The sequence below is a fragment of the Schistocerca cancellata genome, chromosome 7, assembly GCF_023864275.1.
Source record: "Schistocerca cancellata isolate TAMUIC-IGC-003103 chromosome 7, iqSchCanc2.1, whole genome shotgun sequence".
NCBI classification, from domain to species: domain Eukaryota; kingdom Metazoa; phylum Arthropoda; class Insecta; order Orthoptera; family Acrididae; genus Schistocerca; species Schistocerca cancellata.
Genome location: NC_064632.1, coordinates 85,294,241 through 86,447,673, shown reverse-complemented (window position 1 = coordinate 86,447,673; position 1,153,433 = coordinate 85,294,241). Strand labels below are relative to the sequence as shown.

Sequence of the window (1,153,433 nt, the reverse complement as noted above, 5' to 3'; positions counted from 1 at the left end):
TTGTATTTCAAGGTTGTCGCTGGGTGTTGCGAGCAGAATAACGAATATAAACACTTGCTTGAACCTCCCTCATAGCCGATGACATGAAGTTACCTGCACGGGAACAAGCTGCATCTCTGTGAGAGAATTCGAAGTTTTGGCAGCGACCTTGGGATTCAGTCTCGTGGACCATCATTTACAGCTAATACACTCTCTTTTTTTTCGCTGACGTGGAACCCTTGTAATTGGGTCGACCCCTTAGAGTCGGCATAGATCACTCTGGGAATCACTGTTTTAACCTGATGTAATTGCATCCTTGACTCGAAGACGGTCGCTTAACTGGAACTTCTTACCTGTAAATAAATAAAAATTACAGCAGTTTTTGTTTGTTTCGTGATACCGTTCTTTTTACTACCTAATGTAACAAAACATATATTATACAGAAAATTGAGGACTTTTTGGTGTAGAGTAAATGTTAATGTTAGTTCTTCATTTAAACATTCGACAAACTAGTCATTTTAATACCAACATCTGAAATTTTTAAAGAAGATAAGAGAAAAGAATACAGAACAGATACATTAAGCTTTGTTCATCATAAGATCATACTTGATGTAAACAAACACAAGCGCGATGAGCGGTCAGCAGCCTTAGCACACGTACGCTGATGATCTGACGCTCTGGGAAGTAGGTACTACTCTTGAATTAGACTTGTTGTTTCTGAGTTACGGTGAATGAAACTTTAAGATATTCTAATGTATTAACAGCCATCGACGTTTTCCTTGATCATGCTGTAGCTATGTAGTTTCTATTTAAAAAGTCGTGTACAGTCGCAGTCTCTGTACATTTGTGCTCTGGTTGTCGCGCTGTTAATACGCAATATAAAGATGGCGCTGCTTCCTGCTTCGTACTGAAACACGCACTTGGAACACAGAAAGTAGCGAGAAACTCGTTGCTCTTAATGTTTTTCGCAAGTTTGTAAAAGACTGTTAGTAAAAGTTGTTTCAATTAAGAAAATACAATGATTTTTTTAGACAAAAATGAAAAATCAAATACTTCCTATTTGGTCTATGTCCACTATTCTATACCACAGATGTGGTCTCAACGAACCAAAATGTAAGCGTTGTAGAAACATGCTAAACAACAGTTTTCACATCATTGAGCACACCATACGAATGGTACATTTTTACAGTTACCACCATATCACTGCAATCTGAACCCAATACAAGTGAGCTGGAGCCAAGTTAAGGGATTTGTTCCGAGAAATAACAAGGCATTTAAGTTGCTAGCGTAGTAGAACTAGTGCACGAAGCTTCGTCACACGTTACTGCCGGATATGGGACAGAACACCGTAAAAGAAGAGGAGGACATGCGACGCATGGATGGCTACGCGGCTTGCGTCGTTGATCGCCTCGTCATCAACGTAGCAGGTGGCAGTTCCAGTACTGAAACGTATTTCTCGGATACGGATCTGGAAGGAGTTCAAAGGTTATGAAGGCGACTGACTGCTAGTAATACGTATAGTGGCTTCCATATTTAACTGTACGGTGAAACCCCTGCAATACGATTTGGGTCACACATAGCTGGCTCAGAAAAATTACCATGTGTTTAAGTTACGAATTTTCATCACTCTTGTTTTTAATTAAAGTATTATCTTAGCTAAGAACGAAAGCATGTTATGCTTCCCGTGTGATCCCCTAAGACGCCATCGGTATTGGAGTTTTATCGAATATTATTTCAGACTCTCTACTGTATATTCTTTCTCTGCTCGTCTCTTTTTAAGCGTTAATTGCAGCTGCTCATATCACTGTAGGTTAGTCGAACCAGCTATCTGGCCAATACTGTCCAAGTTAAATGCCCGGTAAAGCTCCTGCCCCGTGTTATCGCTCACTCGATGTTAGCGTAACACATAGCAAAAACGTATCCATGTTATCGTACTTGTCTGTATTCGAGGCAGCTTGGCTTCCGCTCCACATGAAATGAAATCAATGAGTTTTCAGCAAGCGTACTTTAGTTTTATTCTTATGAAGATTACAGTATAGCTGCAAAGCAGTAAAAGTAGTGCTATGGCACATCGCAACAGATAAATCAATACCAGTGAGAGCTATTTTGCCTCCTGAGGTAGAGAGGGCCCAAGGTGCTCCTTACAAGTTTTGCCATATGATGATGTTCTCGCCTGGGATCTCAGAATACAATTGTTCGTTTTCTCTTCTAAGCGTACCGTAAGACGAAGGTTCTGTGTCAAGCTACAGTGCGACTTCCTAGAGCTGTGCCATAGGGCTGAGAACTGTATGGCCTCCTAAATCAGTCAGGGGTGTACTACGTATCAGATGCTGATAACCACGTAGCTGACTGTATTTTGGGTACAGTCGAACCTTTCTAGATTACGCAATTCTTCATCTATTCCAGATAATGTTAGCGATAGGAAATGCTGAAGTGTTAGCGTAAGATCCAAAGAAATGTCCCCATGGAAGAGATGATTAAAATCCTAGTGATCAACTGCCGAAGCATTTGCAGTTCCCAGCTCACGACTACTGGGAACAGAAATCTAAAACCCTAAATTCACAGTAGTGAAATTCCCGCGATAAATCTAAGTGAATATCGGAATATCGAAATGATAGACTTAAAGGAAATGGATGTGTTCCATCACAGAAGGCAAGAAACTCAAATCCACCAAGATAAAAAACTGAAGCTGCATGCAAGAGTGTTAGCCCAAGTGTCAGTATCAAGCGTGGGCAGAAACTTATAATCGCCTCCTTCTGTCGGCTGTCAGACTCACCTCCCAAACATAATCTAAAACTCAGCTCGCTAGTACATACAGGGGATAGGCAAAATAATGTTAACATCTGTACTTACTTGGGAATGGTTTATTAATAAGGGGTTGAACCCACATTTGCCCGTAATATACCTGCGATTCTTCTTAGAATACTGGAATATAATGATTGTATAGCCTCCAGTGGAATGTTATGCCACCATTCGATCAGAACCTCTTCTAACTCCTGTAGGGACGAGGGAGGCGAAAATCTGCTCAGGGGTCTGCGCTCCAATACCGCCCACAAGGGTTCGATTATGCTCGAGCCCGGGAACTGTGCTGGCCAGGGAAGACGCTGCTGTTCAGTTGCATGCTCCTCATACCATGAATGTACTTTCCTGTCTGTGTGAATGGGTGCATTATCGTCCTGAAATATGGCATCATTGTTGGGGAGCAAGATTTGAATCATCAGATGCATCTGATCACCTAAAATGTTCACATAATCGTTGGCTGTAACACGGGCTTTGAGAGTAATGATGGGACCAGCAGAGTACCATGATACATCTGTCTACACCATCACATTTCCACCTCCATGCTTAATCGATGGAGTCAAGCAATCAGGTTTGTAGGCTTCCTTTGGTGTTCTCTAGAAGTAAACCCAGCCCGATATTGGAAATAACTAAAACGTTGACTGTCGGACCATATGACGTGTTTTCACTGATGAGCCGTTCAGGAATTACGTTCCTGACACCACCTTTTACGCTTCTTTGCGGTGGTTGTCGTCACCAATGGTTTCGGTATAGCAGCTCGTCGATAAGTATTCTTTTTTTGGAGTTATCTGGACAGTGTCGATAGATACGGGGTCTCGAAGATGGCTATTGAGCTGACCTCAGCAGTCACTTTAGGCGCCGTAGTTTTGTGTTGTTTCGACACAATTCGTGCTAGCGTACGACGATATCTGTCATTTAGCTTTGATTTGCCCCCACTATTACGTTTACACGATGATTTCTTTCCATGTTTTGTGTAGGCCGTCATCACTGTTGAAACAGTTGCTCCTGAAACATTCAATAAGTGGGCTGTCTTTGTTACTGATGCTCCAGCTAATCGGGCCCCCACAATCTGCCCTCTTTGGAACTCTGCTGGGTCTTTCATTGCACGTCGACCTTGTCCTCTGAATGCAAATACGAGCTGTGGACTCCTCGTAAACAATCTGCACTGATGCCTAGTCGTATTGAAAACACACAGTCCAGTGCGACACGTGTCTTGCCTGCGTTGTTGACCATCAAACACAACCATCCCATTACTACCACTGTTCACATTATTTTGCCTATCCCCTGTATGTTCCCCAATCATACCATCATCAGTGAATGAGACTTCAATCACTCATCAACTTACTGGAATAATTGCATCTGGTAACTGTTGTACATGGTCCGCAGCTCGTGGTAGTGCGGTAGCGTTCTCGCTTCCCGCGCCCGGGTTCCCGGGTTCGATTCCCGGCGGAGTCAGGGATTTTCTCTGCCTCGTGATGACTGGGTGTTGTGTGATGTCCTTAGGTTAGTTAGGTTTAAGTAGTTCTAAGTTCTAGGGGACTGATGACCATAGATGTTAAGTCCCATAGTGCTCAGAGCCGAGCCAACTGTTGTATATCAATATACATCCTACGAAGCGTTAGTAAATGCATTCTTTGAAAACTACCTAAAACATATAATTCAGAACATCCTTTATGATAGAAATATATTAGATCTAATGGCATCAGGAGACCTGACCTCTTTGAGGGAGAGTGACGGAAATAGTGAGAAACCCGAAATGTCAGACGCTTGAAAATAGCAATATAACATAGATGGAATTACTTTTAAGTTACTTTATTCTGTTTTCTGTATAAGCATTGTCAGTAGAATACGGCCGGCCGCTGTGACCGAGCGGTTCCAGGCGCTTCAGTCCGGAACCGCGCTGCTGCTACGGTCGCAGGTTCGAATCCTGCCTCGGGCATGGGTGTGTGTGATGTCGTTAAGTTAGTTAGGTTTAAATAGTTCTAAATCTAGGGGACTGATGACCTCAGATGTTAAGTCCCATAGTGCTTAGACCCATATGAACCATTTGAAGTAGAATACGTTGATATCTAATGTGAGGAATAAAATGAGATACACACTGAAGTGACAAAAGTCATGGGATAGCGATATGCACATATAAAGCTCCATCTGGTCATAGTATCGCGTACACAAGGTATAAAACGGCAGTACATTGGCGGAGCTGTCAGTTTGTACTCGGATGATTCATATGAGAAGGTTTCCGACGTGATTATGGCCGCACGACGGGAATTAAAAGACTCTGGAGGTGGGTGGTCTGGTAGTTTGTGCTAGACGTATGGGACTTTCCATTTCGGAAATCGTTAGGGAATTCAATATTCCGATATTCACATTGTCAAAAGTGTGCCGAGAGTACCAATATCAGGCATTACCTCTCACCATGAACAAAGCAGTGGCCGACGGCCATAACTTAACGAACGAGAGCAGCGGCGTTTGCGTAGAGTTGTTAGTGCTAACAGACAAGCAACACTGCGCAAAATAACCGCAGATATCAATATGGGACGTACGACGAATGTATCCGTAAGGTTAAGTGCGGCGAAATTTGGCGTCAATGGGCCGTGGCAGAAGACGACCGACGCGAGTGCCTTTGCTAACAGCACATCACATGCAGCACTCTCCTAAACTCGTGATCGGTTGGACCTAGACGACTGGAAAACTGTGGCCCGGTCAGATCAGTCCCAATTTCAGCTAGTAAGCGCTGGTGGTAGGGTTCGAGTGTGGTGCAGACCCCACGTAGCCATGGACAGAAATAGTTCAAAAATGGTTCAAATGGCTCTGAGCACTGTGGGACTTAACATCTGAGATCATCAGTCCCCTAGAACGTAGAACTACTTAAACATAATTAGCCTAAGGACATCACACACATCCTTGCCCGAGGCAGAATTCGAACCTGCGACCGTAGCGGTCGCGCGGTTCCAGATTGAAGCGCCTAGTACCGCTCGGCCACAAAGGTCGGCCCACAGAAATTGTCAACAAGGCACTGCGCAAGATGGTAATCGCTCGATAATGGTGTGGGCTACGTTTACACGAGATGGTCCAACTGAACCAATCATTGACTGGCAATGGTTATTCTCAGCTACACGGAGACCATTTGCAGTCTTTCATGGACTTCATGTTCCTGAACAGCGATGGAATTTTTAAGGATGACAATGCACCATGTCATCGGGCCAAAATTATTGGCAATTGGTTTGGTGAACATTCTGGACAATTCGAGTGAATAATTGGGCCACGCAAATAGCCCGACATGAATCACGACATACGTTTATGGGATGTAATCGAGAGGTCGGTTAGTGCATAAAATCCTTTACCGGCAACAATTTCGCAGTTATGGACGGCTACAGAGGCATCATGGTTCAATATTTCTGCAGGCGACTTCCGACGACTTGTGGAGTCCATGGCACATGACGTTGCTGCACTACGCCGGACAAAGGAGGTCCGACACGATATTAGGGAGTATCCCAGGACTTTTTTCACCTCAGTGTATAGCATCACTCGATGTCTGAAAAAGTCGAAGGAGTGTACAAAGGCTACGAAGGACTGTTTGACGCCCCTTCACCGTTACGTATAATTCTCGAATCACAGCTAGTAAAATGACGCGAAAAATGTTCGACAGCAGAGAGAAGTAAGAGTATCACGTCGCTGGAATTGGCCGTGGTGTTCTTGAAGCGTTCAATCCATAATCCGTTTGTGCTGACTGAGACAAACATTTTTTTTTTTCTTTTCGAGTCTTCAGTATTCTGGTTGGTTTGATGCGGCTTGCCACAACTTCTTCTCCTGTGCCATCCTCTTCATTTTGAAGTAACATTCACTGAATAATCTCAATGATTTATTGGATACAGTCCAATATTTGTCTTCCCCTACAGTTTTTTTTCTCTCTGCAGCTGCGTTTAGTACTATTGAAGTTATTTCCTGGAATCTTAACACATGTCCTATAATCCTGTCCCTTCTTCTTCTTCTCAAAGTTTTTCCATAGGTTCATCTCGTCGCTGGTTCGGCGTGTAACGGAACATATTAAAGGCTTTACTTTACCGAAGTATGCGATACCCTCCAAATTCAACCAGTTTAACGAGTATTTATGATTATAGAAAAGTTATTGTGTATGTTAACAATGATTGCGTAACATGTCTCCATAAACAGTCAACCCATTAAATTGTACTGAATAACTGACACACACAAAAGTTAATATCACTTGATCACTGATTCAGCAAATGTCATCATGTAAAAACACTAAGTTCATCTTAAATAATTAATATGAAGTACGGAAAATAGTGGCCAACTTACGTATTTTGGATCTCCTTAAATAAACATCACCCAGTGAAACCTATTTGTTCACTAGGAGCGTTTTCACTCAGTATTCATGTAATCAATCCTATTTTAGACGAAATGTAATTCTTAATAATTCATGTTATTTACTTATTTATGCAAATTAGAGAAGTCAATTGACAAACTTCTAAAAAACGGCCTTTTTGTAACAAAGAATTATTCTGTCAAGTCAACAAATCTGTCTGTCATTTTAATAACATGTTCAATTATATCACTCGATGCAAATTAATAACTTTTCTGCACAAATTATGATAACAGATGTACATGTGACTTATAAACTATATCTCTTTTTAGTAGTTCTTTGACAATGTTATAAATACCAGCAGCAAGAAGGGTCGGGGGCGCAGTCGGAATGTCACTTTGGTAAAGTGTGTTTGTGTGTTATTGTTTGAGGTGGATAAACAATGCAAAGAACATGTAAAGGAAGTACTACTTTGTGTTGTGTCATGGTCTTTAGTGGACAGTGGAATTAAGATGGCCACCAAAGTAATAAATATTTGAAGTTTACATATTTGTTGGTTTCGCTCGTTCTTTATCATCAAAAGCACATAAAAAACACGGGACCTCATGTTTTTAACCCTAGACAACCAGATTTAGAGCCAGAATCAGCATCGAGACACAGCAGCGATCCAGCAAGCAGCAGCGATTACCACAATGCATTTTAATGGTGCCAACCTAAATCAAGTGCTAACAAGCTCCGTAAATGGGAGTGAAATAGTGCGATTATAGCAATTAGGAATATCTACGACTAGGCGACCATTACAAGCGGAGAACATGCTCATTCCTTATCTTATCAGTCCACGCATTTCCAACATTCTTCTGTAATACCACATTTCCAACTCTTCGATTTTATTCTTTTCCGGCTTTTCCACTTTCATACAATGCTGCACTGCAAACGCACATCCTTCGAAATTTATTCGTCAAATTAAAGCCGATGTTTGATATCAGTAGATTCCTTTTGGCCAGGAAACCTCGGAATTTGTAAGTCAGGATGGGTGAGAGGGAATTCACCGGTTTTATCGCAAATACGAATACAGTGACTCAATCACAGCAGCAGATAGCTCAATCTTGTGCCGCGAAACTCAGACAAATACTGCATTTTCTATGCATTCTTATATTTTGTATACATTTTGAAATAATGTATCTGTCGCAGTCCTGTAGTAAAGAACGAGGACATAGACAAATGACCTTAATCTTCTGTCTTATGACCGGTTGCGGCCTCACCGTCCTTCCTCGGCCTTTCCACATCCTTCTTCCAATAGGACTGTATTACATTGTTTGTCGAGGAATAGTCTGAGGTGACATACGCAATAAATGCTCTATCCAATCATTTTTTCGTTGGATTGCTTTTTTAGCTAATTGCTGTACCCCCAGTTCTTTCCTTATTTCTCCTTTCTAATTCTGTCTTCCCCTTGCGCAGCCTTTCATTGATCTAAGGAACTTCATTTCTGATATTTCAAGTTGTCTTAGGTCTTTTGATCTTAATCTCCAATTTTCTGCCCCATATAGTACTGTGGTTAGTGCTATGACTTTAAAAATTTTCATTCGGGTTTCTGTTCTCGTTTTACACTATAATGTTATTATCGTGTCACATAAATATTGACAGGTCTTAATTTCCTTACCTGTATCTTCCTCTCCTTAGAAAGATACATCACAACGTAGATACTGGAAAGGGGACACCTAATTTTATGTTGTTGATGATTATCTTATTCCTTGAGGGGTATTTTCCTAAAAAGACATTATTTTTGTTTTTTATAGATACCTTTAGATTATTATCTACGATTATATTGTTTAATCTATATACCGTAATATGTAGTTTGTCTTCACTGTTCCGTATGATTTCCTGATCGTCGGCAAAAAGCACTGTATTTAGAAATTTGCCGGGTCCAGTTCTTATACCTTCTGGTATTTTCTCTTCATCCGTTCCCTGACCAGGTCTTCGATGTAGATGTTGAAGAGCGTAGGTGACATATTGCACCCTTGACGTACTCCCAACTTTGTCTCTATTTCTGACGTCAGGCCTTTGCCGGAACCTGTTCTTATTTTGGTGCTTTGTATAAACCTTGGCGTAGTCTTATCAGGTGTCTGAGGAAACCCCTTTTCTCCATCACTGATCGGAGCTTTCTTTCTGTGGATGCGGTCAAATGCCTTCTCGAAGTCGATAAATGCTAGGTGTGTCTCCAAATAGATTTCTCGTCTTTTTCATAAAAAATTGTTTCAAAGTGAAAACATCGTCGGTCCATAATCTTCCTTTACGGGGCCCTGCTTGCAGTTCTAATAAAATTGAATAAGAGGTTTTTCATTAATTACTTTGCTGAAGATTTTGTACGAAGCATTCAGAAGAGTGATTTCCCTGTAATTACTTGTGTTACTTATTTTCAATCACTGAAATAACTTTAGCACATATCCATTCTTCTGGTATTTACCTATATGTCAACACATGTTATATAGATGGAGCATTCTGAATTCTAGAAATGTTCCACCATATATTATCAGTTCTGAGTTAATTCCAACTAACCCAAATGCTATTCAGTTTTTTTCTTAATTGCCTGTTTTAATTCTGTCAAAGCTATTAGATCTGTCTGTTCTTCTGCTTTCTCTTCCGCGGGTCCTTCTGCACCCGGATTATACCATAATTTCATGTGGTGGTTTATCCAGTCTTCTGAAGGAATGATATTTATATTTGCACTATATTTTTCTGTTCTTTTTAGTTTTCTGATCAGTTTATATGCTATTTCCTGTCTGGCATGTATATCACGCTCAACTATGCGTATAAATGTATCCCACAGAGACCTGGGTGTCTGTCTTACTATTTTTTGTTCCACTTTTGATTTCATTATATTTTCCTCTAACTTCCTCGCTGTGTTTCTGTAAGAACTCCCTATGTGCTTTATTTTTCTTTTTTATGGCTTCTTGTCTCTTCGTTCCAAATACTAAGTCCCCTTTTTCGATTCGTTTTGGATTCTTAACCTAGTACTTCTTTAACGACCTGTATTATACTATTTTTTATGTTTGTCCATTCTTCAGTTACATCTTCTCTTGAAAGCATTTGTGGAATACCTTAGTTAGCCTACACTTGCATAGGTGACGTATGTTTGCTTATAATAATAATATTCCCTGAAATAGAATTTTTAAGTAATTCTGTTGAGTAAATTATTGTTTGTGACCTAGAGATAGTCCTCGTACGCATCTTCTGACAAGTCACATTCAGTATATTTATATATATATATATATCTTATATATATATATATATATATATATATATATATATATATATATATATATATATATATATATATCTTTTACTACAGGTATCCTAACCCTTCATAATCGTATTCATTATCAATTTCTATTTACTTGGCCAGTAAGATCCATATCGGAAATTACATTAATCTCACTTCTCAGGATGAAAAGAACATAAAATATGAAGTGAGGCGTAATAAATTCTGATTTCAGTACCGGTAAAATCTAACGGTAAGATGTTTATCTCGTATATCTTTCAAAACTTAAATTCTGTAATAGCAGCTATTATTCATGGGAAGGGAACGTATTACGGCAATAAATTTTGTTTAGTGGTCTGACTTAAGTGCTGCTGCGGTGTAATGAAGACTCCCTGCGTAGCATAGCACTACATTTCTCTTTACATCTAATCATACATAATGGTTGCCCGCAGCTCGTGGTCGTGCGGCAGCGTTCTCGCTTCCCACGCCCGGGTTCCCGGGTTCGATTCCCGGCGGGGTCAGGGATTTTCTCTGCCTCGTGATGGCTGGTTGTTGTGTGCTGTCCTTAGGTTAGTTAGGTTTAAGTAGTTCTAAGTTCTAGGGGACTGATGACCATAGCTGTTAAGTCCCATAGTGCTCAGAGCCATTTGAACCATTTGAACATAATGGTCCCTTCATCTAGAGATTGGAAGGGGTGTGCTACTTTATAATCAACAGTTCTAAATCAGTGATACATTTCAGTGTTGTACATAAAGTCAATGGAAAAGTAATAGTCCGCAGCTCGTGGTCTCGCGGTAGCGTTCTCGCTTCCCGAGCACGGGGTTCCGGGTTCGATTCCCGGCGGGGTCAGGGATTTTCTCTGCCTCGTGATGACTGGGTGTTGTGTGTTGTCCTTAGGTTAGTTAGGTTTAAGTAGTTCTAAGTTCTAGGGGACTGATGACCATTGCTGTCAAGTCCCATAGTGCTCGGAGCCATTTGAACCATTTGAAAAGTAATACAGTTCCACATCTTAGCACGTCAATGGCGAGAGGCTTTACGTGCGATGATGAGGTGGGTGGTCTACCATCTACAGGGCTGTCCGTTAAAATTGCAACACCTGGAAGGATAGCGAAAATGGAATTTTACTTATTGTGCTTATACAGGTAAATCTGTAATAGGCAATTGCTATGTTCCGGCTAACCGCCGCGCATATGGAATTCACGTAAATCGAGAGAGATTATATGAAAAATATGAGGTTAGGTTCTAGTTTACTCACATATTAAGTTTAAATTAGCAGCGTTTTTTCGTATTTGTACCAAAAAAAAGTCTCCACCATCATAGTGAATCGCATTTTAATCGCAAAATTTATAGACTTAAAAAAACACTGAAACACACGATAACACACTACAATCATCATTCCATCTGCACTGAAACCCCGGCAAGCTCTTATCAAAACCCCTTATAGCCCTAGGATTTTGAGAGTGTTGGATTATAAGGGGTTTTAATTTGCAATCACCTGTAGCATTTTCTCCAAAAAGAAGGGTGCATCGGCACTTGACGGCCTTACATCCAGGTGCTTCTTTTTGTCCAATATAGATGAATGTGCAGTTAGGCATTTGTTCCAGAACAAGTCTGTTTCATCAAGACTGAAAACCTACTTCGCATTGTAGTCTTTTTCTCTCAGAATTTCATTTTTTTTAATATTCCTTAGCTCCACCTTCATCTGCCAAAGCTGCCTCTCCTATCATCTTAATCTTGTGAAAGTGGAAACGATACTTGAAGTGATCAGACCAACATGAGTTGACCGAGTAAGCTACTGGGTCGTACTTTTCTTTAGTTAAATCGGTATACAAACTCTTGGCTTTAGCTTGAACAGCAGCTACAGAGAGGCATGCCCTGTTGGTTCTAGTGCTCAGTCGAATGGCTTGCTATTTTTTTCCATTCTTTCTATGGCCTCCGAGCGAGATTTAGTTACTCTAGCTACACTTAGTCCAGTTGAATAGTGAGCAAGTTTTCGAAATGATTCCGTGTTGTCACGAACAGTTCAGACAGTGGATTCATTAAGCCCCAAAGTGCGCGGAATGTTAACAATGCGCTTACCTTTCATTCAGCAGCCCAAAGTTCTCTCTTTGTTTCTTCACACACGCTTCTGTCCCTCGACAGGCACACTTTCTTTCCTTTAACCCGACATCGGATTGGGTCCTCCGCATGGCAGCCGTCTATGCTGACCACTCATCTACGCAGCTGGACTGATTTTAGTTTATGCACTCTAGTTTTTTTATATGTACGATAATTTTACAGCCCCGAACACATAATTCCGCCTTTTCAAGCAGTGTTAACGTGCTTAATACTCCTAAGTATACATTAAGGCGACACAGCGAATAACACTCAACTGTAACACGAAATCTGCATACTCTTATTAACCCTCGCATTACCAAGCGGGGTATTCTGACTATCCCAGGTTGATTTTTTTCCTATAATAATGTTATCTGAAGGGCCACATGCCTGTGTACTAAAATGATTGACGTTGAATTCACACTCACGACTGTCTAATTTTTTTGGCTTTATCATGTGAATGATGGAAAAACAATCAAAACGATAACAGAGGCATTTTTATTATTGGCGAAGATCGCATCATCTTCGCCAGAAGATGATGGGTACGAAACTCATTGAAACGTTGCGACAAGACGACGCTACCACTGGGCTGATAACCCAAGAAGAATTTATCATTAAAAATCCATTATTCCCCACAAATGTGCGAAGCAGTTGATATCAGTTGGTGATGACTACGATAACAAAGAATTTTTTTAATAAAATGAGCGTATTATCTGATGTGTGAAGAATCGGGAAGTCACATCTTCAAGGTATCATTTACTTACTCGTTTGTGGCTTACAGTTCCACATTTGGAATTCGAGAAGGAAGAAGTTAGCCCTTACAACCACGTCCGCGTCGGAGTATATAAGAACCGAAACAATTGTTATCCCATACTGGAAATTCTTTGTAAATGTAACGCATACAGTATGATTCTATGACACTTCACATTTATTCTTCCCAAGTCAGATCTGCAACCGTTAGTAAATGACCAGAGCCCGTTCCTTAAGTATACTGCGTAATATGCAAAAGAATGTCGTCAATTATAAGAAACGCTTCCAAGGCTTTCCTCGTAGAGTCCTAAAGTCTTAGTTTTCCAAAGAAAACTGCTAGAAAGTTTCTAAAAAAAAGGAGTTTCTAAACTTTTCGAAGAAGTATTTCAATTTTTCGAAGCAGAGTTCATTATTTTTCGAAGTAAATTTTTATTTTGTCGACAAAGGTTGCTATGATTCGAAGGTGAGTTGGTAGTTCGTTTCGAAGAAGAGTTTTTCATTTTCTCGGAAAGGTATATATTATAGTTAGGAATGCTGTTAAGAAATAAGAATACGTGGAGGGTCTGTCTCAGGCTGATGTTACGCTATGAGGATTTTAGTAGTCATAAGATCATAATAAGATAACATATCACCAGCGAATATGGAACGAAGCGTTTTCGTTGTCATGAGAAGAGAGAAAGCTAATAATGGGCCATTAAGAACAATGATGAAATTGATTTGTTATTCGTATAACGATTTCACCAACAATTTCATACTACCACATCAAAAGCTGCTGCTAATTGAGCAGTATCAACATATGAATGGGGATGACAGGAGATTATAGTTGGGGAGGAAAGAACCGAAAGGAGAGGAAGTCTTGTAAGTTCTGTAAAGTAAAACTGTATGGCCTTGTTCACTGGGAGAGCCCAAGAGGTAGGCTCAGCCGCCTTATTGGAAAAGACTTGCTTCCGCCACACAAGATGACCCCTTTCGTTCTAGATATGTGAGACATGCATGTGTATGTGTACAGTGTGATGTAAAGTTTGTGGTGTATGAAGATGCTGAGAGAGAAATAGAGTGATGGCATTTATCTTATTCCTCTCGAATTGCACCAAAAGGAGCTTTGCGCTTCAGATTTTCATCTGACAAATGGATCAACATCAAAAGTGTCACATGTTCTCACTTCATGAGATAGGCAGAGAGGTTTAGTATTTAAAACAATACATTGGCGCAAAGTCTGGTGATCAGGCGCTTTATGCCACTGTCTCCACTACCCTCACTGGCCAAATGCTAGCAGGGAAATTTCATCCACCACCAAGATTCGAATCGGCTTTCCTACTAGTTAAGTACCACTGTACAGGCATGGATTAACAACCACGGCTACAGAGCCGGGTTGTGATCGGTTTCAACATGTTGCAGCAAACACCATATACCAAAATCACAAGAATAGAATTTAGAAAGTCGAATCATAACACCTTTCAGCTGTCTACATTCTCAAGTCAACAGTCGAGGTATAGCAACCACCTGTATAAGGATGGACTCACAGTGAACAGAATTTATTCCTGAAAAAGCAACTTCATGATTAGGCAAAGTATATGAACTCTTAGAACATGCAAGTGTAAATAAGGTTCAAATGTCTCTGAGCACTATGGAACTTAACTTCTAAGGTTATCAGTCCCCTAGAACTTAGAACTACTTAAACCTGACTAACCTAAGGACATCACACACATCCATGCCCGAAGCAGGATTCGAACCTGCGACCGTAGCGGTCACGCGGTTCCAGACTGTAGCGCCTTTAACCGCTTGGCCACCCCAGCCGGCGCGTAAATATGGAACGAAGTCATAATGTACTAGTGACGAACAATGAGCAGAATTTGAAAGCAATAAATGAAAAGAGAGGGCAGTAGAAAGTGTGATGCTGACAGATTAAGAATGGTACGAAGAGATCATGGAAGCAGTTACTACAGAGTTAGTGAATAGTGTTGAGAATGGCACAGTAGAGGAGAGCGGGTGCAACAACTTTACACAGGTAACGACTCTCGACCATTGCAACTATCTCAGTAGGTAATTGCTGGTAGACATTAATACAATTGATACTGTTCACTGATGAAGCAATTTTCATGTGCAGTTGACTCGAGAGTAGGGGTAACTAAATTTGCTGGCGCAAAAACATCCTCTTTGTAAGTATCTGGTGTGGATTGGTCAACAGTAACTTAAATGGGCCTGCTATCTAAGCAAATAGCGCAACTGTTTATGTATAGAGACTTTAAAAAAAATTGTTGTTACAAGTAGTTTGAGAGTGTTACAAGTAACACAGCACCGAAATCTATAACGCTGACTTACTGATGAATCAGGCACGCTGGTCATATATGTTACCCGCACAAATATCGAGAGGTGACTACCTTTTCGACGAGCCACATTTCACCCATAAATAAAGATTGAATGGTGTTGTGTGCTGTCCTTAGGTTAGTTAGGTTTAAGTAGTTCTAAGTTCTAGGGGACTGATGACCATAGATGTTAAGTCCTATAGTGCTCAGAGCAATTTGAACCAAAGATGGAATGACATATTACGTTAATGACATATAGAATGAGACAAAAGCACTTACACTCGTAAGGTCAGATATGGTACAGGTTACAGGGGCAGAACTAACTGTCTAACTCATTCTCTGTTGGGTTTGTATGTCTGGAAGTGAAAGGGTGGACGCTGTGCCATTTTTGGAGTAAGTCAGAATGAGGCAGCAGTAGCCTGCCACAGGGGTCATACCCTTGGGACGCAGCAATGCTGTCTTTCCCTAGCTGGACATTTAACTCATTGCAGGGGAAAAGTGGCAGAAACCGGCTTTGTGCGAGAGTATGGACATGTGGTGAACGCCAAACCATCCAGGCCAAGGACAACATGGCAGGATGCAGTTACGGTGGTGAAAGGGCAACCAACCTCTCACTTCCTCCACCACCCAAGGCTAAGTCTGTGCTAATCTGTCTACATAGAGGCGTTGTCAGCATAGTGTGTCCACAAGTGGACGAGGAAACCACGCCGGTGCTGACAGGGTGTAAGACGTCGTGGTCTCCTGACCTTCATTGCTCACATATTCCACCCTCACAATCATATTCCGCACATCAAGACGCTTCATTCGAACCCAAATTCGATAAGATAAAGTCAATGTTGTATGAATTCATGTAAACGATATGCAAATAACTAATAAATCGCAAGTGCGTACTGTGGTTGAAATACTCGAGGCTGGCGTACACACATACATTCCAGACATGACGGTCACAGGAGCTTTTAGTTCGAGAGAGGCAACCGCACGCCAGGAGGCCGGTCCCAACCCATCTACGTCGGCCAGTGACCACCCATAGAGCAGACAGCGTTTGCCCAAGTGAAAGGACGACCCCGTGTTTGGCTTAAAAGCAAATTCCGCAACATTGTGTGGGAACGGCCAGCCTACACATTCTTTACACATAGCACACTGTTTCAGAGATTTTCACAGGCAGACAGCAAACGATGATATTTCTGATGCCTTGAGATGAAGGAGTAATGGAAGAGACTCCTCCACGTCTGGAGAAGGGCCGTTACGTTGTCGCTCTTGGAGCGAGAACACGTAACGAGAGTGTGCGCGCTCGTATGTGTACTCGAAGAGCGAGGGACAAGTCGCTCCTCAGTACTTCACTGGGAGAGCACCTCTGTTTGGAGCGAATCGAAGTGCGACTCTATATTGAGTCCTTGCGATTAAGCATTGTTCACTGTGTTGGCCACCACACTTATTGTGCGGTGTGAACGGACAGAGTTATAGTTAAACGCCTGCGGGCGAATTTTGAGTGGCATCGCGATGGACTGGTTATCTGACCGGTGTACCACGCCAATAGTTAGACTAGGGGCGAATAGGAGTCCTTGACTTCATCAAGGCGTAGGGAGAGTTTGATTGGCGAAGGTCAATCCAGATAGAGCGAGAATTATCTTATTTGTCAGCAGCGAGCGGCGCAGACAGCAGTCATCACAGCTTAAGGTATAGTGCGCTACAGGTCTTCCGATCCCCATATTTCCTCCACAACAGTACACTTCACTGCATTTCTCATGCGACAGCCTCGACCGTACCTAGCAACATTCTAACGGATAATTATTCAAGTTGAGTAGGCGCAGCTCTCAGCCATTCTGTCAAGTCAATAACAATCTTAAACTTTGTATAGAAATTTCATTAGTGAATACTATCTTTAAGAGATAACTTCACATTCCGAAAATAACCAGGAAATAACGTGTTCAGTTCATAACTAAAAGTGCCATTGTGATTTCACAGAATTTTAGCAAAATAAATAATAATTTCGTTAGTTTCATGTTTTTCTTACACTAACTAGCACTACTCCAGTATCCAAGTATCTCACTAGTTACGTAAGAAATTTTGTGAATTTTTGTGTCATTTCCTTACAGCGGACGACTCCAGAAGATATTTATTGCTGGAAGTTTTTCAAGTATTTCTCTTTAGAACGTTAGGAGCGTCAGTCTGACTTCTGTAGTAGTGTGGGGGTGGAATTGCATCTTGCAGGAGCCACAGGGTAAAGGGTACATCTTAGATTAATCCGTTGCGCAGCTTGACAGAATAGATAGCACCCACGCCGCTCACAAGGGAATTCAGAGAAACACTATTCTGGGTGTGAAAAGTGTTGGGTATGGACACAGATAACGTCCTTAGAAAGCGAACCCAAAAAAACACGCCGGCCACTGTGGCCGAGCGGTTCTAGGCGCTTCAGTCCGGAACCGCGCTGCTGCTACGGTCGCAGGTTCGAATCCTTCCTCGGGCATGGATGTGTGTGATGTCCTTAGGTTAGTCAGGTTTAAGTAGTTCTAAGTCTATGGGACTGATGATCTCAGATGTTAAGTCCCATAGTGCTTAGAGCCATTAGAACCAAAAAACACCACCGACTATGCTGTTATTGCGTGGCTGGTGGCTGTCTGAGATGTTACTACGAGAGTTGAATGTAGTTTTTCGATTTTGTTTTCCCAAGGGGGCGAATTGGGGCCGGCGGAAAAACGCATCCTGTCAAAGGATGCCAGCATGTGAATTGCCTCTTGAGTTCCGCCTTTTGACCAGAGATGGCTGGTGGAGAAGTTGACTGGGACAGGAGTTTTTAAGGAGTCAATGGAGGGAGTAGGAGAGACTTTATAAAATTATACTAAACCAATGTTGGCATCAGAGGTGAGATTGGTTAGGAGGTTTCAGGCGATCAGAAAGTTGTCACTGGGCATGGCGGAGTGTACTTTTTACTCACTTAGATGTTCGGAGTGGGACTGTCAAGTAAGGTAGAATGAGAAATTGGGAGTGTGATTGTCGAGTACGCTAGTTTAGAGTTTCGAATGGGGACTTCGGCGTTAAAAAGATAACATTTGGGTTCTTGCCGTCAAAACTTCGGCAAGATCCCTCTTCGGATCTGGAAATTCGTCACTGGATACCGCTGAGAGCGCCACATAACCGGAAACGCTGGAGGGGCCCACGAATTACTGTGGCTCGATGCCAATCAACGCAGCTCACGCCAATCAATGCACCAGCATTCTAAGTACGGATAGGCTCAATAATTTGTTTTTCTTTGGTGAAAGCGGTAGCGTCTCTAATGGTCGCTGGCCACATTAGAAGAGATGTCTTCATTCTCTGTCAGTTTCTCGCTGCGCAATCACTGCATACCTACCATATGACTTCGCGCTTGTATATCAAGACAGGGAATCGTTACAATCCAATTGACAGACTTACTTATCTCCAGACCTTACTAACCAACAGTGACAATTATTAATGTGACGTACCATGTATTACCGGAAACGAGATTGTGAATAATGACTGTTCAATGTCAACTAGCTCCGCAGATGACGAAGAGATTGATGAAATGTATGATGAGATAAAAGAAATTATTCAGATAATGAAGGGAGACGAAAATTTAATAGTCATGGGTGACTGGAATTCGATAGTAGGAAAAGGAAGAGAAGGAAACGTAGTAGGTGAATATGGAATGGGGGTAAGGAATAAAAGAGGAAGCCACCTCGTAGAATTTTGCACAGAGCATAACTTAATCATAGTTAACACTTGGTTCAAGAATCATGAAAGAAGGTTTTGTATATGGAAGAAGCCTGGAGATACTGGAAGGTGTCAGATAGATTATATAATGGTAAGACACAGATTTAGGAACCAGGTTTTATATTGTAAGACATTCCAGGGCAGATGTGGACTCTAACCATAATCTGTTGGTTATGAACTGTGGACTAAAACTGAAGAAACTGCAAAAAGGTGGGAATTTAAGGAGATGGGAACTGGATAAACTTACCAAACCAGAGATTGTAAAGAGTTTCAGGGAGAGCATTAGGGAACGATTGAGAAGAACAGGGGAAAGAAATACATTAGATGATGAATGCGTAGCTCTGATAGATGAAATAGTGAAGGCAGCAGAGGACTAAGTAGGTAAAAAGACGAGGGCAAGTAGAAATCCTTGGGTAACAGAAGAGATACTGAATTTAATTGATGAAAGGAGAAAATACAAAAATGCAGTAAATGAAGAAGGCAAAAAGGAATACAAACGTCTCAAAAATGATATCAACAGGAAGTGCAAAATGGCTAAGCAGGGATGGCTAGAGGACAAATGTAAGGATGTAGAGGCTTATCTCACTACGGGTAAGATAGATACTTCCTACAGGAAAATTAAAGAGACCTTTGGAGAAAAGAGAACCACTTGCATGAATATCAAGAGCTCAGATGGAAACCCAGTTCTAAGCAAAGAAGGGAAAGCACAACGGTGGAAGGAGTATATAGAGGGTCTACACAAGGGTGATGTTCTTGAGGACAATATTATGGAAATGGAAGAGAATGTAGACGAAGATGAAATAAGAGATATGATACTGCGTGAAGAGTTTGACAGAGCACTGAAAGACCTAAGTAGACAACATTCCATTAGAACTACTGACAGCCTTGGGAGAACCAGGTCTAACAAAACTCTACCATCTGGTCAGCAAGATGTATGAGACAGGCGAAATAACTTCAGACTTCAAGAAGAATATAATAATTCCAATCCCAAAGAAAGCCGGTGTTGACAGATGTGAAAATTACCGAACTGTCAGTTTACTAAGCCACGGCTGCAAAATACTAACACGAATTCTTTGCAAACGAATGGAAAAACTGGTAGAAGCCGACCTCAGGGAAGATCAGTTTGGATTCCGTAGAAATGTTGGAACACGTGAGGCAATACTGACCTACGACTTATCTTAGAAAATAGATTAAGGAAAGGCAGACCTACGTTTCTAGCATTTGTGGACTTAGAGAAAGCTTTTGACTATGTTGACTGCAATACTCTCTTGCAAAGTCTGAAAGTGGCAGGGGTAAAATACAGGGAGCGAAAGGCTATTTACAATTTGTACAGAAACCAGATGGCCGTTATAAGATTCGAGGGGCATGAAAGAGAAGCAGTGGTTGGGAAGGGAGTGAGACAGGGTTGTAGCCTATCCCCGGTGTTATTCAATCTGTATATTGAGCAAGCAGTAAAGTAAATAAAAGAAAAATTCGGAGTAGAAATTAAAATCCATGCAGAAGAAATAAAAACTTTGAGGTTTGCCGATGACATTGTAATTCTGTCAGAGACAGCAAAGGACCTGGAAGAGCAACTGAACGGAATGGACAGCGTCTTGAAAGGAGGATATAAGAGCAAAATAACTGATGATGGTCGAAGTAGAGAAGATATAAAATGTAAACTGGCAATGGCTAGCAAAGCGTTTCTGAAGAAGAAAAATTTGTTAACATCGAGTATAGATTTAAGTGTCAGGAAGTCGTTTCTGAAAGTATTTCTATGGAGTGTAGCCATGTATGGAAGTGAAATGTGGGCGATAAATAGTTTGGAGAAGAAGAGAATAGAAGCTTTCGAAATGTGGTGCTACAGAATAATGCTGAAGATTAGATGGGTAGATCACATAACTAATGAGGAGGTTTGAATAGAATTGGGGAGAAGAGGAGTTTGTGGCACAACTTGACAAGAAGAAGGGACCGGTTGGTAGGACATGTTCTGAGGCATCAAGGGATCACAAATTTAGTACTCGAGTGCAGCGTGGAGGTTAAAAATCGTAGAGGGAGACCAAGAAATGAATACACTAAGCAGATTCAGAAGGATGTAGGTTGCAGTAGGCACTGGGAGATGAAGAAGCTTACACAGGATAGAGTAGCATGGAGAGCTGCATCAAACCAGTCTCTGGACTGAAGACCACAACAACAACAACAACAACCTTTTCTCACCTTCATGTGCTTTTGAAATACATTTTGAATGAAATATTCTGTGAGTTGCTTTCATAACCAGTAAATATTAGGTCACAGAAAGGAGTAATAGAAGATTCAGTGAGACGCCACTCGCGATGTACTGCTTAACGCCACTTATAAGAGATCATGTTAACAAAATACTGTTGCGTAACTTTCTTAATTAGCACTGGCTCCCGAGGAGAGATCTGTTACTGGAATTAGACTGTTCAGATCAGATAGGTGAAGGCTTCGCAGAAGGGTGGGGGAGGGGGGGGGGAGAGTATCGGATTTACCAACACCGCCAGGATTCGATGCCACGTGGTATTTTTCGATTGACGTCAGTAAATTTTAAAATTATAATGGCTAGTTACATTAATGCGTGTTGTCTGTTTTTTCGGACATGTCCGAAAGCAGATTGCAACTAGACAACACACGGAAGCTGCGCGGGCTGGCCGTGCGCTCTGGAGCGCCTTGCCATGGTTCGCGCGGCTCACCCCGTCGGAGGTTCGAGTCCTTCCTCGGGCATGGGTGTGTGTGTTGTCCTCAGCGTAAGTTAGTTAAAGTCAGATTAAGTAGTGTGTAAGCCTAGGGACCAATGACCTCAGCAGTTTGGTCCCATAGGAACTTACCACCACACGGAATCCACAGCTGTGATCCATTATATGTAAATTGAAGATGAACAGGGGAGAAAGGAAAGGAAATGGAAGGGATGCAGTTGAAATCAGTAAGCCCTTCCTTTTCCCTTCCTTTACCCCCTTTCCACCTTCAATTTAGATATTATGGCTAGGCATGTAAGAATTGGTTACACGAAAACTTTTTACAGCAAATAATAAAAATCAAAAAGTAGATTTTTCAGTCACAGTAAACAGAAAACTTGAAAATAATAACACACATATTTTTCTCTTCTTTTCTCTTCTTTTCCCCTCTCGAGAAGACACTGCCTTAAAGTAGCACTGTTCGTGGGGGCGAGAGGTGTTGGATGTTTCGTGAAGCAGAGAGCTATACCCGCGGTAGCGTAGCTACTGGCAGGGTCTCCTATTCCCGTCAGGGCTCTTGTAGAGAAGCCAGACTAAGAGTGTCTCACAACGTCTCATCTTTTCCTCCATCACCTCCTGAGTTTTCCTTTTTTGAAAGGACAACATAGTGTAGGGGGACTGTTAGCCATAGTGAAGGCAGCGTCCCTAGGAGAGGAAACCCTGAGAAAAAAACTCACTCCTCTACGCTGGAGTTTGGAGGGAGGAACAAAGACTCCGGTTTCTTGAATATATGGAATAGTTAGCGGGAAAAATTCTGAATATAATTAAAAAATGGAAGTACTGAAAAAAGATATTCAGGTAATGACAGAAACGAAAAAGGAAAGATCTGGATGAGAAGTAACTGGAGACTATCTTAGGAGTAGAAACTCCTATAAAAAGAATATGGAAACGAGGAATCATTAATTTGAAGGAAGTGAATGAAAGGCTAATCAGTGTATCAATAAAAATTCATGGAATGGCATTGGAATTAATTGGGGTGTATGGCCCTAACGAAGATACCCCTCATGATAAGAAGAAGTGGTTGACGAATGTCCAGATGGGCGTAAATTGTTGATAATGGGTAACTTAAATGGACGAACTGGAAAGAGATTATATGATGACGTTGCAGGACCATGGGGAGAGGCTGAAAAACGATAACGGAAAGAGGTTGATTAACTTCTGCATAATTCAGAAGTGTAGTGTTATGAACGGCCAATACCAGAAAGACATAAGTAATACATAACAAGTACAAAGAAATACATAAATAAACCCATCAAGGAACCTCAAATTAATTACAGACTGCGAAATAGTGAGGAGGCAGCGGGTAATTAAGGTGCAAGATGTAAGAATAAAAAGAGGAATAGAGTGTGACTCCGGACATTTTAGTGTTACCTCAAAAAATTGCATTTCAGATTAAGAGCAAAATAAAGCAATAGGAGAAAGAGGAAGGTACTAGAAGTAGAGCTATAGAGGATCCAAAACATAGGCTACATCTGCTACGAAAAGAAAGTGTGAAAAGTTTGTTTCATCACAAATTAAATCTAAGATGGGATGCAGTGGAAGAGGACTCGAGTGCTAATGAGGTACACTGTTTCCTGAAACAATCAATTAAGAAAGCAGAGAAGGAAGCTTTAGGAAGGAAAAGGGAGAGAGCAGTAAGAACTGAGTGGATGGCCATGGAGTTATTGGAGATGGATGAGGAAAAGAAGAAACTATATCACATATTGTTCAGCTCTGGGAGTGAAGAGGATTGGAATAGGTACAAGATATAGAAACGAGGACTAAGAAATTAACAAGAAAGTGTAAGAAAGAGGAATGGGAAAAACTACGTGTGAAACAGAGCATTCGCTTGGATACAGTGGACAGTGGAAAAATCCCTTTGAAGAACTTTAGGTACAAAAAAGATGAGGCCACGTGATAGAAGTCCACAACAAAAGCAGTACATTGGGTAACAGAGGAGAAAGAACTACAATAAGTATTGAAAAAGGCAGGAAATTGAAAGGCAAGTGGATCATGAGAAGTTACGATGGAAATTTGAAAATATGGGCCCACTCAGATGGTGAGACATTTATGTAAATTGTTCAGTCAGATTGTGGACAGAGAGGGAATATCGAAAGAGTGGTGTGTATCATGCGTATCTACACTCCTGGAAATTGAAATAAGAACACCGTGAATTCATTGTCCCAGGAAGGGGAAACTTTATTGACACATTCCTGGGGTCAGATACATCACATGATCACACTGACAGAACCACAGGCACATAGACACAGGCAACAGAGCATGCACAATGTCGGCACTAGTACAGTGTATATCCACCTTTCGCAGCAATGCAGGCTGCTATTCTCCCATGGAGACGATCGTAGAGATGCTGGATGTAGTCCTGTGGAACGGCTTGCCATGCCATTTCCACCTGGCGCCTCAGTTGGACCAGCGTTCGTGCTGGACGTGCAGACCGCGTGAGACGACGCTTCATCCAGTCCCAAACATGCTCAATTGGGGACAGATCCGGAGATCTTGCTGGCCAGGGTAGTTGACTTACACCTTCTAGAGCACGATGGGTGGCACGGGATACATGCGGACGTGCATTGTCCTGTTGGAACAGCAAGTTCCCTTGCCGGTCTAGGAATGGTAGAACGATGGGTTCGATGACGGTTTGGATGTACCGTGCACTATTCAGTGTCCCCTCGACGATCACCAGTGGTGTACGGCCAGTGTAGGAGATCGCTCCCCACACCATGATGCCGGGTGTTGGCCCTGTGTGCCTCGGTCGTATGCAGTCCTGATTGTGGCGCTCACCTGCACGGCGCCAAACACGCATACGACCATCATTGGCACCAAGGCAGAAGCGACTCTCATCGCTGAAGACGACACGTCTCCATTCGTCCCTCCATTCACGCCTGTCGCGACACCACTGGAGGCGGGCTGCACGATGTTGGGGCGTGAGCGGAAGACGGCCTAACGGTGTGCGGGACCGTAGCCCAGCTTCATGGAGACGGTTGCGAATGGTCCTCGCCGATACCCCAGGAGCAACAGTGTCCCTAATTTGCTGGGAAGTGGCGGTGCGGTCCCCTACGGCACTGCGTAGGATCCTACGGTCTGGCGTGCATCCGTGCGTCGCTGCGGTCCGGTCCCAGGTCGACGGGCACGTGCACCTTCCGCCGACCACTGGCGACAACATCGATGTACTGTGGAGACCTCACGCCCCACGTGTTGAGCAATTCGGCGGTACGTCCACCCGGCGTCCCGCATGCCCACTATACGCCCTCGCTCAAAGTCCGTCAACTGCACATACGGTTCACGTCCACGCTGTCGCGGCATGCTACCAGTGTTAAAGACTGCGATGGAGCTCCGTATGCCACGGCAAACTGGCTGACACTGACGGCGGCGGTGCACAAATGCTGCGCAGCTAGCGCCATTCGACGGCCAACACCGCGGTTCCTGGTGTGTCCGCTGTGCCGTGCGTGTGATCATTGCTTGTACAGCCCTCTCGCAGTGTCCGGAGCAAGTATGGTGGGTCTGACACACCGGTGTCAATGTGTTCTTTTTTCCATTTCCAGGAGTGTATTATCTATAAAAAAAAGAAAGAAGACGGTATTATAGGGTATACAGTGTTATGGCATTTATCAGCAGACTTCTTAGCGCTATACGAAAAACAGGTGTGAGAATTAGGTGGAGGGAAATATGTGAGAGGTACAGGCAGGTTTTACCGTTGAACGATGTTGTTTTGAACCATATGTTTAGCCTTAGAGAAATAAGTGAGAAGGTGTTTTCTAAGAGTCAGGAAGTACACCTAATATGTGTGGATTTAGAAAAAAGCATATGATTCTGTACCCGTCAATACACTATAGGAAGCAATGGGGAATATAGGTATAGACGCACAACAGGTATCTCTCGTTCAGAGAATATACCACTAATCGTATACAGTAGTTAAAGGAGGGAGAAATTTGAGTGAGACAGTCAAAATATCGAGAGAACTTAGACAGGGCTGTAGCATGTCACCGACTCCGATTAAAACATATATGCAGTATATAATGCAACGGTGGAATCAGTCATTTGGAGGTACTGAAATTCCTTTCCAGCATGGTACTGTCTACTCATCATTACCTGCCGATGATCAAGTACTGACAGCACAAAGTAGAGAGGATGTCAAATTTATAATAAAGAAGATATGAAAGCATTTGAACGAGCGGACTGAGCAAAACAGAGTTTTTTTGTAATGGCAGGAGACGGAAGGGATACAGTAATGTCGCAAGGAACTATTAAAGCTGTAAAGCAGTTTAAATACTTAGGACTGATTATCCATACCTCGGGAAGCTGTGAAGCAGATGTGGAACGAAGGATTCAGCAGGCAAGAGGAGTAATTAAGAGGCTAAATGGAGTTCTGTGGGGCCGGGCAATATCAAAAGAAACAAAGAAGAGGATTTTGCAAACAGTTGTGGAAAGTATACTAACATACGGTGCAGAAGGATGGGTCCTGAGGGAGCGGCAGAGAAGCAGAGTACAAGCAATAAAAATGGATGGAATAAGGAGAAAAATGAGGATCTTAGGGAGATGATGAGCATGGAACAATCAGTCATGCAAAGAGTTGAGAATAGAACCTTTCAATGTTATGGCCATGTACGGTGAATGGAGCAAGAACAACTGCCAAACGCAATCCTGGAGTGGTCGCCGCCAGGTAGGAGGAAGTGTGGACGGCCGAGATCAACACGGAGAGCGGGAATAATTACAATGCTGAGAAACAGAGATCCGAAGGAGGAAGACTACCATGACCGTGAAATCTGGTGGATGGGAATACATGGAAACTGCTAAAGAGTGGAGAAGACAAGAAGTAGATAAAAGTGAGTAATTTTCGTTTCATCTTGTATTACATTGTATGTATATGCCTATGCTGGTTGTGGTGGAGATGCCATTTGTCGATACAAATACAGTGTTGACCAGTATTGTTACATTTTGGAAGGGAATATTAATACACACATCAAACAAAATTCTGCGTTACCCCAGTTCCCAGAACTAATAAAGATAGACCTTGACTGTGGATATTGTATCACAGACACAGTCCCTTTGACTGTTCAAAGAAGTCACTAAACCCACCCAAACATGTAAACAACCATGCATGAGCAGCGCCTATTAGACGGAGGGGGTCCGAAGCCGATCAGTTCCAGTCACTCCACCAGGAAGGAGGTACACAGCTTGTGTTGTCTGTAGTTCAACCATGCCTAGACGGTCAATACCGCGGTTCGGTCGCGTCCGCGTTGTTACTTTGTGCCAGGAAGGGCTATTAACAAGAAAAGTGTCCAGGTGTCTCGGTGTGAACCTAAGCGATGTTGTTCGGACATGGAGGAGGTACAGAGAGACAGGAACTGTCAATGAGATGTCACGCTCAGGCCGCCCAATGGCTACTACTGCAGTGGATGACCGCTACCTACGGACTATGGCTCGGAGGAACCCTGACAGCAACGCCACCATGTTGAATAACGCTTTTCGTGCAGCCACAGGACGTCGTGTTACGACTCAAACTGTGCGCAATGGGCTGCATGATGCGCAACTTCATTCCGACGTCCATCACGAGGTACATCTTTGCAACCACGACACCATGCGGCGCGGTACAGATGGGCCCAACAACATGCCGAATTGACCGCTCAGGATTGACATCCAGTTCTCTTCACCGACGAGTGTCGCATATGCCTTCAACCAGACAATTGTTGGAGACGTGTTTGTAGGCAACCCGATCAACTTCAACGCCTCAGACACACTGTCGAGCGAGTGCAGCAAGGTGGAGGTTCCCTGCTGTTTTGGAGTGGCATTATGTGCGGCCGACGTACGCCGCTGGTCGTCATGGAAGGCGCCGTAACGGTTTAACAATACGTGAATTCTCCGACCGACAGTGCAACCATATCGGCAGCATATTGGCGAGGCATTCGTCTTTATGGACGACAATTCGCGCCCCCATCGTGCACATCTTGTGAATGACTTCCTTCAGGATAACGACATCGCTCGACTAGAGTGGCCAGCATATTCTCCGAACATGAACCCTATCGAACATGCCTGGGATGGATTGAAAAGGGCTGTTTATAGACGATGTGACCCACCAACTACTCTGAGGGATCTACGCCGAATCGCCGTTTAGGAGGGGGACAATCTGGACCAGCAGTGCTTGCTGAACTTGTGAATAGTATGACACGACGAATAGAGGCATACAGACATACATCAGCGCAAGAGGACGTCCTACTGAGTATCAGAGGTACCCGTGTGTACAGCAATCTGGAGCGCCACCTCTGAAGGTCTCGCTTTATGGTGGTACAACATGCAATGTGTGGTTCTCATATACAATGAAAAGGTTGGAAATGGTGTTTATGTTTATCTCTATTCCAATTTTCTGTACAGGTTCCGGAACTCTAGAAACCGAGGTGATACAAAACTTTTTTTGATGTGCGTATATGTGTGCTGCAAATAAGAAAATGGGAAGGGGGTATCATAGTAATCAGTCTGCAGCCTTGAAAGAAGGTAAAAGGATTCTGGCAAATTACACAACTAGTGCGTACAAGAAGTCAGAAGCGTATGTTCAATAGGACAGATATTGGTGTTCCATTAGAGAAGATGGATGTAGCCAGAGAATTGGGAGGAGAAAAGGGGATAGATAATGGGATGGCTCAGGTGGCAGGGAAAATGGCGAACGTAGTAAGTCTAGAGGATACAGAGGCACTAAGGGAAACAGCGAATAGTTTTGTTTAACCAGAGGTTGATGTGTGTAAAGAAGAGAGTAATTTTGGAGAAACGAGTGTTTATAAATTCAAGAAAGAACAGATACGTGGAGGAGAGGACAGACACAAGAACAAAGACTCAATTGAGTGTTATACGGACGTCAACCAAGAAGAGGGTAATGAACCGTCGATGCATGAATTCACGTTTTATTGCAAAAAAGTAGAATATAAGAGTAAAAAAACCATGATAAATTGAGAAACGATCTAAACGACGGGATAAAAAAAAGAGAAGTGGGAGAATATAAGAGAAAAACAGGAGATGAGGGCGAAGAAACCTGACGAGCAGATGAGGCAACTATTACGCAACTTCCCACAATCAATTAAAAAGTTAATACAGTAGAGAATAAGCAGTAGAAAGAATACAAGAATACGGAAAAGGTGGAAGGACACATAAAAACGTTAGAAGACTGAGTAGACCAAGTTAAAGACCATGTAGAACAACAGTTGTTAAGGCCACGGTTGATTTGCGTACAGAAAATAGAAAGATCGTTCAGGAAGAGATGCAGAATGAGCGCGCAGCATCGGTGGGCACAGCACCGGTTCCAATATGCGAGATGCAAGAAGTGTGGTTGCTATTTTCATTTAATGGCAAATAGGGTGGCCTTAACGTGAGACAACAGACAAAAAGGAGAGCAATCATCAGAGCAGTACATGATCTGAAACCACAGGAAAAGGGCGCCACAGCTTCAAGCAATAGAACCGAACGGATCCACAAATGTACGACACGTTCTAGAATTACATTCCAGATAAAGACAAGTAGTGAAAGAAGAGTGTGATCCATAAGCAGCTGGTAGAGAGAGATCAGTTGGAAGAACAGTTTGTAACACCAGAGCTCTAAGGCTCTATTAATTTATTTTGCCTTTTTGTTTTATTTAACATTCTGTAGTTAAACTGTTGTAAATATTGTTTGTATCGATACCATAAGAGTGTTTACTTTTTTCTTTATAAAAACTTTGATCTTTTGGCAAAGACGTATGCAATGTATTGTCTTTATTAGTTAAACACCTCGCCTCTCTTGGAGGAAACAAAAATTATCATACATAACTGAAAATTTGTTTAAATAATTTTATATTGAACTGTCAATATGAGCATATGTTATGTTTTCTTTAAAATGTTTGTTCGCCACTTTGTATTTTCTGATCCTTACTTAGGGTTATTAGTTCTTTATATGTATAAAAGGTGTTGTGGTTTCACTCGGGAACGGAATCGTGCAGCGCGCGCAAATTGTGGTTGCAATGAAGGAAGAGGTGGACAACGAGTTAGTCGGACACGAGCTACTGAACCGCCAACAGCACATGTAACAACAGTGGATTGTGCTGGTGCCGAGAGAGGCTTTTTGTGCCGTTTTCCAATGTGCCAAAGCCTCGGATGGACGGATTAATAAGATAGCTCTGTTTTGGAAATGGTATCTTTCATCGCCACCAAGAAATGACAGCGCTTTACCATTATCAACTGCTGATCCACCTGCCAGGACGTGCTCGCCACCACATTGCGCAATCACTGCAACGGAAATAACGAGTTATAGAAATGTAAAGTGAAGGATCAGTTTATGTGGATGTTTCCAATATTAAGGTAAACCTAAAACCATACTAAATATGCTTACCGAGTGTCCATGTTGTGAAAATGTTAAAGCCCAGTTCTTAACTAAATAATGCCACTTAAATATAGTAAGAAGAAAGTAATTAAATTCAAAGTTAATGTGGCAAAAGTGAGTGCGATAGTAAATGAGGTTTGCTGAAACTAATTTTTCAATTAAAACTGCTTATCAAAAATTTGTGGGCTTTCAAAAACCTAAATAATAAACTAGTGCAAACAGGCATTAAAACAATTTGCCGTCAACTTCAAAACTTAAGCTTATAGAGTTTTGCATCTTAAATGATCATAGTGAAGCCTGTTGAAAATTGCAAGAAGGTGAGTCATTGTGTTATAACTATGTCAATTTGTGTCTCATTGCAGTAAAAGTTAAAAACTATCGCTGTTGAAAGTTATATACTTATGCTTGCTAAATTCTTGATCCTTACATTTGTTGAAAGCGCATATTACCAGTGCAACAGAATCCATAGTTTGTCTGTTGTGCTCACTGATAGAAAATTATTAACAGAAAGATCATTTTCTATGAAAATAGTAATTTCCTTAATGCAGTGTGTTATATCCTAGCCAGTGGTGCCAGCCGAGCTCGCTGCCAAAAGGTTGGCAGCATCAAAGTCCGGACGCCGTCCGCATAAGCAGCGCCAGCGATACAGGAAATCGCCGCAAGTCTGCGCGCGCCACCGCTGGCTTCTGGCTTCTTAAGCGCTGGAGTCGCGAGCGCCAGGACAGTTCTGCATCCGCCGCTCAGTACTATGCTCGCCGCCGATTTGTGTACTTGCGAGTCCGTTGTGTGTTCATCGCAGCAGAGTTGATGTTGTCGTCAGCCGACGCTGTCCTAGCCGCTCCGACTCGATCTAGACAGATTTCTGTAGACACGGAGTTCACTACTGTGTTTCTGTATCTTCGTTAATAAAGATAAGTACCGACTGTTATTTAATCAGAGTGTTTGGGTTTTCATCTTTCTGTTCACTGTTCCAGCGGACCGGTCGGCCCGCTATTAAAAGTGTGGCGGTGACTTCGTAAGCCGTTTCTACAGCGAAGTGTTTGTAGCGGCACCACCGCCATAAAACAGTGGACAGTGAGAAATTGTTTGGGAGTGAACTCCTCTTAATTTTCATGTCAAGTAGAAAAGTATTTGATAAAGAGAGAGACTAAACCCATGCCCAATTCATAATTTTGCAGTGAACTATATTCACATTTCATGTCAGATAGGACAATATTTGAAGAGTGAGACTAAATCCATGTCTAATTTTATAATTCTAAAGTGAACTTCAGTAGTAATGTTATTGAAACGATTCAGTTTGGACTGGGCCCTGAAGGCAAGAGTGTGTCTTATTATATGTTTTACTTACGCAAATAGGTTTGTTCTGCTATCACTGCCAGTACTTTCTTTAACATTATCATATGCTAGCGACTGGGTTCAAACGAGAAGGTATAGGCTGTGTCTTTCCATTGAAGTTATTTATATCTATTTCTTGAACAGGAATGTTAAATATTCCTATGACTAGTTAGGCTGGCGACCGTTTTTCTTTATTATTTGAACAGTTTAAATAGGTAAAACATTATCTACTACTTGATGAACAATTACGTAATCCTAACTTTCGCGTGCGATAGGCAACCTCCTTTAGACACATCACGGTCGAAACAACACAATTCCTTTCAGAGGGTAACATTGGACTGCTTCTTTATACGATAATTGCTTTAACAAAAATAATTTCATTATACGAAATGTCTCCAGCTTTGAGGTTATGGTGTAATAGTGGCAGTTGTGGTGCTATAAGTTGTTTGAATTTGAGGATTTATTTTTTTCACAGGGTCCACTGCCAGCAACGCCCGTGACTCAACATCTAATACCAGCGCAGAACGAAGCGTTATACGTAAATTGAAGGGGATCACTGCTATCAGGTACAGCGGAACCTTACGTGGAATCAACGGCGACGATTGAAAATATGTAGCAGACCGGGGCTCGAATCCGGGATCTCCTGCTTAGCAGGCAGGTGCATTAATCACTGCACCATCCGGGCCACAGCGTCATCGCAACTGCGCGGATTATCTCGGCATGCCTCAAGGCCGACCCACGTTCCCACTGAGCACTACCTACCCACAGTTACTGTCCGATTTACTCCCATTCACTACTCCGGCATTCCCGCAGGAGGTCAGAAATATTTATGCATCCGCGCTGAAGAAGGTGGATCCGTTGATAAACTAGGCGTGTCAATTATATGGATGCATGGTTTCTGTTCTTCCGGACATGTCCGAAAGAACAGACACCACGCATTCATACAACACATTGAAGAACTGGCGTGTCGGAAGCCATATCGCATGCCTAGGTATTGGAATCTGGTTATGGAAGAATTTATTAACCAACAGGTAGCTGAAAGGAGTTGAAACGTCCCCTTTGAACAATGATACAAGACTGTGCTTAAACTGACACACAATATTTTTTTAGCGCAACGCAATCTGACTTTCAAAAATCCCTACAAAAGAATGGCCCTGACTAACATTAAACTATACCTTTCACAAATAACTTACCTCACAAAAATCTTCATTAGTCGAACTACTACAGTACAGCGAGCGCCACTATTGCCAGCTAAATAAAAGATTCAAACTACAGAAGGCACTAACTACTGATAGGGATAGTTAACAAATGAAAGATTTTAATAGAGAACAAACAATGTATTTACCTTAATAGTCATAATATATGATATCCAGTATTACAAACTTTAAACCTCTGCCATCTCTCTCCCCACATCCACCACTGCTGGCGGCTCACCTCCAACTGCGCAACGCTACACGCTGTTCACATCCAGCTGCCGCTGCCCTACAATGGCAGACAACAATGCAAACTAGCCACAGGCTGCACACAGCACAGCCAGTGATTTTCATACAGAGCGCTACGTGGCGGCGGCGTTACCAATATAAGAACCTAAACAGCCTACTTACATAGCCCCCATGCTCCCCACAAAAAATTTTACAAATTGTTTTGGGAACTGGGCAATACATATTTGTTAAAATTTTTCATAATCGTAATTACAATAACAAAGAAATCAAATGCACACACTTCTTGATACAATGTTGGTCAAAAGCTAAAATTTTCTCACAGTCCATAAAGACAGTCCTGATCATTCATCATAATAGTAATTACAGTTTTTTTCACAAAGTCTAATTAGTAAAAAAAATTGCACACAGAAGTAGTGGATTTCCATGCAGTCTTGAAGAAGTAGTGGTGTCCTTCCAACGGAAAGACAGTGCTGACTCTTGACATGCTGACAGGTAATGGGCCACAATGGAGCAAACCCACAGCAGAGTCATTCGAAGTTCTGAAGAATATTGGTAGGTAGGTCATCACAGAGCAGACCCACTGTAGTCCTGGTAGAGAGTATGGTATTGGTGGGCCACCAGAGGTGAAGATTCCAGGTTCGAGTCCTGGCAGGGTCGCCATATGAAATGTCCCCTTTGAACAATTATACAAGACTGTGCTTAAACTGACACACAATATTTTTTTAGCGCAACGCTATCTGACTTTCAAAAATCCCTACAAAAGAATGGCCCTGACTAACATTAAACTATACCTTTCACAAATAACTTACCTCACAAAAATCTTCATTAGTCGAACTACTGCAATACAGCGAGCGCCACTATTGCCAGTGATTTTCATACAGAGCGCTACGTGGCGGCGGCGTTACCAATATAAGAACCTAAACAGCCTACTTACAGAGTGTCTCCAGATACGTCTTTGGCCTGGAATCTCATTGACTGGAGTACAGTTGTCTTCAGTTATGAGTCCGAATTCGAGCTGAACCTCGACGACCAGCGAAGATGTATGTGTCTGGAGGCGCCCCAGACAGCAGTGGGCTACGAACCTGACTGTCGCCCACCAGCCAGCCTGACAGCCAGGAGTGATGGTCTGGGGTGCCACTTCTTTTCTTTTCATAGAACGACAGCTCTGGTTATCATCGGCTGCGCCTTTATAGCACAGGGGTACGTCGTCGATATTCTATCCTCCATTCTATTGCCTTTCATGGCAAGCTATCCTGTACCTATATTACAGCAAAATAATTCCCGCTCACACAGGGCGAGAGTTTCAACTGCTTGTTTTCGAGCTAGCAAATCCTTACCTTGGCCTGCTAGCTCGCCAGGTCTCTCCGCAATTGAGAATGTTTGTAGCGTTGTGGCCACGGACCTCCAGCCAGCATGGGATTTTGACGATCTCACACTCCAATTGGACAGAATTTGGTGCGATATTCCTCAGGAGGACATCCAACAACTCTGTCAATCAAGCCGTGTCTACATCTACATCTACATCTACATCCATACTCCGCAAGCCACCTGACGGTGTGTGGCGGAGGGTACCTTGAGTACCTCTCTCGGTTCTCCCTTCTATTCCAGTCTCGTATTGTTCGTGGAAAGAAAGATTGTCTGCATGCCTCTGTGTGGGCTCTAATCTCTCTGATTTTATCCTCGTGGTCTCTTCGCGAGATATACGTAGGAGGGAGCAATATACTGCTTGACTCCTCGGTGAAGGTATGTTCTCGAAACTTCAACAAAAACCCGTACCGAGCTACTGAGCGTCTCTCCTGCAGAGTCTTCCACTGGAGTTTATCTATCATCTCCGTAACGCTTTCGCGATTACCAAATGATCCTGTAACGAAGGGCGCCGATCTCCGTTGGATCTCCTCTATCTCTTCTATCAATCATGCCTGCTACGGATCCCACATAGGTGAGCAGTATTCAAGCAGTGGGCGAACAAGTGTACTGCAACCTACTTCCTTTGTTTTCGGACTGCATTTCCTTAGGATTCTTCCAATGAATCTCAGTCTGGCATCTGCTTTACTGATGATTAATTGTACACGGTCATTCCATTTTAGATCACTCCTAATGCCTACTCCCAGATAATTTATGGAATTAACTACTTCCAGTTGCTGACCTGCTATATTGTAGCTAAATGATAAAGGATCTTTCTTTCTACGTATTCACAGCACATTATACTTGTCTACATTGAGATTCAATTGCCATTCCCTGCACCATGCGTCAATTCGTTGCAGATCCTCCTGCATTTCAGCACAATTTTCCATTGTTCCAACCTCTCGATATATTACAGAATCATCCACAAAAAGCCTCAGTGAACTTCCGATGTTATCCAAAAGGTCATTTATATATATTGTGAATAGCAACGGTCCTACGACACTCCCCTGCGGCACACTTGAAATCAGTCTTACTTCGGAAGACTTCTCTCCATTGTGAATGACATGCTGCGTTCTGTTACCTAGGAACTCTTCAATCCAATCACACAATTGGTCTGTAGTCCGTATGCTCTTACTTTGTTCATTAAACGTCTGTGGGGAACTGTATCAAACGCCTTGCGGAAGTCAAGAAACACGGCATCTACCTGGGAACCAGTGTCTATGGCCCTCTGCGTCTCGTGGACGAATAGCGCGAGCTGGGTTTCACACGATCGTCTACAGAGTAGATTTCTAGTCTCCAGAAAAGTCATTATACTTGAACATAATACGTGTTCCAAAATTCTACAACGGATCGACGTTAGAGATATATGTCTATAGTCCTGCACATCTCATCGACGTCCCTTCTTGAAAACGGGGATGTCCTGAACCCTTTTCCAAACTTTTGGAACTCTACGCTCTTCTAGAGACCTACGGTACACCGCTGGAAGAAGGGGGGCAAGTTCCTTCGCGTATTCTGTGTAAAATCGAACTGGGATCCCATCAGGTCCAGAGGCCCTTCCTCTTTTGAGCGATTTTAATTGTTTTTCTATCCCTCTATCATCTATTTCGATATCTACCATTTTGTCATCTTGAAACGTCCCCTTAGAACAATTTGTGAATTACTGTGCTGATAAACCTCTTACATTATTTGCTTTTCAAACAGCTGAGCAAAACTGAACGTACTCAAACATTCACTAAAGTGACACACAATATTTTTAGCGCAACGCAATCTGACTTTCAATAATCCCTACGAAAGAATGGCCCTGACTAACATTAACCTATACGTTTCACAAATCACTTACCTCACAAAAATCTTCATTACTCGAACTACTGCAATACAGCGAGCGCCACTACTGCCAGCTAAATAAAAGATTCAAACTACTGAAGGCACTAACTACTGATAGGCATAGTTAGCAAATGAAAGATTTTAATGGAGAACAAACAATGTATTTATCTTAATAATCATAATATATATGCCATCCAGTCTTATAAATTTCAAATCTCCGCCATTTCTCTCCCCACATCCACCACTGCTGGCGGCTCACCTCCAACTGCGCAACGCTACGCGCTGTTCACATCCAGCTGCCGCTGCCCAACACTACAATAGCAGACAACAATGCAAACTAGCCACAGACTGCACACAGCACAGCCAGTGATATTTATACAGAGCGCTACGTAACGTTGCCAATAAAAAAACATAAAAAGCCTACTTACAATCTGTGCGACAATCTAGAGAAGGAACTACAGTGGAGTCTTAGATAAAGGTCAGAGGTGGACCATTGCATTATTGTTTTGACAATTTATAATGCTATTTCTCTTTAATAAGTCATTCAATTTTTTTCTGAAGTTGCAGTCATTTGTTTGCATCCACGTGTACATCACATCTACCAATTTCTGTCCCACTAGGATAATTACTTCGTGGTGCGTCGTTGTTGTTTTTTTGCTTTTTTTGTTTTCGAGCCCATCCATTAGCCTACCAAATTTGTTCCTTTCCTTAGCGTCAAAAAGTTGTTTCAACAAGTGGCAGTTTCGGTGCTACTGATGACATTTTCCCTGGTCAAATGTGATATCCTCAAGACTTTGGAGCAGATAAGGCGAAACCTAACGGAGAAGTTTCTCATTGGCACCGAGTGCCACAGCACAGTGTAACAAGCGTATAAAGACTCCCTTCCGGGCACAAAATTCTGATGCCGCTATCATGGAAGCCGCCGGGAAGACCAACGTGCTGTGTGCTACGGTATTGTTGTTGCATTCTCGAAAGAGAGTACCAATAAGTGAGAAACAACAAAAACTAGTCGGCGAATGAACCCCATTCTATTCATTGAAAGGGGATGAAGAACGTCTAGACCATCCTCGTATAGGACACCATCGTGTGCCATATGTGTGTCTCTCCTTGGAGAATAATTTATCGCAATAGTCACCCTAACGGGTGAAGTCACCACCTCGCATAGCAAAGCAGACTCTGATCAGCTGCGGCAAAATAGAAACGTCTCCAGAACTTTCGTCGTTGTAAACTGTACAGGAGTAGGAAGAGACAATTGTGAAGCTAGCAAGAGTCCGTCACTTACCACAGATCACCAAGAAGGCCTCGAAGAGTCTACCAACGGACTAGACCAGCCGTAGCCGCAATTTCGTGACTATGATACCTTTATATACTTCACACACACCCTCCCCCCCCCCCCCTCCGGCATAACCAGTTGCTGCTACACTGACACTATACAAAACTAGAATTTAACAAGTTTTTTGTTTTCGAGCCCATCCATTAGCCTACCAAATTTGTTCCTTTCCTTAGCGTCAAAAAGTTGTTTCAACAAGTGGCAGTTTCGGTGCTACTGATGACATTTTCCCTGGTCAAATGTGATATCCTCAAGACTTTGGAGCAGATAAGGCGAAACCTAACGGAGAAGTTTCTCATTGGCACCGAGTGCCACAGCACAGTGTAACAAGCGTATAAAGACTCCCTTCCGGGCACAAAATTCTGATGCCGCTATCATGGAAGCCGCCGGGAAGACCAACGTGCTGTGTGCTACGGTATTGTTGTTGCATTCTCGAAAGAGAGTACCAATAAGTGAGAAACAACAAAAACTAGTCGGCGAATGAACCCCATTCTATTCATGGAAAGGGGATGAAGAACGTCTAGACCATCCTCGTATAGGACACCATCGTGTGCCATATGTGTGTCTCTCCTTGGAGAAGGACCTACCTGTTGGTGATAGCTGCGGCTTAAATCTTGGACGGAGCGTCTTTTATAGCTTTAAGTGGGCGTAAATCTTTCACAATGGGTATTTTACAGTTATAAATTTCAGTACGAACATGGCCTTTAGTTTGGCTGACGACAGTAAGGATAAAGTAGGCGCTTAGTAATTTTGTCTGGCTGCAGTTCTACAATGTAAAGGTTTTAGTTTGGTAGTTTTAATATGGTCCATGTTGGCAGCTGCTTTTCTATTCCTATATACTTTCCTCAACATATTCTTCTTCAACAAACGAAAATCCCGCAGTTTAATGTATTTACGCGCATGCCCGCTTGTGCATGTTTGTAAACTGATCGCGGTGTTGGACATCATCTGGTCGTAAGATCGCATTAATTCTGTTGTTAATATCGTCATCGTTAAGAATAAAACGCTGGCACTCCTTAAGACTTGCAGAGCTTGAACATCCCTGGTATTAATTTAGTGCTTAGTTTCTGTCCTTTTTGATACATACGTCAACGTCCCTTTTGTTCTGTTAATCTTTTCTTCATTGCGTGTAACCATAGCTACTGTCATTTCCAATTTGTGACACCCTTCATTCTTTTCTGTTTCCACGCATTTTATGATTCATTGCACTTTTTAGTTCCTAAATAACTGCTTCTAAACGTTTTGCTTATTTTAACTGATGTATAATTACTATAGAGATAATTTTTTTCTCTTCCTGACAGTTGAAAGTTTTGAAGTAGAAATTATACATAGATTAACTTACGTGAGCGACACTCCTCAGTTAAACTGTGAAGTGAATTAAAATATATACAAGGTCAGGCAGGCAAGAATACAGCTGCAGATATCTGCTGATTACAGTTTAAACTTCGAAATAGAGCAGAATATATTTATTGAATTTTATACATTTCAAAGTTGTTACATTAAAATTTTTATTTTTGCAGTAAAATTATTTGTTGGCTTAGAACAATGAATTTAGTGCTTTACTGGATCACTCTATGTTTAGTTTGTGTCTTCATTTTTCGTGTACATAAGCCAAGTCATTATTAGGGATTATTTTAATTGTGAAGTAAGTGAGCTGTAGGCAAGTCTGATAGCTAGAGCCTCGTATGTGAAGATTTTGTCTGAAAAGGTTTTGTAGTGCAGGTTAACACAGACGACTTTCAGTGTCAGGCACTGTGGTTGGTCGACCTCTGCAGTCATCCATTCACAAACCAGTTGGTCAGCTGAGCACCCCTGACCCCCCCCCCCCCCATCTCCCCACACACTATGTGAGCCGCACACTGTAACTGCATGGTGGACCCTGTCTGCCTGCTTAACTGAGTCTGGGCAAGCAGGTAGAGGTCATCCAGCATACCAATGCACCTGCACCATGAACCTTACTACTATAAAATCGTCCACCTATATGTGAATGGCTCAGGGCAGGCACACTACGCTAGGGTGTGGGGGGGAGGGGGGCTTGGTCTACTAGTCGGCCTGTGTAGGGGGGCCTTTAAGCAATGCAGTTGGCTGGAATCCACAGCAGGTGGTTCAAGACTCGCCACTGTCAAGAGGAACAATTGTTACCCATGGGAACAGGAGCAAAGGTCCATGAGGCCCTGCGCTCCTGAAACACGCCAATTTCCAGCAAAAACTGAGCCCACAAATCCGAGTCCAACATTGTGTATGACCTATTTTCAATGGCGGCTGAAGTCCAGTATTAGGAATCACTCTCCTTCTGCCAACCACCTGCTAGAAAATGGCGGAGGAGCAGATAGAGGTTGAGAGCTCCCACTTCTTCTGGAGGGGGGGGGGGGGAGAACTACCCCTAAAAGGTTACAGAATTAGCAGTTATCAGTGGTATGAGGGTGTAGGAAGGGACAGAAACCACAAAATGTGCATCCACAGGACGCGTGGCCTGTAACTGGAATTCATGCGGGCTACATCAGACCAGTCAGACGACTGATGACCCAGAAATATGACCAATTTACAAACAAGTGTTACTTTAGTCCAATTCAAAGAGAATGTCTCCCTCGAAATCTTTTGGGAATGTTTTTTTTGTTTTTAAGGCCCACAGTAAATCATAAGTCTACTGAAACACATTTTGAAAGTGTCATAGTCCAACGTCTGTTTACAAGTATAATTTTCCACTAAAATATCATGTACAGCAGACAAGATAGTTGTCAAATCTCTGACAGTTTACTCCTGAGAGCTCCAACTATTCATATCTTAACAAACTTAAGTAAAACATTATGCTGACCAAGACCACTAACTCGAATTCACTGTCACAACTATCCAGAAACCCATTTCACTGCGTTTTGCTGCTATAAAAAGTTGTGGCAATAACACTTCACTTAAACTGGTATACTGCCTTCTTGGTGACGAGCGCGCAACATTACTGTCACTTACTATAGTTCTACCTGCTCGTTTCGCAGCACGCTGTACTACAAGGCTTCTCATCCTATTGAAGTGTCCCAGCAGTCTGCGGAGGCTCTTGTGCCACCCTCACAGTTGACGTCATCTTCCACCCACACGGCCTGCGCTGCCATCGCAGCTCTGCAGCCACGTGCCTTCGATTACGTTCCGAGCTTCGTCGGAGCTGGTGGCTCTCTGTGGCCCGCCCGTTTAGTGACGTCACCTCCTCGCGCTGCCTCCTCTCTGGATCGGCGTGCTGTCGTTCAACGTTTTCGACTTACCTCAGTTTTCTTGGCTTCGGGCTAAGTAGCACAAGACGTTTATAATGGTCTACACTTGTTTTTCAAACCCATGACCCAGTATTGTGCACAGACACAGAAGTGATTCTGGCGTTCCGCAAGGTAGTGTCATAGGCCCTCTGCTGTTCCTGATTTATATAAATGATCTAGGTGATAATCTGAGCAGCCCCTTAGACTGTTTGCAGATGACGCTGTAATTTACCATCTAGTAAAATCATCAGACGATCAATTCCAATTACAAAATGATTTAGAGAGAATTTCTGTATGGTGCGAAAAGTGGCAATTAGCACTACACAAAGAAAAGTGCAAGGTTATCCACATGGGTACTAAAAAAAATCCGATAAATTTTGGTTATACGATAAATCACAAAAATCTAAGGGCTGTCAATTCCACTAAATACCTAGGAATTACAATCGCTAGCAGCTTAAATTGTAAAGATCACAAAGATAATATTGTGGGGAAGGAGAAACAAAGACTGCGCTTTGTTGGCAGAGCACTTAGAAGATGCGACAAACCCACTAAAGAGTCAGCCTACATTACACTTGTCCGTCCTCTGCTGGAATATTGCTGCGCGCTATGGGATCCTTACCAGGTAGGACTGACGGAGGACATCGAAAAAGTGCAAGGGAGGGCAGCTCGTTTTGTGTTATCGCGCAATAGGGGTGAGAGTGTCACTGATATGATACGCGAGTTGGGGTGGCAGTCACTGAAACAAAGGTGGTTTTCTTTGCTGAGAGATCTATTAAAGGAATTTCAGTCACCAACTTTCTCTGCCGAATGCGTAAATATTTTGTAGACACCCACCTACGTAGGGAGAAATGATCATCATAAAAAATAAGAGAAATCAGAGCTCGAACGGAAAGATTTAGGTGTTCCTTTTTCCCACGCGCCATTGAAGAATGGAATGGTAGAGAAGTAGTATGAAAATCGTTCGATGAACCCTCTGCCAGGCACTTAAGTGTGAACTGCAGAGTAACTATGTAGATGTAGATGTAGATGAAGGCTGTGGCTTCCCGACAGCCAAAACCTGAAGTAAGGATGCCTAATTTGTGTCAACCCCAGCCGGCCGCGGTGGTCTAGCGGTTCTGGCGCTGCAGTCCGGAACCGCGGGACTGCTACGGTCGCAGGTTCGAATCCTGCCTCGGGCATGGGTGTGTGTGATGTCCTTAGGTTAGTTAGGTTTAAGTAGTTTTAAGTTCTAGGGGACTTATGACCTAAGATGTTGAGTCCCATAGTGCTCAGAGCCATTTGAACCATTTTTTTGTCAACCCCAGTGAACAGGTGCGCCTCCTTTTATCCGATCCCACACCTGGCACCAAAGTAGGTGTATATGTGTGTAGTGCTCTACGAGCAGATTAGGTTGGGAGCTGACGCTAGTTCCAATTGTGAAATGTCTCGTCTAATTTGTACACTTGAAGCCTCAGAATACCCCATGGACATATCTTCAGGGTAAGGAAGTCGGTGGGGAAAGGACGAGGAACTCTGAAAGGTAACAGAGACTGGAAACGCTGTAGAAAACAAAATTTCTCTTGAATACTAAGGGGCACTAACACGCTAACTGTATATTGAGCAATTCTGCATGTATCCTGTGCAGCTAAGTGCCACGGGAAATTATGTTCCACTTGTGGTAGTGGCCGCTATCCGGTAGGCCGCAGTTTCAAATAGGCGCCGCCATTTATGCCGTCGCGTTGCCTACAGCCACCAACAAGGAACGAGGTCGCTGCCACGAATGACTACGCCGCCGCCAATGAGATGCAAGCATCCTCTCCCCAGTGCTCCAGACGTGAGTGAACTTCAGTTCGAACTTTCATGCACTGCCCCCACTTTGTGTGTTTGCCAGCTGAATAATATTTACAGACTTTCATACTGCCCAGAGCTCGATATCTTCTCAACAGACCTTCTACTCAAGAGTGACACATTTATAAATCTTTTGTATCTGTATATATTTATACATTCTAGTCTACTCCTAGCAACTGATGCTCCATGGACAGCAACAAAGTTATGTATTATTTTTACTATTTGAAATTAGATGGAGAATAAATTAATAAATGGATTCTCTGTTCATGAATAGCATCTGCACCTCGCTCCTGTATCCACTAAAGAACCACACAGCATGCAAGGAAGTTATAACAGACTGGCGACGAGGATGGGATATGAAACAAGGAGCTTTGGACACCAGAGCAGGACAATTTTGTTTGCTTCCTATTGAATCCTTTTTTGTGTGTGCGTATATTAAGTCGAAATATATAAGCTGAAAGATTTAAGTTGAGATGTTTAAGGAATCATCACAAACGAGGGGAAGCAACATATAAATGCTGAGGAGCGTCTAAACATCTCTTGTTCAGTTTCATAGTCAACAAATAACAGAACTGCTGTCAGCATTTTCTTGTCTCCGGACAAGCGTAACCAGCCCGGCAGCAAGAGGCGCCAAAAGCTAAAGAAGGAATTCAGCTGCTGTCTCCGCCATTCTGACAGTTCGATCAGATGAAGAAAACGTGGAGAGAATGCATAACACAGCTGCACCAACATCTCGACGCCCGTAACATCACAGGTGAATTACGTCGTTCTCTTGTCTTTCTATGTGTAGAAGTGTAAGTCCACCGCCCCCTATTGAAATTGGTGCCCCTCAGTTAGCCCCAAACCCAGTCCTATGATGTCATAATTGCAAGATTAGACACATTTTTTGAGAGTCAAATACACGTTGCTGCTGCACCGTATAAATTTCTCCACGTGAAATGTCGTAGTGATCAGTTCTATAAAGAATAGACTGCGGAATTGCAGGGCATGACTTGTTGTTGTTGTTGTGGTCTTCAGTCCTGAGACTGGTTTGATGCAGCTCTCCATGCTACTCTATCCTGTGCAAGCTGCTTCATCTCCCAGTACGTCGTACTGCACCCTACATCCTTCTGAATCTGCTTAGTGTATTCATCTCTTGGTCTCCCTCTATGATTTTTACCCTCCACGCTGCCCTCCAATACTAAACTGATGATCCCTTGATGCCTCAGAACATGTCCTACCAACCGATCCCTTCTTCTAGTCAAGTTGTGCCACAAACTCCTCTTCTCCCTAATTCTATTCAATATTCCTCATTAGTTATGTGATCTACCCATCTAATCTTCAGCATTCTACTGTAGCACCACATTTCGAAAGCTTCTCTTCTTGTCCAAACTATTTATCGTCCATGTTTCACTTCCACACATGGCTACACTCCATACAAATACTTTCAGAAAAGACTTCCTAACACTTAGATCTATACTTGATGTTAACAAATTCCTCTTCTTCAGAAACGCTTTCCTTCCCATTGCCAGCCCTCTCTACTTCAACCATCATCAGTTATTTTGCTCCCCAAATACAAAAACTCCTTTACTACTTTAAGTGTCTCATTTCCTAATCTAATTCTCTCAGCATCACCCGACTTAATTCGACTACATTCCATTATCCTCGTTTTGCTTTTGTTGATGTTCATCTTATATCCTCCTTTCAAGACACTGTCCATTCCGTTCAACTGCTATTCCAAGTCCTTTGCTGTCTCTGACAGAATTACAATGTCATCGGCGATCCTTAAAGTTTTTATTTCTTCTCCATGGATTTTAATGCGTACTCAGAATTTTTCTTTTCTTTCCTTTACTGCTTGCTCAACATACAGATTGAATAACATCGGGGATAGGCTACAACCCTGTCTCATTCCCTTCCCAACCACTGCTTCCCTTTCATGTCCTTCGACTATGACTATAGACTGCAAAATTCAATTTTTTTCTGTGGCGCAATTTATCAGTATGAAATGCTTAGTGATGCTATTATTCAGAAACTATGATATCAGAGACTGAGGGCAGAAATTCTGAAACATTGCGACCCTAGCCTCAGTGAAGTACTTAAAGTTATCGATGCACGGGTATTTCAAGATATAACCGAGCAAAATTTGTGTCAACTAGTTATCGTTTCACCTGAGACAAACTACCCGTGCCACAGCTACAGCCCTGCCTCCCAGCACACGCAAGTCAGCAACGTGTAAACAAGGCCTAACCCACTACCCACAGGCAGTTGGAGCGCCCGCGCAATGCTAATTACACTGCCCCCGCTCCGCACAAAGCGAATTCATGTGTGTAATGCTATGTCACCCACGATCGGACCAACTGCTTCTTCAGACAAGCGGAATACAATTTTTGTCATCGCACGGGACGTACAAAACCGGTCTGCCTGCAGAAGACTAGAAAGCTCTCCCCTGCCTCACGTGGGAATAAAGCAAAGCAGAAACGGGTGGAAATCAATGTCATTTCATGTTCAGAGTCTCCTCCTCCTGCTCAAAAGTCAGACAAACAAAGCTGCAGAAAATGCAATGCATGCGCTTTAATGCGAGTACCACACACTTCAAACAGACTCTCCCAATCTCGAAATTGACGAAAACACTCAAGTCCGCAGTTGGAAACAGAGAACAATTTTTCACAACACGTAATAGACAAGTGTATTCACACTGTGGATTACGTTGCAAATTTAACCAGTCAGTGCCTTCTAAACTAGATAAAGGAGCATCTATCACGTTGCTTAACCTGGATACATATGGAAAAACGGCCAGCAACCTTTGCAGACACCAAACCTGTATTTCACTGTCTATAACGACGGCAGCGTTTTAGTGCTGAGAGTCCCGCTTACCTGCAAAACACGAGAACATGACTAAGAAAATCGCTTTCACTGCAGTCCGCAGGCGCCTGAGCCCAAATATTTTCGATGTGAATGAGTTTGATTCCTTCATATTAGATGTACAGGACAATGTACATGTTACTGGCACAAAAGTTTCCCATGCCGCATGAGCCGCGGCCAGCTCGCGTTGTTGCCGTTTGTACTTCGGCATTTTGTCACAATCGAGTGGCTTCTTATTTCTCCCTGAGTTACTACTCTAAAGCCGTCGGCACACGTACCGTGCATCCCAGCGTTGAGCGTGCCGAGTTTCTGACGTCATAGCGTGGAATGGCACGCTCGGGCGTCTTTCCGAACGTGCAGAGCAATATCTGGCATGTCAGATATTTTGAGCGTGCGTCTGAGCGTTGACCAATGAGATGGCACAACGCCACCTACGTCACAAGCACGCTGTCTCCCTTCAGTACAGAGTTGTGAGGCGCCATATTGGCATTCATTTCAAGCCTATATGTATATATGGCGTTTCTGAGCACCAGCAAATTGAGAATCGCTGGAAAACCCGTTGTTAACTGTGTGGTCCGTTCCAATAAAATAAGGAGAAACATCATATTTGTGGCAAAAGAATTATTGTAACTTGCGTATTATGAGAGTAGGCTATTAGAAGGTAGCGACACACTGAAGATGCACCCAAAACGTATTGTTCTTGGTACAATTTGTTATAATTAAATTTCAATTAGTAACATATCTACGATTAAGGTTTCCAGCAGAGGGTAACATAATATGATTACTTTTAAGATGTGTGATGTTGGTTTTAAAAGGGTGTCTTGCGACGTCCGCCCCGATCAGATGCAACGAACGAAAACGAACAAAATGAAATTTAAAAAAAAAAAGCGTTATGAGCACCGTCACTGTCCTGGAAAGAGTTATCAGTTAGGGGCGGTGGTTCGCGTCCTGACACTACCAAATTATTTTTCCTAACATTCGCGTTTTTATTAGGTTCTGATGCTTTATTATTAGTTTAATATAAATATATACTATAATATTTGATGTTATGTAAATATAAGTTCACCTTTTTTTGAGGGGTGACTTTGATCGATTGGCTTAATCTACAGGACAGCTTGCGCTACTTGTATAAAAATATCTTGCTCCTTTTTCTTTTACGCTTCGTAATACACATGTTGCAAAGATTCTGCTACTGAGTAGGAACAGTGATCAAGTAAGACTGACCTTGGGGTTTTACTAAAATGTGGGAATGATGAAATAATGTTTATCTTATGCGGAGAAGTATTCCAAATTTGCCGGCCGGAGTGGCCGAGCGGTTCTAGGCGCTACAGTCTGGAACCGAGCGACCGCTACGGTCTCAGGTTCGAATCCTGCCTCGGGCATGGATGTGTGTGATGTCCTTAGGTTAGTTAGGTTTAAGTAGTTCTAAGTTCTAGGGGACTGATGACCTCAGAAGTTAAGTCCCATAGTGCTCAGAGCCATTTGAACCATTTTTATTCCAAATTTTTAATGCACTGTCTGTAATGGAACTTTTATAAGCCTGTGTCCATAATGACTGGACATGGTACTTTCCTTTTCGTGGACGATGGAGGAAATGTGCGTTTTCATAGAGCTAGCGTGGGAATTTTAAGCGCGCCCATTGAGTAAACAGTGTGATTTACGAACCAAAAGCATCCTTCAACTGCCGCTGGAGTGCGTTGCGATCGCTTATACCACGTTGAGACCCACGTACCGTATGGACAAGTCGCATCGTTCCTGAGCGTTCAGCACCACGTTGAACTTGGCACGCTCAACATTAACGTTCGACAGCACGGTCCGTGTGCCGACGGCTTAACGAGTTGCTGACTTGCCTCTGTCAGTGGCAGCAGCAGCACTTATCGATACTAGTACTGCTGTACCATCTTTGGTGTGACCGTTATATTTCCGTGTGGTGGTGTGTGTGGCAGTCGGTCGGTTGGGACAGAGCAGCGAGGAAGTCTCCATGGCGGCGTGTACATGCAGTCAGATTGTGAGGCGCTAGCTGCGAGAGCTACAAAGTTCGTTGCCCACAGAACCTGGGCACTGAAGTTGAGTGATCAGTTAACCTGTTATGAAACCTCAACTGCTGTGACATCTCTTCATTCATTGCCAATTGTTACTTCCCGGGCCGTTCCGTCTACCAGCGACATATGGTGTGTTGGAGTTGACTAAATTTTGTAGCCGTCTTCCTGTATGGTCTTTAACTATTAAATTGGTTGTTACTTATCAGTGAAGAGCACGAACAGTGTTTTCTGCCTTGTGGTCGTTACCTGCCCTGGTCGTTAAAGTAGTTTTCCAGCAGTGTGTTTTTCCTCGCCATGCTGATGCGCGGCACGGCATGTAGTTCGACAGCCTTTTAGTTGTTTGTTCATATTTTCTTCTTAGAGACGCCAATATTGAAGACGTAGTGCTGCTGGTATCTTCGTCCTTGGCTGATACATTCCGTTGTCGTGCCATTGGTCGGGAGAAGGGAATTGATTAGGTTGTTCGCCAGTCCTACAGCGTCCCTGGGTCGGGTTGCCATCCGATTATTTATCCTCACTCTTGGCTGCTTGTCTCACCTCACCTTATGTTAGAGTGAACTCCTCAGGCTGACCCTTGGAACACTTCTGAGCACCACTGTTTTTGGTTTTAGATTCTGATTTTCATTTTAGTCTGAGGTACTGTGTGAGGCCTTCAACCGTCTATTAATTTGTAAGTAGGCTGTTTAGGTTTTTATATTGGTAACGCCACGTAGCGCTCTGTATGAAAATCACTGGCTGTGCTGTGTGCAGTCTGTGGCTGGTTTGCATTGTTGTTGGCTATTGTAGTGTTGGGCTGTTGGTTGTTAACAGCGCGTAGCGTTGCGCAGTTGGAGGTGAGCCGCCAGCAGTGGTGGATGTGGGGAAGTGAGATGGCGCATTTTTGAGAGCAGATGATCTGGACGTGTGTCCATCAGAAACAGTACATTTGTAAGAATGGATGTCATGAACTGCTGTATATATATATTATCATTTTTGAACACTATTGAGGTAAATACATTGTTTGTTCTCTATCAAAATCTTTCATTTTCTAACTATGCCTATCAGTAGTTAGTGCCTTCAGTAGTTTGAATCTTTTATTTAGCTGGCAGTAGTGGCGCTCGCTGTATTGAAGTAGTTCGAGTAACGAAGATTTTTGTGAGGTAAGGGATTTGTGAAAGGTATAGGTTAATGTTAGTCAGGGCCATTCTTTTGTAGGGATTACTGAAAGTCAGATTGCGTTGCGCCAAAAATATTGTGTGTCAGTTTAAGCACAGTCATGTATAATTTTTCTAAGGGGACGTTTCATATGTCGACCCTTAGCCGAGCTTACCTCACTGGAATGTTCTGATTTTTTCTTGTAGTTTGTGTAATTAATGTAGCTATTGTTTATTTCTAGCGCGTAATTATAGAGAGAATTTCCTTTGTAGTTTTAGTTTTTCATTGTTGTACAGTAAAACACTTGTGGCATGCATGTAGATTTGCACCAAGTATTTCGCAGCTGCGCTTGCAATTAACGAGATATTATTTTCAATGCTATGTTAATGTGTTCTCTTATTTTTGCTCTTCAAATTGTGCTTTTCTGTGTTATCGTGTGAAATATTGTGACAATAATGGCGTGTGAAAAACGTAATACTAGGCTCCAAAGTAAACTGAGAAATGATAGTGAAGACGAAAGCAGTGTATTAGCGCCACCGTGTAATGAATTAACTAATGTTCAAACTAGTAATTTGGTAATTGTGCATAGGGAAATGGAGCGGGCGGCAAATAATGGTGTAGACAGTGAAACAAGTAGTGAACGGGGAAGCATTATCGATCGATCGGTCGGCAACAGCTCGCCTCAGGAATCCGAAATGACAGAACACAATATTGCAAATACTGTAGACTCAGGTTTTGGGTCCTCACCGTTTTCTCAAATAAGTCAAGACACATTTTCTGCTTGTCAAAATGTGAATGTTGCCGGTGCAAATGCACTGCCGAAAAGCATAGAGGAACGGATTCCAGACACTAATACATTATTATTGCAATTAATGCAGCAAATGAAACAAAATCAGAGACAAACACAGCAACAGTTAGACACAATGGAACAAAATCTTCAAAAGTTAGACACAATGGAACAAAATCAGAGACAAGCACAGCAAAAGCTTCAAAAGTTAGACACAATGGAACAAAATCTTCGGAAGTTAGACACCACGCTTGAACAAACACGTGAAGATTTAACTACTGAGTTACATAAAATCGAAGGGAAATGTCAAAAAGTCTGTAATGACGTAAAAACGCAAATTTGTGTGCATTTCCAACCTATTTTTTCGCATCATGAAAATGCATTACAGAATCACGAAGCAGCCATAAAGGAACTGCAAACTATTGTTCATGAAAATCACGACACCTTGCAATCTAAAATTGACTCAGTTGCATCTACCGATTCGGTTACGCAACTTGCAAAAACTCAGGAAAACTTAAAGGACACAGTAGATACTCTGAAAGACACATGGAGGAAATTATTTCATTATCAGAGAAAGTAGTTGAACTTTACGATCAGCTAAATAATTTATCTACGAAGGTAGATGATAATCTGAATGACACAAAACCGGTAGTCTTTAATGACACAAAAGAGTGTGAAGAAATTAGGAAGTTCAAACAAAATCAGAATCAAATTAATACGCAACACCAAAGAGAAATCCTGGAAGTACAAGATCAGTTGACACAGGTAATACAAGAATTACATATTTTAGAGGACACTCGCGCTCCAATACGGGAAGAGGGACATAGAAATACGGAACAGTCACTAAATAATAACACAGCGCATTTCGGAAATTATGAAAGAAATTGGCAAGGTGCACCGAATTTTGAAATGGAACCGCCGAAACGACGTAACAATGACCGACATGCGACTCGCCGACACGATGATTTTGACTATAAGCTGTTCATTACTACACGCAAATTCAAAACATTTAAGAATTCTGGCAACGACATTCATCCACAAGTGTGGCTTCATCAATTCTCTCATTGTTTTCCTCCCAACTGGTCATTAGAGCACAGATTAGAATATATGTGTGGCTACTTAGAGAATGAACCAGCTGAAAGAATGCGATCAGTCATTCACGATTGTCACAGTGAAGGAGAATTTTATCATGCCTTCCTCTCAGCATATTGGTCTCAAGCTGCACAAGACCGAGTAAAATATAGCATCATAATGATGAAACATTTCAAAAAATCTGAATTTTCCAGTCTTGTGAAATATTTTGAAGACATGTTGCACAAGAATCAGTACCTGTCAAACCCATACAGCCCCTCAGAACTCATCCGCATTTGCTTAATCAAATTACCTGAACATTTACGACATAATATTTTGGCAGGACGTTGCAAAGACGACATTGAAGCTTTTCAGGGACTCTTACAAGAATTGGAAATGGACACTGACAATCGCGGAACGCGAAAACAGGAGCACAACAATTACAGGTCACATCGGTCACAATTCCGCAATGACAGAAATAATAACTGGACAGGACAAGGCTATTCTCACAACTCAAATCGTGACCAAAACAGACACCACCTGTATGACAACCGTTGGCAGAATAACAGTTACAGAGAAAAATTGCACTTCCGTAGCAATGAATACGACAGAGATAATTATAGAAACAGACAATATGGGAACCAAAACAATTATTATCAAGTGGGACAGAATAACTTCAGACGCAACGGTCCACAGCGCAGTTACGATTCCGGGAGAAATTCTCCACCACGTTCCCGACAAGAAAGAAACAATGAAATCTACCGACATGACGACAGACGATATAATCGTAACGACAGACTTGAATTGCATCAGAACTGGGGAGATTCAAACAGGGCAGGGCCCTCTCGACAAGGTGAATTTGTAGAAGTTAGGTCTCCAAATCACAATAATGACGCACGCCAACAAAGAGATAGCAGACAATGACTCGCACCGCAGGCAGCCACGTGCGCCGGCTGGCTCAGAGAAAAATAACATAGACGCTAACCATGAGAAAAATTTGAGCATTCTTTACCGATGTACCATATACCACATGGTAATTCCGTTGAAGCTGGAGCTCTGCATAGTAGGAAGAGTAAAGGCTTGCACCCCATTTCACATGTAAAACCGTTTATTGAAAGATAATCTGCTTTTTAACTTAGTCTTTGCCATTAAATTTTTCACTTCACGCTACTAGTATGCGTTGTCACACTTAGAAACTGTTAACATGTAACTATGTTTTAAAATAAACTATCCAGTCTATAACCTAGGGAACATATTTAGACAGTAATTACGAATGCATTGTTATAGTGAACAGACGAGACAGTGTTATTGTGTGTGTACATTCTTGCTTGTTAGTGGCACAATTACGTAACGACCATAAGGCTCACATACTTAGAACATGTACGGGTACTGCTAATGAGATTTTAATGCAACATTTTGGTTTACTTGAAAATACATTCTGGATTTAAAGTACTTTCTGAGAGATATCACATGACACAGTGGTTAGTTTATTTGACAGCTACACGATTATATCACGACGCTACTAATGAGTGACACAATTTATATTATTGCTTTTTCGCTGTATCTGTTTTATATCTGCACAGTTTTTCTGTATTATTCTGGAAAGTAAAACATGTTTTAGTAGTAACTTTTGTGGTGTAGCTACAATGAGACAGCCTTTTTTGTAGCACAACAATACTTTACATTATAGTACTTTCTTTATCACGGTAAGGTACGTAATAACTACGATATCTATATGCAAAGCACTTCACTTTCGTTTATGATGAGGTAAGTACATTGACTTCAACAGAACTTTGCTTACAGAGGACGATAACTACGACAGTTCCACAGAATTATCTTACAGCAAGACGCACATTTAGCGCTACAGGACATGCATTTGAGTGATTAATTTTGTACTTAAACCATTCATTTTTTAAGATTTTTGAATTACAAAGAAAGTTTTCCGTGTACATTTCATTCCATTGCTGTAATCTGTAACACCTGAGGTATAATTACATTAATCCTCAGGGGGTACACGCCTACTTTGTGTACCATGTGTTTGGCAAGCACAAGGACCCCTAGCTAATGTGGTATTTGCTTATACAACGTTACACATCGGTACCATATTTCTCTAACACATAAATTACACAGCTATCTGATCATTTAACTGAGAGAGACAAACATGTCTTTTTTACTACATCAGTGACAGATGTTTACACAATTACACAGTTGGATAATATCACACTTATGAAATTGTATTTTGTCTGTACTTTGTGAACTGTTCATATATTTTTTTTTGAACCATTGTGATACTATGAGAGCTTTGAATGTCGCATTTGGTATGGGGTCATGATTTTTAAAGTACGTTTGAGGTAGATGGAACAATTGACATGAGAAGAGAATTTTTTTAGGTTTTGAAATTATTGCAGAAAGCTACGACGTTTTTGAGATTTGGCTGAGGTGTTATGGTGTTATTATTACGACGAAGATGTGTATTATGCTTTTGAGGTATGTTTATGATCAATAAGCTGATGCTATATGAGGAATTTGATTATGCTATGTATTTATTATGATGAAATATTGAAGTGTCACCACAAGATTGACGTGTCGACGAATATGTACATGTGTAATAAGGTAAGGAATAAGGAGTAGTGGTTAGGGACTCTGATTTATGAAAAGGATGTTGGAAACCAAGAATCGTACTTTAAGAGTTATGAAATGTGTGTATATGCGTGAATGTATCACAATGCCGCCAAAAAGTTTTTGGACACTGTTATATTTACAGGATTTTGTTTCTACACATTTGTAACGCAAATTCTCGACCTGTGAAATTTTTTATATGAGACTGTCACTGTAGCGCAAACTGCTGACGTAAATATTTCGGTGGGAAAGTTAAGTGACCGTCACGTAATGCGTGGTGGGCACCCAGCTGCGCGATAGCCGCCTAGGAAAAAGCCATTAGTGTGTGCCTTTCAGAGGCACAGGTGGAGAAAAAAAGAGACCATTAACCTCGCTATTGACATTCCTTTGTAGAAAGCATCGCAAATATGACACACTCATTACTTGAAAACATATGATTACACGTACTTTGTACTACTTACTGAAATGCTTATGAATTGATGGGAAATATTCTTACATCTGCACACCTGGTTATGACAAGTGTCTTTCTATGAGAATTGAGAGAATTTCTACTAACTTATGAAAAGCCACATGACTATTGAATGATATTTTTATGCTTTGTACATAGTTGCTTATTTTATTTGATATCTGTTTTCCAGGTGTGTTGCATCATTGCTTTTATGAAATAAAATTAAATGCATTTGCTAATGTGAACACTCTGCCAACAGATCTATTAAATAATAATTTTATGATCCATATTCTTCGAAACCCCCCATGAACCATGGACCTTGCCGCTGGTGGGGAGGCTTGCGTGCCTCAGCGATACAGATGGCCGTACCGTAGGTGCAACCACAACGGAGGGGTATCTGTTGAGAGGCCAGACAAACATGTGGTTCCTGAAAAGGGGCAGCAGCCTTTTCAGTAGTTGCAGGGGCAACAGTCTGGATGATTGACTGATCTGGCCTTGTAACATTAACCAAAACGGCCTTGCTGTGCAGGTACTGCGAACGGCTGAAAGCAAGGGGAAACTACAGCCGTAATTTTTCCCGAGGACATGCACCTCTACTATGTGATTAAATGATGATGGCGTCCTCTTGGGTAAAATATTCCGGAGGTAAAATAGTCCCCCATTCGGATCTCCGGGCGGGGACTACTCAGGAGGACGTCGTTATCAGGAGAAAGAAAACTGGCGTTCTACGGATCGGAGCGTGGAATGTCAGATCCCTTAATCGGGCAGGTAGGTTAGAAAATTTAAAAAGGGAAATGGATAGGTTAAAGTTAGATATAGTGGGAATTAGTGAAGTTCGGTGGCAGGAGGAACAAGACTTTTGGTCAGGTGATTACAGGGTTATAAATACAAAATCAAATAGGGGTAATGCAGGAGTAGGTTTAATAATGAATAAAAAAATAGGAGTGTGGGTTAGCTATTACAAACAGCATAGTGAACGCATTATTGTGGCCAAGATAGACACAAAGCTCATGCCTACTACAGTAGTACAAGTTTATATGCCAACTACCTCTGCAGAGGATGAAGAAATAGATGAAATGTATGACGAGATAAAAGAAATTATTCAGGTAGTGAAAGGAAACGAAAATTTAATAGTCATGGGTGACTGGAATTCGTCAGTAGGAAAAGGGAGAGAAGGAAACATAGTAGGTGAATATGGATTGGGGGGAAGGAATGAAAGAGGAAGCCGCCTTGTAGAATTTTGCACAGAGCATAACTTAATCATAGCCAACACTTGGTTCAAGAATCATAAAAGAAGGTTGTATACCTGGAAGAATCCTGGAGATACTAGTAGGTATCAGATAGATTATATAATGGTAAGACAGAGATTTAGGAACCAGGTTTTAAATTGTAAGACATTTCCTGGGGCAGATGTGGATTCTGACCACAATCTATTGGTTATGAACTGCAGATTGAAACTGAAGAAACTGCAAAAAGGTGGGAATTTAAGGAGATGGGACCTGGATAAACTGAAAGAACCAGAGGTTGTAGAGAGTTTCAGGGAGAGCATAAGGGAACAATTGACAGGGATGGGGGAAAGAAATACAGTAGAAGAAGAATGGGTAGCTCTGAGGGATGAAGTAGTGAAGGCAGCAGAGGATCAAGTAGGTAAAAAGACGAGGGCTAATAGAAATCCTTGGGTAACAGAAGAAATATTGAATTTAATTGATGAAAGGAGAAAATACAAAAATGCAGTAAATGAAGCAGGCAAAAAGGAATACAGACGTCTCAAAAATGATATCGACAGGAAGTGCAAAATGGCTAAGCAGGGGTGGCTAGAGGACAAATGTAAGGATGTAGAGGCTTGTCTCACTAGGGGTAAGATAGATACTGCCTACAGGAAAATTAAAGAGACCTTTGGAGAGAAGAGAACCACTTGTATGAATATCAAGAGCTCAGATGGCAACCCAGTTCTAAGCAAAGAAGGGAAGGCAGAAAGGTGGAAGGAGTATACAGAGGGTTTATACAAGGGCGATGTACTTGAGGACAATATTATGGAAATGGAAGAGGATGTAGATGAAGACGAAATGGGAGATAAGATACTGCGTGAAGAGTTTGACAGAGCACTGAAAGACCTGAGTCGAAACAAGGCCCCGGGAGTAGACAACATTCCATTTGAACTACTGATGGCCTCGGGAGAGCCAGTCATGATAAAACTCTACCATCTGGTGAGCACTATGTATGAGACAGGCGAAATACCCTCAGACTTCAAGAAGAATATAATAATTCCAATCCCAAAGAAAGCAGGTGTTGACAGATGTGAAAATTACCGAACTATCAGTTTAATAAGTCACAGCTGCAAAATACTAACGCGAATTCTTTACAGACGAATGGAAAAACTGGTAGAAGCCGACCTCGGGGAAGATCAGTTTGGATTCTGTAGAAATGTTGGAACACGTGAGGCAATACTGACCTTACGACTTATCTTAGAAGAAAGATTAAGAAAAGGCAAATCTACGTTTCTAGCATTTGTAGACTTAGAGAAAGCTTTTGACAATGTTAACTGGAATATTCTCTTTCAAATTCTGAAGGTGGCAGGGGTAAAATACAGGGAGCGAAAGGCTATTTACAGTTTGTACAGAAACCAGATGGCAGTTATAAGAGTCGAGGGGCATGAAAGGGAAGCAGTGGTTGGGAAAGGAGTAAGACAGGGTTGTAGCCTCTCCCCGATGTTATTCAATCTGTATATTGAGCAAGCAGTAAAGGAAACAAAAGAAAAATTCGGAGTAGGTATTAAAATTCATGGAGAAGAAGTAAAAACTTTGAGGTTTGCCGATGACATTGTAATTCTGTCAGAGACAGCAAAGGGCTTGGAAGAGCAGTTGAACGGAATGGACAGTGTCTTGAAAGGAGGATATAAGATGCACATCAACAAAAGCAAAACGAGGATAATGGTATGTAGTCAAATTAAGTCAGGTGATTCTGAGGGAATTAGATTAGGAAATGAGACACTTAAAGTAGTAAAGGAGTTTTGCTATTTAGGGAGCAAAATAACCGATGATGGTCGAAGTAGAGAGGATATAAAATGTAGACTGGCAATGGCAAGGAAAGCGTTTCTCAAGAAGAGGAATTTGTTAACATCGAGTATAGATTTAAGTGTCAAGAAGTCGTTTCTGAAAGTATTTGTATGGAGTGTAGCCATGTATGGAAGTGAAACATGGACGATAACTAGTTTGGACAAGAAGAGAATAGAAGCTTTCGAAATGTGGTGCTACAGAAGAATGCTGAAGATAAGGTGGGTAGATCACGTAACTAATGAGGAGGTATTGAATAGGATTGGGGAGAAGAGAAGTTTGTGGCACAACTTGACTAGAAGAAGGGATCGGTTGGTAGGACATGTTTTGAGGCATCAAGGGATCACAAATTTAGCATTGGAGGGCAGTGTGGAGGGTAAAAATCGTAGAGGGAGACCAAGAGATGAATACACTAAGCAGATTCAGAAGGATGTAGGTTGTAATAAGTACTGGGAGATGAAGAAGCTTGCACAGGATAGAGTAGCATGGAGAGCTGCATCAAACCAGTCTCAGGACTGAAGACCACAACAACAACAATTCTTCGAAAAAGGAGCACTTGGAATGGAAAGAACAATAAGAAGGGATTAATAACAGTAACTGCATACATAATTTTCTTTTCAACTACTTGGTAATTTTTTGGTGGAGTAAGTTATCGTGATGCATCACTCTAGTGTTAAGATGTGACGTAGGTATTAAACATGGCCATTTTTACTGTAATATTTTTTCTGCTTGAGCTTTGTCATGTTTAGATATAAGTTATTGCATTTGCTGCTGCTGTTTTCCAGGCATAGTGCTACTGAATTTTAATTTGTGTTACTCTGCTAAGCCAGTTTACTACGGATTTATTTTTCTTGTTTGCTGCACATTGCCTTATATTAATTGTAATATTGCAATTGCTTTGCTAATTTCTATAATGCTGCTTGCTTTGCAAATCTGCATTTTTTGTCATTGCTGTTTGTGTTAATTGTTTTGTGCTGCTGCATTGCCTTGTTCCTTAGTTTAGCGTCTCAGCTCAGTAGATTTAAGTTAGCTTAAGATGGGGTAGGCTATATGAGAGAACGAGTTGTGATGAATTGGAAGAAATACATTGAGAATCTATAAGAAAATGGTTTGGCCAAAAAAGTATTTTGAAAGAGGATATGAACAAAAAAGTAGGGTTTAGGGACAACAGGTTTAGGTAGGATTTTCTTGGAAATAAATGATGAGGTAAGATAATGGAAAATAAATAATGAGGTAAGAAACATGTGAACATATAAATACAGAAAGCATGCTTGGATAGGATTTTTTTGGTGGAAACAAATGTTGAAATAAGACGAAAGATCTATGGAATGAAGTTTTAAGTTGGACTGCAGTACCAGATGTTACACTGAAAACAAACCCTGCCCTTTCCTCTTGTGTTATTCTGCTATGTGTTTGTGTACTCTTGTATATTTGTGTTTTTCCTGTCTTTATGTGTTTAGCTGATATGAGTTATGTTGTGGAATATTTCTAATAATATGTTATTTTCTTTGTAAATATGTTTAGACATTATTTATTCTGTTTTGTTTTAATGCTCATGTGTGAAGTTGATGTTTCAAAAGTTATTCTGATCTTTTATGTATTTGCTTATGTCATAATTCCTGTAACACTGATGTATATGTTTATTTCTATTCTTTTGTAAAGCCCCTATTACTACAAATGTTATCTGTATTGTTATGTTCTTTAATGATGTATTTTGTACCTTTCTTATTGTATTCTTATGTTATAAAATTGTAATTGACACCAGTTCATCAAATTAAGTAACTTGTAAGTTACATTTCACTGCACATGTTTCTGTTGGTCATAGTATATGGACAATATGTGAGAAGTAGGGACTGATAGTGTTTGCACGTGTGTTAATAATTCAGCAAGGGACTGGATAACAGCATTGCTGGTTCTAAGGACATTTCAAATAACAATTTTGTGAGCGCACAAGTGGTGGTTTATGGACTTGCTACATTCTCTGCAAGACTCTTCGATGGTGATTGTGCACCTGCACAGTCGCAACAGATGACTGCTGGCCGTCTCTACAAGGACTACAGTGGGTCTGCATCTTTGATGGCCCACCAATACCATTATTTCTACAATGACTGCACTGGATCGGCACCTCTGGTGGCCCACCAATACCGTAATCTCTACCAGGACGACAGTGGGTCTACTCTGTGATGACCTACCTACCAATATTCTTCAAAACTTCGACTGACTCTGCGGAGGGTTTGCTCTGTTGTGGCCCATTACCTGTCTGCATGTCAAGAGTCAGCACTGTCTTTCCGTTGGTAGAACAACACTACTTCTTCAAGACTGCATGGAAATCCACTACTTCCGTGTGCATTTTCTTTTACTGCTCAGACTTTGAGAAAAACACTGCTATTTTACTGTGATGAACGATCAGGACTGTCTTTATGGACTGTGAGAAAATTTTAGCTTTGACCAACATTGTATCAATAAGCGTGTTCATTTGATTTCTTTGTTATTGTAATTATGAATTTTTTTTTTAAATCTGTATTGGCCACTGCCCAAAACAATTTGTAAAATTTTTTTGTGGGGAGCATGGGGGCTATGTAAGTAGGCTGTTTAGGTCTTTATATTGGTAACGCCATGTAGCGCTCTGTATGAAAATCACTGGCTGTGCTGTGTGCAGTCAGCATTGTTGTTGGCTATTGTAGTGTTGGGCTGTTGGCTGTTAACAGCGCGTAGCGTTGCGCAGTTGGAGGTGAGCCGCCAGCAGTGGTGGATGTGGGGAAGTGAGATGGCGCATTTTTGAGAGCGGATGATCTGGACGTGTGTCCATCAGAAACAGTACATTTGTAAGAATGGATGTCATATTTTATCATTTTTGAACACTATTGAGGTAAATACATTGTTTGTTCTCTATCAAAATCTTTCATTTGCTAACTATGCCTATCAGTAGTTAGTGCCTTCAGTAGTTTGAATCTTTTATTTGGCTGGCAGTAGTGGCGCTCGCTGTATTGAAGTAGTTCGAGTAACGAAGATTTTTGTGAGGTAAGGGATTTGTGAAAGGTATAGGTTAATGTTGGTCAGGGCCATTCTTTTGTAGGGATTACTGAAAGTCAGATTGCGTTGCGCCAAAAATATTGTGTGTCAGTTTAAGCACAGTCATGTATAATTTTTCTAAGGGGACGTTTCAAATTTAGTTTGTTTTAATTTTAAAATAAGGCCTTCAGCTGACTTAGATTAAAATTTGAAGATTGATTTGTTTAAAAACTAAATTTTGAAACATTGTTCTATCTGAAATTCTTCTTATTGAGGCCTTAAGCCCTGAGTTGTCCAATGTCCTGTGTGTGGCCTTCAGCTGAGTATTTATGTGAAACATATTTTAAGTAAGGCCTTCAGCCATGTGTATTCTTTAAAGCAATTTTTATATAACTTGTGTTCAGGCCTTCAGCCGTCCTTGTTTTTGGTGTGGTTTTGGGCCCTCAGCCCAAGAGGTATCTCAAGTTTTCTTAACTAGGCCTTCAGCCATATAGTTTTATTTTGATCCTTTTAAGGCAATGTTTAATTAAGTAGTTCTTAGGAAAATAAAAGCTTGTCTGTTTTGTGCAACTGACAGTAACTGATTATGGTCACCCTCCACAACCATAACTTGATCCGCTCTGTCCTGCAAAACCAGATTTCACTGCAGTTCAGCAGCACTGTGACGAGTGTCAACATTTATTCAATGGTACTCTAGGATGTGCAAAGCTAATGTGCAACCCAAATTTTGGAGCGTGTGCCCTGTGCTGCATGCACGACGTGACGACGTGGCTACAGAAATTCAGAGACTGGAATCCTTCAGTGTCTTAAAACATATTCAGCAAAACACTGAGCATCACCCTTAGTCGTCATTCGTAAGGCAAATGGGAAAATTTGTCTTTGGAAGTATTTCAAACGCATGGTAAATTCAAAGACAGTGACTGATTCCTATCCTCTGAAATATACAGAGGAAATTTTGAATCGCCTTGCGGGAGGACAGTTCTTCTAAAAATCGATCTTGGAGAAACCTATCTTCAATTACCATTGGACAAAGACATAAACAAAATTCTTGTTGTGAATACTCATGGTGGTTTCTTCGAATATGAACGCCTACCCTTCAAAGTGCTTTTGCAAATACATTGTTTCAAAAATTTCTTGAACAAGTAACGGTAAAGGTGCCTTCTTTATTTAACTATCTTGACGCCATAATCGTCTCCGGACAAACACCAGGACGACACCTTAAAAAATTGGACTGTCTTTTTCAAGTTTTAATCGAGACGAGCTTCAAATGTAGCTTGCAGAAATGTTCTTTTTTCAACAAAGTGATTGAATACTCAGGACGTATCATCGACGACATTGGCCGGCCGGAGTGGCCGAGCGGTTCTAGGCGCTTCGGTCTGGAACCGCGCGTCCGCTACGGTCGCAGGTTCGAATCCTGCCTCGGGCATGGATGTGTGTGATGTCCTTAGGTTCGTTAGGTTTAAGTAGTTCTAAGTTCTAGGGGACTGATGACCTCAGTTGTTAAGTCCCATAGTTCTCAGAGCCATTTGAACCATTTTTCCACGACATTGGCGCTCGTCCTTCAACGAAACATTTTCAAGCAATTCAGAACTTACCATTTTCTAAGAATTTACATGAACTTCAAGCTGTTCTCGGAAGATTGACTTATTACATAAAGTTCATTCCAAATGCGGAGCAAAATGCCGCGCCTCTGAACCCCCTCAGATGTAAAAATGTTCAGTTCTACTGGACAACAGATTATGACCAAGCTTTTCAAAGGCTGAAAAATGCATTGCTTTGTCAGTATTGCCTTATGCACTGTGATTCGCTCGAACCACTTGCGCTTGCTGTAGATGCCTCGTCTCATGGCGTCAGGCAGTTTTCTTCCACAAATTTCGCATTTGCTTCCAAAACTATGAACAGCGCTCAGGTTAATAATGGTCAGCTGGAAAATGACACCCTGGCTCTAGCATATGTTGTCACAAAATTTCATCATTACCTCTACGTCAGAAAATCTTTTCTGGTCACGGACAGCAAGCATTTGACTGTACTGCTTCATCCGTCGAACCAAGTTCCCAAACGCACGGAGCAAAAGCTTCATCATTAGTCATTATTATTTTCAAATTACCGCATGAAATTCTGTAACACCTGACGGTAACGCCGATACATTGCCTCGTTTACCTGTCGGCACAGAAGCAGCATTCGAAGCATTGGAAGCTTCTTGTTTACATATTGATTCTCCTGGTTCGCAAGCACTGGATTCTTTTCCTACTGATTTATGGCAGATCGCACAAAACATGGAGCATGACCACTCACTATGTTTGCTAAAAAGCTACATTTGCAAAGGATGGCGGTGCTCTCATAAATGTATTCCGATCCCTTAGTACCCATTTTAACAGTTAATTTCTTCTTAATGATGGGACTCTGCCCCACACGCCTAACGAACAGACAACACTGTTAATCCTCGCCTTGTTGAAACAGCAGGTATTAAGTCTTCTACACAGAGGTCATTGGGGAACAATTCGCACTAAGCATCTGACGCGCCAACATCGTACATGATTTAATTTAGCTAAGCAGACAGAAAGTGTGATGGCACAATGTCGTGCTTACGCAGACAATCAGGCCACTCCACGCCAGGAATTTTTCTCCTGGCTGCATTCTGATACTCCATGGCAACACCTCCGTATGGACTTCGCTGCCTCCTTTTGGTAAAATCGGCGGTTGATTATCGTCGATGGCTACAACAAATACTCTTTTGTTATCCCAGTGCATTCGACAAATGCTTCCAGCACTATCAAGGCTCTTTCTTCTGTATTTTCTCTCGAAGGCTTGCCACAAACAATTGTTTCTGACAATAGACCTCCTTTTTCTCCCAAAGAATTTGCACAGTTTTGTAAACAGTAAAGCATGTCAGGACAGCGCCATTCTCGCCACAGTCTAATGGTGAAGCCGAACGTTTCGTTCGAGCATTTAAGAAGCAAACGTCAAAACTTCGCGCTGCACATTCACATGAAGCTGTCTTACTGATGATGTTTCTGAGTTCACGTCGTACTTAACCTGCCGCTGACATTCCACTGGCAGAACGTTTCCATGGGAGAAGGCATCGGATCTTGCAGCATTTGCTTCAACCTTACCGCTCTGCTCCTCCTTGAGACTTCACCACAAAGTTTCCACCAAACGTCAAAGGTTAATATCGAATGTGCGGCAAGTCACATTTATGGGAATGCGGCGTTGTTTCCCGATCTGCTGGCAAAGCGCAGTATACTATTCGCGGCAACCGAGGCATCATCAGCGCCACCAAAATCAGCTACGGCTCCGTGAATTCAGTGATCCTGCTGTAGATAAAACTGTTTCAAATTTCTTCACTGCACGACGTCTGGTCGCCGTGAAGCTGCCACATCCGTCCGCCGCTACGCAACCTTCCGCACAGCGTACCGAGCAGGTGCCTCAACCCGCGGCCATCTCAGCGGTGCAAGTCTCCGCCTGCCCCCCTGCCACGGCTTTGCCCCAACGCCGAAGGTCGCCTCCTCCATGGATACGGACGCCGTCACCGTCTGATAGTCGCTCGCACCCTCTGCAATACCCTCACTGCTCCTACCAGTGAGGTCACACGCCTCCTGTGCTCGATTTTCGTGGTCAGTTTCCCTGGCGCTCGCAATACGCAATGTCGGGACGCGGATTGGTCTGCTCTGTCCCCAGCCGAGCAAGCAGCCTCACCACTGTCCACGGCACAGGCCTCTCCCCATACTTTCCAAGTTGGACTGGGAGGGTTGCTGTATCTGCCGCTGTCCAGTCGACTGCACTTTCAAACACGCACGCCGCCAGTCACACTGCCGGTTTCCCACAGCCGCCACTTCGGGACGAGGGCGCTGCCACGAACGATTACGCTGCTGGCAATGAGAAGAAAGCACCCCCTCTCCAGAGCTTCAGCGGCGAGTATACTTAAGTTTAACATTCATGCACTGACCCCATTTTGTATGTTTGCCAGTTGAATAACATTTACAGTCTTTCATAGTGGCCACTACTCTTTATCTACGGAATAGTTACACTAATGGCCATTAAAATTTGCTACACCACGAAGATGACATGCTAAAGACGCGAAATTTAACCGACAGGAAGAAGATGCTGTGATATGCAAATGATTAGCTTTTCAGAGAATTCATACGAGGTTGGCACAGGTTGCGACACCTACAACGTGCTGACATGAGGAAAGTTTCCAACCGATTTCTCATATACAAACAGCAGTTGACCGGCGTTGCCTGGTGAAACGTTGTTGTGATGCCTCGTGTAAGGAGGAGAAATGCGTACCATCACGTTTCCGACTTTGATAAAGGTCGGATTGTAGCCTCTCGCGATTGCGGTTTATAGTATCGCGACATTGCTGCTCGCGTTGGTCGAGATCCAATGACTGTTAGCAGAATATGGAATCGGTGGGTTCAGGAGGGTAATACGGAACGCCGTGCTGGATCCCAACGGCCTCATATCACTAGCAGTCGAGATGACAGACATCTTATAGCCGGCCGCGGTGGTCTAGCGGTTCTGGCGCTGCAGTCCGGAACCGCGGGACTGCTACGGTCGCAGGTTCGAATCCTGCATCGGGCATGGGTGTGTGTGATGTCCTTAGGTTGGTTAGGTTTAAGTAGTTCTAAGTTCTAGGGGACTTATGACCTAAAATGTTGAGTCCCATTGTGCTCAGAGCCATTTGAACCATTTGACATCTTAATACGCATGGCTGAACCGATCGTGCAGCCACGTCTCGATCCCTGAGTCAACAGACGGTGACGTTTGCAAGACAATAACCATCTGCACGAACAGTTCGACGGTGTTTGCGCAGCATGGACTATCAGCTCGGAGACCATGGCTGCGGTTACCCTTGACGCTGCATCACAGACAGGAGCGCCTGCGATGATGTACTCAACGACGGACCTGGGTGCACGAATGGCAAAACGTCATTTTTTCTGATGAATGCTGGTTCTGTTTACAGCATCGTGATGGTCGCATCCGTGTTTGGCGACATCGCGGTGAACGCACATTGGAAGCGTGTATTCGTCATCGCCATACTGGCGAATCACCCGGCGTGATGGTATGGGGTGCCATTGGTTACACATCTCGGTCACCTCTTGTTCCACTGACGGCACTTTGAACAGTGGACATTACATTTCAGATGAGTTACGACCCGTGACTCTACCCTTCATCCAATCCCTGCGAAACCCTACATTTCAGCAGGATAATGCACGACCGCATGATACAGGCCCTGTACGGTCCTTTCTGGATACAGAAATTGTTCGACTGCTGCCCTGGCCAGCACATTCTCCAGATCTCTCACCAATTGAAAACGTCTGGTCAATGGTGACCGAGCAATACGCCAGTCACTACTCTTGATGAACTGTGATATCATGTTGAAGCTACATGAGCAGCTGTACCTGTACACGCCATCCAAGCTCTGTTTGACTCAATGCCCAGGCGTCAGAGGTGGTTGTTCTGGGTACTGATTTCTCAGGATCTATGCACCCAAATTGCGTGAAAATGTAATCACATGTCAGTTCTAGTATAATATATTTGTCCAATGAATACCCGTTTATTATCTGCATTTCTTCTTGGTGTAGCAATTTTAATGGCCAGTAGTGTATTATATTCAAGACACTGATTTATAAATCTGCTGTATCTGCTTATCTTTCAACATTCAAAGCTACTGTTAGCAACTGACGTTACAACTACGGCAATAGTGTTATGTTTTGTTTTTATTACTTTATACTAGATATAGAACAAATTAATATCTGAATTCTCTGTTCACGAACAGCTTCTGTTCCTGGCTCCTGTATCTACTAAAAAACCACACAACGTGCAAGGGACTTATAATACCATGCCGGGGACAGCATCAGTGGCGGACTGACAGTGAGTACGGAATCGCCAGCAGCACCGCTTATAAAGGCTCGCGTGAGGCGTCTCCCACGTGATGGCGCGCTGTCCTCCTAACCTCTGTTCCTTTCAGAAACTCCTCTCCAACTGGTCCGTGGTCCACATTCCCCTGACCACAAAAACAAAATCTCTCCTGCTTCCTTGCGTCCCTGCCGACATAAGGTTACCCGTCTACACACACACACACACACACACACACACACACAAATGCAGCAACATTACAACTCTGACTACTCACTCTTAATATCTCATTATGCAAGTCATTTGCAGTAAAATGTGGCCCATTTACTGTCGTAGGGTCGAGCCGTACACGTCCACTTTCATCTCAACAGTAGATTTCACTGCGATATTGTAGTTTACCTGTGGTCCTGCAATCGCCTTATCCAAGCATTTGCATGGAATGCTAACTACCAACGAACACAGTTTGACATATTTGTTTGTAATTGAACTTTCACTACTGGAGACAGTGTAGACGGAAAACTATATACCGTACGGATGCGCAAGTTCAATGGAATGAAGTTCACACACTGTGCGCTGCTTGATTTGTGTTGTTAGTAGTGTTAGCGTCATGACTTGCCATTAGGCGCCGACAAGGGTAGGGCGACGTAGGGTTCGAACACAAGCATCAGTGTGCATTACAACTGCAGACACTCATACATGTACCTACAGGGAGACACAAGTCCCGCCTCCAGGGAAACGTAGAAAAGGACAATCGTTGTTCAATGAGAGGGTTCTAAACATAATTACGTACACATAAGATCATCCTCAGCATAGTAAAAAAAATAATTTATGGACTGATTTTGAATAAGTCCGCAGCAATATGACTCTGTATGGTTCAAATGGCTCTGAGCACTACGTGACTTAACATCGGAGGTCATCAGTCCCCTAGAACTTAGAACTACTTAAACTGAACTAACCTAAGGACATCACACACATCCATACCCGAGGCAGGATTAGAACCTGCGACTGTAGCAGCCGCGTGGTTCCGGACTGAAGCGCCTAGAACCGCTCGGCCACCGCGGCCGGCAATATGACCGTGTAGTGCATAAGAAAAACTGCAGAAATTCAAGGGCGGAAAAGGCACACTTGTTACAAAATCTGGTGTTTTCGCGTTTCTAGGATGCTCGATACAATTGACAGTATGTGCATGATAATGACCTGCTACGTTATGCACATAAAATTACGCCCAACGTAGATTGCAGTGATTTTAAGGGAAACAGTGGATGGTTGTATAACTTCAACCAGCGCTACAGAATTGGAATACGAAAGATAACGAAATTTCAGACAAGTGGACTTGGCAATGCACATAAACCTGCGGAATCGGCCCGAAAATTTGTAGTAGATGAGATAAACGAACTTATCCCATCGCTCGGTCATAAACCTGCGGAATCGGCCCGAAAATTTGTAGTAGATGAGATAAACGAACTTATCCCATCGCTCAGTAAGGAATTTGTTTTCAGTTCCGACCAGTCGGTATTTGAAAAGGAAACGCATATCAAAGGAACCCTGGAAATCAGTGGTACAAGAGAGCATCAAGATCAACTAACATCAACGCCAGACGCATTCGTATTCAACTATGCCGACTGTTAATTTGGATGGTATATTGGCCGGAAAGTTATATATTGTGCTACGAGAAGTTGGAGGTTCTCTGCCCCCTACGATTCTTTCTCATGCACGTGACCTTGCAAGAACAGCAGGGAATATTTACGTCACAGCAAGCAAGAGTGGGAAAATAGACCTAAGAGAACGACGACTATGGTGTGAGCACTGCTTTTGGCCAATAGCATAACTTGATTTTGCTTGATTCCTAGACTGCGTTTAAAAATAATATTTATTTAGAGCAAACTATCTCCCACGAAATGTCCGTGACATTGCAGTTCATACGACCTGAAACCAATGGACAAGTTCAGCCTCCGGATGTTTGTTTCTTCCGTCCCTGTAAAACATATTATCGGACTATCTGCTGCCACACATTAAAGAATAGGCAGTTTTACGATAAGCTCCACAACGCAACTACGTTTCGCATTCGGTTGCATGCCGTCACATTCCACCAATTCTCATCACCCCCTTAAACCAATACGATTCTATGTATATGCATTTCTTAAGAGCAGATACCTAGTTTGTAACTCCCAGGGAGTTCGCCTTTGATCTTGATGGTGCGAACCTTAGCGATGACTGTGGCGCCCAATTTTTCATTCGATGTTCATGGTACGAGTTAATAATTTGTTCTGAACATTTCTTAAATGTCGACAATGTCCATTTTGTGAAGTGTAATACATTCACTCCATAGAAAGTTGGTCTCTTCTCCTCCTGGACCCTGATTTTCGGTCGCCCTCCTACTGCACTTGGTGAGTCATTAGTAGCTAATATTTTTCGTCATGATTTGTTAAGACAACACTTTCAAATGAGCGTTACCAAAGATTGAACTTGCGACCTCGCGCTCGTGATGTTCCTTGTTAGAGAATTTCATACTGTGCATATAAATTTTCGGTGGAGAAAGGTCGTCCAAGAGAGGTAATTTGGTGGCATTGCCGTAATGTGTGTGGCACATATCAAAACTGGAGTATTATTATTATTTCTGACAGTTAAATGTATATATTATATGTAGTAGACGGGTGGTGATGCTCATATGAAATTGTACGTCTAGACGGCTACTCTGAAAATCACACTTAAATGCCTGGTAGAGAGTTTATCGACCCATCTTCACGAGAATTCTCTGTTATTTCACTCTCGAGCAGCGCGTGGAAAAAAGGAACACCTGTGCCTTTCCGTGCGAGCTCTGATTCCCTTTATTTTATTATAATGATCGTTTCTCCCTGTGTAGGTCGGCATCAGCGAAATATTTTCAAATTCGGAGGAGAAAGTTGTTGACTGAAATTTCGTGAGAACATCCCGCAGCAACGAGAACGCCTTTGTTTTAGCGATGTCCACCCCAAATCCTGTATCATGTCCGTGACACTCTCTCCCCGATTTCCTGATAATAGAAAACATGCGGTCTTTCTTTGAACTTTCTCGATGTACTCCGCTAATCCTATCCCACACCGCGTACCATTACTCCAAAAGAGGACGGACAAGCGTAGCACAGCCAGTCTTTTTAGTAGATCTGATGCCTCTTCTAAGTGTTCTGCCATTAAAACAGCCTTTTCTGCCTGCCCCATAATATTTTCTATGTGTTCTTTGCAATTTAAGTTGTTCGTTGTTGTAATTCCTAGGTATTTAGTTGATTTTACGGCCTTTATAACTGATTGATTTATCGTGTAACCGAAGTTTAACGGTTTCCTTTTAGCACTTTTTGCTGTGGATGACCACATACTTTTTATTATTTAGAGTCAACTGCCAATTTTCTAACCATACATATATCTTATCCAAATCGTTTTGCTTTTGGGTTAGATCTTCTGATAACATTACTAGACGATAAAACGACAGCATCCTCTTGTTATTTACGGAATTCAGTCTCGCTACAACAACCCTGTGCTCACTAATTTTTGTACAGTTTTGATGTTCGTTATTAGCTCAGAATTCTTTGTTGCTACGAGGTCAAGTGTGTTTTCACAACTATTTACTATTCGAGTGGGCTCAAGATTGCTCGAAATAATTATCAGATAATGCGTTTAGCACTATTTCGAATGATGTTTTATGCGTACCTGTAGATTTAAATATGTATTTTCGTCAACATATCGAGGCTAAATTGAAGTCACCAACAACTATAATCGTATGAATCTGGTACGTGTTTGAAATTAGGCTAAAGTTTCCTTTGAACCTTTCAGCAATTGTATCATCTGAGTTGGGAGGTCAGTAAAAGGATCCTGTTATTATTTTATTCCGGTTGCCAAGAATGACCTCTACCCATAATAACACACAGGAACTATCTACTTCAATTTCGCGACAAGTTAAACTACTTCCAACAGCAACAAACACGCCACAGCCAGCTGCAATTAGCCTATACTTTCTGATCACCATTAGGTCCCTCGTAAAAATTTAGGCTGAACTTATCTCCGGTTTTAGCCAGTTTTCACTGCCTATACCTATTTGAGCATCAGTTCTGTTCTCTTACTAGTTTTGTTACTGATTTTAGGTGAGTGGGAGTATAATTTGTCGTGTACACGTTCAGATGTGTTGCAGAGAAAGCTGATGTGATTTATCGCGCCAACTTTCCTACGAACTAAAAACGCAGTAAAATAAATCATTGTATGAGAAAGCAGTTGACTGCGATATTTGTGGGTTGCTGTAGAGGTGAAAGCAAACGTCAGGCTCAGATTCGTTGGGGGAATCTTAGAGCGAGGGAAGAACGAGTGCATTATCCCGGATGAGTTCTAAGATGTCAAGTCTTCGAGCTCTTTATATGATGGTTGTAAAAACGTTTCTGTAGTGTGTCGCAAATGCATGTTCCATAACTTCTCAATAATGTCTCGCGAAAAGAACATCTGCACTCCTCCGAACTGTTTCGACGTAAACTTGGCTGCATCTGCCTTCAGTCAGCACAATATTGTACTAATAGAAGAACAGACAGACAAGATCGTGGAAATAAAAATATGTTCTACATCATTCTCAAGTTTACTACTAAAGAATCAGCTTATTTAATCCACTAATGACTGGTTACGTCTAACATGGCAGCTAGCACAGTACATGTAGCCACATGCGTTTTCTTTACTCAGATGAGAGATGGACACATAAATTCACAAATATCTATCTTACGACATTTCACATCAACATATGGGGCATATGAGTTCATCCATTTGTCGAACAGTTGCCTGTTGTTGTACTTGGGATAATCCCTAGCCAAAAGAATTTCTGATATTCAGATTTGCATGACGAGTCTCTGGAACTGACAACGGTTTTCGGGTAAGTTGTTGTTTATTACTTTGGACGATTTCGAAGAGTTTAGTAATATTAAAGTGATTTATAGACGCAATTAGAAAATCTGCACACAATGGTAATTATCAGACTTTACAGTGAGCTGGATGAGACCACATGTCAGAACCGTAATAGAATGTCGCGCGTGTACACTGGCCGGCTGAGTTCCGCTTTCTCACAGTATTACCGGTGGCGTGAGTTCACTGCAGAGGCGTCCCTGCTGGCGCGTGGGGTCCAGTGACCTCTGTGGCTGGGTAGTAATTTTCTCTGCGAGTCTGCAGGGCGAAATTGGCTAGAGATATAGGTGAAATGTGTGTACAGGTCCGTGGGAAATACGCTACATTTACGTGAAAAATACGATATTGCAGTGCCAGTGTTATTCCGAATTACGATACAATGTTCCTTCGGAATTCGAAATAACACTGGCACTGAAAAATCGTAGTTATCCGCGGACACCGAGCAAGCGACTATCAAATAAAATGTCTCCCCTGCACGGGAATACGCATAATGGATGTACGAGTACAGCTTGTGGACACATGGTTTACGACACGTGGAAGTTTGCACCTGGGAGTGGTTCGTGCTCAGATAGCCTAATCGTAAGATGACCGCTAGTAATAAGCGGGAAATTCTGGTTCGATTCCCGGTCCAGCACAAATTTTCATTGCTTTTTGAAAGAGTAAAACGCCATTTGACAGTGTATTAATATATTTATCTTTTGTACTATGCAGATTTCGGCTTTTATGTCATTATCAAGTACAATGCTAAAAGTTCTTAGACCATTATTAAGTCATATTTGTTAAGGCACTCCAAAGCAGGTAAACAAGGCTAATGGTTCAAATGGCTCTGAGCACCATGGGACTTAACATCTATGGTCATCAGTCCCCTAGAACTTAGAACTACTTAAACCTAACTACCTAAGGACATCACACAACACCCAGTCATCACGAGGCAGAGAAAATCCCTGACCCCGCCGGGAATCGAACCCGGGAAACCGGTCGTGGGAAGCGAGAACGCTACCGCACGACCACGTAAACAAGGCTAACACACGTCTTTAAGATGTAAATGGATTCTTTGACAGTTACAGCTTAAAGACATGTATTAGCATTATTTACCTGCTTTGGACTGCCTTCACAAAAATGACTTTATAATGGTCTAACAATTTCTAGCACTGCATTTGATAATGGCATAAAAGCCGAAATGTGGATAGTACAAAAGATAAATATAATAAAACATAGTCAAATGGTAGTTTACTCTTTTAAACGGTATTGCGTGACTTTGGGTCAATTCTATCAAAAAAATTTCATTGACGTCATTCCACTGTATAGCAAATACGAATACTTTTCATGTACTTCATAACGGCTGTAGTCACCGCGGTGCCTGTTCCTTACTGAAGGAATGCAGGCATGCAGGTATGTCCGAAGGGAAATTGCATCGTAATTTGGAATAACACGGCACTGCAGTATCTATTTATCCGCCGACACCGGGCAAGCGATTTTCAACTACACACATCAAAAAAAGTTTTGCATCACCCCGGTTGACAGAATTCATGAAGATAGACCTTGACTGTGGATATTGTATCACAGACACAATCCCTTTGGCTGTTCAGAGATGGCATTACACCCGCCCAAACATGTAAACAACCATGCATGAGCAGCGCCTATTAGACGGAGGGGGTCCGACAGCAGATCAGTTCCAGTCATGCCACCAGGAAGGAGGTACACGGCTCGTCTTGTCTGTAGTTCACCCATGCTTAGACGGTCAATACCGCGATTCTATCGCATACGCATTGTTACTTTGTGCCAGGAACGGCTCTCAACGACGGAAGTGTCCAGGCGTCTCGGAGTGAACCAAAGCGATGTTGTTCGGACATGGAGGAGACACAGAGAGACAGGAACTGTCGATGGCATGCCTCTCTCAGGCCGCCCAAGGGCTACTACTGCAGTGGATGAGCGCTACCTACGAATTATTGCACTGAGGCACCCGGATAGCAACGCCAGCATGTTGAATAACGCTTTTCGTGCAGCCACAGGACGTCGTGTTACGACTGAAACTGTGCGCAATAGGCTTCATGTTGCGCAACTTCACTCCCGACGTCCATGGCCAGGTCCATCTTTGCAACCACGACACCATGCAGCGCGGTACAGATGGGCCCAACAACATGCCGAATGGACCGCTCAGGATTAGCATCACGTTCTCTTCACCGATGAGTGTCCCATATGACTTCAATCAGACAATCGTCAGAGACATGTTTGGAGGCAACCCGGTCAGGCTGAACGCCTTCGACACACTGTCCAGCGAGTGCAGTAAGGTGAAGGTTCCCTGCTGTTTAGGAGTGGTATTATGTGGGGCACACATACGCCGCTGGTGGTCATGGAAGGCGCAGTAACGGCTTTACGATACGTAAATACCATCGTCCGACCGATAGTGCAACCATATCGGCAGCATACTGCCGAGGCATTTGTCTTCATGAATGACAGTTCGCACCCCCATCGTGCACATCTTGTGAATGACTTCCCCCAGGATAACGACATCGCTCGACTAGAGTGGCCAGCATATTTTCCAAACATGAACCCTATCCAACATGCCTGAGATAGATTGGAAAGAGCTGTTTACAGACGACGTAACCCACCAACCACTCTGAGGGATCTACGCCGAATAGTCGTTGAGGAGTGGGACAATCTGTACCAACAGTGCCTTGATGAACTTGTGGATAGTATGCCACGACGAATACAAGCATACAGGCATGCATCAACGTGTTGCGGCCATATGTAGTAAGCGTTGCTTCACGCAGTGGAAAATGGCAAAACAGGGGCACACCGGTGACCGAGGCATTGCGAAGTAAGCACGCACAAATAGCCTTGCTGACACCAGCAGTCTACCAACAGACTGACGCAAGGACACACACAGACCGAGCGCCGAGCAAAGCCTGGAGAGTGCTGAGTAAGGAGAAGTGAGGCCAGCACGCTAAGTTACGCTGCAATACACTGCAGAATTAATAACAAAAAGCTACCACCGAGGATAAAAATGTTCTCCTGCCGGATGTAAATAGTGAAGCGCAGGCAGTAACAGACAGAAGCCATTAGGAAGCAATTCGGATCTGAGGACAGACGTGGTCCGTGTCCGAATGTTCAATCTTCGTAGGTGACGATTCTGGAAGTCTGTTCCAGCTTGCAGGAGTCATCCGTTCGCCGCCAGATGTCAACTTCAGCTCTGGAGGTCGGCCCGGGTTAGGTCGGCACCACGGCTGAGTAACTACAGCGATAACTTCCAGCAGGACCGGCCGCAGTGCGGTCTGGGTCACAGGCGCCGCCGGGACTGATACCCGGACTTCGTGGCAACCCGGAGCCCACGGCGCGTGGTCCGTCCGTGACGGGACCTCGCGGACATCGCGACTGACGGCTTCCCAGCCGCCGGTGCAGCAGGCGTCGGCAGCTGACCTCACAGCGATGCGGCTCCGTGGGCGTCCCGTACTGGGCGCCGAGGGGCGACGAGTTCATCTCAACCACAGGGCATCCTGGCTTCAGCGGAGCACTGGTGGCCTGAGGATCCCGAGTGCGATCAGCGGCGCGCGTTGCGCGCATTGTCGGAGAATCTACACAGCAGCAGCCAGGTGGAGGGATCCGCAGGGCTGGGCAGCGACGACGAGGAAGAAATTGTAAAGACAGTTCAATAAATAATTGTAAAACTCCACGCCGTCTCAGTCTTTGACGCAGCCACTGTGTCTGCTGCTAACAAGTGGTCACAAGTCGTAACAAATTCAAGACTGCTACTGGGTATTAGCGCATGTGTGGTTTTCATCAGCAATAAAAAGGACGGAAATGAAGTTGATCTCTATTCCAGTTATCTGTACAGGTTCCGAAACTCTCGAAACTGAGGTGATGGAAAACTTTTTTTGATGTCTCTCCTCTGTATGGGAATATACATAAACAGATAATGGATGTACGGGTGCAGGTTGTAGACACGTGGTTGTGTTGGAAGTTTGGGTCTGGCCGTGGGTCATACTGATATAGCTTAGTGGAGAGGGGACTACTAACAATAAGTGGGAAATCAGGGTTTGACTTCCAAAAAATTGGTTCAAATGGCTCTGAGCACTATGGGACTCAACTGCTGTGGTCATTAGTCCCCTAGAACTTAGAACTACTTAAACCTAACGAAGGACATGACACACACCCATGCCCGAGGCAGGATTCGAACCTGCGACCGTAGCAGCAGCGCGGCTCCGGACTGGAGCGCCTAGAACCGCACGGCCACTGCGGCCGGCATTTGACTTCCAGTCCTGCACAAATATTCATTGTGCTTATTCCATGGCACAGCTGTTGTTTGTCAAAGTTCGCAACAGCGAACACGTATAATGTACATTTGAAATATATTTGTCCTGTGTGTGCGCAGGAATGACGTGGGTAAAAAGCTCATCCTAAAGGTCTGGAAAGATTTCAGCCAATTTTGATGCACATGTTAGATACGATCTATAAAGAAATATTGTGGGGGTAAGAACCACCAGCCTCCTGTTGGAATGTGGATGATAACTTGAAGAGAGGAGGGGGAGTAGGAGACAGACAGACAGAGTTGACAAGAGCAGATGAGCACAGAATGGAAATAGGAGGAGATAAACAAATAGATGCAGAAGGAAAGATGGACAAAAAGAGGGGGGAGGACAGATCGATAGAGAGAGGGGTAGGGGCAGATGAACAGAGAGAGAGGAGTATGCGGAGATGGACTGAGAGTTGGAAGTGGAGGAAGTGGACAGAGAGAGAGGGTGGAGGAGATGGACGAGAAAGGAAGGAGGAGAAGACAGACTGACAGAAGACTGGAAGAAATACATACCCGGACAACGTCGGGTATTCAGCTAGGCTAAAATAAAATACAATTGTTGTGATGTTTAAAGCTTTCCCGGCGTACTGATTGTTGCATAAATACACGGGAGAACTGCCGGATATCAGTGACGTCCTGCCACGATATTTCGGCGCAGAGTCTTCTGGCCATCTTCAGGTGAGTGCCAGTGTAGTAGTACTGGCGAGTACTCGTTGAACTCTGCTATTTAAAGCCATACTGAGATTACATTGCGCATGCGCTGCTCAGCGTGCGCGTTCATAACAGCTCCGTGCGCTGCGCCTCGCGCCCTCCACGGTGAAAGCTTGGCGTGTCTATATCAGGTCGATTTTGATCTTTATGCAGATAACTACGTTGACTAAGAAGTTTCTCTATAACAGGATTCCAAGCAGAGTTTAGCTGATAACCGCTATCTTGATTGATGAGAGTCTCGTTGCCAGACAATCTTATTTCCACAGATTCATTGGTAATCGAGCTCCAAAAGTTTGATGTATGGGCCAAAATTTTTGTGTCGTTGTAATTCATAGAATGGTCTGTGGAAATAAAATGTTCGGCGATTGCGGACTTGGTGGGTTGGAGAAGGCGAGTATGCCGTTGGTGTTCCACAATGCGTTCCTGCACAGTTCGTGTTGTTTGCCCTATATATGATTTGCCGCATTCACACGGAATTTCGTAAACACCTGATTTACGCAGGCCCAGGTCGTCTTTAACGGATCCCACCAGTGATGAAACTTTGGAAGGAGAACGAAAGGTGACTCTCACTTGATAATTTCTCAATTTTCTGCCTATCTGTGAAGAAATATTCCCAATAAATGGTAGATAAACAGTCGACCTGAAGGCCTCTTCCTCTTCCTTGTTCCGTCGTTTGTAGGTGTTCATCACTCTGTTCACTTGCCTAGGTGAAAATCCATTCTTCAGAAATACTTTTTGCAGGTGTTCCAGATCCGCTTGAAGGCTGTCGGCGTCAGAGACGGTATGGGGACGGTGGATCCAGGTTTTGAGAACGCCCATTGTTTGTGCTCGATATCCGGCAGTTCTCCCGTGTTTTTATGGAACTAAAATACAATTCATTGAAACTGAATACTGAATGTACACTCCTGGAAATGGAAAAAAGAACACATTGACACCGGTGTGTCAGACCCACCATACTTGCTCCGGACACTGCGAGAGGGCTGTACAAGCAATGATCACACACACGGCACAGCGGACACACCAGGAACCGCGGTGTTGGCCGTCGAATGGCGCTAGCTGCGCAGCATTTGTGCACCGCCGCTGTCAGTGTCAGCCAGTTTGCCGTGGCATACGGAGCTCCATCGCAGTCTTTAACACTGGTAGCATGCCGCGACAGCGTGGACGTGAACCGTATGTGCAATTGACGGACTTTGAGCGAGGGCGTATAGTGGGCATGCGGGAGGCCGGGTGGGCGTACCGCCGAATTGCTCAACACGTGGGGCGTGAGGTCTCCACAGTACATCAATGTTGTCGCTAGTGGTGGGCGGAAGGTGCACGTGCCCGTCGACCTGGGACCGGACCGCAGCGACGCACGGATGCACGCCAAGACCGTAGGATCCTACGCAGTGCCGTAGGGGACCGCACCGCCACTTCCCAGCAAATTAGGGACACTGTTGCTCCTGGGGTATCGGCGAGGACCATTCGCAACCGTCTCCATGAAGCTGGGCTACGGTCCCGCACACCGTTAGGCCGTCTTCCGCTCACGCCCCAACATCGTGCAGCCCGCCTCCAGTGGTGTCGCGACAGGCGTGAATGGAGGGACGAATGGAGACGTGTCGTCTTCAGCGATGAGAGTCGCTTCTGCCTTGGTGCCAATGATGGTCGTATGCGTGTTTGGCGCCGTGCAGGTGAGCGCCACAATCAGGACTGCATACGACCGAGGCACACAGGGCCAACACCCGGCATCATGGTGTGGGGAGCGATCTCCTACACTGGCCGTACACCGCTGGTGATCGTCGAGGGGACACTGAATAGTGCACGGTACATCCAAACCGTCATCGAACCCATCGTTCTACCATTCCTAGACCGGCAAGGGAACTTGCTGTTCCAGCAGGACAATGCACGTCCGCATGTATCCCGTGCCACCCAACGTGCTCTAGAAGGTGTAAGTCAACTACCCTGGCCAGCAAGATCTCCGGATATGTCCCCCATTGAGCATGTTTGGGACTGGATGAAGCGTCGTCTCACGCGGTCTGCACGTCCAGCACGAACGCTGGTCCAACTGAGGCGCCAGGTGGAAATGGCATGGCAAGCCGTTCCACAGGACTACATCCAGCATCTCTACGATCGTCTCCATGGGAGAATAGCAGCCTGCATTGCTGCGAAAGGTGGATATACACTGTACTAGTGCCGACATTGTGCATGCTCTGTTGCCTGTGTCTATGTGCCTGTGGTTCTGTCAGTGTGATCATGTGATGTATCTGACCCCAGGAATGTGTCAATAAAGTTTCCCCTTCCTGGGAAAATGAATTCACGGTGTTCTTATTTCAGTTTCCAGGAGTGTATTTATTTTCCAATGTGTGTAGTTGCGAGTAATTTTCATGGTATATGGGAATGCACTTGTAGCAAACTGTTCGAATATAGTTGCATTGATGTCGCTTATGTCAACCCTCAGGCTGCTACATACGGGTGTTGTGCTCAAGCTTCGCCGGCGCCGGCGCCGCCCTTCCGCCTGAGCCCCACACAGCACTTTGAGCTCGGCCGGCGACAGCCAGGGGGGCACGCCAGGATCGCTGCCTGTGCGCTCCTCACATTCCTGGTTTATCACCTCGTGACGCCTGCGTGCCTCCACAGGCGGCCCCACATTCCTGGTCCTCTCTGTGCGTGACGGAAGGCTGGCCTTACCGGCGAGTGACGGCTCTGTCACCCACCAGGCCTGACTGCGGGCCGCTAGGCGAACGGAGGCCTGCGGAAATATTACCTCTCTTCTGTCTGAATCATCACGAAGCAAAGTCAACAACTGTGAAACATACACCTTCGCAATATCTTTCATTTAAAAGATCTTCAGTTACGGTCAGTGCGAGTTACTAGAGCAAATATCACCTTTATATTTGTTGTGCTTTGCCACTGTAACATATACAGCGGCGGTGTGTTTACTGCAATAAAGGATTCAATAATACGAGGGTCACTCCAAAAGAAATGCACACTATTTTTGTAAAAATGGCTGGTTCAAATGGCTCTGAGCACTATGGGACTCAACATCTTAGGTCATAAATCCCCTAGAACTTAGAACTACTTAAACCTAACTAACCTAAGGACATCACACACACCCATGCCCGAGGCAGGATTCGAACCTGCGACCGTAGCAGTCCCGCGGTTCCGGACTGCAGCGCCAGAACCGCGAGACCACCGCGGCCGGCTTTGTAAAAATACAGTTTCATTCTGCATGTGTGAATGTTTTACAGTGTGTAGGTACATCCTTCCCGCTTGTTTTCAAACTTAGTTCAACCTGTTCCCGTGAGTGGCGCCGTCGCAGCATGTCTTCAAGATGGCTGCTATACTTGACGTTCGTCAGAAGCAACGAGCTGTCATAGAATCCCAGTGCTGTGGAAACGAGACAGTGTGAAATGTCCACAAGAGGTCGAAAAAGCTGTATGGAGATGCTGCTGTAGATCGCAGTACAGTTAGTCGGTGAGCAAGCGGATTAAGTGATTAAAGCGGGCACAGCAATATTGAGGATTGTCCTCTCAGCGGCAGGCCTCGTACTGCACACACTCCAGACAATGTACAGAGAGTTAACGAATTGGTGACTTGGCAGACGCATCACAGTGAACGAATTGTCACGCTAAATTGGGATAGGGGAAGAAAGTGTTTGCAGAATACTGAAAGTGTTGGCGTTAAAAAAGGTTTGTGCCAAGTGGTTTCCCAGGATGTTGACAGTGGCTCACAAAGAAACAACAAAAACGGTATGCAGCGAACTTTTGGAACAGTGCGAGAATGGCTCCGTGTGACTCTCATCTCTTTGGGAAACTGAAAGAGTCTCTTCGTGGAACAAGGTTTGAAGGTGATGACTCCCTTGTGCACGCTGCCAAACTGTGGCTCCAACAGGTTGGTCCAGAATTTTACCGTGCGGGTATACAGGTGCTGGTTCCAAGGTGCCGTAAGGCACTTGAGAGGGATGGAAATTATGTGGAGGAATGAAAATATTGTTCCTAAAGGATATATCTACACACTGTAAAACTTTCAAACATGTAGAATAAAAGATGGATTAAAAAAAATAGTGTGCATTTCTTTTGGAGTGACCATCGTATCTAGCGAGGTTAGCACGGTTTTCGAATGTAAATTAATGTGGGTGAAGTTAAGCATCAACCGTTAATCAAAGTCGGTAATCAGGTGCTTTTATAGACCGCCTGTCCGTCCCTGGTAGCTGAGTGGTCAGCGAGACGGCATGTCATACCTAACGGCCTGGGTTCGATTTCTAGCTGGGTCGGAGATTTTCTCGGCTCAGGGACTGGGTGCTGTGTTGTCCTTATCTTCATCATTTTATCCCCATCGACACGCAAGTATCCGAAGTGGCGTCATCTCGAAAGACTTGCATCAGGCGAACGGTCTAGCCGACAGGGGGGCCATAGCCACACGGCATTTCCATTTCCATATGGACCGCACGGGTCAGAAGCGGTAGTGGTAGAGAGAACTTGCAAGACTTCGTTATTTAAGACTGAATAAAAAAAATACTGCTTTTGTTCTACTGGTTTTTGTTTCAACAATATCAAACTGGTTTTCGGCTTGTTTTGCCATCTTCAGGAAATAAACTCAGTAGTGTCTGAAAGGGACACTGGTTCTTAGATAACCAAATATTATAACCAAAGATATAATCCACTTGCAGAGAGTTTTGTGCATCAAACTTGTTTCTTAATGTCGAAATTAGACTTTACGCAAAGGACAATGTTAAACACAATAAATAACTAAACTACACAATACTACAGGTTAAATGCTGAAGTTTGCGAGGTCTTGACTTTGGCTGGAAACTGTTAAACTGAGTACTCTTCATTTATGTTGTGCAACAAACACGTTGCTGGCCGCTGTGGCCGAGCGGTTCCAGGCGCTTCAGTCCGGAACCGCGCTGCTGCTACGGTCGCAGGTTCGAATCCTGCCACGGGCATGGATGTGTGTCATGTCCTTAGGTTAGTTAGGGTTAAGTAATTCTATGTCTAGGGAACTGATGACCTCAGATGTTAAGTCCCATACTGCTTAGAGCCATTGAACCATTTGAGCAAACATGTTGTTAACACTGTAAACTAAACTTTAGGCGGTCAGTATTATACACAATAATTAAAATACACAATCTTCGAGTATTACATGTCATATGGTTATGATGACATACTTTGTGACCTCACCTTCACCACATTTTTTACTGTGTCTGTTCTTCATTTCCTTCTCACGGCGCTTGGATTTGGCGATAGGAGGAAGCTATGTGCGGTGGCGGCAAACAGCCTAATACCAGCGGCAATCCCCGAACAACAAACTTTTCAAAGCTTTGCGGGAGAGAACCGGGCTTGTACGAGACCAAGATCTGATGAAGCGATAGCGCTTGCAGAATGCTCCGCGACAACGCATGTCAGGCGATAGCTCGGTCCATATACGAGGACTGCAATTGCCCCCTTAGTGCACGTGTGCTGTATATGCAGGACGGCACACGGAACACTCTCACCTCAAATAAGTTTTGATTCGTTAACAATGCTTTTAATTTCATTTCATCTAGACCTGGGGCTCATGAAATTTAAAACAACGCGTCTTCCGCGTTCATTAATCACCGGGGTACAAACATGAACTTAGGTTTTTTTAACGCAACTGTGGTACATTTTTCCACCACGATAGCAGGTCTGTATGGGAAAAAAGTGGTATAATTCTTGTGTAGATCTAGTAAGAAATTACGAAGTTAAAATATTTTGAATAACTGGTTTCGCTACTGTTATTGCGGTCGTTTTAATTCCGCGTGGCTGGAAAGTTTTGCGACACTTTATAGGCTAATTTCACCGTTGGACTGAGATGCAAACTCTTAATTAAGCGGTGCACTTTACAGGTTCAAACAATTTTTGTGCCAAAGAGAATGCTATAGCTCTGAAAATCATACAGTCTGATTTACAGTTTGATGAAATATATCTTGACTTGGTGACGCAGGTCGCCATCGAAACTTCATTTATCTTTCAAGTACGTCATAATCATTTCCATGCCTCAGTTTTAATTCGTTTCACATCTGTAAGTTTGAATTTATTAATTTATTCCGTGTCAGGAGCTCATGAGAATACAATAGATGACAGATTAGTAACCGATGGGCATAGTGTGGCAAATCTATTTAACAAATACTTTATATCCGTTACTGATAGAATGGGATTGTCAGGATCAGTAAATAATGCCCTTGAATATCTGAAACTAGCCTTTACAAATAGCTTCAGGTACATGAATTTGTCACTCACATCACCAAAAGAAATAACTTCCATAATAAAATCTTTAAAAACAAAGCATTCTAGTGGTTACGGTGAAATATCAACAAAGTTAATTAAGGCATGTTCTCGTGAGTTTAGTACAATTCTGAGTTACTTGTGTAACCAGTCAATTATAACTGGGACACTTCCTGACTGGCTAAAATATGCAGATGTTAAGCCTCTATTCAAGAAAGGGGATAAAGAGATACCACCAAACTACAGACCGATTTCACTTTTGCCAGCATTCACAAAAATTTTTGAAAAAGTAATGTACAAGCAGCTTCTCAACCATCTGACCACGAATAACATACACTCCTGGAAATGGAAAAAAGAACACATTGACACCGGTGTGTCAGACCCACCATACTTGCTCCGGACACTGCGAGAGGGCTGTACAAGCAATGATCACACGCACGGCACAGCGGACACACCAGGAACCGCGGTGTTGGCCGTCGAATGGCGCTAGCTGCGCAGCATTTGTGCACCGCCGCTGTCAGTGTCAGCCAGTTTGCCGTGGCATACGGAGCTCCATCGCAGTCTTTAACACTGGTAGCATGCCGCGACAGCGTGGACGTGAACCGTATGTGCAGTTGACGGACTTTGAGCGAGGGCGTATAGTGGGCATGCGGGAGACCGGGTGGACGTACCGCCGAATTGCTCAACACGTGGGGCGTGAGGTCTCCACAGTACATCGATGTTGTCGCCAGTGGTCGGCGGAAGGTGCACGTGACCGTCGACCTGGGACCGGACCGCAGCGACGCACGGATGCACGCCAAGACCGTAGGATCCTACGCAGTGCCGTAGGGGACCTCACCGCCACTTCCCAAAAAATTAGGGACACTGTTGCTCCTGGGGTATCGGCGAGGACCATTCGCAACCGTCTCCATGAAGCTGGGCTACGGTCCCGCACACCGTTAGGCCGTCTTCCGCTCACGCCCCAAGATCGTGCAGCCCGCCTCCAGTGGTGTCGCGACAGGCGTGAATGGAGGGACGAATGGAGACGTGTCGTCTTCAGCGATGAGAGTCGCTTCTGCCTTGGTGCCAATGATGGTCGTATGCGTGTTTGGCGCCGTGCAGATGAGCGCCACAATCAGGACTGCATACGACCGAGGCACACAGGGCCAACACCCGGCATCATGGTGTGGAGAGCGATCTCCTACACTGGCCGTACACCACTGGTGATCGTCGAGGGGACACTGAATAGTGCACGGTACATCCAAACCGTCATCGAACCCATCGTTCTACCATTCCTAGACCGGCAAGGGAACTTGCTGTTCCAACAGGACAATGCACGTCCGCATGTATCCCGTGCCACCCTACGTGCTCTAGAAGGTGTAAGTCAACTACCCTGGCCAGCAATATCTCCGGATCTGTCCCCCATTGAGCATGTTTGGGACTGGATGAAGCGTCGTCTCACGAGGTCTGCACGTCCAGCACGAACGCTGGTCCAACTGAGGCGCCAGGTGGAAATGGCATGGCAAGCCGTGCCACAGGACTACATCCAGCATCTCTACGATCGTCTCCATGGGAGAATAGCAGCCTGCATTGCTGCGAAAGGTGGATATACACTGTACTAGTGCCGACATTGTGCATGCTCTGTTGCCTGTGTCTATGTGCCTGTGGTTCTGTCAGTGTGATCATGTGATGTATCTGACCCCAGGAATGTGTCAATAAAGTTTCCCCTTCCTGGGACAATGAATTCACGGTGTTCTTATTTCAATTTCCAGGAGTGTATATTCATACTATTAGTATTGTTATTTCAGATTTTTATTTAAAAAAATGAGATGTTCCACATCTACAAGGATCTCCCCAGCACGGATCTATGGAACGAAAAACTAATCTAATCTAAAATCTAATCTAATATACATATTATTATAATTAGACATATCTGTTGTAAAACAAAGTAAAACATTCAGCTAACAAGCACACAGAGAGATATACCAAATAACAATCCAGTATCTGGCTTTGTTCCCCGATCTTGCTATTACGTCATTAAGGGGCTTTTGGAAGATGAGCTGCAGTTCGGATTTCGCTAATATTAGAAAAAAATCTGTGTTTTAATACGCCTTATAGAAACATTAACTGGCTTTATAGCAATAAGTATTGATTTTTTAGAAATATCAATGAGCTATTCGACAGATGTTCGGGTGAATGAGTATGAATGCGTGGAAGTTTTCTGAGATGCTTGTGAAATTAACAGAAACGTCGTTGCCTTAGGGCAAAATGATAGAAAGCAACCTAATGCACTCAAGGTGCAGCACTCCAGCTGCGCTTGGGGCGCTACCTGACGCTGAACTAGCACTGCCTTCCGACACAGACGGGAGTGGTGTGTAACGCTGAACCACACAGCGCATCTGCAGTGCTTTATCTTGAGTGCAATACGTTGCTCTCTATCATCTAACCCTAATGGAACGAGGGTGCTATTAACTTGATGTCCTTAGGATAATTTAGGTTAAGTAGTGTGTAAGCTTAGGGACTGATGACCTTAGCAGTTGAGTCCCATAAGATTTCACACAGATTTGAACAACATTAACTTGACAACAAACATTTCAAAAAATTTCCATTCATACTCATTCACCTAAAAATTGGTCAGACGTGGTTCCCATAGCTATTTCTATAAAGCCAATAGTTACTGCCATAAAACCAGTCGATGTTTCTATAAGGCTGCTCGTTATCGGACAAACGATTTTGTAAAGTACCGGGTGATCAAAAAGTCAGTAATAAATATGAAAACTTAATAAACCACGGAATAACGTAGATAGAGAGGTAAAAATTGACACACATGCTTGGAATGACTTGGGGTTTTATTAGAACCAAAAAAAAGTTCACAAAATGTCCGACAGATGGCACTGGACAGCAAAACGTTAGTGACTGCGAATGACAAACGTATATAAAAGGAGCTGTAATGAGAGAGAGAATCAGATGCGCCAGCAGTCGCAGCATGTTGACGTTACCTGAAAAGGCGTTTTTAGTGAAGCTGTATTATCAGAATGGGGAATGTGCTAGTTCAGCGTTACGATCCTATCGCCATAGGAAGCGGATTCGAACGGGTAAAGGTCCGTTGACAAATGCAGCTGTGGCGAGAATGATTTCGAAGTTCGAAGCCCCGGTGTGTTTAGACGATAGACCCCGTAGTGACTGACCGAGCACAAGGCGTAATGCTGCTGAGACAGTTCAGGAAGAAATGGAGACCGTAGCGGGTTCGTCTATGCACGGGGAAGTCAACGCTCGTGCAGTCGCAAGCCTGCGTGAATTAAACGCGTGCCTTTCGGTTACCCGTCACTGTGGACTGGCTGTCTTGTCAGTCCACTACACCTGCTCTTTCTATTCACATAGCTCTGTAAAACTTTTTGGCTTACAAGTCGCACGAGTCACTTCTCGTCCCACCATTTCCCACACGTGTTCGGTTGGATTCGAGTCTGGAGATGCCGGTGGCCAGGGCAGCAGCTCCACGTCTTACAGGGCACGTTGAGTTTCACGGGCAGTGTGTGGGCGAGCATTATTCTGTGAGGACAACACATCACCTTCCTGTAGCAAGATCAGCAAGAGAACGGGTCTACCAACATTCTGCAAGTGCTGAGCGCTGGTTGGCGTCCCCTCCAGAAACAACAAAGTTGAACTACACTACTGGCCATTAAAATTGCTACACCACGAAGATGACGTGCTACAGACGCGAAATTTAACCGACAGTAAGAAGATGCTGTGATATGCAAATGATTAGCTTTTCAGAGCGTTCACACAAGGTTGCCGCCGGTGGCGACACCTACAACGTGCTGACATGAGGAAAGTTTCCAACCGATTCCTCATACACAAACAGCAGTTGACCGGCGTTGCCTGGTGAAAGGTTGTTTTGGTGCCTCGTCTAAGGAGGAGAAATGCGTACCATCACGTTTCCGACTTTGATAAAGGTCGGATTGTAGCCTGTCGCGATTGTGGTTTATCGTATCGCGACATTGCTGCTCGCGTTGGTCGAGATCCAATGACTGTTAGCAGAATATGAAATCGGTGGGTTCAGGAGGGTAATACGGAACGCCGTGCTGTATCCCAACGGCCTCGTATCACTAGCAGTCGAGATGACAGGCATCTTATCCGTGTGCCTGTAACGGATCGTGCAGCCACGTCTCGATCCCTGAATCAACAGATGGGGACGTTTGCAAGACAATAACCATCTGCAAGAACAGTTCGACGACGTTTGCGCAGCATGGACTATCAGCTCGGAAACCACGGCTGCGGTTACCCTTGATGCTGCATCACAGACAGGAGCGCCTGCGATAGTGTACTCAACGACGAACCTGGGTGCAAGAATGGCAAAACGTCACTTTTTCGGATGAATCCTGCTTCTGTTTACAGCATCATGAGGTCGCATGCGTGTTTGGCGACATCGCGGTGAACGCACATTGGAAGCGTGTATTCGTCATCGCCCTACTGGCGCATCACCCGGCGTGATGGTATGGGGTGCCATTGTTTACACGTCTCGCTCACCTCTTGTTCGCATTGACGGGACTTTGAACAGCGGACGTTACATTTCAGATGTGTTACGACCCGTGGCTCTACCCTTCATTCGATCCCTGTGAAACCCTACATTTCAGCAGGATAGCGCACGACCGCATGTTGCAGGTCCTGTACGGGCCTTTCTGGATACAGAAAATGTTTGAGTGCTGCCCTGGCCAGCACTTTCTCCAGATCTCTCACCAATTGAAAACGTCTGGTCAATGGTGGCCAAGCAACTGGCTCGTCACAATATGCCAGTCCCTACTCTTTATAAACTGTGGTATCGTGTTGAAACTGCATGGGCAGCTGTACCTGTACACGCCATGCAAGCTCTGTTCCACTCAATGCCCATGCGTATCAAGGCCGCTATTACGGCCAGAGGTGGTTGTTCTGGATACTGATATCTCAGGATCTGTGCACCCAAATTGCGTGAACATGTAATCATATGTCAGTTCTAGTATAATATGTTTGTCCAATGAATACCCGTTTATCATCTGCATTTCTTCTTGGTGTAGCAATTTTAATGGCCAGTAGTGTACATTTGTCGCTTGTCGAGCCCCATACCGTAAGACCTGGGATGAGACCATGTTTTGGACGAACGCACTCTACGAGACGGCACTCACCAGGTCTACGTCGTACGCTCAAACGACCATCACTTGCGTGCAGGCAGACTTTCCATTCATAGCTGATGACCACGCTATGCGCCATTCCACCTTCCAAGTGATCCTCTGAAGGCACCAGTGGCGCTGTGCACGTCGATGCTATGGCGTGAGTGGAAGATGGGACACAGGTGTGCGTATCCGTATGCCAATATCCGGTTTGCAACAGTTTGTGTTAACACATCTGGGCTCACCAGCCCTCTTATCTTTGCTGTGGTAGTTGCACGTTCTGTCTCTACTGTCCTTACAACACGATGATCTTGACGGGCGTCTGTGCTGCGTGGATGTACAGAACCTTGGCTACGGGTGTGAGAATGTTCACGTGACCACTGATACCGGCGTAGTTGCACAACTGGCGCAGCGCTTCCAACTTGAGTGGCAGTTCTACTAAAGGGCCAGCCCGCCAGTCGGAAGCTCACAATTTGACCCCTTTCAAATTCATTCAGTTGGCTGTAAGAAGGGCGAGTCTCTGCGGCACGGGTCGTGCTTGTTTCAAACGACTGCACTTCACTGGGCCTTCTGACTGTGAGAATTCCTTATTGAAGGGTTGACATAGTTAGCGCTCTGGTAGCTACGTCACTATGGTATTTGTAAGCGGACGACGTTGAAACCATTATCAGTACAGCTACTATCTCCCAGGTGGTGTATGCCGTCATCGGATTAATATCGACGTCGTCTTAGTAGGTGTACTACTATTTTTTTCGCCAGTATATACATCAGCAGCACAATAATTTTATTACGAATGTCCAAAACACATCTGTTGCACGAAGTTACATAGCTTATAGACGATGAGATAACGCTGCTGGTAAACGCATTTAACTCGACTCACAAGGGAACCTCCCTATCGCACCCCCCTCAGATTTAGTTATAAGTTGGCATAGTGGATAGGCCTTGAAAAACGGAACACAGATCAATCGAGAAAACAGGAAGAAGTTGTGTGGAACTATGAAAAAAATAAGCAAAATATACAAACTGAGTAGTCCATGCGCAAGATAGGCAACATCAAAGACAACATGCTCTAAGGAGCGCTGTGGTCCCGTGGTTAGCGTGAGCGACTGCGGAACGAGAAGTCCTCGGTTCAAGTCCTCCCTCGAGTGAAAAGTTTACTCTATTTATCTTCGCAAAGTTATGATATGTCCGTTCGTTTATTGACGTCTCTATTCACTGTAATAACTTTAGCGTCTGTGTTTTACGACCGCACCGCAAAACCGTGCGATTAGTAGACAAAAGGACGTGCCTCTCCAATGGGAACTGAAAACATTTGATCGCAAGTTCATAGGTCAACCGATTCCTCCACAGGAAAACACGTCTGATATATTCTATACGACACTGGTGACGGCATGTGCGTCACATGACAGGAATATGTTGTTGACCCACCTAACTTGTACACTTGGCGAATGGGTAAAAAGATTCTTCTACCTTGCCCGATTTAGGTTTTCTTGTGGATGTGATAATCACTCCCAAAAAAGTGATGAAAACATAACGGACGGACAGCTAATAATTGTCTGAAAATAAAAAATTAAAATTTTCTCTCGAGGGAAGACTTGATCAAAGGACTTCTCGCTCCGCAGTCGCTCACGCTAACCACGGGACCACGGCACTCCTTATTTCACATTGTCCTTGATGTTGCCTATCTTGCACATGGACTACTCAGCTTGTATATGTTGCTTATTTTTTTCATAGTTCCACATAACTTCTTCCTGTTTTCTCGATTGGTCTGTGTTCCGTTTTTCAAGGCCTATCCACTATGCCAACTTATAACTAAATCTGAGGGGGGTGCGATGGGGAGGTTCCCTTGTCAGAGAAATATGACGCGCTTGGAGATTGCGCCAACAATTCCTTGCATGTATATATGGACATGTCGACAAGCCTCGATTTGTCTGACACTTTTCTGATTAAGCAGGAAGATAAACACTAAAAGTGAGGCAGTCACTAGCAGAAAGTCATTGACGCTGTTGCTGGCAAATGTTGTAATTTCATGATTATTCATTTCTTTTTTACCTTTTACATTTGGCTATCGTCTGTGATATTTCTTTTGAATCGACTTCTTAATTAATTTTCCTGACTTCTTATTGCGATTGGCTACGTATTGGCGGAATGTTCAGTGCGGTATGTGTACTTACTATTAACCAATGCCGGCCGTGGTAGCCGAGCGGTTCTAGGCGCTTCAGTCCGGAACCACGCGGCTACAACGGTCGCACGTTCGAATCCTCCCTCGGGCATGGATGTGTCTGATGTCATTAGGTTAGTTAGGTTTAAGTAGTTCTAAGTTTAGGGGACTGATGACCTCTGCTGTTTAAGTCCCATAGTGCTTAGAGCCATTTGAACCATATTAACCAATGTTTGCTGAATACTACGTCTATTATAATTTGTTGCACTTGCAATACTATGTATATTTCTTCCGTAAGGGATATTAAATAGAATGATAAGATAAGCTTAATAATATGTAAAACAGGTGGCAGTCTGCGATTCACTCATATAATACTAGCTCAATGTAATCAGTCTACTACGACATTGTTTACGGAACACTACATTGCTTAATTGCTTATGACCCGTAGAAAATAGGCTGACAGAGCATACTGAACGTATACAGTGCAGGTCAAGACGAATGGTCACAGCTTTGGCTCAAGGGAGAGGGCCGACGGAATGCTGAATAGCGTGAACTGGTTGTTGCTTCAAGATACAGAATGGCAGAAGCATCGGTGCCCGTCATCAGTCCCCCACTGCTGTAAGCAGAACAATAGAAGGCTTGAAAACAATGCAATAAGTCCAATAACGTGATCGAATGTGAGGTTGTGTAAGTAAACAAAGTGTTGTAGATGGCACTGAAATTAGAAAGTTTCTTTTTTTAATGTATTCTCTGTTTCTCCACTTCGAGAAGTATCATTTTCTTGTTATTTTTGTTCACTCCCAACAGGATTTTCTCAGTGGTTATGATCTCATTTTCTATCTCATATATCGTTCGGTTTCAACCTGAAGTCATGGAAGTATGAAAAATATTTTTTTTCCTAATTATTCTCTAGCTATATTTCGTAGCTGGTTAGATGCTGGTGTGTTTAATCATATGAGGAAGTAATTTAGAGTTATTAAATCAAAACATAACATCCATATTCATATTAATAACATAAAAAGATGTATATGAATGAGTACTTTCACGGCGATATGTACTGACAAAATGGTCTCCAGCTTACAGCCGTGTCAAGTGCTTTAAAATGCATAAGCTTTCGGCAGATTTACTTTGTATACAGGGTGGTCCCTTGATCGTGACCGGGCCAAATATCCGACGAAATAAGCGTCAAACGAAAAAACTACAAAGAACGAAACTCGTGTAGCTTGAAGGGGGAAACCAGATGGCGCTATGGTTGGCCCGCTAGATGGCGCTGCCATAGGTCAAACGGATAGCAACTGCGTTTTTTAAAATAGGAGCCCCCATTTTTATTACATATTCGTGTGGTACATAAACAAATATAATGTTTTAGTTGGACCACTTTTTCCGCTTTGTGATAGATGGCGCTGTAATATTCACAAACATATGGCTCACAATTTTAGAAGAACAGTTGGTAACAGGTAGGTTTTTTAAACTAAAATACAGAAGGTAGATACGTTTCAACATTTTATTTCGGTTGTTCCAATGTAATACATGTACCTTTGCGAACTAATCATTCCTGAGAACACATACTGTTACAGCGTGATTACCTGTAAATACCACATTAATGCAATAAATACTCAAAATGATGTCCGTCAACCTCAATGCATTTGGCAATACGTGTAACGACATTCCTCTCAACAGCGAGTAGTTCGCCTTCCGTAATGTTCGCACATGCATTGACAATGCGCTGACGCATGTTGTCAGGCGTTGTCGGTGGATCACGATAGCAAATATCCCTCAACTTTCCCCATAGAAAGAAATACGGGGACGTCAGGTCCGGCGAACGTGCGGGCTTCGACGACCAATCCACCTGTCATGAAATATGCTATTCAATACCGTTTCAACCGCAAGCGAGTTATGTGCCGGACATCCATCATGTTGGAAGTACATCGCCATTGTGTCATGCAGTGAAACATCTTGTAGTAACATCGGTAGAACATTACGTAGGAAATCAGCATACATTGCACCATTTAGATTGCCATCGATAAAATGGGGGCCAATTATCCTTCCTCCAATAACGCCGCACCATACATTAACCAGGCAAGGTCGCTGATGTTCCACTTGTCGCAGTCATCGTGGATTTTCCGTTGCCCAATAGTGCATATTATGCTGGTTTACGTTACCGCTGTTGGTGAATGACGCTACGTAGCTAAATAGAACGCGTGCAAAAAATCTGTCACCGTCCCGTAATTTCTCTTGTGCCCAGTGGCAGAACTGTACACGGCGTTCAAAGTCGTCGCCATGCAATTCCTGGTGCATAGAAATATGGTACGGGTGCAATGGATGTTGATGTAGCATTCTCAACACCGACGTTTTTGAGATTCCCGATTCTTGCGCAATTTGTCTGCTACTGATGTGCGGATTAGCCGCGACAGCAGCTAAAACACCTACTTGCGCATCATCATTTGTTGCAGGTCGTGGTTGACGTTTCAAATGTGGCTGAACACTTCCTGTTTCCTTAAATAACGTAACTATCCGGCGAACGGTCCGGATACTTGGATGATGTCGTCCAGGATACCGAGCAGCATACATAGCAGACGCCCGTTGGGCATTTCGATCACAACAGCCATACATCAACACGATATCGACCTTTTCCGCAATTCGTAAACGGTCCATTTTAAAACGGGTAATGTATCACGAAGCAAATACCGTCCGCACTACCGGAATGTTACGTCATACCACGTACTTATACGTTTGTGACAATTACAGCGCCATCTATCACAAAGCGGAAAAATTAGTCCAGCTAAAACATTCATGTTTCATTACGTACTACACAAATATGTAATAAAAAATTGGGGATTCCCATTTAAATAACGCGGTTGATATGCGTTTGACCCATAGCAGCGCCATCTAGAGGGCCAACCATAGCGCCATCTGGTTTCCCCTTCAAGCTAGACGAGTTTCGTTCTTTGTAGTTTTTTCGTTTGACGCTTATTTCGTGAGATATTTGGCCCGGTCACTATCAATGGACCAACCCGTATACTGTTGAAATACGTGTATTGTTTATCAAAGTAATTTACTTTAAAAACACTAAAATAATGTCAGTCGTTTGAGGTAAAATAATTTCTCTACACTTCTTATCAAATTTAATTGTTGGGGCACGCCTCGAATGCAAACTTACTGAAACAGTTACGTCAGAATTGTCAATTTTAGATTCGTGCACGCTCTTGACAAAATTTCTGCGGACGCCCATGGTTAGTGTCAAATTTATTTCTTGGGATATGAAAAGAGTTCGACTAATCAGTTGTATCAAAAATGGCACTTCTGGAATCTTCTCTCCTCTCTGATAAATTTCTGCGGACCCCTACGCGCGTTCCACGCGTGAATGTAACGGGAAGAAGCCCTAACGTTTAGCGGCGTGGTAAGTACCCCCTGGCATGCAGCAGTGGTTTACAGAGTACGGATGTAATGAAGCTTCGCTTCGACGCAAACGAGGCTTCAGAAGAACGGGCCCGCGCTATGTAGGCCGCAGACTGCAGGCACAAGCAGTCGGGCAGGGCCTACAGTGGGTCGACCGCACGGGCCAACGGGCTGGGCGCGCGCTGGCGGCGTTAATTGCGGCGGTGAGCAGAGTTAGTGCGGGTCGTTATCCCCTAATGGGCCATCAGCGGCCGCCGCGGGACGCGCCGGGTTCCCACAACACGCGGACACCAGTGCCAATTCACGGCCCGCGGCGGCAGGGGACGCGCGGGCACCCGCCCCACGTCACCCGCTGCAGCGTCCGCTGTTTACTTTCTGAGACGTTCACCCTTTTGAGTTCTCGACTTTCTTCGAGGTCACAGGGACCAATGTGGAAATTTAATGAGCGTTGCTTTTTCTATTTCCCAGAATTAATCCACACTCATTATTATCGGTATGCATGCGACAACATGCTTATAAATACAGTACTGGCCTTTAAAATTGCTACACCACGAAGATGACGTTCTAAAGACCCGAAATTTAACCGACAGGAAGAAGATGCTGTGATATGCAAATGATTAGCTTTTCAGAGCATTCACACAAGGTTGGCGCCGGTGGCGACACCTACAACGTGCTGACATGAGGAAAGCTTCCAACCGATCTCTCATACACAAATAGCAGTTGACCGACGTTGCCTGGTGAAATGTTGTTGTGATGCCTTGTGCAAGCAGGTGAAATGCGTACCATCACGTTTCCGACTTTGATACAGGTCGAATTGTAGCCTATCGCGATTGTGGTTTATCGTATCGCGACATTGCTGCTCGCGTTGGTCGAGATCCAATGACTGTTAGCAGAATATGGAATCGGTGGGGTCAGGAGGGTAATTCGGAACGCCGTGCTGGATCACAACAGCCTCGTATCACTAGCAGTCGAGATGACAGGCATGGCTGTAACGGATCGTGCAGCCACGTCTCGATCCCTGAGTCACCAGATGGGGACGTTTGCAGGACAACAACCATCTGCACGAACAGTTCGACGACGTTTCCAGCAGCATGAAGTATCAGCTCGGAGACAATGGCTCCGGTTACCCTTGACGCTGCATCACAGACCGGAGCGCCTGCGATGGTGAACGACGAACCTGGGTACACGAATGGCAAAACGCCATTTTTTCGGATGAATCCAGGTTCTGTTTACAGCATTATGATGGTCGCATCCGTGTTTGGCGACATCGCGGTGAACGCACATTGGAAGCGTGTACTCGTCATCGCCATACAAGCGTATCACCCGACGTGATGCTATGGGGTGCCATTGGTTACACGTCTCGGTCACTTCTTGTTCTCATTGACAACACTTTGAACAGTGGACGTTACATTTCAGATGTGTTACGACCCGTGGCTCTATCCTTCATTCGATCCCTACGAAACCCTACATTTCAGCAGGATGATGCACGACCGCATGTTGCAGGTCCTGTACGGGCCTTTCTGGATACAGAAAATGTTCGACTGCTGCCTTGGCCAGTACATTCTCCAGATCTCTCACCAATTGAAAACATCTGGTCAATGGCGACCGAGCAACTGGCTCGTCACAATAGGCCAGTCACTACTCTTGATCAACTGTGGTATCGTGTTGAAGCTACATGGGCAGCTGTACATTGTAGTGTAACGACGCAAGTTTTGTATAAATGATTTTCTTTTGACATATGACCATGTGCAGACTTCGTCACCTACGTCAGTTACAACACACTTCAAAATTATTTAATTTCTTTTTAAATTGTCTCTGAATTGTTCTTGAACGAAACTGTAAAACATCCATCATTTGAGTCGTATGCGCAGAATTTCGTCACTCAGTCCAATTTGTTTGTGCAAACCTTTTCAATTTAGATGTCGTTTTGTTTCTTCTCAGAAATTATATTAATGCAGGTTATCTGATTCAACAAATATTAGAACCATATTGAATAAACTTTCCAGATTCAAACTCGCGAGGAACGTTGTCAAAGTTACTAATCAATTCATTCACATAATTCTTCATAAATAAATTCTCGGAACACGTATTTGAACTTTAGCAGTACCCACTAGTTTATTATCTTCCTACATATAGACGTGAACCTGAGCCTTGACAAGATAGGACTGAACATTTACAACATGATTAAACTTTCTATGACATCATTGTTGTACAAAATTACAAAATCTTATTTTTTCAGTTTTTAGAAGCACGACGCCACAATTCGGTTTCAGGATCTTCTGTTGCTCTCTGGCTGTCGACCCGCGACGTATAGTGGCCAGCAATTTTCTCTCTGGTCCCGGCAGTGAAGATGCTGTCTCCGTTTGTTGCGCCGCCCTCTCCGTACATGAAACATAAAAAATAAATACAAAACTTTAGATAATTCACAACAATTACAAAGATTACAAAAATACATAAACAAACCACTAAATTAAATTTATATTCACCTGCAAACTGGGCTGACACTGGTGGATGGGTGACGCTTCAATTTCGCGTCCCACTACATACCCCACCCACAAGCTAAGTTTGTCAGGTTTTAACCGAAAATAAAACTTCTTCTACATTCAATATTTAACTATTAATATTATACATTTTTCTCACATTTTCCGTAATCTAAAGTCCTTGCTCTTAGACAGATTCAATCCTTTTATGACAATATTGTTGTGACTATTTATCATTTACTTTTAATTGTGCTATTATGGTAATTCACAACCGAATATATGGAGATTACTCCTTTTCATTTAATAGTTGCTAGTAAATAATAATTTAGTACGTTCTTCAACGTCATTACATTAGGACAAAGCGTTCAAATTGTGATAGGTTAGTTTCAATTTTATTCATTTACTAGAGTTATTCTTTCAAAAATATATATTACTAATAAGTTTCTCACAATAACTAATAGTACTATTTACTTTACGTCGTTCTTTTCCCTAATGCTTTATTTATGCCTGAAGTCAAGAAGAAATCAAGCAAAACTTTCTTTAGAATCTCGGCACGGCTTTCTTTACCTTCGAACACTTTGTTGGGTAATGGAAATTTATTTAGGAGAAACAAGCGAGACAGCCCCGTTTGGTGTGTTCTACATTAACACTATTCCAAATCTCTATTAAAGGCACTCTGCTACGTTCTCGTAAGCCATATAGCTCTGGACGCCCATGGTCCCTAAAATTATTAACCAACCCCTTTGGTTCCTACTATCCGAGTAAATATAATATAATCAAAATTCCTTCTGACTTAATAACAAAACTTTCTTCCATACAAATCCCCTTTTAGTTATCTTTTCCCTTTTTGAAGTACCGGTAGATTATTGTAGAACACATGTTTAAACTTCCTGTCATTTCTTTAAAATAACACGTAGCTGTCACGAAAAACTTCACATGAATAAACTATGAACGCTCGTCCATATGTAACTTATACTAAATATTAACTTATTTCGGATGAAGGGTTTAATTTGATCGACACTATATAATCCTTTGCGTACTTAATCTGTAAGGATTCGTAACAATTTTCATGTACTTGATTATTAGAAAACCTCACTTTAAAAGCTCATGCTTCCTTATGGATGGTTAAGGAAGAGTCTTTAAAATCTAATATAGCTTTATATTTACACAGCCAATCTATACCTAAAATTATGGCCACATTCAAGTTGGCTACGACAAGTACAGAGTGAGCAATTAATTGTTTAGAAATTTCAAAAGTTAAATAAACTTCCTCAGTAATATTTTGACTTCTTTTACCAGTAACTCCTATAATTTTCACCCCAGTTACAGGTAAGGTTGGTAAATTCCTATACATTCTTTTAAGTTGAAATAATTCTTTAGATAAAATACTTACTTCGCTATCCGAATCGATTATAATATTTACTTCGGTATCTTTAATATAACCTTTAATAACGGGATTATAAGTTATATTCTTCCTTATCAGATTGTCTTCCTGAGGTAAATCTTGTTGCCAATCACCTTCCTTTTGGCAGCTTAACGACAAATTGCAATTGGGCCTTGTATAATTTTGACTAACAGTTCCCTTTAGTCGACCCGTACTAAAGGACTTTACTAGTTTTCCGAACTTTCTATGATAACGTCACCTGCAACTTGACCTTCATTAATTACTTGAGGATGATTTATCTCATTATCGTTATTGTGTAATTTCCGCATTTTAGAGTTATTACCACGATTTTGTTGGCTCTCTTTATCTTCAGATTGACGTTTTATATAACAAAACCGGTTATGATTGTTTTTGTGAAATCTTCGTGGTTCTGAATTATTATTATTTCGAGAGTTGTCATTTCTACCAAATCTAAATTTCTTGTCTTCCCGTTGTCTATTAAGTATATCTAACTGTTCTAAATATCCTAATAATTCGCAAGGTTGTGACCATTCCCGTTCTATCATTCTTTCCTTTACATAATACGGTAACCTACTAATTAGGACTCGTATTAGATGACTTTCGATAATTGGTTCTTCAATTAATTTAGCATGGTTTAAATGCCATTCGAAATAATTCCTATAACCTCCCCACCGTTTAGAATAAGGAGGAGGGTCTAACAACTCTAAAGTTAAGTGTTGTTGTTTTCCTCCTGACCAATTATTTTGTTTAAACTGCTTAACAAAGTCATCCCAGTCCCTAAATTCAGTTCTATGCAGTACTGCCCATTCCGCAGCTTCTGCTTCTAAATGTCCTATTACAAATTGAATCCGTTTTTCAATACTCCATTTAGGAGATAATGAAGTTTCAAAAGCTTTTATAAAGATTATAGGGTGAAGTTCGCCTCCTGGTTTGAATACAGGAAATCGACTTGCTACATTTGAATTTGTCGTTATATCATCCCAACATTCTGCGAGAGACATAGTTGGATTTTGTTTAGATTGCAGAGACGGAGTTGCGTCGGATTTGCTTGCCGCGATTTCTTTATTTGTGTTTTTGTCGTCCGAGCTAGCAAACACGATGCGACTGTTGTCTCTGATTACGTTATTACTTCTACTACTTGAAATGTTTTCATTATTATCTAATTCCGATAACCGTTTAGTAATTTCCTGTATTCGCATTTCTGTATTGGATACGCGATTAGCTAATATCGATTCTTCACTGTGTTCACGATGTGAACGCTCTGTACCTTCGTCAAAGTTATTATCTTTGGAAGTCTCAAGGTTACTACATATTTCGGTAATTAAAAATTTCATGTTTTCTTTTTCAGTATGATCTTTTTCTACTCGATGGGTTAATATCTCTAATTCTACATTATCTATTGAAGAAATCTCTACAGGTTTGGTAGAAACCTCTTTCATAGATTCTAGTAATTCTCTACGAACAGTTTCTGTTTGCATAGAAAATTCATCTCGTAACTTATCGTTATTTTTCTCTATTTCATTTACAACTAAGACATTGACATTATCCAGTCTCTTGGTTAAGTCAGTAATATCATTTCGCATGCGAGCTTTTTCCTCGCGCGATTCCTGTATATGTTCTTCTAACCTTTTACAATTATCAGCAATCTTATTACTAAGTCCTACTAGTTTTTCCTGCATTTCAACTTTAGAAGCCTCTATTTTATCACTTAATTCTCGACTGGTTTCATTAAGATGTTCCTGTAACCTGTCTGTCGATTTTGTTAGCTCCCCTTTAAGTTCCTCTTTTAATCTAGCCGTAGATTCTTCGTTAGATTGTTTTAATTCCTGTTTTAGTTCCTCTTTTAATCTAGCAATAGATTCTTCGTTAGAGTGTTTTAATTTAGCGATCGCCATAAAAAGGGATCTCATGCTTCTATCGGACACAGATTGCTCTTCGTCTGACATTTCACTTCCCGACATTATTGTAAGATATTAACTAGTTACACACGCAGACTTGTAATCAACAATCCTATTAAAAGCACACTCCCTGTGTACAACACTCCATTTCCAACTTAAAACAGACTCACCGGACACTAATATTGTAGTTTGTAGTTCTCGGTGATCAGTGTGCTGCTATGGGCTGCAGGAGTAACAGCCGTCGATGCAGCCGCTGAGATGCTGCGACCCCGCTTCCGCAACCGGCAGGACGCTGAGTCGAACACCGAAGACGTCACTGACTGCAGCCACGCCCGGCCCACCGTTGACAGGCGAAGCCCTCAGCATCACCTCTAATACCAACCGGAAGAACGCCCCCCAGCTGACGTACTGGGCCTGTTAGTTTAGGGAGAGAAAGGTTGTCGGGGTTTGCAGCGTTCAGCTGCCGTCCGGCACATGCGCCTTCTCGTGGAATAACTGCGTGACCGTACTGCTTGGCTGCGCTCCGTCAGATGCCCACACCCGCGAAGTCGCCGCTGGCTGGTGAAGGCTGCACGAAGACTCGCATTGACTTCCGAAGGACTCTTGATGTTTTGTTTCGTACCTGTGTGTCTTAGTTGCACACAAGTCCTGTTTATAAGGTGGCCACGGTGTAGTGTAACGACGCAAATTTTGTATAAATGATTTTCTTTTGACATATGACCATGTGCAGACTTCGTCACCTACGTCAGTTACAACACACTTCAAAATTATTTAAATTCTTTTTAAATTGTCTCTGAATGGTTCTTGAACGAAACTGTAAAACATCATCATTTGAGTCGTATGCGCAGAATTTCGTCACTCAGTCCAATTTGTTTGTGCAAACCTTTTCAATTTAGATGTCGTTTTGTTTCTTCTCAGAAATTATATTAATGCAAGTTATCTGATTCAACAAATATTAGAACCATATTGAATAAACTTTCCAGATTCAAACTCGCGATGAACGTTGTCAAAGTTAATAATCAATTCATTCACATAATTCTTCATAAATAAATTCTCGGAACACGTATTTGAGCTTTAGCAGTATCCACTAGTTTATTAGCTTCCTACATATAGACGTGAACCTGAGCCTAGACAAGATAGGACTGAACATTTACAACATGATTAAACTTTCTATGACATCATTGTTGTACAAAATTACAAAATCTTATTTTTTTCAGTTTTTAGAAGGTCGACGCAACAATTCGGTTTCAGGATCTTCTGTTGCTCTCTGGCTGTCGACCCGCGACGTATAGTGGCCAGCAATTTTCTCTCTGGCCCCGGCAGTGAAGATGCTGTCTCCGTTCGTTGCGCCGCCCTCTCCATACATGAAACAAAAAAATAAATACAAAACTTTAGATAATTCACAACAATTACAAAGATTACAAAAATACATAAACAAACCAATAAATTAAATTTATATTCACCTGCAAACTGGGCTGACACTGGTGTATGGGTGACGCTTCAATTTCGCGCCCCACTACAACCTGTACACGCCATCCAAACTCTGTTTGACTCAAAGCCCAGGCGTATCAAGGCCGTTGATTTCTCAGGATCTATGCACCCAAATTGCGTGAAAATATAATCACATGTTATTTCTAGTATAATATATTAGTCCAATGAATACCCGTTTATCATCTGCATTTCTTCTTGGTGTAGCAATTTTAATTGCCAGTAGTGTATGTTCCAAAACGCTGCGCGTCGAAATACGATCTTCCCGTGCTCATACCTGGGGATCTGCTGGTGATAAAAACGTAGGGCCAAGTGTTTTGGGTACCTCGTGGGCTAGGGACCATTTGTCTAGCCGACAGAAGGATCGTCTTGGCGTCACTCTCCTACAGGTAAAAGCATCAGTATTGCACACTTCCTCTTGCTTAGGCAAATGGAGCAAATCGGCTGGGTCTTTTTGCATTTGATGTGGTCTACGATGAGCTTGATGGGACTTATGCAGCACTGTTAGTCATGTGCGTTTCATCGGAAAACGCCAAAAAAAGCGTTATTTTACTGTATTGTCGCCGCTGCTGCTGACAAAAATCCAGTAGAATATTGCGAAACGGCTATGCACAGTAAATGTCTGTAATTTTTAACGATGTGTTCCTAAGGTCCCTGTCTCGAACAACGTTGAAAATCTTCTTGATACCTTTATCAGTGTCCGCAGCTCGTGGTCGTGCAGTAGCGTTCTCGCTTCCCACGCCCGAGTTCCCGGGTTCGATTCCCGTCGGGGTCAGGGATTTTCTCTGCCTCGTGATGACTGGGTGTTGTGTGACGTCCTTAGGTTAGTTAGGTTTAAGTAGTTCTAAGTTCTAGGGGACTGATGACCATAGATGTTAAGTCCCATAGTGCTCAGAGCCATTTGAACCATTTGAACCTTTATCAGTTTCCAGAGTACAAAGGTTCGAAGTTACCCTATTTCTACACGTAAAATCAGTAGGAGGCGAGATCTAAATAATAAATAACAGCAGCAAATTTATCACATTTTTATGGTATATTCTCTAGGCATTTATGTAGAAGATCCATATCTATCCGTCATCGAGAAACACGTCAAAAACTTGTTTTTGTTTTTTTGGGTGTCAAAACCCAAAACCCAAAGCAAAACCCGAGACAGCTATGCACAGCAAATGGCTGCAATTTTTACGATGTAGTCCTCTGATCCCGCTCTTGAACAATCCTGAAAATTTTCTTCATATCTTCTCCGTTTCCGAGATACGGTGGTTCAAAGCTACCCTAATTGCACACATAAAACACATCTACATTTATCTACATTTATACTCCGCAAGCCACCCAACGGTGTGTGGCGGAGGGCACTTTACGTGCCCCTGTCATTATCTCCCTTTCCTGTTCCAGTCGCGTATGGTTCGCGGGAAGAACGACTGTCTGAAAGCCTCTGTGCGCGCTCTAATCTCTCTAATTTTACGTTCGTGATCTCCTCGGGAGGTATAAGTAGGGGGAAGCAATATATTCGATACCTCATCCAGAAACGCACCCTCTCGAAACCTGGCGAGCAAGCTACACCGCGATGCAGAGCGCCTCTCTTGCAGAGTCTGCCACTTGAGTTTGTTAAACATCTCCGTAACGCTATCACGGTTACCAAATAACCCTGTGACGAAACGCGCCGCTCTTCTTTGGATCTTCTCTATCTCCTCCGTCATCCCAATCTGGTACGGATCCCACACTGATGAGCAATACTCAAGTATAGGTCGAACGAGTGTTTTGTAAGCCACCTCCTTTGTTGATGGACTACATTTTCTAAGGACTCTCCCAATGAATCTCAACCTGGTACCCGCCTTACCAACAATTAATTTTATATGATCATTCCACTTCAAATCGTTCCGCACGCATACTCCCAGATATTTTACAGAAGTAACTGCTACCAGTGTTTGTTCCGCTATCATATAATCATACAATAAAGGATCCTTCTTTCTATGTATTCGCAATACATTACATTTGTCTATATTAAGGGTCAGTTGCCACTCCCTGCACCAAGTGCCTATCCGCTGCAGATCTTCCTGCATTTCGCTACAATTTTCTAATGCTGCAACTTCTCTGTATACTACAGCATCATCCGCGAAAAGCCGCATGGAACTTCCGACACTATCTACTAGGTCATTTATATATATTGTGAAAAGCAATGGTCCCATAACACTCCCCTGTGGCACGCCAGAGGTTACTTTAACGTCTGTAGACGTCTCTCCGTTGATAACAACATGCTGTGTTCTGTTTGCTAAAAACTCTTCAATCCAGCCACACAGCTGGTCTGATATTCCGTAGGCTCTTACTTTGTTTATCAGGCGACAGTGCGGAACTGTATCGAACGCCTTCCGGAAGTCAAGAAAAATAGCATCTACCTGGGAGCCTGTATCTAATATTTTCTGGGTCTCATGAACAAATAAAGCGAGTTGGGTCTCACACGATCGTTGTTTCCGGAATCCATGTTGATTCCTACATAGTAGATTCTGAGTTTCCAAAAACGACATGATATTCGAGCAAAAAACATGTTCTAAAATTCTACAACAGATCGACGTCAGAGATATAGGTCTATAGTTTTGCGCATCTGCTCGACGACCCTTCTTGAAGACTGGGACTACCTGTGCTCTTTTCCAATCATTTGGAACCTTCTGTTCCTCTAGAGACTTGCGGTACACGGCTGTTAGAAGGGGGGCAAGTTCTTTCGCGTACTCTGTGTAGAATCGAATTGGTATCCCGTCAGGTCCAGTGGACTTTTCTCTGTTGAGTGATTCCAGTTGCTTTTCTATTCCTTGGACACTTATTTCGATGTCAGCCATTTTTTCGTTGGTGCGAGGATTTAGAGAAGGAACTGCAGTGCGGTCTTCCTCTGTGAAACAGCTTTGGAAAAAGGTGTTTAGTATTTCAGCTTTACGCTTGTCATCCTCTGTTTCAATGCCATCATCATCCCGGAGTGTCTGGACATGATGTTTCGAGCCACTTACTGATTTAACGTAAGACCAGAACTTCCTAAGATTTTCTGTCAAGTCGGTACCTAGTATTTTACTTTCGAATTCACTGAACGCTTCACGCATAGCCCTCCTTACGCTAACTTTGACATCGTGTAGCTTCTGTTTGTCTGAGAGGTTTTGGCTGCGTTTAAACTTGGAGTGAAGCTCTCTTTGCTTTCGCAGTAGTTTCCTAACTTTGTTGTTGTACCACGGTGGGTTTCTCCCGTCCTTCACAGTTTTACTCGGCACGTACCTGTCTAAAACGCATTTTACGATTGCCTTGAACTTTTTCCATAAACACTCAACATTGTCAGTGTCGGAACAGAAATTTTCGTTTTGATCTGTTAGGTAGTCTGAAATCTGCCTTCTATTACTCTTGCTAAACAGATAAACCTTCCTCCCTTTTTTTATATTCCTATTAACTTCCATATTCAGGGATGCTGCAACGGCCTTATGATCACTGATTCCCTGTTCTGCACTTACAGAGTCGAAAAGTTCGGGTCTGTTTGTTATCAGTAGGTCCAAGATGTTATCTCCACGAGTCGGTTCTCTGTTTAATTGCTCGAGGTAATTTTCGGATAGTGCACTCAGTATAATGTCACTCGATGCTCTGTCCCTACCACCCGTCCTAAACATCTGAGTGTCCCAGTCTATATCTGGTAAATTGAAATCTCCACCTAAGACCATAACATGCTGAGAAAATTTATGTGAAATGTATTCCAAATTTTCCCTCAGTTGTTCTGCCACTAATGCTGCTGAGTCGGGGGGTCGGTAAAAGGAGCCAATTATTAACCTAGCTCGGTTGTTGAGTGTAACCTCCACCCATAATAATTCACAGGAACTATCCACTTCTACTTCACTACAGGATAAACTACTACTAACAGCGACGAACACTCCACCACCGGTTGCATGCAATCTATCCTTTCTAAACACCGTCTGTGCCTTTGTAAAAATTTCGGCAGAATTTATCTCTGGCTTCAGCCAGCTTTCTGTACCTATAACGATTTCAGCTTCGGTGCTTTCTATCAGCGCTTGAAGTTCCGGTACTTTACCAACGCAGCTTCGACAGTTTACAATTACAATACCGATTGCTGCTTGGTCCCCGCATGTCATGACTTTGCCCCGCACCCGTTGAGGCTGTTGCCCTTTCTGCACTTGCCCGAGGCCATCTAACCTAAAAAACCGCCCAGCCCACGCCACACAACCCCTGCTACCCGTGTAGCCGCTTGTTGCGTGTAGTGGACTCCTGACCTATCCAGCGGAACCCGAAACCCCACCACCCTATGGCGCAAGTCGAGGAATCTGCAGCCCACATGGTCGCAGAACCGTCTCAGCCTCTGATTCAGACCCTCCACTCGGCTCTGTACCAAAGGTCCGCAGTCAGTCCTGTCGACGATGCTGCAGATGGTGAGCTCTGCTTTCATCCCGCTAGCGAGACTGGCAGTCTTCACCAAATCAGATAGCCGCCGGAAGCCAGAGAGGATTTCCTCCGATCCATAGCGACACACATCATTGGTGCCGACATGAGCGACCACCTGCAGATGGGTGCACCCTGTACCCTTCATGGCATCCGGAAGGACCCTTTCCACATCTGGAATGACTCCCCCCGGTATGCACACGGAGTGCACTTTGGTTTTCTTCCCCTCCCTTGCTGCCATATCCCTAAGGGGCCCCATTACGCGCCTGACGTTGTAGCTCCCAACTACCAGTAAGCCCACCCTCTGCGACTGCCCGGATCTTGCAGACTGAGGGGCCACCTCTGGAACAGGACAGGCAGCCATGTCAGGCCGAAGATCAGCATCAGCCCGAGACAGAGCCTGAAACCGGTTCGTCAGACAAACTGGAGAGGCCTTCCGTTCAGCCCTCTGGAATGTCTTTCGCCCCCTGCCACACCTTGAGACGACCTCCCACTCTACCACAGGTGAGGGATCAGCCTCAATGCGGGCAGTATCCCGGGCAACCACAGTCGTAGTCCGATCGGGGGATGCGTGGGACGAGCTGGCCGTCCCCGACAAACCCCCATCCGGACCCCCACAGTGATGCCCATTGGCAACAGCCTCAAGCTGTGTGACCGAAGCCAACACTGCCTGAAGCTGGGAGCGAAGGGATGCCAACTCAGCCTGCATCCGAACACAGCAGTTGCAGTCCCTATCCATGCTAAAAACTGTTGTGCAAAGAACGTCTGAACTAATCTACAGAGAGCGCAAACAAAACGACACAAAATTGAAACGGTTATTAAAATACAAGATTGCCTAGTAAATGCAGTAATGCTGCCGCTTGTGCACTGCTGACACACTGCTCGACGGCGGAAGGAGACTACGCGATTTAACACTATTCGAGTACTAAAACGCGATGCTACAACTCTCAAATACTATAATACGCCCGAAATTTATGAATTAAACAATGCAAGTACCAAAAACACGCTCCAAAATCAGGTATGAGGGGAAAACGTGATTTACAAAGTGACGTAGCACGAAGAAATATGATGTAAAGTGTCTCCGTTATCTTGGAACCCTATGTTGCAGTACTGAAGTGCATGCAAAGTTATTTTGCACGTTAATCGGTCTCAGGTGTAAAACTGGTTTGGTCCGCAGCTCGTGGTCGTGCGGTAGCGTTCTCGCTTCCCACGCCCGAGTTCCCGGGTTCGATTCCCGGCGGGGTCGGGGATTTTCTCTGCCTCGTGATGACTGGGTGTTGTGTGATGTCCTTAGGTTAGTTAGGTTTAAGTAGTTCTAAGTTCTAGGGGACTGATGACCATAGATGTTAAGTCCCATAGTGCTCAGAGCCATTTGAACCATTTTTGTAAAACTGGTTTGTGTTATTTTAATTTCACGTAAACAAACTATCTATATTTTACTGACCAATACCTTTTCATATGAGTAGGAAAAAGACTGGAACCAGAGGGAAAATGTGCCTATCGGAGCACAAATACGAATATGTTTCTGTTTATTTCAAAGACTACTGAAAAGTGGGTACTAGTTTCATTCTACCTTCCTCCGCACCTTTAAAAATTTTCCCAAAAATTTTGGCGTGACAACATATTCGTGCTTTGTTTAACGTCCAGCTCACCCCGGACTCCGGCAAGCTGCCCCAACAGTAACTCATTCACACCCACTAGTCTATCGCTGTAAGTCGCTCAAACCCATCCACTCCCACTCACTCATTCAGCCCAACTTATTCTCAGTACCTCTTTGTGCCTCTATGCCAATGTCTCCTGCGTCAAAACCACAGCCCCCTTCCTTCTCTCCTACTACTACAGTCAGAAAGTCAAGTTGGTATCAGATAAGTGTATAAAGCTTTATTTTGATATCTAAATACGTAAATCTCAGTGCACGGCAACAGAATTGTTTAACATGAAATTTTGAACGAAACTATCTAAAGCTCATGCTACACGATGCGAAATCCAGACTAGCCAGTACATTAAACAATTCGTCTGCGAGAAAGCAATCCATTCTCAATGAAATTTTCATATGCTGTTTGACTGCAAAACAAATGATACAAATTAAAATGTTGGTCCTTAATATTGTTAATCTTTATCCTAGTCTAGTACACAACCACTGTATCAGAACTACACTGCAGAGCCAAAGAAACTGATACACCTCCCTAATATCTTGTAGGGCCCCTGCGAGCACGCAGAAGTGCCGCAACTCGACGTGACATGGACTCGACTCATGTTCGAAGTAGTGCTGGAGGGAATTGGCATCTCGAATCCTGCACGGCAGGAGTTCGAGTTCGAAGAGGTCGAGTTCTTTTATGAACAGCACGTTGCAAGGCATCCCAGATATGCTGAATAATGCTCATGTCTGGGGAGTTTAGTGGCCAGCGAAAGTATTTAAACACAGAAGAGTGTTCCCTGCAGCCGGTGTCGCATTGTCCTGCTGGAATTGCCCAGGTCCGTCGGGATGCATAATGGACATGAATGGATGCAGGTTATCAGACAGGATGCTTACGTACGTGTCTTCTATCAGAGTCGTATCTAGACGTATCAGGGGGACCCATATCACTCCAACTGCACGCGCCCCACACCATTACAGAGCCTCCAACATCTTGAACAGTCCTCTGCTGACATCCAGAGCCCATGAGTTCATGAGATTGTCCCCATGTCCGTACACGACCATCAGCTCAATACAATTTGAAACGGGACTCGTTGGACCAGGCAACATGTTTCCAGTGATCAGCAGTCCAATGTCAGTGTTGACGGGCCCAGTCGAAGCATAAAAGCTTTGCGTCGTGCAGTCATCAGCGGTATACGAGTTGGCCTTCGGCTCCGAAAGCCTATATCGATGATGTTTCGTTGAACGGTTCGCACACTGACACTTGCTGATCACCTAGCATTGGAGTCTGCAGCAGTTTTCGGAAGGGTTGCACATCTGTCACATTTAACGATTCTCTTCAGTCGCCGCTGGCCCCGTTCTTGCAGGATCTTTTTCCGGCCGCAGCGATGTCGGAGATCTGATGTTTTACCGGATTCCTGATATTGATGGTACACTCGTGAAATGGTCGTATGGGAAATCCCCATTTCATCACTACTTTGGACATACTGAGTCCAATCACTTGTGCGCCGACTATAACATCACTTCAAACTCACTTAAATCTTGATAACCTGCCATTGTAGCAGCATGACCGATCTAACAACTGCGCCAGACACTTATCTTATTAGGCGTTGCCGAATGCAGCGCCGTATTCTGCTTGTTTACATATCTCTTTATTTGAACACGCATCCCTACATACTAGTTTCTTTGGCGCTTAGTGCGATCACAGAACAAATGAACATAAAATTTAAAGCATCTGTTTGCTAAAACTGCTTGAAAATTCACAAGATAGCACTTTATTGAAACTTTTTACTGATATTAAAGCTCAGAACTGATACTGATACTATTTTTACAAATACACTCTGTCAATCACTGGACATTTACTCTAATGGCAATTAAATTTATTGCCTACCTGTGTGCACGGAACGCTTGTCTGTTCGGCAACCTGTTGGTATTAAGATAATGATGAGACTATCAAAAATCAAATTTCATCTATCGCACTTGCGATGTGCAATGCAAGACGGTCTCTTACCAATTTTCACAAAGTGCTTCTCAGTAAACAACTTGCAATGTGCAATTCAAGTAAGCATACTCGTACACTGTCGTGAAAGGAAATGAACATGGGGAACTAATCTTAACGACTGATACATGAGAACAAAGACTCCAAATATAACTGTGCTTCATTAAGCCATAACAACATTCTACATTTACGTCATACTCCACAAGCTACCTAATGGTGTGTGGCGGAGGGTACTTTTTGTAGCACTAACTGAGCCCTCCATCCCTTTTCCACTCGCGACTAGCGCGTGGGAAGAATGATTATCGGTAAACCTTTGTATTGGTTCTAATTTCTCGAATTTTCTCCTCGTAGTCACTACACGAGTCGTATGTAGGAGGAAGTAATATGTTGTCCGACTCTTCCCGGAAAGTGCTCTCTCGAAATTTCAATAGTAAATCTCTCTGTGATGCACAACGCCTCTCTTGTAACGTCTGCCAGTGGAGTTTTTTGGGGATCTCTGTAACGCTCTCGAGCCGATTAAAAGATAATAACGTAGCTACATAGTAGTGGATTTCTTTTCATACGTATGCGCAATATGTTACGTTTATTTACGTTCAGGGTCAACTACCAGAGCCTGAACCGTTCATCAATTCTCTGGAGCTCATTCTGCAAATCGTTACGATCTTCTGACGTTGCTAGTTTGTTGTAGACAACCGTATCATCTGCGAACAGTCTTAGAGAACATCCGTCGCTTTCTATTAGATCATTTATATATATTGGAAACAGTAACGGTCCTATCACACTTCCTTGGAATGTACCCGGAAGTACTTTTGCATCTGTCAGCCGGCCGCGGTGGTCTAGCGGTTCTGGCGCTGCAGTCCGGAACCGCGGGACTGCTACGGTCGCAGGTTCGAATCCTGCCTCGGGCATGGGTGTGTGTGATGTCCTTAGGTTAGTTAGGTTTAAGTAGTTGTAAGTTGTAGGGGACTGATGACCATAGATGTTGAGTCCCATAGTGCTCAGAGCCATTTTTTGCATCTGTCAATTTTGTTCCGTTAAGAGCGACGTGCTGAATTCTGTCTGCAAGGAAGTCTTGGATCCAGTCGCAAATCTGCTCCAGTACTCGAGAAGCTCTTATTTTTTCCAGAAAACGGCAGTGCGCGATGGTGTCAAATTCCTTCCACAAGTCAAGGACCACGGCATCAACCTGATCGCCATTGTTACGGTACTGTGCATCTCACCGTGGAACAGAGCGAACTAAGTTTCACAGGACCTCTGTTTGCGGAATGCATGTTGATTTTAATAGAGGAGATTTTCCTTCTCCACGAACGTCATAATTCTTGCGCATAAAACATGTTCCCTAATGATACAACAGATTGACGTTGATCATATAAGTCTAATTGTGTGCACCTGTCCTATGCCCTTCTTAAAAACGGGGATGACCTGCACTTTCATCCAGTCGCTAGGTTCCCTTCGTTGCTCAAGCGATCTACAATAAATTACTGCTAAAACGGGAGAAATTTCTTTCGCACAATCTTTGTAGAATCTTTTAAGTTGGTTTGTGGGATTGAAGGGACCAGACTACTAGGGCCATCGGTCCCTAGAATCTTTTAAGTATCTCATCTGGTCCTGACGCCTTACCACTACTAAGCGATTGTAGATGTTTTTCTACTCCGCGATCGGTTATCTCAATATCTGCCATTTTGACATTCGTACGACGGTTGAAAGGTGGAACCGTGTCACGATGTTCCGCCGTGAAACAGTTCTAGAAGATCGAATTCTGTATTTCTCTCTATCATCTTTCGTTCCGTCCCACTGTGGCCACTGAGTGAATGAGTAGATGATTTTGACCCAATTCTGTTTTTACATATTACCAAAACCTCTTAGCGTTTTCACTCATCAGTTGACAAAGTTTTACTTTCAAAGTCATTCAGCGCTTCTGTCTTTGCTATCCTTAAGCTGAGTTTCCTTCGTTCAGCTTTTCTTTGTCAACAAGGTTTTGTAAGAAGTGTGTCATAACTCCCCATTACATAAAACAATATATCCAACTTCACGCTATTCTTTGCATTGTGTAAGCACTCAGATATCGATAGTAACAATCTGAGGTCGAAACATGGGAGCGCGATAGTAAGCATTGTTGTCAGACGAGGTCTGTCTGCGAGAGTGGCAAGAGTGTTGCCAATTTAGCGACTTTGTCGCTAGAAATGGTGACTTTTGCCTTCGTCTTAGCGACAAAAAAAACTTTTTAGCGACAAAAATTATTTAGCGACTTATCTGGCGACTTTTGTAGTACTGACGACTTTTTAAGTACAAATCAAAACTATTTTGGGCCAGTATTTTCATTAACAAAACTAAGATTTCAGCTATAGAATGCGTCCTACCACTGACTCTGTTCTAGATTTATTAAGCTAAATTAAGTTCTTAGCAGATCATGTAGCATTGTTCAGCATTTAGTAAATCTGAATGTGGGAATTGCCTTCAGAGTAAGAAAACCATGACTATAGAACAATTCATTATTCATTACCCACTAGCCTGTTATCGTCGATAGCGTATCGATCTATAATTCTTCAACTTTTCAACTGACAAAAAACATACGTAATATTAAGTATAATAAAATACATTTCTGTCCAGCAACCTCTAATTTTTCGAAATGTTAACTCGCAGTCAAATTATTACCACATGCACAGTGGTAATGCAAGAACAATTCGGTGGGGGTATCACAGACATTATTACGTTTTAAACAATGAACAATAGGACTGATATCGAGTTACCGAGTGAGTAGATTGTTTCATGACCTCTAGTTCACCTGAGTTTTAATGTATTTTCAGTGAATATAAACTGGTGAAACTTATGTTGTTGTTGGCTTACATAATGGATTTACCGCGGAAGAAGAAGCAGTACGCTCAAAAATATCGGGATGCGTGGGAAGCAGAACCCGAATTCAATGGGTGGCTGAAACCAGTCGTTGGAGACTTATCCAAGGCAAGATGTCAAGTATGTGCAACAGAGTTTTATGCTAAATTGTGTGATATTAGAAAGCATTCAAGAACTATTAAGCATAAACAAAGAATTGATTTTAAAAAAACACAAACCACCTTACCTGTGAAAATTCTTCCGAAAACTGCAGTTAGAATAGTAAGCAGAGCGGAAGGCGGCCTTTCTTTATTTATTGCTGAACATTGTTCTATTGTAGCTGTAGATCATTTAGGAATACTGTGCAAGAAGGTGTTTTCCGGTAATGAGGGCGCTAGAAACATGCATTATATCGTACAAAGTTCACTCACATTATAACAAGTTTTGGCTCCATATTTTACACAATCATTGGTTGAGAATATAGGTAACCAAAAATACAGTGTACCAATAAATGAATCCACAGATGTATCAATATTTAAAATGCTAGGTATCATTATATGGAACTATAAACAACCAAACCATTAGATCAACATTTCTCAAACTCGCTGTAGTACAAACTGCAGATGCAAGAAATCTGGCTGCTGTTCTTGTGAATTCTTTGAAAGATCTCAAAGTTCCAATCGCTAATATGGTAGGAATTGGCACAGATAATGCTTCTGCAATGGATGGAATAAGCAATGGGCTTTTCCAATAACTCAAGAGAGAATATGGTTTGATGCATTTGGTATTGATCCGTTGCATTTGTCACTCTCTTCAGCTTGCAGTTTTGCACGCCTCAGTGAAAACCATACCTACAAACATAGAGTTTCTTGTGCGGGAAATCTACAATTGGTTCTTCATTTCACCCAAAAGACAGGAGGATTATAAAAAGCTTTATGAGACAGTAAATTGTGGAAAACAGCTACTAAAAATTTTGAAGGTCTGTGCAACACGTTGGCTTTCAAGTGAACCAGCAATACGAAGAATTATGGAGCAGTGGGAAGAACTAAAGTAACATTTTTCACTTGCCATGGTTCAAGACAATTGTTACACTGCTGATCTTTTGTACAAGATGTATTGTGACGACTCAAATCATCTTTACATGTTTTACCTTAAACATGCTTTAAAAGACGTACAAATAGCAATAAAAGCTTTTGAAGGAGAAGACAATGACCCCACTAAATTACGAGTACTAGTTACACTTGTATTTCTCATGCAGTCACTCGGACAAAACATAGTTTTTCCAACTGTTGATTTGTTGCCGGCCGGGGTGGTCTAGCGGTTCTAGGCGCTCAGTCCGGAACCGCGCGACTGCTACGGTCGCAGGTTCGAATCCTGCCTCGGGCATGGGTGTGTGTGATGTCCTTAGGTTAGTTAGGTTTAAGTAGTTCTAAGTTCTAGGGGACTGATGACCACAGATGTTAAGTCCCATAGTGCTCAGAACCCTTTGAACCCCCCCTTTTGATTTGTTGATAACACCAGTTCCAAGCGAATGTATGTACGCAAATCCGAACCTTGGCTTTATGTTTGAACAGAAATTGTCTGAAGAAAATAAAGTTTAATTGAAGAAGAGGTGCATTCAGTTTAGTCGGAAACTCATAAAAGAAATTCAACAAAGACTGCCAAGTAACGTTACGATCCTGAAAAAAATGACAATGCTGAATGTTGAAGAAACACTAAAAGTGAATAAAAATAATGCTGTAGCTGATGTAGCCAAAGAATTGGGTTTTAGTGGCGATTTCATAGACGGTATGCTGCAAGAATGGCATAATATCAACTTCATTAGGTGGAATAACACTACTAACACTGTTCGATTTTGGAGTGAGGTTTTGCAGTATAAAAATTCCGCAGGGGAGAATCCTTTTTCTTTGATTTCACAGCTAGCAATGACTGATCTATGCCTCCCGCATTCAAATGCAGAAGTGGAAAGAGTATTCAGTTCTATGAACATTATAAAAACTAAACAACCTAAGACAATTAAAGACAATTAAGCTTTGATCATATTGAGAGACCAGCTGAAGAAACAAAATAAAGATTGTGCATCTTTTGACATTCCGTCAGACGTATTGGAGCTTATTGGAATGAACAAAAGTTACTCCTTTGCGACCAAACCAGTCGAACTGCAACATCATCTTTTGAGCGACGTTCAACCCCTATAGCGTCCCCAGTGCCATATTACGAAAAGACAATATTTATAAAGAAGACTTTCATAATTTGTAAGAGATTTTTTTTTCATGTAGCCGTAACATAAGAATTTCTCTGTCCAAGTTTCAAATGCAAAGAAATAATTTATGACAAGATACACTCTTTTGTTAATTTTTTAGTCGTCTTCATTACTTCTTCTCTTGTTTTTCTTGTGTGTCGACGGACATCTTGCGTGTGCTGACAAATGTAAGCATATTTGTATGAGTTAAGCATATAATATACTGATTTAATATTATTGTGCACTTTTAATTTGTAAGAGGTGATCCCGATTTCATGTCCGCCTTCCTTGAATTAACCTGCATTCAAGTAATTTACAGCTCAACAATTGCAGCGGCCGATGCAGCCAACGACGCCATTACGTGGCGATATTAACTTATGAAAAAAAATTAGCGGAAGCTGAAAACTCGCCCGCTATTAGCATAATATTAATTTTTCTCCACAGCCACCCGACGTTGCAGAAAATACTTAGCTTTAAGATTCTTATTTTCAGTACCATAGCCGAGACCCAGAGCCAGCACTCTTGACTACAATACAATGGTTAACGGAGGTAAGAAAACTCTCGCGCGTGTGTGGGCCGCAATTGTAACTAATAACTAAAGATCTTATGCTTTAAGGGGAACTGGCTAGCCGAGGAAATTAATATGAAAAGTTTAATACATTGTACAACTTATATGCTCATGTTTTAAGATTCAACGAGTCTAACATTCATTAACGTAACGAATAATTTGAAATTAATATTGTTAAAAAGGAGAACTTCAGGAAAGCATTTAACCGTAAAAATCAAGATTAAATGGAATATCACTTTTATTAAGGCCCACCACGTAAGTCGGCAACAATCAAAAAATAATAATAATCACAATAATAATATATATATTAAATTACGACGGCCGAAGTTACGCGAGATTGGCGCCGCAACTTTGGGGCCCGATTAATATGATTCTATTGTACTGAATGTAATTATGTATGTGTCTAATTGTTGTAAAATATTAATGCTTGTGTGAAATCTTTTACATGTACAACAACAAAACCACACCCTGAGGAGATCTGGAGAGGAAAAAGAGTAGAAAAGAAAAAGGATTGCGAGAAAGAAAAATAAGTAAGGTAAGGCCTATTGTGCAAGCATCCTGTGTAGCTCTGTGCGGAATATCGAACCCATGTGCACATGAGATACCTTCGGTGTTTTGTGTATTTATGTGTTTATTTTTGGTGGGGATAATTATTCGTTTTGTTTATTTATATGTTTATTTTTTAGAGGGGATAATTATTCGTGTGTGTACTAGTGTTAAAGATTTGTCAGTGGCTTAAAGTGAATTTAGTATGGGTAAGATAGGACAACCAAAAGCATCCGTACCAGAAGAACAGAATTCTGTTAATATGGAAAGTGAGGATGATTTGCAAAACGTAAACGAATCCCAAGCCACCGCCTCCGGTAACATAATTTCCGGAGCGGGGGGCGAGGATCTGTGGACGGTGAATGACGCTCCACAGCAGAATGGGAATAGAGTAACAACTCCACTGCCTGGGCAGGGGGGCCAATCGAGTGCTAGATTAAGCGGGACACCAGTATGCTCACCGATTGCAGACCCATTTGCAGAATTTCTGCGCAGGTTAGAAGAAAGAGATAGGGAAAGAGATCAGAAACTGGCTCAGATGCTGCATGAGCAGGAGAAAAAATTAACGCAAAAGCTCATTGAGCAAGAGCAGCGCAGTGAAGCAAAACTAGACAGTATCCAAAGCGAACTTGCCGAGATGCGGGACGCGTGCAAAGAAATACCCGATCTTGTGCAAAGCTTAGCCGGCGAAATGCAAAAATTACAGATATCGCAGGCTAGGCTTGAAGATAATGTCCAGACTTTAACCAACCGCGTGGATAATGTGGAGATAGATGCACGGAAAAGTATTGACGCATATTTGGAAGTGCAAGCTCAAAAAGTAGAAAAAGAATTAAATGAATGGCTAGAAGTAAAGGATCGCGAGATATCTGCAAAGATTGAAAGCGACGTAAAAACAGCTGTAGAACAAGCGACTGCGGCCGCGAGTGTAAATATTGACGCTAGCGCTGCCGCACTACATGCCGAATTAGCACAGATCAAGTCCCGTGTGACAGCGGAGTTGCCAAATTGGCAACAGGAGGTCGCGCGAAGACTGTCTGCGTTGGAAAGCAATGTAAACAGTGGCGGACAGATCATGAATCCGACTCCGCGCACTGATTACTATAATAACGCTGACGGTAGGCAGGGTACGAGTGCGCAACCGCAACCTAATGCGAATTATGAGCACGAACAACATGCGATACCGTGCAGCGCACATCACGAAGTGATGAATGTCCCAGAATGTAGCAATCAGACGTGCAAAAAAGAGGACAATGTAATAAAACACAGGACATTCCAACCCTTCAATAGCGAAAAACGAAATGTCCACCCTGTTGTATTTATTAAGAGCTTCAGGAACGTGTTTCCTAGGACATGGACGGAAAGACAAAGAATACAGTTCGTGGTCTCCTTTATTCAAGGTGACGCGGCACTGTGGGCCACCGACGTGTCTGAAAAATGTCTAACGATGCAACAGTTTGAAGGTGCATTCTTGCAAAAATTCTGGTCCGATAGCGTCCAAGAAAGACTACGAAAGGAGTTGTACAGTCCAGAAATGTACAATCCTAAGATGGGAACGTTACGAAAATATTTCGAAAAGTATATAAACAAAACCAGGTACTGGGACGAGCCAATGTCCGATCGTGACATAATCAGATTGATAAAAATGAAGTTGCCCAGTGAAATTAAAAGATATTTCATCAATGTGCCGGAATACGATATAGAACAATTCATGGAAATAGTGGATTCTGTTGACTTATTGATCGAAGATATTAAAACCGAAAACAAGTGGAACCATGCAGGCTGTAATCAACAAAAAGCCGATTGCAATAGCAGCTACAGTAATGGTGGTAACTTAGTACCAAATGGTAACGGGAATAGGGAAGAGCACCGGCAACAGAATCGAGGCACAAACAGTGGCAATGGTTATAACGGCAACAGTTATAATCGTCAAAATCGAAAGAGACATCATGATGGACGCATGAGTAATGGATATAATGGTAACGGCAATCCGCAATGGCGGAACAACCGAAACCAGTGGCGTGGTTGTAATGAACCAACACCACAGTGGCAACAAAACACAGCGCCACAATGGAACGCCAACCCAGGTCCATCACAGAGCATGTCAGGAAGTTACAACCGACCACCGCAAAACCAGAGCCATACACAATATCAAAATACACCATCGGGGAGGCAGGGTGGCCAACCCAACAGTAGCAACAACAACAACCAGAACCACAATGTGAGGTTAGTGGAAGTGACAGACAACTGTCAACCCACTAATGCTCATCCGTTAAACTAAAGACAGCCACAATACGCTCTCTGTTGTTGGCTGCAGGATGGTGTAGTGAGGGCACATTCACGGATGACAGCCATAAACTTTGTATGCTGAGATACAATGAAGGAACAAAAATAGAAAAGGAACTTGTAGACATACCGCAGAAATGTAACCGAACCGACAAAAGTGTTGTGCAGGCTATATTGCAAGCAGATATGTATGGAGCACCAATACACATAATAGTCGATACCGGTGCGTCAACCAATGTCATGAGTGCAAATTTTTACAAGTACTTGAGTCAAAATAATAGAATACCAGTATTGCCAGTGAAGAATTGTCGTGTTACAGGTGCAATAGGTGCACAATCTATTATCATAAAGCACCAGGTGCAAGTCGAGTTTACGGTAGGAAATGAAGCAATGAAAAGCTCGTTCCTAGTAGTTAAGGGATTAGGTGTTGCTTGCATCCTGGGGATGGAATTTTTACGCCAGAGGGACGCAAAAATCGACCTCTTGTGCGGGGAAGTAAGCCTTATGAATGAGGACAGACGTGTAATTTTGCCATTGTTGAGGACACGGGAAGTGCACGGTAAATATTGCCGGAACTTTCAGTCGAGATTCGAAGGAATGCAGGTAATGAATTTATATTCTGACTTAAGTACAAGACAAGCATATTATGAAGAATTTATTACTGAAGATAAAGAGGAAAAAAGGAAACTGATAGCCATGAAAGTTAGGGAGTCAGAACATTTGACTGAAGCACAACAAAACGAATTGACTCAGCTACTTACAGATTATGAGAATGTGTTTTCGGAAAAACCCGGTGTTATCGAGGGCTACACCTATGACATCGAAGTGGTACCTCACGATACTTTCTGTCACGCAAACTACACCATCCCGTGGTCAAAGAAGGAGGCAGTTCCGAAGGAAATAAGAAAAATGCTTGATTGGGGGATAATTGAACCATCTCTATCCCCGTACAGCAGTCCGCTCGTGGCCGTAGCGAAAGCGGACGGCAGTATACGTCTCGTGCTTGATGCGCGCAATATTAACAAAATAATTGTACCTGTCAGAACGCGACCAGAAAACCTGGATGAACAGATACAGAAGTTTTATGGAGTTAAATATCTGACCTCTGTCGATATGCGTTCATCGTATTGGCAAATCCCACTAACTGAATCATCAAGAAAGTACACTGCCTTCGTGTTTGCCGGCAGAAGTTACCAATTTAAAGTTTTACCATTTGGATTAAATGTTAGTGCAGGTGTCTTCATTGCAGCACTCGATAAAGTATTAGGACCGGATTTGTTGGACCGAGTAACGTTGTATGTCGATGACTTATTAATAGCTACTCCCGATTGGGAAAGCCATATGGACACGCTGAGATGCGTACTAAAAAGATTTTCTGAGGTAGGCGTAACAGCAAACCTCGCAAAATCCAAATTTGGCAGGGAGAGAATAAAATTTCTTGGTCATGTAATATCACCTACAGGTATTGTGCCCGATCCGAAGAAAATGGCAGCAATTGAGAACTTCCATCCTCCTAGAACCAAGAAGCAGTTAAAGGCATTTCTGGGTCTAGTGTCATTTTTCAGACGATTCATACCTGACCAGCTTTTAAATGATAATACCCTGTTAAACTTGTTGAGAAAGAATACACCCTGGATATGGAATGAACTGTGCCAGCAGTCATTTGAGCAAATACGACAAGCCCTTCTAAATGCTAATCTACTGTCACATCCTGACATGTCAAAGGAATTTTGCCTTGCTACAGACGCCTCCACTGTCGGACTAGGCGCGTGTTTATTTCAAATCGATGGGGATGGTGGAAACAAGAACGTAAGAATAATCGGTTTCGCAAGCCGAGTGTTGTCAAGTTGTGAACGATCATATACAGTCACCGAACTCGAAACACTAGCAGTAGTATGGGCCATGAAGAAGTTCAGATACTATGTGTACGGAAAAAATGTAAAAATTTTCTGTGATCATCAGGCCTTTTTTTGCTGACATGCAAGTTAATGCACGACAGGTTGACTAGGTGGGTGCTTGCTCTGCAGGAATATCAATTTCAAATAATGTATATAAAAGGTTGTGACAACGTAGTGCCTGATGCCTTGTCACGGTTGCCGCAAGGTCTGCCTGAGTTAACAACAATACTAGAACAGGCAACAGAGTACAAAATTTTAGTTATGAAAGACCCTACTTGTCGAAAAAAGTTCCTGCAGACGTGCAAGCGACTGCCTAGTTTACAGGACGAAGATCCCGCCTTGGGAAAATTCAAACAAGAACTCCTATCTTCGGGTGGAAATCAGATAGGTAGCCATTATTCTGTGCAAAATGGGGTATTATATTACCGGAAGGATGTTAACAAGGACTGGTGGTGTATCTGTGTACCGGAAGTATGTATCAGTGATTTAATCTGGCACGTGCACCTTTCGTGGGGACACGTGGGTATTGAAAAATGTAGAGCACTTCTTGCAAGACAATGTCATTTTAAGAATATGAAAAGAATAATTCAGAATGTTGTAAGGACATGTGTAGTTTGTCAAAGGACGAAGCCTACAAATCTGCCCACTGTAAGTGAATTGCACCCTGTTGTTCCTAACAAACCATTACGACTAGTTTCTGTTGACATTCTAGGGCCACTACCCACTGGCAGAGGTGGTGTGAAATATGTATTTGCTGTATATGATGCCTTTTCCAAATTTCTAAAATTGTATCCTGTAAAAGCTTCAACGGCCACACCCCTCATTCAGAAATTACAAACAGATTATTTTGTTAATGTTGGCAAACCACAGATCATATTATCCGATAATGCCACCTATTTTACTGGTCTCAAATGGAAAACGTTTCTACAAGAGCAAGGTGTTAAACACATTTTTGTAGCTCGATTTCACCCGGAGAGCAGTCTTGTAGAGCGTACCTTTAAAGAGTTGAACAGGTTCATGAGAACTTACATTCCGAATCGCCACACCAAGTGGGCAGAATACGTTTCGACTTTTGAGGAACTCCACAATAGATTGCCACATTCAGCCACCGGTTATACTCCATTAGAAGTCATGTTTGGGAAGAATGAAACCGACAGCTGGCTGTTACCATTACCAACTGTACCACGACAAGTTGTACCTCACGATACTTTCTGTCACGCAAACTACACCATCCTGTGGTCAAATAAGGAGGCGATTACGAAGGAAACAAGGAAAATACTTACAAAGACTTAAAGACGTTCGCTCAGTAGAGCAACTTTTACATATGTGAATAATAGATTAAGTTTATAGTGTATTTTTTCTGTGTGTAAATGTTAAGATTTTAGTGTAACATTTAAAGACAATGAGGCACACAAGATTAGTGCGATTCAATTTTTGTAGATGTTAAGGAATAATAGTATTTTTAAACAATTGCATTTTGAAAAAAAAAATTCAACAGCATGTAACGATGAAAGAATTTTTCATTAGTGTGTCATGAATATTTTTGAACTGTAGTAGTAATGCAACTTATGAAATCTAATATTATAGTGTATAAGTCGTTTCATGTATTTATGTCTATATCGATCTTGAAATATGCTCAATCATAATTTACTGAACAACATGAGTGCAGGGTGTACATCACCCAAGGTACCTCATGTGTTGTGGACAAGGTACAAAGCAAATCAGTAAACGCGACTACCGCCAAGCACTGTTAAAAGATATTGCCATCTGCTAAGGCAGAGATATACACGAATTTATCGTGTAAACAAAAGTCACAAATCAAACACTAATCTAGGAACTTGCACGCTAGGCCTAGATGATAAAATGTGTACAATAATGCGAGAGGCCAAGTTTTGTAAAGTCGAGCCTGGCTCTGGAGGGCAAGTACGCAATGAGTGGGCAGACATGACATGGGGACTTACCTCAGATGAGACGGAAATACAATTGTATAGTCAAAAAATCTGAAGGCAAGTACGACTCTAAGTGGAAAATGAAAAGAGATAATTAGTGCGAGAGACTGGTAAAATCCAGCACGAGCCAAAATCCAGTTCAGACTGAATGAAATACATAGTGTTTGTGAACTAATCGAAACAGTTACTTTAAGCAGTGTGAAAAACTGTGAAGGTGAAACTGTGATACGGACAGTGAAGTGCTAGTATTGAACGTTCAACAGCGGTAAGGACGCCAAACGCCAATATTACGCACGAAAAACTGTGAATTTGCTTATAAATGTGAACTGTTAACGTGAAGTGAACCCACAGTCTATTTTTGGGACAGACTGTAGTTTCAGTGAGCGCAATAATGCGAGATTGGAATGCGATGCGTGGACTGTTGCAAGACAGCGACCGCAGAAACGGCGAATGTTTGTGCTAAGCTCGTATTGGGACACTCACCAGTGCCTGCGAGTGCGGCGAAAACATAAATAATTGTATCAAGACAAAAACTGACGTGTAATGGAAACAGTGGCGCAACAAAACTTCATTCACGGGAGAAGATCCATGTCATGTATTCTGCAAGACAGTGCTAGCTTGACACTCGGAAACTGGCGAAAACTTAACAACAACTGCCGCACTAATAAATTCTTCTTTCCCACTAGCGTAACCATCTGCAGCGGGAAACAAATATTACGTTGGTCGTGTGTATGTTTCATGTACTACGTCGGAGATGCGTAGCAGAGCTAACTCCTGCCAACAAGCGCGGGGGGCGAATATCATCCCACTCTGCCACGCCCGGGCGAGACAGAAGCGCATCGCCAACGGTGCAGCCGATCAGCTGATTCTGACGTTCCGCGACGGCGAGACACACGCTGGCGTCGGGCGGGCGTTGACCTCTCCGCAGCCGCCGCGAACGCCGAGCACCGAACACACCAACCGGCGCCGTTGCGAGCCAAACGTCGCGGCGTAGATCATCAACGACACCGCAGTCAAATGTTATAATGACCTCATTTTTTGCATAGTGCAACAAAAATATTTGTATGCACATCCTGTACCCCAATGACATTCCAGAAACAATTAAGTGAAAGTGACCAAAGCAGTTAGTCTGTCGCTCCGCCGAGGTTTTCCCCAGGTTTCCCTACGGCCGCGCCAAATGGGGAGCGAACAGTTGACACCCCTGGGACTTCAAATATTCCGGACTAACTCGTGGTTGTACACCTTGAACTTCATCTGTATTACACCTTGTGTGCAACACACCTCAGTAATTACTACTGTGTAAATATACGATGTGACGTATGTAAACTGTGAAAGAAAAATCTGCGTGTGGACACTGTGGACATGAAAGAGGAAATATTTATGTCAAAAAACATGAACATTTTTTATGACATAAACATTTCGGGGGGCAATATAGCGTCCCCAGTGCCATATTACGAAAAGACAATATTTATAAAGAAGACTTTCATAATTTGTAAGAGATTTTTTTTTCATGTAGCCGTAACATAAGAATTTCTCTGTCCAAGTTTCAAATGCAAAGAAATAATTTATGACAAGATACACTCTTTTGTTAATTTTTTAGTCGTCTTCATTACTTCTTCTCTTGTTTTTCTTGTGTGTCGACGGACATCTTGCGTGTGCTGACAAATGTAAGCATATTTGTATGAGTTAAGCATATAATATACTGATTTAATATTATTGTGCACTTTTAATTTGTAAGAGGTGATCCCGATTTCATGTCCGCCTTCCTTGAATTAACCTGCATTCAAGTAATTTACAGCTCAACAATTGCAGCGGCCGATGCAGCCAACGACGCCATTACGTGGCGATATTAACTTATGAAAAAAAATTAGCGGAAGCTGAAAACTCGCCCGCTATTAGCATAATATTAATTTTTCTCCACAGCCACCCGACGTTGCAGAAAATACTTAGCTTTAAGATTCTTATTTTCAGTACCATAGCCGAGACCCAGAGCCAGCACTCTGACTACAATACAATGGTTAACGGAGGTAAGAAAACTCTCGCGCGTGTGTGGGCCGCAATTGTAACTAATAACTAAAGATCTTATGCTTTAAGGGGAACTGACTAGCCGAGGAAATTAATATGAAAAGTTTAATACATTGTACAACTTATATGCTCATGTTTTAAGATTCAACGAGTCTAACATTCATTAACGTAACGAATAATTTGAAATTAATATTGTTAAAAAGGAGAACTTCAGGAAAGCATTTAACCGTAAAAATCAAAATTAAATGGAATATCACTTTTATTAAGGCCCACCACGTAAGTCGGCAACAATCAAAAAATAATAATAGTAACAATAATATATATATATTAAATTACGACGGCCGAAGATACGCGAGACCCCCTACATCAGATACAGTTCTGTCAGAGCATGAAACAGAAAAGTTATTTGATCTTCTGCGTGACGACGATGAATAGCTCACATACCGGTATGTATATATTTTGTAACCTAATTTGCGTTCTTGCTTTCTTTTGTTACAAATGTAGTTGTATATTTCTAGTATATTTGACTACTGTGATTGAAAAAACAATTTATGTGTTGCGTCAATTATGATAACATGTTTAATTAAACAGCGTATTTTATATGTATGTTGTTGCAAGCGATGCGTCATTTAATTAAGACAATATAGCAATTACGTATGAGCCAATTTTTATTAATATTTTATTAACCTCCCCCCCCCCCAAACTGGCTTATTGCACCATTCACAGCACGAAGTTTTCAGTACACCCATAGTAAAATCAGTTTTAGTGACTTTCTAGCGACTTTTGATATTGAATCTAGCGACTCGGGTTTTTTAGAGTTGGCAACACTGAGTGGCAGTGTAGTGTCGGTCAAGAGCTCGGAGACAGAAGACGTGTCACGCTGCCATCACGTTGGTGATGGCAGATCCTACCACATTCAAGGCCTGATTTCATTTATATAGCCAAGAGACCCCCCCCCCCCCCCCCATGAACCATGGACGTTGCCGTTGGTGGGGAGGCTTGCGTGCCTCAGCGATACAAACTACAAACGGCCGTACCGTAGGTGCAACCACAATGGAGGGGTATCTGTTGAGAGGCCAGACAAACGTGTGGTTCCTGAAGAGGGGCAGCAGCCTTTCCAGTAGTTGCAGTCTTGATGACTGACTGATCTGGCCTTGTAACACTAACCAAACCGGCCTTACTGTGCTGGTACTGCGAACGACTGAACACAAGGGGAAACTACAGCCGTAATTTTTCCCGAGGACATGCAGCTTTACTGTATGGTTAAATGATGATGGCGTCCACTTGGGTAAAATATTCCGGAGGTAAAATAGTCCCCCATTCGGATCTCTGGGCCAGGACTACTCAAGAGCACGTCGTTATCAGGAGAAAGAAAACTGGCGTTCTATGGATCGGAGCGTGGAATTTCAGATCCCTTAATCGGGCAGATAGGTTTTTGTTATTGTTGTGGTCTTAGGTCCTGAGACTAGTTTGATGCAGCTCTCCATGCTACTCTATCCTGTGCAAGCTTCTTCATCTCCCAGTACCTACTGCAGCCTACATCTTCTGAATCTGCTTAGTGTATTCACCTCTGGGTCTCCCTCTATGATTTTTACCCTCCACGCTGCCCTCCAGTACTAAATTGGTGATCCCTTGATGCCTCAGAACATGTCCTACCAACCGATCCCTTCTTCTAGTTTAGTTGAACCACAAACTCCTCTTCTCCCCAATTATGTTCAATACCTCCTCATTAGTTATGTGATCTACCCATCTAATCTACAGCGTTCTTCTGTAGCACCACATTTCGAAAGCTTCTATTCTCTTCTTGTCCAAACTATTTATCGTCCATGTTTCACTTCCTTACATGGCTACACTCAATACAAACACTTTCAGAAATGACTTCCTGACACTTAAATCTATACTCGATGTTAACAAATTTCTCTTCTTCAGAAACGCTTTCCTTGCCATTGCCAGTCTACATTTTATATCCTCTCTATTTCGACCATCATCAGTTATTTTGCTCCCCAAATAGCAAAACTCATCCACTACTTTAAGTGTCTCATTTCCTAATCTAATTCCCTCAGCATCACCCGACTTAATTCGACTACATTCCATTATCCTCGTTTTGCTTTTGTTGATGTTCATCTTATATCCTCCTTTCAAGACACTATCCATTCCGTTCAACTGCTCTTCCAAGTCCTTTGCTATCTCTGACAGAATTACGATGTCATCGGCGAACCTCAAAGTTTTTATTTCTTCTCCATGGATTTTAATACCTACTCCGAATTTTTCTTTTGTTTCCTTCACTGCTTGCTCAATATACAGATTGAATAACATCGGGGAGAGACTACAACCCTGTCTCATACCTTCCCCACCACTGCTTCCCTTCATGTCCCTCAACTCTTATAACTGTCATCTGGTTTCTGTACAAATTGTAAATAACCTTTCTCTCCCTGTATTTTACCCCTGCCTCCTTCAGAATCTGAAAGAGAGTATTCCAGTCAACATTGTCAAAAGCTTTCTCTACGTCTAAAAATGCTAGAAACGTAGGTTTGCCTTTCCTTAATCTTTCTTCTAAGATAAGTCGTAGGGTCAGTATTGCCTCACGTGTTCCAACATTTCTACGGAATCCAAACTGATCTTCCCCGAAGTCGGCTTCCACCAGTTTTTCCATTCGTCTGTAAAGAATTCGCGTTAGTATCTGTCAACACCTGCTTTCTTTGGGATTGGAATTATTATATTCTTCTTGAAGTCTGAGGGATTTTCGCCTGTCTCATACATCTTGCTCACCAGATGGTAGAGTTTTGTCAGGACTGGCTCTCCCAAGGCCGTCAGTAGTTCCAATGGAATGTTGTCTACTCCGGGGGCCTTGTTTCGACTCAGGTCTTTCAGTGCTCTGTCAAACTCTTCACGCAGTATCGTATCTCCCATTGCATCTTCATCTACATCCTCTTCCATTTCCATAATATTGTCCTCAAGTACATCGCCCTTGTATAGACTCTCTACATACTCCTTCCATGTTTCTGCTTTCCCTTCTTTGGTTAGAACTGGGTTTCCATCTGAGCTCTTGATGTTCATACAAGTGGTTCTCTTATCTCCAAAGGTCTCTTTAATTTTCCTGTAGGCAGTATCTATCTTACCCCTAGTGAGATAAGCCCCTACATCCTTACATTTGTCCTCTAGCCATCCCTGCTTAGCCATTTTGCACTTCCTGTCGATCTCATTTTTAGGACGTTTGTATTCCTTTTCGCCTGCTTCATTTACTGCGTTTTTGTATTTTCTTCTTCCATTAATTAAATTCAATATCTCTTCTATTACCCAAGGATTAATACAAGCCCTTGCCTTTTTACCTACTTGATCCTCTGCTGCCTTCACTATTTCATCCCTCAAAGCTACCCATTCTTCTTCTACTGTATTTCTTTCCCCCATTCCTGTCAATTGTTCCCTTATGCTCCCTCTGAAACTCTGTACAACCTCTGGTTCTTACAGTTTCTCCATGTCCCATCTCCTTAAATTCCCACCTTTTTGCAGTTTCTTCAGTTTTAATCTACAGTTCGTAACCAATAGATTGTAGTCAGAGTCCACATCTGCCCCTGGAAATGGCTTACAATTTAAAACCTGGTTCCTAAATCTCTGTCTTACCATTATATAATCTATCTGATACCTTCTAGTATCTTCAAGATTCTTCCATGTATACAATCTTCTTTTGTGATTCTTGAACCAAGTGTTAGCTATGATTAAGTTATGCTCTGTGCAAAATTCTACCAGGCGGCTCCCTCTTTCATTTCTTAGCCCCAATCCATATTCACCTACTACGTTTCCTTCTCTTCCTTTTCCTACTGTCGAATTCCAGTCACCCATGACTATTAAATTTTCGTCTCCCTTCACTACCTGAATAATTTCTTTTATCTCATCATACATTTCATCAATTTCTTCATCATCTGCAGTGCTATTTGGCATATAAACTTGTACTACTGTAGTAGGCGTGGGCTTCGTGTCTATCTTGGCCACAATAATGCGTTCACTATGCTGTTTGTAGTAGCTTACCCGCACTCCAATTTTTTTTATTCATTATTAAACCTACTCCTGCATTACCCCTATTTGATTTTGTATTTATAACCCTGTATTCACCTGACCAAAAGTCTTGTTCCTCCTGCCACCGAACTTCACTAATTCCCACTATATCTAACTTTAACCTATCCATTTCCCTTTTTAAATTTTCTAACCTACCTGCCCGATTAAGGGATCTGACATTCCACGCTCCGATCTGTAGAATGCTAGTTTTATTTCTCCTGATAACGACGTCCTCCTGAGTAGTCCCCGCCCGGAGATCCGAATGGGGGACTATTTTACCTCCGGAATATTTTATCCAAGAGGACGCCATCATCATTTAACCATACAGTAAAGCAGCATGCCCTCGGGAAAAATTACGGCTGTAGTTTCCCCTTGCTTTCAGCCGTTCGCAGTACCAGCACAGTAAGGCTGTTTTGGTTAGTGCTACAGGTAGGTAAGAAAATATCTTTGAACAGTGTGCTCCGAACGGTGCCGGATTAGCCACGTAGCAGCAGTTATCAAATGCTATGGGCCCCGCGCATTTTGCTGAGGTGGTGGTGGGGGGGGGGGGGGGGGGCGCATGAGCGTGGAAACTCTTGTCAAGTTGAGGTCTATTTTTTCTATTTTTGACAGTCGTTTCAAGTATAGCATTTATTTGTTGCAAGTAGTCTAGTGAAAACGGTGAATTATCTCACCATTTGGTTAAGTTCGCAACATTCTGTGAACACTTTAATAATGTTTCTGGCGTCACGACGCAGAACAGGATAATCGGTGTGTCGAAGCTAACCTCGATAGCCAGTAATAGCTTTTTAGTGACATTTAATTCATGCAACAAACCCCTTGCATGCAACCAGCGCCACACAGCACAACAATTAGAAATGCGAAAGCGCCGGAGTGTTGACGTTTACAACAGCGATTGAAAAAGGGCAGTCAACGCAAGTCCCGAGAGGTACAGACATTTAACAATCGGTGCTTGGAGGCCAATAGTCAATTTCTTTTACAAAGTAGAAGATTATTAAGTGGGTGACATCGATTTTATATAGTGGTTCCAGAGTTGCTGACCGAAAAGAGGGAACCACTGAAGCATAAGGTATGGTCCTTGTTTGTTCATGTATAGCCCGAAGTTTAAACAATAAAAAAGTATGTTGGTTCTCGGCATGAAGGAATCAGCTATTTGTTTTTGATATCATCATAAAATATTGGTTTTTATTTGGATGATTTCGAATACAGTAGACATTTATTTAGCGCTCGGAATTTCTTGGCCCTTAGTACTGGTTATATATTTAAGTTTTTAATATCACAATGGAACGTCACTTGAAGTCATATTTTAAAGAGGAAAGCAGAACACTGGTGAAATAACAACCTTGCAATCGATTTTGCATGAAAATTTGAGCAATAATTTTGCTAATGGGTAGCTTTGACCACCTGTTACGTACATTTTAAACATTACCACGTTGCCGTACCCCACCCCACTGTATCCTCTATGATAAAGCGTGAAGCATGAACGCAGCTAATTGGTTAAACATTTGTTTTAATAACAGGTTAATAATTTTCAATTTACAAATCCGTAGCGTTGAAGAATGGTGTAGCTCTTCAATCTGTACTTCATATTAATATTTTCAGCTTTCAATTCAAAGAAGTCTTACCTTAACGGTACCTCTAACAATTTTTCAAAGTATGGTCATCTGGAGTGGCGTCCATCCAGCTACTCAAGACATTGGCAGCGAAAGTCATTCAATATTGGACACAGCTTTGCTGCAAATAAACCGGTACTCTGACTGATGCGCTAAGTGGTTTCCACTGCATTGTGAATTTACTGTTTTTTTACAATAGCTATCGAAGCGAAAAAAAATATTTTTTTAGAATTTTTTGGGTATGTCTGTACGCGCACAACGCAAAAACCATGCACGGAATTGGATGCGATTTTCAGTTGTATTAACCGAGCTGGGTGGCGTAGTGGTTAGACACTGGACTCGCATTCGGGAGGACGACGGTTCAATCCCGCGTCCGGCCATCCTGATTTAGGTTTTCCGTGATTTCCTTAAATCACTCCAGGTAAATGCCGGGATGGTTCCTCTGAAAGGGCACGGCCGACTTCCTTCCCAATCCTTCCCTAATCCGATGAGACCGATGACCACGCTGTCTGGTCTCCTTCCCCAAACCAACCAACCAATCAGTTGTATTAAAAGCAGGTCTAACTTAAAATGTGATACAGCTTTCATTTGGACACACCGGTTAGAATCAAAGTTGTCGCAGTTTTACCATAAAAGCACGTGCTGTTACACACCATAGAACATTGTCGCTTGCTGCAAACAATCAAATGCGCCGGCAGGACGGCAAGGCTCTGTGAGCCGCCGCCCGCGCCGGCGTCTTTTATTCGCGGACGAAGTCACGAGTATCGCAGTATAAAAATGTACAAAGCAAAGATGTCTCTGGCACCGGTTACAAGCTAATAAAGCACGTGAACAGTCTCAAAACCGTATTTCGCGTGAAGTGGCGAAAAACATACGTGTACAGGAGAGCGATAAAGTGTGCATGGCACTACCTTTTTTAAAAGTCAGTTGAAGGAAACTGTGCACACAACTGTCACCATTTAGTAAATTTTTAGGAAAGAGTGTTTTTTAATGTGTTGTTTTCAATCATTGTGATTTCTACGACAGCAGAAACAACAGTCCTTTTCCGCAATGGACAGCCTTGGATGCAGTCAATGCGAAGACAAATCCGGAGAAAACCAGACTTGTGACAACTCTAAACCAATAGCCGATCTTCTTGCACCTGGTTTTATCGTAATTCCAGAAACGGAGTACTCTTTAGTTCCGTGTTCTTCATTCATTGACGAGGTTTTGTGATCTGGAAACCATTACGGAATGAAAGCTAATCTACTGTAATCTTGTATGATTTTGGAAAAGACCTCTTCACACGACATCCGTCAGTACACCTTGTCTATAAAATGACCTGTCTGCTAAAATATGATCCCCATAAAAAACTTTGCTCATCTCGTGCCCCTAGTATGAAATATTGCAGGACTTTAAATGTCTTACAGCAGAAGAGATGTTGAAAAGTACACCTAATATCGTGAATGCTTACCCAGATGATTTAGGAGAATCGCTAGGCGACGAACTGGTACAGTTCAATAAGCTGCTGAAAAGGGATATCGCTGCTGCCGTTGATTGAAAAAAGAATGAAGCTTTGGAACAACAAATTTACAAATTTTTAGTGGAAAATTCTTTAGCATCGTGTTTTCCAAATGTTGAAATAACCGCACGCATTTACTTATCTTTAATGATCACCAACTGCAGTGGAGAACGTTCTTTTTTAATATAAAAGCGCATTAAAAATGAATTAAGAAATACGATGGAACAGGAACGTCTAAATGACCTGACCCATCGCTGTACTCTGCCGCAGACCGCTGCCTGCCTTGGATTACACAGTGGGAGAGCCTCCCACCTGTACATTTTGTTATGAGAGAGTTCGTCCAACACTCCTTCAACCACTTTCCATAGGTGCTCACGACACTAGTACGCCAACATCCGAGCAGCTTCGCCGTTTCTGAGATTCCCATTTCCAGCCGCAGCGCCACAACAATGCGCCTTTTCTCAAAGCCGCTTATTTCAGCGGATTTCCGCATTTGCGGCCCGTATCTTCGCTGTAATCACTGTCCATTTGTCTCTCCTCCGCTTAAATTGACCTGGTTGGCAGCGGTCATAATGTTTTGGCCCATCACAGTATAACACTTTGCGTGTATCTTGGTGCAGATGCAGGTGCAAGTGCAAGACAAGAATAGTGGGAATATTAAGAAAATTGTTGCATGGATTGCTTTTTCCTAACAGTTGTTTACTACGAGGTGCATTCAAGTTCTAAGGCCTCCGACTTTTTTTCTAATTAACTACTTACCCGAAATCGATGAAACTGGCGTTACTTCTCGACGTAATCGCCCTGCAGACGTACACATTTTTCACTACGCTGACGCCATGATTCCATGGCAGCGGCGAAGGCTTCTTTAGGAGTCTGTTTTGACCACTGGAAAATCGCTGAGGCAATAGCAGCACGGCTGGTGATTGTGCGGCCACGGAGAGTGTCTTTCATTGTCGGAAAAAGCCACAAGTCACTAGAAGCCAGGTCAGGTGGGTAGGGAGCATGAGGAATCACTTCAAAGTTGTTATCACGAAGAAACTGTTGCGTAACGTTAGCTCGATGTGCGGGTGCGTCGTCTTGGTGAAACAGCTCATGCGCAGCCCTTCCCGGACGTTTTTATTGCAGTGCAGGAAGGAATTTGTTCTTCAAAACATTTTCGTAGGATGCACCTGTTACCGTAGTGCCCTTTGGAACATGGACACCATCATTTTTTCAGCACTGGCGGTTACCATTGAGCTGACTGGCGCTTTGTTTCTGGATTGAAAAATGGCATCCACGTCTCATCCATTGTCACAACCGACGAAAAGAAAGTCCCATTCATGCTGTCGTTGCGCATCAACATTGCTTGGCAACATGCCACACGGGCAGCCATGTGGTCGTCCGTCAGCATTCGTGGCACTCACCTGGATGACACTTTTCGCATTTTCAGGTCGACATGCAGGATTGTGTGCGCAGAACCCACAGAAATGCCAACTCTGGAGGCGATCTGTTCAACAGTCATTCGGTGATCCCCCAAAACAATTCCCTCCACTTTCTCGATCATGTCGTCAGACCGGCTTGTGCGAGCCCGAGGTTGTTTCGGTTTGTTGTCACACGATGTTCTGCCTTCATTAAACTGTCGTACCCATGAACGCACTTTCGACACATCCATAACTCCATCACCACATGTCTCCTTCAACTGTTGATGAATTTCAGTTGGTTTCACACCACGCAAATTCAGAAAACGAATGATTGCACACTGTTCAAGTAAGGAAAACGTTGCCATTTTAAGTATTTAAAACAGTTCTCATTCTCGCAGCTGGCGGTAAAATACCATCTGCTGTACGGTGCTGCCATCTCTGGGACGCATTGACAATGAATGCGGCCTCATTTTAAAACAATGCGCATGTTTCTATCTCTTTCCAGTCCGGAGAAAAAAATCTGAGGCCTTAGAACTTGAGTGCACCTCGTAACTTGTGTGTGTATGTGACCCTATATTACAGATGTTGCCATTGCAAGAATGTGGAAACGTTACACACTACTGGCCATTAAAATTGCTACACCAAGAAGAAAGTCAGTTGATAAACGGGTATTCATTGGACAAATATATTATACTAGATCTGACATGTGATTACATTTTCACGCAATTTGGGTGCATAGATCCCGAGAAATCAGTACCCAGAACAACCACCTCTGGGCGTAATAACGGCCTTGATACGCCTGGGCATTGAGTCAAATAGAGCTTGGATGGCTTGTACAGGTACAGCTGCCCATGCAGCTTCAACACGATACCACAGTTCATCAAGAGTAGTGACTGGCGTATAGTGACGAGCCTGTTGCTCGGCCACCATTCACCAGACGTTTTCAATTCTTGAGAGATCCGGAGAATGAGCTGGCCAGGGCAGCAGTCGAACATTTTCCGTATCCAGAAAGGCCCGTACAGGACCTGCAACATTCCGTCGTGCATTATCCTGCTGAAATGTAGGGTTTCACAGGGATCGAATTAAGGATAGAGCCACGAGTCGTAACACATCTGAAATGTAACGTCCACTGTTCAAAGTGCCGTCAATGCGAATAAGAGGTGACCGAGACGTGTAACCAATGCCACCCCACACCATCAGGCCGGGTGATACGCCAGTATGACGATGACGAATAAACGCTTCCAATGTGCGTTCACCGCGATGTCGCCAAACATGGATGCGCCATGATGCTGAAAACAGAACCTGGATTCATCCGAAAAAATGACGTTTTGTCATTCGCGCACCCAGGTTCATCGTTGAGTACACCATCGCAGGCGCTCCGGTCTGTGATGCAGAGTCAAGGGTAAGCGCAGCCATGGTTTCCGAGCTGATAGTCCATGCTGCTGCGAACGTCGTCGAACTGTTCGTGCAGATGGTTGTTGTCTTGCAAACGTCCACATCTGTTGACTCAGGGATCGAGACGTGGCTGCACGATCCGTTACAGCCATGCGGATAAGATGCCTGTCATCTCGGCTGCTAGTGATACGAGGCCGCTGGGATCCAGCACGGTGTTCCGTATTACCCTCCTAAACCCACCGATTCCATATTCTGCTAACAGTCATTGGATCTCGACCAACGCGAGCAGCAAGGTCGCGATACGATAAACCGCAAACGCAATAGGCTACAATCCAACCTTTATCAAAGTCGGAAACGTGATGGTACGCATTTCTCCTCCTTACACGAGGCATCACAACAACGTTTCACCAGGCAACGCCGGTCAACTGCTGTTTGTGTATGAGAAATCGGTTGGAAACTTTCCTCATGTCAGCACGTTGTAGGTGTCTCCACCCTCGTCAACCTTGTGTGAATGCTCTGAAAAGCTAATCATTTGCATATCACAGCATCTTCTACCTGTCGGTTAAATGTCGCATCTGTAGCACGTCATCTTCGTGGTGTAGCAATTTTAATGTCCAGTAGTGTAGTTAAGGTATCGTCACCATTCGCAAAGTTTTTTTTTTCTGTCTTCTGTATGTACGATTTTATTTCACTACAAGTAACTGAAATAGAAAAATGATAGCGTATCTATGAACAAATTCTGTCTGGCTACCTGTTGTCGCACATTCTCGTGACACGAACTCAAAGTACTACAGAACAAAGAGGTAGTAATTTGCGCATTGTTTGTATCAGGATCAGTTATTGTTCCTAGCAAGGAAATATCACCCCAATAAAGTGAGAAAATATCGTGATTGACACCAAAATAGGATTTGCGATCTCAGTTGAATTGATTTATTAAATTTTTAAATTCTATCAAATTATTAAACTGAGAAAACCTACGGCTGGAATCTTTTGTCTGGAATTTTGCAAATAATGGTTCCTTTAGAATACGTACAGACTTGACATAAACGAGGGCGGCAGAAAGGTCACAAAGAGTCTGCTCTTTTAAACTTAGAATGCATATATGACGAAGATTTAACCACATCACATATGTTATTTATGGTTTTGCACATTAGCGTGAAATGCGGCAATCCTTGGGGCTCATAAGTACGTGGAAGCTAATTGGTATTCCAGATTATTTTTTGTTCTGGAAAATGTTCCGATACCAATAAATGAGAATTAAAGCGCATTAATTATTACTTAATACGTACTAATCACTCAACAAGGGTATTCGACTAACCACACCATTTTTAAAGCGCTTTATCGAATTCGAGAAGAAGACCATTGTACGTGTAAATAGGATGAACGGATCTGCGTGCTCGCCAGGCAGCTAAATTGTTTCAGATGCCGAGCTGTAATGGTGCGATGTACAGTTAGCGAATATGTCCCTTAATAAGCATAGTAGATAAGCTTTTAAAACCATGCGCTTTACGAGAGTACTTTAGAGATCTGTGCTTGTGCGGAGCAAAGGTAACGCACAAACCATAGAAAATTCCGGAATCGTATTCCTGCAGACGTAATACTAAAAATAAATGAAACCAGTTGTGGAAGACAGATTACGGTTAAAACAATTAAATTTTTGAAATAACTGGTATCTGAAGTTCTTGAAATTTTACTAAACTGGCTACGAATGTCCAATGAAGGATACCTATCGTACGTGAGAAATCGGGTCGAGGAAAGTCCCTGAAACGATAATGTTAAATATTTTGTTGCTCATTTATCAGATTCAAACAGATGTTAACACAGGAGTTCTTCAGAGTAGTATATTGAAATTAGAAGAGTTCGCTATTTAACATCAATCACTTTTCAACATAGAGGTATAATAATGGGACTGTCATGACGTTACAAACTTGAAGCCGACGTCCGTCACGTTGCCCCAAAAATTACCTTCTGTGGAAGTGTTTCAATTGAAATTGCCAGATTTCGTGACTTTACGGGTGTACTAATCATTCTGATTATAGTCTAGAATGTAAACTAATCACAATTTAATCTACGCTGACACTTTTAGGTTCACGAATTTGGTTGCGCTGTCTTCTGTAACTGATGATGATGATGTTTGGTTTGTGGGGCGCTCAACTGCGTGGTTATCAGCGCCCGTACAATTATCCAATCTTTACTCAGTCCAATTTCGCCACTTTCCTGGATGATGATGAAATGATGAGGACAACACAAACACCCAGTCATCTCGAGGCAGGTGAAAATCCCTGACCCCGCCGGGAATCGAACCCGGGACCCCGTGCTCGGGAAGCGAGAACGCTACCGCGAGACCACGAGCGGCGGACGTCTTCTGTAACTGTGGCTGTTTTATTTCTGTCATTTGACTTTAGATTTCCTACTAGTCCCGTTCGAAAAACTCTCTGCGTGAGCGCTGTGAATAGGAAGGCTTGGAAACCGACTAAACATTTCAAAATTTTTTCTCAGCATTTTCGGGACGAGAACATAGACGGAACATCAGTTTCGTTAGTCATTACTTCAAATGGCTCTGAGCACTATGCGACTTAACTTCTGAGGTCATCAGTCGCCTAGAACTTATAACTAATTAAACCTAACTAACCTAAGGACATCACACACATCCATGCCCGAGGCAGGATTCAAACCTGCGACCGTAGCGGTCACTCGGCTCCAGACTGTAGCACCTAGAACCGCACGGCCACTCCGGCCTGCTTAGTCATTACTGCTGGATTACGAAAGTAGCCCTTTCATATCACGTACTTCACTTCTTGGTTATTCGAAAGGTATAACAACAGGAAGTTTCATTAACGACGCCAATGCGTCGTGTTACCGGACCAAATATGCATTTAAGACCAGAAAAACGACTGAAAATGCCTTCCTGACGCTGTGTTATTCACGAAAACACAGTGTACGCTTGAAATAAATTGAGAACAAGAAGCAATTGTAAAAAGTAGTTTTGGGGAACTGACATGGCGGTTCATGGTTCCCCTTATTAACATTTCCATGAGCGCTACGGAGTTGAAATAAACGAGTGTGGCCGAAAGGGACAAAAGGGTCACAAGGAATCGGGTCTTTTAAACTTGCAATGCAGGATTTAACCACGTAACACAAGTTTTTATGGTTTTGTACATTCCTGCAATGGAAAGTAACATTAGCGTGAAATGTAGCAACTCTAGGGGTACCAAACTATTGTTTACGATTGCTTCCTGTTCTTAATTTCTTTCATGCACACAGCTGTTTTTTCAAACAGAAAATGTAGCAGTGCTTTCGTGAATAATACAGCGTCAGCAAGGTATTTTCAGACGTTTTTCTGGTCTCAAATTCGTATTTGATCCAGTAATGCAATGCATTTCGCCTCGTTAACGTAACTTTCCTTTTGTTGTAATCAAAAGGAGAAGTGTGTGACGTGAAAAAGCTGCTTTATAATCCAGCATTTTTCTTAATATACGTAGACGAGACTGATGTTCGGTCTACGTCGTACCGAAAATGCTGAAAACATATTTTGTTATGTTTGGCCAGTTTTCAGTCCCCTTCTCACAGTGTTCACTCAGAGAGCTTCTATAATTGGACTGATAGGAAATCTAAAGTCAGATGATACAAATAAAACCGTTACAGGAGAAGTAAACAGCCAACCATATTTCGTTTATACAAAGGAAAATATTGCTTTAACGAGTCCAATACATATGAAAAGTGACCCCTTTACGCTTCGACGGATCTATCAGTACACCCGTATATGATATAAACTGACATTTTTGAGCAGATCACTTCCATTAGAAGCAAATGTCTGTGCGCACTAACATGGCGGACGTCTGTGAAGGCACTATAGCTCCCCTTACTACCCATGCACCTTGTAATGGTCGCCTGGTCGTAGATATTGCTAATTGCTATAATCGCGCTATTTCACTCCCATTTACGGAGCTTGTTAGCACTTGATGTTAGGTTGGCGCCATTAAAATGCATTGTGTTGTGGTAATCGCTGCTACTTGCTGGATCGCTGCTGTCTCTCGATGCTGATGCTGGCTCTAAATCTGGTTGTCTAGGGTTAAAAACATGAGGTCCCGTGTTTTTTATGTGCTTTTGATGATAAAGAACGAGCGAAACCAACAAATATGTAAACTTCGAATATTTATTACTCTGGTGGCCATCTTAATTCCACTGTCCACCAAAGACCATGACACAACACAAAGTAGTACTTCCGTTACATGTTCTTTGCATTGTTTATCCAACTCAAACAATAACACACAAACACACTTTACCAAAGTGACATTCCGACTGCTTCCCCGACCGTTCTTGCTGCTTGTATTTATAACATTGTCAAAGAACTACTAAAAAGAGATATAGTTTACAAGTCACATGTACATCTGTTATCATAATTTGTGCAGAAAAGTTATTAATTTGCATCGAGTGACATAATTTAACAGGTTATTGAAATGACAGACAGATTTGTTGACTTGACAGAATAATTCTTTGTTACAAAAAGGCCGTTTTTTAGAAGTTTGTCAATTGACTTCTCTAATTTGCATAAATAAGTAAATAACATGAATTATTAAGAATTACATTGGTTTTTGTCTAAAATAGGATTGATTTCGTGAATACTGAGTGAAAACGCTCCTAGTGAACAAATAGGTTTCACTGGGTGATTTTTATTTAAGGAGATCCAAAATACCTAAGTTGGCCACTATTTTTCGTACTTCATATTAATTATTTACGATGAACTCAGTGTTTTTACATGATGACATTTGCTGTATCAGTGATCAAGTGATATTAACTTTTGTGTGGGTCAGTTACTCAGTATAATTTAATGGGTTGACTGTTTATGGAGACATGTTATGCAATCATTGTTAACATACACAATACCTTTGCTATAATCATAAATACTCGTTAAACTGGTTGAATTTGGAGGGTATCGCATACTTCGGTACAGTAAAGCCTTTAATATGTTCCGTTACAACATCCATGGTGGCGCCATATCCCTTTGTTGTACCTAATGGTTTCCAACAGCGTTAGAATGTAAAAGAGAGTCTTCTTAATGACAACAACATTAAAGGCAGGGTAGGAAGGAAGAAACTAAGATTATTTCAAAAGAACCATCCGCCCACTCACTTGAAGCTTTTTAGGGACATCATTGTAAACCTAAATCTGGTGACCTGGCGGGGATTTGAACCGCTGTAGTCCCGAGTAACTTATAGAAAGAAAGCAAACGAATTGTCAGGACATTTACACATGTTGATCTTGCAATAAATAAACTTGGAACACAAGGAAGCCTAAAGATATTAACTTCAGCGTTAATTAGGAAAATGGTACTCATAAACGCAAACATTTTAGAAATGAGTGTTATCTTGTCACATGAAACTGAATAAGCACATGTGACACCTGCGGTGGAGAATGTCATCGGGATACCACGCCCTTAGATTTCTGTCCTCACAGACTAATAGCTACCGCCTTGTAGTTGAATCATAAGATAACCGACGACTGATTTAATAATTCTTTACCAGGGAGGATACTACTGAGGGTGGCGAATGCCTCTGCCTTCCTTCCATCTCTGAAGTGTTTTATCCTGCCTGTTGTAGGCAGACCCTACAGTTCTACGTCGACTCAGAACCTCGGTGAAATTTCGCATTTTTTCGCACACACAAATCATTATCAGAGAGAACAGGCGGTATTAGTGACAGACAAATCTTAGGATCATTGAGGATTGAGCGCTAAGCCCCGGCCTTTGGATGTGCAGACTGAGACTAATTCTCCTTTCCTTCTCATTTAACTACTGCGTCACCATCCTATTCAGGAAAACTCTGTCCTTAATTAAGGGATCCTTTACTGCGAATTAAACGCAGAAAATAAAAATGCGTTTTTCAAGCTGCAGAAAGAATAATAACTAAAAAACGGTTATCGGTCTTACTGTGAGGATCAGTTTAAAAAGCTGCGCGTCGCGTGGGTATATCCAGCAATCCGTTCTGAATACCAAGAAAAAATTAGTAATTATTGCTCCTCAATTATCTGATACGTGTCAGAAACAATCTACATTTACTGGGAAATAAATTAACAAAAAAAGGAAAAAAATTCTCTGCCACTCAGTAACATTGTAGAACCGATAGCTACAGAAAATTTGAATGCTCGCTAACGCTGACCCCCCTCTTGAACCGAACAAGGGTTGTGATACAGTAAACGACTATATCAATAACAAAGTACTGATTCGCAAAAGTAAATGTGCAATATCATTGACGCCTGATGTTAATTCTTTTAATTATACTATTGCCACACTGAAAATTACTTAAATTTGTTTCAGGATATTGGAAATGCGTTAAGCTATATACACAGTCGGCTTCCATAGCTAGAGACTGTGGTCACGTGTGTGCGAGTTACGTTCGCGCGCGCGCGCGTCGTGTGTGTATGTGTGTGTGTGTGTGTGTGTGTGTGTGTGTGTGTGTTGTCTATTTTCGACAAAGGCCTTGTAGGCCGAAAGCTCACCGAAAGCTCATTTTGTGACAGTCTTTTGTTGTGCCTATCTGCGACTCAACATCACCGCTATACGGTGAGTAGCAACTATCCTTTTCGTAATATTATAACGTTTATTCTTTGTGTTATGAAATTCGTCTGAATTTTATTCTTCTACAAATAGTCACAAATTCATACTTTTACTTATGAGTGAAAGGTCGTCCGCTTCCTTAACTAAATGGTCAGCGCTCCTGATTGCCAACCAGCGGGCCCGGGTTCGATTCCCGTCAGGTTCGGAGACTTTCTCCGCTCGGAAACTGGGTGTAGTAGTATTATTCTCATCATCATTTCATAATTATCTACACGCAAGTCACCCAACTCGCCGGCTGAACTTCCCCAGGCTACCAATGCCGTACAATCATTTCATTCATTTCACCGATGTCTGTAGTACATGTTCATAAATATTGCACGAGAACGGCTGACCTATTGATTAATAATTCTGTGAAAACCAAGAGCAGGCCACTCACAACTTCACACTGCCTGCGTGGCTTCCGACTGATACGAAGTCCGAAACTGAGTGTTTTTTGCGCAATACACTCCCATCAGGATTAACCTGCAAAGAGTTAGGAAATTATATAGAAAATAGCCTAGTTAACTCAGCTGAAACCGGTTCCGTGTTATAACAGAAATTTATTATCTCCAACAAGTTCATTGTAGAGTGAATAGTAATTTTCGCAGGTACGTCGAATTTAGTTGGTTCACTGCTTATTGTGTATAATTTCTGCACTATTGCTTCACTCTGGTCCTGTTCATCAATGACAAAAATATCACCGTTGTATTCCGTCGAAACGGCAGACGATAGCGGTACCGCTAAGCCATAATTACCTTAATGACGCCTACGGAAATAGTCGTTTGTCGCCGGCATGCAGCTAGCTGAACATTCCTACTTTACGTGGCCCGATTTCTTTGAGGAGCTCTTGGTGGCATTATTCTGTTTATTCAAAAAATTTTAAAACAGACAATACATTTTAATATTACTGATGGTAATATCGAACTGTAAGTTCGCAGCTTAATATGAGTATTACGTTACAAAACGTTTCACGTATGAATCACACAGAATTCGAAAACATTTCGTTGGAGACGTATTTCTTTTCTTGAATTTTTGTACTTCATTTCTAGTCATGGTTAAGGCCGGACGGGTTCGACACAACCTGCGAAAGAAATAGATTTATTACATTGCTAGTAAAATGTATCTAATTTTTAACATATTTTGAGAACTTGTCATTGAGAATTATCATTGAATTTGTGTCTTTGAAACGTAACTATTAACGCATCAGATAAAGTAAACGTAAAGAACTACAGATAGATATTCGCGAACGAAAGTATAACAATGAAAATGATGCCTGGCGGGCAGATGCAGTTATCCAGGAACAGGGATCCAAAACACGCAGCATACGAGCGAGATCTGAAATATTGTATTGTCTTATGTTGCATTTCCAAAAGGATTTGTTGCCCAAGGCACAGCTGGAACGGAGTTACGTGATTAAGTATGGAAGCGTCACCGCAGCTACTCTCTACGAGGACGCCCCGCCCATACCTAGGGAAAAAGGGAGTCCCCCAGCCCCCTCTAGCTCTAGGGAAAAGGAAAAAATTAGGATGCTTAGGAATTTTTTCTTTCAAGAAAACAATTTAAAACTCAATATTATACAGTTTTTCAACATGGTCGGACATGAAAATTCTTTATGGCTACTTCCAAGTCGCCATTCGTCTCCCAAAATATTAAAAATACACCATACCTCCATTAGCCACCCCTTCCAACAACCTACGAACTATCGAATGGGCGCCCTTGACTTTCTATTACAGTTGTCCACACTATTTTAGATATTTTATCTCAGCTACATTTATTCTTCTTCCCATGGTCTACGGTTAGCGTTGCCATATCTAGGTGGGACCTCGTCGAGACACTCTGAGATGAGTGTGCAGAAATTTATGACCCAGTTGCAGGGTACTTATTGTGGCAGAAGTAGTTGGTACACCATATTTTAAGGAATATTTCACCTTCTTCAGCAAGTCTTTTTTCTATTTTACGTATTTATAAAACTCCACGCAAGTCAGCGTGTAGTTAAACTGGCACACTAAGACGGATTGCACAGTCTCTGGCAGCAGTTGATTTCTTTCATGAGTCCACAAGGCCGACAGCAACGAAAATACTCTTTCCACAGTGGCTTTGTATGCGGGAATAGAAAACAAGTACTCGTATGGTTTTATCAGTTGGCATTCGCGTTCTGGATTTTCGGTTTCCTTTCGGAAGTAAATCCACCTTTCTCCCACGTAGTGTTTAGACTTCCAAACATTACTAACTTGGACTCACTGTTCGTATTACGTTTAGAAAGAATCGTCTTATCAGGTAGATATTCAAATGGGAACTGCCGACGGCCAGTGTGGCCGAGCGGTTCTAGGCGCTTCAGTCTGGAACCGCGCGACCGCTACGGTCGCAGGTTCGAATCCTGCCTCGGGCATGGATGTGTGTGATGTCCTTAGGTTAGTTAGGTTTAAGTAGTTCTTAGTTCTAGGGGACTGATGACGTCAGATGTTAAGCCCCACAGTGCTCAGAGCCATTTTTTTTGGAGGGGGGGGGGACTGCCAGATTTTTTCGCGTGGCGCTGCGTAAATAGTTATAGCCCCATATTACTGGAAAAATCTAGTATTTTCCGGAATGATGGCGCTGGATCTAGAAGGTGCTCGAATCGTCGATACACGATACGCAACATGCGACGCCAACTGTGAGATGAGCTCGTCAACATAAACTAGCTGACATAAATAAACCTGGGGCTTCATTTACGCGTTGCGTGAACATTTGCGGTTACCTCCATACTTGAGCCAAACGTGTAACAACAGTTCGAAAATCTGGACAAAATTGTGTCTTGTCGGGACAAGAAGGTCCATAACTGTGACAGTCCCGCTATATTGGAATCGATGGCAACCCTATCTACAGTTTAATTACAGCCTCCCTGCTACACAATATCTGTCTTTAGACTTCTCAAAGTGAACATCGTCCCTAAGTTTATTGTCGTTCTTGTTGTGGTCTTCATTCCAGATACTGGTCTGATGCTGCTCTCCATGCTACTCTATCCCGTGCAAGATTCTTCATCTCCCAGTACTTACTGCAACCTACATCCTTCTGAATCTGCTTAGTGTATTCATCTCTTGGTCTTCGCCTATGATTTTTACCCTCCACGCTGCCCTCCAATACTAAATTGGTGATCCCTTGGTGCCTCAGAACATGTCCTACCAACCGATCCCTTCTTCTAGTCAAGTTGTGCCACAAGTTTCCCCTCTCCCCAGTTCTATTCAATACCTCCTTGTTAGTTATGTAGTCCACCATCTAATCTTCAGCATTCTTCTGTAGCACCACATTTCGAAAGCTTCTATTCTCTTCTTGTCCAAACTATTTATTGTCCACGTTCCACTTCCATACATGGCTACACTCCACACAAATACTTTCAGAAACGACTTCCTGATAATTAAATCTATACTCAATGTTAACAAATTTCCTTGTCATTGCCAGTCTACATTTTATATCCTCTCTACATCGACCATCATCAGTTAGTTTGCTCCCCAAATAGCAGAACTCATCCACTACTTTAAGTGTCTCATTTCCTAATCTAATTCCCTTAGAATCACCGGATTTAATTCGTCTATATTCCATTATCCTCGATTTGCTTTTGTTGATGTTCATTTTACATCCTCCTTTCAAGACACTGCCCATTCCGTTCAGCTGCTCTTCCAGGTCCTTTGCAGTCTCTGACAGAATTACAATGTCATCGGCGAACCTCAAAGTTTTTATTTCTTCTCCATGGATTCTAATTCCTACTCCAAATTTTTCTTCTGTTTCCTTTACTACTTGCTCAATATACAGATTGAATAACATTGGGCCGGTCGGAGTGGCCGTGAGGTTCTGGGCGCTACAGTCTGGAACCGGGCGACCGCTACGGTCGCAGGTTCGAATCCTGCCTCGGGCATGGATGTGTGTGATGTCCCTAGGTTAGTTAGGTTTAATTAGTTCTAAGTTCTAGGCGACTGATGACCTTAGAAGTTAAGTCGCATAGTGCTCAGAGCCATTTGAACCATTTTGAATAACATCGGGGATAGGCTACAACCCTGTCTCATTCCCTTCCCAACCACTGCTTGCCTTTCATGCCCCTCGACCCTTATAACTGCCATCTGGTTTCTGTACAAATTGTAAATAACCATTCGCTCCCTGTATTTTACCCCTGCCACTTTCAGAATTTGAAAAAGAGTATTCTACTCAACATTGTCAAAAGCTTTCTGTAAGTCTACAAATGCTAGAAACGTACGTTTTACTTTCCTTAATCTATCTACTGCCGGCCGCGGTGGCCGAGCGGTTCAAGTCGCTTCAGTCTGGAACCGCGCTACCGCTGCGGTCGCAGGTTCGAATCCTGCTTCGGGCTTGGATGTGTCTGATGTCCTTAGGTTAGTCAGGTTTAAGTAGATCTAAGTCTAGGGGACTGATGACCTCAGATGTTAAGTCCCATAGTACTTAGAGCCATATCTTCTGAGATAAGTCGTAGGGTCAGTACTGCCTCGCGAGTTCCAACATTTCTACAGAATCCAACTGATCTTCCCAGAGGCTGGCTTCTACCAGTGTTTCCATTCGATTGTAAAGAATTTGTGTTATTATTTTGCGACCATGACTTATTAAATTGACAGTTCGTTAATTCTTACACCTGTCAGCACCTGCTTTCTTTGGAATTGGAACTATTATATTATTCTTGAAGTCTGAGGGTATTTCACCTGTCTCATACATCTTGCTCACCAGATGGTAGAGGTTTGACAGGACTGGCTCTCCCAAGGCTATAAGTAGTTCTAATGGAATGAATGGAATGTTGTCTACTCGCGCTGCCAGCTATATAAGTATAGCTGGAATGATTGTATCCTATTTTAATGAGGTAACCCAAATAAGGTAGCAGAATAGATGGTCACCTCAACATTGAAGAAATGTGGTCTTGCTCATGAGCGTACAAATACATTATCTCTGTTCTAAATTGTCCGAGATTTGATGATAAGACAAACAGATAGGCTTACGATAAATTTTCACCCGTCCATAATTTCTGTTCAACTCTGCAACCAATTGCCCAGTCAAGATATTCTCTCCGTAAGTACGCAACAATTGATGAGCAGCTTCTACGACTTCGTGTCAAATGTCCTTTCCGTATTTAGATAGCCTCTAAAGCTAATAAATATGGTATCAAAATAATCACAACGTGTGGTGGCAGAATATATTATAATATAGAGGCTGATTATTATCAACTTTTAAAAACCTCCGAAGAGACATACACTATGTGATCAAAAATATCCGGCCACCCCCAAAAATGTACGTTTTTCATATTAGGTGCATTTTGCTGCCACCTACTGCCAGGTACTCCATATCAGCGACCTTAGTAGTCATTACACATCGTGAGAGAGCAGAATTGGACGCTCCGCGGAATTCACGGACTTCGAACGTGGTCAGTGATTGGGTGTCATTTGTGTCATACGTCTGTATGCGGGATTTCCATACTCCTAAACATCCCTAGGCCCACTGTTTCCGATGTGATAGTGAAGTGGAAATGTGAAGGGACACGTACAGCACAAAAGCTTACAGTCCGACATCGTCTATTGACTGACACAGACCACCGACAGATGAAGAGGGTCGTAATGTTTAATAGACAGGCATCTATCCAGACCATCACACAGGAATTCCAAACTGCATCAGGATCCACTGCAAGTACTATGACAGGCGGGAAGTAAGTAAACTTGGATTTCATGATGGAGCGGCTGCTCATAAGCCACACTTCATGCCGGTAAAACGACGCCTCGCTTGGTGTGAACAAGTAGTATACATCAGACATCGAGAAACCATCATTAGGAAGGACAGGTAATAGTGCGACTTATTCCAGAAATGTACATCATACTGTAGAAAAATCAAAAACAGGTTATGCACGATTTCCAGCACTTATTCAAATAGAAAAGGAATTGTTAACATACATGAAAAATAATTACGTAAAAGTGAAAACAGGTTCAAATCACTTTGTGTTAACGCCTTAGAGATGTCGACTGTAATAAAATTATGTTAAATAGGCGTCCAGAAGTTCTGAAAATTGAGGAACAAAAGGGAGCATACTTTTTTTTTAAACCAAAATTAGTAACGTTATTAGAACAAACCGAAACATATGTGTCTATGTGTTGAGATAGTTGGAATAGCGACCATTGTAAGTGTTCTCGTAGCGACTATGACTGAGGAGTTGTATATAAGGGATAACAAGCAACTGACTACGAAGTATAATGCACACCCGTCATCTGAGTGCCGCGAGGCTCCCACCTGCCTGCACTGTAGACAGCCCACTTCTTACGGCAGCGCCCCAATCTCCAGTCTCCCCCCTCCTGCAATACCTGTCACCTCCCTCATCCTACTTACTCCCAGAAATGTAAGGCCCGACCCCCTCCTACCACTCCTGAACTCACCGTTCCTGTCCGCCCTCTGGACGCCCCCACCCCTCCCGGCAATTCCCTTCGCCCACCCCCTACCGCTGAGGACATCATCCGATTCCTCACCATCGTCCTTCAGAATGTTCATCCTTTTCAGCGCCCCCACACCCTCCAACAGATCTCCCTCGCCGCCCGTTCCGTTTTCCAATTCAAAATGTACGCCACCTACTCCAACAACCAGGCCCATTTCACCTTCTCCCATCTCGACACCCTCGTCTAAATCCCTGTCATGGCGCGACAGCACCGTATCCTTTTCAACAATATCCGCTCCCTTCCCGCCAACAAGAACCTCTTCCTGCACACCCTTGCCACCCACCGTGCGGATACCTTCCTCCTCAATGAAACCTTCCTCCAACCCCACCACACCGTCCACACGTCGCCCTACCTCCTTCACTGCTCCGATAATCCCCTCCCGATTGCGCGTGGCGGAGTTGCCATTGGTCACCACCGCCAGATCCCCGCTCCAACTTCTCCTTCCCGACCCCACCAAACACCTGATCCTTAGTCTCTTCTTCCCCGGCCTTACCGTTACCCGCGCCACCATCTATGTACGCCCTAACGCCCCTATTCCCTTCGACTTCCTCTCCCACGTTGACCGTACCTTCTCCTACGTGATCGCCGCCGACCTCAACATCCATAGTCGTTCCGCCGCCTAGTTACGGCAGTGATATCGGTTCCTCTCCTCCCTTCAAGGTGACCTCATCCCCATCCCCCAGCACACCCATCCTGAATCCAACTCCACTCCCGATGTTATCCTCTCCTCCCCCAACCTCCTTGGACACATAACGGTGGATGTCCTGGAGCCTATTGGTAGCGACCATCTCCCTGTCCTCCTCACCGTTTCAGACGGTCGTCGCCCCCGCCCCAACCCTCGTAATGACCCTCCCCCACAGTACGTCCATGACTATTCCCGTGCCAACTGGAATGCCTACCGAGATACCCTCTCCACCCAGGTCGATAACCACCCCTTCACCTACCACCACCCTGAAAATGTGACCCATGCCGCTTCCTTTCTCCAGCAGATCTTGTCTGAGGCGGTGGAGGCCCACGTCCCTACTGTCGCCATCCACCCCCACCATCCTACCTTCCCCCACAAGCCGTCCTCCTCCTCCGTGTATCCCGCCGTCTCTACCGTGCCTTCCTCCACACGCATAACCCGGACACACTACGACGCCACCGGCAACTCCAGCGACACATTCGTAATTTGCTCGCAGCTAAGAAACGCCGGGACTGGCGACAGACATGCACCCGTTTAAATGCTACCCTACCTCTAAACTCGTCCAAGTTCTGGTCAGCCTTCCATCGCCTTACCGGAACTAAACCCTCTCCCTACTATCCTCTTCTCCATGATGATCACCCCTTCCCTGACACACTTAGTAAGGCCAATCACTTTGTCTCCTACCTCTCCGATCTGTTTTCCATCCCCGATGATCCCCAGTTCGATTACTCCCTCTTCCCGGATGTTCGCCATTGAACTGACACCTCTATCCCTCCCCTCGCACCTGGTTTCCAGTACTTGGACAACATTGCACACACGGAACTCAGTGCCCCTATCACTACACAGGATCGCATTGCTAAACTCCGCACAAAACGCGACACCGCTCCTGGTCACTATCGTGTCACCTACTGTCACCTTCGTGAAGCTCCTGTCTCTTTCCTCTCCACTCTGGCCAGGCTCTACAATGTCGTCCTGTCCACCGGTTACTACCCCGACCTGTGGAAAACCTCCTGTATCCTGATGTTCCATAAACCTGGCAAACCGCCGTCCCCCGTCTCCTCTTACCGCCCAATTAGCCTTACCTCGGTCTTCAGCAAGGTCCTGGAATCTATCCTCACCCGACGCATCCACCAGCATCTCCGCCAGCACCGCCTCCTTCACATTACCCAGTGTGGCTTTCGGCCATCCTTCTCTTCCGACGACCTTCTCCTTCACCTCACTCATCTCCTTTCCGACCAGCTTAATTCCCGTCGCTCCACAATCTTCCTCTCCCTGGACCTCGAAAGTGCTTATGACCACGTATGGCATTCCGGTCTCCTCTTCAAGCTCCAAACCTTCGCCCCTCCCATTAACTACGTCCGTCTGATCGGCTCCTTTCTCTCCCACCGTCCTTCCTACGTCACCATCCATCACACAGATTCCTACACCTTTTCCCCCTCCGCCGGTGTGCCCCAAAGCTCCGTCCTCTACCCCCTTCTGTACCTTTTGTATACGGCGGACATGCCGCCGCCGTCACCCCCCGTCCACCTTCTCCAGTTTGCCGATGACACCGCCTTCCTTGCCCTTGCCCCCACCCTGCAGCGCTCCCAACACCTTCTCCAATCTCATCTTGATTGGTTCACCGCTTGGTGCAACCAGTGGTTGCTCAAGGTCAATCCCTCCAAAACCCAGGCGATCATTGTAGGCAAAACCACCCCTTTCTTCCACCTCCTTGATTTCTATCTAACCATCTATGGCCGTCCTATCGCCCTCACTCCCACCCTTAAGTACCTTGGCGTCACCCTCGACCGTCGCCTCTCCTGGACTCCCCATCTCCGGACAATCCAAGCCAAGGCACGCTCCCGACTCCGTCTCCTCAAGCTCCTTTCCGGCCGTACGTGGGGTCTGGACCCCTCCACCATCCTCCACACCTATAAATTCCTCATCCGCCCTATCCTTTGTTACACCCATCCGGCTTGGATCTCCGCCCCCCCTACCTTTTATAAATCCCTCCAAATCCTTGAACGCCATGCTCTCCGCCTCGCCTATCGCATCCGTCTCCCCTCCCCCACACGGATCCTGTACGATCTCACCCCCTTCCCCCACCTCTTCCTTTTCCTTGAAAGGATACGGATCCTGTACACCTCCCGCAAACTCGATCCTCCTCACCCACTTGTCTCACCCCTCCTCTCCCACCCCACCCGCTGCCGCACCTGTATTCCCATGTCCCACCCGGTCTCCATCTCTCCACCCTCCTTACCCTCTCCCAAGGTGGCTTCCTCCAGCTCCCTCTCCCTGATGATGCCCTCCTCCCCTCCATCTACTCCTCCTACCACCTTTGATCCTCCCTCCCTCTTCCTGTTTTTGCTCCTTTGGGCACCCTCCCACCCTTTTCTCCCGCTTCCCTCCCTCCTCCATTTCTCCCCTCTCCTCCCCCAGGCTTCCCCTCCCCTGTCCCTCTCCTCCCCCCCTCATCTCTTCAGCCATTGCATCTTTGTTCTCCCCTCTCCCCCACCTCACCCTTCTTCCCCTCTTGGCAGGTCCCCGGATTCGCACACGCTAAGTGGACATTCGCGCGCCGGAGACCATCGCCATCAGTGTCTCGTGTGTGCCGTCGTGTTTAGTGTTCAGTGTTCAGTGTCACACTCCATCGTTCAGCTGTTCCATCGCCATCTTCAGTGTTAGTGCGTCGTGACAACAGTTTGTAGTGTGGATTATCGTCGAGTGTGAACAGCTCCGTGTTTGTCTTTATGTGTCTACTGTTTTATTACCCACCGTTATGTCACATCTGTGTATTCTTTCTGTTGTTTATTTATCTCCTCTATGGCTGAAGAGCGGCGTACCCTGCTGCTGACAGCCTGTCTGTTTGTACGGGTTTGGAAATAACAATAAAGAAAAAAAAACTGACTACGAATTGCCAGTTGTGATGATTAGCAATAAGTTAACAACTGTTTTCATAGGAAATCGGAGAAGCATTCCCAAAAATGCGTGCTTCTGGTTATCGTTTGCCCGTTAAGTAGCGCGATATCTGGAGATTTATGGTGGCAAAAAATCTCCGTCTCTTCCATAAGGTCGAGAAAGCGTCCTTTTTCACCCTTGTGCAACAACTTCAAATGCAATATAAAATCTGGAGTTGTATGACCAGTAGCTATCAGATGGGCTGCGAAATTCTATTTTTCTGCAATCTCTTTCCTCTCAAGTGCAACGTGTTCACTGAACCTCGTTTCTAATTTTCTTCCCATGTGCCCTATGTAACCTGCATTACACGTGGCACACATAAGCTTGTAAACACCTGATTCATGCAAGAAATTGCGTTCATGAATGTTATTCATTAAAAGCACGCCTAATCTGTTCGTCGTTGAGAAACTTACATTAATATTCCTCTTCTTGAATACTCTGGCAATTTTATTGCTAATGGGACCATAGAAAGGCAAAGTGATAAATTTTTGGTTTCTAGTTTCGCTTGTCTTATTCTGACTTAAATTATCTTTACTATATTTTTTGGATACCATCTCATAAATGTCCATGACGTATTTTATCGGGTAATTATTATTTCTTGCAATGTGTTCGACTATGTTCAACTCTTTCTCATGGTTTTCAGTGGAGAATGGTAATCGGAACATACGATTAAATGCAAAATGGAAAAACGCTTTTTTGTCTTGGGCAGAGTGTTGTGAACCATAATCTAAGATGATATCTGTAAATGTTGACTTTCTGTAAATGTCAAATGTATGTTTTCCATTTTCCCTTCTAATGATTAGATCTAAAAAATTAATGATTCCATTCTGTTCTTTTTCAACTGTGAAAGTAATCTTGTTGTGTAAACCATTAAATGTACTGACGACTTCTTCAATATCAGATTGACTGCCATTAATTAGCAATAGCGTGTCGTCCACATATCTATAGTAGTATACGATCTTTTCAGCTAATGTGGGAAAATTTTTTAGTAATTTCAGGTCAAGATAGTTAATAAAGATGTCTGCCATAATCCCTGACACAGAGTTTCCCATGCTGAGTCCGTCCTTTTGGACATAAATTTTGTCATTAAATGTGAAGTAGTTATACTTTAAGCAGAATGATAACAGTTCTAAACAGTTCTATGTACTCATTGATTTCCACGCTGGACATATTACTGTGGTTTCTGAGATTAGCGTCAATAATTTGTACTGTTTCCTCAATAGGGATATTCGTATATAAATTGACAATGTCTAGCGAAAGAAACGTCATAGTGTCTGCAATAGTTATATCTTTTATTTTCTCTACTAATTGGGCACTATTTCTAACCGAGAACTGTTGCTCAAATTTATAATGCTTATTCAAAATAGTTAGGCATTTTTTCGCAATATTCACCAATGGGCCCCGTCTCCCATCAACTACAGGCCTAATGGGGTTAAACTCCTTATGAACCTTGACTTGTGACCGTAGCCTAGGAATTTTTGGATTCATTAGCTTGAGATACTGTATCTCACGGGGCGCTATTAAATTTGAAAGTGATTTAAGTTTCTCATTTGACTTTCTTTGAATCTCATTCGTTGGGGCTCTCGCAACTGATGTAATACCGTTTTCTTGAAAAAATTTTAAAGTTTTTTCTACATACATTTCTTTTGTAACAATAATAACAGAATTCCCTTTGTCTGCCTTTGTGACAATTGCATTACTTTCTTGTAATTTATTATTCAAGCTTTTTACTATCAAACGATCCCTCCTGTTTTTATTATTTGCTTTTTCTACCTCGTTCTTTAATAGCTTTTCTACTGCTACAGCCATTTTATTCTGTTCTACCTTATTTATTTTACAACTATCCATCGCGAATTTTACCTGCACTAGTGTATTCTTAATTGCCCTACTATCCAATTGTTTATGTGCGTTGTATTTTAAACCCTTACACAAAAGTTCATTCTCTTCTTGATTAAATACAATATCGGTTAAATTTTTAACTCTAGGATAGAAGCTATGTTTTTGTTCGCCGTTTAACACTTGTCTTTTCCCTTGTCCCATTAGCTTAGCTATTTTCGACATGTTGAGCTCTTACTTTGCTAACTGCATTATACACGATCTCATTCACTCTTGAGAGTAACAAATCTAAGGTCAAAGGAGAAACAAGTTCAACCAAATTGGTGTGTGCTTCGAACAGCTAAGAATTAATAACACTTTTTTTAAAAAAGAACAGTTTCCTAATTTCACTTCTCATCAAAACCTCTTCGCATTTTTTCATTGTCACTGCGCACATTTGTCTTCGGCTATTGAAGTAACTTTGTTCATACCGTGGGGTAACATTTTTCTTGATACACTCTTTGTTGAACTGGATATGTTGACTTGTGATCGCCGGCTTGATTTTTAACTTCTTGTATTTAAAATACGCTGCACATGCCCAGCTAGGCAAAATTTTATTGATTGGCGACTCCATGGAGTGTTGTGTGCACCACGACCAAATAGTGGATAGAATTATCTGTCCTTCCTAATGATGGTTTCACGATGTATGATGTATACTACTTGTTCACACCTTGTATTTTAAATTTATTTCAATAACACAATTAGAATTTCTTAAGTCTGCTTTTATTTCATGTGTGTCCCACTGCTGCTATAAGTTATGTAAAATCAAATTATTTTTATTAGTATTCAAAACCGGTTGCTTGGCAATTTTATTATTGTTTTATCAACCTGTGAATTTATGTATGGGTTCTGACCCAGGGCTTATGTAGAACCGTACAACCAGTGTTATAAAAAATGTTAGCTTGTCCAAATTGGACGAATGATATGTACATCATCGCGTCGTTAAATATGATAACAGAATTGTTAGTTACACCTTCAAACCTTTTTTTGTTGTTGTAATGAATATTGTTTCATGGCATTTGAATTGTTACTTAGTGGCATTTTCATATTATTACTATTTTTATATATTTGACTCCTTAGTCTTAATGTAACATTTTACGTAAATCACGAACGTTATACTTCTAACTTCCCACGCCAGATGGTGGGTAATATGTTTTTTAAAAAAACTGTGTTATACCTCATTTCATGTTATTCATATATTATTCTTTTTCCTTTTCTTTTTTTTCTCTTTTACTTGTCCTGCACTCTGACAACTTATTATAGATCTGTTTTATGTTTTGTAAGTTGGTTTTTTAAAAACAATCCGCCAGTGTATTTTAGATGTTTCCTCCCCCTTCGTCTGCTATTTTTTTACGTACATTTTAAATTTGAATTACTTCATGATTCACAAATGCACAAGAGGTATTTTGTGTTAATATCTTGCAAAACCAGTAATATTAAGTTTTCGCGTGACGCAAGTCACATAGAGGGCGTTCCAAACCCTGGCACATCGAGGTCTGCTGTACAGGTGCATGTAAGCCGCCTCAGTTTATGTGATCGCTCTAAGCTTGTGCTAATAGCTTGATACCACTGCCTACTAATTTTAATTGTCTATTACAGGTATGTTCCTACCAACTGTTATGTTCATACGCAAGTGTAGTTGTGATTTTCTGTTTTATACTCTCTGATCGTTATGTGAAAAATTTTTTAACTTCTAGCACTGAGGATGGTCACTAAGTGACTGAAAATCGATTTTGCTGACAATAAAACAACAAAATAGGCCAATGCTGATTTTCCTTCCAATTCTATCGAGTTTACTAACGTCAAAGACTGCATAGCAGCATTGTCATTGATACATACGAACTGATTAGAAATCTATTTGAAATTAATGTTTGAATCATTGTTAAGAGCACAAAACTTTACCTCATAATACTTGTGTAATCCGTTTCATATTATAAACAAATTTGGTTGCTATAGCTTAAGATTCACTGTTGAAATAATAATTTAAAAGAAATTCTTGATCAGTCAAGGAAATTGAAGAATTTTTATGAAATGGAAGATATTTAATAAAACTTGAGTCTGAATTGAGGTACTTGGAAAACTTAGAAGTGCTGAAGTAATTCTGATAGATTTCAGGTAAGTTGTAAATTCAAATACACAACTGTAGTAGGAGAAAGATAGCTATTGTCAAAACTGATCTGAATCCCTTTAACTGTATAAATTATTCAACGCAACCCAATGTTGCAAGATTATTCTGCTCTGCTACAGTGAAACTTATTTTAGAAGACTGAGCTGTGTCTTATTAGCAAAGAATATTATATTCGAATTTTATTTCGTTTGGCAGTAGAATGAAGATTTCGTATTGCCAAATTAAGAAAATTTTATATATATATATCAAACGAAAAAGCTACAAAGAACGAAACTCGCCTAGCTTGAATGGGGAAACCAGATGGCGCTATGGTTGGCCCGCTAGATAGCGCTGCCATAGGTCAAACGGATATCAACTGAGTTTTTAAAATAGGAACCCCCATTTTTACTGCATATTCGTGTAGTACGCAAAGAAATATGAATGTTTTAGTTGGACCACTTTTTTCGCTTTGTGATAGATGCCACTATAATAGTCACAAACGTATGTGGTATCACGTAACATTCCGCCAGTGTGGACGGTATTTGCTTCGTGATACATTACCCGTGTTAAAATGGACCGTTTACCAATTGCGGAAAAGGTCGATATCGTGTTGATGTATGGCTATTGTGATCAAAATGCCCAACGGGCGTGTGCTATGTATGCTGCTCGATATCCTGGACGACATCATCCAAGTGTCCGGACCGTTCGCCGGATAGTTACGTTATTTAAAGAAACAGGAAATGTTCAGCCACATGTGAAACGTCAACCACGACCTGAAACAAATGATGATGCCCAAGTAGGTGTTTTTGCTGCTGTCGCGGCTAATCCGCACATCAGTAGCAAACAAATTGCGCGATAATCGGGAATCTCAAAAACGTCGGCGTTGAGAATGTTACATCAACATCAATTGCACCCGTACCATATTTCTATGCACCAGGAACTGCATCGCAACGACTTTGAAAGTCGTGTACAGTTCTGCCACTGGGCGCAAGAGAAATTACGGGACGATGACATATTTTTTGCACGCGTTCTATTTAGCGACGAAGCGTCATTCACCAACAGCGGTAACGTAAACCGGCATAATATGCACTACTGGACAACGGAAAATCCACGATGCCTGCGACAAGTGAAACATCAGTGACCTTGGCGGGTTAATGTATGGTGCAGCATTATGGGAGGAAGGATAATTGACCCCATTTTATCGATATCAATCTAAATGGTGCAATGTATGCTGATTTCCTACGTAATGTTCTACCGATGTTACTACAAGATGTTTCACTTCATGACAGAATGGCATGTACTTCCAACATGATGGATGTCCGGCACATAGCTCGCATGCGGTTGAAGTGGTGTTGAATAGCATATTTCATGACAGGTGGATTGGTCGTCGAAGCTTGGCCCGCACGTTCGCCGGATCTGACGTCCCCGGATTTCTTTCTGTGGGGAAAGTTGAAGGATATTTGCTGTCGTGATCCACCGACAACATGCGTCAGCACATTGTCAATGCATGTGCGAACTACTCGCTGTTGAGAGGAATGTCGTTACACGTATTGCCAAATGCATTGAGGTTGACGGACATCATTTTGAGTATTTATTGCATTAATGTGGTATTTACAGGTAATCGCGCTTTAACAGCATTCGTTCTCAGAAAGTTATCAGATAGATTATATAATGGTAAGACAGAGATTTAGGAACCAGGTTTTAAATTGTAAGACATTTCCAAGGGCAAATGTGGACTCTGACCACAATCTATTGGTTATGACCTGTAGATTAAAACTGAAGAAACTGCAAAAAGGTGGGAATTTAAGGAGATGGGACCTGGATAAACTGAAAGAACCAGAGGTTGTACAGAGTTTCAGGGAGAGCATAAGAGAACAATTGACAGGAATGGGGGAAAGAAATACAGTAGAAGAAGAATGGGTAGCTTTGAGGGATGAAGTAGTGAAGGCAGCAGAGGATCAAGTAGGTAAAAAGACGAGGGCTAGTAGAAATCCTTGGGTAACAGAAGAAATATTGAATTTAATTGATGAAAGGAGAAAGTATAAAAATGCAGTAAATGAAGCAGGCAAAAAGGAATACAAACGTCTCAAAACTGAGATCGACAGGAAGTGCAAAATGGCTAAGCAGGGATGGCTAGAGGACAAATGTAAGGATGTAGAGGCTTACCTCACTAGGGGTAAAATAGATACTGCCTACAGGAAAATTAAAGAGACCTTTGGAGATAAGAGAACCACTTGTATGAACATCAAGAGCTCAGATGGAAACCCAGTTCTAACCAAACAAGGGAAAGCAGAAAGATGGAAGGAGTATATAGAGGGTCTATACAAGGGCGATGTACTTGAGGACAATATTATGGAAATGGAAGAGGATGAAGATGAAGATGAAATGGGAGATACGATACTGCGTGAAGAGTTTGACAGAGCACTGAAAGACCTGAGTCGAAACAAGGCCCCCGGAGTAGACAACATTCCATTGGAACTACTGACGGCCTTGGGAGAGCCAGTCCTGACAAAACTCTACCATCTGGTGAGCAAGATGTATGAAACAGGCGAAATACCCTCAGACTTCAAGAAGAATATAATAATTCCAATCCCAAAGAAAGCAGGTGTTGACAGATGTGAAAATTACCGAACTATCAGTTTAATAAGTCACAGCTCGGGGAAGATCAGTTTGGATTCCGTAGAAATGTTGGAACACGTGAGGCAATACTGACCCTACGACTTATCTTAGAAGCTAGATTAAGGAAGGGCAAACCTACGATTCTAGCATTTGTAGACTTAGAGAAAGCTTTTGACAATGTTGACTGGAATACTCTCTTTCAAATTCTGAAGTTGGCAGGGGTAAAATACAAGGAGAGAAAGGTTATTTACAATTTGTACAGAAACCAGATGACAGTTATAAGAGTCGAGGGACATGAAGGGAAGCAGTGGTTGGGAAGGGAGTGAGACAGGGTTGTAGTCTCTCCCCGATGTTATTCAATCTGTATATTGAGCAAGCAGTGAAAGAAACAAAAGAAAAATTCGGAGTAGGTATTAAAATCCATGGAGAAGAAATAAAAACTTTGAGGTTCGCCGATGACATTGTAATTCTGTCAGAGACAGCAAAGGACTTGGAAGAGCAGTTGAACGGAATGGATAGTGTCTTGAAAGGAGGATATAACATGAACATCAACAAAAGCAAAACGAGGATAATGGAATGTAGTCGAATTAAGTCAGGTGATGCTGAGGGAAATAGATTAGGAAATGAGACACTTAAAGTAGTAAAGGAGTTTTGCTATTTGGGGAGCAAAATAACTGATGATGGTCGAAGTAGAGAGGATATAAAATGGAGACTGGCAATGGCAAGGAAAGCGTTTCTGAAGAAGATAAATTTGTTAACATTGAGTATAGATTTAAGTCTCAGGAAGTCATTTCTGAAAGTATTTGCATGGAGTGTAGCCATGTATGGAAGTGAAACATGGACGATAAATATTTTGGACAAGAAGAGGATAGAAGCTTTCGAAATGTGGTGCTACAGATGAATGCTGAAGATTAGATGGGTAGATCACATAACTAATGAGAAAGTATTGAATAGGATTGGGGAGAAAAGAAGTTTGTGGCACAACTTGACCAGAAGAAGGGAACGGTTGGTAGGACATGTTCTGGGGCATCAAGGGATCACCAATTTAGTACTGGAGGGCAGCGTGGAGGGTAAAAATCGTAGAGGGAGACCAAGAGATGAATACACTAAGCAGATTCAGAAGGATGTAGGTTGCAGTAGGTACTGGGAGATGAGGAAGCTTGCACAGGATAGAGTAGCATGGAGAGCTGCATCAAACCTGTCTCTGGACTGAAGACCACAACAACAACAAGAAGCCTTTTTAAGTTCCTCTTTAACAAATCAGATCCCCCTCTTGTTTGGTAAAATCCTGGCTACGTCACTCTAGAAAACAAGTCAAAGTGCGAAAGCGTAAGATGAGGCTGCCGGAGGTGCAAAGCATTTGGTGAGGAGGCCAGACCCATTCCAGGCCGCCTGCGAACGCTCAGTTGCCTTGGTGGCCACGATGCCACTGTTAGGAACAGAAGAGGTGGCACAGACTGTCGTAGCAGTGTTGCCGTGCGGCTCGGTTACACAGGAGGCCGGCAGCAAAGTCGCCTCCTCTCTAGGTTCCTCATACGTTAGTTGTGTCATATGCAGTGCATATGCGGAATTAAATGACCTGCAAACTAAGATCTGTGACACTGCCCTCCCCCACCCCCCAAGTTCTTTTCGTTCACATTTTGCACATCGTTTGGATTTTGCTATGCAGCAGAGCTATTCTTGTATAAAATCACTGAGCCTTATTTTTCCCGCTTCAGGTTATTCCTGCTTTCTTCCAGCGGTCTTCCAAATGCACAGCAATTCTCGACACTGTTGTTGGTATACACATTCCTTCAAACTGCGAAACGAGATGGAACTATAGCGCCAGAATAGTGTCTGCCATTCACGAAAACCTTCCGAAGCTAATTGAGATTTTACATGAAATAATCGGCAGTCCAGACTCTAGTTCAAGGACTACAAGTCTGTGTTTCGCAAAAAATCTCCTAGCCTTTAGCTTTTTCTTCACTCTGTTTTTCAAAGCATGTTTTTGAAAACTGAACTGCTTTTCAACATTCTTCAGAAGAAAACCAATGATCCTCAATTGTGCTACAATGCTGTCTCAGAATGCATAGCTTACATGAAAAACTTTAGAAATGAATATAAATTGATCGCCTTTTTAAATCCGATGAAACGCTCGGCTAATTTGCAACCTGAAGCTTCTACGGATAGAGCTGAAATGATGGATGAATCCGTTGGCAATTCTTTGACGTCAAAATACAAACAGGTATACTTCTTCTGGATGATATTGTAACATAGCTGGAGACAAAGATTTTCACAGCGTGATAAACAGCTCGTCGTTAAACTGGGCGATGCTACTCAGTTCGCCAGTTACTCTCACCCTGTAGACGGTTTGAATTCATTATACGGCGTCCTTCAATCGCTCGCGGTTACACGTACAACTGGAGACTGTACTTTCTTCCCGCCATGAAGAAACATTTCAATCTGTCGGCCTCGGGTACGCCGTCAAAAGAATGACTGAGAACCAGACGGGCCACATTCTTCCAGTAGCTTTCAAACCATTTTGTCTAATTGCTTCCATTCCTACAACAAGTGTTTCATTTGGAAGGAGTTTTTCTTATCTTAAACGCGTAAAAACGTATTTGAGAAACAATATGGACCAGGATCGCTTATCAGCTCTTGTTCGTACCTCAGTTGAAAAACCAACACTACGAATACTTGAAAGCAAAGACACATGGTATGACGACTTCAGAGAAAGATACGAAAAGAAGAAGGACCGTCGAGTTAACTTGTTTTACAGATAACAACGCTCAAACGCCCAATCTGCCAGTTTGTTTGTAAATAAAAGTGAGTGCCATTGTTACTGTGACCAGCGACCTTGTCGCAGTGATAACTCGGGTTACCATCAGATTACCGGAGTTAAGCGCTGTCGGGCTTGGCTAGCACTTGGGTCTGCCGAGAGCTGTTGGCTAGTGGGGTGCATTCAGCCCTTGTGAGGCACACTGAGGAGCTACTTGACTGAGAAGTGGAGGCTGGGAAAGCGGTGTGCTGACCTCACGCCCCTCCGTATCTCCATCCATTGACATCTATAGTCTGAGGAGGACACGGCGGTCGGTCAGTACCTTTGGGTCTTCCGAGTACTGTTCGGACAGAGTTTTAATTTTATTAATATTGTCATCGTCATCATTATTATTATTAACGGTAGTAGCAGTGGTAGTAGTAGTAGTAGTAGTAGTAGTAGTCGCAGTACTAGTGGTAGTGGTCGTCGTTAGTTACGCAAAGTACACGTACATTCAAACGGAATGAAAGGGAGTTCTCCAATATGTTTCCTGGACTCTCCAGAATTTAGGCCCATGATCCGCCACTGCTGCCCGGCACATCACTGCGATTTAATACTTACGACAACCAGCTTGAAACTGACACTGACTAGGTCCGTAGTGACCTTGATGTCAGTTTGAATGTAAAACATATATCTGGGGTATTTGAAGTTTTGCGGCAAAATCTTATGCACCTTTACGGTGCAATTACTGAGATTGGGAGGCAATAACTCTGATCCATAAGTTGCTGAGGTAAAGTGTAAATTGTTTGCGTGAATAAAAATCAGATATTAATTTCCAGCCATTAGCTTCTTAGCTAAAAATACGGAGTTTAGAATGCTCTGTCATCCTCTATAATTTTGTTCCTAAAGATATAAGACCACAGTATTGTAGGCTTCAGTCCAAAACAGGGTTCGATTGCCGCTCCTCGCGCTGATGTATCTTGGCAACTCTTTTCATATCTGCGTAACTACATCATCTGAACTGGCTTACTGTATACAAATCTCTCTCTGATTCCGCCCCGCCCCTCTCTCTCATACTATCCTCAATAGTAAGGGACCTATTCCATGATGCTCCAGAATGTGTCCTGTGCAACATATTCCCTGTTTTTGTGAGGCCGCGCCACAAAGTTCTTTTCTCTGCACTTCGACCCTTCGAAACTTCAGCATTCTTCTATACGTTGACTCTAGATACATTTTAATGTTTCTCGATGTAACATTCGCAAAATGACACGTTCAACGGGAAATTTTGTGCTTACAATGATACGCCAAGTTCTCGACGCTAATTGAGTCGACTTCTAAGACTAAATACCCCAGATTCATTATAGTATTACGACTCGCATCTATAGGATGGGTTTCAATTCAGTTTCTAAAAAATTATTGGAAATTTCACATAATTCGATAAATTATGCACCTAGTACTGCTCGCTGCAAAGAACAGCTGTCTTTTTTTAACAATAAATCTAATATTTAGGATTCCATGAAGCATAAGTATTCCGAGATGACAAGACAGTCATAAACAAAGAAAAACAATTTAGTTAGTGTTCCCTCTACGTCGGTTCACCAGTCAACGTAGAGGATCTATCGAGTATTAGATAACTGAATTATTGAAAATAGTGAGAGGAAAACTGACACACGAAAATGAGCTATACTAATCAAAAGAATCTGTACGCTGCTGCGTACACCAGCGAGGAGGAAGATGAAGAAGAGTTACCGGCAATAAAGAGAAGACACAAGTGTCCGCAAAGCACGAAGTTGGCTGAAAAGATGCGAAAACAACCCACAGTTTATATGAGAAAAATTCCACCTATTGCAAGAGAGACGTACGTAGCAGCAGCAAGACAGTGGACGACATATTTAGAAGGGCGGGACATAGTGAGTACCAAAATCCCGAAAGTGAGTTCTCAAATTCTTTTTTCTAAAGAATAATACTTAAATCTTTTTCTCTTAACTTTCCACCAGGCATTTCCTATCAAGTCGTTCAAACCAAAGGTTCAAGTCGGCTACACGTTTCGGCAACAAAGGGAGTACGCTAGTCTGAAAATCAGCGAATTGTTAGAAGAAATGGATATTAGTAACGAGAAATTGATACCACCTCATGTTATGGAGCATTATACTAGCTACAAAAGACGATTTGGATTGTACAGCACTGTGAATTATCTGCCACTGGAAATATTTGACGACGAAGATTTCGACTGCAGGTCTGAATATTTGCACTACTCCATTTCATAGGTTACATCTTTAAAGCCAAATATAATGTAATATCTGTTAGCCCTACTCCCACGGTTCAGCTAACTTTAAATTTCATTTCTCAATTTAATCCCCCCACCCCCTCCCACCGTTGTCTGTTTAGCCAGGCATGCGCAAGTGTTGTAAGGTTGTGTTTCTCACTTTCATTTTTAACGTGTTTCACAGAACATTTGATATGAAATTTAGGCTTGTTTATCGCAGTTTTCTTGATCGATGAGATCCTTAGTTCTAAACCGCTAGGTGTCAGTAATAGTTTGAAGACTTCGGGATGCTAATGTTTATATACGGACGTTACAGAGTAAACCAGCTTGGCTTTAGTAGACCAACATTACAGATCTAACGATAAAGTACTGTGTGTCTAATGCTGGGTAGAGTTTACAGTAGGCAAGTGAATACAGTATTGCGCTCTCTGGCTTGTTAGTTGCAAAATGTCGACTAATCCAATTCCACGGCCGTTGCGATAGGTATTATTTCTAGGCTACAGGGTTAGATTAACAGGCGGCGGAGCCCTAGACCGGATATTTTTCTGGGGTCAAAAGCAAGGTCCATTTCCACTCGTCCGCTTTGACCCAAGACGTCTTGTATGACGTCAGTAGTTTACTTTGCAAAGGATGTAAGCGACCTGTTACTAAATGCTGTCTGTGTTTTTATTAGTATCTCGTATAATATACAATGCATTGTGCTGTTGTATTTTTAATTCTAGACAAATTTGAGCATGTAATTTTTCGACGTTTTTAGAAATAGTGTCTGGTATTGCTATCTTCGTTTGACCGCTATAGGTCAAGCGAATTGTTCGATTCAGAATATGTATTTTCTGTATATCTACGTTCCGTTTCTTCCAGATAAATTCTCGTGCCCTATTTTTCGATGTCGTGGTTCCTCTGGGATCTCTGGGATGATACTATCTTTATTAATTGTTTTTCAAGCTTATCCCCACCCAAACCCCCTTCATTTCTTCGGATGCCTCGTTAATTTCATTTTCTTTGCTGACTGAAATACTTTGGGTGTTATTTACGTTCGTGTATGAACATAATGGTCTGTTGCCATCTTCAACAGTGTAATCGGCCTGTTATTAAACCTAACCTATGGTTGTTGTAACGAAGATAACACGTTCGTCTCTACGCCTAATATCACATCATTGGTCAGAGCAGACAGGTGGAATCGCCGGCCGAAGTGGCCGTGCGGTTAAAGGCGCTGCAGTCTGGAACCGCAAGACCGCTATGGTTGCAGGTTCGAATCCTGCCTCGGGCATGGATGTTTGTGATGTCCTTAGGTTAGTTAGGTTTAACTAGTTCTAAGTTCTAGGGGACTAATGACCTCAGCAGTTGAGTCCCATAGTGCTCAGAGCCATTTGAACCATTTGAACAGGTGGAATCAAATATTACTCTACTCACTTTTTCTGCGCCAAACCTCGCCATCCCCAACATCTTGTTTTCGACTTTCTACATTTCTAGTTTTCGTACATTTCTTTGTTTCACTACAAAGTTAATATTCCATGTTACAAAATTTGTAATAATTAATGGAATTGCTTGAACGACATCTTCCCTTTTCCGTTCAATAGTTATTTTCTTATTTTGTTTACCGATGAGCTTCTTTACATCGCCCGTCGTGTTGCTTGTTGCACAGACTACGTTAAAAAAAAAATGAAACGATAGTGTGGCATTGATGGCCGGGAGACCCCATCCGGGGAAGTTCGGCCACAAGTCATATTGCAGGTGATGCCACATTGGGCTACTTGCGCGTTGGTGATGATGGAGGGAGCATTTCACCCATTCCACGAGCGGAAAAAGTGTCCAACCCGGCCGGGAATCGAACCCGGGCCCGCTGCATCGTAGGAAAACACGTTACTACCCAGCTAAGCAGGCGGACAGTACTTTTTTTAAAAAAATAGTAACTATCACGTGTAATGACGAACTGACAACTAAAGCAATGTCAAACCTGCGCCAACCACAAATACCATTGCTTTTATGATTCCATTGTTGTTTTACAGTTGCGAGCCCGTGCCTATTCCTTCACTACAGCTTGAGATAGCACCCTGATTAAGTTGTGCTGAATGTCCAGGTGAGCAGCATTAATGTAAAATGAACCGCGAGCTAGGTGAGAAAAAATTAAGTTCTTTGCTAGAAAATAACTCAGACTGCGAGCGAGCAGCACGTTCTGACATTAAGGCAGTTTTGTATGGGTTAATTAGTAATCGAATAAGCGTTGGCTGCGATCTGATCAACTGCGCCTTTTAATGCTTTCTGTGGTGTAGCACTTGTACGCTGCCGCGCGGGATTAGCCGAGCGTCTAGGGCGCTGCAGTCATGGACTGAGCGGCTGGTCCCGGCGGAGGTTCGAGTCCTCCCTCGGGCATGGGTGTGTGTGATTGTCCTTAGGATACTTTAGGTTAAGTAGTGTGTAAGCTTAGGGACTGATGACCTTAGCAGCTAAGTCCCATAAGATTTCACACACATTTGAACATTTTTTGAACTTCTACGCTGCAGCACAGTGATATAATGAGAGTCTATTTTACCATTATTTAACTAAACTAAGATTAACTGTGATTTTGCTCGTATATGTTTACCTTGGTAATCTAATTACAGCAATTCTTTGCATGTGTACAAGATACGCAGACCGCCAGCTCGTGTTTCGAAAAACGGCGCGCCCCTTCGAAGGTTAATCTTGTGCCCGAATTGATGTGAAACAGCTAGAGATTGGTCGTCCGTGAACTAACGGGTCCAAAGGAACGGTTCACAAAGATGAACGGAAGGAGAGAGGAACAAATTCTAAGGAACGGTCTTTCATAATTCACTTCGGTCGCCGCTTTCTACTTATAGTTCCCGGGAACGGGAAGCGGTTGGTCTCGTTCCCGCAACGGCACGTCGGCCGGTCTCGTTCCAGCCTCGTTCCCGTCCCCGTCTCTGTCTCGGTCTCGGTGTCCCTCGGTCGGTCTCGTCCTTCGCGTGGCCACTCGTCGCAGTTCCACTGCCGACTGCTCATAGTGTCGAGTTGTTCGTTTCGTTCGCTACACACGCCCACTCTAAATCTGTTTCAAACCTTTCTTGAACTACTTCTTTTTGAATTTCGGGTTCTTTCCGTATTCTATTCAGCGTCCGCGACCAGTAATTAAAATATATTTCATAATTATGTAAATTACATAAAAATTACCTTGTATATAATACATACATCTTTTCAGTTAACAAAAGGACATATCAGCTTACTTCATTATTTCGATAAACAGCAGAAGACATAGTTATAAAAAGACATTTTTTTTGTTATTGCATATGCAAAGGAAGTCAGTTGGCTCGGGACACACGAGTGGCCATTTTCGGTCCTTTTTGATCCAAGGTAAAACAGCATTTTCGTTGTTATGGAAGGCAGACCAACTTACAACCGATTGAAACCCGCACTTCATAATTCGAGTATCTGGTCTCACAGTTTGTAAAGATAATATGATATCTTCTACAATATTATTTCAGTGGTACAGGGTGGCGCACGAAAAATCGGCACCGAGCACTAGACTGCTCATTGTCGCCCACCAATCATCAATTGTTTCGAAGTTATTGTTTGCATTAGCTTATTTGTTATTTCTTCACTGCCTAATAATTACATGTTTATCAATTCTGCTCGTAGCGGTCAACAAATCGTACGTAATTTGCGAGCGGTCTGTAGTCGCAGGCGGTTTTTCGAGCGCCACTTTGTTATTTCACTGCGATCAGCCACTTCATACTACAGCTGGCTAAACGAGAGGTTTTACAGAATTGCGGAACATGAATAAAGACCTTGTACTCCAGCGGGGAGACCAGTACCCCCTCCTGGCGCCTTCCATCCTTCAGTTACTTATGCTGCGAATTTTCAAGTTTCCATAAGAATCATGTACCATGCACAAATGAACGATGAACGAGTAAAAATGAACGGTTCCCAAAAAAAGAGCGATCACCAGTGAACTAGTTCCCAAGGAAGAATGAGTTTGCCCATCTCTAGATACAACACAGCAGTTGGACAAGCGACATTAACAATCGCAGTCCTACAACTGCAGCGCCGATCGAGATCACTCGGCGCCCCCATTCCGTACGGCACCCGTGGCCAAGTCAACAGGAAGAACGTATGTATCTATACTCTGCAAGCCATCCTAAGGTGTGTGTCAGAGCGTATGTTGCGTACCAATCCCACACTCTACCTTTCCTAACCCAGTCGCGACTGCTCCGCGGGGAGAGCAATTGTTGCTGAGCCTGTGTGTGAGCTCGAATCGCTCTGATTCTACTTTCACGGTCTTTCCGTAAAATATACGCACGAGAAAGCAATGTATTGATTGACTCTTCTAGGAACGGACGCGCTCGGAATTTTAGCAGTAAACAGGTTCGTGATGCAGAACGCCTCTCTTGTAGCGCTGCAGACTTTTCTCAAATGACAAAAATTACTCCAGAAAATTAAACTTTTTCCAGATGTACAACCATGTTCCAAGACACTACATGGTCATGTACGTAGGCACAAATATTCTAATGAAATTTAAAAGTGCTGCAATCGAGAAAACCTGCTATATATATTTTGTAGACTGTCTGTTATATTATTACTTTACTACACACCAGTAATTAGTAAGCGAAAGCAAATTACAGAGAAGTACTATCAAAAACCGGTTGACAGTTAAATACATTTTGAAACTGAAGCTATTGTATCTCATATTTAAATTTTCAAGACTGGGAAAACTGTTAAGACATTAACGGAAGTCAGTTATATGCGATTTCAATGAGTTTCGTACCCATCATCTGGCGAAGTGATGGGTACGAAAATCATTGAAATGTTGCGACAAGACGACGCCACCACTCGGCTGATAACCCGAGAAGAATTCATCGGAAGTCAGTTAATTTGCAAATATCTCATGTTTCATGGCAGAAGACCCTCTGTTCTAATGTACAGGATAGTGCACGGCCGATTAAGTATGGCTTTACCGTCCACACGTTATATAGTTAACTTTAAAAATACACTCCTGGAAATTGAAATAAGAACACCGTGAATTCATTGTCCCAGGAAGGGGAAACTTTATTGACACATTCCTGGGGTCAGATATATCACATGATCACACTGACAGAATCACAGGCACATAGACACAGGCAACAGAGCATGCACAATGTCGGCACTAGTACAGTGTATATCCACCTTTCGCACCAATGCAGGCTGCTATTCTCCCATGGAGACGATCGTAGAGATGCTGGATGTAGTCCTGTGGAACGGCTTGCCATGCCATTTCCACCTGGCGCCTCAGTTGGACCAGCGTTCGTGCTGGACGTGCAGACCGCGTGAGACGACGCTTCATCCAGTCCCAAACATGCTCAATGGGGGACAGATCCGGAGATCTTGCTGGCCAGGGTAATTGACTTACACCTTCTAGAGCACGTTGGGTGGCACGGGATACATGCGGACGTGCATTGTCCTGTTGGAACAGCAAGTTCCCTTGCCGGTCTAGGAATGGTAGAACGATGGGTTCGATGACGGTTTGGATGTACCGTGCACTATACAGTGTCCCCTCGACGATCACCAGTGGTGTACGGCCAGTGTAGGAGATCGCTCCCCACACCATGATGCCGGGTGTTGGCCCTGTGTGCCTCGGTCGTATGCAGTCCTGATTGTGGCGCTCACCTGCACGGCGCCAAACACGCATACGACCATCATTGGCACCAAGGCAGAAGCGACTCTCATCGCTGAAGACGACACGTCTCCATTCGTCCCTCCATTCACGCCAGTCGCGACACCACTGGAGGCGGGCTGCACGATGTTGGGGCGTGAGCGGATGACGGCCTAACGGTGTGCGGGACCGTAGACCAGCTTCATGGAGACGGTTGCGAATGGTCCTCGCCGATACCCCAGGAGCAACAGTGTCCCTAATTTGCTGGGAAGTGGCGATGCGGTCCCCTACGGCACTGCGTAGGATCCTACGGTCTTGGCGTGCATCCGTGCGTCGCTGTGGTCCGGTCCCAGGTCGACGGGCACGTGCACCTTCCGCCGACCACTGGCGACAACATCGATGTACTGTGAAGACCTCACGCGCCACGTGTTGAGCAATTCGGCGGTACGTCCACCCGGCCTCCCGCATGCCCACTATACGCCCTCGCTCAAAGTCCGTCAACTGCACATACGGTTCACGTCCACGCTGTCGCGGCATGCTACCAGTGTTAAAGACTGCGATGGAGCTCCGTATGCCACGGCAAACTGGCTGACACTGACGCGCGGCGGTGCACAAATGCTGCGCAGCTAGCGCCATTCGACGGCCAACACCGCGGTTCCTGGTGTGTCCGCTGTGCCGTGCGTGTGATCATTGCTTGTACAGCCCTCTCGCAGTGTCCGGAGCAAGTATGGTGGGTCTGACACACCGGTGTCAATGTGTTCTTTTTTCCATTTCCAGGAGTGTATATATAATTTAAATTGCCATAAAATATTGCAGGTAAAGAACTAAAAATGTGTCCCAAATAACATTAATATATAATACAGCACTTAAATATGTAGAACTCGAAATATTTACAAATGCTGTACAAAACGCAATTTCATGTCTGGCAACAACAAAAATTGTAGAAAATGGAGGCAAATGCTTAAGGCAGTCTCTAGTGCGCATTCATTCACGCGATTCTAAAATCAGAAACTACACTGAGAAGCACTGGTCAGAAAATATTTGTTCCTAGATAAATGGTTCAAATGGCTCTGAGCACTATGGGACTTAACATCTATGGTCATCAGTCCCCTAGAACTTAGAACTACTTAAACCTAACTAACCTAAGGACATCACACACATCCATGCCCGACGCAGGATTCGAACCTGCGACCGTAGCAGTCGCGCGGCTCCGGACTGAGCGCCTAGAACCGCTAGACCACCGCGGCCGGCCGTTCCTAGATACATTATCCTCTACGTACAATTTTCTCCCCTACGAATCCCAGGCGAGTAATATTCAAGTATTGACAAAATGATGATTTTGTAAGTTATATGCTATAAAGAGCGGTGAAAAAGTTTCCGTTGGAGGGCGTCACTGCATCGTATAAGTAACGTAGCACGACTTCGATGCGGATACAAAAGCACCGACATGTAGGCAAGGAATTAGTGTAGCATTCGTGTCTTTCCAACTTCCATGCGGTAAATGCAGGACCTTGAACTATGAGCAAGACAGGACCAACACGCTGTTGTTATTTTCTTGGCTGCATAATGAAAAACATCGGTATACATCCGCCGGAGAATGAAGAATTTGTATAGGGTAGCATTGTCTGTCGAAAACCACGGCTGTGGAATGGTGTGCCACGGGGTACCGCTGCTTCATGAAAACGTACGCCACCATATCCCTGGTGGCGTAACGCAGAAATTACGCCAATTGGAGTGGGAAACATTTGAACACCCACCCTATAGTCCCGATCTCTTCCTATGCGATTATCACGCCTTCGGTCTCTTAAAAAAAGGCCTTTAAGAATCGACGATTCTTGTCGGCCAAGGATGTGCAGAAGGCAGTTACAGACTTCTTCACGTAGTAGGATACGGTATTTAACCAGTATTGTTTTACCAAACGTGTATCTTCAATCCGGTGATTCAGCAGGATGATTGCCTCACGGCGATTTCACCTGATTGGCATACCGATTGTGGATTGTTACGGTCTTCGAACGGGAACTTTTTGATCGTCCGTTATATCCCGTTAGTCGATGATTACACTTCCTGAGAATTCTCCCAGTGAATCTCAGTTTAACATCTTCGTCACCTGCGATTAGTTTTATGTAGTCGCTGTACACAAACTCCCAGACATTTAATGGATGTAACTGCTTCCAATAATTGTTCTGCAATTGTGCAATGATACAATAAAGAATCTTCCTGTCTACGTTTACGCAATATTTATTCACGATGAAGATCAAATTCCAATCCCTGCACCATGAGTCGATCCTCAGCAGGCCTCTTGTATTTCGCTACAATTTTCTAGCTTTGCTGCTCCCCTGCATAAAACGTCAATCGTAAAAAGCGTCTTCCACCAAGTCATTTACATTATATTGTGAAAAGTATTTTGGCATGGATGTGTGTCATGTCCTTAGGTTAGTTAGGTTTAATTAATTCTAAGTTCTATGGGAATGATGGCCTCAGATGTTGCTTGCTAGCAAACAGAAGCGCCGATAGAGGGTTCTACGCGCCTCCTTTCCTTCTGGCACCCTAGGCGTGGAGTACATGGTCTATGCGTAAACAGGAGTTTGTTGGAAAAAAGTTGGATTGAATATGCAGTGAAAGGAGAAAAGCAATGCCGCAAAATCTCGAACTAGAAACCTGATAACGAAATCCGTAGCAGTTAGGTTAACGGAGCTCGCTTCTCTGCTATCGTACCAAATACTGGAAACGACCACAACAGAACCTTAACAAATAGTAGACAGTAGGCAGTAGGGATGTAACTCAGAGTCGAGACAGTAGGTACACGTAGACCACGCAAGTCCCCATCGAACTGCCACGCCATTACGATATTCGAAACCAACATCAAAATCACGTGACGGCTGAAATAAGACCAAGTCCCTATCATTAAGTGCTTTGTAACATACAGTCTGGTGAATAACAAGCCAACTATCAAATATGTATGTTTAAATGAAACTAAGACCAAACTCCGTCCGAACAGGCCCTGTAGGGCCCAACAGTAACGACCGAGCGCCGAGTCATCCTCGGCCGACAGGCGTCACTGGATGCGGATATGGGCGGCATGTGATCAGTACACCACTCTCCCAGCCATTGTCAGTCTCCGTGAACGGAGCCGCTACTTCTCAGTCAAGTTGCTCCTCAACTTCCCTCTCAAGAGCTCATTCCTTCCCACTTGCCAACAGTACTAGGCAGACCCGGACGGTCACCAATCCACTACAGCGCGTACCTTTAGTGATCTGACGATCACAGATTCCTCTCATTTGTAGCTGAAATTAAGCATTTATTTTAACCAAATTTTAATCACTGAGCGTTTTCATTTATTAGCTCAACATGCTGAGTACTACGATTGGCGTAATCTCTGCGAAATCCTCAATAATAATGAGATAACTGTCATTTTAACATTCGATCAGGGAAACTTACCAAATGAAGTCTTCAATACTGTTCAGCACTGTGAGAAATTCGATGACCTCCCTAGTCTTAAATTGGCAGAAGTCGGAAGATTTCAGCCGATAGTCATTTGTTTTTGGTTACAGCCAACATTAGCTACCGTAGTGCTGTGTGAGGTAGCTATTGTTGTCTTCTGTGTTATACTCCACTGCATTTCGCACATTTTTCTTCCCTTGTGATAAGTGTACGTACCTGTTTCAGTTATAATTGTTATTACTTGTGATAGGTGTACGTGATTGTTGAAGTTAGATCGTTAATAAACATGTCAGTTCACCACATAATTTCAGTTTCGATTACTAACAACATTTAAGCGGGTATTAACCTCCGTGCGTGACTTTTAGGCTCGTTTCACACTGGGACACTTGTGACGGTCACCGGTGACGGTCACTGATAGAGATACCTTCGTTTGAATTGGAGCATTCACACCGGGACACTGCACTGAGTCACCGGGTCACGGTGGCCCAGCAGTGACTCACCCTCGCCACATGTGACGGACACCGACACTGTGTTAGCTGCGGTCACCGCCGGACATGCATTAGCTTGTATTGGAGTGTTCACACTGCGACACCGATCACAGACATAGCAGTGCAGAGTTGCCAACAGACAGGCAGCCGTTGCTGAGCCCAGTGGCTCACACAGTGCAGCCATGAGTTTAGAGTTCATCAACACAGGAGATTTTATAAGTGAAGTGGAAAGTCGTCCCGTTATTTGGGATATGAAAAGCGATGACTACAGTAACAAAGTCATGAAAATGAAAGCGTGGCAAGAAATTATTACGAAGTTTGTGCCTGATTTCGATGAAAAGAGCATAATGAAAGAAACAAAATTGGTAAGTTCTATATTCTTTTTTCACTTTAATACCGTATTTTTCGGACCACAAGAATAGCGAAATATATTTTCTACCCCTGTACGAGGCTAGGAGGTTAATAACCTACAAGGAGAATGCTAGTAGTTCATCAAATGAAGTTTTTGACATTCGAAAATACTGAAAAAACTTCTTCTCAGATTGTCTCAGATCGTCATAAAGGGTGTAATACAATCCTTTCTCTAGCCGATCACGTAGCAGTGGATGTATGTGTAATGAACGTTTTGTCTTCATTCTCCTCCTCCTCCTCCTCATTGCAAGTACTAACAACAGTTACTCCTCGCTCGAGTCCATTTCACCAACTAATCAGTTGGCAACAGCTGCAGTGTGGGACACCAGTGACCCAGGAGCGTTCGCCACAGTCACCGGTGACCGTCACAAGTGTCCCAGTGTGAAACGAGCCTTACTGTCGCGGAAGCAGAAGACAGTGACAGTGACAGTACTGCGAGAAGCTGGCGGATTTGTTGAACCCCCACCTCATGGCTCCTCACCCCGCCGCTTTCTTTATGGAGGCCCAGATAGCTTCCTCTGCTTCCTGCAACCCGCCAACTTGAAGTTAACACGCTGCATTTATATCTTTTTTGTATTTCTCTGTGAAAGCGCCGGAATTATCTTTTCTGCAGCAGATTCCACTTTTTAGCTACGCTGTTCATCTTTCGATTCATAGTTTACACATAACTGGAATACAACATACTAGTTTGGTAAGAAAATTCGTTTTCAGACATTTCCTCTAAAATAAACGTAAGTTTTTCATGCCGTTGTCAAAACTGGCGTCCATGTCTAAACTTTAGACTAGGGCCAGTGCCAGTCACTACGGTATTCTGTTCATAGGCTGTCTAATACGTTGTTTCGCGTAGCCAATAGAATGATAGTTCACGTAGGCCTCCCACTGACTTGCTTTGAGCCCGACAATCTGACGGATAGTGTTGATAATTTACTCCGTCAGACCAACACCGAAAAGTCGGTCAGAAGTAAATATCTCAGCGTCTTCTTGCAAAACTAAAGATGGAATTCAAATTAGTTTTAAAGATTGTACTCATTCTAATAACATCTGTCAAAAATCCGTAAACCGACAAAGCCAAATTTTACCCGTCATATGATTTGAAATTCCGTCAATGTTGAGAAAAATCCGTCAAGTTGGCGACGCTGATGGGAGACGTGGTGGCGGCGTAGTGTTTTGGATCGAGTGTCGGCGGCTTCTCAGTGTTCTCAATAAAGAAGTGTGGCAAATACGTTTACAGGAGAGCATCTAAGCGTGCTTGCCGCTGTTTTTTTTTTATATAAAACGAACGAAATCACCTAATCACTTGTCCTATCTAGAGAATTTCAACTAAAACATAGTAAAATATATTTATTTCCAACAAATTTGATTTCTCCAGACAAAAAAGGTCCGATTTTACCCCAGACACCTCCCTCTCCGTCACCCCAAACACAGGCGGACGACCTCAACATTAGAGCTAACCCGGGGGAAGCCAGGACGTATGGCGATGCTTTGTTTCATTTAACCAGTGAGAGGCGCGAAAAGAAGCATAGCACTGAAACTGAAAATATTCTCTTCTTTGCAGTTGATTCGCGGTTTTGTCAGTGATTTTGTTCTGATTACGGCTGGTAATTCCATTAAGCGTATTAACTGGGGAATTTGTTGCTCCACGGTGACTGTACTTTGGTGTATGTATCACGGGTGCATGGTCAAACATTGTAAATGTAGTAATTGTGATGAGGGCATGACACTGTAATGGTGTAGGACTGATGTCGATGGGGCAGCGCGGAAGTTTAGCGAAAGCTGCTGTCTTCGAAGTGCTCGATTCGTAAGGGAAATTGATACGTCTGTGCAGTTTCAGTTATTGTAGATACGGTAGTGCAGATCTGGATTCGTGTTCCGCGAACTGGGCTTGAAAAAACGATTATCATCTGATAATGACTAAGAAGTCGAGATTGGTGATGATGCCATTTGTGTGATCTGAGGCTGAAGACATACATAAAAGAATTTGTTAACAAAACGCTTTTACTTTTACGAATGACTTATTTTTTTTAAATTAAAATTAATTGTTTCATTAAGCGTTTACTCACAATATCAATACCAAGCACCCGCTAATAACATTTTACGGTAATGTAATAAACAGTGGTCAGAGATATATTTTACGTTGCAATAGGGCGGGGCAGTACCGAGGGGGAGGGGAAATAGGCCCACCCGTAGGGCACAGGAATACACGACGTGCAAAAACAGACAAAAAAAAGACGGTTTGCGGATTTAATGGAGAGTGCGAAATATGTATTCCATTTGTGTGTTAATTCATGTAACGCTGTGTTTATGTGTTGGTGTTTTCTTTTGTGTGAATGTGCATTGCTGTATGTTTCTGGTTTTTGGTTTGGCGCGTGCCAGCGTGCTGCGACACTTAGAAATATGCAGTATTGTCCTAAGTGTTCTTTTAATGTGTGTCAGGGCGCTGATGACCTCGACGTTGAGCACCCGTAAGCCCCAACACACACACACACACACACACACACACACACACACACTCGTAAGAAGCAAACGTGTTTGTGCATCGTGAGCAAGGCGTCTGAGGTTAGTTCCTGTTATGTAGTGAGTGATTAGTAAGTGGAAGTGCTTTTTGAGTGTCTGCAGGGGATGACAGTTGTGCTGTTGGCTTTAAGGTCTCACAATTGCCAACACTAAAGGGACTGTAGTAATGCTTCATGCTTTCCTTCGCGATGCAAGTCTGCAAAAGACTCGGCTGTCGAAATGCTGTAGAAACTTCGTGAATGTTGCAAATTCTGGAAGATGGTCTCGTCATCTCAAAGAAACTGACTATATTAAATACATACACTTGCGTTCGGAACTGCTAAATTTTACGCGACAGCGAGTGCTTAAGAGCAGTGCATTTCCATTGTGTATATTGCCTTGTAGCGGCAGCGCTAGTGGTAGCACACAGCGTGCAACAGAAGATAGGAAGGAAAGTTTCAACAAACATTAGAAGTACATAAGAAGAAGAAAGACTTAAGAAAAGCTTTTACCACTGGAGAAGAGTACTGATAAATGAACATTTACAGATGAAGTTTATTTGTAATGATTCAGATAAAGCCAGTTTTCAGAATTCTGTACACAAACTGTGGCCACGTAATAGAAATGTTCGAAGTTAGTTGCCATCAAGCAAACGACTTCTGGACGATAAAGAAAGTAATAAAAATGCACTTCTTGTGTGGAATTAATAGAGTACTGGGCAAAATATTTCCACCCAGTAAAATCAGAAGTTCATTACAGTGGTCAAAACTGGTTCGATGGATGAAAGATGCAAGTCGATTACTTTGTGCTGCGTTTCGCAGAAAAGTTTCGTGTTTTCAACAAAAAACTGATATCATCTACCAGCAGTGCCAGCCTTGCTTTCTTGGATTAACCACAGTTTCACTTGCCACTCAGGTATTACTGGGGGATGTTATAGTTAAATTACCTAATTCATTTGCTTTCTACAAAAAAGACACCTGTATAATTTGAGCGAAGTGTCCACGTATTAGAGTAGTTGTTCTTTTAAACGTGTGATGAGTACAAGATGAAAATGGGCGTAAAACAGGGTGATTCAGTGATGATGTTGCAAACTTTCAGGGGTAATGGGGAAAAGTAACTTGCATCAAAAATCTTTAGTATCCATGGACTACAAATGCTTACCGTAAGAGTTATGAATTTCTCTCATCTATGATTCTGTGAAACAAATCTCTTCTACCGCAAGCTCTTTGCTCTCCGCATTTTGCGTGGTGGCAGTAAGGAGCAAAACAAGGAAAAAAACGGTGTGGTAAACAGGGTCTCTAAAGTGCACACTTTAAGAGCTACGAGCACTTATTCATCCTTGCTATTGTAAAACCCATCTCTTCTACTGGTCAAGTGGTCATAGCTTTTGAGACATGTGTTTAAGAGCCCACGTTCATTAGACTTTTTCATACATTACCCTTCTCCATCATCCAAAGTTTTTATCATCATCACGGAATCACCCTGAATACATCTTGTTTACTTGCTAAAACCTTTCTCAGAGCCAAGTTAGGAAATTGCATGCTCATTTCGAACACCGACTTTGACAGCCCGTAGTTTTCCGAAGAGAACCACGATAGGGCAATTAAGGTCAGTTCTGAGCGTTATGTCGAGGAGTATTTTTCTTTCCGAACTTGAAGAAGTGGATTTGGGGTGTCTGGTTGCAACAAGATGGCATCACGGCTCACTCGGCACTAACGTTAATGTCTCTCTTGGGTAAACACCTTTCCGAGCGTCTTATCTCTTTTGAGGGACAATCTTCAGTGGCCAGCACGCTCACCTGATTTAGCCCCCTGCGACTTTGGGGTTATCTTAAATCTTTGGTGTATACCATTCGTCCACGGACCATAGTTACGCTTGAGAACAATATTCGCTCATAGCTCTTAAGGTGTGCATTTTAGAGCCTATATTTACTAGAAAATTTTATCTTGTTTTGGTCCATACTACCTCCTCCAAAAATACGGAAAGCAAAGAGCGTGCAGTAGAAGAGATTTGTTTCACAGTACCGAATATGAAGAGCTCTTAGCTCGCAAGGTACGCAGTTTACATAAACTTATGGCTTGTCTTTTTTTGGGTTCATACACATTTTATCTGTTATTACTTTTATGTTGTAATTTCATGTACTGACACGTTCCATGCCCTTGAAGATTTGCTCCTCAATTTGGACCTACCTAACTAGACGTGTAAAATAAAATAAAAATTTAGCGCCCATGTTTATTAGACTTTTTTGATACATTTACTCTTCATCATCCCTGAAAATTTATAATATCGTTACGGATTCACCCATACAGCGCTCAATTTAAATGTGTATTCATTGCAAGTTTAAAAGAACTTCAACCAATAGGTACCGAGTGAGGTGGCGCTGCGGTCAGCACACTGAACTCGATTCGGGAGGACGACCGTTCAAAACCTCGTCGGGCGATCCTGATTTAGGTTTTCCATGATTTTCCTAAATCACTTCAGGCAAATGCTAGGATGGTTCCTTTGAAAGGTCACACCAGACTATCTTCCCCATCCTTCCCTAATCCGATAAGACCAATGATCTCGCTGTTTGGTCCACTTACCCAAATCAACCAGCCAACTAACAGGTGGACACTGTCGTTTCTACTGGAGAAACTATAGAAGCGCCTTATTTCTAGAAAGAGACTGAATTAGCTAATATAACTGAAACATCGTTTAAAATTTCCTCAGTCGCAGCTGTGCAGTAGAAGACATGTGTTTCACAATAGCGAAGATAAACAAGTTCAAAATGGTTCAAATGGCTCTGACCACTATGAGACTTAACATCTGAGGTCATCAGTCCCCTAGAACTTAGAACTACTTAAACCTAACTAACCTAAGGACATCACACACATCCATGCCCGAGGCAGGATTCGAACCTGCGACCGTAGCGGTCGCGCGGTTCCAGACTGAAGCGCCTTTAACCGCATGGCCACACTGGCCGGCGATAAACAAGTGCTTATAGCTCTTAAGGTATGCAATTGAGAGCCGACGTTTACCAGATTTATTTTCTTCGGCTGATACTAGACTTTCGTGCTACGGTTGATCGTTCCTGTCACATCCCTGAATACTGACCTGTTCTCATGGTGACCCTTTCTCCTGGCATGCCCCCATTAGTAGGAAAAGCAGATGCCAGACAAATTCATAGAAAGAATCTTTAGGAAATATAATTCGTCGTCGGAAGATGTGGCATACAAAGCACTAGTTAGACCGATTCTTGAGTATTTCTCATCGGTCTAGAATCCTTACCAGATTGCGTTAATAGTGGAAACACACGAGATCCAACGAAGAGCGGAGAGTTTCGTCACGGGATCGTTTGGTCAGCCAAGAACGTTAGGAAGATGCTCAATTCCAGTGTCATGCGTTAGAAGAGAGGTGTTGTGCTTCACGGAGATGTTTACTGTCGAAATTCCGAGAAAGTACGTTCTGGGAAGAGTTGATCAACATATTTCTCCACTAAGTCTTGCAAAATGAGCACGATGTAAAAATTCGATGTATTAAGTCAATACGGAGGTTTACCGACACTCATTCTTCCCACACGACATTAGCGAATGGAAAAGGGAGAGGGGGATCAGATAGAGAGGTACCCGAACTGTCCTACGCCACGCACTGTCACGTAGCTTGCGGTGTTTAAATGTAGATGTAGAAACATTCACCGTCGAACGCTTCGGTGTACTCATTCCAAAGGCACTATTCCATTAATGTAATGCAACTGTGATTATACGACGAACTGACATTCTAATAATTAGTTCAATACTTGTCAAATCACTGTCTTTAGATATTTCCCAAAATTATATCACTTCCTAAAGTCCTAATAAGAATGGCCAGACGGGAAGTGGTGTAGATGCAATATCTCCAGTTTACAGTAGGGCTGTCCACACGATATACGCTTTCGAACGGTCACACTGTTTCATGCCATTTCACAATTCGTCGCAAAACTCGTTCGGGTATCGAGCGCTGCTCGAACATTCGCATGATATTTGATTCGCGCGGCGTGAGTGCAAGCGATATGTGAGAAATTACCAACTTCACACAAGAAGTCATAACTCTGCTTAAAATTTAACATTATCATGAGCATGAAATTCGAGCATCGTACCTCTAAACCAAGCGCAAACGAAAATAACATTTCATTTATGTGTTTGAGGCTACATTATAAACTCTCGATTCTCCCGTGTATAAATCCGCTTCAAACGTTTGGTTGCTTTAGAAATGAATTGCTGTGTTAAATATTGACATTAAGCGTGTAAGCAAGGCCAACCATAGAAAATGTTTGAAATTTGTGTAAAGTTTATTCGAAGTATCTAAGTGCCCTCATTATAAACACTGGATGAATACAGTCTGTGTAATTTGCGCTCCATTTTAAGTAAAAGCTAGTTTTTCACGCATCTTACTGTTTATGACGTCATACGTCCTAAACTGCGTGTCGTACAGTGAAATAATTTTGCAAGTACACTCAGTGGTATACACGGTGAATATCTAAAACTTGCACCGCAAATATTGCGAAAATGGAAAGTGTTATTGATTTTCAGTTCTCACAGAAGGGATTGGTAGTCAGTGGCTCGTATTTCTAGCCAATAAACAGATTGTAATAATACTTAGAGAGTGTATCTTTTGTGCAAACATTCACTTTAAGTGGATCAATACCTATTGACATTACCAGAATAAAAAAAAAATGGTTCACATGGCTCTGAGCACTATGGGACTTTTAAGGTCATCAGTCCCCTAGAACTTAGACCTAATTAAACCTGACTAACCTAAGGACATCACACACGTCCATGCCCGAGGCAGGATTCGAACCTGCGACCGTAGCGGCCGCGCGGTTCCAGACTGTAGCGCCTAGAACCGCTCGGCCACCCCGGCCGGCCACCAGAATAAAAAATAGGAAAATCCAGAATGTCTGTGGTAAAAGTTTCCACGCCATTCAATGTGCTTAATAGCTGGGTACGATGTTGTTATTACGGTATTACTTTTGGACCGTCCAATTACAACTGAATGAAACAATTTTCGTGCCATACGCGTTTCGCCATTATTCTTTGCAAGGCATCTTCAGTGGCAGGTTTCGTGGATGATTTCCAACATGTTGTGTTTTTGTTCCATTTTTGGCGCTGTTCTTTTTCTTATAATTGCCATCTGAGTTTTTGCTTTCCACACTTCACAGCACTAGGAACTGAACAAAATCATGTGTTCACAAAACCTCAAATAGCAATTATATGAAGAAAAACAGCGTAAAAAATGGAACAAAAACACAACATGTAGAACATCATACACGGAATCTGCCATTTAAGACGCCTGGCAAAGAATAAAGGTGAAGCGCATATGGCACGAAAACTGTGTGTGAAAAATAAAAAAGGTTCAAATGGCTCTCAGCACTATGGGACTTAACATCTGAGGTCATCAGTCCCCAAGAACTTAGAACTACTTAAACCTAACTAACCTAAGGAGATCACACACATCCATGCCCGAGGCCAGGATTCGAACCTGCGACCGTAGCAGTCGCGCGGTTCTGGACTGAAGCGCCTAGAACCGCTCGACCACCGCGGCCGGCAATTGTGTATCATTCAGTTGTAATTGTCAACATGTCGTAATATTACATGCAGCTAAGGAGAACAGGACTACAAAGTTGAAGATGGTACGAAGTTGTTACGTTTGCTTATAATGTGCTTATGTGTTCCTTGAGCGCATTGCGACTTGCTACTCAGATAACGTGTGACAGTCCAGGCAATACGTCGAATGACTGGACGATGGGAATTATCAATGCAGAAAAAGCCGATATGCTCCTAGTGTATGGAAACTGAAGGAAGAATGCAATTCGTTCGTATACAGTACATGCGGCAAGATATCCCAATAGATGTCAACTATCTCTACAATTATTTATCAACCTCTTCGAATAGTTACGTCGAAGTGATAGTGTAACAGCTAGAGAACGTAACAGAAGGAAAGAAGTGACGACCGAAGAGAGGGGAATTAATTTTCTTTATGCTGTTGTAAGTGATTCGCATGTAGCTCCAGCACAATCGTACGAGGAAGTGGCATAATTCAGGAAGTGTCCTGTGTATTTTCCATCGACATAGGTTCCGTGCCTATCACATCTATCTCCATCAAGAGCTGCATGGAAATGATTATGAGAATCGGTGCATTTCTGTACATGGGCATTAAGACAGGATAGCCTAGAAGTGTCATGTATCTTGTTCAGTGATGAAATGAAATGATCTTATGGCATCGTTGGCCTGGAGGCCCCGTGCAGGGAAGTTTGGCCGCCGTATTGCAAGTCCTCTTTAGTTGGCACCACTTCGGCGACTTGCGAGTCAATGATGATGAATGACACACAACACCCGGCCATCACGAGGCAGAGAAAATCCCTGACCCCGCCGGGAATCGAACCCGGTACCCCGTGCGCGGGAAGCGAGAACGTGACCGCAAGACCACGAACTACGGACTTGTTCAGGGATGAAGCCACATTTATCATTCATGGCCAGGTAAACCGCCGAAACATACACTGTTGATCTGTCGACAATTCCCTTTGGCTTCGTGACTTCGAACGCCAGCGTCCATGGAGCGTAAACATGTGATGCGGTATAGTGAACCATCAGCTCATAGGCCCGTTCTTGATAACACGGAATACTGAACGCGCTCAACTAGCACAGCCTCCTACAAACCATATTCCACGGATGCTAGAAGACGTTCCTCTGCAGACTAGGAGCAACTTGAGATACCAACATATGATGGCTGTCTAGCTCATAGTGCACGAACTACTACAGTATGTCTTCACGAATTGTTTCCAAATCGCTGGATTGGACGCAAAGGACCTGTACCTTGGCAGACCCATCCCCCGGATTTGACGCCTGTAGACTTTTTTTTCTGTGGGAGAGGCTGAAAGAAACTATCTACAAAGACATATCAACTACACCCGATGATATGCAACTACGTATTAGTGCAGCCTGCTCAGACTTCTCCGCTGAAATGTTAGCACGTGCGCAGCAGTCGTTCCATACCAGACTGGAAATGTGTGTTACCGCTGCCGGTGGTCATTTTGAACACAACCTGTGATTGTCTCCTTACTGGTCAGAGTCCACTTAATTAATGTGTACATTTGTGTTTTTCCACTTAATTAATGTGTACATTTGTGTTTTTCTTTAGTGTGTCTTGTACAAGAGTCGGTGTGAGAGCTTTTCAAAACATATCTCGTAACCGGCTCGCACTACATTCCTGCAACAAATACCACTGACATTCTAATTTAATCTACTTTTAGTTTGTTAGTGCCCAAAGCAATTGTTCCATTTCAAAAAGTGAATGTTTGCACAAGAAATATACTTTCTAAGTATTATTACAATCAGTTGATTGGATAACAATACGGGCCCCTGACTACCATTCCATTCTGTGAAAACCGCACTTCAGTAGCACTTTCCAGTTCCGCAATATCTGCGGTGCAAATTAAGCCATTGTTCCATTTCAAAAAGTGAATGTTTGCACAAGAAATATACTTTCTAAGTATTATTACAATCAGTTGATTGGATAACAATTCGGGCCCCTGAATACCATTCCATTCTGTGAAAACCGCACTTCAGTAGCACTTTCCAGTTCTGCAATATCTGCGGTGCAAATTTTAGGTAGTTTACCGTGTATATGAATACGGTCTGCAAATCGTACTGCGATTATAATTGGTAGAAAAGAAGTAATAAATTATTTCGACATGCCTGCAGATGAAATTTTACTGCATGAACAGCGAAAATGCTGTAAGCGATAAGAATTTTTCCTGTAATCATCATGGAGCGAGAAAAAGTTTCACAGAAGTTTGAAATTGTGTGGCTCGTTCGTTGCAAGTCACCAAGTGCTCTCACACTGGAATACTGGATGAATATAGAGTCTGGGTAATTTGCGTGTCCTGAACTACAATACCTCTCGTACTGTGTTAAACCTTTAACGGAAGATTATAGCTCTTAATTAGTAGATTGTGGCAGCATTTTAAATCGTTAAATTCGGTCAATTACGATACGAAATATTGCAAATCAGTATTCGTTGCCCCTTGAAGCCGTTAGATAGATAACCTGAAACTGAAACCGCGTGGCGGTGCACCGGATTAGTCATTTAGTAATATGGACACAATAATGATTTACCAAGTGGGTTTCTAATGACCGTTTCGTTCCCTGCTCACATATAGAATACCAGATAAAAAAATAGCTATTACTCTTTAATCAACTTGAAGACAAGAAGGGAAAAATTCACATGATAGAAGGAAAACAATTACTTAGACATTAAATGCCTAGTAATCAAAATAATCATATTAAATGACTTTTAACTACTATCGTGAAAACAAAGAGTTGGGAGGGCCGGCGTGGAGATAGTACCAACAGACGTCGCTAGATCGCGGGACAAGCGAAAGCTTAAAAATTAAGTTGAGTATGATTACTTATGATCTGCACCATAGAAGATACTTCAATCCTTACCAACAGTTGCTTTTATTAATAAAAGTCCATAGTACATAGTTTTATACTGTTGTGAATAAATTCCTGTACAACGCCGAAATCAAATGCGATTGTGAGAATATTATGACAGCGCTGATACACGTCGTGGAGATAATAGAATAGAAATTGCTACATCGCGAGACGATCGAAATCTTGAGCACAGCCTGTGACGTAGATTGCGCGATCCGTTTGAGTCGTGCTTAAACGCAGCACTAATTTGCTGTCTTTGGCTTTGTCCACGTTAAACAAAATAATGCAACAGGCCGACTCATAACAATAACCTAACGTACAGATGTGACTAAATACTTAGACAAAGGGAATCAGAAAGTAAGTACGAATTAAGATATACTAACTTTCTTATGCAAGTAAGAGAATTATGACTGAAATATTAATCAGATAATTAATATTTTAAGCATTGTCTAGGCGACCGTTATTTAGTTCCAATCGCTCGATAACTTTTGTCTTCTCACCTACTTACAAAACGACGTATGTAACAAAGTTTCAAGTTAAATACACTAAAATGGTGTAAATAAATGAAATCAACAGCATATAACATACGCACCAAGTGAAAAATTTTATAAATATGCTGACTGATGTTTTGACAAGAAAGTGAAATCATCATAAAATACTGGGATTTCATTTATTCACATGTCACTAGCGTTGTTTATAACACTTATTTATGTTACCCTATAACAGCACACACACACACACACACACACACACACACACACACACACACACACACACACAAAACACTAGTAGCCATCTTGGTTATCATGGAATGTATTAACCGACTCCGGTAAGTACGTTCTGTTGTCGATACTGCCACATTCTCTAAGCTTTGTACTACTTTTGATCTTTTTCTGTTAAAAATAGAGTTCTTATTATTTGAAACGTCTGTTGCTAAGTAACAAAAGATTTTGTAATTGATTGATCAGTTTAATATAGGCTAATTGTGCAAAGCCGCCACTTTTAAGTTTAAAATGGTGGTAGCTACTAAAGCGAGAATTCATGTGCTGGCATGGGAACTTTCAATTCCCCTCGTTTCATGGTGGAAAGAAAGAATGTAGCAGCAGCCTATTGACAACAGCACCTTCCCAATACTACAAAATTTACTGATTTGCATGTTGCAGAATTAGTTGTTACTAAAACCGTGTCACATATAAAATTTCTGTACTTACAGGACTCCGGATGAATGGGTAAATGTCGGCATCGTCGACGATGTTAGGCACCCAGTTCCAGCCGAAGCATTTATCCCGCTCACCGGAGGAACTGACGGCAGCATCCCTACCGGCCCAGACAATGAGATAACCAGCCTCTACGACTGGGTCCGCGTTGCAGTCACGGATTACGACAAGGAGGCGAAGCTGTACACAGTTCTCAGCACATCTGATGGGACTGACAGAATCTTTCATCTACCCAGGATCTACGTCATGTTTAAAGCGGAAGATCCAATAAATTTTGCCGATAGAATCGCAGATGCCGTTCAGAGGAGAGACGAGGCCGAAAACAATATAAAGTGAGTAAGCCGCAAGTGCAAACCAGAGGGCATTTCATGCTACGCAGCAGCAACCATAGTATCCTTTTTTTGCGGCGTCCCCGAATTGTTAAAATCTGTGTCATTCAAAAGCAGCTAGAAACATTAATACAAGATAACATAATGATCACAGACTCTTTTAATGATTTTATTTCTATACTTTCTACTAGTAGCAGTATTCAAAGACTCAATTTATTAGCTATACGAATAATCACTACCATTCTATATAAAGATATACTGGAACAACTGTATTCGTTCTTTTTCAAAAAAAAAAGTGTAAAGATGTACGCATTCTCATAGCATTCGAGAGCTCTTTTTTAATTTATTGGTTTTCGATACGCACCCACACAGCCACCTCAACTGTGAAAAGACGATACTACAGTGTGCTTTGACAATTCAGTATGTTCATTAGCGTCAAACCGTACCCTGATACGAAGTTACAGCGGCTTAGATTTGTCATGTGACGCCATGCTACCGTTTTTTATGTTAGTTATGGCGATACGAAGGTAAGAACAACGCAACACCCAGTGCGAGCAGAGAAAATCTCCGACTCGGTCGGGAATCGAACTCGGGCCTTTTCGGTTAACAATCTATCGCGCTGAACTCGCAGCAAAGAAACCTTTTGCAACAAACAGTTAGGAAATGTTAAAAGAGTACTCTATAATTTGATCTCCCTTCATACGGACGATACGTGGATGTTCTGAAATTGGCATATATCGATAGTCAAAAGCAAAATGTCTAGTATCTCTGTGTATTGTATAATGCATTTCTTAACATAAAAGTAAAGGTAAATGGCTCGGTTCCATCTCCTAATGGCACGCCAATGCAACTGAAAATGTGCAGAGTGTCGTCGAATTCGGCTCTTACACCGTCACCGTTCCTCTTCTGTTTCGAAAAAATTCAGCCACTTAAAACCAGCGAGAGCAATATCCATATGCTCATTTTTCCATAAGCTCTTCAGTGCCTTTACAAAAGTGAATATATACTTTTAAAATGGTCAAAGTTGTTTCAGTTGGGTTGGGTTGTTTGGGGGAAGAGACCAGACTGCGAGGTCATCGGTCTCATCGGATTAGGGAAGGACGGGGAAGGAAGTCGGGTGTGCCCTTTCAAAGGAACCATCCCGGCATTTGCCTGGAGCGATTTAGGGAAATCACGGAAAACCTAAATCATGATGGCCGGACGCGGGATTGAACCCTCATCCTCCCGAATGCGAGTCCAGTGTGCTAACCACTGCGCCACCTCGCTCGGTAGTTGTTTCAGTATTTCACTATGTACAATGGGAGAGAGAGTGTAGAAAAATTACCCAAATACCAAAATACTCACTATTTTGAAAAGTGTGAAGTGTAAGGAACATTATTTTAGTATATAGAAAGGTTTGTGAACAGTGGTGAGTACGTTATATTCTAAACTTATCGGATTAATTGATATTCATGTGTCACAATTAGCCGCTATACGTTTTAATAGTTTTTATTTTTTACTGTTATTCCGAAGGTACCAGTTCTACGTCGACTGTATGATGCTGCCGGGAATACCAGATCTAAACGAAGCAAGCCTCAATAAACTGCTGAAAATGGCATCAGGCTTAAAGTTTTCGCCTCCAAGGGACAGTCTCGACAGGGTAAACTGGTTTTAAATGTTCCTGAACTAAATGTTTCAGTTAGTTTAGTTACATAGACAAAGCGATATTTACACACACTACTATCACCACGGCTGAGTTTCAGTATACCCTCGTAGAATGACTTTGTCTCACGTAAACTGGATCTGAAGACTCTCAGTCTCTCTTACATTAGGTTATTGTTAAAAACATATTTATTTACTTGGCATTGTTATTGGTTGGATTCTTAACTACAGAAAGAATTTGATTTTAAAGCTGGACTATGCGACTGACCTGTGAAATATTGCTATACCAAGAACCGAATTCAACTTTTTGCTCACAGCTGGTTTTTTTTCCTTTTCTTCTTCTACTTCTTCTCCTCTCACATTTGGACTGACATGTCCAATTAGTTGTAGGGGAACTACATTAGAGCTTGGACTCCAAATCATAGTGCAACTTAGCATTTCTCACAATAACATCGATTGCCAGAGACGAAGGAGGCGGTAAGTGACAGAAAATACCTGAATCAACTGCAGATCGAATTCCCAAAACGCTGGATTCGTAACTTGGCATTTACACTCTTCCTTTTTTCGCCAAAAATGAATAGAAAAAAAGGATGAGTTGAAATAGAACATCGTCTTCTCTTCTGGTGGTTTATTACTGCGAAACGCAAGGGAAGACTCAACTCCTCCTGACAAATGTAACTCAAATTCTCTTTGAAAATAAAATGTTTCAGTCTTCTTGTGCTAATTCTACTTGGCAACCAAACTTTTGAATTGGAGATTCTATCCGAGACTAAAATCTGTGGGAACTGTGGAAATTCATTTAAAGTGACGCCAGTTCTTAAAACAAATCTTCCTGGCAATGCTGTTCTTAAACTAAACGCCCTAGGATGCTAAAACTTGGTTATGAAATTAAATTTCTACTTGCACATTAAAAGAAAAGCATTCGCTGATAACGAAGACTGTAAAACAAAAGTTTTCTTGAGACCAAGACGCTGCTTAAAGGCGTAAAAATCTTCGACTGAAATCAGCTTTGATTCCCCGTTCGATTACTGGCCGAAAGAAACTTGACAGAGACCGCGTCGCGAACCCTCTTCATATAACTAAAATTCCTCATTCCGAAAATGTTCATATTGCGCTTACAATAACTTGGATTACATTAACTGGAACATCTTTTCTAAATTAGCGATATATATGCAGGTGCCTTCCATATACTGCCCGAATCTTGCGTTACTAACCACATCTGCAAGCATCACCTAGTCAAGTATGCATTGTTTTACAACTTTTTCTCATGTCTACATCAACTGAACGTCTGTCCGCTATAATTATATCCTTCAGAAGTCATTCCGTGTCCACCACTTGTAGCAATTATGATCCGAAGAGCGTAACTTTAATCTCATGTCTTTTGATTACTTTCTTTAGTCCGAAATACTAATCCCATATTGCGAAACAAAAGATTTCCCACTTTTATTCTCGCTCGTTTTAGAAATTGTCCAGAGCTGCTGACTAAGCACTTACCTGGAGTTGTAGCTACTGTCTTCATAGCAAAGACTACAAAATGTCGCAGTATCCAGATGGTTTTTTCGTGAGGGAGCTCTTCCATTCCGGTAGTAAGGTATCTTCGATTTGTAGGCAATTCCACGATGTTCTTGTAATGAGTGCTAATACATCACAGTTTCAAACCTGAAAGCTATCTTCGCAGGTAAAATGATGCACCGTTGAAGCCATCATCTGACATTCACGGGAAACCGAGGAGTCTGTAAAACACATTTTAAAACTTTTTTTCCTTACTCATGATTAATTCGGTTACAGCAATGACTACGAACGTTTGTATGAAAGAAGGATTATACATGTTTGACCGTACCTGTGCCAATTTCGGGTACAGATTTTCAAGATCCGCGGATGCTCTGCGGAAACTAGCATGGATTTTTCGTACGTCTAAATATTACTGACAGACGTAACTAAATCCAGCTATTCTTAGGAGAAGAAAAACTTCTTAGCCAAGATCGCAATAAAACACTGCATTGTGGATGAAGGGTTTCGGTAAAACTATGTTACCATCATCAGATCTTCGTACAGGTTATTATAAACATCTTGTTTCGGATGCGCACGAAATCTTTATATTAAATCTCCAGGTGCACAACATATGACGTGAATGATGTGTTCGCACGTCAAATGTAAAATTTAAAATTCCTGTGTACACAAATCGCCTACTTAGGGTGGTCATCCACAATGCAGTGTTTTATTGTGATCGTGGCTAAGAATTTTTTCTTCTCCTGTGAAAGTAAATACATATCGCCCCTTCATACTTAATATGAGTAAACTAATAAACCCAGATATTCTGTTATTGATGTCCGTCGGTGGTTCTACAATGCAGTATTAGAAAGTTACTTCATAATACTATTTTCTTCGTCTGTTGGCATTTTGTGCGCTCTGCAGAGATAGAGTGTCAGTTTACTTCGAGACTGCACAAACCTAAATCCCCTTTTTTTTCTGCATTCAGTGTTGTCCCTCAGTCCTGCTCGTAAACAACCTTGACTTCGCATAGCTTGTCTGACACCTGTTGGTCGTTTACTAGAACACTTGCATTACGAATGCAGGAGTGTGTCGCTGTCCTCAAACCCCTAAGAAGTAATCTCGGCATCACAAGTTTCCATTGCGAATGTGTACAACGTAGCGAATAACGCGCGATGGCTGCATGCGTTAAAGGCTTTTATCCCGCTGGGAGACGAGACAATCCATTACTGTTTCGTTGAATGCGGTCGGCCGCACAACCGCATTCACTCCCCCTCTTCCTCGACCGACAGAAACGGACATCCACGCATGTCTCTCTTCAAATTACCAAAGATGAGAAAATCATACGGTTGTAAGGAGGGTGAATGACACTGTGGGGGCGGGCTTTATCGTGCAACAGGATGATTCCATCCGACAGCATTCCCGTGCGTTTTGCCTAGATAGTGCGTCGCAGTTTCTGCAAAGTGTTTTCGCAGCAAGGGAGGTCTACGCTCGAGGAACTCCTGCTGTCGAAAAAGAGGTCACTATTAATAGTCTTTGTGCAGCGCGTGACGTCATCTTAGGATTACATGGTCACCATTGAATGTAGGTAGGTGAAACAGATTTGAGTTGTACCATTGCTAGCAGTTTAGCATTTTTGTGGCAAATTTAGCATGTTTTAAAGTAATGCGGTATGAAAAGATTGTTTATTTTTTGTTCAAAACATAAAAATACATTATCAGGATTGTCTTAGTTTCCTCCGTGGCGCCACACTGTTGTATTAACATTCGACTTGCCGTCTAGTGTCGTAACATCACACTTGTCGGACATTCTTAATAGTTTGTTGTAGTTGATTAGGGGAATCCCAGACAGGACAGAAACTTTATTGTAGATCCAGACGGGAGATTATTTGTTAATTTTTTGTTCGTTCGCAACTAATTAGTACGTAATGGTTATGTCGGATTAATGATCATAATTCACTAGTAATATTTTGACAATTACCACGAAATACAGCAAAGTTCAGAATGCACGTTGATATACGAGTTTGAAGACTAACCTCAACAAATCGAAAACGACTCCACGAAAATATACTGTAAGTATTGCTAGTGCAATATTGTGGCTGAAATCTGCTCTTTAAAAGAACGTCTTCCATCTTGAAGACACGTCGAAGCCTTATAGCCATTGAAACGCCAAAGAAAGATTGAGTTCCCAAAAATAAAATTACTTAACCATGCAAAACGCAGAAACCACGCTAGCCGTATTTATGTGTTTGCATATTTCTATTTTGACAACTGACCATTTATCCCAATTAATGTTAAAAAAGTTAAGCATCCAATGTTTATCCTTATTTTTAATTTATTTTTAACTAATTCAGGTACCATAAAATATTAAATATGTATTGTTCGTTCGTATTTTTAACCGAAAATTATATTTAAGTTTTGTTTCAGATAATTTTTAAGATAGTATTTACCTACATATCACGATATCTCCTACCGACGCAAGCTAATTAATGTTTTCCGTTCCTTTCATCAGGTGGTACATAGGCGTGGGTACGATGATACAGTGTGAACACAAACTACCTTACTAATGTCGTTCGCCCTCTTACCACTGGCGTGGAAGTTCATACTCGGGTTGTTTTACATTGAGTTTACAGTTCTGATTTAAGCCCAGTTCTGTGAAGTATATCAAGTTCAGATTTATATTTAATGACTTTAGAAGTTTCAGAGGGTGTTTCAAAGGTAAAACTATCTGCCCAGTTATCCAAGACAAATAAATTTCACCATAAGTTACGAAATGTATCTCTGAACAGTAATTTTCGTCTACATGCGGTTCTTGATCATTATGCTGAAACTGAAAAAGTGGCAGCATCTGTCTCTACATCTCTGCAAACCACCATGAAGTGAATGAAAGAGAGTACGTCCCACTGTACCGGTTATTAGGGTTTCTTCCTGTTCGATTAACGTACGAAGCACTGGAAGAACGATTGTGTGAATGCCTTTGTGCGTCCAGTGCACTCTTCGCCAAATAATAGTAATGATGATGATAATAATAATATTGTCAGTAGGCCTTAACAGCAATAGATAATGTCTCTCACTCCCTCTCCCTCTCTCTCTCTCTCTCTCTCTCTCTCTCACACACACACACACACACACACACACACACACACACACACAGTATAATATTAACTGATAACTTTAAAGAAACAGTAGGGTTGTTATTAAAATTGAAATATTATATAACAATGAATTTCTTCAATATGATTGTTTGAGTGCTTGTTTTGGTAAATAATTTGTGCCTCATGAGGTCATAGCTGTTAAGTAAGCTTGACAATCTGCAGTAAACAGGTACATTACATACCTTAAATACTTTTTGATAAATTATTGCAATTATAATTATATAGTTATTTACATGAACAAACTGCTGCTTTCATTTGTTCCTTTAGTGGCGTCATTTTGACAGTATTAGCAGCTCCAGCTAGTTTTTCTTTCATTTTATTCATCCAGGGATCCTCTCTCAAAGATGTTGGATTTCACGTAATTTGCAGTGAAAATAAATAGTTCAAAATATAGCCTACATAGACAATGAATGTATAATTGTATGTTTTTATGGCAGTAGGACAGGGGGTGAGCCATGGACTTGCTGAAGCCACTATTGTGGCATTTTCCCCGAAATGATTTAGGAAAACCACAGAAAACCTATATCAAGATGACTGGACAGACAAAACTCCATCCTCCTGAATATGAGGTCAGGGTCTTAAATTTCAATGCTTTGTTAAATAGGCCTGTATTGTACAATGTTCTTTTAATTACATCACATAATTTATAGTATAAAACATACTTTGCACAGCATTACTCCAAACCCTGTAATAAGGACACCCACTGGTGACTCTTGGCCCATGAATGTGCTGATATGGTTCTTGCACTCCCTCCAATCTGTTCGGGAAACTGATTCCAGCCTCATAATTGTGCAGTGATGCCCCTTGCATATCTTAATGGCCTCTCTTCACTCCACCTGCAAAAGTCAGTATCTCCCCCCATGGTGAGTGATAAGACATTACTATCGTGCACTGTAAACCTTGCCAGAAGATTTTCTTGGAACAGCATTGTATTGTGATCAGGTGTTGTAATGTGACAGAGTGTTGCCCCTTTTCATTATTAATCATTATGATGAGTTATCCCACTAATATTTAATTGTGTGGTCTGTGTTAGCTCCCTTTTTAAACAGATGTAGTGCAGTAGGACTAATCTTTTTCATCTCATTTGGCAGTTTGTATTTATGTATAAAAATTTAACCTGCATTTGTTTGTGCTTGCGAAACTCGAAAACTAAGTCAACTGACTTGAAATTGTGACACAATGTTGCATTCAAATATGCAAGTTTTTATCTGCCTATTTCTTCATAAATATAATAATAAATAAATATGTAACATATATGAGGGAAATGTCCCAAAATTCTCAAAAATTCTTTTCCAATTTACTTCAGATTTTTACATGTTACTGTAAGAAACATTTGGATGATATTTTTTAAACAATAATGTAGATGTTTTCTGCTAAAACTGACTGCGAGGAAGAAAATACTCTGGTGTAAAAATCTACTAATTTCTTTCCTTTGTCACAGGTAATTTCAACTACGATAGCAGGACATTTAAATCATTAGACAAACTGTTTCTCCCAATATACAGGGTTATTACAAATGATTGAAGCAATTTCACAGCTCTACAATAACTTTATTATTTGAGATATTTTCACAATGCTTTGCACACACATACAAAAACTCAAAAAGTTTTTTTAGGCATTCACAAATGTTCGATATGTGCCCCTTTAGTGATTCGGCAGACATCAAGCCGATAATCAAGTTCCTCCCACACTCGGCGCAGCATGTCCCCATCAATGAGTTCGAAAGCATCGTTGATGCGAGCTCGCAGTTCTGGCACGTTTCTTGGTAGAGGAGGTTTAAACACTGAATCTTTCACATAACCCCACAGAAAGAAATCGCATGGGGTTAAGTCGGGAGAGCGTGGAGGCCATGACATGAATTGCTGATCATGATCTCCACCACGACCGATCCATCGGTTTTCCAATCTCCTGTTTAAGAAATGCCGAACATCATGATGGAAGTGCGGTGGAGCACCATCCTGTTGAAAGATGAAGTCGGCGCTGTCGGTCTCCAGTTGTGGCATGAGCCAATTTTCCAGCGTGTCCAGATACACGTGTCCTGTAACGTTTTTTTCGCAGAAGAAAAAGGGGCCGTAAACTTTAAACCGTGAGATTGCACAAAACACGTCAACTTTTGGTGAATTACGAATTTTCTGCACGAATTCGTGAGGATTCTCTACGGCCCAGATTCGCACATTGTGTCTGTTCACTTCACCATTAAGAAAAAATGTTGCTTCATCACTGAAAACAAGTTTCGCACTGAACGCATCCTCTTCCATGAGCTGTTGCAACCGCGCCGAAAATTCAAAGCGTTTGACTTTGTCATCGAGTGTCAGGGCTTGTAGCAATTGTAAACGGTAAGGCTTCTGCTTTAGCCTTTTCCGTAAGATTTTCCAAACCGTCGGCTGTGGTACGTTTAGCTCCCTGCTTGCTTTATTCATCGATTTCCGCAGGCTACGCGTGAAACTTGCCCGCACGCGTTCAACCGTTTCTTCGCTCACTGCAGGCCGACCCGTTGATTTCTCCATACAGAGGCATCCAGAAGATTTAAACTGCGCATGCCATCGCCGAATGGAGTTAGCAGTTGGTGGATCTTTGTTGAACTTCGTCCTGAAGTGTCGTTGCACTGTTATGACTGACTGATGTGAGTGCATTTCAAGCATGACATACGCTTTCTCGGCTCCTGTCGCCATTTTGTCTCACTGCGCTCCCGAGCGCTCTTGCGGCCGAAACCTGAAGTGCGGCTTCAGCCGCACAAAACTTTGAGTTTTTCTACGTATCTGTAGTGTGTCGTGACCATATGTCAATGAATGGAGCTACAGTGAATTTATGAAATCGCTTCAATCATTTGTAGTAGCCCTGTGTATTCTTTCTCATAATATGTTTTTAAACATGAATTGTTCATACAACAATTTGCATTGTTGTCGTCTTCCTCACATACTGTTTTTACAGAAAGCAGGAAAGTTGTATTTATGGCGTATCGGCTTCTGTTTGGAATTCTACTACAGAGTCTGACTTAGCAATAACAGTAAACAAGGCTCAAGGTCAGAGGGAGGAGGGGGAGAGGAGATGGATAGAGGGGTGGCAGGAAATAGACATAGAGAGCAGAGAGTAGGAGAGGGGCAGGAGGAGACGGAGAGGGTGGGGGGGGGGGAGGAGGAGAAGGAGATGGACGTAGAGAGTGGGAGGAGGAGGTAGATAGGGATTTTGGGGGGGGGGGGGGGGAAGTGTGATTAGAATGTATTTCCATTTCCCTTACATATTAGAAACTTGTGCTTTCACTTTTTTTTTCTTTTCCATTCAACCAGACTCAGCCACAGAAGTGCATGGCTGGGTACAGCTGGTAGTATTAAATAAAATTTTAATCGATGATAGGAAATCCTGTTTGGGTTTCCTGTTATTGCTCAGTAAATATAAATGCAATTTGGCTCTTCTTCCACGATTGTGTAGAACTAGTAATGAAATACTTTGTAACAGTTTCCCTAATTTGCATGACAGATTGGTAAAAGTACTAGCTTGGTGCAGTAAGAATACATAGTTTTTTAAATAGTTTCTGTACATTTAGCCCAACTACTACTTTTGGTTATAATTCTTATTGCCCAGTAAAAGAGTCCTCTAAGAGCCTATTGTATGTATGAATAGTCTGTCATCACAGGACATTGGCTATTACAAAGTAATGCCATTCTTTTTTGTTGACAGTATCTTTGTATATTTGTTCCATGTTAATTGACAGTCAGTATTCACCCCTAAAAACTTCATGCCAGTTGCACAATTTATAAATTTGTCATTTATACTTACCATGATGGAATTGTTTCCTCTTTATTTTGAAGCACATACTGTTTGTTTTCTTTATGTTCATTCTTAATTCATTACATATAGCCCAAGTGTGAACATCCTTGAAAGTTATTTGTCTTTTCTAGTAGGGGTTCTGGTGTTTTATGAGTGATTATGATGTTGATGTCGACAAAAAACTTTTTCTTCGTATCTTGTACTGTCTGGAAAGTCATTGCAGGGTGTCTCATACTTTTTGGGTCAAATTGAAAGAGGTGATACTGAGTCCACAACCAATTATATTGAGATACTTATTTCCTGCCTCCCTGATTGACTGGTCCATGTTACCTAATGTTGCAGCAAGATGTGCTGCCACAGTTCTTGAAAACTGTAGCCTTGTTGTCCATGAAAGGCTGTGGTTCCAACACAACAGAGCACCAGCCCATTTTAATGTTAATCTGTGCGTGCATCTGTACAACATGTATACTCCTCGTTGTATTGTAAGGGATGGGAAGTCCTGTGCCATTGCCTGTGGGATTGCTGGATCTCAAACCTCTGGACCTTTTCTTTTGGGGTTACATCAAGATGTTGGTGTATGAAACCCCCATAGAAACGAACCCTCGTAGAAACGGATGAAGATCTGGTTGCTAGGATCCAAGGTGTCTGTCTCCTGGTACAACAGACAAAAGGGTACTTTGAGAGAGCACAGCAGAATGTCATGCACCATTGGCATGCATACATTGAGGCTTGTGGTGATTACTTTGAACAGTTACTGTGAGCTACGTTGTAGTTATGCAGTATGCACTATGTATGTTGAAATAAAAAACCAGTAGTCAGAAATACATATTTATTGTGTTATGGACGTACACAGTAGAGATGGGCAAAACTGTTCTTTTCAGAGATTGGATCAGAACTGTTCACTCCCTGAAATGAATTAGCTCTTTTTCATGACTCACCACTCATTTACAATAGAAAATAAATGGAAGGCACATTGCCCTTTAAACTTGGTTTATTCCAGTACTATACCTGTATTTTGATCTTATTTGATCCTATTTTGAAGTAACACAGACAATGAGTAAGAATTTTGTATTGTTTATTGAAATTTCCACGATATGACAAAGTTTTTGATTATTGATTTATTTTGCACTATCGTGGTTTTCTGGGTGATTGGAAAATGTTGTAACTTGAGATTTACATTAACAATATATTTGGCTATAATGCATTAAAATTTCATTAACCTCATACAAATACATTGCAAGCCGTATATTTTTAAAGTGAACGTTTCCTTCCGAAGACGCCTAAAATCGCAAAATCCGTACCAGAATAAGAAAAAAATATATAAATTTGACTGTAAAACGAAAGTGCTGCATATAGCCTTACGCAGAATAAAACAAGGAAAATATTGGTGTATCACATTTTGCGATACGTTTATCGGTTCGCTCGTAATTAAAACGTAAATTCGAGTGTCCGTAATAAAAATCCTGTAGTAAGAGGAGTCATCAGGAACCTAATCTAATCAGTTTAAACAAATAAAAATAAAATAAAAACAATTGATGTATACATAACATAATAATGTAATATACATAGCGGTATTACTACGAAGAACAATATCCAGTAGGGACGAACTCCGATGCAGAGGCGCTGAGTCGAGCAGGTCGAGCCGCGAGCTGTATTACTGTGTGAGCTGAGACTGCAGAGACCAGAGTGACACCTGAGTCGCTTTGCCCACCGTCTCGGTGGGGTGAGCGTTGAGCGGGCGAGTTCCGAGGGTGGGGGGAGCGGTGAACTCACCCGCTCCGAGACAAATCGTCCGTTCCCTTGCGAGCAGGTTGTTGCAAGTAGTTCCTATGTTATCCGCTAGATGGCTCTCTGTCCTGTTGCTCGCATCAACTGCCCAGAGGGCAGGACGTGCGACTGAAACAATCGCCGACAGAGTGCGATGCGAAGTTAAGCTGTGCCAGACACTGCAAGCGGCAGACGACGCACAGAGATGGCACGGCATATGTGAAACACAAAATCCAATGGGGCACTGCACAATGCAGGCAGCCAAGGTAGAAGCAGGGCAGAGGTCGGCGCTGGCTGTGTTGTGTGGTGTGCACTGTGCTCTGACCAGCAGAGGCGCTGCTGATATGCTCCGTCTCTCTCTCTCTCTCTCTCTCTCTCTCTCTCTCTCTCTCTCTCTCTCTCTCTCTCTCTGCCGTGGAAAACGTTTGGAGCTACCGTTCTTTTTTTCTGAATCACTGATTGTTCACTCCTTTGAAAGATTCAACTCTATGAATTAGTTCAAGAGCGGATCCCCCATCTCTAGTACACAGTGGACACCACATTGTCCAAGATCATCTGATAGGTCCTTATTTGCTGCCTCCCCATTTCACTGATCCATGTTACCTGGTGTTTCTGCAAGTTATGGTGCTGCGGTTCTTGGAGACTATACCTTTGTTGTCTGTGAAAGGATACAGTTTCAACTTGACGGTGCACCAGCCCACTGTAATGTTAATCTCTGCGAGCACCTGTACGACATGCACCCTTGTCGTTAAGTGGAAAAGGGATGTCCTGTCCCGTGGCAGCACAATCACTGGCTCTCACACCTCGGGACTTTTTCCTCTGGGGTTTCATTAAGTTGTTGGTATATGAAACTCCTTTAGAAACGGATGAATAACTAATTGCAAAGGTCCAAGCTGCCTGTCTTCTGGCACAATAGACACCAGGTAGTTTTGAGAGAGCACATGTTGTCACAGGGCATTTCACATATAAATGTTACTAACTTTGTTAATGTTTATTGTACAACTCTAAACTAAAACTGTCCCAGCAGGCCTCAGAAGGCCCAGTGGTACCAACTGACCACTATGTCATGGTTAGCCAATAGACGTCACTGGATGCAGATGTGGTGGAGCATGTGGTCACCATACTGCTCTCCCGGCTGTTGTCAGTTTTTGCGACTGGAGCCACTACTTAGCAATCGAGCAGCCCCTAAATTGGCATTTCAAGGGATGAGTGCAGCCCATTTGCCAAAAGTGCTCGGCAGACCTGGATGGCCAACTCTTGTCATTAGATTTTCTGTAACTGGTTCAAATGGCTCTGAGCACTATGGGACTTAACTTCTGAGGTCATCAGTCCCCTAGAACTTAGAACTACTTAAACGTAACTAACCTAAGGACATCACACACATCCATGCCCGAGGCAGGATTCGAACCTGCGACCGCAGCGGTCACGCGGCTCCAGACTGTAGCGCCTAGAACCACTCGGCCACTCCGGCCGGCTTTTGTAACTCTGCTGGAACTGATTTCACTGTTTTCAGTGAATGTATGTAACCTCGCTATGCAGCTCAGCATACATCGCCATGTGCTGGCTCATTTTCCCTCATTTCTGCCATGCGGTAATCGAGGCAGTTTCTGCTTTCAGGCGTGTCAGGTACTTACTCATCTCTGTGTTCAGCTTGCTGTGACCCCTGAATTTCCTGTCTGGCCTGGCCACTGCACAGCAAGATGCCAGCCATATATTGCTCAGTTAAATTTTCCATCCTTTGATCAGTATTTTTATAAGAACAGCTGTCTGTACTTCACACAACTCCAGTTTGTGTAATATTAGCTTGCTTCATATGACACAGAGTAGCACCAGTCTGCAGGTGTTTATGTCAATTTCTTTACATGCGTACTTGTAGTACCAAACCATTTGTTATCATCTGTGTTGTGGATTGTTCAGCATGAGTATTACATGTTCCAGTTACATTAATGTGACCACCACCTATGTTTGATGTTAACGTGCAATGACCACTCACAGATAAGCAGTGGCAGCACTAGCTGTGGAGGGTAAATAAAGCATACCAGGGATGTGGAAAACTGCAGTCATTATCGTACTGCAGGAACAGAGTGATTTATTTTACGTCCAAAAGGGCATGATCATTGGCTATCGGGCAAAAGGTGGAAGGATTTCTGAAGCAGCTAAGTTTCTAAATTGTTTGCTTGTCACTGTGGTTAAAGAATATCATGTGTTGCAAAATGATACTATCCCAAATCGGTGCTGAGGAAATTGTGGTGCACCACAGGCCATAGATGACGGGGGTGAACAATGGCTGTGGACATGAGTACAAGCAAATAGATGTGTGACTTTTTAGCATCTGACCACCCAGATGAACCAAGGGGCTACCAGCAGTGTCTTCTCAACAACTGTTCAGTGAGCGTTGCTGCATATGGGTCTCCGCAACAGGTACCTGATTTATGCACTCATACTGACTGCTGTTCAATGATGAAGACCGTAATTTGCATGTGAATATCACAACTGGATATCAGCTGAGTGGCAGAAGAGGGCATTTTCAGATTTTATGCTCTGTCGGACAGATAACCTTTGTTGTGTATGGTGCAAAAGTCTGAAATTTGAGGTGACAGCCTGGAGAAGGGAGTGTTATGGACTGTGGAGTGTTTTTGTGGCATCGCCTAGGTGATCACATCATTCTGAAAGGCACAGTGGATCAACGGAAGTTTACTTCAATCCTTGGGGACCATATCCACCCGTGCATTGAGTTCATTTTTCCTCAGCATGATCTACCAGCACGACACACTTTTTTTTTCATGAGTAAGGTCTACCAGCAGGACAATGCAATTTGACACACAGCTCGAAATGTATGTGCATGGTCCCAGTCGCACCAGGATGAGTTTACCATACCCCCAGGCCACCAAACTCCCCAGATTTAAATCCAATTGAGAATCGGGTCGTTCATGCTGTGGATCCTCAACCTAGAAACCTAGTGCAGCTGGCCATGACACTGGAGTCAGCATGGCTCCACATCCCTTGTTGTTACCTTCCAGAATGGCATGGACTCTCTTCGTGCATGTCTCAGAGCGGTCTGCACTGTAAAAGCTCGTTACTCAGGCTTTTGACAGGTGGTCACATTAATGTGAGTGGACCATATAATACTCATATCTCACCGGTGGGCTTGCAGTGTATTATTGTCAACTCTGCTGCATTCATGCTTGTACTTCTCACTGTAATTAACATCCCTTCACTGTGTTTCTGTGTGTAGTTCATTGTTTCTATCAAGTAAAGATGCTCTATCTGTTGTATTAGCATTACTGCAGTCCCTCTTCAGGCGACATAGGCACAGCCAGCAATCTTGTGCATCTACCACTAGCCAAACCGTCTGATAAAATACCATAAAATTCTCAAATAAGTGATTGCTATGATAAGCAGACACACGACTCCCAGTGATCAGGCTATGTTAACCCTTGCTGCAATCATCATATATCCATTGTGCATTGCTTTCAATTGAAGTTAATTAAGACAACTAGAAACAAAAACATACATATTTAAATACAAACATCTGCTTACCTCCTCTGTTTTCCACACACTATGATGTTCCACATAACTAAATTAAACATATGCATGTCGCCAAACCATTGTTCATGAAGGTGATAACATATACCTAAATTTTCAGTCCATTATTTAAATGACCCAGTTTATATGAACAATCCTAGTAAATTTGGAAATTTTATTCGGGAAATTTTATTCAGCACATGTACTGATACAGCTCGTTTTATCATAAGATATTGAGTAAGATGTTTGGCTATTGTAATGAATTGGTCAGTATATTGATGTCAACAGATAAGGCCTATTCATTGTTCATTGGAAAATTAAGATCTGTGGGAGATCTTTTCAGCTTTAAGCACAGATGTTGCATTAACATACATGGTTATTCTGCATTTGTGCAATATTTAATGTGTGAAACAACACCTCATTTTCATGACCAAGTGCAGAACGAGAACATTTCGATGCTGGACAGCTGGCAAGAATTCAACAAGGAGAAGAAATTAACACTTTTCATGGGAAGAATTCTCAGTAAATGGTGTGGTTAGGTTATCCTTAGCAACATTAGTTAATAGTCAAGATTGAACAGCAGTGCTGAAAGTAATTATACCATACTGCAAGTGAAGATGACATGATTAGTTGATGAGCAACTGTTAAATCCTCTGATTACAGTTACTATAAACAAGAATTTTAATGATCAGAAAATTTTCATCTACCACACCAGAAGGCACCCACCACACCAGAAGGCTTCAGTCGTGCCATCAGTTCCATGACAGCTTCACAGCAGTCATTGAAATCGCACCTGTGGCTCTTCAGCTGACAGTGTTGGCTTCATCTGTTCTCTAGCCTCCAGTCTGCAGCAATATTGCCTGATTTTTGTAGTCTCTCCTCAGTAGCACAAACTTCTGATCACCCCAAAATAGAAAGTCTAAATGAGTGCAAGAATTTGCTATAGAATGTAAATGACACAATAATTTGAATTGCATTAATACATATTTATTCTTCACTAAGCTCAATTATTAGGAACAGTGACCAGTAGTTTATCGACTATTTTCATAATATTAGCACACTGAAAGAGACCAACATGTACAATTAGAGTGGTGAAGCTAATTGTCCTTTTGTGGCACAAAATAAAGTTCATATTTACATTAAAATATTACGTTTCACACTTGACACAGTCCTGTAGTAATTTATTAGAGAAAAAATACTGTGTGGTAATTTAATTAAGCTTGTCCATAATGAACATCGCCTGTCAAAAAATCACTAATTTCATTGACAGTAATCAGCCATACCACATAATAATCATAGTTTAGTAAAAATGTTTGTTGATTTAGGTTACAGAAAACATTCAAAAGTTAATAAACATTAAAGTTCTTGAGTTTGCAGTTTTTGGTGCGCATATTTTCTCGTGCTGCATGTGCATAGTAGTGATGTGACTCAGTGCTGAAAGCTCACCCAAATTTGTGAGCTTTCGAACTGCAAACTGCTAGTTCTGAGCAAAGTTTGGTAACTTATAGACAGGAGTAAGAATGAACTTATTTTCTAAATTACATTATGCATTGAAAATCAGCTAGGCTGGATTTCACGGTTTTTGATGAACTACAAGACCTAATGTGATTTTGATTTATAAAAAAGTTTGTTGGTCACAAATTCAGAAAGATACATTGACACAATTATTTTTATACAGTGTGGATCCCCTGGTTTACCATTATGATGCAGATTTTAGTAAATTAACATGATTATTATGTAGTGAGTTAATTAAGCAATACTGTAGGTCATTTTGTCCAGAAAAATTAGAGTAACAAAAGTATGTAGCTGAGGACCGAAACCTAACAGTGAAGAACTCTGCAATGGAAAATGGGGCTGCTTGTGAACTTAGTTTAATTATTTCATAAGATAATTAGTTCCATATAAGTGAAAAGATGCTACTGGAAAGTTGGAGTGCTTAGCTGTACAGTGGCAATTGTTACTACATGGAATTATACTGATTAGCTCACAAAATTTTCACATACTGAACTGTAATGCTAGGTTTAATTAACCATAACTGAATCATCATGCTCTATATCCAAACTAATGGTATCAGCAAAATCAGTGTAGTTTGAAGAATAAACAACAATAAATATATATGGAGAAAAGCATAATTGTGCTTCTGGAATATCAGTACTTATGCCACATGTTACTTATAAAACAGTATTAAAAATAAAGAATTAGAGAAAGGAAAAAATAGTTATTAGCAGCAGTCAAAGACACAACAGATGTGGAGAATCCACCATGCTACATTGCAAGTCATACAGTACCTAGCATTGATTGGGCTTTCCATGAGCATTGTAACCTGGTGAGCACCACAAGAAATTTGGTGACCTGTATTGTCCCACTGAAGTAGTTTTGTGCTTGACTACAGTGATGATGATGTTTGTGTTGTGTGAACTGCAGGTGATCTGAAAACCAAAGTTTGTGGGTGTAATATGGTGGTATGGTTGGTACTATTACAGTAATAATCTAATTTTAATTATAAACAACAACATTATGGAAAGATGCTACTCACCATATAGTGGAGATGTTGAGTTGCATACAGGCACAACAAAAAGACTGTTAACAGGTAAGTTTTTGGTCAAAAGACTTCCTTCTGAATTAGACGACATACACATATTCATGCAAACACAACTTGCTCACACATGACCAATTTCTCTGGCTGCTGAGGCAGCTTACTTGTTTAGCAGTCTTTTTGTTGTGCCTGTGATTCAGCATCTCCACTGTATTGTGTGTCCAGAGACCTAGACAATTTGTTTGGACATCCAATCCCTAAGTAACTCATGGAATGGAATGCAATTACTGCTCTACACTGGACGAGCCAAACCAATTGCAGCATACTGCATGATTTGTGTTAACAAAACTATGAAACGAAATTAATCATCAGATGACACTAATTTGTTGCTACCTAATCATGGGAAGATGAGCACACAGACATAAATTTAGTGGCTGAGCTGCTAATCTAGAGGTTGTGATGGTTGCTTTGTGTGCTTATGAATGCATCTACGGTAATGATTATTTGGGAGGCTTAAGGAAACAGTCAGTGAATACTGTAAAAGAATACACGACTAAAGTGCTTAAATAAAAAGGGAAGCAAAGTTAATGAACCTTCAGGATTTAATGTAGACTAACCACACTATTAGATTTCATTGTCAGTTTATTCACAGGTGATAAAAATTTACGTTGAATGGTGGCCTTACACATGATAATGTTACTCTCAGTGCTATAAATGAAATAAAAAGCAACTATCCTATCTGAGCATACACAGGCAATGACTAATGTATGCTGAAGGCAATGTGCAGGGCATCAAATTGTTAATCTGAACAGTCCTAACGTTTAACCAGTTCACTCAAGCCTATTGCAATAGCTGATGCTTTAAATTATAGCTCAGCAAACTGCACACAGTGCTGTCACTTTAACACGTTGCTCATAGGTCACACCAAACCTCACCATCTTACTCCACTAAGAACAGCATCCAAAGAAGATCCCTCTGCCACTTCAGCTTGCTCCCTTCTCAACTCTCTCACATGACTAACACTGTAGTCATGTCAGCTCGTAAAGTTCTGGTGTTCTAGAATATTATTTTAACTTACTTACAAGATTTTTTAACATATTCAATTTCAAAGAGATAAGAACACATCTTTACGATTAATTAGCATCCCTTTATAACATAGACTAATTTTAGATACAGCTGAAACCGTGTTTTCAGATAATTGTTTTACACCACAAATCAAAATTGCTGGAATCTAGTAAAATTCATATACAGTATTTGGTCTTCACATTCCTGGAGTACTGCTCTAATCAGCTAACCTTCTTACAACATTATATTACCAAATCTTGACTTAAAATACATATAAATAAATTGGGATAGTAAGGTAACTTATTGGCAGAACACTAGGAAAATGCAGTTAATATGCAAAGGAGATTGCTTACAGAATACTTGTATGACCCATCCTAAAATATACATTTAGTGTATGGGACACACACACCATATAGTACTAACAGGTAATACTGAACATATACGAAGAAGGGCAGCAAGTCTACCCACATGTTGTGTAACCCGTTGGAGAGGGTCATGCAGATGTTGAAAAACCTGATTGACTGATTCTTAAGGATAGATTTCAGCTGTTCCTCAAAAGTCTAATCAAAATGTTTCAAGAACCAGCATTCAGTGAGGAATCCAGAAATGTAGCAAAATTTCCTATTTACCAATCCCATAGGTGACTTGAAGCACTCTTGCATGCATTATAAGCAAATGGAACAGGAAGAAGCCCTCCTAAATAGTACATTGGGAAATACCTTCTCCAGTGTCATTCACATTGTTTTGCAGAATATAGATGTAGACGAATATATTATGCAGAACATTTGTAACTTCTGAAAATTCTCAAAATATTCCCTTATTCACATGATACATAGTGAAATTGGCATGAGTGAGTGTTTCTTGTTTTGTTTCTGTACAGTAATACTATTGCTTAAACCACGTAAAGCAAAAATATAGATTACACCTGATGCTATAGAATGAAAATTGTTTTTCATGGCACTTAAGATTTGAAAATTCAAAGTATTTCACAACACATTGCAGAAATTTTGTTACAATCAACAAAAAAATCCCATTTAAATTTTACATAAAATTTTAGGATCTAGGTTTTCAAAGTGAATTTATCTGAGACAATGCAAGTCAGCTTAAAAAAATAAATGTATGGATTTTGCAAATAGCTGGTTCCATGATACTTTCTACACTAGCATGCAAAAGGTGAACAATGTAGTGAAATTAACCACAGAAATAGTGAAAATATAGAAGTGCAACAAAGCACTTTTTTGCATAGGGTGGGTAACAATGTGTAATAGTTTGATAACTTTCCAACTCATAATCTTTAGATAAAATTTCCATGGAAACTCTGTATTCTCTAACAGATCAACACTTCATCCACTGAACTAAGAAGTCAACACTTTGTGATGTAGGAGAGCACTGAGAATCTAAAAGAAATTTAAATACAGTTTCAGGAAAAGTATACTGTTACATCACTCACACTGGATGTGTCACCATGAGATATTCCAAAACTGGCTTAGAAACTACTGATATAGTGCAACAGCATTCTGTTAAATAGTTGTTGATGACCATGATAGTAATAATAATAATAATAATAATAATAACTCAGTGTAGCTCAGTGACCTGGTGCAAGTGTTTCAGTTGGATGCCACTTCAACAACTTGGTATCCCTTCCATTCCTGCTGAATCTTTATATCAATGAGAGGTGAATGCTAGATTAATGGTAGACTGAAAATTCCATGGTCTGAGCAGGATTCTATCCCACAACCTTTTCATTCCCAGGCAGTGGCTTACCACTAGACTACTGGGCCCCACTTTGCAAAATAGATAATTGCCAATGTTTTGACTGTTTAATAACATATTGAATTTCAGACTCTGAACATTGGGCATCCTGGAAGAAAGTAGTCATCAAATTGGAACGTATTTTATATATTTTAAGATACAATGAAAATGCGTGGGTGCATCATAACCCGTCTCTTATCATGTTTGTCATTTGTATAATGAATGCATAAGGAAGCAATTTTTTGCTCTCTGTGATTGATCTCTCATCCTCTTGTAGTTCATTTAAGAGCTTGGTTCATAATCATAAAAAAAGTTTAATTTGCTCTGCTTTTTCATGTCATAGCTGGAACTTGAAATAAGGAATGATTACAAGAGAACAATGTGTGAACTCAGCTTTCGTCGCACTATTCAACTATATCCAACTACCTATGCTTATGTGAGACCACCAGAACAGCAACAGTATACGGTGCCAACGAAGGGTAAGTCTATGAAATAAGACATTTTTTCAACAATGTTCTTTTATTTGTAACACTGTTGCTGTGAGTACATAGGGCTTGTTTGAGTCTGCAGTTTTTTATATTAATCTTAATAGGTCTATCAAATTCCATAACTAGGTCCATATTGGCTATGTAGCATATATTTGTGGCTACTAAGTAAAGTAAATAGAGCTTGTTCAAATGACAAATGGCTACGTCTTCCCAGAACACATTTTTTTTACTTTTTTAATATTATTTTGAAAATTAGTATATCATTGCACACCTATTTTTTGGAGCAAACCTTCTTGATCATCTTTTGGTTTGGCTTTTATCGAATTCTCTGTGTAGAAGATCATATATATCAAAAATGAACTCCTGTCAGAGCCAACCAACTGAAATTATCATGTTGTTGTTTTCATTACGGTTGCCTTTAATTGAGTGGGCTGTAAGATTCTGTTGGGAAATGGAATTCTCAAGGCAGTAACAGAATTCTTTGTATGTGTAGGAAGTTCTGCCTTCATTAGAGAAAGGTCTCCTCGACAAATCACAACCCAGGGATAAAACTAAACTTGGAATGAGGGAACATAGCATATGGAGCCTCTCATAGTTCAGTACAGGGTGTTTTCCTGTTCTTAACATGCACCAGTGAGCTGTGTAAGTCTTTCTAATGACAGAATCATAGTAACTGTAGGTCTAAATCAGCCATACCTGATGTAGCCTGGATGATGGCTGAACAGGTGTATAAGTGACTGATAGCAAGAGCTTTATTGCTTCCTGTTTTGATGTAGCCTACCACAAATTCCTCTCCTGTGCTAACCTCTTCATATCAGAGTAGCACCTGCACTCGGTGTCCTCAATTATTAGTTGACTATATTGTTTCCATAAGAAGCTCAGCTTCAGACGGCCTCCCACCATCATCATGCTCTCCAACCCACCCCAATTTTAATGATGTAGGGTGGCCATAATGACTAGCCATGGGAGGCTAAGTAGTTGTAAACATTGCCACCCCCAACCCACTTCTGGCACACGCTACTGTCACCTGCAACCTCCCTTATAAATTGAACATAGTAGCTTAGATCAATCTTTGAATCAACAAGGTGTCCCTGGAGTTGGAGCCAATTCGATCTCCCATACTCCCTTGAGCACCCACTCCCTCCCTATGGTGGAGTTCTGTGCTAAAATATGTGCATGCAATCATGTGCAGCCACTTGCCTGTTTTCTCTGAAAGCCTTCAGACCCCACCATTTGGTACAGTGTTTGATTATTGCTTGTTGGAAGATTTTGTTCTTTTTGGTATTCACTGTGGACTGATCTTCTAAGCTGACAACTTTGCTGTGTTGCAGATTTTGTCCCTTGCCAACCTTCATTAGGTGAACTTGATCATTACTGACCACTAGGAACTGGGATTTGTTCCACTGATTACTGTGTCACTGAACACTGAGTGATGTTGTACCTCAGATTACCAACATCAAGTAGGATCATAAGCTGGGGATGACCATTACTTATACTGAACAGGAGTAGTCACCTCCACATTCAAGTCTGTCAACAACACTTACGTTGGTGGAACCATCAACCAGCTGTCCACCTAAATGTATAGCCACTATAAAATTGTGGCTAAGGGCAGAATTAACCACTCAGTTGTGTAACGTACTGCTGAATACAACTTGCCAACATGCACAGCTTCAGTGACTGTTTCTCAACCCATACCTTCTGATTTAGTAATGTCATTTTTAAGAATTGTGTTAAACACGTGTATTGTTTATGCTTAATTTTTTGTGTATGATAATTATTGTTGATTTTATTTCAATTGAGCTCTTGTTTTAATCAATGTGCTAAGTTTTCACAGTGAACCTCCCACTCTGCATTTGTCTAACATTGCTAACAGAAATCAGTTTATCAAGCACAATATTTTAGGTATTGGTACTGCAGGCATTGTCTTTAACTTAATGTTTTTCACTTTACAGGATGCATCGGCACTGGCATGAATGATTTTATTGGTAAAAAAAGTAACTTACCGCAGCTTACAATCTATGCAATACCTGAAAGCTATCACGCTATGCTGCATATAGTTGAAGAGTGTGACAAGGTTGCTAATATGAACCTTTTCACATCTGCATTTGGAAAATTTGTGCCACTTGAAGAATTTGAATCTACTCAGACTCATACTACTGAAAATGTATGTACAGTAGTCATTATATAAACCTCATATGTGTTGGGTCACTGTGTTCTTACAACTGTAAAAATTGCACTGCAAAGAAAATGAATTTTTTCATGCAGTGATGGTGACATTTTTCCACCAGGGTTTTAAATTCTTTTGGGCTCTCTTATTGGTAACATCATAAACACACACTACTAGTTTCAGCTCACACTGGCATTTTTAATTGTAAAAGTACGTCAACAAGTACGTCATAAAGAGCAGGGTACAAATTTCACTAAGTCTGTCGTACTGCATGCCAGAAAGCTAAGTTCATATTTGTATTTCTGCATCTACATGCATACCAATGGAAGTGAGTGGCAAAGGGTATTTGTCATTGAAACACTTTTAAGAGTTTCTTGTCATTTCATTTGTGTGTGGCTTGCTAATGCCTCTGTGCATGCTGCAGTTAGTCTAGTCTTGGCTTTGCATTCCCTATGGTAGCAATGCGAAGGGAACTGAAGTATGTATATATAGATTCTTCTCTTAATATGGATTCTTGAAAACCTTGTAATTAATCTTTTGTGGGATAACTGATATTTATCATCACACATTTTCCAACTCAGGTTATTCATCATTTCATTGACACTCTCCTGTGAATCAAACTTGTGGCTATTCATATTGCCCTTGTTTGTGTACAACTGATAGCTTCTATGAGTCCTATTTGGAATGGGTTCCACACAAACATGAGTGGTGTTCTAAGATTGGACATGCAATAGTTTTGTAAGCAATTTCCTTTGTGGGCTGACTGTTTTTTCCCTATGCACTATCAGTGAAGCAAAGTCAGTCACTTGCTTTACCTACAAATGAGACCATGTGATCATTCAGTCACCACACTTTTGTTACACCAAGTTATTTATACGAAGGGTAGTCATAAAGTTTGAATTATCACCACAAAAATATCAAGCTGTGTTTGTGAAGGTGTTGATTCTTCTCTACATATTCACCCTCCAATGTGACACTTTTTTTCCAATGGTTAATGACTTGACAGTGACTTTTAATTGTAGATATCTGCATTTTAGTTCTTTAGGAAATGTTCCATGTTGAAAATCACCTCATTTTCATTCTGTAAATGCCTGACACACAATAGTTTCTTCGTCTGAGGAAAGAGTAGAAAGTCACCAAGTCACCGGGTACTATGTCAGGAGAATAAATTTAGATAGGGCCGGGGGAAGGGGGGGGGGGGGGGGCAGAGGAAAAATTTGCCCGAAGAACAGCATGTATGACAAGATGACAAGTGTTCTGCGAAGAATGAAGTAGACATCACAACAATAACATTCCTTGTTTTACCACCACACTACTTAAAAACTCTAAACATCACCTTATCTGTTGATGGTTGTGACTCCTCGTTTTTTTCAATGTTGAATCCACATTTGCTTGTATCACTCATCCATTGTGATTAGGTGGTTAAAGAAGTCATTTGGATTGGCCTGACTTGGCTGCTACTGGTGTCTTGATTCTGCAAGCTTTTTGAATGGGAGTGAGTAGTTTCAGCACGTAGTGGGGAGCAACCCTTGTCCTGTTCAAAATGTCATATGGGCCTCCAATTCTCCTGAAACACCTGATTTTTTAGAGAGATTGTCTGCCACATCATTTTTTGTTGTTGATATTTGTTTGAACAAACTCCAGGAATTTGCACCACATTATCACTTTGTTATATGATAGTGCATTGTTGCTGTAGAGTTCCACCAACATAGCATTGATTGTTGCAGTATTGTTCTAACCTTGATTGGTCTTATAGGAACTTACCTCCACTTACCATCTAACCTTGGGCATAGTTTTTATGTTCGAGGGCTGTATGGTTGGTAAAAATGGGAGCTAACTCAGCTATCAGTTCTGTATGGAATTCAGTAGGAATTCTATTGGATTCGATACAGAATTTATAACTGAGTTAGCTCCCATTTTTACCAACTATGCTCAATAATGTTCATTCTATTGCGCATTGGAGCCTTTTTTGTGATAACAGCTTTTCCTGAATGCCACTGACATTAATCCCTCATCATTGGATTGGTGTGTGAATTAAACTGAGGCAGTATTTCTGTACCTACCTTTGTAATGGAGCTTAACATTTCTGCCCTCAGTTTTATTTCCTGTGTCATCCATGAAAGTCTGGCACTAACTTTGGTTCCACTGACAGTCTTTACATATAACTAGAATTTCTTTAGGTTTTGATCAAGGTGTTTTGGTTAGTTTCTTCTACAGTGGTCACTGAAGCCTTCATGCATTGCCATTTTGACAGTGAAACGTATTTCATTCAGCATATCTCTATCTGTAAGTTCCTCATGGAGTATACCACTACTGCCTGTTTATGTATTGGTAGTTTACTGAACATTTAAATCTTTCTGCTCATTTTGATTGTCCTTTGTACTTCAGTAATAATTGTTGCTACAACAGTAGTGGTCATTGATGTCAGTGCGATCATCCTGAAAGAAGTCAGGTCTGTTTGTTGGCATTATGTCTAGTACACACTGAAGCACCAAAGAAATTGGTACAGACATGCATATTCAAATACAGATATATGTAAGCAGGAAGAATACGCACTGCAGTTGGTAACGCCTCTATAAGACAACAAGTGTCTGGTGCAGTTGTTAGATTGGTTACTGCTGCTACAGTGGCATGTTATCAAGATGTGAGTGAGTTTGAACATAGTATTATAGTCGGCACATGAGCCAAGGTAGTGATGAAGTGGGATTTTGCTGTACGACCATTTCATCTCTAACTGACAAACCAGGGACTCCTAAGATACGACATGGCAAACAAATGGTAATGAGATGGGGAGCTATTAATATCAATGGGGACTACTCTGGGAAGCAGGTAGAGCTGGCAGAGGCTGCAAGTAAGATGGGGCTGGACATTTTAGCTGTTAGTGACATTCGGGTAAGGGGTGAGAAAGAAGAGGAAGTGGGAGAATACAAGGTCTAACTGTCAGGAGTCAAAGCAGGAATAGCACAATGGGGTGTAGGGCTTTACATCAGGAAAAAAATGGAACCCAGTGTAGTTGCAATAAGGTATGTAAATGAACAATTGATGTGGAGATTTGACAGTGTCTAGCAAGAAAATTAGGATTGTGTCAGTATATTCGCATTGTGAAGGGACAGATCAAGATAAGATGGATAGTTTTTATGAGGCACTCAGTGATGTAGTTGTTAGAGTAAAGGAGAAGGACAGTGCTCTGCTCATGGGTGATTTTAATGCCAGGATTGGAAATCGAACAGAAGGGTATGAAAAGGTTATGGGTAAATTTGGAGAGGATATGGAGGCCAACAGGAACGGGAAACAACTCCTGGATTTCTGTGCCAATATGGGCTTAGTAATCACAAACTCCTTTTTTAAACATAAGAACATTCACCGGTATAATTGGGAAGGCAGGGGAACCAGATCTGTCATTGACTATATAATAACAGATCAGGAATTCAGGAAGGCTGTGAGGGACACACGTGTATTCAGGGGATTCTTTGATCCAGGAGGTCAGGTCCATATGTAGGAGGATAAGAGTGGAGCAACTTCAGGATAAGGAAATCAGGCACAAGTACATAACAATGATCTCAGAAAGGTACCAGTTAGTTGAATGTAGTCAATTACAGTGATTGGAAAAGGAATGGACAAGGTACAGGGACACAGTACTAGAAGTGGCTAAAGAATGTCTTGGAACAGTAGTGTGTAAAGGTAGGATGAAGCAAACAGCTTGGTGGAATGACACAGTCAAGGCAGCCTGTAAAAGGAAAAAGAAGGCATATAAAAAATGGCTGCATACTAGAACTCAGGTAGACAGAGAAAGTTATGTTGAAGAAAGAAACAAAGCCAAACAGATAATTGCAGCATCCAAGAAGAAATCTTGGGAAGACTTTGGTAACAGGTTGGAGACTTTGGGTCAAGCTGCTGGAAAACCATTCTGGAGTGTAATTAGCAGTCTTAGAAAGGGAGGTAAGAAGGAAATGACAAGTATTTTGGACAGGACAGGAAAACTGCTGGTGAATCCTGTGGATTCCTTGGGCAGATGGAGGGAATATTTTGAAGAGCTGCTCAATGTAGGTGAAAATACGATCAGTAATGTTTCAGATTTCGAGGTACAATTGGATAGGAATGATGATGGAAATAGGATCACATTTGAGGAAGTGGAGATAATGGTCAACAGATTACAGTGCAATAAAGCAGCTGGAGTGGATGAAATTAAGTCAGAACTCATCAAATACAGTGGAATGTCAGGTCTTAAATGGCTACACAGGTTAATTGAAATGGCCTGGGAGTCGGGACAGGTTCCATCAGACTGGACAAAAGCAGTAATCACACCAATCTTTAAACATGGAAACAGAAAAGATTGTAACAACTACAGAGGTATCTCTTTAATCAGCATTGTGGGTAAAATCTTCTCAGGTATTGTTGAAAGGAGTATTAGTTGAGGACCAATTGGATGAAAATCATTGTGGGTTTAGGCCTCTTAGAGGTCGTCAGGACCAAATCTTTAGCTTACGGCAAATAATGGAGAAGTGTTATGAGTGGAACAGGGAATTGTATCTATGCTTTATTGATCTAGAAAAGGCGTATGACCGGGTTCCTAGGAGGAAGTTATTGTCTGTTCTACGAGATTATGGAATAGGAGGCAAACTTTTGCAAGCAATTAAAGGTCTTTACATGGATAGTCAGGCAGCAGTTAGAGTTGACGGTAATTGATTTCATGGTTCAGAGTAGTTTCAGGGGTAAGACAAGACTGCAACCTGTCTCCACTGTTGTTCATATGATTTATGGATCATATGTTGAAAACAATCGACTGGCTGGGTGAGATTAAGATATGTGAACACAAAATAAGCAGTCTTGCATATGCGGATGACGTAGTTGTGATGGCAGATTCAATTGAAAGTTTGCAAAGTAATATTTCAGAGCTAGATCAGAAATGTAAGGACTATGGTATGAAGATTAGCATCTCCAAAACGAAAGTAATGTCAGTGGGAAAGAGATATAAACGGATTGAATGCCAAATAGGAGGAACAAAGTTAGAACAGGTGGACGGTTTCAAGTACTTAGGATGCATATTCTCACAGGATGGCAACATAGTGAAAGAACTGGAAGCGAGGTGTAACAAAGCTAATGCAGTGAGCGCTCAGCTACGATCTACTCTCTTCTGCAAGAAGGAAGTCAGTACCAAGACTAAGTTATCTGTGCACCGTTCAATCTTTCGACCAACTTTGTTGTATGGGAGCGAAAGCTGGGTGGATTCAGGTTACCTTATCAACAAGGTTGAGGTTATGGATATGAAAGTAGCTAGGATGATTGCAGGTACTAGTAGATGGGAACAATGGCAGGAGGGTGTCCACAATGAGGAAATCAAAGAAAAACTGGGAATGAACTCTATAGATGTAGCAATCAGGGCGAACAGGCTTAGATGGTGGGGTCATGTTACACGCATGGGAGAAGCAAGGTTACCCAAGAGACTCATGGGTTCAGCAGTAGAGGGTAGGAGGAGTCGGGGCAGACCAAGGAGAAGGTACCTGGATTCGGTTAAGAATGATTTTGAAGTAACAGGCTTAACACCAGAAGAGGCACCAATGTTAGCACTGAATAGGGGATCATGGAGGAATTTTATAAGGGGGACTATGCTCCAGACTGAACGCTGAAAGGCATAATCAGTCTTAGATGATGATGATGATGACCATTTCGTGAGTATACTGTGAATCAGGAATCTGGTAAAACATCAAATCTCGGACATTGCTGTGTCCAGAAATATCCTGCAAGAACGGGACCAATGCCAACTGAAGAGACAGAAGTGACAGAAGTGCAACTATTGGGCATCAACAAGTGTCAGTGTACGAACCATTCAACAAAACATCATCAATATGGGCTTTCGGAACCGAAGGCCCACTTGTGTAACCTGACACAAAGCATTATGCATCGCCTGGGCCTCTCAACCTGACGTTTGACTGTTCATGACTGGAAACATGTTGCCTTGTTGGACAAGTCTCATTTAAAATTGTATTGAATGGGATGGTATGTGTGCAGTGTATGGGTATGGAGACAGCCTCATGAATCCATGGACCCTGTATGTCAGAAGGTGACTGTTCAAGCTGGTGGAGGCTCTGTAATGGTGTGAGGCATGTGCAGTTGGAGTGATATAGGACCCCTGAAATATGTAGTTATGCCTCTGACAGGTGACACATATGTAAGCATCCTGTTTGATCACCTGCATCCATTCATGTCCACTGTGCTTTCCAACGGACTTGGGCAATTCCAGCAGGACCATGCGACACCCCACACATCCAAAATTGCTACAGAGTGGCTTTAGGGACACACTTCTGGGTTTAAACACTTCTGCTGACCACAAAACTCCGCAGACATGAACATTGTTGAGCATATCTGGGAAGCCTTGCTACGTGCTTTTCAGAAGAGATCTCCACCCCCTTCACGTTCTTATAGATTTATGGACACCCTGCAGGACTCATGGTATCAGTTCCTTCCAGCACTACTTCAGACATTAGTCGAATACATGCCACGTCGTGTTGCGGCACTTCTGTGTGCTCGTGGGGCCCCCACACGATATTAGGCAGGTGTACCAGTTTCTTTGGCTCTTCAATGTATTTGTGTCATGAATGGGCACATGAACTATTTATTCTAAGTAGCATTAAGAGAAAGTGTTTTATGTCATTTCACATTGTCTTGTCATGCCATCTCTTACAAAACTCTAACCCTCCAAACTCTTGACGATTAATGTCTCATTCATTAATGAGAACATGGTTACGTCCTAGAGGTTTGATTTTCAGCTACATCTGGAAGTGAGTCAGTAGTTGATAGAAGGGCCCAATTATAAGTAATGTTTACCCATGACGCTAAGTGGTGCCCAAACAATCCAGCATGCAGCTTCAGTTTCCACCTTGGTGGACTGAGTTTCTTCTCTATTGCTATCAATTCAACAACTCCATTTCCCATTAGCCTATCCTTTCAATATGCACTTAGATTTAGACAAAAAATTTCATTATTGTTAAATTTGGGATTCATGCAGCATTAATATCGGATATCAAAAGTCATAGAATGATAATTATGAACACCTGTACAGATAACAGCATAACTGTGTACCTACATGAAAACCTGAAACATTACTGACCTGTAACAGGAATCCAATAGCTACCTGAATGCAATTAGGTACTTGTAGTGTAACATTCCTGGTCACTTGAGCAGCAACTGCTGAGCTTATCTGTATGGCATCTTGCTGTATAATTTATTGCTGGCACACTGGCCAACATATCCATAGAATTCAAGTTAACAGAAGTAATTGTAGATGCTGCAGTTTGTACCTTAATGTATGTATATAATTATGTATTTTTCTTTCATGACAGTACTGTCAGTTTCTGTATATTTATGGACAGGAAAAATTTATATAAATTATGAAGAGAAAAATAATCCAAAATCTGTGATTTGTAATTGCTTAATGCAAAATTGACAGTTTTCACAAATTGTCATGAAATTTGGCATTTTCCCCAGTTCTTTGTAAAAATGAAAATCTGTGGGTGGTAGTTTACTAATATTGGTAACTGACAGTTATTCAATGATGGAATTGGATTTTGACTTTTTTTTATCAACTCTTAGAATTTTGTATAGTCTTAAAATAACAGTTGACTTCCCACGTAAAGAAAAAAGATGTGACTTCAAACTAACTGCATTCCAGTAACAGTCATCATTATGATATTTCCCAACCCTTTTGCCCAATATGTTACACAAATAATTGTATTTTAAGAGGTCTTTAATATGGTTCATAATTAAACTAGATATTTTAGTAGTACACAAATATAAATGTGAAAAAAATCAGATATGACACTTTTTTTGCAAACACGTAAGCCAATGTGGCATCTGATAACCTCTCAACCTAATCTAGGCCCCATCCTGTGCAACAGATCATGCTGTGATTACAGATCTCATTCATGAAATGGTAGCAATAGTATTGACCAAATATTGAAGTAAATATTAATCGTATGGATAGACCATATTTGCATGACATGTGTTCTGTGCTGCAATTGGCTGATAGAAGCAAGTGAGTGGGAACAATGTTGATTATGTGTTTGTGAAGCTAAATTTCTGTAGTTGGCAATTTTCATATTTACTCTTGCTTATGACAAAATATATGCAGTTTAATTGATGCACTACATTAAAGATCTATTCAAACAACATTGTTTTTGGTATGATTTGTTGCCCAAAAATACAGGAAAATCTGACATTGCTGTATGAAAATATTACCTGTGTTCCAAGTTAAGACTGAGAATAGTTTTATCATTGTGAGAAAAATGAATTTATGGTGATTAAACCAGTAAGATTTTGAGAAATATAGGGACTAAATATTTGAGGCACAAGTGAAGGAAATGCTGAAATGTCCTCCGTTGCATCTTCAAATCAGGCTTTTAACTATTCTGATCACAAATCCATGTATTAAAAATTTTGCACATGGATGGAGCATCAACCATAGCATTAAATCTTCTTGTAGTGTTAGTAAACAGCCAGTCAGTTGAAAAATGGAAGGTTTATTAAAATCCCTTTACCATAGTTTCAACATTTGTTAAAATGTTTTCTTCAGAAACAGATTTCGAATGGAAACTTTTTTGATCGCTCCTTATGTAAGTGATTTTTTAATAATGTAAATAAATCTGATCTGTGATGTCAATAAATATAATGCAATTCATAAGTATATTTTCATTTTTGATGTAAAGCGGAAAACAATGAAATAAGACAAAAATAGGAACATACAGTACTTAAAAAAAGCCATCTGAAGCAATTACTGAAATTGAAAGAAAATAAAGCCACAACTGACAGAAGATAATGAAAAAATAATGAGTATCAACAAAATTTGCAAAAAATAATACGGAAGCTGCCTATAATATAAAATAGTTTTTCCTGTTCCTCCTCATATTTTACATAACTACTCATTCAGCTATTTCAGTTATTTTCAATTGCAGCTGTTTTCTTGCTCTGTTATACTTCTTATCAAAGTATTGAAGTGGGATGTGATTCATTCCTCATTGTGTCTGCAGCATTGCTCTGGTGGTTACAAATGGCTAACGTCGTGGGTCACTCACTGAACATTCACTAAGTTTGGGTACTAGAGTTCCACACTGGTCACTGTGCATGATTCCTCAGTTTTGAGCATACTTTTGACCATCATCTAGCAGGATAACTTTGTCTCTCAGGTAGGGAAATCCTGCCTTATTTGTCTCTGCCTGGATTTTGAGAAAATTCAAAACCCCAAAAAACTCATTGTTAGTGTGAGCTCTACACTTAATAAGTGAATGGTTACTGAGGGCAGAAGTCATTAGTGGTTGGACTCTGTGGCACTTGATACACATCAGTTGTATTAGGTTTACTCAAGCATTTGGAAAAATTTTTCACCATTCATCCATTGTTTCCCAAAGGCCGATGAGACTACCAATTAAAGGGGCCACATGTGTATATACACTTCAACAACTGATAGAACTGGATCACATTACTTCTGAAACATGGTAAAAGTCATAACGGCCCTTGCTACTACCTATTGTGCCTCATTATCGCCACCTGAGGAACGGCATTATAATTGAACTACATGATTGCTAGAGATACAAACGCCATCATCACAGTCCCTATTACCAGTAATTTGTAGTGTGATTTGTATATCTATGGCTGTAATAGTGATCAAGATGAAAACAAAATTTTCTTAACAGAGATTCCATAAAATGACTGTTGTCTGTGACTAGGACTTGTCAATAGTGTATACTTGTGCTGTATGTTATAATTCAGTGACTGCAAACCCGTCAATACTAAAAGCACAACCTTAGTGTTATAAAGCTTTGTAATGAGGTTGTTACATTTATTGTTGCCATATTTTGTACATTTAACCAAAAGGTGCAATGTCGTTGAAATCATGAAATGTTCCCCAGAGGCAAATCTGTACTTCTTAATGTTTGTAATTTAAGTACAGTTACAAATCAGACTTTTGCCTTTAACAGAAGAGACATAAATGATTCCAGATGTAAAAATAATCTGGATAAGGGTGAGTAGGACTTAACACACCAAGAGTTCTGTACAAACTTAATTATGTATACAGATTGGTTCATTCATCCCAGGAATTGACAGTTTCAACAATTTTTTATTTTTGCGTATTATTGACATTGATAATGGCAAGATATCAAAATATGTGACATAAATGGCCGTATCTTTTGATTGGATTGAAATAGAAACTTTAATATTTTAGACCGCCAATTGACCATGAACTTTAGTATGTGGAAAAATGTCACAGAGATTTCTAAAAAGCTTTTGATTCCATACTTTTGACAATAAACATAGGTGTAGTACTATGATGTGATGTACCAAGTGAAATTTGTGACTGCATTGAGTACATTTTGACAGAGAGGATGCGGTATGTTATGTGGGATGTAGAGTTATTGTCAGATGTAGAGTAACTTTGGTTATGCCTCAGAGAAGTGTGTTGGGCCTCTTACTGTTCATTTTCTTTATTAATGACCATTTAGGACATTATTAATGGTAACCTTAGACTTTTTGCAGATGATGCAGTCATCTATAATGAAGTACTATTTGAAAGAAGACTCGTAAATATTCAGTCAGATCTTGATAAGATTTCAAAGTGGTGCAAAGATTGGCAGTTTGATAATAAATGAAAAGCACCAGTTTGCTTTTGTTCTACAATATTGTAGAATATTGTAGAACAAAAGCAAATTGGTGCTTTTCATTTATTATTATAATGTTGTTCTACCAAGAACCGACGGAAGATTCTGTTAATATGATTGGCAGTTTGCTTTAACTGTTCAGAAATTTGAAATTGTGCACTTCACAAAATGAAAGAATGTAGGATCCTATGACTATAATATCAATGAATCACGGTTGGAATCTGCCAACTCATACAAATACATGGGTGTAACACTTCGTAGGGATGTGAAATGGAATGATTGCTTAGGCTTAGTTGTGGGTAAAGTAGGTAGCCAACTTTGATTTACTGATAGAATACTAGGGAAGCGCAATCAGTCTGCAAAGGAGATTGCTTACAAATCACTTCTACAAACCATTCCATAATATTGATCAAGTGTGTGGGATCCATACCAAATAGACCAACAGGAGGTGATGAATGTATACCGAGAAGGGCAGCATGAGTGTTCACAGGTTTGTTTGATCTATGGGAGAGTGTCACAGAGATGCTGCAGAAACTGAATGGAAGACTCCTGAATTCAGGCTTAAGCTATCCCATGAAAGTCTATTAACAAAGTTTCAAGAACTGGCTATAATTGACAGCTGTAGAAAGTTACTACAATCCCGGGTGTATCATTCACATAGGGATCATGAGGACAAGATTCGGATAAGTACATCATGCACTGAGGCATTCAATCAATCATTCTTCCTGCGCTCCATACATGAATGGAATGGGAAGAAACCCTGATAACTGGTACAGCAGAATGTACCCTCTGCCATGCACTTCACAGTGGTTTGAAGAGTACAGTTGTAGATACAGATGTAGAATAATACCAGTCTTCAGGCATTGTGCATAGGACTAGGTTAGCTTAACCAGTTTGAGTGAAGAATGTAAAGAGACGCAAATAGATGTAGAATGTATTATGTACAATGAGGAATGAATCACATCCCACTTCAGTACTTTGATAAGAAGTATAACAGAGTAAGAAAACAGCTGCAATTGAAAATAACTGAAATAGCTGAATGAGTAGTTATGTAAAATATGAGGAGGAACAGGAAAAACTATTTTATATTGTGGGTAGCTTCGGTATTATTTTTTGCAAATTTTGTTGACACTCATTATTTTTTACATTATCTTCTGTCAGTTGTGGCTTTATTTTCTTTCAATTTCAGTAATTGCTTCAGACGGCTTTTTTTAAGTGCTGTATGTTCCTATTTTTGTCTTATTTCATTGTTTCCCGCTTTACATCAAAAATGAAAATATACTTATGAATTGCATTATATTTATTGACATCACAGATCAGATTTATTTACATTATTAAAAAATCACTTACATAAGGAGCGATCTGCAGTTCAATGGACCAAATCTTCTGAAAGGGGAAGGAATATTATGCCAGCATCTTCCCTAATAGATGCATGTTGCCTTCTAAATTGCAATGGCAAGTCCATGGTACTGCTGAGGTGACATGATATGAGCTTCCAGCCTGGCCCAGTGGAGTGTTGGGTTATTCATTCCATACACCGTTTTGTAATAAAACCGAACAGAGCAAGTATAAATACTAGCCACCCAAACCTAACAGTGACTGTTGTTGACTGCTGCCCACTCTGAGAACTAGTCCACACCAGCTGTTTTCCCGATGTGGGTAATCCAGCCTCATTTACAACTAGCCATTGATGTTAATAGCTGCTGGTCTATGGTCCACACCTAGAGCTCATGCTATGGGGGCTTGAACTGGTTCCATCTGCTGGAGCCTCCTGCAGGCTGACACCAACCGACTCTTGGGTAGCTTTGAGAGGCACACCTGACGTACTTCAGGTCCACTGCCTGCTCTGTGTAGAGGCACCCTGCTGCTCGAGGCTCACATTTGTGGGCCACTCATGCTGCACTCTTCACCATGGTCCCAGGTTCGAAGCACTGCACATCTCTCCTTTAGGCTGCTATCTGGGGCTGTAGGCCACACACACCAGCTCCTGTCACTGCCCTCCACTGCTGGACCATCCATGCTGCATCAGTACCCCCAAACAGAACCACTGGGACATAGTTACAGCACAAGGCCACAGCACTGTTGCGCTTTTCTGACTGGAGGAATTACTGCCACCGCCACACACTGCCGTCCTGTTGTCAACGCTGCAGCCATGATGCCGTCCATAGTGGCTGTATGAATTCTGCTGAAAAAAAAATATGTTGTTGATTCCACTGCTTTTATGATTCCATGACAGCTGAGGAATTGGCTCTTCCTGACATTCTGTGGTGTGAATAATTCATTAATCATCTGAGCACATTTAAAAATATGATTCCAGGTTAAATGAGAGAAACATTCTTATGGCATTAATCTTATCAAGATAAATGAATAAACCAAAATGCAACCTATTTCCATAAACATTATTAGTTCTTAATGCCTATCTGTGAAGAATGTGAGCTTTATGGATGTACACACCCACCTTTTTCAGTGTCAGCCAAGCCCAAATTGTACGAGGCTTCCATAATGTAAACTGCTTACAGATATCTTGGGGACTTACTGAAAATACATCTCTGTCCTTTGAGACTCTTACTTTGCTTGTTTTCAATACCAAATGACATTCAAACTGGTGGTTTCTAGGAGACACTTTGATATCAGCACTCTAGTTCTGTTGTATTACTAATCAACATATTTAAATATTTCTTGCTTGTTGAGAGAACATTAGTTTTTGAGGTTAACACTGGCTTACTACTTACAGGTTATCAAATTTTTGCAAAGTACGTGGCTGGAAACCATTACTACAAATATCGTAATGTGTTTGCGAGATGTTGGGAAAGGTTGGTTTGATATATTCGTTGACAAGTGGCATGTATATGAAGTTTCAAAGCTCTCTAGAATGATGGAACTAGCAAAGCTCCGGATGCAGGTATTTCTTCAATTCTTTTCATTATCTAAATATGTTACAACATAATGGACATTTCATTTGTGACATCTTCCAACTTATGTAAATTGTAGCCGTGTAAAACATTTTTGTGTTTAATTTTGAAGTTGTTTCAGTGTTCATCCGTAGCACATGTTGGTGCAATTTTATGATTTTGATGCTCTAGGGTGTTAACAGCTTGTTTATATTACACATTATTTCGAAAGTAGTGATATATTACTACATAATACAGTCTGCCTCGATAGCTGAGTGGTCAGCATGACGGAATGCCATGGTAAGGGGCTTGGGTTTGATTCCCGGCTGGGTCGGAGATTTTCACTCCGCTCAGGGTCTAGGTGTTGTGTTTTCATCATCATCATCATCTCATCCCCATCGACATGCAAGTTGCCGAAGTGGCGTCAACTCAAAAGACTTGCACCAGGCGACTGGTCTACCCAACAGGAGGCCCTAGCCACACGACATTTCGTTTCGTTTCACTACATAATACAGTAACTTCCAAGTGCCTCCATTTTATGTTTGGAAAAAAAAAATTTTAAGGCTTTCGTTTAACTCATCCAGCACTGAAGGTGATGGGCTTATCTTTCCACCGAAGTTATAAAAAGGGAGTCACAAAATTTTTTTGAGAGGCTAAAAAAAGGTAGGGCAGAGCAGGTAAAATAGAAGAAAAGACAAGTAACACAATGACTTAAAAAAAACCACTCCATCTTCAGGCCACGAGTGGCCTACCGGGACCATCTGACCGCCGTGTCAACCTCTGTGGAGGATGTGGATAGGAGGGGCGTGGGGTCAGCACACCACTCTCTCGGTCATTGAGATGGTATTCTTGACCGAAGCTGCTACTATTCGGTAGAGTAGCTCCTCAATTGGTATCACAAGGCTGAGTGCACCCCGAAAAATGGCAACAGCGCATGGGGACCTGGATGTTCACCCATTCAAGTGCCAACCACGCCTGACAGTGCTTAACTACGGTGATCTCACAGGAACCGGTGTATCCACTGCGGCAATGCCGTTGCCCAACACAACGGCTTAAGTAAAAAATAATTTAAAAATACCTTTGATAATGCATTATTTTACAGGGCTTTCAGTTATTTTCCATTTTTTCATACACTATGTGATCAAAAGTATCTGGACAACCCCAAAAACATTTGTTTTTCATATTAGGTGCATTGTGCTGCCACCTACTGCCAGGTACTTCATATCAGCGACCTCTGTAGTCATTAGACATCGTGAGAGAGCAGAATGGGGTGCTCTGCGGAACTTACGAACTTCAAGCGTGGTCAAGTGATTGGGTGTCATTGTCATATGTCTGTATGCTAGATTTCCACACTCCTAAACATTCCTAGGTCCACTGTTTCCGATGTGATAGTGAAGTGTAAACGTGAAGGGACACATACAGCACAGAAGTGTACAGGCCAACCTTGTCTGTTGACTGACAGAGACCGCTGACATTTGAAGAGGGTCATTATGTGTAATAGACAGTCATCTATCCAGACCATCACACAGGAATTCTAAACTGCATCAGGACCTACTGCAAGTACTATGACAGCTAGGCGGGAGGTGAGAAAATTTGGATTTCATGGTCAAGCGGCTGATCATAAGCCACACATCATGGCGGTAAATTCCAAACGACACCTCGCTTGGTGTAAGGAGTGTAAAAATTGGATGATTGAACAGCGGAAAAACGTTGTGTGGAGTGACGAAATACAGTACACAATGTGGCGATCCGATGGCAGGATGTGGGTTTGGTGAATGCTTGGGGGACATCATCTGCCAGTGTGTGTAGTGCCAACAGCAAAATTCAGAGGCTGTGGTGTTATGGTGTGGTTGTGCTTTTCATGGAGGGGGCTTGCACCCCTTGTTGTTCTGCATGGCACTATCACAGCACAGGCCTACATTGATGTTTTAAGCACAATCCTGCTTCCCACTCTTGAAGAGCAATTCGGGGATGATGATTGCATGTTTCAACACAACTGAGCACTTCTTCATAAAGCACAGCCTGTAGTGGAGTGGTTACACGACAATAACATCCCTGTAATGAACTGCCCTGCACAGAGTCCTGACTTGAATCCTATAGAACATCTTTGGGATGTTTTGGAACGCCGATATTGATACCTCTCTTCAGTGCAGCACTCCGTGAATAATGAGCTGCCATTCCCCAAGAAATCTTCCAGCATGTAATTGAACGTATGCTTCTGAGAGTGGAAGCTGTCATCAATGCTAAGGGTGGGCCAACACCATATTAAATTGCAATGGAGAGTGCCGTGAACTTACAAGTCATTTTCAGCCAGGTGCCCGGATACTTCTGATCACATAGTATATATCTAGATAACCTTATATATAATTTGAAACCAATCCAAGTAACTCAAATATGGCTTTGTTTGTAAACCTCTGAACAATAACAGAAATAAGCTTCTTGTGATTCCACAAATGACAAGACAAGAGAATCACACAGAAAGTGCAACATAAGCAATACATAGAACAACTGAAGTGAGCAGTACAAACTAAAAGAACATAGTGAGAGTGAATTAGTACTGTTCTGCACATATTAGTACTGTTGCTGGAAGATGGCACGACAGAGACAGTGCCATGTGCACACTTCGTGCAGGCAGCCTCTAATGGCCATCTCATGTTGATACAGTTGACAATATTTAAGTTCATACTCACGGCGACACTACACTTGGCGCACTCATACTCACATGGACTAGTCGCAGGATACAGCATACCTTTCCCTCAAGTAAAGAGGCCCCCAGCTGACATAGGAGATGTCAGCCATCCAGCAAGAGACACAACCATCAGATCCTGATATGCAGTAGCTGGTGCTGATTCCAGTGGCAGGACAATGTGGCAGGTGGGCGCCAGAACATAAGGCCAGAGTGCATGGGTTGTGGGCATGCATGAGGGCAGTGGGCCTGTGCAGTGTCTGATGACAGCACCTGCGAGGAGGGTGCCATTTGAATCTCTGCATCATCATCAGCAGGCTGGTCTCAGTGTGGATGAGATGGGGCTAGACAAACCAGCATTATGGTTGAGGTGGTGATGGTGAGGGATCCGTTGGAGGTGGCCTGACCAGAACAACTGTCTATGGCAATGGACTCAAGGCTGGAGATGGACTGGCGCCCATTTCCAGGAAGCTGGAACCCCAGGGTGCCGCATGTGAAGGAGACAAACAGTGAAATGGGGGGGGGGGGGGCTGCACAGCGGAGGACGATGGGCTTCAGGTGAAGGGTGATGGGACGGGCTGTGGCGACGTGGGTCGCACCAGCTAACCATTAGCTTCCAGTGGTGAGTGTTGGCGCAACTTATCAAAGTGGCATCCTACCAGCCTGTCGGTCATATGGACATCACAAAAACAGTGTTTGGTGGACAACAGTGGCTGGTATCCAATTTGTCCGGCAGCCAAACCCTCACGCCCAAACTGATAGTCCTGGTGTCCAGCATCCGGATGAACCCAACTGCAGCAGGCAAGGCATGGGCTGCAGAAGGGGGAGGAGCACGTGTGACTGGTGGCTGTGTAGCATGTCAGCTGGGCTCCAGTCCCCCATAGACATGAAGTGATAGGTGATAGGTTCTCAAAAAATTGAGGAGGACTGGAATGTACAACAAACTTTTTCATTTGGGATTTGAATATATGCACTAGTTATTCCACCTCACCATTTGATAGAGGAGGGAATGGCACAGCCATAACATGATGAATGCTATTACAGGAACAAAACAATTGAAAGGTGTGAGATATGAACTGGGGCCTGTTATCAGAAGCTAAAGAACAAGGCAACCCCTCAATAGAAAAAATCCTCGAAAGCATATTGATTGTGACCTCAAGTGGCACTCACCAGAGAAGGTAAGAAATTTGGGAAAAGTATCCACAAGCAACAGCCAGTAGGAATTTAAGAAGGGTCGCACAAAGTCTATGTGAATGCATTCCCATGGCTGGCACGGAGTGGGCCAGGGGGAACAGAGGTGCCCTAGCAGCTACCTGTAGTCTGGCACACTGCTCACAAACTGCAACAAAACTGGCAATTTTGCCATCAGTCCCTGCTCAAGAAATGTCTCCTAGTTGACAGTTTCCTGTTGAAGAAGGCGTAGAACCTCTCGACATAGTGCGGCAGGAATGACTACTATGGGAGATAGGTCTTCCGTGGACAACAGCAAAACACTGTCAGAAACAGAGAGGCGATCCCTTGAGGAACAGTAGTTGCTCGGGGGGTCCAAAGCCTGACCCGGTGGTTTTTTGGTAAGCCCTGTTGAACAAACCAAACCACTTGGTGGAGAACAGGATTGGTGAAAATGACAGCTGCTGTGCGCAAGCTAGTTATCGGGAAACCCTCGACTGCCACCTGAGTTTCGATATCAAGAAGGAAGCAAAGCAATTTTTCATAATCAGGACAGAAATATGGGACAAGGCATTGGCAGTGGCATGTTTAAACATAGGTCAAAAATGGACTTCGTAATTCTAGCAAGACAAGAACAGCGCCCAGCATTGTAGGCAGTGTGCTGCCTTGTCAGGCAAGAAAATGTGAAGGTTAAACAATAAAACCAAGGGTTTATGGTCAGTAGTAAGGTGAAAGTTGGAGCCATACAAATAAAACATGAAATTTCTGGAAAGCATAGACTATGGCTAGAGCTTCTTTTTCCACCTGAGAGTAACACTGCTGGGCCGGAGTGAGAGACTGAGGCCAATATTACACTATCACATTTCTTTGACAAAGATATGATCAAATATTTATCAAATTTGTTTGACAGAGATATTTGACGTGGTGCTAAAAATGAGTGTTATACTGTCATCATATTTTTCGTCAAAGTTCAAGATGGTTGACAGCAACAACTTGTTATTACGCGCAGCAGTTGCACGTACTACAATTGTACTGTATGCGCGTTTGGAAGAGAAGCAGGGGGGGGGGGGGGGGGGAAGAAACTTACCTCAGTGAAGCCATGGGTGTTATGACGAGATGATAAAAGCATTCAACAAAATTTGTTATGTGAGCTTCTAGTGGAGGACATCAAGTTGTACATAAATTACTTAAGATTGGATGGGAACAGATTTTAGTATTTGATCAGTGAAGAGTCTTCTCATATCACAAAGCACAATACTCGCTTAAGAACTGCTGTATCTGCAGAAGACAGGCTCACAGTAACACTCTGATTTCTTGCTACAGGACAGAGTTACCCTAGCTTACAGTACAGCACTCGAAGACCCACCACAGTGCACATTAACTAAAATAATACCTGGAATGTGTGAAGCAATCTATAAAGCACTAAAGGACCAATATCTGAAAGTAAATAAATCTTCAGTTCACTTTATGTGTATTAAGAACTATTTTTATTGTAGATCAAATATCCGCCCATGAACCATGGACCTTGCCGTTGGTGGGGAGGCTTGCGTGCCTCAACGGTACAGATAGCCGTACCGTAGGTGCAACCACAATGGAGAGGTATCTGTTGAGAGGCCAGACAAATGTGTGGTTCCTGAAGAGGGGCAGCAGCCTTTTCAGTAGTTGCAGGGGCAACAGTCTGGATGATTGACTGATCTGGCCTTGTAACACTTACCAAAATGGCCTTGCTGTTGTGGTGCTGCGAACGGCTGAAAGCAAGGGGAAACTACATCCGTAATTCTTCCCGAGGGCATGCAGCTTTACTGTATGATTAAATGATGATGGCGTCCCCTTGGGTAAAATATTCCGGAGGTAAAATAGTCCCCCATTCGGATCTCCAGGCGGGGACCACTCAACAGGACGTTGTTATCAGGAGAAAGAAAACTGGCGTTCTACGGATCGGAGCATGGAATGTCAGATCCCTTAATCGGGCAGGTAGATTAGAAAATTTAAAAAGGGAAATGAATAGGTTAAAGTTAGATATAGTGGGACTAGTGAAGTTAAGTGGCAGGAGGAACAAGACTTTTGGTCAGGTGAATACAGGGTTATAAATACAAAATCAAATAGGGGTAATGCAGGAGTAGGTTTAATAATGAATAAAAAATAGGAGTGCGGGTAAGCTACTACAAACAGCACAGTGAATGCATTATTGTGGCCAAGATAGACACGAAGCCCACGCCTACTACAGTAGTACAAGTTTATTTGCCAACTATCTCTGCAGATGATGAAGAAATTGATGAAATGTATGATGAGATAAAAGAAATTATTCAGGTAGTGAAGGGAAACGAAAATTTAATAGTCATGGGTGACTGGAATTCAAGAGTAGGAAAAGGAAGAGAAGGAAACATAGTAGGTGAATATGGATTGGGGCTTAGAAATGAAAGAGGAAGCCGCCTGGTAGAATTTTGTGCAGAGCATAACTTAATCATAGCTAACACTTGGTTTAAGAATCATGAAAGAAGGTAGTATACATGGAAGAACCCTGGAGGTAATAAAAGGTATCAGATTATATAATGGTAAGACAGATTTAGGAACCAGGTTTTAAATTGTAAGACATTTTCAGCGGCAGATGTGGACTCTGACCACAATCTATTGGTTATGAACTGTAGATCAAAACTGAAGAAACTGCAAAAAGGTGGGAATTTAAGGAGATGAGACCTGGATAAACTGACTAAACCAGAGGTTGTACAGAGTTTCAGGGAGAGTATAAGGGAACAATTGACAGGAATGGGGGAAAGAAATACAGTAGAAGAAGAATGGGTAGCTTTGAAGATGAAATAGTGAAGGCAGCAGAGGATCAAATAGGTAAAAAGACAAGGTCTAGTAGAAACCCTTGGGTAACAGAAAAAATATTGAATTTAAATTTTGAAAGGAGAAAATTTAAAAATGCAGTAAATGAAGCAGGCAAAAAGGAATACAAATGTCTCAAAAATGATATCGACAGGCAGTGCAAAATGGCTAAGCAGGGATGGCTAGAGGACAAATGTAAGGATGTAGAGACTTATCTTACTAGGGGTAAGATAGATACTGCCTACAGGAAAATTAAAGAGACCTTTGGAGAAGGGAGAACCCCTTGCATGAATATCAAGAGCTTTGATGGAAACCCAGTTCTAAGCAAAGAAGGGAAAGCAGAAAGGTGGAAAGAGTATATAGAGGGTCTATACAAGGGCGATGTACTTGAGGACAATATTATGGAAATGGAAGAGGATGTAGATGAAGATGAAATGGGAGATATGATACTGTGTGAAGAGTTTGACAGAGCACAGAAAGACCTGAGTCGAAACAAGGCTCCCAGAGTAGACAACATTCCATTAGAACTACTGACAGCCTTGGGAGAGCTAGTCCTGACAAAACACTACAATCTGGTGAGCAAGATGTATGAGACAGGCGAAATACCCTCAGACTTCAAGAAGAATATAATAATTCCAATCCTAAAGAAAGCAGGCGTTGACAGATGTGAAAATTACCGAACAATCAGTGAATAAGGAAAGGCAAACCTACGTTTCTAGCATTTGTAGACTTAGAGAAAGCTTTTGACAATGTTGACTGGAATACTCTCTTTCAAATTCTAAAGGTGGCAGGGGTAAAATACAGGGAGCGAAAGGCTATTTACAATTTGTACAGAAACCACATGGCAGTAATAAGAGTCGAGGGACATGAAAGGGAAGCAGTGGTTGTGAAGGGAGTGAGACAGGGTTTTAGCCTATCCTTGATGTTATTCAATCTGTATATTGAGCAAGCAATAAAGAAAACAAAAGAAAGTTCGGAGTAGGTATTAAAATCCATGGAGAAGAAATAAAAACCTTGAGGTTCGCCGATGACATTGTAATTCTGTCAGAGACAGCAAAGGATTTGAAAGAGCAGTTGAACGGAATGGACAGTGTCTTGAAAGGAGGATATAAGATGAACATCAACAAAAGCAAAATGAGGATAATGGAATGTAGTCAGATTAAGTCGGGTGATGCTGAGGGAATTAGATTAGGAATTGAGACACTTAAAGTAGTAAAGGAGTTTTGCTATTTGGGGAGCAAAATAACTGATGATGGTCGAAGTAGAGAGGATATAAAATGTAGACTGGCAATGGCAAGGAAAGCGTTTCTGAAGAAGAGAAATTTGTTAACATCGAGTATAGATTTAAGTGTCAGGAAGTCATTTCTGAAAGTATTTGTATGGAGTGTAGCCATGTAAGGAAGTGAAACATGGACGATAAATAGTTTGGACAAGAAGAGAATAGAAGCTTTCGAAATGTGGTGCTACAGAAGAATGCTGAAGATTAGATGGGTAGATCACATAACTAATGAGGAAGTATTGAATAGGATTGGGGAGAAGAGATGTTTGTGGCACAACTTGACCAGAAGAAGGGATCGGTTGGTAGGACATGTTCTGAGGCATCAAGGGATCACCAATTTAGTATTGGAGGGCAGCGTGGAGGGTAAAAATTGTAGAGGGAGACCAAGAGATGAATACACTAAGCAGATTCAGAAGGATGTAGGCTGCAGTAGGTACTGGGAGATGAAGAAGCTTGCACAGGATAGAGTAGCTTGGAGAGCTGCATCAAACCAGTCTCAGGACTGAAGACCACAACAACAACAAAGTAATAATTGTATTTTGTGTTTCACAACTACAAAATTAATAGAAATGAATGAAGCATCATGAGTACAAAAATAGATTGAGAAGACTAGTGACCTCAGAAAATTTCATATATACACTGTGTCCCACTCAAACCTCCCTAGTGTCAAGGACCCAGGAGGGAAAAACGCAGTAGATACGACATGAAAAGTGCACCATATTGTAGAGCATCACAAAGAATTGATATTCCCACATCAGAAGTGCCAAGTATCATCGCCAGAGTGCAGCATGGTCACATTAAGTGAAAATGGCAACTCCACGGCAGCATGCGCAAGTAGTAGTGTGTTTTGCTGAAACAAAATTGCCAATTATGGTGCAAAGAAATTACCGCTGTGTGTATGAATGTGATCCACTTGATGTGAAAACAATTAAGGAAGGGTACAGGGAGTTTCTGGCAACAGGAAGTGTTCTGAAACGTTCTGGCAGTGCACGTTATGGAGTTTCAGAAGAGACAGTGGAGGACATCAGACATTTCTCAGAATCCCATATAAGTCAATTTGTCAAGCACCTAGGCAACTTGATGTACCTCGATTAACATTGCATTGTGTAGTTCACCAGTGTCTTTGTATGTGTGCTTACAAAGTGCACATTCTGCAACATCTGACGCAGAACAACAAACCACGCCAACAACAATTTGCTGCGGATATGCTGCAGCGTATTGATATGGATGCCAGTTTCTTGGAACTATGTTGATTTTCAGATGAGGCAACCTTTCATCTATCAGGAAGGGTTAATAGGCATAATGTTCGGATTTAGGGTTCGCAAAATCCGCACGGATTGTTGGACTGTTCTTTGCGGAACAAACAATGAATGGGTCAGTGTATTTGTGTACCCTCAGATACAAGACTTGCAACCCAGCATCATTTTTCAACAAGATGGAGCTCCGCCGCATTGGTCAACAGCTGTTCACAAGCTCCTGTATAGGAAATTTCTCAGTCGTTGGATTGGACGCGGAGGATCCATTGCCTGGCCACCACGTTCACCTGACATTATGCCGCTTGATTTCTTCATGTGGGTATTTGTGAAGGACCACATGTATCTGACAAAAGTGGATGATATTCCTATGTAGTGACATTATATCACTAATGTGATTGCATAACAGACGAAATGTTAACAAAGAACTCGCCAAGAAATTGAGTATAGACTAGATATTCTTTGTGCTTCAAGTGGCTGACATGTAGAAGTGTATTGATGATAAATAAATAAATTCTTTGAGATGCTTTACAGTGTGGTGCATTTTTCATTGTCGTATCTCATGAGAGTAGCTTGAGCAGAGGTTGTTTATTTACTTTATGTCCGCAGCTGTGCACCTGGGCCGAATCTCACGGCTAATGACCTCCGCAATTTTTTTTGTAGCTCTCCACTCTTCTTAATCTATTTTTGTACTCAGGGTGCCTCATGTTGCAAAGCGTCTCATCAGGTTCATCGTTAATTTTGTAGTTGACGGCACACACGAATTAAACTTCGCAGCCATGTTAACAAACACACTACTGGTGACAGAATGCTGCAGCAATGCTAGTGCTCCAAGTGGTAACATTTCATATTGCAGTGAACAGAAGACAGCGAGGCCATAGATTTGATCGTATTTATTTGACGACAAGCAAGATTTGACAAAGTTCCCTATTACAGCATCAAATTTCTTTGCCATAAATGTGACATATCAGCTTTGACAAAGAATTATGATAGTGTAATACTGATGAGTGAAAGCAATAGGTCATTCAGAGCCATTGTCATTTCAGTGCAATAGGGCCACACCGAGGCCATACTGTGAGGCATCAGTTGCCAAAACTATGTGCTGGTCCAGAGAGAACGTAGCTAAACAAGGGGCCAAGTGTAGTTTGGATTTCAACATTCAAAAAGTGTGTTCACAATCCAGGCTCCAGCAAAAAGGTATGTTCTTGCATAACAAGGCATGCAGTGGGTGAGCCAATGTGGCTGCCCCCAACAGGAATTTATTGTAGTAGGCTATTTTCCTTAGGAAGGCCTTAAGCTCCTTTGTGGACAAGAGGTGAGGCATAGACATAACAGTGGTGATGTGGTCTGGCAGAGTGTGTCATGCCGTGAGACCTCGAACTCCAAATAAAATATTGGAGATTGAAAAAACAGATTTCGTTAGGTTACACTGTAATCCTGTGGTCTGTAAGATAGAAAATAAAGTGCGCAAGTTTCTCAGGTGAGTGCCCTTAGAAGAGCCCATGACAACACTTTCACCTAGATAATGAATGCAACCTGGGGCACTCATAGTCAACTGCTCTAAAAATCGTTGGAAAATAGCAGGGGCACTAGCCACACCAGAAGGAAGGCACAAAGGGATCAAAAGGAGTATTGAAAACCAGAACTCACTGAGACTCTTCATCCTCAGGAACCTGCAGACACTTCTGACAAATCAGTTGTAGAAAAGTACTGACCACCCAATATTTTTACCGACAATTGCTCCTGGCATGGGAGAGGATACGTATCCATGATCGACTGTGCATTGACAGTAGTACTTGAGTAGCCATAGAGGCGAAGTTCCTTGTCGGCTTCCAAACTACAACCAACGGAGATGACCAATATCTAGCCATACCAGGTTGCACCACCCCTAGAGATTGAAGGCTGTCCAATTCTGCTTTTACTTGATCTTTCAGGGTGACAGGAATAGGACGTGCATGACAAAAATGAGACCAAGCCATGGATTTTAAACAAATATGAGCAGAAAAATTGGTAGCACACCCAATACCTTCTGAAAATAAGTCGAAACTCCTCACACAGTGTTTCCAGATGAGAAACTGATCAGCCAAAAAGCAAATTGTATCAGTCACAGAAAATCCAAATGCTTGAAATGTGTCAATCCCGAACAAATTCTCATCACTGTCATCAGCATCCACCAAAAATGTAGTGGAACGAATCACTAACTTGTAAGAGGCAGATGCCGTAGATTGTCCCAACAGCACAAAGTTCTGTTTGTTATACTGACCGATTCTGTGTGACCGGTGTCAACTGCAGTGTGCCTAAACTCACATAGGTTTGAGAAGTCAGTAATGTCACTGCAGCACCTGGGAGAAGTCACAAGCTTTGGAGTCACACAGTTTAAACCATGTCCATATCCTGAGAAACCTTTGGCAAATGACTCACAAAGGCCACATGGCCTTTTTTCTGGCAAGCTTTACAAGAATTGCGGTGCTTAGGCCACATTTAATGTTCATGCTGGACAAAACAGAAAGAAGAAGATGGAAACAGAGACTACTGATGCTGGCACTGTGGCAGTTGCAGTTGCTTGGGCTGGTCCTGGTCTGTTCAATGCTGGGCCCGCATGTTTATCATCACCACTGCCAATTCCTCATGTACACTATCTGTTGTCCTAGTTGGGTACATCTTGTGCCACTACTGCCACATCGCCTCGCGCTTCAATTTGATCACCCACTGCCCAAGAAACTCCAATGAGCTATTTTCAGAACTCCTGCCAGTGGTGGTTTTTCACAGAATAAAGCCTTATGGTGCACTTCCTTGTCTGGAGCTAAATAAATAACTGTGTCACACACCATGAAGTATGCATAAGAGTCATTATGGGCATCAGTAATGAATTGAACTTATGGTTAGGTCTGTGAAGTTCGACTGTCCTGGTCTTGTATGATTGGCTTGGTTTCTTGCAGCATTGGTAGAATTGAATTGGTTATTATAAAAATGTCAAAGTCCGTAAAACATGACTTTGAGATATTCAAAGAAAACTGTTTTATGCTTCAATGGTAGAAGATATGAAGTACTTGGATTTTTATACTCTGGTGTCCATGGAAACCATTGAATCTACATCTTCAAATTATCAATTTTTATTTTCATTTTCTTCAGATTAATTTTTTTTATCTTGGACACCTGACCCTTTTGAACCAAATTAAAATATTTAATATTACAACTATGGAATAATTTATTAATAAACACAAATTGCAAATAGTTTTTTAACATAATCATCATTACAGACAAGCATTGTTGCAACATTTTCTGTAGGTTTCATACATTTTCATCTTCAGCTGTTTTAGGCCAAGTGAATAAATTAATATAAAATTTTTTATGCTCCTCTGGGATGTACTGTTCCAGTTTTTGTATATCGTTTATCTTAACTTTGTTTATAGGATATTTCTCTCCATGTGCTAAGGTTGTTGGGAGTCTGATATTTGCTAGGGGTTTTAAAAGTCTGAAAGAGTTTTGAGTCAGTCCATCAATGAACGATCGGGTTACTAATACCTCTGGGTTGTTGCTGTCATACTCAAACATATTGTACTGTGAAACACTGAAGTTGACTTTCATTGAACTGTCTTTTCCTATTGTGTTTCTGAACCCTGAGAATTGTGTTTAAAAAGATCTGGCCACCAGTCCTTATAGTTTTTAACAGTGTTGTTATCCTCAAGGTAGTTGACAATGAATGAGTTATTTTTATTGGCAGAATGAAGAATTAGTTCAATATATTCTTTCACAGTGTAAACTCTTTTATCAGTTTGTCATAACTTTCTTCTTATACCCCCAAACACCCTATCACAAGGTAGGAAAGAGTGCCCTCAGATAGGAAAGTATTGAAATTTTTTTTCAAACGTACCAGTCCCTACTAATGCCACTAGGAATTGGACTACTGTATTGTTACGGTTTTGTCCTGGGCAAAAGTAATGTTCTTTGAAGAATGCAAGCAAGAAACTACAAATCTCATTAGCTCCCTTTTTGGCTATTCCTTCATGGAATACAAAGGAATGAGGTTTGCCACTCTTAAGGTCGTAAATACAGAAAGTGAAGACCCAGAGCTGATGTAGGTAAGACACTTCCCGTACTGGAATGCAGGGAAATTGTATGCTCTGCATAAAATCCATACATATGCCTTTGACATCATCATTTTTCTTGCACTTTTCCTGTACAGTTTTTATCTTTTTATAAAACTTTTTGGTCCTTTGAATATGAACTATTTGCTCAGCAACAATCACTCTTTTAGCTCAATTACAAATGTAAGTGTTTATAGTTTAGTTATAAGCTCCTCAAAGTAACCACAAACATCTTTTTGAGGTCTACCAAGCCTGTAATTATAATTCTCGTGGTAAAACTTTAAATAAAATCCATATTTTACATCCAAATCAGCGACGTCTCTCGAAATAGTGAATGCATGATCTTTACATTCAAACCAGCCTTCAAATACTTAATATCTCTGTTTGCATAGTGAGTAACTTTTACCTCAAACGATTCAATGTGTTCCTTTATTTTATCAATAACATCACCTTTTATAGCTCTGATTCCCATGTTACCTACAGGAGATTTTCCTAAAACCTGCAGGTCTCCTAATCTTCGAATCCTCCTCTCACTCTTCAGGCCATGAATACAAATAAATTCAGTTTCACATGCCAGTATTCTCTTTCCCTGAACTTGAACATGATATTTGAACTTCTTCTCCCTACTTTTTGGATTAGAATAAACAAGAGAAACATAGGCTTTATTTTAACTATGCATACACAGAACATGTATTCAACATTTAGTTTTTAAATTCATACTTAAATTTTTCCCCATTGCAGTTGCAGGAATGTTTTGTCCTTTGTAGTTAATGTATTCTTCTCCTCGTAATCTAACCTCCTTTGTATTTATCATAATGCCGTATACCTTTCCTGTTGTTATGACTGTTACCTTCTTCATTTGAGTCCATGATCTCTTTTCTGATTAAATTACCACTACTAATGAAAGGTTAGACAAGAACCACACAAGATTTTTCTTACAATGTGGTGCCAACAATAGATCCTGAAATCTGTACTGGTAAAATCAGATTGTTGTTAATGTAGGGACATAAACCGTAGACTATGTCCGGTGATTCAAAAAATATTACATAAAACTAATGGAACATGTAGTACGAAAACTCATGATATTTTCGTACCAACTAAATACTTTGGCAACGATTTTCTTGGCTTTAAAACTCATGATGTTCTCAACGCAGTTGCATGCGTCTACAGATAGAGAATGCAAAAATACTGAAATATGAATTTATGAAAAATTGGACTCGTGACCTTTTCATAATAACTGATTCAATTCAATTCGTGCCACTCTGTCATGTATTCATTTGTGATGGTGTTTGGACAATAAACTGCACATGTGATCAAATGTAAGAGCTGCCGGTTCTTATAAGGAGCAATCTGACACAGTGATTGACACACCTTGGGTGGAATCCACGAGAGGAATAAGCCTTTGTACAAATTCGAGTCCGTCATACCAAAAGCCAAAAAATGCAGCCTGAGTCTGTTTTTCTTGAGCTTCCCATTCCTTGGCCCAATTGTCATACGGATAAAAAGTTGGTGGATGGACCAGTGGAATAGTACCCAGCTGTTAATGGAAGTCGACAAAGAGTAATTGGCGAAGTAAGCCATTCAGTCAGAGCTGGTAGAAAGGCATCCATAATAACTACACCCGCTGAAACTGCACTTAAAGGCTGCACACATGGAGACCATTCGAAACTCGTCACCAATTACGTAGTAAACAAGTAATACATAAAACTGATCCAAGTAACACAAATATGACTTTATTCATACACCTCTGAATAATAACAGAAATAAGCCTTTCGTAACTTCACAAGTTACAAGACAAAAGAATCGTACAGAAGGTGCAACATAAGTGACACACAGAACAACTGATGTGAGTGGTACAAACTAAAAGAACATAGGGAGAGTGATTTGGTACTGTTTCGCACGTATTTAGGTGCGAGCCACTGGTATATGTGCGGCGAAAACCATGCCATGTGCATGCTTCCTGCACGTGTCCTCTAGTGATCAGCGTCTGTGAATCCAGTTGGTGACTGATTTAAGTACACATGTGCAGTGACACTACATGCACATTCACTCACTCTAGTTGCAGGATGCAGCAATATCATTATAATAAGTCCCATTAGACTTATGGGAGCTGCCTTGAAAAAGAGTTTTTGATGGTTTGATTTCTGTTAACATTTATATTTATTAAGAGAGAAAAGAGAAAAAGTGATAAATAATTTAAAATGTAAAGTTAATAGATCACCAAATAGTCAATGTGCTGAATTGTTGATAGGCACATTAATGAGTAGGGAACATTCCTGGCTTATAGATGAACCCTTTTTCAGAACTATGTAGCACACAATGTGCGTACAGTTGAGATAATTTTATTGTTTCACTACTGTTGGCCATCATTTCAAGTCTCTGGAAGCAGCAGCATCTACCTATGAAGCATTCCTGAAGTACTTTTCCAAGGGGGATATACACTGATAAGTCAAAACATTGTGACCCCTGCCCACAGCAATGTTACTTGCTGCCTTATGACATTGCAGGCATGTTACATGGTAACAAAAGTATGTAAGCAGAGCAGACAAGAACAGGGTATCATCCTAGCGAAGGTATGGGCTGTGAATGGGAAAATCCATTGAGATAAGTGACTTTCAAAAAGGGCAGATATTATTATGCAGATCCTACAAAAGAGTATCTTGAAAATGCTGAAGCTATTAGAATGTTCACGTGCTACTGTCGTGAGCCTCTACAGAAAGAGGTAGAGGACAGTGAAACTACCACTAGCTGCTAAATGGTTGGATGTCCATTGCCATTCACAGAATGTGGGGTTCGGAGGCTTGCCTGTGCTGTAAAGTAGTATAGATGGTGATCCGTGGCATCTCTACCAAAAGAGCACAATGCTGGTGCATGCACAAGTGTTTCGGAGCACACCGTTCATTGCATGTTGTGGAACATAGAGCTCCAAAGCAGGCTAGCCCTACATGTTCACATTTTGACCCAATGACTTTATCAGTTACAATTGCAGTGGACACAGGACTATCAGGATTCAACTATTGATTAATGGAAGTGTGTCAGCTCTTTCAATGAATCACATTTTTGCTACACTAGGTCAATGGTTTCCTCCAAAGATGCCGTCATTGAGCTGAATGGTGGCTCAAAATATGCAGCGCACCATGGACGCAGGGCGGTGTGAGCAGTACTATGCTATGGGAGACATTCTGCTGTGGTTGCCTGGGACCTGTGGAAGAAATCGAAGACACGCTGACAGCTGTGGACCACTTGCATCCCTTCATGTCTAATGTCTTCCCCGATGGAAATGTCATCTTTCACCAGTATAACTGTCTGTTTCTTGGAGCCAGAACTGTACTACTGTGGTTTGAAGATTGTCATAGTGAATTCACATTGACGTCTCAGCAACCAAATTTACCTGATGTAAATCCTGTGGAACCCACCTGGATTGTTACTGGGCACCATCAACATGTACACAAAGCAGCAGCCCATTATTTATATGAATCACGTGACCTGTGCATAGACATCTAAAGCCACATACCTCCACAAAACTACCAACAAACTGTCAGATCTCTGATATGCAGAATCAGTGATGTAATTTGTTCCAGAGACAAACTAGCTTAATAAGCGGGTGGTCGTCATGTTTTGTCTCATCAGAGTATCATGGAGCCTTCACAATGTGGACAGTGGGTGTTAACCATCACTTATACGTACAGGAAAGCAAGTGGGGATATGTGAAGGTACATCACTAAAAAAGAATTTAACTGCGCTATTTTCAATTTCACTATGTTAGTTCTATATCAAGCTAAAAGTCATTTGTCCAAAAAATGATCATCTCATTTTTGACAGATGATCTCTTATAGGAGAAATGAAAGTGAAAGATTCTGAACAGGCAAGTGCATACTTATGAATTATTTTTAACGAATATAAATAGATAACAGACATGTAATTTGGAAGCTACCTTCATGAATTAATAATATTTTTTGTTAATTTTAAATTTTCTACTAGTGTTGTGACAAAATGTTTTGCTCTTATTAAACTGCATCTTTTATATATATTTTTTTTTTCGTTTACAGAGTGCACTCAGACAGTTAATTGAAGCCTCACTACAGATGTTAACAAATCTAATAGAGACCCCATGTCTGTGTACCATGGACTGTGATGAGACATTTACATGGGGTGATGATGTTGTTAACACCCAGTTCAAACCATTAGGCATGCCTATATTTGTTTTATATTTGAATGTGGATGAAAATGGTGTGTTCTACAACACAAATCCACTGAATTTTGAGGTTTGTTTTATAAAGACTAGCATTTTTTTAGAACTATAATACTTTTTTGCATTTTGTTTGCTTAATCAGTTGCTGTAACTTAATGGTTGAGCCTCTTTGTTGATCTGTGATGCTTGCTATGATGACACATACATTTCATACCTAGTTTCAATTCAACAACCAATGTTGTAGATTCTGAATCAGGAAATATTTGAACATTGAACACTGTGAAACTGAATTTCAAGTTTTTTTGATAGGCTAAGCCACTAAATTTAGTTTAGTTTTCCCAAATGAATCAAGTCAGTATAAAGGTAGCACAAATTGGCTAGAGAATACATCATCCTGGCTAAAATCACTTATATTGTGTAAAACTGTTGAAATTTGTAATACAGTAGAGTCCCGTTAATCAAAACTAATTGTGACCAGACCTTGTTTGGATTACCGATTTGTTCGGATTAGCCAGAATTATGCTGATGAGTGTCTGGAATCAAGTATACCAAGCAGATAAGTAGGTACACCATGGTAAGAAATGGGAACAAGTGTGGGAACAATGGCTCACTCTCACTCCCTGCCTGTCCTTGGTTTTGTGCATTGTTGAGACCTTTGTAGTGTCTGAGGTGAGTGCACTGCCATTGGCTCTCAAACTGCTGGTTATGTTAGTTATTGATTGCTGGCACTTGTAACAGTTGTATTGTATTTGTTCAGGTGTAGTGGTGTACGTATTTTTGTCATGAGCAAACGGAAACATACAATGTTAACTCTCAAAGAAAAAATGAATGCTTTGAAGCAGATAGACAATGGTGAGAGTGATTGGAAGAAGAACCAAGTGAAACTTGAACAGTCCAGTGCAATGTCTTCAAGAAAAACACTCAAAATTCAGCAGACTTTGAAACAGTCCCAGTACGATAAAGTGGATGAAGTTCTTTTCCTTTGGTTTATGCAAGAAAGAGGAAGGGGAATTCCTTTGAGTGGAGCACTGGTTCAGGAGAAGGCTGTTTACCTGAACAAGTTAGTGAATAAATTTCCTTTAATTTACGTCTATGGTCACAAAATGTTTGATAACAGATTACTGGTTTCGGTCTTTAATGACCATCGTCAGATCTGTTTCATAAAAACAAAGTCCTAATGTACTGCAGTTTATGAAACAGATCTGATGATGGTCATTAAAGACCGAAACCGGCAATCTGTTATCAAACAGTTTGTGACCATAGAGGTAAATTAAAGGAAACTTATTACATACATGGGTCGCTGTTTTTTCGCGACGATATCACAGCTTGTGAAAGTTAATGAATGAATGGTGGTGATTCTTTTAGTGCGAGTACGGGTTGGTTGGACAAATTCCAAAAACATCATGGAAACTGTCGGCTAACAATTACTGGAGAGAAGCTTTCTTCTGACTGTGATACAGTGAAGGAATACTTGATTGAGTTTGAAAAAAATGATAAGAGAGGGAAAGTATTCTCCCAACAAATCTATAATGCTGACAAGACTGCCCTTAATTTTTGGGCATTGCCAACAAAAAGCCTGACATCAAAAGCAGAAGACCATGCTCCTGGTTTTAAAAAGTGCAAAAGTCATGTGACTTCATTAGCATGCAGCAACGCTGCTGGTAATAACAAGCTGCCTTTAATGCTGACAGGCAAATCTGCTAGGCCCAGAGCTTTTAAAAACTGCAAACATGAAGTCCCTTATTATCGCAACCAGAAAAAAGCATGGATGGATGGTAAGGTGTTCAAAGAATGGTTTCATGGCCAGTTTGTTCTCTGTTTGACGATTTTCTAAGGAAAATCATTTGTCTCTCAGTGCAATCCTTTTGATTGATAACATGCCATCTCACCACAGCATTGAGGAATAATGTAATGGAGGAATTGTGGCGAAGTTTTTGCTGCTGAATGTTACACCACTTCTACAGCCGATGGATTAGGGCATACTGCAAACATTAAAACTGATATACAGAAAACAATTTTTAAGAATGCTGATCCAAGATGATAGTATTCCTTTAGTGGACAAAATAAAAAAGACGATGTTGTTTATTGGACCACTGAGGCATGGCAGAATATTTCAGAAAATGCTCTGAGAAGATCGTAGAGAAAACTGTGGACATCTCTTGAATTTCAGGACAACCTAGTTAAAAATGAAGAGGAAAATCTACTATAAATGATACAGACAATCCCTGGATGTGAAGAAGCTAGTGAAGGAGACGTAAATGAGTGGATGGCAGCAGATGGGGCATGTGTGAAGAACCTTAGTGATGCTGGTTTAGTTTCTGCTGTGACTCAAGACCAGGAAGAAGTGGACTGCTGTGACAAAAGTGACAAAGGAGAGCTGGTGCCACACAGTGACGCAGCAGCAGAAGTCCTTGACCTCGTGCTATGTTATTTGGAGCAACAGCCCACTGCCACACCTGCTGATTTGATGTTTTATGAGACGATGGCACAACTATGTGTCATATAACAGACTGGCTTCATTATGCCAAAAAACAATGACTTTTTGTCATCTAAAAAATAGGGATAAAACGTCTGCTGTATTTTAGTAAGTTTGACAGCTTTTCTTTCATTGTTATGCATTGTTTAAACCTAATGTTTTCTTGCTAATTTTTCTAATGCCTGTTTACTGTACTGTGTAAATTAAAATAGTGTATATGTACAGCAGTTTACTACACAGTTTTCCATACTTAGACCAACATATTTCATGTTCGGATTACTGGGGTTTGTATTAGCAGAACTCTGCTGTACTTACAATGTAGGTATTTGGCAAGTGCAACACTTGTGTCAAATCCTACAGTGTTTCATCCTTCCCTCCTTTTGCAACTGTGAAAACTCATTGCTATTTACAAATTGCACCATTTTGTACATAAAATTAGTGTAAAAAATTTGATTCTGTGAGGTAATTTACCAATTTGTGAACTCCCATTCTTCTCTGTGTGCTTTTCAGCAGAGGGCATTATTAAGATAGATTTTAATAAAAGTTCATTTTATTGTGCTGTAAGGGTTGTATTAGTTCCGATATGTTTGAATAAATGATCTAAATGATCTCATCTTGGCATGCCCCAAACATCACTATTGCTGTTCTGAAGACGTCTCATCCATTTGGAATCATTCATTTTTCATAGGTGATTGTAAAACTGGACTTGTGTTTCTGCATTGTATCCATAATGTACTATGTTTTAGAATATATTTCTTCTCTTGATTTTTTTCAATGTTGATTCTGTTTTCATAAATGGGACCCAGTAAATTGTAAGAGCTTTCTCTCTATCTGCCAATATTTCATTAAGAAACATCTCTCAGAGAGGGTGAAACACTAGTGTGTGTGTGTGTGTGTGTGTGTGTGTGTTATCATTGGTTTTATGAGAGTTGTATGCAAAGTTTAGAAAGCTATTTCCATATTTCTGTATCTTCTTTTCAAGGCTTGTTTATCTAGATCTAGCCTGTTGACTGTGTAATCTTATCCTTCCACACATCTCCAATAAAGTTCTCAATTTTTGCACAAATTTTGAAACACTTGGAGAGGAGTAAGATTACAAAAGAAGAACTTTTGTATTTACTTTGATTATCTCGTTGTTGTTGCTGTTGCTGGCTAAAAATCTTATTGTGTCTAGGAGTACACTCTTCCTGTTGAAAATTTTGATTCAGCATTGCGAGGTCTTGTTGCACTAAATAACTGATGAAGATTTGCCTGTTGCTGTGAACATCCTTTTTATTTTATTCCATTGTTCTAAATCACATCGACTTTACGTTTTTAACTTCTGTCATACCAAAACTTACATAGTTGTTGACAAGTTTAGCAAAACATGTGCGTTTCCGTCAGTGGGATGCCCACCACTACTTACATTCTGCTGTACTCACAATTTCCAAAGAGTTTACAAAGCAAAAGAGTTCACAAATTTTCTGGACAGGAGAATAATCTTTACCAAATTATATCATTATTTCATAAATAAATCCAGAAACAAATTTAATAATTAACGTTAGATTGTGCAGTTAATAAAATGAATTTTAACTATGCCAGAAATTTTGTAATTTTAGTTATTCTTAAAAGAAGTGTATATTTACTGTTAGTACATATAGATTGTAACACATTAATTTCTTTTTTATACATTTTATCCTGAAATGTAATACATCATATACAAAATCATATGAATTCTTTTAGTGAAACAGCTGAGATAATTTTAACCTATGCAAGAATTGATAGTATACATGGTATCGATTATTTCTATTAAAAAAGGTAGTTTTAGAGGAGGGTGAGTCATTAACTGGAATGCATGAATCCAGATATTTAAAGCTATCCTAATGTATCACATTCTGTGTTTAGCTGATTTGTATTGTCCTTGATATTTGACTCTACCTCTGTTTTTCATAAGGTATTTACAGGACAATCTGTTATGCCATTTATGCCACTTATTTCAGTACATTAATTTGTTCTTTGCTGTTTGGAAATCTTCTGTCATTATTTCTGTATCATCCTGGGAAATCTAAACATAGTCCCAATCCTTAAAGGTTCATAAGTTCAAGCTTGTGGACCCATTCTTGTGCTATTTTTTCCAGTTCACAATTGAACAAAAGTGGCAAAAAATAGATTTCCCTATCTAACTCCTGTTGTGGAAGGGTTTAGAGTGTCATCCTTGAAATTTTATTTGGGACTTGGTGTTAACCAAGGTTGCATTTATAGTCTCTAGCAGTTTATCAACAACTCCCCTTTCTTCCAGAATGTTAAGTGGCACACATATTCTCAGCTTGTTGTTTAAGTTGTTTTAAGATGGAGAGTGACAGGGTCTTATAGGTTGCTAGGTGAAATGAGATGCCATGATAATTATTCACACATGCGCACACGTTTGTGTGTGTGTGTGTGTGTGTGTGTGTGTGTGTGTGTGTGTGTGTACTTGTGCGCGCGCGCGTGCTCTTGCTAGCACATGCGTGCATGCTCGCATGTATTAAGTCTGAAAATAGCTGGTTGCTTGCTGTATGTATTCCTCCAATTTTTAAATAGTTTGTGTTCCTACATTTGTACGTGGATACTGTAATTTAATTTTGTGAAATGATGAAATATACTTTCCAGTGAATATTCAAGAGAAGAATTTACATTTTAGAACATAATCAAATGATTGTGAATGGAAAGTCAATTACTGCACGTGTGTTAAGCAAGGGCCACCGCGCCAGCAATTAGATATTAATGTATTTTCCTATTTTTACCTTTTAAGCAAACATGATTCAAAGACTTTGTAGGTAAAGATTGCTTGTACGCTTACGGGTAAAAAAGCTTACATTCTGTTGTGACGGCACTCGCAGGGTACTGTACTGCAAGCCTCATAACTGGTAGTTTCTCCAAGGTGACTATGTAACTACAAATGATGGTATTAAAGTCACTAATTTACTCAAGCCACAATGTATACATTTCAAGTTATATGAGGAAAATCTGGATAAAATGCACAAGTTCATTAAAGATTGCTTAGAAGCAAAATCAAAACCAGGTAAATTACATATTACTGATTCAATGCCCAGCCCAAGCTAGCCAGATTGCAGTCTGTAAATATTCATGAACCAGAGTAGAAATCTGGAGTTCCCTAGCCCACGGCTAGGGAATTTACGAAAAACTGCCCATAGAATTCAGAGGTAGCTGCTCATTATTTCACTTCACCGGTATCACAATTCAACTGGAGCTATAGTCTGAATACTCTGGCTTGGAGCTGTGCTGTATCTCAAATACTGGCCAAGTGGAAGGTTACTTGTCTTGCTATCTTTTCGTACAAATGACTGGTGTAAGGAGGGGGTAAGGCAGCCTTGTGAGCTGCCTCTGGTGCCATCTGTCCGAATGGGGCCGTCAGCAGACCTGACTATAAACATGTTGTTGTTATGCTGTTGATGTCTGCAGAGCAGGCAACCCAGCAGACCGGCTGAACTGCGGGTACATACGAGCCCCAGTAAACAGCAACCTCTCCCTCCCCCCTCCCCCTTCTCACTAGGGAGGGATGAAAGATGATGGAGCCCTCTTTATTTTGTGGAGAACGGCCATGGATGGTGTGCAGATGGGTTGAGATATCTCTGGATCGGCAAAATCAACCTCCTTTGGAACAGTGTTGAAATCGGCAATCACATCTTGCTCATGGAGATGTGGCCCTGGAGTCAGGAAGACCCTGGCTTTGGGTGCTATGGCTAGCCGAGATGGAGACCCAAATGGAGTGTGTCCAAGAATAAAACATGGCATCGTTCTTGTCGCACGAGGTCAAACCTGTTATAGCTGTTGAGATGCTTCCTCGCAGAGCCTGATTGTCTGTTGGGTCATCTGATGTGGAGATACCCAACAACTTGGTAATTTGAGCTGGCATCCATTGTCTTTTGCACGATGAAATGTGGAGACAAGCTCTTTATAGCTTGAACCTGGACAGACACCCCATATTTGATAAATCACTATGGTCTACCAGCCCAACAAGAAAGCAGGGTCCCCTGGTGTTGAAGGTTGAGCTTTGCTGCTGGATGGTGACTGTCTTAGGTGTGCTGCTTGCTGGATGGTGACTGTCTTAGGTGAGCTGCTTAAGAATTCCGTAATGTGAATGTGGAGTATTGTAGTGTGCACCATATTGGTTGAGTTGTGCATTTCCATTCCCATTCGAGACCAAGAATATTACAAGAGTCCTATGATTTGACCACTAACAACTTTGCTGAAATTGTGGTATCTGTATAATATACATTAGTACAGAAATGGCTGCAGATTGGTATGCAGTCATTGCTGTAACTGGTCAGCTGATGGTGGAACGATGTGAGCTGTGGTGAGCCTAACTGTCAATATGTTTGCAAATCCTTGCAGTGATGGGTGCAGCAGATTACGAGGTCTAAATTTAAATGTTTTGTGGAACATGCTAAAATAGCGTTGAGCTGAAAGTTACATAAAACTTGCGCCCTTTACTTTCATCCATTGTGAAGAATTCTACACTTAGGCCTTGTAGCCTTTCTTTTGACAATAATTGCATTTGGCCCTTCACTGTTGGGTTATCAAACAATTAACACAAGAGTGTAAGTTACTAAGAACTTGTTTCCCCGGTATGTCCTAAGAGCAGACAGGTGGTTTTCATGTTGTGTCTTGAGAGCAGAAAGTTGCCTCTGACCTGTTGTGTGAACTGGAGCAGCATGAGCACTCTGGGTGTTGCTTTACTAGTCTAAAATGCGATCAAGGGATCCTGCAATGCCACAGTCAGTGTCTTTGTTTATTCAAAAGCAAAGGTGAGTAGTAAACAAGTGTCTAATGAAGGTGGTGGTATTCTCTCTCCCTTGAGCATGGTGTTGTTTCTAGATAGGAATTCAATCCATGCAGTAAAAGTGTCAGAGAAGAGTCAAAGAAGTGGTGGGACACCCATTGGTTCACTGGAAAATTTCAAAAATATGTTCTGTATGAAGCACTAAATTATCTCTCGTGGTCATTTTTATATCTTCAACTTTAACATATTTTTCGGACAACACAACAACACATATAAGTCACTGAGTAAGTTGACCTGTGTACAAGTCGGCATTCGCTTAAACACTGAGTCTCAGTCTAGCGGCCGCTGCTCGGCTGGCCGCTTAGGTGGCGCAGCTGCTGCCTGGCTGGCAGACAGCGCTGCACGTAGAGGACATGCGTAATTGCGCGGCGGCACTTTGAATAATCGGCGAGTCACAACACTTTTCCCCCCTTTGAAATTGTTGCACTGGTCTTGATGGAGGTGTCCTGGAGATGGCTAACGTCCATAGGCGTTGTTTGACTCGCCGTAAAGTCTCGAGGAGGAGGCTTCCCGTACGGACGGAAGTGTCCCCGATGATAACAGGTCGAGATGACGGGAGACGTAGGGGTTGAATCTGCTGGGGCCCCCTGCACCAATCTGCCCATTGCGGCCAGTCCAGTTGATATGACAGGAGACATGGGCGATGTGTCGGCGTCTGTTGGAGGAGGAGGCGAGTAGATGTACTCTGACAGTGGACGGTCCTCCGGTTCCTGCATGGGCACGTCTCCTGGTGGCGTCCGTTCTGGTGCTGGCATCGCAATGACGGTGAGAGGGCTGCGTTGTGAGTATTGAGAGATGCCAAGATCCCGAGCATCAGGTAGAGCCAAAGGTGGTGTGGCGGCATTCGGAACAGGCGTTGCTGGCACCCGAGGCCGAAGCTGGTGCGAATGACGCACTGCAACACCCGTGTCCGTCTGGATCTCATACAGGCGTTTGCCACGGTGTCGTAAGATGCAGCCCGGGCTCCATTTTGGCCGCCTGCCATATCCCCGTACCCAGACGAGGTCGTCGGCGGTGAACCGGCCAAGTGAAGGCACCCGTGGCCGTGAGGTGGGAGGCCGCAGAAGATGAAGTAGCGTGCGGGGCTGTCGGCCGTGTAAGAGCTCAGCCGGGCTGTGATCGCCCATGGGGGTGAAACGGTAAGACGCCAGGAACTGGAGAATCGCGTCATCAGCAGCAGAAGAAGTCAGAAGTTTCCTCATCTGAGCCTTAAATGTGCGGACCAGTCGTTCAGCCTCACCGTTGGATTGTGGATGGAACGGCGGGGCCGTGACATGCGTAACGCCATGGCGAGCACAAAAATCCGCAAAGTCGGAAGAGGCAAATTGCGGACCATTATCAGTAACAAGAGTGGAGGGGAGGCCTTCCAAAGAAAAAATGCGGGCGAGAGCACTGGTGGTTGCCGCGGTGGTAGGTGACGTGCAACGGACAATGGAAGGAAAGTTAGAATAGGCGTCAATTACGAGAAGCCAATAAGTACCTATAAAGGGTCCCGCAAAGTCAGCATGAATGTGCTCCCAGGGCTTCTCAGGCGAAGGCCACGGTGACAAAGATGACTTCGGGGCAGCGGCCTGTGACGCACAAGGGCCGCAGGCAGCGACCATTTGTGCGATGTCAGAGTCGATGCCAGGCCAGTACACATGACGGCGTGCCAGAGATTTTGTGCGAGACACACCCCAGTGCCCCTGGTGAAGGAGGCGCAAGACCGAAGCACGCAAAGACGCAGGTACCACAACACGCGGCGAAGCATTGTCAGTGGAGAGGAGGATAACACCATCCCTAGCCATGAGGCGGTAGCGCAAAGTGTAGTAGTTCCGCAACGGATCAGAAGTCTTAGCGGACGGGCGATCTGGCCAACCCTTCTGAATAGAGCGTAAAACCCGGGAGAGGGTAGGGTCAGAACCCGTAGCAGCCGCCAGCCTGTCCCCAGTGATGGGGAACCCGTCCACAACCCGCTGCTCGGCAACATCCAGGTGGAAACACAAAAGTTCGTCCCTATCGAATGCCTGATCAGGACCCATGGGAAGGCGAGACAAAGCATCAGCATTCGCATGTTGAGCCGTTGGCCGGAAATGAATCTCATAATTGAAACGGGACAAGTAAAGAGCCCAACGCTGGAGGCGGTGTGCAGCCTTGTCGGGAAGTGATGTTGATGGATGAAACAAGGAAACAAGCGGTTTGTGATCCGTAACAAGATGAAATTTTGAGCCATAGAGAAAAACACCAAACTTATGAAGAGCATAAATGATGGCCAAAGCTTCTTTCTCAATTTGAGAATACTTTTGTTGGGCATCCGTGAGCGTTTTGGAGGCATAAGCGATGGGTTATTCCGAACCGTCAGAAAAACGGTGCGCAAGGACTGCACCGACCCCGTATTGAGAGGCATCTGTGGCAAGAACGAGATGTTGGCCAGGTCGATAAGTAGCTAGGCAGGGGGCCTGTTTCAGCATAGTCTTTAATTTCCGGAAAGCCGCGTCACATGACGCGGACTAGTGAAAAGGCACGTTTTTATGCAATAGGCGATGCAACGGCTGAGCCACCGACGCCGCAGACGGTAAAAACTTGTGATAGTATGCTATTTTCCCTAAGAAGGCCTGCAGTTCCTTAACAGATGTGGGGCGAGGAAGGGCATCGATCGCAGCAACAGTGTGTTGAAGCGGACGAATACCATCCCGAGAGAGTTGAAACCCCAAGTACGTGATAGATGCCTGAAAGAATTGTGATTTCTGAAGATTACACTTAAGACCGGCAGTCTGTAAGACATTAAAAAGTGTGCGGAGATTTTGAAGATGTTCTGCAGTGGTGGAGCCAGTGACAACAATGTCGTTCATGTAATTGATACACCCCGGGACAGGGAGCAATAATTGTTCCAAGAATCGCTGAAAAAGAGCAGGGCCGCTAGCAACCCAGAATGGCAAGCGTTGGTATTGATAGAGGCCGAAAGGCGTGTTAAGGACCAGAAACTGCCGGGAAGCAGCGTCGAGAGGAAGTTGATGATAAGCTTCCGACAGGTCAATTTTAGAAAAATACTGTCCTCCAGCGAGTTTAGTGAACAGTTCTTCAGGACGGGGCATAGGGTAAGTGTCGATGAGGCATTGAGCATTTACAGTGGCTTTGAAATCGCCACAGAGACAAATATCACCATTGGGCTTAGCAACTACAACGACAGGAGAGGACCACTCACTGGAAGTGACAGGAAGCAAGACCCCTGAAGCAGTGAGACGATCCAACTCCCGTTTTACCCGATCACGAAGGGCCACAGGAATGGGCCGAGCCCGAAAAAACTTAGGCCGAGCAGTGGGTTTGAGCGTGATATGAGCTTCAAAGTCGTTTGCACGGCCTAACCCAGGAGAAAAAAGGGACGAAAATGTCGTCGACAAGGAATCCAGTTGAGCATAAGGAATAGCATCAGAGACAATATTGACAGAGTCATCTATGGAGAACCCAAAAACGCGAAAGGCATCGAAACCAAAAAGATTTTCTGCGGTGCTCTGGTCGACCACAAATATGGGAACAGTGCGAACGACGGATTTGTAAGATACCTCAGCATTAAACTGTCCCAAGAGAGAAATCTTCTGTTTATTGTACGTCTGTAATTGCCGAGTGACAGGGGACAGGAGTGGAGAACCCAGCTGAAGATACGTCTGAGAATTAATTATAGTGGCAACAGAACCGGTATCCACTTGCATGCAAACATCTCGACCAAGGATTTGGACAGTGAGGAATAACTTACCTGAAAGGGAAGAAGTGCAATTGACAGACAACACAGAATCAGAATCAGCTTCATGTTCATGAACATCATGTATGCGGTCGGATTTGCAAACGGAAGACACATGACCTTTCTTTTTGCAGTTGTGACACACAGCCCAACGTTGGGGACAATCCTCGCGTGAATGTTTCGTAAAACACCGCGGACATGAAGGAAGTTGCCGGGGATTTTGCTGCAGTTTCTTAGTGGGTTGTTTACGGCTAGGCCGAGGCTGCGCGTGGGAGCGTACTGCGGCCACGTCGGCCGGCGGGGACGCGCCGCACGAGTCGTCAACAGCGCACAGAGGTTGTATTTCCCCGACGTCACCCCACGCCTCTATTTGCGCCCCAGCGGTGCGAGAAATTCCAAAAGACTGCGCAATGGAGAGAACTTCATCTAGAGTCGGATTCGCCAACTGAAGGGCACGTTGCCGAACTTCTTTGTCGGGCACCGACCGGATAATAGCATCCCGTACCATGGAATCGGCATAGGATTCTTTGTGAATGTCAGTAACAAATTGACACTTTCGACTGAGGCCGTGAAGTTCAGCAGCCCAAGCGTGATAGGACTGATTTGGTTGTTTTTGACAACGGTAAAAGGCAACACGAGAGGCTACCACATGTGTTTGCTTTTGAAAATAGACAGACAGAAGGGAGCACATTTCAGCAAAGGACAAAGACGCAGGATCCTTCAAAGGAGCCAATTGCGACAACAACCGATACATTTGAGGTGAAATCCAGGAAAGGAACAGAGACTTAACATGGTTGTTCGTCCATGACATGAAATGCCAAGAAATGCTGTCGAAGACGTTTTTCATAATCAGACCAGTCTTCCGCCGTCTCGTCGTAAGGTGGAAAAGGAGGTACAGCCAACGACGAGAAACGCCCGGCATTGGACGCCGCGACGAAATCGCGAATCGCCGCTGTTAGAAGCGTTTGCTGTTCAAGGAGATTTTGCAAGAGCTGCTCGACAGTAGCCATGGAACCCTGTGAGTCAACGGTGAAAAGGAAAAATCCACTACCTTGTCGCCAATTTTTATATCTTCAACTTTAACACATTTTTCGGACAACACAACAACACATATAAGTCACTGAGTAAGTTGACCTGTGTACAAGTCGGCATTCTCTTAAACACTGAGTCTCAGTCTAGCGGCCGCTGCTCGGCTGGCCGCTTAGGTGGCGCAGCTGCTGCTTGGCTGGCAGACAGCGCCGCATGTAGAGGACATGCGTAATTGTGCGGCGGCACTTTGAATAATCGGCGAGTCACAACAGTCATACATTCTCATCACCATTTTTTGTGATGGTAGTCAAAGAGTGCTGTATTGTGTGCCTAATAAATGGCAATTTCTCCAATAACTAAAAATTACAATATTAATAAAAGGCTCCAAATTTATTCAAGGCAAAATATGTATAGTTCATGCCGTATGAGGAGACGTGTTGTATAAGGACACATGTTCACTTAAGACTACTTTAGAAGCAAAGTCCAAACTGAATAAGTTATGCATTCCTGATTCAAGTCCATTCCAGGCTACCCAGCTTGCTGGGTGTACATTTGCTATCCAAATTAATGACATTCAGCTTATGTTACGTATGAAGTTCACTAGACTTTGTCTGTTTATACTTTTAAAAAGTAATTGAAATATCTTAATTCAATGGAATCCTTTTGGTCTAATGAATTACAGCACACACTAACTGTGGACAAATGTAAGATAAAACCCATAACAAAGATAAAGAATCCAACACCATACATTTACAAAAGAAATGATGGAAATTTGGAGCAAGTCAAATTGCATACATATTCAGGAGTAATAAATACTAAGAAGGGATATGTAAATGGACCAACACATTAAATAAGTAGTAGAGAATGGCAAATGGAAGATTCAAATTTGTTGGAAGCCTTCTGGCAAAGTGCAATGAAAACTATAAAGGAAGTTCCTTACAGAACACTAGTGCAAATCTAATGCTATTGTTGTATATTTTATGTAGTAAGATTGAAGTATGCATTTCCTCCCTGCCTCCTGTCCAGAAGTCTTGTCTCGTGATTTTACAGTTTTCTCAAGAGACTTTTCGTTGTGATACTTTTATATAGTTACTAATTTATCCAATATTGTGAAGCATATTCATTATTCCAATTACTTGATGGATATATACATCTGTGGTAAAGGCAGGTCACCATTTAGATACGGCACAGCTTTGAAATATAGAATGGTCTTGATCGCACAATTTTTTACTAAGCGTTACGTGATGATGAAATTTTGAAATTCGTGTTGTTGTTGTGGTCTTCAGTCCAAACACTGGTTTGATGCAGCTCTTCATGCTACTCTATCCTGTACAAGCCTCATCATCTCCAAGTAACTACTGCAACCTACATCCTCCTGAATCTGCTTAGTGTATTCATCTCTTGGTCTCCCTCTACGATTTTTACCCTCCACGCTTCCCTCCAGTACCGAATTGATTCCTTGATGCTTCAGAAAGTGTCCTACCAACTGATCCCTTCTAGTCAAGTTGTGGCACAAATTCCTCTTCTCCCCCATTCTATTCAGTACCTCCTCATAAGTTACGTAATATACCCATCTAATCTTCAGCATTCTTCTATAGCAACGCATTTCAAAAGCTTCTGTTCTCTTCTTGTCAAAACTGTTTATCGTCTATGTTTCACATCCATACATGGCTACACTTGACACAAATATTTTCAGAAAAGACTTCCTGCACTTAAATCGGTACTCAATATTAACAAATTTCTCTTCTTCAGATACGTTTTCCTTACCTTCGCCAGTCCGCATTTTATATCCTCTTTACTTCAACCATTCTCAGTTATTTTGCTGCCCAAATAGCAAAACTTGTGCACTACTTTAAGTATCTCATTTCCTAGTCTAATTCCCTCAGCCTCACCTAATTTTATTTGACTACATTCCAGTATTCTCATTTTGCTTTGCTGATGCTCACCTTTTATCCTGCTTTCAACACACTGTCCATTCCGTTCAACTGTTCTTCCATGTCCTTTTTTGTCTTCGACAGAATTACAATGTCATTGGCAAACATGAAGGTTTTTATTTCTTTTCCTTGGATTTTAATTTCTGCTCCAAATTTTTCTTTTCCTTGGATTTTAATTTCTGCTCCAAATTTTTCTTTGGTTTCCTTTACTGCTTGTTCAGTGTACAGATTGAATAACATCAGGGGCAGGCTACAACCCTGTTTCTCTCCCTTATCAACCATTGCTTCTCTTTCGTGCCCCTCAACTCATAACAGTATTCTGGTTTCTGTACAAGTTGTAAATAGCCTTTTGCTTGCTGTATTTTACCCCTGCTACCTTCAAAATTTGAAAGACAGTATTCCACTCAACACTGTCAAAACCTTTCTCTAAATCTACAAATGCTATAAACATAGGTTTGCCTTTTCTTAACCTAGCTTCTAAAATAAGTTGTAGGGTTAGTATTGCCTCCTGTGTACCTACATTTTTACTGAATCCAAACTGATCTTCCCTGAGGCATCTTATACCAGATTTTCCATTCATCTGTAAAGAATTTGTGTTAGTATTTCATTAAACTGGTAGTTTGGTAATTCTCTCATCTTTTAGCACCTGATTTCTGTGGAGTTGGAATTGTTATATTCTTCTTGAAGTCTGAGGGTATTTCGCCTGGTCTCGCACATCTTGGCCACACGGGATTAGCCGAGCGGTCTAAGGCGCTGCAGTCATGGACTGTGCGGCTGGTCCCGGCGGAGGTTCGAGTCATCCCTCGGGTATGGTTGTGTGTGTTTGTCCTTAGGATAATTAGGTTAAGTAGTGTGCAAGCTTAGGGACTGATGACCTTAGCAGTTAAGTCCCATAAGATTTCACACACATTTGAACATCATACATCTTGCCCACCAGATGGAAGAGTTTGGTTATGGGTGGCTTTCCCAAGGCTATCAGTATTTCTAACGGAATGTTGTGTACTCCTGGGCTCTTGTTTCTACTTAGATCTTTCAGTGTTCTGTCCAGTTCTTCATGCAGTATCATATTGTCTCGTAGAGGAAGGTGTAAGTAGATGAATGACGAACACTAACATCACTTAACAAAGGTTTATTCAGCACTTACATATACAAGAGTGCAGAGCAGTGCCTCCGGCCAGAACACATACGGTATATATACAGCTACCGAACATTTCAGTACAATGATTCGTGCTGTTTGTGGGTACTTCTAGAATGTACTTGAACCGAATATAGAAATTAAAATGTTTTTGTTCAGGTGAGTTTTGAACTCGCAACCCTCTATATATCAATATAGTATCATAACCACCACACTACGGCGACTGCACTACTGGGTTCATTCAGTGACATTGCTCCCGCCTTAAGAGAACAGTGTCTCAGTGTTATGTCCTCCTAGTCCAGGAACGAGTTATCGGTCCTACATACTCCGACTCCCGATGACTGATGTTCGCCCTGGTGGTGATCTTCTTAGAACTTCCCTTGCTGCTATGTTCTTCGGTACCTTTCCACTTGTTGCCTGTCACTGGAGCTTCAAATGTACCCTGGTTGCAGGATCCTTATAGGGCTTCATTCGAAGGATGTGGACCGTATCTCTGCACTTTCGTCCTCTTGTGTCGGGGTCGAAACCTTCAACTTCACAAGTAACATCAGGCAACTGTCTTACAACCTTATAAGGTCCAAAGTCGCGCCTGAGGAGCTTCTCAGAGAAACCAACCTTCCAAACAGGAGTGACGAGGTCACCAGACTGGTAGGCAACAGGCCAATGGCTTGCGTCATACCTTCAGCGATTGTTTTCTTGAGCCTGCAGCATGTGGAGTCGAGCTAACTGCCAAGCTTCCTCAGCTCTGGTTAACTCCTGGCTGATGTAGTCATCGTCCACGTCATCAGGATGTAACGGAAGCACAGTGTCCATCGTCGCCTCAAGCCCATGCACCAGGAAAAATGGTGTAAATCCTGTGGTGTCTTGTTTGGCAGTGTTATAGGCAAATGTCATGAAAGGTAGCACCTCATCCCAGTTGCTCTGCTTAGCATTGATGAACATTGATAACATGTCGGCCAAGGTCTTATTAAGGCGTTCAGTAAGCCCGTTAGTTTGCGGATAGTAGGCAGTTGTCATGTGGTGAGTAATGTTGCACCGACAGTTTATCTCTGTCACAAGATTCGATTGAAAAACTTTCCCTCGATCCGTAATTATCGACCCTGGGGCACCGTTTTTTAATACGATGTCTTCTACGATAAATTTGGCTACCTCAAATGCTTCGGCTGTTTTCACGGCTTTTGTAATGGCATAGCGCATCAGATTATCAGTGCAAACAATAATCCATCTATTGCCACTAGCAGACATTGGAAATCGTCCGAGGAGGTCAATCCCAACATGCTGGAAAGGCGTTTCAGCTGGTGGAATTGGTATGAGTCGGCCAAGTGGTTTCTGAGGAACTGCCTTTCTCCTCTGGCACTCTAGACAGTGCGATACATAGTGACGGACACTCCTAAATAAACCTGGCCAGAAAAACCTCTTGCGGATCCTATTGTATGTCTTAATAAATCCTAAATGTCCGGCCTCAGGTGTATCATGGAATTTCTGTAGAACATCTAAGCGCATGTGTTTAGGAATCACTCTTTCCAAATGGATCAAACTTTATCTTGCAAAGTAATCCATTAACTGCCTTAAATTGTCCATTCACATCCTCTGACCGATTTAAGGCAAGAATAATTTGAGATATTGTGGCATCCTTCTTCTGCTCAGTAGAGAGACCCTGGAGTGCAGTGAGACAGTCAATATCTTCATTAAAGTATTGATGGTCTTGCACAGCATTTCTTGAGAAAGTCGGCATCTTGGTGTTTTCTTCCACTTTTGTACACTAGGGTAATGTCATACTCTTGAAGACATAATGCCCACCTGGCGAGTCGTTCTGTTGGATACTTAAGACCTGTCAACCAACAAAGTGAATAATGGTCTGTAACAACTGTGAATGGCCTTTCATAGAGATACTGTCGAAATTTGCACATGCCACAGATCACAGCAAAACATTCTCTTTCTGTAGTTGAGTAGTTTCTCTTGGCTTTTTTAAGTGTCCTAGAAGCATAGGCTATAATCTTCTTTTTTCCATCCGAAATCTGCACCAGAACAGCACCGATCCCATACCCACTGGCATCTGTGTGTAGTTCTGTAGGTGCTCTCTCACCATACAGACCAAGTACAGGGTCAGTTGTCAGAGCTTTTTGCAGCACATCAAAAGAATCTTGTTGAGCACCACACCAGATAAATTTAGCATTGGCTTTTAACAACTCTTGGAGTGGCCTGGCTTTGATACAAAAGTCTTTGATAAAATGATGATAATAAGAACATAATCCGAGGACGCTTCCCACATCTCTAATACTTTTAGGAATAGGAAATTCCGTTATAGCTCTCACCTTTTCTGGGTCTGGCTGCACACCTTCTTTTGCCACAAGGTGCCCAAGTATTTTGATGTCTTTTGCTCCAAAGAGAGACTTTCTTGGATTAAGTTTCAGTCTGGCTTGTTGGAGACACTTAAGAACGGCCCTCAGTCTTGTTATGTGTTCATCAAATGTTTCTGAGAACACTATAATGTCATCTAAATAACAAAGACACATCGTCCATTCAGGTGCCTTAGAAGATTATCTATCATTCGTTCAAAAGTTGCTGGTGCGTTACACAAACCAAACGGCATTACCTTGAACTCATACAGGCCCTCAGTGGTGAGGATTGCACTTTTCTCACAATCAGCCTAATCTACTTTGATCTGCCAGTATTCCAAGTACATGTCCATGGTTGAGAAAAACTTAGCCCCATTCAGACAATCTAAGAGGGTAAACGTCCTTTTTGGATATCTTATTAAGCTTCCTGTAATCAACACAAAAGCGCCAACTGCCATCCTTCCTGACAAGAACCAATGGTGACGACCATGGGCTCTGCGAAGGCTGAATGATGCCATTCTTCATCATTTTCTCTACCTTGTTGCGAATTATTCGACGTTCACGGTATGCTCTCTGGCTTATTGCTTGATGGTCTCCAGTCTAATCCGGTGCTTCACTGTCGATTTGTCTAATTTGCTCTTCACCTGTGGATTGAGGCATTCAGAGAACTCGTGAAGAATGGCAAGTAGCTTCTTCTGTTGTTCCTAAGTGAGATCTGGTAATAGTCGAGCTAGAAGATCTTGTCTCGTAGTGGTATCACTAATTTCGCCCACAGACTCGGTATGGAAGGTTTCTATGACGCTCAGCTGCTCTGTAATTAATGGCTCAGCGTTTGCCACACACTTGCATCTTGGAAGGATCTGCAGTTCTCGGTGACAGTTAACTATCCACAATTCACCGAATCTGTTCTTAAACAAGACGACAGAGGCTGGGATGACCAAGTTATCCTTCAGTGGTATGCTTCTCTTACATTCCACTACAAGATCCATGGGTTGATGAATGGCATGACACAAGACAGCTACCTTTCTGGTGCTGACTGCAGGAATGATCACTTCATCCAGCACACACAATCTCCACACAAGTGGATGCACATCTTCCTGTCCACAGTATCTCATCTCGTCTAGCGTAATCTTCTAGCGACCACAATCAATGTCCCATCTGAGAATGATGTCATAACTACACTCTAGTAAGACGATGAATTCTGAGGGCTGTGTATAGTCACTTATACCCACACGAATGACACATCTTCCTGTAGGTTTTACATATTTCCCATTAGCCACCTTCAACAAAGATGTTTTGTTGTCGATGAATACGGTTCTCTGCAGCTGGCGATGGTACTTCTCCGAAATGACTAAATATGATGCTCCAGAGTCCACACGAGCTTGGGCTGGTTGGCCATCCATGAGGATATTGACGTAGTTTCCTATCATTTTTGTAGTGATTGACAGCGGAGGATTTTTCTCTTTGGTGGCCTCACCTCCAAGGAAGGTCATACACTTTAGTTTTCCACATTGCGGCAGCTAGGTGATCGGCTGGAGCTTCTAAATGGTGATGGAGACCTTGATCGGCGTATTGGGGAGCGTCCTCTCCAGCGGCTAGCTTGTGGTGATGGTGACCTACGTCGTCCTGCACCCACATCTTCTTGCTCATCTTTGTTTTCCCGGAGTTATCATCGGCTAAGATCGGTCTGCTGTCTTCTGGCGCGGGCTTCATCAATTATCCGCCGCCTTTGTCGACAACAGCGCACCACATGTCCCGGTTGTCCGCAGTGGAAACATACTGGTTGGTTATCCTGGGTCCTCCAGATATCAGTCTTCCTTGGTGCACAAACAGGTTTCTCATGCGGTATTGTAGGAACATAACTTCACCCGGTTCTCGACTTTTTTACTGTTTTAAAGGGAAATGAAGGACGAGGGATTGGGTTCAATGTCTGTTCCACTTCCTCCCTTACGACCTCCTGAAGCGTCTCAGTTATCTGCTCGCCGTGCAATCCTAGTGCCTTCTGAGCTTCCCCTCTCACTATGTGACAAAGAACACTTGTGAAATCAGTTTCTTCCTCCATCACAGACACTGATACGAACTTTGGAAGCCATTCAATCTTCTTGCATTTAATTCTTTTTTTATGCATTGTCTCGATATACTGGCATCATTTTATGAAGTCGTCTGCTGTCAAAACTTCCTTCAGGAGTAGGGCTTGATACATGTCCTCAGCAACATCCTTCATGAGATGTGCAACCTTATCTTCCTCCTTCATTTGAGGATCCACTATTTTGCACAGCTCCAAGACGTCTTGAATATAGGACGCTGTCGTTTCTCCTGGACGCTGTGCCCTGCACTTCAATTTATCTTCCCTTGCACTTTTGTCATTGTGTTCCGCCTGGAATACTTCCCAGGTTTTGAACTTCTCCTCATTGTTCTCATACCATTGCTTGGCAGTGCCCTCCAAGTAGAAAAATATGTTAGCCAAACAGACGCTGTCATCCCATTTGTTAAATTTGGCTATATGCTCATATTCCTTCAGCCACTTGTTTGGATCTTGGCCATCATCACCAGAGAATCTGGAAGGATGTCTCATGTGGTGGCACACAGTTGCTGTCATCATGACATCCTCTTCTTCTTCTTCTTCTTCTTCTTCCGTCTCTGATGGATTGTGATCTGTTGAATATGGCTCGAACTCAGATTTGTCGCCATGTAAACGGCGGCTCTGTCGTGGCCTGATGGGAGCCACTGTGTCATCGATAATGTGCGCTGTCACAAATTCCAATACCTGGCATCTACACCAGAATAATGTCATGTAGAATGAGGTGTAATTAGATGAATGACGAACACTAACTTCACTTAACAAAGGTTTATTCAGCACTGGCACATATAAGACCGCGGAGCAAACTGCCTCCGGCCAGAACACATACGGTATATATACAGCTATCGAACATTCCAGTACAATGATTCCTGCCATTTGTAGATACTTCTACAATGTTCTTGAACCGAATATAGAAATTAAAATGTTTTCAGTGCAGGTGAGTTTTGAACTCACGACCCTCTATGCAACAATCTCGTATTGTAAACACCACACTATGGCGACTGCACTACTGGGCTCCTTCTGTGAAAATATCTCCCATGTCATCTTCATCTATGTCCTCTTCCATTTCCATAATATTGCCCTCAAGTACATCACCCTTTTGTATAGACCCTCTATATAACACTTCCACCTTTCGGCTTTCCCTTCTTTGCTTAGGACTGGTTTACCTTCTGAGCTCTTGATATTCATACAGGTGGTCCACTTTTCTCCAAAGGTCTCTTTAATTTCCCTGTAGGCAGCGTATATCTTACCCCTAGTGAGATAAGCATCCACATCCTTACATTTGTCCTCTAGCCATGCTTGCTTAGCCATTTTGCACTTCCTGTCGATCTCATTTTTGAGACGTTTGTATTCCTTTTCGTCTGCTTCATTTACTTCATTTTTATATTTTCTCCTTTCATCAATTAAATTCAGTATCTCTTGTGTTACCCAAGGATTTTTACTAGCCTTCATCTTTATACCTACTTGATCCTCTGCTGCCTTCAATATTTCCTCTCTCATAGTTATCCATTCTTCTTGTACTGTATTCCCTTCACCTGTTCTTGTCAATCATTCCCCTATGATCCACCTGAAACTCTGTACAACCTCTAGTTGTTTCAGTCTATCCAGGTTCTGTCTCCTTAAATTCGTTCCTTTCTGCAGTTTCTTCAGTTTTAACCTACAGTTCACAACCAATAAATTGTGGTCAGAGTCCACATCTGCCCCTGGAACTGTCTTTCAATTTAAAACCTGGTTCCTAAATCTCTGTCTTACCAATATATAATCAATCTGAAACCTTCCAGTGTCTGGAGGCCTCTTCCATGTATACAGAATTCTTTCATGATTCTTAAACGAAGTGTTAGTAATTATTAAGTTATGCTCTGTGCAAAATTCAACCAGGCTGCTTCCTCTTTCATTCCTTACCCCAGTCCATATTCACTTCCTACTATTCCTTCTCTTCCTTTTCCTACTATCGACTTCCAGTCCCCCATGACTATTAAATTTTCATCTCCATAACTACTTGAATAATTTTCTTTTATCTCATCATACATTTCTTCAATTTCTTCTTCATCTGTGGAGTTATTGGCATATAAACTTGTACTGCTGTTGTAAGTGTGGGCTTCATGTCTATCTTGGCTACAATAATGCATTCAGTATGCTGTTCGTAGTAGCTTACCCATACTCCTTATTTTTTTATTCATTGTTAAACCTACTCCTGCATTACCCCTATTTGATTTTGTATTCATAACCCTGTATTCACCTGGCCAGAAGTCCTGTCCCCCCCTGCCATCGAACTTTACTAATTCCCACTATATCTAACTTTAACCTATCCATTTCCCTTTTTAAATTTTTTAACCTGCCTGCCTGGTTAAGGGATCCGACATTCCATGCTCCGATCCATAGAACACCAGTTTTGTTTCTCCTGATAACAATTTCCTTCTGAGTAGTCCCTGTCTAGAGGTCATATGGGGGGACTATTTTACCTCCAGAATATTTTACCCAAGAGGACACCATTATCATTTACTGATACAGTAAAGCTGCATGCTGTCGAGAAAAATTAAGGCTGTAGTTTCTTCTTGGTTTCAGCCGTTCACAGTACCAGCACAGCAATGCTGTTTTGGTTGATGTTACAAGGCCAGTTCAGTCAAACATCCAGACTGTTGGCCTGGCAACTACTGAAGATGCCCTACTAATGACAAGAATTGTGCGACCAAGACTTTTCTCTGTTTCAGAGTTGTGCCATATTCATTATTTATTCTCATATCACATGACTGTAGTCTATATTCTCTCCTATGTTTCATTACCTTTCATCCAAAAATTTGTCTTTCCCTTATAAATTCCTGCCCCATCCCCCTATTCCTAACAAATGTATATTGTAATTCTTAACTTATTTCATATTCTGTGTTTGACATATTTAAAGCATCAGCTAATTACATCTCCCTTTCTATTGCGTTACCAACCAATTAAAATTAAATGCAGATTATATTAACTGATTTTTTTATTGCTGCTTGGTTGAATAGCATGGTATTATTATAAATGCAGTGTTTTTGGAGTGAACCACTAATGACATGAGATTATTCTACCTGTTCTCTGTTAGTGTCTGAAGAATTCCATTTTTCCTCTTGTCATTTCTATCCAGTAGTTGAGAAATGGTTACAGAAACCAATCATGTAGTTGTCAGTGTGTTGATTTGGTTCTTGAAGTGTCTTTTTTGCTGATACATTGTGTTAAACTTTATCATGATAACTGTCTCGAGTGCCCAATCTCATTTTAACATTTTAGTGTGACCTGACATATTTTTCACTAAGTGTGGTTACTAATTTCTTTCTGGGTAATAATTTTATAATTTTTGCTGTTCAGTTATAGTAAATTTAGGTATTCACCAGTTGAGAGTAACAATTGGAATGATATATAGTGTTCTCATAACTTACATCTTGTAGCTGCCTGTTTAAGCAGTTGTGAATATTAACCAAAACTTCACAGTACATTTCACTCACAGAAGTAATTCGTTGTGAACAGCTCATTTAAGTTTGAGAGTAATGAAAATATTAACAGACACAGTACTAATGAATCTAATTGTGCTGTCAAGGAGAATGACATATACAGCTATAAAACTCTTTGACAATAAATCTATTGGAATTTAATGTCTGACAGGGTGCAGAAATGATATCATATGAAATGCAAACTACAGTTTTCTCCTTGTAAATCTAGAACAGAAATAAATCATCAGCTAAAACCTCTTAATGTCCAGCAGTCATATAAATATATATTTTTAAGAATTATTTTCAGTTTGGTCAATTATCATGTTCAGTACCATAAGTTATTTTGAATGTAGTGTACAGACTACAAAATAGTGAGTGCTTGGAAGTTTGACTTTTAGCTGGTAACATTTATGCATGCAGTCATGCCTGTAAAGCTCAGTTTCCCTTTGATTTGATTTACTTGTAATACCTTTAACACTAAAATAATAGATTCTATGTCATTGCTATGCAAGCTTTGAACTAATGCAATTAGTTGATCATTACAGGAAGTGATAATGCAGCTCCTGAACTCAGCTGTAAGATTAACCCACACAATAAAGCAGGTACACCCAATGGTGCTACAAAATTTGAAGTTTCCGGAGGATCTGTTGCTATCTTCTGTGGGTCTTATGGATCCTTATGTATGTAAAATGAGAGAAAGAATAAGAAGTTGCATTCAGCATTCAATAATACCTCTAATAGCCTATTCCAAGGAGTATTACAAACACATGGATCTGTGGAAACTAAACGTTGATGAATACATCAGGTTTGACAATAGCTAAGTGGATAAAATATCACAATGCAAGAGTTACTCTTTAACTTTAGTTTTTATTTAAACTTACTGTCAACATAAATAATTCTTATATACTTTTTTGTAATAGGAAGTGGTTAATGAAGTTAATATTTTTTTCAATGAATGATAGTAACAAGTTATGCATCCAGAAATTGCAGTAGATATACGACATATTATTCTTTTTGTGGGGTTATGCTCTCAGAAACAGAATTATATAATGAATAATGTACCATTCCAATTGTATGTCTTCTAAGCCCTTTCATTTGGTAATAAAATGTTGAACTGTTCATTCCTTACTTTCTCCTGTTCATTCCTTACTTTCCCTGTTTTTTGTAATGGGATCTTCTCATTGGTACATGGGTTTCTAATTAAGGTACAGTCAATTTCAAGGAGCTATATTTTATTATATTGTGAGATGTTAACCTGTTAGGTATCTCCCTGCTTTAACTGACAGCAAGATTATTGTGATAAGTGTTTTTCATTTTTACATAATATCTGATCTCTCATCTTATTTTTTGGAGGAGATTTTGAATGTGTTTTCAAGTAACTGGCTTGTACTGTTTAATATAGAGTTCAGACAGCTCCATTGTTATTTATGTTTTAATCCTTATTAATCTGTTGTACATTTGTGTTTTTATTCAGTTGTGCAAGCAGGAATTGTAGAGAATGGGATACATCGAAAAAGATTTATCATTTTATATGTGAAAAAAAAAAAAAAAAAAAATTGGCCCAATGGTCAGAGTGCAGGAAGAAATCTTGTACCATTGTGGAAGCAAATGTTTTTGGTGAAACACCTGTGACACTATCACTTTGTTGTTTTCATATTGAAAGAAAGATGGGTTGGTTGATCTGTAGTTAAGTGGAGAACCACCAATCATTGGATAAAATATTGAATATTTACTAATCATAATACAAACATCATTGCAAATTTTCAAGGGTTGTATTAGTATGTGTACACAGTAAATTTGTCCTACAGTTCAGATTCTTTAAAGGAAATAAATGCGAAGAAATTTTCTCCACAATTACACATTTTATCAGCCGCATTATTTTTGTAACACTTCCTGGCAGATTAAATTTGTGTGCTACACCGAGATGCAAAATTGAAACCTATGCCTTTCACTGGCAGCTGCATACTGACTGAGCTAACAGGACTCACAGTCCATCCTCACAGCTTCGCTTCTGCCCATACCTCGTCTCCTACCTTCCGAAGTTCAGAGAAGCTCTCATGCGAAACTTGCAAGACTGGGGCTCTTGGAGGAAAGGATTTGTGGAGACATGGCTTAGCCACAGCTTGTAGGATGTTTCCTTAATGATATTTTCACTCTACAACACAGTGTACAACGATACAGATAGCCGTACCATAGGTGCAACCACGACGGAGGGGTATCTGTTGAGAGGTCAGACAAACGTGTGGTTCCTGAAAAGGGGCAGCAGCCTTTTCAGTAGTTGCAGGGGCAACTGTCTGGATGATTGACTGATCTGGCCTTGTAACACTAACCAAAATGGCCTTGCTGTTCTGGTACTGCGAACAGCTGAAAGCAAGAGGAAACTACAGCCGTAATTTTTCCCGAGGGCATGCAGCTTTACTGTATGATTAAATGATGATGGCGTCCTCTTGGTAAAATATTCCGGAGGTAAAATAGTCCCCCATTCGGATCTCCAGGTGGGGACTACTCAACAGGACATTGTTATCAGGAGAAAGAAAACTGATGTTCTACAGATCGGAGCATGAAGTGTCAGATCCCTTAATCGGGCAGGTAGGTTAGAAAATTTAAAAAGGGAAATGGATAGGTTAAAGTTAGATGTAGTGGGAATTAGTGAAGTTCGGTGGCAGGAGGAACAAGAATTCTGGTCAGGTGACTACAGGGTTATAAATACAAAATCAAATAGGGGTAATGCAGGTGTAGGTTTAATAATGAATTAAAAAAAAAAATGGGTGTACGGGTAAGCTACTACAAACAGCATAGTGAACGCATTATTGTGGCCAAGATAGACACGAAGCCCACGCCTACTACAGTAGTACAAGTTTATATGCCAACTAGCTCTGCAGATGACGAAGAAATTGAAGAAATGTATGATGAGATAAAAGAAATTATTCAGGTAGTGAAGGGAGACGAAAATTTAATAGTCATGGGTGACTGGAATTCAAGTGTAGGAAAAGGGAGAGAAGGAAACATAGTGGGTAAATATCGATTGGGGGAGAGAAATAAAAGAGGAAGCTGTCTGGTAGAATTTTGCACAGAGCATAAATTAATGATAGCTAACACTTGATTCAAGAATCATAAAAGAAGGTTGTATACATGGAAGAATCCTGGAGATACTAGAAGGTATCAGATAGATTATATAATGGTAAGACAGAGATTCAGGAACCAGGTTTTAAATTGTAAGGCTTTTCCAGCTGCAGATGTGGACTCTGACCACAATCTATTGGTTATGAACTGTAGATTAAAACTGAAGAAACTGCAAAAAGGTGGGAATTTAAGGAGATGAGACCTGGATAAACTGACTAAACCAGAGGTTGTACAGAGTTTCAGGGAGGGTATAAGGGAACAATTGACAGGAATGGGGGAAAGAAATACAGTAGAAGAAGAATGGGTAGCTTTGAAGGATGAAGTAGTGAAGGCAGCAGAGTTTCAAGTAGGTAAAAAGATGAGGGCTAGTAGAAATCCTTGGGTAACAGTATAAATATTGGATTTAATTGATGAAAGGAGAAAATATAAAAATGCAGTAAATGAAGCAGGCAAAAAGGAATACAAACGTCTCAAAAATGAGATCGACGGGAAGTGTAAAATAGCTAAGCAGGGATGGCTAGAGGACAAATGTAAGGATGTAGAGACTTATCTCAGTAGGGGTAAGATAGATACTGCCTACAGGAAAATTAAAGAGACCTTTGGAGCAAAGAGAACCACTTGTATGAATATCAAGAGCTCAGATGGAAACCCAGTTCTAAGCAAAGAAGGGAAAGCAGAAAGGTGGAAGTAGTATATAGAGGGTCTATACAAGGGCGATGTCCTTTAGGACAATATTATAGAAATGGAAGAGGATGTAGATGAAGATGAAATGGGAGATACGATACTGCGTGAAGAGTTTGACAGAGCACTGAAAGACCTGAGTTGAAACAAGGCCCCGGGAGTAGACGACATTCCATTAGAACTACTGACAGCCTTGGGAGAGCCAGTCCTGACAAAACTCTACCATCTTGTGAACAAGATGTATGAGACAGGCGAAATACCCTCAGACTTCAAGAAGAATATAATAATTCCAATCCCAAAGAAAGCAGGTGTTGACAGATGTGAAAATTACCGAACTATCAGTGTAATAAGTCACAGCTGCAAAATACTAACACAAATTCTTTACAGACGAATGGAAAAACTGATAGAAGCTGACCTTGGGGAAGATCATTTTGGATTCCGTAGAAATATTGGAACACGTGAGGCAAAACTGACTCTGACTTAACTTAGAAGAAAGATTAACGAAAGGAAATCTATGTTTCTAGGATTTGTATAAAGCGTTTGACAATGTTGATTGGAATATTCTCTTTCAAATTCTAAAGGTGGCAGGGGTAAAATACAGGGAGCGAAAGGCTATTTACAATTTGTACAGGAAGCAGATGGCAGTTATAAGAGTCGAGGGACATGAAAGGGAAGCAGTGGTTGGGAAGGGAGTGAGACAGGGTTGTAGCCTCTCCCCGATGTTATTCAATCTGTATATTGAGCAAGCAGTAAAGGAAACAAAAGAAAAATTCGGAATAGGTATTAAAATCCATGGAGAAGAAATAAAAATGTTGAGGTTCGCCGATTACATTGTAATTCTGTCAGAAACAGCAAAGGACTTGGAAGAGCAGTTGAATGGAATGGACAGTGTCCTGAAAAGAGGATATAAGATGAACATCAACTAAAGCAAAATGAGTATAATGGAATGTAGTCGAATTAAGTTGGGTGATGCTGAGGGAATTAGATTAGGAAATGAGAGACTTATAGTAGTAAAGGAGTTTTACTGTTTGGGGAGCAAAATAACTGATGATGGTCGAAGTAGAGAGGATATAAAATGTTGACTATCAATGGCAAGGAAAACGTTTCTAAAGAAGAGAAATTTGTTAACATCGATTATAGATTTAAGTGTCAGGAAGTCATTTCTGAAAGTATTTGTATGGAGTGTAGGCATGTATGGAAGTGAAACATGGACGATAAACAGTTTGGACAAGAAGAGAATAGAAGCTTTCGAAATGTGGTGCTACAGAAAAATGCTGAAGATTAGATGGGTAGATCACATAACTAATGAGGAGGTATTGAATAGAATTGGGGAGAAGAGGAGCTTGTGGCATAACTTGACAAGAAGAAGGAACCGGTTAGTAGGACATGTTTTGAAGCATCAAGGGATCACAAATTTAGCATTGGACGGCAGCGTGGAGGATAAAAATCGTAGAGGGAGACAAAGAGATGAATACACTAAGCAGATTGAAAAGGATGTAGGTTGCAGCAAGTACTGTGAGATGAAGAAGCTTGCACAGGATAGAGTAGCATGGAGAGCCGCATCAAACTAGTATCAGGACTGAAGACCATAACAACAACAACATGACATATTTCAGTGTGTTGGGAAATATTTCCTGACTCTTTGATTTGGTTACAAAGATATCTTAATTTTAAGTGTATAAAGTCAGTACAATATTTTAACATTTTATCGCAAATACAGTCGTAGCAAGCAAAATAACTAATTTCCTGTGAGAAATTGTAAAATCTCCATCAGGATTTTATTATTATTTTTTAAATAATGTCCAAAGGTGATGCCTGCAGTGAGAGTTTCTTCCTAAGTAAATCTAATTCATTTTAATTTAGTTGTTTATTAGTGGCGTTTACCTTTACTGCCATTGTGGGGAAATAATTATTATGTTTGATGGCTCATGATTTGGAAGGTTGCCATTTTTGCTACATCTGTTTTCTGGGGACCCAATTTCATTTCAGTCACTGTTTTTTAATAATGTCGCAAATAATTTTTGCCTGATTTCCTGGTGCTGTGTCAAGGTCTTGTGCCACTCAGCCAATTACTGACAACACAGATGGGTAATGCAGGTGCAGATCGTGGCTGTTGTGCCAGCAAAGCTTGCAGACTGCTGTTATTTCATTACATGCTTCTTGCTATTCAGTGTCAGCTAGTAATTTAGAAGCTTGATCCATAAGAGCAGTTACCATATCACTAAGTACTTGCTGCCCTTGTTTGTGCCATGTTTGTGCAGTTTACTTTCTCTTTTTTTCACAAGCAAACTAACATCACTTCCAAACACTAACTCAGTAATTGCAGTTGTGACCAAGGCAATTACTGCTAATTCTTACACCTGATCATTGTCCAATGACACTCTGAGCAATCATCTGCTGTGTGCCTGTATCTTCTACATATGGCACATGTTGCAGTTATATATTTACTGCAAGGTGCACTATGACCTGTTAAATTACATATTTTACAATGTGTTGGAACAAGGTACTCTTTCCCAATATTATGCTTGAATTTAGATTAATCAACTGGCTTAATTGGCTAACTAAAAGTAACTTCCCAGTCTTCTAAGTCTTGTTCTGGACATGGCAAAAATTACAGTTTTCCTGAAAACAAGTACAATGTTTCTTCACGACTCACTCTATGAGGCTGCTGCAGGTGTCGGTGTACTGGGTTGGAACCACTTCTGGTATCATGTCAGTGTGCTGGGTTGGAACCACTTCCGGAATCATTGTGCTCCTTTGGCTTGACCGATATTTCTTGCCCACCATTTCAGATTGGTGCTGGACCTGAGCACTTCTGAAAGCCTATTTGTAGCCTTGAACACTTCTGACAAACAGTTTCTAGGGGTCGCCTGGTCCTGTGCTGTAATCCCCTACCTGGGCTGGAAACCCATACTATTTTGTCAGGATGGAGGTCAAGGAACCTGTGTGGCACCATCGTACACAATGAAGCAAGATTAAATATTACTTCTTTTATTCCTGAGAATGCATCTTGTAACTTAGTTTTACTTGGTGGCTGATGGCTTCATAATCTGGAGTGGAATGTGCTGAATCCAGAGGTGGACTCAGGGCTGCCAAAGGTCATTGCATCATCCCCCAGTGCAGGCCAGTGACTCGGAGTATGGTAGGGTGCCAGAGGGTTCGGAAGGCACTCTCCGTCAGCTGGTCTGATGTGGGTGAGGAAGTGACCAGAGCATGTGTGTCTGGCTCACACTCCATCCTAAGAGTACTTTATCCCTCTGCCCATATTGTCCCATCAGATGGACCATGAGGTTGGATGCCAAGATGTGTTGAATGCTGATCCTGGACCACCATTTTGGTAGGCTGTTTGACCTGAATGATGCTGTAGTTTCAGAGCTGCACTGGAATGGTGTTGGTAGACTCATGGATTACCCTTCAGTGGCAGCTTCAGTACAGGATGTTAGTTCATAGTCATCCATGAATATGGATCAATGGTCATCCCATCAGGCAGCAAGAGTATGACCATTACTGGAACAATCTCACACAAGATGTTAGAATATAATAAGCAGAGAATTAAGTGCAAATGACATGAATGCAATTGACACTACTGGTTGACTGACCCTAGGCTAGTGGGGTGGAGTATTTATGGTGCCGAGGACGCCTTGCGATGTCTTTTGTAATGACTGAGTCAGTTTTGCTCATTAGAGTTGTCAGCAGTCTTCAGTTGTGCTGTATTGGCTTAATCAATTTGTGTAAGTATAATACCTGCTTTATCAAACCCCTATTGGTTGTTTTGTCCTACCTACTACTTTTTACATAATGCTACAAGAGTAACTGAGGTTGATTTGCACTTGTATTAATACTTTTCCCCTGAGCTGCTTCATGCTCACACACAGAAGTGTTGATGTTGCACACTTTGTGACCACCTAAGCCTAAGCATGTTGAAGCATGAAACCTACCTTTCTTCCAATGTCTACAATATTCAAATACTCATAACTTATAGGAATAGATCCAGATGACATCATCGACAACTGCCAAGAAACAGCTACTTGAGTGTGCAGTGTCCAATTTACCTTCGTGATTACCTACCTAAGCAGCCTCATATGGAATATAGTTGCCTCTGCTAGGTAGTGGCATTGTCAGTGGACTGTAAGTTGTTGGCCATTCCAGTTAGACAGAGAAAGTAGGACCTATGATGTAAATGACACCTTAGCAAATGTTCTGTTAAAGGAACAGCATTTCATTCACTTTGCAATAATGTCAGGAGATTAACAGGCCAACTAGCAAATCTGTATGTTTAACTGAAAGAAATAGCTTTATTGTCAAGAAATTCTTAAAAAAAAGCTCAGATCATACTGTTAATAAAAATGATGCATAACTGTGCCAGAGACATTTGTGAGGTAGTTGATGATTGTTGGGGAGAGATTGAGAGAGATTCATTCATACAGAGACTCCTCAAATCTGTTTTTTGATAATACTGCAAAAGTCACAGTTAATTGAAAACACAGTGCATATTATTTATATTTTGCATTGATTCTGTTGTAATAAGCAGTTTTTACATTTGATGAGTGGCCATTGCTTAGCTTGATATCTCTCTCTCTCTCTCTCTCTCTCTCTCTCTCTCTCTCTCTCTCACACACACACACACACACACACACACACACACTCACACTCACACTCACACACAGTCTTTAAATGTGCTAATTTTTGTTCCAGTGAATATGAATCAGAAAAACATGAGGCTGATGAAATCAAAGATCAAATTTCACTACTAGCCAAACTAAAGAAGCATTTGGAACTTACTCTACCAGAACGAATTTGGATTGGACCTTTCATTGTCATCATAGACCCACTGAAAAAATTCCTTGTAAACAAGAGGCAAGACTTATATGCAAAAATGCTGGAAAGTTTTGCAACTCGACAGAGAGAAGCTATTGAAGATGTAAGGAATCATTTTTAAACAAGGACACTACCTACAAATATTGTTACTGTTGTTTGTCTCTGAGAAAAATTCAGATACCTTGTAAGAGTTGTCTGAATTTTTCCCAATTCTAAACTGATAAAAAGTGTTAACAGTTACCATTTTCAACTGTTCTTGTATCGATTAATTTTTAACTTGTAATATTTTGACATATGTGTTGCATGCACAGGCATGTGTATCTATGTGTGAGTGTAGTTTTTATTTTTTATTAGGTGTTGCCATGCACTTTTGTACAGTGGTATACTGTAAAATATAATTTTAGTGCACTTTTAAGCAATTTTTGGGACTCCAAATTATTTGCTGTATGCAGATTCCATGACCTCAGCTGCTTTGAGTATTAATGTGTTACCCGACTGTGACATAGAAAATTTTTTATCAGACTTGGGCTCAGAACGCTTGGCAAAAATTCTCATATGTTACAGTTGGGTATAATCATTGCAGCTGAGGTAACTGAAATTTGCATTCAGTGAATAATTTGCCATAATCTTCCATATAGCTTCTGATCATCAAATCACGTGACTTTTGTAGTCCTAGTACACTAGTCTTGTTTTCTTTTTATGGAAGTTAAGTGAAGTGCTCCATATTTAAAGATGTATATATAACACGCCACATATGTTTATGAAATTTATAGACACTAATCTGTGATATAATACTTTACTAGCTTATTATAAAACACCATAAGATGCCTTCGTATCATCATCATTTATTACACTTAAACAGGTCATTTAGGTCCAGGAGAGAAGACAAAAATATACAGAAATGTAAACATAAATCGTAATAAAATGATCAACACATCCAGTCCACAAATCGTGACTAATTAGGATTGTAACATCACAAAAATTGCTTTCATATGTTCACCCATTTACTTCTGCCTCATGCATCCTCAATTCTGGCTGTTGGATCTGCCTCTTCCAGGGCCACTAAAGCTGTTTGCAGATAACCTTTTGTACAAAAGGCTGACCTGCTAATACTTTGTTAGGGAGAGTACCTCTGCTCAGAGAACATGTCCTGCCCGCGGTAGTCTTCCTCTTGCAGTCACTCTCCCAGTATCAGCTTTCTTAAACTCGTGATACAAATTTTCATTGTGTCTTCTTTTCCATCTTCCAGTTTCTGTATTGTAAACTGCACCATAAATTTTTCTTAAAATCCTCCATTGCCTGCACAGTGCTCATGTCTCACAACCGTAGAATGTAACTGGTCATACTGTCATACTTTCCTGGGATACAATGTGTGACATGTGTAGTTAGTTTAAACTGTCATAAACCCAGTTTGCATTTATTATTCTTTGTTGACTTTCCTTCTCTGTCTCACTTTTACTCGATAAATCTCCTTCACCCTCTTACTTCCAACTGCATGTCTCACCTTTTTGCAGCACAATGTTGAACAGAACTGGCCGCAGAGGATTGCCCTGTCTCAACCAGTTCTTAACTGTGAAGGGTGCGGACAGTCGATTTGCAGAGCATACTTGGTAATTTTATTCATTGTAACAGCCTGATGTACTTCATTGGTATGCTGAACTGCTACATTATTTTCCAGAGGGCTATCTGATTAATGCTGTTGTGTTTCTGCTTCTGCTGGAAGTCAATGAATGTGAGTTGTAGGTCTTTATCAAATTCATGAAACTTCTCCACCATTTGTTTCATTGTGAAGATGTGGTCATGTCTCACAACCATAGAATTTAACTGGTCACACTGTCATACTTTCCTGGGATGTGCCTACAGCCCCTCTGAGCAAAAAAAACTAAATGATTGTATGGCATTTATTGGCCGGGATATCCCATTCGGGGTTCGGCCTCCGTATTCCGAGTGTTTTTAGTTGATGCCACTTCAATGACTTGCATGTCAATGATGATGAATTGATGATGGACACACAACACTCGGTCCCCTGTCGGGAATCAAACCCGGGCCCCCTTGTGTGGCAGACGGTAGTGCTACGGCTGCGATATGGAGGCAGACTTAGTCGACTCAGTATCAGAGTGGTGTAAACTATATCCTGTCTTCAGCAGCAAGATCCTTCATATACGTACCTTTCAGACCCACTGGCTACAATTGTGTACATTAAATTTTACTGTCTCTCAGGTGGAACAGAAATATTTTTCCCCATTGGAACCTCATGTACACATTTGTGAATTTTCAATCATTTTATCATGTATAAGTGCTGCCAACTTTTTAGCTTCACTATAGCAGTGCACAGCAGCATTTGACTGCCAGACTACATGGAATTGGTTTGTTATATTCCACTGTATAAATAAATTATTAATGTTATATTGCATTGTAATTATTGAATGATCAGTTTACTTCTTACAGTAGTGAATATTTCAAAATTAGTTATTTCAGACTATAAAAAGAAACCAAGTATACAAATTTTATTTTGAAAATGGGTACTTGTTTTTGTTAGATCTTGCATCTAAAGTCATTAAAAATTACCTAAGAACATTACAGCATAAAATTCGGGTCTGCAAGTGGAATACACTTTAAAATCAATGTTATGCCCTGTATATGTGTAAATTAGATCTAGAGTAGAAGCATCAGTGTGTCATCCATCAAAACAGACAGCAAAATACCCAATATTGCTTTACGTGCAGAGTAAACCAAATTCGTCATACTAGATACAGAGACAGTCGTGGCATTGTTCTCTAATAACCTTGTGGGTTTATATAATTTCCTTGTTGGAAAACATTTTCTTTTCCGTGTGTAATGCCTTTTTCCATGCAGTATATGAGAGTTATTTCTTAAATGCATTGATTTACTGTAAGTGACTATAATGCATCTTCAAGACTATAATGCATCTTCAGTTTCACACCATGTTTGTGTTGATGAAAATGCTGATGATGGTGAGAGAAAGTAGAAGACAGGAGTTAGTGTCACCACATAGTCTAGCCCTGTCAAATAACACCACCAGGCTTAATATTCCATCTGACAAAATCCGATCCAGATAATGACAGCTGTAGGAGATCTACAGGTGAGAGTATTTAGATCATCAGTACAGATCTGTCACTAAGGCTAGTCCTATTGAGTCGGCACAAGAACACTCTGTGAGAAACACAATTGTATCAAGTAGAATTACTACTTTTTAGAGGCCTGAGGACTTATATGATCTCAATTGGTCTTTTTAAAGAATGTCACATGTGGTATTTGTTCTGCCATAGCTGTTTTTCTCCCCTATAGTTTCATAATGTTGCAGATTGTTGTTGTATTACTCTTTTGAGTACTTTTTTTTAAGCATAGTGCATGTGTTTTGCTTTTCAAAAACTGACAAAAATATTACAGTACTGACGGAAATGCTATTGGCTACAGGCTGTCCTCTGAATTAGGTAGAGCTCTCTGTTCCTAGCACAAGATACTGTAATCCTAAGAGTTATCCATCCTTCATCCTGGCTTTTGTTTAGTTTAATTATTTAAGAGTAAAACAAGACACAATATTCTGCAGGGATATATTTAAGGAAGAGTTTAGTTTTAAACTGCATGATTAGGTTTATAAGATTGCCCCCTCCCTCCAAGTATTCTTCTCATAATTCCTCTGTAAACATTGTGACTCATTGCTTATAGATCTTTGATGAAGTTATTTTCTTATGTGGTATATGTCTAAGTGGTCATTGTACTACATTGTCATCATTTGATCATGAAGATCGGATAAACAGTTGACTATTGGTTTTACATCTAAATCACTGAGCATTGTTGGGCTCACTACTGTGGCGCACCTTTCGAATAGTTGTTCAGCACAATATTCATAAACCTGAAGGGTCTGTGCTTTATCTTTTTCTTCTATAGCCACTCTCCCTTTCCTGTTATTGGTTCTACAGTGGTACAGTATTGGCATATATGCATCAAGGTGAATCTGTTAATTTTAGTGTTTTCCATGTTAAATTCTGATAGGCAGAAGTCTGCTGGAATTGCAGTGATCATTTCCTTTTCCTGTTTGGATATGAGAAGGTCACACTTTTTTAACGGAAGACATTAAATGGTTGTTTTAATATGCATGACCTCTTCAAATCTGTATTAGTTGATCTTGCTATTCGCTTTTTCAACTGCAACTGTATTTATTATGGAGCTCTGTTTTTGAGATGAATTGACTGTTAATAAGTTTAATACGAGGATTGGAACTTAAATAGTGGCAACTATTTATTCACAATCAGTGCAAAAGAGTTAGATGTTTGCACCTGTTACTGTCCTTGAAAGTAGTCACCAGCATTGTGTAGAACCTGTTGCCAGCGATGTGGAAGGCGTAGTATACCGTTAACAGAGCCTGTTTTGTTGATAGTGCGAATGGAGCGGTCTACTGCATGTCGAATCTCTGGAACAATTCTGAATCAAATGCCACGAAGCCAAAACTGAAACGCCAATCCAACAAATGGCGTCATTATGGGTCACTGTAAAAGTCAAAAGTGTGTCAGAGCCCCAGTATGGTGAAAGTTATGGTGATTCTCCTGTACAGCTGTGATGGTGTTATCTTAATGCATTATGTTCCTCCACAGCAGACCATCAGTGAACAGTATTACTGTTCATTTTTGGAGCATCACCTGTGACCAGCTTTGCGAAAGAAGTGGCGATTCTTTCTGTGCAACCCACCCATCATTTTGCATGACAATGCGCGGGCGCATACAGCGCAAGCTGTGGCTGCTCTGTTCAGTTGATGGGACTGGAAAGTACTGTACCATCCACCATACTCCCCAGACTTATGTGATTGTGACTTTGATTTAATCCCGAAGATGAAGGAACTACTTCGTGGCATTCGTTTCAGAACTGTTCCAGAGATTCGACAGGCAGTAGACTACTCAATTCGCACCATCAACAGAACAGGCTGTGCTAACTGTATACTATGCCTTTCACGTTGCTGGCAACGGGTTCTACACAACGCTGGTGACTATATTGAAGGACAGTTACAGGTGCAAATGTCTAACTCTTTTGTATCAATTTTGAATAAATAGTTGCCACTATTTAAGTTCCAATCCTTGTATTTTCCACAAAACATGCAAGTAAAAAGAATTTGCTATTTTGTGATCAAATATACACTTTTAGCTATATGTTAACCACTTTTAGAGGTGGTAGATAAGTAGTTAAAGATTGTTAACAGATGTTTTGGTTTATGGTGTCTTTAGTGCACAGTATAATACTTGTATGTGGTACACAGTAAAACAGTGTAGTCTTGTGGATGCTGAGAAATTCAGGCCTAAGACAATGTATCAAGTTGCAACATGTGTTGGTTAAAGTTTTTAATAAGGCAGTGACACCAACGAATGTAACTTCTGTGTTTAGAAAAAAGTGGAATTAATCCACTTAATGTCACATCCTCGCGGAGTTGGAGTTCTGTAAGTCTGCAGTTTCAGACCTCTCTCTAAATTCGGATGACATGATTAATGCAGTAGAACCATCAGATTCAGATAGATGTGTGATCTGTCAACACACTTTAGAAGATAATATGCAAAATGTTGAAGACAGTTGTAGTTTACATGCCAATAACAGTAGCACCAGAATATTATATATGTAACTGAAGGAGTTTCATGGTTTCCCAAAGACTCGTCTCAGAAATCAGCTGGATATTCAAAAGAGAGAAACTTCATATGGACTTAAGTGTCTGAGAAATTGACCATTGAAGAAAAACCTTTAAGGAAAGAGGAAAAATTAGAAGAAAAAGAGAAAGGACTAGCAGAAAACTGAGCAACATGAAGATAAAAGGACTTCAAACAAAAGTAGTGAACAAAGTAGTAAAGATGAAAGTTATATGATAAATCAGACAGATCTTTTTAATTTGAACTGGGATGTTTTTATTTGTGACCATAGTTTGGTAGCATTTCCAAAAGATATATTTTTTGTAGCTAAAGTGTTGAAGCCAGTAGACACTAATGATGAATTTGAGGTCGTATTCATTCTAAAGAGTAAAACATAGGGCAGGTGTGAATAGGTCTCGCGCTCTAATGGTTCTGTACAAATTTAATTATGTATGTATATAGACAGTTCATCCATCCCATGAATTGAGAATCTCGACAATTTTTGGACATTATTGACATCAATAATGGTAAGATACCTGTTCTGAGAATTCCAGGACTTTCGGGACTTGTAATTTCAAGTTTGAAGTGTCATAGCAAATAACAAGGAATATTTTTTTCATGTGATATAATTACAAATTAACGTTTTTTTGGTTTTTTTTCCATATTTGTATTGTTTGAAACCTTGCTTCTTGCCCAATTTCATGATTCTAGGTCACTGGGAAGTACCCAATAGGTTTCGATGATGAGTTTGTGAGCCTCAAAATATGTGGCTTAGATGGCCTATCTCTTGATTTCATTGACTTACATGCTTACATTTATTACACTGCCAAGGGATCATGGACTTTAGCATGTGACATAAATTTCAGCTTGTTACCTAACCTGTTTCTGAGAAAATGGCTCTTACCAGACAGACAGTCAGTCTAATAACAAATGCCATAACAATTGTTTTTCATAAAATATAATTACATATTAACAATTTTTGGATTTTTTTCTTCAGTTGTACTGCAGTTGCTTTTTGCTAAATTTTATCATCCTAAGTCAACAGGAAATATGCAATAGATTTTCAATCAGTGAGTTTGCAAGTGTTAAAATATGTGACATTAATTGCTGTGTCTTTCGGCTTCATTGATTTGGAAGCTAAATTTTATCATCCTAAGTCAACAGGAAATATGCAATAGATTTTCAATCAGTGAGTTTGCAAGTGTTAAAATATGTGACATTAATTGCTGTGTCTTTCGGCTTCATTGATTTGGAAGCTAAATTTTATCATCCTAAGTCAACAGGAAATATGCAATAGATTTTCAATCAGTGAGTTTGCAAGTGTTAAAATATGTGACATTAATTGCTGTGTCTTTTGGCTTCATTGATTTGGATGCTTCATTGGCTTGGAAGTTCCCATTTTTTACACCATCAAGGGATCATAGACCTTAGTATGTAACATAAATTTCTACTTCATAAATTGATCTGTTTCTGAGAAAAAGGCTTTATAATAGTCCGACAGACAGGTGGATGGACAACTAAATGAACCTATACGGGTTCTGTTTATATCAATTGAGGTACAGAACCTTAAAAAATAAGAAGTTTTGTTTCTCAGAAACAGAAGATACAATGTATGTATAGCACAAGGATGCTAGGATGATTCTGCCTCCAGCATTGACTATGGCTACTAAATGACTATCAAATTATATTCGATTTCTGATCAGTTTAGGTAACCTTGGTGTTTATTGAACAAAACTTAACAGTTGTAGCTGTATTGAACTTATTCATTTATGTTGTATGTTTGATCTAAGCTCTTCAGGTGTTAATAAATGTAAAAAATGATTAAGTTATAACTTCATTAAACAGTGAAACCTGCTTTTACACTTTTCAAGGGACTTCAAAAAACTGGGGTAAGATGTAGGAAGTAACGTTTTAAGCTTTAAAAGTTACGTATAGCATACCCCCTTGCACTTAATGCCTGATATATGTACATAATAGACATCAAAAGACTTGTCAGAGACTTGTTTGTTATCTAATAAAGGTTTATTATCTGATAAAACTGCTGATGTAACTGGAACTGTTAACTGTGCCTTCCTTGCCAGTTAGATGTTCAAGCATTCAGATACAAACCATGTCATGTTGATGTGACAAAGTAGGTGACAGGTAATGCATCCAAGTGTTTTCCTGAGTGATCTTACAAGCTCTGCATGAATGTGCTGCACCGAGTTCTTCATCTGTATTGTGTTTAAAATTAGCTTTTGGTAGTTCAGTGCGGAGTGAGTGGAGGGAAGCACAGTTGCCAGTGTGTGGTCTGGTAATGATAATGCTTGTCCTACTCAGTGCGGAATCTGGCAGGTTGGTTTGGTTGTGTGAATGGCAAGTTGCACAAGCTGGCCGATTTGGAATCTTTCACAAATGATTAAAAAAAAAAAAAAAAGCTATTCAGTAATAAACTCTTGACACTTGCATATCTTATAGCTTAATTAGTCAGCTTCATTATGACCTACTTATCATTCATTACTGGTCATAGTTATTATGATATTTTGATATTAGGTAAACTACAGCAAGAATTCTTAGAGTTTGCACTGAAAAATAGCAGCCTCTTTGAATTTGTCATTGGTGTGTGGTAGGTCCTATGTTGGCTGCATGTGAAATGTAGGTAACATATTGAATTATTCTCTAAACTTGGAAGGATATCACTGTCTCCAACCTCAGGAAAATCGCATGTGTGTAGACTAGTCTGTCATGAACATATGTGGCAGTGAAAAAGCCAGAATGAAATATTCATAACTCCGTCGTATCTCCTAAACAGTTTGAGGTATGGAAACAAGATTTTGGCATATGATAGCACACAGAAAGGAGAGTATTTTGCCATACAATGAATATGTGAATGTTTCATATCTACCACAATATTGAAACAAATTCAGAATTTTTCAATGAGGTAATGTAATTTTTAAGGACCATCAGTAGCTGGTGAAATGAGAATTGCTTTGGGTTTTGTAACAAAATAAATTAAGTTACACTGTTTATTTTTATTCTGAGAGTGGGCATTTTCATCAAATTGATCCTTTCTTGCATTCAGTTGCTAGTTTAATAATACAGTGTTTCAGGATTCTGTTGCAATTTCAGCTGCATTTGGTCAGATGAATATTTGTAAACCGTGGTGTGTTTTGGCAAAAGAAACAGATTTTAACATGGCAACAAGAGAAGTTCCGTATTATTCAAAACTCATCATAGTCCTTCATGAATCCTTAGTTGGGCCGGCCGGAGTGGCCGAGCGGTTCTAGGCGCTTCAGTCTGGAACCACATGACAGCTACGGTCGCAGGTTCGAATCCTGCTTCGGGCATGGATGTGTGTGTCATCCTTAGATTAGTTAGGTTTAAGTAGTTCTGAGTTCTAGGGGACTGATGACCTCAGATGTTAAGTCTCATAGTGCTCAGAGCCATTTTTGAATCCTTGGTTGATAACTCAAGATCTATCTTGTGGTTTAACATTTGCAATGGCTTCTTTTGTCAGCATTTTAGCCTCATTGAGTGTAAACTACTTGCTGTTTTTTGCCACATTGCATTTTACCTAGGCCCTTATATTCTCAGTCAGATTTAAATTAGCACTATATGGAAGAAGCCTTATTAAACTATGTCCTTTAGTGTTGGGTTTGTAGACCGGGTAGTATGGAGTTTTTGGCTTGTATAGCACAAGTTCCAGTAACTTTGCCTTATGCATGGTAGGTTCAAGTTTATCCAGTAAAACATTTATGTGTACCCAGAGCAATATATCTGCTTTCCTCTACTGCACAGTTGTAGCTTTATCCATCATGGCAGAGTGATATGGTGCATTGTCCATTTTTTTATTATTGAATTTGCAGAAATGTTTTGCAGCAGAACATTATTTTCACAGGCAAGTAAATGTGCTCCTGAATGACCATGTGTATTGAAAATGTCATGTTCAGACATGCTTCATTGCTGTTATTAATGCATCACTGACACAAACCACATGTTCACAATACCTGATGACTACAGAACACTTTAACACTAGAAAATATCACTTTACAACGAGCGCTAATGAATTGGATGCACCACATGGTATGTTTATGCACGGCATGTCAGTAGGGATGCTTTACCAACTGAACCGCTGGTGACGAGGTAGGGAAAACAACTCACCATTGGTGCTATGTGGGCAGCGGTGTCAGGTCCCCTCCTGTGAGCCAAATGTCAAAAGTTGCAATAATTTTAAACTCACTATAGGGCTCATCATACCACTTGAAGAGTAACACGATCTTCACGTTAGTATGAGCAACTTTCTCAGTAAAGTGTGTGATGTCACCTTTAGTTGTGTAAGTGAGATTATGGTTCAAATTTGTTCTGTACTTTTCCACGATGGTTCCCCAAAGAACCTAAAACAGGACATTTGGCTTCAAAATACTAGTTATCTGGTAATCCCTTCTGAAAAAGTACTGTACCAGGGTTAAATTTAGTGACAAAGTTCTTGTTAAATGTAAATATTTTCGAGTTGGAGGAGACCACCCACTCAAAAGCAGAATGAGTTCTCAATAGGCACACACAAAAGAACGAAAACTTGCTGATTTTCAGAAATATCTTTTGATGAGTTAGAGTAAAACACACACACACACACACACACACACACACACACACACACATGCGCCTATGCTCCTACATGGTGCTGGCTGTACCAGGTATGACATTCCACTCCCATGACCAGTGCATTCTTGGCCTTGTTAAAGCTTTTCTCCCTAAGACTTGACTTGTACCTTATGCCCTGTAATACTAGACTGATTATGAACTTGTAGGGTTGTCTGGAATGTTTTTGACCACAGTCTGCAAAGCAAGCACTGTGACACAATATGCAGTTTTCCTGCAGACACTCAGATGTTTCCCATAATTCACCATCAGAGTTGAATTCAGGCTTTTGGTCTGTTACCTATTATAATACAAACTACGAGACATTTAAGTCTGAAAGATGTCCTGAAAAGAATCCTCTTGTTTGTTTATTTGGGAAATTAATAAGAGATGAAACAGGTATAGTTCTGAGGCCCCCCCCCTCCCCCCAGAGTTGTCTGTTCACCAGTAACCCTGTTGGAAGATATTTTGCAGAAACAAAGGCACCCAGCAAATCGGGCTGTTGATTTTATATACGAGAGTGCAGTGCTGATGTCACTTGACTGATGTCAAATTGCAGTCCTGCGAGTTTTGCATCATCTACATATGTTACAGACAGATATAATATAAATACCTAATTACATTCCTTATTTTGCAGATATTGGATGAATTTAAACAAATATTTCGTAAGCTACTGGAAAAACCAAATTCGATAGAGCATCTTTTTGAAATAAAAGAATGGATGGAAACTGTACCAGTAACTGTGAAAAACCTGGAAGAAGCTACGAGAAAAATTGTGATAGTAAGTAGATTATTTTATTTACAAGTTTTGACTATTTTCTTGTAAAGTGTCTTGAGATGTACTCGGTGTATTTCAAGTAACAGAAGAAAAGAAAATCCCACCAAAAAAATGAGTTAACACTAAAATGGAAGGATAGTGAGAGATAGTTCTTTAACATCTCATTACAAGTATATTGCTTTATCTTTTCTGTTCCTGATTTTTTTGTGCAGTATGGAGCACTGTTAGTCTTCTGCTAGTACTGAGCTGAATCATTTACAAACTCTCCACTTAATTTGTTTCTTGTTTTCCGTCTGTAAGTATCAATCCTTAGTAACAAAAGAAGTATTAATATACTAGCTGATCATTGCTTATCTGACTGTCCTATCCCCTCTATATCTACATATCCTGTGCAAATTCACGCACTTGTTCATTCACAAATTATGTTCTCAGTGGAACTTCAGTGATCCTCATCCTGTCCCATAAATTAAGTTGCACATTTTTGAACAAATGTTGATTCTTAACTTTGTATTTAAATTGAATAATTGAGTGTGACCTGGTAAAAATAGCACCTGCAACGAACCATACAAATGTTGGCGTGGTTCCTGCTTTCATGCAGTATGATCATCCCCAATTGAACAGCTCCGTCAGGAGGGTCAATATGGAGCTAGATCAGCTGCTTTGTGCAGCTACTTTGTCAGGCATAGGTTTGGTTCCTGTTGATGGTATTGGTAGGTGGGACTTCACGAGACATGGCCTGCATCTCAATAGGAAAGGGAAGGGTAAACTGGCTGGGATGATACCAAAACCTTTAAGGAGGGGGGGGGGGGGGGGGGCTGAAACTCATGGGAGTACTTTTTTAGGGTAACATCAGTGTCCAGTCATCCAAAATTGATTGAAATTAAGCTTAAAGAGAAGTTCAGACAGGCAGGTATTAGAGATGTTAAAATATCACAAGATTCTAATAATAGTACAGTGAAAAATAATGTTAGTATGTCGCAAGATTCACATAAAAGCACAGTGAAAAATTATGTTAGTATATAGCATCAGAATATAAGGGTATTAAAAAACATAGTAGATGAGCTTCTTGTTTGTTTATAAGATTTAGAAACTGAGCATGGAATAGATGTACTATGCCTGTCTGAACAACATATAGTCACAGGTATGAAAATGGTAAATGTAGGTGGATATAAAATTTCAGCACATTGTAAGTAGAGACACTATGGAGAGGAGTTGCCATATATGTTAAAATCTGTCGTAGTGTGAAAAATTTGGAAACTAAAAAATGTTGCATAGAGCAACATATAGAAGCATGTGCGTGTGAGCTCAAACTAAATAATGGCACCAGTATAATGTAGCCGTATATAGGTCCCCATTGAGAAATTTTCAACTATTTTTGAAAAACTTGGATTCTTTGTTGTGCTATCTGTCAGACAGAGGAAAGCTAATTGTTGTTTGTGGGGATTTCTATGTAGATTTTCTGAAAGAGTCCGATAGAGAGCTTGACCTTGAAGTATTACTTGGTTCTTTCAATTTGACATCAGTTATTGATTTTCCTACTCAGGTGGTACAGGAAAGCAGCACACTGATACTGTTTTCACAGACCAACATAAATTTAATCAAATAAAAACTTTTCCTGTTAAGAATGGTCTGTCTGATCATGATGCACAGCTAGTTACTGTATATGACATAACTCCATACGATAATGCAAAACAGCCCTCCAAAATAGTGCATTCAATAAACGATTTCACAATTCAAAATTTTAAGGAAAGCTAGCAACAGTTAGACTGGGGTGAGGTGTTCAGGGAACATGATGCTAATTTAAAATTTAACCCATTTCATGATACCTTTGTGAGTATGTTTGAAAACAGTTTCCCTAAGAAAACAGTGAAATATAATTATAAGAACCTATGTAAAAAGCCATGGCTTATTAAAGGGATAAAAATATCTTGTAAACAGAAAAGGGAAATGTATCATATAGCTTGGAGGAGTAATGATACCAAAACAGTGAAACATTATAAAAACTACTGCAATGTATTAAGAAAAGTTATTAAAAAGCCCAGAAGTATGTGCATTATGTTGAGATTAACACATCTGATAATAAAAATAAAACAATGTGGAATATTGTTTAAAGGGAAACAGGGCAACCGAGAGTACAGGAAGACTGTATTTCTATCAAACTCAATGAAAAGTTTGTTAACAAGAAGTCAGAAGCAGAAAAATTTTTTAATAATCATTTTTAAGTGTTGTAGAGAAAATAGGATCCAGCTGTTCATTAGAAAATGCAAGGCAGTATATGGAAGAGGCAGTACCAATGCAATTTGATAAAACTGAAATTCAACGCACCTCTCCCACTGAACTTAGGAAAATAATAAATTCACTCAAAAGTAAAACCACACATGGAATTGATGGCATTTCCAACAGAGTACTAAAAGCTTGTTCCCAACAAATAAGTAGGATTCTCAGCCAGTTATGTAGTAACTCACTGAAACAGGGCATTTTTCCAGATAGACTGAAATATGATATTGTTACACCATTTGTTAGTCCCGTCTTATGCAACATATACAATGCATCCCTACAAGATGGGATTGTCCCTGACAGACTTAAGTTGGCTGTAGTGATTCCTCTCTTTAAAAAAGGGGATAAAAGCATTGTTACAAACTATCGCCCAATATCCCTATTAACTACCTTCTCGAGAATTCTAGAAAAACTCATGCACAGGAGGATTGTAGACCATCTCATCTTCCACAGTATCTTAAGCAAAAATCAGTTTGGTTTTCGTGCCGGTCTTTGTACTGAACAGGCAATATTCTCTTTCAGCAACCAAGTTTTGGAAGCCATTAACAAAAAAATGTCTCCAGTGTGTATTTTTTGTGATCTTACGAAAGCCTTTGACTGTGTAAACCACCAAATTCTTTGGAAAAAGGCAGAATACTATGGTTTAGGTGGTACTGTTGGCTTGTGGCTACAATCATATCTACAGGATCGGAAGCAGACTGTAATGCTAAATGGCTCTTCTGGAGAACCTGCCTCGTCTGAATGGGGCACGGTAACATGTGGTGTGCCTCAAGGCTCCGTTTTGGGCCCACTGCTTTTCCTCATCTTTATTAATGATCTTCCTCTTTGTTCTGAGACAAACAGCAAATTTACCCTGTTTGCCGATGATACCACAATTCTAATTGACGATTTGATTGATCATGATCTTGAAAAAACTACAAATACTGTTTTTAATGACATCTTAAATTGGTTCTCCTCAAATGGTCTCTCGCTCAATGCAGATAAAACTCATTATATGAGGTTCCATACATCACAAAGTAATCCCAATGAAATTAACATAAAATGTAGAGATCAACCAATACAGAAAGTTGAAGAGACAAAATTCCTGGGTGCTTACATAGACAGTAAATGTAATTGGTCAGTTCACATTCTTCATCTATGTAAAAAACTTAGCTCGGCAACATTTGCATTACGGGTAATTTCTTCAGTGGCTGAAGTTGACACTATTAAGGTTGCCTACTTTGGCTACTTCCACTCATTGATGTCATATGCTATCATATTCTGGGGGAACCAACCACTTGCAAAAAAAGTTTTCACCATCCAAAAAAAAGCAATCAGAATAATGTGTGGGGTCCATCAAAGACACTCTTGCAGGCACTTGTTTCGGAAGATATGTATCCTAACAACGGCCTCACAGTATATTTTTTCCTTGCTCACCTTTGTGTGCAAAAATTATTCCATCTACCAAGACAACAGTAAATTCCATGGTTATAACACGAGAAACAAAAACAATCTACATTTAGAAATGAAACGTCTCACTCTGGTACAAAAAGGAGTTTACTACTCCAGCATTAAGCTGTTCAATGCTCTACCACTACATATCAAATGTGTTCATACAGAACTGCCAAAATTTAAACAAGTTCTCAAAGATTACCTGACAGAGAAATCTTATTATACTGTGGATGAATACCTGAAAGAAAATGTATACCATCACTAAACTTATTGTGTCTAGAAGTAGTTCAAATGATTTTATTGTGTATTTGAGCATTAGCACACTTTTTGTAACAACAGATTGGCTGTACATGTATTTACTCTTGTAGGCCTAATATCTGATTTAACTTTGTGCTCTTATCTTTAACCTTTATTTGAAACTCCTTTTTCTGTCAAATGGTAATTATGTTATCTAGCTGACATTGTATCTGTTACTATATTTATAGTATGTCTTACTTAAACTACGTATAATTTGCCATTGAGTTGCCCTTGTATTTATTGTAAGTTTAAATTGAAACCTGTACAATTTGACACGTTCCATATCCTTGTGATTGACTCACTAACTGGATCTACGGAACAAGAAATAAATAAATAAATAAATAAATGTCCAGTCTCACTTATGACAGCTTTATCCAACATTCTTGAAAAAGTAATGTATTCAAGAGTAGCATCACATATTTGTAAAAATGAAGTACTAACAAAATGTCAATTTGGTTTTCAGAAAGGCTTTTCAACAGAAAATGCTATACCAGCTTTCACTGAAGAAATATTAAATGTATTGAATCACCGAACACCACTCATTGGGATATTTTGTGATCTCTCAAAGGCTTTTGATTGTCTGACTCATGAAATCGTTCTAGATAAGCTTAAGTATTGTGGTATGAGTGGGACAGTGCGCAAATGGTTTAATTTACACTTAACTGGAAGAATGCAGAAGGTTGAAATTAACAATACAGATAGTCTCCAAAAATTGGCAGAGTCCTCTAACTGGAGAGGTATCAAGAATGGTGTCCCACAGGGTTCAGTCTTGGGTCCCTTATTGTTCTTAATATAACGACTTGCCACTCTATATTCATGAAGATGCAGAGCTAGGTCTTTTTGCTGATGATACAAGTATAGTAATCACACCCAACAAGCAAGAATCAGCTGAGGAAATTGTAAATAATGTCTTTCAAAAAATTATTAAGTGCTTCTCTGCAAAAGGACTCTCACTAAATTTTGAGAAAACACAGTTTATACAATTCTGTACAGCAAATGGCATAACACGACTGATAAATGTAGACTATGATTAGAAGTCTGTTGCTAAGGCAGAATACTCAAAATTTCTGGGTGTGTGCATGATGAGAAATTGAAATGGAAGAAACACATTGATGATCTGCTGAAACGGTTAGGTTCAGCTACTTATTCTATCAGGGTTATTGCAAATTTTGGTGATAAACATATCAGTAAATTAGCCTGCCATGCCTGTTTTCATTCACTGCTTTCATATGGCATCATATTTTGGGGTAATTTGTCTTTAAAAGAGAGAGTATTCATTGCACAAAAGCATGTGATCAGAATAATAGCTGGATCACCTTGCAGATATTTATTTAAGGAACTTGACATATTCACAGTACCTTCGCAATGCACATATTCACTTATGAAATTTGTCATTAATAACCCATCCCAATTAAAAAATAACAGCGAAGTGCATAGCTACAACACTAGAAGAAAGGATGAGCTTCACTATTCTGGATTAAATCTCACTTTGGCACAGAAAGCGGTGAATTACGCCGCCACAAAAATCTTTGGTCCTTTGCCAAATAGATAGCCAACCAACATTTAAAAGCAAATTAAAAGAATTTCTGAATGACAGCTCCTTCTACTCAATAGATGAATTCTTAGATCTGAAGTAGTAACTGTAAAAATAAATAAATAAAATAAAATAAAAATAAAAAATAAAAAAAATTAATTATTTTGTGTATAGAAAACTTATGTTAAAGTGACACGTTCCACATCATTACAAAATGTTTTATTCATGATCTATGGAACAAGGATTAATGTATGTATGTATTTCTCATTTTAATGAAGCAACTCTGTAAATGAAAGAACAGAATACAGTGGAAATACACACATGTTCCCATCTCATTTCTACATTCTTTTTTCGTACAAAATTTCTAAAAGTGGATAAGTAAGATTTCTTATTACTTGGTAATAACTACATCTGTGTAATATTACAGTGCTTTAAAAGCGCATAAGTAAAATCTCCAAAAGTTAAATAGTTACCACAGTGATAGTTATGCCATTGACAAGAATTTTTAATAGAAATTAAGCTAAAATATTAAATAAAGAAGTATATAGGGTGTGCATTGAAATTTTGAAAATTAAATATTAGATACGAAAATAATTTTACAGATGCCAAACTCATATAAATAGTATATCAGTAGAAATGTGATACACTGTTTATTGTGTGTGGACATTCAGGAATGTTGATATTAAAGAGAAAACTTGTGTTATTTATAGAAATGCAGTGAATGCTGTGACAAAACATTAACAAATATTCTTTGTTAGTGGCAGGAATTTTAAAGAAATTGTATATTCATTAATCCATCATTGTTGTACATCATAGATTTTAGGCAGGATATTGAACAGGTCAAACATAATGCGCAGTATTAGTGGAAAAGAGAAATATTACAATTTAATTGATTACCCAACATTTAAAGAAAAATGACTGTTTCTACATTTCTATAAATTCTTGACAAAATAGAAACAGTGCTTTATCAGGAGTGGCTTTAAAGTGATTTTAATTATCAATTTAAAAGCATGTTTCTTTTGATATGTTGTATTTTTTTCTGATAGGATGATGTGGTAAATACTTGATGTGTATTTGATTTTCTGTCATACAATAATGTGTGTATCCTTGTTATGTATTAGCCTGCTGGTTTTCTTGCGGCTGTCTGTGGCGAGTAAAATGCTTTCAAGGACAAACAAATACGGAATATTTTGACCAGTAAATTCATTAAAGGGAAATTCATAAAAACTCCATTTTTGTGATTACTAATTATCCTCAACCCCCTCTTTGTTTGAATTTTAAATATGTTTGTGCTCTGAGCAGGGCTACCCCAGAAAATAATTCCATAGCTAAGCAGTGAATGACACTGTGCACATAATATGCTTGTGGCATTATTTGTTGGTTGGTTGTAGATGTTAATATATTTTCATGGAGTAGCACACCCTTGAGTGTTTTTGACAAATTACTCATATGTGTATCCCATTCAAGTTCTGCTGAACCCATCGACACAAGAACGTAGTCAGATTTAAAGCAGATGAAGCGGATGAAATAAATGGAAGGAAGTTCACATTTACTGTTCTTTCAGTGTTTGCAATTAATTTGTTTGTGTTAAACAAATACTAACAAAGAGATAGAGGGGCCGGCCAGTACTTACCTCAGCTCAGTACAGCCGACAGATACACAAAACATAACTCTGCCAAAACAGATATCTTTGGCTTCCCTCTGACAACCATGCCTCCATCCTTGCTAACCTCCCTGTTTACCTTTCCCTGTTGCTTCATAACCTGGGTTGTGAGTAACTGAATCCACTTTCCCTTCTTCCCCTTTTTTCCCCTCTCTCCTCCCTGATGAACGAACAAAGTTCCGAAAGCTAGGAATGTAAATTTCCTGTTCTGTTTTGTGTATCTGTCAGCTGTACTGAGCTGAGGTAAGTACTGGCCAACCCCTCTATCTCTTTGTTAGTATTTGTTTCACATCTTTATATGAGATTTTCCATTAATCATTTGTTTTTGTTAAAGCAGTCTGAGAATCAAGCTTGGTCTTAAACCTTGAGGTACTTCATATTTTCTAACTTTAACATTGAACTGTTGCTGCCATGGAATGTCTGCAGGTTTCCAGATGTAAAAATAAAGCTGCAGGAGAATATTTTATGTTCTGAAGATGGCATTAGCCAAAACCGTTAATAGTGGATTGTAAAAAAAATTGTGTGGTCAAGGCGGAGCTTTACGAAGAAAGTTCTACAATATGATCACAGACTCATTACAGACTTTGTCTTCAATTGATAAATGTTTGTTAATGCCTTCTTCTTTGTTAAAATACCCCTCTTAATTTGTGCATTAAATTTATCTTTACAGCTATTTCCAGCTGATTCAAAATTCTCTGTTCTCAGACAGATATCAACATATATTTTCATTTTATCATTATTCTTAGCAAAAAAGTACAAATAGATGACTTTTGTTCATAGGAGTATGATATATTTGACCATTTCTGGTACTCGTTGTCTCAAGAAGATTTTGAAAGCAAATGGGAAGCTGTTGGATGGCCATTGCGAGTATATGAACAAATAGATGAGACAAATTTGTTCCATGAGGAGGAAATAGAAAGGCTTCACAAAATCCAAATAGAAGACGAATTTGCTTTGTATGCCAGACTTGAGCAGATAACAGTTCAAGTCAGTCAAATGGCCAGAGAGACTGATATAGCTAAGGTAATTTCAAGAGTGTTTAATACTGTGTTAAGCATGTTCTGTAGGTATATTTGAGACACCCTAATTGATTCTAAAGAAATAGAAACTTATATCTAAAAACAAAGATGATGTGACTTACCAAACGAAAGCGCTGGCACGTCGATAGACACACAAACAAACACAAACACACACACAAAATTCTAGCTTTCGCAACCAATGGTTGCCTCGTCAGGAAAGAGAGAAGGAGAGGGAAAGACGAAAGGATTTGGGTTTTAAGGGAGAGGGTAAGGAGTCATTCCAATCCCGGGAGCGGAAAGACTTACCTTAGGGGGAAAAAAGGACGGGTATACACTCACGCACACAAACATACATATCCATCCACACATATACAGACACAAGCAGACATATACAGAGGCAAAGAGTTTGGGCCGACTATGTTGATCCTGTGGTGAACTTGGGTTGGTAGACAACGATGTGCACAAAGGTTAGGTGGTTGTGTTGCCGCCAAAACACGTTGAAGGATGGAGAAATTCGGGAAAATTTCGAAAAAACTGCGTGTAAATGTATTAAAAGGGGTGGTTTTGTGGTGGCAGATTATGAAAATGAGGCTAACAATAGTCTGGCGAAGAAATAATGACGTTAAAACCTGTGGGAAGCGGCTAAAAGTTATCAGTGATGTGCGAAAAACGGAAATGGAAATAAAGCGAAAGTTATCAGAACTAGACGAAATGGTTGTTTAATAGGTGAAAGGAACTATTTGTGGTCTTTATAGCAGCGGTAGTGTTGAAAGCGGAAAAAAATTATTTTGGTTATGGTTTGGAAGTGGGTGACGTATTATTGAGTATATATAGGCGGGATAAAATTGTATAGTACATTACGGTGAAAAGGAGAAGGTGAATACAAAGTGAAACTACTGGCGCAAAAACAAAAAGAGAAAATAAGACGACAGAAAAGATTTCGAAATGCAACAGTGACAATAACAAACATAATTGTTGGGTTCAAATTAATGATATGAATATAATAGAGGGAAATATTCCACATGGGAAAAAATATATCTAAAAACAAAGATGATGTGACTTACCAAACGAAAGTGCTGGCACGTCGATAGACACACAAACAAACACAAACACACACACAAAATTCTAGCTTTCGCAACCAACGGTTGCCTCGTCAGGAAAGAGGGAAGGAGAGGGAAAGACGAAAGGATTTGGGTTTTAAGGGAGAGGTAAGGAGTCATTCCAATCCCGGGAGTGGAAAGACTTACCTTAGGGGGAAAAAAGGACGGGTATACACTCGCACACAAACACATATACAGACACAAGCAGACATATACAGAGGCAAAGAGTTTGGCCCAAACTCTTTGCCTCTGTATATGTCTGCTTGTGTCTGTATATGTGTGGATGGATATGTGTGTGTGTGTGCGCGAGTGTATACCCGTCCTTTTTTCCTCCTAAGGCAAGTCTTTCCGCTCCCGGGATTGGAATGACTCCTTACCCTCTCCCTTAAAACCCAAATCCTTTCGTCTTTCCCTCTCCTTCCCTCTTTCCTGACGAGGCAACCGTTGGTTGCGAAAGCTAGAATTTTGTGTGTGTGTTTGTGTTTGTTTGTGTGTCTATCGACGTGCCAGCACTTTCGTTTGGTAAGTCACATCATCTTTGTTTTTAGATATATTTTTTCCCACGTGGACTGTTTCCCTCTATTATATTGGTATCATTGAAATAGAAACTTAGTAATAATAATAAAACTTAGTAATAATAAGTTTTGAATGGTGATGTGTCTTTTCTTCAATTATATTTGTCTGTAATCAAACTAGTAATCTAGTCAGTTGGTTTTCAAAACAGCCCAAAATTTGTGGAAGTTTTTTTCTTCAATGTTCCTGTATGCCTTTTGGGGCTGAATCTGAATTTCATGTTATCTGCTTTGTAAGAGCTCGGCTTCTCACCTCAGACTCCAGCTCTCATCTGAGATACGAGTACATCTACAGAGTGGCAAGTGAAGTGTTTATCCTTTTCTGTGTTTTCCATGGAGTATATTTATTAAATTTTGTACGTGTTTGTCTGTTTAAGAGGGTTAATCTCACATTTTTGTAAGAGTAAATTCATTCAATCCATTGGTGACACGTGTGGGGGTAACAAGTCACATATTTAGGATTGTCTGCTTTTATAGTCACTTCTTCAGTAAGTTTGTTAGGATGGACATGATGTGCGCATGCTGTGTGTGGACGTAGGAGAAGCTGGTCACATTTTGCGAATAGCTGAACATGCTGTTGGCTATGGTCAGTCACCTTCAGGCTGCTGTTTCAGGGTGTAGAGGTGGTGGAGAATCTGGCGCATTGTATGGGATACCTCAGGCATCACTTGTTTTGCACACAGACTCTGCTTCCAAGGCCCCTCCTAGTGCACCTGATGTGGTGGATCCACTTTCACAACAGTGTGAGTGGCGGGTGGTAATGTGTTCGCGTTGCTCAAGCCGGAGAGCCATGACCACTCCTTCAGCAGGGTCTGAGCAGGCATGGTGATGGTGCGGGGGGGGGGGGGGGGGGGTTTACTGGTTATTGGGAGCTCCAGTGTTGGGTGTGTTACGGAGCCCCTTAGGCAGATACTGTTCGGGGCTGGAAAGAAAGCCAATGTGCACTCAATATGTGCGCTGGGGGGCCTCATCTGAGATGTGGAGGCAGCCTCACCTGTTGCTATCGAGCATGCAGGGTGCAATCGTCTGCAAGTTGTGGCTCAGATCGACACAAACAGTGCCTGTTGCATGGGTTCTGAGGCGAACCTCAGTTCGTACAGATGGTTGGTGAAGGTGGTGAAGACTCTTGGCCGCAGGGTGCAAGCAGAGCTTGCAATTTGCAGCATTATTCCCAGAGCTGATTGGGGTCCTTTGGTTTGGAGCCGAGTGGAGGGTCTCAATGAAAGGCTACGTCGACTCTGTGGAAGTATTGACTGTAGATTTCTAGACCTGCATTATTGTATGACCATTTGTAGGACTCACCTTGATAGGCCAGTGGTGCACTACACAAAGGAAGTGAGGGTTTTTAGGCAAGACGGTAATTTGCTTGCTGTGAATCGACTGGCGAGTGTTCATTAGCACACGAATGAACATTCGCTAGTTGATTCACAGCAAGGGAAGTCAAACAGAATTCACAATAAAGACACACTGACTGCAAAAGTTTTATCAGCAAACTGCCGAAGTATTCATAATGAAGTTCCTGAATTTACTACCCACCAAGAAAGATCTAGCACTCAAATTATTCTTGGAACTGAGAGCTGGCTGAATCCCAAGCTCTGAGATATTTAATGAGTCATGGAACATATATTGCAAAGACAGATTAGTGGCTATAGGAGGGGCACTGTTCGTTGCAGTTGGCAAAAATGTTGTCTCCATTGATGTCGAAGTTGAGTGTGAGAGTGAAATAATCTAGTCACATATAACAGGTGTAGGTGAAACTAAGTTAATTGTTGGATCTTTTTACCGGCCACCCAATTCTGCTATGACAGTTCTAGAGTCATTCAACGAAAGTCTACTGTCAGTAGCGTGTAAATACCCATATCATGCAATACTAGTTGGAGACGACTTTAACCTGCCTAGAATGGACTGGGATGTCTATGGATTCACTTCAGGGGTTACAGACAGACAATCATGCAAAATACTTTTGAACATGTTTTCTGAAAATTGTCTTGAGCAGCTAGCCTGGCTGGCAAATGTCATAGACCTTGTAGCTACAAATAGGCCGGACCTTATCGACAATGTCAGTATAGAAATGGGAATTAGCAATCATGATGTCATTATCGCAACTAAGATTAAGAAAGTTAATAAATCAGTCAAGAAGGCTAGGAGAGTGTTTCTGCTAGAAAGAGCAGACAAGCATGTATTAATATGTCACTTAGACAGTGAATTGGCATTGGTTAGTTACAGTAAGATGGATGTAGAGGAAATATGGGAATAGTTTAAGTAGATAGTAAATCGTGGTCTGGGGAGTTACATGCCTAGTATGTGGATACAGGATGGGAAAGACCCACCATGGTTTAATAATGAAATTCGGCGGGGGCTGAGGAAGCAGAGGCTTCGTTCAAAATGGGATGCACAAATAACAAGAAGCAAAGGTTAATAGAGATTTGTGCGATTGTGAAAAGATCTATGCGCGAAGCATACAACAACTACTACTGTCACAGCTTAACAAAAGATATGACAGAGAACCCAAGAAAGTTCTGGTCGTATGTGAAATCGCTAAGTGGGTCTAAGGCTTCCTTTCATTCCCATGTTGACCAGTCTGTTGTGGCAATTGAAGATAGTGAAACAAAAGCTGAAGTTTTAAATTTCACATTCAAGAAATTGATCACATAGGAGAATCGTACAAACATACCATCATTTAACCATCAGACAGACTCCTGTATGGATGACATAGAAATAATCAAACCTGGCACAGAGAAACAACTGAAAGATTTGAAAACAAATAAATCACCAGGTCCAGATGGATTCACAGTTAGATTTTACAAAGGGTACTCTACGGCATTGACTGCTTACCTAGCTTGCATTTATCGCGAATCTCTCACTCAACACAAAGTCCGAAGCGACTGGAAAAAATCACAGGTGACGCCAGTATATAAGAAAGGTAAAAGAACAGACCTGCAAAATTACAGACCAATATCCCGAACTTCTGTTTGCTGCAGAACCCTTGAACATATTCTCAGTTCATATATAATAAACTTTCTTGAGGCTAAGAAGCTTATACCCACAAATCAGCTTGGTTTTAGAAAGCATCGCTCGTACGAAACTCAGTTTGCCATTCTCTTGCAAGATATATTGAGAACTATGGATGAAGGGCAACAGACAAATTCTATATTTCTAGATTTCTGGAAAGCATTTGACATGGTGCCCCATTGCAGGCTGTTAAAGGTATGAGAATATTGAATAAGTTTGCAGATATGTGAGTAGTGCAAGGACTTCTAAAATAATAGAACCAAGTATGTTGTCCTCGATGGCGGGTGTTTATCAGAGACAAGGATGTCATCAGGAGTGCCCCAGAGAAGTTTGATAGGGCTGCTGTTGTTCTTGATACACACAAATGCTTTGGCTGACTGGGGGGTTAGCAATTTGTGATTGTTTGCTGCTGATGCCGAGGTGTACAGTAAGGTGTCAAAGTTGAGTGACTGTAGGAAGATACAAGACAACTTAGGCAAAATTACCAGTTTGGATACAGTGTTACTAGTGTCCTACTTGCCACAGTCAAGTTGTTTAAATATCTTGGCATAACATTGCAAAGTGATATGAGGTGGAACGAGCATGTGACGACTGTGATAGGGAAAGCAAACAGTCGACTTCAGGTTATTGGGAGAATTTTAGGTAAGAGTGGTTTACCTGTAAAGGAGAATGCACATAGGACCTTTCTTGAGTATTACTCGAGTGTTTGTGATCTGTACTAGGTTGGATTGAAGGAAGACATCGAAGAAATTCAGAGCGGGTTGTTAGATTTGTTACCAGTAGTTTTGAACAATACATAAGTGTTACAGAGATGCTTCGAGTACTAAAATGGGAATCCCTGGAAGGAAGGCGATGTTCTTTTCAAGAAATACTAGTGTGAAAATTTAGAGAACTAACATTTGAAGCTGAGTGCCGAACAATTCTACTGCTGCCAACATACATTGCATGTAAAGACCACGATGATAAGGTACAAAAAATTAGGGCTCATACGGAGTCTCACAGACAGTCATTCATCTCTCATTCTATTTGCTAGTGGTACAGGAGAGGAAATAGCAAGTACTGGTACAGGGTACCCTCCACCATGCACCATACAGTGGCTTGCAGAATATCTTTGTAGATGTGGATGTCGATGCAGATGAACACAGAAAACTTAAAGTTTTTCCTCTTTCAGTTTTCTCTTGTATTTTAAGAACTACGTTTTTGCTTATGATGACCACTCTACACAGAATTACAGTAGACAAAATTTTCCACAGAATCCACCAGTCAGGTTTGATTTTATGATGAGCGATATCGGCAGTGGACCATGCTGAAAAGCAATGATTTATTGGCCCTTCCGCAATAACGTCAAAAATGCCCACTTCCACGCCTAAAATTCAAAAAATATACATGTTATCAACAAAAACCCCTACACCTTTTGAAAGCACATTAAATCTCCTGTAAGCAACATCAGTTTGCTCATAAGGGAGGCTAGAGAAAAACAAAAATTACGAAAAATGCCTTTTGTGCCTTACAGCCAAATGACCCCACCCTCCCATCTATATATATCTCATTGGTGCTAAACTTTTGGTGTGTTATGCTTGCAAGAGATTGTTTTGAATGAATTGATGGGAAAGCAAGTTTGTTGAAAACATTAACAGGTTATATTTGCATCATATTAGGTACATGACACTGGAGAGGAAGAAGAATATGATGATGTCTGTATGTAGTAATGTAGAGATTATGTAAAATAAGTGAATGTCGAGCCTAGGATTGGTCATCTCTTTGAGTAGGTTCTCCATCTGGAAAAGAAAGAAGGCATTTAGTGACAAAAATGAGATACAAAAGCCATGCAACTTGTATATTGAACTGGTGCTAATGTCGTGTGTGCAGTTCTTTCACTTGTCTCTGTTTGGCTGTTAGTAGCCCTGTCATTGTATCTTTGGGACTAGAAGGTTCAGGTGAAGGATCCAGAACAAGGAAGCTCCAGGCAAAGTGTCAGGCTGTGGAATATCTAGTCTGAACAGTGGGTTGTTGCTGTCCTTCAGCTGAAAAATTTGTAGTTGGATGATTAATGTTATGATAGGGAAAAAGTGATTCGTAAATATGCATAATGCTGCAAATATCACAAGAATTAATACCTTCTGTCACCTCAGCTGCTTCGATAGTGATATTGCAAGAGGCCCATCCAGATCATCTTCTATATCAACATTGTCATCGATGTTGGAGTGTGATCTTTCACATTGTTAACACTGTTTCATGCGAAACAGTCTTGCTCATGTACGCCCACACTGGTCTTCGCAATCTGTCTTGCATTTGCAAGATATAAGCTGAAGATGCCTCTCTGGAGCTGGGGGTTTCAGTATTGTAGTGGGGAGCTAACCCTCTTTTTGTCACATTCCAGCCCCAATGGTCTGGATCCAAGTATTACAGTGTATGTGTAAGGCAGGGATATGGTCTTTCACTCCTACTTGCTTTCGAAGAAGCAATGACAGAAATAAAAGAATGGTTCAAGAGTGGAATTAAAATTGAAGGTGGAAGGATATCAGTGATAAGATTCACTGATGATATTGCTATCTTCAGTGAAAGGGAAGAGGAATTACAGGGCTTGCTGATTGGAATAAACAGTCTAATGAGCATAGAATATGGATTGAGACTATATCAAAGAAATATGAAAGCAATGAGAAGTAACAGAAATGAGGACAGTGAGAAATTTAACATCAGGATTAGTGATTGTGAAGAAGATGAAGTTAAGGAACTCTGTTACCTAGGCAGCAAAATAGCCAATGACGCATGGAGCAAGGGGGACATAAAAACAGAGTAGCACTGGTGAAAATGGCACTTCTGGCCAAGAGAAGTCTGCTAGTATCAATTGTAGGCCTTAATTTGAGGAAGAAATTTCTGAGAATGCACGTTTGGAGCATGACATTGTATGGTAGTGAAACATTGACTGTGGCAAACCAGAACAGAAAGGAATCAAATCATTTGAACTGTTACAGCAAATAATTGAGGTTGGCATAGGAGAGGAATTTGCGGTAGGCTGCATCAAAGCAGACAGATGATTTAAAAAAAGGTGTGGGGGGTTTTTGTTGCCAGATTCATATGCTCAAGTGGGCACATTTTCTAACCAATTTGCAACTCGTACATCAATTATGTATAAAGTAAGTACAATAAAAGTGCGACAGTTATGTTCAATGGGTACTCCCATGGACAGAAGGATACAAAGTCTATGGAGAGTTTGAGTAGGTTGAACAAAAAGCACTCTGTGGAGATACAATTTAGTAGCACCGTAACAGCAACAATTTCACAAATAAATTTCTATCAAATGCAAAAGCAAGGATAGACAAATAACCATGCTCATGGCAAAATGCAATGAATATGGAATCACCTCCAAGCAGGCAGCTGATTATGGAGACACACAGATTAAGCAGATAGCAGAACACCTGGCTTTGGCTCACAAGAGTGTTACAATTGTGGGGAAGATGTTGATCTTCTGGTCATAATGATGGGTCTCAAACTCGTCCCAGTGTATAGTTCCTAAAGCCATGGAGAGGTACAGCTCCACAGCTCCTCTACTTTCTGGGAAATGGAGAAGAATGTTGCCAACCACATTCTTTTCATCCACACAATGAGTGGTTCTTATCCTATGTCTGCATTATTCAACAAAGGCAAGGGTAAATTTCTCAAGATCCCCTCCAAAAATCAGGGTATGGAATCATACATTTCCCATTCAGTGATCCTTCAGCACATCGAAAGGAAATAACAGCAGCTGGTAAGAAATTTCTAATTGACCTTTATGAATGGTAACGACCCAATCACTACACTCAGCAAGTTGAGGTGTAAGCAGTATGTTACATCAGCGTACAAGGCATCAACAAACGTAGCCCCAAAATCTTCCATTGAAGCTGCAGCTCAATAACACCCCTTCAGAGTTATCCACAAGAAACAGCAGTGGATTGTAATGTGTGTGGATCTGGAACAGTTGGGGTGGGAGCTGACAAAAAATGGGTTGACTTCCCACTACCACACTGAAATCCCCAGCTCCAGAGAGATATGTTCAGCTTATTTCTTGCAGATGCCAGACAGAATCCCATGGTTGGTGTGGGTGACAAGCAGTACTGTTCTGCATGAAACAGTGCCATCACTGTGAAGTGTTGTGCTCCAATGCCGATGACAATTTTGATATACATGTGGCATTTAATAAGTAATGCAACACATTTTTTTCTGAGAGCTGAAGGATTTTATTCAGGTTTTCACTACACCATACTATTTTCCACTCTTTTGGATGCAAAAACCCTAACTTTCAACATCTCTCAGTTCCGTACAATGCCCTTACGCCACATTACTGGGAGAGTTTGTACGCCTTCATGAGTACCACTGTAATGGCCAATGCTGGAGCCATTGTCTTATTGCATCAATAACTTCTCCATCATTCACATACTGCTTTCCATTGACTTCATTGGCCCAAACAGATGGAAGTTGGAAGGTGCGAGATCTGGACTGTATGTTGGGTGAGGAAGAACAATCCAATGAAGTTTTGTGAGCTCCTCTCAGGTGTGCAGACCTGGATGAGACCTTGCATTGTCGTGGGGAAGGAGAAGTCATTTGCATTTCTGTAACAATGAACATGCTGAAGTTAGTTCTTCAATTTCCTGATGGTTCCACAATACAATTCAGAGTTGATCATAGCACTATGAAGGAGGTCATCAAACAGAATAATGTGTCCTTGACTACCAGCTGAGGATGTGGCTTTGATCTTTTCCTTCAGAGGAAAAGTGGTGTGGCGCTACACCATGGATTGCCATCTTGTTTCCAGTTCAAAGTGAATGCATGTTTCATTGACTTGATGATGTTCAACAAAAAATTGTCATGATTAGCCTCATAATGTGCAAGTAATTCTGCACAGATGTTCCATTCATTACTCTTTATGGTGTCCTGTTAGGCAGTGAGAACCCAGCAGTCACACATCTCTGAGTATGCCAACTGGTGGATGAGTGTGTCAGCAGTACCAACAGATGTCTAGTTGTGCAGCCAGGTGTTTGAATGTGATCTGTTGATTATCTCAAATGAGAGTGTCTACACTTTCCAACATTGCAGGAGTTACAGCTGTTTGCGGCCCGCCAGTTTGCATAACCTTGTTGCGATGATGACAGACGCCTCGCCCAATGACTCACTTACTTTTGTTCACTGCCATGTCTCTGTAGATGTTTTGCAAGTGCCCATGAATATCTGAAATGCTCTGGTTTTCACCAAAAGAGACTCAATGACAGCTCGCTGCTTGGAACACTCCTCTGTTACAGATGCCATTTTGAAGGTTAACATATGGCACCATCACCCATCAGAGCTTTGTGAAACTGTAGGGGGTGAAGTAGGAATATTCCATGATGACCCACAACAAATTCTACTTTTTCTCCAACCGAAATTGGCCAAGGAAAGAAATATGTTGCATTACTTACTGAACATCCCTCATACAAACAAAGACCATCTGGACCAGCCACTTGCAGTACCACTGTGTCTGAAGCAGCTGAGGTAACAGAAGGTATTAATTCATGTAATATTTTGTGCTTTATGCATCTTCAGAATCAGTTTTTATCGATCGTAACATTAACCCTGCAAATACAAATTTTTCAGTTGATGGACAGCAACAACTCACTGTTCAGCCTGGACTTTCCACAGCCCCTGACGCTTTTCCTGGAGCTTCCATTGCTCAGAACCCTTCACCTGGATCTTCTAGTGCCAAAAATACATTGGCTGGTCCATCAACAGCCAAACGGAGATGAGGAAATAAATTGAGCACATGGCATCAGTACCTCATACATCGATAGTTCACTCTACAAATTATCTGCCTTCTGTATCCATATTCTGTCACCAAACACCTTTTTTTCCATATTGAGAGCCTACTCAAAGAGTTGACCAATCCTGGGCTGACATTCACTCATTTCATAGAATATGTACATCACTACACACAGATATCATATTCTTTTTTTCCAGTGTCATGTACCTAATACATTGTAAATATAATTTGTTAATGTTTTTATCAGACATGCTTTCCCATCAGTTCAATCAAAACAACTTTTTTTAAGCATAGTACCCTGAAAGTATAGCACTGGTCAGAGATAGGCAGGCAGAGGGGATCCTTTGGTTATACAGTGTAAAAGGCATTTTATGTAATTTTCACATTTCTCCATCCCCCTGCCCCCTCCCTCTTACGAGAAAATTGAAAGTTACAGATGTCACTTGTAGGGAATTTAGTGTACTTTCATGTGATGTAGGGTTTTTTAGTGACAGCATGTACATTTTTTTGAACTGTAAAGGGTGGAAGTGGGCATCTTTGACATTTTTGCAGAAGAGCCAAAAAGTATCAGCTTTTCAGCATGCTCTAGCACCGATGCAGTGCATCAGAAAATCATACCTGCAAGTGAGTTTTGTAGTAAATTTTGTCTACTTTAATTTCATATAAAGTGGTCGTCTTTGAAATACACACAGTTTTTGAGATATAAGTGAAAAGTTGACAAAAAAATTTCTAAAATTTTGTGGTCTTTTTTGTGTTTTTGTTGTGAAGCTGAGCTCCTGCAAGGCAGCAAGCATGAAATTCGGATTCAGCATCCCAAAAAGGAATATTGAGCTGTTGTGAAAAAAGGGCAGTGTCACCATAATGAGGAGAAAGACAAACACTCCATTGATCACTGCAAGAAAGGAAAAAAAAATGTTCAGAAAAAAAGGTATGAAGCAAGTCACTTGTGAATGAAATCAATAAGAGGTACAGGGAAGTTAAATCTAAATGAATGCAGGAAAAATGTCAAAAAGCCAATAGGAAATGGCCATCAGGACATATCCAGCATATGGCAAGGTGAAATTAAAATCAGCTGCATCAACATTTAAAGTTAAAGACAAATTTCAATGTTAAATGCAGAGGGGAGAGTAAATTAAGGAAACAGTACATTGAGGGCCTCTAGGGAAGGCAGAGATCTGTCTACTGACATACTAGCAGAAGGTATGGGTCTAGATTTGGAAGATGTAGGGTATCTAGTATTCGAGTCAGAGTTCAAAAGAGCTTTGGAAGACTTTACTGTAAGAAAAGGCAGAAGGTATGGATAATACACCTTTGTAATTTCTATAAAACGTAGGGGGTTATACACATTAATTGAAGCCTTCACTGACATTATCCTCCCAACCTTGTTCAAAAACAAATCTCCTGTGCCTTATCTTTCCAGTCTCCCACCACCTCCCAAAGTCCCACTGTCCAGCCACAGAGGAGCATTCCCCACGTAACTCAGTGCCATCCGGGACTGGAGCAACTGAATTACATTCTCCATCATGGTTTCGGTTACCTGTCATTGTGTCTTGAAATGAGAAATGTCCTGCCCACTGTCCTTCCCACACCTCCTACAGTGATATTGCGCTGTCCACCGAACCTACACAATATACACATCCACCCTTGCACAACCCCTGCTCCCAATCCCATACCTCATGGCTCATATCCTTGTAATAGACCTAGAGGCAAGACCTGTCCCATACATCCTCCTACCACCACCTACTCCAGTCCAGTCACTAACATCACCTACCCCATCAAAGGCACAGCTACCTGTGAAAACAGTCATGTGATTTACAAGTTAAGCTGCAACCACTGTGCTGCATTCTATGTAGGCATGACAACTGACAAGCTGTCTGACCACATGAATGGCCACCGACAAACAGTGGCTAAAAATCAAGTGGACCAACTTGTTGCTGAACATGCTGCCAAACATGATATCCCTCACCTCAATGACTGCTTCACAGTCTGTACCATATGGATCCTTCCCACCAACATCAGCTTTTCTGAATTGCGCAGGTGGGAACATTCCCTGCAATACATCCTACATTCCCATAACCTTCCTGGCCTAAACCTTCATTAGTCACTGTCCTCAACTATCCAACCCCCTCCCTGTTCCCATTCCAGCACTACACAGCCATCATTTCACTGCCACACCCAGTCTTTTAATTTCTTTTTATTTCTCTCCTTTCCGCTACTTACCCCCCCCCCCTCCCCTTTTCTCTCCTACCCTCCATCTAAACTGCAGCACTTCACTGTCTGCCACCCCCACCATGCCGTCCCTCTCCCTCTCCCTCCCCACCCCAGCCTTTTCCTTACCCCCACCCAGTTTCCACTCTCATCATGTACTGGTGCTGCTGCTCACAGTGTGGTTTCATTAGTCTGAGACTGCACACGTGTGTGTGTGTGTGTGTGTGTGTGTGTGTGTGTGTGTGTTGCTGACAATGGTCTTGATGGCCAAAAGCTATAATTTTGTGAATCTTTTTGTTGTGCCTATCGCGACTCAGCATCTCTTCTGCTGTATGTTGAGTAGCAACTTTCCTTCTCTAATATTGTTACATTCCATCCTGGATTTTCCATTGTTTAATTACAGTATTAATCAGTTTTTACATCATAAAGACAAAGAAATTGAAAACAGCAAAATATAATATTATTTAAGTCTCTGAAAAATAGAGTACAGTTACATAAGCACCGCAAAGACCACAGTCATGTCACAGCATATGACGGTCACAACACTGGCTCATCTGATCAGCACCTCCTCCTCATGCTTATCCAATCATCGCCGGCAAACATAAACAATCATAACAGTGCCCTATCAGTACTGACCTACCCCTAGCCTACATATCATGTAACAAGGTTGTGTTGTGCAGTAGTAGCCCTTACAGTATATTCAACAGATTTAGACGAGAACAAGTCAAATTATGTAGCCTATGTAAATCACATATGAGCCTGTGCACATTTACGAAGTGTAATTCCATGATTACAGTGCAAAGACAGTTTATGTATCAAACTGATCCTCTAAATAGTTGGAACATTCACAGATGGTATTGACAGTTTGTAGATTCAGGATGTGTATGTTAAGGGAAGAGCGGTGGCTGCACTCGTGTTCCAACAAAAATGTAGTACAAATTCAAACCGCTTTCCAGTGTAGTATTACAAAATCAAGTTTACAGTTTCCTTCAACAGTTTGGGAGGATTGAGATGTCAGTTGGTTATGATGTTGAATAACTTACAGCTGTTACAGGTTCTGCATCATGACAACAAATGCAGATGTCTAGCATTTTCTGACGAGCTTCAGAATGCTATTGAAAATAACAATTTCACACAATGTGTGTTCAGTGATGATGTGACATTCCGCCTTAGTGAGAAAGCAAACAAACACAGTGTTTGAATTTGTGACCTACAGAACTCACATGCACACATTAAAATGTACAAGATTCACCCAAGTCAATGTGTTTTGTGCAATATCCCACTCGTCTGTTTGTGGCCCAGTCTTGTTTGATGGAAACATGGCTAACGGTCACCAGTATCATGCTATATTACAAAACTGGTTGTTTCTGAGGCTGAACAAGTACACCTGCATTTTTCAACAAGATGGGGCATCCTGTTGCTGGAGTGCATGAATAACTGAATGAAACTCTAGGAGCCGTTGGATTGGACTTCAAACAGCCAGTGACTTTGTGCTTCTCAGTTGTCATTCACAGCGACCAAATTTGATGGTCTGTGGCTTTCTTCCTGTGGGATTTCATTAAGGATAACATTTATCCATCATCACTACCACAGAACTGAGAAGAGTAGAAGAACTGGATCCATAATGCTATAATATCAGTGAGATGAACATGCTTACTTGAGTGTGGGAGGAATTCGAGTATTGATGTGATATTGTTCAGGTTGCTGGTGGAGGACATGTCGAATGTCTATAATCTAAACTTAAAGAGTTTCATAAATATGTGTCCCAAATTTCTTAGTTGTACATCTTTCAGTTTAGTAAATATATGCATTCAAAATACATATATTCTTTTTGAAACACCCTGTATGTACAGAAAATACAGCCAGAATATCAGGCTACCTAGGATCTGAAAACTTATCAGTACTATACAGAGCATAACTCACTTCATTGTTCCTGTTCCAAATAGTATAGCACACCAAAGAAATATTTACCAAAGTGATTACATAATACATAATATACTCTTACAGAATGTACAGAAACTGTCTGTGCACAAAATTAGCTAACCACATTGTCTTGTTCACTGCACATTCATATTATACTACGTAGCAAGTAGAATCAATGAACATTATGTACACATCATCTATAAAATCTTCTCATTTTACAAGCCATGTCACTTCACGACTTGTAAACCAACAGGATTTTATCGAAGCATGCCATCGCGAAAGACTCTGAGGACACATCACTGTGTTTTTGCACACTTTATTGATGTTCTCCATGTTCTGTTTGCCTTTGTTTACCAGGTTTCATGGCTTGCAGCTAAACAGTATTGAGGCAGTTGACTATAATATGATATGGACCCTTGTACTCAAGATGAATCTTCTGTACCTCTTAATTTACTTTGCACGAACATGTATGAGTTTTAATTCATATACAGTTCCCTACTTCATACTTAATGGGTCACACTAGTCTATTGTGGCACTCTTTTTCTCTGTTGGTGTGTCTCACTTTACCACTCCATGGCTATATCTTATCCTTTCACCACATATTCGATCTCTGACTGGAGAATGATCTAAATTCTCTGAAAATATACTTTCAAATGCTGAATTAAGCATAATTTCATGTGGTGCGAATTCAGTTGTGGTGTGCAGCATGCCTATTATCATATCTGAAATAGTAGGAGTGGGGAGGGAGTGCTAATAAGGTGCTGTGCCGAAATTAAATGATACATTTTGCTAAAAATAATTCATTACACAGAAATTCAAACTTCAATATTGAAAACCAAAAACTTTGTTTCAACTTCCACAGAATGAAAACACATCCTCTGTTTTTCATATTACAATTTCTGAAGACATCAAGCTACAAGAAATAACAGTTTAACAGTCTGATGACGATCCACATGATGAAACTGAGCTGTAATCCACAAATTTTACACTATAGTGTAGAAAAAGAAAAGGTGTCAAAATGCAAATGAGTTTCAAGGACTTCAGATAACAACTATAAAATTACAGATCACTTGATATAAAAGATAAACTCCTGATTTAAACAACATAGCTGTGCTTACAAAATTTTGACATGAAGCAAAATGACTGATCATGGTTGAAGTAGAGAAGATGTAAAACGCAGACTCGCAATAGCTCTCTGAAGGAGAGAAATTTGTTAACATCGAGTATAGATTTAAGTGTCAGGAAGTTTTTCTGAAAGTATTTGTATGGAGTGTTGCCATGTATGGAAGTAAAACATAGATGCTAAACAGTTTAGACAAGAAGAGAATAGAAATTTTTAAAATGTGGTGCTGCAAAAAATGCTGAAGATTAGATGATTAAGTCACTTATCTAATGAGGAGGTACTGAGTAGAAGTGGGAGAAGAGGAATTTGTGGCACAACTTGACTAGAAGAAAGGATCGGTTGGTAGGACACACCCTGAGGTATCAAGGGATCACAAACTTAGTACTGGAGGAAAGTGTGGGGAAAAAACTTAAAGCTGGACCAAGAAATGAATACAGTAAGCGGATTCAGAGGGATATAAGTTGCAGTAGTTACTCAAAGATGAAGAGGCTTGCACAGGATAGAGTAGCATGGAGAACTGCATTAAACCAGTCTTCGGACTGAAGACCACAACACCACCACCATCGTCCTTTTCTTCGCAGATGGCAAGCTGGTATTCCAACTGAACTGTTGTTAAATAAGATATACCCAGCACTTTCCTAGCTTCCATGCCTCACCTGGGAATAATCTAAAATGTGACAAACAGATATGGGATGCTGATTCAACAATAGAACACCATTAATTACACAGTTTAACTAATTCTAGCACATCAAAGGATCAGAACCCCATCACTTCCTTGTAACCATGGTTTCTGCTACTTAAGAGGTAGGAGCGGTGCGGAAGTGGTAAGGTGCTGTATCAAAATTACTTTACAAATTTTGCTTGAAATAATTTTTCACGCAGAAATTTAAACTTGAATATTAAAACTCAAACCTTTGTATTATCTTTCACAGAATGAATAACACACTTTGTACTTCATATTACAATTTCTGATCATGTCACACTACAATAAATGACAGTTAGCAGCCTGATGCTGACCGCGTGAAACTGAGCTATGACCACAAATATTACACACTAACTATATTGCAGAAAAAGAGAAGGTGTCAAAACTCAAATGAGTTTCAAGGACTTCAGATAATAACTATAAAATGACAGATCACTTGATATACAAGATAAACTCCTGATTTGAGCAACACAATTGTACTTACAAAATTTTGACATAATCCAATTACAATATTTTCACCTGATCATACTAATATGAACTTGCAACTATAGTATAAATTATTAAACTTTATAAATGATGTGGTCTTGTAACATTAAACTGAATGTTCTTGCTGTGCTGGTACCGCAAACGGCTGAAAGAAAGGGAAAACTACAGCCGTAATTTTCCCTGAGGGCATGCAGCTTTACTGTGTGGTTAAATGATGATGTCGTCCTCTTGGGGAAAATATTCTGGAGGTACAATAGTCCCCCCGGATCTCTGGGTAGGGACTACTCAGGAGGACACCATTATCAGGAGGAACAAAACTGGCGTTCTATAAATCAGTGCGTTAAATGTCAGTTCCCTTAATCGGGTATATAGGTTAGAAAATTTAAAAAGGGAAATCCATAGGTTAAAGTTATAGTGGGAATTAGTGAAGTTTGGTGGCAGGAGGAACAAGACTCTGGTCAGGTGAATACAGGGTTATAAATGCAAAATCAAATAGGGGTATTGCAGGAATAGGTTTAGTAATGAATAAAAAAAATAGGAGTGCAGGTAAGCTACTATGAACAACATTGTGAACGCATTATTGTAGCCAAGGTAGACATGAAGCCCATGCCTACCACAGCAGTACAAGTTTATATGTTGACTAGATCTGCAGAAGATGAAGATATTGAAGAAATGTATGATACAACAAAAGAAATTATTCAGATAGTGAAGGGAGACAAAAATTTAATAGACATGGGGGACTGGAATTTGATAGTAGGAAATGTAAGAGAAGGGAAAGTAGTAGATGAATATGGAATAGGGGTAAGGAATGAAAGAGGAAGCTGTCTGGTAGAATTTTGCACAGAGAATAACTTAATCATAGCTAACACTTAGTTTAAGAATCGTAAAAGAAGGTTGTATGTGGAGGAGATGCCTGGAGACACTGGAAGGTTTCAGATAGATTATATAATGGTAAGACAGAGATTTAGGAACCAGCTGTTAAAGTGTAAGACATTTCCAGGGGCAGATGTGGACTCGACCACAATTTATTGGTTAAGAACTGTAGGTTAAAAACAAAGAAACTGCAGAAAGGTATAAATTTAAGAAGACAGGATCCTGATAAACTGAAAGAACCAGAAGTTGTAAAGAGTTTCAGAGAGAGCATTAGGGAACGATTGACAAGAATGGGGGGAAAGAAATACAGAAAAAGAAGAATGAGTAGCTTTGAGAGACGAAATGGTGAAGGCAGCGGAGGATCAAGTAGGTAAAAAAATGAGAGCTAGAAGAAATCTGTGGGTAACAGAAGAGATACTGAATTTAATTGACGAAAGGAGAAAATATAAAAATGCGGTAAATGAAGCAGGCAAAAAGGAATACAAATGTCTCAAAAATGAGATTGACAGGAAGTGCAAAATGGCTAAGCAGGGATGGCTAGAGAAAAAATGTAGGGATGCAGAGGCATCTATCACTAGGGGTAAGACTGATACTGCCTACAGGAAAGTTAAAAAGACCTTCAGAGAAAAGAGAACCAATTGCATGAATATCAGGAGCGCAGATGGAAAACCATTTCTAAGCAAAGTAGGGAAGGCAGAGAGGTGGAAGGAGTATATAAGAGGGTGTATACAAGGCCAATGAAAATGGAAGGGGACGTGGATGAAGATGAAATGGGACATATGATACTGCGTAAAGCACTGAAAGACCTAAGTCAAAACAAGGCCCGAGGAGTTGACAACTTTCCATTAGAACTACTGATAGCCTTGGGAGAACCAACCTTGACAGAACTCTTACCATCTGTTGAGCAAGATGTATGAGAGAGGCGAAATACCCTCAGACTTCAAGAAGAATATAATAATACTAATCCCAAAGAAAGCAAGTGTTGACAGGTGTGAAAATTACTATCAGTTTCATAAGTCACAGCTGTAAAATACTAACACGAATTCTTTACGGATGAATGGAAAAACTGGTAGTAGCCAACCTCTGAGAAGATCAGTTTGGATTCCGTAGAAATGTTGGAATGTGAGGCAATACTGACCAAACGAATTATCTTGGAAGATATATTAAGGAAAGGCATTATGATATTTGTAGGCTTAGAGAAAGCTTTTGACAATGTTGAGTGGAATACTGTCTTTGAAATTTTGAAGGTGAAAGTGGTAAAATGCAGGGAGTGAAAGGCTATTTACAATTTGTACAGGAACCAGATGGCAGTTATGAGTTGAGGCGCATGAAAGGGAAGCAGTGGTTGGGAAGGGAGTGAGACAGGGTTGTAGCCTGTTGCCGATGTTATTCAATCTGTATATTGAGCAAGAAGTAAGGGAAACAAAAGAAAATTTTGGAGTAGGAATTAAAATCCATGGAGAAGAAATGAAGACTTTGAGGTTTGCCGATGACATTGTAATTCTTTTGGAGACAGCAAAGGACCTGGAAGAGCAGTTGAGCTGAATGGACAATGTCTTGAAGGGAGGATAACAAAAGAAAAATGAGGATAATGGAATGTAGTCGAGTTAGCTCGGGTGATGCTGAGAGAATTAGATTAGCAAATGAGACACTTAAAGTAGTAAATGAGTGTTGCTATTTGGGGAGTAAAATAACCGATGATGGTTGGAGTAGAGAGGATGTAAAATGTATACAGGCAATGTCAAGGAAAGTGTTTCTGAAGATGAGAAATTTGTAAACATCGAGTCTAGATTTAGTGTCAGGAAGTATTTTTCTGAACGTATTTGTGTGGAGTGTAGCCATGTATGGAAGTGAAACATGGACAATAAATAGTTTGGACAAGAAGAGAATAGAAGCTTTCGAAATGTGGTGTTACAGAAGGATGGAAATGATCATATGGCATCAGTGGCTGGGAATTTCCAGCGGGAAGTTTGGCCGCCATGTGCAAGTCTTATTGAGTGTGACTTCACATCTGCCGACTTGACAATGGGGTTGAAATGATGATGAGGACAGCACAACACTCAGTGCCTGAGGGTAAAAAATCTCCCGCCCCAGCCGGGAATCGAACCTGGGCCCCCATGCGGGGCATTCCAACGCACTGACTTTTCAGCTAATGGGGTGCACTGCAGAATAATGCTGAAGATTTTGATGAGTAGATCATGTAACCAATGAGGAGGTACTGAACAGACCTGGGGAGAAGAGGAATTTGTGGCACAACTTAACTAGAAGAAGGGATTGGTTGGTGGGGCATGTTCTGAGGCATCAAGGGATTTCCAGCTTAGTATTGGAGGCAGCGTGGAGGGTAAAAATTATTGAGGGAGACCAAGAGATGAATACACTAAGTAGATTCAAAAGGATGTAGTTTCCAGTAGTTACTTGGAGGTGAAGAAGCTTGCACAGGATAGAGTAGCATGGAGAGCTGCATCAAACCAGTCTCTGGACTGAAGACCGCAACAACTACAACAACAAATGATGTATTCCTAAGTTCAATGCAGTTAACAGATTGTAAAAAATAATAGAACTGTACTTATATTCAGTTAGTGAACAACTCTTAAAATTAAAAGCCTAGGTGCACAGAATATCATTAATGACAGGCACACAGCCATTTCAAAATGGTGTATACCTATAGTAATCGATTTACTGTAATATAAGGCTCTCAGTTCAGTCAGATAGTTCAAAAAACAGTTATGACAGCTTGGAACTAAAGAGTAAATTTCTGTAACTAACAGTCTCCATGTACCTTGCCATTGGTGGGGAGCTTGCGTGCCTCAACGATACAGATAGCCGTACCGTAGGTGCAACCACAATGGGGGGGTATCTGTTGAGAGGCCAGACAAACATGTGGTTCCTGAAGAGTGGCAGCAGCCTTTTCAGTAGTTGCAGGGGCAACAGTCTGGATGATTCACTGACCTGGCCTTGTAACAGTAACGAAAATGGCCTTGCTGTTCTGGTACTGTGAACAGCTGAAAGCTAGGGGAAACAACAGCCGTAATTTTTCCCGAGGGCATGCAGCTTTACTGTATGATTAAATGAGGTAAAATAGTCCCCAGTTCGGATCTCCGGGTGGGGACTACTCAAGAGGACGTTGTTATCAGGAGAAAGAAAACTGGCGTTTTACGGATCGGAGCGTGGAATGTCAGATCCCTTAATCAGGCAGGTAGGTTAGAAAATTTAAAAAGGGAAATGGATAGGTTAAAGTTAGATATAGTGGGAATTAGTGAAGTTCGGTGTCAGGAGGAACAAGACTTTTGGTCAGGTGAATACAGGGTTATAAATACAAAATCAAATGGGGGTAATGCAGGAGTAGGTTTAGTAATGAATAATAAAAATAGGTGTACGGGTAAGCTACTACAAACAGCATAGTGAACGCATTATTGTGGCCGAGATAGACACGAAGCCCACGACTACTACAGTAGTACAAGTTTATATGCCAACTATCTCTGCAGATGATGAAGAAATTGATGAAATGTATGATGAGATAAAAGAAATTATTCAGGTAGTGAAGGGAAACGAAAATTTAATAGTCATGGGTAACTGGAATTCAAGAGTAGGAAAAGGGAGAGAAGGAAAAATAGTAGGTGAATATGGATTGGGGGTAAGAAATGAAAGAGGAAGCCGTCTGATAGAATTTTGCACAGAGCATAACTTAATCATAGCTAACACTCATTTCAAGAATCATGAAAGAAGGTTGTATATATGGAAGAACCCTGGAGATACTGACAGGTTTCAGATAGATTATATAATGGTAAGACATAGATTTAGGAACCAGGTTTTAAATTGTAAGACATTTCCAGGTGCAGTTGGGGGACTCTGACCACAATCTATTGGTTATGAACTGTAGATTAAAACTGAATAAACTGCAAAAAGGTGGGAATTTAAGGAGATGGGACCTGGATAAACTGAAAGAACCAGAGGTTGTACAGAGTTTCAGGGAGAGCATAAGAGAACAATTGACAGGAATGGGGAAAAGAAATACAGTAGAAGAAGAATGGGTAGCTTTGAGGGATTAAATAGTGAAGGCAGCAGAGGATCAAATAGGTAAAAAGACAAGGGCTGGTATAAACCCTTCGGTAACAGAAGAAATAATGAATTTGGTTGATGAAAGGAGAAAATATAAAAATGCAGTAAATGAAGCAGGCAAAAAGGAATACAAACGTCTCAAAAATGAAATCGATAGGAAGCGCAAAATGGCTAAGCAGGGATGGCTAGAGGACAAATGTAAGGATGTAGAGGCTTATCTCAGTAGGGGTAAGATAGATACTGCCTACAAGAAAATTAAAGAGACCTTTGGAGAAAAGAGAACCCCTTGCATGAATATCAAGAGCTCAGATGGAAACCCAGTTCTAAGCAAAGAAGGGAAAGCAGAAAGGTGGGAGGAGTATATAGACGGTCTATACAAGGGAGATGTACTTGAGGACAATATTATGGAAATGGGAGAGGATGTAGATGAAGATGAAATGGGAGATATGATACTGCGTGGAGAGTTTGACAGAGTGCTGAAAGATCTGTGTCGAAACAAAGCCCCCGGAGTGACAACATTCCATTAGAACTACTGACAGCCTTGGGAGAGCCAGTCCTAACAAAATTCTACCATTTGGTGAGCAAGATGTATGAGACAGGCGAAATACCCTCATACTTCAAGAAGAATATAATAATTCCAATCCCAAAGAAAGCAGGTGTTGAAAGATGTGAAAATTACCGAACAATCTGTTTAATAAGCCACAGCAGCAAAATACTAATGCAAATTTGCAAATTCTTTACAGACAAATGGAAAAACTGGTAGAAGCCAACCTCGGGGAAGATCAGATTGGATTCCGTAGAAATGCTGGAACACGTGAGGCAATACTGACCCTACGACTTATCTTAGAAGAAAGATTAAGGAAAGGCAAACCTATGTTTGTAGCATTTGTAGACTTAGAGAAAGCTTTTGACAATGTTGATTGGAATACTCTCTTTCAAATTCTGAAGGTGGCAGGGGTAAAATACAGGGAGCAAAAGGCTATTTACAATTTGTACAGAAAGCAGATGGCAGTTATAAGAGCCGAGGGGTATGAAGGGCAAGCAGTGGTTGGGAAGGGAGTGAGACAGGGTTGTAGCCTCTCCCCAATGTTTTTCAGTCTGTATATTGAGCAAGCAAGAAAGGAAACAAAAGAAAAGTTCGGAGTAGGTATTAAAATCCATGGAGAAGAAATAAAAACTTTGAGGTTCGCTGATGACATTGTAATTATGTCAGAGACAGCAAGGGATTTGGAAGAGCAGTTGAACGGAATGGACAGTGTCTTGAAAGGGGGGTTTAAGATGAACATCAACAAAAGCAAAACGAGTATAATGGAATGTAGTCAAATTAAGTCGGGTGATACTGAGGGAATTAGATTAGGAAATGAGACACTTAAAGTAGTAAAGGAGTTTTGCTATTTGGGGAGCAAAAGAACTGATGATGGTTGAAGTAGAGAGGATATAAAATGTAGACTGGCAATGGGATGGAATGCGTTTCTGAAGAAGAGAAATTTGTTAACATAGAGTATTGATTTAAGTGTTAGGAAGTCGTTTCTGAAAGTATTTGTATGGAGTGTAGCCATGTATGGAAGTGAAACATGGACGATAAACAGTTTGGACAGGAAGAGAATAGAAGCTTTCGAAATGTGGTGCTACAGAAGAATGCTGAAGATTAGATGGGTAGATCACGTAACTAATGAGGAGGTATTGAATAAAATTGGGGAGAAGAGGAGTTTGTAGCACAACTTGACTAGAAGAAGGGATCGGTTGGTAGGACATGTTCTGAGACATCGAGGGATCACCAATTTAGTATTGGAGGGCAGCGTGGAGGGTAAAAATCATAGAGGGAGACCAAGAGATGAATACACTAAACAGATTCAGAAGGATGTAGGTTGCAGTAGGTACTGGGAGATGAAGAGCTTGCACAGGATAGAGTAGCATGGAGAGCTGCATCAGACCAGTCTCAGGACTGAAGACCATAACAACAACAACAACAGTCCCCATGGTACACAGAGATTGGTCAGCATGGTTATAATTACAATTGACTAACTTAAGCAGGAAAACAAATTAAATACTTGTCTCCATATAACAACACACAGGTACAAGTCCCACTATAGAGTTGCTGCTCTGTACATTTTTTAAAATATCAGTCATGAGTATGGCCTTTATAATGAATTTTTACAGAGCAGAATATTTATATAAAAATACCTGAAACATGAATTTGTCATCACAAGCTACCCACATGTGTGAGACATAGAGGAAGGCACTTACACACCAAACAAGGATAAAATTAGTGGTACTTGTTACATACAGTAGCTACTGATTTAAAACTTAATAAATGATGAACAACTTGAGCTCACAATACTGTTCAAAATTGGTCAGGATTGTTAACTCATTACTTGGATTTTAGCTGTAACCAGGGTGCAGGAACAGTATAATAAGCACAATAATTCCCATCGGTTTCTGGAGAACCCAGAAAAAGAGAGCCAGTGCACCATAACAGAGCCCTCAAGACCACCTGGAAGTAATATTGTGGCCACAGACTACCAGAGTGTAGAAGAATTGACAATACTTTCATAATAGTCTTCCACAATGTCATCAGGTCATTGCAGGATCCACAAAAGATTCCATGCCACAGAATTTCAGATTACTGTGCTGCCCCTTGACTTGTTCTACAGGGGCTGACAGAGCCTTTCATGATACACATGCCTCTAGCAGTTGCATTTGTCCCACACTATTACTGAAGTGCCAGCCACAGCTGACTGCTCTGGCCCAAGCCATCGCACTTAGTGTCACTTATGACACCTCATGGGCAGCCACCACATGACCCAGGTGCTGCAATCCAAGTCTCTCCAGTGGCAACTTGGATGCACCCAAATAGTCTCCTGCTCACTGCACAAGAAACGCTTGTGATGAGAAGTTTCAAGAGAACAATGAAACTGACAGAGGTGGTAGAAGGCGCAGTGTAACCATAGCAAAAAACAAATTTCTACACTCTATCCAAGGGTCATCGTCAGTGTGTTCTATGCATTCCTTTCACCTACAGTATTTCTTGAGGCAACACATATGACGTGTTGTTCACTTTCTTCATGATTCTCCCTGTTCGATTAGAGGCAGGCCAATATTCAGCTATTGAGAATTGTTCTATATCATTCCTCTGTAGCATTTCTTTCCACTCTCTTGAAATAAACTGTTGATGATTGTCAGTCAGAAACTGTTTATGCTTGCATACATTTGTGAAGTAATGGTTATCCAGTTTTGCAGACATCCCCTTTTCTTGCTCCCTCAGCATGTACTACTTGTCATACTTTGAACTCACCTCTAATACCACCATTGGCTGCATTAAATTTCCACAAGATTTCTGTAAAGGACCAAGTAAATCTATGGCCCAATATCATTAATGCCTTTTGATATTGTTTGGTGCATAGACCCTTGGTGTCTTAACAGGTGCTGCCTTTGCCTTCAGGCATATGTCACATGTGTGGAGGATCTTACGAATGTTTCTGTGGATTTCCAAAAAATAGAGACACTCAGCATTTGTTTGCACCAAAATGGTCATTTCTAGAATTCATGGACTGCAACAGGTATTCAATTTTGTGTTCCAGAATACAATATCCAAGCCTGTGTTAACTCATTCAGGTGCTGACAGATTGTTTGATGAATCAGATAGTATTTCCGCTGCACAACTGTACTTTAATGTTCTTCAGTTGCAGATGCTCAATCTCCCATGATATTCTTAAGTACCTTTGTCAGGTATGATTTATATGGCACTTCCAGTATCAAATTAATGTAGTGTTCTGGCTTCCAGGACATTAGATAACCCTAAATTGCTAATGTGCAAAATCAGCACCCATCTAGGAAGGTAGCTGTGGCGTAATTTGCTTTCCAGAAGAAAATAATGTCTTACCACCCATTACAACCATAGTGACCCTGAATGCTAAATAGTATCTAAATTTGGTGAATCCCTACAGGATTGCAGGTGCCTCTCTTTCATTTACGGTGTACTGCCACCCCCACTTGGTCAGACACATGCACCTACTCATAGACATGATAGGTCTTATGTTACTGTAGTCAGACTCATTTATTGGTATGGATATACACACGGTCCAAAATGCAAACTATCTCAGGCCATGGTGTTTTTCCCATGTTGGGCTTCCGATTAAACTGCCATCTGCATACATTGTCACCTTAGTAATTAACTGTTTGCCAAGTCCTTTTTTTGTTGATCTTATGAAAGCTGAGGTGGAAATATTGAAACCAAACAGTAGCGTACAGTATTTGTTGCTGCTTCCAGTGTACTAAAATGTTGTGTGCTATCTGGAATCCTTGTGAAATGGTACTTGCTAGTATCCAGACCTCAAGTCACAAAACACTTTCACCCCATGGAACTTCTGGAATAAGTCTTCTAAGTTTTTATGTCTGTCTCACTGTGGAGTTAATATCTTAGTCACTGTGTGTGCATTTAGAATGATTTTGCTTTTTTGCCACAAATAATGGGTTTATACTGGCTAGTATACTGTTTCCCCAAGAAAGTAATTAAATCTAATTATAAGAAACTATGCAAAAAACCTTGGCTTACTAAAGGAATGAAAAATCTTGTAACCACAAAAGGGAACTGTATCTAACAACAAGAAAGAGTAATGACCCAGAAACAACCAAATATTATAAAAACTACTGTGCTACATTAAGTAAGGTAATTAAAAAGTCCAGAAGCATGTGCATCATGTCTGAGATTAATACCTCTGATAACAAAATCAAAACAATTTGGAATATTTTTACAAGGGAGACAGGACAACCAAGAGTACAGGATGACGGCATCACCATCAAAGCGAATAGAAACTTGATAAACAACAAGCAGGAGGTTGAAAACATTTTGAATAATCATTTTTTAAATGTTGTAGAGAAAATAGGATCTAAATGTTCATTAGAAGAATCAAGGCAGTTAATGGAAGAGGCCTTATCCACACAATTTGATACAATTGAAATTCCACCCACCTCTCCACCTGAAATTAGGAAGATGATAAACTCTCTCAAGAGTAAAAGCTCACATGGGATTGATGGCATTTCCAGCAGGATAATAAAAGCTTGTTCCAAAGAAATAAATGGGATTCTCAGCCACATACGTAATAGCTCTCTGAAGCAGGGTATTTTCCCAGATAGACTGAAGTATGCCATTGTTATACCACTGCATAAAAAAGGGGATACATCTGATGTCAACAACTACCGCCCAATCTCTCTTCTGACTGCCTTATCCAAAATTCTTGAAAAAGTAATGTATTGTAGAGTAGCTTCACACCTTTGTAAAAATAAAGTTTTAACAAAATGTCAGTTTGGTTTCCAGAAGGGTTTTTCAACAGAAAATGCTATATATACTTTCACTAATGAAATATTAAATGCTCTGAGTAACTGGAAGTCACCCGTTGGGATTTTTTGTGATCTATCAAAGGCTTTTGATTGTGTAAATCATGGAATACTTCTAGATAAGCTCAAGTACTGTGGTATGAATGGGACAGTGCTCAAATGGTTTAAATCATACCTAACTGGAAGAGTGCAGAAAGTTGAGATAAACAGTTCACATAATATGCAAAAAACTGGTGATTTCTCAAACTGGGGAACAATCAAGAATGGGGTGCCGCAAGGTTCGGTCTTGGGTCCTCTGCTGTTCTTAATATATATTAATGACTTGCCATTCTATATTCACGAAGATGCAAAGCTGGTACTTTTTGCCGATGATACAAGTATAGATATCACACCCGACAGACAAGAATTCACTGGTGAAATTGTAAATGATGTTTTTCAGAAAATCATTAAGTGGTTCTCTGCAAATGGGCTCTCATTAAACTTTGACAAAACACAGTATATACAGTTCCACACAATAAATAGAATGACCCCATTAATAAATATAGACTTCAATCATAAATCGGTAGCTAAGGTAGAATATTCAAAATTTCTAGGTGTATGCATTGATGAGGGGTTGAACTGAAAAAAAAAACACACTGAGGATCTGCTGAAACGTTTGAGTTCAGCTACTTATGCTATTAGGGTCATTGCAAATTTTGGTGATATATATCTGAGTAAATTAGCTTACCACGCCTATTTTCATTCTCTGCTTTCGTATGGCATCATATTCTGGGGTAACTCATCATTGAGTAAAAGAGTGTTCATTGCACAAAAGCATGTAATCAGAATAATAGCTTGGAGCTCATCCAAGATCATCCTGCAGACACTTATTTAAAGAGCTAGAAATCTTCACTGTAGCCTCACAATATATATATTCACTTATGAAATTTGTTATTAACAATCCGAACGAATTCAAAAGTAATAGCAGTGTACATGGCTACAAAACTAGGAGAAAGGATGATCTTCACTACTCAAGGTTAAATCTAACTTTGGCTCAGAAGGGGGTAAATTATGTTGCCACAAAGGTCTTTGGTCACTTACCTAATAACATCAAAAGTCTGACAGATAGCCATATAGCATTTAAAAGGAAATTAAAAGAATTTCTTAATGGTAACTCCTCCTACTCTATTGAGTGTCATGTAATATTTTGTCTAATGTAATATCTTGTATAGACACCTTTTATTAACCTGACACGTTCCACATCATTACGAAGTGTCATATTCATGATCTGTGGAACAAGTACTAATCTAATCTAATCTAATCCAATCTAGTTGACCGTTCGATACTTCCTATCTGTAGTGTCTTTTGAATTTCCTCATACACTGCTCCACATTTGACTGTTAGATTGGATATGGCCTTACCAAAAAGGCCCATACTGTCTTGGCCTCAATGTATGGAAAGCTACTGTCCCCACACCCTCCATCCAACAGTTTTCTGACCCCTCGGTCCTGTCACCTCTTTCCAATTCACGCCCGCACCCTACTGTGTGACACACTGGTCTTTTCCCCTTCTCTGCTCCTCTCCTTTTTCACTCCCCTCACAGCCTCCTGACATTGTGTCTGGCAGCCTTATCGTGCCTCCTGTCTAGTCCTTGCATGCTCCACCAGAGTCTCTCTCTCCATCTGTACACTGCTGTCTCTGCCCCTCCTCCATCCCTGTTGTACCCATTCAACAGACCAGCCCATTGGTCAACCAACAGAGAACATGCTGAAGTCTCATGCATGTAATAGCACAAAATAGAAATATGTTATTGATTATTGATTCACAGAAGATTATAGGATCATAATGGAAAGAGTGCCAGACTCTTGACTGATAATAATTTGTAATAAGTGAAGTCCAGTTAGCTAAAAGATAAATAACCCAAAGAGCACCATCACAATGCATGCAATGAAATTTTATAACAAATTATTTGAGTGGCTGAATTAAGCATTCAAGGTGGTCAATCAGAAAGAGATCAGCCGAGAGAACGGTTTGCAGGGCATTGATTAAAATGAGAGATCACTTCTGTGGCAGACTTTGACGCTCACAAAACCCATTTTCTTAAGTGTTGATCGTCATCTGAGACCTTATGAACTATGAATGATTGAAATGATAGAGAAGAATTCCCGTGCACCATATGGAAGTGGAATAGTTATGGAGGAGATGATTCTGGTATCTTATGTACTATTCACCATACAACATATAGTGGTGTGTAAAGTATAGATTTAAATGAAGAAGCCTTTGAGAGAGAATTCAAACCTACTGTTATGGACTTCATCTCGGAACGTTGGCGGTGGAGTGATAGTGCTCAGTATTTCTGATTTGGACCTCCATGTTACTACGTGCCTAAATTGCTGCTACTGCATAAGAGCTGTGCACTCACAGACTTGCTTAGTTAGCAGAAGAACACTGAAGAAACATCTGACTCAGTAAGTAGATACAGGCAAAAAAAAGCACTGTGCAGTATCTATTGTTTTACTCCAAAGTTTTGGGAGCTTGTGTTCAAATAAGTGTGTAGAAACATATAACTTCCTCTAACTTCTGTGTTACATAATTTCTTTGAGTTTAAAATTAAAGAAACGTTAATATACTGAGACTTACTGTCATTTTTCCCATACACTATATGCAAATGGAATAGTTAGGGAGGGTACGATTGTGGTATCCTGTATACCGTTCACCATACATCACGCAATGGTCTGTAAAGTATAGCTTTAAATGAAGGAGACCTCTGGGAGAGTATTCAAAGCTCCTGCTGTGGACTTCATGTAGGGATGTTGTTGATGGGGTGACAGTGCTCAGTATTTTCATTTTGGACCTCCCAAGTTGCTACATGCCTAAATTGCTGCTACTGAATAAATACTTGACATCACAGCTACTGCAGATGAGACTTGATACTTGGCAATTGCACAAGTAGGCATGAATTAAGTTAGCTTACAATGTTCTGAATAAATATCTCAAAATCTTAGTAAATTAATGTACCTATGCAAAGTGTCCCTAAGAAGTACAAGTAACGTGGAAAGTTTTATCAAGTGTTAATTAATGTAAAATTCAATATACACCATATAGCAGAGATGCTGAGTCGCAGATAGGCACAACGCAAAGTATTGTGACTCACCGATCAATCAAAGTGCCGCCGCGCAATTACACGCGTCCTCTACATGCGGCGCTGGCTGCCAGCCATGCAGCAGCCGCGCCACTGAAGTATGGAAGTGTCAGAATATGTCCATATTATAATGTTTAAATCAAATAATATTCGCTAGCTTTTTACTTAATATTTAAGATGTTTTTTATTCCAGTTTTTGATCACAATATGAATTCTTTAGACGATGACTGGCTTCAGTCTGTAATGACCATCCTCAGGTCTATAATGTACAAATATATACACCTATTGAGCAGTGTGTCTTTCAACATAATACAGCAATATGTATCGCAATATACTATCATACAACCAGGGAAATGTACAGAAAATACGATAAAACATACCTTTTTTACACCATGTCCTAAAGTGATAAGGCCATAATGGCATCGTCAAAACATATAAATATAATCAGCGTAGCATCGTCATATAGATCTAAAATAAGGTGTAGAATAGACCGCATCGTCCACAGAGTCATTATTGCAACTGGCTACTGAAGTACAGTAGCTACCAGAAATTTGTTTGCCTACATCCTCCCTAGATGTCGCTACTGTCGGCTTAGATGTAGTCATCATTTACGCAAAGAACATAATCTGATAAAAACACATTATGTAAAATGCATGGAGCATACTTTTAAAATTGATAACTATTATAGAAACCAATTGTGATACATTAAAAGAGGAATACAGTTGCCCGTATAAAATTATTAAAAGGAAATATATGAATAGAATAGGACCGATCCTTTTCATGGTGAATTTACGGTCAACAATTAATATACATATTACATTGCCTGTAGCAACCTATAAATTGCCTATGGAAGATAAAATGTCTATATGACAGCTGAAAAAAGGACAGATCAATGAGCAGCGCCCTCTGTTGGGTCGGCCGCCAGCATGTTATTTAGGCGCACACCGATCTTAAGAACTTAACCACAAGAGGGTTTTACGTACAACATTATATGTCTCCCACAGAAAACTTTTAAACAACATATTAACACTCAATAAATAAAATTATGTAGTCTGGTTAAACATTCAATGAGTAGGTAGGACATAATCAATTACAGGATTAGTGCAATTAATGTATGGAAGTAAGGCAAATGTCTACTGTTCTTGACATAAATCGTCAAGTAAGGCTAGGTATAAATACACGAGGCATTACTTGGTTATCGTAGTACGTTATCAAACAAAGCAAAGTAGGCATTGGGCACAAAATCGCTTTGTCCATTGAGCACCTTAGTGGGCTCATGCTATTTCGCTTTGTAGATCTCCAACTCCTCCAACAAGTCAAGAGTGTGACCCTTCTCTGCCCTGTGTAGAATAAGCATACAACTCTCGATATTGCCTAGGGTGTGGCCGGTTTCTGCCAATTGCATTCCCAATGCAGTTTTGTTATGTGCCTGCAAATGCTCCCTGAACCTAACCAGGAAATGGTGTAACAAAGGTACGTTTTTCTGTATTTTCTGTACATTTCCCTGGTTGTATGATAGTATATTGTGATACATATTGCTCTATTATGTTGAAAGACACACTGCTAACAAGGTGTATATATTTGTATATTATAGATTTGAGGATGGTCATTATGGACTGAAACTGCTCATCGTCTAAAGAATTCATATTGTGTTCAAAGACTGGAATAAATAACATTTGACAGTATTGGATCACTGTTTGTATAGGTGACCATGTCGCAGTTGGTGACACTTAATATTTATTATTAACCACAGATTTTTTTGTGTCAGTAAGCATGAGATTATAATCCTGATGTCCAAAGTTTTATAGTTGATAAACAGTATCTTTTAGAGTGTCCACCAAATTTAGAATTCCATCTTATGATTGTTGATTAAATTGAGTAGATTTCTCAGTTTGACTTCTATTGTTGTAGGCTCACGAACTGGCTGTGGAAGTTAGACGTATGTGGAAAGCAATGAAAGAGACTCAGGAACATGGCCAGCTATTGAATCAGAGACAAAGGCTCTTTGGTGATCCTATAACTCCTTTTGATGCACTTGTGAGGCTCATTAAGGAATCTGAACCATACAGAAATATGTGGCTTGCAACATCAGGTATCTTTTGTCTGTAATGCGTAATGTAATATAATGTTTAAATAAGTTACACATTCTTTAAGTACAAATGCACTTGGTCATTTCTTTTTATAATAGGTATGTTTCGTGGTGAATTATGTTTAGCAATTTAGCAACAATTTTATGTTCTCTAAATACATATTTTATGACATAAATTATGAGCTCTAATAGCTTAATATTTAACATTAAACTGCATTCATTTATGATACAAATTTTTTACAAAAGAATAGTGAAGAATGGAAAAGAATATGAAGAATGATAAGTAATAGCTAAACTCATGGCAATTAACACGAAATGGTTTAAACTAATGTATTATTCTTTATTTTATGCAAATACTATTTCTGGGATTGTCAACTCATTTTGAGGAGGGGGTGGGGGTGGACAATTTTAATGTGAGGACACTTCCAAGCAGTATTAGTAGCTGATGAAATGATGACAGACAGTTATCAAGGCCTTAGTGATAATTGGCTGTTAATAATGTGGAAGAACTGGTAATAGGAGGAGATACAAGTAGATACCTTCATATAATTCTAAAGTTAAAAAATACAGAATTGTAGAGGATAAGATATTTAGAGAATGATTTTGATGAGGGACACCAGAGACAATGGAAGAAATAAAGTGAGAAAGAGGGAGGCGCAAAAAGTGGTTGTAGAGGCAAAGAGAAAGTTGATGAATAAATGGACCACAATGGTGGAACAAGATAATAAAAGATATAAAAGCTACTGTATGGAACGAGTAGACATAGGATAAGAGGTATAAATGGCAGAGAATAAAATAATCATTGATAAGGATAGAAATGAGGTGGTAGAGGAGGAGGAGGAGAAAGTTAAAGAGATATCGAGGACATATTTGATGATTTGCTGCATCCACATGGAACAGTGGAGGAAGCTAGAGATGTAGAAGAGATTGTGGAACGGAAATATGGAGAGATATAATGTGACAGAAGTCTGCTGTACAGAGTTATGAATGTTATGTGCAAGAAAGTGAGAATTCCAGAAAGCTCGAAAGAGGGAATAACAGTCCAGTTTTCAAGAAAGAAAGACAAAATATTTTAAAAAAAACTATGGGATTGTCATGCTTAAGTGCTACTGTGCAAAGCTATTTTTGAGAAGACTGGAGGAATGAACAAGGATAACAAGGTAAGAGCAACTTAGGAAAGTATAGCTTCAGGCCAGGACAGTGCATAGTAGATCCCCTTTTTGCAGTTAGACAGATGCTGGAACACCACTGTGTATAAAGGAGTGACATACTGATGGTTATCTGTTATTTAGGGAAGCACACAAAACTGTGTCCAGATTTAAAGTATAGTGGGAACTGAGAAGAAAAGGGTCAGGGGAGGAGCATAGTTTTCTACTGTCACATTCACCCCCCCTCCCCCCCTCAAATCCCCCCACCAAATATGACTCACCATCACCAATTATAATGTGCCATGAGTGACAAGTATTCCAATAATGATAACTAAATACTTTTTTTTGCATCAGTGCTTAGTTCATCATATTAGCATAACTTACAAGAAATGCCGTTCACAGCATTTGAAAACCATTTGTCTGAAAATTTGAGAATCACATGTGTCACACAATCGATTTCACAACTATAATAGCAACTGACTATCACGGCATGGACATCAGGATACTTTACACAATATAAATTCATAGATTGCGGTCTCTATAATCAGTACTTCATTTAACTCCAAGATGTGAACACAGGTCTACAAACTGTGGCTGTGCAAACATTCAGTGAGATTAATGCTGCTTCTTCTGTTGCCTATGCCTTCATGTGGGAGGTCAGTCTTTATGTTGGTTTTTTTTTTCTTCTTAGTGTATGGTCTTTCTGCTTTGTGTTGCCTTAAGCCGCGTACACACTGCCACTGGAAACATGTTTCTGCCGGAAACATTGTTTTCTGCGATGTTTCGCAAATGTTTCCGACTTTGTTTCTGGTCTCTGTTACTGTCCACACTGGCGGCAAACATTTCTCGTGTGTTCATGCCGTCTGCAGTGCCCCTTGTGTTATTGTGTTCGTATCGTCAGCTGCTGCGTTACGTCTGGTGTCGAAGAAACAATAATGATATGTGGAGCTGCATTATTAATGCTAGAAGGTTTACACAAACAAAATGAAAGGCGTCCTCGTCGTTGGTGGAGAAAAACATTCTATAGAAGAACTGGCGGAAATAACCTGCTACGTGAGCTGAGTATGGAAGATGGCTCCCAATAGTCGAAATGTGGTTAAGATTGAGTGCCTGTAGAGACTAGGCTTCCATCCAGGTGCAGTTGGTTGGTTGGTTGGTTAAAGGATTAAAGGGACCTATGGCTCATGTACATCGTCCAAGAACTGCAGCAGCCGATAGCCGAACCAGTTCGAGTCATATGCAGTTTCTGCACCACTACCAGATGGTCTGCTGGCAATAATTTTTCTTTTCTCGCGCCTGTACGCAACCACAAGCGATCGTATTTTCTTCTCAACACTTCCCTTGTCCGTGCCAAAAGCTGCTGCAATTTTTGCAAGTGCATCGTGTTTTTTAACGGTATTTTTGTAATCCTTGCTCCGGACGTTCCATAAACAATCCTCCCCCTGGTACATTGCAATTAAATCGACAATTTGTTGCCTTGACCACTCCATTATTCTACAAAAACAAAACAAAAACGATAGTAAACAGAACACCGCTAAAAAGTTGACGACACACACACACATACGCTAGCGCGGTGCAGCGGTGACAAGTGGTAGCTAGCCGGAAACATTGTTTCCTTTGATCTGTACCGACACTGCTACGGATAGATATTTCTGTGTTTCCAAACATGTTTCGAAACATGTTTCCAAATGGTGTCCACATCAAGCTACCGGAAACATGTTTTGAAAACATGTTTCAGTCTCAGTGTGTACGCGGCTTTACACAACTGCCTGTGCTTTTCCAGTTCTAGATTTGTGCTCTGTGTCAGGTTTGTTGACAGCAGGCACTGAATAAGTACCCTCTATGTGAAATCTTCTGTGCAGATGATCATGCCAGAAACCATCTGACTTCGGGTAACCCACAGGTTGCAAGTCCATCCATTTGCAAGACTGTCACACAAGCAACTGAAAAGCATCCTGTATTAAACACCCATGTAGCTTGTAATTCCTAGAATTCCTTACTATTTTTCACACTGCTTTATTCTCCAAAAATTAGCAGATAAATTTGGATTTTTTTATGCACTATATAAATGCTAGATGCTTTTCTTTAGGAGGGAGTGGTGAGGGGAGGGGACAGCGGACAACAGGTCATGACACTCATGGCCCCTTTCCTCCCAGATCTATGTCTGCTGAGAATGAAAGAATTGAACTAGTGAAGCATAATTTGCATGAGAGTGGGAAGAAAGAGATCAGAATGGTGGAAGCAGAGAAATGATCCAAACTAAGGAAGCACACATCTCCATTACTTTCCATAATGTCGATTGGTGAAATAATAACACAAGTAGCAAGAGAGGCAAGATGGCAGCAACACTTGTTGCTGATAATTTGATGTGGCTAAACAATGAGGGAAAAGCACAGAAGTAATTTGATCTTTGGGAAGAAGTTTTCCAAGCGTATGGAATAAAATTGACAGCAGAGAAGTGTGAGCTGGTATTGAGCCTACAGTGTTTAGCAACAGACTTCCCTATAAAAAATTTTGGTTCCTCTGTGGCCTCACATGTGGGATAATTCTAAATCATGTTGTGAACTGGACTGACAAAATAATCTAAGCCCCAATGTGTGCACTGTGCACCCACTTGCTGCTGAGAAATCAAGTTAAACACTAACTTCATAATCTCGTGTCCTGAAGAAAGAGCTCCTCATTTTTTCAGGTTTAAACACAGAGCTTCCACACATTCTAGTCTTTCCAATTCCCAACATGCAATTCCATCTTACTATACTATCCCCACTGCTTCTGTTAGCTTGGTTCCCACTGTCCCACTGGCTGCCACTATCGATTCAACTTACTAAGCTGCTCAGTTTTACCGATGTGCATTACATTACATAGTAATACAGCTTAAGAATTAAATGTCCAACATCAGTGAGAGTGTTCATACTCCTTGTTGGATTTCCTTATGGGTTATCTCCTGAGTCATCTTTGGTATTACAGGAGGATCCATCTCACCCTGGGGTCTGGGTAATTTGGCTCTTCTCTTTAATATTCCCCAACCTATCCCTATCCCTCTTTTCTACCTAAGTAAAGATTAGTCCCAAAAACAAGAAGAGTATAATATACTTTTTCGAGTGTCTATCAGTAATTCTAAACATTTCACCTCATGAATGTAAGTATTGGCCAGCAGTTCAATCTTTCAACTTAATTGGCATGTAATATGTTGGGTGTATGACCTTCTTACTTTAAATCTTTTCCTTCACAGTTCTCATAAAGTTAACGCCTTGTCTTGCATGTTTACTTACCTTTTTGTCATTTCTTCCATTTTCCTAAGTTATACTCCCAGGTACTTGAAAGATTCCACTGATCACAGCTAATGCCCACTAACTATCATGTTTTCTGTAGATCTATTCCTTTTACCTGTTTCACCAGCAAACATTTCTTTGCAGTAAATTCCCAAAGATGTAATTACTTCTGTACTTCTAGGTCATTGTCTGCCTACATCAAGTTAATGAGAAAGTAAATGTATGGTGCAAGATCAGTGGTGATCTTATGAAGTATATTGTTGTACAAGGAGATATTACTGTATATTATCATTCTTAATAAAGAACCCTACATTCCAAAAAGAAGTTCTATGTACTGACTTGGCAGAAAATCCTGAGAAATTTTGGTCTTATGTCAAAGTGGTAGGTGGACAGTTACAATGTCCTAGATTCAAACAAGTTTTGCTGTAGAATTCCTTGTAGTTGAAATGCAGCTATGGATTCCAGGTTTGCAATCTGCAGTATTAATGACAACAGATCCTAAGTACTCGAAGCAACTGATGACCACAGTTCTTGTGATGTCTGGTCTGTTGTCATTAGGGTGATCTACAATCGTCACTTTGGTCTTTGTGTTGTTGATTTTGAGACCATATTCACTACTTCATTCGGGCTACTTTTGCATGAAGGTTTCCAGTTGATGTTCATTTTGCATTTATCGGAGTGTCATTGCATACCTGAGATTGTTAATTTCTCTGCCACTTACGACAGAGCCACCATACCAATCTTCAAGAACCTCCCTCATAATGTGCTCACTACATGCATTTAACAGTAATGGAGAGAGAATGAAACCGTGTCTGACACTGTAATTAATTGAAAAGATATCTGAGAGAGTGTCATTAATTCTTCTGGTGCTGTGTTTGAAAAGTACAGTCTCCGGATCAGATAGACAAGGTGTCTTGGTGTACCCATTGTGATGAAGAGTGTCCACAGCTTTGAGCATTTCATCTTGTCGAAAGCTTACTTTTAATCCACAAAGCACATGAATATTTTGATATTATATTCCCTTGCCTTCTCTATGGACTGCTGGATGTTTAGGATCTGCTCAGGGATTCTAAAGTCTGAAATAAATGCAGTTTGTTCATGTGATATTTGTGGAAGCGAGAAGGTTTCAGCCTCTCATTCAGTATAGTGAATGTGATTTTATGGGAATGGGAGGGCTATAGTTTGATAGTTTGTGCAGTCAAGTGGAGAACTTTGCTTTGACAGTGGTATGAAAATGGAGTGGCACCATTAATTTTGCCAATTATTATTATTAATATCATCATCATCATCATCATCACCAAATGTACTACTGGGAGATCAGTACAGACCTGTAGCAATTGGAAGCACTTAGTTTTCTACAGCAAACTTTATTGCTGATATTCAAAATTTTATACATTAGATGCTGGAATGAAGTCTAGTTGTGTGAGCAGCAAATGGTCATACAGTATGTGATACATCCCCATCCTACCTTTTACACTGCCAGATAAAAAGTACACCCCTGTGTAATGCAGAATTAACCACTAGATGTCATGAGAGATGGATCCACCATCACAAAGGAAGGAAGGAAGATAAGGGTTTTACATCCTGTCCACAATGAGGTCATTAGAGATGGAACACAAACTCAGATTGTTTCATGTATGTGGAAGGATATCAGCCATGCTCTTTCAGAGGAGCCACCCTGGAATTTGCCTAGTGCAACTTAGGAAAGTTATGGAAAACATAAATGTAGATGGCTGGACACAGATTTGAACATTTGTCCTTCCAAATGCAAGTACAGTGTGCTAACTAATGTGCTGCCTCACTCAGTTCCACCAGTATAAAAGGAGACAGGAAGTATTGCGTTGTCAGTAGATAAGCAGTATCAACAGAGTGGGTTGGTCAGGACAGCTCAGTGACTTACAACCCGGACTAATCATTGAATGTCACCTGAATAACGAGTTAATCAGAAGCATTTTGGCACCTCTAAATCTGCTCAGGTTGACAGTTGGTGATGTGATTGTGAATTGAAAACATAAGGAAACAACCATAGTTAAACCTAGACTAGGCAGAACTCTTGTATTCTTCGACAAGAACTGTTGAACAATTTGGAGGGTGGTTGTAAAAAATCGCATGAAATGAACAGAAGTAATCACTTGTTAGTTCCAAAGTACTACCAGCAATCCAGCTAGCACAGGGAAGGTGCATAGAGAGTTAAAAAGAATGGGACACGATGGTTGAGTAACTACTCATAAACCGTACATTTCCATTGTCAGTGTTAAGCGATGCTTGAAGTTGCATAAAGAATGGTGCCACTGGACAGTGGATGATTAGAAATTAGTTAATTTGGAGTGATAAGTCACTCTCTACACTATGGCAATGCGGTGGACATGTTTGGGTTTGGTGAATGCCTGGAGAACATTACTTGCCATCATGTGTAGAGGATGGATAGGATGTGTGACTGCTGTGTACGGACGCAGGAGGAGCTGGCCACGGATCGCGAACAGCTGAACGTATTGATGGCCATGGTCAGCCGTCTTCAGGCTGCTGCCTAGGAGTGTAGTGGCAGTGGGGAGTCTGGTGCGTCGCATGGTACACCCCAGGTGTTACATGCTTCACCCACTGTCCCTGCTGTCGAGACCTCTTCGCGGGTACCGGGCGCGGTTGGGTCACCCTCTCCCCAAGGGGAGTGGCGGGTTCAGCGGCATTCACGGCGCACGTGGTGGAGGGTAAATGTGGAGGCTGGCCGTGCGGCATCGCCTGCTCTGCCTGTGAGTGGACATGTGGCTGCGCCTTCAACAAGGTCCGAGAGGACACACGGGGGGAGGGGTTTATTAGTTATTGGGAGCTCCAACGTTAGGCGAGTGATGGAGCCCCTTAGGGAAATAGTGGAAAGGTCGGGGAAGAACGCCAGTGTTCACTCTGTCTGCTTGCTGGGGGTCTCATCCGAGATGTGGAGCAGGCCCTGCCGGCGGCGATAGAGAGCACTGGGTGTTCATGTCGGCACCAATGACTCCTGCCGTCTGGGTTCAGAGGTCATCCTCAGTTCGTATAGGCGGTTGGTGGAATTGGTGAAGGCGGAAAGTCTCGCTCACGGGGTGGAATCAGAGCTAACTATTTGTAGCATTGTTCCCAGAACCGATCGCGGTCCTCTGGTTTGGAGCCGAGTGGAAGGCTTAAACCAGAGGCTCAGACGATTCTGCGGAGATCTGGGGTGCAAATTTCTCGACCTCTGCTATCGGGTGGAGAAATGTAGGGTCCCCATGAATAGGTCAGGCATGCACTACATGCCGGAAGCGGCTACAAGGGTAGCGGAGTATGTGTGGAGTGCACATGGGGGTTTTTTAGGTTAGAGAATTCCCTCCCTAGGCCCGACAAGATGCCTCCTGAGAGGCGGTAAGGTAGGAGTAGGCAAAATGCAACAGGGAATAACAATATTAATGTGCTAATAGTAAACTGCAGGAGGGTCTATAGAAATGTCCCAGAACTGCTCTCATTAATAAACAGTCACAACGCCCAAATAGTACTAGGGACAGAAAGTTGGCTGAAACCAGACTTAAACAGTAATGAAATCCTAAACTCAGATTGGAATGTATACCGCAGAGACAGGCTGGACAGTGAAGGGGGACGCGTGTTTATAGCGATAAGAAGTGCAATTGTATTGAAGGAAATTGACGGAGATCCGAAATGTGAAATGATTTGGGTGAAGGTCACGGTTAAAGCAGGCTCAGACATGGTAATTGGATGTCTCTATAGGCCCCCTGGCTCAGCAGCTGTTGTGGCTGAGCACCTGAAGGATAATTTGGAAAATATTTCGAGTAGATTTCCCCACCATGTTATAGTTCTGGGTGGAGATTTTAATTTGCCGGATATAGACTGGGAGGCTCAAACGTTCATAACGGGTGGCAGGGACAAAGAATCCAGTGAAATTTTTTTAAGTGCTTTATCTGAAAACTACCTTGAGCAGTTAAACAGAGAACCGACTTGTGGCGATAACACATTAGACCACCGTCTGGTGACAAACAGACCCGAACTATTTGAAACAGTTAACGCAGAACAGGGAATCAGCAATCATAAAGCGGTTACGGCATCGATGATTTCAGCCGTAAATAGAAATATTAAAAAAGGTAGGAAGATTTTTCTGTGTAGCAAAAGTGACAGAAAGCAGATTACAGAGTACCTGACTGCTCAACACAAAAGTTTTGTCTCAAGTACAGATAGTGTTTAGGATCAGTGGACAAAGTTCAAAACCATCATACAATATGCGTTAGATGAGTATGTGCCAAGCAAGATCATAAGAGATGAAAAAGAGCCACTGTGGTACAACAACTGAGTTAGAAAACTGCTGCAGAAGCAAAGGGAACTTCACAGCAAACATAAACATAGCCAAAGCCTTGCAGACAAACAAAAATTATGCAAAGCGAAATGTAGTATGAGGAGGGCTATGCGAGAGGCGTTCAATGAATTCGAAAATAAAGTTCTATGTACTGACTTGGCAGAAAATCCTGAGAAATTTTGGTCTTATGTCAAAGCGGCAGGTGGATCAAAACAAAATGTCCAGACACTCTGTGACCAAAATGGTACTGAAACAGAGGATGACAGACTAAAGGCCGAAATACTAAATGTGTTTTTCCAAAGCTGTTTCACAGAGGAAGACTGCACTGTAGTTCCTTCTCTAGATTGTCGTACAGATGACAAAATGGTAGATATCGAAATAGACGACAGAGGGATAGAGAAACAATTTAAATCGCTCAAAAGAGGAAAGGCCACTGGACCTGATGGGATACCAGTTCGATTTTACACAGAGTACGCGAAGGAACTTGCCTCCCTTCTTGCAGCGGTGAACCGTGGGTCTCTAGAATTGCGTAGCATTCCAAAGGATTGGAAAAGGGCACAGGTCAGCCCTGTTTTCAAGAAGGGACGTTGAACAGATGTGCAGAACTATAGACCTATATCTCTAACGTCGATCAGTTGTAGAATTTTGGAACATGTATTATGTTCGAGTATAATGACTTTTCTGGAGACTACAAATCTACTCTGTAGGAATCAGCATGGGTTTCGAAAAAGACGGTCTTGTGAAACCCAGCTCGTGCTATTCGTCCACGAGACTCAGAGAGCCATAGACACGGGTTCACAGGTAGATTCCACAAGGCGTTCGATACAGTTCCCCACAGTCGTTTAATGAACAAAGTAAGAGCATATGGACTATCAGAACAATTGTGTGATTGGATTGAAGAGTTCCTAGATAACAGAACGCAGTAAGAGTGATTTCAGGTGTGCCACAGGGAAGTGTCATAGGACCGTTGCTATTCACAATATACATAAATGACCTTGTGGATGACATTGGAAGTTCACTGAGGCTTTTTGCAGATGATGCTGTGGTATATTGAGAGGTTGTAACAATGGAAAATTGTACTGAAATGCAGGAGGATCTGCAGCGAATTGACACATGGTGCAGGGAATGGCAATTGAATCTCAATGTAGACAAGTGTAATGTGCTGCGAATACATCGAAAGATAGATCCCTTATCATTTAGCTACAAAATAGCAGGTCAGCAACTGGAAGCAGTTAATTCCATAAATTATCTGGGAGTACACATTAGGAGTGATTTAAAATGGAATGATCATATAAAGTTGATTGTCGGTAAAGCAGATGCCAGACTGAGATTCATTGGAAGAATCCTAAGGAAATGCGATCTGAAAACAAAGGAAGTAGGTTACAGTACGCTTGTTCGCCCACTTCTTAAATACTGCTCAGCAGTGTGGGATCCGTACCAGATAGGGTTGATAGAAGACATAGAGAAGATCCAACAGAGAGCAGCGCGCTTCATAACAGGATCATTTAGTAATCGCGAAAGCGTTACGGAGATGATAGATAAACTCCAGTGGAAGACTCTGCAGGAGAGACGCTCAGTAGCTCGGTACGGGCTTTTGTTAAAGTTTCGAGAACATACCTTCACCGAAGAGTCAAGCAGTATATTGCTCCCTCCTACGTATATCTCGCGAAGAGACCATGGGGATAAGATCAGAGAGATTAGAGCCCACACAGAAGCATACCGACAATCCTTCTTTCCACGAACAATATGAGACTGGAATAGAAGGGAGAACCGATAGAGGCACTCAGGGTACCCTCCGCCACACACCGTCATGTGGCTTGCGGAGTATGGATGTAGATGTAGATGTAGAACAGTGCAGTATGGATGGGATGGTGGGATGGTATCGGTGTGTTTTTGTGGTTACAGTATATTTGTTCTCTTATTGCCGTTACGAAGAGACTAAATGTGGAAGGATATGAATGCATTTTACAGGATTGCATACTGTGTAGAGCAGAGGAACTTTTCAATGACGACAACTGATTGTATTGACATGGATTTGCACCCTTTCATAAAGCAGCATCTATGAGACAACAGGCAATAGTTTGTGGACAATAACATTCTGGAAATGTACTGGGCTACCCAGAGACCTAACCTGAACCCAATAAAGTACCTTTCAGATGAGTTAGAATGTCAACTTCACTTCATACCCCAGCATACAACATCACTACCTGCTGTGATTTTTGCTACTGAAGAGGAATGTGCTGCCATTTCTCCACAGGCATTCTGTCATCTTATTGAAAGGGTAGCCAGCAGAGTTCAAGAGTAAAGGTGAAGGGTACACACGTCTGATATGTCCACTAATAGGTGTTTGGGTACTTTGATTAGATAGTGTATATGCTACAGAACATAGCCATTGAATTTTGCCATAGCAGTTAAATAGCTTTGAGAGATGACACAGCAAAAGCAGCAGCGGACCAAGTTGGTGAAAAGACAAGGCCCAGAGAAATCTGTGACTAATATATAAGATATAGAATGTAACTGACGATAGAAAAAATGTGCAAGTATAGGAAATTTAGAATGCAAAATGAAATAGAAACATCTAACGAGTAAGACAGACAACACTCTCAATATGAGCTAGCAGATATGGCTAGAAGCCAAATGCCAAGGTTGTAGAAGCATGTGTGACTGAGGGAGATATAGATACTGTCTGTGAGGAATTTAAAGAGGCTTTTGGAGAAACTGAACATTTGTTGTAGTAATTTAAGATCTGTTTATGACATTTTTAGTAGGCTATATAATTTACTGCTATCATCAGGATATGCCAAGTGTCCCTCAAAATAACTATCTAGTGCATCTTTTTGTAGCATTTCACAAATATTTGTGATGTAATTTTACAATAAATGGATAGAGTCAGCCCGAATAAATACTACTCCTCATGTGTTTCATCTGACACCAACTATCAACAGAAAACATAAATTTATTTCTTGTTACAAATCAAACAGTTTGAAAACTGGAATTTTATATTCCCACACAATAGAACAATCACACAGTAGTCCAATTTTTATAATATGTAATAACAGGGACAGCAAACCATTATGATTAACAATATTATGAAAAGGATAGATTTCTACTCACCATAAAGATGACGTATTGTGCTGCTGACAGGCACAACGAAAAAACTGTCTGCAACTCAACATCTCATCTTTATTGTGAGTAGCAATCTCTCCTTTTCATAATATTGTTGAGATTCCAGTCTGGCACTTTCCATTGTTTAAACATAATGTTTAACAAGCAATATGGGGCAAGTCAGCCAAGGACGACATGGCAAACAAATGTTCATCAATCTTACAGTGTCTGTATCATTGATTGCATTAGACACTGATCAAGTGCAAGCCACATATCAACAATACTAATGCAGTAAGGGCAGTATCACTCTGATGGCCTGGTTTTACATTTCCTGTATGCTAACATTATAATGTTGTTGTTATTGTTCTGGTCTTCAGTCCTGAGACAGGTTTGTTGCAGCTCTCCATGCTACTCTATCCTGAGCGAGCTTCATCATCTCCCAGCACCTACTGCAACCTACATCCTTTTGAATCTGCTTGGTGTATTCATCTCTTGGTCTCCCTCTGCGATTTTTACCCTCCACACTGCCCTCCAATACTAAATTGGTGATCCCTTGATACCTCAGAACATGTCCTACCAAACGATCCCTTCTTCTAGTCAAGTTGTGCCACAAACTTCTATTCTCCCCAATCCTGTCCAATGCCTCCTCATTAATTATATGATCTACCCATCTAATCTTCAGCATTCTTCTGTAGCACCACATTTCGAAAGCTTCTATTCTCTTCTTGTCCAAACTATTTATCGTCCATGTTTCACTTCCATACATGGCCACACTCAGACAAATACTTTCAGAAATGACTTCCTGACACTTAAATCTATATTCGATGTTAACAGATTTCTCTTCTTCAGAAACAAATTCCTTCCTATTGCCAGTCTACATTTTATATTCTCTCTACTTCAACCATCATCAGTTATTTTGCTCCCCAAATAGCAAAACTCCTTTACTACTTTAAGTGTCTCATTTCCTAATCTAATTCCCTCAGCATCACCTGGCTTAATTCGACTACATTCCATCATCCTCATTTTGCTTCTGTTGATGTTCATCGTATATCCTCCTTTCAAGACACTATCCATTCCGTTCAACTGCTTTTCCAAGTCCTTTGTTGTCTCTGACAGAATTACAATGTCATCGGCAAAGCTCAAAGTTTTTATTACTTCTCCATGGATTTTAATACCTACTCTAAATTTGGTTTTGTTTCCTTCACTGCTTGCTCAATATAAAGATTGAATAACGTCGGGGATAGGCTACAACCCCTTCTCACTCCCTTCCCCACCACTGCTTCTCTTTCATGCCCCTCGACTCTTATAACTGCCATCTGGTTTCTGTACAAATTGTAAATAGCCTTTTGCTCCCTGTATTTTACCCCTGCCACCTTCAGAATTTGAAAGAGAGTATTCCAGTCAACATCTCTAAGTCTACAAATGCTAGAATCGTAGGTTTGCCTTTCCTCAATCAAGCTTCTAAGATAAGTCGTAGGGTCAGTATTGCCTCACGTGTTCCTATATTTCTACGGAATCCAAACTGATCTTCCCCAAGGTCGGCTTCTACTAGTTTTTCTATTTGTCCATAAACAATTCGCGATAGTATTTTGCAGCTGTGGCTTATTAAACAGATTGTTCAGTAATTTTCACATCTTTCAACACCTACTTTCTTTGGGATTGGAATTATTATATTCTTCTTGAAGTCTGAGGATATTTCGCCTGTCTCATACATCTTGCTCACCAAATGGTAGAGTTTCGTCAGGACTGGCTCTCCCAAGGCCGTCAGTAGTTCTAATGGAATGTTGTCTACTCCCGGGGCTTTGTTTCAACTCAGATCTTTCAGCACTCTGTCAAACTCTTCACACAGTATCATATCTCCCATTTCATCTTCATCTACATCCTCTTCAATTTCCATAATATTGTCCTCAAGTACATCGCCCTTGTATAGACCCTCTATATACTGCTTCCACCTTTCTGCTTTCCCTTCTTTGCTTAGAACTGGGTTTCCATCTGAGCTCTTGATATTCATACAAGTGGTTCTCTTTTCTCCAAAGGTCTCTTTAATTTTCCTGTAGGCAGTATCTATCTTACCCCTAGTGAGATAAGCCTCTACATCCTTACATTTGTCCTCTAGCCATCCCTGCTTAGCCATTTTGCACTTCCTGTCAATCTCATTTTTGAGGCGTTTGTATTACGTTTTGCCTGCTTCATTTACTGCATTTTTATATTTTCTCCTTTCATCAATTAAATTCAATATTTCTTCTGTTACCCAAGGATTTCTACTAGCCCTTGTCTTTTTACCTACTTGATCCTCTGCTGCTTTCACTACTTCATCCCTCAAAGCTACCCATTCTTCTTCTACTGTATTTCTTTCCCCCATTCTTGTCAATTGTTCCCTTATTCTCTCCCTGAAACTCTGTACAACCTCTGGTTTAGTCAGTTTATCCAGGTCCCATCTCCTTAAATTCCCACCTTTTTGTAGTTTCTTCAGTTTTAATCTACAGCTCATAACCAGTAGATTGTGATCAGAGTCCACATCTGCTGCTGGAAAAGCCTTACAATTTAAAACCTGGTTCCTGAATCTCTGTCTTACCATTATTTAATCTATCTGATACTTTCTAGTATCTCCAGGATTCTTCCATGTATAAAACCTTCTTTTATGATTCTTGAATCAAGTGTTAGCTGTGATTAAGTTATGCTCTGTGCAAAATTCTAGCAGACAGCTTCCTCTTTCATTTCTCTCCCCCACTCTCTATATTCACCCACTATGTTTCCTTCTCTCCCTTTTCCTACACTTGAATTCCAGTCACACATGACTATTAAATTTTCGTCTCCCTTCACTACCTGAATAATTTATTTTATCTCATCATACATTTCATCAATTTCTTCATCATCTGCAGAGATAGTTGGCATATAAACTTGTACTACTGTAGTAGGTGTGGGCTTCGTGTCTATCTCGGCCACAATAATGTGTTCACTATGCTGTTTGTAGTAGCTTACCCGTACTCCTATTTTTTTATTCATTATTAAACCTACTCCTGCATTACCCCCATTTGATTTTGTAACCCTGTATTCACCTGACCAAAAGTCTTGTTCCTCCTGCCACCGAACTTCACTAATTCCCGCTATATCTATCTTTAACCTATCCATTTCCCTTTTTAAATTTTCTAATCTACCTGCCCGATTAAGGAATCTGACATTCCACACTCCGATCCGTAGAACGCCAGTTTTCTTTCTCCTGATAACAACGTCCTCTTGAGTAGTCCCCACCTGGAGATCCGAATGGGGGACTATTTTACCTCCGGAATATTTTACCCAAGAGGATGCCATCATCATTTAACCATACAGTAAAGCTGCTTGCCCTTGGGAAAAATTATTATAATATGCAGTATAAAATATTTCACAACTATTTGGGATTAAAAAGGCAAACCGCTGCAGTGTTCTCTAGCACTCTTCGTATTAGGAACATTTGTTTGCCATGTCTATTACTATGCTGCAGTATTAGTTTCCTGCTGATGTAATGGTCATTGTTTGTGGTTTGCTGTCCATAATAATGGATATAATTTGGCCAAATCGTACTAGACTAATTTAGATCCATTCTATCAGATGAACATACTGCACTTGTAAAAATATATTTTTTGTAATAAGAATCAAATCAACATTTTCAGCTGACTTTGGGTGTCATATGAAATATGATGAGTGGCATTTCTTTGGACTGGCACCACTGGAAAAATTAAACTGCGAATATATGTGAAAACGCCAGAGATAATATGTCTGATGAGTCTCTGGAGAGATACCCAGTATTGCTTGAAGATTCTAATCCCTTTAAGTTAAGACCCGCCCTTGCTAGATGTTTGTCATTTAAAAATTTGTTTGGCTCAGTGAATATAGATGCAAGCCTTTTGAGTTGTTCTCATGTAGCAGACATTTATTTGCAAATGTGGTTATGATGGTGCTTATTATTAGTTTGGATGGTGGATACACATATTATGCTAAACAAACTGAGGTCCTTGTTTTACTAATAATCACCATAATATGATTAAAGGCACCTTTATGATTATCCTTGAATTCTGTTGCATTGCCTGATGTACCTTGTTTCATATTCAAAATACTTTTAATGTGTATGTTGAGTTGATTTTCTGTAATCAGCATAAGCACACCAATCTCATTGCTAGGAGTCACAACATTTCTTAACGTAGGGTTGCTATTATTTTGTATCCGATTTGTAGCAAATCATTTCCAACATAATTACAACACCTGAAATCAAAATAATTTTATACTGCCCACCCACTGTTTAAAACTTTATGCTCAAACTCCACATTATATGGGTATGAAAATTTATAACAAAGTGAAAGGAAGAGAATTGCTTAGCATAAATTTAGAAACACTGAAAAAATCCTTATATGAGAAACTAGTGCAGAAATGTTACTATTAAGTAGAAGACTTCATAAACGACAACATAAAAATTTGGGCAGGAGAGAACAAGTACGTAGGACTGTTAATCTTAAAAGTTTGTTACGTTCGAAGAAAAATTATTAACTGCTTAATTAAGTAATTATTCAGTACTGTATATTATATTACTGGTATTATAAGGAAAATTGTAAACCAGTTTTTGTGCTTTGACGAGTCTTCTGTACTTTTAAGTCAATGTCTTGAAATTGTATGTTACGAGACAATAAACTTCTGCTCCTACTTCTACTTCACAGTGTTTGGTACATCTTTATCAACCCTCTCTTTCCTTTCACTGTCTTCCAGTTTTATTGACTTTCCAGTTTCCTAAGTACTTCAATTTTCATATCATCATCACCGTCACCATCATCATAAATACTGCAAATAATTTGTTTATCATAGCATGCACACAAGATTGGTTCTTGCAAATTCAGTACTGCAATTCACTTATTACCATTTTAAGTGTTTCCATGAATCTTTGCAGTAATTTAATTTTCTTTGAATTCAGTGCACTTAGTAGATCTGCACTTTCTGAGACATAAACAGTTACAGTATGACCAAGGATTGTCACTGATTGTGAATTTCATAAACTTTCAAACTGTTTTCATGTATCCAACAATTAACAATTGATTCATCCCATGAGATTCTGGTGATAACACATTTTTCACATTGAACTACCGATGTTTAAAAAAAGTATTAAAATATTAAACATTTTCCAGATGTTCTGCTAAAATTTTGCACTGTTTCTCTACATCATATTTTTGGTGAATTTCATGTAGTTACTGCCTGAACCAGATAAAAAGTATTTCTTATAAAAAACTGGAAGCTTCATTAATTACTTTTATCACACATTACTATCATAGAAGATTTCTCTCAATTTCTTTTGCCTGGAAATAGAACAATTTAGATACAGGTATGTAAATAATATATTACTTACTCATTTTCAGATTGGCTACGGTGGTATGATATCTGGATGGACAACCCTCTTATTAACATAGATGGAGAGATGATTGACAAAATGGTTTCTGAAATATACAAGACTATGCAGAAATCTATCAAAGTGTTCGCTGATATACCTGGTAAATTCCTCTTAATTCCAGTACATTATTGTGTGTCCTTTTTTTATTTAGGTGTTTGGGTTAGGTGTAACTTGTTCAGTGATTATTTTCATGTGGATCAGTAAATACTGAATTGAGCCATTTTATTACTTTTGCACATTATAAAGTAATAAGTCATGTTTCTGTTTCATTGTGGTGATTTTTGTAGGTGTCCAAGCTATAGCTATGCAAGTAAGAGACCAAATGGAAGAGTTCAAGCCTCTAATCCCAATCCTCCAGGGTTTGAGAAATCCAGGAATGAAGCAGAGACATTGGAACCAGCTAATTGCTGAAACAGGTTATTATTGTGCATGTGATTTATGACTGGTATTTATATTTTGTTGCTGTAATTCTTTACATATACTGTAAGTTGGTATGTGTTTTGTGTATGATGCTCATGTGCTTCAAAATGCTTTGACATGTATTTCTTGGTGTGGAAATCAAAGATACACAAGCAGAGGATCTGTACTGGCATGTGGCATTGGAAAGTAGGAATTTTAAAATTCCCTTTATTGTACCTGTGTGTCAAAAAGAAAGCTTGCGACTGATATTGTGATGAGCTTTCTACTTTTTCTGTAGTTTATCAGTTTCACATGCTTGAAATGGAATTTTTGTAAATAATTTAAGATTGCAAATCGTTGTATTAATTGCAGACATTGTGTACTTTAATAATGTGTTTAGTTATGGAGTAGAAATGTTGAATAAAACACCTTTGAATCGTTGGAGCATTAGTGGTGCATCCAAATAGCAATGTTTAAAGCTTGAAAGTTACGAATGAAAACTAGTCACTGATTGAAACTTTGCAAGCATGCAAAAATGATGATTATATGGCATTATTGCCCAGGAGACTAGTGTTTGCACTATTGATAGTACATTACTTGTGCATAGAGATTTGGGGTTCCAGTCGCTACCTGACACAAAGTCTCAGTGTGTCAGAAGTGACCTTGCATCATAAACATTTCAAAAATGTCATCTCTGAAAGCTGTTATATTAAAAGCTTGTAGATTACATGTACTTTTTGTTCCAATAGATCCATAGTGAGGTTATCCTCTAGGATGTGGAACATGTCACAGAACGAGAATGCACAAAAGATATTTACAAAGAAAAATAGATATGCTAATGTACCTTCCACAGACCCTAAGTGAAATAGTCCTCATGGACATATTTTCATTTAAAAGAAAAATAACATATTTGTCACAAAACATGTAAATGTTCAGTACACTGAGGGACATATGGTATTTATTAGGCTGTTGTAACCATGCATCATCAAGTAGAAAATTCATTTTATAACACTTATTTACTATGCACACATTACTGCACTGAAAGCGTACAGTACTCAGATTGTATGTAATACTCATATTATTTCATATTATTAGTAACATATAGACATTAGTCAGTTCTGCTAAGAATTTCGTCAGTGGAGTAAAGAATTTCGTCAGTGGAGTAGCAGGAGTTGACTGAAATTTTTTATGCCTGTTGGCAAGTTACTGAAAATGTGTGTTACTGAGTAACGGACACCTTTCTCGACCAAAGTAAGTGACTTTGTCTTTGTCAAGATTATTCACATTTTTTGTATTAATTACATGAAAAGAGCTGTTGGATTCAAAAGGCAATATATTTTTAATGATAAATGTCATTAAGGAATAAATATATTGGGGGAAAAACAGTTATTGTCCTTAGTTCCCTAAACAGTTCTCTGCAGGACATTCTTGAGTTCACATGATGGATAATTCTTATTACATGCTTTTGGTGGGCTTGACGGGTTATCCAAACAAATAATCTTGTATGACATACTGGATTGAATGTAAGCATAATATGCTGCTTTTTTACTTTTATATCATCTGTGTCAGACAACATTCACATTGCTAATGGAGGTTTGTTTAAGTGGTCCAGTCATTCTGTGGGAAACTCTACCCAGCTGAATTTATTATCAAGCTTTAATCTCATTTATTATCATGCTTTAATCTCAAGAATTTTACACTATCAACTTCTTTAATATGCTTGTCATCATATTGTAGGCATATACTGACAGGGAACTTCTTTCAAGTTCTGAACTGCGTAAATTGTGTGGTATATGAACAATGTCTAGATGATAGGTTAATTCATCATAAATTTTACACATATATGTGCTTTTACAGAAGTTATGGTGGCTGCTATTATGTTCTTCACTTCTGTGTCACAAGGTAAAGGGGAGATGAACACACTTTCCTTCACATATCCCAACAAGAAAAAATCACTTGGGTCATGTCTGGTGATCTTGAAGGCTAAGAATGCAGGGCAGTGTCTCGCTATCCTGTGAATCCTGTCCAGTGTTGAGGCAGAATGTCACTGAGAAACTGATGGACATCATTGTGCCAGTGTGGTGGAGCTGCATTCTTTTAGAAAATGAAGTCATCGGAGTCCTCCTGAAGTTGTAGAAAAAGCCAATTCTGCAGCTTTTGGAGATAGCTCATTCTAGTCACTGTGTTTTCTTAAAAAAAGAAGGAACCATACATTTTTTTGTGAGCAGTGTCACAAAAAACACTCGCTTTACGTGAGTCTCTTGCATGCTCACTAATTTCATGAGGATTCTGGAGTTCCATATGAGCATGTTATGTTGGTTTAAATGTTGCTTCATCACTGAAAATTAACCATAGTAAAAATGTATCATCTTCCATGTCAACTAGTGGAGCATTGTTGAAGTCAACCTATTTTCTTTTATCACCAAGCCAAAGAGTTTACAGTAATTTTAGATTGTATGGTTTATAGACCAAACAACACCTTAATACCTACCAGAAAGTCATATAAGGCATTGCCAGTTCTCTGCTTGCATGCTAAGTAGACTTATGTGGACTTCACTCAGATGTTTGCAGAATTCCTTCCACCATGTCATCAGAAGTGTGAGGTTGACCAGGACTCTTACCTTCACACAGCCACCATGTCTCTTCAGATTGGTGATACCAGTGACGAACGCTTTTGGGTGCAGGCAGATGAGTGCTAAAACGCCACCAAAAAACACGCTGGACTGAAATCACTGACCCGTTCTTTGCAAATTGCAGCACACAAAACGACTTCTGTTGTGTGGACACCATCTTACTTCTGACAGACTGCAAAATGAGAAGACATTGACTGATGTTTAATGGTGATTTTCTGAAACTCTAGGCCATGCCCATTCAAACATCACACATTTCCTTGCCAGCATGACCCATGTTTTGTAATTATTACTGTCCAAGTCGGGTCACTCTTTGTGAAACAACCTGTATTTTAATTAGCTTAAATGGATATTGTGATCTACACATTCATTCTTTTTTTTTAGAATTCTGATAAGATTAAAATTTGATGGTTTTTCTTTACCTCTTTTTTTTTAAATCTTAATCTTAATATCTCACGAAACCCAGAAGTGCACTTTCGCTTTCTTTACATTAAATCATAACTACATGAATTTTAGAATTTTATGATGAAAACTATTACTTCTGGTGAAAAGAAGGTCAGACTCATGTTAATGAAGTTATTTGTAATGAGTGGTCTGAGATACTCTATGACAGCATCTGCTTCACCTGACAACCCAATTTTTGCAGTAACAGTTATGAAATGCTTGTTAAAATGTTTTGCTACACTGCACGCTTCTGTCACCAATGCATCTTTTGCTCTTAATGCAGTCTACACCCCTTCATCTCTGGTTCTGCTGGTCTCCTCTTTCACTGTATCCCATATCGTCTTCTTTTGTGGTGCAATTATTTTTTCTCATATTATTTTTGCCGTAACACCCATATAACTTTTATATTTTGCAAGTGTGTCATGTAATGAGTTAGAACATCAAAATTAAAATCAGAGAAGTTTTTGTTGTGACTCGCCGATCTTTCGTAGTGGCGCCACGCAGTTGCGCGCATCCTCTACATGCGGCGCTTTCTGCCAGCCATGCAGCAGCAGCGCCACCTAAGCGGCCAGCCAGCCAGCGGCCGCTAGACGTGGACTCAGTTATGATTTGACTGTGAAAGTGTACACATGTCTTACTCTGTTTACTGCTGAGCTCTTGCGTGGCCGACAGTCCCGCACGCTATTTCATCTTCTGCGGCCTTCCACCTCACGGCCGCGGGTGCCTTTGCTTGGCCAGTTCACCACCGACGACCTTGTACGGGTGTTGTGGTACTTGCGTCTTTGGGTGCTTCGGTCTTGCGCCTACTTCACCAGGGGCACTGGGGTGTCTCTCGCACAAAACCTCTGGCGCGCTGTCGTGTGTACTGGCCCAGCATCGACTCTGAAATCGCATACATGGTCGCTGCCTGCGGCCCTTGTGCGTCACAGGCCACCGCCCCGAAGTCATCTTTGTCACCGTGACCTTCGCCTGAGAAGCCCTTGGAGCGTATTCATGCTGACTTTGCGGGACCTTTTTTAGGTACTTATTGGCTTCTCATTATTGACGCCTGCTCTTAACTTTCCTTCCATTGTCCGTTGCTTGTCGCCTACTACCGCGGCAACCACCAATGCTCTAGCTCACATTTTCTCTTTGGAAGGCCTTCCCTCTACTCTTTTTACTGATAATGGTCCGCAATTTGCCTCTGCCGATTTTGCGGATTTTTGTGCCTGTCATGGCGTCATGCATGTCACAGCCCCTCCGTTCCATCCACAGTCAAACGGTGAGGCTGAACGATTGGTCCGCACATTTAAGGCTCAGATGAGGCAACTCCTGACTTCTTCTGCTGATGATGTACTTCTCCAATTTCTGGCTTCTTACCGTTTCACCCCCACGGGTGACCACAGCCCGGCTGAGCTCTTACGTGGCCGACAGCCCCGCACGCTACTTCATCTTCTGCGGCCTTCCACCTCACGGCCGCAGGTGCCTTTGCTTGGCCGGTTCACCACCGACGACCTCGTATGGGTACGGGGATACAGCAGGCTGCCAAAATGGAGTCCTGGCCGCATATTACGACACTGCGGCCAACGCCTATATGAAATCCAGACGGACACGGGTGTTGCAGTGCGTCATTCGGACCAGCTTCGGCCTCGTGTGCTGGCAACGCCTGTTCCGGATGCCGCTACACCACCTTCGGCTCTACCTGACGCTCGGGATACTGGAATCTCTCATTACTCACAACACAGCCCTCTCACCATCATATCGGTGCCAGCACAAGAACTGACGCCACTAGGAGACGTGCCCATGCAGGAACCAGATGACCATCATCTGTAGGAGCCATTCTACTCTCCTCCTCCTGCTACGGACGCGGACACATCGCCCATGTCTCCTGTTATAACAACCGGACTTGCCGCAATGGGTAGATTGGTGCACGGGGCCCCAGCAGATTCGACCCCCACGTCTCCTGTTATCTCGACCCGTTATCATCGGGGACACTTCCGTCCGTATGGGAAGCCTCCTCCTCGAGACTTTACGGCCAGTCAAGCAACACCTATGGACGTTAGCAATCTACAGGCCACCTCCATCAAGACCTGTGCAAAAAATTGAAAGGGGGGCAAAGGGTTGTGACTCGCCGATCTTTCAAAGTGCCGCCGCGCAGTTATACGCGTCCTCTACATGCGGCGCTGTCTGCCAGCCATGCAGCAGCAGCGCCACCTAAGCAGCCAGCCAGCCAGCGGCCGCTAGACTTGGACTCAGTTATGATTTGACTGTTAAAGTGCACACGTCTTATTCTGTTTACCTGATCTGTGACTTTCATGTATTGCGTCTTCCTTGAAATATATTTGTTCAACTTGAAGTTATAACAGTTTGAGTGACAGATTCAGTTGCTTTTTTTATCTTACAAGATAACATTACTTTACTCCTTGAGTAATCCATGGCTTCCTTGTAGACTTTGGTCCAATTTGTGTTACTTTTGTTTGGGGGGGTGGAACATTTTTCAAAAGAGTAGTCCGTACATCCTCTACATTTCATGTCTCTGAAGAGTTTCCTACACTTTTTATGTTACTAACCACCCTCTTGAACTCAGATTTAGTACCTTTCTATGCAGTATTAACATTTAACAAAAGGAATTGCATGCTGTGGTCTGAGAGACTATTTACTATTGGTTTTGTAATATAATTTGTTCATTAGGTCTTTTGATAAAGATTCTGCCAGTAGAAGTAGGGAGGAATGAAGAGTGTTTTTTTTTTTTTTTTTTTTTTTTGAGTAAGTAGATACTGTAATTGGGAAGTTCACAGTAGGAATTAAGCTAAATCATAGATTTACGAACTGTAATAAATTGTTACTAGAGGAGCTTTTAAGAAAATCTATGGCTCAAATGGCCCTAAGCCCTGTGGTACTTAACACCTGAGATCATCAGTCCCATAGACTTAGAACTACTTAAACCTAACTAGCCTTAGGACATCACACACATCCATACTCGAGGCAGGATTTGAACCTGCGACCAAAGCAGCAGCGCGGTTTAGGACTGAAGTGACTAGAAGCACTCGACCACAGCGGCCGGCAAGAAACTCAATATGAAAACCACCAGCAACCTCTATTTATTTGTTTTTGTTTTTTTTTCTGTTAAATAGGCCAATAAATCTTGAAGGTGATTTATGAACAGATTAAAACTACCTGCTGCAGATGCTGCTCTAGGTAAAATTTATGAATGTTATGTTTTAAGTTTATGATAGTTCCTGATGAATATGGCAACTCCTCCTCCCTCTGTTTCTACTCTACAAAAGTGAGTTGTTAATGTGATTGCTGTAACATTTAATACATCTGTACCAGTGGTCACAGGTCACATGATGTTCAGAGAGGCATGTTATGTCGACTGAGTTTGATGACTCTGATTCATTCACTCCTGCAGAAAAGTAGCTCATTAATTTTACTTATCAATTGAAGGCATAAGGTCTTAAAATGAGTCCATGATGATATTTTTGGCACTTTATCTTACAGGTCCGTCTTGATCACATGAACTTTTACACTTCGCTATTACCAGTTTCGGCTACTGCCATCTTCAAATCTGTTACAAACACAAAACAGTGTCAAGGTTGCCACATGTTTGGGAAATGAGGGGAATCAGGGAACTTCAAACATGTGTGGGAAATCAGGAAAATTTGAAAATAAAAACACTGGAAAAATCTTGTTTTTTGTCTCAGTAGATGAAATGATTTGTTTACTAAGATGTCATGTATCGTTGCTAGCTGGGTGCACCCGAGTACATGTGCAACTTCCTACTCCCTCATTCTCACTGCTTCTCCCCTTTGTACCACTCCCCTCAGCTTGCAGTCAGTGCTGCCACCACTTCTCACTGTTAGCCTAGGAGCTGCCAAGGAGAAGTAGGGAGGAATGAGGAGTGTTTTTTTTTTTTAATCTGATTCTCAGGGATGGTTGATGCAGTGGTTGTAGATGGCGGTCGTGTGTCCATGGGAGGTGTGTGAATGAGTGTGTGCCCTCATTTTCTGACAAAGGCTACGGCCAAAATTTAGTTATGAGAGTATGATTATCTTTTCTATGTGCCTCTCTGCGGCTCAGCTTTAATCTTTACAATGAATTGCTACCTATTCTAATTAGTATTGATTCTCAGAGTATTTGTGCAAGTTAACCATTGCATGGATTGATCATCACAGTCACATTTCATCAACATGGTGTGTATGTGTGACACATGGATAGCTGGCCCCACAAGTGGAATTCCATGACGGGCCAAAACTGCAGGCCATTTCTGTGGGTATTTCTAATGGATTGAGCCTGCCGATCTGAAGCCAATCTTTTCTCACCAATGTGCAGGCCCTGCCCATCAGATTTAATCTCACTGCCCTACCCACAGGCCAGGTCTGTTTGTGTGTGATGTAATGCGGCAGATTTTTGTGGTTTATCCGTGGACCCAGGACTCCGGTGCTCCTCGACAGGCCAGAGGCCATGGCCGATGGATTTCAGGAATTGTGACTGTCTCTCCGCAAGTACATTGGACAGTGTGGCGTTTTATAGACATTTTATTTGTTCTAGTACATTTTTGACACTTTGAAAGTAATTTATATATTAGGAAGTATGGACAATAAGGAGAAGAAAACTGTATTATTCGCTGGCAGTTTGTACGCTATGTACTCATGTACTTCTTGAAATAAAAATCACACAATACTGTAAAATAATATACATAACACTGTGGGCAATAACCAACAATAACATCGTAAAACCAACATTTTATTGGCGGTCACCTACAGTGTTGGTTTATACAACTCTTCCCTGCCTTGTGCACTTCTTTCAAGAGGCCTACTTTTTCCTGAGGTTATTTCTGATGAAATCAATGAAGGTATTTTAAATCCATTTTGTGACTCCTAGGAAATGCGTATTTTTCTCACCAAATGTGTTTTGTTTTATTGAAATAAAATAGGTTTAAAGCAACCAACCAACCAGCTACCTAAAAACAGTTCATTACAAAAGATGTTGATGTTAGTACTTGAGACTTTTGCTCACATGTTTAGAAATACAGAAGTCCTTACCTTTTACCTACCCTTGAGATCTCAAAATTTGTCATGGAAAAATGCTAAAAGTTGTCTGGAAATCAGGCAGACATCAGGGAATTTCACTTGGGGTAACTTGTGGCAACCCTGAGTGTGTAACCAACTAAGTTCAATTTGCTGATGCTAAATCTGTAAAGGCCTGGTGCTACATAAGAAAGATAAATAGTGTTTACATGATTAACTCTCCTGCCAGAAGAGTTCATATGAGGTCGATCATGATGTTCAATCTTAATATACCTTGATGCTGATGCAGTCTTTACCAGGTCACATAGTACTGGTATATTGTACCCAGGATCTCTGTCAATACTGTTGCTGGCACACCCACTATAACCATGGTGTCATCCTTGGCGAAGTCTTTACTTAGTGATCCTAAACTCTCTGTCACCTGCCCAAGACCAGCAATGACATTTAAAAAACGTGACTGATATTGTGATTATAGTTTATCTTGAAAAAATTGCCTACAACTCTAGCATGAGAACTACTTAACAACAAAAGTTTTTTTTTATCTTTACTGACTTGCCTATATTCTTACTTTTCAGTTTATTGCTGAAAGTCTGTTATGCCCTGTCTACACTGATATCTGCCCGAGACTCATCAGTTTCATACACAACTATTTTTCATTCTCACTGTAAAGCAGTCAGATGAAGTTATGACATTGCTCCTTCTGTTAACTGATGCAGAATCTTTCCTATCCTTGTCTAATTAAGCCTGGAGGGCACCAAGTTTGCCCTCCTGTTCCACTATCTTTCATCTCTGCTACATAGCCTACAAAACCATGCCACTACAGTCACCTAAATGAAAAAAACTACAGCATCCATCACTTTAAACTCTGGAACTAACAATTCTGTGGCAAGTCAGGCACTTTGTGCTCATGATAAAAATAATAACTTAGTAAGAATAAGTCAGTTACATTACCTATAAACAAGAAAACATTTTTATAAACATTTGACCTATAAGCAGTTGCATGTAAACAAACAACTTGCACAAAGTTTCTGAACAAAACAACTTGGATACAATGTTAAGGAAAGAGAAGAAGATATAAGTGAAGATGAGATGGGTGATATGATACTGGAAGAAGAATTTGACGAAGCACTGAAGGACCCAAGTGGAAAACAAGACCACAGAATAGGTGACATTCCCTCAGAATTATTGAGATCCTTGGTAGAGTCAGCCATGATGAAATTATTCCACCTGGTGTGCAATATATACGAGGCAGGTAAAATAACCTTAGACTTCAAGGATATAATTATTCCAATTCCAATGAAGATGGATGCTGACAGGTGTGAATATTACCAAACCATTTCTTCAATAAGTTCTAATTGCAAAATATTGACACAAATTGCTTACAGAAGACCAATAATAATAATAATAAAGATTTTATTGTCTTTAGGCCATTACAGCAATTGACAACGTCAAATGAAGTTACAATTTATAATACAGTGTGATAAGGTATTGACTACTGAAATATTTTAGCTTATATTACAATAAATGTACAGTGGGTCATCTGTTGGATTACTGCATTTTACAGTTGAAGAATTCATTGATACCATAGAACGGGTGGGCAATAAACCATTCATGCAGTCTTTCTTTGAATGTATGTTCAGGAAGATCCTGTATGGCATGTGGCAGCTTATTAAATAGCTTGTGTCCTGTGACTTCATAGCTATTTATTGATTTTGATAGTCTGTGGTAAGGCGTGTATATGTGTTTGATGCTTCTTGTGTTGTAACAATGTACATTTTCTCTACGTTTCACATCTTGTAGGTTCTTCTTCATAAAGATTAGGACATTGTATATATAGAGGTTTATTACAGTCATAATTTTTTGTTTAGTAAATAAGGGTTTGCAGTGAGCCTTATGTGAAGAATTTGTAATTATCCTAATGGCTTTCTTCTGCAATAATAGGATGTCATGTATATGACTACAGTTACCCCACAAGATAATGCCATAGGATATTATACTCTGGAAAAATGCAAAATAAGATGATCTGATGTATGTTTCAGGTACACAATTTCTGAGTTGTCTTAATAAATAAATTACTCTAGATAGTTTACTGCTAATATAGTTTACATGTTGGCTCCAGGTTAACTTTTCGTCTAAATAAACTCCCAGGAATTTAACAGAACTAGGGTCATCAGATAGTGGCTTTTCTCTTAGAGTGAAGATTATCTGCTGAGTTTTATTTTCATTTAGCAGGAAACCATTTGCTCTGAACCAATATGCTGCATGAGTGAGTGTATTTTCAGCACAGGTTTTAAGGTCATTAAGATTGTTACTGCTATGGAGAAAAGTCGTATCATCTGCATACAATACAGTGGTGGATCTAATAAACGAGGGGAGGTCATTGATCATTATCAGAAACAGGAAGGGCCCCAGTACAGATCCCTGAGGCACACCTACTTTAACATTTTCTATGTTTGACATTTCCTTACCAACACAAACTACCTGTTTACGGTTGTTGAGATAAGCTTTTAATAGTCTGAGACTGTTTTCTTTGATGCCGTAGAATTCTAGTTTCTCTATTTGGGTTCCAGAGAAATCGATGGCCACAACAGGACAATACTGCCCCTATGACCAGTCTTAGAAGATAAACTGAAAGAGAAATCTTTATTTATAGCATAAACAGATATAGGAAGACCTTTTGACGTTGATTGAACTACATTCTGTGAAATTCTGAAGGTATCAAGGATAAAATACAGAGAAATAAAGGTATCTTTGGCTTGTACAGAAACTGGGCTGCAGTTGTGACAGTTGATGTACATGGAAGGAAGATGGTAATTGAAAAGTTTAAGTAAGCAGTAAAGAAAATTGCAGAGAAATTTGGAAAAGGAAAAGTTCCAGTAGATTAGTAAATGCTTCAGGATTGCCCTTGACAATGTAGTTGTCACACAAGGCAAAAACTGAAAAGATCAATTGAACAGAGTTTATAGTGTCTTGAAAAAAATTATTCAGTGAACGTCTGTAGAATCCTACTCAAAATATTATCTACTCACTCTCCCATTTAAGCCCTAGAAGTTTGTAATGAGAATTTCTGAAGAGCCTGTATGTTTCCATAAAAACTGTTGTTGTGGTATTCATTCCAGACACTGGTTTGATGCAGCTCTCCATACTACTCTGTCCTGTGCAAGCCTCATCATCTCCGAATAACTACTGCATTGCAACCTACATCCCTCTGAATCTGCTTACTGTATTCATCTCTTGGTCTCCCTCTACTATTTTTACCCTCCACGCTTCCCTCCAGTACTAAATTGGTGACCCCTTGATACCACAGAATGTGTCCTACAGACCGATCCTGTCTTCTAGTCAAGTTATGCCACAGATTCCCTTTCACCCCAATTCTTTTCAGTACCACCTCATTAGTTACGTGATCTACCCATCTAATCTTCAGCATTCTTCTGTTGCACCACATTTTGAAAGCTTCTATTCTCTTCTTGTCTAAACTATTTATCATCCATGTTTCACTTCCATACATGACTACACTCCATACAAATACTTTCAGAAACAACTTCCTAACACTCAAATCTATACTCGATGTTAACAAATTTCTCTTCTTCAGAAACACTTAACCTTGCATTTGATATCCTCTCTACTTCGACCATCATCAGTTATTTTGCTCCCCAAATAGCAAAACTCATCTACTACTTTAAGTGTCTCATTTCCTAATCTAATTCCCTCAACATCACCTGATTTAATTCACTTACATTCCATTATCCTCGTTTTGCTGTTGTTGAAATTCATCTAATATCCTCCTTTCAAGACAGTGTCCCTCCCGTTCAGTTGCTCTTGCAGATCCTTTGCTGTCTCTGACAGAATTACAGTGTCATTGGCAAACCTTAGTTTTTATTTCTTCCCCATGGATTTTAATTCCTACTCCAAATTTTTCTTTTGTTTCCTGTACTGCTTGCTCTGTATACAGATTGAATAACATCGGAGATAGGATACAACCCTGTCTCACTACCTTCTCAACCACTGCTTCCATTTTGTGATCTTCTACTCTTATAATTGCCATCTGGTTTCTGTACAAATTGTAAATAGCCTTTCACTCCCTGTATTTGACCCCTGCCACCTTCAGAATTTGAAAGAGAGTATTCCAGTCAACATTGTCAAAAGCTTTCTCAGAGCCTACAAATGTTAGAAACATAGGTTTGCCTCTCCTTAATCTACCTTCTAAGATAAGCCGTAGGGTCAGTATTGCCAAAATTTTTACAGGCACCAAACTGTTCTTCCCCAAGGTCGGCTCCTACCAGTTTTTCCGTTCATCTGTAAAGAATTCGAATTAGTATTTTGCAGCCATGACTTATTAAGCTGATAGTTCGGTAATTTTCACATCTGTCAACACCTGCTTTCTTTGGGATTGGAATTATTATATTCTGCCTGAAGTGTGAGGGTATTTCACCTGTCTCATACATCTTGCTCATCAGATGGTAGTGTTTTGCCATGGCTGGTTCTCCCAAGGCTATCAGTAGTTGTAATGGAATGTTGTCTACTTCCAGGGCCTTGTTTTGACTTAGATCTTGCAGTGATTCACACAGTATCGTATCTCCCATTTCATTTTTATCCACATCCGCTTCCATTTTCATAATATTTCCTTCAAGTACATTGCTCTTGTATAGACCCTCTATACGAGGTGCTATCCAAAATTTTTGGGACTGGTGGTGCCATCTGTTGAAAACCTTACCTTTGGACTAATGGTCACCATCACCCTTGAAGTAATTACCATCTACATGTACACACCAGTCCCAGCGCTTCTGCCACTGGTAAAATGTTTTCTCGAAGTCCTGTTCTTTGAGGGTGTTTTTCACTGCCAGCGATCCTTCTTTGAATTCTCTCTAGATTGTCGAACTGACGACCTTTCAACTTTTGAGTTTCAGTTCTGGGAATAGTGCGAAGTCGCAAGGTGCCAAATCTGGTGAGTATGGTGGGTGGGGTTCAACCACCATGTTGTTTTTTGCCAAAAAGCTCCTGGTGAACAGGCACATGTGACAGGGCGCATTGTCGTGATGCAGCAGCCAGTTCCCTTGATGCCAAAGTTCAGCCCGTTGTCACCACATGTTTTCACAGAGCTGTCACAAAACGTCGCAGTAGTACATGGAATTCACTGTTTGGTTGGTGGGACGATTTCTTTGTGCTCAATTCCCTTGGTATCAAAGAAAATGATGATCATGCTCTTCACTTTGCTCTTCACTTGTCTCACTTTTTTGGGTCTTGGAGAGCCCGGGCTCTTCCACTGGGACGATTGTTGCTTTGTCTCTGGGTCATAAACGTAAATCCAGCTCTCATCACCGGTGATAACCCGTGAGAAGAAGGTTGGATCATCAGATGCTGTCTGAAGAAGGTCCGTGCACAATTCAACACACTGTGCCTTCTGATCGGCAGTGAAGATCCTGGCACAAATTTTGCGGCGACATGATGCATGCCCAATTCATCAGTCAACATTCACTGACATGTCCCATAACTGATACCCATTTCATCCACAAGGTCTTGAATGGTTCAACGTCGATCTGCACAAACCAGTTGTTGAAGTTTGGCAACAATGTCTGGCGTTGAGCAGCTAATTGCCCTTCCAGTGTGAGCACCAACTTTGACATCTTTATGGCTGGCCCTGAACCAAGCATGCCACTCAAACACACGCGTATGGCTCATGCTCTGTCCCCCAAACACTTATTGAATCATTGCACGGGTCTCCTTAGCACTTTCCCCAAGATCCACACAGAATTTGGTACACACCCGCTGTTCTGTTCGTGGATCCATCATGAAATTGCCACACATTAAACACAGATTATTACAGAAATCACTGCGGACACACAACACGTCCTCCCAGCTGAATGCCACTCCGCACACTGACTCTTCAGATAAGCAACTCTTGCCACCTAGTGATGCAAAGATCCACTACTCCTACTTTCCAGATAGCACCACCAGTCCCGAAAATTTTAGATTCCATCTCATATACTCCTTCCACCTTTCTGTCTTCCCTTCTTTGCTTCTTTTCCATCTGAGCTCCTGATATTCGTACAAGTGGTTCTCTTTTCACCAAAGGTCTCTTTAATTTTCCTGTAGGCAGTGTATCTATCTTACCCCTAGTGAGATAAGCCTCTACATCCTTCATTTGTCCTCTAGCCATCCCTGCTTAGCCATTTTGCACTTCCTGTCAATCTCATTTTTGAGATGTTTGTATTCCTTTTTGCCTGCTTCATTTACTGCATTTTTATATTTTCTCCTTTCATCAATTAAATTCAGTATCTGTTCTGTTACCCAAGGATTTCTACTAGCCCTCATCTTTTTACCTACTTGATCCTCTGCTGCCTTCACTACTTCATCCCTCAAAGCTACCTGTTCTTCTTCTACTGTATTTCTTTCCCCCATTCTTGTCAATTGTTCCCTTATTCTCTCCCTGAAACTCTGTACAACCTCTGGTTTAGTCAGTTTATCCAGGTCCCATCTCCTTAAATTCCCACCTTTTTGCAGTTTCTTCAGTTTTAATCTACAGCTCATAATCAGTAGATTGTGATCAGAGTCCACATCTGCTGCTGGAAAAGCCTTACAATTTAAAACCTGGTTCCTGAATCTCTGTCTTACCATTATATAATCTATCTGATACCTTCTAGTATCTCCAGGATTCTTCCATGTATACAACCTTCTTTTATGATTCTTGAATCAAGTGTTAGCTATGATTAAGTTATGCTCTGTGCAAAATTCTACCAGACAGCTTTCTCTTTCATTTCTCTCCCCCAATCTATATTCACCCACTATGTTTCCTTCTCTCCCTTTTCCTACACTTGAATTCCAGTCACCCATGACTATTAAATTTTCGTCTCCCTTCACTACCTGAATAATTTCTTTTATCTCATCATACATTTCTTCAATTTCTTCGTCATCTGCAGAGCTAGTTGGCATATAAACTTGTACTACTGTAGTAGGCGTGGGCTTCTTGTCTGTCTTGGCCACAATAAGGCGTTCACTATGCTGTTTGTAGTAGCTTACCTACACTCCTATTTTTTTTATTCATTATTAAACCTACTCCTGCATTACTCCCATTTGATTTTGTATTTATAACCCTGTATTCACCTGACCAAAAGTCTTGTTCCTCCTGCCACCGAACTTCGCTAATTCCCACTATATCTAACTTTGACCTATCCATTTCCCTTTTTAAATTTTCTAACCTACCTGCCCGATTAAGGGATCTGACATTCCACACTCCGATCTGTAGAATGCCAGTTTTCTTTCTCCTGATAATGACGTCCTCTTGAGTAGTCCCCACCCAGAGATCTGAATGGGGGACTATTTTACCTCCGGAATATTTTACCCAAGAGGAGGCCCTCATCATTTAACCATACAGTAAAGCCGCATGCCCTCAAGAAAAATTACGGCTATAGTTTCCCGTGGCTTTCAGCCGTTCGCAGTACCAGCACAGCAAGGCCGTTTTGGTTAATGTTACAAGGCCAGATCAGTCAATCATCCAGACTGTTGCCCCTGCAACTACTGAAAAGGCTGCTGCCCCTCTTCAGGAACCACATGTTTGTCTCGCCTCTCAACAGATACCCCTCCATTGTGGTTGCACCTACGGTACGGCTATCTGTATTGCTGAGGCTTGCAAGCATCCCCACCAACGGCAAGGTCTACGTTTTATGGGGTGGGCTATAAATACAAAATCAGATTGAGGTAACACAGGAATGGGTTTAATAATGAATAAGAAAATAGGAATGGGAGGTAAGCTACTATGAAGTGGACATATTAGCATAGCAAAGATAGATATGAAGCCCATGCTTACCACAATAGTACAAGTTTACTTGCCAACTAGCTCTGCAGATCATGAAGAGATTGAAGAAAAGTTTTATGAGATAAAAGAAATTATTCAGGGAGCTAAAGGTGACAAAAATTTAATTTTGATGGGGGACAGGAATTCTAGAGTAGAAAATGGAAGAGAAGGAAAAATAGGTGAATATGGACAGGGGGAAAGGAATAAAGAGCAAGCCACATGGTAGAATTTGGCACAGAGCATAATTTAATCATTGCTAACACTTGGTTTAAGAATCATAAAAGGAGATGGTATACATGGAAGAGTCCTGGAGATACCAGGTGGTTTCAGGTTGCTTATATTATAGTTAGACATAGGTTTAGGAATCAGATTTTGAATTGTAACACAATTCATTGGTTACGAACTGTAGATTAAAACTGAAAAAATTTGAAGAAGGTAGGAAATTAAGACAATGGGACCTGCTTAAGTTGAAAGAACCAGAAGCCTTTGAGAGTTTCAGAGGGAGCATTAGGCAACAGTTAACTAGAACAGGGGAAATGAATACAATAGACTACGAATTGGTAGCTTTAAGAGATGAAATAGTGAATGCAGCACAGGTTCAAAAACAAGGCCTTGCAGAAATCCTTGAATAACTCAAGAGATATTGAATTTAATTGATGAAAGGACAAAATTTAAAAATGGAGCAAATGATGCAGGGGAAAGGGAATACAAATGTTTAAAAAATGATATTGACAGCAAGTGCAGAATTGCTAAGCAGAAATTGCTAGAGGACAAATAGAAGGATTTAGAAGCATGTTTCACAAGAGGAAAGATAGAATCTGCCTTCAGGAAAATTAAAGAGGCCTTTGGGGAAAAGAGAAACAGCTGTGTGAATATCCAGGGCTCAGATAATATACCAGGCCTAAGCAAAGAAGGGAAAGCTGAATGGTGGAAGGAATATATAGAGTGTCTGTACAAGGAAGATGAACTTGAAAGCAATATTATAGAAAGGGACACGGACGTAGATGAACATGAGATGGGAGATATGATACTGCAAGAAGAATTTGAGAAAGATCTGAAAGATCTAAGTTGAAACAAGATCTCAGGACTAGATGATATTCTGTCGGAATTACTGATAAACTTGGGAGCGCCAGCCATGACAAAACTCTTCCACCTGGTGTGCAAAATATGAGACAGACGAAATACCCTCAGACTTCAAAAAGACTGTAGTAATTCCAATTCCTAAGAAAGCGTTGCTGACAGATGTTAAAATTACCAAACTATCAGTTTAATAAGTCATGCTTGCCAAATACTTATTACTGAAGAATGGAAAAACTGATAGAAACTGACGCCAGGGAACATCTGTTTGGATTCCAAAGAAAAGTAGGAAAATGCAAGGAAATACTGACCCTATGACTTGTCTTAGAAGATAGGTTAAGGAAAGGTAAATTTACATTTACAGTATTTGTAGACTGAGAGACAGCTTTTGAAAATGTTGACCGGAATACTCTCTTTGAAATTGTGAAGGTTGAAGGTTGCAGGGTGAAGTACAGGAAGCAAAGGGCTATGTAAAATTTGTACAGAAACGAGACAGCAGTTATAAGAGTAGAGGGGCATGAAAGGGAAGCAGTGGTTGAGAAGGGAATTAAATGAGTTTGTAGCCTATCCCCAGTGCTATTCATTATGTACATTGAACAAGCTGTAAAGGAAACCAGAGAAATATTTGGAACAGGAATGAAGATTCAGGAAGAAGAAATAAAAACTTTTAGGTTTGCCGATGACACTGTAATTCTGTCAGAGACAGCAAAGGAATTGGAGGAGCATTTGAACAGAATGGACAGTGTCTTGATAGGAGAATATAATGAACACCAACAAGCATTAGTTGACATGACACATTGTGAGGCATTAAAGAATTGCTAGTATGGTTATAGATAAAAGTGAACAAATACAAGTGAATGTAAGTTGCAGCAGTTCTGTAGAGATGAAAAATTTGCAGGGGAAAGACTGATGTGGACAGCTGCATCAAACCAGTCTTTAGAATGAAGACCACAGCATGTAGTAGTGATGATGTTGAAAGGAAGACAGAAGGAAGATTTGCTTCAGAAAGCACTATTAAAGTGTGGGACATATGCATTAGGTGTGCAAGGAACATGGCATTCCAACTACTTTATTAGCTATACCTTTAATGGCATAAAACCAGTTTTCTAACAAAATGTCCTTTCAGTCCAATGCCTTGGAGAGGTCTCAGAAAATAGCAACTGGTGATGATATTTTGTGTAAATTGAGAGTATTTTTGAGTCATCATTCTTCTGACTGGTTTTATGCGGCCCCCACAAATTCCTCTCCTGTGCCAACCTCTTCATCTCAGAGTAGCACTTGCAATCTACAGCCTCAATTATTTGCTGGCCGTATTCCAATCTCTGTCTTCCTCTACAATTTTGCCCTCTACAACTCCCTCTAGTATCATGGGCGTCATTCACTGATGTCTTAACAGATGTCCTACCAACCAGTCCCTTCTTCTTTTTCTTTTGTCTTGCTTCCATTATCAATTGTAATGTCAGAATTGCTCCTCTGGTGCCTTTATCTTTCCTAAAGCCAAACTGATCGTAATCTAACATATCCCCAATTTTCTTTACCATTCTTCTGTATATTACTCTTGTTAGCAGCTAATAGCTGTTAAGCTAATTGGATGATAATTCTTGCATTTGTCAGCTCTTGCAGTCTTTGGAATTGTATGGATGAAATTTTTCCAAAAGTCAGATGGTATGTTGCCAGACTCATACAGTTTACATAACAACATGAATAGTCATTTTGTTGCTACTTCCCATAATCCTTTTAGAAATTCTGATGGAAGTTATCTATCCCTTCCACCTTATTTCATTTTAAGACCTCCAAAGCTCTTTTAAATTCTGATTCTAATATTAGAGCCCCCATCTCTTCTAAATTGACTACTGTTTCTTCTTTTATCAGATCTGACAAATCTTCCCGTCATAGATGCCTTCAATGTACTCTTTCCACCTGTCCGCTCCTCTGCATTTAACAGTGGAATTCCCATTGCACTTTTAATGTTACCACCCTTGCTTTTAATTTCACCGAAGGTTGTTTTGAATTTCGTGTTTGCTGAGTCAGTCATTCTGACAATCATTTCTTTTTCGATTTCTTCAAAATTTTCATGGAGCCATTTCTTCTTAGCTTCCCTGCACTTCCTATTTATTTCATTTCTCAGTGACTTGTGTTTCTGTATTCCTGAATTTCCCTGAGCATTTTTGTACTTTTGTCTTTCATTGATCAGCTGAAGTATTTCTCCTATTACCAAAGGTTTCTTCACAATTACCTTCTTTGTACCTATGTTTTTCTTTCCAACTTCTCTGACTGCCCTTTTTGGAGATGTCCTTTCCTCTTCAACTGTACTGCCTACTGAGCTATTTCTTATTGCTGTATCTATTACCATAGAGAACTTAAAGCATATCTCACCATTCCTTAGTGCTTCTGTAGCCCACTTCTTTGCTTATTGATTCTTCCTGACTAATCTCTTCAGCTTTAGCCTACTCTTTATCACAACTACAGTATGAGCTGAGCCTGTATCTGCTCGTGGATATGCCTTACAATCCAGTATCTGATTTCAGAATATATGTCTAGCAAAGATGTAATCTAAGTGAAATCTTCCCGTATCACTCAGCCTTTTATAAGTATACCTACTCCTCTTGTGATTCTTGAACAGAGTATTCTCGATTACTAGCTGAATTTTATTACGAAACTCAATTAGTCTATCTCCTCTCTCATTCCTTGTCTCGATCCTGTACTCTCCTATAACCTTTTCTTCTACTCCTTCCTCTACAACTTACAACTGCATTCCAGTCCCCCATGACTACTAGATTTTCATATACCTTTGCATAATGTATAACCCTTTCAATAGGCTCATATGCTGTCTCTAGCTCTTCATGTTCAGCTTGCAACGACAGCATGTATACCTGAACTATCATTGTCAGTGTTAGTTTGCTGTATATTCTGATATGAACAACCCTGTTGGTGAACTGTTCACAGTAACACACTCCTGCCCCACCTTTCTATCCATAACAAATCCTACTCCTGTTATACCATTTTCTGCTGCTGTTGATACTACCGTATACTCACCTGACCAGAAATCCTTGTCTTCTTTCCATTTCACTTCACTGACCCCTACTATATCTAGATTGATTCTGTGCATTTACCTTTTCAGATTTTCTAGCTTCCCTGCCACATTCAACCTTCTGACATTCCATGCCCAGACTTGTAGAACGTTACCCTTTTGTTGGTTATTTTCTTTTTCTCATGGTCACCTCCCGCATGGCGGTGTCCACCCAGAGATCCAATTGGGGGCTATTCCAGGATCTTTTGCCAATGGAGAGATAATCAAGACACTTTTTCAATTACAGGCCACATGTCCTGTGGATATGCATTATGTGTCTTTAATGCAGTGGTTTCCATTGCCTTTGGCATTCTCATGCTGTTGATCATTGGTGATTCTTCCAGTTTTATGGGCAGTTTCCCGCCCCAAGGACAAGAGAGTGCTCTGAACCTCTGTTGCTCCTCCGCCCTCTTTGACAAGGCCATTGACAGAATGAAGGTGCTGGAAGTCTTTGGCCATCAATACTGATTCTTAATCAAAATTTAAGCAGTTGCGGGTTTCGAACCCAGAACCGAGAACATTTTGATTACTTATCAAAGGTGCTAACCACCCCCCCCCCCCCTTCTCCTACTGTTTTTTGTTTTGTTAATTTTCCTTCTTCACATTTGTTCGGGTTGGACACCCCATGACACCTGTTGAAGTTCATCATTGGTCCATTAACTCAGTTTTTTTATTACCGAACATGCTAAACTACTGTGGTGGCTATTTTTTTGTTTTTCACTTTGGCTGCTCCCTAGACCACGGGCATTTCCCAAGAAATACAATGGCAGTGGCAGAGCACCAGAATTACACAGAATTAACAGAAGAATTAATAGTCCAGGTGGAGTCTGATAATAAGGAAAATTCAGTATAGCAAAACCGTGGTAGAGTCCTAGTCAGCAATTAGAAACTTCACTGAGCACAGCTGAGGCAAGAGAGGGTAAGGCCATGCTGGCAGCATGCAGCCAGGAACGTCCAGCAATGGTGATGCTGTCAGTGAGCAAAGCAGGTGTCCTCATTTCATTTTCTTGCTAGCAGCATTGAATACGAATTCTTTGGCTGTGGTGGTGGCATAAATGGGTGTAGCACCCCATCTCTCCCCTCCTCCTGGGAAGCTGGCACTGCAGGTGTCAGCAGAAGAATGCTCTAACAACCCCACAGTGTCAGTCCAATAAACACAAAGATAATTAATCGAATGCAAAATAAGTTTCTGATCGCTCTGTGAGCATCAGCAGACATATAAATGTATAGTATTACACTTTGAGAACCAGAGTTGTAAGTAGGCAGTGCCTATGTCGTTTCTTGCAATAAAAAATAAGTAAAAAATGTACTTATCCTGGATTCTTGATGTTAGTGGCTCAGCTCGTAGTCTTGTTAACAAAAATTTGGGATATAATTCTTCTGAGGTCCTGGTCTTAACATGGTCTGTTAACAATGATTCTTCATAATGAATTCCTGAAATCAACTTGGTCAGTTATGATATTTTGTTGACTTACATAAAAATGTAACTGGATAAAATTGCAGACTTTTGAAATAAACATTTATTAGCATCAGTTCCCCATACCCCACCCTAATTAATTGCAAAACAACTCTTGAATGGAAAATATTTGCTCATTGTCAAATTTCAACTAACACATATTACATAGTTAAACATGGAGGCATGACCCAGACTTACTTCCAACGTCCAAACTCTTCCTCTACCTCACACAGACTTATTTAAGACACTTTATTCACAGTCAACAAAGATGATACATTCTGACAGTACAAAGAATTTGTTAGATAACATTGTAACAAGCTTGTGATAACCTTTATATAGAAATGTTATTTGGGACACAAATATTTTGTAGAGAATAAATAATTTTGTTATTTGGAACACAAACATTTTGTAGAGAATAAGTAATTTTGTAATCTTAAATATAATTTCTATAACAGATTTTTAATTACTTGTGCACTGGCAAAAGCATGATTATCTACTGGTTAATGGAAAAAAATGCAAAACTGGATAATTAATCTTTGCAGAGATAAAGCGAAAATGCCAGAAAATGGATCTCCCCCCATCCACACATTCACACACACACACACACACACACACACACACACACACACACACGAGAAAGGGCAGAAAATATGAAAAGATAAATGAAATTAAATATCAAATAAAGATGACCAAACTGCATAATAATCCAAGACGCTCCCTTTTGAAACATAAAGTATGCAAATTTCAAAGAAACATCAGAATAAGCATGGTATTCAACATTTCATTTGACACCAGTGTATTGTTATCTACTACTGAGCAGGCATTACAAACGTACAGCTTTGTCTCCAGGAAAGCAGCCACCTAGCTGAGACTGCTGTGGGAAATTTGCTAGCGTGGCAGAGGAAGGCTCGAGCTTGGCCCAGGTGACCTGGCGGCAGCAGCTGAAGTGTGGAGGCTGCTGCCAGGTTACAGGGTTTGTTCCATTGACTTGCTGGCATTCAAAGAGGAGTTGCCAGTATGTGGCTGGATGTCAGCTGTCTCCACCCTGGTGGGGCACATGGCCGGAAGTGAGCTGGATGATGGTGAACTGGCTGCAGAAACAACCTTGCACATGACGGTGGTGTGGAAACTATGCTTTCAGCAGAGAGGGACACCTGAGGCTATGTCTGGAGAGGGGACACTGGGTGTTCCTGTGGGAGAGCAATGTGCAAGCAGCTGCTATCAAACACTAGCTGAGGGCTCGACGAGGCCAGCAGTCACGTTGTGACATCACCCAACAGCACATCAAGCAGTAGCATCCCCATGGCACCCAGCACATGGAGTAAAGCAACTCCTGCAGGCGAACTCCGTTCTGGCATCTACAGTCATGGTGGGTCAGTCCCTCACTGATGGTGCAGGTGGTTCTGGTGACAGGCTTCTGCCATTCAATGGTGTGTTCTTGTAGGTGCTGAAAATTAAGAGGCAACACATTTGTCCAGCAAACACTATATTGACTTCCCATTTGACTGCTGATGAAACAATGTATATAACATAAGGTGAGTGATACTATTGTGGGTGCAGATATCATGAAATAATGCTGAAGTGTACTGTGGGCCATTATTGGAGAAGATCGTCTGAGGTAACCCTTCAGTCATGAAAACTTAGGAGAGAGCCTGCATAGTAGCTTGTGTCATGGCAGAGAGCATGCACATGATGTAGATAATTTGACCATGTGGCAACCACCTCCAAAAACATAGAAACATATAACGGACCTGCTAAGTTGATTCCCATGGCTGGTTGGGTATAGGCAATGGAGAGAAAGTTTGTAGTGGTGCTGCCTGCTGCCTTGCACAGTATTAGCATTCGCAGACAGTCTCCCCAATTGCTGAACCAGTGCCAGGCCATTAGACAAAATCGTGTGCAAGGGCCTTCATACAGGTTATATCCCAGTGGCCATGGTCTCAGAGAGTAAGGAAGCAAGTCCACAGGATTGGAGGGATGATGGCATGAGGAACGTCCATATAGGTGCTAAGGAGGACTGTGCCAGCCAATGTCAGAGTAAGAAACAGACAGATTACTATGAATGCAGTCTCTTGGGCCAACCATGCTACACAAAATGGACTTCCCTGCCAGAGCCCATTATTATGCCGAGTGGCCTGTGCTAAGCAATGGACCACGACTCGAAGTCTATCTACTCTGTGCTCCAAGTTAATGTCAGTCTGAAAACAGATGACTTAGGTGCTATTGACAGCCGGGTTGGACCCCATCTGCTGCCACAACAGTGTTTCTGCATTAACATGCTGTAACATAGATCTGTAATGTATCTCATAGTGATACTCAAAAACAAATCTCAATACTGAAGCAGATGTGCATTCCTGTCAGGAAGCTGCAAATCAGGACAGAAAATCACCACAAGTGGTTTATGGTCTGGGATGATATGGAATTTGTTGCCATAGAGGAAAACATAAAACTTTGGGACAGAATACACAATGAATAAACCTTCCTTTTCTAAATGAGAGTAATTGCATTCAGTTGCTGTTAATTGTTGGAGGGACACACGATAGGCTTTTCAGAGCCATCACTGTTTCTGTGTGCCAAAACCACCCAAATCCTGTGTTGGGAAGCCTCTGTTGCAAGCATGAGCTGTTTGGTTGGTATAAAGGTACCAATGCATTGTGATGACCTTAGCAATGATTTTATATGGACAAAAGCTCTGTCACAGTCCAAAGATGAAACTAAAGAAATGCCTTTTTTCTGCAGCTTGTTGAACATGTGAATAATGTCTGCCACACTGGGGAGAAATTTTGACTAACTGCTTTTGCCCATAAATGATGGGCATTCCAAAAGGTACCATGGTTCAGACATGTTGTCAGTGGCTGTTACATGGTGTTCTCTTTAGGTTTGAAGCCATCCTTTGAAAAAAGGTGACCGAAGTATTTGATTCCTGTATGAAAAAAACTTCTGTTTCAGCAGACTGCACTTAAGGGCCACTTTTTGCTGTTTGGTGAACAGAATTCGAAAGTAAGCAATTAGAAACTTCACTGAGCACAGTTGAGGCAACAGAGAGCAACAACATGCTGGCAGCATGCGGCTAGGACCATTCAGCAATGGCGAAGCTAGGACCATTCTGCTATGGCGATGGCGTCAGTGAGCAGAGCAGGTGCCCTCGTTTCATTCTCTTGACACAGCATTGAATATGAGTTCTTTGGTTGTGGTGGTGGCATAAATCAGCATACTGCCCCATTTGTCCCCTCCTCTGGGAAGCTGACACTGTAGGTGTCAGTAGAAGAGTGCTAACCCCGTGCCCTCAGTCCATTAAACACAAATATAAGTAATTGAATGCAAAATTAGGTTCTGGGCATTTCTGTCAGTATCAGCAGACATAGAAATGTATAATGTTGAAGTAAAAAATATACTCATCTTGAATTTTTGATGTTATTAAGGAACATATGATGAGAATGTCATCAAGATAATTTGAACATCATCGACCACCTTGCACTAACTTTCCTAAAACCCACTGGAAAATGACAGGAGCACTTGTGAAGTTGAATGGCAGGTGCCTATAATGGTATAACGCAAAGGGATTGTTAATAAATAAACATTAACTGTTGACAGGTGGAGCCCAACTAAAGGTGCGTGTATGCCTCTGTCAGATCAATTTTCAGAAAACACTCACCATCAGCCAGCTTCACTTGTATTTCTTTTCGGCAGGAAATAGTGTACCATTCGACCATTGATTGGGTGTTAATGGTGGACTTAAAATTCATGCATAAAGTAAGTGCCCCTGGAGGCTTTTGTATATCAGCCATATGTGTAGTCTACTGACTGGATGAATGGGTTCAATTATGCCCATTGCATTACAACCTGTCCAGTTTGCTCTTGACAGGAATAGGCCAAACATTACAATATTCAGGAACAGTCATTGATTTAAGGACGACGTGAGCCTCATTATCTTATGCAGCACCCAGTGTAGATGAAAAAAGAGACCGTAACTCATGGAAGAGTGCATACAGTGCCTGAAATCGGATGGAGTCTAAAATGAGATGCACAGCATCCTGAATTTGAAAACCAAAAACTGCAGATGTGTCAAGACCAAGTATGTTTTTCAATGTTGCCCTTTTGATGACCATAAATGTGATCATGCTCTTGACATGCTGATAGACATTGTCGATTGTGAACTGGCCTCAAATAGGAATTGGAGTGATTGTTGCAACCAACCAAACCATGATTGGTGAAGAAAAGAGAAGGGCGATCCAAGCAAAATTTCATGAGAGGCACAGGTGTCCTGGTATTGAGCTGGAAATGGAACAAATGTTCCTGTCCTGATGTAAACCTGTGAAACTTCACATACTCTACAACTGTGTCCAAGGGATGGTCATGGGGGCAGCAAAGTCAGACAGCTGTGTGGGCAGCAACTATTGGAATGCACACAGAAACAATCAGGGCATGAAGGGAAACAGTATCTGAAAGGACCACAACCCGATGGCAAATGGTGCAAACATGAACACAGTGAGGACATCACTGAAAGACACTGTTGCTGTGGAACTGAATGCACTGTTGCTATGTTCATTGTGTCCTCAAACTGTTCAGTCATAGCATGTGGCACTTGAAATGGCTGAGTGACAGCCAGCACCTCTTCAATTGTGGGATCTTCTGATATGATGTCTCATAACATAGAATGGGTGATGACATCAAATGTCAGATAGTTCGCATGGGACTGTTTACAGTGAGCACAAAAAAATCTGCACTTCTGACTTAAATCCCGGAGATCGCTACCCGCACCTGACAGGACTTGTCTGGTTTCTATTGTTCTTGGTGAAACTCCATATGTGATGCCAAGCAGTTCTCAAATTTGAGAAAATGACTATACCTCTGGGTACATTAGTGGGGCAAGTTTCCAAAGTAAGTCAAACATTCTGGGCTCCATCAAGAGAAGAAAAAGGATTTTTGCCAAATTGGGTCTGCAAACTGAAATGCTGCTGCAAATGCTGCACATATGAGTCGCATAATTCCTTTTTATTGTGGAACAGTGGAAATGGTGGTGGCACATGTGGGTGAGACATTGACAGTTGCAGAAAGGCAATGGCACCCTGTGCAGTCATAACCAACTCATGAATCTAGTTTTAACTGCTGCTGTTGTTGCTGTTCAAGCTGTCACTCCTGTTGTAATAACTGGACCAGTGGTTGTGCTTGCACTTACGGAACGCATGCAGATATGAAACATCCTCATCACCAAAAAGTGTAGTATCTACAATTTTTATTACAACTAAATACATAATAAATACAATTCCAGTGATGGAGCACCAGAATTATACGGTCACAGAACATTAACAAAATAGCAACAGTCCAGTCCAAGTCCAATAACAGAGGAAGGTCTTTATAGGAAAAGCATGAAATGGCCCTAGTCAGCAAGGAGAGCCTTACCTGAGCATGGCTGATGCAGAAGAGAGAGAGCCCATGCTTGCATCAAGTGACCAAACTACTCGGCCAGCGAAATTGCTAACAAAATGGGTGGTTGTGGTGGTAGCCGTAGGTGCACCTCCACAACATCTGCTATTAATTAAGAAATAAGAGCCTTTTTCTCTTTATTTCAAATAACAAGGTTTCAATGAAATTCTTAACACTAAAATTTTTGTTTTGTCTACAGTTGACTTCAAGGCAGTACCTTGTGTAGCATTTCTCTTTCTGAAAAGAAAATAGCAGTTGCTTTTGCTGTTGTTATGTAGACAACTATAGAAACTATAGAAATAGATAATAATGTAAGTGTGTGTGATGATTACTGAAGTACACATCATCAGTGGACAGTGAATTGGAAAAGACAATGTTATTAAAATGCACATACATATGCAAATAGTTATATGTATCATGTGCGACCAAATCAACAGAAGATGGTTCTACACTCACAGATATCAAAGTTTCTCAGAAAAGAATATTTGCGCAAGTACTCCCACTAAAATGTGGTGAGCTGCATAAAATGACACTAGCGACCACTTCAGTGACAGATTCATAGGAATACTTTACTTGTAACAACAGTGAAGTAGATCTACTTCATATCATCTCCTCTCTCTGTCTTAGTTGACGCGACCCCTCAGGAGCAACCAGGAATCTTATTAAAAAAAAAAAAAAAAAAAATGTACCGTATTTACTGTTCATCAGTCTCTGAAATGACACAGAAGTAGCAGACTTTTTTCTTAGTCATTTCAAGTAATAAACACAAAGTTTTTAAATTTCATATATTGGTAAAAAGATAACTGATAATACTGTACTAAAACTTAAATTCATTCAATAAAATAAATCTCCAACAATGAAACTTTTATTCTTTACTTCTAACGTATTGCATTTCAAATGTTTAAATAGGTATTGAGCTTGAATATACTCCCAACCTCACATTCAATCAATGTCTCGATTTGGGGCTTGCTGACCATGTGGAAGTAATGACACAGATATCAGAGACAGCTGCAAAGGAATATGCCATAGAATTAACATTGAATAAAATGAAGGGAGACTGGGCCCATATAGATATGGAAGTAACACCCTACAAAGCCACAGGTATGTAACAATGGATTTACTCACCTATAATGTCTGTGTTATATTATTGATAATTTTGTGTAGTTTATTTCTCTTTTAGGCACTTACATAATGAAGATTGCAGATGAAATAACTCAGATGCTTGATGATCATATTGCTTTGACTCAGCAGGTTTCATACAGTCCTTACAGACCAGCATTTGAAGAAGAGATTACTGATTGGGAGGAAAAACTGCATCTGACTCAAGATGTGTTAGATGAATGGGTAGAATGTCAGAAGTAAGTAAAAGAGAAAACTGACACACTGATACTGCTGGTGTTAGTACACATAAGGTAACCATATTAATAGCTCACTTTGTGATGATCAAGCGTGTATCAGGTCTCACCAATCAAAGAGACAGACTGTGTGACACATACATACTCCACAAGCCATCATATGGTGCATGGTGGAGGGTACTGTGTACCTAGAGTTGCCATCTGTTCCCATATATGGGGACCGTCACCGGATCTTCTCATCCTGACATCCCGAGAAGACGCAATTTTGTCCTGATTGTGCAAAGTCTGTTATAAGCTTGGCTCAAGTAAGAAGTAATGTCATCTGTTAGTGCAACATGTAAATGCAGCCTCAGTTAGTTTTAACTGTGTCAACAAGTTTATGTTGACAACGTTGTCCCACAGATGGTGTTGCTTGTTGCTTATACTGTATCAGTGTTGCAAGCACCTTCTACACGGTGAGTCACTAATTATTGCCACCTAGAATAACTTCGAAAGTTTGATAGTAGCTGCAAAGCTTGTGGGACAAAGGTTTCGTGGGACAAAGGGGGGGGGGGGGGGGGGGCATAATGTGACGTTGGTTTTTTGTTGCTAGGTGGGTCGCATCGGAGATATGAAGGCCAGGCCAACTTTGATTTTTAAATGGGCTGCTATAGTTTGGTACTTATTTTCTGATAGCGGCTATCAAGACGAATGCAATGATGTGTAACAGTAAGGTCAATGAAAGTCAAAAAGGCAGTATGAATGTCCATTTACAGAAGGTGTTCGAAGTGATGACTGTTGGTATCAATGCAGTGCTGAAATCTTCTTATCATGGATTGAGTGGTATCCTTACTTGCCATTCACATGTAAACACCATTTGACAGTTTAGCAATACAACACTAATAGAAACAGTAAGACTAGTATCGCCAAATCAAGCAAATGTGAATGATGTATTCCTTCGCAGAACAAGTTGATATGCTTCTTATTTACAGAGAATGCCAACGAAATACAGTGAGAGCTGGAGACTTAAACGCTGAAAGATATCCTCGGCATACTCACCCTATATGTGTCGTACATTTAAATATGTCTATGATAAATTGAGGGCAACTGGATCTTTAACACATTGGAAACATAGCTGGCAAAGGAAAGTTACTAACGAGGAAATGGAAATTGGTACTCTTGCCACTGTGGTTTGAGATACTTGTGTTTGTTCGCGTCAAATCATAAGGGAATCTGGCATGAGACATGGTCTGCATCGCCATAAATATCATCCTTACCATATCAGTCTCCACTAAGAATTAACGGGTAGGGATTGTATGCATCGCATTGAATTCTGTCTATGGACTCAATTTCAGATTCAGAGGGATGACACATTTATTAATTTGATTGTATTTACTGACGAAGCTACATTCACGAACCAAGGAAATGTTAATTTGCATAACATGCATTATTGGGCAATTGAAAATCCATGTTGGCTGCGGCAAGTTGCACACCAAAAACAGTGCTCGGTCAATGTATGGTGTGAGATTCTGGAGGACAGAATTATAGGCCCCTATTTCATTGAAGGAAATCTTAACGGTAGAAAGTACACCACGTTCCTGCAGGAAACATTAGGTCTATTATTGGAAGAAATACCTTTAGGAACAAGGAACGGACTGTGGTATCAACACGATGGCTGTCCGGCACATTTTTCGTTGATGGATAGAAATGACTTGCAGAGACAATTCTCAAATCGTTGGATTGGATATGGAGGAGATGTGTTGTGGCCGGCTCATTTGCCAGACATGATGCCTCTGGATATTTTTTTGTGGGGATTTGTAAAAGACATTGTCTATACAGATGTTCCAACTACACCTGAAGATATGCGAGAGAGAATTTTCAGAGCATGTGTTTCAATAAATGGCATGTGATAAGAAATAGCGCTCAGTCCATGATAAGAAGATTGCAGCACTACATTGATACCAATACTTCGAACACCTTCTGTAAATGGATGTCATGCCACCTTTGTGACCTTTGTTGACGCTGAAAGACCTTGCTGTTACACATCAATGGATTCATCTTGATAACTGCTATTGGAAAATGAGTACCAAACTATAGCATCCCATTTAAAAAAACGAAATTGACCTTCATATCTCTGAAGCGACCCTACCTAGCAACTAAAAACCGTCATATTATGGGCCCCATTGTCCCACGCAACTTTTGTCCCACAACCTTTTCATCTCCTGTCATAATTTTTATTCTTGGTGGCAATAGTTAGTGAATCACCCTGTAGATCTAGTGCTGTAATTTGAGAAAATACCAGACTTCTCCAGTAGTACGAGGCTGGAACTATTTAAGCAGCACCAAGCAATAGGGCAGTTCCTATTTGAATAGCAAGCTGATGAGACAATTCTTTCTAAACATAATACAAACAAGAAGTGTGAGTAAGTAATGTTTGGAAGTGTAAACACTCCATGGAAGAAATGTAACAATATTATGAGAAGGAAAGTTGCTACTCGCCATACAGCAGAGATGCTGAGTCATAATTATCCTCCCAACCTTGTACAAAAACAAATCTCCTGTCCCTTATCTTTCCAGTCTCCCACCACCTCCCAAAGTCCCATCGTCTGGCCACAGAGGAGTATTCCCCTTGTAACTCAGTGCTACCCAGGACTGGAGCGACTGAATTACATTCTCCGTCATGGTTTCGATTACCTCCCATCTTCCCCTGCAATGAGAAATGTCCTGACCACTATCCTTCCACCCCTCCCACAGTGGTATTCTGCCATTCACCGAACCTACACAATGTACTTGTCCATCCTTACACAACCCTGCTCCCAATCCCTTACCTCATGGCCCATACCCTAGTAATAGATCTAGATGCAAGACCTGTCCCATACGTCCTCTCACCACCACCTACTCCAGTCCAGTCACTAACATCACTTATCCCATCAAAGGTGGGGCTACCTGTGAGACCAGTCATGTGATCTACAAGCTAAGTTGCAACCACTGTGCTGCATTCTATGTAGGCATGACAACCAACAAGCTGTCTGTCTGCATGAATGGCCACTGACAAACTGTAGCCAAGAAACAAGTGGACCACTCTGTTGCTGAACACACTGCCAAAACGATATCCTTAATTTCAATGACTGCTTCACAGCCTGTGCCATATGAATCCTTCCAACTAACACCATCTTCTCTGAATTGGGCAGGTGGGAACTTTCCTGCAATATGTCCTACGTTTCTGTAACTCTCCTGGACTCAACCTTTGTTAGTCACTGTGTTCACATATCCAGCCCCTTCCCTGTTCCTATTCGAGCACTAGACAGCCATCATTCCACCACCAAATGCAGTCTTTTTATTTCTCTCCTTTTCCGCTACTCCCTCCCCCCCCCCCCCCACCCCCCCCCCCCCCCCCACATCACCCCTGTACTCCGTCTAATCTGCAGCACTTCAGTGTCTGCCACCCCCATCATACTATTCCTCTTCCTCTCTGCCCTGGCCCCCTCCTTAGCCCCACCCAGTCGCCACTCCCATCATGCACTGGTACTGCTGCTCGCAGTGTGGTTTCAGTTGCCTGAGACTACAGTCGTGTGTACGAGATGCGTTTGCGTGTGCTTGTGCGTCCGTGTGTGTGTGTGTGTGTGTGTGTGTGTGTGTGTCTATTGTTGACAAAGGCCAAGGGCCGAAAGTTTTAATTGTGAAAGTCTTCTTGTTGTGCCTATCAGTGACTCAGCATCTCTACTATATGGTGAGCAGTAACTTCCCTTCTCATAATATTGTTACATTCTCCATGGAAGACAGGAGGATTTACTTTCTTAAGGAAACCAAAAAGCCTGAAACAAATGCCAACTGCTAAAATTATGTGAGTGTTTGTTTTCTAACCCTGCACACAACACCACTGTGGAAAGAGTATTTTCACTGATGTCACCCCAGTGGACTGATGAAAAAAATTGATGCTGCCAGGGCCTGTGGAATTAATTTTACTGTTCTAGTTTAACTACAAGCTGTCTTGCCTGAAGTTTTATAAATATACACTACTGACCATTAAAATTGCTACACCACGAAGATGACATGCTACAGACGCAAAATTTAACCGAAAGGCAGAAGATGCTGTGATATGCAAATGATTAGCTTTTCAGAGCATTCACACAAGGTTGCCACTGGTGGCGACACCTACAACGTGCTGACATGAGGAAAGTTTCCAACCGATTTCTCATACACAAACAGCAGTTGACCGACATTGCCTGGTGAAATGTTGTTGTGATGCCTCGTGTAAGGAGGAGAAATGTGTACCATCACATTTCTGACTTTGATAAAGGTCGGATTGTAGCCTATCGCGATTGCGGTATATCGTATCGTGACATTGCTGCTCGCATTGGTCAAGATCCAATGACTGTTAGCAGAATATGGAATCGGTGGGTTCAGGAGGGTAATACGGAATGCCGTGCTGGATCCCAACGGCCTCGTATCACTAGCAGTCAAGATGACAGGCATCTTATCTGCATGGCTGTAACGGATCGTGCAGCCACGTCTCGATCCCTGAGTCAACAGATGAGGACGTTTGCAAGACAACAACCATCTGCACGAACAGTTCGATGACGTTTGCAGCAGCATGGACTATCAGCTCGGAGACCATGGCTGCAGTTACCCTTGACACTGCATCACAGACACGAGCGCCTGTGATGGTGTACTCAACGACGAACCTGGGTGCACAAATGGCAAAACGTCATTTTTTCGGATGAAACCAGGTTCTGTTTACAGCATCATGATGGTCGTATCCGTGTTTGGTGACATCACAGTGAACGCACATTGATAGTGTGTATTCATCATCGCCGTACTTGTGTATCACCCGGCATGATGGTATAGGGTGCCATTGGTTACACATCTCGGTCACCTCTTGTTCGCATTGACGGCACTTTGAACAGTGAATGTTACATTTCAGATGTGTTATGTCCCATGTCTACCCTTCATTCGATCCCTGCGAAACCCTACATTTCAGCAGGATAATGAACAACCACATGTTGCAGGTCCTGTACGGGCCTTTTTGGATACAGAAAATGTTCGACTGCTGCCCTGGCCAGCACATTCTCCAGATCTCTCACCAGTTGAAAACGTCTGGTCTATGGTGGCCGAGCAACTGGCTCGTCACAATACGCCAGTCACTACTCTTGATGAACTGTGGTATTATGTTGAAGCTGCATGGGCAGCTGTACCTGTACACACCATCCAAACTGTGTTTGACTCAATGCCGAGGTGTATCAAGGCCGTTATTATGGCCAGAGGTGGTTGTTCTGGGTACTGATTTCTCAGGATATATGCACACAAATTGCGTGAAAATGTGATCACGTGTCAGTTCTAGTATAATATATTTGTCCAATGAATACCCGTTTATCATCTGCATTTTTTCTTGGTGTAGCAATTTTAATGGTCAGTAGTGTATAAAAGGGAAAAAAAGACTTACTGAAAGGTCTGGAATCTTCGGAAAAATATGATGTACTAACTACTTCTGGCACAGCAAGTTCCATGTAATTGTGTTCTAAATAAAAACTAGTTATATTAAATAAATGTTTTACTTCATTTCTGCACCTGCTATCTCAGTGTTTTGATGAGGTCCCATCTAGATATGGCAAACCTATGTGTACCACTACTAGTCATTTTCTTTTCTCTTCCACCTGCATTAGAGTGAGGGAAAAATGGCTTATCTATAAGCCTCTGTAAGAGCCCTGATTTCTCTATTCTTACCTTCATGGTCCTTACATGAAATGTACCTTGGCGGCAGTAGAATTGATCTGCAATTGGCCTCAGCCTCAAATTTCTGTAGTAATGCATCATGGAAAGAGTGTCTTCTTCCCACCAGCATTTCCCATTTGAGTTCACGAAGCATATCCATAATACTTACATGTTGATAAAATATACCAGTAAAAAGTCTAGCAGCATTCCTCTGAACTACTTTGATGTCTTCCTTTAAATCTGACATGGTGGAGATTCCAAAAATTCGAGCAGTACTCAAGAACGGGCCGTAATTGCATTCTGCGTGCTGTCTCCTTTATAGATGAGTTAGACTTTCCCAAAATTCTCCCAATAAAGCAATGCATAGCATTTGTCTTTCCTACTACCTACCTGATGTGTTCATTCCATTTCATATCACTCTGCAGCATTACGCCCAGATATTTAATTGAGCTGACTGTGTCAAGCGGCACACTACTAATGCTGTATTTGAACATTACAGGATTGTTTTTCTAACTCATCCACATTAACTTACATTTTTCTACATTCAGTACAAGGTGCCATTCATCACACCAGCTAGAAATTCTGTAAGTCACCCTGTATCCCCCTGCAGTCACTCAGTGATGATGACAGCTTTCAGTACATCACAGCATCATCAGCAAACAGCTGTAAATTGCTGCTCACCCTCTCCATCAGATTATTTATACATATAGATAATAAGAGCAGTACTATCGCATTTCCCTGGGGCACCCCTGATGACGCCCTTATCTCTGATAAACACTCACTGTTGAAGACAACGTACTGGATGCTATTACTTAAAAAGTGTTTGAGGCTCTCATATATCTGGGGAACAAGTTTGGGTTCAAATGGCTCTGAGCACTATGGGACTTAACATCTGTAGTCATCAGTCCCCTAGAACTTAGAACTACTTAAACCTAACTAACCTAAGGACATCACACACATCAGTGCCCAAGGCAGGATTCGAACCTGCGACCGTAGCAGTCGCGTGGTTCCAGACTGAGCGCCTAGAACCGCTAGACCACCGCAGCCGGCGGGGAACAAGTTTGTAAGCTCCCAAACTTTGTCAGCGGTCTGCAGTGGGGGCACCGTGTCGATTGTTCTCCCAAAATCTAGGAATGTGGAATCTGCCTGTTGCCCTCCATCTGTGATTTGTAAGATATGATGTGAGAAAAGGTCAAGCTGAGTTTTGCACAAGTGAAGCTTTCTATATCTGAGTTAATATGTGGACAAAAGCTTCTGTGTCTCGGGGAAGTTTATTATATTTGAACTGAATACATATTCAATAATTCTGCAGTGGACCAAAGGTAAAGATACTGCTCTGTAATTTTGTGGGTCTGTTATTTTGCCTTTCTCAGTACAGGAGTCACCCGCTCTTTTTTTTCAGTTACTGGGACTTTGTGTTGGAGCAGAGATTTGCAATAAATGCAAGCTAAGTAAATGGCCAGTGCTGCAGAATAATTTCTGTAAAACTGAATTGGACTTCGAACATTTGCAGCCATTTTTGATGACTCCCATATTGATCCTATGCTCAGAGATAAACAGTTTGGGCCTGGACTGAAACAATTCTGAAAATGACTATTCTAGGTCATAGCACTGTTGACGTGTTTTGCAAAAGTCTTTAGGTTCTAGAAGGTTAGTGTTTTGTGGGCAGAATTGGCATAGGTCATACTGTCATATACAAGAACTTGGAAATCGATAATCTGACCCATGGAAGTAAATATTGGGATTAGTGGATTGAGGGAACTAGTCAATAGTTTTGGACTATAGGGCATGCCAGGCTACTTCTGTGCCCACATCTTGCTACATAATGCTTGGACAAGTAATCAATAACATAGTCTGCATTAACGCAACTTGAATAACAATAAATTGCAGATCCTTAATGTCTGAAGATAGGTTAATGAAGTTGGAACAGGAGTTAAATAATGTCAAATGCAGGATGGCAGTTCTTCTGGAAAACTAGGATTCTCAGGGAATTACATTTTACTTGGAAAAATCAGGAATTTTGTAAAATCTCTGGGAATTCTGTGTTTTTTAACTTAACATTGGAATTGAATTTTATTGAGCTTCATAAATTAAAAATTTTAAAATACTTAAAAAAACTGTGGTTAAATTACAGCTGAGAGGAAAGAAAAGTCATTATTGTGATATGATTAATCTCCCCTTCCCCTGCTCACCACTAATTTCTCAGGGGCTTCTTATAACATGATCTTCCTCCAAATACCTGGCATTTTCAGGGAGAGATTAACCATGGTATTTCTTCTTATTGAGCACTACTACTCCAGTGCAATTGTATCTGTGCTGGAAACCTTCAAACTTAACGTGCACAGACAGTCATACATTCTCAGTTGGTATACTATTCTAGACTATCAAACTGATAATAATTTAAAAAAAAAAAAGAAACACTTTCACTATGACGAATACCATTTGTGAGTTCAGTAGATATTGAGCAACACAACACTTCACTCAAATGATAAGTTACACTTCATATCCCCTTTCTGAGATGAAGGATGTCATAGCAACTGTAAAACATACACCATTGTATAATACTGGTAGTTCTGAATACACATTCGCTTTTGCAAATTAAAATTAGTTAAAACATCGGAAGCTAAAAACTGTTAACTTATGTTGTTTGTATGAAGTAATATTTCATATAAGTCCATTTTAAAACATTTTTAATTATGACGTTTACACAAACTTTGTTACAAAGTAACTAGTCCTTTGGTATGAATTTAACTTCATGAAGTAAGTTATAGTCATAAATTGTGTGATCTTACACTATTTTTGTATTGTCTTTGTTTCCCTGTATGTGGAGCCTAGCCACAGCAGGTACTTGTAAACCAATTCACCTCTAGCGTAATTATCAATTCGTTATTTAAACAGGATGACTATTCATCACTTAATCATACTCATTGAACATGAAGTAATCATTAGTTCCTGTTATGGATTGATTATTGCTGTAACATCATCTGGAAGTCACTGGTGCATGTGCTACATATCTGGAATCCTGTGAAAACAGATTCTAACATGTGGATAAGAGGAGACTTCCACAATGCAAACTACTGATTATGGAAAGAGGAAGGATAGACGTGGTATACTCCTGGTGGAGAAGAAAGAAAAGGAAAAGAAAGACTAGGAATGTTAGAGCCAAAGAAAGAAAGAAAGAAAGTAGACCCCAAAGACAGATGCTTATTCCATTCCACACCCCGAGGCTCCATTTCTGGGAGGTACTTCACCGATGGCCTGAAGGATAAGGTATTTGCCAGTCTTACAGAATGCTCACCACTGGCCCCGGAATTTGATTTTGACACCCTACTATTGTCAGCCTATGGGGAGAGTACAAACACAAGCAGTAACCACCACCTAGTTAACAAACTAAACTCGTAAGGAAGCTCTGGCCTTGGAGCCATACCTTTTATCTTCTCTACACTGCATTCAACTAAGATGAGGTAAGCAGGTGGATATGCTAACCACCCCTAAAAATGTAGAAACCCAATCATACAATGTAACCAACTGAATATAGGGTATGAATTCTGCTAGTACAAAACTCTTAGCAAACCAGGTTGCTGTGATCCATTAGAAAAGTATGCAAAACATACTAAGCTGTAATTTAAAAATAGGTACACATCTCTTGTCATTCAATGTATGCAGTTACTTGTGACGGGAGACTACTAATTTTTATAGATATTTAAAAAAAATAGTACTGTAACTGGCTAGATAATTTTCCAGAAATACACAAACTCCTTGTGTGGCAGTATTCTTTATTTATAATTATTCTCTTCCTAAATTGCCTGTGTGAGAGAGGTAAATTTAAGTGTTACAGTTATGATAGTAAAATAACAAACACATTCAGGTAAAGTATTGTTAATATATGTGGAAATTTAAGAAACATATGTAACTTCAGTAAGCACATAACGTATGTGGCACAAGTATGAATGATTAATTACTATTTGGTACTTCTTATTTGTGTGTATGGTTTGCATGAAGTGCCTGCAAGAGAGACTCGTTAGACTGTTAAAGTATATTGTTACTGAAATTACAGAAAAAATCATTAGAAACATGTGTTGTGCATCCAAGGAAATAATGTTGCCTGTTGTTTAAAAATATTATCTTATTAACAATTTTTTGCTTGGCAGTTTAGAATTACAAAAGGAAAACTGTTTAGATCTCACACACACACACACACACACACACACACACACACACACACACACACAAAAAAAAAGGATAATCTTATGCTATCTGCTCATCATTTAAACTTACGTGCTCAGATTCCCCAATATATGGGAATGAAAACTTACAACAAATTAGGTTCACTGAAAGAAAGTGACATGATACTCTACTTCAGCAATGCTACTAATCAGGTGAAGATTTGATGAAGGATGAACTGAATATTTGAGCTGGATGTAGTTTTTCAGTTCTTGTTATGTAAATATGTAAAGATGTTGTTCCATACAAAAGTTTTATTAGTGTTTAAATACTGCTCTATCTTGTTAATGATAATTTTGTATCAGTGAAGTTGTATTAACCATATTTTGTCTTGTCTCCTGTACACTAATCAAATGATTAGCATCTGTATGTTACGAGATGAATGAATCACATTTGACAATTACATAACACCTTATCCTCCATTGATTATAATGCAGTCCCCTGCCACATGGTACAGATTTGTGTAACATTCTAGACAAAGACTAGATTAGTCATTCAATATTTGAAACAATATTAGAGAAGGAAAGTTGCCACTCACCATATAGTGGACATGCTGAGTCTCGATAGGCACAACAAAAAGATTCACACAATTATAGCTTTTGCCACTAATGCCTTTGTCAACAATACACACACACACACACACACACACACACACACACACACACACACACACACACACAGGCGCACGTGTGCAAACGCGCAGCTCGCTCACAACTGAAGTTTCAGAAAACTAAACCCACACAGTCTAATGCGACTCAGCAGTGTCTGAGACTGCAGTTGTTGAGCGAGTTGTGTGTGTGTGTGTGTGTGTGTGTGTGTGTGTGTGTGTGTGTGTTGTTGACAAAGGCATTAATGGCCGAAAGCTATAATTGTGTGAATATTTTTGTTGTGTCTATTGCGACTCAGCATGTCCGCTATATGGTGAGTGGCAACTTTCCTTCTCTAATATTGTTACATTCCATGCTGGATTTTCCGTTGTTCAATATTTCAAACACAAACATGCTTTTAAGCATAGTAGCTAGTAGCATACTAGCTCCCTCATCAAATACACATAAATCTCTTTATCTTATGTTATTTGCAGCTTTCCCCATTGTTACCCAACTTCTGCAAATTAGGCACAAATGCCTTTGCTGATCCACATTTGTTAATGCTCTCTTATTCTTGTGTCAACATCACATTTGAATGTTTATTTCCACGACTTTCGTGTATCCCGTATTACATATGTATAACAACGAAAATAATTACTGACAATACAGTGTAAATGGATAGATAAAAAAATCTACTCACCAGGAGGCGGCAGGAGAAAACACAAACAAAAATGTTTAACTTTTACAAGGTTTTGGAGTCAGTGGCTCCTTCGACTGGCATAAGATTTCCAGGTGAAGGAAGAGGGGCAAAGGAAAAGGATTGGAGAGGTTTAGTGAAACAGTTCAGAAAAGCCAACCAGAATCCTAGCTCAGGGGAGAGTTACTGGATGGTAAGTTTCCCCTGACCCAGGATTCTAGGTGACTTTTGTGAACTGTACCCCTTTCCCTAAACCTTTCCAGTCCTTTTTCTTCACTTCCCCTTCCTTCCCCTTCAACTATCTGTCAGAAGAAGGAGCCACTGGCTCCAAAAGCTTGTAAAAGTTAAACCTTTTTGTGTGTGCGTTCTCCTGTTGCTGCTTGGTGAGTAGATTTTTGATCTATCCATTTACATTGTACAAATATTATGAGAAGGAAAGTTGCTACTCACCGTATAGCAGAGATTCTAAGATGCAGATAGGCACAACAAAAAGACTCACACAATTAAAGCTTTTGGCCATTAAGGCCTTCGTCAACAATAGACATGCACTACATACACACGCACGAGCGCACCCACACCCACCCACCCACACACACACACACACACACACACACACACACACACACACACACACCACACCACACTCACACATATACACACACCACACTCACACAAGCCCAACTCACACATACACACACATACACACACACCACACTCACACAAGCCCAACTCGCACACTGCCCGGTTTCAGTTGCCTGAGACTGCAGTTATGCGTGTGAGTTGTGTTTGCGCACCGCGCGCTGCGCGCGCGTGTGTGTGTGTGTGCGCGCGCGCTCATGTGTGTGTATGTACGTGCATGTCTTGTTGACGAAGGCCTTAATGGCCGAAATCTTTAATTGTGAGAGTATTTTTGTTGTGCCTATCTGTGACTCAGCATCTTGTACTCTTAAAAGATGGGACCACGTAATTCACTATATTAACACACAAATTATTTGTTGCACTTTTTAAGGGCAGATTGTTTGCCCTCTACAAAATAGGCGATACTAGCTTTTGGTCTCTGTCTGTTAGGGTCTTTTTAAGACTGCTGTTCTTATACTGTGTTACATGGCTGTGAGTGTGACAGCCCACATTGATACAGCAACAAATTGAGCAACTACATTCACAGTGTGATCGATGGGATGTCTGTCTGTATATGATAACTCCTTTCTCCCATTCTGTCACTTTCTATGTGGACATGTCTTATTGCATTGGTTCTCTACAACTGAGTGGTGCTTACACGCAGTCACCAGTCACCAACCCATTCAGCCCCCTCCCCACACGCCATACACACATACACCCCTTCATCGCAATGGCAAATGTCGATGGTGGAGGAACACATGACAACCTGGTACCTGTTCTACATCATACATATGCAGTCTTAAGGATGTGATTAATATCTTGTCCAGTAAGTTACTAATGTTTTCATATTTATCCGATGATTCACCTAGGCTGGATTGATTTGCTCTAACCCGCTCCCCCCCCCCCCTTCCCTCTGTTTTTAATGTTGTGTGTGCTCTATAATTGCAGAGAATGGATGTATCTGGAACCAATATTTACGAGTGAGGATATAAATCGACAGCTACCTGTTGAAAGCAAGAAGTATAACACCATGGATCGAAACTGGAAAAGGATTATGAAAGGTGCATTTGACAACCCTAAGGTAATTTGTAAAGAAAAATGTTAAGAAGTAAAGTGCACACACACTCTCTCCCTCCCTCTCTCTCTCTCTCTCTCTCTCTCTCTCTCTCTCTCTCTCACACACACACACACACACACACACAATGCTGTGACTTACCAAACCAGAAAGCGCTGGTAGATAGACACAATAAAAAACACACAAATTTCAAGCTTTTGCAACCCACGGTTGCTTCATCAGAAAAGAGGGAAGGAGAGGGAAAGACGAAAGGATGTGGGTTTTAAGGAAGAGGGTAAGGAGTCATTCCAGTCCCGGGAGCGGAAAGTCTTACCTTAAGGGGAAAAAGGGACAGGTATACACTCACACACACACACACACACACACACATATCCATCCACACATATACAGACACAAGCAGACGTATGTAAAGGCAAAGAGTTTGGGCAGAGATGTCAGTCGAGGCGGAAGTACAGAGGCAAAGATGTTGAGCGACAAGTGATGTACGAGGGGTGGCAACTTGAAATTAGGGGAGGTTGAGGCCTGGTGGGTAATGGGAAGAGAGGATATATTGAAGGGCAAGTTCCCATCTCCGGAGTTCTGATAGGTTGGTGTCTGTGGGAAGTATCCAGATGTCCCAGACGGTGTAATACTGTGCCAAGATGTGCTGGCGGTGCACCAAGGCATGTTTAGCCACAGGGTGATCCTCAGTACCAACAAACACTGTCTGCCTGTGTCTGTTCATGCGAATGGACAGTTTGTTGCTGGTCATTCCCACATAGAAGGCTTCACAGTGTAGGCAGGTCAGTTGGTAAATCACGTGGGTGCTTTCACACGTGGCTCTGCCTTTGATCGTGTACACCTTCCGGGTTACAGGACTGGAGTAGGTGGTGGTGAGAGGGTGCAAGGGACAGGTTTTACACCGGGGGCGGTTACAAGGGTAGGAGCCAGAGGGTAGGGAAGGTGGTTTGGGGATTTCATAGGGATGAACGATGAGGTTATGAATGTTAGGTGGACGGCAGAAAGACACTCTTGGTGGAGTGGGGAGGATTTCATGAAGGATGGATCTCATTTCAGGGCAGGATTGGAGGAAGTCGTATCCCTGCTGGAGAGCCACATTCAGAGTCTGATCCAGTCCCGGAAAGTATCCTGTCACAAGTGGGGCACTTTTGGGGTTCTTCTGTGGGAGGTTCTGGGTTTGAGGGGATCAGGAAGTGGCTCTGGTTATTTGCTTCAGTACCAGGTCGAGAAGGTAGTTATGGGATGAGAAAGCTGTTTTCAGGTTGTTGGTGCAATGGTTCAGGGATTTGGGACTGGAGCAGATTCGTTTGCCACGAAGACCTAAGCTGTAGGGAAGGGACCGTTTGATATGGAATGGGTGGCAGCTGTCATAATGGAGGTACTGTTGCTTGGTGGGTTTGATGTGGACGGATGTGTGAAGCTGGCCATTGGACACATGGAGGTCAATGTCAAGGAAAGTGGCATGGGATTTGGAGTAGGACCAGGTGAATCTGATGGAACTAAAGGAGTTGAGGTTGGAGAGGAAATTCTGGAGTTCTTCTTCTCTGTGAGTCCAGATCATGAAGATGTCATCAATAAATCTGTACCAAACTTTGGGTTGGCAGGCTTGGGTAACCAAGAAGCAACCTATAAATAGGCTGGCGTACGAGGGGGCCATCCTGGTAGCCATGGCTGTTCCCTTTAATTGTTGGTATGTCTGGCCTTCAAAAGTGAAGTAGTTATGAGTTTGGATGAAGCTGGCTAAGGTAATGAGGAAAGAGGTTTTAGGTAGGGTGGTAGGTGATCGGCGTGAAAGGGAGTGCTCCATCGCAGCGAGGCCTTGGACGTGCAGGATATTTGTGTATAGGGAAGTGTCATCAATGGTTACAAGGATGGTTTCCGGGGGTAACAGATTGGGTAAGGATTCCAGGCGTTCAAGAAAGTGGTTGGTATCTTTGATGAAGAATGGAGACTGCATGTAATGGGTTGAAGGTGTTGATCTACGTAGGCAGAGATACGTTCTGTGGGGGCTTGGTAACCAGCTACAATGGGGCGGCCGGGATGTTTGGGTACTGTACTTCCGCCTCGACTGACATCTCTGCCCAAACTCTTTTCCTTTACATATGTCTGCTTGTGTCTGTATATGTGCGGATGGATATGTGTGTGTGTGTGCGAGTGTATACCTGTCCCTTTTTCCCCTTAAGGTAAGTCTTTCCGCTCCCAGGATTGCAATGACTCCTTACCCTCTCCCTTAAAACCCACATCCTTTCGTCTTTCCCTCTCCTTCCCTCTTTCCTGATGAAGCAACCATGGGTTGCGAAAGCTTGAAATTTGTGTGTGTGTTTGTGTGTTTTTTATTGTGTCTATCTACCAGCACTTTCTCGTTTGGTAAGTCACAGCATCTTTTTTTAATGTATTTTTCCCATGTGGAATGTTTCTTTCTATTTTTATATATTTGGATATGGAATAATTTAAGCCATCCTTCTCACAGAATACATTACATTTATCAGAAAACAAGATGAGAAAACTTACATGTGTAAAGAATATTATGTAGATAAGTGGCTAAACAGGTTGGTAGAATATTGTCCAATAAGTCTGCGTCTCATTCTCTTATTTCAATTGAAACCACACCAAAGATCTTCTAAAGCCTGGTGTTTGTTCAAAGGTCAATTGTTGTTTGATACTGTTGCATATTTTGGACTGTTCTTTTCCCTCATTCATACAATCTCAGATGTTTAAAGTATGTTTTGTTTTAAATCAAATTTATTAATGTGTTTTCTATATGTATTTCCCTTCTCCTGATAAATTGACAACACTTCTCTACTGCAAGTAGCCATGTCAACCAATTTAGTGAGTCCTCCATATTCGTCACAACATATTACTACAGCCTAAAGTAATATCAATAGGAAATAGGAGTCACAAGCAATACATAACACCTGGTTTCATAATCTACATAAATCAAAAAACAATTTAAATGTAGGTGTGATTGCATGTGTGTGAGGAGAGCTTCTAATTTCTGTGAGTGTCTGTGACCATAGAGTGATAAAAATGGAGTGCACATATAATTCTGTTAAATGTTAACTGATCATTGAAGGAACACAATAGTTCGGAAAAATCAAAATATCCACGGGTATGCTGCCGGTCTATAGTGTCCAACGGGCACAATATTTCGGCGATCAAACATGTCGCCATCATCAGGTGAACTGACGGACTGAGCTCCTGTGAACGTACCGGCACGGAGATCCGTACGCTATGGCTGCTCAGAGGGAACTGGGTTCGGTCGCGGCGGCGGCCGATTTAAATACCCTCCGCCCGCGGCGCGCTCCCTCCGCCGTCCGCGCCCAGCGCCACGGTCGCGCGGTGGAACAGCTTGCGACGGCGTCTGAGATGACGTCGGTGTGATGGTTCTGTCCGCCGTGGTCGTCACAACTATACGTCTGCTCGATTTACTCTTGATTAACCCGATCGCTGGTTCCCAAGCCTTGCTAAGATTATAGCCACAGTCCCGGTTTATGAGGTCGTCATTGGTGCGAATTTCGATGGCCTCTCTAACAACGCTGTCCCAGTATCTCGACGTCTGTACCAGAATCCTCGTGCGGTCATACTCCATGGCGTGATTTTCCGACAAACAATGTTCAGCGACCGCCGACTTGCTCGGATACATCAGTCGAGTGTGCCTCTGGTGTTCACGGCATCGATCCTCGACGGTACGCATCGTCTGACCAATATACGACTTGCCACATTGACACGGAATCTGGTACACGCCGGCCTTCCTCAAACCGAGGTCATCTTTGGCGCTCCCCACCAGTGCACGAGTTTTATTTGGAGGACAAAACACAGTTCCGACCCGGTGTTTCTTCAGAATGCGGGCGATTTTCCCCGAGAGTGCGCCTGTGTATGGAATAAATGCAGTGCCTACCTCCTCCCTCGTGACTTCATCCATCTCAACAGGTTGTGCTGCAGTGGTTGGGCGGAGAGCACGTTGAATCTGCCACTCTGAGTACCCATTTTTTCGAAATACAGTTCTCAGATGTTCCAATTCCTGGGGTATTTCGAAAAAATGGGTACTCAGAGTGGCAGATTCAACGTGCTCTCCGCCCAACCACTGCAGCACAACCTGTTGAGATGGATGAAGTCACGAGGGAGGAGGTAGGCACTGCATTTATTCCATACACAGGCGCACTCTCGGGGAAAATCGCCCGCATTCTGAAGAAACACCGGGTCGGAACTGTGTTTTGTCCTCCAAATAAAACTCGTGCACTGGTGGGGAGCGCCAAAGATGACCTCGGTTTGAGGAAGGCCGGCGTGTACCAGATTCCGTGTCAATGTGGCAAGTCGTATATTGGTCAGACGATGCGTACCGTCGAGGATCGATGCCGTGAACACCAGAGGCACACTCGACTGATGTATCCGAGCAAGTCGGCGGTCGCTGAACATTGTTTGTCGGAAAATCACGCCATGGAGTATGACCGCACGAGGATTCTGGTACAGACGTCGAGATACTGGGACAGCGTTGTTAGAGAGGCCATCGAAATTCGCACCAATGACGACCTCATAAACCGGGACTGTGGCTATAATCTTAGCAAGGCTTGGGAACCAGCGATCGGGTTAATCAAGAGTAAATCGAGCAGACGTATAGTTGTGACGACCACGGCGGACAGAACCATCACACCGACGTCATCTCAGACGCCGTCGCAAGCTGTTCCACCGCGCGACCGTGGCGCTGGGCGCGGACGGCGGAGGGAGCGCGCCGCGGGCGGAGGGTATTTAAATCGGCCGCCGCCGCGACCGAACCCAGTTCCCTCTGAGCAGCCATAGCGTACGGATCTCCGTGCCGGTACGTTCACAGGAGCTCAGTCCGTCAGTTCACCTGATGATGGCGACATGTTTGATCGCCGAAATATTGTGCCCGTTGGACACTATAGACCGGCAGCATACCCGTGGATATTTTGATTATCAAATACGCCGGGAGAAACTCAAGAATCACAGTTCGGAAAAAGTTTGCTGCAGCTTCAGCTAAAACAACAAGGATGAGACGTAGCACTGTTAGACCATGACGTACCAGCCCAATAAGCTCTTTTCCAAGTCACTGACACCAGTCCAGAAATCCATAGTACATGTATTATGAGCATATTTCTTGAGGTGTTAAATATATTTTGTAATTATTATCCTGTGGAACAAAACAATGTGCCAAATGATTTAATCAGACAATTAAAAGTTTAATAGGATATCACATTGTATAGGGTACAAATTTCTCCAAAGCAACTAACATTGTTAGTACAATATTAGGTCCGTTTAACATACAAAATTCCGCAAATACACTAAATCAGTAAACACATACAAAAACGAAACAAATATCACAAATATTGAGAATTTTTGCTATCACAGAAGCTTGCAAGAATGGCAGCAATGACTTACTATGGACTGTACTGCTGCTTTACATACCTAATTAATGTTACTTCTGTTTACCAAGCAACACAGTATCTGCACATTTGCAACTTCAAAACAAAGTTGTACACATTGCCTGTTTTTCAACACACATTTTTTTGTTTGGAGTACTTTGATGATTTTTCCTTTCTTTGTTGTCTTTTGTTCTCCGCTGTGTATTGTGTCAGTAACCTTGTATAGTGAAAAGAATAGACTGCAATAACCTTGTATAGTGAAAAGAATAGATTGCTAATAACCACATCTAGGAGGCATTGAGTCGCAGATGGGCATAACGTGTGTGACAACTGTACTTGTGTGAATGTATGTGTGTTTCTACTTCAGAAGAACGACATTGTCTGAAAGCTTAAAATATTTTAGTGTTCTTTTCATTATGCCTGTCTGTGACTCAATGCCTCCTCTGTCCTTTCCATATTTTTAGTATAAGGAAAAGGATAGACTGCTACTCACCAAATAGTGGAGACGCTGAGTTGCAGACAGGCACAACAAAAAGACTGCTGGGTCATTCCATGTCAAGTGGCCTAAGGGTCCCCACTCGACCATCTCCAATTTTGATGAAATTTTTACAGGATGTACATACAGACCTTACATGAAGCAGTGCCAAATTACAGCTTCATAAGTAGTATGGTGGGGCCACTAGCCACCTATTCGTAAAGGCTCATTTTTTGACATTGCGACTGAAATGAACAAATGATCAACTTTGTTTTACCATTGTTCAGGATCTAAGAGACCTGTCGTGCTGAAACTTTGTGATGCTGTTCAACTTACAATAGCTTAGTTGTAGTACACTAGGTAAAATTGTTGTAAATTCATCATAGTGTGCTATCAAAGTGGCTCATAAATCTTGTCATACTAAATTTTGGCCATAATTTATTGCCTTGTATCTACTGAAAGAGTAACTTTGTGAAGCTAATACTTTAGTTATCTGCAGCCTGCCAGCATGTCATAAAGCTCTGCAAGTGGCACCCAGATTGCTCAAATAATAACTGAGTTATCGAAGTTCAAAGTGTGCTAAAAAATTTTATCAGTCAATTTTGGCTCACTTTGAAAAGATCATACCTCAAAAGGGATAACTCAAATCTGATTTTCCTCAGATCCATTGAAAAGAGCTCACCTTGTTTGATAAGAAAAAGTTGTTTTTATTTTGGAGACTTTGTATTTAAGAGCAAATAAACTTATATTTTCATTACATTACATTTCTCGACATTGTGACTTAAATGAATAAATGATCAACTTTGATTTACCAATACTCAGGGTCTAAGAGACCTGTCGTGCTGAAACTTCATGATCCTGTTCAAATTTTTGGGTGCAATATCTTAGCTGTAAAACAAAAGGTCAAACTATGGTAAATTCATCATAGTGTGCCATCAAAGTGGCTCATAAATCTTTTTGTACCAAATTTTGACTACGATTTATTGCCTTGTATCTGCTGAAATAATAGCTTTCTGAAGCTGATACCTTAGTTATCTACAACCTGTCAGCATGTTATAAAGCTCTGCAAGTTGCATCCAGATTGCTCAAATAATAACTGAGTTATCTGAGCTCACCTTTTCTGATCAGAAAAAGTTGTTTTTACTTTGGAGGCAGACCAGTTTAGTGTCAACAATGGAGGTTGGTAACATGCTTCAACAATCAGTCTGAAGCACACTGTTGTGTAGTGAAGAGTGTTCAAATGTTGTGTGTGCCTTTTTAAATGATGTGAAGTGTGTTGTCATTACTGAATAAACATCTTTTTTCGGTAAGAAAAAATTGTTTCAAGGTAAGGGGTGACTCTTTAGAAATGTTTATCAGATTATTTAATTTTTTTCTGTTGTATTCTCAAGTAAGTTCCCATTATCTATGATTGTTTAATATTTTTCAGTTGGAAATATACACCACTTCTACTTTATCAACGGCAATTGGAAGCATAAGTTTAATTGTAGTATAATGGATATCAATGAGGTTTCAGTACCATGTGTCATTGCCCTTGCAGATAATTCTGCATGTCATCTGAAAACATACACACATCAATAAGGCATCATTCCAATCAAAGAATTTTCAGTAGAGCAACAGGAATTAATAAAGCAAAGAAGTGAGATATGTCTTACTGAAAATGGACAAATATACTTTCATCACAAAACAATACTGGTGGACAAATATGACTTTCTACAGAGATCTTGTTGTAATCCTTTTGGTGCAAAGAACCATTCTGTTAAAAAGGGTTTACGGATTGTCAGTGTGGAAACAGCAAAACAATTGCAAGCTGTGACTAAGAGCAATGTGAAACCTGGTCAGAAGGTCTGTCGAACTTGCAGAAAACAATTTTTAGCAAAGAAAGCAGGAAAATCGCAGTCAACTTCAAACCAGCAGAAGATTATGCATATCCAGAAGTATCACTCCATTCAAGTCGACTGCTTTTGGGGTCTCCCCTCTAAAATTTCAGAGAGTATCAAAAAGGGATGTGAAAGGTTACACAAAACGAAAAATAAGTGAAGCTCAAGAGGCAATTGCGAATAACATTGCTGCTGCTGGAGGATTCACCCCAAAAGATCTTCAAACACCTAGTACAAGCAAGACATGTCCTGATTGTGAAGATTATAAGTGGCTGATTAAAGAATTGGAAGAGAAGTTGCAATTGTCAAGGCAACCTGAAAAATTTGTAAATACTGACGTTAGTACCACAAAGCTGGACTATAAAAGAGACAATGCAAGAATTTGGTGTTTCAGAGAAGATGGAAAAAGCAGCTAGGAAGTTACAGGCAGAAAATGGTGTATTATCTCTGCCAAAGAACAAGTGTGGCAAGAAGATTCCAGATGCCGTAAAAGAAAGAGTTGTAACATTTTTTCAGAATGAAGAATTTAGCCAAATTTGTCCAGGTAAAAAAGACTGTGAATCAATTAGAATATAAGGAAAGAAAGTTTTGATGCAAAAGTACCTTCTTCTGAATAGTTTGAAAGAAATATTTGCTGCATATCGACTTCAGCATGGGCCTGAAGTTGGATTTTCCAAATTTTGCGAATTGAGGCCAAAATGGTGCATCACTGTGGGTGCTGCAGGAACCAACTCAGTCTGCATTTGCACTTTTCATCAAAATGTGAAACTCATGCTTGCAAGCACTCCAATTAAAGAAGATTATAAGAATTTGATTGCTAAAACAGTGTGTGATTTGAGTCCAAAGACTGCATGCTTCATCGCTGTGAAATCTGTCCGAGAAAAGAACTACTGGAACAGTTTTTAGAAAGTAGTTTTGAAGACAGTGATCCAGATGATACCATTGAGTTTGTGGGGATCAACATGTTACGTACGGTAATATTGAACCCAACATTAAGTATTCGCTTGTTTATAATGAATTAACTTTATTTTGATCATGTTGGTACAAACACATCTGCTCGAATATAGAGTTCGGAACAGACTGAGATCAACAGTTTTCAAAGAAGTTCGTTCTTAAAGATGAGGCGGTCGACTCTTGCACTCGATAACTGCCACAGAGCCCCCACCGGTAGTGCGGAGCACGGTAAGGATGATGAAAGGCATGTGTGCATTCGGCTGGCTGATGGCGCAGGTGCGCGTGACCAATTGTGTTGTGGCAGGTGCTAGTGCGAGACACTATCGGACCATTTCTCGATGTCTTGGTAGGCGTGCCCAGCGGAGGGAAGGAGGCGCGGAAGGCATCCACAGGTTGACTGTACCATGCTGCTGATGGCACGGTGGAAGCAGAAGGCGGCGGCGTGTCGGTGGGGAGAACATCATCGTGCCGAGGACATGCGGCGCAGCGGGGTTTTGATCCGATCAAAGGCGCGGAGTGCGTCGAAGATGGGAGCGATGTATTGCCAAAGTATTTGCCAGCGAGCGCCACGGTAAGTGCAATGTGTCTGGTAACAGTTTGTTATTGGCCGTATCACATAAAGGAGCAAGCTTGCTGTGGCGTAACAGGTTGTGTAAGAGATGCTGGATGAGCAACACTCGCGGTAATGATGGCGGTATAGAGGCGCTTGATGTCGCACCAGGGGAGAAAACCGCAAGCTGCACATGACTGACCTTGGGGGCGGATGATTTCGTGTTGCTGATTTCGTGGACGGTGAGTGTGTTACAGCGGTAGATGGCAGGATGTTCCAAGCGGAGTTGACAGTGTCAGTGATTTGATGTGCAAAACAGCCATGATCGAAGGTTGGGGGGCATGGCCGTGAGCCCTGTGCATGAGGCATGGCGATGGCGAGAGGTGTTGGAAGACGGACGTGGTTGGCGAAACCGTGGTCAGAGCAGGAAGGCGATGAGATGTGATGTGAACATGAAGAAGTCGAATCGGCAGATGAACTACTGGTCTGTGGCGGAGAGGCGACACAGTTCAATGGAACTAGCTGCGTGTGTGCTGTCGCTGTCGGCGCTGCGGTTGAGTCATAAGGCTGCAAGCTGCTCCTGCGAAACTACTGCACGGTCATGTGTCGGAGCGGAAAGATGCTCACTCGTCGAAGCAGAAATGGCAGATGTGTTGGTCGTACATTGCGGTGGTAGTGAAGAGGGCAGCGAAGCAAGCAGCATTGGAATGCGGCTGGTTATGCTGTGGTACAAAAACGAAGTGTCTGGAACTACCAAGGAAATGTGGTAGCGGCTTAAATAAGTTGCTTGTATCACATCAGTAATGTAGAATTTCCACTTGAGGCAGCATGATGATGACAGTTGACATCTGGGACATAGATCCATGTAGCGTGATCATCAGGGTATTTGTTGTAGCTGGTAGTAACGGCAAAGGATCGTCAGCAGTCAGAGGCAGAACAATGACAGGAGCATCTCGTTGCATGTCGTGCTCGGTCGGTGTCGGCTGCAGCATGTGTAACTGATCTTGTACCAACAAGTTGTATGTCGCAATTTTCTTATGTAGCTGTCGCAGTTGTTCAAGCGAAAATGCATCTTGTTGCATGTCGTGCTCAGTAGGTGTCGCCTGCAGCATGTCTAACTGATCTTGTACCAACAAGTTGTATGCGCAATTTGCTCACGTAGCTGTCGCAGTTGTTCAGGCGAAAATGTGTGTCGTGAAGCAGTCTGTTGTGTATCACTAAGTAAGATGGGGTCGAAATCAGAATCTGTCTCTATCAAAGGGTAACCTGGCGTACAAGACAAGGTCAGCAGCACAGTATTGACGTAACAGTTCCAGTAGAAGAGATTGTGTGTGCGATCGCGAATGTGAAACTCAGTACTTGGTGGCGGCGGTGTGAGAACATGTTCACTGGTGTATGAATCATAGATACGGCTGAAATCGTCTTCTAGGGTGGGTGAACAAGTTGCGGGCGCGATCGAGTAGTGAACGGCCGGGCGGTAAGCGTGCGTAGTGTCGGCGAGTTGTTGACAAGATGCGGGTGCAGTAGCCGTGGCGGGATCATATGTCGCACAGTTGTTTGTTCTGACTGGGTCGAGGTCAGTGAGCCAGCAGGCGGCAGCTGTGACGTCACTGTCGGTAGCGGTCGCCCAGAGTTGGTGCGGCTCGGGTGCTGCGTAGAGGGAGGCGTGGCACATGCAGTGTTGCATTGAGATACAGCCGGCGTTGTCGTCGGTGTAATTGGTGCATTGTCGTTGATCAGTAGGATGTCCTTTTTGAAATTGTTCCTGTTTTGTTGGTGACTGGCGCTGAATTAAAGCAGCTTTTGTTGTGGTGTACTTGTCACTCAAATTGTCACAGATAATGTCCGTTATTATATAATGATAGTCCTTTAGGTGCCTGAAGAGTACGAGGTATTTTTCACTGTCCTCGGTGATGCCATAAGAGGAGAATATATACTCCGCCGCCGTGAACCACATTGGAAGTTGGTCCGAGAGAAATGCTGGTAGTTGAATGCTGCAAATGAGGCACAAGCGCAGAGAAGCGGCGGAAAAGTTGGCGCAAACATTCGAACTTTGGAAGACGGGCTGTGCGGAAACTGGGTCGAACGAATTTGCACGCGGCGCGGAAGATGCGGTAGCCGTGACGGGCATTGGTGAATTCGACCAGGCATGTGATTTTGCTGTAGTTCGGAGTTTGTGCGAACTGGGATTTGCAACATAGTCCGCGTTTGTTGCAGTCCATTGTTTGGCATGATTGTCCAATGTCAAAGCACTACACAAAGTTAATTCATTACACAAAAGCAAGTCAAAATTGTCCAAATAAATCGGCGAAGGAGCACTGCACTGTCCGGAAGTGAAATTACCGACGCGTTGAGCGGGTTTTGACGGATGACGTGTGCGCCTCGGTCGCATTGTCGGTGTGTGAGAAGATGACGAAAGTTACCAAAAAGCACGATTCACACAAGTGTTGGGAATTTACACACTTAATTACACTTCCTGTAAACTGCATCCAGATGCGGCGCGATGCGAAGTCGATGGACGAAGAAATCCGACAAAGGGTTGCTGCATTGTTTGTCCATGGCGATGTTCCAGCACACATTTATGGCGTCATAAGCAGCGTTCGTGAGCATCGAGGGTCACCAGTTTGGAGATTGGGATGTTACGTATGGTAATATCGAACCCAACATTAAGTATTTCCTCGTTTATAATGAATTAACTTTATTTTGATCATGTCGGTACAAACACATCTGCTCGAATACAGAGTTCGGAACACACAGAGATCAACAGTTTTCAAAGAAGTTTGTTCTTAAAGATGTGGTCGACTCTTGCAGTTGATAACCGCCACAAGTTCAAACAGTTGGTGCACACTGATAGAGATACATTAGGAACCAAACAGATGACCACCGAGGATTTTATTGAAGATCTGATTTCGAAAATTGACAGACTTTCCACTCATGTTGCAAAGTACCAGAGCAGTCACCTAAAATGGGTAAAAGAAAGCTGCAAGCCAACTGAACTGATCATATTAATGGACTTTGCTGAAAATTATTCCTTCATTGTCCAGGATGCAGCTCAAGGTTTTCACTGGAATAACAGCCAAGCAACTTTACACCCATTTGTTGTGTACTTCAGAAATAACTTGGACATCAGAGCTTCAGCTACTGTATAACAAGCAACAGCCTGAAACATGATGCAATCACTGTACATGCTTTTATAGTGAAATTAATAGAAGATCTAAAGTGTCTCTTTGGAAAAATCACACACATATACTACTTCAGTGATGGGTCAGCAGCGCAGTACAAAAAATTCAAAAATTTTCTGAATCTCTGCCACCATCAAAATGACTTTAAAATCTCATCTGAATGGGACTTTTTTGCTACAAGTCATGGAAAATCTCCATGTGATGAAATTGGAGGAACTGTAAAGTGCCTGGCAGCAACAGCAAGTCTTCAAAGACCAACTGAGGACCAGATTTTGACACCAACTGATTTGTTTAAATAGTGTACAAAGAATTCATTTTTGTTTCAAAAGAAGAAATTGAAACATTAAAAAGTGAGCAGGAAGCAAGGTTCAAAAATGACTGCACAGTATCAGGAGCAAGAGAGAATCACCATTTTGTGCCATTAAACGAAAAGCAAGTTTGTATTAGAAGAGTATCCAATGATACAAATTTTTTGTGGTGAATATTGACCAAAGTCAAGCAACAGTTTCATTCAGAAATATTACAGCCTTACAACCTGGTCAATATATTGTATATATGATGGAAAATGGTGGATTGGTGGTGTGTCTGAAGTTTAAGAAGAAGAAAATGATGTTCTAGTCAGTTTCATGCACCCCAATGGACTTGCACATTCATTGTATTGGCCAGCTGGGCAGAATGCTTGTTGGATTTCAAACCAACACATTATTTCTGTCATTCCAGCTCCATCAGCAACAAGAATGGGCAGATATTATAGCTTCTTAGAATCAACTGTAATTGCTATTAGTAACAAATTTCAGCAAATGAATTAATAAGAACTGAAATATTTGGCTTGGGAACCAGAAAGAGTATGACTGACACATGTATTTTTTAATGTAATATAAATGTAAGTTTATTTGGTATGACAAGATTTATGGGCCACTTTGATAGCACACTATGATGAATTTACCATAGTTTGACCTTTAGTTTTACAGCTAAGATATTGTACCCAAAAATTTTAACATGATCACGAAGTTTCAGCATGACAGGTCTCTTAGATCCTGAGTAATGGTAAATCAAAGTTGATCATTTATTCATTTATGTCGCAATATTGAGAAATGTAATGTAATGAAAGTATAAGTTTATTTGCTCTTAAATATAAAGTCTCCAAAATAAAAACAACTTTTTCTTATCAAACAAGGTGAGCTCTTTTCAATGGAGCTGAGGAAAATCAAATTTGAGTGATCCCTTTTGAGTTATGACCTTTTCAAAGTGAGCCAAAATTGACTGATAAAATTTTTTAGCACACTTTGAACTTCGATAACTCAGTTATTATTTGAGCAATCTGGGTGCCACTTGCAGAGCTTTATGGCATGCTGGCAGGCTGCAGATAACTAAAGTATTAGCTTCACAAAGTTACTCTTTCAGTAGATACAAGGCAATAAATTATAGCCAAAATTTAGTACGACAAGATTTATGAGCCACTTTGATAGCACACTATGATGAATTTACAATAGTTTGACCTAGTGTACTACAACTAAGCTATTGTACCCAAAAAGTTGAACAGCATCACAAAGTTTCAGCACAACAGGTCTCTTAGATCCTGAAGAATGGTAAAACAAAATTGATTATTTATTCATTTCAGTCGCAATGTCAAAAAATGAGCCTTTACGAAAAGGTGGCGGCTAGTGGCCCCACCATACTACTTATGAAGCTGTAATTTGGCACTGCTTCATGTATGGTCTATATGTACATCCTGCAAAAATTTCATAAAAATTGGAGATGGTCAAGAGGGGAGCTTGTCCAAATTTAGGCCACTTGACATGGATTGACCCTGCTACACAAGAACTTTCACCAGAATGGCTTCTTCTGTGTTAGTCAACATACACACATACACATTGATGCAAATGCAACTCACACTCTCATGACTATGGTATGGCCTAAGGTGCCAGAGACAGTGGTCATGTGAGTGTGAGTTGTGTTTGCTTAGTGTGTGTGTGTGTGTGTGTGTGTGTGTGTGTGTGTGTGTGTTGTCTTGGCTTGTCTTATACAGAAGAAGGCCTTAAGCTGAAAGCTTCTTTGTGTAGCAGTCTCTTTGTAGTGCCTCTTCGCGACTCAGCATCCCCACAATAGGGTCAGTAGCAATAAATCCTTTTCGTAATACTGTCATTGTTGCATCCTTGATTTTCCATTGTTTGAGCTTTCCATATTGTTGTTATTCCATCCTGGACTTTCTATTGTTTGATTTAACCTTAGATAGTGGTTTATGGTTTCGATAAAATAATTTGTTTCAGATTATGGAATATTGTCCTGACAAAAAGCTACTCACTAGCTTGCGAGAATGCAATTATCTCCTTGAGCAAGTTCAGAAGGGACTGTCTGACTACCTGGAAACAAAACGGTCTGTTTTCCCACGATTCTACTTTTTGAGTGATGATGAGTTACTGGAGATCCTTGCTCAAGCAAGAAATCCAACTGCTGTGCAACCTCACTTACGTAAATGCTTTGAAAATATTGCAAAGGTAACATAATTATCATTTCCGCTATACAGGCAGTAGTGAATAGAATATTTACATTTAAATTTCAAATTTCGAACTGTATTAGATATTCTAGTTCTTTTTATAATCAATCATGTTATGCATAAAATACCTGTCTGCTACAGTGCAGTCTTGTACTGTTTATTGTAAGTTTTGGCGTGATTTTGTTTTGCACACATTGCAGGGGAATATATGAAAGCATGTCAAGAAAACAAATAAAAATAATGTAAGTAGAAGATAGATTGCTATTTATCATAAAGATGACAGGCACAGACCAGCACAGTTGAAAGACACTGACACATTAGCTTTCAGCCACAGCCTTCATCATAAAAAGAAAAACACACACACATTCCTTCAGGCCGGTATTACACTATCAAATTTCTTTGTCCAATATCTTTGTCCAATATATTTGTCAAAGATATTTGATAGTGTAATAGGGACTTTGTCAAATGTCGTCCAATATTTGATCAAATCTAGGGCCTCGCTGTATATTTGATCAAAGAAACCGCTTGTCTTCTGTTCACTGTAATGTGACATGTTACCATATGGAGCGCTAGCATCGCTGCAGCGTTCTGTTGTCTGTAGTGTTTTTATAACCATTGCCGGTAAATGCAGTTGGTGTGTGCCGACAACTACAAAATTAATAAAGATGTCTGAAGCTGATGAGGCGCTTTACAACGTGAGGCACCCTGAATACAAAAATAGATTAAGAAGCTGACCAGAACTGAACTGACCTGACCTGACCTGACCTAACCTAACCTAACCTAACATAACATAACATAACATAACCCTCTCCTGTAGCAAGGAATCGGAGTGTTACAGCGAGCCTGTCTTCTGAAGATGTAGCAGTTCTTAAGTGAATATTGTGCTATGTGATATGAGGATACGTTTCATTGAGCACATACAGAAATGTATGCTCATCCATTCTTAAGTAATTGATGTACGACTTGATGTCTTCCACTGTAAGCTCACGTAACAAGTTTTGTTGAATGCTTTTATCGTGTCGTCGTAAAACCCACGGCTTCACCCAGATTAGATTAGTTTTTCGTTCCATAGATCCGTGCTGAGGAGATCCTCATGGATGTGGAAAATGTCGATTTTTTTAAAGCTGAAATAACAATACTAATAGTATGAATAAATACAATACACCATTTGTTTCTATTAAAAATTTCGCCAATGGAGTAGAAGGAGTTGGCTAGTAGTAAGTTTTTCAGGCTCCTTTTAAACTGATCTTTATTTCTAACTAAATTTTTTGTGTTTCCTGGCAAATTATTGAAGATGAGTGTTCCTGAGTAGTGGACCCCTTTTTGAACTATAGTAAGTGCTTTTAAGTCCTTGTGCAGATCATGTTTGAACTGAGTTGTTTGTTGGAAAAAGAGATATATTATTTATGACAAATTTCATTAAGAAGTAAATATACTGAGAGGCAGTAGTTAGTATATCCAGTTCTTTGAAGAGGTTTCTGTAGGACGTCTGTGAATTTACTCCACAAATAATACGTATTACACGCTTTTGGACTCTGAAAACTTTTGTTTGACTTCAAGATTTACCCCAAAATAATATCCCATATGGCATTATGGAATGAAAGTAGGCAAAGTATGCAAGCTTTTTCATTTTTATGTTGCCTATGTCTGCTAACACTCGAATTGCAAATACAGATTTGTTAAGGCCTTTCTGCAGTACTGTGGTGTGCTCCTCCCAACTGAATTTATTATCAAGTTGTAATCCCAGGACTTTAAGACTGTCAACCTCGTATGTATGGTTCTATTTTTCCCCCACTTCTTTTCCGCATGTGCACACAATGCAATTGGGGTACGTACAACTGCTGCGGTTAATAACAAGTTGTTGTCAGCCATCTTGAACTTTGACGAAAAATTTGATGACAGTGTAATACCCCTTCTAGCGCTACGTCAAAGATCTTTGTCAAATATATTGGACGGAATATTGGATCACATCTTTGATCAAATCTTTGACAAAGAAATTTGATAGTGTAATACCGGCCTCACACAAGCAAGCACACCTCACGCACTACGATCTCGGGCACCTCAGGCCAGATTGCCGGAGTGGCAACTGTTGCGTTGAGCAAAAACAGCAATCGGAAGTGGGACAGGGAAGAAAAGGGAGGGATGGCAGAGTATGGGTGGGGGAAGAGAAGATTGCTGTCTGGTGGAACATGCAGAGAATACTGTAGAAAGTGTCAGGACAAGTCTCAGACAGCATTGGGTGGCTGTGGGGGAGGGGGGAGGGAAAAGGGGGGGGGGGCTGAAAGGGAGAGGAGCGGAGAGGGGAAACGCAACTACTTCTCCTTTTAAGGGAAGTTATACAAACAACTACATGGCACAGCTATCAGCACCCGCATGGCACCCCCCTATGCCAACCTATTTATGGTCCATGTAGAGGAAACCTTCTAGACTCCTCAAACCCCGAACCCCTGGTCTGGTTCGTATTCATTGATAGTATCTTCATGATCTGAACTCAGGGCCAAGGCACCATACCCTCATTCCTTCACGACCTCAACCCATTCTCTCCCATCCATTTCACCTTGTCTAACTTATCATCTCAGCACCACAGCATGCCATCTTCCTGCACATTGCTATCCTCCTCTCTGATGGCTCCATCCACACCTATGTCCATATTAAACCCACCAACCACCAACAGTACCTGCATTTTGACAGCTGCCATCTCTACCACACCAAAAAATCATTCTGATACATCCTGGTCACCTAAGGAGACAGCTTATGTGCAGTGACAAGAGCTCAAGAGCTCCCTGCCCTGGTATGCTGACGTTCTGTCAAGGCCTTCAGACACAGCCACTGTTCCCTAGACATAGTTCACAGATTTCCTGTGCCATATCCCCACACATCCCCAATCCTACCCACAAGAACCAGCTACAAAGGAGTGCCCCCTTTGTCACCCAGTACCTCGTCGGGCTGGAACAGATGAATCACATCCTTCATCAGGGCTTTGATTATCTATCATCATGCCCTGAAATGGGGGACATTGTACCAAAAATCCTTCACAGTTCTGATTATTGCTGAGACCTGTTTCACTATTTTCATCTGTGAAATAAATACTTTGAGCTTAGTAGCCCTTTAGATGATATTTTAAACAGGTACAAATTGTAAGAGTTATTTTCAACAAAGCTGTTTTGTATTTCAAGAAGTTGTGACTTCTGTAAAGATTGTTGTGCGCCCTTAATTACTCTTGCTGTTTCTTTCCTTTGCATTTTAAATTCATGAAGGTGCTCTATCTTCCCAGAACGTTTTCATTTTTTCCACTGCTGTTCTTTCTGCAACTGCTTTTTCACATGTTTCATTCCACCGGACTTTTTTCTTCTTCATTTTTGTTGATTCAAAGACTGATTTCTTTGGCTAATTCTTCCCATTTCTCTGTTGTAGATATTTTAATTTTTCTTGAAAACGTTTTGATGTCTTCTTTGTGTTGTTGATCCTGATTTTGTTATATTTAATCAATTTTCCTATCTTTTTTTGGTTTTTATTGGGGAGAAGTTTGTTTAATTTTAGACAGGTAATGATCAGAGTCAAATTCCATATCTCTTATTACTTTTAGTTTCATGATTTCTTGAATATTGCTTTGGGAAATAGTCATGTGATATAGCTTTAACTCCCTTAGCATTGTATTTGGAGATATCCTTGTTTATGTTTTGCTTGGCAGTTTTTTGAAGGAAGTTGACATCAACTTCAGCTCAAAATTTTTACAAAGATTAACTAGACTTTTGACATGTTTGTTCTTTCTTTTATGGGTAGGATATTCTCCTCCTATTTTTTGAAAAGTTTTTTCCCTCCCAATTTGCGCGTTCAAAACCCCCTGTTGTATCAAAACATTCCAAAAGTTCCCAGAATGTTTCTACTTTCCTCGGATTTTTCTTATTGTCATCATTAATTGGAGCATGGCAATCATTGCGTTTCACTGTGAGAAGAGTCTTTCTGGATTGGATTTGAATTCTATAGCATTATCTACTAAATTTTTATGAATATAGGAGGCAGTACCGAGTATTAGCATGCCTGTCATAATTTTTATTCCTGGTTCACCCTTAAAAATTCTGTGGTTTTTGGTTTCTGTAAAATTTCCATCTAAAACTCTTGTATCTTGTACTGCATGATTTTGTATTTCATGTTTCTCTAAGAGAATTTCAAGTTCTTTCTATTTACTAATTTTTAGTAATGAGTTTACATTCAAGGTGCCTGTCAAGAATTTCCTATCAAACTCGAGTTTCTAAGGATACCAAGGATGCTCCGACTTAACAGCAGATTTTTGGACTCCCCAGAATTCTATTCCCGATGCATTGCAAAAAGCAATGGTGGATTCCTCTTTAGAGTTACCACCTGGGCTAGTGCTTACTTTTAGCAAACTTTCCAGTCTGCAGTTGAAATTGTTCATTGTGCATGGTAGGAAATAAGTTCCAAGAGAAGATCAGATTGTTGATCTGGAATGATTACACAGGCCAACAATGGAAAAACGTTTTTGGTGAAAATACCTTATTCTTATTTTTTAGGGTGGGAAATCCAAATATGATACTTAAAAAACTGTATAACCCACGATTTCTTCACATTTTACAATTAAATTTATTAAATTAAGCGATTTTTTAAAGAATTTAACAGCTTTTATATAGTTAAAATAATTTAAAAATGAGGTGTTGTGGCGTCGATAGATCGTATCGACCACGAAACTTAATATCTGTGAACTCTTAAGTGCTCTGTCAAGCCTCCATCTTTATCTTAGTCAGTTCTTTGTTATACTTCATTCTTTATGGACGCAGTGTCAAGTGTAAATATAAACGAGCTACGACATGTATGGGAATTGAGTTTTCTATATCCCGATTACTGGTCCCGTTCCAATAGTGCTGACCCTGCAGTTTGTTCGTGTTTTGTGTCTTCCGCGCAGGTTATACGCAACAGGTTATATGCACTATGCAATGACCACACCAAACAATGCCTTGTTCAATGATGTGGAAGCACAACTCCTTTCACAGAGTTTCTTCGCCAACGGCGTATTCATCATTTATGCACAGTAATTCGCGTTCTCAGCCAACGCCATGTGCTAACCTCATTAGTTTTCAACGGTTGACAACTACGCCATTAGAGTGAACGATGGACTCAGGCTTCACGTCACCGGATTATGCCCATCTGATGGTGAAATGTGAACTGAACAATATTTCGAATTGTGTCTCTTCAAACTGAGTATTTCAAGAACAAAGTGATCTCCATTCGAACATGTGTTTAGCCACCTACCGGCATGCTACATCAGTTACTGTCAGGGCACGTGCAACGCCGTCATTACTACAAACCGCGCCAGATACGTTTTGTGCACGTGGTGTTCCAGTTGTGTCCAATTCACATTTACATGTACAATTCAGTGTGCCGCATAACATGGACCCCTTACCTTGCCTCAGTGGCCTGCCACATGCAATACAGGCATGTTATGCATCAGATAGTTTCCACACAGGTGGCATTCTCAACCCCCCCCCCCCCCCCCCCACTTGCGGGGTCCCCATTTCCTGTCGCTCAGCCTCCTGCCGCTTCCACAGCACCACCTTTGTCTGCTGTGGCCGGTCTCTTGCCCTGTTCCAGAAGTGGGTCGTTTCCATCCAGCACTCGTCACTCGTGGTCCAGTTTCCGGGCCCCCCTCGTGCCGTCCAGCCGCCCGTTTCCACGGTACCATCCGTGCCTGCCACGCTTTGTTTTCGTGACACACAGTCAACTATGCCAGCTGCCACTACTACAGATTTGCCCGCCTGATTTAAATCCGGGTGTACTGCGCTGGCCTCTGACTTAACCTCAGTTCAGCGGCTACCCCAGGAGACACTGAAGCCACTGTCGTCACCCCCTCCTGGCCGCCTGCTGAAGCTACTGCCCTTATAGAAGGACAACCCAGCATTGTGGTTCATGCTTGTCGAGCATCTGTTCGAATTACATCATGTGTCTGACTACAACTCAAAGTTTCTCTGGATCATCACACACCTCTATGACCACTCGGATTTGATTTGTGACCTACTCCTTTCGCCGTCGCCTGCACCAAAATACGAGTTTACAAAGAAGACTATAATGGAATGACATGCCTGCTCGCCACAAGAGTTAATAATCAAGATTCTCTATGAGGAGCACCTAGCTGTGTGGTCTGCCAGACTACCTACCGATCTAAAGATCCATCTGTTACCACACTCTTTCGAGTCCATCGCTCCTGCCTATGCATCGCTGACCAGTTGTGTTCGCTACTGTGGCAACATCAGCAGGTTCATTTCACACTGTTCATCGGCACAGCCACCCCCACATACCGACCTTCGGCCGGCAGAGGCAGGGCTCACTCCGCTGTCACCTCGTCTGCTTATCCTGGCAGCGTCGGCTCACTCTCTCCGCTGTCTGAGCACTCCAGGATCACCCGTGCACTTTACATACCAGTCTGTTTACTGGAACAAATCAATGAGGACAAGCCGCCCCCACTGTCGCAGTCTCCACATCCTCCTCACCCTTTCTGCTGGTACCACAAAGTGTTCTGCGACGATGCCAATAAGTGCAGATTGCCATGCCAACACCAAAATGCCAACCACAGGAACTAAGAGATGCCGAGTCCTGCAGGGAACCTAACAGACGTCCTCTTACATTACACTACGTTCACTCGTCGGCCCGACCGAGCGGTCGTCTCTATGTGACTGATACTGTGTCAGGTCGAGCTTTTCTGGTCAACACTGGTGCTGATGTGTCGATCATACCTATTTCGATGGCTCCATCCGCTTCTTCACAGACGAAGTCACTTCTATGAGCTGTCAACGTGTCGACGTCACCTACCTCAGGCTCAGTAAAGATTACGGTGACCTCATCTCCTTCTCTACATTTTCCATGGACGTTCTACATTGCGACATTGATGAACTGATCCTTGGTATGGATTTTTTGTCTCATTACGAACTATCTCCGAATGTCATACAGGGTTCAGTGCTCCACCATCCTACGAACACTCACATACTGTGCACCCGCACCTATGTCCAATGCTCTGTGCCCACTGCAGCATATGATATCATACGTGAATGCTCCGCCCTCGTGGGCAACATTGTGACCTGCATTACCGACCTACTGTCAGAATATGACTCGGCGACACAACTCAGCCAGGACAACTAGAAACTGAAACAACGCATCGCATCCACTTACAGCAAGCTCATCACGGCTTGTACCTCGCTTCTGCAGCTGCAGTCCATGGCGCTGCCACATAAACAAGATTGCTTGGCCGAGCCTAGCTCGAACTCTCACCATGTTAGTCCACAAACTTTACTTGTGTGTGAAGTTCCAATCCCCCCATGTCCCACTTGCCTCATCCAGTGCCATGTGTTTCAAACAGTGGTGCTAATTACAGACGTGTGCACATTGCGACCACACCCACCTCTCGAACAACTGCCGCGCATGTTGATAACCATTCCCCCTCTCTCACTCACCGGCCACATGACCCAGCGACCATTATGGCCCCACGTGTACGCCAGCACTGCTCTCGCCTGCGCCGGTTGTCCAGTGCAATGTTAACAGCAGATAGTCAATGCCCGTTCCCCTTTGCTTGATGCTGCATGCTCACCCATCCCCTCCACACAAGTGCACGCCACGCTCCTTTAAGAGACATGTTACTTTCGTGCTACCTTTCTCCACTCGCGCTAACGGCTACTCCTCGTTGTGCCCTACTAGTCCGAGGACTCGGTACCAGGACATTAACCAACCTCATGTCCATTTCTCAGTTTCTTCTGTCACTGATGTAACGACACACAAGACAGTTACCACTGATGGCTCTCCTACTAGGCATAAGGTCCGACTCCTCAACCCTGTCAAGTTGCGCGCGGCCTGGCAGCAGATTAATGAACTTTCAGCAGCAGGTATCCTGCAACCTTCAGACAGCAACTGGTCTTCACCAATCCACCTTGTCCCCAAACATGAAAGATGTGCGGCAATTACAGATGCTTAAACACTCGTACCATCATGGACAATTACCCAGTTCTGAAACTCAATGACTTCACTCATATGTTATCTGGCGCCACAATTTTCAGTGTTATTGACTGTAAATGCGCCAACCACCAGATTCCTGTGGCACCGAAAGACATTCCTTCGATGGCTATTATCACGCCGCTTGATTTATTCCAATAGCACTTCATGCCATTCGGCCTAAAGAACGCGGCCCAAACGTGGCAACGTTTCATTGACTCTATCTTGTGACAGTTCGAGTTTTGCTTAGTTTATCTGAATGACATCCAGCTCAGCGGAGGGACATGAAAATCATCTGTCTACAGTCCTCCAGACATTGAACTCTAGTGGTGTCAAGGTCAACAAAGACAAGTTTCAGTTGCACCAGGCATCAGTCTCCTTCCTAGGTTACACCGTCTCTGCTGACGGAATACAGCCTCCAAAATCTCGTGTGCAGGCTATCATGTCTGTGCCGCCCCTGGCTACTTACAAAGAGCTACACCATTTCCTTGGCACTATCAATTACTGTCGTCGCCATCTGCCTTCCTCTGTTGCTGTTCAGGCACCCGTGACGGACGCGCTATCAGACAAACAAACTTCCGGAATCAAACCCATCTCTTGGACTGCTCTGATGCTAGAGGCCTTCAAGGCTCTGAAGAGTTCTTTAGCTCATGCTGTGACACTTGCCCACCCCGACCCCTTGGCTGAGTTATTCATCACTACGGATGCCAGCAACATCGCGGTGGGGGCAGTGTTGCAACAATGCAAGGGGGACATGGTTTCTCCCCTTCATTTCTTCTCCAAGAAACCATCTACGGCTCAGAGAAAATATTCTGCATTCAATAGAGAGCTCCTTGCTGTTTACGAGGCAGTCAATCATTTCCTCCCCGACATACAGGGATGCTCGTTTTTCGTGCTCACCGATCACAAACCACTGGCAGAAGCATTCTGCAATACACCTGAGGACCCACCCCCTCGGCGTTACCGCCACTTTTGACCTGGTTTCTCAATTCACAACATACACCCGTTACGTCAAGGGTGCAGATAACATTGCTGCGGATTTCTTCTCGTGGATCAGTGCTGTTTCCCGCATCGTTGATCTTTCTGATCTGGCCTCCCTCCAAGCTTCTGATGAAGGTTCTCAGGTTCACCTACGAGACCCACAACATCACTTGTTTTCACAAAGGCTAAATTTCCTGGCATTTCCAACGAGGTGTGGTGTGATTCTTCGACCGGCACCCTATGCCCTTTGCTCCCACCCGGGCTGTGGCAACAGGTTTTCAACGCTCTGCATAACCTAGCCAACCTGGGAATTCGAGCCACCACACATCTCATGTCAGAACATTTTTTTGGAGGAATATCAAACAGGACTGTCAAACCTGGGCACTCAGCTGCATTGCTTGCCAGCGCAACGAGATCAGCTGCCATACTTCCCCATCTCTGGGCAAGTTCGTCATTCCCACAGGACGATTCCGTCCCCCAACATTACTGCTGAGACGGTAGGCAAGGCTTTCATTGGCTCATGGATCGCCCATTTTGGGTGCCCGACCACAATCACCACCAATCTGGGTCGACAGTTCGAATGCTCCCTTTTCACCATCCTCTGCAATATCTGTGGTATATAAAAAAATACACACTACCACCTATCACCCACAAAGCAAAGCATTGGTGGAGAGATGTCACCGCACCCTCAAGACGGCCCTTCGATGCCACGATTGTCTCTGGTCAGAAGCTCTCCTGTGGCAACTACTTGGTCTACACTCGACCTATAAACTTGACCTACACGGGACTATATCTGAATTTGTTTTTGGCAAGAATCCTATCCTACCAGGGGAACTTATGCTTCCCCAGTTTAGTGAGGATCTTCCCCGCTTGCCAGATTTCATTCGCCGACTGCGCACACATTTTCAACAAACGTGTTTGCACCTACCCATCAGTCACTCATTGCCAAAGAGTTACGTTCCCATCACACTCTCCGACTGCTTCCACGACATGCTGCGTGATAATGCGGTTAGGCAGCCTCTTCAACCTCTTTATCTTGGCCCATACAAGGTCCTGTGGCGGGGGAACACAACTTTTGATATCTTGGTTAAAGACTGCACACAGACAGTTTTTCTGCATCGCCTGAAACCAGCTTTCATCGACCATGATGGTCTCACACTGCCGCAGTTGGACTCTGCAGATGATCCATCCTTGATCGAGACCGAAGACGTGCTCCCATCAACCTCACCGCACATCTCTTCCGCCGAAGACTGTTCGCCACTGTTCGCTGGTTTCCCAACCTTGCCCCGTTTCACCCTGCACAGCTTTCGCGCCCTCACATCCAACGTCAGAAACACACACCTAGTATCAGTTTGTCCTGCAGCGGCACAGCGTGCCGCCGCACTGAGTGAACGACATTTCTATAGTGACGTTCGATAACCAAGTGCTCATTCTTTTGGCAGATACCGAGGTCCCGCTATCAGATGGTCTCTTACATATCAACATTGCACACAACCTCACACTCCCGCGCGAGTGTGACCAAGCATCTCTACGTGCTTTCATTTCTATGGATGGCTCGATCCACTTAAGGGCCTCACATGCCTCCACCACGCCATCGACCACCCTGCCCGCTTACTCCCGGGCCGGCCACCATCTCATCCAGCCATGGTGGCTGACTGACTATGAAGTGGACCTGCCTCTTGCTGCTCCACCTGCACAATCCACCTCGTTCGAGATGGAAGTACCTGTGGTACGCCTGCCTAAATGCACAATTTCCACAATGTCGACGCCCGCATGTCCTCACCCTTGGACATCTACATCTTTAGTACTGCGTACTGTGGGGTGGGGGGGTTGGGGGGGGGGGGGGGGTGGGCTTGTGGTGCCGATAGTTCATATCGACCATGAAACTTAGTATCTGTGAACTCTATGTGCTTTGTCGAGCCTCCATCTTAAACTTTATTTTAGTCAGTTTTTTGTTATACTTCATTCTGTACAGACGCAGTGTCAAGTGTAAATATACACGAGCTATGACATATATGGGAATTAAGTTTTCTGTATCCCGATTACCGATCCCGTTCCCATAGTGTAATGAATGTAGATGATGTTGGTAGCACTGCTGAAAAACACTTACTGGCAAAAAAAGGTCGATTCTATTTTTGTGTTAACAGATGGTGCTTTTTTTACTGTCAACCTAACCACACTTTCCCGTTTCCTGTACATGTGCTCAGTACAATGTCTAATCGTGGTTGTAAAATCTCTGCTGATAGTTTGTGTTATATTTGTGGTGAAATTGTGATTAAAAAACATTAAAGAATTACAGACTTTGTGAAAAAGGTTTATCTATCATACTTTGCATCTAAACTTGATGATCAAGATAAATCTTGGGCGCCGCATAAGATATGTTATCTGTGTGTTGAAATCTGAGAAAATGGTCCAAAAAGGAGGAAAAAGTGTTTAGATTTGCTGTTCCTATGATATGGAGGGAGCCAAGAAATCTTTCTGATGATTGGTACTTTTGCAGTGTTGATATTACTGGTCATAATTCGAAAAACAAGAAGGTAATAAGCTACCCTAACCTTCTGTCCACCATCCAACCAGTAGGGCATGGTGTAGATTTGGTGGTTCCTGAACCACCTGGTGATTTAAATTCTATTCCAACAGAAGCATTTTCTCATGTACAGTGTGATTTAGATGAACCACATAATGATGAATTCCATTGTAATACAGAAAGTCTAGAGCCCAAATTGTTTACTCAGACTGATCTTAAATATTTGGTTAGGGATCTGGGCTTAACAAAAGAAAAAGCTGAATTGCTTGGCTCTAGATTAAAAGAAAAGAAATTTTTGGAACCATCATATACATGTGTAGAAATAGAGAGCAGCAATTTTCCAAGTTTTTTCAACAAGAAGGTGATTTTGTGTACTGCTGAGACATTCCTGGTCTGATGAATGAGTTTGGTATTGAATACAAAAAGGAAGACTGGAGGCTGTTTATTGATCCATCCAAAACTAATTTACAGGCTGTTTTATTACACAACAGTAACATGTATGTATCTATACCTGTTGGACATTCTGTACATATGAAAGAAAGCTATGAAATCCTAGAAATAGTGCTAAATAAAATAGGCTATTCTGCTCATGGTTGGATGATATGCGGTGATCTAAAAGTAACATTTATGCTCCTTGGTCAGCAAGGTGGCTTTACCAAATTTCCATGTTTCTTGTGTGAATGGGACAGTAGGGCTAGGGATCAATATTTGAGAGAACTGGCCTGTGAGGCAGTCTTTAAAACCTGGTGAGAAGGACATTCTATGCAAAAACCTTGTAGATCCAAAAACGTGCTCCTACCACCTCTGCATACGAAGTTAGGCCTAATGAAACAGTTTGTAAAGGGTTTGCCTAAAGATGGGCCATGTTTTAAGCATCTCTGCCAAAAGTTTCCACACCTTTCAGAAGCTAAACTAAAAGAAGGCGTCTTTGTCGGACCTAACATCAGGAAATTGATGTTCGACGTTAATTTTGAATCCACAATGACTTTGAATGAGAAAGAATCATGGGTATTATTCAAGCAAGTCATTACAAATTTCTTAGGACATGAAAAAGACCCAGAATATGTTTCTATTATAGCTACAATGTTAAAGAAGTTTAAAACTTTAGGATTTTTCACGAATCTGAAAGTTCACTTTTTGAACAGTCACCTTGATTACTTCCCAGACAATATGGGAGATGTTAGTGAGGAGCGAGAAGAGCGTTTTCACTGGGACATTAAAGTGATGGAAAAATGCTACCAAGGCCACTGGAACACCAACATGATGGGGGACTACTGTTGGTCACTTCACTGAGAAGCTCAGCAAGCGACTCATCACAGAAAAAGCAACACAAGAAGCTTCAAAGAAAAAAGAGAAAGAAAATACAAACCAATTCCAGCTGACAAGTGAAACCTCTACTAACGCATATCATTGTTTTAAGTAGCTTACTGTAAATACAAACCATGCTTATGTTGTAACAAAGCGGTTCATTAATTTCCCCACTTACTGTATAGCATAGGATTTTTATACTATATAATAAAAAGCATATTGCTCGAAAACTATGGGTGATACAAAAAAACTAAGACTGGATTTGGATTCAGCTCATAAAAATCTATTGGCATGGAGAAATACCCTCAGACTTCAAGAAGAATATAATAATTCCAATCCCAAAGAAAGCAGGTGTTGACAGATGTGAAAATTACCGAACTATCAGTTTAATAAGTCACAGCTGCAAAATACTAACGCGAATTCTTTACAGACGAATGGAAAAACTGGTAGAAGCTGACCTCGGGGAAGATCAGTTTGGATTCCATAGAAATGTTGGAACACGTGAGGCAATACTGACCTTACGACTTATCTTAGAAGAAAGATTAAGAAAAGGCAAACCTACGTTTCTAGCATTTGTAGACTTAGAGAAAGCTTTTGACAATGTTAACTGGAATACTCTCTTTCAAATTCTGAAGGTGGCAGGGGTAAAATACAGGGAGCGAAAGGCTATTTACAGTTTGTACAGAAACCAGATGGCAGTTATAAGAGTCGAGGGGCATGAAAGGGAAGCAGGGGTTGGGAAAGGAGTAAGACAGGGTTGTAGCCTCTCCCCGATGTTATTCAATCTGTATATTGAGCAAGCAGTAAAGGAAACAAAAGAAAAATTCGGAGTAGGTATTAAAATTCATGGAGAAGAAGTAAAAACTTTGAGGTTCGCTGATGACATTGTAATTCTGTCAGAGACAGCAAAGGACTTGGAAGAGCAGTTGAACGGAATGGACAGTGTCTTGAAAGGAGGATATAAGATGAACATCAACAAAAGCAAAACGAGGATAATGGAATGTAGTCAAATTAAGTCGGGTGATGCTGAGGGAATTAGATTAGGAAATGAGACACTTAAAGTAGTAAAGGAGTTTCGCTATTTAGGGAGTAAAATAACCGATGATGGTCGAAGTAGAGAGGATATAAAATGTAGACTGGCATTGGCAAGGAAAGCGTTTCTCAAGAAGAGGAATTTGTTAACATCGAGTATAGATTTAAGTGTCAGGAAGTCATTTCTGAAAGTATTTGTATGGAGTGTAGCCGTGTATGGAAGTGAAACATGGACGATAACTATTTTGGACAAGAAGAGAATAGAAGCTTTCGAAATGTGGTGCTACAGAAGAATGCTGAAGATAAAGTGGGTAGATCATGTAACTAATGAGGAGGTATTGAATAGGATTGGGGAGAAGAGAAGTTTGTGGCACAACTTGTCTAGAAGAAGGGATCGGTTGGTAGGACATGTTTTGAGGCATCAAGGGATCACAAATTTAGCATTGGAGGGCAGTGTGGAGGGTAAAAATCGTAGAGGGAGACCAAGAGATGAATACACTAAGCAGATTCAGAAGGATGTAGGTTGCAGTAGATACTGGGAGATGAAGAAGCTTGCACAGGATAGAGTAGCATGGAGAGCTGCATCAAACCAGTCTCAGGACTGAAGACCACAACAACAACAACATATTGGCATGTACCGATTCATTTAGAATACAGTTACTTCCTATGTTTATTGAGATTAAGTAGCACTAAGAAGGCAACTTATTGATTGAATCTAAAGGAAAAGGGAAGTTACTGTAGCATTTGCTCACTGCAATAAAACACAAAAGCTAAAGAACTGGAATAGTTTAAATTAATTTTGTCAATGTGTCATGAATGACAAGACATTAGTCCAGCCTCAGAGGCCTGAGACATGGTCATGTGTGTGTGAGTTGTGCTTGCATGAATGTGTGTGTTTTCTATATCAGAAGAAGGTCTTTTGACTGAAAGTTAAATTTATAGGAATCTTTTTATTTCGCTTGTCTGCAACCCAACATGTCCTCTATAAGTTGAGTAGCAGTCTATCCTTTTATGATATCATTGTTACTCCTTCCTGGATTTACCATTGTTTGAAAGACAGAACTTGGTATATAAATATGTTATCTTGGTTAAAACTTGACTATGATTTTTATTAATTTTTTGTTTTATTTGTTTACTTTTCAGCTGAAATTTGAGGACGATCTTCGAATTACCACCATGTTCTCAGCAGAAGGTGAGAGTGTTGAGCTTAACCCATTTATGTATCCAGTGGGGAATGTGGAAGATTGGTTGCTGAAAGTAAGCACATTATTATATATATAATTATATTTGAATACTTCTCCCTATTTTATAGTTCAGATATGTGAAATTTGTTTCTACTATCCGTCTCTTACCCAGACAGATTAGCCGTGTGTGTGTGTGTGTGTGTGTGTTCGATGATTTAATGCATTAGCCCTTCACAATGGTTGTTTTTGCCTTCTGCCATGGGTCTTATGTACATAGCATGTTTAGGACATTACTGTCTGTCTCAGAAGACATTATGTTTGATTCGTCTGATTCATTACTTCATTCAGAAATTATCTGAGCATAAAAGTATGTTGCTGAAATCTTAATTCCCACTATTTTTCCAAGAAAGTTTTTGTATTTCTTTCAGTCTCATGTTGTTTCATAAACCTGTCTGTAGAGGATGTTACTGTAAATCAGACAGTATTTCTGCTGAAACTGTCTAGCAGATCAAGTATGTATGCCAGACTGGGACTTCAACCTGTGACCTTTGCTTCTGTGGTTAAGAGCTCTAGCATCTAAGCGATCCAAGCACAACTCTGTCCTCCCACTTCTGCCAGTATTTCATCTCCTAATCATCCAGCATATCTGTGTGTGCACCATCATGCTTTAAACGGAGACATACACACCGTGAAAGACGTAAGGCCCCAGGTTCAAGTCCTGGTTCAGCACACAGTTTTTTTTTCTAGCAGGAAGTTGCAAAGCAGCACAAACTGCCGTGCAGAGTGAAAATCCATTCCAGTATTTCTATTGTGTATGTTGTGCTGCAAATATGTGTTTTACTTTCTTCTTATATTTTTAAGTTTGTTAAATTAATTGCATTAATTGCAATTTAGAAGTATGGATAGGGTCCACTGTTTAAGTCTCCTGTGATGCAGCTTGGTTCTAATAAAAATGCATTTTGGTAGATATGCCTGCTATGTAATAGATAACCTTCATAAATAAGCACAGAACAGGAGGGATTCTGTTTTTCTTTTCATATACTGCCATCCAATCAACTAGCAGCCCTGCTTGTACTGTTTATTGTTTTTACTTGCACATTATTTTTTTGTTAGATTGCTTCACTTGCATGTAGCGTCCTTTGTTAAAACTGCTTCATGATATTATTATTATTATTATTATTATTATTTTTCATCTATCATCTCATTGCTGAAAGATCATATTCTTCAACAGATTAAAGTGTGTGCATTGACACATTCACTATAAAAGCCATACAGGGCCTGATCAAACAGTGCAAAGTCCAAGTTGTAATATCAACAGTATTATGAAAAGGATTGATTGCTGTGCACCATAAGGACGACATGGTGAGTATCAATTTGTCCTTTTCATAATGTTGGTGATATTCCAACCTGGACTTCCCATGTTTGATTTTGCATAACAGACTTTCTTCCATTCCACAACCCAGTGATGCTTTCCTTTGTTACTTTTCTCTAACGCATTACTTTACTGATTTTGCATAACAGCTTTTCTCCCATCCCACAACCCAGTGAGGCTTTCCTTTGTTACTTTTCATCGAAGCATCACTCCACTCAGTGTCCAAACCACAAATGCTCTGACATCCAAGCCATAATGTATCAAGAGTCTCGACCACGCACAACGCATGGCTACACAACTATAGAGATAGAAGAACTACATAGATAACAAAAAATTGATAGTAAAGATAAAAAGTACACAAAATCAGTAAATTCTCAAATGAATTAGGCAAAGTGCAGTCTGTTCTCATCACTATTAAACATGCACATAGAACATGCAGTAATTGAATGCAAAAAATACCATACATGTATCAGAATAAATGGAGAAAGAATACAGATGTTTAGGTCTGTGGGTGCTGTAACTATGATAGCTCCAAATGAAACAAATCTACACAGATACAGTACTAAGTGATGGGTAGAAAATGGAAATTAGCTGAAAAAAGACAGAAATACTTGTGCTTCAAGGAATCACAAGTAGTAAACATTAAAATTAGTGCAAATAAAATGAAACAATATCATACAAATCCTTGGGAAGCAAGGTAATGAAGATATAAAAAAACATAGATGATATAAACAGAGACTTAGAGATGCAAAAGCAGTGTTCCTTAATAAAAGAAATGCTTTATTCTAACAACATGAATATTGAAGTGAAGAAAAAGATGAGCACATTATGCCTTTGAAACATAAATAATGTTCAAAAATGAAATGAAATATCTTGAAACATTTGATGTATGGTGATGGTGATGGTGATGCCTGTTAAAGATGAAAGTGGCCAGACATAACAACCAACCAGAAAGTCCTGCAAAGAATTGGCAAAGAGAGGTCATTTAGGAGAACAATAGAACACAGAAGACAAGAGTGGAGTCACAATGCAGGAGTCTCTAATTATGATGAAAACATGAAGTTAGCTTCTAGTGAATCCAGGTAGAGAATTGGCAAGCAATTGAAATATTGATGAAGAAGAAAATTTAAACATATTATTGTCGAAGGACCTTGGAAGACTTTTTCACATTTCTGCTGTGTCCTCTAACATATGTACTAGCAAGATAAAGATGGAAGATCTGGAAATTGATATGGCAATATTGTTGCTGTTTCATATGATGTTATTAATGTTATAACACAAATTTTTGTTGGTAGGTCCCATAATTCCAGTAAACTGCCTTCATCCAAGAAAGCTACAGGGTATCACATTCCATTTGTATCAGTATTGTTAAAATATCACAAGGCTAGATTAAGCCACTTCATGTGATTCGCATGAAAATGGTTTTTCATTGTTCTTAGCTCATTGTTTGCTTCTATCACTTTCTGGCTTTACAGTGCTCATGCATGATTTGCTCCAACACACACCATATCTTGTCCACTCAGTTAATACATACATACCATTGTTTTGTGGTCTTCAGTTTGAAGACTAGTTTGATGCAGTTCTTCATGCTAGTTTATCCTGTGCATGCCTCATCACATCTGCATAACTTCACCAACACTAATTTGAACGTGCGTACTTTATTGAGAACTTCACCCCCCATACTTCCTTCCATTATCAAATTGACAAGTCCTTGAAGCCTCAGAATATGTTCTATCAACTGAGCCATTCTTTTAGTCAAATAGCCATAAATTTCAATTTTTCACAGTTTGTTACAGTATCACCTCTTCGTTTTTCGATCAACCCATCTAAACTTCAGCATTCTCCTATAGCACCACATTCCAAAAGCTTCTGTTCTGTTCTTGTCTGAACTGCTTATAGTTGTGATTTCACTTCTGTATTGGGGTACACTCTTGACAAATATCCTGAGAAAGACTTCCAAGCTCTTAAATTTATATTAGAGGTTAAAAATGCCTATTTTCAAAAATTCTTTTCTTGCTGTTGCCAGTATGCAGTTTATATCCTCTATACTTCAGCCATCATCAGTTATTTTGCTGCCTCAGTAGCAAAACTGATCTACCACTTGTAGTTTCTCATTTCCTTATCCATTTCTCTCAGCATCAACAGTTTTAATTCAGTTGCATTTCTTTACTCTTGTTTTACTGTTTTGTTATTTATCTTATAATCTCTTTTCAAGACACGGTTAATTTTCCTCAGCTGTTCTTCCAAACCCTGCACCATCTTTGACAGGATTGCGGCATCATTGCCAAACTTTAAAGTTTTCATTTTTCCTCCATGGACTTTTTCATTCTCTTTCCAAATTTCTCTTTTGTTTCCTTTGTTGCTTGCACAATTTGCAGGTTGAATAACTTCAAAGACAGTCTACAACTCTGTCTCACACCCTTCTCAACACTTCTTTGAGTTCATTTTCACAGTGCAGTACACTCCATTACTGCCAGTGGCATTAACTTTTAACATTTGTTTGTTCCTGTATCTAATTTCATGTGGCATATGGTATTGCATTAACTGCACATTGGTATATTACCTCATGAAAATCCTGAGCTGGTTGGAGGACCTTGCCCATAGTACTTCAAATGTTCTCAGTTAGGGAGAGATCTGGTAACCTTGCTGGCCAAAGTTGAGTTTGGCAAGCACAAAGACAAGCAGTAGAAACTCTTGTCATGTGCAGGTGAGATCTTCTTGCTCAAATGTAAGCCCATTATGGCTTGCCATGAAGGGCAACAAAATGGCATAAAATATGACTGACTTACTGCTGTGCTGTGAGGAGGCCACGGGTGACAACCACGCAGCTCCTAGTATGAAAAGAAATGGCACCTCAGATCAACACACCTGGTTGTCGGGTCGTATGGCAGGCAACAGTTAAGTTGACATCCCATCACTGTCTGGTGTGTTGCTAAGACACATCTTCATTGGCCCTTGGGACTCAGTTCGAAGTGGGACTCAGCAGTGAAGACAATTCTACTGCAGTCAATGAGTTTCCAGGCTTAAGACGTGTGTGGAGACTACCTGGACAGCTATGGGATACCAACCTGACTTGTCACCTGACATATGGTCTGAGAACCAGGAGTGATTGTCTGGGTTGCTATTTCCTTTCATAGCAGGACTCCTTTGGTTGCCATCTGTGGCACCCTTACAGAACAGTAGTATGTCAGTCGTATTCTATACCCTTCATGGCAAGTTATCCTGGGCTTACATTTCAGCAGGTCGTCTTCATGCTTGTCAAATCCTACCATGGCCAGCAAGGTTGCCAGATCTCTCTTCCCAATGGAGAATGTTTGGAGCATTATGGGCAGGACCCTCCAACCATCACAGGATTTTGATGCTCTAATATGCCAGGTGGACAGAATCTGTCATTATATTCCTCAGGAGTACATCTAACAGCTAACAATGCCAAGCCAAATAACTGCTTCCATATGGGCCAGAGGTGGACCAGTGCATTATTGACTAGTTCAGTTCGTGAAGATTTTTCTCTGGGGTAAATCACTCTCTTCTTCTGTACATGTGCATCACATCTACCGATTTCTGACCCATTCAGATAATTCCTTCATGGTGCATATGTTTTTTCCCTGACTGTCCTCTCACCCTCACCCCCATCCCCCCTCAGTGTATTTCCATTGTGACTTCTGTGAAGCAATATACACTCAGTCGCAAAAGTATTTGGACAGTGGGATGTTTCACAATGAGTTCTCGAGAAACACTGACTATGAAACCCAAACATATTTATTAGCAAAATATATGTGTAACAACATTAATTAGAAAAGAATTATTGTATTATTTCGTTTCCAGAACATAAGTAACAGAAAAATTAACAACAAAAATGAAACATCCTACACACCCTGCTGCTACAAAAGTATTCAGACACTGTCCAATAAATGTTCATAAGTTGTAAGATGAAAATGTCAATACCTTGTGGGTCCACCTTTCATTTTCAATACCTCCTCCAATCTACTAGGCATACTTTCCACAAGTTGTAAGATGAAAATGTCAATACCTTGTGGGTCCACCTTTCATTTTCAATACCTCCTCCAATCTACTAGGCATACTTTCCACAAGTTTTTTCATGATATTTGGGCCTATATTTGCCCATTCTTGGCGCAGTTTCTCCTTCAAGGTCTCCTTCATGTAGATGTTGTCTGCACGGAGGGTCCGTTTCAATTTATCCCACAAATGTTCGATTGGGTTAAGGTCTGGTGATTAGGGAGGGGGGTGCAATACTTTTGAGCAATTGAAGAGCAACCACATTTGTACAATATGTGCGGTATGCTTGGGATCATTATCCTGATAAAAATGAAAGTTGTTCGCAATACCTAGATGTCGTGCACTCTGCTTCAAATGTCCTTGCAGTATATGCAAATACACTTCCTTGTTCATCGTATCACCAATGAACACTAAATCACCCACACCATTGCCGGACATGCATCCCCACACCATGATGCTCCCACCTCCAAACTTTACTGTTGGTTTGAGGTTCCTGGGATTCAGCTTCATAGGTCTTTCGCTACACACTTGCCTTTCCGTCGCTTTGCCGTAATGTAAATTTACATTCGTCGCAAAATATCACCCGATTCCACCAAGCCTGACGTATTTGGCGTATTCCCTCACAAACTACATACGTTTCTTCTGGTTCACTGCATTTATGAATGGCTTTCGCCGTGCCACTCGACCATGGTACTGTGACCGTTGTAGTACTCTCTGCACGGTGTCGGGATGGACTTTTATACCAAGGTCTCCCTCCATCTCACTTGCAAGTCGTGTGCCAGATATTTTCAGATTCTGTTGTACCTTTCGCACAACCACACATTCATCTCTCTGTGAAAATGTTCATGGCCATCCTGTACTGCAACGGAATTCCAATCAGTCTTCTTTCTCGAACCGTTTAATAATATCGTGAACTGTACTTTTCTTCATGTTCACTATTGCGGCAATTTCCCTGCAGGTTTCCCCTTCGCATGATGATAAACGACAAGTTGCATTTGCTCGAACGTAGAACACTTCCCTCTGCATCCCATCGTCAACCTGCACAGGCTCGCGATACATGTTTACTAATTATTGCCATCGTCTCACGGAAATGTCGGACACACTGCAGTCGCTTCACCCTCTGTGTGTCCCGGAATGAACTATTCTCTCATTTTGTCCGCCTTTGTCCGAATACTTTTGTTGCAGCTTCCCATGCCGTTTTCAGGAAATATTACGTAACAGACACATGTCCAACAACAATTCTTCGTATTTGACGCGTGTTTCACGTTGCAACATCGTACCCAGAGTCCCAAATACATTACAAAGTGCAATTTCTGTAGTTGTTCATGCGGCAAACTGCATAATTATGCGCCATTACGTGCTGTCCGAATACTTTTGCGGCTGAGTGTATACAGTTTTTCCTTGCTAGTCCAGCTGTGATATTAGCACCTGTGTTCCTTGTTACGTCTCTTGCCTACCTGACTCATCATTTCTTCTAACACTGTATTGACACCAATGGGCTTCTTATCAAGTTTTTGGTAATTTTTCTTTCAGTTATCTGTTGTTTTTCTTCTATTTTCACAGTAAATTCTTCAAACATTTTATCACACCTTTCAGTAACCTCTTTGTAACTGCTTGTTGGTTTTGGTAAGCATTTTGAACTTTCATTTAGTATTTTACTAGTCACTTAAAACATTTTCTAGATTCAGTTCAGCATTTCTGATGTGTCACATTTTGTCTTATGTCTCTCTTGTACAGGATGTCTAGCTGAAGGTTCCAGCTTTGCCTTCCCATCAGTATTGTGCAGCTATAGTACACCCCTAAGTAAATCCCCTGACTCATCATTGTAACCCATTTCTACCTCAAATACATCTCTTTCCGTATTAATTGCATTTAATTTGTTAGCTGCCATCGTGATAAATCTATCTTTCGTAGTTACAAGATAAGAACACATTCATATACACAAAAGTAATTTGCTAGTATAGTGTATGACATAACAATTCTCATTGGCTTAACTCTTTTCAAAGGTTGAAGAAATTATGAAGAACACAGTCCGCTTAACTCTGGGAGATTCCCTGAAGGAAATTAATGAAAAGGATCGCAATCAATGGGTTCTTGAGTGGCCTGGTCAAGTAGTTATTGCTGGTTCTCAAACACACTGGACAGAAGGTGTTGAGAAAAGTGTTCTTAAAAATTGCTTAGAAGATTACTATGGCAGTATGCTGAAGCAGGTGACCACAATGCAGTACTGCATGGATGTAAAATAAATATGAAAGGGTTTCAAAACTCTAGATTTGCTTTTATACAGTATGAAGCAGTTTCACTATATAACACCTTGAATTGAAACTCACTCGCTGCCTCTGTCATTCTGTCTCTTCCTCTGTCTTCTTCTTCACTTTTGTCTTCTATCTATGGTTAAAATGATGCTAACTTTCTAAAAATTAACTTCATTTCTTAAAGGATTCACATATATGGAGCCAGAAATGTTTATGACCTAACTTAGTTGCATTCTCTGTTTTTCTTAGTAGTGTAACGTATTTATTGTCTGTAAGTCACCTACAAACAGCATAGTGAACGCATTATTGTGGCCAAGATAGACACGAAGCCCATGCCTACTACAGCAGTACAAATTTATATGCCAACTGGCTCTGCAGATGATGAAGAAATTGATGAAATGTATGATGAGATAAAAGAAATTATTCAGGTAGTGAAGGGAGACGAAAATTTAATAGTCATGGGTGACTGGAATTCGAGAGTAGGAAAAGGGAGAGAAGGAAACATAGTGGATGAATATGGATTGGGGGAGAGAAATGAAAGAGGAAGCCGTCTGGTAGAATTTTGCACAGAGCATAACTTAATCATAGCTAACACTTGGTTCAAGAATCATAAAAGAAGGTTGTATACATGGAAGAATCCTGGAGATACTAGAAGGCATCAGATAGATTATATAATGGTAAGACAGAGATTTAGGAACCAGGTTTTAAATTGTAAGACATTTCCAGGGGCAGATGTGGACTCTGACCACAATCTATTGGTTATGAACTGTATATTAAAACTGAAGAAACTGCAAAAAGGTGGGAATTTAAGGAGATGGGATAAACTGAAAGAACCAGAGGTTGTACAGAGTTTCAGGGAGAACATAAGGGAACAATTGACAGGAATGAGGGAAAGAAATACAGTAGAAGAATGGGTAGCTCTGAGGGATGAAGTAGTGAAGGTGGCAGAGGATCAAGTAGGTAAAAAGACAAGGGCTTGTAGAAATCCTTGGGTAACAGAAGAAATATTGGATTTAATTGATGAAAAGAGAAAATATAAACATGCAGTAAATGAAGCAGGCAAAAAGGAATACAAACGTCTCAAAAATGAGATTGACAGGAAGTGCAAAATGGCTAAGCAGGGATGGCTAGAGGACAAATGTAAGGATGTAGAGATTTATCTCACTAGGGGTGAGATAGATACTGCCTACAGGAAAATTAAAGAGACCTTTGGAGAAAAGAGAGCCACTTGTATGAATATCAAGAGCTCAGATGGAAAACCAGTTCTAAGCAAAGAAGGGAAAGCAGAAAGGTGGAAGGAGTGTATAGAGGGTCTATACAACGGCGATGTACTTGAGGACAATATTATGGAAATTGAAGAGGATGTAGATGAAGATGAAATGGGAGATATTATACTGCGTGAAGAGTTTGACAGAGCACTGAAAAACCTGAGTCGAAAAAGGCCCCAGGAGTAGACAACATTCCATTGGAACTACTGACGGCCTTGGGAGAGCCAGTCCTGACAAAACTCTACCATCTGGTGAGCAAGATGTATGAGACAGGTGAAATACCCCCAGACTTCAAGAAAAATATAATAATTCCAATCCCAAAGAAAGCAGGTGTTGACAGATGTGAAAATTACCTAACTATCAGTTTAATAAGTCACAGCTACAAAATACCAACGCAAATTCTTTACAGATGAATGGAAAAATTGGTAGAAGCTGACCTCGGGGAAGATCAGTTAGGATTCCGCAGAAATGTTGGAACACGTGAGGCAATACTGACCCTATGACGTATCTTAGAAACTAGATTAAGGAAAGTCAAACCTACATTTCTAGCATTTGTAGACTTAGAGAAAGCTTTTGACAATGTTGACTAGAATACTCTCTTTCAAATTCTAAAGATGGCAAGGGTAAAATACAGGGAGCGAAAGGCTATTTACAATTTGTACAGAAACCAGATGGCAGTTATAAGAGTCGAGGGACATGAAAGGGAAGCTGTGGTTGGGAAGGGAGTAAGACAGGGCTTTAGCCTCTCCCCGATGTTATTCAATCTGTATATTGAGCAAGCAGTAAAGGAAACAAAAGAAAAATACAGAGTAGGTATTAAAATCCATGGAGAAGAAATAAAAACTTTGAGGTTTGCCGATGACATTGTAATCCTGTCAGAGACAGCAAAGGACTTGGAAGAGCTGTTGAACGGAATGGACAGAGTCTTGAAAGGAGGATATAAGATGAACATCAACAAAAGCAAAATGAGGATAATGGAATGTAGTCGAATTAAGTCGGGTGATGCTGAGGGAATTGGGTTAGAAAATGAGACCCTTAAAGTAGCATAGGAGTTTTGCTATTTGGGGAGCAAAATAACTGATGATGGTCGAAGCTGAGGGATATAAAATGTAGACTGGCAATGGCAAGGAAAGCATTTCTGAAGAAGATAAATTTGTTAACATCGAGTATAGATTTAAATGTCAGGAAGTCATTTATGAAAGTATTTGTATGGAGTGTAGCCATGTATGGAAGTGAAGCATGGATGATAAATAGTTTGGACAAGAAGAGAATAGAAGCTTTTGAAATGTGGTGCTACAGGAGAATGCCGAAGATTAGATGGGTAGATCACATAACTAATGAGGAGGTATTGAATAGAATTGGGGAGGAGTTTGTGGCACAACTTGACAAGAAGAAGGGACCAGTTGGTAGCACATGTTCTGAGGCATCAAGGGATCACAAATTTAGCATTGGAGGGTAGCGCGGAGGGTAAAAATCGTAGAGGGAGTACAAGAGATGAATACACTAAGCAGATTCAGAAGGATGTAGGTTGCAGTAAGTACTGGGAGATGAAGAAGCTTGCACAGGATAGAGTAGCATGGAGAGCTGAATCAAACCAGTCTCTGGACTGAATACAACAACAACAACAAGTCACCTTACAGCATGCCAGAGGGTAGACCTATGATTTAGCTCTATTTCTGTTCCAATGTAGGATGGTGCATGAGAAGAGTTCAAATTACTCTGATTTTTCCATCATAGTCATTTCACTAGCTGTATGTAGTAGATAAGTTACCTCACTATTCTTTAAATCTAGGAACAGTGTCTTAACTCTTGAATTCATCCAGTACTTTCATCCATTTTTTATCTTTTGCTGGGTTTATTTGACTGATTATATGTATGAACTGTAGAGTAAAACTGAAGGCATTGCAAAAAGGTGAGAATTTAAGGAGATGGTATCTGGATAAACTGAAAGAACCAGAGGTCTTCACGGTAAATGATGACAGCCAAAACAGTTGCAGGATAAAGATTTATTAAAATTCTTGACCATGATTTCGGTATATCGAAATACACCTTCATCAGAAGTAAAATACACCTGTTTTCAAGATTTTAAATGAGATGTCCATGTATGTATATATTTCAAGATTTTAAAAATGGCTGAAACAGCAACTGTTGAAATTCTTCACGGTAAATGATGACAGTCAAAACAGTTGCAGGATAAATATTTATTAAAATTCTTGAACCAGAGGTTATAGGTGGTTTCAGAGAGAGCATTAGGGAATGATTGACAAGAATGGAGTAAAGAAATACAGTAGAAGAAGCAGGGGTAGCTTTGAGAGATGAAATAGTGAAGGCAGCAGAGGATCAAGTAGGTAAAAAGGTGAGGGCTAGTAAAAATTTGTGGGTAACAGAAGTGATATTGAATGTAATTGATGAAAGGAGAAAATATAAAAATACAGTAAATGAAGCAGGCAAAAAGAAATACAAACACTCAAAAATGAGATTGACAGGAAGTGCAAAATGGCTAAGCAGGGATGGCCAGGGGACAAATGTAAGGATGTAGAGACATATATCACTAGGGTTAAGGTACAACCTGCCTACTGGAAAATTAAAGAGACCTTTGGAGAAAAGAGAACCACTTGTATGAATATCAGGAGCTCAGATGGAAAACCATTTCTTAGCAAAGAAGGGAAGACAGAAAGGTGGAAGGAGTATATAGAGGCTCTATACAAGGGCAATGTACTTGAGGGAAATATTATGAAAATGGAAGAGCAAGTGGATGAAAATGGTAGATATGATACTGCGTGCAGCACTGAAAGACGTATGTCAAAACAAGGCCTCGGAGCAGACAACAGTCCCTTAGAACTACTGATAGCCTTGGGAGAACCAGCCATGACAAAACTCTACCATCTGGTGAGCAAGATGTATGAGACAGGCGAAATACCCTCAGACTTCAGGAAGAATATAATAATTCCAATTCCAAAGAAAGCAAGTGTTGACAGGTGTTAAAATTACCTAACTACCAGTTTAATAAGTCACAGCTGCAAAATACTAACATGGATTCTTCACAGACGAATGGAAAAACTGGTGGAAGTCAATCTAGGGGAAGATTAATTTGGATTCCATTGAAATGTTGGAACACGTGAGGCAATACTGAACCTACAACTTATTGTAGAAGATAGATTAAGGAAAGGCAAATCTACGTTTATAGTATTTGTAGACTTAGAGTAAGCTTTTGACAATGTTGAATGGAATACTGTCTTTCAAATCCTGAACGTGGCCGGGGTAAAATACAGGGAGCCAACAGGCTATTTACAATTTGTACAGAAACCAGATGGCAGTTATGAGTTGAGTGGCACAAAAGGGAAGCAGTGGTTGAGAAGGGAGTGAGACAGGGTTGTAGCCTATCTCCGATGTTATTCAATCTGTATATTGAGCAAGCATTAAAGGAAGTAAAAGAAAAATTTTCAGTAGGAATTAAAATTTATGGTGAAGAAATAAAAACTTTGAGGTTTACTAATGACATTGTAATTCTGTCAGATAGAGCAAAGGACCTGCAAGAGCAGTTGAATGGAATGGGCAGGGTCTTGAAAGGTAGATATAAGATGAACATAAGCAAAAGCAAAACAAGGATAGTGGAATGTAGTTGAATTGAATCAGGTGATGCTGAGGGAATTAGATTAGGAAATGAGACACTTAAAGTAGTACAAGAGTTTTGCTATTTGGGGAGCAAAATAACTGATGATGGTCAAAGTAGAGAGAATATAAAATGTAGACTGTCAATGGCAAGGAAAGCATTTCGGAAGGAGAGAAATTTGTTAACATTGAGTATAGATTTAAGTGTCAGGAAGTTTTTCCTGAAAGTATTTGTATGGAGTGTAGTCATGTGTGGAAGTGAAACATGGATGATAAATAGTTTAGACAAGAAGAGAATAGAAGCTTTCAAAATGTGGTGCAACAGAAGAATGCTGAAGATTAGATGGGTAGATCACGTAACTAATGAGGAGGTACTGAATAGAATTGGGGAGCAGAGGAATTTGTAGCATAACTTGACTAGAAGAAGGGTTGATTGGTAGGACACATTCTGAGGCATCAAGGGATCATCAATTTATTACTGGGGGGAAGCGTGGATAGTAAAAATCATAGAGGAAGACCAGGGCATGAATACACTAAACAGATTCAGAAGGATGTAGGTTGTGGTAGTTACTCGGATATGAAGAAGCTTGCACAAGATAGAGTAGCATGGAGAGCTGCATCAAACCAGTCTCTGGACTGAAGACTACAATTACAACAATGTATCCTCATATGTAATAAGTTGGAGAATTTTCCTTTCTGCTTTTGGATAGCAATGTAGATTAAAACTTGTTGGTTGTGCATTAGGACATAGACCTTCAGGTGATCAGTACTTAATGCCAACACTGACAGCTGACACTCAGTATAGAGAAATGCAGTTAAAATCATTACTGACAAATCACTGAAGTCAGACTTAACTGTGAAATTTGCACTTATGTACATCAGGAAGAACTTAAGATGGAACAAACATATACATCAAATTGTTAGGAAAGCTGATACTGGATTAGGAATCACTGCTAAAACTTTGATATCCTAGGAATGGAGAGGTCACTTGCAAAACACATTAGGAGTGAGTGAGGGAGAGAATTAGGTTTAGGGATTAGTTTCTCATTGACAGCAAAGTCATTTGAGAATGTTGTTCTTGAGTATTGTTCATCAGTGCAGGATAGCTACCAAGTTGAATTAAAGGAAGATGAATTGAGAGCTGCACAATTAGTTATGTGTTCAGTCTATGTATAAGTGTCACAGTTTTCTACAGGAAATATATTGTGCACAAAGTGAAAAAAAATCAGTGTTTTACATTCCAGGATGACGCAAGAAACATTTTACTGTCTTCACCTCATGCAATATGTAATCACCAAGACGATAAAATTCAGAGAATTTTTGGATTTACATGAGGACATACCAAAAATTGTTTATCTGTACATCTGTGAGTCCAATAGGAAGGGAAAAATAATATTGGTTATGCACCCTCTGACATGTGGCTTATAAAGTACAGAAACAGATTTACACATAAATTAATGATCTGAGTCCTGTTGGTTAGTCATTTTATGCAAATATATAATAATTACTCAGAAACTGCTTCTCTCATTTATATGATATTTAATTTTGTTAATTTCTTGATGTCATTGGCAGCTTGATGGTCTGAGGCAGTTGGTGAAAGGGCCCTTAAAGCGCATTGAGAGACAAGTGCTTTCTGCTTTGATTGTTATAGAAGTTCATGCAAGAGATGTCACAAGTACTTTAGTGTCACAAAATATTTCAAATATAAATGATTTTGACTGGATTAGTCAGCTAAGGTATGTGAATAATAATGTCTGTATATGTTATGTTGCCTGTGGAGTAAGAGTGGCGATACTGAATGATATGGGAGATTTCCTACATGCTTTTCATGCAAAAGAGTGTATTGTTGTTATAAACGCAGGTCATTACTAAATGTTTTTAATGTACTTACCACTACTAACTGCTGTGTATTTCATTGAAGGAAGAACCACAGATACAGTGAAAATTATTAGGTAGTAAGAAAAATACTAGTAATTAAATTTGCATGACTAATATATGACAGACATAGGGCTGATTGTATAAAGATCACAGACGAGATCAGTATTGTTCTTACAAGGGGAGGTCATGACTTGGGAATTCAGATTAGTAGGAGGTTTGGTTTGCTTTTAATTTATGTAAAATGTGTTATCCTGTACCAGTAATAAAATGAACTGGCTGGCCAACTACTAGAAAAAAGATTTCAAAAGTTTTACCCACACATTATATACTAGTTTAATAAACCATGGAACTTGCATAAAAGTAGCTCATTTGGGGAGCGGCCATGACCCGGGCCCTTGTGCCTTTTACCAATAAATGGTTACGGCCCATTGGATGTGGCAGAGGATCCCATGCTATCATGAGCTTTTTGTGAATAGGCTGTACCTGGTGTTTAACTGTCAAGGAGTTGGATGAAGTGTATAATCCCTTTTCTGTTTGAATGTTTCATTCTCATTACCTTGCTTTTGGTAAACTTCCCAAAGAAAAGTGTTGAGTTAACTGGTCCTCTTGGTATTTTCGTCATGGTCTCTTTCCATGTGTATTGTGAGAGAGTTTATTTTGGCACTGTTTGCCTTTTTTTGTTTAATGAAAAAAGTAAACAATAACTGTTACAGGCCATGACTGAAACATTTCTTAAAAAGTGGCAGAAACCATGTTCAGGGTGCCTCACAAAACATGCCCAGGAGGGGTCTGCAAGTCATGTGGAGAGTTCGCCAGCTGCCACTGCTGCATCTGCCAGCAGTCACTATGCAGAATTCTTAGATACCAAAACTTCACGCATGCCCCCTACACTTTGCAACTGAGTCTACTGGTGTTTTCTTTTGAGTTTTTTTGCCAAGTTTAATTGCTTGAAATATTGTTGCTAGACGTCATTATTGCAATTGTGCCAAGTCTTCACACAGAAAGACTGTGCGCGGGTCTTCTATACCATGCGACTGAGTGTGCAGGTGTTTTGTTTTGAAGTTTCTATCATCTTTCCATTCGGTATGTTATACATGAAGGATCGACGAATGATTCTTGTAGAATGAGATTTTCACTCTGCAGCGGAGTGTGCGCTGATATGAAACTTCCTAGCAGATTAAAACTGTGTGCTTGACCGAGGCTCTAACTCAGGACCTTCATCTTTTGTTAGCAAGTGCTCTACTGACTGTGCTACCCAAGCACAACTCATGATCTGTCCACACAACTTTGGTTCTGCCAGTACCTTGTCTCCTACCTTTCAAACTTCACGAAATGCCTTTGTGACCTTGCAGAAGTAGCACTCCTGGTAGAAAGGATATTGCGGGAACATGGCTTAGCCAGAGTCTGGGGGATGTTTCCACAATGAGATTTTCACTCTGCAGCAGAGTGTGTGCTGATATGAAACTTCCTGGCAGATTGAAAGTGTGTGCTGGACCGAGACTCAAACTTGGGACCTTTGCCTTTTGCAGGCAAGTGCTCTACTGACTGAGCGACCCAAGCATGACTCATGACCCGTCCGCACAGCTTCAGTTCTGCCAGTACCTCGTCTACTACCTTCCAAACTTCACAGAACCTCATATGCGAACCTTGCAGAACCACCAGGCCTGGAAGAAAGGATATTGCGGAGGCATGGCTTAGCCACAGCCGAGGGGATTTTTCCCGAATTTTCTTGAAACACACGCTCAAAGAGTTGTAAGACGGAGTTCAACTAGTCATTTCCCAGATTTTGGCAGCCGAAATTCGTCGATTGTTTGCTAATGTTTGCAGGAGTGACATCATTTTGTGCACCTATTAAATTATTAAATAATATCAAACTTAAGTTAATCAGATGGCAACATTGTTTATGGCTAAGTGGGGGGAAGCATGCATGCAGCCAACTATAATCAGATTAGTGTTTGAGAGTCGGGTGTGACGGCAGCGGCTGTCGGATGCGGTGGTGGCAGCCGTCAGATGCAGTGGCTGAGGCAACCAGTGACCGTGCCACGTGACTTGCGGACCCCTTCCAGACACTCTCTACGATTAAGTCCAATTTTGTTTCTTCGCTTTTTGAGTAGCAGGTTGTAAGGTTTCAATTGAAAAAAGATAAAAAAAGTTAAAAATGGTGATGAATGATGTGGGTTCACATCCTGTTAAATGCAATGTTTTTCTTTCTTTCCATATTATCATTGTTAACACATTCTGAGATTTTCTTATGAAAGTTACATTAGTGTATTCTGCAATATTCATTGTTATTTGCAGTCCATCCGATTTGAGAATGAAGGATGAAGTAAATATTTAACAATTTCCTAGTGTGTAGTAATGAATAACCAAACTGTTGCAGATGAAATCATAAATGATTTTGAATGTTTTTAGCATGGTGCAGCAGAGTCAGCAACAGTAAAATGTAATTATATTAAATTTCAGCCTCCAGTTGCATAAGCAAAGAAACTTTACCTAGGGTTTGGCTATTATAATGTAGCCTTCTTCAGAAATGTCACAATATAAAATTAAATTAAAAAACATCTTGCATGTATTAATTTAATTTTATATTGTGACATTTCTGAAGAAGGCTACATTATTGTAACAAAAACCTAGGTAAAGTTTCATTGCTTATGCAACTGGATTCTGAAATTTAATATAATTAATGATTTTATTTTATGTATGATGCAGCTGTTTGTTAGACCTATTGAAGCAATTAAAAATAAATATTTTATTTGTTGTTGTTGTTGTTGTTGTTGTTGTTGTTGTGGTGGTCTTCAGTCCTGACACTGGTTTGATTCAGCTCTCCATGCCACTCTATCCTGTGCAAGCTTCTTCATCTCCCAGTACTTACTGCAACCTACTTCCTTCTGAATCTGCTTAGTGTATTCATCTCTTGATCTCCCCCTACGATTTTTACCCTCCACGCTACCTTCCAATGCTAAATTTGTGATCCCTTGATGCCTCAGAACATGTCCTACCAACTGGTCCCTTCTTCTTGTCAAGTTGTGCCACAAACTCCTCCCCAATTCTATTCAATACCTCCTCATTAGTTATGTGATCTACCCATCTAATCTTCAGCATTCTTCTGTAGCACCAGATTTCAAAAGCTTATATTCTCTTCTTGTCCAAACTATTTATCGTCCATGTTTCACTTCCATACATGGCTACACTCCATACAAATACTTTCAGAAACGACTTCCTGACACTTAAACCTATACTTGATGTTAACAAATTTTTCTTCTTCAGAAATGCTTTCCTTGCCATTGCCAGTCTACATTTTATATCCTTCAACTTCGACCATCATCAGTTATTTTGCTCCCCAAATAGCAAAACTCCTGTGCTACTTGAAGGGTCTCATTTCCTAATCTAATTCCCTCAGCATCACCCGACTTAATTTGACTACATTCCATTATCCTTGTTTTGCTTTTGTTTGTGTTCATCTTATATCCTCCTTTCAAGACTCTATCCATTCCGTTCAACTGCTCTTCCAAGTCCTACGACCACAACCATAGATGGAAACATAAAAGACCAAAAGACATACTTGCAAGGACATAACATCTGTGGCCAAGCATACGCAAACATAACGGCACAGGCGAGCCCCTGTTAATCAGATGCATTTACTGGATATCCAGCTGAAATACACTGCTGAATAACTGGCACCACAGAGGGAAGCTGTACCGTACACTGCATGCAAACAAGCTCCACACATCCCCCACACAGTGAGATGATCTATGGCCGATCTCCCACTACTGTATAACGATCTTGATTGTTCCAGGAATGTAGCAGCTGCAGCAACTGGGACACATCGCCATTGCTTGTCACAGTAATGATGTATGATACCTATACTAACAAATTCAACCTTGCATGAGCTATCGCAGCTAGTAAGCCACTACTACTCTTACTACCCATCCCACTGTCACAGAGGTTTTTTTCCCACGGCACGAGCCATGGCACTTTTTTCCCTCTGCTCTTCAAATCGCTACCCTCACTCGCGTTTCATCCACTATCCATCACCTGATGGACCGTGTTAATGCGTAGCCTTACCCGGACGCACGGACAACATTACAGCCCAGCATCCTGTGATCCGCCTACTAGATAACTAACATGTTTACAGAGGTGATAGTAGAACTTTTGGTTTGGTCACCACGTTGGTGTGGGCGTGGAGGGTCCCCATCTCTATTCAAAGTCCTTTGCTGTCTCTGATAGAAATACAATGTCATCTGCGAACCTCAAAGTTTTCATTTCATCTCCATGGATTTTAATACCTACTCTGTATTTTTCTTTTGTTACCTTCACTGCTTGCTCAATATAGAGATTGAATAACATCGGGGAGAAGCTACAACCCTGTCTCAGTCCCTTCCCAACCACTGCTTCCCTTTCATGTCCCTCGACTCTTATAACTGCCACCTGGTTTCTGTACAAATTGTAAATAGCTTTTTGCTCCCTGTATTTTACCCCTGCCACCTTCAGAATTTGAAAGAGAGTATTCCAGTCAACATTGTCAAAAGCTAGAAATGCTAGAAAAGTAGGTTTGCCTTTCCTGAATCTAGATTCTAAGATAAGTCGTAGGGTCAGTATTGCCTCACATGTTCCGATATTTCTACGGAATCCAAACTGATCTTCCCCGAGGTCAGCTTCTACTAGTTTTTCTATTCGTCTGTAAAGAATTTGTGTTGGTATTTTGCAGCCGTGACTTATTAAACTGATAGTTCAGTAATTTTCACATCTGTCAACACCTGCTTTCTTTGGGAGTGGAATTATTATATTCTTCTTGAAGTCTGAGGGAATTTCGCCTGTCTCATACATCTTGCTCACCAGATGGTAGAGTTTTGTCAGGACTGGCTCTCCCAACGCTGTCAGTAGTTCTAATGGAATGCTGTCTACTCCCGGAGCTTTGTTTCGACTTAGGTCTTTCAGTGCTCAGTCAAACTCTTCACACAGTATCGTATCTCCCATTTCATCTTCATCTACATCCTCTTCCATTTCCATAATATTGTCCTCAAGTACATCGCCCTTGTATAGACCCTCTATATACTCCTTCCACCTTTCTGCTTTCCCTTCTTTGGTTAGAACTGGGTTTCCATCTGAGCTTTTGATATTCATACAAGTGGTTCTCTTTCCTCCAAAGGTCTCTTTAATTTTCCTGTAGGCAGTATCTATGTTACCCCTAGAGAGATAAGCCTCTACATCCTTATATTTGTCCTCTAGCCATCCCTGCTTAGCCATTGTGCACTTCCTGTTGATCTCATTTTTGAGACGTTTGTATTCCTTTTTGCCTGCTTCATTTACTGCATTTTTATATTTTCTCCTTTCATCAATTAAATTCAATATTTTTTCTGTTACCCAAGGATTTCTACTAGCACTTGTCTTTTTACCTACTTGATCCTCTGCCGCCTTCACTACTTCATCCCTCAGAGCTACCCATTCTTCTTCTACTGTATTTCTTTCCCCCATTCTTGTCAATTGTTCCCTTATGCTCTCCCTGAAACTCTGTACAACCTCTGGTTTAGTCAGTTTATCCACCTTTTTGCAGTTTCTTCAGTTTTAATCTACAGTTCATAACCAATAGATTGTGGTCAGAGTCCACATCTGCCTGGAAATGTCTTACTATTTAAAACCTGGTTCCTAAATCTCTGTCTTACCATTATATAATCTATCTGAAACCTGTCAGTATCTCCAGGCTTCCTCCATGTATACAATCTTCTTTTATAATTATGGAACCATGTGTTAGCTATTATTAAGTTGTGCTTTGTGCAAAATTCTACCAGGTGGCTTCCTCTTTCATTTCTTACCCCCAATCCGTATTCACGTACTACATTTCCTTCTCTCCCTTTTCCTATTCTTGAATTCCAGTCACCCCTGACTATTAAATTTTCGTCTCCCTTCACTATCTGAATAATTTCTTTTATTTCATCATACATTTCTTCAATTTCTTCGTCATCTGCAGAGCTAGTAGGCATATAAACTTGTACTACTGTGGTAGGCGTGGGCTTCATATCTATCTTGGCCACAATAATGCGTTCACTATGCTGTTTGTAGTAGCTTACCTGCATTCCTATTTTCCTATTCATTATTAAACCTACTCCTGCATTACCCCTATTTGATTTTGTGTTATAACCCTGTAGTCACCTGACCAGAAACCTTGTTCCTCCTGCCACTGAACTTCACTAATTCCCACTATATCTAACTTTAACCTATCCATTTCCCTTTTTAAATTTTCTAACCTACCTGCCCGATTAAGGGATCTGACATTCCACATTCCAATCCGTAGAATGCGTTTTCTTTCTCCTGATAACGACATCCTCTTGAGTAGTCCCCACCCGGAGATCCGAATGGGGGACTATTTTACCTCTGGAATGTTTTACCGAAGAGGATGCCATCATCATTTAACCATACAGTAAAGCTACATGCCCTCGGGAAAAATTACGGCCGTAGTTTCCCCTTGCTTTCAGCCGTTCGCAGTACCAGCACAGCAAGGCCATTTTAGTTAGTGTTACAAGGCCAGATCAGTCAATCATCCAGACTGCTGCCCCTGCAACTACTGAAAAGGCTGCTGCCCCTTTTATTTAAAATCAATTATATACAACTTTTATTTCAGTTACAACAGATCATCAGTTAGAATAAAAATATCTTCTTTATATTAGAACAGTTTTACATTTTTTTACATACAGGAAGTTGAATGATAATTATCGCAAAAACACTGAAAAAACAAAAACTATTCTGACCTCTGGCACAGTTTATAAAAGATGAATTTTTATACGAACAACATTTTTGTAAAAGGTCTGTGGAAAACACACTTCACCATTGGTTGTATCTTTATACAGTCTTGACGAAAATTTATTTGTTTGTCAATTTTGTGTCTGTTTTATTAGATTTTTTTTTACCTGCCAGTAAAAGTAGATGTCACAAGGCTGAACAAGAGGAGTACATTTAGGGGAAATCACTTTTAATTGTGCAAGTTGGTGACTTCTCCTCATCTCAAAAGACCTTATCATGTAATTCAGGCTTTGTTTGCCCACTCCAAGAGTAAATAATCAACATAAACTTTTCTTTTGCAACATAAGGCACCAGACAGCCATTTACAGATGATGACATATGATCCTGTTTTCCAGATTTTGATGATGTTATTACAACATTTGTATATTTTTGAGAATATTCATTTTCTGTTTGTGGTACTCGAGGGCCACATTTGCCATTTGTTTCTTGCAGATAAACTTTGGGTAGCAATTTCCCAGACTTAATGGAGGACTATTCTGTGGTGTATGTATGGGAACTTCAATTTATGTCATGCCTTTGTGTAAAATCATTTTTGTTCCTTTGTTCACAAGAGATCTATTGCAGACTGACTTGTACTGACATCCTGGAAAGGGGAAATGAGATAAATTAAAATACATTGTATGGAGGGTGGGAAAAAAATAAAATAAAGCAAAAATTTTTTAATAATCTGTGATAATTTTTTTGTCTGGTCAGTGTTAATAATGAGATTGTTAGTGAAAGTGGGTATTAATTTCATTGCCTGCATTTAAAAAAATCTCTGCAGATGTCATTGTTTGTTGTATAGTTATGGTTTCTTCACTTTTCATTGACATATGCTATGCTTATGCTTGAACTTCTTGATCAGTCTTTCAGAGACTTTAAATTAAAAATCTGCAAACCGCCCTGCTTCTGCCAAGGTCCACTGTTGCAAATTCTGCATAGTAAACTTTCAGTAGTTTCCACAATATGAGCATATGTCCAGGAATCAATGACTGCATGCTTATCAAACGGATTCCCATCTTTATTAATTTCTTCGTCCCATTCGTCGGGTATATACACAGTGTCCCGCTTATCTTGACCACCCTAAATAACTGTTTGTCCAGATGCAAATTATAAAATGTTTCAAGCAAAGGTTCTTTAGCCATGAGGGGGGACATCAATCAGCATGATTGTTTTCATTGTAGCTTTGTTTATTACAAAGACATGAATGGGGTATGACTTTTATAAATGGCACCCTGTATTTTTTTATTCGGTAATTCATTTCCTCTCCTAAAGGCATATTTAAAAATGTATCACAGTGTACCATTCACCAAAACACAATGTTATTAATTACATAACACACCATTGATGTTGATGCCCCCAGCACTTAGTGCAGGTACTCGGGGTAATGGAACACATCCACATGCTGACGTTGACAGAAGACAAATGTAACCATATGTAGAATGCACATCTGTCATTCCGTCAACCATAGTCAGCTGAAGAGTTGTGTGAGTGGAATGTACACCGATGAAGAGAAGGTAGAACTGCTACTCATCTATGGGGAATGTAAGTTAGCAGAACAGTAATTGCAATACTGTTTTCTTATGTACGGGTTCATTTAGCACAGTAGTTTAGTCCTTTTAAATGCTGTTGTTTAGGGTAAGAATACAGTAAAGGCTGTCCTTCCTACAAACTGCATCAACATAATGTATCTTTTATTGCTGTTGTTGAAGGTAGGCAAGATACCGCACAATAAACTTGGTTTCTGTGCGGCCAGTGGTGGGTTACACGTAAGCTGTTTTAGCTTCCCTGTCAAAATCAGTCAAGGTAGGCATAATGCTACGCAGGCAGCAAAACTGTACAGAGATCGATATCCTGACAAGGACCCCTTCCCAGATGGATTTTTCTTGTCTTGTGACACTTCAGGAAACGGGAAGTTTCAACCCACGACAACGCAATTGTCATAACAGCTGCATAGGTAAAGCTGCCGAAGTTACTGTTCTCGCTTCTGTTGCTATGAATCCACATGTGAGCACACAACAGCTTAAACATGAGATTGGCATTCCTAAAAACAGTGTATATCGTATTCTTACATGTCACCATGTACAACTACATCAAGAATTGCATGGGAATAATTTCAAGAATTGTGTACAGTTCTGTCAGTGGCAAATCCTCACCAACCGGAACTACTTCTCCAATGTTCTGTTTACTGATGAATGTTCCTTCTCAGACAAAGGACAGGTAAATACAAGGAACATGCATTATTGGTCCAGTGACAACCCACGATGGCTTAGACAGCATTAGTGTAGAGTTAACGTCTGGTGTGGGATGCTTAGTACTACAATTATTGGCCCTTTTTTCATCAATGGTACTTTAAATGGCACAGCATATGCCAACTTCCTCATATTAATTCTTCCTTGTCTTCTGGATGAAGTGCCGCTAAGAAGCAGAATGCTTATGTGGTATCAACATGATGTATGTCCAGCACATAATGCCTTGCATGCACATGTTCTGAACTGAAGCTATCCTGCCAGATGGATTGGTCAAGGAGGAACAGTTACTTGACCAGTTAGGTCTCCTGATTTAAATCCTCTGGACTTTTTTTCTTTGGGATGCATTAAAGAGATTGTCTATCGCGATAGTCCAACAACTCCAGAGGACATGCAGGAACGTATCATGCTTGCTTGTAATTGTCTTCAGCTGGCTACACTGGAAACAGTAAATAATTCTTTCATTCAATGAGTGCACCAGTGTATCGGTGTCCAGGGTCACCACTTTGAGCACCTTTGAATTTTCTACTCCTGGGCAATGGTACAGGAGAGTCGAAGTTCAATCTTGCATTATGTTTTTACTTGGTTTTTATTTGTTTTCTGAAAACTCCAGCAAGTGGATGAGTTTGTGATCCCAGACTCAAAGTCAGTGTTGTGTTATGTAATTAACAATGTTGTGTTTCAGTGAATGGTACACTGTGATACACTCTTGAATATGTCTTTAGAAGAGGAATAAAAAATATAGTGTGCCATTTAAAAAAGTCATACCACTGTTCATATCTTTGTAAAAAAAACAAAGCTACAATGAAGGCAATCATGCTGATTGATGTCCCCCTGACGGCTAAAGAACATTTGTTTGAAAAATTTTGTATCTGGCCAAACAGTTATTTAGGATGGTCAAATAAATGGGACACCCTTTACTCCTTCTTTTCTAATCAACTGCATCCTTCCTCCCTTCCTGTGTGTGTGTGTGTGTGTGTGTGTGTGTGTGTGTGTGTGTGTGTGTGTGTTTCGCAGATTCCATGTAGGATGAACTTTTTCAATATTTATAACATTTGTTTTATAATCCAGAGAGAGGTATTTCTCATTTTTGTGGATGAGTTCATCAGTAACAGATATTTTTTGAGCGATTATGTAAATGGTACATGCATAAATTTCTTCACTTATCACTGTTGGTTCACAAGAAATTGAAGTTGAAGGTTCCAGTGCGATCAAACTATTGTCAGTCACCATCCTATGAACTGAGCCTGCATGTCTCAATAGTAACTTTGATTTTTCGCTGTATAATGAGTAATGTGTAATTTCATCTCCAACTTTTGATACACTCATGGTTTCTTTATTAACAGACATATTCAGTTCAGCAGTCTTTAACAATATAAACAGCAATATTCCAGAAGGAATTGGCACATGTAATCAAGTTTATACAATACAACCAGTTAAAATGTGAAATATGGCAATGTATGTGCCCTGTAAGTACTAGTATTTGAATAGTTTATGTAGCATCTTGGGTATCCTGAAACATCTGCCTATCAACAACAGATCAAGAGTTAACCTCTTTAATGGAATAAACAGATTTTTTAAAAAAGTTCTTATGTGGCAACTTGCACCTCTTCACATACTATAATAGTTAAAAAATGACTTTTTAATGACAATAGTACTGTATTGATATTTACCTCCCCCTCTAAAAAGTGGATTTACTATTAACTATTTTAAAATATGATATTAATTTGAACTCATTTCATTAGGGCTAACAAACAGTTGCATCATAAATGATTTCATTTATGATGATTTCTGATTTCTCATTTTATTTGAAAATCTTTCTGATTATAATTAAAGAAAGAAATGGCAGAAGGTGGGATTGATCATGGACCAGCAGATTAAAACATTAAATGTGCTGCTAATGAGTTATTTCTACATAAGGTCCAACATTCACTAGACTAGTACATAAATTGCAGGTAAAACTTCGAAACCTTTTTTCAGGGAATTGGCTGGCCAGTGCATTTTACTACTGCTACAAGATAATTTACCATCAGGTAAACTAAAAGCCAGCCAAGCCTCATTCCAATCTAAATTCTCAAGTTGTATCCTCTCCTTGTTAGATCAGAAAATGCTAAATCAGAATTATTAGTACGAGGTTCAGTGTTGATATAAATTAGTACAAGACATATTTCACAATGGCACTCAATCAGCTATCAATACAATTATTGTCCTTCAATGCTTTACGGATACTAAAAGGACCCTAATGTTAGTTGTTGATCTTTGTCGGTGAAAGGCAAGTTTCTGTCACATTCCTTGGAGTTGTGGCATATCATATATTGGTCAGACTATCAGGACTATGGAGGACCGGTGTTGCTTTACAACAGTATAGTATAGTATAATAACAGAGATTTTGGCATTAACTTACAGCTGTTGGGATAGTGTTATTAAGCAAACAGTTGAACTTAAATTAGCAAGTAACTATGTAAATAGAGATGGAGGCTTTTTACAAAAATTCTGCATAGCATCCTGCTCTCTCTCCATTGTCAAAAACTAGAGGGACAGAGTTAATAAATTGATTATTAATATTAGTTTCTGGTGTTGGGCATCTTGGTTTCTTGGTGATTTTACTATTTAGTTTGCATGTATGTCATTTCCAAAATTGCTCTGCAAACTGAGGTTTTAAATTCCCTTGCACAGTGCATTCATGCTGCATTTGTGTCATGAAAATGACAAAAGTGAGCACCTTTCAAAATATCAGCAGTTGTCGATGATGTCACCCTGCTGCATTGCCATAAGTGATTTAAACAAGACTAGAAGAGTTCAGAGAGTAGAGTATGTAAGAGAAGGAAAAAGGGAGGAGGGATGGAGTGGAGGAAAGGCGGAGAGGGTGTGGATGAATGGAGATACAGGAAGGAAAGAGAGAATGGGAGAGGGGTTGAAAAAGGGGGAGAGGTGGAGGGAGAGAGGAAGACTGTTGTGCATGACAATTTATGATCAAACTTATCTTCTTACAAGCATGCCTGCTACTTCCTGATCTTTTAAAAACTTTTCTGACCTTCCTTCTAATTTCATACCTAGTTTTCTATATAGTACCTACCACTTATTTCCATCATCACAGTTCCACCATAAATTTTCACCATCTCATTTTCAACCTTTTCTTAACTATTTTTTCAGATATTCCTTTTGTCTCCCACACAATCAATGATTAATCCCCACTCTTTCTATCTCTACCAGTTTGAAAACTCTCCTTTGCCCAATCCAAACTCCAGTCACACATCCTCTTCCTGAAATGTTGTCTGGCACGTGGTATCCCGCTTAATGGGCTCACCATTAAAACTGTCATCTCAGACAGTCATTTAACTCGAAGCAAGAACCTTCATATTTTCCAGTTACATCATACAATCCAAGCTCAAACTATGCTTGACGTCTTCTGTTTCTTTCTGATTCTTCACCCCCCCCCCCCCCCCCCTGTTGCCCATCTGTCAACCCATCATATTTCCTCGCTGATGCTTTGCTGACTTACCGTATTTACTCGAATCTAAGCCGCACCTGAAAAATGAGACTCAAAATTAAGGAAAAAAAATTTTCCCGAATCTCAGCTGCATCTGAAATTTGAGACTCGAAATTCAAGGGGAGAGAAAAGTTTTAGGCCGCATCTCCAAATCGAAACAAAGTTGGTCCATTGTAATGGAAGACACAATTTAGGTCGACATTGCTATGCGTCAGGCGCTCTGTCCGTATTTATACGGGTACCCTTCCTTTTTCATGTGCTTGGCCTGGTTTGAATTGATTGCTTATTTTTCTTTGATCTGAAAAGCGCCGTTTTCTTTGTTATAGGTGTTTACGTCACTCTAAGCTGAAAATGCATTACTGTACTGTGTCATACATTGTTTGTCGCCTTCTGATAGTGCGTGTTTACGGCCTGTCGCCGCTCGCGGCATGGCTTGCTTTAGTGCACACTACCGCCGCTTACAATTAAAAAAATAAGAGAGAGAGGAATCGTCTCATTAGTGAAACAATGGCGAGATACTGCTATTTGTTGTTACTTACACTGCTGCTTTCTTTGATAATGATCAACAAGAACCAAATAATATACTGCGTATGATAGAAGATGTTCTGAACGAGATTTTAGCTAATTTTTTCCCCGTTTGAAAATCTTTGCAGGCGCCTCTTTAGTAAATTACATTCTGCACAGAAATTAGAGTCATCTTAGATTTAAAGATCTAGTCAATTGCTGTGCTTCATTTCTGACTGTATCACTATTAGGCATAAGAATAAATCGAATATAGACATGACATGATATGTATATTCTTCCGCGTTTGCTGTTGTCTCACTCTAGTTTCGCAGTTTATTAGGCAGACAGGATTTAAATGAGATGGCAGCAAACACGAAACAATACATGGCAAAATGTTTATATTCGTACTATTCTTAAGGTGAAGAGAATACTGCATGTGATTCACAATTCATAGAAGTTCCTATTAGCAACCATCACTTCTCACAGGTAGGAGAAAATTTAGAACGTAGAGTTGGCCATATTGACAAACATCCCAAACAGTCTTGCCAGTCGGATTTTCGTAGTACATTGAAATCATGGAGGTCCATGATTGAAATGCTGCTACATTCGAAGATGAACAATCCGGAATTTGTATTTACTTCGTTGGATAATGTATGAAAATGCAGTGGTCGAAACTCGGGGCGGAGAAAAAAAGCTCGTCTTCTACCTTTTTTTTTTTTAATTTATTTACTGACGCAGAGGATTTGGTGCCAGGATTTATCTTTGTGCCTATAAAACATTCCTGTGTAACGCTACATATATTCGATGGCAGAAGTTAGTTGTGGCGGCACCCACCAACATTTTTCAGAACTTCCGCTTGCTTTGCACTCGATTGTAAGCCGCAGGCAGTTTTTTGGATCACAAAAACCGGAAAAAAAGTGCGGCTTAGATTCGAGTAAATACGGTATACCGCCTGCCACATCTCTGGAAACTTCCTCCTCCCTTCGTGAAACATACTGTTAAATTAAATGTAGATGGTAACTCTATAGACTGCATAACAAGTACAATATTCTGAAGAATGAGTATTTTTTCTTACTTGAAGTGATGTTAACACACAAAGATAGTGGAAAACAAAATTTGCTCATCATGTTTGCCTTTAGAGTATCCACCCAACCAGACACATGTGTAAGGATGCCACTTCCAGGATTCTGGCAGGTGCGATGGCCCCAGATTGAATCCACCTGGCAGATTAATGAGGAGGATCAATGTACCGAACAGCCCAGGTGTGATTTTGGGGCAGTTTCCCACATCCGACTAGGTGAATACCAGACTGGTACCTAAGGACCAGCTCAGTTATGTGATTCACAATAATTTAGAAAACATTTGCATTTTTCTATGTGGTTAACAGTACATGTGGACAGTTTGGGTCCCCATATTCTGTCCTGAGGGGGCAGACAACAGAAAAGCACCATAAGAATAATAACAAAAAATCGTAATGGAGTTCATTCTAAAGATCTATTCAAATCACTTGACTACATGTATACCATGTTAGTACATTTACCAATCAGTGGTATAAATCAAAAATAATTTCAATAATAGCCGGCCTGGGTGGCCGAGTGGTTCTAGGCACTACAGTCTGGAAACGCGCGACTGCTACAGTCGCAGGTTCGAATCCTGCCTAGGGCATGGATGTGTGTGATGTCCTTAGGTTAGTTAGGTTTAAGTAGTTCTAAATTCTAAGGGACTGATGACCTCCAGCGTTAAGTCCCATAGTGCTCAGAGCCATTTGAACCAGTTTTTTTTTCAATAATTACTGCACAAACAACTTTGTACTTGATGAAGGAACAGGATTTAGACTGAACTTACATTTACCAAGAAATAATAGACCTAAAACTGAAAACAGGATTTTCTGTGAAGGAATAAAACTACACACTAAATTGTGCAAGAAGATTAAAGCAAACTTGTGTAAATTATTAAGCACTATGTGCTATACATTGAAGGATTATTTAGATAGCACAAAGTTGGAGTGTGGTAAAAACTGTAAGACTGGTAATAATAACAATAATACAGTATCTGTCATTGCACATACCATTTTCACTCTGTGCTTTTCCTTCTTTTTTTTCTTTTGTGGAAAAAGTAACTCGCAAAGCTATTCAATATCATTGCTATGGTCCTGATGTCACCTGATAGACCTGATAGTGTGTGTAGTGTTACAGTATGAAACAATGTGTATATAATGTGTTTAATGCGTGCTGTGATGGGAGAGAGAAGTCGGTGAACAGGATGGCACTATCCTTTTACAGTATTAAATAACTTCTTTGCAGAACAGTATTGTATGCTAGGGATGAACCAGATGAGGTAGCACTGCTTTGAACAGACTATTCTTGTATTCAGAAGAGTGGAGGCTCCAGTCTTCATCCAGCCATCCTCATTTAGGTTTGCTGTGGTTGCCCTTAATTACTTTAGGCATATGACAAAATGATTCCTACTATAAGTCCACGGCCAACTACTTGTCCGATCCTTGTCAAAAGAGACCTATAAGTAGATAAATGCCTGTCCACTATCCTTGTAAAAGTGATGCATGGATCAATAAAACTTTTACTGGTACTACTTTTCCAGCTATTGCTTCATCATTGGCTAGTCTTTCTTCTTCTTGTACCGTTGTTATGTAATGCCCTTATACATTGTATGTACTTTTGTGTGTATCATATAAGTTTCTGAAACATGCAGTTACATCTTCTAATGTCATCCCTTGTTGTCCCAGATGACATAGGAAAACTATGTATGTGTGTCTTCTACATTTTCCCTTTTCCCATACACAAGTAAATTTTTGTAATTGCAGAAAGAACAGTATGAAGCCTCTAGTGTTCTGCTTTGCTGTGTTGAATGTAATTGTCATAATGGACACTGTGGTGTATCAAAAATCACAAGAGGCAGTATTGTATCCATGTCTCTCTGTTTGACATCAGCATACATCAGGAGTAGATCTTCAAATGTCTTATTAAAGCTTTCTGTAAGACCATTCGTCTGTGGATGGTAGATAGCATTACTCTGTGGATGATGTCACAACTTGAAATTATATCTGATACTAGCCTCATACAAACAGCATAGTGAACGCATTATTGTGGCCAAGATAGATACGAAGCCCACACCTACTACAATAGTACAAGTTTATATGCCAACTAGCTCTGCAGATGACGAAGAAATTGAAGAAATGTATGATGAAATAAAAGAAATTATTCAGATAGTGAAGGGAGACGAAAATTTAATAGTCATGGGTGATTGGAATTTGAGTGTAGGAAAAGGGAGAGAAGGAAACGTAGTAGGTGAATATGGATTGGGGCTAAGAAATGAAAGAGGAAGCCACCTGGTAGAATTTTGCACAGAGCACAACTTAATCATAGCTAACACTTGGTTTAAGAATCATGATAGAAGGTTGTATACATGGAAGAACCCTGGAGATACTAAAAGGTATCAGATAGATTATATAATGGTAAGACAGAGATTTAGGAACCAGGTTTTAAATTGTAAGACATTTCCAGGGGCAGATGTAGACTCTGACCACAATCTATTGGTTATGACCTGTAGATTAAAACTGAAGAAACTGCAAAAAGGTGGGAATTTAAGGAGATGGGACCTGGATAAACTAAAAGAACCAGAGGTTGTACAGAGTTTCAGGAAGAGCATAAGGGAACAATTGACAAGAATGAGGGAAAGAAATACAGTAGAAGAAGAACGGGTAGCTATGAGGGATGAAGTAGTGAAGGCAGCAGAGGATCAAGTAGGTAAAAAGATGAGGGCTAGTAGAAATCCTTGGGTAACAGAACAGATACTGAATTTAATTGATGAAAGGAGAAAATATAAAAATGCAGTAAATGAAGCAGGCAAAAAGGAATACAAACGTCTCAAAAATGAGATCGACAGGAAGAGCAAAATGGCTAAGCAGGGATGGCTAGAGGACAAATGTAAGCATGTAGAGGCTTATCTCACTAGGGGTAAGGTAGATACTGCCTACAGGAAAATTAAAGAGACCTTTGGAGATAAGAGAACCACTTGTATGAACATCAAGAGCTCAGATGGAAACCCAGTTCTAAGCAAAGACGGGAAAGCAGAAAGGTGGAAGGAGTGTATAGAGGGTCTACACAAGGGCGATGTACTTGAGGACAATATTATGGAAATGGAAGAGGATGTAGATGAAGATGAAATGGGAGATACGATACTGTGTGAAGAGTTTGACAGAGCACTGAAAGCCCTTAGTTGAAACAAGGCCCCCGGAGTAGACAACATTCCATTGGAACTACTGACGGCCTTGGGAGAGCCAGTCCTGACAAAACTCTACCATCTGGTGAGCAAGATGTATGAAACAGGCGAAATACCCTCAGACTTCAAGAAGAATATAATAATTCCAATCCCAAAGAAAGCAGGTGTTGACAGATGTGAAAATTACCGAACAATCAGTTTAATAAGCCACAGCTGCAAAATACTAACACATATTCTTTACAGACGAATGGAAAAACTAGTAGAAGCCGACCTCGGGGAAGATCAGTTTGGATTCCGTAGAAATACTGGAACACGTGAGGCATTACTGACCTTACGACTTATCTTAGAAGAAAGATTAAGGAAAGGCAAACCTACGTTTTGTAGACTTAGAGAAAGCTTTTGACAATGTTGACTGGAATACTCTCTTTCAAATTCTAAAGGTGGCAGGGGTAAAATACAGGGAGCAAAAGGCTATTTACAATTTGTACAGAAACCAGATGGCAGTTATAAGAGTCGAGGGACATGAAAGGGAAGCAGTGGTTGGGAAGGGAGTGAGACAGGGTTGTAGCCTCTCCCCGATGTTATTCAATCTGTATATTGAGCAAGCAGTAAAGGAAACAAAAGAAAAATTCGGAGTAGGTATTAAAATCCATGGAGAAGAAATAAAAACTTTGAGGTTCGCCGATGACATTGTAATTTTGTCAGAGACAGCAAAGGACTTGAAAGAGCAGTTGAATGGAATGGATGGTGTCTTGAAGGGAGGATATAAGATGAACATCAACAAAAGCAAAACGAGGATAATGGAATGTAGTCGAATTAAGTCAGGTGATGTTGAGGGTATTAGATTAGGAAATGAGACAGTTAAAGTAGTAAAGGAGTTTTGCTATTTGGGGAGCAAAATAACTGATGATGGTCGAAGTAGAGAGGATATAAAATGTAGACTGGCAATGGCAAGGAAAGTGTTTCTGAAGAAGAGAAATTTGTTAACATCGAGTATAGATTTAAGTGTTAGGAAGTCATTTCTGAAAGTATTTGTATGGAGTGTAGCCATGTATGGAAGTTAAACATGGACGGTAAATAGTTTGGACAAGAAGAGAATAGAAGCTTTTGAAATGTGGTGCTACAGAAGAATGCTGAAGATTAGATGGGTCGACCACATAACTAATGAAGTATTGAATAGGATTGGGGAGAAGAGAAGTTTGTGGCACAACTTGACCAGAAGAAGGGATCGGTTGGTAGGACATGTTCTGAGGCATCAAGGGATCACCAATTTAGTATTGGAGGGCAGCGTGGAGGGTAAAAATCGTAGGGGGAGACCAAGAGATGAATACACTAAGCAGATTCAGAAGGATGTAGGTTGCAGTAGATACTGGGAGATGAAGAAGCTTGCACAGGATAGAGTAGCATGGAGAGCTGCATCAAACCAGTCTCAGGACTGAAGACCACAACAACAACAACTAGTCTCAACTGCAAAACTTCTCCACGATCAGAGATCATCACATGGGGTGCTATGTGCTTCAAAGTGAAGTCTCTGATGGGGAACTTCGCAGTTTGTGGAGTCTTGGCTGTTGGCACAGCTTTAGTGACAGCATAATTGGTGAGGTAGTCAGTGCCGACTTACGGAAACTGCGAGCTAACATCCCAAAGATGTTCGGGCTCACATGCGGTTCCTCTTCATTGATGTGTCTTGACTCAAACTCGTCTAGGGGTTCAACTGCACGTGTTGCATTACACACCCTAAATTCAACACTTGTGACCCTTTGGTTAAATTGTCTGGCTGATGGCAAGTTTTCGAAATACGAAGTTAACATAACATATAATCACAGTAATAATAATATCGGGAACTAAATTAATGACCCATAAATGTTAGAATAATGTTTATTCAGAAAGCAAACTAATAGCAAAAGTGGTCATATTTAGAGTTACTGTTACACTCGAGTGCATACCCATTTGACATAGTTTGATCATTCACAATCTCATTGCAAAATACAAGCTACCTACACAAAAAGTGAGTTCACACAAGGTGCGTGGCTGCTCACTGCTCAGAGACTTAAGCATCGCGATACCATGCAACATGAAATTTTCTGAGTCATTTCACTTCCTTGCTGCGTAAAGACGGACTGTCCACTTTGCATCTCAATCCGAACTGCCCCCTTTGGTGACTCGACCAGCACTGTCTATGTCCATCCCCAGACATGTTTCCCGCGCGCCGAGTATCTTCCCTCAACTGACTACGGCAGTTCCCTTTCCTGAAGCTGTCCATCTGATTGGCTACAGCTTATTCTACATTATTTTACATTTTAACATATAATCAAAGCTTGACATCTTTCACATTCTAAATAAAGTAACAATAGACATCTTTCACATTCTAGATAAAGTAACAATAATATCCATTAAATAATAAACGTTAAATTATTTTTGAATGCTTTGAATGCCATGGCCAGTAGCCTTATACCAGTGTGCTTTCTGATAAATAAATAAAGAACAAAAGTAATTATTATACGCTAAACTTTACAACAAATATTCTATTACCTAATGATTCAATAATGTGTCATGCTGTCATCGTTCAATGTGTTTTGTGTGGAGGAAATGATGAACTGATGCTCAAATGTAAATACCGGTAATTTAAATTTACTATGTCTTTTAAACAAAGTTACAGAGTTGATATTTACAATGTTTGTCATTTTAAGGATGTGCTTCTATATGAAATGTTGTTCGTTAAGATGGACCAAAGCATTCAGATTTTAGCATTCAGGTCTTTGTTACAAAACTTATTAACTTCACTTAAACAGTAAATCCTAGATATGATCAATATTAAAGTTTTATTGGGTTCACCATGAAAATTTATGGGGGATGGCAGATTAAAATTACTGTGGCTTGATTCCCTGCTTTACTACAGAATTAAATAGTTTTCATAAATGTTTCCCTCTATGGTCGATCTTAGGTCCGCCGTATTTAACACTGCTATGTCTCCTTGGCCACAAATGCCTTGTGCTGGGTTTCCGTATGATGTAGGTTCTCTTCTGTCTCACTCGCACACTACAATGCTTAGGCCTCAATAGACAATAGACGCCTGTGAGTTTCCCCATCTCGTGGTGAATCTGCGCCCTTTGTGGCATGCGGTCCTTGACAACAGGGTTTGTTTCACAATTCCTGTAGACTAACTCTTTTGGCCATATATTTGAATGAGAGCACAATGCTCTTTAATTCACAAAATTTTGTGAAAGGTTGATTCCAATTCGGTGGAATGGCCCTACTGCAGATGAGATTGGTACCGTATGCACCGGAGGTAACTGGCTCATGCTTCTGCCATAAGCATTCCTTACAGTGGCTCTTGTAGTCACTAACAGACTGTTAGAGACCTAGCCAGTGGTTCCTGTGCCTGATTCTGTGAAGTCCAAATGTTGGAGTGTCATTGAAATATTTCAGGATAGCTGGCCATAAATGAGCTGGGATGATGAGCAACCATATCCACCATATTGGATTATAGTTTCTCTTATACAAAGTTCCAGTTCCTTTGTTTGGTTCCTTATTCTTCAAGGCTTCTATGGCTTTCAGCAGTGCTTGATCTTCTCTCTGTCCAACAATGCTGTCATTTAATGCAGTGATGACTGAATTTTCATCCATGCTGCTGTGTTCTGCTGCACGATTCCTTGAAAGGTATTCAACATCCTTGTTTTTGTTTCTGTTTTTGTATGCCATTGTGATGTCATACCCCTGAAGCCTCAGTGCCCATCTCGCCAGTTGATCCACTAGATCTGTCAGGCTAGTCATCCAGAATAGAGAATGGTGATCTGTCAACAGTGCATGGTTTGCCAAATAAATGTGACTGTATCTTGTTGATGGCCCAAACAACTGCAAGGCACCCTTTCTCAGTTGTAGAGTAATTCTTCTTGGACTTGGAAAGTAGTCTGGAAGCGTAATCTACACCAATTCCAAAACCATTAGAAACATGACATTCTTGTCATACAATGCTAGGACTGGAGAAGATGTTAGCAAAGAAATATCTTTCTTGCATCTTGTTCCAGGAAAATTTGGTGCCTCCTGGCAGTAGTTCTTGCGAAGTCCAAGCCTGGGTGTTGGTGTCCTTTATGAATCTCCAGCAGTATGAGCACATTTTAAGAAAACTTCTCACATCAGGAATGTGTTGAGGAGTTGGAAAATCTGTGATAGCTTTTATTTTTTCTGGACTGGGACAGATTCCATCATCATACACTGGGTGCCCAAAGATTTTCATTCCTTGGGTGACAAAGAGGTACTGTTTTGTATTGAGGCAGAGATCTGCAATTTGAGTGCACAGTTATCAGATAGCGTAGATGTTATTGTATTTGAAAAAAAAGTGGCAGTATCATAAAGATGGCAAAGACACATCATACATTTAATGTGTTGAAGCATGTTGTCCATCAAATATTCGAGGATGGCTGGAGCATTATGTACTCCAAACATGAAACTTGTAGGGACCATCAGGAGCTAATGAAGGCAGTCTTTTTCCTATCAGCCTCATCAACCTCGATTTGCCAGTAACCGACTGCATGTCCATAGTAGAGAAATACTTCAGTCCATTCAAGCAGTCCAGGGTGTCATCAGAGCTTGGCAATGGATTGATTTCTTTCTTCATGATTTTGCTCAGTTGTCAGTACTTGATGCAGAAATGCCATGTGCCATCCTTCTTCATAAGAACCACTGGAGAGGACTGGGGACTCTCTGAAGGACCAGTGGTGTTACATGCAGCATCTTCTCCACTTCCTCCCAGATTATCTATTGCTCAGTGAGGGGCACTCCATACGAGAGCTGGCTAATTGTTGGATGATCTCCAATGTTGATGTGCTTTATTATGTTTTTTTTTATTCCGTCTTTCCTCACTCTGGATTTGAAGGTATCTGAAAATCGATCCAGAATGGCTGTTACTTGCCAACGGTCAGGCCAGATCCTATTGGCAAATTGATGCAGAATGGCTGTTACTTGCAAACAGTCAGACTAGATCCTATTGGCAGTTTGATAATGGCTTCCTCCCTTGTGTGTTGTCTGTAGTGACAGCACAACATAGTTCTTCATCAGTGACACTAAGCTGCTCTTCCTGGTTCACTTGCCCCTATGCACATACCTCTAGGTACGATTTGTGGCTGTCTGTGATATTAACGATCCAAAGTCCTCCATAACCCACGAACTTATGAGTGTTGCTGGCGTGTAGATTTCTATTGTAAGCCTTAGTATCCTTCTGCAATAGACTTAAGATTCACAATGTAATGGTGCTTGCTGAATGATGACTGAAACTCTTCTTGTTGATGGCAGGATAATGTTTTCAGTGGCAAACTACCACCCAAAGCAATCTTAGTTCTGTGTGCTTGTTGGAATAGCATCATCATTCTGGGACTCTTTTTCTTACACAGACTATGATTGCTAGTGATCCCTGCAAGATGTCTCACCCAAGAATGACATCATGACTTTGTTTTGTTAAAATGACAGATTCAGATGGCTGTGTTCTGTTATTGATTGTTATTCCTGCAATACTTGTCAGCTGGATATATTTACCATTTGTGACCTTCAGCACCATCTTACATATTTCGGATTAGTCTTCTTTAGCTGGCAATGATAAATATTTGATATTGTAGAAGAAGAAACCCCTGATTTGACTAGTGCCAAAACTAGTTGGCCGTTGGTGATGAAGTTGATGAAATTTGCTGTCATCCTGTATCAGGATATTCACATGTGGCAGCATTACCTCCATAGGTGCTCACTTTGCTTAGTTGTCCTTGATTCGGCAGCTAGGTGAGTAGTTGGTAACTCCGTACAGTGAAGGGTAACATGTATAGTGTGTTGGGGAGTAACCTCATTGAGGGCATGGTGAAGAGCTTCAGCCAACACATCAGCTATAATCCTGTGCAGATTACCAGTGTGAGTAGGACTGTCGTTGTGGTTGAGATGATATGACATGAGTAGGATTGTTGTAGTGGTTGATTGCTTGTGGTGTAATAGTTGTCAAACAATTGTCTCCTTTCTCGGCAGTAGTGCACAACATACACAGTGTTCACAGTGAAAACAGCCTGATGTGTTGCCCTCCAAATGTCTGTTTTTCTGCAGGGTGTTACACTTGGTGGAGGAATAGGTCGTACCTGTGTTGGTCAAATGCTGGGTTGTAGTTTCACAGCAGTGACATAGCCTCAAGTTGGTCGAGACTATTCTTCATGGCCTTTAGGATTGGTGGTGGATATTAGTCCTAAAAACTGATACACCTCTTCCTCACATTCTCCATTACATCCTGATGTATCAGGTTCATATAAAAGGTTGCTATCTCTTGTATAATTGGTTCAACATTTCTGGTGCTGTACACTGCTGTATCTCTTCTCTTGATATCTGGCATAAGAGAGAGGTGAGCTCATGGTCGTTTCCCACCACTGCCATAGGGACCACATTTGGCAGTTAGCCACATCTCTTTCATCCAACCCCCCCCCCCCCCCCTCTCTTTTTTTTTCCTTTCGTGCAGTGCACCATTTGATGACTTCTGCTATTGTGACTTCCTTTACCAGAAGAACTTAGTACATATCCTCTTTGACTCCTTTCATTTAAGAGTGAGATTTTGTCAGCTTGTGTTAGGATTCACAATGTGGCATAGGTCCAAAGCATAAAGACTGTGTTGTTCCCCCATGACAAGGTGGCCTTTCCTTCATTTGTTCTCCCACTAAGTGGACTTGCTGCTGATTGCACCAGACATTTTCATCAGTTCGGCCTGGAATTAGTCCCAGCTGTTGAACTTCTCTTTGTGTGTTTGTTCTCTAACCATTGCTTAACTGTGCCTTCCAAGTGAAAGTATCTTACATACCTGAGAAACACATCATGTCATCCCACCTGTTGTGTTTGGCCACTCGAGCAAATCCTTTCAGCCATTTCATGGGATCTTGACTAACATCTTTAGAGGGCACTGATGGATGTCCAATGGGCAGCAGATTTACTACTGGCTTGTAATCCTTTGGTATTTTGAACAGAGTTAAATACTATGAGAATGATTTACTGCTTGTATTCTGGTGCTTGTTTGTTTAGATAATGCATTTACATTGCCTAATTTGAGTAACGGTGTTGCAGATGTTTTGAAGTACCTGGCACCGCCACCAAACAGTGTCACATCATAACCAGGCTCAGGTCCAAATCCAAAAGCTCAGTCATCAGTGAAATACAACCCTTAATGCTGAAAGCACATTATTAACATACTATCAAATGAGAACTGATTTCATGGATAGAGAGTGAAGTTATTTAAACAAACATCAGTAATTGCGGAAAGCTAGTATTTATGCAGTTAACAAATATTCCAGATATACGAACATTATAAACATAAGATATTCCCAGAACCTTCTAGAAATGATAAACAGAAAATAACAAATAATTGTAGAGGTTTTGAACTGGTGACTTGCAACAAACCATGTGGCAAGCTATCAACTGCACCACACTGATGGCACCAGAGACTGTGGAAATATCATTGACATTGCTCTTATGAATTTCTCTGTTTGGTGAAATTCTGAATTTCACCAAATACATATGATTCTTAGTCTCTAAAGCCGTAGTGGTTTGTGTATTAAAAAAATAAGTCCAGATTGGAATCTCATGTTGGGTAACGTTTTTCATGTTATGCATTTTCTGTAACTAGTTGTCACCATTCATGCACTGCTTACAGCTAAATGCAAATAGTTTATATTCATAACGGTAGCATCCTTTGTATTGCTTGAGTGGAAAATGATAAAGATGTAATTACTGGGAATGTATTGTTTTTGCAGTGACATTCCGAAATGTATGTTTCATGAATTTATTGCTGTGTCATATTTGGATCTAAACTCAAATTTTTTTACCCATAATAATAATAAAACTGTAAAACCACTGTCTATCTGTTTGAACACACAGACCTCCAAAACTACGGTACAAATGTTCATGGGGTTTTCACAGGTAACTTAGCATAGCTTGGGGCAATGTATAGACTTTATTTAATCAAAATCGGAAAAAAAAGATGAAGTAATCATGTGCTCATCTTTGTAGTTCAGATCTTTAATCATCACTGTGTAGCACACCAGAGAACCAATATGTGGCACTTTTAGTTTCATGGTACACCAAGAAACCAATACAGGTTGCTGTTAGTTTTCTTTTTAATATATATATCTCAGTGACCGATGTATTTATGGATGTTTACACTACTGACAGAATTAAGCACTGCAATCTTATCCTTACAAATATAAATTAACAGCCAATTTACTTGGGTAGGATATACGGATTTACTGATTGCACTTTATGTACTAAAAATTTAATGACATCACTTGCTTTTTATAACTTTTATTTATAATCTTTGCTAGGAAGAATTGTGTTTATTAAGTTTGCTTTATGAATTGGGTGCCTACTCATTACATTCTGATTTCATTTTGTTTGAAGCATAGAAAATGGTTGGGTCTTTCTGAATACACCAGAATGGCTAAAAGACTGAGGGCTATGTGGTATCAAGAATTAATAAAGATTGTGAAGTGAGACTTGCAGCTCGAGAACATCAGACTTTAACTCACTACGAAAGTGAGGCATGACATTACTCTGATCAAGAGCATAATGCATTATCTCACTCCTCAGAAAACTTCACTTACAGAGATTTAAAGTTACTTGTCTTCAACATAACATCATAGAAGCAGAAAATTTTATGAGAAGTGGCGAGGGCCAAGCGAGGTTTCATACCCTAGTCCTGTTCATTCCTTACAATATACCACTTTTCTTTAAACATGCACAATTCCCAGTGAGCTTATGTTGTGCCACGACCATAAACTCGGCACAAGGCCAGGCGCTGCACATTGCGGGCTTAGACCTTAGTGTTTTATTGGTCCCTTTAATTCTTGCAGTTGAGGATGTTAATTCCCACATGCTCTTACATTATCATAATTGTATATTTCCTGCCATCTATAGTTCATGAAACAATATTAATGGAGAAGGGGGCAGGGGGAGAAGAAAAGTTACTGAGATATAATGACATTGCCTTTTCAAGTTTTGTTCAAAACAATTTCACAATAAACTTTCTTGAACTCTGGTCTCCTGTTTCTTAATAGGTAGAGGTTGTTTTAAAGTTGGACACGTCATGCCGCTATTGCTTCATCTCCCAACACTGCTATCCTAACAATAACTACTGTGTATAGCATTATATGAATGTGTGGTGTCGGTTTTGTTGGACATGTCTGAAAGGGCCATGAATCCACCACCTTCAGGCTACTTGCAGATAGGTGATACTCGGTAGAAGTGTGGGCCAGCTGGGAGGCGTGTCAAGATAGTCTGCACAATTGTGGTAAACACTGTGTCTGGATGGCAACTGCCTAGTAATCAGAAGACCCTGGAATCGAGTCCTGGTCCGGCATACATTTTCACTCATCTCTGCTGATTCGGCATCCCCTCCACCTTCATTTACATAGTATGTAGTTGCATTGTCATTGACCTAAACTTCAGTACTAGTGTGAATGGGCAACAATAAACAAGAACTTTGATAGTGCCTCTTCCAGATAATATATCAGACATTTTCAGAAAGATTTTCTAACAGTTAATTTAATGGTACCGAATTTCTCTATTTCAGAAATGATTTTCTTTCTGATGATGGTCTGCTTTTTATACCCTTCCTACTTTAGCCATTGTCAGTTATTTTGCTTCCCAAATAACAGAACTCATGTTCTACTATTAGTGTGTCATTTACTAATTTAATTCCCCCAGTATCACTCAGTTTAATTCCACTACATTCTATTATTGTTCCTTTAAATTTGCTGATGTTCATCTTGTAATCTGTTTTCAAAGCTCTATTCATCCCAGTCAGTTGCTCTTCCAAATACGTTGCCGTGTCTTACATAATTAATATGACATCAGCCCCCAAAGTACTCTGTTCTTCTCCTTGAACTTTTAATTTCCTTTCCAAATTTCACCTTGATTTCATTTACAGCTTGCTCAGTATCCTGACTGAACAAGACTGGGGAAAGACTACCATCCAGTTTCATTCTCTTCTCAACTACTGCTTCCCTTTTATGACATTCGACTCTTGCAACTACAGTAGTAAAGAGCAGATAATCTGAAAACAGTCTTGAAACAGACCAAAATCTATTATTAGAATAAAGAGTAAGTTCAGATAAATAAGCATACAATAAAGATTCTTAAATACCTATTAATTATGTTAATCTGGGTTCTTGAGGTGACCAATAGATATTATCTTTACTTTTTCCCTTTTCTTGTAATGTTACATTTTGTGGCAAGATATCAAGCAACTCCTAAATTTAGATAATGTGTATATATGAGGGTTGCACCAAAAGTAAGATTCCCAATGAGCTACAGCCTCGAGGGAAGGTACTAGGCTAAATCCGACAACAGTGCCATGTGCAGTGGTTCCCCCACTCTCGAGCCCGTCTGTCCGTGATTTGCTACGTTGCTCAGTGTTGGCTTGGCAGCTGTCAGAGATGGAAGTGTTGATTGCCACTCCCGCCAAGTGCGAGGTTCGAGCAGTACTTCAGTTTCTCCACGCAAGAAAGTTACTGCCTGGCAATTGACTAACGTTTATGGTGAAGAGTGCATGTCTGGTCAGCATGTCCACAAATGGTGCAGGACTTTTGCTGAGGGTCACTTGGAAATTCACAATGAAGAACGGAGTGGAAGACTGCCAATTTCAGATGCAATTGTCCAGAAGATCAACAGTGAGCTGCTCAAAGATCAGAGGGTCACTGTCCATGAACTTATTGAATGCATTCCTGAAGCTTCCCATGGCACAATTGAAAGAACTTTAACGGAAACATTGTGTTATCATAAGGTGTGTGCTCACGGGGTCCCCCGGATGCTGGCTGACAGACACAAGGAGCAACGCCTTGACTGTTCTCGCAAGTTTCTTCAACAATGTGAGGGGGGAGGCAACAAGGAGAAGTTGTTGGACTCTATTGTCACGGGAGATGAAACATGGGTGTTTCATTACACCCCCAAAACAAAACAAAAATCTTGTCAGTGGCGTCACTCCGTTTCACCGCCACCAAAAGAATTCAAATAAACACAGTCGGCAGGAAAGGCTATAGTGATTGTTTTGGGATCAGAAAGGGGTACTCCTCATCAATTTCATGCGACCTCGGATGACAATAAACTCAGACAGATGTTGTGAAACATTGACCAAACTCTGGTGAGCAATTCAGAATCGCCATTGAGGATGACTGGTGGAGGGAGTAGTGCTTCTTCACGACAACACTCGGCCCCGTGTCGCTCGTCAAACACAGGAGCTTTTGAAGAAATTTGGGTGGACTGTTATCCACATCCCCTGTATAGCCCAGACTTAGCCCCCAGTGACTATCACCTCGTCCCCAAGCTAATGGAATATTTAGGTGGCAAATGCTTCAAGAGCGATGATGAAGTCCGATCAGAGGTCACACGTTTCCTCAATGGGTTAGTGGGAGACTTCAACTTAGGAATACAAAAGCTGCGGCACCGTCTTCAAAAGTGTGTCAAAAAAAATGGAGACTATGTTGAAAAATAGACAAAAGTGTAAGCTTTTCAATTACATATAAATGAGTAACAATAAACAATGTCTCCTATTTGTATAAAATATGGGAACCTTACTTTTGGTACAACCCTCATAGCTTCATAATTTAGTAGTGTTATTTTATCTACAGCTACATCTACATTCCATGAACCACTGTGAGGTGCATGGCAGAGGGTGCATCCCACTGTATCAGTTACTAGGGCTTTTCCCTGTTCTGTTCATGTGTGTAATGCAGAAAGAATAATTGTTCGAAATACCTCTGTGCATGCTGCATTGAATCTAATCTTGTCCTCATGATCCCTTTGGGAGCCATATATGGGGGTTTAGTATATACCAAGAGTAATTTAAAGCCAGTTTTTGAAACTTTGTTGCTAGACTATCTTCTGATAGTTTACATATATCTTCAGGAGCCTGCCAGTTCAGTTCTTTCAATAGCTCTCTGACACACTCCCATGGGACAAACAAACCTGTGACTACTCATGCTGCCTTGATCATTCATGCTGCCCTTCTCTGTATTATCCCCTTCTAGTCCTATTTGGTACATGTCCCACAGACTTAAGCTAACCTAGAGTGTGTCACACAGGTTATTTGTAAGCAATTTCCTTGATAGACTGATTGTATTTCACTTTTATTCTACCAATAAACCCAAGTCTGCTACCTGTTTTATCTACATCTGAGCCTAAGTGATCATTCCATTTCATGTCACTACTAAGTGTTACACCCAGGTATTTGTATGAATTGACAGATAGGATACTATGGAAAATCCAGGTTGGAATGTAATGATATTATGAAAAGAATGGTTGCTTCTCACCATATAGCGGTGATGCTGAGTGACAGATAGGCACGACAAAAAGAATGTCACAAAATAAGCTTTCAGCCAACAAGGCCTTTGTCAAAATGGCTGTTGTCTATTCTTGACAAAGACCTTGTTGGCCAAAAGCTCATTTTGTGACAGTTGTTTTGTTGTGCCTATTGCAACTCAGCATCTCCCCTATATGGTGAGTAGAATGGTTGCTACTCACCATATAGTGGAGATGCTGAGTGACAGATAGGCGCGACAAAAAGAATGTCACAAAGTAGTGTCTCCTTTTCATATTATTATTGCTAGGTAGGATACCATGTCGTTTTCATGTTGTGAAGTGTACAGTTTTGCATTTCTGAATATTTAAAGGAAGTTACCAGTCTTTACACTACTTTGGAATCTAATGAATTTTTGACTGAGTATTTGTACAGCTTTGTTCAGACTGCACTTCATCATAGACAACTGCCCTAATCTGTGAAAAGTCTATTATTAATATTGTCCACAAGATCATTAATATACAACATGAACAACAAGGCACCCAACACACTTCCCTGGGAACACAACATTACATCTACATCTGTGCACCTTCCCTACCAGGAAATCCTCAGCCCAGTCTCAAATTTTGTCTGATACTCCATATGATCATAATTTTTATAATGGGAATAGGTGCAGTACTGAGTCGAATACTTTTCAGATTTTGAGAAATATTGCATCTACCTGACTGCCTTGATCCGTGGCTTTCAGTATGTCATGAGACAAGTGTGAGTTGGGTTTCACATAATCTATGGTTTCAAAATCAACGCTGGTTTTGTTCAAAATACCTGATTACATTTGAACTCAGAATATCTTCTAAGATTCTGCAACACATGAATGCCAAGGACATTTGATAGTAGTTTTGAGGACCACTCCTGCTACCTTCGTGTAAATGGATTGCCCTTCCATCTACTGGGTATGATTTTTTGTTCGAGAGATGTATGAAAGATTATACTTAACAGAGGGGAAAATTCAGCTGTGAAATGAGTGTAGTATTTGATAGGGATTCCATCAGGCTCTTGTGCTATGTTTAATTGTAATGATATTTTTATGCATGGAAATGTGACTGTATGTGTAATATGTTGTATATATTATTTTTTTACCTTTATTTGTACGTATGCACTACTAGTGTGTAAACTGACATGGCCAGTAGGCGATGCACAAGTTGCTTATGTATATAAGAGGCCCAAGAGAACCAGTGAAACTACAACAAAAACAAATCAAAAGACATTTACATATATAAGGTACATATATAAGATTACATGTAATTTAACTATACCGTAGCCAGAAATCAAATTACAAAGTTATTACAATACATAACTTATTTACCATTTATAACAGCTGTGTCAGAATTACTCTTTGAAATGCATAACAGTGCAGAATAACCTAATCATGTGACAAAACTATCAGGTGCGATCAAAAAGTTTCCATTCGAGAGCATTGCTGCAGTGTATATGCAACATAGCATGAATCTGGCGTGAGTATATAAACACCGACAGGTATTCAAGGGATTAGTGTAACATTTGTGTCTTTCCAACATGCATGCAGTAAATGTGAAAACGTGAACTATGGTGAGATTATTACCAAAGTGTCCACACAGAACTGTTGTTCTTTTCGTGGCTGCCAAAGAGCATACTTTGGTAGACATCCATCAGAGAATGAAGGATGTGTATGGAGCAGCATGTTGTGAGAAATAGTGCACCAAGCATTGCTGCAGCATCATAATATACATCGCCATATCACAGATGTCGTAATCCAACAGTTACACCAACTCAAGTGGGAGACATTCGAGCATCCCTCCTGTAGTTGTGATCTCTCCCCATGCAAGCATCACGCCTTTGGTCCCTTAAAAAGGGCCTTGATGTGTCAACGATTCCTGCCAGATGAGGTTGTGCAGCAGTCTTCACACAACAGGAGTCGGTTTTTTACCAATGGATATCTTCAACCCAGTGTGCCAGTGAGATGATTGCCTCAGTCTTCACAATGATTTTGCATGATTGTCATATTGGTTCTGGACTGTTTGGCCTTTTAGAAACGTTTTGATCACCCCTTATACATACAGTGTGCCACATTTTGCTGCAACTTGAAAACAAATATTAAATTTTATTCAGATAAGGGTCTAATTGTGTATATGTAAAGGTTCAAACTTAAATCCTGTTTCTGTGTGTTCTAAAATGTGCAGTCATCTCAGTTTGTTAATTTATTAATTCAGTAACCAACTTTTCATTGTTTTGTGTAGTAACCATCTTTTTTTTTTGAGTACTCATAGTCATAGAAAAATGATTAAAATATGTTGGCAGGTCTTTAAAGAAATAATGGAATTTCACAGGTATTATTGGGTAGATGACTCCCAACTCAAGGTGCGTGCTGTCAATGCAGAATTCCAGTATGGTTATGAATACCTTGGCAACAGTGGACGGCTGGTGATTACACCCCTGACAGATCGTTGTTACCTCACACTGACTGGCGCTTTGCATCTCAAATTTGGTGGCGCACCTGCAGGACCTGCAGGCACTGGCAAAACAGAAACAACAAAGGTAACTTGCTGGAAATTCTGAACTCACACTTTTCCTTACACATTAACTGTGTGTTTCAGTAATATATATTTGTCAGTACTGTAAACTAATTTACTTTAGGCATGCTAGAAGTTTTTTGTTTGTGGAACCCAGCATTCCTAGTGAAATTATGTATTTTAACTATTTGTTTTCAGGACTTGGCCAAAGCATTTGCTATACAGTGTGTTGTGTTTAACTGTTCAGATCAGCTTGACTATATGGCTATGGGGAAGTTCTTCAAAGGACTTGCAAGGTAACACATTTCAAAATTGGTAGACTGGCAATCCATCACCCTATAACCCAATCATTTAATCATACATGCAGACTGAAAAATATCTTGAAATGCTTGATTTTAACAGTTCAGGAGCTTGGGCTTGCTTTGATGAATTCAACAGGATTGACATTGAAGTGTTATCAGTTATTGCTCAGCAGATAACTACAATACAAAAGGCACAGCAAGCACGACAAGACAGGTAAGAAATAAATTTAGAATTAGAAGAAATTCCAATTACTACATTTAGGGAACAGTTATTGAGATATTGAAAAATTACCTCTTTAAATGTGAAATCGTAGCTCTTCATATTTGGAACATGTGGCTTTTATTTGAATGACTTCAGTAGTTATGCTTCAAATGCATTTATTACCTCAGAAGTCGCTTATTACTTTACTTTCATGTATATATGCTCTCTTTATCATGCTGCACGTAAAGTTTGAAATTAAAATTTATGTTACATAATTCACTGAATACCTTGTTTTGCCAAATTTTTCAAAACATAAAGACATGAGAAAATTATTTCATGCATGCGAAGTTTATTTAAGAATGTTCTACATTTCCCTATATATTTCTGAAACTACTGATAACGTTGTACAGATTTCTTTTTAATCTGATTTGCAACATACTCACTGATTTGCAGATCTGTGATAATCCTCAGGCACCTGTATTACTAAATAGGTGGAAGAGATTCAGTATTAACCCTTCAACTTTCTCTTTTCGTCGTACAGATAGAAGATCATAATGGCAATTGCACTTTCTAGAACTTAAACCTAGAGACAGAAATCTCGTAGAATTTCATGTAGTACGTAAAAACTCATTTATTTGACCCAATTAATCTATCATAAAACTGAAGGTCTTGCACTCTCTTGATTTTTTTAAAATATGGTACTCAGAGAAGGCCACAGTGGACAGCGGGATGTCAATTATCATTGCAACGTTTTCTGAAAAATGTGTTCACACCATCTTAGTTCAGGGGTAATGATTCATACACCTTAGTCAGCAGATAGTTGCACGGGGTGGCTTCCATGTGAATTTTGATGAAAGTTTCTTTGGAAAACTGTAAGGAACAGTAAATTTGCCATGAGAATAGACATTCACATGCACAATTTTTGTCTTTGATACCTGGTTATTAACTTCTATGTATAGCATGATATATAAATGAACATGAGTTCAGAAGTTGTTTCTCACTCGTTAGTACTGAAGTCGGCAGCTGTCATGTGCTGTAGTGGTGGTCTGTTATCAATTCTGTGGGTGATAGCTTGGGATGAGGATGGGGAGGGGAATGGGGAGACACTACATCAGTGACCACCTTCTTCAACCATCAGGATAATTCTCTGGTGTTTGCGTGGCAGCTTATACACCCTCCTTTAGGCCATTACAGAGTTTAATACATTCCTTGCTACATCATATTTTCCAAGATTTGATATAATGTCCAAAGTCTGCGACTAGTAGAGGCTATCTTTTGCAGCCAAACTGGTACTCATTTTCCTGGACAATAATGTAGCAATAAAATGGAGTGAGCAGGACTTTGAGGACATAGGGTCGCTTCACGTACCCGTGGGTTATCTTGGCAAGGGCGCTTTACCTTTCCTTCCAGCTTTTATTCCTGCATTTGGGGGCTCCAGAAATGGCTCAGATAGTTGCACTGGGTTGCTTCCATGTGAATTTTGATGAAAGTTTCTTTGGAAGAAATGTAAGAAACAGTAAATTTGGCAAGAGAGCACGCACCCATATGCACGATTTTTGTCTTTTTTTTTATATCACTATGTTGGCCCTTTTTTCACTTTATTTGTGCTGCCATATTGGAAAATGAAAGCATAAACTATCACCCCTTTATCCATTAAAATATCTCTCTTCACAAAGATACCAATTAAAATTTAAAAATAGGCTGCATATTTCATAGTCTGTACTGAAATTTCAAATATTAAAAATTTGATGCAATGTATGATTGGTAGATTACAGATACATTACGATTTGTAACCAACTAAAATGAACTTCAGTGTCATCAACACTGTCACCGGTTAGCCTAGTAAATCTAAAGACTATAGATTCAACACTAATGCTGTGTATTTTAAATTACTTTTAAAGGTAACTTACTTCCCATTTCTAATATTAACTCGGAGGCTCTCCCTTGACCCAGACTCCTGCCCCCATAGTATTTTTTGCCAGATATAATTGCTATACAGATATCTGTACCAAGTTCCAGAGAAAGACTGGCCCTTCTACATCTACATAGATATCCCACAAGCCACCATACAGTGCATTGCGGAGACTAACCTGTACCACTACTTGTAATTTCCTTTCTTGTTCCACTCACAAACAGAGCAAAGTGAAAATGTCTGTATGCCACTGTATGAGCCCTAATTTCTTGTATCTTATGTTTGTGTTCCTTATGCGCCATGTATGTTGGTGGCAGTAGAATCGTTCGGCAGTCACCTTCAGATGCCAGTTCTCTAACTTTTCTCAATAGTGTTTCTCGGAAAGAACATTCTCTTCCCTCCAGGGATCCCCATTTGAGTTCCAAAAGCATCTATGTAACACATGTTGTTTGAACCTACTGGTAACAAATACAGCAGCCCACCTCTGAATTCCTTCGATGTCTTCTTTCAGTCCGACCTGTTACGGGTCCCAAACACTCAAGCAGTACTCAAGAATAAGATGCACCAGTGTCCTGTATACGTTCTCCTTTACAGGTGTACCACTCTTTGCTGAATTTCTGCCAATAAACTGAAGTAAACCATTCGTCTGGCCTACCACAGTTCTCACATGGTCATTCCACTTCATACTGCTGTGAAACGTTATGCCCAGATATTTAAATGACTTGCCTGTGTGAAGCAGGACACTAACAGTACTGTAACCAAACATTGTTTGATCTTCCTACTCCTCTGCAATAACTTATATTTTTCCACATTTAGGGTTAGCTGCCATTCATCACACCAACTGGAAATTTTGTCGAAATTGTCTTGTATTTTACTACAGTCACTCAATTTCGACACCTTACCATACACCACGGCATCATCCACAAACAATCACAGATTGGTACCCACCCTGTCAGCAAAATCATTTATGGGGAATAAAAAATAAAGTAGATGCCATTTTCATTAAACAAGGGTATAAATGCAAAACTGTAGAGAAGTAAGCAAATTTTGTGTTGATCAGCACTTTGAGGTTGTGCATGTGAACTTCAGCTAGATAATGTAGTATTGATATTAGCAACCGTGTGCAGGTCCCCATTAGGAGACTGGTAGCTGTTTGACTCCCTATTATGCTGTCTGTCAGACAAAAAGAAGACGTTATTAATCTGTGGTGATTTCAGTGTAAACTTTCTAAGTAATTCTGATAGGAAAAGTGAACTAGAAGTGTTATTAACAACATATAACTTAGAATCAGTGATCAATTTCCCTACACGTATAGCTCAGGACAGTAGCACGCTAATAGATAATGTATTTGTACAGAAAGATGATGTAAAACAAACGTGCTTTACCTGTGGTAAATGGATTGTCAGACCATGATGCACAACTGATTAACTTACAAAACCTAACAGGGTGTACAGTTCAGAAACCCTTAAGTAAAAGTGTGAGGTCGCTCAACCCGGTATATATACAGCACTTCAGAGAAAGCTTAAGAAATGTTAATTGGGGAGATGTATATAATGAGCCAAATGCTAATGATAAGTGCAACATATTTCTTGATTAATTTATATCCCTCTTTGACATTGTTTCCCAAAGAAAATTACTAAGTGTAACACCATGCACTTTTTAAAGAAACCTTGGATTACTACAGGTATTAAAGTGTCTTTAGAAAGAAAAAGAAAACTATGAGTCAGCAAGAACTAGTAAAGATCCAGAAGTAGTTTTACACTATAAAAATTATTGTAACATACTGAGAAAAGTTGTAAGGAAATCAAGAATATGTATATTAGAGAAGAAAATACAACTCTGGCAATAAAATCAAATCAATATGGAATGTTGTTAGAAGGGAGACAGCAAAAGTAACCACTGGGGCAGGTAGTATTACTGTTAAAGAGAATGAGGCCATCCTAACCAACAGTACTCAAGTAGCTAATGTATTCAACAACTATTGCTTAAGTGTAGGAAAAAAATTGGTGAGAACAGCTTAAAGGAAAAAGCTAGGCAGTACATGGAAGAGCCTGTTTTGAAAAAATTTAGTCAGATTAAGTTTCACCTAACAACCTCTTGTGAAATAAGTAAAATTATTAAATCTCTGAAAAATAAATGTTCTGTTGGAGTGGATGACATCTCTAATAAGATATTAAAACAATGTGGAGCAATTACAGCTGATGTTTTGAGTCACATATGTAATGCATCACTAACTCAAGGTATTTTCCCAGACAGGTTTAAATATGCCATTGTCAGGCCTCTCTGCAAAAAGGGGGACACCACAAGATGTCAATAATTATTGGCCAGTATCCTTGCTTACAGCATTGTCAAAAATATCCGAGAAAGTAATGTACTAAAGAGCGGTTAGCCATCTCAACAGTAATGGGATACTTAGTAAATCACAGTTCGGATTTCAAAAATGCTGTTCCACTGAGACAGCAATATACAATTTCACTGTCCACATAATAGAGTCTTTAAATAGTAAAATGTCCCCAATAGGAATTTTCTGTGACTAGTCCAAAGCATTTGATTGTGTGAACCATGACATTATGTTACAGAAATTACAATTCTTTGGTATAAATGGAATAGCATATGAGTGGTTTAAGTCATACCTACAGAACAGGAAGCGTAGTTTCCTTATATGGGTCAAGTGATTTAAATATGTTTGCCACTTCATCCAACTGGGGTGAAATTACTTTAAGTGTTCCACAGGGTTCAATCATGGGTCCCCTTCTGTTCTTGATATATGTGAACGACCTCCCTTCCTATCTGAAACAGGAAGCTGAACTGACACTGTTTTTGCTGATGATACAAGCATCATTATTAATCCAGTAAAAAAAAGTCAAATTGAAAGTGATGCAAATAAGGTCTTTGGAAAAGCCATTAATTGGTTTTCTGCAAATGGGCTTGCTCTAAACTTTGAAAAAACACAGTACATCCAGTTTTCTGCTGGAAAAAGTACAATTCCTTTTATAAATACAACACATCAACAGAAGTCAGTAGACAGGGTAGAGCATACTAAGTTTTTGGGTGTACATACAGATGAGAATCTTAATTGAAAAATTCATATTTTGGATCTCCTAAAGCGACTAGGTTCAGTAACTTTTGCAATCAGAATAATTGCCAATTTTGAGGATATAGAAATTAGTAAGCTAACATACTTTGCGTACTTTCACTCTCTGATGTCATACGGAATAATATTTTGGGGTAACTCAAGATTCAGACAAAAAGTATTCACTGCTCAAAAGAAAATGTTTAGAATAATGTGTGGGGTTCATAGTCGCACATCTTGTAGGCATCTTTTTAAAAGATTGGGAATTCTTACAACAGCCTCACAATACATGTACTCACTAGTGAAATTTGTTCTCAATGACATAGACTAGTTTAAAAACAACAGTGACATTCATGATTATAATACCAGAAAAAAGAAAGACTTACACTATCCTTTGCTCAACCCATCTTTGGCACAGAAAGGGGTAAAATAGGCTGCTGTAAAAATTTTTGACAAATTACCAGATGAAATAAGGCATCTAACAGACAGCAGTAATAGCTTCAAAAATAAATTGAAATCGTATCTCCTTGAAAAAGGTGGGAATTTAAGGAGATGGGACCTGGATAAACTGAAAGAACCAGAGGTTGTACAGAGTTTCAGGGAGAGCATTAGGGAACAATTGACAGGAATGGGGGGAAGAAATACAGTAGAAGAAGAATGGGTAGCTTTGAGGGATGAAGTAGTGAAGGCAGCAGAGGATCAAGTAGGTAAAAAGACGAGGGCTAGTAGAAATCCTTGGGTAACAGAAGAAATATTGAATTTAATTGATGAAAGGAGAAAATATAAAAATGCAGTAAGTGAAGCAGGCAAAAAGGAATACAAACGTCTCAAAAATGAGATCGACAGGAAGTGCAAAATGGCTAAGCAGCGATGGCTAGAGGACAAATGTAAGGATGTAGAGGCTTATCTCACTAGGGGTAAGATAGATACTGCCTACAGGAAAATTAAAGAGACCTTTGGAGATAAGAGAACCACTTGTATGAACATCAAGAGCTCAGATGGAAACCCCGTTCTAAGCAAAGAAGGGAAAGCAGAAAGGTGGAAGGAGTATATAGAGGGTCTACACAAGGGCGATGAACTTGAGGACAATATTATGGAAATGGAAGAGGATGTAGATGAAGACGAAATGGGAGATACGATACTGCGTGAAGAGTTTGACAGAGCACTGAAAGACCTGAGTCAAAACAAGGCCCCCGGAGTAGACAACATTCCATTGGAACTACTGACGGCCTTGGGAGAGCCAGTCCTGACAAAACTCTACCATCTGGTGAGCAAGATGTATGAAACAGGCGAAATACCCTCAGACTTCAAGAAGAATATAATAATTTCAATCCCAAAGAAAGCAGGTGTTGACAGATGTGAAAATTACCGAACAATCAGTTTAATAAGCCACAGCTGCAAAATACTAACACGAATTCTTTACAGACGAATGGAAAAACTGGCAGAAGCCCACCTCGGGGAAGATCAGTTTGGATTCCGTAGAAATGTTGGAACACGTGAGGCAATACTGACCTTACGACTTATCTTAGAAGAAAGATTAAGGAAAGGCAAACCTATGTTTCTAGCATTTGTAGACTTAGAGAAAGCTTTTGACAATGTTGACTGGAATACTCTCTTTCAAATTCTAAAGGTGGCAGGGGTAAAATACAGGGAGCGAAAGGCTATTTACAATTTGTACAGAAACCAGATGGCAGTTATAAGAGTCGAGGGACATGAAAGGGAAGCAGTGGTTAAGAAGGGAGTAAGACAGGGTTGTAGCCTCTCCCCGATGTTATTCAATCTGTATATTGAGCAAGCAGTAAAGGAAACAAAAGAAAAATTCGGAGTAGGTATTAAAATCCATGGAAAAGAAATAAAAACGTTGAGGTTCGCCGATGACATTGTAATTCTGTCAGAGGCAGCAAAGGACTTGGAAGAGCAGTTGAATGGAATGGATGGTGTCTTGAAGGGAGGATATAAGGTGAACATCAACAAAAGCAAAACGAGGATAATGGAATGTAGTCGAATTAAGTCGGGTGATGTTGAGGGTATTAGTTTAGGAAATGAGACACTTAAAGTAGTAAAGGAGTTTTGCTATTTGGGGAGCAAAATAACTGATGATGGTCGAAGTAGAGAGGATATAAAATGTAGACTGGAAATGGCAAGGAAAGCGTTTTTGAAGAAGAGAAATTTGTTAACATCGAGTATAGATTTAAGTGTCAGGAAGTCATTTCTGAAAGTATTTGTATGGAGTGTAGCCATGTATGGAAGTGAAACATGGATGGTAAATAGTTTGGACAAGAAGAGAATAGAAGCTTTCGAAATGTGGTGCTACAGAAGAATGCTGAAGATTAGATGGGTAGATCACATAACTAATGAGGAAGTATTGAATGGGATTGGGGAGAAGAGAAGTTTGTGGCACAACTTGACCAGAAGAAGGGATCGGTTGGTAGGGCATGTTCTGAAGCATCAAGGGATCACCAATTTAGTATTGGAGCACAGAGTGGAGGGTAAAAATCGTAGGGGGAGACCAAGAGATGAATACACTAAGCAGATTCAGAAGGATGTAGGTTGCAGTAGGTACTGGGAGATGAAGAAGCTTGCACAGGATAGAGTAGCATGGAGAGCTGCATCAAACCAGTCTCAGGACTGAAGACCATAACAACAACATCTCCTTGACAACTCCTTCTATACCATAGATGAATTCTTGAATAGAAATAAATAAATCTATAAATGTAGTATATGCATTTTGTGCCATGGGGTAAATAATATAAATTTTAATCTTTAACTTTGTATTGTAATATAAATATATTAAAAATTTTTGTTTCATATGTGCATTTCTTGTGCACTTGATATGTTCCACATCATAACGGCTACCATACTGTGGGATTGATCAATGGAACAGGCGATCAACTAACTAACTGTATGTAGAGAACAACAGCTGTCCTATCACACTTCCCTGGGGCTTTCCTGACGATACCCTTGTCTCTGATGAACACTCACCATCGAGGACAACATCCTGGGCTCTATTATGTAAGAAGTCTTCAAGCCACTGGTATATTTGTGATTTTATTCCATATGCTCGTACCTCGATTAACAGCCTGCAATGGCGCTCTGAGTCAAATGCTTTCCGGAAATCTAGAAATGTGGAATCTGCCTGTTGCCCTTGATCCACACTTCTTAGTACCTTGTGCGACAAAAGGGTAAGCTGAGTTTTCACATTAGCAATTCTTTCTAAAACCATGCTAATTCATGCACATGAGCTTCTCAGTCTCAAGAAAGTTTATTATATTCTGAGAATATGTTCAAAGATTCTGCAGTAAACAGGAGTTAGGGATATTGGTCTAAAATTTTGTGGGTCCGTTCTTCTACCTTTCTTATATACTGGAGTCACCTGTGCTTTTTTCCAGTCACTTGGGACTTTGTGCTGGGCAAGAGATTTGCAATAAATGCAAGCTATGCTAAAATCAAACTGGGATTTCATGCAGACCTGGTGATTCATTTGCTTTCAAAATTTTTAATTGTTCCTCTACACCACGTATGCTTATTACTATGTTGTCCGTAAGGCAGTCTGTCCAATGGTCACTGTTTGTACAATTCTCCTGTGTTAACAATTTCTTGAACATGAAATTTAAAACCCAGCTTTCGTTTTGCTATCTTCAACTGCCACACCAGAGTGGTCAACAAGGGACTGAATAGAAGCCTTAGACCCGCTTAGTGATTTTACATACTACCAGAATTTTCTCGGGTTCTCTGCCAGATCTTTTACTAAGGTTTGATAGTGGTAGTTGTATGCTTCGTGCAAAGATTTTTTCACAGACACACGAATCTCTACCAACCTTCACTTGTCAGTTGTGCATTCTGTTTTGAACTGAGAGTGCAACAGCCCCTGCTTCCTCAGCATCTCCCGAATTTTGTTATGTAACCATGGTGGGCCTTTTCCATTCTGTATCCACTTACTAGACATATAATCCTACAGACCACGATTTACAGTCTGCTTAAATTTGCCCATAATTCCTCTATATCGACCTTACTGCAACGAAGTGTTGCCAATTCACTGCCTAAGTGAGATGTTAATAACTGTGCATCTGCTGTATCAGAAACTCTCTCCTATACTTCTTGACTGATTTATTAACTCTCATAATCATAGTTGCTGTAATATCATGATTGCTAATCCCCATTTCCAAACTGACATTGTCTATAAGGTCTGGTCTGTTTGTAGCTACAGGGTGTAAGATATTTCCATTGCATGTGGAATACTGAGCTAGCTGCTCAAGACAATTTTCAGAAAACATGTCCAAAAATATTTCGCATGACTGTATGTATCCTCTGCAGTGAATCCATAGACGTCCCAGTCTATACTCAGCAGGTTAAAGTTGCCTGCAACTAGTATTGCATGATCTGGGTATTTACATGCTATTGACCTTAGAATTTCTTTGAATGACTATAGAACTGCCAGAGCAGAATTGGTTGGCTGGTAAAAACATCCAAAATTAAATTTGGTTTTACGTACATGTGATATGCACGACCAGATGACTTCACTGTCACACTCAACTTCGACCTCAGTAGAGACGATAATTTTGTCAACTGTGATGAACACTCCCCTTCCTGTGGACTCTTAATCTGTCTATCCAATATACACACTAAATACCTGAAAGCTTTCCACTTTGTGTTTCAGCCAGCTCTTGTTCCTAAGAATAATTTCAACATGAGAACTTTCCTGGAGGGCAGTAAATTTGGGAACTTTATTGCGAATACTTCAATGGTTTAGTGATAGTCGAAGCGACAGTCGAAGTGACTTTGTTCTGACCACCGTTTGACTTCCCTTGCTACATATCGACTGGTGAGTGTTTGTCAGAGTACCTTAATCTACTGCCTAGCCTAAAAAACCCTCATGGGCACTCCACAAGTACTCTGCTACCCAAGTAGATGCTTCATTTTTGTAGTGCACCCCTGATCTATCAAGGCGAGTCCTACAAATCTCCACATGATAATGCCGGTCAAGGCGAGTCCTACAAATCTCCACATGATAATGCCGGCCTAGAAATCGATAACACCGGTCTAGAAATCTGCAGCCAAGACCATCACAGAGTTGATGAAGACTTTGGTTCAGGCCCTCCACTCATCTCCAAACCAAAGGACCGTGGTCAACTGTGGGAACGATACTACAAATTGCAAACTCTGCTTGCATCCTGCATGCGAGGCCAGCAGTCTTCACCACCTCTGCCAGCCACCTGTGAGAACTGAGGATCACCTCAGATCCCATACAGTAGGCATAGTTGGTGTTAACGTGAGCAGATGACTGTACCCTGCATGCTCAATAGCCACAGGAAAAGCTGTCTCAACATCTCAGATGAGGCCGCCAAGCAGACATACCGAATGCACATTGGCTTTCTTACCAGACCTGAACACTATCTGCTTAAGGGGCTCCTTAACGCATCTAACATTGGAACTTCCAATGACTCGTAACTCCCTTGCCCCATGTGCCTGCTTGGGCCCTGCAGAAGGAGTGGCTGCCTGTCCACTCACTGTGTGTATGGGTGAGTTAGTAATGAAGTTGGCCCAGTACCGATCCCTGTTACAATCCACATGGTATGTTCTTCCATGATGAGGTTATTTTCATGCAGAAGATCTGTTACTGACCCCTCTGCTTTCCGTTATGGAGGGTGGTCCAGGTATGTCAAAGGCCATAGTATGCATAGTCTGAGGTTCACATTCATGCATTGATTCAAGGTTCTCTTGATCTTATAATGGAAGAGGCATTTTAGTCATGTGGGAGTTGTTGAGTTAAACATTATCCAAGACAAGCCACAGTTAGACACTGAATTGATTATTAAATATCATTACACTTTATAAAATAATTTGTTATTAGATTTAACTAAGGAAGTTAGCAGGAAAATTGGAATTGGTACTTTGGAAAAATGTGCTGCCTCCTCAGATATATATTAAATAGCTTCAATTGATGTCTTCCTACTAGCTTAAGGGGACCATAGCCTGGTTCAGGTTGAAAAAAATCGATTATTGGTTTTAATCACATTTCGATAGATTAAGGTTTTATTTAAGTACTCTGAAAAGGATTTTGCTGAAATTTTTTTTTTTTTCCGAGCTTTTAAAGAACATTTTCCTACCATGTGTGTTTATGTGCCACTCCCACTTTTCTGTCGCCCACTTTTCTGCGTATGTTTTAGATCTTTATATCCCCTACATTGCATGTTAGGATTCCCCCCCGAGTGTGTTGGCTATCCTTGGGATGCAACAGTCGGTATTCTTTTGTTTCTGCTGTTTGTAAACAACATGCTTTCAAACATGTGGTTAGTTTTGTTCAAGTGTGATTGCGAGTAGTTGTTATACTTACGTTTGCAGTACTTGTTTACGTGTGTTTTGTTGTGTTTATTGAAGGTGATGAAATGTAAAGGCATTTTCAAGAAACGACGATTTAGAGGAAATTAGTTTAGAAATCTTTCTGTACAAGAGTTTATGTCACCTGGCAATGATGTTTCTAATTGTAATTCTTCAACAAGTGCATCATCAAAGAACCTCTCACCATTTCAAGAGAGTTACAAAGAATTTACTTTAAGTGACAAGGGGTGCAGTAACATTATTATAAATTTGAGAATATTATCAGATGTAATTTCTAAATTTGTACAATGTAGACAGTGTGGTGAGTCACAGAGAGTGAAACTTTGTGAGAGTGCCAGTGGGAGAAAAGGCCCAGCAATTGCTTTGGATTTAATTTGCACTAAATGCTCAGCTGTGATTTCATTTATGAGTTCTTCAAAACTAGATGCAATTGGCCCTTATGAAATCAATACTAGATTAGTTTATGCATTATGATCCGTTGGCAAGGGCATGACTGCAGGGAAAACATTATGTTCAGTGATGAAGTTACATCAACCACCAAATAAATTTGAAAAACTGACTGCAATATTAGAGAAAGCTGTATGTGACGTTGTAACATGACCGGGGGTACAAATGGGGGTGGGGGACCCTTAAACTGGTTATCGTTTCTGCTTTTCTTGACCGTGCACCCTATCCACACCACATACCTGATAATCCCGCAGCGCGTATTGTTCTGCTCCACACTGCTGTTGGCTTGCCTGAAATTATCTATCAGAATATGCAAGCGGGTTTAGGGGAACCACTCAACATTAAAACACAACACTGTCCTATGTCTGGTATGAACATCTATATTCTGAGACGATATAGAAACCATAGGTTGAACTGTTTAAATTCTAATTCATAAGTGTTTGTCCCAGTTAATAGATGATTACCAGTCCACAATGACACTCAGATGAGCGTACACGTAACCGACACGACACAGAGATTGTTGATGATGCGGAAGCCGAATGATCACACGAAAATTCTTACGCCCATCACACATACACAGATATCTGGTACCAGTCCTCCTTGACACTAGTAATAAATTTTAACACTGTTCACAAAGTTAAATTTACAGTTCACAGTTCTCAGTTGTACGAGCGTGCACGTAACTGTCGCGGCGCGGTTGATTGTTGATGGTGCGGAACGCGATGATCGAATGCACATTCACGCACTCGCTACAAGACACTGGCACTTAAATACTCTCTTTTGTGGTAAATAGTCTTACTGATTCACATTAGTTCATTCTTGGAGACCGAACATGGCACAGATGATTGATTCAGTACAGTACGACACGCAACGAGAGGATACACAAATGCGTTATCAGCAGCACTGCTCATTTTTAAATTACTTATTGATGCATTTTCCTCTGAATCATTTGCTTATTTTATCACTTTACTGTAATAGCACTTGTAGCAACACTTCAACTTCCATACTAACAATGCCTCTCACATGGACTCGCATTCGGGAGGACGACGGTTCAATCCCATGTACGGCCATCCTAATTTAGGTTTTCCGTGATTTCCCTAAATCGCTCCAGGCAAATGCTGGGATGGTTCCTTTGAAAGGGCACGGCCGACTTCCTTCCCTAATCCGAACTGACCGATGACCACGCTGTCTAGTCTCCTTCCCCAAACAACCCCCAACCCCCTCTCACATGCAGAGCTACACACAACACAACATAGTAGTTCCATGTCCCGTGCTTGACTCTCTACAGACACGGCTGCCTGCAAAGATACTTCACAACTAAGCCAGCAATATGACAATACGCTTACATTCCTGCACGAAAAAATTTTCGAATTGTCGAAGAGAATATGGTAATATAGATAATTGCCTAGTGCAGGCATTTAAAGAGATGGTGTAAGGGGAGGGGGTATACTGCGCCATCCCATGGGCATAGACCCATTGCCACATTGTGGACCAGACGTGAGTTACAATCACTCCTGGAAACATGAAGAACAATTGTTAAATACGCAAAGTTTTACATAGTAAAAGGACCCTACCTACAGTGCAACCTGTAGAGCAAAACTCACTTACAGTACAGTGGATATACAAATAGTTAATACACTTAGACACAAGAATATTGAGTCCCTGAAATAGAAAGTTCTACAAATACAAATACAATAGGTTAGATATGATAGGCGGGTAAAAACACACGCGTTAACTGCTACTCCAAGTAGGTGACACTATTAGGCAAAAACTAAAGAACCTCCAATCAGCACTATGCCATCAAAAATCCAGAAAAAAGAAAAAAAAACTACTTCACTACTCACAACACTGCATCACAAGAGAGCATTCTTTGCATTGAAAGCAGTGGGGAGTGACTGTAGCATTGATGCTGTGCTGGCTGGCGGATGTGAAGTATTGTTGTCAGCTCGCCACTCTTGCCTCGTGGTAATCCATCCATTGGTGTACACGAAACAGGTTAATGGCGCTCTCAGTGTTGTCCTAGCAATGCCTATTCAACTTAGCCTTAGTCTGTTACTACTACAGTAGACATTACAATGTTCTATATGACATAATAAACACACAGGCTATTAAGAAGAAAAATATATGGATGTCCAATAAGTTAAATTTAGTTACTAAGTGAATGGTACAAAAAATAATAGCAATCATTAAGCAGGAGTAGTAAGAAACTTTTAAATGAAAAACTTTTGGATAGCACAACCTATATACGCTAGACACTAGTAATCTCTCAGACTATATCAACGTGTGGTCAAGAAGAAATGTAATACAATATAATCTAGGTTAAACAGATAGAAAGTGAAAAGAAAGAAAAAATTGCATATGACAGTAACAATCCTAGTTAAATCTCACTCGATTAGTGTGTCCCCATGAAACCTCATAATAATCAGAAATTAATGTCTGTACTTAAGGACAATAGCAGTTGACATATATACAGATTCAGACACGTCACAATATATCAATCAGTCATTAATCTTGCTCACTATAGTATAGTTTTCCACATGGTGTTTGCCTTCGTAGCATGAGGTATGCTGTTGATTGCACCCTCAAAATAGGTTGTATACTCTTTCCACTTGCTATGTTTCCAGTTTTGCACCTGATCATCTGATGCATTGTGCCTTGAATTCTGATATCCGTAGCCGCCACCATTGCTTCTGTGACCACTATGGACACAGAAACCACCGTAATGTCTCCTGTCATTATAATTATTCCAATGTCGTCCACTATGTCTATTGTCATGGTTTGAATGGGTATCTGTATTGGGTTCATTGCTCCCTGATACTCTTCTATCATCTACTCTTCCTCCCGTACCTCATGACTCATATAACGTGTGTAATTGTCCTGAGACTAATTTCATTGCCTCTACATCATCTTTAGGGATAGCTAGCAACTTATCCTGAACCCCAGTTGGTAGCTTACTTATGGTCAGGGACACTATTGCTTCTGCCGTCACTGGTTCACCTAAATACAAGTTCCTCTCATAATTACCTTGCAAAAACTTCTTTAAGTTCTGGTCACGCCCTCTCTCAAACCTTCTACCTTGGTATAGACTGTTACGTACTTCATCTTGCTTCTGTCTCGACCAATATTGTTGCAAAAATTCCTTTTCAGATTCAGCAAAGGTTGTACCCTTATGTCCTATTCTCATACCACAGGTACCAGCTGCTTGCTGCAACGAAGCATACCTTTCTTTGCTCATCCCATAATTCAGGTAACACACCCTTAAATTGATCTAAGAAATCTCTGGGATGCCATCTCCCATTTGGTTCGAAGTTCTTAAAATTCCATATTCTAAGAAAGGCCTCATCATTTTCTATACCAGTTACGCTACCTCCGGCAATGCTTCCATCAGTTAAAAGTGATTTCACTTTGCTTTTCACCTGTTGGCCGATCTGTTTCTTAGTCTTGCCTACCTCATTGTACACTACTTCTACTCGCTGTGCATAAGCTTCCTGGTTTGGCACACCAGCTGATATCCTGTGTTTACAGTGATTCACTTCCACATCCAATTGTTCGAAATGCTCGTCGAAAACAACCCATTCTGTAATTTCTTCCTTCACCTCTTTGACATCCAATGGTAACTTCATTTATCATTTGATGACTTGATTCAGCCCGCTTCTTTAGAGCCTCATTAGTTTCGTCGTTCTTTTCATTGAGTCCTCCGTTTATCTGCTCTACTAATTGCTTAATATCTTCCATTAATTGTTTAAAATCATGCACTATCGATCACTTAATATCTTCCCTTAATTGTTTGATTTCATGCCTTTGGTGCCTAATTTCTTCTTTTATTTGTTTGTTATTATACAATAATGTTTTGAACATGTCAGCGATGATTTCTGATATACTACTATCCCCTGTACCGGAATCCTTTGACATTTCACTACTACTTGCTTCTGGTTCCGACTCCACCTGATTACTTTCACCTAAAGAATCTCCTTTCACCTCCCTGTCTACTGCAGTTGCACAAACCTCATTACTTGTCATATTGAACCACAGTAAAGTCACCCAAGCAAGAAATAAACAAATCACAATAACACCCGTAGCATAGAATGGATGGCATAACTACAACCAAACTACAACGCCGTATTCATTCAACGCTGTAATTCATGCTCAGAAGCACACATAACATTCAAGATCAAGTAATCAGAAAAAACAATGAAATATAGGCTAACATAAATATAGTTCTGCAATTGTATTAACTGTTGTTAAAAATTAGAATACTAATTAAGCAGGGTCTGACAGTGACATTTACTTTACTGTACAATCGGCAAAGTAAATATTGTCTCGTGACATTAATTTAATAATACAAAAGAATTTCAACTGTCACTGTTTGTAATTATGTAATAATAGAGTGCAATCTGAACTGCCAGTTAATTACTCTAGTTGCTTCAATTGCATGAGGTAACGTTGTGATGCGCGACTTAATTTGTGTTGTCTGCTGGCTCTGTAGCCGCAGCTGTTGCGTAGCGCCGACTCAGTTGACGCCGTCCAGCTCTCAGCACTGCACCCTCTCTGCAAAGGTATGGTAATATTTGGTGTGTTGCTCCTAGGCGCCACTCACGTCGAATACGGTGATGGCTGTTTTCACTTTCGCCCATAGGTGCCACAAGTGTCGTTTTCCATAATGGCTGCCAAATAACTGTTCCCTTTCACAAATAGGTGCCACTAGCGTCGTCAAAAGTGCACCACCGGGGAGTATGATTACTTCATAGCACTAGTTCATTGCACTATCACAGATCAGACGAGTCTATACACCGTCTCATAAGTTCTTTGACGTACACATCCCACAGCTAGCTTGACATCACTCAACAATCCAAATTAACTGTTTTACAGAAATAGTTCACTATTCAAATTAATTATACGGCAATTCTTATCCGAAAATTCCAAGTCCTGAATACACGTCACCATGTAACACGCCCGGGGATTCAAATGGGGGTGGGGGACCCTTACACTGGTTATCGTTTCTGCTTTTCTTGACCGTGCACTCTATCCACACCACGTACCTGATAATCCCGCGGCGGTTGTATTGTTCTGCTCCACACTGCTGTTAACTTCCTGAAATTATCTATCAAAATATTCAAGTGGGTTTAGGGGAGCCACCTAACGTTAAAACACAACACTGTCCTATGTCTGGTATGAACATCTATATTCCGAGACGATATAGAAACCATAGGTTGAACTGTTCACATTCTAGTTCATAAGTGTTTGATCCAGTTAATGGATGATTACCAGTCTACAATGACACTCAGACGAGCATACGCGTAACCGACACGACGCGGGTGATTGTTGTTGATGCGGAAGCCGAATGATCGCACGAAAGTTCTTACGCCCATCACGCTTACACAGATATCTGGTACCAGTCCTCCTTGACACTAGTAATAAATTTTAACACTGTTCACAAAGTTAAATTTACAGTTCACAGTTCTCAGTTGTACGAGCGTGTGCATAACCGTCACAGTGCGGTTGATTGTTGGTGGTGCGGAACCGATGATCGAATGCATGTTCACACACTCGCTACAAGACACTGGCATGTAAATACTCCCTTTTGTGGTAAATAGTATTACTGATTCACATTAGTTCATCCTTGGAGACCGAACATGGCACGGATGATTGATTCTGTACAGTACGACACGCAACGAGAGGATACACAAATACGTTATCAGCAGCACTGCTCATTTTTAAATTACTTATTGACGCACTTTCTTCTGAATCATTTTCTAATTTTATCACTTTACTGTAATAGCACTTGTAGCAACACTTCAACTTCCATACTAACAATGCCTCTCACATGCAGAGCTACACACAAAACAACATAGTAGTTCCGTGTCCCGCGCTCGACTCTCTACAGACGCGGCTGCCTGCAAAGATACTCCACAACTAAGCCAGCGATATGACAATTCGCTTACAAGGTCAGTGAGGAAAGCATGAAACTGGCTGCTAGGGAAGCAGTGGAAGAAAATGATGGATGTTCGGATATTTCAGGTGCACTTGATGGAAGTTGGCAGAAAAGAGGACATACTTCTCTGAGTGGAGTAGTGACTGCCACGAGTGTAGACACCGGTAAAGTGTTAGATGTGGAGATAATGTCTAAATATTGGAAATGATGTAAAGTCAGGGAACATAAAGAACACAACTGTGTTGCTAATTTTAGAGGAACAAGTGATGGTATGGAAGTTCATGGAGTACAACAAATATTTCATTGCTCTGTAGAAACAAGAGGCATACGGTACACCAAATACTTGGGTGATGGTGACAGTAAGGCACACAACAATGTGGTGAACTCTTAAGCCATATGGAGATGCCATTATTAGCAAAATAGAATGTAGGCCATGTTCAAAAACGTTTGGGAACAAGGCTGAGAAAGCTAACTGTTGATATAAGGTGAAAAAAATTAGAAGATGGAAAATTGTTGACCGGACAGGGTCGGTTAACTAAAGCTGAAATAGAAAACTTGCAGGTATACCATGGGCAGGCAATTAGGAGAAATAAAGAAAATCCTTTACTAATGATAAGCCATGTCATGGATTGTGTCCGTCAGGAGAAAATTCGTGGTGCAAATACAATAGGGCTCAGGCAAATGGAGAATCTTATTCTCACCAGCATTCTCTTCCTGCTGCTGTTATTACAGCAGTTAAACCTATTTTCAGAGACTTGGCTCATCCGGACCTTCTAAGTAAATGTCTGCATGGGCAGACACAGAAACCAAATGAATGTTGCAACAGCATAATTTGGAACCGCCTTCCTAAAACTGTATTTGCAGGCATGCATACAATGAAACTAGGAGTTCGTGATGCTGTTATTACATTCAGTTGTGGTAATATTGGAAAGTGTTGGTTACTGAAAAATCTGGGAATTAATTCTGGTGAAAATATGATCACTGGGCTGAACATTGCGATAAAATGAGGATAGCCGATGCAGACAGGTCTGCATCTAATATGGCCAAGAAAGCAAGACAAACATCCAGAAAGGTGAAAAAGAAGCTGGAAGACCTGCTAGAGTTCAAAGTAGGGCCATCATATGCAGTAGGACAGTTTTAATTAACTGTAAGTAACAAATTTTTTTAATGCTATATATGTATGGTCATACATAAATGTTCTTTTGAAGGTGACTAAGCAGACAAATTTGGTCAGTAGTATTGAATAAAATGTTTTGTTTCAAATATATTGACAGCTTTAGAAGAATTTTAGAAATCTACCTTCCAGAAACACAGTGTTTTTCAATCACATGTTTCAACACTTGCCTGTTACATTCTCTTTGCTTGACATTATTTCTTAATTTTTGTTGTTTACATCTTAAATTTACAGAATGCCATTGTTTGGTAAATTACAGACTGGCAGCACACCATGTTTTATCATTGTAACTCCCCACTAGGCTTTATATTTACTATTGGAGTAGGATGTAAATTGCCAGTTATACAGTTTCTTGACTTCACAGATAACTGTGTTAATTTTTTTATACCATTTTGAAAAGTCATGAATAATGTATTGTCCTTAATTCTGGCATATAAAAACAACCTTTTTTAATTTTTGCAAGAAATCTTTATTCCTTCTTAATAGTCTTTTGCAGTGCTGTGTGGATATAAACCTGGTTGCAAATGATAGATAACAGAATTACAAAGTATGAATTTAAAAAATCTATGTAAAGTTGCCTCATGCAAAATATTAGGGTTCCTCAAATTGTAGAGTCTAGTTTTGAAATTAATGTTCTGCCAAGAACTACATTCTTATATTGCATTCCTTATCTGGATAGGATATGATAAAACAGTTGCCCTGAGTACAATAACTCCATATATCCTCTCTGAACATTATACTGTATGTGATCATGTGATGCCTCACTACACATGAAATTCCAAACAGAAATGCAATGAAAGGCATATGAGCAGAGCAAATGCTGAGCAAAGGCTTCATATGTCATCGTAGCTGAGCATTGCAGTAAAGCCTGTTCTCTGGCACTCCGTGGAAACTGCTCGAAAGATTCTACTTCTAACAGGTCATGGGAAAATATTGGGAAAGGTGGTTTAATAAGCATTGCTTGAAGGACTGATAAGTTTTACAGTCCTGTGGGTAAGTACACTGTCACTAAACATGGAAAAAGTGTATTTTCACATGGGGAAAAAGTGTATATTTAACCAGGAAATCTAGGAAAAATCTGGCTTTTTTTCTTTCTTGTCCACATGTACAAACTGGTTTGAGGTGCTCCTGGGGTGTCAAATACTGGGGAAAGTCACCCTCTTGATGAGTTTCAGTTATTGTGAGTAGTTGCTCAGAATCTGCAGTACTGTGCATCACACCATGGAGCTCCTCCCTAGTGAAGTTCATGGTTTTTGTCATCACAGAACTAAGAATGTAGAATGAAGAAGGGAGTAGAATCTATTGACAGAAATTTGTAGATGATGCATTCTTGTGAAATGACTAAGTTGTAATCCGAGTTACAAATTGAGTTTGAGGTGTAGTCTGGCCAGTAATCCAGATAGTGTACGGAGTAAATAGCCTGTTGTTCTTCGTAGCAAAAGTAGTTTTACAGAAAGAACAGGTGGAAGAAGTGGGGGTTCCATCTGGCATAAGGTAAAAGCATACTTCAAGACGGCAGAAACCCTCACGGTATGTGGTTGTTCTTTTTATGGGTAGAGGGGGCTGGGGGGGGGGGGGGGGGGAATGGAAGTGTAGCACTGTGATGTGTTCACATACATTGATTTAGCAGTCAGATCTTGAGATAATGAATAATGATCAAGTGATGTGCAAAGGCTGGCAATTTAATTTTCAGAAATATAAAATTTTTACTTAAAAAAAATCACTGACACACAACTTGAGTCTGTCATACCAATACCCGAGTTTTACAATTTCTAAGGATATGACATAGAAGGACCACATAGGCCCAGTTGTAGGTAATATGAGATACGACTGTCGGGATATAATTCCTGCAAACCCTGAGAAATGCTTTGCAGAGGCTACATCCCATTGTACCAATTATAAGGGCCTTTTCCCATTCCATTCACATATGGAGTGTGGGAAGAAAGATTGCGTAAGTGCCTCTGTGCATGCTGTAATTAGCCTAATCTTGTCTTTGCAATCCCTATGGGAACAATACATATTCCTAGGGTCATCATTTAAAGTTGGTTCTTGAAAGTTACTTGGCAGGATTTCATCCAAAAGTTTGCATCTATCTTCAAGCATTTGCCATTTCATTTCTTTCAGTGTGACCGTGAGACTCTCCTGTGGGTCAGACAAACCTGTGAGCATTCATGCTTCCCTTCGTGTATACATTCAGTGTCCCCTGTCAGTTCTACTTGAGTAATATTATTTGATGAGTCACACAAGTCTTTTGTTTGCAATCTCCATTCCCTAGTATTTTGCCAGATGGATTGCAGTCTGCCGTTTCTTTGCCTATGACTTACTTCTACGTTTTGCATCTTGTTTGATGGAGTGGGACTGCAGCTAGTCAAAGACTTGAAGAAAATAGAACTAACACCCATAATTTTAGTTAATGATTTAATTTAGCTAATAGTTTTGGTGCCTCATTGGCACTATCTTCAGGCCCCTATACACAAAACTCATAAGTCATCTAGTTGATTGTGCTGTTATGGGGACCACTACACCCAACTGGTTTCTGTAGACTTGTCGGTAGGTGTGGCTCCTTTATGCCTAGATTAGATTAGATTAGATTAATACTAGTTCCATGGATCATGAATACGATATTTCGTAATGATGTGGAACGAGTCAAATTTTCCAAAACATGACATAATTAAGTTAATTTAACAACATACTTAAGTTAATATAACAACATTTTCATTTTTTGTGTTTTTTATTTTTTTGTTTATTTTTATTTTTTTAAATTTATATCTAAAAATTCCTCTATGGAGTAGAAGGAGTTGTCATTCAGAAATTCTTTTAATTTCTTCTTAAATGCTTGTAGGTTATCTGTCAGACTTTTGATACTATTTGGTAAGTGACCAAAGACTTTAGTGCCAGTATAATTCACCCCTTTCTGTGCCACAGTTAGATTTAATCTTGAATAGTGAAGATCATCCTTTCTCCTAGTATTGTAGTTATGCACACTGCTATTACTTTTGAATTGGGTTTGGTTGTTAATAACAAATTTCATAAGAGAGTATATATACTGAGAAGCTACTCTGAATATCCCTAGATCCGTAAATAAATGTCTGCAGGATGATCTTGGGTGGACTCCAGCTATTATTCTGATTACACGCTTTTGTGCAATAAATACTTTATTCCTCAGTGATGAATTACCCCAAAATATGATGCCATATGAAAGCAACGAGTGAAAATAGGCGTAGTAAGCTAATTTACTAAGATGTTTATCACCAAAATTTGCAATGACCCTTATTGCATAAGTAGCTGAATTCAAACGTTTCAGCAGATCATCAATGTGTTTCTTCCAATTTAATCTCTCATCAATGGACACACCTAAAAATTTTGAATATTCTACCTTAGCTATATGCTTCTGATTAAGGTCTATATTTATTAATGGCGTCATACCATTCACTGTACGGAACTATGTACTGTGTCTTATCAAAATTCAGTGAGAGTCCGTTTACAAGGAACCACTTAGTAATTTTCTGAAAGACAGTATTGACAATTTCATCAGTTAATTCTTGTTTGTCAGGTGTGATTACTATACTTGTATCATCAGCAAAGAGAACTAACTTTGCCTCTTCATGAATATAGAATGGCAAGTCATTAATATATATGAAGAACAACAAAGGACCCAAGACTGACCTTGTTACAAGATCTGAAGAATCCATGTATACTTAGAAGAAGCCTGCCGAGACCAGTTGGATATTGTGGTTCCTATAACAACACAAATGACTAGATGACTTACCTAATTTCATATATAAGGGGCCTGAAGATGGTGCCAATGAGGCACCAAAACTGGTAGCTAAATAAAATCATAAAGTAAAATTGTAGTTTTTGGCTTCTATTTTCTTCAGTATTTCTATATTTGTCTATGACACACCATTCAATGTAACATGCTTGTTCTCCCCACCAAGAAATTCTCAATCCAGTCACATACCTTGCATGATTCCCCATGCAATCGTTCTTATGGTTATAAGTGTTTGTGCAGTACTGATTCAAATATCTTTGTAAGTTAAGAAATTCTGCAACTGGTTTACTGCCTTGATCCACAGCTTTCAGGTTGTCATGTGATAAAAGTGCAAGTTGGTTTTCACCTGATCATTATTTTCAGAATCCATTGAAGAGGTCATTCTGCTTGAGTTACTTCAGTGGATAGTGTATTTATATGAAGAAGGGTGGCAAAAATGGTAACACTTGGGAAAATGTCTGGTGATGCAGAAAAACTGAAACTGACAAAACACTTGAAGATAGACACCAACAATCCTACAAAAGCCCACTTACAAAGTTTGAAGAAAATTTTTGTACTGCTCTCTGTGTATGACTCCTGCAGTAAGCATCAAGACAAAATTAGATTAATGACAGGTTCACAGGGCATTTATGCAATCATTCTTTCTGCTTTCCATACATGAGTGGAATGGAGAGAAACTGTAACAAGTATTACAATGACATCCAGTATGCAGTGGTTTGTGAAGTATGGGTGTAGATCTAGATGTAAGAAGCTATCTACTTGTTCTTTGATCATAATTGCAACCTGTTGTTATGGTAACTGTTTTTGACAACAATACTGCTTGTCTTCATTGTAAAAAAAATCAATCTGAGGAGTAGTTTGGGTATTTATAAAAGATTATTATTGCAGTCATATGGATTCTGAATTTCAAATAGCTATTGAAATGATAACATAGCTCTTCAACAGCAGTAATTATTTTCCACCTTGTTCTGCTTCTGTGCTGTCAGCAGCATTGTGAATGCATGATGAGATCATGTCTGTAATGTAACAAAAAGAATAATTTGACGGACTTTCTACTTCAGTTTCTGTTTAATATCATAATATGTAAGTGCTTTGACTTTATCATAGTCATTTGTGATACTTTTATTTTCATTTGTTTCTCGTCTTTTTTTATCAGGTTCCTGTTTGAGGGCGTTGAAATTGCACTGAAACAGTCTTGCGCCGTATTTATAACAATGAATCCAGGTTATGCGGGACGAACAGAACTGCCTGACAACCTGAAAGCCCTCTTCCGACCTGTTGCAATGATGGTGCCAAATTATGCACTCATAGCAGAAATTTCTTTGTTTTCATTTGGCTTTTCAGATGCCAAAGAACTTGCCAGAAAAATAACCACTACATTTAAACTGAGTTCAGAACAGCTTAGTACACAGGTAAATAGTTCCATAGGAAAGAGTATTAATAACAGTTAATGGGATTCTGTATCATCAGAAAACTGTCAAGATATGTGATAATATTATTCGCTTGTCATAGTTTTCATATTTTTATAATACCTTGAGTGTTGAGAGAAAAATTCAGACAGATGATTTATTGGAGAAAAAACCTGTTACCATCATGAAATTATTTCATTGTTTACAGTTAGTTAGAATTTATTACCCTAATGGTATTTGTTTTATTATGTGTAGTTTTTATGCAGAAATCAACATATAAAAAATGAAATAAAATTTATCCCTCCCTCACAATTTTATGATTAATAATCTTACTGAATGAAAACAGTTATGGAACTTTCTAGATGGTGCAATATGCAAAATAAGGGAAAGGTATCCTCTCACATATAGTGGATTGATGCATGGAGCATGATAACAAATAACAGAAAACAGCATCACACTACAATTCAGGCACTAGCTCTTTCTCCAGCAGTAGTACACACATTCACACAGACACCCGAACGCACACTCCCATGGCCACAATAAGTCTTGCTGTGGGGTTTTGAATTATGTCCTGCTACGACATATGGGAAGTAAACATCTGAATCATTATTATGTCTATTGAAGTAATAGCTCAGCCTTCTGCTGATCATTCATTGAACACATTCTGTGCTCCCGATTGCTTGCACATGTAATATGGTAATTCTTAGTTTACAAATTTTCAATAAGTGACAGACTGCTTTATCAGCCCTGACATGAAGTTGGTGCCTCAGTCCATGACCATTGCCTCAAGGACACCAAACTTCAACAACAATTTATTTAGTGCTGCAGTGTTTGCCTGTTGATTTGGAAAGATGATCATTGCAACATATTGCAAGAAATGGTCAATAACAGTTAGAATGAAGTGGTTCCTATTGGTGTCTGGGTAAAAGGTCTGGAATTATCCATTCCAGTTATCTGTGGTTTGAACGCCCTTGGCAACCTCTATAGAGGCACTTGCTGGTGACTCAGGTCTGCACATCTGTACTCTTGTCAATATGTCTATCTCTTTCAGCACTGTGACTAATATGATGGTGGCAGCCAGGTCCTTCAGGTTTAATGTGTCATGGCGGCTGCACTGTAACACGTGTTAAGTTCGGCTTGCGAAATTTAGTTGAATTCGAAGGTGTTCTCGCAGGTGGTGTTCTCTAGTACCAGTGGAAATTGTGTAAACAACAGTGTTCTGTACAGTAGTGCTATTTTTTTCTGTGCTCTGCTACTGTATCAGATACTGTAATGGCAGCAGTATTGGCCAAAATGCGTGAAACTGTTGAGGCTAATACTGCAAAAATTACACCACTAAAAAAGTCTGTGTCTGAGTACGAGAAAAAGGCACGAGAGTTGGAAGTGAAACTATCTACCACAACAGACGAGCTACAACTGTACCAAAGGCAAAATAGTCTATGACTGTTTAGAGTAGCAGAAAATAAGGAAGAAGACACAGAAAACCTGCTTGTACAGGTTGCGTGTGAAAAATTAGGCGTTGAAGTGACTAAGGCAGACATTGACAGGAGCCATCAGGTGGGACGAAAACTACCAGGTGCTACCAAACCTCATCCAATAATAATTAAATTTGTATCATACCGAAAAAGGGCAGAGATCTTTACCCAGAAGAAGAAGTTAGCAAGGACAGGGCTTACAATAAGGGAAAATCTGACACACGAACGGCTAAAGATTTTAAACAGTGCCATATCCCATTTCGGTCTTCAGAATGTGTGGACTCAGGATGGCAGAGTAATCATTAAGACAGCAGCTGGAAAGAAGACAGTCACGAACATGACAGAACTGAATAGTATTAAATGAAGCTACTCGAGCCAAAAGTGCAAACTTAACACCATTTGCAAATTGTAACAGCCCTATACTCAGATATACTGTCTTGTAACTGTATTAACTTTTTAATTATACCCATATTTGTACCTTCAACTAATTGTTTTTGTAACTGTATTAACTTTTTACTATCATCAAACCAGTCTCAGGACTGAAGACAACAACAACAACAACAACAACAACTATTTTTTTGTGCCTGTAGCTCTAACCTTTACTTAATTTTAGTTACTGCTAATACCTTTTTCATTTTCTCAGTTTATTCTCTTCCATTCTGTAATAGTTCTATTGCAATTATTATTAGTCTCTCCTATAGTTCATTAATCACCCATCTCTTCGGTTTAAATTGTTCATAACAAAAATCACTATCAGTATCACTTTAGCAAATTTCAATCTAATTGTAGCTTCCTACAATAATCACTACCAGTATCACTTTAGTAAATTTCAATTTAATTCTAGCTTCCTACAATAATCCATTAATTATTAAGTTTGCTTCTCTCTGCTGGCAGCATCGGCCTCTTAAATCACTCCCCTTTCCCTTATTTCCACCCTAAGCTGTTTCAAATACACTAATTACATTTCTCCTCTTACGACATAGGATACACAGTGACACACAGCCGTCACTATTCTGGTCATATTCTCCTTGCACCGAATACCACTAATCCATTTTCTATATTCCTGCAACCTCAGGAAATCTCTTGCAGTCGCCTTTCTTTTGGCACTCGCGGAGTCACAAACAGGGCGCACAAATTCTTGGACACCCCTGTGTTGTGTCACTTGGCGGAAGCACCAGCCAGTGCCCCTCGTGGCAGGTAGTGCCTAACAAAGGGACAAACCAGTCTGCCACCCTACTCCAGGCTGCTCAGCGGAACGCGTCAGAGCTTTTAGCAGCTCACTGCAACATCCAGTCTTTACCTGCACATTACGAAGAACTTAGCCTCCTTTCAACCAACTAAACTACCACATAATCCTCTTATCCGAAACGTGGTTAAAACCACACATATCCTCTGCATCTATTTATCTCCCAGGGTACACATTTCTTAGGGCAGACAGATCAAAAAAGCGAGGTGGCGGGGTCGGCGTGTATATACGAACAGATCTCAAAGCGAAAGTCTTATGTACTTCAAACTCTGCTGAAGAAAAAGAGGCTGAATTCATGTTCATTGAAATAAATATACAAAGTCAGAAGTTCTTGACTGGTGTCGTGTACAAGCCGCCAAAAATAAGCTCAATGAGTTCCTTTCAGTCGGAATTACATTCACTTCAGTGTCAATACAAACATGTCATCGTAATGGGTGACTTGAACATAGACCTGCTAAGAGACACTCCCTGCGCAATAAACCTAAGAAGACTGTATAGTTGCAATAGCATGAACATTCTTCCATTACAACCTACACACCATATGGCGCACAGTCATACTCTTATAGACATAATCACAACGAAACTGACTGACAAAGTAAGAGATGTTGGTCAAACATCGGCCCCTGGCCTCTCAGCACATGATGTAATATTACTGGCCTACTCTGTGCAGCCACCAAGGATCAAATCGCGTTACATAACTTGTAGGAACATGAAACGTATAGACCTTGACGCTCTAACAGCCGATTGCTCAGAAATCTCATGTCATCAAATAATCAGAGAACCTACAATCGATGGCAAAATTAATGAACTTGGTGATAAACTCACTGCCCTCTACGACAAACATGCACCTGTACGCACAATCCGTGTAAGAAAATCTCCTGCTCCATGGCTGACAGCTGAATTACGTCAAATGATGACTAATAGGGATGCTGCCTACAGGCGTTTCAAGGCAGATCCGAAACCCAAGCTTTTCGAAGAATATAGAAAGCTACGGAACAGAGTGAAACAATGCATTCGCAGTGCTAAAATCAGGCACGCTCGCTCCCTTGTATGCAGCAATCTGATGCCCACAACTCTATGGAAGAATCTCCGTAGCTTGGGGGTTGGAAAGGCAAAATCGAACACTACTTTTCATGTGTCACCTAATGAATTAAATGAATTCTTCTCTGCACCTCTGAATACCTGCACGGCTGATAACTACCGTCCACAAGAATCCCCAAACAGGATAACTAACAACAATACCTTCCATCTAAAACATGTAACAACGAATACGGCAAGAAAAGCAATAATGAGAATCTCTTCTGATGCAATAGGCAAAGACAGTATCAGTATAACCATGATTAAGAATGTTGCCGATATCTTAGTACCTGTCTTAACTGAGATATTTAATTTTTCCCTCATGAACGGAATATACCCCACTGCATGGAAAAGAAGCATAATTCGACCCATCCCTAAGATCGAAAACCCGCAACTGCCTAGTGATTACCGACCAATTAGCATACTGCCTGCTGTTTCCAAAGCACTTGAATAAATTGCCCATGACCAAATCACTGAACACTTGCAAGATTTCAGCCTATATGACAAATTTCAATCCGGTTTCCTTAAACATCACAGCACAAACACTGCTCTAATTAAAGTAACTGATGACCTGAAATATGCCATCGACAATCGAAAGGCAACAATATTGACGCTACTGGACTTCAACAAAGCTTTTGACACTGTTAACTTTGACATATTGCTCAGAAAAATGCAACAGCTTAATTTCTCAGATAGTGCAATGAGATGGTTTGAAAGCTACTTAAAAGACAGACAGCAATGTGTTGTCTGCGTAAATGAAAAATCTTCCTGGAAACATGTTTCCTCAGGAGTGCCACAAGGATCAGTCTTAGGACCACTTTTGTTTTCTTTATGTGTCAACGATATTTCGTCGGTTCTGTCCTCCTGTAAATATCATTTCTATGCCAACGACCTCCAGCTCTACCTAAGCGTCAGACCTGAAGATGTAAATACTGCAATCACTCAGATGAATGATGATCTGTCTTCAGTAGTGACATGGGCGAAAAACCTGGGACTTAAACTAAATGCAAAAAAAGATGCAAGTAATCTTAATAGCCCATCAGAAATTAATAAGTTCAGATTTCCGCGAACGGCTACCTCCTATTCTGCTCGACGGTACTCCAATACCATATCAGAAAACAGTTAAGAACTTAGGTGTAACTTTGGATGAGCATCTCAACTGGGCGGAGAATACAGTCGCAGTGTGCCGAAAGACGTCTGCTTGTCTCTATGCTCTCAAAAAGTTTCGGAACATATTTCCACAGGACTTGAAACGCCAGCTCGTGCAAGCACTCGTTCTACTGAACCTCCACTATTGTGACGTTATTCAACAAGGCATGAGTAGTGAAAACAAAAGACGGCTAGAACTAACCATGAATGCCTGTGTGCGTTACACCTGCAACATTTGCCGATATGATCATGTTAGTGCTTCATACTCCGAGCTAGGGTGTCTGCGGCCGGACAAATTGCATGACTATCACACTCTATGTCTACTTCACTGACTCCTCGTCGCGCAAGCACCCCAGTACCTTGCTTCAGAGATTAAAAACCTGTCATGCCATCATAATCGAAACACGAGGTCACTCTTATTTGGTATCCTAACTGTGCCCACTCACAAAACAAAAACTTTTGCAAACTCCTTCTCAGTTGCCGCTGCCCACCTCTGGAACAAACTGCCCCTTACCTTGCACAAAATTCAATCTCCTGCTGCTTTTAAGAAGAATCTGAAGCATTTCCTACTATCATCCTCATAATGTTCTCCACAAAATTAATGTACAAGGCCTACTAAAACATATGAATGTAAAATAAGTAGAATGCCTGGTTAGATGTAAGAGAGGGATTTATGGCCCTAATCTTGCCAGGTTAAATAAATAAATAAATAATGTATGTACTTTCCTTGATGTATCGGGTGGCAGACCATTTAGGAAAGCTTCTAATAACCTATGCTCCACTTTTTGGAGAATAGATTTGTTTATTTCCACATTCCCTGTCAACTTGTATAAGCATTAATCTTTCTTACTCTGTCAACAAAATTTACCACTGATTGACTTTGCCTATACAACACTCCACTCAACTATTCACAACAGAATCTAAAACTGTTTTGCTTCTTATAGTACTGCCTGAGACTGCAATAAATGTACTCAAATGTAAACGCATTTCTTAAGTTTTTGTGATACATATGTCCTTGCTCCTCCTATTAATCCAGTTTCCTTATATGTAGCAACTGCTCATTGTCCATATCCCAGCCTACAAGGTCATCAATAAATGCCTACAGATCCTCCATTGTCTTGTGCAAAATGGGGTTAACCAAACTGGCGGCAGCTGAATCTAATGAAGGACGGTCAAACTGGACAAGTCTCTATCTTCTCGTATAACAACTTGCTGCCTATGCATTTCCATGTTGTCTGCTATTAACTGAACTAGATGACCTACCAAATATTTGATCACTTCTTGCACAGAAAAACCCTGTGTATCAGACTCAGACATTGTGGAACCTCTACCCACACAAAAATTACAGAAACAACAACAACAGTAATAACATAAGCAACTGTAACACTGACACACTACTACTAATTCTTGCATCTAATCATAAATCATCTTGACTCAGTACACTGTTTAACAAAATGACCAAGTGTTGGCACGTGTGACACTTAACTAGTGCCGACTGTGCACATGATGCTCTGGCCCAACAGGTTGCTCTGTGTGCACTTCACTGGATGCATGACAGTGTAATCCACACCAGTGTTTCTATGGAACTTTGAGCTATCACCAGATTCTTCTGGCTTTACAAACTACACCATCAAGTTCATAAGACAGTCTTCTTACCTAACCATTCCCATTGTACCCAAAACAGAAGAGGAAAAAACAATCGGTCTGCATGCCGCACTGTGTTTGTAATGCTGCAAGCTGAAGCTGGTGACATCATCCTCAGTCCAGTCGTCTATGGTACAAATACTTCTGACACCACTGAAAAACGGTTATGCAACTGGAAATAACATACATGAGTGAAACTATTTTCAAAACATCTTAACATTGCAGAAATAGACAGAATACTGGAGATAGAAAGAAAAATAATCAGAATATGTATAAAGAGAAATTACAAAGAAAATTAACCCTAGTAACTAGCTTTTACTGTAATAGTCAACAAGGAAAAGGAATCGGTAATAAGTATGATTCGGAAGAAACACATTTAATTCTCTGGACTCTGATCGCGGCAGCAGCAAACAGAATCATCAGGCAATAATAGAAAAATTATTGAACAGTAATAGCAACAAAAGGCTTCTCTACTTAGACAGCAACAAATGACCTCACAAACTCATTTCTGGTATGTGTCATCAGATAAATGGATTGCATCCATTGCAAATCTTGACAAAAATGTAAGTCGTGTAGGTTTTTTGGTTTGATAAGACTGAAGCATAATACAGTGTTTTAAATATTAATGTTTTTTATTTTTATATTCACTCATCACAAACTTCCCACATGAAATTGCAGTTTAATAGTTTTAACACAAGTCAGTAACATTTTAATATGAACTTTCTCTTGATGTATAAAGAAAGACTAAATGCATAATACATTCGAAGTCTAGGAGCTTACAAGGAGTGACTGCACTGAAGTAAGGAACTGAAGAGACTGTGGGAAAGTGAAGCCTTTTGTGTGAATTTCGTGGTATATATAAAACAGTATTGTTCCCTGAAACATCTAGAAGGTTCTATTAGTCAAATTAACAGAGAGAATGATTTCTGCTTTTAATAATAGAGACAAATTTAAATGAAACTATTTTGTTTCATGAATCAGAATTCTTAGTAATGTAATAAAAAAAAGATATTTATATATTTGCAAAAAAATTAAATAATTTGCAAAGTATGTCATGTCACAAGCTTTACAGCAGTTAAATTTGTAAAGTAATCATATATAAGTAGTTTTTTTTATGAGTGACAATACATCAGTCTTAGAAGAAGAAATAAAAACAAGTTTGTGTTTCATATTTATCATGAAATTTATAGCGTAACTAATTTTTGTAGCATGACATTATTATGCAGAATCATATAAAATTATTATTACATAATGGACAAACACAGTACTTCAGCAGTGTACTAATTCACTGCATAAATACGGAAAAACACGGACCTCGTATTTTGTGTCTGAAAAAGAAGCACAAACTTGACTGACCCATCTCGTAAATTTTTCTGGTTGACTTTTTCGATCTCTGCCCCTTTCCTCAACCTCTCCAGTCTTTTTTCTTCAACACTCTTCCTTACCCTTCAACCCTTCTGACGGGAGAAAGAGCTTCTGGCTCTAAATGCTTGCATACCTAGAACCTTTGTTTCTGTGTGTGTTCTGCTGCTGCTTGGTGAATAGTTTTTTATCCATCCAGTTACTTCATAATACTTGGTTTGTTATACATAAGAAAGTACAATAGTCATTGTGATGATACTAGGTGACCAACACCCCCCCCCCCCCCCCCTCCCCCCTCCTGACCCCCATGGCACACTATGGACTTGGATTGTGAACAGGCTATTGTCACAGATAGTGTGCAGGGATTGGCAAAGTGATACAGTCAACATGGTGGCCTTTGAGCTGACTCAGACCCTGGGTGGTGAGCACACAGGCAGCTGTGACTGCTCAGTAGGAGGCACACCGGAGTATGCAGAATAAAACATCAGTTCCCAACATGATTGATGGTGATTAAACAGTGGTAGCATCTGCTATCATAAACAGTGACAGATAGGGTTTGCGTTTGCCCACAAGGACAGTAATGAACACGAACCGTGTTTGCTTGCACAGGCAGTGTGGAAAGGAACAGCTAGGTGTCCTTGGTACAAACTGTGGACCTCTGGAATCGGCAGTCGACAGAGTTGGAAGTTAGCCAGCAGGTGGGCCCTCTGATTGGTAGGCACCAAGCCAGCAGCATTTACACTTAGCGCTAGCAGCAGCTCCACAGCGGGTGGAGGCAGAATCTGTCAGTGGTAGATGGCTGACCTGTCACAAATCGTAGACTAGTGCAGACCTTCCATCCTAAATGGCTCCTGGTGATGATTCCATGACCCTTATCTAGAATTGGTGTTATAAATGCAATATGGGTCCACTTTGTTTCTAGGATGGTAGCAGTCACAACAAGATTCCCACATGAAGTATGAGCATTGAGCAACCGTGACAACATTGCCCAGCTTTCCCGTCACATCGGCTACTTCACAGCTGTGGTGCTGTTGTGATGACGCAGAAGCCCAGCTGGTGACTTCTGCTGTGTCAGTGTACTGAATACTCTGTTTAATTTCCTGTGTCACCCTTCGTATGATGTCCTTCTTACTGAGACGGTCACAGGAGTCTGCTGCTGTGTCAGATGGGACCAAGTAAAGGTGCTATCTGCAACTTGTTAAAAATCACAAAGACCTTTAACTGTGTAGGTCACCAAATTTAGCATGAACAGAAATAGTTGGTATTAAAGGCATTCCCTTTGCATGGGTACTGTCCTCACAATAGAAAATAGATGGTCATATTAACAAATGGTATGTCATGGACAAAACTAGATTGGGAGTGGGAAACAATAAATATGTTTGACACAGACTGGATGTATTGCCTGCTCTTGTTTTTGACCTATGTAACTTATTATTTTTAAAATGATACAGAAATTGTGTGCCCCCCCCCCCCCCCAACACAAGTATACTGATAAAGGGCCAAACATGTCCTTGTCACAGTCAAACAATGGAAGATACACAATGGTATAATGACAATATTATGGAAAGGATAGTTTGCTACTGACCATATAGGGAAGACAACTCACAGACAGGCACAACAAAAAGACTTCTATACATTTGGGGCATTCAACCATAAGGTCTTCTTCTAAAGTAGAAAACTCTCTCTCTCTCTCTCTCTCTCTCTCTCTCTCTCTCTCTCTCACACACACACACACACACACACACACACACACGTCAACCATACATGACCACTATCTCTTGCCACTGAGGCCAGATTCTATATGGTGAGCAACAATCTGTCTTTTACGTAGCATCCAAGGAACACTCAGCTATGAGAATAATAGTTCAGGCTTACAAACGGCTTGAAACTTTACCCTTCATCTTAGAAAGATATTTTGCTGCATATTAATTAATATCATAATAAAATATCAAATATAATCTGTATTTTAATGTACTTACGATGATGCTCATATGCTATGATAATAAATATCACAATTTTCAGGATCACTATGATTTTGGAATGAGAGCTGTGAAAACAGTTATTGCAGTTGCTGGTAATCTGAAACGTGAAATGCCTGATATGGATGAAAGGCAAATAGTGCTGAGATCTTTGAGAGACGTTAATGTGCCAAAATTTTTAAGAGATGATCTGAAACTTTTTAATGGTACTGTTATTTTCTATCCTCTTATATTGATATTTCCTTAACTGTTTAACTGCTGTGGAACTATTAATATGCAGTGTCATACCTTTCACCGGGCACTGTGGACATCTTTAATAGAGGCAACTTGCCTTTCACTCAGTGACAATGGTGTGTTTATTTGTGTTAAATGGTTGACTCTTGAGTGCTAGGGATGAGTTAACATTAAAATTCAAATTTCTTCCTTAATTTCCCAGTAGCTGTTCAGAGTAAGGTTGCTTAGTTGGAATATTTTTGTGAACTTGCTATTGTGACTGCTTGTTGATTTTAACTTTTTTGTTTTTGAATATCCTTCGGTAAAGGCATTAAAGTATAGTTGCCTCTGTTAAGTGTCCTAGGTAGGTAAAGTTTGCTCCCTAACTTCACAGAACGAGAAAACTTAGAGATAGTGGGTGTGACAGGAAGCTTAATCCATTTATTTGTACATTTGACTTGGATTTGTTACTTGTCAACAAAGTACTGAATCAAAGATTCTGTTATGTATTGTGGTATTTATAAAACAGTACCTCAAGATATGTCTTATACATGAATCCAAATGATTTTATTCATATACAAAGGTATATTTACAATGCTCAATAAATTACCTGCTGCCAAAGCTGAAAGATGCAGGATGTGATTAACATTATGCCTTTGTTGCTTTTTGTCCTTGTGAAAATAAGCAATCATTCATCCGGAGATGTATGTTTGAAGACTCACTTTTCAACACAGTTAGGTTCATAAAGCATTTTGCATTTCTTTTGAGAATGCTTCACTGCCATGAAAACTGAACTTGTGTAAAACTTACCTGCTCAGTGACTTCAGTTTGTTACATCTTAGGTTTTACTCTCTATACAGGTGATGACTAATAATACAGGTTTACAATGTATTGCATTGGTTTAGGGGAAATCAAAACAAACAATTTGATATGAGACACTTGGTCTATAAAGCCAGGAAATAAGCTCAGATTGGACAACAAAAGCTACCTAAGCTACAGTGCTTGCAAGTCATATAAAAAGACATTTGTAAACATTATGCAGAAACTAATTTTGCTCTAAACTTGTACAAGCGCAGTAGTCTCATATTAAGAAGGCCAGAGAAACAAAAGGCTTATTTGTTAATTTTATGCTGTTAAAATTCACAAACTTTTGTGTAAAATATACACAAAAGTCAATTTTGTAATTTGCAGGTGCAAAAGCAAGTTGTGTTTAATATTCAAGGACAATTTTGGCGAGACAACGAGATGAGCTTCAAACAGTTAAGACCAACTGAGTCGGTGTTGTGTCACAAAATGCAGAGAAATTCTGGTCATACGTAAAGGCTGCTAGTGGGAACAAAGTTAATGTCCAGTCACTTGCAGATGAGACAGAAACTGAAATTGAGGGTAGCACGAACTGAAATGATCAACTCAATTTTCAAATGCGTCTTTACAAGGAGAACCCAAGAGAATTGCCCTGATGTAATCATCGAACCATTGAAAACATGAGTGGAATAAGAGTTAGTTGTGAAATTTTTCACATTGAACAAATCTCCAGTGACCGACTAAATCACTATCAGATTCTATACTAAAATTGCGGCCAAGTTAGCCCATATTTTAATTATAATCCAACAAAGATCCCTCAAACAAAAACCAAGCCCAGTAATTGGAAGAAAGTACAAATCACAATCATTTGGATGAAGGGTAGTATAAATGATCCACGAAGCTACTGTCCAGTATCCTTGACACTGATTTCCTGTAGAATCTCAGAGCATATTCTGAGTTCAAATATAATGGAGATATATCGAACAGAATGACCTCCTTCAAATCGGCAAGCATGTATTCCAAAACCCTTGATCATATGAAACCCAGCTTGCACTTTTATCACATTATGCATCAAAAGCTTTCAATGAAGGCAGTTAGGTAGATGCAGTATTTCTTTATTTCATTTCCAAAAAGCATTTGTTTGGCTACCATATCTACACTTACCAGAATTGCGATCATAGGGGTATCAGGTGAAATCTTTGACTGGATTGAGGATTTTTTGGTAGGGACAATGCAGCAAGTTATTATTTTGGATGGAGAGTCATTGTCAGATGTACAAATAATGTCGAGTGTGCCCCTGAGAAATGTATTGGGACCCTTACTGTTCATGTTGTATATTAATGACCTTGTGGAAAATATTAATAGGAACCTCAAACTTCTCTCATATGATGCAGTTATATACACACATCAAAAAAAAAGGTGTTGCATCAGCCTGGTTCCCTGAACTCCTGAAGATAGATGTTGACTGTGGATATTGTATCACAGACACAGTCCCTTTGACTGTTCAGAGATGTCACTCCGCCCAAGATTGTAAACAACCATGCATAAGCAGCACCTATTAGACGGAGGGGTTCTGAAGCTGATCAGTTCAAGTCATTCCACCAGGAAGGAGGTACACGGCTCATGTTGTCTGTATTTCAACCATGCCTAGATGATCAGTACTGCGATTTGACCGTGTCCGCACAGTTACTTTGTGCCAGGAAGGGCTCTGTGTCCAGGTGTCTCTGAGTGAACCAAAGCAATGATATTTGGACATGGAGGAAATACAAAGAGACAGGAACTGCTGATTACATGCTTTGCTTGCTCAGTGAACACAAGCAATGTTGTTTGGACATGGAGGAAATACAGAGAGACGGGAACTGTCGCTTACATGCCTGGCTCATGCCGCCCAAGAGCTACTACTGCAGTGGATGACCACTACCTACGGATTATGGCTCTGAGGAACACTGACAGCAATGCCACCAATTTGAAAAAGCTTTTTGAGCATACATAGGACGTTGTATTACGTCTCAGTCTGTGCACAATAGGGTGCACAATGCACAACTTCACTCCCAATGTCCATGGCAAGGTCCATTTTTGTAACCACGACACCATGCAGCGTTGTACAGATGGGCCCAACAACATGCCAAATGGACCACTCAGGATTGGTAACAGATTCTCTTCACTGATGAGTGTTGTATATTCCTTCAACCAGACAATCGTTGGAGATGTGTTTGGAGGCAACCCAGTCGGACTGAACGCCTTAGACACGCAGTCCAGTGAGTGCAGCAAGGGGGAGGTTCTCTGCTGTTTTGGGATGGCATCATGTGGGGCTGATGTACACTGCTGGTGGTAATGGAAGGTGCTGTAATGGCTGTATGATACGTGAATGCCATCCTCCGACCGATAGTGCAACCATAGTGGCAGCATATTGGCAAGGCATTCGTCTTCATGGATGACAAGTTACCCAACGTGCACATCTTGTGAATAACTTCCTCCAGGATAATGACCTCGTTCAACTAGAGTGCCCAGTATGTTCTCCAGACATGAACCCTATTGAACATGGCTGTTGGAAAGGGCCATTTATCAGGGTATATACGACCTGGGACAACCGGGAGATCCGGGGAAAACCTGAGAATTTTTTCATACGGGCAAAAAGCGGGAAAAACCCGGGAATTTTTTAGAATTCCAGGAATTTTCAAAAATGGTTCAAATGGCTCTGAGTGCTATGGGACTTAACACCTGAGGTCATCAGTCCCCTAGAACTTAGAACTACTTAAACCTAACTAACCTTAGGACATCACACACATCCATGCCTGAGGCAGGATTCGAACCTGCGACTGTAGCAGTTGCGCGGTTCCAGACTGAAGCACGTAGAATCACTCTGCCACCGCGGCCGGCAGAAATTTTTCATTGTTTTAGTTTTTAGTTAAATTTTTGTAACTTGGACTGGTATGAACTAATACTCTAACAAAGAATATTACCGTTTCTTGCTACTGCAGAATAATACTGCAGCAATAAAAAACGAACTAGAGGGAAAAAAACGAAAATAAAACACAAGTTACAAATTAAATGCATCATATACAACAACAAAACACAGTCTCATACAAGCATCCACCAACAGCATCAGAGTACCAGAGGAGCTGCACTCCTGCGTTTGTTTTTACCCCCTTATTTTACGATATTTTAAACCAGCATCCTGACAATGTACCAGTATTTATGGATGGCTCTAAACAGGGGGACTCTGTTGGTTGTGCTGTTGTTTTCCCTAATCGAGTCATCAAGTTACGGCTTCCTGCAGAGTTTACCATTTTTGATGCCGAATTGTTTGCAATCTTGCGGGCATTGGAGCAGATGATATGTGTTCACAGTCTTAAGTTTCTCATTTGTTCTGACTCCCTGAGTGCCCTTCAGACCATGCAACACTTGTACCCAGCGGATACGGTCGTCCAGAACATCCATGATGCCCTACTCCACCTGCAACGGCAGGGGAAGGAGGTTTCTTTCTGCTGGGTGCCGGGGCACATGGGTATTAGGGGAAACGAACTGGCGGATGTGGCTGCCAAAGATGCATGTTCCCTCCCTCACCTTGTTGAATGTGCGATCCCCTCCATGCTGTTACCACCCTTTTGCATTTTCGTGTATGCGTCAATGGGAAAAGGAGTGGCTGGCAGTCGGTGAAAATAAGCTGTGTTTGGTCAAGGCCACCACGCGACCATGGCATACGTCCTACCAGTCATGCAGGCGGAATGAGGTTCTCCTCACTCGCCTCCGCATTGGGCACAATCCCGTAACGCATGGTTTTTTACTCCGGCGGGAGGACCCCCTAATCTGCAGTGCTTGTGGTGTTCAGATTACTGTCCGCCACATTTTACTTGACTGTCCTTTATTCTTGGACCAAAGGGTGGTGGTTTCCTTGCCACCAGATTTGCCCTCTATTTTGCAAGACGACGCAATGACTGTGGATAAGGTCTTACGGTTTTGTGTCCTGTCCAATTTGTTGGCTCGGATTTTAGGGAGAGGATTTTAATGTGCTGCTGGGTGACTGGCTCACCTAGGTTTTAGTTAAGAGGTCCGCCAGTCATGATTACCTACTTGTTTCACTTCGATTTCTGTTCTCTTTTCCTTGTGTTTCCTTTCCTTTTTTAGTGCGTTTCTTCTCCTCTTGTTTTGCCTCTGTCTGTGAGGATTTGGAACTGCGTCAGGTCTGTGTCTTTTAGCCATTCTCCTTGTTCACTGTCCGTCTTCGTCCCTTCACCGCATGTGTTCCTGTTTCTATGCGTTTGGGCGCTGCTGACCACGCTGTTTAGCGCCCGAAAACCTCAAACCACACACACACACACACACACACACACACACACACACACACACACACACACCAACAGCAAAATGTGTCAAAGGCTTTAGGAAGACTGTGATGTATCTTAAAGTGTAACACGCACAAAATAGATCAACATTATGTGTGAAAGCTTAGCTTCTCTTGCAGCTTATTAATCTTAGAGACCAATGTTGTATGTAAAAGCTTTTCTTTTCTTGTAGCAGCACTTTGTATAGTAATTTAAACCATTACCTTTTCCTATTTGTGTGTTCACGCTACTGAACAGTGATGTTGCTATTGGCTGACTACATCACGTGTCCTATGCTCTGAATGTCCGCTGTCATTGGCTGGCGAGATCGCTTGACATGAGCTATGACTGGCTTACAAAAACGCATCGCAGTCTCGATTTCAATCCTTCGGAAAGTAAAATGCGGTGTTTGGTGGAATTTGAATTTATGCTTCTGTAATATGAAAATATGCAGTGTACTTGTTGCTGCACATCAGACATCGATCCAAAACGTGTTTTTTCCTGAGTTTCATTTTCTAAAGTGCCAGGAATTTCTATGGCGGTGTATAAAACCACAACCATTGAAAGGATTGATAAGTGTTACCGTTTCGAGGAAAAGTATACTGTTACTTAACATGGAAAAAGTGTATTTTCATCCGGGATAAAGTGTATTTTTAACAGGGAAATCTGGGAAAAATCCGGGATTTTTTTTTCCTCGTCCACGTATACAACCTGGTTTATGGACGATGTGACCCACCAACCACTCTGAGGGATCTACACGGAATCGCCGTTGAGAGTGGGACAATCTGGACCAACAGTGCCTTGATAAACTTGTATAGTATGCCACGATGAATACAGGCATGCATCAGTGCAAGAGGACATGTTACTGGGTATTAGAGGTACCAGTGTGTACAGCAATCTGGACCACCACCTCTGAAGTTCTCGCTTTATGGTGGTACAACATGCAATGTGTGGTTTTCATGAGCAATAAAAAGGGTGGAAATGATGTTTATGTTGATCTCTATTCCAATTTTCTGTACAGTTTCCAGAACTCTTGGAACTGAAGTGATGCAAAAAATTTTTTGATGTGTGTATAATGGAGTACTCCCTGAAAGAAGCTGCATAAACATTCAGCCAGACTTTAAGATTTCAAAGTAGTGCAAAGATTGGGAACTTGTTTGAAATTTCAGAAATGTAAAAGAGTGCATTTCAAACATTTAAAAAAAGTAATATCCTATGACTATAAGTGAGTCACTGTCACCTCATACAAATATCTGGGTGTAAAACTTTGTAGAGAAATGTAATAGAATGATCACATAGGCTCAGTTTTGGGTAAATCAGGCGGCAGACTTCATTTTATTGGTAGAAATGCAGACATTCTACAAAGGAGACTGCTTACAAATCATTTGTGTCACCCTTTATAGAATATTGTTGAATTTTGTGGGACCCATACCAAATAACACTAACAGGGGTTATTGAACATATAAAGAGAAAGGCAGCACGAATGGTTACAGGTTTGTCTGGCCTGTGGAAGAGTGTCACAGAGATACTGAAGAAACTAAACTGGCAAACTATGGAATATAGGTGTAAACTATCCTGAGAAAGCCCACTTACAAATTTTCAAGAACTACTCTTTCTCTCCGCAGGATGACCACAACAGTTACGTAAAGAAGCTTTAATAGCTGTATATGCATATGTTAAATGCTTTTGTATTGCCAATATAGTCTGATGATGAGGTATCACCTCAAAACACGTTCCTAAATAAATAACTTTGTTGTCAACATATTTTGTGACTGGTAGCAGTATCCGAGAATCTTTGCATTCTGCCTTTAAATGGTGACTGGAGGTATACTACAACCCCCTATATATCACTCTCATAGGGATTGTTAGGAAAAGATTAGTTTAATTATAGCAGACACAGAAGCATTGTAAGAATCATTTTTCCTGTTCTCCTTATGTGAATGGAATGGGAAGAAACCCAATAACCAGTACAGTAGGATGTACTCTTTGCCATCTTCTTCACAGTATTTTGCAGAGTATAGATGTAGATGTAGAAAGTGTGGTAGGGTATTTTTAATCTTGCATGGTGCAGAGGCATTGTAGCTTAATTGATTATGTTGGCCAATTTGCATTCATAGATCACAAGTGTCCTACACCAAATTGTCTCTACTTCCCCTATAACACCATGGTACATTGTAAACAGTAATCATTTACACCGTGTATAGGAAAAAGTAACAGTGTTGTATTGACACTGATAGTTCCTTATTTGGGATGGACAGATAACTGCTGCGTCAACAACTGGTATGTTCTTGCCCAAACTCATTTCTCAGGCTTCAAAACCTCAAACTATTTGCATGTTTATAGCAACGGGAGAAAAACTGCAGGAGAAACTGAAAGAAGGAGAAATCCAATTTCAGTTACGTAGTACATTGCTTACCAATCAAACTATACACATACAATCCCATAGATATGCCTTTTTATTCAAAGTGCTGACTGAGTGATTGGTGAAATAATGAATAAAATGCAGTTTTTTGTTGTTTAAAAGTTGCGTGTGAGTCAATTGATCTCTCTGGCATGCTACTGAGTCAGTGCATACTGCTATGAAATGTTAGAGAGAGTTCATACTTGATATTTTAAACCTGTGTATTTTAATTTCTCATACTTTCTGCTCAGTGTAACTGAATGAAACGTGTTAATAGTGGTGTTTTATCTGTCTCTGCTTAACTGAATGAAACGTGTTAATAGTGGTGTTTTATCTGTCTCTGCTTGGAGAACTTTTAGAAATGTATAAAACAGAACTGAAAACAGCCAGTAAAAGAATACATTCCTCTTACATTTTATGTGCTGCACTTTCCAGTTGCTTTTTAAGTAAATTGTATTCTAGGAAGAAGAGTGTGATGATGTGTAGATGTATAGTCACAAGAAATTTAATTAACAAATACAAATATGAATACTTCAAAGAACTGTGACTGACACCCAAACAACAGGGACTTACATGCATTGAGAATAGAAAATAGCGCGTTGAGAATGGCTAGCTACCAGCTGAAATCTGGATTTGCATAATAAAATCTAAAAAAGGATGACTGATTGCTGCACTCTATAATTTGTAAGCCAAAAGACGATGTAAATTCAGTGAATAATTTTTGTTGTATAGGTGGTGAAATAACATTTTTTTTTTTTTACAGAAATGCATTCAGACACCTATGGTGAAGACAGCTTATCAGTTCAAATGGTTCAAATGGCTCTGAGCACTATGGGACTTAACATCTATGGTCATCAGTCCCCTAGAACTTTGAACTACTTAAACCTAACTAACCTAAGGACAGCACACAACACCCAGCCATCACGAGGCAGAGAAAATCCCTGACTACGCCGGGAATCGAACCCAGGAACCCGGGCGTGGGAAGCGAGAACGCTACCGCACGACCACGAGATGCGGGCAGCTTATCAGTATTATTTTGTTGTGAATGTAGGGGACTAGAATAAATCATGGGCAATTTGTATATGTTGCAACTCTTGTTCAGTTATAATATGAGAATCATGTGCATATGATTTGGGAGGAGCCTACAAATCATACAGGTAACTGGTATTTGTGCTTGGCGCCACAGATGTGGTAAATTTGTCACTGAAGAAAGGAGGAACAGTTCTATTTCTTAATTTTCCATCTACTATTCGACCTATTTCACATTCAGATAGTTTAAATTTTCCTTTCTACCACAAACTGATGAGCCTGAAGTGGAAAATGTGTTGGAAGAGTGGAAGAAGAAGAACCCAGCAAGCCTTCCACAGCCCATGAGTCTTATTTGACAAAAGAAAAAAAAGACAAACCCCATGGACTAAGTCGAACGGAATTGAGTGACGCCATTCAAGACCCTGATTTATTGAAATAGCAGGAAGAACTTCTATGGTGAAGACTACAGCTTGGAAGCTGTATTATGTCACAGTGGCAACTGTCTTCCTTCTATTCCTGTTGGCCATGCAGTTTACAAGATGTACACTTACACCAATATGGCAGTCCTTTTCGATTTGATCAAATATGCTCAACTCAAGGGGAAAATTTGGTGTTAATTAAATGCCAACTCTTTAGAATTTATGTGGAACAGTAGTGATAGGAAATCAAATTATATTTCAGCAGACTGGCATGCAAAAAATTTTAACACTGGCAAGAAAAATGTTGTCGCCGAATGGAGAAGGGCAAGCCTTTAAGTATTTAAAGAGAGACTTTTCTTACATTAATTGATACAGCAGTTGAGGAAGATACTTTCGTTGGGCCACAAATTTGACAATTTGTATAGGTCCTGCAGTGTACCAGATTTTGGGTGGGAAAGAAAAGCAAACTTGGGAAACATTCACGAATTTTTAGGCAACCAAAGAGATGAAAACTGCAGTCGTTTCTTGCCAGTACTTCTGCAAAAGTACCATCGACATGAATGCAACATATCCTTTAAAATCTATTTTTTACACTCACACCGAGACATTTTCTCTCCTAGTTGTGGAGATGTCAGCAATGAGCATGGCGAAAGGGTGCATAGGGTGTTTCCATTGCAGAGGTATCAGGGCCATTTCAATGAAGCATTGCTTGAGGATTACTGATGGTCTTTGTGTAAGGATGCTTTGGAACTCACTCACTAGAGACAAACCAAATGACAGTGATCTCATAAAGCCACTACATGATTTTCTTCAGGCCCAACCAACTGCCAGGTATTTTGCCATCAATTTAGAACTCTTAGAATGGTACTGCTATTTAAAAAAGCGAAATGGTCTTTCAATTTTGTTGGGATATGTAATTAAAACATATCGTTCTCTCTTAAACCGTTATAATAAAATATCATAGGAACTAGAAATATTGTTGGGCAATGTAACAAGCACAGGAGATCTCAAGCTGCTTGGAAAAGTCTGCACCTTTTTGCAGTTGAAACACAACCCATTCTGAGCAGTTAGTCACGACAGATCAGGTAATTACTTTGTGCTCAACATGCCATGTAGCAAGTTCATCTGCAGCAGCCAAAGGGTTTAAACATATATTTATTTACCATTTAGTTATGTACTATTTGCTTTAGATATATCCAACTTTTAGAAAATTGTAATAGTTCATAGGTTAAAAGTTTTTCTATTGTTTGTCTAAAAATATATGTCAAGCAAGAAATGCAGTATTTTGATGCAGTATTAGATCTCATACTTTCATTACATGTCTGAGAACATTTTTAATTAACTGTCCTTTAGGAATAGTCTCAGACTTGTTCCCACGAATGGTAGAACAAGCTATTGATTATGGAGAAATGGAAAAGGCCATCTGCAAGTCTTGTCTTGTACTGCAAATGGAAGTTGTTCCAGGTAAGAAAGCAACCAACTATTATATTTTCTTTCGGTGTAGCATACTTTCTAAAGCCTCCATTTTGTGTCAGTTTTGTGAAAGTGGTGAAAGGAAACCCATGGATGGCTTCATTAAAAAAAATGATTAGGTAATAAAAATAGAAACTAAACATGTCGTTTGTGAACCCCACATGTTCTGTTAATGTTCACTTGTTAAAACTACACTTGCTTTACTCCAAATTAACACAGTTTTAGAAGTTTTGTTATGTACTTATACTATTTATTATTTATTTATTTCTCCATATAAACATCTTTACAGCATGTGGAATAAATCACTGTTTAATAAATATTGTATGTGAATAAGTGCACAAACATGGATAGATGTGCACGCACGCACTCACACACAAACACACACACACACACACACACACACACACACACACACACACACACTTATTCTTATGTAAAGTACAGAAAAGTGATACTGTAGTAAATAAACTATTTTTGGCTTGCAGCAGCAAATTTTAAACTATCTTATTTCAATTAATGTATTTCACATGTTCTAAAAATAGTAATGTATTTCACATGCTCTAAAAGTGCTGCTACTGAGAAGAAATAGTGATCTATTAAGTAAGCCCTTATGGTTGTATGGATGTGTTGGAATGACAAACAACTGAGGAATTTCGGTAATTCCTCTGTTGTTTGAATCTACATCATAATTCTACGCTAGGAGACCCAAAATGGTAAAGTATGTTGGAGAATGGATCTCAGCTGGTATCAATAAAGTGTACCTGGTGAACGAATGAAAATCAAACTAGATACGGCATACTATGCCTGCAGAAAAATGTACATCTCAATATATGTGCCAATGAATACCAAATCAACACGCTATAATACAGTAGTCAGACCATCAGCCCTCTGTGCAACAGACTACCTACCACTAAGCAAGTAGACCCCAATAAGAATCCTTAGTTACAAGAAATGAAATTCCTGCAAAAAACCAAGGGTCCTAGCAGATGGGAGACATGAACTTTACCAACACTAGGAAAAACCTCATCGATGAAGATGACAACTAGTTTTCAGTTGCCACCTGTACAGAATGGATCCCCATAGATTATCCTACAAGATTTTCAAAGTAGTCAACCAGGGTAAACCCACTGGATCTCTGTGGACCAAAAAATTGGAAAAAGACTTTGCAGAACTTCATATCAGGCATGCCTTAGTAACAACAGTGACTAATATTTTTATATTGAAACCACTGTGATCCAATCTGGAGCATGATGGTCTTGGAATATCATAAACTTAGCCTCATGGCTTGTCAATAGTAATGGTCTTGCAAAGTATTCTGGGGGAGTTGCTTCAAAGTGTAGCATGCTTCCATTGTCCTCTCTTCTTGCTGGTAGAATCAGAACTCCCTAATGCATCAATTTGGCAGCTACCTTTCTTGTTGCCAAAACTCCTGTTAAAATTTTTTGAACCTAGCTCCATAACAATCTAGTTAAGTTTGCAGTATGTTCGATGGCTTGTTATTGGTCTTTAAGCTCAAGTCTCCAAATTTTCCCAATATTTTCCTCTGTTCACGCAGTTGGTGCATATTCGAAGTGGTTTGCTGTCAGTCAATATGTTACCATTTTGAAAGGATAAAAACACTCTTATAGTTGAGGTTTCCATTGTGTCTTCTTTGTATGCTATTTTCAATATGACAACAGTTTCTGTGGAATTGTTATAGCAGAAAGCAAAATTTCAGCCACACTTTGTTCACTTAACCTGCCATCATAAAAAAATGAGGGGGGGGGGAGTGAAATAGCTGTTGCAAAAAACTTCACTGGGCAGACAAAATAGTGGACAATGCTATAAGCAGGTCTGAATTTGCAGGAGCTGTGTGACACATTCCTCATGAGAAAAATGTGTACTATGCCTTCTCCATCCAGGGCTGTACAAGTAATGGTATGTAGGGAGGCAAATAATTTTGTATAATGTTTACTGCTCCTTAAACTCTTGTATCAAGTGAGACAATGCAACAAATAAATGGAATGATATACTTGTAATGGTATTTAGAAGCTCTTGGAAAGATGAGTGCAGTGCTATAAAGCTAGTTAATCATGAGATTGAAAGTTTTTGCAGTGAAATCTGAGAAAAGTGCAGAAATTGAAAGAATAGGTGTCTGGAGTTGCCTGTTGTGGCATAAACACAGCAATGTGGAGCACTCATTCTACTTGTTTCAGAAAAACCTGACCACTAAAAAATGAGTATCTCCAAACATCTGATATGGTTTTCTAAGAGACAATAAGGATATAAATCCATTTACAGAAGTCATAGCTCACCTGCATCAGTGTCGTATAAATTTGGGCCAGGAGGAAATGTGTTTTATCTTAGAGACATAGGTGTAGCTTCTAGTTTCTTATAACAACTGAGCCTGGTGTGAGAGCTCCACATGGTGGTGTCTTCAGTGCAATAGCTGAGTCCTTCTGCCTTGCGTTTCAATTGGAGCCTTTTTCTTGGATAAATTTTATTGAATTGTTGGTGTATAGCTTTAATGAATATTGTTGCTGTTGTGGTCTTCAGTCCAGAGACTGGTTTGATGCAGCTCTCCATGCTACTCTATCCTGTTCAAGCTTCTTCATCTCCCAGTACCTGAATGTGCTTTGTGTATTCATCTCTTGGTTTCCCTCTACGATTTTTACCCTCCACGCTGCCCACCAATACTAAATTGGTGATCCCTTGATGCCTCAGAATATGTCCCACCAACCCATCCCTTCTTCTAGTCAAGTTGTGCCACAAATTTCTCTCCTCCCCAGTTCTATTCAGTACCTCCTTATTAGTTATGTGATCTACCCATCTAATCTTCAGCATTCTTCTGTAGCACCACATTTCAAAAGCTTCTGTTCTCTTCTTGTCCAAACTATTTATCATCCACATTTCACTTCCATACATGGCTACACTCCATACAAATACTTTCAGAAACGACTTCCTGACACTTAAATCTATACTCGATGTTAACAAATTTCTCTTCATCAGAAACACTTTCCTTGCCATTGCCAGTCTACATTTTATATCCTCTCTACTTCGACCATCATCAGTTATTTTGCTCCCAAATAGCAAAACTCCTTTACTACTTTAAGCGTCTCATTTCCTTATTTAATTCCCTCAGCATCACCCAATTTAATTCGACTACATTCCATTATCCTCGTTTCGCTTTTGTTGATGTTCATCTTATATCCTCCTTTCAAGACACTGTCCAGGTCCTGTGCTCTCTTTGACAGAATTACAACTCCATTGGCGAACCTCAGTTTTTATTTCTTCTCAATGAATTTTAATCCCTACTCTGAATTTTTCTTATGTTTCCTTTAGTGCTTGCTCAATATACAGATGGAATAACATCAGGGAGAGGCTACAACCCTGTCTCACTCCCTTCCCAACCGCCACTTTCCTTTCATGCCCCTCGACTCTTATAACTGGCATCTGGTTTCTGTACAAATTGTAAATACCCTTTCGCTCCGTGTATTTTACCCCTGCCACCTTCAGCATTTGAAAGAGTCAACATTGTTAAAAGCTTTCTTTAAGTCTACAAATGCTAGAAATGTAGGTTTGCCTTTCCTTAATCTATTTTCTAAGATAAGCCGTAGGGTCAGTATTGCCTCACGTGTTCCAACAGAATCCAAACTGATCTTCCCCGAGGTTGGTTTCTACCAGTTTTTCCATTCGTCTGTAAAGAATTCATGTTAGTATTTTGCAGGTGTGGCTTATTAAACTGATAGTACAGTAATTTTCACACCTGTCAACACCTGCTTTCTTTGGGATTGGAATTATTATATTCTTCTTGAAGTCTGAGGGTATTTCAGCTGTCACATGCATCTTGCTTAGCAGATGGTAGAGAGTTGTCAGGGCAGGCTCTCCCAAGGCTATCAGTAGTTCTAATGGAATGTTGTCTACTCCGGGGGCCTTGTTTCAACTAGGTCTTTCAGTGCTCTGTCAAACTCTTCATGCAGTATCATATCTCCCATTTCATCTTCATCTACATCCTCTTCCATTTTTATAATATTGTCCTCAAGTACACCGCCCTTGTATAGACCCTCTACATATTTCTTCCACCTTTCTGCTTCCCCTTCTTTGCTTAGAACTGGGTTTCCATTTGAGCTCTTGATATTCAAGCAAGTGGTTCTTTTTTCTCCAAAGATCTCTTGAATTTTCCTGAAGGCAGTATCTATCTTGCCGTTAGTGATACCCGCCTCTACATCCTTACATTTGTTCTCTAGCCATCCCTGCTTAACCATTTTTCACTTCCTGTCAATCTCATTTTTGAGATGTTTGTATTCCTTTTTGCCTGTTTCATTTACTGCATTTTTCTCCTTTCATCAGTTAAATTCAATATCTCTTCTGTTACCCAAGGATTTCTGCTAGCCCTTGTCTTTTTACCTACCGTATTTACTCGAATCTAAGCCGCACTCGAATCTAATCCGCACCTGAAAAATGAGACTCGAAATAAAGGGAAAAAAAAAATTCCCGAATCTAAGCCGCACCTGAAATTTGAGACTCGAAATTCAAGGGGAGAGAAAAGTTTTAGGCCGCACCTCCATATCGAAACAAAGTTGGTCCATTGTAATATGAGACACAATTTAGGTCGAATGAATGACGATACAGCTACAGTAGTTTGGTTCGAGTCGTAAGCTTAGCAGTTAAGCTTTACCAGGTAGCTATTGCTATGCGTCAGGCGCTCCGTCAGTATTTAGACGGGTACCCTTCCTTTTTCACGTGCTTCGTCTGGTTTGAATCGATTGCTTATTTTCTTTGATCTGATAAGTGCCGTTTTCTTTGTTATAGGTGTTTACGCCACTCTAAGCTGAAAATGCATTACTGTACTGTGCCATGCACTGTTTGTCGCATTCTGATAGTGCGTGTTTACGGCCTGTCGCCGCTCGCGGCATGGCTTGCTTTTGTGCGCGCTACCGCCGCTTACAATTTTAAAAAAAGAGAGAGGAATCGTCTCATTAGCGAAACAATGGCAAGAGACTGCTATTTGTTGTTACTTACACTGCTGCTTTCTTTGATAATGATCAACAGGAACCAAATAATAGACTGCGTATGATAGAACATGTTCTGAACGAGAGTTAGGTGAAAATTTTTCTCCGTTTGAAAATCTTTGCGGCCGCTTCTTTAGTACATCAAATTCTGCACAGAAATTAGTCATCTTACATTTAAAATCTAGTCAGTTGCCGTGCTTCATTTCTGACTATATCACTATTAGGCATAAAAATAATACGAATATAAACATGACACGATACGTATATTCTTCCGCGTTTGCTGTTGTCTCGCTCTATAGTTTCGTAGTTTATTAGGCAGACAGGATTTAAATGAGATAGCAGCAAACACGAAAGAATACATGGCAAAATGTTTATATTCGTATTATTCTTATGGTGAAGAGAATAGTGCATGTGATTCACATTTCATCAGGTTCCTATTAGCAACCATCTCTTCTTACAGGTAGGAAAAAATTCAGAACGCAGAGTTGGCCATTTTGACAAACATCTCAACTAGTCTTGCCAGTCGTATTTTCGTAGTACGTTGAAATTCTGCTACATTTGAAGATGAACAATATGGAATTTGTATTTACTTCGTTGGATAATGTATGAAAATCGTCGAAACTCGGGACGGAGAGAAAAAGCTCGTCTTCCACCTTTTTTTTAAATTTATTTATTGACGCAGAGGTTTTGGCGCCAGTATTTATCTTTGTGTGTACAAAGCATGCCTATGTAGTGCTACATATATTCGACAGCAGAAGTTAGTTGTGGCGGCACCTACTAACATTTTTCAGAAGTTCCGCTTGCTTTGCACTCGATTCTAAGCCGCAGGCGGTTTTTTGGATTACAAAAACAGGAAAAAAAGTGCGGCTTAGATTCGAGTAAATACGATACTTGATCCTCTGCTGCTTTCACTACTTCATCTCTCAAAGCTACCCATTCTTCTTCTTCTGTATTTCTTTTCCCCCTTCTTGTCAATCGTTCCCTAATGCTCCCCTGAAGCTCTCTACAACCTCTGGTTCTGTCAGTTTATCCAGATCCCATCTCCTTAAATTCCCACCTTTTTGCAGTTTCTTCAGTTTTAATCTACAGTTCATAACCAATAGATTGTGGTCAGAGTCCACATCTGCCGCTGAAAATGTCTTACAATTTAAAACCTGGTTCCTAAATCTCTGTCTTACCATTATATAATCTATCTGACACCTTCCAGTATCTCCAGGGTTCTTCCATGTATACAACCTTCTTTCATTATTCTTGAATGAAGTGTTAGCTATGATTAAGTTATGGTCTGTGCAAAATTCTACCAGGCGGCTTCCTCTTTCATTTCTTAGCCCCAATCCATATTCACCTACTATGTTTCCTTCTCTTCCTTTTCCTGCTATCGCATTCCAGTCACCCATGACTATTAAATTTTCGTCTCCCTTCACTATCTGAATAATTTCTTTCATCTCATCATACATTTCATCAATGTCTTCGTCATCTGCAGAGCTAGTTGGCATATAAACTTGTACTACTGTGGTAGGCGTGGGCTTCGTATCTATCTTGGCCACAATAATGCATTCACTGTGCTGTTTGTAGTAGCTTACCGGCATTCCTATTTTTTATTCATTATTAAACCTACTCGAGCATTAGCCCTATTTAATTTTGTATTTATAACCTTGTATTCAGCCGACCGGTAGCCTTGTTCCTCCTGCCACCAAACTTCACTAATTCCCACTATATCTAACTTTAACCTATCCATTTCCTTTTTTTAAATTTTCTAACCTACCTGCTCAGTTAAGGGATGTGACATTTCACACTCCAACCTGTAGAACGCCAGTTTTCTTTATCCTGATAACGGTGTCCTCCTGAGTAGTCCCCGTCCAGAGATCTGAATGGGAGACTATTTTACCTCCGGAATATTTTACCGAAGAGGACGCCATTATCATTTAACCATACAGTAAAGCTGCGTGCCCTTGGGAAAAATTACAGCTGTAGTTTCCCCTTGCTTTCAGCCGTTCCCAGTACCAGCAGAGCAAGGCAGTTTTGGTTAGTGTTACAAGGCCAGATCAGTCAATCATCGAGACTGTTGCCCCTGCAACTACTGAAAAGGCTGCTGCCCTCTTCAGGAACCACATGTTTGTCTGGCCTCTCAGCAGATATCCCTCCATTGTGGTTGCACCTACGGTACGGCTGTCTGTATTGCTGAGGTCCGTAAGCCTCCCCACCAATGGCAAGGTCCATGGTTCATTGAGTGGGGTGGGGGGGGAATGGATGTTAAGAACTGCATAATGCAATACACAGCTGTAACACAGGATATTTATTTAGAGACGATCTGTTTCGGTGTAGGCTCAAACCATCATTTGGTCCAAACCCATCTCAGCTATGCATTTGTGTAAGTGGTATAACAGTTATCAGGTGTAGGTCATTCCATCATTGATATTGGATAACAATGATGGAACAGTGTACATCTGATAACTGTTATGCCAATCATGCTAATGTATAGCCGAGATGGTTTTGGACCCGATGGTCGTCCGATCCTAGACCAAAACCTCTTAATAAAATATACCATTACAGCTGTATATTGCATAATGCAGCTCGTAATATTTCTTAGATACCTTCGTGAAAAGTTCCCATGCAATCATTAACAAGCATCATATTATTATTATTATTATTATTATTATTAAAAAACCTCTTCAGTATTTTGATTGATGCAAGAGTTAAGAATGTTAACCATAGAAGAAAATTATACACCCTCTGCATCCTATTGGCCACTAAAAAACAGTATTTTGATGTATGGAACCATTGTAAAAATAAAATAGTTGTTCCTTCTTTCACAACTTACCCTGTGTAGTGCCGTAAACCATTTCCCACTGTCAGGAGAGTTCCCACAAATTTCTGCACTACTGTACCATATGTAAACCAATACATAATTCAGGTGCAGTTTGTGCATTTACGTGTGTGCTTGAAGTCCATCAGTTTATGTTCTGTTGTTGTAGTGATCAGATGACTTGTTCATAAAGCTATTTAGATGACTGATGAAGATGGGGATATGGGTTTCGTTTGCAAAGAATGTAAGCAAGTGGTGAGAATGGTGGTGTGTCATGTCCTGAAAAATATCCTTATAATGCCAAAATTCTGTAATCTTCATTTGAAAACATAAAAAAATAAACTGGAAGTGTGAAGAATAAAAAGGCCAGTGAAAAATAACAAATGGATAAGAGAACACAACTAATATTTTAGCAGTGTTAACACACACTACACAAATTACTACGTGGCAGCTTGTGTGATAGGAATCAGTCAAAGGAATGTTTTGAAATAATACATTTCAATATGTTTCATCCTTTCCATATGTATTATATCTGTGTGAGCACTATGCACATACTTGAATCCATATTTTATAGATAGAGGGCTATTTTACATGTAGGGTTCTATAAGGTAACAGCCCATTTCTGTGGGAGAAACATGGAGAAAGGAGGAGCTGTAGTGGATGTGAAATAATAAAATCAAGTTCAGAGCTCTTGATACCAGTAGATTCTGCTTACATCAACAATTGGAAGACAGTGCTTGTGAATTGTTGCTACCAGAAAAGCCATTTATAATTGCTACAGTGTGTAGATTGCTACTGGGAATCTTTGAGATATTCTTATAAAAATTTAGGTCATTATTATGCCACATAGCTAGCAATGGATGAGTTGAAAGAGCCAGAGGTTGTTGAGAGTTTGAGAGTGAGCATTAGGCAACAGTTGACAAGAACAGGGCAAAGAAACCCAGTAGAAGATGAATGGGTAGCTTTGAGAGATGAAGGAGTGAAAGTAGCAGAGGATGAAATAGGGCCTCGTAGAAATCCTTGGATAACACAGGAGATACTGAATTTAGTTGATGAAAGGAGAAAATAATAAATACAATAAATGAAGTAGGTGAAAGGGTACAAACGTCTAAAAATTGAGATTGATAGCAAGTGCAAAATTGCTAAGCAGCTATGGCTAGAGGAAAAATGTAAGGATTTAAAAGCATATATCACTAGGGGAAAGGTAGATACCACCTATAGGAAAATTAAAGAGGCATTTGGAGAAAAGAGAAGCAGTTGTATGAATATCAAGAGCTCAGATGGGAAACCAGTCCTAAGCAAAGAAGGAAAATCTGAAAGGTGGAAGGAGTATACAGTGTGTCTATACAAGGGAGATGAACTTGAGGGCAGTACTGTAGAAATGAAAAGGGCATATGTATGAAGATGAGGTGGGAGATATGATACTGCGAGAAGAATTTGACAGAGCACTGAAAGACCTAAGTTGAAACAAGCCCTCTCCGTCAGACCTAGTGACAGCATTGGACGAACCAACCATGACAAAACTCTTCCATCTGGCGTGCAAGATGTATTCCAATTGCTAAGAAAGTAGTTGCTGACAGGTGTCAAAATTACTGGTGGAAGCTGACATCAGGGAATATCAGTTTGGATTCAGGAGAAATGTAGAAACGTGTGGCAATATTGACCCTACAACTCCTCTTAGAAGACAGGTTAAGGAAAGGCAAATCTATGTTTATAGTATTTGTAGATTTAGTGAAAACTTTTTACAGTGTTGACTGGAATATTATCTTGGAAATTTTGAAAATAGCTGCGGTAAAATACAGGTAGTGAAAGGCTATTTGCAACTTGTACAGAAACCAATTACAAGAGCTGAGGGCCATGAAGGGGAAGCGGTGGTTGAGAAGGGAGTGAGACAGGGTTATAGCCTGTCCCCAATGTTATTCAGTCTGCACTTTGAGCAAGCAATAAAGGAAACCAAAGAAAAATTTGGAGTGGGAAATAAAGTTCAGGGAGAAGAAATAAAACCTTAAAGAGTTTTGCCGATGACATTGTAATTCTGTCAGACAGCAAAGGACTTGAAGAGCAATTGGAAGCAATGGACAGTGTCTTGAAAGAAGAATGTTAGATGATCATCAAGAAAAGCAAAACAAGGATAATGGAATGTAGTTGAATTAAATCGTGTGATTCTGAGGGAATTAGATTAGGAAACAAGACAAAGTGGTAGATGTGTTTTGCTGTTTGGGCCACAAAATAAGAGATGGTGGCTGAAGCAGAGAGAATATAAAATGTAGACTTGAAACAGCAAGAAAAGTGTTTCCGAGGAAGATAAATCTGTTAAGCTCAAATATAGGTGTAAGTGTCAGGGAGTCTTTTGTGAAAGTATTTGTGTGGAATGTAACCATGTATGGCAATGAAACATCGATGATCAATACAGGGTGATTCAAAAAGAATACCACAACTTTAGGAATTTAAAACTCTGCAACGACAAAAGGCAGAGCTAAGCACTATCTGTCGGCGAATTAAGGGAGCTATAAAGTTTCATTTAGTTGTACATTTGTTCGCTTGAGGCGCTGTTGACTAAGCGTCAGCGTCAGTTGATGCTAAGATGGCGACCGCTCAACAGAAAGCTTTTTGTGTTATTGAGTATGGCAGAAGTGAATCGACGACAGTTGTTCAGCGTGCATTTCGAACGAAGTATGGTGTTAAACCTCCTGATAGGTGGTGTATTAAACGTTGGTATGAACAGTTTACAGAGAATGGGTGTTTGTGCAAAGGGAAAAGTTCTGGACGGCCGAGAACGAGTGATGAAAATGTAGCACGCTTCCAGCAAGCATTTGTTCACAGCCCAGGAAAATCGACTCGCAGAGCTAGCAGAGAGCTGCAAATTCCACAATCAAGTGTATGGAGAGTCCTACGAAAAAGGTTAGTTATGAAACCTTATCGTCTGATTGGTTCAAGCACTATCTGCAGCTGATAAGATTAAAAGAAACAATTTCTGTGATTTTATCCTTGCTCAAATGGAAACAGATGAATCTTTCGTTTCAAAGATTGTGTTTAGTGATGAAGCAACTTTCCACACTAACGGGAAAGTCAACCATCACAATGTCTGTATATGGGGCACTGAGAATCCGCGGGAAACAACTCAGTATGAACGTGACTCGCCTAAGGTGAACGTTTTCTGTGCCATTTCAGCCAATAAAGTTTTTGGTCCCTTTTTCTTCGAAGGTGCTACTGTAACTGGACTACAGTATCTGGAGATGTTAGAGAATTGGCTGTTCCCTCAGCTCGAACAAGAAGCACAACAATTCATATTTCAGCAGGATGGAGCGCCACCACATTGGCACTTATCTGTCCGTAACTACCTGAACGTCAACTACCCGAGGCGATGGATCGGCCGCCAGGCAGCCCGTGACAGAGCACTTCATCACTGGCCTCCAAGAAGCCCTGATCTTACCCCCTGCGATTTTTTCTTATGGGGGTATGTTAAGGATATGGTGTTTCGGCCACCTCTCCCAGCCACCATTGATGATTTGAAACGAGAAATAACAGCAGCTATCCAAACTGTTACGCCTGATATGCTACAGAGAGTGTGGAACGAGTTGGAGTATTGGGTTGATATTGCTCAAGTGTTTGGAGGGGGCCATATTGAACATCTCTGAACTTGTTGTTGAGTGAAAAAAATACCTTTTTAAATACTCTTTGTAATGATGTATAACAGAAGGTTATATTATGTTTCTTTCATTAAATACACATTTTTAAAGTTGTGGTATTCTTTTTGAATCACCCTGTATTTTAAAAGAAGAGAATAGAGGCTTTTGAAATGTGGTGCTACAGAAGAATACTAAAGATTAGACGGTTAGATAATGTAACTAATGAACAGAATTGGGGAGAAAAGAAATTTGTGGCATGGCATGACTAGAAGAAGGGATGGGTTGATAGGACATGTTCTGACACATCAAGGGATCACCAGTTTATTATTATAGGGAAATTGAGGGTAAAAATCATAAAGGGAGACTAAGTGAATTGTGAATTGTGTTTTATTCATCTCATGACGTACATTTGCAATCCATTTGGTTTGCGTACAGGAGACATGTCAAAAATTTATAAAACAATTACAATGATTTTTACATTAATAAATAATAGCACTATAATAAATAACAGCACTATAAGGATAACACATTTTACCCAGCTCAAATTTCCAGTTTGTCCTGCATGAATACATCCACTGAGTAATAACACTTCAGTGTCAGTACCTCATATAGTTTTCTTTTAACTGAACCTAAATTCATCTGCATCAACTTCTTCCCTTTTAATGTATTACAAATTTTCATTCCCATGTATTAAGGTCCCTGGGCATACAGTCTGAGGCGGTGGATGGGGAGCATAAAGTTTTCTTTGTTTCTGGTATCATGTGGATGGACAAAATGGTTTCCCTCAAATAATTTATGTCTGGTGTACAAAAATATAATAATGTCATATATGTATAAGGATGGCATAGTTAATATTTTAAGTTTTCTAAATAATGGCCGACATGATTCTTTGTGATTTGCAGTGCACATATTTCGTATGATTTTTTTCTGTATTTTTAGTATCCGCACTATGTTTGTTGAGTTACCTCAAAAAAACAATACCATACCTAATAATCGATTCGAAGTAGCTTGTATATGCTACTTTTCATGTGTCCATGTCATTTGCTGTTGACAAATTTGCATTGCAAATGCAAAGCTCCTCAGTTTGTTTGCCAGGTGTTCAATGTGTGCCTGCCAGCTCAAATTTTTATCTACATTTAAACCTAAGAATTTGACTGAGTCAACTTCTTCTATACCTTGGTTGTTGTGTACAACCTCAATCTGCTCACATTTTGACCATTTGGTTCTGAACTGCATCATGTGAGTCTTAGATATGTTTAGATTCAACCCATTTAGCTGAAACGAAGTTTCTAAGGTACTGAGGGTACTGATGACAAATGTGGGAATTTTTTCTGAGTCCTGATCTTCAACCAAGACAGAAGTATCATCTGCAAACAGAACTGATGGGGAGCTGATATTTAATGGCAAGTCATTTACATAAAAGAGAAATAGGACTGGGCTTAATATGGATCCTTGTGGAACACCCTGAGATATTTTTTACCAGTCAGAAAACTAATATGTGCCGTTTGAAGAAATGCTAACTCTTCGCTTTCTGTTGCATAAGTAGGAGTTAAGCCATTGTAGGGCACTGCCGCTAATGCCATACTTTTCAAGTTTGTAAACAAGCAATGCATGGTTTACGGAATCAAATGCCTTTGTGAGGTCACAGAAAGTTCCTGCCAACTTATTTCTCTTGTCTAATGATGTGCTCCTTTTCTCAATGAAACTGCTTACTGCACAGATGGTGTTTTTACCCTGCTGAAAACCAAATTGATTGTTTAGAATAACAGAATATTTTGCAATGAAGTTTTGGATTTGTGCAACAGCAAGTTTTTCAAATATTTTAGATAGAACTGGGAGAATGGAGATAGGACAATAATTTCCCATGATCTCTCTTGATCCCTTCTTGAAGAGTGGTTTGACTTCAGCATATTTCAGTACCTCTGGGAAACAGCCCTCTTCAAAACATTGATTTATTACTGAGATAGTGGGTTTACAATTCTATTGTGTACCACTTTAATAACTTTGGTGGGTATTCCACCCCAACCTGCAGATTTTTTGTTTCTTAATGTTAGAATAGCATTTTCTATGTCCTCCACAGAAACTTTTGAGAATTTTGTAAAGTTTTCATAGTTTTTGCCTAGGCCAAAGGGATTTACTTTGTTGTGATAATCTCTTACATCTACATCAGACTTTGCTACATTTATAAAAAATTTATTAAAGTACTCTGGTATTTGAGCTGGATTTACAGTAGTATTTCCTTCAATGTCAACTTTTGAAATTTCTTGGTTACAGGCTTTAACACCTAACCCAGATTTAATGACAGACCACACAGCCTTTGTCTTATTTTTATGATTTAAAATTAGCCTGTTATTTGCTAGTTGTTCTGCTGCCTTGAAAACTCTTTTAAATATGGTTTTATAGAGTGTAACATATTTAATGAAATCAATATCTTTATTATATTTTAGTTCTCTGTGCAGTTGCCTTTTCCTTACTCTGGAAATTTTTATGCCCTGGGTAATCCACTTTACTGTATTTGTTATTTTACTGCTGCAGAGTCTAGATGGAAATGTTTTATCAAAGTCTCCAAGAAAACTGTTTAGGAATTTCTCAAAGTTTTCGTCACTTGAGTTACAATAATCAAAAGGCCATGTTTTATCTCTTAGCTTCTCACTAAATGTTAGCAAGTTTTCTTTGCTAAAGTTCCTGCTCATATGGGTTCTCATATGTGAAATGTTCCTGTCTGTCTGTGGCAGTGACCTGAAATACCTAGATCTAGACAAAATTTATTCACATCTTCATATACATAATTAGTTAGAACATTGTCAATGCATGTTGCTGATTGCCCATTGTCTCTGATAGGTTCAAAAAAATTCAATTTGAAACCATATTTCTTTACTAAGTCAGTGAAACTTGACGCGTGGCTACTATAACTTGCGATATCAATATTAAAATCAGCAGCTATTACAACTTTTTTCTTTTTTTCTCTACAAAGGTCTTCTAGCATAATTTGAAGCTTAGATAAGAATAGTTCTGTTGTTGACATCCCTGGAATTCTATATATTGAGATTATTATAAAATTTGCTAGTGAGTCCACAATTTCTACACAACAGCTCTCGAACACACATTCTTCATTTAAATAATTAAAACAGTTTCTGGTCTCATAATTTATATCACTATGTAGAAGTATACATGAGGCTCCACGTGACTTGTTTTTTCTGAAAAAGCTACTTGCTAATCCGAAGTTCCGTATTTTGTTTAGAATTTAATTGTGTCTTCAGTAAACCAGTGCTCATTTAAACAAACAACTTTAATATTTGCACATTCTGACAAAATGATTTCCAATTCATCTATTTTGGAGCTTTTATTGTTAGAAGCATCAATATTTAAGCCATTAATATTCCAGTGGATAACATACCGACTTTGACTATCACTTACAGGCTTTAGCACATTTCCTGCCAGATAATGGTTTGGTTCTGTCCTCCTTAATGCTACACACATTTTTTCACCCCCATCACTACTTATAAGTTTCACTTATTTTTTATGATCTGGCAAGTATCTAAGAACATCTTATTGAATATTTTTGAGCCAAACCTATTCAGATGTAGACCATCTTTGGCAAGACACTTTGCACTTAGAAATTTGTGGGGATCAATGAAAAAGACTCCTAGTTTATTGCACTGTTCTTTAATATTGCTGTTTATTCTCAGCACATAGCTATCACTCACCAGTCTTCTGTATGCAATGCCACTTATTATTATTCTGGAATTTGGGTAGAGTCTTCTGGCCAGTCGGATGAGGTTTCTAAGAGATGAAAACAGTTAGATTCAGGAGGATGCAGATTGCAGTAGATACTCGGACATGAAGAGGCTTGCACAGGATAGAGTAACATGGAAAACTACATCAAGCCAGTCTTTGGACTGAAGACCACAACACCAACATGCATAAAATGCATGCATTTATAATGGAGAAAATCAGAGATTACCGTCATCTCTCTCACATCTACAGTCATCAAGAAGTTGAATATCATTTCTGTTCCCAATTTCATTCTTAATAATGCTCCAAGTCACCTTCGTTTTTTCTCAGAATTTAGAATTTTTTGTGCATATTACTGTATGATGATGTGATAAAGAATTTTGTAAGACTGCTTGTAGTGTCTTTAATACTTGATTAGAAGTAGTCCTCTGAGTTAGATAAAGATCTCTGTTCATCACAGATATGCCATATGTCTGCCATACTTTCTCGTGGCTTCCACTGTAATTGTTCATGACCAGCTGCAAAGGAAAACTGGATTCTTAGTGTTGTAAGAATATTTTTAGGAAAGAATTAAATTTTAAACTGCTGTGTGTCCATTGTAAACTCTGTATCTTAGTAGGCATTATTCTATAAAAGATGTTGTTGACCCACCCGTAGCAGGAATGAAGTTGGTCATATGACTAGGTACAGCAGCTTTTGTGTTCAAAGTATTTTGCATTGTTACCCTGTAGCAAAGACGGCCATAATAGCATGCTGTTAACATCAAGATTAATTGATGATGAGAAGGAGGAAGACGAAAATATTGATTTAAAAGGTGATGGAATGTACAAGTACTACATTAAATGTTGACTAAGTTGATTGTGGGCAAATTTTGGAAGGGGGAAACTATGCGAAGCAGAACAAAAGAATCAAAGTGCACACAACAAATGCCCCATTGTTAATGTGGATAAAAGTATTATTAAGCAGCAATTTCACTAATGAAGTATAGTCTGTACCAAGAAATGGAGTACTCTGAAAATTTTGAACTGTCTCTCCTAAAGAACTGGACTGGAAGGCTAGCAAGAAAACACTGGGAAAAGTGTTGTTCCTTTGATATTTAAATGGTGACAGAATAAAAGAGTCGCCATGTGTATGTTAGTTGACAGTTTCAAAAAAGGCATACTGCTTTTCTTTTTACAAAAATGACAGATCAGAATTAAAACAGTCATTAGTGTACTTAGATGAAGTGTACATTCATACACACTACACTATGAGTAAAAGTCACATATTTGTGTTCTTTCTGGATCCTTGATTTCTATAGGAACATATGGATGAAACTACTTGTACACTATGTTTCTGAAGGCAGTGTTTTTCACCTCTCATACTGTCACTTCTCTTTTTCTTTCTTCATTTTATAGCTGAAATTTTGTCACGGTAAACTTCACAGTTTCTCATACTAGGTCTTGCTCTGCTATAAATATGATAGGGAAGACTAAGAATACAGTGACATTGAAAAATGTCTGATACAATTGAAAAATAATTAGGTGTTCTTTCACTTCTGTTACAGAATTTGTGAAAAAATGTATACAGTTGTATGAGACAACTGTTGTGCGTCATGGACTGATGCTGGTTGGCCCTGCTGGTGGTGGAAAGACAAAGGTAATAAATGTTACTACATCTAAAAGTGAATAAAGATTAAGCAACACAGCTTTCATGGTATGCACTCCAAAGTTTTTTTAGATGTACTTACATTACTAACTGATATAGGTACATTTGATCCACACGAGATGAAATGCCAGAGATGCTAAACTGATGTGATGTGACTCATTTCTTAAACAAATAAGGCTGTCAAATGTTATGTATCTTCAGGTGTACGCCAATAAAGTGTTATAAGACCATTTCTGTCCATAGTATATGTAAATGACTGAGTAGATAATGTCAAAAGCTTCATAGAGCTGTTTATGGATGATATTGTATACAGAGGAGTCATAACACTAGGAAATTGGTTGCAGAATGCAGGAAAACTGCAGAGAATCAGTACTTGGTGCAGGTATTTACAACTGACCCTCAACTTAAACAAATGTAATTTAGTGTGCATTAGTTGGTGGAAAGACCCATTTTTGTGTGTTTTCACAACTGCCAAACAGTATATAGAAATGATAAAATTGATTAAATATCTGAGTGTATGCATTCAGAGCAATTTAAAGTGGAACCTGGTGTTGCTCATGAAGATTTGTTAATTTGGGGGGGGCCAAACAGTGAGGCCATTGGTCCCACCAAAATTAGGGGAGGATGTGGAAGGAAGTTGGCCACATCCTTTCAAAGGAGCTATCATGACATTTGACTGAAGTGATTTAGGGAAATCACAGAAAACCTAAATCAGGAAGGCCAGACACCTGTTTGAACCGCCATCCTCCCAAGTATGAGTCCAATGTGCTAACCTTTCTGTGTCACCTTGCTTGGTAGCTCATGAAGGAAAGACAATGTTGTTACCACCAGTACCTGTAAAACAAGTGGCAGTGTCTAGTCACATTATTTCCGTAAGACACTAAAGTTTTATTGGGATAAGTTAATTCAGATCTATGTAATAACAGCCTGAAACTCATGGGCTTTTCAGAATAGGTTACAATGTGCATACATCTTGCTTGGTAGAATATTTTGTGTTGTCTTGTTTGAGGTGTATGCAGTCCGAAGGTTGCTCTAGCTGAACAACTGGATGCCAGTGGAAGATAAATAATGCCGATTAATCTGACACCAAAGGATTATGTTTAGTAGGAAACTCTTTATTCAATGAGAGTAGGAAGCACGTGTGTGTGTGTGTGTGTGTATGTGTGTGTGTGTGTGTGTGTGGTGGGGGGGGGGGGAGGGGGGGCGGAAGCAGTGACCTTGGCTGCCGGGGGCAGAACTCTTTTGACAGCCACAAATCATTTATTACTCATGAAACACAGCACATATAGCAGCCAGTTTGGAACTACTTTGACAGTGTCAGTATCGAGGAGACAGGCAGGGAAGTGGACACAGCATCCAGAGCGAGCCATCCAAATCAGTGGATGTTCTGCAGGCAGCTGCTGCAGTAGGTGGTGTTTGTGGTTGGGCATCTTGTTCAGACAGGTGCCAATGTCTCCATTGTGAAGTACATGGTGATGCCCTTGAAAAATGTACACAGGGTTGACTGCATACTTCTCCATAACACATGGTACAGGCGAGTATACCGAGATTGTAAGATTTGTCTTACGCTGTCAGTGTGGAGCATGCCATTAGACCAGTGATCCAGGTCCTGATGCACGTAACAAAGTGGTGTGCTTTGATTTGAAGCCTTTGGAGGCTGTATCTGTGTGACATGGTTCCACAGATGACATAAGAAATCCAGCTGGTCTTGCGAGGATGTTTACAGCATATCAGCATTGACGAATTTCCCAGGCAGATGCAGTGTCTCTCTGTGGACCAACTCCATGGCTGAAGAATAGATCTCAAGTTGATAAGTTGTTCATAGGCCAAGTATAACCTTTGGAAGAGCCAAAGTTTATGTGTTTACATAGCAATGAGCACCATCTTCAAGGAATGGTACCAGCATTCAACCATGCAATTGCTAGTGGGATGGTAATTGGTGCTCTTGTGATGGACATACATCTACATCTACATGGTTACTCTGCAATTCACACTTAAGTGCCTGGCAGAGGGTTCATCGAACCATTTTCATACTACTACTCTACCATTCCACTGTTGAATGGCGCATGGGAAAAAGGAACACCTAAATCTTTCCATTCGAGCTCTGATTTCTCTTATTTTATTATGATGATCATCTGGAAGAGAAAGTTGGTGATTGAAATTTCGTAAATAGATGTTGCCGCAAATAAAACCACCTTTGTTTCAGTTACCACCACCCCCAACTCGCATTTCATATCAGTGACACTCTTACCCCTATTGCGCGATAACGCGAAACGGGCTTGCCCCTCTTTGCATTCTTTCGATGTCCTCTGTCAATCCTACCTGGTAAGGATCCCACACCGTACAGCAATATTCCAACAGAGAATGGACAAGTGTAATGTAGGCTGTCTCTTTAGTTGGTTTGTCGCATCTTCTACGTTGTCTGCCAACAAAGTGCAGTCTTTGTTTTGCCTTCCCCACAATATTATCTATGTGGTTTTTCCAATTTAAGTTGCTTGTAATTGTAATTCCTAGGTATTTAGTCGAATTGACAGCCTTTAAATTTGTGCGATTTATCGTATACCCAAAATTTATCTGATTTCTTTTAGTACCCATGTGGATGACCTCACACTTTTCTTTGTTTTAATGCCAATTGCCACTTTTCACACCATACAGAAATTCTCTCTAGATCATTTTGTAATTGGAATTGATCATCTGATGATTTAAATTACAGCCTGAAAACTTGACAAACTGTGCAAATAGGTCCAAATCAAACTGCTGTCCACAGTCGATAGTGAAGTGCTGGGCATCCAAATCTCGCTAACTGTGCTGACACAAGGGTAGAAGCTTGACATTTCAGTGGTAATATCAGTTGGCACTGCCTGTGTCCAGCCAGTAAAAAGATCAATTACTATGGAAAGTTAGCGTCAACTGTTTGATGAGCAAGTGGCCCTACAACGTCTAGATGTATGTGGAGAAAACATACAGTTGTGTCTGGAAAGTCATCGGTAGGGATATTTATATGGTGAGACACTTTACACCTTTGGCATTGAAAACATGTTCTTGTCCATTCTCGACAGTCGTTTTCTGTGCCTGGCTACTTGAAATGTTTGGGAGACCAATAGAAAAGTGGGATGTACTTCTGGATGGTGCAAGTTATGTGTGCTATCGAAAGTTTTTGTTCCTAATGCTGGTGGATGAAAGGGTTGAGGTTTTCCGCAAGAGACATCACAGTAGAGCTTGACATCTGCTCCCAGACTGTCAATGAGCTGCAATTGTAATGCCGATGCCTCATTGTCGATAGACTTTGGGAGCTCTTTATCTTCTTGCTGCACTCAATTCAGTGCAGAGAAGTTGATAGGACTCATCACACTTCTGATGCATGAAAAACAGTCAGCCACAATGTTACAGTTGTCACTGTTTCTCCTCAATACAAAAAGGTTATGGTCTGTGAATATTGTGAACACTAGCACTGGGGCATGAGGACACAAGTATTTCACTGCTTCAGAAGCTTGCTGTCATAGGCACTCCACTTGCTCAGAGATGGTGCAGTTTTCGTTAAATTTTACCAGTGACTGCCATGAACCACCTGACCACTGCTGAAGCACCTTGCTGACAGCCATCTGGCTTGCATCCACTATCTATGCAAGAGATGCATCGAGCTTAGAATGATTTAGTGGTGTGGCAGCCATGCTGCACACACATAGCCTCAGTTCACTGTGCTGCAGAGTGGCCCCTTGCCTTAGGACCAGACAGCACCGCATTCAGTGGTTCCTGCAATTCTGCTGCGTGAGGCAGGTGTTGATAATAACAATTTAAAATAACAAAGAAGCGATGCAATTCCGTGATTGGTTGGCTTAGGTAACTGCAAAATCCCACCAATCTTGTTTGTCAGAAGATAGGGAGCCTGCAGCAGAGATACTATGTCCAAAGATGATCACTTCAGATTGTTCAAAAACACTCTTGGCAACATTCAACTCGACTCTATAATTCTCCAAATGCTTGAACACCTCTTGTAGATTTTATTGGTGTTGTTCCTCAGTCTCCGAGAACATGAGCTTATCATCCAGGTACACAAAATCGAAAAGGAGACCTTGAAGGACAGAGTCAGTGTGAATCTTTGCCACATCTGGGCTATGTTTTGCTATGTGAAGGTCATACACATGATCTCAAACAGGCTGAGTAGTATTATCGTTGTGGTCTTTGGATTTTTCTCTTTAGCCACAAGTTTCTGAGTGTAGGCCTTACGACAGTCGAGACACTGAATATTACCACCCCATGTAATGTGTAGATGTAATCTTTTAGTAATGACCCAGAATATCGATCAGCCGCTGTTCTCATATTCAGTGCATGATAATTTCTGCAAAGGCACCGAGACTCACCTTTTTTTGGCACCAAATGTTAGGCAGAGTACCACAGACTGTACGACTGTCTAATAATGCCCTCTTGCATTCAGCTTTCATGATTGCAAGACAGTCTAGTGCTAAACACCCAGGTTGACACAACACTGGTGGTCAATCCGTTGTCTTGATGTGAGCACCATATTGTACTGAAACTGTTTAGTTGCTTTGGCTGGCCTGGTCAAATTTCATATTCATCTTCAGTGCCTGGACAAGCTTTGCAGTGTGGTTGGTTGATCTACGATGAAAACCGGTGACAGTTAAACCAGTAATGCTGTCCACCAATCAGGTGTTCAACATGTCTTAATGTGCAAGTAGATGTTCACCAATGATCGCTTCTGTGATCTCTGCAACAGTGAAATTCCATGTGAACAGATGATGTAGTCCTAAGTTTAGCTCTGTTCGCTGGGTTACATAGGTTGCAATAGTCGAATTATTGGCAGATGTTAGAAGGGAGTTGGATGTGTACAATGATGCAATGAAGACCATAACAGATACTGAGGTCCGAACCAGTATCTATGAGAAATTTCAGGCCAGAACCTCTGTTACTGATGAAATGGTTCCTGGATAGTGTTGGGCAATCAGTTATTACGCCTACAATCAACCACCACTGGCATTTAGGTAGAAGCACTGTGATGTACATTTTTGCACATTCTCGCCAAATCTGCACTGATATCAACAGAGAGACTAGTCACCTTCGAAGATGTAGTGTTGCTCAGAGACTGGCTCCTTGAATGTCTACCCTAATGCACTCTGCTTCTGTTGTGTCCAGTGCTGAATTGTGATAATAATGCACTGACCTGCATGTATAACATGTTTACCTTTGCTGTGACCAAGTCGTGATTTGTGTGCTTGACCTTAGCTGAGGCTGTTATACTGCTGCTTTTTGCTGTGACCACGCTAATCTGGGCAGGTGTGATTGCTTCCTGTTTGCAGTCTGCCATCTCCACCATGGCATCCAATGGCATGCTACTTCATGATGCCAATATTGCTTCAATTTCTGGTGATAATCTACTGCTCCACTGTGTACACAATAAGTTGTCTGGAATGGTGACTGTGTCCACTTTACTGTGCAGATGCCTAAGATATTGTGGTGACCTATGATCATCAGTGTCTTATTGCATAAGAACTTGGTGAATTTGATCTTCCTGCAAAGCAGCAACTCTCTGTATTACGTCTGCCTTGAATTTTTTGTAAGAATCCGCCACCAGGGGTGCAGTGGTCATGTCTTGCACCTCGGCCACGAAACGGTGGTCCAGCTGATTTACAACAAATGCAGACTTCATGGTTTGTCCATAATTCCAGCACAACAAAAACTTGCTTCCACCTGCATGAACCATAAGAAGGGGCTATTGGACCAAAATTGCAGCAAATAGACCCCTAGTCTTGATATGGGGCATTCTTCAGTTAGCTCCTGAGCTCAATAGAAAAAATGGCTATAGGTCATTTCCTTCAGCTCACAGATCATGTTGGATCACAACTTGTCGGGTAATTCAAACTGATTGACTTAACAATACTGATTAATCTGATGCAAAAAGATTACACTTAGTGGGAAACTCTTTATTCAGTGAGAGCAGGAGGGTAATTGAACTGTAAAACTAACCAACAGTGTAGAACATAAAACATCAACAAACATGGAACATAACAAAGGAATAAATATTGCATATGGGGAAGCCACAAGCACAAGTGAAAAGTAGAAACCAGCACCCCAGGGGCTGGGCACAGAAGCTATGATTCAGTTATTACACATGAAACACAGCATCTTTAGCAGCCAGTGTAGAACTACCTTGACAGCCGTGATTCATCGGTTACACCACATGACATTGCATGTACACACACTTCACAAACACTTCACTTCCCTTCTCTACCCTAGTGCATAACAGCTGTCATGTCAGGTGCCATAGGCTGCCAATCAGTACCTAGTCTCATAACATCTTGTTCATGTGACATGCCATACTATTCTATACATATAGTTGACTCACCTCAAGAGGCAATGAATCCACCACATTCAGTGTGGATGCACAGTTATGTCTGACCTGCTGTGGAAATCTTCAAGTAGTGAGCATGGAGGACATAGATGTGGATTACAAGTATGTTTCACTGGGTGCAAATGTGTGTTGGTTGAGAAGAGTGCCGACATAGTCCGCACACTTGCAATAAACTCTGTGTCTGGGTGGCGCAGTAGTTAACCCGACTGCCTAGTGAGAAGGAGATTCTGGGTTCGATTGTTGGTCTGGCACACATTTTCACTCGGCACCGCTGATGCTGCTCAAAGTCCCGATGCAGCTGATATCAATAGTCCCTTCCCTTTCCTTTTATTCCTCCCCTCTCCTCCTTCACTGTACATGATATTCCATTCACCATTGTGTCTTCCAGTATAGCAGGTATCTGTAGTTGAACAACTGTTCATGATATGAAGTTCCATAAGAACCAACCAATTAATGTTTAGTTAATTTGATTTCTTTAATAGTTTGCTCACTTTTAATGTATTGTTAACAGAAGAACATCCAGTTTAATAAACTGGTAAACCTTTTTGTTACAACTTCAAGTTGAACAAATATATTTCAAGGAAAAGACGCAATACACGAAAGTCACAGATCAAGTGAACAGAGTAAGACGTGTGTACACTTTAACAGTCAAATCATAACTGAGTCCGAGTCTAGTGGCCGCTGGCTGGCTGGCCGCTTAGGTGGCGCTGCTGCTGCATGACTGGCAGACAGCACCGCATGTAGAGGACGCGCGTAACTGCGCGGCGGCACTTTGAAAGATCGGCGAGTCACAACACTTTTTTTAAATATGTTACATTTTATTGCAGTGCCATTCTTAGTATCAGGAGATAAGTATCCAGCAAAGAAGAATAAGAATCTGAGTATATCCAAAATTTGAATGTTTGTTATATTCAGTGCAACCTTCTAAATGTATCTCATTCATACATATTTTACATGCAAATTTGATTGTATGGGGATGTTGTTGTTGTGGTCTTCAGTCCTCAGACTGGTTTGATTCAGCTCTCCGTGCTACTCTATCCTGTGCAAGCTTCTTCATCTCCCAGTACCTACTGCAACCTACATCCTTCTGAATCTGCTTAGTGTATTCATCTCTTGGTCTCCCTCTACGATTTTTACCCTCCAAGCTGCCCTCCAATACTAAATTGGTGATCCCTTGATGCCTCAGAACATGTCCTACCAACCGATCCCTTCTTCTAGTCAAGTTGTGCCACAAACTTCTCTTCTCCCCAATTCTATTCAATACCTCCTCATTAGTTATGTGATCTACCTTTCTAATCTTCGGCATTCTCCTGTAGCACCACATTTCAAAAGCTTCTATTCTCTTCTTGTCCAAACTATTTATCATCCATGTTTCACTTCCATACATGGCTACACTCCATACAAATACTTTCATAAATGACTTCCTGACATTTAAATCTATACTCGATGTTAACAAATGTTTCTTCTTCAGAAACACTTTCCTTCCCATTGCCAGTCTACATTTTATATCCTCTCTACTTCAACCATCATCAGTTATTTTGCTCCCCAAATAGCAAAACTCCTTTACTACTTTAAGTGTCTCATTTCCTAATCTAATTCCCTCAGCATCACCCTACTTAATACGACTACATTCCATTATCCTCGTTTTGCTTTTGTTTGTGTTCATCTCATATCCTCCTTTCAAGACACTATCCATTCCATTCCACTGCTCTTCCATGTCCTTTGCTGTCTCTGACAGAATTACAATGTCATCGGCGAACCTCAAAGTTTTTATTTCTTCTCCATGGATTCAATACCTACTCCAAATTTTTCTTTTGTTTCCTTCACTGCTTGCTCAATATAGAGATTGAATAACATCGGGGAGAGACTACAACCCTGTCTCACTCCCTCCCCAACCACTGCTTCCTTTTCATGTCTCTCGACTCTTATAACTGCCATCTGGTTTCTGTACAAATTGTAAATAGCCTTTCGCTCCGTGTATTTTACCCCTGCCACCTTCAGAATTTGAAAGAGAGTATTCCAGTCAACATTGTCAAAAGCTTTCTTTAAGTCTACAAATGCTAGAAACGTAGGTTTGCCCTTCCTTAATCTATTTTCTAAGATAAGTCGTAGGGTCAGTATTGCCTCACGTGTCCCAACATTTCTACGGAATCCAAACTGATCTTCCCCGAGGTTGGCTTGTACTAGTTTTTCCATTCGTCTGTAAAGAATTAGCGTTAGTATTTTGCAGCTGTGACTTATTACCGTATTTACTCGAATCTAAGCCACACCTGAAAAATGAGACTCAAAATAAAGGAAAAAAAATATTTCCCGAATCTAAGCCGCAACTGAAATTTGAGACTCGAAATTCAAGGGGAGAGAAAAGTTTTAGGCTGCACCTCCAAATCGAAACAAAGTTGGTCCATTGTAATACGAGACACAATTTAGGTCGAATGAAAGACGCTACAGCTACAGTAGTTTGGTTTGAGTCGTTAGCTTAGCAGTTAAGCTTTACCAGGTAGCCATAGCTATGTGTCAGGAGCTCCGTCTGTATTTATACGGGTATCCCTCCTTTTTCACGTGCTTCGTCTGGTTTGAATCGATTGCTTATTTTGCTTTGATCTGATAAGTGCCGTTTTCTTTGTTATAGGTGTTTAAGTCACTCTAAGCTGAAAATGCATTACTGTACTGTGTCATGCATTGTTTGTCGCATTCTGATAGTGCGTGTGTACAGCCTGTCGCCGCTCGCGGCATGGCTTGCTTTTGTGCGCGCTACCGCCGCTTTAAAAAAAAAAGAAAGAAAGAGAGGAATCGTCTCATTAGCGAAACAATGGCAAGAGACTGCAGTTTGTTGTTACTTACACTGCTGCTTTGTTTGATAATGATCAACAAGAACTAAATAATAGACTGCGTATGATAGAACATGTTCTGAACGAGAGTTAGGCGCAAATTTTTCTCCGTTTGAAAATCTTTGCGGCCGCTTCTTTAGTACATCAAATTATGCACAGAAATTAGTCATCTTACATTTAAAATCTAGTCAGTTGCCGTGCTTCATTTATGACTATATCACTATTAGGCATAAGAATAATACGAATATAAACATGACACGATACGTATATTCTTCCGCATTTGCTGTTGTTTCACTCCAGTTTCGTAGTTTATTAGGCAGACAGGATTTAAATGAGAGCAGCAAACACGAAAGAATACATGGCAAAATGTTTATTTTTGTATTATTCTTATGGTGAAGAGAATACTGCATGTGATTCACATTTCATCAGGTTCCTATTAGCAACCATCTCTTCTCACGGGTAGGAAAAAACTCGGAACGTAGAGTTGGCCATATTGACAAACATCCCTAACAGTCTTGCCAGTCGGATTTTCGTAGTACATTGAAATTCTGCTACATTCGAAGATGAACAATATGGAACTTGTTTACTTCGTTGGACAATGTATGAAAATGCAGTGGTCGAAACTCGGGGCGAAGGAAAAAAAAAGGTTTTGGCGCCAGTATTTATCTTTATGCCCACAAAGCATGCTTGTGTAGCGCTACATATATTCGATGGCAGAAGTTAGTTGTGGCGGCACCTACCAACATTTTTCAGAACTTCCGCTTGCTTTGCACTCGATTCTAAGCCGCAGGCGGTTTTTTGGATTACAAAAACCGGAAAAAAAAAGTGCGGCTTAGATTCGAGTAAATACGGTAAACTGATAGTTCGGTAATTTTCACATCTGTCAACACCTGCTTTCTTTGGGACTGGAATTATTATGGGGATAAAAAAGTAAAAATTATGAATTAATTTTATTTTCCTTGTTAGTTCACTGTTGGCATTATTTATACTGGTTCATTATATGTATAATTACTTTATTACAGTGCTATGAAGTCCTAGCCCATGCTCTAACAAGCTTGAAAGGGAAACCGTCTCCAAGTGGGTTACCATTTGAAAAGGTCCATACGTATGTGCTAAACCCGAAGTCCATCACACTTGGACAGTTATATGGTGAGTTTGATGCCCTCACTCACGAATGGACAGATGGCATACTGGCAAGTCTAGTACGTGGTGGAGCATCAGCTGAAGATGATGACAAACGCTGGTATGTGTTTGATGGTCCAGTTGATGCTGTATGGATTGAAAATATGAACACTGTCCTGGATGACAATAAAAAGCTCTGCCTAACAAGTGGAGAGATTATTAAACTGCAGGAGTCTCAAACAATGATGTTTGAGGTATGTTCTGTAAGACTAGAAAACATTTTATTTTATTTGTTTTTATCCATTTCTCTTGCATTATACTCATGAAAATTGGAATGAGGCTGAAAGATCTTGAAGTGATGATCCTCGTGGCAGTAAAGAACTATGTGGTAAGATATTGGAGAAGGCAAGTTGTACATAACACAGTTCTGAAAGCTTTCATTTGGTCCTATCTTGATTACAGTGATATTAGTTTTGATTTTGTACATTTTCTGGAGATGCTGGACACTCTCCGCACATGCCAGAAAGGGCTTGCAGAATCTTCTGCATCTCCTTATGAGTTGATACACGTATAAAGCCTAGTTCTAATTCTACATCCACATCCATACTTTGCAAATCACTGTGAAGTGCATGGCAAAGGGTCCTTCCCTTTGTACCAGTTAGTTCATTTTTCTGTTCCATTCACATATGGGACATAGGAAGAGTGATTGCTTCAGTGCCTCTGTGTGTGCTGTAATTATTGTAATCTTGTTTCTGCAATCCCTATGGGAATAATACAGGTAGGTAGGTGGTTGTAGTGGTTCCTGGGATAATCACTTAAAGATGGTTCTTGAAACACACTAAATTGGTTTTGATTTGATAGTTTGAAACTATTTTCAGTCCATTTAGTATCTTCATTTGACCATTCTTGTGACCCTTGTTCATATACATTCGGTATATCCTCTTAGTTCTATATCGTATGGGTCCCACACACTTGAGCAGGATTCAAAGATGCGCTGCACGAGTGGTGATGGTAAGTTCCTATGGGACCAAACTGCTGAGGTCATCAGTCCCTCAGCACAAGTGTTTTGTGAGCAGTGTCCTTTATAGATTTTTTTGGATTTGCCTAGTATTCTACCGATGAACCAAAGTTTGCCACATCATTTGCCTAAGACTGAACCAAAGTGATAATTGGTGTATGGGTAGCGCATTTGAGTCGTAACTAAAACGTCCTGTATCCCAGGATTGAGCCCAGCCACTGCTTAAATTTTGAATGAAAATCTTTGGAAATGATGGCTAAAGACATCCACTATAACAAGTCATCAAACTGACAACAGCCTTGTCAAAGAGCATGGAGGAGCACACGGAGTTTCAGGGCAACCTCTCGCTCTTGGTGTTGGTGGGCATCCTTTTGGGCCCTGTAGCTTTGTTCAGTTTTAACGATTTCAGCTGTTTTTCAGTGCCACTGATACTACATCACTGATTTTTTCTTCTGGTGTGAAAATTAAATTGGGGCAATCCTGCATGGTTTTCCTTTGTAAAATAACATTTGACTAATGAGGTCATCATTTCTGCTTTTGAATTGTTACTTTCAATTTTGCTTCCTGCCTCACCTATGAGTGCCTGGACACTAACTTTGTTGCCATAATTTTTCAAGTATTGTGAGAAATCACTGCAGTAGTAGTTGGCAGTTTCATGCATTTGGCTTTTGATAGCTAAATGAGTTTCGTTCAGTGTGTCTTTACCTATAGTCCTATGCTTTGTTTCTATAGCTATTATGCAGTAATATCTGTTTCTTTAGAAGTGTGATTATGAGGTTGTATACCATTGAAGGGTCCATCCATCATGAACTGTTGTACTAGATATACATCGAACCAGTGCGTGATTGTCTATTCTTTTACACTTTCATTATAGCAGTACAGGATATGCCAGCTACATTACAGAAATAAGATGCGCATATGTAAAGCAGGACAGGATTAAGCGAGGATAGGGCAGTAAGTCTCATACATGCTCCTGTTCAGACCAGAATTTGAAACACCCCTCACTGAGTCACATTGTTACTGCCTCCTTATCTAGTTTTCTGTTTATATAAATCTTTCTACATGTTTTAGTTGCATTTAATACTGTCGTATTCATTTTGTTACAACTGCCTCGTGGTCACTGATACTAATTTTGATGTGAACGTTCTCAAAGTGGTTTGGTCTATTCCTTGCCATTAGATCCAATATATTTACATCATTTCATGATGGTTTTCATAAAAGGCATTTAGAAGTGTTTCACATCCCCACCACTAACAAAATTGTAATTATCCCAATTTTTTATTGGATGACTAAATTCTCATCTGAAGATTTAGTGTGATTGGGAACTTACATACTAGTGAACTCGGAGTTTATCGAAATTTTTCTGTTACATCTGGGGATGAGTCTGGCAGCTGATAGAAGAAGCCAGTTATAAGTTGATGCTCACCCTCAATGACTTGTTCTTGCATGAACAATCTCACATGTAGCTTCAGTTAACGTCTTGGTGGATTTGAGTTTCTTGTCTACTACGACAAATATACCATACGCTTTTCCCATTGTATTATATTGTATTTATTGGTCCAGTAAATCTTACATGTACAGTACAGCACATCAGATATTGGACAGGTCAAAGTATATCTTACAATTAAAACACTTTAGAAACTAGAAAATTATGTTCACAAAATTTTACAGCACTTCATATACTGGGCAAGTCAATGTGTAAGTTATAATTAAAGCACATTAGAAACTTGAAGTTTACAACTGAATTCATGTATAAGCCAATATTAACGATTACAGTATTTGCATGATCCTCACTTAGACTCTCGAGGATTTTTGAGGAACTCTTCTACACTATGAATTGACATGTACACTAGAGAATTACATTCATAGAATTTTACTTCATATACTGGGCAAGTCGGTATACAACTTTTACTTGAACCCCATTTGAAACTTGAGAATTACATCTGAATGTATTTATAGGCCAATATTAATGGTTACAGTATTTGCATAATCATCACTTAGACTCTCGAGGATTTTGGAGGAACTCTTTCACACTATAAAAGCAATGTGTCAACAGATATTCTTTTAATGCTGCTTTAAAATTTTTTACATCAGTCTTTACTTTAATTTCTCTTGGCAATTTATTGTAGATAATTTTTCCATGGTGTGTTCCTTTTTGGCACAAACTGGTTTTTGTATGGAGTACATGAAAGTCAGTTTTCTGTCGATGAACATTTTCATTTTTGGGGAAGATACTAGGATTTGTTATTGTATATTTCTTTATGAACATTGCGCTTTCAAATAGGAAAATACATGGAAGGGAAAGAATCCCCATCCTTTTAAACAATGGTCTACATGGTTTGTTCCTTTTTATTCCAGCCATGATTCTCACTATTCTTTTTTGCATCCTGAAGAGTTTTAGGCAGGATGGCGAGTTACCCCAAAAAGTGATTTCATATTTTAGGACAGAATGTATATTAGAATAGTAAACTGTCATCAGACAGTCCTTATGACAGCAGTTTTCTAGCACTCTCATTAAATAACACATGGTACTTAGCTTCTTTAATATGTTGTCAATGTGAGTTTCCCATCTAAGATTATCCTGTAGCCAGACCCCCAGAAATTTTGTATTAGGCACACTTGCAATATCTTATATCCTCTTCAATGTTTCTCTTGACATTATGAAAATTTAATGCTACTGTTTTACTTTTATTTATTATTAGTTTGTTTTGGTTGAACCAGTTTACAACATTTGTTAATGCCTCAGACAGTCTTGTCTGTAGTATCTCTGCAGTCTTCCCACTGACTAATATGCTTGTGTCATCTGCAATCTGGATAGTGCTATGGTACTGGTTGGTTGATGTTAGGTCATTTATATATATTAAAAATAGGATGGGGCTCAGTACTGAGCCCTGCGGTACTCCATATTTTACTGCTTTATAATCAGAATAGTGTCGTGTTGATTTATTTTCTTTGTGAAAATGTATTTCTACTACTTCTTGCGGTCAGTATGATATGATCTAAGCCAGCTGTTAGGCATACCTCTGATACCAATTCTTTCAAACTTCTGCAGCAATACAGTGTGGTCTATGATGTATAAAGCCTTAGACAGATCAAGGCATATGCCAGTTACTTTTGGTCCACTATCAATTTTTTCGAGTACTTCACCCAGAAATTCATATATTGCTGTATCTGTTGATCGGCCTTTCCGGAAGCCATGTTGGGTTGTGGATAATATTTTGCACTTTTCTAGAAAATCTAGCAACCTCTTATGAAAAATTTTTTCTAGTATTTTCGAAAATGTAGACAGCAAGGCAATAGGTCTATAATTGGCTATGTCTTCTTTCTTACCCTTTTTTGAACAGTGGTTTTAGTTTCACTGTCTTTAAGCAGCAAGGAAAGATTCCATTTGTTAATGAACTGTTGAAAATGTGGGCTAATGGTATTGCAATGAGGTCCCCCACATTTTTAATGACATAATCTGGAATCTCATCCACACCTGTTGAAAATTTTGTTTTTAACGCTCTAATTGATAGTATAATTTCCTTAGGGTTGGTTGGAGTAAGAAATAGGGAGTTGCAGTTTCTATTTTGATTTGATGGTGTTGTAGCAGGATTTTTATTTGAAGATTTTATGTCAGATAGTAATTTTTCACTAATATTTGCAAAGTATGTATTAAAAGCATTGGCTAATTCTTCTGGATTTGTAATTTTTTTGCCATCTTGGATTACCTGGAGATTTACATTTTGGGAGGGCTCATTTCCTACTTGTTCTCTGACTATCTTCCACATGGCTTTAATTTTGTTCCTGGCCATTTTTATATGGTGATTATTTGTTGTTTTTTTAGCTTCTTTTATGACTTTGTGAAGCACTCTCTTATAATTCTTGAAATGCACCAGAAATTCTTCTGTAACATTTAGTGTTTTTGAGATTTCATAAAGTCTCCTCTTTTCAGCACATGATATTTTAATGCCTTTTGTCAGCCATGTAACAATTTTTTTTTATTTTTTAATGTTTGGTTTTTAACTGGAAAAGAAATATTGAAATAATGGGAGAATATTTCCATGAACATGTCAAACTTTTTACATGTGTCCTCATAGTTGTCTATATCATTCCATGTTTCTTTTTTCAGTAAGTGCCTGAAGTGTTCTAGGTTGTGCTTGCTAAAATTTCTACCTTTTCTTGTCATTTGTTGTTCAGTATTTCCTGCAGTCTCTACTGGGAATTCAATAAACTGTGCATAATGATCACTGAAACCTGTATTCATGTTACCAGATTTGTATAAATATTTATCTGTATTTATTAGTATCTGATCTATAGCACTGCTTGACGATTTGGTGACTCTGGTGGGGGATTTGATAGTTGTATGTATATTGTAGGCTTTTAATAAGGCCTCAAGGTTTAATCTGTCTTTTGAGTTCTTGTTGAAATCTATATTAAAGTCACCACATATGATGGTTGTTTTACTAACTATTTTTATACTGTTAAGTGCCTTCTCAAGATTTTCAATGAAAGTAGTTACGTTTCCATATGGGCTTCTATATATGCAAATAACAATTATATTTAAATTTGTCAGTTGTGTAGCAGAAATTTCGAAGTTTTGCTGTTCCCCTAGCTGGTTAGTGAACTTTAAATTTTCGTGTTTGACGACCTCTCTAACATATATGCATGTTCCTCCATGCATGGAGGTTTTCCTACAAAAAAAAAGACGAAAGGGTAAAGCCCTCTATCCTTGTGTGATGTAACATATTTTCGGATGACCAGTGCTCACTAACACATATAACAGTCACTTCTTTTAGTTCATCTGATAACAATATTTCTATCTCATTAACTTTATTTGATAAGGATTGTACATTTTGGTGCAGGAGCATAAATTTTGACGATGACTTATTTACTAGGTTGTTTTGGCCTACCTTATGTTCGACAGCTGCACATGACATATCATTTTTAACACTTTTACAATTGAAGTTTTCTTTCCAGAGCGATGTTTTAGAAGATGTCAACATTTCTCTGGAATCACTTGCCATAAAAAACATTGTGGTTCTTTCCTGTTTCGTATTGGGTGAGTTGACTTGTAGTGTGATGGCGTTTCTGCTGTAATTTTTGGAGTTGTAATTTGAGGAACTGCAACTAGGCTAGATGGGGATCCTCTTCTTGCCGCTTCAACACTTCCTGAAGTCATTGGAGTAATATGCTCTTCATTTGAAATTGGTGATTCCATTGCTGCTGCTGCTACAATTGGAGGCTGCACTAAGCCTGGCTGATTTCGGTTTAATTGTTCCATGATTGCATCGCACGTGCTACTTTCCGTTTCATGTTTCTATGCAATCCATGGGTAGTGAAATCTTCTCTTTTTTACTGTCTGCATTAATATATGTCACATTGCTGAAGAGCTTACATATTTTCTCGAACTTTCGGTTAGTTGCTTCGATTTCTGCATTCACACGTGATGTTTTGATGAGGTCATGTCTCATAGGGATGCTTATTACGAAAACTTTCATGTCCATAACTTTTGCCAATGTTTCCCTTAAAGATTGCAAAGCGAATTTTGCCTCATTCTTGTAGACATCGTTTGCGCCAGCTAAAATAATGCAAGAGTTACAACTTCCATGGTTACTTTGTGTGTCACTATGCTGAGTAACTTCTCGCAGTGGAGCACCTGGCTTCACAAGTCCAATAACACTTTCATTTATTGGTTTTTCGTTCATGATCTGTACCAGTCCTTTTCCATGACTATCAGAAAATAAATAAATAATGCCAGCATGTTGTTTTTTACGTTGACTGTTTTTGTTTGTTGTTTTCAGTTCCGAAACTTTCGTTTGTATATTTGCTTCACTTTGTCTGTTCGTTTTTTCTGATAGCACACTGAATCTGTTTTTGCACACGATATTAGAATCAGTCAATAATTTTCTTTGAGAATTTGACAGTTTACTTTTCACTACCGGTATGTTTGGAAGTTCACGATTTCGAGGAAAGTTTGATCTGTTTACATGCTTTTCCGCTACCATACTAGAGTAGTTTGTTTGCACACGTTTTTGTTCACTTTCAGTTCCTTGCAACAGTTTTTCTTCAGATGGCTGTATTCCATGATTTACTACACTCGATTTTTGCACACTGTTTTTTTGTATTAAAGTTACACTGCTTCTTTGAGATTTATCTTCCTGGATAGAGTTTTCTTCGGTCACTGATTCCCATTTTCCTGTGGAGGCCGTGTCTTCCTGCTTCCCGTATTTTCCCAATTGAAGTTCTTTTATATCCTGTTTTAGAGTACCGATTATGAATTGTAGACTTTTTATACGTTCATTTAGCTTTGATATCTCGTCCTTACAACTCATGCACGATTTCTTTTTTCCATCGAATTTTACTTTTTTTGCGGGGATACACGATTTACTTTAACACTAGCCGCCATCTTAATTGTAATTGTATGCATATCCTTTTGGTATTTGCTTACATTTTCTCCACAAATCTCACTGCTATCAGTTTTAAGTTTTAACCAGCATTCTGTACCTGGTATTATGTAAGCTCCACTGCTTTTTAGGTGTTTTTCAAACTTTTGCACTTTGTTGTGAACCTCTAGGATTTTAATACTCTTGCCTATGGTCGGCATTTCTTTGGATCTTGATATTTCGAGGTCTCCTACAGCGATTATTGTCTGATCTGGATAGAGAGTGCCCTAATCCAAAATAAGTAAATAAATAAATAAAATCCTTGGGTGCACCTCACATGCCTGGATAGCAGGCTCAAATGTGTAGTGCACAGCTGACCCTTTTAGGGGAACTCAACAGTTCTCAATGCTATGGCACAAGTCGAGAAACTTGCAATCTATCTTTTCACAAAACCTTTGATGTTCAAGCTTTCCTCTTGACTCAGAATCAAGGTGCAATGATCAGATCTGGGCCAATGGAATAGAGTGTGAGGTTTGATGAAACTCTGTGACCAAGGTTGGTCTTCTCAACTAGTATCCAGATATGATCTCAGAACCCAGATGACTGGCATTGTTTGCTCTGACATGCTCCACAGCTCACAGTTGGCGTCACCGTATTCCATTAATGGCTGCTAGAACAGCTTCTTCAGCATGTTGAAAGAGGTCCCCAAGGATACCTACTGACTGCAAAATAAGTTCTTTCCCATCCCATCCAGCGATTATTCACTGCATGCTTATACTGCCAACAACTACACTGAAGTCCAAAGAAACTGGTATAGTCATGCATATTGAAATAGAGAGATATGTAAATAGGTAGTATACAGAGATGTGGTCTGCAGTGCCTATATAAGACAACAAGTGTCTGGTGCAGTTGTTGGATCGGTTACTGCTGCTACAATGGTAGGTTATCAAGATTTAAGTGAATTTGCATGTGGTGTTATAGTCGGCGCACAAGCGACAGGACACAGAGGTCCCCAAGGATACCTACTGACTGCAAAATAAGTTCTTTCCCATCCCATCCAGCGATTATTCACTGCATGCTTATACTGCCAACAACTACACTGAAGTCCAAAGAAACTGGTATAGTCATGCATATTGAAATAGAGAGATATGTAAATAGGTAGTATACAGAGATGTGGTCTGCAGTGCCTATATAAGACAACAAGTGTCTGGTGCAGTTGTTGGATCGGTTACTGCTGCTACAATGGTAGGTTATCAAGATTTAAGTGAATTTGCATGTGGTGTTATAGTCGGCGCACAAGCGACAGGACACAGCTCTCTGAGGTAGCGATGAAGTGGGGACTTTCCCGTACAATCATTTCCCAAGTGTACAATGAATATCAGGAATCCTGTAAAACATCGAATCTCTGACATCAATGCGGCCGGAAAAATATCCTGCAAGAATAGGACCAATGACAACTGAAAAGAATCTTTCAACCTGACGGAAGTGCAACCCTCCCACAAATTGCTGCAGATTTCAGTGCTGGGCCATCAACAAGTGTCAGCATGTGAACCATTCAATGAAACATCATCAATGTGGGCTTTCGGAGCCGAAGACCCGTTCATGTACCCTTGATGACTGCACAACACAAAGCTTTACCCCTCGCCTAGGCCCATCAACACTGAACACTGACCTTTGTCTGTTCATGACTGGAAACATGTTGCCTGGTTGGACGAGTCTTGTTTCAAATTGTACTGAGTGGATGTGTAAGGAGACAACCTCATGAATCCATAGACCCTGCATGTCAGCAGGGGACTGTTCAAGCTGGTGGAGGCTCTGTAATGGTGTGGGGCGTGTTCAGTAGGAGTGATATGGGATCCCTGATATGTTTAGATATGATTATGACATGTGACCCATATGTAAGCATCCTGTTTGATCGCCTGCATCCATTCATGTCCATTGTGGATTCCGATGGGCTTGGGCAATTCCAGCAGGACAGTGAGACACTCTATGTGTCCAGAACAGCTACAGAGTGGCTCCAAGAACACACTTCTGAGTTTAATCACTTCTGCTGGCCACCAAACTCCCCAGACATGAAGATTATTGAGCATATCTGGGATGCCTTTCAACGTGCTATTCAGAAGAGATCGCCATGCCCTCGTACTCTTATTGATTTATGGACAGTCCTGCAGGGTTCATGGTGTCAGTTCTCTCCAGCACTACTTCAGAACATCAGTCAAGTCCATACCACGTTGTTTTGTGGCATTTCTGCATGCTCGCAGTTGCCCTACACAATATTAGGCAGGAGTTACCATTTTCTTTGGCTCTTCAGTGTAATAGAACCCTACCCTTTTGTATTTGCCACCCCTTGTCATGGGGGACAGCACATAATCTAATGGGTGAAATAGGTCTTACTGGCTCAGTTTCTGTGGAAGAACAGTACTTTGGTTTGGGGGATGGATGAAACACCTTGGGTTTCCCAGTTACGAATGCCAACAGCAAATGTTTGATTACTGATTTGAGCCTTGCTGCTTTGGAATGGTAGGGTCCGCAGCTGTATGGTATTGAGGAAAGTTTGAGAAGTTTTTATTTTGTCCATCTCAGTTCCTGCAGTGTTACTAGTTTCATGCTGACTCGCTCATTCGCAAACCACACACCTAAAAATAAAGAAGTACATGTCATACAGAAATATTTACATACAATATACATATCCATATTACAGGTAATTATATGATTATAGACACACCTTGTTCTTAATCATAACTAGTTATAAAAAATGGTGCCAAAAGGCATGAATAGCTTTGTACAAGCAAGTCAAGACTGTGAGCAACAAATACTCTCATTGATAAGACAGCCTATGTGTCTATTGTTACACCTGTATGACACAATCAAATTGAAAAATACAGTTGGTAGTGGTCAACAGGACACCTTGGTAGGTTTTGCCCTCATACGTGTGAGCATACGGCTACCTATTAGCTTGCTATGATACTGCCATACCCACTGTCATACATTGATAACAATTGTATAACATAGAAAATTACCAGTTTTATGTTACAAAAGATGTTAACAATTGTGTTTTTTTTAAATACATGGTATTCAGGTGAAACATACAAAGACTGGAGGTGACAATTGGCATGCCTTCCCATATATGACCCTGTATTTTAATTGTGAGGTACAGTATTTCTGCCCATCTCTTGAGATAAAAATACAGTACCAAAAATTGCTGCATTCCATACAGCAAGTCAAAGCTAAAATCTAAAAATCCTTTTCTTGTTATATGTTATTCACACACTGTCTGGAGAAGTAAAAGGTAGGTGAAAGACATAACATGTTACATATTTTATTTTACATTATTGATATAACCTTTAATAAGGAACCTCCAGTTACACAATGAATAAACAACACAGCACCAAACTAAGCATCATATGACATAATTATTGTCTTTGGTGCGAAGACCACATTAATTGCCAAAGTCCTATTTGTACATTGATATTACGTGCATAAAATCATAGGTAAAAGTATTATATAAAATTAACATTAATAGATCATTTCATAGGGCTGTATAACCATAAGCACCATTGATAGAAACAGCACAGCACATTTTATGACCAATGCGTACCATATCATGCAATACCTGGGTTGTGGAATCGAACCCCCTACCACATTTCATATTGTGCACTAAGTGTTTCCTATTAAAAGGAAAAAAAAATCTCCTATTGCTTATAAGGTGCCGTGAAAAAATATGAATGTATTGTAAACAATGTAGTCATATTCATGCAACTATGCCAACAAATATTACCACATGTGACACCTTCCTACATATCAATACATAAATAAAGTTATTACACACCAATGCATATGAATAATACTAGTGATATTATTCCATATATCATATCACATTCACATGCATTAGCCTCGTTATTCACAGTATAATACTGTCTACTATACAGCAACCCTTTGTCAAAACACGCCCTTCTTGAGTTATGGACTCAAACCCCTAACCACAGTATATTTCTGGTAGCAGCTACTTAGTACCAGGAATATTACAAATCACCTTATGCTTACAAGTGATTGTGAATGCATATGTCTGCCTGCGTCTGTATATATATATATATATATATATATCTGTGTGTGTGTGTGTGTGTGTGTGTGTGTGTGTGTGTGTGTGCGCGTGCGCGTGCGCGTGCGCGTGCGCGTGCGCGTGCGCGTGCGCGTGCGCGCACGCGCGAGTGTGCGCGAGTGTATACCTGTCTTTTTTCCCCCTAAGGAAAGTCTTTCCGCTCCCGGGATTGGAATGACTCCTTACACTCTCCCTTAAAATCCACATCCTTTTGTCTTTCCCTCTCCTTCCCTCTTTCTTGAGGAAGCAACCTTGGGTTGCGGAAGCTTGAAATTTGTGTTTGTGTTTTTTATTGTGTCTATCTCCCAGCGGTTTCTCGTTTGGTAAGTTACAGCTTCTTTGTATTTTTATATATATTTTTCCCATGTGGAATGTTTCCCTCTATACGATGGTTGTTGCTCACTGTTATATTATGAGCTTGAAATATGAGGTGATATGGGGTTTGCATCTAGTGCACACACGCGACTGTTAATACGCAGTACAATAGAGATGTGTAGTATGTAGATAATACGTTTTTGTAGATATTACATGTATATAACATTTTTTACAAGTTTAGGTGTTGCTATCTGAAACTGTCAGCCATAATAAACTGTAAGACAGACAATTCAATACTGTATGTACATTCCACTTGGTTGGAACAGATAAATATTGTGTTTTTGTTTAGGCACCATGCTTGTGTGGTACAGACAGAATAAAAGTTTATTATATTTTCCTCAAATATTGGGTTGTCATTTGAGTGAGTGTGATCCCTCATCAGTTTTATTGCAAGAAAGCTGTATATACGAGAAGATACCTCATTTATATGGAGGAGGCAGATGTGTTAGCGTTTAGCATCTGACATCAGGATTATATGTTTGTGGGAATAAACTACCCATAAATGACATTGTGTGTGTCAGTATATTTAATTGACTTGCATACCTCATCGTATTCCAATGCAGAGATTGATGGACAGAGAAGCTGCCCACACTCATCCAGAAAATAATTTTCTTAAAGACTTAAGATTATTTAAAAAGAATTGTTGTTTCCTATGTTTGATGATATACAGCTAAAAATTTCAAGTTCATTTCCACAGTTTGCATTAAAGCCAGATCAATGAGTTGGGTCCTATTCAGTTTTAAAGGTAGTGAAGGAGCAAAGTTCAGAGACAAACATGGAAGGTACATTTTCCATTGCTGCAGGAGTCATGAAGAGGATCAATCTGGCAAGCAAAGGTATTGGCAGACAGGGTAGCATAGTTTGCTGACGGGCAAAGGACATTCCATATGGAGATGCTAGTGTAGCTCTTGGAATCTGCTAGGAGATTAACATAACGTTTAAAGAGAAAAAAGACCAGTTGAATCGAAACGGAAACCCTTTGGGTCAGGAGAGCTGGACTCAAGAATTGTCATATTTGGAAGATAAGTAGTCATAATAAAATTTTTGAGGTGGAGTAAGAATTACTCACACATTTCACTGGTATGATTGTTCAGATTATGTTACGTAAGGAATCTGATGTGTATGATATCACAAACAGCAGGAAGTTCACTTAATAGGGACTGCACCCCTTGTTCAGAGGAGATGGTGAAGGGGTTGACCAAGAGCAGATCATGTCACCGCTGTTTGCTTGGATCAGAGTGGTGTACTTAGTAAGCTGTGTTACAATTTGTTTTTGATGAGTGAAGTATGTCACATCATTTAGGAAGTGACTTTCATCATTTTCAACAATTTTTTTTGACTTTTATGGTGACATTACTCCCAGGCTTACATGTGATTAGGCAGTGATGAAAACAGCCTATGCCCTGCCCATACATCTGTTTTTGATACTGTGATCATATGTTGGACTATGCTCACTAGTTTGCTGTGTAGATGTTCACTGGTTGCAAATGCATGTGTAAAATATGACAAGAGTGAAGAATTCTATGTTAATTTGATACTGAGTTAGGGTTTCAGTATCGTGGCATTTTATGAGTAAAGTTGTATGTGAAAGGAATATTTTAACAGGTGTTTGTTAAACTGGGTACTTAACTTTTGCCTGTGTGTTTAATTTTACAAGGGCTCTGTGAGTTCTGAATTAGTTGATCCCATGAAGGTTCCATGGATTCTGATGTTGAGCACAAGTTACTTTTAGTGAGATGTGAAACTTATGAATACTAATTTAGTTTGAGGACACAACACCATAACAAAAATAGACTAGTGGGGCTAACCAATCTCTTCCTTAGCCTATTATTTATCGTAAAGTAAAGAGGTATTTCACCAGGAAGAGTGCTGCATCAGATGAACTTGTGCAGTAGGTGAACAAGACAGTTTTGCTGGTCACTGTGTAACTGAGCTCAAAGCCTTTTCCACCAACCTAGGTGAGTATGAGCCAGAGCATTCTCGGACATGTCCAAATCTATGTTAGCCATCCCTTGCATAGAGTTTCTATTATATGGAGAGGTTGAAAATGTTACTTGCTACAGCTTGTAGAAACTAACGTTACAAACTGTGAAACCGTGAAAAATTGTATAGGAAGAGGGTGCAAAGGGATATAGGAATCCAGGGCGTTCAATAAGACATCACGCTGTCAACAGTGCCATAAACAGGAGAGAAGATCTGCTGTGTATGAGGTTCGTGGCAGCTGTTCTTGATGTGGCATATTTTAACTTGGATTCTATACACAGAAATGAGGCCATCCCAATACATCTCTGCCAACACTTTCAACTAGGTGAAGGGTGACATGTGAAGAAAAATCTGAAATTTTGTTTGGAATAAGGTCTCCTTCCTAAATTGTAGAATATTGCAATGGTGTTAAAGTTTTTGATCATTGTGATACACATTTCTTGTTATACTTTAGTTTCTCCTGTAATGTTTCCTATATCAATAAGCTTTATTTCAGCCCATCTGTCTATTCCTTTCACATTAATTTCCATATTAAATTCCATGTGTTATGTGCCTTCAACATACAGTATGTGTATGAGTGTCAGTTGTAAGGACACTGTGATTGATATCCTTACCAGTGAGTGACGTAGCAGTAGGTGGTTTCTGGTAAGTCTTACCTTCTAGAACTTTCTGTAGTCTCTCAGCTCCCTGGTGTACAAAGCATTGTCATGTTGCACCAGTATGACTGTGCTAGTGAATAGCAAGTGTGTAAAACCAGAAGTTGGACATAGCTGGTCGAGTTAACTCTGTTGAAAGAGTTGAGAGACAGGAATCCACAAAAGGAAGTGTTTAATAGTGCACTGACAGGAGTATTTAATTGGAATAAGAACATTGAATCGTCTATGGGTTTTTCACAGTGAATGATTTTTAGATTTGTGAGTTTCATCAAAGTGAATTTGTCTGATATGTTTACGCATGTTCATACTGATGGAAACTGAATAAATTACATTAAAGGATATCATCATTTATTCCAGAAGAACCTTACCATCTTTAATCCATTAAATGATATGACACGTCATGCACAGTTAGGCTACAGTTTAATTTTTTATGTGATCATAGCTGTTTAAGTCTGCTCGTCAAAAGTCTGATAGCAAATCATTAGGAACATTGTCAGTTCAGTTAAAATTACAGTGGCAGATCATACGCACTGCACAAGTGTGCATAAATTTACATTGCATATGAATTTAAAGTTGATTTTAGAGAATATTAATTGTGCTAAAGATGTAATATTGATTACACAGAAATATTAATTGATCCATCTATCCAACAAGTTTAAATTATAGGACGCTACTTTAATGAGACATATACTAACTGGGATATTTATGATGCACGAATTTCAGTTGTACTATGAAGTATTCTAGTAGATGGGTTGCCTTTTGTTTATTTTGTAGTATGCAAACTGTGATGCACCGTTGTCCATATGCTGCATTTTAGGCAAATTGTAACTGAGCCACAACAGGACACCCCATAGTCTGCTAGGAGTGTACACTCTAAGAACATATCCAGTCATTTACAGTAGTATTTAATGGGGATGACATAGTTATTTGTTGATGTATTGTGCCTTAAATGAAGGATGTACTCCAGATGTTATTCCATTTTTTTTTTTACTATTAAGTGAGGTCTTGTTGACATCTTGAACAACAGTATGTTTTACACTTTAGCATATCACAAAACAGCATTCCAATTATGTAACTGTGTCCCTTTGTAGGTGGCAGACTTGGCTGTGGCATCACCAGCAACTGTATCACGTTGTGGTATGGTGTACCTGGATTCAGGTGTTCTTGGATTACAACCTCTTATTGACTGTTGGCTGCGAAGAGGATTGCCACAACTGGCTGTTCAGTATAGAGAACAACTGCGAGAACTGACTGACAATTATCTCTTTCCTGCTCTCACTTTCCTTCGGTCTGGATTGACTGAAATAGTTGCAACACAAGACAATGCCCTTGTGTTTTCATACATCAGGATGGTCAATCATAGACTGCGGCCTCTTGCTAACCCTGAGGGAAAGCCACCACCCGCACAACCTTTTCTGGATTTGATGCGTAAGTAGTTCTTATTAGCATGTTACTTATTATGTGCTTATCAAAAATATTGTTTTGATGTTGATTTTGTCCCACAACTTTTATAAATTGTAGAAATGACTTTATGTAACACCTTAAGCTACTGTTCAACTTATTCTTTATTGAGCAACCAGTTTCAATCAAAGATCATTATCAATAATAGACTTTTGTTAGCAGCACGAATATATATAAAAGAAATGTTAATGGGCATTCCAGGCATCTCCCTCTACAATATTAAACATTATTTATAAATGTTGTGTTTTTGACATTGCCTCATTTTCTTTTTGTAATGTGTAGCGCAATTTTTGCTGTTAACAAAAGTCTGTGCATGATAATGGCCTTTGAACAAAACTGTACACTCAATAAAGATGAATTAAACAGCAGCATGAGATGTTATATGATGGTATTTCTACTGCTTATTTAAAAAGTCCTTTGAGTACTAAACCATAGATGATAACTTTTTGTGCTTTCTTACTGCAATATTACTTGCCTGTTATGTATTGCAGTAATAAAGTTATAGTGCCTACCCCCATGAACCATGGACCTTGCCGTTGGTGGGAAGGCTTGCGTGCCTCAGCGATACAGATGGCCGTACTGTAGGTGCAACCACAACGGAGGGGTATCTTTTGAGAGGCCAGACAAACATGTGGTTCCTGAAGAGGTGCAGGAGCCTTTTGAGTAGTTGCAGGGGCAACAGTCGGGATGATTGACTGATCTGGCCTTGCAACACCAATGAAAACGGCCTTGCTGTGCTAGTACTGCAAATGGCTGAAAGCAAGGGGAAACTACAGCCGTAATTTTTCCCGAGGGCATGCAGCTTTACTGTATGGTTAAATGATGATGGCGTCCTCTTGGGTAAAATATTCCGGAGGTAAAATAGTCCCCCATTCGGATCTCTGGGCGGGGACTACTCAAGAGGATGTCTTTATCAGGAGAAAGAAAACTGGCATTCTAGAGATCGGAGCGTGGAATGTCAGAACCCTTAATCGGGCAGGTAGGTTAGAAATTTAAAAAGGGAAATGGATAGGTTAAAGTTAGATGTAGTGGGAATTAGTGAAGTTCGGTGGCAGGAGGAACAAGACTTTTGGTTAGGTGAATACAGGGTTATATATACAAAATCAAATAGGGGTAATGCAGGAGTAGGTTTAATAATGAATAAAAAAATAGGAGTGTGGGTAAGCTACTACCAACAGCATAGTCAACACATTATTGTGGCCAAGATAGACAAGAAGCCCATGCCTACCACAGTAGTACAAGTTTATATGCCAACTCGCTCTGCAGATGATGAAGAAATTGATGAAATGTATGATGAGATAAAAGAAATTATTCAGGTAATGAAGGGAGACGAAAATTTAATAATCATGTGTGACTGGAATTCGAGAGTAGGAAAAGGGAGAGAAGGAAACATAGTAGGTGAATATGGATTGGGGGAGAGAAATGAAAGAGGAAGCCGTCTGGTAGAATTTTGCACAGAGCATAACCTTAATCATAGCTAACACTTGGTTCAAGAATCATAAAAGAAGGTTGTATACATGGAAGAATCCTGGAGATAGTAGAAGGTATCAGATAGATTATATAATGGTAAGACAGAGATTTAGGAACCAGCTTTTAAATTGCAAGACATTTCCAGGGGCAGATGTGGACTCTGATCACAATCTATTGGTTATGAACTGTAGATTAAAACAGAAGAAACTGCAAAAAGGTGGGAATTCAAGGAGATGGGACCTGGATAAACTGACTAAAGAAGAATGGGTAGCTCTGAGGGATGAAGTAGTGAAGGCAGCAGAGGATCAAGTAGGAAAAAAGACGAGGGCTAGTAGAAATCCTTGGGTAACAGAAGAAATGTTGAATTTAATTGATGAAAGGAGAAAATATAAAAACACAGTAAATGAAGCAGGCAAAAGGGAATACAAACGTCTCAAAAATGAGTTCGACAGGAAGTGCAAAATGGCTAATCAGGGATGGCTAGAGGACAAATGTAAGGATGTAGAGGCTTATCTCACTAGGGGTAAGATAGATACTGCCTACAAGAAAATTAAAGAGACCGTTGGAGAAAAGAGAGCCACTTGTATGAATATCAAGAGCTCGGATGGAAACCCAGTTCTAAGCAAAGAAGGGAAAGCAGAAACGTGGATGGAATATATAGAGGGTCTATATGAGGGCGATGTACTTGAGGACAATATTATGGAAATGGAAGATGACGTAGATGAAGATGAAATGGGAGATACGATACTGCGTGAAGAGTTTGACAGAGCACTGAAAGACCTGAGTCAAAACAAGGCCCCGGGAGTAGACAACATTCCATTAGAACTACTGACGACCTTGGGAGAGCCAGTCCTGACAAAACTCTACCATCTGGTGAGCAAGATGTATGAGACTGGCGAAATACCGTCAGACTTCAAGAAGAATATAATAATCCCAATCCCAAAGAAAGCAGGTGTTGACAGATGTGAAAATTACCGAACTATCAGTTTAATAAGTCACAGCTGCAAAATACTAACGCGAATTCTATACAGACGAATGGAAAAACTGGTAGAAGCCGACCTCGGCGAAGATCAGTTTGGATTCCGCAGAAATATAGGAACACGTGAGGCAATACTGACCATACGACTTATCTTAGAAAATAGATTAAGGAAAGGCAAACATACATTTCTAGCATTTGTGGACTTAGAGAAAGCTTTGGACAATGTTGACTGGAATACTCTCTTTTAAATTCTAAAGGTGGCAGGTGTAAAATACAGGGAGCAAAAGGCTATTTACAATTTGTACGGAAACCAGATGGCAGTTATAAGAGTCGAGGGGCATGAAAGGGAAGCAGCGGTTGGGAAGGGAGTGAGACAGGGTTGTAGCCTGTCGCCGATGTTATTCAATCTGTATATTGAGCAAGCAGTAAAGGAAACAAAAGAAAAATTCGGAGTAGGCATTAAAGTCCATGGAGAAGAAATAAAAACATTGAGGTTCGCCGATGACAGTGTAATTCTGTCAGAGACAGCAAAGGACTTGGAAGAGCAGTTGAACAGATTGGACAGTGTCTTGAAAGGAGGATATAAGATGAACATCTGCAAAAGCAAAATGAGGATAATGGAATGTAGTTGAATTAAGTCGGGTGATGCTGAGTGAATTAGATTAGGAAATGAGACACTTAAAGTAGTAAAGGAGTTTTTCTATTTGGGGAGCAAAATAACTGACAATGCTCGAAGTAGAGACGATATAAAATGTAGACTGGCAATGGCAAGGAAAGCGTTTCTGAAGAAGAGAAATTTGTTTACATCGAGTATAGATTTAAGTGTCAGGAAGTCGTTCTGAAATTATTTGTATGGAGTGTAGCCATGTATGGAAGTGAAACGTGGACGATAAATAGTTTGGAGAAGAAGAGAATAGAAGCTTTCGAAATGTGGTGCTACAGAAGAATGCTGAAGATTAGATGGGTAGATCACATAACAAATGAGGAGGTATTGAATAGAATTGGAGAGAAGAAGAGTTTGTGGCACAACTTGACCAGAAGAAGAGATCGGTTGGTAGGACATGTTCTGAGGCATCAAGGGATCACAAATTTAGCATTGGAGGGCAGCGTGGAGGGTAAAAATCGTAGAGGGAGACCAAGAGATGAATACACTAAGCAGATTCAGAAGGATGTAGGTTGCAGTAAGTACTGGGAGATGAAGAAGCTTGCACAGGATAGAGTAGCATGGAGAGCTGCATCAAACCAGTCTCAGGACTGAAGACAACAACAACAACAAGTTATAGTGCTATTGTAGCTTAATTCAATTTTGATAACAAAACATAATTTCATCACTTATCAGTCATAGTGACATACAGGGGCACGAAGAATTTAGTCTTTACATATCTTTAAAGTAATAGTCCTATATGGAAAGGCTTGAGATGCTCAGCATCTACCTAAAGAATCAGTCCAACTGCCTAAACACATACACTGCCTCCTTTTTCCAAGGTTTGGTGGATGGTACCCAATAGAATAGTTCGTGATTGAAGGTACCCTCCATGAAATGCAGACACTGTGAAGAAACTTCTAAAGAAACAGAGGCTACTGCACAATAGGTGTAAAATGTGGGAGTTGGTGGTCGTGTGTGAGGTGAGCTTGCTTGTGTTAATGAATAATGTGTCTTTCTCTTTCTTTTCGTGACAAAGGCTGTGCCAGAAAGCATGCGTGTAACTGTTTTTTAATTGTGTCTTTCTGCAACTTATAAATGTGTCATCTTTATAGTAAGTAGCAATCTTTCTTTTCCAACATTTTTTATATTCCAACCTTTGAGTTTCCATTGTTTGTTTTCATAAGGCTATAGATATAGAGGTGCTGAATGAAACATATTTGCCAGTAAGAGAGCAATACATAAAGCTTTCACTGTCTAATTAGCAGAATATTGTCAAAATCTGTTGCAAAACCCAAAGGAATTGTTGTTCTATGGAAGGCTGTTAGTGGCATCAAAATTAATGTCCAGTCACCTACAGATGAGGCCGGAACTAAAATTGAGGGTAGCAAAGCAAAAGCCATAATGAAATTTTCACTCTGCAGTGGAGTGTGCACTCATGTGAAATTTACCGTCAGATGAAAACTGTGTGGTGGACCAAGACTCGAACTCGGGACATATGCCTTTTCTGGGCAAGTACTCTACCAACTGATCTATGCAAACACGATTCACAACTCCTGTACACAGCTTTTTCTCCACCAGTACTTCATCTCCTACCTTCCAAAATTCACAGAAGCTCTCCTACAATTTTAGCTGGAGAGCTAATATGAAGTTTTGAGGATGCAGTCTACTAAGAAGTTTAAAAAGTATAAATGCTTAATTCCATTTCAAAATGTTCCTTTACTAAGGAAAATGCACGAATATTAGTTCTAGTTCTCATACCACTGAAAAGGTGGATGAAATAGATACTAGTGTCATTGACATAGAGAAACAGCTGATAAAATTGAACAAAGCTCCAGGGCGTAATAGAATCTCTTATCAGATCCAGTACTGCATTTGCACTGAGTTAACACTTCTCTTAACTATAATCTATTGTAGATCCCTTGAGCTAAAAACAGTACCCAGTAGTTGGAAGAAAGCACAGGTAAGACCCACAGAAGTGATCCAGTAACCCTGACATCTGTTTGTTGTAGAATCTTAAAGCATATTCTGAGCAAAAATGTAATGAGGGATCTTGTACAGAAGGACCTGAATCAGCATAGATTCCAAAAGCGTAGATCATATGAAACCCAATCTCACTTTTGCATAACATATTGAAAGCAGTGGATCATGGCAGTCAGGTAGATGCAGTATTACTTGATTTCCAAGCAGCATTTGAATCAGTAGCACACCAAAGTTCATTATCAAAAGTACAAGTGAAATTTGTGACTGGATTGAGGATTCTTTGACATGAAGGATGCAGCAAGTTGTCTTGTGTGGAGAGTCATTGACAGAAAAGTAGCTTCAAGTGTACCCCAGATAAATTTACTGGGACTCTTGATTTTCATGTTGTATATTAATGACCTTCCAGCATTATTAATGGTATCCTCAGACTTTTCACAGATGGTGTAGCTGTCTATAATGAGGCACTGTCTGAAAGAAGCTGTGCAAATATTCCATCAGAGCTTGATAAGATTTCAAAGTGGTGCAAAGACTGACAGATTGCTTGAAATGGTCAGAAACATTGCATTTTGCACTTCGTGAAATAATAGGAGTATCTGATGATTATAATATCAGTGGGTCACAGTTGTAACTGGTCAACTCATACAAATACCATATTTGCCCGAGTACAAGATGAACCTGAATATAAGACAACTCCTCTTTTTTTAAGACGCTCCTTGTGAAAAATTTTCTTTTTAATAATCTTCTGACTAATCAAAATTATAAACTTTTATTGATGTAAGACATCTACCTGAAAAGTTAACAAAATGCCTGTTCTAACAATATGATGCTTATTGTTTGTCTACATTTTGATAATACAAGGGGAAATAAAACAAACACAAAAAAGTGTTTAATTTTTATCTTCACTGCCTTTCTGTTTACTGAGCCTGTCATCTGTGGTATCACCACTTTTATTCATCATTGTAAATGAACAACTGTGAAACTTATATCTTTGGTATCACAAATATATGGCAGTTTCTTCTGAATATGTTTCAATTTCTGAGGTTATGGCTACAATGGGACCTGGAGAATGCAACATTTTTTTTGTCTTCTGAACACACTGTGGATTTTGCTTCTGTATAGATGTGAGGATGTTGCAATGTCTGTTACTTCCAAACATATCGTCTGCCTGCCATTTTCTCGTTGGTTGTGTAGGACCAGTGGCTAACACATCCCACATCGTTCCCACCACACCTCATGGTGAGCATTGACAACATTGCTGCAAAAAACCCATTGGTATGACACTGACCCTGATCTGGACTTTCAGCAGCTCCCGTAGAAATGAATGCTACTGCTGAGTATTTGTCCAATTTTAAAGTCAGTTCTATTCCGAGTACAAAAGGATTCAGGCAAACTGCAGTTTGAACAAGGTAGATGTTCATAAAAAGTGACTGCACTACGAAATTTGCTGCCTGCTCGACATTTACCTCCCCGCACTCATCGCAGTTCTCAGCCAAGTTCTTGTCACGGTTCCCCATCCAACATTCCATAGTTCACATATGAAGAGAATAGGCCTCCATTGAGGGGCATTCCAGTGTATATGCTTGCGAAAACACCAAAAATACCATCTCACATGATTAATTGTGTATGATGCATGTGTTGTTGTCTTCAATCCAAAGACTGGTTCGATGCTACCACTATATCTTCGCAAGCCTCTTCATCTCCAGGTCACTGCTGCAACCTACATCTTTCTGAATCTCCTTACTGTGTTCATCTTTTCGTCTCCCTTTAGGATTTTTATCCCCCCATGCCCCCTCCAGTACAAAACTGGTGATTCCTTGATGCCTCAGAAGTGTCCTGCCAACCAATCCCTTTTTCTAGTCAGGTTGTGCCACAAAGTTCTCTTCTCCTCTATTTTATTTAGTACCTCCTCATTAGTTGTGTGATATACTCATCTAATCTTCAGCATTCTTCTGTAGCATCACATTTCGAAAGCTTCTATTCTGTTCCTGTCTAAACTGATTATTGTCCACGTCTCACTTCCATACATGGTTACACTCCATACAAATACTTTCACAAAGGACTTCCTGACACTTAAATCTATACTCGATGTTAACAAATGTTTCTTCTTCAGAAATGCTGTTCTTGCCAATGCCAGTCTACATTTTGTATTGTCTCTACTTCTACCATCATCAGTTATTTTGCTGCCCAAATAATAAAACTCATCTACTACTTTAAGTGTCTCATTTCTTAGTCTGATTCCCTCAGCATCACCTGATTTAGTTTGACTACATTCCATTATCCTCATTTTGCTTTTGTTGATGTTCATCTTGTATCCTCCTTTCAAGACATTGTCCGTTCTGTTGTGCCGCTCTTCCAAATCCTTTGCTGTCCCTGACAGAATTACAGTGTCATTAGCAAACCTACTCTCTTTTATTTCATCCCCCCGGACTGTAATTCCTACTCCAAATTTTTATTTTGTTTCCTTTACTGCTTGCTCAGTTTACAGATTGAATAACATCGAGATAGTCTACAACCCTGTCACACTCCCTTCTCAGCCAGTGCTTCCCTTTTGTTCCCCTCGACTCTTTATAACTGCCATCTGGTTTCTGTACAAATTGTAAATAAACTTTCACTTCCTGCATTTTACCCCTTGCACATTTAGAATTTGAAAGTCAACATTGTCAAAAGCTTTCTCTATGTCTACAAATGCTATATACCTAGGTTTGCCTTTCCTTAACCTACCTTCTATGAGAAGTTGTAGGGTCTGTATCGCCTTACATCTTCCTGTATTTCTCTGGAATCCAAACAGATCTTCCCCGAGGTTGGCTTCTACCAGTTTCGCCATTCTTCTGTAAAACTGATAGTTCGGTAATTTTCACATGTGTCACCACCTGCTTTCTTTGGAATTGGAATTAATATATTGTTCTTGAAGTCTGAGGGTATTTCATCTGTCTAATACATCTTGCTCACCAGATGAAAAAGTTTTGTCATAGTTGGGTCTCACAAGGTTATCAGTAGTTCCATCAGAATGTTGGCTACTCCCGGGGCCTTGTTTTAACTCAGGCCTTTCAGTGCTCTCTCTAATTCATTTTGAACTTCTTGTTGATCTCTTTTTTAAAGCATTTGTACTTCCTCTTGCCTGCTTCATTTACTGTGTTTTTATATTTTCTTCTTTCATCAGTTAAATTCAATATTTCTTGTGTTACCCACAGTTTTCTTCTACCTCTCAACCTTTTACCTGATAGATCCTCTGCTGCCTTCACTGTTTCATCTCTCAAAGCCTCCCATTTTTCTTGTACTGCATTCCTTTCCCCTGTTCCTGTCAATCATTCCATTATGTTCCCTCTGAAACACTCTACAACTTCGGGTTCCTTCAGTTTATCCAGGTCCCTACCTTTTTGCAGTTTCTTCAGTTTTAATGTACAGTTCATAACCAATAAATTGTGGTCAAGTCCACGTTTGCCCCTGAAAATGTCTTACAATTTAAAACCTGGTTCCGAAACCTCTGTCTTACCATTATATAATCGATCTCAAATCTTCCGGTGTCTCCAGGTCTCTTCCATGTATACACCCTTCTTTCATGATTCTTAAACCCAGTCTTAGCTATCATTAAATTATGATCTGTGCAAAATTCTACCAGGCGGCTTTCTCTTTCATTCCTTTCTCCCAGTTCATATCCACCTACTACTTCCCCTTCTAGTCCTTTTCCTACTATCAAATTCTAGTCCCCCATGACTATTAAATTTTCATCTCCCTGAACTATTTGAATAATTTCTTTTATCTCATCATACATTTCTTCAATCACTTCATCGTCTGGGGAACTAGTTGGCATGTAAACTTGTACAACTGTAGCAGGTGTGGGCTTTGCATCTATTTGGCTACAATAATGTGTTCACTAAGCTGTCCATAGTAGCTTATCTGTGCTCCTATTTTTTAATTTTTTTATTAAACCTATTCCTGCATTACTCCTTTTTGATTATATATAATAATGTATTCACGTGATCAGAGATCCTGTTCTTCTTGCCACAGAACTTCACTAATTCCCACTACATCTAACTTTAACCTATCAATTTCCCTTTTTAAATTTTCTAACCTACCAGCCTGATTAAGGTATCTGACGTTCCACACTCTGATCTGTAAAACACTAGTTTTGTTTCTCCTGATAACGACATCCTCCTGAGTGGTCCTCATGTGGAGATCCAAATGGGGGACTATTTTACCTCCGGAATATTTTACCCAGGAGGATGTCATCTTCATTTAACCATACAGTAGAGCTGCGTGCCCTCAGAAAAAAATTACGATTGTAGATTTCCCTTGCTTCCAGCCGTTCGTAGTACCAGCACAGCAAGGTCATTTTGGTTTGTGTTACAAGGCCAGATCAGTCAATCATCCAGACTATTGCCCCTGCAACAACTGTAAAGGTTGCTGCCCCTCTTCAGGAACCACATGTTTTTCTGGCCTCTCAGCAGATACCCCTCCATTGTGGTTGCACCTACGACATGGTTATCTGTATCTCTGAGGCTTGCAAGCCTCCCCACCAATGGTAAGGTCCATGGTTTGGGTTGGGGGGGGGGGGGGGGGGGGGATGCATATGTAACTGATAATCTCATAAACAAGTAAATTATCATTTTGAGCTTGTGCGTAGAATACTGCTCATGATTGTGTGGATTTATAGAAAGCTATAAAGGTCAATCAAAAAGTTTCCGTTTGGAAGCATTGGTGCAGCCCTGGTGCCATGTAGTGCAACTCCGATCTGGATATATAAGCACCGGTACGTAGACAAGGGAGTAGAGTGGTATTTGTGTCTTTCTGACATGCTTGCAATAAATGTGGAAATTTTAACTATTGCAACATTATTGCCAGATTCATCTAAACAGAACCAGTGTTCTGTTATTCTTTCTTGGCTGCTTGTGGGTAAACACCAGTAGACATGTATCGGAGAATGAAGAATATGTTTTGGGGCACAAGTCTGCCAAAAACCACCATTGTGGAATTATTCACCAAGTTGAGTGCTGCTCACAACTAATGCAAGATGCCAGTCAATCTGGAAGGCCAGCCTCACCAAACCACTGGAAACTGGAATTGAAAGCATCAACAATGTAGTGGCATCAACCATCGTCCCGTCCGTTTCCTGCTGGAAAGGTGATGCTCATCTTGTTCTTTGAGTCCCAGGGCCCATTGTGTATTGTTTTGAAGGAACCTGATGTGTCCATCACTGGGGAACAGTACTGCACATCACTGGAGAAGTTACATCTTGCAATTAAGGTGAAACATTTGGGATAACTGCGACAAGGGGTGCTGCTGCTTCATGATGACGCCAATCCCCACATCACAAATGTTGTAATGCTGAAGTTACACCAACTCAAGTGGGAGACACTTGAGTACTCACACCCTAGCCCTGAACACTGCTCATGCGATTATTACACCTTTGGTGCCTTGAAAAAGGCCTTGAAAGGTTGACGATTCTTTTTGGATGAGGATGTGCAGCAGTTATGGGCTTCCTGACACAGTAGGAGACAGTGTATGCCTACAGTGATTTTGCAGGATTGGCAGATCAATCCGGACTGTACGGCATTTGAATGGAAACTTTTTGGTCACCCATTATGGGATTGAGTGCCTTAATATTAATCTTTAGTATTAAAATGTTTTGGTAACTATTAGAATAAACATTGCAATATACATCGTGGTACTAAGACTGACTAGTAATATTATTCTTAGCTGTTCTCCTTGTGCCGTGGATTCTGTTCTCAATTGTTTGGAGTGTGGGAGCAACATGTGACGGTGCATCCCGGACAAAATTTTCTGATTGGCTGCGAAGGCATATTAGGCATCATGGCCACGTACCAGCTTTCCCTCATGAAGGACTTGTTTATGATTACAAGTATGTATTCTGTGTATTGTCATTTAAATAAGTTAGGGCATATAAATGTCCTGTGACAAACAGAAAGCATTACATTTCAAACACAGTTACCTAGTTGCTCTATGTAATAATTTGTGCTATGTGTATCAGTATAGTTTACGCAATGTCTTTTGACTTGCTTATTTCTTTCTTAATGTAGTCCTCAGTTCATTCCACAGCCATGAAAGTTTCCTTCTCTATAGCATTGGAAAACATGATTAATTGTATGTTTAAAGTCATGAAAATGTATCTACAAAATTAATGATATTAGGAAAAGGATAGGTTGCTATTTACTGTGAAGATGACCCATTGAGTTGCAGACGGGCCTAACAAAAAGACAGTTACACATTAATGGCTTCGGCCAAAGCCTTCTTCAGAAAAGAAAACACACATTCACACAAGCAAGTACACCTCATGCACACATGACTATTACCACTGGCAGCTCCAACCAGATAGCTGGTCATAGCTGCCAGTGGTTACAGTCATGTTGTGTGAGGTTTACTTGTTTGTGTGAATGTGTGTGTGTGTTTTATTTGTTGAGGAAGACTTTGACCAAAGCTATTAATCTGTAACTGTATTTTCATTGCACCTATCTGCATCTCAGTGGGTCATCTTTACAGTGAGTCCTTTTGCTAATGTTGTTGGTATTCTGACCAGGAGTTCACATTGTTTGATTTTATTACAAAATTGGCCATTTTGCGAATATGTGTTACCACAGTCTTGGAAAACCAATCTTTTCAATTAAAAGACACTGTAACTCTCGTCTTTAACCACTCTGAAGCCAGTGTGTAGCATCTCGACAAATTTTAATGTCACAATAACATATTGCCTTTCAAATCATTTTTGCTCTCTTTGCAATACCATAGTTTTAAATGGCATAATAGCTTGTCTGCAGATATGTTGTTTTGTCACTGTATTTTGAGATATGCATCAAAAATATGGAGCAACCTGTATCCCAATGTACCAGTACTTGCAATAAACAGTGTCTACAGCATTACATACATGGAATACATAAATATATTGTTAGTAATATGTTATGCAAGTCGTTATTGCTGTGATGTCAACATAATTTCTAGAGGAGTAGCACAGCTTGAAAAAATGGAAAAAAAGAGACTGAAAAAGCAAACATCAATTGAGGAAATCATATTTTTGTTCCAAAGGCAAATATATCTCTGCATGGTCAGTTAAACAAAAAAGCAAAAAATAAATAAATAAATAATTTGCTCAAAATATTTCAGAAAATGCAGATTTAATTTCACTGAGGGTGTCAGACTGAAAGTTCATGAAGAATTTTGGAATTAGGTGATACAGACAGCTAGCAGCTGTAAGTCAGTTCACTTTCAGAAAAGGTGGAGAAGCAAAGTAACAGGCTCAACCAGAAGAAAATTCAGAAATAAACTTTTTAATCAAAGATGCTTGAAAGGTTCATGATTGTCCATTCTCCTTTCTTGCAATTTTTGATTTGATGACGTCATTCATTCACCAGGTTTTGTTCAAACAGAATGACCACAGCATCATTTATAGACATAAAAAATAACTGCACAAACTAGCAGTGGCTAAATCAGCTTTTACCAAAGAAAAAAATTAGATACCATATAAAAACTTTCCCAACCTCTCTTCACATTATGGTAGGAAGAATTCAGAGGAATTTTACTTGCCACAAGAATTAAATCTTTGAAAAATGTATCTACTGTATGACATTCGGATACTTAAAAAGAAAGTGACATGGTCCACATCCACGAGGATGTCCTCAGTACAGATCTATGGAACGAAAAACTAATCTAATCTAATCTAATACTTGCAAAAATATCACCTCTGAAAAGGAATCTTACAATAAAAGCATATATAATATAGAACTTGACCTTTCCTTCAGTGTACCTAAATATGTTATGAAAGATAGATGCTACAAGTTCTCTCATATGAATACCACAGAGAAAGAAATTCACCAATCAGAGCAAGACACTCACATAAATCAGAAGTGTTTCACATGGTCTATGAAAGACAGCATCAAGATGAAAGCTGCATCAGAAAGAACCCACGAAACTGAATTTGATCTGGAGGCTGTCTGCTACTGCCCAAACACAAATGCTAAAGCATTGTTTTATTGACAAAGACTTGCTGTGTATGGTCTAACTTTATGCAATACAACTTCAAGAGAAGCCAGTTGCTAGATATGGAATTGAAGGACAGTCAAACATGTTTCTGCAGAAATTTCTTTTATTTTCTAGAAACAAATGCAGATGATAAAGACTGAAATTTATTTTCTGATACATGTCAAGAGCAAAATAGAAATGTGAGCCTGTCTGCTATGTTCCTGTATGCTGTTGATCATCTTGATATCCCTGTAATAAATCATGTTCTTTGAGCAGTTCACTTGCAAATGGAGTTTGACTCAGTTCATGTGTGATCAGGAATTTTTTTATGTATATATACTCGTTACATCAGGATTGTTCACTGACTCAGAATGACTAATGAAAAGTTACTTGTCAGTGATGTTCAACAGAAGAATATTTAGAATTTCCCAGAACTGAGATATTAAAAGATAAAGAACAGAAAAGTTGATAGTGTTGGAAATAATGTGAACTGTCTCTAGATAACCTGGTTTCACTAGTAAAGAGAAGTCTTGAAACTTACTTATTTTTAATACAGCTGTACATCTGAAGCATTTAAAAGAGCAGAAACTTCATGCAGAACTAAAACGGGTTTACAAGAATCTTTTACATTTCAGCCTTTGTATTCTTCTACAATTCTCACACAGGAGGATAAGATCTAGTATATTTTTTATCTTTAAAACATGGGGATTCTACAAGAGCAATATCATTTCTACAAGTCTTTAATGGCAGATCAACATCCAGTGAAGAAACAGAAATTAATGCTGGTGATGATTACAGTTGACCCAACTTTTCAGTAAGACTTGCTTCATTGTACACATACAATTATTTCGTGTTTTTATGTATTTTGCCATATATTCATGATGATTATTCTTTTTGATGTTTAAAGCCAAATGGCTATATAATTATGATGACCAATAACAATATGGAAATGGTAAATCACTACTCATCACATAGAGGAGGTGCTAATTCACAGACAGGCATAATTAAAAAGAACGCTTGCAATATTAATAGCTTTCAAACACAGTCCTCCTGCAGAAGTAGACCTCTCATACACTCACACAACAGCAACTTGCACACACATGGCCACTGTAACAGGGAGTAGTGCAACTGCATCCAACTTGAGTAGGGTGGGAAGTGGGGGTAAGAAAGTGGTGTGGAGTGGGACACAACTAAGTATTTGAGATACTGCTGTATTTCTGAAATGAGATAACTGTGCCAGGGCTCCCCCATTCGCTTCACATTGTTCTCCTCAGCCCTAATGAGCCATCTTCTTTAGTGTTGATCTTTACCTCAAGGACAGTCACATTAGTGCCTCCATCCACATAAAACCCAACAACCATCAACAATACCTCTGATTCGATAGCCGCCACCAGTTCCACACCAAGAAATCCCTTAGGTACTCTTGGTTTTTGCATCTGTAGTGAAGAGCAGTCTCTCTCCAAATATGTCAAAAATCTCACTGAGGCCTTCACAGACCGAAACAACCCTTCCAATCTTATCCAAAAACATATTTCCCATGCCTTATCTCACCATTCACCTTGGGCAATGATGATCTTATCATTTAGTGCCTTAAAGCACAATCATTTTCACCAGTCACCTACCATGCCCCACCACCCACTGTCCGGCCAGAAAGGAGCAGTTCCCTCGTGGATCAGTACCACGCAGGACTTGAGAAACTGTACCACACTCTCTGATTTGCTTTTGGCTATCTGTCACTGTGCCTTGAAATGAGAAATCTTTTTCACTAACCTCCACACCCTACCACAGTAGCTATTTTGCCGACATGTCATATCACTACAATAGACATAGGTGCAATACCTGTTTGATTCATCCTCCCACTACCAACTACACCTGTCATGTTACAGGCATCTCCTACCTCATCAAAAGTAAGGCCACCTATGAAACCAGTCATATGATCTACAAAATCAGCTGCAACCACTGTGCCACATTTCTCATGGGCATGACAACCGACAAGCTGTCTATCTGCATGACTACTGTCAAACTGTGGCCAAGAGTAACTGGATCACCCAGTTACTGAGGATGCTTCCCAATACAATGTGCTTGACATCAACTGAAAGCTGAAATATTTCTATTATTCTTTCTCAAAGTGCCTGTTTGTGACTCAAAATCTCCTCTGTGTGGTGACTCGCGAACTGTTCTTTCCATATTGTTGTCATCCCATCCTGAACTTTTTATTGTTTTATAAATGTCTGAAATACATTGCTTAAGAATATTCATCACAGTTAAGCAAAATAAATTTTTATATGAGTGAATTCTTTGTTATTGTTATTAATACTATATCAGATGTAACTAACGAGACCACCAAGATGATTAAAGATTAAACAATGTATCTACAACAATATTTGTTTTTTTTTGTCTTGTAGTGTTTAATGTTAAAGATGATAAATTGTTGAATAAATCCCAACACACTCTAGAAGCCACAAGGTATGAGGATTATCAGCTTCATGAACTTAGTTGGTAAAAGTGTTTCTGCTGTTGTAAAACTTCTTATGCCATTATCTCAAAACACATTTAAAAAAAAGTCAACATGACTCTAAACTGCCAGAATGTATGAGTGAATTGAAATCTGATTTTTCTACTATGTTCAAATAATATCTCTTTTTTTCCTATACATCATGGATGCAACTTAAAGTCTTTTCTTCTCTCAAATAGTATGCTCATCTGTTTTTTCTACATCTCTTCTCCCAGTCAGATTATAAGATTATGTTAATTTTGAAATGACGTCACTTGAGCATTAATGATTTCAACATTGTTTTGTTAATGTAGATGATTCAGATAATTAAATACGCATTGTAAGACATTTGTTTTTAGCAGACACACATTTTTATTATCTCATTTGTGTACAAAATTAGGTGGGTTCAAATGTATGAGATACTCACCAAATTATGAAACTTATTTAACATAGGTTAATTGTATCATAGGAACATTCAGATGAGAGAACTGATACATTGTGAGACAGAATTGCAGGACAGTACTTTACCTTAGGAGGCAAAATGTACAGTATTGCTGATAGACACTACAAAAATGCCACACTACCTAGCTTTCTACATCTACATCCATACTCCCCAAGCCACCTGACAGTGTGTGGCAGAGGATACCTTCAGTACCTCTATTGGTTCTCCCTTCTATTCCAGTCTCATTTTGTTCATGGGAAGAAAGATTGTCAGTATGCCTCTGTGTGGGCTCTAATCACTCTGCTTTTATCCTCATGGTCTCTTCGCGAGATATATGTAGGAGAGAGCAATATACTGCTTGACTCCTCGGTGAAGGTATGTTCTCGAAACTTCAACAAAAGCTCGTACTGAGCTACTGAGCATCTCTCTTGCAGAGTCTTCCACTGGAGTTTATATGTCATCTCCGAAAGCTTTCACGATTACTAATTGATCCTGTAACGAAGTGCGCTGCTCTCCGTTGGATCTTATCTATCTCTTCTATCAACCCTATTTGATACAGATCCCACACTGATGAACAGCATTCAAGCAGTGGACCAACAAGTGTACTATAATCTACTTCCTTTGTTTTCAGACTGCATTTTCTTAGGATTCTTCCAATGAATCTCAGTCTGGCATCTGCTTTACCAACGATTAATTTTATTAATTTCAGGACTATTAGTCTCTTTCTCAGGGAAGAGGGAGGGACAGGTTGGGAAAGTTTGAAAAGGAAAGGCAAGTCACTGAGCCCCTAAGTAGGATGAGAGGGCAAGGGCAAGGTGCCAGAGAGAATACATCAAAGATGGTGCCTTGGTGCTGTGCCAACCTCAGTATGGAGATGACAAGTACAGAGGGAACAGTGAAGCTGGATTAACGGGAAGAATAGTGAATAGTGCAGTTAAGAATGGGAACAGTATTTTTAAAGTCTAAAGATGCTGTAATTGTAGGTTGGTCTTTCTTTAAGGTATTCTCTGAAATAATTTGTAAGGCCCGTAATGTCTCATATGTTCTTTGGATTTCTACAAAATTCAAAATAGTGTCACTACAGGCAGGTTTCTACCAACATCTCTCTGCAAATAATTCTTGGTCGTATTTAGCAACTGTGACTTACTAGACTGATGATTTAGTCATACTTATACCTAAAAGCACCTCCCTTATATGCTATTGGGATTATTCCATTAGTTTGAAGTTATCTGGATACTTTGCCTGCCTCGTATATTATACATACCAAATGGAACAATATTTTCATGCTTGGATTTCACAAGAATTTTAATAATTCTGAGGAAATGTTGTGTATGGCAAGAGGCTTGTTTTCAGTTGAACTTTTCAGTGCTGTTTCACATTTGTCTCTTGCTATCACCTTTTCATCATGTTTACCGTCCTGTTTCATATTATTGTCCTAATGTTTATTACTTTTATAGACACTTTCTGTATGTTACCTTCAGATGAGTGTTATCTGCTTGGTTTTGGCTTTGAATCTGACCTCCTGAACTTTAAAGAGCTGCTTCTCTTTCCTCCAAAGTTTTCTTTAATTTGTGTGTAAGCAACAATTTATTTTTCTTATAGTCATGCATGCCTCTACAGCTTTACATTTTCCCTCTAGCCAATATGTACTTACCACCAATCTCATTTTTCATACTTGGGTGTTGTCTTTTCCCTGCTTCATTTCTTGCATTTTTATATTTTTCTCCATTGATCAGTTAAATTATCTCCTGTGTTATCCAAGGATTTCTGCTGGACCTTGTTCTTTCTCCTAATATTCTCCTCTAGTGCCTTCACTGTTTCAACTCTCAAACATAGTCATTGTTCATCTGTTTCATGTCATTCCACAGTTTCAGATGGTTGTTGCCTAATGCTTCTTTGAAATAATCAACAATTTGAATTATCGTGGTGTGTGTGTGTGTTTACATCATTTTTTTAAAAATGTTCTGTTGGTTCTTGAAGGGACATAGATATATCAAACACAGAAATGCACAGCACTGATGTACTAGCCATTTCCTCAGACTTCCCCAGTTATGTGTATGCCACATATATTTCACACATCTATGTCTGATTTCTCTCCTGATCTATTTTTCCTTTCTATTTATCTCATCCTTCTTCCACCTAATTCATCACACCCTGTCCCTCTTTCACCTGCTTCTTCACACCCTGCCATTACTCCACCTGCCTCATCACACCTTTCTCAGTCTACTTCTCCTCTCCCTGTGCTTGTCCATCTCTTGTACTACCCTATTTTCACCTCCCTTCTCCTCACCACAGTGTGAGGTAAGTGGTTCTTATATCCACACAGTAATTCCCATGTGCACCAAATATGGTTCAAATCAATCAAATGATTTAGAATATGTGGTACATAAATACATACAAACTTACATTTTTATAATATGCTGGCTTTTTGCCTGAAGGTTTGCCTGTCTACATGTATGTCACTGTCCACAAATCTCCTCATTTCCTCTCTCTCTGTCTGTCTCCTCCTCCTCTCTATCCATCTCCTCCTCAATCTATCCATCTCCTCCTCCCCCTTCTTTCTGCTTTCTGTCCATCTCCTCCCACCTTTCTCTGGCCATCCCCTTCTCCTTACACCTACTGTTCATCTCTTTCTCCTACCTTTTGCTGTCCATACCCTCCTCCCCTCTCCCGTTATTCATCTGTTCCTCCTCCCACTCTTATCTGTTCATCTTCCCACTCTTATCTGTTCATCCTCCTCCTCTCTCTGTCCATCTCATCCTCCCCCTCTCTCTGTCTATCACTTGCTCCTCCCTCTGTATGTTTACCTCATCCGCTCACAACTCTTTGTCCTTTTCCCCATTGTCTGTCTGTCCATTTCATCCTCCCCCTCTCTCTGTCTATCACTTGCTCCTCCCTCTCTGTATGTTTACCTCATCTGCTCACAACCCTTTGTCCTTTTCCCCATTGTCTGTCTGTCCATTTCCTCCTCCCACCTAACTCTGACTATTCCTCCTCTGTCTCACTGTGTCCTTGTACTCCTTGCCCCTATTTCTGTTCATCTTGTCCCACAACTCTATCTTCTCCTCACCTTCACTCCATCCATCTTCTCCTCCTGTCTATCTGTCCATTTTCTCCTCCCCAATTGGTTCTTCTCCCCTTCCCCCAACAGTCCATCTCCTGCTTCTCCACCCCTCACTTCATCTCTTCCTGCCCCTTTCTCTGTCTGTCTCATCCTCCCATTCTCTTTGTATTCCTCCTCCCCCCTCTTCTCTGTGTGTATTCCTCCTCCCCCCTCTTCTGTCCCTCTCATCCTTCCTGTTCAATCCTCCTACCTCCTCTTTCTGTTCATCTCCTCATCCCAACTCTCTGTGTCAGTATCCTCCTGACCCCCTCAGCTCACCTCCTCCTCCCCCCCTTTCAGTCCATCTCCCCATCTCCCCCCCCCTTACCCCATCTCCTCCTCCATACTCTCTGTTTCTACTCCCCCCCCCCCCACTCTGTTCACATCATCTTGCCTTTTATCTTTGTCTATCTTCTCCTCCCTCCCTCCACTGCCCATCTTCCCCCCCCCCCTCTCTGTCTCTCTATCCATCTCCTCTATCACATCTCTCTGTCCATTTTCCCTGCCCCCATTCTCTGTCCATCTCCTCCTCGTACTCTTCTCTCTGCTCTACTCCTCCTACTCCTTCTCTGTATACAGTCCCCCCCCTCTTTTTGTCCATCTACTCCTTCCTGTCCATTTCCTCCTTGACCCTCATTCTATTCATCTCATCCCTCAATACTCTGTTGATCTCCTTGTCCTAACTCTATCTCCTTGTAGCCCAAGCCCCTGGCTGACAGGCGTCTTCTCCTCCCCCCCCCCCCCCCATCCTTCTGCATCTCCTCCTCACCCTCTCTCCATTCTTCTCTTCCTCCTACCTCTCCGGGTTCATCTCCTCCTCCCCCTTTCTATGTCAGTCACCTCCATTATCCTTGCTTTCCTCATCTCTTCGTCTTCTTCCTCTCCCTTTCTCCCCCTACCTCTTCTCTGACGATGTCCTCCTCCTGCTTCTCTCTGTCCATCTCTCTTCCAACTTACTCACTGTCCATCTCCTCATACCACTCACTGTGTCAGTCTCCTTCTTCCTCATCCCAGTTCATCCCCTACTGCTCCCCACTCAGTCCATCACCTCCTCCTCTACCCTTACTCAGTCTCTTCTTCGTCCTCCTCTCTGTCTATCCACTCCTTCTCCCTGGCTCTGTGCACGTCATCTCGTCCCCTGTCTTTGTCTGCCTTGAGCCATCTTTTTTGCACACCATATGTAACAGGGATGTCCAAGAACTATCTGATCTAGTCGCAATACCAGCTTTCAATAGCTCCTTGAACTCCACTTGTATTGCCAGGAGCCTTGTCTGGTGAAAGCCATCTCAGACAAGCAGTAGCAGGCTCACCAGGTTATCTGCGGATATGGTGCACTGTCAAGTAATGACGCTTCCCATCAGTGGCAATCAGATGGCTGAGCACTGCAATTCTAGCAGTATGCAGCCAAAAAGATTGCCCTTGTTCATTGTAGTAATTGTATTGTTCAGCCAAAAAACAGTTGGACCCACAGACATCATCATTGTGACAAACCCGAATGGTTTCTGCACTGTTGTATGGGCGCAATCAACTCCAATGCAGATGACATGGTTGATGGATTGGCACTGCAGCTCACTGTATCGAAACTCCAGTTCGTTAAATTCGATGACAGATGAAAATGAGACAAAAAACCCACACCAAATATAAGGTCTTTGACATTGACAATAATAAATGTCCAAGTAGGCTCTTATTGAAGACCCAAATACGTTGTCATTGTGTCAAAGCTCTGGGAGGAGAGGAGGAACAGTGCTACTGCCCAGGATGGCAAAAGTTTAGTTTTAGTATGGTTTCAAATGAATGAATTAAACAAAATAATAAAAGTTTTCCATAAATAAATAAATGTGAGAGTAAGTTGGTGATGATTTCAGCCATAAAATCTGGTTTCTTCCGGGAAATTACATATAATCTCAAGAAACAGATTATAAATGAAGTGCAGGAATTTTGACACCTTGGGTGCATCTTTCAAAATAGCAGAGCTTGCTAATGGCAGTTTTGTCAACTCCATGTGTGCGTATAGAACACTTAAAATGAACCTGTGGCAGCTTGAAAGTTCCTGTAGAAGTGAAAAACTCTACAATATAAAATAAAGATAAATGATAGATGTGATGACCTAATGCTTGCTATATAGCAGCCTTACACATCGGTATCAGTATCATCAAGAAAAATACTTTATAATACATAAATAAATTTAAAAAAGTAATACCGGGTGATCAAAAAGTCAGTATAAATTTGAAAACTTAATAAACCCCAGAATAATGTACACTCCTGGAAATTGAAATAAGAACACCGTGAATTCATTGTCCCAGGAAGGGGAAACTTTATTGACACATTCCTGGGGTCAGATACATCACATGATCACACTGACAGAACCACAGGCACATAGACACAGGCAACAGAGCATGCACAATGTCGGCACTAGTACAGTGTATATCCACCTTTCGCAGCAATGCAGGCTGCTATTCTCCCATGGAGACGATCGTAGAGATGCTGGATGTAGTCCTGTGGAACGGCTTGCCATGCCATTTCCACCTGGCGCCTCAGTTGGACCAGCGTTCGTGCTGGACGTGCAGACCGCGTGAGACGACGCTTCATCCAGTCCCAAACATGCTCAATGGGGGACAGATCCGGAGATCTTGCTGGCCAGGGTAGTTGACTTACACCTTCTAGAGCACGTTGGGTGGCACGGGATACATGCGGACGTGCATTGTCCTGTTGGAACAGCAAGTTCCCTTGCCGGTCTAGGAATGGTAGAACGATGGGTTCGATGACGGTTTGGATGTACCGTGCACTATTCAGTGTCCCCTCGACGATCACCAGTGGTGTACGGCCAGTGTAGGAGATCGCTCCCCACACCATGATGCCGGGTGTTGGCCCTGTGTGCCTCGGTCGTATGCAGTCCTGATTGTGGCGCTCACCTGCACGGCGCCAAACACGCATACGACCATCATTGGCACCAAGGCAGAAGCGACTCTCATTGCTGAAGACAACACGTCTCCATTCGTCCCTCCATTCACGCCTGTCGCGACACCACTGGAGGCGGGCTGCACGATGTTGGGGCGTGAGCGGAAGACGGCCTAACGGTGTGCGGGACCGTAGCCCAGCTTCATGGAGACGGTTGCGAATGGTCCTCGCCGATACCCCAGGAGCAACAGTGTCCCTAATTTGCTGGGAAGTGGCGGTGCGGTCCCCTACGGTACTGCGTAGGATCCTATGGTCTTGGCGTGCATCCGTGCGTCGCTGCGGTCCGGTCCCAGGTCGACGGGCACGTGCACCTTCCTCCGACCACTGGCGACAACATCGATGTACTGTGGAGACCTGACGCCCCACGTGTTGAGCAATTCGGCGGTACGTCCACCCGGCCTCCCACATGCCCATTATACGCCCTCGCTCAAAGTCCGTCAACTGCACATACGGTTCACGTCCACGCTGTCGCGGCATGCTACCAGTGTTAAAGACTGCGATGGAGCTCCGTATGCCACGGCAAACTGGCTGACACTGACGGCGGCGGTGCACAAATGCTGCGCAGCTAGCGCCATTCGACGGCCAACACCGCATTTCCTGGTGTGTCCGCTGTGCCGTGCGTGTGATCATTGCTTGTACAGCCCTCTCGCAGTGTCCGGAGCAAGTATGGTGGGTCTGACACACCGGTGTCAATGTGTTCTTTTTTCATTTCCAGGAGTGTAGATAGAGAGATGAAAATTGACACACATGCTTGGAATGACATGGGGTTTTATTAGGGGGGGGGGGGGGGGGGGGAGAAAAAAGAAACATATTGCTAGACGCGTGAAAGATCTCTTGCTCTTGTGCGCGACGTTTAGTGATGATCGTGTGCTCAGCCACCACTTTTGTCATGCTTGGCCTCCCAGGTCCCCGGACCTCAGTCCGTGCTTTGGGGTTACCTGAAGTCGCAAGTGTATCGTGATCGACCAACATCTCTAGGGATGCAAAAGACAACATCCGACGCCAATGCCTCACCATAACTCCGGACATGCTTTACAGTGCTGTTCACAACATTATTCCTCGACTACAGCTATTGTTGAGGAATGATGGTGGACATATTGTGCATTTTCTGTAAAGAACATCATCTTCGCTTTGTCTTACTTTGTTATGCTACTTATTGCTATTCTGATCAGATGAAGCACCATCTGTCGGACATTTTTTGAACATTTGTATTTTTTTGGTTCTAATAAAGCCGCATATCATTCCAAGCATGTGTGTTAATTTGTACCTCTATATCTACCTTATTCCATGATTTATTCAATTTTCAAATTTATACTGACTTTTTGATCACCTGGTATATGCACTACCTGTCACATGCCACAGTCTTGTGAATCGAGACATTGTGACTAAGTCGCATTTAACATGAAAAGTTGCATGGCATCCATCCCCTGCTACTCCCTCTCCTTTGGATCTGCCAGTAATACCATTCACATTGATTTTCTTTTAATTTTTGTCTTATTTCCTGTACTTTCTTGGTATTGAAGCTATAATCAATAGATATTAATATCAAGATCATATGGAGAAAACACCGTTTTGACCTTCTTTTGGACCTGAAACAACTAACTGCACTGCACAAACTCTTTATTCAGTTTTACCATATTTCAAACTGTGCATTTCAACAATTTTAGTTTGTGCTTAACTGTTACTTCTCAGTACAATAAACGAAATTGCTTTCAGAACTGATTGTTTTGACCCATAAACCGTGGTGATGGCATGTCAGAAAGCACACCTTTTCGATGTCAGACCAGAGCCGTTTTTTCTGTATCTGTTTACAGACACACTAAATAGCCACCAGTGATTTATAGACTTTTTCAACAAATAAAGAATATATAAGTCATTTGCTGTCCTGTGACCATCCACTTCACACAACAGAAAGCCTGACGATGTGGTTGACTGCAATACTCACCTGTGCTGGTTGCTGCAGATCTCATACCGTCCACTCCCTTCTGCTCAGGGAATGAGAGAAAGTGAATGGATTTTAGTTATAAACTCCATGAGTGACATAGCTTAATTTTTGTTTGAATAATTATGAGGTGCATTTAGGTTACAACACTGACAACTATTTTTCTCATAAAACTAATCATGTGAAAACTGTGAAATTTGTGTCACTTCTTGACAAATCTCCGATTTTTCATAATGTCAATTACATAATTCCTTGACCACTGCAAATGCTGCTTTTAGGAGTCTGGTTTAACCACTGGAAAATCACATACACGCCTCACTCATTGTTACACTCTGTGAAAATAAAGTCCTATTCTTCCTGTCGTCATGCATAAGGATTTTGTGGTAACATGTTATGGATGCAGCATTCGTGGCACCCACCTGCAGTACTTTTTTTGCAGTTTTAAGTATTAAAAACATTCATTACTCTCGCTGCTGTTGCTAGAATTTTATGTGGTATACAGTGACATCTCAGTCACCCATTCACAATGGGTGCAGACATATGTTAAAACAACCCACTTTTTTTTAAGTCTCTTTCCAGTCCTGAGAATGAAAATGAAAGGTGTCATAACTTGGATGCACCCATAATTTTGGAGTTTCACTCAAAATGTTTGAATGGTAGACATTCCACTTCTGTTTTACCGACTGGAGCCTCATACGTACCTCTGGCCTTAGATATACTCACATCAAAAAGATGTGTGTGAGAGTGATACGCGCAAATAAGGTCTCATGAATAAATAAGGTTCACAATGTCTGGAAATGTGAGGAGGGTACGGGGAACGGGGCACTTGAAATTTTTGCAGTAGGTGGCAAAATCCCTGGAGTCAGCTCTGCATTCTATTTTCACCATAAGTTTGGATGCATGAATCATTACTGCAGCGAGTGTAAGCTATTTTAATGAGCAGGTACAACACTCATCTGGGGGTAAACACTTACCTCAGACCTGGAATCTGCAAGAAAATTTTTACCGGAGATGAGGTTGTGCATGAATAATTTCTGTTAGTGTTGCAATGCTAATGACGTTGCATTTGCATACTGCCTTTCATCCCTTAGTTGCGGATGCACACATTGCTGATGACAGATGTTGGCGTGTTTTAACATCCATCTGTGGCATTTGGGTAACAGCGAGCTGCCTCTCCAAAACACTTGAAATATCAACTCAGTTTCCCAGTACTCATATAAAATCTATGCCAATCATTTTTCAGGCACATAAAATCTATGCCAATCATTTTTCTGGCACCCTGTCTGCTGGTCAGGAGTATGATGATAGCAGCAATGGAATTTGTACTGCTCTGATGAGAGCTTTCCTGTTTAAATGTGCAATTTGATCTTCTAAAAGTTTGACCTTTTGCTCTTTTGTTGGTGCATCTGCACTCATCACATGTTTAAGTGCTAGTTCCGGCACTTGCTGCTTCAGTGTACTTCAGTGACAGCTGTGTTGTGCTTTCAATTTTAGTGCATACAGAAATTTCACAGACAGGGCATGCAATGACAAATCTTGTGTTGTTATGGCTGTACAAATACTAGCTGGTAATTTACAAAGCTGTAGCACACATAGAAACTGTTCAGGCAGCAGATCAGGACCTGCTAAAGCATGTAAAACTCATAACATTTGAGATGAGGAGCTGTTGTCCTAGCTGTTCATCATTAAAAGCTTTCTGCTGCTGAATCCCTGGCAAAAATGTGTAGCATTGCATGTGTGCCTGCTTAAGTGAGGTGTAGCAGTATTTTGATAGAATACCTTCAGTTTCTTCTATCACTGCTCCCTCCATGTGCAGCTGAAATTACATACCTGTCATGGCTGGTGCACACTCCGTGTTGTGGAAAGATGCACTCTGTGTGCATGAATCACATCTGTGGATGATCAGGCCCAAACAGCAGAAGTTGAATATAACCCTAACAGGTTGTGGAATACACATCTTGCTCATTTTGTCAGTGGCTGCATGTTTCAGCATAGCTGAAGACATGGTTTCTTCCATTTTAAATTCAGTCTCTGGCATTTGTGATGTTGCATTCATTACTATCACAAGAGGAGAGGTAATGGTGGTGGTGGTGGGGGGGGGGGGGGACAATTTTCTGTTCCAAATTTCCTCTTAAAGGCTCACTTCAGGGTCACCACTACGAGTAATTTATCAACAAGAAATAATACCCATATAAAATCTGCGGACATGACGATAAGTCAGTATGTTCTTTTTATTGCACACACACTAAGTTGTGACAAAGCAAGGAAATGCAAAGAATATCTAACAAAACTCTCTATCTATAATGAAGACACTCTGCTAAATCAGTAATTCATCTTCTGTCTGTTGTGTCGGCTACATGCGCAGGGACTGATGTGACCACAACCTTATTGTCATTGGCAGATTCATTCATTTTCTGGAAAAGATAGCTAACATGTAACCCAATATATGTTTGCAATATTATATAGCCCGGTGGAGTTGATTAAACTTTTTAACCACATGCTCCCAAGGAACCATGAAGAATTAACAATAAATTATCATTTAGAAGAAAGTAGCAATGTGACATCATAGAGCTTGTCCTTTCATCATCAGCTGCACGAAATACTTCAAAATTAATTTGTGTAGCTGTGGATCATCAGCTGTGTCTGTTCTTTCAGATATGCATGTAAGTTCTACAAGATGAGGCAAGCACACGATAATAACAACATTGGTCTATGTTCCTCATTGTTGTTCTCCGTGTTGTGGGAATTCAAATGATGTTGGAGTGTTAGGTGACGAATTTAATGGACCAGAATCTAAGGCTGTAGACAGTGTGATAGCTGAAATTTGGGTCAGTCCAGGGAACATTCATGGATAGCCGAAGTGGTTAAGGGACCATATGCACAAGTGGAAAAACCCGGTATACATATTTTTTGTATTTCAGTTGGGTGATAGATTTATATCTAACACAGCTGATGTCAAGGAATCCACAGTCAGCCAGTTAATTTCAAAATGTTTCAAAGATTTATCCAGCACACAGAGGTATTCTCCTGAGTACTGCCACTGTACTAGAACAGATGAAAAGAAGTGTTGTACATTTCAGATTATGCAGAGTTTATTTCATCTGAAACTAAAATCATCACGGCACCAAAGAAAGCTCAGTTGCAGATATTCAACCATTGCTCGAGTATGCTACTGACTGCATCCATCTCTGAACTGTATAAATTCTTTCAAAAATGAATCTACAGGACATACAGCTGAATAGCCAAGGACAAAGATAATTTACCATTTAGAATATAATGTCTGTATGTGTAAAAGATGATTTATTCAATGTAACTGTGACTTTACTGTTTTAATGAGATACCTGTACTCATCAATTACTAAATTTCTAATTTTGTGGTAAGCATAGTATGCCTACCTATGCCTTTTTATTCTCAGTGCAATGTAGAATTTTTTTAACTTCAACTGAAGACATAGTTCATACATTATATATTTGCTTGCTTCAGCAAGGCTTAATGTTTACTGATATATACCACCAGTTGCAACTTTGATTTGGAAGATTTGTAGAAGATGTAGAAAAAATAAACAGTTATAGTTTGGAACATAAGTAGAAGAAGTAGAAAAAAAATTAAATAATCATAAAACACAAATGATAACAGGACATAACATGTTGGAAGTAGCAATAGTGACTGTATTTCTAGATTTTTTGTAACAAATGTGATATTTAGTATTGTGCAATAAAAATTTTATATCCACATAATACCATGAAGGAAGAGGTACATTTTTTGCTCCATAATAAGAAAAAATGAGCAGTAGATTTTATTCAGATTATTCTTAAATATTTCTTATGCTTCCTGCAGACTTCATGACGGTGGTTTCACAGACACAACTCCAGATGGTGAACCAACTGTTCCTATGTGGCAACATTGGTTGAGTGGTGTAGAAGAGTATATAATTGGTCCCGAGACGAAATTTGAAGGTATGTTTAATGTAATTATTGAAAGCAAATCGGCAGCGCCCTTTTCAATGCATGAAAGTGTAGGAAAGCAGGGTAGGAAAGCAAATACAGCTTGTAACCACTATTCTGCTTATATAAATATCTCCAGGTGACTTGTGGTGGATGTAGAATGAAATACATTGTCCCTATGTATAGTTTCACATGCACTCTATGATGTATTTCACAGTCAATGGAAAGAGTGAGGTCACTGTACAGTTAAGATATGTATCAGGCAATAGAGTGGCATATAGCCAAGTTTGAACTTGTAGTTTTGGACGTTTTGTGCTTCAGAGCTGACAGACTAACTTGGTAACTTCTACCTACCAGTCATAAAAAAGCTTTGTTCCCCCACCCTTACTCCACCACTTACTTATCCCCACCCTCCTCCACGATTGCTAACCCGATGTAACTCTAATGACCCACTTCAACACTGTTCTTCTTATATTCTTCCATGATTATTTCTACTATCTAGTGCTTGCTACCCTGCTGAGCTAATGCCATGAAATGTTGTTATGTATTCACAAACAAACATATTTGATACATTAAAAATTTATGTAAAAATGTCCAAATTGTTTTATAGTCTATAGAACAAGGAAAATCTTGAGAGCACCGCAGAAGCTGAAAGAAATTTGATTCAGTACATGTTTTTGCATGATGTCATCAGATTGATGGATTTGGCAAACATTAGATATGATATTAATTCAGTAATTGTTTTTGGGAAACATATGTTATAGAAAACAATTTTTCAACAAAAACACTCAATTTTTGAAAATGTTTTGGATAGATAAAAAATCTATTCACCAAGTGGTGGCAGGAGAACAGACATACAAATGATATTACGAATGCAAGCTTTCAGAGCCATCAGCCCGTTCTTCTGGTAGAAGGGTTGAAGGCGAAGAAAGAGGGGTGAAGGGAAAGGGGTAGAGTTCAGAAAAGCCACTCAGAACCCCGTGTCAGGGGAGACTTACTGGACAGGATGAGAAGCAAATACTAAACCTCACCAGAAAACGTTTTTGCATCTTATGTCTATTTTATGTATTTGTAAGATTATTACAGTTCATATGTTGCTGTTTGAAATTGATTCACAACACAACACAACACATGTTGTTATATAACACAGTTTTCTATCAAAAGATATTTTAATTTTGTTTTCAAATCATTCCATTTCTGTGGCTTTGGTGAGCTTGGCAACTTGTTCAACTAAACGAAATGATTGATAAGCAGAACTTAATCTGTAATTTTGGGTTTGCCAAAAATGGTTATTTTTTGTCCCAGTGTTGTGATCATGTGCATCATTATGGTATATTTTTGGGGAGCAACAAAAAGAGTGTTTACTTTGATAATTACGAAGAACATATAGACACTTTATGACAAGAAACTGTGGCTTACTCTGTGCATAGATCTTATTGTCTTTTCTGTAAATGCACCACTCACCTCCATAATTTGTTCACATACTTAAGAAAAATATAAGTTGTATCAAAACACAACTCGTATCAAAACACAACTCGTAACACTTAGCTATGGACTATCTTTGATGACTGCTAAGGAGATACAAGCTATTGATTTTTCTATATATAAAATTAATGTAGTTTACTAATAGAAATCTTCATCCACTTACAACCTGGAAACTTAAGTTACCATTTTCCACTGCCATGATAATACACTTATTAGTTACATTTGTCTGGTGACAGCTACCTGTTTTAAAAAAATAAATAATAAATAAATGGTTTATTTGTTCATAATAACAAAGATTTACTGGCTTTCATGTGATAATTGAAGTATTTACTTACTTTCATTATACTATTAACTGCTAGAGATACCAGGTCCTTATGCTCTGCCAGAGAGTGAGATTGTGGTGTCACTGCCTAGCTTATCATGCTGGAGTTACGGGGTTGTGCCATGCCATTAATATATAGAAGGATGAGATCAGGGCAACTATTGAGCACGGCTGTACACCATGTGTTAATGTTTCATTGATTGATTGGAAATTGATGACCTTATATCTTGTGTGTGTTATTTTTGTATTTTGCTTATGATTCATCAGGTATGTCGATGATTCTCCGATGTTATTTGATGTACGGAATCTTAGAATAGCCCATAGTTCACTGAGTCAAAAGATTTTGCCAGGTATATAAATAGATATGCAGCCTTCCTCTTCTGGTCCTGCATACAGTATACTTCATGCATTAACTATGTAACAGCTGTTGTTGTGCTTTTATGCTTGAGCAGACAATTAGTACATTTAGATGAGCAGTTACTCTAATACTGCAATTAATAAAATAGGTAAGAGGTTCTGCTATCTTTTGAGCAAATCCTAATAACACAACTATGTATGCCATCCCAACCTGATATTTGTTCTTTGACATTTGTACGTCTATCACCATGTGTTTTACATCTTTATTTACTTCCACGGATTTAATATCAACATTCTGTATAAGATTATCTGGTAGGGGTGGTCAACAACAGAAATTAAATACTTAACCAAAGTGCTACCTCTAATATTTTTAATACTTCATTTCTGTGCATGTGTGTTGCTTGCTAAGTCAGTGTTCATCATCTAGAGAGTCATTTGTCTCTCTGACTTTGCCATTCACCTGAATCCTGAGGTCTGCTGTTTATATTTTAAAGGTTTTCTTGGGCTGATTGTATTGTGTCTTCAAAATCTGCATAATAGTTGTGAGGTTAAGAAGGTTCAGAACACATATACTCTGCCTGGGTCTGATCAGACACTGTGGAAGTTCTGTACTATTTAAAAACAGTCTTGCCTTCTCTGAAAGTGTGGCATTAGTGGTAAACAATATCTTATTTTTCCTCTTTTTCTGTTATCTTTGAAGGTATTAGTGCTATAGATTTTCTGAGTTTCTGTTGAGCAGTTTCTGGTATTGTTGGCATAGATGAGTTTAGAAATTCTCTACCATCAGGCAGAAGTGGTCAGAATAATGAATACCTATAATCTATCAAACAATGGAAAATCCAGGATGGAATGTAACAATACAAGAGAAGGGAAGTTGCCACTCACCATATAGCGGAGATGCTGAGCCGCGATAAGCACAATAAAAAGAATCATAGCTTTCGGCCATTAAGGTATTTGTCACCAGTAGACGCGCGCGCGCACACCGCACACACACACACACACACACACACACACACACACACACACACACACACACACATGCGAGCGTAACTTGCACACACATCTGCAGTCTCAGAGAACTGAAACTACACTGTGAGCGAGGCTTGGGTGGGGAGGGGGAGGGAAAGTGTGGTGGGAGTGGCAGACAGTGCAGTGTTGCAGTTTAGATGGAGGGTAGGAGAGAAGGTTCGGAGGGGGGAGGGAGTGAGTAGCGGAAAGGAGAGAAATAAAAATAAAAGAAATTAAAAGACTGAGTGTGGCGGTGAAATGACAGCTGAGTAGTGCTGGAATGGGAACAGGGAGGGGGCTGGATGGGTGAGGACAGTGACTAACGAAGGTTGAGGCCAGGAGGGTTATGGGAACGTAGGATGTATTGCAGGGAAAGTTCCCAGCTGTGCAATTCAGATAAGCTGGTGTTGGTGGGAAGGATCCATATGGCACAGGCTGTGAAGCAGTCATTGAGATGAGGGGTATCATGTTTAGCAGCGTGTTCAGCAACAGAGTGGTCCACTTGTTTCTTGGCCACAGTTTGTCGGTGGCCATTCATGCTGACAGACAGCTTGTTGGTTGTCATGCCTACATAGAATGCTGCACAGAGGTTGCAGCTTAGCTCGTAAATCACATTACTGGTTTTACAGGTAGTCCTACCTTTGATGGGATAGGTGATGTTAGTGACCGGACTGGTCTAGGTAGTGGTAGGAGAATGTATGTGACATGTCTTGCATCTAGGTCTATTACAGGATATGACATTTCTCATTTTAGGGCACAACAAGAGGTAATCAAAACCCTGGCGGAGAATGTAATTCAGTTGCTCCAGTCCGGGATGGTACTGAGTTACGAGGGGAATGGTCCTCTGTGGCCGGACTTTGGGAGGTGCTGGGAGACTGGAAAGATAAGGTACGAGAGATTCGTTTTTGCACAAGGATGGGAGGATAATTACGGTCAGTGAAGGCTTCAGTGAGACCCTTGGTATATTTTGAGATGGACTGCTCATCACTGCAGATGCGACAACCATGGGTGGCTAGGCTGTACGGAAGGGGCTTCTTGGTATGGAATGGGTTGGGTGGCAGCTGTAGAAGTGGAGGTATTGCTGGTGGTTAGTAGGTTTGATTGGATGGAGGTACTGATGTAGCCATCTCTGAGGTGAAAGTCAACATCTAGGAAGGTGACTTGTTGGGTTGAGTTGGACCAGGTGAAGCAAATGGGGGAGAAGTTGTTGAGGTTCTGGAGGAATGTGAATAAGGTGTCTTCACCTTCAATCCAGGTAGCAAAGGTGTCATCAATGAATCTGAACCAGGTGAGGGGTTTAGGATTCTGGGCTTCTAGGAAGGATTCCTCTAGATGGCCCATGAATAGGTTAGCATAGAATGGTGCCATGCAGGTGCCCATAGCCATACCGCAGATGTGTTTGTAGGTAATACCTAATCTACTGTAATTGGCATTGGCATTCACGTTGTTCCTGATTGTTGAGTAATCTATTCTGTTGGGGTTTGTATAAGGTATTCTAGTGTCTTGAGCTGGCCACATTTATAAGAATATATCAGCTCAATCCATTTTAGTATTATTCTATTTGAATTTCTGTCTTTATTAAAGTCATTAAGACCAGTCTGACCAGCTACATTATTAAGTATGTCCAGAAAGTACACTCCTGGAAATTGAAATAAGAACACCGTGAATTCATTGTCCCAGGAAGGGGAAACTTTATTGACACATTCCTGGGGTCAGATACATCACATGATCACACTGACAGAACCACAGGCACATAGACACAGGCAACAGAGCATGCACAATGTCGGCACTAGTACAGTGTATATCCACCTTTCGCAGCAATGCAGGCTGCTATTCTCCCATGGAGACGATCGTAGAGATGCTGGATGTAGTCCTGTGGAACGGCTTGCCATGCCATTTCCACCTGGCGCCTCAGTTGGACCAGCGTTCGTGCTGGACGTGCAGACCGCGTGAGACGACGCTTCATCCAGTCCCAAACATGCTCAATGGGGGACAGATCCGGAGATCTTGCTGGCCAGGGTAGTTGACTTACACTTTCTAGAGCACGTTGGGTGGCACGGGATACATGCGGACGTGCATTGTCCTGTTGGAACAGCAAGTTCCCTTGCCGGTCTAGGAATGGTAGAACGATGGGTTCGATGACGGTTTGGATGTACCGTGCACTATTCAGTGTCCCCTCGACGATCACCAGTGGTGTACGGCCAGTATAGGAGATCGCTCCCCACACCATGATGCCGGGTGTTGGCCCTGTGTGCCTCGGTCGTATGCAGTCCTGATTGTGGCGCTCACCTGCACGGCGCCAAACACGCATACGACCATCATTGGCACCAAGGCAGAAGCGACTCTCATCGCTGAAGACGACACGTCTCCATTCGTCCCTCCATTCACGCCTGTCGCGACCCCACTGGAGGCGGGCTGCACGATGTTGGGGCGTGAGCGGAAGACGGCCTAACGGTGTGCGGGACCGTAGCCCAGCTTCATGGAGACGGTTGCGAATGGTCCTCGCCGATACCCCAGGAGCAACAGTGTCCCTAATTTGCTGGGAAGTGGCGGTGCGGTCCCCTACGGCACTGCGTAGGATCCTACGGTCTTGGCGTGCATCCGTGCGTCGCTGCGGTCCGGTCCCAGGTCAACGGGCACGTGCACCTTCCGCCGACCACTGGCGGCAACATCGATGTACTGTGGAGACCTGACGCCCCACGTGTTGAGCAATTCGGCGGTACGTCCACCCGGCCTCCCGCATGCCCACTATACGCCCTCGCTCAAAGTCCGTCAACTGCACATACGGTTCACGTCCACGCTGTCGCGGCATGCTACCTGTGTTAAAGACTGCGATGGAGCTCCGTATGCCACGGCAAACTGGCTGACACTGACGGCGGCGGTGCACAAATGCTGCGCAGCTAGCGCCATTCGACGGCCAACACCGCGGTTCCTGGTGTGTCCGCTGTGCCGTGCGTGTGATCATTGCTTGTACAGCCCTCTCGCAGTGTCCGGAGCAAGTATGGTGGGTCTGACACACCGGTGTCAATGTGTTCTTTTTTCCATTTCCAGGAGTGTATATTATATCTGCATTTGGTGGGCAGTACACCCCAATAATTTTATATTTAGATAACTTACATATTTTACTGTTACTGTGGAGCACAGCAACCACCATTTCTTCTGCTCCTTCTTTGGAGTGATATTCTGGAATTAAGATTTTTTTTAACTGCAACAGGTTCATAAACAAAAATTGTCAAACTGTCATCTTTATGATGTTGTCTGCAATAATAACATAATATTGATGGTTTATTGATAGCAAAATCGATTTTCAATCACATAGTGATCATCTTCAGTGCTGTGGTGTACAAATTAAACTCATAGGCACTGGTATCGAGCTATTATCAGTAACCAAAGCTAAGAAACGATCACAAGGAGTTACTGTGATTATTTCTTAGCTTTGGTTACTGATAATAGCTTGATACCAGTGCCTATGAGTTTAATTTGTTCACCACAGCACTGAAGATGATCACTATGTGATTGAAAGTCGATTTTGCTATCAATAAATCATCAATATCATGGCCAACACTGACCTTCCTTTTAATTTCACGTATATGGTTGTTGTGCACACAACACTCCATGGAGTCGCCAATCAATAGAGTTAGACAACACGCACTCTCTCTCTCTCTCTCTCTCTCTCTCTCTCTCTCTTCTCTCTCTCTCATGAAAATGCAACTCACACCACATGACCACAGTTTCTGGCTTCCAAGACCAGACTTTTTTTTTAATTTTTGTCGAAGAAGGTGGCTTGTTGTGTTTAGGAGGACCAGGTGAAGCAAATGGAGGAAATGTGTTGAGGTTCTGGATGAATGTACATATGGTATCCTCACTCTCAATCCAGATGATGCCATCAGTGAATTTGAATGATGTAAAGGGCTTGGGATTTTGGGTGGATAGAAAGGATTCTCCTAGTGGCCCATAAATGGGGTGGCATAGGATGATGCCATGCAGATGCCCATAGTCATACGCTGGATTTGTTGTTTGGTGATGCCTTCAAAGGGGAAGTAATTGTGGGCAAGAATATAGTTAGTCGTGGCAACTAGGAAGGAGGTTGTAGGTTTGGAATTTGTCGGGCATTGGGAAAGGTAGTGTTCAATAGCAGCAAGGCCATGGGCATAAGGTATGTTAGTGTTAAAGAAGATGGCATCAGTAGTGATGAGCACGGTAAAGGTACAGTAACTGTGGAGAGTCGGTGATGGAAATGGTTGGTATCTTTTATATACGAGGGAAGGTTGCGGTTAATAGGCTGAAGATATTGCTTGGCAAGAACAGAAATTCTCTCAGTGGGGCACAGTAACTAGCCACAATGGGGTGTCCTGAGTGGTTGGGTTTATGGACTTTAGGAAGCATGCAGAAGGTAGGACGGGATATAGTTGTAGGGGTGAGGAGATCGATGGATTCCACAGGGAAGTTCCTGAGATGGGCCTAAGGATTTGAGGAGAGTCTGGAGATCCTGCTGGATTTCTGGAATGGTATAACTGTGACAGGGATTGTAGGTGGACGAATCTGACAGCTGGAAAAGTCCTTCTGCCAGGTACTCTTTAGCAGTTCAAAAAAATAGTGGTGGTGCCTTTGTCAGCAGATACGGTTGTAAGTTTGGGATCAGTTTTTAGATGGCGGATTGCAGTGCTTTCTGCAGATGTTAGGCTAGCTTACATGTTGAGGGATTTGGGGAATGATGGTGGGGCATGTTTTGAGGTTAAAAAAATTGTGGAAAGTTAAAGGGATGATTTCAGGGCAGTGGGGGTGTATCACAGTTGGATAGAGGAGTGAACTGAGTCAGGCAGGGTTCAACATTGGTATTTGGTTGAGTCTGATTGATAGTGCTAGTGGCATAAAGTGTTTCCATTTTAGGGACCAGGAGAAAGAAATAAGGTCTATGTGTCCTGCATAATTGAATTTGGGAGTGGGGAAAAAGGTGAGACCTTTGGAAAGAACTAATACTTTTGTGGGACTAAGGCTCCTGGAGGAGAGGTTCATGATTGTGTTTCGGGTCTGTTTAGGTTCTGGATTCTGTATGGTGGTAGGAGGGAATTTTTCAGGAAAGCATAAATGTAGTAGGTATGCAGGGCGGCAGGGCGAGGTTTGTCAGCTATGAGGGAATGTGGGGGAGGTTTGGGGGTTGTTGTAGAGATGGTGGATAGCAGTAGTCCAAGGTGTGAGTTGGAAGTGAACGGGATGGAGAGTTTTTGGAGGTGGCATTGTGCATGCTACTCTAATTTCTGGAGGTCAGAAGCTTCAATGTATGATATGGGGTCCTGGAGGTCAGGAGCTTAAATGTGTGATATGGGATCCTGGAATTTGGGATTGGTCTGGCATTATCAGCTACAGACTGTGGTCATTTGTATGTGAGTTGCGTTTGCGTGATTGTATGTGTTATCTAATTCTCATGAAGCACTGTTTGGCTGAAAGTTTTGTTTGGCAGTCCTTGTGTTGTGTCTATCTGTGACTGAGCATCTCCGCTGTATGATGAGTAGCAACTTTTAATTTCATCTGTATCTGACGAGTGTACATAATTATATTTATCAAGATTTCTTTTTTGCTCTGGATTTTAGTGTTTTATTATTTGTTTGTTATTGGCTATTTGAATTAAATATCATTATTTCTTGGACAGAAAAGACATATTTTAATAGAATTGTATAAGATAATCTACTGGAAGTAGATTCCATCGAGAGCTGTGAACTTTTCCCACTTTCGGGTAACAAATGGATTTCAAAATAAAAATGTTTAGATTCTTTTAGATGATCTGCTAAGAGAGCCAGTTCTTGAGATGGTTAAAATATGAGAAAAGCCATGCTGCATGAACAAAAACAAATGATAATCAGAAGGGCTAATGTCTTGTGAATAAGGCAGGTAAGGTAAGATATCCCATAAAAGTCCTTCAGCATTTCTTTCGCTCAGTTTGCAACATGTGGTTTGACATTGCCATGAAGCAGAATGACTTTGTCATGTCTCTGAGCATATTGCAGACTTTTTTGTTTAAGGTTGCAATTGACAGTGAGTAATTGTCTCTTAGCCATCAATATTCACTGTCTCACCTAGTTGCAGCAGCTCCATGGTACACCACACCAATCACGGTGCATTTTGTCACTTACCTTAAAATCATTGTCTTTGTAGCATCAAAATTCAATCTCTGGATAATGTTTCTGGCAGATCATGCTTTCCATATGATTCCTCTAGCGAACAGTGACTTTTCTGCTGCAGATTTTTTGAGATGAAAGTGGAAGAGTGACCCTGCAGATCTGATTTGTAGGTACCTAACATGACACATTCAGTACACTAGGTACCTAACCTAACACATTCAGTACTCTAAATAGGTTTATTATTTTCTGGAACCCTAATGCTTCTGTTGTTAAATAGATCTCATGTCACTCTCTGCTATACTGCTCTAGTACAACTACTGCCCTCTCTTCATCAAAAGCAAGAATAAATTCAAGCTCCCAATAACAATGCCAGTGTAGCTATTAATGTGACACTGGCACATAGGTGATGGCAATGTTCATGTTATAAAGTATTTAAAATTTTGAGGAGCTGTTTTGTTATCCCTTTCCCAGACATTTTTGCCACCAGCTATAATTTCAACATGATTGCCTTTCTTTCATTTAACCTGCTTCTGTGGTAATTTTTTCTACTGTTTACTGAACATGGTACTAGGTTCAACTTTCATGAACATCCTTTGTGTGCAAATTTTTGCAGGTGGATGTAGAGGGGCCTCTTCCATGATGTCAGTATAATGTAGGAACATCTTTGCACCTCTTGGCATCAGAATGTGCTTATTTGGAGTTTTGTCAGAAGTTTTATCACCATATTTTGTTTTGTCTATGTTGGTTGTTTATCAAAATCATGCTCTATTGCACTGGACTCGCATTCGGAAGGACGACGGTTCAATCCCGCGTCCGACCATCCTGATTTAGGTTTTCCGTGATTTCCCTAAATCGCTCCAGGCAAATGCCGGGATGGTTCCTTCAAAAGGGCACGGCCGACTTCCTTCCCCATCCTTCCCTAATACTATGAGACCGATAACCCGCTGTTTGGTCTCTTCCCCGAAACAACCAACCAACCATGCTCTAGTGCCAGAAATTTATTTTATGCCATTATCACTGCAAATATATGGGGTGGTTGTAATTAAACTTTTGCTACTTGAGCCAGTGTAGACGGAAAACTATTTACCGTGTGGGTACCAAAGTTTATAGGACTGATGTTCAGACTGTGTGCTGCAGGATTTCATTTTTAGTAGTTAGTGTCATGACTGACCATTAGGTACTGGTACAATGATGTAGAATTGTAACATTTGCATTAGTGTGCATTACAGTTGCAAACTGTAAATGTAGGTCTGGATAACTTGAACAAGGCTTTACTTGTAAAACTGTTTTATCAAAACAACAGCAGTAGTGCTGCTGCTATTCACAAGTATCAACGTGTTAGAGGAATGTGGAGAGGTCCTCTTTCTGTAGCACGTTTGAAGAACATTATTCAGAATCTCGAATTAACTAGCAACTTTGGAATTGCTGCTAATAGAAGCCAGCTGTCGATTGCACCACAAATTGTCAAGTAAATTACTGTTGCCATGCCTCAGAATGCTGTATACGATGTGCGATCTTTAAGCAGTACACAGGCTGTGTCTTGACAGCTGAACATTCCATGGTACATCATTTGAAAACTGCAGTGAACGGCTGTGAAATGGATCTCTAATAGTGTTTGTGGCTGTCTTTGATGCAGATGGTCATCACTTTGAGCAATATTTGTAACCTAGCGCATGAATTTGGTGTGCAATTAAAAAATGTTACCCTTTTGTGCAGAGATTGAAATGTGTTTCTTTCTGTGATTTATTTGTTATTTCTCTTTTGCATATCCTTAGAATGTTTCCACAAAATTTCATTGTCCTATAGTCACATGTTTTTCATGGAGGCTCTCTCAGATACTGGAAGTTTAATAATAACCACCTCGTGCTTACTCTTCTTGCTTCCTTTCATGGTTTGTTTGGTACACGCTGTATTTTCTGTAAAGAATGACCATTATCAGCTGTACTGTCATGGGTTAGGTGACATGACCAAGTTATAAGTATTTCTTTTCCAGCTCTTGACATTTTGTCACTGCTTTTGCATATTTGGAGTTCTCAGTATAATATTAGTTAAGACAATATTTATATGCTATTATGACTAACATGTTTTTCAAGGCATTACCATTACATTATGTAACGTCCCCAAAACTTTCTTGTGTCTCCAGATCTCTTCCATGTCTACAACTGTCTTTCATGACATAAATGAGTAGTAATGATTTGTGCAAAAGTCTACCTGGCAGTGTTCACTTTCATCTGTTTCCTCAGCTCGCGTTCTCCTACTATTTTCATTATCTTTTTTTCCTGCCGTCGGTTACAGTCCTCTCTCACAATTAAATTTTGGTTTCCCTTAATGTTTTGAGTAATTTATTTTATCCCATCATACCTCTCATCATCATCATCTGTGAAGATAGTAAGCATAAAGACTTTTACTATTATGGCAGGTGCTGGCTCTGTGTCTGTCTTGGTTATGATAACACTTTCACTATTTTTGTTTATAGCAGTTGACTCACAATAGAATTTTTTTATTCATTACTATACCTACTCCTGCATTAACCCTACATGATTTGTGTTGATTACCCTTTTCTCCAGGATTAGAAGTAATTTAATTGCTGCCGCCATATTTCACTAACTCCAATTATATCGTATAACACCAGCCTACCCATTTCTCTCTTTAAATGAAGGTGTCTGACATTCCATGCTCATGGAACTACACTCCTAAGAAATCTGTATCAGTTCAAAAGGTGGGCTGATTTTACCTCTGAAATACAAGGTGTATATGACCTGGGACACCCGGGAGATCCGGGAAAAACCCGGGAATTTTTTAGAATTCCAGGAATTTTTCATTGTTTTATTTCTCAGTTAAATTTTTGTGATTTTTGACTGGTAAGAACCAATACTCTAACAAAGGATATTACTGTATCCCGCTACTGCAGAATAATACTGCAGCAACAAAACATGAACGAGAGAAAACAAAACGATAATAAAACTTAAGTTACAAAGGAAATGCGCCATATACAACAACAGACCAGCTCTCATATAAGTGTCTGCCAACAGCAAAATGTGTCTGCCAACAGCAAAATGTGTCATAGGCTTTAGGAAGACTATACAATGCTTCGTAACAACAAATTGCCTCCGATGAGCGTGATGTGATAACTGTTTAAATTAGATTCATTTGAGCAGTTGCGGGCGGGCTCTTGCGCATGCGCAGTTGAGTCTCGTTTCGGTAGTACCTTCTCCCGCTTCTGGTTACAGAAGTGTGGCTGGGCGCAACTTCTTAATATTGCCCCGGTTCGGAAATATAGTAAATCTGGGGCTGATGCACAGAGCAGTCTGAGTTGTGGGGAGGTGGGTCGTCTCCATGTGACCTGTGTTTACATTCAGTGATTTTGTTGTTTCCTCTTCGTTTATTGCTCTCATGTCAAATGATAACAAAACGGATTTTTGTGGCCGGAAGCTATCAAATGAATTAAAATACATTCGCATAATTACCGAAGGATAAAATATGTTATTAGTTTCAAATTTTATTTCCACCTTTCTGACAGTCAAGCATTAATCGCCTTGCAGAACAATGAAGTTATTTTTGCCGGTTTGCTAAAGAGACTTGGCTTTTATTAATCTTTTCTGCTGAGGCAGTCAATTTATTTGAAACGAAGTGTTTAATTTCACACTATTGGCTAGTTTCAACTGTTCGCCGCATTTCAAGTGCACATATGGCATTATGCCTTAATAAAAAACCAAACATAATACAGTACTGGTACTCCAGGAAAATTTGCATACGAATGTGCATTTTAAGCCAAATTATGCATTTTAGTATGGTTCACGAAATTCCGACGCTCTTGAAATATCCTCTGATGTCTTGTTTCTTTTATGACATAATTAAGATCTCTTAATGTTTTACAAAAACAAACACACAGGGTTCCTGCGTCATCGTAGCTGCACAAGCGCGGTAGCCCTTGTTATCTGGCGGTCTCTGGCAACTGCTGAAACGAACCTATTTCTAACAGGTCGTGGGAAAATATTGCGAATGGTGGTTTGAAAAGCATTACATTCAAAGCAAATTTCCTTTCACACAAGATAACTATGTGCGAGAATGTACGATGAATTTCTTAAATCACAGAGCGTTTGACTCTCATTTAAAAATCAACTCTTTGAGAACGACCATCTAGAAGAATTTTGAGCCCAGAAGATCAGACATTTACGTCGTTATTAAAAAATTTTCCTAGCACATTTGTATGATGTATCTTAAAGTGCAACACGCGTAAAAAAGATCAACATTATATGTGGAAGCTTAGCTTCTCTTCCAGCTTATTAATCTTAGAGACCAATATTATATGTGAATGCTAAGTATATTAATTTAAACCATTAATTATTCTTATTTATGTTTTCGCGCTATTTAAGAGTGATCTTGCTATTGACTGACTACATTACGTGTCCTACGCTGTCATCAGCTGGCGAGATCACATGACATGAGCTGTGACTGGCTTACAAAAGCGCATCGGAATCTCAGTTTCAATGCTTCGGAAAGTGACATGCAGTGTTTGGTGGAATTCAAATTTATAATGTCGTACCTTCGTAATATGAAAATATGCAGCGTACATGTTGCTGCACATCAAAGATCTTTCAAAACATGTTTTTCCCCCCTGAGTTTCATTTTCTAAAGTGCCGGTAAATTCTACGTCGGTATATAAAACCATAAACATCCAAGGACTGATGAGGTTTACAGTGCCGAGGAACACGGAAAAAGTGTATTTTCACCCAGGAGAAAGTGTATTTTTAACTGGGAAATCCGGGAATTTTTTTTCCTTGTCCACGTATACACCCTGAAATATTTTACCCAGTAGTACGTCACCCTCATTAATCCATGCATCAGAGCTACATGTCCTTAGAAATTATAATTACTGTAGTTTGCTCTTGCTTTCAAATATTTGCAGTACCAACTTGCATCTGCATTAACTATTAATCTAATTTTTTTAATTCTTTACCGCATGAGCTAGCTCTCTTTTGTGTACCTCCTCCTGCCCATCACATGTTTTCTTATTGGCTACTTAGTAACCAGGCCTCCAGAATTGCAGTATTCAATTATTTTATCTTGCTTGTGCAATTATCAACAGAGTTACGAAGCATCAATGTCTTTTCCAGGTTTTAGTAAATTAAATTAACTTTATAATATTTTACCTTTTAATTCTGACATTGGATATTTATTTTCAGACATTGAAGTACCCACAATCGACAATGTTCGATCAAGTGCATTGTTAGCCATACTGGTAACATGTGAACACCAGGTTCTATGTGTGGGACCTACAGGAACAGGAAAGTCAGTGACAGTAGCATCAACACTTTCAAGAGGCTTGCATCGCCGCTTTCTTTGTGAATTCCTGGCCTTCTCAGCACGGACATCAGCCAATCAGACACAAGATCTGATAGACTCAAAATTGGACAGGAGGCGAAAAGGTGTTTTTGGGCCACCACTATTGAAGCGACTTGTTTTCTTTATCGATGACCTTAATATGCCAGCCCTGGAAACATTTGGGGCACAACCACCTATTGAACTATTGCGACAGTGGATGGATTTTGGAGGTAGGTCTTGAAATGATGGTGGTAGTAATTGCTTCAGAAATACATGGAAATATTTTGTAGTAAATCTCTCTCTCTCTCTCTCTCTCTCTCTCTCTCTGTGTGTGTGTGTGTGTGTGTGTGTGTGTGTGTGTGTTTTACTTATTTTGTTAGTTAGTTGGTTGGGTGATTGATTTGGGTGAAGGGGACCAAATAGTGAGATCATCAGTCCCATCAGATAGGGAAGGATGGGGAAGGAAGTCAGCTGTACCCTTTCTAAGGAACCTCCCGTCATTTGCCTGAAGGGATTTAGGGAAATCACAGAAAACCTAAATCCAGTTGGCTGGACTCGGGACTGAACCATCATCCTACCAAATGTGAATCCGGTGTGGTAAGCACTGCACCATCTTGCTCTGTAGTTATTTTGTACACCACTCTGTAGAAACATGTAAATTTTATGTCACAAGGCCCAAAATTTGAGCTCCACACCAAATTAACCAGGAGCTAATCACACAACAATGCTGTACAGTGCTGCCTGTAAAAGTAGAGAATACTTGAAATTTTGTGTGTGACTGGAACAGTAATACCTCCTTCACTTGCTAACATAAAGATGCCCTTTGTAGAATCTCACAATAAATCAGAACAATGTAATTCCTAGTTTGTTAATATATACCTTGACCCATTCCACATCCAAAAAAGTACTCCTTCGTGACGGAATCTGTGGAACATGATGAATGAATGAATGAATCAGTGAAAGTTCTCATTAATATTTCACCTTGCTCTGAAATGAATAGAGAACATGATTTCTTCACCAATTAATATTCCATCAAAAGAGCTAAAACTTCAGTGACTGTCTGTATTCTATAAGTAAGTATGTATTTCTGACCATATATTTTTAATGGAACTAAAGCACAGGATGGGAAAAGTCCAATTGGGTTATTGTGTTCTGGAAACCATCCAGGTACATTGTTGGCATATCCACTGGGGACCAGCATGCAAAATTCCTGGGGGCGGGTTTAATTATAATGAGATAAACAGCAACACTTACACCACCGAAATAATTCCATTTCAAGAATAATTTTTCATTAGATTACTAATAATAATGCATTGTACTTCATGAAGATCAGTTAAATTTTTAATATCAGAAACAATTGATTGGAAATATTGAATTCGCTGTGGTGGTTTTGTATAGAGTGGTAGTTTTGATTATGTGCTTGGCAACTCCATAGTGGGCAGTGACAGAAATTGTAAATGGTGGTTATCAGTCTATCTATTGAAAACAGAGGACATAATACTGGAAACGGACACGAAGAAATGTACCAAAAGTGGATTGATTATCCAGTTCTTTAAATGTGATAATTTTAATGCTAATATACCATCATTAGACGTGGTGGTATCACAAGATTTTGAGAGTGAAAATATGTGGGAAAACAAAATTAAAATACCTAGAAGTGATGAAGCAGTCTCAGAGGTGGAGTATTTGTCTTTTAATTAGATAAAGTTATAAGCAACAACAAAGATAAACCTACATCATCAAAGAGTGACAGTGCAGTAGGAAATAACTTTTCAACATCCTGGATGAAAAATCAACCATGTTTAATGTTTACTGCTATTAATGAAGAAGACGCATTAGTGATGTCTTGCTGTGCTTGTGTTAAACATGCTCAGCAAGTGTGTAAAACAAATAGAACTTCATCTGGTCAAAAGATGGTATAGCAAGGAAGAATACAGAAAAGAACCTTAATGCCATATATAACCATGAAAAACCAGGAAAAAATATGCAGAAAGCAAATACATGTTTCTACATGCATGTGAGCTATTTTAACACACAGGAAGGAAAAAGTAAGATGCAACTGTTACAGTGTTGTAATCAGTTTGTGGCCACAAAAAGAGAGTGTAGTTTTCATGACTATTAAGATCTTATACAGCTAACAATTACAAATGTTGTAGACATGGGAACCCATCTTCATACAGATAATATCTCAGCAACAATGACTAATTGTATTGTGGAACAATTTCTTTTAAAATTAGCTAATTTTTTTGAAACTGGCTGACCTTTTTCCCATTTTCATGGACGTGTCAGCTGATAATTTTTCTGAAAAACACTTGAGTTTACATACACGAATAAAAAAATAACACATTCTGCTGTTTTTGTGAAACACTATCAATGGAAAATGCTGGCACAGAGTCCCTTGAAGAAAAATTTATCCAAGCTTTTGGAGAAGATGGCATAGGCATGGAAATGTTTAAGGAAATACCTATAGAATTTGATTCAGATGGAGCTGCAAGTTTGCCGGTAAAAAAGAAAGTGCTGCAGCTAGAATTTGGAGAAACATATGCCCACACTTGATTAGTGTACACTGTAGGATGGATCCTGTTTATGAACAAGTTTTTAGTGTTATAAATTCTGTTCATAGCTCTCAATGCTTCTTAGATGAACTTAATAAAATTTTCAGTAAACCACATACAGCTGAAAAACCTAAAAACATCGTGGCATCCTTACGCATCACAGCTTACCCGAAAGTTAAAAAGCTGTCATATATGTTGGATTTCTAGTGAGAAGGATGATTAATTGGTAGTATTCAAAGTTTTTAGTTGTATCATGCACTTCTTAAATGTTAAATCTGAAGTGCATGAATTGTGAAGTAGAGATTGTTGAAAATTGGCAAGTCTTTGTAATAAGCTTTACTGAGAACAAATTTTCTATTGATGGATTTCTTATCAGATAAATCATGTGATCTGTCTCCAATTACTGCAGCAATGCATAAAGAATGTGTTTCCAACTGTGAAACAGCAAATAAAATTAATTCCACAACACAAACTCTTAAATATATGCTTGTTAAGGATGACCTTTAGTTGAGTTAATGCAGAGAAAATCACATAGTGTACCATAACCTTCAACCCGAAGAGGAAGCTGAAAACAGATAGTTTGACAGAATAAGAGGACAAATAATCCAAGGTTTAATAAATGAACTTAGAAGGTATCCTTCACATGAAGTGATACTGTGTTTCTCAGTTTAATGGTAAAAGTGGATTGTACAGTAACTCTGATGTGTATAAAGCAGCTGAGTTGATTGGTTTGGATGATGACACTGCAGTGGAGGTAGTATATGTCAGGTTGTCTAACCATGAATGTTTTGCATGTTTTTGAACAATTAATATGGAAATTCAATTCTTTGCATCTCTCAACTGCCACATGTGAATGAGGTGTCAGCATTGCTCATAGTGTCAAACCTACTAAAAAATTGTTTGTTGGTGAAACATTTACCGTCTCTAATGACAGTTAAACCTAATAGGTCACCATTGAATTTGTGAGATGTCTTTACATCTCAGATGTGCCACCTCCAGATGTCCTTCAGCAGGTAAGTCTTACTTCCTAAAGGAAAGGACAGAGCAGGAGCTTGTTGTCGTTGTGGTCTTCAGTCCTGAGACTGGTTTGATGCAGCTCTCCATACTACTCTATCCTGTGCAAGCTTCTTCATCTCCCAGTACCTACTGCAACCTACATCCTTCTGAATCTGCTTAGTGTATTCATCTCTTGGTCTCCCCCTACGATTTTTACCCTCCACGCTGCCCTCCAATACTAAATTGGTGATCCCTTGATGCCTCAGAACATGTCCTACCAACCGATCCCTTCTTCTGGTCAAGTTGAGCCACAAACTACTCTTCTCCCCAATCCTATTCAATACTTCCTCATTACTTACGTGACCTACCCATCTAATCTTCAGCATTCTGTAGCACCACATTTCGAAAGCTTCTATTCACTTCTTGTCCAAACTATTTACCGTCCATGTTTCGCTTCCATACATGGCTACACTCCATACAAATACTTTCAGAAATGACTTCCTGACACTTAAATCTATACTCGATGTTAACAAATTTCTCTTCTTCAGAAACGCTTTCCTTGCCATTGCCAGTCTACATTTTATATCCTCTCTACTTCGACCATCATCAGTTATTTTGCTCCCCAAATAGCAAAACTCCTTTACTGCTTTAAGTGTCTCATTTCCTAATCTAATACCCTCAACATAACCCGACTTAATTCGACTACATTCCATTATCCTCATTTTGCTTTTGTTGATGTTCATCTTATATCCTCCCTTCAAGACACCATCCATGCCGTTCAACTGCTCTTCCAAGTCCTTTGCTGTCTCTGACAGAATTACAATGTCATCGGTGAACCTCAAAGTTTTTATTTCTTCTCCATGGATTTTAATACCTACTCCGAATTTATCTTTTGTTCCCTTTACTGCTTGCTCAATATACAGATTGAGTAACATCGGGGATAGGCTACAACCCTGTCTCACTCCCTTCCCAACCACTGCTTCCCTTTCATGTCCCTCGACTCTTTATAACTGCCATTTGGTTTCTGTACAAATTGTAAATAGCCTTTCGCTCCCTGTATTTTACCCCTGCCACCTGTAGAATTTGAAACAGAGTATTCCAGTCAACATTGTCAAAATCTTTCTCTAAGTCTACAAATGCTAGAAATGTAGGTTTGCCTTTCCTTAATCTTTCTTCTAAGATAAGTCGTAAGGTCAGTATTGCCTCACGTGTTCCAGTATTTCTATGGAATCCAAACTGATCTTCCCCGAGGTCGGCTTCTACTAGTTTTTCCATTCGTCTGTAAAGAATTCATGTTAGTATTTTGCAGCTGTGGCTCTTTAAACTGATCGTTCGGTAATTTTCACATCTGTCAACACCTGCTTTCTTTGGGATTGGAATTATTATATTCTTCTTGAAGTCTGAGGGTACTTCGCCTGTTTCATACATCTTGCTCACCAGATGGTAGAGTTTTGTCAGGACTGGCTCTCCCAAGGCCGTCAGTAGTTCCAATTGAATGTAGTCTTCCGGGGGCCTTGTTTCGACTCAGGTCTTTCAGTGCTCTGTCAAACTCTTCACGCAGTATCATATCTACCATTTCATCTTCATCTACATCCTCTTCCATTTCCATAATATTGTCCTCAAGTACATTGCCCTTGTATAGACCCTCTATATACTCCTTCCACCTTTCTGCCTTCCCTTCTTTGCTTAGAACTGGGTTTCCATCTGAGCTCTTGATGTTCATACAAGTGGTTCTCTTATCTCCAAAGGTCTCTCTAATTTTCCTGTAGGCAGTATCTATCTTACCCCTAGTGAGATAAGCCTCTACATCCTTGCATTTGTCCTCTAGCCATCCCTGCTTAGCCATTTTGCACTTCCTGTCGATCTCATTTATGAGACGTTTGTATTCCTTTTTGCCTGCTTCATTTACTGCATTTTTATATTTTCTCCTTTCGTCAATTAAATTCAATATTTCTTCTGTTACCCAAGGATTTCTACTAGCCCTCGTCTTTTTACCTACTTGCTCCTCCGCTGCCTTCACTACTTCATCCCTCAAAGCTACCCATTCTTCTTCTACTGTATTTCTTTCCCCCATTCCTGTCAATTGTTCCCTTATGCTCTCCCTGAAACCCTGTACAACCTCTGGTTCTTTCAGTTTATCCAGGTCCCATCTCCTTAAATTCCCACCTTTTTGCAGTTTCTTCAGTTTTAATCTACAGGTCATAACCGATAGATTGTGTTCAGAGTCGACATCTGCCCCTGGAAATGTCTTACAGTTTAAAACCTGGTTCCTAAATCTCTGTCCTACCATTATATAATCTGTCTGATACCTTTTAGTATCTCCAGGGTTCTTCCATCATCTATCATGATTCTTAAACCAAGTGTTAGCTATGATCAAGTTGTGCTCTGTGCAAAATTCTACCAGGCGGCTTTCTCTTTCATTTCTTATCCCCAATCCATATTCACCTACTACGTTTCCTTCTCTCCCTTTTCCTTCTCTCCCTTTTCCTTCTCTCCCTTTTCCTACTGTCGAATTCCAGTCACCCATGACTATTAAATTTTCGTCTCCCTTCACTATCTGAATAATTTCTTTTATTTCATCATACATTTCTTCAATTTCTTCGTCATCTGCAGAGCTAGTTGGCATATAAACTTGTACTACTGTAGTAGGTGTGGGCTTCGTATCTATCTTGGCCACAATAATGCATTCACTATGCTGTTTGTAGTAGCTTACCCGCACTCCTATTTTCCTATTCATTATTAAACCTACTCCTGCATTACCCCTATTTGACTTTGTGTTTATAACCCTGTAGTCACCTGACCAGAAGTCTTGTTCCTCCTGCCACCGAACTTCACTAATTCCCACTACATCTAACTTTAACCTATCCATTTCCCTTTTTAAATTTTCTAACCTACCTGCCCGATTAAGGGATCTGACATTCCACACTCCGATCCGTAAAACGCCAGTTTTCTTTCTCCTGATAACGACATCCTCTTGAGTAGTCCCCACCCGGAGATCCGAATGGGGGACTATTTTACCTCTGGGATATTTTACCCAAGAGGACGACATCATCATTTAATCATACAGTAAAGCTGCATGCCCTCGGGAAAAATTACGGCCGTAGTTTCCCCTTGGTTTCAGCCGTTCGCAGTACCAGCACAGCAAGGCCGTTTTGGTTATTGTTACAAGGCCAGATCATTCAATCATCCAGACTGTTGCCCCTGCAACTACTGAAAAGGCTGCTGCCCCTCTTCAGGAACCACACGTTTGTCTGGCCTCTCAACAGATACCCCTCCGTTGTGGTTGTACCTACGGTACGGCTATCTGTACCGCTGAGGCACGCAAGCCTCCCCACCAACGGCAAGGTCCATGGTTCGTGGGAGGAGAAGGGGGGGGGGGGAGCTTATGACTACAAAACTTTTCTTTAAGTTAAGCGTAATTTTGTTTGACATATTTTAATATCTGCATGTCTTTTAAAGTGACAAATTATTCATGAATGCATTTATATATACTTGTAACTTTCCAAACCATCATTTTTTCGCTCAGCCAAATTTTACCAATATCACACAGTGCTGGAGATTTCTGCTACTGGAAGTAAGCTACTCCTTCAGGTTATAGTTGTTGCACTGGTGGGACTATGACAGGACTAATAATTATGTAGTGAGCAATATTAATCCATCCATTAATCTATAAGACATTCAAAGTCCACAGCAAGTGGTCCGGCACCAAGCTATCACAGACACTCGGCCACTTTGAGATGTCTCAGAGATGTATTTGGGGCTTTGGTCCATAGACTTGTATTAGACCGTCGTATACTGGAAAAAATACCAATTTGATCAAACAGTTGTTTCAGTTTCTGAAAATGTAACATGTGACTGTAATGCACAGGCAGGGGTGGCTTAGAGACTCACGTGCACTGAATGTGTGCATTATGGCTGCCTGGAGTGTGGTCTACACCACCTGCACCTGCCCGCCAACGAGCAGACGGGTGCCCAGGAGTGCCTGTGTCCTAAGGGGCAACAATGGAACATATTGATCTAGACCCTTAATCGTCTGCAATATGAAGTACAGGAACACAGGATAACTGAAATTCAGTCCATTTAATGACATTAGTGTAATGCCAATAATATCTTCTTTTTTGTACCAAATGCATCAAATGCAATTTTTGATCCAGGATCATAAGCTACCATCAGTTACTTGAATTGTGATAATACTAATTTTATATCCTTATATGGGGATGAGTGATTTTAAGATATAGGTGCCTGAAGTCCTACTGGGTAATAGATAAAGGAATGTCACTGAAATCATATATCGATTATGACCCGTCTGGATAGCCGTGCGCATTAACATGCCAGTTCAGGATTGAGACACACCGACTCTGGATCAAATTTAGAAAATTTGGGAAACGTTCACACACTTTCATGTAGGAAACGCTAGATGCAGACATTTGGAGTATTGTCATATACAATACTTTCACAACACTGTGCCTGGCATCGACAGAATACATTTCACCAATTGTAGCAACTTAGAGGGAAATTTGAGGAAATCCTACTATGTTTCAACAAATAAGGCAGAAAAAAGACATTATTTCATGTTGGAAGGATGTAATTTTGATACCGGTGAGTTGAACATTCTCATTAATTAATATATTATTGCAGTGGTTGGCTGTCTCTGGAAGACCTTGTAGTGGCTGGTATCTCATCTGCAGTACCAACTTCAAACAGGATCTTAATCACTTCCAGTGCGGCTTCAGGAGGTACCATTCCATTACTGATAACCATACTCAGTTGAAAGTGGATGCATAAGAAACATTTTTATGCAAGCAATAATTAATACCTTTTTGATTTTAAATGCTTAGGAGATCCACATTATTATTACCTAGACAGATAATATCCTTGGACAGCTCCAGCAATAAGGCTTCCGTGGATATCCTCACATTATTATACAGTCCTCATAGAAACAGTGTTTTTTCATGTAAGAAATAAGTGAATTTCTGACAGACTGATTCGAACAGGAGAATGTTGGCACTCAAGGTAGCGTTTTAGATGTTAAGGACTCAGATTTTACGACTTAATAATTGATTATAGCTTGACATGACTACCACATTTTAGGAATATTTATACTGGATCTCTTAAGGTATTTGTTATGTGAAAGTTCTTTAGTTATAGGTCATAGAGAACAGACAAAATAATTCTGCTCAAATTCTGTCAGATGTTGATACGATGGCAGATGCATGGGTGCCAATTTTTTGGTTCATATCTGAAAATCAAGTGCACTGTTCGGAATGAGGGAATGACAGTTGCTTACACGACTAATCCTTATTCATCCTCCGCAAAGGTACTATCAAGCAACCATTTTTCATATAGCAGCCATTTCTCTGGGTAATCCAGCTTACAAGTTGTTCACAATCACTGGTTTCAGTCTTGCTTACCATCTCTCAATTGAAATGCTTTTTATAAATAACTTGCATGTCACATACCCCTCTGCGACACTTCCCTTGAGAAACGTAGTTATCAAATGTCAGTATTTACCAAGAATTAATACTAACTGGCACCTTTGATGCTGAACAATGCACCATCTATTGAAGTGCAGAAGAAACTACACTCTAGAAATTAGTTGATGTGTTTTTTTTTATTGTCTATCTGTCAGGTTCTGTGGGACTATTCAAGACAGCTGCTTGGCCATGGAATGAGTTAGTACATAGTTTCTGGAATGCCTATAAGAATTTTTGTAATTGAAATAGTTTTAAAAAAGTTGTGAGAGAGTATATGAATAAATAACACATTAAAAAGTCTTCAACTACTGGAAGGAACTCTTGTGCTAAATAGGAGTAGTGTGCCACAAGGAACATTTCAACTTGGATTTGAGTGCTTAGGGTTTATTACTTAATTTTTTAAGCTCTGCTGGAAACTTAACTGATGAAACCTACTGAATAGTCACACTTTCCATACATTGCTTAAGAAAGTGTTATCCAAGTGCATATTGTTTTTCTATGCAACTTTCACTGAATGAATATTGTAGTTTCTTCTGAATGAGTCAGTATTGTCAACAACAAATCTTGTGAGGGAATATATGTACAAGTGTGGCACATTTGGAATTCAAAGACACTTGAACAACAGCTTGCATGTCATTCATGGCCTGGCACCACAGATGTGTCTGATCACCCTAACCTAAGTTAAGAATATACTTGGTGAGTGCACAGCATTTCCCCTAGCCATAACACCATACAAGATAATGGAGTGAAAGTAAGCTAAATAAATAAGCCTTTGCATTTCAGGGACAGTGAAGATAATTCTTACAGTTAAGACAGAAGCATTCAGCTCTTGCAGAAGATGTTAAATGTGATACTTCTACCCTCATTCCTAATTATTTAAAATGATTGACTTGACTTTCACTTTTACAAGAGTTCCATGTCACGAACAGTATGTTTTGTGTTTTGTTGCATTTAATAACCTGTTGCAGAAGTATTGCTTGGTCCACACAGTCAAAAGGTTTATCAAATAAAAGAAAATAGCTACTGTCCCCAACATGTCATTTAGCCCTGATAGTGCCTCACACACAAAAGAATACATTTCATTTTCTGTGGATACCAGTTACCTGAAACCAAATTGTGAGTCCTGCAGGAAATTGTGTACTGATATGTGCCCCAATCCTCTTGAACATTCCTTTCTCAAAAACTTTTGGAAACAGTAGTAGCAACAAAACTGACCAATAATGTGTCTACATTACATCTTTCACCCTTTTTATGAAGTGCTTTCACTTGTAAGTATTTCAAATTGCTAGGAAACTGATCACATCTAAAAGACATATTACACAGTTGATAGATTACAGAATTAAGCTCGTCTGCACAGACTCTCTTAGTGCTCTACAGGCTATTCATCAAATCAGATTGGGTGGTTCAGATGGTTCAGGACACTATACTCATTCTGCAAATGCAGAAGAAACAAGTGGCCTTCTGCTGGTGCCTGGACACTTGGGAATCGAGGGAATGAGGAAGCTGACAGAGCAGTGTGAGGAAAACACTGCAGTTCACCCTAGTGTCCTGCTCCAAGCTATCATGTTATGGGTACAAAGAGAGTGATGGCTGAGTGGGAAAGTCACTGGCTGCAAGTGGGCAAAAAAAAGCTGTTGTTGGTCAAACCAGTTATTCAAACATGGTGCACTTCCTTTCACACTCAAAGGACGGACGAAGTTGTCTTCACTCGCCTCCAATTCTGACACAACCCAATGACACATGCTTATCCCTTGCAGCATGGTGATCACCAGAATACAGTGCTTGTGGTCTGGCTCTCACGGTAGTAGAAGAAGTAGTAGAAGTAGAAGTTTATTGTCTCATAACATACAATTTCAAGCCATTGGCTTAAAAGTACAGGAGACTCGTCAAAACACAAAAACTGGTTTACAATTTTCCTTATAATACCAGTAATATAATATACAGTACTGAATAATTACTTAATTAAGTAGTTAATAATTTTTCTTCAAAAGTAACAAACTTTTAAGATCAACAGTCCTAAGTACTTGCTCTCTCCTGCTCAAATTTTCATGTTGTCATTTATGAATTCTTCTTCTGAATAGTAACATTTCTGAACTAGTTTCTCTTATAAGGATTTTTTCAGTGTTTCTAAATTCATTCTGAGTATTTCTCTTCCTTTCACTTTGTTATAAATTTTCATACCCACATAATGTGGAGTTGGAGCATAAAGTTTTAAATGGTGGGTGGGCAGCATAAAATTATTTTGATTTCTGGTGTTGTAATCATGTTGAAAATGATTTGCTGCTACAAATAAATAAGGGTTACTGTGTACAAAGATAATCAGCTCATATATGTATAGTGAGGGAACATTTAGTATACTCAGACTTTTTAGGAGTGGGCGACATGATTTTCTTCACCCTACATTGTGCATATTTCTAATGATGGTTTTCTGAAGTTTTAGTATTCGACATATGATTTGAATTACTCCAAAAAAATACAATACCTTACCTTATTACTGACTCAAGTAGCTGTGATATACTACTATTATTATGCCCATACTGGTAGCATTGTACAATAATATCATTTCATATGCTAGGCTATTTAATTTATTTGCGAGGTACTATATGTGTGATCCCCATGATAGATTTTTATCTAGTTGCATTACTAGGAATTTTGCACAGCTAGCTTCCTGCAAATCCTGGCTTCTGTGACTGACCTGAATATCATTTAATTTTGCTTGTTTTGTTTTAAATTTCATTAACTGAGTCTTTTCCATGTTTAATTTTAACTCATTTAAATCAAACCAGTTATCTAAGTTTTCTAAAGTATTTAATACAGTTTGTGGAATTTGATCTGTAGTGTTACTTTCAATGATTAAAGATGTGTCATCTGCAAATAAAACTGAGTGACACTCAATATTAAATGGCAGATCATTTATGTAAAACAAAAACAGAATGGGACCTAAGACAGAACCTTTGTGTACTCTATGTGAAATGGTTTTCCATTTTGAAGTATAAGTTCCTCTCTCTGATGTTATAACCACTCTTTAGGACTTAAACCATTCTAATACCGTGCCCCTAATTCCATACTTTTCCAGTTTACAGAGTAGCAAGGAGTGGTTCACACTTATCAAAGGCCTTTGATAGGTCACAAAAGATTCCTGTGGCATGCAGTGAGTTGTGTAGAGATGAGATAATTTTATCAACAAACTTATTTATAGCAGATATTGTGGTTTTGCCTTTTTGAAATCCATACTGATTTTTTAAAATTATTTTAAATTTTTCTGTTAAATTTTGAATTTGTATGGTGACTACTTTCTCAAATATTTTTGACAGTGATGGAAGAAGAGAGACTGGATGATAGTTTCCCATGTGTTCTTTTGTGCCTTTTTTGAATAGTGGCTTAACTACTGCATACTTCATTGTGCCTGAAAAATAACCTTCTTGAAGGGACTGGTTAACTATTGTAGTTAGTGGTTGTGCAATTATTTTAGAGATTGATTTTAACACTTCTGTTGGTATCCCATCCCATCCTCCTGATGTTTTACTTTTTATTGACAGTATCACATTTTCTATATCTTTTACAGTAGTTCTTGTAAATGTACTGAAAAATTCACCGTCAAGTTGCTCACCATTGAAGAAATTTACTGTGTCTGGATACTCTGCTATGTTGACATTAAATTTGTTTACATTTATAAAGAATTCATTAAGCAATTCATAAATCTGAGCAGGATTTACAATAATTTTATCCTCTATCTTGATTTCAGAAATATCGTGGCCTTTACCTGTGGCACCTGTTTCAGCTTTGATCACTGACCATAATGCCTTTGATTAGTTTTCACTATCCAATATAAATCTATTATTTGCCAGTTCTTTGGTCTGTGTTTTCAACTTATTTTTATGTTTGTAATCTTTTGCATCATGTGTCATGTTCTAACTTCATGTGTGTTGTATGCTGATAGGAGGGAAGTCTTTGGTCTACTGAGGCCCTTAATTATCAGTTCTAGACAATGACGAGACAATATCAAGAAAATTGTTGACATTTTGTGTGTCATCAAGACTCTTGCTCAGTTCATTTGGTCAGAGATTTTAGTGTGTTTTTGGGTGGCTGGTTCATTTTGGCAGCCAACCAGCCAGTTCGTGGCATAAGCTGTTTTATTTTTTTACTAGTAATGTATGACAATGACCCGAACACATGTACTGGAGTATGTATACTCTCTGATGATGTAGTAATTATTGATAATTGCCTGTTTCCTGAAGATGCATGTGATGTAATTGTCTTGGAACGACAACTTTCAAGAGTTCTATATATTTACCTGGGCTTATAAAACTGATTTAACTTTCCAACTATTGACAAGAAGTGATTATTAAATATTTTACTCATCTCTGATGATAATTAACAGTTTTATTCTCACACAAGAGAGGTATAATATGTTGAGCCACCCACATTCTGCCCTGATACTTCTTTCAGAATTGACCGTATAGTTTTAATTTTATTCTGAGAGCTTTCTATTCTCTTGGTGTAAAAAAATTGTTTTAAGGTGTCTCATGACATTCCTCAGCACTTTGCAGTATTGTCTATTGTGAAATTCTGTTACTTGGCTCTGACTGTCCTTCACATTTTGATACAATTCCATCTTCTCCTATATAATATTCTAGTTCCATTAGTTATCCACATCATTTTCATATTACTACTGCCATTTTGTGATGGATGGATAAGAGCTACTAAATAACTGATGAAAGTATGATGAAATTTATGTGTGTCATTCAAGTTATCAGTATTGTAGACTTCTCGCCAAGTTAGCCCTTTGAGATTGGATTTATATGTCTGCATTGTAAGTGGACTCACTCTAAATATTTTGTTTACTACTTTAGGACATGACACTGTTTTGATTCCTTGTAGTATTACTGTCTTTGCATTATTGTCTGACAGATCTTTACTAATTATTCTCATGTTGTGACCTTCAACTAGACAGCAATCTGTGAGGATATTGTCTACAGTCTACTGTCATGGTACTGTTTCCCTTAATTCTAGCTGGAAAAGTACACTGTTTGTACCAGGTTCTAAGATTCAAGTAAATACACAAACATTCTTTTCTCTGCAGAATCAGTCAGAAAGAATATATTGAAATCGCTGTGCAACATCAACCATATGCCTTTCTTAATAACTAAGTGTACTGCATCATCAAGTCTGAAGAGGAAAACCTGTAGTCTGTCCTGGAGTATCTGTAGAGGCTTATAAGGGAAAGTTCTTCCTCCCTCCCTCCAATACTCCCCCCCCCCTCCCCCAACAACCTCAAAATTCCGAACTCTCCCACACAACCTTCAAATATGTGTTCTTTACTATGTTTTGATTTGTAAACTCTTTTGAATGAAACCTTATACTTCGCATATATGGCCACTCTTGCCTTTCGCAATGACCTCCTTGCGTAGAAATCAGATAAGTTATACCCCTCCAACCTCCCCCCATGAACCATAGACCTTGCCGTTGGTGGGGAGGCTTGCATGCCCCAGTGATACAGATAGCTGTACCGTAGGTGCAACCACAACGGAGGGGTATCTGTTGAGAGGCCAGACAAACGTGTGGTTCCTGAAGAGGGGCAGCAGCCTTTTCAGTAGTTGCAGGGGCAACAGTCTGGATGATTGACTGATCTGGCCTTGTAACACTAACCAAAACGGCCTTGCTGTGCTGGTACTGTGAACGGCTGAAATCAAGGGGAAACTATGGTCTTAATTTTTCCCGAGGGCATGCAGCTTTACTGTATGGATAAATGATGATGGCGTCCTCTTGTGTAAAATATTCCAGGGGTAAAATAGTCCCATATTCGGTTCTCCGGGCGGGGACTACTCAGGGGGACGTCGTTATCAGGAGAAAGAAAACTGGCATTCTACGGATCGGAGTGTGGAATGTCAGATCCCTTAATCGGGCACGTAGGTTAGAAAATTTAAAAAGGGAAATGGATAGGTTAATGTTAGATATAGTGGGAATTAGTGAAGTTTCGTGGCAGGAGGAACAAGACTTTTGGTCAGGTGAATACAGGGTTATATATACAAAATCAAATAGGGGTAATGCAGGAGTAGGTTTAATAATGAATAAAACAATAGGACTGCGGGTAAGCTACTACAAACAGCACAGCGAACGCATTGTTGTGGCCAAGATAGACACGAAGACCACGCCTACGACAGTAGTACAAGTCTATATGCCAACTAGCTCTGCAGATGACGAAGAAATTGAAGAAATGTATGATGAGATAAAAGAAATTATTCAGGTAGTGAAGGGAGACGAAAATTTAATAGTCATGGGTGACTGTAATTCGATAGTAGGAAAAGGAACAGAAAGAAACATAGTAGGTGAATATGGATTGGGGGTAAGAATTGAAAGAGGAAGCCGCCTGGTGGAATTTTGCACAGAGCATATCTTAATTATAGCTAACACTTGGTTCAAGGATCATAAAAGAAGGTTGTATACATGGAAGAAGCCTGGAGATACTGATAGATTTCATATAGATTATATAATGGTAAGACAGAGATTTAGGAACCAGGTTTTTAGTTGTAAGACATTTCCAGGGGCAGATGTGGACTCTGACCACAATCTATTGGTTATGAACTGAAGATTAAAACTGAAGAAACTGCAAAAAGGTGGGAATTTAAGGAGATGGGACCTGGATAAACTGACTAAACCAGAGGTTGTAGAGAGACCAGAGGTTGTAGAGAGTTTCAGGGAGAGCATAAGGGAACAATTGACAGGAATGGGGGAAAGGAATACAGTAGTAGAAGAATGGGTAGCTTTGAGGGATGAAGTAGTGAAGGCAGCAGAGGATCAAGTAGGTAAAAAGACGAGGGATAGTAGAAATCCTTGGGTGACAGAAGAAATATTGAATTTAATTGACGAAAGGAGAAAATATAAAAATGCAGTTAATGAAGCAGGCAAAAAGGAATACAAACGTCTCAAAAATGAGATCGACAGGAAGTAAAAAATGGCTAAGCAGGCATGGCTAGAGTACAAATGTAACGATGTATAGGCTTATCTCACTAGAGGTAAGATAGATACTGCCTGCAGGAAAATTAAAGAGACCTTTGGAGAAAAGAGAACCACTTGTATGAATATCAAGCACTCAGATGGAAACCTAGTTCTAAGCAAAGAAGGGAAAGCAGAAAGGTGGAAGGAGTATATAGAGGGTCTATACAAGGGCAATGTACTTAAGGACAATATTATGGAAATGGAAGAGGATGTAGATGAAGATGAAATGGGAGATATGATACTGCGTGAAGAGTTTGGCAGAGCACTGAAAGACCTGAGTCGAAACAAGGCCCTGGGAGTAGACAACATTCCATTAGAACTACTGACAGCCTTGGAAGAGCCAGTCCTGACAAAACTCTACCATCTGGTGAGCAAACTGCATGAGACAGGCGAAATACCCTCAGACTTCAACAAGAATATAATAATTCCAATCCCAAAGAAAGCAGGTGTTTGCAGATGTGAAAATTACCGAACTATCAGTTTAATAAGTCACGGCTGCAAAATACTAATGCGAATTCTTTACACATGAATGGAAAAACTGGTAGAAGCCAACCTCGGGGAATATAAGTTTGGATTCCTTAGAAATGTTGGAACATGTGTGGCAATACTGACCCTACGACTTATTTCAGTAGCTAGATTGAGAAAAGGCAAACCTGCATTTCTAGCATTTGTAGACTTAGAGAAAGCTTTTTTACAATGTTGACTGGAATACTCTCTTTTAAATTCTGAAGGTGGCAGGGGTAAAATACAGGGAGCGAAAGGCTATTTACAATCTGTACAGAAACCAGATGGCAGTTATAAGAGTAGAGGGTCAGAAACCAGATGGCAGTTATAAAGAGTCAAGGGACATGAAAGGGAAGCAGTGGTTGGGAAGGGAGTGAGACAGGGTTGTAGCCTCTCCCCGATGCTATTCAATCTGTATATTGAGCAAGCAGTAAAAGAGACAAAAGAAAAGTTCGGAGTAGGTATTAAAATCCATGGAGAAGAAATAAAAACTTTGAGGTTCATCGATGACATTGTAATTCTGTCAGAGACGGCAAAGGACTTGGAAGAGCAGTTGAACGTAATGGACAGTGTCTTGAAAGGAGGGTATAAGATGGACATCAACAAAAGCAAAATGAGGATAATGGAATGTAGTCGAATTAAGTCGGGTGATACTGAGGGAATTCGATCAGGAAATGAGACGCTTAAAGTAGTAAAGGAGTTTTGCTATTTGGGGAGCTAAATAACTGATGATGGTTGAAGTAGAGGGGATATAAAATGTAGACTGGCAATGGCAAGGAAAGTGTTTCTGAAGAAGAGAAATTTGTTAACATCGAGTATAGATTTAAGTGTCAGGAAGTCATTTCTGAAAGTATTTGTATGGAGTGTAGCCATGTATGGAAGTGAAACATGGACGATGGACAAGAAGAGAATAGAAGCTTTCAAAATGTGGTGCTACAGAAGAATGCAGAAGATTAGAAGAGTAGATCACATAACTAATGAGGAGGTACTGGATAGGATTGGGGAGAAGAGGAGTTTGTGGCACAACTTGACTAGAAGAAGGGATCGGTTGGTAGGACATGTTCTGAGGCATCAAGGGATCACAAATTTACTATTGGAGGGCAGCGTGGAGGGTAAAAATCATAGAGGGAGACCAAGAGATGAATACACTAAGCTGATTCAGAAGGATGTAGGCTGCAGTACGTACTGGGAGATGAAGAAACTTGCACGGGAGAGAGTAGCATGGAGAGCTGCATCAGACCAGTCTCAGGACTGAAGACCACCACACACATACCCCTCCAAAGGAAGGCTTAGTATTTCTTCACTATGTAAATGATGCTTTACAGGTCTGTATTTAGGCAGGCGCAACATATGCAGCTGCTCAGTGCGGCGAAGTTTTGGGGGCGGCAAAATATTGTCATTGAAAAATTTTTTATGTGTAATATTAGTGTTGATTGCATCAGCATTCAGGCATTCAGTAATTTATTGGGAAAATGTTGACAAATGTTTGTGTCTGTCATTAAACTCACATTTTACTACTAGTCTACCTGTATAATGGTTTCCACATATGAACACATTAAGGCAGTGTCAAACAGGGATTGCGTAGCCTGTGCAGTCTCTGTGCTGTATGAGTTTTTTTTTTATGAAACAGGGCTTGTGCCCATGCTAGACTGCCCTTGCATGTAGCTGGCAGGTTGTCATTTTCTACAGAATCCATAGTAAGCACGTATGCAGAAGATGACAGCAGGAACAGAAAGACTGAGTTGGTGCGTGCAAATGTATTTTTGCATGATGTACAACACTGTGATTATAAAAATGAGATGAGAAAGGCAGCAGCAAGGAAGAAAATTGACATAAGTGCATTTCAAGTGTGTGTTTTCTTTGTTTATGAGTAAATGCACAGTTGCATGATGTATTATCAGTACTATACTGTTCAGTTGAAATAATAATGTCCTTACACAATCTAGTGGTGTCATTATAGAACAATTTAAGCTATGAATGTGCTGCTTTGTCAACAGATTCTGCAGTATCAATTGTAAGCCTATAGCCCTTAAAAAGGCTCATCACTCATGAGTGAGTATACCAAAGGCATTTTCCACCACATGACAGCCCCTGAATATTTGTTTATTGAAAACTGCTTTTGAAGTTCCTTCCAAGACTGCAAATTTGGGGAAAAGGATCGTCAGATATGTTTGTAATTTATACCTTTCATCACCTGTCAGCACATGAGGAATGGCCATGTTTGTCCCCAGCAGTGCTTTCACAGGCAGAATACATTTTCCTCACATGAACCTGTGTCTGCTGTGGCTGCCCATATCAATGAACACAGAGTTGTGATCATAATCAATAACTTTAAGCAAGACAATTGAAAATAAGTTTTTGTAACAAAAATAGTTTGAGCCACTCTCTTTAGGACACTTCATTCTAACACACCATTTATGCTGCCACTGCAGTTAGGAAATGGCTACTGTTCTATTAACCCCATTTCAATTTTCTTCCTGATTTCCTACGATGGTTATAAAATATTGTACAGTTCTTGACACACACATTTGACTAAACTGGAGATAGTTGTCCTTCCCATGTGTTATTAAAAAATGGTGGTGTGATGTGAATCACCAGTGGCCAAATATCTCGTACAAAATGTACTATTTGTTACTCATAAATGCATCATATGAAATAAAATAATTTGCAAATTGCTCAACTGAAAAAACAGAAGGGTCTCAGAGATTTGTACAGCAATTGATTTCAGTCAAGAAGTATCAGAATTGGCCATGGGCAGATCGCTGTTGCCATGTCATACATCATTAAATGGTGAAGAGTTGGAGGAACCGTTTCCTGACGATGGGGATCAAGAGGAAGAAGCATAATTGAATATGTAATGTCAGTTCATCTGGCAAAAAAGCTAAAACAAAAGGAAATAATTGGAGGAGGAGGGGATGATTAGTGTTTAACATCCCACTGAATAAATGAAGATGTAGCTGTGTCACAAATTATCAGCACACTAGAGACAGTAACAGAAGAGGAAAGTGAGCTCAACCATATGGCTGGCTATTTCTGAGTTATGCCTACTTGTTCAAGATATTTTCAGCTCGAACACAAACTCATTTAAAAATGCAACTGGCACAGATTTAGGAGAGACTGAACTTACAATGTTAAGTGATGAAACACTACCACATCTGTCCCCCACAGTACTTGCGGTCACCCAGCTTAGTGGTGTCACAATGTAGTGCTGATGCTGTAACATAAAATGAAGCCACCATTCTCCAATTTTGGAACCGGAGCAATTTTCCAATGACTTTTCTAGTACCAGAGAAATGTATGGTACAGCAAAAGTTTGTTTCAGTGTAGACGATTGACGTGTAGCTCATACTTGCTTGTACATTGTGTTGACAATATTTTTCAGTTTATATTTTATTTATACAGTTCCATGTTTTATTATTATTATTATTATTATTATTTTTATTTCTTTCTATTCTCTGGTCAAAAATGGACAGTGACACGGACCTTGATCAAGCATGACTTCCTTTTAACTGTACGGTATATGTTATATTGCATTTAGGAACTTTCGGGTCATTAAACATGTATCAATAATTACAGATTTTTGTAGTTGTATATATATGTTTGGATGTAGCTGTATTGCATTGATGTACTGGTGGATATTGTGAGGTATGACTCCTGTAGTTGAGAGTATAATTGGTATAATGTCGACTTTATCCTGATGCCACATGTCCTTGACTTCCTCAGCCAGTTGGATGTATTTTTCAATTTTTTCTCCTGTTTTCTTCTGTATATTTGTTGTGTTGGATATGGATCTTTCAATTAGTTGTGTTAATTTCTTCTTTTTATTGGTGAGTATGATGTCAGGTTTGTTATGTGGTGTTGTTTTATCTGTTATAATCGTTCTGTTCCAGTATAATTTGTATTCATCATTCTCCAGTACATTTTGTGGTGTGTACTTGTATGTGGGAATGTGTTGTTTTATTAGTTTATGTTTTATGGCAAGTTGTTGATGTATTATTTTTGCTACATTATCATGTCTTCTGGGGTATTCTGTATTTGCTAGTATTGTACATCCGCTTGTGATGTGATCTACTGTTTCTATTTGTTGTTTGCAAAGTCTGCATTTATCTGTTGTGGTGTTGGGATCTTTAATAATATGCTTGCTGTAATATCTGGTGTTTATTGTTTGATCCTGTATTGCAATCATGAATCCTTCCGTCTCACTGTATATATTGCCTTTTCTTAGCCATGTGTTGGATGCGTCTTGATCTATGTGTGGCTGTGTTAGATGATACGGGTGCTTGCCATGTAGTGTTTTCTTTTTCCAATTTACTTTCTTTGTATCTGTTGATGTTATGTGATCTAAAGGGTTGTAGAAGTGGTTATGAAATTGCAATGGTGTAGCTGATGTATTTATATGAGTGATTGCTTTGTGTATTTTGCTAGTTTCTGCTCGTTCTAGAATTGTTCTTATTAATATTTATCATTCTTATTAATCGTTCTTATTAATATTATTGTTATTATTATTATTATTGTTATGGGATTCTGGATACGGATCATAATATACATAATAAACAGTTCCCAAGTTTTCGATATACACATATATTTTACCATAAAGACTTCTAAAAACAAAGATGATGTGACTTACCAAACGAAAGCGCTGGCAGGTCGATAGACACACAAACAAACACAAACATACACACAAAATTCAAGCTTTCACAACCAACGGTTGCTTCATCAGGAAAGAGGGAAGGAGAGGGAAAGACGAAAGGATGTGGGTTTCAAGGGGGAGGGTAATGAGTCATTCCAATCCCGGGAGTAGAAAGACTTACCTTAGGGGGAAAAAAGGACAGGTATACACTCGCACGCGCGCGCGCGCGCACACACACACACACACACACACACACATACACACACACACACACACACACATCCATCTGCACATACACAGACACAAGCAGACATACCATAAAGACTGATACACATGAACACTGCATGAAGTACAAAGGCAGACTGGATTAAACATGGTGGCTCGTCAGAGCAGTTAATAATCCAAAGATTGTAATTTGTGTGGTCGATGTGACCTATCAATGCCGCACAGCCCCCCCATGACGGAGTAAGGCCTGTGGCCTATGAGACCTGGGGGGGGGGGGGGGGGTGTTTAGTGTGGGTGTCAGCATCGGCGTGAGTGGTGCGAGGTGGCAGGTGCACGATCGGACGCTCCATATCCATCGGGTCGGCGTGCGAAGGTGCGGAGTGCGGAGGTGGCTGCCGGTCCATTTTGTAATCTGAAAACCAGTGGGGGAATGATGCATCGGCCAACTTAGGAGTAGTGGTAAGCGTGCCTTCCCCAAATGCAGACTGAGCTATCCGAAGAAATGGAAGCTCAAACACACGACAGGTCGCACTCTTTTGGGAGGGACAAGCTTGTGCTATCTTGACGTTGAGTTCCTCGGTGAGAGTCGGGTCTATGCTCTCGGTGAGCAGTATAAGCACATGATTATCTAACACCATAATCGACACGTCATTGATGTGGTCAGGTGGTACATTGCAGTGCAAAACGAAGGACATGTCTCTAGTACCTGAAATGTCTTCAAAACCTGTGAATGGGGATGATGATGACATGCCTGAGGAACCCGCGAACTGCGGTGGTGAATCGTTGGATGGAGAAAACCCAACCATAGGTTGAATGGACTCGTTAGCAGGTTCATCAAAAGAACATGTGCTCGGGCAGTCTGACTGGGATGGCAGAGGGGTGTCGGAGTGTACAAAGACAGGCTTGTGCCTGTGTAGAGAAACGGTTTGCGGGTGATCTTCTATCATAATGGCAAATGTCGTCTTGCCTCTCCGGAGTACTTCGAAGGGGCCGAGGTAAGGGGCTTGTATGGGTTGTCTGACAGAGTTAGTTGTCCCTGAGCCTGGCGTGTGAGCAAGAGCTGAGTGCGTTCAGCACGTAAGTGTCAGTTGGGGAATGGCTGACAGGTGGGTGTAGCTGGGTGTTTCTAAAGTGTGCATGTATCCTTCCGATAAAGTCTGGGAAGGAGGGGGAATCCCTGGGATCTTGGGGAAGAATCAGTTCCCCAGGTAAAACTGGGTTTTCACCGAAAATGAATTTGGAAATCGTCCCCTGTAAATCTGGTTTAAATGTAGAACGTAGGCCCAGCAACACCCAAGAAAGTGCCTCGGCCAGAGACAGTCATTGCACCTGAATGCAGTTTTAAGGGTGCGGTGCCATTGTTCCACCAACCCATTGCTTTGCGGGTGGTAGGCTGTCATATGGATCTTTTTAATACCACAAAGATTACAGAGAATTGTTAGAAGTGCAGATTCAAACTATCGACCCTGGTCGGTTGTGACGGTGGATGGACAGCCAAACCTAGTGTCCAAGAAGAAATGAACCCTTTGGCCACAGTTTCTGCTGTGATGTTGTGTAAGGGGACAGCTTCCACCCAACGAGACATTCGGTCTATTGTGGACAGGATATGCCTGTGGCCCTCCGACGGAGGCAGGGGACCGATAAGGTCAATATGTACATGACGGAAATGTCCTTTAGGGATGTCAAACTTGCCAAGCGATGTAGAGGTGTGACATCCTATTTTGTTTCGTTGACAGGAAATGCAGCTGCGTATCCATGTTTGACAGTCCCGTTACACATCTTTCCATACAAAATGCCCAGTGACGAGGCGAGTGGTGGCTCAGACACTGGCGTGGGCGAGATTACGCAAGGCGTCGAAAACCTTTCGGTGCAGTGTGGGCGGGAGCAAAGGCCACAGAGTGCCGGTAGAAGAGTCGCACCACAGTTCATCTGAAATGCCAGGGAACGTAGCCTTGCTGAACACAAGCGAAGACTGTTGTTCTGTGAGCAGAACCTGAGTGGTACTTGTCTGAAGGCTGTAGAGTGGTGAGGTCAGATAAATCGACAATACGTGAAACAGCAATGATCCGTGAGAGGAAATCAGCGGGGATGTTCTCCGTGCCTTTGATGTAGTGTACGTCCGTAGTAAATTTAGAGACCAGGTTGAAGTGGCAGAAACGTTGGGGGGAGGATCCTCTGGTGGGTTGCAGAAGGCATCCACCAGCAGTTTGTGATCAGTAAGAATGAAGAAAGGATGGCCCTCAATATCAGTGCGGAAATGTTTGATGGCCTCATAAACCACCAGAAGCTCTCTATCAAATGTAGAATATTTCTTCTGTGCTGTAGACAGTTTCTTTGGAGAAGAAATTAAGTGCTGAAACTGTGTTGCCTTTGCTCTGTTGTAATACTGCCCCGACCATGATGTCACTGGCGTCCATAGTGATGAACAAATCGGCAGATGGATCAGGGTGGGGGAGTATGACTGTGTGAGCTAATACTGTTTTAAAAGCCCTGAAAGCCTCTAGCATGGGTTCAGTCCAACGGACTGGTTTAACACCTGAAGTTTGTTTGTCAGAGAGCAAGTCCGTCAGCGGGGCCTGCACGGCGGCGGCAGAAGGTAGATGAGGGCGGTAGTAATTTATAGTGCCTAGGAAACGTCTGAGTTCTTTGTACATAGCTGGGGGTGGCAATGACATGATAGCCTGCACATGGGATTTTGGATTCTGTATTCCTCTGTGGATGCAGTGTGACCCAGAAATGTCACAGAAGACTGACGCAATTGGAATTTTTCTTTGTTGACCTCGACACCGTTGGATGCCCAAGTCTGGAGGACCTGGGATACATGATCTTCGTGGTCTTCAGTCGATTTGCTGGAAATGAGTATGTCATCGAGGTATTCGAAACAGAACTTGAATCGTCATAACAATGAGTCAATGAAACATTGCCACATTCTTTAAACTGAATGGCATGAAGTTGTACTGGAACCAACCGAGCGGCGTGATGATCGCAGTCTTTGGAATGTCCTCCGGCATTATGGGAATCTGGTGATAACCGTGTTTGCAGTCAATCACACTGAAGATTGTGCCACCAGATAACGTATGAGTGAAATCGTTTTATGTTTGGTGCGGGGTAATTGTCCATGAAAGTGCAAGCATTTAAATGTCTGTAACCACCACGCATTTACATCTACACTCCACAAGCCAACTGATGGTGTGTGGCGGAAGGTACCTTGAGTACCTCTCTCGGTTCTCCCTTCTATTTCAGTCTCGTATTGTTCATGGAAAGAAAGACTGTCAGTATGCCTTCTGTGTGGGCTCTAATATCTCTGATTTTATCCTCATGGTCTCTTCGCGAAACATACGTAGGAGGGAGCAACATACTGTTTGACTCCTCGGTGAATGTATGTTCTCGATACTTCAACAGAAGCCCGTACCGAACTACTGAGCATCTCTCTTGCAGAATCTCCTACTAGAGTTTATCTATCATCTCCGTAATGCTTTCATGATTACTAAATGATCCTGTAATGAAGCGCACTGCTCTCTGTTGGATTTTCTCTCTCTCTTCTATCAACCCTATCTGGTACGGATCCCACACTGGTGAGCAGTATTCAAGCAGTGGGCAGCAAGTGTACTTAAACTACTTCCTTTGTTTTCGGACTGCATTTCCGTAGGATTCTTCCAATGAATCTCACTCTGGCATCTGCTTTACTGACGATTAATTTTACATGGTTATTCCATTTTAAATCACTCCTAATTCCTACTCGCAGATAATTTATGGAATTAACTGCTTCCAGTTGCTGACCTATATTTTAGCTAAATGATAAAGGATCTGTCTTTCTATGTAATCGCAGCACATTACACTTGTCTACAATGAGATTCAATTGCCATTCCCTGCACCATGTGTCAATTCGTTGCAGATCCTCCTGCATTTCAGTAAAATTTTCATTGCTACAACCTCTCAGTATTCTACAGCATCATCCGCAGAAAGCCTCAGTGAACTTCCAATGTTATCCACAAGGTCATTTATATATATTGTGAATAGCAACAGTCCTACGACACTCCCCTGCGGCACAACTGAAATCACTCTTACTTCGGAAGACTTCTCTCCATTGAGAATGATATGCTGCATTCTGTTATCTAGGAACTCTTCAATCTAATCACACAATTGGTCTGATAGTCCATATGCTCTTACTTTGTTCGTTAAGTGACTGTGGGGAACTGTATCAAACGCCTTGTGGAAGACAAGAAACACAGCATCTACCTGGGAACCCGTGTCTATGGCCCTTTGAGTCTCGTGGACGAATAGTGCGAGCTGGGTTTCACACAATCATCTTTTTTGAAACCCATGCTGATTCCTACACAGTAGATTTCTAGTCTCCAGAAAAGTCGTTATACTCAAACATAATACGTGTTCCAAAATTCTACAACTGATCGATGTTAGAGATATAGGTATATAGTTCTGCACATATGTTCGATGTCCCTTCTTGAAACAGGGATGACCTGTGTCCTTTTCCAATCTTTTGGAACACTACGCTTTTCTAGAGACCGCTTCAAGAAGGGGGGCAAGTTCCTTCGCGTACTCTATGTAAAATTGAACTGGTACCCCATCAGGTCCCGCGGCCTTTCCTCTATTGAGCGATTTTAATTGTTTTTCTATCCCTCTGTCATCTATTTCGATATCTACCATTTTGTCATCTGTGCGACAATCTAGAGAAGGAACTACAGTGCAGTCTTCCTGTGTGAAACAGCTTTGGAAAAAGACATTTAGTATTTTGGCCTTTAGTCTGTCATCCTCTGTTTCAGTACCATTTTGGTCACAGAGTGTCTGTACATTTTGTTTTGATCCATCTACCGCATTGACATAAGACCAAAATTTCTTAGGATTTTCTGCCAAGTCAGTACATAGAACTTTACTTTCGAATTTGTTGAACGCCTCTCGCATAGCCCTCCTCACACTACATTTTGCTTTGTGTAATTTTTGTTTGTCTGCAAGGCTTTGGCTATGTTTATGTTAGCGTTGAAGATCATTGCTTCCATAGCAGTTTTCTAACTCGGTTGTTGTACCATGGTGGCTCTTTTCCATCTCTTACGATCTTGTTTGGAACATTCTCATCTAATGCATATTGTATGATGGTTTTGAACATTGTCCACTTTCTGTACGTTCTTCACATTCGAAAAGAACCGTTGTGTTTGGTGACGAGGTGAATTGGTGAAGACCAATTGCTGTCCAATGGCTGTAGAATGTCTGCCTCCAGAAGTTCGTTAATTTGCTGTTGGGCCGCATGCATCTTAATGGGGTTGAGACGTCTAACCTTGTGTCTAATAGGAGAGCCGGCAGTGGCAATTATCATGTGTGTCGTTCCTTAAGTGACGGAAGAGACTGAGAACTGCACACGAGGCTGTGCACGCAGCATGGAGTGGAGTGTGGCATACAGCAACTGTCTGTTGTTAACTTTGCATTGGGTAACCAGTGCATCTGAGAGATGTGCTGGTGTCACACGATGGACAGTAATGGCCACCAAGTTGCTTGGCTGGTGCGCGGGAGAGGAGGAATTTTTATCAACAAGCGAAGCGGCTGCCTGCGTAGTGGGCGTGGTCGTGCTGTGCGAGCAACTGTTATTAGAGACACTGTTTAAAAAACGAGGCACTGCACTTAGTGGGCACTTGGGTGGTGCGATGGTCACTGAACGCAAATCGTCACATGCAGTGAATGTTTTTGAACTAACCTGATTAGTGTTCGAACTGATGCTTGGCAATGAAGTTTGATCTGGTGAAGGAATTGCGAACTACAGTTTCAACAGCGAGGTGCGGGCTGCAGCGAGCTTGTTATAAGTGTGAACAATGAACAATGCGCTGTTTCAGCTCGTCATTCTCCCAGCGGAGGTGCACCACTGAGTCATATTCTGAAACTAGGTTAGTGACGCAGGTCACAATATTGCCCGTGACGGCAGAACACTTGCAAACTGTATCCCATGTTGTGGCAGAAATGGAACAAGGAGAATGGGTGCCAGAGCACGGTATCTGAGTGTTAGATGGGTGGTGTAACACTGAACACTAGACTATGTTCAGGGTGGCTTGGAGCTTAAAGTGGCAACAATGAGAGTTTTCCCTGCATACTGGCCACACACTCTTTGTGGTAGGACCATAAAACAATGGTGAAACCTGTTGGCAGTCCCACTGTCATAGTACAATGTTGCTGGGTGAAGAGGCTATGTTGGGTGCACTTGTTCCCATGTGGTCGCGACACTGGCCTGCCAATCTGGTCGTTTGTTCTGGCGAAATGGATACATAAAAATGTCCGTTACTGATTTTTGAGGAAGGTGAGGCTGGTGTTGCTTGGTAATAGTTGACTGCATGTGCGTTTTGCACAAATGGCGGTGTTGCACATGGCACTACTGTAACTGATGTAATTGTGCGTAGAGGATCAAAGAACGTGTGTGAATTTTGGTCCCTTTGCACTTCGTACGAGTGATTGATCGTCACACTATTTAGTAGATTGTCCACTTTTCACTTGTTGTTGTGCCTAATCTGGCAAAAAAAACCCTGAGTCCATTGTTTGAGGTAACTGCGTAACACTCGGTCATTGTGGAGTTGCTAAAGTAGAGGTTATCCTCGTCGAAGATCATAGATCATTGTCCATTAGTTGCGAAATAACCGATGGCAGAGGGTTGTGTTGGCCTAGTCGTAAGAGCTGGGCCTCCAAATCTTCGTAAAGAATGTTCGGTGATGTAGCCATGATGTCGGACGTGAAACCTGTTGATTCTATACAACCGGCGCGGAAGTCATAGAACTTTTTGTCTGGTGTCACCAATATGGGATTCTGGATATGGATCATAATATATGTAGTAAACAGTTCCCAAGTTTTCTATATACACATATAATTTACCATAAAGACTGATAAACATGAACATTGCATGAAGTACAAAGGCCGACTGGATTAAACATGGCAGCTCATCAGAGCAGTTAATATTCTAAAGATTGTAATTTATGTGGTCGATGTGACCTATCGACACCACATTGTTATTATTATTTACATTTTATGGCCTTCATTGAACCACTCTAGCCAACTTTATACAAAGAATTTTTCAGTTTCCTGTCAGCCCAGTACTTCTTCATTCTCTTGGATCGTATCCTTCTTTCTTCATCGTAAATCACCCTTCCTATTGTCTGTTTGTTGACTCTTGTTTGCAGTCTGGTTTTTTTGTCTGTGAGTTTCCTGATCTTGTCAGTTTTGTTTCTTATGTCTTCCAATGTAATCTGTTGCTCATCCATATCTTCCTTGATTTCTGTAATCCACTTAATGTTGCACTTACTATTCCACAATTTTTCTATTATTCTCCTGATGATCCTGTTCTCTGGTGTTCTGATTAGATGTCCGAAAAATGATACGAGTTTGTTCCTGATTTTACTCATTACTGGTTCTATTTCCTTGTAGACTGTTTCATTTGTGGCTACTCTCTAGTGTCCATCTTTCTGGTACGATTTGTTGATGCACGTTCTGATGATTCTTCTCTCTATTTTGAGTGTTTTGTCTATTCGCGCAGTGTTAGTTGTTTTGAAGATGGTTTCGCTTGCATATGTTATTTCTGGTTGACTGACTCTTTTGTAGTGTTTTAATTTTGTTGCTATTGACAGGCTCTTTTTGTTGTAGGTGTTCTTGATGATATATTGTGCTCTAGTCAATTTGTTTATCCTGTTATGCCATCTTGGCTTTTCATTGAGGTTATATGTTATGATTTCTCCCAGATATTTAAATTTATCTACAATTTTGATTTCTTGGTTTCCTATGGCAGTTTTGTTTACGAGTCGTGGATCAGTTAACATGACTGTTTTTTCAAAGGATATTCCAAGACCAATTTTCTGTGCTATTTCCTCTAGTGAAATAATTTGTTGTTTGGTTTCCTGAATACTGTTGGACAAGAGAGCAAGGTCATCAGCAAATCCTAGACAATTTAAACGTATGTTGTCTTTGGGTCTTCCAATTTAGATGTTCTTTGGGTTACTCCTGTACCATTCCCTCATTATGTATTCTAAAGCACAGTTGAACAGCAGGGGTGCCAAGTAATCTCCTTGTCTTGAACCTATTTTTATGATGAATGGCTCAGAGAGTTGTCCCCTCAACTTGACTTTTGATACAGTGTTGGTTAAGGTGAGTTCTATCACTTTGATTAATTTTGTATGGAGCCCGAAATTTCTTAAGATTTTTAAAATGTAAGTTATATGGATACAGTCATATGCTTTTTTAAAGTCCATGAAGGTTATTACAAGAGGTTTATTTTGTTTCTTGTAATATGCTATGGCTAATTTTAAAGTGATGATCTGTTTTGCGCAGCTTCTCCAAGGTCAGAAGCCTCCTTAGTATTCACCTAATTCTTCCTCTAGTTGCTCTTTGATCCTCTTGCATAGGATTCTGGAGAGAATCTTGTATGTGCATTCTAAGAGAGATACCTCTATAATTATCTGGGTTGCTTTTATCTCCTTTTTTGTGGAGTGGGTGGATTATGGCTGGATTATGGCCGTGGTCCAATGTTCGGGAAACTTTTCTGTTATCCAGAGTTTTGTTAGGGCTATGGGTAAGGATGTTCGAACTGTATCACTGTCATATTTCCACACGTCTGAAACTTGGTCTTCTCTGCATGCCTTATAATTTTTCATTTCTCTGAGTACTGTTTCCACCTCTTGGATTGTTGGAGGATCTATGAGATCAGGTGGAGTCTTGATTGGTGTGTCTGTATTAATTGCTAAAACGTTCCTGGGGTTCTTCATAATTCAAAAGTTTACTAAATGCTTTTGCCATGATTTCAGCATTTTCCTTGTCAGTATGTGCTATTTTTCCATCTTCCATTTTCAGCATTAACATGGGAGAGGCAAATTTTTATAACTGTCTTCCAAAAATTTTGTAAAAGTCTCTGGAATTGGTTTTATGGTAATTTTCTTCTATTGAGTCGATTAAATCTTTCTGTGATTGTCTCTTGGTTTGCCTGATAATTTGTGTGAACTTTTTTCTGATATTTTTGAGGTTGGTTGCATTTTCTTCTGTTTTGTGTGTTTGAAATTTTAACCATGAATGATGTCTTTCTTCATGAATTTTGTCACATTCTGAAATCCACCTATCATGTCTTTACATGGGTTCAATGGGGCTAAATTTTGTGCTTGTTGCCTGAGAATTTGAACCAGTTCTTCTAAATTATCTGTCAGTTCTATGTTTTGTGTGACTTCTCTGTATTTCTCATTTCTAATTAATTGGTGGGGATCAAAGTTCCTCTTTCATTTATTGCACTTTGGTTTCTTTTTTAGAGGTGTAAAAGTAATTTTGATTTTGACAATGTAATGATCTGAACCTGTATCTACTCCTCTTAATACATTAACATTTTAAATTTCTCTGTGGAAGAATGTGTCCATAAATACATGATCCAGCTGCCATTCTCCTTTTCTCCAATCAGGATGTTTCCAAGTTTTAAGTTGGTTTGGCCTCCTTTTGAAGTATGTGGACTTTTAGATCAGTTTGTGTTCCCTACAGAGTTCAACAAGTCTTTGGCCATTCTTACTTGCTTGTTTATCTGGAGCCCATTTCCCAATGATATCCTGGTATTTCTTTTCTCTTCCGAGTTAGGCATTGAAGTCCCCTATCAGGATCTTAACATTGTTAATATTTACTTGGTTTATTGTTTAGTCAAAGAGATCCCAAAACTTTTCCACTTCTTTCCTAGTCTTTGTTAGAAAATTCTTTTCATTAGTAGGGGCATCGGCATTAATGATGATGGTATAAATTTTGTTGGATGCTTTTAAACTCAGAGTTGCAGTTCTAGGGGCGATAGCTTGAACATCTATAATTGAATCTATTATTTTCACATTGACTATAAACACTGCTCCAAATTGGGGACATTATTTCATAATCCTTATTCCAGGTTTCCCATTGTAAATTCTGTAGCCTTGCGATTTGAATGGTTCTTCTGTAGTATCTTTGATTTCCTGGAGTCCTGCTACTAAAATTCATCCATCAAATTCTTTGGTTTTCCTGATTATATTATGAGTTGCAATGTAGTTGATCTGATCTTGTTTAATCCTGTTCTTATGAACTGGCATAAGAGTGGGTGATTGCCAATGCTCCGACTCATTGTTGCCTTCTAGGTGGCTACCCACTGAATCCAATGTTGTCTTCTCCTGCGTTATTGGACAGGACGGTGGAAATTTTTTCCTGAAAGACCTTTCCATGGCTGACATTCGAAGGTAGTTAACCTTGGGTGGAGCAAGCTCCAATTTACAACCATGGTTGTTAACTGCAGAGGCACAACCCTAGATGTTCAGGGTTTTGGGTGGCATTTCCTCCTAACCCACTAAGGTACGGTTTTTCCACCAATACTCGGGTGGCTGATTGCAGTGGTTTCCCATTGGGCAATGGGGTTGCCATGTCCCTAAGCCACGTTTTATTTTTATTACATATTTTTGAAAACATGTAGTTACATTAAATAATAAAAGAAAGTACATTCTTTCTACCTCAAATAATGTTCTGTCATAAATAATGTTCTACCAAGTAGCAACAGAAGAATCAGTTAACATCATAAATAGTGTGCTTGCCTCAAGCAAACTGATAAGTCTTTCCTCTGAACCTATGGGCTTTCTCTAGTCATTTTAATTTTTGAGATTTTTGGCTAAATGAGCTTGTGTAAAATTCCCAATTGTTCATGAGAGATTAAAAAATAACTGAAGAAACAGTCTTCACAAAACCACAATTCCTTGCACAGTCGGTGAAATTCCCTGTCACGTTTTAGTGTAGTGTTAATTTCATATCTCCACTACCTTCATTTCCTCTAAGTGAGTGTAAATAAAGGTGACAGCTAATCATCATAAGAACTGCTACTAATGTGTAGTGGACGGCAGCTGACTCGCTCGCAACGAGCGCCATTCGACAACTGAATCACTGTGTCCTGCCCACACACTATTTGACCAGTTTTGACCACAGTAGGCAACAAAGTGTTTTGAGCACACTGGCAGCCCACTGTCTGTCTGACATGGCCTTATTCTCCACGTAATCACATAACCTATGAGATTTGCTTATGACATGTTGCTCAATTCTTCATCCATTCATGATTATGTTGCTGCCATACAAAACACAATGTTTCATGTGGTTTTCAATTTAAGATATGTACTTTGAGCATTAGCTGGCTGTAGTGAAGTTGATTCTGTTGTATTTGATATAATCAAAGTATAGTGGGCTCTTGACTATCTGGCCTCCAGACTATCCTACCAACTTAATTAATATCATGGTAATCCTTCTCTATAATAAAATGAGGATTAGTGTATTGTAGGTACTGTGCTTATCCAAAGCTTTAGCAAGCAGACACCAGCTACAATGCTGTGTGGTCTTTCAGACTGTTTTCTTCACTTTTTGTAACCCTAACACTTCTGGAGTCACAACTATAATACTGAATAAATTATGGGAACCACTGTTCAAAGACCGATATGTCCAGCTTGACCTTCCACCTAGTCGAGAGCCTAGGAAAATTGTTTTGTTTCTTCAGTTCTGCATCTGCATAGATACTCTGGAAGTCATCATGGGGCACATGGCAGGGGGTACCCTGTATGACTACTAGTCATTTCGTTTCCTCTTCCACTTTCAAGTCAAGTGAGGGAAAACCTGTATGACTACTAGTCATTTCCTTTCCTCTTCCGCTTTCAAGTCGAGTGAGGGAAAAATGACTGTCAGTATGCCTCCATATGAGCCTTAATTTCTCGCAGCTTATCTTTGTAATCCTTATGTGTAACATATGTTGGCGGCAGTAGAATCATTCTGCAGTAGGCTTTGAATGCTAGTCTCTAAATTTTCCAAATAGTGTTCCATGAAAAGGACATCTCCTTCCCTGCAGGGATTCCCATTTTAGTTCCTGAAGCGTCTCCATAACACTTGCCTGTTGTTTGAACCTACTAGTAGCAAATCTAACAGCTTATCTCTGAATTGCGTTGATGTATTCCTTTAATCCAACTTGGTATGGATCCCAAACACTTGAACAGTACTCAAGAATAGTTCACACTAGTGTCTTATGTGCGGTCTCCTTTACAGGTGAACCACACTTTCCTAAACTTCTTCCAATAAACTGAAGTCGACCATTTGCCTTCCCTAACACAGTCCTTACATGCTTGTTCCATTTCTTATCGATTTGTAACATTAAGTCCAGGTATTTAAAGGATGTGTTTGTCTCAAGTAGGACACTACTAATCCTATATCTGAACATTACTTGTTTGTTTTTCCTACTTATCCGCTTTTAATTTACTTTTTCTACATTTAGAGGTAGCTGCCACTCATCACACCAACTAAAAATTTGTCTAAGTCATCTTTTATCTTGTAGAGTCACTCAACTTTGACACCTTCCCGTACACAACTTTGACACCTTCTCATACACCACAGCATCATCAGAAAATGACTGCCGATAATTCATTTATATAGAAAATAATAGCAGTCCTGTCACACTTCCCCTGGGGCACTCCTTACTATAGCTTTGTCTCTGATGAACACTCGCTGTCAAGGACAACATACTGGGTTCTATAACTTAAGAAGTCTTCAAGTCACTCACATCTCTGTGAACCTATTCCATACGTCTGTATCTCTGTTAACAGCCTGCTGTTGGGCACCATGTTAAATGCTTTTCGAAAATCTACAAATTTGGAATCTGCCTGTTGCCCTTCATCCGTAGTTTGCAGTAATCATGTGAGAAAAGGGCAAGCTGAGATTCACATAAACTATGTTTTCTTAAACCATGCTGATTTCCTGGACATAAACTTCTCAGTCTCAAGAAAATGTATTGTATTTGAACTGAGAATATGTTCAAGGATTCTGCAGCAAACATATGTTAGGGTTTGAATTTTAAAATTTTCCCGTCGAATTGACTGTTCAAACAAATTTCGGGCTTGCAGCCGGTCGTCGTATTGAACGACGACCGGCTGCAAGCCTGAAATTTGTTTGAACATATGTTAGGGTTATTAGTCTATAACTTTGTGAGTCCGTTCTTTTGCCCTTCTTATATACAGGAATCATTCACAGTTTTTATTGAGTCACTTGGCACTTTGTGCTGGGCAAGAAATTCATGATAAATGCAAGCTAGGTAGTGGACCATTGTGTTATAATAGTCTTTGTAAAACTAAAATTGGATTCCATCTTCATCTGGTGACTTATTTGCTTTCAGCTGTTTCAGTTGTTTTTCTATGCCAGGGATGTTTATTACTATGTCGTCCTTGCGGCAGTCTATTTGATGGTCAAACGAAGATATGTGTGTACAATTCTTGTGCATGAACAATTTCTTGAATGCAGAATTTGAAACTGTGGATTTTGTTTTGCTATGTTCAAGTGCCATACCAGACTGATCAACAATTGACTGAAAGGAAGCCTTAGACCTGCTTAATATGACCACAGTTTTCTCAGATTTTCTGCCCGATCTGTTGCTAAGGTATGACTGTGGTGATGGTTGTATGCTTCATGCACGCATAGGTGTTTTCACAGAGCACGAATCTCTACTAACCTTTGCTTGTCATCATTTGTGTGTTCACTTTTGAACCATGAGTGGAACAGCCTCTGCTTCCTCAGCATTTTCCAAATTTCATTATTAAATCATGGTAGATCTTTCCCATCCTTAATCCACTTACTAGGCACATAATCCTTCAGATCATGATTTACAGTCTGCTTAAACTTTGCCCATAATTCCTCATGTCCATGATTTTTTAACTAAGTGATGCCTTCCGCTGTCTAAGTGAGCTGGTGACAATGGCTTATCTGCTCTTTCTAGAAGAAACACTCTTCTAGCTTTCTTTAATGATTTATTATCTTTTGTAACCATAATTTCTATAATGATGTCATGATATGGTCCAACCTTTTTGTGGCAAAATAACAATTTACTAACCTTTTGGAAATGTTGCTCTCTGTGTTTTTTAGAGTTTTCGTTGTGTTGAAGTCATTTAGTAAATCTCGTGCTTCAGTTTCAGCTAATGTTTCTTATTGTTTCAAGTGAAATATGTCGGTAGAATTTTCATTCAGTGTTGTAACTTCATTGAGTGTTCCAGTGGCCACTTGAATTTTTGGTTTTAGCTAATAATTTTGTAAAGTTTTGTTGGTATTGGTATTAGCTGTGGTGTAGTTGTATTAATACAAGTAGTTGCTTTCTTAGTAGATAGAGAATTTCTAGACCACTATTGTTAGTTGTATGAATAGCTCTACTGGTGTAACTGAACTTAGTTAACGTAGACGCATACTTTTTTTTTCAGTAATGTGAAATTTTACTGTGAGTGAAAAGTGTGGGCTCTGTCGTAGGTTTGTGATTAGTGGATTGCAGTGTGGGATTTATTCAAAGTATTTTCATTAGGGGGAATGAAGTGGGGAAGCCAGTGGGCATTCAAGCAAGATCCTGTACTGGGAATGCAGAATCTGTTGTAGAAATAAGTTGATAGAGAAGCTGGAGCATAAGATCTGTGCCCTTCAGGTGCAGTTACAATGCGCAAAGGAGGAACTAGATAGGTTGAGGAGGGTGAAGGGTGGTGGCGAATGGGAACTGGCAGTTGGCAAGAAGGCAGCTCAGAGGAGATATTCGGAAAGTTATACTTTGCATATATGCAATAGATTTGACCAACTGTCAGAGTTGAGTGGAGAGGAGCCTCTTGTAGCTGTAGATGTAGGAAACCTGCAGCAGTCCTAAGCAGTTAGGAGGCCTAGGTTAGTTGCAAAGTCTAACAGAAAGAAGAAGGTTCTGCTGCTACGTAGTTCGCGTGGTAGAGGTGAGGGCCAGCAGCTGCAGGAAGTGTTGGGGAATGAGTACCAGGTCACCAGCATTGTGAAGCCTAGTGCAGAGCTGGCTCAGGTGACTGGCAGCATAGGGGAGTTATGTAGGAATTTTACAAAGGAGGATCAGGTATTGGAGCAGGGAACAGTCTTGATAGGGATGAGGAATATGATGTAGGTGGTGACCTGGTAAAGACGGATACTCAAACCGGTGGCACCTTGTCAAGGAACAAGAGTGGCATGATGTTTATAGTGCCGATAACCTAGATGATAAATATAATGCTTTCCTTAACACATTTCTCATGCTGTTTGAGAGATGCTTTCCATTAGAATGTTCTGAATGGGGTACTAGCAAGCCCGAGTGGTTGACTATTGGGATAAGGATATCATGTAGAACAAAGTGGGAATTATATCATGTTAGAAGTAGTCACAATCAAGCTGCAGTAGCCCACCATAAACAGTACTGTAAGGTGCTTAAAAATGTTACTAGGAAGGCAGAGTATGTGTTATGCAAATATAATAGCTAATTCACAGTATAAAACTAAAACCATATGGTCAGTTGCGAAGGATGTGTCTAGTCAGCAGCACAAGGTTGGCAACATAGTCAGTCAGCAGTAAAAATATTTCTGTTACTGATAAATCAGATATATACAAGTATTTAACAATCATTTTCTGAAAATTGCTGGTGAATTAAATAAAAATTTAGCTTCTACAGGGAATCACATAACTTTGTTGGCAAATGCCTTTCCGAGATGTCTGAAATATTCCTCTGTGATACAGACAAGGGGGAGATTGAGTCAATAATTAAATAACTGAAGACTAGGGACTCTCATGGTTATGATGGAGTGTCTAGCCGAATATTAAAGTATTGTGTTGCATATATTAGCCCTGTATTTAGCCATATTGGTAATTTTTTCTTTAGGAATGGTCAGTTCCTGAACAATTAAAGTACTCAGTTGTAAAGCCATCAGTGTTATCTGAAGTTATTTAAAAAGCTGTATGAAAGTTTAATTGATCATTTTATATCACATAATTTATTATCAAATGTACAGTTCAGCTTTAAAAGTTGCTTAACAACTGAAAATGCCATATTCTCTTTTCTCTGTGAGGTACTGGATGGATTAAACAAAATGTTTCGAACCCTAGGCATATTTTCTGATTTAACTGAGGCGTTTGATTGTGTTGATCACAAAATATTGCTCCAGAAGTTGGACCATTGCAGAATACGGGGAGTAGCTCACAATTGGTTCACCTCATACTTTAGCAACAGGCAGCAAAAGGTCATTATTCACAATGGTAAGAATGGCTGTGATGTGGGGTCTGAGTTGGGTACGGTCAAGTGGGAGGTGCCCCAGGGATCAGTTTTGGGACCACTCCTGTTCCTTATTTACACAAATGATATGCCCTCTAGAACTGCAGGTAACTCTAAAATATTTCTGTTTTCTGATGACCCTAGCTTGGTAGTAAAGGATGTTGTGTGCAACATTGGCTCAGTTTCAAATAGTGCAGTTCATGGCCTAAGTTCATGGCTTGTAGAAAATAAACTAACATTGAATCATGGTAAGACTCAGTTTTTACAGTTTCTAACACACCGTTCAACAAAACCTGACGTTTTAATTTCGCAGAATGGGCATATGATTAGTTAAACTGAACAGTTCAAATTTCTAGGTGTTCAGATAGATAGTAAGCTGTCGTGGAAAGCCCATGTTCAGGGTCTCGTTCAAAGACTTAATGCTGCCATTTTTACTATTCGAACGGTATCTGAAGTGAGTGATCATTCGACACGGAAATTAGTCTACTTTGCTTATTTTCACTCACTTATGTCATATCGTATTATATTCGGGGCTAACTCTTCCCATTCTAAAAGGATATTTTTGGCTCAGAAACGGGGTGGTTTGGGCAGTAAGTGGTGTAAGTTCACGAACCTCTTGTCGACCCCTGCTCCCATGTCTGGGTATTTTGACATTGGCCTCTCAAAATATATATATAGGATTTAGCTAAAAAGAAACGTAGGGAGATCAGGATTTTGGAATCAGCTGCTGAGAATTAAAAAGGAAACGTGAAATTAAATGCTAGAGATTCTTTGATGAATGATCTGACTCAGGAGATGAACACAAATGTCCTGAAAAACAAACACGATCAGATTGTGTTGAGATCTGGAGAAAAATTAGTATGTTGCATTCTAAGATTTTGCAAACTCTTCAGGATGAGTTACAGAAGAGTGTTAATATCCACAAAGGATATAACTTAAAGACATTCATTTCCCTCAAACACTCAGTGAATTGACACATTGGAATAAGATATGTCAGATACTGCATTTATACCATACAATCCCAGAGCGACAGACAGAATTGGCTATATATTGTGCAAATACAGCTTAAAGAGTTTTTATAAACTGGCAAAGAAGATCAAAGAGTGTCTCAGATCGGCAAAGGAGCAAAGGGAGCTACTTGAAATGTTGGGAATATACCGAATACTGTGTACACGTGGTAAAGTCTGTGTGGGAATGTTTGGATGATCAGTCAGCACCAGGATCACAGAACATGTGTGGCATTGCTGGTTGGGGCACTTTGTTTTAAAATGAATTAAGAACTACCTGTGGACAGCAGATAATCAAGAACGACATGTCAGTCTTAGACTGCCAGCCGTAGAATCAGGCATGACAGTTAGTGCGGATTTTCAGCAAATGATAAACAAATTTGCATACACAAAAGGAAGGAGGAAGTCATTTCTCTAACTTCTCTGTATTTAAGAAAAGGTCTGTTAAATGGTATTGTGTCATGCATTTGGGACTCTCTAAATTTCACATTTAAATGAAGTAATTTTGGTAGGATATTAAACTGTATTGAGTTTCTTAGTATTTTTACCATACATTGTGTCGAAGTTTGATGCTTTTGTGGTAATTTTTCAGTAAAAGGAGCTGTTGAAGTGTGGCAATTATTTCATGATTTTTTAATATTTAACTTGCACATGTGCTTCATGTTATATGTTATTTAAATACTTAAGTAAAGTTTAGCAATGAACTTAATGATTACACAACTGTAAATGAATATCAGTAATGAAGTTTAAGAACAGGGGGCGTCAAATAATAATACTGCATAAGGATGTCATACACCCTAATTACAGCCATGATGTTCTGAGAACCAAATAACCAGTGTCAAGATCTATTAGCAGTTGATCTATTTTACCCCTAATTTCCATAACACTCTGATGTAATAAGCTTGCTGAGTCTTCTGTTCTGCATTCCCCATTTATTGAATTAACTTCCAACTTTAAAGGGACCTTTCTCAAACAGGGCATTCCTCCCACCTGACTTATCCTTAAAAAAGGTCAATATCACTGGAATTAGGTTCAAGTGTGCCTGTCCCACTGCACTGTCTTTAGTAATAGTACCACCAAACACACAGAAATGTTACTAAATTTTGAGCTGCTAATCTTTTTCCAGTTTAAGTACACCCAAACAGTCACAAGACACCCAAACATGTCAAGGGCACAGCGATGTACAAAAGTAAAAAGTCACAGAGGCCTATAAAAGATTTAGCAGACGGTGTTCTCCTGATGATGCATGTAGAAACTCAAAGAAACAAATTGATAAATACAGCAGGAGGCTTACATGATTCACTCTTTCTGGCTTCATACAGTAACTTTTCTGTTGCCCAGGATCATACACAAATGAGAGGAAGAGTGGGTGGAATAGAAGGACAGTAAGCTTTTGTTGATGAAACTGTCGTCTGTACTGTAGTCCCACCGAGCCGTTGAAGTGAAACAGGAACTGTTAAGATACTTGTTCCATTAAGTTTCAGGTGTGCAGCCGCAATAAATCTCCTTCTTCTTCTAATATTGCGGCTGTATAACGTTCAGAAATCTAGAGTGAGCCGCAAGACTGCCGCTCCAGTGCTCGCTTCGTTCCTTTATACTGTTGTACCGCGTGACTGTGCATGCGGCCACAGGTGCAAATGCACCAGAGACGTTGGTCGGCGGCAGAGACGTGCATAATGCACGAGTTGTATCTATGACTCCGCAGTTGATCTGTGTCGGCATATCGATATATCATTGTGAGCTGCACTGTGACGACGTCTTTGCGAGTTTATTACAGCGAGTGCCGGATTCCATGATTTATCAAGATTGAAACCACTATTTCTATTAATTAAATTCGTCGTCAAGCGAATTTCAATTGCCTCCTTCACTATCGAGTCCTAAAAGTATGATGTAGTTGCCAAAATTTCGACGTTGTCATACAACATACTGTGACCATTATCAATACAGTGCTCTGTCACTGTCGACTTGTTAGGTTGTGAAAGTCGTGTGTACCTCCGGTGTTCTGTACATCTTTCTTGGACGATACGAGTTGTTTGTCCGATGTAAGAAAGGCCACATTCACATGGAATTTTGTAAACCCCAGATTTTTGGAGCAGCAAATCATCTTTGACGGAACCCACGAGCGCAGCTGTCTTGGGTGGAGGATGAAAAATCACTTTTACTTTGTGTCTGCCGAGAATGCGTCCTATTTTTGATGAGAGGCTACCCACGTGTGGTAGGAAAGCCATCGATTTAAAGGTTTCTTCATCTTCTTCTGCTTTCTTTGTGGCCTCTTTCAGTTTCATTTTCAGTGCCCTCTGTATTTGTTGTGGTGAGTACCCATTGTCTTCAAACACTCTTTGTAAGTGGGAAAGTTCATCTTGCAGACTGCTTTCCTCAGAAATAGTAAGTGCTCTGTGAGTCAAAGTTTGGAGAACACTCATTGTCTGGGCAGGATGGTGGCAGCTATTTGCACGTAAATACAGATCAGTGTGCGTCGGCTTCCTATACACTTCTACACTTCATGTCCCAAAGTGCCATCCTCTCTGTGCTGAACCAAAACATCCAAGAATGGAAGGCATCCCTCCTTTTCAATTTCCATTGTGAACTTCATTTGATTGTGGAGGGAGTTCAGATGTCTTAAAGAAGTCTTGCAAGTTGTCTTCACCATGGGGCCAGACTACAAAGGTGTCATCAACATACCTCCAGAATACCGTGGGTTTCAAGTCAGCAGATTCAAGCGCCTTCTCCTCGAAGTCCCCCATAAATAAATTGGCCACCAGAGGGGATAAGGGAGTACCAATAGCGACTCCGTCCATCTGTTCAAAAAATTCGTTGTTAAATAAGAAATATGTGGAGGTCAGAACATGTTTAAATAAAGCTGAAATCTCTTTGTCAAAACTTCTTTCAATAAGTTGTAGAGATTCTGGAAGGGGAACCTTTGTAAATAAAGCCACCACATCAAAACTAACTAATATATCAGACGGGTTCATTTTCAATTATTTCAATTTACCAATGAAGTCAACCGAGTTTCTTATGTGGTGAGTACATTTTCCCACAAGAGTCCTCAACAGTGATGCCAGATGTTTGGCAACGTCATAGGTCGGAGAATCTATGTTACTCACTATGGGGCATAGAGGAACATCTTTCTTGTGGACCTTTGGTAGTCCATAAAGTCTAGGAGGCACCGGACCACTTGGTTTCAATCTCCGAACAACTTTTGGTGGAAAGGGAGAATAATTCAGAAGCGAAACAGTTTCCTTCGCCACTCGATTAGTGGAATCCCTGCTGATCTTCTGGTACATGCTATCACTCAATAAATTGTACATTTTATCGTGGTATTCGTCCCGAGACAATAAAACAGTAGCATTACCTTTATCTGCTGGGAGTACCACCATCTGAGTATCCAGGCGAAGCTTGCGTAGAGCAGCCCTCTCTGCCACAGATATATTGCTCCTTTGTGGGCAAGCCTTCATAATTGCACGACATGTTTCACGTCTTATTTCCTCTGCTGAATCAGAGGGAAGTGGTCGAACAGCTTCTTCAATGGCGCTGTTAAGATACTTGTTTTGGACATCACTCTTTGATACAAGGATACCTTTGCTGGTGAATGAACTAACCAATATTCAGTGCTTATGGCAAACAGATTTCAGTATGCCACTGTGTTTTAGGATACACATTAGCTTCTCAAGTGATGCCTATTCATGAAATGGCAAAGGACGTGGCTTGTGTTTTGATATTCATAAATTTTTGATTAATTTATCATGATACACCTAAACTGATTGAAGGAGAATTTAATTTACTTTAATGGCTACTTGTACATAATCAGTCTCAAAATTTTACGAATTTTTTAACCAGTTGGCTGTATTTTTAAGAATAACAAACTTTTTATTACTTTTTGGTTTTACTGAAATGTGTTTGACTATTTAGCTGATGATTGTTTTGTTTACTTACACATAGTTGATAATCACTATACACTGGTGTGTGTCCTATCATTAAACCATCTTCATTTCGTGGCTTATTTTCCAGAGAAAGAAAGAATTCACTTTGGTTATTTACGGACATTTTTGTTCCACAGGTTGGTATGATATAAGAAACATTGGTGAATTTCGTACACTTGTGGATGTGATTTTTGTTGGGGCCATGGGCCCTCCTGGTGGAGGACGGAATCCGGTCACTGCTCGACTTCTCAGGCACTTTCATTTCCTCAGCTTTCCTGAACTTGAAAATACAAGTAAGGTAATTAATCAGGTCACTGCTCGACTTCTTAATTGCTTTCATTTCCTCAGCTTTCCAGAACTTGAAAATACAAGTAAGTTAATTAATCCATTAGTGCCAAAAAAGAAGCATTTAATGTAAAAAACCAATTTTACATTTCTAGATTTAATGTAATATACCATATATGCAATATGAAACACTGTTGAGAGCCATACGTACACTTTTAAATTGAGAGAAACAAATTAACATGTGTTCAAATTATAAATAAAGGGTTTCTTCCCATTCAATTCACATATGGAACACAGGGAGAATGATGGTTTGAATGCCTTTGTGCATGCAGTAGTTATTCTAATCTTCTCCTCAACATCCCTATGTGAATGATACCAAGAGAATTGTACTATATTCCTAGAGTCATCATTTAAAGCCAGTTCTTGAAACTTGGTTAATAGACTTTCTCGGGATAGGTCATGCCTGTCTTCAAGGGTCTCCCAGTGCAGTTTCTTCATTATCTCTGCGACACTCGCCCACAGATTAAACAATCCTGTGACCATTCATGCTGCCCTTCTCTGTATACATCCAATATCCCCCATTAGTCCTATTTGGTACAGGTCCCACACACTTGAGCAATATTGTAGGATGGGTCGCACGAGTTATTTGTAAGCAATCCCCTTTGTAGACTAATTGCACTTCCCCAGTATTCTACCAATAATCTGAGGTCTCCAGAATGAAATTTTCACTCTGCAGTGGAGTGTGCGCAGATATATTTCATGTCCCTAAACAGTGACTTGTTGATATTTTAGTCATAGGATACTATGTGGGTTTCTTCTTCTTCTTCGTATTTGTGTGTGTGTGTGTGTGTGTGTGTGTGTGTGTGTGTGTGTGAAGTGCAAATCAAGGGATCTATGACAGATTATAGTTAGAAGAGGGACTAAGTGAACTGCAAATTTGGTATAGTATCCGACAGGTATTCCATCGGGCCCTGGAGCTTGTTCGGTTTTAACAATTTCAGCTGTTTCTCAACACCACTGACACAGATACTTATTTCATTCATCTTTTCAGTGGTACAAGGATTAAATTGAGCAATTTTCCTGGGTCTTCCTTCGTAAAGGAGCATTTGAAAACAGAGCTAAGTAATTCAGCTTTTGCTTTGCTCCCTCAATTTCAGTTCCTGTCTAATTTTCTAGTGACTGGACATTAACTTTGGTGCATGTGACAGTGTTTACAAACAACCAGAATTTCTTTGGTTTGCTATGGTATTCATTGAAGGCATCGTGCATTGCTCTCTTGACAGCAAAACTCGTTTCACTCAGCATCTCTCTATCTATGCTCTATGCTTTGTTCTACACCTATTATGCAGTAGTCTCTATTTCTTTAGAAGTTTTTTTACAGTGACTGTATACGACAGAGGTTCCCTTCCATGATGTCCTGTGCTACTGGGTATGTACGTGTCCAGTGCTTCGTCAACTATTTGTTTAAACTTGAGCCATAGTTCCTCTATGTGCTTCTACCCTCTGCTGAAAGTTTCAAGTTCCTCATTGAGATATGACACTACTAATATTTTATTTAGTTTACTGAATGTGTATATCTTTGTACTTGGTTTAGTTGTCATTTGCACTTTGGTAATCATTGTTGCCACAACCACATTATGGTCATTGATACCAGTTTTGATGTGGACATCCTCAGAGAGGTCAGCCCTGTTTGTTGCCATTAGATCCAATATGGTTCCAACATGAGTGGAGTTCCTAACTATCTGTTCTAGGTAGTTTCAGAGAAGGCATTCAGTACTGTTTCACAGGATGTCTTTATCATACACACAACTTACGAAACTGTACTTGGTATGATAAGCAGCAAAACATTCAACACAGTCCCACATAATGTTTCTTGCACTGGTATGTAATGGTGTTTTACAATTTATTCCAGCACGTTGTCTTTCTTTGAGTTCCTGTATTTTCACAATCTGGTGGTTCATTCCATTGAACCAGAACTTATCTGCTACAGTACTGGAATGTGGGGTTAGTCCAGATCCTTTTGGTGGTGGTATCAAGTACCTCTCCAATAAAGAACTGAAAAGAGCCTCGCATCATTTCCTGTTAGGAATATTTTTCTTATACTGATTCGTATTTTGGCCCGTTTGATCAGTTTCACCAATTGTTTGTAGTATTCTGTCTGTATGAAGGGTCGAGGCATTCCATGGGGTCCCTTGACCCTTGACAATATTTTTAAAGACTAGTTACTAGATTCACAACAGTTGTATATGATGCCACAGAAACAATGTAGATGTCATACAATTTATGCAGAAACAGACCATTATCATCTTGTGCTGCAGAATGAATAGTGCATCTTTCATCTTGCTACATTTCCTTCTTCTTTGGAAGAGGTCAGTTTTTAGGGATATTATATTCTCTCACAGTCCCAGTGCCCCAAAACTTTGCTCTCTTGTTGCATTTTTAGATAAGCATCTTTTATTATAAAAGTCTTCAGTTATAACATATATCCTTTCCATTTTACATTCCCTTTCTTCTATAGTAGCTTTTTCCAAAGTACTTTCTTGGATTATCTCCCAAAAACATTTAAATTTTTTTAACCTTCTTAATTTAGTCAATGTCTGTTTTCAGAAGTCACTATTATTGTTGTAAACAAGAGCAAGCACTGTAAACAAGTTGTCGAAATAGAAGTGAAATGGTGATTTCATTTCTGGAGGTAAATCTTCAGTAGTTTTTATGAGAAGCACAGTTGCTTTGCTGAAACACTTCCCTGCCTTGGGATCTACATCTACATCTACATACATACTCTGCAATCCACCATACGGTGCGTGGCGGAGGGTACCTCATACCACAACTAGCATCTTCTCTGACCTGTTCCACTCCCAAACAGAACGAGGGAAAAATGACCACCTATATGCCTCTGTACAAGCCCTAATCTCTCTCATGACTAGCTGACCAGTCTGAATACGCATTGAAGTCCATCGGGTAACCACAAGGTATTCAGTGAGCAGACCTTGTTTCTGAAGTTGATTGGTTTACCTTGAATAAATTGTTTCGGTCCATGCCTCCCGAAATACCTGACCATGCTTTCATCATAGAACAAATTCTGTTCAGGAACAAAATATTTGGAAATCTGTCTTACAGTGAGTAATAAGAGGTTGAATTTTCCACAATTTATCACTATTTGTTTGCACCATGAATTTTCCACAATTTATCACTGTTAGAAAAATGAGCCAACCAAAAGACCCTTTCACATCTATTCATCCTCTTTGCACTATACACCAGCTTATTATTTGTCCATTATTGCTTTCCCAATACTTTTTTTTTTAAATCGTAGGCCTACCTCCTAAGGACTAGATTTACCACGAAACATTTCATTTCCTCAGTGATTACAGAAGGATCGGGATGATTCTTAGGTAAAGTGTATCTTCATTTCCCTGGGTAATTACATTGATTACTTCATTGACGAATAGGTCAAATAACTCAAGTGCACTACAGATATCTTATCACTGGAAAGGGGAAATGTTAAAATTCTTTTCAAAATCTACTTTAATTCATGTACCCATTTTATCACAATGAGTGTATGACTTGGCCTGAACTGTTGTAAACTGTGGTGGCTGGAGCAAGCATAGCCATTGGCACTGAACCAGGCCTGCATCATTTTGCAAGTTTGAAGTTTGTGCTGCATGCGATTCAAGTAATGTCTTTTCTCCATTTGAAGTTCTAACTTCAGATTCAGCAAGAAGTTGTCTTGACTAAGACTGTCAGGAATTGCTCCATCTTTGTCATACCAGAACCCCACCAATCAATATGTTTGATTTAGTTGTGGCAATGAACATGTCTTGCACATTGTTCATTTCCAAATACTACATCAAAAGCTTAATGATGATGATGATGATAGTAATTTCTGAAAACAGACATTGACCAAATTAAGAACATTAAAAAATTTAGTTGTCTTGGGGAGATAATCCAATGAAGTAGTTTGGACAAAACTGCTCAAAAGAAATGATACATAGAATGGAAAGGACATATTTTATAATTGAAGACCTTTATAATAAAAAATGCAGGTCTAAAAATGCAAAAATAAGGCCTCATAATATAGTAATGAAGTCAGAATGTCTGTATACAAGCATTAAACTGTAAATGAGAAAATTAGAATTTAAAGTTGAATAATAAGGAAAATATCAGGCCCATGAAAAATGTGGAAGGTTGTAAATTATGAAGTAATGAAGAAATTTATTGAAACATAGAAAACATTTCAGAAGTAGTAATGAGAAAAAAATGACTGTTGTTTATAAAACATGCATATCAAATACAAGACAGTAGAGTAACCAAAAAGTTCTTCAGATATTTTTGGGATAAAAAGTCAAGCTGGATCCATAAAGTGCAACAGGATATAGAAAAAAAAAAATACAAAAGCTGAAGAAACAATTGACAAAGAATTGTTTAGGGAAAAAGGATTGAATATGGAAGGACTGGGGCACAGAAAAGTGAAGGAAACTGTTCTATAATGGACAAAGACAGGAAGAAAAAGGACAAGGTTACTATAAATGATATAAATGATCGAAGCAATTTCATAGATTTGCTGTAGCTAAATTATTTCCCATATGCATGCACACAGAAAAACTCAATGTTTTTTTCCCACATATCACAAGTTCTCCATATGTGTCCACCTACTGATTCTGATGATATCTAGTTGATAATCAAGTTCTTCCCACACTCATTGTGTCATGTCCATTATCTATTGAAAAGCACTGTTGATGCAAAATTACAGTTCTGGTAGGTATGCTGATAGAGGAGGCAGATTCATGCATTGTGCCTGTTCACTGCACCATTCACAAAAAAATGTTGCTTCATCACTGAAGATGAGTTTTTCACAAAACCCATCCTCTTCCATAAGCCATTGCAACTGTGCCAAAAAATCCAAGTGTCTGAATTTGTCAGGGCTTGTAGTAATTGCAAGCAGTAAGACTTTACTTGCAATCATTTGCTTAAGATCTTCCAAATAGTCAGCTGTGGTATATTCAGCTCTCTGCTTCCTCTGTTCATCAACTTCTTTGGGCTACTTCCAACACCCCTGCACATGTGATCAACAGTTTCTTGACTCACTGCTGACCAACCCATTGATTTCACATTGCAGAGGCATCCTGAAGCTTTAAGCTGTGCCAAATGGAGTTGGCAGTGATACATCTTTGTAGAACTTCATGTACATTGCACTGTTGTGGTAGACTGGTGTGAATGCATTTCAAACACAGGATACACTTTCTCGGTACCAGTCGCCATCTTGCCTAATAGCTCCTATGACAGGAATCTTAAATATGGCTGCAACAATACAAATTTTTTGACTGTTTCAAACAACGAAGATTCCAAGTTGGAATATCAACAACATAAGGGAAAAATAGATTGCTACTCTCTGTAAAGGTGACACAGTGAAGTGAAAACAGGAACAGTGAAACGACACTTACACATTAGCTTTCAGCCAAAACCTTCATCAGAAGGGGAAACACATACACATTTATTCACACAAGCAATCAGACACATGACTGCGACCTCCCGCAGCTTGAACCAATCAGAATGGATGTGCGTGTGTTTCCTTTTCTAATGGAAGGCTTAGGGTATTACATATGGTAGACAGGTGAGCACTGGGCAGGGAAAAATAGACAGGTCATAAAATAGAAGATTATGAGAAAATAAACAGTAGTGGCAGTAATAAGCTAGACAGAAATTACTGAAAAAAAAAAAACATTGTGAAAGAGTCAATAAGAGTGGAAATTATAGGACACTATGCATGGTAGGCAGGTGAGGCCTGGGAAGGTAAAAAAAGGAAAAAAAAAATAAAAAGATTGTGGAAAAATAAAAACAGTGAATGAAGGGAATAGTTACTGAAAAGAAATGCTGAGACCACAAAAATCAACATAAATTTAGCCCAGGTGGGCATGTGGGTGGGAAGAACTAAGTAGTTCCCACATGTGGAGTTCTGAGAAACTGATGGCGGGAGAGAGAACAGAGATGGCATGAGCGGTGAAACAGGCACTTAGGTCACGACTCTCATGTCGTACAGCGTGCTCTGCAACAAGATACTGTGTGTTGCCATTACGCTCTCTCTGTCTGTGCCCATTCATCCCATGTGATAACTTGGTGGTAGTCAACCAATGTAGAACACCAAACACTGTTTACATGACTGGTACAGCACATGTTTCACAGCTATTTCTTCTGCCTTTGGTGGTAAACATTTTTCCTGTTACAGGACTGGTGTAGGTGATGGCAGGAGGGTAAAACCTGATTTACAATGGGTATGGCCACATTGGTAGGAGCCACAGGGTAGAGAAATAGATGTGAATGGAGCGTGGGGTCTGACCAGGACAGTATTTTGGAAATTGTGAAAATATAAGACAGAATGGGCCTCTTTCAGGGCACGATTTTAGGAAGTCATAGTCCTTTTGAAGTAGCTGACTAATACATTCAAGACCAGGATAGTGCTGACAAGTGACTAGAGGTGCACTCCTACATTGTATTTTGAAGGGATCAGCAGTACCAGGATTGAGTTTGATGCCCTGAAACCTGCTTTTGTCCTATTCTGATAGGATAATTACATACAATGAAGGCTGATGTGAGAATCGTGGTGGTGTTGCTGTAAAGAGTCTGCATCTGAACAAATATGTTTGCCTTTAATGCAAGAGCTGTATAAGAGGGAAAGTTTGATATTTAAAGGATAGAAACTGTCTAAATGTGAGTAACTGCTGTTTTTGCGTAACCGTAATGTGAACATACAGGGGGTAGACAAAGTGCAGGAACACCACACACCCAACAAATTACCATACCTAAGATGGTGTAGGAAAACAGTTGGCATTCAAAACAGCTTCCATTCCATCTTGGAATGGATAAATGTACATCCTGTATGGTGTTCAAAGGGAACTTCTACCATTCTGTCGGTAAAATAGTGCCTAGTTCAGATAACACTGCAGGAGATGGGTAGCAATTGCTCACCACACAAAGGCTCAATCATACTGAGATCTGGTGGCCAGGGGAGACGTGACAGTTCATCCTCGTGCTCACTGAACCAGTCTGAATGATGCAAGCTGTGTGAACTGGGGTTCTGTCATTTTGGAACACAGCATTGACATCAGGAAACAAATATTATACCATTGGATGACCTGATCAGCAAAAATGGTCACATAATCCTTGGTAGCAAGTCAACCTTCTAGAGTAACCATGGGGTCCAAGAAATACCATAATATGATTGTCCAAATCACCAAACCTCTGCCAGCTTTCGCTCTTGGCAGCAAACAGTCTGCATCGTAGGCTTGGGATGGTATATGCCAGGCGAAAACTCAACCAGAAGTTTGAAACAGTGTGAAACAAGACTCATCTGACCAAATGTTTTTCTTCCATTGCTCAATAGCCCAGGGTTTTTGGCTATGGCACTTCGTTTTCCTGTTACAAGCATTTAATCACTAACATGCGGTTTTGAAATTCCAGCTCTCCCTGCAATTCCTAACTTAGTGGATTTTTTGACGTTGGCTTGGTGCTGATTGGGTTTGTGAGTGCAACATACAGTTCTGCAGTGACTTTTTCAGATGTTGATCTCTTACTTTTCGCCAAAATCCTTTTCATTGACCTGTGTTACGATCACGCAACTCAAAATTATGTCCACATTGTGACGTAGCTTTTCCTATGTGCCTCATAAATCTTTGATATGGTGCCTCTTGAAACACCAAATACTTCAGTTACCTTGGTTACAGAAGCACTCGCTATATGACCACCAACAATTTCCCCAAGTTCGAATTCACGTAGCTGTGATATACTGCACTAGCAGTTGTGACCACAACTGACAGTAGCAACGTATTTAGGGCATCGCGCAAGTGCCATTCATGGTCAAACATTGACAGCACCACCTGCAAGCTTGGCTAGCATGTGTATTATGTTTAATCAAGCATTTGTTGTGGTGTATCTATATTTTTGCCCAGCTCCTGTAAGTGCATAGCTGACACTTGCTGTGGATGAAGTTATCATCAAGGATTTCACATAGCAAAGATGTCATCAGTGTATCTAAACCAAATCAGGGCTGAATGCTTATAAATCCCCCCTCCAAGTGGTACATGAAAAGATTGGCATAGAAAGAAGCCAGTCTGATTCCTGTGATCGTCACTTTATAGGATATGTATACACGATTAGTGTTAACATTAATGAACATATGTTTTTTACTCATGCAGTTATGCTGAAAAACAAGTTTATTTTTATTTATTTTTTTTTTAAACTGAATACCAGTTTTTAAATAGAAATTCATCCACGGTGTAGAAAAGAAGTTGTGCAGGAGAAAATATTTGAGGTTAGACTTAAAATTTGCTTTGCTGTCTGTCAGATATTTTATTTTATTGGGCAAATGATCAAAGATTTTTGTTGCTACATATTGAACTCCTTTCTCAGTGTCTGACAAGTTTAATAATGGGTAGTGAAAGTCACTTTTCCATCTAGTGTTGTAAGTATGGACCTCCCTGTTCTTCCCAAATTGTGATTATGATGAATTTCATAAGCGAATATACGTCTTATGACACTGCAGTTAAAATGCCTAACTCCATAAGTAGCTACATGACATCCATCACTGAACACTGCATCAGTACTTAATTTATATGTAGTGAGTTACCACAGATAATTATTCCATAAGACATTATTGAGAGGAAATATGTCAGGAGGTCAGTTTGTTTGTTTACAAGATTAGCAATTATATGAAGAGCAAAAGTAGCTGAACCTAATTGTTCGAGAACTCAGTAATATGCTTCTTCCAGTTCAAGTTTTCATCAGCATGTACACCCAGAAATTTGGAGCAGTCTACCACATTTACTGACTCCTGGTCATGTGTTACGTCAGTTATTGGCATGACTTTATTTGTTATACATAACTGATTTTTTTTTCATTCCCCTCCATGATTAGGGAGAGTCCATTTCCTGAAAAACACTTAATAATTCTTGGAGTTACTCTGCACAACTTTATGCATTCTGTTTGATAAGTATGATTCAAACCAACTGTGTGTATTTAAGTAATCAGTTCCATAAAACTTGAGTTTTTGTAACAGAGTATCATGATCTGCACAATCAAACACCTTGGAAAAATTACAAAAACACCAACTTATGATACTTTATTATGTAAGGCTTGTAATATTTGAAGAGCGAATGTGTGAATAGCATTTCAAGTTGAGGAACCTTCTGGAATCCAAACTGTGATGTGCTAAGTAAATTGATTCTACTTAAATTTGAGACACTTCTTGAGTACTTTACTTTTTTGGATATTCTGGAAGATGTCAGTACAGATACTGGTTGATTATTACTTAAGCTTGTCTTCTAATCTTTATTATGAAAAGGTTTAACAATAGCTTATTTTAATCTGTCTGAAAAATTCCATGTGTCAGTGATGCATTGCATATATCACTAAGGCTAATATCACTTATTGGGTTGGAACAGCTTCTCAGAATTCTTTGTGAAATTCCATCAACACCACATATGTTTTTGTTTTTTAGAATTTTTATAATTATTTTAATTTCTGTGGAGGATGTTGGTGCTGCTTCTAGTTACTTAATGCTGTGTGGAATTATATTTTTAATACACTCATTTGCTTCCTCAGCTGAATCATTTAATCATATTTTTGCTGCCACAATTAGAAAGCAATTATTAAAAGTACTTCCAATTTGTAAATCCTCGGTCACAATATTGTCATTTAGTTTAATTAACACAGTATCTTGTACACTGACATGCTTTCCTGTTTCCCATTTGACAATACCCCATACAGCTTTAGTCTTATTATCTGGATGACTAATTTGTCTGGCTGTACATAATTGTAAATATTTTAATGATTTTCCTTCAGATGATGTGATAAAATGAAATGAATTGATTGTATGACACTGATGGGTGGGAGTCCGTCCCCACCTGGGGTTGTTCGGCTGCTGAGTTTCAAGTCTTTTCAGTTGACACCACATTGAGTGACTTGCTTCTCAGTATGATGATGAATTGATGATGAGGACAGGGTATTGAACCCAGGCTCACTGCATGGCAGTCAAATGCACTGACCTCACAGCAAAAGACAATATCATAATATTTTTTTGTTATTAATCAGTATCCTACTATCTTACTGCACACAAGGTGGAAAATTGACTGATGAGATTAGTTAAAACATCCAAATAATGATTCTAGTTCATTTTTACCATCCGTATCTTTTAAGAAATCTGTATTGAAATCTTCACAAACAGCTAACTGTTTCTTCTTGTCCAACAGATAGCACAGTAATGCATCTTGATGTATCTTAAATATCTGAAAGTTTCCCGGAGATATCTGTAGACTTTTACAATCACCAGAGAAGCATTCTGCAGTTAACAACTCACAAACTTGTGTTTCTAGGTTATAATCTACCCAAAAAATATTTGTTTCAGTAGTTTTGACTTTGTGTCCAAAATTTACACATGTATGCCGGCCAGTGTGGCCGAGCTGTTCCAGGCGCTTCAGTCTGGAAGTGCGTGACCACTACGGTCGCAGGTTCGAATCCTGCCTCGGGCATGGATGTGTGTGATGTCCTTAGGTTAGTTAGGTTTAAGTAGTTCTAAGTTCTAGGGGACTGATGACCTCAGCAGTTGAGTCCCATAGTGCTCAGAGCCATTTGAACCATTATTTGTAAAATAATTTTTATTTTTGATAAAAATAATTTTGTTATCTCTACACCTGGGATTCTATATATAGAAACAATAATAATATTTTGTGTTTCTAATTCAATTGAGCAGCTTTCAAACACTCCTCCTTCATATAGAAAATTGAAATTGTGTTTTACTTTATACTCTACAGAGTTATTTACAAGTATGCATGAGCCCTCAAGAGTACTATTTGTTCTACAAAAACTTGAGGCTACATTGAAATTTTTTAACTTATTTAAAATTATGACACTATCTTTTGTAAGCCAATGCTCATTTAAACAAACAATTTAAATATTTTTACATTCTGAGAGTAAAATTTGTAGTTCATCAATTTTATTCATTCCTTCATTTTGATGGGTTGTAACCATGCCATTTATGTTCAAGTGCATTAAAAAAGTGCTGTTCTTTTGCCTAACGTTTCAAGAATAGCTTTATTTATAGGATTTTTACACTTCCTTTTCTTTTTTTCCTTATTTACAGTTTATAAACAGTTTATAAATTAATAGCTGAAACAAATTTTAAAAATTGAACAATATTTAATGAAAATTTAGTTGATATTCATATGAATAAAACAAAAATTTTGTTTAGTAAACATATTTATATTGGAATGGCCATATTTGATGTATTGAAAGAAATAATGTGTGATTTTGACTATGGAATAGAATAGAATAAAATAATTTTTTTGATGTTGGGCCATTAAGGCAATAGACAAAAGTCATACGTATAATACAATTTAATTCATGTTGCAATAGTACAATAGGTTTGTTATTCCAGTGTAATATTACAGTTGTTGAAATCCTACAAAATCATACTTATAACACACTATAATTCCTGTTGTAAAAGAGCAATAGATTTGTTATTACAGTATAATATTAAAATTAACAAGGTCATACATATAATAAAATACAATTCATGTTGCAAAAGAACAATAGGTTTTTTATTACAGTATAATATTATGATTGGTGAAATCTTATAGTCATACTTATAATACTATATAATTCCTGTTACAAAAGAGTGATCGTTTTGTTATTACAGTATAATATAACAATTGATGAAATCCCTTATGTCGTGGAATGGCAACTAACCAGTCATACAGTGCTCGTTTGAATGGTTGCTCTGGTAAATCTTGCATAGCTAGTGGAAGTTTATTAAATAATTTGTGCTGCATTAGTTCATAACTGTTGAGTGATTTTGAGAGTCTGTGGAATGGAGTATAAATACACCTCCTCGTCCTCGTGTTGTAGCAATGTATATTTTCTCTGTGTTTAGCTGCGGGTAGCTTCTTTTTCGTATAGATTAAGACATAGTTTATATATAGGTTTACTTCTGTCATAATTTTTTGCTCAGAAAACACAGGTTTACAGTGTGTCTAATTACCCTAATAGCTTTCTTCTGCAGTAGAAGGATGTCACGCACACAACTGGAGTTTCACCATAAAATTATACCGTAAGTTATTATGCATTGGAAGAATGAGAGATAGGATATTCTAACATAATTTTTAGGTACAAAATCCATTAGTCACCTTAACAGATAGATTACCACTAAGATACGTGACATGTTGACCACAAGATAATTTGTCATCCAAATATACCCCTAAAAATTTAACATAACTAGGATCATCAGATGGTAGCTTGTCTTTTAGACTAAATACTATCTGCTGAGTTTTATTTTCATTAAGCAAAAATCCATTTGCTCTAAACCTGTTGATGCTTGAGCAATTGTCTCTGTAACACAAGTTTTAAGGCTATTGGGATCATTACTGCTGTTCAGAAAAGTTGTATCACATCTGCATATAGTACAGTTTTTGATTTAATACATGACAGCAGGTCGTTAATCATTATTAGGAACAGGAAAGGGCCCAATACAGATCCCTGTGGGACAGCTGCCTGAACTAGTTCTACACTGGACAATTCTTTGCCAACATGCTTACAGTTCTGTAAAAATGATCTTGATAGTTAGGCTATTACCTCTAACACCATAGAAGTCCAGTTTTTCAAGTAGTAATGTATGTTCTACACAGGCTTTGCTTAGGTAACAAAAACTGACTTGAACAACGTCTTTATCCTCAGATACTTTATTTTACAACAGCATCTATCGCATCAATTGTTGACATGTTTTTCCTAAAACCATATTGAGATCCACTAATAATTTCTATATTATCAAAGTAATCAGATAATTGTTTGTAAATTGTGCATTCCAGAACTTTAGAAAAAGATGGGACTATGGAAATTGGCCAGTAACTTGAGGCAGAGTCTTAATCTCCTTTTTTATAAACTTGAACTACCCTAGACAATTTAAGCTCATCAGGAAAATATCTTTCAGCTAGACATTTGTTTATACAATGTGTACACTATACTGCCTATGACTTTCTTCAGTGTGTTACAGGATAAGTCATGTATGTCTACACTATCTGATGATTTTATCTGTTTCACTATTCTTAATACAAAATCTGATGAGACCTCAGAGTAACTGAAGGTACTTGTATTTGTTTATGATCTACAACTATTTTTTGACAGTAAGTGTGATGAGCTAATTTTGGGTGTAGCAATACTACTTCCTACCTCTTAAACTGATTTAACAAAATAATCATTGAATTTTTGGGGAGAGATATTAATTCTAACATTTCTTTCATCTTTAGCAACACTATTTATTAGCTTCCAAGCAGCTTCGCACTAGCTGGTGGATTTCTCAATACTTCTGATATTGTGTGCTTTTTTGGCTTCTATGATTGCTTTTTTATGTTCATTCCTACATGTAACATAGGCTAGTTTAGCTTGATTAGTCTTCAATCTACGATAAACATTGTGCAACATTGTAACTTGGTTTTTCGGAGTGGTCAGCTGTTCTGTATACCATGTATTTTGTCTTTTTGGAACTTTAGTTTTCAAGACTTGATCAGTTAGGCCTACTTTGAATTTCTTTGTTGGAATGCAGTCATTAAAGTGTGCCAGAAATACTTTTAAAAACCTATAAAATAGTATATTTGCTGGCAAATTGTTACATAAGGAATAGGGCGTGTATCCATAACACTGGCCAAACCAGTCTCTGTCAGCAAGGGAATTACAAAATCTATGAATTTTTTCATCTGAGACAGGTCTGATGATCACAATTTTTGGGACAGGCTTAGTTATTCTTATCAGGAGGGAACCTACTTGTATAATTTAAGGTTACAGAACTATGATCAGAAAATGCAAACTCTGACACATCATATGATTTGTCTGTTGTTTTAAAATTCACAAAAATATTGTCAAGACATGCTTGTTCTCTTGCGGGCCTATTATTGACACAGTGTAAGTTGGATTGTCTTAGTAGATTTTGAAGTTCAGCGACACTACGTTTGTGTGTTGTTACATCAAGATCTGAATTCAGATCACCACCTATTACAATATCATAATTTATCCATCTAGTTTCGCCAGGTACATGTAACAGCTGGTCCAGTTTCTGTAGAAATAAACTGATGACGCCCTTAGGTGATCTGTACAGGGTTATTACCAATAACTTAAAACTGTCTAAAACTATACCATCAGCTTCAAAGCTCAGTTCGTCACACAAAAAATCTAGATCCAGTATATTGATTGAACATCTAAGTGACTTGTTAACATAGATTGCTACATCACCTCTTAAATGCAATTTTCTGCAGTAGATATTGGCTATATTATAATTATCAAATTAAACGAATCTTAGGTCACTCTCAGTAGCCCAGTGTTCACTCAAACACAAAATATCAAACCCATTTTTTATTCCAAGATTATTGACAATAAGTTCCTTATCCCTCACTCCTTGATTGTTAAGATAGCATATTTTAAGATGAAATCTGCCCCCAGGGGCTCAGCATTCATTTGCTGGGTACGGGCTTGGTGACCCCGGGGTTCCTGAGCTGGGGACTGGTAAGGACCGCCAGTCCCCTGTCACCGTAAGCTCTGGGCATACTTCAGTGACCACCGTGCGGTGCGGTGGTGGAATGTTGTGTGTCTCAGGGAATGGGGATCTTGGCTTGACCGCCTAGATCGCGAGGATGGAATAAACCTCTATAAACAACCCCTCAATCTCAAGGTGTGCTGTGCACTGATGAGATGCATGGCTGTTGAGGTGGAACAGGTGGAACATTCAAATATATTATCATCATTTGAAAATGATGAAACCATAAAAGATTTAGAAAAATTTATATATTCAAAAAAGTGTGTGAATCATTTTCATTTTCATTGAATCAACTGTGGGTTCTTGGTGAAACATTGTTAATTCACTAAACGAACAGTGGTTTTTGCCTTGTTTCACAGATTTTTTCATGCGCATACAACCTAGGTTTTGAGTTATAGTGCCCAGGAAATTTATTCCCCCCCCCCCCCCCCCCCTCCCCATTGACTTCAGCTTAAGAATAGAAGACAGCAACCATAAATTTAAAATTTAATGAAAAGACTCCTTCACTGTCACATTCATCCCAATTTTGTCCAGCAAATAAACATGCAGCATTCCACCACCTGATCCTCGGTCTCCTTTCTATCCCTATGTCCGAAGAAGACTTTGACTAGGAACTTAATACAAAAAATGGCTCTGAGCACTATGGGACTTTGTAATACAATTAAAGCAATAGGCACAAATAAAGAATTTGACCACAATATCATTGACAAAATTTTATATAAAAGGATGAAGTAGTAAGCGAGTTCCCTACTGCAGTAGCCACCAGAAAGATTGCGGGAGGCGCACATTGGCACAACGCATCACAGACGGTAGTTGCCGCAAGTAGAGTCCCGTCCACCAGAGGGCACGCAAGAATTCGGACGCGACCTCTGCCGGCATAACAACAACAACAACTCCAGCAGCATGGGCCGGCCCCAGTCAGTTAACATCGGGCATGCCTAGGACACAGTCCCGGTCTACGCTAAGTGAAGTGCGACGTAAACGTGAACAGTGTTACTACACAATTGGCTATGAGTAGGGTCGTTCTTTCGCGTGTTGCGTCGTCGTTCCGATTTCGCAGCTTCTCCACGGCATGGAGGATTTGGTGCGGGTTTTGGTTGCGCAGCAGACGGAGCTCATGGCCACCATGAAACAAGTGCTACCGGCGTTGCTCTCCACGCCGTCTGCTCCGGCGCAGTTCCCTCCTCCCTTTCCCCCGTTTGACGAGACAGCGGAGGATTGGGACGCATATGAACATTGCCTTCGGCAGCATTTCCAGGCGTTTCATCTTGCCGATGCGGAGGTATTTCGTGCTCTCTTCTTGTCTTGGATATCTCCCTCGCTGTATCAAGTTTTGCGGCAGCTAGCGGCCGTTGCAGGAACCCTCGTCCTTGTCTTTTGACGCATTGTGTTCATTGCTGTCTTCCTATTATCGCCGCCGCACGCATGTTGTGGCGGCTAGGGTCGAGTTCTATCAATGCAAGAAACAGCCCCATCAGTCTTACCGGGCGTGGGCCGCTACCCTGCACGGTCTTAGTTGCAAGTGTCATTTTGTCACGGAGCAGTCGCGAGAGTCGTATGCCCACGTTATGGTCCGCGACGTCATTGTTCGTTCGGCCCCTGATAGGGAGGTCTGGCAACGGGCTCTGCAGTTAGAAGACCCTTCCCTCAAGGAAGTCCTGTCCATTGCTCAATCGTATGAAGTCTCTCACGCAGCAGGTCAACAGCTGGAAGTGTGGCGCAACGTAGCGGTTCAGGGTGGCACGGCCGCGTCCACGGTGTCCGGGGTGGACGACGTGCGAGTGGTACAATCCGGCCGTTACGGCCGCTCCCGCACGGCGCGTAAACAGAATTCCGTCTGCCGGCCCCTGTTGCCGTCCTGTGCGTCGTGGTATATACATCATGATCGGTCAGAGTGCCCCCAGCGTTGGGCCGTTTGTCGCAAATGTCATAAAAAAGGTCACATTGCTAAAGTTTGCCGCTCAGCCTCAAAAGAATCGAAGGAAGCAGGCACAAAGGAGATGGACGTTGACATTCAGGAAGTTTCATCCGCCCAGGCTCCAGACGCATCGGCACGCAAACTCTTTATTGAGGTGTCGGTTCGGTCGCGCCGGTTACAACTGCAAGTAGATACGGGCACGGCAGTTTCGTTGTTGAATGCACAAACTTATTCCGATCTTGGATCACCCCCGTTGGCGCCAGTTTACCGGGCGCCAGCTTACCGGCGTCTACACGGTTGTGGTAAACAGTTCATTCCTCTACTGGGTCAATTCACTAGCGACGTGACTTACAAATCAGTCACTTGGCCTATTACGTTTATTGTTGTCAGTGATGCAAGCTCCGCTAACCTTTTTGGCCTGGATGCCTTTCAAGCTTTCGGTTTTTCAATCGCTGACACCATACAGTTGGTTTCCGAAGACGTTCCCTATCAATCATTGGAATCTTTGATTTCAGACTTTCCAGATATTTTTGAGGAGGGCCTGGGGCGTGTTTCAGATTTTGAAGCTCACTTAACGTTGAAGGCGTCGGCTCGCCCGCATTTTCTACGTGCGAGGCAGATCCCCTTGGCTCTTCGCCCTCAGGTAAAGGAAGAGCTAGACCGGCTGACAGCCCTAGGGGTCGTTCTTCCCATTTCTTCCAGTGAGTGGGCTTCGCCCCTCGTTATTGTAAGGAAGCCCTCGGGAAAATTATGTCTTTGTGGCGATTTCAAGGCCACCATTAATTCCCAATTGGTGGTGGACACCTATCCTTTGCCTTGTGCTGATGAATTGTTCTCCGCCGTGGCGGGAGGCCAATATTTTTTGAAAATCGATCTGTCGGAGGCTTATCATCAGATACCACTTGATGAGGACTCCAAAAGGCTGGCAGTCGTCAACACCCCGTTTGGCCTTTACCAATACCAGTGGTTGGCCTTTGGAATATCCAGTGCCCCGGCGATATTCCAGCGTTATCTTGAGCGTGTCACGTCGACAATCCCTCATTGTATTAATTACGTGGATGACATCATTGTCACAGGCCGCAGCACGAAGGAACACTTGCACAACCTTCGCACCCACTTTCTCAAATTCAGGTCTGTGGGCTTGCATTGCAACCTGCATAAGTCAACCTTCTTCCAACCGTCCATTGAATATGTGGGCTACACCATCTCTCGGCACGGCATCCAGCCACTAGGAACTTTGGTCCAAGGTATTGTCAACTTTCCTCGGCACGCTTCGCTGAAAGAGTTACAAGCTTTTTTAGGCAAGATAGCCTATTACCACCGGTTCATTCCCAGGGCTTCCACTATAGCCCACCCCCTGTACTGCCTTCTGCACACGGGTGTTCCTTTTGATTGGTTGCCTGCATGCGAGCGAGCGTTCACCTCGTTGAAGGACCTCCTCATGTCAGCCCCTTGTTTGGCTACTTTTGATCGCCATAAGCCGTTGGTCCTGGCTACAGATGCTTCGCAGTATGGGGTGGGGGCGGTCCTGGCCCATCGCAACGCAGATGGTTCCAAGCAACCACTGGCGTTTGCGTCTAAAACGCTTAGTCCCGCGCAGGCCCATTACTCCCAGGAGGAAAAAGAGGCTTTGGCCATTGTCTACGCTGTTACCAAGTTTCACCCTTTCTTGTATGGCACGAAGTTTCAGTTAATCACTGACCATAAGCCGTTAATATCGTTATTTGGCCCCGCCTCTCTGATTCCAGATAGGGCGGCCCACAGACTACAGCGCTGGGCCTTGTTCCTCTCTAAGTACCATTATGGCATTCATTTTCACCCACAGGACAGCATGCCAACGCCAACGCTCTTTCCCGTCTTCCAGTGGGCCCGGATCCTACGTTCGATCGAGAGGAGATTATGTGTTTTCATTTGGATGTGGCGTCCTGCCAAGCGGTTAATGGCTTTCTGATCACTAGTTCTCGGGTCGCCAGGGAAATGGCAGCTGACCCGGTTCTCCGGCAAGTAGTTCGCCTCATTCAGCAGGCGTGGTCGTCCCGTCCTCCGGGCCGGGCCTCGGACCCTTTTCGTAATTATTTTCTTCTACGAGACCACCTCTCAGTCTTGGAAGGAGTTCTCCTTCTGGCTACCAATGATACAGCTCCTCGCGTGGTTGTTCATGCAAGTTTACGAATGGAGGTCCTCACGTTATTACATGCGGGGCACTGGGGTGTTTCCCGTACTAAAACCTTGGCTCGCAGACGTGTACTGGCCCAGTATTGACAGAGAAATTGAGCACTTGGTGGCTGCCTGTTCCCAGTGTGTGAGCCAACAAGCATCTCCCAGGGCAGCGTTCTCTTCATGGCCGCTGGCAACCCAAGCATGGGAACGTGTTCATATCGATTTTGCGGGCCCGTTTCTCAATGGCTTTTGGCTCATTGTCATTGATGCTTATTCCCGATTCCCATATGTGGTTCGCTGCTCCTGAACCACTTCAGAAGTTGCAATCCAGGCACTAGCAAAAATCTTTTCTGTGGAAGGTCTGCCAATCACCCTGGTCTCGGACAATGGACCGCAGTTTATTTCGCAGACCTTCCAGGATTTTTGTAGGCACTTCGGTATTCGGCACGTTTGCTCTCCCCCCTTCCATCCACAATCGAATGGGGAAGCCGAGCGCATGGTGTGCACATTTAAGACACAGATGAAAAAGTAGGTGCACTAATTTCCTGCGGAGGAAGCATTGACGTTTTTCTTGACGGCCTACCGGACCACACCAATGGAAGAACGCAGCCCCACCGAGCTCCTCCATGGGCGTCAACCTAGGACTCTGCTGCACCTCCTCCGGCCTGGTCCTCACCAGTCTTTGCAAAACGGAGTACCTGGCTTTCCACTGGGTATGTCGGTCTGGGCCCGTGGGTTTGGTCACAATCCACGTTGGATACAGCGTTGGTCCTGCGCCGAAATGGCCGCCGGCTCTATACCTTGCAGGCGGGGGACCGGGTAGTACGTCGTCACCAAAATCAGCTACGTCCACGTTCGGGCACCCACCCTCCGGCCTCTCGGACACCGGCTTCCCCATTGCCGGCACCTGTGTTGGTTTCACAGGGGACGGTACCTCCTCTCCCCACTGTGACTCTGCCGCACTGCGATGGTTCTCAGCCTTGGCAGCCTCCAGTAGCTCCAGCACCGGCATTGCCATTGTTCGAGATGCCCCAGCAAGAGCCGACCCCCCTAGCAGGCCCGGTTTCTCAGGAGGCTGGTTCACCTGTAGTCGTCCCTTCCCCTTCGTCCCTGCCACTGGGTCTTGCCCCTCCCGAGGTGGAACAGGATCCGGAGTTCGACAGCTTGTCGCCCGTTCTGTCCTGGGCTCCGGTTGTGGGACGACGGGGGCCTCTTCGTGTGGGTCACTTCCAGCCGTATTCGAAGGTTCCAGCTCGAGGGTTGGCAGATCCCCTCGACTCCGGCCATCCAATGGATGTGGAGCACATCGCTCCTGCCCGACGCTCCACCGTCCGACACAATGGATCACAGTGGTTTCACCCCCCGAAGGAGGAGGAGTGCAGTAGCCACCAGAAAGATCGCGGGAGGCGCACATTGGCACGGCACGTCACGGACAGTAGTTGCCGCAAGTAGAGTCCCGTCCACCAGAGGGCACGCAAGAATTCGGACGCGACCTCTGCCGGCATAACAACAACAACTCCAGCAGCATGGGCCGGCCCCAGTCAGTTAACATCGGGCATGCCTAGGACACAGTCCCGGTCTACGCTAAGTGAAGTGCGACATAAACGTGAACAGTGTTATTACATCTACTCTCTCCAATGGTGCAGATTACCTTTTATAGGGAAAATGTCAAACATAAGTAATTTTTGAAGACAAAGGGTTTCTCTGTGCTTTTCCATGTCCTTCAGAAATTGGTAGTTGCTTGTCCAATGCAAAAGACAAACAAACAATCAGAAAAAGCGGTGTTTATGAGATCATTTTTGCTACATTGGACAGATGCGGAGGTCAGTCTGCACCAGGCATTAAGAACGTCATAGAAGCTGGAGAATGAAGAAGCCTTTTTCAGCCTTTGCCGAACATTGCCTCAACAAAACCACAAATACATAATAGATGTACAAGTCTTACACTCAGCCAGTTAGGAACTTTTTTTTTATGTGTACATCCCCACACACGTGTTATTGAATGAGCAGACCCAATTCATTTACTCACACCTTTTAGATGATATCACAACTCTGGGATAATAGTAAAACTTTGGGACTCAGTCCATCAGTAGATTAAAAGTTCTTGGCACAACTTTATTCATAGGCATGTTTAGTCATGTTAGTGTAATTGATGATGAACTGTGTAATTTGTTAAAAATTGTCATTGAAGTGATTTTACATTGTGCCTAGAATCAGTACATTAAGAAGTTGAGACGGCTGTCTCTCCCTGATCATCATGTTTATCTGTGCATTATCATCTTTGGAATCAGTATTGTACTTGAAAACGGGGTTATACCCAAAACCTAGGCAAAAAAAAAGTGTTTGTTTGGATAAATGTATAGTTGTCAAGAAATTAAAAGATTTAAATTATATTTATAAAAAATCAAACGATTAAAGATAACTATTCAAAGAAATGTAAAGACTGTATTCTAGAACATATGAAAAATTAAAAAAATTAATTCTTTATAAAAGGGTGTTTCTAAAGTTTTTGAAGAGCTATACAATTTCAGTATAAATTGTATGTTTATGTTAAAAGAAATATCAAAGTTGTTATTTGATACATCTGCAAAACTGTTAATTACTGCAAACACCACATATTATGAAAAACATATTTCTCAAGTTGTATTAATGCTATGAGTTTAAAATAAGGTTATGATGGTTGGGAATATAGCTTTGGAACAAAGAACATATAGCTGATTTATTTTTTAATGGAAAACCTAAGTATATGAAATGTGATTTTTTTTAAAATTAAAAATAAAAAGATGTATTAGATTTTTTAGAAATGGATAATAAAATAATTTTATTAGATTTTTTAGAAATAAGAAACTAAAATAATTAAAATATTAAAAATTAAAAAAGTGTTTGTATTTTAATATTTTATTTATTTATTTATTTATTGAGATTTTCCTCTATAAAAAGGTTTTTCTCCAACATAACAAATACCTGGAAATTATTACATCTTTTACATAAGATCTTTATTTATCTCCACAGGATGTCCCTCCAGGTGTTACGATCTTGTGTATCTTCTTCCTCTGCCCCAAGTCTTCTCATTATTGATTGTACATTTTGGAGCCAGGTAGTCATAGGGTGTCCTCTTTTCTTCTTTCCCTCTGGTTCCCATTCCAGGATCATTTACGGAATTCTGGCTTCCTCCATTCCCCTTACATGCCCGTACCATTGTAACTTCCTTCTATCCATCATGTCGTGTATACTTTCTCTTACTTCTTCTCTTTATTATTATGTCGTTTCTTACTTTCTCTTTCCCAGAAATTCTTGCTGATCTTCTCCGGAAATCCATTTCTACTGCTTGCAGTTTTTTTAGGTGTCTTCAGGTTCACAGTCCAAGTCTCCACTCCATACATAACTATGCTCTCTGGTATCAATTTATATATGATATTTTTGGTTTGGTTTATTAAATTTCTGCTCCATAAGTTTGAGTTGAGCATCCCAATGACCTTCCTTCCACTGCTAATGCTTTTATTAATTTCTATCTCTGATTTTCCCTGCAACTCTAAAATGGATCCCAAATAACAGAAAGTATTGACCTTAATTTTCTTTCTCTCTATGTATAAGTCATCTGGATCATTAGTGAGGTATTCTGTTTTCTAGTAATTAATAATCAGTCCTCACTTTCTGTATTACGTTGCTAATTGGTTACACAATTTGCATCCTCTCCATCATGTGCTATAACTACTTGATCGTCAGCAAATAGTAGTTGATGTAAATAAGCTCCATCTTTAATTTCTAGCCCCATCCCATTGCATTTATGAGACCATATCTGAAGACTAACATTAAATTGATTTTAAATAATGTTGGTGACATGGGGCAGCCTTGTAACAGACCCTTGCTTGTTTTAAATTTCTGGGAAAATGTACTACCAATTTTCACCTGACTTGTTGTCTTCCCCTTACATGCCCATACCATTGTAACTTCCTTCTATCCATCACGTCTTGGGTAAAATATTTCAGAGGTGAAATAGTCCCCCATTCGGATCTCCGGGTGGGGACTACTCAGGAGGACGTCGTTATCAGGAGAAAGAATACTAGCGTTCTACGGATCGGAGCATGGAATGTCAGATCCCTTAATCGGGCAGGTAGGTTAGAAAATTTAAAAAGGGAACTGGATAGGTTAAAGTTAGATATAGTGGGAATTAGTGAAGTTCGGTGGCAGGAGGAACAAGACTTTTGGTCAGGTGAATACAAGGTTATAAATACAAAATCAAATAGGGATTGTGGAGGAGTAGGTTTAATAATGAATAAAAAAATAGGAGTACGAGTAAGCTACTACAAACAGCATAGTGAATGCATTATTGTGGCCAAGATAGACACGAAGCTCACGCCTACTACAGTAGTACACATTTATATGCCAAATAGCTCTGCAGATGATGAAGAAATTGATGAAATGTATGATGAGATAAAAGAAATTATTCAGGTAGTGAAGGGAGACGAAAATTTAATAGTCATGGGTGACTGGAATTCATCAGTAGGAAAAGGGAGAGAAGGAAACATAGTAGGTGAATATGGATTGGGGGGAAGGAATGAAAGAGGAAGCCGCCTTGTAGAATTTTGCACAGAGCACAACTTAATCATAGCTAACACTTGGTTCAAGAATCATGAAAGAAGGTTGTATACATGGAAGAACCGTGGAGATACTAAAAGGTATCAGATAGATTATATAATGGTAAGACAGAGATTTAGAAACCAGGTTTTAAATTGGAAGACATTTCCAGGTGCAGATGTGGACTCTGACCACAATCTATTGGTTATGAACTGTAGATTAAAACTGAAGAAACTGCAAAAAGGTGGGAATTTAAGGAGATGGGATCTGGATAAACTGAAAGAACCAGAGGCTGTACAGAGTTTCAGGGAGAGCATAAGGTAACAATTGACAGGAATGGGGGAAAGAAATGCAGTAGAAGAAGAATGGATAGCTTTGAGAGATGAAGTAGTGAAGGCAACAGAGGACCTAGTAGGTAAAAAGACGAGGGCTAGTAGAAATCCTTGGGTAACAGAAGAAATACTGAATTTAATTGATGAAAGGAGAAAATATAAAAATGCAGTAAATGAAGCAGGCAAAAAGGAATACAAACGTCTCAAAAACGAGATCAACTGGAAGTGCAAGATGGCTAAGCAGGGATGGATAGAGGACAAATGTAAGGATGTAGAAGCTTATCTCACTAGGGGTAAGATAGATACTGCCTACAGGAAAATGAAAGAGACCTTTGGAGAAAAGAGAACCACTTGTATGAATATCAAGAGCTCAGATGGAAACCCTGTTCTAAGCAAAGAAGGGAAAGCAGAAAGGTGGAAGGAGTATATAGAGGGTCTATACAAGGGGGATGTACTTGAGGACAGTATTATGGAAATGGAAGAGGATGTAGCTGAAGATGAAATGGGAGATATGATATTGCGTGAAGAGTTTGACAGAGCACTGAAAGACCTGAGTCGAAACAAGGCCCCCGGAGTAGACAACATTCCCTTAGAACTACTGACAGCCTTGGGAGAGCCAGTCCTGACTAACCTCTACCGTCTGGTGAGCAAGATGTAAGAGACAGGCGAAATACCCTCAGACTTCAAGAAGAATATAATAATTCCAATCCCGTAGAAAGCAGGTGTTTGCAGATGTGAAAATTACCGAACTATCAGTTTAATAAGTCACGGCTGCAAAATACTAATGCGAATTCTTTACACATGAATGGAAAAACTGGTAGAAGCCGACCGCGGGGAAGATCAGTTTGGATTCCGTAGAAATGTTGGAACATGTGAGGTAATACTGACCCTACGACTTATCTTAGAAGAAAGATTAAGGAAAGGCAAACCCATGTTTCTAGCAGCTGTAGACTTAGAGAAAGCTTTTGACAATGCTGATTGGAATACTCTCTTTCAAATTCTGAAGGTGGCAGGGGTAAAATACATGGAGCAAAAGGCTATTTACAATTTGTAAAGAAACCACATAGCAGCTATAAGAGTTGAGGGGTATGAAAGGGAAGCAGTGGTTGGGAAGGGAGTGAGACAGGGTTGTAGCCTATCCCCGATGTTATTCAATCTGTATATTGAGCAGGCAATAAAGGAAAAAAAAGAAAAGTTCGGAGTAGGTATTAAAATCCATGGAGAAGAAATAGCAACTTTGAGGTTCGCCGATGACATTGTAGCTCTGTCAGAGACAGCAAAGGACTTGGAAGAGCGGTAGAACAGAATGGACAGTGTCTTGAAAGGAGGATATAAGATGAACATCAACAAAAGCAAAACGAGGATAATGGAATGTAGTCGAATTAAGTCGGGTGATGCTGAGGGAATCAGAATAGGAAATGAGACACTTACAGTAGTAAAGGAATTTTGCTATTTGGGGAGCAAAATAACTGATGATGGTCGAAGTAGAGAGGATATAAAATGTAGACTGGCAATGGCAAGGAAAGCGTTTCTGAAGAAGAAAAATTTGTTAACATTGAGTATAGATTTAAACGTTAGGAAGTCGCTTCTTAAAGTATTTGTATGGAGTGTAGCCATGTATGGAAGTGAAACATGGACGATAAATTGTTTAGACAAGAAGAGAATAGAAGCTTTCGAAATTTGTTGCTTTAGAAGAATGCTGAAGATTAGATGGGTAGATCACATAACTAATGAGGAGGTATTGAATAGAATTGTGGAGAAGAGGAGCTTGTGGCACAAGTTGACTAGAAGAAGGGATTGGTTGGTAGGACATGTTCTGAGACATCGAGGGATCTCCAATTTAGTATTGGAGGGCAGCGTGGAGGGTAAAAATTGTAGAGGGAGGCCAAGAGATGAATACACTAAACAGATTCAGAAGGATGTAGGCTGCAGTAGGTACGGGGAGTTGAAGAAGCTTGCACAGGATAGAGTAGCATGGAGAGCTGCATCAAACCAGTCTCAGGAGTGAAGACCACAACAACATATGTTGTCTTAATATATTTCTTGTGTTATTTTAAGTTAAGGACCCTTTATGTTTGCCAGATGTAATGCTCTCCAAAGTAGTTCTCTTGGGACAGTATCATATGCTTTTTCTAAATCTAAGAAAATAAATTCTAATTGCTCAATATTCTAGTTTTTCCTAGGCATTTTATTAGTGTTTTTAGAATTTTAATTTTTCCATGTGAGTGAGGAGCTAGCCCTCTGCACAACCCCCAACTGGGGGCCAAATAATTTATTCTCAAGGTTTTCTTCCTTTAGCTTTTCATAAGCCAGTATTGTCACAGAAGGAGCCGAGTAGCGCAGTCGTCATAGTGTAGGGGTTACGATACTAGATTGTTGCATGCAGGGTTGTGAATTCAAAACTCACATGGATTTTACAATTTTAATTTCTATATTCGGTTCGAGTACATTCTAGAAGTATCCACAAATGGCAAGAATCTGTGTACTGGAATGTTCTGTAGTTCTATGTATACCGTATGTGTTCTGGCCAGAGGCAGTTTGCTCCACACTCTTTTATGTGCAAGTGCTGAATAAACCATCGTTAAGTGAAGCTAGTGTTTGTCATTCATCTACTTACACCTTCCTCTACGTGACATTATTTTGGTGGAGGCGCTGGGTATTGGAACTTGTGATACCGCACATTATCCATGACACAGTGGCTCCCATCAGGCCACGACAGAGCCACCATTTATGTGGCGAGAAACCCGAGTTTGAGCCATATTCAACTGGTCGCAAGCTATCAGAGAAGACAGAAGAAGAAGAGGAAGTCACAATACAGCAACTGTGTGCCACCACATGAGACATCCTTCCGGGTTCTCTGGTGACGATGGCCAAGATCCAAACAAGCGGCTGAAGGTATATGAGTGTATAGCCAAATTTAACAAATGGGATCTACATCTGCATCTACATCTACATCCATACTCTGCAAGCCACCTGACGGTGTGTGGCGGAGGGTACCCTGAGTACCTCGATCGGTTCTCCCTTCTATTCCAGTCTCGTATTGTTCGTGGAAAGAAGGATTGTTGGTATGCTTCTGTGTGGGCTCTAATCTCTCTGATTTTATCCTCATGGTCTCTTCGCGAGATATATGTTGGAGGGAGCAATATACTGCTTGACTCTTCGGTGAAGGTATGTTCTCGAAACTTCAACAAAAGCCCGTACCAAGCTACTGAGCGTCTCTCCTGCAGTCTTTCACTGGAGTTTATCTATCATCTCCGCAACGCTTTCGCGATTACTAAATGATCCTGTAACGAAGCGCGCTGCTCTCCGTTGGATCTTCTCTATCTCTTCTATCAACCCTATCTGGTACGGATCCCACACTGCTGAGCAGTATTCAAGCAGTGGGCGAACAAGCGTACTGTAACCTACTTCCTTTGTTTTCGAATTGCATTTCCTTAGGATTCTTCCAATTAATCTCACTCTGGCATCTGCTTTACCAACGATCAACTTTACATGATCATTCCACTTTAAATCACTCCTAATGCGTACTCCCAGATAATTTATGGAATTAACTGCTTCCAGTTGCTGACCTGCTATTTTGTAGCTAAATGATAAGGGATCTATCTTTCTATGTATTCGCAGTTCCTTACACTTGTCTACATTGAGATTCAATTGCCATTACCTGCACCATGCGTCAATTCGCTGCAGATCCTCCTGCATTTCAGTACAATTTTCCATTGTTACAACCTCTCGATACACCACAGCATCATCTGCAAAAAGCCTCAGTGAACTTCCGATGTCATCCACAAGGTCATTTATGTATATTGTGAATAGCAATGGTCCTATGACACTCCCCTGCGGCACACCTGAAATCACTCTTACTTCGGAAGACTTCTCTCCATTGAGAATGACATGCTGCATTCTGTTATCTAGGAACTCTTGAATCCAATCACACAATTGGTCTGATAGTCCATATGCTCTTACTTTGTTCATTAAACAACTGTGGGGAACTGTATCGAACGCCTTGCGGAAATCAAGAAACACGGCATCTACCTGTGAACCCGTGTCTGTGGCCCTCTTGAGTCTCATGGCCGAATAGCGCAAGCTGGGTTTCACACGACCGTCTTTTTCGAAACCCATGCTGATTCCTACAGAGTAGATTTCTAGTCTCCAGAAAAGTAATTATACTCGAACATAATACGTGTTCCAAAATTCTACAACACCATGTGTTTGGCTAACGTATTTTTCTACTTGGAGGACACTGCCAAGCAATGGTATGAGAGCAACGAGGACAAGTTCACAAGCTAGGAAGTATTCAGGCAGAACTGCGTAAGTATTTCGGAGACACACAATGACAGAAGTGCAAGGCTGAAGATAAAGTGCAGGGTACAGTGTCCAGGAGAAATGACAGCACCCTACATTCAAGATGTCTTAGAGCTGTGTAAAATAGTGGATCCTCGAATGAAGGAGGAAGATGAGATTGCACATCTCATGAAGGGTGTTGCTGAGGACATGTATCAAACCCTACTCCTGAAGGAAGTTTCGACTGCAGACGACTTCACGAGATGGTGCCCGTATATCTAGACAATACATAAAAAAAGAATTACACGCAAGAAGTTTGAATTGCTTCCAAACTCCGTATCAGTGTCTGTGGTGGAGGAAGAAACTGATTTCACAAGTGTTCTTTGTCATATAGCGAGAGAGGAAGTTCAGAAGGCACTAGGATTACACAGCGAGCAATAACTGAGATGCTTCAAGAGGTCATAAGGGAGGAAGTGGAACAGACATTGAACCCAACCTGTCATCCTTCACTTTCCTTTAAAATGGTAAAAAAGTTGAGACCCAGGCAAAGTTACATTCCTACAATGTCGCGTGAGGAACCTGTTACGGCACCAAGGAAGACTGATGTCTGGAGGACCCAGGATAGCCAACCAGTATGTTTCCACTGCGGATGGCCGGGACATGTGATGTGCTATTGTCGAGAAAGGTGGCAGATATTTGATGATGCCCACGCCAGAAGACAGCAGACCAATCTTAGCCGATGCCAACTACGGGACGATGAAGATGAAGTAGAAGATGTGGCTGCAGGATGACGTAGGTCACCATTGCCACAAGCTAGCCACTGGAGAGGATGCTCCCCAACATGCCGATCCAGGTCTCCATCACCATTTAGAAGCTCCAGCCAATCACCTAGCCGCCGCAACCTGGAAAACTAAAGGGCGTGACCTCCCTTGGAGGTGAGGCCGCCGAAGAGAAAAATCCTCCACCGTCGATCACTACAAAAATGATAGGGAACTACGTCAATATCCTCATGGATGGCTGACCAGTCCAGGCTCTTGTGGACTCTGGAGCATCATGTTCAGTCATTTCAGAGAAGTACCATCATCAGTTGCAGAAAACCGTATTTGTTGACAACAAAACATCTCTGCTGAAGGTGGCTAATGGGAAATATGTAAAACCTACAGGAAGATGTGTTATTTGTTTGGGTATAAGTGACCATACACAGCCCTTGGAATTCATTGCCTTACAAGAGTGTAGTCATGATGTCATTCTGTGATGGAACTTTTTGAAAGCTTCTCAAGCAATTATAGATTGTGGTCGCTCAAAGATTATGCTAGACAAGATGAGATACTGTGGACAGAAAGATGCACATCCGCTTGCGTGGAGACTGTGTGTGCTGGATGAAGTGATCATTCCTGCAGTCAGCGCTAGAAAGGTAGCTGTCATGTGTCATGCCATGCATCAACCCATGGATCTTGTAGTGGAATGTAAGAGAAGCATACCACTGAAGAATAACTTGGTCATCCCAGCCTCTGTCATCTTGTTTAAGAATTGATTCGGTGAATTGTGGATAATTAACTATCGCCAAGAACTGCACATCCTTCCGAGACGCATGTGCGTAGCAAATGCCGAGCCACTAATTGCAGAAAAGCTGAGCGTCATAGAAACCTCCCATGCCGAGTCTGTGGGTGAAATTAGCACTACCACTAAGAGACAAGATCTTCTAGCTTCACTATCACCAGATCTCACTAAGCAACAACAGAAGAAGCTATTTGCCATTCTTCAAGAGTTCTCTGAAAGGTTCAATCCACAGGTGAAGAACAAATTAGACAAGTCGATGGTGAAGCACCGGATTAGCACTGGAGACCATCAACCAATAGGTCAGAGAGCATACTGTGTGTCAGCAACGGAATGTCGAATAATTAGCGACGAGGTAGAGAAATAATGAAGAATGACATCATTCAGGCTTCACAGAGCCCATGGGCGTCACCAGTGGTTCTCGTCAGGAAGAAGGACGGCAGTTGGCACTTTTGTGTTGATTACAGGAAGCTTAATAATATAACTAAAAAGGACATTTACCCTCTTCCAAGAATTGACGATACACTAGATTGTCTGAAGGGGGCTAAGTTTGTCTCAACCATGGACATGCACTCGGGATACTGGCAGATCGAAGTAGATGAGGCTGATTGTGAGAAAACTGCATTCATCACCCCTGAGGGCCTTGTATGAGTTTAAAAGTAATGCTGTTTGGTTTGTGCAATGCACCAGCAACTTTTGAACGAATGATAGATAATCTTCTAAGGCACTTGAAGTGGACGATGTGTCTTTGTTATTTAGATGATATTATAGTGTTCTCAGAGACATTTGATGAACACATAAAAAGACTGAGGGCTAATCTTAAGTGTCTCCACCAAGCTGGACTGCAACTTAATCCAAGAAAGTGTCTCTGTGGAGCTAAAGAAATCAAAATACTTGGGCACCTCATGTCAAATGGAGGTGTGCAGCCAGACCCAGAAAAGGTGAGAGCTGTAACGGAATTTCCTATTCCTAAAAGTATCAGAGATGTGAGAAGCTTCCTCAGATTATGTTCTTATTACCATCGTTTTAAGACTTTTGTATCAATGCCAGGCCACTCCAAGAGTTGTTAAAATACAATGCTAAATTTATCCGGGGTGGTGCTCAACAAGATTCTTTCGATGTGCTGCGAAAAGCTCTGGCAACTGACCCTGTACTTGGTCTGTATGATGAGAGAGCACCTACAGCACTACACACAGATGCCAGTGGGTATGGGATCGGTGCTGTTCTGGTGCAGATTTTGGCTGGGAAAAAGAAGGTTATAGCCTATGCTTCTAGGACGCTTACAAAAGCCGAGAGAATCTACTCAATTACAGAAAGAGAATGTCTTGCTGTGGCTGGGGCATGTGCAAATTTTGACAGTATCTCTACAGAAGGCCATTCACAGTTGTTACAGACCATCATTCACTTTGTTGGTTGACAGGCCATAAGGATCTAACAGGACGACTCGCCAGGTGGGCACTTCGTCTTCAAGAGTATGACATTAACATAGTGCACAAAAGTGGAAGAAAACACCAAGATGCCAATTGTATCTCAAGAAACGCTGTGCAAGACCATCAAGACTTTGATGAAGATAGTGACTGTCTCACTGCACTCCAGGATCTCTCTGCTAAGCAGGAGGAGGACACCAAGATATCTCAAAATATGCTCGCCTTAAATTGGTCAGAGGATGTGAAAGGACAATTTAAGGTAGTTAATGGATTATTTTGCAAGAAAGACTTCGATCTGTTTGGAAAGAGGTAGCTACCAGTGATTCCTAAACACATGCGCATAGATGTTCTACAGAAATTCCATGACACACCTGAGGCCAGACATTTAGGATTTATTGAGACATACGATAGGATCCACAAGAGATTTTTCTGGCTAGGTTTATTTAGGAGCGTCCGTCACCATGTGTCGCTCTGTCGAGAGTGCCAGAGGAGTAAGGCAGTTCCTCAGAAACCACCTGGCCGACTCATACCAATTCCACAGCCGAAATGCCTTTCCTGCATGTTGGGATTGACCTCCTTGGGCGATTTCCAGCGTCTGCTAGTAGCAATAGATGGATTATTGTTTGCACTGATTATCTGACACGCTATGCCACTAAAAAAAGCCTTGAAAACAGCCGAAGCATTCGAGGTAGCCAAATTCATCGTAGAAGACATAGTACTAAAATACAGTGCCCCAAGGTCGATAATTACAGATCGAGGGAAAGTTTTGCAATTGAATCTTGTGACAGAGATAAACCGTTGGTGCAACATTACTCATCACATGACGACTGCCTACCATCTGGAAACTAGCAGGCTTACTGAACACATTAATAAGACCTTGGCCAACATGCTATCAATGTTGAGCAGAGCAACTGGGATGAGATGCTACCTTTCGTGACGTTTGCCTACAACACCGCCAACAAGACACCACAGGATTTACGCCATTTTCCTGGTGCATGGGCGTGAGGCGATGATGACGATGGACACTGTTTCCGTTACATCCTGATGACGTGGACAATGACTACATTGGCCAGGTGTTAACCAGAGCTGAGGAATCTCGGCAATTAGCTCGACTCAGCATGCTGCAGGCTCAATAAAATGATCGCGGAAGGTATGATGTGAGCCACCGCCCTGTTGTCTACAGGCCTGGTGACCTCGTCTGGATCTTCACTCCTGTTTGGAAGGTTGGTCTCTCTGAGAATCTCCTCAGGAGCTACTTTGAACCTCATAAGGTTGTAAGACAGTTGTCTGATGTTACTTACGAAGTTGAAGATTTCGACCCCATTTTCTTGAGCCTGCAGCGTGCGGAGTCAGCTAACTGCCAAGCTTCCTCAGCTCTGGTTAACACCTGGCTGATGTAGTCATCGTCCACGTCATCAGGATGTAATGGAAACACAGTGTTCATTGTCGTTATCGCCTCACGCCCAAGCACTAGGAAGAATGGTGTAAATCCTGTGGTGTCTTGTTTGGCGATGTTGTAGGCAAACGTCACGAAAGGTAGCACCTCATCCCAGTTACTTTGCTCAACATCGACAAACATTGATAGCATTTTGGCCAAGGTCTTATTAAGGCGTTCAGTAAGCCTGTTAGGTTGTGGATGGTAGGCAGTCTTCATGTGATGAGTAATGTTGCACCGACGTTTTATCTCTGTCACAAGATTCGATTGAAAAACTTTCCCTCAATCCGTAATTATCAACCTTGGGGCACCATATGTTTAATACAAGGTCTTCTATGATGAATTTGGCTACCTCGAATGCTTCGTCTGTTTTCATGGCTTTTGTAATGGCATAGCATGTCAAATAATCAGTGCAGACAATAATCCATCTACTGCCACTAGCAGACATTGGAAATCGTGGGAGGAGGTCAATCCCAACGTGCTGGAAAGGCGTTTCGGCTGGTGGAATTGGTATGGGTCGACCAGGTGGTTTCTGAGGAACTGCCTTTCTCCTCTGGCACTCTCGACAGTACGACACTTGGTGATGGACACTCCTAAATAAACCTGGCCAGAAAAATCTCTCGTGCATCCTATCATATGTCTTAATAAATCCTAAATGTCAGGCCTCAGGTGTGTCATGGAATTTCTGTGGAACATGTACGCACATGTGTTTAGTAATCACTAGTAGCCACCTCTTTCCAAACAGCTCAAAGTTTTTCTTGCAAAGTAATCCGCTAACTACCGTGTCCTTTCACATCCTTTGACCGATTTAAGGCAAGCATAATTTGAGCTATCTTGGTGTCCTCCTTCTGCTTAGCAGAGAGATCCTGGAGTGCAGTGAGACAAAATCTTCATGAAAGATTAGAGATATGGTCCGTATCCTTTGAATGAAGCTCTATAATGATCCTGCAACCCGGGCATAAATTCGGAGCTCCAGCAACAGGCAACAAGCAGAAAGGCAACGAAGAACGTAGCGGCAAGGGAAGTTCTAAGAAGATCACTGCCAGGGCGAACATCAGTCATTGGGATTCAGAGTATGCAGGACCGATGACTCGTGCCCAGACTAGGAGGACGTAACACCGAGAAACTGTTCTCTTAAGGATGGAGCAATCCCGCAGAAGAAGCTGAGTAGCACAGTCACTGTAGGGTAGTGGTTATGATACTAGATTGTTGCATGGAGGGCCGTGAGTTCAAAACTCATTTGGACTGTATAATTTTAATGTCTGTATTCGGTTTGAGTACATTATAGAAGTATTCACAAATGGGAAGAATCATTGTACTGGAATGCTCTGTTGCTCTATATATACCGTATGTGTTCCAGCCAGAGGCAGTTCATTCTGTGCTCTTGTATGTGCAAGTGCTGAATATACCTTCATTAAGTGAAATTAGTATTCGTCATTCATCTACTTACACTTCCTGTACGTGACAATATCATGCTACAATGCAGCAGCTGCTAGTTTTGGCCCACTCTGGGTATTTTATTTCCCCGGTACCCTCCATATCTGGTGAGTGTTACCCTATCCGCCACCTAAGAAGGTGCCCACTGGGAGACTAGCAACTGCATACGGATATTTTAATATATTTATTGATGTAATTCAGAAAAATTAAATGATTAAAATAGATTAATATTAGCACAGTTTTATTTAAAATAATTTTATCAAATAAAATTAATTGGATAATGATAAAATGGGGCCTGCACACATAAAGTGTGTGAGGGCCCTATTTTATCTCTACTGACAAATTCATGCCTTCTGTCTGCCATGGATGGTGAAAGATAGACAGTACAAGATCGCTGAAACATCTGATAGGAGTTTCTACAAAACTTAAGAAAATGAATAGTCTTCATTTTTTCCTGCTATCTCCAAAGGCTCAATTGCTGTGGGCAATACTACATTTTAATCTTTGCTTTAAACTACTTAGGGGAATTAATGGATAAAAATAAACTGAGAAATATAAAACGTGTACCCAAATAGGTAAACCAGCATAAATCCCAATATGGAAGCTGCTCACCATGGTACATATTTGTGCAGTGTGTGGCTTACAGGCTTGCTGGGCCATCATTATTTTCACTTCAAAGGAGATGCTGGAATGTGAATGTCTGCTGTCAACATTGTGTACTGCACCCACATCTGCCTAGAGGATTCCAGCTGTCATCCTGACACACAGAAAGACAATTTCAAATAACTGAGAAATAGTAAGGACTTGTTCCAAGCAGAAATCGTCAAATTGAAGCTCCTGTTGATAGATCTCTTTGTCAGAAACCAACCTAATTACAGCTGTCCTGACTATAATTCAGCATAAGACACACTATACAGAGTGGTAACAAACTGACTCTTCTGACTGAGACCCTATAAATCTGCTGCCCAAACATGGTACATTAGGTGAGGTTGCACCAATAGAACTCCACTATTGATGAAATAACATAAGCATGCTATTAATGTTAAGTTGTCAGTAAGTTGACAATTTCATTAAATGAGAGGAAAGTATGTTTTTGAAATAGTGGCAACCTGCATAACAAGTGATTCATACGGGGAATTATGTACAAATTTAAATAAAAAAAGAAAACTTGATAATATTGGTGTCCGTTTCCTTGCAGGCAGCGAAGTACTGCCGTAATTGCTTTTTGTATGCCTCCCAATCCTCTGTCCTCTGCAGACTCATAATTAGTGGGAAAAAAAGGCGGGTGAGTTGGCAACTGTTGTGGTTTGGCCATCGGTCCTATCAACACACAATTGAACGTATTGTTGGGTTCCTGCTGCTGCAACTCCGAATGCTGTTGGCTCTCCAATTGCTGTTGAAGTAAGCTTAGTAACACCTCAAAGAACACACTTGTTGTCATTGTCTAATCAGTGAGAAATGTGTGCAAAAGTCCAAACATCGCTTACATAGTAACTCCATACACAAGTAAGGCTGAGCAGTTTTAATGAGAACAAGTGTCTGAAATGCCATACAAGTTCCAGAATAGTCACAATGAATGTACTTTCCTGCGGGGTTATGTGTTGTTAATTTGTTTGACAGTGAGCACTGATCAGTGGGATAGCGGCATGCACAAGCCACATGGCAGAGCTGTTTTCTGATCTTTGATCATGCCACACCAGGTTGCCTGCCCTGTGCTGCCTGGTACCAGCAAGTTGAATAGTCCTGCTATGGTGCCTCACACAACTTTATAGTGATGGCAAAAGAGGTGTCAATATGTGATGAGCTGAAACTACTAAATTAGCAAAGTATGAAGTTGAAATTTGTGTTACATATTAAGGTTGACGATCCCTTGTTGGTGTAAAGAATTTATGCATCAAAACCTGTAGATGAACAATCCATGTACATACACAATTAAGTTTGCACGGAATCCTCAGAGTGTGAGCCCTACTAATATTTGCCGGTGTTCCCCCCCCCCCCCCCCCCTCCCAACCTGTCACCCATTCATCCCCCCTCCACCTCCCCTTGCCCCTCTGCCTGCCCCACATACCTATCTTCGTATACTATGTATAATGCATTTAGCTCTCTGCACGTATTTACTCTTTCACAGTTTTCCTCTCGGTAATTTATGTCTTGCTTATTACCTTATCATCCCGGGAGATCCGGGAAAAAACCAGGAATTTTTTCATCCAGGAGAAAGCCGGGAAAAATCTGGGAATTTATTAGAATTCCAGGAATTTGTCATTGTTTTAGTTTTCAGTTAAATTTTTGTGATTTTGTCTGGTAAGAACCATTACTCTAACAAAGGATATTACTGTATCCCACTACTGAGGAATAATACTGCAGCATTAAAACATGAACGTGAGAAGAAAACGAAAATAAAACTTAAATTGCAAAGGAAATGTGCCATATAAAATAACACAGTGCTCGTACAAGCGTCAACGAAAATAAAACTTAAATTGCAAAGGAAATGTGCCATATAAAATAACACAGTGCTCGTACAAGCGTCTGCCAACAGCAGAATGTGTCAAAGGCTTTCAGAAGATTATGCAATGCTTCATAACAACAAATTGCCTTTGATGAGCATGATGTCACAACTGTTTACATTAGACTCATTTAGTCAGTTACGAGCAGGCTCATGCACATGCGCAGTTGTCGTGTATGAGTATTACCTTCTCCTGCTTCTGGCTACAGAAATGTGGCTGTTGGCTGTGTAAGCAGCAGTAGCAGCAACCAGCCACATGGTGCCCAGAAAAATTTTACTGGCACGCCCAAGCTGCCAGATTCACACGTGTGCAGCAGGCCCGGATCTAGTGGGAACTGAGGACAAACCGGGGTATCTGAACTGGGCGGCAATTTCGGGGGGAGGGGGCAAATTCATATTCTTGAGGAAAAAAAAAAACCTTGTTTCACAAAGCACCTAGCATCCAGCGCATGCCGGTCTATCAATTATTCATATGATTTTGAAATGCACCCCTGCTGGTTTTTGAACACATTCTAAGTTGATTTCTGAATGAATTATAAGTTGCTTTTTGAATGCCTGCATAGTGTATGTGACATCTTTGCCAGGGGAATCCTCGTGACATTTAGAAATAAACTTTCCTGCAGACAAAACAGGACGGGGCTATATGAGCCGAGCGGAATAAAGCCGAACCGGTGAATGCCAAGTGCTGCTTGTTTATGTGGTTGATTCGGTTTGCGAATGTTCAGTGTTGTTAGGGGAAAGCTCACCAGATATGGTGGGTACTGGGGAAAAAAATACCCAGGGTGGACCAAAACTAGCAAGCCTCTGCCCCTCTAACAAGGGAAGGGGGTTGGCGACAGGAATGGCATCCGGCTGTAAAAACATTCCCAAAATAAGAGGAATGATGGATGCTTCTCAAGATAAATGTTCCTGAGTAATAGCCTCCCATTTGGATCTCCAGGGGAGGCGTTTTGCATAGGATCCAAAGGTGTTCAAGATCAGAGTGGGAACTCTAAATGTGGGAACGATGACGGGAAAGGGAACATAGATAGTAGACAAGATGCAGAGGAGGAATATAAAGTCTTTGTGTGTGCAAGAGTCAAGGTGGAAGGGCAATAAGACAAAGATCTTAGCTGAAGGCTATAAGCTGCTTTATAGTAGTGCAAGCCCGGAATCAAGAAATGGAGTTGGAGTTATTCTGCACAGAGAGCTTCAAGAAGAGGTATGTGAAGTCAGCAGAGTAATTGATAGGATCATGTGTGTTAAGATTATGATTGGCGGAGTAATGGTAACAGTGCTGACAGCCTATGCACCCAAAGGCGGATGTTCGGAGGACGAGAAGGAAAAATTTTGGAGAGATTTGGATAGAGTAATGGTCGGAATACCAGAGAATGAAAGAGTGGTAGTCGGAGGGGATCTAAATGGTCATGGCGGAAGAAAAGGTGGGGAAGAAAGGTGGCATGGAAGATGGGGGTATGGCGAGAGAAATGAGGAAGGACAAAAGATAATGAAGTTTGCAGTGGCTTTTGGTCTAGTGATTACAAATACCTACTTCCAAAGAAAAAGAGAAAAACTAATAACATACAGGAGTGGCAAAAATAAAAGCCAAATTGATTACATATTATGTAGAAGGAAAAATAGTGGGGAGCTGCGAAATACTAAGGTCATATACGGTGAAGGAATACCAACACAACATAAGTTGATTGTAGCAGATTGTGAGTTGAAAGTGTGTAAAAGACAGAGGCACATAAATCAGTGTGAAAGGAAAATTAAGTGGTGGAGGTTAAAGGATAAAAATTTGGGAGAGGAGTTCAGTAAAAAAGTACTGGGAAAGGTAAAATTGGCAGAGAGTGTGCAGGAGTGGTGGAAAATAAATAGTGCTGTTATAAGGAAGACCGGGGAGTGTTTGGGTTAACATCTGGGAGAGGGGTGCTAAAAGATAAAGAAGCATGGTGGTGGAATGAAGAGGTGCAGAAGGTTGTGAAGGAAAAGAAAGACGCTAAGAGGAAGTGGGATATGTCCGGAAGTGCTGAGGATGGGCAAGCATACAAAAGTGCAAAGAAGGAGGCAAAACAAGCTGTGGCTAAAGCTAAAGCTGAATCAGTAAGGGAGGCATACGAACAACTACAGAAAAATCAGGATATGAGACAACTGATACGGATTGGCAAATCAAGGGATAAAGCTTCTAAGGATCTAACAGCAATAAAACAAATGAAAGTAGGAAATAAGGAATAATTCTGGGGTTGAATTATTTTGAGAAATTCTGATGAAGAAAATTTAAGAGTGAAAACTGAGGAAGGAGGGGAAAACGAAGGATTAACGATGGATATAAGTAGAGATGAAGTTGAACGGGCAGTTGAAAAGATGAAAAATGGAAAAGCAGTTGGCCGAGAGCAGATCCCCATTGAGGTATGGAAGTGTCTTGGTAAAAAGGGAATTGAGCTCCTTTGGGATTTAATGAAGAAGATTTAGTGACAGGAGGAGATGCCAGACGAGTGGAGAACTAGTGTACTGATCCCAATATTTAAGGGGAAAGGTGATGTGCAGGACTGCAGTAACTATAGAGGTATTAAACTGATGGCACAAACAATGAAAATTTGGGAAAGAGTTATAGAAGCAAGATTATGCAAGGAGACTGTGGTGTGTGAAGAACAGTTTGGGTTCATGCCTGGAAGAGGAACGACTGATGCAATACATGCTTTAAGGCGGATAGTGGAGAGACATGGGGAGCTACAAGCCGATCTACATATGGCTTTCATTGATTTGGAGAAAGCATATGACAGAGTCCCAAGGGACAAAATATGGAGAAGCATGAGAGAGCAGTGTGTGCCAGAGAAGTATGTGAGGTTAGTGAAGGAAATGTACAGAGGAGCAATGACACAGGTGAGAAGTAGTGTGGGAATGACAAAGGAGTTTCCAGTAAAAGTAGGGTTACATCAAGGGTCTGCACCTAGTACCTACCTCTTTGACCTGATTATGGATGTGCTGGTGAAAAATGTGAAGAAGGAAGCACCGTGGAATATGATGTTTGTGGATGATGTGGCTCTTTGTGAGCAGAGCATCGACAGACTTGAGGAAAAGCTGGAGGACTGGAGGAAGGCACTAGAAAAAAGAGGGATGAAAATTAGCAGGACAAAGTCAGAATATTTAGCACTGAAGGATGTGCAGATGAGTTCTTGCAAGATCCAGGATGATGAGCTGAAATTGGTCTGCAAATTTAAATACCTGGGGTCGTACATACAGAGGGATGGAGGACTGGAAAGCGAGACACAACACCGAATAAATTGCGGTTGGAACAACTGGAGGAAAATGAGTGGAGTGTTGTGTGACAAGAAGGTGAGCATTGGGTTGAAAGGGAAGGTGTACAAGTTGGTGGTAAGGCCTGCTATGATATATGGGGCAGTTACATGGCCAATCACAGTAGACCAGGAAAGGAAGATGGAAGTGGCGGAAATGAGGATGCTGAAGTGGATGTGTGGGGTAACAAGGAAGAACAGAATTAGAAATGAATTTTTTAGAGGAGCTGTGAAAGTGTGACTCATGCGGAAAAAGATACAAGAGAGCAGACTAAGGTGGTACGGACACTTACAGAGAAAAGGGGAAGAGTGTATCGGAAACAGAGTTGAAGATATAAAGACTGAAGGAGCGAGAAGGAGAGGAAGACCGAAGATGAGGTGGAAGGATAAGCTACCCGGGGACCTAAGGTAGAAAGTATGGAAGGAAGAGGCAATGGATAGAGAACTATGGAGGAGAAGGATCCAAAAGAGCAACGCCGACCCTACGTGATGTGGGACAAGGCGACGATAAAGAAGAAAGTCCAGTTTTTCTGAAGAGTTCTTGTTCTCATGGTTACAAATAATCCTATCCAGTATTAATTGCGAGGGGTTTAAAGAAAAAAAAAGGGTAGAAGGGGGTGGGGGGGGGGGGGCGCAGCAGACTGTCAAACCGGCCAACTGGGAGCAGGAGAGGCACAACAGGACATTTTAATTTTCACTGTTCTGAAATAGTTTGATGGCATCATTACAAAATATAAAAATATACAGGTTTGAGTTCTGGAGTTCCACAGAGCAAAATACAGTGACATGCAGTATAACAGTGTTGTTTGAAGATGCGTGGTGTTTTTTGTTTCCTTTTCGTTTACTGCTCTCACATCAAATGAAAACAAGATGGATTTCTGTGACTGGGAGCTATCAAGTGAAATAAAATACATTCACATAATTACAGAAGGGCAAACTATGTTACTAGTTTCACTAGTTTCAGATTTTATTTTATTTCCACCTTTCTGACAGTCAAGCATTAATCGCCTTGCAGAAAAATGAAGTTATTTTTGTCGGTTTGAAAAATAAATTTGGCTTTTATTAAACTTTCCTGCTGAGGCAGTCAATTTATTCCACACTATTGGCTAGTTTCAACTGTTCGCTGCATTTCAGGTGCACGTTTTCACCTTCTAGCCCGTATGGCATTATGCCATAATAGAGAACCAAAAATGAGATAGTACAGTACTGGTACTCCAAGAAAACTCTCTGCCTTGTGTTGACTGGGTGTTGTGTGCTGTCCTTAGGTTAGTTAGGTTTAAGTAGTTCTAAGTTCTAAGGGACTGATGACCATAGCTGTTAAGTCCCATAGTGCTCAGAGCCATTTGAACCATTTTTGAACCACACTGAAAAGCTTTATATCTGGTCGAGGCCTACATCATTGAGAATCTGGACATACGAATATGCACTGTAAGGCGAACTATGCATTTTAGTATGGTTCACGAAATTCCGATGCTGTTGGAGTATCCTCTGATGTCTTGTTTCTTTTATGACATAATGTAAGATCTTTTAATGTTTTACACATACGTACATATGGGCTTCCTACATCATCGTAGCTGCGAAAGCGCGGTGACGCCTCTTATCTGCCACTCTCTGACAACTGCTGAAATGAATCTATTTTTAACAGGTCATGGGAAAATATTGCGAATTGTTGTTCGGAAAGCTTTATTTTCCAAGTAAATTTCCTTCTACGCAGGATGAACTATGTGCGACAATGTATGATGGATTTCTTAAATGACCGAGTGTTTGGTCTCTTTTAAAAATCAACTCTTTGTTGATGTGCCATTTAGAAGAATTTTGAGCCCAGAAGATCAGGGATTTATGTCTGTATTAAAAATTTTGCTTGCGTATTTTTGTGATGTATCTTAAGGTGTAACATGTGCTAAACAGATCAACATTATAAGTGAAAGCTTAGCTTCTCTTGTAGCTTATTAATCTTTGAGACAAATATTATATGCGAAAGCTTTGCTTCTCTTGTGTCAACACTATGTATATTAATTCCTGTTGGTGGAATTCGAATTTATACTTTCGTAATACGAAAATATACAGCGTACATGTTGCTGCACATCAAAGATCTTTACAAAACATGATTTTTTCCCCCCCTGAGTATCGTTTTCTAAAGTACTGGGAAATTCTACGCTGCTGTATAAAACAATATTCTATCAAAGGATAAGTTTTACAGTCCCAAGGGAAAGTATACTGTCACTTAACATGGCAAAAGCATATTTTCACCCGGGAGAAAATGTATTTTTAACCAGGAGATCCAGGAAAAATCTGGGAATTTTTTTTCCTTGTCTGTATAAATGCCCTGTCCACCTATAAGGTCTCAGGTGTTCATATCTCATCCAGTGCAGGCATCAACAATTAGTCTTTCCATCTCACCCTGTGCAGTAAGTATCCCCTGACATGGGGTTGTGGATGACTATTCCATAACTCTCACCATTTCCTACGTGTCACCAGTCCTTTTCCTTCATCCCTGCTCCTTTCCCTTAAGTTCTTGCACCCAAAGAAGGGGTCACTGGTTACAAAAGCTCACACTTCTCTTGCATGTTTTATGTGTGTTTCCTCTTGCTGCCACTTGGTGAGGATTTTTAATCTGACCATTTAATATTTTAAACAGTGATTATTTTTGTTGATATAAAGTGTTGTTTAATGGTTATACTCTCTGTAAGGACATGTTGTCATTAGATTCAGGCCGTAGAAAAAAATGTGTAATTCAATTGCCAATTTTTCCCAGTAGCGGCTTCTCATCACTACTAACACCAGTATAAGAAGACATATCTTCAGTATCCATTAAATAAGCATGAAAAGGTTATAGAAGCTCCTAGTCCCAAAAAAAATTTAAAAAAATAAAATAAAAAATAAAAATAAAAAATCAGCAAAAGGCTGGTCCTGTTGTGTGCACCATTAATGTAATGCTGGACACTTAATATCAATTAGTGCACAGAATAATCTACTTTCAACTACTGAATAGTAGTGAAACCTTTTGTTTGCAGATTATGGTTTGCATCAGTATGAACATTGCAGAAGATAGTAAATTAGATACTGTTCGATAGGAATATTGCAAATGACATAATTTTCATCATAGAGTTCTCATTACTTACCAACCAGTTCTTTAAACAATTTATGTGCTATGTTTCTGCACCTATATCTGTATTATATGAATCATTACAGTGCACATTTCAGAGGATATATTTTATTTTGTTGTCTTTTAAGAGTTCTTCTCATCCCATCTTCTCATCTTCAGAAAAGAGATGTCGAAGGCTGAAGAATATTTATAGATTCAGTCCTGGAAATGAATTCTAGGAGGTTTTCATTTAGATTGTCTTGAAATATTTTGTATCTTTCTTTGTATGTATATCAGTTGAGATGTTCATAAAATGTATTACCTTTTCCCTTGAGGCAGCAAAGCCTACGACCATACACACTGTTGTTTTTGTACACTTGATATACCCTACTATTCTCTCTTAGTGTGAACCCCAAACACTTAAATTTGAATGCAGCCTGCACAAGACTGTTGTAAGCAATCAATTTTATGGACAAACCAGTTTTCCACTCTGCTATGAGTGAAATAAAGGTCCATTTACTTTTTCAACAAACAATGTGCAATTTTTTTACTTGATATTACTGTGCAAATTTAATCCCAGATATTTGTTGTAGGTAATTGATGCCAGTAGTGGTTTATTTATATTGTAGCTGATGAAATGCAACAATTTTTTTTTGTGAAGTGCTTTGTAGCCATACATTTCTCTACATTAAGGGCTAATCACCATTATTGTTATCAGGTTGATATGTTGCCCGGGTCTTGGTATTAACATAATTTCTATTGTCTAATGGTTTGTTGTATGTTATCACCCTAAGAAATTCTAAACTGCTAATAATGAAATTTGGTAATGGAATGTTCTGGTGGAATATAAGCAATTTAGTAATAGCAACTCACCGAATAGAAACTAAGAGAGAATAGTAGGGTATATCAAGTGTACAAAAACAACAGTGTGTATGGTCATAGGCTTTGCTGCCTCAAGAGAGAAGGTAATACATTTTATGAACATCTCAACTGATATACATACAAAGAAAGACACAAAATATTTCAAGACAATCTAAATGAAAACCTCCTAGAATTCATTTCCAGGACTGAGTCTTTGACACACAAACAAGACTGAAAACTTTACTAATTTTTGGACCATGCTTTTTTCTCTCTATGTCAAACACACACAAAACACACACACACACACACACACACACACACACACACACACACACACACACACACACACATGCCACCAGTAATTTCTTTGCTCGGTATTGTCTGCAACCATACTTCGAAAACCATTGAGGAGTCCATAGTACTCCACTTGATCAGATCATTCCTGCATTCATTTTATATCTTCATTATGGTGTTTAATTTTACTTCTATGTTCCCATTGAAGCAAGAAACATCGATTTTGGGAAGGTAGGAGACGAGGTACTGGCGGAAGTGAAGCTGTGCATGGGTAGCGTAGTTGGCACCTGCCCATGAAAGGCAAAGGTCCTGAGTGCGAGTCTTGGTCTGGCACACAGTTTTAATCTGCCAGGAAGTTTCAACTTTGCTTTTCGTTTGCCTTATTTTGTTTTTAGGTTTGTGTATGTCAGTTCTCCTTGTGACTGAATCAATTCAATGATTTGACATTGCAGTTAAATCAGCATCTTGAATTTACTTGTCCAACTACCTCAATGACTTGTCCAACTACCTCATTTTTTAATTTGATACAATTTTCTACGCTTGTTTTCTTATCTTCACAGTTGTTATTTTCATTATCAACATCATCAGTCTCTTTCACAGCCACATTGCCCGTAGCTGCAATGGATTAAATTTGTATCCTCCATAACATCACTTCTTCACCTATAACGAATTATTTACTGTAGTAGCTGTCCCATCACTTATTATTGCCTTGTATAGTTGAAAAGTACCCACCTAATTTTAATTTTGCCCAGTTATTTACAGACAGTCATTTAAAGCACTGTCCTGTCCCTGTACTTTCTCTGTGACATTGAAGGACACTTTTTCACTTTTTCGAATAAGTATATCAAGATTTACTGTTCTAAAAATTATTTTCCAACTATGTCATGCATGCAATCCACATATCTAACAAAATGATTAAAAAGTTATAATGTGAACCTGTAGTGAAGTAGGCCTATGGGAAACCACAATGACAACCTTATATGTCAAAAGAACAGAACTGTTTTTGCCATTTAAAATTGATAGTGTCTCCTTGATCTGAATATTCACTCTGGCTACTATTATTTCAGTTAAGTAACACCATTGTATTTTCCAAATAAAGGTATATGATGAAGTAATAAAGTTGCACACTGCATTTAATAATATTGTGTACTAGTTCAAAAGTATACATTGATCTTCATACATTAGATCGTGTTGCTTTCTACCTCACTACAGGTTGTTATCTTTTAGATTTACAAAAAATCTTGTGGGACTGTTGCGTTGTCAATATCTTATGACTTAATTCTGATGTTTAACATTGAATACCACAAGGCACAAAATTCATGGAATCCTCAAACACTCAAAGCATTCCATCTGGATGGATGGAAATGGGCCATGCGACATAGACTGAGGCGAGTGGTTTTGATGAGTGGATTGGGTGAGGAGCAAAAGGAGGTATGGAGTGGGATGGAGACTGGAAATGGGAGGGAGATTTGGAGATAGGGAGTGAGATGGAGACTTGCAGTGGGAGGGGGGTTTGGGGAAGCCTGCTGACACCTGGGAGGCAGGCAGCAGTTTTGCAGTATAGGATTGTAGGAGGGAGAGGCAGCACAGAATAGGAATGCGAGACTCTGGCACTGCCATCAGTGAGTTTGTGGAGGGCACAATGACACTGCTATGGGGGAAGGGCCTTGGGTGGGGGTGAGTGTACAGAGGAAGGGGAGACACTGGACAAGAAGGTGTCAATACAGAATGAGTGAAGTTGAGGTCAGGGGCAAGGTGGAGGTGTATGTGGTATATGGGATTAGTGGAGGTTGATTAAGTGAAGCAGATGTTACTCTCATAAACCATCAATGCAGTCCTTAATATGGAATTTTAGCTCCAATACCTATTGGACTAAAACAGGAAAATAAAACATTTTAACTGAAGATGGTACATTGCTAACAACAATGTTCCTAACCAAAATTGTGTAACATCTGTTTAATGCATCCCTGTACATTTTAGTCTTCAGAATTTTGCATCTTTGACTTTGTAACAGATAACTGAAGTAATTGCTGTGACACCTGCATTTATTTTCTTATTTTTATAATGATTGAAGCATTGTTTATTATTAATAAATATTGTTAATAAAAAATATGTATTTGAATATTGTCTGTAGTCAGAAAATATTTTCTTCTGTATAGGTTCGAATGTTTGGAACAATTGTGTCATCATGGCTTGGCCGTTGTTCTACAGTGGACAAAAGTATGGAAACAGCGGTTGTATCAGCAACAATGGCAGTGTATAGTGCAATTGAATCAGAAATGAGGCCTACTCCTGATCGTACCCATTACACATTTAACCTTAGAGATTTAGCACGTGTTTTCCAGGGCCTTCTAATGCATGTACCAGGAGAAATTAAAGTAAGTTGACTGAGAATGCGTAATACTTTCTTAAGTCCTACATCAAATTATCTCAAAACTCTTAGGTAGTATTGTGTTGCAGCCTTTGAGCTGCTAAACTCGTCAATAAATAAATTAAAGGCTCTAATAGAGTATTTGCAAACTGCCACCAGACAGTTAATTATAAATTCAGGTAATTTCTTTGCATTTATGCATACATTCTACTTAATATAACCATTTTCTAATTTTGTGAAGTTCCATATGTGTGCCCAGAACCACTATTTATTTTTTGTTAATTGTGGTTATTTAATTCATGAAACCTGATAATTACATCAATGTCTTCATGCCTCAGCATCTATATTGAACTTTCTAACAGTGGAAAGTACAGGATGGAATAACAGCAATATGGAAACGATATATTACTACTCACTACACAGAGGATACATTGAGTCACGAAGAGGCACAATGAAAAAGAATGTTGGAAATGTTGAGCTTTTGGACTGTGTCCTTCATCAGAAGTAGGAAATACACATACATTTACAAAGCACAGTTCACACATACACAGCCAATCTCTGGATGCTAAGGCCCAATTGTAGCTGTGCCTGAGATAAGCTGGGGGAGGTAGTGGGGGTACAGAAGAGACATAAGGTGAACAATGGTAGGGATAACAGGGTGGGAATGAGTGAAGATGTAAGTGGTGCATGTGGGAGCAGGTGCAGGAATATGGTGGGGCAGGAGAAGGACAGTATCTACATGCGTTGGCAGGGTAGAAGGTGTGTGTAGTACTGTAATGGGAGCAGGGAAGACGATAGATAGATAGAGGACAGGGACTAACAGAGATTGATGCCAGGAATGAAGGAAATGTTGCAGGGAGAGATGTGCAGTTCAGAAATTCTGATGTTGGTGAGGAGAACACAAATGGTACAGGCCATGAGGTAGCCATTAAAGTGAAGCACATCTCGTTAGACAGCATACTTGGCAACTGGCTGGTCAAACTGCCTCACAGATAGTGTGTTTGCTGCTGTTGGTAGTAGTTTATCTTGTAACAAAAGTTGCAGGTAGCGTGGGTAGTTGTTCTGCTTGACAAACAGAATAAATTAATAATTGGTTCCTTTTACCAATTCCCTGCAAAGATGATACAGTTGCTGAACATTTCAAAGAAATCTTGAGTCTCATTTCAAATAGGTACCGGTAACCCACTCATATGGTTATAAGTGGTGATGAATTTAATCTACCCTCAAAATGCTAGTGAAAATGCATGTTTAAAGTAGGTGGTAGGCCCAAAGAATCGTCTGAAATTGTACTAAGTGTTTTCTTAAAAAATTATTAGTTCAGGAACCCATTCAATGCATAAATGATTGTGAAAACATACTTGATCATTCAGCAGCAAATAATCCTGAGCAAATAGGAAGCATCGAGATGGATACAGGGCTTAGTGATCACCAGGTCATTATAGCAAGACTTAATACTGTACTTCCATATCCACCAAAAATAAAAGGAAAATATTTCTATTTAAAAGGAAAAGCACATAAGAATTTGCTTGATGTCTTCCTAAGAGACAGTCTCCACTTCCTCCAAACAAACTGTGTAAGCATACAGTCACAAAACTTGCAGACTTCAATCTTTCATCATTATTCTCTAGAATTACATCCAGTCATGGAGGGTCATGTATATTTGTTGAAACTGGTACTGATTATTGTAACATAAAACCCATTGAACTGTTAGCTGAAGAGAAAGCTTTTGAAGTATCTGCAGTTGAACTCTCTGCATTAAAATTAATAATCATCTGTGTATATAGGAGCCCTGATGTGAACTTAAATGATTTCTGTCATCTACTCTGCAGCTTTAAATACTATAAAAAACTTCAACAAAACAGTGATCATATGTGGAGATATCAATATTGATTTTCAAGAAATCTCAAAAGACCAGCAGGCGTAATGGCCCTACTGGAAACATATAACATAAAAGCCACCATAGATTCTCCTACAAGAGTTACACGAACAACTAGCTCAACAATTGATCAGATATTAATAAACACAAATGTTAATCACACTTTTTGTGCCGGGAATCTTAATACTGGCTTCAGTGATCACTATGCACAATTTATTGCTTTACATACCCCAAGTGTAACAAATGAGAAAGAGGAACTTGTAAAAGAAACAAGAAAATTCACCAACAAACAAATAAACATTTTTATACAGAGGCTAAGTGAAGAAACCTGGTACGAAGTGTATACTTGTGGAAATACCAACAAAAAATTCGAAAAATTTATGGAAATCTTCATGTCATACTATGAAGCTGCATTTCCATTAAAAAAAATGTCAACCTAACTTCAAAAAGAACAAATGGATTACAACAGGTATTAGAATCTCTTGTACACAGAAAAGAAGATTACACAGTATAGCAAAGACACAGAACATGCCTCATGAATTTCATTTGTACCTGAAGAATTACAAGAGGATCCTCAAAAATGTTGTCAGGAAAGATAAAACACTGGCAAATGACAAATACATTGAAAATTCAAAAAACAAATCTAAAGCTATATGGGAAGTTATAAAAAATCAAACAAGTGAAACTAAACAGTATAAAAATATAAACCTATGATATGAAGGACAAATGATTTCTTGCCCCAAAAAAATTGCAGGGACCTTCAACAAATATTTTGCAAGCATGGTGAACAGTTGGTGAGTGGACTGGAAGAACACAACAGAATATTTATTTATTCTTTGCCCATGGACTCCAGCTGAAAATCCAGCTGAGCGTATTGGGTGTGTCGTACAATAGTCTGTTAACATCAAACTTGATTTCATTATATATAAATGAAACAAATAATTAACCAGAAATAGTCTATAAGCATACAAAGGTATTACATGTTTCACTTTATATATGCACACAAATCCAAACTACATACAGAAATGATAATTTTTAAAGGTACATTTCAGTAATGATATATTTAAACACATTCTTAGTATTCATCCAAACTGTATATACATTTCTCTGTGAGATATAGTTTGAAATGATGGTTAAAACATTTTAGATCTGTTTCTTTTTTAATGATTTTGGGGAGTTTATTAAAAAACCTTTTGCCTGCTTCTTCAGGGGCAGTCATAGACAGCTTTAGATTTCTGTTTATCATGTAATAATTTTCATTTCCTCTTGTACCGTGTTTGTGTACATCTTTATTTAGGAGGTGTTTATCGCTTGACCTTACCGCCATTATGCTTTGGTATATGTACAGTGAATATACTGTCATAATATTATAGTGTACAAAAGCTTCCCTACAGGTCTGTCTTGGTGGTATTTTTGCAATGCATCTCAGTGCCCTTTTCTGAATTGTGAATATTCTTTTTAAGTAGCTCACCTCCATCATCCAATAATGTGAGGAACGTGTCTACATCGTTCCTTTCACCCACAAATACTGAAGAAATTTTATCAGTTATTTCCTTGAAAACAGGGTACTCATGTGGAATTATTAAAAAATGGTGTCTTATGCTAGCTGAACTCTTGACACATTTGTGCAACAGCTCACTGGCATCAGGAACCTTCCCTTCGTGCTTAAAAACAGCAAAACAGAAACCACTGCTCAAAAAAGGAAATCCAGAATGTGTTTCAAATTATAGACCAATAGTCCTATTGCCTGTATTTTTAAAAAAATTTAGAATTTTTTTTATAAGACATTGTCTGATTTCATAAATAAAAATAAAATTCTCTCTCCCTCACAAATGGTTTCAGGAAAGGCTGTTCAACTGAAAGTGCAATATTTGAATTTCTTAATGAAATCTATACTAAACTGGATGCAAGTGAGTTTGTGACAGGCATATGTCTTGATTTATCCAAAGCTTTTGACGTCATTGACCATAATGCCCTGCTGCAGAAGCTTGACCTTTTAGGAATTAGAGGTACATCCAATGAGTGGCTCAGGACATACTTATGTGGTCACAAACAGGTGGTTGAAGTGCAATATACTGACCATAACAAAATCGGCTACTACTATTCAGGATGTGAAAATGTGAAATATGGCGTCCCACAAGGATCAGTATTAGGACCCATTCTGTTTCTCCTCTATGTCAATGATCTTATGTACAACAAGTATTGCCAAACTACCCTCCAATTTGCAGACGATACTAGCTTCCTTATTAGTGGTAAAATAGAAGACAAACTAGAGGACTCCACTACCCAAACAATGAACAGGGTAGAACTGTGGTTCAACTATAGGGTCATTCCACACCAAGTGGTCTAAAACTGAAAAAAGTTCCCACCATCATGGTCTCCAATTTTCGTCAAATTTTAACTGTAGCTTTAGTCAAGTGTTGAAGTAAGTTTTCCAAGATTTCAGGCCTCTAGCTGCAATAGCTGCTGATCTAGACCCCCTTGTCTGAAGTGTACTTAGTCCGTGTGCATGCAACATAAAAAAAATGTCATATTTGGAGTCTAATAAAATCGAAACTAATTCATAAGAATGGTTAGTAAGATGCGACCCTGTACAGTTTTTTTTGCTGATTCCAACGAAATTATGTATAACATTACTCATGCAAACCCCGGTCAAATAACTCGACTCAAAGTATACTTCAAAATTTGTCGTGACACAACGCGACAAATTTTGACCAATATTAAGACTGCAATGATTTCCTTGCAGTTGAAGATATGGACTTGAACTTTTGGCCAAGCTTCATGCTTGTGCTAGACATAATGCAGCCGGATTTGCAATGATCCAGGCCATATGGTCGCCCTGCAGTATCTCTTCAAATTAGGCAGTGTCAGCACAAACGGTAAAATTTACCAAAGTTTCAAGCCAATTACTAAAAAATAGTTGGCCTGAATCTGCTTGTGAATAGTATCACCTAAAAGAGAAACTCTTGCTCTACAAGACTGACATTTGTTTTTTTTGCAACGCGACCATTAAGTACTCATTAACTCACATCAAAGTTGTTATATTTTGTATGCGCGATGCACTAATTTTTCTTCATTTCTAGGAATTTGAATCTTAATAGTCGCTTAGAATTACTGATATAATTGGATATTTCATTCGTGTTTTATTCAGTGATTGGCCAGTGAGAGATGTCAGAAGTTAATGAAGAAGAAGAATCGTTGGCCCCCTGTTCAATTGGAAAAGATGCTGCTGCATCAAAGTGCCATGTTATCTTCTATGCTAAGAAGACTGGATTCAAAGCGTTTAGTGATTTCACAGAATGTGACCAGAAATTGCTTGTTTCGCGTTCAGAAGCCAAACTTGACGAAAATTCCATCATTTGCTTCCACCATGAAGCCCTCTTCCTACATGAATATCAAGCGATGCAAAAGAAATGTTGCAATCCATTCAAGAAGAGGAATCACAATGTAAAAGCTGGACTTAGACTGCTTGATAATGAAACAGCTGCCAAACTTTGCCTGTTAAAGAAAAAAGAAGTGATTGATATAAAACCTGGTCAGAAGCTTTGCCCTCGCTGCATGTCGGCACTGAACCAAAAGCTAGAAGATTCATCATCACTATCAACCCAATCTGAACAAGATTTCACAACGGATGAAACTGAACCAGCCATCAACAAAAGTTTATCATTTATTGGTGCTTCACCATTGAAAAGAAGACAACTAAGTAAAAGAGATAAGCAAAGCTATGCAAAAAGAAAGATCTTGGATGCACAAAGTTTAATTGGGAATCAAATTGCTGCTGCTGTAGGAATCAATTACGATGAACAGCCAAGTTCAAGTAAAAGTCGCCCATGCAATAATTGTGCAGATCTTGATAATCTTATAGAAGAGTTGAAAGAAAAATGTAAAGTGTCAAATCGTAGGACAAAAGTTCAAATATTGACCTTGGTTCCAAGAAGCTGGACAATTAAAGATACGACAACAGCATTTAATGTATCAGAAAGAATGGTAAAGCAAGCGAGAAAACTGAAGAATGAGCAAGGTGTTCTAGCTTTTCCAGCAAATCGGCAAGGAAGGAAGCTTTCAGATGAAGTTGTCCAGAAAGTACATGACTTTTTTCAAGATGACGAATTCAGCAGACTTTGTCCAGGGAAGAAAGACTGTGTGCCTGTGAGAATTTCAGGAACAAAGGTGTACAAGCAAAAGCGGTTGTTGCTTTGCAATTTGAAGGAAATGTACGTGTCTTATCAGAAGCAAAATGGACCAGAAATTGGCTTCTCAAAGTTTTGCGAGCTTAGACCAAAATGGTGTGTTACAGTTGGCTCTGCTGGAATGCACTCAGTTTGTGTCTGTACAATACACCAAAATGTCAAGCTTATGCTCACTGGTGCATCAATCAATGAAGACTACAAGGAAATTCTTAGCAAAGCTGTTTGCAGCTTGGAAAACAAGGATTGTATGCTTCATCGTTGTGAAAACTGCCCTGGTCCAGAAGGTGTAGAAGCAGTTATTGCAACATATTTTGAAGATAATGACCCTGAAGAACTGATTGAGTACAAACAATGGATTCATACCGACAGGGATACTTTAGAAACAAAGCAGCTTTCAACAGAAGAGTATGTTGAAGATATTGCAGCAAAAATTTGGAACCTGTCTTGTCATCACTACATTGCCAAGCATCAAAGCCAGCACCTGAAAGCTCTCAAAACTGATTTGAAAGAAGGCGAATTCATAATACTAATGGATTTTGCTGAAAACTATTCATTTATTGTTCAAGATGCAGTGCAAGGCTTTCACTGGGAAAACAGTCAAGCAACAGTTCATCCATTTGTAGTCTACTACTGTGAAAACGAAGAGGTGCAATGTGTGAATCTTTGTGTTATTAGTGACTGCCTTCGACACGATACGATTACTGTCCATGTTTACATTGGAAAAGTAATCAATTACCTGAAGATGCAATTTTCCAAAATAAGCCACATCCACTACTTCAGTGATGGTTCAGCTGCACAATATAAGAATTTCAAGAATTTTCTCAACTTATGCTATCACAAAGAAGATTTTGAAATAACAGCAGAATGGAATTTCTTTGGAACAAGCCATGGAAAGTCGCCTTGTGATGGCATTGGAGGCACAACAAAACGGTTGGCAGCAAGAGCAAGTTTGCAACGTCCATATGAAAACCAGATTCTAACACCCAAAGATCTTTTCAACTTCTGCAATGATAATATCAATGGAATCAAATTCTTTTTCATCAGCAAAGAGGAAGTTGAAGAAGAAAAAGCTTCTCAAGAAGAAAGATTCCTGCAAGGGCACACTCTAGCTGGCACAAGAGAAAACCACCATTTTTTGCCCATTGATATGACGACAATTAAGGTCAGTAGAGTTTCTAATGATGCGACATCTTTTTTGGCCAAAATTAGTGCTGCTGAAGTAGTAGTTCAAGTCATGGATCTTCAGCCTGGGCAGTATGTTGCTTGCATTTATGAAAAGAAATGGTGGATTGGAAACATCGTTGAAATCTCAGTCGAACAGAAAGATGCTTTCATAAGCTTTATGCATCCTCATGGTCCTGCAAGTTCATTTTATTGGCCCTTAAGACGTGATACTTGCTGGATTCCAGAACAACTTATCATTGGTGTTATTCCAGCTCCATCAGTGACATCATCTGGTCGGCAATACAGTTTTCCTGAAAGCATTCTCTTGCAAATCAACGATGCTTCCAGAATGATGAAGTAACTGAGGAAGACAGGCTTGGGAACCTGCATAAAGAAACCCACAATCAGGCTTGGGATCCTGTGGTAAAGACACCCTGTAATCAGGCTTGGGAACCTGCAGTAAAGATACCCACCCGTGGCTGTTACTGCATGGCTATCGGGCGTGGCCCCTATGGCGATGGGGATGCTGGTTTTATTGTGATAACCAGTAATGGCTCAGCCATCATGGACCAACGCAGGGCACTGCGCACACAAAATATAAGATACTTTGACCTGAGTAAATAAGCACTTAATGGAAGCGTTGCAAAAGAAAAATATATCCATCTTGTAGAGCAAGAGTTTCTCTTTCAGATGATACTATTCACAATTAAATCCAGGCTGACTATTTTGTAGTAATGGGCTTTGAACTTTGGTAAATAAAGCCATTTGCGCTGACACTGCCAAATTTGAAGAGATTTTGCAAGGCGACTATAAAGCCTGGGTAGTTGGAAATCCAGCTGTATTATGTCCAGCACAAAGATAAGACTTGGTAAAAAGTTCAAGTCCATATCTTTATCTGCAAGGAAATTATTGCAGTCTGAATATTGGTCAAAATTTGTCGCATTAAGTCACGACAGAATTAGGGGTACACTTTGAGTCGACTTGTTTGACCGGATTTTGCATCAGTAATCTTATAATTAATTTCGTTTGAATCAGCACAAAAAACTGTACAGGGTCTCATCTTACTAACCATTCTTATGAATTGGTTTCAATTTTATGAGACCCCAAAAATGGCATTTTGTCTGATGTCGCGCGCATGCGAACTTACTACCCTTCAGACAAGGGGGTGTAGATCAGCAAGTATTGCAGCTAGAGGCTTGAAATCTTGAGAAACTTAATTTAGCACTTGACTAGTGCTACAGATAAAATTTGAAGAAAATTGGAGACATGATGGTGGGAAGGTTTAGACCACTTGGCATGGAATGACCCTATAACAAGCTAATTATAAACAAAGAAAAGACAGTAACACTGAACATCTATAATCCAAAAGGAAGAACCACCCAAATAATACAAATAGAACTAAGGGACAGAGTTTTTGAGAGTGTTGACAGCACAAAATTTCTGGGACTCTGGTTCCAGAACAACACAAAATGGGAGTTACACATTGAATATTTGCAAAGAAAATTAAGCAAAACCTGCTACCTGATAAGGATCTTAAAAACTTGTTGCAGCAAAGCCAACCAGTTAAATGTATACTACTCCTATGTGCATTTTGTAATTAAATATGGCATAATCTTCTAGGGCAATGCAACAACAAATATTAAACTTTTCAGGATGCAAAAGAGAATATTAAGAATTATTGAAGGAGTAAACAATACAAAATCATGCAGACCCATATTCAAAAAACTGTCAGTTCTTCCTTTTCCTTGCATTTTTATCTACGAAACATCAGTTTTCATCATTCTGTATATTGATAGACACCCAGATATCATATAAAAAAATGAAAATATATATGCATACAATACAAGGCAAAAATCTGACGTTCATATGAAACAGGTGAGAACACATTGTGCCAAAAAGGCATTCTACATACTGGGATAAAGATTTACAATAATCTGCCTAACCGTATTAAATCAGTAGGTAAACTCAGTAGTTTTAAGGCTGAACTAAAGGCATACTTAATTGATCATTGCTTTTCCAATCTGACAGAGTACCTACAAACCAAACAACAAAAATAAAGATGCATTATGAATATTCTACTTTGTATGTTGCCTCTAATGTTTGTTGTATAAATGATTGGCTGAGTTGATGTATAGGTGAAGGATTAGGCAGGTGAGGGCTATGGATTGTTCAGTTTGGAACTGATATAGGGACTGATGGAAAGAAGGGTTACAGCCAGAGATGGGAAGTTTAAGTGTGAGGCCTTTGGGGGTAATGCCAAATGTCAGACAAGCCTGAGTAAATAAAGTATGGGAGCGTGATCTGGCTAGGGCGAAGGCATGTTTGCGGAGGGAATGTAAATAAAACTTAATGGGGTCATTGTGAGGATGTTGTGAGGCTGACATGATATTTAGACGGTTGAAAGTGTAACATGAGGCTAAAATGAAAATAAAAATATATGGGGAGAGATAAAAGTGAACTAGAAAGCAACTGGAGTTCTGGTGTGAAAAAAGTCGAAAAAGTGTTGGTTAAAGCTGAGCTATGTTGATCCTGTGGTGAACTTAGGTTGGTAAACAACGATGTGCACAAAGGTTAGGTAGTTGTATTAACCTCCAAAACATGTTAAAGGGCGGAGAAATTCGGGTAAATTTCGAAAACACTGCGTGTAAATGTATTAAAAGGACTGGTTATGTGGTGGCAGATTATGAAAATGACGAAGAAATAATAACGTTAAAACCTGTGGGAAGCTGCTAAAAAATGATCAGTGATGTGAGAAAAACGGGAATGGAAATAAAGCAAAAGTTGTTAGAACTAGCCGAAATGGTTGTTTAATAGGTGAAAGGAACTGAAGCTGTGAAATAGTATTCACGAGGTTACACAAGAAAAGTTTGTAAACTGGGAACAGTGGATTTTATAGCAGCGATAGTGTTGAAAGCGGTAAAACATTTTTTTGGTTATGGTTTGAAAGTAAGTTATGTATTATAGAGTATATATAGGCAGGATAAAATTGTATGATAGATTACGGTAAAAAGGGAAGGTGAATACAAAGTGAAACTACTTGCACAAACAAAAAGAGAAAGTAAGATGACAGAAAAGATTTCAAAATGACAAAGTGACAATAACAAACATAATTGTTGGGTTCAAATTAATGATATGAATATAATAGGGGGAAACATTCCACGTGGGAAAAATATATATATATTAAAAACAAAGATGCTGTAACTTACCAAACGAGAAAGCGCTGGTACGTTGATAGACACAATAAAAAAACACACAAACACACATACAAATTTCAAGCTTTCACTACCCAAGGTTGCTTCATCAGGAAAGAGGGAAGGAGAGGGAAAGACGAAATGATGTGGGTTTTAAGGGAGAGGGTTGTATACGATTGCTAAGGTGGAGCTATTGCATCAGCATACTATGAAAGGAATCAAACTGGTGTACAATCTGGACCAGGGGACTTGTGTTTACCAATTGATGTAAGTTGCTTCACTACACTAGGATATCTGTTTCTAAGTTACTCATGTTCTTTATCCAAATTTTGGAATGTTTACTTTGTCTTCTCTGGTTAAGGAACATCTGATGACCATATTTAGTAACTCCATTTTAGTGGTACTGTCATTGGTATTGTACATTGAAAGTATTGGTTATGTCCTACAACTGCTGCACTTTACATATGACCAGGTGCACTCTGGAATTTCTGCCAGATTTTGAGACAAAGTTTGCAACTGGAAACTATCAAAAGCATCTCACACACCCGTCAACTCCTATCCCTAATCAATGTCCTCAATCTTTCCTCTCCCACATCCACACCGGCTGTTCAGAGCATCCTCCTACAGGCCAACTGCAAATTAGAACAGTATGTCACCCTCCACCTCAAAAAACTTTCCAATCTCCTGGTTTCCCACCTCCAGAAAGGCAACTCTTTCACCCTCCACAACCTTTCCAACAAACCTCAACCTCCTCTTATTGCACACAGACCCAGTCTCTCCCATCTACTCAATCTCCCACTTCCAGCTCCATTCCCCCCAAAACCTCAAAATTCTAATCAACACAATCTGGAACTACAACACCCCAATTCAGTAGTTAACCTTTCCTCCAAACCTATCTCCCAATCCGAAACCTCTGTCCTATCCAAAGGCCTCACCTTCAGCCCTACTCCCAGATTCAACCAAACAGCCCTCGTCAAAGATTTACTGTCCTACACCCGTACTCTCTGCAATTAGTACATTTCTCCGTACTGTCCTACACTCGTAGTCTCTGCTGGAAATATCATTTTGCCACGAAGAAAAATAATCCTAATCCTACTCCTAATGACCCAACTCCCCAAGACACGATCCAAATTGAACCCTGCCTGGAATAGTTCCATCCTCTGTCACAGCGGGACCCACCTCCTCTTCCTCAAAATCACCCTCTCCAAACCTTCCAGGAATTACTCACTTCCAGCCTTGCCTCTCAATCTTTCTTGAAAAACCTTAATCCTACTCCCAACATCACCACAGCTGAAGCCCAGGCTATCTGTGATCTGGAGGCTGACCGATCCATCGTCATTCCTCCAACTGACTGTAATACTTGATCGCCAGGAGTATGTGACCGAGGGACTGCGTTAGCTTTCAGACAACACCACATACAAAGTTTGCCAAGGTAATCCCATTCCTGATGTCCAGGCGGAGCTTCAAGGAATCCTCAGAACCTTAAGCCCCCTACAAAACCTTTCACCTGACTCCATCAACCTCCTGACCCCACCAACACCCCACACCCCTACCTTCTACCTACTTCCTAAAATTCACAAACCCCATCATCCTGGCCACCCCATTGTAGCTGGTTACCAAGCCCCCACAGAATGTATCTCGGCCTCAACACCTTCAACCCATTACATGCGGTCTCCCATCCTTCATCAAGGACACCAACCACTTTCTCGAACGCCTGGAATTCTTACCCAATCTGTTACCCCGGAAACCATCCTAGTAACCATTGATGCCACTTCCTTATACACAAATATCCCGCACGTCTAGGGCCTCGCTGTGATGGAGCACTTCCTTTCACGCCGATCACCTGCTACCCTACCTAAAACCTCTTTCCTCATTACCTTAGCTAGCTTCACCCTAACCCTCAACTTCTTCACTTTTGAAGGCCAGACATACCAACAATAAAAGGGAACAGCCATGGTTACCAGGATGGCCCCCTCGTACGCCAATGTATTTATGGGTCGCTTAGAGGAAGCCTTCTTTGTTACCCAAGCCTGCCATCCCAAAGTTTGGTACATATTTATTGATGGCATCTTCATGATCTGGACTCACAGTGAAGAAGAACACCAGAATTTCCTCTCCAACCTCAACTCCTTTGGTTCCTGGTCCTACTCCAAATCTCATGCCACTTTTGTCGACGTTGACCTCCATCTGTCCAATGGCCAGCTTCACACATCTGTCCACATCAAACCCACCAACAAGCAACAGTACCTCCATTATGACAGCTGCCACCCATTCCATATCAAATGGTCCCTTCCCTACTGCTTAGGTCTTCGTGGCAAACGAATCTGCTCCAGTCCTGAATCCCTGAACTGTTACACCAATAACCTGAACACAGCTTTCGTATCCTGCAACTACCCTCCCGACCTGGTACAGAAGCAAATAGCTAGAGCCACTTCCTCATCCCCTCAAACCCAGAACCTCCCACAGAAGAACCCCAAAAGTGCCCCACTTGTGACAGGATACTTTCTGGGACTTGATCAGACTCTTAATGTGGCTCTCTAGCAGGGATACGACTTCCTCAAATCCTGCCCTGAAAGGAGATCCATCCTTCATGAAATCCTCCCCACTCCACCAAGAGTGTCTTTCCACTGTCCACCTAACCTTCGTAACCTCTTAGTTCATCCCTATGAAATCCCCAAACCACCTTCCCTACCCTCTGGTTCCTATCCTTGTAACTACCCCAGTGTAAAATCTGTCCCATGCACCCTCCCACCACCACCTACTCCAGTCCTGTAACCCAGAAGGTGTATATGATCAAAGGCAGAGCCACGTGTGAAAGCACCCACGTGATTTACCAACTGACATGCCTACACTGTGAAGCCTTCTATGTGGAAATGACCAGCAACAAACTGTCCATTCGCATGAACGAACACAGGTAGACAGTGTTTGTTGGTAAGAGGATCACCCTGTGGCTAAACATGCCTTGGTACATGGCCAGCAGATCTTGGCACAGTGTTACACCATCCGGGTTATCTGGATACTTCCCACTGACACCAACCAATCAGAACTCCGGAGATGGGAACTTGCCCTTCAATATATTCTCTCTTCCCGTTACCCACCAGGCCTCAACCTCTGCTAATTTCAAGTTGACGCACCTCGTACCTCACCTGTCATTCAACAACATCTTTGCCTCTGTGCTTCTGCCTCGACTGACATCTCTGCCCAACCTCTTTGCATTTAGCATTTACATATGTCTGCCTGTGTCTGTATATGTGTGGATGGATATGTGTATGTGTGCGTGCAAGTGTATACCTGTCCTTTTTTCCCCCTAAGGTATGTCTTTTCGCTCCCGGGATTGGAATGACTCTTTACCCTCTGCCTTAAAACCCACATCCTTTCATCTTTCCCTCTCTTTCCTGATGCAGCAACCATGGGTTGTGAAAGTTTGAATTTTGTGTGTGTGTTTGTGTTTGTTTGTGTGTCTATCAACATACCAACGCTTTCGTGTGTGTGCGCGAGTGTATACCTGTCCTTTTTTTCCCCTAAGGTAAGTCTTTCCACTCCCGAGATTGGAATGACTCGTTACCCTCTCCCTTAAAACCCACATCCTTCATCTTTCCCTCTCCTTCCCTCTTTCCTGGTGAAGCAACCGTTGGTTGTGAAAGCTTGAACTTTGAGTGTGTGTTTGTGTTTGTTTGTGTGTCTATGTGTGTCTATCAACATGCCAATGCTTTCGTTTGGTAAGTTACATCATCTTTGTTAGAGGGAACTTAACTGTAACTTACCAAACGAAAGCGTTGGTACGTTGATAGAGACAATAACAAACACAAACACACACACAAATTTCGAGCTTTCGCAACCCACAGTTGCTTCATCAGGAAAGAGGGAAGGAGAGGGAAAGACCTCTCTTTCCTGTTGAAGCAACCGTCTGTTGCGAAAGCTCGAAATTTCTGTGTGTGTTTGTGTTTGTTATTGTCTCTATCAACGTACCAACGCTTTCGTTTGATAAGTTACAGAATCTTTGTTTATAGTGAGAGAGAGAGAGAGAGAGAATCTGAACAAACTTAATTTAATCCTTAAACATATCCAAAGGGCCTCAAAAACAACACCTGGGGAATAAGGCAGTATTGTGAAATTATTGAAGCCCATAGGAGCAATAGAGTTGAGGTACATACAGAAATCGTCGTAGATGTTTGGCAAGCACAAAATCTCCCAGGATGCTGGAAGTGTCTGCTCATCCACCCTCTCCACAAGAAGGTGACAGGGCATAGCTGGTAAATAACCACAGAAAGATCTCCCCTTCAAGTCATATATGAGTTATTTTCAGTAAGTTTACTTTTGAAAACACAAGCATAGCTCGAACATAAGATCAGCATACGACCAGCTAATAGCAAGCCTGCTTTCAACCATGGCGCTTATGCATAGTACTTCAAGAAGGCATATGACTTTGTTGTTAGACAATCCCTTTTTGATATTGTAGAAGGACAGTGACTAGACTCAGAGAGTAAGCCTAAGATATAATTTAAGTAACTGATAATTGGTTATGGAAGCAAAGTCAGTCGAACATCTTGCAATAGACTCTGTGATTCTAACCTAACTCGATATCATGTAGATTATGTTTTTGTTATGCATAAGAAACATTACTAACATCAACACAGCATTGCTGACTGCTGATTCTGTAGATATCAAACAAACCCTCTGAAACTGCATTTTCAGATGCCTGTAAGATACTCATATTTTGAATGTTGAAACCAGATAAGTCCAGTTCCCCATATTTTGCTACCATTAATTGAGTATAACAATTAAAGATCATGTTAGTATAATAAGCTTCATGGAGGACATACTATTTTGGCTAATTACAAAATTGTATTGATTATAGACAAACCAAACTGCCATGGAATATCAAAACCCAATTAAATGGTGTTTTCAAACACACTCATTTTCAGAAAAAACAGAACATGTACATTAGTACAGGACATGTACATTACTATGTTTTGAAGAAATGATTAGCCTTTAAACCATGTTGGCCTGTGGGTTCAAGCTAAACATCAATATCGCAGCATAACACCACCTACTGGTGAAACGTGCCTACGTCTCTTGTTGTTACTGAAGGTAATGGATCAGTTTGACTTGTGCAGATGTGCATGATACCTTGAAGATGTATTCACGAACTGTACCTTCAAATCAGTGAGTCTGAAAGAGAGCACATTATTGGCATGAGAGAATGTGGTGTATCCATGAGGGAAATTGCTGCTCATGTGGGATGAAAAGTTTCAGTTCAGCACTTCAACAGGTGTGTGCAGAATGGTTCCTGGAAGGCCATGGAACAGGAGAAGATGGGTCAGGTTGAGCAGCCAGACCATCCCATGAGAAGATTGACATCTCATACAAATGGCATTGCAGGACAGATCTGTGTCAGCCTTGGCTCTGGCACAACAGTGGAACAGATTTGACACTATCAAAGGTGACAGTCAATTGACATTTATTACGGTATGGATTACGTGGACGTCGCCCACTTTTATGCCTACCTGTGACAAACGTGCAGAAACATGCTAAATGCCAACAGTGTATGGACCAATGTTACGGGAGACAGGAATGGCATCAGATAGTGTTTTTGATTGAATTCAGGTTCTGTTTGTTTGAAAACAATGGGCACATTTTGGTTCGCCTCAGACATGGGGAGCAGCATCACATTGACTGCATTCACATAAGATATACAGTACCAACTCCAGGCCTTATGGCTCAACTCCATTGGTAACTCATAGCTATACCCTTTCTGTACAGCACCCCAGATGCTGTTTTTCACGAAGGCAATGCATGATCACATGTTACTGCGTGAACATATGCCTTCTCTGTGTCACAGGATGTCAGCCTTTTGCCCTGGCCCACCAGACTTATGATCAATGGGAAATGTGTGGGATATGGTGAAATGGATGGGTAGATCACATAACTAAAGAGGAGGTATCGAATAGAATTGGGGAGAAGAGAATTTTGTGGCACAACTTGACTAGAATAAGGGATCGGTTGGTAGGACATATTCTAAGGCATCAAGGGATCACCAATTTAGTATTGGAGGGCAGCGCGGAGGGTAAAAATCATAGAGGGAGACCAAGAGATGAATACACTAAACAGATTCAGAAGGATGTAGGTTGCAGTAGGTACTGGGAGATGAAGAAGCTTGCACAGGATAGAGTAGCATGGAGAGCTGCATCAAACCAGTCTCTGGACTGAAGACCACAACAACACATGGTGAAATGATGGGTGCAGCGCTGGGACTCAATGCCAACCACCACAGATGAACTTTGGAACATGACATGCCCTGTACCTACTAGGCAACAGGACACATCCTGAACTGTGGTGACTGGAATGCTAATAATTTCTGCAGAACATACTAATGTATATGCCCTATGAATGTGAATGCCCTACCTCTAGTTGTTCAAGCTTCACACAATGCCGTAAATATACCACAAAGGAAAATCTGCTGTGACTATAATTGATATATCTCGTCCATAAAAACATATGCATTTTGAATCGAGAAATATATTTTACATCATAACTGATGTTTCAAACATGCTACATAATGTTTAGTTTGAATAATTTGTTTATTCTGTTGGTCTGACAAATACCATTTTCCATAGAGTGTTTCTCTCACAATGATACCACAGCAGTAATGGAGTTGACATACTTGGAAAAATGCAACTTTTTCATTTCCCTTAAGAAATTTTCATTCACTAAGATCCTCGATTTTTTTTTGTTACTAACACCAGTTGCCTATAATAACAATAAAGCACTCCGTCTTCAGACCACAAGGGGCCCATCAGGACCATCCAACCACTGTGTCATCCTCAGCTGAGGATGCAGATAGGAGAGGTGTGTGGTCAGCACACCACACTCCTGGTCGTTATGATGGTTTTCTTTGACCGGAGGCACTACTATTCGGTCAAGTAGCTCCTCAATTGGCATCACGAGGTTGAGTGCACCCCGAAAAATGAAAACAGTGCATGGCAGCCCAGAAGGTCACCCATCCAAGTGCCGGCCACGCCCGACTGCGTGTAACTCCGGTGATCTGACAGGAACCGGTATACTAACAATAAACAGTAAAATATTTTCAGTCCCTTGTGTCCAAATTTGTTTTCCAAATTACACAAAAGTTTCTCAAATGACAGTAATTGAAACCTATTTATCTTGAACTAATCAAAACAGCAGTAGTACAACTTAGCATACTATAATTCAAGTACTCCAGATTTTAAAAAAGTTCAAAAAAGAGCATGAAGATTTTTCTCGTTTCCCACTTTGCTTCACATAAACATAAACACATCTACACCTACGTTTACACTCTGCAAACCACTATGAACTGCATACCAGAGGATATATCCCATTGTACCAGTTACTCAGGTTTCTTCCTGTTACATTCAAGTATGGAGTGCAAGAAGAATCATTGTTTAAATGCCTCTGTGTATGCTGTAATTAATCTAATCTTGTCCTCAAGATCGCTATGTGAGTGATACATAGTGGGAATAGTATGTATCGAGAGTCATAATTTAAAGTCTGTTCTTGAAACTTTGTAAGTAGCATTTCTCTCTTCGAGGGTCTGCCAGTTCAGTATCTGCAGCTTCTCCGTGACCCTCTCCAAAGGATCAAACAAACTTGTGAATATTCTTGCTGCCCTTCTCTGTATACATCCAATACCCCATATTACTCCCATTTGGTATGGCTCCCACACACTTGAGCAATATTCTAGAATGGGTCGTATGAGTGATTTGTAAACAATCTCCTTTGTAGAATGATTGCATTTTCCAGTGTTTTACCAATAAACTGAAATCTACCACACACCTTACCCACAAGTGAGCCTGTGTGATCATTCCATTTCATGTCCCTACAAAGTGTTACACCAAGGTATTTGTATGAGTTGGCCAATTCCTACTGCAACTCATTGATTTTATAGTCGTAGAATACTACATTTTTTCGGTTTGTGAGATGCACAATTTTAAATTTCTGTTTAAAGCAAGTTCCCAATCTTTGCATCACTTTAAAATCTTATTAATGTGTGATTGACATGGTGTATACGACCCGGGACAATCGGGAAAAACCCGGGAATTTTTTCATCCGGGAAAAACCTGGGAATTTTTTAGAATTCCGGGAATTTTTCATTGTTGTAGTTTCAATTTAAATTTTTGTAATATTGACTGGTAAGAACCGATACTCTAACAAAGGATATTACTATATCCCGCTACTGCTGAATATAACTTCAACAATAAAACATAAACGAGAGAAAAGAATGAAAATAACTTAATTACAAAGTAAATGCGCCATATGCAAAAACGACACACAGTGCTCATGCAAGCGTCTGCCAGCAGCAAAATGTGTCAAAGGCTTTAGGAAGACTATGCAATGCTTCAAACAACAAATTGCCCCCGATGAGCGTGAAGTCACAGCTGTTAGCAGTTACGAGCGGGCTCATGCGCATGCGCAGTTTAGTCGCGTTTGAGCAGTAGATTCTCCCGCTTCTGGCTACAGGAATGTGGCTAAGGCTATTGGTTGTGTAAGCAGTCGCAGCAAGCAGCTAGATGCTACTGGGAAAAGGGGGCGCCAAATTCATATTCTGGAGGGGAAAAAAACTTGTTTCGCAAAGCGCCTACCATCCAGCGCACGTCTGCCTATTGATTATTTTGAAACTCTTCCCTGTTGGTTTTTGAACACATTTGAAGTTGATTTCTGAATGAATCATAAGTTGATTTTTGAAAGCGTGCATAGTGTACGTGATGTCTCTGTCGGGAGAATCCTCGTCACATCTAGAAATAAACTTTCCGCAGACGAAAGGGGTCGGGGCTATTCCAGTTGAGTGGAGTAAAGCCGAACGGATGATGCTAATCGCTGTCTGATTATGTTGGTGATTGGGTTTGGGAATGATCAGTGTTGTTATAATTACTAGCGAAATACATAGATTCAGACTACCAGAATGGAAATAAACGACTGACAGGAATAACAGGCGAGGAAGATTACGTACTATCTTCTCGGTGTACCCAAGAAAATGAAATTTTGACAGAAAATTATTGGCCAGGTCGCTACACTAGTAAGGACCAGTTGTACTGTCCCCAGCTAGCAGCCGATTAAAGTTCTATTGTGGAAGTAACACGGAAAACGTGTTGTACGAACATGTAACAACACCTAACCGGAGAATAATCGCGGGATAACTAAACCTGTGATTCTGGCAGAATTAGCGAAATTTATCAACGAACCAATTTTTACAATTGTAGGAATAGCTGTAGAATTGGTGATGACAAAACTGTTTGTTAGAACGAAGAAGGAGAAGAAACGGGGACATCACACAAATTATGGAAGAATAAGACGATTCTAAATTATATAAAAATTTCGTAATACTACTTTTCGATCTCATACTTGAGAAGCTGGTGCGTATGAATAAAATGTGAAACTATTTCCTAACGTAAAGCTTTTTGCTTGTAGTAGGCCTAATATGCATTAGATAGTGGCACTTCGTGAAATATATTCTGTCGTGTTTTAAAAATGGCCATTTGTGCCAACACAGTCTCGTTTATTTGGTGTGTCTTACTAAAATTGCTCCAATATGAGAAAGGCCTCTTTTGTTTTATGTAGCAGACAGTGACGAAATAAACGTAATCAGATCGAGAATCCACACCAGTCTTGGGTATTATTTGTGTTAACAGCTTTTTCAGTATTAGATAACGACATTTCGATTTTTCATGTAGTGAATCGTTTGACGAGCTTTGATGAGGTAATAGATTCTTTCGCAGCAAGGAAAGCATGCCATGTAAAGCTGTAGCAAGATTAGAGAGAGAAAAAATGCTAGGAGGTTGAAGAAATGTCTGCTTTCTTGCTTGTCTCTTTTCTTTGTTGGTTTTTATGTATCCTATATTTAATTTTATGCCACACAAGACAGCAAGTTATTAGCTAATAGGCAATAAAGAGTGCAAATTTTCTGAAGAGCTCTTGTTCTCCCGATTACAAATAATCCCATCCGTTATTAATTGTAGTATTTTTTTTTTTAAGAGGGGTCAGACCGGCTGACTGGGAGCAGGAGATGCACCACAGGACATTTCAACTTCAACTGTCCTGAATATAGTTTGATGGCATCTATTAAAAAATATACACGTTTCAATTCCACAGAGCGAAATACAGTGACATGCAATAGAAGAATGCTTTATGAGGAGGCGTGGCACTGCGCTTTGGCATACTATCAAGTGAATTAAAATACATTCACATAATTACCGGAGTCTAAAATATGACATTAGTTTCAGATTTTATTTCCACCTTTCTGACTGTCAAGCATTAATCGCCTTGCAGGACAATGAAGTTATTTTTGTCTGTTTGCTAAAGAAATTTGACTTTTATTAACCTTTTCCACAGAGGCAGTGAATGTATTTGAAACGATATGTTCAATTCCACAGTACTGGCGAATTTCAAGTGTTCGCTGCATTTCAAGTTCACATTTTCATCTTCTAGCACGTATGACGTTATGCCATAATAAAGAACCAAACATGATATACAGTACTGGTGCTCCAAGAAAAGTTACATCCCGAAAACAACACTGAAAAGCTTAACATCAGGTCCAAGTCTACTTGATTGAGAATCTGGACATACGAATGTGCACTTTAAGTATGCACTTTAAATGTGCACATTTTAGTTACAGTTCACGAAATTCCGATGCTCTTGGTGTATCCTCTGATGTATTGTATCTTTTATGACATAATGTATGATCTTTCAATGTTTTAGACGTACGTACATATGGGCCTCCGTCATGGTAACGGATCAAGTGCGGTGACGCCTGTTATCTGCGCTCTCTGGCAACTGCTGAAACGAACATATTTCTGTGGTGGTTCGAAAACTGTTACTTTCAAAGTAAATATCCTTTTACATAAGTTGAACTATGTGCGAGAATGTACCATGAACTTCTTAAATCACAGAGCGTTTGACTCTCATTTAAAAATCAGCTGTTTGATGACAAGCCATTTAGAAGAATTTCGAACTCCGAATATCAGACATTTGTCATTATTAAAAATTTTACTGCACATTTGTGTGGTTCTTAAAATGTAAAATGCGCAAAAAAGATCAACATTATATGCGAAATCATAGCTCTCGTGCAGCTTATTAACCTTAGAGACCAATATTATATGTGATAGCTTTTCTTTTCTTGTAGCAACACTACGTATATTAATTTAAACTATTAACTTCCCCCGCTTGTGTGTTCGTGCTACGTAACAGTGATATTGCTGTTGGCTCACTACATCAAGTGTGCTATGCCCTGAATATCCGCTGTCATCTGCTGCCGAGATCACATGACATGAGCTATGACTGGCTTACAGAAACGCATCGCAATCTCGATTTCAATGATTCGGAAAGTAACATGCGGTGTTTGGTGGAATTCCAATGTATACTTCCATAATACGAAAATACGCAACGTACATGTTGCTGCTTATAAAAGATATTTCCAAAACTCGTCTTTTTCTCTGAGTTTCGTTTTCTAAAGTACCGGGAATTCTATGCCTGTGTATAAAACCGTAACCATTCAAAGGATTGATAAGGGAAAATACACTGGCACTTAACACAGAAAAAGCGTGTGTTCACCCTGGAGAAAGTGTATTTTTAACCGGGAAATCCGGGAATTTTTCTTCCTTGTCCACCTATACACCCTGGATTGAATATCTATGCAGCGTCTTCCAGGCAGTACTTCATCATAGATAATTGCATCATCTGCAAAAATTCTGAGAATATTATTAATATTGTTTGCAAGGTCATTAATATACAACATGAACAGCAAGGCCCCCAACACACTTACCTGGACACTCACAGAGTTACTAGATTAGATTAGTTTTTTGTTCCATAGATCCGTGCTGAGGAGATCCTCGTGGATGTGGAACACGTCTTTTTTTTTTTTTTTTTTTTTTTTTTTTTTTTTTTTTTTTTTTTTTTAAAAGTTGAAATAACAATACTAATAGTAGGAGTATATACAATACATAATTTGCTTCTATTAAAAAATTCGTCAGTGGAGTAGGAGTAGGCCACTAGTAAGTCTTTCAGGCTCCTTTTAAACTGATCTTTATTTGTAACTAAATTTTTTAATGTTTGCTGGCAAATTATTGAAGCTGAGTGTTCCTGAGTAGCGGACCCCTTTTTGAACTAAAGCAAGTGCTTTTAAGTCCTTGTGCAGATCATTTTTGTTCCTGGTATTGTGTGTATGAACTGAATTCTTTGTTGGAAAAAGAAATATATTATTTAAGACAAATTTCATTAAGGAGTAAATATACTGAGAGGCAGTAGTTAGTATGCCCAATTCTTTGAAGAGGTTTCTACAGGATGTCCGTGAATTTACTCCACAAATAATACATATGGGAATCAGGTCGCTTAGCTACCGTAATAATCTGAACACCACTTTTATGAAACTTGTATTTATTCTAACTGCACAATTACACATATACACACACAAACAAGCCTCGCGAGCATCACTGGTCGAAACATAAACACAACTGCACAAAGGCGCGCGCCGAGACCCGCGTCCTAAGAGTGTGTCAGTGCGCAGAGATACCACTTTGCTCTATTCTGGTGGTCGATGACCGCCACAGAGCCCCCCCTTCCAGTGCGGAGCACAGTGAGAGGAGGTGATGTAGGTTGGCGTGGTGATCAGTCTGTTGTGATGAAGTCGCGGTGCCACGCCGGTGGGCATAGCGGGCAGCCGAAACGGGAAACTAGGATCAAGTGACCTGGCAATGTAGGAGAATGGTGTGCCGTGAGTGGCATGCGAATGCAGAGGTGGCCATCCTCGTCGATTGAAGCGGTGATTGCCGCCTCCTCCACGTCTGTCGGTACCGCAAACGTGCGTTTGGAGTGTAACCTGGGACGGATGAAGAATTGTCCGGGGGGGGGGGGGGGGAGGGGGTACGTGCAGGATGAACAGTGTCCTATCTCGTAGCTGGGACAGGTCGTTGACTGGAAAAGGTGACACATCAACGTGGAAAACGGCGACGCTGGCGTCATCGGTCTGCGTCGGCCGGTCGACGAAAACACTAAGGTGGGGGGAGGGAGGGGTGAAACCTTCACACGTGACCTTTCCTGCAGCCTCTGAGCTGGGGGGAGAACACGAACCACTGGTGTCACATGCATCGTCACACATGTCACGCGTACCTGTGGGGGGGGGGGGGGGGTTCGGCGCGTTTGAGGTATTAGAGATGGAAGGTGGCATGAGAGAGTGGTCGGGGTGGAAGTTGTATTCTGAAGTTGCCTCGTTGTTGAGGCGCCAAGCTGGTTTAAGGCGCGAGACGGACACTGTTTGTATTCTACTGTTGCACAGAATGTCAAAGGTCTGTGGCGAGCGGCTTATCACTTTGTGCGGGCCCAAGTAGGGTGTGTATAGTGCGGGTCGTACCATATCATCGCGCAGCATCACGTAATCGCAAACGTGTAGGTCTTTGTGCACGAAGACCCAAGGGACCGTGTGTGCTCGAGGGGTCGGGGGGGCATACATTCGCGGCGAAGTGTCGGACACGTTCTATAAGCGTCGGACATTCTGACTGCGGGGGAGGATCGGAATCCTTGACGAATTGTGCTAGGAGGACGAGGGGTTCCCCATACAACAATTCCACTAGGGAGGCTTGCAAATCGTCTTTGTAAGCCAAACAGACACCTAGTAGTACCCAGGGGAGTGCTTCAGACCAAGATCTGTTGTGGCACATCAGCACTGCTTTTAATGTGCGGTGCCAGCGCTCGACCAACCCTTGGAAGGAGGGAGTGGTCTGACCGAGTCAAGATGGATGTGACGGAACCTGCCTTTCGGTACCTCAAACGAGCCCAACGGTGGGTATGCGTGACGGCCGACCTTAGCACGTTGGCAAGGTATGCATGCCCGTGTCCAGTTTTTTCAGTCTGCTCTAACCCCAGTCTATATGGATCGCTCTGTTATGAGGCGTGTTGTAGCCTGAATACTGGGATGTGCTAGGTCATGGATAGCAGCAAATAACTTATGGCGCAAGGTGGTCGGTACTAAGGGGTGGGCAGTACCTGTGGAGACGTCACAGAGGACTGGTAAGGCCGAACCTGGAATTCGGCGGGGCTCAATTGAGAGCGAGGTGGACTCGCTATTCAGTAACTGTTGAATGTCATTATCCACTTGTTGCTGAGCAGCTAGGTCGTCGAAGTGCCAAGAAAACAAGATCGTACCGACCCGTGACATATAGTCAGCAACAATGTTTTCCACACCCTTGATATAACGGATATCTGTTGTGAATTGACATATTAAGTCCCTGTGTCTGAAACGGCAGGGGGGAAGGTGGGTTGTGGGATTAAACACAGCATCCGCCAACGGTTTGTGATCTGTATATATGGTCACTGACCTACCCTCAATGTCCTCTCAGAAATGCCGAACTGCCTTGTAAATAGCAAAGAGTTCTTGGTCGAAGGTGGACCACTTATGCTGGGAGGCTGACAACTTCTGCGAGAAGAAATGTAGTGGTTGTGCAGAGTCTGCCACCTGCTGCAGGAGCACAGCACCAATAGCAGCGTCGCTTGCGTCAGCTGTGATTGATATTGGTGCGTCAGTACCGGGTGCGTGAGCGTGACAGCATTCGCTAGTGCTGTTTTTAGTGTGTCGAACGCACGTCGCATGTCGTCGCCACACGGGACCTTGCGGAGCCCTGAAGTATTTTTTCTGATGAGTGCATCGGTGAACGGAGCGTGTAGGGATGCGGCATGTGCAATGTGCCGCCGGAAAAAAATTTATCATCCCTAAAAAGCGACGTAGGTTGCGGTAAGTCTCGGGCAGGGGGAGGTTGTGTATAAAAGCGACACTGTCTGACGTGGGGCAGGTCCCTTCTGCGGAAACAGTATAGCCCAAATATGTCACACTGGCGGACCGAAACTGAGATTTATTGTCGTTGATTTGGACTCCATTCTTGGGGGGAATACTAAGAACTGTTGATAGGGGCTGTACATGTTCCTCGAGGGTAGTTGATGAAATGAGGATGTCGTCCAAATACGCGTAACAGTATGGGAGTGAGAAAAGGATTGAGTCGATAAACAGTTGCCAAGTCTGTGCGGTGTTTTTGAGGCCGTACGGCATGTAACAGTATTCGTACAGTCCGAAAGGGGTGATAATTGATGTTTTAGGGAGGTCATACTGGTACATGGGGATCTGATGGTATGCTTTTCGGCAATCAAATACACTGGAAATGCGTGCACCATGGAGTTGCTGGGCGAATCCGTGTATGTTTGTTATAGGGTAGTTGTCTAAAATCGTTCTGGTGTTCAACTGTCAGTAGTCGCCACACAAATGAAATGAACCATCCTTCTTGGGCACTAGATGGATAGGCGAGAACAATTTGCTGTTGTGTGGATGGACAATACCTGAATCTAACAGCTTCTGTACAGCAGTTTTTGCATGCTGTGATTTGGTGGCATTAAGGCGTCGAGCCTTGTTACGTACTGGGGGGCCTTCTGTGGTGTTCAAACAGTGACAGGTACCGTTAGTAATTGCGCCTATCACCTGCTGGACACCCTGGGGAACCACACTGGGACTAGGTGGGTAACACGTACTACATTAGAGGTAGGAATGTCACTGATCTGCGGGAAAATGCATCGTTGCGGAGGTATCTGCGCCTCGGTGGACTTCTCTTGGGTGTATCCTCGCAGTGTGGAAGCGTCCCCTGCTGCCTCCCGTGTGCATGACAGTTTGGCTGACATGGTGGTGATCAGCTGTTGCAGGTGTGCGTTTTCGGCGGGAAGGTCGGTGATCTCGAGGCGCTGGGTTGTCAGGTGCGACCGGGCAGCGGAGAGCTCTGTCGTGAGATGGGCATGTTCGGCTGTCATGGTGGGCAATGTAGCACAGTGTGTGGCAGGGAGCGGGGGGAAGGTGGCGAAAATCCCTGGTATCCTGTTGGCGGAAGCTTGATGCAGGAGGGCTGCAGCCACGCAGGGTGCGTGACAAGAAAGCGCAGCATCGCCCAACGTGACATGATACCAGCATAGTGGGTTTTCTGGGTGTTGTGCCTGAGCCAGCGAGCCGGCAATGTCATGTGGTGTGTTCTGTTGCACCTGTGTGGAGATGGGTGGGGCAACCAGTCGAGCAACCATAACAAGTACGGCCGTCTGGCCACCAGGGGGCTCCATCGGCTGTTGCTGTGAGCTGCGCGACCGGCCTCTGCCGGCTGGTCGGTGAAATGTAGTAGACATGACGGCAGTGTTGTCAACATTCGGAGTGTCGAAAAACAGGAGGACGCGACCTGGCGATGTTTGATGATGGAATATGCCTGGTCCGCCAGTTGTAGTTTTTCCTCCAGAGTGGCGTTTTGGTAAGCCAACAGGTGTAGTTGGAGGTCTGGCGGTAATTTCACAAGCCACAATGCCCAGAGTGCGAGGTAGGGGAGTTGCTCCTTGCCCACCTGGGCCCTTAAATGGCGCCAAAGTTGTGAGGGCGTACGGTCCCCTATTGGCATGTCGTGAATTATGTAGTGGATGGCTTCTGCTGGAGGGCGTGATAAGTGCTCGATGATGTGAGCTCTTGCGATGGCATATTTGTGCTGGCTTGGTGGCGAGAGCAATAGGTCACTGACCAGGTCTGGTTCGTCGTGGAGGTGGGTAATTAAACAAATGAAAATGAAATGTGCGTCATCTCCCCACACTCTGTGAATGTCCAGAATATTGTCCACTAACACAAACCATGATATAGTGTTGTCCTTCTGTAGTTGTGGCAGCTTCGGAAACTGCCCTACAGGAGGCTGCTGTGGCATTGTGGGGAGATGGCGATGGGGGGAGGGGGGGGGGGGGGCAGCAGAAGCCTGGAAACTGGTATAGGGTCGAGTGTCTGTACTGTAGCGCAATTAGGCCTCTGACCACACAACACACACGGCGCAGGAGCAAACGTGGTAGGCACGGGCGCCGCGACTGCTGCAAATGCGGTCGCATGCTGTTGGTATGTCGGGAACGTAGCGGTAGGCACTTTGGGTGAAAGTACCTGGTTGTGTGTCGGGCTGGTATGTAACATATTCATATGGGATGTTGCTGAGCACTGTGGTGAGGGAAGTTCTTGTTTCACCTGTGGTATGAAGTTCGGAAACAGCCACGCATTTGGATGCACTGCAACATGTGTGGGCCACGGTGTGTGGACTTTACTAGTGGGGTTATGTTGTCCACATGGGTTTAACACTGTAGTCGGAGCCCTCGACGGCTGAATTACCAGTGATTCGTCCATGAATGAAATTGTAGGCAAACTCATGGCGAGCTCCGGGTCACAAATCACGTGGTGGTTCATTGGTGCGTAACGGTGGCAGGAGGAAAGATTAGAAACGTGTGTACTGTGATAGTATCGAAAAAGTCCGGGGTCACCACTATGGGAATCAGGTCACTTAGCTGCCGTAATAACCTGAACACCACTGGTATGAAACTCATATTTATTCTAACTGCACAATTACACATATACACACATAAACAATCCTCGCGAGTGTCACCGGTGGAAACATAAACACAACTGCGCAATGGCGCTGCCAAGACCCGCGTCCTAAGAGCGTGTCTGTGCTCAGAGATACCAGTCTGCTCTATTCCGGTGGTCGATGAGCGCCACATACGTATTACACGCTTTTGGACTCTGAAAACTTTTGTTTGACTTGAAGAGTTACCCCAAAATATTATACCATATGACATTATGGAATGAAAGTAGGCAAAGTATGCAAGCTTTTTCATTTTTATGTCGCCTATGTCTGCTAACACTCGAATTGCAAATACAGATTTGTTAAGGCGTTTCTGCAGTTCTGTGGTGCACTCCTCCCAACTGAATTCATTATCAAGTTGTAATCCCAGGAATTTAAGACTGTCAACCTCTTCTATCTGCTCTTCTTCATACTTTATGCATATGCTGGGTGGAAACCTGTTACAGGTTCTGAATTGCATATAGTGAGCATTTTTGAAGTTTAATGTCAGCTTTAAACCATTTATTAATATCCATGAAAATATGATTAGCAGATCTTTCTAGAACTACACTCGATGTACTATTTATTGCAATACTTGTGTCATCTGCAAACAAAACGAACTCTGCTTCTGGCAGTGTAACTGATGAGAGATCATTAATGTACACAAGAAAAAGCAATGGCCCTAAGATGGATCCTTGTGGGGCACCACATGTAATTTCTGACACCCTTTGTTTCCTGTTAGCGAGGTAAGACTTGAACCATTTTGCAGCACTGCCCGTGACACCATAGAATTCTAATTTATTTAAAAGGTTGTTGTGGTTCACGCAATAAAAATGGCTTTGACAAATCACAGAAAATACCTGCTGCTTGTAATTTGTTATTTAATGAATTAAGTACATTTTCACTGTAGGTGTAAATAGCCTTCTTGATATCAGAAACCTTCAGAAATCCAAACTGTGTTCTTGATAATATATTATTTGTGGTCAGATGGTTGAGAAGCTGCCTGTACATTACTTTTTCTAAAATTTTTGAGAATGCTGGCAAAAGTGAAATCGGCCTGTAGTTTGATGGTATCTCTTTATCCCCTTTCTTGAATAGAGGCTTAAAATCTGCATGTTTTAGCCAGTCATGAAATGTACCAGTTATAATTGACTGGTTACACAAGTAACTTAGAATTGTACTAAACTCACAAGAGATCATTAATGTACACAAGAAAAAGCAATGGCCCTAAGATGGATCCTTGTGGGGCACCACATGTAATTTCTGACACCCTTTGTTTCCTGTTAGCGAGGTAAGACTTGAACCATTTTGCAGCACTGCCCGTGACACCATAGAATTCTAATTTATTTAAAAGGATGTTGTGGTTCACACAATAAAAATGGCTTTGACAAATCACAGAAAATACCTGCTGCTTGTAATTTGTTATTTAATGAATTAAGTACATTTTCACTGTAGGTGTAAATAGCCTTCTTGATATCAGAAACCTTCAGGAATCCAAACTGTGTTCTTGATAATATATTATTTGTGGTCAGATGGTTGAGAAGCTGCCTGTACATTACTTTTTCTAAAATTTTTGAGAATGCTGGCAAAAGTGAAATCGGCCTGTAGTTTGATGGTATCTCTTTATCCCCTTTCTTGAATAGAGGCTTAAAATCTGCATGTTTTAGCCAGTCATGAAATGTCCCAGTTATAATTGACTGGTTACACAAGTAACTTAGAATTGTACTAAACTCACAAGAACATGCTTTAATTAACTTTGTTGATATTTCATCGTAACCACTAGAATGCTTTGTTTTTAAAGATTTTATTATGGAAGTTATTTCTTTTGGTGAAGTGAGTGACATATTCATGTACCTGAAGCTATTTGTAAAGACTAGTTTCAGATATTCAAGGGCATTATTTACTGATCCTGACAATCCCATTCTATCAGTAACGGATTTAAAGTACTTGTTAAATAGATTTGCCACACTATACCCATCGGTTACGAATGTGTCATCTACCCTTAATGCTATTTGCTCCTGTTCCTTTCTGGTTCTATCAGTCTCCTCTTTCACTATATCCCATATTGTTTTTATTTTGTTCCCTGACATTGCTATCTTCTTCTCGTAGTGCATTTGTTTAGATGTCAGAATTACTTTTTTAAATATTTTATGGTATTCCTTGTATTTAGCTAAATCATCAGCATTGGAGCTATTCTTGGTCGACAGATACATTTTCCTTTTTGTCTTACAGGAAATCTTTATTCCTTGTGTAATCCATGGTTTAATTTGAGTAACTTTTAGAGAAAAACAGTTTTCAAACATGGTACTGACATTGTTCATGAATGTGTTAATTCATGTCATGAGCACTATAAACATCTTTCCAATTCATATCTTTGAGCAGTTTTCTAAAACACTCAATTTTTGGTTGATTGACTACTCTCCTGTACTCAGATTTAACAGTCTTGATAATCTGCTTAGAATTTACGTATAAAACAAGGAGCTGTATGTTATGATCTGATAGTCCATTTATTACAGGTTTTATGATATGATTTTGTTCCTTTGATTTGTCTATAAAAACGTTATCAATGACTGTCTTGAGGATTTTGTGATCCTAGTTGGAAAGTTTACAGTGTGAGTTAGATTGAAAGACAACACTACTAACTGCAGTAAATGTTTACTGGAAGATTGCACTAGAAAATCTGTGCCCTACCTACCACCACAGCCCAAACACAGATTTCACTTGATAGCTGTATGATCATATATTTGATAGTAGGTGTAGATGTGGTACTGAGTCAAATGCTTTCCTGAAGTCAAGAAATACTGCATCTTCCTGACTGCCTTGATCCAAAGCTTTCAGTATGTCGTGTGAAAAGTGGGAGTTGGGTTTCACATGATGTTGTTTTCGAAATCCATGTTGTTTGGCATGCTGGATGTCATTCTGTTTGAGATAACACATTATGTTTGAGCTCAGAATATGTTCTAAGATACTACAACAAATCATTGTCAAGGACATTGGACAGTAGTTTTGTGGATCACTTCTACTACCCTTGTTGTAGAGGGGTGTGACATTCACTTTCTTCCAATTACTAGGATGGTTTTCCGTTCAAGGGATGATACCATTAGCCCCTGGAGCTTCGTTCAGTTTCAGCTTTTTCTCAACACCACTGAGACTACCACTTACAGTGAATCCAAAAAGTATTCATCTAGCTGCATATCTTTTAGAAAACAAAGTCTGTGTTACATGAAAAGAAATGTATACAAAATCTAAAGAGCCACTCATGTAAGAAGTACCTCAGTAAGTCATTTTTGTTGAAAAGCAAGGAAAGAAATACGTCCAAATCGACAGCAAAGTTAACAAAATAGAAAACGTAATACAAGAGGTAGTTGATAAAGTATTCATCCACCATCAGAACATGTTGAAATTCTGTGTGCAGTGATTAAACTATAATGCTGACCCATGGCCCATACTAGAGTCAACCATGCACGGCCCCACTCCATCACCTGTTGTGGTTCTGAACTGCGCCAATACTGTGCAATTAGCACCATGGGCCATAAGAGTAGTGAGACGACGCTGATTGAAAGGAAACTTATTCTGCACTTACATAATGAGTGCAATCTTCTTACGAGATTGCTAAAGTAGTCGGTAGACGTAGATCAACGGTTAAGTCGATAATAGATTAATTTTGCGCAACAAAAGTATTAAGAAACCAACCACGTACCAGATGCCCTCAAACTTTGACTGATGCAGACATGAGATTTATCATCAGGGAAGTGAAGAAGAAGCCTAAAATCAGCACTCATAAGTTGGGTGGGGAGTTAGAGTCTAGGGGAAAGAAGGTATGTGCCAGCACAATTAGAAATACCTTCAAAATGTATGGATATCACTGCCGGGTAGTGTGCAAGAAATTTTGGGTCAGTGAACAGAATCAAAAGAAACATCTTCATTTTGCAATGGAACATAGATTCAAAAAGGAAGTCTTCTGGAATAGAGTCATATTTTCTGATGAGAGTAAATATAATGTATTTGGGTCGGATGGCAGGTGAATGGTGTGGCGTAAGAAGAATGTGGAGATGTTGCCACGCAATGTTGTGCCAATGCCGCTCGCTGTGGCCGAGCGGTTCTAGGCCCTTCAGTCCGGAACAGCGCTGCTGCCACGGTCGCAGGTTCAAATCCTGCCTTGGGCATGGATGTGTGTGATGTCCGTAAGTTAGTTAGGTTTAAGTAGTTCTAAGTCTAGGGGACTGATGACCTCAGATGTTAAGTTGTATAGTGCTCGGAGCCATTTGAACCATTCTAGTGCCAGTGGTTAAACACAGTGGTATCTCCTTGATGGCGTGGGGCTGCGTAAGTGCTGCAGGTGTTGGAAAATTACATTTCATAGAAGATACAATTGCTCACCATATGTATATCAACATTTTAAGGGACAATCTGAATCTTAGTGCTGAAAAATTAGGTCTGCAAGGAAATTACATTTTTCAACAGGATAAAGGCTGTGGCTTCTGTACAATACCCGAAAACAACTTAACACCCGTCCTCAAAGCCCAGACATTAATCCTATTGAACACCTTTGGAAAGCAATGGAAGATAGCATCAGGAGAAGAAACATTTCTAACAAGACAGACCTAAAAGAAGCACTTCAAGATGAATGGGACAAAATGCCAGCCTCTCTGATGGCAAACTTGCTCAAGTCGATGCCCAGACAACTACAAGCAGTAATAGCTGCAAAGGGAAACCCCACTAAATATTAATTTTTGTAATTGAAACCATATTTTGAGATTGTAAATTAAAAACATATGAGTGGATGAATACTTGTTGAAGAAGCCCTTGAATAAATTCTCCATTTTGTCAAATTTGTTATCGCTATGGATGTATTTATTTCTTTATCCATCAATAAAAATGACTTACCAAGGTTCGTTGCATATGACTGGATGTTCACATTTTATGTTCCCTTCATTTCTTGTGACATAAACTTAGTTTAAAAAAAAATTACAACTACACAAATACTTTTTTGACTGACTGTATGTCACTTATCTTTTCAGTGGCATGAGAATTGAACTGGGGTAGTTCTTGAGGGTAATCCTTTGTAGAGGAGCATTTGAAAAAAGAGTTAAGCATTTTAGATTTTGCATTGCTATCCTCAGTTTCAGTTCCTGTCTCATCTGTGTGTGATCAGACACTAACTTTGTTACCACTACCAGACAGTCAAAATTTAAAACATACAAATAGTGTTTCACATGTATAAGGTTTCCCAATGTAAAGAATAATGAACCTTATATTTTGCTTTCCATTTCCTATACAATTAGTCATTTCAGTGTGTTTATTTGGTGCTGTGAGATCATAAGACCACTACATAACTACATCATTGTCTTTTATACTAGTATGAAGAAGAAGATAGATTGACAGTAGGAGACAGTTGTACAAGGATAAATTAATGAATGGGAGAAAACATGCAGTATATAAATTTATAATTACTGAAGTAACATTGCAAGAACATCAAGGCCATGGGCTTTCTGCACCCAAATCATGAATAGAGTTTGTGATCCTCTGAGAATTTTACTGCTGCAACTCCTCAGCATCATTATCCTGGATTCCACCAATTCAAAGATTGTTTAAGTTTCAATGCAAGCCCCAGTTTTTCTAGTACTCAGTTCGGTGCAAACACGACACCATGCCAAGGAAAATATATAAACTGTCTTTGAGCTAAGTTTTTTGTTGATCTGTAGCAAAGCATGTAACACTTGCCATAAAAGTTTTCTGGGTATGGAACTGCGTCTTGTTGTGTAAAACTACTGCTGGAGAAAAACCAACGTTTCTGCCACAGTTGCAGTGGTCTTCTTCTGGGTCTACTAGTGCCTTCTAGCTGTGCAATGTCCCTTATATTTTGTTATTACTGTTCATTGTGCATGCCATTATGTCATAATTTTAAAAAGATAGTTCATTTCATAGGTCGCTTCAGGAAGAAGGAGAGGGCACTTGGTTATTGCGATGGAGAGTGAGCGTAACTCTGTTGTCTATTGGCTCTTGTGTTATGTGCCATGATTTGTGGACACCGTCTGTGGTCCTTAAGGGGATATGCCCCTGAATGGGCTGCATTGTTAGCATTATCTTCACCCTCATAGTGCAACTGATCTATAAATGAGAGATAGCTCAAAACTCTTAACACACAATTAGGGACATTATTCAAAGCATTTCCCAAAAAGCCATTGAGATACTTATTATATTTAGATACTGTCAACAATATTTATAATAGTATAAAAAATAAAGCACTATTTCACTGCAGTACCATTTTCTTTGGAACCACTGACTGCACAACTTGGAAAAAGAGTCAGAGTACAGACAACATTCACATAAGTGTTTTATGCCTCCAATTTCCTTCCCTAATGCTGATCTGTGAAAAATAAAAGTTATTTATTTTACTACAACAAAATTATTTTAAAATGTAAGTCAAATATCACTGACATCATCATCATGTTATAAATTTTTCAGGAAATAGTAGACAAGGGAGGTAGAGGTGGTGAGTTTAACTTCAGTCATTCAGGAGAAAAGTGTAGCTACCTGAATGATGAAAATTCAAGTTTTTGGTAAATCGCAAAAGAAGATTTACAGATTTACTGACTTACCACTATGCTCATTTAGAACATTCCAGCTGCATACTACAGTTGTCCTCCTGTTTCCTTATCCTCCAACTCCCTCTCTTCATTCTTTTATTTATCCTAGATTCCTTGGTAGCAGCTTCTGCAACTGTCTCTGCTTCACTTACCAGCCGCTTATCAATAGCAGTTAGAACTGAATTCATATTCCTTCCCATCTGGATGTTCAGTTTCCTTATAACATTGATCCTTGAAATTGCACCATCATTGATTGTTATTATCGCACCCATTACATCAGTCTTCAGCATCATCAGCTCAACACACAGTGTTGGGTATTCTCTCCCATATACAGCTGTTGAAACTTTCATTTGCATTCTGACAGACCTTGCTTACATTTCCTAAGTAGATTCTTATTTGTCAGATCCCTATATAAAGGCCTAATTGCCTCCATTACAGCAGGTGGTAGGGAATGCTTGTGGGTATATTGTATGCCTATAGCATTGCTCAAACAGTACGTGCACCATGAATCTTCCCCATTTGGATACAAACCATGCTGTGGAGTTTCATCTGGTGACACTCTGTGGAACCATGTTGCCCAAACAGCTCATCTCATGTTCTCCAAATCTCCTACACTTGTCCTTACTGTTAGTCCATAATATTGAGTCAAAGAATCAATTTCACTTTTTGTAAGATGACCTGGACCACCTACATGTTTTCCGTCTGGCAGTTTTTTCCACTGAAGTCTTTACATAATTTTCTCAGCCGAGCTCCCATTCTTTTTTGTACATGCCCATCACATTCAAGCTTTTCTATTAGTGTCCCCATATGGTCTGTCCATTAACAACAGTAGTGTGTTGTTTACAGTCTCCATCCCCAAGGTAGCCTACATACCTCACACCATGACTGACATCTGATCTTCTAAAAATTTTTATAACTCCTACGTTTCCATGTTTTCACTTGGGCCATCAAAGTTCTTTACACAAACATGGGTGCCAATAAATTTACTTGAACAACCCTGGCAGTGCTTCGTTAGACATTCATAATCTAGTATCTTGCCAGTTTCAGTAAATGTGGCAGTTACAACCCCATTCAGAGAAGTATGACCTCTCTTCTGCCAAGATCCATCAAATGCTGCTACAGTGTCTGTATTCTCAGACAAGGCTACTGCTTCTTCTGCTACTCTTTTCATTGAATGTTCACGTACACCGCATAAAGCATTATGTATTAATTTACTGTACCTGTCAGTGGAGGTGGAGGCAAGTCCATCACTGCACAAAAAGTCTGGGCAGCTCTCCTTCCCCTTCCAATACATCGCATTGCATAAGCAAGCTGAATATTTACACTGTAATGTCGACTATCAGTTACTGTCAAATTCATAGTACACTGTGCATCGTACATGAGTTACAAGCAATCATTAAGCGACTTGAAAGACCCTTTATTGCTGAAATGTCCTCAGAAACGTCAGTACTACCTTCACAATTGCAGTACTTACATTTCACAGCAGTCTACAAAAGTCTTGACAGTATATTTAGGTTCGCATTAACATTTCCATCATTATTGCTCCTCACAATACTACTAGGCTTGTTCATCTTACATTCAGAAAGCAAAAGTTTATGTCTAGAAGCACTGCCTGTAGACACAGTTTACATGGGCGACTTTTGAAGCAACTGATGTGTATTATTTGGTTGTGTGGAACTGGTTGCTACAAAACTTTTGTTTGGGGCTAAATTTCTTTACTCTCGGCATTTGTAGCACAGGAAACACACACACAGAAACAAAACAACACAGAATAACTACAAAACCACACACGTATGAAATTCCAAAGTCATATATTCTCAGATCTTTGCTTACATTCACCATAGCCCTCTAGACATGCCTGTACTTTGGTTGTGGGAGTTAGGGCCTTCTAGAATACACCTGTGTTAACAATCTGTAACTAATGATGGAAAAAAATGGAAGAACAAAATGATGCATCGCATATTCTGACACACTTCAAACAGACAGATGAGCATAGCCCCTGTGCAACATTATGTTCAACCTCAATTTTAGAATGAATGGAAAATGATAATGCCCATAAACTATACATTTTTGAAATCAGCATGAAATGCTCTTTTCTATAGACCAAGAAAATTTTTTCAAATTTTTTGTCATTTTCAAAGCATGTCCCCCTAAGTGACCAATGAAATGAACTATCTTTTTAAAATTATGACGTAATGCCATGTGCAGTGAAAAGTAACAACAACACACAAGGAACACTGTATAGCTAGAACACACCAGTAGAGCCAGAAGAAGGCTGATGCAACTGTTCAAATGACTCTGAGCACTATGGGACTTAACATCTGTGGTCATTAGTCCCCTAGAACTTAGAACTACTTAAACCTAACTAACCTAAGGACATCACACACATCCATGCCCGAGGCAGGATTCGAACCTGCGACCGGAGCGGTAACGCGGTTCCAGACTGAAGCGCTGATGCGACTGTACCCAAAACGTTGGTTTTTCTCCATCAGTAGTTTTATACAATATGATGTGGTACCATACTCAGAAAACTTTTATGTCAACTGGCTCTGGCTGCGGAAGCCTATGCAATTACGTGTAACACTCATTTGACAGAAACCTTTCCAGATTGCAGTTTGTAACTTTGTTGATCTGTCATTGAAGCCAACATTTGCACAAAATTGTCACACAGATAAAGTTTAAATTTTAAATTTTGTGAATTATATGAAATTGCCACCATTGTTCATCATGCACACTTTTATAAGTGTAAACTGCAGCTGTTCCACTTTGTACAATATCTGGTGGAGCTGCGTTAACACAAGATTCTTCCACAACAAGAACACTACTTTCCACAACCATGTACTCTAGACTGAGTTCCCTGTTAATTTTATTTACTATGCTGTCCAAAGAATTATATGCTTCAGTAAGTTGGTTGCATATGATTCATCAGGTAGATTCTAAGTTTTCTAGTCTTGAAACTAAATGATCACTTTTGGATTTTATTTTAGATCTAATAGGTCACTGTTAGATTTCATTTGGTCACTATTGGATTTCATTTGGTCACTGCCAGCTCTCATTTCTGTTTGCATATCTCCCAGTTTCCTTAAGATAAGTCTTAGTTTATCATTCTGGTCAGGTTTCCTATAAACTTCCACATATTTTATATTGTTAAAAATATCCCGAGTTGCATCTGATACTCCTCCACCCCTTGCTTCACTTTCAGCTTCTTTATTGTCATTCATTTTAGCTATATTTGAGAGCATAATACCTCACAAAATACCAAAATTAAGGTCCTAGGTGTACATAGCTTCTCTTTTCCCCTGAAATCTCATGCTAAGAGCATTTGATTGTGTGCACTATTAGTGAGACAAAAATTCCTCAAAACCAACTGAAAAATAAATCGCAAGAAAGGTACAACAGGCTATGATTAAATAATTCTTCTAGATGTGTACAGGCACCATTTAGTCAATAACCTGTGCTTCTTGCTGTCATATTACAACAAGGTTCCTGAATTCTGTTGATTGTACTCCACTTCTCCATTGTTTGATAAAGAGCCATGGCTTGATATTTTTCTGAAGATGCTGAGATTTCAAGGCTCCTAGCAATTGCTGCTTGCTTTGAAACTTATTGCATCCAATCTCTCAATCTTTCCAATCTGTTAGTTTTGAGAGCAACTTTCCATCTCAGTGCTGTGCTACTCCTTAGAAGTCAACACTTTAAAATTTTTGTCTTATTTGTATGTTACACATTTCTCCAAATTTTTTTTCAGAGGTATTGGTAAGAATCAGATGTATTGCCAAGTTTTTATACCCAAAAGCTTTCATAGCAACTTCCATTTCCATCACTGATCTTGTACCTACTGAGTACTTCAGAGGCACTAGGAGTAAAAAAGCATGATGTGCTTTGTCTTGCTGAAACTACTGAAGCTGATGCTGCTACATTTATTGCTGTTGTGGGTCTGTGCTGAAGAATGAGAGATGACCTTTACTGCTGTTGCCAGAATCATTGCTTTTGTTGGTTGATGTTGAACTGTATTTTTCGGTGTAAGTAGCTGATAAGTCCCCAAAAATTGTTTCATTTATTCATAAATCCATTGTATCCTTGCAGTTTACTTTGGAATGGGTTTCAGTGCTATTTCATCCTTGTTTTTGTGGTCAAATGTTTGTGAGGAATGAAAAAAAAGACCCCCTAGAAATTCTCGATTACACAATGGATATTTGCCCAGCTTTTCATAGAAAATCTAGCAGCTGTAAATGGACAAATAGGGTATCAAATTGACCAGCATGAGGTCTAGTTATGCAAACTAGTGTTTACTCGCTTGGGATTAATTTGGGTAATTAGGTAAAACTTAATTAGTGATTTGAGGGAAATTGTTTTCTGAATTTTCTTAGGTAATGAAAGAATGGGAAATGGACAAATGGGGTATGGAATTGATGAGTGGGCTGTCTAGTTTTCCAAAAATGAAAAAAATACTTGAAAGTAATCAACATAATTAAGAAAAACTTAATTAGAGATTTGAGGGAAAACTGAATATTTCACAAACTGCTGCTGCTAACCCTGTGAATGAAGTGTTGAAAAGTTCATTTTTTCAAAGCCTAGCTATTCTGTGCATAAAACGTACGTTGGTACAAAATTTAACTGCCAAAAACTTCAAAATAAAAAAAATTGAAAACAAAGGTCAAATGTATGAAACGATTTGTCTAAATGTAATAAATAAAATTGATTCGAGATATGTTTGATGTGCCTTTGAATTCTTAGTAGCTCTTATTATTATTATTATTATTATTATTATTATTATTATTTTCATTTCTGATATTGCTGCTATGTTATTTGTGTGTAGTTCCATCCTGAAGATCTATGAACAAGCAGCACTGATGAATATGTATTGATCTCTCTCTTCCCCTCTCTCCCTCCCTTCCTCTCTCCCCACCTCCCTCTTAACTCTCTTCTTCCCCTCTATATACCTCCAACCAACCCCCTCCCCCCCCCCCCCCCGCCTCCCACACACTCATTATATTTGAGTCCTATAACATAGATCGCATGACTGGAAGAGTAACAACTTAATATTTATTACAGGATGCCCATCATATGTTACGCTTGTGGTATCATGAATGCTGTAGAGTGTTTCAAGATCGCCTTGTGAATGACCAGGACCGAAACTGGTTTGATCAGCTGCTAAACCAGCACATCGAAGCAGACTTTGAAGCAGATCCTGATGAAGTTTTGGGTGACAGAAATATACTGTTTGGTGATTTCATGGATCAGATGGCAGATGTTCGGCTGTATGTAGAGATAACAGATATGACTAAGGTCAGTGAGGCACTTGAAGTATTTTACAATAAATTCACGTACACTTTGCAATTCTTTGCCCACTAAGCAGTATGTGTAAATTGGCTTGTGAGGAATCTGTGATACATTTCAAGTTTTACGTTTATGTATTACTCATACACAACTTCATTTAAGGGCCACATACATAATATGACAGAAAATGAATGTTGTCTTCAAATAAAATCAGTTCGAAGGAAGTGGATGAGAAGTAATTTTGTATTACCCCTTCATTTCTAAATTCATGGAGCAGCTCTGAGGCATGCATATATATTCAACTACAATGTGTTTAGACCATCAAATCTTGTCTTCCTTAATTTTACTTAACAGATTTAGAACATCAGCACACTGGCATCCATGATGTCAGCTAGTGTGATTGTGGAGGTGAAATTGGGTGAAAGTGAGTTCAGTTTTATCTCAGATTGTTTTTATCTATTTCCGTGCTTTCTCTGTTTCTTCCAGTTTGATAAGGATATGGATAAACTCATCATTGAGTGCCCCTAACCCGCAAACACACACACAAAAGCAAACATTTTTGTAATAAGAAAACATCTGTTTACCAATGATGGGTTTTCACAGCACTTCTGAGTAACATGAATATGTGGTGGTATGTCCCCATGCTCAGATGCAGATTTGAATCCATTGTGAGACACCTCTGATGAGATCATCACCCCTTGTCCACATTATTCCACTCTTCACTGCTGAATCTGCATATGTTGCGTAATGTACATGGTCATTGTTGACATCCAAAAACAGCTCATTTCAATTGATTCCACACATTTGATTGGGTTCATGTCTGAGGAACAGGCAAGCCACTCCATTCTGAAGGAATGAGCACATGTTATTCAGCAATATGACATTATCACCAAAATGTTGGCGATACAGAGCTACTATTGGCTGAAGAATCTTGTCCCTCTATAGTAGATCAGTGAGACTGCTGTGAACAACCACAAGAGGTGTTCAGTGGCCCCATATAATGCCACCCCACAACATCACTCCACCACCACCAAACTACACATGTGGGAGACAGTGTTGGAGGTGATCAATATACCCTGTTGTCTCTAGACACGTTGTCTGTGATTAGCAAGGTACAAACAGGACTGAGTTACGTCAGTGAACAGTATCCGGTGTCAACCCTGGGCTGACCATTCTGCATGATTTCTCACTCATCTGTAACGGAATCCATGGTGATGTGATGTGTGATGTGGTGCTTGCCACGGTTGCTGGAATGGATGTTTGCATCATGCAATCTTCTCCTAACAGTTTGATGCTATACATGACACCCTGTAGCATCTTCAAATGCTGAATTCAGTTGGAGCACTCAGCCCATGATTCCTTTGACTCAAAAGTCATAGATATCGATCATGCAGTGCACCTGTTAAATGTGGATGACCTGTGTGGTGTAAGTCCTCAACATTAATTGTCCATTGGAACTGAGTCCATGTTCAAACCACATCACTTTGATTCTGGTGCACACTTTGAGCAACTTCCCTGGTTGACAAGACTTATGTGCTTAAATTGAGATTATAACCCTATTATTGGTCGCGACTGGCCTTCGTGGTGTGATGGATATGTACTCTTCTGTTCTGCAGACGCCTCTAATGCATTGCTACTGTTGCTTTACTTCAATTGAATGGCTGCAGGCATTCGACTGTCATGTATTTTTATGAACCATGTCATGGATGACCTTCAGATTGGTGCAGGAACAGTTACAATACCAACATGCCTGTATGACATATCAGGGTGATGCAAAACATTTGTTGATGTGATGGATTACGCATGGTGTGTTTACGGAAAAGGTCAAACAAATGAGAAAGGCATAATGTTAATTTTGTTATTAACTGCCGTCTACACAATTGGTTCACTTTGATAACCAGAGACGTTAATGAGATGCTGCATCTGTAAAAAGATGTCATCAGCAGTTGCTTGCAACAGTCCGATGACATCTGAGCAATATGTTCATGTATAATGGCCTTCAGATCAGGTAGAGGCTGAATGTGTCCCAGGTAAATACTTTCTTGCAGATGTCTCCCAGAGCCAAAAGCCACATGGATTCTGATCAGATGATCTTCAAAGCCATACGAACCTCTGGAGATGAACCATTCATGAAAGGTTGCATTAAGCAGATCTTTCACTGGGCGAGCAACATGACATGTTGCCCCATCTTGCATGAAAGCAGCAGCTTCTGCACTGTTGTAGTCTTCCAAAGCAAGAATCACATGCTGTAGGAGGACGTCTCGATAATGTGCAGACATCATGGTATATGTGAACCGGGAATAAAAGTGCTTTTGAATCCACACCACACTGTCACATACAGCAAGTGCAGTAGCTCTTTGTGAACATCATGTGGTTTAACAGTATCCCAAATTCACCAGCTCTGTGTATTCACTGCTCTCTGTAGTGTAAAGCGTGTTTCATCACTCCATAGAATCTTGCATGGCCAGATGTCATCAACTTCAATCTGTACTAGAAACCAAAGAGTAAATTTAGAAAGTTGCTGCAGATCACAAGGTTTCAGTTGCTGCACCATCTGGATCTTGTAATGGTATCAGTGTAAAATAGACCACAAAACTGTCCATACTTTTAATCATAGGCTGGACATTTCTCCTGACACTGCTTAAGCACTAGCACTATCCTGGGCATGTGCTGCATTGTCATTTAAAACAAAAGCAAGCTTCTCAGTTATTTCCACCGGGATAGGACACCTTCATCTTCCAGGTGCCTTACAAAGCTCATCCATGTTTTTGGATTTCGTTATCATCTTCTTTAAATCATTTAATGACGTCGAGCCTCTCAGACCTTTCAGTCATTGGTATTCTCTCAATGCAGCACTGTCATTTACATAAAACAGTTTCATAAACAGTGCACTGTCTCTCTTCTTGATAATCCTACTGTTCATTTATGTTTTGGCTTGTCAAATGACAGGTTGAATGAAATGAAATGAAATGATCGTCTGGGATTGTTGGCCAGGATGTCCCATTCGGGTTCGGTTGCCAAGTGCAAGTCTTATTTCAGTCGGCGCCACATTGGGCGAATTGCGGCCAATGGTGAGGATGAAATGATGATGAGGACAACACAACACCCAGTCCCCAAGCAGAGAAAATCTCCAATCCGGCCGGGAATTGAACCCGGGCCCAGTGCATGGGAGGCAAACATGTCATTCCCAGCTAAGCAGGTGGACACAGGTTGGATGTCGTACTGTAATACAAATAGTGCACATTACCAGATTTTCACTTGGTGGCCACAGTTGGAACTAATGTTTTACCAGTGTAAATTGGTTCTGCATTAACACATTAGCATTCTACCAAGTTTTGCTGCCATACAATTATTGCAGCCCACACTGGACCTCCGTGAGTAGCTGCACTTCAATTATAACCACCTATTATTGATTCTTTTGTGATGTTGACAATGTTACATAAATCATACATAGTTTCAATTTGACCAGTTACAGAATTAATTAGGTGATGTCTTCACTTATAAATACATCATTATTTGTAAGAGTTTTTCGATGAAATATTTTGCTTCTTTGGCAGGTTGACCTCTTATGTTTGTTTGTTAGTTGTAGTTTCCCCACTTGAGGCCAACAAAATGATTTCTTCAAACAAACATTGATTTCATCTGCTGGCATTGATTTTCGAATAAATGGAAATGTTTGCTGAAAATGCACAGAATAAGTATGTGATGCATCTCCTATTAGTTCCAGATTACCTCAGGGATCTAGACTATTCTCAAATCTTCTAGAAGTTTCTGTAACATTGTGGAACAGTCTACAACAACCTCCAACATTCTAAAAGGCACATTTGTGCCTGAGTCCTCACTTTCTCACTTGGTTCCAAGCTGCTTCACCACCTACTGATAAGAAGTCCATTGGTGCAATGCCCTCTTTTGACTCAGATCCAACCCATATAGTTCCATACCAAACCTCCTTCTTGGATAGAGAGCTAGCATACTATAAAACCACCATGGGGCTGTGAGAGTGTGTGGTGGAATTATGGGGGCAGGAGTGGACAAGCTACTTTTTCTTATACTATGTATTTGAATTGTAAGTATTAACTTACATCTATTTCTGATAATACCCCCCTGTCCACATACTCTATAACATGGAGCACTGGGTCATTGAGTGGTGTGAAGTATTCTAATACATAATATCACTTTCATGCTATAGAGGATGCAAATTGCCATATTCAATGAACATTATTCATAATATTAAAACTGTTCTGTGAAACAAATTAAATTTATTTGTTGCAGCTGTCAAGAGTTCTTGAAGAAGCTCTGGCTGATTACAACTACTCAAGCACTGCACCAATGCGCCTTGTACTTTTTACTGATGCAGTACGGCACACTTGTCGCCTGGCACGTATTTTACGGCTTCCTCGTGGGCACGCACTTCTCCTTGGAGTTGCAGGTTCTGGCCGACGGTCATTGGCACGGCTGGCTACTCATGTTGCTGGGTTGGCTGGTTCTGAACTGCAAATGAGTCGAACATATGGTCTGTCAGACTGGCGTGATGATGTGAAGTCTATGCTCCTGAATTCTGGTGTCCAGGGTCGACAAAGTGCATTCGTGTTCTCAGATACTCAGGTTAGTAACAACAATGGGAGGTCATGTAAAATGTAGAAGCAGTTAATTTGGTTGGAAATAATATTTATAATGCTGATGATAGCTCATTACATAATTACATGCAGAGCCATTTAAAAAATATATGTAGAAACTAGCGGAGAAACCCGACACTGCCCAGACATTTATTTATAGCGGTGCATCCATGCCTGTACCATGCAGCATTTGATCTTGTGCGAATATTTATGACACCATTTCTCCTGAACTATGAGTCATGGAATGTCATAATTTTGTAGGTATATTCAATGGTATACGTGGATACTATCTGGTGAATGAGTTGCAAATGGAGTTGCTAACAATGAAGAAATAAATTTAAACATCATGCATGATGCAGCAGTTTGTCATACATCTCATTGTTTATATCTCATGAATTGTGTGTCTTATGACAATATTATGACAAAAATAGTTGCTACTCACCATATAACAGAGATGCTGAGTTGCAGATAGGCACAACTAAAAGACTGTCAGAAAGTAAGCTTTCCGCCAATAAGACCATCATCGGAAATAGACAAAACACACACACACACACACACACACACACACACACACACACACACACACGCGCGCGCGCACGCAAATCAAACACATGACCACAATCTCTCTCTTGTCTGAAAGAAAGATATGTGTTTATTTGAATTTGGTCCAGTGGTTTGTATTAGATGGAACTTTAAGGAACACCACATGTAATTAATTCCTAATCATATGAAGACTGACTGCCTACTGCACAGGTATTTCAGGACATCCTTTGTTTCCTGTTAGTTAGGTAAGACTTGTTTTGCATCACGCCTGGAAGGCTGCGCGTGTGTCTGCTCCTGTAAACTGAAAGGTAGGCCGAATGTAGGAAGTGAGTAAGAGCAGGAAAAGGTGAGAATCTCTTGGTACTGCTCTTATAAATGGTTTACTGTATCACAATGTTGACTGAATACATAATTTTGCACTGATGTGCGAAGCCTTAGACCTGTCGTAAGTAGTACATAGTCTCAATAGCAAGCTGAGGTTGAAGCGATGTTTACAGGCCATCTGCTCTTGATGAAATGGGCAGAATCTGCAGCGGAGCTCGTAGAGCTAGAAGGCGCTATTGTCAGTGTCTGTCGTAGTGCCAACTTATGAACTTGCAACTACGCCGTGGCATCATTGCTATCAATACCACAACTGCCGGCCGCGGTGGTCTAGCAGTTCTGGCGCTGCAGTCAGGAACCGCGGGACTGCTACGGTCACAGGTTCGAATCCTGCCTCGGGCATGGGTGTGTGTGATGTCCTTAGGTTAGTTAGGTTTAAGTAGTTCTAAGTTCTAGGGGACTTATGACCTAAGATGTTGAGTCCCATAGTGCTCAGAGCCATTTGAACCCATTTTTTGATACCATAACGTGAACCATTTTACGCATTGCCAGTGACACTGTAATATTCCAATTTACTTAAGAAAATGGTGAGAGTCACACAGTAAAATGGTTCTGACTGGTCACAGAAAATGCCAGTAGCTTCCAATTTGTTATCTAATGAATTAAGTACATTCTCACTGTTTTTGTAAATAGCCTTCTCTATATCAGAACCATTAAGGAACCCAAACTGTGACTTGGACTATACATTATTTGCTGTTAGATGCTTAAGAAGACACTTGAACTCGGCCTTTTCAAATATTTTTGAAAAAGTCAAAATTGGTTGGTAGTTTGATGGTATCTCTTTTTCCCCCCATCCTTCTAAAAAGGTATAACTTCCGCATATTTTAGCCCGCCTGGAAATGTTCTGCTTATAATAGATCGATTACACAAATAGCTTAAGATAGAACTCAACTTGCGTGAACACTCTTTGATTAATTTTGTTGATATGTTTTCATAACCACTAGAATACTTAGATTTTAAGGGTTTTGTGATGGATGTTGCTAATTTGGGAGACATGAGTGTCATTTCCATTTCACTGAAGTTATTTATAAAGACTGGCCTCATATCTCCATTGTACTGTTTAAGGAACCTGATAACCCCAAGCTGTCAGTAGTGGAAACAAAGTACTTGTTTAAGAGGTTTGCAACACTACATACACTTGTTAGCAATGTCTCATTTATTTTCAGAGCCATCCGTTCCTTTTCCTTGTTATCCCCACCAGTCTCTGTCTTCACTATATCCCATATAGTTGTAATTTTGTTGCCTAATGTAATTATCTTTTTCTCATAATTAAGCTGCTTAGATTTCTCGATTACTTGCTTCAATATTTTGCAGCTTTCTTTGTAATGTGTTACAATGCTAACATCGGAGCTGTTCCTGGATAGTGGATACAGTCTCCTTTTTGGTCCACATGATATCTTTATTCCTTGTGTAATCCATGGTTTATTTTAAGTTTTCTGTTTGATTTGAGTTACCTTTAGGGAAACACTTTTTGAAAGAGTAAGTAACTTTATTAATGAATTACTTGTATTTTACATTTGAGTCGGAAGTATTATAAACATCTATCCAGTTCATGTCTTTGAGCAATCTCCTAAGATTCTCAATTTTTGACTGATTTATTACTGTGCTGTACTCAGATTTAATAGATTTTTTTTTTATCCTGACAAGTTTCGTTATTTAACACAAGATCCTGCATGTCATGATCAGATAGCCCATTTACTATTGGTTTTGTGATATGACTTTTTTTCTAGGTTTGCCTACAAATATATCATCAATTGCAGCCTCAGAGCATTTACATACCCTAGTTGCAAAGTTCACGAAAGGAATTAAATTGAGTGACAGTGTTACTGATTGCAATAATTATTCACTGACAGAGCTTTTCAATAAATCCACATTAAAATCACTTGCAAACACTATTTCCTTGTTGTTTACTATGAGATGTGGAACATACAAATGCACACACATACGTAAATCTATTTTTATAATATGTATGGATTACAAAAGGCTGTAACTGTTTAATGCATCTTTGATAAGATTTACAGAGAATGTGAAAAGTTCAAAATTTAGCTTGTTGTGGAAGCACAGAAAACTACAGCTAGTATGTGTATGTTGATCTATAAGAGAAAAGTTCCATGTCAAGAGTGTAAATTGCATATTCTGTACAGAAAGTATTGTGCGTGTTAGAATTTAACAGTTAAACAATTAAATTCCCTGTTGGAATATCAACAGTGTTATGAAAGGGGTAGATTGCTGCTCACCGTAAAGATGAAAGGCACAGCAAAAAGACTGTTATACATTGAACTCTTTGACAAAGCCAAATAGGATTGAGCTGGAGTGGCTGGAGATAGCAGTAATGGTGGGAGGTGTTCTTGCTACTGTGAATGTGGTGTATTTTCCTTTCTGAAGAACACTGTGGCCGAAACTCAGTGTGTAACAGAATTTAACATTTGATGTTCTGTCATTACTGTTCAGAGAAGATTTCATCAGTGGTAGCGTCAAACACCTCCAAATACCAGCAATATTTGCATATGGCATCAGCTGTGGAAAGAGAATGTTTGTGCAAAGGAAAAACTACCAGCCAGCCAGATATATCACCACAAAACATTGGAAAAATTGCCTTTAGTTTGAATGTTGTCCACAGAAATCGACATATGATGCCAGTGGAGATTTATAATTCTACAAATAATGGTTTGCATGCTCTCTAAATGAAGCTGAAAATTAAATCATATACAGGAAGACAATGTTAAACATATGAATTATGCTACAAAAATGTTGGAAGCCAAATGGGAATAAACATTTCCTGCTTATCTCAGTTTTAATGGTGAGGCAAACTACTAGATAAACAGCAAGAGCAACCAGCACAATATTTGAATATGGGGTACAGCACAACTCACCAAAAGTTTTATTCATGGAGATTACAGTGTCAAGAACTATTTACCTATACTTTTTGACAGAGCAAGTAGGAACCATCCAGTAGTTCTTATACCATTCTCGGCAGCAACATAATTTTTTTTCTTCAGTTTTATGTTTAATACATGTACAAATGTCACAGAAAGTAGCACTTTTAAACTTGAGAAGTAAGAGCCACCCTACCTTACACCTGTGGATTTCTTTTCATGGCATTAGGTGAAAAACGTATGTGTGTGTGTGTGTGTGTGTGTGTGTGTGTGTGTGTGTGTGTGCGCGCGCGCCTCCTTTGCCAAAAACAATTCAGATGTCAAAATTTACATTTCTAATGTGCCTTTATTGGTAACTCCACATATGCTTCAGATGTGGCGCATGAAATAAATGATCACATAGATCTTGTGCCTGTGAACAAGGATAGTCGTGTAGAACACCTGTAATTTTTTCTGTCACATTGACATTTTTTCCGTTTATGCTCTTGCTTTCTCATTTCAAATATATGTTGTGTGAAATTTACAATGTACATGAAATGAGAATTCTGAAATGTACCCTTCATTTTCTCTACATATCATCTGTCCCTCAGTTTGTGATTATTGGTCTTTGTTAATTTGTTTATGCATTCACAGATCATTTTTACTATGGTATTACACATGGTGCAGAAGGTGCTTAAAAAGGCAGGGAGGAATGTACTTAATTACACCTTAGTGTTGAGACCAACTGGGGTAAATACTAATGTTTATTCCAGATGTTGTATTGAGTTAGTGGTTGCATCCATCTAGATTATCTGTATGAGACACATAAGGATTGATTGACTGCTAAAAGAGTGTTGACTTCAAGGGTCTGCTGATACATTATCAGCATGTAAACTGGTTGTGTTAATGTCTTGCACTGAGAATTTAGAGGCATATTGGACTGGGCTGAATCTGCTGTGTGCATATCTCTGCCAAGGCTGCAGAACATATGCACTGAATAGGGCAAAAAAATTGTTTATAGTGATATGAAGTACCCTCTGCAATACACTGTACAGTGGCATGTAGAAGTACGTATGTAAATGTGTATGCTTCCGGTGAATCACAGTATGACATCATCCATACTTACAACTTGGTAATGTGCTTTTCAGTCTTAAATCACCCTGAATGCACACCTGTAGATATTTTATCTACATTTCAGCTTAAATTACTCTAGATCCATAACTATAGACATTGTATGGTTGTGATTATTCACAGCAGCTAATTGTAAATAAAACAATGGAAAGTCCAGGTTGGAATATCTACAATGTCATGAAAACGATAGGTTGCTACTCACTGTAAAGGTGACATGTTGAGTTCCAGACAGGCATGACAAAAGACTTATACATTTAAGCGTTTGGCCAAAGCCTTCTTCAGAAAAAAAAAAAAAAAAAAAACCACAAGCAACCACACCTAATGCACACATGAGCACCATCTCTGGGTGCTCCAGTCGGAATGCAGCTGTGTCATGTTGGATGTAAGCAGCATTCTGGACTGGTGCGGGGAAGGGGGATGTGTTGTAAGGATAACTGCCATTAGTGCATTTCAGAAGAGCTGGTGGTGAAGGTGACGATCTAGATGGCAAGGGTGATGAAGCAGCCAGTGAAATCAAGCATGTTATTTCCAGCTGCATTTTGTGCCACAGGGTGGTCCATTTTGCTCCTGGGGTAAGGTAATCTATAACAGGACTGGAGTAGACTGAAGCAGACCAGTGGTTTGGGTTTTTGGGAGGCTTGGAAAATTACCTGTAGATGGCCTGTAAACAGATTGGCATAGAAGGGCACCATGTGGGTGCCCATGGCTGTTGCGTGGATTTGTTTGTCTATCTTCCCTTCAAAGGAGAAGTAGTTGTATGTTAGGATACAGTTAGGAAGGTGTGTAAAGAATGAGGTAGTGGGTTTGGAGTCTGAAGGACGTCAGGAGAGGTAGTGTGCAATAGTGGCAGAACTGTAGGCGTGAGGGATATTGGCGTATATACAAATGTACAGGATATACAGTCACTCTGATCTTCATTCCTTGATCTCTTTATCAAATCATCCTTAATCCCAACAGATGGCAATACTCTCATTTCCCATGAATCATCTCGTCAAGCCATAAGTTTAAGTGAACGCACTCAACAATATAACGTAAGAATCAGCTTCATTTTTCAAGGAACTCCTCAACAGAATAGGAGGAGTGACCCATGAGGAAACTTTTCTGTTTTGATTTGAAAGAAGATTTTTGAACTCTTGTGGTAGCTTTTGTGCATAAGAGTCAAGCAAGTGCAGTCCAAATGTTGGTTGGATTTATGCCTAGTGTTAACTGAGTGAAAGCTGCTAATTATTGGGATTAAGCCAATATTGTTAACAAGAAATAACAGTAAAGAATATATACATTGAGAGGGCAGTGTCAAAATACCCAGACTACTGAACAGGTGTCGACATGTGGTTTGCCAACTTACACCACGTATGGCCCAAACTGCCCATTTCGGAGCCAAAAATATCCTTTTATAGTGGGAGAGTTACCCCAAAATATAATACCATATGATATAAGTGAATGAAAATAAGCAGAGTAGACCAATTTTGGTGCCAAATGATCACTTACTGCAGATACCATTTGAATGGTAAAAATGGCAGCATTAAGTTTTTGAACAAGACATGGGCTTTCCATGACGGTTTACTATCTATCTGAACACTTAGAAATTTGAACTGTTCAGTTTCACTAATCATATGCCCATTCTGTGAATTTAAAACATTGGTTTTTGTTGAATTGTATCTTGAGTGAATTGAGTCTTACAGTGATTTAGCATTAGTTTATTTTCTGTAATAGTAGAGGGCATATTATTTATATAAATAAGGAACAGGAGTGGCCCCAACACTGAATCCTGGGGCACGCCCCCCCCCCCCCCCCCCATTTGATCAATTTGATCATACTCCACTCAGACCCCATATTGCATCATTCTCAACACTGCAAATAATGACCTTTTGCTGTCTTTTGTTAAAGTAAGATGTGAACTAAAAGTGAGGTACTCCCCGTATTGCATAATGGTCCAACTTATGGAGCAGTGATCAAAAGTATCCGGACACCTGTCTGAAAATGACTTACAAGTTCTTGGCGCCCTCCATCGGTAATGCTGGAAATCAGTATGGTGTTGGCCCAACCTTAGCCTTGATGACGGCTTCCACTCTCGCAGGCATATGTTGAATCAGCTGCTGGAAGGTTTCTAGGGGAATAGCAGCCCAGTCTTCATGGAGTGTTCCAAAACATCCCAAAGGTTTTCTATAGGATTCAGGTCAGGACTCTGTGCAGGCCAATCCATTACAGGGACGTTATTGTCATGTAACCACACTGCCACAGGCCATGCATTATGAACAATGCTCGATTGTGTTGACAGATGCAGTCGCCATCCCTGAATTGCTCTTCAACAGTGAGAAGCTAGAAGGTGCTTAAAACATCAATGTAATCCTTTGCTGTGATAGTGCCATGAAATCAACAAGGGGTGCAAGCCCCCTCCATGAAAGACACGACCACACCATAACACCACTGCCTCCGAATTTTAATGTTGGCACTACACATGCTGGCAGATGACGTTCACCGGGCATTCACCATACCCACACCCTGCCATCAGATTGCCACATTGTGTACCATGATTTGTCACTCCACACAGTGTTTACGCTCCTTACACCAAGCGAGGCATCGTTTGGCATTTACCAGTGTGATGTAAGGCTTATGAGCAGCCGCTCGACTATGAAATGCAAGTTTTCTCACCTCCCACCTAACTGTCAAGTACTTGCTGTGGATTCTGATGCAGTTTGGAATTCCTGTGTGATGGTCTGGATAGATGTCTGTCTATTACACATTACAAGCCTCTTCAACTGTCGATGGTCTCTGTCAGTCAACAGACAAGGTCAGCCTGTACACTTTTGTGCTGTACATGTCCCTTCACGTTTCCACTTCACTATCACATCGGAAACATTGGACCGAGGGATGTTTGGGAATCTGGCATACAGACGTATGACACAAGTGACACCCAATCACTTGACCACGTTCGAAGTCCATGAGTGCCGTGGAGCGCCCCATTCTGCTCTCTCACAATGTCTAATGACTACTGTGGCCGCTGTCATGGAGTACCTGGCAGTAAGTGGCAGCCAATGCACCTAGTATGAAAAACTCATGATTTTGGTGGTGTCCGGATACTTTTGATCACATAGTGTAGCTTGATTGTGACTACTTCTAACATTTTGATGTAATTCCCACTTCGTTCTACATGATATTCTTATCCCACTAGTCAGCCACCCAGGCTGCCTTGTACTCCTCAACATTCAAATATCTGCTTTGTGCAGTGTCATGATACATCTGTGGATTCAAACAGAATACTGTTTTTTATGTACGTGACCAGTCCCCCACTCCACAAGGAACTCCTTGAAAAACAGCCAGCTAATTTGCATTCTGATAAAGGAAGCCTCTGAATTGTCCAATTATTTAAGTGGTGCTCCGGTATACCAATAATGTCAGAGACTATATCTATAAGCAGTTCACTAACTTTATCTCTAATACCTCTTATATTTTGATGGAATGTGCTAATTCCTTCTCTACTTGGATACCTGACCTCCTCTGAAGGTGATTCCTTAGTTAGAGGGACTTCCTTTAGGCAGGTATACCTATCAGCTGACTTCAATTTAAAAAATGTGCAGCTCTAACACCAACTACTACTGGAATTTTTCAATGAGTGATCTCACCACCACCCACTACAATGTCACCTATAAGCTTTGCCAGCCTTCCCTTCTCATACCTATTGAGGTGCAGGACATGCCTAATTAAACCTGACCTATTGAAAGACTCAACTGGCACCACTGCAATGTGACCCATGCCCTCTGCCATCAGTGCTTTCTCCTGCCCCATGTTAACACGCCTAACAGCCATGAGGCTAATCATCATGCTGAAACAGTTGCACAAAATGCACATTAGTGCCACCAGTTTGAGTAGCTATCTTTACCAGGTCACCACCTACATCATATTCCCCAACCCTATCTAGACTATTCCCTGCTCCACCCAGAATCACTTCCTGGACCTCTTTTGTAAGATTCCTGCATAACTCCTCTATGCTGCTCCACCCAGAATCACTACCTGATCCTCTTTCGTAAGATTCCTGCATAACTCCTCTATGCTGTCAGTCACCTGAGCCAACCCTGCACCAAGCTTCACAATGCTGGTGACCTTGAGATCACTCCCCCAACACTTCTTGCAACTGCTGGCCCTCACCTCTACCGTGCAAACTACATAGCAGCAGAACCTTCTTCTTTTTGTTAGACTTTGCAACTGACTTAGACCTCCTACCTGCTGAGGACTGCTGCATGTTTCCTGCACCTACAGCTACGAGAGGCTCCTCTCCACTCAACTCTGACATTTGGTCAAATCTATTGCATCAACTCTATGTCATTGACACTTCCACTCAGCTGAGGTTTTGACAAATAACAGTTCTTTTGACTCTCGTTCTTCGTGAAATCTTACAAAAGCTTAGTGCTATACCTCTTTATTGGGTTACATGTTGTCAACACAACTGGTTTCTTCCTACAGTGGACACTCACTAATTCTCACACCTTTGGTAGCCACTGGCTCTCTCCAAAGCCTATTAGTGTCTGTTGGCACTTGGTATATTCCTCGATTCCCCAGAGGTGGACTGACTCTTCCTTTTCTTCTCCCATTCTTACTATTACTATTAATTTTATCAGTTATTATTACAGTTCTGGTTTTGGTATCCCTCATTTCTGTTGTGGTAAAACCTATTGTTTCCTCTGCTATTCTTGTTAGTATTTTGCTGTTTATGTATCATCCATCCATAACTGACTTGATAGGCAAGCTCCTCCTGGCTATTCTCCTTTTTTGTCCATGTCTTTTTTTTACTGCTATGTTATTATTATAACTACACTTGACAAATTTAAGTATTTAAGTTGATCAAGGAATTCTAACAATTGCTGGGCACTTTACCAAGTTCTTCCTATGAGTTTTTCTCTAGCTACTGCAAGTAACCTATTGATAAATGTTCCAAGCAGGTGTGGCTCATAAATACCTTATCTGAATATTTTGCCAGATTGTGATGCCATTCCATGAAATTCCTATAACCAACCCACATATCTGTGTACACACCTGGCCCCAGCAAGTACAATATTAATTTCTTCCATGCACCCTTTGACCAAAATTTTGACTTAAACACTCTTTTAAACCTCTCATAAGACTGAAATCTATCTACACTCAACAGTCTTCACTGCAATGCACTTATCTGTAAATGATTTTTCACAAGATATACCTTTCTTTTGTAGTGCCAAGCTACAGGCAAGGTTTCATGAAATACCTGGGCAGGTTGTTCCTTCTCAGTCAAAGGTCAGAAATTTCTTATTTACACCTTTTCCCATTTCAAACCTAAATCCTTCCCAGAATTGATTCTCACAGCCACTCACTCCTGCTTGAGGAGCACTTCTTCTAAAATTTACTCTTCCTTCATTTCCCTCTAAATGTCGCTCTAAACACCCCATATAATTTCCAGAATGATTCGCTAGTAGCCTAATCTCTTCTAACAGAATCTCATTAAATCTCATTATTCATTTTCTTCTCTAAGAATTCCAGCACTTGTTGGACATGCTGCCTATGTGTCTTAAGTTCACTGGTCTTATGTTGTAATTTTTCAAACTCTCTTTTATTTTTGCTTCATCCACTATTCATTCCAGTACCACCTCATTCGAGTACAAGACTTGATTATTGATTTCATAGTTGTTCCATAAAATAAACGTGCAAAGCATGTGCTTAAACTCTTCCTCACCTCCCTACAATTTCGTAACTACTTCTCCTTTTACGTTATTACCAATTTTTTTCTTTTACTCTGCGTCATGTAATAACATTTTATTACTTGCTAGCAAATAGTTAAAAACTCACCACTTTCCATTTTGTTGAAACTGGAAAATTGCTTCTAAATACAGAAAGTAAATTAATGATATGAATATAATAGAGGGAGACATTCCATGTGGGAAAAATATATCTACAAACAAAGTTGATGTAACTTACCAAATGAAAGCGTTGGCATGTTGATAGACACACAAACAAACACACACACAAAATTCAAGCTAAGACTGGAATCTTTAAAGAATAATAACATGCGAGAATTTAAATAATGCAAAATGAGCCAAAGTATTTCAGGTGACTTAATTATATTGCCGTTCAGAATAAAACAAAATTTTGGCTAGAGTAGCTTTGAATATTTTGTCATTTCTACATGATATTTCCTTTTACAGTCTCAGAATAAAATCCTTTTTCATGTCCATAAGCTCACAGACTAATCTCTATTTTAGAAAAGTCCAGAATAGCAACTCGTAATAGCAAAACTCAGAAAATTAATTAAGAACAAGTTTCTTTGTTACATAGCCATATCAAAGAATAAAAACCTTTTTACAGTTATATCTATGCTACTCATTTAAAAAAAACTCTCTAGTCCAGTTCTAAGTTTAGTTTATACATTCACTCAGAAATGTCATTCTTGTCTTTGTTCCATGACGATCTCTGTATCAAGTCCTCCTTAATCCCAATAAATGACAATACTCTCATCTGTCATGGATCTCCCCCACCCCCTCCTCCCCCTTCCTCTATACTTATATAGTTTAAAAACATTTTACTTACATTCCATTTTTTGCTGCAAGAAATTATCAACATTTCTTTGGAGGCAATAACTACACGGCTTGAAAATGAGAAGTGCATGAAGAAATAGATCTGAAAAAGTTTTATCTTGCTTCAGCTTGGATTCAACTGATCTCAGTGGAGTTTCTAGTGGCATTTGACTTGTTTGTATTCATGAATCATTAAATACAGTTTCACTGTCAGAGACCTTTAGCTTTACTCCAATTTTCACATTTCCCTCTTCCATAAACTTCTTCTTCTTCTTCTTCATTGAAGGGACAGGTATTGCCAGCTGCAATAGCTCCCTAGAGGATGTGGCAGGCTCTTAGCAGGGCACAATGGAGTTGATAGCTCACTAATTCCTTCTGCACATGGCAACAATTGCAGCCACAGTGTAGTGTTGTCTTCTCTTGGCTTGTAAACTCCAAGGTCATCAAAGGTAACATCCACTATACAATCACTAAACTTGCAAAAAATTATGAACTGTTTTCACTGTTCATTGAATAGGATCTATTTACTTCGTGTTTCATATACCTTTTCTGTGCCTACTGAGTTCAGTAGTTACATGAACTACTTTCTCTTCTTTTCATAGATGATCCACACCATATGTGGAGCAGCAACTTTACAAACCTGCCACCCAACACATCTCTGTATACCTGAGTATTGATTGAACCTACATTATACACTACTGGTCATCAAAAGTGCTACAGATGCGAAATTTAACCGGCAGGAAGAATATGCTGTGATATGCAAATGATTAGCTTTCCAGACCATTGACACAAGGTTGGCGCCGGTGGCTACACCTACAACGTGCTGACATGAGGAAAGTTTCCAACCGATTTCTCATACACAAACAGCAGTTGACCAGCGTTGCCTGGTGAAACATTGTTGTGATGCCTCGTGTAAGAAGGAGAAATACTTACCATCACATTTCCGACTTTGATAAAGGTCGGATTGTAGCCTATCGCAATTGCAGTTTATCGTATTGTGACATTGCCGCTCGCGTTGGTCGAGATCCAGTGACTGTTGGCAGAATATGGAATTGGTGGGTTCAGGACGGTAATAAGGAATGCCGTGCTGGATCCCAACGGCCTCGTATCACTAGTAGTTGAGATTACAGGCATCTTTTCCGCATGGCTGTAAGGGATGGTGCAGCCACATCTCGATCCCTGAGTCAACAGATGGGGACATTTGCAAGTCAACAACCATCTGCACAAACAGTTTGATGGCATGGCTATCAGCTCAGAGACCATGGCTGCGTTTACCCTTGATGCTGCATCACAGACAGGAGTGTCTGCGATGGTGTACTCAATGACGAACCTGGGTGCATGAATGGCAAAACACCATTTTTTCGGATGAATCCAGGTTCTGTTTACAGCATCATGATGGTCGCATCCGTGTTTGGCAACATCGCGGTGAACACACACTGGAAGTGTGGTGTCACCACCAGACACCACACTTGCTAGGCGGTAGCCTTTAAATCGGTCGCGGTCCGTTAGTATACATCGGGCCCGCGTGTTGCCACTATCAGTGATTGCAGACCGAGCGCCGCCATGCGGCAGTTCTAGTCTAGAGAGCCTCCCTAGCACTCGCCCCAGTCGTACAGCCGACTTTGCTAGTGATGGTTCACTGTCTACATACGCTCTCATTTGCAGAGACGACAGTTTAGCATAGCCTTCAGCTACGTCATTTGCTATGACCTAGCAAGGCGCCATATTCTTCAAGAATGTATTCTGAACCATGTACCGTTAAGAGCGACGTTCATCATTAATGGATTAAAGTTAAGTATGAAACTAATTATGTCCGCTTTCTGAATTCTAATTCTTTATCATGTTCCAGACCTCACGTCAGTATAGTCCTTCCCTCCTCATGCCAGCCTGCGTGAGCTGAAACGTGTGCATTTCAGCCTCCAATAGTAACACAGTGTTGGCTCTTCTGCCAACACAACAGGAAGCATGTATTCATCATCACCATACTGGCGTATCACCCAGCGTGATGGTATGGGGTGCCATTGGTTACATGTCTCGGTCACCTCTTGTTTGCATTGACGGCACTTTGAACAGTGGACATTACATTTCAGATGTGTTACAACGTGTGGCTCTACCCTTCATTCAATCCCTGTGAAACCCTACATTTCAGCAGGATAATGCACAACCGCATGTTGCAAGTCCTGTACGGGCCTTTATGGATACAGAAAATGTTCAACTGCTGCCCCGGCCAGCACGTTCTCTGGATCTCTCACCAATTGAAAACGTCTGGTCAATGGTGGCCGAGTAACTGGTTCATCACAATATGCCAGTCACTTCTCTTGATGAACTGTGGTATTGTTTTGAAGCTGCATGGACAGCTGTATCTGTACACACCATCCAAGCTCTGTTTGACTCAATGCCCAGGAGTATCAAGGCTGCTATTATGGTCAGAGGTGCTTGTTCTGGGTACTGATTTCTCAGGATCTATGCACCCAAATTGCGTGAAAATGTAATCACATGTCAGTACTAGTATAATATATTTGTCCAAGGAATACCCATTTATCATCTGCATTTCTTCTTGGTATAGCAATTTTAATAGTCAGTAGTGTACTATCTTCTGTTGCTATACCAGACCTGCTCAGTGAGTGACTGGGTAGAAGTATGTGACCCATTTAGTGATGTTACATAGGACCACAATTTTCTCAGGTTTTGGCAAGGTCTTTTCACTAAAGCATGACTGTGAAAGTTGTATGCTACAAGCATTAATATTTTTATAGACACACAAATTTAAACAAATTTTTTCCTGTCAACATTCCACATTCATTTTTGAAATGAGATTCCAACAATCCCTGCTTCCTCAGCATTTTACAAATTTTATTAGTAAATCATTGTGTGTCTTTTCCACCCTTAATCCACTTACTCATTACGTACTTCTCCAGAGCATGCTTTACAATCAGTGTAAACTTTGCCCATAATTCTCCTCCATCCATCATATTGGAACCAAGCGATGTCCATTCTTTGTGTAAGTAGGATGTGATAACAGCTTTTCCACTCTTTCCTGCATATATAGTCTTCTGCTCTCATTGATGTAACCACTGTCTCTATGGTGCCATCATGACACTAATCCCTGTCTATTCTGACCCTATCGATAAGGTGAGGCCTGTTTGTAGTTGCAAGGTCTAAAATGTTTCCATTGCATGTGGGTTGTCGTAGTAGCTACTCAAGACTGATTTTGGAATGTGTGCTCAGAACTACTTCACAAGACTCTCTATCCATACCTCCTGCAGTGAATCAATTGATGTCCCGGTCTGTACTGAGTATTGCATGAAAGGTTCTCCTGCATTACTGGGGATAGACTTTCTTTGAATAGTTCTACAAATGTTAGGTAGAAGTCCCTAGGTGGTCACCAAGATTAATGACCCTACTGTTCTTACCTGATTGTAAGATGAGGTTTTTTCCCATATTCGTCAGTCAAAAATACAAGGTCATCTTATATTCCCCAATTAATCCTTGCTGCTGAAGTTAACATTTTTATGTTGTTTAATAGATTATATAGGGGTCATATATTTACACATGAAACTTCGACTGTTGAGGTCACATGCAGATTTATTTTGAAGGACTCGGAGGGGTGGGGGTGGGCAAACAATACTCGTATTCCAACAGCCTCAAGATTTCTCGATACGCCAAAGCGCTTGATACAATATCGACATTGCTTGAAGATCATGTGACATTTGACTTTCATGGTGGGAGTGCAAGAGATAAGCGATAAATTGTGGGCTAGCCACTGCAACAATTTATTACTCTGTTTAAAATTTGACAATTTTGTGAAATGCAAGAGGAAATAGCACAAATTTCTATCATTTTACAAACTCATGTTGTATTTGAACAGGTTTGCAATAAATCTCGTACATGTATGGTTACCATGTACAAGCATTAATGCTGCTTTTTAAATAACGTAACATTCAATATTTTTTTTATTATAAGAGAGCTTAATGATTTACTAAGAATGTTGCAGATGAAAAATTCAGTGAAATTCAGTTGCTGTTCACGTATTAGAATAATGGATAAAAACGTTACCAGCTTTTAATTAGCCTTAGAACATATGGAGAAATTGAGACAAAAAAAAGAAGGAAAATTGATCCAGATTAATGTCTAACGAACAAAATAATTCATATTAAATTGACTATAATTGTTGTCATGAGAATAAGTTACAGCAGCAAGACTTGTCGAGGAGTTAGTTCAGCATCTCGCAAGATGAGCGAAAGTTTGGGAACTGGACTGTATTGTGATTGCGATCTTTTACTTATGTGTTAGTTGCTGATGTTACAGAGGACTTGCACCCTACTAAATATTCACAGTTGCTCAAGCACAGCAATACTGTAGGGTTTAGGGGGGGAGCAGTAGTGATACCAGCATGACTGAGCTGAGTATGGGGAGGGGAGCAGTGAACGGGCAGCAAATCGTGTCATGTTGCCAATCATGGGAATGTATCCCATGTACTTTGTGGTTTTAGGAATGTCTGCCATGTTTAAGCTGCAGTTTGCATGAATCCATTTGTAGTCTGAATTGATCTGACTTTAAAATTGGACAAATACTCAACAACAGTATCCGTTCCTGTAGGAGATGGTATATGTCTGTACAGGGGCTGTGGTGTATATACGTGTTGGGTACTGCAATGTTGTCGATGCGCACCATGATGTATGATGGGGTAAAGAGAGTGCTGGTTCTACACAGGCAATGAAAGACAGGTAGGCAAACAATTTGTTTGGATGCAAGGGCCATTGTAACATTCTCACGCCAGTGTAGAAGGGAAATCTGATACGTATTCAGGTAAAAACAGCTGTAGTCTTAGGTCACATGGTAACCACAACCTCAGAATCTCAACATATTCAGAAAAAAACAGCCAGATATTTGTGACAACAATGATATAAATTTCACAGCTATTCTATTAGGATGATGATGATGATGATGTTCAAATCGAATGTCATGTGACTAGGGCCTCCCATCGGGTAGACCGTTCAGCGGGTGCAACTCTTTCGATTTGATGCCACTTCAGCGACTTGCACATCAATCGGGATGAAATGATGATGATTAGGACAACACAATACCCAGTTCCTGAGTGGAGAAAATCTCCGACCCAGCCGGGAATCGAACCCAGGCCCTTAGGATTGACATTCAGTCACGCTGACCACTCAGCTACTGGGGGCGGACACATGATGATGTTTAAAAATAGCGACATCACAGATGACACGGTTACGTAGTAAGCGAAAAACGTAGAAAGGAAAAAAGTCCACAAACTAATGTGAACCATTTCTTTTCATTTATTTTATTTCTGCTTGTATTATCAAAATGTAGACAACCAATAAATGGCATCAATTTAGGATAAGTGTAATGTTAATTTTTTGGGCAGATACTTTATTTAAATAAAACATTTCATGATTTTGATTACTCAGAATAGTTTAAAAATAATTTTTTCACAAGACACCCCCGAAGAAAAGGGGACATATTAACAATCAGGTTTGCCTTATATTCTGGTAAATACAGTGTATGATGATCAGTTATCAATAGGACCTGAAAATGCAACATTTATTTGTAGAAAAATTCGCATGTATTTTTGGCAAAATGTGCATATAATTTTTTAGTTTATAAATGATTAGATGCACAAATTTATGTTATCACACTATGTGCCTGAAAAAGCCTTCATGTGAAGAAATTGTGTAATAAAAAGACTTTTCACTGGAATGTTTACTTTTGCAAAAACTAAAATAGTTTTCTCTCTGCCTGCCTCCCTCTCCCCAGAGGCCCAAAATGATCGTTGCTTACTTCTTTCTTAGGGCTTCATTTTGTTTATGGTGATAATCAGCAGCATTTTTCCACCAGTGAACAGAGTGCTTCTCTGATTTAAATGTTTCTCATCTGAATTTTGTAAACCAATTTCCCAATTCTACTTCTGTCCGCCGCTCATGGTCTCGCGGTAGCGTTCTCGCTTCCCGAGCACGGGGTCCCGGGTTCGATTCCCGGCGGGGTCAGGGATTTTCACCTGCCTCGAGATGACTGGGTGTTTGTGTTGTCCTCATCATTTCATCATCATCCAGGACAGTGGCGAAATTGGACTGAGCAAAGATTGGATAATTGTACGGGCGCTGATAACCACGCAGTTGAGCGCCCCACAAACCAAACATCATCTCATCCAATTCTACTTCTGGTTCATCATGTGTTTGCTCCAGTATTGATTCTGAAAATGCAGTTATAGTTGCCCGATTTCAACTTCAACAACAGTTTTCACTCTCTTGTGGTCAGGTTATCTTGTTATAAATTTTTCTTAATGTGGGTGCGGAGTGACTCTTCTTGCAGGAAAGGAGAAGTAGAAATAGAAATATTAGACTGAGTATGAAGTTGCCTAAATCTAATAATTAATTAAAGACAGTCAGCCATTGTGCTGACTGAATCAGGAACCGGATCAGCTAATTTCCAGGTGTTATATTTGACAATTCTAGCAAAACCTCTTCAGCCCTTAATATGTAGACATGAAAGTAAACAACAATTTCTAGAGTTGGTTTATTGTCACGTGGGAGATAAAGAGTGATTATACCAACTTTTGAACTGTCGGAGTAGACAAATGGAAGTGTTTCTATGTTCTAAGATGCTAAGTCCCACAGCTGATTCCTTTGTTGTGTTACGCAGTGTTTATCAAGACCATTCAGCCACCCGGGGCCAATTTAAGGCTTAAGTGACACAAACCGCCACTCAGAGCACCAAGCTGAGAGGGGCACCTTAGATGCCACAACAGTAAGATTTCTGTATACAGTGTATCACAGTGAGTAGAACAAACTGACATAGATGAAAGTATACAGAGGGAAATGGAGAGACAAAGGGTAATTTGCTTCTGTAAAAATGTTCTCAAATTGGCCCTCCTACCAACCACAACTGACATTTTTCAAGGCCATTGAGTGCACCAATACATCAATGCATTCATGCCGTTATTATTTTGCAAACCCATTCTTACACATATTATTTTACCAAATCGGGCTTCGCCAGATGATATGACGTACTAGTAACTGAAATAGTGATATGTTTTTGATATTTTTTGGGGAAAATAAATCTATTTCAAACAATTTCCAAGAAAATAGCCAGGATGTAACAGCATAGCTTGGGAATAAGCAACTGCACACCAACACTTCTGCTCTCGATCCTTTTCCAACCAACTGTTGGTGATCAAAAATTCTTCTCCAAAAATGTTTGAACCAGCTACTTCTCAACAAACACCATTACATTTGTTATGTGTCGACAGAAGTGCCGACACAGTGTTATTTAGAAGGGCCGAATAGGCACGCTATCAGCTCACCCAGAATATCATGAAGTCTGAAACAGGATGCTCAATGAATGCTAATAAGAAAAGTACGTTGCTTTGGGAATACTTAACTTTAATCCATCCTTTTGGTATACATCGTTTATGGTGAATACAAGTATGACTCTCTCCAGATATGGTTAACTGCGCCTTGCTAGGTCGTAGCTATGGACTTAGCTGAAGGCTATTCTAACTGTCTCTCGGCAAATGAGAGGAAGGCTTCGTACGTCTAGTCGCTAGCAATGTCGTCTGTACAACTGGGGCGAGTGCTAGTCCGTCTTTCTAGCCCTGCCATGTGGTGGCGCTAGGTCTGCAAGTACTGACAGTGGCGACACGCGGGTCCGACATGTACTAATGGACCGCGGCCGATTTAAGCTACCATCTAGCAAGTGTGGTGTCTGGCGGTGACACCACAACATTAGTATCCATTAGTAACCTTGAATATGGGGACAAATAGACAAGAACTAATTTATTATTCTCATATTTCAAAGAGTCCTTTTATCAATGAGTATAACAATGAAATGAAAATCTGTTACTGAAATAAGGTTTTTTTCTGAATCCTTGCCACAGCACTAATGTAGCTCAAAAATTTCTTTATATGTTTACAGATTAAGTTGGAGTCCTTCCTAGAAGATGTTAACAGTATTCTTAACTCCGGTGACGTCCCTAATTTGTATGCAGCAGATGATCTGGAACGCATCAACCAGAAAATGCGTGGTTTTGTGACAGAGATGGGACTCCCGCCAACCCCAGCTAACCTATTTTCAGCGTATGTCAAACAAGTTCGCGCCAACTTTCATTGTCTTCTGACAATGAGGTAATTGGTAATAATTTATCAGATTGTGACTGATAAAACTTCCTTTCGTGTTTTATTGATCACAGGGAGTTTTTCTATACTATTACAGAATCTGCTTTTAACAATCTATTGTAGGAATCATTATATTTATTGTAATCATATAGAAATGTTAGAACACATGAGGCAATACTGACCCTACGAGTTATCTTAGAAAATAGATTAAGGGAAAGGCAAACCTATGTTTCTAGCATTTGTAGACTTAGAGAAATATTTTGACAATGTTGACTGGAATACTCACTTTCAAATTCTAAAGGTGGCAGGGGTAAAATACAGTGAGCGAAAGCTATTTACAATTTGTACAGAAACTAGATGGCAGTTATAAGATTTGAGGGACATGAAAGGGAAGCAGTGGTTGGGAAGGGAGTGAGACAGGGTTGTAGCCTCTCCCCGATGTTATTCAATCTGTATATTGAGCAAGCAGTAAAGGAAACAAAAGAAAAATTCGGAGTTGGAATTAAAATCCATGGAGAAAAAATAAAAATTTTGAGGTTCACCGATGACATTGTAATTCTGTCAGAGACAGCAAAGGACCTGGAAGAGCAGCTGAATGGAATGGACGTGGTCTTGAAAGGAGGATATAAGATGAACATCAACAAAAGCAAAATGAGAATAGTGGAATGTAGTCAAATTAATGATGTGGAACATGTCAGGTTAATAAAAGATGTCTGTACAAGATATTACATTACACAAAATATTGCATGACAATAATGTTTAAGTTGTTTTTAGTTGTTTATTTCCCTTAATTTATATCTAAAAATTCAGCCACTGAATAGAAGGAGTTGTCATCTAGAAATTCTTTTAATTTATTTTTAAATGTTAGTTGGCTATCTGTCAGGCTTTTGATGTTGTTTGGTAGGTGACCAAAGACTTTTGAGGCAGCATAATTTACCGCTTTCTGTGCCAAAGTCAGATTTAACCCTGCATAGTGAAGATCATCCTTTATCCTGGTATTATAGCTATGCACACTGCTATTACTTTTGAACTGGGTTGGATTATTAACAACAAATTTCATAAGTGAATATATATACTGTGAGGTTCCCTAGATCCTTAAATAGATGTCTGCAGGATGACCGTGGGTGGGCTCCAGCAATTATTCTGATTACACGTTTTTGAGCAATGAATACTTTTCTACTCAACGATGGATTACCCCAGAATATGATTCCATACGAAATCAGTGAATGAAAGTAGGCATAGTAAGCTAACTTACTGAGATTGTTATCACCAAAATTTACAATACCCTAATAGCATACGTAGCTGAACTCAGACGTTTCAGCAGACCATCAATGTGTTGCTTCCAGTTTAACCTCTCATCAATGGACACACCTAAAAATTTTGAAAATTCTACCTTAGCTACAGACTTCTGTTCAAAGTCTATATTTATTACTGGAGTTGTGCCATTTACTGTACGGAACTGTATATACTGTGTTTTATCAAAATTTAAAGAGAGTCTGTTTGCTGAGAACCACTTAATAATTTTGTGAAAAACATCATTTACAATTACATCACTTAGTTCTTGGTTTTTGGATGTTATTACTATACTTGTATCATCAGCAAAAAGAACTAACTTTGCATCTTCATCAATGTGGAATGGTAAGTCATTAATGTATATCAAGAACAGTAAAGGACCTAAGACCGAACCCTGTGGGACCCCGTACTTGATAGCCCCCCATTTTGAGGAATCAGCTGTTGTTTTAACATTACATGAACCACTTATTTCAACTTTCTGCATTCTTACAGTTAAGTATGAATTAAACCATTTGTGCACTGCCCCACTCAAACCATTATGATTTAGCTTATCTAAAAGAATTCCATGATTTACACAATCAAAGGCCTTTGAGAGATCACAAAAAATACCAATGGGTGATGCCCGGTTATTCAGAGCATTTAATATTTGATCAGTGAAAGTGTATATAGAATATTCTGTTGAAAAGCCTTTCTGAAAACCAAACTGACATTTTGTTAGTACTTTATTTTTACAAATGTGGGAGGCTACTCTTGAATACATTACTTTCTCAAAATTTTTTGATAGAGCTGTCAGAAGAGAGATTGGGCGGTAGTTGTTGACGTGCGACATATCCCCCTTTTTATGCAATGGTTTTACAATGGCATATTTCAGTCTATCGCGGAAAACACCCTGCTCCAAAGAGCTATTACATATGTGGCTGAGAATCCTACTTATCTGTGGGGAACAAGCTTTAAGTACCTTGCTGTAAATGCCATCAATTCCGTAAGAGCTTTTACTTTTCAGTGAGTTTATTATTTTACTGATTTCAGAGGGAGAGGTTGGTGGAATTACAGTTGTATCAAACTGCACAGGTATGGCCTCTTCTATTAGTAGCCTTGCCTCTTCTAGTGAAGATCTAGATTCTATTTTCTCCACAACATTTAAAAAATGATTATTGAAAATATTTTCAATTTCTGATTGTTTGTTAGTACACTTGTCGTTCAGTTTTATGGCACTAAAGTCTTCCTGTGCTCTTGGTTGCCCTGTTTCCCTTTCAATAATATTCCAAATTGCTTTAATTTTATTATCAGAGTTACTGATCTCAGACATGGTACGCATGTTTCTGGACTTTTTAATAACTTTTCTTAGTACTGCACAATAGTTTTTATAATATTGAACAATTTCGGGGTCAGTATTCCCTCTTGCTGTTAGATACAGTTCTCTTTTACGGTTGCAAGATATTCTTATTCCTTTAGCTGGCCAAGGCTTTTTATATGTTTTCTTGGAATTATGTTTAACTATTTTCTTGGGAAAACAATTTTCAAATACCCTTAAAAATGTATCGTGAAATAAGTTACATTTCAAGTTTGCATCGGGTTCCTTATACACTTCATCCCAGTCTAGCTGCCGTAGGCTTTCCCTAAAGTTTGCAATATTTATATTGTTAATTGAATGCACTGCTTTGAAAGTCTGATTTGATATACTGCATGGAGCTATGTCATGTACTGTAACTATCTGTGCACCATGATCTGAAAGACCATTCTCAACAGGATAAGCATTTATGTCCTTAAACTTATCTTGGTCTATAAAAAAGTTATCTATCAATGTACTGCTGTTCTCTGTTATCCCAGTAGGAAAATCAATGATGGAGCTCAAATTGAAAGAACTGAGTAATACTACAAAGTCATTCTTCCTATTACACTCTTTCAGGGAATCAACAATGAAATCCCCACAAATGATAATTTGCTCCCCCCTGTCTGACAGATAGCACAACAAAGCATCCAAGTTTTCTAGAAATAGCTGGAAATTCCCTGAGGGGGACCTATACACTGTTACAATTATGAAAGTGCCATCATTTAGTTTAAGTTCAGTGGCACATGCTTCCATATGTTGCTCTACACAAATTTTTTGAGTTTCTAAATTTTTTATTGTGGAAGCTTTTGACATATATGGCAACTCCTCCTCTCATCATATTATCTCTTCTTACATGTGCAGCTAATTTGTACCCATTGATGCTAACCTTTTGCATATCAGTGACAGTGTGATGCTCAGACTGGCATGGTACATCTATTACATTCTCAGTTTCTATATCGTCTAAACAAAGCAGAAACTCATCAATTTTATTCTTCAGTCCACCAATATTTTGATGAAATATACTAACATTATTTTTCACTTTACTTTTGTGAGTATCTTGAACTTTTTTAACATCTTTAGTACTTGCCTGGCTGAGTTTCCCACTGGACATTGATCTTACACTAAAAAAGAGTTTCCACCATGAGATGTAGTTCATCTTACACTAAAAAAGAGTTTCCACCATGAGATGTAGTTCCTCCCCCCTTTAAATTTCCTGCTATCAGCCCAGCCAGTTTACCCTTCCCTTTCTTGTTGAGGTGTAGGCCATGTCTAGTATAGTCCCACCTACAGAGTGAATCAACAGGAACCACACCAATGTGTGACCCTGCACCAGATCCAAGTAGCCGTTCCAACTCCAAATTAACTCTCCGGACAGAAGAGCTCAAATGAGGTCGGTCGTGGCACTCCGGAACCGACACAAACCCAACACTGGTATGACTCGATGTTGACACAATCTTTGATGTAGTTTAGGCAAGAAGAGAATAGAAGCTTTTGAAATGTGGTGCTACAGAAGAATGATGAAGATTAGATGGGTAGATCACATAACTAATGAGGAGGTATTGAATAGAACTGGAGAGAAGAGAAATTTGTGGCACAACTTGACTAGAAGAAGCGATCAGTTGGTAGGGCATATTCTGAGACATCAAGGGATCACCAATTTAGTATTGGAGGGCAGTGTGGAGGGTAAAAATCGTAGAGGGAGACCAAGAGATGAATACACTAAATAGATTCAGAAGGATGTAGGTTCCAGTAGGTACTGGGAGATGAAGAACCTTGCACAGGATAGAGTAGCATGGAGAGCTGCATCAAACCAGTCCCTGGACTGGAAACCACAACGACAACAACATAAGAAAGAATAATTACAAACCGAGCAATCATATCTTACAGTAGGTTATTTGTCCTTCAAATGTAGGCAGTTATGATTCTGTACAAACACACATAATGATTTATGCAAAGGGGTGTTGAAGGGTAAGAAATTGCTGACACTCCAATGAATACATTCTTCTAAACTGTTAAACTGTTAAACAAAGATGTACATATTTATAACACCAGGAGAGACCTTGACAAAAGATGTGACAACGGTTCCTAACATGTCCATTATAATTATCCGGGCTGTTATGCCGTGGTCGGTTGATGAATGCTGTGGTGATTCCCAACGTTTCGTCTCCGACTGCGGGAGACATCTTCAAGGGGGTCCGTAGCTTGATGGAAGATCCAACACACACACTGGCTCGCTACTGACTGCCGCTACATTCCGTGTCCGCGCGCCCCCGCGCCGCGGCGTGACGTCACGTGTTTTGAAAACGTCAGTGCAATTGGCCGCTGTCCGTCGCCGTCGATCGCCGTTGCCATCACCCAGTAGTGGACGAGTGGTACACATCTTCTTTAACACCGGCATCCATATACCGTTTAATTTGACGCCCTCCTCCTTTCTGTTGAAATTATTTGGGTGTTTAGCGATTTCGATCGCCTCCCTGTAGAGCCTTTCGTAATATCCGCTCGTGGCCGCTAGTACTTGCGTCTCCTCGAAACGAATATTGTGGTTCCCCGGCTGGAAAGCATGCTCCGCAACAGCTGATCGTTCTGTTTCTCCTCTTCTACAATTTCCCTTGTGCTCTTCCAAACGTTTAGAAACAGTTCTTTTAGTGGTACCCACATAAACATCACCACAGCTGCATGGGATCCTATACACTCCAGATTTTTCCAATGGTTTGCGAGCGTCCTTGGCAGGCTTAAGGTATTCCTGTATCTTCCTGGTGGGCTTGTAAATTACGGTAATATTCCGCTTCGTCAAGATCCTCCCTATTCTTTCCGTTACATTTTTAACAAACGGCAGGAAAACCTTAGATTTTGCAGTAGCCTGTACGTCAGTATGATTTCTGCGTGGCTGCCTCAACGCACGTTTTATTTCGGCGGACGAATATCCGTTCTTCGTTAGTGCATTGTGGAGATGTTCCATCTCAGCGTCGAGCAACTCAGGTTCACAAATATTTCTAGCTCTGTCCGCTAACGTCTTGATAACACCCCGCTTCTGTTGTGGGTGGTGGTTCGATTCCCGGTGCAAATAACGGTCCGTGTGCGTGGGTTTGCGGTACACTGAGTGGCCCAATCTACCATTTTCGTTTCTACACACAAGCACATCGAGGAAATGTAGTTTGCCGTCTACCTCCTCCTCCATAGTAAACTGAATTCTTGGGTTTATACTGTTCAGATGTTCGTGGAACCGGCTTAGTTCCTCCCTACCATGTCTCCACAACACAAACGTGTCATCCACGTATCGGAACCATACATTTGGTTTCTTGCTGGCAGTACCTAAGGCCTGTTCTTCGAATTTCTCCATAAAGAAGTTTGCAATTACGGGACTTAGGGGGCTTCCCATAGCCACGCCATCCGTTTGCTCATAAAACTGTTCATTCCACTTGAAGTATGTGGTCGTCAAACAACACTTAAACAGCTCTAAAATATCGGCAGGAAAAATTCGATCCAGCTGTTCCAATACATCATTAAGTGGAACCATGGTAAACAGCGATACCACATCGAAGCTGACCAATATGTCCTCCGGCTGGACCACTATGCCATTCAATCTGCTGATGAAATGTGTCGAATTCTTTATATAAGAGTCCGAACGGCCCACATGTGGTTTTAACAGCGTAGTCAAAAACTTGGCTAACGAGTAGGTGGGCGAACCAATGGCACTTAGTATCGGTCTTAACGGAACATTTTCTTTATGAATTTTGGGCAATCCATAAAGCCTCGGTGGTAGCGCAACCGAATTGCAGAGACCTTTCTGTACACTCTCTTCAATGGAGGACTTTTTTATTAACCGCGACACAGTTCTGAGAACGTTGTTAGTGGGGTCCTTATTCAGCTTCCTATATGCTTGCGGATCCAGTAGATCCGTAATTTTTCTCTGATAGTCGGCCACATCCATAACCACCGTTGCGCTTCCTTTGTCAGCTGGGAGAACCAAAATACTACCGTCGTCATTCAGGAGTTTTAAAGCTCTTCTCTCACCCACAGTTATATTACTTTTCGGCGGTTTTGCATTGGCTAATATTCTCACTGTTTCTATACGGATTTCTTCAGCTGTTACAGAATCTACACTGCGAATTCCTGCTTCTACATTGGCTATAATTTCTTCCGTGGGCACAAAACGCGGACTAACAGCAAAATTTCCTCCCTTGGCAAGCACAGATGTCTCATCGTCAGATAACGAACGTTTGGACAAATTGATAACGGTCCGGGAAACGTCTAAATGCCGAACAGTCTGATTAGGTAGCAAATTATCAAACTTCTTCTTCTGTCTACTAGACGTCGTCAACATACGCTTCCCCATGGTATCATGCAGTAGTCTATCAATTTTATCCCAGTCACCGCTGCACAGTTTATTACTGATCGTAATATGGAGAGACATTAACTTACAGTTTGTGCTTGCCAAGTCCCGTCGGGTCTGCTGAATGCGCTCTCGTAGTAAGGCCTCCTCAGTCCGTTTGAAAATGCGTTGTGCCTTTCCCGAATAGAACAGTCGCTTTATCTTCAGAAACTTCGGTATAACGCCGACGGCTCTGCAACAGGACAGGAATGTGAGGGAACACAAAAGCTGCACTCTCTTCTTCTGGAGTCCTTCCAGGCGTCGCACTTCTCTTGACATCTCCTCCCCGTAGAGGCGTCTGATACTAAAATGTAAACTTTCACGGCCGGAAATATCATGTCCATTATAATTATCCGGGCTGTTATGCCGTGGTCGGTTGATGAATGCTGTGGTGATTCCCAACGTTTCGTCTCCGACTGCGGGAGACATCTTCAAGGGGGTCCGTAGCTTGATGGAAGATCCAACACACACACTGGCTCGCTACTGACTGCCGCTACATTCCGTGTCCGCGCGCCCCCGCGCCGCGGCGTGACGTCACGTGTTTTGAAAACGTCAGTGCAATTGGCCGCTGTCCGTCGCCGTCGATCGCCGTTGCCATCACCCAGTAGTGGACGAGTGGTACACATCTTCTTTAACACCGGCATCCATATACCGTTTAATTTGACGCCCTCCTCCTTTCTGTTGAAATTATTTGGGTGTTTAGCGATTTCGATCGCCTCCCTGTAGAGCCTTTCGTAATATCCGCTCGTGGCCGCTAGTACTTGCGTCTCCTCGAAACGAATATTGTGGTTCCCCGGCTGGAAAGCATGCTCCGCAACAGCTGATCGTTCTGTTTCTCCTCTTCTACAATTTCCCTTGTGCTCTTCCAAACGTTTAGAAACAGTTCTTTTAGTGGTACCCACATAAACATCACCACAGCTGCATGGGATCCTATACACTCCAGATTTTTCCAATGGTTTGCGAGCGTCCTTGGCAGGCTTAAGGTATTCCTGTATCTTCCTGGTGGGCTTGTAAATTACGGTAATATTCCGCTTCGTCAAGATCCTCCCTATTCTTTCCGTTACATTTTTAACAAACGGCAGGAAAACCTTAGATTTTGCAGTAGCCTGTACGTCAGTATGATTTCTGCGTGGCTGCCTCAACGCACGTTTTATTTCGGCGGACGAATATCCGTTCTTCGTTAGTGCATTGTGGAGATGTTCCATCTCAGCGTCGAGCAACTCAGGTTCACAAATATTTCTAGCTCTGTCCGCTAACGTCTTGATAACACCCCGCTTCTGTTGTGGGTGGTGGTTCGATTCCCGGTGCAAATAACGGTCCGTGTGCGTGGGTTTGCGGTACACTGAGTGGCCCAATCTACCATTTTCGTTTCTACACACAAGCACATCGAGGAAATGTAGTTTGCCGTCTACCTCCTCCTCCATAGTAAACTGAATTCTTGGGTTTATACTGTTCAGATGTTCGTGGAACCGGCTTAGTTCCTCCCTACCATGTCTCCACAACACAGTTTACTATGGAGGAGGAGGTAGACGGCAAACTACATTTCCTCGATGTGCTTGTGTGTAGAAACGAAAATGGTAGATTGGGCCACTCAGTGTACCGCAAACCCACGCACACGGACCGTTATTTGCACCGGGAATCGAACCACCACCCACAACAGAAGCGGGGTGTTATCAAGACGTTAGCGGACAGAGCTAGAAATATTTGTGAACCTGAGTTGCTCGACGCTGAGATGGAACATCTCCACAATGCACTAACGAAGAACGGATATTCGTCCGCCGAAATAAAACGTGCGTTGAGGCAGCCACGCAGAAATCATACTGACGTACAGGCTACTGCAAAATCTAAGGTTTTCCTGCCGTTTGTTAAAAATGTAACGGAAAGAATAGGGAGGATCTTGACGAAGCGGAATATTACCGTAATTTACAAGCCCACCAGGAAGATACAGGAATACCTTAAGCCTGCCAAGGACGCTCGCAAACCATTGGAAAAATCTGGAGTGTATAGGATCCCATGCAGCTGTGGTGATGTTTATGTGGGTACCACTAAAAGAACTGTTTCTAAACGTTTGGAAGAGCACAAGGGAAATTGTAGAAGAGGAGAAACAGAACGATCAGCTGTTGCGGAGCATGCTTTCCAGCCGGGGAACCACAATATTCGTTTCGAGGAGACGCAAGTACTAGCGGCCACGAGCGGATATTACGAAAGGCTCTACAGGGAGGCGATCGAAATCGCTAAACACCCAAATAATTTCAACAGAAAGGAGGAGGGCGTCAAATTAAACGGTATATGGATGCCGGTGTTAAAGAAGATGTGTACCACTCGTCCACTACTGGGTGATGGCAACGGCGATCGACGGCGACGGACAGCGGCCAATTGCACTGACGTTTTCAAAACACGTGACGTCACGCCGCGGCGCGGGGGCGCGCGGACACGGAATGTAGCGGCAGTCAGTAGCGAGCCAGTGTGTGTGTTGGATCTTCCATCAAGCTACGGACCCCCTTGAAGATGTCTCCCGCAGTCGGAGACGAAACGTTGGGAATCACCACAGCATTCATTAACCGACCACGGCATAACAGCCCGGATAATTATAATGGACATGATATTTCCGGCCGTGAAAGTTTACATTTTAGTATCAGACGCCTCTACGGGGAGGAGATGTCAAGAGAAGTGCGACGCCTGGAAGGACTCCAGAAGAAGAGAGTGCAGCTTTTGTGTTCCCTCACATTCCTGTCCTGTTGCAGAGCCGTCGGCGTTATACCGAAGTTTCTGAAGATAAAGCGACTGTTCTATTCGGGAAAGGCACAACGCATTTTCAAACGGACTGAGGAGGCCTTACTACGAGAGCGCATTCAGCAGACCCGACGGGACTTGGCAAGCACAAACTGTAAGTTAATGTCTCTCCATATTACGATCAGTAATAAACTGTGCAGCGGTGACTGGGATAAAATTGATAGACTACTGCATGATACCATGGGGAAGCGTATGTTGACGACGTCTAGTAGACAGAAGAAGAAGTTTGATAATTTGCTACCTAATCAGACTGTTCGGCATTTAGACGTTTCCCGGACCGTTATCAATTTGTCCAAACGTTCGTTATCTGACGATGAGACATCTGTGCTTGCCAAGGGAGGAAATTTTGCTGTTAGTCCGCGTTTTGTGCCCACGGAAGAAATTATAGCCAATGTAGAAGCAGGAATTCGCAGTGTAGATTCTGTAACAGCTGAAGAAATCCGTATAGAAACAGTGAGAATATTAGCCAATGCAAAACCGCCGAAAAGTAATATAACTGTGGGTGAGAGAAGAGCTTTAAAACTCCTGAATGACGACGGTAGTATTTTGGTTCTCCCAGCTGACAAAGGAAGCGCAACGGTGGTTATGGATGTGGCCGACTATCAGAGAAAAATTACGGATCTACTGGATCCGCAAGCATATAGGAAGCTGAATAAGGACCCCACTAACAACGTTCTCAGAACTGTGTCGCGGTTAATAAAAAAGTCCTCCATTGAAGAGAGTGTACAGAAAGGTCTCTGCAATTCGGTTGCGCTACCACCGAGGCTTTATGGATTGCCCAAAATTCATAAAGAAAATGTTCCGTTAAGACCGATACTAAGTGCCATTGGTTCGCCCACCTACTCGTTAGCCAAGTTTTTGACTACGCTGTTAAAACCACATGTGGGCCGTTCGGACTCTTATATAAAGAATTCGACACATTTCATCAGCAGATTGAATGGCATAGTGGTCCAGCCGGAGGACATATTGGTCAGCTTCGATGTGGTATCGCTGTTTACCATGGTTCCACTTAATGATGTATTGGAACAGCTGGATCGAATTTTTCCTGCCGATATTTTAGAGCTGTTTAAGTGTTGTTTGACGACCACATACTTCAAGTGGAATGAACAGTTTTATGAGCAAACGGATGGCGTGGCTATGGGAAGCCCCCTAAGTCCCGTAATTGCAAACTTCTTTATGGAGAAATTCGAAGAACAGGCCTTAGGTACTGCCAGCAAGAAACCAAATGTATGGTTCCGATACGTGGATGACACGTTTGTGTTGTGGAGACATGGTAGGGAGGAACTAAGCCGGTTCCACGAACATCTGAACAGTATAAACCCAAGAATTCAGTTTACTATGGAGGAGGAGGTAGACGGCAAACTACATTTCCTCGATGTGCTTGTGTGTAGAAACGAAAATGGTAGATTGGGCCACTCAGTGTACCGCAAACCCACGCACACGGACCGTTATTTGCACCGGGAATCGAACCACCACCCACAACAGAAGCGGGGTGTTATCAAGACGTTAGCGGACAGAGCTAGAAATATTTGTGAACCTGAGTTGCTCGACGCTGAGATGGAACATCTCCACAATGCACTAACGAAGAACGGATATTCGTCCGCCGAAATAAAACGTGCGTTGAGGCAGCCACGCAGAAATCATACTGACGTACAGGCTACTGCAAAATCTAAGGTTTTCCTGCCGTTTGTTAAAAATGTAACGGAAAGAATAGGGAGGATCTTGACGAAGCGGAATATTACCGTAATTTACAAGCCCACCAGGAAGATACAGGAATACCTTAAGCCTGCCAAGGACGCTCGCAAACCATTGGAAAAATCTGGAGTGTATAGGATCCCATGCAGCTGTGGTGATGTTTATGTGGGTACCACTAAAAGAACTGTTTCTAAACGTTTGGAAGAGCACAAGGGAAATTGTAGAAGAGGAGAAACAGAACGATCAGCTGTTGCGGAGCATGCTTTCCAGCCGGGGAACCACAATATTCGTTTCGAGGAGACGCAAGTACTAGCGGCCACGAGCGGATATTACGAAAGGCTCTACAGGGAGGCGATCGAAATCGCTAAACACCCAAATAATTTCAACAGAAAGGAGGAGGGCGTCAAATTAAACGGTATATGGATGCCGGTGTTAAAGAAGATGTGTACCACTCGTCCACTACTGGGTGATGGCAACGGCGATCGACGGCGACGGACAGCGGCCAATTGCACTGACGTTTTCAAAACACGTGACGTCACGCCGCGGCGCGGGGGCGCGCGGACACGGAATGTAGCGGCAGTCAGTAGCGAGCCAGTGTGTGTGTTGGATCTTCCATCAAGCTACGGACCCCCTTGAAGATGTCTCCCGCAGTCGGAGACGAAACGTTGGGAATCACCACAGCATTCATCAACCGACCACGGCATAACAGCCCGGATAATTATAATGGACATGATATTTCCGGCCGTGAAAGTTTACATTTTGGTTCCTAACATGTAGGTATCAGTTAATTTAACAAACTTCCAAAGTACTGAAAAAAAATTTAAAGGGAAGCTGCTTTTTAGTAGCTTTGAATGAGTTTATTACTAATAAGTGTTAGAGTATGACAGAAAGTGTGTCAGGAGTAGCAACAATGAAAGGAAAGGGATAGATCGCTACTCACCATAAAGATGACATGTTGAGTTGTAGACACCCATAATGAAAAAATTGTTACACTGTTAGATTTCAGCCAAAACTTTCTTCAGAAAAGGAAACACACACACCATTCACACAAGCAAGCATGCCTCATGCCCACGTAACCACTGTCACTGGCAGCTTGCATTGGACAGCCAGATAAATGTCAAAGGAGTAGACTATCTTCATTTATGCTGTATTATTTATAAGTAATTGAGATATCTGTGTTTTGTAATTGTGCCCAGAAAGTCATGACATGATTTGAAACGTATGTATGTAATTCAGGACAATTATTGTTTTCATCTAAGGAGAAAAATAAATAATAGGTGACTTGACCAGTCAGTAAGCATACAGGATAACCAGCTTACATGAAGAGAACATACCAGTTGCATCTGTAAGATGAGGTGCATCATTTACATATTAAAATGTAATAACTGCTCCTATCCTGAAAAATATCTACCATGCTTAATCCATGTATGGGGTTGAGTTTACATGGCCAGAGTTTTCAGCCTCCAGAGGACACCAGTTTCAATAATTGTGAATGCAAGTAAATATCAGTTCTGTAGGATCTTTTTCATTAAGTATAATTTGCTAACTGTGTATTCTATGTTCTTTGGATAAATATGTTCAAAAAATTAGACTGTTGAAAACAGTATAATGGAGATATTCATAAACACATAATGTGTGCAAACTTTAAAACTGTGTATTACGTCAGATGCATAGATGCAAGTCCAGTGTAAAAAATATGGGTCTGCACAAGAGAAAATGAAAATTATTTAAGTAAAAATTAAATAAAAGATTAAATTATCATAGTGCTGTTAGAAGAAGGATGAGGCTTAAAATAGGAAATGAAGCAACAGAATGGACAATAAGAAAGTGAGACACTAGGCTGTTGCTGAACACTAGATCTCCGAAGAAACACAATAATAATCTATGTGGAAAAATGCTAGAAACATGACAGAAGCATTAAATGTCCTAAATGTGACAGGAAGTTACATTTTCGTTGTGAAAACATAGACCTGTTACTGACTGTAGATGAAAAATCTGTGAAGGAGAGGAAATTTAATACATCCATTAACAAAGCAAGTACACAGTTACTAAATAGACAGTAAGTGCTCAGCAATGATAGTGTTTATATGTTAAAATGAAGACACCCAAATATCATATGCCACTGTGACTACTTTAAAAGATGACAGTGGTATGAAACCTCATGATGACTAATATAAAATACTCACACATGGAAAGAGCTTCCAGATTCATTGAAAAATCAACAAAAACATCTCAGACAGAGAAGAGAAAGGTTCTTATGCTATCTGATAGCCGTGGAAGGTATTTATTTAAGTTGAATAGTTCAGAGCTCAGTGCAGCTTATAGTGTGAATGCTGGATGTACCATTCTTTTTAAGTGATAGGTTTTGTTTTTCTGCTGGCTAAATATTTCAGCCAAATTGATACACTAATAGCTATAGTCTGCTCAAATGACATAGAGACAATTTCAAACAGTAAAAGTGTTAGAAACAGTGCTATTGCAGTCCTTTCACCACTTAAACATGTGACAAATCTAATATGTATGATAAACCAGAGCTATATACTAATAATAAATTATTTAATAGTGTTGTGGTGCCACCTGATGTCACTGCAGAAATGAATAGCTGGTGCAGCCCCACTGAGGACTGCTGTGGTGGCTTTACATAAGGAGCACATATCATCAGGAACAACCTCTGATGAGACCACACAAGATATCAACATGTAAGCTGTCCCAGAGCCAGTCTGAGTCAGTGGCGATACAATACGTGGAGTGTATGGCAGATGCTATCAGTGTGGCTGTTGTGTATATAGTGTGGGATGAACTTTGATGTAGCATAAACTGGGCCTTGCTTCAGAATAAGAGCTTAAACTGTTTCTGAGGAGCATCTTGTATACAGGATGGTAAAAAAAATTCCATACCTTGAGAGAATCTGAGTAGATGGAGGGGGGGGGGGGGGGGCGGCAGTCAACATGGGTTCCAAAATGCACACCATATGTTCATCATTGACACTGTGAAACACATCCCTTATACTTCAAGGCTGTTGCTATTACATCCAACTTCCAGAATACAGTAAATAAATGAGGACACATTCCTCTGTTATTGTCCTTGGGTGCAGCATACAGTAAACATCTGTTAATGTTACTGTAAACCATATTTATGTTTTGGCCATGTGGAGTGCATACATTGATGGCAATGGAACCACATCGTGTTTTGATAAGTTTGTGAAATGTTTTCGCAATGAAGTTTCATCTTTGAACTTATCAGCATAATGGAAGCCTATTATTCCACACAGGAAATGCAGACATTACAGTACCGATGCCATCTTCATCAACTGTACCCACTGCACCACTCACAGCTAAATAAGAGTTGGCAGTTTTGAATCTACCACCAGCTCGCTGTTAGGCAAGCATCACTCTTCCATTGCTAGTCAATCTGACAAGGAATGGATCACTGAACTGGAGGGCATGACTAGGAACTGTAAATTTAACTGTTCTTGTGGAGCTTCATTTCAAGATGAAATGCTTCCTGATGCTTTTATTCAAAACCTTGCTGATAATAGAACACAGCCTTAGATTCAAAAACATCACAGTCCTTGTCTCAGTGACACACTTAAAGTAATCAAAGCTCAGGAAGTTCAAGTTAATCTGCCTGTTGTTGCTACACTGACCACGGATAATCAGGTACCTCAGTGCCTAGAATTTTTCAATTGCCTTTGACCTGACAATCATTGGCAACACTTTTGTATTGATTTTTCTGGTCTTTTCTGGAGCAAAAGATGGCTCATTGTTATTGATGCATGTAGGAAACCACGTTTTGTTATTCCAGTGCAGTCTATTACTAGTGTTAGCATATCAAAACACTCACTTATTTTTCTTACAATGATTGTCACAAACAATGGTTTCAGACAATGGTCTGCAGTTTTCTTCTATATAATTTAAAAATTACCATTAATCAAACAGAGAGGCAGAACCATGCTTAGCGTTCTAGAGAAAATATTTTGTTGTTGTTTCTGAGCATCTTTTGCACTATACCTGCTGACAATGCTTTGCTAGCAGAATTCTTACATAGTCATCACCACCCCACTGTCCGCCCCAGTAGCTGAGTGGTCAGCGTGACGGATTGCCGTCCTCCGGGCCCGGGTTCGATTCCCGGCTGGGTCGGAGATTTTCTCCGCTCAGGGACTGGGTGTTGTGTTGTGTTCATCATCATTTCATCCCCATCCGGCGTGCAGGTCGCCCAATGTGGCGCCGACTGTAATAAGACCTGCGCCAAGGCGGCCGGACCTGCCCCGCGAGGGGCCTCCCGGCCAATGACGCCAAACGCTCATTTCCATTTCCACCACCCCACTTTGTTGCATCTCTTTCACCCTAACCACTTTGTTTCTCATGTAAACTTTCCAATGAAGTTCTGTATGAATAACAAGGTTTCCTATCATGCCTATAATAAGCCTTCCAACTGGGAAACCAGCGTTTTCTCTCAAACATCTGACCATCCAGATTGTACCATTCATGGCACATCTGGCACCCATCTTCAGCACCTAAATGATTTCATTCCCGTGATTATAGTAATTCTACCATAAAGATTAGTTTTTCAGACATGTTGTCTGCAACACAGCCTGCTGCACTGGAGCAAGCCCTTGCTGGTGCCTGACAACCAGGAGTGTGGGTCTCCGGATGGTTGTGCCATAGAGATCAACCTCTGCCAACTTCCACAGCTGCCTTCTTCACAGCCACTGCTGCAGCCACAATGCCTGTCACTGTGATGGCCATCATAGACATCAAGCATGCACCAGCTGTACAAAATTCTGCGTCCTCAACATTGCCAGTGCTGCACCCACATGAACTCTCGGATGGACATCTACCTCCAGATTCTCAGCAGATGTTCCTGAATGTTTGTAAGGTGAATGTCGGGACACTTGTGGTTGGTGCCATTGTGCCGCAGCCAGCTGCATCAGCAGTGGCACAGCACAGACCACCTGCTCATAATCATCCACACCATCACTGTGTATTCACAGTACACAATTTTATTGGGAAAGAATGTGGTATCAATGGCATCTTTGTCAAACGACTGCAACACACCATGTGCCACCCACAGCTAAGTGAGAGATGGAACTTTTAAAAATGCTGCCAGACGAGCGTCAGTCTTCCATTACTTGCAGTTGTTCATTGGTTGGCAGTTATGCCACTGGAGGACACAAATCCACATGACCTAACTGCTCAAGACTCTGACTTGCTGGCACATCTTTTTAAGCAACCACAATTCTGAGCTTGTCTATCATATACAGTGCATCTATAGACTCACCAGCAGTAGTGTGGAAGACTGCAGCGAGGGCAATACATCGAACATAGGACAGTGATGCTAAGCAATACTGATCTTAAAAGATGTAAATGAGGTGTGATCAAAAAGTAAAGGGAATTTTTTAATGTTGTGGGCTTTATACAACAAAGTTTCAATTTTTTTTTCCTTTTCTTTTTTGTTGCCACATATGTTCCTGATGTATGTTTGCATCTTCAGCCATTTTGATTATATAGTTTATTTTTACTAGTTGCAAAAGGTTATACATGTTTTCGAGTGCTCAGCAGATTTTTACTTTCAAAACAGATTGATCAAAGAATCTGCGTGAAATATTGTTTGAGTTATGGAATAAAGTGCAGCACCGCATTTGAAATGTTGCCTGTGTCATTTGGCAAATCTACTATGAGAAAGACAAGTGTTATGAGTGGTATAAATGTTTCAATGTGGGTCGAGAAGACATTGAAGACCACGACTGCTTTGGATGCTATAGGACATCAGGTACTGTTGACAATGTAGAAGAAGTAAAGAAAATGGTTCTTAAAAATCACTGAATCACCATCAGAGAGGTTGCTGATGATGTCAACGTATCATTTGGCTCATGCCAAGCAATTTTTTCAGATGTTTTGTGCATAAAATGTGTAGTAGCAAAGTTTGTTCAGAAGTTGTTGAATTTTAACCAGAAATGATGTCGCATAGACATTATGTAGGAATTGCTAAATGAAGCTCACAATGATCCAGAACTTATAAGTAAGGTTATAACAGGTTATGAAGTGTGGGTATGTGCATATGATGTCGAAACCAAGCCAAGTCATCCCAGTGGAAACTCTCTGAAGAGCCAAGACTGAAAAAAAATGTGATAAGTGTGATCACATTTGAAGGTTCTTCTCACTGTTTTCTTCAATTACAATGGGATAGTGCATCATGTGTTCCTGCCTTATGGTCACATGGTTAATAAGGAATACTACCTGGAAGTACACACCATTTGTGTGAAGTAGTCCAAAGAAAACAACCAGAAATGCGGCAAAACCACTCGTAGAAATTGCATCATGGTAGTGCTCCCACTCACACATCGGCACTTTTTTTTTTTTTGTCAAAAAAAACAAACATTCTGTGTTGCCTCAGCCATCATACTTTCTGGACATGGCACTCTGTGATTTCTTTATTCCCTAAGCTGAAAAGAACCATGAAAGGACATTGTTTTGCCACCACTGATGTGACAAGAACAGAATCGCTGAAGTAGCTGAACACCATCACAATATGCGAGTTCCACAAAGTGCTTCCAAGATTGTAAAAAGCTTTGACACATGTGTATTATATCTGAGGGAGATTTCTTTGAAGGGGACAAGGCTGATGTTTATGAATAAATAAAGAGTCTTTAAGAAAAACAAAAACTCCCATTGCTTTTTGATCACACCTTATTTAGGTGTATCAGCATTCTAGACTATTTTTTACTTTCAGTAGTGTTACTATGTTGTAAATACCTCAGGGCCACAGAAGAACCCACAGCATTCACAGGTTGTAAATACCTCAGGGTCACAGAAGAACCCACAGCATTCACAGCTATGTATAACTGTTATTAAACTACTGATAAAACTGACATGATCTTCAGTTGCTTCCATTTCCTAGACCATGACAGAAGACAATATCTGCAATTTCCTGTGTGGTATAATAGGTTTCCATTGTCCTGGTAAATGCAAAGATACAACCACACTGTAAAAGCGTTTCACAAACTTATCAAAACACAAACGAGTCCATTCAAACTGATGTATGCTGTGCACATACTCAAAACTCTGAATATAGTTTACAGTAAGACACTAACAGATGTTTAATACATGCTTTATCCATGGACATCAACAGAAGAGTGTGTCATTTATTTACTGCAGTCTGTAGGTTGTTTTCAATAGCAAAGAGCTAGCAGTAGAAGAGATGTTTCACAGAAGTGTAGTTGAACAAATGCTCCTGTCTCTTAAGTTATACATTTTATAGCACCTGTTTACTTTACATTTTTCTCCTGTTTAGCTCCACACTACCATCTTTCAAAATGCAATAAAATTAATCTGTTTTTAAAAAAGTTCTAACAACGTCTAGGAATATGTAATTGTTTTAGTAACAATACCAGAGAAGGAAAGTTGCTACTTACCATATAGCGGAGATGCTGAGTCACGATAGACACAATAAAAAGATTCATTCAATAAAAGTTTTCGGCCATTAAGGCCTTTGTCAGCAGTAGACACACATAAACACATACTAACATAAACGCAACTTGCACACACGTCTGCAGTCTCAGAGAGCTGAGACCACATTGCGAACAGCAGCACCAGTGCATGATGGGAGTGGCGACTGGGTGGGGTTAAGGAGGAGGCTGGGGCAGGGAGGGGGAGGTATAGTATGGTGGGAGTGGTGGACAGTCAAGTGTTGCAGTTTAGGGCAGGAGAGAAGGTGCAGAGGGGGGAGGGGGTAAGTAGTGGAAAGGAGAGAAATAAAAGAAATTAAAAGACTGGGTGTGGCGGTGAAATGATGGATGTGTAGTGCTGGAATGGGAACAGGGAGGGGGCTGGATGGGTGAGGACAGTGACTAACGAAGGTTGAGGCCAGGAGGGTTATGGGAACGTAGGATGTATTGCAGGGAAAGTTCCCATCCGCGCAATTCAGGAAAGTTGGTGTTGGTGGGAAGGATCCATATGGCACAGACTGTGAAGCAGTCATTAAGGTGAGGGATATCATGTTTGGCAGCGTGTTCAGCAACAGAGTGGTCCACTTGTTTCTTGGCCACCGTTTGTCGGTGGCCATTCATGCGGACAGACAGCTTGTTGGTTGTTATGCATACATAGAATGCAGCACAGAGGTTGCAGCTTAGCTCGTAAATCACATTACTGGTTTCACAGGTAGCCCTGCCTTTGATGGGATAGGTGATGTTAGTGACCGGACTGGTCTAGGTAGTGGTAGGAGAATGTATGTGACATGTCTTGCATCTAGGTCTATTACAGGGTATGACATTTCTCATTTTAGGGCACAACAAGAGGTAATCAAAACCCTGGCGGAGAATGTATTTCAGTTGCTCCAATCTGGGATGGTACTGAGTTACGAGGGGAATGGTCCTCTGTGGCCGGACTTTGGGAGGTGGTGGGAGACTGGAAAGATAAGGTACGAGAGATTTGTTTTTGCACAAGGATGGGAGGATAATTACGGTCAGTGAAGGCTTCAGTGAGACCCTTGGTATATTTTGAGATGGACTGCTCATCACTGCAGATGCGACAACCATGGGTGGCTAGGCTGTATGGAAGGGGCTTCTTGGTATGGAATGGATGGCAGCTGTAGAAGTGGAGGTATTGCTGGTGGTTAGTAGGTTTGATTGGATGGAGGTACTGATGTAGCCATCTCTGAGGTGAAGGTCAACATCTAGGAAGGTGACTTGTTGGGTTGAGTTGGACCAGGTGAAGCAAATGGGGGAGAAGTTGTTGAGGTTCTGGAGGAATGTGAATAAGGTGTCTTCACCTTCAGTCCAGATAGCAAAGATGTTATCAATGAATCTGAACCAGGTGAGGGGTTTAGGATTCTGGGTTTTTAGGAAGGATTCCTCTAGATGGCCCATGAACAGGTTAGCATAGGATGGTGCCCTGCAGGTGCCCATAGCCCTGTTGTGGATTTGTTTGTAGCTAATGCCTTCAAAGGAGAAGTAATTGTGGGTGAGGATACAGTTGGTCATGGAGACTAGGAAGGAGGTTGTTGGTTTGTAATCCATAGGGCATCTGGAAAGGTAATGTTCGACACCAGTAAGGCCATGGGCATTAGGAATGTTAGTGTACAGGGAGGTGGCATCAATAGTGACGAGCAGAGCACCGTGTGGTAACGGGACAGAAACTGTGGAGAGTCGGTCGAGGAAATGGTTGGTATCTTATATACAGGAGGATAGGTTCTGGGTAATAGGTTGAAGATGTTGGTCTATGAGAGTAGATATTCTCTCAGTGGGGGCACAGTAACCGGCCACAATGGGGTGTTCTGGTTGGTTGGGTTTATGGACTTAGCAAGCATGTAGAAGGTGGGAGTGTGGGGTTTGGTAGGAATAAGTAGAGAGATGGACTCTGGGGAGAGGTTCTGGGATGGGCCTAAGGATTTGAGCTGTGACTGGAGATCCTGCTGGATTACTGGAATGGGATCACTGTGGCATGGTTTGTAGGTGGAACTATCTGACAGCTGACGGAGTCCTTCTGCCATGTAATACTTGTGGTTCAAAACAACGGTGGTGGAGCCTTTGTCAGCAGATAGGATTATAAGGTCGGGATCAGTTTTTAGATGGTGGACTGTGGTTCTTTCTGTGGATGTAACGTTAGTTTGCATGTTGAGAGATTTGGGGAATGATGTTGAGGCAAGGTTCAAAGTTAAGAAATTCTGGAAAGTTAACAGGGGGTGGTTTGGAGGCAGTGGGGGGGGGGGGGGGGGGGGGAGATCACAGTTGGCTGGAGGAGTGAAATGAGTTAGGCAAGGTTCAATATTGGTCTTTGGTTGAGTCTCATTGGTCGGGTTGATAGCAAAAAGTGTTTCCACTGCAGGGACTGGGAGAAGGAGAGAAGGTCTCTAACTAGTCCTGCACGGTTGAGTTTGGGAGTGGGGCAAAAGGTGAGGCCTTTGGAAAGGGCTGATATTTCTGTGGGACTAAGGCTTCTGGAGGAAGTGTTCATAACTGCGTTGCTGATCTGTTTAGGTTTTGGGTTCTGTGTGGTGATGGGAGGGAGTTTGGGAGGGTGGCGTAAATGTAGTAGGTCTGCGAGACAGGGTTTGTCAGCTATGAGGGGGCGTGGGGGAGGTTTGGAGGTAGTTGTAGAAGTGGTGGACAGTGGTACTCCGGGATGGGAGTAGGAAGTGAGTAGGATGGAGAGCTTTTTGAGGTGATGTTGTGTGTGTTGCTCAAGTTCCTGCAGGGCAAGAGTTTCAGTGTTTGTTATGGGTTCCAGGAATTTAGGACTGCATAGCAGGAGACTTTTGCAGATTGAGAGAAGGTAATGCAAGGAGGATTGGGTTTGGCTGATATGGTTTTGCAGGACTATGTTGGTGAGGGCTAAGGATTGGCAGAATCTGAACAGGTGGAGGTCATTGTGGATGGAGGGGTGGCAACCAGAGATGGGTAATTTGGTGGTAAGGGCATTAGGGGGGAATTCATGAGCCAAACAACAACGCAGGAACAGTATGTGGGACTGGGATCTGGCTAGGAATAAGGAAACAGATGGAAGGAGCATGGATCCGTGGTGGTGCAAAAAATGCGAAAAATTATGTAAGAAAGTAGAATTACATCTGAAAAATTACTCAAAAATACACCCAAATATGTGTGGAAAGTACGAAAAGTACAAAATGGATGAACAAGGGGGAAAAAAACGAGATGAAGTCTGAGGAAGACAATGATAGTGGAAGGCAAAAACTTACTAAAATTTGCGAGAAATTACAAGGGTCAAAGTAGAAAATTACTAATCAATAATAAATATATGTATATTACTGTGGGTAGCAGGTTTAAGGGTGGATAAGCGTAAGGGGGATGGCAGATACGACTGGAAGAGGTGGATTTAGTGGGTGCGAACAGGCATAGAATGGGGAAAGTGTGGGGGGTGGGGAGAGGTTCGTAGTTAGAGATGTAAGATTGTGTGGCACCGGAAAAGTGCAACAGATAACACGGAAAAATCCAGGAATTGACACAGGGAGTGTGATTAGTTTGAAGATATAGGCTTCATTATATCGGCGGGAGTAATGTTGGACCTAAGGTGCTGCACTAACAATCGGCATGGTCTTGAGGCCATTTTTTGCTGGTGGCCGAGATGGTTGATACAGTGTGGCTCATAAGTAGAGCATGGAGTGCAGTTCGTAAGGAAGCAAGAGAAACATGGGAAAGAAAAGAAAGAAGGAATGACATTGAGTATAGCAGATACGAAAGAATATAGTTATGAAGGAAAACAGCACAGGGTTAGGATTGAAGAAAAGCTGTCAGGCAAAAATCAAACAATGGAAAATCCAGGATGGAATGTAACAATACAAGAGAAGGAAAGTTGCTACTCACCATATAGCGGAGATACTCAGTCACGATAGGCACAATAAAAAGATTCACACAATTAAAGCTTTTGGCCATTAAGGCCTTTGTCAGCAGTAGACACACATACACACATGCACGCGCACACACACACACACACACACACACACACACACACACACACACACACACACAGACACTCACATAAACGCAACTTGTACACACGTCTGCAGTCTCAGAGAGCTGAGACCACACTGCGAACAGCAGCACCAGTGCATAATGGGAGTGGCGACTGGGTGGGGGTAAGGAGGAGGCTGGGTCAGGGAGGGGGAGGGATAGTATGGTGGGAGTGGCGGACAGTCAAGTGTTGCAGTTTAGATGGAGGGCAGGAGAGAAGGTGCGGAGGGGCGAGGGGGTAAATAGCGGAAAGGAGACAAATAAAAGAGAGTCTTTTAATTTCTTTTATTTCTCTCCTTTCCACTATTTACCCCCTCCCCCTCTGCACCTTCTCTCCTGCCCTCCATCTAAACTGCAACACTTGACTGTCCACTACTCCCACCATACTATACCTCCCCCTCCCCGCCCCAGCCTCCTCCTTACCCCCACCCAGTTGCCTCTCCCATCATGCAATGGTACTGCTGCTCGCATTGTGGTTTCAGCTCTCTGAGACTGCAGATATGTGTGCAAGTTGTGTTTATGTGAGTGTGTGTGTGTGTGCATGTGTGTGTATGTGTGTCTACAGCTGACAAAGGCCTTAATGGCCAAAAGCTTTGTGTGAATCTTTTTATTGTCCCTACCACTATATGGTGAGCAGCAACTTCCCTTCTCTGGTATTTTTACATTCCATCTTGGATTTTCCATTGTTTAATTGTTTTAGTATTTAGAAATATCTTACAAATTACTGCTTCTAGAAGTTGATTATCTACAGTCAAGGATTGTAGATTTCCATTATCAGCATGGCAGGTAATAACATTCGCTGTAAACTGGCCTCAAGTATTAAAAAAAATAAGGTGATTCTTCTTCACTGACAATTGCTTGTGTGATTATTTAAATATTAAGAATGATACTGTAGATAATACAAGCTGTTGTGTGTAATCTGGAAAGCAATAAACTTTATAAAGTAATGGCTTCTCTGTCGGTTTTGATATGTAAATAAGTACAGATAATATGTAATAAATAAATGACAACTATTAATAAAGTTTACGTAATGAGTTTGTGACATCTGCTTCTCTTAACACTTGCTTGCCTTCACTCTTTCTTTATACACATAAAACTTAGATCCCCCCTTCATAATGAGACCTATGAAACATGGTCAGTGAACTGAATCATGATTTTAAATGTCAAATAATGCTTTACGATGTTGTTGCAAACTGGTCTTATTATTTCAGAACAGAGTGTGACAGTAATAATTTTGTGTAAGAAATTTCCTAATTTTTTTTAATGAAATACCTGATTAATCATTTCTCTGCTAACAGTCCCATTGGAGAGGTGTTCCGTGCACGTCTTCGACAGTTCCCTGCCCTTGTTAATTGTTGCACAATTGACTGGTTTAGTGCATGGCCTGAGAGTGCTCTTCAGGTGAGGCCAATAAAACATCATAGCTGTGTTTATAATTGTAGTACAGATACTTTCTTGTATTAAGAAGTGTAGTATGCAGTGTTGCCTGTGTTTTTAAATTATCAAATAATCTTTGGATTTTATTTTTATGTCCTAGTTCAGTTAATGTACTGCAAGAACTGAGGAATACATACTCAACAAGAACTTCCATAGTTATAAGGGACACATTCAGTCTATAAATGTATTTTTACTCTTTCTTCATGCTTCTCTCCCTCCCTTTCTCTTCTGACAAAAATTCCATCTGGAAGTGTTTCACTACCTATCAGTTGTGGTGACATAGGTGTTAATAAAATTATGTTCTCAATTCCTTTCCCGGTATGCAGAAAGACATACTAGGCTCTTAAGGATGGCTACTGTCCTCCAAGCATAGTCTGCCAATAGTTGTTTGTTATCTGCAGATGCACCCAATCCTCCAGTCATTCCCATGAGAGAACAACAGCTGAGCTCCACTTAACTACCCAAATTCTTCACAGTGACTACTTGTCATCATGCCTGGAAAGATGATCATCCTCATCTCCGTGCCACACAAGTCACTCTTTCTACATTCACATTCTCCTCTCCACTGTCTTACAGTTCATTGTGTGCCACACACTACTCCTGCAGTGTTTACCATGATGAACCAACTGGTGTCACATTGCTAGTATGTCTCACTTCTGTCTCTCCCTCCCAACCATCAGCGGTCGTCCCCTTCAGCCTTTAGCTGCCCATGTCACCTCATTTCTCTGGACATAACTATTAATCCTAAGGTCTTCGAGACACACATCCATGAAGCTCTCGCTAAGTTAAGTGATAAGTAGTGAAATAAGAGCTAATTTAGTTAATATTACATTTTAGACCATCACATTTACCTCTTCTCTAGGCTGTCTATTGAAGGCTTTGCTTTTCTGTGTGTATTTAGATGGAAAAGAAAGTGTTTAGTAAAGGCTGGTAGTCATTAGTTTTGTCTACATTCTAGGTGTGAATTTTGTGCGTGTGTAGATCTTTATTTTTTGCTATACTTAGTGGTTCAAAGTTAAATTAATTCATGTCTGTCATATGGAGTTTAGGTTGTTAATTAAAACTTTTGAAAGTAAGTTTGAAAGTTTCTTTACATTAGCATTTCGTTACATATTACAGGTAACAAAACTTCAGTGCTCTTGTGCCAAGTTATTCTCTGCTTTTGTGTAAATTATTCTGTCAAATCTTGTGTGATAAATGTGGTGGTTGGCGTAGAAATCTGAAGGAGGGGGTGTTTTGTGAAGACTGTAGGTTATGGTTTTATTGGGGTGAATGTAGTAGTGAGGAAAACACAGTAGAATATGAGGCTCTTCCATAGCAATGTAGATTATGTAGAAAGGGCGGAAAAATTGCTTAACAGGAGGCTGAATTAGAAAATGTGAATTTGGAAGGGAGGAAAAAGAGACAATGTGCCTGAAAAAAGTAGCAAGCAAATGGCGAAAAAGGGATACTGTTGAAAAAACTTTCTCAATTCAGTTAGTAAATCAGTGTGGGTTCCTATCTGAAGTAGCGGAGGAAGGGCCTCATCCAGAAGTAGTTGAATGTAGACTAAAGCAGAATATTAGCGTAAAGAAAAAAGACAGGTCGGGATCAAATCAGAATAGGAAAGGAAGAATTCTGCTTCTAGGTAGCAGTCATGGGAGGGGCGTAGGTCAACAGCTTCAGGAGAAATTAGTTGCAGGGTACCAGGTCACAAGTTTTGTGAAATCAAGTGCTAGCCTTAGCCAGGTGACGGCCAGCTATGCAGCGACTTTCAGAAGGAAGATCTGGTAATTATAGTTGGGGGAGCAGGAAACAGCCTGACTATGAATCCCGGATATAGTATTAGGAGTGACCTGGATAAAATAGAAGCAGAACCTGGGCACAGGAATGTGTGGTTTGTGAAGGTTTTTCAGCGCCATAATTGGCCCTGGGTAAACACTGCTATAAGGCATGTCAACACTGAACTGAACAGGATTCTCCGGACATGGCCAAAGTCTCAAGTAAGTGTTGTTCCAATTGATGCTATTGGCAGGTGGGGATACACTACATATGGCTTGCACCTAAATAGGAAGGGGAAAGATATGTTAGCTTCTCTATTAGCAGATACTGTAAGGGGGCCACAGTCGCACAAGGGTAGATCCCTGTGGTTAATGGGACCAGACAGACAGGTTTTTTAGGTTACAGCCATAGTCCAGACAGATAACAGTCAAGAAAAATAGAATAAAAGAATCTTCATGTGCAGTAAATAGGGATAAAGCTAAGGGATAGTGTCAACTTAACTTCATCAAAATATCAGGGGAATAAAAAATAAAGTAGATGAGTTGTTAGCGTGTTTAGATTATCTCAAAAATAAGAATGAGATTGATATACTTTGTCTGTCTGAACACCATGGAGCTGTGGGGATGGATAGTGTCACCATAAATGGGTATAATTTAGCATCTTACACTTGCAGATCTAGCATGGATAAAGGAGGAGTTGCCATTTACACATAACAAGGGTATAAATACAAAACAGTAGAAGTAAGCAAATTTTGCGTCAATCAGCACTTTGAAATTTATGCATGTGAACTACACATAGAAAATGTAGTGTTAATACTAGCAACAGTGTACAGACACCCGTTAGGAGATTGGGAGCTATTAATAAAAATGTTTGACACTCTATTATGCTGTCTGTCAGACAAAAAAGAAGTTATTAATCTGTGGAGATTTCAGTGTAAATTTACTAAGCAGTTCCGAAAGGAAAAGTGAACTAGAAGTATTATGAAGGACATATAATGTAGAATCGGTGATCAATTTCCCTGGAGTTGGTGATTTAATTTCCCTACACATATAGCTCAAGACAGTAGCACTGTAATAGATAATGTATTTGTACAGCAAGAGGATGTAAAACTAAAACATGCTTTCCCTGTGATAAATGGATTATCAGACCATGGTGCACAATTGATTAACTTACTAAACCTAGCACGACGTACAGTTCAGAAACCATTAACTAAAAGTGTAAGGTTGCTCAACACTGGTATCTTCAGAGCACTTCAGAGAAAGTTAAAGAAATATTAATTGACAATATGTATATAATTGTCCAAATGCTAATGGTAAATGCAACATATTTCTTTAAAAATTTGTATCCCTTAACACCAAACAGTTTTTGTATGAGACAGCAAGAATTAGTAAAGACTCAGAAGTAATTTTACACTATTAAAATATTGTAACATAATGAGAAACGTTGTTAGAAAATCAAGAAATATCTATGCTAGAGATAAAATTAACAACTCAGGCAATAAAATCAAATCAATATGGAATGTTGTTGGAAGGGAGACAAGAAAAATAACTACCGAGGTAGGTAGTACTACTATTAAAGAGAATGAGGCCATCTTAACCAACAGAACACAAGTAGCTAATGTATTTAACAACCATTTCTTAAGTGTAAGTGAAACATTTGGTGAGAATAGTCCAAAAGAAAAAGCCTAGCAGTACATGGAAGAGTCATTTTTGAGAAATCTTAGCCAGATTAATTTTCACCTAACATCGTATTGTGAAATAAGGAAAATCATTAAATCTTTGAAAAATTAATGCTCTGTTGGAGTGGATGACATCTGTAACAAGACATTAAAACAATGTGGAGCAGTTACAGCTAATGTTCTGAGCCACATATGTAATACATCACTAACTCAAGGTATTTTCCCAGACAGGTTAAAATATATAATTGTCAAGCTTCTCTACAAAAAAGGGGACACCATAGATGTCAGTAATTACTGGCCAGTATTCTTTCTTACAGCATTTTCAAAAATTGTCGAGAGTATAATGTACTCAAGAGTGGTTAGCTATCTGATCAGTAATGGGATTCTTAGTACATCACAGTTCAGACTTCAAAAATGCTGTTCCACTGAGACAGCGATATACGATTTCAATGCCCACATAATAGAGTCTTTAAATGCTAAAATGTCATCAATAGAAATTTTCTGTGACTTCTGCAAAGCATTTGATTGTGTAACCATGACATTATGTTACAGAAATTACAATTCTATCGTATAAATCGAACTGCATATGTGTGGTCTAAGTCATATCTACAGAACAGTAAAAAGGATTCTTTGTATGGTTTAAGTAGTTTAAGAAATTTTGCCACTTCATCTAACTGGGGTGAAATTACATTTGGTGTTCCAAATGGTTCAATCATGGGTTCTCTTCTGTTCTTGATATATGTGAATGACCTCCCTTCTTATCTGTAGCAGGAAACTAAACTGGCGCTGTTTGCTTATGATACAAACATCATTATTAATCCAGTAAAAGAAAGTCCTATAGGAAATGATAAAATAACGTCTTTGGAAAAGTTATTAATTGGTTTTCTGCAAATGGGCTTGCTCAGGACTTTTTTAAACACAGTACATTCAATTGTCTGTTGCAAGGAGTACAGTTCCTTCAACAGGAGACAATAGCCAGGGTAGAGCATGCTAAGTTTTTGGGCACACATATAGATGAGAATCTTAATTGAAAAATTCATATTTTGGATCTCCTAAAGTGAATAGGTTCAGCAACTTTTGCAATCAGAATAATTGCCAATTTTGAGGATATAGAAATTAGTAAGCTAACATATTTTGCATGCTTTCATTCTATGATGTCATACAGAATAATATTTTGGGATAATTCAACACTTAGACAAAAAGCATGCGCTGCTCAAAAGAAAATTGTTAGAATGATGTGTGGGGCTCATAGTTGCACATCTTGTAGGCATCTGTTTAAAAGGTTATGAATTCTTACAACAGCCTCACAGTACATTTATTCAGTAATGAAATTTATTCTCAACTGTTATGATGATGACAAACGAGTCGTCACCAATGTCGACTGGTGGCCAGTGCTAAATAAAAACATATAAATCACAGCAGGTTTGTCGGTAACGTCGATAAAGTGTTGCTGCATGGTCTGGATCTGCAACTACTAAAATAATTAGAAACCATTGGTAAAAAATAATATGTATTGTACTCAACTGGTTGTACAGGATTGTTCTTGGCTGCATACATATAATTATAAATAGATAGCTATTGAGGCCTCACCGCCTTGTTAGAAGTTGCTTCCTATTAGCTGAAGGCTGTGCTGCTTTGCTACTTGATGTCCAAAGCAAGAGTGGACAGAGCTTGCTAGAAACTTGATACAAGCTGCGGAGCGGCTCTAGCGGCACTGGTCATGACTAACAGGTCCAACGATACTAATATGGACCACGGCTGATAACTGCAAGCCCTAACAAGTGTGGCATTGAACGTTGATACCACATAAACAACATGGACCAGTTTAAAAACAACAGTGATATTCATGATTATAATACCAGAATAAAGAAAGACTTACAGTATCCTCTACTTAACCTACCTTAACACAGAAAGGGATAAAATATGTTGCTGTAAAACTTTGGCAATATATTACCACATGAAATAAAATGTCAGACAGCAGTAATAGTCTCAAAAATAAACTGAAATCATATCTCCTTGACAACTCCTTCCATACCATACACGAATTCTTGAATAGAAGTACATAAATCTTTAGGTATAATGTATGTATTTTGTGACATTTAAGGGAATGGGGTAGGTAATAAAAATTTTAAGCTTTAAAAAAAAAAATAATGTGTGGATGGATATGTGTGTGTGTGTGTGTGTGTGTGTGTGTGTGTGTGTGTGCGCGCAAGTGTATACCCCCCTTTTTTCCCCCTAAGGTAAGTCTTTCCGCTCTTGGGATTGGAATGACTCCTTACCCTCTCCCTTAAAACTCAAATCCTTTCGTCTTTCCCTCTCCTTCCCTCTTTCCTGACGAGGCAACCGTTGGTTGCGAAAGCTAGAATTTTGTGTGTATGTTTGTGTTTGTTTGTGTGTCTATCGACGTGCCAGCGCTTTCGTTTGGTAAGTCACATCATCTTTGTTATTAGATATATTTTTTTCCCACGTGGAATGTTTCCTTCTATTATATAAATAAATCTCTTGATTCATGTGTGCATTCCTTATGCACTTAACACGTTCAACATCATAATGGTTACCATGAGATTGATCAATGGAACATGTAACTAACTGACTAACAAACTAACCTGTCTCTACTGTTGAGCTACAGCACCATGTCTTTATGGGGGGGTGGGGTTGCAGCAATGTAACTCTCTCTCTCTCTCTCTCTCTCTCTCTCTCTCTCTCTCTCTCTCTCTCTCCCTCCCTCCCTCCCTCCCCCCCCCTCTCTCTTTCTTTGTGTGTGTGTGTGTGTGTGTGTGTGTGTGTGTGTGTGTGTGCAATATTGATTAGCTTTGAAGGAGGATGTCATCAGAAAGCAACATTTTCGTTCTTGTTTAAGCGATTATCAACTTCTTATACCTTGGCTATATGGTAAATTGTTATCTTTGATTCTTCTGTTATCTCTGTTTGATAACCATAAACCATATACTGACTGTAAATATTGAATTCAAAAAATTCATTTTACTGCTGTCACTCATGTTAGTTATATTACCAGAAACATCCATGTTAGTAGAGAATAGAGTTAAACAATGGAAAATCCAAACAGAATAATGACAGTGTTATGAAAAGGATAGATTGCCACTCACCATATAGAGAACTTGTTGAAGTTACACACAGGCACAACAAAAACACTGCTCTACATATGAGCTTTTGGCCAGTAGGACTTCTTCTAAAGTAGAAAACACACACACGTTCATACAGTCACAACTTTCATACACAGGACCACTGTCTCTGGCTGCTTGTATTGGCTGACCATTGTAACAGCTGCCACATTCACAAAGTATTTTATGAGTTCCAAGAATACTGAGCCCAAGGGTGTCTTTTACTGGAAGTAGCATCTCTAATTTTCTTGGATGTAAAAGTGGCTCATGAATAAATAAAATTTCTACTGCCAAATAATAATAAAACACTATCATCTCACACTGCACTTTCACATTTTTTTTTTTCTGGAAAACTTTCCACCAAAGCTCTGCAATGGACAATACTAACATCTTAACCTGTTTCGTAGCTCAACATCATGGTCATTATAACTCAGTTTATTAGGCAAGGAAATGGAGTGATATAGTACACAAAATGGAAATTAAACATAATTCTCATGGTCCTCAATTCAGTAATAGTGTGTGTAGTGATGGATTTTGAGATGTGAATGAACAATGCAACACTAGTTTTAACCCAAGGGATAAACAGAATCAGGTTGGCCTATTGTTAAAAGACAGGTTGCATATTCAGTAATTGGATAGATGAAAACCCAGTCACCAAGCGGCAGCAGGACACACACATAAAAGGAAGTTGTAATTATGCAAGATTCTTGCAGCAGAAGGGTTGAAGAGGAAGGAAGAGGGGTGAAGGAAAAAGACTAGAGAGGTCTAGTGAAAGGAGTAGATTTCAGAAGAGTCACCCAGAACTGCAGATCAGGGGAGACTTGCCAGATGGGGTGAGAGGGAAAGACAGTGTTTCCTTCTCATGCCATCTGGTAAGTCTCCCCTGACCCACATTTCTTGGGTGACTCTTCCAAAATCTATCCGTTAGACATCTTGAGTCCTTTTCCTTGACCCCTCTTCCTTCCCCTTCAACCCTTCTGCCGGAAAGAGAAGCCACTGGCTCCGAAAGCTTGCATAATTATTATATACATCTCCTGCTGCAGCTTGGTGAAGTAAATTTTTTATTTATCCAGTTACATTATATTGTCAAAAATTTATTGTTTTTGTTGTTATATTAGGTTGTATATTCAGAATTATTTATGCTTTAATCCCCATATGGGCACCTAGATTTTGGTTTTCTGTGATTTGCCTGAGGCAAATTCCAAGATGATTCCTATTATAAGGCCATGACAATGTGTCTCATTTTTGTCAACTTAGACCTATAATTTGTAAATGACCGTATGTGTGACAATGTATGTTTGCCTCATTAAGAGGAAACATTTTTAGCCACCCAAGATTGTAAAAATCTTGTTTGTGCAGGTTAATTGATAATACCTTAATGTTCTTGATCCAGAGCCAAGACATGATATTTTCATTCCTCCACAGGCTCAATATTCTCTCTCCCATCCAATTCACCTGGACCTCCTTAGCAAAGTTTGCCACTTTCCTGAATGATGACCCCTACATCTCCAGTGACTCCCAAAAAAGTTCTGTCCATATCACATTGGCTGACCATCCATCCACAGTGCCTCTGTTATGAGATGTACCATTCATTCACACTAATATATCATTCCCATACAGTTGGTCTACCCATGACTGGCACATCTGCTTTGACAAGCAATTCCTTTCCCAGAAGGCTGTATTCACAAATAGGCACTACATTTCATGCCTAGTCCACAAACAAGTCTCCCATGCCTAGTCCACAAACAAGTCTCCCATGCCATATCCTCACATCCTCCTAATTTGTACCCACCCCATAAAGCAACTTCAAAAAATGATCCCATTATTATCCAGTATTACTCCAATACATTAACCACTTTCTTTGTCAAAGTTTTGGCTATTATCATGTCCAGAAATGAGTGGCAGCTTACTCAAAATCCTTTGCACCCCTCTGCTGCCCTAACAATCTGTGAAATAACTTGTTCCATCCTGAACCAATCTCTTGCCACATCAGTTACATGACTCTGCAAGACCTACTGCAAGATATGTTCTATACTAGTAAATCCTATTCCCTTCCCATCCCATCACAGGCATATCATATGGTATCAGAGACAGGACCACATGTCGTGACTGCTGTGACTTCTGCTAAGTGTTTTATGTAGCCCACACAGTGGCAGAAAACACTTCTTGAGTACAACATACTTGACTTCAATGGATATTCCTTAACATATAATCTTAATGCCAGTGATACTAGATAAAGAATCAGTGTTCTCTTGAATGTACAGAGGTTTTGAATAAATTAAAGGTTACTAGATGGCTGGGCTGGGTTGGAGAAGGAGATGGATAAAGGTTTTGTGCTGTAGATGTGTACAGCCAAGATGCTGGGCATATCAGCTCTTGTATTGCTGTTAGAGAATGGTAACAAGTATTTGATATCCAAGGAGAGGTATTGAGGACACGAGTAACTGAGAAACCAATGAAGAAAGAAGAGAGTGTGAAAATCATGTTTCCTATCTCATCACATCCATCGTAACTGAGCATAGGAAGGACTGATGCAATGAAAGAACCAAATGTTATACACATGTCGTATGCAAGCACTTGTGCTGTGATACACCTATTACTATTGAGCCAATTATTCGATTGACAAATTCAAGTGACAAATTTTTAGCAAGTGTATATCATGTAAAATTAAAGCTGATGGAGCGGTGTTCACATATAATCTGGCAACAAAGATACTCATGATTATTTTATGTTATGAATTGGGGAGTCAGTGTGCAGTTTGCTGCCTGGAGAAATCGTTTGTGCGAATTTGTTCTCTCAGTAATGTAGGTGATATCAGGCTTGAAATTGAACTTTTCATGTTTATTACAATTCACTTCTTTTGCACAAAAACAGAGTGGAATAAAGATTGACAAAACTTTTACTACATGACAAAATTTAAACTTCTTTGGCATGGGCCCTAACCAAATTTTTATACATGTACCACAACTATAGTTGCCTCTGCACCTCTGCCTTTTATATAATCCAAGAATTGGAAAATTTATTTGCTGAATTCATTTATTAAATAAATTAATTTACAATTAATTTTGACTTTCAGTTCTTTACGTATTTCATTTGATTACAGATACATATACCAACTTGTACATCTTGTCTTTATCATTAAATATAAGTTTTTTGCATGAAAATTGATTTTTACAAGTCATTTAACAGTACAAAAAATATACATTTAATTATCTTGTTATATGTGTTTTATGTTCCTAACATTTACACATCTTACTGTTCCAGAATACAGGGTGTCCCACTCAAACCTGCCTGATTTCAAAGATCCAGGGAAAAAAAACTACAATAGATACAACAATGAAAAATGCACCACATTTTAGAGCATCTCAAAGAACTCATTTATTTATTAGCAATACACCTCTACATGTGAACCATTTGCAACACGAAGAATATCGAGTCTGTATTCAGTTTCTTGCGAAGTGCTTTATAACATTTCCTCTGTTATTGTTGCAATTGCATTAGTGGTACAATGTTGCACTTTGGTCACATACATGTGGTCCTTTACAAATCCTCACATGAAGAAATCAAGCGGCGTAATGTTGAGGGAATGTGGTGGCCAGGCAATGGATCCTCTGCGTCCGATCCAACGATTGGGAATTTTCCTATCCAGGAACTTGTGAACAGCTGTTGACCCAATGCCGCAGAGCTCCATCTCTTTGAAAAATGATGTTGGGTTGCAAGTCTTGTGTCTAAGGGTAGACGAACTGCTGCATCATGTCCATATTCACTGACCCATTCACTGTTGAAAGCTACCTTAAAACCAGATGTCAATGAGTTATCTGTGAATCTAAGTCATCGTAGAAATAAATGCTCTCATGTGGTACACTGTTTATCTTGTTAACCATAATTTATATGCTGATGACATTTAGTTGAATCTAAGCACAAGCAGTAAATACATTGCCGCCATCATGTCAGGTATGGATGACAAACTTTTTTCAACATCATGATAGACACAAAACGTGGATCTAAAGTTAATCCTAAGAAATCACAGGTCTTCCTAAGCTGGCCAGTGAACACCTTCATGAAACAATCCTGTACATATACAAAGACACTGGTGAACTACACGATGCAATGTTGATCGAGGTACATCAAGTTGCCTACATGCTTGATGAATTGACTTACTTGGGGTTCTGAGAAACGTTTGATGTCCTTCACTGTCTTTTATGAAACTCCGTAACGTGCACCACCAGAATATTTCAGATTACGTCCTGTTGCCAGAAACTTCCTATACCATTCCTTAATTGTTTTCACATCAGGTGGATCACATTCATACACACGACAATAATTTCTTTGCACAGTAATCGGCGATTTTGTTTCTGCTAACCACACTACTGTTTGCGCACACTGCTGTGGAGTCGCCATTTTCACTTCATGTGACCAAGCTGCACTCTGGTGACCATTCTTGGCACTGCTGATGAGGGATAATAAATTCTTTGAGATACTCTACAATGTGGTGCATTTTTCATTGTTGTATCTTCTTTGGTTTTTCTCTCCTGGATCCTTGAAATCAGGGAAGTTTGAGTGGGACACCCTGTATAATGAAACTGCATAGTTAGTTTTTAATAGAACAATTCAGAATCAAACTTGACTCTGTCAATCAAACATAGTAGCAAAATATATCTAAAAACAAAGATGATGTAACTTACGAAACGAAAGCATTGGTATGTTGATAGACACATAAACAAACACAAACACACACTCAAAATTCAAGCTTTCGCAACCCACGGTTGCTTCATCAGGACAGAGGGAAGGAGAGGGAAAGACGAAAGGATGTGGGTTTTAAGGGAGAGGGTAAGGAGTCATTCCAATCCCGGGAGTGGAAAGACTTACCTTATGGGGAAAAAAGGACAGGTATACACTCGCGCACACACACACATATCCATCCGCACATATACAGACACAAGCAGACATATCAAATATATATTTTTCCCACGTGGAATGTTTCCCTGTATTATATTCAAAACATAGTAGCAAGTTTTACAATTATTGACAATTTTATACTGCATAGTATAGTTTGGAGAAAGAAATCGTGTAAGCTGCATTCCAGAAACATACAAAATTTCATGTCGCGAGAGTTCTTAATAACTGGTATTGCACCGTTCATACTGTCCAACTGGGTTTACCATATTACAGTGGCTTCATCAAGTTTTCACTATATGTTGTATGTTGAACTACATTATAGTAGTAAAGATGCAGCAGGATTAGTTATTGTTCTATTTTTGTTGGGAATGTTTTTTCTCTAAAATGTTAGTTTAGATGTAGAAAGGAGACAGAGGTTTCCTACATGCTATGACAGTTAATTATTTCTCATCCAAGATCTTTCACTGTTCTTTGATAGGGAATTGGACACCACAAGGATATAGGAGAAATTGTTTCATGAAGGTTTTCACTGGCCAGCTTAGGAAGACCTGTGATTTCTTAGGATTAACTTTAGATCCACGTTTTGTGTCTATCATGATGTTGAAAAAAGTTTGTCATCCATACCTGACATGATGGTGGCATTGTTTTTAATGCTGGTGCTTAGATTCAACTAAATGTCATCAGCATATAAATGATGGTTAACAAGATAAACAGTGTACCACATGAGAGCATTTATTTCTATGATGACTTCGATTCACAGATGACTCATTGACATCTGGTTTTAAGGTAGCTTTCAAACACAGTGTTGCACTGTTTGAGAAAGTCAGCTGTTTCATTTTCGTAAGTAATATATAATAATCAACAGATGGAAAGCGGTACCAAAATCATGCAGTGTTAAAATGCTGACTTCTCACTGGTCTGTGACGTGTTTTGTTTCATCAATCTCTTTGTTTAATGCAGTTGGTGAGGGATGATGTTTCTGGGAACCTGATTGGTGTTTGTCATGGATGTTATAAGTTTTAAGACAGTCAGTTATCTACTCATGAAGAATATATCCAAGGCTTTAGGTGGTGTGGGTAATAAGCTGACAGTCTTGCTTTTGGGGTATCATTCTTGGGTTCTGGTCAAATTAAGCTCATCTCTACTCATTAGGATATGCATCACTGACGAGAGAGAGATTGAAGATGTCTGTAAGAACTGGAAAATAATATCAGCAATGTTTTAACCATACCTATGTTCACTCACTATTTACTACCTCAGAAGAGATTCTCACAATTTCTTTTTATTGTGTGCCTGTATGGCCTTATTTATAGAAAAATGTGTGGTGAAGATGCTATCTTGAGGATGATAATTTATCATAATTTAAGAATTGACTGTAATTCATCTGCAGAAGCTTGAAAGACAGCATCAGATTTTTGGCTTTCTTACGCCTTACACAGTTTTCTCCACAATGTTGCAGGATTTGACCTACTGCATACAGCTGAGCTGGTGTACCTTTACTCCTTTCATGCTTGTATTCCACACATGATTTCTCCTTACTGTCTTCTGTTTTTTGTTCCTAATCTGTAGTAGCTTTACATGCCCAGTATCTTGTAAAAGTGATCCATGGATAAATAAATTAACTGCTGCCACTACTATTGCTACTGCTACTGCACTTATGTATTGACTTTAGGCTATATAAATCATACAACCAGTGTTAATTGCAAATTTAAAATGTTTAATGTATAATTGAAATTAAACTAGGCATACATCTCAACTCTATAAAGTGCCAGAAATGTTATGTGTATTAAAATATTCTGGGCTGTTATACCACGGTCTGATGAATTTGTTATTGAAACCCAATTTTTCATCCCAATCTGTGGAGGAGATCTTCAAGGGATTGCAGTTTGTTTGAGGTATGAAGATGTCCTCCGCAGATGGGGAAGAAATGTTGGGATTCAATAAGAAGTTCATTAGGTCACTGCATAATGGCTTGAATATTTTAATAGTTCTGATATACTTCAACTGGCCACAATGTCATGCACAGCACAGTTTTCTAGGAAACTGTAATTAATTATATGACTAGACATCAATACTTGGAGTAATTCCATACATAATATTTGACAGAGTTTGAGACTTCATACACACATATATAAACTTGATTAAAACCATCATAAATTTTTAATAAAGCATGACCCAAATGTATAAAATATTGAAGGAGACCCTGAAAAATACCTGAAAAATATGTGCTGCTACAGCTTGAAAAATATGTGCTGCTACAGCTTAAAAGGGGTGAGGGAGGGGTTTCTTCTTTTTTTTTTTAATTATATGATTATTTTGTTAGTCTGTACGTAATGTTAGAATTGAAAAATCACCTCTGCCACAATCTTTGATTGTATGAGGCATGTTATGTCATGATAAAGATTTGATTTGACACAGTAAATACTGCAACTAAACTGTCAGCATGGCATATATGAAAACATTTGACATATTGTCATTTGATATTAATCATATTCATGTATATTACAATCACATCATAGTTACTTAATTCAGATACACTCAGTACAGAATTCACATTGCACAGCAGAAGAATTTCCTTTGTACACAATGTCTTGTGCTTGCTCATCCATGACTGTGTTATATGATTCAAGTCAGGTACATGATAATATTTTCCTTGATTGAGAGCCATAAGAAGATGAACTTCTTATTTTCTTTGCAGTCTGTTGCTATGCGGTTTATGGATGAGATGCCAGAACTTGATGTTACCGAAGAAATACTGAATGGTATTGTAATCACATGCCAGTACATGCATCAAAGCTCAGCGGATGCTAGTGAACAGTACCTACAGGTTTGTAATTCAATAGTAACTTCTGCACATAAAACCATTAGTTTTTCAGTGATTGTGCTTATATTCGCTTACTATAAATAAGTTGATGTATATACCTAATAATAACAGTAAGATTGGATTAACTTTGTGTGCTACTGTAGTACAGCTGCATCCCACTCTATTGCTGCCACACACTTAGCAAAAAGCTGTTGAATTAATTGAAACACACACACAGAGATATATATGAAAAGAGGAGGAGGGTGACGAATGAACCATGTTGTATTCAACTTTAAATAATACTTTCATGGTCATATGTTTATGTTCTTTATGTGCACAATTTTAAGGTTCTTCTTAAAAACATCCCATTATATTTTTCTTAATTCATTTGTTCATTCATTCATGGTATTCCTTTGATCCCATCAAAAAGGAGAACTTTCAGGCATGTGGATCGAGTCGAGGTATTCATTAACAAAATACAAAATATGAAAAATGTAATATTTACACTGTAATAACAGACTAGCACTATACCATTTAATACTATTTGTGCTTTTACCAACTAAATTTAACCTTGTAAATAGAAGGAAAGCTGCTGTTTCCTCAGTTGTTTTAAACCGGTACTGTTTATCTTCAGTTTTAGCTTAATCAGGTGCCTGAAGATGATGGAGATGCATTCCATCGAAACTTTGCTATGAGACGATGATGCTACTTGCCTGACAACACGTGAAAACTTCATATATGAAATTTGCCAAGAAAGCCTGCACTCCCATACCACTTCTATTTGTCAATCAGTGGAAACTCCATATTGGAATATCAACAATGTAGAAAAGATAAATTACTACTTACCATAAATATGACATGTTAAGTCAGACAGTCACAGTTAAAAGACACTTACATGTAAGCTTTCAGCCATAGCCTTCAACAGAAAAATAAAGAGAAACACACACCATTCATTCACACTAGCAAGCACGCCTAAAGCACACATGGCAGCCAACTCTGGAAGCTCAGACCAGGAAGCATTTCTCATGCAACTCTACAATGAAAGTGCCAGGAAATTTTGCTCCTTGATTCGAGATAATGAAAAAATTTGTAAAAGGATATCCTTCAAATTATTTTCTATTAGTTTCTGGGTAACATGTAGTTTTGACCTCTGTCAGAAGTTTTTTTCTAAGAATGTGCCAGTTCCAGTGTGGCCAGCTTTCTCTCATTTTGTTGGCTTACAAAATAGTTCATCAAATTTGTAATTTCAGAGAAAACTGCTGCTTTAGAAAACTAATTTTTCTCTACATCCTTACCCGACTCACAAGCTACACTTCGCAGTAACAGTAATCGGGTTCTGAAGGTGACCTGTATTACAAATTGAAACTTGGAAGTGCACATCTGTTACTCCATATTGCGGATTGTAACATGCTTGAATTCTCTATGTTGTGTTGTCTATGAAGTGGTTCAGACATTGCTGTTGAAGCATGTATTACTCTTTGACAGCTGCCTTCTCAGCAAATTCAGTGTGTGGGGAAGACTCCTGTAATGACACACTGCAAGCTTCAGATGGTCCCAAGGTATGCTTAACTCAGATTAATATCGGCAGGTACCATAGACCATTCCATTTGGTTGATTCCTGCTTTGTGGAGGAAGATGTTCAGAGGGTGTGCAAGGTGTACCTGTCCATTATTGTCCGTAAATAGAAGCCTATTATTGATGTGTTGACTTCAGTGCTTGACATGGGGCTGGAGGATGCACTTTTTTGTGTTGTTGTTGTTGTGGTCTTCAGTCCTGAGACTGGTCTGATGCAGATCTCCATGCTACCCTATCCTGTGCAAGTTTATTCATCTCCCAGTACCTACTGCAACCCACATCCTTCTGAATCTGCTTAGTGTATTCATCTCTTGGTCTCCCTCTGTGATTTTTACCCTCCACGCTGCCCTCTAATGCTAAATTGGTGATCCCTTGATGCCTCAGAACATGTCCTACCAACCAGTCTCTTCTTCTCGTCAAGTTGTGCCACAAACTCCTCTTCTCCCCAATTCTATTCAATACCTCCTCATTAGTTATGTGATCAACCCATCTAATCTTCAGCATTCTTCTGTAGCACCACATTTCAAAAGCTTCTATTCTCTTCTTGTCCAAACTATTTATCGTCCACGTTTCACTTCCATACATGGCTACACTCCATACGAATACTTTCAGAAACGACTTCCTGGCATTTAAATCTATACTCGATGTTAACAAATTTCTCTTCTTCAGAAATGCTTTCCTTGCCATTGCCAGTCTACATTTTATATCCTCTCTACTTCGACCATCATCAGTTATTTTGCTCCCCAAATAGCAAAACTCCTTTACTACTTTAAGTGTCTCATTTCCTAATCTAATTCCTTTGGCATCACCTGACTTAATTCGACTACATTCCATTATCCTCGTTTTGCTTTTGTTGGTGTTCATCTTATATCCTCCTTTCAAGACACTGTCCATTCCATTCAACTGCTCTTCCAAGTCCTTTGCTGTCTCTGACAGAATTACAATGTCATCGATGAACCTCAAAGTTTTTATTTCTTCCCCATGGATTTTAATACCTACTCCGAATTTTGCTTTTGTTTCCTTTACTGCTTGCTCAATATACAGATTGAATAACATTGGGGAGAGGCTACAACCCTGTCTCACTCCCTTCCTAACCACTGCTTCGCTCTCATGCCCCTCGACTCTTATAACTGCCATCTGGTTTCAGTACAAATTGTAAATAGCCTTTTCCTCTCTGTATTTTACCCCTGCCCCTATTTGAATTTGAAAGAGAGTGTTCCAGTCAACATTGTCAAAAGCTTTCTCTAAGTCTACAAATGCTAGAAACGTAGGTTTGCCTTTCCTTAATCTTTCTTCTAAGATAAGTCGTAAGGTCAGTATTGCCTCACGTGTTCCAATATTTCTACGGAATCCAAACTGACCTTCCCCAATGTCGGCTTCTACCAGTTTTTCCATTCGTCTGTAAAGAATTCATGTTAGTATTTTGCAGCTGTGACTTATTAAATTGATAGTTCGGTAATTTTCACATCTGTCAACACCTGCTTTCTTTGGGATTGGAGTTAATATATTCTTCTTGAAGTCTGAGGATACTTCGCCTGTCTCATACATCTTGCTCACCAGATGGTAGAGTTTTGTCAGGACTGGCTCTCCCAAGGTCGTCAGTAGCTCTAATGGAATGTTGTCTACTCACGGGGCCTTGTTTCAGCTCAGGTCTTTCAGTGCTCTGTCAAACTCTTCACGCAGTATCGTATCTCCCATTTCATCTTCATCTACATCCTCTTCCATTTCCATGATATTGTCCTCAAGTACATCGCCCTTGTATAGACCCTCTATATACTCCTTCCGTCTTTCTGCTTTCCCTTCTTTGGTTAGAACTTAGTTTCCATCTGAGCTCTTGATGTTCATCCAAGTGGTTCTCTTTTCTCCAAAGGTCTGATTAATTTTCCTGTAGGCAGAATATCTATCTTACCCCTAGTGAGATAAGCCTCTACATTCTTACATTTGTCCTCTAGCCATCCCTGCTTAGCCATTTTGCACTTCCTGTCGATCTCATTTTTGAGACGTTTGTATTCCTTTTTGCCTGCTTCATTTACTGCATTTTTATATTTTCTCCTTTCATCAATTAAATTCAATATTTCTTCTGTTACCCAAGGGTTTCTACTAGCCCCCATCTTTTTACCTATTTGGTCCTCTGCTGCTTTCACTATTTCATCCCTCAAAGCTACCCATTCTTCTTCTACTGTATTTCTTTCCCCCATTCCTGTCATTTGTTCCCTTATGCTTCCCTGAAACTCTGTACAACCTCTGGTTCTTTCAGTTTATCCAGGTCCCATCTCCCTAAATTCCCACCTTTTTGCAGTTTCTTCAGTTTTAATCTACAGTTCATAACCAATATATTGTGGTCAGAGTCCACATCTGCCCCTGGAAATGTCTTACAATTTAAAACCTAGTTCCTAAATCTCTGTCTTACCATTATATAATCTATCTGAAACCTGTCAGTATCTCCAGGATTCTTCCATGTATACTACAACCTTCTTTCATGATTCTTGAACCAAGTGTTAGCTATGATTAAGTTATGCTCTGTGCAAAATTCTACCAGTCGGCTTCCTCTTTCATTTCTCTCCCCCAATCCATATTCCCCCACTATGTTTCCTTCTCTCCCTTTTCCTACTCTCGAATTCCAGTCACCCATGACTATTAAATTTTCATCTCCCTTCACTACCTGAATAATTTCTTTTATCACAACATACATTTCATCAATTTCTTCATCATCTGCAGAGCTAGTTGGCATATAAACTTGTACTACTGTAGTAGGTGTGGGCTTCGTATCTATCTTGGCCACAATAATGCGTTCAGTATGCTGTTTGTAGTAGCTTACCAGCACTCCTATTTTTTTATTTATCATTAAACCTACTCCTGCATTACCCCTATTTGATTTTGTATTTATAACCCTGTATTAACCTGACCAAAAGTCTTGTTCTTCCTGCCACCAAACTTCACTAATTCCCACTATATCTAACTTTAACCTATCCATTTCCCTTTTTAAATTTTCTAACCTACCTGCCCGATTAAGGGATCTGACATTCCACACTCCGATCCGTAGAATGCCGGTTTTCTTTCTCCTGATAACAACGTCCTCTTGAGTAGTCCCCGCCCGGAGATCCAATTGGGGGACTATTTTACCTCCAGAATATTTTACCCAAGAGGATGCCATCATCATTTAACCATACAGTAAAGCTGCATGCCCTCGTGAAAAATTACGGCTGTAGTCTCCCCTTGCTTTCAGCCGTTCGCAGTACCTGCACAGCAAGGCCGTTTTGGTTATTGTTACAAGGCCAGATCAGTCAATCATCTAGACTGTTGCCCCTGCAACTACTGAAAAGGCTGCTGCCCCTCTTCAGGAACCACATGTTTGTGTGGCCCCTCAACAGATACCCCTCCGTTGTGGTTGCACCTATGGTACGGCCATCTGTATCACTGAGGCATGCAAGCCTCCCCACCAACGGCAAGGTCCATGGTTCATTTTGTAGCAATGTTAATTATGAGCTGCTGTTAGGGGCATGACATACATAAAAAGAGCTGTCAGGACCATCACATCAGGCGAAAGACTGGAGGACTGCAGCCTGTAGTCACCCTGTTGTGTATTATGACCATTTTCAGCCTTTATGTGTTTGATGCCTCTCATCAATGCAAAGAAAACCAAGGGGCCCTCACTATAAGCCAAGAAATGCACAATTATGAAGCCCACAACAAGAGGGCCATAGAGATACCAACCTCTCAACTGCCTGGAACAAAAGACAGTTTTCCAATTATCTCCATAAAAATGTTCAATGCACTGCCTCAGGAAATGCAATGTCTGCCTCAAGCGATATACAAAAAGAAAATTTACAGGACTTGAAAAAGCAACCATTATACTCTGTTGGAGAATTTTAGAGTAGTGACTAACATTACTGAACAAAATAATATTGTTTTCATCTGTTATATATTCTTTTTGTGATAAATATTCTTCATATATTATATGAAAAATTGTAAACAATTTATATTTAATATGGTAAATACTTGGTAAATAGTGTAACTTACATGACACCTCTCCAGTCATGAGAACTCAAATCTAGTAATAAAGTAAAATAATGTCCAGATAAGAATGATAAGTAGCTGACATCCTTATATGATAATGTCCCAAAACAAGACTGACCCTCCTCCCAGCTGAGTCTGTATATTGCTACTTGACAATATCCTCAGCCTTATTCTATGACCAGCATCCATTAGAAAAATCCTGCTCTTGTCAGTGAAGTGAATTTGATAGATTGATACAAGTTCCATCTCAGGTGCTCCCTTACCCACCTTCTTCACACACTATGGTATGGGAGGAGGGTTTGTACTGTTGTTTGTAATGGATGCCTTGTGGCTAAATTAATCACATGGAGATACTTGCATGCACTGTGGATCGACATAGGTCTCCCAGTTGTCACCAAAAAGGCTGTGCACAACTCTGATGTATTCACCTTGGGGCACCTAAAAGCCATAATTTCTAGTTAGCATTCTGGAGAATACGCAGTATTGCAGAACACTTAGTATAATGTTGTTTATTGAAACTGAACTACTCTTCTTGACCAATCACTATATACACACAAAACAAATAACTTGTAGACGACCATTCATCAAGAGCGTTGGTGATGTCCATCGGAGCTGGTCCTAGCTTAGCGAGGAACTGGCTGTACTGCTGCAGTGCTGGCCTTATAAAGCCGGCGGAGTTCTCCAACTTTCTCTGTATCCGTAAGGCGGCCTCTGCAGAAAAAGGTTCGCATTAGTCTCTAGCAAGTTCTGTTTGTTTTGAAGATTGTTTTCCTCTGTTGTGCCTGCAAGTGCTTATGAATGTTATATGGTACACAGGGGTGCCTTGAGTGTAGGCTGCATGGCAGCCTGGCAGGGGCCATCTGTGGCAGACGTAACATACCTCCCTCCCGGGGGGGGGGGGGGGGGGGGGGGCTGTGCGAAAGATCGATAGCTGCTACGTCATGATGGAGATCTGTGGCTGCGGCTCCCTGGAGGAGGCTGTGGAGGCTGCCTCTTGGAGAATATGGTGCTGTATGTCTTGCGATGCGGACTGACCTGTGTACTGGTTGTGGTGGCAGCATGGGTGGGACCAGTGGCATTGGTTCATCTTCATTGGTGGCCATCGGCTGGTGGGGAGGTGCCGGAGAGGGGCCGGGCCGGGCAGCTGGTCCGTCGGCTGCGGCTGCTGTGTTGGTGGTGCTGGTGGCGGCAACTGATGCCCTGAAACGTCACCCATGCAACAAGTAGATGGCATTAGTGAAGGGGCCTGTGTAGGTGGTCGGGAATGGGTTGTAGAGGTGGCGGTGGTCCATGTCGTAGGGTGCGGTGCAGGTGTCTCAGGGCAGCGAGGATGCAATTGATTTCAATGGCGATGGACTATGTGGCCATCCAAGATGACATCAAAAAATTGGCGACACCGGGAACGCTGGATGATGGTGGGCAGCCAACCTGCTTTAGTGCCAAAACCTCGGGTCCAGATTAAGGAGCTGGGGAAGAACCGGGACTGCCCAGGAGGAATTGGAATTCTTGGAGAGGGCAAGAGAAGATGAAGGAGGGTCCTGGGTTGGTGGCCGTGGAGTGCTTCTGCTGGGCTTTTGTCCTCTATCAGAGTGGCTCGATCGGAACTGAGGAATAGCGTCAGAGAATCTTGAAGGGAGTGGTCTTTGGCATATTTGAGCATTTGTGTCTTGAAAGTTCTGACCAGGTGTTCCGCTTCCCCATTGGATTGGGGATGGAAGGGTGGGGTGAGAAGATGCTGGATGCTGTTGTCGGTGCAAAAGGAGAGGAATTCCTGGCTTCGAAATTGTGGTCCATTGTCCGTGACTACGGCTTTCGGTAATCCTTCTAAGCAAAATATTTTTGCGAGGGCTGATAAGGTAACGTGCGTGGTGATTGCTGAACACTGAATGATGCACGGGAAATGGGAAAATGCATCAGTGACTAGGAGGCATTGGTGGCCCAAAATGGTCCCGTGAAGTCAAGGTGGATGCCTTCCCAGGGACCGTACGGCATAGGCCAGTGAAGGAATTTTTGGGGGTGACGAGGCAATTGTTGGGCACAGACGGTACAGTGCTGCACCATCTCTTGAGTTGTAAGACATGAGGCTGATCCAAAAAACATGCCTTCTTGCGAGGGATTTGGTGCGAACGAACCCCCAGTGCCCTTGGTGAAGAATGTGGAGGATGATTGGCTGCAGGGATCTCGGAACAATGACCCTCGGTTCTGCTGAATGTAAGCGAAGGAGGACTCCATCGACCACCGAAAGCTGGTGTCAGATGGAATAGCACAACTGGAGGTGGCGTTTATCCTGAGGAGGCGGCGAGGATGGCCAACCATGGAGAACGCGGTGTTGGACGACTCGGAGGAGGGAATCTTCTGCGGTGGCTGCAGCTACTTTGACAGCTGTAACGGGAAATGCCTTCAGGGCCTCTTGGACGTCATCATCAATCCAAAAAATGAGGAGGTCCAACTGGTCAAAAGCAGGGTACGGACCCTGTGGTAGACGCAACAAGGCGTCAGCGTTGGCGTGCTGGGAGGTGATATGGACATGCATGGTGTAGCGAAATTGGGATAGGAACAATGCCCAATGCTGGAGTCGTAGGGATGTTTTGGTCAGTAATCGCGCGGAAGGCGCAAATAAAGAGAGGAGCGGTTTGTGGTCAATAATAATGTGAAAGGGCTTGCCATAGAGAAAGGGATAGAACTTGGAACAGGCAAAAACGATGGCAAGTGCGTCTTTCTAGATTTGGGAATATTTGATTTGTGCTGTGGAGAGAGCTTTTGAGATGTATGCTATGGGGCACTCTGTGCCATCCAGCAATTTGTGAGACAGGACGGCTCCCACATCATACTCAGAGGCATCCGTAGCAAGTATCAAAGGAAGATTTGGATCATAAGGCATGAGTCATGAAGCGGATTGGAGCTGCTGTTTGAGGGTATGGAAGGTGGTCTCGCAGACTGGGGTCCAACAGAATGGGACATTTTTGCGGCAGAGGTGGTACAGGGGTGCTGCCATTTGAGCTGCAGAAGGAACGAATTTCCTGTAATACGAAATTTTGCCCAAGAGGGATTTCAACTGATGAAGGTCCCGGGGACGGGACAGGTTGTTAATGGCGTCGATATAAGAGAAAGATGGAGAAATACCATTCTGGGAAATGATGTGACCCAGATAGGAAATAGATTGTTGGAAAAATGAACATTTAGAAATATTACATTTCAGACCTACAGTTCGAAGGCGGAGGAAGAGGAGGTGGAGGTTGGCTATGTGCTCTTCGGAGGAGGACCCTGTGATGACTGTCGTCTAAGTAATTTATACAGCCCAGGATATCAGTGAGAAGTTGTTCAAGGTATCTTTGCAAGATTGCAGGAGCAGTGACTAAATCGAACATGAGTCGGTTTAGTTGGAAGAGGCCGAAAGGAGTATTTATAACAGTGTACTGTCGGGAGGAAAGATCAAGAGGAATTTGGAGATATGCTTCTGCTAGATTGATTTTGGTAAAGTAGGAGCCCCCTGCCAATTTGCAAAAAAGATCTTCCGGTCATGGAAGGGGATAGTCGTCAACGAGAAGCTGTGGGTTGACTGTAGACATAAAGCCACTGCAGAGGCGAAGGCGGCGGCCTGGCTTCTGCACGATGACTAAAGGTGTGGACCACAAGCTGAACTGCACGGACTGGAGAACCCCTTCATCTTGAAGACATTGGAGTTCTTCTTTGAGCGGCTGTTGTAGTGCCACTGGTACCTGACGTGCCTGGAAGGAGCGGGGCCGGGCAGTGGGATGGAGTTGGAACGAGGCCTCAATGTCCTTGACGCAGCCTATGCCCGGTGAAAACAGGTCCTGGAATTCATTACAGAGTGCATCAACTTCAGGAAAAGGAACGTACTGAGACACTAGGTGAACATTGTCCACAATGGAAAATCCGAATAAGCGGAAGGCATCCAGTCCAAATAAGTCTGCTGTGGAGGAATTGTTGACAACCAGAAATGTGACTGGACGGTGAACCGATTTGTTGACTTGAGCCGTGAATTGTCCTAGGAGAGCTATCTCTTGCTTATTGTACGCCAGTAGGCGCTTAGGGGCTGGAGAGAGGGGTGGTGAATCAATGTTGGCGTATGAAGTGTAATTAATCAAGGATACTGCTGCGTCTGTGTCCACTTGCAGATGCATAGGCTTGTCATTGATAGTGACGTCTATAAAAATTTTTGATGTCGAGGAGTTGTCTACCTGGTTGATGTCCATTGGGGTGTTGTTCAAGCCATCTGGATATGGCCTGTGCTGGCGGTTGCTGGAGGTGGTTGTTTTTGCGCGACAAACGGACGCTAAATGGCCTTCCCTGCCGCAGTGTGTGCATCGCGCCCAGCTGTCTGGGCAGTCTTCTCTGTCATGTGTTGAATAGCAGGTGGGGCAGGAGGGCAGGTGGAGATGATCCCCACGACAACGTTGCTGGTTGTGTTGTTGCTTCAGTGGATTCTGGCTCCGGCTGGGATGGTGCGACTCAGCGTCTTGTTGTGGAGGCGGTCTCCGACCGCGGCAGTGGTAGGAGTGCGGCATTGAGCTCTGGATTGCTGCGACGTCTTCGGTGTCTGTCATGGCGTCGTCACAGATTGCTGCTACATCTGCCCAGGATTCCAGTTGACGATCAGCGGCTGTAGAAATTTCGAACTTATAGGCTAGTTCTATGACCTGCTCGAGGGACGGGCCTTCTACTTGAGGGCGTCGTGGCGGAAAGCAGCGTCTGGTGCTGCCTGTATCAAGTGGTCATGCAACATGTCATCAGCGTATGATTCCATGGAAATATGTGTGTGAAACTTACATTTCCTGCTGAGACCTTGCAGCTCGGCGGCCCACTGGCGATTGGTCTGCTCGGGTGTCTTCCGGCATTGGTAGGACTCGACGCGGGCTGTGAGTACATGATATCGGCGTTTGTAGTAGGCATTTAACGTCGCACAGATGGCGCTGAAGGTGAGGGAGTCGGGGTCCAGTGGCTGTAGCATCGTGAGCAGGACCTACATCTTTGATTGGTTCCATGACAAGAAAAAAGCGTGCTGCCTGTCTTCATGGGTGACTTGATGAATCGTGAAGTGTTGCCGGATATGTCGTTCGTATGTTTCCCATTCTTCAACTTCATCGTTGAATTCTTGGAACGGCGGTGTCATCGCGGGGCAGTGGAGGCTTCGGATTTCAGCTATCAGTTGTGTCTGAGTTTCCAAAAACTGGTGCAGAAGTCCTTGAAAGAATTGTTGCCATTCTGTAGATGCTGCTGTCGTAACCACGATGTTCGTCGGTTCGTTCCACTATACTCGTCGCCACTGGAGAATACTCAGTATTGTAGAACACTCAGTATAATGTCGTTTATTGAAACTAAACTGCTCTTCTTGAACAATCACTGTGTACACACAAAAACAAATAACTTGTAGACGACTATTCATCAAGAGCGTCGGTGATGTCCGTCAGAGCTGGTCCTAGCTCGGCGAGGAACTGGCTGTACTGCTGCGGCGCTGGTCTTATAAAGCCGGCTGAGTACTCCAACATTCCCTGTATTTGTGAGGCGATCTCTGCAGAAAAAGGTTCGCATTAGTCTCTAGCAAGTTCCGTTTGTTTTGAAGAATTGTTTTCCTCTTGGTTGCGCTTGCAAGTGCTTGTGTATGTTATATGATACACAGGGGTGTCTTGAGTGTAGTCTGCCTGGCAGGGGCCGTCTGTGGCAGACGTAACACATTCATCATCTGGTGTTGTAGACTGTAAATGAGCACTTTGAGACAGATATATTTTGTGTCTCATGATAGGAACTGGATGTCTCAACAACTTTGCTATGGTCAGTAAAATTTTTCTCGGTTTGTGATCACATTGTCAGTATGTAAAACTACCAATGTTTCGGTCACTGTTGCAAATGACCTCCTTCAGGTTGTTTGTAAACAAAAACACCTTGAAGAACATTGACCAAAACGTTGGTAGTTTTACATATTGACAATGCTGTCACAAACCCAGAAAAATTTTGACTATGACAATAGCTACAGAAGCCTACATTTATATTTAACTTTGCTATGGTGTAAGCCAATCCGGTAAGCAACTTTGGAAACTGAAGACCTTCCTGCAGTAAAGTAACAATTTATGTATGGTCTGAGCTTGAAGTTACCGTTCACAAACTGAGCAGTAAACACAGGCAACATTTCCCAGTTCAAAACTGGATAATTTGGCCCACAGCTTGCTCTGATAAAATGTCCTGAAAATTAAGATCTACATTTACCTTCACTACCCATGTGGCTGTATGTAATGATTTGCTATAGTCAAAAAAGTTTTGAAAATTAGCATCTGAAAAAAAAAAGAAAAAGGAAAAAGTAACACAAGCTGTACAAGACATGAGAGTGACATAATACTTTTATTGTGCAGTTCATGACTAAAAGAAGAGATCAGTTTCTTGGACCCACCTTGAGACGCAAGTAATTGTCAGTCTGGTAATGGGTAGAAGTGTGGAGGGATAATAATTGTATAAACAGATCAAAATATATTGTAAATGTAATGATTTTTAATGCAAATATTGTAGCCCCATATACAGAGTTATTTAAAGTATATTTTGTGTGTTTTGTATGCCTGTCACTTACTTGTCTTATTGGGTCATGTTCTTTAATATGGGGATTTTCTGTAAAATGAGAAAAGTGTTTTGCTCTAGACACTGTTGTAACCCATTATGCAGACAGTATGGCCCTCCTGTTAATTATCTTTTCAGTTTGTAGCATTGATTTTTTTTTTTTTTCCTTTTGTGAAATATTCAAAATATTTTATCTCATAACTATTTGCACAGAGCTTCACACTTACATTGCATGTTTTTATATATGAGTTGTTTTAACAGGAGTTGTCACGACATAATTATGTGACTCCCACTAATTATTTGGAGCTTCTGTCAAGTTTTCAGCGACTATATGGTACCAAAAGAGGAGAATTGGCAAACGGCATTAAGCGGCTTCAAACAGGTTTGCTCATTAATCTGATTATTTTAATCATTTTATACCTAAGGTTCTTATCATTTTATTACATACTCTGTGTTTTAAAATTTTGCAATTTGCACACTGTTATGCAATTGTGTGTTAGTGAATAAAAGTCTGTTACCACAATTGACATGTATGAATATAACTACCAAAATTCTGATGGTCTCCATAGGGCTTGACAAGCTTCTGAGCACTGCTGAAGAAGTGAAGCAACTTCAAATAGAGCTAACAGCAATGAGACCAGCTCTTGAAGAAGCTGCCAAAGAGGCTGCAAAGATGCTGGAGAAAATAGCTGAAGACACTGTGAGTACTAAAGCCCAAAGTATATCTTTTCAGTCCAGTTTATTAGTTGGAACGTGCCATTTCAGTGCTTCCAAACAGTATGCACCTCTGCTTAAAGCAATCAACTAGTGAAATTCTAGCTATATAATGGGAGCAGGCACTGTGACTTATGCATATTTTCTGCAGTGGCAGTGATATAGAAAACAGCAGATGAGAGTTAGAAAGATTCCTTTACAAAGTTCATTTCTCAATCTCCACCGTCCCTTAATGTCAAGTTTTATTTTAATGTAACATAAAACAACATAAACAAATGAACAAAATTGCTGCTCACACATAAATAAAATTTGTCTTATCATCCATATAAAAAAGTGTCAAATGTGAAGTATGTGACATTTATAGACATTTTTGCTGTATTATTTAGCATAAGTGTCTAAATGTACACTCTGGGAGTAGTTTCTGTGCTAATGTGCATTTTGGATTATTGCACATTTATAAAAAATCGTCCCAAACAGGGATCTGAGGAATACATTGTGTAAATGAATGAATGTACTTATTGTTACCATCATTGATTGCATTAAGATTTTGTGCTTGCTCTTGTCAATTTGAGTAAATATGTTGGCAAGCAGACAGGGGAAAGCTGAAAGGAGCAAAGAGTATATGGATGGTCTGAACAAGGGAGATGTACTTGAAGGCAGTATCATAGAAATGGAAGAAGATGTAGCTGATGATACTATGAGAAGAATTTGACAGAGCACTAAAAGACCTGAGTTGAATTCCGAAGAAAGCTGGTGTTACAGCTGTGAATATTACCAAATAATCATTGATATGAATATAATAGAGGGACATATTCCACGTGGGAAAAATATATCTAAAAAGAAAGATGATGAGACTTACCAAACAAAAGCGCTGGCAGGTCGATAGACACACAAACAAACACAAACATACACACAAAATTCAAGCTTTCGCAACAAACGGTTGCTTCGTCAGGAAAGAGGGAAGGAGAGGGAAAGACGACCCTTCCCTCTTTCCTGACGAAGCAACCGTTTGTTGCGAAAGCTTGAATTTTATGTGTTTGTTTGTGTGTCTATTGACCTGCCAGTGCTTTTGTTTGGTAAGTCTCATCATCTTTTTTTTTAGATATATTTTTACCAAATAATCAGTTTAATAAGTCATGGTTGCAATATACTAACATGAATTCTGTACAGAAGAGGAGAAAAACAGGTAAAAGCAGACCTCAGGAAGGTCAGTTTGGATCCTTGAGAAACATACGAACACATGAGGCAGTACTGACCCTAAGATTTCTCTTAGAAGAGAGGTTAAGGAGAGGCAAAGCTAAGAGAATAGCACTTATAGACTTAGAGAAACCTATTGACAGTGTTGTCTGTAACACTTTCTTTGAAGTTCTGAAGGTAGCAGGGGTAAAATACAGGGAGAGAAAGAAATTTTTAACTAATATAGAAACCAGATGGCAGTTGCAAGAGTCAAAGGGCATGAGAGGGAAGTAGTGGATGAGAATGGAGTGAGGCAGGGATGTAGCCTATTCTTGATGTTATTCAATCTGTACATCGACTAATGGAAACCAAGGAAAAATTTGTCTTGGGATTTGGGGGAGAACAGATAAACACTTTGAGGTTTTCCGGTCACGTTATAATTCTGTTGGCAAAGGATTTGGGAGTGCAGTTGAATGGACTGGACATTTTCTTGAAAGGAGGATATAAGACGAACATCAACAACAGCAAAACAAGGATAATGGAAAGGAGCCGAACTAAATTGGGTGATGCTGAGGGAATTAGATTAGGAAATGAGACACTTAAAGTAGTAGACGAGTTTTGCTATTTGGGCAGCAAAATACCTGATGATGGCCGAAGTAGAGAGGATATAAAACATAGACTGACAATAGCAAGAAAAAAGCTGAAGAAGGGAAATTTGTTAACATCGAATGTAGATTTAAGTGTTAGGAAGTCCTTCCTGAAAGTATTTATATGAAGTGTAGCTATATGTAGCATTGAAACATGTAAATTAGAGAGATTTAGACAAGAAGAGAACAGAAGCATTTGAAATGTAGTGCTACAGAAGAAATCTGAAAATTAGATGAGTAGATCAAATGACTAATGGAAAGGTACTGAATAGAATTGGAGAGGAAAAAAATGTAGCACAACTTGACTAGAAGAAGGGATCAGTTGATAGGACACATTCTGAGACATCGAGGGATAGTAAATTTAGTATTTCTTTTAGGGGGGGGGGATAAAAATCTAACCAAAATCAAAAGGATGTAAGTTTCAATAGTTGTTCGGAGATGAAGAGTAGTGTGGAGATCTGCATCAAACCAGTCTTTGGACTGAAGATGTTGTTGAGACATGTAGTATATGTTGCGAAAGGAGGAAGCTAATGAATGCAATCAATTTCTTCCTTTCTAAATAAAGAATCGTCAAAATCTCATAAGTTAGTGTGCTTTCTTTAGCTTTGCATCTACATCCATTCTCCACTAACCACTATTAAGTGCATGTCTGAAGGTACTCCCTGTTGTACACATATTTGGTTGTTTTCCTGTTCCATTTGTGAATGGAGCATGAGAAGAAGGGGTGCATAATGTTATGAGAAGTCTAATCTTTTATTCAAACTCAGGAAGCAGGCTATTGTAGGATAGTCGTCATCTGCCTTCAGTCATCTGCCGGTTTAGGTTATCCAGCATTTCTGTGAAATTCTCCCATGAAAAAATTAACTGAAGTCTATGACGTGCTTTACTTATGACCAAATGTATTTGATTATTCCATTTCATATCTCAGCAAATTGTCACAGCCAGGTATTTGTATTAGTGGACTGATTCCGATGTGAGTCATCGATATTGTAGTCATGGGATACTACTTTTCTGTTTTTTCTTTGTGTGTGTGTGTGTGTGTGTGTGTGTGTGTGTGTGTGTGAGTAGTAATAGTACAGATTGGTTATAAGTAAACTTTCACTACTTGAGTCAGTGTAGACAGAAAACTGTTTACTCTGTGGATACCTAACTTCATAGGCATGATGTTCAAACTATGTTTTGCATGATTTGCATTGTTAGTAGTGTTAGTATCGAGACTTACCATTGGACGCTGCTACTGGAATGATGATATATCTGGTTAAAATCAATGTGCATTACAGCTGCATTCAGTCAGTATGGGCATGATCACAAAGATCACCAGATTTGAACCTTTGTGATTTCTGGCTGTGGGGTTGCCTAAAGGATGTGGTTTGTTAACAGCATGCTAACACACATTGGAAGTTGAAGATGGGTGTAATGGGGAAGGTCACTAGCATCCCACTTTCCCACTTGAGAAGTTTTTGGCAACAGTAAAGCAATCTCTAGTGCAGTTCCAGGCTGTCATAGATGGTGATGGTTATCACATTGAGCAACATTTTTAATCTGGAACGTAAGTATGCTACACAATTAACAAACATTACCCTCACACATGGATATTAAAATGTGTTTCTTTCAGTGGTTTATTCATTATTACTGTTCTGAATATCCTTAAAAATGGTTCCACAAAGTTTTATTGCCCTACAAACATTCATTTTCCATGAGGGCTCTTTCAAGTTGCCAGTCTTTACATCCCTTTGATACGTTAAGATCTCACTGATATCTGAGGTTGCTATTAATACTGTGTACCAAGTCATTAATGTACCACATGAACAGCAGTCTCCCAATACATTTCCTTAAGGCAAATTTGAAGATACAGCTAGATCTATTGATTATTGTGCATAATAGATAACATGCTGCACCCTCTCTACCTAGAAATCTTCAGTCCAGTGACAAATATGTTTAGTAACCATTAGTATGGTAGCAAGTCATAGGGTTTTCAGAAGTCAGTAAATACTGTTCCACTTCATTGACTTGATCCATTGCTTTCATGATGTCACGTGAAAAAGTACGAGTTGGTTTTTAAAGGGCTAATGTTTTTGAGGTTTGTGCTGTTTAACATGGAAATTCAAGTTCTCATTAAATTTGACAAAAAATGGATGTCAATAATTTGGATGATAGTTTTGTGATCAGTTCTGCTACCCCTTTCTTTAGGCAAATGTGACCTGTGCTTTCATCAATGTGCAATTTTCTGTTTGAGGAATGTTTTGCATATTATGATCAATAATTAAACTCATCCATAAAATCTTTTTAGGATTTCTTCACTTTTAGAAGTTTCAGCTGTTACTGTCTCTCGAACTAATATCTATATCACTTTTCTTTGCTGTAGTCCAAGAATTAAAATGAGGAAGTGCTTCTGGATACCCCATTGTAAAGGAACACATGAAAGTGGAATACAGTAGTTGTGCTTTTTCAATGCAACTTTCACTTCTGGCTCCCATATTATCCCTCAGTGTCTGGCCACTAACTTTGGTGTCTGGTTAACGAGAATTTCTTCAGGTTTTGTCAATAAGTTTCCAATACAGCAATTTTTTAAGGCTTCACATGTTACCCTTTTGACAGCCAAAAACATTTAATTTAGCGTTTCAGTCTGTGTAGTGCTGTGGTTTGTTTTACACCCAATGTGTGGAAATTTGTATAGAGAGGCTGTATACTATGGATGATTTCCTCCCATAACTAACTTTATAACCGGGTACCCACCTAAGCAGTGCTTGGTTAACTACTGTTCTAAATTTTAGCCACAGGTCCTTACAAGCTCCTGTCCAGATTTTATGCTTCCAATATTTAATACCACATAAACTCATTGCTTTTTGTTTGACACTAAAAAAGCAGTGTCATATCATTTGTGTTTATTTTTTTAGGCACTGGGACATGTTTCATTTATTTACAGGCAGTAGCAGAGGAAACAAAGATAGTTGTTCAAAAGGAAGAACAGGCAGCAGCTGTTAAAGCTGAGGAAACACAGGCCATTGCAGATGATGCACAGCGTGATCTTGGTGAGTGTTGTATTATTTGTTTTATTTTAATTATTAGCTATCTTACTTAGATACCAATTCTAGAGTTATAAGTGATACAACATGGGCATTGATATTTCCATTAACTTATGTAAGAGTGTAAGTGGTGATCATAAAGGACAGTCCCAACTCATAAATGTAACACAGATCTTCTTCTAGAATCTTTTTAAATAACAGCACATTAGATAACTTGTTGCAGTGGTATTGTCTTTGGAAAAATGGCTAACACTGCCATGTGTACACCGGGCTCTGAGGGAAATCCAAATGCTAAATGAAACCCTGTTTTATATACTTAATGCTGTGCAATGTGTCCACATACTTAGCTGAGTGGTAACGTGCTTGCCTCCCATGCAGAGGGCCCGGTTTCGATTCCCAGCCAGGTTGAAGATTTTCTCCTCTCGTGGACTGGGTGTTGTGTTGTTCTCATCATCATTTCATCCTCATCCACAGCATGCAAGTCGCCCAATGTGGCATTGACTATAATAAGACTTGCACTTTCCGGGTGAACTTCACCAGTCGGGGCCTCCCAACCAGCAATGCCATATGCTCATTTCATTTCTGCTGTGAAATGTGTTTGGAGTGAAAAAAGTGGGCACCAGCACAGTTAATTGCTGTAAAGAAACATCAAAACAAAGATCCTTGTGTATCGATGTAATAAATACACCACTCCACAATGAGAGAGTTCTGTTGGGCACTTTGCTGCACTTCACAGTGCTTCCCTCTATCTTCAACCACCACAGGTTGTTAGCTCATGAACAAGAAAAGCTAATAAGACATTGGCTGTAGTTGAAAAGTGTTAGTGTTACTTTGAGTGACTCATATCATCAACTACTGTGTATATTGACTGCCCTTATGTATGTACGTATGTATGTAGAGCTGTGCTACTCTACTGTCTTCAATTCTAGGCTGCATTTTTACAAGCCCTACACCAGGAAAATTGTGTGATCTTGTAAGGATAACTTATTTATGTATATCTAAAAACAAAGATGATGTGACATACCAAACGAAATAGCTGGCATGTTGTTAGACACACAAACAAACACAAAAATACACACAAAATTCAAGCTTTCGCAACCAACGGTTGCTTCACCAGGAAAGAGGGAAGGAGAGGGAAAGACAAAATGATGTGGGTTTTAAGGGAGAGGGTAAGGAGTCATTCCAATCCCGGGAGTGGAAAGACTTACCTTAGGGGGAAAAAAGGACAGGTATACACTTGCACACACACACACACACACACACACATATCCATCTGCACATACACAGACAAAAGCAGAAATGTCTGCTTGTGCACATACACAGACACAAGTGTGTGTGCAAATGTATACCTGTCGTTTTTTCCCCCTAAGGTAAGTCTTTCCACTCCTGGGATTGGAATGACTCCTTACCCTCTCCCTTAAAACCCACATCCTTTCGTCTTTCCCTCTCCTTCCCTCTTTAGTGATGAAGCAACCGTTGGTTGTGCAAGTTTGAATTTTGTGTGTATGTTTGTGTGTCTAACAACATGCCAGCGCTTTCGTTTGGTAAGTCACATCATCTTTGTTTTTAGATATATTTTTCCCATGTGGAATGTTTCCCTCTATTATATTCATAACTTATTTATTTATTTAACATGGCAAGATTAGAACTGTCAGGTCCTTTCTTATATCTAACCAGGTGTTCTGTATACTAAGGTAACAACAGCATTTTGAAAAGGATAGATTGCTACTTACCCATAAATATGACAAGTTGAGTTGCAGACAAGCACAATGAGAAAACTGTTGCACAAGAGTTTTCAGCCAAAGCTTTCTTCAGATTGAAAAACACAGTGCACGTCATGCATATAACTGTTATCTCTGTCCACTCCGGTGAGAATGCAGCTGTGTCAGGTCAAATGAAAGCAGTAATCTAGAGTGGAGCAGGGAAGAAGGAGGGATAGGAGGTTGGGGGATGGAACTTGGCACTGCTTGGAAGAGCCTGCAGTGATGAGATGGTGTCGGGGCAATGCTGCCAGGCATATCATGAGTGAGTGGGGGGGGGGGGGGGAGGAGGAGGGGAATGGCGGGTGGAAAAGGGAAGGAGCAGAGAAGGATAAAGGACCAGTTAGTGCATTGGCATAGAACCGTTCCCAATGAAGGTGAGGGGACATGAACTGAGAGGATGTGATAAAGGGTGCGGAAACTGTTGGGTGGAGGGTGTCGCGACAGTAGCTTATCTTAGTGTGAATATAACTATGAAAACAGTCAATGACTGATAAAATTATTTAATTGTATAGATAAAAAATCTACTCACCAAGCGGTGGCAGAACATACACATAAAAGACTGTTATGATAGGCAAGCTTTCGGAGCCAGTGGGTCCTCCTTCAGGCAGAAGGATTGAAGGGGAAGGAGGAAGGCTGAAGGAAAAAGACTGGAGAGGTCTAGGAAAAGGAGTAGATTTTGGGAAAGTCACCCAGAACCATGTGTCAGGGCAGACTTACTGTATGGGATGAGAAGGAAAGTCTTAACTTTTGGGAAGTCCTATAACGATGACAGAATGAACTGCTTCAACATTTTCTTAAAAGCAGCAGAGCACTGAATTGTGCGAAAAGTGCAGGGTAGATGTGCAGGGTAGATGTTCCACAGGCAGACAGGAGTGAGGATGAAGAAGTTTGCAAACGTTTTTATTCTATCAATGGGCACAGCTAGGATACTAGGAAGGTGAGACCTTGTGTTTGTATTATTGGAGTGTGGCCATGTATGGAAGTGAAACGTGGATGATAAATAGTTTGGACAAGAAGAGAATAGAAGCTTTTGAAATGTGGTGCTACAGAAGAATGCTGAAGATTAGATGGGTAGATCACATACCTAATTGGGAGGTATTGAATGGAATTAGGGAGAAGAGAAATTTGTGGCACACCTTGACTAGAAGGGATCAGTTGGTAGGGCATGTTCTGAGGCATCAGGGGATCACCAATTTAGTATTGGAGGGAAGCGTGGAGGGTAAAAATCGTAGAGGGAGACCAAGAGATGAATACACTAAGCAGATTCAGAAGGATGTAGGTTGCAGTAGATACTGGGAGATGAAGAAGTTTGCACAGGATAGAGTAGATAGAGTAGCATGGAGAGCTGCATCAAACCAGTCTCAGGACTAAAGGCCACAACAACAACAACTGTTGCTTGAGCAAAAGCAATAAGAAGTATTGAGAGCTGCCTTAAAGCATTGCATTAGCAGCCAGGGGCCAGTAGGTGCCAGTGTGGTGATGTGGGTCCCAAAAACAGACAAAAGGGGATTGTGGGATGAGGATAGTTGAGTGCAACAATAAACTGCACCATGCAAAGGTAACTGGGTAGCGAGCAGGTTGATGTCACCACACCAGGGCAAGTATCATGTTATGGGCAATGTGCCTAGGTACTGGGGTTTAGTGAAACAAATGACACCAGAGGCTTATAAATAAGTCTGAAATTTGAAACGGGCCATTTCTCATTGCCAGAGACCAGGAGCACCACTACAATACCAAAGCTATGCTGGGCATTGAGACAACTGGACGTTGCCTGCAGTAGCTGTGGGCTTGAGACAGGGCTGTACCTGCTGTCAGCACTTAGTTCTTCACAGGACTTGGTGTCACAGCCCTGCCAACCTGACAGCTGTGCCTGCTGAGTTTCTCATAGGGCTTGGCACCTTAATGTCAGCTGACATCCAACTCCTGCCAGAGAACAGTGAGTCAAACCCAATGCACAACTGTCTTCACCTGCCACAGCGGTGAAGGGGCCACCAGGGCTCTGCACTAATGAGGGAAGTGGTGCACCACTGATGTCAATGGCCATTGCCTCTAGACGACACTGACCTGCCACAGGCCAGCCATCAGCAACATAGGGGCCTGATCAGCACTCAGGTCGGAATCCACTGCCCATGCATCAGTGCTGACTGGAGCAACTGAGAGGGAGGCATATGTGTCTGCTGAGGCACGACATGTAATGTATTGGAGTTAAAGTCATCCTTTATTGTCAGCAATGTTTCCACTGGATCCTCCAGCCCAACACTCACTTCTCTTACTCTTTAGAGTGGTGTCAGGAGCAGCTGCAGCTGCTGACAAGATCAATAACTGTGCATGGTTGGTATATACGACCTTTTAAGGGTGCACCAGAGGCAATTCCATGAGAGGTACTAGTGAGGGCAAGGAAAGAGGCAAAGAAGAAGTGGGGGGATGAGCAACAGGAAAGGGAGTTCCAGGTACCTCATGCTCAGTGTGCTTTGAGGCCAAGCAAATAACTGATATTTATTGTGATTTCTGAATATTGTTCTTTTGTATGTAGTATAGGGCATTAACAGTTTAGATAAGGTTCTATGTTGATTTTAGGGTAGGTTTTATCATTAGTGTGTTAAGACTTGCTATTCAGAGACAGCAGGCCTCTGGGGGGAAGGGAGGTGATACAGATTCCTATCCTCAGTTTGTCATATGGGAGAACAGCCAGAAGAGAAGAATGCTAGTTTTGGTAGTGCTATGCCTCTTCACTGGGGACAGAATGGGGCTGCTGCAAGATCATAACCTGAATGGTGGAGTCCTATTTTCCATGCAGACAGATGTTGTGTTATTCAGTCACAGTCCGCCTCCAGAGTTGAGTTGTCAGTGTGGTAGAATGCCATGCAAGGGGCCCAGGTTTAATTTCTGGCAAAGTCAGAGATTTCCTCTGCTCAGAGTCTGGGTGTTGTGTTGTCTTCTGTATCATTTCATCCTCATCGGCACACAAATCACCAAAGTCTTGCACCAGATGACTGGTCTACCTGATGGGAGGCCCTAGCCATACACACCATTTCATTTAATCCAGTCACAGATAGTCATTAAGTTTAGTGTTTAAAGTGTGGAACTTGCAGAGTGAAATTAGGTGGTGGAGGAGGTGTTCTCAGGGGTACAACACTAAGCAGTTTCAAAGGAGCACAGGAAGTTACTCAGTGCATATGTATGACTAAAGGAGCAGAGAGCAGATACAGAAGGAGATTGGAATGGTACTGCACAAGTCCAGGAGGACACCAGACACAAGCGATATAAGCAAATTGAACAAAACTGTGGAGGCCACAAGGCGGTTAGTGGAGGCAAATAAAATAACTACGAAATGGGAATCCATGCAGATCGTGAACTTCGAGAGCAGCGAGTTAAGTTACGTGCATGCTTCAACAGCATACTAAGGATAAAAGGATTATGCCAGGGCCTCATCCAGCACTCTAAACTCGGATTTGGAAGTGATACAAACATAGATGCAAGTATCAGGTGCAAGAATAATGATAACAAAACTGCTGCAGTCACTAGGATATAGTATCTGGGATGCAAGGGTGGAGTTAATGATCTTGCAGGAACCTTTCCATCATGCACTAGATAGGCAGTTAAGCCCACACTTGCTGTCAACTAAACAGTATCTGAAGGGGTTGTGAAAGGTACAAGGTGACCAGAATGACAGCTAGTAGCATAGCCAAGCAGCCAGAACTTGCTCGTCTACTATCGTGGTACTATGGTGGGCATAACAAGGGATTACGTGGGGTTGTATGTACCAGTAAAGATACCAGTAGTGAGGAAGGATGCATTGTTTAGGTGTTACACAGTGCACACTTATCTATTGAAGTTAGTGTCAGTTGGAAAACTTGTGCACTTGAGAGGGGAAGGAATGCTACTATTGGATTGGTGGCAGAGGAAGATTGATATGTGGTGATCGCAGAGGATGAGCTTTAGCAATGTCAGAGCAGGGTAGTAAGCATGTGCCTGACTTGCAAGATAGTAGTAGGTGGGAGCACATGCAGTTGTTCAGAGCCAAAATGGATGCATGTCCTTCCCAAAAAGGGGTGACCAAATCAGAATCTTATTTTCAGAGAACAAGTTTTCATTGGATATACTCAGTATACAATGTCACAGCAGCATAGTTGTGCTGATCAATGGAAACTCATGGGGGCAAGATGTTTAGAGCTGTGAGGTGGTGGACTGTTAAACAATGGGACTATGTGTGATATTATGGGACCCACATTTCATTTACCAGCTACTATAATGGGCATTACTCTGTCGAATGTGACATAGCCACAGCTGTATTGGTAAGATAAACCTCTAGATGTATTGTCCAAACAAAATCATGCCTTACTTTATGACACCTGGGAATCAAGCCTGGACTATTTACTAAGTCAGGTGATAGCAACATATGATGGGCGGATCACTGCAAAGTAATTGTTGACACATGTGGAACTGTATTGGGCTGGTGGATGTTAGGTAACCATGACATGTGTAGCAGTTTCTATCCTCATAGTGACTCTTTGTTGTGCCTAGATTTGATGTATTTGAAATGACAAGCCGTGTGAAAACCCACTCCAGGAGTAGTTCAAGTTCTTGTAGACTGGATTCCCCAAGCAATGGATGAAAGGTAGATTAACAAAGTTGCTGATTAATATAGTAATTATGTAGTAGTTAAGAGTAGCTGATTTAGTATTATGTGTTTGTTTTACAGATTAAGGATAAAGGTGATTACAGTAGAGAACTGGGCCACAGTAAGAATAAGACCTGAGGGACTCATCACCATGGAGGGGGACAGTGCAGTGATGCAACCCGGTTTTTAAGCAAAAGTAATAAGTCTTTAGCAAAAGTAATAAGAATGAGTGAGAAATTTGCCATAGGGCATTTCATTAGCAGCCACAGGCTTTATAAGGCCATTGTGGCAATACGTGGGTCACTATAACATACACACAAGAGGATTGCGAGATGAGAATAGCTGAATGCAATAGAAAACTGAAGCACCTTCATGAGACTTGGTGCTATGACCCCACTGTCCTACTGTGTGCACCTTCTATCAGTAGCACTAGCTACTGTCTGACTCCCACGAGAGGGAAGCAGGTCGAATGCCGCACACAACTACCTCCACATGCTGCTGAGGTGACTGGAACAGAGTGAGGGGCAATCACGTCTCCACACCACCATGAGAAGTAACACCACTGATGTCAACAGCCACGACCTCCAAAGGCTGTCACTCAATCACAAGCCTGCTGTCAGCATAGCACGGTGCCTGCTCTCTCTTCAGGGTGGAAATAAGTTTCAAAACTTCCTAAGGGTGGTAGGCAGACGGAAGTCTTGTGACACTCACCGCTGTATTCTCTGTGCAGTTTAAATGCTCATTCAAAATTACGCATAAATCTTCATCAATGAAGACAGATCATCATTCATCTAAGCAATCACAGTATTTATACCTTTAGGTCAGGTACTTGGCCAGAGCTGGAGGTTATTGGTGTATAAATGATATTACAGGAAGACAAAACTGATGAAATATCATTGACATACAAGGGAAACAAATGTAGGCCTAATTGGACCCGTGTGGCACTCCAAGATCATGTTCCCAGTACAATTTTTCATTACCATAGACATCACTTTGCTTTCTGGCTTTCAAGTAACTGTCAGACCACTTCTTCATGGTTATATTTTAAACCACTTCAGTGTTGCTTTCTGGTTTTCAAGTAACTGTCAGACCACTTCTTCATGGTTATATTTCAAACCACTTCAATGCGCTGTCTGACAAATTTAGCTGTCACATTTTTCTGAGCATTATATCAAAGTTGACAGTATAAAAAGATTTGCTGAAGTTTACTAGTGGCAATATTGTGGTTTCACAGTTGTCCATAGCTTATCTCAGGCCATCAGTTACCTTGATTAGTGCAGTGATTGTACTGTGGTGTTTGTAAAAACTGGACTATTATTTGTCAAATAAGTAGAATCAAACAAGTGTTCAGTAATTTGGCCACTAACAACATATTCTATGGCTTTGGGAATGACAGATAGTAGGCTGATTGATTGGTAATAACATGCCAATTGTGGGTTTTCAGTCTTAGCGATAAGTCAGAGTATACTTCTTTTCCATGAATTTGAATATATTTCATTCATGAGTCAAAAATTAAATATGCTATTAAGGCAGGTATTAAGCTGTCAGTGACATTCTTGATCATGGTTATGCTAATACCATTGTTATTTATCACTTTGTAAGAGAGTCTCACTATCAGTGTTCGTGTTATGTTATGTTTATTGTTGTGTGTTTCAAGTGGAAAGCTTTCTGGTTCGTTACGTAGTTATGGTATTCTTGTGGCTGATAGTTCATTGGTGCGTGCAAGTTTGTAGGGAAGCAGCCTACTCAGGCCATATAAAATTCATATGCTTTCCATTGTGTGCCAGCCTAGTCTGCTGTAACTAGCTATGACATCACGAATGTTGCGCAATACCTTAAAAATAAAGTAAATAATCTGAAAAGTTACTATCATGTCAGGAGTGATGCTAAAATAATAATGTGTTAAGTTTCAGTTTTCAGAATTTGGACATTTTACATAAAAATCATCAGTGCAACAGGAAGGAGCTAGAAACTTCAAAATTTATATTCAGATTCCTTTTTCATTGTAATTTAATAGAAACAGCATGCTGGATCTCACACAGTAATATTTTGTTTGAAATTAATGATTTTCTGTTTTGTGTCCTAAAAGTTCGGAAGCAAGATAGATTAAGTAAGTGATTAGATGAAGCTAGGAAGTTTAGATTTAGGTAGAATGGAGATACGCTATAATAACAAAGATGTGAGAAGTTTCAAAGAGGTAGTTATATGAGGTGCATTCAAGTTCTAAGGCCTCCGATTTTTTTTCTCCCAATATGTCCCAGAGATGGCAGCACCGTACGGCAGATGGAATTTTACCGCCAGCGGCGAGAATGAGAACTGTTTTAAATACTTAAAATTGCGACGTTTTCCTTACTTGAACAGTGTGCAATCATTCGTTTTCTGAATTTGCGTGGTGTGAAACCAATTGAAATTCATCGACAGTTGAAGGAGACATGTGGTGATGGAGTTATGGATGTGTCGAAAGTGCGTTCGTGGGTGCAACAGTTTAATGAAGGCAGAACATCGTGTGACAACAAACCGAAACAACCTCGGGCTCGCACAAGCCGGTCTGACGACATGATCAAGAAAGTGGAGAGAATTGTTTTGGGGGATCGCCGAATGACTGTTGAACAGATTGCCTCCAGAGTTGGCATTTCCGTGGGTTCTGTTCACACAATCCTGCATGACGACCTGAAAATGCGAAAAGTGTCATCCAGGTGGGTGCCACGAATGCTGACGGACGACCACGTGGCTGTCCGTGTGGCATGTTGCCAAGCAATGTTGACGTGCAACGACAGCATGAATGGGACTTTCTTTTCGTCGGTTGTGACAATGGATGAGACGTGGATGCCATTTTTCAATCCAGAAACAAAGCGCCAGTCAGCTCAATGGAAGCACACAGATTCACCACCACCAAAAAAATTTCGGGTAACTGCCAGTGCTGAAAAAATGATGGTGTCCATGTTCTGGGACAGCGAGGGCATAATCCTTACCCATTGCGTTCCAGAGGGCACTACGGTAACAGGTGCATCCTACAAAAATGTTTTGAAAAACAAATTCCTTCCTGCACTGCAACAAAAACGTCCGGGAAGGGCTGCGCGTGTGCTGTTTCACCAAGACAACGCACCCGCACATCGAGCTAGCGTTACGCAACAGTTTCTTCGTGATAACAACTTTGAAGTGATTCCTCATGCTCCCTACTCACCTGACCTGGCTCCTAGTGACTTTTGGCATTTTTCTGACAATGAAAGACACTCTCCGTGGCCGCACATTCACTAGCCGTGCTGCTATTGCCTCAGCGATTTTCCAGTGGTCAAAACAGACTCCTAAAGAAGCCTTCGCCGCTGCCATGGAATCATGGCGTCAGCGTTGTGAAAAATATGTACGTCTGCAGGGCGATTACGCCGAGAAGTAACGCCAGTTTCATCGATTTCGGGTGAGTAGTTAATTAGAAAAAAAATCGGAGGCCTTAGAACTTGAATGCACCTCGTAAAACTATAGCTGTAGTGTTAAAACTACAGCCGTAGTGTCTCTCCAAAGGGGAACTTCAGAGTTCATCTATTGCGTGTAGTACAACTGAAATAATTCTCTCGTCAAAACTATTTAACCTAGCCACATTAGAATTTTGTTATAGATACTTACCTGTGTGCTGCTCGCACAATTAAATCAAAAGCTTCATTGTCCTTCAGTGAATGAAGCAGCTAATTATTTAGTAAATTGAAGTGGTGTTTTGCTAGCCCAGCGGCTAGTCTGTAAGGCAAATGTTGTCGGCTGCTACTTTGGCGGTCCGCACTATGGCTATATAAATAAGAGCGTGCAAGCTAGAGTAAGGCCCCAGTTTCTTTTAGATTCATATCAGAGTGCACTCCGTGTCAGAAGCCGCATCTCATTTGTGCAGTTGCCAGGAACAGCCTTGGATGCCATATTATGTAACTCGATATGCACTTAACAATAAGGTCACATTGGGGTAAAGTGTTAATAGTGGAATGACTTCAGTGATTTATTCTCAGTTTGCGTATGTCGTATTTTCACGTGTCAGCAAGGACAGACTTTCTACCTTTACTAGCGTGCCGTTTGATGAGTGTTAACATCAAATTTTGGCGAACATTCACTTTGAACATTTACATCGATAACGATTATTGAACAGTTTCATTATTTAAGGATATTAGGATCCACGCGATAGACTCTGAACAGCTCTGATAGTACAATAGCTGATAGGGGTAATCTTTTGTCTGGAATTTTACGCTTTATCGTTTTCAGAATATAGTGAAAATTGTTATAGTAAACTGCATTTTCTATGAATCCCAAACATCATCCTAAATCCTCAGACTTCAATAATCAATATTCTCCATCAGAGTGGGCACAGTGAACTCTAATTACAGACATCACTTCTGGTTGCCAACATGATAGTTAGAGAGCCTGTGTAGAGAATGGCAACAAACATACGATAGGAAATAATTCTTTATTTTCCACCCACTGCCCCACAAGTTGATTGATGCAGATAAATTCATTCAGTTCATTGCCTGAGACCTGAAAAGTGGTTGCTGATTTTGATTTTCCAACAACTGAGCTACAGAGATTCTTCCACAGAGTCACTATTGCCATATTACTGCATGCGTAAGAATGAGCATGCCTGGTTTTGGCATTGTAAATACATTGCTTTACCATGCTTCATAGCTTTCTGTATTCTCCACATCCGTTGTGTTTCAGAGTTGCCTTATATCACCCATGAGCAGTATCCCTGTTGTTCATCATTTGATGTATTTCTGTTGTCAGCCAAGGAGCAGGAGATTTTCTTACACAGGCTGTGTATAGGGGCATGTATGTTGCATAGAACAGTGAGTTTGTGCATTTTACCTTCAATTGTGGGTTCTCTGGTTATTTGATACCACGAGGTTTTTGAGCAGTTGCCTGTTTGAGTGTCATGATCTATTTGTTTAGTTTCTACAAGTTATATGTGCAATTTGATTTCTGTGGACAGCACAGAGTAGGCCTTGAATATTACATCGTATGCCAAGAGGCCTGAAGCTGAAGTTTGACCTATATCTGTTACTCTACCCCCCCCTCCCCCCCCCCTGCAATCAAATGTATAAGAGTGTGACTGTGCACTTATGGTGTGTAGACCTTTCATATAGTTGCATCTAAAAAGTAGGGATTGTCTCTCAACAAGTCTATGTTCTGCTCTCCCATTATGATATGTTTGTATTGGCATTTATTTCAATGAGCATGAATTTAGCCTGTCTTTCTTTGCTTGGGTTTGATGTGCTTAAGACTTTGGGATCAGTTTGTATGTAGACCCTGACACCCCTGCCATGTTTGTTTGATCAGTCCATCCTGTATATGCTGGGAAATGAACATATGCAGCGGATATGTGTGGTTTTAGCCATGTTTCAAACAGGATAATTATATGAAAGTAGAGATGGAGGGAGAGTAGACCCAGTTCTTTGTAAAGTGCAGATAAAGGATGGATGTTGGAATGAGCCACTAACAGCTCTGACACATACTGCTGACCTGTTTGGAGGAGGTTGCCTGACAGGTAAGACCTCGAGTATGCCTCTTCCTGCAGAGTGAAACACTGACCTGTATTTCTGGGTTGCATTGTTCGTTAACCAGTGGTGTCCAAGAGGTTTATGCCCTATAACAATTCTTGCTCACAGCACTGAAGCAGCTGAAACAAGAGGTTACGATTTTGCGAGATTAAGGAAATATAGCTGAGATAGTGATTAATATGAAAAGTTAACCCTCTATATTAAAGGATGAAACATAGTTAGTGTGTTATACAGTTCAGGGTGGCAAGGGAGAGGTGTGTTATTTACAAGGCTGATGCTGCCACCAGAGAAAAATAAATCTAACAACTACAAAATTAAAACAGAACATGGCAGTTAAATTAAATATAACTGAAATAACACTGATTGTAATTTTGTTCTTGGTAGTTTGAACAAAGAAGGTGGGTGAGTGATGTGACCAAGGAAAATAGTAATAATTAGTGTACTGCTATTACAAACAGGTAGAGAAATCTCAGGGAAATTTCATTCATAGCTGATGCATTGGAAGAAATATACCCTATACTCATTCATGTAAGCCCGTATGGGTCTAATTTAACTCTTGGTCATTATGTAAGATACAATTTGGAGACAGTAACATTAACCTGTATTAGAAACAGGGCATCTCTATCACACACTCATGCAGACTGATATGAAAACCGGTAATGAAGTACAGATATTCCTTAACTCATGTCTTCTTCCTTAATTAATATTACTTTATAAAAGTTCCTGGCTAACAAGCAGAAATTTTTGAACCAAGGTTTTGTAAGCAAACTCATTGGTGCATTAATTACTCTTCTGTATGATTTTACTAATAAATCTGGATCAGGATCTGGTCACGTCTAGATTTTTTTTAAAAATGTGATCATTCTAGCTTAAAACCTTTCACGTGGCTAATCAGTGATCACATAGTAATTAGATTACAGGCATCACATGGCATTTATTTATGTTCTAAGTCAGCTGCTGATCTTTGTACCAAATGTTTATATGGCCCAAGTCTCTCTACAGTTTGCAAGAGTTTCCTAAAGATATCGGCTGCCGGTGTACAGCTGTATCTTTGAACAGCCTTAGAAAGGTAAAACTATTGCGTGTAAGTATGTATGTCTGGGATCTCTTCCCAAACCACTGATCAATTTGAACCAAATTTGACACAGAAACAGTAGGCCTAATGAGTATCAGCACTCTGGTGTTTATGATCTTCTAGCTCAAATAGGAGTGGAGATACGGGCAAAAACATGGTTTTTCCAGTCTCTGCATACAGGCTGCCCTGCACAATAGGATATTGTTTAAGAATGGTATTGGCCTACCAAATCAACCTGCTTTGCAGGGCACCCTACATTCGGGGGCAAGAGACTGTTTTCTGGGTGCTGACATGTAGGCTGCCCTGCATGAGAAGCGTGCTGCACTCGAGTAGTATCGGTATGCTTTATTGACCTGCTTTGCATGGTGGCCTGTACATTTGAAAAAAATCAGTTATTTTCAATACCCTCATGAGTAGTCTGCCCCATAAGACAAACATTTTGTTGGGAGTAGTATCAGTCTATTTTATTGAACAGTGTTGCAGGGGCTGCACATGCTGATAAGCAAGGCTGGGTACAGGTTGAGATGGATAGAGGATGGCATGGACATTGTGAGGGGGAGGAGGAATTGGTCAGAGAGGAGGAGGAGGGAGAGATGCATGAGGCAGGTGGAAAGTGTAGAAGGTTACTGGGCAGGTGGAAGAGGAAGATGGGGAGGTAGAGATGGAAACAAAGAGTGGGAGTAGGATATGGTCAGAGGGAGGTGGGAGGAAGATATGGTGGCACACAGGGGTGGAGGAAATGGACAAAGAGGGGTGGAGGAGGAGATGAAGAGGCAGAGAGTGGGGAGGAGGTAATAGACAAATTGAGGTAAGAGGAAGAGGTGAACAGGTAGAGGGCAGAAGAGGCGTGCACAGAGAGGGGCAGAGACATATTAAATATATATGTCGAATTCACATGTAGGCAGAGCCAGGGGCAAAAGGTTAGCATGTATAAATATAACATCTTTAGTGCAGTCTAATGTTCCAATATTACGAAGCATGGGTGAGTATTTTTCATGCAAAGGGACAGGCAGAACTGTATTGAATTTTTTTAGGAATCAAGAAATGCACCATCAACATTCACTCTGCCATTTGCTTGACTGAATAGAGCAAACAGTTTCTCAAAATTAATGCATGTAGAATCCATGTTTGTTCCTACAGAGTAGTTGTTTTGTCTTCAAAAACAGATTTACACATGCAAAAACTAGCAAATTGTTGAAAAGTGTCCAACACTTACTAATTGAAACCAGCAAGAGAGAGTGAAATATCTCAAATAATTGCGGTCATATGAGGTGCTATCCAAAATTTTTGGGACTGGTGCTGCCATCTGTTGAAAACCTTACCTTTGGACTAATGGTCACCATCACCCTCGAAGTTGTTCCCATCTGCACGTACACACCAGTCGCAGTGCTTCTGCCACTGGTCAAATGTTTTCTGGAAGTCTTGTTCTTTGAGGGTGTTCATCACTGTCAGCAATGCTTCTTGAATCCTCTTTAGAGTGCCGAACCGACAGCCTTTCAACTTGAGTTTCAGTTTTGGGAGTAGTGCGAAGTTGCAAGGTGCCAAATCTGGTGAGTATACGGTAGATGAGGGTACAACTGCCATGTTGTTTTTTGCCAAAAAGGTCCTGGTGAGCAAGGATGTGTGACAGGGCGCATCTTTGTGATGCAGCAGTCAGTTCCCTTGATGCCAAAGTTTGGGCCGTCATCTCCGCATACTTTCACGGAGCCACCACAAAACATTACAGTAGTATGCGGAATTCACTGTTTGCTTGTGTGGGACGAATTCTTTGTGCACAATTCCCTTGGTGTCAAAGAAAACGATGATAATGCTCTTCACTTTGCTCTTCACCTGTCTTGGTTTTTTTTCGTCTTGGAGAGCCCCGGCTCTTCCACTGGGATGATTTTTGCATTGTTTCTGGGTTATAACCATAAATCCAGCTCTCGTCACCGGTGATAACCTGTGACAAGAAGGTTGGATCATCAGATGGTGTCTGATGAAGGTCTGTGCACACTTCAACACGCTGTGTCTTGTGGTTGGGAGTCAAGATCCTTGGCACAAATTCTGCAGCAACACAATGGATGCCCAGTTCACCAGTCAGCATTCGTTGACATGTCCCATAACCGATACTCACTTCATCTGCAAGGTCTTGAATGGTTCGACGTCGATCTGCAAGATCCAATTGTTGAAGGCGTTGTGCGCCTAACGGGCCTTCCAGTGTGAGCATCATCTTTGACGTTAGTACGGCTGGCCCTGAACCGAGCTTGCCACTCAAACATACGCATATGGCTCATGCTTTGTCCCCCATGCACTTGTTGAATCATTGCAAGGGTCTCTGTAGCACTTTTCCCGAGATTCACACAGAATTTGATACACACGCGCTGTTCTGTTCGCGGATCCATCATAAAATCGCCGCACACCAAACACAGAGTATTACGGAAATCACTGTGGACACACAACACGTCCTCCCAGCTAGCAGCTCTCACCTCCTAGTGGTGCAAAGATCTACTACTGTCCAGATGGCAACACCAGTCCCGAAACTTTTGGATTCCACGTCATAGAGTAATGTAGACTTATTGTATCAGTATTTCATTGCTGTTGTACACAGCTGAACTGCTTTAACTATGTTTTGCATTTTTCTGATTTCAGTCCTTAGGGACTTAACATTTGTATATGTGCACCATTTCAGATGAGGCAATGCCATTGTTAAATGCAGCTGAAGCCAGCCTGAGAGCATTGAATAAAGGAGATATCACTGAAGTCAGAGCACTGAAAAAGCCCCCTGCAGGGGTTCATCTTGTTATGGAAACAATCTGTATTGTCAAGGATGTCAAACCAAATAAGGTAAAAATACATTGAAGATGTTTATTTTTGTTAAGGCTTCAGAATGATATCTCATTTCATTCTTGAGTTATTGATTTTTACATCCCATGGACAGCCACATGTAACACGCCCATTTCTGTCCCTGCACATGGGGGAAATATGTCTGCATCTACATAGATACTCCATAAGCCACCATACAGTGCGTGGCAGAGGGTACTGTGTACACTATTTGTCATTTCCTTTCCTATTCCACTTGCAAATAGAGTGAGGGCGAAACGACTGCCTGTATGCCCCCATATGAGCACTAATTTCTCATACCTTATCTTTGTGGTCCTTAAGCGGAATGTATGGTGGTGACAGTAGAATTGTTCAGCATTCAGCTTCAAACGCTGGTTCTCTAAATTTTCCAATAGTGTTTCTTGAAAAGATGTCACCTTATCACAAGGGATTCCCATTTGAGTTCTGAAGCAACTCCGTAACATCCGTTGTTCGAAACTACCGGTAACAAATCTACCAACCCGCTTCTGTACTGTTTCAATGTCTTCCTTCAATACGACCTGGTACGGACCCCAAACACTCAAGCAGTACTCAAAAATAGGTCGCACCAGTGTCCTGTATTTGGTCTCCTTTATAAATAAACCACTCTGTCCTAAAATTCTCCATATAAACTGAAGTTGACCATTTGCCTACCTACCACAGTTCTCACATGCCCATTCCACCTCATATCACTTTGCAACATTGTGCCCAGATATTTAAACTTCATCTTGTCATGCAGGACACTAGTAATACTGCATGCGAACATTACACATTTTTCTGCAGTTAGGGCTAGCTGCCATTCATTACACCAACTGGAATTTTGTCTAAATTGTCTTGTATCTTCCTAAAATCACTCAACTTCGACACATTGTGAGCAAACAACCACAGATTGCTGCCCACCCTGTCAGCCAAATCATTTATGTATGTAGAGAACAACAGCATTCCAGTCACACTTCCCTGGGGCACTCCTGATGATGCCCTTGTCTCTGATGAACACTAGGCATCAAGGACAATATACTGGATTCTATGATTTAAGAAGTCTTCAAGCCACTTACATATGTGTGAACTTATTCAATATGCTCATACCTTTGTTAATAGCCTGCAATGGGACACCATATCAAATGCTTTCCAGAAAACTAGAAATGTGGAACCTACTTGTTGCCCTTCATCCATAGTTCTAAGTATATCATGTGATAAAAGGGCAAGCTGAGTTTCACACGAGCAAAGCTTTCTAAAACCATGCTGATTTGTACGCATAAGCTTCTCAGCCTCAAGAAATTTTATTATATTTGAACTGAGAATATGTTCAAAGTTGTCGTCATAACAACCTTCATATTTCATAAACAGTTCAAGATATGTGAACAAGGTTTTTTGCAAATGGTAGCATGCTAAGAGGCACATATGTTGTATGATAAATACTTGTATTCTCCATGAAATGTAAGTAACTCATCCACAGCAGTGAGAGGTCAGCAGCTGAGGATGCACATTTAGTCCTCAATAGCACTGTAGGAAAACCAAAGCGGTGCATGTATAGGCATCGACAGCACCTTGTGCGTGGCTGAACAAGACGTATATAGACATCCACAGCAGTGAAAGAATTAATCTTGCAAAGAAAATGATGTAAAGAACTTCGTTAGGTATGGATCATTCTGTTACAAGGCAGTGCTACCAACAGTATGTAACTAAATATCTCCTTTGGGGTGTAATTCAAAATGGTCACCTATTTTCTGAACAGACCTTGTATAGGAAACTATTTGTCATGATCACTCTTTTTAGAGAAAATACTTCCACTTAACTTACAAAAATTCACCACATATCCACATCAAGATCTTTTGTTTTCATATTTTATTTTTCGTTTGTTGAATGATGTTAAACACCTCATGATTGATCTGGAAAGATCTTTAGATTTATAGTACAAGAACATTGACAATGTCATAAGAACATTCTCAGTGATTTTAAATATCCACTGTAGGCTGTCAGATTCCTTATACAAGATGATCTTTGTTTCATCATATAATTTTGGCCAGTTTAAAGCTGTGGCCATGTCAATATATCATATTAATGATGTCAACAAAGCAAAAAGATAAATCACTCATTTAACATTGTCACAGTTTGCATATAACAATAACAGTTAAATTAAAGCTGTGTTGTTGATATATGGGTTGTATTCTAAAACTAAATCAAACAGTGGAAAATCCAGGGTGGAATGTATCAAAATTAGAGAGTAAAGTTGCTACTCACCATATAGCGGAGATTCTGAGTCGCGATAGGCACAACAAAAAGATTCACAAAATTATAGCTTTAGGCCATTAAGGCCTTTGTCAGCAATAGACTCACCATAACACACACGCACGCACACACTCATGTGAACGCAACTTGCACACACGCAAACGCAACGTGTGTGCAAGTTGCGTTGGCGTGAGTGTGTGTATGCGTGTGTGTATGTGTGTCTATTGCTGACAAAGGCCTTAATGGCCAAAAGGTACATGTGTGCAAGTTGCATTTGTGTGAGTGTGTGTGTGTGCACACACATTGCGTTTGCGTGTGTGCAAGTTGCATTTGTGTGAGTGTGTGTGTATGCGTGTGTGTATGTGTGTCTATTGCTGACGAAGGCCTTAATGGCCAAAAGCTACATGTGTGCAAGTTGTGTGTGTGTGTGTGTGTGTGTGTGTGTGTGTGTGTGTGTGTGTGTGTGTGTCTATTGCTGACAAAGGCCTTAATGGCCGAAAGCTATAATTGTGTGAATCTTTTTGTTGTGCCTATCACAACTCAGCGTCTCCACTATATGATAAGTAGCAACTTTCCTCTCTAATATTTTAAAACTATTTAGTGCTAAGTGGGTAGAGACTCTTGTTCTCACATGCACACTTCAAAAATCTGCATCTGTAATCGTGTGCATCACTTACTGCATACAGGAACACATTTTGTAATATCTCATGAAACTAAATTACTGCTAACAAGTGGTAAGTAATGTAACAGTAATTGTAATTTGCTAAATGTAAAAACATTAAATTAGTGCTTTACCTTTTTGCTTTGTTGGTGTTATTTTTAAACCGTTAAAAATGGCCATAGGCCAAAACTGGCTTGTAATGTAATGTATTACATGATGAAACAAAGCTCATCATTGATAAATAATTTGACAGCCTCCAATGGATGTTTAAAATAGTTTTATCATTCAGAAATTACATCAGGGCTGTAGACCCGCACATAAAGTAATTAATGGTGGTAAGAACAGTTTGTTCATTTGGCACATCTTGTGTTTGTGTAGACAGGACAAACTGAAGGTGCCATTAATATAAAAGGTAAAATATGTCTGAAATGTAGGTATTATCCTTCAGCAGATATTTATATACATGCTGTGGATAATATTTACAGTAAAAAATCTTTTGGACTCTTGAGCAGCTCTCTTACTGTGAAATATGGTCAGTAACTCAGTTTTTGATAGCAAGAAATATGAGGGTAGCAGGAAATCATCAACAAATGTGTGTGATGTATGATTCCAATAGTTATAGCTAAGTATATAAGTAGGTGAGACTGTTCAAAGGCAGGATGACAAACAACATTGATGAGCACTGTGTAGGTTAGACATATGTCATCACTTATTATTTATTGATTACAGTTGACAAAAAATTTCAGGAAAAAAGATATTTGTGTGATTGTTAGTGATTTTTTCATACATTTTTACGTCCAAAGTTATTGTGACAAATAATGTGACCTTGGTCTTCTTGGAATTTATTGCTTCATGCTAACGTTATATTGATACGGCTGCCCAGATGGAAGGTACACATTAAATATTTTGGTTGGGAGCTAGTTGATCACCCGTCATTATGTTTTGTTCCTTACAGAGATTGACTATTGCTTCTTTCAATATCTAAAGTAGTTCCTTGGTGATTGCTGTTTTAACAAAATGGTAAAGGAATATTACTGTTGAAGCATGTTTTTTTCCCACTGTTGGCAGAATACTGTGAGGAAAGGTTAGAGTAACCGATATACCATTATTATGAAAAGGAAATGCTACTCACCATATAGCAGAGATGACGAGTCACAGATAGGCACAACAGAAAGACTGTCAAGACTGCAGTCATGTATGTGAGTTGCATTTGTGTGAGTTTGTGTGTGCGTGTCTGTCGTCTATTGGGTTCATTTCTGTCATCTATTGCTGACAAAGGCCATACTGACCGAAAGCTTTATTTATGACAGTCTTTTTTTTTGTGCCTATCTGCGACTCAGCATCTCCACTATATGGTGAGTAGCACATTTACTTTTCATAATATTGTTACATTCCACCATGGATTTTCATTGTTTGATATACCATTATTATATAAATAAAGGTTTAGAAATATATTAAAATTAGATAAAACTTTAAATCTGATCATTAATTGTAGCTAATTTCTTGTTTTATGTATAAGTAGCCAGTCAATACTTTGAAATTGCATTCATTTTATGCAGATCCCAGGAAAAGGTATTGGTGAGAAGATATTGGACTACTGGGAGCCAGGAAGGGGACTCCTTGCAAATCCAGATCACTTTCTGAACTCACTCATGAATTTCGACAAAGAGTCAATAACAGAGGAGATTATCAACAAGCTTGAGTCATATATAGTAAATCCTTTATTTCAGCCAGAGAAGATAATAACAGTGAGTTACTGTACTTTTATCATTATAGTCAGATGGTATCACATTATGTTACATATCACTCTATGTAACATTCTTACACTGTTTTTAAAAAAAATTGCTCCCTGTTTCTTTTTGCATCTGTTCTCTTATGTCTTTCTTCAAGTCAAACGTTGTTTCATGGTGTATCATGTCTCTTGTAGTATTCAAATATATTGTACTGTGACAAATTATACAGCATACTGTCATCTAGAAAAAATATTATTTAACTGATGAATGGCTTATATTGTAACATTGCACAAACACAATACTATAATTTCACAAACCAACATTTAACAATGAAGTGTTTCATAATCATGAAAACGTTAGAGTGGCCAAGGACCAGGTGCACCACCTGATATATGACTGTTTGCAGACGGCATGTCACTTGCTTCTCTGTCTGTTCCACTGTGTGGTGGCCTCTTTAGAACAGCTGTGGAGGTGCATGCTGTTCAGTTATGTGCACTCACTGTATATGGTTTTGACAGGCCTTCCCCCTCGGGGAAAACTTCTCATCATGGAAATGTCCATGCTTCATTGGAAGGAGATGAGTGCTGGAGCAGGGGTTGTGACACCACAGGAGAATACAATCTGAAATGCTGCAGGCATGGACAGGTGTGCCACCCACTCATACACCAGAGACCATAAGGGAGCAAGGTGATGGAGGCACTGTATACATGTCCATCTTCGGGCAAGCACTCAACGATGGAGGCAGCAGAAAAGACAAAGGCAGTGGTGGCTGTGACATGGGCCATGGAGATTGAGGCGGCCTGCTGCTAAATATTCTGTCTGACAGTGGCAGTACCCAGAACAAAACTGGTGCATGAACTGAAGGGGGCGTAGACCATGCTGTGGGTGTTGGTGCGAATGGTAGAGGCAGATGCGGAGGCAGCACAGTCTGTGTTTTGTATTCGGTCATGTGTGGGTGAAGCTCATCATAGTGGCAGGACACCAAGTCATCAGAGGTGCGCACAATGCAGAGGCAGCAGCCTTGGGAGTGATGGACAACCACTGGTATCCAGTTAACCCAAAGACCCAGATGGCGGAGCCTGGACGGAACCACTTTGAGGTGCGTACCTGCAGTGTCTGGGTGTTGGCTGGAGCAGATGAAACAGTGTAAGGAGCTGACAGCCATGAAGCAGCTCCGCCCAGCTATAGTCACCAGAGAATGTATAGATGCTCAAGAATCTATTGAAGATTTCCCCAAGAGGAGATTGCATGATGAATTTTTTCATTTCAGTTTTGAAACTACAGACTAGCCACTCAGCATCACCATTTGACTGAGGGTGAATAGGGGGCCCTTAACTTGCTGAATGCCACTCTTTGTAGAAAAATCTTCAAAATCCTGAGACACAAACTGTGGGCGTTGTCCATCACAAGCATATACAGTAATCCTTCCAAGGAAAAACCTTTGCGAAGGCTGAGACTGTAGCTGCCATGGATATGGATGTTCAGTGAACTACATAAGGAAATTTTAAGAAAGCGTCAACTACAAAAACCCAAAAGGAGCTAAGGTAGAGCCCCAGAAAATTAGCATGAATATGCTCCCAGGGGTGCTAAAGGAAAGGTAGACACATGGTGCCACCTGATGGATGGCACATTGTGGGCAGGCTGACACAGCATGAATGATCTCATTGTCAATACCTGGCCAAGACACATTGTGCCTGGCCAGCAATTTTCTATGAGGATCGCACCTGGCCAAGACACATGGTGCCAGGCCAGCAATTTTGTATGAGGATCGCCCCAATTGTTCAGATGGAGAAGACACATGATGTCCTGACAGAATGTAGATGGGATCTCAACTTTGGGTGCCGACTCTTCAGTACTCAACAGGAGCACACCACCATGAACTGAGAGGCAGTGTCAGAGAGCATAATAATTATGTGAAAGATCCAATACGTGGCCCGATGGTTTACCCAGCAGCCATTGTGGGAAAATTGATTAAATTCTGGATTGGGGTCAGTTGACAAATGAGAAAGAGTATCCACGTTAGTGTGCTGTGCCGTGTGGCAGACATGAATGTCATAGTTATAGCATGACAAAAACAGAGCATAGCATTGCAGGCACTTGCCCTCTTTGTCCAGAAGAGATGCCAAAGGATGGAAAAGAGAAACTAGAGGTTTATGACAAGTAACAAAATGAAATTTAGAACTATAGTGGAAACCATGAAATTTTTTGGCTGTGTACACAATATTAAGAGCTTCTTTACCTATCTAGGAGTACACTGTTGCACATGGTTCAGTGTTGTGGAAGCATACACAGTAGGGCATTTGGAAACATCCATGTATTTGTGCATAAGAATGGATCCATGGCCATACTGGGAGGCATGTGTGGCCATAACAAGATGTAGACTGGATTGGAAGGTAACCAAGAAAGGTGCTGAACGTAATTTGGGCTCCAACAGGGTAAAACCACTCTCGCAGGCAGGCAACCAGTGAAGATGAACATCTTTACATGAGAGAGCATCAAGAAGAAATTTATAGTAGCACCCAATCTTTACAGCATTGACGTGTTGAAGTAAAGGCTTGACAGAAGCACGCAAGACTTTAAAACTGAGGTAGATTGTAGACAGCTGAAAAATTGCATTTTGTCTGAATTATGTTTCAGCTTGGCAGCCTGCAGCACCTTGAACATGACACAAAGGTCCTGCAAGTGTTCATCTGTTGAGGAACCAGAGACCACAGTCTCATCTGGATAGTTAATGCACCCCGGCATGGAAGCCGAGAGTAGCTCCAAATATTATTGGAAAATATCAGAACTACTAGCAATGCTGAATGGCAGATGTTGGTATTGGTATAACCTAAAGGGGGTATTCACTACAAGAATACGTTTGGAATCATCATTCAAAGGCAATTGCAAGTAGGCTTCTGACAAGTCTATTTTGGAAAAATATTGGACTGTGACTAAGAATTCATCCTAAAAGGATAAGGGACAGGTATCAATAACAGACAGTGAATATACAGACTTTTTAAAATCACCTCAGTACCAAAGGTTCCCATTAGGCTTTGTGACAATTACAACAGAATAGACCATTCATTAGAGGTGACAAGCACAACAACACCCAAGGACAGGACTTGGTCAAGAACAGAAATCAATTGAGTTCTGCTTTGACTGGCTCCCTTAAGGTATGAAAATTGTTGGTAGGGAACCTGATCTGAGACCAGATGCTTTTCATCAGAAATAGAGAATCCAAAAGGTCTGAAGGCGTCTAACCCAAATAAGTTTTCAGTATTGGCATTATCTACCACTAGAAAGGTCAAAGGCTTAGGAGGAGAAACCACAGTGGCCCCTTCACATAAGTTTTTATCTGATTTCCTGCTTCCTTAGATACTTCAAAAGACTGGGCAGTGTTCAAAATCGCTGTGAAAGAGGGATTTTCACATTGCAAGGCATGTTCACAAACTTCTCTGTGAGATGCCAAGCATATTATAGCATGTCAGGTCACCACATGAGTCCCAGTGAGCTTTTGTAACAAACTGGTTATGACTGCTAAGCCCATGAAGTTCCACTGCCCAAGCTCTGTATGACTATTGTGATCCTTTTGACAATGATAGAACTCAACACGAGCAGCATGAGTATGTACATGATAATTTGAGAGCAACTGGCACCTTTCGTCAATAGAGAGAATGGCAGGCTCCTGTAGAGGAGCTAGCTGATACAAAAGGTGATGAACATGAGGAGAAATTCATCACAGCAAGAAAGGCTTATGCACATTGGGGTTGAAAACACAAAAAGCTTGGAATTGTTGCCAAAGACTATTTTCTGTATGCATTCCAATTCTCCACATCGTACGAAGGAAACTGTAGGGGTTGTGATAATGGTGAACCCTGGCATGACAACAAAGCTGTCAAATTGTTTAGTGCCACGGAGAGGGCAGCTTCTGGTTGGTGATGTTTTGTTGTTGTTCAGCAAGAGATTGAATTTCTACTGACATACTTGCCAGTGAACTGTGAAATGAGACATGCTGAGTAGAATACTACACTTGTTGCCAAAAATATTGTAACATTTCACAAACACAGTATTAGAATTCCGCCAACTTTCAATAGTGAAGTGTTCACTAGTCATGAAAACAATTAGATCAGTTGAGGGCCTGGCATACGTGCTTGAGTACAGCTGTTTGCATGTGACGCAGAGCTTGTGCGCTGTCTATGTCACTGTGAGGCAGCCTCTTTAGGCTGGCTGTGGAGGCATGAAGTGTTCAATTATGCACTCTCATTGTATATAGGTACAACAAATTATTCTGTTTCCCCCTGATTCAAATGTAGAAAGAATGATTGTTTGAATACCTCTGTGTGTGCAGTAATTATTTTTATCTTATGATCCGTATGTGAGTGATATGTTGGGGATTGTAGTAAATTCATAATCATTTAAAGCCGGTTCTTAAAATTTTGTTAGTAGACTTTCTCAGGATAATCTCATGGATGAAAAAAAACTGTGAAACATGTGACTATTTATGCTGCCTTTCTATGTATATGTTCAAAATCCCCCATTTGTCCTATCTGGTATGGGTCCCACACACTTGAGCAATATTCTAGAACTGGTTGCATGAGAAATTTGTAAGCATTTCCTTTGTTGATTGATTGCACTTCCCCAGTATTCCAGCAATAAACTGAAGTCTACTACCTGCTCACAACTGAACCTATGTGATCATTCCATTTCATATCGCATTCCATTTCATATCGTACAGAGTGTTATTCCTGCGTATTTGTATGAGTGGGCCAGTTTCAAAAGTAACATATTATAGTCATATGATACTATGTTGTTTTCATTTTGTGAAGTGCAAAATTTTTAAATTTCTAAACATTTAGAGCAAATTGCCAATCTCTGCATCACTTTGAAATCTTATCAAGATCTGACTGAATATTTATGCATCGTCTTCAGTACATGTCATTGCATCATCTGCAGAAAGCCTTATTTTACTATTAATATTGTCTGCAAGATCATTGATGTTTAATATGAGCAGTAAGGGCCCCAACGCACTTCCCTGGGGCTCACCCAAAGTTACTTCTGCATCTGACAGTAAGTCTCCATCCAGTATAACATGCTGTGTCCTATCTACCAAAAAGTCCTCAGTCCAGTCACAAGTATCAGTTGATACCCCATATAATTGTACTTTTGATGATAAGCATAGCTGTGGTATTGAGTCAAATACTTTTTGGAAATCGATAAATACTGCATCTACCTGATTGCCTTGTCATGTGAGAAAAATGTGAGTTGGGTTTCACATGATTGGTGTCTTCGTAACCCATACTGGTTGGCATTAAGGAGGTAATTATGTTCAAGATATCTCATTATGTTTGAGCTCAGTCATAGATTTCAAAGACACTGGATGGGTTCTGTGAAAGAACACTTGCAGTATTTTGCTGTGGTAGTTATTGAAAGCATCACGCATTGCTATCTTGATGGCAAACGCGTTTCATTCAGCATCTCTTTACCTATAGCCTATGCTTTGTTTTACACCTGTTTTGCAGTAATCTCTGTTTCTTTAGAAGTTTCCTAACAGTGACTGTACACCATGGAGGTTCCCCCCCTTATGAAGTGTTCTACTGGGTACATATCATTTCAGTACATGGTCAACTATTCTTTTAAACTTGTGCCAGAGTTACTCTAAATTCTCCTGCCCTGTGCTGAAAGTTTAAAGTTCCTCGTTGCAATATGATACCACTAACTTCTTTTGTCTACTTTACTGAACGTATATATCTTTCTGCTTGGTTTAGTTGTCCTCTGTGCTTTGTTAATCATTGTTGCCACAACTGCATCATGGTCACTGATACCAGTTTTGATGTGGACATCCTCAAAGAGGTAAGGTCTATTTGTTGTCATTAGATCCAATGTATTTCCATCATGAGTGCGGTTCATAACTATCTGTTCTAGGTAGTTTCCAGAGAAGGCATTTAGTAAAATTTCACAGGATGTCTTATCACATCCACCACTGACAAAACTGTAATTTTCCCAATTAATTGTTGGATGATTAAAGTCTCCACCAATGATTATAGTATGCTTAGGTAACTGAAGTTTTGACTCAAGTTTTTGGATATATGAGGAGATGAGTCTGGTGGGTGATATAAGCATCCAATTGTAATTTTATGCTTACCCCTGATACTGAGTCTTGCCCAACAGTCTCACATGGAGCTTAAATTTCTATCTTGGCAGATCTGAGTTTCTTGTTTACTGCAACAAAGATACCACTTCCATTTCCCATTTTCCCATCCTTTTGATATACAGTTAAATTTTCCCAAAAAATCTCAGTGCTATCAATTTTAGGTTTCAACTAGCTTCCTGCACCTAGTGTTATGTGAGCTTCACTGTTTTTCATGAGTGCTTCAAACTCTGGCACTTTGTTGTGAATAATTCAGCAGTTTAACATTAGGATTTTAATACTCGCACCTGTGGGAGGCACTTCTTTCCATATTACACTGTTACCTCTGGCTTTCCTGCAGCTATTGCTATCTAGATTGGACCAATTTAGGGGCACCCTGCAGTTCTCAACACTATTGTACAAGTCCAGGAAATGGCAGCCTTGCTTGTCACAAAACCTTTGAAGTCTCTGGTTCAGCACTTCCACTCAACTCAGAACCAAAGGGCCACGATCACTTCTGGAGACAATGCTGCAAAATTTTGAGCTTTGTTGAAACTCCTTGTGCAAGGCTGGTCTTCTCAACCTTCTCTGCCAGTCATTGGAATGATACAAGAATGGCCTCGAAGCCCATATGACAGACATAATTCATTCCAACATACGCCACAATTTGTGATTATTGCACCCTGTTACCTCAATGGTTAATGGAATAGCCTCATAAACATGTTGACTGAGGACCCAGGCATACACACTGAGTGCATCTGGCTTTTTTCCTGAACCTTGCTGGCATGTCTCTAAGTTGTACCATGATTTTCCATACATTTCAACTACCAATGATTAGTAGATCTTTATCCTATTGTGTTTGCCTCCTCCTGACACCAGACAAAACAGGGTTCCCCAAACTTGCCCAGTTGCATGAAAGGCAGCACCTCAAACGTGTTGTTTAGAGGGATCAGTACAACACCCTGAGTCCTCCCTGATCCCTGACCACTCTGTACAGCCTAGATCTGCCATTGCCATGCTACTCACAGTCAAGTGGATGTGTAATGACAGATCCTGTTCTTTCTACAGAGGGACAGGATCCTGAGGAGAGTACCTCTGGTACAAGTATCACACACACACGATTCTCAGGAGCCCTTCAAACACCCCAATTTGCTGCAGCTGCCAATCATTTGACAGTAGTCAGTGCAAATTCCAGGGTGATATTTCAGTTAATTTGAAAACCATTTATTATTAATTTTGTCCTCATGTCTCTTTCTTTCAAGTTCTGCTTATTCTTGATGAGTGTTTACCGACACCTTGCTCAAAATATTCAAGACTCACTTCCTTCTGTCATTTACTGTTTTTTTGTTATGATTTAACTGGATCTTTGACTTTTTGAAGTATTTAATACTCTTTGACAAAACTTTGTCTACTATTTTGACCATAATTAGAAAAACTGAGAAAAAGAAAATCAGCAGCTGAAGCACCCATCACGCACACATATTTTTCATGTACAGTTTTCCATGTATGTTTATTGTGTATGCATTCTGTTGAGATGTCTACAGATTTGACAACCATGCAATCATTCATTTGGTTGTCTTTATTATAAAATTATGGCTATCTCTTGTTCTTGCTGTATTCATTCACACCTTGTGTTCAATAAATTGCATCAAGGAGGAGGACCTCTAGAGATGTGGAACTTGCCAAGTTTTTCTTAACAGTCATTTAGTAATTGTAGGCAATTTCAACATAAATGTAGTAGCAGGTAAGTTACACACTAGATTATTCAAGTATACTCTGCTTGAATGTAATGTAAGATACCTGATAAACACTGAAACCAGGGAGACTGAAACATGCCAGTCTGCAATAGATAACATAATCACAGGAATTCATCTTTACAATCTTACATCTTCTTTTATTATAAGTGTTTTGTCAGACCACAATGCAGTAGAACTAAGTGTGCACATAACAACGGTTCCTACACATAGTTGCTATAGATATATTAGGATGAATACAGACCAAAATATAACTCCTTTGAATAATATGCTAAGAAATGTGGATTGGAACAGTATTCTAATGACACATTATAGTTATGGCAAATTCTCAAGTGAACTGTAATACATTCTCAACCAAGCCTGCCCATTAATAAAAAAGAGAATTCAGTCATATGCTGTAACTCAAAACTGGATATCAGCTTCAGTCACTGAGGCTAGAGAAAAACTAAGATGGTATGAGTATGCTATGTTAAATGATTTGAACAACAAAAAATTAAAAGAAGAGTTCAGAAAGTATCAGAAATACTTTGTAGACCTCCTAATTTCTGAAAAACAGAAATATTTTGAAAGTGTCCTTCAAAACTCAAATAATAATTCCAAAACATCATGGTCACTAGTAAACAGAGAAATAGCTAAATCTGGGAAACGTACAACTGAAAATCACTTGCTGATAAATGGTTCAATAGAAACTGATCAGAATAAGATAGCAGATCTGTTTAACAATTACTTTGCTTCTGTTGGCTCCAGCATAAACAATCAGCTTAAAAGTCCTAAATACAAATTCAGAGGAACACCAGTGTCAGGAAGTATATTTTTGATGCCAACAAGTAAAGAAGAAATAATTAAAATAGTGAGTAGCTTAAAGAATTCCCATGCAGAAAGATATGATGTTCTTAGTCTGGACACTCTTAAGAAATGTATACATAAAATTGCATCACGTTTATCAACAGTTACCAACTTTCATATGGAAGTTGGTCTATTACCAGATGACTTGAAAATTGCTCAAGTTGTGCCTATTTTTTAAAAAGGAAATAGAAATGTAGTAGAAAAATTTCGAGCCATTTCTGTTCTTCCAATAATATCCCAAATCTTTAAGAAAGTAATACACATAAGAATCTGGAACTTCCTGGTATGCAAAAAAGGGCCAGTATGGGTTTGCCAAGGGCTCATCCACCATTACAGCAGCGTCCAACTTAATTGAAAGTGTCGCTCAAGCAACAGATAATAAAGAACTTGTATGTGGCAGCTTTCTAGACTTACAAAAAGCATTTGACTGTGTTGATATGAACATATTGCTGGACAAACAGTGGAACTATGGCATTTGAGGCACAGCCCATAATCTTATGAGGTCCTACTTGACAAAAAGGAAGCAGTTTGTGTCTATCAGCACTACAGAGGGAGCATACAAATCAAAATCCACTGACATAAATTTTGGTATTCCACAGGGATCAATATTAGGACCACTTCTTTTTATTATTTATGTTAATGATATTCAGTCCATAACAAATCATGCAACAGCTATCTTATATGCAGATGGTACCACGTCAATATGCCACAATCCAAGCTATTTGCAGCTCAAAGTGGAATCCAATACTGCAGCAGGCTTAATTCTGCAATATTTTAATTAAAACAAACTAAAATTAAACACAAATAAAACTGTCTATATTGAATTTGATCTTGAGAGGCAAAAAACTCATGAAAACCAAATTTTAATGGGTGTCAAGTACATTAAAAAACAATACTCAACGAAATTTCTTAGCCTGTCACTTGATGCAAAGTTAAACTAGTCTGATCATGTAAATGATATTTGCATAAAGCTATGTACTACCATATATGTCCTAAGAAAACTGACACCTTTTTGTAACATCACCACTCTGAGGCAAATATATTTTGCACTATTTGAATTCCATCTAAGCTATGGGATAGAGGTATGGGGATCCAGCAGTAAAGGTAATATGAAAAGTGTACTTTAAAAGAAGGCACTTATAATTAAGGGAAATTTATGTGACAGAGAGTCCTGCAGAAATTTGTTTAAAGAATTTAAAATACTGACTGTTCATAACCTGTATGTACTGAAGATAATCATTATGGCAGAAATAGTAACAAAACACTTAATAAGGAAATACACGATCACAACACTAGAGGTAGAGAGAGACCCCACATCATCTCTCATACTACAACACTTTATAAGAAAAGCCCTCACTATGCAGGCATAAAACTACTGAATTGCTTCCATCCTAATATCTCCAAATTGCCCATTACAAAACTAAAAAAGAAATTAAAATTACAACTCCTAAACAGTCCTGTATATTCAATAGATGAGTTTCTAGATTTAGTACACTAATTTGATGGAAGGCCATGTATCTAAAAATATATGTAATCTCAGATCTTAGACTGTGTCACAAACTGTAAATGTTTGAATCTCTGATCTGAATACTGTGTCACAAACTGTAGATTCCTTAATCTAAGTATTGGAATAACAAATTGTTTTTATCTATAGTAAGTATATGTAACGTTGTTCTCTCAACTAAATTTAGAAATCATTGTGTAGATAAAAATGCCAGGCAATAATATGTATCTCTAGTAAGTAAAGCTCTGACTTATCCAGAAGACTGGAACAAAACAAAAAAAAAATTGTTTTTTGTAATCAGTTGATGTTGGATCAAAATAAACAAATAAATGTAACTTTACATCCACTGCTGATATACTGGCAAAGTCAAGGTGTTATGAGGAATTTAAATCCCTGTTGCAGTATTCAGTTTATTCATCCTTGACCACTTACAGCGGAATAGGTCTGAACATTAAATATACAATTAACAATAACTTTACAGTAAAGTTTTTACAATTTAATTCCACTTCTATTAGGAATATTCTTATATACTAATGTCAATAATTATTTCAAAATATTCTGTTATCTTATAAAATGGATGTTTGAATAACCAGTCATAAACCTTACGTTTGAAAATATTACTGGTCAGTGACCGAGCAGATGCTGGAAGTTTATTGAAGAGTTTTAAACTCATAATTTAGTGTGAGTTTGGGCCAGCCGGTGTGGCCGAGCGGTTCTAGGATCTTCAGTCTGGAACCGTGCGACAGCTACGGTTGCAGGTTTGAATCCTGCCTCGGGCATGGATGTGTGTGATGTCCTTAGGTTAGTTAGGTTTAAGTAGTTCTAAGTTCTAGAGGACTGATGAACTCAGATGTTAAGTCCCATAGTGCTCAGAGCCATTTGAACCATTTTGTGTGAGTTTGCAGTCTTTGTGAGCCTGTGTCTTGGTATGTTGAAGTCCAGTTTGCCTCTGGTGTTATGGGGATGTATGTTCTCTCTGGTCTCGAACTCATTTAAGTTGCTTTTGACACAAAGGAGTGCTGTGTAGCTGTATTAGATTAGATTAGATTAATACTAGTTCCATGGATCATGAATACAATATTTCGTAATGATGTGGAACAAGTCAAATTTTCCAATACATGACATAATTAAGTTAATTTAACAACATACTTAAGTTAATATAACAACTTTTTCATTTTTTGTGTTTTTTTTATTTTTATTTTTTTATTTTTAATTTTTTTATGTTTTTTGTTTTTTTGTTGTTTTTTTTTTTATTTATATCTAAAAATTACTCTATGGAGTAGAAGGAGTTGTCATTCAGAAATTCTTTTAATTTCTTCTTAAATACTTGTTGGTTACCTGTCAGACTTTTGATACTATTTGGTAAGTGACCAAAGACTTTAGTGCCAGTATAATTCACCCCTTTCTGTGCCAAAGTTAGATTTAATCTTGAATAGTGAAGATCTTCCTTTCTCCTAGTATTGTAGTTATGCACACTGCTATTACTTTTGAATTGGGTTTGGTTGTTAATAACAAATTTCATAAGAGAGTATATATACTGAGAAGCTACTGTGAATATCCCTAGTTCCTTAAATAAATGTCTGCAGGATGATCTTGGGTGGACTCCAGCTATTATTCTGATTACACGCTTTTGTGCAATAAATACTTTATTCCTCCGTGATGAATTACCCCAAAATATGATGCCATATGAAAGCAACGAGTGAAAATAGGCGTAGTAAGCTAATTTACTAAGATGTTTATCACCAAAATTTGCAATGACCCTTATTGCATAAGTAGCTGAATTCAAACGTTTCAGCAGATCATCAGTGTGTTTCTTCCAATTTAATCAATGGACACACCTAAAAATTTGGAATATTCTACCTTAGCTATATGCTTCTGATTAAGGTCTATATTTATTAATGGCGTCATACCATTCACTGTACGGAACTGTATGTACTGTGTCTTATCAAAATTCAGTGAGAGTCCTTTTACAAGGAACCACTTAGTAATTTTCTGAAAGACAGTATTGACAATTTCAGCAGTTAATTCTTGTTTGTCAGGTGTGATTACTATACTTGTATCATCAGCAAAGAGAACTAACTTTGCCTCTTCATGAATATAGAATGGCAAGTCATTAATATATATTAAGAACAACAAAGGACCCAAGACTGACCCTTGTGGAACCCCATTCTTGATAGTTCCCCAGTTTGAGGAATGTGCTGATCTTTGCATATTATGAGAACTACTTATTTCAACTTTCTGCACTCTTCCAGTTAGGTACGAATTAAACCATTTGTGCACTGTCCCACTCATGCCACAATACTTGAGCTTGTCTAGCAGAATTTCATGATTTACACAATCAAAAGCCTTTGAGAGATCACAAAAAATCCCAATGGGTGGTGTTCGGTTATTCAGATCATTCAAAATTTGATTGGTGAAAGCATATATGGCATTTTCTGTTGAAAAACCTTTCTGGAAACCAAACTGACATTTTGTTAGTACTTCATTGTTACAGATATGTGAAGCTACTCTTGAATACATTACTTTCTCAAAATTTTTGGATAAAGCTGTTAGAAGGGAGATTGGACGGTAATTGTTGACATCAGATCTATCCCCCTTTTTATGCAAAGGTATAACAAGGATGATTGCAGGTACTAGTAGATGGGAACAATGGCAGGAGGGTGTCCACAATGAGGAAATCAAAGAAAAACTGGGAATGAACTCTATAGATGTAGCAGTCAGGGCGAACAGGCTTAGATGGTGGGGTCATGTTACACGCATGGGAGAAGCAAGGTTACCCAAGAGACTCATGGATTCAGCAGTAGAGGGTAGGAGGAGTCGGGGCAGACCGAGGAGAAGGTACCTAGATTCGGTTAAGAATGATTTTGAAGCAATAGGTTTAACATCAGAAGAGGCACCAATGTTAGCACTGAATAGGGGATCATGGAGGAACTGAATAAGGGGGGGGGGGGGGGGGCTATGCTCCAGACTGAACGCTGAAAGGCATAATCAGTCTTAAATGATGATGATGATGATGATATAACAATAGCATATTTCAGTCTATCAGGGAAAATGCCCTGTTCCAGAGAGCTATTACACAGGTGGCTGAGAATCTTACTTATCTGTTGAGAACAAGCTTTTAGTATTTTGCTGGAAATGCCATCAATTCCATGTGAGTTTTTGCTTTTAAGCAAGTTTATTATTTTCCTAATTTCAGAGGGAGAAGTGGGTGAGATTTCAATTGTATCAAATTGCATAGGTATGGCCTCTTCCATTAACAGCCTAGCATCTTCTAATGAACACCTGGATCCTACTATATCCACAACATTTAGAAAATGATTATTAAAAATATTTTCAACTTCTGACTTTTTGTTCGTAAAGTTTTCATTCAATTTGATGGTAATACTGTCTTCCTGTGCTCTTGGTTGACCTGTTTCTCTTTTAATAATATTCCAAATTGTTTTAATTTTATTATCAGAGTTGCTGATTTCAGACATGATACACATACTTCTGGATTTTTTAATAACTTTTCTTAATATAACACAGTAGTTTTTATAATGTTTGATAGTTTCTGGGTCACTAGTCTTTCTTGCTGTCAGATACATTTCCCTTTTCCGGTTACAAGATATTTTTATACCCTTAGTAAGCCATGGTTTGTTACAAGGTTTCTTACGAGTATATTTAACTATTTTCTTGGGGAAACAGTTTTCAAATGCATTTACAAAAATGTCATGAAATAAATTGTATTTTAAATTGGCATCAGGTTCACGGTACACCTCATCCCAGTCTAACTGCTGTAGGCTTTCCCTGAAATTTGCAATTGTTAAATCGTTGACTGAACGTACTACTTTGGAGGACTGTTTAGTATTGCTGAGTGGAGCTATGTCATATATTGTAACTAGCTGTGCACCATGATCAGAAAGACCATTCTCAACAGGCTGAGCATTTATCTGGTTAAACTTATCTTGGTCTATAAAGAAGTTATCTATCAGTGAGCTGCTATCCTTTACCACCCGAGTAGGAAAATCAATAAAGGGTGTCAAATTGAAAGAACCGAGTAATACTTCAAGGTCATTTTTCCTATTACCCTCTTTCAGAGAATCTACATTGAAGTCCCCACAAATAATTATTTGCTTCCCCCTGTCTGACAGATAGCACAACAAGGAGTCCAAATTTTTCAGAAACAGATGAAAATTTCCTGATGGGGACCTATATACAGTTACAATTATAAATGTGCCTTTATTTAATTTAAGCTCACAGGCACATGCTTCTATATGTTTCTCTACACAAAACTTTTTTGTTATCTATATTTTTTGCAGAATGATAACTTTTGACATATATGGGAACTCCTCCTTTCTCCATATTTTCTCTCATTACATGTGCAGAGAGCTTATATCCACTTACATTTACCTTATCCATATCAGTATATGCTCAGACAGGCATAGTATATCTATTTCATCCTCAGCTTCTAAATCTTCTAAACAAACCAGAAGCTCATCTATTTTATTCTTTAAACTCCCAATATTTTGATGAAATATACTTACATTATTTTTAATTATACTTTTATGAGAACCTTTCCTTATTCTAACATTTGCAGTACTCTCCTGTCTGAGTTTCTCATTGTGCTTAGGCCTAGTTGCTATACCAGTGGTCACATGGTGTTCAGAGAGGCAGATTATGTCAACTGGGTTGGGTGACTTTAATTCATCAATGCAATTACCTAGGACTGAGATACAACTTTGTGGAGATAAAATTTCTGGTGATTGGTGAAAATTTATAATTGACAGCTGTGATTGGTGATCCAATGTGCTAGAATTGTGCTGTTTAATTTCTTTCCTAAACTGAAGATTTGTTTCAGTCCTGATCTCTCGTAGAACTTGACATCTTTCTGTCTTACCTATCCTAAAAAAGGTGCTGCTCCAACACCTGTAACCACTGGTATTTTACCATTCATGGCAGTGCCTCCTCCCCTTAAATTTCCTGCTATTACCCCAGCCAGTTTCCCCTTCCCTTTCCTGTTGATATGTAGGCTGTGCCTGGTATAGTCCCACCTACTGAGAGAATCAACAGGAACCACACCAATATGAGCCCCCGCACCCGACCCAAGCAGCCGTTCCAACTCCAAATTAACTCTCCCAACAGAAGAGTTCAAATGAGGCCGGTCATGGCGTCTCAGGACAGATACAAATTCAACATTGGTGTGTCTCGATGCCAACGCAATCTTTACCAGGTCACACTCTGTACTGTACCCAGGATCTCTGTCGATGCTGTTCCCTGGCCCTCCCACAATAACCACGGTGTCTTCCCTGGTAAATCCTTTACAGAGTGAACCTAAATCCTCTGTCACCTGATCCAGACTAGCACTTGGTTTGAAAAAATTTGTGACCTGGTATTCTGGTCCTAATTCCTCCTGCAGAAGTTGGCCTACACCTCTGGCATGAGAACTGCCTAACAACAAAACTTTCTTCCTTTTCGATGGCTTTCCTACATTCTTTTTCAATTTCCTATTGAAAGTTTGTTGTGTCCTGTCTACACCTACATCTGCTTGAGGCTCATCAGTTTCTAACTGAAGCAACAGGTCAAACTTATTTTTGACATTCACCACAAAACTGTCAGACTTAGTTCTAGGCCTGTTCCTTCTGCTACCTGTTGCCACTTCCCACCTCTCTTTGCCCTTCTCCCTCCTTAACCTGTCCAGATCTTCCCTAGCCCGATCTAGCTCAGCCTGAAGGGCAGCAATTTTCCCCTCCTATTCCACTATCTTCCTATCTCTGCTGCAAATCCTACATAACCACTGATGAGCCTGATCCACTTTCCCGACACCCATGCCACTGCAGTCCCCCCAGTGAAAAAAACTACTACATCCATCACACCAAATCCTGGAACTAACAATTCTACGGCAAGTCAGGCACTTCTCACTCATGGCAAAAATAATACTTTAGCTAGAATAAATCAATTAAATTACCGAAAATCAAAAAAGACGTTACAAGAATTAAGCCTATTCACAAATGTATATAAGCAAGTTTCTGATTTAAAATTCCGCTGTTTTTCTGAGATCTGTATTAAAACAATGAAGGTATATGCTATTTATTTTATATTTCACTCGATGGAATGAAAAAAAGAACAATTAAACGAGATACTTTAACTTTGATTCTAAAAAAACGTTACGAGAATTAGGCCTATAAACAAATGTATATAAGCAAGTTTCTGATATAAAGTTACGCTGTTTTTCTGAAATCTGTATTAAAACAATGAAGTTATATGCTATTTACGGTAGTTTACTTATTTGTTACTGAGAAATTAGTTAAATTACCGTGAAACAAGAAACAAACACATTTACAAAATTTAAGCCTAAGCACGACTTCGCGAAGTTACGATCTTTTCGTGTTTTCTAAAAAAATACGTAAAGAAAAGTCAAACCTTTAACGGCAAGACTAAATGATACACTAATGCATGTATTTAATTTGTTGTCGGCGTTAAACTAAATTATATTCCTGTCTAAATCACTTAACTTTCTGGAAATGGTTTCTGGCGTCACTTACTCGGCGGCCATCTTGGAACAACAGTTAATATCAGGTGCTTGATAAAGAGGGGGTGGCAGTGTTCCTTGGGCTTAACTTTACTCATTATTCTGATTCCTTTTTTTTTTAATTTTTCAGAATTTCACTGACAAAGCAAGAATGCCCCCATAACGATATGCCATAGGAAATGTGTGATTGAAACAGGCCAAAATATACCACCTTTAGATACTCATCAGTGACTACATCTGTCAGCTTCCAGATGAGATAACACACTCTTGCTATTCTATTGCAGATATGGCTAATGTGTTCCTCCCAGTTTAATTTTGAATCATTGGGGAATCCTAACAATTTTACTGATTTGCTTTCAACAGCTGTAGTTAAACCCAGAAATAGTTCTTGTGTTTTATCAGGATTACATAGGAGTTCATTAGAAAAAACCAATTTATTACTAGTTCTAGTTTTTCCTGTGTTGCCTGATGCAGTTCTGTTGTGTCATGGTGTGTATTGAGCAGTGTTGTGTCATCTGCATAACACACAATTGAATTTGCTCCTACATGATAAGGTAAGTCATTAAGTGCAATGATGAACAGAAAAGGACCTAGGACTGAGCTCTGAGGCACTCCAGTCGAACTTCCTTCAGCGAGGAGCATTTATTTTTAATTGATACAAACTGTCTCCTGTTACTTAAGTATGGTTCGATTACATCTAAAGATGGTTTGTGTATGCCATAAAATTCCAGTTTTGCAAGTAGGGTGTTAAATGGTATGCAGTCGAAGGCTTTGCTAAGATCACAAAGTACAACTAATACTAGATCCTTATTTTCGAATGCATTTAACACCTGGTTAAGAACTTCAGTGACAGCAGTGGTGGTATTTTGACAATGTTGATATGCAAACTGTCCGTTGGAGAGGATATAATGCTTTTCAAAATAGTCATTTAATTGACTGTAGATTCAAAACTTAGAGAAAATTGGGACCATAGAAACTGGTCAATAGTTTTGGGGCAGATGCTTATCTCCCTTTTTAAAGACTGGTATCACTTTAGTGGTTTTGAGTAACTTGATAAATTGCAGAAGGAGAGGCTAGTGAGATATTCTGCACCAGATTACAAAACTCCATTACAAATCCTAGATAGGGATGTATCAATTAGGTAGCGAAAACAATTTTTCTTTTCCATTGACTCTACAAACTCATCGAAATTTATTGATACAGAAATAAATGATCTTCATTACTGGTGAAATTCCCCATGAACTTTATGCAATTCAGTTTTGATCTGTCCTGCTGCTCAGCCATTCACATTAAAATGTTAAATAATTTCACAGTACTTTCTGCTACAGTGGTCACTTAAAAAAATTGTCAGCAGTTAACATCTTTATATATGTGATTCTGAAATTCGTGTACAATTGCTACAAGTATTAACACATACCTCATGCAGGTTGACAAAATTTTTCTCCAATTCATGGAATTTCACCAGACTTATCAAACAACTTAGAGAATAACCTCTTCTGTGAGATGTGTAACTCTTGTTTGCTGCATTTTTACAACCTATAATATTATGTGTGGTCTTTAATTTGCATCTCTAGTCAATCATTAAATGATGAAGGCAAAACAGTCCAACTGCTTTGAAAATTTGTTTATGGCATCACAAACTGACAAAGACTGGTGCAACACTAACTCTACAAAAATTGTAAAATCCTCTGTACAGCTACTGCTGCTGGTTCTTATATACAAATTAACAATCATGATGTTAGGTCATACATTGTTTCAGACTTCTTAAAGTTTACAATTGAGTTTTCATTGTTTTTATGAAATTGGTTATAAAATATATTTCTACTATTTGTTACAGTATTTATGAAACAGTTAAAATACTGAAATACCACTATCTTCGTGACCATACAATATGAAATACCTTTCTACAATAATACTTGAATTACTTTCATTTATAATTTTGTAAATACGGATTAGTTTTTGTTACTAACACGAATCCTGCATCTTCATGATGAGCTGAATGATAAGTACGATCAGTTTTCTATGTACAAATTCTGTGAAAAATGTTGTACTTTTGCTTTCATTGATTTTGAGACATTTTTAGTTAGTGATTACGTATCATAATTAATTATACTTCATTTTAATTAGTCTAAGAATGTTTTCAGATGACTTAATTTCGTCAATAAAATAAACCAATAATGTTAAAATGTGTACTTATTCATCTCTATAACCTCGCATGAATTTTGTAATGTAAGATCAGATTCATCAAAATGGTTATACAGTTTTCAATAAATGTCATCCTGTTCTGCTACTTTACAAACTTTTATTTGTAAATGTATCTATTCCAGTGTTTCACTACTTTCTCATTTACCTCTTGTCTCTGAGTTTAATTTTTATTTGAATGTCCATCTTAGTATTAATACTGGACAATCTGAAATAAATAGGGAGTTACAACCCAGTAAAAATGCTATTTCCTTTGAAGACTCTCTGTTTCCCATTATATAATATTTTTCCTTGTACTTCATATAACTCTGTCTTTCGAGGAAGCTTTATGGTTGATTTTTGTCTTTGCTTTTATTCTAATGAAAAGGTGACCAACTAGGATCACATTAACAACTTCGGTTCCTCTTCTTCCTCTGTTGTTGTTTCATATTTTTCCCCATGAAGTCTCTTCCTTTCTTCTGTCCATGTTGTTCCCAATTTTTTATTTCTTCTGCTTTGAAAGCCTTCCAAATTTAGTATTTTGTTTTTAAAACAGTTTCTTTCTGCTATTTCTGATTCTTTGATGTTGTTTCTTTCAAGATCTTTTCTTACTTCTGTAATCCATGCTATTGTCGATTTCTTCTTCCAGAAATATAGGAGTATTTGTTTTGTTAGTCTATTTCCATCAATTCGGTAGAGATGTCCAAGAAAGGTTAATCTTCGTTTGGCCATTACTTCAGATATTTTAGCTATGTTTTTATAGATCTCCTAATTACTACTTATTTTCCAACCATCTGCAGTTTTCATTGCACCCATTATTTTTCTAATAATCCTTCTTTCCAGTACCTCTAGTTTGTCCATCTTATAGTTCATCGTTAGGCATTCAGATCCATATAAACATTCTGGTCATACCACTGTGGTGTAGTGTTTTAGTTTTGTTTTTCTAGATATACATTTCTTGTTGTAAATATTTTTGGTCAAACCATATGCTGTTTCCATTTTGTTAATTCTTACATCTATTGCAGATTTTAGATATGGCTACGTGATCCAGTTGAAATTTGCCTAGGTTGGGATTTGGATGTCTCCAGGTTTTGGCTTTTCTTGACGGTTTGCGGAAGTGTGTGGACATGAGTTTTAACTGGAACATTTTACACATGTTGATCAGTCTTTCACCATTTCTGTTTGTTCTTGAGTGTGCTGGATATTCACCTACAATGGTTCTAAATTTCTTTTCCCTCCCAATTTGCACATTGAAGTCACCAAGAAGTATTTTAACGTTCTTTGTAGGTATGATAGAAATTTCAGATTCTGAAAGATCCCAGAATTTATTTACTTTCTCCAGAGTTCTTTTGTTGTCAGCATTTATAGGTGCATGACGGTTTATGAGGGTGTAACTTCTATTCTTGCACTTCTTTGTTAACATGGATATCCTTTCTGAATTCGATCTAAATTCTGTTACACTATCTATGATTTTTTTGTTTACATAAAATGCTGTTCCAAACATCGGCATGTTTTCTGTTATTCTCACTGCTGGTTTCCCTTTATAAATTCTATAATGTTGTGTATCAGCTACATCCTCATCTAAGAATCGTGTTTCCTGAACTGCTATAATCTGTATATCGTTCTTCTGCAGAAATAATTCTAATTCCTTTTCTTTCCCAGATTTCAGAAGAGAATTTACATTTAAGGTTCCAAAGTAGTACTTCTTGAACTGAAACTTGGAAGGCTTTCCTGTATATTTCATCTTTTCTTCACCGCAAATGTTGGGACTCCCCAGAATCCTAGGTCCCATTGCATTACATGATGTAACGGTGGATTCCTCATCAGAGTTACCACCTAGGGTAGAGTATCCATTGTGCGAACTTTCCGTATTGCGACTTGAAGCTGTAAATTGTAAAGAGTAGGTAATCCAAGGTCATCCCTGAATTCCCAAAGTAAGACCAGGTTGTTAGCCTGGAATGTTATTTATTCAGCCGCCACTAACATGTGGAACAGACACTGTCGAGGTGATGCCACTAACGTGTGGAACCGTTGTGCCCTCTGTCCATTTTGACCTTGGGCAAGAGGCTGCCTCTTCTGCCAGTTCCGCCGTACCGAAGTCCATCTTCTTCACCTTCGCTGCCGTTGAGGTCTTCACCGTATCCCTGGCAAGGGGCCCTCACGAAGTACTATCACCCGGGCCAGGTGAACCAAAGTTTTTTAACGAGCTGCTACTCCTCCCTGCTCCTCCTTTCTCAACTGGGCTTGGGACCGGCTATGGCAGAGATGTATATTTTATTATTATTATTATTATTATCATTATTTTGTTGTGCAAGAGAGTGTTTCCAATGATTCTGAAGCACAATTACCTTCTTACCAAGAATTTAAGTGTCGTAAAGTAGCAGCCTGAACTTTTATCGCTCTTTATGATTGTTCAGATTCTCTCTGATTACTGTTACTTAGATGGCAATGGCTTACTTGGAATTTGTCAGAAAGAAATTATTCCTCTTCCATTTCTTCTTCTCTTTAGTGTTCTGCAAAATTCAAACAGTGCAAGAACTTTTCCTGTATTTACTTTTTGTGACAAACTGTAATTTCAAGTCAGTTTGTAGAATTGAGAAATTTTCTTCATCCCATCTGTCACATATTTTGTGAATTTTCTCATTAAACTGCAATTGTTTTCCATTTCCTTGTTTGAGTGGTTGATGTCAATTTGTTCCTTAGAGGTCTGTAGGTTAGCAGATTTTGGTTAACAGCAGAAATATCTTTTTAAGTATTGTGTAATTTGTAATTTGAAGGGCATCAATTTACCAAATTTGATTTCATTATTTCCTATAAATTGTATTACAGAGAGTAATGGTTAATATACTGTATTGGTAAAATGCAATGTAAACTCATTGTAGTTCACAGTACTTTGCTTTTGAAGTGGTGCAAGGGGCTGGTACCACATTTGAAATTGGCACTTCCATCTCCTTGCAAGCATCAAGCATCTGTCTTTGATTTTGTTCAGTGGCCAAAGCCTAGCTCCCATGCCCTACTTAGTCTACAGTCTTGATCTTAGTTAAAATGGTAGGAGTCTTGTCTGCCTCCTTTATAATGGAGTCCTGGTATGATGACACCAAGACCCTTGTCTCTCCAGGCTGTATCTTTCGTTTATTCTATAGCTGATATTCATCAACTACCAAATTCTAAACGCCCCTTTGCTTGATATGTTGCATGAGCTCAGTGCAGTACTCAGAAACAGAGGAAATCTTTAGGCCTATGTAGATGCTGCTGTATTCATAGAGGCATGTGAAGATGTAGTCAACTTTAACAGGCTGTAGCATATCTTGTATCTTGGAATTAGGCTGGAATACTGGTCTGAATCCATATTTCTGCAGCACATATCCCACTTTGTTAGTCATCATCTCACAGTGTGGGAGGAGTGCATCTGGTGTGACCTAGGTTGAGTCATAGTGCTCCCTTCACAGTGTTCCACTTTATGTGCTAATAATGCTGCCAGATGTTTGATGAGTCTGTAAGTAGGCAAACTGATGACACCAACAGTTGGCCTAAGATGATGCCGTTCTTGTGTATGTTTAGCAATGTGGAAAGGCTCAGAAATATTAGTATTCTTTAATAGATTTCCTGTGTTTCTGATGATGGACTATGTCGGATCATGATTAAGCTTCTGGTACATACCATCCTCTAAAAATTTCTGCATTTTCTAGTGGTAGTCTTCGGTATTAAAAACAAAGTAGGCTTTCTTTCACTGATTGCGAAGACAATCAAGTCATCATTTTCATGTGAAAATCTTAAGCCTTGCCATCCTTTCACCTAATATTAGAGTGTGCTGAGTATATGTGACACTGAGAAAATCTTGAGAAGTGTACTATACCTGAATGGAGTAGACATTAGATTTGGTTTGAAAAGACATGTGTTCTCTTATTGTTTGCATGTGACTCGCTCACATTATCACTTTTGTTAATTATCCTATGGCTTATTCTGTATTTCTGACACTTCAGAACCCAAATTATGACATGCTTGGGAATGTTTTGTTTATTCAATAAATCATTAATCTGTCTGTCATAACTGGTACTAATATATTTGAGATCAATGACAGCAGAGAGGTGGGTTTGTTCTCCTACCTTTCTTTAGAGAGGCACAAATGTTGCCTCTTTCCTCTACTCTGCAAGTTACCCAATATGAAAAATTTATTTATTGTATCTGTTAAGGGAGCCTGTACATACTGTATTCATTTTTTAACACACAGCTTGCTACTTTATATAGGTCTGCTAACTTTTTTTATGCTCTGGTGCAGTCGTTGTAGTAATGTGGAAATGACTAAGTTGTAAAATAGTCACATGCCACCATGGTTAAAGTATAGTGTATGTGGTAAAATTGTACTATCCAAAACTGGCACCGAGGCAGCTGTGATGCACCATGGGCTCTAGATGACAGGGGTGAACAACAGCTGCAGATATGTGTACAGGCTAAGAGACATGTAATTGTTGGGCTACTGACCATCCTGAAGAACCAAGGGCCTACTAACAGTGTCTTTTCAACGACCATTCAGTGAACATGCTATGTACGTATTTTATGGACTGTACAGACTATAAGATACACTTTTTTCTTTGAAGAATTGTCTCCAAAATTCAGGTGCGTCTTATGCTCAAAATTAATATAAATATGTCCATTGTTTGGTTTAAAATTCCCCCCAGTCTTAAAAATGGCCATATATTTGATGCTGCAGGAAACCTATCTCTATCTGGCAACATTGGATTCAACTGCCTGCAGCAGTGTACTGATGCAATGAAGGTGAGCTGTGATGATTCACAAGCTTACCAACACTGTATCTCTCCCAAACCGCTATCAGAAACCCAGAGCACTTTCTAGCTTATGATGCATCATTGCAATCTACAGTGCTAGTGAACTTGGCTTGTGTTGTAGGTAACGGTACATTTTTGTTAGTGGCTAATTTCATAATGGAAAAAAAAGGTATTTATATGATGCAGACTACAAATTGAAAATAATACCATATGCAGAAATACATGGAAATAGTGCAGCTGAGTGGCATTTCGGGCCTCCACCAACAGAAACAAACCTTTCACTATTGGCAGGTTAGTAAAGAATATCATCATCATCATCATCATCATCATCATCATCATTTAAGACTGATTATGCCTTTCAGCATTCAGTCTGGAGCATAGCCCCCCTTATACAGTTCCTCCATGATATCCTATTCAGTGCTAACATTGGTGCCTCTTCTGATGTTAAACCTATTACTTCAAAATCATTCTTAACCAAATCCAGGTACCTTCTCCTCGGTCTGCCCCGACTCCTCCTACCCTCTACTGCTGAATCCATGAGTCTCTTGGGTAACCTTGCTTCTCCCATGCGTGTAACATGACCCCACCATCTAAGCCTGTTCGCCCTGACTGCTACATCTATAGAGTTCATTCCCAGTTTTTCTTTGATTTCCTCATTGTGGACACCATCCTGCCATTGTTCCCATGTACTAGTACCAGCAATCATCCTAGCTACTTTCATATACGTAACCTCAACCTTGTTGATAAGGTAACCTGAATCCACCCAGCTTTCGCTCCCATACAACAAAGTTGGTCGAAAGATTGAACGGTGCACAGATAACTTAGTCTTGGTACTGACTTCCTTCTTGCAGAAGAGAGTTGATCGTAGCTGAGCGCTCACTGCATTAGCTTTGCTACACCTCGCTTCCAGTTCTTTCACTATGTTGCCATCCTGTGGGAATATGCACCCTAAGTACTTGAAACCGTCCACCTGCTCTAACTTTGTTCCTCCTATTTGACACTCAATCCGTTTATATTTCTTTCCCACTGACATTACTTTCGTTTTGGAGATGCTAATCTTCATACCATAGTCCTTACATTTCTGATCTAGCTCTGAAATATTACTTTGCAAACTTTCAATCGAATCTGCCATCACAACTAAGTCATCCGCATATGCAAGACTACTTATTTTGTGTTCACATATCTTAATCTCACCCAGCCAGTCTATTGTTTTCAACATATGATCCATAAATAATATGAACAACAGTGGAGACAGGTTGCAGCCTTGTCTTACCCCTGAAACTACTCTGAACCATGAACTCAATTTACCGTCAACTCTAACTGCTGCCTGACTATCCATGTAAAGACCTTTAATTGCTTGCAAAAGTTTGCCTCCTATTCCATAATCTTGTAGAACAGACAATAACTTCCTCCTAGGAACCCGGTCGTATGCCTTTTCTAGATCTATAAAGCATAGATACAATTCCCTGTCCCACTCATAACACTTCTCCATTATTTGCCGTAAGCTAAAGATCTGGTCCTGACAACCTCTAAGAGGCCTAAACCCACACTGATTTTCATCCAATTGGTCCTCAACTAATGCTCGCACTTTCCTTTCAACAATACCTGAGAAGATTTTACCCACAACGCTGATTAAAGAGATACCTCTGTAGCTGTTACAATTTTTTCTGTTTCCATGTTTAAAGATTGGTGTGATTACTGCTTTTGTCCAGTCTGATGGAACCTGTCCCGACTCCCAGGCCATTTCAATTATCCTGTGTAGCCATTTAAGACCTGACATTCCACTGTATTTGATGAGTTCTGACTTAATTTCATCCACCCCAGCCGCTTTATTGCACTGCAATCTATTGACCATTTTTTCCATTTCCTCAAATGTGATCCTATTTCCATCATCATTCCTATCCCATTCTACCTCGAAATCTGAAACATTTCTGATCGCATTTTCACCTACATTGAGCAACTCTTCAAAATATTCCCTCCATCTGCCCAAGGCATCCACAGGATTCACCAGCAGTTTTCCTGACATGTCCAAAATACTTGTCATTTCCTTCTTACCTCCCTTTCGAAGACTGCTAATTACACTCCAGAATGGTTTTCCAGCAGCTTGACCCATAGTCTCCAACCTGTTTCCAAAGTCTTCCCACGATTTCTTCTTGGATGCTGCAATTATCTGTTTGGCTTTGCTTCTTTCTTCAACATAACTTTCTCTGTCTACCTGGGTTCTGGTATGTAGCCATTTTTGATACGCCTTCTTTTTCCTTTTACAGGCTGCCTTGACTGTATCATTCCACCAAGCTGTTTGCTTCATCCTACTTTTACACACTACTGTTCCAAGACATTCTTTAGCCACTTCTAGTACTGTGTCCCTGTACCTTGTCCATTCCTTTTCCAATGACTGTAATTGACTACATTCAACTAACTAGTACCTTTCTGAGATCGCTGTTATGTACTTGTGCCTGATTTCCTTATCCTGAAGTTTCTCCACTCTTATCCTCCTACATATGGACCCGACCTCCTGCACTTTCGGCCTCACAATCCCAATTTCACGGCAGATTAAATAATGATCAGTGTCATCAAAGAATCCCCTGAATACACGTGTGTCCCTCACAGCCTTCCTGAATTCCTGGTCTGTTATTATATAGTCAATGACAGATCTGGTTCTCCTGCCTTCCCAAGTATACCGGTGAATGTTATTATGTTTAAAAAAGGAGTTTGTGATTACTAAGCCCATACTGGCACAGAAATCCAAGAGTTGTTTCCCGTTCCTGTTGGCCTCCATATCCTCTCCAAATTTACCCATAACCTTTTCATACCCTTCTGTTCGATTTCCAATCCTGGCGTTAAAATCACCCATGAGCAGAACACTGTCCTTGTCCTTTACTCTAACAACTACATCACTGAGTGCCTCATAAAAACTATCCATCTTATCTTGATCTGTCCCTTCACAATGCAAATATACTGACACAATCCTAATTTTCTTGCTAGACACTGTCAAATCTATCCACATCAGTCATTCGTTTACATACCTTATTGCAACTACGCTGGGTTCCATTTCTTTCCTGATGTAAAGCCCTACACCCCATTGTGCTATTCCTGCTTTGACTCCTGACAGGTAGACCTTGTATTCTCCCACTTCCTCTTCTTTCTCACCCCTTACCCGAATGTCACTAACAGCTAAAACGTCCAGCCCCATCTTACTTGCAGCCTCTGCCAGCTCTACTTTCTTCCCAGAGTATCCCCCATTGATATTAATAGCTCCCCATCTCATTACCATTTGTTTGCCAAGTCGTATCTTAGGAGTCCCTGGTTTGTCAGTTAGAGGTGGGACTCCGTCACCTCCAAAAGTCCGAGGCATTTTGCTCTGATTGTTGCCAGCATCGTATTTAAAGTACCAGGGAAGCAGGTTGCTAGCCTTACTTGCCCCGAGTCCCATTGGGTTTTATCCCTAACGGCTGAGGGACTAACCGGTGGATTTGGTAGTCTTTGCCATATGAGCACAAAGGTGACCACAACTCAGAATATGTCCGAGATGCCCAGCCTTATTCCAAAGTAACTGGTATCCCGACTGTCGGGACCACTAACTTGGCCACTCATACATTGCCCGTGGTTCGTGAACTAGGACATGACTACAGGAACCCACACCATGAACCAAAGAATAACTGGAAAAAATGAGAGAGACTTAAGTTTGTAAGTAGAGGACTAAATAAATGTAAAGTGGCCAAACCTAGAAGATTATGTACTGAAATTGATTCAAGGACACTGTCAAACTGGCACTGGAATTAGTCCAAAAATGATTCAAATAAATGCTCATAAGTTAGCACTACAGTGGAACTTAACACACTTTAAAGGATTGAGTTGGTTGGTGCTACAGGTTTATGAAGTGTCATGGACTCAGCATGTGAACCAAAACCAAAATATCTCAGAAAATGTCACAAGAGTATGAAGAGAAAATCTTTTCTTTCCATCCCTGTATTATTCAACATCAAAAGAAAACTATTGCGGAGCTAAGCCAAATAGTGAATATCGACAAAACTCCTCTGACATTTGATGTCACAAGTAACAGAACTGTTGCTACAAAAGGTGCTGAAACTGTAACTATAAAAACAAATGCACATGAAAAAATGCACTGTTGTCTTTTCATGTTGTACTGACGGTACTAAACTTAATCCAATGATTATTTTCAAACTAAAACAATGCCAAAACCTTCTGAAATACTGCCAGGTGCTTTTGTTCACATACATGACAAGGGTTGGATGGATGAGGCTGGTATGAAATTATGAATTAAGAGAGTGTTGAAGAGAAGGAAAGGTGCTTCATTGAAGAAGAGTTGTCTTCTTGTGCTAGATCTGTTTAGTAGTCATTTGAAAAATTCTGTGAAAGAGAAATTGAGACACAGAAATACATAGCTTGCTGTTATTCTGGGAAGATTTACTTTGGATGAAATCCAACATGAATTCATGCTGAAGTGAGTATTAAAATAACCTATGATCAAAGAAGTATGTCAGTGAATAAAACAGTTGTGATCTAGTGTGAGAGATGACATTATTGTTAAGTCCTTCATGAAGTGTGGCATAAGTAATGCTCTCATTGGTAGTGAAGACCATTTTATATTTGAAGAGGACAACAATGATGATCAAGAGCAAGAAGAAGAAGAAGAAGAAGGAAGTTCAGATAAAAGTTTTCAGGGATTTCAAAGGTCATTTCAGCTTTATAAACTAAGATTTTTTTTTAGTTAGGCTCTACAATGTAATAATAAAAATGTTATTTAAAAATGCTTAAAAATTTAGGTGCATGTTATAGTCTGCAGCAAATTGTTTCAACCCAAGGAGCAACATCCCAGGAACAGAAGGTAGAACACGGCGTGTCCCAAGGTTTGGTCATAGCCCCTCTCCTCTTCCTCATTTTTGTAAATGATCTAAGTGAAGTTGATAAGACACTACGGTTTACAGACGACACCACTCTTATTGCCAAAGGGGAAAATTCTGCCCAAGCAGTCATGAAGTCTGATGTACAGTTCAAAAACGCTAAAAAATGGTTCATCGCCAACAAGATGAAAGTAAACGAAGAAAAAACCCAGAATATGGTATACAGCCTTAGGAAAAACACATACACTGACCATATAGAATCTGTAAAACTGTTAGGCTTAGCAATAGACCACAACTCTCATGGAATGGACACACTGTGCATGTATGCAAGAAACTCTCTCATGTAATATACCTCCTATGAAGATTAAAAAAGTGTTTAGAGACCAGTTTCTGGTAACTGTCTACTATGCTTTGTTCCATAGCCACATTTTGTATGGATTACAGCTATTGGCTCATTCAGTAGGCTGCAAGGACGTGGTGCTACTTCAAAATAAGCCAATAAGAATAATTACATTGAGCAGCAGCCAGGAACACTGCAGACCGTTATTCAGAACATTGGGAATAGTGACTGTTTATATGTATTATTATGTCTTATCCACATAAGGGAAAACCTAGACACCTACAGCAAGAGGCATAACATACATAAACATAATACCCACAGCAAAGAAGACATAACTCTACCAACCAGCCGACTGTCCAAAACAGGAGACAGTTTTCTGGTGATGTCTGTGAAGATGTTCAACAAACTACCTGTTGAATTGCAGACCCTGACAGTGGACAACTTCAAGAAACAAATTCCTGAAGGCCTAAAACAATGCTCACTAGAATTCTTTGACTATGAAGAAAACGAATGGACACAGTGAACATGACATAGTCTATATACGTTACCTGTATAAAGTTTAGATGTTATTCTGTAATTCATTATATTGTAACTCACTTGATTGTAACTTTGACATGGTCTGTCCAGCCATGGCTGGTGAATAGTAAAGACCTGGTATTCCGTAAAATAGGGTACAGGCCTCCGCAGCAGATACTCGTTCATGCATCCATGCTGACTGCTGTTCATGGGCGATGAACACAACTGGCTGCCCGCTGAATGGTGACAGGTGGCATTTTCAGATGAATCACATTTTATGCTCCGTCAGATAGATGAACATTGACATACACAGTTTGAAGAAATGTCTGAAATCAGATACCCTACTACAATCATTGAAAAGATCCAGGTCGGAAGAGGGAGCAATAAGGTGTGGGGAAAGTTTTTGTGGCCTTCTCTAGGTTATCTCATCATTCTGAAAGGCACAATTGGTCAGCACAATATGCAGTTTGTTTTTCCTCAGCACAATGGCATCTATCAGCAGGACAGTGCAATGTGTCACTCAGCTTGCAGTGTACATGTGTGATTCAGAGAGCACCAGGATTAGTTTACTGATCAGGCAGCTCACATCAGCATAGAAATCTAGCACAGCTGACCATGGTACTGGAGTTGGCATGACTCCACATCCCTGTTCATATCTTCCAGAACCGTATTGACTCTCTCCCTGCACAGCTCACCGTTGTCTGCCTGCAAAAGGTAGTTATTCAAATATCTGATGGGTGATCACATTGATGTGAGTGGACAGTGTGATACCAAATGACACACAGAATCAAATGCCATAGACAAATCTAGAAAAGCCCCAGTCACTTTTTTCTTGTATTGAGTCTGTTTAGCAGGTCATGGAAAAAATTTGATACTGTTGTTATTGTGAATCTTCTTTTCTGGAATCCATGCTGAAACGAAATTGGCATGTAATTATTTATGCAACCGGTTGTTCCCTTTTCATACAGTGGACATATCTCAGTAATTTTTAAGAGTTCATGAAAGGTTCTCTGGCCAATTGGACTGTTTATTAAAGGTGTTATTGGTTTTATTAACTCATTTTAACATTCCTTAAGTAATGTAAATGATATGTCATCCCAGCCACTGTATGTTTTTATTTTGAATATTGACATTATTTCCATGACCTCATATTCTATTATCCTCCTAAGGAAGAATGAATTGCTCATTTTAACTGAGTTTATTTGTAGTCCTGGTTCAGTTTCTTCTTTGCATGACTTACGTAAATGGTTTGTGATAGTCTCATGTACTGTCTTTGGCTCACTCAAAGCATCTGATTTTCTTCTGGTGATGAAGTTGTTGTAGATGCCCTTGACGCTCTTGACAAACAAGGACATGCAAAAATTCTGAAGGATTTTTATGTGAGTGCTACTCATTTCATCTGTGATATTTGTGTTTCCACTCAAAATTATGTACAAGGCTAATAGTAAAATTGTCTTGTGTTTTTACATTGTTTAGGAACATCATTATTTCCTTCAAATTACCTGTTTAGTTTATCTTCTACCATTACCAGACTAATAACAACCACTTACAGCAAATGACTGTAGCATAAAAGATTTAATTTTCATGCTAACTGCGTTTTTTTCACATTGTTGACTTTCTACGCACAAATAGAGTACAGGAGTTGAATGATTGTTAGTACTACCAACATTAGGAGCTTGTAATATCTACCTCTCTTAATTAATTTGCAGTTTAACTTGTTAAATGTGCTTGAAGGATCTTATTTATCATTTCTATATGAGTGAATGAGCACACATGCCAAGCATATATTCCTTTCATTTGATTTCTTAAAACTCTTTTCACTGTTTTATATTTAACTTCAGTTTGGGCTTTTATCTTGATTAGTAATCACATAAAGTGTCCATTATTTGTAATTTTCCTTATTAATCTTTATGATGTATATTGTTTCATTTACCCTTTTATAGGTCTCAAAGGCATGTACATCTCTTTGTATGTGGGTGCATGCAATGTACAAATATTATTTTGTAAATAAAGCTGTGGCACCTAAGAAGGCAGCTCTAGCAAAGGCAAAGGCAGAACTGGAGGAAACTGAAAGAGCATTAGCAGCGGCCAAAGCTAAAATGAAAGCGGTGAGTAGAAAGAGAGTTTGTGGCACCATTTACACAGTTTATGTAACAGCTAGACTGTATTTTTATTTCATCCTGGACTTTCCATTGTTTAGTTAGACTATAAAGTGGTGGAAATAAAGTATTTACAGTATTTAAGTGTTTAAATCAAAGAATATACAAGGGAAATCAAGGAAAATTGGTATCTAATGTCAGTCTGTATTTTTTTAACCATTTCGTAATAAGCAATGGAACAAATTACAGTCTTACATATACCCTACAACAAACAAAAACATACAGGACAAGCTCTATACTATCCTGTGTAAATAATGTGTGGAATAACATTATCAAGATGAAAACCTTTACTAGAACTTGAAGTAGCATTTAAATTACATTATGTTACATTAATACTTGTTCCATAGATCATTAATATGTCATTTTCCAATGTGCAATGTGTCAATTTCATGTAAGTTTTATTTGCACAAAATAATCTCCTCCTCCTTTTTTATTTTTCTTCAATTACTGCTTCCTATCTAAAAATTCATCCATTGAGTAGGAGTTGTCATTCAGAAATTGTTGTAATTTGTTTTTAAATGTTCTATCTGTCAGACTTTTAATGCTATTTGGTAAATGAGCAAAGATTTTTGCACAGCATAATTCACCTTTTTGAGGAAGGTCAGATTAAACCCAGAATAGTGAAGATAATCCTTTCTTCTAACGTTGTGGTGGGTTATTATAGCAAATTTCATAAGTGAATATCTGTATTGTGAAGATATTGTGAATATCTGAGTTCCTTGAACAAATGTCTGCAAGGTGATCTTGGGTGGGCTCCACCTATTATTCTGATTACACAGTTTTGTGCAGTGAATAATTTTTGTCTTAATGATGAATTACCCCAAAATATGATGCCATATGAAAGCAGTGAATGAAAAAATGCGTAGCAGGCTAATTTACTGATATGCTTATCACCAAAATTTGGAGTAACCCTAATAGCATAAGTGGCTGAATCTAAACGTTTCGGCACATAATGAGCATATCTCTTCCAATTCAGTTTCTCATCAGTGCACACACACAGAAATTATGAATATTCTGCCTTAGCAACAGATTTCTGATCGAAGTCTATATATTTATCAATGGTATTACGCCATTTACTGTCTGCTTGTGTTTGTATACGTGCGAATGGATATGTGTGTGTGTGCGAGTGTATACCTGTCCCTTTTTCCCCCCTAAGGTAAGTCTTTCCGCTCCTGGGATTGGAATGACTCCTTACTCTCTCCCTTAAAACCCCCATCCTTTCGTCTTTCCTTCTCCTCCCCTCTTTCCTGATGAAGCAACCGTGGGTTGCGAAAGCTTGATATTTGTGTGTATGTTTGTGTGTTTTTTATTGTGTCTATCTATCAGTGCTTTCCCGTTTGGTAAGTCACAGCATCTTTTTTAAATATATTTACTGTGTGTGTGTATATACAGGGTGTTACAAAAAGGTACGGCCAAACTTTCAGGAAACATTTCTCACACACAAATAAAGAAAAGATGTTATGTGGACATGTGTCCGGAAACGCTTAATTTCCATATTAGAGCTCATTTTAGTTTTGTCAGTATGTACTGTATTTCTTCGATTCATCACCAGTTGGCCTAATTGAAGGAAGGTAATGTTGACTTTGGTGCTTGTGTTGACATGCGACTCATTGCTCTACAGTACTAGCATCAAGCACATCAGTACGTAGCATCAACAGGTAAGTGCTCATCATGAACGTGGTTTTGCAGTCAGTGCAATGTTTACAAATGTGGAGTTGGCAGATGCCCATTTGATGTATGGATTAGCACGGGGCAATAACCGTGGCGCGGTACATTTATATCGAGACAGATTTCCAGAACGAAGGTGTCCCGACAGGAAGAAGTTCGAAGCAATTGATCGGCGTCTTAGGGAGCATGGAACATTCCAGCCTATGACTCATGACTGGGGAAAACCTAGAATGACGAGGACACCTGCAATGGACGAGGCAATTCTTCGTGAAGTTGACAATAATCATAATGTCAGTGTCAGAGAAGTTGCTGCTGTACAAGGTAACGTTGACCATGTCACTGTATGGAGAGTGCTACGGGAGAACCAGTTGTTTCCGTACCATGTACAGCGTGTGCAGGCACTATCAGCAGCTGATTGGCCTCCACGGGTATACTTCTGCGAATGGTTCATCCAACAATGTGGCAATCCTCATTTCAGTGCAAATGTTCTCTTTACGGATGAGGCTTCATTCCAATTTTCACAATCAACATGTGTGGGCTGATGAGAATCCGCACGCAATTCTGCAATCATGTCATCAACGCAGATTTCCTGTGAACGTTTGGGCAGGCATTGTTGGTGATGTCTCGAAAGGCCCCATATTCTTCCACCTATGCTCAACGGAGCACATTATCATGATTTCATACGGGATACTCTACCTGTACTGCTAGAACATGTGCCTTTACAAGTACGACACAACATGTGGTTCATGCATGATGGAGCTCCTGCACATTTCTGTCGAAGTGTTTGTACGCTGCTCAACAACAGATTCGGTGACTGATGGAGTGGTCCATGGCCTCCACGCTCTCCTGGCCTCAACCGTCTTGACTTTCATTTATGGGGGTATTTGAAAGCTCTTGTCTACGCAACCCCGGTACCAAATGCAGAGACTCTTCGTGTTAATATTGTGGACGGCTGTGATACAATACGCCATTCTCTAGGGCTGCATCAGCACATCAGGGATTCCATGCAACGGAGGGTGGATGCATGTATTCTCGTTAACGGAGGACATTTTGAACATTTCCTGTAACAAAGTGTTTCAGGTCATGCTGGTACGTTCTGTTGCTGTGTGTTTCCATTCTATGATTAATGTGATCTGAAGAGAAGTAATAAAATGAGCTCTAACATGGAAAGTAAGCGTTTCTGGACACATGTCCACATAACATATTTTCTTTCTTTGTGTGTGAGGAATGTTTCCTGGAAGTTTGGCCGTACATTTTTGTAACACCCTGTATATATCAAAGGCAGAGCCACGTGTGAAAGCACCCACATGATTTACCAACTGACCTGCCTACACTGTGAAGCTTTCTATGTGGGAATGACCATCAACAAACTGTCCATTCGGATGAATGGACACAGGCAGACAGTGTTTGTTGGTAATGAGGATCACCCTGTGGCTAAACATGCCTTGGTGCATGGCCAGCACATCTTGGCACAGTGTTACACCGTCCGGGTTATCTGGATACTTCACACTAACACCAACCTGTCAGAACTCCGGAGATGGGAACTTGCTCTTCAGTATATCCTCTCTTCCCATTACCCACCAGGCCTCAACCTCCACTAATTCCAAGTTGCCGCCGCTCATACCTCACCTGTCATTCAACAACATCTTTGCCTCTGTACTTCCACCTCGACTGACGTCTGTGCCCAATCTCTTTGCCTTTACAAATATCTGCTTGTGACTGTATATGTGCAGATGGGTATGTGTGTGTGTGCGCGAGTGTATACCTGTCCTTTTTTTCGCCCTAAGGTAAGTCTTTCCGCTCCCGGGATTGAAATGACTCCTTACCGTCTCCCTTAAAACCCACATCCTTTCATCTTTCCCCTCTCCTTCCCTCTTTCCTGATGAAGCAACTGTGGGTTGCGAAAGCTTGGTTGGTTGGTTGGTTGGTTTGGGGAAGGAGACCAGACAGCGTGGTCATCGGTCTCATCGGATTAGGGAAGGATGGGGAAGGAAGTCGGCCGTGCCCTTTCATAGGAACCATCCCGGCATTTGCCTGGAGTGATTTAGGGAAATCACGGAAAACCTAAATCAGGATGGCCGGACGCGGGATTGAACCGTCGTCCTTCCGAATGCGAGTCCAGTGTCTTACCACTGCGCCACCTCGCTCGGTGCGAAAGCTTGAATTTTGTGTGTGTGTTTGTGTTTGCTTGTGTGTCTATCAACATACCAATGCTTTGGTTTGGTAAGTTTCATCATCTTTGTTTTTAGATATAGTTTTCCCACGTGGACTGTTTCCCTCTATTATATTCATATAATTAATTTGAACCCAACAATTACGTTTGTTATTGTCACTGTTGCATTTCGAAATCATCTCTGTCATCTTACTTTCTCTTTTTGTTTTTGCAAGTACTTTCACTTTGTATTCACCTTCTCCTTTTTACCGTAATCTACCATACAATTTTATCCTGCCTATATATACTCAGCAACACGTAACCCACTTCCAAACCATAACCAAAATTTTTTTTTCCGCTTTCAACACTACCGCTGCTATAAAATCCACCGTTCCCAGTTCACAAACAGTTCCTTTCACCTATTAAACAACAATTTCGGCTAGTTCTAACAACTTTCGCTTTATTTCCATTTCTGTTTTTCCCACATCACTGATCATTTTTAGCCGCTTCCCACAGGTTTTAACGTCATTATTTCTTCGTCAGACAATTGTTAGCCCCATTTTCATAATCTGCCACCTTAAAACCACTCCTTTTAAAACATTTACACGCTGTTTTTTCGAAATTTTCCCAAATTTTTCACCCTTTAATGTGTTTTGGCGGCAACACAACCACCTTACCTTTGTGCCCATCGTTGTTTACCAACCCAAGTTCACCACAGAATCAACATAGCTCAGCCTTAACCAACACTTTTTCGACTTTTTTCTCACCAGATCTCCAGTTGCTTTCTAGTTCACCTTTCTCTCTCCCCATATACTTTTATTTTTATTTTCATTTTCATTTCAGCCTCGTGTTACACTTTCCACCTTCTAATACCATGTCACCCTCACAACATCCCCACAACGACCCCATTAAGTTTTATTTACATTCCCTCCACAAACATGCCTTTGCCCTAGCCAGATTACGCTCCCATATTTTATTTACTCAGGCTTGTCTGACATTTGGAATTACCCTCAAAGGCCTCACACTTAAAGTTTGCATCTCTGGCTGTAACCCTTCTTTCCATCAATCCCTATACCAGTTCCAAACTGAACAGTCCATAGCCCTCACCCACCTAATTCTTCACCTACACATCAACTCAGCCAATGAACACACCTGTCAACTCCTATCCTGAATATAAGTCCTCAATCTTTCCTCTCCCACTTCCACACCGGTTGTTCAGAACATCCTCCTACAGGCCAACCGCAAATTAGAACAGCATGCCACCCTCCACCTCAAAAAACTATCCAATCTCCTGGTTTCCCACCTCCGGAAAGGCAACTCACTCACCCTCCACAAGCCTTCCAGCAAACCTCAACCTCCTCTCATTGCACACAGACCCAGTCTCTCCCATCTACTCAATCCCCCACTTCCAGCTCCATTCCCCCCAAAACCTCAAAATTCTAATCGACACAATCTGGAGCCACAACACCCTAATTCAGTAGTTAACCTTTCCTCCAAACCTCTCTCCCAATCCAAAACCTCTGTCCTATCCAAAGGCCTCACCTTCAGCCCTACTCTCAGATTCAACCGAACAGCCCTCGTCAAAGATTTACTGTCCTACACTTGTACTCTCTGCTGGCAATATCACTTTGCCATGAATAATCCTAATCCTACTCCTAATGATACGACTCCCCAAGACACTATCCAAATTGAACCCTGCCTGGAACAGTTCCGTCCTCCGTCACAGTGGGACCCACCTCCTCTTCCTCAAAATCACCCTCTCCAAACCTTCCAGGAATTTCTCACTTCCAGCCTTGCCTCTCAATCCTCCTCGAAAAACCTTAATCCTACTCCCAACATCACTACTGCTGCAAGCCCAGGCTATCCATGATCTGAAGGCTCACCGATCCATTGTCATTCTTCCGGCAGACAAGGGTTCCACGACCGTGGTACTTGATCGTCGGGAGTATGTGGCTGAGGAACTACGTCAGCTTTCAGACAACACCACATACAAAGTTTGCCAAGGTAATCCCATTCCTGATGTCCAGGCAGAGCTTCAAGGAATCCTCAGAACCTTAGGCCCCCTACAAAACCTTTCACCTGACTCCATCAACCTCCTGACCCCACCAACACCCCACACCCCTACCTTCTACCTACTTCCTAAAATTCACAAACCCAATCATCCCGGCCTCCCCATTGTAGCTGGTTACCAAGCCCCCACAGAACATATCTCTGCCTACATAGATCAACACTTTCAACCCATTACATGCAGTCTCCCATCCTTCATCAAAGAAACCAACCACTTTCTCGAATGCCTGGAATCCTTACCCAATCTGTTACCCCTGGAAACCATCCTTGTAACCATTGATGCCACTTCCTTATACACAAATATTCCGCACGTCCAGGGCCTCGCTGCGATGGAGCACTTCCTTTCACGCCGATCACCTGCCACCCTACCCCAAACCTCTTTCCTCATTACCTTAGCCAGCTTCATCCTGACTCACAACTTCTTCACTTTCGAAGGCCAGACATACCAACAATTAAAGAGAACAGCCATGGGTACCAGGATGACCCCCTCGTATGCCAACCTATTCATGGGTCGCTTAGAGGAAGCCTTCTTGGTTACCCAGGCCTGCTAACCCAAAGTTTGGTACAGATTTATTGATGACATCTTCATGATCTGGACTCACAGTGAAGAAGAACTCCAGAATTTCCTTTCCAACCTCAACTCCTTTGGTACCATCAGATTCACCTGGTCCTACTCCCAAATCCCATGCAACTTTCCTTGACATTGTCCTCCATCTGTCCAATGGCCAGCTTCACACATCCGTCCACATCAAACCCACCAACAAGCAACATTACCTCCATTATGACAGCTGCCACCCATTCCGTATCAAACGGTCCCTTCCCTACAGCTTAGGTCTTCGTGGCAAACGAATCTGCTCCAGTCTGGAATCCCTGAACCATTACACCAACAATGTGAAAACAGCTTTCGCATCCCACAACTATCCTCCCGACCTGGTACAGAAGCAAATAACCAGAGCCACCTCCTCGTCCCCTCAAACCCAGAACCTCGCACAGAAGAACTCCAAAACTGCCCCACTTGTGACAGGATACTTTCCGGGACTGGATCAGACTCTGAATGTGGCTCTCCAGCAGGGATACGACTTCCTCAAATCCTGCCCTGAAATGATCCATCCTTCATGAAATCCTCCCCACTCCACCAAGAGTGTCTTTCCGCCGTCCACCTAACCTTCGTAACCTCTTGGTTCGTCTCTATGAAATCCCCAAACCACCTTCCCTACCCTCTGGCTCCTACCCTTGTAACGGCCCCCGATGTAAAACCTGTCCCATGCACCCTCCCACCACCACCTACTCCAGTCCTGTAACCCAGAAGGTGTACACTATCAAATGCAGAACCATGTGTGAAAGCACCCACATGATTTACCAACTGACCTGCCTACACTGTGAAGCTTTCTATTTGAGAATGACCAGCAACAAACTGTCCATTCGCATGAATGGACACAGGCAGACAGTGTTTGTTGGTAATGAGGATCACCCTGTGGCTAAACATGCCTTGGTGCACGGTCAGCACATCTTGGCACAGTGTTACACCGTCCGGGTTATCTGGATACTTCCCACTAACACCAACCTGCCAGAACTCCGGAGATGGGAACTTGCCCTTCAGCATATCCTCTCTTCTCGCTATCTGCCAGGCCTCAATCTCCGCTAATTTCTAATTTCAATTTGCCGCCGCTCATACCTCACCTGTCTTTCAACATCATCTTTGCCTCTGTACTTCGGCGTTGACTGACATCTCTGCCCAAACTCTTTGCCTTTACTAATGTCTTGTGTCTGTATATGTGTGGATGGATGTGTGTGTTTGTGTGTGTGTGTGTGTGTGTGTGTGTGTGTGTGTGTGTGTGTGAGTGTATACGTGTCCTTTTTTCCCCCTGAGGTAAGTCTTTCCCCTCCCGGGATTGAAATGACTCCTTACCCTCTCCCTTAAAACACATATCTTTTCGCCTTTCCCTCTCCTTCCCTGTTTCCTGATGAAGCAACCGTCGGTTGCGAAAGCTTGAATTTTGTGTGTATGTTTGTGTTTGTATGTGTGTCTATCGACCTGCCAGCGGTTTTGTTTGATAAGTCACGTCATCTTTGTTTTTATATAAAGGACTAGCTTTGCATCTTGATGAATACAGAGTGGCAGGTCGTTAATATATATTAAGAACAATAAGGGACCCAAGACTGAACCCTGTGGGACACCATTCTTGATACCAGAGGGCTCTGCTGATTTTTGCAGACTACCTGTACTGTTAATTTCAACCTTCTGCATTCTTCCAGTTAAATATGGATTAAGCCATTTGTACACTGTCCCACTCATACCACATCACTTAAGCTTACCTAGAAAAATTTCATGATTCACACAGTCAAAAGTCTTTGAGAGATCACAAAAAATCTGAATGGGTTATGTTCGGTTATTCGGAACATTTAATTTGATCAGTGAAAGCTTATATAGCATTTTCTGTTGAAAAGCGTTTTTGAAAACCAAATTTAAATTTCGTTAGTACTTCATTTTTAGAAATATGTGAAGCCACTGTTGAATACATTACTTTTCAAGAATTTTGGGCAAAGCTGTCAGAAGTGAGATGGGTGGTAGTTGTTAGCATCAGACCTATCACCTTTTTCATGCAATGGTTTAACAATAGCATATTTCAGTTTATCTGGAAAAATGAGGTTTCAGTGAACTATTACATATGTGGCTGAGAATCTTACTTAGTTGTTGGGAACAGGCTTTTAGTACTGTTAGAAATTCCATCAATTCCATGTGAGCTTTTAGTGTGGAGTGAATTTATTATTTTCCTAATTTCAGTAGGAGAGGTGGATTGAATTTCTATTTTATCAAATTGCATAGGTCTTGCCTTTTTCATATACAGCATTGCATTTTCTAATGAACAACTGGACCCTATTGTCTCTGCAACACTTAAAAATGATTATTAAAAATATTTTGTACTTATGACTTTTTTTAACAACTTTTCAGTGAGTTTGATAGGAATACAGTCTTCTTGTGCTCTTGGTTGCAATCTTCCCCTTTTAATAATAGTCCAGATTGTTTTGTGATACCAGAGGTGCTAATGTCAGACATAATGCACATACTTCTGGACTTTTTAATAACTTTTCTTAATACATTGCAGTAGCTTTTGTAATGTTTGACTGTTCTGGATCATTACTCCTTTTAGCTATAAGATACATTTCCCTTTTCTGTTTACAAGACATTTTTATCTCTTTAGTAAGCAATGGCTTTTTTGATGGTTTCATACAATTATGTTTCACTGTTTTCTTTGGGAAACTGTCTCCAACTATACACACAGAGGTGTTGTGAAAAAAGTTAAATTTTAAATTAGAAGCGGGTTCCATATATACCTCATTCCGGTCTAACTGATGGAACCGTTCCCTTAACTTTGTGTTTGTTAAATCATTAGTTGAATGCACTATTTTGGAGGAGTATTTTGCATTACTGTATGGAGCTATGTCATATACTGAAACCAGCTGTGCATCATGATCAGAAAGACCATTCTTAACAGGAAAAGTTTTTATTTGACTAAATTTATCATGGTCTGTAGAAACTTGCTACTTACATATGCTGCTTCTCTGTACTACCTGAGTAGGAAAACCAATAACTGATGTCAAATTGAAAGAACCAAGTAATACTTCAAGGGCATGCTTTCTATCAGACTCTTTCAGGAAATGTAAATTAATATCCCCACAAACAATAATTTGCATCCCTCTGTCTGACAAAAAGCACAACAAAGAATTCAAAATGTCCCCATGGGGAGCTATACACAGCTACAGTTACAAAAGTACCTTTATTTAGTTTAAGCTCACAGGCACTTGCTTTTGTAAGTTACTCTACACAAAATTTTTTAGTTTCTGAATTTTTCACACTGTGATAAATTTTAACTTATATGGCAACTTCTCCTATCTCCATAGTGTCTCTACTTACTTATGCTGAAAGCTTATATCCACCTACATTTACCTTTTCCCTTATCTGTGACTGTATGACGCTCAGACAGCTATAGTACATATATTCCACCCTCTGTTTCTAATTCTTCTAAGCAAACAAGAAGCTCATCTATTTTTTTTTATCTCCTGATATTGTGATGCAGTATACCAAAATTATTTTTCACTGTAATTTTATGAGAATCTTGTGCTATTTTAACATCTCTAGTACCTGCCTGTCTGGGCTTCTCATTAAGTTTAATTTCATTCAGTGCTGAATCATAATACACTGATCTTAGCCCAAAATAGAGATACTTCCATGAGTTTCAGTGCCCCACCTAAAGATTTCACTAACATCCTATCCAATTTACCCTTCTCTTTCCTATTGAGATACCATGTCCTGTGAAGTCTCACCTACCAATAGCATCAACAGGAACCTAACCTATGCCTGAGAAAGTAGGTGCCTGAAGCAGCTGATCTAATTCCAAACTGACCCTCCTGAAAGAGCTGTTACAGTTTCTGTAATCACTACAGTATATTTAACTTTTTGTTTGGCCAGTGGCTGCTAATATTGAAAAGTTAATCATTTTGTTAATACTAGAAAGTTTTCTGTAAGCAAAATTTTGTTTTTGGCTAACAATGGAGATAAGGGAGATCCATTTTTGATGCTGCTATAGTGAGGTCCATATTCAGTATATAATAAAAATGATTTCTGTTTGTAAAGAATGTTTGATGTGAAAAACTGAGGAATATTACCAAACCGTATGTCTCATTCAGTACATAAGTATTGTGCAGAGTCCATTTTTTTGAAAATAAAATGCTATCAAGTAATGCAACCTTCACACGGTACACACTTTTCGATTGCTAATTGAGTATCAATTTGTGCAATGAAGATAATGTTAATGCTGTTTGAATAATTTCAGTGGTATAAACAACTTTTATTTTCTTCAGATAGGGTTCTGCATTATGCACTCTTTCACCTCAAAGGATCAAGAGGTTGCATGTGCAGTACTGCGCTGATGTCACTTTAGGTGTGGCGCTCACGCAACACTCTAGTTTTATGAAGGATTGTGCACGATTTTACTCTGCAGACACTCACAGTGTCTGAAGTCTTGGACCCAGTTCAGTGTTATAGCTGTCTTCACTGACAGATTTCTGTTCATGTTATGCCCAGGAATTTTCACTTCTTCAGTGGCAATAAGTGACACATTAATATGACACATCTTCAAGGTATCCAGGAATAGTTAAGTTGCTAACAGCAGAAAATACATCACTAAAAATTGCAGAGGGAGACAAAGACTTGACTATGGTAATCAGTTTCAAGTGGATTTAAGATGGAGCAGTTATAGAGGTGAAGCAGCTGCACGGTATAGTCTGGCACAGAGAGCTTCATATACTAATCTTTTGACTGAAGACCACAACAACAATAACATATTTTATAAGGAAGCTGATTTGAGGTAGTAACACTGGTAGTGATATGTGTAGTATCAGAAACTCAAATAGTCTACACACTTGACTCTCTTTTTCTGTATGGAAGCATGTGGATGGTGATGTAAACTGTGCAATTTCCATATCCATGTACTACTCAGCAATATGGTATAAACAACATCTAATCTCACATGTAAGCACACTATTCTTAGTCTTTATTGTAACTGCAGGTACTTGATGGCCTTAAACTGCTGCAAGACACATTAGAGAAAACAGAAGCTCATAAAGCTGATCTGGAGGCAAAGATGAAACTTTGTGAAGAACGAATGGGACGAGCAGTGAGGCTTATATCTGGACTTGCAGATGAACGGGAACGTTGGGGCATATCAGTGAAAACTCTCTCCGAATCTGTTATCAATGTCGTTGGAGATGTGCTGCTCAGTGCAGGTAAGGAATAAATTTCTCAATATATCTACATATGTACCTGACAAAATAATGATCATATATGATCTGTTTTCAAAGTTACATTTTTCACTAGAGGCGACAGTCCTACTTGATGAAAACAAACAGCTTGAACAAATTTATGACCTTTTCTGAGAAGATACTGACTACATACATAAAAAAAAATCTGTGGCTTCTATGTGGTCTGTGCTTTCATTCATCACTATAATAGCTGAATAGGTACACCATAAAATAATTATATGTGGCAACTTAAAACAAGTAAAATTGGCCCCCAGATACCAGAAGTAGCCATGTTTATATGCCAAATGGAAGGCTGTGTGCAACATTCCTTTGTGTCTAGAATGATTAAAAAGTGAAATAATATCTTCACATCAGTAAGCAGCCATGATCACAAGCAATGAGCTGAGGACACATATGTTGTATTTCATCAGCTTGTATTTTTAAACCTGATTGAATTAGCTGAGGACCGAACAAAATGTGTGCTTTGTTTTAGATGAAGTATCAAATTAATAGTAGTGCAACATCTTTGGAAAATGTACTGCATGACAGTAATCTATAACATATCTAGAAAGTGTAGAGAATTTTACAGAATAGTACTACAGTATGTGTGAGAACTGTCTTCTTACTTGAGCAGTAGCAAAACTGCAAGAACTGACAGATGTTTATCTGCCAAATTTTAACACTTTAAAATATAATTTGGATTGTTTTGTCCTTACATAAATACATAGGCTTCCACTGCCAGTTTCATTCTCATTGGAATCCCCTATATCTGCGGGTTGCTGGATACTGGTGCACACATCAGAGAAACAGGCGAGAAACAATGATGACTTGAGTTGGGAAGACCACCTGCAGTTGGGACTCAAACCCACACCAGAGTCGAGCAGCAGGGCAGACAAAAGGGCAGACCCGACACAACAAGAGCAAGGGACTAGCAATCTAGGTTGCAATGAAGTGTGATGAACTTTCAACACAATGCTGTCAACAGATCAAGTACAAGACACAAACCAAATAGAGACACCAGAGAGGTATACCAATATCGAAACAAAGTTGTTGGTGAGTAGCCAGTAATATGGTATAGATAGCAATGAACTCTATCAGACAAAGTACACGACTGACTGAGCAGTTGAGATATGATGGTATTTATGCCAGCTGCAAGGGGCACTGTTGACCAATGTATTCACAAGGCGAGACAGTAGCATACTCGTTACGCGAGTGCAGTACTGTGGCAACACTGCCCTCTATCAGCCATCAAGATCCATTTGTCCTGGGGGCATTCAACTTCTGTGTTGCCCAATACCAGAGGTTGCTTCTAGGTGTATTGCCACAACATTTTATAAAACAATGAAATAAACCAGTGTTTCACCCGAGTTGTAGTGGCTGTCCTCAGGGCAAAGACTATAAATACTTTGAATATGATAAATTTCCTTGGCTCAGGAAAATGCCTCTCCACAAATCAGCGCAGATCCAGAAAACATCATGATACCGGTACTCGTCTTGCCCTTTCATCATAGGATATCCTGTAAACCATAGATGAAGTGCAACAGGCAGAAAAAGCATTTGGCACAGTATCTCACTGCAGACTGTTAATGAAGGTATGAATGTACAGAATAAGTTTTCAGATATATGAGTGGCTTGAAGACCTTTTAAGTAATAGAACTCAGCTTGCTGTTCTGGCTGGTGAATTCTCATCACAGATAAGGGTATCATCAGGTTTGCCCCAGGGAAGTGTGATAGGACTGCTTTTGTTCTTTATACACTTAAATGATGTGACAGATAAGACTGAGCAGAAGTCTGTGACTGTTTGTACAGGAAGACTTAAAAAGAATGTGTGTTTGAGATGTTGAATGACAGTTTGCTCTAAATGTAGAAAATTTAGGTTAATGCAGATAAGTAGGATGAAAGAAACCTGTAATTTTTTACTGTGGTATGGATGGTGTGCTGCTTGACACTATCATGAAAATCAAATATAGGCATAACATTGCAAAGCAAAGTGAAATGGAACAAGCACATAAGATCAGTAGTAGAGAAGGCAAATGGTAGGCTTTCTCTTATTGGGAGAATTTTAGGAAAGTGTAGCTCATCTGTAAAGGAGATCACATATAGAATACTTGTGGAATGTGCTTTTGAATATTGCTGAAATGTTTGGGGTCGGCACCATTTCAGAGTAAAATAAGTTATTCAAGCACCTCAGAGGTGTGCTGCTAGATTCGATCAACAATGAGTATTACAGACTTGTTTTGTGAACCTGAATGGGAATACTTAGAAGGAAGACTATGTTCTTTTCACAAAAAGTTATTGAGAAAATTTAGAAAACTCGGCATTTGTGACTTATTGCAGAAAGATTCTACGTACAAGGGGCAATACATAAGTAATGCAACACATCTGTCTTTTTTCTGGCCATTTTCAGTTGAAAAAATGTGGAATTTGGAGGGGGACATTATGGAGTATCCCACTTCAGCCACTATAATTTCATGAAGTTTTAAAAGATAGCAGCACTATACATAGCCTTCAAAATGCCATCTGTAAGAGAGGTAGGGTCCAAGCAAAGAGCTGACATCGAGTGTCTTTTGGCAAAAATCCGTAGCATCACAGATGATGATAAATAGCAACAAAGGACCATCTGTGCAGAATTATTTGAGTGTTAGAAGGCTGATTGCCACAATTTTTTCTCGAACATTGTCACAAGTGATGAAATATGGGTTCATCATTTCAAATTAGAAACAACACAGCAATATATGGAATGGTACCACATCACCTCTCCTCCGAAGAATAAGTTCAAAACCGCAGCCTCAGCCAATAAAATCATGGCGATGGTCTTCAAGGACTCTGAAGGGGTTATTGTGTTTGATGTCCTCCCTCAGAGTGCAATGATCAACTCTGAAGTGTATTGTGCCCTACTCCCACGAAATTGAAGAAACGTCATCAGAGTGTTCATCATGTCAGAAATGCAAACGAACTTCTCCTTCTCCATGACAGTGCAAGTATGCACACCCAAGAGGACTGGGGCTGTTGTTTTCCATCCACCCTACAGCTTGGTTCTCACACCTTCCAACTCGATCTGTTTGGCCCAAGGAAGGATGCACTCTGCTTGAAGCAGTATGTGGATGATGGGGAGGCTGTTGATGCAGGAGGACATTGGCTCTGGCATCAACTATTAGCGTGGTACCATGTGGGTATTCAGGCCCTCCCAGTAAGGTGACATAAGGCTTTCACAGTGAACAGAGATTATGTTGAAGATTAGGGTTTTGTAGCAAAAAGAGTGGGGAATACTATGGTGTGCCAGAATCCTGAACAAAACCAACTTCATTTTTTAATTAAAAAAGAAAGTGTTGCATTACTTATTGAAGGCCCTCATACATTTCGCACCACATAGGACCATGCAGACAAAGTAAGAGAAATTAGAGCTCTTACACCTTTTGCAGTGCACCACATGGTGGTTTGTGGGTGTCTGTACATAAAGATTAAAACAAAGACATTTTACATTTTGGTAAATTCTTTTGGCAAAATTTTGATCACCATATTTCTCTGCTGAATGTGTAAATATTGTATATAGTTTACCCTCACCTATATAGAGAGAAATGACCACCATGATATAATAAGAGAAATCAGAGCTTGCATGTAAAAATTTAGTTGTTCATTTTCCCATGTGATATCTGAGAGCGAAACACTCCAGAAATAGTCCGAAAGTGGTTCTATGAGCTGTCTGCCAAACACGTAAGCGTGAATTACAGAGAAATTTTGTAGATGTAGTTGGTTTTTATTCTTTTCTAGATATGTCATTATGTTTGAGCTTGATATATATTCTGATATTTTACAACAGATGGATGTCAGAGATACCAGATGGTTGTTTTCTGGATAGCTTCTGCTTCCTTCTTGTAAATGAGCATGACCTGTGCTATCTTTCCACTGCTTAAAGGATAACTGCAAACGCTGTATAAAACTGATGGGAATTCCATCAAGCATTCTAATGTTGCTCAGTTCTGCAATTTCACCAGTTTCTCAGTGCCACTGATTCTCATGTGTGCCATGCATCTTTGTCATTATGTGAGAATTGAACCACAGCTGTACTTCTGGATCCTTCTTTGTAAAGTAAAACTTGAAAGCAGAGTTCATTATCCTTATTTGTAAAGGAAAACTTGAAAGCAGAGTTCATCATCTCTGCTCATGCTCTGCTTCGCTCAATTTCAATTGTGAATGGCCAGGGGCAGTTGGCAGCTGTAGTGCATGGTAGAACCAAGTTGACAGCATTAGGAGCCATTAGTATACTAGTTACCTGGTTGCAGGCTGATGAGCCCTCAAGAAAACAACATTGATTCAACACACATTTTATTAGTGAACCAGCTTCAGAAATCGCTGTGTTGCTCAGCAGTAGCAACATACTTCAGGACACGTGCTGAAGACAGACACTATGTAGGCAAGCTGCCTGTGGCTTTGGGTGGCCCGCAGTAATGGCAGTGACTCACTCGAACTTCTGACTCGAATGCATGTAGTGGCATGTGCACCGTCTGATCACAGCTTTGAGCTGAGGGCAGGATGCACTGGAGGGTGCAGAATCCTGTCGTGGAAACAAATCTCCATCAGTTCAAACAAATCTCCATCCACTATTCTGTTACTCAGAAAAGTAAATCTTAAATTGTAATTTGTGAAAATCAGGCAAGCAACAATAGACAGATTCAGTTGTAAAATTCTGTACACATATAAAAGACACATGATGGAAACGATTTTAGATCAGTCTGCAGCAACTTTTGAAATAAGTAAGATTTGTGTCTGAGAATAAGAGATAATGTTCTGCATACACTTTAGTACATATTACAAGTGTATGTACTGACTGTTATCTAAATTTTGTGCCCTGGGAGTTCATTCAATGATTCAGTTAACTTACTTTTTTGTGCTTAACTGTGAACTTGTAATTTTTTTCATTGGAAGTGTCAAATATCAATAATGGCTAGTGCAACCTGTGATAATAGGGTAAGACAATGGACTGTGTTGTTTTGAAATGATAATTACCATGTACACAGTGTTTGTACTGATATGACAGTCAGATCTGAAGTACAGTGATGTAAGTGTTTTGTTCAGTGACTGTTTTAATTATGTATTTACCATACATGAATATTTATGAATGATTACATCAGCATAATGTAAATTCACTCGAACAATATTGCAGGGCATCTAAAAAGTGCAATATGTGGCTATTTGTTTGTTGTTGTTGTTGTGATCTTCAGTCCTGAGACTGGTTTGATGCAGCTCTCCATGCTACTCTATCCTGTGCAAGCTTCTTCATCTCCCAGTACCTACTGCAGCCTACATCCTTCTGAATCTGCTTAGTGTATTCATCTCTTGGTCTCCCTCTACGATTTTTACCCTCCACACTGCCCTCCAATACTAAATTGGTGATCCCTCGATGTCTCAGAACATGTCCTACCAACCGATCCCTTCTTCTAGTCAAGTTGTGCCACAAGCTCCTCTTCTCCCAATTCTATTCAATACCTCCTCATTAGTTATGTGATCTACCCATCTAATCTTCAGCATTCTGCTGTAGCACCACATTTCGAAAGCTTCTATTCTCTTCTTGTCTAAACTATTTATCATCCACATTTCACTTCCATACATGGCTGCACTCCATACAGATACTTTCATAAATGACTTCCTGACATTTAAATCTATACTCGATGTTAACAAATTTTTCTTCTTCAGAAATGCTTTCCTCGCCATTGCCAGCCTATATTTTATATCCTCTCTACTTGGACCATCAGCAGTTATTTTGCTCCCCAAACAGCAAAACTCCTTTACTACTTTAAGTGTCTCATTTCCTAATGTAATTCCCTCGGCATCACCTGACTTAATTCGACTACATTCCATTATCCTCGTTTTGCTTTTGTTGATGTTCATCTTATATCCTCCTTTCAAGACACTGTCCATTCCGTTCAACTGCTCTTCCAAGTCCTTTGCTGTCTCTGACAGAATTACAATGTCATCGGCGAACCTCAAAGTTTTTATTTCTTCTCCATGGATTTTAATACCTACTCTGAACTTTTCCTTTGTTTCCTTTATTGCTTGCTCAATACACAGATTGAATAACATCAGGGATAGGCTACAACCCTGTCTCACTCCCTTCCCAACCACTGCTTCCATTTCATACCTCTCGACACGTATGACTGCCATCTGCTTTCTGTGCAAATTGTAAATAGCCTTTCCCTCTCTGTATTTTACCCCTGCCCCTATTTGAATTTGAAAGAGAGTGTTCCAGTCAACATTGTCAAAAGCTTTCTCTAAGTCTACAAATGCTAGAAACGTAGGTTTGCCTTTCCTTAATCTTTCTTCTAAGATAAGTCATAGGGTCAGCATTGCTTCACGTGTTCCAACAATTATACGGAATCCAAAATGATCTTCCCCGAGGTCGGCTTCTATCAGTTTTTCCTTTTGTCTGTAAATAATTCGTGTTAGTATTTTGCAGCTGTGACTTATTAAACTGATAGTTCGGTAATTTTCACATCTGTAAACACCTGCTTTCTTTGGGATTGGAATTACTATGTTCTTCTTGACGTCTGATGGTATTTTGCCTGTCTCATACATCTTGCTCACCAGATGGTAGAGTTTTGTCAGGACTGGCTCTCCCAAGGCTGTCAGTAGTTCTAATGGAATGTTGTCTACTCCAGGGGCCTTGTTTCGACTCATGTCTTTCAATGCTTTGACAAACTCTTCACGCAGTATAATATCTCCCATTTCATCTTCATCTACATCCTATTCCATTTCCATAATATTGTCCTCAAGTACATCCCCCTTGTATAGACCCTCTATATACCATATTTACTCGAATCTAAGCCGCACTTTTTTTCCGGTTTTCGTAATCCAAAAAACCGCCTGCGGCTTAGAATCGAGTGCAAAGCAAGCGGAAGTTATGAAAAATGTTGGTAGGTGCCGCCACAACTAACTTCTGCTGTCGAATATATGTAGCGCTACGCATGCATGCTTTGTAGGCACAAAGATAAATACTGCCGCCAAAACCTCTGCGTCAGTAAATAAATTTAAAAAAAAGTTGAAGACGAGCTTTTTTTCTCCGCCGCGAGTTTCGACCACTACATTTTCATACATTATCCAAAGAAGTAAATACAAATTCCGTATTGTTCATCTTCGAATGTAGCACAATTTCAGTGTACTACGAAAATCTGACTGGCAAGACTGTTTGGGATGTTTGTCAATATGGCCAACTCTACGTTCTGAATTTTTTCCTATCTGTGAGAAGAGATGGTTGCTAATAGGAACCTGATGAAATTTGAATCACATACAGTATTCTCTTCACCATAAGAATAGTACGAATATAAACATTTTGCCATGTATTCTTTCGTGTTTGCTGCTATCTCATTTAAATCCTGTCTGCCAAATAAACTATGAAACTAGAGTAGAGTGAAACAACAGCAAACACGGAAGGATGTACGTATCGTGTCATGTATATATTCGTATTATTCTTATGCCTAATAGTGATACAGTCAGAAATGAAGCACGGCAAGTGACTAGATTTTTAAATCTAAGATGACTCTAATTTCTGTGCAGAATTTGATGTAATAAAGAAGCGGCCGCAAAGCTTTTCAAATGGAGAAAAATTTTCGCCCAACTCTCGTTCAGAACATGTTCTATCATACGCAGTCTATTATTTGGTTCTTGTTGATCATTATCAAAGAAAGCAGCAGTGTAAGTAAAAACAAATAGCAGTCTCTTGCCATTGTTTCGCTAATGAGACGATACCTCTTCTCTTTTTTTTTTTTTTTTTTTTTTTACGTGGCGGTAGCGTGCACAAAAGCAAGCCATGCCGCGAGCCGCGACAGGCAATAAAAACGCACTATCAGAATGCGACAAACAATGCATGGCACAGTGCAGTAATGCATATAACAAAGAAAACGGCATTTATCAGATCAAAGCAAAATAAGCAATCGATTCAAACCAGATGAAGCACGTGAAAAAGGAAGGGCACCCGTATAAATACGGACGGAGCGCCTGATGCATAGCAATAGCTACGTGGTAAAGCTTAACTGCTAAGCTTACGACTCTAACCAAACTACTGTAGCTGTATCGTCATTCATTCGGCCTAAATTGTGTCTCATATTACAACGGACCAACTTTGTTTCGATTTGGAGGTGTGGCCTACAACTTTTCTCTCCCCTTGAATTTCGAGTCTCAAATTTCAGGTGCGGCTTAGATTCGGGAATTTTTTTTTTTTTCCTTTATTTCGAGTCTCATTTTTCAGGTGCGGCTTAGATTCGAGTGCGGCTTAGATTCGAGTAAATACGGTACTCCTTCCACCTTTCTGCTTTCCCTTCTTTGCTTAGAACTGGGTTTCCATCAAAGCTCTTGATATTCATGCAAGTGGTTCTCCTTTCTCCAAAGCTCTCTTTAATTTTCCTGTAGGCAGTATCTATCTTATCCCTAGTGAGATAAGCCTCTACATCCTTACATTTGTCCTCTAGCCATGCCTGCTTAGCCATTTTGCACTTCCTGTCGATCTCATTTTTGAGATGTTAGTATTTCTTTTTGCCTGCTTCATTTACTGTGTTTTTATATTTTCTCCTTTCATCAATTAAATTCAATATTTCTTCTGTTACCCAAGGGTTTCTACTAGCCCTCGTATTTTTAGCTATTTGATCCTCTGCTGCCTTCACTATTGCATCCCTCAAAGCTACCCATTCTTCTTCTACTGTATTTCTTTCCCCCATTCCTGTCAATTGTTCCCTTATGCTCTTCCTGAAACTCTGTACAACCTTTGGTTCTTTCAGTTTATCAAGGTCCCATCTCCTTAAATTCCCACCTTTTTGCAGTTTCTTCAGTTTTAATCTACAGGTCATAACCAATAGATTGTGGTCAGAGTCCACATCTGCCCCTGGAAATGTCTTACAATTTAAAACCTGGTTCCTAAATCTCTGTCTTACCATTGTATAATCTATATGATACCTTTTAGTATCTCCAGGGTTCTTCCATATATACAACCTTCTTTCATGATTCTTGAATCAAGTGTTAGCTATGATTAAGTTATGATCTGCACAAAATTCTACCAGGCGGCTTCCTCTTTCATTTCTTAGCCCCAATCCATATTCACCTATGTTTCCTTCTCTCCCTTTTCCTACTCTTGAATTCCTGTCACCCATGACTATTAAATTTTCGTCTCCCTTCACTACCTGAATAATTTCTTTTATCTCATAATACATTTCATCATCATCTGCAGAGCTTGTTGGCATATAAACTTGTACTAGTAGGTCCAATGATATCCTTAAAGAAGTTCTGGGTTGGTTTAGTATTAACTCCCTTTCAATAAACCTGAAAAAACCAATTTTATCCAGTTCCAGACAACCCACAAAAACCCAAAAGAAATAGTTATCACACAGAATGATCAGATGATAAAGCAAGTGTACTTATCAAAATTCCTAGGCGTATACGTGGACAATAGGCTGAACTGGGAACATCACGTTCTACAAACACTAAAACGGCTGACGTCGGCAACATTTGCTTTACGAATTTTGTCATGCTTCAATGACATTACCATCTCAAAGTCAGCTTACTTTGGCTATTTTCATTCGGTCATGTGATATGGCATCATCTTCTGGGGCAATACACCTGCCGCAAAGAAAATCCTCATAGCACAAAAAAGAGCAATAAGAATCATTTGTGGTGTACCCCCACGAACCTCATGTCGAAATCTTTTTAAACGACTTGAAATACTGACACCAACATCTCAGTACGTATATTCACTGATGTGCTTCATAATAAATAACCCCACTCTGTATGAAACAAATTGCCTACATCATGAACATAACACCAGAAGAAAAGAGGATTTCCACTGTGAGTTAAAGAACTTGACACTTATTCAGAAACGGGTAAAGTACGCTGGAACGAAAATTTTCAATTCCCTACCCAACAGCATCAAAAGTATAAGGAGTAGCACATCAGTATTTAAATGTAGCTTGAAAAATTATTTACTTGAGACCTCACTTTATTCACTACAGGAATTCTTTCAGAGAAATAAGTAAAACCCAGATTGGAAAGATGTTTTTAAATTTTTTGACACTGTTTACTGTTAAACTAATGTAATAATGCCCTAATGTAAAAATTCCTGTTTTTCTTATTTCCATGTTTGGGTCACTTTTAAACCCAAAGTGGGAAGTTTTGATTACTGTTCAAGGTTAAAATAGATGCAATAATGCCCTAAATATGAAACTGCTATCTTCACATTTATGTTGACTAGTTTTTAAGCTAATAAGTATGACTTTTGTGCACTGTTATTAATACTATAACAATGTCTTTATTCTATGTATTTTATTATGTACATTGACATGTTCCACATCTGAGTGACTTGCTCACATGTACAGATCTATGGAACAAGTATATAAATAAATAAATAAATAAACTCTTTGCCTTTACAAATGTCTGCTTGTGTCTGTGTATGTGTGGATGGATATGTGTGTGTGTGCGAGTGTAAACCTGTCCTTTTTTCCCCCTAAGGTAAGTCTTTCCGCTCCCGGGATTGGAATGACTCCTTACCCTCTCCCTTAAAACCCAATCCTTTTGTCTTTCCTTCTCCTTCCCTCTTTCCTGACGAGGCAACCATTGGTTGCGAAAGCTAGAGTTTTGTGTGTATGTTTGTGTTTATTTGTGTGTCTATCGACCTGCCAGCGCTTTTGTTGGGTAAGTCTCATCATCTTTCTTTTTAAATAAATAAATAAATAAATAAATATATAAAGGTGTGGGCTTCATGTCTATCTTGGCCACAATAACGCGTTCACTATGCAGTTTGTAGTAGCTTACCCGTACTCCTATTTTTTTATTCATTATTAAACCTACTGTTGTTTATCTGTACTTTAATTATATTAAATGAGACTCAAACTGGCCATAAACAGTAGTTCATTCAACATCTAAGAGCAGTTAAAGTGTGTGAACTGCAAATTTTGGTTTGGGCTGTATTATTGGTAGTAGATTGTTCCCACCATCAACTTTTCAGCCATTTTCGATGGAGGTGCTGGTACTGAGGCTAACCGTGTGTGTGAGGATGTGTTTATTGCCAGGTCACTCAGACCCCGGGATGAGAGGGTCCTGGTGGTAGTCTAGTGTGTAAGGACAGCTATCGTGGACTAATTTGAATTATACATATTATTAGACTATTCTAATAATAGAAAATGACTCAGATGTAATCAATGAATAAATTAGAGTTACTCTGTAAGTAATTTAATGATAGAGGCACTCTTGACCATGTTAATGTTACAAAGTGAAAAAATAAATATATGGATGTTATGGAGTTATTTATGTACACAATTTCGTACCATTATCAAAACTGACCCAGTTCCAAACCTCGGTGGTGAACTTGCAGGCATAATTTTCTGCAAGTTTGACATATCTGATAGATAATCATTTTCTAGCTAATCATTTTCCTACAAAAAATTGCAGCACATTTGCATATCCTGTGCACTCAAAGGGTCCTCCTGAATATGTTTGGCATGAATGTGTTTTATTATTTTCTTTCTTGATTTAATACTCCATGTTCTCATTTCTTGTGTGAATCTGTTCCTGTTGTCATTCATTATTGCATTCCTTTGAAAATTGTTTTACATGTGTGCTACACATTTTCTACTTTTCCTGATGATTTCAGGTGCAGTGGCATATTTGACACCATTCACTGACAGTTATCGTCGCAATCTCATATCGAAGTGGATTACTTTGGTGTCAGAACGTGCCATACCACATACAGACAATGTCTCACCAGTTTCTACGATGGGTGATCCAGTACTCATTCGCACTTGGCAGATCTTTGGCTTGCCAAGAGATACACTGTCAGCTGAGAATGCTGTTCTGGCTTTCAATTCCCGACGGTGGCCATTGTTTATAGATCCTCAGGGCCAAGCAAACCGTTGGGTGCGTAATATGGTATGTACAAGAAATAAATTATTTTTATTTCATGTATACATGGATTTCTGCCTGTATAACAAATGTTAAATTCATTGTTCACATGAAGAACAAACACTCAAGTGTTTTAATATAATTTTTTAAGAAATGGGATGCAAAATTTTTCCTAAGCACTGGCTTTGGAGAGAGGAATGAAGAGGGAACCATAGCAGCGAGAGTAAAAGGACACTACCTTATCCCTTTGATTGCTGTTGATGAAGTAACTTGTCATGCTTCACCTCTCTGCAGGTACTGTTGTCAAATTGAAGTGCAGCCTATGGCTTTTTCTCGAGCACTATCAATGACTTGACTTGAGCCTCCTTGCTGACCCCTGAGTGCTAATGACATGTATAGCCATAACACCTCTGATGTACCTGCATGCTGTTTAGGCATACAGCAGATTTTCCACTGCAAATTACAGTAACCTTTCACAATTTTGTTCACTAAGCTGTGTACAGCTATGTGGGTTGTGGTCTTGTTTTGCTTCATGTCATATTGTTAATGAAGATTGGCATAACAGTGTTTTTCTCATTCATTCTACAAAGAAAATAACAAGACGGCCTGATTACACTGAGAAAGAGATCATAGAGATACTCATGAACATTTGAGATGTAGCAAGTGAGCATACCCCATCTGTTAACATCTTCCACTCCCAACAGTTATTGATTTTTTATCAAGGTATTTTTTTTTTTAATCTCTGATACAATTAGTTATTGTTTGTGATAGGTACCTGGAAACCTGTAAATCAGTTATCAGGCAAAGTTCAGTTCAAAATCATTGTTTAGTTTATTATTCTTACTGCACTGATTCCAGTGATATCATTGGTTTAGCTGTAGATTATCTTAATTAAAAGTTATAATTAATTGAAGTTAATTCTGTAGTTCAATATGTGGAAAAAAGCTGTAAGCTAATTAGCAGAATCCAGTATAATGATGTAAATTATATTCGAATGCTAAACATTCTGACCACCAGTGAAATATGTTAAATTACCAGAAACTAATTAGCTTGTGAAATAATTAAATTTCTGATCCATAACCAAACATCATTGCATGTTTTGCCATAACCACTGTTAGATTCTGATCTTCAGCTTATTATTATTTATTTTATGGCCTTCATTGGACCACTCTAGTCAAAAATACAAAGTTCTAAACAAGTTGTTACACAGGGATACAATTTGGTTCAACAATAACTTAATATGATATTTAGGTAATATAATTATTAGAGTCTATTCTTATATGAAAGGTGTTTTGCTCTTCTGTCTGCCCAATATTTCTTCATTCTTTCAGATATTTTCTTTCTTCCTTCATCTGAGACAACTCTTCCTGTACTCCTTTTATTGATTTTCATTTGTAGTCTGGTTTGCGGGTCTTGCAGTATTCTGGTTTTTTCTGTCTTGTTTTTTAGGTCATCTACTGTAATTTGAAGTTCTTTTATATCTTCCTTAATTTCTGTGATCCATTTAATGTCGCTCTTGCTATTCCACAATTTTTGTATTATTTTTTTTTACTAATTCTGTTTTCTGGAGTTCTCATCAGATGTCCAAAGAATGAGATGTGTTTCTTCCTGATTGTGCTCATGACTGGTTCTATTTTCTTATATGCTGTTTCATTTGATGCTATTGTCCAATGTCCATTTATTTTATACTGTTTATTTATACATGTACTAATTATTCTTCTTTCTATTTTTAGTATTCTGTTAATTTCTGCTGTATTAGTTGTTCTGAAGATAGTTTCAGCTGCATACGTTAATTCTGGTTGTGTACCTGTTTTATAGTGTTTTAATTTTGCATCTATAGATAGGCTTTCTTTGTTGTATGTAGTTTTGGTAATGTAATTTGCATAGTTCAGTTTTTTTATTCTATTCTGCCATGATGGCTTCTCATTTAGATTGTATGTTATTACTTCGCCTAAATATTTAAATTTATCAACAATTTTGATTTCCTGTTCTCCTATTGTAATTTTGTTTGCAAGTGGTGGATCAGTTAGCATAATCTCCATTTTTTCAAATGATATTCTAAGGCCTACTTTCTCTGCTATTTCTTGTAGTGATTTCACTTGTTGCCTGGCATCTTGAACAGTGTTGGCTAGGAGAGCAAGATCATCAGTGAATCCCAAGCAGTTTAAGCTAATATCATCTTTTGCACTTCCAATTCTTATCCTCTTTGGATTGTCCTTGTACCACTCTCTCATTATGTATTCCAGTGCATTGTTGAACAGTAATGGTTATAGGCAGTCACCTTGTCTTATGTCTGTTTTTATGAGGAATGGTTCCGAAATTTCTCCTCTAAACTTCACTTTTGATTTGGTGTTGGTTAGAGTGAGTTGTATTATTTTAATTAGTTTTGGATGGAGTCCTAGATTTCTTAAAATTTTTAATACTGAAGGTCTGTGGAGACAGTCATATGCCTTCTTAAAATCTACAGATATTATTGCCAGAGGTTTGTTCCGTTTCTTGTAGTATGCCATAATCAATTTTAAACTAATTATCTGCAATGCACAGCTTCTCCATGGTCTGAAACCTCCCTGATATTCCCCTAACTCCTGTTCTAATTGCTCCTTGATTCTTTCATATAGGATCTTGGATAGAATTTTGTATGTGCTATCTAGGAGAGAGATTCCTCTGTAGTTGTCTGGGTTGCTCTTATCTCCCTTTTTGTGTAGTGGGTGGATGATAGCTGTGGTCCAATGTCCAGGAAATTGTTCTGTTACCCAAATTTTTGTTAGAGCCATGTGTAAGGAGGTCTTGACTGCGTCACTTGCATATTTCCACATTTCAACAAAAACCTGATCTTCTCCACATGCCTTATAATTTTCTTGTTCTTTAAGAATTTTTTCTACTTCTTGGAAAGTTGGAGGGTCTAGTTTGTTAGGTTTGGTTTTTATTGGGGTATTTATGTTGATTTGTAAGGGTTCTTTGGGTTCCTCGCAATTCAGAAGTTTGTTAAATGCTTTTGCCATGATTTCTGCATTTTCCTTGTTACTGTGTGCCATTCTTCCATCTTCATCTTTCAGTATTAGTGTAGGGGGCCTCATATTGTTGTAGTTGTTTCCCAAAGATTTTGTAGTAGTTCCTGGAGTTGGTTTTATGATAATTACCTTCTATAGACTTTATAATATCTTTATGAAATCCTCTCTTGATTCTTCTAATATTTTGAGTGAATTTTTTTCTTTCATTTTTTAGGTTGATGGCATTTTCTTCAGTTTTATGTGTTTGAAACTTTAACCATGCTTGGTGTCTATCTTCATGGAATTTGTCACATTCTGATGTCCACCATGCATGTTTCCTTCGTGGGTTCAAGGGAGCTAGATTCTCTGCTTCTTTTTAAGATTAGGCACTAGTTGTTCTAGATCATCTGTTAATTTGATGGTTTGTGTTATTTGTTGGTACTTATTATTTTTAATTAGCTGATGTGGGTCAAACCTCCTTTTTATTTTATTAGTTTTTCCGGTCCTCTTCTTTAACGGAGTGAATTTGATTTTAATTTTAACCATATAATGGTCTGAGCCTGTGTCTACTCCTCTCAGTACTTAACATTGTGGATCTCCTTATGAAAATTTTTGTCCATACAGACATGGTCTAGCTGCCACTTGCCTTTCCTCCAGTCTGGATGTTTCCATGTTTTAAGTTTACTTGGCTTCCTCTTAAAGTATGTTGATTTAGATATAAGGTTGTGTTCTCTGCAGAGTTCTACAAGTCTTTGACCGTTTTTGTTTGTAAATTTATGTGGACTCCATTTTCCAGTTATATCTTTATATTGCCTTTCTTTTCCCAGCTGAGCATTGAAATCTCCCAATAAGATTTTTACATTCTTTTTATTTACTCTGTTCACAGTTTGTTCTAGAAGGTCCCAAAATTTACCTACTTTCTTTGTTTTTGTTAGACAATTTTTTTCATTTGTTGGGGCATAAGCATTTATTATTGTATAGGCTTTATTCATTGTTTTAAAGCTTAGAGTTGCAATTCTTGGTGATACTGCTTGGAAATCTGTTACTGAATCTATTATTTTTATGTTTACTAAAAACCCTATTCCAAACTGGGGACATTGTTTCATTGCCCTAGGTCCTAGTTTCCCATTATAAATTCTGTATCCTTGTGGTGTTTCTCATTTCTTGGATCCCTGTTATTAAAATTTTTTGTTTATTTAGTTCATCTGTGAGCTCCTTGAGTTTTCCGGTCTGAAGTAGTGAGTTTATGTTGTGTGTTGCTATATAATTTATTTGCTCATGTTTAATCTTCTTTTTGTGTTTTAGTGTGCATTTGGAAGGTTGCAAATGCTCCGATTCATTGCTGTCTTCTAGTTGACTACCCACCGAATCCGATGTAGCCTTTTCCTGCCTTTTCGAGCAGGACGGAGGAATTTTTTTCCTAAAAGACCTTTACATTTTTGACTTTCGAAGGTTGTCAACCTTAGTTGGAGCAAGCTCCGATTTACAACTACGGTTGTTAACCGCAGAGGGTGTGTTTGGTCTGCGAGAGCTATTTTATTTCACTCAAGTCGGCCAGTAAACCAGTGAGGACTTCCCTATCCGCCACCTGGGGCGCGATCTTCAGCTACATGCTTTTGTTACCTTAATATGATGCACACCACTAATTAGGTTATACGATCTCATTAAAAACATAGGTAGTCCTGTGGAAGACATGGTTTTTGTCACTATTACCTTTAATGACAACACTGTATCTCAGAACAAATAATTCAGCAACACTTTGAGAATCACACCAAACTAGAGTAACCCAAAGTCCTTGAATCTCGGCGATCTCACACTGTGTTTTAGTTAGTCCTTTATTAGTTGATCTGTGTTGTTACACTAGCCCCTCCCCCTTCCAATAAAAAAAAATTCCTTTTTTATTTAAATCTAGAACCACAGGTGTCTCAGAGAAGTGGTGGTTTATAATATAGCCAGTTCTTGTAGTCTTTGGAACCATCAGGCGTTCCTGCTGGTGGCAGCCAGTCTAGAGGGTGTGTTCCTCTGCAATGCACCACTTGGAGGTGGTGTGATAGGTTGTCCTGGGTTGGTGTCCACAGGCGCCTCCATGTCCAAGTATGCCGGGTGTAACTGCTCAATAGGAACCATTTCATCTCATCCATTACATTGAATTTTAAAGGTGTGTGCTCCATGCAGTAAGACCTTTCACAGGCCATTGTATAGTGGCATAATTAGTGGTTGGATAAAGTCATCCTCCAGTCAGACAAAGGGTACGCTGTAGAGGTTCTCATATATAAAGACATTCCTGTATCCATGTAACTGAAGTGTGGATGGGTGATTTGGGTCATCATTTCTTACAGGTGTTGACTGAACTCAGTGACAGTGACTGGGAAAGTGGGTAGGAGGGGAGATCTTGTTGGTAATTAGTACAACTAGTAAGGGTAGCTCTTCACCATGCATGAGCTGTGCTGGTGGACGTTGCAGATACTCTTTGGGGAGACTGTTTACATATGAGAAGGACATAGCGGACCAAAGTTTAAACCAGCGGAAACGCCCATGTATGATTTCACCCACTCAGAGGAATCTCCACTGATTACATTGGTTGAATTATTAAGTGCAATAATCTGCATTCTTTTGGTTAGATATGACATCCATTGGTTGGCTATACCACCAACAGCATATCTAAGAGAAGATGGTGATTCGTACAGCCAAATGCCTTAGATGTTGTTGTTGTGGCCTTTAGTCCAGAGACTGGTTTGATGCAGCTCTCGATGCTACTCTATCCTGTGCAAGCCTCTTCATCTCTGAATTACTACTGCAACCAACATCTTACTGAATCTGCTTAGCGTATTCATCTCTCGGTCTCCCTTATGACTTTTACCCTCCACACTTCCCTCCAGTGCTAAATTGGTGGTCCCTTGATGACTCAGAACATGTCCTGCCAATCGATCCCTTCTTCTAGTCGAGTTGTGCCACAAATTCCTATTCTCCTCAATTCTGTTCAGTACTTCCACATAGTGATATATCCATCTAATCTTCAGCATTCTTCTGTAGCGACACATTTCGAAAGCTTCTATTCTCTTCTTGTCTAAACTGTTTATTGTCAATGTTTCACTTCCATACATGGCTACACTCCTTACAAATACTATCAGGAAAGACTTCCTGACACTTAAATTTATACTCGATGTTATTAAATTTCTTCAGAAACGCTTTCCTTGCCATAGCCAGTCTACATTTTAAATCCTCTCTATTTCAACCATTATCAGTTATTTTGCTGCTCAAATAGCAAAACTCATTTACTACTTTTAGTGTCTCATTTCCTATTGTAATACCCACAGCATCACCTGATTTAATTTATCTCCATTCCATTATCCTCATTTTGCTACTGTTGATGTTCATCTTACATCCTCCTTTCAAGACACTGTCCATTCCATTCAGCTGCTCTTCCAGGTCCTTTTCTGTCTTTGACATAATTACAATGTCATTAGCAAGCCTCAAAGTTTTTATTTCTTCTCCATGGATTTTAATTCCTAACCCAATTTTTTCTTTTGTTTTCTTTACTGCTTGCTCAATATACAGATTGAATAGCATCAGGGATGGGCTTCAACCATATCTCACTCATTTCTCGATTCCTTTCATGTCCCTTGACTCTTTAACTGCCACCTGGTTTCTGTACAAATTGTAAAAAGCCTTTTGCTCCCTGTATTTGACCCCTGCCACCTTCAGCATTTGAAAGAGAATATTCCAGTGAACAGTCTCGAAAGCTTTCTCTAAGTGTACAAATGCTAGAAATGTAGGTTTGCCTTCCCTTAACCTATCTTCTGGGATAAGTTGTAGGGTAAGTATTGCCTCACGTGTTCCAACATTTCTACAGAAACCAAACTGATCTTCCCCGATGTTGGCTTCTACCAGTTTTTCCATTCGCCTGTAAAGAATTCGTGTTAGTATTTTGCAACTGTGACTTATTAAAGTGATAGATCAATAATTTTTACACCTGTCAACACCTGCTTTCTTTGGGATTGGAATTGTTATATTCTTCTTGAAGTGTGAAGGTATTTCACCTGTCTCATACATCTTGCTCACCAGATGGTAGAGTTCTGTCAGGATTGGCTCTCCCAAGGCTGCCAGTAGTTCTAGTGGAATGTCGTCTGCTCCTGTGGCGTTGTTTCGACTTACGTCTTTCAGTGCTCTGTCAAATTCTTCATGCAGTATTGTATCTCCTGTTTCATCTTCATCTACATTCTCTTCCAATTCCATATTATTGCCCTCTAGTACATCACCATTGTATAGGCGCTCTATATACTCCTTCAGTCTTTCTGCTTCCTCTTCTTTGCTTAGGATGGGTTTTCCATCTGCGCTCTTGATTTTCATGCAGGTGGTTCTCTTTTCTCCAAAGGTCTCTCTAAATTTTCCTGCATCAGTATCTATCTTACTCTTAGTGATACATGCTTCTATGCCCTTACATTTGGCCTCTAGCCATCCCTGCTGAGCCATTTTGCACTTCCCATCGATCTTATTTTTGAAACGTTTGTATTCCTTTTCGCCTGCTTCATTTACTGCATTTTTATATTTTTGTCAATTAAATTCAGTATCTCTTCTGTTACCCAAATTCAGTATCTCTTCTGTTACCCAAGGATTTCTACAAACCCTCGTCTGTTTACCTTCTTGGTCCTCTGCTGCCTTCATTATTTCATCTCTCAAAGCTACCCATTTTTCTTCTAGTGTATTTACCTCCGCTGTTCTTGTCAGTTGTTCCCTAATACTCTCTCTGAAACTCCTTACAACCCCTGGTTCTTTCAGTTTATCCATGTCCCATCTCCTTACATTCCTACCTTTTTGCAGATTCTTCAGTTTTAATCTACAGTTCATAAGCAATACATTGTGGTCAGAGTCCACATATGCCCCTGGAAATGTCTTAAAATTGAGAACTTTATTCCTAAATCTCTCTCTTACCATTATATAATCTGTCAGAAACCTTCCAGTGTCTCCAATCCTCTTCCATGTATACAACCTTCTTTCATGATTCTTAAACCAAGTGTTAGCTGTGATTAAGTTATGCTCTGTGCAAAATTCTACCAGGCAGCTTCCCCTTTCATTCCTTATGCCCCCCCCCCTTTCCATTCCATATTCATCTACTACTTTTCCTTCCCTTCCTTTTCCTAAAATCGAATTCCACTCCCCCATGATGACTATTATATTTTCATCTCCCTTAACTATCTGAATAGTTTCTTTTACCTCATCATACATTTCTTCAATCTCTTCATCATCTGCGGAGCTAGATGGCATATAAACTTATACTACTGTGGTAAGCTAGGGCTGATAATGGTCTTCGGACAACAGGAGTGACAGTGTGGTAGTGGGGTGCAAGACTCACACGTCTCTCGAAGTAGACTCACATAATGTGTGCAGCCGATCTTCTTCTCGGGTCAGACGGCTGCATTGATCTTCACAAACTCTTCTTCTCCGAAGACTATAGCAGATTAAGGGAATTTCAAAATAGACTTCTTTTCTACTTTTGAAATTATTCTGTACTCCTAGGATACTTTTGTTCAACTCTGTTATATTTTCATCTCCACAATAAAACTACTTCACAAGATTCACAAAAACATTCAACTCTCGTGAGTCAACATTAGAAACTAACAGACACAATTATAATGAGTTTGGTTTAATAACCACTATAAAACCAGTTCTTGCTTCTCGCAAGTCCAACATCCGAAAGTCAAATGTAAGTGTCTTTAGTTTAATACATAATTCATTTGTTCACAACAATACAGTCATTACACTGTCAAGAGCATACTTGCTCCTTGTACTGGACATACAGCTTCTCAGGCGCACACTGCAAACACTTGTTGACGCCAATAGATTGTCACTGTTGCTGTAGTCTCCAGATACTCGTCCATCCTGCACACACAGAAACTGGCGGTGATGTAGACAGATGTCCACTCTCTCACCCTCATACTTAAAATATTGGGTGTTCGAGACGGTGGAAAGCTGAGTGTGTCTAGAATTTACACAGAAATTCTCGAGGCACTACAGGATTCGTATCTATCCTGGCTACAATAATGCATTCAGTATGCTGTTTGTATTAGCTTATCTGTGTTCTCTCTCTCTCTATGTTTTTTTTTTTTTTTTAACCTACTCCTGCTTTTGTGTTATTTGATTTGGTATTTATAATCCTGTATTCACCTGATCAAATAGCTCACATAAATTACCAAGCTTTGCTATTTTTTAAAATTTGGTGATGAACATGTAAATGGTATTCACAGTGGAGCAATTCTTCTGAAACCTGAACTGTGATTTGCTGAGCATTTTATTGTTGCTTTGGTGGGATACTATTCCAGAACACATCACCTTCTCAAAAAAGTGTTAGAAAATGATGTCAGTACCGAAACAGGTTGGTAGTTATTAACACCTCTTCTATCACGTTTCTTATAGAGGGTCCCCAGCTTGTGGTCTAGTGGGTAGCGTTGCTGCCTCAGGATCACAGGTTCCCAGGTGCCTCTCAGCCAGGTCGGGAATTTTCTCTACTTGGCTACTGGGTGTTTGTGTTGTCCTCACCATTTCAGCATCACTTGGGAAAGTGATGTGAGCAAATTTTCCAAACAAACAAGAAGCTCTTCTACCTTATTACTCAATCCATTTAGATTTTGACAAAATATGCCACTCTTACTTTTGTCTGTATTCAGACATTTTGTGGAGCTCTTCCATTATATTAACTTACTTCATAACAGGATGCCAGAATCCTGATTCTGCCCTAAAAAAGTACCCCACTGATACCAGTAACCACAGGGATCTTGCTTTGTGTCATGATGGGGCGGGGGGGGGGGGGGGGGGGGCTTACTTTTCTGCAAAAATCTGAGCCACCCTATCTTTCCCTCTCTTATTCAAGCACAGACCATGTCTAGTATACCCAATCTCCCACTGTAGCAATGGGCACTGCACTAATATGAGATTTTGTTTCAGTCAGCAGCAGCCCACTCAACTGTGTGTTCATACAGCTCGCAGCAGTGTTAACCAAGGTTGGTCATGGTGCTGCAGAACTGTTCACGTGTGTGTGTGTGTGTGTGTGTGTGTGTGTGTGTGTGTGTGTCTGTGTGTGTGCAGTTGCTACTCCTATTTTATTTATATGACCTCCAATGCTGTAATTCCTGTCTTCAGCCAGGCCAGTCCCTGCTCCACATACTATGATTACCTGATCTGCTTTTTCAAAATCTTAACAAAAATCTGTCATCTGGCTAAGTCTGGCACTTGACTCCACAGTACTTGTGACCTGGTACCCTGTTCATAATTTTTCCTGTGACATCTGGCGTACACCCTTGCCATTGCTACTACCTAGCAGCAAGACTTTTTTCTTCCTCCTCTCTTTTTATACCAACCTACACTTAGTTTGTTTGCTTGTAGTCTGCAGTATCCTACTTTGACCTACAGCTGGATGCAGCTCTTCCCCCTGTATTTCAGGTAACAAGTCACTTATTAGATACTGTGAGCTTAAATGTATATGAAAAAGTTGAATATCTGTTCCACTCTAGCTGATGTTTATTAAAGAGATGTAATGTGTACTGCAGTTGGTGAATCTTGGTCTTTTATGCTACTGTCTCATAGTCTCCATTTTGATGTTCAAGAAGTGAAGTGGATAGTGGAAAAAAAAGTAATTTTGGAAGAAGTTTGTTTGTTATCAAAATTAAGGAAGTCATGATAAATATATAAGGAGTAACAGCCTCTGATGAAATTCTTATAGTGAATTCATAGTAGTATTTCTAGATTCCTACTGTTCTCCATTCATCTTCCACAAATAAATGAAGAACTTTTAATGAGATTTGCATTAGGCATAGCCCATATCAATTGAGGCAGGCTAGGAAAAATTCTCACCTTCATAGTCTTGAATGTTATTGAATTTAGCATATGTTGAAATGAAGGACTAAGTAAGGAACACATATTTTTTTGTTTTCTCCAAAAAAATTTTTGCTCTGAGATACAGCCCTCCAAAGATGACACTGTGCGTAAGGAACACATTTTTTTGTTTTCTCCAAAAAAATTTTTGCTCTGAGATACAGCTCTCCAAAGATGACACTGTGCGAACCATTTTGAAGATGCGAATTTTGGAAAAAATGTTAAAATGCTGTTTCTCTGGAACAGTTCTAGATATTTTGTTGGTTTTTTTATGTGAAAAATAATTGATTTATAATTACAAAGAAATCATCCATTTGGACCTATTTGTCAAAGTTCTTGTACTATAGTGTTCTGAACTTTTTTGTAATTTATGGATTTTTTTATTAAAAATACCAATCCATAAAATTTTGATTTTTTTCTGTTGATTAGTACCATACAGTTCTACATTCCCTGGACAGGAGAGCTTCCACTTTTGGATTGAACAGGTTTTATAAACAGTTGAAATTTTTATCATACATAAAACCATTTTTATTGTCACATAATCACATAACAATAGCATAAAAATCAAAACCTAGCCTTATTTAACATAATTTTAGTTTTGAAATATAAGTAAAGACAGTCATTTTTCAAACATTTCAAATCATTCCAAAATGTATGTGAAAGGTCCAAAGACTTAAAGGTTTCAATTTATACAACTTCTGTGCACTCAAGTTTTGTACTGAAATGAGCCAGTCAATGAACTAAAAAAGTGTTCCATTACTTCAGTATCTTCCTTTGATATAGAGCGACACCTGCCTGTTGAGCCAATAGGAACTGGAGCACTTACAGTCTTCAAAACATTGTGAACAGGAAGCGAGCACTGGAGGCATTGTTGCTGTCCATCAGCTGGAAACCTATATCCAGCAAGTGGTTCATGTGGTAGCATAAAGTTCACTACAATTCCATTTAACTCATATCTGGTGTCCATAACCTCTGCAATCCACCAGTCACAGTTATACACACACACACCACAAACATCCCTCTTCTCAGGTTGTCATTCTGAATATTATCCTGATGTTTCTGAGGTTTTGGCTGAACAAACAAAATTTCTTCTTTCTTCTTCTTTAAAGTGCATGCAATATGAATTCACCCATCACTTTGACTCCAAAAATCTGTCTTCTGAATTCCTTTCACAGGGATAGTTTGTTTGGACCATTCTTCTTTTTTCTCCTCATGGAATTCTTCAATTTCCTCTTTGGACAAAACAATGAGAGCTGTGGATGCGCTATGGATGTGTAAGATTTCATAATTCTCGTAAAATCCACAGCATTCTGAAATGCGGCTGTATTTGGTCTGGAAAGGTTGTGTTGTAGCATGATGCTTCAGCAGGCCGCCTACACCATCACAAGGCCCATTCCCATGACCAATAGTACTGCATATCCAGTCAGTTGGCACTAGCGACTTGCTCAATTCAAACATCTGGTAAGAATTTTTAAAATGACTTGGAGCACAATCAGAAATAATGATGATCTTCTCTGCCCCTGTTTGCATTTGAAGAATTTTGCACATTGCTAACAAAGCATGTGATGAGGCATTTCATATGTCATCGCTTAAAACTGTTTAATAATTGAAACCTGGTCATTACTCCAATGGACACCTTTGTACTTCTTGTGTGAGAATTACAAACCAGTTCTCAGCTAAATCACAGTGAAGCATTAAACATAGATCTTCAGCCTGTACACATCCTTTCACTTCTGCAGTGTGTTGTTGTTGCAGTTTCTACAGATGCTAGTGTGTTACTGCTTTCACTGACCATTTACCAAGTTTGTCAATGAAACTGTTGAAGACAACAGTTTTCTTAGTAAGCTTATTTTCCTCCAATGTCACATATGTAATATCTGCAGAATTATCTGCTACATCTTCCAGGCCAAATGTCTGTAAAGACATTCCTCCCTTTCTGTGGTTGTCACCACATTCTTGAAACAAACAAGTCTCTCGCTTTACGTTACAGACTACTAATGACTTCACACACCCAATCCAGGTGTCATATGTCATGTGCTCCAGGAAGTTCTTCAAAGTTACGACACAAAGTTCAAAATTTGCATAGTACACACATAACCATCTCTAGTGTGGAACTACCTACCGACTTAGGTCGTAGTGCATAAAATTTTGATCTTCCAATATGTGAAGTTGTATAGTTGCTCTTACAAATTGCAAAAGTCTCTTCTATACTGTGAGTCATGTACCTCTTCACTTTCACAACTTTGTGACCTACAACTGTTACAGTTATAGTGTCTTTTTTATTGGCACTCTGGAGGGAACAGTCCCATTTACCTTCCAGATTCTATTTGAACTTGAGCTGCTTCTACAGTATGACCATAATAGGGATCTGCTCTTCCTAAGACTCTTTTTACAGACCTCACATTTCTTGATTTGTCTACCATGTACTTTGATATTGATGAAGAGTGGTTCAAAATTCTTTTCTTTGAAAATGTCTCTGGAATAATAGTTAAAACTTGCACCTTTTCACTGTAGGATGCACAATATTCAACAGCTGAACTGATATTTGTGAAAAATTCCTGGCAAGAGGTGCAAGAGCGCTTTGGTTCATTTTCCTCTGAAAATGGAATTTCTACTTTGAAGAGTGTGGTCAGTTTTGCTGTAATTTGTCTGCACTTTCTTGATGCAGAGAACTTATGACCCGACATCACAGATCACAGTTTCTCAACAGGACTAACACCTGCCTCTTCAGTTGACTGACTCAGTGTATTTAATTCTTCCTATATTGATGGAAAATCTGCATCGTCTGCACCATGGGAGGCTTCACCTTGTTCAGATTCTATCATTGTTGTTATTCTATCAAAACATGTAGTACACAAAATGTCATCACTGGAAACATCTTCACTTTGATACAGAGTCTTCCAATGAGAACACTCATTCCCAACCTGAACAAAGTCTGCTTTTTGTTTGTCTTGCATATCACTCTTTTATGGAGATGCAAATAGTCGGCGCATTTCACTCTCCTATGGCCCTGGTCAAAAGAGATTTCACCGAGCGAGGTGGCGCAGTGGTTAGACACTGGACTCGCATTCGGGAGGACGACGGATCAATCCCGTGTCCGGCCATCCTGATTTAGGTTTTCCGTGATTTCCCTAAATCGCTCCAGGCAAATGCCGGGATGGTTCCTTTCAAAGGGCACGGCCGACTTCCTTCCCCATCCTTCCCTAATCCGATGAGACCGATGACCTCGCTGTCTGGTCTCCTTCCCCGAAACAACCAACCAACCAACCAACCAAAAGAGATTTCAAACAGTTTTTTTCACAAAACACACTGCAAATGTTAACTGGCAAATTCCTCACGAAAACACAGAACTCACTGGATAGTCTCAGATTTCTTAGAAGCCTCTTCAGTAAACAAATTAGCACTGAACAACTACAATACAGAAACCTGGTAATGAACAACCATGACAAAGAAACTGACAAGAAACTAAAACAAAGTGTAAGAAATATCTGCAACAATGAAAATGAAAGTAGATAACTGCAACAAAGAAAGTGATGAGAAATAACTGCAACAAAGACAATAAAAATAAACATTGTAACAAAGAAATTAGTAAGAAACAATTTCAGTGAAGACACACATTACTCTTAATAATAATATTTAAAATGAAACCTGTCCGACGTAAAAGTGGAAGCTCTCCTTTACAGAGAATATAGAACTACATGGTACTAATCAACAGAAAAAAAATCTAACTTTCTGCATTGGCATTTTCAGGGGGGGATTTGGGTTTTGTAAATTATAACAAAAATTCAAAAGGCGAGAGTAAAAGAACTTTGAAAAATACTTCCAAATTGAGGATACCATTGTAATCATGAAGCAGTTATCTTTCAAATAAAAAAGACTGTTAACAAAATATCTAGAACTGTTACAGAGATACAGCATTTAAAAAAAATTTCTGAGATGCATCTAGAAAATGGTGTTCGCAGTTACATCTTTGGTGGCCTGTATCTCGGGGCAGGAATTGTTCTGGAGGAAACAAAAATATATGTGTTTCTTACTTACTCTTGAATTTTAACATATGCTAATTTCAATAACATCTGAGACTATGAAGGTAACTCCCATGCTTGAAGTGATACAGATTGAGCCCTAAGCATGAAGTTTTGTGGTTCCAAGTGTCATTTCTTTAGATTAAATTAGACAATCATTAAGCTATTTCATAAAAGGCTCTTTCCTTGTGTGAAATAATTTGTGTTGATTTATTCTGTGGCCATTTAGTTCATTTAAGCATTGAATATTTCTGTGTTTTTGTTGTACATAATTTGTAGAGGTAGTTTAATCATTTTGTGATTTTTAGGGAAAGGAGTCAGGTATGTCAATTGTAAGGCTGTCAGATTCAGACCTACTGCGGACACTGGAATCTGCTATACGCCTGGGCAAGCCATGCCTCATTGAAAATGTGGGTGCAGAGATAGATTCTGCTTTGGATCCAGTGCTTCTTCGACAAGTATTTCAACAAAGAGGCACAGATATGCTAAAGTTGGGTGATAGTGTAATACCTTACAACCATGATTTTAGGTTGTACATTACAACAAAACTTCCAAATCCTCATTACACACCTGAACTCACTGGCAAGGTTATGTTGGTCAACTTCACTCTAGTGCCAAGGTAAGTGTCATAGTTTAATATGAGGAGCTCTTTTAAAATAAGTTTCAATAAAATACAGGAAAGCCTGTGTGTAAGGAACCTTATTATGTTTTTTAACCTTGAACATGAATTATTTATTGTTGTGAGAAGTATAGAAACAGCATAAGCAGAGGAGTTGTTCAATTCATTAGGTGATTTTGATGGCGCAGATGATTTAACAGATCCTACACCTGCAAAATCATTCCCTACTGCAATAAGGAGATGTAAAATGAGGAATAAATAGTAACACTGTGTTCTGGAAGAAGAAAGGTGGTTGTGGAACCAATTAATACAATCATAATTTGGAAGTGTATCATAAACCAATTTCCAACATGAAGGACGAGGTGTAATCTAATAACATAGACAGTGAAAGTCTGAAAAAAGTGGAGGAAATATGGCAAGTACATTGCAAATAGAAAAGCTGAGGAGTGCTACCAAGGAAAGCAAACACAGAAAGATAATAACCAGAGACACAAGAGTAGACAAAAGATAATGTTGTTTTTACTCCTCTCAGTAATGTTTCTTCTCTCAGTATTCTAGTTTTGATCAGAGCAGCAAAATCAGTTTTAAAGTGTGCTAATGCAAGGATTACAGGAAGTGTTCTTCTTTCTATTCTGTTGCTGTGCTACATATCCAATAAAGTCCCTAAGTTCCTTGTACCAGTTTTCATTTTTATTGACGTATTTGGTTTCAGGTATAAAACTGTGCAACAATCTGTGTGACCATCCCTCCACTTCTAGGTCCTTTGACATTTGAAGTGAGCTGCAGTATTCCTAAACAAGTTTGCCTGGACACAAATGCAGGGCTGGATCCCTGAGTAGTTATGGAATCTAGGGGAGGCAACTATAAGGGACATTCAAAAGTTTCTGTTCAAAGACCATACAGCCCAGAATTGGTATGCCAAGGGGGCAAAATTGCCATGAGCATTGAGGCAATCATCCCATCAACACACCAGGCTGAAGATACCCATTAGATAAAACATTGTGTCCTGCTGTGTGAGTAAGTCCATAACTGTCTGCGGCACATCCTAGTCCAGAAGGAATTGTCAACCCTTCAAGGCCTTTTTTAAGGGACTGAAGGTGTGATAATCACATAGGAAGATATCAGGACTATAGACCTGGTGCTTGATTGTCTCCCATAATAGATGACGCTGGCCTCCCAGATCAACCGACATTTTGTGTTGAATTGCAACCAGCATAGAGCCTGGTGCACAATGATAGTTTAATTCTTCATTCTCTGATGATGGATGTCTATAGGTGTTTATCCTTTGGCAACCATGAAAAGAATAATAGCACATTGGCCATGTTCCGTCACATTTGGTAAAAACATTACTATGGTTGACATTTCTGCATTTCCTGGATGCACATCGGAAAGACACAAATGCCACATTAATCCTTCGCCTACATGTCTGTGTGAATATACCCTCATCAGAGTAACACTATGCATAATTGATACAGCAGCGCCCTCTCAAACATAAATGTTTTGATTAACAACCTGCACATTCAGACTAAAAACTCCTGGTTTCGTTTATAACCTGTCTTCATCATTCTTAATAGAAATGTTTGGATTTTGGGGAGAGAGAAAGAATAAAGAAACGTATAGAAATAGGAACAGTAGGAGAAATGTCAGTGGCTAGATCTTGTTTAATGTGGATCTCAGCTTGTAAATAAGTGCCTCATACAATGTGATTTTGAAGTTGTTCGTCACAGTACTTGTAGTGTGATAAAATTTCAGAGGACTGCCATGATTATAGTATACACCAGTTATGGCTTCATTGCCAGTCCACATGCCATAGTTTCATCTGATATTGCAGCCATTGTGAGTGGCGCCATATGTAATAGTTACTCATCCATCTGCTTGGACATAGAGTGTTACCCATTTTGCCTCAGTTGATGTGTAGAGTCTTACGTGATTGTGCTTCAGTTGTGCATGTCTTGTGTATCTACAGGATACTCCTTAATTGCCAAATGTAGCTAATTGGATGCAATATGTGATGGCTGACAGCGATGAGGTACTCCAGTCTTTGGATGCAGAATGGCAGAGATACGGTATTCCAATCTTAATGTCCCAGGAAAGGTTTTACAGGTTGTGACCGAGTGACATTTTAAAAATGTTGTGGATTGTAGAAGATGAAAATTTGAACATTTCGATAGAAGTGAACTATATCCAGAAATGTTAAATAATGTTTCTACATTCCCCACTGGGCTGTTGAAAATCAGTTCAGTACCTGTATGAGAAAGTACCAGGTGTGATTCACAGTGAACTTTTGGGCCAGAATTCTTGGAGATCACCATATTTGCCCACACATATTACTAGATCATTTGAATGGTGCAAGGCTTTTGAACTATCTGGACTACACCTTGCTTCAATTTCTGAAAGACGTTCCTTGCAATTGCAGACTGCTTTGTGGTTTCTGATCTCACCTCTCCTGACTTTTTCCTCTTGGGTTAACTAAGGTCCTTTGTGTACTCAGCACCAGTTGTACCAATAGCTGAGCTTATTAAGCACATCTTTACAGCATTTGGTACAGTAAAAGGTTGGGATGGAATTTTGCAGAGAATCACACAAAACATTATTAATCACAGCACATTGTGTAAAGAGATTGATGGTTGTCACATTGAACATTAATTTTCAATCTACAGTGGTGAAGCAACAGATTAGATTTACAGTATTTGGCTGTACTCTACTGTCAGTAAATGTTCTTCAGAGTACAGTATTCTGGTGTTTCATTTAGCCTACCAAATGTGCAGACAGGACATAGTGCTGTGGAGACTGTATTTCACTTTTCCCAGTACAGGTTCCTTATATCAAAATTTCATCCTCTACAATCTCCCAAATTTTTAAAATGTCATTCTGTTGCACCCTCTACACGGCATCTTCTCAGTTCACTGCTGAACCTCCAAACAAGTCCACTTGAAGTAAATGTTGTGTGACTTGGACCTCCCATTGGGTAGACCATTCACCAGGTGCAAGTCTTTCAATTTGATGCCACTTCGGTGACATGCGTGTCGATGGGGATGAAATGATGGATGATCAGGACTACACAACAAAAATCTCTGACCCAGCTGGGAACTGAACCCGGGCCCTTAGGATTGACATTCTGTCATGCTGACCACTCAGCTACAAGGGGGGACAGCAAGTTCACTGAGCTTGGGATATAAAACCATCCCAAAAGTTCAGATAAGATTTTGGTAACTTGCTGTCTCACAATATAGAAAAGGATTAAAATCTTGAAGGAATTCAAACATAATTTGTAAAAAGTGGCTCCACTGGTCCTACAAACTACAAGCCAGTAGAAATTCAGTGTTGTAGTTAGTTTTTAAAATTAGGTACCATTGATAGAAGAAATTCACACTTAACTTAATCCTTTCAATGCTTAGTTCATGCCAACATTTCAGCTGCTGTGTGTAGTGTAACTCACCTAACGCCAGTCCCGACTGCGCTGGCCATTTTTGTCACACAGTGCAGTGCGCCTACTGTGCTGAATTGCCATCACTGATGTGTCTGTTTATTTGTCTACTAATATTCACAAAACTTTACACTGAAGGAAAAGGCTATCTTCCATAAATTCTTTCAAGTATAGTGGAGACCAAGAAATGGGCTAAAACATATTCCCATGCTGCTTCTTTTTCACCACTACTGCTATTCCTTCCTTTTGTTTTACGTACTGCAACTGACATATTTTCTCCAGGTCGGATTGCTTTCCAAGATGATTCAGTAATGCATGGAAAGTGTTTTTCTCATAGCTGCACGATGTTTTCTGATAGTTACTCCCTTTATTTCGTTCGTTCTTTGTGATGCTTCTCCAAAATTTCAAGAACAATAGTTAGTGGGAACTTGGACATAGACAGGTACCAAGAATGTATTACACACATGTGTAGTGTGTGAAAAAATAAATTTTTGTACCCCCCTTTTTTTTCAAATGCATTCATTCACACTTATTAGGTCTGTTTTTCCAGTTGATCCTGTTCCAACTGTATGACATGTGGACAACATATGGATGTCTCTTTTGTCATGCCGCTTGAACACCATTAGTGTGCTAATCAAGATAATTTCCAGTTCTCAGCTTCTGCAACCAGAGTTCAAAATTTTGCATCTTTTTTTTCTATTCACGCGAATTGTACCTACTGCATTATTTTCTGTGCCATGCAAATAATGGAAGAGAACTGGATTTGTATACCAGTTGTCAATGTACAATGTGGATCTAATTCCTAATTATGTTTCCAGAAGTATTGTACTACATTGTCCATTTATTAGAAATCTTACTGTGAACACTTTACCTGCTGGCAGATGAGTACAGGAAACATGAAGCACCATTTCCTCATTATCGAGCTGCTGAAGAGCTAGGATTGACTAAAGCCAAAGATGAATGCAAAATTCAATGTCTCTATGACTATTCATAAGTAACCTTTCTACTTCTGAATTTATCAATCCTCTCTGCACACCTTCGAAGAGCTTCACAGCACACTCCTGTATTGTAATCTGGATGAAAAGTGTGAATGGTAAATAGAAAGCATCATTTGACACCAGTGAGCAATATTCGTTAAGTTGTTAGTATCACTATACTAAAGGGCTGTAGGTTACGTTATGTATTCGTGTCACAAACAGCGAAATTAATATGTCCGGAATGAACACTGGTGACATTATTGCCTCCTACTGCATATGTCTTTTTGCTATCATGTGTGTGTGCACTTTTGTGATTGAGTACGCACTGCAAGCATTTATAGACTTAAGCAAGACCCACAGACCCACTCTCTAGAATGAAATCAGAAAAAAGAAGCTTTTACATACCACTCAGTGGCAGGCAGGAACATCAACTTAATGGTGACACAAAAGCTTAATTTTGGAACAACAAAAACTCTCAGACAAGGGAGCAGAATCAAGTACAGCGTAGGAAGAATCTAAAAATTAAGCAGAACATCTGGATCCATAGAGGCCTGGCTGTACAGTATGATAGGGAAACCATCACTGAATTTGAAGTTATTGAGATGTTACTTGTATTTTATGTGATGTTGTATGTGAGAATGCAGCATTCTCCTACAACAGACTCATTTTGTTCATAGGAAACAGTGTTTTTAAACATTTCCTGCCCAAATTTCAATCTAAAGTTACAAAATTCATGCTGTCTATAAATATCTGTTATTTTAATACAGAATAGCTTACTTTATACTTTAACATTTGTGTTGACACAAAGCTGTATCCGAATTTTCAGATGCGTGCAGTACAATCATAGTATTGAAGTAAAAATTTTAGTGGTCTTCCTTTTCTTTTGTTTACAGTGGCTTACAGGATCAACTGTTGGCACTTGTTGTAATGCAGGAACGACCAGATCTGGAGGAGGCACGTAGTTCACTTATTGTAAGCAGTGCACAAATGAAAAATGAACTCAAAGAAATTGAGGATCGAATCCTGCACAGATTGAGTGTGTCAGAGGGCTCACCTGTAGATGACATTGACCTTATTGTCACTCTTGAGGCATCTAAAGTCAAAAGTGAGGAGATAAAGGTAAATAGATTCAATTTATCCCCCAGCTCCCTAAGCCAGTAACTATAATATCTAATTTTCAATGACATTTTGAATAGGAATAAATGTTTCCAATTAATGGCTGTATGGCTTAGTAGTGAGCTCCAAAACTACATATCCATAGTTCTCAATATTGATCTCCAGCCAAACCTAAGGTCTTTATCTGCCTCCATTTCTTTCGCTTCTGGCACTGTTTGTTAAAGTAAAAAATGCTGAGTTGCACTGTGGTTTTGTGTCCACACTAAACCTCCCTATAACTGGCTGGATTAGTTAGTTCAAATGTTGTTCTCAGCCTAATGAAACACTGCAGTGTTTAAACCAACTGTCAGGGTGATGACAGCTTTACTTTTTTAGCTGAGGCATTGACTGGTGGATAGGCCAGTAACTATAATATCTAATTTTCAATGACATTTTGAATAGGAATAAATGTTTCCAATTAATGGCTGTATGGCTTAGTAGTGAGCTGCAAAACTACATATCCATAGTTCTCGAGATTGATCTCCAGCCAAACCTAAGGTCTTTATCTGCCTCCATTTCTTTCACTTCTGGCACTGTTTGTTAAAGTAAAAAATGCTGAGTTGCACTGTGGTTTTGTGTCCACACTAAACCTCCCTATAACTGGCTGGATTAGTTAGTTCAAATGTTGTTCTCAGCCTAATGAAACACTGCAGTGTTTAAACCAACTGTCAGGGTGATGACAGCTTTACTTTTTTAGTTGAGGCATTGACTGATGGATAGGCCCATAAACAAATGAATATGTTGACACAGACACACACACACAGAAATACCATAATTTTAACATAGTATATACTGATGGTTCCAAAACAGGGGACACTATTGGCTGTTCTATCTTTTTACTCAATTGAATCTTTAGAATCCATCTTTTCAATCAGCTTGATGTATTTCATACCAATGTCTATGCAAATCTGCGAGCAATGGATCACATGAGACATGACTGGGTGGCGAAATTCTTCATCTCAGTTCCCTGAGTATTCAGCAGACCATCCAGCACATTATGTGCCCAGCATATGAAACAGTCCAGAATATTCAGGACACCATTTTTATTTGCTAAGGAATGGAAGAGAGGTGTCACTCTCTTGAGTACCTGAACTGTTGGAAATTTGTGAGAATGGTGTGTCCGATTCCACGGCAAAGGAGGTATGTGCTCTACCCAATTTCATCCAACGTGCTATCCCTCTGTGGGCCACAGTGGCATTGCTGAGAAGGTCCATAGTGTCTCTATGGAAGGAAAATGGCTGCACAAAGTGGATAACAAGTTTCAGTCAATAAAAGGGGAGGCAATCAGTGACCAATTATAGAGATTTTGAAGTGTGATTAACACATCGAAGAGTAGAACATAGCTCCTGGTAGCTTCACTTCCTTCTCAGATGTGAGGTTCTGTCAGTTAATGATGCTTTTGGAGTACTACTTCCAGTTTGTCAGTTTGTAACAGAGTATTTTACGTCCTGCACAGAGGGCAGAAGCCAGTTTATTAGCAGACCTGCCACCAACTCTAAATAACTGTGAGATGAATGTGATTCTTATTTCAAAATTTTGTGTTGTGTCTGACCTTTAAGTTAAACTTTGGACAGGAAGTTTTGTGCATACAGAGAATAGTTGACCCATTCAGTTATGATGTAAATGATCATCCAACCACTTTATCTAGGCTTTATATTTCATATCTTTTCTGGTCTGGTAGCTGTGTTTTGATAGTATCCACGTATCTTAAACACAGACTGTGTTAATATTTTTCAGTTTCGTTAACAGTTTTCAGTTTCATACACTTAAGTCTGGTTGAGTGTATTACTGTGAAAAAGTGTGTGAGAGAATAAATATGATCTCATCTAGCTTTTGAAATGTTGATATTTCCCCCAAATTTCTCTCTCAAAAGTATTTGGAAGGGCACTGATAACCATGATGTTGAGTACCCTAAACAAGAGCAAACAACAATAATGAAAAATAACTGTCATCTGGCTTAGTCAACTTTCTACCTGCTGCCTGTGACACACCAGCAGGGCAGCAAGTTATAAGTATAGCTTTATATATATATATATATATATATGGTTATAATAGAAGGAAACATTCCACGAAGGAAAAATATATTTAAAAACAAAGATGATGTGACTTACCAAATGAAAGTGCTGACAGGACGACAGACACACAAACAAACACAAACATACACACAAAATCCAAGCTTTCACAACCAACGGTTGCCTCGTCAGGAAAGAGGGAAGGAGAAGGAAAGACAAAAGGATATGAGTTTTAAGGGAGAGGGTAAGGAGTCATTCCAATCCCGGGAGCGGAAAGACTTACCTTGGGGGAAAAAAGGACAGGTATACACTCGCACACACACACATATCCATCCACACATACACAGACACAAGCAGACAACTGTTGGTTGTGAAAGCTTGGATTTTGTGTGTATGTTTGTGTTTGTTTGTGTGTCTGTCGACCTGCCAGCACTTTCATTTGGTAAGTCACATCATCTTTGTTTTTCAATATATATATATATATATAGTTATAATAGAAGGAAACATTCCACGAAGGAAAAATATATCTAAAAACAAAGATGATGTGACTTACCAAATGAAAGTGCTGGCAGGTCGACAGACACACAAACGAACACAAACATACACACAAAATTCAAGCTTTCGCAACAAACTGTTGCCTCATCAGGAAAGAGGGAAGGAGAGGGGAAAGACGAAAGGATGTGGGTTTTAAGGGAGAGGGTAAGGAGTCATTCCAGTCCCGGGAGCGAAAGACTTACCTTAGGGGGAAAAAAGGACGGGTACACACTCGCACACACACACATATCCATCCACACATATACAGACACAAGCAGACATATTTAAAGACAAAGAGTTTGGGCAGAGATGTCAGTCGAGGCAGAAGTGCAGAGGCAAAGATGTTGCTGAATGACAGGTGAGGTATGAGTGGCGGCAACTTGAAATTAGCGGAGATTGAGGCCTGGTGGATAACGGGAAGAGAGGATATATTGAAGAGCAAGTTCCCATCTCCGGAGTTCGGATAGGTTGGTATTAGTAGGAAGTATCCAGATAACCCGGACGGTGTAACACTGCGCCAAGATGTGCTGGTCGTGCACCAAGGCATGTTTAGCCACAGGGTAATCCTCATTACCAACAAACACTGTCTGCCTGTGCCCATTCATGCGAATGGACAGTTTGTTGCTGGTCATTCCCACATAGAATGCATCACAGTGTAGGCAGGTCAGTTGGTAGATCACGTGGGTGCTTTCACACGTGGCTCTGCCTTTGATTGTGTACACCTTCCGGGTTACAGGACTGGAGTAGGTGGTGGTGGGAGGGTGCATGGGACAGGTTTTACACCGGGGGCGGTTACAAGGGTGGGAGCCAGAGGGTAGGGAAGGTGGTTTGGGGATTTCATAGGGATGAACTAAGAGGTTACGAAGGTTAGGTGGACGGCGGAAAGACACTCTTGGTGGAGTGGGGAGGATTTCATGGAGGATGGATCTCATTTCAGGGCAGGATTTGAGGAAGTCGTATCCCTGCTGGAGAGCCACATTCAGAATCTGATCCAGTCCCGGAAAGTATCCTGTCCCAAGTGGGGCACTTTTGTGGTTCTTCTGTGGGAGGTTCTGGGTTTGAGAGGATGAGGAAGTGGCTCTGGTTATTTGCTTCTGTACCAGGTCGGGAGGGTAGTTGCGGGATGCGAAAGCTGTTGTCAGGTTGTTGGTGTAATGCTTCAGGGATTCCGGACTGGAGCAGATTCGTTTGCCACGAAGACCTAGGCTGTAGGGAAGGGACCGTTTGATGTGGAATGGGTGGCAGCTGTCGTAATGGAGGTACTGTTGCTTGTTGGTGGGTTTGATGTGGACGGACGTGTGAAGCTGGCCATTGGACAGGTGAAGGTCAACATCAAGGAAAGTGGCATGGGATTTGGAGTAGGACCAGGTGAATCTGATGGAACCAAAGGAGTTGAGGTTGGAGAGGAAATTCTGGAGTTCTTCTTCACTGTGAGTCCAGATCATGAAGATGTCATCAATAAATCTGTACCAAACTTTGGGTTGGCAGGCCTGGGTAACCAAGAAGGCTTCCTCTAAGCGACCCATGAATAGGTTGGCGTACGAGGGGGCCATCCTGGTACCCATGGCTGTTCCCTTTAATATATATATATATGGTTATAATAGAAGGAAACATTCCACGAAGGAACGCCTGGAATCCTTACCCAATCCGTTACCCCCAGAAACCATCCTTGTAACCATTGATGCCACTTCCTTATACACAAATATCCCACACGTCCAGGGCCTCGCTGCGATGGAGCACTTCCTTTCACGCCGATCGCCTGCCACCCTACCTAAAACCTCTTTCCTCATTACCTTAGCCAGCTTCATCCTGACCCACAACTTCTTCACTTTTGAAAACCAGACATACCAACAATTAAAGGGAACAGCCATGGGTACCAGGATGGCCCCCTCGTACGCCAACCTATTCATGGGTCGCTTAGAGGAAGCCTTCTTGGTTACCCAGGCCTGCCAACCCAAAGTTTGGTACAGATTTATTGATGACATCTTCATGATCTGGACTCACAGTGAAGAAGAACTCCAGAATTTCCTCTCCAACCTCAACTCCTTTGGTTCCATCAGATTCACCTGGTCCTACTCCAAATCCCTTGCCACTTTCCTTGATGTTGACCTTCACCTGTCCAGTGGCCAGCTTCACACGTCCGTCCACATCAAACCCACCAACAAGCAACAGTACCTCCATTATGACAGCTGCCACCCATTCCACATCAAACGGTCCCTTCCCTACAGCCTAGGTCTTCATGGCAAACGAATCTGCTCCAGTCCGGAATCCCTGAAGCATTACACCAACAACCTGACAACAGGTTTCGCATCCCGCAACTACCCTCCCGACCTAGTACAGAAGCAAATAACCAGAGCCACTTCCTCATCCTCTCAAACCCAGAACCTCCCACAGAAGAACCACAAAAGTGCCCCACTTGTGACAGGATACTTTCCGGGACTGGATCAGATTCTGAATGTGGCTCTCCAGCAGGGATACGACTTCCTCAAATCCTGCCCTGAAATGATCCATCCTTCATGAAATCCTCCCCACTCCACCAAGAGTGTCTTTCCGCCGTCCACCTAACCTTCGTAACCTCTAAGCCATCCCTATGAAATCCCCAAACCACCTTCCCTACCCTCTGCCTCCTACCCTTGTAACCGCCCCCGGTGTAAAACCTGTCCCATGCACCCTCCCACCGCCACCTACTCCAGTCCCGTAACCCGGAAGGTGTACACAATCAAAGGCAGAGCCACGTGTGAAAGCACCCACGTGATCTACCAACTGACCTGCCTACACTGTGATGCATTCTATGTGGGAATGACCAGCAACAAACTGTCCATTCGCATGAATGGACACAGGCAGACTGTTTGTTGGTAATGAGGATCACCCTGTGGCTAAACATGCCTTGGTGCACAACCAGCACATCTTGGTGCAGTGTTACACCATCCGGGTTATCTGGATACTTCCTACTAACACCAACCTATCCAAACTCCAGAGATGGGAACTTGCTCTTCAATATATCCTCTCTTCCTGTTGTTTTTAGATATATATACCTAAAAACAAAGATGATGTGACTTACCAAATGAAAGTGCTGGCAGGTCGTCAGACACACAAACGAACACAAACATACACACAAAATTCAAGCTTTCGCAACAAACTGTTGCCTCATCAGGAAAGAGGGAAGGAGAGGGAAAGACGAAAGGATGTGGGTTTTAAGGGAGAGGGTAAGGAGTCATTCCAGTCCCGGGAGCGGAAAGACTTACCTTATGGGGAAAAAAGGACGGGTATACACTCGCACACACACACATATCCATCCACACATATACAGACACAAGCAGACATATTTAAAGACAAAGAGTTTGGGCAGAGATGTCAGTCGAGGCAGAAGTGCAGAGGCAAAGATGTTGTTGAATGATATATATATGGTGTGTCACAGGCAGCAGGTAGAAAGTTGACTAAGCCAGATGACAGTTATTTTTCATTGTTGTTGCCTTTACAAATGTCTGCTTGTGTCTGTGTATATGCGGATGGATATGTGTGTGTGTGCGCGAGTGTATACCTGTCCTTTTTTCCCCCTAAGGTAAGTCTTTCCACTCCCGAGATTGGAATGACTCCTTACCCTCTCCCTTAAAACCCAAATCCTTTTGTCTTTCCCTCTCCTTCCCTCTTTCCTGACGAGGCAACCATTGGTTGCGAAAGCTAGAATTTTGTGTGTATGTTTGTGTTTGTTTGTGTGTCTATTGACCTGCCAGAGATTTTGTTTGGTAAGTTCTCATCATCTTTCTTTTTAGATATACACTCCTGGAAATTGAAATAAGAACACCGTGAATTCAGTGTCCCAGGAAGGGGAAACTTTATTGACACATTCCTGGGGTCAGATACATCACATGATCACACTGACAGAACCACAGGCACATAGACACAGGAAACAGAGCATGCACAATGTCGGCACTAGTACAGTGTATATCCACCTTTCGCAGCAATGCAGGCTGCTATTCTCCCATGGAGACGATCGTAGAGATGCTGGATGTAGTCCTGTGGAACGGCTTGCCATGCCATTTCCACCTGGCGCCTCAGTTGGACCAGCGTTCGTGCTGGAGGTGCAGACCGCGTGAGACGACGCTTCATCCAATCCCAAACATGCTCAATGGGGGACAGATCCGGAGATCTTGCTGGCCAGGGTAGTTGACTTACACCTTCTAGAGCACGTTGGGTGGCACGGGATACATGCGGACGTGCATTGTCCTGTTGGAACAGCAAGTTCCCTTGCCGGTCTAGGAATGGTAGAACGATGGGTTCGATGACGGTTTGGATGTACCGTGCACTATTCAGTGTCCCCTCGACGATCACCAGTGGTGTACGGCCAGTGTAGGAGATCGCTCCCCACACCATGATGCCGGGTGTTGGCCCTGTGTGCCTCGGTCGTATGCAGTCCTGATTGTGGCGCTCACCTGCACGGCGCCAAACACGCATACGACCATCATTGGCACCAAGGTAGAAGCGACTCTCATCGCTGAAGACGACACATCTCCATTCGTCCCTCCATTCACGCCTGTTGCGACACCACTGGAGGCGGGCTGCACGATGTTGGGGTGTGAGCGGAAGACGGCCTAACGGTGTGCGGGACCATAGCCCAACTTCATGGAGACGGTTGCGAATGGTCCTCGCCGATACCCCAGGAGCAACAGTGTCCCTAATTTGCTGGGAAATGGTGGTGCTGTCCCCTACGGCACTGCGTAGGATCCTACGGTCCTGGCGTGCATCCGTGCGTCGCTGCGGTCCGGTCCCAGGTCGACGGGCACGTGCACCTTCCGCCGACCACTGGCGACAACATCGATGTACTGTGGAGACCTCACGCCCCACGTGTTGAGCAATTCGGCGGTACGTCCACCCGGCCTCCCGCATGCCCACTATACGCCCTCACTCAAAGTCCGTCAACTGCACATACGGTTCACGTCCACGCTGTCGCGGCATGCTACCAGTGTTAAAGACTGCGATGGAGCTCCGTATGCCACAGCAAACTGGCTGACACTGACGGCGGCGGTGCACAAATGCTGCGCAGCTAGCGCCATTCGACGGCCAACACCGCGGTTCCTGGTGTGTCCGCTGTGCCGTGCATGTGATCATTGCTTGTACAGCCCTCTTGCAGTGTCCGGAACAAGTATGGTGGGTCTGACACACCGGTGTCAATGTGTTCTTTTTTCAATTTCCAGGAGTGTATTTTTCCCACGTGGAATGTTTCCCTCTATTATATATATTATATATTGCCTCATCAGGAAGGAGGGAAGGAGAGGGAAAGACGAAAGGATGTGGGTTTTAAGGGAGAGGGTAAGGAGTCATTCCAGTCCCGGGAGCGGAAAGACTTACCTTAGGGGGAAAAAAGGACGGGTACACACTCGCACACACACACATATCCGTCCACACATATACAGACACAAGCCTTTTTAGAAGGGTTGCAGCCAGAGATGGGAACTTTAAGTGTGAGGCCTTTGGGGGTGATGCCAAATGTCAGACAAGCCTGAGAAAATAAAATATGGGAGTGTAATCTGGCTAGGGCAAAGGCATGTTTGCGGAAGGAATGTAAATAAAACTTAATGGGGTCGTTGTGGAGGTGTTGTGAGGGTGACATGGTACTAGAAGGTGGAAAGTGGAACAAGAGGCTGAAATGAAAATGAAAATAAATATAAAAATATATGGGGAGAGATAAAGGTAAAACTAGAAAGCAAATGGAGATCAGGTGTGAAAAAAGGCGAAAAAGGGTTGGTTAGGGCTGGGCTATGTTGATCCTGTGGTGAACTGTGTAGGTAGATAATGATGTGCATAAAGGTTAGGTGGTTGTGTTGCCGCCAAAACACGTTAAAGGGTGGAGAAATATGGGAAAATTTCGAAAAAAAACTACGTGAGGATGTATTAAAAGGAGTGGTTTGTTGGTGGCAGATTATGGAAATGAAGCTAACAATTGTCTGATGAAGAAATAATGACGTTAAAACCTGTGGGAAGCGGCTAAAAATGATCGGTGATGTGAGAAAAACGGAAATGGAAATAAAGCAAAAGTTATTAAAACTAGCCGGAAAGGTTGTTTAATAGCTGAAAGGAACTGTTTGTGAACTGGAAACGGTGGATTTTATAGCAGCAAAGCGGAAAAAAAAATTTTTGGTTATGGTTTGGAAGTGGGTTACGTATTATTACGTATTATTGAGTATATATCGGCGGGATAAAATTGTATACTGGATTACGGTAAAAAAGGAGAAGGTGAATAGAAAGTGAAACTGCTGGCAAAAACAGAAGGAGGAAATAAGACAACAGAAAAGACTACGAAATGTAACAGTGACAATAACAATAACGATAACAATAACAAACGTGATTCTTGGGTTCAAATTAATGATATGAATATAATAGAGGGAAACATTCCACGTGGGAAAAATATATCTAAAAAGAAAGATGATGAGACTTACCAAACAAAAGCATTGGCAGGTCGATAGACACACAAACAAACACAAACATACACACAAAATTCAAGCTTTCGCAACAAACTGTTGCCTCATCAGGAAAGAGGGAAGGAGAGGGAAAGACGAAAGGATGTGGGTTTTAAGGGAGAGGGTAAGGAGTCATTCCAGTACCGGGAGCGGAAAGACTTACCTTAGGGGGAAAAAAGGACGGGTATACACTCGCACACACACACATATCCATCCACACATATACAGACACAAGCAGACATTTGTAAAGGCAAAGAGTTTGGGCCAAGTGGGAGATTGAGTAGATGGGAGATACTGGGTTTGTGTGCAATGAGAGGAGGTTGAGGTTTGCTGGAAAGGTTGTGAAGGGTGTGTGAGTTGCCTTTCCGGAGGTGGGAAACCAGGAGATTGGATAGTTTTTTAAGGTGGAGGGTGGCATGCTGTTCTAATTTGCGGTTGGCCTGTAGGAGGATGCTCTGAACAGCCAGTGTGGATGTGGGAGAGGAAAGATTGACGACTTTTATTAAGGATAGGAGTTGATGGGTGTGTTGATTGGCTGAGTGGATGTGTAGGTGAAGGATTAGGTGGGTGAGGGCAATGGATTGTTCAGTTTGGAACTGGTATAGGGTCTGATGGAAAGAAGGGTTGCAGCCAGAGACGGGAACTTAAAGTGTGAGGCCTTTGGGGGTGATGCCGAATGTCAGACAAGCCTGAGAAAATAAAATATGGGAGTGTAATCTGGCCAGGGTGAAGGCATGTTTGCGGAGCGAATGTAAATAAAACTTAATGGGGTCATTGTGGAGGTGTTGTGAGGGTGACATGGTACTAGAAGGTGGAAAGTGTAACATGAGGCTGAAATGAAAATGAAAATAAATATAAAAATATATGGGGAGAGATAAAGGTGAACTAGAAAGCAAATGGAGATCTGGTGTGAGAAAAGGCGAAAAAGGGTTGGTTAGAGCTGGGCTACGTTGATCCTGTGGTGAACTTGTGTAGGTAGATAATGATGTGCTTAAAGGTTAGGTGGTTGTGTTGCCGCCAAAACACGTTAAAGGGTGGAGAAATTCAGGAAAATTTCGAAAAAACTACGTGAGGATGTATTAAAAGGAGTGGTTTGGTGGTGGCAGATTATGGAAATGAAGCTAACAATTGTCTGATGAAGAAATAATGACTTTAAAACCTGTGGGAAGCGGCTAAAAATGATCGGTGATGTGAGAAAAACGGAAATGGAAATAAAGCAAAAGTTATTAAAACTAGCCGAAAAGGTTGTTTAATAGCAAAAAAGGAAGTGTTTGTGAATTAGAAACGGTGGATTTTATAGCAGCGGTAGTGTTGAAAGCGGAAAAAATTTTTTTTGGTTATGGTTTGGAAGTGGGTTACGTATTATTACGTATTATTGAGTATATATCAGCGGGATAAAATTGTATACTGGATTATGATAAAAAAGGAGAAGGTGAATACAAAGTGATGGCAAAAGCAGAAGGAGGAAATAAGACGACAGAAAAGATTACGAAATGTAACAGTGACAATAACAAACATAATTGTTGGGTTCAAATTAATGATATGAATATAATAGAGGGAAACATTCCACGTGGAAAAAATATATCTAAAAAGAAAGATGATGAGACTTACTAAAGAAAAGTGCTGGCAGGTCGATAGACACACAAACAAACACAAACATACACACAAAATTCAAGCTTTCGCAACCAACGGTTGCCTCATCAGGAAAGAGGGAAGGAGAGGGAAAGACGAAAGGATTTGAGTTTTAAGGGAGAGGGTAAGGAGTCATTCCAATCCCGGGAGCGGAAAGACTTACCTTAGGGGGAAAAAAGGACAGGTACACACTCGCACACACACATATCCATCCGCATATACACAGACACAAGCAGATATTGGTAAAGGCAAAGAGTTTGGGCAGAGATGTCAGTCAAGGCGGAAGTACAGAGGCAAAGATGATGTTGAAAGACAGGTGAGGTATGAGCGGCGGCAAATTGAAATTAGAAATTAGCGGAGATTGAGGCCTGGCGGATAGCGAGAAGAGAGGATATGCTGAAGGGCAAGTTCCCATCTCCGGAGTTCTGGCAGGTTGGTGTTGGTGGGAAGTATCCAGATAGCCCGGACGGTGTAACACTGTGCCAAGATCTGCTGGCCATGCACCAAGGCATGTTTAGCCACAGGGTGATCCAACAAACACTGTCTGCCTGTGTCCATTCATGCGAATGGACAGTTTGTTGCTGGTCATTCCCACATAGAACGCTTCACAATGTAGGCAGGTCAGTTGGTAAATCACGTGGGTGCTTTCTCACGTAGCTCAAAAAACTGTCCAATCTCCTGGTTTCCCACCTCCGGTAAGGCAACTCACTCACCCTTCACAACCTTTCCAGCAAACCTCAACCACCTCTCATTGCACACAAACCCAGTCTCTCCCAACTACTCAGTCTCCCACTTCCAGCTCCACTCCCTCCAAAACCTCAAAATTCCAATCAACACAATTTGGTACCACAACACCCTAATTCAGTAGTTAACCTTTCCTCCAAACCTCTCTCCCAATCCAAAACCTCTGTCCTATCCAAAGGCCTCACCTTCAGCCCTACTCTCAGATTCAACCAAACAGCCCTCGTCAAAGATTTACTGTCCTACACTCGTACTCTCTGCTGGAAGTATTACTTTGCCACGAAGAAAAATGATCCTAATCCCACCCCTAATGATCCAACTCCCCAAGACACTATCCAAATTGAACCCTGCCTGGAACAGTTCCGTCCTCCGTCACAGCGGGACCCACCTCCTCTTCCTCAAAATCACCCTCTCCAAACCTTCCAGGAATTTCTGACATCCAGCCTTGCCTCTCAATCATTCTTAAAAAACCTTAATCCTACTCCCAACATCACCACTGCTGAAGCCCAGGCTATCCGTGATCTGAAGGCTGACCAGTCCATCGTCATTCTTCCGGCGGACAAGGGTTCCATGACCGTGGTACTTGATCGTCGGGAGTATGTGGCTGAGGGACTGCGTCAGCTTTCAGACAACACCACATACAAAGTTTGCCAAGGTAATCCCATTCCTGATGTCCAGGCAGAACTTCAAGGAATCCTCAGAAACTTAGGCCCCCTACAAAACCTTTCACCTGACTCCATCAACCTCCTGACCCCACCGACACCCCGCACCCCTACCTTCTACCTTCTTCCTAAAATTCACAAACCCAATCATCCCAGCCGCCCCATTGTAGCTGGTTACCAAGCCCCCACAGAACGTATCTCTGCCTACGTAGATCAACACCTTCAACCCATTACATGCAGTCTCCCATCCTTCATCAAAGACACCAACCACTTTCTCGAACGCCTGGAATCCTTACCCAATCCGTTACCCCCAGAAACCATCCTTGTAACGATTGATGCCACTTCCTTATACACAAATATCCCGCACGTCCAGGGCCTCGCTGCGATGGAGCACTTCCTTTCACGCCGATCGCCTGCCACCCTACCTAAAACCTCTTTCCTCATTACCTTAGCCAGCTTCATCCTGACCCACAACTTCTTCACTTTTGAAGACCAGACATACCAACAATTAAAGGGAACAGCCATGGGTACCAGGATGGCCCCTTCGTACGCCAACCTATTCATGGGTCACTTAGAGGAAGCCTTCTTGGTTACCCAGGCCTGCAAACCCAAAGTTTGGTACAGATTTATTGATGACATCTTCATGATCTGGACTCACAGTGAAGAAGAACTCCAGAATTTCCTCTCCAACCTCAACTCCTTTGGTTCCATCAGATTCACCTGGTCCTACTCCAAATCCCATGCCACTTTCCTTGATGTTGACCTTCACCTGTCTAATGGCCAGCTTCGCACGTCCGTCTACATCAAACCCACCAACAAGCAACAGTACCTCCATTACGACAGCTGCCACCCATTCCACATCAAACGGTCCCTTCCCTACAGCCTAGGTCTTCGTGGCAAACGAATCTGCTCCAGTCCGGAATCCCTGAAGCATTACACCAACCACCTGACAACAGCTTTCGCATCCCGCAACTACCCTCCCGACCTGGTACAGAAGCAAATAACCAGAGCCACTTCCTCATCCTCTCAAACCCAGAACCTCCCACAGAAGAACCACAAAAGTGCCCCACTTGTGACAGGATACTTTCCGGGACTGGATCAGATTCTGAATGTGGCTCTCCAGCAGGGATACGACTTCCTCAAATCCTGCCCTGAAATGAGATCCATCCTTCACAAAATCCTCCCCACTCCACCAAGAGTGTCTTTCCGCCGTCCACCTAACCTTCGTAACCTCTTAGTTCGTCCCTATGAAATCCCCAAACCACCTTCCCTACCCTCTGGCTCCTACCCTTGTAACCGCCCCCGGTGTAAAACCTGTCCCATGCACCCTCCCACCACCACCTACTCCAGTCCTGTAACCCGGAAGGTGTACGCGATCAAAAGCAGAGCCACGTGTGAAAGCACCCACGTGATTTACCAACTGACCTGCCTGCACTGTGAAGCGTTCTATGTGGGAATGACCAGCAACAAACTGTCCATTCGCATGAATGGACACAGGCAGACAGTGTTTGTTGGTTATTAAGGATCACCCTGTGGCTAAACATGCCTTGGTGCACGGCCAGCACATCTTGGCACAGTGTTACACCGTCTGGGTTATCTGGATACTTCCCACTAATACCAACCTATCCAAACTCCGGAGATGGGAACTTGCTCTTCAATATATCCTCTCTTCCCGTTATCCACCAGGCCTCAATCTCCGCTAATTTCAAGTTGCCGCCACTCATACCTCACCTGTCATTCAACAACATCTTTGCCTCTGCACTTCTGCTTCGACTGACATCTCTGCCCAAACTCTTTGTCTTTAAATATGTCTGCTTGTGTCTGTTTATGTGTGGATGGATATGTGTGTGTGTGCGAGTGTATACCCGTCCTTTTTTCCCCCTAAGGTAAGTCTTTCCGCTCCCGGTATGGAATGACTCCTTACCCTCTCCCTTAAAACCCACATCCTTTCGTCTTTCCCTCTCCTTCCCTCTTTCCTGATGAGGCAACAGTTTGTTGTGAAAGCTTGAATTTTGTGTGTATGTTTGTGTTCGTTTGTGTGTCTGTCGACCTGCCAGCACTTTCATTTGGTAAGTCACATCATCTTTGTTTTTAGAAAAGAAAGATGATGAGACTTACCAAACAAAAGTGCTGGCAGGTCGATAGACACACAAACAAACACAAACATACACACAAAATCGAAGCTTTCGCAACCAACGGTTGCCTCATCTTTCCACCACCACCTACTCCAGTCCTGTAACCCAGAAGGTGTACACGATCAAAAGCAGAGCCACATGTGAAATCACCCACGTGATTTACCAACTGACCTGCCTACACTGTGAAGCGTTCTATGTGGGAATGACCAGCAACAAACTGTCCATTCGCATGAATGGACACAGGCAGACAGTGTAACCTGCAACCAATGGTTGCCTCATCTTTCCTGATGAGGCAACCGTTGGTTGTGAAAGCTTCAATTTTGTGTGTATGTTTGTGTTTGTTTGTGTGTCTTGTCTGTGCGATTTTTTGTGTCAGTAGCTTAATCTTGTACTTCAGTAACTGTAAAATGTAGATTCCTTTAGTCTGTAGCACAGTTGTCATATTCTTTTGAACAGCTGGTTACAAATCACAGTAAGGCAGTACCCTCCATTGGTATCATGTCAGGAGGGTAGCAAATTGCATACTTAGGTTTGTCTGTGTGCTTTTGTAATTTAGTTATTAAGTTAGTCATGCTGGGATGGATATATTGTGTGTGGATGCAGGATAAGCTGATCTCAGATAGCAAACAGCTGAAGACACTTTTGACCATAGTTTCTTCAGGTTTCTTACAGGTGTGTGTGTGGGGGGGGGGGGGGGGGGGGTTAGTAGTGATGGCGGAGAATGTGGTGTGTCACATTGGGCACCTCAAGTGTTCCATCCATGGACTCTGCTGCCAATACACCTTACAGTGTACTTACAGTGCACTTGTCACAGTGGATCTGTCCTCACCATAGGGTGAGGGGTGTTCGGTAAAGCAATCAAATCACTCAAGGGAAGGATCAGCCTGGAGGCTGGCTGTCTGACCTCGCCCATTCACTCTGTGGGTGCACAGATGGCCACTCCTTCACTAGGGTCCGAACAGTCACACAGAAAGAGGGGTTTGCTTCTTATTGGGAACTCCAATGTTAGGCGTGTTACATAACCCCTTACGTAAATAACGTCCAGGGCCAGAAAGAACTCTAATGTGCACTCAATATGTCTGCCAGGAGCCTCATCTGAGAAGCGGAGGAGGCCCTGCCTGTAGCTATCGAGCATGCAGGTTGCAGTTGTCTGGAATTAATGGCTCGTGTCAGCTCTAATGACTCTTATAGCTTGGGTTTTGGGTGAAGACTGCTGGGCTAGTGCATGGGCTGCATGCAGAGCTCACAATTTACAGCATCATTCCCAGAGTTCATCAGGGTGCTTCAGTTTGGTGCCAAGTAGAGGGCCTCAACCAGATATTTCCATGAACCATGGACCTTGCCGTTGTTGGGGAGGCTTGCGTGCCTCAGCGATTCAGATGGTCGTACCACAGGTGCAGCCATAACAGAGGGTATCTGTTGAGAGGCCAGACAAATGTGTAGTTCCTGAAGAGGGGCAGCAGCATTTTCAGTAGTTGCAGGGCAACGGTCTGGATGATTGACTGATCTGGCATTGTAACACTAACCAAAATGGCCTTGCTTTGCTGGTACTACGAACGGCTGAAAGCAAGGGGAAACTACAGCCATAATTTTTCCCGAGGGCATGCAGCTTTACTGTATGGTTAAATGATGGCGTCATATTGGGTAAATTATTCCAGAGGTAAAATAGTCACCCCATTCGGATCTCCGGACGGGGACTACTCAAGAGGACGCCATTATCAGGAGAAAGAAAACTGGTGTTCTACGGATCGGAGCATGCAATGTCAGATCCCTTAATCGGGCAGGTATATTAGAAAATTAAAAAAGGGAAATGGATAGGTTAAAGTTAGATATAGTGGGAATTAGTGAAGTTAGGTGGCAGGAGGAACAAGACTTTTGGTCAGGTGACTACAGGTACAAAATCAAATGGATTATTCAGGAGTAGGTTTAATAATGAAAAAAAAAAAAAGAAAATAAATAAAATAAAAAAATAAAAATAAAAGAAATAGAAGTACGGGGAAGCTACTACAAACAGCATAGTGAACGCATTATTGTGGCCAAGACAGACATGAAGCTCATGCTTACTACAGTAGTACAAGTTTATATGCAAACTAGCTCTGCAGATGATGAAGAAATTGATGAAATGTATGATGAGTTAAAAGAAATTATTCAGATAGTGAAGGGAGACGAAAATTTAATAGTCATGGGGTAAGATATGAAAGAGGAAGCCGCCTGGTAGAATTTTACACAGAGCATAACTTAATCATAGCTAACACTTGGTTCAAGAATCATGAAAGAAGGTTGTACACATGGAAGAAGCCTGGAGATACTAGAAGGTATTAGATGTATTATATAATGGTAAGACAGAGATTTAGGAACCAGGTTTTAAATTGTAAGACATTTCCAGGGGCAGATGTGGACTCTGACCACAATCTATTGGTTATGCTCTGTAGATTAAAACTGAAGAAACTGCAAAAAGGTGGGAATTTAAAGAGATGGGACCTGCATAAACCGACTAAACCAGAGGTTGTACAGAGTTTCAATGTGAGTATAAGGGAACAATTGACAGGAATGTGGGAAAGAAATACCGTAGAAGAAGTATGGGTAGCTTTGAGGGATGAAGTAGTGAAGGCAGCAGAGGATCAAGTAGGTAAAAAGATGAGGGCTAGTAGAAACCCGTGGGTAACAGAAGAAATATTGAATTAAATTGATAATGGAGAAAATATAAAAATGCAGTAAATGAAGCAGGCAAAAAGGAATACAAACATCTCAAACATGAGATCAACAGGAAGTGCAAATTGGCTAAGCAGGGATGGCTAGAGGACAAATGTAAGGAATTAGAGTCTTATCTCACTAGGGTTAAGATATAATAATAATGGCATTTGACGAGGGCCTCCCGTCAGGTAGACTGCCCGCCTGGTGAAAGTCTTTCGATTTGACGTCACTTCAGCGACTTGCGTGTCGATGGGGATGAATTGATGATGATTAGGACAACTCAACACCCAGTCCCTGAGCGAAGAAAATCTCTGACCCAGCCAGGAATCGAACCCGGGCCCTTAAGATTGACAGTCTGTTGCGCTGACCACTCAGCTACTGGGGGCGGACAGGGGTAAGATAGATACTGCCTACAGGAAAATTAGACACCTTTGGAGAAAAGAGAACCACTTGTATGAATATCAAGAGCTTAGATGGAAACCCAGTTCTAAGCAAAGAAGGTAAGGCAGAAAGGTGGAAGGAGTATATAGAGGGTCTATACGAGGGGGATGTACTTGAGGACAATATTATGGAAATTGAAGAGGATGTAGATGAAGATGAAATGGGAGATATGATACTGCATGAAGAGTTTGACAGAGCACTGAAAGACCTAAGTCGAAACAAAGCCCCGGGAGTAGACAACATTCCATTAGGACTACTGACAGCCTTGGGAGAGCCAGTCCTGACAAAACTCTACCATCTGGTGCATAAGATGTATGAGACAGGTGAAATACCCTCAGACTTCAAGAAGAATATAATTATTCCAATCCCAAAGAAAGCAGGTGTTTACAGATGTGAAAATTACCGAACTATCAGTTTAATAAGTCACAGCTGCAAAATACTAATGCGAATTCTTTACAGACAAATGAAAAAACTGGTAGAAGCCGATCTCGGGGAAGATCAGTTTGGATTCTGTAGAAATATTGGAACACGTGAGGAAATACTGACCCTACGACTTATCTTAGAAGATAGATTAAGAAAAGGCAAACCTACGTTTCTAGCATTTGTAGACTAAGAGAAAGCTTTTGACAATGTTGACTGGAATACTCTCTTTCAAATTCTGAATGTGGCAGGGGTAACATACAGGGAGCAAAGGGCTATTTACAAGTTGTACAGAAACCAGATGGCAGTTATAAGAGTCGAGGAACATAAAAGGGAAGCAGTTGTTGGGAAGGGAGTGAGACAGGGTTTTAACCTCTCCCCGATGTTATTCAATCTGTATATTGAGCAAGCAGTAAAGGAAACAAAAGAAAAATACGGAGTAGGTATTAAAATCCATGGAGAAGAAATAAAAACTTTGAGATTCGTCGATGATATTGTAATTATGTCAGAGACAGCAAATGACTTGGAAGAGCAGTTGAGCGGAATGGACAGTGTCTTGAAAGGAGGATATAAGATGAACATTGACAAAAGCGAAATGAGGATAATGGAATGTAGTCGAATTAAATCGTGTGATGCTGATGGACTTAGATTAGGTAAAGTAGTAAAGGAGTTTTGCTGTTTGGGGAGCAAAATAATTGATGATGGTTGAAGTAGAGAGGATACAAAATGTAGACTGGCAATGGCAAGGAAACCGTTTCTGAAGAAGAGAAATTTGTTAACATGGAGTATAGATTTAAGTGTCAGGAAGTCATTTCTGAAAATCTTTCTGTGGAGTGTAGCCATGTATGGAAGTGAAACATGGACGTTAAATAGTTTGGATAGGAAGAGAATAGAAGCTTTCAAAATGTGGTGCTATAGAAGAATGCTGAAGATTAGATTGGTAGATCACATAACTAATGAGGAGGTATTGAATAGAATTGGGGAGTAGAGGAGTTTGTGGCACAACTTGACTAGAAGAAGGGCTTGGTTGGTATGACATGGTCTGAGGCATCAAGGGATCACAAATTTAGCATTGGAGGGCAGCGTGGAGGGTAAAAATTGTAGAGGGAGACCAAGAGATTAATACACTAAACAGATTCAGAAGGATGTATGTTGCAGTAGGTACTGGGAGATGAAGAAGCTTGCACAGGATAGAGTAGCATGGAGAGCTGCATCAAACCAGTCTCAGGACTGAATACCACAACAACAGCTTGGGTTCTGGGTGAAGACTGCTGGCCTAGTGCATGGGCTGCATGCATAGCTCACAATTTACAGCATCATTTCCAGAGTTGTTCAGGGTGCTCCGTTTCATTGCCAAGTAGAGGGTCTCAACCAGAAATTGTCTCAGCTCTGTAATGATCTTGGCTGCAGATTTCTGAGCTGTGTTGCAGTGAGAATAGTAGGGTTCCCCTTGATAGGTCAAGGGAGCACTTCACAAAGGAAGCAGCTACTGAGGTAGCAAAGTACTTACACAGTGCACATGGCGATTCTGTAGGCTAGACTGTGATTTGTGATCCTATGGTGAACATTCACCAGTTGACACACAGAAAAATTGGCAGGCAAAATGGTATCTGTAAATTGTCAAAGTATTCATAGCAAAGTTCTGGAATTTACTACTCTCCAGGAAATTTGTCATGTCCAAATTATTCTGAGAACCAAGATCTGGCTAAAACCCAAAGTAGAAAACTCTGAAATATTTATTGAGGCATAGAAGAAATATTGAAAAGACAGATTAGATGCCATAGGAGGGGGAATGTTAATTGCAGCCAACAAAAATATTGTCTCTGTGTTCATTTTGAGTGCGACTGTGAAGTTATATGGACATGTATAACTGGTCTAGGTGCAATCTGACTACAGAGCCCTTGCTGTGGAAAGAGATGTAAGGAATGTAGATATAACTAAAAGTGATATGTTTATGTATAAAAGAAAATTTAATTGTAATAAATTTAAGAGGGCATTAGCCAGTGAAAAATGGGAACTAGTTTAAAATGCAAAAATGTGGATGATAAATTGGAAAATTTCTGTAAACTATTCAATAAAACTTTTAATGAAACCTGTTCTTTAGTAAAACAAGTAAACAAAGCTATTAATCGCAAAGCTGAGGATTTCCATCCAGAAATCGTTGAACTGAGAGAGAACATGAAAGACTGTTACATATTGCTTAGAGATACTAAATTACAGTACTATTTAACAAAATACAAACTGCTCAGAAAAGGTGTACAGAGATAAGTTAACTAGCCTTAAAGCTCATAAATATGCCTGTCAGATAAGCAACTCAACCTGTGTTAGTAAAACAACCTGGAAAATAATGTACATATAAAGAATGTGGTAAATAGCAACTCATCAACACACCAGCATAACATCAAAAGAAAATGACGATATAACGAATGACCCAAAAGAAGTGTGTGAGAAATTCATAGAGATGTTTAACACAATTGGCACTAATGAAACACATGACTGGGCACCCAGTTTAAATGTTACAACAACAAGCCAATCTTTTTTCATTGTTTCGTTTAGTCTAAGATCTGAGATTCATATATTTTTGGAAAAAAGGGTCTTTCATCATACAAGTGTACCAAATCTAGAAATATTGAATACACCATATTGTTTAGGAGCCACAGTTTTAATTTCTTTTTTGTTTTGTAATGGTCGATTTGGATCTATTAGGGTGGAAACAATTCAGTAGTTTTATGCCTGCATAGTGAGGTTTTTCTCGTAAAGTGTGGTTCAGTGAGAGATATTGTTGGATCTCTCTCTACCTCTAGTGTTGTGGTCATGTGTTTCTTTATTCAATGTTTTGTTACTGCTTACTGCCATAATGATTATCTCAAGTTGATGGGGATCTGCCCTATGTTTTAGCTAATGATGAGACGTGTGTGTCTAGGGTTTTTAAGTTTTGTGATGTGTCTGGACTCTGGCCTAAACTTTTAGGCTGGAGGTGTTAGTGTATTGCAGAGTGGCTGACTCCTCCCTTTTTTCCTTGCGGTCAGCCAGCCACTTCCATCTGCTACGTTGTTTTAGCACCCTCTACCTTTTTCTTCCTGTGTTGTCCATGTTTTACTGCTGACGCCCTGCTTCATCCCACGCTTCGGTGTGGGTGAGCACATATTTTTCAATTATTGTTCCCCGTGTTTTCTGTTCCGTTATATGTAAATGTTCTGAGTTTTTTTCTTGACACCCGTCTCAGTATGATACTGAACGGGCGCTGAAGACCTTGCTGTCGTGCGCCCACACAACCCTTCTACTACTACTACTACTACTACAGGTTATGAACAGTTAGTATTTTAAATTCTTTAAACAAATTTCTGCAAGATTCCCTATCACATTTCCTTCCCATAATTCTAAGTGCCTTCTTCTGTAGGACAAGTACTCTTTTCATATATTCTTTACTGCTGGATCCCCATATCCAATAGCTTAGATGTAATTCCAATAGTGCAAAATATATTTGCCTCAGAGTGTTAATGTTCCAAAAAGATGTCAGTTTTCTTGGGGCATATACAGCAGTAGATAGCTTTTTGCAAATATCATTTACATGGCCAGACCAGTTTAATTCTGCATCAAGTGTCTGGCCAAGAAATGTCACAACCAAAGAAACTCACAAGATACTTCAATGTGGTGTGCCCCAAGGAGTTATACTTGGGCCTTTTCTGTTTCTTGTGTACTTTAATGATTTAACTGAGCCCAAAAACTGCAAGGCTGTAAGCTGTACTAATGACACATCTTTTTTCAGCTGGGACTGTGTTATGAAAACTTCTCCAAACAGTAGTGAAATCAATTATAATTTTCTGTCAAGTTATCTTACTGCAAATAAGTACTCATATCTAAAGAGAAGACGGTGACAATGCAGTTTACGCTTAGCTATAATCACAACATAAATAGAACTCTATTTACACCTCCATTGGCCCTGAGCTACACAAACAAACACATATTTTTGGAAATAATTGTTGATGTCACCGAAAGAACATATAGACCATCTGTGTAAGAAAATCAATACAATTGTGTATCTACTGTAAAGGGTCTCAGCCTTCCTGTGCCGTGATAGCTTGAGACAAATATATGTCCATATCTTCATTACGGTATTGAGATATGGGGTGGGCACCAACTTTCTATACAGACAGACAAGGTCTTCAGACTGCAAAATAGGCAGTAAGAGTGGTAACTAAGGTAAACATGAGAGAGCTCTGCAGAGAAATCTGCAGGGAATATAAAATACTAAACATCTACTCTATGTACACCCTTCAGACAGTTATGTTTGTGGAACAAAATGTAGAATATAATATCACAAACAGTAATGTACATAGGTACAATACACATAGAAGGGAAAACTTTTACAGAATTGCAAGTCAAAAAGGCTGAAGGCTGTAATGCACATACAATAGGAACCGTCTTTATAACAGGCTTCCATCTGACCTCACGACAAGTAACATGAATACTTTAAAGAATAAATTTAAGCATCTATTAATAGAGAAAAGCTATTTTTGAGTAGCAGATTTCAAGTTGTAGTATCCCTTTGCAAAACAGTGTATATAGCATAAGTTTGTTTTTGCAACACAAAAATGATAATTTCTGACCTTCACACACTATATCTGTGTATGTATTTATATTTCAAGTTGTAAAGTGTCTCTATAAAACAGTGAATATAACATGTTTGTTTGTAACATGTTAGTTTTTCTAACAAAAGCATAATAATTTCTTACCTTTACTATTTAGATCGATGTGTGTATGTACGTATGTTAACTAGACCTTTGTATATGTGAACTAAAATCTGTGACAATGTCAAAAAACTGATTGTTTTGTGGACAGCAAACAGACAACGAAATAAAAAAATAAACATGTGCAATGATAAGCAGTCCTTTTCAAATATGCTGAATCTCTTGCTGAGGCCTTGGCAGAGCAGAATTACCATCCCCTCCTTGCACAGAAAAGATCTCCAGTGCCTTGTCTTCCCAGTCACCCATCATACTTACTGACCAGTCACAAAGGAGTGCCTTCCTTTTCATGACTCAGTACACACCAGAATTGGAGCAGCTGAATCTTGTTTTCACCAAGAGTTTCAGCTATCCCCCACTACGCCATGAAATGAGTAATATTCAACCTACCACTGACACAGTGGTATTCTGCAGTCCTCCAGCCTATGCAAAATACCTGTCCAGCCGAATTCCACTGCTGTTCCTAACTCCTTGTTCAATGGCTCACATCCCTGCAAAACTGGCAGATGCAAATCCTGTCCCATACGTCCTCCCATTACTGTCTGCTCCAGTCCTGTCACAGGCGTTTCTTATTCCCTTAACTCGCAGGGACACCTGCGAAAGTAGTCATCTTCCATCTTAGCTGCGACCACTGTTCGCCATTTTGTATGAACAGCTACTGCCAAACTGTGGCCATGAGACAGCTGGAACACCCAATTGGACCACAATACCAGTTGCTTGACTTTAGTGAGTGCTTCACAGCCTGTACCATCTGTATTCTTCCCACCAACACCATACATACATACTTACTGTTCAATGCTACAGCCCCTTTTAGAGCCATGACATCTTTTGTCACTTGCCTCCATTCTTCTTTGCCCATTCATTTCCTTCTCCAATTCCTGACTCCCATTGCTTTGATGTCCTCATCCATATCTTCACTTTCTCCTTCTCCTTTTGAACTTTCCACTAAATACTTTCTTAAAACTCTTGAGTTTCTGCCATTCTCTGTATGTGACCAACATATCTTATTTTTCGTACTTATTCTGTAGCAGTCTTCCTCTCTCACTTCCCCCAATATCTTTCTCAAAATCTTCCTTTCCCATCTCAGTGACCCAGTGACCACCCTTCTTCCCTTGTAGTCATCACCCAGTCTCCCAATCCATACATTTCTGAAGGGTTTAAAATAGTGAGATATACTTTGATTTTTATACTCTTATTAACATTCCATCCACTTGCTATCCTTTTTTGATTTTCTGCTGCTGTCCAATTACCTTCTCTTATTACCAAACGTAGATATTTAAATACTTCCACTATTTGATATTCTTTAGTGTTCATTTTAAATGAGATCTTTTCACTATCTCTATTAGGACCTCCCGTCATCATATACTTGGTTTTCCCTATATCCTTTTCCAGTCACAACTTCTGTGCTACTCCTTCCAATACAGCACCATTTCCTTCAAAGCTCTGATGTGGCTTGCAACTAAGGCTACATATCAGTGTATGCCACCACCTGGACCTGCTCATTACATATTTATCTCATGGAGTTCGTTGGCATTTCCTGAATTTCCTCCTCTAATGCTAAGTTAAAGAATATCACAGAGATCACACCTCCTTGCCACAGCCCCATACCTGATGACTCTTGTTATGTTCTGACCTTATAAACTGTTGCTTTCATTGTTATTTCTGCCAACCCCACTTGTTTTAGGGGGATTCTAATATCTTTAATACTTTTGAGAATCTTATTCTTGTCTAGACTGTTGTATGCTTGTTTAAAATCAGTGTACAACAAATGAAATTGCTTGTCTTGATAAAAATAACTGGTCATTGTGGGTCTATTTCTTCTAAATCCAATCTCTTAATCTCCAGCATCCTTTCCACCCTGCTTTCCAGTCAAGAAGATAAAATCGTACTACACAGTCTATGTGTTGTATCTAAGAGAGTAATCCTGTGGTAACTGCTGCATTCTAACTTATTGCCTTTCTTACATAATGGCCAGATTATTCCCATGCTCTGAACTTTAGGCATTTCTTTCTGTGCCCATGTTTACTTTATTAATTCATTAATGGCTACTTCTATCTTCTTTCCCCCAAATTTTAATAATGCAGCCTTTCTGCCATCTTCTACTGTCACTGTATTATTCTTTAAGTTTTTAATTGCATTCTTCACTTTTCTGTAAGTCTGATGGTTTGACTTCCTGCTCCTCCACTTGTATTCTAATTCCAGTTATGAATCCAGTTCCTTCTGTTCCTCATTGAAGGCTTTCTCTCTGTTACCTCCTTCCTTCCTTTGAGTAACTGAGTAAAATATTTGTGCCATCTTCCTAAAGCTATGCTTTTAACTCAAGTTAGTTTCCATCTTCATTCTGGTAGAAGACTGCTCTCATTTGGAATCCTTTTTTCAGTTCTCCAGATTTTTCATTAAACTTCCGTATCTCATTATTGCTCCTCATTTTGTCCAACAACTCTATCTTCGCCCTTTCATTCTGGCTTTCTTCACATTGCATAACTTAGCCACTCATTTCTTCTTCTACCTATACTCTTCCAACACTAGTATTGTTTTCCTTCACAGCATTCTTTGCCTCACTTTATTCATCTTTTGAATTATCACTGAACACTCCTCATCCAAACATTTAACTGTTCTTTTCTGTTTTACCCCACCCCAGTACTTCCTCTGCAGCAGTCTCACATTTGGTTTCTGCATCATATTCCTTCATTGTATTCTTTCCTCTTGTCTCAAAAATCTCTTTTAATTTCTTTTTGTATTCTTCCTGCTTTTCTTTAATTTGGAGACTTTCTATACTGTGTTTTGCTTTCCACTACTCTTTGTGTTTCTTGCCATATTTATCTTCTGTATATATCTGATAAATCTTTCACTATACCTCAAAGAACACAGCCTCTCACTAACTACTGTGAAACTAATTATATTTGCCATCATTGAGCTATGTATAATGTCATGTATCTCCTTCACTATGTATTGTTTTGTGTTTCCTGAAAGCTATCATTCCTTGTCCTTTCCACCATATTTCTTGAAGTGCCACTATTTTCATTCTATATTTATCTATTTCTTCTCTAATTTCTTGCAGTCTGCTATGTTTCGTAAGTGTCCTCACATTCCAGATGCTTATCATAATATCCATTTTCCATCTCATTAATCTTTTTCCTCTTCTGAGGCCAGTGTGTGGTCGTCGCAACACTTTCATTTTCTGAGTGGGGATTATTAGCTGCGAACCCAACACCCAACCTGGAGGACAAGGATCTTTCCTTGGGTTTTACTCCTGGGTTTTCTTCCCTAGGCCTATAGAGCCTCTCTTGCCCTATGTGAGACCCAATTTGTCTGGCTCATCTGCCAGTGCCTGTCTGTCTTATATGACCTTGCCAGTAGCTATGCTTCTACCAGTGTAGCCCTTAACTTTCGTGGAGCACGCATCCCCGCCTGGCTGCCACTAAAGGTGTCCTATGGGAGGTTCCCACCAACATCAGCTTTTCTGAACTGCAGATGAGGGAACTGTGCCTGTAACATATCTTTTGTTCCCGTAAACCCCCTGGTGTCAACATTCCCTAGTCCCTGTCTTCCAATTGCCTCTTATCTCCATCTCTGCCCCTACTCCAGCCTCAGAAGCACCTTCCATCCCCCTGTCTCACCTGAATAGCACTTTCTCTCTCTCTCCCTGCTTCTCTCGCCTCTGCCTTCCCCTAAGGACAGCTCTCCTGATGCTGCACCTATGAGCACACCAGACTGTCCAAACCACACCTCTCCAGACTCCTACAGGGGCACTGAAATAGCTTCCCCCACCCCTATCCTGCTATCTGCCCCACTCCCTACCTCTAAACTCACACAAACCAAGATTACTGCCCACTGCAATGGTGCCACAGCACCCAGAAATAACAGTGGACATGTGAGTATATGTGTGTGTATGTGTGTGTGTGTGTCTTGTGTGTGTGTGTGTGTGTGTGTGATCTGATGAAGGACTTTGTCCAAAAACTGATGCTTTCCCAACAGTCTACTTTTGCATGTGCCTGTCAGCTGCTCAATGCTTCCTGCATGTAGTTAGTAGCAATATATCCATTAGGATAGATAGTATTGGTTGGTAACAAAGGTAGCTTAAGAGTACTTCTTAAATGTGAATATTTTAGGTTAGGTGTCACTGTAATAGTTATGAATAACAACTGGAAATAAAAATTCCTGTAAACAGTCACATTTATTTTATTGTACTTTCCACTGTGTGTTTTGAATGATTACACCTACGTATCACTTGTATTTATATTAATCAATAAAATATAGATGTACTGTATGTACAAATTATGCATGCCACTGACACTGTCAGGCAGCAGGAGAGAAAAAAAACTGTTTTAATACAAAGATCAAAGTTCTGTGGATGTTTTGATTGCATTGAAATGTAAATACCATTTAGAGTTGTTACCAGGCCTGGTAGGGTATGTAAGGGGTGTAAATACCATCAGATATTGAGCAGTGGCTATGAAGGACATGAAGATCATAAGTTCTCATTCACACAACATTTACCAGTACCTGTCAGAGTTTGGGGCCTCACCGTTAGGCTGCCATTTGGCCATCTGATCAAATCATGCAATATCCAGAGTTGTGGGGCATTAGGATATGATAGTGTCTGAAGACTGAGGATGACACAGTGGTCAGGCAGTACTGTTAAGGTCTTCCGTGATCTGTTAGGATGGAATCTAGTTTTGTTAGTGTCTGATGTTGCACTTCATGGGAAGGTGACAACAACCATATTTATCATCAAGGTTCCCGTCAATCACCTTCGACCACTAAAAGGAAGGAACATGAATTGTGCGCCATGGACACTGCAACCTCTTCACTTCTCAGCATACCATTTGAAAATAAGTAATGGAGTCCATGCAACATTCTATGTCATCCCACCCCATTAGTCAGATGCTAACAGCACCTAGACTTGGGAATTACCATTGCATATGTAGGCTGCATATCACATCACAAATGTCTGTGTTTGTAGTAGTGCCGTGACCAAGAAGCATGGACTGCTGATGAATGGTGTCACTTCATACTTGAATTGCTGTTCATTAGTAATCTGAATGACCACCGTCGGTGATTATGCCTGTGACTTACAAAGAGGTCCCATTCTTCCAATGTTTCAGGAGGCATGTTGGCGTTACTTCTGGCTTCATGGTGCAGTGTATGGTTTCAGTTAAAGCTGGTAGTGATTGAAGGAAATCTGACAGCACCAGCATTATGGTGTGGTGTGTGGGCTTTCAAATAAGAATGAAATGATGTCCTTCAACTCACAGACTCAAGGTTGTAATATTAAAAGTTTGGGCTGGTTTTGTTGTCTAGGGGCTGGGATACATAGTTGTTGCATTACAAGCCAAATACTGCTGAGTCTACAGTATGCAATATGAATATACACATGAATTGTATGGTCGAAGTTTCCTATCACTCAGCAATTGTGAACTTTGAATCTTATATAGAAATTTATAAGTGAAAGATTGCAATTAAGTAAATTCTGCAGGTACTGTTTTAATGACTTCAGATGATGGGTACTATAGCAGAAGTACCTTTAAGAATGCCCTTTATCACTGTAAAACACTTATTGGTGTTGATGGTCCAGCAATTATATAAAATATGAGTTGAATAACAGGGAAACAATAGATTCCTACTTCACGTAATTAGTTTTGAACAGCAACATAGCTCACGATATTCACTTCTAAACATGTACTATGTCTTCACTGCAGAAGCCACAGAAATCTCACAAGTGCACCAGGTGGCACTACAAAATATTTCTATGTCCCACAACCATGCACAAACTGCTTCACTCTCCTAGTCCTTCCCGTGACAGTGCGTGCATCACACCGAACTGTCCAGGATCTCTCGTGTCCTCTCCCGTATTCCCCTGTCCCCTCTTGAAATGATGCTCCTCCCCCTCTTCCATACAGTCTCTCACGTATCCTGTTCGGAACGATCGCTGTGACTGGCTAGAGCGCTCCCGCCCTGTCTCCAAGCCAATGCATACTCACAAACATAATGAAACACATTCGAAATACTGCATTTACAATTAAATAACTTGAAATTAAATAAATATTCCTACAGCTGGACCGTAAATACGCTCTAACACACATTATTAAATACATAAACAAATTAAATAAACATATATCAAAGGAATAGAACAGAAGTAAGCCAGTAGCCTAATGTCTCTGTGGTTTCTAAAACACTGTAGACAATTGACCAATATCTTCATGTATAGTATGTATTGGATATAAACAAAGAAATAGATGAATAAATATATTTATAAGCATGCTGCTACCGTTTTTTCGTGTAACTGTGGAGTACTTATGGCCTGACACGATCAATAGTAATTGGCCAGTTTGACCTCCAATAACTCATGTACTATTCAAGTTACATGCCTGTAATTTATACCAATTTAGGTTTTCACTAATAGCTTTCGAAAGACATGTTGATCGACAAAATCGGATGAACCGTTTAGATTTTGAAAATTCATTGCTGGGTGTTACTAGAATAATTTATCATCAGATACTAAACTTTAAACTAATAAAGATATTGAAAATCTGATTACACCATCAGAATCATCGTGCAAATACCGTATTTACTCGAATCTAAGCCGCACTTGAATCTAAGCCGCACCTGAAATTCAAGGGGAGAGAAAAGTATTAGGCCACATCTCCAAATCGAAACAAAGTTGGTCCATTGTAATATGAGACACAATTTAGGTCGAATGAATGACGATACAGCTACAGTAGTTTGGTTTGAGTCGTAAGCTTAACAGTTAAGCTTTACCAGGTAGCCATTGGTATGCGTCAGGCGCTCCGTCTGTATTTATATTAGTACCCTTCCTTTTTCATGTGCTTCGTCTGGTTTGAATCGATTGCTTATTTTTTTTTTTTTTTGATCTGATAAGCGCCGTTTTCTTTGTTATATGTGTTTACGTCACTCTAAGCTGAAAATTCATTACTGTACTGTGTCATGCATTGTTTGTTGCATTCTGATAGTGCGTGATTACGGCCTGTCGCTGCTCGCGGCATGTCATCTTAGATTTATAATAATAATAATAATAGCTTTATTCAACATCGAATGGTACACTTCACATGTACAAAGAAACAGTAATGATTAAAGTTACTTGTACAAGACACAAGACACATTCTTCTGAATACGTCATTAATTTACAACAAAATTACAATAAGGTGTTTACTTATTTCTATTCACATAATTTCACAAAGCATTTGTTGTTCTTCATATAAGTATGGTACTCTTCTAATGTGTAGAAAGGGTGTTGTACTAAAAATTTCTTAAGCTGATGTTTCAGTTTAATTGTAGGAAGAGCCATGACTGCTCTAGGCACTGCATTAGCTAATTTTATACCTGCAACTATTTTGGAAAAGACAGGAAGGATTGAGACTGCTCTGTAGTTTTCTATTTTGTTGTTGTCACCTTTCTTAAAAATGGGTGTTACCTGTGCTATTTTTAGTTTGTCTGGAAAGGTGCCTGATTCTATTATATTGTTGACTGCTGCAGACAGAGGTACAGAGACATTTTGGTTACAGGCTTTTAAAACATTATTTGTATTTGTATTTGTATTTATTTATTTATCCTGTGGATCACATATTGTACAAAGTACAAATGATATAGGACAAGTCATTTTTCTTAACAAATATCATTTTAAAAAAATGTACACAAAATTGTTCATTGATGAATATAGTAACTTCACATACAGAGAATACAAACAATTTACATGGGGAACTAAGAAACATGTAGGCAATGTAGTGCTACTTTAAATTTACACAAATATCACTGAGATTACAGAATAGTGAAAATGTCAACTGGAAACACAACAGAAGGACAATGTCATTTAAAAACTACATTAAACATGAAATTAACATTGAGATTTCACAGACAATTAAGTTTTAATACTAATAGAATGTGTACTTGTACATTCAAAAAGCGAGTTGAAAATTTTGGGAAGTGAAACTGAAACATAGTTGTGTATAGTAGAAATTAGGTTATTATTTTGCCTACAGAATGTTTTACTCTAATCACAGTATTTTACAAAGGAACTTTATAATTTTTCATTTCCAGGAATTCTTGTACTGAATAGAAACAGTGCTTAGTATTTAGGCCATCATGCCCAGCTGAATTAGAGGGTTTTAGAGAGCTAATGATGCCCATTATTTCTGCACAGTTTGTGGGGGCTAGATATATACTATGGTCACATGTATTACCTTTAAAACTGTAGTGCATGTTTTTATGTTTGTCATTTATGGCTTCCCCTATGGAAGAAAAATATTCATTAAAAATATTTGCAATTTCCAGTTGGTCTTTTATGAGCATGCCATTGTGGTTAATAGTAAAGTCCATACAGGATTTGTCATTGCAGGTTCTAAAACTATTTATGACTGCCCAGATGCCAGCAGTTACGTTGTGTGAGTTTTGAAGCTTATTTGCAACATAGTTGCTCCTGGTCTGTGTAAGTAAGTCCTTATAGTGTGCTCGATATATTTTGAAGGCTTCCTTTAGCTCAGGAATCTCTCTATTATTCAACATTGCACTGTGGAGTAGTTTTAATTTTTCCCTCGCTTCAGTGACATTACTATTTACCCAAATATTTTTGTTTATATTTTTTGTTTGTTTCATTTTTGTGATTACAACTGGGCATGTGGCATCAAAGCAGTAATAGAAGTCAGCAGCAAAGTTATCATATGACAAGCTATTATTTTCAAACCATTTTATTTGTGCTAGCATCCAGTTTAGTCTATTTATGTTGTCATTATACATTATTCTTTTAGTTACAAACTGTTGCTTTGTGGTGTCAGTGGGGGCCTCATGGCGTTCCAATTTAAGCTGTACTGCATGGTGATCTGAGATTGCTAGTTTTAAAACTGATGCACTGTGGGATAGGTGGGTCATGTTCGTTATTATGTTGTCAAGACATGTTTTACTGTTGCCAATTTCTCTAGTGGGTTCCCAAATGAGTGGGGTCAGGTTAAATTCATCACACAGACGATGTAACTTTTTGGTGCTGACATCATTTGTTAATAAATCTATATTTATATCCCCTGTAACTATAATATTTACATGACCATTTGGCCCAGAAAATGTTGTGTCTATATATACAAGCAAGTCAGAAAGATTTACAAAAAAGGTATCTGTATTTGCTGCAGGTGGCCTGTAAACACCGATAACTGTTATGTTATCTCTACCCCATTTCAGGTTTATTGCAGCAAATTCTGAGACTCCTTCCAAGCAGAAGGCACTCACATCAATAACATTAAAATTACTTTCATTTACAGTGAAAATTGCTTCACCTGCCCCAGTCTTGTCTTTTCTACTGAAGGCTGTGCAGAATTTCATACACAGTGGTTGACTAATGCTAATCAGAGCTTCATTGTACCAATGTTCAATTACAACTGATATATCGGGTTTGTCAATCCGTGAAATTACATCTAGATCATTATGCTTATTTCTAAGACTACCAAGATTCTGGTGTATGATTTTAAGGCTGAGTTTTACCTGCTGGACCTTAGAGTATTTTGTACTAGCAATGAGGCCAGCAGGCTTCACAAGTATCCCTGGCTTGCCAGCGGTGGCTGGTGTTTTGGCAGATTTTGTTGAGGTGGGTTGTACCAGTCAACTGCTGTGCTTCATTTCTGACTCTATCACTATTAGGCATAAGAATAATATGAATATAAACATGACATGATAATGTATATTCTTCCACATTTGCTGTTGTCTCACTCTAGTTTCGTAGTTTATTAGACAGACTGGATGTAAATGAGATAGCAGCAAATACGAAACAATACATGGCAAAATGTTTGTATTCGTATTATTCTTATGGTGAAGAGAATACTGCATGTGATTCACAATTCATAAAAGTTCCTGTTAGCAACCATCTCTTCTCACAGGTAGGAAAAAATTCAGAACGTAGAGTTGGCCATATTGACAAGTTGAGTTGGCCATATTGACAAACATCCCAAACAGTGCCAGTCGGATTGTCATACTACATTGCAATGCTGCTACATTCGAAGATGAACAATACGGAATTTGTATTTACTTGGATAATGTATGAAAATGCAGTGGTCGAAACTTGGGGCGGAGAAAAAAAATCTCGCTTCAACCTTTTTTTCAATTCAGTTACTGACGCAGAGGATTTGGTGCCAGTATTTATCTTTGTGCCTACAAAGCATGCCTGTGTAGTGCTACATATATTCGACAGCAGAAGTTTGTTGTGTCGGCACCCACCAACATTTTTCAGAACTTCCACTTGCTTTGCACTTGATTCTAAGCTGCAGGCGTTTTTTTGGATTACAGAAACCGGAAGAAAAGTGTGGCTTAGATTCGAGTAAATACGGTAATGGTAATGTACATGTTTCTTTTTGAGGTTTCACGATTCATCTGGCTACTATTAATTTCTTTACGAACTGTGAAATGTCTGCCATTAAGGTTTCACAAAGTCCATCATTTTGGCACTCCTGGCATGTCTCCTTCATCTACACAGCATCATCAAGGAATTCCCAGCTATGCGGTTGGCTGGACCATGTGGTCCGGCCGTTGTGTGGTATCATGTGGTTGCTAACGAGCTGCAGCTTGCCGAGCAGCCCGAGCAATGGCTGCCAACTCTGAACTTAAAATATTTCCAGTGCACCACAAATCACCCGTTACCACACAGGTGACTATTGGTTATGATTTCAGGTAAAGGACATATAGATTGAGGGAACTCTGACAGCACAACAGTACGTCACTGACACCCAGCTCCCATATGTATTACCTCTCTTGAGACAGTATTCTAGTGCTATTTTTCAACAGCACAACTCTTGCTTAAATATGGCATGTGTGTCAGTGAAAAAAATGGAAATGAGTATATGGCGTCATTGGCCGAGAGGCCCCGTCGGGGGAAGTCCAATCATCAAGTACAAGTCTTATTTCAGTCGACGCCACATTGAGTGAGTTGTGCGCCAGTGATGAGGATGAAATTATGATAAGGACAACACAACATCCAGTCCCCAAGTGTAGAAAATCTCCAACCCGGCCGGGAATCGAACCCGGGCCCTCTTGCATGGAAGGCGAGCACAGTACCACCCAGCTAAGCAGGTGGACTGTGTCAGTGAACTATCTGCTTGATACTGAGGTATTCCTATGGCTAGCAAGATCCCCAGATTGTGTCAGGAGAGAATACAATGGTTCCGTGGTACCTTTACTAAGTAAATCAGAGTGTGCATCCAGGGCAGAACAGTTGTAATGATCGATACATAAGTGGGCTCGTATTGCGAAGTTCTTTGTGAATTTTACTCCATATTGTAAGCAGTGAAATAACATCATGATCTCTCAACCCGTAAAGTTTCATATCATTGTCTACTCCCTTACGTGTGCTTATCTTTTTTTATCCTTTAGTGTAACATACTATACACTGAACTAACCATGGTGGTGTATAGGAGCTAATAAGTGGAATGAACATATTGAAAAGATGAATATGTAATGCTGGGATAGGATGGGTACTGCTTTGGTCAAACAATGTTTCTAGCAGTAAGACATCCAAGTAGCATCTTACCAGAGGTATTCATATGCAAATTGTGCTGTTTACAATGGCAGAAAGTGAGAGGCCACACTCATGTGTGAACCTCTATATCCCCCCTGCAATTTCTCACTATCCTGCAGCAGTTTCCATATTTGTCCATTGTGACAATATTAATTCTTTTACATTCACAGTTTGTCAAACTGTTCAACAGAAATTTATGATTATGCAACATTCTGTTGTATTTCATTTAAAGGTAAATGACTGTTTTATGAGATGGACTGTACAAGAGAGACTTTTATCTATGATTTTTTTAACCAAATATTTAACTAAATATCTTATTAATATATATTTCTCATGTATTTCTTATGGTGTATGTCATTATTTCATTACAGCAAAAAGTGAAATCAGCAGAAGAGACACAAATTAATATTGATAATACAAGAGCACTGTATATACCTGTTGCAAACCGAGCACAAATACTCTTTTTCTGTGTATCAGATCTGGGCAATGTTGATCCCATGTACCAGTATTCATTAGAATGGTTCATCAACATATTTATTGGGAGCATGACCAATACAGAAGCATCAGGTCAGTAATATATGCAAATTTTCTGCATTTGCGTTCTATACACAAGGATATTTTCTCATGTATATAATGCATATTTGAACTATCAACTGTTTTTATTTTAAAACCAAATATCTGCTGATTTCAGTCTTGGACCATCTTCACAGATGAGGGTTAAAATTCTTTAAGCCACCGTATTGCATTAGTCATTACTTAAAATATGTAGTCGATGCCATGAACATAAATATATGGCACAGCACTTTAAAAGCAAACATACACATACTAAACATATACAGAGCAGTGCTGAAGAGACACAACAGTACTGCTCTGTATACATTTAGTATTTGTAATCCTGCTTTTAAAGTCCTGTGTCATATATTTATATTCATGGCATGCTCTACACATTTTAAGTAATGGCTAATGAAATATGGTGGTGTAAATCATTTTAAACCATGAAGATAGTCCAAGATCAAAACCGGTAGATATTTGGGTTTAAAATAAAAGTATCTGATGTTTCAAATAACCATTTTATACATTTCTTAATGGCTGTAGACAGTCACCTCCCAAAAATGATGTTTTATGAAATGGCATTATTACAATTTTAAAGAAAAATTATAATGATTCTTCTTTCTAAACTGTCCTACATTCTTATTACTATTATTTGATAATCATCAGTAATGTAAAAAGATAAAACAGTCCTCAGTCAGTACTGTCGCTCTGTTGCGTCCAAATGCAGAGTGACACAGTGTGTCTTTAAATTTAGGTCAGACTTCACCATGACTTTTACTGACATCGATTGAAGCTTCAAGTTTACTATTACCAGTCACAAAAAAATTGTGACTCCTAACAGTAAACTTAAAGTATCAATTAATTACAAAAGTGTGGCCAAATGTTATTCTTGCATGGTGCTTTCACAGTGTCACAGTTAAATAAAATTAAAAGTTTAATAGGCATTGTAATGATTTTTTTATGTGCTGTTTTTGTAATATGGTCAAAAATTATGAACCTGTATATTGTACTTATATTATGGAAAGGAAAGTTGCCACTCACCATATAGCAGAGATGCTGAGTCGCAGATAGGCACAACAAAAAGACTCTCACAAATAAAGCTTTCAGCTAGTAAGGCCTTCGTCAAAAGTAGATGACAGATACGCACGCGTGTGCACACACACACACACACAAACACACACACACACACATGACAACAGTCTCAGGCAACTGAACCCAGCCTCAGTTGCCTGAGACTGCAGTAGCGTGTAATGGTTGCATTTGCATGAATATGTGTGTGTGTGTGTGTGTGTGTGTGTGTGTGTGTGTCTGTCATCTATTTTTGATGAAGGCATGATTGGCTGAAAGCTTTATTTGTGGCAGTCTTTTTGTTGTGCCTCTCTGCGACTCAGCATCTCCGCTATGTGGTGAGCGGCAACTTTACTTTTCATAATATACACTCCTGGAAATTGAAATAAGAACACCGTGAATTCATTGTCCCAGGAAGGGGAAACTTTATTGACACATTCCTGGGGTCAGATACATCACATGATCACACTGACAGAACCACAGGCACATAGAGACAGGCAACAGAGCATGCACAATGTCGGCACTAGTACAGTGTATATCCACCTTTCGCAGCAATGCAAGCTGCTATTCTCCCATGGAGATGATCGTAGAGATGTTGGATGTAGTCCTTTGGAACGGCTTGCCATGCCATTTCCACCTGGCGCCTCAGTTGGACCAGCGTTCGTGCTGGATGTGCAGACCGCGTGAGACGACGCTTCATCCAGTCCCAAACATGCTCAATGGGGGACAGATCCGGAGATCTTGCTGGCCAGGGTAGTTGACTTACACCTTCTAGAGCACGTTGGGTGGCACGGGATACATGCGGACGTGCATTGTCCTGTTGGAACAGCAAGTTCCCTTGCCGGTCTAGGAATGGTAGAACGATGGGTTCGATGACGGTTTGGATGTACCGTGCACTATTCAGTGTCCCCTCGACGATCACCAGTGGTGTACGGCCAGTGTAGGAGATCGCTCCCCACACCATGATGCCGGGTGTTGGCCCTGTGTGCCTCGGTCATATGCAGTCCTGATTGTGGCGCTCACCTGCACGGCGCCAAACACGCATACGATCATCATTGGCACCGAGGCAGAAGCGACTCTCATCGCTGAAGACGACACGTCTCCATTCGTCCCTCCATTCACGCCTGTCGTGACACCACTGGAGGCGGGCTGCACGATGTTGGGGCGTGAGCAGAAGACGGCCTAACGGTGTGCGGGACCGTAGCCCAGCTTCATGGAGACGGTTGCGAATGGTCCTCGCCGATACCCCAGGAGCAACAGTGTCCCTAATTTGCTGGGAAGTGGCGGTGCGGTCCCCTACGGCACTGCGCAGGATCCTACGGTCTTGGCGTGCATCCGTGCGTCATTGCGGTCTGGTCCCAGGTCGACGGGCACGTGCACCTTCCGCCGACCACTGGCGACAACATCGATGTACTGTGGAGACCTCACGCCCCACGTGTTGAGCAATTCGGCGGTACGTCCACCCGGCCTCCCGCATGCCCACTATATGCCCTCGCTCAAAGTCCGTCAACTGCACATACGGTTCACGTCCACGCTGTCGCGGCATGCTACCAGTGTTAAAGACTGCGATGGAGCTCCGTATGCCACGGCAAACTGGCTGACACTGACGGCGGCGGTGCACAAATGCTGCGCAGCTAGCGCCATTCGACGGCCAACACCGCGGTTCCTGGTGTGTCCGCTGTGCCGTGCATGTGATCATTGCTTGTACAGCCCTCTCGCAGTGTCCGGAGCAAGTATGGTGGGTCTGACACACCGGTGTCAATGTGTTCTTTTTTCCATTTCCAGGAGTGTAGTTACATTCTATCCTGGTCTTTCCGTTATTGTATATTGTATTATTTAGATCTCATTATAAAAGAGAACATTCAGGAATCTTATACCTAAAGCTTGACTATCATGATGTAATAAATCATAGTATGATTCCTTTTTGTCTAAATACCTGTATCTGGATATCATTATATTTGGAACACAGTTCTTTCTGTGACCATGTCTACAAGCTTGATATTCATTACTTTGCAGCTGACATAAATGAAAGAGTGGAGAATATTAATAATTACTTTACATTTAGTTTATATTCCAATGTCTGCCGAAGTCTATTTGAAAAACACAAGATGCATTTTGCATTTCTTTTATGTGTAAGAATATTGATGGATGAAGAAAGAATAGATCCCATGGAATGGCAATTCTTATTGGCAGGGGGAAACCCTCTACAGGTATGTTTCTGATAGTAATGTGCTGATTGTTATCAAACTTTTAACTGTGCAGTACTTTCATTGAATTTATTGATATATCTTCCCAAACTTGGAAAAAACTAGTAATTCTCCATGTGTAGAACTTTTCAATAAGAATTGCATATGTATCAAACATATTCTTCTTTCTTTTACTAACATTTTACTTGTTATGTTTAAACTTCACACCAATGTTTCAATTAGGAGGTTGAGAATCCTGCCCCAGAATGGTTATCAAGCAAATCTTGGAAAGAAATAATGTCCCTTGAAGCACTTCCAAAATTTAAGCCATTTGTAGATTCATTTGTGTCTCAGTTGGCTGGATACAAAAAGATATTTGATTCATTGGAGCCACACAAGTAAGTAACAAAAATATTTTTTATCTTTTTCAGTTAATAACATGGACTTACAAAAAAAATGAAAATTATTCACATTAAATAGAGGTAACAGTGGTAGTAGTATTCTTGGTACAGTTATGTAATTATATATCACAGATTTTATTTTTAATGTACGTTGTGGTCAATCGCTTTGAAATTATTTGGCTGCCTAATATTGTTTGTTTTCAGTATGGATAGTAACAACATTTCCAAAGTCACACATAAACAAAGTTTAGAAGACAGCAAATAAGTATTGTAAAATATGATAAATACAAAAGTCCATACACTTTGGTGGGAAGATACTCATTAAGCTTGCTACAGAATAATGTGTCTCCTTAAGGTCCATGTTACAAACTGACTTTTGTGCTTCATAGAAGTCGTAGAAAGCATAGACTATTGGTAGAACACTCTGTATCTACAAATACATATGTCAAGATGGCATCAAGTTCGAATAGTCAGTCACAATACTTGACAAGTAAAAGTAAAATTCGCATAAATAAGTGTTGTAAATGTAACTCATATATTGACAAGTGTAATATATATAGTGGAAATGTGTTAAGCATGCTTTATAACATCAAAAGTTATGGAAAAGAGACGTAAGGAAATGGTCAAATTAGACAGCATAGCAACATCATCTTAGCAGCAAAGTACAATTTCACCTCGAAAAGTCTCAGAACTCTGTTATTGTGGAAAGTGTGTGTGCAAGGGATTATTGTCATTGTGGTCTTCAGTCCAGAGACTGGTTTGATGCAGCTCTCCATGCTACTCTATCCTGCGCAAGGTTCTTCATCTCCCAGTACCTACTGCAACCTACATCCTTCTGAATCTGTTTAGTGTATTCATCTCTTAGTCTCCCACTGTGATTTCTACCCTCCACGCTGCCCTCCAATACTAAATTGGTGATCCCTTGATGCCTCAGAATGTGCCCTACCAACCAATCCCTTCTTCTAGTCAAGTTGTGCCAAAAATTTCTCTTCTCTCCAGTTCTATTCAATGCCTCCTCATTAGTTATGTGATCTACCCATCGAACCTTCAGCATTCTTCTGTAGCACCATATTTCAAAAGCTTCTATTCTCTTTATGTCTAAACTATTTATCGTCCTCGTTTCATTTCCATACGTGACTACACTCCATACAAATACTTTCAGAAATGGCTTCCTGACACTTAAATCTGTACTTGATGTTAACAAATTTCTCTTTTTCAGAAATGCTTTCCTTGCCATTGCCAGTCTATATTTTATATCCTCTCTACTTTGACCGTGATCAGTTATTTTGCTCCCCAAATAGCAAATCTCCTTTACTATTTTAAGTCTCTCATTTCCTAATGTAATTCCCTCAGCATCACCCGACTTAATTCGACTACATTCCATTATCCTCATTTTGCTTTTGTAGATGTTCGTCTTGTATCCTCCTTTCAATACACTGTCCATTCCATTCAGCTGCTCTTCCAGGTCCTTTGCTGTCTCTGACAGAATTACAATGTCATCGATGAACCTCAAAGTTTTAATTTCTTCTCCATGGATTTTTATTCCTACCTCAAATTTTTCTTTTGTTTCCTTTACTGCTTGCTCAATATACAGATTGAATAACATCGGGGATAGACTACAACCCTGTCTCACTGCCTTTCCAACCACTGCTTCCCTTTCATGCCCCTCGACTCTTATAACTGCCATCTGGTTTCTGTACAAATTATAAATAGCCTTTTGCTCCCTATATTTGACCCCTGACATCTTCAGGATTTGAAACAGAGTATTCCAGTCAACATTTTCAAAAGCTTTCTCAAAGTCTACAAATGCTAGAAACGTAGGTTTGCCTTTCCTTAATCTATTTTCTAAGGTAAGTCTTAGGGTCAGTATTTCCTCACGTGTTCCAACATTTCTGCGGAATCCAAACTGATCTTCGCTGAGGTCTGCTTCTACCAGTTTTTCCATTCGTCTGTATAGAATTCGCGTTAGTATTTTGCAGCTGTGACTTATTAAACTGATAGTTCGGTAATTTCACATCTGGCAACCCCTGCTTTATTATATTCTTTTTGAAGTCTGAGGAAATTTCGCCTGTCTCATACATCTTGCTCACCAGATGGTAGAGTTTTGTCAGGTCTGGCTCTCCCAAGGCTATCAGTAGTTCCAATGGAATGTTGTCTACTCCCGGGGCCTTGTTTCATCTTAGGTCTTTCAGTGCTGTGTCAAACTCTTCACGCAGAATCGTATCTCCCATTTCATCTTCATCTACATCCTCTTCCATTTCCATATTATTGTCCTCAAGAACATCGCCCTGGTATAGACCCTCTATATACTCCTAACACCTTTCTGCTTTCCCTTCTTTGCTTAGAACTGGGTTTCCATCTGAGCTCTTGATATTCATGCAAGTGGTTCTCTTTTCTCCAAAGGTCTCTTTAATTTTCCTGTAGGCAGTATCTATCTTACTCCTAGTGAGATAAGCCTCTACATCCTTACATTTGTCTTCTAGCCATCCCTGCTTAGCTATTTTGCAGTTCCTGTCAATCTCATTTTTGAAATGTTAGTATTCCTTTTTGCCTGCTTCATTTACTGCATTTTTGTATTTTCTCCTTTCATCAATTAAATTCAGTATCTCTTCTGTGACCCAAGGATTTCTATTAGCCTCAAAATTTAAGAATGTCTCTCCCTGCACAAGGCATGACTTTGTTTGCTGTCTCGAGATTTGAGGATGTCATTGGTGAGCTGCTTCCAGTTCTTACTTGGCAGTCACCTGACCCCAAGGGCACTACTCTGGTGAATTTCTCCATTATGCCAATGTAGACTGCAGGATTTTCGATTGTGTTCAGTTTGGAAAATTTCTCTCCATGTTTCCAAAAATCTTGTGGGGGGTTATGAACAAATGACTGATGATTGGAAACCACACTTTGACACTTTCTACATCTAGTGGAGCATCATGAAGAAACCAATACATCAACATCCCAGTCATAGTTCTATTCGTATTTTGCCCACCACACACACCCGAAAAGAGACATAGTTTGGTGACACCATCCAAATCGGCTTGAAGCAGTTGATGACAAATTGCTGAATCAACCTGGTTTGACCCCGTCACAAACTCATTCTCTAGCCAAACATACGAGGTCACATTATTTTGTGTCAGTGTTCATAGAGAAACTTAGGCAAACCATGAAATTATGTAATTACATATTTCTCGAATAACAGGCCGCCTGATTTGAGACTTCTGTAAGAATGAAATTCTTCTGGCAATCATAACTGGACTGCCTTGCCTATCTTCTGTCTATCTATCATAAAACACGTTACTTCAAATTCTGTGAGCCGTGAGCTGATGTTTCAAATTTTTCTTTTCACTTCATTGATTTTCAAAGAAAATCCTACATTTTGGGTATGAGCATGTAGATCATGTGTCAACATAAGTTGCTGAATCTGATACTAAAATTATTGCAGAATAGTGTCCTGTAGTAGTCATACTTTATGTCCAGATTGAGACCTTCCTCACAGAAAATTTCTCACACATTATTTTCACGTTTAACTCATTGCTCAAATATTGGTGATGAAGCATTTTTCCTCTAGAATAATAACTTTTGATATGCCTGACTTGTTCAATGTGTCTGTCAACTGCAGTTTTCTTACCTTTGTGCAGCTTTATTCTTCTGTCACCTCTCCTTTTTCAACAGTTGCAGTTGAGAAATCATCAATCATACTCTGACAGATTTAGTTGAGTCGCATTTTTTTACCTTCAAAATCTCCATGAAACAGCTCTCCAAACCCATATGATTCTAGAAACTCCTTCACATCTTTTTATAAGTACTGAGTTGGTAATTAGTTCCTTTCTTGTCACTTTTTCTCCTCTAAGCTCAATTTTTCAATGAGATGACATGATGACATGCTGTCGAATATAGTTGCTCTGCCAGTCTCGGTTAGTTTCTTCAAAAAATTCTTCAAGGATCTGCTGTACGCCCTGCATAGTGAGTTCCTTACATATCAACTTGTTTGTTTACAGTTTGGATCTGCAGAAACCCCTTTGGTTGGTACCTGAAGATAGATGAACAATTACAGATACTAGTTGTAGTTCAGTGTTCCTATTTTCAAGTACATTGAATCAATGAGAAATGTGTTTGAAAGGAGAATTATGTTTTAGATTTGCAGAGATTACGCTGCAATGAAGAGCTTAAGTTATATGGTTAGGTCATTAACTCCAACAGTATTAAACTTGTAACTTATAAATAATTGAATATTACTATAACATTTATGTTTTCTTTACTTAACATATTTCCTTACTGCAACAATTGAAAATTTTTCTATCTCACCAATTTTTGTGTTTTTGATTTTTTGTAATGGAAAATTATTTTGCCCACTGGAAATAGCTTTGTGTATCTCTAGATATGATTTAAGTTCTCCATCTTCTCTACCGTATCTGTCTATTCTTTGATCATTAACATGGAATTTGACCTATTTATTAGTGGGTCTTTTCTAGATCTTGTTCAAGTACGAAACTCAACTGGAACAAACTTGAAGTCTGCTCGCTATAATTGTATCATTCAGGCCCCTTCTCTCACACCTACATCTACTTGGATCCTTTACATCTCTGTTATTCCTTCCAGAACCTGGCTAATCCCTTGTGGGTTGGTTTCTTGGCTTACAATTTCTCATATTGTCTTCTGATTTTCCCCATATAAATCAAAAAGTCATTAATGTTACTCTTGGGGACTGGCAAAAGCAATTCTCTTACAATTTGTGTCTGTTTATTTTCTAACCCTATTGTTATTGCCTCATTTTCTGATTCTTTGTCCAAGTACTTAAGTTCGTTAATCAAATACCAACAGAAACCTTTAATAGTCCCTCTCATGGACTCGTATCTCTCACTAGCCCAGAATTCACAAGCTGTTTTCTGCTATTCTCCCTTTTTTCTCAAAAATAATTTCCTGCATTATTCTCAAGAATGGGAAGGTCACCCATAAGCATCCTCTCTCCAATAACCTCTTAGAAAGGACATTTTTTTCCTGATCACTCCTATTTCTAGGTAACTCACTAAATTCTCTGATAAAGTCAAGGGGGTGCACGTTCCACATGGCTCAAAAGCTATGAAACTTTTTATAATTGATAAAGTAAGCTTCATTTGATACAGTAAAAACACTATGATTTACTGTTTTCAATTTTGGTAAATTTTAGATCCATTTACAACTTGATATTGTTCTACAGTTTCATTGAACTCTTCAAGTTTTTATTCAGTAGTTAATAAACATCTGTTTTCAACTTCATTTCCCACTTTTTCTATTTTCTTATTCAATTCTGCTTTTGTTTTCTCCATTTGTAATTCTAACTGATCCTTATTTTCAGCATTAATTTTCTTGAACTGGCCAGAGGTCATCAGACAAGAACTGACCACTGCTTCCACCCTCTTTTCATAACAATTTACAATCCTATCTTGTGTAGCTTCACATTATTTGCTGTCTGTTTATTCTTACATTTGTTTTGTTAGTTACCTTTCCAACTTATTATCGAAACAAATTTGTACAGAGTCTACCTTTTTGTCCAAATTTTCCAATTTCTTTAAATTTTACTACCACTTGTATTCATTCCTACTCTTAAACTGCCGATGTCACTTTTGATACATTTAGTTACTTCAGTGAACTCCAGTGAACATTTCAATGTATCTATCTACATAAAATTCGTGTTCTAATTTGCTTTCACTATTATTAACATTTGAAAGTTCTGTGGGTGATGCTCGAGACTTTTCTTTGGTAACCTAACTAGCATTTACTTCATCATAGCAAGTTATATCTAACTTGGACCTAAACTTGCTGTCTTCTCCAGATTTTAGTTCTTGTTCCCATACTGTCTTCGCAAGATTTACTTTTAGCCAGTGCTCTCTCTCCCTTAATGTCTACCTCATGTCCAATAGCATGACGCACACTGTCTTTTTCATTACATCACTCATTTTGACAAAATAGTGAATAACATTTAGTAGCAGGAACACCTTATATTAATTATTTCTAACAGAAGTTGCTGCAGCTGTCTTGCCTGCTGTCATCTGCTCACTGATCCTTTTCATATTCCTGTGTCAGGTTGCAAAGTTTACTGCTGAGCTCCCCTCTGGTTCCTCACTGACCACATCTCACCAAACAAAATGTCAGTCCCCTTTGCCTCCCAATGGTTGACAAAGTTTCACCCAAGATCCATGTAATTTTTATTTATACAGCATCCTAGTTAGTTATGTCTCTTTCATTAATATTATGTTTGCTGTTCTATTTACTGTACACATAGTAACAGTGGAAAATCTGGGATGGAATAATGACAGTATTATGAAAAGGATAGATCTCTACTCACCATACAGTGAAGATGTTGAGTCACAGACAGGCACAACAACAAAAAAATGCTAAACAAGTAAGCTTTCAGTCAAAAGGCCTTGTACTGAATTAGACAACATACACACAGACACATTCATGCAAATGCAACTCTGACTGCTGGACACGGCAGCCGGACATGGTCATGCAAATGTGAGTTGCATTTGCATGAGTGTGTGTGTGTGTGTGTGTGTGTGTGTGTGTGTGTGTGTGTGTGTGTTTGATTCAGAAGAAGACCTTTTGGCCAGAAAACTCATTTGTTTAGCTGACTTTTTGTTGTGCCTGTCTGTGACTCATCATCTCCACTATAAGGTGAGTAGCAGTCTATCTTTTTCATAATATTGTCTTCTTTTGCCTCCATACACTTTACTCCTACAGTAATCTTTATTTATGCATGGTTCCTTCTCAGTGCATTTTTATCATCACTTTCTAGGTTTCCAGTCCACTTTAACCTCAACACATATGTCTGTAAGTTCTGTGCACATATAGCTGTCCTTAACCACGTAAATTCATTCTAACAGTGCAAGAGTTACCTTCATGTAAACTCTTCTTCTGCACTCAGTATCTCATTGAAGAAAGGTAATTGAATTGCTTTAAATCAGTTCTCTTGAAAAATATTCCAGTAATATACACCACACAACTTTTAATTAATAAGGCTTCTCCCACATATATATATTTATTGTCTCTACAATGACCTAAAACTAGTTTACACAGGCATGCGCCTTCACCTTACTACCCGTAAGTGTTTTAAAACACGGCCCATTTTTTTTAGAGAGAGTGTATAGATCTAAAGTAAAATAAAATTTAAAAAAGTAACAATAAAAATTATCTATTTGTATGTCAGTGACCGAACGTTCACAGTTGGAATTGAATTCTGACACAACCAACACCGTACAATAGTGACTTCAGTTTGCATAGGTGATATATACTCTGTCTTTCAATAAATGACAGACATAAATGAGTGTCCATGTTTACACAATATGTAGCCTGAGTCCAAATTATTCAAACATATATGCTCAAAGGAACCTTCATAGAAATTAATTCCAGTTACTAGTTGAATTTGATATATTAAGTAAGTCTCACAGATGCACAAAGCATGCAAATACTGGTGACAGATATGTACTTGGTACTGGAATGTTACATGGATTCATTACGTTGATGATACAGTAGTGTTGGCTAGGTGTGGACTTTGCTATGTTAACTCGTTATATGACATTGCTGCTAAGATTTCAGGGCCCAGCCTGAAGATTTTGGGGTGGGTTTGGCCTTATAAAGGCTGGCATATGAACATTTTAGTTGTTTTGGAATTTCTAATTTAGATGAGCTGCATGTTACAACAATAAGTTGGTTTACAAAAAATTATGATAAATTATGGAAATTCTTAATTAATGGCTTAATTAATTAGTAATGCTTGTCATTTGGTCCAGAAAAATTATAACAACAAAAATACAGTGGTAGAAACTGGAATGTAACAAGTACAATGGCTAAATCTGCAATAGACATTTTTGGTGTGTATGAATTTTAATATAATTGTCTGTTAAGGTAATGAATTTCAGGAAAATAGAAACATACATCTTATGTAAAATCTAGATGCTGGTATTTCTAATGAATAGTGTCAATATCTTATTGTTGTGGTCTTCACTCCAGAGATTGGTTTGATGCAGCTGTCCTTGCTACTCTATCCTGTGCAAGACTCATCATCTCTGAATAACTACTTTAACCTGCATCCTTTTGAATCTGTTTTCTTTATTCTCTCCTTTTGATCTCCCTCTGCAACGCCCCCCCCCCTTCCCCCCACCTCTCTCAAATACTAAATTAGTGATCCCTTGACATCTATCAACTAGTCCCTTCTTTCAGTCAAGTTGTACCACAAATTTCTTTTCTCTCCAATTCTATTCAGTACCTCCTTATTACCTATGTGATTTACCCAGCCAATCTATAGCAATACATTTGAAAAGCCTCATTTAACTTCTTCTCTGAACTGTTTATTGCCCACATTTCACTTCCATACAATGCTGCATTGCAGAAAAAAATCTTCAGAAAAGGCTTCTGGTTACTTAAGTCTATAGTTGATGGTAACAAATTTCTCTTCTTCAGAAACACTTTCCTTGCCATTACCAGTCTACATTTTACATCCTCTATACTCAGGCCATTGTCTGTTTTTTATTGCCCAAATAACAAAACTCATCAACTACTTTTAGTTTATTACTTCCTAATCTAATTCCCTCAGTGTCACATGATTTAATTTTCACTTTTGTTGGGGTTCATCTTATATATCCTTCTTTCAAGAACCTGCTCTTACATTCAACTGTTCCTCCAAATCCTATGCAGTCGCTGACAGAATTGAATTGCTACTAAAATGCAGATTTGGTCAGTTCTGGTTTCTTGAGACATAGCTGCATTAATTGGAGCTAAAATGGGAGGCCTTCATGGTCTTGATGCTTGTAGAGAGCTGATTTAATTTTGCAGTTGTTTCTAACAGGGGACAACTCAAGGAGTTGCCATGTTTTAGAAATAAACTTGTGGCAGGCCTGGAAGTGTGCTGAAGCCATTGGTAATTTTTGTTGAAACTTTGGTCAACTATTCCACTTACAACATTAAGATGAGCAGCTTAGAGTTTGAAGTTTCAGATAATGATGAAAAAAATGAAAGAAATGTAAGCATGATTACTTTTTAGTGTGCTAAGGATTTTTGAGCTACACAACACGAAAACAGTTGGAGGTAGATTTTATTGTTATAATGAGAGCCAAGGTAAGAAAGGTCATAATGAAGTGAGTGTCTTTCTGTACCATTACATTGAGAACTTTGTCCCCACAAGAGAACTCAACTTGTTCAACATGCATGTGGTGGCCAGAACTGCAATCATACGGCTGTAATAATGTTATTTTTCTTAAAAGGTAATGGCAAATTTGATAAACTCTACCACTGTTTACTCATTGGAGGGCACTCTTATCCACCATCTGACTGCAACTTAGGTGTGATGAAACGGAAGTTAAAAATTTGTGACCTAATACTTATTCCAGATCCGTGTATGTCACTTATCACCAAATTTAGTCACCTTAGTCGCTTTGAAGTTTATGCAGTAAAAACAAGATAAATAGGTACCCTTTTATACAAAAAGGCTATCATCTCTAAAATGGCAAGAGGCACAGGATAAAGAATAATTTGCTCCTTCTAACATTCTGTACTATTAGTACAGTTAAAAAAAAGGCAAGTGGTTCCGAAGCCCTATATCAAAGGACACTTAAGTCCTTTCCTTTATGTTAGTGAAAGTTCTCACGAAAAAGAAGTAAGGAGATGATATTGAGAAACTACTGAAGTTATTACAGATTGATAGTATCAAATATTTATAATAAGCTTAAAACATATCCTATAACAGAAATAGGTAAAGATGACTGAAAAGTGACTGGAACCAGTTATTTTTTTGTAACATGTGTTTTGTGTTCATTTTTGTATAAACTTATTTTCTGTGAACAAGTGGCCATTCATCATTTGTAACACGTTTTGTATTTGTTTTTGCATGAACTTGGGCAGTTTTTTGAACATTAGTTTAGGTTCATAAGCATTAAGGAACCATAAGTTATTTCCATGTCAATTAAATGCACCTCATATCATTATGTATGATAATTTTTCCTTGTAATAGTATGCTACAAACAGAAATGTATACTTTACATTACATATATTGCACTCTACATACTGTCATTCATTAAATGTAAGCTTTTATCTAATAGTTATCAGTGGAACCTCAGAATTTTATTTACAGATAATTACTTCAGTGGCGCAATTACTAACTTTACTTGGATAATTTTTTTCCAAAGTTTTATTAAAATAATGTTCTGCAGTGACATTGTGTCTCTGTATACCAAACATGATTTATTACTGTGACACCATACAAGAGAATGTGTCATGTAATCATCTTTAGTTAACATGGCAATGCCAGATCAGTGATAACTTCACCTTCTACATCTACATCTACATGATAACTCTGCAATTCACATTTAAGTGCTTGGCAGAATGTTCATCGAACCACAATCATACTATCTCTCTACCATTCCACTCCCAAACAGTGTGCGGGAAAAACGAACACCTTAACCTTTCTGTTTGAGCTCTGATTTCTCTTATTTTATTTTGATGATCATTCCTACCTATGTAAGTTGGGCTCAACAAAATATTTTCACATTCGGAAGAGAAAGTAGGTGACTGAAATTTCGTAAATAGATCTCGCCACGACGAAAAACGTCTTTGCTTTAATGACTTCCATCCCAACTCGCGTATCATATCTGCCACACTCTCTCCCCTATTACGTGATAATACAATATGAGCTGCCCTTTTTTGCACCCTTTCAATGTCCTCCGTCAATCCCACCAGGTAAGGATCCCACACTGCGCAGCAATATTCTAACAGAGGACGAACAAGTGTAGTCTAAGCTGTCTCTTTAGTGGACTTGTTGCATCTTCTAAGTGTCCTGCCAATAAAATGCAACCTTTGGATCGCCTTCCCCACAATATTACCTATGTGGTCTTGCCATCTGAAGTTGTTCGTAATTTTAACACCCAGGTACTTAGTTGAATTGACAGCCTTGAGAATTGTACTATTTATCGAATAATCGAATTCCAACGGATTTCTTTTGGAACTCATGTGGATCACCTAACACTTTTCGTTATTTAGCGTCAACTGCCACCTGCCACACCATACAGCAATCTTTTCTAAATCGCTTTGCAACTGATACTGGTCTTCGGATGACCTTACTAGATGGTAAATTACAGCATCATCTGCAAACAACCTAAGAGAACTGCTCAGATTGTCACCCAGGTCATTTATATAGATCAGGAACAGCAGAGGTCCCAGGATGCTTCCCTGGGGAACACCTGATATCACTTCAGTTTTACTCAATGATTTGCCGTCTATTATTACGAACTGTGACCTTCCTGACAGGAAATCACGAATCCAGTCGCACAACTGAGACGATACCCCATAGGCCCGCAGCTTGATTAGAAGTCGCTTGTGAGGAACGGTGTCAAAAGCTTTCCGGAAATCTAAAAATACGGAATCAACTTGAGATCCACTGTCGTTAGCGGCCATTACTTCTTGCAAATAAAGAGCTAGCTGCATTGCACAAGAACGATGTTTTCTGAAACCATGCTGATTATGTATCAATGGATTGTTCCCTACGAGGTGATTCATAATGTTTGAATACATTATATGCTCCAAAACCCTACTGCAAACCAACATCAATGATATAGATCTGTAGTTTGATGGATTACTCCTACTACCCTTCTTAAACACTGGTGCGACCTGCACAATTTTCCAATCTGTAGGTACAGATCTATTGGTGAGCGAGTGGTTGTATATGATTGCTAATTAGGGAGCTATTGTATCAGCATAATCTGAAAGGAACCTAATCGGTATACAATCTGGACCTGAAGACTTGCCCGTATCAAGCGATTTGAGATGCTTCGCAACCCCTAAGGTATCTACTTCTAAGAAACTCATGCTAGCAGCTGTTCATGTTTCAAATTCTGGAATATTCCGTTCATCTTCCCTGGTGAAGGAATTTCAGAAAACTACGTTCAATAACTCCGCTTTAGCGGCACAGTCATCGGTAACAGTACCAAATGGCTCTGAGCACTATGGGACTCAACATCTTAGGTCATAAGTCCCCTAGAACTTAGAACTACTTAAACCTAACTAACCTAAGGACATCACACACACCCATGCCCGAGGCAGGATTCGAACCTGCGACCGTAGCAGTCCCGCGGTTCCGGACTGCAGCGCCAGAACCGCTAGACCACCGCGGCCGGCGGTAACAGTACCATCAGCACTGCGCATCGAAGGTATTGACTGCGTCTTGCTGCTTGTGTACTTTACATACGACCATAATTTCTTCAGTTTTTCTACCCTATTTCGAGGCAATGTTTTGTTGTGGAACCTATTAAATGCATCTCGCATTGAAGTCCATGCCAAATTTCGCACGTCTGGAAATTTTAGCCAATCTTCAGGATTTCGCGTTCTTCTGAACTTCGCATGCTTTTTCCGTTGCCTCTGCAACAGCGTTCGGACCTGTTTTGTGTACCATGGGGGATCAGTTCCATCTATTACCAATTTATGAGGTATGAATCTGTCAATTGCTGTTGCTACTATATCTTTGAATTTGAGCCACATCTCGTCTACATTTGCATAGTCAGTTTGGAAGGAATGGAGATTGTCTCTTAGGAAGGCTTCTAGTGACACTTTATCTGCTTTTTTAAATAAAATTGTTTTGCCTTTGTTTCTGGTGGATTTGGAAGAAACGGTATTGAGCCTAGCTACAACGACCTTGTGATCACTAATCCCTGTATCAGTCATGATGCTCTCTATTAGCTCTGGATTGTTTGTGGCTAAGGGGTCAAGTGTGTTTTCGCAATCATTTACAATTTGCATGGGTTTGTGGACTAACTGCTCGAAATAATTTTCGGAGAAAGCATTTAGGACAATCTCGGAAGATGTTTTCTGCTGACCACCGGTTTTGAACAAGTATTTTTGCCAACATATCGAGGGAAGGTTGAAGTCCCCACCAACTATAACCGTATGAGTGGGGTGTTTATTTGTTACGAGACTCAAATGTTCTCTGAACTGTTCAGCGACTATATCATCGGAGTCAGGGGGTCGGTAGAAGGAGCCAATTATTAATTTAGTTCTTCAGTTAAAACTTCCGGGCTGAGAGGCCGTGGTCGATGTATAAAATTTCCAGCTGACATTTCGTCTCCATCTGCGGGAGACAACTTCTGAGGTCTTCCGGCTACTGCCCAGTAGCCGGACGACCTCAGAAGATGTCTCCCGCAGATGGAGACGAAATGTCAGGTGGAAATTTTATACATCGACCACGGCCTCTCAGCCCGGAAGTTTTAACTGAAGACAACACCGGCCGTGAAAGCCTACATTGTATGATTAATTTAGTTCGGCTGTTAAGTATACCCTACACCCGTACCAATTTGCACGGATTATTTACTTCGACTTCACTAAAAGATAAACCACTACTGACAGACACAAACACTCCACCACCAATTCTGCCTAATGTATCTTTTCTGAACACCGTCTGAGACTTTGTAAAAATTTCTGCAGTACTTATTTCAGGCTTTAGCCAGCTTTCTGTAACCTTGAAGTGTTATTAATCCCCTGCCCCATGAATAGTATTTAATTTTGCTAAAATGTCAGCCACAGGGTAATATCAATCAATTCTTAATAATAATACAGGCTTTGGAATATTACAAAGTACAAAGTGCTAGTAACAGAATTCTTGGTTTGTTGCAGGGAGCCTTTACCTGACCCATGGGAGTCAGAACTGGACGAGTTCCAGCACTTACTAGTCCTGAAAGCATTACGGCCAGACAAGGTTACAAATTCAATGCAGATTTATCTTAGCCATAACCTTGGTCAACAGTTTGTTGAACCACAGACAACTGAACTTTCTGCCATGTACAAGGAGTCAGGTCCTGCAGTACCACTGATATTTGTACTTTCCACTGGGACAGATCCAGCTGCAGATCTTTACAAATTTGCTGACAAGGTATTTGTCAATATATTTTTATTGCCTGTATGTGCTGTAGTTAGTATACATGGAAGGGTAAGAAAAACTCAATTTTCAGTGTGTTGGGTTTTACCATTCTGTCATCTGTTTACAGTTGATACAGTATAATATATATGAAATTTATCAAAACTGAAAGATGTAGGTTGCAGTAGTTACTCGGAGATGAAGAAGCTTGCACAGGATAGAGTAGCATGGAGAGCAGCATCGAACCAGTCTCTGGACTGAAGACCACAACAACAACAACCAAAAATTGTATTTTTAGTTGCATTGAATGTTAATGTTGTCATGGGTTTGATACAGAAAATTCAAATAAGAACTTTGTGAAATTGCAGACTGAAAGGTTGGCCAATACTTTCTGTCAGAGAATGTAAGTATTACTGACAGGAACACTTAAAGAAGAAAATACCAGTCCTAACTTTCTTCAGGAGAGGGAAAATGAGATTGGTTTGGGAGTATTAAAAAAGGGATTACTTTTTGGGTGGAAAGGTTTGGAATGTCAATGAGACTCATCATTGAGATATTCACCTGAGCCCAGGGGAAGGCAAATTGTGCGTCCCGAAGATAAGCACTGGCCGACTTTCATGTACCATTTAATTTCTGTCATGAACAGTGGTCGACCAATGCATATACACAGCAAGCAATTTGTTTTTTGGAGTTATCAATATTTTCAATGGTTTGATGCTTCCATGTATCTTTTCCTGTCTTGGGCTAATATTTTTGTCTCTACATACATGTGATATTCAACACCTTCAATATTCTTCTTCATATATTTTTATCCTTGTTTGCACCTCTTGTTTTCCCACTTCCTCCACCATAAAATTATCTCTTCCATGACCTTCAATACTCAATGGAAAATCAATGGGTTTGGAGCTAATTACTGTCTAGGCTTCATTGTAGCATTCTTGCCTGCCTGTCAAACTGTCAGAAGCCTTTGGTACCATAAGACTCCTGTTGCATCAGTCAGTTGCTCAGAGAAATAACAGTGTTAATAGTACTGCTTATTGACACTGCTGTCTCTTTACTCACTGGCAGCAGATCACACTGGTCTTTGCGCTTCGTAATACTTATCACTAACCATAGTAAATTGTTCAATAGGCGTGAAATGAAATGTTATAGAATTAGTGTACTATGTGAACATCCATTTATTCAATTTTTTGTATGTCCATTTTTTGACTGGAGGTCTTGGGGACCACGGCCATTCAATATCATAATAAAATGAAATGCCTAAAGCTACCAGTTTTGGTGCTTCAATGTGCCATCTTCATGCCTTAGTTGATGCTGAAGGGGTTATCATGATCCATATATTCACTGCATCAATGGCCAACTTAACTGGTTTATGCAGACTATCTGTAACTGTGATGTCAGCACTCCATGATGGTTGGAGTGCTGGCATCACAGTTACAGATGGTTACATATGGATTGTGATAACCCCTTCAGCATCAATTAAGGCCTGAAGATGGTGCACCGAATTGCTGAAACTGGTAGCTACACAGTAAATAATATCATAAGGATGATGGTAGGTATTTCGTTTCAAGCATGAAACTCAAGTGCTGAAACTGGTAGCTACACAATAAATAATATCATAAGGATGATGGTAGGTATTTCGTTTCAAGCAAGAAACTTTGAGCGCTGACATCACAGTTACAGATAGTCTGTGTAAACCAGTTATGGTGGCCACTGGTGCAGCGAATATACAGATCGTGATAACCACTTCAGTAGTAAATAAGGCCTGAAGATGGCGCAGTGAAGCACTGAAACTGGTAGCTACACAGTAAATAATATCATAAGGATGGCTGTTGGCATTTCGTTTTCTTACAGTTCATTTGTGCAGTTTCCCTTAAATAGATTTTATCTAAAAGTTGTTACTAAGTATGTTGTCCTTTTAAATATGATAACCTAGTAGAGACCATCAAAATGTGTGGTGGGCTGTGAAGTACTGGTGATTGGCAACTACCTAGCCATTTGTCCAACAAAGAACTACAGAAGGCATGATACAACATGGCAGAACAGACCAAGGAAATAAACAGCCAATATGGCAAAATTAGCTTCCTGGAGGCTTTTTGAGCAGGCCCAGGTGAAGGGAGACAGCTGGAGCGTAAAATACTGTGTACTGTAGTTTCTTTGCCAGGAGGCTCCCTGGAAAAGATTAGGCACCCTGTCCCTCAAAATGGTTCATCTATTTCTCCTACTTACAGCATGATTCTTAAAACAACATATTTCTTTTTCTGCTGAAGATCACCCCATCAAGGCTTCCATCCAGTCACTCATTGACCAGTCTGGTTTGGCAGTAGAAGATAGCAAAAGGAAGGCTGAAGTTTTAAATTCCACATTTAAGAAATCATTCACACAGGAGAATCATACAATCATACCATCATTTGACCATCCCACAGAGTCCAGTATGGATGACATAGTTATTAGCATCGCTGGCATAGAGAAACAACTGAAAGAGTTGAAAACAAATAAATCACCAGGTCTAGTAGGAATCCCAATCCGGTTTTACAAAGAGTACTCAATGTCATTGGCTCTTCACTTAGTTTGCATTTATCATGACTCTCTCGTCCAGTGCAAAGTCCCAAGTTACTGGAAAAAAGCGTAGGTGACAGCTGTGCGCAAGGGTAAAAGAACGGAGTCGCAAAAATACAGACCAATACCCCTAACACTGGTTTCCTGCAGAATTCTAGAGCATATTCTGACTTCAAATATAATAAATTTTCTAGAGACCAAAAAGCTCATTCTCATGAACATTTAGGAAACATTGCTCATGTGAAACCCAAGCTTGCTTTTTTCTCACATGATATACTATGAACTATGGATGGAGGATTTCCGAAAAGCATTTGACGCAGTACCCTGCTGCAGACTGTTAATGAAGGTATGTGCATACAGAATACACTCCCAGATATATGGCCGTCTTGAAGACCTCTTAAGTAATAGAACCCAGTATGTTGTCCTTGAAGGTGAGTGTTTATCAGAGACAGGAGTATCATCAGGAGTGCCCCAGGGAAATGTGACTGGACCATTGCTATTTTCTGTATACATAAATGATCTGGCAGATCTGGTGGGTAGCAATGTGCTGTTGTTTGCTGACAGTGCTGTAGTGTACAGGAAGGTGTCACAGAAAAATGACTGTAGGTTGATTCGAAATGACCTAGACAAAATTTCTAGTAGGTGTGATGAATGGCAGCTGGCTCTTAATGTAGAAAATTGTAAGTTAATATGGAAGAGAAGGAAAAGGAAACCTGTAATGTTTGGATACAGTATTAGTTGCATCCTTCTTGACAGTCACATCATTTAGATATCTGGGCATTACATTGTGAAGCCATATGAAATGGAAGGATTGTGGTAGGGAAGACAAATGGTCGACTTCAGTTTGTTGGGAGAATTTTAGCAAGGTGTAGTTCACCTGTAATGGAGACTGAGTATAGGATGCTTGTGCAACCTATTCTTGAGTACTGATTGAGTTTTTGGGATCTGCACCAGGTTGGATTGAAAGAAGACATCAAAGCAATTCAGAGGCGAGTTGCTAGATTTGTCCCCTTGAGGTTCAGTCAGCATGCAAGTGTTATGGGTTAGCTTTGGGAGCTGAAGTAGCAATCCCTGGAGGGAAGAAGACATTTATTTCAAAGAACACTACTGAGAAAGTTTAGAGAATGGCCATTTGGAATTAACTGCTTAAAAATCCTACTGCCGCCAACATACATTTCGCATGAAGATAAGATACTAGAAATTAGGGCTCTTATGGAGGCATATAGACATTTGTTTTTCCCTCACTCCATCTGCATGTGGAACAGGAAAGGAAATGACTACTTGTGTACAGGAAAGGAAATGACTAGTTGTGTTATAGGCTACCCTCCATCATGCATGGTATGCTGACTTGCAGAGTATGTACACTATATAATCAAAAAGTATCTGAAGACATCCAAAATTGCATGTTTTTCATATTAGGTGCATTGTGCTGCCACCTACTGCCAGGTACTCCATATCAGCGACCTCAGTAGTCATTAGACATCATGAGAGAGCAGAATGGAGCGCTCCGCAGAACTCACAGACTTCGAACGTGATCAGGTGATTGGATGTCACTTGTGCCATACGTCTGTACATGAGATTTCCACGCTCCTAAACATCTCTAGGTCCACTGGTTCCAATGTGATAGTGAAATGGAAATGTGAAGGGACACGTACAGCACAAAAGTGCGCAGGCCGACCTCATCTGTTGACTGACAGAGACCGCCAACAGTTGAAGAGGGTTGTAATGTGTAATATGCAGACATCTATCCAGATCATCACCCAGGAATTCCAAACTGCATCAGGATCCACTGCAAGTACTATGACAGTTAGGTGGGAGATGAGAAAACTTAAATTTCATGGTCGAGTGGCTGCTTGAAAGCCGCACATCACGCCAGTAAATGCCAAACGACGCCTCGCTTGGTGTAAGGAGTGTAAACATTGGATGATTGAACAGTAGAAAAATGTTGTGTGGAGTGACAAATCACAGTACACAATGTGGTGATCCGATGGCAGCATGTTGGTATGGCGAATACCCAGTGAACATCATCTGCCTGTGTGTGCAGTGCCAAAAGTAAAATTCAGAGGCGGCAGTGTTATGATGTGGTCATGTTTTTCATGGAGGGGTCTTGCACCCCTTGTTGTTTTGTGTGGCACTATCACAGCACAGGCTGTTTTAAGCACCTTCTTGCTTCCCACTGTTGAAGAGCAGGGATGGCGACTGCATCTTTCAACACGATCGAGCACCTGTTCATAATGCACGACCTCTGGCAGAGTGTTTACAAGACAGTAACATCCCTGTAATGGAGTGGCCTGCATAGAGTCCTGACCTGAATCCTATAGAGCACCTTTGGGATGTTTTGGAACACCAAATTCATGCCAGGCCTCACTGACTGACATCGATACCTCTCTTCAGTGCAGCACTCCATGAAGAATGGGCTGCTGTTCCCCAAGAAACCTTCCAGCAACTGATTAAACATATGCTGCGAGAGTGGAAGCTGTCATCAAGGCTAAGGGTGAGCCATCACTATATTTAATTCCAGCATTACCGGTGGAGGGCGCCACAAAGTTGTAAGTCATTTTCAGCCAGGTGTCTGGATACATTTGATAACATAGTGTATGTAGATGTAGATGTAATAACATTTGGACACAGTATTAAACGTTTAATGTTTAAAAACACAAAACAGAAAAGGATGTGGCTGTGACAGAGGGCAGAGAGACCATATAAGTCCTCAGCCTCAACTGATAGAGGGGAGAATAAACCTAAGGGTCATCAAAAAGAGTTGCCCATTTCATGTATTGGCTAACCATCATCTGAGGCCTTCTGCCTAAAAGTCTACATCTACATCACCATCTGTACTCTGCAAACCACTTGAAGTGCATGACAGAGTGTACATCTGAAGGTACCAGTTATTAGGTAATTTTTATTATTATTTCCCATTCCATCACATATGAAACAAAGGAAGAATGATTGTTTAAGTGCCTCTGTCTGTGCTATAATTAAGCTAATCTTGTCCTCATGATTCCCATTGGAGTGATACATGTGTGGTTGTACTACATGCCTAAAGTCATTATTTAAGGCCAGTTCTTGAAACTTTGTTAGTAGGCTTTCTCTGGATAGTTTATATCTATCTGTATGAGTCTGTCAGTTCCCTTTCTTCATTACCTGTGTGATGCTCTCCCATAGATCAAACAAACCTGTAACCATTCTTGTTACCCTTCTGTGGATACATTCAGTATCCCCTGGTAGCAATATTCTGGGTTTGGTTGCATGGATGATTAGTAAGTAATATCCTTTGTAGACTGATTGCATATCCCCAGTATTCTACCAATAAACCAAAATCTACCACCTGTTTTACCCACAACTGAGCCTGTGCTCATTCCATTTCAAATTCCTTTTAAGTATTACACAAGGAGTTAATCAATTCAAGCTGTGACTCATTGATATTATAGTCATAGGATTCTGCACTTTCTCATTTTGTGAAGTGCACAATTTTACATTCCTGACCATTTAAAACAAGTTGCCAGACTTTGCACCACTTTCAGATCTGACTGATTATTTATGCAACTTGTTTTAGACAGTATATCATTTGCAAAAAGCCTGAGATTACCATTAATGTTGCCATCAAGGTCATTAATATATGACACGAACAACAATGATCCCAACAGTTCCTTGGGATGCACCTGAAGTTACTTGTACATCTGTTGATGACTCTCCATCAAAGATAACTAACTGTATTGTCCCTACCAAAAAGTCTTCAACCCAGTCATAAATTTCACTTGATACACTACATGACTGCACTTTTGATACTAAGTACAGCTGTGGTACCGAGTCAAGTGATTTTTGGAAATAAAGAAATACTGCATCTATCTGACTGCCTTCATCCAAAGCCTTAGGATGTCTGTGGTAAAAGATTATGCAACCACTTAGCAGCCGGCAGCTTCTAAATTTACTAAAGCTGCCGGTAGCACTGAGCAATGTAATCATAACATGGCTGGCCCCGTGCCAGGGCCGAGTGGGCTACAGTGCAGTACATTGGAAAACGACGTTGCTACCACCGTAGCCAGTGCCACACGTGATCACACAGAAGATGCCACGATTATCAATCAACACAGTAATGGCTGGATCACTGTTGCTCTAATACATGGACCTAAAGTCGATACAATGACAGGACTGGAATCGTTCAACAGCCGTGACGTCATTGCTTATCGGATATTTCAGATCGGAGAGGTCTACAATAGAGATATGAGTAAATCATATTATGTGTCGTCGATGCATGGTGGAGGTCATTCTGTGAGATACCTCATTATGCTTGGACCCAGAATGTGAATCAACGTCAAGGATATTGAACAGTAGTTTTGTGGATCACTTCTATTACCCTTCTTGTAAATGAATGTGACGGTGCTTTCATTCAACTGCTGGACACAGGTTTTTGGTTGAGGGATCTTTAATAGATTACCGTTAAAAAAGCAAATAACTCAGTCACACGTACATTACAGAGCCCAATAAGAATTCGATCAGGCCTTGGAGCTTTGTTCAGATTGAATGACTTCAGCACTTTCTCACTGACACTGACATTGTCACTTACGTCATTCATCCTTTTAGTGTTAAAAATATGATGATTAAATTGGGGCAATTGTCCTGAGTTCTCTTGTGTAAAGCAGTCAAGAATTTCTGCTTTTTGCTTTGCTTCCTGTAATGGCAGTTCCTGTCTCATCCATCAGTAATTGGATGCTACCTTTTGTGCCACTAACAGCCTTTATAAATGACCATAATTTCTTTGGGTTTATGAAATATCATTTGACAGTATTCTGCTATGGTAGTCATTGAATGCTTCTCACATTGCACTCTTGACAGCCAAATGCATTTCATGTAGCATCTCTCTAACTATAGCCCTGTGTCTTACTTTGCACCTATTATGCAGTAATCTCTGTTTCTTCAGAAGTGTCTTTACAGTGACTGTATACAATGGCGGATCCCTCCAATTATGAACTGTTCTACTGGGTATGTATCTAGTTAGTAGTGCATAATCAACTATTCCTGTAAACAAGATTCACCGTTCCTCTACATGCTCCTGTCCTGTGCTAAAAGTGTCAAGTTCCTCTTTGAGATATGACACTACTGCTTTTCCATCTAGTTTACTGAACAAATATATAAGACACATCAGGTTGCAGAAGGCATGATTAAACGACACTCACATGTAGCTTTTGACCACAGCCTTCGGCAGTAAAGAGACCCCCCCCCCCCCCCCCCCCCCCCCCCACACACACACACACACACGCACGACTGCCAACTCCAGCATCTTGGGCCGAAAATAACATCACATGGGATGCAAACAGCAGTCTGGAGGGGAAAAGGAAGGGATAGCAGTGTACAGGTGGGGAGACAGACAGATGCTGCCTGGTGGAATGTGCAAGTACTAGACTCCAGCAGGCACAGCATCAGGAGGTTGTGGGGCAGGGAGGTGGGGACAGAAGGAAAAAAAGGAGAGGAGCGGGGAAAGATGGGCAGATGCATTGGCAGAGGGCTGCAAATAAATAGCATGAGAGACAAGAATGGCAAGGAGATTATAGGATATGGCGGGGGGGGGGGGGGGGGGGTGAAACTGTTGGGTGCAGGGCATAGGGACAGTATGTTACCTTATTACTGTAGGTTGAGGCCACAATAATTATGGGAGTGGAGAATGTGTTTTAAGGATAACTCCTGTCTGCGCAGTTCAGAAAAGCTGGTGGTGGAGGGAAGGAGCCAGATGGCTCAGGTAGTGAAGCAGCCATTGACACCCAGTGTGTTATGTTCAGCTGCATGTTGTGCCATAGGATGGCCTACTTTGCTCTTGGTCACAGCTTGGTGCTGGCCATTCATCCTGGCAGACAGCTGGTGGGTAGTCATACCAGTATAAAAAGCTGTGCAATGATTGCAGCAGAGCTGGTAAATGACATGGTTGCTTTCACAGTTGGCCCGGCTCCTGATGCTAGGGTAAACCTGTGACAGGACTGGAACAGGAAGTGCTGGGTGAGTGGATTGGGCAGGTTTTGCACCTGGATGCTCCACAGGGATATAATCCAAGTGGCAAGGGGTTGTGATTGGGAGTGGCATAGGCATGGACTAGTGTGTTTTAGAGGTTGAATTGGCAACGGAACACCACTTTAGGAGGGGTAGGATTTCCCTCACTTCAGGGTATGGTGATAGGTAATCCAAATCCTGGGTAAGTATGTGGTTCAGTTGTTCCAGTCTGGCATGGTACTGGATGACAAAGGAGACACTCGTTTGTGGCTGCTTTTTGGGGGTGGTGGGAGGATTGGGGTTGTGAGGGGGAAGGGCACAGGAGATCTATTTGCGGACTAGGTCTGGGGAGTAATGCCTGTCTGTGAAGGCCTTTGTGAGATCATCAGCATACTGAACAAGGGGGTTTTTGTCACTGCAGATACACTGTCCTTTGGTAGCGAGACTATGTGGAAGCGATTTTTTGGTGTGAAATGGATGACAGCTGTCAAAATGCAGTTTCTGTCAGTGGTTGGTGGGTTTAATGTGGACAGAGGTGCAGACAGAGCCATCAGAGAGGAGGAGGTCAATGTCTAGGAAGGTGATGTGCTTGGTTGAGGAGGACCACATGAAGTGGGCGGGAGAGAAAGTGTTGAGGTTATGAAGGAACAAAGATAGGGTGTCTTGGCCCTGGGTTTAGATCATGAAGATATCATCAGTGAATCTTGCGACGTGCCCAGTCCACACACCCAGCACTTCCTATTGCAGTCCTGTCACAGGTTTTCCCAACGCAGTCAAGTGCCAGGCCACCTGTGACAGCAGCCATTTCATTTACCAATTCTGCTGCAATCATTGCAAAGCTTTTTATATTGGTATGACCACTAACCAGCTGTCCACCAGGATGAATGGCCACCACCAAGCTGTGACCAAGAGCAAAGCGGGCCACCCTGTGGCACAGCATGCAGCTGAACATAACACACTTGATTTCAGTGGCTGTGTCACTACCTGAGCCATCTGGCTCCTTCCCTCCACCACCAAATTTTCTGAACTGCACAGATGGGAGTTATCCTTACAACACAATCTCCACTCCTTTCATTATCCTGGCCTCAGTCCACAGTAATGAGGTAATATACTGTCTCCATACCCTGCACCCAACAGTTTCCACCCCCTATGTCCTATCATCTCATCTCTCACCCTATTTATTTGCAGCTCTCTGCCAACATCCACCCATCTTTCCCCGCTCCTCTCATTTTTTGTTCCTTCTGTCCCCACCTCCCTGCCCCACAACCTCCTGATGCTGTGCCTGCTGGAGTCTAGTTCTGCCACACTCCACCAGGCAGCATCTGTCTCTCTCCCTACCTGTACACTAGTATCCCTTCCCCTTCCTCTCCAAACTGCTGTTTGCATCCCACTTGATGTTATTTTCTGGCCCAAGATGCTGGAGTTGGCAGTCATGTGTGTGTGAGGTGTGCTTGCTTTTGTGTGTGTGTGTGTGTGTGTGTTTGTGTGTGTGTGTGTGTCCTGTCTTTACTGATGAAGGCTGTGGCCGAAAGCTACATGTGAGTGTCTTTCAATCATGCCTGTCTGCAACTTGACATCTCTTCTTTGTCGTAAGTAGCAATCTATCTTTTACTGCATTTTTGAAATTCCTGCCTGGAGTTTCCATGGTTTGATTTTTGCTGCGAGGCTTTCTTCCGTCCTACAATCCTATGATGTTTTCTTTTGTACTCTTCTCTGTAGTATTACTTTTCTCAGCATTCATTCTTTTTTTCCTTTCTGTCATTATTCAACACTTTCCAAACAGCATCTACTTTCGAGCCACACTGTATCAACAACCTTTCGCACATATCGGACTTCATGACCTCACAGATTGTTGATGCAGCATCTAATGTCCTAGTTTCTTTTTTCTGATAGTTAATTACATTTATTCCTATTGATTCGACTTCATCCTTCATCCTGACATATATTAGAGTTTCACTTTCCACCTCTGCGCATGCCACATGAACTTTTGATCCTCAACCTAACTCACCCCCCTCCCTCCATCTTTGCTTATCACAACACACACACACACACACACACACACACACACACACACACACTCTCATGAAACCTCATTGTTCCATTTCACTCACGTTGCTGTACATTTTAACCTATTTGTGCATTGTTGTACATGGTTTCACGCATTTTTGCATATTTTAATGTACTTGTCCTTATTTTCACGTTTCTGTGCACATTTTTGCATATCTGTGAGTGTTTCTGTGTGTAATTAAGTATTTTTTTACACATCTTTACACGAATTTTCCCATATCTAGCTCCTTTCACAACCATCAATACCTATTTTGCCCATTTCTGTGTCATTCCCATTTCCTTTGCACTATGCGGATGGGGGGAAGCATAAGTGTACAGTGCATGAATTTTGTTAATCCAATATTTGAGAATGAGAGCACTTAGTGATTAGCAACAAACTTTACACATAATTTCTAACCTTTACGAAACTTTTTCTTGCTGACAAGCCCTACAAAATGATGAAAGGAAAAATATGTATCACTTATTAGTTTCTGCTATTCATGCAGTAAAAACACCTCATGAGTTAAGAGAATATAATTTAATATATGTTTCTTACTGACTGTATTCATGACATTTACTTTTACAGACAGTATTCACACTGAGTGCCGGTGCAAAATTTTATTGTTGTATGACACGTAGTTCAGGAGATATGAAGTCATAAACATTAGGCAACAGGCCAGATGCTCTGTGGTACAGGCATGGACACACGTGGGCAACAGTGGCCTTCTCCTCATATATATGAAAATCATTTTTGCCCTTAACATAAGATTTCATGGTGAATTTTATATTCTCTATAACTTAGTAACAAGCCTAAGCATCTCTGAGGCCTGCTTACACATACATTCTCTTAAAATTAATAATCCGTATCTCTATGTGCTGTACAAAAATGTTTGTGGTATAATATAAACTGGGAATCAGAAAATAACTGTTATTCGTATTTATTACAATCTGCATTAAAGAAAGAAACTTGATTGCATTTATCAAAGCCTTTTCAGGGATCATGTTGGTCAAAATTGTCTCAATATGTATCTCTTACTACTTAGCCATAAACATAGATTAAGCACATTAGTCATTGATACATAATTTTATACAGTACAAACACTAATCATTTTAATTTTTTACCTGTCTGTGTATAAAAAAAAATTTGAAAGGTACATTATAAATGAATTTGAACTTTGAGATTTCATTGTCTGTGTCACTAGATTTATCATGAGTTTTCATGAGAACAGCTTCCCCAATATTGAACATAATTGGTTTTAGATATGTATCATGTTTTGTGATTCTTCCTAATGCACACTTGTGCATTTTTTTTCTCGGTAATTCTTACTCTTGTGAAGCATTGAAGTTATGTCATGATGAAAAATTAATCAGTTCTTCCACTGCACTTTTCAGTTTAACAAACAATGTAACCAAACTTGCCATAAATCTGGTGCTTTTGTATGACATAGAGTTCATCATTTCTTTGTTCTCAGCTACATATTTGCCCTACATCTTGTGGTGATTGTGGCAGTATGTTGGGAAGTACCTACCTAGGTTGCACATGTAATGCTTGGCTGGATTGCCCTATGTGTGGTAAACAGATATGCAAATAATTTCTACTCCTTTGTCTTTCACTCCATCATTCCAAATTTTGGAAATAAATTGAAGTCCATTATCCAATCGTATTGATTTAATTTTCTGATTTTTACAAAATAGTCATTTACAAATCTGTCAAACACTTCTTTGGTTGTGGAGTCATGTAAAGTACACAGCCTAACAAATTTTGAAAATGTATCTAGCACAAACAATATATATGTAAAGTTACCAGAAGTTTTAGGTAATGGACTGTAAGATTCTGTTGCCAAGATTTCTAAATTATCTTTGGGTTGTATGCTTTGCATTGGAACATGGGTAGTCATATTTGACACTTTTACCTTTCGAAATTTACCACATGTTTATACTCTCTCAGTTGCTTTTCTCATTATGTTGTTAAAAGTCACAGATTCAGCTATCTTATCTACACATCTTTTTTGGCAACAGTGACCAAAAGACAAATGAAAATAGTCTGTTACCTCTGATACATATATGACTAGCCAACACACATGCAGCTCTTGTCCATTTACATTCTGTCTTGTATTTATATATATATATATATATATATATATATATATATATATATATATATATTAGAATGAAACATTCCACGTAGGAAAAAAATACCTAAAAACAAAGATGATGTGACTTACCAAATGAAAGTGCTGGCAGGTCGACAGACACACAAACGAACATAAACGTACACACAAAATTCAAGCTTTCGCAACCAACGGTTGCTTCAGCAGGAAACAGGGAAGGAGAGGGAAAGACGAAAGGATGTGGGTTTTAAGGGAGAGGGTAAGGAGTCATTCCAGTCCCGGGAGCGGAAAGACTTACCTTAGGGGGAAAAAGGGACGGGTATACACTCGCACACACATACATATCCATCCACACATATACAGACACAAGCAGACATATTTAAAGACAAAGAGTTTGGGCAGAGATGTCAGTCGAGGCAGAAGTGCAGAGGCAAAGATGTTGTTGAATGACAGGTGAGGTATGAGTGGCGGCAACTTTAAATTAGCGGAGATTGAGGCCTGGTGGATAACGGGAAGAGAGGATATATTGAAGAGCAAGTTCCCATCTCCGGAGTTCGGATAGGTTGGTGTTGGTGGGAAGTATCCAGATAACCCGGACGGTGTAACACTGCGCCAAGATGTGCTGGCCGTGCACCAAGGCATGTTTAGCCACAGGGTGATCCTCATTACCAACAAACACTGTCTGCCTGTGTCCATTCATGCGAATGGACAGTTTGTTGCTGGTCATTCCCACATAGAATGCATCACAGTGTAGGCAGGTCAGTTGGTAGATCACGTGGGTGCTTTCACACGTGGCTCTGCCTTTGATTGTGTACACCTTCCGGGTTACAGGACTGGAGTAGGTGGTGGTGGGAGGGTGCATGGGACAGGTTTTACACCAGGGGCGGTTACAAGGGTAGGAGCCAGAGGGTAGGGAAGGTGGTTTGGGGATTTCATAGGGATGAACTAAGAGGTTACGAAGGTTAGGTGGACGGCGGAAAGACACTCTTGGTGGAGTGGGGAGGATTTCATGAAGGATGGATCTCATTTCAGGGCAGGATTTGAGGAAGTCGTATCCCTGCTGGAGAGCCACATTCAGAATCTGATCCAGTCCCGGAAAGTATCCTGTCACCAGTGGTGCACTTTTGTGGTTCTTCTGTGGGAGGTTCTGGGTTTGAGAGGATGAGGAAGTGGCTCTGGTTATTTGCTTCTCTACCAGGTCGGGAGGGTAGTTGCGGGATGCGAAAGCTGTTGTGAGGTTGTTGGTGTAATGCTTCAGGGATTCCGGACTGGAGCAGATTCGTTTGCCACGAAGACCTAGGCTGTAGGGAATGGACCATTTGATGTGGAATGTGTGGCAGCTGTCGTAATGGAGGTACTGTTGCTTGTTGGTGGGTTTGATGTGGATGGACGTGTGAAGCTGGCCATTGGACAGGTGAAGGTCGGGCATCAAGGAAAGTGGCATGGGATTTGGAGTAGGACCAGGTGAATCTGATGGAACCAAAGGAGTTGAGGTTGGAGAGGAAATTCTGGAGTTCTTCTTCACTGTGAGTCCAGATCATGAAGATGTCATCAATAAATCTGTACCGAACTTTGGGTTGGCAGGCCTGGGTAACCAAGAAGGCTTCCTCTAAGCGACCCATGAATAGGTTGGTGTACGAAGGGGCCATCCTGGTACCCATGGCTGTTCCCTTTAATTGTTGGTATGTCTGGTCTTCAAAAGTGAAGAAGTTGTGGGTCAGGATGAAGCTGGCTAAGGTAATGAGGAAAGAGGTTTTAGGTAGGGTGGCAGGTGATCGGCGTGAAAGGAAGTGCTCCATCGCAGCAGCGAGGCCCTGGACGTGTGGGATATTTGTGTATAAGGAAGTGGCATCAATGGTTACAAGGATGGTTTCTGGGGGTAACGGATTGGGTAAGGCTTCCAGGCATTCGAGAAAGTGGTTGGTGTCTTTGATGAAGGATGGGAGACTGCATGTAATGGGTTGAAGGTGTTGATCAACGTAGGCAGAGATACGTTCTGTGGGGGCTTGGTAAACAGCTACAATGGGGCGGCCGGGATGATTGGGTTTGTGAATTTTAGGAAGAAGGTAGAAGGTAGGGGTGCAGGGTGTCGGTGGGGTCAGGAGGTTGATGGAGTCAGGTGAAAGGTTTTGTAGGGGGCCTAAGGTTCTGAGGATTCCTTGAAGCTCTGCCTGGACATCAGGAATGGGATTACCTTGGCAAACTTTGTATGTGGTGTTCTCTGAAAGCTGACGCAGTCCCTCAGCCACATACTCCTGACGATCAAGTACCACGGTCGTGGAACCCTTGTCCGCCGGAAGAATGACGATGGACTGGTCAGCCTTCAGATCACGGATAGCCTGGGCTTCAGCAATGGTGATGTTGGGAGTAGGATTAATTTTTTTTAAGAAGGATTGAGAGGCAAGGCTGGAAGTCAGAAATTCCTGGAAGGTTTGGAGACGGTGATTTTGAGGAAGAGGAGGTGGGTCCCGCTGTGACGGAGGACGGAACTGTTCCAGGCAGGGTTCAATTTGGATAGTGTCTTGGGGAGTTGGATCAATAGGGGTAGGATTAGGATCATTTTTCTTCGTGGCAAAGTGATACTTCCAGCAGAGAGTACGAGTGTGGGACAGTAAATCTTTGACGGGGGCTGTTTGGTTGAATCTGGGAGTGGGGCTGAAGGTGAGGCCTTTGTATGGACAGAGGTTTCGGATTGGGAGGAAAGGTTAACTACTGAATTGGGGTGTTGTGGTTCCAGATTGTGTTGATTGGAATTTTGAGGTTTTGGAGGGAGTGGAGCTGGAAGTGGGAGATTGAGTAGATGGGAGAGACTGGGTTTGTGTGCAATGAGAGGAGGTTGAGTTTTGCTGGAAAGGTTGTGAATGGTGAGTGAGTTGCCTTTCCGGAGGTGGGAAACCAGGTGATTGGATAGTTTTTTGAGGTGAAGGGTGGCATGCTGTTCTAATTTGCGGTTGGCCTGTAGGAGGATGCTCTGAATAGCTGGTGTGCATGTGGGAGAGGAAAGATTGAGGACTTTCATTAAGGATAGGAGTGACGGGTGTGTTCATTGGCCGAGTTGATGTGTAGGTGAAGGATTAGGTGGGTGAGGGCAATGGATTGTTCAGTTTGGAACTGGTATAGGGACTGATGGAAAGAAGGGTTACAGCCAGAGATGGGAACTTTAAGTGTGAGGCCTTTGGGGGTTATGCCAAATGTCAGACAAGCCTGAGAAAATAAAATATGCGAGCGTAATCTGGCTAGGGTGAAGGCATGTTTGCGGAGGGAATGTAAATAAAACTTAATGGGGTCGTTGTGGGGGTGTTGTGAGGGTGACATGGTATTAGAAGGTGGAAAGTTTAACATGAGGTTGAAATGAAAATGAAAGATAGAAATATATGGGGAGAGATAAAGGTGAACTAGAAAGCAACAGGAGATCTGGTATGAAAAAAGGTGAGAAAGTGTTGGTTAAGTTGATCCTGTGGTGAACTTGGGTTGGTAGACAGCGATGTGCATAAAGGTTAGGTAGTTGTGTTGCCGCTAAATCACGTTAAAGGACGGAAAAATTCGGGAAAATTTCGAAAAAACGTATTAAAAGGAGTGGTGTTGTGGTGAAAGATTACGAAACTGGGGCTAACAATAGTCTGACGAAGAAATAATGACGTTAAAACCTGTGGGGAGCGGCTAAAATGATCAGTGATGTGCGAAAAACGGAAGTGGAAATAAAGTGAAAGTTATTACAACTAGCCGAAATGGTTGTTTAATACCTCAAAGCAGCTGTTATTGAACTAGAAACGGTTAGCAGTAGTGTTGAAAGCGGAAAATAAAATATTTTATTTTTTTTATTTTTTTGTTATGGTTTGGAAGTGGGTTACGTATTATTGAGCATATATAGGCGGGATAAAATTGTATAGTAGATTACGGTAAAAGGGGAAGGTGAATACAAAGTGAGACTACTGGTAAAAACAGAAAGAGAAAATAAGACGACAGGAAAGATTTCGAAATGCAACAGCGACAATAACAAACGTAATTGTTGGGTTCAAATTAATAATATGCTTATAATAGAATAATAGAAGGAAACATTCCACGTAGGAAAAATATACCTAAAAACAAAGATGATGTGACTTACCAAATGAAAGTGCTGGCAGGTCGACAGACACACAAACGAACACAAACATACACACAAAATTCAAGCTTTCGCAACCAATGGTTGCTTCATCAGGAAACAGGGAAGGAGAGGGAAAGACGAAAGGATGTGGGTTTTAAGGGAGAGGGTAAGGAGTCATTCCAGTCCCGGGAGCGGAAAGACTTACCTTAGGGGGAAAAATGGATTGGGATACACTCGCACACACATACATATCCATCCACACAAATACAGACACAAGCAGACATATTTAAAGACAAAGAGTTTGGGCAGAGATGTCAGTCGAGGCAGAAGTGCAGAGGCAAAGATGTTGTTGAATGACAGGTGAGGTATGAGTGGCGTCAACTTTAAATTAGCGGAGATTGAGGCCTGGTGGATAGCGGGAAGAGAGCATATATTGAAGAGCAAGTTCCCATCTCCGGAGTTCGGATAGGTTGGTGTTGGTGGGAATTATCCAGATAACCCGGACGGTGTAACTCTGCGCCAAGATGTGCTGGCCGTGCACCAAGGCATGTTTAGCCACAGGGTGATCCTCATTACCAACAAACACTGTCTGCCTGTGTCCATTCATGCGAATGGACAGTTTGTTGCTGGTCATTCCCACATAGAATGCATCACAGTGTAGGCAGGTCAGTTGGTAGATCACGTGGGTGCTTTCACACGTGGCTCTGCCTTTGATTGTGTACACCTTCCGGGTTACAGGACTGGAGTAGGTGGTGGTGGGAGGGTGCATGGGACAGGTTTTACACCGGGGGCGGTTACAAGGGTAGGAGCCAGAGGGTAGGGAAGGTGGTTTGGGGATTTCATAGGGATGAACTAAGAGGTTACAAAGGTTAGGTGGACGGCGGAAAGACACTCTTGGTGGAGTGGGGAGGATTTCAAGAAGGGTGGATCTCATTTCAGGGCAGGATTTGAGGAAGTCGTATCCCTGCTGGAGAGCCACATTCAGAATCTGATCCAGTCCCGGAAAGTATCCTGTCACCAGTGGTGCACTTTTGTGGTTCTTCTGTGGGAGGTTCTGGGTTTGAGAGGATGAGGAAGTGGCTCTGGTTATTTGCTTCTGTACCAGGTCGGGAGGGTAGTTGTGGGATGCGAAAGCTGTTGTGAGGTTGTTGGTGTAATGCTTCAGGGATTCCGGACTGGAGCAGATTCGTTTGCCACGAAGACCTAGGCTGTAGGGAATGGACCGTTTGATGTGGAATGGGTGGCAGCTGTCGTAATGGATGTTGCTTGTTGGTGGGTTTGATGTGGACGGACTTGTGAAGCAGGACATTGGACAGGTGAAGGTCAACATCAAGGAAAGTGGCATGGCATTTGGAGTAGGATCAGGTGAATCTGATGGAACCAAAGGAGTTGAGGTTGGAGAGGAAATTCTGGAGTTCTTCTTCACTGTGAGTCCAGATCATGAAGATGTCATCAATAAATCCGTACCAAACTTTGGGTTGGCAGGCCTGGGTAACCAAGAAGGCTTCCTCTAAGCGACCCATGAATGGGTTGGTGTACGAAGGGGCCATCCTGGTACCCATGGCTGTTCCCTTTAATTGTTGGTATGTCTGGTCTTCAAAAGTGAAGAAGTTGTGGGTCAGGATGAAGCTGGCTAAGGTAATGAGGAAAGAGGTTTTAGGTAGGGTGGCAGGTGATCGGCGTGAAAGGAAGTGCTCCATCGCAGCAGCGAGGCCCTGGACGTGTGGGATATTTGTGTATAAGGAAGTGGCATCAATGGTTACAAGGATGGTTTCTGGGGGTAACGGATTGGGTAAGGCTTCCAGGCATTCGAGAAAGTGGTTGGTGTCTTTGATGAAGGATGGGAGACTGCATGTAATGGGTTGAAGGTGTTGATCAACGTAGGCAGAGATACGTTCTGTGGGGGCTTGGTAAACAGCTACAATGGGGCGGCCGGGATGATTGGGTTTGTGAATTTTAGGTAGAAGGTAGAAGGTAGGGGTGCAGGGTGTCGGTGGGGTCAGGAGGTTGATGGAGTCAGGTGAAAGGTTTTGTAGGGGGCCTAAGGTTCTGAGGATTCCTTGAAGCTCTGCCTGGACATCAGGAATGGGACTACCTTGGCAAACTTTGTATATGGTGTTGTCTGAAAGCAGAAGCAGTCCCTCAGCCACATACTCCTGACGATCAAGTACCACGGTCGTGGAACCCTTGTCCGCCGGAAGAATGACGATGGACTGGTCAGCCTTCAGATCACGGATAGCCTGGGCTTCAGCAGTGGTGATGTTGGGAGTAGGATTAACGTTTTTTAAGAAGGATTGAGAGGCAAGGCTGGAAGTCAGAAATTCCTGGAAGGTTTGGAGACGGTGATTTTGAGGAAGAGGTGGTGGGTCCCGCTGTGACGGAGGACGGAACTGTTCCAGGCAGGGTTCAATTTGGATAGTGTCTTGGGGAGTTGGATCATTAGGGGTAGGATTAGGATCATTTTTCTTCGAGGCAAAGTGATACTTCCAGCAGAGAGTATGAGTGTAGGACAGTAAATCTTTGACGAGGGCTGTTTGGTTGAATCTGGGAGTGGGGCTGAAGGTGAGGCCTTTGGATAGGACAGAGGTTTCGGATTGGGAGAGAGGTTTGGAGGAAAGGTTAACTACTGAATTAGGGTGTTGTGGTACCAGATTGTGTTGATTGGAATTTTGAGGTTTTGGAGGGAGTGGAGCTGGAAGTGGGAGATTGAGTAGATGGGAGAGACTGGGTTTGTGTGCAATGAGAGGTGGTTGAGGTTTGCTGGAAAGGTTGTGAATGGTGAGTGAGTTGCCTTTCCGGAGGTGGGAAACCAGGAGATTGGATAGTTTTTTGAGGTGAAGGGTGGCATGCTGTTCTAATTTGCGGTTGGCCTGTAGGAGGATGCTCTGAATAGCTGGTGTGCATGTGGGAGAGGAAAGATTGAGGACTTTCATTAAGGATAGGAGTGACGGGTGTGTTCATTGGCCGAGTTGATGTGTAGGTGAAGGATTAGGTGGGTGAGGGCAATGGATTGTTCAGTTTGGAACTGGTATAGGGACTGATGGAAAGAAGGGTTACAGCCAGAGATGGGAACTTTAAGTGTGAGGCCTTTGGGGGTTATGCCAAATGTCAGACAAGCCTGAGAAAATAAAATATGCGAGCGTAATCTGGCTAGGGTGAAGGCATGTTTGCGGAGGGAATGTAAATAAAACTTAATGGGGTCGTTGTGGGGGTGTTGTGAGGGTGACATGGTATTAGAAGGTGGAAAGTTTAACATGAGGTTGAAATGAAAATGAAAGATAGAAATATATGGGGAGAGATAAAGGTGAACTAGAAAGCAACAGGAGATCTGGTATGAAAAAAGGTGAGAAAGTGTTGGTTAAGTTGATCCTGTGGTGAACTTGGGTTGGTAGACAGCGATGTGCATAAAGGTTAGGTAGTTGTGTTGCCGCTAAATCACGTTAAAGGACGGAAAAATTCGGGAAAATTTCGAAAAAACGTATTAAAAGGAGTGGTGTTGTGGTGAAAGATTACGAAACTGGGGCTAACAATAGTCTGACGAAGAAATAATGACGTTAAAACCTGTGGGGAGCGGCTAAAATAATCAGTGATGTGCGAAAAACGGAAGTGGAAATAAAGTGAAAGTTATTACAACTAGCCGAAATGGTTGTTTAATACGTCAAAGCAGCTGTTATTGAACTAGAAACGGTTAGCAGTAGTGTTGAAAGCGGAAAATAAAATATTTTATTTTTTTTATTTTTTTGTTATGGTTTGGAAGTGGGTTACGTATTATTGAGCATATATAGGCGGGATAAAATTGTATAGTAGATTACGGTAAAAGGGGAAGGTGAATACAAAGTGAGACTACTGGTAAAAACGGAAAGAGAAAATAAGACGACAGGAAAGATTTCGAAATGCAACAGCGACAATAACAAACGTAATTGTTGGGTTCAAATTAATGATATGCTTATAATAGAATAATAGAAGGAAACATTCCACGTAGGAAAAATATACCTAAAATCAAAGATGATGTGACTTACCAAATGAAAGTGCTGGCAGGTCGACAGACACACAAACGAACACAAACATACACACAAAATTCAAGCTTTCGCAACCAACGGTTGCTTCATCAGGAAACAGGGAGGGAGAGGGAAAGACGAAAGGATGTGGGTTTTAAGGGAGAGGGTAAGGAGTCATTCCAGTCCCGGGAGCGGAAAGACTTACCTTAGGGGGAAAAAGGGACGGGTATACACTAGCACACACACACATATCCATCCACACATATACAGACACAAACAGACATATTTAAAGACAAAGAGTTTGGGCAGAGATGTCAGTCGAGGCAGAAGTGCAGAGGCAAAGATGTTGTTGAATGACAGGTGAGGTATAAGTGGCAGCAACTTTAAATTAGCGGAGATTGAGGCCTGGTGGATAACGGGAAGAGAGGATATATTGAAGAGCAAGCAAGGAATGGGATTACCTTGGCAAAAGGGTTCTACGACCGTGGTACTTGATCGTTGGGAGTATGTGGCTGAGGGACTGCGTCAGCTTTCAGACAACACCACATACAAAGTTTGCCAAGGTAATCCCATTCCTGATGTCCAGGCAGAGCTTCAAGGAATCCTCAGAACCTTAGGCCCCCTACAAAACCTTTCACCCACTCCATCAACCTCCTGACCCCACCGACACCCTGCACCCCTACCTTCTACCTTCTTCCTAAAATTCACAAACCCAATCATCCCGGCCACCCCATTGTAGCTGGTTACCAAGCCCCCACAGAACATATCTCTGCCTACGTTGATCAACACCTTCAACCCATTACATGCAGTCTCCCATCCTTCATCAAAGACACCAACCACTTTCTTGAACGCCTGGAAGCCTTACCCAATCCGTTACCCGCAGAAACAATCCTTGTAACCATTGATGCCACTTCCTTATACACAAATATCCCGCACGTCCAGGGCCTCGCTGCGATGGAGCACTTCCTTTCACACCGATCACCTGCCACCGTACCTAAAACCTCTTTCCTCATTACCTTAGCCAGCTTCATCCTGACCCACAACTTCTTCACTTTTGAAGACCAGACATACCAACAATTAAAGGGAACAGCCATGGGTACCAGGATGGCCCATTCGTACGCCAACCTATTCATGGGTCGCTTAGAGGAAGCCTTCTTGGTTACCCAGCCCTGCCAACCCAAAGTTTGGTACAGATTTATTGATGACATCTTCATGATTTGGACTCACAGTAAAGAAGAACTCCAGAATTTCCTCTCCAACCTCAACTCCTTTGGTTCCATCAGATTCACCTGGTCCTACTCCAAATGCCTTGCCACTTTCCTTGATGTTGACCTTCACCTGTCCAATGGCCAGCTTCAGACGTCCGTCCACATCAAACAAACCAACAAGCAACAGTACCTCCATTACGACAGCTGCCACCCATTCCACATCAAACGGTCCCTTCCCTACAGCCTAGGTCTTCATGGCAAACGAATCTGCTCCAGTCCGGAATCCCTGAAGCGTTACACCAACAATCTCACAACAGCTTTCGCATCCCGCAACTACCCTCCCGATCTGGTACAGAAGCAAATAACCAGAGCCACTTCCTCATCCTCTCAAACCCAGAACCTCCCACAGAAGAACCACAAAAGTGCCCCACTGGTGACAGGATACTTTCCGGGATTGGATCAGATTCTGAATGTGGCTCTCCAGCAGGGATACGACTTCCTCAAATCCTGCCCTGAAATGAGATCCATCCTTCATGAAATCCTCCCCACTCCACCAAGAGTGTCTTTCAGTCTTCCACCTAACCCTCGTAACCTCTTAGTTCATCCCTATGAAATCCCCAAACCACCTTCCCTACCCTCTGGCTCCTACCCTTGTAACCGCGCCCGGTGTAAAACCTGTCCAGTGCACCCTCCCACCACCACCTACTCCAGTCCTGTAACCCGGAAGGTGTACACAATCAAAGGCAGAGCCACGTGTGAAAGCACCCACGTGATCTACCAACTGACCTGCCTACACTGTGATGCATTCTATGTGGGAATGACCAGCAACAAACTGTCCATTCGCATGAATGGACACAGGCAGACAGTGTTTGTTGGTAATGAGGATCACCCTGTGGCTAAACATGCCTTGGTGCATGGCCAGCACATCTTTCCTCTCCCACATCCACACTGGCTGTTCAGAGCATCCTCCTACAGGCCAACCACAAATTAGAACAGCATGCCACCCTTCACCTCAAAAAACTATCCAATCTCCTGGTTTCCCACCTCCGGAAAGGCAACTCACTAACCCTTCACAACCTTTCCAGCAAACCTCAACCTCCTCTCATTGCACACAAACCCAGTCTCTCCCATCTACTCAATCTCCCACTTCCAGCTCCACTCCCTCCAAAACCTCAAAATTCCAATCAACACAATCTGGAACCACAACACCCTAATTCAGTAGTTAACCGTTCCTCCAAACCTCTCTCCCAATCCGAAACCTTGACCTATCCAAAGGTCTCACCTTCAGCTCCACTCCCAGATTCAAACAAACAGCCCTCGTCAAAGATCTACTGTCCTACACTTGTACTCTCTGCTGGAAATATCACTTTGCCACGAAGATAAATGATCCTAATCCTACTCCTAATGATCCAACTCCCCAAGACACTATCCAAATTGAACCCTGCCTGGAACAGCTCCTACCCTTGTAATTGCCCCCGGTGTAAAACCTGTCCCATGCACCCTCCCACCACCACCTACTCCAGTCCTGTAATCCGGAAGGTGTACACGATCAAAGGCAGAGCCACATGTGAAAGCACCCACGTGATTTACCAACTGACCTGCCTACACTGTGAAGCGTTCTATGTGGGAATGACCAGCAACAAACTGTCCATTCGCATGAATGGACACAGGCAGACAGTGTTTGTTGGTAATGAGGATCACCCTGTGGCTAAACATGCCTTGGTGCACGGCCAGCACATCTTGGCACAGTGTTACACCGTCCGAGTTATCTGGATACTTCCCACTAACACCAACCTGTCAGAACTCTGGAGATGGGAACTTGCCCTTCAGCATATCCTCTCTTCTCGCTATCCGCCAGGCCTCAATCTCTAATTTCTAATTTCAATTTGCCGCCGCTCATACCTCACCTGTCTTTCAACATCATCTTTGCCTCTGTACACCCGCCCCGACTAACATCTCTGCCCAAACTCTTTGCCTTTACAAATGTCTGCTTGTGTCTGTGTATATGCGGATGGATATGTGTGTGTGTGCGAGTGTATACCTGTCCTTTTTTCCCCCTAAGGTAAGTCTTTCCGCTCCCGGGATTGGAATGACTCCTTACCCTCTCCCTTAAAACCCAAATCCTTTTGTCTTTCCCTCTCCTTCCCTCTTTCCTGACGAGGCAACCGTTGGTTGCGAAAGCTAGAATTTTGTGTGTATATTTGTGTTTGTTTGTGTGTCTATCGACCTGCCAGCGCTTTTGTTTGGTAAGTTTCATCATCTTTCTTTTTAGATATATTTTTCCTACGTGGAATGTTTCCCTCTATTATATATATATACACTCCTGGAAGTGGAAAAAAGAACACATTAACACCGGTGTGTCAGACCCACCATACTTGCTCCGGACACTGCGAGAGGGCTGTACAAGCAATGATCACACGCACGGCACAGCGGACACACCAGGAACCGCGGTGTTGGCCGTCGAATGGCGCTAGCTGCGCAGCATTTGTGCACTGCCGCCGTCAGTGTCAGCCAGTTTGCCGTGGCATACGGAGCTCCATCGCAGTCTTTAACACTGGTAGCATGCCGCGACAGCGTGGACGTGAACCGTATGTGCAGTTGACGGACTTTGAGCGAGGGCATATAGTGGGCATGCGGGAGGTTGGGTGGACGTACCGCCGAATTGCTCAACACGTGGGGCGTGAGGTCTCCACAGTACATCGATGTTGTCGCCAGTGGTCGGCGGAAGGTGCACGTGCCCGTCGACCTGGGACTGGACCGCAGCGACGCACAGATGCACGCCAAGACCGTAGGATCCTACGCAGTGCCGTAGGGGACCGCACCGCCACTTCCCAGCAAATTAGGGACACTGTTGCTCCTGGGGTATCGGCGAAGACGATTAGCAACCGTCTCCATGAAGCTGGGCTACGGTCCCGCACACCGTTAGGCCGTCTTCCGCTCACGCCCCAACATCGTGCAGCCCGCCTCCAGTGGTGTCGCGACAGGCGTGAATGGAGGGACGAATGGAGACGTGTCGTCTTCAGCGATGAGAGTCGCTTCTGCCTTGGTGCCAATGATGGTCGTATGCGTGTTTGGTGCCGTGCAGGTGAGCGCCACAATCAGGACTGCATACGACCGAGGCACACAGGGCCAACACCCGGCATCATGGTGTGGGGAGCGATCTCCTATACTGGCCGTACACCACTGGTGATCGTCGAGGGGACACTGAATAGTGCACGGTACATCCAAACCGTCATCAAACCCATCGTTCTACCATTCCTAGACCGGCAAGGGAACTTGCTGTTCCAACAGGACAATGCACGTCCGCATGTATCCCGTGCCACCCAACGTGCTCTAGAAGGTGTAAGTCAACTACCCTGGCCAGCAAGATCTCCGGATCTGTCCCCCATTGAGCATGTTTGGGACTGGATGAAGCGTCGTCTCACGCGGTCTGCACGTCCAGCACGAACGCTGGTCCAACTGAGGCGCCAGGTGGAAATGGCATGGCAAGCCATTCCACAGGACTACATCCAGCATCTCTACGATCGTCTCCATGGGAGAATAGCAGCCGGCATTGCTGCGAAAGGTGGATATACACTGTACTAGTGCTGACATTGTGCATGCTCTGTTGCCTGTGGCTATGTGCCTGTGGTTCTGTCAGTGTGATCATGTGATGCATCTGACCCCAGGAATGTGTCAATAAAGTTTCCCCCTTCCTGGGACAATGAATTCACGGTGTTCTTATTTCAATTTCTAGGAGTATATATATATATATATATATATATATATATATATATATATATATCTGTGTGTGTGTGTGTGTGTGTGTGTTACAATTGCCTGTGTGCCATCCACAAGTCATTTGTAGTTGACTGGCTGCCTTTCTTCATTTTTGCTAAGTACTGATCATGTTGCTTTAATTTGTCATTCGTTCTGTCCTCAAATTTTATTTCCATTTTATTATTCATATGCTTATTGTGATATTAGATCCAGTATTTTTAGTTGTTTCTCTTTGTTTATATGAGTGTCTCACTAGACTAACATAATTCGCAGTCTTTATTTTTCAGTTTATATTTCAGATATAAATTTTACTTGTCTAGAGCCTCTAAGAAAACCCTAGAAATGGCTTTTGCACTTGTTCAAACAAATTTAGTCTTGTTTATGATCTATGTCAGAATTTATTTCCTGTTTCGTCTTTGTATTGACACATCTTTATTTAATAGATACAGATTAAAATTGAGTAAAGATGTTGTAATCATCAAACAGGTTCCTCACAGTTTTGATTTTGAGATAACTGTTGTGGTAGTCTTCTTTGCTGCTATATGATGATAAATTGTTTGAAAATCTCTTTATACCTGCAGATGAAAATGGGAAAACGCATGTTTGTGATATCACTTGGGCAAGGACAAGGACCCAGAGCTGAAAGCATGCTGCTGAATGCACTTGAGATTGGAAACTGGGTCTTCTTTCAGGTAAACAGATTTAAGATAAAGTGAAGAAACTATTGTCACCTGCTTGGACCAGTGACATCATGAACATAGCAGCAATATATGTAAATGCAGAAGATTGAAACTGTACTAATCTTTTATTGAGCAATTCAGTAACTGTAGCAAAGACCCTACTTTTAACAAAGACCCTACTTTTAACACACACATTGACTTTGCCAGTTAACAAACTATCATCTTGCATCCCAAGCTAGACTTTGAGATGCTCTGTGTATAGTGCTATCACTACAAACGTTATTCCAGGTATATACTGCTGTTACCATTATGTCACTGTTCAAAGTTGACAATCAGTTTTGAAAACTCCATTTGTTCATTCACACATCATGTTTTGCAAATCCTAGTGTGGAAGAAATGTTTCAGGAAGTGGAATGAGTCAAGTTACACATTAACAGACAGAAGCAAACATGCTGGCTATCTCTATGAAGTATACTAACAGCAGATTATGATTGGCACTAGTCTTTTCAAACTGATAATTATGGAAAATCAAAAGATGCTTATATTGAAGGAAAATAAATGTTGTTGTTGTTATTGTTGACATGAACAAATACCTATCCCTGGTACAAAACCTAGAGAAACTTTGCATTTGTACTTTTATTTCTAGTCAAGTGAGAATGACATCAGTCGACAGCTGGTAAAGACAAGTGTCAGCAAAACCTTTTCTGTGTTTCTTATTTAGGTATTCATACTGAAGTAATGGGGGAGACTAATTTTATTTGGCATTGATATGTTATCAGATGCTTTGTTTGCTGATGAGAATCTTAGCAGTCTCTACTAGCATCCTGTCTGCTTTTTTATTGCCTGTTTTGCCAACTTTATTCATGAATCACTGTATTATTAGCACAGCACAAGTATGGGAAGCAGTCAGAAGAATCTCTTGAATGCAAAGCAGGCCACCTATCTCAACTGGACTGAAGGAGTTATGTCTTTAAATCAGACCTATGGACATTGCCCAGATAATGACACAGCATTCAGCCAAGACTATTGTTATTGTTAGCCTGGATCCAGAATCCAAACCACCATCTAAACAATGAAAGGGATGGTTTAAACTTCATGTCTAATAACATTGAGTACTATAATTGGCCCTTCTCCATGTGGAAGCTAGGTTTGGCTCTCTCTGTGAGACTTTATACTACATCTGCTTGTGAGCAAATCAAGTACAACATTCTGCAGAAACTTCAAGAAAAATCAAAGAAAATCCTTCCAGAAGTTTTGAATAAAATGAACATATACAACAATTTGTCACCTTGTACAGCAAGACAATTTTGGTCTCCCTCCTCTAAACAGGGAAGGGCAAACGAGCCTCAGCAGTTACCAAATCATCACCTTAACTACTTGTGTAGGAAAGACATTGGAATATATGATAAACCATCATCTGATCTGGAACCTTGAGATCAAGAAGTTCTTTAGTTGCTCTCATTGTGGTTCAGTAGGTATCAATCCACTATTGACAAGTTTGTTAGTTGTTCTCAATGTGGTTCAGGAGCTATCAACTTACTACAGACACTCTAACTATGTATGCCAAATGTGAGAGGCATTTTTAATAGATGAGGTGCATGATACCTCTTGGAAGCACAGTACATTTTCATAAAGGTCTATCAATGGGGCTTCCCTGGAAGGCTGCCTGTATTTATGTGATCCTTCCTGTTACAATCTATTTTAGATACAGAGTCGATGGAGTTCTATCTGACTGATCTGAATAAGAGAATGATGTTCCTTAAGGTAATATTATAAGCTGCTATTAATGGTACGATGTACACAGTAAGGAGCCCTGTGCACTGTTCCTTATTTGTGGATGATTTTCCATTTTTTGTTTCTCTTCCCACCCTGCAACAGTGACTCTCAAACTACAACTTGCTATTGTAAGGTTGGAGGACTGGGTGCTCTTACAGACTTGAGGTTTGTTACAGATTAGTGTGTGTGTTTGTGGGCGGGCAGGGGGGGGGGGGGGGGGGGGCATGTGTGTGCGATGGATACACACCTAAGAGATCTAAAGGCGAAATCTCTCAAGGTAATGAACAACGTATCAGTATTTTTACATCTGCTGCGTTATGGATCAACAAGAGCTACCTACCTGATTATTGCTGGTATCCATCATGAGGCGATTAGGCTGAACAAATGTGTGTACAGTGTATTCCAATACAATACTTAGCTTCTGTGCTGAACCTGGAGAGCTGCCACTTGCCATCCAATGGTAGCTTTTTCTGGTGCATTTAAAGTAGAGATTACCTGCTGTTCCAGAGTCATTGGCTTGCCAAATTATTGCTCATTCTCCCATAGAAGAAACAATTTTCTCAAGCTGTTGAAGGCCAGTAGGCCTTTTTTCTAGATCCTTCAGAACCATGACCTACTGACACTTGGTATGTACGACTGCCATAGATGGCAGTCTTGTGTGCGTGAGGTGTGCTTGATTCTATGAATGAATGTGTGTGTTTCCTTTTCTGACAAGGGCTGTGGCAGAAAGCTAGTGTGTAATTGTCTTTTAGTTGTGCCTGTCTGCAACTTAACATGTTGTCTTTACAGTAAACATTTCTGTGATATTCAAAGCTCTTTTTGAGCTTCTGCCACTGGAGTTTATTGAACATCCTTGTGACAACTAAACAATCCTGTGACAAAACACGTGGCTCTTTGTTGGATATTTTCTATGTCTTGTGTTAATCCAACCAATTAATGGTCCCAGAGTGCTGAATAACGTTCAAGAATTGGGGAAACAAGTGTTTTGTGAGCCCCCCCCCCCCCCCCCCCAGTAATTTTTTATCAATAGCATAATCAGACCATAATGGATCTCTGTGCCTAGTTAGGTGCACTACATTACATTTTGGGGTCAGGTGCTAGTTCCGGTGCCAATCATTGACCCTCCTGCATTTCAGTACAGTTTTGTGCCATTGCAACTTTGCTATAGACAACAGCATCTTCCACAAATAGCGTCACAGTAGTCCCATCTTTATCCACTAGATAACTAATATGAATTATAAAAATTAATATCCCTATAAGATGCCCTTGGAGTGTTCCTGAAATTACTTACATCTATCAGTTATGTTCTATTAAGAATGATGTTTTGAGTTCCATCTGCAACAAAATAGTGAATCCTCTCACAAATCTGATCGAAGTAAGCTTGTATTTTGTCCACTAAACAAGTCCATTGAATTGTATCAAATGCCCTCCAAAAGTTGGAAGATGACATCATCCTGGCTTCATTTGTCTATGGTGCTCTGAATCTCATGGACAGATAGAGTGAAATGATTTTTGCAAGATCTTTATGTGGGAATCCATATTGATTTTTATAGAGGAGATTCTCATTCTTCAAACATATCATAAAGTGTGAGCATAAAACATGTTCTGAAACTCTATAACAGATTGAAGTCAGTAATAAACACCTATAATTGTCATCAGTCTGATGATCCTTCTTTGAAACTAGTATTGCATATGTTTGTTTTCCATTTGCGAGGTGCTCTTCGTTCCTCCAGTGGCCTACTATAAACAACTGTTAGAAGAAAGTTCTTTCACATAATATGTATGCAAAGTCCCAGGTATCTCATCCAGTCCAGTTAATTTTTCACTTTTGAGTGCTTGTTGTGTATGGAGCAAGGCAAAGTGGCCACTGCTTGGAAATACCTCAAAGCTGCATTGGCCATGGTTGACAGCTGCCCTAAGCTACAATTATTTTTGGGCACCAGGGGTAAAAATTGTGACACTTCTGGACCAGGAACCCCAGATGCCACAACATTTTCTGATATACATCATGTCAATGGTTTTGGTTTGTCCTCACAAGAGGCTGAGTGGCAGTCAATGGTGAGATTGCACATCTTTGAATGGAGGACAAGTATGGGAACTGGGTGCTCTGCTGTCTCCTTACATCTTGACAACAGTTTTGAGTTAAACTGGTGGCAACAGTGAGTAAAACTTGAATAGTGGTTACTTTTGAAGAGCAACCCATTTCTTAACTGACTCTCAAAGAGACAAGCTCTGCTATGTGCACTTGTTACTAATTGTGCAATTCATGTTAACTTCATGATTATGTTAACACTGTAGGAAAAGATAAGATTGGTACTCACTGTAAAAATGACATGTTAAGTTGCAGACAGGCACAATTAAAAGACACATACACATAAGCTTTTGACTACAACCTTTATCAAAAAAAGAAAGAGAAGCACACACCATTAATTCACACAAGCAGGCACACCTCACACACACATGACCACCAACTCTTACAGCTCGGACTAGAATCAGACTAGTTGAATGTCAACATATAATATGGAAGATTGCTTCTTTAACTGTGTGTGGGCTACATGGCTTCCAAGCACCAGGATTTTGATTTCATTGTAACCTTTCGAGGTAACTGATACAGCAAACATCAGATATGAAGTGAGTGTCACAATAGATATGCAGCAGTGCATTGTTCAGGTGAAACCAACGTTGAGTAAAAGTGAATTTTATTGATGGCTTTAAATGTGTGTGTGTGGTAGATGTGGACATTGGTAGGCATGTTTCAGAGTTAAGCAACATCGTTTAACACATTCTGGTCAGGCCACCAGCAGTACCCAGGTGTCGTACATTTTCCATCTCCTTTGTGTGACTGTTGCTTATAAGATGGAGGAGGAAAGCAGATTGCTGTCTGTTTCAGAAATACTGTCATAACTCATTGTCAGTTTGGGAATTTCCCCGTTTTACAACAAACTTTTGTGATCAAGACATAAACTGAAGCACACTGCAACAACAAATGTGTGGGAACTGATCACACCTGTAATATTTCTTCATCGTGTAGCACTTGTGGAAGCAGGAATGTCCATTTACCAGCTCTTAAAACTACTAAAAGTGTGAACAACCGACTTCCAGCAGCCACTGCTTGGAAATAATGCATCGTGAAATAACAATCAGGAAAGCCACACTTGGAACTTCTTCCAGCACTGACTGTTTGGGAAATCACACCATGCCCATAATTTCTATAGGCAATGATCAGAATGTGTTAAAAATATATAGTGCTGACAGGAGATTTGAATGTTGCTAATGCAACAGAAAAGTCTGGAGATACTTAATTTAATATAGAAATCAGTGTAATTTAAGGATTCATGTTAACATATGTATGTATTAATGTAGTTTTGAAAAGTAATAAAATCAAAGAACCAATACTTTGCCCAACAATGTTGGCCACAATCCTAAATGTTGGTAACAGAACGATCAATAATAATATAATTATTAAATTTCTCCAGTCATTAGAAACTAATATGCAGGGTGTATCAAATGGTACAGTACAACTTTAATGAGCTATAGCAACCAGACTACTTAAGATATTCACACTATGTTTGGCTTATGTGAAACGCTACCTCACAAAGTTTTTATGCCATTCAATTAATTTCCACATGTGAGCCATGGGTGGCATGCACAACATCGTCTGTATTCAACCTACATCCACACTAGGTGTAATGTATCTCCATCAACTGTGGCAGTGGCAGCAACAATTCAGTTCTTCAAATCAAACAGTGGAAAATCCAGGATCGAATGTAACAATATTATGAAAAGGATATTTGTTACTCGCTTTATAGCAGAGATGCTGAGTAGCAGATAGGCACAAGAAAAAGACTGTCACAAAACAAGCAGTCGACCAACAAGGCCTTCGTCAGAAATAGGCGACACACACACACACACACACACACACACACTCTCTCTCTCTCTCTCTCTCTCTCTCTCTCTCTCTCTCTCTCTCTCTCCTGCAAGTGCAACTCACACACACATGACCACAGTCTGTGGCCACTGAAGCCAGACTACAAGCAGCAACAGCAGTGCATGACAGGCAGGGCAACTGGGTGGGGATAAGGAGGCTGGGTCGGGGTGGGGGAGGGATATCAGGATAGGGGTGGGGGATGGTGAGCGCTGCCGTGGAGTGTGCAGGCACAAGGTGGAGAGAGGGTAGGGCAGCTAGGTGCAGTCAAGACCTTAGACAGAGAGGGGGAGGCAGGTGGGAGGGGACTGGTTGTAGAAAAGAAGAGAAGTAAAAAGTGCATGGGTGGAATAGAGGTATGTGTAGTGCTGGAATGCGAACAGGGAAGGGGCTGATGGCTGAGGACAACGACTAACGAAGGTTGAGGCCATGAGGATTACGGAAATGTACGATATATTGCAGGAAGAGTTCCCACCTGCGCATTTCAGAACAGCTGGTGTTGGTGGGAAGGATCCATATGGCACAGGCTGTGAAGCAGTCATTGAGATGAGGGATATCATATTTGGCAGTGTGTTCAGCAACAGGGTGGTCCACTTGTTTTTTGGCCACAGTTTGTCGGTGGCCATTCATGTGGAAAGACGGCTTGTTGGTTGTCATGCCTACATAGAATGCAGCACAGTGTTTGCAGCTTAGTTTGTGGAACAAATGATTGGTTTCACAGGTAGCCCTGCCTTTTATGGGGTAGGTGATGTTTGTGACTGGACTGGAGTAGGTGGTGGTGGAAGGATGTATGGGACACGTCTTGTATATAGGTCTATTACAGGGGTATGAGCCATGAGGTAAGGGACTGGGAGCGGGGGTTGTGTAGGGATGGACAAGTTTGATGGACACCGGAATACCATTGTGGGGGGGGGGGGGGGGATAGTGGGCAGGACTTTTCTCATTTCAGGGCACAATGAGAGGTAATCGTAACCCTGGCAGAGAATGTAATTCATAATTCAGATGCTCCAGTTCTGGATGGTACTGAGGTACGAGAGGAATGCTTCTCTGAGGCAGGATGGTGGGACTTTTGGAGGTGGTGGGTGACTGGAAAGATAAGGCACAGAAGATTTGTTTTTGTACAATGTTTGGAAGCTTAGATGAGATTTATGAAGCAATGGGTGTCCACCACCTTGAGGGATTGGCCATCGAGGAACAGGTCCAGATGAGGATGGACTGTACGGCGACGGCAGAAATGCATGACACACGTCTTGGCCACTGAAAACTGAAAACCATGGGAGAGATCCCAAGATTGCACCCAGTAGATTGCCCCCCTGTAGACAGCGTTCTGCAGTGCCCATGATGGAGGAAGCGACATAGATATGAAAATTGTCAGCATATGTTGATGGCATTTTGATTGAGACTAATTTGTAGAAAAATCATGTTGTAATCCATAGGTCCAGCAAGCATTTAGAATCACTGATACCACAGTTAATCTACAGAAGTGACAATCTGTAAGGAAACAAATTAAATTTCTCAGTTGTCTTATTTCACACCATTTTATTAAGGGGAGTGAAGAATTTTTCAGTCCCAAAATGTAAGAAGGAATTGAACTCATTTTTGCAATTCTGCAGCGTGCTTCTTCAACAGGCATTGTTTATCATTACCTGCTTTACTAAATTTATTGAAAAGGAAATATTTGAAGATATTAAAGTTCATCTGTTGGAATCACCCTTAATACATCACCCAGATTTGATTAAATCATTTTATCTTGGGACTGATGTAAGGGAGTATAGTATTGGATAAATGTCTTATCAGTTGTGTGATATTCATGGAATAATTATACACAAAATGATAGCATTGTTGGCTTCCTAGCATAAATGTTGTCATGGAAAAGGCACTGCTGAGTGTCATTTGGAGCTACAAGAAGCTCCAATTTTATGTAGTTGTCTAGCATGCAGTTGTCATAACTGATTACAAGGTTCTGTCATTCTTGATTAAATGCAGTCTAATGCAGGTGGCTCCGCCATCAGGTGTTAATGCTTCTACAATATGATTTCTAGATAATATGTAAACCACTTGGCAACAGTGTCATTCCTGACACTATGTTTGGATTGCCAGAAGATTTAGAACTAGAATTGTTTTACAACCTAGAATGAAGAAAATATGAATTAACTGCATGAGGGATGTTTACGGAGACTAATGTCTGTTAATCTTTCTGTCTGTGAACTGTTAATCTGAAGGTATTTTGAAAATCTATTTGTTTGTAAGCCTGTTGTGACGAACCAAGCTGGGATCTCTTTACTTCCTATCTCGTTTTGCCATCTGCTTCCTAAAATTCATTTTATTTTCATTTTTGCCTAATTACCATTAACATGCATGAGTATAATCTGCATTTCCATAGAAGAGAAAGGATGGCCCTAAGTCTTAAACAATATAGCACCAGGTCTAATTTTCTGCTTAGTTTTATGTATGTAATTAATTTCCTCATTTATTTTGACCATCCCCAGTTAATATCTTTGCTACAGATCATTATACGGTCAAATCAGTAATTGTTTTGTGACACAGACTCTGTTGTCGACTTATTAACAAATATAAATTCTGTACTACTTATAAACATTTGGAAGAAGAACTACTAGGATTCTTGTTGTTGTTGTCATCAGTCCAGAGACTGGTTTGATGCAGCTCTCCATGCTACTCTATCCTGTGCAAGCTTCTTCATCTCCCAATACCTACTTCAATGTACATCCTTCTGAATCTGCTTAGTGTATTCATCTCTTAGTCTCCCTCTACGATTTTTACCCTCCACGCTGCCCTCCAATACTAAATTGGTGATCCCTTGATGCCTCAGAACATGTCCTACCAACCGATCCCTTCTTCTGGTCAAGTTGCGCCACAGGGGACTGATAACCTCAGCAGTTAAGTCACATAGTGCTCAGAGCCATTTGAACCATTTGAACCTCCTCATTAGTCATGTGATCTACCCATCTAATCTTCAGCATTCTTCTGTAGCACCACATTTCAAAAGCTTCTATTCTCTTCTTGTCTAAACTATTTATCGTCCACGTTTCACTTCCATACATGACTACACTCCACACAAATACTTTCAGAAATGGCTTTCTGACACTTAAATCTATACTCGACGTTAACAAATTTCTCTTCTTCAGAAAAGCTTTCCTTGCCATTGCCAGTCTTTATTTTATATCCTCTCTACTTTGACCATCGTTAGTTATTTTGCTCCCCAAATAGCAAAACTCATGTACTAGTTTAAGTGTCTCATTTCCTAATCTAAGTCCCTCAGCATCACCTGATTTAATTCAACTATGTTCCATTATCCTCATTTTCCTTTTGTTGATGTTCATCTTATACCCTCCTTTCAAGACACTGTCCAGTCTGTTCAGCTGCTCTTCCAGGTTCTTTGCTGTCTCTGACAGAATTACAATGTCATCGGCGAACCTCAAAGTTTCTATTTCCTCTCCATGCATTTTAATACCTATTCCAAATTTTTCTTTTGTTTCCTTTACTGCTTGCTCAGTATACAGATTGAATAACATCGGGGATAGGCTACAACTCTGTCTCACTCCCTTCTCATCCACTGCTTCCCTTTCATGCCCCTTGACTCTTATACCTGTCATCTGGTTTCTGTACAAATTCTAAATAGCCTTTCACTCCCTGTAATTTACACCTGTCATCTTCAGAATTTGAAAGAGAGTTTTCCAGTCAATATTGTCAAAAGCTTTCTCTAAGTTTACAAATGCTAGAAACGTAGGTTTGCCTTTCCTTAATCTATTTTCTAAGATAAGTCATAGGGTCAGTATTGCCTCCCGTGTTCCAACATTCCTACAGAATCCAAACAGATCTTCCCCGAGGTCGGCGTCTACCAGTTTTTCCATTTGTCTGTAAAGAATTTGTGTTAGTATATTGCAGCTGTGGCTTATTAAACTGATAGTTCAGTAATTTACACATCTGTCAACCCCTGCTTTCTTCGGGATTGGAGTTATTATATTCTTCTTGAAGTCTGAGGGAATTTCGCCTGTCTCGTACATCTTGCTCACCAGATGGTAGAGTTTTGTCAGGGCTGGCTCTCCCAAGGATATCAGTAGTTCTAATGGAATGGTGTCTACTCCCGGGACCTTGTTTTGACTTAGGTCTTTCAGTGCTCTGTCAAACTCTTCATGCAATATCATATCTGTCATTTCTCCTTCATCTACATCCTCTTCCATTTCCATAATACTTTCCTCAAGAACATTGCCCTTGTATAGACCCTCTATATACTCCTTCCACCTTTCTGCTTTCCCTTCTCTGCTTAGAACTGGGTTTCCATGTGAGCTCTTGATATTCATGCAAATGGTTCTCTTTTCTCCAAAGGTCTCTGTAATTTTCCCGTAGGCAGAATCTATCTTACCCCTAGTGATATAAGCCTCTACATCCTTACATTTGTCCTCTAGCCATCCCTGCTTAGGCATTTTGCACTTCCTGTTGATCTCATTTTTGAGACGTTTCTATTCCTTTTTGCCTGCTTCATTTACTGCATTTTTGTATTTTCCCCTTTCATCAATTAAATTCAGTATCTCTTCTGTTACCCAAGGATTTCTACTACGTACTTGATCCGCTGCTGCCTTCACTATTTCATCTCTCAAAGCTACCCATTCTTCTTCTACTGTATTTCTTTCCCCCATTCCTGTCGATCTTTCCCTAATGCTCTAGTTGTCTGTAAAACTCTAGTTCTTTCAGATTATCCAGTTCCCATCTCCTTAAATTCCCACCTTTTTGCAGTTTCTTCTGTTTTAATCTACAGTTCATAACCAATAAATTGTGGTCAGAGTCCACATCTGCCCCTGGAAATGTCTTACAATTTAAAACCTGGTTCCTAAATCTCTGTCTTACAATGTATAACCTATCTGAAACCTTCCAGTATCTCCAGGTTTCTTCCATGTATGCAATCTTCATTCAGGATTCTTGAACCAAGTGTTAGCTATGATTAAGTTATGCTCTGTGCAAAATTCTACCAGGCGGCTTCCTCTTACCTGCATTCCTATTTTTTTATTCATTGTTAAACCCTCTTCTGCATTACACCTATTTGAGTTTGTATTTATAACCCTGTATTCACCTGACCAGAAGTCTTGCTTCTCCTGCCACCGACCCCCACTAATTCCCACTATATCTAACTTTAACCTATCCATTGCCCTTTTAAATTTTCTAACCTACCTGTCCGATTAAGGGATCTGACATTCCGTGGTCCGACCCGTAGGATGCCAGTTTTCTTTCTCCTGATAACAACGTCCTCCTAGTCTACATCTACATCTACATCCATACTCCGCAAGCCACCTGACGGTGTGTGGCGGAGGGTACCTTGAGTACCTCTATCGGTTCTCCCGGTCCCCGCCCGGATATTCGAATGGGGGACTATTTTACCTCTCGAGTATTTTACCCAAGAGGACGCCATCGTCATGTAACCATACATTAAAACTACAAGCCCTCGGGAAAAATTACAGCTGTAGTTTCCTCTTGCTTTCAGCCGTTCGCCATACCAGCCAAGCAAGGCTGTTTTGGTTAGTGTTACAAGGCCAAACCAGTCAATCATCCAGACTGTTGCCCCTGCAACTAGTGAAGAGGCTGCTGCCCCTTTTCAGGAACCACACATTTGTCTGGCCTCTCAACAGATACCCCTCAGTTGTGGTTGCACCTACGGTACTGCAATCTGAATCACTGAGGCACGCAAGCCTCCCCGCCAGGGGGGGGGGGGGGGTGTTCTAAAATTATTTATTTGTCTGTATTCAAAAACATATTAGTATATTAGCAAAGCCAGCCATTAATTAATTCCAAAATAATTACCAGGTTTGCCAAAAGTATTGTTTGTGTAACTATATCTGTTAATTTCATCATTTAAACAAATAATTCAGCCTAACCTTTGTGTTAGAAGGAACTGTTAAAAAGAAGGAATTTTTTGATGTCTTCATAGTTTCAGTGCATATTATTGTGAGGATATGTAAAGGACCGATTTTCGGTCCCGAGACAGTCAGTCCACAGCTGATTTTTAGAATGAAACATGTATTGGTTAGATTAACAACAATACATCAGCTTAACAGTGGAATAAGTGTAACACAAATAGGTCATGTGTTACAACAGCTGATGACAATGTCTGTTTTATTGATTTGAAAAATAGTGTCACAGATACCGTATTATTCTGCAAGAACTGTGAACTGTGTGGTTTGCTGCTTATAGATGTTCAACAGCAAACTATTGTAGCAGTACGCTAATGTTGCCTGCAACCTATGAATGAGGCTTATCAACATTTACCAATAGCGAACTGGCCATATACTTGTGTAATATTGAGGGGTTGTGAACAGTGAAAGTAAAGAACTGTGAAATGCAATAGTGCATTTCTCGGTTACATCATTTACAGCAGTCAGTGTTGAACTTCCACCGCCCATTTTTCAGCCAGTATAACAATGCAGTACTTCGACATTGAGGAATATTGATGAAGAAATACAGCAAGTGAACATCACTCTGTACCAGTTATATTTCAGTTTTTAAGTTATTTCAATGAAAACAGTCAGTTTTTGAAAACATAATGTAACTGGATATACAAAAACATCTACTCACTAAGTGGCAGGAGGAGAAAACACGTATAAAGTTATTGAAATTTGCAGGCTTTTGATGTCAGTGGCTCCTTCTTCTGGCAATTGGCTTGAAAGTGAAGGAATTTAGAAACTGGGGAGAGTTTGTAAAAGTTGCATAGAAGGCTGGGCAGGGGAGACTTACTGGACAGGAAGAGAAGGAGAGTCCCCAACACTCAGTCTTCATCTTTTCATTCCATCTGGTAAGTCTCTCCTGATCCATGGTACTGTGCAGTTTTTCTGAACTCTCCCCATTTCCTAAATCTCTTGATTCCTTTTCTTCACCTCTCTTTCTTCCCCTTCAACCCTTCTGATAGAAGAAGGAACCACTGGCTCCAAAAATTTGCAAATTTTACATGTGTGTTCTCCTGCTGCAACTTGGTGAGTAGATTTTTTATCTATCCACTTAAATTATATTAGGATATTGTTTTCTGGATAGAATAAGGTTTACTACTGGTTATCTGTTGTCTGATGTTTCTATGTTTCACACTGCTTTTTGTGTTTCATATTAACTGGGCTCACAAAGTAAATGCTGTTGGTAAGGTAGGTATTTAATATTGGTGGGGGGGTCTAAGAATGTGATATATATTGAAAACTGATTTTTAAAAAATGCTGCTTGAATAATTAAAAGGAAAAATTGAAAGAATGATTGAAAAAAAATTCACTCAGGAGTGAACTTTAACTGGCACTAATATAAACAGACATTCAGTATTCAGTACATATAACCAGAATTTAACTTTTGTAAATTTATGTACATCCTTTTCTTGTTACCACTATTGTGGATGGAGATTGGTATGACAATAATGGTTCCAGATCGCCCCTCCTCTGCTCATGCGAATTCTTCTTCTTAGTTTTGATCCTCTTGATGCAGGATTCTAGGCGTGTCGTGGAGAGATGAACAGACGGGCATCATCGCTGTGAAAGTACGAATAAACTCTGCTGTCTTGATAACACTTTTTAATGTACAATTGGAATCAGACAAGATGGCGTAGAGTAAAATTGTAACATACAGGGCTATTACAAATGATTGAAGCGATTTCATAAATTCACTGTAGCTCTATTCATTGACATATGGTCACGAAACACTACAGATACGTAGAAAAACTCATAAAGTTTTATTCGGCTGAAGCCGCACTTCAGGTTTCTGCCGCCAGAGCGCTCGAGAGCGCAGTGAGACAAAATGGGGACAGGAGCCGAGAAAGCATATGTCGTGCTTGAAATGCACTCACATCAGTCAGTCATAACAGTGCAACGACACTTCAGGACGAAGTTCAACAAAGATCCACCAACTGCTAACTCCATTCGGCTATGGTATACGCAGTTTAAAGCTTCTGGATGCCTCTGTAAGGGGAAATCAACGGGTCGGCCTGCGGTGAGCGAAGAAACGGTTGAATGTGTGCGGGCAAGTTTCACGCGTAGCCCGCAGAAGTCGACGAATAAAGCAAGCAGGGAGCTAAACGTACCACAGCAATCTCACGGTTTAAAGTTTACAGCCCCTTTTTCTTCTGTGAAAAAAACGTTACAGGACACGTGTATCTGGACATGCTGGAAAATTGGCTCATGCCACAACTGGAGACCGACAGCGCCGACTTCATCTTTCAACAGGATGGTGCTCCACCGCACTTCCATCATGATGTTCGGCATTTCTTAAACAGGAGATTGGAAAACCGATGGATTGGTCGTGGTGGAGATCATGATCAGCAATTCATGTCATGGCCTCCACGCTCTCCCGACTTAACCCCATGCGATTTCTTTCTGTGGGGTTATGTGAAAGATTCAGTGTTTAAACCTCCTCTACCAAGAAACGTGCCAGAACTGCGAGCTCGCATCAACGATGCTTTCGAACTCATTGATGGGGACATACTGCACCGAGTGTGGGAGGAACTTGATTATCGGCTTGATGTCTGCCGAATCACTAAAGGGGCACATATCGAACATTTGTGAATGCCTAAAAAACTTTTTGAGTTTTTGTATGTGTGTGCAAAGCATTGTGAAAATATCTCAAATAATAAAGTTATTGTAGAGCTGTGAAATCGCTTCAATCTTTTGTAATAACCCTGTATTTAAAGCTCACAAAAACTGATATAAATACGAGACTATTATGTGCAAAATGTGTAAAAAAAGGTGGCAACAAAGACAATCTGTGCTACTGATATGCTGTAAAAGTAAATAACTGTAAAGGTACGTTTACATGATCAAAAATGAAGAACTGTGTTTTGGTGCCACATGGAGATCACAAACTTGTAACGGACTCAGTATTGAAAGATGAAATAATTAAAGTGTTGCAAGAGGATAGAAATGTTCTGTTAGTGAGAATCAGCGAGTTATAACAAGAACTAAGCAAATATGTAAGCAGTGAAAAGTGGAGTACCGTAAAAAGTGCGTCGAACACACACAATTTAAAATTGCAACTAAAGATGTACTCATGTGAGTGCCACTGTAGTAGTACTACTACAGTGGCACTCACCTGAAGATGGCCAGAAGACTCTGCGCGGAAATGTTGTGGTAGGACGTTACTGATATCCAGCAGTTCTCTCGTGTTTTTATGGAACAAAGATGTAGTCATGTTACAATGTATCTGCAACACCAACAGTATCCAGAAAAAGGGTGTCTAAACAAGTAAGTGCACTTTCAGATAAAGAAACTCTGTTCTGATGTCAGCTGGTAAAAAGCCAGTGCAATGTATAAGTGTAACTGAAGGCAGTGTTTACACAGCAATCAGCAAAAACGAAACTGTAATGAACAATACTGGAAGTGTTCCAGAAGATAAAGCACCCGAACATATGAAACAAAGTTATGAGTTACGGAATCCAAAAGTTTTAATAGTGAGTAACAGTCAAGGCAGGTACTGCATAAACATTCTGGAGACAAAACTAGACACTAAATATGAGATTCAAAGTTTTATTAAACCAAATGCACCTCTCCATGAAGTTTTTAATCGAATTGACAGATTAACAGAAGACTTGAATGCGAGTGATTCTCTTATATTAATGGCTGGGTCGAATGACACTGAAGACTCCTACAACAACATTGAGGAAAACATTGACAACGTCTTACCAAGTGTTCTCCAACTTAGTAACTAGACAAGTATCATTTTGCATCCAATTCCCAAAAGATTCGACAAAGAATGTATAAACAAAAAAATCGACATAGTTAACCATCATTCAGTGCAAACAGTGAACTGTTCATAATCTTGCAACAAAAGTAGAATATCCATTAACTTTGAAATGGAAAGACTGTCTTGTGATAAATTCACACATCACGGATTCCTCTTGAACAGACAGGGGAAGGAGCAAATATGCTATAGACTGTCTTCATTAATTAAAATTAAAATTGTACAAACCAGATGCATTTATCTCTGAATCAACCAGTCTACGTGAAGACATCAGTGTTGCACCAAAATAAATACAATGTGAAAACCAGTGCAATACAAGTGCCGAAATTGAAACAAATGCTACTTGACAAGTCGATTACAATTAGAAGCACAACAGCACACGAAAGGCAGGGCCCAGAACCCAGGGAACCAGCTAGCAAGAAGACACCACCCACACGTCACCCCCCTGTGGGTTCGGGGGTTAGAATAGGCCCACGGTATTCCTGCCTGTCGTAAGAGGCAACTAAAAGGAGTCTCAAACATTTCGGCCTATATGTGATGGTGTAATCTTGGGTTTGACCTCCATCTTTCCAAATTCTTCCGAAGAGTGAACCAATTAGGGAAGGGCACCTTACATGGTGCATTTCGTCCATCGTGCATTGAGACCTCTAGCCAGCTTTTATCGTCGTCGCATTGCTGTCCCACTCGTTCTTCATCTCTTGGGTGACGGTACGTTCCTGGGTGCAATTTCCACTATGCACTTTGCTGTGTTGCTTTTTGCGGAGGTGATGACCATGGACTTTATTGCACCTAATATCCAGCACGGTAGCCAGTCTGTTATGGTGGGGCCGCCATGTACCCTGTTGGTTGTAGCCCCCTGACAACACAGGGATTGCTCTACTGATGCCTGCGCCGTTTTCTCCCCATGTATGCCAAGGAGTAGATGCCCATCTCCCTGGGGCACCAGGACTCCCGGGAATGGCCATCCTGCCATGTGGCACTCGCTGTGGCTGGGTGGCGCCCGTGGGGAGGGCCCTTGGTCGGAGTAGCCCTTGGTCGGAGTAGGTGGCATCAGGGTGGATGACACGCAATGAAGCGTGGCACATCATCTTTTGCTGTTGGTCAGCCACCAGCAGTCTCTAAGCGTTCGAGGGCTCACTTTAAAGCTAACGTGTATGACCCAAAATCGTTCCCTTCCCTGGCCACACCATGGGAGGAACGCAAGGTTATGATTGACAGTGAAATGTATTCACCCCGATATCTCGTCTGTACCAGAGCTGATGGGGAATCCTTTGTATTTGTGAAGCCTCAGTTCTTTGTAGAGCATTTAGAGGACAAGTTTAGGGAGGTGGAGGCCTTGTGCAAAATGTGGTCCGGTTCAGTCTTGATAAAAACAGCATCCTCTGCCCAGTCATGAGCCTTGCTCGTTTGTAAGAAGCTGGGGAATGTTTCAGTTACTGTCACGCCCCATAAAAGCTTAAAATTGGTCCAGGGCATTATTTTCCACAGGGATCTGCTTTTACAGTCCGATGACGAGCTGTGCGCCAACTTAGAGTGACAAGGTGTCCATTTTGTCTGGCACATCCACCGGGGTCCGAGGGATCATCAAGTTACCACAGGTGCCTTCATCTTGGCCTTCGCAGGTGACACATTACCTGAGAAGGTCAAGGCGATGGTCTGCCGCTGTGATGTAAAGCCATATATTCCTCCCCCGATGCGGTGCTTCAAGTGTTGGAAGTTCAGCCATATGTCTTCCCACTGTGCTTCCAGCCTCATGTGTCGCAATTGTGGTCGTCCATCCCATCCTGATACACCATGTGCCCCACCTCCCATCTGTGTTAACTGCGGAGAGCACCATCCCCCTTGCTCATCAGACTGTCCGATTCTGCAGAAGTAAAGGAAAATAATGGAATACAAGACCCTGGACCGACTGACCTACACTGATGCTAAGCAGAAATTTGAACGGATTCATCCCATGCGTATGACATGTTCTTATGCCGCCACTGTCACTCCTGCTGCAGTGCCATCAGCTGCAACACTTACGGTCAGCTCTCAGAGTCAAAGGACCACACATGCTCCCTTGATGGTGGGGGGCTCTTCCCTCCCTGTTGCTCCCGCACCACCTCCCTCGGGAGCAGCACCACCTCAACCACTGGGGACAATGGTCTCCTTCAGCTTCTCTCACTAGAGAGGGATCCCTTGGGTCACTCCCTTCTCAGGTTCCTACCAGCAGCACAGCAGACACCTACCAGTGGCTGAAGAAGCCACAGGTTGCTGGTCTTAGGGCTTCGCAATCGTCTTCAGTCCCAGTGACAGACTCCAAGAAGCCCTCCCAGCAAGGGCAACCAAAGGAACAGCGTGAGAAAGCGAAATTGAAGACCCATAAAACCAAGGAACCTGCGGTGGCACCCACTCCACCGCTACCTACAAGTCTGAGGATGAGGTAGGGATTCTGGTGTCCGCTGAGGACCTAGATCTTGCTGGACCCTCGGACGCAATGGATGTCACTCGCACGGGTACTCAATCGGTGGCAGAGGGTGACCCAGCAGTGTAAATCTGCCTCCCCAGTCCCTTCATGCCTTTCCCAGCCATGGACAATGTCATTCTCCAGTGGAACTGCAGCGGTTTTTTCCACCATCTTGCTGAGCTCCGACAACTTCTCAGCCTTCACCCTTTCCTCTGCATTGCTCTTCAAGAAACTTGGTTTCCAGCAATGCGAACCCCCGCCCTCCGTGGCTATTGGGGTTATTACAGGAACCGGGCAGCTTATGAAAAGGTATCTGGTGGCATCTGCATCTACGTCCTTCACTCCCTTCACAGCGAGTCTGTCCCTCTACAAAAACCTTTCGAGGCTGTCGCTGTTCGGGTGTGGATGCCTCGGGCTGTTACTGTCTGCAGTCTGTATCTTCCACCAGATGGTGATGTCCTAAAGCATGTCCTGGCTGCGATGATAGCCCGATTGCCGCCCCCTTTTCTGTTACTGAGCGACTTCAACGCGCATAACCCTCTGTGGGGTGGATCAGTGGCAACAGGCCGAGGCGCCACCATTGAGCATGTATTGGCACAGCTTGACCTTTCACTTTTGAATGATGGTGCCTTCACACATTTCAGTGTGGCGCACGGCACGTACTCAGCCATCGACCTTTCGATCTGAAGCCCTAGCCTCTTACCGTCTGTCCAATGGCGTGTGTACGACGACTTGTGTGGTAGTGATCACTTTCTGATCTTTCTGTCACTGCCACAGCGTCCCTCTTCTGGGCACACCTGCAGATGGACTATGAACAAGGCTGACTGGGACTTGTTCTCCTCCATTGCCACTATTGAGCCTCTTTCCAATGACACCATTGATGCAGTGGTTCACTCCGTCACCACCGGCATTGTTACTGCCACAGAATCTGCTATTCCCTGTTCTTCTGGGTCCCCTCGGCGGGGGACTGTGCCTTGGTGGTCACCTGAGATCACTGAGGTGATAAAGATCGCCGCGCGGGCGCTCCAGCGTCACAAGCGACATCCCTCAATAGAACACCTCATCGCCTTTAAACGGCTGCGTGTGGGGGCCCGCCACATCATTCGCCAACACAAGCAGGAGTGCTGGGAACAGTATGTCTCCACCATTGGGCTCCATATCTCTCCGTCGCAGGTTTGGGCCAAGATTAGATGCCTCTATGGCTATCAGACCCCTGTCAGTGTCCCTGCACTCTCACTGAATGGAGCAGTTTGTATTGACTCCGACATAATTGCAAACCACTTAGCAAAGCATTTTGCTCTGAGTTCCGCTTCTGCAAATTACCCACCAGCATTCTGCTCCCTAAAAGAGCGGTTGGCACATTGGAGCCTTTCATTTCACACACGCCATCCTGAATCTTATAATGTTCCATTCAGTAAGTGGGAATTCCAAAGTGCCCTAGCTGCTTGCCCTAATACAGCTCCCAGGCCCGATCGCATGCACTGTCAGATGCTCAAACACCTCTCAGTGGACTGCCAGCGACGTCTCCTCTACCTTTACAACTGTATCTGGGTCGAGGGGGAGTTTCTGTCACAATGGTGGGAAATCATCGTTATTCCCGTTTTGAAACCTGGCAAGAACCCATTGGAGGCAGACAGCTACTGCCCCATTAGCCTCACCAACGTTCTTTGCAAGTCGCTCGAACGCATGGTGAGCCGGCGGTTGAGTTGGGTACTCGAGTCTCGGGGCCTTCTGGCTCTGTCTCAGGGTGGGTTCCGTAAAGGCCGCTCTGCTGCCGACAATCTGGTGAGCCTGGAGTCAGCCATCCATATGGCCTTTGCCCGCCATCGGCACATCCTCGCTGTCTTTTTTGACATGCGGAAGGTGTACGATACGACATGGCGACATCACATCCTCTCTACGCTTCATGGTTGGGGTCTTCAGGGTCCACTGCCGATTTTCATTCGGAATTTTCTGTTGCATCGAAACTCCCCTGTGCAAATTGCGGCCTCCCATAGTTCCCCCCGAGTTCAGGAGAACGGGGTACCACAGGGATCTGTCTTAAGTGTCTGCCTGTTTTTAATTGCAATTAATGGGCTCGCTGCGGTGGTGGGAACGTCTGTCTCATCATCCTTGTATGCTGACGACTTCTGCCTTTACTATATGTCCATTGGCATTGCAGCTGCTGAACGTTTGCTGCAGGGCGCTATCCGCAAGGCGCAGTCTTGGGCTGTAGTGCATGGCTTCCAGTTTTCGGCTGCCAAGACCTGAATTATGCATTTCTGCCGGCGACGCACAGTTCACCCTAACCCATGGCTTTATCTTGCCGGCGAACTTCTTGCTGTGGTGGAGACACATCGATGTTTGGGTGTGGTTTGTGATGCCCGGTTGACTTGGCTCCCTCATATTCCGCAGCTTAAACAGATGTGTTGGTGGCATCTTAATGCTCTGCGATGCTTGAACCACACTAGCTGGGGTGCCAACCAATCTAACCTCTTACGGCTCTACCAGGCGTTAATACAGTCCCGTCTGGATTATGGGAGCCTGGCTTATGGTTCAGCATCCCCTTCTGCATTGCAGGTGCTGGACCCCATCCTTCACAGCAGGATCCGACTTGCCACTGGAGCTTTCTGGACCAGCCCTGTGAACAGCATACTTGTGGAGGCAGGTGTCCCTCCACTGCGGTTAAGGCGCCAACGTTTACTGGCCGCTTATGACACACAAGTTTTTAGCTTGCCCAGGCATCCTAATTATTGTCTCCTGTTCCCTCAGTTGGTTGTCCATCTCCCAGAACGTTGGCCCCGGTTGGGTTGTACGATCACGGTCCATGTCAGAGAGCTTCTCTCCGGGCTTGGGGTTTTCCCTCTTTCACCTCCTTTCCGGGCCCCTCTGCATACACCCCCGTGGTGTGTGCCCCGCCCTTGCCTTCGGCTCGAATTGGCACAGGTCCCGAAGAACTCAGTCCCTCTGGAGGCCTTCCACTGCCGCTTTCTTTCCATCCTTGCCACGTATCAGGACTCTGGCATTGTTTACACTGATGGTTCAATGGTTGCTGCTCGCGTCGGTTATGCTCTCACTCTAGAGGACCATTACGAACAACACTCTTTGCTGGCTGGCTGCAGCATTTTCACTGCTGAGCTGGTCGCCATCTTTCGTGCCCTAGAGTATATCCACTCCTGCTCAGGTGAGTCCTTCGTTATCTGTAGTGACTCCCCGAGCAGTTTACGAGCTATCGACCAGTGTTTCCCTCGCTCTCGTCTGGTGATGGCTGTCCAGGAGTCCCTCCATACTCTTGCCTGTTGCAGCCGCTCTGTGGTCTTTGTGTGGACCCCAGGCCATGTTGGGATACCAGGCAATGAACATGTTGACCACCTGGCCAAACAGGTCACCAGTAAACCATCTCTGGGCATTGGCCTCCCAGAGACTGATTTGCGAGCTGTCTTACGCCGCAAAGTTTTTGAACTTTGGGACACTGAATGGTGCAAGCTGACCACACCAAACAAACTCCGTCCTATCAAGGAAACGACGAATGTGTGGTGGTCCTCCATGCGAGCCCCTTGAAGGGACTCAGTTGTCCTTTGTTGGCTCCGCATTGGCCACACACACTTGACACAAAGCCATTTACTGTGCCATGAGGACCCACCTCGCATGTCTGTCTTTATTTTGTGTTGAGTCTGGCCTTTGGCCTACGATTTTAGGCTGAGTTTTTTAGTGTGTTTCTTGGTGGTTGGCTTTTCCTTTTTTGTCTCTATGGTTGGCCAACCACTGTCACACTCTGTGTGATTTTAATTCCTTTTGTCTGGTCTCTGTTTGAGTCTTTCTTGTCCTGTGTCGTGTCTTGTCATCTCCATTGTTCATTTTTATTCTTTGTGGGTATTTGAAGGTTTTGGAACAAGGGACCGATGGCCCTAGCAGTCTGGTCCCTTCAATCCCACAAACCAACCAACCCACACCTCAAAATAAGGAGGATTTTTTACAGCTAACAATACTAGATGTAAAAAAGAGGTAAGTGGTCAAGCAAGACACAATATAGTCCTTGCTTCACACTTTAAATTGTTCCATCAGAATGTTCAGTCTCTTTCCAATAAGCTGAATGAAATACAAATCTATAAGTGATATTTCTGTTTTATAGTTTACTGAGCACTGGCTAAATAAAGACATGATAGAACTAGCACTCCTACCTCAGTTTAAATTAGCTGGCACATTTTGTAGAGAAGTACTCAGGCATATGTTCGAGAAGATATAGACTTCACTAACATAACCAAGTTTGACAGCTTATCTAAAGTAAGAGACATAGAACTTTCAATAGTAGAACTGCCAACTAGAAATACTGTAATCATCTATGTATATAGGTCACCAGATGGTGATAAAAAAGTTTTTTATAGTCATATGGAAGAGCTGTTAGAGTATTTCGACACCCTCAAAAAATATTATCATATGTGGAGATTTCAATGTTGATTTCTCCAAACCCAGTAAATTTAAATATGAAATCAAAGATTTACTGAAGTCCTTTAACCAAAACCAACTATAACTAACCCAACTCTTATAACCACTACTGCAACAACAATAGATCAGGTGTTTGTAAATACAGATAAATATACCTGTAACACACAGACTGCAAACACTGGTTTTAGTGATCACAATGCCCAAATACTAACAATCACTATTCCAGGAAATGCAAAAGCCTAGAAAACTAGAGCTATTGTCAGGAAGTTTAATAATGAAAACATAGATTAATTTTTTTATCTCTTGCGAAGCGAAAACTGGACTGATGTTTACAGTCCAAACAATGCAGATGACAAGTTTGATAAATTTATTGTCATGTACAAACATTTTTTTGAAATAGCCTTTCGTAAAAAAAGTCACTTATAAATTCTGTACACAAACCAAATAAATGGATCCCAACAGGAATAAAAATATCATGCCAGAATAAAAGTAACTTATATGAATACTCAAAGCAAACCACAAATCCTGTATTTATCAACTACTTTAATAGACATGTTATAACAAAAGCAAAGAAAATGGAAAATGACAAATAAAAAAATCCAGGAATAAGACTGAAGCAACCTGGAGTCTCATAAAATGAGAAACTGGTACTACATCATTAGCCCAAAACAATACAGAACTTCATGAAAACAACAATAAAATAAATAACCCCACAGTAGTGGCTAATAACATAGCACACCACCTGATTACCAAACATTACATATCACAACCAGACAGCAATACACTCCAGTCAGATACAAAAATTCTTACAAGAACCCTATTTATGTCTCCTACAACACCTGAGGAATTATCTGTCATTATAAAAAGGTTATCCAATAAGTTCCAATAAGTATTGAGGTTTGCCGATGACATTGTAATTCTGTCAGAGACAGCAAAGGACTTGGAAGAGCAGTTGAATGGAATGGATGGTGTCTTGAAAGGAGGATATAAGATGAACATCAACAAAAGCAAAACGAGGATAATGGAATGTAGTCGAATTAAGTCGGGTGATGTTGAGGGTATTAGATTAGGAAATGAGACACTTAAAGTAGTAAAGGAGTTTTGCTATTTGGGGAGCAAAATAACTGATGATGGTCGAAGTAGAGAGGATATAAAATGTAGACTGGCAATGGCAAGGAAAGCATTTCTGAAGAAGAGAAATTTGTTAACATCGAGTATAGATTTAAGTGTCAGGAAGTCATTTCTGAAAGTATTTGTATGGAGTGTAGCCATGTATGGAAGTGAAACATGGGCGGTAAATAGTTTGGACAAGAAGAGAATAGAAGCTTTTGAAATGTGGTGCTACAGAAGAATGCTGAAGATTAGATTGGTAGATCACATAACTAATGAGGAAGTATTGAATAGGATTGGGGAGAAGAGAAGTTTGTGGCACAACTTGACTAGAAGAAGGGATTGGTTGGTAGGACATGTTCTGAGGCATCAAGGGATCACCAATTTAGTATTGGAGGGCAGCGTGGAGGGTAAAAATCATAGGGGGAGACCAAGAGATGAATACACTAAGCAGATTCAGAAGGATGTAGGTTGCAGTAGGTACTGGGAGATGAAGAAACTTCCACAGGATAGAGTAGCATGGAGAGCTGCATCAAACCAGTCTCAGGACTGAAGACCACAACAACAACAACATCCAATAAGTATTCAGCAGGTACTAATGAAATACCAGATATTATCATCAAAGCAAGTGTAACATCTATCGTAGAACCATTAATGGATATTTTAAATTCATCATTCATGAGTGGTATATTCCCAAAAAATCTGAAAATGGCAAAAGTGACACCACAGTACAAGAAAGGGGACAAACATGAAGCTGCAAACTATAGACCTGTATCAGTGTTGACAGGCTTTGGCAAAATTGTTGAAAAACTATTTCTTAAAAGGCTGACAGCCTTTCTAAATAAAGAAAACATAATAAGTGATGTTCAACACTGATTCAGAACTGTCAGATCAACACAGTCAGCTATTTATACCTTCTTAAATGAAATTCTAACTGCAGTAGATAATAAGCAACAAGTGTCTGGCATATTTCTTGACCTTAGTAAAGCCTTCAATGTAACTGATCATAGTACTCTTTTGCGGAAGCTAAGTAATTATGGAATACGAGGCCTGCCAAACAAGTGGATAAATTCCTACCTTCATGACCATCAACAGATCACCCAAATAAAATACAAATACATAAAAACACAAAAAATTGTAATTTTTACAGTAATGCACAAAACATTACGTATGGATTTCCGCAAGGGTCAGACCTTGGGCCAATTCTTTTCATTTTTTATGTTAATGATTTGTCAGAAAAAATAACTAAAGGGACAACAGTACTTTTTGCAGGTGACACAAATATCCTAATCAAATCATGTGATGAGGAAAAAACAACAGTTACAGGTATAATGCAAAATTTAACACAGTGGTTCAGAACAACAACAAACAATAATAAATAATGAAAAAACAGTGACAGTCAATTTCCACAATTCACAGAAACTACATCCTGCAAGACCGATTTTTAAAATTGGAGGAAAGACTGTCTCATCTGTGAGCGACACAAAATTTTTAGGTATACATATTCAGCAAAACCTAAAATGGGAGACACATCTTAATCATGTAAATAAAAAGTTAAATACAGTTACATACGCAGTAAGAATCCTCTCACAAAGTACAAGCAGTGCGTCAGTGATCACAATGTACCATGGCAGTATTCAGTCACTGCTGATATATGGCATTATCTTTTTGGGGGAACTCTGTAGATCCAAACAAAACATTTAGGCTACAGAAAAAGATTGTTAGAATTATAAACCATGCTAAGTACAGAGACTCCTGTAGACCAACATTTAAAAATCTCAATATACTGCCTCTACCATTCTTATATATGTATGAAATACGAAATAAAGTTAAATACAGTTACATACGCAGTAAGAATCCTCTCACAAAGTACAAGCCGTGTGTCAGTGATCACAATGTACCATGGCAGTATTCAGTCACTGCTGATGTACGGCAAGTGTTTTAAAAGATGGAAATATCTTCAAGTATATCTGTGATTTCCACCCTCATGATACTAGCCAGAAGCATTATTTGCATGTCAATACAGTAAGTACAAACATTTGTAAGAGGGGAGTGTATCATACTGGCATAATGCTGTACAATCTCATGCCATCCTATTTGAAACAGATGCAAAATTTACAAAAGTTTAAAGTGAAACTGAAAGAGTACTTGCTTGACCACTGCTTCTATTCTGTTTCCGAGTTTTTAGAGTACCTGAAAAGTATAGTGTGACTGCTCAAATATTCTTGTCCAATCTATCATTTTATTTCATTATATTAATTTTGTCATCAATATTCAACATGTATTGAATAATTTTTAATTATTTATCTTTTCATAGTAACAGTGTGTATGATATTGTATATACTGTACCAACCTGACTTGTCCTACATCGTTTGTGCAAAATATGTACCTAAACATGATTTACAGCACCAACAAATATAAATACAAATACACATTTTTAACAATATTAAGTCAGCAGAACTTGCAATACGTCTACCCTCTATCAATTATTAAGACAAACAGACTTTTTAACTATATTAACGTGGCGGAGCTCATAATACGTCTGCCCTCTATGATGTATAGACACAGACAGAGCTAAAGCAATTAAAAAATTGAAGAGCATCTTTCTACCTCTTTTGTTTGTATGTCAATGTTATCTATGGTACAAAATTATTAGGTGTGAAAGAACGAGGGAGAAAAGAAAGAAATTATAATAGTAATAATAGTAATAATATTATGCTACATCATAGTGTTTCTTTCAAACCTTATTGAATTTTATGATTAGTTGTCTCAGTAGGAAATTTGCAATTTTGTTGTTAATCCTCAAACTTTTTTTGACATTTCTGAATCGTCTTTTAAGTTAAATATGTATAAACTTGACTTTTGTGACTAAGCCATTGTCAAGAATTTCTGAATCCTCTTGTAGTTTAATATGTATAGACTTAATTTTTGTGACTAAGCCATTATCAAGATTTGGTACATACTGATCACAGTACATAGTCTGATAGTGTGTGTAGCTGTTCAACAATTAGTTCTGAACTTCTGTGTATTCATTGTTAGCACTGGACAATTTTCATATATGCTCTGTTATTTGTGTATAAAGAACTGTAAAAGATTAGATAGTTATTTCTCCTAGTGACTGATCATATATTGATGTGCCATCAGTGTTTCAAAGCAAATACCATCACTCTTAGTAGTTTGCAGTTTTTCATCTATGTTGTTGTTGTTGTTGTTGTTGTGGTCTTCAGTCCTGAGACTGGTTTGATGCAGCTCTCCATGCTACTCTATCCTGTGCAAGCTGCTTCATCTCCCAGTAAGTACTGCAGCCTACATCCTTTTGAATCTGCTTAGTGTATTCACCTCTTGGTCTCCCTCTATGATTTTTACCCTCCACACTGCCCTCCAATACTAAAGTGGTGATCCCTTGATGCCTCAGAACATGTCCTACCAACCAATCCCTTCTTCTAGTCAAGTTGTGCCACAAACTCCTGTTCTCCCCAATGCTATTCGATACCTCCTCATTAGTTATGTGATCTACCCAACTAATCTTCAGCATTCTTCTGTAGCACCACATTTCAAAAGCTTCTATTCTCTTCTTGTCCAAACTATTTATCGTCCATGTTTCACATCCATACGTGGCTACTCTCCATAAAAATACTTGCAGAAACGACTTCCTGAAACTTAAATCCATACTCGATGTTAAAAAATTCCTCTTCTTCAGAAACGCTTTCCTTGCCATTGCCAGTCTACATTTTATATCCTCTCTTCTTCGACCATCATCAGTTACTTTGCTCCCCAAATAGCAAAACTTCTACGCTACTTTAAGTGTCTCATTTCCTAATCTAATTCACTCAGCTTCACCTGAGTTAACTCGACTACATTCCATTATCCTCATTTTGCTTTTGTTGAAGTTCATCTTATATCCTCCTTTCAAGACACTGTCCATTCCATTCAACTGCTCTTCCAAGTCCTTTGCTGTCTCTGACAGAATTACAATGTCGTTGGTGAACCTTTAAGTTTTTATTTCTTCTCCATGGAATTTAATACATATTCCAAATTTTTCTTTTGTTTCCTTTACTGCTAACTCAATATACAGATTGAATAACATCGGGGATAGGCTACACCCCTGTCTTACTCCCTGCCCAACCACTGCTTCTCTTTCATGTCCCTAGACTCTTATAGCTGCCATTTGGTTTCTGTACAAATTGTAAATAGCCTTTTGCTCCCTGTATTTTACCCCTGCCACCTTCAGAATTTGAAAGAGAGTATTCCAGTCAACATTGTCAAAAGCTTTCTCTAAGCCTACAAATGCAAGAAACATAGGTTTGCTTTTACTTAATCTAGCTTCTAACATAAGCCATAGGGTCAGTATTGCCTCACGTGTCCCAACATTTCTAAGGAATCCAAAGTGATCTTCCCCGCGGTCGGCTTCTACCAGTTTTTCCATTCGTCTGTAAAGAATTCACGTTATTAATTTGCATCCATGACTTATTAAACTGATAGTTTGGTAATTTTCACATCTCTCAACACCTGCTTTCTTTGGGATTGGAATTATTATATTCTTCTTGAAGTCTGAGAGTATTTTGCCTGTCTCATACATTTTACTCATCAAATGGTAGAGATTTGTCAGGACTGGCTCTCCCAAGTCTGTCAGTAGTTCTAATGGAATGTCGTCTACTCCCGGGGCCGTGTTTCGGCTTAGGTCTTTCAGTGCTCTGTCAAACTCTTCACGCATTATCATATCTCCCATTTCATCTTCATCTACATCCTCTTCCATTTCCATAATATTGCCCTCAAGTACATCGCTCTTGTATAGACCCTCTATATACTCCTTACACCTTTCCGCTTTCCCTTCTTTGCTTAGAATTGGGTTTCCATCTGAGCTCTTGATATTCATACAAGTGGTTATCTTTTCTCCAAAGGTCTCTTTAATTTTCCTGTAGGCAGTATCTATCTTACCCCTAGTGAGATAAGCCTCTACATCCTTACATTTGTCCTCTAGCCATCCCTGGTTAGCCATGACGCGGACATACATGCTACGTAGGAAAGTACAACTACTCGATAACTCGATTCATTTGAGTCAAAAGAAACGAACGAACCAGTAACAATTTTCTGTACTGATTTATATTTCCTTTACTAACTGGTCATTGTGTTCTGAAGCTGGAATACACACCTGGATAATATATGAGGTATGTTCCACAAAGTGAGTTTCATTTGGTTATATAAAACAAACATCACCAGCAGCGATCTGAAAATGGCATATGTCTTCTCCTTGAGTCAGAGTAACTGCCACACATGCTCAGAACTGCGATCATAGTGCTGCTGCAGATAGAAATAGAAATGGAACTTACTTTATGGATGACCCTCGTATCCTTTTGCATGCCATCTAGCCTAGGCTGATGATTGTGTCGCTTGCATAGTCAACTGTTTCCACACACTTAGCCATTTTCTGTCATAATCATTCCTACAACGGTTCTTGCTTTAAATTGTCATCATGAATAGTACATTGTATATTCATCTGACTACAACTCCCCACATACATCGCATCTGATCTCAGCAATTTGTATCAGATTGATATTATTCCAAACTATCTTTCATTTAAGGTTTTCTAGTTTTCCAGCTTGTAGCAGTATTCTTACAATACAGGTACCAATCTTTGTTTTGTCTTTAATGTGTGCAATTAAATCAAATACTGTAAGTGTGGTTATATTGTCATTATTGGTTTATACGGCATTAACGTATTTGCTCGTATCTAAGCCGCACTTTTTTTTCGGTTTTTGTAATCCAAAAAAGTTCTGAAAAATTTTGTAGGTGCCGCCACAACTAACTTTCGCCGTCGAATATATGTAGCGCTACACAGGCATGCTTTGCAGGCACAAAGATAAATTCTGGCGCCAAAACCTCTGCATCAGTAAATAAATTAAAAATAGGTGAAAGACAAGTTTTTTTCTCCGCCCCGAGTTTCGACCACTACATTTTCATACATTATACAATGAAGTAAATATAAATTCCGTATTGTTCATCTTCGAATGTAGCAGCATTTCAATGTACTACGAAAATCCAACTGGCAAGACTGTTTGGGATGTTTGTCAATTTGGCCAACTCTACGTTCTGAATTTTTTCCTATCTGTGAGAAGAGATGGTTGCTAACCCTTCACCATAAGAATAATTTGAATATAAACATTTTGCCATGCATTTGTTTCATGTTTGCTGCTATCTCATTTAAATCCTTTCTGCCTAATAAACTACGAAACTAGAGTGAGACAATAGCAAACTCGGAAGAATATACATATCATGTTCATGTTTATATTCATATTATTCGTATGCCTAATAGTGATACAGTCAGAAATGAAGCACGGCAATTGACTAGATTTTTAAATCTACTATGACTCTAATTTCTGTGCAGAATGTAATGTACTAAAGAGGTGTCTGCAAAGATTTTCAACGGAGAAAAATTTTCGCTAAACTCTCGTTCAGAACATTTTCTATCATACGCAGTCTATTATTTGGTTCTTGTAGATCATTATCAAAGAAAGCAGCAGTGTAAGTAACAAAAAGCGGCGGTAGCGCGCACAAAAGCAAGCCATGCCGCGAGGGGCGACAGGCCATAAACACTCATTATCAGAATGTGACAAACAATGCATGACACAGTACAGTAATGCATTTTCAGTTCAGAGTGTCGTAAACACCTATAACAAAGAGAACGGCACTTATCAGATCAAAGAAAAATAAGCAATGAATTCAAACTAGACGAAACATGTGAAAAACGAAGGTTCATTCGACCTAAATTGTGTTTCATATAAATGGACCAACTTTGTTTCCATTTGGAGGTGCGGCCTAAAACTTTTATCTCCCCTTGAATTTCGAGTCTCAAATTTCAGTTGCGGCTTAGATTCGGGAAAATTTTTTTTCCTCGATTTTGAGTCTCATTTTTCGGGTGCGGCTTAGATTCGAGTGCGACTTAGATTCGAGTAACTACGGTAGTTATAATGTGCTGTGTTTCCAGTGGGGTAATAAATGAGAAACAGTTTTGATCCAATTACAGTTTATTCCCAGTTTTGGCAAATAGTGAACACCTTCAGATGTTTTCAGCTTGGTTATGGTGTAACATGTCAACTTCATTACAATGTCTCGCAGCTGCCAATTCAAAATTGTGGCATTAATAAAAAATAGACAGTATGTCTGTCCTTATAAAATATGCTATTGTGTTGGCTTTTAGTATTGTTTTTCAGAAGAAGATGTATGAAATGCAAATTAATTGTTATTTTTTAGCAAAATATAGCATACTATGTATAAAATCTGCATTTTCAGTATATTAGTAACTGCTTCTGTTTGTGAAGTATTTCATACACTGTATTAACCTTTGAAAAATCTGTCCTTTTCAGAACTGTCATCTGGCACCAAGTTGGATGCCACGGCTTGAGCGACTCATTGAAAATATTAGCCCTGAGAGTTCACATAAGGAATTTCGTGTTTGGCTTACGTCGACGCCATCACCATCCTTTCCTGTTTCAATTTTACAGAATGGTACCAAGATGACAGTTGAACCCCCCAGAGGAGTTAAGGTAATACTTATGATCAAAACATTTATACTTTCATGAATTGTGCTTAACAAATATGTAATGAGTAGTTTCATATTTCAGACTTAGTTGATGAATTTTAAGCTTCTTTATTAAGCACATCTTTGAACTATAGATAAGCCTTGGTCACAGAGTTCTATATTAAATGTTAATCATTTCAGAATTTCATCATCAGACTGAAGCTGTGGAATTAGTGTCCAAGGAAATTAATGATAACAAATATGTACATAATAACATAACTGTTCATCTTAGTAATCCATATACAGAATTTTCAGTTAACATTGTACTTACATTTAAATTAAACTGTAGTAAAAAGCTCATGAATGTGATCACATAGACTGAACTTAATCCAGATCTTGTATAGGCGTAATTGATGGTGCTGTTGTCTATTTGAAGAGAACTGATGCTAAAGTGACTGTGGTGAATAAGCTACCAAAGAAGTAAATGAAGGCCGGTACTACTTAGATAACTTAATTTCCACAGTCAGTTTGGCACTGGTTCTCTTTGAATAAACAATAGCACTGTAAAATATGCCTGATGAGATCTATATTATATTCTTTTGTGAGCTTTCTACTAAAGTTTGATGTAAGTGTAAGTATGATATTAATTGAAAATTCTGTATTTGGGATAACAAGTTGCATAGATATGTTATTATGTACATATTTGTTATTGTTAATATCCTAATTTGTTATTGTTAATTCCATAGCTTCAGTCTGATGGTGCAAATTTGAAATGCACAATGCTTAATAAAGTATTGGATGATCAAGATCTTTCTATAGTTCAGAACCATGCCAAATCTAAATAGTTGTCTGCCTCTGCTGTGGATACATTTCTCCATCATGTAATCTCTTCTTTATTTGTAAGTTTCATTCCATAATTGGCCAGATATTTTATAGATACATAAATATATTTTAGACAGTTATTATAAATAAGTGTATGTTTAATTATTTCAACGAATTTACATTTTCAGGCAAACATGATTCGTGCATACAGCAACCAAGTCACAGAAATGGCAGGCTACATAAGCTCCGATGGAGTAAAAGTGCCTATTTTCAAATGGCTTCTTTTCTCACTGTGTCTCTTCCATGGTGTATGTCTAGAGAGACGTAAGTTTGGACCTCTTGGTTTCAACATACCATATGAGTTCACAGATGGAGACCTCCGTATTTGCATTTCGCAGCTTCACATGTTCTTGGAGGAGTATGAAGACATCCCATTTAAGGTTAGCAGATCTTGATTTTTCATTAAAATAGCAACATACAGAACTACTTGCTACTCTTAACATTTTCGGCAATTTATTATAATGTTTAATGGTTCATGGCACATGGTGACAATGTTGTTGTTGTTGTTGTTGTGGTCTTCAGCCCTGAGACTGGTTTGATGCAGCTCTCCATGCTACCCTATCCTGTGCAAGCTTCATCATCTCCCAGTACTTACTGCAACCCACATCCTTCTGAATCTGCTTAGTATAGTCATCTCTTGGTCTCCCTCTACGATTTTTACTCTCCACGCTGCCCTCCAATGCTAAATTTGTGATCCCTTGATGCCTCAGAACATGTCCTACTAACCGGTCCCTTCTTTATGTTAGGTTGTGCCACATACTCCTCTTCTCCCCAATTCTGTTCAATACTTCATCATTAGTTATGTGATCTACCCATCTAATCTTAAGCATTCTTCTGTAGCACCACATTTCAAAAGCTTGTATTCTCTTCTTGTCCAAACTATTTATCATCCACGTTTCACTTCCATACATGGCTACACTCCATACAAATACTTTCAGAAACGACTTACTGACACTTAAATCTATACTCGATGATAACAAATATCTCTTCTTCAGAAATGCTTTCCTTGCCATTGCCAGTCTACATTTTATATCCTCTCTACTTCGACCATCATCAGTTATTTTGCTCCCCAAACAGCAAAACTCCTTTACTACTTTAAGTGTCTCATTTCCTAATCTAATTCCCTTGGCATCACCCGACTTAATTCGACTACATTCCATTATCCTCGTTTTGCTTTTGTTGATGCTCATCTTATATCCTCCTTTCAAGACACTGTCCATTCCGTTCAACTGCTCTTCCAAGTCCTTTGCTGTCTCTGATAGAATTACGATGTCATCGGCGAACCTTAAAGTTTTTATTTCTTCTCCATGGATTTTAATACCTACTCCGAATTTTTCTTCTGTTTCCTTTACTACTTGCTCAATATACAGATTGTATGACATCAGGGAGAGGCTACAACCCTGTCTCACTCCCTTCCTAACCCCTGCTTCCCTTTCATGCCCCTCGACTCTTATAACTGCCATCTGGTTTCTGTACAAATTGTAAATAGCCTTTCGCTCCCTGTATTTTACCCCTGCCACCTTTAGAATTTGAAAGAGAGTATTCCAGTCAACATTGTCAAAAGCTTTCTCTAAGTCTACAAATGCTAGAAACGTAGGTTTGCCTTTCCTTAATCTTTCTTCTAAGATGAGTTGTAAGGTCAGTATTGCCTCACGTGCTCCAATATTTCTACGGAATCCAAACTGATCTTCCCCGAGGTCGGCTTCTACCAGTTTTTCCATTCGTCTGTAAAGAATTCACGTTAGTATTTCGCAGCTGTGACTTATTAAACTGATAGTTCGGTAATTTTCACGTCTGTCAACACCTGCTTTCTTTGGGATTGGAATTATTATATTCTTCTTGAAGTCTGAGGGTATTTCGCCTGTCTCATACATCTTGCTCACCAGATGGTAGAGTTCTGTCAGGACTGGCTCTTCCAAGGCCATCAGTAATTCTAATGGAATGTTGTCTACTCCCGGGGCCTTGTTTCAACTCAGGTCTTTCAGTGCTCTGTCAAACTCTTCACGCAATATCGTATCTCCCATTTCATCTTCATCTACATCCTCTTCCATTTCCATAATATTGTCCTCAAGTACATCGCCCTGTATAGACCCTCTATATACTCCTTCCACCTTTCCGCTTTCCCTTCTTTGCTTAGAAGTGGGTTTCCATCTGAGCTCTTGATATTCATACAAGTGGCTCTCTTTTCTCCAAAGGTCTCTTTAATTTTCCTGTAGGCAGTATCTATCTTGCCCCTAGTGAGATAAGCGTCTACATCCTAACATTTGTCCTCTAGCCATCCCTGCTTAGCCAATTTGCACTTCCTGTCAATCTCATTTTTGAGACGTCTGTATTCCTTTTTGCCTGCTTCATTTACTGCATTTTTGTATTTTCTCCTTTCATCAATTAAGTTCAATATTTCTTCTGTTACCCAAGGATTTCTACTAGCCCTTGTCTTTTTACCTACTTGATCCTCTGCTGCTTTCACTACTTCATTCCTCAACGCTACCCATTCTTCTTCTACTGCACTTCTTTCTTGTCAATTGTTCCCTTATGCTCTCCCTGAAACTCTGTACAACCTCTGGTTCTTTCAGTTTATCCAGGTCCCATCTCCTTAAATTCCCACCTTTTTGCAGTTTCTTCAGTTTTAATCTACAGTTCATAACCAATAGATTATGGTCAGAGTCCACATCTGCCCCTGGAAATGTCTTACAACTAAAAACCTGGTTCCTAAATCTCTGTCTTACCATTATATAATCTATCTGATACCTTCTAGCATCTCCAGGTTCTTCTATGTATACGACCTTCTTTCATGATTCTTGAACCAAGTGTTAGCTATGATTAAGTTATGCTCTTTGCAAAACTCTACCAGGCGGCTTCCTCTTTCATTTCTTAGCCCCAGTCCATATTCACCTACTATGTTTCCTTCTCTCCCTTTTCCTACTCTCGAATTCCAGTCACCCATGACTATTAAATTTTCGTCTCCATTCACTACCTGAATAATTTCTTTTATCTCATCATACATTTCTTCAATTTCTTCATCATCTGCAGAGCTAGTTGGCATATAAACTTGTACTACTGTAGTAGGCGTGGGCTTCGTGTCTATCTTGGCCACAATAATGCGTTCATTATGCTGTTTGTAGCAGCTTACCTACCCTCCTATTTTTTTATTCATTATTAAACCTACTCCTGCATCACCCCTATTTGATTTTGTATTTATAACCCTGTATTCACCTGACCAAAAGTTTTGTTCCTCCGGCCACCGAACTTCACTAATTCCCACTATATCTAACTTTAGCCTATCCATTTCCCATTTTATATTTTTATATATTTTTTTATTTTATTTTTTTTATATTTTTATATTTTAGCTCATCATAATTAGCCAGTTGATATATTTATATCAGAACTTGATGTTAAATAACGTAGCCACATGGAGTAGCCATTTGGATAGAGGCGTCATCTTACAGATTGCACAGCCCCTCCTGCTGGAGGCTTGAGTCCTCCCTCGGGCATGAATGAGTGTGTGTTGTTCTTAGCATAAGTTAGTATAAGTAGTGTGTAAGTCTAGGGACTGATGACCTCAGCAGTTTGGTGCCTTATGAATTCACACACATTTAAATAAAATAAAGTTATACTGCATCTTCCTAGTCATCATGTCTTCCTTTTTTTAAAATGTCTGTATACAATTTTTCTCTGAATTATCTGGTTTTATATTCATGTATGATCATTTCTGAAGTGAGAGAGTACTTGATTGTTTCATTGTAGGCCGTTCACCATTGTACTGCTTCCAATTCTTACTGTTTTTCTATTTTTCATATTTGTGTTCACCCATAATCTGAGACATCTGTGAACAGTATAACTTCCAATGCTATGATGTGTCTAGCAGACACTGTAGGCAAACATTCAAACTTCCCTAATATCACCTTCTATTTTGCATTTAAAATAGTCAGTAATGGTTTTTAATTTGTATCACAAGAGACATAATGCAGCAGGTGATACATGAAAAATGAATGGATTCATTACTGTTCCAAGAACTGTAAAGAAAGTATTTCATAGAAGGATTCAGGTAAGAGCACTATTAATTCACAAGATGGTCTGCCAGTCTACTGAAACCTTAGGAATAACTTCACTTCTCAATATTTTTATTCCTTAACTCAATTTTTCATTAATACTGTATGTCTTTTTCAAACCATCAGCTCAATTCATCCAGTGAGTATTAGAAACAAGTAACTCCAGGCTGGATTATCAACAATATTAGGAAGAGGATAGATTGCTGCTCACCATGAGATGACACATTACATTACAGACAGGCACAACAAATTGGCTGTTGCACATTACACTTTCAGCCAAAGCCTTCTTCAGTGAAGAAAACACACACACACACACACACACACACACACACACACACACACACACACACACACATTCACACAAACAAGCACACCTCATACATACATTACTGATACCACTGCCAGATTTCCTGTCAGGACTGCTGGTGGTTGTAGTCACATATGCATTATGAATGCTTGCTTGTGTGAATGTGTGTATATTTTCTTTGCCAAAGAAGACTCTGACCAAAAACTAAAATGTGTAACAGTCTTTTCATTGCACCTGTCTGGGGTCATCTTTACAGTGCGTAGCAGTCTATCCTTTTTCTAATATTGTTGTTGGAAACAAGAAAACTCTTCCTAAAGATTTAAAGTCACATACTGTGGCCCAGAAAGGTGTCTGTTATTGAAGAACACAAAATTTTAATAAATTTAATAAATAGTCTGTAAACTGATTTCTGATTGGTGGCAAAGTATATACTCCTATCTAATATGCAAGAAGATGAAATCACTGCAGTGCTACTCTTGCCATAAAAAACGGTCACTAGAATTACAGAACCAAAACCACTTACCATAAAGCAATAATTACTGAAAGAATACAGACACATCAGAAGCAATTAAGTGTGTTCAGTATGTAATTATTATCCAACGAACAATGTCCCATGTCTACTTATTGCTTGAATTTGATGTCTTCAGACAATATGTGAATGCCCCAGGGGCTCAGCATTCATTTGCTGAGTACGGGCTTGGCGACCCCGGGGTCCTGAGCTGGGGACTGGTCAGCGCCGCCAGTCTCCTGTCACCGTAACCCCCGGACATGCTTCAGCGACCACCGCATGGCGCGGCGGTGGAATGTTGTGTGCTGCGGGGAATGGTAATCTTGGTTTGACTGCCTGGATTGCGAGGAAGGTAAACCTCTATAAAAACCCCTCAATCTTACGGTGTGCTGCGCGTCTGTAAGATGCATGGCTGTTGGGGTGGAACAGTCGCAAGCGGGCAACCTCTGGGGCACCTGCCGCACCCCAGTTGTATAAGGCTTACTCAGGCACGCGGGGCTCTGTCTGAGCAGACCTTTAGTTCCCTAGCTGCTCGTGGGACCACAATGGACCCTTCGACCTCTACATTTCCCCCTACCAGTGGATTGGGTGGGCCACTGGTAGGAAAACACACCCCATCGAAAAAGCGACTTCGTGCTGCGAGTCCTCTAGCGCCTGGTGTTACTAGAGATTTGTCAGACTGTCGTAACAGAGCACATGCTGATAACCAGAATGTGTTTTTGATTGTCAAACGGAAGGAAGGTAGCTTTGAGAGAGTTTCTCCCTTTTACATCCACAAGGGTCTTGAGGGAATTGCAGGAACACTTAAATCTGTGAAGCGACTGCACAATGGGACTCTGTTAGTTGAAACTTCTAGTTCCCGTCAAGTCACTTCTCTTCGGAAAGCAACCTGTCTTGAAGAGTACGCTATCGAGACCGAGCTCCACTCCACTTTGAACTATAGTAAGGGTGTTGTGACATGTAGGGACTTGGTGGATATCCCCAAGGACGAGTTGAAATCTGAGTGAGCTGACGAAGGTATTGTCGACGTGCAGCATATTATGAAACAAGTCGATGGGGACCTAGTCAAATCCGACTCGTTTATTCTCACGTTCAATTGCCCGAGACTCCCAGAGCATGTTAAAACGGCTTTCTTACGTTTGCCAGTACGGCCATATTCCCCCAACCCAATGCGCTGTTTTAAATGTCAGCGCTTTGGGCATACTACGTTGGGGTGCAATGGGATAGCCACTTGTGGTAAATGGGGTCAGCCTGCCCATGAAGGAGCCGATTGTTCATCGCCTGTGAAGTTCGTGAATTGCTCTGGGAGTCACTCTGTCTGGAGCCGGGTCTGCCCCATCTATCTTGAGGAACGGAAGATACAGGAGATCAAAACATCTAAGCGCATCCCCTATGGTGAGGCCAAGAAGCTCTCTAAGGCCATGCGGCCTCCTGTGTTTACAACATCTTTCGCTTCCGCTCTGCAGAAACCGGTACAGTTGGCCACTGTTGCTACACAAACGGAGGTTGCTAGTGTCAGCCCTAATACCTGCGTTTGCCAGTGCACTTGTGCTGCTGCGGTTGTTTTGCAACCTGCAGCTCTCCCCACAACGTCGGACAAGGCTGTGGTTGCTGACATTGGGGTACTTCCTGCCCCTCCCCATATGGCGCCTTCTGCCCAGGCGAGTAAAGCTCCAACTGTTGACAAGGTTCTGCATTCTAAGCCCCCCAAGACGAAGATGCCGAAGGTGAAGGTTTTGCCACCTGAGGAGACTAGTCAGGGTCAGTCCAATGACGATGCCATCGTACTGTCTGACATCTCCCTTGGGTCGCCATCGGAGCTGATGGACATTGATGTCGACCGGGGGCGATATTCTCGCCCCAGGAATAAATCTCCAGCCAGTACGGGCTCTCCTCCTAAGCACAGAGGCAGGGTGAAAATTCAGCCACCCTGATCACTGGCTCCCATATTACAGTGGAATCTGAATGGGTTCAGGACGCATGTGGCCAAATTACAACTCCTTGTACGAGAGCGCCCCTTGTGCTTATGTCTCCAAGAGACACATTTTCGGGCCACTGATGCTCCTTCTTTACAGAGCTATACCGTGTATCGAAAAGATGATCTGATGGGGGAAAGGGCAAAGGGTGGTGTTGCAGTTTTTGTCCATGAGATGCACCACTCACCTGAGCTCCCTCTCGTTACGGACTTGCAAGCAGTTGCAGTTGACCTTCTTGTGCGGCGGAGGCTCACAATCTGTTCCGTTTACTTACCGCCTCAGGATCCAATAGACTCTGAGGCTCTCACAGACCTTATTAGCCAACTCCCCCGCCCATTTCTCCTTCTGGGGGACTTCAATGTTCATAATGTCTTATGGGGCTCTACGACTACTTGCCCCAGGGGTTGCATTCTGGAAAGCCTCATGGCGTCCGAAGAACTGTGCATCCTCAACTCTGGTGCTCCCACTCATTTCTGTACTGCTTCTGGGTCGTCGTCACCTATTGACCTTTCCTTTTGCTCTCCAGCACTTGCGGATTCTGCTCTGTGGGAGGTTGCCGCTGACCTCCATTCTAGTGACCACTTCCCCCTTTGGATTCGCCTCCTAGATGAGGCTGTGGCTATCCAGGGCCGCCCAGGTGACACCTCTGCAGAGCTGACTGGACACTTTTCAGCCATTTAGCTGTTTTGGAACACCGTGCTAGCGTCCACAAATGGGTCAACCATGTTACAGCCGTGATCTCCCATGCTGCTGAATTGTCGATCCCACGGTCCTCAAGTCATCCCTAGAGGCGTCCTGTCCCTTGGTGGACCACTGAGTGCCGCCCAGCCATCCGAGCCCGCCGTGCAGCTCTGCGCCACTTCAAGTGCCGTCCCTCAGCTAACAATCTCACGGCCTTTCGGGTGGCAAGGGCCAAGGCATGGCGAGTGATTAAAGAGAGTAAACGACGGTCATGGCAATCGTTCTTGAACTCCATCTCCCGCTCCACTAGTTCTACGAAAGTATGGGAAGCCATCAGGAGGATTTCCGGGAAACGCAGCCAACTACCTGTCACGGCATTGCTGCATCAGGGTTGTCTACTCACGGTGCCAAGAGACATTGCCCAGACACTGGCCATGCATTTTGCGGAATCTACTGCCACGATTAACTGTGATCCAGATTTCTGCCGCTACCGCACTGCCATCAAGATGGATCACTTGGACTTCCCGGTCTCCAAATTCTGAACCCTACAACTGCCGCTTCACAATGTGGGAACTGGATTCAGCTCTGTCTGTGGCTCATGATACTGCGCCAGGTGATGATCAAATCCTGTACAGCATGCTGCAGCACTTGTTGCTGCCATCCGAGGAAGTTCTCCTGAATTGTTTTAATATGATATTGTCATCCGGCACGTTCCCTGACTCGTGGAGGGAGGCGATTTTTATTCCCCTCCTCAAACCGGGAAAGGACCGAATGCATCCCAGTAGTTATCGGAGTATTGCTTTGATGAGCTGTGTTGGGAAGACATTGGAACGCATGGTCAACCGTTGCCTGGTTTGGCTGCTCGAGACCTGGCAGCTCCTTAGCCACTCTCTGTGTGGCTTTCGGAGATGTCGTTCAACTATAGACAACTTGACCCTGTTTGAGGCGGCCATCCAGCAGGCCTTCCTACGTAACCAGCAGTCTAGGTGTATTCTTTGTCGTTAATAAGGCATATGACACTACTTGGCGCCGCCTTATCCTCAATCAACTCCATCAGCGGGGCTTTCGTGGCCATCTCCACCTTTCTTTCCCGCCGGCTCTTTCGATATCGGGTTGGTAATGTGCTATCTGATTTGTACGTGCAGGAGAATGGTGTTCCTCAGGGAAGCGTTTTAAGTGTCACCCTCTTTGCCATCGCCATTAACAGTATCACGTCCACTATCCGGAGTCCGGCCCAGTGCTCCTTGTTTGTGGAAGATTTTGCTGTTTTCTGTTCTTCCTCCAGTCTTGTCACTGCTAGTCGGCGGCTGCAGCTTACAATAAAGCAATTAGAGGCATGGACTGTGAAGACGGGTTTTACCTTTTCTGCAGAAAAATGTGTGTGTGTTCATTTTAATTGTTCTCGACGTGCTTTTACCTCCCCTGAATTGCGTCTGAGGGACGCCATTCTTCCTTTTAGAGACACTGAGAGGTTCCTAGGCCTCACTTTTGATTCCAAGTTGTCGTGGTTGCCGCACCTTAAAGACCTCAAGGTGCGGGCCCTGAAGACACTGAATATTTTGAAGTGTCTGAGCCATCCGTCCTGGGGAGCAGATCGGGCGCGTCTGCTGCAGTTTTATAGGGCTTTCATCTGGTCGCGTCTTGACTATGGATGCACCGTGTTTGGGTCAGCGAGGCCTTCGTATCTGAAGATTCTTGATGCAGTACACCATGAGGGTATCAGGCTGGCCACTGGGGCCTTCCGTACCAGTCCCATTCCCAGCCTGTGTGCTGAGGCAGGGAAACCGCCGCTCGCCATCCGGCGGAAACTCCTCATGGTGCGACAGGTGTGTCAATTCCTTGCCTGCCCTACCTCCCCTGCATACCCTACTGTTGCCTGACCGCCTATGGAACACCTCTTTTCCAGTCGTCCCAGGGCAACGAGACCATTTGGGATTCGTGCCAAGCATTTGCTAGAGTCCCTTGGTGTGGAGCGTGTGGCACCCCAACTCCAGGGTTTTACCCGTCTGCCTCCCTGGTTGCTCCAGAGGCCCAGCGTCCTTTTAGACTTGTCAGAGTACCGGAGGAGCTGCACTCCTGCGTTTGTTTTTACCTCCTTATTTTACGATATTTTAAACCAGCATCCCGACTATGTACCGGTATTTACGGATGGCTCTAAACAGGGGGACTCTGTTGGTTGTGCTGTTGTTTTCCCTGATCGAGTCGTCAAGTTACGGCTTCCTGCGGCATTTACCATCTTTGATGCCGAATTGTTTGCGATCTTGCGAGCATTGGAGCGGATGAGATGTGTTCCCAGTCTTAAGTTTCTCATCTATTCTGACTCCCTGAGTGCCCTTCAGACCATGCAACACTTGTACCCAGCAGATACGGTCGTCCAGAACATCCAAGATGCTCTACTCCACCTGCAACGGCAGGGGAAGGAGGTTTCTTTCTGCTGGGTGCCGGGGCACGTGGGCATTAGGGGAAACAAACTGGCGGATGTGGCTGCCAAAGATGCATGTTCCCTCCCTCATCTTGTTGAATGTGCCGTCCCCCTCCATGCTGTTACCTCCCTTTTGCGTTTTCGTGTTATGCGTCAATGGGAAGAGGAGTGGCTGGCAGTCAGTGAAAATAAGCTGCGTTTGGTCAAGGCCACCACACGGCCATGGCGTACGTCCTACCAGTGATGCAGGCGGGATGGGGTTCTCCTCACTTGCCTCCGAATCGGACACAGTCCCTTAACGCATGGTTTTTGCCCCGGCGGGAGGACCCCCCAATCTGCAGTGCTTGTGGTGTCCAGATTACTGTCCGCCACATTGTACTTGACTGTCCTTTATTCTCTGACCAGAGGGCGGTGGTTTCCTTGCCACCGGATTTGCCCTCTATTTTGCAAGACGATGCAACAACTGTGGTTAAGGTCTTATGGTTTTGTGTCCTGTCCAATTTGTTGCCTCGGATTTTAGGGAGAGGATTTTAATGTGCTGCTGGGTGACTGGCTCACCCAGGTTTTAGGTAAGAGGTCCGCCAGTCACCATTACCTACTTGCTTCACTTCAATTTCTGTACTCTTTTCCTTGTGTTTCCTTTCCTTTTTTAGTGTGTTTCTTTTCCACTTGTTTTGCCTCTGTATGTGAGGATTTGGAACTGCATCAGGCCTGTGTCTTTTAGCCGTTCTCCTTGTTCGCTTTCCATCTTCGTCCCTTCACCGCATGTGTTCCTCTTTCTATGCGTTTGGGCGCTGATGACCCCGCTGTTTAGCGCCCGAAAACCTCAAACCACACACACACACACACACACACACACACACACACACACACACACACACACACTCACTATATGTGAAACAATAAAATTGTGATGGAATAGTAGTTCACAGTGACTCCAACTTGCCCTACTAAAATCAGTAACTGCTTTAATATCTTTGCCATTAATATATTTTGCTGCTGCCATAATATATTGCACATCAAATATTTCAGTTTGACTAAAAGACTGTCACATTTCACAAACCACATCGCACAAAAGTAGCTTGGTGTTAGAGGCAATAATAAAAAATAATTTTTCAAAGTCATTAGCTTTTTAGTTATTCTGAAGCTGTTTGCTTCTTTATTGTAAATTGTTGTACTGTGTAAATGAGTGAGTGCTTGTGGTGACATGCTTGTGAGAGTCTATGTATAATCTTCTGTTTCCATTAAAGTTACATGTACGATCTGTTCGATGATTTACCATGATTGCTCTGGACAACATTGTTTTGTTTTATCCTGTCTTGCGTGTGTTTTAAGAATAAGCATCATTAGAATTGTCAGTCTTTTTAGGCTGGGCTGGTTCTCGTTGAAACTCAGTAGGGGTTATTAATATCGTACTCTCCTCCGCAGAATGTACAGGTTCTGTCATTACTCATCTTGACTATGAGTGGCATATCAAAAATAGACGTAGGTATCCTGTACAGGGTGGACAGGGACCTGGGAGGACTCGAGGTGTTGTTCCGATCCCCGTAACCAAAAAGTTTGAGGTGCTGTCTTTCATTGAAATTGAAACTGAGTCAGTGGGACCCACTTCACCTATTTTGGAGAAACCTGTTTTGTCCAGTGTCAAGAAGAGCCAAATGCAATAGGATAAGGGTTTATTAAATGTCAGCAATTCAAATGGTTGCCTCACAACTGCTGAGTGCTCCCTGCTTGCCAACAGCGTTCAGCGGACCGGATGGTCACCCATCCAAGTACTAGCCCAGCCCGACAGCACTTCGGTGATCTCATGGGAACCAGTGTTACCACTGTGGCAAGGCCATTGGTGGTGAATGATCATACCCATAGGAAAATGGCAAGAAGGAACAGGAAAGGACACCAGGTGCACTCAGTGTGTATGCCTGAGGGCCTCATTCAACATGTTGAAAAGAATATTCCAGCAGCCATTGAGGGAACAGGGTACAACCAGCTGCACATTGCGGCGCACATTGGAACAAATGATGCCTATCATCTGCACTCTGAGGTCATACTTGGGTCATTCTAGTGACTGGTGGAGAAGACCAGCCTTGTGCATGGAGTTTCAACAAAGCTCAGAATTTGCAGCATTGTCCGCAGAACTGATCAAGGCCCCTTTGTTCTAAGTTGAGTGGAAAGAATGGTTCAGAGACTTTGAAGGCTCCGCGACAACCTGGCTGTGATTTTCTGGACTTGTGCCATAGGATTGAGAACTGTTGGGCCCCCCAAGTGGATGAGATGTGGACTACACATTAGGGGCTACTACTCAGGTAGCTGGCTGTGTGTGAGGTGCACACAAGGGTTTTTTAGATTAGTTGAGTATCCATCCAATCTAAATAATGTACATTGTTGGAAACCCAGAAGTATCAGTGTAAGATCAGAAGAAATGCCTCCTAGGAAAGAGAGTATTAAAATCCTAATGGTAAATTACTGAAGCATTCGCAACAAAATGTCTGAGTTTGAAGTGCTCATGAAAAACAGTGAAACTCACATAATACTAGGTAAAGAAAGCTGGGTGAAACCAGAAATGAACCTTTTTGTGAAAATTTAAGTGTAAGTTTTGGGAAAATTCAAGTGTATGAGGTCTGTTCAAAAAAATTCTGGAACATTCATAATTTCATGCCAATGGTATGTTGGAATGAAATGCAGTTGGCATCCCTGCACATGCCTGTGGTTAATGTGTAACTGCCAAAAGTTTCATTGTTGTGTGTCTGTTAGTTATTGTTCAGTGCTGTATTGAGTAGAACATTATGTTCCACAGTTTGTGAATTTCGAGATGGCAGAGTTAGAGGAGCAATGCAACTGCATTAAATTTTGTGTGAAACTCAATAAAGCCTGTACAAGCGACATACTAAATGATGCAAGTATATGGTAATTAGTAATTAAGCTGCACTCAGTGTTAAGAATGGTTCACACTGTTTAAAAATGGCCAGACGGAAGTTAAAGGTGACCCTCATTCAGGACACCCTTCGACTTCTACCCATGATTCTCATGTCAGGAATATCAATGAAAATGTGTGCGCCAGTTGAAGAGATTGCAGAAGATTCTAACATTTTGGTTGGATTATATCATGAAATCCTGAGATAGCGTCTTGGACTACATCACGTTGCTGCTAAGTTTGTACCACTGCTCATGAGTCACGACCAAATACACCTTCACCTTGCAATCTGTGAAGAGCTTTTATATCATGGAAACAAGAATGAGGTGTTCCTTAAGAGAATCATAACTAGTTATGAGCCGTGGGTCTGTGGTCATGGTGTTGAGACCAAGGTTCAATCTTCACAGTGGGTGAGGAAAGGTTCTCCAAGACCAAAAAAAGCTCTTCATGTCAGGTCAAATGTCAAAGCTATGCTGATAGTTTTCTTTGACTGTGAAGGATTAGATCAACATGAACTCGTGCCACAGGGACAAACTGTTAATCGATGGTACTATCGGGTTGTGTTGCGACACCCACAAAAAGATGTGAGAAGGAAACCGCCTGAAATGTGGTGAGACAATTCTTGGCTCTTTCATCATGATAATGCATGCACATGTGCACATATTCATCCCTGTTGGTGTGTAACCATTGCACAAAAAACGAAATTACTATGCTGCCTCCTCCTCCATACTCTCCAGACCTGGCCCCTCTGGACCTTTTATTTTATTTCCAAAGTTGAAAACCCCATTGAAAGGGTGATGATTTTCAATGATAGATGAGATAAAGGAAAAGTTGCAGATGTGCTTTGCACGATCCAGCAAGAGGTATACCAGCACTGCTTCTGGAAGTGGAAACACCATGGCATATCAATTTTGGAGGAGAATATTTCAAAGGAGACCATTCACAATAAGTAAAAGGTAAGCATAGAAAAAGTTTGTGGACAAAGTTCCAGAATTTTTGAACAGACCTTGTATATCTACATCTACATGGTTATTCTGCAATTCACACTTAAGTGCCTGGCAGAGGGTTCATGAACCATTTTCATACTACTTCTCACTCTTAAATGGCGCATGTGGAAAAGGGACACCTAAATCTTATCGTTTGAGCTCTGATTTCTCTTATTTTATTATGATGATCATTTTTCCCTACATAGGTGGGTGTCAAAAAAATATATTTGCATTTGGAAAAGAAAGTTGATGATTGAAATTTCATAAATAGATCTCGCCGAAAAGAAAACCGCCTTTGCTTTCAGTGACTGCCACCCCAAATCGCATATCATATCAGTGACACTCTCGCCCCTGTTGCACAATAACACGAAACAATCTGCCCTTCTTTGCACTTTTTTGATGTCCTCTGTCAATCCTGCCTGATAAGGATCCCAGACCGTGCAGCAATATTCCAGCACAGGACAGAAAGATGTAATATAGGCTGTCTCTTTAGTGGGTTAGTCGCATCTTCTAAGTGTTCTGCCAACAAAGCGCAGTCCTTGTTACACCTTCCCCACAATATTATCTATGTGGTCTTTCCAATTTAAGTTTCTTGTAATTGTAATTCCTATGTATTTAGTCAAATTGACAGCCCTTAGATTTGTGTGATTTATTGCAAACCCAAAATTTATTGGATTTCTTTTAGTACCCATGTGGATGACATCGCACTTTTCCTTGTTTAGTGCCAATTGCCACTTTTTGCATCATACAGAAATTCTCTCTAGATCATTTTGTAATTGGAATTGATCATCTGATGATTTTACTAGATGGTAAATTACAGCATCATCTGCAAACAATCTAAGGGGCTGCTCAGATTATCACCTAGATCATTTATGAAAATCAGGAACAGCAGAGGGCCTATCACACTACCTTGCAGAATGCCAGATATTGCTTCTGTTGTACTCCATTATTTACCATCTATCATTATGAACTGTGACCTCTCTGAGAGGAAATCATGAATCCAGTCACACAACTGAGGCGATACTTCATATGCACGCAATTTGATGAATAGTCACTTGTGAGGAATGGTATCAAAACCCTTCCGGAAATCTAGGAATATGGAATCGATCTGAGATCCCTTGTGGACAGCACTCATTACTTCATGGGAATAAAGAGCTAGCCGTGTTGCACAATAACAATATTTTGTGAATCCATGTTGGTTATGTATCAAAAAGTCATTTTCTTCAAGGTGATTCATAATATTCGAGTACAGTATGTGGTCCAAAATCCTACTGCAAATTGAGATCAGTGATATGGGTCTGTAATTCAATGGGTTACTCTTATTTCCTTTCTTGAATATTGGTGTGACCTGTGCTACTTTCCAGTCTTTAGGAACAGACCTTTCATCAAGTGAGCGGTTGTATATGATTGCTAAGAAAGGCGGTATTGTGTCTGCATACTCTGAAAGGAAACTGATTGGTATACCATGTGGACCGGAAGACTTGCCTTTCTTAAGTGATTTGAGTTGTTTCGCAACACCTAAGATATCTACTTTAATGTCACTCATGCTAACAGCTGTTCTGGAATATTTACTTGTGTCTTCCTTCATGAAAGAATTACAGAAAACTGTATTTAGTAACTCTGCTTTAGTTGCACCATCATCGGTAACAGTTCCATCGCTATCACACAGTGACAGTATGGACTGTTTATTGCCACTGGTGTACTTTACATATGACCAGAATCTCTTTGGGTTTTCTACCATACTTTGAGAAAATGTTTCATTATGGAAACTATTAAAAGCATCTTGCATTGACGTCCGCACTAAATTTCGAGCTTTCGTGAAACTTAGCCAGTCTCGGGGATTTTGCATTCTTCTGAATTTGGCATGCTTTTTTGGTTGCTTCAGCAACAGTGTTCTGACATTTTTTGTGTACCATAGTGGATCAGTCCCGTCTCTTATTAACTTATGCAGTATGAATCTATCTATTGTTGTCGATACTGTATCTTTGAATTTGAGCCATATCTGGTGTACACTTACATAATTAGACTGAAAGGAATGGAGACTCTCTCTTAGGAAGGCATCAAGCGAATTTTTATCTGCTGTTTTAAATAGATATATTTTGTGCTTATTTTTAGTGGTTTTGGTTGATATAGTTTTGAGCCTTAACTTCAATGACCTTGTGTTCACTAATCCCTGTATCCATTTTGGAACTCTCTATTAGATCATGACTATTTGTGGCTAAGAGGTCAAGTGTGTTTTTGCAACCATTTACAATTCATGTGGGCTCATGAACTAATTGTTCAAAGTAATTCTCAGAGAAAGCATTTAGTACAATTTTTGAAAATGTTTTGTGTCTACCACTGGCTTTGAACATGTATTTTCGCCAACAAATCAAGGTAGACTGAAGTCTCCACCAATTATAACTCTATGAGTGGGGTACATATTTGTGATGAGATTCAAGTTTTCTTTGAACCGTTCAGCTATTATATCATCTGAGTCGGGGGTTGGTAGAAGGAGCCAATTATTATTTTGGTACGGCTGTTGAGTACTATCTATTTCAACTTCACTACAAGATAAACTACTACCAACAGACAAACACACCACCACTTACTTTATTTAATCCATCCTTTCTGAATGTGGTTTGCAGTTCTGTAAAAATTTTGACAGAATTTATCTCTGGCTTTAGCCAGCTTTCTGTTCCTATAACAATTTCAGCTTCAGTGCTTTCTATCAGCACTTGAGGCTCTGGTACTTTTCCAACACAGCTACGACAATTTACAACTACAATACTGACTGTTGCTTGGCCGATTCTCGTCGTTCCTTCGCCCTGTACCCTTTGAGGCTGGAGCCCTTTCTGATCTAACCTAAAAAAACTGCCCAGTCCATGCTACACATCCCATGCTACCCATGTAGCCGCCTCCTATGTGTAATGGACACCTGACCTATTTAGCAGAACCTGAAACGCAACCACCGTATGATGATATACTGTTTGCTTTTAATGGAAACAGAAGAATTGAGGAGAGTGAGTGTGGAAGTAGGCCTAAAAATTGGTTAGAATAACACCTCACAAATTTATAATCAAAACAGAGAATGTAACACAAAGTGACAATCAAGTCATAGAATCAATTAATGATATTTTATGTTTATGTACAGCTGGAAAAAATGACTTGCCAGATTGCCTAATGATGTGGCATGGAGTGCCTTCAGTGAAGTAAGTTTCGGTTTTTAGAACTTGTAATGTATCTGAAAAGGAAAGTGTATGATCAGTTTTGACGTATGTCAGTAATACTTGGTATTTAAATGCAAAAAGATTCTAAAACTAAGGTTTGTTAAATAAGTGATGCAGGCACATCTTAGGGATTATTAGAAGAGATAGGAAAACAATGAAGTAGCTTAATGGTGGAAACTTAAATGGAAGAGGCACTGATGAATGAAATGCAGTTGGAATACATGTGTGTTGTACATGTTACCAGGTGACTGGATGGTATACTATCCTTTCTAGTTAGTCAGTTAGTTGTTCCATAGATCAAATTCACAATAAATATTATGATGTGGAACCTATCAACAGAGCAAACATAAAACACTTATATTCAAATAAATAAAAAATAACGCGATCGGATAGATAAAATATGTACTTGCAAGTAATGGCAGAAGAAAACATATATAAAGGTTAAGTAAACATGAAAGCTTTTGGAGCCAGTTGTTCCTTTTTCTGGTGGAATGGTTGAAGGAGAAAGAGGAAAGATGAAAGAAAAGGACTGTCAAGGTTTAAGAAATGGGGAGGCTTCAGAAATATCACCTAGAACCCTGGGTGAGAGGAGACTTATTGGTAAGGATGAAAAGGAAAGATTGATTGTTAGTGACTGCACTGGATGCAATTTAAAAATCTGAGACCTTAAAGGTGGAAGATAGACTAAAAACCCACTACCCACGCTACCTTCTAGAATTGTCTTTCTCTCCCCAAGGTCCATTTCCAAGAACACATACCTCCATTTCCAAGAACACATACCTCATGGTGATTGAAATAACAGCCATCCCAGATTTTATCACCCTCCCTGTAGGTAGAGCATCCACTACAGTAACCTGACACAAAATGCCTGCCAACTGCGTGACTCTTCTGCCTGCAAGTCCTGCCACAGCAATTCTATCCCAAAAGTCTACCATGACATCCAACTCCTACTCAAATCCTTTCCAGCAGTTCTCCTCAGTGTCAGTCTCCTTCCTTACTTCATCTACCACATCCACATGCCCTTTCTATTTGATCCTAAATTTCATAAACTTAACTATCCTAGAAGCACCAAAGCAGCAAGTTTCTGTGCTTCCACAGGAAGCCCTTGTTGGCTAAAACATCTGACCCAGTGCACATAGTCTAACATCCTTTATCAAGAACATGGGCTACTTCCTTCATTACGTCCCCACTGTCCTCATTCTATTACCACTTGGATACTTGCTTATCACTAATAATAACACATTCCAGTAAACGTAACCCCCCTCCATGACCATGGCCTGGCCTCAGTTGGCACTACCCCTGACAAAATTCTCTCAACTCCAACTCACTATCTCATTTGTTACACACTTGATGAACAATACCCTTAGCCACAATTATTTCTCATTTTAGGGATTATGTACAAACAAATATTCGGCACTTCCATTGGCACACACTTGGCACACTCCTGTGCTAACCTACTTAAAGGCCATCTCGAATAATCCTTTCCAATTACCCAAGTTTGTAAACTCCTTGTCTGGTTCAGGTTCATTGACATCTTTGTGATGTGGATCCAGGCCAAGGCACTCTGGCCTCATTCCTCCATAGTGTCAACAGTTTCTCTCCTTTTGATTTCACCTAACGCTCTTCAGCACAGCATGCTGCATCCCGGACATTGACCTGCACCTCTCTGATAACTCCATAAAAATATTTGTATAGATAAAGCTCAACCTTCACTTTGATATCTGCCTTTCCTTGTGCACTAAAAACTCTCTGCCATGCAGTGTAGCCACCTGTGGATGGTGCATCTGTAATGAAAAATAATTCCTTGCACAGAATCCACACTAGCTCCTTATTCTCCATCTGCTCTCATTAGCTAGCCACAAAGGAGAGCCCTCCCATTACTCATTATCAACCTGAGCAGGAACAACATCCTCTACCAAAGTGCTGACTGCCTTTCATCATTAGCAACAACAAAATGTTCATCCAAATGAATAGTTACTGCCAAGCATTCTCCCTGCAGTGTCCTTTTCCCTCCCATTTCCCCCCTGTAGTCAGTCCTGTACCACAATTTTTGCCATGTACAACTTACCTTGCCTGCTGCACTAGTGCTCTCCTTGTTCCTGTCATTTTCTCCACCTGAAATACCACTTGTCCCATTCAAACTACATTGTCAAGGCAATGTAGCCGTGTGTGTGTTATATTTATATTACGGTTTATCTTCAGGTATTTTGTCAATTTTGAGATCAAGAAACTCAATGAATTTGGTGAGTGTTCTCATTACATTTATCCGAGGTTTCCCCAAGTACATTCATGGTTTTGCCTTCCTCCCTGCAGGCAGAGGAATCAGCAAAGAACAGTTACATCTCTGTACCATATCTTAGTGGTTTCTCGAAGATAATAATAGGTTTCAGTGCATTATAAGCAACAATCTTTTACTATGAAAGCATCAAGGAAGACTAGGACCACAAACACAGCTGTCTTTTAATACCTGCATGACCTTATTGTAATTTTACTGATCTATAAGCCTAATATGGAGTCCTCTTTCAGCCATGATCAGTGATTTATTAAATAATGCTAGGAATTTTCAGTAAGTAAGCTGAAATAGCAGACGTTACAGTCAGTATGCATTATTTTACAACTGACTCTGAAATGATAATCAATTTCCAGTTTTATGTTGTCTATTATTCATCGAAAAATAACTTCATAATACATCGGCACTGAGTCTAACACAGTTCAGTGAGTGGCAATATTAACCCAGGTTCTTTACATTTACATTTATTAATTAGGTGACTAGTTGTAACTAACTGCTTTATGGCAGCTAAAAGTGACTATTAATGACTGAATATTTAGCAATGATAGAATGTGGAGCTATTCACCCTGGGTAGTCATAGATTTTTATATATTATTGTCTAAAAGTTTTTATAACATATAAGTTAATTATATTTTAAATATAATAGAGGGAAACATTCCACGTGGTAAAAATATATATAAAAACAAAGATGCTGTAACTTACCAAACGAAAGCATTGGTATGTTGATAGAGACAATAAAAAACATAGACACAAATTTCAAGCTTTCGCAACCCAACATTACTTCATCAGGAAAGAGGGAAGGAGAGGGAAAGATGAAAGGATGTGGGTTTTAAGGGAGAGGGTAAGGAGTCATTCCAATCCCGGGAGTGGAAAGAGTTACTTCAGGGGGAAAAAAGGACAGGTACACACACACACACACACACACACACACACACACACACACACACACACATGTAAATGCAAAGAGGTTGGGCAGAGATGTCAGTCGAGGCGGAAGTACAGAGGCAAAGATGGTGTTGAATGACAGGTGAGGTACGAGCAGCGGCAACTTGAAATAAGCGGAGGCTGAGGCCTGGTGGGTAACGGGAAGAGAGAATGTATTGAAGGGCAAGTTCCCATCTCCAGAGTTCTGATAGATTGGTGTCAGTCAGAAGTATCCAGATAATAGGACGGTGTAACACTGTGCCAAGATGTGCTGGCCATGCATCAAGGCATGTTTAGCTACAGGGTGACCCTCATTACCAACAAACCCTGTCTGCCTGTGTCAGTTCATGCGAATGGACAGTTTGTTGCTGGTCATTCCCACATAGAAGGCTTCACAGTGTAGGCATGTCAGTTGGTAAATCATGTGGGTGCTTTCACATGTGACTCTGCCTTTGATCATGTACACCTTCCGGGTTACAGGACTTGAGTAGGTGGTGGTGGGAGGGTGCATGGAACAGGTCTTACACTGGGGGCAGTATCAAGGGTAGCAGCCAGAGGGTAGGGAAGGTGGTTTGGGGATTTCATAGAGATGAACCAAGAGGTTACGAAGGTTAGGTGGACGGCGGAAAGACACTCTTGGTGGAGTGGGGAGGATTTCATGTAGGATGGATCTCATTTCAGGGCAGGATTTGAGGAAGTCGTATCCCTGATGGGGAGCCACATTCACAGTCTGATCCAGTCCCGGAAAGTATCCTGTCACAAGTGGGGCACTGTTGGGGTTCTTCTGTGGGAGGTTCTGGGTTTGAGGGGATGAGGAAGTGGCTCTAGCTATTTGCTTCTGTACCAGGTCGGGAGGGTAGTTGCGGGATGTGAAAGCTGTTCTCAGGTTATTGGTGTAATGGTTCAGGGATTCAGGACTGGAGGAGATTCGTTTGCCACGAAGACCTAAGCTGTAGGGAAGCAACTGTTTGATATGGAATGGGTGGCAGCTGTCAAAATGAGGTACTGTTGCTTGTTGGTGGGTTTGATGAGGATGGATGTGTGAAGCTGGCCATTGGACAGATGGAGGTCAATGTCGAGGAGAGTGGCCTGAGATTTGGAGTAGGACCAGGTGAATCTGATGGAACCAAAGGAGTTGAGGTTGGAGAGGAAATACTGGAGTTCTTCTTCGCTGTGAGTCCAGATCATGAAGATGTCATCAATAAATCTGTACCAAACTCTGGGTTGGTAGGCTTGGGTAACCAAGAAGGCTTCTTGTAAGTGACCCATAAATAGGTTGGCGTACAAGGGGGCCATCCTGGTACCCATGGCTGTTCCCTTTAATTGTCGGTATGTCTGGGCTTCAAAACTGAAGAAGTTGTGGGTCAGGATGAAGCTGGCTAAGGTAATGAGGAAAGAGGTTTTAGGTAGGGTGGCAGGCGATCGGCGTGAAAGGAAGTGCTCCATCGCAGCGAGGCCCTGGACGTGCGGGATATTTGTGTATAAGGAAGTGGCATCAATGGTTACAAGGATGGTTTCTGGGGGTAACGGATTGGGTAAGGATTCCAGGCGTTCGAGAAAGTGGTTGGTGTCTTTGATGAAGAATGGGAGACTGCATGTAATGGGTTGAAGTTGTTGATCTATGTAGGCAGAGATACGTTCTGTGGGGGCTTGGTAGCCAGCTAAAATGGGGCGGCCGGGATGTTTGGGTTTGTGAATTTTAGGAAGTAGGTAGGAGGTAGGGGTGTAGGGTGTCAGTGGGGTCAGGAGGTTGATGGAGTCAGGTGAAAGGTTTTGTAGGGGGCCTAAGGTTCTGAGGATTCCTTGAAGCTCTGCCTGAACATCAGGAATGGGATTACCTTGGAAAACTTTGTATGTAGTGTTGTGTGACAGCTGACGCAGTCCCTCAGCCACATACTCCTGACAATCAAGTACCACGGTCGTGGAACCCTTGTCAGCCGGAAGAATGACGATGGATCGGTCAGCCTTCAGATCATGGATAGCCTGGGCTTCAGCTGTGGTGATGTTGGGAGTTTTTTCAAGAAGGATTGAGAGGCAAGGCTGGAAGTGAGAAATTCCTGGAAGGTTTGGAGAGGGTGATTTTGAGGAAGAGGAGGTGGGTCCCGCTGTGATGGAGGACGGAACTGTTCCAGTGTTGTTCAGAAAGTATGCTCTTATTTACACTTCATTTGCTTTACTGGTGTCTGTTCCCTAAATGTCTTGCATTTAGTACCTACTCAAAGAAAACCGTTTTGACAGTTAAATATTACACCAACATAGCTTTTTGTGCACAAATTAACTAGGCATTGAAGAAATGAACTTTGTGACTCTTCATTTACATAGCTAGCAGCAGCTGTTTGTAAAATGTTTCAGTTTTCCCTCAAATCACTAATTAAATTTTTACTAACTGTCATGTGTACTCTAAAGCAAGTAAATAATTTTTTGCAAATTGCATCCCATGCTTGTCAGTTTGATACCGTATTTATCCCATTTCCCACTCTTCATTTGGCGATGAAATTTTGAGCAAAAATTCATTGGGTGATTTTCCCTCAAATCACTAATTAAGAATTTATTAATTATCATGATTACTTTAAAGCAAGTAAATATTATTTTGAAAGACTATACCTCACACTTGTCAATTTGAAACCCTATTTCTCTATTTCATTTGCCTGTGAAAATTTGCACAAAAACCCATTGTGTACTTCATGGGGAGTATTGTATTCACTCCAGTCAGACATTTAACCGATAATTAAGACCAAGCTGAAGTTACTTATGATAGACTGTTGTTAATATGTTAATTAATTCCTGGGTAAATGAGTTTGTAACTCATTTTGAAAAATCTGTGTGTGGTGTTCTATATTATAGTGATTAATTAATATCAGTATTATATTATAAAAGTAAGTGTACAATGTGTAAGTTGCTAAAACTCTGAAATGAGTCCCCATAGGATCGAGGGAGTTATATGGTAGGGTAGCCCTCTATCCCCCCATCCATGTAGAGGTTCCCATTTTTACATGAAGGGCATGCTTTTGAAGATATAAGAGTTGGGAAGTTTCGCCGTCTAGAAATTTCTAGAACCTTCCAGAACATTTGGGAAAATTCAAGAACATTCCAGAACATTTGAGAGTGTTCCACAACATTCCAGAATGTTCTGTAATGTTCCACAATGATATGGGATGCTCTGGAGTGGTGGGAATAGTCTGGAACATTTGAGAAGATTCCAGAATGTTTGTGAAGATACTGGAACATCCTAGGTCATTGTGAAGCATTCCAGAACACACTCAAATGTTGTGGAACATTGGGGACAATTCAAAGTCTTTTTGGCATGTTCTCAAATTTACTACTGGTGGGGCTACCCATTGTTACGGGTATATAAAGAAAGGCCCATCGTGGTTGGGAATGTCAGTTTCTTATGAGTGATGAAGGGAGGAACTGAAAAAGAGCAGTGCATGAATAAAAACAAACAGTGAAGTGCGAGTATTCAAAGTACTACAGTGACCAAATACAAATTGAAAATAAAGTGTGAAAAGTGTGTAAAGGGTGCTTAGTGCATTTTTTAATGAAAAGTTGATTTGATGTATTGTTAATAAAAGATTGATTTGATGTATATTTTAGACAATGCCCTAAACATAAAAGAGGAGAAGATCTTTCCAGTTCTGAAGTAACTTGGCAAAAACAATAACAACATTGAAAATATGAAACTGAAGGATCAAGAATTGTGAAAAAGTATGGCAGTGAGAGGGTGGGTGGGGGGTGGAGGGGGGGGGGGGGGGGGGGGGGAGAAGTGTGCGTAGTCAAAATTGTGAAAACTGTGTAAAGTGTATTTAGCATATTTATTAATAAAAAGTTGATTTGATTTATATTTTATACAGTTTCGAAATGTAAAAGACAAGGTTCAATGCAAGACACCTATAACAGTTCCCACAACGAAACATTGTCTCGAAACCTGGCAGAAAATCCAAAGAGATTCTAGTCGTATGTGAAGTCTGTTAGCGGCAAGAAACAGTCGATGCCTTCTGTGCACGATAACAATGGAGATACTATTGAAGACAGTGCTGCCAAGGAGATGTACTAAACACTGCCTTCCGAAATGCCTTCACAAAAGAAGACGAAGTAAATATTCCAGAATTCGAATCAAGAACAGCTGCCAACATGAGTAACGTAGAAGTAAATATCCTTGGAGTAGTGAAGCAACTCAAATCACTTAATAAAAGCAAGTCTTCTGGTCCAGACTATATACCAATTAGGTTCCTTTCGGAGTATACTGATGCATTAGCTCCATACTTAACAATCATATACAACCGTTCACTCGACGAAAGATCCGTATCCAAAGACTAGAAAGTTGCACAGGTCACACCAATATTCAAGAAATGTAGTAGGAGTAATCAACTAAATTACAGGCCCATATCATTAACGTTGATATGCAGCAGGACTTTAGAACATATATTGTGTTCGAACATTATGAATTACCTCGAAGGAAACGGTCGATTGACACACAGTCAACATGGGTTTAGAAAACATCATTCCTGTGAAACACAACTAGCTCTTTATTCACATAAAGTGCTGAGTGCTATTGACAAGGGATTTCAGATCGATTCCATATTCCTGGATTTCCAGAAGGCTTTTGACACTGTACCACACAAGCAGCGCGTAGTAAAATTGCGTGTTTATGGAATATCGTCTCAGTGACCGGATTTGCAATTTCCTGTCAGAGAGGTCGCAGTTCATAGTAATTGATGGAAAGTCATCGAGTAAAACAGAAGTGATTTCAGGCGTTCCCCAAGGTAGTGTTATAGTCCCTTTGGTGTTCCTTACCTGTATAAACAATTTGGGAGACTATCTGAGCAGTCGTCTTTGGTTGTTTGCAGATGATGCTGTTGTTTATCGACTAATAGTCATCAGAAGATCAAAACAAACTGCAAAACGCTTTAGAAAAAATATCTGAATGGTGTGAAAAATGGCAGTTGACCTTAAGTAATGAAAAGTGTGAGGACATCTGCATGAGTACTAAAAGGAACTTGTTAAACTTCGGTTACACGATAAATCAGTCTAATCTAAAAGCAGTAAATTCAACTAAATACCTAGGTATTACAATTACGAACAACTTAAATTGGAAAGAACACATAGAAAATGTTGTGGGGAAGGCTAACCAAAGGCTGCATTTTATTGGCAGGACACTTAGAAAATGTAACAGACCTACTAAGGAGACTGCTTACACTACACTTGTCTGTCCTCCCTTAGAATACCGCTGCTCGGTGTGGGATCCTTACCAGATAGGACTGACGGAGTACATCAAAAAAGTTCAAAGAAATGCAGCACGTTTCGTATTATTGCGAAATATGGGAGAGAGTGTCACAGAAATGATACGGTATTTGGGCTGGAAATCATTAAAAGAAAGGCGTTTTTTTGTTGCGACGGAACATTCTCAGAAAATTCCAATCACCAACTTTCTCCTCTGAATGCGAAAATATTTTGTTGACACTGACCTACATAGGGCAGAATGATCACCACGATAAAATAGGGAAATCAGAGCTCGTACAGAAAGATATAGTTGTTCATTCTTTCCACACACTATGCTAGATTGGAATAATAGAGAATTGTGAAGGTGGTTCGATGAACCCTCTGCCAGGCACTTAAATGTGATTTGCAGAGTATCCATGTAGATGTAGATGTAGACGAGATTTTGCCAGTGCTGAAGCAAAATTGTGAAAACAAAAACAACAGCAAAAAAAGGAAACAGACGAAGAGCACAAAGCACCTTTAAGTTCCCAACGAATTGTGACAAAATCTTATAATAAGGGACTTATAACTCAAGACAGCCATGAAAATATCACCCTATGAGAAGTGTGGACAAGGACAAGTAAACAGTACAACCTAACAAATGTGGCATTCCACTATTACCTGAAGAAAGAGTATAACAAACACAAATATGTCATTATCGTAAAAATGGATAACATTTGCCAATTTTGCAATGCAAAAAATTCTGTAGAGAAACACCAGGATACTGTTGCATGAATGAAAAAATTTGATTACCACCACCAGAAGTATCTCTGCAGTAAGTTTTACATTACCTGACCTGGGAAACTCCAGAAACAAAACAATTTCTTCAAAATATAAAAGCGTACAACACCTGCTTCCAACTGACTTCTTTTGGTGTCACTTTGATCAAGGCTGACAGAGATGAAATCAGTTATGTTTTTCAATCCAAGGACAAATCTGTCACAATATGGTATCATTACTACCACTACCCAGTGAAGACCAAAAATTTCTGTGCAAGTAGATTTCATCAGAAATGAAGAAACATAAATTGATCTATGATGTACAAATATCAATGAATTTAGATAAGTAGTAGACCAAGACATATGGAGGATTTTACACAAATGCAATAAACTGAATCACATATTCAAAACAGCTGTAGATCAGATGATTTCTGATGCCTGTAAAGCTATAATTCGAGGTGACAAAAGATAGCATGGAGAACACAAACGCTGATTTAATGTACCTCTTATAGACAAAGTCACCATCGTAATTGTCGACAATGAAAACGCAAGCCATGACGTAACTGTACAATGAAGAAGTGGAAGACTACAATGCATTGCAGATACATAGAGACAAACAAAACAGTCACTACCAAGGAGTTCCATGCTTACCACTTAAACATAAGAGAAAATGAAATATACAATCACATTCTCAACATTGCCCATTTATTCCAACAATTCCTAGTAGAATAGAAGTGGAACAGATGCTTTACATAAGACTGAATCAGAAGAAACTATGCATGGAAAAATACACCCACCTCTGAGACGCAATCATAAATGACAGAAACATTGATGACATCGGAACGATGTTAATCTTACCCTCATCATACATAGGAAATCAAGTCACATGCATGAATACACTGAAAATGCCATGACCTACATAAGAAAATATGGACAACCTGATCTCTTCATAACATTCAGATGCAGCTCACCAAGGATAGAAAAGATAGAGCAACTAAGAGATGGACAAGCCCCCATGCATCGACACGATATAATAGCCTGAGTTTTCCGACAAAAACAAGTGAAATTTATCAAAGTCATCACAAAATATCACATCTATCTAAAATTATCTTCTGGGACAAATGCACAGTGGCACAAAAAAAATCACTCAAAGGCATGGACAATACATTACAAGACTTGTGAAGAACCTCTGAAGTGATGGGAGGAGCTCTACTCATACTCTCAGGAGATTTTCAACAAATACTTTCAGTCATACCCGAGTCAGCACCAGCAGATGAGATCAATGCATGCTTTAAAAAAGCCCATCTCTGGCCACACATTCAAATACTGTGACTAACAAAAAATACAAGAGTTGAAGTATCAACAAACACAACAACAGCACATTTTGCTCAATGACTTTTACAAATACATGAAGGCACATATTATACTGATCAGACAAATGGCCTCAGTAAACACAACAGTGATTTCTGCGACATAGCCACTGCTGAAAATGAACTCATCGACCAAATTTATCCAAACATTGTTCACAACTATACCAGACTGGACTGGCTATTTGAAAGGGCAATTTTGCCAACTAAGAAGAATATTGTCAATGATATAAAGTTTAATATTCAAAAGAAAATTACTGGTGAGGAGAGAATATACAAATTGATCGACATGATGGTAACTGTTGAAGAAAGTGTGAGCTCCAGTACAGAATTTCTAAACTCTTTGCAAGTACCAGGAATGTCATTACACTGCCTTTGACTTAAAATTGGATCTCCAGTCATACTACTCAGAAATCTAATCTCACCAAAAATTATATAATGGAACAGCTACTGAATAACATCATTGGAGCTGAACTTACGTCTGCAAAGTACAAAGAACAATGACTACTTATCCCCAGAATACCACTGATCTCTACTGAACTACCATTCCAGTTTAAAAAACTGCAATTTCCAATCAAAATAGCCTACTGTTTTTCAATTAACAAAGCACAAACACAAAATTTAAAATATTTCCGCATCAACCTCAAAGACACTTGCTTTTGTCACAGTCAGCCATATGTAGCTTGCACTCAGGTAGAAAATTCGAAAAATTTGTACATATTTACCTCAGATAAGAAATGAAAAATGTTGTTCATAAACAAGTATTGTAAATAGTTATAATGTGTTTTCAATAATTTTTTTACCTCTTATATTTTAACAAGTATTGTAAATAGTTAGAAAATGTTTTCAGTAACATTTTTTTATGTCATGTACTTTTAAAGTTTATCCTTTTATTCCACCTACCACACAGTGTTACATCAACTTGAGCGAAGCCAGGTACCACAGCTAGTAATATATATTTTAATTAGAGAATAGTAATGCATAGACTTAAGACAAAACATAACTAATTTTCATGTTTGATTATTTATTATATTTGACTTGTCCTACATGTGTGTAGGGTATCACAGCACTAGACCCAAATAAATAAGTACTGTCATGTCAAAGCAGTAAGCATGTTCACCTCATTGAGCAAATTCAAATCATTCATGAGCCACTATTCAAACTGTACCCCATCAGTCCATAAGGTTTTGATATTGGATTAATGCAAAATAGAGATAAAGTTAAGATGGTAATTTTAATGTTTCAGTTATTCGCCATAGTCTTCTCGCACTTGAGTGCAATGCACAGCATGTTCATACAACCATGTGAAACAGTCAGAAAAGTCTTTATTTGGGAACTTGTTCAATTTGTATGTCACTTTTACTTCATTTTTATCAAAGTGTTGACACATCATGTGAATTTCTGCACTTCATCATTTTGTGATAAGTTTGTTTTGGTAACAAGTCTCATTACTCATGATGAGTTTTATCCAGAAAGGAATTGCCTGTATTTTGCATTTCAACCAAGTAACATCCCACATCCATCCATCATTGTTTTTTTTGGGGGATCACAGTGTGTGGGACAAAATTCGCACACACTTTTCTCATCTCCAAAGCATTCTGGAGAATGTCTTGAACACTTGATTTAGAGATGTTGGTCCATTGTAATGTTGAAACACTATGGCCACACAACCACTTCGTAACACTGGCTGCTCACAAATTGACTGGTCAAATGCACATCTGTTTTTATTGTTAGTTACAGTTGCCACAATTGTAACTGTGCTGACATCACATGTACACCAAGATTAAAATCAGTCTTGGAACTTTTTGGATGGAGGACATACATATGACATTATGAAAAAGTTGCACAACTCACTCATCTTCAAAAATGTGCTTGTCATGAGTGATTAACAGTCTGAAGTAGGACTGGAACCAGCTGATACTTTTAAATGTATTTTTTAATTTTGACAACTGTTTCCTATCTGTAACCACAATGAATTCCTTAGATAAATTACAAAGAAGGAGGAGATAGCATTTTAACATGCTGTTGACAACGAGGTCATTAGAGATGGAGCACCAGCTCAGATTAGAGAAGGATGGGGGAGAAATTCTGCTGTGTCCTTTCAAAGGAACCATACAGGTATTTGCCTGAAGCAGTTTAGGGAAACCATGGAAAACATAAATCAGGATTGCCGGATGCAGGTTTGAACCATTGTCCTCCAGAGTGCTAACCACTGCGCCACCTCGCTTGGTAGATAAACAACAAAATAGAAGAAAAATGGCAGAGACAAAGTATGGTACAGTCCCAAGCCGGAAAACATAAAGTGTGCTGTTTTGCTGCTAAATGACTTGAGTTAAAACAGCAGCTCATGTCAGGGACAAAGCTATGTTTCATTGCTATTATCTGAAAGGTAAAAGAAAATAAAGAAGTAATAAGCAGCCAAGAAGGTATGTAATGTTTGGTTCATTTCTGAAGTTTGCAGCCCATGCAAAGGTACTGGTTAATGGACACAGAAAAATACCCATTTCCCTGTTAAATGCTTACAGTCCTGATGATTTTAACACATATTTTATTGATGTTGCTGGAAATAATGTAACCAACGTACCAGATTTAGAAATCAATATTGTTGGGGTGGGCCGGAGTGGCCGAGTAGTTCTAGGCGCTTCAGTGTGGAACCGTGTGACTGCTACGGTTGCAGGTTCGAATCCTGCTTTGGGCATGGATATGTGTGATGTCCTTAGATCAGTTAGGTTTAAGTAGTTCTAAGTTCTAGGGGACTGATGACCTCAGATGTTAAGTCCCACAGAGCTCAGAGCCATTTGAACCATTTTTGATATTGTTGTTGTTGTGATCGTCAGTCCAGAGACTAGTTTGATGCAGCCCTCCGTGCTCTGTATCCTGTGTAAACTTCTTCATCTCCAAGTAACTACTGCAACCAACATTCTTCTGAAGCTGCTTAGTGTAATCGTCCCTTGGTCTCCCTCTACGATGTTTACACTGCACACTGCCCTCCAATACTAAATTGGTGATCCCTTGATGCCACAGAACATGTCCTACCAACATATCCCTTCTTCTAGTCAAGTTGTGCCACAAATTCCTCTTCTCCCCAATTCTATTCAGTACTTCCTCATTAGTTACGTGATCTACCCATCTAATCTTCAGCATTCTTCTGTAGCACTACATTTTGAAAGCTTCTATTCCCTTCTTGTCTAAACTAGGTATCGTCCATGTTTCAGGTGCATACATGGCTACACTCCATACAAATACTTTCAGAAACGACTTCCTGACACTTGAATCAATGCTCAATGTTAACAAATTTCTCTTCTTCAGAAAATATTTCCTTCCCATAGCCAGTCTACATTTTATATCCTCTCTACTTTGACCATCATCAGTTATTTTGCTCCCCAAATAGCAAAACTCCGTTACTACTTTAAGTGTCTCATTTCCTGATCTAATTCCCACAGCATCACCCAATTTAATTCGACTACATTCCATTATCATCGTTTTGCTTTTGTTGATGTTCATCTTATATCCTCCTTTCAAGACACTGTCCATTCCGTTCAGCTTCTCTTCCAGGTCCTTTGCTGTCTCTGACAGAATTACAATGTCATTGGCGAACCTCAAAGTTTTTATTTCTTCTCCATGGATTTTAATTCCTACTCCAAATGTTGCTTTTGTTTCCCTTACTGCTTGCTCAATATACACATTGAATAGCATCGGGGATAGGCTACAACCCTGTCTCACTCCCTTCCCAATCTCTGCTTCCCTTTCATGCCCCTTGACTCTTATAACTGCTGTTTCGTTTCTATACAAAGTATACATCCCACTAACATCAACCTGTCAGAACTCCGGAGGTGGGAACTTGCCCTTCAGCATATCCTCTCTTCTCGCTATCCGCCAGGCCTCAATCTCCGCTAATTTCTAATTTCAATTTGCCGCCGCTCATACCTCACCTGTCTTTCAACATCATCTTTGCCTCTGTACACCCGCCCCGACTAACATCTCTGCCCAAACTCTTTGCCTTTACAAATGTCTGCTTGTGTCTGTGTATATGCGGATGGATATGTGTGTGTGTGTGCGAGTGTATACCTGTCCTTTTTTCCCCCTAAGGTAAGTCTTTCCGCTCCCGGGATTGGAATGACTCCTTACCCTCTCCCTTAAAACCCAAATCCTTTCGTCTTTCCCTCTCCTTCCCTCTTTCCTGACGAGGCAACCGTTGGTTGCGAAAGCTAGAATTTTGTGTGTATGTTTGTGTTAGTTTGTGTGTCTATCGACCTGCCAGCGCTTTTGTTTGGTAAGTCTCATCATCTTTCTTTATATATATATATATATATATATATATATATATATATATATATATATATATATATATATATATATATAAAATAGAGGGAAACATTCCACGTGGGGAAAATATATCTAAAAAGAAAGATGATGAGACTTACCAAACAAAAGCGCTGGCAGGTCGATAGACACACAAACATACACACAAAAATCTAGCTTTCGCAACCAACGGTTGCCTCGTCAGGAAAGAGGGAAGGAGAAGGAAAGACAAAAGGATATGGGTTTTAAGGGAGAGGGTAAGGAGTCATTCCAATCCCGGGAGCGGAAAGACTTACCTTAGGGGGAAAAAAGGACAGGTATACACTCGCACACACATATCCATCCGCATATACACAGACACAAGCAGACATTTGTAAAGGCAAAGAGTTTGGGCAGAGATGTCAGTCGGGACGGAAGTACAGAGGCAAAGATGATGTTGAAAGACAGGTGAGGTATGAGCGGCGGCAGATTGAAATTAGAAATTAGCGGAGATTGAGGCCTGGCGGATAGCGAGAAGAGAGGATATGCTGAAGGGCAAGTTCCCATCTCCGGAGTTCAGACAGGTTGGTGTTAGTGGGAAGTATCCAGATAACCCGGACGGTGTAACACTGTGCCAAGATGTGCTGGCCGTGCACCAAGGCATGTTTAGCCACAGGGTGATCCTCATTACCAACAAACACTGTCTGCCTGTGTCCATTCATGCGAATGGACAGTTTGTTGCTGGTCATTCCCACATAGAACGCTTCACAGTGTAGGCAGGTCAGTTGGTAAATCACGTGGGTGCTTTCACACGTGGCTCTGCCTTTGATCGTGTACACCTTCCGGGTTACAGGACTGGAATAGGTGGTGGTGGGAGGGTGCATGGGACAGGTTTTACACCGGGGGCGGTTACAGGGGTAGGAGCCAGAGGGTAGGGAAGGTGGTTTGGGGATTTCATGGGGATGAACTAAGAGGTTACGAAGGTTAGGTGGACGGCGGAAAGACACTCTTGGTGGAGTGGGGAGGATTTCATGAAGGATGGATCTCATTTCAGGGCAGGATTTGAGGAAGTCGTATCCCTGCTGGAGAGTCACATTCAGAATCTGATCCAGTCCCGGAAAATATCCAGTCACAAGTGGGGCACTTTTGGGGTTCTTCTGTGGAAGGTTCCAGGTTTGAGGAGATGAGGAAGTGGCTCTGGTTATTTGCTTCTGTACCAGGTCGGGAGGGTAGTTACGGGATGCAAAACTGTTTTCAGGTTGTTGGTGTAATGATTCAAGGATTCCGGACTGGAGCAGATTCGTTTGCCACGAAGACCTAGGCTGTAGGGAAGGGACCGTTTGATGTGGAATGGGTGGCAGCTGTCATAATGGAGGTACTGTTGCTTGTTGGTGGGTTTGATGTGGACGGACGTGTGAAGCTGGCCATTGGACAGGTGGAGGTCAACGTCAAGGAAAGTGGCATGGGATTTAGCGTAGGACCAGGTGAATCTGATGGAACCAAAGGAGTTGAGGTTGGAGAGGAAATTCTGGAGTTCTTCTTCACTGTGAGTCCAGATCATGAAAATGTCATCAATAAATCTGTACCAAACTTTGGGTTGTGTGTGTGTATATATATATATATATATATATATATATATATATATATATATATATATATATATATATATAAGACAAAGATGATGTGACTTACCAAATGAAAGTGCTGGCAGGTCGACAGACACACAAACGAACACAAACATACACACAAAATTCAAGCTTTCGCAACAAACTATTGCCTCATCAGGAAAGAGGGAAGGAGAGGGAAAGACGAAAGGATGTGGCTTTTAAGGGAGAGGGTAAGGAGTCATTCCAGTCCCGGGAGCGGAAAGACTTACCTTGGGGGAAAAAGGGACGGGTATACACTTGCACACACACACATATCCATCCACACATATACAGACACAAGCAGACATATTTAAAGACAAAGAGTTTGAGCAGAGAATTCAGTCGAGGTAGAAGTGCAGAGGCAAAGATGTTGTTGAATGACAGGTGAGGTATAAGTGGCGGCAACTTTAAATTAGCGGAGATTGAGGCCTGGTGGATAACGGGAAGAGAGGATATATTGAAGAGCAAGTTCCCATCTCCGGAGTTCGGATAGGTTGGTGTTGGTGGGAAGTATCCAGATAACCCGGACGGTGTAACACTGCGCCAAGATGTGCTGGCCGTGCACCAAGACATGTTTAGCTACAGGGTGATACTCATTACCAACAAACACTGTCTGCCTGTGTCCATTCATGCGAATGGACAGTTTGTTGCTGGTCATTCCCACATAGAATGCATCACAGTGTAGGCAGGTCAGTTGGTAGATCACGTGGGTGCTTTCACACGTGGCTCTGCCTTTGATTGTATACACCTTCCAGGTTACAGGACTGGAGTAGGTGGTGGTGGGAGGGTGTATGGGACAGGTTTTACACTGGGGGCGGTTACAAGGGTAGGAGCCAGAGGGTAGGGAAGGTGGTTTGCGGATTTCATAGGGATGAACTAAGAGGTTACGAAGGTTAGGTGGACGGCGGAAAGACACTCTTGGTGGAGTGGGGAGGATTTCATGAAGGATGGATCTCATTTCAGGGCAGGATTTGAGGAAGTCGTATCCCTGCTGGAGAGCCACATTCAGAATCTGGTCCAGTCCCGGAAAGTATCCTGTCACCAGTGGGGCACTTTTGTGGTTCTTCTGTGGGAGGCTCTGGGTTTGAGAGAATGAGGAAGTGGCTCTGGTTATTTGCTTCTGTACCAGGTCGGGAGGGTAGTTGCGGGATGCGAAAGCTGTTGTCAGGTTGTTGGTGTAATGCTTCAGGGATTCCGGACTGGAGCAGATTCGTTTGCCATGAAGACCTAGGCTGTAGGGAAGGGACCGTTTGATGTGGAATGGGTGGCAGCTGTCGTAATGGAGGTACTGTTGCTTGTTGGTGGGTTTGATGTGGACGGACCTGTGAAGCTGGCCATTGGACAGGTGAAGGTCAACATCAAGGAAAGTGGCATGGGATTTGAAGTAGGACCAGGTGAATCTGATGGAACCAAAGGAGTTGAGGTTGGAGAGGAAATGTTGGAGTTCTTCTTCACTGTGAGTCCAGATCATGAAGATGTCATCAATAAATCTGTACCAAACTTTGGGTTGGCAGGCCTGGGTAACCAAGAAGGCTTCCTCTAAGCGACCCATGAATAGGTTGGCGTACGAAGGGGCCATCCTAGTGCCCATGGCTGTTCCCATTAATTGTTGGTATGTCTGGTCTTCAAAAGTGAAGAAGTTGTGGGTCAGGATGAAGCTGGCTAAGGTAATGAGGAAAGAGGTTTTAGGTTGGGTGGCAGGTGATCGGCGTGAAAGGAAGTGCTTCATCGCAGCGAGGCCCTGGACGTGCGGGATATTTGTGTATAAGGAAGTGGCATCAATGGTTACAAGGATGGTTTCTGGGGGTAACGGATTGGGTGGATGGATATGTGTGTGTGTGCGCGAGTGTATACCCGTCCTTTTTTCCCCCTAAGTTAAGTCTTTCCGCTCCCGGGACTGGAATGACTCCTTACCCTCTCCCTTAAAACCCACATCCTTTCTTCTTTCCCTCTCCTTCCCTCTTTCCTGATGAGGCAACAGTTTGTTGCGAAAGCTTGAATTTTTTGTGTATGTTTGTGTTCGTTTGTGTGTCTGTCGACCTGCCAGCAGTTTCATTTGGTAAGTCACATCATCTTTGTTTTTAGGTATATATATATATATATATATATATATATATATATATATATATATATATATATATATATATATATATATATATACCTAATTTTGTGTGTATGTTTGTGTTCGTTTGTGTGTCTGTCGACCTGCCAGCAATTTCATTTGGTAAGTCACATCATCTTTGTTTTTAGGTATATTTTTCCTTCATGGAATGTTTCCTTCTATTATAACCATATCATTAATTTGAACCCAACAATTGCGTTTGTTATTGTCGCCTTTACATTTCGAAATCTTTCCTGTCGTCTTATTTCTCTTTTTTCTCTTTATTTTCTCTTTCTGTTTTTACCAGTAGTTTCACTTTGTATTCACCTTCCCCTTTTACCGTAATCCACTATACAATTTTATCCCGCCTATATATGCTCAACAATACGTAACCCACTTCCCAACCATAACCAAAAAATTTTATTTTCCGCTTTCAACACTACCGCTGCTATAATATCCACCGTTTCTAGTTCAATAACAGCTGCTTTCACGTATTTAACAACCATTTCGGCTAGTTCTAATAACTTTAACTTTATTTCCACTTCCGTTTTTCGCACATCACTGATCATTTTAGCCGCTCCCCACAGGTTTTAACGTCATTATTTCTACAATTGTTAGCCCCATTTTCGTAATCTTTCACCACAACACCACTCCTTTAATACGTTTTTACGATATTTTCTCGAAATTTTCCCGAATTTCTCCGTCTTTTAACGTGATTTAGCGGCAACACAACCACCTAACCTTTTTGCACATCGCTGTCTACCAACCCAAGTTCACCACAGGATCAACTTAACCAACACTTTCGCCTTTTTTCATACCAGTTTTTCATACCAGATCTCCAATTGCTTTCTAGTTCGCCTTCATCTCTCCCCATATATTTCTATCTTTCTTTTTCATTTCAACCTCATGTTAAACTTTCCACCTTCTAACACCATGTCACCCTCACAACACCCCCACAACGACCACATTAAGTTTTATTTACATTCCCTCCGCAAACATGCCTTCACCCTAGCCAGATTACGCTCACATATTTTATTTTCTCAGGCTTGTCTGACATTTGGCATAACCCCCAAAGGCCTCACACTTAAAGTTCCCATCTCTGGCTGCAACCCTTCTTTCCATCAGTCCCTATACCAGTTCCAAACTGAACAATCCATTGCCCTCACCCACCTAATCCTTCACCTACACATCAACTCAGCTAATGAACACACCCGTCAACTCCTATCCTTAATAAAAGTCCTCAATCTTTCCTCTCCCACATCCACACCGGCTATTCAGAGCATCCTCCTACAGGCCAACCGCCAATTAGAACAGCATGCCACCCTTCACCTCAAAAAACTATCCAGTCTCCTGGTTTCCCACCTCCGGAAAGGCAACTCACTCACCCTTCACAACCTTTCCAGCAAACCTCAACCACCTCTCATTGCACACAAACCCAGTCTCTCCCATCTACTCAATCTCCCACTTCCAGCTCCACTCCCTCCAAAACCTCAAAATTCCGATCAACACAATCTGGCACCACAACACCCTAATTCAGTAGTTAACCTTTCCTCCAAACCTCTCTCCCAATCCGAAACCTCTGTCCTATCCAAAGGCCTCACCTTCAGCCCCACTCCCAGATTCAACCAAACAGCCCTCGTCAAAGATTTACTATCCTACACTCGTACTCTCTGCTGGAAGTATCACTTTGCCACGAAGAAAAATGATCCTAATCCTACCCCTAATGATCCAACTCCCCAAGACACTATCCAAATTGAACCTTGCCTGGAACAGTTCCGTCCTCCATCACAGCGAGACCCACCTCCTCTTCCTCAAAATCACCCTCTCCAAACCTTCCAGGAATTTCTGACTTCCAGCCTTGCCTCTCAATCCTTCTTAAAAAACCTTAACCCTACTCCCAACATCACCACTGCTGAAGCCCAGGCTATCCGTGATCTGAAGGCTGACCGGTCCATCGTCATTCTTCCGGCGGACAAGGGTTCCACGACCGTGGTACTTGATCGTCGGGAGTATGTGGCTGAGGGACTGCGTCAGCTTTCAGACAACACCACATACAAAGTTTGCCTAGGTAATCCCATTCCTGATGTCCAGGCAGAGCTTCAAGGAATCCTCAGAACCTTAGGCCCCCTACAAAACCTTTCACCTGACTCCATCAACCTCCTGACCCCACCGACACCCCGAACCCCTACCTTCTACCTTCTTCCTAAAATTCACAAACCCAATCATCCCGGCCGCCCCATTGTAGCTGGTTACCAAGCCCCCACAGAACGTATCTCTGCCTACGTAGATCAACACCTTCAACCCATTACATGCAGTCTCCCATCCTTCATCAAAGACACCAACCACTTTCTCGAACGCCTGGAATCCTTACCCAATCCGTTACCCCCAGAAACCATCCTTGTAACCATTGATGCCACTTCCTTATACACAAATATCCCGCACGTCCAGGGCCTCGCTGCGATGGAGCACTTCCTTTCACGCCGATCGCCTGCCACCCTACCTAAAACCTCTTTCCTCATTACCTTAGCCAGCTTCATCCTGACCCACAACTTCTTCACTTTTGAAAACCAGACATACCAACAATTAAAGGGAACAGCCATGGGTACCAGGATGGCCCCCTCGTATGCCAACCTATTCATGGGTCGCTTAGAGGAAGCCTTCTTGGTTACCCAGGCCTGCCAACCCAAAGTTTGGTACAGATTTATTGATGACATCTTCATGATCTGGACTCACAGTGAAGAAGAACTCCAGAATTTCCTCTCCAATCTCAACTCCTTTGGTTCCATCAGATTCACCTGGTCCTACTCCAAATCCCATGCCACTTTCCTTGATGTTGACCTTCACCTGTCCAATGGCCAGCTTCACACGTCTGTCCACATCAAACCCACCAACAAGCAACAGTACCTCCATTACGACAGCTGCCACCCATTCCACATCAAACGGTCCCTTCCCTACAGCCTAGGTCTTCGTGGCAAACGAATCTGCTCCAGTCCGGAATCCCTGAAGCATTACACCAACAACCTGACAACAGCTTTCACATCCCGCAACTACCCTCCAGGTGTCTGTATATGTGTGGATGGATGTGTGTGTGTGTGCGAGTGTATACCCGTCCTTTTTTCCCCATAAGGTAAGTCTTTCCGCTCCCGGGACTGGAATGACTCCTTACCCTCTCCCTTAAAAACCCACATCCTTTCGTCTTTCCCTCTCCTTCCCTCTTTCCTGATGAGGCAACAGTTTGTTGCGAAAGCTTGAATTTTGTGTGTATGTTTGTGTTCGTTTGTGTGTCTGTCGACCTGCCAGCACTTTCATTTGGTAAGTCACATCATCTTTGTTTTTAGGTATATTTTTCCTTCATGGAATGTTTCCTTCTATTATAACCATATATATATATATATATATATATATATATATATATATATATATATATATATATATATATATATATATATATATATATGGCTTGTCGTCCTGTTCAGAAGGATACTGGATCTGATGTTGCTGACCCTCTGGCTGCTGTCATTAACCAATGCCTTCAGTTTGGGACTTTTCCAGGCTACTTAAAACTGGCAGAGATAGTATAAGTGTATAGAAAAGTTAATTGTATCACTCCAACCAGTTGTAGAGCAAATTCTATAATACCTGTACTAGCAAAAAGATTGAAACTGTAATGAAGAACCAACTGTTATGTTATTTTGAAGACAACCTCTTCCTGGATAACCAGCCTAGATTTAGAAGAGGAAAATCTACATTTACTGTAATGCTTGATGTAATAATTAAAATAATGGAGCATTTGAAGAAAAGAACTGTATGGCTTTAATTCTTTGTGATCTAAGCAAGGCATTTAATTGTGTCTCTCATATGATTCTGTTGGAAAAATTAAAATCTTATGGTATAAAGGGTGTTATTTTTGAGAATCTTGTCATCTTACCTAAGAGACAAGTGGGAGAGTGCTTGTATCCAGGGAGCAATCTCTTGGCACTTGGACACAGTGTAGAGCAGGGCTCCATACTTGGCCGTGTGCTCTTTTTAATGTTTGTCAATGACTTAGGTTGTGATGGTCATACCCTGTTCTTTGCAAATGATACAACATTAATGAATAAGGTTAGAAATACAGCTAAGGCACTAAAGGACTCTGAAATTTTGTTTGAAGTAGCCAAAAAGTGGTTTATAGCAAACAAAATCAAATCTAATGAAGATAAAATCCAGAAAATGTTATGCAGCCTTTGTGACTGTGGACTCAAAGCAAATGTTATTAGTGTCAAACTCCTGGAAATAACAGCTGACAGTAAGCTGACATGGATGGAATACACTGCTCATTTCTGTTCTAAATTCTAAAGAGTAATTTACCTCCCAGGGAGCTCAGATATGTGACAATGAATCAGTTCTTAATCACACAAATTGTTCCACAGCCACATTAAATATGGATTGCTGCAGCAGGGACACTCTACTGGGAGAATAATATCTTCCAGCTAGAAATTTGACTGTTGTAGGCCCCTTTTTAAGCAGCTGGGAATAATGACAATATTTAGCCAGTAAATATCTTCAAATCCCTTGCCTATGTAACAGAAAATCAAGGCTCCTTCTGCAAGAAACACAACTATGCAAGATTCACAACTATGACACAAAATAAGGCCGACAAGCTGTCGCCTAAGTAAGAAACTGGACAGTTTTCTCACAGCAGCCCTGAAGATGTTCAACCACCTTCCACTGGATGTTTGAATATTGCCATTGAGGATGTTCTTGGCTAGACTGATCTGTGTGCTCAAGCAACAACCACTATATTCTGTAAATGGATTTTTCTGTACAAGGTGATTTGTAGACTGATCAACAAGAAACATCAAGCCTCAAACCATAAACATTTAAGAGTTGTAAAATGTTGTTTATAACCACTGTTTATATCATCAGTGTTGTGTAATGTTTCTTGTCTGTTGTCTTAGTTTTGTAGTGGCTTTAATATATAATCACTAAGATGTGATGCAATCTGTCTGACCATGGCTGGTGAACAGTCTTGACCTATTAATAATAATGATATGCATAGTTGTGCTAATTTCTTATTGTATTATAATGCTTGTGTAACCTTAACCTTGTAACACTGACGCAGTGTATCCAGTCTTGACTGGCGAATGACGTAGTTAGTAAATGATGTCATTATATCTGTACTGCGTCTTTGTCAGCCGTGTATTTTGCCCTTAATCCGAGAGACATTGTGAATTGTGATTTATTAGTATCATAACATACACTTACAAATCATGTGATTATGGTACAGGAGACATGTCAAAAATTACAAACTAGAATCTAATATTAATTTTTAAAACTCTATTTAGTCTATGTAGCAGTATCTATATTTTCTTATTTTCCAGCATAGGTAAATATCTTTCTTGATAATGGACGTTTTTTTTTTTTTTCACAATGTAGTGCTAATTTGCGGTTGGATTCTGGTCAAATTATCAGTTTATCTTCCATGAACTCTTCTAATGAGTAATAACATTTGTGTATAAGAATTTCATGTAACTTCTTTTTTAGTATCCCTAGTTCCATGTTTAGAATGTTTTTGCCTTTAAGTTTGTTGTAGACTTTCATGCCCATATATTGTGGGGACTGAGCATATAATTTCAATCTATGGGCAGGAAGGTGGTTGGCTTTTCCTATTTTGTCTCTATGGTCGGCCAACCACTGTCACACGCTGTGTGATTTTAATTCTTTTTGTCTGGTCTCAGTCTGCATCTTTCTTGTCTTCATCTGTTGTCATGTCCATTGTTTGTTTTTATTCTGTGTGGGTGTTTGAAGTTTTGGGAAAAGGGACCGATGACCGTAGCAGTCTGGCCCCTTTAATCCCACAAACCAACCAACCAACAAGAAGCATAAAATTATCTTTATTCCTTGTACTGTATGGATGATCACATTGGTTTCTAATGAACAATTCCGGTTTGTTATGTAAAAATATCATTAGCTCATATATGTATAGGAAGGGGACAGTCAAAATTTTTAGTTTCTGTAATAATGGATGGCATGATTCTCTTTGCTGTGCAGTGCACATATTTCTGATAATTTTCTTCTGGAGCTTCAGTACACGAGATATATTATTGGAGCTCCCCCAGAAAATAATGCCATATCTTATCACTGATTCAAAGTAACTTAGATATGCTACTTTGCAAGTGGACATGTTAGTAGCACTTGATAATATATGCAAGGCATATGTAAAGCTACCCAGTTTGCTGCACAGGTACTCAATATGTGTGTACCAGTTTAAATTCTTATCGAGGTGTAGACTTATAAATTTGGCAGAATGCACTTCTGTTAATTCTTCAGTTTTATGATAACTAATTTCCTGGTCTATTGACTGTTTGGTTCTGAATTCATTCAAGTTTGTTCTTGATATGTTAAGCTTCAGACCATTAAACTGGAACCATGACTCTAGCTTGTCTAATGTACCAGTGACTCTATCAGGAATCATTTCTGTTTCTTCACTTTCTATCAAGACATGTGTCATCAGCAATCAGAACGGATGACGAATTTATGTTTAATGGTAAGTCATTGACATACAATAGAAAGAGAATTGGACCGAGGATCGAACCTTGCGGGTCACCCTGTGTTATTGTTTTCCAGTCTGAATGGTAGTTTACACCATTTGAAGAGATGGTTGTTCTTTGTTTTCTATTAGATAATTAAGAAGTAAGCCATTGAAGTACTGCACCCTTAATTCCATATTTTTCTAGTTTGTGGATTAGCAAGGAATGATTTATGGGATCGAAAGCCTTTGTCAGGTCGCAGAAAATTCTGGCTACTTTACTCTTTTTGTCTAGAGCTGTGCTAATTTTTTCTATGAAATTATTTATGGTGTCTGTTGTATTTTTCCCTTGCTGGAAGCCAAACTGATTGCTCAAAATAATCCCCTGTGATACAATAAAGTTTTGGATTTGGATATCAGCTACTTTCTCAAAAATTTTTGACAGCACTGGAAGGAGGGAGATAAGATGATAATTCCCCATATCTTCTCTTGACCCTTTCTTAAAAAGTGGTTTTATTTCCCCGTATTTTAATGATTCTGGAAAACAACTTTCTTCAAAAGATTTGTTGATTAATTTAACTACTGGAGGACTCACCATTTTGTACACTGATTTAATTACTTTTGCAGGTATCCCATCCCAACCCACCGAATTCTTATTTTTAGTGATAATATAATGTCTTCTGTTTCTTTCATTGTAATATTTCTAAATTTAATGGGAGATATATTGTGGCTAAAGAGATATTCACACACTTTGCCGTTTAAGAATCCCACGTACAACATCATTATTTTCAGTTTACTTGTACTCAAAGAGGTGTTTGTGCCTCCATGTCCTTGATGAAACTGATGCTCCTCTTTCACCGGACTAGAAAAGTGAGTGTCTCAGACTTGACAGTCTGAGGTACAATTTTTCTTTTTTCTGCTGAAAGAATACCAAATAATATTATTCCCTGTCAGAAGAATTTAATGGATGGCTCTGGTAAAATGGAAATGTCGTGTGGCTAGGGCCTCCCATCAGGTAGAATGGTCATCTGGTGCAAGTCTTTCAAGTTGATGCCACTTTGGCGTCTGGCTTGCCGATGGGGATGAAATGATGATGATAAGGACAACACAACACCCAGTCCCTGAATGGAGAAATCTCCAACCCAGCCGGGAATTGAACCCGGGCCGTTAAGTATGACATTCCATCACGCTGACCACTCAGCTGGACAATGCCTCTGGTGAATCAAGCACAAGTGAATTAGTATTTGTTGGTTGTGTTTCATCTCAACCCAAGATCAGTAAAAATTAAATTTGTAAAAATCTACAAATGCTGTGCAATAGCAAGATGTGTACACCAAAAGAGGAGTGAGGCACCTAATACTGTATACAGCCATGGTGAACAAAGTTCAGCGCCAGCCAGTGTGGCCACGCGGTTAAAGGCGCTTCAGTCTGGAACCGCGCGACCGCTACGGTCGCAGGTTCGAATCCTGCCTCGGGCATGGATGTGTGTGATGTCCTTAGGTTAGTTAGGTTTAATTAGTTCTAAGTTCTAGGCGACTGATGACCTCAGAAGTTAAGTCACATAGTCCTCAGAGCCATTTGAACAAAGTTCAGCCACAATCTTCACAACTACACCTTCCCTTTCTCTTCCCTTTTTCTTCTTAATTTTAAATAACTACTCTAACCAAATGCTTGGAACAGAATTAATTTTTAAGTACTCTGAAAGACCAGGAATTCTTTTTGATGAGTCATCTTACAGTTTCATGTGTAAGAGGAGAGAGAATTGAAGCTATTTGTTGAATTTATTCTTTGATGGTCGTTGATTATATTCTTATCAAAACCCCACTGCTTCTTACGTATATGAGTCAGAGCAAGAACCTGATGAATTGCTCTGCCATACCTTCCTGAGTGTCATTCTTCTCTATGCTTGCCATGACAAATGCAGATTTCATTGCAACCCCACAGTGGAACTGAAAGATTCAGATCCACTTTGAGTAACAGAGGCTCATTTGTTCCACTTTCAACTGTATTGATTCTCTGAGGAAGTACAATTACATATTTATTTCAGTGGTGTGCTGTCTAGTTGCGTTCAAGCATATGGGGGTTTAAATCCCTGCCCAGACATCCAAACTTACATTTTCCTTTGTTTCCCTAACTGCTTACAGCAAATATCGGATGGTTCTTTTGAAACAGATATCGTCAACTTCCTTCACCATACTTTCCCATGTCAAGCATGTTTTCCATCTCAAGGGACCTCATTATTGATTGACCTTGTAACACTATTATCGATTGTGAGTAGTTAGTACAGTGTAATTAAGTGTATATAACTATGAAGTGTTTATTCTTTACATGTTAAGTTCTTTGAATTGTTGGAGGGAAATGGAAAATTGTGATGCATATTTTGTTTTAACTTAACAATGTGTCAAAATAATGAAACTTTATTAAACACGTCTGGTTGTGAAAATGAAATTGTATGTAGAACACTGGTTAATACTTAGGGATCTTGTATTGTGAAATAGAAGAGACGTAGGGAACCCCCTCCACTATAGAAGGGGCTTGGCACATGAGAAAATGTGAAAGTGGCAGTCAATCTGGGCAGCAAGAGAGAGAGCATGTTAGGCACTCAGTGGCCAGCAGTCGCATAGTCAACACTGCAGGTGCCTAGTGAGGCATTCTGAAACCAAATCTATGATGGAATGGCCTCGGATGTGGTTTCCGCTGTATGTAAAATGGTGCTCTCGCATTTGGAAAGGCTCTAAAGATGATGAATATGTCACCAAGAAGAATTAAGTAGAGCTTAAAACTGCCAGAAGGAGACGTGATAGCTACTATGTGCTTGCCACCTCTATTGCGCCACTGCTTCGCCCACTTTGGGAAACATGTGTATGCCAGTATAAACCAGTGTGCTTGTGTGTGCTTTTGCAATAATAATTCAAGTGTTGGAAAATTTGTGTTTGAACTTTGAAACTGTCCTCTTCATGATACCAAGTGGGGTCCTGTCCTAAAAGTGCTAAAGACTGAGTATCCTGTTTATGAAGAAATGCAAATTTGTTTCTACTTAAATGTGCCTAAGTTTCAGTTTTAAAGTATATAAAAGTTGCCAGTAAAATCATTTGTTTCATAGATAAAGAGAGAGGCACATTATTTTAAACTTGTTAAAAGAACTTTATTTTGCTTTGAATTGCCACTACTTTGATTTTGCCAAAGTTTAATGCTAAAGAGTATAAATGTTGATAATTAAAATCACTTGCTTAGTATGTAATGAAAAAGGCACATAATGCTAAACCTGTATGAAACTTTACTTTACCTTGAATTTATTTCCGAAGCTAAATAAGAATATTGCTAGTGTAAATTGTTATAAAGCATTGAGGACTAAATAATCTTAAGTGGGGTTGTAATTCAGCATTTGTGTGATGCAAATTGTTTCTGAAATATGTGCATAGTTGCTGATAAAAAAAGGGACAGTTTAAGGGCCCCCACTTTAATCTTTGCTAGTAGGAAAATGTTAATTTCAATTCGGTTTTTGCTATTGAAATCTGGAACATTTCCACAGTAGAGTAACATGAAATATCTAATACAGTGTTAAATTATTGCATTTGTGATGTGTACGTGTTAGTCAAACTTGAACACTTGTCAGATGCCACTTAGTCTCGTGAGGTCTTGGAGAACATATTGTGCTGAATTAATTGATGGTTGAGGTAGTAATTATAGTTAACAGGAGTAAAGTCTCTCTTACATTTCTGTGATTGCCAACCTATGCTATTAATAGCTACTGTTATCCACTGTGAATTTCACCTGGTAGTTGTGTGTGTTCATTTCACTTTACTAAAACAGAATTTATGAAAGTCACTTTTGCAAGAGTATATTTAAATCCACTGAAAATAATGTTTTCACATTATTATGCCTAATTAGGCTGGTGATCGTTTATTATTTCATTTGAGGGAACTTTATTGCTTTCATTTCTTACAAAATTAAAGTCTTTCTGCTTTCTACTAGTTACCATAGTACGAAATTCAGACATGATATCCTCTGTCCATTAGGTTAACACATGATCAATTTCAAATTCCTCCCAGAGGGTAATGCTTACTGCAAGTTAAGCTTATATTTGGCATTTTACATTGTGCGGTAGCGTTAAAACCTTTCATCTTTCCTCTCTCCCACCCCCTCCTTCTCAATAAAACTCCCCACCCTGCACCATATGTATAAGCTGAGGGCTATTGGCTGCTTGTTAACCAGATGTAAAGGACAAGACAATATAACAAAGTGCAGTGTTACTGTTGTATGCAGTAGCTTTTAAATTTTTTCACAAAGAAAAAAAAAGCTTTGCAATGCCCAGCTGCCCAACACTTCTCTGCGTGCTCAGTAAATGGAATTTGATAGCATAAACAGGCGGGGAACAACCTGTCCTGATGTTACTTCAGAGGCAATCTGGCATCCATATTCCGTGTCACAAAATTGGTCATGATGATAAATAGTAACACAGCAGTGATATTATATCATCTGTGAATAAGCAAAATGTGCGTGTTCATTATGGAAAGAATATTTATTCATTCCGTCACTTGTTACTTCAGATGTTGCAGCTGTGCCATGATGGTTTTGTGTCCCATTTCATATAAGCAATAGAAAAAATAATTTAATAATAAAGTATGTGTTGTGACTCGCCGATCATTCAAAGCGCCGCCGCGCAATTACACGCGTCCTCTACGTGCGGCGCTGTCTGCCAGCCATGCAGCAGCTGCGCCACCTAAGTGGCTAGACGAGCAGCGGTCGCTAGACTGGGACTCAGTGCTCATTCGAATGCTAACGTGTACACTTGTCAACTTACTCTGTGACTTATATGTGTTGTGTCGTTCTGAAATATATGCGTTAAACTTGACTTTATAACAGTATGTTTTATAATCAGATATGTTTATCTCCTTCAGGTTCTCATGTACACTGCTGGTCACATTAACTATGGTGGTCGAGTCACAGATGATTGGGACAGGAGGTGTATCATGAATGTTCTTGCTGATTATTACAGAATTGAAGTGTGCGATGAAAATCATCAGTTTGAAGAGACTGGAATCTACCATCAGGTGAGTCATGGTGTTACACCACTTGTTGAAACATTTTACTTTGTACATATTTTGTAATTGCTACTGTTTACCTATTTCTAGTCTTAGGAAGAAGATTTAGGTACTTGATATATTTATAGAATATTTAACAAAAATGGCCATGGGAAAACTTTTCAGTAATTTTGGTGCTGTATATGAATCTTAACCATCTTAGCAAAGTGCCAGTGATGCTACCTGAATAACTCTTGGAACTGCTATAGTGATGATTTTTTTTAATAATTCATATATTCTTTCTGTGAACAAAATATCATCTGACAGGAATAGTGTTTTATACGACTGCACTGAAAAGTGGATCAGATTTGATAGCTGTTGCACACTTTTTTGCGAGGGCACTAATTTAGTAGTGTATGTATGTAGTCTATACAGTTTTATGTTGCATGTAATTGTATTAGGTGCTAGATTGTAGATTGTACACTCCTGGAAATGGAAAAAAGAATACATTGACACCGGTGTGTCAGACCCACCATACTTGCTCCGGACACTGCGAGAGGGCTGTACAAGCAATGATCACACGCACGGCACAGCGGACACACCAGGAACCGCGGTGTTGGCCGTCGAATGGCGCTAGCTTCGCAGCATTTGTGCACCGCCGCCGTCAGTGTCAGCCAGTTTGCCGTGGCATACGGAGCTCCATCGCAGTCTTTAACACTGGTAGCATGTCGCGACAGCGTGGACGTGAACCGTATGTGCAGTTGACGGACTTTGAGCGAGGGCATATAGTGGGCATGCGGGAGGCCGGGTGGACGTACCGCCGAATTGCTCAACACATGGGGCGTGAGGTCTCCACAGTACATCGATGTTGTCGCCAGTGGTCGGCGGAAGGTGCACGTGCCCGTCGACCTGGGACCGGACCGCAGCGACGCACGGATGCACGCCAAGACCGTAGGATCCTACGCAGTGCCGTAGGGGACCGCACCGCCACTTCCCAGCAAATTAGGGACACTGTTGCTCCTGGGGTATCGGCGAGGACCATTCGCAACCGTCTCCATGAAGCTGGGCTACGGTCCCGCACACCGTTAGGCCGTCTTCCGCTCACGCCCCAACATCGTGCAGCCCGCCTCCAGTGGTGTCGCGACAGGCATGAATGGAGGAACGAATGGAGATGTGTCGTCTTCAGCGATGAGAGTCGCTTCTGCCTTGGTGCCAATGATGGTCGTATGCGTGTTTGGCGCCGTGCAGGTGAGCGCCACAATCAGGACTGCATACGACCGAGGCACACAGGGCCAACACCCGGCATCATGGTGTGGGGAGCGATCTCCTACACTGGCCGTACACCACTGGTGATCGTCAAGGGGACACTGAATAGTGCACGGTACATCCAAACCGTCATCGAACCCATCGTTCTACCATTCCTAGACCGGCAAGGGAACTTGCTGTTCCAACAGGACAATGCACGTCCGCATGTATCCCGTGCCACCCAACGTGCTCTAGAAGGTAAGGTGTAAGTCAACTACCCTGGCCAGCAAGATCTCCGGATCTGTCCCCCATTGAGCATGTTTGGGACTGGATGAAGCGTCGTCTCACGCGGTCTGCACGTCCAGCACGAACGCTGGTCCAACTGAGGCGCCAGGTGGAAATGGCATGGCAAGCCATTCCACAGGACTACATCCAGCATCTCTACGATCGTCTCCATGGGAGAATAGCAGCCTGCATTGCTGCGAAAGGTGGATATACACTGTACTAGTGCCGACATTGTGCATGCTCTGTTGCCTGTGTCTATGTGCCTGTGGTTCTGTCAGTGTGATCATGTGATGTATCTGACCCCAGGAATGTGTCAATAAAGTTTCCCCTTCCTGGGACAACGAATTCACGGTGTTCTTATTTCAATTTCCAGGAGTGTATTTTATTGGTCCAGTTGTCTACATAGCAGCTTATATGTAAGACATTAGACAAATCAGTTTATAAATATACAGGTGAAAGTGATATGCATACTTATCAAAGAGACAACAATATACCACATATGTTAAGTCTTTTTATAGTTGTTGTTGTGGTCTTCAGTCCAGAGGCTGGTTTGATGTAGCTCTCATTTTTATAGTACATTTTGTGAATTTAAATGTTTTTCAATGGAGTAAAAGCTGTGATGCTGTAAAAATGACTTAAAAAATTTGCCAGGTATTAGTAATTGTATTTATATTTTCAAGAAGTAACAAAGTGTAACCCACATTTTGAAAGTACCATTTTAGCATACGTATGTGTTGATTTGGAGTTATTGCTTTTATATTTTCAAGAAGTAACAAAGTTTAAACCACATTTTGAAAGTAAAGTGTTCATGAATACCAGGGTTTTTGTGTACTTTGCAGCATTCTAAAGGGAACACACATCATAAAAAAATGTAAATTTATTGGGTCATGGAGTGACAGGAAGAATACAATTATGCAGAGTCATGGAGTAACAACAAGAAGAAGACAGAGTAAAGGGCTACTCACTTATGAAACAACAACAACAAGAGACCCTGGAGGCCCATATATAAACTTAAAAAGATGCTGTCTCCATCTAGTGGTGCTGGCTTCATCGTGTGCACACATGGTGATCCAGGTGACTGCAGATGGTCATGGTGTCATGGTGCAGCCTCAGGAAGTCACCTCGGGTATCTGTGGGCATGCCATTTGAATGTCAGCATGCACTATGCTTGCCATAGTAACCCGACTTGTGTTTGCAGTAGGAATAGTAGTGTGCTACTACACTCCTCGCTCGTTGTGGGGGGAAGGACCAGATGTTGCTATCACTGATTCTGTTATAGCAGATAGCATCAGGGGCAGCAGCCAAGACCACTGTGTATTGGTGAAAGTGACTGGGACAAGAGTGCCCCCACTACCTGCAGACCCAAGGGTGACCAGTGGACAAGACCACTGATAGGGAGCAGGAGCCATCTGGACATCAGAGTCCAAGATATGTGGCATTCTCTCAGCCAGTGACAATGGCAGACTGAAGAAGTGGGTAGTCTCTGGAAATGGAGAACTGGCTAACATCCTCTCTGATGTGCACAGTGGGAGGTGTTTGGACTGGTCGTGGGAAGCAAACCCTCTGCTAGTGCCGATGAAGTGGTGTTCACTAAGGAAGGCAGGTATGGACAGGCCTGCCCAACACCCAGAGTGACCAGGGCCAAACTAAGGATGAGCTGTCAAACCCACACTAGAGAAGGGGCTCTGCATCTCTCCTGGCATGCAACTGGTTCTGGTGTTATGGCATGAGTTGATCTTCGGTGTGAACATTGAGATGTCTGAAATCTGTTGAGGGCACCATCAAATGCCCCTGACCAAAAATGGCATGCCTGGTGTGAATGTTAATGAAATTGGTGGAGGTGGGTGACACCAGCTCAGCAGCAAGAGCTTGAGAAGCATCTACAGCTGAGAGCCGTGCAGCAGTTTGGCAGAACTTCAGCCGTGTCTTAAATTTGGACAAAGAGTTTCACCTCCATTCGACTGTGGATGAAAGGGAGGTGCCATGACATGCTAAACGCCATTGTGTGTACGAAATGCCTTGAAATTTTACAACGCAAATAAACTATGGAAAGCTGGAAAAAGTGAGACCCAGAAAGATTGTATTTGAGGCCCCCAGAAAACAGTAAACAAGGAACGGAAGTTGTTTAGGCGATCCTCCATGATCCCACCTGTCACGATGATATCAAGGTAGTTAATGCAGTGAGTGACAGCTGATGTAACCTGTTCTAAAAATGTTGAGATATGGTGGGTGCACTTGCACTCCCAAACATTCCTGTTGATACTGTTAAAGGCCGAAAGATGTATTAACCACAAGCAATGGTTTTGATGTCCTGTCCAAAGGAATCTGAAGGCAGTCGTTTGCCAAGTTGATTTTCAAAAAGAATTGAGCCTACCAACATTGTGAGTAGTTTCTTTAGGCAACATAGGGTGTAAGTGTCTATGAAAGTATTAATAGTGACCTTGAAGTCACCGCAGAGCTCTAGCTGATCAGAAGGCTTATTTACAATCACTAAGGGTATAACCCATTCACTTGAGGAAATCAGTTTATTCGCTCCCAGTGATATAAAGCAATCCATTTCTGACGTAACCTGGTCATATGAAGCTACTGGCACCAGCTGCACCCAGAAACAGTGGGTGCAAGCAGGCAGAGGGTTTGAGGGTGACATGTTGTTAAATTGTATGCACAACATAACCCTGTGACAAACAGATTTGAAAACTCATAACACAAGGAGTCCAATTTGTGATATGGCACTTGATCTGACACCAGATGCAATACATTTTTAATAAAAAACCAATAGCAGCAAAGGCATCTAACCCAGACAAGTTTTAAGTAATCATACCATTGACCAGCAAGGACATAATCAACCGAACAGCTGACTTCTAAACTGCATCAGCGATGCGTTTGGTGAGAATAGGTATCTGTTGTTTTTTTATAGCTTACCAATAAATGGTTGATGCTTGATGTAGGTTCAGAAGTTGAGTAGGGACAAGGTGGCCTCTGTAAAGTAGTAATGGCTGATCCATCACCCGCACTTCTACAAAAAATTTCTTCTGGCCTTCAGAGAATGGCAAACTCAACAATGAAAACAGTATAAATATTAACTTCCCTTGGTTCCTGAAATGACTCAGAGAGGGGGTGCAGCAGAAATCAACATACTGCTGCTATGCAATATTTTTGGTTACATTTACCAAGTGGTCCAGTGCTTGGGGCTATCTGGCTGCGTGTGCTGTACAAAATTACACTGAGGTGACAAAAGTCATGGGATATTGATATGCACGTATACAGATTGCAGTAGTATCGTGTGCACAAGGTGTACAAGGACAGTGCATTGGTGAAGCTATCAGGTGATTCATGTGAAAAGATGTCTAATGGGATTATGGCCACATGATGGGAATTAACACACTTTGGGCGCAGAATGGTAGTTGGAGCAAGAGGCATGGAACATTTTATTTCAAAAATTGTTAGGGAATTCAATATGTTGGGGTCCACTGTGTCAAGAGTGTGCCAAGGATCCCTCATTTCAGCCATGACCTCTCACCACAGACAATGCAGTGGCTGACAGCCTTCAGTTAATGCCCGAGAGCAGTGGTGTTTGCATATAGTTGTCAGTACTAACAGGCAAGCAACACTGCATGAAATAACCAGAAATCAAACATATCCGTTAGGACATTAGGGCAGTGCCACATAATTTGGTGTTAATGGGCTATTGTAGCAGACAACAGAAGCAAGTACTTTGATTACAGCACGACACCACCTGCAGCATTTCTCTTGGGTTGTTGGTTGGCCCCTAGATGTCTGCAAAACCATGGGCTGGTCAGATGAGTCCCTATTTCAGTTGGTAAGAGCTGATGGTAGGGTTTGAGTATGGATGTGAGCTCACAAAGCCATGGACCGAAGTTGTCAATAAGGCACGTGCAAGCTGGTGGTGGCTACATAATGGTGTGTGCTGTGTTTACGTGGAATGGACTGGATTGTCTGGTCCAACTGAACCAATCCTTGACTGTAAATGGTTATGTTTGGCTGCCTGGAGACCATTTGCAGCCAACTGTTGACTCCTTCCCCCCACCCCCCACCCCCACAAAAAAAAAAAAAAAAAATCATGGATGACAATGCATCATATCACAGGTCCACAGTTGTTCGCAATTAGTTTGAAGTACATGCTGGGTGGTTCGAGCAAATGATTTGGCCACCCATATTGCCCGACATGAACCCCATGGAACATTTATGGGCATAATCAAGGCATCACTTAGTGCACAAAATCCTGCACCAGCAGCATTTTCGCAATTACAGACAGCTATAGAGGCAGTGTATCTAAATGTTTCTGCGGGGGACTTCCAGTGACTTGTCGAGTGGAGTTGATCCACTTCACTGTGCAAAAGGAGATCTGACATAATATTAGCACATATCCCATGAGTTTTGTCATCTCTGTGTAGAGGTGCCTGAAGGAAGTGTCGTTCACTGTTTCTACTGCAATGACATGTTTGGCCGTATTGGATTGTTTGTTCTGTGGCTACCTCTTTTTCCCCCTGTGTGCTTGGTCCATGTGTCAGGGTTGCATGCTGTCGACAATGGTGACATCACTCCAGGCCTCTAATTGGCAGCCCAGGTGTGGGTGGCCTCAGAACAACTGCGCAGTATTGAAAACCTTCTCCATTGTAGGGTCCTCAAGTTGAAAGGCACACTGACACACTTCCTTATCTAAGGCTGAATGAACAATTACATCTCTGACCATCATGTCTGCATATGACACCTGATACTTAGCTGTGATGAATCTACATTCACGACTGAGGCTGTGTAGCTCAGTCGCCCAAGCACAGTACAGTTTCTGTTTGCGTCACTGGTAGAATTCAACATGCACAGTGATCACTTGTGTATGTTTGCAGTGATAGGCTGACCGCAAACTACACATTTCATCAAAAGAGAGTAATGTTTGGTCTTGGAGAGTAGCTAACTGGCACTGTAAGTGATACGTAAGAGAGGATATCAATGATAAGAAAAGAGCTTTAGAAACCTTGCTGGTCACTTGAACAGCAACAAAATGTTGGCAAAACCTCTTCTTGTAAGTATCCCAGTGTTCACAGATCCATGGTAGGGTGGGAATGGGAGTGGCTGAACAACCAGCAGCAAGGCCTGAATCAACATAGCAAACAACCATTCCAACACTGCCATGTTCATCTTCTGTTGTTGCAGGAATGACTGGAGTAGACATCCATGGCAGAATTGATTGGCAGAAAAACTATAAGATTCGAAACATACAAAAATCCTACCCTCACTAGTCACCACTTGTGTTCTAACTAGGAACACAGGCAAACATAAAGCCATAAAAGAAATAAGAATTTATTGGGTTATGGAGTGACAAATACAATGTAGGTAGAGTCGCAGGGTGACAGCAGCAACAGTACAGAGCAGATAGTTACAAATGTAGGAAACATTAAAAACTGTATGGCCTTATAAAGATACTGTCTCCATCTGGTGTTGCTGGCCTCATGCTACATATGCATGGCACTCTAGGTAACTGCGGTGAGAGATGATGCTGCCCTTGGTGTCCTTCTCGGGTTCTGTGGGTAGACCGTTCGAATGTTGGGGTGCACTATGCTTGCTGAAGTGGCCTGCCCTGCATTCACAGTATATGTAGTAACCGGCAAGTTACTGCATGTGGTCCTTACCTATTACATTTATTTTGAAGAATAGGAGGGTTTATATGATGTAGACACATGGTAAAGGAGAGATACCAAAAATCATAAACAGAGGTTTACAGAAGTCTCTAGGTTTGCATCCAAACATGATTCTGATAGCTCTTTCTTGATGCCTTGAAAGAGCTGATAGCTGGTTTAGAGTTTCCCCAGAAAGTCAACCACATATTTAAGGCAAGAATGAAAGTATGTGTGGTTTGCATTCATTATTATTTTCTCATTGCAACAGGTTTTAGTGAGCAAAGAATCTCTTGCTCAGTTTTGTGTTAAGGCATTTAATATGTTTATTGCATTTTGCATTACTTTGCAATGATAGTCCTAAAGATTCAGTTTCCGTACTGTTACCGACTAAGTCAGCATTGATGGAGGCAAGTGGGGTGTGTGTCTTCTTGTTTGGAGTAGTGCAAAATTTTATTGCAATAGTTTTTATTTTTTACTTTCCCTGTTAATAGAATTGTGGTATCATCTGGAAATAAGATTATTTTATGAGCATCCACATTTAAGATTACATCATTTGCGTACAGAAAGAATAGAAGGGGTCCCATTACTGATCCTTGGGGTACATCATATTTAATTATTTTATAGTCTGACAAGTGTTGAGAAATAGTTTTTAGGTTGATATTTGTGTAATTCAGGCAGATTATTTGCTTAGAATTGCTCAGGAAGGAACTGATCCAATTGTTGGACAGATCTTGAATATCATATTTTTTCAAGTTTTGACAGCAGAATCGTATGATCCACCTCATAAGAAGCATTTCATAGGTCACTAAATACTCCTGTTGATTCCTGTTTCTTGTCCATCAGGCTAGGTATGCAGTTGATGCACTCATAAACGTCCATTGTTGCTGACTTCATAATTTCGAATCTGTGTTGCTCAATACATAGTATATTGTTTATTCTTATGATTTCTGTAAATTTGTCATACATGAATTTTTCTAATATTTTTGGAATGCAAGGGGAAATTGTGGTGGGTCTGAAGTTATTTATGTTATGTGTCTTGTCTTTTGTATACACTCCGAATGACCTTAGATATTTTCAGTACATCACGGAAAGTGCATGCTTCAAGTGAGCTGTCACAAAAGTGAGTATTTCCATTAGGTTTGGTGCAGTCTTCTTTAAGACTGTAGCAGGGACACCATTAATGCCAGCAGAGTTTGACTTTTTTAGTCCTTTTGTTGATATGTATTTGCAAACTGAAATGACAAATGAAAATTTTTACCAAGGCTGGGATTAAAACTGGTGTGTGCTGCTCACTAGTCAGACATAACCACTATGCCATCCTGTCACAGTGGCTTTGCACAACTGCACGGACTGCTGTAGCGTGCCTCCCTCCTCAGTCCAGATTTTTATTCATCACTTTAGTCTGCATACATACAACATAGATGTTCGAGACCTGAAAAGTTTCATCCTTTTATTGATTTTGTTCCTTCATCTTGTGAAACAGAGCCAATGTACATTGACACTCTACATGCACTTACACTCATCAGCCAGAACATTATATAAACCTGTCCAGGTGATTGCAGATCATGTGGTGAGGAATGACTGCTAGTCAGACACATGCAGAGTGTATGTATTGTCAGTGAGCATGCAGTCCATGTGTAGAACAGCGAAGACGTGTGATCTATCTGAGTTTGACTGAGGGTAGATTGTGTTGGCCTGGAGGCTCAGCACAACTTGTCAGGTGTTCAAGGAGTGCTGTGGTGAGTATTTTCAACATATGGCAATACCAGATCAAGACGTCTTGGGGTTGGGCAGCCACCCTTATTCCAGATGTTGGACCAACATGTGGTGAAACCAGATCAAGACGTGGGCAGCCACCCTCATTACAGATGTTGGATGTCATAGGCTGGGCAGACTGGTAAGCAGAACAGGCAGTGAACTGTGGCAGAACTAACATCAGACTTTAATGCTGGGTGGAGTGCAAATGCGTCTGAGCACCCAGTGCACCAAACACTCTGAATGATGGGCCTCCGCAGCCAACAATGCTTGCATTTATAAATGTTAACACCATGACATCGGCAACTACGACTGAAATGCGCACATCACCATCGGCACTGGACATTGAAACAATGGCAATGGCAGAGCACTACATGATCTGATGAATCCCACTACCTTCTTCATCATGCCAATGGGAGAGCCCAAATCCATCATCTTCCAGGGGAACAGTTCCTTGACACCTGTACTGTGGGACGGAGACAAGCTGGTGGTGCCTCCATTATGCTCTGGGGAACATTCCCATGGGCATCCGTGGGTCCATTGGAGTTATACAAGAGACCGTGACAGCCAAGGAGTATCACACACTGGTTGCAGACCATATACACCCCTTCATGACGATGATGTTTCCTGATGGCAGTAGCATTTTTCAACAAGATAATGCACCATGTCACAAGGCCAGGAGTGTGATGGATTGGTTCGAGGAACACAGTGGTGAGTTTCAATTCATGTACTGGCCCCTCTCCATGTCAGATCTGAACCTGGTCAAATACATCTGGGATGTGATTGAACGTTGGCATCAGAACTCAATGGCCCCCTTGACAGGAATTAGGTGGTTTGTGTGCATATGTGGTGCCATCTCCTTCCAGTGATCTACCAAAGCCTCATTGCTTCCATGCCATGCCCCGTTGCCGCTGTTATCTGTGCTGAAGGTGAACATGCCGGCTATTGGTAGGTGGTCACAACGTCCTGGCTGATCAGTGTATTTGATATTCGTTGGAATGGATGTTCTTATTTAAGTTTGATTTTGTCATATTATGAGCGACACATGTGAAAAAGTTGTTAAATGTGTTGGCTATTTTAAGGGGATTGTTACTTTTGTATTGTCTTGTGATAGTGTTATATTTTTGCATGGCACTATGTGAAGGGCTTATTGCAGTAGTGGTACAAGTCCATTTTTCTTCATATTGAGATACAGATTCCTAAAGTTAAATGAATACTGAAAAATCTGCAGTTGAGATACCAGAAATATTCAAGCATATGGCTTCTTGCTCGAGATGAACCTTTCTTTCTGTTTGTTTGGCTCATTAATTTCAGAAGCATTATAGACAGAAAAGTGGAGGTAATGGACTTGGACCACTATTGAAATAAGCCCTTTGTGTTTTCCCCACACTTTTTAAATAACACTCCAGGTAGCATTTGCTTTATTAGCTGAATTATAAATTTATTCATCATTATGAATTATTTTTGCTGCTCTTATTATTTTTCTTAGTGTTGTGGAATATTTTTTGTGATCTTTTTCTTCTTGTGTTATGGTCTCTGTAGGACCACGGCTAGCCGCTTCGTGGCTGCATTTTCCTCTTCTTTTCTCAGAACCTCTTCATTCTTTATCTTCGTCTCTCCCGCTCTTCTTCCGAGATCGTCAGTGTCCGTTTCTCCTGTCGGCTCCGCTGGTGACACTCTAATCTTTTCCTGTATTCTTCTCTGTCATTGATCTCCGGCATATTGGTTGGTATAGATTTGTTCCCCAAATTTTCCTTTCCTTCAACCTTGATCCCCAATTCCAACCACTCCTTCCGAAGTTCAACAATCCACTTGGTTCCTGTCTTTCCCCTTGTCCTCCCCGTTGTTTCCCACACTCTCTTCGTCATTCTGTCCATACTCATTCTAACTACATGTCCTGCAAACCTTGCCCTCTTGAGTCTGATTTCCCTGGATATTGTTCTCATGTTCCGGTACAGTTCTTCCCTAGGTCTTCGCATCCACCTCTTTTGGGACTTAGTATTTTTCTCTTGTCTTTCTCTAGTTGTTCTGCCCCATTTCTTCCTAGTGTCATCATCTCAGCAGCATATAATACTGCATTCTTCACCATTGCCTTGTAGTGGCTGATCTTTGCCTCTGTGGATATATTCTTTTTATTGTATATCTCTCTTGTCATGCAGAAAGCTGACATCTTCTTTATCCTCTCTGTTAATCTCTCCTTGCTCCTGTTCCTTCCTGTTATAAATTCTCCCAGGTATTTAAATTTGTCCACCATTTGCACAGTGCCTTCCGGTGATTCTCAGTCTGCAGTGCTATTTAATGTCTTTGTCTTGTTGTAGGTGATCCTCAGTCCCACCTTTCTGGCTACCTTACTTAAGTTGTCGAGTTGTGTCTTTGCATCTTCTTCCATCTCACTTTCTATTGCTATGTCATCTGCAAAGGCTAGGCAGTCCACTTGAGCCCTGTTGTCCTTTTTGTCCCCCACATGGGTCTTTGGTATTCCCATTTCCTCGTTTATTGCTTTCCACTGCCTGATCACTTCGTCCAGTACTATATTTAACAACAGTGGTGACAATCCATATCCCTGTTTAACACCAGTCTTGATTTCAAATTCTTCTGACAGTGCTCCTCTGAATCTCACCCTTGCTTTTGTGTCTGTCAGAATTTCTTTTATGAGTTCTTATGTAGTTCCATCAAGTCCTCCATTCTTCAGGATCCTAACAAGAGTCTGTCTGTCAATGGAGTCATATGCCTTTGTGAAGTCCACGAAGGTTATTACTGTTTTTTTGTTTTTTAGAGCACTATGTTCTATCAGTTGCTTCAGGATAAATATCTGTTCTATACAACCTCTTCCCTTCCTGAATCCCGCTTGGTAGTTGCCAACTGTACTTTCTACCTGTTCTTATACTCTCTTAAGCAATATTTTTGACAGCACCTTGTTTCCGACCTCTAGTAGCGATATTCCTCTGTAGTTGTTCACATCCCTCTTGGTCCCCTTCTTATGTATTATTACTAAAGTTGCATTCTTCCAAACTTCTGGCAACTTCTTTGTTCTCCAGATCTGGTTAATTATGTTGGTCATGTTGTCTGTTGCTTTGTTGCCTCCCCACTTTATTATCTCGGCTGCTATACCATCTTCTCCAGTTGCCTTATTATTATTATTTAGATCGCTTATGGCATGTGCGACTTCATCCCTGGTTGGAGGGTGTGGCTCTCTCTCTTCTGTGTCAGTTCCCAGTTCCAGCTCTTCTTTACGTGGTTCACAGCCAGCTCCCCTTTCTTATCTCTTATAAACAGTTCTCTACCCTTGTATCCAATCAGATTCTCTTTGAATTTCCCGAAAAAGTGTCTGCTCTTGTTTTTCCTGAAGTTGGTCTCAGTTCCTGCTTCATCTTCTGTCTTGTGGTCCATCTTATTGTTTGGGCCGGTTCCTTTCTTGCTCCTAAGAAAACTTCCCATTTTTGTGGGTCCTTCTTACTACTCCAGTCTCTCCAGGCTTTCCTGCGAGTCTCTACTGCTTCCTCACATTCCTTGTTCCACCACCAGTGCTTCCGTCTCTTTTCTTCCTTTCCCCATAGTTAAGCCTGTTTTGCCATATTTTGCTTCATGTCGTCCCATTCATTGAATGATTCAATTCCTTGCTCATATCTGGATCAATTGTGTCTTAATTTGTCTCTGTCTATCTGTATATTTTCTGTTGTTCTATTCGTTTGTGGCCGTCTGTCTCTGTTTGGAATCCAAAGGCACTTAACTTCTGTAAGATAGTGATCCGATTCTATTTTTGTGTTCTTCCTGACCTTTGTGTTCATGATCTCTTTAGCATTTGCCCAGCTGATTGCTATGTGGTCAATTTGGAATTCCCCAAGGCGGGTGCATGGGTTTGCCCATGTCTTTTTCTTACACGTTTTGGTCCTGAAGTGTGTTGTCATCAATCTCATTTTGTGTTCTTGACACAGTTCAATTAGTCTTTCTCCATTTTTGTTTGTCTGCTGGTGTGCAGGGTACTCGCCCACTACTCCTTTATGTTGCTTCTCTCTTCCAATCTGTGTATTATAATCTCCTACGAGTATCTTTACATGTCGAAATGGTATGTTTTTCAGTGTATCATCTAGCTCTTCCCAGAAACTATCTGCAATTTTCATATCTTTCCTGTTCTTGTCATTTGTAGGTGCATGTCCATTTATTATTGTATAAAATTTGTTCCCTGCTTGAAATGTCAGTGTTGATATCCTTTGACCTGCTCTTCATTTCAGTTATGCCATCCTCATATCTCTTGTCTACTATGAACCCTGTACCAAAGCACCTAGGTGCGTGTCTTTCCTTTTTGTAATATATACATAATTCATTTTTCATCTTACATATTTTATGAAGTAGTCTCATTTTCTAACATGAAATGCTTATTCCACCTGAGATCCAACAGTTTTGTTCTAGAATTCCCCCTTACGGTTACAGTTTTCTGTAGAAATGCATTTTGAAGATAATGGATTACTATACCTCTTTACTTCTGTATGCATCCTCTTTGGTTTGAAGCTGGCACAGTACTTACAGTAGAATATCTTTGGCTTCCCTCTGACACCCATGCCTCCATCTTTGCTACCCTCCCTGTTTACCTTTCCCCTGTTGCTTCATAACCTGGGTTGTGAGTAACTGAATCCACTTTCCCTTCTTCCACTTTCCCTTCTTCCCCTTTTTCCCCTCTCTCCTCCCTGACGAAGGAACAAAGCTCCGAAAGCTAGGATACGTAACTTTTCTGTTCTGTTTTGCGTATCTATTGGCTGTACTGAGCTGAGGTAGGTACTGGCCAGCCCCTCTATCTCTTCGTTAGAATCAGAATATTTTGACAACTTCAGTTATCTACTGTAGATTGAGCCTCCACAGATGGGAGGCTGTATGGAAGAGACTTTTTGGTACAGGTGACAGTTGTTTGTTTGCTGTGCAGCTGCTGAGCCATCTGGCGAAAGACCTGCCTCACACTGCCCTGTTACCCCCTCCTTGCTTCACATGTTTTCCCCACCCCCTACCCACCTCCACCTACCCAGGAAATTACTTTTGGTAATCAATATTCAGTAATCAGTCTCACCACTATCACTAGCATGTTTGGATGTCTGCATGGTTGTGTGTGTGAATATGTGTTTTCTTACTAGAAAAAAAGCAAGAACTTGAAAGCTAGTGTTAACTGTTTCCTGTTATGTTTTCCTGTGTGCCACCCAACAGACCTCTATTACAGACAATTTTAGATACCTTACAGAAAAGTTGGAGATATAGGCTTCCAGTGATAGGTGTTAATATGCCAAAATATGTTTCCCACAACTCACTAAATATGCAAGGTCATACTGTATGAACATTTTCAATTAACAATATTTCATAATTAACAAAGTTTCTGAGTTAGCTCATTAGATCACTGCAACTATATTAACAAGTACTATGAAATGAGCAATGAACTTCATTTATTTATAAATTTGGAATTACTAAGCACTCACTGTGTACTGGGGTACACTATCATATTGTATTATCATAGTTTAGGGAAAAAAATTAGAAAATCTTGGAAGGCTGAAAACATAGCAGATGGGAATGGATACTCAGCTTGATTTGTCTCAATATCGTTTTTATATATTATGTCAAATCAGTGTAAGCCATGTGCTAAATAAAATTAGATTATCTATTTTCCCAATCACATAATGTGCATAATACTGTATCACCTCATATAGCATATCAAACTGTAATGGAGAGAGCACCTCACTTTCCTCCATAAATGCTAAATACAAGTTACGATTGAGCCTCAGTTTGTCTTTAAACTTGTCTTGAATTTCACGCTTATAAACTTTCACTATATGTTTTCATACACTTGGCCACTGCTGATCTACTCTTTATCTTCACATTTACATATATAGTGACAGAGGAGAAACATGCATTGATATTCAGTATGATTTACTTACATGTTATGTTTAAATCTCTCTGTGACATAATCAAAAAGGCTAATTATAACTTCTGTATGTTGATGTAACCACTGTATCATTTGAAGTTTGCTTGTAATATGTGGTTCATTATCCAAAGGGATGTTAAGTTTGCCCTCAAGTTATTGTATACTTGAATCTTCCACATTTTCTACTGTTTTTGCAATTGTATTTGATACAGAGCATGCTAACATTGAATTGTGACTCTCTGGTATAGTAGGCTTTGTCTGAAAAGAAATAAAATGAAAAGTGTTGCTCCACATGTGGTCTGACACATTGATTTGCATGTCTGATCTCATACAACAGAGTGCATAATGTTACTGCGTATGCAAGTATAGGATGGTACCTTACACTGAAGTTGCAATTTTGTCATTTGTAAACAACAGTGTAATGAAAAGGGTAGATTGCTACTCACCATATAAAGGAAACATTGAGTCACAGGCAGGTACAACAGGAAGACTGTTGTATGTCTGAGCTTTCTCCCAAACGGTCGAAACACACACACACACACACACACACACATACACACACACACACACACACACACACACATTGTCATGCTTGTGCAGCTCTCACACACATGACCATTATCTCTCATCTATGACAGTCGTCATGGGTGTTGTGATGAAGCAAGCTGGGATAATTATTTTAATTCCCTTCTTGTTTTGCCATCTGCCTCCTTAAATTTGTTTTGTTACTTTTAACTATTTACCATTAGCATATGCATGTTTAATCTGCATTTTCATATAAGAGGAAGGTTGGCCCTCAGTTTTAAAGTATATAACACCAGATCTAATTTTGTGCTTAGTTTTATGTAGGTAATTGATGTTCTAATTTATTTTGACTATTCCTAGTTAGTATCTTTCATTACAGGGTGAAATCAGTAATTGTTTCATAACTTAAATTCTATTGTTGACTTACAAACAAATATAAATTCCGTAATAATTATAAGCATTTGGAAGACGAGATACTAGTAATCTGAAAGTATCTATTTGGCTCTATTCAAAAACATGTTATCAAAGCCAGCCCCAAATAAATTACAAAGTAATTAACAGTTTTCTCAAAAATATTGTTTGCGTAATGATATTGATTAATTTTAAATAAATCGGCTTAACCCTTGCAGTAGAAGAAACTGTTAAAAATACCAATTATTTCGATGTATTCAGTTAATTTAATGAGTTAAGTTTTAATTGTAATTTCTGTAAATTTAACTTTGAACAATGTGTAGTTTCAGCACTTATTATTGTGATGATATATAAAGGCCCGATTTTCACGAGACAGTGACTCCACAGCCTGTGTTGGCTAGAACAACAGCAATGCTTCAAATTAACAGTGTAATAAATGTTAAACAATTAGGCCGTTTGTTAAAACAGTGACAGTCTCTGCTCCATATATACCTTTCTATTCTTCAAGAATTGTAAACTTTGTGGTTATGTTTTTACTGATCATAGATGCTCAACACAAAACTATTGTAGCAGTATGTGGAGGTTCACCTGCAAACTATTAATGAGGCTTATGGAAAGTTTAAACAACAGTCCACTGGCCATACATACATAACTTTGGATTATTGGGGGTTGTGTAAACAGTGAAAGTAAAAGACTGTGCAATGTTACTGTGCATATGTCGGCTACATTATTTACAGTAGTCAGTGTCCAAATTAGAAACCCCGTTTTTCAGCCAGTGTAGCAATGCAGTGCATTGACATCGAGGACAACAAACGAAGAAGATAAAGCAGACGGAACTGCTACTGTCTGTGAGTTTTGCTTGTGTGAATATGTATTTCCAACTTTAGAAGAAGTCCTTTTAGGTGAAAGCTTAGAAGCATAGCAGTCTTTCCGTTGTGCCTGTCTGTGACTCAGCATCTTGTCTAGACAGTGAGCAGCAATCTGTCCTTTTCATAATATGTATTGTCATTATTCCATTCTGGGTTTTCCATTGTTTGACTTTGTCATTTATTATGCTGTTAAGGAAATTTGAGGAGATGGGACCTGGATGAACTGAAAGAACCAGAGATTGTAGAGAGCTTCAGGAAGAGCATTAGGGAACAATTGACTAGAATGGGGGAAAGAAATACAGTAGAAGAAGAATGGGTAGCTCTGAGGGATGAAGTAGTGAAGGCAGCAGAGGATCAAGTAGGTAAAAATACAAGGGCCAGTAGAAATCCTTGGGTAACAGAAGAAATATTGAATTTAATTGATGAAAGGAGAAAATATAAAAATGCAGTAAATGAAGCAGGCAAAAAGGAATACAAACGTCTCAAAAATGAGATCGACAGGAAGTGCAAAATGGCTAAGCAGGAATGGCTAGAGAACAAATGTAAGGATGTAGAGGCTTATCTCACTAGGGGTAAGATAGATACTGCCTACAGGAAAATTAAAGAGACCTTTGGATAAAAGAGACCCACTTGTATGAATATCAAGAGCTCAGATGGAAACCCAGTTCTAAACAAAGAAGAGAAAGCAGAAAGGTGAAAGGAGTATATAGAGGGTCTATACAAGGGCGAGGTACTTGAGGGCAATATTATGAAAATGGAAGAGGATGTAGATGAAGATGAAATGGGAGATATGATACTGTGTGGAGAGTTTGACAGAGCACTGAAAGACCTAAGTTGAAACAAGGCCCTGGGAGTAGACAACATTCCATTAGAACTACTGACAGCCGTGGGAGAACCAGGCCTAACAAAACTCTACCATCTAGTGAGCAAGATGTATCAGACAGGCAAAGTACCCTCAGAGTTCAAGAAGAATATAATAATTCCAATCCCAAAGAAAGCAGGTGTTGAGAGATGTGAAAATTACCGAACTATCTGGTTAATAAGCCACGGCTGCAAAATACCAACACGAATTATTGACAGACGAATGGAAATACTGGTAAGAGCCAACCTCGGGAAAGATCAGTTTGGATTCCGTAGAAATGTTGGAACACATGAGGCAATACTGACCCTACAAGTTATCTTAGGAAATAAATTAAAGAAAGGCAAACCTACGTTTCTAGCATTTGTAGACTTAGAGAAAGCTTTTGACCATGTTGACTGGAATACTGTCTTTCAAATTCTGAAGGTGGCAGGGGTAAAATACAGGGAGCGAAAGGCTATTTACAATTTGTACAGAAACCAGATGGCAGTTATAAGAGTCAAGGAACATGAAAGGGAAGCAGTGGTTGGGAAGGGATTGAGACAGGGTTGTAGCCTATACTCGATGTTATTCAATCTGTATATTAAGCAAGCAGTAAAGGAAACAAAAGAAAAATTCAGAGTAGGAATTAAAATCCATGGAGAAGAAATAAAAACTTTGAGGTTTACCAATGACATTGTAATTCTGTCAGAGACAGCAAGGGACCTGGAAGAGCAGCTGAACGGAATGGACAGTGTCTTGAAAGGAGGATATAAGATGAACGTCAACAAAAGCAAAATGAGGATAATGGAATGTAGTCGAATTAAATCAGGTGATGCTGGGTGAATTACATTAGGAAATGAGACACTTAAAGTAGTAAATGAGTTTTGCTATTTGGGGAGCAACGTAACTGATAATGGTCGAAGTAGAGAGGATATAAAATGTAGACTGACAATGGCAAGGAAAGCATTTCTGAAGAAGAGAAATGTGTTAACATCGAGTATAGATTTAAGTGTCAGGAAGTCGTTTCTTCACTTCTGAAAGTATTTGTATGGAGTGTAGCCATGTATGGAAGTGAAACGTGGTCGATAAATAGTTTAGACAAGAAGAGAATAGAAGCTTTCAAAATGTGGTGCTACAGAAGAATGCCGAAGGTTAGATGGGTAGATCACATAACTAATGAGGAGGTATTGAATAGAATTGGAGAGAAAAGAAATTTGTGGCACAACTTGACTAGGAGAAGGGATCGGTTGGTGGGGCATATTCTGAGGCATCAAGGGATCACCAATTTAGTATTGGAGGGCAGTGTGGAGGCTAAAAATCGTAGAGGGAGGCCAAGAGATGAGTACACTAATCAGATTCAGAAGGATGTAGGTTGCAGTAGGTACTGGGAGATAAAGAAGCTTGCACATGGTACAGTGGCATGGAGAGCTGCATCAAACTGGTCTCAGGACTGAAGACCACAACAACAACATGCTTTTAAGATCTTTAGACTGTTATAAATATTATTGATTTTACTTTTCTGTAGTTGAGATGTTTTGTAGATGCTTAACAAATAAAAAGTAAATTAATATCCTACAGTGGGTTATGTTTATTTTTACAAGTTGAAATGTATTGTGCAGGAACTTGCTAACCTGACAGTATGAGAGTATTAAATTACACTTTTCAAAATGACCAGTACCAAAAGGATACCAAATAAATATATACAATATTTATAAACTTTCCAGGCTGTTTTGAATGTAATTGAAGTTACTGGGAAAGTGTGTGCAGTATTTCGTCATATTTCTTTTTGCTATGCTTTTCAGTTAAGTTCCATTTTATTTATTTTTTATTCAGTTAATATCATTTATAGTTAACAGCTATACTTCTTGTCTTGTTCTGATTAATTATTACTTGTAATGTAAATAACTCCTATTATTCTTCACAAGAAGCAAATGTATGAGTTCATATAACCTGTATGAAATTCTACAGTTGCCTGCAGATGCACTACTTGCAGACTACGTTGATTACATTCGTACGTTACCACTGAATGATGATCCTGCACTTTTCGGGCTTCATGCAAATGCGGATATCAGCTATGCACAAAGTGAGACATACAACTGCCTAGCAACATTGCTAGCTCTCCAGCCTCGTGTGGTTGGAGGGGAAGCACAGAGCCAAGAGGAAGTAACTTCCTCCAGTGCCAGAGCAGTACTGCAGCAAGTTCCACATCCTTTCAATCTGTCTCATGTATCAGAAAAGTAAGTAAGCAAGAAAAATTTATGAGTTGTGTTTCTAAGTCTTACCCTTGGGAGACTGTTTCCGTCAATCTGAGGAACATTACAGAACTCTTTTTACTAACATGTCCTGACAATAAAAGACCTGAGATATTTCATGCCATAGCTCAAAAGAATGAAAAATACTTTTTGATGTGTACTTTGCAGGAATAGCATTGATCACAGATAGAGATGAAATTTATTGTATGTGAAATACTTCATTTCATGGTAATTTATTATGTAATTATTGATTACAAAGAAAATATGAAGATACTTCGCAGGCAATAAGTGTGAACATTGCTTTTTCTCACATATAGTGGGAATTGCTCAGTCCATGACATAAAAATTAGTTAGAAGGATTTCTGAGTTCGGTTTACTAGTAATTTTAAAATCATACATTAACATTTACGTACTTATAGGTTTTAACATTCCATCTCATGTGACATATCCAAAAATAATAACAATACAACCTCATTATAACAGCTGTTGCATTATTATCGACCAGTACAACAGCACCACATGTCAATAACGGAAGTAGAAATGTTAAGGCATAGAACTGCACTTCCATCAAAATATGTATACATTACTGTGCAAAACTTAAGGAAGGGATAGATAAAGTACATGACATATTGACAACTCAGTGGAAATGAGTGAAAGTGTGGGAGCATGTTGCCAGAGGTCTCCTAGTCATGCTCAGAAAGCCAGATGTCACATGCCATGAGATCAGCACAACTATAACACCAAATAGGCCTGATCCCGCAACACAGGTAATTGAACTAATAGGAAAAGACAGTGTGTGTCAGTCAGGGAGCAGTTATGGTGGACTCTGATGGTGTTCTTCACTACAATATGGCCTGGATCCAATGTCTGGATGGCTTCCCATGGGGAAGAATTGCCGAGAAACTGGAAGGAGGATGAGGTGTGATGACTGTAGGAAAGGAAGTATTGCTCATGGCATTGTTTCATGTGCATGGGGAGTCATCCAAACTGCAGGCACTGCTGCCTGAAGGAGAGGAGATGGTAGACCATGGTCAGCTACAGTAGCAGATGATCATGACATTGTGCAACAGGCAAGAAGGTACCCATGTCAAACAGTCAGTGCAGTGGCATCCACATTTAACAGGACAGCAAGGCACACAATCTCACATTCCACAGTGGCTTGTCAGCTGCATGTGAGTAATGTTTTAAGCGGTTGACCAGTACCTTGTGTTCATTTTGGCATCTGCACATCAGCAACACCATCTGCATTGTTGCCAAGAGCATAAGTTCTGGATCAACGATGGGTGGACCACTTGCTTTTCTGAGATGAGGGCAGAGTCAGTGTGGGTAGTTATTCTGGATGTATCCTGATATGGTGAAAGGTGGGAACATGTAATGCACCAGTAACATTATCCTATGTGATCAGGGTGTTCTGATGTTGGAAGGTGTAATCTTGCATGGGTGCACTGACCTACAAATCTTCAAAAATGGTACACTAACTACCAAATGTTACTGTGACATTGTACTCCATACCCCTGTGTTTCTTTTCAGGGGTGCATTCTATTTTTACGGATTACGATGTGCAGCCACATTGATCAGTGCAAGCGGAGGAGCTCTTGGAATGAGAGGATATTCATTGAATGCGCTGACCTGATGATCATTCATTGACTTAAATCCCATTAACGTATGTTGGATGCATTAAGGAGACATATTGCAGCACATCTGCATACACCTATGACAATTCAGTAGTTATCGCCTTTGCATTGGTGGAGGAGTGGAACACTCTACCATAATAACATCTTACAAACCCTTTGGCCAGCATGGGAGCATGATGCAGAACATGCATTTCCATCCATGGTGTTAACACACCCTATTGAAAACCATGTCCCACCTTTCATTATGTCCAGGGAACCATCATAAATGACAGTGACTTCAGTGTAATTATTGTTTTTGAATCAGAGTGTCATTTTTCTTCATCTCATTGCATATGTCTTACAGGTACCTTCTTGTACTATAAAATATATTACAGCTGTTCTTTTCATATATGGTGTGATTTTCATTGCACTATGTTACTTGGCAGACACATAATGTGGAAGTTACTTTCATCCTTAAGTTTTACGCAGAATTACTTTTTTCTGACCCTTAATTTTATACTAATGTATAAAAGCAAATAAAGGACATACAAAATCTTATACTGATGCAAATAAAATATTTGTAAATATCATCATACTGGCAAAACAACTGTGATTTGGCATTTTATATGCACATTATAAAAATCCTAATCTTCAGTCAACACATAGTGTATAACACTCCCTGTCTGCTACTGCTATACCTTAACCTCGAAGCTGGAGGCAGTTTGCAAAACAGAATTATTTTGTTATAGCAATTATGGTATAAAGCAACAGAACAGTGTTACCCTCTGAGAGGAATTTTGCTAGTTTGACCGTGTTGTTCCTAACGGAGGTGGCTTATCGGAAATGAAAGTCAGAATTACGTAAATATTGGAATAGTGACAAACAAAATTTTGCCTAGCTATACTGTTTATAGAATAAGGGAAACGGTCGCCAGCCTAATTAGGCAAGAGAAAGATTAACGTTCTCGTTAATGAAAGTAGGTATAAGTAACTATAGTGGACAAACACAACCTAGACTTAGCCACACGCGAGTGCAATGAACTCTGACACACATATGTTTTAAGATTGAAGCTAACATTTAGAGCAGCACAAACTATTTGCTAAATTATAAGAGATACCGAAACGCTCTATTACTTTCAGGCTTACATAAAGTGAATGGTCTTTATAAAATTACTATTAACATGCACTTCTAATACACAAGACACACAAACACTTAGCAGACATGAATAATAATGTTTCACAACTGCAGCTTTCTCACTTTTACTACCGTGAAACATAAAATTAACATTAATGTAAGATACTGACCCACTTTCTGATATTAACAACAGGCAGTAGTGTGATTATTTACTAAGCAAAACTCTATAAGCCACTGTCTTGAGAAATTTTAATTTGAAGTTGGCAATAACACTTTAATAAGCAATTTTACTGGGAAAATTATTTCAGCAAGCATCATTAACTTTAACTTTCTCTTTACTATGTTCAAAGGGCATCAATTAGAAAACTGGGTTTCAATGTACTTTCAGTAAGGACACTCGGTAATCACTTTACTTCAAACGGAAAGGACCCTGAGAGGTGTTATGATGAGGAGTAAAATCAAGGTTGGTACATATATTCAGATATAAATTACCTTATATTTCAACACACTAACACATCCATTAGGCTGATCCTTCACTGTACATCAATGCAGTATTTCGATACAATGATTGCGCAATGTGGTGGCAACTGCATGTTGGTAGGTGGAATTGCAGGTAGAATTGCTGGACTCTGTCATTTCTTGGTGGCGATGATAAATACAAATTCCAGAATAGTTCCAGCTATTTATCCACCCATCCGAGGCATTGGAAAGTAGCAGAAAAAGCCTCCCTCGGAATCATCACAATATGCATCTGTTACTTGGCAGTGCACGGACTCGTAGCTCATCTCCGACTGCTGGCTCGTCCCCGACTGACTATCAGTTCCACCTTTTCTACCTAGGCCAACCACAATTTGCGCACGCTACACAGTTCCGTTCCCGAGGTGAACCACTACACCTTTTACATACAGAATAACTAAGAGCCCTAAGTGAGGATCAGCAATTTACATAACAGCAAACAAATACATTAAATAAAACAGAACATTTTCACATATTGACACTTCTACAAAAAAATTATTCACACAAAATTACAATCATATACAGTAAGTTTTGTTCCCTCCAAATGGGACAAAGAATATAAATTGCAGATACACTACTTTGCGTTGAACCAAAACATGACATCAAAGTTTATATAAAGAAAGCAGTGTACAATTTTATGTTATCGATTCAATCACACACATTTACCAATACTCAATGTTATAACATTAAATAAAGCAAAAGCAAAATAAATCCATACAGCATAAGAGCTGTGGTGTTACAAGTGTAAGTAATTGTTCTTGGTAACATCATTACCTATTCTCATATTGTCAATGCAGAATGGTTAGATATGGTATATAGGTTTGAAGAAAAACTATTATATTGAGACAAATAGGTAGGGTGTTACACAACTGATGCAAATCAGAAGAATAAAAATGGAAACTAGAGTCATGTAGCTCATGGCCCTGTTTTCCAAAGCAAGTAACTCACAAAGACTGTGAGTGTTTGACAAGATAATTAGTAATTTAAAAGACACCATGTGACAATTATATACAAACTACTAGTAAACCAAGCACATAAATTTTTCTAAATTAATTTTCTTGTTATGGAGTGAACAGTTCCCAACATGTGTGGGAAAAGGCAATGTTTTATGTATTGTCTGCAAAGTGTGTATAAAAACTGAAAATCCAAAAATACATCCACAATGATGAATGCAACAAGCTTTATTATTGCTATAAAAATTTCATAAACAAAATTCTGCTATACTGGAAACCATTGACACAAAAACATCATGAACTATATTCTGGCAAGTAGCTCATTGGAAAAAAAAGTCCCTTGATATATTCAATGTCATCAAACTTTACAGTTAAATGAAAGTAACAATGACAGTAAAAGATATATTTGACAGATTGACTAGACAATTTAAGAAATGATGCAGAACAGGAAATGAAAATGGGGAACCATGCCAGGTGACTTGAAGGGGAAACAAAAAATGTGTAAGGAAATGAAATGCCTACAGCCATTCTTACGATCTTATTTATTGTGAAGCTACCAGTTTCAGCACTTCAGTATGCCATCTTCAGGCCTTAGTTGATGCTAAAGAGGTTATCATGATCTGTACATATGCTGCATCAGTGGCCAACGTGACTGGTTTACACAGACTATCTGTAACTGTGATGTCAGCATCAACTGTTGGAGTTGGCAGCACAACCTAAGGGCCGTGTTTATCCAGCAGGGTGACTGGTCCAACACATTCCAGTGAGTGCTGCTGGGTGTCCACATGGTGCATACCTACTAGCTGAGATTTTATATGGTGAGACACTGTTCCTCCCTGGTGATTAGTCTTTTCCAACCATCCCCCTGTGCCAACCTTTGGTTAATAGTGTTTGGTGTCATATTGCCAACCTTCATGTCCACCCATCCCTCCCCTCATACCCTTCCTAAAATTTTTGTATCCAGCCACATGTGACCAAGTCGTGCCATGTGATGATACTGTCCATGCCGCACTACAGCACCCATTCTTGGGCCAACATAGAGTTGTCCAATGCCTCCCCAACACGTGTGCTGCATAGCAAGCCAGTCATGGTCTATATCAGCAATTGAAACCTGCCTGGTATCTCATCCACAAGCCCCCTGATACAGGCTCTACCATCACGGTGGCTTGCGCCCCTACTCCCAGCCCTCCCTCTCCTGTGACTTCGTCCCTTCCTTTCCAGACACTATTCCACATCTGCTGCTTTCACCAAGAGGATCTTAGCCTCACAGTTACAGACAATGAGCTGGTAGTCACAGGGGCCCACATGATTGCAGGGTCTCACCTGAGTCCCTGGTACATCATTTATAGGTAGTTCTCACCTCACCTAATAATGTCAACTCTGCACACACATTTCACCGATGATGGCCACCTGGCCATCTCCAGTACTTGTCCACCCCCTCCAGACAGCAAGCTCCTCGCAGACCCAACCGAAGCACACATACAGGGGGATACATCTTCCCCACATCCCCCTCAAATGCTGTGACTCCCAGTCTTATCTCTCTTGGTTGTTGATAGCAGTTAATTTCATTCTGTGACTGAAGTGTGTTATGTCATGTATCCTTGTATACATAGAGTTTCTATAAAATAAAGTATGTTGTGTACTCTGTAGCCGTGTGTTGTCTAACATACACTATCACTACATGCAGGAGTGCCACACAACTATTAGTTTTACTCAGTTTTTTATCCTCTTAGCTTTCTGATTTTCCAAACCAGTCTGGATGCTTATTTTTAATTCACTAAATTCTGCCCATGTGAAATGCACAAACAAAACAATCAAATCACTACTTATCATTGTTACAAAATTTATTACAACTCTGTTACTTAAAATTAATTTTACATGGTTTTTTCATTTGGAATTACATTCTCGTTTTCTGTTTATTAATAATGGCATGTCATTATTTTAAAATCGAACCCTTTTTGTCATAATTTGTTGTTTAAGTTTAATTGTGGTTATTTATGAAATTTTCTTCTGTTGTTAAGCCCAAACATTTGCGAACATACATTGAAAATTATTTTACCAAGTTTTATTCATAATTACATTTGATTTTTACAAGAAGTGTTTGTTTTCATCGAAATATAATTAAACAAGCATTACCTAACAATGTATCACATTTTATTAGTGTACCACTTTTAGTTATGTACAGTGTCAAAATACGTATCCACATCTCAAATCAGAGTTTATACATAATGTTTTGTCATCATCATTAAACTCCTTCTGAACAGGCTTCAGGAGGCCCAGAGGTACTGACTGACCACCCTGTCATCCTCAGACAGTAGGCGTCATTGCTTGTGGATATGGAGGGGCATGTTGTCAGCATACCACTCTTCTGGTTGTTGTCAGTTTTCCTTACCTGAACAGCCACTTCTCACTCAAGTAGCTCTTCTATTGGGCTCACAAGGCCTAAGTGCACCTCATTTGCCAACTGCGCTTGATAAACACGGATGGTCACCTATCCAAGTGCTAGCCAAGCCTGACAGCACTTAACTTTGATGATCTAATGGGAACCGGTGCTACCACTGTGGTTTGCATAATTATTATTTGACATAATACAGTTTCTTTGTATCACGTAATAAGTTTTAATCATGTATGGACAGATATCAAATAGTTTGTAATATGTCTGTATCAGTTCATTAGTTTCCTTTTTTGTCAGTTACAGCTCTTAGAGTCTAGTTGGACAAGTATGGGCAGGTAATAGTGTGCTTTTATTTGAAGCAAAGCATACCACTAACCAGTCACAGTGAGTGAACCTAAGAGACAAAATCACATAATCAGTGGGACAGATAGTTGACTGTGGGCTTACAGTAGGCAACACTGTACTCTATAGGACATACAGGATCTGTCACTAATTGTCCTCTTGCCCATAAGTGTTGTGTCTGTGGTAGGATAGACACCCTGTATAGGGGAGACAGAACCAGGGATACCTCTGGGTATTATATCCATCCCCCAATTCAACACTTTTGTTGTGCCATCTTCTGCCGAAACAGAACCTAAGCCAGGGAGGCTCACTTCACCTGTTTTAAAACCTGCTGTGTCAAAAAGGGACTGATAACCTCACAGTTTAGTCCTTCAACCACCAACCAACCAATCAAACTAGCAACCAACCAGCTAACTATATGGTGCCACGAGGAAGTAAACACAAAATGGCAATGGCCTTTTAATCATCAGTACTTAAGACATTTGCAAAATAATGGCACCCTTTACAGAATTGCCAGCAAGGAATGGGAAGGAAAATCAGGTGTACCAAATGTGCATGCCCAGAGCCTCACTCAAAATGTTGAAGAGGCTGCTCTGGCAGTGGCTGAGGGAAAAGGGTGCAGCTAACTGCAGAATGCTGTGTGCAGTGGGACAAACAATTCCTGTTGTCTGGGCTCTGAGGTCATGCTTGAGTTATTTCAGCAGCTGCCAGACAAGGTTGAGTGTGCCAGCCCGGCTCCCAAAGTTACAACAAAAACTGACAACCTACAGCAATGTCCACAGAACGGATTGTGGCCCTCTGGTTCTGAGTTGAGTGGAAGGACTGAACCAGAGACTTTGAAGATTCTGTGACAAGCTAGGCTGTGAGTTCGTGGACTTCTGTCATAGGTCTGAGAGCTGTACAATCCCCCTAAACGGGACAGATATACACTAAACATCAGAGATTACTACCCAGATGTGGGTTGCACGCAAGGGTTTCGTAGATTAGGGACACTCCAGTCAGTCTGTAGGGCACCTGGATGTGCAGTATAAGGTCCAAAGAAATGACACTACAGGTAAGAGTATAAACTCATAGTGATTAACTACTGAAGCATGTGGAACAGTGTGCCAGACTTTGAGACCTATTTTAAAAAGGAGTGGAGGGCACACAATACAAGGTACAGAAAATGGTAAAACTCAAAATTGATAGCAGTGAGATTTTTGTTGAAAACTGAAGCTTGTATAAAAAAGATTGACTAATGGGAAATGAAGGTGTTGTATTTGTCACAGCAGACAAGAAACTCAAATCCACCTAGTTAGAAACTGAAACTGTGTATGAGATTGTCTGGCCAAGACTCAGGCTCAAGGCTGGGCAATTACTTATAATTAGATCCTTCTGTCGAGCACTAGATGTACATCCAGATATAACTGAAATATTTAGGGATAAACCTAAGTTCAGTAGTATGTAAGTTACACAATCATACTATACTCCTTGGAGGAGATTTAAGTCATCCATCAATCAACTAGGATGTTTGAAAGTTTTTTGTCAGTGGTGGGCATGACTAAACATCCTGTCAAACATTACTAAATGCATTTTCTGAGAAGTTGCTAGAACAGATTGTTCAGAAGCCCACTCATGATGTAAATATATTGGATCTAACAGTAACAAATAGACTTAATCACTTTGAGAATGCCCACATAAAAACTGATATCAGTTACCATTAGGCAGTTGTAGCAACAATGATTACCAAAGTACAAGAGGCAACTGAAACAAGTAGAAAGGTTTAAAGAAGCAGTACTTTCATTTCTCAATGAGGAACTCGATACTCTTAGCTCAGGCCAGAAAGATGTACAGGAACTATGCTCAAGTTTTAAAGAATGAGTGATAAAGCACTGGGTAGTTACAAACCTAATCAAACAGTTCATGATGGGAGGGATCCCTTATGGGAGGCAGTTATTGTAAAGAAACACATTTGGCTGTACAGAGAATAATACGTGAAGCGTCCAGTGACTGCCGTAGCAGAATACTGTCAAATGATCTTACACAAAACCTAAAGAAATTATTTTCATATTTGAAGGCTGTTAGTTGCACCAAGATTAGTCACTTATGGATGAGACAGGAACTGAAATTGAGTATAGAAAAGCAAAAGCAGAAATGCTTAACTCCATTTTCAAATTTTCCTTCACAAAGGAAAACACAGTAGAGTTACCCCAATTTAACCCTTGTACCTCAGAAAAGCTAAGTGGAATTGGTATTAGTGTCAGTGGAATTGAGAAACAGCTGATATTGCTAGAAGTAAACATAGCTTGTTAGAAGTAAACATAGCCCCAGGACTCAATGAAATCCTTGTCAGATTCTATACTGAGTTTGCAGCTGAGTTATTCACTCATTTACCTATAATCTATCATACATCCCTCAATCAAAAACCATGCCCTGTAGCTGGAAGAAACCACAGGTCACACCAGTCCACAAGAAGGGTAGCAGAAGTGATCAACAAAACTATCGTCCAATATTCTTGAGATTTATTTGTTTCAGACTCTTAGGGTGTGAGGTGTTGGAAGGAAACTTAAATGTGGAGGGTGGATGACATTGTAACACACTTTTGGAAAAAAGGATCTTTAGGGTCCAGAGCAGAATTATTAAGCCAGAAGGAAAAAAAAAAAAAAAAAAAAAAAAAAAAAAAAAAAAAAAAAAAAAAAAAAAAAAAAAAACGCATCATGTAATGAGGCAGTAAAGTTTGAGTATAATTTTGATACTTTTGTATTACGTATCTTCTACCATTTTTGCTCTCTAACTTTACATTAGAGCACATAACATAAAAACACTATTCTACACACAGACAATAGCTTGTCATTTACATTTATCTCTGTCCAGTTAGTCATGAGATAATGATGTACATAGACTGGTGTCTGAGACAGCCATCTTGGGCATGAAAACCTCACATTGTATGTCTTAAATTGGTTTTTATATGGGGTCTCTGCTTTATGTGCTCTTGTCATATCTGGCTTTGACCCTCTGGTTTTTGAAGTATGGATGTAGATGTGGATGGCATTACATGCCTACAACTAATAATGACATTCATTCTAATACAGATGCCCTGTTTTTATGTATTTATTTTTAAATTATATTTGCTATTTTATTTTGTATTTTTATGTTTTTCTTTTTATGTTGTGGGGTACTCATTGCTACAGTTGATAAGAAGAAGAAAGTGAAAACACTTTCCCCTAAGTACACCTTCGGTACACTGCAATTTATCCCTCACCCAGAATGAAAGTAGACTACTTGCTATAAGGCTGTCCAATTCGCAAGAATAGCCACATAGTCCTTTGCCTCCTTGACACTAAGTTTGTCCTTTATATGAAGGTTATATCATTGCAGATCAAGATTATGTTGTATATAGCCTTAAAATGTGTTTCTTGAAGGCATATGCACATATAAGTGCCCTGTACACACAGTTTTAATATCCATTTATATGTGACTGAAAAATGATAACTATTTTAACATTTGAGTTTCTCCCTCACAGTCTACAGTCTGGTAGTCAAGTTGAAGAAATTGAGGGAGGGTCAAAAGGAGCTGATGATTCATTCAAACATATTTTTAATTCTGTCATAAAATCATCGCCATAAGACATGGATGGACCCTTGTGATAAGATGATATCATGTCTAGCTTCTTCGGTTTACTGCTTTTAAGCTCAAAATTTTCCCTCTCTGTGGAGTTAGTGGGAAGGATACACATGGAGACATTTTATTCTGAAACTTTTTTCCAGAAATTAATACTTACTGAGATATGGATCTTTTTACTAGTATTGAGAGCTGCGAGTACTCAGTGGAGTTGGTTGTTGATGTCGTTACTCATTTCTTTTTGTTTGTGTTTGTCTCTGTAATTAGTCCCTAAACTTCTGAAATGAGAACTAATGGAACTCATAGCAGAGACTTCAAGCAGCTGTTGGCCTGTTATGCTCTGAAACAGTATCTGAATCAGCTGACCCTGTAACTGAAGGACTTCAATCAAGGACAGCTCCAGTGATAGTACTGGCAAAATAAACCAGAAACCTTACATGAAAATACACTGCCAACAAATTATTGAATTTCCACCAGAGTACAAAAATAGCCATTGAAGTCAGTGCAGACCAAAAGCCTCAGTTTAGAGAATTCACACATGTACAACACTTGAACAAAATATGCAGAAAGACAACAAGTACCAAGAAACTTGTTGAACATGCATAGACTGAGAAAATCCAGAATACAATGAACACTGATGCATGCATGGAATGTGATGAACACCACTGCATGCAGACTATAACAACATAAGAAGCAAGAAGATGCTGCCCCACAGAACAAACTAGTGCACAAGCAATAATCAAGACAGTTGAAAACCACTCGAACAAACTTCAAAAACAAAATGCCCTGCCTCAGCAAAATGAACTAATACATGGTGAGAAACACTAAAACACACTTGACGAATACAGAAACACAAAACCTTTTGCCTCACTGCCATTGAAGATTATGGCAGATGAAAGGAGAGAAGATGACATTAAAAAACATTGTTAACACATGTGAGAAACAGACTCCTCTTACTGAAGAGTGAGACCTGCTGAACATAGACACACAGTATACAGTAACAACTGTTTATTACAAGAACCATACTAAATACAACTTCCGAGTATGATGTCTATAAAACTTGAGAGCAGCATTGTCTTAAGGAGCAGGGAAGATTAATAACAACACAGTCCTATGAGTCTGAGAGCTTGTAGGCAATCCACAGATGAGCAGCGAAGTGCCTTAATGCCTCGACCCCATGGGGCAATGAGCTCATAGGCAAACTGTGTAATGCAGTCCCCTCAGTAGCCACTAGTGGGACTGTAGTGGTGAATGTGGCTCACAACAGGTGCAACACGAACCTTGGCAGCAGCTGAAGTGTCAGGCATGGCGGGGTCCATTGCAGAACTCATAGCAGAGACTTCAAGTGGCTGTGGGTCTGTTCAAGCCCAGAGCGTTACTGTCTTTCAAAATGTGGGTCACCAACCTAAGTAGATAACTATGGGAGGATACATTCATGGAGTCATGTGGAAATGTGACTTTGCAGATATAAGTAGGACCCATGGCCTCAGCACTATGTGCTATGACTTACATATCATGTAATGAAAACGCTGTGTCTCTGGATGCTGTGGTGTCTGCTGGTAGCTTGACTGTACACAGTACCATGACTATTTACAAACAACCTCTGAGATGAGGCAGGGACTGTTCCTGACCCCCTAAGCTTACTGTGAAGTATGGTGGCTGAATGTGGAGGGGCCCAGCCCTGCAAATACCATGCACAGCTTTTACTTTATTTATGAATGAAGTGAGATTCACATGTAGTGGGATAGGATCACAATAATCATGTAACACTGCCTGTGCTGGAAGAAACAGGTGCAGTGTATGCACAGCGTGGCAAAACACTTTTTGTGTCTCATATGACTGCACCTAACACAGTCATTTAAAGAGTAACAGATTAGTTAAGGAGGTGCATTAGTATGGGCTGTCCAGTCACCTAACCATAATATCTTTGATTTATGGCTATGAGCACATTTAAAGACATTGGTTTATTCTGCACCCTTCAGGAACATGCAAATATTACAGAATTGTGTTTCCTACCCATGTGCTTCAATCTGAAGGCTGCAAGGGATGTTCAGACAAGTTCGTAATTCTTTGAGAATGAGGGTTCAAGGATTATAAGAATGAGTGGTAACCCCATTGAGCAGCTGCTTTAGTGTTAACAGACAGATGGCTAGTGTAGGACAGAATGGTCCCATATCTCAACAAGCATCTGTTTCCAGGCATAGGTTTAAAGGACTTTTTTATATTTTTGACCAGAACTTCCTCTTGTAAGAATATTGAACTTTTTTAAAAAAAATCCTGTATTACATAACAAAAACAAAAAAATTAAATTGTGTTTAGTTTTCAGATTATACTTACATTGCCTATTATTTTGCAGGTATCCAGTGCTGTATGAAGAATCGCTAAACACAGTATTAGTGCAGGAAGTCATTCGATTTAATCGTCTGCTGAAAGTAATCCATTCAAGTTTACAAGAACTGCTTCGAGCTCTGAAAGGCCTTGTTGTGATGTCTGAAGCACTAGAAAATATGGCCTACAGTCTCTATACAAATATAGTACCTTCTATGTGGTCCAGCAAGGCTTATCCCTCCCTCAAGCCTCTAGGTATTGTGATTTCTGATTGCTTTACTACTGTACACTAATTTTTATTGTAGTGAGAATTTGATTATAATATAGCAGCTTATCAACTGGTTGAAACTTCTAACAATACCAAAGATGAATAAAGATTCAGTTGTTAATCCTTTATGTCCCTGCAGAGTTTGCTTGCTGTTTGTTTGCAAATAATCACTCATGTACCAAATTTCCAATTAATTTTCTTATGGCACTCAGTTTCCAAACTGTAAAGAGGTCTACTTCAAACGACTTTTATCTTATGCAACTGTATAATGCTGCAGAGTGTAAGTTTGTAGTATGCAGAGCTCATTTTATGTTGGGACCCTTATTATTTTGTCTCAGCTACTTGTGTATGTTGTGCTTCCTTGTGATGTGCCTGTAAAATTTTTTGTAGTAATATTATGTTTTACAGAACCCCCTAGAAAGCAATCAAAATTTTACATTCAAAGATATGTTACATATTTAAAACATTCTTCACAAGTCAGCATGTCATAGAGGATAACATGCACATTCCATGCTGCTAAGTGGGTAAAATATTGCAGAAGTAAAATAGTCCCACATCCGGATCTCCGAGTGGAACTGTGCAGGAGGATGTTGTGATCAGGAGAAATGAAATTTGCATTCTACGAATCAGAGTGTTAAATGTCAGATCCCTTAATTGGGCAGCTAGTTAGAAAACTTTAAAATGGAAATGAATAGGTTAAAGTTAAAATTAGTGAAGTTCGGTGGCAGAAGGAACAGGACTTCTGCTCAAGTGCATGCAGGGTTATAAATACAAAATCAAATACATATGTGCAGGAGTAGGTTTAATAATGAATAAAAAAAATAGGAATCCAGATAAGTTACTATGAACAGCATAGTGAATGCGTTATAGTAGCCAAAATAGGCACAAAGCCCACATCCAGTAAAGTAGTACAAGTTTATATGCCAAATATCTCTGCGGTGAGGAGGAGATTGAGGAAGTGTATGACCAGATAGAAGTAATTATTCGGATGGTTAAAGGAGTCAAAAATTTAATAGTCATGGGGAACTGGAATTTAATGGTAGGAAAGGGAAGAGAAGGAATTGTAGAAGGTAGAATAAGGACTGATGGAAAGGAATGAAAGAAGAAGCCGCCTGGTAGAATTTTGCACAGAGCATAATTTAATCAAAGCGAACACTTGGTTTAAAAATCATGAGAGACGGTTGTATAAGTGGAAGAGACATGTGAGACACTAGAGGGTTTCAGATTGATTATATAATGGTTAGGCAGAGATTTAGGAACCAAATTGTAGATTTTAAGACATTTCCAAGGGCAGATATGGACTCTGCCCACAATGTATTGGTTATGAACTACAGATTAAAACTGAAGAAACTGCAAAAAGGCAGGAATTTAAGGAGATGGGATGTGGATAAACTGAAAGAACCAGAGGTTGTAGAGAGTTTCCGAGGTAGCATTAGGGAATGACTGACAAGAACACAGGAAAGGAATACAAGAGAATAAGAATGGGTAGCTTTGAGAGATGAAATAGTTAAGGCAGCAGAGAATTGAGTAGGTAAAAAGACAAGGGCTTGAAGAAATCCTTGGATAACACAGGAGATGTTGAATTTAATTGGGGAAAGGAGAGAATATAAAAATGCAATAAATGAAGCAGGCAAACAGGAATACAAATGTTTAAAAAGTGAGATCAACAGGAAGTGCAAAATGGCTAAGCAGGAATGACTAGAGGACAAATGTAAGAATGTAGGAGCATACATAACTAGGGGTAAGATAGGTACTGCTTACAGGAAAATTAAAGAGACCTTGGGGGAAAAGAGAACCACATGTATGAATGTCAAGACCTCAGATGGAAAACCAGTCCTAAGCAAAGAAGGGAAAACAAAGATAGAAGGAGTATATATAGATGGACTGTACAAGGAAGATGTACTTGTGGGCATTGTAATGGAAATGGATGAGGATGTAGAGGAAGATGAGAAGGGAGGCATGATACTGTGTGAAGATTTGATAAAGCACTGAAAGACTTATGTTGAAACAAGGCCCCGCGAACAGACAAAATCCGTTAGAGCTACTGATAGATAGCCTTGAGAGAGTCAGTCATGACAAAACACTTCCATCTGGTGAGCAAGATGTGTGAGACAGGTAAAATACCCTCAGACTTCAAGAAGAATATAATAATTCCAATTCCAAAGAAAGCAGGTGCTGACAGGTGTGAAAATTACTGAACTATTGGTTTAATAAGTCATGGCTGCGCAATGCTAACATGAATTCTGTTCAGAAGAATGGAAAAAGTGGTAGTAGCTGACCTTGGGGAAGATCAGTTTGGATTCTGGAGGCAATACTTACCCTACAACTTCTCTTACAACATGGGTTAAGGAAAGGCAAACCTACATTTATAGCATTTGTAAACTTAGAGAAAGCTTTTGACAGTGCTGAGGAATACTCTATTTCAAATTCTGAAGGAGGCAGTGGTAAAACACAGGTAGAAAAAGGCTATTTGCAATTTATACAGAAACCAGATGGCTGTTATAAGAGTTAAGAGGCACAAAAGGGAAGCAATGGTTGAGAAGGGAGTGAGACAGGGTTGTAGCCTATCTCTGACGATATTCAGTCTGTATATTGAGCAAGCAGTAAAGGAAACAAAAGAAAAACTTGGAGTAGGAATTAAAGTGCAGGGAGAAGAAATAAAAACTTTGACATTTGCCAATGACATTGTAATTCTATCAGAGACAGCAAAGGACTTGGAAGAGCAGTTGAATGGAATGGACAGTATCTTGAAAGGAGGATATAAGATGAACATCAACTAAAGCAAAAAGAGGATAACGAAATGTAGTCAAATTAAATCAAGTGATGCTGAGGGGATTAGATTAGGAAATGAGACACTTAAAGTAGTAAATGAGTTTTGCTGTTTGGGAAGCAAAATAACATGATGGTTGAAGTAGGGAGGGTATAAAATGTTGATTGACAATGGCAAGAAAAGCGTTTCTGAAGAAGAGAAATTTGTTAACATCGAATATAAATTTAAGTGTGAGGATGTCCTTGCTGAAGGCATTTGTATGGAGTGTGGCTATATATGGAAGTGAAACATGGACGATAAACAGTTTAGACAAGAAGAGAAAGAAGAAAACAGAAGCTTTTGAAATGTGGTGCTACAGAAGAATGCTGAAAATTAGATGGGTAGATCACATATGGGAGAAGAGAAATTTATGGTAATCCTGACTAAAAGAAGGGATCAGTTGGTGGGACGGACACATTCTGAGGCATCAGGGGATCACCAATTTGGCACTGGATGAAAGTGTGGGGTGGCAAAAATTGTGGAGGGAGACCAAGAGATGAATACAGTAACCAGATTCAGAGGGATGCAGGTTGCAGTAGGTACAGTTCAACTTTAGAAGTCATTTAACAATTGAAAATGCTATATTCTCTTTTTTCTGTGAGCTACTGGATGGGTTAAACAAAAGGTTTTGTACACTAGGCATATGTTTTTGATTTTACTAAGGTGTTTGATTGTTTTGATCACAAAATACAGGGTTATTACAAATGATTGAAGCGATTTCACAGCTCTACAATAACTTTATTATTTGAGATATTTTCACAATGCTTTGCACACACATACAAAAACTCAAAAAGTTTTTTTAGGCATTCACAAATGTTCGATATGTGCCCCTTTAGTGATTCGGCAGACGTCAAGCCGATAATCAAGTTCCTCCCACACTCGGCGCAGCATGTCCCCATCAATGAGTTCGAAAGCATCGTTGATGCGAGCTCGCAGTTCTGGCATGTTTCTTGGTAGAGGAGGTTTAAACACTGAATCTTTCACGTAACCCCACAGAAAGAAATCGCATGGGGTTAAGTCGGGTGAGTGTGGAGGCCATGACATGAATTGCTGATCATGATCTCCACCACGACCGATCCATCGGTTTCCCAATCTCCTGTTTAAGAAATGCCGAACATCATGATGGAAGTGCGGTGGAGCACCATCCTGTTGACCGTCGGCTGTGGTACGTTTAGCTCCCTGCTTGCTTTATTCGTCGACTTCCGCGGGCTACGTGTGAAACTTGCCCGCACGCGTTCAACCGTTTCCTCGCTCACTGCAGGCCGACCCGTTGATTTCCCCTTACAGAGGCATCCAGAAGCTTTAAACTGCGAATGGAGTTAGCAGTTGGTGGATCTTTGTTGAACTTCATCCTGAAGTGTCGTTGCACTGTTATGACTGACTGATATGAGTGCATTTCAAGCACGACATACGCTTTCTCGGCTCCTGTCGCCATTTTGTCTCACTGCGCTCTCAAGCGCTCTGGCGGCAGAAACCTGAAGTGCGGCTTCAGCCGAACAAAACTTTATGAGATTTTCTACGTATCTGTAGTGTGTCGTGACGATATGTCAATGAATGGAGATACAGTGAATTTATGAAATCGCTTCAATCATTTGTAATAGCCCTGTATTGCTCCAGAAGCTGGACCATCACGGAATATGGGGAGTAGCTCACAATTGGTTCTCCTCTTACTTGCAACAGACAATTATTCACAATGTTGAGAATAGCTGTGATGTGGGGTCTGAATGGGGTACAGTCAAGTGGGGGGTGTCCCAGGGATCAGTGTTGGGCCCATTCCGTTTCTTATTTATTTAAATGATATGCTCTCTAGTATTTCAGGTAATTCAAAAATATTTCTGTTTGCTGATGACACTAGCTTGGTAGTGAGGGGTGTAATGTGCAACATTGGCTCGGTTTCAAGTAGTTCAGTTCATGACCTAAGTTCATGGCTTGTAGAAAATAAACTAACATCAAATCACAGTAACACTCAGTTTTTACAGTTTCTAACACACAATTCAACAAAACCTGATGTTTCAATTTCACTGAATCATAGATTAGTGAATCTGAACAGTTCAAATTCCTAGGTGTTCAGATAGATAGTAAACTGTTGAGTTTCCTCATGGGTCACTCATATCCTGTCAATGAGTGCCTTGAAAAATTAAGATGATTTCTGTTGTATTGTTGATTGCGTTTACTTAAGCGTATGGATTGACTTTATTCGGGTTCATAAACATTTTATTTGTATCTGTTATTACTTTTATGTTGTAATTTCACTTACTGACACATTCCATGACCTTGGTGATTTGCTCTTCAGTTTTGTCCTATGGAACTTAAGGTGTAAATAAAAATAAAAATACTGGGAGATGAAGAGGCTTGCACAGTATAGAGTAGCATGGAGAGCTGCATCAGACCAGTCTTTGGTCTGAAGACCGCAAGAAAACAACAACCTTTCTTTCATAGCTTCTTGAATGTAATATCACAGTTGGTCTCATAAGAAAATTGTAAATAGCAGGACAGACCTTTTTTTCCTATTGTGAATTAAAAGTTTATCTAAGAATTTGACTGATCCTATGTGCTATCACATTTATCAGTTGACTTACAAAGGTGATGACACACTGTTCAGCAGAGCTACATTTTGCAGTCACATATTCCTCTCTTTTGAAGGGAACAGCAATGTCCCAACATCTGATTATAGTATTTTGCATTACAAATACCTTCAAGCCTATTGCTTTCTAGAGTTGCAGGTTGTAAATATTTTCATGGATTCTAGCTGATGACCATCATTCTGAGTTTTATATCTACTTCTAGTAATCTTTTTAACATTGAGGTTTCATGGCATTGCTATTGTTAGCTTGCCAAATAATTATGATTCAGTACACCCCCCCCCCCCCCCCCCCCTTTTCCATCATTCTTGGCCTATAACTTCAGAGATTCAGTATTCCATCCATGTACACGCATGTCTGTCTTCAGTCTATCATTGTTTCTGTATGTCAAATATGATGGATTGTTGCGAGTGACTGTTTAACAAGGACAGATGTATAAAAAGTAATGTACAGTGTGAACTAGAACTCCACCAGTGAACTTTTTTAGAAGTGGTAGTATGAACCAAAACAAGGAAAAAAAGTGTAGTAAACATTGGTTCAAAATGCGTATCTCAAGAGCTATGAGCACTTGTTCATTTTCATTACCATGAAGCACACCTCTTCCAGTGCACAAATACTCATACTTCTTAAATCTCTTAAGGTATGCATTCTATAGCCAATGTTTACTAGACAATTTTTCTTGTTTTGGTCTATACTTTCTGCTCCCAAAATATGGAAAACAAAGATCTTGCAGTAGAAGAAATGTATTTCACAGCTAATCATCATCCTGGGGTGATTTTTTCCTTGTTTTAATCCATACTACCAACTCTGAAATTTTATTGGTGGAGTTCTGGTTGTCCCTGTACATTATTTTTTCTATAACTATCCTTGCTAAACAGTCATTAACAACAATATTTAACACTATTTCTCTCACAGCTCCTTCATGTCCTTCATTTTATTACAGTGTCACCAACATAGGCACTACATCAATCCTTTATGTCTGACATATCAAAACACTGATAGATTGATAGACAGACCTTATAATTTGATATCTTATTTGATGTCACTCTCATTGAAAGTTAGGGGTTGATATTCTTTCTTTAGTCCTGTATGCTGTGTTACTTTAGTCTTGTAGGTTACTATTAGTGCTTACTTTTCAGTAATTAAAACTTCAGGGCTAAGAGGCTGTGGTCCAATAGTAGAAATACTTCTCCCTGACATTTTGTTGCCAGCTGCGGGCAGCATCATCTCAGGTGAGTCTACGACTGGCTGCTAGGCCGTGGAGGTCCTGTTTATATAGAGCGCGTAGAGGGCGCCACCACTCGTCACGTGTTGTCAACAGTAAAACTATCTCTGGCTGGCGTCATTACTCTCGATCGAAGGTAATCGATTGTCACATCTTTGGTACAAAGTCTATCGCCATATCTTATCTAATTTCAAGCCTTCTTCTTTCCTGTTAAAATTATTGTGGTGTTTAAAAATCTCTACAGCCTCTATATACATAAGTGCATAATAATGCGATGTCTTAGCTAGCCCGCTCGTCTCGCTAAATTTTATTTCATGGTCACCGTGGCCTCTTAGCCCGGAAGTTTTAATTACTGAAGACGCCAGCCGTGAAAGCCTACATGCTATGATTAGTGCTTACTTTTATTACTTAATGTATTCTGAGATTACTTCCCATGATTACAAACCCTTTCAGATTAGTATATGACATTTTAATATCAGACAGAAGTTTTATGTGAGAGTTTTAATCTAAAAAACTTGCTAAACAATTCTCTGTCTCAAATGGAGTTGTCGCTGATGGAACATAGATCCTAAGCTTCCTTAACTAAACCAAACACCAGAACAGATTATATAGACAGTCAATTCAAGTAGAAAATAAAGACTGGTGTATGATGCTACAAAAGACAATACACAGATTTTTTTGGAGTTTCTTTTTGCTTTTCAATTTACAGCCTATCTCCAAAGCCTGTATTTAGAGCAATACAAGTCTGAAATCCCACTTTAGTAAATCAGGACACTATGAGGGTGTACTGAAATGCCTTCAAATTTTTTATGTGAAACTTCCTGAAATATTTTCAATAAAGCAAAACTGACCACTCGTTGGGAGAAATGTATGTGTCACCAGGATGACTATCTTGAGAAATAAACACATAGATGTAGAATGCTGATAATGTTTGTTTTATTTATAAAACTTCAAGAGTTTTCACATTAAAAAATTGGAGGCATTCCTTTTTGGGGTGCCCTTGTATATACCAGTTTGCTGTTGGGAAACTCAATAACTTATGAAACTTAAGTAATTTTGTAAAAGCATGTCCTTTCTATTGTATTATTGTGCGCCCTCTCTCATGTGTAATGTATTAACTCAGTAGCAGGACAGGAATCTGTTTTCTAAGGAAATCTGATATGCATTTTACCATCTACAAGAAAAAATTGAAATTTCATTAAATTGCAGGTGCTTGGGTGCAGGACTTGATTGCCAGGATCAAGTTTCTTCAAGATTGGATTGATTCTGGTATACCTGCTTGTTTTTGGATTTCTGGCTTTTTCTTCCCACAAGCCTTCCTTACTGCAACATTACAGAACTATGCTAGAAAGTATGTAGTGTCCATAGATTCCATTGGTTTTGGATTTAAGGTAATAACAGAATTTTCATTAATTGATTAATAAGACATACATATATCTATGAACATAATGTAATTGATTCCTTGCTTTAACTGAAAGCAGTTACTTGAGATTTGTTATTTCACACTATGGGTAGTCACAGGATTTCAATGAAAATTGTTAATGGAGCAGTTTATTAGGCTAAAGTATTGGAATAGTTGTACCATAGTTATTAACAGGTTTCTTAAAAAGTTTTTCAGTGGTACATTACTGAGCCAGATTTTGGAATCAAACAGAAATCACAAACAGAGAAGATGAAGCAGTAGTGGTTTTTATATCTTCAAATTTAACACATTATTCGGACAACACAACAACACATATAAGTCACTGAGTAAGTTGACCTGTGTACAAGTCGGCATTCGATTAAACACCGAGTCTCAGTCTAGCGGCCGCTGCTCGGCTGGCCGCTTAGGTGGCGCAGCTGCTGCCTGTCTGGCAGACAGCGCCGCATGTAGAGGACGTGCGTAATTGCGCGGCGGCACTTTGAATAATCGGTGAGTCACAACACTTTTCCCCCCTTTGAAATTGTTGCACTGGTCTTGATGGAGGTGTCCTGGAGATGGCTAACGTCCATAGGCGTTGTTTGACTCGCCGTAAAGTCTCGAGGAGGAGGCTTCCCGTACGGACGGAAGTGTCCCCAATGATAACGGGTCGAGATGACAGGAGACGTAGGGGTTGAATCTGCTGGGGCCCCCTGCACCAATCTGCCCGTTGCGGCAAGTCCAGTTGATATGACAGGAGACATGGGCGATGTGTTGGCGTCTGTTGGAGGAGGAGGCGAGTAGATGTACTCTGACAGAGGACGGTCCTCCGGTTCCTGCATGGGCACGTCTCCTGGTGGCGTCCGTTCTTGTGCTGGCATCGCGATGACGGTGAGAGGGCTGCGTTGTGAGTATTGAGAGATGCCAAGATCCCGAGCATTAGGTAGAGCCAAAGGTGGTGTGGCGGCATTCGGAACAGGCGTTGCTGGCACCCGAGGCCGAAGCTGGTCCGAATGACGCACTGCAACACCCGTGTCCGTCTGGATTTCATACAGGCGTCTGCCACGGTGTCGTAAGATGCGGCCCGGGCTCCATTTTGGCCGCCTGCCATATCCCCGTACCCAGACGAGGTCGTCGGCGGTGAACCGGCCAAGTGAAGGCACCTGCGGCCGTGAGGTGGGAGGCCGCAGAAGATGAAGTAGCGTGCGGGGCGGTCGGCCATGTAAGAGCTCAGCCGGGCTGTGATCGCCCATGGGGGTGAAAGGGTAAGATGCCAGGAACTGGAGAAGCGCGTCACCAGCAGCAGAAGAAGTCAGAAGTTTCCGCATCTGAGCCTTAAATGTGCGGACCAGTCGTTCAGCCTCACCGTTGGATTGTGGATGGAACGGCGGAGCCGTGACATGCGTAACGCCGTGACGAGCACAAAAATCTGCAAAGTCGGAAGAGGCAAATTGCGGACCATTATTAGTAACAAGAGTAGAGGGGAGGCCTTCCAAAGAAAAAATGCGGGCGAGAGCATTGGTGGTTGCCGCGGTGGTAGGTGACGTGCAACGGACAATGAAAGGAAAGTTAGAATAGGCGTCAATTACGAGGAGCCAATAAGTACCTATAAAGGGTCCCGCAAAGTCAGCATGAATGCGCTCCCAGGGCTTCTCAGGCAAAGGCCACGGTGACAAAGATGACTTCGAGGCAGCGGCCTGTGACGCACAAGGGCCGCAGGCAGCGACCATGTGTGCGATGTCAGAGTCGATGCCAGGCCAGTACACATGACAGCGTGCCAGAGATTTTGTGCGAGACACACCCCAGTGCCCCTGGTGAAGGAGGCGCAAGACCGAAGCATGCAAAGACGCAGGTACCACAACACGCGGCGAAGCATTGTCAGTGGAGAGGAGGATAACACCATCCCTAGCCGTGAGGCGGTAGCGCAAAGTGTAGTAGTTCCGCAATGGATCAGAAGTCTTAGCGGACGGGCGATCTGGCCAACCCTTCTGAATACAGCGTAAAACCTGGGAGAGGGTAGGGTCAGAACCCGTAGCAGCCGTCAGCCTGTCCCCAGTGATGGGGAACCCGTCCACAACCCGCTGCTCGGCAACATCCAGGTGGAAACACAAAAGTTCGTCCCTATCGAATGCCTGATCAGGACCCATGGGAAGGCGAGACAAAGCATCAGCATTCGCATGTTGAGCCGTTGGCCGGAAATGAATCTCATAATTGAAACGGGACAAGTAAAGAGCCCAACGCTGGAGGCAGTGTGCAGCCTTGTCGGGAAGTAATGTTGATGGATGAAACAAGGAAACAAGTGGTTTGTGATCCATAACAAGATGAAATTTTGAGCCATAGAGAAAAACACCAAACTTATGAAGAGCATAAATGATGGCCAAAGCTTCTTTCTCAATTTGAGAATACTTTTGTTGGGCATCCGTGAGCGTTTTGGAGGCATAAGCGATGGGTTGTTCCGAACCGTCAGAAAAACGGTGCGCAAGGACTGCACCGACCCCGTATTGAGAGGCGTCTGTGGCAAGAACAAGATGTTGGCCAGGTCAATAAGTAGCCAGGCATGGGGCCTGTTTCAGCATAGTCTTTAATTTCCGGAAAGCCGTGTCACATGACGCGGACCAGTGAAAAGGCACGTTTTTATGCAACAGGCGATGCAATGGCTGAGCCACCGACGTCGCAGACGGTAAAAACTTGTGATAGTATGCTATTTTCCCCAAGAAAGCCTGCAGTTCCTTAACAGATGTAGGGCGAAGAAGGGCATCGATCGCAGCAACAGTGTGTTGAAGTGGACGAATACCATCCCGAGAGAGTTGAAACCCCAAGTACGTGATAGATGCCTGAAAGAATTGTGATTTCTGAAGATTACACTTAAGACCGGCAGTCTGTAAGACATTAAAAAGTGTGCGGAGATTTTGAAGATGTTCTTCAGTAGTGGAGCCAGTGACAACAATGTCGTCCATGTAATTGATACACCCTGGGACAGGGAGCAATAATTGTTCCAAGAATCGCTGAAAAAGAGCAGGGGCGCTAGCAACCCCGAATGGCAAGCATTGGTATTGATAGAGGCCGAAAGGCGTGTTAAGGACCAGAAACTGCCGGGAAGCAGCGTCGAGAGGAAGTTGATGATAAGCTTCCGACAGATCAATTTTAGAAAAATACTGTCCTCCAGCGAGTTCAGTGAACAGTTCTTCCGGACGGGGCATAGGGTAAGTGTCGATGAGGCATTGAGCATTTACAGTGGCTTTGAAATCGCCACAGAGATGAATATCACCATTGGGCTTAGCAACGACAACGACAGGAGAGGACCACTCACTGGAAGTGACAGGAAGCAAGACCCCTGAAGTAGTGAGACGATCCAACTCCTGTTTTACCCGATCACGAAGGGCCACAGGAATGGGCCAAGCCCGAAAAAACTTAGGCCGAGCAGTGGGTTTGAGCGTGATATGAGCTTCAAAGTCGTTTGCACGGCCTAACCCAGGAGAAAAAAGGGACGAAAATGTCGTCGACAAGGAATCCAGTTGAGCATAAGGAATAGCGTCAGAGACAATATTGACAGAATCATCTATGGAGAACCCAAAAACGCGAAAGGCATCGAAACCAAAAAGATTTTCTGCGGTGCTCTGGTCGACCACAAATATGGGAACAATGCGAACGACGGATTTGTAAGATACTTCAGCATTAAACTGTCCCAAGAGAGAAATCTTCTGTTTATTGTACGTCCGTAATTGCTGAGTGACGGGGCACAGGAGTGGAGAACCCAGCTGAAGATATGTCTGAGAATTAATTATAGTGGCAGCAGAACCGGTATCCACTTGCATGCGAAAATCTTGACCAAGGATTTGGATAGTGAGGAATAACTTCCCTGAAAGGGAAGAAGTGCAATTTACAGACAACACAGAATCAGAATCAGCGTCATGTTCATGAACATCATGTATGCGGTCGGATTTACAAACGGAAGACACATGACCTTTCTTTTTGCAATTGTGACACACAGCCCAACGTTGGGGACAATCCTCGCGTGAATGTTTCATAAAACACCGCGGACATGAAGGAAGTTGCCAGGGATTTTGCTGCAGTTTCTTAGTGGGTTGTTTACGGCTAGGCCGAGGCTGCGCGTGGAAGTGTACTGCGGCCATGTCGGCCGGCGGGGATGCGCCGCACGCATCGTCAACAGCGCACAGAGGTTGTATTTCCCTGACGTAGCCCCAAGCCTCTATTTGCACTCCAGCGGTGCGAGAAATTTCAAAAGACTGCGCAATGGAGAGAACTTCATCTAGAGTCGGATTCGCCAACTGAAGGGCACGTTGCCAAACTTCTTTGTCGGGCGCCGACCAGATAATAGCATCCCGTACCATGGAATCGGCATAGGATTCTTTGTGAACGTCAGTAACAAATTGACACTTTCGACTGAGGCCGTGAAGTTCAGCAGCCCAAGCGCAATAGGACTGATTTGGTTGTTTTTGACAACGATAAAAGGCAACACGAGAGGCTACCACATGCGTTTGCTTTTGAAAATAGACAGACAGAAGGGAGCACATTTCAGCAAAGGACAAAGACGCAGGATCCTTCAAAGGAGCCAATTGCGACAACAACCGATACAGTTGAGGTGAAATCCAGGAAAGGAACAGAGACTTACATGGTTGTTCGTCCGTGACATGAAATGCCAAGAAGTGCTGTCGAAGACGTTTTTCATAATCAGACCAGTCTTCCGCCGTCTCGTCGTAAGGTGGAAAAGGAGGTACAGCCAACGACGAGAAACGCCCCGCATTGGACGCCGCGACGAAATCGCGAATCGCCGCTGTTAGAAGCGTTTGCTGTTCAAGGAGCTGCTCGACAGTAGCCATGGAACCCTGTGAGTCAACGGTGAAAAGGAAAAATCCACTACCTCGTCACCAATTTTTATATCTTCAAATTTAACACATGATTCAGACAACACAACAACACATATAAGTCACTGAGTAAGTTGACCTGTGTACAAGTCGGCATTCAGTTAAACACTGAGTCTCAGTCTAGCGGCCGCTGCTCGGCTGGCCGCTTAGGTGGCGCAGCTGCTGCCTGGCTGGCAGACAGCGCCGCACGTAGAGGACGTGCGTAATTGCGCGGTGGCACTTTGAATAATCGGCGAGTCACAACAGTGGTTGTTTAAATATTTGTTAAGTTTTTGTCAACAGGCTTTGTTGTTCAAGCAATTCAGTGGCATAATGTTTGTTTATTTCATACTAAACAATAATACTTATCACTTTGAGTTATTTTGAAATTAGTTTTTAAATACCAATATTCGAGCTCCATCTCTAATATCCTGAAAACTGATTATATATTCAACACTAATCTTCAGTTCTTGTTTCGGGATACTGTTAATGTTAAACTGGTCCTAATGTGTTTGAAACAGAGTCAATAATTCTTTGAACAACAATAGTGATCTGACATAAATTCTTATGTTTACTGCTAGTTGTTGCCACAATGTGGACAAATTCAGTCAGTGTCATGTGGAAAACAAGTTACTGAAATCAACTCAGAATAGGCAGAATTTTGGCCACCAAAAGTGCTACATGTCATTTCCTGAGAGTCAGATGCTGTGAGAAAGTGTTTAGTACATAGAGAGGAATGAAAATGCTCTTCAGAGCAGTTGCACACATTATAGTGGAATGTTTAATTAACAGTTCTTTCATGGGATAGATTATTATTTTCTGGCTAGGAAAAATTCCTCTAGATGGCCAGTGAATAGGTTGGCATAGGATGGTGCCATGCAGATGCTCATTGCTGTACCACAGATTTGTTTATAGGTTATGCCTTCAGAGGAGAAGTAATTGTGGTTGAAGATACAGTTGGTGATGGTGATGAGGAAGGAGGTTGCAGGTGTTAGGAAAGCTAATGCTCATTAGTGGCAAGGGTTATTTATTTATTTTATTTATTTACATTTTCTTTGCAAGGCGCCATTGTAATGATGGCTTTGGCAAATGTCAGACTTAATACTATTGTTATATTTACACTTACAAAATACACTGTATTCTGTAGCTGTTGCTTCTTATGTCTATTTTTTTACATTTATCACTGTTATAACATCAAGTTTAACACATATATTTCAGAACAACGCAACACATATAAGTCACAGAGTAAGTTCACAAGCAAGACATGTGTACACGTTAGCATTTGAATGAGCACTGCGCGTAATTGCGCGGCGGCACTTTGAATGATCGGCGAGTCACAACAATTTGCAAGAAAATTATGGACTTTGTCAACTTTGTGTCTCCAATAAAGTTACTGTCATTTTTCCTTTATGAGATTATATTATATGGCCTTAGTTTTTTATTTATATCTCATATGACCACTAAGTTGTTACTGATTTCGTAAGTAGTTTCTATGACAGTAGGTCATATTACACCACACTGCATGCATGCCCGTGCTTTCCATGACCCACATGACTTCTTGCTTAGTCCTGAACTGAGAACTTTCTCGCCTGCATCTCCAAGCATCACGGCTTGCTGTATTTATGGAATGTTATTTTCATTAGCATACAAATTTCCTTCTTATTTATCAGTTTTATACTGTTTTTATTAGTAAGTGGGCTCTTGTCAACAAATTGTGACCCTTGATGTAATGGTTAACTGGATGACGTGGCTTCTAAGATATAAATCTGGCAGCTAAATAAATTACTTACAAGAGCAGTTGAGTGGTTATTATTCAGTATGTTTAAATGTTCCCACCGCCCACTGGATTCTCTGGCAGATTCCCAGTTCTCTCATTAGTCTGACCCTAGCAGCTGTACCTTGCAACTCGTCACAAGATACCTACTGGGATGATAATTTTGCTTGCTTAATTGCAAGGTTGCGTTAACAAGAGCCTCCTGATATTTTGCCCATTGTCCTTTCCTTCTTGTGAAGTTGAACAGTCTTTTTCCCTGCATCCTTTGCAATTCCAAATTATTGTTCTACCAAGGTACATTCCTGTATGTGCACATATGGGTGATTGGACAGATTTATAATATGAGGTTGTAATGACAGACATCACTTTGGACTGAGCGAGGGGACGCAGTGGTTAGCATACTGAACTCGCATTCGGGAGGACGATGGTTCAATCCCGCATTCGGCCATCCTGATTTAGGTTTTCCGTGATTTCCCTAAATTGCCCCAGGCAAATGCTGGGATGGTTCCTTTGAAAGGGCATGGCCGACTTCCTCCCCATCCTTCCCTAATCCGATGGGATCAATGACCTCGCAGTTTGGTCTCTTCCCCCAAACAACCCAACCCAAGACACTTTGTCTGCCATTTCCTCAAGATCTAGTGGATTTGTTATTGAAGTTTTAACTTTAGGTAAGCATGAGTTTAGGTCTGTGCTATATGAGACGCAGTTTGTTTTCCTGGGAGTTCTATAGACCATGATCTTTTTAATATCCATTTCAACCCCAGGCTTAATACACATGTGGTCAGATAAGGATGGCTACATGCCATTGTATAACATAACTAATCATTAGGATGAACCCAAACATTATGCCAGTTAACTCTTCCCTCCATGTTTTCCTGAAGCTGGATTCCCTACTCCTGTACAAGATATCCAAATTACTCTCCATTGGGTACTCACCTCTCCTGTTGGTGATGCTCCTTTGTCACACCAGGTTGCGGGCACTGGCATCACAACCAACCAACAGTTGTTCATTCAGATGCAAGCAGCTGTCTACGTCTCCTCACTTCCTGGGAAGGAGGAGCACTGTCCTTGTGAAGATGGTAAGCTGAGGCCAGTACAGATTCCCTTGTGCTTCCTTCCTTGTGCTGTTTCTTCCTGATGATCATTAAGTTCTTCCTACAGAAGTCCATCATTGGCATGAAGGACATTCCATTCATAACATAAGTGCACATTCTGGGATTCTTTTTAGATTTCTAGCATAAATCAACTTAACTCCAGTTCCTTTGTTACAGAACACTAGTGCAAGTCATTTGCGAGGTATTATATCATAAAAAATTCCCACACTGACATTTGTACAACACCTGTGGTAACACACACTAAAAAACAACACAACTGCGTATGATGACAGTTTGTGTTCAAAATGACCATTGACAGCAACAACACATGCTTCCTGTCAGGTAAGGAACAACTGCTGCACATATACTAGCATATCAGTGGAGATGTCCAAGTAATATGTCGTTGCACATCATTGGGTGTAGCTGGTATGTCCTTGTAGACAGCATCTGTCAGCTGTCCCCAAAGAAAAAAGTCTGCAGGTGTTAAATCCAGGGAAAGGCCAGCCAAGGTACAGGTCCTCTGCCTCCAATCCAGCAAGTTGGAGACAATTCATGAAGACATGCTTTCGTACTTCATGCATTATGGACTGGACAGCCATCATGTTGGTAACACAGCTTCCTCATAGTCTGCAGAGGAATGCCTTCTAGCATCTGTGAAGATGGTCTGTAAGGAGGCTCCAATACTTGTGCATGTTCAGTGTTCTGTGTGTGAAAAATGGGCCTATGAGCTGATGGTTCATTACCCCACACCATATGTGTACACGCCATGGATGCTGACATTCCACCTGATAAAGCCAGTGGGGATTATCAAAAGTCCAATAGTGCATGTTTCGGTGCTTTACCTGCCCATGATTGGTAAATGTGGCTTGATCGCTAAACAAGATACATGATACATATGGAATATCCTGTCTCAGTGCCCATTTACAGAAGTTTACATGATTCTCATAGTCATTTCTATGGAACTCTTGATACAGAGAAGTGATAGGGATAGAACCTATATCGATGGAGAATGCATAGGACACTTGCCTGATTCACACCACTTCCTCATGCAACTGTATAGGAGCTAATGTGCAGATCAGCTGGCAACAGCAGCAAGAACATTAATTTCCACCTCTTCTGTCACCACATGTTTCCTTCTGTTACATTGTGCAGGTGTTACACTACCACTTTCACATAACTGGTTGAAGAGGTTGATAAATGATTGCCAAGAAATTTGACATTTGTTGGGATATCTTGCTGTGCACACCATACAAGAATTAACTGCATTTGTCTTACACTCTCCACACACCATGAGCATGTTGGCTTTTTCTGGATTGGGAAATCCCATCGTCCACTCATGACATACTGCTTGAACTTGTCATATGCTAACTCACTAGCAAGTCGCAGTGCACTTAAGGAACACGCAAGCACACTGTAACTAAACATAACGACATTTTATGTAGCAATTATGCAGGTTGAATGGCACAAACAAGTGTCCATGGGGAAACATTTCAAAATACAGTATATCATGAATGACTCGCACTAGAATCCTGCAGCGAACATCGCTGACAGTTTGATTTACCCTAATTTTAGTTTGTTAATGTCAGAAGATATTTTTTCATTTAAGATGTGTATGTTTACACAAAAACTACACCTTCTAAGTATTATTACAGTCTAATTGTTGGCTAACAAGATGAGCCTCTAATTACTGATCTATTCTGTCAAAAACACACATCAATACTACTTGTCATTTCCACTAAACTTGCGGTGTAAGTTTTAGGTGATTCATGCTGTATATATGAGGTTCCTGTATCAGGGCCATATCTACTTCCTGTCTTCCCAGAAGATGATTGTAAGTGGCTGTTTCCTCCTTACTATGTAGCAGGTTTATCTGCAACACTCCCATCCACAAACTTGCTGTGATGGTCATTTCCAATGGCTGTAATTACCTTGTTGGTAACCTGCGAGAATCCAGTTTCAGGTCCTGTTTTCACATTGCCCTCTGCGTTTCCTCCCCGACATCCATCACAAGGCTTTCGCAATCAGATACAGCCATTTGGTTGATTACCCTCTAGTGCTCTTCTGTCTATGCTCTCTGGTTCTGCACCCATGCTTCCTCACAATCTTTTGAGGAACATCTATAAACAGTTTTGGGATCCAAACCAATATCTTTGCAGTCTTCAAGAGTGCTGCTGTTCTCATGATCAGCAGCTTTGCTTTCTACCATGGACTCACATTCAGGATGATGATGTTTAAAATTCACATCCAGTCATCCTGATTTAGATTTTCCATGATTTCTCGAAATCATTCCAGGCAAATGTTATGATGATTCTTTTCAGAAGGCATGGCTGATTTCCTTCCCCATCCTTAATACAACATAGCTTGTGCTCCATATCTAATAACCTGAATGTTGGAAGGATGTTAAACACTAATCTTCCTTCTTTCCTGTCTCCCAAGGGATACCTTGGTCATGATCTTCTTAAGCCAATCCACTGTTCCCTATGTCCTCATAGACCCAACTAAATTTAGGGCCTAGTCTCACCCCTTCCCCCTCCCAATCCTCTCAAAGAGAGGCATCTTGACTAGCCTTTCCAGCTGCGAAATGATGTTGACAAGTCAATATCCATGTTGGATAACCACTATACTAAAAACTGAGACTGCAGTACTACAGGTCTTTTTCCCTGTTTTTGGTGTGGCTTTTTCTGGATCTGATTATCCTGAAAGTGGGCATACTAGACTCCTCCCTTGTTCTCTTGTTCCTTTTCATGGAGGTGGAAGGAGTCTGTTTACCCCTTTCTGTCAGGGTTGGTCTTTTTTGAGATCTTTAGTTCAAAGTATTTTAATTCCCTCCACTGTTATTTAGGATGTGATTCATTGCTTTAATTTTCGTTTTTGCCCCAGAGTAGAATTTGATCTTGTTCTGACCCAAGTGTCACGCAGCTGACCCAACTGTCACATGATATAGTAGCAGAAATGACTTCTATTGGTTCCAGCCTTGATGTTTGGGTAATTGAGACATCATCAAGCCCCCCCCCCCCCCCAGTACTCGAATTGTTTTCTGTGTTCTCCATACTGGTCCCACAAATATTGGAGTGCAGATGCATCAGGTCAGCACCAGCTAAGACCAAAGCTGGTGTAAGGTTAATTACTCACAGAGGTTGCCTGGTATCCCTGATGCTCTGTTCATGACATATCTTCTCATTGCCACACACCCCTTGGCACATATCACATCACACTTTTGGTTGGGAACCTAGAGAGTTTGGAAAGGGCTACAGAAATGGATGTCGGAAGAGATGGGATGCTGTGGGACACGCTTCATAAAGTTCATCCATTGAGACTTGTCCAGCTACAGCAGTCATAGGCCTCAGCTTCACACGAACACACCTGCTTTCTCAGTGTTACGATAAGGTGGTATCCCCCAGAGAGAATGCACAATGTAAAAACAAAATCCTTGAAAAGCCTGTAACTTTTATTGTGTAGCGTGTCATCATGGTATAGAACAATAACAAGAACAGCCAACTTTGTATACATACTCATAGAATCGTATTATATTCTTCTGAGGCAGCAAATAGGGAAGGGGAGGGGAAGGGGAAAAGGAACAAAAACACACAACACAAAAATATTTAGCTTATTTTGTACAAGAAACCATGATAAATGAAACATCAAATATGGCAGTACAGTAGAACTTTAATTACCTGAAATATCTGGGACCCGACCCATTTGGATAATTGGGTGTTTTTTAAAAAAAGGGTCTATGTATTTTAATTACAGTAATTACATGCTATACATTTAGTTCTGTATGTTGAAAATGGGAGAAAGAAATATTTTTAAAGGAAAAGAGACTTTAATCAATTAAAATTAAAATGAGACACTTTCATGTACATGCTACGTAGTTAAATGTACAGTACAGGTGCTGAAAGTCATTGCTTGCGGAACTTCTCAGTCAAGTTAGCTGTTTGACTGTCTTCATTTGTTTTTGGGCAGCGAAGTCGTGAATCTGCTTGACAGTGAGAAACTGCATGTGGTCACACTGTGGCTGACACTCCGTCCACTTCAACAGAGTTTCAAGGCCAGCAAATGCTTCACTAGCTTATGGTCCCATTTGGGCTTCAGCTTCAACATTGAGGTCATCTTCTTGCTCGACACTTTCTTCTCACACTTTTTAGAATTTGAAACCCAATGTCTGATGAATCACACACCACCCATTCTGCTGTATCTTCAGCATTAACTTCTGAACATCCAGGAATTTTCAAAAGAATGTTTGTTAATTCCTCAAGTGACATATCATCCTCATCTTCTCATGTCCATTCCATTTCTTTTCTTGAGATTATTTTTCCTTTTTCCCCTTTTCCTTCTCTTCTTCAGTCGATATGCCTTGTAACTTGTTCCATGCATGTTTTAATGTGATTGCCTTTACCAACCTCCAAGCTTCTGCCACCTTGTAAGCTCAATCTTTCAAATTAATTTTGTTTTTTTGTGGTTACCCAACATACCTTCTATGTCTTCATTCTCTACCAAAAGTTTCCCTAAATGTTGCCTTCCGTAATGGTGTTCCATCGTTTGAATAACAGACTGATCCAGTGATTGCAACAAGCTTGTGAAGTTTCATGGTAAGTTTGGTGGTAAAAAGATGGTTGTAAACTGGCTATTTTCTCTTTTCAACACTGCTGGAATGAGTTGGTACATCATCAACAATCAAAATCACTTTACTGCTGCCTTCCCCCAGAGATTTTGGTTGCCTTTTCTCTTCAGGGAAGAAAATTTTGTAATACCACTCAGTCATCCAAGCCCTGGGGTGGTTTTCATAAAAAGAGGGGAAGCTATTTCACATATAGAAATGCTCTTGGGCTTTTTGACTCCCCTATCAACAGAAGTGGTATTTTATGGCTCCTGTAGAGTTTGCACAGGTAAGCGCTGTTCTTTACTAACTTTATGTTCTGGAGCACTACACTTCCTTTTAGATGCTAAAGTGGTTTTAGGCAGAACTTTCCAAGCAAGACTGTGTCACAAAAAAACTCAGGATTGTAGGAGTCTGTTACAACTTTAAATTTTTCAATAAAATCTTCTGCAGCTTTGGAGTCTGTTGAAAACATCTCGCCACTTAAATCCTGTTCATGGACACTGTGCCAGCAATTAAAATTTCTTAGCCAGCCATTACGTGCTTTGAAGGCTGAACAACCAAGCTTCTGAGCTAAGAGTTTAGCTTTTTCACAAAGAATCTGATCCAAAATTGCGTTTCGTATGGAAAGTTTCTGCAAAAACCACTTGAAAACAGAATCTTGTAAATTTTTGTCTGTTGCAGCCTTCATTGGTTTTCTTGAAGACTTCTGTCTTCATTTTCAAGCACTGACAAAGTTTAAAAGTGTAGGTTTGCTCCTTTTAATGACTGAAATCATTGCTTGTCAAACTCCATACATTTATTTCTTCCAAGAAAATTGTACAACCAGTGCCTACCCACCATTTTTTTAATGGTGTTAAAACTGTGCTGAATATTGTTAGTTTCAGCTAACTCAAAAAGCGAGGATTCTTAAGTCAGTTAGGCTAATTCCAAATGCCTTTCTTCTAATATCAGTACATGTTGAGCTAGCTGTTTTTCCTGATCTGCAGTAAAGACATTTTCAAACCTGCCCACCTTTTTTACAGCAGCCACTTCTGGTACCAAAGCATTTAAACGAGCTTTTTTCACTTTTCTCTCCAGTGTTGATTTAGGGACATTAAATGAATGGGCAGCTTTCAGAAAACGCATCCTCCCTTTTAAAACTTCTCGAACAGCCTCTGCCATGCTCTGCTCGTCCCAGCTATTTCTAGATGAAGTTCACTGATAATTGCAAGGCATCTTGTAGGCCTATTCTGAAACCAAAATAAATTAATAGCTGTTTAAAAATTGCCAAAGATTATACATAGACCTGTTTTAATTCATTACCTATTTCAATTAAAATAACTTAAACACATTGCCAAAACATTAATGGATATGGTCAGGCAAAACAGGACACATCAAAATTGTATCCCATTTTGGGCACACCAAAAGTGTCACATTTTGCCAGACTGTGATGCTTTTGACAACATAAATGGCTGACCCCTGAACTGTTACTCACTAGCAATATTTACATACATGAAATTGTTGTTAAAGGAGCTATGAACAAAACACAGTACTTACTGGAATTGTTCTGAAGAATGGAGAAGCACAAGGATAGTTGTTCTGCAGTCAAAAAAAAAGAACAAAGTAAGTAAAAAATATCACTCGAAAACTTTGAAAAAATATTTCTTCACGAAACACGTGGCTAGCATTGAGAGATCAACTCAGAAAGCTGTCATGGTGGTTGGGAACCAGTTTAGCCTGTTTCCCACAAGATAGCACCACCAGTCGAGCTCCTAGGCTCAATATCCCATTTTGCCTGCCTATCCCATTTTGGGGAACTTTCACCTATTGTTTTGTTTTTATTTCTCTTACTTACACACACACACACACACACACACACACACACACAATGGTATATCTTCAGCTGTAGAGATCAGGTTTCAGTTGACATACTTGTTACAAATATGCATTAAATGTCGGTGTGTTATATGTAGCAAGTACATAGAGTTAAGTAAATGTAAGCGTGATTGCATTGCATGTGTCAGAGGAGTGTTTACAATTATTGCATTATTTGCACAGTTTGAAGTTAAATAGTACTGTCACAACATTATGAAAAGGATAGATGCTACTCACCATATTAGTGGAGATGCTGAGTTGCAGATAGGCACAACAAGAAGACTGTCGCAATATAAGCTTGCAGCCAACAAGGCCTTTGTCAAAAGTAGATGACACACACACACACACACACACACACACACACACACACACACACACGCACACATATGACTGCAGCAGCTGAAGTGTGGCTTCAGATATAGTAGTTGTGCGTGTGCGTGCGTGTGTGTGTGTGTGTGTGTGTGTGTGAGAGAGAGAGAGAGAGAGAGAGAGTTGCGTTTGCATGTGTGTGTGTATATGTGAGTTGCGTTTGCATATGTGTGTGTGTGTTGTCTATTTTTGACAAAGGCTTTGTTGACCAAAAGCTTATATTGTGACAGTCTTTTTGTTGTCCCTATCTGGGACTCAGCTTCTCCAGTATATGGCGAGTAGTGCCTATACTTTTCATAATATTGTTACATTCCTTCCTGGCTTTGAAATAATACTGTCAATAATTCAGAGGCTTTGAACTAGCGAAGGTACTATTTTCCATAATATTTATTCATACTAAAAATATATCTTCATATTTAAAATTTTGTAACTGCAGGTGCTAGAAAATTTCCCAGAAAAGAGACCAGAGGATGGCTGTAGCATCTGGGGGCTATACCTGGAAGGATGTAGATGGAGTCATGTAACTCAACTCTCAGAATCAAAACCGAAGGAACTGTATACAGGTATATTATTTAAATGATTTTATGCCTATGATTTTTTACACTTTTGCACTCTTTTTATTGAAAATCGTACCACTGATATGAATGTTTGTAGAAGTAAATCAAGAACATTTATGAGATGTTGTAACATCATTTCCCATGTGTAAAATGTAAAGGCTAATTCATAGACAGAATGAAATCTGGTTTACAAGGCTACAAAAAATGTCAACATCAATCAGAATAACTGCAGTATTGACTTGTCATTAAATGAGGTATGTGACAGGTTGCAAATAATGTTCCAGTTGATTAAGAAAAATTAATTCATTTAATTCTGCATGAAGTTACTAACAGTCTGATGTCTCTTAGGTACATCTACATTGTGCAGATTCCTGGAAGTGGAATTTCTGTCTACCAGATATGCTACTCTTCTTGTCTATTCTTTAGTATTTATGTTTCAGGAAGCCTAGTAACAATGTAACAAACTTCACAAGATTTTGTTCTTTGATTTGGACCTTCCCGGGATAAGAACTATGACGAAGGAGTCAATTTTTGTGATATTCAGTCAGTATCCAAACTGACTGAGACATTCATATCTTGCTTAGACTTGTCACTGCAATTTCTGTCTCGTAAAAGCAGAACCATAATATCATCAGCAAAGAAAATCATAGTTATGTTTTGCTGTGAGTCTTGTGTTTTAGTGCTGAAGCTCAACTTAGAAAACAACAGTGAGATTGATGACTCTCAGTGTGTCCCAACTGCCATAAAAGCTGTTGGATAGGGCAACTGAACAATTAACTCTTTACATCCCTTTACTGTATTTTCACCCGGCTGAAGAGAGGTTGATGCACTCTGTGGTCACAGCTTTATCAAGTGAGTAGGCGTGTAAAAAATCAAAGGCACATGTAATGTGACATTAGCACATACAAGGAATCAACCTACATGTACCAAAATATAACATTACTGAAACAAGCCCTATATATAAAGTATGGTTGGTGGCCATGTATAGTCAGTTCCTGCAACACCTAATAATGATTGTTGTCACAAGTTTGTCAACTGTGTGAACTGTGCAACTCAAAATAATAAATACTGCAAATTAAACTGTCAAATGGCAGGACATTAGAAATTGTCTAATATAGAGAAAGTTATATGATGCTGTAAATTACGAACTTCATACTAGTGCCTGAAGTGAGAGTGAAATGGTGTAGTTAGTATTAATGTTGGTAAATTGAACACTATATTCATGGTGACTCTCTCTACAGCAGACTGAATATATTACTTGTTTTTGTGCTCAAAACAACTTTCAATTAGCTGCAGTTAGAACAGCATCCACTTTGAAGTAACAACACATTTAAACAAATGTCAATAGCATTGAAAAGCATATAAGCACTTTTTCAACTGCCTGATGCTCCCATCTGGTACAGTTTTACAACCACTGTGTTGTCTGAACCAGACAGGTTACCCAGCTGCCCCAAGACACAAGGGGAGAAAGCCTTACTGCCTCAACGAGAGACATGTATCTGGATAATGAAATTGTGGGCACCTTCTGATAATTGTTGATACCATTGCAAATGACTCAGTTCAAGGCTTCTCATTGTTCTGAGTCATATGTGCAGATATTTGGACAGTAAAGGTGATTATTGGAAACCTTTGACAAACTTGTAACCATCCAAGAAACTTTCAGTTATCAGAGAACCCAAAATTACTTGAGATAACAGAGTAATGTTTTCAGAGAGGAACTTATTTGGTGAAAATAAGTGTTTTTTAGTCTGGGGAAAGTGGGAATTATGCAACAGCTATGAATGTTGCTGTTAAATAATTTGGTTGGCGAGGCAAAGACTCCGAGCTGGCCAGTCAGATAGTAGGATATGTCCATAGCAAATTTTACATAAATGCTAATGCTAGGGGAAAGAACTTCATAATGTGAGGCACTTCCATGCCTTCCTTCATCAGAAATATTTTGCACCTAGACCTATAGTAAGGCACTTCAACATGTGCACATGCAAGCTATGGCTAGTAGTAAGAGATGTAGCCATTACATGCCCAGCCAGTCCAGCTCTAGCCATAGCCACAAGATATACACTACCTGCTGCCTTCATATAGCCAACTAGAAATGCCCGTCAACTACCACTTGCAGTCAGCTAAATTTGCAAGTCCAAGACTAACAAAATGATGCTGAAAATGTTGTTTAATGTGATGGGTGTAGTAATGTTTTTCTCTTTTAATAATAATGATGGATTGACAGTTCCCCTTACTGAACATTACAAGTGGATAACCTTGGTTTGCTAAGTGTGTAGGATAAAACTGCAGGTACAGCATGGGCATATGTAACAAAAAAGGTCTCCCACTACAAACAGTTCCTTTATGGGAATATTTACAGAAACAGTGAACTGCAGATTGCATTTACAAAGATGAGTTGCCACAAAAATGTCTGAAAAAAACTTTCAATTGAGTTGGTCCAGTAATCCCCACCGCTCATGAAGGCATTACGGGTACATACAAAGCGTGCCCACTATCTGTGTCTGGTGGAATCGGTTTACACAGTTTTTTAAGACTACATGAGAAACATTGTTAATGATCTTGAAATATAGTAAATGGAGCTAACGTAATAGAGTGATCAAGGAAATACGCAAACACAAATAAATGAACTTAGAGGTTCCACGAGTGTGTCTAATCTTAACACAGTAACAAAAGCAAAATACAAATTAATGAACCAGAGGTAGCTCATCTAACACAGTGACTAAAGCAAATACATCATCATCATCATCATCATCATTTAAGACTGATTATGCCTTTCAGTGTTCAGTCTGGAGCATAGCCCCCCTTATACAGTTCCTCCATGATCCCCTATTCAGTGCTAACATTGGTGCCTCTTCTGATGTTAAACCTATTACTTCAAAATCATTCTTAACCAAATCCAGGTACCTTCTCCTCGGTCTGCCCCGACTCCTCCTACCCTCTACTGCTGAATCCATGAGTCTCTTAGGTAACCTTGCTTCTCCCATGCGTGTAACATGACCCCACCATCTAAGCCTGTTCGCTCTGACTGCTACATCTATTGAGTTCATTCCCAGTTTTTCTTTGATTTCCTCATTGTGGACACCCTCCTGCCATTGTTCCCATCTACTAGTACCTGCAATCATCCTAGCTACTTTCATATCCGTAATCTCAACCTTGTTGATAGGTAACCTGAATCCACCCAGCTTTCGCTCCCATACAACAAGGTTGGTCAAAAGATTGAACGGTGCACAGATAGCTTAGTCTTGGTACTGACTTCCTTCTTGCAGAAGAGAGCAGATCGTAGCTGAGCGCTCACTGCATTAGCTTTGCTACACCTCGCTTCCAGTTCTTTCACTATGTTGCCATCCTATGAGAATATGCATCCTAAGTACTTGAAACCGTCCACCTGCTCTAACTTTGTTCCTCCTATTTGGCACTCAATCCGTTTATATTTCTTTCCTACTGACATTACTTTCGTTTTGGAGATGCTAATCTTCATACCATAGTCCTTACATTTCTGATCTAGTTCTGAAATATTACTTTGCAAACTTTCAATCGAATCTGCCATCACAACTAAGTCATCCGCATATGCAAGACTGCTTATTTTGTGTTCACATATCTTAATCTCACCCAGCCAGTCTATTGTTTTCAACATATGATCCATAAATAATATGAACAACAGTGGAGACAGGTTGCAGCCTTGTCTTACCCCTGAAACTTCTCTGAACCATGAACTCAATTTACCGTCAACTCTTAACTGCTGCCTGACTATCCATGTAAAGACCTTTAATTGCTTGCAAAAGTTTGCCTCCAATTCCATAATCTTGTAGAACAGACAATAACTTCCTCCTAGGAACCCGGTCATATGCCTTTTCTAGATCTATAAAGCATAGATACAATTCCCTGTTCCACTCATAACACTTCTCCATTATTTGCCGTAAGCTAAAGATCTGGTCCTGACAACCTCTAAGAGGCCTAAACCCACACTGATTTTCATCCAATTGGTCCTCAACTAATACTCGCACTTTCCTTTCAACAATACCTGAGAAGATTTTACCCACAACGCTGATTAAAGAGATACCTCTGTAGTTGTTACAATCTTTTCTGTTTCCATGTTTAAAGATTGGTGTGATTACTGCTTTTGTCCAGTCTGACGGAACCTGTCCTGACTCCCAGGCCATTTCAATTATCGTGTGTAGCCATTTAAGACCTGACATTCCACTGTATTTGATGAGTTCCGACTTAATTTCATCCACCCCAGCCGCTTTATTGCACTGCAATCTATTGACCATTTTTTCCACTTCCTCAAATGTGATCCTATTTCCATCATCATTCCTATCCCATTCTACCTCGAAATCAGAAACATTACTGATTGCATTTTCACCTACATTGAGCAACTCTTCAAAATATTCCCTCCATCTGCCCAAGGCATCCACAGGATTCACCAGCAGTTTTCCTGTCCTGTCCAAAATACTTGTCATTTCCTTCTTACCTCCCTTTCAAAGACTGCTAATTACACTCCAGAATGGTTTTCCAGCAGCTTGACCCATAGTCTCCAACCTGTTTCCAAAGTCTTCCCAAGATTTCTTCTTGGATGCTGCAATTATCTGTTTGGCTTTGTTTCTTTCTTCAACATAACTTTCTACCTGGGTTCTGGTATGTAGCCATTTTTGATACGCCTTCTTTTTCCTTTTACAGGCTGCCTTGACTGTATCATTCCACCAAGCTGTTTGCTTCATCCTACTTTTACACACTACTGTTCCAAGACATTCTTTAGCCACTTCTAGTACTGTGTCCCTGTACCTTGTCCATTCCTTTTCCAATGACTGTAATTGACTACATTCAACTAACTGGTACCTTTCTGAGATCGCTGTTATGTACTTGTGCCTGATTTCCTTATCCTGAAGTTTCTCCACTCTTATCCTCCTACATATGGACGTGACCTCCTGCACTTTCGGCCTCACAATCCCAATTTCATTGCAGATTAAATAATGATCAGTGTCATCAAAGAATCCCCTGAATACACGTGTGTCCCTCACAGCCTTCCTGAATTCCTGATCTGTTATTATATAGTCAATGACAGATCTGGTTCCCCTGCCTTCCCAAGTATACCGGTGAATGTTCTTATGTTTAAAAAAGGAGTTTGTGATTACTAAGCCCATACTGGCACAGAAATCCAAGAGTTGTTTCCCGTTCCTGTTGGCCTCCATATCCTCTCCAAATTTACCCATAACCTTTTCATACCCTTCTGTTCGATTTCCAATCCTGGCGTTAAAATCACCCATGAGCAGAACGCTGTCCTTGTCCTTTACTCTAACAACTACATCACTGAGTGCCTCATAAAAACTATCCATCTTATCTTGATCTGTCCTTTCACAATGCGAATATACTGACACAATCCTAATTTTCTTGCTAGACACTGTCAAATCTATCCACATCAGTCATTCGTTTACATACCTTATTGCAACTACGCTGGGTTCCATTTCTTTCCTGATGTAAAGCCCTACACCCCATTGTGCTATTCCTGCTTTGACTCCTGACAGGTAGACCTTGTATTCTCCCACTTCCTCTTCTTTCTCACCCCTTACCCGAATGTCACTAACAGCTAAAACGTCAGGCCCCATCTTACTTGCAGCCTCTGCCAGCTCTACCTTCTTCCCAGAGTAGCCCCCATTGATATTAATAGTTCCCCATCTCATTACCATTTGTTTGCCAAATACAAAATACAAATAAACAAACTAGATATACAGAAGGTGAAGCTAATCTAACACAGTTGATGATTTCACTGTCTAACAACCATATGCATGGTGCTGCAGTGGTTAGCATATACTTTACTGAAAAGAGATCAAATCTTGGTGCACTCTATAATTTAGCAGGCCCCATGAAGTGTATACTCCATGCTCAGGACATGAGACCATAAAATGGGTTCTGAACAATTTTACCCTGAAGTATGGTATAAATCTCACTTTTAGTTCTCCATAGCCATTGCAGGAGCCCAAAATGCTGTTTGCTATATAGACACTGGAAACGGACTTACAGTTGATGGCTTATTCTGTAGCTCAGTTGACAAGCCATTAAGTTCTGATAATGAAATAACTTGCTGTTAGGAAAACTACAAGCGTTCTGGCAAGTAGGTGCATGGCAGAGAAGACACTTGTCATTGGATGCATAAAACATGCAAAGTGGTTTTTCTTTGCTGGGCAACACATAGTCTTCTGCAGTGTGAGATCATCTGGTAGAGCAGAACATAATTGTTTCTGAAAATTAATTTTGTAGTAATGTACACTATTTAAATTTCTGCAACTAGTGCACCTGTTGTTTTTGTTGTTGTGGTAATCAGTTTGAAGACTGGTTTGATCCAGCTCTACACTCCTGTCTATCCTGTGCAGACATTCTCATGTTTGCATAAATACTGCAACATACATCAATTTGAACAATTGTATTGTATTCAAGCCTTGATTTCCCTTTACTATTTTTACCTTCCCCATTTCCCTCCCTTACCAGATTGGTGATGTGGCTATCTGATCTTCAACATTTTACTGTAGCACTACATCTCAAAATCTTATTTTCTGAAGTTTTTATCATTCATATTTCACTTACATTCAGGCTACATTCCAGACAATTAATTTCGGTAAAGACTATGTGACATTTATATTTATATTGAATGTTAATAGATTTCTCATTTTTGGGGATATGTTTCTTGGTATTGCCATTCTGCATTTTAAATCCTCTCTACATTTGCCATCAATGGTTATTTTGCTCCCCAAATAATAATAAAGCCCATTGACTATTTTTTTATTTTCATTGCGATATGTAATCTCCTCAATGCTGCCTAATTTGATGCGATGACATTCCATTCCCCTTGTTTTAATGTTGTTGATGTTTATTTCATAACATTTTTGCATTGCACTATCCATTCTTTTCAGCTGCTTTCCAGGTCTTTTGCTGCCTGTGATACAATTTCAAGAGTCATCAGCAAATCCCACTGTTTTTAGTTCTTGTCCCTGAACTTTTTCTCCCTGGTTCCTCCTTGGTTTTCTTCATAGCTTGATCAGTGTATAAATTGAGTAAGATAACTGTCTCACTCCCTCTTAACTACTGCTTACCTTTCACGTCTGTTGACTATTTTAATTTCAGTCTGGTTTCTGTAAAAGTTGTGGACAAACTTTCACTCCCTGTGCTTTACCCATGCTACCTTCAAAATTTCACAGAGTGTAATTCACTTAACATTGTCAAAAGCCTAATCCAAATTTACAAGTGCTATAATTGTTGGTTTGCCTTTCATTAACGTATCCTCTAAGACAAGTTAATAGTCAGTGTTGTCTTGTGTGTTCCCTACATTTTTGCAGAATCCCAAGTAATATTACCTGAGATCAGCATTTACTTTTTTCTGTCTTCTGAAAATAATTTGTAGGAATATTTTGCAGCTACATTTTATTAAACTGATAATTTGATAATATTCACACCTGTCAACTCTTGCCTTTTTTGGGATTGGAATTATTACATTCTTCTTGAAGTCTGAGGGTATTTCACTTGTCTCACATACCACATAGTGCAAAGTCTTTGCAAAATATATATGTTTGTAAGCCCTTTACCGATTTGATCGTATAAGAGATTACTTATACAATTTGAACATAATGTCAAAAAGACTGGCAGACATTTCATCAGCTTTTATCAGTCACTTCTTGCCAGATGTACTAATTTAATCATCAGTAACATCTATGTAAAAGGGAAAACAGTCTAGATATTAGACAGCAGATAAAAAAACCAGTTGTGTTGGAAGCTTTCTTCAAAATGAATTTAATTACAAATTTAGCTGCTACCTGTCATTATGTAGGGTACTGCCAATACAAAAATTTAGAGGAAAAAATAAATTTCTTCTCATGGGATAATTTGTTCCTGCTGACTGTAGATATTTTCATCAATGTCAATTACCTTACAGCATTATCTTACTTCTTTTATTAATTTATTCTCTGTTAAGCATGTTGTACTCCATATATTCCTGGATAACATGTTGAATAATACTGTTTTGACTCAGCATTTAATATAGTGTGTAATTGTTTCATCTAATAGTAAATGAAATACAAATAACAATTTGTGAAGTTCTTCATCTGTTATTAGTACTGTACAGTTTCTTTTATTTATTCCTTAACAGATATGCCTCCAGTCTGGCTGATCCCTGAAGTGAATCATGTGACTGCTGAAACTGGTATCTATGAATGTCCTGTTTACAAGACACTGACAAGAGCTGGCACTCTGTCGACGACCGGTCACTCCACCAACTATGTACTCGCTATAGAGTTGCCAACTGATAAGCCACAACGTCACTGGATAAAAAGGGGTGTTGCACTCATATGTGCACTTGATTATTAGAAGTAAAATAGCAACCATGCATGTCACGCAATGTACATGTCACTAATAGGATACTGCAGTCCTGCTTGTCACATAATGCACATGTAGCTAACAGTGTACTCACATATATAAGGAGAATTAAAATTGTAGCCCTGCATGCTACAAAGTGTGTATGCCACTAGAAATGCACTTTTCTGTGTAAGGGAACAATTGTAGCTCTGCATGTTACATTATGTACGTGCCACTAATGATGCACTCATGTGTATAAGGAAAATAATTGTAGCCCTACATGTTACAGTATGTGTGAGGCACTGACACTACTCTTATAAGAATAAGGAACTCAATTGTAGTCCTGCAAGTTACAATATGTATAAGCCACAAACAATGCACTCTGAGGTAAACAACAATTGTAGCCCTGCATGTTACAGTGTGTATTTGTCATTAACAATGGACTTTTATGTATATGGAAAACAATAATTGCTATGGAATGTGTGTCAGTAATGACAATAAAAATTATGCCATGCATTCTTATAAAATGCAAAGTGCATGTCTTTACTTAATAATAGAAAAGAAACATTGAGATTGCCTCATTTATTATGTCAGGAATATGCTTCAGTGACTAATTTCCTTCTTCTCCTGTTTTTGTTCTTTTCTTTCAGATTAACCCAGTGGTCTTGCATATAGAGTAAAGAAGTGGAATAATATATAGATGCTTTTCCAATCACTAACAACTTTTCTGATAAGTGTAACCACATAATATGTGATCCTAATGGGGTGAGATGAAAATATCAATATCGCAGTAGTATGCCAAAAAGCTTAAGGAAATTTCAGAAGTGGGATTTCATTATTCTTTACTGGTGCTTTTTTATTTATACATGTTGCATGGATCTGTATTGCAGCTGTTTCCATCAGTGTTGACCAAATAAGCATAAGTAATGAACTTAATAAGTTTTTGACAATATTATGTAAATGAATAGATAAAAAATCTACTCACCAATCGGTGGCAGGACAACACACTCATAAAAAAAGGTTTTACATATGCAAGCTTTCATAGCCAGTGGTACCTTCTTCCAGCAGAAAGGTTGAAGGGGAAAGGGCTGAAGACATTAGGAAAAGGAGTAGAATTAGATAAAGTCAACCCGAATCCCATATCATGGAGAATTACCACATGGGTGAGAAAGAAAGACTGATTGTTGGGTGACTGCACTGGGGAAGATTTCAAAACCTGAAAGCTTTAAGGCAGAAGACAGGGTAATATGCAAGACAGAGATTACTGTTAAAACTTTGTGTATGTGTTAATAAGAGTGAAAAGGGAAGTGCATTGTATGTCAGACAGGTCAGAAAATGAAGATGTAGAAAACTAAAACAGAGTGAAGAAAGGAGTAGTTTCTGTGAAGAAATTCTGAGACAGAATAAATTAATGTAAATTAAGGCCAGGTGGGTGATGAGAACTGAGCACGTGTGGTCGCACAGGTTCTCACCTGCAGAGTTCTGAGAAACTGAGGTCAGGGGGAAGAATCCATAAAGCGAATGTGATGAAACAGGCACTGAGGTCACAACTGTCATGCTGTAGAGCATGCTCTACAACAGGATATTGTGTGTTGCCGGTGTACACCCTTTGCCTCTGCCCATTCATCCTAACAGGTAACTTGGTGGTAGTCATGCCAATGTAAAAGGATGAACAGTGTTTACATAACATATGGTATGGTCATTTCACAGGTGATTATTCCTTTGATAGTATATGTTTAGAGTTTCAGGGCTGGAATAGGTTGCGGTAGGAGGGTGCGTAGGGCAAGCCTTGCTGCAGGGTCGGTCAGAGCGGAACGAGCTATAGGGTAGGGAGGTGGGTCGGAAGGAGCATAGGGGTATTACAGAGATTGGGAGGGAGACGAAAAGCTATTACAGGTGTGGTGGGCAAAATCTCAGACTGAATGGATCTCATTACAGGGCATGATTTTAGGAAGTCATGGCCTTGTTGAAGTATCTGATTAATACATTCAAGACCAAGATAATATAAGTGGGAAGTGGTGTGCTCCAAAGTTGTTTTTTTGGAGGGCTCAAAAGTACCAGGATTGAATGTGATGGCCCAGGAAATCTGCTTTTGAAATAGGCTAGTAGGGTAATTGCGTCCAGTCAAGGCTGAGGTGAGAATCATGATGTATTGCTATAAAGAGTCTGCATCCAAACAAATACATTTGCCTCAAATGCCAAGGGTGTGTGGGAGGGAATGTTTGACACAGAAAGGATAGCAACTATCAAAATATAAGTACTGTTGTTTGTTAGGTGGTTTAATGTGGGCGGAAATGTGTAGCTGGACTTCAATGAGGATGAGCTCAGCATCAAGGAAAGTGGCATGGGATTCAGAATATGACTATGTGAAATTTAATTGGGAGAAGGTATTTGGAGATTCCAGAAATTTTAACTTGTCAGCCTCACCGTGAGTCCTTATGGCAAAGATGTCATCAATCTATCCAAACCAAACTGTGGACCGAAGCCTTTTGGATCCCAGGAAAGCCCCCCCAAGTGATCCATGCAAAGGTTGGCATAGGAAGGAGACAGCCTGGTTCCCATGGTCATACCCCTGATATGTTTGTATATCTATCCCTCAAAGGTGAAGTACTTCTTGGTAAGTATGAAGTTGATTAAGGTGAGCGGGAAGGATGTCATAGGTTTGGAATCAGATGGCTGTTGACTGAGGAAATGTTCAGAAGCAGACAGACCACATATGTGAGGGATGATGGTATAGATGGGGGATGCTGTTACAAAGGGAGGTGGCATCAACGGTGACAAGCAAGGTGTGTGGTGGGGTGGGATGGGCATGGATTTCAAATGATCTAGGAAATGGTTGATGTCTTTTAATACAGGAGGGAACGCAGTGTACTATGGGTTGCAGATATTGATCAGCTAAGGTGTTCGGTGGGTGCTTTGAAGCCAGCAACTATAGGATGATTGTGTTTGTAGATCTTAGGAAGGTGGGGGTGCATGGTTTAGATGGGGTGAGAAGACCTGTGGATTGAGGAGTTAGTCCCTGTGAGGGGCCTAAGGTTTTAAGGAGGGACTGCAGGTCAGTTTTAATCACAGGGATGAGGTTGTGAAGGCAAATGCTGTATGTAGAGACTCAGACCTTCACTAACATACCCCTGTTGGTCAAGAACCACAGTGGTAGGTCATTTGTCTTCTGGGAGGATAATGATGGTGCCATCAGTTTTTAGGTAAAGCAGACACTGGAGTTCAGCAGAGGATAGATTAAAGTCATGTTATAGAGTCGTGGGGAAGGGTTGTGAAGCAAACCTGTATGTGAGAAATTCTTGGAAGTCTTGTAAGGGATGATTTTGTGGTAGTGGTGGTGGATCAAGTTGGGATTGTAGGCAGAACTGTTCAAGGCAGGGTTCAAAGTCTGGTTTGCCTTTGGAAGGGTTTTCGCCTTCACTAACATACCCCAGTTGGTCAAGAACCACAGTGGTAGGTCGTTTGTCTGCTGGGAGGATAATGATGGTGCCATCAGTTTTTAGGTAAAGCAGACACTGGAGTTTAGCAGAGGATAGATTAAAGTCATGTTATAGAGTCGTGGGGAAGGATTGTGAAGCAAACTTGGATGTGAGGAATTCTTGGAAGTCTTGTAAGGGATGATTTTGTGGTAGTGGTGGTGGATCAAGTTGGGATTGTAGGCAGAACTGTTCAAGCAGGGTTCAAAGTCTGGTTTGCCTTTGGAAGGGTTTTCAGATTGGGTTGCAAAGTAATATTTCTAGTTGACATTATGCATGATGGAAAGTAGGTCCTTCATCGAAGCAGCATGATTAAATGCAGGTTTAGGACTGAAAGTTAGATTCTTGGTTAATATACATAATTCAAAAGGGAGAGTGCTTTAGACGAGAGGTTAACTGTATTTCTGTGACTCGTTCCTGTTATTGTGAGTTGTTATTGGTCTGGGAGGCAGGTTGGCCAAGCTTGGTTTGTAGTAAAAGAGTGGTGGCTAATGGTATGGATGTTTAGGGAGCTGCAGAGGGGCAGGAAGGGAAATACCACTGTTGAGATAGTTAGGAGAAGGTGGGATAGCTTTTTGAGGTGAGGTGAATTTTTTTTTTTTTTTTGTTCGAAGTTAGCTGGCACATGATACCACCCAAGGAAACAGTTAAGCAAATAACTGCAGGATTTTGTAGGAGAGAGGTCTGGTGGAGTGTAAATTGACAGATGTGGCATATAGGTCACAGATTAGCTGGGTAAGTGCAAGCGATTGCTGTATTTGAAACAGTAAAACAGCCAGGCATAGAGTAGGATTACATCCAGAAACAGGGACTTCAATGTTAGGCTTTGCGAGTAACTCCAAGGGACAACCAGGTGTCAACAAACATAATGTGGAACCTTAGTTTTGATAGTGCAAAAACATGATTTCAAAAAGAAAGGATGTAATACGTGATGGGATTCATCATGTGATGAGAGGATAGTTTGGAATGTTTGAACAGACAGTGGTTAATGAGAGCTAATGAGTGGGTGAGAATTTCATACCAGTGAAGTGGTTTATATGGTACAAGAAAAAAGAAAAAAATCAATAGGGAAAATCATGAAAAGAGACAAAATTTTAAAAACTGGGCGAACAGAAAGTCATAGGAGAAAATGTAAACTACTTTACTTAGCAAATAAAGTAATGTAGTGGACAGCAGTAAAAGGTGATCAGAGTAGTTTGCCAAAAAACAAACAAACAAAATTGTGAAAGAATTATGTGTAAACAAGATATGTGGAGAGTGGGAAAGAAAATACCTGTCAAATTTGCAAGTAAATTGGCAAAAGAGAATCGGGAGAAGGCCCTGCAGTGTAGTGAACCATTAACAAATTGTTATAGGCAAATTCGTAAATAACAATGGAATTGTTATATGCAAATTTGTAAATAACTGTGGACCCATCTACATGCAAGGAAGTCAGTAGTAGAAAATGTGTAGCGGAAAAGTTTTGATTAATATGGGTGCTACAGAAAAATAAATGAATTGACTAGAAATAGACTATAATTTGAAAAGGACTGGCGACAACAAAGACTGACAAGAGAGTTACATTAGGAGGAATGATGCCCAAATGGGCTAGTATAACAGCAAAAGTAATCAATTTCTGACAATATAGTGTAATTGGATACATAAAAAATCTACCCACCAAACGACAGCAGAAGAACGACATGCAAAAAATATTATGGGAACGTAGGATGTATTGCAGGGAAAGTTCCCACCTGCGCACAGGCACAGGCTGTGAAGCAGTCATTCAAATGAACAAGATCTTGTTTGGCAGCATGTTCAGCAGCAGGATCGTCCACTTGTTTCTTGGCCACAGTTTGTCAGTGGCGATTCATGTGGACAGACAGCTTGTTGGTTGTCATGCCTACATAGAATACAGCATAGTGGTTACAGCTTAGCTTGTGGATCATATGACTGGTTTCACAGGTAGTCCTGCCTTTGATGGGATAGGTGATGTTAGTGACTGGACTGGTGTACGTGGTGGTGGGAGGATGTATGGGACAGGTCTTGCATCTAGGTCTGTTACAGGGGTATGAGCCATGAGGTAAGGGATTGGGAGCAGGGATTGTGTAAGGATGGATGAGTATCTTGTGTAGGTTCAGTGGAGTGAGGAATATCACTGTGGGAGGGTTGGGAAGGATAGTGGGCAAGACATTGCTCATTTCAGGGCACAACGAGAGGTAATCGAAACCATGGCAGAGAATGTAATTCAGTTGCTCCAGTCCTGGGTGGTACTGAGTTCTGAGGGGAATGCTCCTCTGTGGCTGCACTGTGGGACTTTGGGAAGTGGTGGGAAACTGGAAAGATAAGGCACAGGAGATTTGTTTTTGTACAAGGATGGGAGGATAATTACAGTCAGCGAATGGTTCAGTGGGACCCTCGGTATATTTCGAGAGGGACTGATTTCTTTTCCAATTGCAGAGGGGGCTGGAAGAGAGCTCCTACATTTAAACAACTCATTACGAAGTCACAAAACACGGTTTCTGTAATTCTTTTATATTCAGATAAGTACTCAACTCACAACTGATAATTAACAAAGCCTTTCAGACAGCATGTTCATACATGATACTTCAACAAAACCATAAGTTCATGTTTAACTCGAGATAGCATGACACAGAGTCTGTAACATTCATTTTTTTTTAGTGCTTGACCATTGTTGTCAGGCTTCTTTCTTCTTTGGAGTCCACAACACCCCTAAAGCATGACTGCAAAATGCAAGTGATCCCTCACTGGCCAATTCTAATTACACATCTGTCATCACTATCTATGCTGTGCCTGCATTTTTCTTTCTCATATCTGTACATATATTCCAACAAACCCAGGCACAATAGATGCTCTTTATGCTACTCTCAAAGTCATGTTTTTTCACATGCACATTTTTCATCAGTGTAGTAGAAGGAAAGTGAGACATGTCGCTATGCTTTGTATCAACATGTATCATTACAACTGGCATGAACTTTAGTGCTAAAATATGTACTTCATCCTATGGACAAAATCCAAGGAAATATGACAGAAATTACGAGTGGAAAGTTATAGAAACCACACTGTCACCTTATTGCAAACTCTTATTAGCAGTTGCGAAACCCAGTGGTAATCTCTGACTTGTACTACCCTATTGGGCTATAAATCATCATCGCAGTTTGCACTACACCAGAAAACCTAGACAGATGGTCACAAAAGTTTTATAATGTTAAGTTCCTTGCAGGCATTGATCTGGGACTTTTGTACTGGCAAGTGAGCATCTCAGAAGAATCTAGAAAAAATACGGCCTTCTTGTTTGTTGAAATGAGGTATCTGTTTTGTGGTACTGTTTGAAATGAATGAAAGTTCAGTTGCTCTTTATCACTGCATTAGGCAGTGTATTAGAGCCTGACTTATTGCAGAAAGTAACTTCATATGTAGATGACATATTAAGAGCTACCTCTATTTGGGAAGAACTTACTGATTTACTAGAGAGGACATTACAGGAGTTTTCAGTTGCAGGAGATGCAGCAAATCTCCAGAAATCAAAGTTCAGGAGGTGAATTTCTAGGCTACGTAATTCCTTCCGCTGAGATAACACCAGATCCAGATAAAAATTAGTGTAATACAGAATTTTTCAGATTCAAGAAGTAAATACCAGCTTAAGACATTCTTAGGATTATATTCATTTTTAGACCCTCCTTACCTGATCAGCATACCATACCTCACACATGATTGGGGGCATGTCTAGTTCAGTTCCATGAATAAAAAGGTAAATGTGATATTCATGTAATATAACTGTAACTTTGTTAATAGACTTTCTTGGGATAGTTTATGTCTATCTTCTAGAGTCTTCTGGCTCAGTTCCTTCAGTATCTCTGTGACACCCTCCCATGGCTTAAACAAACCTGTGACAATGTGTGCTGCCCTTCTGTGTACGTTCAATATCCCCTGTTAGTCGTATCTGGTAAGGTTCCCAAACACTTGAGCAACATTTTAGAACTAGTTGCATGAGTGAGTTGTAAGCAATCGCCTTTGTATATTACTTACACTTCCCCAGTATTCTACCAATAAACTGAAGTCTACCACCTGCTTTACCCACAACTGAACATATGTGATCATTCCATTTCATATCCCTACAAAATGTTACACTCAGGTATTTGTATGAGTTGGCCGATTCCAACAGTAACTCATTGGTATTATATAGTCATAAGATACTACTTTTGTTTTGTTTTGTGAAATGCAAAATTTTATGTTTCTGGGCATTTAAAGCAAGTTTCCAGTCTCTGCAACACTTTGAAATCTTATCAATAACTGAGAGAATATCTATGCAGCTTCTTTCAGATAGCACTTCATTATAGATAACTGCATCATCTGCAAAAAGCCTGATTTTACTATTAATATTGTCTGCAAGATCATTAATACGCAACAGAGCAATAAGGGTCCCAACACGCTTCCCTGAAGCCCAATTAAAAGTTATGTCTACATCTGACAGTGACCCTCCATTCAAGATATCATTCTGCATTCTCCCTATCAATCCAGTCACAAATTTCACTTTATACCCCTGAAAAACAGCATTGACCTGACTGCCTTCATCCACTGCTTTCAGTACGTCCTGTGAGAAAAGCGTGAGTTGGGCTTCACATGATCAGTGTTTTGGAATCCGTGCTGGTTGGCACAGTGGAGTTCATTCTGTTCAAAATACTTCATTGTGTTTGAGCTCAGAATATGTTCTAAGATTCTGTAACAAATCAATGTCAAGGGTGTTGGACGATACTTTTGGATATCACTTCTACTACCATTCTTGTAGGCTGGTGAGACCTGTGCTCTTTGCAAGGACTGGTTTGCCTCCCTCAATTTCAGTTCCTATCTCATTCCCTAGAGACTGGACACTAACTTTGGTGCACCTGACAGCCTTTACAGACGTCCAGACTTCCTTTGGGTTCTGTGAAAGATCACTTGACAATATTCTGATATGGCTGTCATTGAAGACATTGCACATTGCTCGCTTAACAGCCAAATGTGTTTCATTCAGCATCTCTCCATTCATAGCCCTATGTTTTTTTTCTGCTTATCATGCAGTAAGCTCTGTTTCTTTAGACGTTTCTTAACAGTGACTGTATACCATGGAGATTCCCTCCAATTATGAAGTGTTCTACTGGGTACATATCTATCCAGTGCATGGTCAACTATTCTTTTAAACTTGATCCAGAGTTCCTCCACATGCCCCTGCCCTGTGCTGAATGTTTCAAGTTCCTCATTCAGCTATGACACTACTGATATTTTATCTAGTTTAGTGAACATATATATCTCTCTGCTTGCTGTAGTTGTCCTTTGCACTTTGGTGAACATTGTTGCCACAACCATGTCACAGTCGCTGATACCAGTTTCATGTGAACATCTTCAAAGAGGACAGGTGACGAGGTCTATCTATTGCCATTAGATCTAATATACTTCCACCATGAATGGGTTTTCTAATTATCTGTTCTAAGTAGTTTTAAGAGAAGGCATTTATTAAAGTTTCACAGCATGTCTGTTTATTAAAGTTTCACAAGACATTTTATCACACCCACCACTAACAAAACCTCGGTGGATTTGAGTTTCTTGTCTACTGCAACAAATACATCACGTACATTTTTCAGTTGTCTATCCTTTCAATATACACTTAAATTTTCTCCAAAAATCTCACTGCTATCAATTTCAGATTTCAGCCACCTTTCTGTACCGAGTGCCATGTGAGCTTCACTGTTTTCCATGAGTGTTTTTAACTCTGGCACTTTGTTGCGAATCCTTCAGGATTTTAATATTCTCACCTGTGGGATCTTACAATGATACTTCTGTGTCTCTTACAGCTATCATTGTATAGACTGGATGAGAGTCACCTAATACAAAAAATCCTCTTGTGCACTCACACCTGAGTAGCAGCCCCCAATGTGTAGTGCACACTTAGGGGGACCCTACAGTTCTCAACACTATGGAGCAAGTCCAGGAAGTCACAACCTAGCTTGTCACAGGACCTTCAAAGTCTCTGGTTCAGTCCTTCCATTCGATTCTGAACCAAAGTGCCATGATCAGTTCTGGTGACAGTGTTGCAAATTGTGAGCTTCGTTGAATCTCCATGTGCAGGACTGGTTTTCTCAGCCTTCTTTGCCAGTCACAGGAATGACCCAAGTATGATCAGCCAGATGACGGGCACCATTTTTTCCAACATGTGCCACAATCTGCAGTTTAGTTGCACCCTGCTCCCACAATGGATGCCAGAATAGCCTCTTCAACATATTGAATGAGGGCCCCAGGAATACATATTTGAGTGCACCTAGTGTCATTTGATGTCCCTTGCTGCCATTTCCCTAAGGGGTGTCATCATTCACCATACCTTTGAACTGTTGGCGATTAATAGCCCCTACTGTCTTGCGTTTGCCTGCTGCTGATATTGGACAAAACAGGTTTCTTCAAAACAAGTGAAGTGAGTCACTCCACAGCCAAGCAGATGAACAGTGACAGATCCTGTACTTTGTGCAGAGGAGACAGGATCCACAGAAGAGGATAGTGCATGAGATACTGCTGGTACAGGTATCACAGGTACTGACTCTTCGTAGCTCTTCCAACACACCAATTCGTGCAGCTGCCAATCGTTTGACAATAGACAGGGTGATTTCAACTCCTTATGAACATCAGCCAACTCATCCTATGTTCAAGAACAGCATACACAGTGGGGCTGCATGTTGGCTGGTGCAATGTATAAGGCAGTGAACAAATCAATATAAATTAAGCTTGCTGATTATCTTTTTTGGTTGAGCTAAAAAGTTGCTAATTCCCTATAAGAATTGAAGCAAATACACAAAATGTAATTTCTATTAAGGTAACAAAAAACCTGTGGTAAAAAGTACTAGTTTCCTAAAACATTTTTAGGTTAATTATAATTGTTAACAAACTCAAAAACATACTTAATTTACAGTAAATGTAGATAGTGTATAGGTCTACTCCTCTTTAAGGGAAAACTAGATATAATGTTATATATAATATAATATGTATGTTAGAAAATCTGCTACAATAACTAAATCACAAATGCCAATTTGCTACAGATTTCTCGTAGATTACTCGAAGGACAATGGTATCTTCTGAAAATTCACAGAAATGCACTTTATTTGCGTTGATATACAGAGAAGTTCAGAGGTGATGCATTCTTTGGCAGAACTGTGAACTAAAAATGCTGATTTTCTCTGAAATAAATTACATATCCAAAAGACTTGTACTGGTAACTTTCGAAAATATAATTTTTTAAGCATTAAAAAATTCTCAAAATGACCTACTTCTCATGTAATTGTCAATGAAATGTGCCACAAGGTTTACCTGGATTCTCAGAAATCATAGAACAAATGACAGTTTGTAGAGTATTGTTGATGAAAGACAACAATTACAGACAGCATTTCTTGGATACATGTAAGAATATTGCAGATTTACAGCATGCTGACCATCGCTGGAGGAAAGTTAAATTACTTATATGTCATAGAATTCTACAGAAAGACTAACTAACCACCACAAAATCCATAATAATGAACTGTTCTACAGGCAAAATGTGCAGTCTGATCCATGGCGTGTTCGTATTTCTGCTGCATGTGAAGATGCTTCAATTTGTTTCACACATCACACATGGGACTTTTACAGTGCAGAAAAAAAAATTAAAAAAAGATAAATCCTCACTGCTATTTTTCCGACATGCTGAGATGTACCAAAGAGCTAGTAAAAATGTGTGACATGTTAGGAAACAAAGCCATCAAACAAATGTTATCACACAGAACTGTACCATGTGCTGCCAAACAAATCACTACAAATCTTAAGCTAGGTGTGGAGTCAAATACTTAGTAACACTTTATGAAGTTTTTTCAAAGTGTCAGATTATATGCAACAAAGTCTACCACTGCAGCTCCAATTATTAAGTGAATTTTGAGTGATTACATACCAACTGTCTGCAAGCCTGCTGCCTTGCTTCTTGATAATGCATCAGCAACCACTAGCAGAAAGTGGAAAGCTTTTTTACATGAACAACAAATCAAACTAATTCTAATATCATAATTTCATCCAGAAAGGAAGAAAAATTCCAAGAATTTAATACATTAATGTGTACTTATGCAGCTAATCTACAAACATGTTGGGTAGAGTATCTTAACTATTTGGTCAAATTGTAAACATTTTGCTACTGCACACCACACAATACACACTGACTGAACATGTATGTAAGGTAAAGTGAAGGAATGAACGGACAGATCCTTTTTCACACCTTCCAAGAAGGAATGCTCCTATGAATATAAGGTAAGGCAAGTTTTAGTCACACTTACAGAACAAGAACTCCAAAAGAAAGCTTGTTATGATAAGCATATAAGTCTGTATGAAGATTTCAGTTAGGAGACTGTATATTTTTGAAAACTCACTGAAAATCTTCTCTTCTGCACCGTAAGAACTGTAAATGACAACTACTCTGATCCTTTCAAAACAATCAGGACCCCTCATGGAGGGAGCTACTTGTTAACCTATCCTAGAACCAATAAAATAAAGGGATTTTATTCACATCTTGATGTTAACAAGTATCTGCATTGATAATTAATCTTGTTTGTCTTTCAATAATATTTGTAAATACATGACTAATTGGTTGTGTAATAGCAACTAACTTCTAACTTAACTGGTGAAATTAGAAGAAATTCAGAGAACCATATTTATACATAGGATTCACATGAACTGAGAGAAGCCTATATCATTGATGCTGTTGGTTCTCGGGCACTTATTGCAGATGGACAATTTAGACAATGTTTAGATTAAATAACCTCTGCAACACTCTTTGTACTTGTCAGACAAACTGAATACTAGGCACTACACTGACTGTGTCTTCGAATGACTGAATGGAATCTAAATATGTAAATAGTGGATATTAGAGATACACAACAAAGAGATATTTTAGTGTAAGTATGAGGAGGTATAGAACAGAACTGGGGAGAAATTTGTGGCACAACTTGATTGGAAGAAGGGATTGGTTGGTAGGACATATTCTGAGGCATCAAGGGATCATCAATTTAGTATTGGAGGGCAGCGTGGAGGGTAAGAATCATAGAGGGAGACCAAGAGATGAATACACTAAGCAGATTCAGAAGGATGTAGGTTGCAGTAGGTACTGGGAGATGAAGAAGCTTGCACAGGTTAGAGTAGCATGGAGAGCTGCATCAAACCAGTCTCTGGACTGAAGACAACAACAAAATCATGTATGCTGTATAGACTGTCATCTATGATAATCCACATGTTGCGGTACTCAATAAGGTATATGCACAGAGTCAGTAATTGAGCAAAAATACCATTACACCTGATACTTTGGAAGAAATAATGTGATGTATTCTGTAAAGAATCTTGTGTACATAAAGCAAGACCATTCATTATCTAAAGAATCTATATATTTAGTTGTAAGAAATACAGTATCTGTTTTTCCTAGCACTGCCTCACCTAATGAAAAGAGACTGGCATATGAAATAAATGTGTTCATTACTGGTTATTTATAAACATGTAATAAAACTTCTTGTTATAATGTAAAAATGAATTATAAACAGAATTCAAAGCCCACGTGAATGATAAATTACTAGGCTTTGAATGATTACATTTGATTAGGCACTTCGCAAGTTCTCAAAAAATATTCCGCTCTGATATTGAGGTTGCTTTTTTTCCCTCACCTGTTGTGGTTTGACTTTCATATTTAACGCTAATATGGAAACACTAACTTTGTGGAATTAGTGAATAGATGATGATATCCTGGTCTACATAAATGATGAAACATCAAAGAATTTTGATATTGCACTATTCTCAGGCCAGAGACATAAAAACCTATGATGCCATGGTATGGAATTTGTTTTCTGTTATGAATTATGGGTTTGCTTCCCAATGAAATATGTTCTTATTTATCCTGTAAATATCTTGTTTGCAAGCTATGAGTAGAGAGAGACTACAATCTAGTGGACTTGAAGGATGCTGATAAACTAGTGTTATGGTAGTGTGGATTGAAATGGACAACAAAAACTAGTACACCATCGGAAGTTCATTTAAGTATTAGCACTTACTTGAATTGATATCAGTGAGCTCCTATCATTGTGTGGTGCTGTACCAGTTTCCTTAAAGTGAGATAAGATAGGTTTATATGCACTTGCATTCACTAACCATCAGGTTCTAGCATGGCAAGGCCAACAACCCTGTCTGCCTCAAGCAAGCATTGGTTGTTGACATGAAGCATTCTGCATACTATTTTTACTGACTTAACTGTACATCAAATGTAACTAAAAAAATAGCTCAGTGCATGTTATGGACATTAACTAAAAGACTGCTATTGATGTTATTTGCTAATTCAAAATGAAAATTGATGGTTTAAATTGCAGTGTGCTGGACACTGAGCAGTGATGTAGAAATGAAGTACAATAGGTCCTCTGAAGGTAAGCACAGGTCCATTTCATGCATTTGAGTTATTCTTTATCAGTTTTACTTATATGAAAAATTGTTCATGTGTTAACAAAGTTCAGGACAACTTATATAAGTTGTGCATTACATAGAATGACTCCTTTGTGCATCCGGATCCTTATACAGCCAACAACCATTGCCAGTGTCCTGTCCCTGGTTCCATCTTACCTTATCATTGGTAGTTTAACCATCGAGCCATCACCACATTTCAGCATCTCCTATCTTCTGACACCCACTGTTACAAGCATGAACCGAAATTGTTTTTATTGTATCCATACCATGTCACCTGTGAGGCCAAACTATTATGATAAGGATAGTTGCTACTCACCACATAGTGGAAATGCTGAGTCACAGATAGGCACTACAAAAAGACTGTCAAACATAGCTAGGCAATCAGAGACTGTGGTCATGTGTGTGTGAGTTGTGTTTGCTTGTGAATGTGTGTGTGTGTATGTTGTCTTATGTCTGATGAAGGCCTGTTTAGCCAAAAGCTTTGATACTCTTTTTCTTGTGCCTTTCTGTGACTCAGCATCTCCACTATTTGGTGAGTAGCAACTATCCTTTCCATAATACAGTGAAACCGTATTTATATGTTTCTCAGCTCTAAATTTTTCACTCTTCTATGTCGTATACTATGTACTTTTGCATGCAAAATTACCCCACTTTCGTATTTTTCATGTATACATTTTTGCACTTTTACACTATTATTTTTACTCCTCTACTGTCATTTTTGCCACTCTTATGCATTATAAAGATCAAGCAATCATCTCAAAACATTTTGTACACTCCTGGAAATGGAAAAAAGAACACATTGACACCGGTGTGTCAGACCCACCATACTTGCTCCGGACACTGCGAGAGGGCTGTACAAGCAATGATCACACGCACGGCACAGCGGACACACCAGGAACTGCGGTGTTGGCCGTCGAATGGCGCTAGCTGCGCAGCATTTGTGCACCGCCGCCGTCAGTGTCAGCCAGTTTGCCGTGGCATACGGAGCTCCATCGCAGTCTTTAACACTGGTAGCATGCCGCGACAGCGTGGACGTGAACCGTATGTGCAGTTGACGGACTTTGAGCGAGGGCGTATAGTGGGCATGCGGGAGGCCGGGTGGACGTACCGCCGAATTGCTCAACACGTGGGGCGTGAGGTCTCCACAGTACATCGATGTTGTCGCCAGTGCTCGGCGGAAGGTGCACGTGCCCGTCGACCTGGGACCGGACCGCAGCGACGCACGGATGCATGCCAAGACCGTAGGATCCTACGCAGTGCCGTAGGGGACCGCACCGCCACTTCCCAGCAAATTAGGGACACTGTTGCTCCTGAGGTATCGGCGAGGACCATTCGCAACCGTCTCCATGAAGCTGGGCTACGGTCCCGCACACCGTTAGGCCGTCTTCCGCTCACGCCCCAACATCGTGCAGCCCGCCTCCAGTGGTGTCGCGACAGGCGTGAATGGAGGGACGAATGGAGACGTGTCGTCTTCAGCGATGAGAGTCGCTTCTGCCTTGGTGCCAATGATGGTCGTATGCGTGTTTGGCGCCGTGCAGGTGAGCGCCACAATCAGGACTGCATACGACCGAGGCACACAGGGCCAACACCCGGCATCATGGTGTGGGGAGCGATCTCCTACACTGGCCGTACACCACTGGTGATCGTCGAGGGGACACTGAATAGTGCACGGTACATCCAAACCGTCATCAAACCCATCGTTCTACCATTCCTAGACCGGCAAGGGAACTTGCTGTTCCAACAGGACAATGCACGTCCGCATGTATCCCGTGCCACCCAACGTGCTCTAGAAGGTGTAAGTCAACTACCCTGGCCAGCAAGATCTCCGGATCTGTCCCCCATTGAGCATGTTTGGGACTGGATGAAGCGTCGTCTCACGCGGTCTGCACGTCCAGCACGAACGCTGGTCCAACTGAGGCGCCAGGTGGAAATGGCATGGCAAGCCGTTCCACAGGACTACATCCAGCATCTCTACGATCGTCTCCATGGGAGAATAGCAGCCTGCATTGCTACGAAAGGTAGATATACACTGTACTAGTGCCGACATTGTGCATGCTCTGTTGCCTGTGTCTATGTGCCTGTGGTTCTGTCAGTGTGATCATGTGATGTATCTGACCCCAGGAATGTGTCAATAAAGTTTCCCCTTCCTGGGACAATGAATTCATGGTGTTCTTATTTCAATTTCCAGGAGTGTATATGGTGTAACCAGTGAGTGTTGGTTTGCTGTCTGCATGCAAAGATGCAGTTATTATTCCGGACCTTAGCTACAGTACACATGGGGACACTGTTGTTGACCTTTTGGCAGTCAGTTTCAGATCATATAAATTGGCAGAACATTCCTCCCAATAGCGACCACACACAGGATGCCATTCAGGAGTGCTGCTTACTGACCAAGCAGCAGGTAGTCACTTGTGAACAGTTGGGATGAGACACCAGTGAAAACAGCAGCAGCAGTGGCAGCATCAGTGTTGCTCATAGCGACAGTCACACCTGTTGTCAGTGGCTGCATGATGTGCCATACCTTGTGAAATCGTGAGCACTGCGGAGTAATGCTTATTGATGGCGATGTGTAATGAGGGCCTAAGGAGAGGGATGTGGTCCGCAGTCCAGCAATCAAACAATACATACCAGTGGCACTTGACAGTAGTGTAAGCAGGTGGAGAGCACACTGAATGAAACTAGGATTGTTTTTTAGGTAAGTTTCCAATTTTCATGCATGCAAAAGTGTTTAGTTAAGTCACAAAATAGATGCCTTTCTATGCAGGAGAAGTGCAAACAAGTACTAGTGAACGTAAAGTGAGCATCTCAAAATCCCATATTCCATCTTAACTACCATACTGGCCAATGAAAACAGATAAGATGTAACACTTCAAAAGCTGGGCCAAGTGGTGACAAATGCATGCATATCCAGGGTGGGGATTTGCAGACATGAAAAATGCCCACAGACGTGGTTTCAGCAACAGTATGCAGCTAATGTTCCTATTTCAGCAGCAGTACTGAAAGAAAAGGCTTTAGAACTTGCAAAAAAGTTAAATGTTGAAAACTTCCATGCTTCTTCTGGTTGGTTACACTGCTTCAAAGTAAGATGTGGCATTACTGGCCTCAGAGTTTGTGGGGATGGTAACAGTTTGGATAATGTCACCATAGAATGTTGGAAAGAGTGCGATCACCCAAATATAATTGCAAAATACAGTCTGAAAGATATTTACAACACCAACAAAACAGGATTTTTTTAACTTTTTGCTAGACAAAACAATGACTTTTAAGGGTGAGCCCTCCTTTTGGCGAAAGAGGGGTAAGCAAAGAGTGATGGTACTCCTTACCATAAACGCAGATGGCTCTGATAAACTTCACCCACTAGTGATTGGGAAATCAGCGAAACTTCGATGTTTTAAGGGCATAAAGTTGTTTTCCACTGAGTGTGAGTCAAATAGGAAGCCATGGATGACTGCAAACCCCTTCAAGAGTCACCTCGATGAGTTTAATCCCCACATGGATCTTGAGAAGAGGAAAATACAAGGATCACTCCAAAAGAAATGCACAGCATTTGTTTTTTAATCCATCTTTTATTCCACATGTTTGAAAGTTTTACAGTGTGTAGAAACATCCTTTAGGAACAATATTTTCATTTCTCCACATAATTTCCATCCCTCTCAACTGCCTTATGCCATCTTGGAACCAGCGCCTGTATACCCTAATGGTAAAATTCTGGACCAGCCTGTTGGAGCCACTGTTCGGCAGCATGCACAAGGGAGTCTTTCAGTTTCCCAAAGAGATGATAGTCACATGGAGCCAGGTCAGGACTGTAAGGCGGGTGTTTCAGTGTTGTCCATCCGAGTTTTGTGATTGCTTCCATGGTTTTTTGATTGACGTGGCCATGCATTGTCGTGCAACAGCAAAACATCCTACTTTTGCTGATGTGGTCGAACACGTCTCGAAGTTTCTTCAGTGTTGTCACATATGCATTAGAATTTATGCTGGTTCCACTTGGCATGATGTCCACAAGCAAGAGTCCTTCGGAATCGAAAAACACCGTAGTCATACCTTTTCCAGCAGAAGGTGTGGTTTTGAATTTTTTTTTCTTGGGTGAATTTACATGATGCCACTCCATTGATTGCCTCTTCGTCTCTGGTGAAAAATGATGGAGCCATGTTTCATCACCTGTCACAATTCTTCCAAGAAATTCATCTCCACCATTCTCTTACTGTTCCAAAAGTTTGTTGCATACCGTTCTTGTTGTTTCTTTGTGAGCCACTGTCAACATCCTGGGAACCCACCTGGCACAAACCTTTTTTAACACCAACACTTTCAGTATTCTGCAAATACTTCCTTCCCCTATCCCAATGTAGCATGACAATTCGTTCACTGTGATGCGTCTGTCAGCAGTCACCAATTCGTTAACTCTGTGCACATTGTCTGGAGTGTGTGCAGTACGAGGCCTGCCACTGCGAGGACAATCCTCAATATTACCGTGCCCACTTTCATCACATAACCTGCTTGCCCACCGACTAACTGTACTACGATCAACAGCAACATCTCCATACACCTTTTTCAACCTCTTGTGGATGTTTCCCACTATCTCGTTTTCACAGCACAGGAAGTGAATAAAGAGGAGAACATACCAGAACAATCTTTAGCTTTTCTTCCTTTCATTGGCAACACTTCATTTAAAGTAGCAAGAATCCTCCGAAAATTTCAGGTAAAAGTGGTTTTCCGCCCACCATCGAAGATTGCGGACCTTGTGGGATCAGTTAAGGACAATCTGTTACTACGAAAGACAGGAATTTACAAGATACCGTACCAATGTGGTGAAAGAACGCTGCACTGAACATCAACATTACACCCGCCTTTTGCAGCCACGCAAGTCCGTTATTGCTGAACATTGTATTTCTACTGGACATTCAATGGAGTATGAGAAAACAATGATTTTGTCCACAGCAACGTCCTTCTGGGACTCCATTATTAAAGAATCCATAGAAATACGACTGGCAGAAAATCTGTTAAACCGTGATAGCGGCTACCAGCTGGACAGTGCATGGAATCCCATCATCTCCATGATTTGCTCAAATCGAAGATGACAGAGTGCATCGACGGCCATGGCAAACAGCAACCCAGAGGGCAACTGAGTTCTGCTATTCCACCAGCGAGGGTGCTGCTGGCGGGCAGTGTGGTTCATCTATCAAGTTTTCGACGCACGCGCACAATAGTTACAGTAAGCTATACGTATATTGCGGAATGGAGGACGTTTTCGCCAGTCCGCAACGGCTCACCTGAAGATGACTGGCAGGTGCCCAGTTGAAATATCATGTGAAGTATTGAAAGACGACCGGCTGCAAGCTCAAAATTTGTTTGAAGAGTATAGTTGTCTTTTTCCTTCTTCTTCCCTGTGCCTTGCTACTTAAAGGTTGTAAAATTTCTGTCCACTAAATGATACTGTAAGATAATAACTTATATTTAAACTATTTATGTGTTTATTAGTTGTGCTGAGTTTAATCCTGTTATCCACTAATGGGAAAGACTTTTGTATATTTATCAGACTTTTAAATTCATTGAAAGTGGTGACGCAGTTATCACACACCATAAATGCACCTCCGTTTTCATATTCCAATACTTGCAAGACGAGCCTGCAATCCATGGTCTTGACAAAGTCTAGTCATTATTATTATTATGCAAATCATTTCTTTGCACTGAAACCTAACAATGGTAGCATTGTGTGTCACCAAGCTTGCTGTTTTTCAGTGTCAACATCTGTGCCTGTGGCTGTTAATCAATTGGATAAAAGAAAAAGTATGTCATGTTCCCAATGTGTGTGGAAGAAGTACGTCTTCTGTGTTTATCATGTTTTTAATGAAGATCACTTAAGAAAGAACACATAACATAGGCAGTGATTACACAATAATAACCAATGGAAGATTACAGAAAACTTATAGAACACCCCAGAAACGTTCTGTGAAATCAACAATGGAACAATTATAATGCAGCACATCGTAGTCATGGAATGTGCCACAGCAAGGCGTAAGTACATGTCAGCGCTTCTCACGGCCGGCACACAAACCTCATTGACACTTGTGTTCCGTCAGCTGATCGCGGCTGCCAGCTGCACGACCGCCTTAGTTGCCACACACCCCCCACGGGAGAGTGGAGTGCCGTTGTTGTTGATAACAGCCTCAGACGCTGTCCTTGAATCTGGCCGAAAAGTGCACACGACGTCCAGACCACGTAGTAAGTTGTGTCTGCATCAAAGGAGCTGTGTGAAGTACTGGATTATCAGCTGGCGAAAACACCAGTCAGTGGAGGGAACTGAACGCATCTAAAGATTCCTCCAAGATAAAAGCAGGTTTAACTCGACTGACCGACACTTTTGTTCCTTTTTCCATTCACCACAATGTCCAACGTTTCGTACCCCAGTGAGGCACCTGGCAGCCACAAGGATTCCCTGGAGACCAACTCATCAGGGGATGCAGCAAGGTCTGGCTTAGTGATGCTGCAGAGGCTGAGTAGCAATAAAGAAAGGGCCGTAGTCCACTTTGATTCATGTCACATTAGGGCAGCATTGAGGGATCAGTGCCACCGTTCAACCATACCATTGCTGGCTGGATGATAACTCATTACGTGATGAGATGCGCCACTAAACTTGCTCAGCTGAGTAAACAATTCAGACTCAAAATGGCGTCCTCTGTCAGTTGTTATATGTAATGGACAGCGACCCAGTTGGACATAAAAGCGGCAGCCAGCATTTCGGCAGAAATGTTGTCAATCGGAATAGATTCTGTCCAGCAAGTGAATCTATCAATCATGGTTAGTAACGGTAAAAGTCCCAAGACATCCAAGTGGATGTGGGCAAACCTCTCGGTCGTGTCTGGGAATTTGCCTACTGGCACTGGAACATGAAGTGAAATTTTGCTGCCTTGACAACTGATGCATGCGGAAGCCCATTGATGGCAATCTTTTTGTATCCCAGGCCACACGTAACGACCAGATACGAGCTTCGTCATCACCTTTACCCCTGGATGACATAAATCGTGAAGGTTATTAAATATTTGCTTACGCAGGTCTGCCGGGACGAATGGGCCGCTCTGTTATTGGAGGTGTCGCAATATATCTTAGTGTTTGATCCTGGTACATCTATGAGCTTGAGCTGCAGCCCTGCTGTGTCATTGTTTACGCAATTTTCAAGTTCTTGATGTGATTGTTGTGCTTGGGCCAGGTGTGCGAAGTCGATAGTCTCTGTGATTGCATTGACGCGCGATGAACAGTCTGCCTCTACATTGTTCAACCCAGAGATGTGTTTAATGTTGGTGGAAAATTGAGCAATTAATTCCAACTGATTAAACTGCCTTGGCGAACATTTGTTGTTATTCTGGAGGAAGGCGAATGTCAGAGGTTTATGGTCCGTATAAATTGTAAATACTCTCGTCTCCAGCTGCGTTCAGAAATATTTCATGAAAGTGTAAATGGCCAACAATTCCCGGTCATAAGCGCTCCATTGTTGCTGAGTGGACGATAATTTCCAAGAGAAAAAAGTGAGGGGCTGCCAGGTTTCGCCCACATATTGCTGCAATGCTGCGCCAATGGCCACCTGGCTAGCATCGACCATGAGCGCAAGAGGCGCATCTAAAGCAGAGTGAGCAAGAAGCGTTGCCTCAGTTATGCTTTTCGAAAGCATCTATCATTGTCTGTGCAGGCCACTGCACAGGCGTGTCTTTTGTTTTCAGATCGGCCAGCGCTGCTGTAAGTGGTTCTTGAAGTTCTGCCGCATGTGGTAGATGGCAGTGATAGAAATTGAGGATTCCAAGGAATCTATGTAATTCTTTGGCTGTCTCTGGGTCAGGAATATTCAAAATGGCTTTAACATTCTCTGGCAAAGGGCGCGATCCCGTAGGATTAATTAGGTGACCCAAAAACATTATCTCCGGTTGTCTGAACATACACTTAGTGATGTTCAAAACAATGCCGTACTTGTCAAGGCGCTCAAAAACTTCAATGTGATGCTGTTCATGTACCTCTGGCATCGCTGAGAAGACGAGTATGTCATCTAGGTAGGCAAAACAACATGGGTTCCTCTGGCGTCGCTGAGAAGATGAGTATGTCATTTAGGTAGGCACACCAACATGGTAACCCTCGTAATACAGAATCAATGAATCGTTGCCATGTTTGTGCAGCGTTTCTCAGGCCAAACATCATAAATAAGCTTTCGAACAAGCCAAAAGGCATTGTAATGGCTGTCTTCAGAATATCTTTCTCAGTAACTGGAATTTGTGTGTATGCTTTGGCACAATCCAGCACACTAAACACCTGTTTGCCACACAATGTGTGATTGTAGTCTTTTTAGGAGAGGCACTGGATAGCGGTTTCGAATTGAATTTGCATTTAAGGTTCGGGAGGCGCCGCATGGCTGACACGTGCCGTTCTTTTTAGGCACCAAATGCAAGGGTGATGACCACACCCCACCAGATGGGCGGATAATGCCCTCGGCCAGCATAACATCAGACTCTGCCTTAGTGATCACATACTAGTCAGGAACGAATCATCTAGGTCTGCATGAAATGAGGGGGCCTGCCATCATATTAATGTAGTGTACTGTATCATGACGTACTTTTTGTGGGGCCCCTGGAGGCCTCATGAGAGCAGGGAATCATGCTAGCAGCTTAGAGTACCTGTCATCCGCAGCCTGGATCGCCTTGGCGTCATAAGTTGCAGCATGCCAGAATGCAGCAGTGGACAGCTCTGTGACTGCATCCAGCAGCCGAGTGTTGGCAACATCAGGCATCAGGCGGTAATGCGCCAAGAGGTGTGTGCCAATGGTAGGTTCCATCACGTCTGTGACTATGAAGTTCCACACCAAAGAAAGTCTCAGTCCGAGATCTAGTTCCAAATGCTGTACTCCATACGTTGTGATTGCAGAATTATTAGTGGCCAACAGTTGAAATGCAGCAGCCAGACAGTATTTATGTAGCTTATTGCATGGTAGAATGCTGAGGTCAGATCCGGTGTCGATCAAAAACTTTCGGCCTGTCTTGCAGTCCGTAATAGACATACAGAAGATCTGCCCAGTGCATTTACTTCCGTGTGATATTTTTGCTGGTATATGCATAAGGTAGATTACATTTGCGTGCCTGTTCTCCATATCGCTGGTGATACCAACATAATACGTCAGTAGGCGGCGCGTCATCAGAGATGTGGGTGCGCGATGAAGAGCAGCTTCAGGATCTCTGTCGGAACTGTCCTTTAATGTTCTGGCCGGCAAGCATTTCATTAATTTTTCTACTGAGGATGTTGACCTTGCTTAGTAAGTTCTCATTCAGCTGTTTGTTGAGTGTTTCCACTTTATTTATGAGACTATTGTAGTCAGGCTTAGTTCCCATCGAAGCACTGGAACATGCTGTCGACAGATCAGAATAGGAAGCAGGCACAATTGCGCCTTGAATACGGTTGGCAAGGTCAGCTGCAGCGTCAAGTGGCATATTGATTTGTGATACAACGATGACTTTCACTTGAGCCAGCAATCTAATGCTCCATAATGTATGAAGGAGTGTATCTGAGACTGTGCCTACATCGACGGAGGTATTGGGATGGTTTTTTGTCTCCAATGTCCTCCTGTGTTAGAACCTGCTGTACCCTCTCCTCATGTGAGGCAGATACTCGTCAAATTAACTCGGTCTTGAGTTTTGTAGTGGTTAATAAAAAAAGAAAAGAGAGAAGAAAAGAAAAAGAAAAAAGGTTGAAAATGTGGGATTTTTTTTTTTTTTTAAATCGTTAATGACCGTGAAAAAAGGGAAAGAAAGAAAGAAATGCAGATCGGACCTCGTATTACAGAAAATCTGTAGTTGGGGTGGTCCTTGTGGCGTTTTTGAGCAAAAGTTAAACCAATTTCCACTACAAAAATTATTGAAAAGAAACAGAGAATAACAAAATGTAACTGACAGGGGGAAGTGGCATAGGTAAGAGTTCATCCTTTACCAGGTTAATTTGTCTTCTTTCGTGCGGCGTCCAGGTCTTCAAAAATCTCCTTCATTTCAGCGTGAAAAGTCTGCTCCGAAATCTTGCAATCGTCCAGGAATCACTAATTTATACCAATTAAAATCATCTTGATACTGTATGCAATTTAATTTACTTTGCTACTTCCATCCTCCGAATTTCTTAACAACTTCCACACTATGTCTACACATTAAAATCAGATCAAGACTAACTAATAAGTTTTTTTTTTTAACGTCTTCATCAGATCACGTCTGCCTTAAGCTTCGGCTATCAAGAGACAATCAATAAACGGATAGAAAAACAAAAAAGAGTTACAATTTTAGTATTTTCTCTGCCGTCAAGCGCTCATACCGCTTCAACGGCACAATTCATGTCTGAGGGAACGAGTGCAGTGCGGCGAAATTCAAAGTCCCGCTACAGTTTCGTGTAGGCCTCTGTGTTGGGCAGTGAAGTTATAATACCCTGTACTTCAGCAGCATATCGATGGTCAAATTGGCTCACTACCAATGCCAACTTGGTGGAATCTGACGTAACACCTGCACAAAGAAAACTCACCTCGACTTGTGTGAACCATAACATGGGGTTTTGAGGCCAGAATGGTGGTAGTCGTACTGCCAGTCTTGAAATCACGGGAGTTTCTAGTGTATCAGTCATGTTTTGGTTAACAAATGTCACTTACTTGGTCCTGATTAATTGTCTTCTTAGCCACAATCACATCGGGGTCACCAGATGTTGCATTCCCACTGTGCATTAGGCTCATGACTAACTATCGTGTACTTATTGTGGAAGAAATACATCTTCTATGTTTATCAAGTTTTTATTGAAGATCACTCGGGAAAGAACATTAGGAATGTTAGTGTACAGGGAGGTGGCATCAATAGTGACGAGCAGGGCACCGTGTGGTAAAGGGAAAGGAACTGTAGAGAGTCGGTCAAGGAAATGGTTGGTATCTTTTATATAGGAGGATAGGTTCCGGGTAATAGGTCGAAGGTGTTGGTCTACGAGAGCAAAGATTCTCTCAGTGGGGGCACAGTAACTGGCCACAGTGGAGCGTCCTGGGTGGTTGGATTTATGGACTTTCCCCTACCACCCCACGCATGTACGTCATTGCTACTTCGATGTATAGATTGAACAGTAGGGGCAAAAGACTACATACCTGTGTGACACTCTTTTTAATCCAAACACCTTGTTCTTGGTTTTCCATTCTCTCTCGACTCTTTTACATAACGCATATTACCTGTCTCTCCTTATAGTTTACCCCTATTTTCCACAGAATTTCAAACATCTTGCACCTTTTGACATTGTCGAACACTCTTTCCAGGTTGACAAAGCCTATGAACATGTCTTTATTTTTCTTTAGCCTTGCTTCCGTTATCAACTATAATGTCAGAATTGCCTCTCTGGTGCCTTTACCTCTCCTAAAGCCAAACTGATCATCATCTAACACATCTTATATTTTCTTTTCCATTCATCTGTATATTATTCTTGTCAACAACTTGGATGCATGAGCTGTTAACCTGAATTGCAATAATTCTCACATTTGTCAGCTCTTGCAGACTTCAGAATTGTTTGATGACATTTTCTGAAAGTCGGATGGTAAATCAGACTCTTACATTTTACACACCCAAACTCTTACATTCTACACACCAGTATGAAGAGTCATTTTGTTGCCACTTCTCCTGATGATTTTAGAAATTCTGATGGAATGTTATCTATTCCTTCTGCCTTATTTAATCTTAAAGCAAACAACTGAAAATCCAGGATGGAATTATTTCCATTATTTGACATTAATTTTTACAAAGCTCTCTTAAATTCTGATTCTAATACTGAATCCACTATCTCTTCTAAATTGACTATATTTCTTCTTCTATCACATCAGACAAATCTTCCTCCTCATAGAGGCTACCAATGTATGCTTTCCACCTATCCACTCTCTCCTCTGTATTTAACAGTGGAATTCCCATTGCACCTTTAATGCTACCACTCTTGCTTTTAATTTCACCTAAGGTTGCTTTGACTTTCCTATATGAGTCAGTCCTTCCCACAATCCCCCACCCTTTATTTTTAGTCTTCCACAGCCTCTTTGCTCCCAGATAAAGGAACTAATAGTTCCAAGAGCTATGACAGTTTCTTGTCTCTCAGTAGTACAAATAATTTCATCTCTTTAAAGTTAGTACTGGCCATCAATTCTGTATTTTAGTCTTATATTATGTCAAATGAATTTTCCTTTTGATCTAATATATATATCAAAGTTCTGTAACTATTTCTACATCTACACCTATACTCTGCCAACCGCTGTGAAGTGCATAGCAACGAATACATCTCATTGTCTCAGTTGTTAGGGTTTTTCCCATTCCTTTCACATTTGGAGCACATGAAGAATGATTGTTTACATTCCTATTAGCATGCTGTAATTAATCTTGTCTTGTCCTCATGACCCCTACAAGAGTGATATGTAGGGGCTGTAGTACATTCCTGGAGTACTTATACAAAGCTGGTTCTTGAAACCTTGGAAGCAGTCTTTCTTGGGATAGTTTATGTCTATCTTCAAGCATGTGGTAGTTTAGTTTTGTTGGTATCTCTGTGACAAACTCCCATGGATCAAACAAATCTGTGGCCATCCATGATGGCCTTCTCTATTAATGCCCCCTGTTAATCCTGTGTGGTACAGGTCCCACAAATGTTAGCAGTAGTATTCCATGATGGATTGCACGGAAGATTTGTAAGCAGACTCATTTGTAGAATATCTGCATTTCCCCAGTATTCTACCAATAAACTGAAATGGACCACCTTCTTTGCTGATTTCATATCCCTACAAAGTGTTAAACACAGTATTTGTGTGAATTAACTGATTTCGACTGTGACTCATTGATATTACAGCCATAGGATACTTTTTTTTAATGCACTATTTTACATCTCTTAACAATTAAAGCAAGATGCCAAACTTTGCACCACTGTGAAATCTTATCAAGATCAGACTGAATATTTATGCAGCTTCTTTCAGACAGAACTTCATTATAGATAACTACATCATCTGGAAAAAGTCTGAGGTTACCTCAACATTGTCCGCAAGGTCATTAATATACAAAATGAACAGCAAGAGTCACAACACACATTCCTGTGGCACATTCCAGGAATCCTACATCTACATCGGTTGATGACTCTCCAAGATAACTTGTTGCATCCTTCCTACCAAAAAATCCTCACTCTAGTCACAAATTTTGCTTCATACCCCATACAATCATAATTTTTGAGTCAAATGCTCTTCATGAGGAACAAAATTTACTTGACTGCCTTGATCCAATGCTTTCAGTATGTCATGTGACAGAAATGCGAGTTAGGTTTCATATGTTTGATGTTGTGGGAATCAATGCTGGTTGGCATGGGAGAGGTCATTCTCTTCAATATATCTCATTATATTTAAGCTCTCAATATTTTGTAAGATTATACAACAAATCTATGTTGAGGGCACTGGATGATAGTTCTGTGGATCACTTTTACTACCCTTCTTGTAAATTCGTGTGACCTGTGATTTCTGCCAACTAATGGGCACAGATCTTTGTTTATAGGATCTATGATACATTATAATTACCAGAGGGGCTAATCTGAAAGTGATTAGATATGACTCTGGAGCTTTGTTCAGTTCTAATGATTTCAGCTGCTTCTCAACACCATTTGTAGCAAAGCAGGTGGATTCCTTCCTTCTGTTATGTTTTTCTTCCCACAAATATTTTTATGTAATTATTTAGTTTGTAGATATCACCAATACGATCACTTATATGTCATACGCACAAAACAAAAAATTTTGCATATTGACTCAGGGCTTAGCCAACTTTATCATCCATTACTTTTGGTTAACTAGAACTCGTAAGTGTAATTAGTTTACCTAAAAACTGTGCTAATTAAACTTTGTTATCATTGTTCATATGCAAAAGGTATACCTGATTGTCAACTTCCTGATAAAGTAAATGAAAAATCCATATAAAGGACTGTAGCATTTATACAGCTAAATATTAGCAACTTGTGCCCTTATTTAGTTTGAGAGTAATTAAGATCTTTCATAGAAACTTTGTTACTGAAATAGAATCTCATATTTTGGCAAACTAGACAGCATAATTCAATAGAAATTATTATTCTATATAAAAATCCCAGTTAAAACAAATATCTCTCCATATTCTGTTAATCAGCAACATAACTCTTTAATTGTAACTTTGGAAGATGCATTAAACAATAATACCTAACTTCAGTTTTAATTATTGGAAACTTAAAATCCTCAGAAAGTTATGAAATGTCCAAGATATTTGGCCGATAAAAGGAAATGTACTGTCGACAAGACAGTATAAACTACAAGTCATGCTGAGTTTTATCTAAATTTTGCATCTGCGAGACCATTCTGTAATTCAGTGACTGTTTTCTAAGGAATGACTATGATGTTGCAATTAATTACAATCAGAGACTGTGTCAAACTTTAATAATGATCATGTAGTGTCATCTGCTGTGACAGCTGGGTCAGACTGTGAATTGTGTTTTTAATTCCAATAGTTATTTACTGTGCATATAATTTTTTATATTTTCATGGCTGTTAAGACATCAAGAACTGTGTTAATTATTCATTTGCCACACATGAACTTTTGTGTCACTCCAGTGTTAGGTGACTGCACTCAGACATTGAGAGAGTGTAATAAGTGATAAACCATTTATCTGTGAATAAATTGTAATAAATTAGACTCAGTCTGACCATAAACCATGGTTATTCAACATCTAAGTCCAAGTAAAGTGGCTGAACTCCAAACCCAGTGTAGCCTACATCATTAACAATAGCCTTTGACAACCACTTTTCAGCCATATTTGAGAGAGCTGCAGTTACCCATAGCAGATGTGTACGTACTAATATAGTTATGCTACACATTGACACCAACACTGATCTCTCTCATTTTGTCAGTGGTGTGAAGATTAAACTTGGGCTGTTCTCACGGGTTTTCCTTTGTAAAGGAATGTTCGAACACAGTTACGGATTTCTGCTTTTGCTATGTTACTCTCAGTTTCAGTTCCTGCCTCACATATGAGTGAATGGGCACTAACTTTGGAGCAACCAATAGCCTTCACAAATTTCTTTGGGTTTTATGAAAGATCATTTGACATTATCCTGCTAGAGCAGTCTCTGAAGACTTCATGCATTGCTGTCTTGACAACAAAATGTGTTTCATTTAGTGTCCCTCTATCTATAGCCATATGTTTTGTTTTGCACATATTATGCAGTAGTCTCTATCTCCCTAGAAGTTTCTTTACAGTGACTGTATATCATGTAAGGTCCCTCCAATTATGTAACTAAATATCCATCCAGTACATGGTAAACTATTCTTTTAAATTTGATCCTTAGTTCCTCTTCATACTCCTGTTCCGTGCTATAAGTTTCAAGTTCCTTGTTGAGATATTACACTACTGCTTTTTTATACAGTTTGTTGAACATATATATCTCGCTGCTTGTTTTAGTTGTCCTCTTTAGCTGGTGCCAAAACTGCCTCATAGTCACTAATACCAGTTTTGATGTGGACTTCCTCAAAGATGTCATATTTGTTGCCATTAGATGTAAAAGATTTCCATCATGAGTGGGGTTTCCAAACTACTTGTTGTAAGGAGTTTTCAGAGAATGCATTTAGCAATGTTGCACAGGATGTTTTGTCATGTCTACCACTAACAAAACTTTGAGTTTGCCAATTGATAACTGGATGTTTAAAGTCTCCACTGGTGATTACAGTATGAATGGGGAACTTACATATAAGTGAACTGAGGTTTTCTCTACAGTTTTCCATTACATCTGGAGGCAAGCCTGGTGGTCCACTGGTCCACAAAAAGATCCAGTCATAATTTTATGCCCACAACTGATACTGAGTCTTGCCAAACAGTCTTGAATTTCTTCTCTATTGTGAAAAATACACCACCTCCATTTCTCATTAATCTGTTCTTTCAATACATAGTATACTTCCACAAAAATTTCACTGCTATGAATTTCAGATTTTAAACAGCTTTCAGTGCCTAGTAATTATGTGAGCATCACTGCTTTTCAGGAACACTTCACTTCAAAATCTGACACTTCATTTTCAGTGCTTTGACAGTTAACTACTTCATTTTAATACTCCTGCCTGGGGGGGGGGGGGGGGGGGGAATCTTACATTAATACTTCCAGGTCTCCTACAGCTCTCTTATCTGGACTGGATGGAAAATTGCGTAATCTAAAAAACATTTATGTGCATCCAACACCAGGGTAGCAGTATCTGATGTGCAGTGCACACCTGACCCATTTAGGTGGAGCCAGTTCTCAACACTATGGCAAAATTCCAAGAAATTGTAGCCTACCTTGTCAAGGAACCTTCGAAGTCTCTGGTTCAGTCCTCTCCCCTACTCAGAACAAAGGAGCCACAATCTGTTCTGGGGGCAATGTTGCAAATTGTTCATTGAATTTCTTCATTGTTTACTCCCTGGGGGCAAGGCTGGTCTTTTCAACCTTCTGTAAGACTCACTGCAATGGTCTAAGGATGACCTTGGAGCCCAGATGACAAGCATTGTTTGTTCTAATGTGCACCACATTATGCAGTTGGTTTCATCCTGTTCCCTCAATGGTGTTGGAATAGCCTCTTAAACATGTTGAGTGAGGTCGCTAGGCATACACACTGAGTGCACCTGGTGTCCTTTCTGTCCCTATCTGCCTTTATCCTAAGGGTTGCCATTATTCATCATACATTTGAACTGCCAATGATTAGTAGGTTCCTGACCTTTTGCATTTGCCTTCTCTTGACACAGGACAAAGTGGGCTTCCCAACAGGCGAAGCAAGTCCCGCTGGTTAAGTTTCGGTTTCAGTGGAAGATAGCACTTTGAACCTACTGGTTATGGGAACACCTTGAGTTTGCACTGATCCCTGTTTACCATGTAAAGGGACCCATCACAGTCAAGTGGATGAGAAATGACAGATCTCATACTACTGCAGAGGAGACCGGATTCACAGGATTTTGTAATTCTGGTACACGACTCTTACAAGCTCTCCCAACACACCAGTTCACAGCAGCTGTCAATGGTTTGACAATAATCAGGGGGATTTCCAGCTGCTTATGAATGTCAACTAACTCATCCCATGTTTGAGAGTAGCATACACACTGGGTCTGCGTTGTGGCTGGTGCAATGTTTTACAGGACAGTAATCAAATAACTTTAAACTAAGCTTGCTGATTATTTTTAATCTGTTGAGCTAAAAATATGCCAGATTCCCTTTAAGAACTGAAGCAATCAGTACACAAGACAAGATTTCTATTAAACCAACAGAATAACATGTGGAAAAAGTACTGGTTTTCTACCACAAACGTCATATTACTATGCATACGACAAAAGTAATTTCCAAAAATTCTCAAAAATGTATGTTTATTCACTTTGATACATACTGAAATTCAAAGTGACTTATTCTTTGACAGTGACAGTAAATTACAAACATTGATATGCTGTGAAATAAGTTATCCACAATATCATTAACTTACAACAGTTTTCAAAAATATACTTTCATAAACTTCCAAAAATTCTCAAAACAAGCCTGATTCTCATGTAACTGTTTTCATAAGTTTTGTGTGTTGTGGATAACCTATTCTATAACATAGTAATGTTTTTGATTTATTGTTACTGCCAAAGAGAAATTCACCTTAAGTTTCTGTATATATCAATGTGAATAATCATACGTTTTTCAGAATTTTCGGAATTTACCAATGTCATGTTCATAGTAATATGATGTTTGTGATTTAGTTACCATAGCACATATTATAACTAACACATTGTGTTACATCTAATTTTTCCTTTCAAGAGGAGAGCATATTCTCTATCTTTATCATAAGTTAATGCTATTTTTTAATATGTTAGCAAATATAAAATCAAAAGTGATAGGAAACCAGTACTTTTCACCCCAAGTTATTCTATTGCCTTAATAGAAATCTGATTTTGTTTACTAACTGCTTTATTTTTTAAAGGAAATAAGTCACATTTTTAGCTCAACAGCTTAAAATGTAAGCAGCGGACTTAGTTTAAAGTTATTTGATTACTGTCCTATAAAACATTGCACTAGTGACAAAGCAGCCCCACTGTGAATGTTGTTCTCAAACATGGAATGAGTTCGTTGGCATGCGTAAGCAGCTGGAAATCACCCTGGCTACTGTCAAATGAGTGGCAGTTGCTGCGAATCAGTGTATTGGGAGAACTTCCATGAGTCATGTGCCAGAGTTACCAAATGCATCTCAAGTATTTTCCTTTCCTGTGAATCCTGTCTTCTCACCACAAAGTACAGGATCTGTCATTCCTCATCCACTTGACTGTGACTGGCATCCTGTACATGGCTAGACAGAGTAGGGTGGATTTAGGGTGTCCCCCTAACCAACAAGTGTGAAGTGCTATCTTTCACTGAAACCGAAACTGAGCCAGTGAGACTTGCTTCGCCTGTTGGGGAACCTGCTATGTGCTATGTCAAGTGGAGGCAAGTGCAAGCAGTTAGGGCCTACTAATTGTTGGCAGTTCCATTGTACAATGAATAATGGTTCCCCTTAGGAAAATGGCAGCAAGGGAAAGGAAGGAACACTAGGTGTGCTCAGTGTGTGTGCCTGGAAGCCTCATTCAACATTTTGAAGAGACCACTCCAAGAATCATTGAGAGAACAGGATGCAACCAACTGCAGATTGTGGTGCTTGTTACAGCAAATGGTGCCTGTTGTCTGGGCTCTGAGGTCATACTTATTCCAGCAAATAACAGAGAAGGTTGAGTTTCAATGAAACAATTCAATGAACAATTTGCAGCATTGACCCCAGAACAGAGTGTGACCCCTTGGTTCTGAGTCAAGTAGAAAGGCTAGGCTGCAACTTCGTGGACTTGTGCCACAGGTTCGAGAACTATAGGACCCCCTGAATGGATCAAGTGTCCACTACACATCAGTTGCCTTTACCTAGGTGTAAGGTGCATATGAGGGTCTTTTTAAATTAGGCGACCCTCCATCCAGTCTACATAACAACAGCTGTAGGAGACCTGGAAGTGTTAATGTAAGATCCAAAAGTATAGCCCCCACAGGTAGGAGTAGTACATCCTAGTAGTTAACTGTGAAAGCATTTGTAACAAATTGCCAGAGCCTGAAGTGCTCCTGAAAAGCAGTGAAGCTCACATAATTATTATGTACAGAGAGCTGATTAAAATCTGAAATTGAGAAGTGTAAGGTCATTGTGAGAAATTTAAGTATGTATTGAAAGGACAGGCTAGTGGGAAATGGAGGTGCTATATTTTTCACAGTAGATATGAAACTCGGATCTACTGGCATAGAAACTGAAGCTGCCTGAGAGACTCTCTGGGCAAGACTCAGTATTAGTAGTGGGCATAAAATTGTATAATTAGATCTTTCCCCAACCACCAGACTCACCTCCTGAAGCAAACAAAAACTTTTAGAGAAAAATCTCAGTTCACTCATATGTAAGTTCGGCAATCATAATGTAATCATCAGTGGAGTCTTTAATCATCCAACAATCAAATGGCAAAATTACAGCTTTGTTAGCAGTGGGCACAAGAAAACATCGTGTGAAATATAACATGTCTTCTCTGGAAACTACTTAGAACAGCTGGTTCGGGAACCCTCATCATAATGGAAATATATTTGATCTAATGGCAATGAACAGACCTGACAGCATTTAAGATTTCCACATCAAAACTGGCATTAGCAGCCATAAGACAGTTGTGACAACAGTGATTACTAAAATATAAAGGGAAACTGAAATAGTAGAAAGATACATATGTTGATCAAAGTGGATACAGATTAAATGAGATCACAGGATACACATATTCTGTGACATTCATTTATAACCAAGAATTTTAAATTATTGCTTGCTTAATGTGCAGGATATGATACAATTGCCCCCACTGACTCATGAGTCATGAATTTACGGGTGAATGACGACAAGAGACAGTTGTTTGATATCAGCTGCTTTATAGTGAGAGGGATGTTGAAGATACAGTACAACATAATAATATAGTATATTACAAAGGATACATAACATCCTGAAATTACATGATCTGTTTGTAAGGAAATTTACATACATGGATTACATGTCCACACAATTGAATAAAAGTATTTATAATACAATCCACACTCTTTGTAGACTAAGGTGCTGTATTTTCTTTATTTGTGGGTTGGTTATGTAGATCATAGGGAGTGAGGATAAGGATATCAGGTGTTTATATTACTTTGAAAAGCAGTACAGTTTTCAATAAAAACATTCAACTTGAACAGAATATGGAAAACATCTATAAATAACTCAACATGTGAAAAGCCAGGAAAGCAGTTAAATTTATGATTACTATCATTGTATGGATTTACAAAGTAAACATAAGTTTTTATTTATTTTTGCTTTATGTTGCAATCGGCAAGCAAATTTCATGATAGTTCATTTTTACTTTGAGGGGGCCATGTTTTTACACATTATTGATAAATGGTATGTTTAAACTTTGTTACAATATCAGTATAGTTCTACAAAAGTGTAGTCCAACCAATATTGTTGCTTGGCATTTATGGGACAGCATTGCTGGCAGTGGCAGGATTGAGAGGAAGCGGAGATCTCCCATGCCCTATCTCTACGCAGAGGAGTATTCCCCTCATTGCTAGTGCTACTATCCTTCCCACCTCTCCTACAGTAGTATCACACCACTCTCTGAATCTACAAAATATCTTCATCCATCCCTATGCAACCCCTGCTCCCAACCCCTTGGCTCATGGCTCATATCCCTTAATAGAACCACCACCACCTACTCCATTCCGGTTACAAGCATCACTTAACCCATCAAAGGCAGGACTATGTTTGAAACCAGTCACATGATCTACAAGCTAAGCTGCAGCCACTGTGCTGCATTCTACATGTACATGACAACCAACAGGCTGTCTATCCACTTGTATGGCCACCAACAAACTGTGGCCAAGAAACAGTTGCACCCAGTTGCTCAGCACACTTCCCAACATAATGTTCTTCACTTCAGTGACTGCTTCATAGTCTGTACCATCTAACTCCTGCCTACCAACACAAGCTTTTCTGAATTGTGCAATTGGTAACTCTCCCTGCAATATAACCTATGTTTCTGTAACCCTCCTGGCCTGACCCTTTGTTAGTTATTCCACTGTATGGTGAGTAGCACTCTATCATTTTCATAATACTGTCACTATTCCATCCAGGATTTTCCATTGTTTTAGTGAACACATATTTGATCAACTACACTCCGCTGACACACTTCAGTTACTCTTGTTTGGTAATACAGTTTCTCTTGGGATAAAGTACATCTGGCTCTGCATACAATTAGTTCACTTCCAAAACCAAAAATTGTTATTACACACCAAACAAATCAAGTAAATACTGAAACTTCATTCTTTATCTCACAAGGAGGGAACGTGCTTCGCAACAGATCCAATCTAACAAATTACACAAAGCAGTCAATTTTTGAAAATGTAATAAAATTGTATAGATCTATTCATGCAGCAGCAGCAGGAGAAAACACACATAAAAGTTATGGAAATGTGCAAGCGTTTGGAGCCAGGGGCCCCTTCTTCTGACATAATGGTTGAAGGAAAAGGAAGAGGTTTGAAGGAAAAAGGAATGGTGAGGTTTATGAAATGAGAAAAGTTAAAGAAAAGCTGCCCAGAACCCAGATCAGGGGAAGCTTATCAGACGGGATGAGAAAGAAACAGTGACATAAAAAGAGGAAAATCAACAATGATGTGCAGAGACCTGTCGTAAGTATTTAAAAAGCCTATGTACACTGACGTAGCAAAGTGGCATGAAAAACTGGCTATAAACAAGAGTTTTCGCTTCACTGATATCACTCAGATGATTTTTTTTTTTTCAGCAAAACTCATAACAAATATTTGTACAAGAATTTACACACACGCACACACACAGTACTTATGATGGCATTATGATGACAGGGTCACACTGTTGTCATCTTGTGATTGAACTTGTATTTCTGTGTTTTCTTTTGGCATTACGTTTTCCTTTTCAGGAGAGGGAATCTGAAAAAAAATTACATTAATTAGAAGAAAATTATGATGCTCATAGCTGATCACAATAAATTTCAGTATTAAACCTATTCAATAATGGATAAAATTCAGGAAGGAACATTCATTTAAGTTTTCAGTTTGATGTACAGAAACAGCAAAAAATAATTCTTGAATCAAGATTTAATTCATTCCTTACAGATGAAAAATAAAATCCTGGCAGTCTGTTCTATGTGCCATATTACTATTATTGCAGGTATTGTTTTGTTTTCTACACTGTTCTTGGGAACTATTCTGCCAAAGAGAAGAAAATCCCTTGGCTCATTTATGGAAGTATATATTTTTGGCTTTAATTGTATGGAAATGTACAGTAGTAAATGGACATGCCACTACAAAATGGTTTCTAGGGTTGAAGGACCTGCGCAGCAGACTTATGAGGTGCATATTAAGATTCAGTGAGTTCAGTTAAGGAGTAGTGCATAAGCCAGGGAAAAAACATAGAACTGTGCCATGGCCTTTCTGAATGGCAGGCAGCGCAGATCACTGGCAATAACTCAAGCTATACAGGATGCAGTTGATCTTGTGTGATGGTCTGTTGTGTCAGGTAATTATGTTAAGGGTTTGGCTAGTGATGGTGGCCGAGTTGAAGCAGGGAGTCTTGAGAGAGGCACATGACAACATATTGTCTGGTCATGAAGGCTGCAGAGCAACAAACGAAAGGAGGGCTGAGAGGTGCTGGTAGAGGGGAAGAAAGGGAAATGTGTATCAGTATGTGAAAAACTGTATGCAATGTACAGAGCATGCAGATTTAAGTTATGTGCAAATACTATTACAAACATTGCCAGAGGCATCAAAGCCAGGTGAAATGATTGGGATAGAGGTGCTGGGACTATTTAATCAGACTCCAGCTGGAACCATTTTGGTTTGACAATAACGGATCATTTTTCTCAGTGTTTGGAGCTGATTACTGTGTCAAACCACTGTTACAAGCAAAGGTCAATGGTTAGATACTTAAGTATGCGGTGTCCAAGATGTGTTGAAATGAGAAAATCCACTCCCTGAACCAGCTCATAGAGTTGCAAGAATGACATATCTTGGTGGAAGTGATGCTACAGCATCTGCAGCAATATAGAAAGGAACAGCATGTCATGGTACCTGGCAGTGTAGCTACTCTGACTCTGTTCCACATTGCCTTCATCTAACTTAGGTAGGAAGCAGCTCCCTTGTAGACTGGGTCACCAATCATGACTCAGGTACACAGAATGGAGAATGAAATGTGATTGGATGTGTGACATTTTGATGTGCATGGCAGTAATAAATGTATTTTATCACATTTAAGATGTATAAGGCTATTGAGCAGACCATTATGACCTTGAAAGGTTGATGAGGTGTTAAACAGCATATGGTGAGTTGTCAAGATAACATGGCTAGTGAGATGCTAGTAGTTGTACACTGTGTTCTATCTTTTCTTGAGAACTAATGGACTGCTAAGCCACATACCATTTATGGAATGTGAATATTTATAAATATTATACATTGTTGTCCATGCATGTTGTGTTGTGTATTAGTCCAGGGTAGAGACCTGGGGGCCACAGGTCTTCCAAAGGAGGGGTACTGCAATTTTTTGGTGGTTCTGTAGAAGCATGGCAGTGCAATACTGCAGAAGCCATAGGCAACTGGTGAACACATGTCAGCATGCCAGTTATAGCAACTTGGCTGTTTATACATTGTGAGACAGACCAGACCTGGAAAGATAGGGGTATTACAGAATAGCCCAAGTGGTTTCCCCACTAGTGGGCAGTGGAAGTGTTATGAGGAATGTGACCAGCAGTGGCACAATGGCCCAATGAATGAGCTGCTATCCTACATAAATAGCTGCAACCTTTTAGCAGAAATATTCACAGTTTGACAATGACTAGGGGCTATCCTAGGCACTGCTGCACCATGGGTCAGCAAGCAGCTATCATGATCCTGCGCAGCTGCTTCCAGGACTTGGTGCTGCTTCATGGGGGAAGGGGGGGAGGAGAGGGGGAGGGGGAGAGCAATCCAGGGTTGTCCCAGCAGGAGCTCAACTCCTGTCCAGGGAGCAGTAGGTTATGACTGGAATGGTACAATCCTCCCTTCTACATTGGTGCATGCAACATAGATCTCTCAGCACCACTCACAGAGGTGGAATCTCCACTGGGAGACTGGTGTCCTCTCCAAGCATTCCAGTTGTGTACTGTGTCACTGATGGCACTTACAGAACACAGCATGCCTAACTGGAACGTGTGACACTAGCAGGCTGCAGTTGTCAGCATTCCACGATGCAAACATCAGGATATGCTGGCCTGTTGCCAGCCAGCATTGTGTCTCATGCAGCAAACTGACAGAGATATACAAAAGCTGAAATATTGAAAATCCTGTGGAACCCATGAGTCCTTAAATCAGTTCTCATTAAGATTCCAGTTTCCAAAAGCTACTAGTGATCTGTCAGCCTTTTGTAGTACTCCATGCCTGGAATACCCTAAAACACCCTTGCTTATCAACATGTTTAGGAAGATAGGTGGACAGTTGTAGTAATAGATGAAACAACTCACTTACATTTGTTTTGAAAAATCACACCTAACATTTATAATAAGTATGTGTACACTGCAGAATCAATAGTCAAAGTATCAGGTATAAAAAGCTAAATAAAATCAACAAAAGGAAAATCCACTCAAGAAGGCTTCACTCCATTAAGGCTTCCAGTACACTGGAGCTTCATTTTTCATCAGAATTCAGTGCTGTGTAGCAGGCATTACTTGTAGTGGAACAAAAGGGAAAAAAAACAAGTCTCCAGACTCCAAAAATAACTCCTCCATTCACACTCTTTCTGTTCCCTTTTAGATGCTCTGTCTTTTTATGTAATGCAGTCAAGTGATGGCCTTTGGCTGCACATGGTTTGGGCCCTCTGTGCAACAGTCCAGGTTTGGTACTAACATCCCTTACACCATTTTCATCTCTGTGGCATCTATTCAGATTCATGGGTATCACCTACATGCAATATTTCCCTTAACAACACAATCTGCTGTATGTAACAGATCATTCCCCTCCATTGGCTCTGTTACACACAACATATTGGCCAGTTAGTCTAGCACCATACTGACCCAAAGCAACTTTCTGGTGCCATCTGGCACACAATCATATGAATTAAGACTTAGAGTATTTGTACGCAGTTTAATTGGATTACCCAGCATGACAGATGCACCTCGCAACAGCTCTATGCTGGCAAAAGTTTCTCCTAACTGGAATGTTAACCCACTAAATTCCACCACATATCACTGAAGGTCAATTTTGGCATGATGATGATGATACAAAAAGTCCAATCACAGGATACTGCAGTAACCTTCACTCACATGAGGAACTACTTCTACATACCGCTTAAACTGAACTGCCTCCACCTGAAAATATATCTCCATTAACCACAATGGTTTCCCACCCCACGGTACATTTAGCATGGCTGGTTCCATCACCTCCAACCCAGTGGGTCTCTGCTATTTACTAACACATGCACCCCTGTTGTCCAACTAAACTTATGATTCTTGCCCTCTACAACAAATTCTGTCTCTGCATATGTACTTGC

The 1,153,433-nt window shown here is 40.6% G+C and overlaps 1 protein-coding gene across 1 annotated transcript; it reads left to right on the top strand.

Annotated features, from left to right (window-relative positions):
• The first annotated feature begins 219,340 nt into the window (after nucleotides 1-219,340).
• Nucleotides 219,341-1,114,291, top strand: LOC126092652 (dynein axonemal heavy chain 1-like). The gene is made up of 59 exons (XM_049908374.1): nucleotides 219,341-219,391; nucleotides 219,485-219,652; nucleotides 236,996-237,215; nucleotides 260,682-260,937; nucleotides 268,632-268,857; nucleotides 279,639-279,782; nucleotides 287,762-288,004; nucleotides 320,199-320,379; nucleotides 337,592-337,723; nucleotides 337,911-338,039; nucleotides 365,837-366,028; nucleotides 366,108-366,285; nucleotides 379,048-379,180; nucleotides 393,867-394,094; nucleotides 409,077-409,190; nucleotides 416,513-416,716; nucleotides 423,214-423,377; nucleotides 455,449-455,656; nucleotides 455,830-455,927; nucleotides 456,034-456,147; nucleotides 479,941-480,196; nucleotides 490,169-490,331; nucleotides 500,670-500,780; nucleotides 517,497-517,588; nucleotides 527,815-528,168; nucleotides 543,502-543,838; nucleotides 554,644-554,806; nucleotides 571,694-571,812; nucleotides 586,278-586,646; nucleotides 628,918-629,078; nucleotides 674,936-675,154; nucleotides 714,622-714,855; nucleotides 719,119-719,451; nucleotides 738,847-739,055; nucleotides 763,295-763,397; nucleotides 777,592-777,720; nucleotides 790,117-790,237; nucleotides 790,425-790,555; nucleotides 795,319-795,424; nucleotides 811,074-811,228; nucleotides 815,693-815,881; nucleotides 847,220-847,384; nucleotides 858,893-859,109; nucleotides 870,754-871,028; nucleotides 886,191-886,501; nucleotides 891,799-892,024; nucleotides 926,421-926,616; nucleotides 929,686-929,879; nucleotides 930,099-930,253; nucleotides 943,883-944,138; nucleotides 970,452-970,562; nucleotides 1,001,311-1,001,490; nucleotides 1,002,476-1,002,727; nucleotides 1,049,393-1,049,545; nucleotides 1,068,953-1,069,221; nucleotides 1,082,146-1,082,372; nucleotides 1,090,211-1,090,392; nucleotides 1,105,393-1,105,519; nucleotides 1,113,648-1,114,291. The coding sequence occupies exons 1-59, from the start codon at nucleotides 219,341-219,343 to the stop codon at nucleotides 1,113,863-1,113,865; spliced, it is 11,151 nt and encodes a 3,716-aa protein (XP_049764331.1). The 3' UTR covers nucleotides 1,113,866-1,114,291.
• Nucleotides 1,114,292-1,153,433: the final 39,142 nt, after the last annotated feature.

Bases quoted from the DNA above. Each gene is read 5' to 3' on its own strand.
- LOC126092652 (XM_049908374.1), top strand. From the start codon at position 219,341: ATGACATTCAAACTGGTGGTTTCTAGGAGACACTTTGATATCAGCACT. The intron at 629,079-674,935 runs GTAATTAATCAG...TCTTCTGTATAG, and splicing joins AACTTGAAAATACAAGTAAG to GTTCGAATGTTTGGAACAAT. The intron at 714,856-719,118 runs GTCAGTGAGGCA...TATTTGTTGCAG, and splicing joins AGATAACAGATATGACTAAG to CTGTCAAGAGTTCTTGAAGA.